Raw genomic sequence first — 1,153,433 nt, 5'->3', positions numbered from 1 at the left:
ACCTAGGGAATTCTAGGGAAGGAGTCATTGCAAACTTTTTAGGAAAAAAATTAAGTTCTCTTTTCTTCATCAATCAAACGAAGGTCGCCTGACTTTGTGAATAGTATTTTATGACAGATGAAGTGGCATAGTCTGACTTGACTGATGTTACGATTTCCAGCCCTGGAGGTCAAGGGGGAGGCAAAGTGATGAAACAGCAGACTGCACATCGGTCTTGGCATTGCTCTGCAATCATCCTTACATCATCCTTCACACCTGAACAGAGTTCCAAGGTTCTCAGTCCCATTTACTCCGACTCATCTTCTTTGACCCTAACAACAGCCTTAGGAAGGAGGTGGTGTTTGGGCCTGAATGTTTGTGTCCTCTCAAAATTCATGTATTGAAGCCTTCACTCCCAGTTTTATGGTATTTGGAAGTGGGGCCTTTGGGATGTAGCTGAGGTCATTGGGGTGCAGTCCTCATGATGAGATTAGTACCCTTAAAAGAAGAAGACAGATCTTGCTCTCTCCATGTGTGTGCACTGAGATAAGGCCGTGTGAGCACACCTTGAGAAGACCTCCATCTCCAAGCTAGCAGGAGGGCTGTCACCGGGAACTGAATCTGCTGGTACCTTGATCTTGGACTTCTCAGCCTCCAGAACTGTGAGGCAGAATGTCTGTTTAGGCCACCTAGCCTACGGTATTTGTTATAGAGACCAGAGCTGACTAAGACAGCAGGGTAGGAAATGGTTGATCCCGTCTTCTACCCAAGGAAAAAGAGACGTCAGAAGGGGAAGTAATAGAAGGACAAAGAGCTAACCAGAATCTAAGCCCCTTGATTCAATTAAAGTCAACAAGCATTTATTTAGCACCTACTATGTGCCAGGTGCCATGCTAGGTTCTGAGAGTACAGGGGGACAAAATCAGAGACTCTGTGGAGTTTAGAAGTGATGGGTGTGGATAAAAGTTACCGTAGCGTGAAAAGTGCGACAGTAGACTCAGAGGGAGAATCAGATGGTTAGGAAAAAACACAAAGAAAGAGTGGCTTATGAATTGGGTTTTGAAGGATAAATAAGAGTTTTCCCAAGGGACACAAGCAGGGCAAGAGGCTATTTCTGTAATTTTGTTACAGTCGTCCTCCCCTCCCCCCTCCAGAGCAGGAGGCTGAGCCTTAGGGGACATGGGTCGCGTGTCTGTGGGGGGTGGGTGTGTTGTGTGTGTGGAGTCTCTGAGATAAAATTCGGAGGATTTCTTCTTCATTCCTTTCTACTTATTTTTGAACAAAATTGGAGGCCCGAGTGATTTGCGAGAGTCACGTCCCATGAAAGCATGATGATGGATGGGGGAAATTCATCAATGTGGGCTGAGAAATTCATCTATGAGGTTAAAGTTTAAAAACGTTAATAAATGTCTTAAACCTGGGATTGAAAAGCCAGTGAAAGGGACAGATTCTGGCTCTGGGCTGTGCACGGTTCCACTTCATTTGCTGAGAGGCAGGCCTTTTCCTTGGGGCCTGCTTTGCCGTGGCTCCTGGAACTTTCAGTCCAAAGCCCCCTTTCCTTCATTAATGTGATTTTCTGTGTTTTCTTGGTAACTCAGGACCAATATGGAGCAATGGTCTGGGAAAACACCCCTCACAGCTCCTTTGGATAGGGGCCTCAGTGGGACAGAACGGCTAATTGTGGTAGGAACCCAGAGAGGCCACTTTCACAGCGGCCATGGCAGCCGCCCCAGCAGCTGGCTAGCACCTCCACCTGCCCTTCTAAGAGCATGGGAGGCTGAGCCGAGTCAGGATCGCTGGACCAGACAGACCCACATGGTCCTGGGCCCGACTGGCACAGCTTTTGTAAGCATGCACAGAGAGGGCCTATTTGAAAGATGCTTCCTGGGTGGAGTCAGAGAAGGTCAAGGCACTGGGAAAATGATCAATGCATCTGGGGATTAATAAAGGGTGATGCGTAGAACCCTGAGTTGCTCGCGGATATTTCTGTTTCTTCCCCCAAGGGGGCAGGTGGGTGGGTAAGAAGAGGCCTGCATGTACTGGGTCGCAGAGGCCGTGCTTTGCATCCCTGTGGGGGAAAGGTATTCTGTGACGCGGGGACGCAGCCGGAGACCAAAGGACGGCTTGAAGCCCGGGAGCAGCCTGGGAAGGACTGCTTTTAATTAAAGCTCTTTCTGCTTCGTTGCAGTGGCTGAGAGGTCAGCTTCTAAGAGTTCCATTATGGAGCTTGTTAGGACTCTCAGTCTTGGCTGGGCGTGAGAAATGTTTCCTTCTTTTTTTTTTTTTTTTTAAAGATTTTATTTATTTATTTGACAGAGATAGAGACAGCCAGTGAGAGAGGGAACACAGCAGGGGAGTGGGAGAGGAAGAAGCAGGCTCATAGCGGAGGAGCCCGATGTGGGACTCGATCCCGGTACACCGGGATCACGCCCTGAGCCGAAGGCAGACGCTTTAACGACTGCGCTACCCAGGCGCCCCAAGAAATGTTTCCTTCTAAGCACATCTTCCTTTACCAACTTTGTAAGAGGCGGGGGATTTATTCTGACATTGAAAGAAACTGGCTACAATTTGGCCAGACTGGATGTGCTGGTCATTCCGTGTTTGCCTCACTGCCACTCACCTCTCCACCCCCCCCACAGTCCACCTTGCACACATTTCCATCCTGCTCTGCGCCATGTGAGGCTATGTGACCTGTGGATTGTACTACCTGGCTTCTGCTTGGCTTTGGCCAATGAGAGGAGATCAGAGGGTGGTGAGGCAGGCACCTGGGTTTTTGTTCTCCCTTGCTGTGTGGGTGCCGTGGCTCTGACGTTAGCTGCCCCTTTCTTGTCTGCGGCTCATTTGTCCATCCCTCCTCCACGGTTCTCTTTCTTACTGGGCTTTACCACTGCTACACCGGGACCCTCCCCTTCTTTCTTCAGGCCTCGGGTAGTGAGACTTCCTGTGTTGCTGGTTTCTGGGTGTCTTTCCATCCTATCTCCCGCCTTCACTTTTTGACCTGAAAGCCACATAACATACAATGAACCATTTTAAAGTATACAATTCAGCGGCTTTTAGTGCATTCACAGTGTTAGGCAAACACCACCTCTCTCTAGTTTCAAAACCTTTTCATCATCAGAATAATACCCATTAAGTAATCACTTCCCATTCCGCGTTTCCCCATCTCCAGTAACCACAAATCTGCTTTTGGTCCCTATAGATTTTCGTTGTTTTTTTTTTTTTTTTAAGATTTTATTTATTTATTTGACAGAGAGAGACAGCAAGAGAGGGAACACAAGCCAGGGAAGTGTGAGAGGGAGAAGCAGTCTTCCCACCGAGCAGGGAACCCGATGTGGGGCTCGATCCCAGGACCCTGGGATCACGACCTGAGCCAAAGGCAGACACTTAGTGGCTGAGCCACCCAGGCGCCCCCCTCCCATAGATTTTCCTATTTGGATATTCCATATAAAAGGAATCTTCTAGTATGTGACCTTTTATGTCTGGTTTCTTTCCCTAAGCATAATGTTTTCAGGATTCACCCACATTGTAGCATGTGTTAGCACCCCATTTGTTTTTACGGCTGAATAATACTCCTGCGTATGGATAGACCACAGTCCCTGAATTCTTAGCTCTGTGAATGTGTGGTTCCCAAAATGTAGTCTCCAGCCGGGCAGCACCAGCATCCCCTGGAGAACTTGATGGGAATGCAGATTCTTGGGCCCCACTCCATTGGGGAAGCCCTCAGTCTAGTTTTTAGTAAGTCCTCCAGGTGATTCTGATGCACCCCCAAGTATGAGACCCACTGCTGTAACTTGTCTCTTTACTAAGGTCTTCATTTGAATGTTCTGGGGTGAATCCATGTTCCGGGGGGACCGACCCTGGCTGATATGCTCTACTTCTTCAGCTGGGGTCACTGGCAGCATTCCTTAGGTGTTTGGTTCTGGGTACATCCTGAGCATGGTAATGAGGTCACAACAACCTCAGTCTTAGAAGTAGAGATGAGTCACCTAGATTTCCTCTTCCTCTGGTGTGTTCAGGGGCGCTCAGGGGCCTGTGCTGGCCTGAGACCAGTCCCTCCCAGGCAGTTAGCTATAGGCATTGCCCCGGGGATTCACTTGTGTTCAGGGCCCAGAAGCTCAAGCCAGAACCAGCCACCTGGCCAGATGCTGGACTTGATGCCGGGAGAGGAAAGACCCTCACTTCCTAGAGACCAAGAAGAGTCTGGGGTGGGAGGATGGAGGTGAGGGGTTTCTGCCTGGTCAGAAAAACTCTATCCTGAAGAAAGCTGCTCTTACGCGATGGGCAGCAATTCATAGAAACACCACCTCCTCTGCTCATGCCTTTTGGGTGACCATGGCCCCTGCTGGGTCAGAGCTGAGGCTGACGCATACTTGACCTGCAGAAATAAGGAACTAAGACCATTCTGCACTCTCTTGTACTCACATCCACTGATTTCACAGATACCAGGAGTCTCCTGCAAAGGAAACTGAACATGGTGCACATTTGGGGTTCAAATGCATCTGATGATCCTGAGACAGGCTTGTCAGAAGCTGAATTTTTTAGGCAGGGACATCTGGTCTCCTGGGAGAGAATTCATCATGGGAAGAGAAAGCGCATAGCGAACGCGGTAGTCTCTGCCATAGGACAGGGAATTGGGAGCTCAGAAACAACATGACTCTGTCCTCTCCCAATCATTCTATGAGCATGTATGTTTTCTGGAAGAGGAGAGGGTTATGCGTGTAAAAAAAATACCCAGAGGAATGCTAGCCCCTCGGAGTCCAACCAACTCTGGTGCGGGATCCCCCTATAAGAGGAGGGAATAAAGAAAGAGAAGGGGTGTCCCGGCTGGCAGGATGAAGGAGGGGCACCCATGAAACCCAAAACATCAGAGAAATCCAGGGTAGTATCAACAGCAGGGCAGATGTGACCTGAGGGTCATTCAGTCAGTGCCTAGATTAAAGCCAGGGGAGGGAAGGGGCAGGTGGGGATCTAGGATGACATGGCGCCTTTTGTGAGATACTCCTTGCCCAGGGTCCGAGAGGGATGTCATGGAGTACGTGTGTGCAAGTGTGTGTGTGTGTGTGTGTGTGTGTGTGTGTGTGTGTGTGTGTAAGGGTGGGGACGAGGGCCTGATTTCATACAGGGGAGAGCAGTGGAATTCTGATTTTACTGCTACAGTGACTTCCTTTATACCCTCCAAGTGGGGAGGAGTGGAGAGCATTTGAGTTATACAGGAAGTAATATACAACCGCACTAGAAATCAACGAAATGCAGGTTTTACAAAGGCCAGAATGGGCATTCCTGGTGGTGGGGGGGAGTTGTTCTTTAACTGACAATTCCGGGGGCCCAGGTTCCTTTCATCTCGGGGTTCTTCCTTCTTCAACTTGTAGCTTCTGTGGTCACCTGGAGTTACTTCCAATCCAGACATCTGGAGAGAGGACAGTGGAGGGAGAATTGACTGTGAGAGGATTTCATGGGCTGAGCTGGAAATGATGCATATCTCTTGCTCCCATTTCACTGGCTAGAATGCAAGGGCGGATGTGCCAGGGAGTTAACAGCTCTCAGGGAAACCTTCATCCATGACCAGTAGTTGCTAGATAAATATCCCAGCCCCCTCGCACCTTGGGCAGGATAGCTCTGTTATCTGCACATCTCCTAGGTGGGCTTCCAGAGCTCCCCCATGGGACTGCATTCCAGTTGCCCAGAGTGGAAACATGCCTTAAGACACATCCTCTAATAGCCCCCCTTCCTGTTTTCCTTCTTTGCTCCCTCTGCCCCCAGCAAACTACTTGCACTTGAATCCTTACCTCGGGGTCAGCTTCTGGGGGACTCCAACCAAGTCATCCCCTAATTGGCCATCCTGAAAGAATGGCCCCTGTAGATGCGGGTAAGAGATCTTAGAATTCAGGTAACATTTGTGCTCTTGCAGCCCTGAATTGATGGAAGAGGATTGTCTTTGGAATAAAGTGGGTTAACAATGGAATTTAATCCTATTAAATAACTGTCTTGTCCTAGCTTCTTGGTGAAGGCAAGCACATGGCCCTGTTTGGGATTCACCTTGAACGTGTGTCTAATTTTGCTTGTTCTGGGTTGCTACCATAGTAACAAGAGTAATTAACTTTAATTACTACATCTCTCTGTTTTTGCTCACCACCTTCCACTCCAGTTCATTCGGAACTTGCTTTGAAGAATTTTAGTGAAGCAGTCAGAACTCCTGTCTACCTTCATTGGTACATTGATAATATCCTCTTTCTGATTTTTTTCAAGCTACATGGTCCTGTTGTATGTACATCCATTTCTTTGGTGATAAAGCACATGTTTATTATAGCTCAGGCCTTTCAACAGGGTTCGGCAATTAGCAAACACAGAAGTGATAGCAGCTGGGGCAGCGTTTGGGCCCCGCCTTTGTCAACTCAGAGCATCTGTTTGGCCAATGGGGGCACCTTGGTTTATTGCTGCCATTAGGAACCGTCAGCCAGAGGAGCTGAGACCTGCATTTCCCATGGAGGTGTTGCATATTAAAAACCTACATTTCCTACCAACGTTTCAGTCTTCCTTCACATTTTTTAAAGAAGAAGTTTCTCAGTATCTGTTCCTAAGTGTGCATTGAGTTCTAGGAGTCTTTCAATAGGCAAATGATGGTGTTTTTTTTTTTTTAAAGATTTTATTTATTTATTTGAGAGAGAGCACTACAGGGGAGGGGAGGGGAGGGGCTGAGGGACAAGAGGACTCCATGCCATTCACAGAGCCTGATCAGGGCTCAATCCCAGGACCCTGGGATCATGACCAGAGCCAAAGGCAGATGCTTAACCAACTGAGCCAGGCAGGCGCCCCAATGATGGTCCTTCTTGATAGACACCTCTGACCAAAAAGAAATAGAAATGATAAATTACATCAGGTTCTCGTGATACTCCCCTCCTGCTACAACCCCTCAGCCCACTTGATTTCAGAACTGCTGGGGTTCCATGTTGGTACATCTGTCCATGGAATACAGTTCCGTGTTAGTACATCGGTACCAAGGAATACTATGCAAGTTAAAAATACAGGTAAGTCTGCTCATCCACCCGATAGCATGTGGCCATGCGATAGGCTCTTGGAAATAAGGAGTCAGACATCGTGCCTCATATGGTGTAGCTCACAGTCTCCTGGGGGTTGACGAACACAGAAAAAGATAATTAAAATATACCCCGACGAGTTCAAGGGTATATAGGAATTAAGGCATGTTGGGATGATGGGCACATTTTGGGCAGAAAGCCCAGATCACGGTATGTACGTTGTGGCAAATATCATCAGAGACCAGACCCGGAGAGTGAAAAGATTCCGCCTCAGGGGAGACTAATGAACTGCCTGTCGTCCACGGGACTTCTAGCATCGTAGGACCTTCAGATGTCAGCCGGTCCAAACTTTGCCTGGCTCCTCTCCACAGCATCTCTGCCGGGTAATCATCCAGCCATTGCTTGGCCCCTCTGAGCACGACATCAGGTAATGGTCTGTCCCCTGACTGGGGAGGACAGACAGGAGAAAGCCGCTTCCTCGTGACTTTGCCCGTGGACTCTGGTTTCACCCAAGCGCACCTGCTTCCTCCATGTAGCAACCCTTCGTATTCAGGCTGGCGCTGTCCATATTCCCCTTTAGAATCAACCCTGGTTCCTTCAGCTGCTTATCAAATGGCACTTGGCAGTGCTTCCAATCCTTCCTCCTAAATCTCTCTTGAATCTGGTTTCTTGTCTTCACCTCCGTGGTTTGTTAGCATGGAAAGTAAGACCAAAGACATGTGGCCGTGACTATCTGTTACTCGATTTTGGACTTCCCTCTTCTCTGGCTTAGACAAAAGCAGCTGTCCCCTAGCGGGCCTCCCAGCTTCCTTTTTACTGTAGGCAGAGCGATTCTTCCAAAATGAAACAGGACTATGTCATTTCCCTGTTTACAACCAGTCAGTGGAGGGGTGTCTGGGTGGCTCAGTCAGCTGAATGGCTGCCTTCTGCTCGGGTCATTCTCCCAGGGTCCTGGGATTGAGCCCCGCATTGGGCTCCCTGCTCAATGGGGAGTCAGCTTGCCTTCTGCCTGCCGCTCCCACTGCTTGTGCTCTCTCTCTCTTTCTCTCTCTCAAATTAATAAATACTTTATTTAAAAAAACAGTCAGTGGATTCCATGGTCTTCACATAAAAGACCCAAATCTTTTTTTTTAATGATTTTTTATTATATTATGTTAGTCACCATACAGTACATCCCCGGTTTCCGATGTAAGGCTCGATGATTCATTAGTTGTGTATAACACCCAGTGCACCATGCAATACGTGCCCTCCTTACTACCCATCACCAGCCTATCCCATTCCCCCACCCCCCTCCCCTCTGAGGCCCTCAGTTTGTTTCTCATAGTCCATAGTCTCTCATGCTTCATTCCCCCTTCTGATTACCCCCCCCTTTCTTTATCCCTTTCTTCCCTTACCGATCATCCTAGTTCTTATGTTCCATAGATGAGAGAAATCATATGATAATTGTCTTTCTCTGCTTGACTTATTTCACTTAGCATTATCTCCTCCAGTGCCGTTCATGTTGCAGCAAATGTTGAGAATTTGTTCTTTCTGATAGCTGAGTAATATTCCATTGTATATATGGACCACAACTTCTTAATCCAGTCATCTGTTGAAGGGCATCTCGGCTCCTTCCACGATTTAGCTATTGTGGACATTGCTGCTATGAACATTGGGGTGCATATGGCCCTTCTCTTCACTACGTCTGTATCTTTGGGGTAAACACCCAGTAGTGCAATGGCTGGATCACAGGGTAGCTCAATTTTTAACTTTTTAAGGGACCTCCACACTGTTTTCCAGAGTGGCTGTACCAACTTGCATTCCCACCAACAATGTAGGAGGGATCCCCTTTCTCCACCTCCTCTCCAACAATTGTTGTTTCTTGCCTTGTCAATTTTTGCCATTCCAACTTGTGTAAGGTGGTATCTCAGTGTGGTTTTGATTTGAATTTCCCTGATAAAAGACCCAAATCTTAACACAGCTCTCAAGGTTTGCAGTGTGGGTCCTTTCCAGTCACACCTCTCAGTGCTGCTTTTGGCAGCAAACATGGTGGCCGTTTATGAAGTGTTTTAGCATCTTGATTGTGCCAGGACTTCTCTGGTCCCCCAGTATGCACAGAGATGTGTCCCTCTGCCTTCATCGTGTCCCTTTGATGCTCCCAGGAAGCTCTTGCTCATTTTTCAGGTCTGTGTTTATAAGTAACTTCCTCTGGCAAGCCTTCACTGAGAGGACCCCCCTCTTCAGGTTAGGGGTCTATGACAAACACTTTTCCTTTTTTTATTAAGATAACTTGCATATACTTAAGTGGACCCATTTTTAGTATACAGCCATTCAAGAAAAGATATAATATATCCCCAGCACCTCAAAGGCCCCCTTCTGTTTCCTTTAGAAGATACTTCTCAAAAGTGCCTGCTCTTCTGACCTCGATCACCATAGGTAATGTTTCTTTCTTTGAACTTCATATAAATGGAAGCGTGCTGTATTCCCTTCTTGTATGTGGCCCCTTGTGCTCATCTGTGTTGTTGGATGGGATGGTAGCTCATTCTTTTATTTTTTCTCTGTGTTACTCCATTGTATGACCCACTGTCTGAATATCTAGTCTACACTTCATGGGCATTTGAGTTGTGTCCAATTTTGTTTGTTATGAATATTGTTGCCACAGACAACAGTGTCTCTGGCTGAACATATGCATTCATTTTTTCTTATACTGTATGTACTTTTATATACTTCCTAAGTGTATTCTTATACATTTCTTTCTTATATTGATAGATTTTATTTTTTCAAAATATTCGTTGCCTCTTCTTTCTGAGCTTTTCCCCATTGGACCCATTCTTGCAGGAGGATTTTATTTTCCACCTAATTGTCACAAGGGCTGGCCTCGTGACCTGCTTTGTCCAGTGAAATGTGATAGAATGTATGCCACTTCTGATTAGAAGCTTTAAGAGCCATTGCATTGTTCTGCCATTGTGCTTTTCCCTCTGATATGAGATTGGCCTAGAGATTGATCTTCCATTCTGGGTCCTAGAATGAAGGGCAGGTAGAACAGAGAGCCACTGTTAACCCACAATGGACATCAATGAGAGTGAGAAGAAAACATTTATAGTTATAAGCAGGTGGAATGTACAGATTGTTTGTTACTACAGCAAAACCATCTAAGTTGACCGATACAATGCCTCTCCTTCTGCTCCCTTAGAACCTTATAAATTAAAAATGGGATATATTCTAATGAAGTGTTGTTTAACTTTCTCCCATTTGCTCCCTTCTTCCACACCCAATCAGTAAGGGTGGAGACTGTGCATGCCTTGATCATCATCGTGATCCCAGCACTGTACTCTGATTAACAAACAGTGGGTTTACAATACAAATTCACTCAATGAGAATGGCGTTTAACCTTTCGTTGATGGGAAAGCAAAATTTCCTAGGTGTTCTCCCCATAGTGGGAGGCCTGAAATAGTGTAGCTTTCCAAGTTTGGTCTGATCAGCGAGGAGAAGATAGTAGCTCTAACCTCCTTTCCTATGGACATGCTACTCCTTATAATGTGGCTAAGTGGCTTTAGCCTGTATGATAGTGATATCCCACTGCTGGTTCATATTGACTTCACTGTTGATTCCAACTCTGGAATTTCTCCTATGGCACTGCTGCTAAGATAGTTTCCCCATCCTGGGTTTGTGCAGATACTCCTGATAAACTTATTGATCCTCATTCATTCTGTCAATAAGCTTACTTTCTCATTTTTCCCTGGAGCCCGAGTTCACTTGTTTATTTATTTCAACCATGCCTTCCTCACTGTTTTCTTATTTCTTGTATCTGGTTGTTTTATCTCACCCTGTCTTCCAGCAACACCAAATCACTCCATTTCAAACCTTATCACAAACCTCTGTCCATTTCTGATTGATATGGGCATTAATCAGCTTCTAACAAACTGAACTTCACTCTGCTGGAGTGTAGAGGTGCTCGAGTAAGAAATAGCTTGGTCAATCATTAGCACCTGCAATTTTGGGCACCTGCTATTGTAACTTTTGATTTAGGAATCATACTTGAACACTATGTTTTCCCATTGATTTGTAGATGTTCTTTACATACTCTGGGTATTAATTCTTGGTTGGCCATATGTTTCATAAACAGCTGATCTCACTTTGTCTAGTCTCTTCATTTTGTTTATAATATCTTTTTTTTTCCACAGAGAAGGTTTTAACTTTAATTTGGCAATCTTTCCTTTATGGTTTATGCTTTTTAATCTCCTGTTTAAGAAATTCTTCCCAACTGTGAGTTCACAAAGAAAGTGTACATTTTCTTCTAAAAATAATTTTTCACATTTAGGTCCCCAATCCACTTGCAATTTTAAAAATTATACGTGGCATAAAAGCAAAGGTATAATTTTTTTTTTATTTTTGCATGCAGATGTCAAACTGTTCCCAAACTATTGAATGGCTATATCAATATGCAATGTTCTCGTATACTTCACTCATATACATAGGTAGGTCTGCTTTTCTGCTCTCTGGTCTGTTCCAGGGGACTAAGGTTTTACTCCCGCACCAAAGCCATATCTGCCCCAGTTACTGTCAGTTCATCATATCGTTCCTATCTTTTAAGATAAACCACTCTCCTCCCTTCTTCCTTTTCTGAATTGCCGTGGCTATTCTTAGGTTATTGTTCTTAACATGTGAATTTTGGAATTAGCACAAGTTCCACGAAAAGCTCTATTTGGATTTTGATTAGAACCGTATGGAATTTATGCATTAGTTTGTGGAGAACTGTCATCCTTATGATATGTCTTCCTTCCTATTCCTGATATAACTTGCTATTTAGTCAGGCCTTCACATAGTGTTGCAATGTATTTTGTAATTTTCTTCATAGTCTCTCACTTTTTGGGTTAGAGTTATTCCCAGTTACCTTATTATTTTTGACTAATGTGAATACTGTTTTTTTTTTAATTCTATATGCATTTTCTAATTTGGGTGCATTTAGTGTATAATAATAGCTGTTGGGATTTTAAAAATTTTGAATTTAAATGAAGCCACTGAACTCAAATATCTCATTAGTTTTAGTAGTTTTTAGATTCTCTGGGATTTTCAGAGTAGCAATCAAATTGTAGGCAAATCATGACAATAATGACAACTTTTACTTTCCAATCCTTGTACCACATACTGCTTCTTCTTATTATTTTTACTTGTTTATTTGCCTATTGAAGTGACAAAAACCTTCAGAAGAACAGAAGGGGAAATACCAGGCATTTGTACGTTGTTGCTAATTTTAAAGGAAATTTCCTTGAAATTTAACCATGAAGTATTATGTTATTATGGCTTTTATTATTATTTTAGGTACGTTTTTAGGTTAAAAAACCCTATTTCTCATTTGCTAAAATTGTGGGAATGTTGAGTTTTATTGAATACTTTTCCTGCAACTATTGAGATAATAATATATTTTTATCTCCTAACATGCCAACGTAGTGCATCGCATTGTCAAATTTTCTGACTTTTAACCACTTTTGTATAAACAACGTGGCATAAGTTCTATTTGACCGTGTTTTATAATTTTGAAAAATTTGGATTCGATTGACTATTTTGTTTAAGACATTCAGATTAATATTTATAAGTGAAATTGGCCTATAATTTTCTCATGCTGTCTGGGGAGGACTGTGTTCTTGTTAACCGTGGTTGGACTCTACCTGCCCTGTAAGAGGATTACATGTTTCCGATATGAATGTGTTGTACCCCTGCAGCCGGAACTGCCCTGTAAATGAGCCTGTTTCATGCAGGGGACATTCCTTTAGCCTGTGCCCCTGAACGTGAAAACACGTGGAACAGAGATGCAGCCCACGGCATCGCACAGCTGACCTGTAATATGAATTAGCAACAAACCTTTGTTTTTATAAGTCACCAAGATTTTTGGATTTTCTCTGCATTAGTAAAGCTGGCTAATTAATTATCCATATCTGGTTTTAGAGTCAAGGTTAATCTAGCCTCGTAAAATAGGCTAGTACCCTTCTCTCTCTTCCCTGAAAGAATTTGTATAATACAGAAATATCTTGTTCCTTGAATGCTCATAAAATTCAATTATAAAACTGTCTGGGCCTGGTATTTCTTTTGGGGTGTAGAAGAATTTTGACAAATGATTCCATTTTAAAACTAGTTATTGATATATTCAGGTTTTCCATTTTTTCTTCGTGTCAATCTTGATATTTTTTATCTTTATAGAAAATTTCTCCTTCTATGTCTTACGTCAACATATAGTTGTTTATATCAATCTCATGATTAAAAAAGAAACTTTTTCTGTATTTTAATTATGATATGAGAATATTGTTTGGGCTTTATCTCTTTTTTCGTGATTGATCTTGTAATAAGTTTGTCTACATAATTAATATTTTCAGAGAACCCATTTGTTCTTTGTCAAAATTTCTTGTCAAGTTTGTCAAAAACTTTTCAAAACTTCTATTTTTTTCCTATTTCATTAATTTTTTGCCCTTATTTTTATTTCCTTATTCCTACTTTTTTTGAGTTTTCTTTCTAGCTTTAAAAGTGAATGCATAATTCATTTATTCTCAATATTTCATATATTAGAGCATTATAGCATTGAATGCAAAAAGCAGAGACCGAAATTAACAGTAGCTTAAATTAGATGATAGTTTATTTTTCTCACACACGGAAATTTAGAAGGTAGGAAATTCAGGGCTGGCATGGTAACCGCGCTTTGCAAAAGACTTAGAGACTCAAGAGCATTCCATTTCATCGTTTGTAGGGCATTGCTTGTGTCTGTCTGACGCAAGAGAATTCATCTCCATGTCTGTGTTCTAGCCAGCATGAAGGAGGAAAGGGATAAAAAAGGATTTTCCCCCTTGAAGAAATGACCTGGAAGTTATATACATCACTTCTGTTCGTACCCCATTGTCAACAACTCAGTCTTATGGCTGCACAAGAGAGACTGGAAAATTTGATTTGTATTCTGAGAAGCCATATGTCCAGCTAAAAATTATGGGATTTATTACTATAGGGGGAAAAGGATAATGCATATGGGAACAACTGGCAATTTCTGCCAGAGTCCATCCTTTGTTACTCAAGCATCTGTGTGTACCCATCTTCCCAACCATCCCGATACCAAAGGGGACAATGCTAATTCTCCCTATAGTTACTGAGTCCAACTCAAAGTCTAGGATCTCTGGCTAATACACCGTCCTCTGTGTCAGGTCTAGATGTGGCTCATGCTGGTGCAGGGACTTAAAAAGTACATTGCACTTCTAGGTATTTATGCAAAGAATACAAAAATAGTGATTTGAAGGGGCATATGCACCCCAGTGTTCATAGCGGCAATGTCCACAATAGCCAAACTTTGGAAAGAGCCCTGATGCCCATTGACAGATGAATGGATAAAGAAGCTGTGGTATACAAGGCAAGAAACAACAATTGCTGGAGAGGATGTGGAGAAAGGGGATCCCTCCTACATTGTTGGTGGGAATGCAAGTTGGTACAGCCACTCTGGAAAACAGTGTGGAGGTCCCTTAAAAAGTTAAAAATTGAGCTACCCTATGATCCAGCCATTGCACTACTGGGTGTTTACCCCAAAGATACAGACGTAGTGAAGAGAAGGGCCATATGCACCCCAATGTTCATAGAAGCAATGTCCACAATAGCTAAATCGTGGAAGGAGCCGAGATGCCCTTCAACAGATGACTGGATTAAGAAGTTGTGGTCCATATATACAATGGAATATTACTCAGCTATCAGAAAGAACGAATTCTCAACATTTGCTGCAACATGGACGGCACTGGAGGAGATAATGCTAAGTGAAATAAGTCAAGCAGAGAAAGACAACTATCATATGATTTCTCTCATCTATGGAACATAAGAACTAGGATGATTGGTAGGGGAAGAAAGGGATAAAGAAAGGGGGGGTAATCAGAAGGGGGAATGAAGCATGAGAGACTATGGACTATGAGAAACAAACTGAGGGCCTCAGAGGGGAGAGGGGTGGGGGAATGGGATAGACCGGTGATGGGTAGTAAGGAGGGCACGTATTGCATGGTGCACTGGGTGTTATACGCAAGTCATGAACCATGGAACTTTATATCAAAAACTAGGGATGTACTGTATGGTGACTAACATAATACAATAAAAAATCATTAAATAAAAAAAATAAATAAAAAAAAGAAAACTCAGGCTTTTGATAAAAAAAAAAAAGAAGCTGTGGTATATGCAAAGAATATTACTCAGCCATCAAAAAAAATGGAATCTTGCCATTTGCAATGACGTGCATGGAGCGAGAGGGTATTATGTGAAGCCAAATAAGTCAGTCAGAGAAAGACAAATACTATATGATTTCACTCTGTGGAATTTAAGAAACAAAACAGATGCACAGAGGGAAAGGGAAGTAAAAATAAAATAAAATGAAAACAGAGATGGATGCAAACCATAAGAGACTCTAAACTCTAGGGAACAAACTGAGGGTTGCTGGAGGGGAGTTGGGGTTGATGGGGTAATTGGGTGATGGGCATTGTGGAGGGCACTTGAAGTAATGAGCACTGGGTGTTATATGCAACCGAGAAATCACTCAATTCTACTCCTGAAACTAATAATACACTATATGTTAACTACCTTGAATTTAAATAGTTTTTTTTCCAAAGTACAATGTAAATTATCAGCCTTTCACATAGCCAATATACCACAATGAAGTTGGATCAGGAAGACAATAAAAAATCCCATTTGGACAGAGGAGAAGGTGAGACACCCAATGGCTGCTGCTCCCTAACCATGGCTAAACCCCACCCCCCATCCAGCAGCCTCTGATTCTCACTCTTCACTTCATCATCCTCAATGTCTCCTGGTGTTACACCTTTTTGGTTCTTCTTCCTTGTCCATTATTCTTCTTGGCCACATCTGAGGTGGGCCTTCCAGAACGCGTTCTCCTCATGGTTGAAAAAGCTCTTGGACCTCACTTCTGGCTAGTATGTGTCCAGTCAATTCCCTGGCAAACATCTACAACCAGTTCTCTTGTTTATTTATTATTTTTTAGTATTTTTAAAAATTTATTTCAATTAGCCAACATAGAGTAGTACATCATTAGTTTTTGATGCAACTCTCTTGTTTAAAGATAGATTTTCAAACCTGAAAATTCTTGTGTTACTTTTTAAATTCTTCTCCTAAAGGTGCCTGGCTCATTATTCTATCCTTCAGTCAAGTGGGAGCTAACAGGTTGCATCTAACACAAAGACTTGGGTGGGAAAGACAACTCCATTAATCGAACAGTTTCCTCCATGCCAGCTCCAATTTTACGGCAAAAACATCTTTTAAAAGAAGGTATTGATGAAACTTTGGGGCCATGGTGTTATTTCCTGCTAAGTCTGGCACCACAGAACTATCATCCTTCATAGCTTCATTTTGGGGGAATAAAAGTAATTGGCCTTTTCAATCCTGACAAGTCCCAAATGGCCAGACTCCTGGTCAACCTAGACTGTAAACCACAGGCAGAGAGTGCTCCAGTGCTGTATTTTCTTCCATTTTTGTAGCACACTGGCTAGCTTTATCTTGGGTTTATATCTCTTTAGTAGGATTTTGCTGAGATCCCCAAGAAGCAGCAACACAGACCAAGATTCTTTCTATATTATGCATATATTCCCCTCGCGCTACAGGCTCAGTGACACACTGTCTGTCTTGCAAAGTAGAGCATTACTATTTTGCCAAGTATATAATCACTGGATAACAAGGATTACTAATTTTCCAACCCGTACTATCTGAGTCAGGAATGCCCATCACCCAGCCGGTAGGTAGTCTAAAGCCGCATAGATGTTTGCTCCTGTTACATTCAGCCCTCCACTTGCAGGTACCAAAATTAGGTGGATCTGTGTTTAACAGAAATAGTGGCTTTCACAAGATAAATGTTTATTTCTCATATAAAACCCTAGAGGTGGGCAGTCTAGCCCACGTGGAGGAGGTTCTGCTCCGTGAAATCCTTAGGGACTCAGGATCTTCCTGTCTTTTTCTCCACCAATCCTTGGGGTGTTGCCCTTGTCCTCATGACTACAGAAGCACCACAACAGGGAATGATTTGTCCTGGTTTCCCTGGGATTTTCTGGTGGCACTGAAGCTCCCGTGTCCTGGGAAAACTGGTAGGGTTGATCACACTACTCTATTTCCACCCCAACCGGATGTATCGCAATTCCATTCTGGTGCTCCCCAGCCTGAGTTAGCATCAGATCTCACAACTTAAGGGCTCATTCTTTCACAAGACTGCCCCCACTCCAGACTGCAGGTGGTGTTCCCAGGCCACCTGAGTTTCTGACCAATTGGTTACTAGTCCAGGAGGTTCCCACAGCACCCTGTAGGTGTGATAATTTGCTATGATGATCCATAGAACTCAACGAAAGTGCTATGCTTATGATCGCACTTTCCTCCTAAAGGGTACACACAGGAGGAAGTAGGAGGATCCCGAATGCAGGCTTCCAGCCTCTTTCCCTGTGGAGTCAGGGTATGTCACCCACCCCACTCATCAGTGTGTACGCCAGTCTGGAAGCTTCTCTGGGCTTTGAGTCCAGGGTTCTTATTGGGTTTACATTACATAAGCACGATTGATTGAATCATTGGCCCCATGATTAAACTCAATATCCAGATCCCCCTTCCCTCCCCAGAGGTTAAGTGGCTGAAAGTCTCAGCTTACTAATCATATGCTTGGTCCTTCTGGTGACCAGTCCCTCACCCCCATCCTGAAGTGATTTAGGGTCTTACCTAGAGTCACTTCCTTTGCCTAAAAGAGATGCTCTCCTTCACTCAGGACATCCCCAGGGTTTTTGAAGCTCTGTGCTGGGAACCCAGGACAAAGACCAGGTAAATTATTTATTATATCACAGCAAACCCACTGCCACCATGTATATATTTTGGTCAGCAGGAAGATGAAAAGTATCAAGGAGTCAGGTTGAGGACATGATCAGAAAACTGTATGTATTACTTCTTTTCATAATCCATTGGCCAGAACTTCAACACTGGCCATTCTAACTGCAAGACAGGCTGGGAAATAAGGCCTGTATTCTGTAGCTATGTGCCTACCTAGAAACCAGAGGTTTTATTATTATAGGAAAGAGGGAGGAGAGATATTGAGGTATAGTTACTAGTCTGAACCACATTTCTTTTTTTTTTAAGATTTTATTTATTAGAGAGCACAAATAGGGGCAGGGGCAGCGAGGGATAGAGGAAGTGGGAGAAGCAGACTCCCCACTGAGCAGGGAGCCCGATGCGGGGCTCCATTCCAGGAAGGCAGACACTTAATTCACTGAACCACCCAGGTGCCCCTAAACACATTTCTTTCTTTGATAATATATTAAGCCTACACAGTTTCTTTGATGTCCTGCTTTAGCTCTACCCAACAAGATTGTGTACAGTATTTTCATTGCTTGTCAGTTCTAGATAATTTGTAATTTCCCTTGTGAAAATATGAATGCCCACCACTATGTTGATTAAAACTCTGTATCTTTTTCCCAAAAAGTAGGATCATATCATATGTTATCTTACAAATTTCTTTTAAAAATGTAATAATGTCTTACAAAAATTTTTCCATGTAAATACATGTGACTTGGTACACATTCTTCATTATTTTATTAAGGTAAATTCTACGCATGGGATTGCTGCTCAAAGATATGTTCTTTAAAAATGAGTGATTGCCACGATTGTCAGTGTGCCCCCCAGAGGGGTCCAACCAACTTTTACTCCCTTCAGTCTTATGGAACAGTGCCCATTGCTTACACCATCTTGAGCACTGTGTAACATAATTTTATCCTTGCTGATGGTCAGACTACCTCCTTTCATTCACGAGAAGAGAAAAACTTGAAAATGTCCAGCAGCTGGCCGAATAAAGCAGAAGGAGCTCCAGGAGAGGGTCCTGACTCTCGATTCCTGCCCAGGACAGAGGGTGGAAAAATGACAAAGTCCAGCTGTGCCTCTCTTTCACATTCAGAATTTCGAATTCTAAAATTCTTTTGCTCTCTAGCACCAACTGGGCTGAAATTTTGTGGAAAAGATGTCCTTCTCCTGAGGATCAGATCATCCCTGCTAACATCTCTGCCTCAGCCAGGACACAGAGCTTGACAAATACTCTTTAGTCGAGTGTGTTGTCTTATAGCTGGAAGCTGGAGAACAGTCAAGTCTCTCTCTCGCTGATGTGCGGCTCAGCTGGGCCCTCATGGCTCTGGTCTCTGCACAAATGTTTTTATGACTTCCCTTCAGAAGCTGGCAGCACCGGGGCCACCCACCTATCCCAGTTAGGGTTATTGGTCCTTTGGAAGCAGAGATGTAGCCAGTTACACGCAGAAACCAAAATAATAATTGAACGTCTATACTCCTGATCCCATTTGAGCCTCGCACCACCCTGTGAGCTAAGAACGATTATTGTTTCCCTTTTATCGATGAGGGATAAAAAAGCCTAGGGAAATTTTGTTGGTTTACACAGTCAGAAAGAGGCCTTCCCTGACTACTTTGGCTGTGTCATCTGCTGCGCCCTGCCAGTCACTATCAATATCACTCTGTTTTAACATTACTGATCACACTGTATCATTTTTCTCTTTAGTTGTTTCCTTATTGTGGTAGACAGTCTCTGAGATGGCACCCAACGATCCTCACCTCCCAGTATTTATGTCATTGCCTGTCTCCTCCCACACTGAATCATGCTGGTTCGTGTGGCTACTGGAGTCTGGCAGGAATGATGTAGGACTTTCAAGGTCAAAAATGGCATAGATTTGCCCTGCTTAGGGAAGCCATCTGCCTTGCTAGAGGGATGCTCAAGCCTCCCTTGGAGAGGCCCACATGGAGAGTGACTGGGGCCTCCTTCTCACAGCCAACGTCAACTTGCTAGCCTCATAAACAAGCCATCTTGGAAATGGATCCATAGACCCAGTCAAGCCATCAGCTGTCTGCAGCCCAGATGACTGTCATTGTGGTCTCACAGACCTTCCACCAGAACTGCCCAGTCAAGTGGCTCCTGAGTTCCTGACCCATGTGTGTCCCCATTTGAGATACTGGAATTGAAATGTGAGATATAATGGAAGTTTATTGTCATTTGAAGCAAGTAATGGGTAATTTGTTATGTGGCAATCGATAGCTAAGACACTGTTTATCTGTTTCTCCTGGTAGACTATAAACTCTGTGAGGGCAGGGCTCATGCCTCTCTGATTCACTCGCCCTCACACCTGGGACAATGCCAAGCACACAGCAGCAACTTTGTATTTAGTGGATGAATGAATCACTGAAAAGTGGTGGCAGGAGGATTAAGATCTTTATGCTCTAGCCTCACCTTCTGGCCCTTTATCACGAAACTTCTCTGTTGATTCTCTTTCCTCATCGAAGTTGAGCCATACAGCCCCACATGGCGGGGTAGGTGGACTTTTTCCTGTTGCCTACACAGCAATTCATAGTTAATTAAACCTTTGCATAAACAGAAGAAGGAAGGATGTTAAAGTAATGAGCTGACAGCCCAGTGTGTATTATGTGGGGCTGAGAAGAGAAGTTAATTTAGAGAAGAATTATGCACAGGCGGAAGAGAAGTCCATTAAAACAAACCAACTGTCTGGAAAGAGATAAAGCAAAAATGGATTCTGCATCCTGTGAAGTAAATAGCAAAACTGCACATTTAGGGCACTTTGGAACCCTCAGAGCTGAGGCCCTCAAAGAGTGGGAAAGGGAAATACCGGGTTACGTGGGTGGGAGTGCAGAGGAGCTCCTCCAGTTCTGTGTGGGGTGGGGTGCAAGATGTGTCTTGCTGGAGCATAGTTCTTGTTCTAGGATTGCTTTGCTCACAGTCCATGTGTCTCAGCATGGGGTTCCCCCAGAGAAGATTCTGAGCCAAGGACTAGAGCATAAGCACTGCATTGGGAGGTGCAAGGAATAGGAGTAGATGAGGAGGGAAGTAATCTAAGGAAAAGAAGGCAGCAAATAAAGAATGAGTTATTAATCCAGCTGCCCAGTGGGGACCTGGAGATTAATCCCCTGGGGGAAACTTCGAGAGACCTCAAAAAACACTTACCTCAGATTTATCTTAAAGGGTGAGTGAGCTGGGATATTTATACCCCAGTATCTATCATGGGGATATTAACTTTCAGACACCAGGTAGATGGGTTCATTGGCAAAAGCTGAAGGCAGGCCTCTGACAAAGATGGCGGTGTGGCTACTCGTAATGAGGCTGGCACGTGCAGAAATGGTAAGGGCATCTGGGGATTATGGGTAGAGCATTGAAGAGAATTGGCTATCCCATTCCTAAATCCTAAAGAATTTGCAAATTTGGCTCCTGGGCCCTCAGATTCCAAAGACTCCAGAGGCCTTCCTTGACTTTTTTTTTTTCTTCTATAACTTCTTCATTACCCACCTCTGTCACAATTTCAAAGATTTTTATTTTTATTTATTTATTTATTTATTTATTTATTTATTTATTTATTTGACAGAGGGAGAGAGAGACAGCCAGCGAGAGAGGGAACACAAGCAGGGGGAGTGGGAGAGGAAGAAGCAGGCTCCCAGGGGAGCAGGGAGCCCGATGCAGGGCTTGATCCCAGGACCCTGGGATCACGCCCTGGGCCAAAGGCAGATGCTTAATGACTGAGCCACCCAGGCGCCTCTCTGTCCCAATTTCAAATCAGTTCCCAGGTGCTGGTATTTCCCTTGTCATTTTTCATATTCTCTCCATTTTCATGATCTTAATTAATTCATTGTACCTAGATAATTCATTCATTCCACAGAGATTTATTTCCAGCCCGCTGAGCTAGGTGCTGGGGACACAGTGAGCAAACACAGATGTGGACTCCACAATCCATAATAAGTCTTTGACATGCTCCCAGAAGAAGCAAGTTGGAGTCCAGGCTTTCTCCAAACTGCTCAACTGTGCAGGGCTCCCCAAATTCCTGCTATAGACCCAGAACATCCCAGAGGAGAATTAGCTCCTAAATCAGCCATTCTGTCAGAGGTACTGCGATAACCGTGGTTTGGGGAAACCTAATCTCTCCTTTTCCCTATTTGTCTGTAGCCTGAGTCGTCTTCCTCCTTTAATACTGAAGTATTTATTGCAAAGAGACACCACCAGGCTATTACCTTTGCAGGAACTTTATGGGGCAGGTATCCAATTAGTACCTTAAAATAGAGCCCAATTCATAACGATATCAGTTGCTTAAACATTTTTTAAGTTTCCAGACTTTGTGGGGGAGGTACAGAAGCATCTATGATAAATGCTGAAACTGAAAAGACATTAAAAAAATGTTGAATTTTTTAGAGACAAATTAACTCCCAATTAAACAGCACATATGTATCAAAGGAAGACGATGTTACATTCATTTATTCACTTAATGGAGACATTTATTGCACACTTTGTGCCAGGCCCATGCCAAGCCCTGAAAATTAGCACTCAATAAAGCAAAGTGACATTTGAAAGGTCAACAGGGTCAGATCACCTAGGCTGTGGTGAGGCACTTGCATTTTATTCTATGTGAGATATTGTGTTTGCTCGATCATAGTAATGATAATGACCCCAATAACTATTAATGATTAATATTGATCCCAGTTCTTCACTCCTTATATCCATGATTGTTGCCATGTAATTAGCACTGCCTTTCCGTCTGATTCTGGGCTTGGCCATGTTACTTGCTTTGGCTAATGGTATGTTAGCAAACAGGATTCAAGTGGAGGCTCAAAACGGGCTTGCATGATGGAGCTTACTCATTCTTGCTCCTCTGCCTTGGACATGAGAACTGCCTGGGCTAGTTTGCAGGAGCATGGAACTGCGGAACTCCGCCGAGGCAACCCACCTCCCCCAGCGGAGGCCGTCCTAGATCAAACAATGTGCAGCTGGCCCCCCAGGTATGTTGAGTGAGCCCAACCAAGAGTGTCTGAGTCCAGCCCAACCTGCAGAACCCCACCTATTCGTGGGTCCATGCTATTCTGTTTCGGTTGTTTGCTAGCCGGTTGTCACCGAAGCAATAGATAGCAAATAGATAGCAGATACAGATGGGAAGTAATTGGAGGATTTTAAGCAGAGAGAGGTATGGTCTTATCAATGTTTTCAACAGAGTCCTCTGGTTACGGCATAAATAATAAGTTATAAAGTGTCAAGGATAGAATCAGGAAGTTTAAAATTATTCAAATATCAATGGCAATCCTTGGGTGGACTCATGCACGTGAATAGTTTCTCAACATTTTCACAAGAAAATAAGTTTGTTTAGGGGCTGTCCAGAACCTTGAAAGGAACATGATAGGACATTGAACACTTAAGCACTCCCATTTTGATTGTAATCTTTACCTGGGATAAATTTCTTGAACTGTTAAACATCATTTCTTTGGAGAAACCCTCCCTGACACCCCTCGATGAGGTTAGATCACCCTGTTATAAACTCTTCCCCCAGCATTTACCATAACTGGGATTAAAAATAAAAAAACTATGTAATTAAAAAATTACAAATTATGTCATTTGTTTACTATCTACGGTATCTTACCGGGAGCTCCTGGAAGGCAGAGACCATGCCGGTCTTCTGTCCGAAAAATCCGGCACAGCCTCTGGTACACAGACTGCATTCAATGAAGATTTATGCTAATGTACATTCTGACTCCTTCTTGCAACAAAATAGTTACATATTGATTAGAGTAGGCAAGGCAGCAGTAACAACCAAATATATAATGGAACACACAATGTCTTTTTAAACAATTTTATTTTAACTCCAGTGTAGTTAACATACAGTGTTGTGTTAGTTTCAGACGTACAGTATAGTGATTCAACAATTCCATATATTACTCAGTGCTCATTATGATTAAGTGTGCTGTTAATCCCCTTCACCCATTTTACCTATCCCCTAACCACCTTCCCTCTGCTAACCATCACTTTGTTCTTAATGAAGGGTCTGTTTTTTGGTTTCTCTCTCTCTTTCTTTGTTCCTTTGTTTTGTTTCTTAAATTCCACATATGAAATCGTACGGTATTTGTCTTTCTCTGATTGGCTTAGTTCACTTAGCATTATACTCTCTAGCTCCATCCGTGCAAATGGCAAGATTTCATTTGTTTTTATGGCTGAGTAATATTCCATTTTACATATCTCTATCTATCTATCTATCTATCTATCTATCTATCTATCTATCTATCTATCTGTATTCTTTATCCATTCATCAACTGATGGACCCCTGAGCTGTTTCCATAATTTGGCTATTGTAAATAATGCTGCTATTAACATAGGGGTGCATGTACCCCTTCAAATTAGTGTTTTCGTATTCTTTGGATAAATATCCAGTAGTGTGATTGCTGGATCATAGGGTAGTTCTATTTTCAGCTTTCTGAGGACCCTCCATGCTGTTTTCCACAGTGCCTGCATCAATTTGCATTCCCACCAACAGTGCATGGGGGGTCCTTTTTCTCTACATCCTCTCCAATATCTGTTGTTTCTTGTGTTTTATTTTAGCCCCAAACACAATGTCTTTAAAACTTTTAAAAATAATTTAAAATTTATAGACAATTTGCAAAAATTGGACAAAGGATTCCTGTATACTTCTAACTGCAATTCTCCACTTGTTAACATTTTTCCATGTTTGCCTCATTATTCTTTCTCTCTCTCTCTCTGTGTGCTTTTTTCTGAACCATTTGACAGTAAGCTGCAGACATGGCTAATTACCTCTAAATACTTCAGTGGGTATTTTCCCCAAACAATGACACTCTTACATCACCTTAGTACAACTATAAACAAGGACATCAACACTGAGACAGGAACATCACCCGATCCACAGAACCATTCAGATCTTGCCTCGGGTAACTGTCCTTTATCAGCACCCTTGCTTTCTGGTCCAGGATTTACCCGAGATGTTGCATAGCACTTACCATAGGGGAGCCTCTTCAATCTGGAATAGTGCCTCAGTTTTTGCATCCTTCCGTGACTTTGGCATTTTCAAAATGTATGGGCCAGATGCTTTCTAGAACGTCTCTCAGTCTGACTCTGAGGTTTCTTCATGATTAAATCCTGGTGATACAATTAAAAACTCAGTCCCCTCCCCAGGTGTCTCCAGTTCCAATCAAACTCCTCACCTCCCTCTCTAGCAGGAGAAACCTGGCTCCCCTTATGCTCAACTAGTCATGTTTCTTTCCCAATGCCCCTGCTTGTAAGCAATCTCCTGATTGTGCAGACTGGCTCCCTGCCTTGAACCAGAGACACTCATCAGCGTCATGGGCCATGTCCTCCCCCATTTCTCAGAGGCCTTGCTGGACAACCCCCCACACCCCTGCAGGCACGGTGAGCCCAGACCCCAATTTCTCTGTGGCGTGCAGGCTCAGTGAGCACCCTCCCAGATCCCAGCCCCATTGCTATTACTTCTAGGTGTTCATTTTTTGCTTAAATAATAGCCTCGGGCAGATGAAGAGTTCTCTGGTGTTGGAGGAGGTCATCAAGAGGACATGACCGCTGGTTGACCTCAGGGCAATCAGAGGCTCCTCCCCCTCCCCAGTCCTTATAATATATGTCCACCCACCGTTCCCACAGTGGGAGCCATTTTCAAGGATGTAGCTTTGAGGGATTAAGGTGTTGAGATCCTCTGGCTGGAGCGTGTGACTGAGCCCCGGTAAGGTCTCTGTAAACTGTTCAAGTTCTGGTGCTCAGGGGCTGAGACCGGCCATCTTCTGGAGCCCAAGACCAGCGTCGTGTGTAAGTTTCCTTGCTTATTACACCTGCTACTGGCAGATCGTGCGTGACCTCTTCCTGGGTCTCCCCCTGCCCTCCGGGCTTGCGCCGGTTTCAGATTTCACCCCAAGCTCCTGAGGCGAGCCACCAAAAGTTCCACGTACAGCTTAGATCCAACAGGTAGATGACGGTATACCTCTCTCCCTCCCCCGCCTGAGCGTTCCTGGCCATAGCCTCGTTCTGATGAGAGAGGCTCGTCTCCATGAGACTGAGGTGTTTGGGGGGCCCTGTCACTTTGCCTTGCAGACTTGCTACCGTTTCTCCTCACTGACTCCCCAGTCCCATGACTCCCCTGTGTTGGGTGGTTGCATATGGGCTGTTGCCTTTGGAATTGGCTTTTTATTTCCTCTTCCAGGCTCCGGGGGTGAGGACCAGTGTTAACAGTGTGGGATTTGGTGTACCAAAGTTCTCCGTTCAAATTCCAGCAGCATTGCTTACTGGCCGTGTGACTCTGGGTGAGTACCTTCACTTTGCTAGCTTACTGGCCGTGTGACTCTGGGTGAGTACCTTCACTTTGCTAGACCTTGTTTTCTTCGCCGGAAAAACCTAGTCCTACTTCACGGGGTTGTGGTGAGGCTGGGGTAACCTAATACCCAGAGCGGGCTCAGGGCCGTTCTTGGCACGCACTGAGCACTCAGATGGTAGCACTTGCTATTTCCATTCCTTTTTTGGTCCACTTGTTCTTTTTAAGTTATATTTAAGTAATCTTTATACCCAATGTGGGGCTCGACCTCACAACTCCAAGATCAAAAGTTCGCTGCTTTGCCGACTGAGCCAGCCAGGTGCCCCGGTCCACTTGATCTAATAAGGGTGTTGGAATGTGCTGTCCACATAATAAGCATTTTAATGCTGTCCAAATGCAGTTCGTTAAAAATTATGCTGGAAGCCATCCCCTAACTACCTCTGGCTGGCAGTAAATGACCTGTTCACAGCCGTGGCACATGTGGGCGTGCACTCACCTGGACACGGGCGAGGACCTGCACCAGGCTGCCCTCGTCCATGTTGCACCTGCAGGCATCCCAGCTTCAGCTGTGGAGTAGTGGAGCAGGTGTTTCTAGGGCTTCTGTAGGGCCAGCGCCAGAGATGAAGGATCTTCTAATTAAGCCTCAGGCAATGAGGAGGCCCTGGTTGTCCATCTGCAGTGCTGGCTCATTCTAAGGGAGACCCTCGAGGAAGCAGGAGAGGGCTCAGGCTGGGTCAGAGCCTTCCAGTTGGGCAGACCACTATTGCCCAGCCGGACTGGGCTCTGGCAGGTCCTAAAGATGTCAAAACTCCCTCTGAACTGGGAGAGGAACAAAGGGAACACCGTGTTTCCTGACCACCAACCACCGTGTGGGTCCCCCTCCCAGGCTCCCTCCTTGGAGCTGGTGCTTATGTCTCCCCTCCCTGTCTGCAGCCCTTAATGCAGGGATGGGGCTGAGAGAGAGGGCTTGGTGAGCTCCAGCCCCTGCTGTAGTGTGTATCAGCAGGTGCTGGCTCCTACTGGAAGTCTCCATGCACCCTCGGATGCTGCCCAGGACCTGTGTAGAGACTGCGCTGATTAGCAGACCACGTACCGTTTCACTGGGCCGGCTTCCTCAAGTTCGAGTAGGGGAAACTCGGGACCGCTGGATTTGGTCGTGGATTACTGGTGTGGTTTGGGCTGATGACTTACCTTGTCTTACACGCTGGGGGCTTCTGTGCAGAGAAAGCTGCAAATTAACCTCATAGGCTGACCTGAAATTGCCTTGGCCACTGACAGTTATAATGGAGCTGACTGCAAAGGCAAGACCTTGTTGCCTCGTGAACCTGGCCATGTTGCTATGGAAACCAGGGTTCTGCTATCCCTCTGGCTTGTTGGAGTTAAGAAGTGTCCCCTGGGAGTAGAGGGGCCAAGCCAGACAGGGGTGTGGATAAGGAGGCTGAAAACGGGATTTGGGAGGTGAGGTTAGGAGATAGGATGGGGAAAATCCCACTAATTGAGTTGGGGACTGGGTCCCCATTCTTAGTTGGGTTCAGAACTGAGCCTCCAGGAACCCTTCCTTCTGGAAACACTCCCTGCCCCAGGGCTTCAGAGCAGGCAGGGGCCAGAGCCGTGTCTTGGTATTCCTTTAGCTGAAATAATCAGTTTCACCTAGCCAAGGGAACTCCTAGCGGAATGGGGTCCTGGCTGACTTTCCCCCTCAAATAAGCCCTGGCAACACAGACCAACAGGAGGACTTGAGCCAGTTCTGACTTGTACAAATTTGGACCTCTCTGTGCCCCAGTTCCCTTCCATGAAAAATGGCATGAATGGTGATAGGACTCTTCCAATTTACCTGTAAGGCTGTTGTGGAGGTGAAAATACCTTATAAACTTCGCCGCCTTCAGACCCAGGAGGCTTGGTACTTAAGGACGCCCTGGTTGGTGGTGGCCCCTGGCCTTGCTGTGCATCTGGGTGCTTAATCTGGAGACCCAAACCTGGCCTGATGTCTCTCTCATTCAGTGTTTCTGTCTCTTTCTCTGTGTTTTCGTGGGCCAGCTTCCCTGCCCCCAACTAAACTCTCAGCTCTGTCAGAGGGGGAACCATAGCTACGGAAACGCATGAAATGGGTTCCCTCCCCCTCCTGCGCACCCCAGCTTTCCTGCCCTGTGTCCTTTCTGGACTAGCACCAAACCTGAGCCCTAGTAGGAATGCAATAATTGTTACATGTATAGCACTTTAAAAGCTAACCAGTATTTATCATTATTTCAATGTCTCTGGCTTTTGTCTGTTTTGAGGAGGCCTCCCAGGAGAGGACCCTGAGACAAGGATTCCAGGGCAGGTGGTGTTTGTAAGGGGTGACGCCAGGAAGCACCAGTAGGGGAGGGGAAGCGAGTCAGGGAGGGGAGGGAGGCAAGATAGTGAAGGGTGCTTGGTGGAGAAAGTGAGCTCCATGGGAACTCTGGGGGCTAATGAAAAACACCTCCGTGTTACCTCACCCAAGGACCAAGGCAGCCAGGGTAGACCTCTCTCAGTAACCCCCGATGTTGGAGGTCATCGAGAGGATGTGAGCACTGGTTGACCCCACAGCTGGACCCAGGCAGTGGAGGTCCCACATGCCCTCTCCATTCTTGGAATGTACCTTCTACCTACCCTTCCCATGGTGGGAGCTGTTTTCAAGGACCTAGCCTTGAGGGAGCAATGTGTTGTTGAGACCGTCTGGATGGCATAAGTGATTGAGCCCCATGAAGGCCTCTCTGTAAACTATTAGGATTCTGGGAGGCAGGTGCTGGCCCCGGGGCCGTCCACGATAAGCCTGCCATGTAAGTTCCCTTGCTCTTTGAACCTGCCACCTACCCACCTGTAGTGGCCTCTTGGTCTCTTCTTGCCCTCTGTTTATAGGGGGCCAGTTTTAGATTTCATCTGGGAAGTCCCGAGTTCTCAAACCAACAGGCTGAGGACTGTTGGGGACATTAAGTCCCTGGGTGAGGCTGTAGGTCGTAAACTTGACTATCAGAAGCACACGGTAGTGGTGCTGCTGGTGGGGAGTGTGTGTTAAACACTCGGTTCCTGGGTGGCTCAGGTGGTTAAGCATCTGCCTTCGGCTTGGGTCATGATCTCAGAGTCCTGGGATGGAGCTCTGCATTGGGCTCCCTGCTCAGCGGGGAGCCTGCTTCTCACTCTCCATCTACCTTCTACTCACACTCTGACTCTGTCTTTCTATTTCAAATAAATAAAATCTTAAAAACAAAACACAACCCACTCCGATTCAGGCCTCTACTTGGAAGAGTCTAGCTTGGTAGGCATTTTAGCCTAGATGATTTAAAAATCGGGCTTACTAAATGCCCAACTCAAACATGAAATATTTCAAAGCATCTAACTTTAAACAAAATAACTTTCTAGGGAAATTTCCAAGGTAAGTTGGTTTCAAAAAATGTAAATATTTTATCAGTTAGCTTTTACTATGTAACAAACCACCCAAAACTTCAGTGTCTCAAATCAACAACTCTTTACTTAGCTCACAATTTGCAGCGATGCAATGCCCAGTGGGGCGTTTCTTCTCTCTGCTGGGCTCAGTCCTGTGTCTTGGATGGCCTGCCCGCCAGGTTGGCGGGGAGCTGGCTGATGCAGAATGGCTTCTGCTGGGATTGCTGGTCTTGTTTGACATGGTCTCTCCTCTCCCAGCAGGCTAGCCTAGGCTCTTCACCTGGTTGTCTGGGTCGGGTTTTGAAAAAGGAGCTGTGAAGTTTCCTTAAGGTCTGGAATTGGAATTGGCACAGCATCATTTCTGCCACATATTTTATTTACCTTTTAAATGCAAATGTTTGAGACCATTGTAGATTGACATGCGGTTGTGAGAAGTAATACAGAGCGATCCTGTATACGCTTTACCCGGTTTCCGCCTGTAGTGGTATCTTAGGACCCGAGTCTAAAACCGCAGCCAGGATACAGGCCTTGATCCAGTCAAGATGGAGAACACGTCCATCACTGCCAAGATGGTCCATTTTATAACCCTATCTACTTCTCTCCTTTCCTCATCCCGTCCTCCATTCCAGAAAACCACTAGTCTGTTGTCTATTTCTATGATTTTGTCATTTTAAGAATGTTCTATAAATGGGATCATTTTGTGTCTCTTCAGGATTGATTTGTCCCGCTCAGCATCATTCTCTGGAGATGCAACCAGGTCGCTGTGTGAATTAGCAGTTCTTCACTATGGTCGAAATGGCATTCCATGACAGGGATAGACCCCAGTTTGTGGAACATCGGCCCACTGGAAGACATTTGGGTTGCTTCCAATTTTTGGCCGTTATGAGTAAAACTTCTATAAACATTTGTCTATTGATGCTTGCGTGAATGTTGAGTTTTCATTTCTCTTGGATAAATGCCCAGGAGCATAATTCCTGAGTTGTAGGACACTTCTCTGTTTAGGTGGTGGTGGTGGTGGTGGTGGTGGTGGTGGTGTGTGTTTGTTTTTAAAGAGAAACTGCTGAATTGTTTTCTAGAGTGGCTGGGTCATTCTCCTTTCCCACCAGCAGTACATGAGTGATCCTGTTTCTTTACATCCTCCCCCAGAATCTGGTGGTGTCATTTAAAAAAATGGAGTCATTCCAAAAATGTGCAGTGACATTATGGTTTTAATTTGTGTTTCCCTAGTGGCTAATAATATTAAACATCTTTTATGGGCTTATAATCATCTATATATCTTCTAAGTGAAATGTCTCTTCATGTCCTCTGCCCGTTTTCTAATGGTATTGCCTTTTGTCCCCCCTTACTGTTGATTTTGAAAGAACTCTTTATATATGTATTCTAGATACTAGTCCTCTGTTGGATAAGTGTTTTGCAAATATTTTCTCCCATCCTGTAGCCTGTGTTTTCATCCTCTTCGCTTGGTCTTTCACAGAGCAGAAGTGTTTAATTTCAATGAAGCCCAGTACACCGATATTTCTTCTTTATGGATCATGCTTTTGAGGTCCAGTCTAAGAACTCTGCCTACCTCTGCATCCAGAAGGTTTCCTTCTATAAAAATTTTCTAATTTTGTGTTTTCTGTTAAGTAAGTCCATTCTCCGTTTTAAGTTAATTTTTATCTAAGTTGTGAGAATTAGGTCAAGATTCATTTTTCTTTTGCCTATGAATGCCCAATTGCTTCAGAATAATTTGTTGAAAGGCTTTATTTTTTTCCATTGAATTGCACGTCATCAAAAATGTGCACTTTGTCAAAAATCAGTTGGGCGTATTCGTGTGGGTCTGTTTGGGGCTTCCTTGTTCTAATATTTGATCTGTTTCATTTACCCCTCTGCCAATTCTACACCGTGTTGATGACTGTAACTATATAATATGTCTTGAAATTGCATACAAGTTCATCCCACTTTAGTCTTTTTCAAAATGTTTTAGTTATGCCTTTGCATTTTCATATAAGTTTTAGAATAATCTTATCTATATATACAAAACATCTTGATGGGATTTTGATAGTAATTTCATTAAACCTGTGTATCAGTTTGAGGAGAATTAAGTTTTACAGGGTTGAGTCTTCCAACCCGACATGATGTGTTTTTCCATTTATTTAGATCTTGGTTGATTTCCTTCATCAGGGGTTTGTAGTTTTTATCGTACAAGTCCTGTTCATGTTTTTATAATTTTTCCTTCAACCATCAAACATAATTAGAAAACTCGAGAAGGAAAATATATTGTAATTACCCACATTCTTCCTTGCTGATGTTCCAAGTTTCCCTTTTTAATCATTTCATTTCTACTTCTAGAACTTTCCTTAGCTGTTCTTTTTGAGTAGGTCTGCTGGTAAGAAATTCTTAGTTTTCCTTCATTTGAGAAGTATTGCTTTCTCCTTCATTCTTAAAGCATGTTTTCACTGGGTAAAACATCTTTCAGAGCTTGAAAAATGTGCCACTTTCTTCTGGTTTCCATTGTTTCTAATGAGAAATCCGCCATCATTCAAGTTCAGGATTTGCTCAACTTCTTGAATCTGCAAGGTTCTGTCTTTAGCCATATTTGGAAAGTTTTCAGCTGTTATTTCTTTGGGTACTTTTTCAACCTTGCTCTTTCTCCTCTCTTTCCTGGACTCAACACAAATGTTAGATCTTATGATAAATTACCCAAAGTCTCTGAGCCCTCCATTTTTTTTTTTTCTCAGCTTATTTGTCTCTTGTCCAGATTGGGTAATTTCTACTTTCATGCTTTACAGTCCACTAATTCTTTTTCTTCCTTCTAGTCTGCTGTCGAGACCATCTATAACCATCTCCAGTTATTGTATTTTTCAGTTCTAGACCTCCATTCAGTTAATCCTTATTTCTTGTATTTTTTGCTAAGACTTCCGTTTTTCCATTTGTTTCATATCTGTTGATAATTGCTCATAGCATTTTTATTGTTGCTTTAAAATTCTTTTTGGATAATCCTGGGGTGCCTGGGTGGCTCAGTCAGTTAAGCATCTGACTCTTGATTTCAGTTCAGGTCATGATCTCGGTGTCCTGGGATTGAGTCCCGAGTCAGCCTGCCTGCTCAGTGGGGAGTCTGCTTGGGGATTCTCTCTCCCCTTCTGCCCCTGCTTGCACGCATGCACACACTCTTTAAAAATAAGTAAATAAATCTTAAAATCCTTATTGGGTAATTCTACCTCTTATCTCATCGTTGGCATCTATCAGGTTTTTTTTTTTTTTTCCATTCCATTAGATTCCTGGTTTTTGTTATGATGAATTATTTTGTATTGAAACCAGGACATTTTGGGTATTAGGAGACTCTGGATCTTATTTAACTCTGTTTTAGCTGGCTTTTTCTGATACCTTTCCATTAAGGAGAGAAGGGATGCTGCCTTATTAATAGTAGGTGGGGGTCGACATCTAGGTTCCCACTAGACTTTGTTGATGCCTGAGTTCTCCAACATTCTTTTGGTCATGCAAGTTATAAGGGCAATCTAGATTTGAAGAATAAAAGAGTGGACTCTACCTCTTGATGGGAGAGCTTGAGAGTCCTTGAAAAAGGATCTGGACACAAGGAGGGAAATAATTGTGGTCCCTTGCTTTAATGATTATGACTATTAGTAGATGATATGGGCAAGCAGCCACCAAAAGAATGGCTTTGGTTTGGGAATAGTGGATCTTAAGTTATTTCTTCTGTCAGTGATTTCATAGCAGGGGAAGTTGTACAATAAATACTTAGTATGTGGAGACAAAACGATGTTATCAATTTATAAGAGTGTTTATCTTTTTTTTTTTCTTTCTCCTCTGTAGCTGGTAGATCTATGTCTGTCTCACCCAAAGGCATATCTGAATTACTCAAATACAAGTTAAAGATGGCTAGAACATTTCCTGTTTTGTTCCCCCACTGAAAGTTATAATCTTAGCTGTCAAGACTCTATTGGCCCTGACTCTCACGCAGTATTAGGGATTGATGCTATGTGAGCTTAAATAACGAGGGATGAATACTGACCTTATGTAGCCCATGACCAATTTCTGTCTACAGAAGAAAAGGCAGTGAAAACTGCAGACAATCATGTATTCTTTGACCAGATTTCTCTATAAGGTTGTTTTACCAGTAGTAGACTACATAGGGTCAGTGATTATGTCTCGTAGACTATTGGCTGCAAAGATGAGAGGGGCCCATCCCTGCAAGACGCTAAAAGTAAAGTAGATTGGTAAGAGTTAGATTTTCTAAACAAAGCAGTCTCAAATGGTTCTGGAAGTAAGAGACAGTCTGAGAGTATTTTTCAGAGTTTGAGCTTTTAAATACATTTTATTTTTGAAGGAATGTCATGAGGAGACAGGCAGAAAGAAGACCCAGGTCAAAAGTTCAAGGCTCTTGACTTTGTTTTTAAAGGAAAACACGAGCCACTGTTTCAGCTTCCATGATTCCTTGCACTGGAATCCTAGCTTGGGTCACTATGACGAGCTTCCTCACTGTGGCTCTTCGGGGCCCCTCTGATTTTTTTTTTTTTCTTTCTCTCCAGCTCTACCTCTCATCCCTTCCCCGTATTCATGCATCTTATGAATTTTTTCTTGTACCTTGGAATGTTCTTCCCCTACTTGTGTCCTTTGCTAAATATTACTTCCGAGACTAAGTTCTTGAGTCCTACCTACCCTGATGGAGCCTTACTCGCCCATTGTGTAGAATTAACCCCCTCGTTCTTTGCATCCCTCACTCTGATTTCCCATGGTTTCTCCTAGGAAACTGTATACTTTCTCATTTCATTGCTCATGTCCCCTTCTATAAAAACATTTCTAGAGCAAGGACGGGGTCCTCTCCACATTGCTAACACAGTGATGGCCACGTGTTTATCAACTAGCCAGGGATCTCTTGGCCTTGATACAGTTTTCTCTACAGCGGACTGGACCCTCCCCTACACAGCATCTAGGGACTGCTCACTGCAGTTCCTACCCCATCCTGGGCCTCATAGCCAGCCTTCCTTCCACTCCAATCTGCTTTCCAAGAAGGGGCGTGTGCCTTTTAACTTGTAGCAAAGCCGTGCACACATTCTTAATTACATTTTCCAGATCAATTCCTGGAAGTGGAATTACTGGTTCAAAGTGTATGATGAATTTTACACCTTTTGAAATGTATTGTCAAATTGCCCTCCAGAAAAGTTATTCACTCCTTTCATTTCCTTGAACACTTGCTATCACTCAGTGTTATCATTAAGAAAAAAGCCCTTTTCCAATTTGATAGGCAAAACAACGTTCTCTTATTTTTATGCACTAAATTTCTGTTAGCAGGAGTTCCCAGAGGATCAACAGACATTTCTGTAAACGCCTTCTCCCCTCCTCCTGATTTTTCCTGGACATCTCAGAGTTCCATGCGGCAGCTGAAGATTGGGTTTCATACCAAGTTCAGTCTGTGTGGCCAGTTCTGTTTTAACCCTCCACTCAATCCCAAATTGTCATGCACTGTTGGAGGGATCTCTTCCCCAGCGTGCATGGTTTTCTTAGGGATGCTGGGAATTCTTTCACGTTCTGCAACCATCATGTACCCAGTCTGCTCTGGGCTGAGCTCTCCTGTCTTGTCTGGTATTAGGAGGAGATTAGAAGTGGCCTCCACAGGTGGCGAACAGAGCAATAACTGGGAAAACAAGCGAGATCAATATCTAATCCTGAGCAGCCAGCCAACCCTTTCAAAGCCTCATCTGTATTGATTTCTGGGGGTGACACTTCCCTTTCTTGGGTAATCAGTCCCTTTGCTCAGCAGGTGAACAAGCGAACAGTACTTATTCCTGCTTTTGTAGGAGCAAGGATGGCTGCTTAACTTTGAGCTGCTGGAGAGGAGGGAGGGAGGACCGGGGTGGCCTCCTTTGGACTAAATTCTCTGTTCAGTGGCCTGGGTGACATGGATATTTATCTGGTCTCATCCTTGTTCTAGAATGAAAGCTCACAAGTCCCGGGGGGAGGGAGGTGTAGCAGAGGGATGTGGCTTAACAGGAACACAGTGGGGAGAAGTTGAGTAAGTTCAGTGGAAGAGAATGAACTTGATTAAATGCCCACTGGCCGCTTCTGGTGAGCTCGGCATTATGCCTTTCATTCCACAGATGAAGAGCGTGGTTCAGGGAAGACCGGTTACTTACCCCAAGTCACACAACTGGTCGTGTAGACATCTGAACCCAGATCTGGAGGACACTAAAGTTACTACCCAACCCTGTATCCTGTACTGTTAATCTGAGGACCTAAAATCTAATGTCCTGTCAAAAACTACCTGGATGAAAGTCTTCTTTCTGGGGCATTGTCAAGACACTAGCAATTTTAAGTTTGGGGAAAGGGGACATGTCATCAAGTATCTGGAGGCCTGTGATATGAAAGAGAAGTTAGATTTTTGTTGTTGTTGCATCAAAGGGCAAAAGTAGGAGGAGAGTGGAATTTACAGGGAGGCGAATAATGCCTTCACAGAAGGAAACACTTTCTAAGCAGCTGTAGATTTTTTAAGTTCAAGTTAGTTAACATAGTGTATTTCAGGGGGAGAATTTAGTGATTCATTATTTGCATACAACACCCAGTGCTCATTACATCACGTGCTTTCCTTAATACCCAACACCCAATTACCCCATTCCCCCCACCTACCTCCCCTCCAGCTACCCTCAGTTTGTTCCCTAGAGTTAAGAGTCTCTTATGGTTTGTCTCCCTCTCCGTTTTCATCTTATTTTATTTTTCCTTCCCTTCCCTTCTGTTCATCTGTTTTGTTTCTTAAATTCCTCATAGGAGTGAAATCATATGATATTTGTATTTCTCTGATTGACTTATTTCACTTAGCATAATACTCTATAGTTCCAAACACGTCGCTGCAAATGGCAAGATTTCCTTCGTTTTGATGGCTGAAGAATATTCCATTATATCTATCTATCTATCTATCTATCTATCTATCTATCTATGTGTGTGTGGTATATATAAAATCCTTATCCATTCATCTGTCGATGGACATCTGGGCTCTTTCCATAGTTCGGCTACCGTGGACATTGTTGCTAGAAACATTAAGGTGCATGTGCCCCTTTGAATCACTATGTTTGTATCCTTTGGATAAATACCCAGTAGTGCAATTGCTGGGTCATAGGGTAGCTCTATTTTTAGCGTATTGGGGAACCTCCATACTGTTTTCCAGAGTGGCTAAGCAGCTAGAGATTTTAAACAACGGAACAGGTGCCCTGAGAGCTTCCTTAACGTTTAGGCATGTTTTTGCAGAAGTCTGTACTTTGGACTATGATGTTCCTTTATCCTGGAGTGCCTGGTGAACTCCTACTCATCCTTTAAGATTCAGTGCAGATGCCATCCATCCATCCATCCATCCATCCTCTATCCATCCATCTGTCTATCCGAAAGTATTCACTGAATGCCTACTATGTGCCAGGGAATGTGTTAGAAACTGGGGATCCATGATGGAGACAGACCCAGTCCCTGGCCTCAGGTAGTTTATGTTGTGCAGGATATCTCTCTGTGGCTTTGTTGGACACCTGCTACATGAGAGCTCTCAGTTAAGCCTCCTCTGTGGTCCCATTTCCAACTGCCTGAGGCTTCCTCTGGGAGCACCCCTTAACTGGTGCCTAATGGGAGTTTGTAGATTAAATACTCGGGATCCCTCATCCCCCAGTTGGGATAACTCAAAGGCATGTGTTCGATATTGACTCCCAGAGTTCCCTGCTATGATGAAGACCCAGTTGCCCACCCTGAAACTGGTTGATAATATACCTGACATCGGTTGTCTTTTTACCCTGTCTCACTTTCTCACTTCCCCAATGCCCCTTGCCCTTGCATCTTCCCAGCGTCTACTTCTGGGAAAACATAAACTAAGATGCTGTTGATGGGTCATAGTGATTAGAAGGAAAAGCATCCCCTTAGGATAACCATATTGACAGAGGCAGTGGTCGTTGCACACAAGGCATGCATGTGGCACAAGATTTTGAGGAGGTGATGTATTTGGTATTTTAGTTCAGTTAGTAAGAAAATGTGCATGCACTGATGGTTTTCCTTTTCCCTTCATGCCATAAAGAGCGAGCAAGCCCACCCAAAGAGATGAAGGCAGACAGATCAGGGAATCAGCATTTACTTTGGTGTCCAGCTGTCTCCTAGAAAGTGAGCTCCGTGGGGGCAGTGATCCTATTTTCTTCACTGCTGTAATTCACGGACCTACAAAAGACCTTGATTCAGAATAGGCAGCAGCATTGTGGAATTGACTTGTAAATTCAAGTATTCTCTTTATGAGTTGCAATTGTCACCGCCATATTTAACAAGAACAACCACGGCAACCACCACCGCAAAAATCTGTAGGTGATTTTTCACAGACAATGCCCCGTGGTTTGTGCTCTGTGTACATTTTCTCAGTTAATACTCCTGGTGTCTCTGTGAGGCGGTTCTTGGAGCGGATACTGGTCATGCCCCATCCTCCCTCCCTGTGGCCCACCCGAACTCACCTGCCGCTGTGATTCCCGTCAGTGAAACCACTCTCTACCTCAGGTACCCAAGGGCTCTTCCTGTCACCATGGAAACTTGGCCTCCGGCACATAGGAAAGACTAAAAGTAGAAGGCAAGGTCTCGGGGTAGGGGGGCGGGGGTAGCCCTCAGCCAGGGAGAGAATGGAGTCTGTGGATAATCTGCCCCAGCTTCTGACCAGTGTGAAGTTTCTGGGGGGCACATTTTATACTCTTCGTCAGAGCTCCCCTTGTGGGATTGAGCTCTAGGGAGCGATAACCTTCTCATGAACACATGCTCAGCTGGCTTTCCTCTCATCTCGGTCTTTCTCCACTTTCCCACCCTCCATGGAATCACCTGCTTGCCGGTCCTTATCTCATGGTCCACCATGAGGAAGCCAAGCTAAGACAACCATCATTTCACAATGAAGGAAATGGATATTCAGAGAGGTCAAGTGGCTTGATCATGGTCGCTCAGTGAATAAATGGTAGACCCAAGATTTGAACTCCTGTTTCCTGTGTTCTGAATATGATCATTCAGCTCTATGTTGTATCTCAAAATAAAGACAAAATGGAGTACAATCACAAAGGTGGGGTCCCTCCTTCATTCATAAGCACCTACTGTGTGCCAGGCTTTCCCTTGGGTACTAGACATAGTAGTGGCAGTGTCCAGTTCCCAAGCAGATTAGAGTCAGCAGGGGACAGTCTTAGTCACTCAGGCTGCTATAAGAAAATACATAGACTGGGGGCTTAAATGACAGACCTTTACTTCTCACAGTTCTGGAGGCTCAGAAGTCCATGGTCGGGGTGCTGGCAGATTCGGTTTCTCTTGAGGGCTCCCTTTCTAACTTGCAGATGGCTGCCTTCTCACTATGTACTCATGGTCTTTCCTCTGTGTGTGTGTGTGTGTGTGTGTGTGTGTGTGTGTGTGTGTGGAGAGAGAGAGAGGGAGAGACAGAGATAGGGCTTGCATGTCTTACAAGGGCCGCAATATTCCAGTTCGATAACTCAAGAGCACAGTGGAAAAGTCGATGGTATGATTATTAATCAGCTCTCTAAGAGCAATAACTTGGTAATTATATTTTCATACATTCATTAAGCATTTAAACCTAATTCTTATACACAGTGGGGCCATAACAAGCCAGTGTTGGTTGGTTCATTTTGTATTCAGTTTCCAAAAATGTTAAGTGACATTTAATAGTTTGGTGATTGATCTATGTCATCCTAAATTATCGGTACAAACTTCAGTGGGGAAAAGGGAAAGTATTTCTGGAAGCCCAGTGCCCCTTCAGTGTTTAATTTCTGTCCTGTGTGGATAAAAATTAGGTCACTCTAAATTGTCACAAACAGTCTAGGGAAATATCTGCATTCTCACCTTTTCATGAAATAGTATCGAGGTCTCGGGGGATAGCTCACTGGTCCTCACAACAGCTCTTTTGGTTATTACATAGTATTTGTCATTTTCCTCCTTTTTTGGTCTCTGCTCATCGTGATGTCCCCATCATCACTGACGATGCCCAGAGATCATAGACATCATGGCGTCAAAGCCCTGCTTGCTGCCGCCCACGGATGCGTTGTTGGTGCTTAAACCAGAGGACCGAGGCGTAAAGCCAGGGCCTTCCTCCTCCGGCTGTCAGTGTAGCTGACAACTTGTACCCTCCATGCCCCTCTCTCTCCCAGGAGTCTTGTCGGCCTGCTCCTGACTGACAAGGCAAGCTTCCACGGGGGAATGCTTTTCTATTTGAAGAGCAAACTCCATGTGTCTCTTCATCTGTAAAGTGGGGACACTGGTAGCTTCGACCTTATGGGCTGTAGCAGACACTCTGTGTTCCACCCACGTCTCTCTGGCTGCTTTCCGTGCATGTTGGCCTCACTTTTCATTGCTAGCACCTGCATTTCTTTTCCTGGGGGCTCTCTCATGCTGCCAAAGACATAAGCATGGCTGCTTGAAATGCCAAGGAATGAATGTTCCTGAGAATGGCTTTCAGCCTGTGACTAAAGGGAGTAGTTGTATAAATATCCCAGCTCCTTCACTCTGAATGGGCAGCTGACATGCCTAATCTAGACAGTATCCCAGAGCTCCCTGCTGGTAATGAAATCCAGTTGCCCATGGTGGTAACTGTGACAGCACACCCTTTTCTGACTTCCTCCCTCTCGGTCTCATTTCTCCTCCCCCCTACCAGTGTTTCTTGCAGTCACCTCTTAAATAAACACTTGCACTCAAAGTTTTGCCTCCGGTTCTGCTTCTTCAGGAACCCAAACTAAGACCCGGCATTGTCATCAAGATCAAATAACCTGCGCACGCAGACCCTGTTGCAGAGTGGATGGACATATTTGTCGCCCTGTAACTGTTCTGTTGAATAAGTATATGGAAATCTTACGGTTTTATGTTACTATTTCTTTGAAGCCCAGTTCTGTACTTTTGTGGTTCCTGAATTCAACCTCCCCCTTACCTCAACTTATTTAAGAACAATTTCTGTAGTTTAATAATTCAGAATCTACTCGTTCCTTGTTTTCTTCTGATAGAGGTTTATGATTTTCAAAAGGCAATGTCCTATGGCTCATGGGAGGGTCTGTAACGGACACAATCACACGTTTAACAGGGCGTGTCCCGCAATTCACGTACAGCGGACATGTCCCAGGAACAGCAGCTGCCCATCCGCACTGAAGAAGTGACTTTGGGTCGTCTCCTCTGGCCTTGGCTCCTCTTTGCACAAGGACCCAATCAGTACACGGTTGTCCTGACTTAAGGCGACCACCACATTGCCAAGTGCCTTTAAATGCCTTACAACTGGACTTGGATCTTCATGTCACGAGTCCAGATGGATAATCCACAGCCTAACTCTGGATGGCAGATATATTTTGTTTTGGTATAAAGAGTGTAATGAAAATTAAGCCAGCCTTTAAAAAGTGGGATTCTTTCGGGGCGCCTGGGTGGCACAGCGGTTAAGCGTCTGCCTTCGGCTCAGGGCGTGATCCCAGCGTTGTGGGATCGAGCCCCACGTCAGGCTCCTCCGCTATGAGCCTGCTTCTTCCTTTCCCACTCCCCCTGCTTGTGTTCCCTCTCTCACTGGCTGTCTCTATCTCTGTCGAATAAATAAAATCTTTAATGAAAGAATCCCACTTTTTTTTTTTTTTTAAAACACTTTGATTTATGGCTTCTCTTGAAAATACGGGCAGATCTAGTAAACTTGGGCCTGACTTTCCACGTGGCAATAATCAGCTGGTGTTAAATAGGCGCCGTTTCTTCTCCGTGGAGCATCTGGGTATGGGCTCTTCACTCTGCTATAGTCACTACCCGCCCCTACCCTCCCCCCCTTCAATTACATTAATTGTCTTCATAGTCCTCCTTGATGACCATGGCTTCTTGGGGATGAAAGAGAACAGAACTATTTCCACCCCCCCCTTATATTTTAAGGCTAAAAAAAAGAAAGCCTACTTGCTAAAACAGGGCTACACATTTCTAGGTCTTAAAAGACGATTGCATTAAACAAATTAACACTTAAGCACCCACAGAATAGAATATAATTGTTCTTCACAACCTCATTACAGAATTAATTCATGGTGCATTACAGGTGGTGGGGCCTGATAATGAGACACAGGATTAAAGCTGTATGACATTTGTCAGTTTGCGACTGGATGGGTAACAGTCAATTGAAGAGAATGCACAAGTCTGTGTGAGGCCTTTTGGAAATGGTGGGGGGCCGGGGGACTGGGAAAAATGGCCCTCTTGTCTTGCCCCATAATAGTTCTTGTTCTAAACATCTGGTTTGCAGTCACTAATTTAATGTCACTATTCTTTGCCTTTAATTCTGGAATACCTCCCACTCTCCTTGGCCCCTTGGATACATCTGGTATAAAAATTGCTTTGGATAGAGTTATCGTTAACCGCCTAAAAAAGGGGAGGGGTCTCTGAGTGTCTCTGTCAGAAGATCACATGTTCCTGCTCTTTGGGTGGAAAGATGTTACATGTAATTTTCCTCTGAACAGCTGCATCCTGAATAATGCACAAAGGTTTGGTCTAGTCAGGAATGTTAAACACTTGTTTATCTGTCTTTCTGTTCCCCACAGCCACGGGGGATCGAGACAAGAAAAAATTACTCTGCTTTAGGAAATTAAATCCACTCAGACTAGTGTAAAATTCTCGAACGTCAGGGGGTCTCAGTAAAACTGTATTTTCTTGGTTTATCCATACCCTTTTTCAACCTGAACATGGTCCTAAAATAGACAATATTGATGATCTTTAAACACAGTAGGTCAAAGCAAATGCCATTGTGCCCTGGGTGGAGCTGATCAGATCCCGCACACGGATTAGGTATGCTGTGCTTCTCTCTCGGTTAATTTTACATTCCATGGCGATTTGGCTCCCAAATCATGAGCATGCTGTCAGATTTAGGGACCTCCTTTCTCATCCACGATAGCCTTAACGACACTCAAATATATATCATTCACTTTTCCCCCATCCCAAGATATACCAACATTGTATACCATCATTCACCCAACTTGACTTATAGGCTATTTTTAAAAAATACTTCTCGTTCTGTCCAGACAAGGTTGATAATTCAACCGGAACGTATATTCACAGGAGCTCAATAATTACCAAATTTGGACAAAATATTAATTCCCAACTCGGTATTTTCCTATTTTAATATTGGCCAGTTTTTGTGAAATTGGTGACTTTTATTTATTTTTTAAAGATAGGATGGATTTTAAACCCAATTTAACTTTTAATTTTTCAGCATACCGTTCAAAGGAAATGAATGTCATTTCCACGTTTGAATGAATTCCTAATATACCGGAGTGTGGATGTAAACGGTGGACAAATACAGCACTTACACAGACAACAATTTTCCCTCAGCTCTGTGCCTGTCTTTAGTTTTGCGAAGGGACCACACATGCTTCCAGGCTTTGCCTCATGTCTGGGTTAGCTGTCCCAAGAACAAGGGTGTGAGGGAGGTCCTGCGGTTCTGGGCACATCTCCTGGCAAACTCCATTGCTTCCCCTCCTTTCTCCATTCTCTCTCAGAACCAAGCCCCTGTGTCTTTGTTCTCTTTCCTTTACGGGGAGCTTTTCTGTTCTTTCATGCTGTTTTTTTTTTTTTTGAAGATTTTATTTATTTGAAGAGCACAGCAGAGGGAAAGGGAGTAGCAGACTCCATGCTGAGCAGGGAGTCCAATGTGGGGCTTGATCCCAGGATCCCAGGATCCTGGCCTGAGCTGAAGGCAGACGCTTAACTGACTGAGCCACCCAGGTGCCCTGTTCCTTCATGCTTCTTGTGAAAGCACCAAGCCATACAGAAAAATAAGCATAGGAAAAAATCAAATTCCTTTCTAATAGTCCCTTCCCCTTCTCTCCTGACTTTTCTTGCTAGAGGAAATCATGGTTAATAATTTTATATGTAACTTTCCAATCAAAGGACATAGCCTCCATTCTCCCTTACCTTGTTCCATTTAGATGCTGCTAACTCTTAGCAAGTTGGAAAGTGATGCAGATATAAAAGTTGAAGGATCAATTATCTGGTGTGTGGGTAACCAGTCCACTGTTGACTCGTTTTGAGATGACCTAGATCCTGCTTAAATGTATGGTGCATATTATTTTATCTTTAGGGATCCATATGCCTGCCACCACCGTTCCAAACTCGTATGTTCCTTTTGGGGTTCTCAGCCACAATATTGCATTCCTCTGGTCATCCTAACGGATACACAGTTTAGGGCCAGTCAGAGCACTTGTATGTGATGGACAGATGATTGCTGGGAAAAGAGGTCATCTTCATTTTAGACTATGGGCCAAGCAGGGTTGAAGTTGCCAGTGGTCCTCTTTCCCACCACGAAGGACGAACCTACCTGATCAAGAAGACCAAGCCCTGACAGTCGGATGCCAGAATGACTGTAGGACTTTGTGCGTCACATGAGCTAATACATTCCCTTTATTTTAACGTAAGCCAGGGTGAGCTAGATTTTTGTCACTTGTGATTGAAATTGTCCTGATGCATGTGCTAAGTGTGTCGTGTTTCTTGCGAGCATCTAATAGTGAGAGCTACCTAAATATGTTAACGAGACTGAAGGGTCTACACGCAGAAGTGGCTTTGTAGGTGCAGCTTGTGTAACGCGGAGCTAACTGCGGAAATAGAGATAACGCACCTGGCAATCTAATCCATGGTATTATGGTGGCACACAGAAACCTGTCCAGCCCAGAGATGTTCTAGAAATATTCCCTGGAACTGGGGAAAATGGGAAGCTCCTTAGAGGAGGTAAAGTGGGGCTGCAGCTGGGGGCTAGGCTTACTTTTGTGCAGATTAAGAGGGTTGGAGGATGTGGCAGCATTTTTCACTATACAGGTTTGGGTAAGATGGGAGCAATGTGCGATTAGGGCAGCAGAGAGGAAGCACAGAACAGCATGGGAATACAAGTCTGGAAGAAGACTGCTAAGAGGAGGGACTAGCCAAGATCACCAGAAGTGTGAGCTACGGAGAAGGTCAACTAGCCATGAGGGTTTTGAAAGCATTTAGTTTGGGAGGAGAGGGAGTGGTGGTTGGCTCAGTCTGTAGGCATTAAGGGTACCTGTGTGATTTGGAGATGATTAAGTGCTTATTGTCTAAAGTTGTAATCTATTGATCCCTTGATCCCTGTCCATCTATCTATCCATTTGTCAATTCATCCATCTTCCCAACCATTATCCACCCATTCCCAAACTTTTATTGAGCTCCTATCATGTGCCATGGCTTGTATTACTTGTGAAGGAGAAGGATGAGAAGAATTTTTTTTAAGATTTTATTTTTTTTATTTGAATGTGTGAGGGAGAGAGAGAGAAAGAGAAGGAGGGAAGGAGGGAGGAAAGCAGAGAGGGAGAATCAGGGTCCCTGTTGAGCAGGGAGCCCAATTCAGGGCTCGATCCCAGGACCCCAGGATCATGACCTGAGCTGAAGGCAGACACTTAACCGAATGAGGCATCCAGGCCCCCAGATGAGAAGACATTCTTATCTTTGGGGTACTTCAGTGTAGGGTGGGAAATAGATATATAAACAGATCATCGCCACACTGTTTGCTAAGAGCAATAATAAAGGCATTTGCAAAATGCCAAGGGAAGGCATGTTGATCGTGAAGATTAAATGAGATTACATGTGTGAAAAGCACTTTGTGAGCTATTTAAATATTAGTCATTATTATAATCTTCATAACAACTCTAGGAGAAAGACTTGGATTATTATCCCCTTAAATTTTTTTTTTTGTGTGTGTCATAAAATCTTCCTGAGTACTACAAGTTACAAAATAGAGAAAATAAGAACTCACCCACGACTCAGTTGCTTTAATGCTGACATTGTTTTACATTTTGCTAAGTTTCATTAGTGTCTTTTCCTAGAATTTTCTTTCCACATAGCAGTCATGCTGCATATATCATGATACTGATTTTTCTCATTAAGTTAAATTATCTACATTTTTCCATTTCCTTGGGTCACACCCATGGTGGGGGGAGTTGACATATCCTGGCTCAGTCCTGGCCCAAATTCCATACTCCTGGTTCCTTATGAGTTCCTGAGACGCTCCCAAGAATGGCCATAGTGGTTCCCAGTCTCCACCATTCTCTTCTCTGCCACTTCAGGCATGGAGCTGTGCCTGGTATGCATATCCTTTTCCTCTCTGGTTTCTTCCTGATGAGAAGCTACTCCTTTGTCCTGAGCTCTGTCACCATAGTGAAGGGGAAATTGGCCTCTATATCCACCTGAGTCACACTGGTGGACCAGTTTGCGACTGCTGTAGATGCCTGAGTTGGAAGAATATGCGTGCTCGCCCCTCTTCCTCTTCTTTTATTCTCCCTTGTAGCCTATCCTGCCAAGCTCTCATGCCCGTCGTGCCAGCAATACAACACTTTCTCAAGGTGACCAACAACCTCCATGTTTCCAAGTCCAATGGCCAGTTCTCAGCCATCATCTTACCTCACTCATCAGCAACATTTGACACAGTTGATCGTTTTTCCTCCTGGAAGTGCTTTCTTTACTTCACTGCCAGGATACCACACTCGGGGTAGCTCCTTAGTCCCCTTTGCTGGTTCCTCCTCACCTTCTTGATCTCTAAAGCTTGGACTGGCCAAGAACTCAACCTGTAGACATTTCTCTCTCTATACCCACTACTTAAGTAATCTCACCCATTCTCGTGGCTTTATTTTTATTTAGCTTTTATTTTCTTAAAGATTTTTATTTTTAAGCAATTTCTACACCCAACATGGGGCTCGAACTTACAACCCTAAGATCAAGAGTCTCATGTTCTTTCCAACTGAGCCAGCCAGCGCTACTGCCCCCCCACCCCCATTCTCATGGTTTTAAATACAGGCTGATGACTCCTAAATTTATCAGTGTAACTTGGATCTCTTCTCTGAACTGCAGACTCCTATATTCAACGGACTAGTCAACATTTCCACTTGGATGTCCAGTAGGCATCCCAAACATTGCTCGACCGAAACCCAACTCATGGTTTCCTCCTCATCCAACCTGCTCCTCCTATAGTCTTCCCCATTTTAGTAAGTGACATGTCTATTTTTCCAGTTGCTTTGGCTAAAATCCTTGGAGTTGTCTTGATGGTCTTTCTTCTATACCTTGCATCTAATCCATCAACAAATCCTGTTGTCTCTTTCAAAATATATCCGAATCCAATCACTTCCCACTACTTCTGCTTTTACCTGAATCTAAGCCCCTAGCATGTGTCATTGGATCACTGCAACAGTCTCTTAACTAGTTTCCCCACTTCAGTCCTCGTCCCACTGCAGCCTATTTTCAATATGGCAGCTCGGATGATTACTTTCCCTTTTAAAAAAAAAAAATTTTACTTCAGGGTGAGAGAGAATGTGTGTGCACACATAGGGTGGGGTGGGGAGAAGGAGAGGGAAAGAATCTCAGGCACCTCCCTGCTGAATTTGGAGGCTGACATGGGGCTCGATCTCATGACCCTGAGATCATGACCTGAGCTGCAACCAAAAAGTCAGACACTTAACCAACTGAGCCACCCAGGGCCCTAATTACTACCCCCCCTTTTTATTTTAACAGCCTAAGTCACATCTGTCACTCCTCTACTCCAGACCTTCCATTGGCTCTCATGTTATTCAGAGTAAAAGCCAAAACCTTGCTGTTGCCTACAAGAGCCTATGCAATTTGGGCTACTGACCTCCTCTCCTGTGGTTCTTCTTCTAGGTTACTTCATTTTACTGCCACTAACTTCACTGCTGTTCTTCAAACACACTAGCACATTCTTTTTCTTTTTCTTTTTCTTTTTCTTTTTCTTTTTCTTTTTCTTTTTCTTTTTCTTTTTCTTTTTCCCTCGTTCCCTCGTTCCCTCGTTCCCTCGTTCCCTCTTTCCCTCTTTCCCTCTTTCCCTCTTTCCCTCTTTCCCTCTTTCCCTCTTTCCCTCTTTCTCTTTTTCTCTTTTTCTCTTTTTCTTTTCTTTCACTTATTTTAGGAAAGGGGGGAAGGGGCAGAGAGGGTGAGAAGCAGACTCCCAGCTGACTGTGGAGCCCGAGATGGAGCTTGATCCCATGACCCTGAGATCACAACCTGAGCTGAAACCAAGAGTCAGATGCCTAACTGACTGAGTCACTCAGGCGCCCCCACACTAGCACATTCTTATGTCAGGGTCTTGGCATTTGCTGTTTTCCTCTGCCTGGAATGCTCTTTCCCAGTTTGGCTCATTCCAGCACTTTCTTTGGATCTCTGCTCAAATGTCATCTGATCAAAGAAGCTATTTCTGATCACTCTGTGTACCATAGCAACTCTGTCCCATGCCAGGCATGCTGTATCCTCTATTTTTCTTTTTTTGTACTAATTGCCAGCTGACTAATATATATATATATACACACATATACACACATATGCTTATATGCTTATTAACCACTCTCCTGCTAAACGTAGGCCGGGAGATCCAAGACTTTATCTCTGTGCCCACAGCACTTCCAGAGTGGTATCTGGCACATTAGTTCATGCTGGGAAATTTATATGTATTTCCTGTTTGCCAACTCTTTCTTATGACCCCACCCCTCCTCCTTCTCCTATGACACAGTATATTTTGCTCAAATCTTTCCTCCAGTGAGATGAAATAATATAATGGCCAACTTACTCTGATCCCAGTGTCCTCATCCATAAAACAGATCTGATAATCGCACACCTTACAGGGTTGTTAGGAATAAATAAGGTATAGGGGCTGAAGTCCACGGTATAGTGCCTGGACTACAAAGTGGTTTTTAATAAAATTTTGAGCACTGTGGAGTCCCACAAATCAGGATTTAAATGACTTTTATGCAAAGCACTTAGAACAGTGCCTAGCACTTAGTAAATATTATATAAGCATGAGGTCTGGCAATAATTATTTTATTTGCCATGAAGAGTTATGCAATCTAGGGTGATGCCTTCACTTAGTCTCAAATCCTCAACGATGAGGATAAAGTAGCTCTTGTGGCAGCTAAATAAGATACTATTTATAACATGCCTGCAAGTCAAGATGCTATTTCTCTATAGTGGGACAATCAGGTTATTTCATTTTTTAAACCATTAGACTGTGCTGTGATGAACATCTTCGTGCTTAACGGCTTTCACACATTTCAGCTTATTTCCGTTCCTTGGAATTCCAGAATCAGCATTTTTGAATAAAAATGTATCTTTTCATGGCTCTTGTTACATATGCCAGATGGATCTCTTAACCTCATTTGGCTGAGCGTACCTCTGAGCCTTCAGGTTACTTGGCTGGTAAGTGTGAGAATCAAAATCAGTGCTCAGAATGTCCTATGTTTTGCTACCTTTCTCCCAGACAATTCACAAGGCCACCCAGCGTATCACACGTTACCGCAGTCATAGTTTCTGGGGATCAGGAATCTGGGAGTGGTTTATCTGTGTGGTCCTGACTTGGAGTCTCTCAAGATGTTGCAGTCCTCTTGAGGCTGGTGAACCACTTTCCAAACTTGCTCACATGGCGGTTGGCAGGGGGCTTTAGTTCCTCACCAAGCAGACCTATCTATAGGTTGAAGGTCCTTCCATAGGGCAGCTGGCTTCCTCCAAAACAAGTGATCTAAGGGAGAGAGCGAGGGACTGAGACAGGAGACACAACCGTTTATCACCTCATCTCAGAAGTGACACCACCATTCCTTCTGTATTCTCTTGGTCCCCCAGCTCAACCCAGGTCAACGTGGGAGGGTAGCGATCGACAGGGGGCATCGTGGAGGCTGGCTACCACAAGAGAGGATTGTGGGATCACAGGTGTATCATCTCTCTCTCTCTCCTCCTTAGTCACATTCTGTCTTCCTTTCTAACTGCTCTGACTGAATCGGACATTTAAGTGACCATTACGTGTCGGGCCCTGTGCTAGTTGTGTTCGCAGATACATGTGACTCTCACAACACCCAAGGTCAGGTGAATATTGTTCTTCATTCTTGCAGAGAGGAAAATGGAAGCACAGAGAGACAAAGTCATTTGCCAAAAGATCCCATGGCAAGCTAGAATCAGACTGGAGATGCAAACACAGGCCTGGGACTGTAGAATCTGGATCTTTCTGTGACCGCAGAGGATCTTCTTAACATGGAAGCACTAAGAAGTGACATTCAGGGAACAGTTACCAAGCTGGTTCTCCCCTGACTTGACACCAGCGAAGCCTGGCCAGTGAGAATATAGCAGGGAGAACCGACAGTGCCCCCCATCTGCTTGTGGCTGGAGTCCTGTCCAGCGAGGTGTCCCATGTCAATACCAAAGTATGATGGGGAGAACAATTCCAGTCCTTGATGTGTGCTTTATTGATCTCTGAAATCTCTTCATTCCTGTATTTTGGGGGGTGGTTTTATGACCTGCGATTACCCGCGGTGGAGGTTATCTGGAACAGCTGCTCAGATTGAATGAGGCATCTAAGTCCCTTCAGAGGAGGGCAGGGTTCCCAGGGCTTCTCTGCTTGTCAGTTTTGATGGGATTTTCTTATGCCATTTTACCAGCCTTCTAAGAATTTGCTTTTAAATTTCTGTAGCTTTCTGAAGAAGCTACAAAAGGCAGGGATTATTATTATTTTGCTAATTAAAAAGAAACTCAAAGGAGTGTGGTTGCCACGGGAATGCACCTTTCAGATCTCCTGCTTCGGGCGTGCAGCTGATCTAAGGCTCCAGCTGCTCCATTCTGTGCCTGTCGCCATGTATGTGCCAAAGCCGTTCTTCCCGCGGGTGGTTCCCATCCTGGGACTGAGCACAGGGGTCCGAGGCAGCTGCATTCGTGCAAGGAGTGGGGCTTCTCTGATGAGTAACTCTGGCTCAAGGACTGCTGTGGCAGGCAGAATAAAGGACTCCCAAAGATGTCCATGTCCTGATCTCGGGAACCTGGGACTATGTCACCTTACATGGCGAAAGGGAATGAAGGTGGCCGGTCAGCTGAGCCCAAGATGGGGAGAGTAGAGGGGCTTATCCAGGTGGGCCAATGGAAACACATGACTCCGTGGAAGTGGAGAGCCTTTGCCAGTGGTGGTCAAAGAGAGAGATGCAGAGACGAAAGGAGAGTCAGAGAACTGGGACATGAAATGGGGGCATGCAAAGGGCTTGACCTGTGCTGCTGCTGGCTTTGCGGTAGAGGAAGGGACCAAGAACCGAGGAATGCACAAGCCCCTAGTATTTGGAAAAGGAAAAGAAACAGCTTCTTCTCTAAAGCCTGCAGAAAGGAATGTAGCCCTGTCAACACCCTGATTGTAGCCTGGTGAGATCTGTGTCCGCTTATGACCTGGAGTAATTGTAACCTAACGAATTCATGTTGTTTCCAGATGTTACGTGTGTGGTGATTTGTTACAGCAGCAACAGAGACTAATGTGGTTCCCAATCAGCTTTGCTGAGACTAAGCAGGGTACTGCAGTAAATCTCTTGCATATTTCATTTTTTTTTTGTTTTTTGTTTTTTAGAGAGAGAGACAGAGCATGTGAGTGGTGGGGGGAGAGGGGACAGAAGGAGAGGGACAATCTTTCAGCAGGCTCTATGCTCGGTGCAGAGCCTGACGTGGGGCTTGATCTCATGACCCTGAGATCATGACCTGAGCTGAAATCAAGAGTCAGATGCTTAACCAACTGAGCCGTCCAGGCGCCCCTCTTTTGCATGTGTAATACCCTTTCAGCATCTGCTTCTCCGAAGACCCAGACTAATAGTAATCAAGACCCAGTAAAGTTTTAAAGTGAGTTCTAGGTCTCTGCTGTCCAATATGTCCACCGCTAACAACCTGCCGCTGTTGAAATGAGGGCATGAACTTTAAATTCTTAAATTTTAAAAGGATATTCAATTCAGTTATTGGAAAACTTTCAACTGTCTTTGGAAGAATTGGGTATGTGAATCTACTTTTTTCAGCTGTACATTTTGTGAACTCTAAACACAGACCAAGTATTTTTGATGAAAATTTAGTGTTCAAATTGAGATGTCTTCTACGAGTAAAGTACACCTGGATTTCAAAGACTTAGATTGAAAAAAAGATGTAGAGATAGTTCATTAGCAGTTTTTCCTATGAATTACATGGTGAAATATTTTAGATATACTCAGTAAGTTAAATATATTATTAAAATCAGTTTCTCCAGTTTATTTTTTAAAAAGTTTTAATTCCAGTTAATTAACACACGGTGTTATATTAGTTGCAGTGATTCAGCACTTCCACATACTGCCCGGTGCTCATCACCTTTTTCACCCATCCCCCCACCCACCTCCCCTCTGCTAACCATCAGTTTGTTCACTGTAGTTAAGAGTCTGTTTCTTGATGTGTCTGTCTCTCCCTCTTTTTGTCTCCCTTTGCTCATTTGTTTCTTAAATTCCACATATGAGTGAAATCATATGGTATTTGTCTTTCTCTGACTTCTTTCGCTTAGCATAATACTCTCTAGCTCCATCCATGTCATCGCAAATGGCAAGGTTTCGTTCTTTTTTATGGCTGAATATTCCAATGTATACACCACATCTTCTTCATCCATTCTTCAATCAATGAGCACTTGCTCTGCTTCCATATCTTGGCAATTGTAACTAATGCTGCTATAAACATGGGATGCATGGATCCCTTTGAATTAGTGTTTTTGTATTCTTTGGGTAAATACCCAGTACTGCAACCCTAGATCTTAGGGTAGTTCTACTTTTCTGGGGAACCTCCATTCTGTTTTCCAGAGTGGTTACACCAGTTTGCATTCCCACCAACAATGTGGGGGTTCCCCTTTCTCTATATCCTCACCAAGACCTGTTGTTTCTTGTGGTTTTGATTTTAGATATTCTGACAGGTGTGAGGTGGTATCCATTGTAGTTTTGATTTGTATTTCCCTGATGATAAGTTATGTTGAAAATCTTATGTGTCTGTTGGCCATGCTGCTGTCGTCTTTGAAGAAGTGTTCGTTCATGCCTTCTGCCTGGGTTTACTTGGATTATTTGTCTTCTGGGAGTTGAGTTTCATAAGTTCTTTCTATATTTTGGATACTAAACCTTTATCAGATATGTGATTGGCAAATATCTTCTCCAATTCTGTTGGTTGCCTTTTAGTTTTGTGAATTATTGCCTTTTTTTTGTGCAGAAGTTTTTATTTTGTTGTAGTCCCAGTAGTTTCTTTTTGCTTTTGTTTCCCTTGCCTCAGGAGACCTATCTAGAAAGAAGTTGCTACAGCTGATGTCAAAGAGGTTACTGCCTCTGTTCTTTTCTAGGATTTGTATGGCTTCAGATCTCACATTTAGGTCTTTAAACCATTTTCAATTTATTTATGTTAATGGTGCAAGAAAGTGGTTCAGTTTCATTGTTTTGCATGTGGCTGTCCAGTTTTCCCAACACCATTTGTTGAAAAGACTGTCTTTTTGCCGTTGGATAGTCTTTCCTGCTTTGTTGAAAATTGTCCACATGGTTGTGAAATTATTTCTGGGTTTTCTGTTCTGGTCTAGTGATCGATGTGTCTGTTTTTATGCTGGTACCATACTGTTTTGATTACTACAGCTTTGTAATATAACTTGAAGCCCAGAGTTGTAATGCCTCCAGCTTTGCTTTTCTTTTTCAAGATTGCTTTGGATATTTGGGGTCTTTTGTGGTTCCATACAAATTTTAGAATTGTTTGTCCTGGTTCTGTGAAAACTGTTGGTATTTTGATAGGGATTGCATTAGATGTGTGCATTGCTTTGGGTAGTATAGACATTTAAAAAATATTCTTCAAATCCATGCACACAGAATGTCTTTCCAATTCTTCGTGTCCTCTTCAATTTCATTCATGAGTGTATTATAGTTTTTAGAAGACAGGTCTTCTGTCTCTTTGGTTAGATTCATTTCTAGGTCTCTTTTTATTTTGGGTGCAATTGCAAATGGGATTGTTTTCTTAATTCCTTTTTCTGCAGCTTCATTATTGGTGTGTAGAAAGACAACATATTTCTGTACATTGATTTTTGCATCCTGTGACTTTACTGAATTTTCGTATCCGTTCTAGCAGTTTTTTGGTGGAGTCTTTGGGTTTTCTATATATAGTATCATGCCATCTGCAAATAGTGAATTTTTTTACTTCATCCTTACTGATTTGGATGTCTTTTATTTCTTTTTGTTGTCTGATTGCTGTGGCTAGAACTTCCAGTACTATGTTGAGTAAAAGTAGTGAGAGTGGACATCCTTGTCTTATTCTCGACCTTAGGGGAAAAGCTCTCAGTTTTTCCCCATTGAGGATGATGTTAGCTGTGGGTTTTTTATATAAGGCCTTTATTATGTTGAGGTATGTTCCCTCTAAACCTACTTTGTTGAGGGTTTTTATCATGAATGGATGTTGTACTTTGTCAAATGCTTTTCCTGTGTCTACTGAAATGATCATATGGTTCTTATCCTTTCTCTTATTGATGTGGTGTATCATGTTGCTTGATTTGCAAATATTGAACCACCTTTGCATTCTGGGAATAAATCCCGTTTATTCGTGGTGAATGATTTTTTTAATGTATTGTTGAATTTAGCTTGTTAGTATTTCGTTGAGGATGTTTGCGTCTATGTTAATCAGAGATCTTGGCCTGTAGTTCTCTTTTTTTTAGTGATGTCTTGATCTGGTTTTGGTATCAGGGTGGTGGTAGCCTCATAGAATGAATTTGGAAGTTTTCCTTCCTATTCTATTTTTTGGAATAGTTTGAAAAGAATAGGTATTCACTCTCCTTTAAATGTGTGGTAGAATTCGCCTGTGAAACCATCTGGTCCTGGATTTTTGTTTGTTGGGAGTGTTTTGATTACTGATTCAATGTCTTTACTGGTTATTGGTCTGTTCAAATTTTCTACCCCTTCCTGTTTCAGTTTTGGTAGTTTGTATGTTTCTAGGGATTTATCCATTTCTTCTAGGTTGTCCACAATGTTGGCATACAGGTTTTCATAATATTTGCTTACCATTGTATTTCTGTGGTTTCAGTTATTTCTCCTCTCTCATTTGTGGTATTATTTGAGTCCTTTCTTTTTTCCTCTTGATAAGTCTGGCAAGAGGTTTATCGATCTCCACCTCCCCCCCCCCCCCCCCCCGCCAAAAGAACCAGCTCCTGGTTTTACTACCTGTTCTTTTTTTTTTTTTTAGTTTTTATATCCTTTATTTCCACTCTCACCTTTATTATTTCCATCCTTTTGCTGGTTTTAGGTTTTGTGTCCTTTTTCTAGCTCCTTTGGGAGCAAAGCTGTTTGGGATTTTTCTTGCTTCTTGATGTCGACCTGTATTACTATAAACTTCCCTCTTAGAATAGCTTTTGCTGCATCTGAAAGGTTTTGGACCATTGTGTTTTCATTTTCATTAGTGTTATGTACTTCTTAAATTTCTTTTATTTCCTGGTTGACCCATTCATTGTTTAGTAGCATGTTATTTAACCTCATGCATTTGTGGTCTTCCCAGATTTTTTCTTATGGTTGACTTCTAGTTTGATAGCATGTGGTCAGAAAATATGCATGGTATGAATTTGACTTCTTGAATTAGTTGAGGTTTGTTTTGTGGGCTCATATGTGATCTATCCTGGAGAATGTTCCATGTATACTTCAAAAGAATTTATATTCTGCTGAATATAGATAAATAGTTAGAATGTTCTGAATATATCTGTTAAATTCATCTGTTCCAGTGAGTCATTCAAAGCCATTGTTTCTTTGTTGATTTTCTGTTTAGATGATCTGTCCATTGATGTAAGTGGGATGTTAAAGTCCCCTACTATTGTATTATTATCAGTTAGTTTCTTTGTGTTTGTTAGTAACTGTTTTATGTATTTGCGTGCTCCTGTGTTGGGTGTATAAATATTTACAATTGTTATCTCTTCTTGTTGGATTGTCCCATTATATACTGTCCTTTTTTTGTCTCTTGTTATAGTCTTTGTTTTAATATCTATAATGTCCGATACAAGTATTGCTACTCCTGCTTTCTTTTGACATCCCTTTGCATGATAGATATTTCTCCATCCTCTCACTTTCAATGTGCAGGTGTCTTTAGGTCTGAAATGAGTCTCTTATAGGAAGCATATAGATGGGTCTTCCTTTTTTTTAAAATATTTTTTTATTATATTATGTTAGTCAACATACAGTACATCCCTAGTTTTTAATGTAAAGTTCCATGATTCATTACTTTTTTTTTTTTTCGATCCATTTTGTCACCCTGTGTCTTTTGATTGGAGCGTTTACTCCACTTACGTTCAAAGTAATTATTGGTAGATATGTATTTGCTGTCATTATTGGTTTTGTGATTGTTTCTGAAGATTTTCTCGATCTTGTCTTTATGTTTTGCTGATTTCCTTTAGTGACATGTTTGGATTTCTTGCTCTTTATTTGCATATTTGTTAGTGTTTTTTGATATATGGCTGCCATTAGGTTCGTATATAACATCTGCATATAGCAGACTAGGTTAAATTGATGGTTGTTTAAATTTGAACCTATTCTTTACTCCTCTCCTCCTCACATTTTAAGTATGTGTTGTTTTATATCATTTTATTTTTGTGAGTTCCTTGACTGATTTTTTTTTTTTACAGAAATATTTTCACTGTTTTTGTGTTTCCTACCATTATACTGTCACTTTTGGTCCCTCCTTTCCACTCAATGAGTCCCTTGTAATATTTCTTGCAAGGCTGGTTTAGTAGTCATGAATTTCTTTAGTTTTTTGTCTGGGAAGCTCTTTATGTCTTCTATTCTGAATGATAGCCTTGCTGGATAGAGTATTCTTGGCTGCAGGTTTTTCTCATTCAGGTCTTTGAATATACCGTGTCCCTCCTTCTGGCTTAGTTTCTGTTGAAAATCTCTTGTTAGCCTTATGGGTTTTCCCTTGCAAGTTACTATCATCTTTTGTCTTGCTGCTTTAAAAATTTTTTTCTTTATCACTATATTTTGCCAATTTAATTACAGTAAGTCTAGTATGGGTCTGCTTTTTGTCGATTTTGATAGGAGTTCTTGGTGCCCCCTGGATCTGAATATGTTTCCTTCCCCTGATTAGGCAAGTTTTCAGTTATTATTTCTTCAAATAAATCTTCTGTCCCTTTTTCTCTCTTTTCTTCTGGGACTCTTAAAATATGAAAGCTATTACATTTGATGGAGTCACTGGGTTCCCTAAGTCTATTCTCATTTTGCATAATTCTATTTTTCTCTTTTATTCAGCTTGATTACTTTCTATGACTCTGTCTTCTAGGTCACTAATTCATTCTGCTGCTTCTATCGGGCTGTTCATTCCGTCATGTGTTTCTCATTTCATTTATTGAGCCCTTTAGCTCTGCTGCTATTCCTTATCTCTGGGTCAAGGGTTTCACTCATGTCTTCCAGTCTTAAGTCCAGCAAGTATCCTTATGATCATTGCTTTAAATTCTCTATCACGCCTGTTGCTTAATATCTGTTTCACTTAGATCTCTGGCCGTGGCCTTGTCCTGTTCTTTCATTTGGGATAAATTCCTGTCTCCTCATTTTGTCTGCCTCTCTGTGTCTGTTTCTCTGTGTTAAGAAGGTCTGCTCTGGAAAGTAGTGACTTTATGAAGTAGTAGTCCTGGATTGCCCAGCAGGGCAGTGTCCCTGTTCCCCAGAGCCTGTTGCACACACCCTGCTGTTGTGTGAGTCACTTTTTGTTTCAGCGCAGTCGTCTTCCCTGACTCCCTGTTTTGGGCTGTGATTGTTCTCTGTGGTGTTAGTGGGACCCAGGCAGGCCAGCTCTGATGGGTGTGCCCTCTGGGGAACTTGGGAGCAGGGCAGCGATGTTAGCAAAATTTGTGCTGGCCTCTAGAAAGTGCTGTGGTGGTTCGGGGGCTGCGTGCTGGTATGGCTAGGTGTGTTGGGAGGTGTGGAAGTGGTGGCTCAGCACAGTGCTTGGTGGAGGCCATGTATCTGGTGGCTGGGGCGGACGCGCCCACAGCTTTAACAAAATTCGCCCTGAGCCCAGGCTAGAGGCCAGCGGGCTTGGTGTGGGAGAGTCCTGAGGAAGAACTTGTAGGTGCGGTGCTCTGCTGCTCTCTGCAGCCTCAGCGCCCCCGCAGGTGGCTCTGGGTTTGGGTTCGGGGGGGTGGGGTGGGGTGGGGAAAATGGTGCCTGCCAGCTCCCTCATCTCGAAGTCCCCCAACATGCTCTGAAATCAGTAGGAACAGATCTGTCTCCTGTGTGCCCCCAGCGCTGTGTAAACTGCAGCCTTTATATCGCCTCTCTGCCCAGGCTGCTGTCTGCTTACGGGCAGGGACCCAGTTTCCACTGGCCCTCCTGGCTCCCCCAGTGCTGAGTCAGCTGACTTTTAAAGCCCCAGGCTCCAAATCCCACTGGTTATACAAACTCACCGGGATTCAGCCTCGCTAGTTTCCAAAACCAAAGGCTGTGGAGATGAGTCTCCCCTGCGTGAGCTCCCTGGGGTGAGGGCCTGTTTCTCTGTCTTCTCCAGGTGCTCAGCTCCCTCCCTCCTGTGGGCAGCCTCCCTCCGCCTTTCTGACCTTCCTCACCTTCTAGATGCAGCTTATTCCCCATAGTTCCTGGCGGAGTCTGTTCTGCCTGTCTTCAGATGGCTCTGTGGTTTGCTGACTTGGACATGGATGATACGTAGCTGCAAATGCGGGACACGGTGAGCTCAGGGTCCTTCATCTCCTGCCATCTTCCCAAGCCCCTTCCTCTCCAGTTCCTTTTACATCTTAAAATGTGGCTTTTGGAAAATTAAAAATGACATGTGTTGTTTGCATAAAGTGGACTGTGCTGTTCTAGAGGCTGTAATTACTCAAGTGACATGGATTGAGTACTTATCATATATTACGCACACTGATGAGTGCTTTCCATGGATTATTTAAACCTCAAAACAACCCTGTTTTACAGAAAACTAAGGAAATTTCTAGGAAATCAAAAATTAAGTGACTCACCCATGGTCATCCAAATACAAGCAGAGCTGTTAAAATAAAGTTCATATCTGAGATATTCAGAGGCAGGTGGGGCACTCAGAACCCCCCCATCTGAGAAAAAGTGGAAGAAAGTGGACATGCCTATGCCAGGCTTGGGGGAGACAGGAGAACTCTTTTGAAATACTTTAAGAACTGTCATATGGGTGAGGATATAATCATGTTGCAAATGACCCCAGAGAGAGGGACTTGATGATCCCCACGTTGTTATCTCCTGCCAAATTTTCTCTTTTAAACTACCTTCTGGACACCTCCATTTGCATGTCTCATAGGCATTTCAAACCCAACGTGGCCAAAGTTCATTTTGGTTTCTTTTCTTCAAAACTTGTTCTGCCCTTTGGATTCCTAGACATAGAAAATGGCATCAACACCTGTCTGGTTTCTCATGACAAGAACTTGGGTCTCTCTCCTTCACCTTGGACATCTAACTGGTCATTCCAAACTCCCTGTGTGTTGCAAAACCATTCCTTATTCATTTCTCTGTATCAGTTACCTATGGCCGTGTAACAAAGCAGCTTAAAACATTTATTAGCTCGGTTTCTGTGAAGGATCCAGGAGTATTGGGTCCTCAGGCTCCGTGTTGTCTCATGACATTATAATCAAATTGTCAGCGGGGGCTGACAAAATATAGACTCAACTGGAGGAAAATCCAATTCCAAGTTCACTCATGTGGTTGTTGGTTGGGTTTAGTCCTTTGCTGGGTCACTCAATTTCTTCCCATTAGGGCAGCTCCTATCATGGCACCTGCCTTCCTTTAGAGTGGGTGAGAACATAAGGCAAGGGAGCTGGAAGAGGGAGGGGTTTTGTTTTGTTTGTTTGTTTTTGAGATCTTATTTGAGAGAGAATGAGAGCACGGGTCGGGGCGGGCAGAGGGAGAGGGAGAAAGACTTCCTGCTGAGCAGGGAGCCTGCTGTGGCTTGATCCCAGGATCCTGGGATCATGACTTGAGTTAAAGGTAGACACTTAACTGATTGAGCCACCCAGGCATCCTGGAAGACTGCCTGTTTATAACCTAATCTCAAACGTGACATCCCGTAACTTTTGTTGTAGCGTATTTGTTAGAAATGAGTCTTTAGGTCCAGCCCACATTCAGATGGGGGAGTTGCATGAATACCAGATGCCTGAACACCAGGAGGCTAGGGTCACTGTGAACATTTTAGAAGTCGTCCGCAACAACAGCCCGACAATTACTCTGACCTACATGCTGTTGGTCACTGCATTCCGTTCTCCCAGCTGTAATATCTTGGGGGCTGTTCTGTCCAGCTCTACTGCCCCTTTCCTGGTCCATTGCCATTTTTCACCTGGACAGTTGCAAAAGCCTCTCAGCTGCTTTTCTTACCTTGCCTTCCTTCTCCCATCGTTGTCTTATTTCTGGTTGTGTGGGTGAGGCAAGAATGGTGGTGATGGTGTGTGGTGAACAATGAATCTGGTTTTGGACCTGTCCTTAGGGTAGGAGGGGCATGGGTCCCTTTGCAGAGTGGTTGCAGTCCAGGTAAATAGTGGGCTCCAGAGGTTTGTTCTGGAGTGATGGCGGGGGGTAGAGGGGAGGGCAGGCAGGAGCAAGGAGGGTCCATATGAGGAGTCAGGGATCCCAGTTCCTGGAACAGGGGCTTGGAATACAGGTCAAAAGCAGAAGGCAGGGCTCTGAATGTGGCTGCTGAGTGATACATGAGGGGTTTCGGCTGGTGAGTGTGGGACCCCACAGTTCCATTTGAGAGTGCCATTCCTATGGCCATGCCCTCAAAGCAGGATTGGGCACCAGTTGTCACCCTGAGCCCTGCTTCCAGGCAGGCTGCCAGGGGCCCTTGATTGAGCACCTGATTCCCTCCAGCCTCATGAGCCATTGGCCTAGCGTCACTTCCATGCTTCCTAACTGCAGAGGTGGAAGGTATGGGCCCAGAGTGGGGTTTCCCCACAGTTCCGGAGTGGCTGTGAGAAATTTGCTTCTTTGCTGGGACGTGTCCTGCCAGATACAACTCTTCCTTCACAGTTTAAAGGACGTGCCCCATTTTTTAGAAAGCACAGAACAACAGAGTACAGGCTCTGGAGCAGGCAACTCCCAGACTGGATGCCAACTCTGCCACTGATTAGCTGTGTATCCTTGGGAACTTACTTAACCTCTCTGAGCCTCAGTTTCTTCTTCTGTAAAATGGGGATAGTACGGTTCCCCTCATGAGCTAGATATGCATGGGGAGGTATGCACAGATGTGCACGGCACGATGCCTACTGCCCCGTAGGGACTTCTACCAAATTGTTTGGGATAAAAGGTACAGAGAACGCAGGGGGACCCCAGAGGGACCCATCATGGAGGTGGTTCCTTACCCACACAGGTGTTGTGGATCTGGTCCAGGTCTTCAGTGATGAGCAGGAATCTGGCAGGGAAAGCCACTGTCTGCTCTTCACAGGTGTCTTTGGAGCAGTACATGGTGTGAATAATAACAGCTGAAATTTATTTCAGGCACCTTTCTTGTATTAACTCGATCCTCACAATGACACTAGGAGATAGGAATTATTATTCTTACCCCACCACACATAAGAGGAAACTGTGAAACCCAGAGAGGTTAAGTAACTTACTCAAAGTCACTCAGGATTCAGTGGCACTGGAGTCCACTTAGACCATTACATACTATCTCTCAACACATGAACTCAGTGCTTATCACCTATGGGTTCAGATACTCACATCCCTCTGTTGTCTTTGTAGACCCAGAGTTTAACAGCCCCTTCAGGCCTACCTGGACGGGGGCGGTGGGGGGGCAATTCATTCTATAGAAATGGGAGTCTGGAACTTAGAGTAAGCGCAACCAGGGAAGCTGTTGTCTTGCTGGATTCCCTATCAACAGGACTTGTTCCTATCTGAGGAAGAGATAGTCCAGATGATGTATGGCCCTGGCTAGACACCCCATAACTGTGGAGCTGATGTGTTAATTTATGTGCCAGGTAATGTGATATTCAATGGTGGGCAAAGAGATCCCTGTCCTTTCTAGGTGCTGGGAGGTGCTGAGAGTCTAGCTGAAAGACCACTGTTTTAGGAAAACAGATTTTGATCCCACACAATGAAATGTCCTACCTCCCAGAGCTTTCCTGAGAGGCAGTAGCTTTGCTGTGGAAGGGGTGAGTTTCCTGTCCTCAGAGGTGTTCAAGTGAAGCCAGAATGGCCACTTGGTGGGGATGTTGTAGAGAGGATAAAATAGCAGAGCGGTCCTTTCCAGAGAAGATTGTTAAGGTCCTTTCAAATTGCTAGGAATTAACATTTAAGAGAACCCTGGATGCAACAAACATGATATAAACAGGAGACAGCACCTTCTTGAAGCCTGTGGCTGCAAGTCAGTGTGAGGAAAAGGGGGTGGTCACTGGATTTCTAAGAGCCCGAGTTGGAAGGCACTGCTGACTGAAGATGGAGGTGGGGCTGCAGCTAGCATGGGAAGAGCCCTCCTGCCGCTATAGAAATCACTCTTTGGAATAGACAAAGGACACGTTCCAGGCGTCCTGCCGTTCTCAGCCTCGCTGGGGAAATCAGCGTCCCAGGAATGCTTGTTACCCGCCACTTGGACAGGAAATGTCGCAGACAGAGCCTTGTTTTTCTGCTGTAGGAATTAAAGTTCAGAAGCAGCAGCAAGGAAATCAATACGGAGCTGCTAAACCCTTAATGAACGACAGCAAAAAGGCTGATCGTGTTGCCTAAAGCAGCTTTTTTCAAAGCCGCTTGTCTGGCTGAGCGCGTTAACAAGAATTGATTGAGTTCCTACGAGGTGTGGTTTTCGGAGTGCAGCTACACGGTGTAGGGAAAAGCAGCGGCCATGGGTTCAAGACCTGTGCAGTGCCTGAGCCATTGGGGTCTGTTGTGAGTGGCTCAGGGGTCTAGTTGTTGGGCCTCTATATGACCATTCATCCCCCCGCCCCCACCCGCTGCGCCCTCTGGCAAAGGATCCTGCTCTGTATGAGAAACAAAGTTCCCAGCTTGAAAGATGATTGAGCCGGCTCACGAAGTCCCAACTCAAACTCCTGTGGGAGAAGTGTTGCTCTGGCCACTAGGCTTAAATAGGTTTCCAGGCTCCTGGACACTTTTGCTTAAATCTGACTTTGTTTTCACCCAACCTATCATTCTACAGAGACAGCGAACAACTTGGCAGAAGGGAGGGCATATGGGATGCCACCCATCAGTGAGACATGGCCCAGTGAAGGTCATACCCCGATCGATCCCATTGGCCGTTGCTCCTCCCGAGGGAGCTGGAAGTATGGGTAGCAGTTTCCTACGTTAGGGCCTGGGCAGACACTTGAAGGGTTGTGGGAAAGGATGTTGCCCATGGAGTCGTTGCACCTGTCTGACTTTCCATTTCTGTATTTACCAAGTGGGCACACGATTTCTGCCCTATTTCCCATGCAGAGCAATTGTGAGGATTGGATGACCTTGCGTCCACGGAAGCTCTTGGTGAGGTGAACTGCGCCCTCCAACCAAATGGGATATGAGCTTTTATTTGCAACCTGGGGGGAGGGAGCCCAAGCGACAGAAGAGTGAAACAGGGAACTGGCATTTTTGGACCACTTACTATATCTGCTTCTGATACTGAAGAAAACTTCAAGTCCTCACAACGCTCCTATTGGCATGTATTAACACGCTTATTTTACAGAGGAGCAAACTGAAGGGTGGTGATTGCAAGAGACAGCTCATCTTGGTTTGCCCATGATGAGGAATTTCCTGAGACACAGGACCTTCAGCACTAAACCCTGGAAAGTTCTGGGCAAACCAAGATGAGCTGACCCCCCAAACTCAAGTCTAGGAAGGTTGAGCAACTTCCCCAAAGCTCCACGGCTTGGTCAGCAGCAGGGGTGGTTCAGAACGTGGGTCAGTTAGCTTAAACTCTAGTTAGGCTGACAAAATATGTAAATAGGAGTGGATTGCGTGCCAAGGAGTTGCCGTGATCAATGTCAGAGGGTTTAACAGGAAACAGAAGGCTTTTGCTACAAATGTGTGCTCTTTGCCATGATCCCTGAGATTTCAATCTTTTAAGGGTGTTCTTAAGGGTGTTATAGAAGTTGAATATGGGTACGGACTAAGCACTGCATTATAAGCCAAGTGGTGCATGGGCTGGCACCTTTATCAGGCTTGTTTAATTCTGTTCAGTGGCTCTTAAACTTTAAGAGCAGGGGCAGCTTATTAAAAAGGTGGTTTGTGGAGCATGCCGTCAGATATCCTGATGCAGTGTGTCCTAGGAGCCCCACAATTGCATCTGGGTGACCTGGTTCAATCATCCCTTCACTCAGACCTCCTGGAACTATTTTAACAGCCACGTAACTGGCATGCTCGGCAAAACATCCCTCAGTGACTTTCCATCAGCTCCCGAATCAACTCAGGCTCTTTCGCCTGGCTGATAAGGTCCTCCAGGGTCTGGCCCCAGGGTCCCTTACAGCCTCCTGCCCTGCTGCACTTGGCCTGGACCCTGGCAGCTCCGTTCTCTGTAAAATCTCCTGGCCCCCTGTGCTCCTGCTAATTCCACAATTCCTCCAAGATTCAGTTCAGGCAGCCCCTCAACTAGGAAGATGCCCCTGGCTTGCCCTCTACACCCCGCCCACTTTAGGTGGCCTCCCTGGTACTGTCTGAATAACCTCTGGGAGTCTGCCTTTCCCACTGGACTGTGAGTCTGGGGGTTGGGGGCAAGGGCTGATTCTAATTCTATCATAAGGACTTCACAGGTGCTTGTTGAAACGGACCAGAGGAGGGACAGGGGGATGTTGTTTACTTGGTGTTGGCTCTGCAAGCTCCCGTAAGCTGTCTGTGACAGTGATTACCCACACTCTGAGCACAATAGATTGTGGAACAAGGAACTCGGCAATATTGTAATCATCAGTTTCAATTGCCGTGCTGAGAAGGGATTAGGGAATAGCAAACTGACAACCTGGTTTATTCTAAGGGCTAAATTAGGAACAAGATTGGCATGCTGGTGGGAAAAAGAGCGAGTCTGAGAGGGAGTGTATCTGGTGCTGCTAAAAGTTAAAGTCCGAGGACTTCAGGTTCAGAAATTAACTCCTGCCAGAGAGGCCACTCTGCAGAATTAAACTCTTTGATAGCCCTTCTCTGATTTTAAGTATCATCAATTGGTAGATTTCATAATGGCGGGAATGTGTCCCTGGCTATTTATCATTAGTGCCTGAGTAGCAGCTCAGTAAATATTTGTTGTAGCAATGAATGACCACTCTAAAAACTACCTTCTGCCTCTGTTTCCCACAGCTGCTTTCTGTCTGTTCCACCCTAATTCTTTTAGCCGTTCTGCCATTCTCAATCCCATGCCCTTGCTGGTCCAGGACAGTGAGCCCTAGTTTCTGTTTACCTCTTCGTCCCTATCTATCTTTGCTCCAAGACTTCTTGGGCTCTGGCTCCTCTCTAGGATAAGGACCGGGATCCTGCCTCTGGCCCCAGATCCTGTTTTTTTTGTTTTGTTTTGTTTTTGTTTAAGATTTTATTTGAGAGAGTGATAGCAAGAGACAGCATGAGCAGGGGGGAGGGGCAGAGGGTAAGGGTGAAGCTGGCTCCACACTGAGCAGGGAACCCAATGTGGGGCTCAGTCCCAGGACCGTGAGATCATGACCTGAGCTGAAGGCAGACACTTAACCGACTGAGCCATCCAGGCGCCCTAGATCCTGGGCTTTATATACTGTTGTTTGGTACCTGGACCTTGGCTTGCCTATGTCCATGCGCTTGGCTGACTCCTCTGCTCCCAGTGCTCACCATTACCTTGGATCCTGTTCTGGCATCAGCACTGTGTAAACGTCCACCTCTATTAGTTTGGTTTTGGGTCCCTGGTCAGTTCAGCCCCAGGCCCGGTGAGAAGAGGACCATTACCCTCTCACAACGACTGGCTTCACCGCTTCTTCCCAGCATACCTTCCAGCTCCACTTGTCACCCATCACCACCTTTAAGATGTTAGAGTGGGTCAGGCTCAGAACTGCTTCTTCCCTGAGCCCCGATATGGCCCTCTCCTTATCTGAGAGTTGAAAAGTTCCCCATTTATACACAAGTCTTGGCTTTCAGAGGATGATATTAGCATAAAAAACACATAGATCAATAGAACAAAATAGCCTAGAAATAAACTCACACATATGGACATGGTGGATTAATTTTTGACCAAGGTGCCAAGAACACACAATGGGAAAAGACTATCTTTTCAACAAATGGTGCTCGGAAAACTGGATATCCACATGCAAAAGAATGAAACTAGCCCCCTATGCAATATATATAAAAATCAACTCAAAATGGACTAAACACTTGAACATGAGACCTGAAACCATAAAACTCCTAGAAGGAAATGTAGGGGCAGAGCTTGTTGACATTGGTCTTGGCAATGATTTTTTGAATCTGACACCAAAAGCAAAGGCAACAAAAGCAAAAATAAACAAGTGGGATTAGATCAATTTAAAACCTTTCTGCACATCAAAGGAAATAATCAACAAAAATGAAAAAGCCACCTATGGAATGGAAGAAAATATTTGCAAAGCATATATCCAATAAAGGGTTAATATCCTAAATCTATACAGAACTCTTACAATTCAGTAGCAAAAAACCTCAAAAAACAAACCAAAAACCCAATTAAAAAATGTGCAAAAGACCTGACTAGACATTTTCCCAAAGAAGAAACACAGATGGCCAAGAGGTACATGAAAAGATGTTCAACATCGCTCATCATCAAAACCGCTATGGAATATCACCTCACACCTGTTAGAATGTTTATCATCCAAAAGACAAGAAATAACAAGTGTTGGCGAGGATGTAGACAAAAAAGGGGACCCTTGTGCACTGTTGGTGAGAATGTAAATTGGTGCAGCCATCTGGAAAACAGTCTGGAGGTTCTTCAAAAAATTAAAAATAGAACTACCATGTGATCCAGCAATCTCACTTTTGACTATATAGCCAAAGTGAACGAAATAACTATCTTGAAGTCCTATCTGCAGCCTCATGGTCGTTGCAGCATTATTCACAATAGCCAAGATATGGAAATAGCCTAAGAGTTGACAAATGAATGGATAAAAATACGGAAATCTCTGTGTATTATTTATATAAAATACACTAACGGCAAATAGTGCACTGCATCACTTATATGTGTAATCTAAAAAAAAAAAAAAAAAGCCATAGAAACAGTAGAATGGTGGTTGCCAGGAGCCAGTAAGTGCGGGAAATGGGAAGCTGTTGGTTAGAGAGTAAACACTTTCAGTTATATGATGAATAAGTTCTGAGGATCTTGTGTATAGCATGGTGACTATAGTTAATAATCGTGTATTGTATCCTTGAAATTTGCTAAGAGAGTAGATCTGAAGTATTCTCACCAAAAAAGGTGACTATGTGAGGTGATGAATGTATTAACTTGATCGTATCCCCGCACGGTGTATCAAATCATCACATTGTACACTTTAAACATATTACAATTTTGTCAATTACACGTCAGTAAAGCTGGAAAAATCTGAGGTTTTGTATTTAAAAAGACCCACAGAAATTAGGTTTTTAGAGGCCTTCCAAGGCAATACCCACCTCTGGTTTGGCAGGACCAGAACTGCCCCCTCTGGAAGAGTCATAGTCCCGTCAAATGCTCTGCATGTGTGTGGCGTACATGGTGTTCAGTTAGCCTGTGTGGTGCACGTATGATGTGTATGCATGTGTGTGGCACGGATGTATAGAATGTGTGTATGGGTATGTACATATGTGTGGTATGTGTGCATGGTACACATGGTGCGTGCACACACGTGTGATTGGCATGCATAGGCATGTGCACACGTGCTATGTATGTGTGGAATAAACATGGCTTGTGTACATGTGTGTAGTGAGTGTAAACATTGGTGTGGTGGGGCATGTAGTATACAGAGTGTGTACGTGTGGTGTGTGTAGTTTACGCATGTATACACATACATGGTGTGTGTACGTGTGTACACATGGTCCGTATACACGTGTGTGATGTGTGTGCATGGGGTATGCATGGTACATATATGTGGGTGTGGTGTGTGTCTTGGGCTCCTGAGGTCCAGGGAGAGTGAAGATTGGTGCTGCTCAGAGCGTTTTGAGCAGGACATGACCTGAAGGTCACATGTAAGCCAAGGTCTCTGGTCCAGGAGCTGCATGGAAGCTTAAGATCCAGTAGTCGCAAGGTCAGGAAAGGGCAAGAGGCCTGTTGAGAGATGGCCCAGAAAAAGGTCGTGGTCATGGGGGTGCTGGCACTTTCTTTCTCCTAGTTGTACAGGCTGGGTCAGCAGGGTTAAGAGACAGCCTCTGGGAAGGAAAGTTGGTGCGTGCCCCCGTTGGCCATCTCTGAGAAGCATTACCAGCATTTACACAGTGACAGAGCTGCCTGAGGGACCAGAGATTCTGAGACCAAGCAGATGTGGTTCCTGGCTCACAGAAAACAAATGTTAGGACTAAGATGCCAGGGGTGCCCCGGTGGGCAAGAGAAAGGGATGGGGAAAGGAAAGGAAGGAGGGAACAATAGAGGGGAGGGGTGGGATTGGGTGGGGGGAGCAAAAATTCCTAGGACTTGGGTGAGGCACACAGTCACGGGCTACCCCTCTGCTTGGAGTGAGGAGGGCTCATTGGAATTATAAGCCTGGTTCCATTTGTTCTAACTCTCCCTCTAAAATAAACACTGTCTTTTTGATTATTATTATTTTCAAATATTTTGTTTTTATTATTTTTTTAGAGTGGGGAGGGGCAGAGGGATGGGGATAGAGCAAATCTTAAGCAGACTCCAGCATGGAGCCTGGTGCAGGGCTTAATCTCACTACCCTGAGATCATGACCTGAGCTGAAATCAAGAGTTGGATGCTTAAAGACTGAGCCACCCAGGTGTACCTCAAAGATTTTAAGTAATTTCTACACCCAGTGTGGGGGTTTGAACCCATAATCTGAGACCAAGAGTCACATGCTCCCCTGAGCCAGCCAGGGGCCCCCTGAGTGATTATTAAATGAAGCTGGAGTCCCCTCCTGGCTCTGCAGGCCTCCCAACCCCCTTTCTACCTGTCTTTCCCACTACACCCCAGAGACCCAGGCCTCTGGATCTGACTCCTTCACCCTCCAACATCCTCATGTCCAGCTTGCCCCCAAACCCCAGACTCTGCTGGGGCGGGGGGAGATTTATTAGGTCATTTGGGAGACAAGAACCTCCTCTCCTCCCATCACAATTCAATTTCTGAATTTTTGCCGTGTCAGCAAATTTGGTGGATCGTGGCAAATGCTTGAGGATAAAATACTGTAATCAGGAGAGTGTCCCCTCCTCCCCTCCCTCCTCCTCTGTCCCTGGATCTGGTGCTCGCTGATTTCTGTGGACTCAGCAGATGGATGGATTGCTTTTGCTAATGCTTTGCTGGAGTGATAGAATGTGTGGCAGGAATAACCCTGCAGGCTCCCCAGAAAAAGAGGAACAGGAATAGCTCAGGGATGTAGAGGGAATGAGGGGGGAAAAGGCACAGGTGTAAATGAATGTGATCTGGACGTTCTTCTGGGTCCTGCCTGCAGTGCTTGATCAGACACCAAGTTCTTGCTAATGTTTCTGTCTGGTCCTTGTTACCCAACCTTAAGCTGGACATTGGCAATAAATTCTTACCCGGTATCCTCAGCTCTTGTCCAGAGCCTCTGAAGCACTCAACCATAATCCTCTCCTAGGGCAAAACCCCTCATTGTACTCCCTCACTCTCAAACCTTCCATGGCTCCATACCGCCCATCAAGCCTGCTGCAATCCCATGGTCTAGCATCAAAGGCTTTCCATGAAAGCATTCTGTTGGAGGAGGTCATCAGGAGGATGTGACTCCTGGCTGACTTGAGAGCTGGACTCAGGCCATCAGAGGCTCCTTACCCCAGCCCCTGTCCTTGCCACTGTATGTTCTCCCACCATTTCCATAGCTAGAATCATTTCAAGGACACACACTTTAGAGCACAATGTGTCGTTGAGGATTTCTGGGCTGTATACAGGACTGAGCCTCTTTAAAGCTTCTACATAAACTGTCAGGGTTGTGGTGGTCAGGGTTGTGGTGGTCAGGTGTGGATACCTACTCATCTTGCAGCTGCCCAAGGCCAACCTCATCTCTAAGTCCCCTTGCTTATTAGCCCTGCCCCCTACTGATCTGGAGTAGCCTCTTTCTTCTGTCTCTTCCCACTCTCCATATATGAGGTCCAGTTTCTGATTTCTCCTGGGGGTCGTGAACCAACATGTTCTGTCTCCTAGCACTCCATTTTGGATACCCTGTCCTTTGGCCAGTTGTACAAAAAGATATTCCCAAACTTGGTTTTCTGGTCTGTGTCCAATCGTTCTTTCCCAGATTGTCTTTTTCTCCTATTCTCCCATCTTAGCCTTTGGAAATCCCCTGTGACCTTTAAGGCCCACCTCAAGGGACATCTTTGCCATGCTGACTATGTAAAGCCCATGACCAGATGTCATGTTGTCCCGTTACAGCATTTCTTTCTCAAGACCTTGGTTACTCTTACTTATGCTCTGTCTCTGCCATTAGACTGTGAACCTATGAGGACTGAGTCAGATTTCTTCTTCCTATCTCCATGGTGATCTGTCCAGTTTCGTGTTTAACATCTGTTCAGTTCAGGTGAGGAATTGACATTTGTTGAATTAAAGTAATTATAAAGCATCCTACCTGATAAGGCAAAATGAATGTTACAGCAGTTTAGTGGGGAGTGCGTATTTGCAAAACATTATTGTCTTAATGGAGAAGAGATGAGAATCTGTTCTGTAGAGGATTTTTAAGCACATTTTTGAAGGCCTTTCCATCACTATTTTGTGGTGTATCAGTCAGTTTTTGCTGTGTAACACCTAACCTCAGATTTCAGTGGCTTATACCAACAAACATTTATCGTGCTTGTAGGTCTGCAGTTCAGCTAAACTTGGCTCTGGACTACTTGGCTGGTGTGTTGGATTGAATAGTGTAGAGGGTAGGGCCATTGCCATGGACAGAGAAGTTAGTGATCTCTTTATTCCTTCCCTTCCACTTTCTCCCTATGGGAATGTCTATCCCATGCCTGTTCTGTCACTGTATTTTGGAAGCAGATAACTTGTTTTTTGGTCTCACAGGTGTATAGAGAGGAATTTTGCCCCAAGATGGACCATACCAATGTTTAATTTAGATGATGAGATTTGGGACTTTTTGAATTGATGATATTAGATGAGCTTTTGGATTTTTTTTTTAAGACTTTATTTTATTTATGTGACAGAGACAGCCAGTGAGAGAGGGAACACAAGCAGGGGGAGTGGGAGAGGAAGAAGCAGGCTCCCAGTGGAGGAGCCTGATGTGGGGCTCGATCCCAGAACGCCGGGATCACGCCCTGAGCTGAAGGCAGACGCTTAACGACTGCGCCACCCAGGCGCTCCAGCTTTTGGATTTTGAGTTGATGTTGGAATGAGTTAAGACTTTGGGGGATGTTGGGTTGAGATGAATATATTTTACATGTGGGGTAGTAGTGAATTTGGGGGGCCAGAGGATAGACTCTAGTGGGACTGAATAGTGTTTGCTCCAAAATCCATGTCTACCTAGAACCTCAGAATGTGACTTTATTTGGAATTAGGGTCTTTTCAGATGCAGTTAAGCTGGGGATCAAGAGGAGATCATAATGGTTCAGGATGGGCCCTAAACCCAATGAGAGTGTCATAATAAGAGACAGAAAGGGACACACGGGGGATAAGATGATGTGAAGATGGAGAGTGAGAATGGGGTGATCCATCTATAATTCAAGGAACACCAGAAGCTACATGAGGCAAGAAAGGACACTCCTCTAAGAGCCTTTAGAGGGAGCATAGTCCTGCCTGCACTTTGATTTTGGACTTCAGACCTTCAGAACTGTGAGGGAATAAATTTGTGTTGCCCTAAGCCAACAACTCTATAGTTGTTACTGTAGCCACAGGAAATGAATACAGTTTGGTTCAGGAAACAATATGGTTCAGTTCAGGACTATGCCTTGTGTCTCCTTCTCCTCCTCCTCCTCCTCAGGCTGGTAGTTACCCAGGGCATGCTCCTCTCAGGGAAGATCCCAGAAGTGCCAGAGATCAAGCCCAACCCTGCAAGCATATTGGTAGCTCTGTTTGTGTTATCCCCACAACCCCAGGGGCCTAGCCAATCACGTGGCCGAGGCTGACATCAGCGGAGTGAGGGAATGCTCTCTGCCTCTTCAGTGTCAGCAGCTGCAAAGGGCTTGGGGTGCAATTACAATACAGGGAGAGAGTAAAGAGTTGGAGACAGCAATCCAACCTACCCCAGGTGGAGAAGACTTGGGGAATGAAACACTCCACAGAGTAGGTTCCAGAGCAGAGAGGACTTAAAGATAAGAAGCAGGTTAAGGGGCCATAGGACATGGTTTGGAATGAAAAGATCTGTATCCATTCATAATTTTATTAATTTGGGTCCTTTCTCTATTCTTTTGGATAAGTCTTGCCAGTGGTTTGTCTATTTTATTTATTCTTTCAAAGAACCTGCTTCTAGTTCTGTTGATCTGCCCTACTGTGCTACTGGTTTCTAATTCATTGATCTCTGCTCTAATCTTGATCAACTGCTTTCTCGTGCACGGATTAGACCTGTTCTTCTGTTGCTGTTCCAGCTTCTTGAGGTGAGAATATAAAAACTGCATTTTAGATTTTTCTATTCTTTTGGGTGAGGCTTGGATGGCTATGTGTTTTCCCCTTAGGACTGCCTTTGCAGTGTCCCATAGGTTTTGGACCGTTGTGTTTTCATTCTCATTGGTATCTACAAAGAACTTCTCAAACTCAATACACGAGAAACAAATAAATCAAAATGGGCAGAAGATATGAACAGACACTTTTCCAGTGAAGACATACAAATGGCTAGCAGACACATGAAAAAAATGTTCAACATCATTAGCCATCAGGGAAATTCAAATCAAAACCACACTAAGACACCACCTTATGCCAGTTAGAATGGCAAAAATTGACAAGGCAAGAAACAACAATTGTTGGAGAGGATGTGGAGAAAGGGGATCCCTCCTACATTGTTGGTGGGAATGCAAGTTGGTACAGCCACTCTGGAAAACAGTGTGGAGGTCCCTTAAAAAGTTAAAAATTGAGCTACCCTATGATCCAGCCATTGCACTACTGGGTGTTTACCCCAAAGATACAGACGTAGTGAAGAGAAGGGCCATATGCACCCCAATGTTCATAGCAGCATTGTCCACAATAGCTAAATTGTGGAAGGAGCCGAGATGCCCTTCAACAGATGATTGGATTAAGAAGATGTGGTCCATATATACGATGGAATATTACTCAGCCATCAGAAAGAACGGGTTCTCAACATTTGCTGCAACATGGACGGCACTGGAGGAGATAATGCTAAGTGAAATAAGTCAAGCAGAGAAAGACAGTTATCATGGTTTCCTCTCATGTATGGAACATAAGAACTAGGAAGATCGGTAGGAGAAGAAAGGGATAAAGAAAGGGGGGGTAATCAAAAGGGGGAATGAAGCGTGAGAGACTATGGACTCTGAGTAACAAACTGAGGGCCTCAGAGGGGAGGGGGGTGGGGGAATGGGATAGACCGGTGATGGGTAGTAAGGAGGGCACGTATTGCATGGTGCACTGGGTGTTATACGCAACTAATGAATCATTGAACTTTACAAAAAACCAGGGATGTACTGTATGGTGACTAACGTAATATAATAAAAAAATATTTAAAAAAATAAAAATAAAAGAGAGAGAAAAAAAAAGATGTGTATCCATATCCTTGACCAGACTGGAACTTCTTAATCATGTGTTTGTGATTACGCCCCTTAAACTCTCTGCATTTCGTTTGTCTTAGCCAAATTGGAGACAAAGGTACAATTATTTATTGGAGGATCCACTGTGATCAAGCAGGTTGAAGTGCTTTCTAGCTGCAGTGTGAGGCCTGTGTCCAGGGCAGCCCATGTTGGGGAAGAGCAGCTGTCCCTGGAGGTGAGCGAGATGGAAAAGGTGAGGGAGACCACGGTGGCAGAACAAGGGGCAGCCCTGAGCCCGAGCTGGCTGGCCTGCTTAGCTGGTGTCAGGTTCTCCATCCACAGCCAGGCTGGGCCCCACGTTACCTGGCCTCACGCACACCCACGAGCTCTGCCCCATTGAGGTGCCCATTGCTGTCTGTGCCAGATCCGGACTGTCCCCTAAAGCCACATGACCCAGTGGGGAGAAGATGTCCTGGCGTGTCCGTGAGGGTCCAGCACTAGAAAGCAGGGGCATGCCGTTGGGCACACAGTGCAGGCTCGATGCATGCTGACAACACTGAAACACACAACAATACGTTTACCAAACGAACAAGGGTTTCCGCACCCATCTGTTGCCGAGGTTTCCTTGCTTGACAGAATTTACCGAAACGCCATCCGTTCATCTTTTCCAGGCATCCACCAGGGTGTGGAAGTGGCTTAGATTAACTTGATCAACCCATCAACATGGTATTTGTGAAAACGGGATTCTGTGTGTTGACCACTTAAATATTCATAACTTCATGGCCATGCCCAAGCACAGAGCTTTGCTCCTGCTTCCCCTCCATTCTGCCAGCCCGGAGCGTCATGTGACCACAATGTGGAGCCTGTTATTTACCCGACACTGTGTTGGGACTTGGAGAGGGACTCTGCCAAGAAAGGGTTTTTCTCACAGCGTGCAACTGCCGCCGCCTTCCTAGCCGCCCTCGGCGGAGCTAACTCATGGCCTACTTTCCCCACTGTTTCCAAGCACACCGAGGGTTGCCTGTATCCATCAAACTCGTGTCCTTTCTTCAGGAGAAAGAAATCAATAGAAATTGATTTGAAAATGTCAAACCTTATCAACTGCCACCTGTCACTCCAAGACAGATATTTCATGGATGGCATAAATGTTTGATCTCACCAAAGCTCTTCTCCTGGCTCTGACAGTCTGTGGTGTCACCAGTCAAGCCACCAATATTCCCTGGGGGCTTATTAGGGAGGTGGCATTGCACAGTGGCTAAATGTGTGGGCCCAGGAGCCATACTGCCTGGCTTTAAATCCTGGCCCCATGATTTAATTGCTGTGCGACCTTAGGAAAGTGGTCTAACTTCTCCGAGACTTAGAGATCCCATCTTGCTCCTTAGGATAATAGGATATATATCCTAGGTTGTGAGAATTAAATGATAACCTGCGTAAACCACTTATAAAATGTGGAGAATATTGTAAGCACAGGATAAGGATTAACCATGGTTTATTATTCATATGCCACTTTGCTAGGCATTGAGGGTTATATATAAGGCTAGTTGGAGGAGGCAAGGCATACACAAGGCAAACAGGGCAACTGATATATGGAAAGATTGTGGAGGCTGGAGTCCAAAGTCCTGGGTTTGAATCTCAGCTCTGCCGCAACTCATTAACTCCATGGTTTTGAGCAATTTCCCTGGAACTGTTTCACCTGTAAAATGGGGATAAAATCACAATGATTGTGTTTTAGTTACAAAGCCACGTTGGGACTCGAAATGCACAGTGTGCGGGTTAGTAATTTTCTGATACCTAAGAAAAGGTTATTTCCTGATAGTGAACAGTAAATGCTAAATGCCAAATGTGGGGGACAGAGAGAGGTTCAGTGTCAAGAGAGACACTTTGGGCAGGGATTGTCCCTAAAAGGCTTTGCAAGGCAGTGGGCTTTGGAAAGTCTAGAGAAGACTGGCTGGCACACGGTGGGCCTAACTCCATTGCACACCCAGCTATAAGCTTAGTAGAGTCCTTGATGTAGTGAAAGGGAATGCTGGCATGATTTTTTTTTTTCCACCTTGGAAAGAATCTGGATTATTAGAGTCACGTGCGTCAGCTGACCTGGAGGTTAGTAGCTATCTGGCTTCTGCAAGGATTACGGCTCAGAGTGGGGACAGGAACACAAGGCAGGGCTTATGCCGTTGGCCAGAAATGCCAATGAAGACTCAGGCTAGGACGTTAGCAGCAGCAGTGGAGACAAGTGGACAGGCGCGAGGTCTTTTTGGTAGAGCTGTCAGGACTTGCTGATTTATTCATCAGTTCATTAATTCAGCTGTTCAAGGCTCGGGGGGATATAGCAGCACACAAAACAAGCAAAGAGGTGCTTATACAGCTTAAGTACTGCTGGGAGGCGGAATGCAGGGGAAGGAGGAGTAGGGAGGATGATTCTCAGGTTCCTGCCGGAGAGGGTGTTGTGCTGCTATCTGCTTTGTGAGGCGATTTTGAGGCCCTTAGGCACAAGCGAGGGGAAGGGTGGTGCCTCGGCTTGTCTTGACTAACCCAGTTCCTCTTCTCCTCTGACAAGCTCTGGAGCCACTTCTAGGGGGCTCGTGCCTTCTGTGTTCTGAGAGCTGTGTCCTAGTGCGGGGGGCCAGGGGCCCTAATGGGAGGGACTTCTTGATGTCTGTGCTTCAAGTTTGCTCTTGACACACAGGGTCTCTCCACTCAGCTTGTGGGCTCCGTCTATGCTGCAGGTCCACATGGGGCTAGGGGTTAAGGGGCTTCCTTCTCGTGGTCACACGCTGCAAGGTGCTGCTTGAGACCTGTTCGCCTCCTTGCTTTTGCAGCCATGGGAGGCCTCACATCCTGTCCTGCCTCTAGTAGCGTGGGGCAGCTTCTTGGTTGAATCTGATCTTCAGAAGGTCCTGCCTGGATAGCTGATGCAGCTTCCACTGCCCTTTCTGTATGCCATAACCAGAGCACTTTCTACATTTTGCTCTACACCACTGTCTTGCTGGCCACGTAATGTTGGATGCGCTGAGCTAAGAGGGGATGAAATTCTAGAGGAAAGGCACAGCCACCATAAAGGTGAGGAGGCAGGAAGCTTCAGGGGGAACTGGGGGCCCGCCCAGTGAGGACTTTCCATCCAAAGTGTATGCTGGGGATGTCTTCTGGGAGATGGTGAGTGCCGTCTTGAGCATCTAACACCAGCTGGCGGGCCACCTTCACCTCCCTGCTGGGAGTATCCGTGGAAGAAGCCTCTCACTTAGAATTATAAATGATCCTAGTGAACATAATTTCAGCAATTACTGATGTGCAGTAATTATGCTAATGCTGATTCACAAAGGGCTGCTATTTGCTCAGCATGTTCTGTGCACATTATCTCCTTACCTGACTAACAGTGTTTTCTTACTGCAGTTACGGTTTGCTTGTCATGTTAAGTGATGTTTGCATCTTTGAGCTTGTCAAGACACTAGGATTAGAGCTGAGGTCTGTTCCCACCCCCTTCACAAGATTTTCTGGTGGTCTTCTTGAGGAGGAGGAAAGGAAAGGTGAAAAAGTAAAAAGAAAGCAGAACCCCCCCCCCCCATTGACTGATGGGGGAAATTATAATTCAGGGGTGAGTCACATAGGGATGGTGGGAGCTAGGATTTGTCTCCTTATCTTTCTGATTCCAGGTATGGCCTCTGGCAATTAGGGAAGTCAAGAGCCTGCCTGGTCTCCTCCTGCAACACAGCCATGGTGCTTTGTGTGACTTGAAATGGTCGAGTACATTTCTAGGCTTTGCTTCATGTTGTCAGAGTACTTAGAGATCGTCAAAGACAGTAACCCTCAAAGTCTGTCCTCTGGACCGGCAGCATCAGCATCACCTGAGAACGTGTTAGAAAGGCAGATTCATGGGCCCCACCCAGACCTATTGAATCATGAGTCTTTGTGTATGTGTGTGTGTTTAAAGATTTATTTATTAATTTTAGAGTAGAAGGAGCAGAGGGAGAGGGAATCCTTAAGTAGGCTCCCCACTGAGCGCAGAGCCCGACGTGGGGCTGGATCCCAGGACCCTGAGATCATGACCTGAGCTTAAATCAAGAGTCAGACACTTAACTGACTGAGCCACCCAGGCACCCCGAGGCTTTCTGTGTTTTTTTTTTTTTTAATATTTTATTTATTTGTCAGAGTGCTTGCACACACAAGCTGGCGGGGGGGTGGGGGCAGCAGGCAGAGGGAGAAGCAGACTCCCAGCTGAGCAATGGGCCTGATGCGGAACTCGATCCCAGGACCCTGGGATCGTGACCTGAGCTGAAGGCAGATGCTTCACTGACTGAGTCACTCAGGTGTCCCATGTATTTTCACCCAGAAATCTGTATTTGAATAGGTAAGAAAAAACAAAAAAGAAAAAAAAACCCCAAACAGGTGACTCCCATGCATGCTGTAGTTTGAGGATTATATTTTAGGCTCTTTTTTTTGTGTGTGTGTGTGAAGAGGAGCAGAGAAACGGGGCTGTAATCTCCCCTTCTTTTTTTTTAATCATATTTTTTTTATTATATCATGTTAGTGCATGGTGCACTGGGTGTTATATGCAACTAATGAATCATCGAACTTTACATCAAAAACCAGGGATGTACAGTACGGTGACTAACATAACATAGGCTCTTGATGCTCAGAGTGTGGACCATGGATCAGCAAGCAGCTGCCGGGAGCTTGTTTCCAGGGCAACGTCTGAAGCCACACCCAGATGTACTCAGTCGGAGCCTGCATGGTAACAAGATCTCCAGGCCACGTGCATACATGCTGGAGTTTGTCTCGCCGAGTCCAAATGTCCTCATTTCCTGTTGACAGGAGGCAAGGTGACTTGGTGGATGTCGCAGGAATTGTGACACAACTAGATTGCTAGTACTCCTACTCACTTTCGTAGCTAATTTACTGCGTGCTTACTGAGCTCACTGCTCTGGAGCTGCTGTTGCCGGCCCCACTGTTGATATGCTCTACCGAGGGCTTCCTACGTGCCGGGCACCGGCCGCTGGATTTCCCCATTTAAGCCTCACCTTTGAGGAAGGTACAGGAGAGATCCTCTTATTTAGAATGTCTGGATACTTGAAAAAGTGATTAAGGCAGGAAATCCTCCCAAATGGACATTCCTCAAACATTTAATTTAAACCCAGGTCTGTAAATGTCTATACACGCACCAGTCTCTTGATGTGGCGGTCAGTGTCTTTTCCTTGAGCACAAATCTTTCTTCTTTCTTACTTTAAATTTCTGTATCTTTTATGCTACCTAGTTTGGCTTTCTTTGAAGTGGTCAAGAATTTAAGGTGTGCAGCGATCTGAGAGCAGAATCCTTCTAGAACTTATCCCCCCCCAACTTCTAATTGTGTAGAATTTTTAAAAAAGTGATCTGCCTTGTGCAAAGTAGTCACTCAGTTTTTATAGACATGTTGACTTTTATAGATGATATTTAATTAAAATCTGTAATTACGGTATCAGGTGTACCTGGCATCAGCACGCTTGGAACCACCGCAGAAGTCAACAAGCCAACTATGAGATGCATGAGTGCAGGTGTGCTGGAGAGGGGTAGCCTGGTAGCCGTGAACATTCTAGCACCATAACCCCGTCAGCATGTCTTACGGAGAACAGAGGATGTCCCTTTGATGGCAAACAGTGGAGCTCTTAGGCACTTGTGGTTTAGGACAGTGAAGGGCTCCTCTCCAAGCCCTGTAGCTCGAGCTGCCACGCAGACCCAGGCAATCTGAATGCAGAGCCCCTACGGCACTCCCCCGATGATCGTTTCCAGGTTAAAAAAAAAATCGGTCATTTTATCTTAACAAATTACAAATACTTCTTTAGATATCATTACAGTCTCCCAAATACGCTCTGCACCCTCCTCGCCCCCCCTTTTGTATGTACTTGGTGTTCCTGACAGCTGAGCCAATTGAAATGTATGCACTCATTGACTGAAATGTCCAAGTGTCAATATTTTCTGACAAAACATTGTCCGTGGACTGTCTCACAGCGGAGGACCAGTGAATGGACAAAATAATTGCAGGAGGGGGAATCAATTAGACTGAAATGTTAGTTGAGCCGCTTGGAAAGGTGTCCAAGGGTAGCGTGCATTCCTCTGGTCCTCCTGCCTCAGCCATGTCCCCATAGAGCCCCGTACCTACCTCTTCTGATGTAAAGGGTTACACCATCAGTGAGGCACTGTCCCCACTGGTCCTGTTTCTGGTAGTCTCCTCCTTTTTCCTGTGGGACTTGTTGCCGGTTCCTGGACTTCTGTGCCCGATTCGTAAGATGGGGGTGAGAATAGTACCTGTCTACTGGTTAGGGCTGCAGAGAGGTGTGAACAGGACATGCTTAATATCATACCTGGCGCTCAGGAGTGCTCGGTAAATGGTAGCTATTGTTGCTGTCTTCCCAGACCCTCTTCCCTAGGGAAATGGTGAAAGGTGTAATTAGATACAGCTAAAGGCAACCATTCTGTTCTGGCTCATTTGGCCTTTTATAATCCTAGCTCGGTGCCTAAAACATAACAAATGCTTGATAAATATTTGTGCAAAGTTGGATAAATGGATCTTGGGTCAGTGTTTTCCCACTGCTTTGCTTCTGCTTCTCGCGATGGTCTACGTGGTAAGGGTGGTTTTCCTGTATCCCAGCCCTTCGTACTCCATGGTTTCAAAGATTCTCTCTCTCCAGCTGCAGTACTGTCTATATTTTCAGGCACAGACTTTTTGTGAACTGTGTTTTAAAGGGATCTTGTGTTCCTCTAATATTCTTAGCAAAATGCCTACAGACAAGTACTTGCAGAAATGGCAAATGGCTCACACGGTTTACTGCTCTGTTTTGTTTCTTGGGTCGAAGTGCCTTGCGATCTGAGGCTGTTATGTCTCTCGGCTGTCTCTGAGTCCCACTGTGGTTTTATAGCCCCTGGCTTTTTGGCAGAAACAGTAACTTCTAGATCTGTCTGCAGCTGAAAAAGCCTCCGCTGTCTACGCAGGAGTCTTCGTGGTATAGTAGAAGTAATGGAAACGTGACGGGTGGGGAAGGGAAGGAAGTCACAGAGGTGACAAAGCAGCAGGGGGTGCTTTGGCAAAGCAGCCCTGGGACAGAGGAAGGAGGCTGAGGCAGAGAACCCCGGTGCCTTGGAAGTATGTTCTTGTGTCCTGATGGAGTTTGACCTGGAGTTGCTTGGAAGAGGACTGGGGTGATGGAACCCAGGTTAGATAAGTGCGTGGGCACATGGGGATCACTGGCAGCTCTTAGGTGTTCATACCAAATGCTTGCATAAGCACCTCCCCGCCCCTCAGGTCTCCTCTTTGTCCTCCTCCGCCTTGTTCTTTTCCCGGGAGGCTGCCTCTTAAGGGTCCCGTCTGCAGCTTCCTGTGCTCTCTGGTGCTGGGTGAGTCCCGTCAATGCGGACCTCTGGCAGGACATCAGGAGCAGGGATGGAGGAGAGTGTGGTCAGGGTATTTATCCACCCCCCCCCCAAGGAATTGCCACAGGCTGGTTGTACCTCCCAACGGAAGGCCAGTAGTCCTCCCAAGGTGGCCCCTTTTTGGTGACGCTCCTTCAAGTTCTGATGTTCGGGCTCTCGCTTCATTGTCTGAGCCGAGAAAGGGTAACGACCGCACTGTTGGTAATTCCAGAGTCCTGCAGCATCCTTTGTAGTTTCCCTACAACCTGCTCACACCTATGGAAGTGCTCCCTTCGTGGAACCCTCCTCAGATGACCCCAGCATGAGGCTGTCTGCCGCTTCGTGCCCGAAGCCTCCCTTGCGGTCTCCAGCTGCTCGGCCTCTGTGGGAGGGAGGAGGTACTAGGAGAGAAAAATAGTACAGTTGGGTGTGTGAGGGAGGCGAGAGAAAACAATCATGGCCAACTGAAGCAGAATAGAAAGTATCGGTGGCATGGTGGGTAGCTCACAGAGAGAATTCGGAAGGCTCAGAGCCAGGCGGGCTGCTGGGCGGCAGGGACTATGGGAATAATCTGCTCAGGCGTGGCTGCTGGTTCCTGTCGCCCTGGGCTCTTGCTGACACCCCTGCTACGGTGAACGCATTCTCAGCCGTATCCGCGCCTCTGGATCTCTCCCTCGGGGTTCAGCACCCCGGCGAGAGCGTCTGCTTTGCCGATACTAGGTCACATACCACATTCTAGTTGCAAGAAGGGGAAAGGAAGTTCAAGCTTCTCTGTTCTCCCATCTTATTCCTGTTTCAGGCTAGAAACGTGTAACAGGCAAGGAGGTGGTCTGTGGTCGGGCGGTTTCCCTTCTTCCTCCCCTCGCCTCTGGCTTCTCTCGGGTGGGGATTGGAGGAGAGGGAAGACATATGGTGCAGAAAGTATCTTCCTTGGCTGGTGCTGTGGTGACCTGGTGTTACTACCAGGGGTCTCTGCCTATTGGGCTGACTTGGCAGGTGTCCAAAGCTGAATCTGGCTCTTCGATCAAATCTTTCTTCTGGCCATCTGGCATTCCATCCCTTCTGTTGGGGTCTCATTCTCCTCCAGGCATTCTTGGGAGAAATCCAAAATGACCCCACTATGACACCCCTCTGGGAGCTGCTTAAAGCCTACTTTTTTTTCCCCTGCTTTTGTGGAAGGCCAGAGAGGTTTTAATTTTAGCAGGCTCATATAGTTCTGGTTGTTCGTATTGGAGGCAAGTCCTGCTTTAAAGGAGCAGGGTGGCTACAGAGCAAACAGATAGACACCCAGAAGTTTGGCCCTCTGGGTAGCACTACACAGTGGCTGCACTCGGTTGCATAAAGCCCACCCCAGAACCATCCATCCAAGCTCCTGGACGTGAGCCAAGGCTAAGATTGCTCAGAAGAAAGACATGTTCTTTCAGGATAGGTTTTCTTCCCTAAAGGATTCTTGGAAGAGAAGCAGTTCTTGCTAATTCTTACCTTTTCCTAGAAGAACAGAGCCTTCTCATGATATCTCCTGATATTTAACACTTCTGAATGTCTATCTGGCCAAGACTAATTGTACCTCTGTTTGGCTAAATTGACGGTGTTTTGTTTTATGGTTGGTGAACTTGCATTCTGTTTCAGAGACCCTGTTTGCCATGTTGAATAAGCAAGTTTTCTCTGTTGTGCAGCAGCCTGCGTGCTCAGGACTGTTCACCTTAAATCTTTTTCTCAATAAGAAACCTGGGGAGATATAAATAGACGAACATCTATAGTTTATATCAAACCAGAACGACAGAGTCTGGGACTTGGCCCCAGCCTGCCAGTAAGGGAGAAGGTCCTATCCCACATGATGGTTTTTGCTTGTTTTTCTTGTGCTGTGAAAGGGCAAGACACGAGGTTTGCTAGAAGGACAGAGATGGTATGGGCTTCACTGAGGGCTTCACGACTGTCATCTCAAAGAAACAGACTCAGACTTTCATTTCTCTCTGATGCTGAATTTTAGGAGAGATTTCCAAGATGTTAAAGGGCGACGAATATATGAAATACTGATTTTTATTGTGCACAGCTAACTTGCAGTCATGTGTGTTTTGGAAAACTTTGGGGGCTTCTGCCAGCAGGGCAGGATTTTCATTTTCCATCAGTTATTTGGGGTCACAGCTTATAGGGACATAAGTCAAAGAACTTCTTTGCATTAGAAACAAAAGTTGCGTCTCATTTCAAGTCCTTATTACCTCTATCCGCGTCACTACCGTCATCACTATCTATAATCACCTCATATATCTTACGTGCATTTTTTGTAATTTTCTTTGGGTTAACTTTTGGAGGTAAAAGGATAAGGTAAAAAGCCTATCAACTTTAGGAGAATATGTTTCATGAAAAATTTCAAGCATAGTACAAAAGTAGAGAAAGTAGCGTGTGGAGGTGTAGAGATTTTTTTTTTTTAAATTTTATTTATTTGGCAGAGAGAACACATGCAGGGGGAGCTGCAGGCAGAGGCAGAGGGAGAAGCAGACTTCCCACTGAGCAGTCTGACAGGGGCCTTGATCCAGGACCCTGGGATCATGACCAGAGCTGAAGGCAGATGCTTAACCGACTGAGCCACCCAGGCGTCCCAGTGTGGAGATTTAAGAAGCTTCTACTGTAGGTTACTCAATTGCCTTCTGCCAAGTGTCAGTCTGTGCCCCATCTGTGGTGTTTCACAATGTATCCTGACATTCTGCACAGTACTGGACTTCATTTTTTTTTTTTTGGTCAATTCACTGAATGGGGTGAGCAGTGTCCCATTATTGTTTGACGTTTCATTGATTTGACTGCTGGGGAAGGTAAACACTTCTCCTGTATATTTAGTGGTCAGTTGTTTTGTTTTATGAAATTTCTAGCCACAGTTTGCCTTCAATTTTGTACTCCCCTCCCCCCCGCCTCTTTCTTGAGAATTTGTAAGACGTCTTTAAATATTAAGGATATCAACCCTTTGGCCTGCACCTTGCAATTATTTTCCTCCTTTGTCATTTGGCTTCTAATTTTCTTGGTAGTGTTCCTTGACATACTGAAATATTACATTTTTATATAGTTAGATCAATCAAGGTTTTACTGATGGTTTTCCTTCCTTTGGTTGCTTGCTTAGAACTCAAGCTTATATAAATCTCTGCACATATATTATTTAACACTTAAGTAGTTTCATTTCTTACATCTAAAAATCTTCAATACATCTGGGATTTGTTTTGGTATGTGGATGGTACAGGTAATAGTCATTTTTTTTTCCTTTTCAAACGGTCATGTAATCTGAGCTTTCTCCTATTGATTTAAAATGCTGCCATTATCATATACTAAATATTTATACTAAAGCTTTTTATTATGTTCATTGATCTGTTTAACCTTGTACTCCACCCAAATGGTTTTATAATTGAAACTCTATATAATGTTTTACCTTTTGGCAGTTTCTCCTGTCTCCCATTCTCCCAGGACTTCCTCATTTTCCAAAAATTTTTTGGCTTCCTCCAGATGTTTGTTCTAGCAGTCAACTTTAGAGCAGTCCTTAGAATTTTATCAGTTGCTTGAAATTTATAGTTGATTTGGGATTGGTTATATTTTGTATGCTTGCATCTTGCATCAGGAATATTCTATCATTCTGTCTTCTGTGGGGGAAGGGATCCAATTCTATGGCCTCAGTAAAGCTTTGATGTTTTCTTCATGAAAGTCTTACTTGTTGCTAATTAAATTTATTTTTAAATATTTCATATTTTTTGTTGGAATTAAGAATGAGATTACTTCCTCTGTATTTTCTAACTGATTATGGTTTATACATGGGAAATTACTTGGGTTTTTAAAAAAATTTTTTTTATTTTCATAACCAACAAATTTAATGAACTATTTGATTAGTTCTGATAATTTAAAGTCTGTTCTTTGGGTTTCCAAGTTGAAACTGGCATTATTTGCAGTAACTTTTGTGTATTTTTCTTTCTTTTTTTTTTTAAATTTTATTTATTTGAGAGAGAGAAAGAGAGAATGTGACAGTGAGAGAGAGAGAGAGCGCAGGAGCAGGGGGAGGGGCAGAAGGAGAGGGAGAGGGTGTGGGACTCGATCTTGGGACCCTGAGATCATGACCTGAGCCGAAAGCAGATGCTCGATCAACTGAGCCACTCAGGCGCCCCTGTGTGTTTTTCAATATTCTTTTTTCTTTCTTTCTCTCTCTACCCTCTCTCTCCTCTTTTTCCTTCCATTACCAGCACTTCTAGGACAATTTTATTTTTTTTATTTTTATTTTTTTATGATTTTTTTTTATTACGTTAGTCACCATACAGTACATCCCCAGTTTTTGATGTATTTTTTTATGATATTTTTTTATTACATTAGTCACCATACAGTACATCCCCAGTTTTTGATTCATAACTTGCGTATAACACCCAGTGCACATACGTGCCCGCCTTAATACCCATCACCAGCCTATCCCATCTGCCCCCCCCCCCGAAGCCCTCAGTTTCTTTCCCAGAGTCCATAGTCTCTCATGGTTCTTTCCCCCTTCTGTTTACCCCCCCTTTCTTCTTCCATTTCTTCTCCTACTCTAGGACAATTTTAAATAATAATAAGCATCCTTATTGTGTTCCTGAATAAAAATGTCTCTCATATTTTTCACCCTTTTAATTTAAATTATATTTGATAATATTTCATTAGTTATTTTGCAATTGCAACGATCCTCATATGTGAAGTTAAGGTGTTCATTTTTTCCTCCATTTTTCGTGTTCAGTTTTGCTAACTTGGAAAAATAGAGGAGGTGGTTATTTATTTATTTACTTATTTTTCTGTGCTCTGGAAGAGTTTATTTTGATAATTCTCTGCTATTTGCACATTTAAAAGAACTTGCCTGTAAAAGTGCTTGGGTTTTCCTCCTTTCATGGAGGTGATGCTTTCTAAAGGTATGATAAGCTTTCCCTTTACCGGAAATGGCTCCAGTATATATCATTGGGCCCCCAGGGGCTGAGAGGCTCTGTGGCAGCCTGCTCCCCTGGCTATAGCTAGTCAAGTCTTTTCTAGGATCTTTGATTTGGAAGTAGGAGACTAGGGGCAGTCCCCTTTCGATTGTGAGAGCCTCGAGATGAGGAATCAGGAATTATAGCTCAACTGGATCCTCGGCATATGAAGGATAGAATGCATCGAATCCTCTGAGGAAAAATAAAAATAAAAAAAATCGAGAGAGTATTGGTGACGCCAGTATCTAGTTCCAGCTATTTCTTTTTTTTTAAATATTTTTTTATTGTGTTAGTCACCATACAGTACATCCCTGGTTTTTGACGTAAAGTTCAATGATTCATTAGTTGCGTATAACACCCAGTGCACCATGCAATACGTGCCCTCCTTACTACCCATCACCAGCCTATCCCATTCCCCCACCCTCCTCCCCTCTGAAGCCCTCAGTTTGTTACTCAGAGTCCATAGTCTCTCATGCTTCATTCCCCCTTCTGATTACCCCCCCTTTCTTTATCTCTTTCTTCTCCTACCGATCCTCCTAGTTCTTATGTTCCATAGATGAGAGAAACCATATGATAATTGTCTTTCTCTGCTTGACTTATTTCGCTTAGCATTATCTCCTCCAATGCTGTCCATGTTGCAGCAAATGTTGAGAAATCGTTCTTTTTGATAGTTGAGTAATATTCCATTGTATATATGGACCACAACTTCTTAATCCATTCATCTGTTGAAGGGCATCTCGGTTCCTTCCACGATTTAGCTATTGCGGACAAAGCTGCTATGAACATTGGGGTGCATATGGCCCTTCTCTTCACTATGTCTGTATCTTTGGGGTAAATACCCAGTAGTGCAATGGCTGGATCATAGGGTAGCTCAATTTTTAACTTTTTAAGGGACCTCCACACTGTTTTCCAGAGTGGCTGTACCAACTTGCATTCCCAACAACAATGTAGGAGGGATCGCCTTTCTCCACATCCTCTCCAACAATTGTTGTTTCTTGCCTTGTCAATTTTTGCCATTCTAACTGGCGTAAGGTGGTGTCTTAGTGTGGTTTTGATTTGAATTTCCCTGATGGCTAATGATTTTGAACATTTTTTCATGTGTCTGTTAGCCATTTGTATGTCTTCATTGGAAAAGTGTCTGTTCATATCTTCTGCTCATTTTTTGATTTGTTTATTTGTTTCTCGTGTATTGAGTTTGAGAAGTTCTTTGTAGATCTTGGATACCAGTCTTTTATCTGTAGTATCATTTGCAAATATCTTCTCCCATTCCGTGGGCTGCCTCTTAGGTTTTTTTGACTGTTTCCTTGGCTGTGCAGAAGATTTTTATGTTGATGAAGTCCCACAAGTTCATTTCATCTTTTGTTTCTCTTGCCTTTGGAGATGTTCCAGCTATTTCTGACACCCAGCTCTAAGAGCTGTCTCTCCTTCTTACAGTTATGTGGGATCCCCTGGTATCCTCCCAATAAATCCCTTTGTGCCAAGATGAATTTGAATCGGATATATGATCCTTGTGATTGTTGGAGTACGGGCTTGCTCTCTTTTTCAAAAATATTTTTTACATGAATAGTGGTTTGCTAGAGTTTTCCAACTTCTGCAATAATTTTTAGGAAAATATAGATTACCAAAATTTATTTTATTGAGGATTTCACATTTATTTGCATAGGATTATACATAATGCTTTCTTATGAGTAAAGAGAAATGTACCTGTTATGAAAAATCCCATACACATGTCCTAATTTCTTTTTACTTTTCTTGTATAAAACCGTCATACTGTTAGAAACACTGAATTTCAAAGATCATATTATGAAAAAATTTGGTTCAGTGTGACAATAGAGGGTTAGAAGTCAGAGTTTTAGACCCACAAGAAGTAATTCTTCTTAAATGTCATAATAAAGGTTTGCTTATTTTTATTTCTGCAGGCATATTTTGTTATTGCAAACTAAAATGAAAAATTGATTTATCAATACTGATGGGAACAGACCCAAATGTCCCCTTATTTGTCCTTATGTTCCCACAAGCTGGAGCCTCCCATTCTCCTTGAGTCACCTGTGAACTTAACCTAACTCTTCTGTTTGCAGCATAATTTACAAGAGTCAGCCTCAAAAGAGAACCATAGGAGTTGAAGATAAACACATGCCTTCCTATGATAATAGTCAACCACTCCAGCAAAAGACTGCTGGCCTTCCTGTTTTCAGACTTCAGCTTGTCTAATTCTAAACCAGTTTTTATCCCCATAATGTGTGTCTGTCAGCTTTTTCTGCATAACCAACCACTTCAAAATGTAGTCCCTAAAAAAATCAACATGATCTTGAGGTTGGCAGTTTGGGCTGGGATCCGTTGGGAGGTTCTTCTGGTGTTGGATGAATGGTCAGCTGCCAGGCCACCTGGGGACCTGTTAATCAAGGGGTGATGTCAGCTCGGATGTCTTATCTCTACTGCACGTATTCTCTCATTTTCCAGAAGGCCAGCCAGGGCTTGCCCACATAATAAATGTGCAGGACTTTGAGAGAGTAAGGGGAAGTGTGTAGGCTTCTGAAGGCCTATGCTTGAAACGACACAGGGTCACATTCTATAGATCAAAGCAGACTCCGTCTCTTGAGGGCAGGAGATAAAAAGTCACATTGCAAAGGGCAGAGCTATAGTGAGGGGTGGAGAATTCTGGACATTTTTATAGTCCATTACATGATGCAAACTGTGATATTGCACCCCAGAATACAAACTGTATCCCCATTAATCAACTGGTTATATCCTCTTTATGATGCAAAGTCCACCCTGAAGGCTGTGTGTGTGTGTATAAAATTTCATTTCATTTTTTAAAAAGATTTTATTTATTTATTTATTTATTTATTTATTTATTTATTTATTTATTTATTTATTTATTTAAAGATTTTATTTATTTATTTGACAGAGAGACAGTCAGCGAGAGAGGGAACACAAGCAGGGGGAGTGGGAGAGGACGAAGCAGGCTCCCAGCCGAGGTGCCCGATGTGGGACTCCATCCCGGAACGCCGGGATCACGCCCTGAGCCGGAGGCAGATGCTTAACGACTGCGCTACCCAGGCGCCCCTATTTATTTATTTGACAGCCAGCGAGAGAGGGAACACAAGCAGGGGGAGTGGGAGAGGGAGAAGCAGACTTCCTGCCGAGCAGGGAGCCCAGTGCGGGGCTCGATCCTAAAATTTCATTTCTAAATGATTACTTATTATTTGTATTTTTATTAATTTATATGTGCTGACCGTATAGTAGACCTTCGAGACATTTAAGTTGAACAAATCACTGTGTGCTTTCTCAGATTTTCTGGGGTTTCTATTTTATAGTTAAGGTTTGAATTTTAGGTTTTAGTGAATATTTATATATTTTAAAATATTTATTTGAGAGAGCGTGCATGCAAGAGAGTATGAGCAGGGGGAAGGGTAGAGGGAGAGGGACAAGTGGACTCTCCAATGAGTGCGGGGTCTGACGCAGAGCTCAATCCCAGGACCCTGAGATCATGACCTAAGCCAAAGTCAGGTGCTCAACCAACTGAGCCACCCAGGTGACCCAATGAATATTTTATATTCGTTATTATTTAAAAGTAAAACCTTGAATTATGTGAATTTTCCCTTGGGTACGGCATGGGCCACATCCCTTACACAATCTTTAAAAATCTATTTGTATTCTTAATTTTTATTTTTCTAGTTTCATGATTTATCAGAAAGCAGATATCTAAGTATCTACCACCCAGATCAAGAAGTAGATCGTCGCCGGCACTCCAGCACTTGCCTTTGTACCTCGATCCGTTGCTACTCCTCTTTCCCCCATAAGAGGAACTACTATTTTGACTTTCGTGCTAATTAATTCCTTGCTTTTCTTTTAACATTACCACCTCTCCACGTACCTAACCAGTATAGTTTAGTTTTTCCTGTTGTTTGAACTTTATATAAATGGAATAATGCAGTTTATTCTTGTCTCCCTGGCTTATTTGGCTTCACGTTATCTTTGTGAGGTTCATTTTATGATGTGTAGCTGTGGTTCACTCGTTTTAATTGCTGTTTATTTCATTATATGAATATGCTGCCGTTTGTTTATTCCAGTACATGAACATACCGCCGTTTATTCTTCTGACTACTAGCGGGTCGTCTCAGTTAATGGGTCTCTCCGGCTTTGGGGTTAATGAGTTGATAATGGATAACAGAGAAATGGGGTTAAATGGTTTGTTTCCAGTGTTTGCCTTTTGCCTTTTATGAATAATGCTATTACAAACATTTCTTCCTCCTTCCTTCCTCCCTCCCTCTCTTTCTCTCTCTCTTTTTCTTTCTTTCTTTCTTTCTTTCTTTCTTTCTTTCTTTCTTTCTTTCTTTCTTTCTTTCTTTCTTTCTTTCTTTCTTTCTTTCTTTCTTTCTTTCTCCTTCCTTCCTTCCTTCCTTCCTTCCTTCCTTCCTTCCTTCCTTCCTTCCTTCCTTCCTTCTTTCAGAGCGCACACATGCATGCGTGCAGAGGGGGAAAGTATCTTGAGCAGCATTCAGTGTATCCATCCTTGCCAACATCTTGGTTTGGCATGGCCAGAATTTTGATTTTGAGTCATTCTGGTGAATGTGTAGTGGTATCTAGTTGTAGTTTTAATCTGTGTTTCTCTGATGACTAGAAGATAGAGCATCTTTTTCCTTTTTTATGGGGCCCATTTGGATTTTTCTTCTTGAAAGTACCTTTTTAAGTCTGCCCAATTTTCATTTGGGTTAACTTACTTATAGGAGTTCTCTAAATGTTCTGGGTATGAGTTCTTTGTTGGTTTTATGTTTTGCTGTAACCTCTTCTCTGGACTTTTCATGATCTTAATGATACTTTTTGGTAAGGACAACTCAGCACCCCTTTTCCTATTGGGGTTACAATTTCCATGTGTGGTGTCAGAAACCTTTCTTTACTGTGAGATGCTCTATGGCATTCTACTTTTTAGTTTTACTACTTTTTGCTCTGAACTTTCTTGGTTTTTTCCTCGTACTTTTTTTTCAGGTTTAATTTGCTCTTCTTTTCCCAAATTTTTGAAATTGAATCCTTTGCTCATTGATTTTCTGCTTGTGTTTTTTCTCCCCCTAATATATGCATGGCTTTAATAACATCCCTCAAATTTTGGTATATTTTCATTGTGATTTAAATAAAAATATTTTCTCATTTCCTTAGTGATTTTTTTTCTAGGACTCATGCATTGTTTAAAAGCATGTTTCTAACATATGGGATTTTCTTGCTGTTACTTGTTCCTGATTTCAAGTTTAATTTTACTGTGGATAGAGACCTTACTTTGCATGATTTAAATCCTTAGAAATCTGTGGACTCTTGCTTTGGTCCAGGCTCTGGTTAATTTTTGTAATTAATGTTCTGTGTCCTTGAATTTAAACCTTTGTCCCCTGTTCTTCCAGGAAAACGGAGACTAAGACATGACAGTGGAATCTTCATTATGGAGCCTAGACTTTATCAATATCGGACAATCTTGACTCTCCTGTTTAATATGTGTTTGTGCCTCGGATTTACTTTATCTGATGTGAATGTTGTAATTACGCTTTGAAAATTTGCATGTGCCTAAAACACATCTGCCCTTTTTATGTTTAATCTAAAAAGACACTTCATTTGTGTCTTTTGAAAACTCTGTAATTGGATTTTGTCTTTGAGTTAATTTGAGAATTTTTGTCTTTGAGTAGTGGTATTTAACACGTTGACAGTCACTGTTGAAGCCGTTTCAGATTACTTCTTTAGCTTTGTCTTTTAATTTTTATGCCTCATTTTTGTTTTTCTTTGTATTATTTCTTAGTGTAGAACTCTACTTTTTAAAAAGTTATTTTGGAAGGTGTATTTAATTAGAGTAGTGGTTTTTTGTTAAGTTTTCAAAAGCATTCTTTGATGGTTTTCTTATTTTACAACCAAGCATGAAAATGTATTTTTTGAGTGTTTTCTACTTCCTACACAGTGTAAGCATGTTTTCTCTTACCCTTAATTTTGTGGCGGTTTATTAACATGACCTAGTGTCTTGCATCAGGTTATTCATATTTAGGAATGATTTTTGACATTTGCATTATTTTAGAAACAGATTTGCAAGTATCATTTAGACATTTCTCCTTTTTAACTGGTTGCAAAACTCACCATTGTCCTTTTATACTTTGATTTCCCCAAAGCTGAGTTAAGTTTATATCATGTCTTGACTAGTGAGTGTTCATCTCAAGTTTAATTCCAGAAGGACACACGATGGCACATCTTTTCAGTCCTTTGTTGAGAATGTTTTCCTATTGCCTCTATAATAAAAAATGACAACTTTTCTGGGTCTAAAATTCTGGGGTCACAAAACTTTCCAAGTTGTATCTAGGTATTTATCTCTTTCAACTGACTTTTGAAATCAGATCTAGGAAATGTAGATAGAATTATAATCTTCTTACAGATTATTTCTCTAGTTTGCGAGAGCATTCTGCTCTTTTTTTTTTCTTACTATTGCTTCTGTCCTGCACTGACTTGGAAAAAAATAACTTGTGTGTTGTATTGCCATTGTCTGTCCTCCATGTCCATGATCTTCTTTCTTACAATTTTTGTCATTGTTTTTTCCTCTTAATCCTAGGAAAGCTTCTGGTATTTTTTTTTTTTTAATCTGCTTCAGTGAAAATTTTTTTTTTCAGTAGAAATTTTGTCTTTTTTCTTCCACGAATTAAAAATTTTATTGCAGATTTACTTTTTCCTTACTCAGACTTGTAACTTTCTTGCCTGCCTGTGCCAGGAAAAAGCTACACTGTTTGAAACAAGGCAGGAGAAGGGTGTCATCTATAGTCTTTTCAGAGTCTCATGCACACTGCCCCTCAATGGACCACTCTATGGTTGGAGAGAGAGAATTCCAAACTCTATGCCTTCAATCAACTTCTATCTGCTTGGTACCTATAAAAACTCTGAAAATTTTTGGCATGTATTCATTTAACAGATATTTATTGAAAGCTTATTAAATTCTAGGCACTGTTTTAGGCACTTGGGAATCCATGAGTGAATGAATAGATGAAGTCTCTTACTCTTTAAAAAAAATCACTTTAAATATACATAACATTTGTCACAGTAACCATTAGGAAAAACCCCTAAATTTGCCCCCACTGTCCTAATGAGGCTGCACTACCTTTGCTCTGCCCAGCCTCTCTCTGCAGATGGGCTCTTCTGCTCCCCACAACTCTGCACTGACCTGTGTGGCTGGAGCTTGGGTTTTGAACTCCTCTCATGTCTTAGCTGACCTATACTCTGGCTCATTTAGTTCAGATTTTCAGTTGGGGTCCTAATCACCTCATCCTATCGGTGGGACCAGATCCCCTTGGCCAAGGTTCTGGGGGTGAGCAACTGTATCTGCAGAGGTGTGTGGGTGGGGCTGTCTTAGGCAGCAAGGATGAGGTCAGGGCTAGCATGTCTTCGAAGAAGGTGAGGATGGGAAGACCGTGCTTGGCACCTTGAACTCAGCTTGGACAATTTTTTGAATATCTCTAAGCCTTGGTGTTCGAAACAGAAGAGTTTGATGATGTGAGGGTGATTGAACAGAACAGCTTAAATTAATTTGAGAGCTTTGGTGATCAGATGATATCATCTGTGCATAAAATATCCAGCACCGTGCCTGGCAGATGACAGACAATCAATGAAGGGTAGCTGCTCCCTGCTCTCCGCCCCTCTTCTCTCCTCTCTAAAAGGAAAAATTCTAGGTCCCTTGTCTTAGCATTTTAAATTGCAAGTCTTCCAACCTTATCCATCTCCAATTCTCTGCTGAACCTTATGCTTTGGCCAAACTGTTCTTTTTAAATAATTCAGCCAGTAGTGAGAGATTTCTTAGGATTTCCCCATCACAGCACAAGCAATTTTCATATAGGAGTTCGTAAATAAATATTTCTGGATCAGCTGGCTACTAGTCAGTACGTCAAGAAGTCCAACAGATCATGATTGCTCAGGGTGCCAATCCTTGTTTAAGTCCTTCAATGGCTGCCCACTGCTTGGAGAATAAATTCACACTCTTATCCTGTGCTGCAAGGCACATATGATCCTGTGTCCATCACCTCCCATCAGAGCTCAGTAAGTTCTAGCCAGGTTGTCCCTTTCCTTATTATACCAAGATCCTTCCCCCTAAGAGCCTTCATACATGCTATTCCCTATTTCTGAAATACTCTTCCTCCTACCTCTTTGCCTAGTGAACTTCTGAGTCTAGTCTAAAGACCACTCCTCCTCTACCAGGCTAAGTCAGGTTCTTAGTTCTAGCTTCTCATGGCACCTGTACTTACTCTTTATTACATTCATCATAATGGAAATACCAATATTTGTAGGACGACTTATATAACATCTGTACCCTACAGACTGTGAGCATCTTCGTCCATTTGGGCTGCTGTAACAAAAATACCGTAGACTGGTTGGTTTAAACAACAAGTGTTTATTTCTCACAGTTCTAGAGACTGGAAAGTCCAAGATAAAGGTGCTGGCAGATTCGGTGTGCCATGAGGGCCCACGTCCTGGTTCATAGACGGTTGTGTTTTTGCTGTGTCCTCACATGATGGAAAGTGGGAGGGCACTCAACTCACGCATGAGGGCTCCACCTTCAGGACCTAATCACCCCCAAGGGCCCCACCTCCAAATACCATTACACTGGGGATTAAGCATCAGCCTACGAATTTGGGGAGGGGGACACAATCAGTCCCTAATAGGAAGTAACTTGAAGGCAATGATTATGTCTGTTGAATTCTCAATTGCACCTTTGATGTTGTAATATGCCACTATGATCTCATTAAATGAGAATGAATGAATGTGCATAGTGTAAACTATTCTCCTGATACCAGCTTACTCGGTGGGGTTTGATAGCACTCTCTAAAGAACCATCTGAGACTCTCCTCTTGCCGTCATTGGGATCCTGAGTGAAAGAGGGCAAGTTTGGTTTAGCCTCTCCTCCATGTTTCATTCCGTGCCTTGCTCTGGTTATCTCTGACCCACAACACTATCTGATAGGAGATTCTCAGGGCCTGATCATTTTCAAATGTTTATTTGCCTCTCTGCTCGCTAAGCTGTTTATGGCTATTTATCACCTGAACTAAAGAACAGGGCTGGCTCGCCAGTAAATAGCTGACAGATAAGGATGTGTAATGAGAAAATTAGAACTTCACAGCTCCTATGCAAGCTCAGGGTCCACCGTAATAACTTGGAGCTTACATCAGCTTCTGGGTGGATGGGAGACCTGATTCCAAGAAGAAATATGATAATTGGAGGCCTGGGGGAGGCCACACGGCTTTGGCCAAATAGGAAATTACCTTTGGTTGCTCTGTTACTGTAATTCAGCGATTCCGATTATCACAAGGTGATAAAGTATTTGACTGTGCTGTATAACACCTTTCCTTGCACATGTCCGAACCTATTAAAGGCGCTTTAATGAAATCATTATCCTTATGATGCCTAATTATGGTTGGTATTACTCCCATGATCAGCATGGAGCTAGTGAAATATAAGGAATCAAAGAACAGGCCAATTAATACAATATGTGGACACTCCTTCAGGCTGCTTCAGGTTTAGGGTAGGGACTGGGTGTTTCCATGGGGCAGAAAAGAAACATGAATCAGAAAACAGCTTCTCTGGGAGAGAAGCAGGAGTAGGTGCTCCTAGACTCTGGAGCTGGTTTTTACTCAAGCAAATAAATCTGAATCTAAGCTTTCCAGTTGCCATGGCAGACGAAGAAACAAAGAGTATGTCATGCTCATTTCTTGACAATAAGCAGCACACACATCTATCCTCCAGAATGGTATTTCCACCCCTACCCCCCGCAACTTAATTCAAATAGGAATTTAATTCCTTGGGTTCTGGTAGCTTCTTCCTTTTTTTTCTTTATCTTCTCTTGTCCCCACCAATCCTTTTTCTCTCCTCTCTCCTTCTCTCCATAGGACTAGGGTGGTTTGTTGAAAATGGCTGTGGCATCAGCAAAGCTGCTCTCCCACTTTCTCTTTGAGCCTCAGTTTCCTAATCTGTGAAAATGGGGATGACCCCCCTCTAGTAGGACTGCTTACGTAGTAAGAGCTCATCTGAGTGCTTTCTGCATGCAGATCTCTGCCATGTACTGGACACTGAGCATAGCGTGATGAACCTAGAAATGCCAGTCCCCTCCCCTTGCCACATGGGCTTCCTGGGTGGGGGAGGGGGTCATGTGCTAGAAGCAGACACCCAGTGGGAGATGCAAAATTGCTTTGTTAGGATTGGGGATGGTGGCTGATACCTCTTGATGCAGAATCTAGTTAAAGCTGGGCCTATCCTTGAAACCGCACACACACACACACACACACACACACACACACACACATTTTAACACAGTGACCCTGCCCACTAGCACCCACATTCAATCAATGTCTTGATGTTCTGATCAGTTAGACGCATGACCCCTCTTCCCTTTGGTGGAGCTAGGGAAGAGGTTGGTGGGAAGAGAGCTTGTAGCATCATCTCCCTGTGGGATTATAGAAGCCCACCTAGGCTTCGAGCAGTAAAACTGCCCCCAGCCTGCCCCCAAGTCCCCTCAGTCCATCTATACATCTCTCTCTGCTGTCTATAAGCCCCGGAAAGCCCAATTTGGGGCATCTGCACTGGCTTCAGAGTCTAGTGTCCCTGTTTTTCTGGGTACTTTCTCTCCCACCCTTTCCCTGGCTGGGGGTCTAGCCTCCAACCCGGTAAAGACAGCAGGTGCCTGGTGAAGTGTGGTGCTCTTTGCACTGCTGCTTCTCATTTTCTCTCCCAGGTTTGGGAGGGGGAAACTCCCAACTTGGGTGCTAGAGGGCAGACGGTCGTGGGTTCTCTGCAGATGAAAGTATCTGATCTTTGCAGAAGGCGATACAGAACTGGCTCAAATGGATCTGCTGGATGTTGACCTAAAAGCCTTCTGGACCTGTGGATGCAGTCATTTTCTCACAAACTCTTTCTTTGCATCTACTATGATGCCACTGGGGGGAGGTCGGAAGAGTCTTTGCTCCCTGTCACGTCGATTTCATTTATTTAATATTTATTGAGCATGTATAGGCAAGAACGATACAGCTAAGCATGCGGAGATAGAGATTAGAAAAGGCCTGGCATCTCTCTTCATGGACCTTAGACTCTTGGAGGGGTTGGAAACTCCTCCCCTGCCAAAAAAAAGTAAGCATGCAAAATAATGACAAAGTCCAACTCCTAATTCTCTTATGCTATAAATGCAAGGTGTTTCCATTTACAAAGTTTTACTTACATTTCTCGGAGCAGTATGGGGGTAGCTGGCAGTGCGGAAATGCTTTCCAAGCTTCATTTTTCTCAGCTGCAAATCAAAGATGCTGGCTTGAGCCAGCTCAGAAGTGGGCAATCCCTGTGAAGGTGTGTTTCCAAAGACCATGCCTAAGGTGAAAACGGTACAGTCAAAATTCATCCCTTGAAAAATCCCAAACCCCTTAAATCACCCACAAAAGCTAACATACATGTTTTTCTGTATAATAATAGAACGTATAATTCCCCGCGGGCAATTAATTCACAGGCAGTCACGTGTTGTAGATGAGTTAATATGCCAACTGTAATTGTACTATACTGTGTTTGTGAGTGTTCTTTTTTAGAAAAGGTTAAACTACATGAAGTTGCCAATATTTGGACATTTTTAACCTATAAAAACGGCAGTTTCCTGTGATTCGACTTAATCGCAATTTTTCTCTCTTGTTTTTATATGCCATTAATGTTATTATGTATGGAACTCTAACCTCAAAGGATTGCTCTGGTGAAGTCTTTTTTAGGGGGATGGAAATATTCTAAAATCAGATTGTGGTGATGGGTGTCGAATTCTAGAAGTTCACTATAAATCTTTAAATCTTACATTTAGAATGAGTGCATTTTCTGGTATGCAAATTCTATCTCCATAAAGCTGTTAGAAGGACTGAAGATGCTTGCTCAGGACGGGCACGTGGTCAGAGTGGTCTTGGGTGTTTCCCACTGTGCCTTTCAGTGGGGTGTCTCACAGCATCCCTGGGAGGTGAGTCAGGTCCAGCCTTCTCTGTAAGGAGAGGCTCGGGGAGGTGAGGTGACTGGGCTAAGGTTATACGGTGCATATGCAGCAGCCCTGGGCTGGGAACACCTCTGGGGCCCTGGGCCCATTCCATTCCCTTCTCCCCCTCACTCTGGCTCCGCGTGCTCCGAGCAGCCCTGGAGCGGGAAGACCACGGAAAATGGATTTGCACAACCGTCTTCCCGGGCAGCCCACTTTGGAAATCATTTGTGACCTGTAATTGACCGTGACGATACAAAAATTGGAACCTGAAAATCCCAAACATGCTGGGTTATTAGATGGTGAAATTGCAGTTTCCTGTCAGCCTGCTGCTTCCCGACTTCTCATTTTTGCTTTTCGGGGCTGGATCTCGGCAAATGCCCACCACACACTCCCTCCCCTGCCTGGGCGAGCTTGGCTGACCTGGTTCCTCCGCTCAGGACACTGTGGCCAGAGGCCTGGTCTCCAGCTGGACAAGCCACTGGTGGGAAGAGGCGAGCTCTCCTTCACCCTGTCACACGGCTTCCCTTTGAGGCTGCACCCATCTGAGCAGCGGCAAGGCTCGATGATCCCTCAGCCTGACAGGGGCCCCCAGGATCCCCCGTTTCCTCTCGGACCTCGTTCCTCCCTCCCACATGCTGCTCCAGCTAAGCTGGAAATACTGCTCCAACGTGCTGCTTGCCCCGGCCTCCGGGCCTTTGCCCTGGCGGTTTCCTCAGCCTGGAATACTTGTCCCCAGATGTCCTCATGGCCAACTCTTTTGAGCCTTTGCCCAGATGTCACCTTCTCAATGACACCTGCTCTGGCTGCCACATTTAAAAGTGTGGCTCTCTCTGCCACCCCAGATTCCTTATGTCCGCACTCTGCTTTGTGGTTTCCTCCCAGCCCTGGTCACCTTCCATGACAACATAGTATAAAATTGATTTATCACATTTACTGTTTGATGTCCTCTCTCCTCACGGGGGTGGACACTCCGAGAGGCAGCCGTATTGTCAATTTGCTTATTTATATTAGAACTTCATGATAGTCTTTAAATAGCAGCTTTTTTTTTGAGAGAGAAATCACATACTGCATAATTCATCTATTTAAAGTGTACAATTCAGTGTTTTTTGGTATGTATTATTTTATTTTATTTTTAAAAAGATTTTATTTACTCAGAATGCACGAATCGGGGGAGGGCCAGAGGGAATCTTCAAGCAGACTCCCCACTGAGCATGGAGCCCAACTGGGGGTTCGTTCTCATGACTCTGAGACCACAACCTGAGCCAAAATCAAGAGGCAGATGCTCAACTGACTGAGCCACTCAGGTGCCCCTTTTAGGTATGTTTTTAAAGCTGCACAGCCATCACCGCGATCGATTTTAGAATGTGTTCACCACCCCCAGAAGAAACCCTTCGCCAGTCAGTCCTCACTGCTCCTCTGTCTTCTGTCTCCCCCAGTCCCTGGCAACCACTAATTTACCTTCTGACTCGCTAGATTTGCCTATCCTGGAATTTCACATAAATGGACTCTTAGGATATGCGCTCGTTTGCGATCGGCTTTGTGCAACTAACTTGATGTGTTCGAGGTTCCTTCATGAGATCGCGGGTACCAGAAGTTCATTCTTTCTTATTGCCAAATGATGGTCTGTTGTAAGGCTATTCCACATGTTGTTTATTCTTTCATTAGTTGATAGACATCAAGGTTGTTTCCATTTCCAGGCTACTATAAATAGTGCTTTTATGAACATTCGCGTACGTGTTTTTGGTGGGCTTGGGTTTTCAGTTCTCTCGGGTGTATAGCTGGGAGGGGAATCGCTGGTACGAAGCTAGGGGGAGATGGTCCCGGTCTCTGGTGCGTGAGCACGTCGGTTTCCTCCCTGGTGTCGAGTCCGACACCAGCTGGTTGTGAATCCGGTCTGTGGGACAGCACTGTACATGCCAGCTGAACTTGGGCCCGAGCGGGAGTTCCAGGAGTGTTTTGAACGACCGGCCGAAGGTATGCTGTCCTACTTGGAGCGCTCTGAAGTCTCCTTTCTTCCCCAGATCTGTGTTCTTCCCTGATAGAAGCTCGGAGGGGGAGCAGACACGGTTGGTGGCACGCTCTGAGCTCCCGGGCCGGCTCCGGGCCGCCCACACGCAGTTCTGGTGGATGGCGGCAGCTTTGCGTCTCTCTCTGCGCGAGGGCAGTCTCTGGTCACAGAGGATGTTCGGCCTGCCCGGGGCCTGCCAGCGCTTCTGGAGGAGGGTGGAGTTGGTGATGAACACCCCAGCTTGCTGGCCTGTCAGGGGAGAAGCCCTCAGGTGTAATCACAGGCTCCAGGGGCTCCCCGGCTGCCCATGGTGGTAGCCCTCACCCCTACTGGCTGTCTCCTCACTACTGTTTCCGGGCCTCACTCCCTCCTGAGCACCCTTGTACCCGAATCCTTCTCTCAGTGTCCGTTCCTGGTGGAGTCCGGCCCAAAGGGACCCGTGGGAGGTCACGGGTATGGACCGCTGGCCAGCAGGAGGCAGGAGGCTGCTCAGCGGTATTCCCTCCGGGCACCGGGCTGTGTGTAAGGGTTTCACTTGAGTTGGTAACTCAGAGACTTGGAGTTGGGGCCCATCAGCCGTGACTGGTGTTTGCAGGGTGCGGAAGCCAGAGCAGTGCCTGTGAGGGGCAGAGCATCCCGTGGGAGAGGGGACCCGAGACCCGGAGAAAGTGCTGTGAGGTGCCTAGGCGTTTTCTAGAGAGCGTTGGTCCCCGGGGATGATATAGCGTGCCCCCGGCCAGCACTGTGGGAAAAAGGTGTGGACACACGTGCTGAGGCTCCTACCAGCCCCCTGGGTGCGGGACTGGTGTGTAATCGGCAAGGCCCTGTGCAAACGAAAATGCAGAGCCCTGCTGGGAAGATTGCGAGACTTTCAAGATGGTGACAGCAGGGCATTAAAGCGGGTGGGGGCCTCCGATGGTGCACAGGCTGCCCACCCGTGAAGCCGGGGCTGCCCAGATGCCGTCGTCCCCCTTGAGACCCGCATCTGTGTCCCTGCCACCTGCTTCAGAAACCTCCCTTCCTCCGTGCTTTCCCAGGCAGGACCCTCCTTGCTGGTCTCTTTGCCCTGGGCATTTTGCCTTCGGGTCATACTCTGCCCAGATGGATTGTTGTAAAACATAGCTGCGATCCCCTTCCCCTCTCCTCAGAGGTCTTCAGTAGCACCCCTGACTGTGGCTGTGGTTTTTAAATTGTGATCAGCAGGACCACTCAAGGGGGACCTGCTGGGGGTGAGAGATGTGCTCGCTGCATCTCATTCCCATTTCAAACACAGCAGACCCATTTTTATCTGTTTTGCATATATATTGGGCTTCCATAGACGCTTTCCTTTGAGGACATGTTTCTACTCCTAAAATAAAGATGCTTCTGGAAACTACTGGCCACAGAATTAAATCCAAACTTCTTAGCTCAGTATTTAACATCTATAATGCTGTAGCTCAGAGGTTGGCCGACTTGGCCCATAGGCCAAATCCAGCCAACTGCTAAGAACAGCTTTTAAATTTTTAAACAGTTACATTTTAAATGGTTATGTAAGTGTCTACATCATATCCTTAGTGTGGCCTCTTGGTCCCCAAAGGTGAAAGATTTAGTATCTGACCCTTTAAGAAAAAGTTTACTGATCCCTGATCTAGCTCCGGTGTTTCTTTCCAGGCTTACCTCCCAGCACAGGAGCAGACTTCTTACAGAGCCTGGCTCAGTACGTGGCTCATAGGGAAGCTATATTTTACCAGATATAAAGCTAGGGTAACTGCATGCCTGGTTTGTCTTGCTGACATCATTATTCATATTAGCAGAGCCCTTTTCACCCACCTAAGTGTCTTTTTTTGGGCAGTAAATTATATGGTCATCCTATATAAAACTGACAAGTGAATTGAATGGGATGTAAAAACCACGGGCAAATTTTGTGATGAGTTATATTATCTTTGATACTAAGGGCATCTCCTGAAGAGGTTCCAAATTCTGGCTGTTCGAGCTAATACCCAGAAATGACAAGCATTATAAGAAAGAATGTCCTTAAAAATAATTACTATGCTTCTGCTATGTATGTGATGGGTTTCTAGAACTAATGGCATCTTTGCTTGCCTAATTTTCTTAAAAGGATTTAACCAATCTATCTGATTTTTTTAAAAGCAGCGTGAGGTATGTTATCAGAAACCCATGTTGGGACACAAATGCAGTCTCATGCTATGTACTGGATGTTTCGTTTAGAGAAAGGCTATATTTAGGGGATGAAGGAAGGAGTTGTCCTTTCATCAGTTGTTCTAGGAATTGAACCATATTGCTAGTTTTTATGCCGGGAGCCCAGCATGGGTATTTATCTATAATGGGTCCAACTTTTAGAAGATGCCGACTCCAAACGACCTGGATATTGTCCAAATAAGTGCTTTTAAATTCCCAGTAATAACTAACCAACCATGAAGAATAACTCAATTTTGGATGAATCTAATTTTATTTATAAACAAGTGCCTACAGAAATCCTGAAGTTTAACATGATTTACAAAGTCGAGGTACAGAAGCGTACTTCCGAATGTTCTCCCTCCCGTCCTTCAGACTGGGAGCATTTTGAGGAAGTGTATATGCTTCCAGACTCTGAGCTAGGCACTGGGGAGCGTGCATAGCAGTACTCTGCCCAGTCTGTCCTCTAGGCGCCTAGTACACAGATTTAGTCCATGCCCTCGGTGATAGGACGGGCAGTGTCACCCTCACCAGGCTGGGGCTCTGAAATCTGGAGCAGGCTTGTTGTTTATTGTTCTGATAAATGGCTTGAGGAAACAGGAAGCAGTAAAGGAATAGAGAATGATGGAATGGTGTTTTATATACAGTGGTCTGCAAGGGCCTCTCTGGGGAGTGAGATCTGAGCAGACACCCTCAGGAAGCGAGTCCATAAGTCTTAATACTTCTCACTCTTTGTTCTTGATTTGTGGTATCAACCATATTTGGTATAAGGTCCAGGACTCCCTCAAGGAGCCTCAGATCTCCCTCCTATTAAAAGAGACCAGATTTCTCTCAAGACCCAAAGGAAACAACTTCAGGAACTGCATGAGAAGCTTCAGCCCTTGTTAAATCCTTTGGTTTCCTTATGCTCTGTTTACAGACAAGGCCCTCGAAGTGAGGAAGAAGGGGCTGGAAATTGAGCCTTGGGGAGCAGGTGTGGTGGAACAGTATGAATAGACCCGGAATGTAAAGAGCCACCTGTCAGCATTCCTGTAGAAATTCGGTGGCTGCTATTTCTGGCAACTCACATTTGTTGAGTATTTGCCTTGTGCCAGACTCTGGGTTAGGACCCACCCATGCACGTGCTGAATGAATCCTCCCAACGCACTGGAGGTGGGAAGAGGTAGGATGGCGGAGTCCGGTGGGGTTGAGAAGGCAGAAATGGCCTTCTCATCTGGAAGCCTGTAAGCATCAGGAGGGTAGAGACTGTATCTCTCTTGCTCATTACTGTTTCCTTGGGACCAGCACGGGGCTTGGATAATTACCAGTGCACAAACAATGTGTGCTGAAGGAATGGATGAACGGAAGAATCGCATCAGCCTAGAATCAGGAAACTAGTATCCCATGTGTCTGGAGGCTGGAGTCTGGTCTTCCTTGCCTCGGGGTGGATATCAGAGTGGAGGCGGCTGTGCCTCACAGGTGAGGAACGAGGGTGTGTGAGATCAAGTTGGAAGGGTATGTGGGGATCTGGAGTCAAGACAAGGTGATAAGTACACAGTGTCTTTTTCCTGGGACGTAGGAGGCGCTGTTTTCCAGTCTCCCTTGGGTTTAGGTTGGGGCCCCGTGACAGTTCTGACCGGTGGACTGTGGACTAGGAGTAACCTCTGGGCTGAGGCACGTAAGAGCACATATACCTCCCCCGTTCTCCCTTCTCCTTTGCGGCAACACTGGAGACCACACGTCAAGATAGCAGAGCCACGGAATGTAACAGCCTGGATCTGTGAGGCACCGTGTGGAGTTAGCCCCAGACTTTTTGTGAGGGTCGGGTAAATCCTTGTGATATGAAGCCACTGTGATTTGGGGTTTATACGTTATGGTAGCATATTTTATTTCTATTGTGACTCATGCAGGACCAGATGGCCAGGGGCCTTGAATGTCAGGCTAAGGGCTTTCTACTCTTAAAGAACAGTAAGGCCCATGCCTGTTGCTTCCCACATACTCATGTAGTTTAGATCCGCGGGTGTGGGGAAGACGGAGAGCTCACTTCTGCATGTGGTACAGGAGATTCAACCCCGAGAGAGCCTGGTCTCTATGTCCTTTCAAAAGATGAGAACTAGGCAGATTCCTGCTGCAAAAAGCCTCCTCTTCTCCTCACCTCCCCACCCCTGACCCAGTGGGCTTTGTGGAAGTGCAAGAATGTGAGCCAGGAGCCAGTCATCGTCCTGGCGAGAAGGCCTGATCGGGGAGACCAAACTGTCAGGCTGGGCTGGATGTGAAATGTATTGTGGGATGTTGAAAGTGGCTCAAACTGCAGAGACTGTATGATTGCTGATGACGAGGTATGTCTTACATATTAAGATACTGAGGATGGAGGCAAAAAAAAAAGTAGTTTCAATTTAATCTCCAAGTGTGTGTGTGTGTGTGTGTGTGTGTGTGTGTGTGTGCGCGCGTGCGCGCGTGTGCCCGTGTGTATTTTTTTTTTTTTGAAAAACAGGAGCACACTTTACATGAAGCTATTCCATACCTACCTACCTACCTACCTACCTTCCTTCCTTCCTTCCTTCCTTCCTTCCTTCCTTCCTCCTTTCCTTTCCTTTCCTTTCCTTTCCTTTCCTTTCCTTTTTTCTTTTCTTTTCTTTTCTTTTCTTTTCTTTTCTTTTCTTTTCTTTTCTTTTCTTTTCTTTTCTTTTTACTGTTAATAGATAATGGGCCTCCTTCCACCTCATTCTCTTTAATGGGTGCTTATTCTCTTCTAGAATGGGGTGCCATCTTCTCCTAAGGCATTCCCCTACTGATGGGCCATTTGGTTTGTCTCTGACTTCCCAGCAATACAATCAAGGCTACAATGAACATCCTTGTCTACATCCCCCTGAACACGGCCAAGTGTTTCTGCAGTGAAATGTCTGGGTCAGGGGGCAGTAGCCTTTTTCATTTTGACAGGTACTGCCAAATTGCCACCCTAGAGGGTTGTGATAATTTACACTCTAGAGAATGGTGATTTTTAATGGACTGGTTCCCCGAGAAACTCAGCCCCCGCCTCGTAGCAGATATGAGGTGGAGCCTCCAGACCTTTGGAGCATGTGCTCGACTCAGGGGTCCTTCTCAGGAGTCCAGTCCAACCCGCAGGTGCTTCCTTCCGCAAAGCTCACATTTAAGCCCTGAAAAATGGGAGGACTTAATCCAGTCTCTATCAGATCTAAATCAGAACATTTTTCCCCTTTTGCCATTTTAAATTACCTCTCAGCTCAGCCCCAGACTGAGTAATTCAGAGTTAATGGGATATGAAAGTCATGGTCCGTGGCATGATTGCGGGTACCTAGCCAGAGGCAAGCAAGATTTATTCTCTTGGAACCCAACTGGGTTGAAAAGGGTGATAAATCAGCATGCCTATTGCTAGCTCCCCTTCTGCTGCAAGATTCATTCCAGTTTATCAGAATAATCATCTTAGGCCTTGGGACTGGAGATAAACAGCCAAATCCAGAGCCCCACTATGTGGTAAGGAGAGATGTTTCTCTGCAATCTTCCTAGATGTGTTTGGGCAGGGGTGGGTGGGGACTTGTTACCTTTTAACTGCAGTCCAGCGAAAAGCATCAGTTGCCCAAGATAGAGGCTGGGATTTTGTGCTTAGGAACAATGCTGGCCTGAGGCTTATGGTCTATCTGGGGATATTGTGTGAAAGATTTGGCATCATATGCTGATTCATGTTGTCCTATCCACTGAAACCAGGGACACTCTTCTCCCTGACATGGTTATCCTTCTGCCCACCATTCTGGCTCTTGGATCCTCTTGGGTTGTCCTTCTACTGGTGTCTGGCAACCAGTCTTTCATGCTGGTTTTATGGTCATTTGCTAGACCTTCCCTTAACTGACCCCATTGGTGACCACAACATGACATAGGGCCAAGGTCATAAATAGGTCACTATCAGGGGAACCTTAAAGGGGCCACAGAGTACATCCATATGCAAAGAATCACCTTGAGTCATAACCCCAAATGTCCAGTCTAGTTTTGACTGGTCATTCATTCAGGCTTATACCAAACTGCTTTACAAGTATTACCCTGTTTTATCCCCCAAACCATGGGTGAGGTTGGCACTACTGTTATATCCATTTTACAAATGAGGAAACAGCTCAGACGGGTTATTAATGACTCGCCCAAGATCACAGAGCTCGTAAGTTACGGTCCCTACAGAGCTCATGTTTGCTGTTTTCATGCACATACTTTTACAAGCCTCCATTTACACAAATACATATGCATTCTGATACATAAACATTTAGATATAGAAACACACACACATGTGCACACACAGTCAAGGAGAATGTGCAACGAAGAATGAGTCTGAGGCTTATGATTAGGAGAACAGTAGCCTGGGTCCCTAGCTACCTTCTCTTTGAAGCCCCCCTCACATTGTTTACTGTAGAAATTTAAAGAGAAAAAGAGACATTGCTAGGATTGTTTGAATTTAGGGTGTTGCCTGGGGAAGGCAGGAAGGTGGTGTGCTCTGAAGCCACTCAGAATAAGGTTAGTTTGGGGTTTGGACTTTGGCCATGCAGCGTGGGATCCCCGTTTACTCCAATGTGAGGAGCAGGGCCCTCTTTTGGGTAGACTCACATCAATTGGGATTAGGGTACTGAGTTCTGACCCTCGTGGTAAAACCCACCAATATAGGAGTTTTCTCTCCAGGGCCAGATTCCCATGGGGATATCCGGGAAGAGTCTGCTTTTAGAGCAGGGAAGACAGTCCCGTGATGTTTAAGGGCACTCGGCTAAGATAGGTCTATCTTATAGTAGGGCTGGTTCTGGTCAGTGGGACCAGAAGTCCTTGCAATCAACTGACCGTGAGCTCCCTTCCTCTTGGGGCTGATGTAGAGCATGAAATCAGCCATAATACCTGGCTTGCTAAAATGTAGCACAGAGGCCGCTGAGGGCAGGGAAGCTTTCAGAGAAGATCATACGCCTTTGGAATGCTGAGGCTGTCGTGACCACTCTGCCATTGGAATGCCTCTGCGGGGAGTGGCCTTCCCAAAGCTTTCCTAGCCCAAGCAGTCACCCTGTGATCTAAGAGATGCAGGCGTTGTCCCTTAGGCTGTGTTTAGCAGAACTCGTAGGATACACCCGAATTAGCATATTGTATCTTCCCGTAAACAGACCCTCCCAGTTTGGGTAGGACCCCGGGTCACACATGGGCTTGAGGAGCAGCGATAAAGGATTTGTGATTATCTTGAAGGACCAATAAAAGCGGAAGCAAAGAAGAGCAAAGGGTGTTCGTCTCTGAGTGTTGACCCCCTAGTCTTTCTCCTCTCTTTCACGGCAAAGTTTGGAGTAGTATTTCATCCGTTGGCACAGGGAGTGCTGGCCATTCCCGGCACTTTCCTTGGCTGGGGCTGGGAAGACCCTATCCCTACAGCTCCTGGGACAACTTAGTCTGTTCTCCTGCAGTTTACCAGTGCCCTTCCCATTCCACACCTGCTTCGTTAGAGACCTTAACACATCTGATCAGATTATAGCCCTGACCCTCAGCTGGGACCTTCTTGTTTTTCTCATGTGCTTCTGTTCAGTTCTTTTATCCAGTTCCTATCAATTTTCTAGATATGATTCACATAAGGAGGTCTTCTTGAGGGATGCTCTGTTTTTGTCCCCAAGTACTGAACACAGTCATTGCAGGAGATGCAAATGATATCCCATAGATACCCCACCAGCGAGCCCTGGAGGTAACCTGCAGACAGTTCCTATATACACCAAAGGTTTCTAGTAACTTCTCTGCCTGAAGGTGTTATCTGGTCAAGGGAATATGTTCAGCCTTCAAATAGGGCAGCCTGGCAGTGCTGGGGAGTTAGCGCTCTGGGAATGCTCCTCAACCAATGAGATCATAAAGATAGGAGCTTCCTTGTTCCTCAGTGGGGCAGCTCTGATGTGTGTTCCACACAGTGTCCCAGAAGGTCCCCAGTGGGACTAAGTCCCAGCTGCCCACAGTGGTTACCAGTACCTTTTATTGGCTTCTTTCTCTTCCCTGTCTCACTTCCCTGGTGCTTCCTGATCACCTCACATATAAACTGCCTGCATCCAAATCCTTGCATCAGGCTCTGCTTTTAAGGGAACCCATGCTAAAGAGCTATATTCAGTCTTTACTCAGGAATGGCTTCCATTGATCCCTTTTTCCTCACATGACCTGCCTTATCTTCCTCTTACCTGAGCCCCTTTGGACCTTCCAGAAGCACTTCATCCCAGAAGTAAGAGCATAGCATCAAAGTCAGACAAATGTGAGGAGGAATCTTCGCCAGGTCACTTATTGACTCTGTGACCTTGGGCAAATTACTCCCTGAACCTCATTTATCTTTTAAACAATGCAGATAATGATATATAACTTTCAGAGTTGTCAGGAAGGATCAGTGAGATAATGTAGGCAAAGGGCTTAATGCAGAGCTTGGCCATTAGTAGGTGCTCAATAATGTCAGACAGGCTTTCATTTCCCTCTGAACAGAGGCTGGTTTCCTTCGGTTATGGTGCAAGCAGATCTCACTCACCGACAGGTGATATATGGGCATAGCCTGTGTGGACAGAGTAGAGCGCGTGGCTGAGCCCTGAGCGGGGGATGGGGGACTCTGAGCATTCAGGAGGGGCACCAGTGATATGGTAGGCCTCCAAGCACGTTGGCAGACCCTACCTCTGCCTTCCTTTGATTCTCTACCTGGGGCCAGTCATTGTTTCCCAAAAAGGCCCTACGTTTCTTAGTTCTGCACTTACGCTTATCCAGTTCCGTCCACCTGGAATACTTTTTTTTTCTTCACCGCCCCATCTGTTGAAATCTGAATCAAGCTATTATAATGGGGTATAACTCAAGATACATATCAGAGTTTTTTTTCAAAACCCATATACCTGGAACTTACCCTTTGCAGCCTGGCTCCTCAGGACACAACACAGTCCAGAGAGTCTCTGGAGTTAAATTAAGGCCCTGCAGGAGCCCCAGACTGGAGGGACAGCTGCAGCTGTGAGCCAGGGGGTAGGGCTATCCATGGAGACTAAGCCTCAGTCACAAAATGCAAACCGGGAGCCCATGAGCCTCAGGTCTAGAAGACGGAACAGGACCTGCTGTTCTGTAGATCAGTACATCTGCTGTGAGGTGTGGGCATGTAGATTCGGAAGAAGCTCCTTACGATGGTACACACCTCTAGGAAAGCAGCGCTGGAATCACCCATAGAGCCCCAGGGGTGACTTCTACAGCCTCGACTACCTGTGTGCCATTGGGCAATCTCCTTAACTTCTCCGAGCCTCAGTTTTCTCCTCTGTAAAATGGTGGCAATAATAATACCCCATATGGTTGCTATAAGGAGGACATAAGATAACAGAGATGGTGTTCAGGAAAAATTAGATCTATATTAAACCATCCCCAAGTCCCAGCCAGAAGTCATCACATCTGGCCGTCCGTACTTCTTCTTCTTCTTTTTTTTTATAATAGTTTTTTATTATGTTAGTCACCATACAGTACATCCCTAGTTTTTGATGTAAAGTACCATGATTCATTACTTGCGTATAACTCCAGTGCACCATGCAATACATGCCCTCCTTAATACCCATCACCAGCCTATCCCATTCCCCCGCCCCCTCCCCTCTGAAGCCCTCAGTTTGTTTCCCAGAGTCCATAGTGTGTCATGGTTCATTCTCCCTTCTGTTTACCCACCCCTTCCTTCTTCCCTTTCTTCTCCTGCCGATCTTCCTACTTCTTATGTTCCATAAATGAGTGAAACCATATGATAATTGTCTTTCTCTGCTTGACTTATTTTGCTTAGCATTATCTCCTCCAGTCCCGTCCATATTGCTGCAAATGTTGAGAAATCGTTCTTTTTGATGGCTGAGTAATATTCCATTGTATATATGGACCACATCTTCTTAATCCAGTCATCTGTTGAAGGGCATCTCGGCTCCTTCCACAATTTAGCTATTGTGGACAATGCTGCTATGAACATTGGGGTGCATATGGCCCTTCTCTTCACCACGTCTGTCTCTTTGGGGTAAATACCCAGTAGTGCAATTGCTGGATCATAGGGTAGCTCAATTTTTAACTTTTTAAGGGACCTCCACACTGGCCGTCCGTACTTCTGTCACTGCACTTAGGGCAGCAGTCCTCCTGTTGGAGGCATTTAGTGTTAGTTGCTCCCCACCCCCCACCCAGAACGTGAGCAGCTGAGGACTGGGGACAAGCAGGGATTGTGTATTATCTGCTATGTGCTCCCACAGCACCTGGCACGGTGTCTCACATGGAGCTTGTGCTCAATAAATTTTTGTTGAATTGAGTATAAAACCATAAGAAACTAATGTATGTGGTTATGTTAGGTACCTGCATAATGCGTTTTTGAACAGGCTTTTGATTAGTCTTAGTGTCCGGGAAACAGTTTCCTACTGACAGTGCATTTGGAAATTGCCAGGAGGGCAATAAATATGCACATAAAATTCTGCTTTTCTCAGACCTGGACAGAATCTCTTTGTTTCCTGGGGCTTCTAGTTGCTAGGCACCCACAGGGACTGGGGCTGTCCCCGGGCTGCATTCTTGCTCCGGACTTGTCAGGGACCCTCCTGGCCCCATTTGTAAGTCCAAGAGCCAGACCTTAGCCCTCCAGAGAGCACAGGGGTGGGGGATCATGTTCTCTTTTCTAGACTTGAGGCTCATGAGCTCCCGGTTTGCATTTTGTGACTTCGGCTTAGTCACCACGGATAAACCTACCCCTGGCTCACAGCTGCAGCTGTCCCTCTAGGCTGGGGCTCCTGCACTGCCTTAATTAACTCCAGGGACTCTCTGGGCTTGCTGTCTCCCGGGGAGCCAGGCTGCCAGTAGAATACCTTCCCTCTAAGAACACAGAGGTCCCTCCAAGCAGTCCTGCAGGGGAGCGATCTGGAAGCACAAGGCAGCCCACCCAGGGATCTTCCTAGGAGATGGGTCCTGGCCAAGGGAGGCTTGAACTGTAGGAGGTCCACCTCCAGCATCCAACAGCCTTTAATTTCTCCTTTCTTCTTTTTAATAAGTGTATAATGCTGGTTCACACATGGGCATATATATCACATACATATGTATATATGCACGATATACATAGGCATATTTGTATACTATATATTGTATGCGTAATTATATGTATCACACAGATACATATATAAAGCATTGCTGTGTGTATATATATATATATACTCACATATAAATAAGTTATAAAATACATAGTGTATGCATAATGTAAATAATATATGCAGACATATAATACATGTAGATTTATATAATATACACACATAATTTAGATAGGTCTACATGCATAATATGCATAAGTGTATAAATATACACTTATACATAAAGAATATAGGTGTGTATAATACACATAGGTACATAAAATACACCTGAGTACATAAGTCTAGTGTACATTAAGTAAATATATCTATATCTACACATTATTCATGGGTATATATTTATATACATAGGTATAATATAGACCTATAAACCTAATATAGAGATATATATGTGTGAAACAGATTAGTGTATATACTGTATGCATATGTATCACATAAATAGGTCTGTGTATATGCATTTAAATATAAATATACATAATATACTTAAACATTTACATAATATACATTGGTATATTATGGTATATATGTCTATACATAATACGCACAGATACATTTATTACAAATAGGTATATATATATATATATATATATATATATATGTAACGTATATTTGGAAATGGAATCATATTGGAATCTGGACATTTACTCTTTTCTCTATTACCCAAACAGAATGTTGGGTTTTTTTAATGTTTTTTTATTATGTTAGTCACCACACAGTACATCCCCGGTTTCCGATGTAAAGTTCGATGATTCATTAGTTGCGTATAACACCCAGTGCACCATGCAATACGTGCCCTCCTTACTACCCATCACCAGCCTATCCCATTCCCCCACCCCCCTCCCCTCTGAGGCCCTCAGCAGAGTGGGTTTTTTTTTGAAAACATCAGACCGATCACGTTCCTCATCTACCTAAGTTTCTTCATTGCCTTCTCCATTGTATTTGGATTAAGATCAGAATCCTTTATCTCCTCTGCCAAGGTCTGCCTTTCTGATCTGCCTGTACATACATACTTGTCCTACCGCCTCTGAGAACACTGCCCACCTTGACTCACTCTTCATCTTCCCCCTCTGCCCCCGCCCCCACTCTGCCTGGACATCTCTCCCTCATCCTTACTCAGGAGACTTTCACATAAAATTAGGTCCCCTGTCAGACACCTTCTAGTAGCCTGACTTTTCTGCCAGAATACTCAGGCTTTTTTTAGTATCTTTCCCTGCTGCTAGATAGTAAGCCTTATGAGATTAGACCCTAACTAGCTTGGGTCTTCATCTCCCCTCTGTGTTGGGCCATCAGAAGGCATTTTATAAATATTTGTGACGTAAAAGATTAAAATTCTATGTTTTTTTTTTTAAATCACTTAACAGTAAATCGTGAGCATCCTTCCATGTCAAGAAATGTATATATAACAATGAATCATGGAACACTACATCAAAAACTAACGATGTACTGTATGGTGACTAACATAAAAAATGTATATTTACGTTATCATTTTTAATGGCATCATGGTATTCCATTGTATGGAGGTACCATAATTTAACTGATCTCCTACTGCTGGACAAAATGTTGCTTCCCAGTATATTATAAACAGTGTTGTAACTGATATTTACATGCAAACATGTAACTAATTTGCTTGATGAAAAGGTTGTGCCAGTTTATACATTCATCAGCAATCCTTAGTGTCTTTTACATACCGACCTCAATACCAAGTATTATTATTACATGTTTTTTTTTTTTTTTTTTGCCACTCGTAGTGATAGTTTAAAGCTGCCTTTCTCTGATAACCAGGAATATTTGTTCATTTTTTCATTCTACAGGCACTTAGAGCCACCTCTTCTGTGTTATTAGCAAAATGCACATATTCAGGCGTCAGTACGGCGTTGTAGCTTGACAATACATTTAGAATACTAAAGGGCAAATCTCTTCTCACTTGTTTTCTTTAAAACATCTTCCTGGTTATTATTATACATTTATTGTGCTAGGTAAACATTAGAGTTATTTTGTCAAATACCTTCAAAAATCTTGTTATTTGGAGTGCATGAAATGTATAGATTTGGAAAGAAATCTTTACTATATTGGGTTCTCTCACTTCAAAGTATGGCATGGGTTTCCTTTCAAGTTTTAAAAATGTCTCTTTGGGGTGCCTGGGTGGCACAGCGGTTAATCGTCTGCCTTCGGCTCAGGGCGTGATCCCGGCGTTACGGGATCGAGTCCCACATCAGGCTCTTCCGCTATGAGCCTGCTTCTTCCTCTCCCACTCCCCCTGCTTGTGTTCCCTCTCTCGCTGGCTGTCTCTCTCTGTCGAATAAATAAATAAAATCTTTGAAAAAAAAAGTAAATAAAAATGTCTCTTTAAAAAAAAAAACCACTCAGGGATGCCTGGGTGGTTCAGTCAGTTGGGCATCTGACTCTTGATTTCAGCTCAGGTCATGATCTCGGGGTCGTGGGATGGAGCCCCATGTCATGTTCTGTGCTGAGCATGGAGCCTGCTTAGGATTCTCTCTCTCCCTCTCTCTCTGCCCCCTCCCCATTTGTGTGTCCGTGCACTCTCTCTCTAAAAGGAAAATAAATAAACCCCTCAAATATGACCACCAAAAGATAAAAACTATTAACATTTGTCTGAATACCTCATCAGATCTTTGGAGGCGTACATATTGACATAAATATATATTTATGAGGTGCACATGCTGTTTTATAAACTAAAATAATTCAATAACCTATTGTGAACATCTTTCTATTTTAATAAAATGATTCTGCATCATCATTTTATAAATGGCTATAATGATATTCCACTGTATGGATGTATCATTTAACTAGTTCCTTGTTGACAGATATTTAGGTTGTTTCCAAATTTTAATAATCAAAACAATCAAGAATGAACACTTTTGTGCAAATATCTTCATATCTTGTTATCTCTTTGAAATAAGTTCCTGAATTTGGAAAGTTTGGGTCATAAGGTACATATATTTTTAAATTACCAAACTAAACTTTAGAAAGTTTGTATCAAATTGTCTTCTGTCTGCAGCATATAAGAATGCTCATGTAAATCCAAAAGGAAATTAGGAAAATAATTCCATTTGCAGTAGCATGCAAAAGAAAATATGTAGCAATAAATTTAACCAAGGAGGTGAAATACTTGTACATTGAAAAATGCAAAATATTGTTGAAAGAAATGAAAGACTACCCAAATAAATTGACATTCTGTGTTCCTGGATTGGATGACATAATATTATATTAACATTATCAGATGCAATGTAAACCCTATCAGAATTCCAATGGCCTCCCCCTCCCCAGGAATAAAAAAACCAATGCTCGTTCTCATATGGAATTGCAAGGGGTCTCCCAAAACCAAAACAGTCTTGAAAAAGAACCAAGTTGGAGGATGTAGACTTCTTGATTTTGAAACTTACCATAAAGATAAATGAAGCAAAGTAGCGTGGCACTGGCATGAAGATAGAAATATAGGTCAGTGGAATAGAACAGAGAGCTTGAAAATAAACCCATATATCTATGGCCAATTGATTTTTGAACATGATATCAACAACTAATGATGTACTATACCTTGGCTAATTGAATTTAAATAAAAAAAAAAGAAAATCTGCAGAAAGGGAGAAAATATTTGCAATTCATATATCTGATAGGGGTCTAGTACCCAGAGTATATACAGAGTTCCCAAAAATCAACAGCAAATAAACAACCTTGTTAAAAAAGAGGCAAACACTTGAATAGACATTGCGCCAAAGAAGATGTACAAATGGCCAATAAGCACATGAAAAGATGCTCAACGTGTTAAGTCATCAGGAAAATGCAAGTCAAAACTACCATGAGACACCATACCCACTAGGATGGCTATAATTTTTTTTTTTAAGGAAAAAAAAAGTGTTAGTGAGGATGTGCTCCCATTGGAACCTTTGTATGTTGCTGGTGGGAGTGTGAAATGGTTCAGTGGCTGTGGCTCCCCCGAGAGTCCCTGGCTGGCCCTGCGGTTCTCGTCCCAGGTACATACCTGAAGAATCGGAAACAGATGTTCAAAGAGAAACTCGTACATGCATGTTGACAGCGGCACTATTCATGACGACTGACAGGTGGAAGCAGGCTGAATAGCCATTAACAAGTGTACGGACGAACAGATCATGGTATATCTCTACAATGGAATACTATTCAGCCATAAAAATGAATGAAGTACAGATCCATGCTATAATGGGGGCGAGCGTCCAAAACCTGATGCTAAGTGGGAGAAGCCAGGCACAAAAGGCCACGTATCCTATGATTCCATTTGTAAGAAATATCTACAATAGATATGTCCAGAGAGAGCACAGATTGGTGGGGGCCCGCACACCAGGGGAAAGGGACGTTGGGGGAGAAGCTGTTTGATGACTCAGGGGTTTTACTTCAGAGTGATGGAAAGGTTTTGGAACTAGACAGAGATGATGGTTCCACAATATCGTGAATGCACTAAATGCTACGGAATTGCTCAAGTTAATGGTTAATTTTATGTTATGGGAATTTTACCTCAATAAGTTATTTAGAAAAAAACAAAATGCAGTATATGACCTATAATCAGGCATTAAAGGGAGCCTCATAAACTGGAGCTGATGTTCACCTTGAGGTCCTCACTTCCAGAACAGTGGTTGCATGACCCAGGAAAGAACCAGGAAAATGGGCAGTACACCAGGGGTTCCCTGACCTTGGAAAACCAGGTCCCACAGTGGCAGTGACTTGAGCCTACTATTTTCTGCTCTTGAAGTTACCATAAGTTTGCTTTTGGGGAAAAAAAGAATGTTCATGTGTCCTGTGTCTTTGCCTATGCCCTGGGCATGGTGAATCTTTTAAAAGAGATAAAAAGGAGCTACCCTATGACCCAGCCATTGCACTACTGGGTATTTACCCCAAAGAGACAGACGTGGTGAAGAGAAGGGCCATATGCACCCCAATGTTCATAGCAGCATTGTCCACAATAGCTAAATCGTGGAAGGAGCCAAGATGCCCTTCAACAGATGACTGGATTAAGAAGTTGTGGTCCATATATACAATGGAATATTACTCAGCCATCAGAAAGAACGAGTTCTCAACATTTGCTGCAATGTGGATGGCACTGGAGGAGATAATGTTAAGTGAAATAAGTCAAGCAGAGAAAGACAATTATCATATGGTTTCTCTCATCTATGGAACATAAGAACTAGGAAGATCGGTAGGGGAAGAAAGGAATAAAGAAAGGGGGTGTAATCCGAAGGGGGAATGAAGCATGAGAGACTATGGACTCTGAGAAACAAACAGGGCTTCAGAGGGGAGGGGGTGGGGGAATGGGATAGACTGGTGATGGGTAGTAAGGAGGGTACATATTACATGGTACAATGGGTGTTATACGCAACTATTGAATTATCGAACTTTACATCAGAAACCAGGGATGTACTGTATGGTGACTAACAATATAATAAAAAAATATAAAAAAAAAAAGAGGTGGGGGTGGGGATCCTGAGGCTATGTGGGTAGTGGTATTGTGGGTAAAGGAAGCAACGTGGGCAAAGGCCCTGAGGCAGGGGCATGTTTGGCTTGTTTGAGGCACTGAAGGGAGGCCAGGCTGCCTGGGGCAGCGCTGAAGAGAAGGAGAGACAGGAGGTCACAGTGGCCTGACTGCGTAGGCCTCATGGCCACTGTGAAGACCAGCATTTACTTAGTGAAAAGGGAAGCCAGCCAAGAGTGACTTGATCTGACTTCATGATCTCACTTGGGTTTTAACATGTACGCCATGATGGAGGATAGAATGTAGATGACTACACAAGTGACTGATGAGTCACAAGTATGATGAGAGCCAGGAGGAAGAGTCCAGGGGGTTTCGGGAGTGTAAACCAGGAGACCTTGGCTTGGTCTGGGGTTATAGGAGAGCTCAGGTAGGGCTCAGGTAGCATTTGGGCCTTAGGGTAAATAGGAGCCACTGCAGGGGTTGGAGCAGGGGCGTGGGGATTTTGGCCATGACTATTAGTAGATGTGATGGTGATCGCACTCCCTGCTGGGGGTTGCTTTGGGAGACTTTCTCAAGTGGGGAGCCTGAAGCATTTGGCTGGCCGTGGGACTGGAGAAGCCTCACTGTGCTTGTCCAGCCTCGTGGGAGGAGGAGAGGGTGGGAGGCAGGCTGGCAAGCCTCAGGGCACTGTAGGACCTGCTCACTTCACCGTCACTTGTGAGATATGTCAGTTAGTCGAGGCCCCTTGTGGCCCTAATTGAAATCCTCTCTGTCACTGATATGTCAGGAGAGAGATGCTGTCCCTCATGAAGCCCTGGATGGAAGCTTGGCAGCCCAGGTGGGAGGGGCTCTGGCAGTTTAATCACTCACCGCAGGCAGGATTGGCTATGCCCTCCATGGCCTTCTGCATCTTCTGGTCAGGCCTGTTCATCCAAGAGAGTCCATGGTCATAGGCCTTATAGCCAGTAGCACATATGTCTGATGACTGTCCCCCGAACACCTCCATATTTATTGGTCAGGGTCAGTGAGAAGCAGATGGCACACTCCAGTTAGTTTAATTCAAGGAGGAATTAATAAAAGGGCTTTTTATTGGGGTACCTGGTTGGCTCAGTTGGTTAAGTGTCTGACTCTTGATTTTAGCTCAGGTCTTAATCTCAGGGTTGTGAGTTCAAGCCCTGCGTTGGGCTCCATGCTGGGCATGGAGCCTACTTAAAAAGTGTGGGCAAGGTATAGGGAAATCCTACAGCGTAGTGCCCTATTGGGGCTAGTCCCCACCTTAGATACAAAGGGAGGGAGCAGGGAGGAGCACCAGGTATTGGAGTCTGGGTGGAGGGAGTTGTGGAGAGAAAGCTGGGGGACAGGAGGTGGGTCCCTCAGCTGAGACACAGCCAGACCCAGGCAACCTTGAAGAGAGAGAGCTGGAAGCATAAACACCTTGGCTATACTCTCCACCTCTCCTCTGACCCCTGCAGGGATTCCTGACTGGTCAAGCAGGACCAGAAGCAGAGGTCAAGGGAGACTGTTGATGTGGTCCATACAGGTAGAGAAGCATTGTAAGTGGACGTGGGAGAACACAGAGAAGATGTCCATGTTCCTTCAGGCCAGGCCCTGCCCTGGGCCCAGGGTCCAGAACTAGATCAGACGTGGTCCTGTTTCCAAGGAACTCTCTGGGACATGGCAGTGGGATCAGAGTGACAGGTGGTGGGATTAGTGCTGTGACGGGATGAGCAGATTGCATGGACTTTTAGTTGTTGGGATCATTAAACTTGGAGGAGGGGTGAGGGGTAGGGAGGGGATGCTTGGCTGCTCTCCCTAGTTCACTCGCAGCAGCATGTTTACAGCAGTTTTAGAGGTGACAAGTAGGTGTGTGAGTTTTTGGGTCCTACGGATAACAGCAACAGGGCGGCCTCACGAGCTCCTTGAGATTAGAGGAGACCCTGGTTGGAAACTTCCTAGTGCAGCACCTGGCATCTTGCGAATGAGCTGGGAACAGTAGTCCTATTGTTCTTTGGCCTCGTCAAGGTAGTCCAGTTAGCTCTCCCAAGCGAACAAGCAGACGGGCGGTCACAGGGCATCCCTGCCCAGTGACTCTGGTTTGCACGGCTTCCGTTTATGAAGAGCCTGCCCTGCATCACACACACGTTATCTCTACAACTTCTGTGGGGAGGGAATAGGGAGACCATATTATTTATTCATTCCTCTTCCTTTTGTGCCTCCTAGGACGGTTTAAAACCATGCCTGCAAATTCTGTGATACTTCTCCCATTGAGGGTTGGGGTCTATGTCCCCCGCCCTTGAATCTGGGCTGTTCTTAGTGACTAACTAGTAAGCAGTAGAATGCCATGGAATTGGTGCTGCTTGGGAGGCCAGGTCAGAAAAGGCCGTGCATCACCAATCTATCCCATTCCCCCACGCCCTCCCCTTTGAAGCCCTCAGTTTGTTTCTCAGAGTCCATAGTCTCTCATGCTTCATTCCCCCTTCTGATTACCCCCCCTTTCTTTATCCCTTTGATGGGTAGTAAGGAGGGCACGGATTGCATGGTGCACTGGGTGTTATACACAACTAATGAATCATCGAGCTTTACATCAGAAACCAGGGATGTACTGTATGGTGACTAACATAATATAATAAAAAAACATTTAAAAAAAAAAAAAAAAAAGGCCGTGCAGTTTCTACTGGGTCTCTTGGGGACACGCGCCCTGTAAGCCAGGCACCGTGGAAGAAGTCCAGTTACCCTGAGACGGCTGTGCTGGGGAAGCCCCATCCGGGCACTGTGGTCCACAGCCCAGCTGAGTCTTCGGATGACAGCAGCTCCAGCTCCCACCTGACTACAACCCCAGCAGAGAGCCCAGCTGAGTCCTCCCCCAGATCCTGACCGATACAGTCACTAGTGAAATAAGGTGGCTGGTTTGGGCTGCTATGTTTTGGAGTACATTTTTATATTCCAGTAGCAATACCTCCTCTTTCCTGCCTTCCCCGTGGGGGGAATATTCTTCCCCCACCTCCCTGACTTTTGGACCTGGCCATGTAATTAATTCTAGCTATTGAGAGCTGAGTGGAGGCAGTAAACTTCCACGTCCGACCGAAAGCCTTAAACGTGCTCGGGTTTGTCCAGGCGTCTCGCACCGCCGTGACTGGCCATGGGAAGACCGTGCTCCAGAGACCTGCTTCCCTTCATCCTAAAGTGAAAGGGGCTGGAACTCAACCTCCGGCCTGAAGCAGAGCTGCCCCACTGGCCTGCAGGCCTGTGAGTGAGAAAGAAGGGCTTGTTGTGGCAAACCACTGAGATCTGGGGGTGGGCGTTACTACGCATGATCTCAGCAACAGCTGAGGAGAATAAGACAGGTGGGTAACACCAGACACAATACTGAGTGCTGCTAATATGCCAGTAAACAGGATACGGATCTTATACCCATTCCACAGAAAGCAAAATAAACAAAGCATAGAATCGTTAAGTAATTACCCAAGTCACACAGCTAATAAATAATAAAGACAGGGTTTCAGCCCAGGCCCCAATGTCTCCCAATTTAAGCCCTTTGTCTATGTGCCACATTACCTTTCGGTGCTTAGGCAGAGGACTGCCAACTCACAGATGCAGAGCTGCGGGGCTCAGGTCCCAGTCGACAAAGGAGCTCTCTCTTGCTTTATCCCCAGAGTGGGGGCAGCTCCCCAAATGCTAGTAGAGTTCACACAAAGTCCTCCAGTTGGGCGATCTGTACTTCGTAGTACTGTTGATAAGAGACAACAAGAGGGGGAAAGGATATAAGTGTTCACTGAGCCCCTTCAGGATGGTAGGTGTTTTATATACATTACTTCATGGGGGGCCAATCCCATTCCTTACGCTTCCTGCCCCCATTTATAGGAAGAGGAAACTAAGATTCAGAAGGGTTGTAAAACTTGTCCAAGGTCACACAATGGGGAGGGTCTGAATCTGAGTCATCACTGTATGGTTGGCCCTTGAACAACACAGGTTTGAACTGAACAGATCGACTTGTATGTGGATTTTTTTTTCAATAAATACAGTACTAAATGTATTTTCTCTTCCTTATGATTTTCTTAACATTTTCTTTAGCTTACTTTATTGTGAGAATATAGTATGTAATACATTTAACATACAAAATATGTGCTGACTCTGTTATCCGTAAGGCTTCTGGTCAACAACGGCTATTGGTAATTAAGGTTTTGGGGAGTCAAAAGTTATATGCAAGTAGTGACTGCACTGGGGGGGTCAGTGCCCATAACCCCCACCTTGTTTAAGGGTCACCTATAATACTACATTCTTGGATCCTGTTTAGAGCTCATTGATTACATTCTGAAGAAGCTTAGAACCTAGAGTCCGTAACTTGGCATTTGCAGAGCCTGTCCCTGTCTGCCTTAAGAGACACGACTAGCTCTCCTTAGCACTTCTTATCTTGCATGCGGACCATGCTTCCAACTGTGAGCACAGAAGTCATCCTCATCATCATCATTGTCCTCCTCCTCCTCCTCAATGTCATTACCATCATTCTCATAATGACCGTCATCAATATCGTGATCATCCCATAATCACCACCTTCTCCATCATCATCATCCCCAGCAGCATCACTGCAATCAGCATCACTCTGACCACAGCACCTACTACTGGTACTTTCACTGTTTATGGAGCCTTACTCTGTATTGTACTTGTTATTGTCTTATTAAAGCATTTATAACAAATATTTAAGGTAAATACGGTTACCATCTCATTTTACACGCAAGGCAACCAAGACATGCTAGGGTAAAATAATTTGCCCCAAATGAACCACTGGGGGGGGGGGCAGGATTCAAATCCAGATGAGAACACCCCTAGGCTAACTAACTCTTTTAACTAATACATGGAACTGCTCCCTCTCCCCATCACTCCCCTGTTAACCCACGCTTCAGATCTCAGCTCAACTGCCCCATCCTTGGGAGTCTTCCTTGACTGCCTTTGTTACCACTGTAAGTACACAGAACTCCCCTGAAGCTTTCTTTCTAGTGCTTATCACAATTTGTAATTTTACATTTATTTGTGATTGTTTGATTAATAGCTGTCTCCTCCCATTTCCATGAGGGCAGGGCCAGCAGGGGGGCTTTTTTGTGTGCTATCTCATGCCTTGTGTCCGAAGTGGAGACCGGCTCAGAGTAAGTGGTCCATGGACTTGTTGAATGAATGAATGAGTGAATAAACGAATTAATCCTGCCTCTCTCCTCAGCCCAGCTATGGTTCTACTCCTTCGTTCTCTGATGTTTATAGGTTTACTTCTTTTCTAACTCATCTTCTGGTGGGCTCTTTGGGTTCTAGCTGAAGCAAGGGTCATCCTCTTTGGGTCACCACTAGCCGGTGGATTCTCCAAAACTGGTTCAGAAACAGGAGGTCATTGAGAGTGGACAATTTGGGGTGAGGAGAACCAGGAGGCAGGCTGTTGTAATAAGAAAGGCTTGGCAAAGAGGCCATAAATGAATGACCTTCAATGGCAGTGGGCACCAGAATCGAGGACAAAGCTAAAAAGTGTTCTGACGCAGAAATGGCTGGGCCCAGTGTCTGGATGTGCGGAGCAGGTGGCTGTGAGGAGTCATCAGTGACCTCTACAGTCTTGATGGCTACCCTAGTCTTGTCTCCCGATATATAATGAGCTCCTTTATGTGTCTTGCTTTTGCATATGCTCTCTCTCCTGCCCGGAGTGCCCTATCTTCCCTTCTCCACCTGGAAGACCCCTATTCACCTTTCAAGACTCAGGTCAAAGGACTTTTCTGCCCTCCCCAATAGAAGTTGTTGCTGGCTCTGCTACCACATAGGTCAGATCTTTCCTAAACCATGTGCCAAACTGGGTTGTCCTCACACGTTTGTGTCCGTATGTCCCATTAGCTATGCCCTCTTTAGGAGCGGGCTTTGTAATGTCCTTCTCCTTACCCTTCAGCCCAGACCTCACCTTCCCTTCCCTCCCTTCTCTTTCCTTTACTCCCATGATGCCTGTCCAAGTCCTGTAATGCTACGTGTCTTCTGTTAATGACCAGAACCACAGCAGTGGGAGACAGAGGGGATAGGGGAGCTGGGAGGTGGCTGATGACAATTGTAGCTGAGGTCAGAGCCTGCAGGAAGGGGATGGTGGGGTCCATAAGAGAGCAAATACCCTTCCTGCTTCTGGCGAGGTAAGGTCTTCTCCCTGGATCTTTTGACACGAACCATTTGATTTCCTGACACACTGGAGTTCAGCATGTCTGAGGCTGGATTCGGGTCATCACATCACTCTGATGGAGCAAGCAGACCAGAAAGTGGCTTTAACAATAAAAGCGCCCCTACCCTACCTGTGGGTTTCTTCTTCTTATCTCTATTATCTGCCAAATGAGATCAGCAGTGGGAGGTATGTGGCTGACCCTGGTCCCTCTCAGTCCTATGCTACAAGCGTTTTCTGAATGGGGAATCTGAGGCGAGGTGGGTGCCAAACCCATGCATCTGATCACATGATTGCTCTGGTCCTGCCGCTCAGGCGGTCTCTTGACATTGGTGACAGAAACGGGGCATCAGCACATAGTCTGCAAAAATGCTGCTGTTACTGTAATTTCAGCCCTGGGCTCTTTGATCATCTTGAGTCTGGGGACTCAGTGCTGGGACCCTGGGGACTGGTCCATGGGCCACCTAGCAACCTTCTTTCCTTCTGGTTCTTCCTTGCTCTTGGATAAGTCACTTAACCTCTGTGTGCCTCATTTTCCTCATCTGTGCAGTAGGGCTGGTGGTAATGCCTACCTCCCAGGATTGTGGTTGAGTAGGAAGTGATGTAACGTGTGTCAGCTGGTTAGGGCACGTGTCCATCACACAAGTGCCGCATGAGCCTTTCACCATTCTGCCAGTCTTAATGCCGCGGACATTGTCACTTTTTTACATTGGGTCCTGACGTTGTTCTTCCAGTAAACTAGATCTTGGCAAGCCTGGCACCTTCTCCTTGTTCAGGTGTCGTCCCAATGACACCTTCTCAGAGAGGTCTTCTCTGACCTCCCCAAACCCCAAAGTAGTAACCCCACTCTGCCACTCTCAAAACTCTTGCTCCATTATGACCTGTCTCTGTCTGTCTAACCCCCGCTGTACCTCACCTTCCTGTTTGTGTGCTTATCTATTGCCTCTGCGCATCCTGGAATGTAAGCATCTGTGCTTCTTACCATCGTCTCCCGAGTGCTCAGCACAGCACCGTGCATCTGGAAGGGTCTCGATAATAACAACATCATTCTTAGTTGAATGTCTTCGTCTGACATCTTCTGTCTTGTCCTGAACCTCTATTAGCTTGGCTCCAGCTGAATCCCACAGGAAGGAGAAATCGAAACTGGGTGAAATTGTTTTCATGTTCACTGCACTGCTTCCCTTCCACCCCTTGGTGGAGCCCTTGTAGCATCCCTCCAGTGCGTGCACCCAACGCTTTTACTCTCAGCATGGATGGGAGCCCAAATACATCATACTAAAGTGTGAATGATTGATAGAGACAAAATACCACCTTCTCTTAAGAGATCAAAGTCCAACATAATTCTGCTTTCCCTCCTTCCAGGGAAAGGTGTGAGGCTGGTGCAGGGCTCAGAGGGTGAAGGTGCTGATTCCAGGTCCTCTAATGAGCTGTGTGCTCCTGAACAAGCTGCTTGACCCCTCTGAGCCCTGGTGTCCTTATTCTTAAAATAGCGCTGGCTCCCAGACTGGGTGGTTGTGAGTGTCACGTGCAATCCTGTGTCTGAAAATGTCTTGTCTCTTACAGAATGCTTCCCGAGTAAACTGTTATCATTGTTTATCATAACAGAAAACGAGCGGACAGATAGAAGTGAGTGACAAGTTGGCTAGAAACCAGCCATGTGCCTCCAGGGAATCCTTGTCTCCTTGTCTCTTTATTCACCACTCAAAGCTAGAGCTGCCTCAGATGTGACCCCAGGGCATCCGCTCCTGGCTCCTCCTGGCCTGCCCCCTGCCCTCACTCCCAGCAGGGCTCTGATGAGGAGCCCCAGGTCCCACAAATTTAGGGAGGCAAGGGACGCTGAGATCAGCTGTGCAGAGTCGTGAAGTCCAGTTTCTCTTTAGTCCTCTTTCTAGGCACTGGAGCCCACCCCGCCTTTCTCTTGCCCACACGACGCCTCCCTGGGTCCCCAAGAAGCCTGAATTTCTTTTCTAGTTCTTCCTCTTGCTGTCCTGGTCTGAGCTCCTGCACGCTCCTCACCCCCAATCTAAAGCCTCCTCTGTTCTGTGGGCATCCACTGAGATTGTGGGGAAGGCACAGGTGGACCAGGGACATGCGCACTCAGGCCACGCTTTCTGGGGAAGGCAGTATTGCTTCTGCTTTGGAGGATGCATGCTGGAGCCCGATGCCCGGGTCCCCATCCTGGCTCTGGTGTTTACTAGCTCTGCGACCTTGAACAGATTACTTCCCCTCTTGTGCCTCAGTTCATTCATCTGCAAAGTGAAGATGATCCCTGAAACAACCTCAGAGTATTTCTATGTGGATTAAAATGGATTTATTCACGTAAAGCATCTAGAATGGTACCCAGCAGAGAGTAAGCGCAGACCAGTGAATGTTGGCTTTTTTTTTTTAATTTAAATTTTGCTTACTTAACATATAGGGCAGTATTGGTTTCTCGAGTAGAATTCAGTGATTCGAATACTGGCCTTAAAAAAAAAAAAACTATTAATGCGGAGTCCACTGCTTCCTTATTGGCGATCTCCAGTCAAAGGTGAGCTCACATTTGAGGTGGGTGCCCCAGGTAAGGTCCCGTTCTCCCCAGACCACGCCTCTACACCTGAGGATATTCCCAAGAAAGGTGTGTGCCTGAGAATCTGTGGTCCTAATTCTTCGCTCCTCCCTCTAACCATGCCCTTTGCCAGGTAACGTGGCAGTTACTCCACTAAAGGCAGATGCAGGACCCTGCCCTTTGATGTGGGGCTCAGACCTGGGACTTGTTTTAGTCCAGGGGTGTGTGGGCAGAAGCCGACCACTTCCTGCTGGGCCGCTTGCAGGCCTAGGTTGTAAGGCGGCTTGGGTGTTCTGCTTGTCCTCTTGTGCCTCTGCCGTCATTATGAAAAGAGCACACCTGGCTAGCCAGCTGGTCGAAGGTGGATGAGAGACACGGGAAACAGTGAAGAACAGACCCATACCTGACCTTCAGCCTGGAGCTGCCCATCTGCGCCCATCCTAGCTTAGCCAGGCCAGGCCAGGATCGGCAGAACCCCCAGCCAACCCGCAGGTGCAAACAAAATAAGTGCTTCTTGTTGTTTGCTACTGAGATTTGCGGTGTGGGTTAGGTGACAATAGCTGCTTGGTACACTGGTGAGTGGTGACGAATCACCATGTTGCTGTTGACTAGGCTTCCCAAACCCAAAGCAGAAAATGGCTGATGAGCTGGACTGGACCATGTTAGATCGAAGTGGGCTGTCACTGCTGTCCTTGTCCCCACCATGTCCAAATCTGAGCCTTAGGTCTCTGGGCACTTGGGTCACACGGAGGAAAGAGGCCAGAAGAGACCAGGAGGTGGTCAGACCTGTTTTGGCGGAGCCAGCACTGCCTAGCAGAGTGCCTTGGTGCTCAGGACACGTGAATGAAAGAGAGAGAGGAGAGGTGGCCAGCCAGGTCTGCTCCTGGATAATCGATTAGCTATTCCTGCTGCTTGGGTAGAAGAGAGAGAAAAGAGAAAACACAACATACATTGGAAAGTGAGGGGACACCCCCACCAAGCAGCTCCTGCATTGTGATGGTCCCTCTCCTGGCAGGTGAGCTGAGCCAGGGAAGGGAAGGGAAAGGCGGGGCTTTTGTATTTTTACTCCCCTGTCCTCATTGCTCTTTTCCCATAACACACTGTATTCATCTTTACCTGAAATTGTATATTTACTACTTTACTTGCTTGTATCTGTCTCCATTACCAAAATGTGAGCCCCATCAGTGATCTGATTCATTTTTCATGGCTGTATATATACCCTTTGCTGAAATAGTAGCTGGCACAGGGTAGGTGACCAATACATGTTTGCTGAATGAACGCATGCATGCAGTGGCCTATGCTGTAGCGTGTCAGCCTGGTCACTGTTGGCTCCTTGCATGCTTACTTTCTCCTAGCACATCCTCGCCCATGGTTGCAGGAACTGGAAGACGTTAACGCGGAGGCCCATTCTTTGACTCAGAGACTGCTCCCGTCCTGGGCACAACTGGGGTCTGGAACCTGCTAGCTCTCTGCACCTCTGAACCCTGTCTTGTTTGGTTCTACGCCTGGATCACTTCATACTGGTGATCTGATTTGGACCTAGCTCCCTTCTGGCCCTGCTCCTCTTTTGGTTCTGCTGTCTAGAGAGCTAACGCAGAGCACACCACCTCTGTTCCCAGCCAGCTCCGGGAGATGGCCCTACAGGTGAAGTGTCCCCTGCCCCCCTTGCTTGTCTGTTGGGGACATTGGCAGTCTGCTTCCTTAAATACACCAATTACAGAGAGATGTCAGCCTGCGTGATAACAATTCTTACAGTCTAGCCTCTTAAAAGTCTTTGCCAACTTATTTTTATGGTTTTAGCTCATTCTGGTCCCATTTGCTCCTGTAGTGATTCATGCAAATGCAGCTACTTCTGTGCAAATGGACTGGGCTAATACCATTTGCAAAGATGCCTCTGTGAGATGCCCAGGAATGCTGTCTCTCAGTGGTCCTAGAAGGACTGCTTGGCTCCAGGGTGCAGAGCAAAACCAAAAAATTTCCAGGTGGAGTGTTGGCTGAACTCCATGACTGCTGCTTGGGTTCAGTCGACATCCCTCACCGGCAGCTGCTGAGGGAGACTGAGACCCATCCTTTGCTGTTTGACTCCTCCAAGTTCACATGCATTTCAGTTACACTTTGTCATGACTGTCTTTAACTTACTCTTCTCAGCCTCTGGTCTCCTTTTGATTTATGGTTGGAACCCCCAAGTCCTTCGGAGGCACCATATACTTGCCCGTTACCACATCTACTTGTATTTGGCTGGAGTTACTGGCACATTCTCACATGGGTGTTTAGTTGCAAACAATTCTCCTAGCTCACTGAGCCCTGAAGCTCAATAAACATTTGCAAGGGAGAATAATAATAATAATGGTAATCACTGATAATTTTTGATCTCTGCCAGGCACTGTGTGAACCATTTACTACATTCATTTCTCATAGCACTCCATTAAGGGAGGCACTATTATTGTACCCATTTTGCTGATGAGGAAACCGAGGCAAGGAGAGACTCAGTCACTTATTCTGGATCACACAGCTGATAGGAGGTGGAGCCAGGGTTTGAATCTAGGTCAAAACCTCTGCTTATAACCACTGTGTCCTCTGAAGGACGCAAGGATAGGAGGAGGAACAGGTGTCAGGCACTGGCCAGGGAACTGAATCTTGAAGACAGTTGAACCTGCAACCACAGAGTGAGCCCTGAGCTCTTGGAAGGGGATCTTGGCAGTCAGATCTTATCGAAGGCGGCTGTCCATGACTGCTTGGGTTCTGAAGCCCGGACCCCACACCTGCTCCATCCATCTGACTCTGGATCTCTCTGTGGCTTTTGCCTCTCCATGAGACTGCAAGGGTGGATTTCTTCTGTTTGTTCCTCTAGATCCCCTCTTCACCCTTCCCTACCCAGCTCTGTGCCCAGGAGGCTGACCTGTACGACTGCATCATCAGGCTTCCAGATGGGTCCAGTTGGCCAGCACCAGAAGGAGACCCAAAGGAAAGAGGACAGTGAGGCTGGGATCTCTATTCCCCTGTCTAGCTCCGGTGTCTCACCAGTGTCAGCTCAGTGGGCCCCTCCACGTAGCACTGTCTCTCCAGGTTCTGGTGACTGCTCCCTCCCCTTGGTCATTCTAGTCTAGGGTGGGTAAGAGCAGTGTGTTACTGTCCCTGAGGTTCCGTACTCTTCTTCGTGGTTTTCCAGCATCCTGTCTCTTTACTAAAGTGTCCTCACGTGATTCATGTTGAGCATGCCATCTCAGTCCTATCAGGACTCTTACTGATCTCCCTGGGCTTCAGTTCAAGCCATTTCTGATCTTCAGCTAACCCAGCCATGGCCAGAACCCCATGACTCAGCCAGAACCCCATGACTCAACTCCTACCTTGACGGTTCACTCTGGTGCTCCTTCCTAGTTCTTGGAAATGCACTGTAGTGTGGAAATAACACTGGCTTGCAGGTCAGTTTGGGTTCAAAGCCTGGTTCTGACACTCACCACATGACTTCAGGGAAGTCACTTCACTTTCCCGTGCTGTGAAATGGGGGCTAATGTTACTTTACAGGTTGACCATGAAAATTGAGTGGCACCAAGTAGATGAAGCCTTTAGCTCAGTATCTGCACCTATGCCTTGGTTTCCCTGCAAACAGATCATTCCAGGGTTTGAAACAATGACACATGGAGAAGTGTGACTAATTGTAGAAAGGAAGCAAGGGGAGTATGAATCCATGCTGATCTTCATGGACAGTTCCATTTTTTAGCCAGAAATGCTAAAAGCTAATATTCCTGATATTCCCAGCTAGAGGAAGTTCCAGTGTGATATCCTGCTCCAATGGCCAGATGTCCATGGCTACCACTCAGACAGATGGAGGAAGCTCCTCCTTATCTCCCTCCCAGCTTTCGCCCGTGCCCTAGCAGACCGTTGCCTCCACGGTGGAATGAGATCTCTCTACCTGGAGTTAAAAGGGCCTGGATTGAAATTTGGCTGCGTTGGCTTCAAGCTTGTGGGATCTCAGGAAGCTTGACCAGCCCAAACATCATCTCCCTCATTCTCAAGATGGGGGTAATTATAACTGCTCATCAATGTCTTCGGGCTGCTGGTTGAATTGGGAGCAGGTGATACATGTGGAAGAGATGAGTACAATCCAGAGCCCGAGAAGCATTCTGCCCCAAGCTCATGCTTATTTCTACCTTTCTTTCTTCTCACCGTAGCAGAGCAGGTGCCCCTCTTCATTCCAGGGGAAACCTCAACATTTACTGTCTTGTGTAGAAAAACCTCTTGATTTTTATTATCCTTCTTCAGCTTTCGAATGAAGTGCCTCCATCCTGTCTCCTCTCTCACCGGGTCTGTGGTTTTGGTCGAATTGTCACTTTGAAGGACGCGCTCCGGTCCCCCGCAGCCTGTCTCCCCTCAGTCTGGGCACCGAGTACGGTTTTTCTGAGCGCCATGAGACCCTCTGTTTTAGTTTATGCATGGTCTTGTGCCCTTCTACCTTCTGTATGAAGCTTGTCCTTCACAAGGACTTTGACTCGGGACTTAGGCTTCACGCGTGATCTGAGGACACGTCGGCTATCGGGAGCACGAGCTAGAGATAATGAAGGGAAAGACCATGTGGGAGGGCTGAACTCCATTTTTACCTCTTTTATTATTTACCACTAATTTTCCTTAATTTGCACAAGATCTGGAAAGAGAATGGCCCTTCACACCCCCGAGCGTTTGCAGTTTCCATCGGCGAGGCACATGATGACTTCATGGGTATGTGGTCTGATGTGGTATTTTTTGTTTTGTTTTGTTTTTTTGCAAGCAGGGTGAGGGAGAAGTTCCCAGCTTGCCCTCCAGAATGGGGTGTGACTCTGAGAGCCCCTCTGGCCAGCAGTCTGTCCTGCTCTGTCAGCTTCACGTTTGCCTTGTATTCGAATTAAGCTTTTAAAGCTCAAACATATGATTAGTTTCGGTCTGTTTCGGTCACAATGATTCAGACCTGCTGATGTGGTTCTTGGCTCTGTCTTGCCTGTCTCTGGCTGCCTCTCTCCATCACCTATGCGGCTTTGAACAAGCAAATGTCAGGACCCCACTTTTTGGAGATTTTATCCATTCAGTCTATGATGGGTCTGGGAATCTGCATGCTTATAAAATGCCACAGGGGATTCTGCCGTGCGGCCAAGATTGAGTTGGACAACGGAGGGGTGAGGTGGGTGAGTCGTTACTACCCTACAGTTTTATGGCTGTTCCCCGTGGAATAATTTTCATTTAACAAGACAATTAGAAGTCCCACTCAAGGCAGCATTTAGCGAGAGGCCGATGTTGGGTGTCTAGAGAATAAAGAACAAAGGACCACTGGTCTAGGCACAGATTTCTTGTCTCAAAGCGATGGGTTCTTGGACAATTCACTTTCTTTCTCTGGGCTCCACCTTCCCAGTCTATAAAGTGGGAGGGTTGAACGAAATACTTTCTAGGAGGCTTCTCGTGTTGGTATTCATTAATGTTGAGTCTCTATTGGAAAGACATTTCATTGTTTGAGGGGGGAGCCCAGTCCCCTCCTGCCACAGACAGCAGTCAAAGGAGGGAGAGGAGGTGTCTGGGCTGTAGAATTAGACTTGGGGTTCCTCTGGGATTGACACAGGGCTCTCAAATTAGTGCTCCTTGCCTTTCGATGAGTTTCAAATGTCCTCCTGGCCACTTCATTCTTACAGGATGAGATCCCTTGGAATACCACATGTGGGTAGAGTGGACAGCTGGCTTGAGGAGAAGAGGGTCCTCCCTCCTTAGATGAGAAGACCAGGCACATGAATCGATGGAGGACGGAGGGTCCAGAGTGCTAAATTATGCTTGTAACCTTCAGTGCTGTGATAAATATGAATTATTATTACTTCTATTATCAAATCCCCGCACCGCTGTATTAACTGGTTCACGTTTCAGCCGCCACTAATTGGCTGTGTGATCTCAGACGAGCCAAGCTCCCTCTCTGAGACATTGTTGTTCCTTTGCAAAGTAAGACAGTGGAACTGCGTGATCATCTAAAGAGTCTTCCTGCCTTCATCCGATAGGTGTGATCCAAACGTTGAAATTAATGGTTGAACAGTCAGTAATCCGAGGCTCACCTTTCAAAAAGAAAAAGGCCAGCTGGAAAATGGCATAATTAGAAGAGGGAAAGAAAAGTCTCTCTCAAGGGGCTGCTATTTCACAAAAAGTCAGCCTGTCTGTGATCGTCGAAGCAGCATATTACCATGACAGGGAGACACGGTGGCTGTGCCGGAAGATGAGCAGTGAGTGGTACGTGGGGGTGTTTGAAAGAGAAAAGTCTATTTTAGAAGACATCTAATAAAGCTGGAGGAGGCAGCCCACACAGAGACACTGAGCCGACAACCTGTCGCCAAGACTCCTGTCCCTGCTGCTGAGCCCGGGGCCCTGGGGCTGTCCTTGGCCCCCGCGTGTGAGCAGGAAGGCAGGGAAAGGGCCTGGGTTTGTCCAAGGAGAGGGGCAGGCGGGCAGAGGCTCAGGGGAAGGGGCGGAGGAGGACGGTGTCCCTTGTGTGAGCCCAGCCAGCTCTGGGCCTGGGGCTTAGGGGCCTCTCTGGGGGCTTGGCAGGAGCTTCACTGGCTCTGGGAGGCAGCAAGAGCCCAGCAGCTAAGAGCAGGGACCCTGGAGCTAGATGCCTGGTCCCCCCTTAAGAGCTGGGGGACCTTAAGCAAGTCACTTAACCTATGTCTCGTTTTCCTTGTCTGTGAAATTGAAGAATATTAGCTAATCATCAGGTTGTAGTGAGCATGGGAGTTAATATTTGTAAAGCCCTTGGAACAGAGCTTGGCTGCATAGTGCCTATGAATATATATATCTGTATATCTATATATGTCTGTATATGGAGGGAGAGGTAATGTATGTCAGGTAGTTAGAACGGTGCCTGGAACATAGTATACATTCTTTTTTAAAAATTATTTGTTTTTGAGAGAGCGTGCATGTGCACAAGAGGGATGAGGGGCAGAGGGAGAAGCAGGCCCCCTGGTCAGCAGGGAGCCCGATGCAGGACTCGACCCCAGGACCCTGGGATCATGACCTGAGCTGAAGGCAGATGCTTAACAGACTGAGCCACCCAGGTGTCCCACAATGTACATTCAATCAATACTTTGTTACTATTATTATTATACACCCAGGCACTGGCCCGCATTCTTCCAACCATCCATCCATCCATCCATCCACCCACCCATCCGGTCTTCTAGCAAACACTGGCAGAGGGTCAGTGATGCCCTGGACATTATATATATAAATATGGGACATTATATATATAATATATACACTATATATATATAATGTGTGCATTATAAATGCATATAATGTTTCTGGACTGTTTCTCCCCCATGTACTTAATGTTATAAATGTGTATATATAAATATAAATATGTATTATGTGTTTATATATGTAAGTAAAATGTGGCCTCTCAGATGGGTCCCACCTGCTTCTTGAGTTGAGGCCCAAGATAATCACCACCTTTGGTTTTCAATTAAATAAGACACTCTGAAAACCAGCCTGTGTTAACCCAGCAACCTCTCCCTGGGCTCCTGGGAGTCCCGGGCCAGATCTGTGGAGCCCTAGGCTCACTTCCCAGCTACCCAGCGAACGTCTCTCCTGGGGTATCTGCAGGTAACTCCACTGATCATGTCCCCCACACCCCATCCCCCCACTCCAGTGCAGGCCTATTCTTGGTTTCTTGTCTCAGTGAACACCACCACCATCCTTCTACGAATGCAAACCAGAAACCCTCCCCCTTCGTTCTCCCTTGCCCTGCATCTCCTTCCTTGACAAGTCCTGTCCATCCTCACCTTATTCCCGTCTGTCTCCAGCAGTCTGGTATATCACTGACCTCTGCCAATGTTTGCTGGGAGACTGAATGAATGAATGAAGGAAAGAATAAATGACTGAAAACTGTGCCTGGGTATCATAATGATGACGGCTGAGCACTGATTGAGTACATACTATGTTCCAGGCACTGTTTTAATTACCTGCCACGTATTAACCCTGCAGGCCCCGTAGTACCCTCCCACTGCATATTTGTTGAATGAACACAAAGCATGTGGAAGTCAGATTCTGGTGAAGCAGCTGGGGGTTCCTCAATCCACAGAGCAAATGAAACTTTCCAGTACATTGCAGGCTTCTGGATGGAGCGGCTGCATCCCCCTCAAAGTCAGTGCTGTTTCCTAACCTTACAAAGCCGTCTCAGAGCCAGGTCCTATGGTGCTGCGTCTGGCCTGGTGCCATGCAGTTTCTGGGCTGTTTCTCCCCCCTGCCTGGAAGATACGGAAGCTGCCGCTTCACCGAGCCCCCTAATAGCCAGGTCTTATTTTCCCTGCCACCCCAGGGGCCCTTGCTCACCACGAGCTTGCTCCTGTGAGCTCTACACAACACAATGTAAAAAGAAAATGGTAATTAGAAGGAATGCTTGAGTAGGGGATCTTGTGTGCAAAATACTTTAGTTAGCGAAGCGGTGAAGATTGCTGTCAGTGTCAGACACACACGCATCTAGCCGTCCCCCTTTTGAAAGGAGGGGATGAGATGCACAGGGTGTGTTGTACATCTGTGGGCACTGCCTCCCTGGGGCGTGGGGTCAGGCTGGTCCACTGGGGGACTGACAGCATTGGCTCTGGTCCCCTTTGCAGTTTAATAGTCAGGAACAAAGGCCCAGCCCAACTCGATGGAGTTTAACGTAATTGCTTCCGTATCAGGGCCTCCATTTGCACCCTGAACAAAGGCACAAGGAGAAAATTGGGGAGCGCACACTACAGTCCACGCAAGGACGTCCCAGCTCCTGCTTACTTTCCCAGAGCATATATTACCATTGAGACCTGTATGTGTGTGTGTGTGTGTGTGTGTGTGTGTGTGTGTGTGTGTTTGTCCCCAGCTGGACTGGGAAGTCCGTGGGTGTCAGGATTTTGTCAGTCTGGTTTGCCTCAGTACCAGTGCCATGTTCAAAGCTTGGCATATTATAAGCCCTCTAGAACATTGCATGAGGGGAGATTCTTTGCTCATTGCAGAATCCCGAGTGTCCTAAACATTGCCTGGTACATAGTTGGGCTTCTAGAACACAGGCTCCAAGAGCAGGGACTTTGTCTCTTTGTTGCTTTATCTTCAGAATTAACATTCTGGCAGGTGCTCTAGAACGGGAGTCGGGAACTTTCTGTAAAGGGACAGATAGTAAACGTTTTTGGCTTTCTGGGCCCTATGGTCTCTGTCACAACACCTCAACTCTGCTGTTGTCATGTGAAAACAGACCATTCGTAAACTAACAAATGGGTGTCGCTCTGTTCTGATAAAACTTTATTTACAAGAGCAGGCAGTGGGCCAGATTTGGAATAGCTTGCTGACTCCTGCTCCAGAAGATAAGCTATGTTAGGGCAGGGAATTAAAAAACCTATGGATCTATATCCAGCATCTAGAACAGTGCCTAGCCCATGATAAGTAGGCAATAAACATATCAAATGAATAAATGAATGAGGGACTGAAAGTGGTTTTGGTCAACAGTTTCCTATGGGCCAGGGAGGAAGCAGATACCAGAAGCCTCCTTTTCTCTGGGCTGGTTGGATCCACCTGGAGTATCCTTCCCAAAGTTGAGAGTCTAGCGTACCAGAAGAGGACAGGCCTGGGATGGAACAGGGACAAGTGACCTTGTCACATGGAGGAGGGCAGAACAGAATTGGAGAGATTGTGCCTGGAGAAGAGTCAGGGAGGAGGCATGGTTTATATATTGAAGGACTTTGATATGGGAGAACAATTAACGTCTCTTTAAGAAACGGGGTTATTTCTAGAATTTTCTGTTAATATACTTGGCTAAACTGAATTAGCCTGGTGAGAGCATAAGCTCTCAATCTGCCTGGAGCATTCAAGGAGACAAGGGGATGCTGGGGAGGGATTCAAATACTGGGTGGGGTCAAGGGGCAGGATTAGATGATGTCAGATCTCTCTGGTCTCAAGAGCTATTCTCACATGGATGTGTGCCACATGGCTCCTCAGGTAACAGATGGTGATTGCTCATCAGGTGAAACCAGACTCCCCAGCATGGTACGGGAAGTCCCTTAAGATTGCCCCCAACTAACCCTTTCTGCCTCAGTTCCCCTGTTCTCATCTGGATTCTGTTCCATCTCCACCAACGCTGGTGTTACCCAAACTCACTACCTGTTTTACTTCTCCCTGCCTGCATACACACAGTCCTGTTTACATAGGCTCCCCCACAAGGAGAGTCTGAGGCAAAGTTTCCGGTGCAAGTAGTTTGAGGGCTGATAGCACAAAGCACTGGAGAGGAATTGGTGAAGAGACTGGAAAGGGAAGGCAGCTGGTAGAAGGGATGTCATCCAACCTGTGGTGGCTGGGGTACAGCCCACTGGGGAGGGTCTAGGAGCCAGTGTAGTACGTGCCTCAGACTACCCCGCAGGAAGGGTGAGAGAACTGGGATATTTATACAACGACCTCCATTAACTGTTGGTTGAGAGCTACCTTGGTGGGGAGTGGGAGAGTACAGTGGGGAGGCTGAATGCCCAACACCTTCTGGCCTGCCACTTTCATGGGCAAAAGTGGGCTTTGGTAGTGGGAAGACCCCCCAGGCAAAGACCTCTAGGTGCTGGTGGGCAGAAGTCCAGCACTGATCAGTTTAGGGTTCGGGGCCGTGAGGAGGGCAACCAGCACGGTGGGCCAAAGCTTCCTTCTGCTTGGAACTCCCAACCCCCTCTTCTCTGACTTTGCTTCTACTCTGCGGCCGTGCAGGCTGCTCCCTGGGAGTCTGTGGAGAATCCCTGACACAGAAAGATGTGATGAATCAAGAATGGATTAGCTCAGGGCTGACTGAGATTTTGGTTGCGCTAAAGGATTGTTCACATGGGCGTAACCCTAGTTGTTGGGGTTTGCTCATTTGGGCAACTCATGTTGTATGTGTGGTGATAGACATTGATGACACAAGATCGTGTGTGTGTTAAGTGTCCACACAGGCCTCCCTCTCTGGCCACTGAGCCACTCTTAGCCATTGCCACTGTGAAATAAATCTACTTCCTTTGGGACCATCAACGTGGACCTTTAGGAAGAGATGATTCACAACCGCCTTCAGACTGTATGGTTCTGGCTGCTGACCTCATGGGGCCAGATCATTAAGGCTGGTTGAGCTCTCCTAGAGTCAGTCTTCCAGCTTCCTCCCCATTGGCTCCGAGCATGTCTTGTGGTGGAGTGGCAGAATAGAGAGACAGTTTAGAAAGTTCTACCCTTCTTGTGTATATCATTCATTCATTTACTCATGCTGTAAATATCGAGTACCCCCCATGAAACAGACGCAAACAAAACAGGCACCAGCCCTGTCTTCATGGAGTTCACAGCCTAGTGGGGAAGAGGGCCTTTAGTCAAATAACCACACATGTATGTAATTACAAACTCTTTACTAAGTTCGTGTGGCGCTCTATAGACTGCTTGCTTCTTAACATTTCTGGAAGATCGCCTAGGCCTTTGCAAATTCTTCCGTGTGGCTTCAGAGTAAAAAACTTTGCATGGTAGTGAGCAAAGGAGCTGAGTGAGTGTGCTGATCTTCTGGTGGCCTGGTAATGATAGCTGGTGCATTATTAATAGGCCAACATTCTGTCCCTGCCTCCCAGTTATGAACTGCAGCTTGGGTCAAATGCTGTTAAGCTTGAACCATGAGCCCTGAATGGGGTGCTTTGTCGTCTTGTTTAATAAAAGGTTTTAGGAAGTAGAGACCTGTTACCAGGGGCATGCAATTATTTCTGAAATCAAGAAGGCTCATAGATCTTAGGAGGATGCCGGCTGGCCGATGATGCTGAGGTGTCTGATGAGTGTCTGATGGGTGGGTGGAGGCCCCGCTCAGCTCCAGAGCGGGTGGGGACAAGCAGAGGGGTGGGGAAGAGAGAAGGACCTGCTGTTCACCCCCTGCTAAGGAGCCCGCTTGAAAGCATGAGGGATGGAGCTGCTCCACTGGCTTCCTAACATTATCTGTTTTCTCCCCCCTTGTCACTGTGAATTGCTTTCCAGTTCTCAAGAGCATAATGCAAAATCAACCACTTTGACTAGGGCTTTCTCCTTGGGAGGCAGTTAGGACATTAACAAGAGGCAGTGTAAAGCCAGGAACAACAGCATTGACCCCTGAAGTCCAGTATGCCCCAGGGGAAGCTTCCTCACAGCTACATCACGGGGCGGGGGGCAGCATCTACACACAGTGGCCCCTGGGCAGAGCTCCTCCTTGGACAGATAGGGAATGACCTTGGCAAAGGCAGAAGCCATTTGGGTCCATTCTTAGACCATAAATTTTGGCTTAAGAGAAAGAGAATTAAAAGTAAAAATACATCAGAAGTCTTAAGTGAAAACAAGTTCACATGTCATTGAAACATGAAAATTGCATGGATTTTGCACTCAACCATGTGATATTGGATTTAGGGCAGCAGTGTGATCTTGGGCAAGTTTCCTGACATCTGTGGGCCTAGGATTTCTCATATGTAACTGTAGTTATTCAACAAATATTTAAGATGGGATGTAGTGTTTGGGGTGTGGGCAGCTATAGTTTTAAGGGTCCGGTATGGAGATGGGGTTGGGGCAGAGAGAGGTGAATAGGACCTGCTTCTTGGTGAGATACAGAAAGATGGTGAAAGAAATCTCTCCTTTGGGCAGGTCAAGCATCCTGAGCCTCATGGAGTATAGGCTGGAAGAGGCAGATTTGAAATGGCCACTACCCAAGAGTGTCACCATCAAGAACCATTTAATCTTTGGCCTTGGGGCAGCGATGAGGATAAGCGCAGGGAGCTCACAATTTCTGAACATCTACTGAGTGCCAGGAAGTACGGCGTAAACATACATGTATCATATCGAGTCCCCAGCTATCCAGCTGGGGAGATAGTATTATCTCATTTTACAGATAACAAAATGGAGACTCTGAGAGCTGAGTCAATGTGTTTGAAGTAGGTGGCAGAGCTGAGGTTTAACCAGGATTTAACTGCTTTCAAAATTCTCACATGTTTTTCCCACCAAGGAGATATCGAAGCCCCTCTCCAGATCTCTAGCCTCTCAAAGTGCTGGCTTGGGGAGAAGTGGGCATAAAGAACAGGCTATTACAGAGGTTGAGATAGGACAGGCATGGATGGATACATGCATGCACCCTACCGCCCATATGACTCTGGTACCTTCTGCATCCTCCTCTGGACAATCTCAGCCAAATTTATGACTATTTCTGCATGTAGGTGACCTCTAAATTTCAGCATTTAGCATAGTCCTCTCTCCTGAGCTCCAGACCCAAATATCTCAATGCTTCCTGGGCATCTGCAGTTGCACGGTCTATGGTATCCCAACCCAGGGCCCATAGCCAAGCTGGTTACATGATTCCTTCTTTACTCACCTGTTCCTCCTCCATTATTCTTTGACTCAATGAATATCATCTGCTTTGGCGGGTTCTCTACAATTCTTTGGTCAATAAGCCCAAGACCTTTGCTCTAATTTCTCAATCCTGTCTTCTCCTAACTGCTTCCTCCTGCCATCTTTGCTATTTGGAGGGCTAACTACCTCCTGCCAGGAAATTGACATATTTTCTCCCCTAAAGACTCTGCCCCCAATCTTTCTTTCTTTTTTTTTTTTTTTAAAGATTTTTTATTTATTTATGTGACAGACAGACAGCCAGCGAGAGAGGGAACACAAGCAGGGGGAGTGGGAGAGGAAGAAGCAGGTTCCCAGCGGAGGAGCCTGATGTGGGACTCGATCCCGGCACGCCGGGATCACGCCCTGAGCCGAAGACAGACGCCTTAACGACTGCGCTACCCAGGCGCCCCTGCCCCCAATCTTTCTGTTCTCCAACCCATACTTTAATCTATTTTCAGTGTCTTGATGGAAGTTGTAGCATTAGGGCTGGGCAGTGAAAGGTGAATAGAACTTAATCAGGTGGAAATTGGGTGCTATGTTGGTTAGACCTTTACTACACAAAATATGGTCTGTGGACCAGAAGCATTGGCAACATTTGGGAACTTGTTAGAAATGCGGAATCTCAGATCCCAACTCAGACCTAGGGAACCAGAATATGCATTTTAGTGTGATGTGAGGTAATTCATATACCCTATTCAAATTTGAGAAGCACCAACAAAAAGTGAGGAGCATGAGATAACTGCAAAGATGAGAAAGAACTGGGCCTTTTCGGGGAACTAGGAAGAGAATTATTTGGCCAGATGGCAAGGGAAAGTAAAAATTTGAGAGCTGGAACTCTGTGCAAGGTCCAGGTTATTACTTTGTGCATGTTAACTTCTCATACCCTAGAAGGTATTGTAATCCCTGAGGAGCTGAGAGCACCTAGAAAGACATTATGATGCCCATTCGAACATGAGGAAATTGAGGCTTATGGAGGTTAAATCATTTGCTCAAGGTCCCACAGAGAGTGAATAGTAGGGTCAGAACTTGAACTCAGACTTCTGAACTCCATTGCTCTACCTACCTCAATTTAATGCATATAGCCTTTCTCCCCAACACCAAACTTTATGGAGCCATGATCTCAGACTTGGGTGCATCAGAATTAGCTGGATTGGGAGGCTTTCCTTCCAGGGTTTCTGATTCATTGGATCTCAGGCTGAGGCTGAGAATTTGCATTTCTGACAAGTTCCCACGTGATGCTAATACTGCTGATTGGGGGCCACATTTTGAGAACCACTGGTCCAGAGAACTTCCCTTCCTGCTGCATAGACTTATCCAAGACTCCATGGCAGAGGATCCAAGGCCGGGGCTGGGTCAGCAGGCTCCCTCTCAGGAGGTATTGATTAACAGTGATATCTCAGCCAGTAATCAAGGTGGGCATCATTAACGGGATGATTATTCCACTTTAGTTGTAGCTCAGGGGATGTCCCAGCATATTAGATTTCTAGAATCAACGGGATAGGCAGATTTATTACAAGAAATTGGCTCACATGGTTATGGAGGCTGAGAAGTCCTAAACTCTGTAGTCCGTGGCTCTGGAGAGCTGGTGGTGTAATCCTAGTCCGAAAGCCAGCAGGCTGGAAAACCAAGAAGAGCCAGTGTTTCAGTTTGAGTCAGAAGGCAGGAAAAGACCAACGTCCCAGCTTAAGGTAGGCAGGAAGAATTTCCTTTTATTTGGGGGAAGGGTCAGCCTTTTTGTTCTATTTAAGCTTTTGGCTGATTGAATGAGGCCTGCTCACATTGGGGAAGGCAATTTGCTTTACTTAATCTACTTGATTCAAATGTTAATCTCACCAAGAACATCCTCATAGACACACCAGAATAAGGTTTCACCAAATATGTGCGCACCCTATGGTCCTGTTGGCATAGAATTAACCATCACATACAGAAACAAGTCCTCAACCCATAGCCAAGACCATCAGGCCTGATAATTCAAAGCCTGGAGTTGGGCAGAACTTCTTACAAAGACCTTGGCTTTAGGTCAAGCCATTCCTCAGGTGGCCCAAGGTCTCTGCCTGCCCATATTTCTCAGAGGGGAGTCTTGTGTGGCTACTTGCTATGGAATGCACCCAAAGGAAGGCAATCTCAGTGGAGAAGTTGTTGAAACTACTCACCCCAGTACAGTAACACATTGGATCTTCTTGGTAATATTTTATTGGATTCGTAATTTGCCCAATCCTGTCTTAGGACCATAGACTCTAGAACCATAGTGTATTAGGGAATGGGGAGAAAGGGAATAAACAGTTTTGGTTTATTATCTGTCATTGACCTACACATCTCAGTTCATGTAATCCTAAGAACTTTCCAGTTCAGACAGGATCACTTTCCTTTTGCACAGGATGCAAGATTCATTGTATTTTCTGGGTTTACACACCTCCAGCGCTGAAAGGCCCATTCAAGCCCATGTATAGCTCCAGGCCTGGGGTGTGCTGTCTCAAGTTGGGAGGTCCCCAAGGAGCTTCTCATTCTATTTTCAGTTAACAGATGGTAGCAACAGAGGCCTGGAGAGCAAAGTGAGCTGCCTGGAGTTGTGTAGTAGAGTGGAGGTGGAGTCAGGTGGAGAGCCATCTTTCTTGACTTGGGCTGTGGTCCTTATCTGCTACATGAACTCCTGTGGATCCCCCTGAACTTTAGGTTCCCCAAATACATACAAAAGAACATTTCTCATGAGTTTTCAAGGCCACACGTGTTAACAGGCTATAACAGTAAGAGCCAGTAATGGTCATGTCTTTACTATATAATGGGCACTGTTAAATCATGTGGCTTGGATTGACCCATTTCATCCTTGCCGCAGTGCTGTGGGGCTGTCCTCCACTGGCGCACTAGGTGGATGCAGAGATCAGCTACGGTCCCTGTTCTTCTGGGGCTCAGAGTCTAGTGGGGGAGACAAGCACATAGAAATCCGTGTATTTAAATAATTATAGTGACAACGGTAATAATAGTAGAACTTAGGTGAGGATTTGCTACTTGTCAGAATGTCATTTGGATTATTTGATTTTTTACAGCCACATTATGAAGGAGTATTATTATTATTTTACAATTGAGGAAACGCAAGCTTAAAAGAGTTGGTGTGACTTGTAAGTGGAAGGGTTTTCAAAGGAGCTGAGCACAAGTCCCTGAGATCCCAGAGCTAGTACTTGAGACATGCTCATAGCATACTGTGTTATGTGTGAGTGTGGGTGTCCACCTTGCACACACCAGAACATCACTCTTGGTTTATGGTGAAAATAAAGGCCAAGGGCAAGAATGGTATTTACCCAGCCAGAGAATGCATGGTCTTTCAAGCACGTTGCTGCAAAAGAAGCCAAGTTCAGTCTTGGATGGGCCACACTCTGATGTGCTAATTACAAGTTAACTCTTAACCGCTGGTTACAGCCAGGCCTGTTCTGGGCAGCCCTCTGTTAAATCTATTCCTGTTCCTTTATTACTCTCTTGCAAGTAGCACTGACAGCATTTCTTTTAAAAAATATTCTGTAAATCAGAGCCTTACACTGAACTGATTTAGCCCCCACATCTCATTACATCTCAGACACCCCTTGGTCTTCTCATCCTTTCCTGCAGTCCCTGAGTTGGGGGTATCCTCCCCCTCCATCAAGGAGCTCCTCTAACTGGACCCTGTACCCACGGATTCAAGGCGATTAAATGCGATCGTACATACGGCATGGCTTTAAAAACCATAAAGGGCCGCACAGATGCGAAGGGTTATTGTTATGAGCCTTTCCTGTTAATGAGTATTAACGAGCTAAGGCTGCAGATTCTTAATGCCACAGAGACCTAATATTAACCATATGGAAGCCTAATTTTCAAAGAGAGTTAGAATGAACTGGGAGAAGAAGCAGAAAAAAATTTGGATTTGATTCCTTCTGCTTGTTCTCAGTATCTTCACTGCAGTCTGCCCGAAACTAAACAGTTGTGTGTTTACGTAATGGTTTGTCTTTGTTTTTAGCTAATTGCTTTAGGATATCTTACCCCCACATTATTCTGCATTTTCATGGTCCTCTTGAAAGGGACCTGGATTTTCTCTGACAATTAAGTAACATTTCTAATTTGGGCTTTGGGATACAAGGATGCTGGCATTGAGAGGACACATTGGAGCTCAACCTACTGCAAGTTTTTGAAAGTCAAGGAGTGGTTAGAGACCTTCACTGAGCTGAGCCTTGAGATAATCCATGTAATATTCTTGTACAGAGCATGGCACAAAAGCCTGGAGTTAGATTTTGTTTCATTATCATAATCAATTTTGAGTCTTTGACAGATAGATCAGCAGGGTTTCAGATCACAAAGAGAGTCAAAGGGCATGACCCAAGTTTGGATCTTGTTTCTGGATAGGGGGGAGCCACTGAAGGTTTTTGAGTAGAGGGAGGGTATTAAGTGCTTTGAGTGATTTGGGGGATTTTAACTGTGATGGCTGGTATTGGAAGGAGTATGTATGACAAGTATATTCAGGGAGCAGGTAGGAGGGCAGTTCCAGTAATCTAAGAGAGCGCTGACGTAGGCAAGAGAAATGGACTGGAGAAGAACGTTGAGATGTGAGAGAGTTTTGTATAGTCAGACTGGACAGGACTCCGTGACTCATCAGCTATGGGGCATGAGGGAGAGTGAGGATTCTTAGGAGTCTAGGTGATCCGCAGGTTTCTGGTTTAGGTTACTGGGTGGATGGAGCCAATCAAGATGGATATAGGAGGAAGGGCTCTTTGGGGAGAAAATGACGAGCTATGTATACGGAGCCAGAGCCTTCATTCCAGTGGGGTTTCAGGACTATTTTAGGGTAATTCCCCTTGTAGGTAATTATAGTGAATTGTGCCCCAGAGACCCAAACAGAATATGACAAAGCAAAACAGAATCATAAAATTAGAAGAATCTCTGCTTCAAGTTTTCCAAAAAGGAGTTAGACTTTGCCAATTCCTCCAACTGGGGGAAATTTTCAAGCTTTGAATATAACTTGTTTCCTTTTTAATGAGTCCCAGTTTGTAGACATATTGTGCATGAACACAGGCACCCGGAGAAGCAAGTGTGCGAACAGTGGGAGGAGGGGGGTGCCATGTAGAGAGCCTGAGCACTTTGGAGGAGGAGGATGGGAGGCAGTAATGGGGCAAGAAGAGGGTAGTGCTAGTAGGTCAGAAACAAGGTAGGTTGCAAGGGTTGTGCTGGGGTACAGAGGGAGGGGGTACCCTCAGAGGGGTCATCAAAGACACTTTGTTGAAGGGACAGGCCAAGTTAGAGGAAACAGGAGCTGGGGGAACACAGAAGGTCTTCAGTGGGAGTTGCCAGTATCCAAGCGTAGCTTTAGGAGAAAGCTATCTGCCAGAGGCTGTGGCCTTGGGTAGGGAAAGGCAGCCATGGCCCAGTCTGGTCCAGCAGGGAGGGAGCTGGAAAAGAAGTACCTTGAGTTTTCTTTACTTCTATCCTTCTGTCTCCTGCCTGTGTCTCCCAATGGTCAAGCCCAGCCAAAAGCTGACAGAAAGAGTTTGGTGATAGAGCCCAAAGAGATCATTCTCTAGGGATTCATGGCCGAGTAGAGATGGGGGTAGGGGTGGGTAAGCAGAGAATATCCCTCACAAGACCCAAGCTCAGACCTCTTCCCTTGCTTGGTCTTCTTGCTCTTCCAAACCAAACCATGAAAGCCTATTTTGGCTTTCACATTTTCTGCAGCTGTAACTCCTTGGGGCTTTAACTTCCCTCCATTTTTACCAGTCAGGATCACCCTTGTACCAGCCACCCCTTGGTGATATGTCAAGTTTTCATCTTTGCCTGACCTTCAAAAACCCAAGCCACCTCGGGAGATCCCTATCTATGCATATGCTCATCACTCTGTCCAGGGCCACAGATGATCAGACTGGGGCACTGAGAACTGCCCATCTTCCCTGTCACAGCCTATGCCAGTCTCTATCTGGACTTTCTGAAAGCTTCTTTAACTTTCAGGGTAAGTGTCCAACCTTTTCTTGGCCATTAGGAACTCTGAGCTGATATGGTCACTTTCCCTCAAGGCTCCTGTCACTTACACTTTGCCAACTAGTTCGTCTTTGCTGGTCATAATTAGGGCTGGAGAAGCAGGTCCGCTGGGAGATGGGGTGGTGAGGGAGAGAAGCCAAGAGCTTTTTCAATTCTCTGTTCTTTGTCAGATGAGATGTGGAGCAACCAAGTTAAGCTTCTATCACTTCCAGAGCTGGTCTGTATGGGCCCCTGCCTGAGCTCTCTTGCAGTCCCTGAAGTCCCGCCTTAATTTCAGTCAAACCCCAGTACCTGCTCTTAGACTCCCTGACAGCTACCACAGCCTGCCCGCCCATGTGCCCAAATCTCAGGAACTCCAAGTGTTGCCTCTTTGCAACCCCTAGTCATTGTGAGACCTCAAACCAACTCCAAACATTAACCACCTCACCACCATATTCTTTAATGTCTCCTTCAGGTTCATTAATCCCTGGTAGACACACCCCTACCCCCAAGATGTCCATAACCTAATCCCTGGAATCTGTGCATGTTACCTTACATAGCAAAAGGGACTTTGTAGATGTGATTAAATTAAGGATCTGGAGATGGGAAGATAATCCTGGATTATCCAGGTGGGCCCAATGTCATCACAAGGGTTTTTATAAAGGGAGGCAGGAGGATCACATTCAGAGAAGGTGATTTTAGGGTAGAAGCAGAGGCTGGAATGCTGCCATTTTTGGAAGGGCCTTGAGCCAAGGAATGTGGGCAGCCTTTGGAAACTGAAAGAGGCAAGAGACAGATAGTCTCCTGGAGATCCAGAAGCAACAGAGCCTGGCTGACACCTTGATTTTAGCCCTGTAAGAAACATTTTCAGACTTCTGGCGCCATTAACCGTAGGAGATAGATTTGTGTTGTACCACTAAATTTGTGGCATTTATTAAAGCAACAACAGGAAACTAATACACATTGCTACTCAAAGTGTGGTCTACGGTATTGCCATCACTTGAGAGCTCTTTATAAACCAAGAACCTCAGACCCCACCCCAGACCTAGCAAGTCAGTATCTTCAGTTCAATGTCGAATTCAGATGATTCCAATGCATGTTACTATGTATGCTTTAATTTTCTCCTGGGAACCCTGCCTGCAGATTTAGTTCCAGTTTGAATCAATCCAGATTAGGTGGGACCCAGCCCAAGGGAAGGAAATAGGTTTGCTGAGAGACAGAATAAAAATATGAGCCCCTTCCTCCACTTTATTGTTCAGCTCACTTTTATCTAAGTCAGGCCAAGAGAAGACCTGATTTTTAAAAATCATTTTAACTTTTTAATTTATCTTTTTAATGTCTTATTCTTTTTTCATGGTGCTGAGGTTAGGATAGAAGTAAATCTTTGATTCTGAAATTATTGTCATCAATCATTGACCTATCCTCAGCACATTTGTTAAGGGACCAACTGTATTACCAGCCCTGACTAACCAATGAGCTAGAGGCAGCAGCATTTTACAGGAATGATAAAATAGGACTTGTCTCAGCTATGGAAATTAGAACTGCAGGCTGCCCAACCAGCACCCGTGTGAACTCTGGTTCCCGCTCTGGCTATAGTCTGGATAGGTAAATGGATCCAGATCCATCAATGGCTATGAAGCAAGGGGAAAAAAATCCCACACATTATGGAAGGCCAGCACCAGATCAGAATATGTATTAGGAGATGAACCCCTAATACATATTCTTTCCTAGAATATCTTTGTGACATGTAACAAATCTCTCTCAAGACAAGAAGGTTGATATGTGTGTGTGTGTGTGTGTGTGTGTGTGTATACATATATATATATACACACACACTTTTTTTTCAAGTATAAAAAGCAATCATCTTACAAAGTCTAGGAGGAAGGATAGACTCTTTCCAATGGACGGTGGTTGGGGACGCTGTTCCTGCTGCCCCATTTAATGGGGCCATCTGTTTCAGACCCAGTCCCTCCTAATTTTATTTCCATTTGCCCGTTGAAGTTGTAACTCCAGTTCTGGGATTGCCAGAATATCCTGAATTCTCCATGAAAGTTCTCTTAAAAGGGAAGCGGTAATAAAACTCCCTGGGGAGCCATGAGTTCTCTTCTCCCCAAGATGTTGCTATAACAAGAGAGCCCTGTTGATTGTCAGCCAGCATCACACTGGTTACCTCCTGGATCCTGCGTGGGAAGAAGTTCCTCAGTGCTTTGAGTGAGTCTCTGGGTTGAAACAGGTTTCCATGATAATTAACACCAAATGAGCACACAGGCAGAGCTTCTTGTCTTCCAAATTTGAAACCCACATTAGCTAATTAATTCTAATTAGAGGCTGACAGTTCCATGTGGCACAGTGAGCGTGTAATAAGTGGGATTTTCCCTTTGTGTCTTGACAAGTTAATTAATGAAAATGGGCCTGGAGACTTCTTTCCAGGCCTATGACCCAACTAGGCGCTAGAAGTATCCGTTTCTTAGAATTTTGGTGTTGTGGGCAGCTTGCATGCTGGTCCCACAGGAAACCCACCCAGTGACAATAATGCCTTAATGTATTACTCCACAAACATGTAGTGAGCACCGATACTGGCTGAGAATTGGGCTAGGTGCTGAAAGAGACACAAACCCCACTCTTTAGAATCTCAAAGTCTGGTTGGGGAAGTGCAAATAAGCCAACAGAATCCAATCTTAGCCAAAGCAGTAAGACAAGAAAAAAAGAAATGTAAATATTAGGAAGGAAGATTCAAAATGTCATGATTTGTATGAATTAATTTATATGACATTTTGAAAAAGGAAAAATTATAGTGATGAAGAACAGATCAGGGGTTACAGGAGCTGGGGATGGGAGGAAGCATTGACTAACAAGAGGCAGTAAAAAGGAATTTTTTGGAGTTGTTCTGTAGGCTGACTGTGGTGGTGGTTATACAAATCTATATATCTGTTGAAACTCCTAGAACTGTACACCAAAAAGCTCCAATTTTCCTGTATATTTTTAAAAATACAAGAAAAAAATAGATTATAGCTACATGTACAACACTTACCCATCTCGCAATGTTGAGGGAAAAAACAAATTTGTTTTATATTGTTTGAGTTTTCAAACAATTTTGAAAAGTGTCTTTTAAAAGTAACCCTTAGCTAAGTATGTGTATTTATAGCATGAAGATTTTTTGAATTAATGCATAAAATGATTGAAGCAAACCAACAAAGAAAGGATTGTATCCTTTAATCCATTCAAAAATAAATTAACATGAAAATGTGGAATTTAGGTTCAGCATTAGGGACAGATGGAAAGACAGAATTGTCATGGCATTTGAAACTCTGATTCTGCTTGTTCCTGAGCTCCTGTATTTTGGAGGTGCCTCAGTATCCCTATGAAAAATTTACCATGCTTGTTTAAACTCAGAGTCATGGTTTATAGATGACATGGCTGTTTTCTTAGAAAATTCAGGAGATTCAGCTAAAAAGTTGATGCTAATAAGACAGTTCAATAAGGTAACTGGATACAAGATGAATATGAAGAAAAAATGGCATTCCTATCGATCAGAAACGTAATTAGAAAATGTAATATATAAAAGGACCTCATTCATAACAGAAACAGTGAAAAAAAAGATAAAACTCTTTGGGATTAACTAGAAATATGCCAGATTTATATGAAGGCAATTATACTTTCCTGAAGGCCATGAAGAATTGCCAGAATCAGTGAAGAGACATATTGTGGTCCTGAATGGGAAGAGCCAATCAGTAGTTTAAAGAAGTCAGTCCTTCCCAGATTAATATGTACAGCCAATGTAATATCAATAAAAACGTTCATGAATAAAAGCATGGAAGATATGAGAGTGGATTGTTTAGAATGCAAGCCATGTAGGTGGACTGTGGAATTGGTGGTGAAGAGTGGCTAGATATTTACTGGACTTGGGTTCACTTGGGACCAGATCATGAAGACACTTGGCTGCCAGACCAAAGACTATGACCTTCATATGACAGCCAATAAGAAGCTCTTGACGATTTTAATCAGGCCCCCATAAGGTCAGAATTATGTTTGAGAAATATATCTTGACTGATATGGAGGATTGAAGGGAAGGGTGGGATCAATGGCAAGAGACCTGCTAGGAGGCTACTAAAAGGAATGGTCTAAAATGACTGCCATCTTAGCCCAAAGGAGTTTCTCAATGAATGTTAGTGTCCTTCCTGTCCCTCCCATATCTTCCTCCTTCCTTGAAGCAAAAGTCCAGAGAAGAGATGAACTAACACAGTTTTCCTGAGAGGGGTGGGATATTTTTTTGTAACGCTGGCAACTGTAGCCTTGGTTTGGTCAATGGGAAGGATTTTTAAGGAAGATGCCAAGGTTTGGAGTCTAGAAACCCAGGTGGACAGTATTGATAAATGCTACTTTCCATTGGGCATTTACTATCTGTGAGATAAGAGCTAGCATTATCCCCATTTTTTTCCCAAGAAGGTAACTGAGGATCAGAGAGGTTACATACCGAAGGAGCTGAGACTGGATATAACCTGTGTCCCCCATATCGCTGCCGTCCTTGCACCTGGCAGAGTGAGTGAGTTTGGTAAATGTTTGTTGTCTTAAGTCAAATTACCAGATGTTGTTTCTCTGGGAATTTACTGGCTGTGGGTTGGCTGATGCCTCATCCTTATCAGTAAATCCTCTTTCCTTCCATAAATAAGTTGTCATCTGGCAAAGAGGGGCAGAGAAGGGTCTAGTAGGAGGGGTGGGGAGATGGGAGCAGGAAGGAAGGGGCTGAGTAATGGTTCTCTATGTGTTTCTATAAATTAGGAACCACCCGGCTTGCCACTGACCCAGGCGTCTTTATCAATTTGCTCCTCCACGCCCTGCCAGCCTAGCACAATAAAGCTTCCTGTCCATTTCAGGCTTAATCACGCAGAACGTAAATCCCTCAGCAGAGAGGCAGCTGAGAGGGCTGGGGTACCATCAGAGGACCGTTCATTTTTATCTTCTGGCATGTAATGCAATCAAGAATGCACGTCAGCTCGCCAGAGCTACTTTGGTCCAAATTGTTAAGTAAGCATCCCTTCTTTACCCTCATTAGGCTTACGAGGGCTTCTGATAAAGCAAATGAACACTTACTGAATGATTCCTGTGTGCCAGAGACTTTATATGCGATTCAATCTAAAAAGCCCAGTGACATAGGTATTATAATTCTCAGTTTACAGCTGAGGGAGCCGAACTCAGAAAGGGGAGTGGCCCAAGATGATAGAAGTGAGGGGTGGGTCTTGAAGTGGCATATATGTGTGATTTTCATCCTGCACACAGAGCTTTGTTTTCTTTGCAATTACTAGGCATATAATTTTGGGGGGAAAGGGGGTTTCTAGGGGAGGGATGAGAGAATGGAAGGTTATATTCCTTTCTGTAATTTATTTTGGTTGTGCAAATTTAATAAACATTCACCAATTATCTATTTCACATCTACCCTGGATATTTTTAAAATATAGCTTGTCTGTCCACATTTCACATTTCATGCTAAATAGGGACTATAGCTCTGTCCTCCAGTTTTTCTTTTTCTTCTTCTTAGATATTCTGGCTTATATTTTAATCCATAATATCTGCTCTAAAATCTTCATTCTCATTTCAGAACTATACTTAGCTCCTTTTCCCATGTAACCCATTGTCCTGACTCACCCAATTCTTATGTTGCTTCCATTCTATTTAGGGACACCTGTGTCTCCAGTTTAGAGACCAACATGCTAGTTTTGACTCTATAGGACCCACCAAATCAGTTTAGCTCCTAGATCTTCCTCTGGGGGGAGAACTGAATATTTAATACTGTGGATGTAGTGATGAGTAAGACACTATTCTCATCCTACATGATCATGGAGCCCAAGTGGGAGATGGAGACACACCCTAGTAACTAAAAAAAAAGTATGTGCTAAAGTACATGATAGCAATTTTAGGAGGTTGTGTGTTAAGGGAGTAAAAAATAATGTGTTGTTCTGTAGGTCATAATAAATCGCAAAATTTCTGCTTGCATCCAGTTCTTTGTTTCTATTAGTGTATGAACTCTTGGTTCCTGACACATTAATTAGTTGAAATGGGGACATTATTTTAATATTTTTGTTTGTTGTTTATCCAAATCTGGTCAACATCATAGGATGCTGAATTAGCAGGAACTCCACAGCAGTCCCCTTGTGTACTAATGATACGTTGTGGGAACCACAGCACAGAGAAGTGGGGAGTGGGCTTGGGCAGTCCCTCAAACTCCGAAGGGCTAGGCTGGAAGACTGGGAGTGGGGAAAGGAGGCATGAGGTCTCCACAACTGGGGCAGTTCCATACTACCCTCTTGGGCAGGAGTACAGATAGGATAGCATCTTGACATCCCCTTTGGACAGGGGCCCCACAGATCAAGCAGGGAAACCTGGAAAGGGAAGGAAACGTTTGTTCAAATTTGGATTTCCAAATTAAGATGGCACCTCATTGTGACACTTGGTTTGTCTTTTGCCTCCACCATCTTCCTATGAAAATAGTCATGAAACACCACTACTTTTTAATAACATAGATTCTAGACTTGGGTTGGGATTTTGGCTTAGTAGAGCAAGGATGACACTCTTGGGTCAAAAAGCAGGAGACACACAGGAGATTTTCAATGATTACTTCTGTCTACTTCCTACCTTAGAGACATAGGGTCTTCTCTGAACAAAAGGAGAGAAACTCCAACTTACCTCCCAGAAGCTGATTCTGAGGCCACTGAGCCTCCACTACTCCTTATCATCCCTGTGTACTTACCCATCATGGGACTACAGTTTCTGAGAAATTAAGAAGGAAGGGATCATGGCAGAAGAGAACAGGGTCTTCGTACCAGACTGTGAAGTAGGGAGGGTGAAGGACTAGAGATGGGCCACTGGTCAGTGGAGAGGTCTCTGCATTGTCATCGTGTGGTTAATGATAAGGGCAAAGGAGATCCATCCAGACTGTCTGCTGGCACACATCTGAACAGATCTTTCTTTGGTCAAGCATGAACAGTAAAAAATCAAGAGATCTTTGAAGATTTTCTGGGACATAAAATGGGTAATATTAAATTCAAAGGAAAAGCAAACCTTTGGGAAAAAACCAGAAAAGTCAATAAGAGCATAGGATGAAGCTTCCTTGTGCTCTCAGTAAATTTGAACACTGAAATTCAAGAAATGGCAGATGAGTTAGTAAGATTAAAAGGGTTGCTAGATGCAAGTAGAGATGATCTGAAATAAAGATTGTCAAGAAATAGAAATGCGACAGCATAGTAAAACTTGCATTAGAAGCAGTAAAGAAAAGAAATAACACTGCAGAAGATGGGGTTAGTGTTGAGGGCAAAGTTAAGACACTCCACCTGGATGCAGAAGAAAAGCCCGGAGAAAGAGGACAAAAGGGACAAAAGAAAAGGACAAAAAAAGCCCGGAGGGCAGAATGGAGAGAGGGGAAGGAGAAATACTCTGACTTCTTCCTCCTGCTTCTGCCAATGTCTGCCACCAGCCAAACCTAGCCTGAAGCCAGCTGATGAGAGCCACTGGAACGTGCAACCTGGCAGGGTCAAGGGAAGGGCAGTGGATGCACATTTGGACAAACAGGTGCAGGACTGGTCAGTAACACTTAAAGGAAGCATTTATAACAAATAGCTGATTAAGTTAAAAGCTGGTTTGACTGATATAAGTTAAAGATATCAGTTATATGTGTGAAGGCCAAACATCAGCGCTGACAATAAATGGAACTAGATTAGACTTCCCTATTCAAAGACCATTCTTCTCCGATTCGGTTCAAAATGCGCCAGAAGCCAATTACAGCTATTTGTCAAAGCTTCACCTAAAAGGGAGAGGGGGGAGAAAGCCATTAAAGTAAAACTGAGAAGAGGAGTGGCAATATTAACACCAGGAAAAAAATACAGTGCAAGGCAAGTGCCATTATTAAGATGCAAGGAGTCATTTTATATTGAAAAAAGGTAAAATTCACAAGAATGCTATGACACTAATTTACATTTATCTCAGTGATTCTCAACAAGAATGGTATAAAACGTCTAAAAGACCATATCAAAGTCTCTAAGCAGTCTTTTTAAAACTCTCACACACACAACCCTGTTATTCAGAGAGTGATCCTGTTTCTACATGATCCAGAATCATGGTCAATGGGCATATATTGCATCCGTCAGCTGTTGGGACAGTAGACAAACAGACCCCAAAACCCCCAAGCCAAAGCCCCAAACCCAAACGAAACATGAAAACTATCACATAATCTTTGGCAAAAAATAGAAAAGAATATGGGTGGTTTAATAATACTGATTTTGATTTTGTGGGTTTGGGTTAGCTTTTGTATTCTGAAAATAGACAGAAAAAACTATTCGTCATTGTTCATGGAGCACTTACCACAATTAACCTATGCTAGTTTACGAAGAAAACTGACAATCTGAATATCAAATGGTTATGATTAAATTCTCTGATAAGAATGAAATGAAATTAAACTTAGTATGAAATGTCAATGGAAAATTTCAAGCCCTTGGGAAAAAAATATCTTCCACATCTTTTGTCCAAGGAAACATCAAAACTGCAATTATGCATTATTGAAAATTAGGAAAACAAGAACCCGACATTTAAAAGCTTATAGAAAGTGGCCAAAGGTGTATTCGAAGGAAAACTGTGTTTCAGTATTTTTAATTCAAATAAAAGAGAATTCAAAAGTTATTCAAATAAATCAGGGGAAAGAAAATAATAAAGATAAAATCAGAAATGAATGAGAAAACAGGAAAAAAGAATAAAAATGATAAACCGAAGAGCTGTCTTTTCAAAATGCCAGTAGAACAAATAAACTTCGGGCAATTATAAATTAGAGAAAGCTAGCACAAATGCATACAATTAGGACTGAACTCAAAAAGGATTTAAGTGGATAGTGGGGAGATTATACATTCTAAGAAAATATTAGAGACAATTTAATTCTAATATATTTCAAATCTTGTCAGAAGTGCATGCTTTTGAGAACAAGTACGAATAACCAAAAGTGAACAAAGAATTAGATCAGTTGGGATTGTCTTCATGTCAATGAATACACTGTTGCTTAATATATAAGAGGATTTATTTTAGTTTTAAGCGTATCTTGTTGTATTATGAACTATGTATCCTTGGGCATACTACTTAACCTCTTCCAGCCTCATTTTCCTTATCCATAAAACGGGGAGAGAAATTTTCGTTTAATGGTGTTTCATTGTGACCATGCTATTGAATGACCACGATATTGACGTGAATTGCTTAGTATAGGGCTGATTCATAAGTGTCCAATACGTGATGGCAACTGACACTGAACAGAAATTGGAAATAAGTCGTCAAGCACTTTGTGTCCAAATGGATTTATGAGTGCACTCTTTCATGCAATTTTCTGCATGTGTATTATAAAAAAATAATTTAAATGTATCCTTTCCAACTTTTAAGGCATAGTTATCTTCCAAGCGATACAAATACACAGAAAATGAGATGTCTCCATTTGGCACACAGTGATGAAGATCGATGAGATAATTCTAAGTAAAATGCCAGCGAATTAAATCCACTCATATATTAAATGAATGATATGCCATGACCAAGTAGCATTTACTTTGGAAATGCTGGGTAATGGAACATCTATCGTGGGATTATCAGTGTGTTAGACACTTCATACAAGCTAGATTAATTAGTGATCACAGAACCTTACGAGTTATTATCATTTTATAGCTAAAGAAACTAAGCAGGGAGAGGTTAGAAAAACTGGTCAAGGCCAAGGTGAACACTAGGGCTGACATTCAACTCCAGGTCCAACTTAGTCCAAATCGTAAAGTATGTTTCACACATCAGCCTGAGTCTGATTTAATAAATTCCTCAAGTTGGGGCGCCTGGGTAGCGCAGTCATTAAGCGTCTGCCTTCGGCTCAGGGCGTGATCCCGGTGTTCTGGGATCGAGCCCCACATCGGGCTCCTCCACTGGGAGCCTGCTTCTTCCTCTCCCACTCTCCGTGCTTGTATTCCCTCTCTCGCTGGCTGTCTCTATCAAATAAATAAAATCTTTAAAAAAAAAATAAATTCCTCTAGTTGCATTTGATAATACTCAACCTGTCATTGATGGAAATTCTTCAGTTACTTAAGGGAGACACATTTTATATATTATGTTGAAAAATATGTATATTGAACACTCAATTTCATGCTTAGTGGTAAAATACCAGAGTAATTTCCAATGATTTCTTTTATTTCTATTTAAGAATTTTATGGAAGTGCTGGTTGATATAATACGACATGGATCAGAAATAAAATGTAGAACAATGAAAAAGAGACATTATCTTTATTTGCAAGTGATGCAATTATCTGTACATTTTACCTCAAATATTATCATCTGAAATGCTAATAGTACTAGTAAGATAGATCTATAAGGTAATCAAATGTTTAAGAAATATTAAAAATAGCTTTTACATATACTAACATTACCAATTAGAAAATATGAGGGAAAACAGATTTCTATTAGCAATGCAAATACAAAATAGTAATTTTAATAAAAATTGTACAGGATATACATGGACAAACTGTGATTAATTGGGAGGAATAAAGACTTGAATAAATGGGAAGGCATACCATAGGACTGGTTGCAAACCCTCAATATTATAAAGACCTCATTCCCCCCCCCAGATTAATTTATAAGTTTGAGTTTATCATAAATTTTATTCACAGTGGGGGGCAATGTCTTGGAATCCAATGAGGTGATTCTAGAATTCATGTGGATGCATAAAAAGAAAATATTTAATAGGACTTCAAGGGATTGGTATGGGGAGGAAAAAAAACATTCACTAAATGTATTCATTGATTCTAAGACATTCAAAAAACATTAAATTGTCTATTTTAGAATGGAGGGACTATGATAATCCGTTCACAATCTTCATGAATCCTTAAATTAAGACTTTCTACGACAACATATACTTTCCTCCCATAAAATGCAGTAAAATTTAACTGAATAATGCATGTTTTTCTTCAGAGCCTTAATGATTCTATAAATACATGACTATAGAAATGTATAAAGTAATTGGCTTTTTAAACCAGGAAACACAGCTCTTAGCACTTTGCCAGAGTTATTACAGGGATAAAAAGGAACTGAAAATCACAAAACCACGGTGAGAGGTGACTGCTGGTGGTCGACCCGGCTTGGCATGCTGTTTAATGGCCCAAGCGTCTTCAAAAGGTGGGTGTTTAGAACCCAGGCCTTAGTGCAATTAAAACGTTCTCAGTCATTCCCTGCAGTGAGGTTCCTTACAAAACAGAGGCTGAGATGGGAACACTTGCGCAACACGTGGAAGGACACCTCGAAGGAGGTGATAAAAGCAAGGCAGGGGAGGGGAAGAAGGCAAAGATGCCCTTTCAGCTGCAGTGTACCTGGTTCTACTGGAAGCTTGAGCATAAGGGCGCCCTAGCTTTTCTGCGTGGAGGGAGAGGAGGCTGAGCTTTTTTTTTTTTTTTTAAAGAGAGAAAACACAGCAGGCAGAAAAGCAGGCAGAGGGAGAAGGAGAAGCAGGCTCCCCGCTGAGTAAGGAGCCCAATGTGGGGCTCGATCCCAGGACCCTGAGATCATGACTTGAGCTGAAAGCAGACAGTTAACCAACAAGCTATCCAGGTACTTTGGAGGCTGAGCTTTTATAACTCAGTTTATAGTCACTCTTTGGCTGGTGGTGGTGTGCTCAGGGGGGTGAAACCTCCCAAGCATCTCAGGTAGGGGGGGTAGCTGTGGGCCATCAGCCGCCAACACTCATAGCCACTGGGGGATGGGGTGTCTGCTCCGTAAAGATCTGCGCCGATCTTGCTGCCGTCATGGCCCTCGGCTGTATGTTGTGGATTAGGTGATAGAATGGCACTTGCCAAATATCTACCATAGATACGTAGAGAAGGGACCTAGAGGAACACACGCCGACATTGTGGTGATTATTTCCTAGTGATGTAATTTCAATGTTGTTCTTATTCTTTAACATGCTGTCTACTTTCTAAAAGCGTATGCATTCCTTTTTAAATCTGAAGAGTAAACAACAGCTCTGGACAGTAGATTTGACCAGATGGATCTGGGTTAGGGTTTGGCTTTGCCAGTTTCCAACATGTGACCTTGGGCAGGTTACTCAGCCTGAGCCTCAGCTTTATCCCCTGTAAAATGGGGTTCACAGCTGTGAAGCACCGTATTAGATACTGTTGTTTGCCCTTTTTCCCCTGATGCGGCATTTTCTGCTTGCTTCGGAGAACAGCTCCTGTCTTAGCGCTTGTGGCTCAGTGGGAATCCCCGTAACGCCCACATTCCCGTGCCCACAGGGATGATGCGTAGCCCGGACCCACCGTCAGAATCTCTCTCCACACTTTTCCACTTGGAGAGTAAGTTCATTCTCCTTTCCTTGGATCACATGTTTTAGGACTGTGATTCAGGACCTTCTAGCAGTGTCTTGCTGGTGACAGGAGAAAGCCCTTCTGAATGGCGCATGACAAGCCAGAGACAGAAGTCCAGGTGGCCACGTCCCCAGTTTCTGGCTCTGTCCCGTGTCTCCAAGTCTGTGGCTCTCTAGCTATTCTTTCAGCAAACTCCCCCACCCCTTTTTCCCTTAAGCTGGGTTGAGTTGTGTTCTTGGGATTGCAACTAAGAAAACCCAACTCATACAGGGTCTGTTGCTAAGATAATTGCTATGTCATTTCTCTTACCTGGAATACCCACCGTTCACCAGGTCCTGCTCTTCCTACTCCTCTGGCCCTTAGACACCTGCCTTTCTTTCCACCGCCATGCTTCCCACTGACCAACTGAGCTTCATTTTTGTTTCATTATCTGTCACAGGCTGTTAGATCGTATCATAAGCGTCTCTTTGTTCACCCCCATTACCTACAACACATAGTAGGTGCTCAAAGTGTAAAATCAGAACGTAAACGGGCCTTGCAAATCAAGTTAGAGAAGGAGAGAGAAAGAGAAAGAAAGAAGGAAACCACGAGGTTTGTGAAGTGGGGAAACTGAGGTCCTGGCTCATGCAGCTCCTTGCGCAGGGTGGAGACATGACTAGTTGCCAAGTTCTTTACTTAGCCCGGTGTTCTTGACTCTTTGCAATGCTTGGACACTAAATAGCAAGACGAAGTGAGAAACCACACCGTGAGCCAGGTGATATCTGTGTCAGTTGAGTTTTTGAGCTGGCTGACGAAAGATGTGGAAGAATTTTGTTGCTGCTGCTACTGGCCTTTACCTCTAGCTTTCTCATCGAAGCTCTGATTTCCTTCCTAATGGTGCAGTGAGAATCACTGACGCTCAAGTGGGAACTGGAACTGGAACCCGCCTTGTTAGACTAGACGAGAAACCAAGGAGAGGCGGAGGAGACACTGGCTGGCCAGGAACTCCACCTGGAGAAGCAGAACCACTGCTGCCTTTGATCAAGCCAGTGGTGACGTCCTGAGTAGGTGGCAGGGCCTCCGGGTGGCCTTCCTCAGCACGCAGAGAGCGGCTCTCCAGGCCCGGAAAATCCAGCACCCACTCCAAAAAGGGCTCTTACCAGAGAGAGCGTTCGGTGCTTGAGACTTCTTGTCAGATAGGAAGCAGGGGGTCCTCACCTGGGGACCAAGAAGACATCTGTGCCTGCCTGAGCAGGTCCCTCCCTGAGGTCAGCCGAAACCAATTACTACCAAGCCCTGAAGACTCCGTCATTACTTCCCTATTAGATCTGCTAAGCACAGCCAGACCTGTAGACCCAGTCCCCCAGGCATGAAGGATGTCTTATACTTACTTTATTTTTTTAATGTTTTTTTATTATATTATGTTAGTCACCATGCAGTACATCCTTGGTTTCTGATGCAAAGTTTGATGAGTCATTAGTTGCATATAACACCCAGTGCACCATGCAATATATGCCCTCCTTAATACCTATCACCAGTCTATCCCATTCCCCCACCTCCCTCCCCTCTGAAACCCTCAGTTTTACTTACTTTCTAAATCCTGTCTTATTCTGGCCACAGGGAAAAAAATTAAAAAAACAAAAGTTATCCATAGCCGTTTTCAAACCGTTTGGGATCTGTTGCAGGAAATAGTGAAACTTGCAAAGGGCTTATTTGAATCCTGACAGGAAGTGTGTAGTGTAGGGGAAGGGAAGCCTTTGGAATCACAGTGGGAATGTGGGGAGTCCTGTGTGCCTTCAGGCAACTCACTTAACCTCTCTGAGCCTGCTGTTCCTCTGCTGTGGTTACTGTACCGTATAGGCTATTAATGTCCCAGGGAGTGGCGTGTTCTACAACCTGACAGTTCTGAAGTGCTGAACTTGATTGTTTTTAGACCCTGGCCAGCATGTTTGCTGGGAATAAAGACCTCGATAGAAACAGTCATGTTCTGCGAAGAATCATAGCAGCCTAAGAGGCATACAGGTAATCAGACCCCGTGTATCCTCAGGCAGAACCCTGCTGGGCTTTTCTTCGGAAGCCGCCCAACACTCTCCCATCCTTCCGCATTCCCTGGTGTTCCTTTAGTGGAAGCCGTAGCTTGCGCTATCTATGTAACCCCTCTTCTTGCCTGCCCTCTGACTTCTTTATCAGAATCTGGCTCCTAGGGAGCCCCTTACTGACCACTCTTAAGGACCTGCCAATGTCCTCACCCTTTCCTCTCCGTCCTTTCCTTGATGCCTCTCTGAGGTTCAAGTGCATTGTTTTTAATTTTTAAGAAATCTTCAAATACACACAAATTAAAAAAATACACATCCGGGTATAAGAGGTTTCTTGTTTTTTTTTTTCCTTTTTTTTTTTTAGTTGAGGTATAAAGGTCTTAAATATTTGGCCATATTTGCTTCAATTTTTTTTTTTTTTTAAAGAAATGGCACATTGCCAAAATAGTTGCCCTCCTTGTTCTTTCCCCAGTCCTCCCTTCTCAGAGGTAACCAGAGCTCTGAAGTTCGTCTGTATCTTTCCTCCCTTGGCTTTGTACTTCTATTCATATGTATAAATTCATTAACAATATAAGCCTTGAGTTGTATTTCCAACATGTCTGTATTTGGTAACCTGTACATAACGATTGCGACTGGCTTCCCCTCCCCTCCCGTACCCAGCACTGTGTTCTTTAGATTTATGCGTTTTAAGTTCTAGAAACTAGCCCCTTTCCTTTAAGTGTTATGTGAATAAACCAATTTATCTCCACTGAGAAATATTGAGGCTGTTTCCACTTTCCTCTGCTCCCTAAATTGCAGCACCGAAGCAGTGTGTCTCCATGGGCTCAGCTGTGAGTGTAGTTCCTTAGTCCCGGGATAGACACCTGCAAGTAAGACCCCTCTGTTGCACGGCACGTGTGTCTCCAAGTGCACTCAAGTGTTGCTAGGCTGTTCTCCAAAGAGGTGGAGTTTACACTCTCATCAGCAATTGTAAACACTTCAGATTTGCTCCATGCTCCACAGTTATTGACGTTATCAAACTTTTAAAATTGCAAAGCTAATGAATACCAAATAGACTCTTTTCCTTTCCAGATTTGCATTCCTCTCTTTACCAGCCAGGGAGATGTTTTTATGTATTTATTGACTCTTTGGGTTTTTGCCTCTGTGACTTGATTATTCATATTCTTTTTCTAGTGTTGTTATCCATTTGTCTTTCTTTTATTGATCCTGGATTCTGGTTCCCAGTTACATGGGTTGCAAGTATATTCACCCAGGGTTTAACTCTATGGCGTCTCCTATACATCATATTTTGGAATTTTTTTTTGGTAGAAGTTTTTACCATTTTTGTAATGACTCTCTTTATTCTTCATGATTTTTGCCTTAAAAACAACTGATCTGATACTCACATAGCCACACCAGCTTTCTTTCTCTTTGCAATTATTGGGGCTTCTTTTCCCATCCCTTTGTTTTCAACCTTTCTGTTGAACACACAACCTTTGTGTGTGTGTTTTTTAAGATGTATTTATTTATTTTAGCACAGGCATGAGTGGGGGGAGGGGCAGAGGGAGCGGGAGACTCTCAAGCAGACTCCCCACTGAGCACAGAGCCCAATGTGCTGGGTTCAGTCTTACGACCCTGAGATCATGACTTGAGTCGAAATCAAGGGTGGGACACTTACCTGACTGAGCCACCTGGGCAGCCCTCTGTGGCCATTGTGTTTTGAGTGTATCATTTATGAATATCTTTTAACAGTTTGTTTTAAAGTCCAATCTCAGAGTGTCTGAATTTGAACCATCCGATTTTGTCTATGGAACACTGTCCTTACTGATCTATTTGCATTTATTTCTGTCTCTTTGTGTCTCCAGTTGACTGTGCTGCTGCTCTCCTCCTCTCCGTCTGTCACTAGAACATGGTTCTCTTCATTACTCTTTCCTACCTTAGCTGTTCCCCTTCAGTTTTCTCCTTGTAGTGGTTACCCTTAAAATTATGTTACTTCTTGGCTCAACATTAAGATGAAACGTAATCCAAGTTTTACCTTCTGCTTTACTCTGATCATCCCTCCCATCTTGTAAGTAATTATTGCCTAAAACATTAGTTACCCTTTCTCGTGCCTTTGAATTCATCACCGCCATCATCATTATGATTATTTTACGCATTCATTGTTTTTCACTTTACTGATATGTTTGTAGCAATTTCTTTTCTCACTCTTGCATCTTGCGTTTGCTTTCTTTATTTTTGTCGCAATTTCTTTTTCCTGATTGCATTTTTTGCTAGTTCCTTCAGTGGACCATCGCATGCGTGAGCATTAAATCCGAGTTCTCCAGAATCTAGGACCTGTGCTGTAGCCCCTCTCCGTCCCTGCCCCTTCCTGGGCAGCTCAGTGCCATCTCTCTTGCTTATCACCTGGTCCATAGTTCCCCCTTCAGTTCTGACCTCTGACAAATCACCTTTCTTTCCTTTAAGCTCGGCTGTATATTTAAAATAGTTATACTTTACCTCTTTCAATTAATTTGCTAAATTGGCCAACAGAATTAAGAGAAACCTGTTACTTACTGGTTTATTTAAAAGGACACAACTCAGGAACAGCCGGAGGGAAGAGATGCACAGGGCAGGGTGTGGGGGAAGGGCACGAGCTTCCATCTCCCTCTGGGGGCACCACTCAGTTCCTCCAGGCGTTCATCAACCAGGAAGTTCTCTGAACCCTGTCCTTTTGGGGTTTTGTGGAGGCTTCATGACATAGTCAGGATTAATGAAATTGTTGACCGTGAGCAACTGATTCAACCTCCAGCTCCTCTCCCTTCCCCAGAAGTCTGGAGGTGGAGGAATGAAGGTTCCAATCCTTTTACCTCATGGTTAGTTCTCCTGCCAAGCAGTCCCCATCCTTAGGTATAGGCCAAGTCACCTCATTAACAGGACAAAAGATACCTTTAAAGCTCTCACCACTTAGGAAATTCCAAGAGTTTTAGGGGCTCTGTGCCAGAAATGGAGATGAAGACCAAATACATAGTTCTTATTATAAATCATAATATCACATATGTTTTTTAAATTACAGAGCACATGTTGGCTATATAAAAGAAAAACTAATTATATCCCTGCCATTCTCCAAGCATCTCCTCCCTGCCAAGATAACCAGTGTTGCCAGTCTGGTGAATATTCCTTCTTGTAGTTCTCCTTATGAGAAAACATATACAAACATATCTACACAAATACAGAAAGTATTTTTTTTGTTTAACGAAAACAGAACGTGCAACTTGTTGTGTTCAATTAAGAGTATTTTATTATCCAGAATTCCTCAGAGTTGTTAGCTCGAAAGTTGTCAGATTATTTTAAGCCACCATTTTTCAGGACCCCAACTTACCTGTTTGCTTTCCATCTTCATGGATTCCAATCTCGAGCTGATTTTCCCATTTTTAACCTTTCTCTTTGGCTTGAGCCTCTGTCCTCTTTTTCAGGTTGGTCCTTTATCATAATCCACACAAAATTAACGTTCAAAAATCCTCTCCCTCACAACATAGATCAGGGGAGAACTGAATTAGCATAGGAAAGCCCTGGGGGCTCTGTGTGGTCACTCCAGGGTCTACTTGAGCCCAAAAGGTTGCAAGGTGGTGGGCCTGGAAAAGATGTACTTTTGAAATGTTTAGTTAAACTGTCTGTGTTTGCTAAAAAACAGACTCAAGGTCTATTTGTGCAAAAATCAAGCTAGGACAATGATCTTCAACTTTTTTGATGCTGAAAATCAAGATCACTTGGGAAACTTTTAAAACACTTATTTCTAGACCCAGTCCTTAGAAGTTCTGACTTAATTTGTCTGGATGGAGGCACAGGCATTGATATGAATTGACTCTAACATTTAGACCATGTTGAGACAGACGAGACCAAGGGTAGACTGGGACTCACATGAGGACTTCTCTCCTTAGGACTGCTGGTTCTCAACGCAGTCCTTGGAGCCATCCAGATTTAGCTGTGGTGTAGGGAATGTGGCGTGAGACCTTCTAGGGTCCCGTCCCAGTTTGTCACTTATTTGTCGTGTGACCTTGAACAAAACATAGAGAGTTCTTGCAAGGTTTTTTCTTTCTTTTTTTTTTTTTTTTAAATAAGTTGTAAGTTTCTATCAAAATGTTGAGCATGAGGTTTCTTCGAGGTCTAAGACTTTTTTGGTTGTCTAAGTCATTGACCTTTTCCATCACATGGGCCTGTGAATCCAGTGGAAAAAATATTGTTAAATATTCTGAGTGTTTTGATTTTTCTGAAATACCTCCTTCAAAAGCTCTCCAAGGCCAGTAATTTAGGCCAGATTTAGCAGACTGGCTTAAATAATGAAGGTAATTATCCAGGTCATTCTGGTCCCTGGGTGATTCTCCCTCAGAAACATCCAAATGATTTAACTCAAGAGCAGTTTGAATTAAAATTATCTGCATTGTTGCTGCCGGTCTTCTCTTTTCTGATACAAATAAGTTTATAAAGAGAAATCAGACCTTTGAAGGCGGGTCTGTATGAAGGGTGATGAATGCTGTGAGTAAACTTGCCTTTGTAAATGGTTTAGTCTCATAGTCAAAGAACTTAAATATTATGAAAGAGTAAAAAACCCACGAAAATTTAAATATCATTGAGAGAATTCTCCGTTTTGACATACCATATAATTTTAACATACCAAATATTTTTTAGGGTAACAATTATATTCTTCACTCAGGCATAAGATCACCTGAGTGTGTGTGTGGCTGTTTCTCAAGAGCTTGTTACTGTGGCAGTCGGTGTGTGAGTAGACAGCACCTGGGAGATGGTCATCTCAAAGCTGGAAGTCATCCAGCATTATCCACAACATCTCAATGGGAAGGAAATCACCAAAAATGAAGTCTGGTCTTTTCTCTCTTCTCCTAAAAGAGATTTCACTTTTGGCCCTTATTTGCTATGTAAATTTCTCTCGCTAATTCCTCAAAAAAAATAAAAATGAAAGAAATGATGTGTTTCTCTTCTGTTACAAATTGAACCACAATTGTACCTTGTCCAACTGAGGTAAACGGACAAAGCTCTCATTTCGGCCTCGTCTGAGGAGACAGGCTTACAGCAGGAAGGGGTCAATCTCCTCCTCCCCTTGGCAATGTTCTGTCTTGAACACTAACTCGTGAAGGAGTGAGTTGTTGAGACTTCATTTCGGCGAGTGAGCTCGTGCATGACCCTGTTTTTCCTCAGATGAATGTAAAGGATGTGAAAGACCTGTAGCTCCTTCTCCTTTGTAACATCCAGAAGATGTCAGAATGGGTTTTTCTTCTTTCTATCTCTATTGTGTATGTGTCATCATCCGGGGAGGAAACAAGTATTCTTGGAGCTACTACTGTGTCACTTACTTGCATTGTGTTGGGAGTTTGCCTAGATCATTCTGTTAATCTTCACAATCGTTTTGTAAGGGGCGTGTTGTCATGCCTGTTTTACTGATGAGGGAACTGAGGCTTAGAGACGTTACGTGACCTCAGCAAAGCCAGCAGAGGGCTGGGTTTGTATGGCCTGCGTTTTGCCCCTTACATGAAGCAAGGAGAGTGTCATTTGTGAGCCCAAAATATGGGTACTATTTTCCTTGGGCCAAAAGGGTTTTTGTACCTTTTTTGATATTTGCAACTGAGGCTTTTCTAGCAGTCCAGAAAGTAGATGAGGTGCCTTCAGCTCTGGCTTTGTTTCCCAATCTTTGACTTTCTCAGGTGAGGTTGGCTGGGTGTAAGACAGGTCCCATCTGTAAGTGCAGAGCAAATTTAATTGCAAAGGTGAATGTTAGTGGAGACACCTGAGTAGCAATGAGGCAGTGTTATAACCTGCTTTATTGTGATTCTCGTCAATTTAAATGTAATGGTTATGATTGATTATTTTACTTATTCATTCAACAAACATTTACTAAGCACCTACTATCAGTCAGATAATCTCAAAGGTGCTAGAGAGAGAGAGTGATGAACAAGACCAAAATCTTGACATTTTTTGAGTACAGGACAGATGCCATGAGGATAAAAAGACAATACCCATATTCAAAGATTTTACAGTCAGGTTGAAAAAACAAACATCGTATCCATTAACTCGACTCATAGATAATAAAACTAAGTGTTAAAGGCACAGGCAGATAGCTAGGGGAGAACAGAATTGGGTGGTGAAAGGCGGTGGTGAATTTTCGTAGTAGAGATGTAAGAAATGTGTTGGGGATAAGATACTTTAAATGTGCCTTAAATCGTGGGAATGGAGAGATGCACAGTGCTCTGGACTCTGCTATAAAATCCTGGAGACCCCTGGAAGAAGTTATAGGTATAATCCTAATATATCCCAGGGTTCCAAATGGACCAGTCTCTCCCGGTGTTACATTCCCAGGAACAGTCCAGGAACCAAAAATTAATTGTGAGTATTTCAAGTCTATACTTAGTTTCTTAAGGAAATGCCAAAGATGGAGGGCATCCTTATTGCAGAGAAGACATCACAAAAATTGCTGTTTCCAGATCACTGTCGTTCTTATCTACCATACCCAGATGGCAGCTGTTCCTGCTAAACCTTATTCTCACATTCACTCCTAACTCCTCAGCTCTTTCTAACACTCAGCTCACGCGGACTTTCTGTTTCTCTCCTGACCTTCCAGCTGTACTGCCTTGGTTCTTTTCTATGTATATTGTTTTAGCCCCTCTGACTTCTATTAATATTTGCTCTTTCTGGCATATTATCCAGATTCTCCTCAACAAAGGAGATCTCAGGGATAGTCTCAGAAAGTAGGAATCATTTTTCCTTAGAATCCAGGGGCAGAACAAACAATTATAAATAGTTATATCTTAATAAGATTTTTGTCTTTATTACATGGGTACTGTGTGAGTTTACGCAGAGCTGTCTTCTAGGAATTCTGGTCCTGGTAGAAGAGGCCTTAAATTCTGTCACTTTGCAGCAGGTGTTCCCAGAGCTCAGGCCCAGCTTGCGTGTGCTCCCTAGGGCCCTACCTGGGAGGAGCGTAAATGGTCATCTCAACTGTCTTTCATCCACTCTAAATTTCACAAAGGGCTAGGATAAATTCGCTTTCTTTTTTTTTCTTATTTATTTATTTTTTTAATAATATTTTTTATTATATTATGTTAGTCACCGTAAGTACACCCCTAGTTTTTGATGTAAAGTTCCATGATTCATTACTTGCATATAACACCCAGTACACCATGTAATACGTGCCCTCCTTAATACCCATCACCAGCCTATCCCATTCTCCCACACCCCTCCCCTCTGACGCCCTCAGTTTGTTTCCCAGAGTCCATAGTCTCTCATGGTTCATTCCCCCTTCTGTTTACCCCGCCTTCTTCCCTTTCTTCTCCTACTGATCTTCCTACTTCTTATGTTCCATAAATGAGTGAAACCATATCATAATTGTCTTTCTCTGCTTGACTTATTTCGCTTAGCATTATCTCCTCCAGTCCCCTCCATGTTGCAGTAAATGTTGAGAAATCGTTCTTTTTGCTGGCTGAGTAATATTCCATTGTATATATGGACCACATCTTCTTCTTCTTCTTTTTTTTTTTTTAATCTGGCAAAGAGAATTTATTTAATGTAACAACTTCTTGCTGGTCAACCTTCAATCTTTCCATTCCCTGCCTCTGACATTGCCACTTGTTTCTAGTTCAGGGATGAGGGGTCCTCATGGCTCATTCTTTTTTTTTTTTTCTTTAATGATTTTTTATTATATTATGTTAGTCACTATACAGTACATCCCCGGTTTCCGATGTAAGGCTCGATGATTCATTAGCTGTGTATAACACCCAGTGCACCATGCAATATGTGTCCTTCTTACTACCCATCACCGTGGACCACATCTTCTTAATCCAGTCATCTGTTGCAGGGCATCTCAGCTCCTTCCATGATTAACTATTGTGGACAATGCTGCTATGACCATTGGGGTGCATATGGCCCTTCTCTTCACTACGTCTGTATCTTTGGGGTAAACACCCAGTAGTGCAATGGCTGGGTCATAGGGTAGCTCAATTTTTAACTTTTTAAGGGACCTCCACACTGTTTTCCAGAGTGGCTGTACCAACTTGCATTCCCACCAACAATGTAGGAGGGATCGCCTTTCTCCACATCCTCTCCAACAATTGTTGTTTCTTGCCTTGTCAATTTTTGCCATTCTAACTGGCGTAAGGTGGTGTCTCAGTGTGGTTTTGATTTGAATTTCCCTGATGGCTAATGATTTTGAACATTTTTTCATGTGTCTGTTAGCCATTTGTATGTCTTCATTGGAAAAGTGTCTGTTCATATCTTCTGCCCATTTTTTGATTTGTTTATTTGTTTCTCGCGTATTGAGTTTGAGAAGTTCTTTGTAGATCTTGGATACCAGTCTTTTATCCGTAGTATCATTTGCAAATATCTTCTCCCATTCCGTGGGCTGCCTCTTAGTTTTTTTTGACTGTTTCCTTGGCTGTGCAGAAGCTTTTTATCTTGATGAAGTCCCACAAGTTCATTTTTTCTTTTGTTTCTCTTGCCTTTGGAGATGTGTCATGAAAAAAGTTGCTGTGGCCAATGGCAAAGAGGTTGCTGCCTATGTTCTCCTCTAGGATTTTGATGGATTCCTGTCTCACATCGAGGTCTTTCAACCATTTGGAGTTTCTCTTTGTGAATGGTATGAGAGAGTGGTCAAGTTTCATTCTTTTGCTTGTAGCTGTCCAATTTCCCCAGCACCATTTATTGAAGAGACTGTCTTTTTTCCACTGGATGTTTTTTCCTGCTTTGTCAAAGATTAGTTGCCCAAAGAGCCGAGGGTCCATTTCTGGGTTCTCTATTCTGTTCCATTGGTCTATGTGTCTGTTTTTGTGCCAGTACCATGCTGTCTTTGTGATCACAGCTTTGTAGTACAGCTCGAAATCCGGCATTGTGATGCCCCCAGCTTTGTTTTTCCTTTTCAACAGTTCCTTGGCAATTCGGGGCCTTTTCTGTTTCCACACAAATTTAAGGGCTGTTTGTTCCAGTTCTTTGAAAAATGTCATTGGTATTTTGATAGGGATGGCATTGAAAGTGTAGATTGCTCTGGGTAGCATAGACATTTTAACTATATTAATTCTTCTGATCCATGAGCATGGAATATTTTTCCATCTTTTTGTGTCTTCTTCAATGTCTTTCAAGAGTGATTTGTAGTTTCTAGAATATAGATCCTTTACGTCTCTGGTTAAGTTAATTCCGAGATAACATATGAATTTTGGATAAATTCACTTTCTGTTTTAGTACAGGTGACACCAGCTGCCATGACGAATAAATGTAAACATTTCAGCGACTGAGTGCAGTAGAAGTTTCTCTCTCACTTTACTGTCCAGTGTTGTGTTCTGGGTTGGTACCTATCTTTCTACCATGCAGCAATTCAAGGATCCAGGCTGTTCTAGTTTCTGTCATTATCAGTAAGTGTCTTCCAAGGTGACCCTCTGGGTCATTTCTATTCCCATCAGCCTAAAGGGAGAAGAGCATGGAGGAGCACAGGTGGGCTTTCATGCAAGGCTAGGAAGGTGGTACCTCTTCTTGTTTTCTGCTGGCTAGAATGCAGGCACATGGTGTCTTAGGCTGGGTTCCTCAGAAGCAGGCCCTGAGTGATGATTGGTGGGCAGGTGATTTCTTTAGGAAGTGTTCCCAGAGGAAGCAGTAGAGAAGCAGACAGGACTGCAAAGGGGATGAGGGTAAGCATGGGTGTCATTTCAGACAAAGTCCCCAAAATTGCAGTGCTTAGGGGATGAGGGACTCTGGAGTGTAAATTACACCCTAGAGTAGGTCCCATTTCAAGGCAAGGGGTCCAGGCTTTCAGACACTGGGTAAGGGCTACTCTGGGGACACGTGAACCCCCAGGCATTTCTGGGTTGACAAGTACAGTGCTTCATTAGCCAAGGACAGGCTTCAAAAGAAAGGGGCAGGAGGAAACACTTGGAATCAGGGCATTCTGAAACAAGTCGGTGGACATGCAGAAATAGTAAATAGAATCCAAGGGGATTGGGTGAAGCATAGAAAATGTCGACTACACATGGCTACAGTTAATGGCAAATGGCAGGGGGAGCTGGGAAATGCAATCTGGTTGTATCCCCAGGAAGAAGAGAAACATGGATCTAGGTGAAATAGAGCAATGTCTCCCTCACGTTTGCTTTCACGTGACACTTTGCCCAAATCCCTCTTGTCTCTAAATCCAGTAAACACAGCAGGAATGACTATTTCATCAGACTTTCATGGGTGTGTGTAGAGGGGGACGGGGTGGGATGGGGGTAGGGAGAGTAGCTACCCCCATTCTGGGTGTGATAAAAATTGTACAACTTAGCTTCTATCTATAGTGGCAGAAACTTCAAAAAGAAATACTATGGCCACTTAATAATCTTTCTTTTGGTCTGCTATGCAAATCCCCCTACCTACTAACATGGTGAGCATGGGGAACTTTCTGGGCTGGGAGCATGGGGCCTAGGGAAGAGCTCTGGCTCCCACAGCCAATGATTCGGAGCCAAAGCTCCTTGTCCTGGTTTCTGCGGAGCTCCTTGGCCTCACCTCCCACCTACTTCCTCTCACTCCTGCTATTCCAGCCATCCCCGAGCACATCTGGCTGCTCTTGTTTCAAGGGCCTCCTGCCTTCTCCTCGAAGAGCCAACTCCCCTCCTTGTGAACTCTTCATTCTTCAAAGCCCAGCTCTTAGATCACTTCCTCTAAGTACCCTGTCCCAAGGCCGCACAGATAGCCACACTTTATGAGTGTCCTGTAAATAGAAATAGTAATGATGGCTACTCTCTAATGAGCCTGTACTCTGCACTTCATAGACACCATCTCACTTCGTTTTCACACTACTCTGGAAAAGGAAGTGCTATTCCCATTTCACAGGCTGGTGTGGAGAAGGTAGGGCAGTTAAATTGAATGACAGTACTCTGCTCAAGAGTCATAGGCTGAATAATCCAGAATATGATCATATTTATCCTTCAAGGTGTCATCAGAATGAAACTATATACATCTATGTGTGTATATATGTTTATAAATGCAACATGCATATATACACAGACACACACATCTCTTCCTCTTACCCCTTTCTCTGTCTCTCTCTCCCTGAAAAGGTCAGAGTTCAGTTCAAGAAACACTTCCCTGGCACATTGCCTCTCTCTCTCTCTCTCTCTCCTACAACGCTCACCATCTTTCTGTACCTCTGTTTTCCTTGTCTTTGTCTCTCTCCCCCTCCGATGCTTCTCTCCCTCCTCTACTCCCTTCCCTCTCTCCCTTCCCTCTCTCCCTTCTTCTGTGGCCAGAAAGCCCGCATGATCCTTTGGTCTGCATTGCCTGCTCAAACCCCTAGCAAGGCAGACTGTGTCGCTGGCCCTCGTTTCTGCAGAGAAACAGCTTGTTTAAATCTCCAGCCAGACTCTGTCCCCTTCCCTGGGCCAGGGTGATGGATGGAGGCAATTATGGCCAGTGTGCTTCCATTAGGGCCTCACCAGCCCCAGGTACTGCGGGACCTCTGCGGGGTTGGCTAATTACGGTGTGGAGCAGTAATGGGAGGGGCCCCCAGCAGTGGGGCTGGAGAGCAGAACGTCAGAGGCTGAGCATCGGGACTTGGCTGTGGCCCAGGTCCAGCACATTCTAGCTGGGCTTCATTTGGTTTGTTCCCTACTCTGGGGCCTTGAACCTCCAGGCCCGTGCCCTGCCCTGCCTGGGGGATTTCATGCCCATGTTGGGGCACCCACAAGCTTTGAACACTTCTCATGGCCAGGAGTTGGAGGTTCGGAACGGGGCTGCCTGGCTTCAGCTCCCGACCCTGTTATTTGCTAGCTGGGTGAGCTTGGGCAAGGACTTACTCTTTGTGCTTCTGTTTCCTCATCTGTAAAATGGGCACAAAAAATGGGACCAATCTCAAAGAGTTGTAAAGGTCAAATAATGTGATTCAGGAGAGGTACTTAGTAGGATTGCTGGCACGTGGAGCTCAAGCAATGCAAACTATTATGGTGTCAGTAGACCCCTTTGTTTAGCTCTCACATTAAACTTGGCAGGTAGAGGCTAAGTCTGTTTTACAGTGGAGGAAACAGAGGCTCAGTCATATGAAATGACACAGGGGGAAGGTAGGAAAGCCAGGACGGGAGCTGAAGGATTTAAATAGTGAGCTCAGTGCTCCTTCCTCTGTCCTCTGCTACGTACCTTCTGGCCACCCTAACCTTTTCCTTCTGCCAGGATTGCCACATTCTCCTTTGCCTCTGAACTTTTGTTTCTGTCCGCTCAGTACAGAGCCCGAAATCTCACTGCCTATGGGAATGGACTGTTCATGTCCAAGTTCACAGTTCACAGGGGAGCCTGGCCTGGCACTTCGGACCCTTAATGTCTGATCTCAATTCTCCTTCTAGTATTTTATGTAACCTTGAGAAACTCTTCCCCTCTCCGGGCTTCGTTTTCCTTACATGGAAAACCACCTTGGCAGTTCCCCTTCAAGATGCGTGTTTATCCTGCAGAGACGCGACGGTGCTTGTGTGGGAGGGGCCAGCAGTCTTTACTGCAACCTGCCCGTAAGACTGAAAAATTGGAAACAGTCTCATTGTCTATCAAATGATTGTAACGAATAAAGATAATGGAGGGGGAACTCTGCCTACAGACAGGGGAATATGAGGAAATGTGGAAAGATACATTGTTAAATGCCAGAAGCAAGCCATGCAATTGTATAAACAACGCAATCCTATTTATTTAAATAGTTTGTCCCTAAACTCTACATAGGTATATGGACATATAGACAAATGCATTTAAGAAAGGTCTAGAGGTTCAGTTGGTTAAGTGTCCGGCACTTGATTTCGGCTTAGGTCATGATCTCAGGGTCTTGAGATGGAGCCCCACATCAGACTCCACACTCAGTGCAGGGTCTGTCTCTGTCTCTCTCCGCCCCTCCCCCTGCTCTCTCTCTCTCTCTCTCTCTCTCTCTCAAATAAATAAATCAATCTTAAAAAATAAAGGTCTAAAAGGTTGCATGGAAGGCTCTTCTTAATAGTTACTTCTGGGGAGAAGAAAGGGATGGGGTCATCGATACTGGGGGGACTTTCACTTTTTAAATATATTTTGGCATAGCTCTAATTTTATGACACTGCGTTAATACGTAATTTGTTCCTTTTTGTTTTTTTTTTCTGGTAACAAAATACAGAGGCATGAGCTAAGGATTCTGTCAGCTTCAGCTGCAGCCTAGATTGTACGGTGGGCCTGTGGTTCAGAGTGGAGACTGAACACACGCACAACTTGGGTCCTCCTCACCCCGGGTCAGGGAAAGGTCTCGAGCCGTAAGGGGCATTCCAGGTGTCTGCCACACCTGACCCTTCTCAGGGACCCAGACTGGCTCGAAGGACTGCCTCCAGGTTGCAGAAGGAGTCTGAGGGACTGGGAAGGGCAAGGCGATGGTGGCCCCCCGCTACCCCCAACCCCAGGCCACAGTCTGAGGTATCAGGCCGGGTTTATTTCTCTTCCCTGGTCCCTAGCAGTTCTTTCTGCTTACATGTCACAGGGGACTGCAGGGGCCTGAGCGCCAGGAGAAAAAAAAAATGCCTCAAGAAACCTTCCAGGGCAAGTGCAGCCCTCCCAGCCAGCGGAGGCTGGTTACCTCCGGTCCCCGGGAATACCTGCTGGATTTCAAAAAAATCGATTTCTGCTCTGTGTCACTTCAATCTCTTCTTAAGAACCTGTTTTGTTGGAGTTGTTTTCGATGTCATAGAGCTTTAAAGGGCCTCCAGGGCTGTGGGTCATTGACCCGGTCTTCCAGGAAGTATCTTGAATGTGAGGTGAAATGATTTTCTAATAATGCCCCAAATTAGTAAACCAGGGAGACTCTGGCTCTCTATTATACCTCACCCAGCTCTCGGAGTGTGTTTGTCCCGAGGATAATTTTCTTCCTTGTCAGAGGCACTGCTGTGGAATGGTCCTGAAGGAACAGAGAAGTAGAACAGAGGCTGGCTCCTTGGCCATCGGTGGTGAAGGAGGAGGGACAGGTGAACGCCATAGCCAAGTGCAAGTTCACTGGCCGGCTTCCATGGTGTGCGGAGCCTCTCCCTTGAATCTCGTTGGCCAGCTCCCTCATTCTCGTTCACCTCCTTTCCTCTCTCCCTAACCCTCCCACTTTTTTCCCTCTTGACTTGGTCTCTCTCCCTTTCTCCTTGGGTCTCTTCTTTTTCAACTAGGACAGACTCTCTATGTCTGTCTCTCCTCTCTCAGACTCTTCCTCGCGTTGTTTGCCCTGCACCCTTGCCTTGCCTCTACCTTAATTTGTCATAATTGGAAAATTAACTACATTCACATCCTTGCCTTATTTTTAGTATTTAGTGCTTTCTGTGCTGAGTTTAAAAGCAGAGGAAACAGAGTGCATATTTCCTCCTCTCACGGTGACAAGAAAATTACAACCCAAACAACAGCCCTAAACTAAGATGCTTTCTTTGTGGGATTCCTGAAGGGTTTTTTTTTGAGGGGGGGGAAGGAGGGAAACCCTTGATTAAGGGTGTTCCTGTAACCTCTGGGAATGTTAAGGTTTTAATTCTGATTCTGATTTTAGATTTTGATTAATGGTTCTATATTAACTGCCTTGCAGAAATAGACGTAAGAGGAGCCCAATTTGGGCAGATCTGGCCCTTCCTTCTTTAGCAAACCAGTAAGGGGTGCTCTCTTCCTGTCAGGATGTTTTGGGGGCACGAGAAAGAGAAGTGGCCTTAGAATTGACAAATCCAGGCTTGAACCCTTGCTCAGCTGTTGCTGAGTTGTGTGACTCTGGGCAAGCCAACCTCTCCGAGGCTCAATTTCCTCACGTGTGGAATGAAATCAATAAAGCGACTCCGCAGGCTCGTGAGGATCAAGTAAGAAAAGTCATATGAAAATGTCTGACTCATCCTAGGGGCTTAATAAATATGATTTAATTGTCCTTTCTAGCCCTTCCTCTGCCTCCTTCATTCCACCTGGGACACATGGAACTACATTGGGCTCTGGGGACTTGTGGTATTCTAGTCAGGAGTCAGGACAAATCAACTAAAACCCAGACCACCCTACAAAATTCAGTTTAAATGTCACCTCTTTCAGGAAGCTCTCTATGATTTTTTACTTCCCAGTCTGGGTTGGGTGGGCTCTCTTGTCCCCACTGCACTCTGTCCTTAGCCTGACTCAGTTTTCTGTGTCTGTCACAAGACTGTGCCTTCCCCTAGGCATGGGGGACATCTTCTTCATTCCTGTTCGGTCCCCAGGGTAGAACAGAGCCCTCTGGATGCCCACAGGAAATATGGATGCCTCTATGAAGCCTGGCACTGGGTTGGGCACTTTACACTTTCATATACCCTGTCATTTTGACCTCCTAACTGTGTGAAGTGACCACTATTATTGCTCTCGTTTTACAAACAGGGAAACCGAGTCTCATAGGGATTAGGTAATTTACCCAAGATCACACGTCTGGCAATCAGCAGAGACCATTTTGAATCCAGGCAATCTACTTCCAGAGCTCATGTGTGCCACCACTATCTCACATGGCAGAAGAAATGAAAGAATGAATAAGTAAAAGAATAAATGCATGAGTCACATGGCCTTGGAGGGCCACTCAGGGCCTAGTGATATTATTAACTTCAGTTCGAACTTGGTCATAGTGAAGTTATAGCAGCCTGAGAGACCAAATCCTTGACACTTTCCTCCTCTCTGGTAAGAGATTTGAATAGCCTAAATCCCTTACCTATCTTGATAAATACAAATACAAAGAAATAAATAATGCAATAGCTTTTTTCCCCCTCGCAATTGAGACTTCACAGTCATAATTCTGCTCCAAGCCAGCAGATTCAAGGAGGTAGGGAAGGGGGGTGATGTGGCTTCTTAAGCAGTCCAAAATAAATTTCCCAGGATAATTACCAACCAGAGTAAATTCCATAAATTTGATTTAATTGGCACCAAGCAAATGAAACAGGGAAGGAAAACATTTTTCTCCTTAAAGTCATTGGGGGTATCTCCGAAGCAGAAAACAGGAACATCAGGATAATGTAGAAGCCAGCAGCAACCACTAGACAAACTTCACATTCGGTGTAGGGAAGAAAGGGCCTCCATTTACTGCTTTCTCTTATGTGTCAGACACTGTAGTGGAAGCTTACATATTGTCTAATGTAATTTGTATGACCAGCTTGGAAGGTAGGTATTATTGGCTGTTGTATCTGTTAGGTATTACTGTGTAACAAACCACCCCACAACCCAGTGTCTTAAACCAATCCAGTGTCAATAACCAATAGTTTATTATCACTTACATGTCTCTGAATTGGCCGGAGCTTGACTTGTTCAAGCTGAACTTGGTTGGGATAGTCTTGCTTCTTACTGGAATTCTATAGGTTGGCCGGTGTGGCTCTGGTCTACATCTCTCTTCTTGTCCTGTTATCCGTCAGCTAGCCAGACTATGTTCATCCTATGTTGATAACACTTCCATTTGTATATCACTGGCCAAGAAAGTCACATGACCAATATAAAAGTAAAGGGCAGGAGAGTATACTCTACCCATGATGAGGCCATGGCTAGGATACGGATGCAGGAAAGAGTGTTGAATTGAGGACAGTAATTCAATGATGCAAGTATTATTACCTTCAGTGTGTGGATGGGGCATCTGAGTTCAGAGAGGTTGAATGAAATGCCCCTATCACAGAGACAGTGAAGTGTGGAAGTGATTCTAATCCAGGATTATTGGGCACCAAAGGCCATGCTTTCACTCCCGATTCTGATTCTTAAAGAGAACTCTATGAATCCTAACTTCAGGAGGTTATTGAAATCCTCCCTGACATCAATCCATGTCCTCCTGTGTCCAAAATGCATATCTCATGTGAGTGAGAAGTTGAACAAAACTTAAGATTCAGGTCCTATTTTATATCTTCCACCCTTTCCATGTCACTCAAACCTTGGCCTTTCTTGGATTCATTGCATGCAAAACCAAGGTCAATTACCATCTCTTCTACCCCTGCCCTCACTCCACGGACATTCCACTGGCAGATCCATCAAGTGAGGCTCTCCCTGGATCACATCCTATACTGCATGGTGCCCCTTCTAGGCTCTGTGGTGGGTCCTGGAGCTGTCCAGTGTCCTGAAACAACCCACTGTGAGCCTGGCTTAGTGAATCCAGCTGTGGGCAATTAATGACTCATGCTTGACAGGCCTCATTTGGTTCAGGAAGCTTCTGTTCTGGCTTTCTGCCTCAAGTGCACTTGGGAACATGGAATATATGGGTAACTGTTAGTAACTGTAAGGAAACTCTCAAGGCTTACAACATTTTGCTATGTGCCGTGTTGGAAGCAAGGGATTGGTGTGACAATTCACAAAACCTTAGAAGGGAAGTTGGTAAGATTTTTGTATGGTGTTTTGCAATTTGTGAGCCCCTTCCACATGCACCATCTGCTCTGTGGTATTGTGGTCAGATTATTGTGCCCATTGTACAGATGATGAAACTGAGCCTTGGAAGACATTTCCTATTCCATGGTCATAGACCAGCACTAATGGAAGACAAGGGCTATGGACTTTTGGATTATCCATCCTTCTCCTTCCATTGTCCTCTCAACAAATAGATTTTGATTGATTTAAAGTTCTTTGGGGACCCAGAGAGGAAAAAAAGCATCATGGTATACCTAGAAGTTTGCAATTATGCCTGTGAGTATTGGGGAAGGACAAGGTAGGTGAGTACACAAATAGGGATAATGGAAGACAAAAAGTATCAGCTCTGAGCTTCATCCATTCATTGATCCAACAAATATATATCAAATGCCTCCTATGTGTTCGGTACTCTGAGTAGCATGGGTGATATGAGAGTAAATAAAGCAGATGTCATCCCTGCCTAGTCTAGAAAGGAACATAGTTATTAGAGAAGTAAACAAGAGTGAAGCTCATAATCACAGATTTTGATGAATGCTATTAGATCAGCCAATGAATAAAGTATTGAGATGAAATTAATGGGGATGAGGGGAGGGGCCTACTTAGGTAATGTGATTAGAAAAGACTTTTCTGAAGATGTGACATTTAAGCTGAGACCTGAAGACTGAGACGTCATCTGGGCAAAGGGGTGGGATAGGGTGTTCCAAGCAGAGAAAAGATCATATGCAAAGGGCCTGTGGCCAGAAAGAGTTTGCCTTGTTGGAGAAACTGCAGAGGTGCCCATGTGGCTGAAAAAATGTGACTAAGGGAGTGATAGGAGGTGAGATGATAAAGGTGGGCAGGAACCAGACTATGCTGAGCCTTATAGGCCCACTACTTGGAGTCTGTCTTCCTTCTTTGTAGTATCAGTTGTTTGGCAAAGAATCTGGCACAGATTGGTAGCCATAACTGGGTGTCCTAGATTAGATACCCTAGAAGCAGACCCTGAGAAAGAAAATGAGTGCTAGTAGCTTATTTGATCCCAGGAAGCACCAATACAAGAGTGGGGAAGAAGACAGGGGAAGAAAGGAGCCAATAAGGATACAACATGGAACAGACTACTGCTGTGGGCAAGTGGGGCTCCTCAGGAAACCTCTGGGAGACAGAGTGCAACATTCTTAGTTATTCTAACTGAGGTGCAAAGGAGCTGGGGTGCGCCAGCTGCCATCAGTCACTAATTGAAGGCTGCAGTGTCTCAGGTGTTTTCATTTGGAAATGTTCAAGTTTGTGTATAGGAGTTGGCCGTGCTGAGGGACTATTGGTAGGGTGCTTATGGTGTTTGCTACAGTGGGCATCCAATATCCCTTCTATAAGCCATGAGTATGGGGGGACTGAGGGGAGCAAGGACAAAGGAAGGAGGAAATGCCACAGATATCAGCAGAAAAGAGAAGAAAGGCCCCACACTTTGGGGACACCCTCCCCAGAGATGGCACCAAGGAGCAGCTGGCCCAGGTGCTTGCTGAGGCCAGAGGAGCAGGCCATATCCCTGAGGGTCACTTTCTCACCTTCATGGGAGTAGGCTTTGCTTCTCAGCTCTCCTCCTGGGGTCAATCACAGAGGCTTCTCCTTTGTGAGGCTGAGAGAGCCCCCAGGTTTGTTTCCTTTTAGAATGAGGACTCTTCTCCAGATCAGCCATTAATTTGCTGGGGGGGGGGGGGGGGCAAAGTCAACCTATGCCACAGGTGTCCCATATGAGGCACTTGTACCTCATTCTAAGGGAATAGGTGAGGCTTAGGGACCGGACCAGGAATGTTGGAAACCCCTTCAGAGGCACATTCAAAATAAGAACTTGTATTCTCTATAGAATCTTAGGTGATTAATGAGGAAAATCACGTAGTCCTCCCTTGGCTATGTAGGTAATAAAACCAACATTACAGAACTTCTTTTTGTAGCTCGTGAAAGGCTAGCTAACAAATGATCTCATTTGCTCCCACAACAACCCAGGGAGGCAAATAATACTGTTAGTCCCACTTAACAGATGAAAGAGCTGAGGTTCAGGAAGCATTAAGTGCTTTGCCTCAAATCCCACAGGCAGTGAATAGCAGAGACACTCTGTGTTTTTCTTCTGGTGACAGTGAGCTCTTGATCTTAGGGACACTTCAACATTTTTACAATGAAATGACAACCGATTCACTATAGTACTATTTATAATAGGGATACTGGAAATGATTTATGTGTATGACAATAGGGCATCAAATGCCATGGAGCCAGTAAATCTAAGGGTTGAGGTCCATGAACGTAGGCAGAGAAATGTAAAGGAAGCAGCTTACACAATTGTGCTGTAGAGCAGGGTCAGCAAATTTCTGCAAAGGGCCAGATAGTAACTATTTTAGACTGTGCAGGCATTCCATCTCAGTCACAGCTACTCGACTCTGCCATTGTTTTTACTACACCAAAACAAAAGCAAAAGACAGCCACGGACCATTTGTAAATGAATGGGTGGAGCTGTGTTACAATAAAACTTTATTTACAAAATCAGGCGGGGGACAGGTTTGGCCTTCAAGCGTGGTTTGTACTGATCCCTATTGTGGTGGACGTTTCAGAGATGGTATTTCTATTTCTGTCACTAGATGGCGCCCCTTCATTAGTGAGGTGAAACGGAGGCTTGGCAGCTTTACTTGGGGACTTGGGGAAGGAGTGGATTCTGGCAGGAATTACCCTAGGAGGGTGGGACCCAAGACAAGTCTTAGTATAATTCAAATGACAGAAAACACACACACAAACACACGCACGCATGCACACACACACACACACAATTTACTGTGTTCCAGGCACAGTTCCAGGCAAGAGTGTGCTGGTAAATATTTTTTTCTTAAAAAAAAAAAGAAGAAGAAGAAGAAGAAAACCACCCTTGATTTGTAGCTTTGTTGATTTCTGTAGTGAAATACTCACATCACGGCTGTTTTCAAGCTACTAACTTGCCATCAATCTGTTCACAAAGTTCCTAACGTTAAATAACAGAGTCTCGGAATCTCCCAAGCCGATACAAGCCAGGTTTGGCACACTACTGGCACAAGGTCTTTTATACTGTTATGTTCGTTGTTTTTACATTCACCTGCTGAGGTAGGCAATACATAATAATAGCAACAACTAACATTTGTTGAGCCGTGCAACATGCAGAAATTCTGCTATGTGTTTTACATATATTACCTTATTTTGCGGTCTTCACGACTGTATGTAGCTCTAACTATCAGCCCACTTTGTGGATGAGCAAAATGAGGCTTAGAGAAACTCAATAATTGGCTCAGGGTGGTATCACCAGGATTCAACTATTGCAGTTCGACTTCTGAGGGCAAGCACGCAACCAGACCATTCTGCATTGCCTATGCTGTGGGGGAAGGTGTAGGTGTGGACATCCGTTTATAGCTAAGGAAAGGGGTTTAAAAAAAGTCACTGGCCTATCAGACAGCTAGTTGCTGGTCACGTCAGGACTAGAACCTAGTTCTTCTTGATTTCACTGTTCATGTTTTTTCCAAGTACTAAGGAGCTAGAGGGTTAGCTGAGTTTAAACAGTTATTATTTACAGAGGAGATGAGTCTGAGGAAGGATTTGAAGGCGGAGAGGAGCCCAGATGGACAGAGGAGAGGGAGACATGTATTCTTACGGAGACAGGCACACCCAAAGCGAAGGTGTAGAAAGCAGCAGAACTATATGCCATCTGGAAGGTAGTGAGAAGGTTTTCTTGGTTGAGTCAGAAAGGGTAAGCTGGAGATGATAGGAGAAAATGAGAAAGGTAGAGAGGGGTCTGGTTTTTGAGCTGCTAAATTATAGGGGGACATACAATGCTCTTCCAAGCAGAACAAGCATGGAGAGTTGGAACCAGGGAGGCTGATGGGGAGCAGGACTCAGAGCTGACCGCTGAGGACACATCAAGGGGTGAGGTCAAATGTCTGGTGTGGAAGAAAATGACGGTGGACTTTCAATGCTCTCCCTCCCTCCAGTCTGCGTGCACGTGGGAGCTGGAATTTTCAGGCTCCTTGGGATATTGCATGTAAAGGAAAGAGCATCAGACTTGAAATAAGAAATGCAGATTTGAGCTTCAGCTCTGTCCATTACCAGCAGCGTGACCTTGAGCAATTTCATTAATTTCTTTGAGCTTCTGTTTATTCATCTTTAAAATGAAGTAATGAATGTTAAGACATCTAGCCCAGTGCCTGACACGCAGTTGGAAGTCTAGTAATCTTGGCTCATTCATCTGTTTCCAAACTCCGATGTCTTTGGGGGTGAGGTGGGGCAGGGCCGCAATGTTTCCATGGTCTTTGTAATACACACACACACACACACACACACACACACACACACACGCACACTATGCATGCCGGGAGTGCTGGTCCAGGCCCTGGCTGTTCCGGTTTTACTCAATTCTTTTCTGTAAGTGCTTGATTGGGAAGAGACTACAAGTGGAAATGAAGCCAGGTTTTACCTTCCAAGCATTGAGCATATTTAGAAAAGGCATAAGAAATGATATCAGTTATATATACGCTCTTTACGCCTATAGAGGAAACACTCATGAACGTAGACATTGGGAAAGCTGACCTCACATCTATGTGCCACTTATTCCATTGCACAGTGGGAGCTGAGGAATATTTGTGGGGCAGCAAAATTCAGAATGTCCTCGGTTCCCTTAACTGTCCATCATGGGGAGATCATCTAGGATCTCATATACCCAGAGGTCACTTGTCCAGCACCCTCAGTTGTCTAGAATACATCTCAACCAAGAACGAAGCAGACTAGGCTCCCTCCGTTCCACCACCAACACTGGCGTACAAACTCATTTGTGGCAAAGGTAGATGTCATCCAATTCCCGGACTCCGAATGGGCCAGTCATCTTATTTGTAGAACAGAACGTCAGCTCTTCGTTTAGAACACATTTAGGCTTGTGTTAATGTAGTTTGGATGAGAATGGCTATCAGGTTCTCCATCCCAGAGGAGATTAGAAGCAATTGGTTAGAAGGGAGAGTGGGTCTAAATTTCCTATAAGCAAATTCTTTGAAGGCAGGAAGAAGGATCCACTGATTCTTGATAGTGGAGGGAGAAGGTGACAAGGCAATTTCAGAAGTGGGATATTTGGAGCCATTTGGTGCAGGAGTAAATAGTTCTCCACATTTTACTGGATTTGAGGGTATTGCTGTCTCTGAGCACCATCGTTCATGCTCACCGCAAGCTCATTCAAGTCACCTGGAAGAATTTAAATGGTACTTAAGAAGGTAGGGCATTGGCCAATTCATTTTAGAAAGTCTTCTCTCCAACATGCTTCCCCCTCCCCCCAGTTGTCCTTAAAAGAAATACATCTTGTCATATGGAAATTTTATATGGAAAAATTCCTCTCCTGGGAGGGTCAGATGACTGGGGCAGTGCTGTAACATCTTCAGTTCCTTCTGATTAGCTGTAAAAGGTGACAGCCCTCTGTGTAAAACAAGCCTGTTCTCATCTGCTCTAAAACATTCTCTTCTCACTGCTTGGTTGTGGGATTTGATGAGCAGATTCATTTCCGCCATCTCCCTTCATGAATTTGTGCACTTTGATTAGGACCCCTTTTAGGTGACCTCTGCACAGATTGAGGCAGTTTGATTCTTTTTTTTTTTCTAATTTATTTATTTAATTTTATTTTTTTGCACTTTAATGTTTTTTTTTTATTATGTTAGTCACCATACAGTACATCCCCGGTTTCTGATGTAAAGTTCAATGATTCATTAGTTGTGTATAACACCCAGTGCACCATGCAATACGTGCCCTCCTTACTACCCATCACCGGTCTATCCCATTCCCCCACCCCCCTCCCCTCTGAGGCCCTCAGTTTGTTTCTCAGAGTCCATAGCCTCTCATGCTTCATAAAATCTGTTCTTCCCTATAAGGCATTCCATCTAGTCGCCCACCTCCTGCCCCCTTCTTCCAGCTATGATGCCTCCACGCTTTGGGGGCCATGTCCTCTCTGAAGACTTCTTTGAGGTGCCGTCTTTGTCCAAGTAAGTTAACGACTCATTCTTCTCTGCTGCATGTGCCCCTTCTCATATTCTTTTTATTGTTTATAATCTCCTTCCTTTAAGAGAAAGTTCTTTAAAAGGAAGTAGTGAATCTTAGGCAGGTCTGTACTTCTGGAATTTAGGAGTGCCTGTGGCTGCTCCCTCTAAGAGAACCTGTTACAGGGTGACTGGCAACTTCCCGGCTGCTCCTTTGGCCTCTCCCTGTCACTCAGACTGAGGTTGAGCTTCTCTGGACTGTTTTTAGCCCCAGACCAAACATTTTGAGAGTCTGCAGCCACATCCTTCTTGCCCAAAATGGAGCTCCTCCAAGGGGCAAACTGGATTTTTTCCCTTCACCTGCATGACACCATCTCAGACGTGCCTGTGACCTGAGCTCCTCCTTCCCAATCCTGCCTTTTCTCTCCTATAGGTGCCAGACTTGAATCTCTGTCTGAATGCTCCCCCCACGTACCCTTGCTCCCTTTCTCCTTCAGAGGCATTTCCCTCAATAATGTCCTGCACATCTAAGCCCATCTTGGTGTCTGCTTCTCAGAGAGCCCAAACCAGACTCGCAGAGTATCTGTTGCTTAGTGGGTACCAAGCCGTGTCAGTTGAGTTGAACTTATTTGGGTTTTATTGGTCACCAGATATGGTCTGCAACAGATCTTCCTTTCAGGATGGGGGTTGTATCATTAACATGGCTAATCATACAACACCAGCCAGTGCCTCCTAAAACTAGACTGAACTGTGTCTGGGTGACTCGGGAGCCTCACCACGGACATTCGTTGACTGAGTAGTGAACCCACTGATACCCTCAGAATCTGCTGAAATGTTTAAGCCTGTTTATCCATGTGTGAGCGCCCCCAGATAGCTGTACACTGAGTTATTGTGTCTGTTTTTTAGTAGTTTTCTTTTTCTGTCACTGCTTCGCTATCATTTTTTTTTAAATACTGGAGCTGGGAGAGACTTTAAAGATCATTCATAGGAGATCTTCAGAGCATGCAATCACCAGGCACTAGTCAGGTGCTGGGAATTCAGGGTTAGATATGAAACAATCCTTTCCCTCAAGGTGGGAGCAAATTCCGGCTCCTCGTTTTACAGATAGACCACTTTGGCAACATGTCTCAGCAGAACCATTATGAAAAGGAACATCCAGGAAGTCAGTGTATAATGACAACAATGGATTTCTTCAAGATGGGCAGGTGTGGATCCAATCTGAACCTTTATAGTGCCTTCTGGGCCTTACGTCTGAGCCAATTCATGATGGCATAGAATCACCTGCCTACCCAGCCCTCACAGGAAGCTCGAGATTTCTGTGACTAATCAACATACTGAAAAAGATGTCACTGTGCACTGACTCCATCAACAGGGACCTCATGCTGTTTATTTAATTGTTGATTTACCCTTACGAGAGAACGAGAAATGCAGTGACTTGCAAATGATGCCAGGCATTAGCTTGGAGGAGTATTGCCTTTCCTGCATGGTGCAGAGTAATTGGGGTCTGGAGACCTGGGTCTACTCCCAGCTCTGTCACTAAGTCTCTGTGTGACCTTGGGCAGGACATTTAACCTCTTTATACTTCAATTATCTGCAAAATTGGATCATAATAAATAGTACTTCATTGCAATGTTGTTCCTAATAAGGGTGAATCTCTATATGAAAGCATTTTATAAATAATTCAGCACTATATAAGGATATGAGATAATAATTATTAATTTATTCTGGCACATCCTTTGGTGGGGTCATTTATTTGTTGAGCACGCGCCTTTGTAATACTGTGTGTCAGGCACTGTTCTAAGTATTCCATAAATCTTCCCAACGACAGGAGACGTGTTATATGAGATATGTATACTATTATTATCATGATTTTACAGATGAGGAAAGTGAGGAACAGGGACATTAAATAACTTGCCTGAGGTCACACATCTAGTAAATGGCAAACCTCGGATTCTAAACTACGCAAGCGGATTCTGTAGTCCATGGGCATAGCCACTACACTGAAGGACAGAATGTTCTGGCTTTGCTTCAAACTGGGAATTGGGAAACAATATAAACAGACACAGTCCTGTCCCTAAGGTACTTACAGTTCGGTACCTGGAGGAGGGAGAGAGATAAATAAAAAAAGTATGATGTCTTCATCATGAGAAGTGATTATGTACCAGGCAAGCCCTGACATCTGCTTCCAGTGATTTCCATTTCTTGGTATTCACATCCTTCTGTAATCCCCTCTTTTTCAGTTGTGGACCGGATATACAGACTCACTTCTTTTTTTTTTTTAATAATTTTTATTATGTTATGTTAGTCACTTCTAATGAACAAAATATGGCGGTAATGATCCTATCACTTCTGAGATGAGTTTATGAAAAGACTGTGACACAGGTCTCTCTCTCTTTCCTATCTCTTGTATTGAAGGAAGCAAGCTGCCATGTTGTGAGCAATCCTATACCTTCAAAGACTGGTGAAGAACTGAGGCCCTCCATACGGCAGCCCATGAGGAAGTGAATTCTGTCTACAACCATGTGAGTGGGCTTGGAAGTGGATTCTTCAGCTCTAGTTGAGCCTCGAGATGACTGTAGATTCTGCTGACAACTTGACTGTAACCTCAAGAAATATCTTTTGACAGAAGAACCCAGCTAAACTCTTCGAGAAACTGTGAGATAATAAATACTTGTTATTTTAAGCTCCCATGTTTGGGTTAATTTGTTACGCAGCAATAGATAGCTAATACGTGGCAGCACAAAAGCTTTTCCAGAATAGCTTTATGGAGGAACTTATAGTCACGTTGCGATTTAAAATGACAGATGTTTGCCGAGTAGGGAGGGGTATTCTAAATAGTGGAAGGGTCATAGAGACCAGCGGGAATAGTCAAAGTTTGACCAGACTAGAACACAGAGTGTGGGTTGGAGCAGAAGTGGGAGATGAGGTCAGAGAAATGAGTTAGTGTATACGATGGGCTAAGGAGACTTGATTATAAAGTCAGATTCCCCCTGTAGAATCACTCTCCAGAGATTTTTATGGGTTATCTGAATGAGTAAGTATAGGAAGGCCAAGAATCTGAAAAATCCTTGGAATATTAGACCCTGTAAGCCTGTAAATTCAGCAGCTTTCCCTGCAATTGATTTCAAGGCTACAGTTCTCTCTGCCTCAGGGGTTTTTATTTTATTCTTTTTCTAATCATTCTTTATTGTCATTAATGTTATAATAAAATGCAATGCATGTAGCTTATTGCACGATTATGGGGCTCACTGAAGACTTACTGTGCTCCACCCCCAGTCTCAGACACAGATCTGGGAGGGTCCCTGCGGAGCTGCCGCACTTCACGTGGGTGTGGAGAGTGGCGTCTGGGGTGGGCCCTCGCCCTCATTCCCACAGCCTGCGGAGGCTCCTGCCCCACCTGCAGCCTGGTCAGGCTTATACTGCAGTGGTTAAGAGGGTAGGTTCTGAAGTCAGAGAGGCCTGGGTTAAACCCCTGGTTTTCAGCACTAGCTGTGTGGGCCTGGATGAGTTACTTAATCTGCCCAATCTCCGTGTATTCGTCCGTGAGGCAGGGAGTGGGGCAGTGCCAATATCACTGGTTGTGGTGTGGATTGAGTGAGATGACACGAGGGGTAGGCGTGCAAAGGATGTACTTTCCAGCAATGTTGCTACCAATTATTTGTGGTGCCTCAGAAGGCTATTTCCTGCTCAGATTCCTTTTCTTTGTCTTACTTTTCCCCTGTTGCTGACTGTAGAATGATTGTGTGTACAAGTCATGACTCTTAAGTCTTAATTATGGCCCCAATACTTTCTCAGTAGCAACCAATAAGAGCCAGCTATGTTTGCCTGTAATCAGATCAGTATATTGGGTATGGTAGCTATCTATTGCTGCATAACAACTTATCTCAAAACTTACCGGCTTAAAACAGTGCACATTTATTATCTCAAGATTTCTGTGGGTCAGGAATCTGGGCACAGTCCAACTGGGTCCTTTGCTTTTGGGTCTCTCTCAGGCTGCAATCTCACTTGAAGGATTGACTGGGTAAGGTCCCTCTTCCCAGCTCACATGGCTGTTGGTAGGATTCATTCCTTTGAAGACTGTTGGACTCCTTGCCTCAGTTCCTTGCTGGTCATTGACTGGAGGCCACCCTCAGCTCCTTGCCACATGGTCATCTCCAGCTTGCTTCATCAAGCCAGCACACAAGAGCTGGGGCAAGAGTGCCAGCAAGACAGAGAGAAAGAAAGAGAGAGACAGACAGACAGACATAGTCTTTTGTGTCCTAATCTCGGAATTGACATCCCACCACTTAGCCATATTCTATCCATTGGAAACAAGTTACCAGATGTAGTCCACACTAAGGGGAGGGGATTACACAAGGATGGACATTCCAGAGATCATTGGGGCACATCAGAAGCTGCCTACCACTCTAGGGGGCCCTGATTTGCATGTCAATAAGATACTACCACGTGGGTAGCAGTTGACATCTACACTAATATCAGCACAGGAGGATTTACTGGGAATAATATTCAAGGGTCTATGCACTTGCTCCCCTGTTGGGAGCCCATACTCTCTCTTAGTCTTCTAATATTTGAAGACTGAGTCTCTGGTCAGTGGCTCTGGACCTCTTTGTTGGGTCCTCTCCACAGTGATGGCCAGAGGGGACCATCTCAGCACTCACATGGGGGTTAAGCTCCACGGCCTTCTACTCCAATCCCACCCTCTTCCCACCTCTGCCTAATTTTGTGTGTGCTGTGTGTGTTAATAAGAAGGATCATTTCAGACAGATCAGATGATTTTGTACAGGACAATTTTTTGCTGAAAAATTCTGTGACAAGTTTAAATTATTTGATAAGGCTACTTCTGTGTGATTGGTTTCTACCTGTCCCAGCAGAACCAGTGGAATGAATGTCAAGAGGGTCACTGAAGGTCTTAGACCCTTCTGGAGCTTTGACGCTGATCACTCTCTGTGTTTGGAATCTGTGGTCACAGGCTCACGTACCCCCTCCTTGGTTCCTTGATTCTCAGCCTAGACACAGCTTTGGGACTTTGATGGGGTTTTCCCCAGATCTGGCTCAGGGGTGGGGGCTCATTGAAGGCCTGTGACCCTGGAATCCGAAACAGGTTTTGGAGGGCAAGTTGTATCCCTAACACGCAGATGCCATATCCAGCATCCCTCTCAAATGGATCTCTCAAGAAGTCCACGTTTTGTTTGGGACATGAGAGGTCAACTAAGTCCACGTTCACATTTGCACTCAGCACTTTCCCGTGGCACCTACTGCTTTCTCAGGTCCCCGTCACTCTGTTGACAGATGGTATTTCATCTAATTTGCATGACAGCCAAAAGTGATGTATATTTTGACTACAAGTTATGAAATATGAAGGAACTGAGGTCCAGAGAGTTGAAGTGACTTAGGTGTCAGGAGGCCAAGCCAGGACTAGAATTCAGGCTGGTGACACTCTGAATTCTAGGCTGTTTCCAACATAGAGCTCAGTAGCAGCCCCTGAGAACCAGAACTTCTCACCAGTCCTAAACATGGGGGAGGTAGCACTGACATCTGTCATCCCTGGCAATGACTCTATTAGAGTCATGGGGGTCTCTGAGACCCCCAGCCTAGCACCCTCTCCTCCCACAGCCCAGCCAGTGCTTATTACCCCACCGCCCCATCGGCTTCAACATGGTGGCCCCGTCTATGACAGCCTCCACAGCACTGTCCCTGAGTAGGTTCCTGCTGTAGCAGCGAGCTTGTTGAATTATAAATGTTTGCTACTTTCCCCAGGTTGGTGGGTTCTGGAGGATAGGAGTTGGGTGCTGTTGCTGGCACCTGGCAGAATGCCTGGTAGCAGATAGATACAATAAAAATCGATGGTGCTTGGGGAGGACTGTAGCCATTTCCCAGTGGAAGCTCCCAAGACTGGTTTTTATGGAGCCCTTAAACTGGAATAATGCCCTTAAGTTCCATGCTCTCTCCATCTTAGCACTGAGTGCACTGGCTTGCGATGGAATGTTCACTCGTTTGCCCCCTGCCTTAGTTTGTGTTGTTTCCAAAGTTGATCTTGAAACAAGGGTTTGGGTGTGAGTAGTTTATATGCAAGGGGATAACAGAGCAAAGTGATGAAGAGGGGCAAGTAAAGGGGAGCAGGTTGTGGGTAACTGGGCTTGATCCCACTGGAGCTTTCCAAGATGTGGTGTGGAACAGACCTCAGGATGGTTCTCCTAGGGTGAGGAAGCTGGGAAATTCATCCGCCAATTGCTGTCCCTTAGTGACTGTCCTGCGGCCATCGGTGCAGACAGAAACTTCAGGTAGATGCCCTCTGGGGTAGTATATGGGAGGGCACAAGCAGGATAGCAAGAATATCTATCCACTCATTTCCTCGTTGGGGCAGCAAGCTCTGTACTAAAACTCCTAGACAAGGCTTATTGAGAGCTTGCTCTGAACCAGGCATGTGCAGGATCTTATGCAGTTTTCACAGCCACAGGATTGCTATCATCAGCCCCACTTTATAGATAGGGAAACTGAGGTTCAGCGAAGCTACCTAACTTGTGCAGGCTGGTGAGTGGGTCTGATTCCTCAGCCAGTGGCCATTCCACCCCACTACATCTCTGACAGTGCTTTACAAAGAAGAGGACGCTGGGGTTTAAATGTTGATAAAGGCAGGAGCCCTGGAGGTCACTTAAAAGTGCAGCCTGAGAAGGTCCAGGCCTGGGCTAGCCACAGGCTGGGTGAGAAAGAAGAGGTAAGGACATGGGAGAGTAGAAGCTCCAGGTGGCAGGTCCAGGTCAAGGGTGGCAGCTGGAGCCAGACAGACGGCAGTGCGGGTCAGGAGACATGGGGAGACCTCAGCGTATGGCAGGGAGGGCGGAAAACAAACTGTACCTCCAGATATATGTAGAAGCCCCTTGTAAATCAGCAGAAAGAGGATTTTTACAAAATGCATCAAATGGAAGAGGCAGTAAAGAACCAGTGGGACCCCGAGATCTCCAGCTCGAATAACTCATTTGGGAGTTGCTCTGGTTTGCCGAGCCTCTGGGATCACCCTTTGACGACAACATGCCGGACCTAACAGGAGCCTCCCTTGGAGATTATTTGGCCAGGTCTTCATTGTTCTGATGGGGAAACTGAGCGCGGCCGGAGGAAATGGTTCCCCCATGGCCGCAGAGCGGAACCTGCTCGGCATCCCGGGTCTCGCTCTTGGATCCGTCGCTTCCATTTACAAATGGACTCTTGCATCTCTGAGAGAACCTGCAAACTGGGGCCGGTCGGTTCCGCCATCCGCAGCCTCATCATCATCTTCTGTAGAGAGAAGTGAGGTTCCGCCTGGTTGTGTGGCTGTGAGAATCCCCGGAGGTTCCAGATGGGAGTTCGTGTTCCCTGCCCGTCCCATGGCTGGTGCCGGTTCAACACGGTAGCCCCTAGCCTTGCCCAGCCCAGTCTTTACGGGATGCTGGGCTCAGAGCTGGAGCCCACGCTGTGGGAGGGGCACAGGGGACCCCTGCACTGCCTGCACCTCCCCCAAGATGAGGAGCCTCTCACCTCAGACCCCTGTCTCCCCTCCCTTCCTGAGAGAGATGCAGTTGCTGTGTGATCCCGGGGCAGTTCCTTGGCCTCTCTCCTCCTCCATCCCCATCTGTGAAGTGTGCAGCTGAGTGAGACGGCTAGATGTTCTGACTCGGTTACCCTGTGACATGAATGGGGATGATGGAAGGACGTGGGTGACACGGGTAAGGACACGGGTGTTCTCTGTGTCGCTGCAAGGGGGAGGCGTGGGGCTTGGAGGAGGGGTGGGATGGCGTTTGTGGTTTGACTCCGTTCATCTGTTGTGCACCAGGCTCGATGCCAGGCAAAGTGTGGATTGCTGAGGTGCGGGGGGCACGGCCCTGCCTTCCAGGAGGGGTGTGGGGCTGCCAGTGCCGCGTTACACGAGGGACTGTTATAAACACTCGAAATGTGCTGACTGCATCACCGCCGCACCTTATAGGTGGATTCTATTCTTGTTCTCATTTTTTTTTTTTTTTTTTGAGACAGAGAGAACATGAGCGGTGGTGGGAGGGCGGGCGGAAGGAGAGGAGAGAGAGAATCCCAAGCAGGTGCCCCGCTGAGCATTGGTCCAACATGGGGCTCCGTTTCATGACCCTGTGATCATGACCTGAGCCGAAACCAAGAGTCAGATGCTGAACTGCCTGAGCCCCCCAGGCGCCCCTCTTGTTCTCATTTTAAGAGCAGCAAAGTCAGGCGCAGAAAGGATGAGTAGCTTGTCCAAGGACACACAGCTGAAAAGTTACTGAACCAGGGACTGAATCCAGATGCTCTGACTCCAGAGCCCGTCTTCTCAAACCCTACAGGATGGGACTTCACTGACTTCCCTTGATCGACTTTTCTGTGCCAGGCACTGTGATAGGTGAATTACAAATGTGATATGCTTTCATCTCCCTGGTAATCTGGAAGGTAGAGATGGTAGTATTCATTTTGTAACTTGGGAGACAAGCTCTGAGACAGGTAAAGTGACTTTTCCAAGGCCACGCAGCTCACCTGTGTGGGGAACCTGGACTGGAGTACAGGTGGCTCTTATCAGCGTATGAGAAGGGAACAAGGCCAGGGTACATTTCAGATTGCTAAGAATCCCAACAGGAGTACCAGTGTGATGTAAAAAAGGCAAGAGTGAGTCCAGCTTGAGGGGGGTGGGGGAGGGACTGTGGAGAAGGTGGAGATTGAATGACTCCTGGAAGGGTGGGTAAGGTGGGATGGGGTGGAAGGGCATCTGTGTGAGGGCAAATGCACAGAGGCGGGTGAGTCGGGCGAGCAGGAGGGTGAGTAAGCTAGGGCAAACGTGGAGAGCCTCAGGTTCTAGGGGAGGAGTCCAGATCTGATATGTCTGCAGTGGACAGTGGTGGGGAGGGAGCCATGGGTGGCAATTAGGAAGGTGCATCTGTGGCCCCCTGGGCCCAAGGGCTCTCCCAGAGCAGCCCCTCCCCGATGCTCCCTATCCACCCCTCCCTCTCCTGGATATCACATCCTGCTGTGTTTGGGGGTGTGGGAGGACTACTGGGGGTTGTCTGACTGCCGAGACTTGGTTTGCCTGGATCAGCCACCTGGTAGTTTCCTTTCTCTCTCAGAGGACAGTCTCGAGGAGCTTCCTTGCTGTTCCGGTCAAGTTCAAAGCACTTCATTCTTACTGGGGAGGCTGCCCCAAGAGCTGCATTTGAACCTAGTCGTGGGCCAGCAGTGTGAGCAGGTCCCACAGGACATCTTTATGCCTCACACAGGGAGGGTGAGTGGCATAAGCTCCTGGGGTCTTTTCCAGTTGGGGTTGGCCAGCTTGGGTTTGCTTATGAGAATTTGCCTAAATTGAGCCAAAACCCCTCTTCGCTCTCTCTGTGGCCCCAAGCATTTCCTGACCACAAAGGAGGGCCTGTAAGATGGCTGCAGAGATCTCAGCATCATCACGGTGCTCCAGGAATGCCTGCTTGTTTCCCTGCAGGTAGGAATGCAATCAGGGCTGGCTTCATGGTTCACATTGAGATGGCACCAAGATATTTTAGGAAATGAGTGCAAAACAGTGGAAATTGAGAACTCAGGCTCTTAGCAGTAACATGTATTTAGTGTTTGGGGAAGGAAAACAGCCTAAATTATAGGAAGGCGTGATGAGCAAGATCTGACATAAATACATCAACAAAGATGAAATGCAGACCTGGAAATTGGGAAAGCCTCCCTCGCACGCTGTGGGGGATCTCGCCTTGCTGTCTCCTTCGCCTGGCAGAGATGCAAGGACCATCCTGTACCTTATCTGTACCTGTCCTTATCTTGGCTGGGCTGTGGGCAAAGCCTAAATTGCTCTGATATTTGGGCCTAGGGTCACTTGGAGGAAGGGTTTTCAGTGTCATGGTCTAAACAAACTGAGGGCTTCGGGGGGGGGCAGAATAGGATAGGCTGGTGATGGGTATTAAGGAGGGCACATATTGCATGGTGCACTGGGTGTTATACGTAAGTAATGAATCATGGAACTTTACATCAAAAACTGGGGATGTACTGTATGGTGACTAACATAATAAAAAAAAATTATTAAAAAAAAAAAATGCTGGGCAAAGCCTTTACACTGGGAACCAGGAGCTTTCCTGTGGACGGGGCCTTGTAGCTTTGGGGCTGGTTCCTGTGTTCCTGGCTGTGCTCACAGAGGGCCCTCAGATTCTGACACTCACTTGTCCTTCCGGTATCTCCTGGAGACCTCTGGAGTGGTCTGTGTTAACTCCCCGCTGTAACCAAGACCTTCTGCTGTTCACCGATTTCCGGTGCTGAAAGAGCCCAACCCAGGACTGATGCTCTGTGCTCCTGGTCTTTGTCTTCTCTGCCCGGTTCTGTGACTTTCTGGGCATAGACGATGCTTGATCTGGTTCACAGCAGTTCCTTAGGATTGACTGGTTTTTATTTTTGTTTTTGATCTGCCAAAGGGAAGAGCCTGGAACAGCAGTTGTTACTGTGCTGCAGGGCTGAGATGGTGGGCACGGTGAGCACAGCTGCCCACCTGGGGAAGGTCACAGGTTAAGTGGAACCATCTAAGTTGCACTTTTTCTCTACCTCCCAGGAAGTCCTTAATTCTGGGTTGGTTTTTTATTCCTTCTGTTTTAATATCTTTTGTCTAGACATTCAGGAGCCTGGTGATACATTGCATCGCTCAGCACTTTGAGCACCATTTAATAAAGCATTTCACGTTTATTAGAGAGCACTGGCTTAGCATATAGACTTTGAAGACACGCTGCCTAAATTCAAGTCATGGCTCTGCACAACCTTGCAGGCTGCACAACCTTGAGCAGCTCACTCTTCCCAGATTCAGTTTTCTCATACAATGGGGACAGTCGTATATATGTGAATCATAAGTTGTGCGGATAGCTAAGTTAATAAACGAGACTTGCACGTAGTAGGTCTGCATAAATGTTAGCTACTGTTGTTGCTGTTATTATAATTACTCTTCTGGTCTACTGTTTAGGTTAGTGGCATATTCCAAGCGACCTAGGCCCCCAGCTCCCTCCTGTGCACGCGCTAGCTCCGAGCCCTGTGAGTTCACCCTGCCGCAGGTATCTGGGGAGCTCCCAGGCGCTGGCTCACCTGCCTTTAGCGCCCAGCCCGCGTACTCTGTTGCAAGCTGTCTTCATAGGCACAGTCTTCTGCTGGTCGTTGCTGTCGCTCTCACCCTGACCCTGGTGTTGCCTCCTGGCTTCTCTGGGAAATATTGCCTCCTCCTAATGCAGGTCCAGCAGTTCTTCTAAGACCATTTGGAGAGTCCAGAGCCCCTCCTGCAGACTGACCCAGAGCGAAACAGGGAGAAAGGCTCACGGCCCTTTGATCTGCACTCTTGACACAGGACTCAGCCCTCCTGCCCATTCCACCTCCCTCTCCAACCCCAAAGAAAACCTGCTCTGAAACATCAGTGAGTAATGGAGCTTTTACTGGAGGTTGGGTCAAGAATCTGGTTTCATTGCACACTGAACAGAGAAGCGCCTGTTGAACACTTCCTTAGCTTCCTAGGATATCTGTGCATTCCCCCTGCCCCCAGGCACACCTCAGCCCTGCTGCTCCTTCCTCCTCCTTTCTTTAGTCTGCAGAATCTTTCTATCTTCTGCCTGATCCTTGGCATCTTGCTCACCTCAACCCCCAAGGTGCTCATTAGGGCTACTTTTTCTCACGGAAGTCCTCTCCTTATGAATGAGTTCTCATACCAGCTGCTGAGAGGGTCAGTGTTTCTTCATATATTGCACAAAATAGGGTGACCACTCCATCGGGTCCTTGCTGTCCTTACTGACCAGCCGTCCAGTCAATCTGTGTTTTCACTTCTACTCAATTCTGGATTCCTTTTCAACTCACACAAGCTCATGCTGGAGCATTTGCTCCTTCCAGGGCTATAGCCCTTCTGACTTAAAGAAATGCCAGGAGTGTGGTGTCAGGTACCTCCCTGGGGAGGGGCAGCCCCGCATGGCTGCAGTTGGCTCTGTAACAGGTGGTCCGTGCTGTAAGCTCTATTTACCCGTTGCGAATACCCAGTGAAAGGCTGCTGTCTCTCCTTAAGACCAGCCCATCGAAGTCTGTGAAGGTTATGAAAACTCATTGCCTTTTAGGGATGCGTGTAAAGGCAAGTGACCTCAGAGAGTACTCAGGGATCAGACCATATCTGGCTCTGGCAAGGCCTAGCTGTTAGGTGGGAATGGCTGGTCCGGCTGGACCCAGTCACTAGACATTATTTCTCAGAATGTGCTCTACTGACCACCTGCATCCGAGTCACCTGGGGAGTGTGCAAAAATATCAGTGCCGGGGCTTTCCCACGGCCACCAGATCAGAGCCTTGGGAAGTAGGGCTGAAGAACCTGAATTTTTAACAAAGGGCCTACTAATGCTCCTGCATCCTTAAGTTTGAGAATCACCTCTCTGGCCTGTGAGCTCCATTCAGGCAGGGACTTCAATTACATACGTCAAGCAGACCATCTTGGTCCCCCCTCCTCCTGTAGGACACAAACGAAGAGTCTGTCTCCCAGTTCCCTTGTGAGTGGGTGAGACGTGTAATCATTTCTAGGTAACGGGCTGTAAGTAGAAATTAATTTGATTACTTGTGGGCCAAAGTGTAGAAGAGCAGGGGTGAGTCCTCCATCTCCTCTTTCTGTGGAGGAAACTGAGGAGGCCAGATGTTCCAGCTGGACAGCTACAAGATGGTAGAACCTCCAGCATCCCGGCTCCCTGGGCAGCCATACGGAGCAGAGCCCCCTAGCGGAGCCCCTGTGGACGTGGAATGGGGGTGATAAATAAATGCCTGCGATGTTAAGCCCCTGAGATTTCAGGATTAATTTATCACAGCATCACTTAGCATTCTTCTTACCTATATACAAGCTAAGCTCATCATCTTTCATGCTGTTGGACAATTGATTTATCTATCATTAAGACGTTTAACGAGATTTGCTTCAAGCTCCAGGAGCAGTTGCTGGTGAAACAGTATCTGACTGCAGGGGACAGGGCTGGGACGAAGGCGCGACAAGTGGGGCACGTCGGTGTGATATTGAAGAAGGTGTTCATTCTCAGCTTCGTGCAAGGAAAGGATCAGTCCTAAAGAGTGAGCACTTTCTTCAGTTTTATACCCTAGATGCTTCACTTGCCTCATCCCAGGCCCGGCACCGGCAATGGAAAAGTCCCAACCTGTTTTTTGTTTTGAAGATTTTATTTATTTGAGAGAGAGAGAGTGAGAGAGCACAAGTGGTGGGGAGGGGCACAGGGAGAGGGAGAAGCAGACTCCGTGCTAAGCAGGGAGCCCAATGTGGGGCTCGATCTTAGGACCCCGAGATCATGACCTGAGCCAAAGGTAGACACTTAACGGACTGAGCCACCCAGGTGCCGCCGAAAAGGCCCAACCTGTTAAGCTAAGCACAGCTGGGGAGAGCTCCTGCTTTTTAAAGGGGGAAATAACGAAGCAAGGAAGACTTGCTGAGACCGTCTCTGGCCTGATCCTCAAGGAGCTCACGGTGAAATGAAAAGGTAGACAAATATGGATGACATGGTGGTTCCAGGGGAGGTGGGGTATGAGCCAAGCGCTTAGGAGCACAGGCGAGGCAAAGCCTGCTCAGCTGGAGCTGGGCGGGCAGCTCAGCTTCCCTGGCAGATGACGATGTGAAAATGCCAAGCAGAGCAGTGCCTCCTGCTTGTGTTTGGAGAAGGGTTGGGTGATCATAACTGAGGACACTTGTTCACATGCCCCAAGTGGCTGATGGTTTGTAACTGGGATCTTACAATAATGTGGACCCAGACCTTGTCTGGTTTTCCAGGCAGGTGGTTCCAGACACTCACCAGTTGAGAGGGCACGTGCCAAGTGCCGGGCAAGGTGCCTGGCACTGTGCCTCGTCATAGGAAGTGCTCAGGAAAAGTCGGCTCTTCCCCTTCCTCCAACTCTGTTGGCTGGATTTCAGTTGTAGAAATGGTCAAAGAGAGGGAGAAGGCAAGGAGCTCTACAATGAAGAAATTGATGACATTACGATAATCATAATAATATTAATTGAATACTTAGGATGTTCCTGGCATGGATCTAAGCACTTTCCCTGTTAGAACTCACCTAATCCTCAAAAAAACCCAGTGAGGGAGGTACTGGTGTGCATCTCCTATGGCTACTGTGATGAGTCTCCACAGACTTGGTGGCTTAAAACAACACGGTTTATTCTCCTACAATTCTGGAGGTCAGGAGTCTTTCTGGAAGCTTCAGGGGAGAATCCATTTCCTTGCCTTCTCCAGACCTAGAGGTGACCTGCATTTCTTGGCTCATGCCCCCTTCCATCTTCAGTGTTGGCTGAGTCCTCCCACAGCCATATCTCTCATTCTCCCTCACCTCCATCGTCCCCTTTTAAAGATGCTTATGTTTACATTGGTCCAACTGGATCATCCAGACTAATCTGTTTATCTTAAGGTCAGCTGGTTAGCATCTATAACCATAATTCTTCTTTGCTAGGTAATCTCACATACTCGTGGATCCCAGGGATTAGGGCTTGGACGTCATTGGTTGGGGGGCATTATTCTGTTTACCAGAGAGTACTGTTAGCGAAGGCTGTGCTCTTGGTGGAAAGGCAAAGACCCCCACGGTGACTGGAAGAGTGAGCACTGACTTTACTTATTTACCAGCCAGAGGGAGACGTGCTGGAGAGGAAATTCACCAAGTGGCTCCTCGCAGGGAAGATGTCAGGGAATTTTCTGTGCTGGGGAAGGAAGGTTTGTTGTGATTATGCTAATTAAGAATTGTCATTTTCCCTCTGGATTGATCGGAATGCGTCTATTTGTTCATACATGGTCAGTTAAAGTAAGTCTCAGTGTGTATTAGTCAAGAAAGAGTCTTAAGTTAGGTCTACTGTCATGGGTCACTCAAGTCTGTAGATATTTCTTAGCTGTAACTGGTTAGAGCCATTGGGTGAAACCCGGTGCTCAGTGTTGCTTCAAATGAAAAGGCTTTTTTTTTTTTTTTAATCTAGTATTGTTTGCAATTTATAGAGGAGGAAATTCCGGCTTGGAGAGGTCACATCCTCATGAAGAGTAGTGCCAGGATGTAAGCCTGCAGTCCGATGCCAAGTCCCCCTTCTTAACCATTTTACTCTAGGACCCCAGCGCCAGGCCTGGCTGGCACTCTTCCGTATCCATCCAAGCGAGGAGAAGAGCCTGCTAGTGGGGACTCAGCAGTGGCACTTCCTAGAGGTTGAGGGGCTCAAATGGGAAAATCAATGCGGATCTCTGCCAGGAGTTTTGGGATACTGCATTTCCTGAGTGAATGGGGACATTTGTAGATGAAACTCACCAACCATCAGGCAGTGCGTCTCGCAGCAGAAAACATGATCGGCTTCTGACATTAAGGAAGGAGCAGCTCATTAAGCTCTGGCGGGGTTGCTGACAGCCGCCGACATGCGACCATGTTTATAAACGACTTACAGTGGGGACCAGTGACACCTCATTACGGGCACCCATCAAGGGCCTGTTCTTCCCTCTTCATCTCCCACCATCAATCTTCCAGTGCAGAGCTTGTAATTAGGACCTGTATTGACTCTTGATCAATTTGTTTTGTTAGGCCAAGGAAGAACACTGCTGGTTATGTGTACACATTGAAAAGGTTGTCGCATAAAGTGTGTGGATGTGTTGGTGGTGGGAGGAGGTGGCGGACGGGCATCTGGGATACCTGGCTCTGCCTGCAGCCATAGACATGGGCCTAGGGGCCCCTTTCTTCCGGGGCCACCATGGCAGCTGGGCCCCAGCCTTTCTGGGGATGAGCTGAGACATCCGGTCCTGTCACTCGTGTATCACATACAATGGCCGGGGCCGGGAAGCAGGCGCCTCCTGGGAGCCATGCGTTGTGCTGCGCCATGTGAGTTAATTCTTGATCAGCCCCACCAAGGCTCTGCAATGGAAAAATGAGGCTTAGTGTGAAAAAGTAAGCTGCCGGGGTCAAGAGAGCCCGATGGCTATTTGGGAGCTTGCCTTAAATACGTAATGTCATTTAGACCAGAAGTGGGAAAAGATCTTTGGCACAGCCCAATGGGTGGCGCTGCCATATCTAAAGAAACCTGTCATCAGCTGGACAGAAGAAGGGGGTGAAGATCAGTCCCAGTCCTAGCAAACAAGGAGCCCTGGAGGCTTAGTGGGCTGAGGATGTGTACCCCTCTGGGGTATGGCTGCCTAGGCTATCAGAGCTCTTGTCTGCTCCTGAGAGAAGCACCTTCTTGGGAGATAGACCATCAGGCCCTCTCCATCCAGCTTGTCACACATCCTGGCGACATAGCCAGCTACCTTGCATTGAGCCACAGTCACATGACTGGTGATGAATTGGCCTCCAGTGCAGATTCTCTATGGATAGGTAATGGCTGATTTAGCCATTGCATTTCACATAGTGAATTCATCTGGGAGTATACATCAACTTCTTATAAGCTTGGTAAATATGAGTCTAGCCCCAAGGGTTGGCTGTACCATTTACAGGGCAAGGATAAGATAAGATCCTCAAATTTGGAGCTACAACTAAACAGCTACACTTGATGAATTCTTCTGAAAAATCTGTCAGTCACCTTTCTTGGGTGACAGTGGGTCCTTGCGGTCTGTCTAAAAACCCAGGGCCATTGTCTTTTAGTTTTGAGGGAAGCAGGACTTGTTATTCTATCTACTGACTCTGCATCCAGTACTCTCCCTGATGTTCAACATCACCTTCCTCATCTTGGTCTCTCAGTGTAGACAGTCAGTAGCTAGAGCTCTGCCCTGGAGAAGATGGGTGGACACAGAGGTGGGGAAGAGAGCTTTAAGACTTTCCCAGTTTGGTGCAGGAGAAGAAAACAACAGGAGCCAGAGTCTTTGGTCTGCTCACTGGGTTTCGTAGGTTGAGGTTCAGGGTTCTGAACAGGTCCTAGCTTTTCTCTCCAAGGAACAGCTCAGAGGCAGGGCAGGGCCAAAGGGTCTTCAATCCAGGCCTAAGGGAGATGAGAAAAGGCCCTCAGATTAATATGGTTCATAATAAAACTCAGACATGCTGTTTTTCTTATGGAAAAGTCAATTTTTCCTGAATCTGGGGAGGAGCACGGATGGAGGCTCAGAATTTGCTTGCAGATTTTCTGATGGTCCTCCTGTTGAGAAATAGGGTTTGTGTCCCCATTCTTTGAATCTGGGCTTCCCTTAGTGACTGGATGACCAGTCGTGTGTGATGTACGTGATGCTGTGTGGCTTCAAGGGTAGGACATGAGAGGTAGTACTGCTTCCTCCCGGTTCTCTTGAGACCCTGAGCCACCACGTAAGAATGCGGATCTGAAGCTGCCATGTTGTAAGGAAGCTTAGGACACACATGTGGGGGCCACATGTCGGTGTTCTGGCTGATTGTCCCAGTTGAGATCCTTACCAACAGCCAGCGTCAGCCATCAGATATGTGAGAAAGATGCCTCCAGACGAAACCAGCCCCTAGTCATGAGTTACCCCAGCCTTTGAATCCTTCCTGCTGAAGCGCCAGACATGGAAGATTACATACAAGCCACCATCCCCCTGCCCTGCCCAGTTCCCGACCCACAGAGTACATGAGCATCGCTAAATGGTTGCTTTATTTCACTAAGTTTTAGGGTAGTTATTTCTGTAGCATAATGTAACTAGAATGGTCACTACTTCTGTGGCTTGGAATTAGACCCTTGTCTGAACCAAACACAGGATGATGATCTCCACTTACAGGGTATGCATGTGACAACACATACTGACATTGCTGGCACACAGTAGGTGCTCAGGAAATCATGGTTCCCTAACCTTCTAGAAGCCTCTCTGAATGTCTCTTGGCCTGCCTGTTGGGGAATATTGGCCTTTATTGCCAAGTCAAAGGGAAGGTTTTACATGGGCTCCACTGCCTGTTTCTAATTAAAATCATAAAAACTCTGTTAGCACCATAATAACTTCTGCCAGGCTGAAGGCAAGTTTCATAAACAGACTTCTTCAAGGGAATCCAAAGCTTCTTCTGTAAAATAAAACTTAAAAAAAATCTGCCCTCAGGGCTTAAACCACCAAAACAAAAAATAGCGAAATGCCCCATTCCTAGGGCGGTGGTGGTCAAAATGTGTTGGAATCTTGTGGGAGAGCCAGCTGAATATGCAGATTTCTGGACCCCAAGATAGAGTAAACCATTCTGTGTGGTCCAGAAATCCAGTTTTTTAATAAGCACTCCCATTCCGTTGAATTTTTAAAACAATGGCTTCATTGAGATATAATTCATATATCCTTCAATTCACTCATTGAAAGTGTACAGTTCAATGCTTTTAGTACATTCACAGAGTTGGGCACCCGTGGTCACAATCCGTTTTAGGACGTGGTCATCCAAAGAGAACCCACATACGCTTTGACGGTCACCTCCCCCACTCCTCCCTACTGCCCCAGCCCTAGGCAACCAGGAATCTGCTTTCTGTCCCTATGGATTTGCCTAATCTGGACATTTCATATCAATGGAATCACGTGAGAGGTGGTCTTTTGAATGATTTCTTTCACTTAGTGTAATATTTTCGTGGTTTATCCACGTAGTGGTGTTAGTGTTACTTCATTTTGATTGCTGAATAATAATCCACTTTATGAATATATCATGTTTTGTTCATCAGTGGGTGGCTGTTTGCATTGTTTCTACTTTTTGGCTATTATGAATCATGTTGCTGTGAACCTTCATTCATGTACAAACTTTTATGTGAATGTGTGTTTATATTTCTCCTGTGTATATATTTCTAGGACTGGAATTGCTGAGTTCTGTTGTTACTCTGTGTTCAATCCTTTGAATAACTGCTAGACTATTTTACAAGGGGACTGCGCCTTTTTATACTCATATCAACAGTTATGAGGGTTCTAGTTTTTCTGCACGTTGGCCAATATTTGTTGTTATCTGTCTTCTCCTAGCCATCCTAATTGGTATGAAGGTGTATCTCATTGTGGTTTTGATTGTATTTCCTTGATGGCTAATTATGTTGAACAACTTTTCATATGCTTATCGACCTTTTCCCCGTTTTTTTGGGAGAAATATCTCCTCAGATACTTTGTTCCCCCTCTCTATTATAAGAACACTTAACATGAGGTCTATCCTCTTAACAAATTTTGAAGGATACAATACAGTATTGCTAACCATACATATTGTTGTATAGCAAATCTGTAGGACTTACTCCATCGAACAGCAACTCCCTATTTTCCCCTTGCCCAGCCCCTGACAACCACCATTCTGCTATCTGCTTCTATCAGTTTATTTTAGATCTTCATATAAGTGGAATCTTACAGCATTTGTTCTCTGTAAGTGGCTACTTTCACATAGCATAATGTCTTCTAGGTTCTTCCTTGTTATTGCATATGGCAAGATTTCCTTTTTTAAGGCTGAATAATATTCCATTATATTTACATACTGCATTTCCTTCATTCATCTGCTGATGGACATTTGGGTTGTTCTCAAATCTTGGCTATTGTGAATGATGCTGCAATGAACATGGGATTATAAATAAAGAAGACAAAAGTAAATGAAGTGACATTCCATGTTCATGGATCAGAAGATGTAGTATTGTAAAAATGTCCATACTGTTCAAAGTGAGCTACAGATTCAATGCAATTCCTATCAAAATCCCTTTGGACTTTTTAAAAGAGATAGAAAACAATCCTCCACTTTATATAAAACCACAATGGACCCTAAGTAGCCAAAACGATCTTGAAAAAAAAGAAGAAAGCCAGAGGCATCACACTTCCCGATTTCAAAATATATTACAAAACCACAGTAATTAAATCGATATAGTACCGGCATAAAGACAGACATATAGAGCAGCAGACACAAATAGAAGTCCCAGAAATAACCCCATGCAGATGTGGACAACCGGTCTTTGATAAGAATGCTAAGAATGCACAATGAGGGGAAAGGATAGTTTCTTCAACAAACGATACTGGGAAAACTGAATATCCGCATGCAAAAGAATGGAATTTGACCCTTACGTTACATAATCCACAAAAATCAACTCAAAGTGGATTGGAGACTTAAATAGAAGACTTGGAATTATAAAACTCCCAGAAGAAAACATAGGGGACAAGCTCCAGAATGTTGGTCTTGGCAATGATTTAACTGATAGGACACCAAAAGCACAGGTAACAAAAGCAAAATTAGACAAGTATGATTAGATAAAACTAAAGAGCCGCACGGCAAAGGGAACAATCAACAGAGTGAAAGGCAGCCTATGAAATGGGAGAAACTCTTCGCAAACCATGTATCATATAAGAGGTTAAAATCCAAAGTACATAAGGAACTCCTACAATTCAATAGCAAAAACCAAACCAAAACCAAAACCAAAACAAAAAACCCAACCCAATTTAAAAAGGGCAAATGACTTGAAAAGATATCTAAAGAAAATACACTAATGGCCAAAAGGTGCATGAAAAGATGCTCAACATCACTCATCAGGGAAACGAGAATCAAAACCACAATCAGATACTCTTTCACAGATGTTTCTCCTTTTGATAATGGCCACTATTCAAAAAAATAAAGATGTACGTTATTGGTATGAATGTAAAATAATGTAGCCACATGGGAAACAGTACAGAAGTTCCTCAAAAAAAAAAAATTAAGAATAGAACGACCGTATGATCCAGCAATCCTACTCCTGGGTGTATATCCAAAAGAATTGAAAGTAGGATCTTGAAGAAGTATTTATACTGCTACTGCATTGAATTTTGAGGCTCTTCATTCTCTGTTTCAGAGCTCAAGGGAACCTTTAGGAAGAGGAGGGCTGGCTCTGAGAGGGGATGAGATCGTGATCCCTCGGGGACGTGACTGGGGAGCACTAGCAGAGTTCTGGCTGGTGTTCCAGTGTGATGCTCCTTCTAGTTCATTGTCATAGCCCAGGTACCTCAGTGTCCCTTCACCGCCCTACAGATGGGCAGCCTCATTACAGTCCCACCCACATGGAGTAGCTCGGAGCCCCCATCTGCACCTGGATTAAGCACTGGGCCCCTCTGGGAATACTTCTGAGAACTCCAGGGGTTGCTTGCACTCACAGTGTGTATATTTCCACTGCAAGTGTGCAGGTCTCAGTGATGTCCGTCTGTAGTTGCTGAATTTAGCAACTGCTCTGCAAGCAGGAGGGAGTCTCTTGGGATGTGGTTTCTTGCATATGAGCAGAGTTGCTGCTTGGGATCATCCCCTTTGTCCTGGGCACTTGGCCTCCTTCAATGGAGAGGTACATTTACTGATGATTACTATTGGCCCATTACACTTAACACGGATACCCCCATATTTGGATTCACGGACTGAGGCTCAGAAAGGTTAAGTACCTCGCCCAGGGTGACAAAGCTTGGAAGGGGAAGAGCCTGGCTTTGAACTCAGGAAGTCGGGCTCTGAGTCTGCTCTCAAACCCCACTCCCCCACCCCCGAGTGCTGAGCCCAGCACACAGCGTGTTGGGAAGCCTCCCCCATCAGACCATGTGATCTCAGGGCACTTGCCCCACCGAACCTTTTCTGTATCCCCAACACTTAGCCCAGTGCCTGCCTGACACACTGCAGCCCAAGAGATATTCCTGTTGAAGGAGTATGCGTGCCCCGAGGTGCAAGTCTCAGCAAGGCTCTAATTCCACGGGGAGATTTTGGGTGCAGCCATGGGAGCACCAGCTGGAGGTGGAGGAGACGCTCAAGTCCTGGGTCATAGAGAAGAGAAAGGCGCGAAGTTCTCTGCTCTCTCTGCCCATGTGGAGGAGTGGTAGAGGCTGCGTGACTGACTGGGTCACCCTGCCCCTGAGAGGGACCCACTGGCTATTACTGACATGTCAAAAGCGGGGCCAGGAGCTGTGGGTGATTAAAAAACACAAATTTATGAAAATAGCACTCCCTGTGGAGAAACAGGGGCTCAAGGAGGAAGAGGAAAGCCAGGCTCAGTGCTGCCTGCTGAAATCTAAATGGGAGGAAGGTGGCTCCCAGCTGCTGTGAATGCCCTCCCTGGGAGAGGCGCAGAGATGGCCTGCAGAAGCTGGGAGGTGCGCTGGAATCTCAGCACCACCACCGGAGACCGGCGCACGGGCTTGGCTCTGTAGTCTGTGTCCTTGCTTGTCGCTCTGGCCAGAGTACCGAAGCTGGGCATAGCCTGGATTCTTCCCCAAGCCCTAAAAGCAGATGGGGCCAGCAGGCTCGTTTTGGTGGTCTGTACTAGGGCCCAGGAGTGGAAGGAGGACACGGTCCCACTCTCAGCTGGGCTTCCATGGGAGTAGACCCAGACAAGGCATGGGTGCTGTGGTTTATTGGGGTGGTGGTCCCAGAAAGCTTACAAGGAAAGGGTAAGTGAGACAGGGAGGAAGATAATTATGAGAATTCGCTCCTGTCTTGTTTTGAGGAATCTAGTCCTCAGCTACCATTGCCCAAGCCTCCTGCAGCGGGTTAATGTGATAATAGACACCTGCGAAATCTAGCTGGGTCCCCCAGTGAGGGTGGCTTGAGGGGCAAGGAAAAGGCTGAGACTGGCAGAACAGGTGTCAGACCTCATGGAAACTGGGCATAAACCTCCGTCCTATGCTGGGGAGCAGGGGAGAGGGAAGCAAGAGACGAAGGCGCACTGCATGCTGGGATGACGTTCTGGAGTTCCGTCTAGGCCTGCCATCGGTACGCAGGCACAACTAAAGTTCACGTTTGTCTCGACACTGACATCGCAGTTAAGTCATGGTTTTCCCTGGGACTAGTGCAAGATCGCAGAGTTGTTCTCAAGTCTGAGTGACCTGGTGTCTTCATTTGAGGGAGGCCACCGTTCCCAGACTTTTCCTGTGCAAGCAGCTATTTCTAGATACAGCTCCCTGATTGTTGGGCTCCTGGTGGATCTGTTTGATCTGGAATTTCCCCAAGGCCTTGTTCCATTTACCAGCTGAACAGATTACATTGATTGGGGTGTGTGTGTGTGTGTGTGTGTGTGTGTGTGTGTTTCAAGTCATTTTTAAATAACCCAAATCTGCCTACACTCCCAGCCCTGACCGCAGTCTGTTTCCTGACATGGGGGGGTCACGGGCCTGGGCAGGCATGGAAGCCCAGGCAGAAGGTGGGCCTGGCCTGCCCAGTTTCACCAGGGAGGCCTGACAGCGGGAACAGTGCTGGGCTCCTGCATGCCCAGCCAGGTGTTCTGCTATCCACAGGCCCGGGGATGCTTGTGCTCTGAGTGGACTCCGCTGGCCCCTATCTACCTCTGGGCGCATGGCAGATGGCAGACCTGCCTTCCCGGACCGCAGACAGTGGGACTGATAAGGCAGGTGGCTAGGGCCACAGTTGGCCTGGGTGGCCTCTTTGCCCTCAGAAATCCTGTGGGTCCCATGGTGTCCCGAGGTCAGTTATGCTACCTGCTGATTTTTTGTGTTTTGGAGAATTTGGAGCCTTGAAGTTTTGCCCCCGAGACTGCTTCCCTCTTTCCTTTCTCCCCTCCCACACTTCTCTTTTGTCCACCAGGCAAGGCTTGAACAGAAGGGCAGGGGCATGGGAATTCAAAATCAAGGAGCTACTCTCTGCACATCCTTTGCACTCATGTCACCAGGACTCGAGTTGCTGAGACCCGGAGCCTGGTTCTCAGACGGGCCTCACGCTCACCTTAGCTCTGGTTCTCATCTTGCAGGTGGCCTCCCCTCCACCTGGCAGTGCCAGTCTACATACCAAGACACTCCCCATGCCAGTCAGCCTCTGGGCTCCTGCAGCCTGGCACTCTCCTGCTTGCTTCTAGTGCAGTGGTCAGAAATAACGTGCTCTTCTCTACTGAAAACCCCGGGTGTCAGACCCCTCATCCTAGTTACCTATTGGAAGCACCAACGGCAGTTGGCGACTTCTATAAAGGGCCAGATAGTAACTATTTTAGACTTTGTGGGTCATATGGTGCGTGTTGCGACTGCTCAACTTTGCCATGTAGTGTGAGAGCAGCCATAGATGATATGTAAATGACTAGGCGTGGCTGTGTTCCAATAAAACATTATCTACAAAAATAAGCAATGGGCTGGATTTGGTTTGCCTACCATACTTTGCTAACGCCCGAATTGGAGCTTAAGCTCTGAGAATAATTATATTTTTTTGCAGTCATTTATTGAGTGCGTGTTAAAAGCCTGGATTCTAGGTCCCCTATCCGGAGGCTCTGCATCGGTGGTCCTAGGGTAGGATCCAGGAATCTGTACTTTTGCAAACAAAATTTGGGTAATTTGGCAGTGCTGCTAGAAGTGCAGCCCAGGCCAGCTCCTGCTGGGAAAGTGACAGCAGCACAGTTGGAACGGTGGCAAAGCTGTGAGCAGAGCTCTGGTCTTAGACTAGAATCCCTAGACCAGAATCCCTTCTGTTTCCACCTGTTCCTTTGGGGACTTCTGGGGACCCTTCCTGGAATATGAGAGGTGTGAGGAGCTCAGCTGTGGGCATCAGTGGGCTCGGATAATGGGAACATTTCTCACCTCATCAGTTTTCAATTGCCTGCCATTTAGCTCAGGAGGAACTGCCCACTCCACGGTTAAGCCCGGTAACAAGAATATTAATAAGTCACATGGAGAAGAGCTTGAGGCCTTCCAGAGTGGACATGAGAGATGGATACCTTGAAAACAAACCCATCTCCTTGGCCCCATGCCTTCGAAAAATCAGCCGGAGCCATTTCAACCCAAACCCACTTACTCATTCACTCATTCATTCATTTAGTTTTTCCTTTATGTATTTGATTAGCATTTATTTAACACCTATCTAGAGCCAGCTCCTGTTCTGGCATCGAGGAAATATAGCTGAGTCACCCATTATCTTTGTCTTCACTTTCCTGTGATTCATGTGACCAAGGGAATGCATTCATGAGTGACTGGGGAGAAAGGGAGTCAGTTTTATCAGAATCAGGAATCCATTTGGGGCAGGAGTCTGGGCTACATCAGGAGTCAGTCTGTGGCTCAGGATCAGGGGTCAGTTTCTGGTCAGGAAACATAGGGAAGGTCATAGAACACACAGGTCCATTTCCTTGAGCTTCGTTGCCAAGAGAGCCGTGGGATATGGGTGGACATCCTGGGTGGTCTTTCTCATGACCTGCAACATTGATCTCAATCCTGATAAGATAAGATCCCAGGCAACAGGGCCATATGATCTTGAACAAGGTGGGGAAGGGGCTCAGTAGGATCAAAGTGTCTTCTTACCTTCTCATTATTCTCTACTCATTGGGGTGAGGGTGGGGGAGTAGTCTGGTCAGAAAGACCATTTTTGTAGAACTGGTTTTGGGATGAGAGCCATTGTAAGATTTAAAGATCAGCCCGTCTTAAAGGATGAATCACAGTTCCAAAGCAGAAAGTTATTTTGCACTTTAGAGAGACAGTATTTTATTTCATAAAGAGGAATTGCTAAGCCACCGCCTAACCGTGCCAGTGATTTTAGCTGAATATTTTTCCATGTTAAACCCACAGAATGTCAGAGCTGGAGGATTGTTCTGGTTAGTTGTCTTTCAACTGTGCTCTCTGGACTCATCCATTTCTCTGGATGATGTGCCTGTGGAGATGCTGGAGTTGGGATGTGGTTGTCCCTGTATGGTCTGACAGCAGAGTCCTTAGAGAAGAGTGCTCCACTCTGTCTCCCCTCCCCCACCTTCCATCACAGCCCTCTTCTGCCCGCATTCCCTCTCTTCTTTGGGAATTAGCATTCCTGCCACTCGGAGAAGACCTACTGGACTCTTCACTGGTGTCCAGGTGTGCTCACCTAAGACAGGTGCATAAGAGGATATTCAGAACAGGTGCCCTTCAAGGCAGTGGCTGTAACATCTTATGGACAACTAGGCAGTGAGGGGCATAGACTGGCAGAGATCTGGTATCTGGAGAAATGGTGTGGTCTTTCCATTTTCCAAAGACCTACACCATGGAAAAGGCATTATTTTAAAGAAGACTCTGTCGACATGCGTTACATTGCTTTTCCCTAATATTTCAATGGGAAGGTATGCTTGAGGTGAATATATAGGTGAGACTCTGGCATTGCCACATTCTGTCCACCTTTTGTTTTTCCATGAAATAATTAAAAGAACATTTGCAGATGACATTTAACATTTTGAAAGATTTTCTTCCAATTTTTGTGATATCTCCTCCTTTAGGTAGGGCCAAGAACATGGTTTATTAACTCTTCTTATTCTTGTTTTAAATTTATTCATTCTTTTGATGATTTAATCTTTTGCTAACTGTGCCAAGGGCTGGGAGTATGGATATTAGGGAGATTGGATTGTCATCTTGTCTTTAAGATTCTCGGAGGGGAGGGGAGGAGGGGAGAGAGAAAGAGAGAGAGAGATCGGGAGAGAGGGAGAGAGGGAACACAGAGCTGCAGAGCTTAGGCAGCCAGGCCAGCAGAGTATTTGTTTTTTGAAGAGCAAGTTGGAACGCCTGAGCTCTGGGGGGTGGGGGAGGGGTGAGGTGGGCACCAGTTACATAAACCACCGTGTGAGTGGCACCCCCCCAGGAGGCAGGCAGTGCAGCCCGCTCTCACAAGCACTGTCACTCCTTCTGGTCTTCTCTTGGACACATTTGGGTTCTTTGCATGATTCTTGGACATGGTACCAGGACTTGCAGGAAGGCATGGCTATTGGGGGCTGGGGGGAATGGAAGGCATCGTAGAGGCTTAAGAGAGAGAGGTGCAGAAAGAAGAAAATATTCTTTGGAGCAGGAGGAACTGCATTTGTGAAGGCTTGGAAGCTCCAACTGGGAAGGAGCACATACCCTTTCTTGGCCCTCAGTGGAACCAGAAAGGGCCGAGTAGCGGGTGAGTGACTTTGAGGAGCCCAGTGATCTGTTCAGCCATGTTTACTCGCCCGTGTAGGGGGCCAGCTGATCATTCTTGATCAAAGCGTGGGTTGATTTCTGCTCCACGTGCACTATGCTGCCTTCCAGAATATTTCGCCCTTCCCCATCCCCCTCCCAGTGCTCCAACAGTACTGTTTATTGTCCCGCTGAGGTCCTGATGTTCTTGGAAGCTTGTTTCTCTCATTCTTATTGAAGTTCTAATTGTATTGAGCGGAATTTAGGTTGGTTTGACCTGAGATGGGCTTTTAGAAGCCAACGAGGGTGTTTCTCTTCAGATATTTAGCAGTAATTGTCTCATGAAGTACTCTCAAGTCCACACTCAGAGAACAAGCCTATAATTTCTATTCAAATAGCCTCTAATGAGATGACGCTTTTGTCAACTTCTGAGGCCAAGTCAGGCCATGGAAAAATATATTTCAGATCCCTTGGCCTCTGGACAAACTCAAAATGTGTACCGAATATGCTTTGGAACATTGTGGAGGCATGAGAAACAGACAGCTGAGGTGAAGTGGAGGGCACCAGAGGTCTGGGAATTTTTAGGAGCCTTATCCCTGCATGATGTATTCACTTAATCAACCATACGCATGTGTGCAGGACATCAAAGGGTGAATAAGAACTGAATTCCATACCGCAAGTATGACGCACAGCCCTGTGTGGTGGGTGTGTGCACATGTGCCTTTGTGTGACATGGAGTCCGTGACGAAGTGCATCATTCACACAGTGATGATACCATTTGTCATCCAAATTCGGACACCTTTGGGACAAACGCTAACCCCTGGACGACAAGCATGGACTGAGACTGTCCTAGGCAAACCAAGACACATGGTCACTTTACATAACGCCTGGCACAGGGAAGAGCAGAAGACTTCCTGGAAAGGTTCCCTCCAGGCCTTCCCAATGGCTTCTCCCCAGCCATTCCTATCTGCTTCAGTTACTGAGGTCCCAGCTCCATCACTCCTTCCTCTGGGAAGCCTTCCTAGACCTGTCGCCACCAGACCAAATCCTCCTCATGCACACTCGTAGCCCCCCAGAGCTCCCCTTCCAAGCGCTCATCCCTGAGATGGCTTTCTATGCATTTGTGTGATCATGTAATTGTTTCTCTGCTTCCCTCACACCAGGAAGATGGGACCATCCATGACAGTTGTATTGGCCATATATGGGTATTCGGTAAACTGGAAGAGTGAGTGGCCTGAGCCTTGAAATGCTGTCTTACTTAGCCAGGTAACCGGGTGCCTGAAGAGAGAAGGGGAGGCGTGGGGCGGGACTCGGAAGCATAGTGTTCAGGCGGAGAGCCTGGGGGTGTGAGGTCTGGTGCCAGGACAGTGTGGACAGGAGGTGGACACCGCTCGGTGTGGCTGCGTCACAAGGCTTGGGGGTATTGTGGGGAAGTGCCACGGGGAGGGTAGCCCACGTCCTGTGGGGCTCGTGAGCCATCCTGTAGACCCCGGGCTATGGCCCCCTCACCTTCCTTTCCCTACATGGAGTCTGATTAAATGAACCTAAGGCACGTGCCAATAATCCTTCCTTGTCATCCGTTCACTGATCTGGCTAATTGCATAAGGACATTGCTCCAAATGACCCCTACCGTTTTATACTCCTTGTCTGGGTCAGGATTTCCCTCAGTGTTGGAAAAGTCAAGGAATCTGGAAAACCCATAAGAGATGCTGGGGCTGACTGAAAACAAGTCAGCGATGTTGGAAATGGATTCACACAGTCAGCCTCTGCTTCCTGCTGAACACCCAGGGCAGGGGCTTCCTGTGGTCTGAGTACCTCAGGAAGGCGCCTCTCTCTCACACGTCAGGTACTAACTAGATGACCAATGAGCACTCGTGCCAGTCCGGAGAGTTCACGGGCTTATAAAATATGCATTAGACAGATGCCGCCTTCCATCTCTCCCCATCGGCAGGTGTTTTGTAGAAATTATGTGTGTATGTTGTTTCCCCTAATAAGGTTCTCTTGGTTCGAGATGTGACCGCGCCATCCTCTGGGCCCCTGGAGCCTGGGTGGCTCTAATGACTCTCGTTGGCCTCAGAGCACAAGTGTGTGCAGTTCCACCAAGAGGCACTGACCCAAGTCACCATGTCCCAAAGCCAAGAAGCCACTTCCTTAAGTGTATGATTGGTTCCTTGCAATCTCAGCCATTCTCGCATCTTCTGCGTCCCCCACCAGCCCAGAAATTACATCAGATAACAGCTCCCAAGACCCCTTCCCGCCCCCTCCCTCACCATCTTGGCGGACAGAGTCTGTAAAGGAAATGAGAAGACAGGCTCATTTCCAGCGGCAGCGACAAGAAGTCGCTAATTAAAATGAAAAGCCTCAGTTCCCTGGCTCAGTGAAGGAGGCCTCTGAGAGGCGCTGAGAGGAAATCTTTCTCCAAACGAAATGGCCTTCCAGCTGGGCCCCGAGGGAGCCCAGGCATCCTTCTAACGGCAGGGGGCGGGAAACGGGGGCTCAGCAGACCCGCTCCAAACTCTAATGAGGCCTCGGACCCGTTTCTGGGAGTGCCTGTCCCTTTGTCTTCCCCATCCTGGATCCTCACGCAGTCACACGCTTCTTCCGTAATAAATGTGAGAGTCAGGGGGCCTGTGGACCATCCAGTCACGTGGTTTTCAAGCGGGCTACACACCATGCTCACCTGGTGAGGGTTTAAAAGGTACTGTTACCCAGACAGGATCATGAAAAACGAACCGCTGGAGGGGGTCTGAGCTCCCGCATTTGATAAAAGCTTCCCAGGTGACTCTGCTGCCTAGTGAGCAGTGGGGGCTGCTGGTCTCATCCTATAGCCTTGTCTCTGGGTGATGAGGACTCGGAGGGCCAGAGAAGGAGACGAAGTTGCCCCAGGCCACACAGCAAGGCAAAGGCCGCGCCCTGGTTTCCTGACTTGCTGGCTCTTTCCACTACATAGGACCGCTCCCTGCTGAGCCTTCCTCACCCCGCTGTGTGTGAATGCAGTAAAATGAAAGGGGGGTGGAGAGGTGTTTAGCCTGAGGGTGTTGGTGTGTCCAGGCATGTTTGGAGAATAGCCAGCAGGAGTCTCTTTGCATGAAGACCAAGGAGCCTCATGGGACATGTGCAGTCTAAGGGAAAAGGTGCGCGAGATGTATGGAGGTGGTCGGAGCTTCAGGGTCAGGTCCAAGGGTAGGAGAAGCATTGGAGGTAACTGACATGCAGCCTCGTATTTTATTAGGTTGAACCATATGAAATCTGGCCAGAAATGGCAATTTCATATGATTGGACATCATAGTTCCAGCAGCAGTGACGAGGGGATGGGACCAGGGACCGTCCTGGGCTCAGATCTGAGCGTAGGTATGTCTGATTTGAAATCTCTGAGCCACTAGGCTGCATCTTGGCCTCCGAGCTGCGATCTCCTGCACAAAGAAAGCAACTGGAAACTTTCCGATCATAACTGTGAGAAAAGTGATGTCTAGGTGGCTACAGGCCTGGGGTCCTCGTGCCTAGTTCTTTCACTTTGCCTTTGTTATTACCGTTATTGTTGTGTTAAGGAACATCCGTAACTCCGGCGATCCTTTTTGTTCTTGGGCAACCTGCTAGGACCTCAGTTGTCCCAATGAAATGGGGGATACGATGTTGGAGGGACTTCCCATCTCCTTAATTCGGATGGTCTAGTAAAAGCGATGGTTTACATTTGCCAAGCGTTTTACGGCTTTCCAAAGCATCCTTGCACGCATGGTTCGGTTTGAACTTTCCATAACCTGATGAGATGGAAATCATCATTTCCAAATTTTAGATGCAGCAACCAAGGCCCAAGAAGACATCAGGCAACTGTTCAAATCGTACAACGTTTCACTTGCAGACTTGGAACTAGAATTCAGGTTTCCTGACTCCTGAGCGTGAGGGCCTTTCTGGACCTTAAAAAAAGAGAAGGCCTGATTTGAAGGGCCAGAGTTCAGAAGTGGCCTCCACGGGTCCATGCTCCCTGTGCTTTATCACACGGGGTTGGCTGGCTTATCCCACAGGGATGAGACGAAGGGATTAACCCTTAGTTTACCTTTCTAGGGCTGCCCTGCCTCCTTACTCCCCGACTCTGCCCTGTTTCAACATCTCCAAATCTTCTGTAGAAGAAGGTACTTGGCCATGGAGTTTCTTGCATTTTCCTCCGAGATACCTCTATTAGCGAGAGCCAGCCTGGGATAGTAGTTAAGAGCAAAGGCTGCCTGGATTGGAATCCCAGGTCTGCCACTTACCAGACAGGAGACCTGACAAAAGTTGTGACACTTTCCTCTGCCTCTCTCCCCTTAATGGGGGTAGTCATGGTGCCTATATTATAAGATTATAAGGAAGATTAAATGAGCGAATTGTAAGCAGTTGTATTAGTCAAGATATGCTGTAGTAACCAGCCTCCAAAATTCAATGGCTTAATCCAAAAAAGGTTTGTTTTTCACTCACACGGAGTCTGATGGGGTAAATCCCCAGGGCCCTCCGTGTTAGGTTCAGTGATGCAGATTCCCTTCATCACGCGAAGCGTCTCCACACGTGGTTTCCAGAGTCTCTCAAATAGCTCGTGCCGGTGCCCCTCAGAGTCTACTGGCCAGAATTAGTCACAGGGGCTCAAATACAGTTGTGAAGGATCCTGGGAAATACAAGAACCGTTTGGTGATTACCACTGTCTCTGCCAGTAGCTTTTAGTTTTGTTAAATATGAAATAAATGTTAATTTTAAAGAAGTCTCATTTTTATGCGTTGGTAGTTTAATCTTCTTACTGGAATCATGTGTTTTATTCCTGCTTATTATTTTTTACTTTACTGTCAATTTAACATTTTATCACTTCCTGTTCTTTTACGCTACTCATTGATTTTGCTTTATCTTTATAACAACCGATAACAAGTAGTTTGGCAGGGACAGTAGGAGCGAGAAACCCCACCCACATGTGGGAAATCTAGAGGCCACCATCCTTCCCATTCCAGCTATTTCTCCAGCTGCCTCTTTGGGTTCCCTTGGGTAAGTAAGTCTTCTAGTTATTTCAAACATCTCACCCTGAGTGCTTATGGGACCCACAGTTCGGCCTCCCCAGGGTTTTGAGTCTCCCCTGCAGTTGTATGCCTCAGTTGTCAGAGAGGTGTTACCACAGACTTTCCTCCAGGCCTGATGTAAGGTGTTGCATATTTTAACTCCAGCCTCTGACACTTGTAATTTTGCCTTCTGGGATAAACAAGCCATGCCTGTAGTAAACCACAACCCGGGGGGGGGATGGCTAACAGGGGTCCGATGCAGGGAAGTACCCCAGCCCAAGGCTGCGAAGAGCCACATTTCCCACAGGTCCCCACAGCTGGATGGCACTACCCAGCTCCTAAGACCTCCTCCGGAGTTGCCCCCCTCCCACTTCAGCAAGTGTTGACACCTTTTGCTGTGTGGGCCCCTTAACTCCCTTCCCTTTATGGGAAGTGCTAAGCAGAAGAGGGGCAGACTGATTTTTTTGAATGCCGTCAGCTGGGAGGTCAACTGCATTTGTCAGGAGCATATAAAGCAATGTGGGCTGGTTAAGAATTCTAAAATCTGAAAAGAAGGGAAGCTTCTTCCCCTGAAGGGTAGGGGCCTGGAGTCCTGCTGGGAAAGCTCTTGGAGCACTGGGGAAAAAAATCAGGGTTGGTGTTCTCTGCTCTAGCTACATCTTTTTAAAGGCTGATAGATGCCTTTCTGGGAAGCTTGAGGGTGGTGCCTCTGTCGAGGGATTTTACCAGCTTGTAGAGTGAGACCATAATGGCAGTATGCCCCATGTCATGCATATCTCATCCGTCCCTTGGTCCCTGATAAACTCTAAGAACGGTATTTCTTTTTTTTTTTTTTTTAAGATTTTATTTATTTATTCGACAGGACAGAGACAGCCAGCGAGAGAGGGAACACAAGTAGGGGGAGTGGGAGAGGAAGAAGCAGGCTCATAGTGGAGGAGCCTGATGTGGGGCTCGATCCCACAATGCCGGGATCACGCCCCGAGCCGAAGGCAGACGCTTAACCGCTGTGCCACCCAGGCGCCCCGACTAAGAACGGTATTTCTGTCACACAAATGTGACCTCTGATCTACAACCGAATGAACTCCTGCCCAGCCCCAGAAAGAGGCCTCTCTGCTGTCTTTCCTTTCTTTCTTTTTTATTTTTAAAAGTTTTAATTTTAATCACAAGTGCCCTCCTCAATCCCCATCACCTATTTCACCCATCCTCCCTCCCCTCTGGTAACCATCAGATTGTTCTCTATAATTAAGAGGCTATTTCTTGCTTTGTCTCTCTCTTTCTCTCTTATTTTTCCCCCTTAGCTTGTTTTGATTCTTAAATCTCATATATGAGTGAGATCATATGGCATTTGTCTCGCTCTGACTGGCTTATTTCACTTAGCATTATACTCTCTAGCTCCATCCGTGTCATTGCAAATGGCACCATTTCATTCTTTTTATGGCTGAATAATATTCCATGTATCTTCTTTATCCATTCATCAGTCAGACACTTGGGCCATTGTAAATAATGCTGCTGTACACATGGGATGCATGGATCCCTCTGAATTAGTGTTTCTGTATTCTTTGGGTAAATACCCAGTAATGCAATCACTGGATCATAGGTTAGTTCTATTTTTAACTTTTTGAGGAACTTCCAACTGTTTTCCACAGTGGCTACTCCAATTTGCGATCCCTCCAACAGTGTATAAGGGTTCCCCTTTCTCCACATCCTCGCCAACACCTGTTGTTTCTCGTGTTTTTGATTTTAACCATTCTGACAGGGGGGAGGTGATCTCTCATTGTAGTTTTGATTTGCATTTCCCTGATAAGTGATGATAAGCATCTTTTCACGTGCCTGTTGGCCATCTGACTGTCTTCTTTGGAGAAAATTCATGTCTTCTGCCCATTTTTAAAATTGGATTATTTGTTTTTGGGTGTTGAGCTTCATAAGTATTTATATATTTTGGATACTACCCTTTATCGGATCTGTCATTTGCAAATATCTTCTCCCATTCAGGAGGTTGCCTTTTAGTTTTCTTGTTTGTTGCCTTTGCTGTTCAGTAGCTTTGTATTTTGAGGTAGTCTCAGTAGTTTTTTTTTTTTTATATTGCTTTTGTTTCCCTTGCCTCAGGGCACCTATCCAGAAAAAAGTTTCTAGGGACCATGTCAGAGAAGTTATTGCCTGTGTGCTTTTCTAGGATTTTTATGGCTTCAGGTCTCACATTTAGGTTTTTCATCCATTATGAATTTATTTTTGTGTATAGTGTAAGAAAGTGGTCTAGCTTCATTCTTCTACGTGTGGCTGTCCAGTTTTCCCAACACCATTTGTTGAAGAGCCCGCCCTTTTGCCATTGGATATTCTTTCCTGCTTTGTCAAAGATTAAGTGACCGTATATAGTGGTGGGTTTATTTCTATATTTTCTATTCCGTTTCATTGATCTATATGTCTGTTTTTGTACCCCTACCATACTATTTTGATTACTACAGCTCTGTAATATAACTTGAATCTGAAATTGTGATGCCTTCAGTTTTGCTTTTCTTTTTCAAGATGGCTTTGACTATTCAGGCAAAGTCTTTTGTGGTTCTATGCAAATTTTAGGATTATTTGTTCTAGTTCTCTGAAAACCACTATTGGTATTTTGATAGGGATTGCTTTAAATGTGTTCGTTGATTTGGGTACTATAGACATTTTAACAGTGTTTGTTCTTCCAATCCAGGAGCACAGAATATCTTTCCATTTCTTTGTGTCATCTTCAATTTCTTTCATGAGTGTTTATATGTATGTTTCAGAGGACATGTCTTTCACTTTTTTGGTTAGGTTCATAATTCCTGGGTATCTTATTATTTTGGGTGCAGTTATAAATGGAATATTATTTTCTTAATTTCTCTTTATGCTGCTTCATCACTGGTATATAGAGATGCAAGGGACTTCTGTATGTTGATTTTGTTTCCTGTGACTTCTTGAATTTGTCAGTACTAGCGGTTTTTTGGTGGAGTCTTTAGGTTTTCTATACATAGGATCGCATTACCTGCGAATAGTGAAATTTTTACTTCTTCATTACTGATTTGGATGCCTTTTATTTCTTTTTGTTGTCTGATTGCTGTGGCTAGGACTTCCAGTACTATGTTGAGTAAAAGTGGTGAGAATAGACATCCTTGTCTTGTTCCTGACCTTAGGGGAAAAGCTCTCAGTTTTTCCCCATTGAGGATGATTTTGCTGTGGGTTTTTCATATATGGCCTTTATTATGTTGAGATGTGTTCCCTCTTATATCTACTTTGTTGAGGACTTTTATCATGAATGGATGTTGTACGTTGTCAAATGCTTTTTCTGAGTCTATTGAAATGATCATATGGTTCTTTTTTTTATAATAATATTTTTTATTATGTTAGTCACCATACAATACATCCCTAGTTTTTGATGTAACTTTCCATGATTCATTACTTGTGTATAACACCCAGTGCACCATGCAATACGTGCCCTCCTTAATACCCATCACCAGCCTATCCCATTCCCCCACCCTCCTCCCCTCTGAAGCCCTCAGTTTGTTTCCCAGAGTCCGTAGTCTCTCATGGTTCATTCCCCCTTCTATTTACCCCCCTTCATTCTTCCCTTCCTTCTCCTACCGATCTCCCTGCTATTTCTTATGTTCCACAAATGAGTGAAACCATATGATAATTGTCTTTCTCTGCTTGACTTATTTCACTTAGCATAATCTCCTCCAGTCCCATCCATGTTGCTGCAAATGTTGGGTAATCGTTCTTTTTGATGGCTGAGTAATTTTCCATTGTATATATGGACCACATCTTCTTAATCCAGTCATCTGTTGAAGGGCATCTCGGCTCCTCCCACAATTTAGCTATCGTGGACAATGCTGCTATGAACATTGGGGTGCATATGGCCCTTCTCTTCACTATGTCTGTATCTTTGGGGTAAATACCCAGTAGTGCAATTGCTGGATCATAGGATAGCTCGATTTTTAACTTTTATGGGACCTCCACACTGTTTTCCAAAGTGGCTGTACCAACTTGCATTCCCACCAACAATATAGGAGGGATCCCCTTTCTCCACATCCTCTCCAACATTTGTTGTTTCCTGCCCTGTCAATTTTTGCCATTCTAACTGGCGTTAGGTGGTATCTCAGTGTGGTTTTGATTTGAATTTCCCTGATGGCTAATGATTTTGAACATTTTTTTCATGTGTCTGTTAGCCATTTTTATGTCTTCATTGGAAAAGTGTCTGTTCATGTCTTCTGCCCATTTTTTGATTTGTTTATTGGTTCTTATCCTTTCTCTTATTGATCTGCTGTATCTCATTGCTTGATTTGCAAATATTAAACCACCCTTGCAACCTGGGAATAAATCCCACTTGTTCATGGTGAATGATTTTTTTTTTTTCCCTAATGTATTGGTGGATTCAGTTTGCTAGTATTTTGTTGAGGATTTTCCCCTCTATGTTCATCAGAGATATTGGTCTGTAGTTCTCTTTTTTGTGGTGTCTCTGTCTGGTTTTGGTTTCAGGGCAATGCTGGCCTCATAGAATGAATTTGGAGGTTTTCCTTCCTTGTCTATTTTTGGGAATATTTTGAGAAGAATAAGTATTAACTCTTTTTGAAATGTTTGATAGAATTTGCCTGTGAAGCCGTCTGGTCCTGGACTTTTGTTTGTTGGGAGTGTTTTGATGACTGATTCAATGTCTTTGCTGGTTATCAGTCTGTTCAAAATTTCTACTTCTTCCTGTTTCAGTTTTGGTAGTTTGTATGTCTCTAGGAATTCATCCATTTCTTCTAGGTTGTCCAAGTTGTTGGCATATAGTTTTTCATCATATTCTCTTACCACTGTATTTCTGTAGTGTTGGTTATTATTTCTCCTCTCTCGTTTGTGATTTTATTTGAGTCTTTTCTCTTTTTTTCTTGATAGTCTAGCTAGAGGTTTATTAATTTTATTGATTTTTTTCGAAAAACCAGCTCCTGGTTTCATTATCTGTTCTATTGTATTTTATGTTTCTGTATCATTTATTTCTATTCTAATCTTTATTATTTCCATCCTTCTGCTGGCTTTAGGTTTTGTTTGTTGTTCTTTTTCTAGCTCCTTTAGGGGTGAGGCTAGGTTGTTTGTTTGGATTTTTCTTGCTTCTTGAGATAAGCCTGTAGTACTATAAACTTCCCTCTTAGAACAGTTTTTGCTGCATCCCAAAGGTTTTGGACTGCTGTGTTTTCATTTTTGTTTGTTTCCATGTACTTTTTAATTTCTTCTTTTATGTAGTGGTTGACTCATTCATTGTTTAATAGCATGTTATTCAACCTCCATGTATTTGTGGTCTTTCCAGATTTTTACTTGTGGTTGATTTGTAGTTTCATAGCATTGTGGTCAGAAGAGATGCATGATATGACTTTGATCTTTTTGAATTTGCTGAGGCTTGTTTTGTGGGCTAGTATGTCATCTATGCTAGAGAATGTTCCATATATACTTCAAAAGAATGTGTATTCTGCTGTTTTAAGATAGAATATTCTGAATATATCTGTTAAATTCATCTGTCCCAGTGTGTCATTCAAAGCCATTGTTCTTTGTTGATTTTCTGTTTAGATGATCTGTCCATTGATGTAAGTGGGATGTTAAAGTCCCCTACTATTATTGTATTATTATCAATAAGTTGCTTTCTATTTGTTATCAACTGCTTTATGTATTTGAGTGCTCCTGTGTTGGGTGCATAAATATTTACAATTGTTATCTCTTCTTATTGGATTGTCCCCTTTATTATTATATAGTGTCCTGCTTTGTCTCTTATTATGGTCTTTGTTTAAAGTCTATTTTGTCCAGGGGTGTCTGAGTGGCTGAGTTTGTTAAACATCTGACCCTTGATTTGAGTCAGGTCATGATCTTAGGGTTGTGGGATTGAACCCTTGGTCAGGCTTTACAGTCAGCATGGAGTCTGCTTTAGATTCTCTCTCTCTCCCTCTGCCCCTCCCCCACCCACATGTGGTCTAAAATAAATAAATCCTTCAAAAAATAAAGTCTATTTTGTCCAATGTAAGTATTGCTATTCCAGTTTTCTTTTGACACCCATTTGCATGATGTTTCTCCATCCCCTCACTTTCAATCTGCAGGTGTCTTCAGGTCTATAATGAGGGTTTTGTAGGCAGCATATAGATGGGTCTTGTTTTTTATTCATTCTGTCACCTTGTGTCTTTTGATTGGAGTGTTTTGTCCATTTACATTCTGGGTGTGATAGTGATAGACGTGTATTTATTGCCATTTTATGACTTGTTTTTTATGAAGATTTTCTCTGATCCTTTAGTCTTTCTTTCATGTGTTGTGATTTGCCTTAGTGATATACTTGGACTCCTTTCTCTATTTTTTTGCATATCTGTCACTGACTTTTGATTTTTGGTTACTATAAGACTTGTATACAACCTCTTCTGCATATAGCAGTCTATATTAAATTGATGGTCATTTAAGTTTGAACCCATTCTTTACTCCTCTTCTCCCCACATTGTAGGTATATGGTGTCATATTTTACATCCTTTTATTTTGTGAGTCCCTTGACTGATTTTTGACAGAAATATTCATTTTTCACTGCTTTTGTGTTTCCTACCTTTATACGGTCACTTTTGTTCTTTCCTTTCCACTCAGAGAGTCCCCTTTAACATTTCCTGAAGAGCTTCTTTAGCGGTCATGATCTCTTTGAGTTTTCGTTTGTCTTGGAAACTCTTTATTTCTCCTTCTATTCTGAATGATAGCCTTGCTGGATAGAATATTCTTGGCTGTGGGCTCTTCCCATTTAGCACTTTGAATATATCATGCCACTGCTTTCTTCCTAGCAAAGTTTCTGCTGAAAAATCTGCCGATAGCCTTTTGGGATTTCCTTTGTATGTAACTGTCTTCTTCTGTCTTCTAGTTTTTAGTATTTTTAGTTCATCATCATATTTTGCCATTTTAATTACAATATGTCTTTTTTATTAGCCATTATTTTATGCAGGCAAAAGTGATGGGGGTAGTGGAGGATATAGTCTGTGCATCTTTTTTTTCAGAGTAATTAGGAATTATCTATACAGTTTACATTTTTCATTCTCAATGACCTAGAAATTCTAACGGTAAGAATCTTTGTTAAAAACTCTCTTGTTTTGGTGTGGATATGTTTTGTTGATTTAATGGGAGCTCTCTGTGCCTCCAGGGTCTGGGTATCTGTTTCCTTCCCCAGATTAGAAAAGTTTCCAGCTATTATTTCTTCAAATAAATTATCTGCTCCCCATTTTCTCTTTATTTTCCCTCTGGATCTCCTATAATATGAATGTTATTACAGTTGGTGGAGTCACTGAATTCCCTAAGTCTTTTTTCATTTTGCATAATTCTTTTTTCTCTCTCTTGTTCAACTTGATTACTTTCCATGACTTTGTCTTCTAGGTCCCTGATTTATTCCTCTGCTTCTTTCAGCCTGCTGTTCATTCCAAGCATGTTTCTCATTTTGTTTATTGAACCCTTTATCTCTGCCGTTATTCCTTGTCTCTGTGTTAATTGTCTCACTAATGTCCTACTCTATTCTTTCAAGTCCAGTGAGTATCCTTATGATCATTGCTTTAAATTCTCTATTAGGCATGTTATTTATACCTGTTTGCTTAGATCTCTGACCTTGTCCTCTTCTTTCATTTCGGACAAATTCCTCTGTTTTCTCATCTTGTCTAAATCTCTGTGCCTGCTCCTGTGTTAGGAAAGTCAACTACCTCTCCTATTCCTGAGGCCAATGGCCTTATGTAGAAGAGGTCCTACAGTGCCCTGCAGTGTAGCATCTCCTGTCCCCTGTAGTTCCTGCCCCTTCTGGGATTGTCTCCACTGTGTGCTGCATGCACTCTGCTATTGTGTCCTGGCTGCTTTATCCTTCAGGCCAGTTATCTGTAGAGGCTCTCTGCCTGCTGTGGGCGGTGTGTGGTCCCTGGCCTGAACATGGCATGTTTCAACTAGGTGTGCTCTGGTCTGCTTGTGAAATGAGACCTGTTGCTGCTGCCACTAAAACCAAGGCCTTGCAAAACTCCTGACTAGGGAGATGCGGTTTTGGCAGAGGTTTAGACTGGTCTTCTGGGGGAAGGGGCATGCTGCCCTGGGACAGGCAAGTGTGACTGGGAAGGGCAGATCCACCAGCGGGTGGGGTGGGGTGGGGCATGGTGAAGCCAGTTGGGTAGTGAGTGTCTGCACTGTGCTGGTTCGCACAGGTGGCCCTGTGTTTATGCTGAGGGGCCATAGAGGGACATGGCACTGGCCAGTTCCTTTATTCCTGGAGGGTCTCTCTGTGAGTGCTGCTTCTCTGGGACATGCTCTGAGATGAACAGCCAACCTCCCACTCTGTACCCTAGGTGCTCTTCAGACTGCTGTTTACATGCTGTGTGCTGGGGGCTGTTTGCCTCCTTCTCTCCAGGAGCAGCCCAGTGCCCCTGGGCTCTACCACAGCCAAGCCGACTGACCTTTAAAACTCCAGGCTTTAAGCTCTGCTGGTTGCAAGAACTCACGAAATTCAGGCTCTCTTGTTTCCAAGCCAATTGCTATGGGGATTTGGTCTGCCTGTGAGCTCCCCTGTGGGCTAGTCTGTCTCTCACACTTCTCTGTGACAGTGGCTCCCTCCCCGTCACAACAGCTATGATCCATTTCTCTCCCAACCTGCGTCTCTGCACTTTCTACCTTCTTCGATGTGGCCTCTTCTCCACCGTTAGTTGTGCGGTTTGTTCTGCTAGTCTTCAGATCGATTTCTGGGGTATTTAGGATGATTATCTAGTTGTATTCATGGCATGAGGCGAGCCTAGGGTCTTCCTGCTCTGCCGCCATCTTCCCCTCACACTCCTCTCCTGTCTTTTCTTGACATAGTACATGAACTCATAGGCCCTCCTCTTGCCTATGGCCTACACTACCATTTCTGAGAATTTTTTTCTAGTTGACTGATTATTCAATAATCCTCACTCCAGTGTAAAACCCCACAACTTCTTTACCTGCTTCAGGAACTGGTAAGCAATGCATGACTTTGGACCAGTTAGCTGGGCTTGTAAGATTCTAGATGAAGTGCTTCTTGGGGATTTAGGACTTTTATAGGTAACAAGGCCTGCTTCTTCAGATGCAGTGAGCAATCTGGAATACACTCCTCAGGGACAGGGCATTTCTTCTGGACTTATTTGCTTGGGATTATAAAGGCATAAATCTGGATGCTTTGGCTTTAAAAGGTTTTAATATTAATTTTTTTCATGCGGTCACATTCATGGTTTCAGGTATTGTATTTCTCCAGTGGCATAGATAACAGAAAATCGGCTAATGTTTTTCTTTCTGCCTATATCATGTGGCTCTCTTTGGCTCCTGTGACCAGGCCTTTCTGTCTTTCTGGTTCTGACAAGTAGGGTATGAATTGCCTTAGCTCATTTCCCCTCCAAAGGCACCCACAGTCTGTTTGGACATATGGTGTCTCTCTGAGGATCTTTCAGCTTGTACTTATTCCACAACCCCAGGGCAGAATTCATTATCTCTGGGGAACTGGATGCCAGAGCTGTCTTGGCGTCCCTTGGGGCCCTACTTGGAGCCATTAGTGATGGCTGATTGCTCTCCAAGGCCAATCTCAAAGAGACAGATATATTCACCTCCAAGGAAAATTCCTCACCCAACTGCTCATTTTGCACACAACCTGCTGGAGCTGAATTTTGGAAAATGGCATAAACCCTGGAGGAAGCTTTGCCCATCCTTCCAGCCCAGGAGTCAATATATTAAAGTTGGTCCCTCTCTGCTTCCTTCTATTTTCAGGTGAGATGTTCTCAAGCAGGTAAAGCCATTGCTTTTCCTCGGAGTAGTGCCTGGGATCCCATTTGCCCTCACAATTGCCTGGACACATTGCACCAGAGTTAGTGAGATGGATCAAAGGCTTTTCCTTTTCCACTGGGGACGGGCTGGGGGTTGGGGACAGTGGCCAAAGAGGGCCTCACTTCATTGGTAAGGTTCTGATTATTTTACAGGAGAATGTGTTTGTGTGCTATTTGTGTGATTAAAAATTAAGCAAAGGAATAATCTGAGCACTTTAGGTCTTTGGCATTAACATAAATGGATGTCCTGAATACAATAAAATGCATTGAATGGAACTAAACCCAAAAGACAACAAACCCTCTGCTTTGGTGTTTTGTCAGAGAGGTTTTCCCTCTCATTTTCTCTTGCCTTTGATCAATGGATCCTTGATAACATCAAACACTTTTATTCAAATTACATCTTAACAGATGTGAGACTTGTCTTCCTAATACCTAGTGTGACAAGAAGTCCCAAGGAATTGATTAGATGTATTCCTGCACTGGTAACACATAGTTTCAATTACTGTAGCTCGTTTAAAAACTGGTTATTCTTGTGTGTTTTCAGATAAACTTTAATATGAATTTTTTTCATGATACCTACCTTCTAAAAGACTCATTTGGATTTTGATTAAAATTGAATTAAATTTATTCTTTTAATTTTGCCAGAATTGGCATTTTAACTATAATTATTCTTTCCTTCTGCTACATCTCTTCATTTATTATTGTCTTCCTTGAGGTCTTGAGATAGGATTCTGTAGTTTTCTTTATGTGAGTCCTCCACATTTTTAAAGTTGATTCCTAGGTTTCTAATACTTTGTGCTGCTATTGTGAATACAATTTTTTCTTTCCCATTATGTTTGCTAACATATAATTTATGCTAGATCAATGAATTAATTCATTACTTTATTCTGCAAGTATGAATAGGGAAACCATTTATTCTGCATACTTATTTTATAACCTGTACCTTTGCTGAATATCTTATTATTCTTAAGTTGGGTTTACTAGGCATACATCATTGGTTGTGATAATTTTGAACCTTCATTTATGAAATAATTGTGGCAATTTAAACACATGTATGTGAATTATTTGACACTCCTTTTATGAAGAGTCTGATGTCCACTTCCTTTGAATCAGAGTTGACCTCAGTGAATCCCTTACAACCAGTAGAATCCAACAGAAGTGATGTGGTACAACTTTGAAGGCCAGGACAGAAAAGGTCACTTAGTTTCCACCAGAAATTGTGGGACACGCCTCTGGGTAAGGGCAGGGTCTGGGTCATAAGTCTGACTGCCCTGAAACCACCATGCTAGAGAGGCCCACTGTAGATACCTTAGTGGATAGCCCAATTGATCTCCCAGTCAATAACCAGTATCAACAGTAGCCACGTGTGTGAGCCATCCAGAACATTCTTCCCAGTCAAGGCTTAAAGATGACTACAGCCCTAACTGATGTATGATTGTACCCACAGGAGAAATCCTAAGCAAGAACTGGCCAGTTGATCCCTCCCTGAATTCTTGACCCAGATATCGTGAACAAAATAAAAATGGTTGTTTTGGGTGAATTTTTTGTACGGTAATGGTAACCTTGGTAGTAATCTCTCTTTTTTCTTGCCCAATTGCATTTGCTCCATTGGCATCAGCCAAAAATATTAGATAAGAGCAATGATGTAGGCATTCATGATCTTAATAGAACTATACTTGCTTTTTCTCTGTTATTGAATACACTGACTATTTATATTAGGCATTTTCTAGTCATATAGAGCTCCAGACACTCATTGGCTAAGTACCTCAAATCTCTGTAGGTCCAGGTAACCCCCAGGAGCAACAGTCCTCTTTGTGGTGATTCAGTGATCCAGGCTGATGGGGGCTCCTCCCTCCTACGGCTGCATCATCTGGCTCACAGGACCTCCTTGACCGATAAGGCAGGGAAGAAAACGCTGTCGAGTCTCTCACCAGCAATTAGACACTTTGGCATAGAATTGATACACATGGATTCTGCTCAAGCTCATTGGCCAAGATTTGTCACACAACCCCACTAATTTCAAGGAGGGTAGGAAGGTGTAATCTTCCTTTATGTCTTGATAGAAAGGAGAAGTAGATATGGGCAAATTCTAGTAACGCCTACCGCTCATTATTTTAGCTTCTTATGCTAACAAACTGTCTTATAATTACTAGCTTACGAGACTATTCTATTTCATCAGAAATTGATACTAAATTTTGTCAAATGCTTTTTCAGTATTTATTAAGACGATTATATGTCTTTCTCCTTTTATCTATAGACTTCCTAATATTCAATTATTCTTGGATTCCTAGGCATACAGGGTACTTGGACATGGTACATTATTTTTAAAAACCAGCTAAATATAATAAAATTCGGTAAAAATCTTTGCATTTATAAATGTGACTGGTCTAAAAGTTTTAGGTGTGTGTGTGTGTACTTTTTCCGATTTGCTATCTATGCCATTTTAGCTTCATAATATTTATAATATAAGTTGGGAAGCTTTCCCTCATTTGCATTGCTCCAGAATAGTACATACAACGTAAGAAGGATATTTTTGTTTGAAAGTTTGACCAAGTGCACTCATACAACCATTTGTTCTTGTATCTTTTAAGGAAAAATTAACAACATGAACATTTTTTTCTGATAACTGGTCTACTCAGGTTTCTATTTCTTGAGCCAATTTTGGTAACATTCATCCTTTCCCAAAATGATCCACTTGATCAAGATTTTAAAATTAGTCTCCAGGGTTGTTCACAATATCCTTTTATAACGTTGTATAATTTCCCTTTTCTCTATAATATCCCATTTCTATTTCCTAATTTTGAATATTTGTGTTTTATTTTGGTTAGCATTGTCAGCAATTTGTTTAGTTGGGTACAACAACAAAAGATTTCTTGGACTCAGTTATGAAATCTAGTGTTTTTCTGCATTTGTATTCATTGTACAACGTCTTCCTTTCCCTGGCAAAAGCCTTGATTTCACGGGCAGGCACTTTCTCTGATTTCTCAGAGTGAACTTGGCTTTGAACTCCTGCATCTTTTCATGTGTCTGGTGATGTTTTCCTGTTTGTTCATCCTTATAAGTGGAGTTCTGAGCTTGCTCGGAGTTGGGAGCTGCCAGAGAACATGGTGGGGGAAGAAGAGGGAAGGGGAAGGAGGTGAGATTTGGTTATTTTTCTCTGCCAGTTGAGAAATCTGGCAGACTGTGAGGGCAGGGGCTTAGCCAGAGTCGGGACTCTCAGTATAGGAGCTTCATCAGCCCTGAAGAGCCTTGTATCTGCATTAGTGTTGGCTGGACACCCCTCGTCCCCATCTTTTCCTGGCACAATTTCCCCCATTAGGAGCTAGCCAGTGGAGCAGGGAAATGTCCGCCCATAGAACCCAGAGCCTGCAGCAATACTTCCTTCTGGCCTGCCCTTGACAGGAGATGGCTCCTGACAAACTGTGTAGGCAACTGCCACCGGCCAACCCACCTCAACCCACCGCATTGTGCTAGTGCTCATAGTAGGGCTCCCTTGGGGCCACTTAGCGTCCTTCTTACTATCCATTGGTCAGGCTTACTATTTTCAGCAAAAATATAGGAAGGCAGGACTCCTGTTCCCGAATCTGAGTAGCAAATTAACATGACACATAGGATGAGCCTAGGACAGGACTACAGATTCTCCCATACGAATCACTTTACACCAAGTCCATTTTTGTCTCTGGATCAAAAGCTTAACTGGACAGCTGGAAGCCTTCTGTGTGTTGGCAGGGTCCCATTTCAGATTAGCAGCTGGAAGGTGGGGGAATGTGCATAGCTTAGCCCAATTTCCCCAGTTAGTACCCCTCTCAAAGCCAAGCCTAGGATAATGTTTTATTTGGAGATATGATTCCCAAAAGCAATGAGAGTAGGAGGTGTAAATCAGAGAAGGAGGGAGGGAGAGGCAATACAAGGTTGTGTTTTGGAGTTGGCTGCTCCTATGGGGGTCTGTTTGCTTGTTCTGGAAGCACATAAAAAGTCAGGAAATACAGCTCAGAACGGCCTTCAGAGGCAAGCAAGGAAAAAGAGTTTGTTTACAGGCTCCAGTCTCCTATTGGTCAAAGTTCGCCCCATGGTGGCGGCAGGGTGGGGGGGGGGCGGTTAGCTCCCCCACATTTCTGGGTGGCACACACCTGACCGCTAAGTGGGTTCCTGTGGGCATCCGAGAGCACCCGTCAGAAGCTCGGAGGCAGGAGCAGAAGGTGAAGAGCAGGTCTGAGGGGAGGCACCATGGCTTCTGTGGAATCTGTGGAAGGCTGCTTGCTCACAGCAGCCACGGAGATCAGAGGTGAGGATGCGGATATTTGAAGTGACACAGTAGGCATCTGCTTTACCTAGTCTCGTGCATATTCCGATGACAGCATCCTCACCTCCCCCTGCCTCCCTCTGGGCTGCTCTGAACAGACGGGGGCCACGAAAGCGCCAGTCCTCAGCACGCAAGTTTCTCCCTGCCATCCCCCTCCCAAAGCGGTTTTTATTAATGTCATTTCATCTCCCAGGGGATGGAAATGGACGATCGGTCAATTTTCTGAGTGAGTGCAGACCATTTGGAGGGATGAACCGGTTTGTCGTCTTTGAGACTCCTTCACGTGGTTCAGGTAGCAAACCATGGTTCAGCACCAGCCACTGCTGATGATTCTCATTTCAGCTCCTGTGTCTCGTAATCAGAGGAAACTCCTCCCAGATTCACTCAGTGGCTTGGCAGTCAAGTTTCCAGCTTTTACAAATGTGTAGGTATTTTGGAGGAAAATCTGAGTCAGCTGTGGTCAGAACCCGGGACGAGGATGGTTTTTGGCGCCCCCCTCCCCGAGAGGGCTGAACCCATCTTCCGTCTGGGCATATAGTTGTTAGGGTCCACATCATTCAAAAGGAGATGTTAATACCTACACCCGGCTCAGGTTGACTTGCAGAGAACTTTATTGTTGGGCCCCTTCAATTTAGTCCTCCAGTAAAGAGCTCTCACCGAGCTGTTCCGTGGCATGAGGCCATCCGCCTTCAGGGAGGGAAATGTTGCATTCTGCTAAGCTATTCTTTTTATTAAGGGGACCCAAGGAAAAAAATTACTTCTTGCCTCTGTAGCAGGAATACTTTTATTTATGCTGAGCAACTGGTTTATTTTTCCCTTTTGGACATTAAGTTAATTGACCGTGTTCTCCTTCTTGGTTGGCTGGGCAGTGCCAAGTTTTCGAACCTCTTGCTCCAGATGTCTGGCAAGTCTTTTGGGTATGATCCCATTCCGGGTATCAGCTTGCCTATCCTGCTTTCATTTTCTCATGGTCTGCTCTCCCCACCTTTTTATATAATTGGGTTTTTCAAGGTATGAGAATAATATAAAATTTAGAAAATAAAGAACATGTAAAGAAGAACAAAAATAACTCATGTTCTCTGTGGCAAGAGATACTCACTATTAATATACTGATACATTCACTTGTGCATTCCACTTATTTTCTCTATGCATCTATTTTTCTCTGTATGTTTCTCCATCCTTCCACGCACTCTAGTTGTCCTTGAATAATTAATTCAACTTCATTCCAGTGCCTAATCCATGGACTGTGGAAACTGAAATCCTCCTCAGTTTCTCCCAATTTCCATGGGTTTATTGCCATGCTCCTGTCTCCGGTTATCAGTTTGTGGGTGTCGTCTGTCTACTGCAGGCCCTAGACCCTGCCAGAGGAAATCAAATTCCCCTTCTCCCTTCTTGCATGGCATGTCAGTGACCTCGTGCCACATTCTGAAGGGTCTGAAGGCTTCTAGGTCCTCTGGAGTTCATGTGGAAAGCTTGAACTCCTGGATTAGAGGAAGATCTTAAGCCAAACCAGAGCTACCCATCAGTGTCCAACCAAGGTGCTTTGAGGTGTGATGCGGACCCGTGCTCCAGGTCCAGCCAGAAAGGAGGGCCGGGCCAGGACCCACCTGGGAGCTAGCAGCTAGGGAAAGAAGATTGTGCCACTGTGGCCAGTCTCCAGGTGGGAGCACACAGGGGTTGGTGTCCCTCACTGTTAATGATGGCTCAAAGACATCACTGTGAGAGCACCTGAGTCTTGCCATACCCAAACCAGGTTACCCTCAGGTTGCAGGAATACTGGGAAGGGGGTCAAGAAAGATAACAGCTATTTAAGCAGATGTCCATGGAAATGGTGGTAAGCATGCATAAGCACGTTCACAGCCTGATGTTAGGTGGAAGGAAGCCTATCAGCATGTATATGTATGTACATATGTTTATGGATGTGTAGAAAGGTCTGGAAAGGCATAAAAATACTGATAAGACACCTTGAGAAGTGGTGACTTTTACCTTATGTCACAAACAATTTTGTATTGAGTTCTTTCAAGTGAGCATATGCTGCTTTTATAATAAGTCTTAAAGAAAGGTCTTTCCATTTGGGGGGAAAATGATATCCCCCAAAGTATTTTTGTTATTAGGAGATATGCAAGGTTTTTCCTTCTTTCTCATTTTATTTTCCCAATGTCAATTATTACATTTGTGGCAAAAGAATAAATACAGCAGGCAGAATAAGTGAGATTAACATGAGCAAGGACAAAGGGACAAGAATTAATAGCTGGCTGGCCACCAGGTTCCCCACTCAGGACCCAAGCTGGGAAGCCCCTGTGCTCCAGGCTCTGTGGCTTGTGGGGGCGGGGGCAGGGGCTGGTGGGTACCACGTGTTGGTCCCTTAGGTTGAAGAACACTGCCAGGGTTCCAAAGGCTGCATGAGAACTAGTGAACCCTGGCTCTGGCCCTACGGCTCATGCTTGTGTCTAGATATGCACAGAAAACTTGGGAACCAGTCAACTCCACGAACTGGTGGCAGCTGTTTCTTCTGCTCACCTGGAGAGCTTGCATCCAGCTCCGAGACGGGCAGCCTCACACCCTAGTTTGGGAAGGCATTTGTCTCCTGTGTGCTTGGGCCCTAACAGCAACAGCATTTGGAACCGTGCTTGCTAACTTCAGCCTGGGTTACAGTCACGCTTGTTAAGCAGTCAGATTCCCGGGACCCATCCTGCGCAGACCGAATCAGACTCTGCATGTTTCGAAGTTTCTCAGGTGAGCTGATGGAGGTGATCTATGGACCACACTCCGAGATACAGTCTACACCTGGCACCGTGGGTGGGATACCTCATGCCGGCATTTACTGGAACGCTGAAAAGCAGGTTCTATGTCAAGAGGTAGAGTCTATTTCCATGGCCCTTGATGCCACAGAACGAGCTTTATCAGTGGGATGTTGCAGACAGGTCTCAAAGCAACCCACGGGACTGGGCTCTGTTATGCTCCTGTATCACCACGAGAAGAGTATGCCTAGGCTAGCTTGCTGTCCCCAGGGGGAGGGGGAGAGCTGCATGGAGCAGAGCTGTCCCAGCCAAGGTGTCCTAGGCAAGCCTGGCCCAGAGTGGAGCCTGACACATGGGTGGGCCGGCTGAGGTCGGCTGAGCTTGGCCTAGGTCAGTCAGAGCCCAGCTGACCACAGCAAGCGACTGTTGTTTTAAGTCCCTGAATTTTGGGGCAGGACATTCTGCAGTGGTGGTTAACTTCTGTGTCCATGTAGTTTGCTAATATGCAGATCTTGAAACTGAGTTCTGTAGGGGTTTAAACATTTGTCTGTTAATAAACCTCCTGAGTGAATCTGGTACCATTGCTCTATGGACCATACTTGGGGGAAAAACTGTTTTAGACTCAACCCTTTTACTAGCTCAGTGTATCATCATGGAAAATCCCTTAACATTTATGAAGCTCCAACTTTCCCATCTGCGAAGAGGGGCTAATACACACTGCCTGCGTTGTAGACATGAGGATTAAATGAACACAAAGAAACCCTAGGTTTTTCTCCTCCTCCTCCTTCCCCTCGTCTTCCCCTCACCCCCACTCAACCCCAGGAAGACACCAGTGCGAATAGCTTAGGAAAACATGAATCTCAGGGTCACAGCTTTATTGTATAGATTTTCAACACAGCCATATTACAAACATTGTCAGGGAACATTTACAAGAATAAATAAGATGGACTTGCAGGTGTAAAAAGATTACACTTCACTGTAATGTACAGTCAAAAAATATATCTGATATTCATTGACCTGACATTATTTACCTTCTGCTTTTTTAAGCTAGAACTGGAAAGGAAAAAGAAAAAAAAAAAAAAACATTGACAGCACAGTGCTGGCTTTTTTTAAAAGCTGATTTATTTTGTTTTCTCTTCTCGTACGTGCTTTATCTATCAAACACCCAGACTGTACAAGCGCAGACCATTGGGATTCATGGAGAAGGCTGCAAACAGTGGGGAGACTTTGGTCTTATGCAATATCATATGCCTCGTGGATGTTACAGATGTCAGCCTCCCTCGAGTTGAGTGGGAACCCCATGATGGCCCTTAGAGGGCGATGATGGTGTCCAGGAGCCAAGGCAACGGCAGAAGCCCTGACTCTTTGCCTTCCATTGGCTAGTTGATGTCGGGTGAAAACAGAAGGTAGAAAAGTGCTTTTGATTGCCAACATGGGTTAGCCTGGATTAACCTGGGCTATCCCAGGATCCACCTGGCAACGAAACGGATGCCCTGGGGATGATTATAATTACGTGCCAACTGTGTCACTGTGCTTTTGCTTTTGCAGTCTGCTCCAACAGGCCTCGAGGGGAGAGTGGGGGGAAGGAACCTCTGCAGATAATGTGTGTGGTAAGTAAAGCCCTGCTCTGGGTCCTGCTTGAACCTTTACTAGTTCTCGCTGTCACTGATGGCCCTGTTGGCCAGTGGGCCTGAGCTAGGGTTGGTCTCATCACAGCTCTTGGCAGGCATTGGGTCTATGGCAAAGCGTCTGTTCTTTCTGGACTTTTTGGTGATAACGAGCCTGGATGAGCCCTGGATATGGGGCCAGAGAAGCATCTTGGCCTGCGTGGTGGGAAGACTTGGGCAGGAGAGTAGGGGACTTCAACCTGCACAAACCTAGCAAAACCTTGGCTTTGTACGTTGCCAGAATGAAGGAGTTCAAATACAGTCCCAGATCCCTAAAAGATCACCCATTTAGGGTGGAAGAAGGTTAAAGGTCACCTCAGCAGTGGAAAGCTCTTTCTTCCCTTTAAAGTCTGGCCTCTGCTGGACCACTGCTGAGATGGGCAGCTCACCCTCTCTGGCACACAGCAAGTTCTTTCTTACAGTCATCAAGCTTCACACATTGATCCTAGTTCCACTCAAAAGAGTGACCTGGGACTAGCAAACTGTGCTTGAATTTGTCCAATGATCTATAGGCATATGGGCATTAGCATTCTGCCTGACCCTTTGGAAGTCTGATTTGACCTGGGATGACACCATTTGGCTCTCTGAGCCTCCAGACTGCCCTGGGGCTTTGACCCCAGGAATACCTTCCATCACTGATCTTCCATGGGAGGGGTAGGGGCATGGTGGGCACTGAGAGCTTGTCAGATCATCCCATAGGAGGTCTACGGATTTGTATTCACAAGCCCAAGTGCACTGAAGTATGTTTACAGGGACTCAGTTGTGCACTGTTGGCATGTTATTTCACATTCCCCTTCCTCCCCCAAATCTAAGAGCTCCACTCACCAAGGAACCATGAATTATATGAATTACCCTGGCTTGCACACCAATACGTTCCTGTCTAATGCTCAACTGCCCCCAGACCCTCATTCTCTGAACATCCCAACCAAGGATCAGAGTCCAAATCCCATTACCCAGAGCAGTTCTGAAGGATGTTCCATGGTGATCCAGAACCAAAAGGTCTTCCCTATAGACTCATCCTGAGTCCTCTCACATCCCTTGTATCAGTCCCAATGGACCACCCTCAAGCTCTTAGATAGCTAGGATGCCAGGTGTGGGGTCTACCATGGTGGGTGCTGACTCCACCTCTTGGGGACCTAAAATTTATGAGTGGATTTCATGGGGGGGGATGTGGCCCTTTTGATGACCTTTTTCCATCTTTTCTGAGGGTGGGCAGGAGGGATACAAGAGGTGGTCTTGGTCTCTACAAGACAGTTGCACAGCCAGCGGTACGCAAACGTCTACCTCTGGTTACCAGTAAACCAGAAGAAAGCCTTCTCATGTGCATTAATATGGCTCAGACATCGCTGCTGTGCTTCTGAGGGTCAGATCCTGAAACACGTGTCAGAGGAAATGAGTACAATGCCCCCCCCCCCCCATTCTTTGCCATGGACTTCTGTCTCTGCTGCTCAGACCATATATGACCTCAAAGGCAGATCCCTGCTAGGTGATGCCAATGCCATATATTTTATCACTTTCAGTTACGTATAAATGGAAAACCTCCAAATTGGAACCCTTGCATGGGAATATAGGAAACAAATGATGAATCTCAGCTGGCCTCCTCTAGTTCGATTCACGTTGTCTTTTTCCTGTTTTATTGGGCTGTGATTTGGAGCTGGCATCATCAGCTGAGAAGGAGCTCAGACTAGCTGGATGATGGGGAAGGCCGGTCAGGGCTTGGAGATGAAATGGCCATCCATGGGACCCATGTCTCATCTTCTGACCTGCCCAGCAGCTGGGGTTGACTTTTGATCCCCACGGAGCTGGCCCAGCACAATCTGTTAGCATCCTGCTCCCCTTACTCTTGGGATGGTTCGTGTTTCCCATGGCATGACTCTGACTTAGCCGGGTGCTGGTGGCCTGTCTAGCCCAGAGGTGGCCAGGTGCAGGCTAAAGGAGGGTGGCTCTCCTCACTCTGTTCTACAGCAGTGTGGTGTAGGGGAATCATCATCTCCTTCAGTATCTCCGGTGTGGGGAGGGCAGTTACTTCTGCTGAGATGACATGGCGAGTGCTTGGCTATTCCTTCCTGGGCTTCCCTTCCGCTGCCTGCAGCAGCCTAACTAGACTGATCCTACATGCCCACAACAGGGATTCACAGCAGAGCCGAGGGAAGCGGACCCTCGTGAGGACATACAGCAGGAGCTAATTTAGCAACGGGGAGCAGGTGATGCCTAGATATTTGATTGGTCAGAGGGAAAATTACCATCTTTTCTCCAAGACGCTGAAACTTGTTCTAAAGCGACATCCTTGCTCCCAGTGTCCCTGGCCAGCCCTCCCCGTCCCCTGTCCTGCTGGGCCTTGGAAGTGACCACTTTGCCCTGTAGTCCATGTGCGTACTTGAGTATTTCTGTTGGGTCCCAACTCCTTGGTCTTGCCTTCCTGTTTTCCTGCTCAAAGCTCTCCAAATCTATGCCTCCTACCTGGCCAAGGCTCCCCTTTTCACATCTTTTTCCATTAATTGGTTGGCCCAACATTGGATAGCTAAGAGGTGGTCAAGCTGAGATGTGATGGGGGACTAACCTCTTCCAACCACAACCCCATGCCTCACCAAGGGATGAACTGTGCCAGAATCACCTGTGCTTCCTGGCAGCACCCCTTCCCGGGCCCTGGCATGCTGCAGGAACCCAGTATGTATGTGTGGTTGAAGTGAAGTGAGAAGCCGTCCAGACCCCAGCCCCTCATGTGAAACATGTCCTTAGATTTGCCCATATTAGTAACCATGTGACTCCCCCTGGACAAAGGACATCACCTTCTAGAAGCCCCAGCATTCAGGAATCTGCTCAGAAAGGCTGTGTGCATCTTCTCCTTTCCCTTTAGGGTATTATGGGCTCAGCCTTCACCATGCCAGCACATCCTCATTGTTCCAGGATATGCTGGGTTCCCTCCAGCATCCAACTGGAAGAAACTTGAGTTGAGATTGACCCATGAACGGTAAGGTCATGGTACACCCACGCCAAAGCATCTGTCTGGGGGAAGCTGAGCTGGTCTAGAGCCTGAGTCTGGAATTGATCTCAGGAGGAAGCAGTATGGCCAGATACTATGCCTCTCAGACTGGGATATGATTCTCTAAGGTCACAGGGAGTTGAGGGGACCAAAGCCACTTGAAGGACCAGGGTGCATCATTTAAAAAACAGTCCTATTTAAACAAATCAGGCAAATTTGAGTGGAATGCAAGTATTGCATGAATTGTTAAAGTAAAACAAGAAACCCTGAAGGAATCTTAAACTTGTCTGCTTTGGGCTTTACAAAGGGTTTCTGTTCCACTCTACTCTTTGCCATTAGGGGTAGACCCATGGGAGAATCTGAGACACGATACTGGAAAAAAATGGTTTTTGAAGTCAGAAGACATTGAATTCCTGGTTCCCCTGTTCACTAACTGGGCAACTGTGGGCAAGTGATTTCTTCTCTCTAAGCCTCTGTTTCCTCCTCTGTAAAATGGTGACAATCACAAACACTTCTTAAAGATGTTGGAAGAATTCAGCGAGCTCACTGGTTAGCGTCCCCAACACAGGCTCGGCTGGTCCCGTGGGAAGGCTGACACTTGGCAGGCCACTGCTCAGGCCATGCACAGAGAGAGGGCCAGCGCGAAAAGCAATCTGATCCCTCTGTTCGCCCCGGGGGAGGTGTGCTGTGGTCATCCGGGGCCCAGAAAGGGTGAAATGGCTCGTACGAAGGCCCAGCTCAGATACTTCCTGAAGCCGTCTGGGCCACAGACACATGCAGGCTGGTGGTAGTTCCTGGCTCCTCATTAGTTCCTCACCTCTTCTCCCAACAGGGTCCATAACTAGAAGGACCATGAGGCTGTGCACTAAGTGGGGGCACTCTCTTTGGCAGCCCGGAGAGGAGAGGCTGGCTGTGGAGGCTCAGAGAGTACGGATACTGCTTTCCTCTAAGTGGAGTGGGGTGGAAGATAGCTTGGGGGAGGTGGTGTTTGCTCTTATTTCCCAAGGACTGGATCAAGTCCAAATTCTAGGACACTGGCACCCCATCTCATCCAAGCCCTGCCACGTGCATGCCGCGTGGAATCTTCAGGAAGATAACTGCGTCATGAGCCTTAGTTTCGTCCCTTGTAAACTGGCCCAAGACCTGTTTGCTGCCCTGCCCTATTTGGAGAGTGGCTGGGTTTTGACGAAATGAGGGGCTTCTCTGGGGGGACCTTCGCTGGCCCTCGTTGGGTCGGGTATCCCACCGTGGCCTGAGTTTTTACAATTTCCCTTCTCCCTGAAGTCACATTTTAGATTCCTACCATTTGAAATGACAGAAGCCAGTGTCATTTTTATCTGCCAGCTCTGTCACCCCTTCTGGAGCTGAATCAATCCTAGGCTTTGTGTTGGGTAGCTCCCCTCCCCATTCTGCACGGATGAGCCATGGTCTGAGAAAAGAGCATGTGACAGGCTGACGTCCTCACTACAGGCTCCTTGAAGGCGGCATGAGGGCTGGCTGGAGCTGTGGACTGGAGCCAGGGGACCTGCTCAAGCTCCCCGGGGAAGGGACCCATCAAAGGAGAAGAGGGAGTTTGCTGGGGGCGGGGAGGGGCTCCTTTGCCTTCCTTCCCTTTGAGATGCTTCCTTTTGAACCTCCAAAGTGACAGCCCTTCCGTGATCAAGTCTGGTGTCCCTGGACTTCCAGACAGCCCCAGAGCCCAGGCCAAGGGGACAGCTTCTGTGGGCCCCTTTCATGTCCCATCCTCACGGGTCTGGAGGCGTGGGTCGGTCACCCTGCTCCATGGTACAGCAGGGACCCTGAGTTTCTCACCAAAGCCGAGTCCCGTGAGCCACAGCAACAAAATAATGAGCAAACAGACGTGATATTAAAAAGCACGTGCTTCAGGGAATGTTTCACAGTGTCTGATGAAAGGAGAAGAGGCAGCCCCACTGGCCCCAGGTGCAGTCTTGTCTAACACTGAGCCAAGCACACCACTCAGCTCTGCTGGGCCCCCTGCTGCCCACAGGGGCGTAGGCTGTGCTCCAGGTGGGCTCACCACCGTACCCCCTGCCCCCATCCCAAGGAGCCCTCACACCTCTCTGCCGCTGCTCATCCTGATCCCTTGGACTGATTTCCTTTCTCTCCTTTTTCTACCTGTTGGGGCCCAGCTGGAATGGGTGTCCTCTCCTCTAGGAAGCCCGAGGCAGGCCGAGTCTTGCTCCCAGGTTCCTATAAGACTCGTATGCTCCACCGCCTCTGTACTGGGGGCCACTCTCCCCAGCATACAGTGAGCTCTTGGGTGCAAAACTGTGCCTCATTGAATCCTGTGCTCCTCGTCCCCTGTCTGGGCTAGACCAGCCTCCAAGCGGAGCTTCCTAGAACCCAGGCCACCCCAAGGCTGCCAGACACTGTGCCTGAGCCCCCAGTAGAGACCAAGGCAGAGCACGTGTCCCTGGCTGGCAGGCCTCGCATCCTGAGGGAACAGGCGGCTCTTTTCACTGGAGAAGAAATGAGATGGACTAGCTTTCCTGGGGAGCTGGGAAGGAGTTACCAAAATATATCTAAAATTCTGGGCTTCCCAGAACTTATATCAGAAAGAAAGAATTAAATTTCCACTGTGGAGTTCTCTGCTCGGAAGTTTCTGGCCTTATTTCCCCCTCCATAAAATAACTGCTTTGCTGAAAAAGAGGAAGAAAACAGTACGAATAAGTCTTATTACCAATGTCTGCCTTTTCAGAACCCAGAATTTCATCGCCGAGGAAGATGCCTCAGTTTCCCTAATCCAATGAAGTGGAGATGATGACAGGTTAGTAGTTCTCTCATGGGGGTTCTAGGACCACGTGGAATGGCATATGGACCGTGCCAGGCCCGGCCTACAGTGGGTGCTTAGCAAATGTTGGTTCCCTGTCACTGACTCACCCATACTTTGGATAAGATCCTAGATCCCTGGTGTGATCTCCTGGGCCTATTTTAAACCAAAGCACACCTGGGTCCACCTTGGCCTTTCTTGCGATGGCAGCTAGGGGTTTCTCTAGGAGGGAGTTCAGATTTGGAGCTTCAAGAGGGTGCACAAAGCTGGTATTCTATCTGCCCCAGGAACGGAAGGGACTGTCCTCAGATTAGCCCGTCTCCCTTGCGCAATGGCAATGCTGTTCCAGGGTAGGGTCTTCTAAGGACGTCGCCGGAAAGACTCCAGGCCTGAGAGATTTGTCTTATAGTTACACGTCCAAACTTCCCTCCCTCTTTTATTTTGACACAACAGACTACGATTTTACACCCCCAAAGAAAGTTTCTTTTCATATACACTTTGGGAAATAATCAAATCTTATCCACCACCCAAAAGACACAAGGTCAGCCAGAGCCCTGCCCCAGAGAGATGGTTCCTTTTTACAAAGACAAGGAAGAGCAGCAAAATCCCATGCTGCCCCTTCCCACTGATCACAAAAAAGCAGAGAACCTTTATCAAAGGCTGTGGACACAGTGGGCTGGCTGGTGAATGACAGGTCAAGGCCTGGGCTAGGGGAGGGTACAGAATGGGATCGGGCCAAGCCCCATGCAGGTTAGGTGTGAGAATGGGGGCCTCTGCTGTGGACTTGGGAGCATCCAAGACCAAGCTGATCGAGACCAGCAGGTGTCCAGTGCCAGAGATCCCTGAAGGAGACTACAAGGGGCAGGAGGGCAGGGATCCCCGAGAGCCCAATCATTTCCATGACAGCATGGAGGAACAGAACACACCCCCCTTCTACTCCCAAGGACAAGTAGGGCAGGGAGGTGCTGCGACGCTGTCACTCCCCAACACTCACACAGGCGGCTTGCCATGAGATTCACAAACCTGAAAAGAGCAAAAGCAGGAGGTCTGGGAATGGAAAAATCCAGGGCCTTGCCGTGGGCGCACTTCTGCACGGGCCCGTGGCCTCAGCTGCTTGGGTGTGGAAGGGAAGCCTGGGCCTTTCAGAGCAGCATCTCCCACAGCTACAGGAGACCCCTCAGAAGGTGCAGAGCCCACCGCGTAACACGGGACCACCAGTCTTCTCCCTGGAGTTGGGCAGGGTGCTGCCTCTTAGCCCCTGAGCCCAGTCACTGCCATTCACAGAAAAGGGGGCTTGGCTGCAGCAGCCTGAGCTCCGGCAGGCTCCCCATCCCAACGGGCTAAAAGGAGCTTAAATATTCCAGTGCCGCCTCGTATACAAATTTATACTGTTCCTGAGAGGAGGAGAGGCAGAGAGCGAGCAGGGGAGGAGAGAGAGAGAGAGAGATGAAAAGCAAAGGGGAAATGCATTTAGGTTAGAGACATGGATTTTGGAGGAAACTTGATCTACATCCATACTAACAGTCGACTCAAAATTATCCACGTAATTATCCCTATCTGGACATCCCCCCAGGTTTTGCCCGGTGCTTACTTTCACCCACGTTTTCCCAGATGCCCAGTGGGTCATTCCTTTCCTTTTCACCATTCTGGACTCTGGCGTGTCTCAGACTGTAAGGTGCCTATGAAGCCCCCAGGAATCTTTCTAAAATGCAGACTCTGAGTAAATCAGGAGTGGGTTTGGATTCTGCGTGTCTAGCAAGTGCCTAGGTGATGCTGACGCTGCTGGTCTGCGGACCGGAGTTCAAGAAGGACCATGCTACGAGTAGGTTAAGACCCTTATAGCAAAGTTCCTTGGGTATGGTCTGTGCAGCGGGCCTGATGACCTGGGCTCTGCCTGCCCACTACTGTCCATCCCTTTCTACACAGTGTACGAGCCCTGTGCTTACGCTGTGCAAGTTGCACATGTTAATTAGAATAGGATTGGACTGAGCTGAGAATATAATTCACACTCTCCTAATCTAGAATCCCTTCCCTTAAACCTGAATTAGTGGTATCAGGACTAGTGTATCAGGATGAATATTTGGGCTGCCCTGCAGGAAATAACTGTGTGTGAAGGCTGTGGCCCATCAGGACTCAGTAAGCAGCCAGCCATTGGGTGTTTCCGTTATCTGATGCTATCTTCTCCAGATCAGGGGAACTAGGGTCAGGCCCCTGGCTGTGGAAGCAGCTTCCTGGGACACTCACCAGGGTTTCCACCATGTTGGATTTGTTGTTACGCAGTGTTTTCACAATGTGGAACACGTCAATGATGTTTTGCTGCTGGATCATCTCACACACACTGCAGATGGCACAGAAGGTTCCACTGCGGCCGCCCCCATTTCTAGACACAGAGTGAAGAGGTGAGCGACAGGCCTGAGTACCCCCCAGGCACCTGCTGATCCTAGAACCACATCGAGAGTAGTGGGGAGCGGCTGGCCCAGGACGTGCAAAGTCAGGCTATGGTGAAAGCCTTAGTGGTCTGAGTCCCACAGGTGCTGTGAACCTGCTTTCACTTTGGGCAAGTCTTTGGCTATTCATATAATGGTGGGGCTGGGTTAGATTTTCTTTGAGAATTCAATTAGCTGAATGTTTCCTTGGTTCTATCAGCATGTTGAAGTCACCCGTGGCGGCACACTGACCCAAACAGTGGGACAGTGTCTTTGTACGTGTGCTGCCTGCATCCTTGTCCAAAAGGAGGCTCTGGGTCTACCTAGACATCCAGTGAGGACTGTGGAAGGTTCCAGGTGGTTTTCATCCTGGTTCTTCCCGTCCACCAAGGACAGAAACAGCCTCGGGTCAGCCAGCCTAGGTTTGGAGGTGGGGCTGGGTGGGTCTGAGATGTTCTATCTTGAAATGATAGGTCTCTGGGCACCCTGGTTTAAGCAAGATGCTGTGCATCGGGAGAGTAGAGCTAGAGGGCTCCTGGCAGGTCATCTCTCTGCCTCTCCTTTCCGGTGCTCCATAACTCATGCTCATGGAAACACCCCTCCAACTACTGACAGAAAGTCCCTTTAGGAATCTGCCTGATTCGGAACTCCTGGGCGTGTTGCCAAGAGCAACTAATGATTTCATGTAATGGCCTGTGTCTAAAGAACATCTGGATGGAAACTAAGGCACTCGGTTTCCCAGATGTTTTATCGACAGGACACCCAACAAGCAGATGTTTCAGGTACAGATAGTTGCCCTCCATTCACTGGCCAGTGCCTGCATTTTGGTGTCTGTCGTGTCTCTGGCCTTCGAGGATGCCACGGTCCCTGTTGATAGGAGGACATGCCAGTGCTTTCCTTTGGTTTGAACTGCGGGTCACCCTGGCGAGGGGAGACCTGGGTAAAAAGGTACTCCTTCCAAAAAGCAGGCGAAAAAACCATCCCCTGCAGAGGAGGAAGGCACCCCCCCCCAAGAAGGAGGGTTCAGTACTTTCTGAAGCAAGAACGGCAGAGTCCAGGAGGCAGAGATGAGTGGGCACAGGTGCCCTGGGGCCTGTTGGAGTGAGACCGGGATGGGGATGGGTGTGGCTGTGTACTAAGGGGAGGCCACCCAAGTGTGTGGGAGGGACCTGGAGGGGGCCGGGGCTCACTGGCAGGGAACCAGTTCCAGGTTCTGGGACGTGGGCAGAACCAGCTCAGTCTGGCTGATAGCACCCTGCAATGTGACCCTGACGCCTCCCAGCATCTTCCTGGTCCCCGGTTTGTGATTTGCGTCCTTGGGGAAGAAAGGACTGTGATAGATGGTGGCCTTAAGCTATGTGTGTGCGTGTCTGTCTGGTTTTCCTGACACGTGCACGCACCACCTGTCTGGAAGAAGGGAACGATAAGCTGGTTTTGTACAGACTGAACTTGATTCTGAGGTCAGTGAGGTGTTGTTAAGGCCTCCACTGGCTCCGGAAATTTTTACTCTGAAAAGGGAAGAGTGTGCGCCCATCTCTTCTGACACCACATGTTAAGAGAGTAGGGCCCGCTCCATCACCTTCCCCGACCTCCATGTTCTAAACAGCAAAGGCAGTGGCTGTCAGTCAGACGTTGCACACAGAGCTGTTAGGGCTACACATGCGGCCTGGGTCCGAGATCTTTGCAGGATCCTTCTCTGAGGGCATTTTATACTCCTCTGGCCGACTCCGACGCAGGCTCTAGGAAGTCGTTACTCTACAGCAGTGCATATTTGCTACCATGATATCGTGGATCTGTATTTGGGTAGATGAATTGTATCTGTTCTGTATTTCCTACCAAAGCACGATAGGGTCTTAAGATGACTTAGTCACATACCCACTGGACAGATAAGGAAACTGAGGCTCGCTCAATTAAGTGACTTTCTTGATGACAGCTTGTCAGCCCCAGACCCCTAAGGGTCCTGACCTCTACCCGGCATTATGATATCAAGGTCCATTTGGGAACCCCTGTGCCCCAGCCACGCCCATTCTAAGATAGGTGGTAAAGATTCCAGTGTGTCCCAGTAATGGAAGTATAAACGCAGCCCACCTGAGTCCACTGAGCCATGGGAAACAGTGTGCCCAGGGCCCTTCGCATCCATCGATCAGCCCCTTAGGCTCCCCATGTCCCTGTGTTCCCACTACGCCCATAGCGAGAGATGCCCCCACAGGCCAACACGGCAGATGGGTCCTTTGTTTGCTCAGAGGCAGTGTGGGTTAGCAGATAGCACCATTAGCTTGGAGACCAGTGGCTTTAAAGCAAAGCCCCTCTCTCCACTGCCTGATCCCTTACCCTGTCTGTGCCTCAGTCTTTCACTACATGATAACGTCTACCTCGCAGACAGTATTTTAAGATTCACTTAAAATATCTGGCATCAAACTCAATCAACGCATGCCCCTCTCTTTCTTCTTTCCCTTCTTTAGGAAAAACCAGAGGATCTGGTCAGTGGAACCCACTTCATCCCAGCTTTCTTGCGACTGACAGGACACATCGTGCCTCCTGTGGGGGAGTGGAGCTTACCTCTCTATTGGGAGTGCTTGGGAGCGGCCTGCCCACCCCCATGTTTGTGAAAGGCCACCAGGTTTTGCATCAATAACATGTCACATTACCTTAGTTAGTTCAGGGCAACAAACAGGCAACCCCAGTCCATGAAAGATTGTAATACCTTGAATACACACCCCTCAGCTTTTAAGGGATGTTGAGATGTGGGGTAGCCGGGCATGCCTATGGCCAGTGGCATCCTCAAAGACAGACACCTTCACCCACCCCCAGAGAGCCCTCCGTAGTACTCACAGGCAGTGGACCACGGTGCGCCCCTCCCTCCCATCGTACTGCTCCTGCCACTTCTCCAGCCTTCGGACCACTTTGAGCAGAGAGCGCTTGGAGGGGGGTGTGTCCCGGTAGGCGGGCCAGCCGATGTACTGGAGGTGCTGGACTATACGATACCCATCCTGAGGCTGAGAACAGAGAGGCTATTAGGGCTGTTCTTCCAGGGATGCAAGCCCTTCACAGGCCCTGGGCTGCAGCGTTGGCATGCGAGACGGACCAAATGGGGTCGATGCTGTGTCGTCATGGGGACACACTCCTCTTTCTACCTTTGTGCACGTGGATTCTCCTGCCACGACTTCCCTGAACCCCCTTTCTCCCTGGAAAACTGGTTTCCAAAGCCCAGCTCAAATGTCCCTTTCTCTAGGAAAAGCCTTCCCTGACTCTACTGGGCAGGATTCATCTCTCCCCCGCCCCCCGAGGTTCATGTGCCAGAACATAGCTCACCTTCCCACTGGACAATGAACTGAGGGCAGAGACTGTTCCCCCTGGGACCCCCGGTAAAGACCAAAGTGTTTTGGAGCCATTTCAGAGACTACTCATCTGCTCCCTCCCACCCAGTACTCCTCCACCCAGCCGGTGAATTTCCCCATGGAAGCAACTAATGATTTTCCATCTTGGTGTTTGTTCTCAGGGTCTAGCCCAAAGCTTACTGGATCCAATCAAAGACCGCGTCAACTCATGCCAGACAGCGCGGCACAGTGGGGAAGCACTGATTCCTGAGACGTTCTGACTACAAGGCAGCAAGTGTGTCAGGAAGCAGGAAGCAGGCAGATGGCAGGCTGGAAGCCTCCATGAGTGTTGGAGCCATTGTTGGGTCTGAAGCTGGAGTTGGCAGAGGCATCGCTTCCCCCAGGGACGGGATGGTGAGGGGAGCACAGACTCCTGGCTGGCTGGGGTGAGTGGGACAGGAAGCGGAGGCAGGCTGTACGCTTACCCGGGCCATGTTACAGATGCGGAATATTCTGTGGATGATGTCCTCGTCGATGTCTGCGGACACGAACTCCACCTGGATGGGCCCGTAGCAGCCGGAGGTCTTCTCAGGCCAGTACTGCATACAGAGCTGGGGCAAGGGAGAGGTTAGAGAGAGAGAGGCCGAGGGAGGGGTGGGGGGGTGTTAGGCTCATGGATCACCCAGCCCTTTCTTACTGCCTGCAGAACTTGCCGGCTACGAAGGCAGAACAGTAGGTGGGAAACCTGACCCCGCTTCCCTGTGGGGGGCAGCCACCCATGTTTGTTGTTGAAAAGTCAAGCCCTGAACACAGAAACACTGGACTTAAAAATCTTGGCTCTGCTTGCTCGTTTCAAACCATTTGTTAGGGTTGCTGGGACTCAATTTCCTCCTCTGTAAAGCAAGGGGGGATAAGACCTTCCTTGAAGGGCTGGCAGGATTAGACAGGGCAAGAGCAAGTAGGTGTCTAGCTCAACGCGAATCAAGGCCAACTTGCCCATTTCGGACACACCTCCCGAGTGTCCCTCTCATCATTAGATTATCAGTAGTTGAAGAAACACACGGGCCTTGGCGTCAGACAGGCTCGGGTCCCCATCCTGGCTCTGCTGCTCACTTGCTGTGACCAGGCCTGTTATTACACCAGATGGGGACAGTTATGCTTGCTTACCTTGCACCAGAGATCATGTGACATGGTGCTGAGAGATCCTGCCTGTGGTCTTTCCTGTTTTTCTGGAATTGGGAGTTAGGACATACAGCTGAGGGCAAAAGGCAATGCTTGCGCTTTGACCAAAGACGGTGGTTTTCAGCCAGAGGTGGTTTTGTCAGCCAGGGGACATTTGGCAACGTCAGGCGACATTTCTGAAGGTCACACGTGGGGGTTGCTATGGGCATCTAGCACGTAGAGGTCAGGATGCTGCTAACCATCCTGCATGATGGCTCCTCTGAGAGCAATCCGGCCCCAAATATCAACAGAGCGGAGACTGAGAAACCCGGGCTCAAGATCCTAATTTGTTCCCTACATTTATTGGGCCATCAAGGAGAGACAGTAATTTACTCCCCTGTATCTGTTGAGCCATTAGATGACTTCAGTTGGGCAAAGAATATTCAGGTAGGTGGCAGGGGTTGTGGCTCAGAGAGGGACAAAGCATCCTTCCTCAAACCCCCAGTTTTTAAGGGGCATGGAGATGGACCCTGTCCAGGTCTAGGGCCCCGGAGTTGGGGCGCAGAGGGGAGCTAAGATTGCAGCTGCAGGTTTGCTGGGGACAGCCCCAGCGTGGACAAACAGGCCATGTGTTAGACCACTGGGAAGTTACCAAAAAATGTACCCAAGACACACAAAGACCCACTAAGGCTCCTGAGAGCAGCTTGGGGTCAAGTCTTTCATCAGTGGCCACAGCCTATACTGAGCTTGCAGAAAAGAGCTAGATTGACAGGTGACCCATGCTAAGTCTGATGGCCCCCAATGGCCACATGGATGCAAGATCTTCATGAAAATGATCCTTCTCCCTCTTGAGAGAGAACAGCCAACTCTCCCTGGGCAGTCACATGTAAAAACATGTTTTATTCTATCCTTCCTCCAGAACTAGAACCAGAATGGAAGAGCTGGGAGAAAGGAGGATATAGGAGAGAGAAAAGAACCCAAATTCCAGCTTGGGAATAACATGTTCACATGATGGCTTACAGGCTAAACCTGGCCAGTTGGCTGATTTCGTAAATACAGTTTTATTGAAATACAGCCATTCATTTACATATTGTCTGTGGTTGCTTTCAAACTACAACGGCAGATTTAAGTAATTGAGAATACCCTGCATAACCCAAAGTAGCCTGTGAAAACTAAAACATTTCCTGTCTGGTCCTTTACAGAGAAAGTTTGCCAACCCTTGACCTATGCGGTCGTTCCAAGGATAGAGGAGATGATACATGTGAAGAAAGCCCTTAGCACAGGCCGGGCATGGAATAAGCATGTGCTGAATTCCAGCGATCTGCGTTCTTCTGGAACCTATCAGCGTCCAGCAAACATAACCACCGTAACGAGAACAGCTAACGCATAAATTTGAAGGATTCTTCTTATTGTTCCTCTTACACAGCAAAGATGAGCAAGGCTAGGTGTCATAATGCAATGGTGCCTTGCTTTCCCGTGTCCATCGTGGGTTAATTGAGCACATTGAGAAAGGAGCTGGGTGTGTGTGGTGGGGGTGCTGGAAGGTTATCTGCTGAGTTGCGCGATAATGACAAACCCACAATGTGAACTTCACTTCTCTTTGCCATTGGCTCTTCTGGCCTGCGACCTTCACAGTAATGAGGGGCTGGCAGAGAGAAGTCGGTGGCTGGCCGAAGAAATCAGAATTAATCAGAACTGCCCATTAAACAAAATAATAGCCTTTATCGCCTGCATTGAATTGAGCTTTGCTAGAGGTTGGCTGTGATCCTCACATGATACACGGGTCCCAGGCATCAGGGAAAGTCTGTTACCCCCAATATTTTCAGTCCGGAGAGAAGGCGGAATGATTTGCCTCTTTTAATAAGATTTCCAGACCAACTTCTCAAGCTAATAGGTTCTACTATGCCTCAAACAAGACTCCCACATTTCGGGACACTTCTCTGCATGTGATCACTCTCCCGTGATGCCCAGAGGGCTGGGCAAGGGAGCAGCCTCCTCCTAACCCTCAATGGGAGCCATCCTCTCACTTGAGCGCCCTGATTGACGAGACCGGAGCAGCAGCACGGCGCCATCGAGCCCGGCGATGTGTGGCCAGACAGGGTATCTGAGCCTCCAAGAGCCGTGAGGTCTCCCCACAGCCATGGACGTCGTACGCAGTCCAGGTATGGGAGAAAGATGGGGGAAGCCGGTGCTCTGTTCCCAGTGATCCTGTAGGGTTCAGAAATGATTCTCACCAACAAGAAATGTCCTCTGTGGTTTAGCTCACGGTTGTCCTGGTGTCCGAGTGCTGGGATGGTGTCGGTGGGCGCTGCCATTTTAGCCTGTGTCTGTAGTGTAGCCAAAAGTAGTGGGGCTCCCACGTGAAGCACCTGGGTTCAAATCCCAGCACTGATGCCTTTTAGATGAGTGACTTGGCCACGACTTATAGCTTCTCTGGGTTGGGAGCATAGGCGAACCAGTGAAAGGGTGGAAGGTGAATCACTGGGTCATGCGGCGCCCCCACCTCCTAAGTACTCAGTACATTTATAACAACATGTACAAGGCTCAGTGCACGTGGCGGTTTCTGGTGGAAACGAGCGAGGAAGTGAGCTTTGCTACCTCGGTGACACGGAAAGGGAGCAGAGGCCACATATGTGGACTGAGGAGCCTGGCTGGGAGCACATAAGTGCCAGCTATTTACAGAAATCTTGCGGAGGGAGGTTTATAGTTTCTTTTTCTTTCTTTTTTTTTTTAAGCTGTCAATTAGTATTTTTTGAAGTTTTTAAAAAATTCCAGTTAACCTACAGTGTCATATTAGTTTCAGGTGTACAATATCATGAGTCACACATCACCCGGTGCTCGTCACATGTGGCCTCCTTAATCCCCACCCCCCATTTCACCCGGCCCCCGGCCCCCCTTCCCTCTGGTAACCATCAGTTCTCTGTAGTTAAGAGTTTATTTCTTGATTTGTCTCTCTCTTACTTCTTTCCCTTTGCTTGTTTTTTTTTTCTTAAATTCCACATATGAGTAAAATCATGTTATTTGTCTTTCTCTGACTTTTTCTGCTTAGCGTAATATTCTCTAGGTCCATCCATGTCATTGCAAATGGCAAGATTTCATTCTTTTTTATGGCCAAATAATATCCATTGTATATCTACCCCACATCTTCTTTATCCATTCATCATTCGATGGACACTCGGGCTGCTTCCATTATCTTGGCCATCGCAGATAACGCTGCTATAAACAGGGTGCATGTAGCCTTTGGAACTGGTATTTTTGTACTCTTTGGGTAAATACCCAGTAGTGTGATTGCTGGATTGTAGAGCTGTTCTCTTATTAACTTTCTGAGGAACTCCCATACTGTTTTCCACAGTGGCTGCACCAGTTCGCATCCCCTCCAACAGTGCAAGAGGGTTTCCCTTTCCCCACATCCTTGTCAATACCTGTTGTATCGTGTGTTGTTGATTTTAGCCATTCTGACAGGTGTGAGGTGATATCTCATCGTAGGTAGCTTGATTTGCAGTTCCTGGATGATGAGTGATGATGAGCACCTTTTCATGTGTCTGTTGGTCATCTGTATGTCTTTGGAGAAATGGCTATTCATGTCTTCTGCCCATTTTTAATTGGATTATTGTCTTTGGGGGGCTGAGTCTGTAAGGTCTTTATATATTTTGGATACTGAACCTTTACTGGATGAGTCATTTGCAGAGATCTTCTCCCATTCCGTCGGCTGCCTTTCAGTTCTGTTGACTGTCTCCTTTGCTGGGCAGAAGCTTTTTATTTTGATGTAGTCCCAGTAGTTTCTTTTTGCTTTTGTTTCCCTTGCCTTGGGAGACAGATCTAGAAAGAAGTTGCTACAGCTGATGTCAAAGAGGTTACTGCTTGTGTTCTCCTCCAGGATATTGATGATTTCTTGTCTCACATTTAGGTCTTTAGTCAAACTTGAAGTTAATTTTGTCTGTGGTGTAAGAAAGTGGCCCAGTTTCATTCTTTTGCATGTTGCTGTCCAGTTTTCCCAACACCATTTGTTGAAGAGACTGTCCTTTTCACCACTGGATATTCTTTCCTGCTTTGTTGAAGATTAATTGACCATATAGTTGTGGGCTTATTTCTGGATTTTCTATTCCATTCCATTGATCGATGTGTCTATTTTTGTAGCAGTACCATACTATTTTGATTATTACAGCTTTTAATATAACTTCAAGTCTGGAGTTGTGATGCCTCCAGCTTTGCTTTGCTTTTACAAGATTGCTTTGACTGTTGGGGTGGGGTCTTTTGTGGTTCCATACAAATTTTAGGATTGTCTGTTCTAGGTCTGTGAAAACTGTTGTTGGTATTTTGACAGGGGTTGCATTAAACGTGTTCGTTGCTTTGGGTACTGTAGACATCTTAACAATATTTGTTCTTCCCACGCATGAGCACAGAATGTCTTTCCATTTCTTTGTGTCATCTTCAGGTTCTTTCATGAGTGTTTTAAGGTTTTCAGACGACATGTCTTTCACCTCTTCGGTTAGGTTCATTCCTAGGTATTTTGTTATTTTGGGTGCAATTGTAAATGGGATTGTTTTCTTAATTTGTCTTTCTGTTGCTTTGTTATTGTATAGAAATGTAACAGATTTCTGTCCATTGATTTTGTATCCTGCAACTTTGATGAATTTATTAGTTCTAGCAGGTTTTTGGTGGAGTCTTTGGGTTTTCTCTATATAGTATCATGTCACCTGCAAATAGTGAGATTTTTACTTCTTCCTTACTGATGTGGATGCCTTTAATTTTTTTGTGTGTGACTGCTGTGGCTAGAACTTCCAGTACTATGCTGGATAAAAGTGGGGAGAGTGGACATTCTTGTCTTGGTCTTGGCCTTAGGGGAAAAGCCCTCAGTTTTTTCCCATTGAGTATGATGTCAGCCGTGGGTTTTTCATATAAGGCCTTTACTACGTTGAAGTATATTCCCTTTTAATCTACTTTGCTGAGGGTTATTATCACGAAAAGTACTTTGTCAAATGCTTTTCCTGAGTCTATTGAAATGATCATACGGTTCTCATTCTTTCCCTTATTGATATGCCACATCAATTGATTTGTGAATATGGAACCACCCTTGCAACCCAGGAATAAATCCCACTTGATCATGGTGAATGGTTTTTTTAATGTTTTGTTGGATTCCGTTTGCTAGTATTTTGCTGAGGATTTTTGCCTCTATGTTCATCAGAGATATTGGTCTGTAGTTCTCTTTTTTGTGGTGTCTCTGTCTAGTTTTGGTATCAGGGTAATGCCGCCTCATAGAATGAATTTGGAAGTTTACCTCCCTCTTCCGTATTTTAGTAATACTGTAAAAAGAACAGGTATTAATTCTTTAAATGTTTGGTAGAATTCTCCTGTGAAGGCATCCGGTCCTGGGCTCTTGTTTGTTAGGGGTGTTTTGATTCTGATTCAATTTCTTTGCTGGTTATTGTCTTATTTAAATTTTTTATTTTTCCTGCTTTAGTTTTGGTAGTTTACATGTTTCTAGGACTTTATCCATTTCTTCTAGGTTGTCCAATTTGTTGGCATACAGATGTTTTTCTTTAAATCATATTCTCTTCTATTTCTGTGGTGTTGGTTATTTCTCCTCTCCTTAGTGATTTCATTTACTTGGGTCCTTTTTTCCTTGATAAGTCTGTCTAGAATTCTAGTTTATCAATTTTATTGATTTTTTAAAAAGCATCAGCTCCTGGTTTCATTGATCTGTTCTATTGTTTTTTTAGTTTCTGTAACATTTATTTTTGCTTTAATCTTTATTATTTCCACCCTTCTGCTGGTTTTTAGGTTTTGTTCTTTTCCTAGCTCCTTTAGGGATGAGGCTAGGTTGTTTGAGATTTTCCTTGCTTCTTGAGATAGGCCTTTATTGCTATAAACTTCCCTATTAGAACGGCGTTTGCTGCATCTCAAAAGTTTTGCACCATTATGTTTTCATTTTTGTTTGTTTCCATGTACTTTTTGATTTCTTTTTTGATTTTGTGGTTAAACCATTCATTGTTTAGTAGCATGTTATTTAACCTCCATTTTTTACTTATGGTTGATTTCATAGCACTGTGGTCAGAAAAGATGCTTGATTTGTTGAGAATTGTTTTGTGGGCTAATATGTGATCTATTCTGGAGAATGTTCCATGTGCTCTTGAAAAGAATGTATATTCTGCTGTTTTCGAATGGAACGTCTTGAATATATCTGTTAGATACATCTGATCTAGTGTGTCATTCAAATCCACTGTTTCCTTGTTCATTTTCTGTTTGGATGATCTGTCCATTGATACAAGCGGGGTGTTAAAGTCCCCTACTATTGTAATGTTATCAATTAGTCACTCTATGTTTAATTGGTTTATGTATTTGTGTGGTTCCATGTTGGGTGCATGTATATTTACAATTGTTATATCTTCTTGTTGGACTGTTCCCTTTATTATTTTATAGTGCTCTGCTTTGTCTCTTTTTACTTTGTTTTAAAGTCTCTTTCATCTGACAGAAGTATGGCTACCCTGGCTTTCTTCTGACACCCATTTGCATGATAGATGTTTTTCCATCCCCTCACTTTCAGTCTGCAGGTGTCTTCAGGACTAAAATGACTCTCTTGTAGGCAGCACATAGATGGGTTGTCGTCTTTTTTTTTTTTTTTTACTCCCTTCTGTAACTTTGTGTCTTTTGATCAGGGCACTTAGTACATTCACATCCAAAGTAACTACCGATGTGTATTTATTGTCATTTTATTACTTGTTTTGTGTTTCTTCCTGAAGATTTTCTCTGATCTTTCTTTCATGTGGTGTGATTTTCTTTAGTGATATACCTGGATTCCTTTCTAGTTTTTGCATATTTGTTACTGACTTTTGATTTTTGGTTATTAGGCTTGTACACAACCTCTTTTGCATATAGCAGTCTATATTAAAATGATGGTCGTTTAAGTTTGAACCCGTTCTCTACTCCTCTTCTCCCCACATCTTAGCTTATGGTGTCATATTTTACACATCCTTTCATTTTGAGTCCCTTGACTGATTTTGGACAGAAATACTCATTTTTTTCACCACGTTTGTGTTTCCTACCTTCCTACTGTCACTTTTGTTCTCTCCTTTCCACTCAGAGAGTCCCCTTAAATGTTTCCTGAAGAGCTTCTTTAGTGGTCACAATCTCTTTGAGTTTTCATTTGTCTTGGAAACTCTTTATTTCTCCTTCTATTCTGAATGATAGCTTTGCTGGATAGAATATTCTTGGCTGTGGGCTCTTCCCATTCAGCACTTTGAATGTATCATGCCACTGCTTTCTTGCTTGCAAAGTTTCTGCGGAAAAAGCTGCTGATAGCCTTTTGGGATTTCCTTTGTATGTGTCTTCTTTTGTTGTTTTTAATGTTTTTTCTTCATCACCATATTTTGCCATTTTAATTACAATATGTCTTGCCGTGGATCTGCTTTTGTTTTTAGATGGGAGCTCTCTGTGCCTCCAGGATCTGGATATCTGTTTCCTTCCTCAGATTAGGGAAGTTCCCAGCTATTACTTCTTGAAATAAATTTTCTGCTCCCCCTTCTCTCTTCTTCTAAGTTTTCTCATTTTGCGTAATTCTTTTTTCTCTTTTGTTCAGTTTGATTATTTTCCAATAGACTGTCTTCTATTTATCCCATCAAGCATGTTTCTCATTTCATTTATTTAGCCCTTTATCTCGGCTATGTTATTCCTTACCTCTGTGTTAAGTATTTCATTGATGTCCTCCAGTCTTTTCTCAAGTGCAGTGAGTATCCTTATGATCATTGCTTTACATTTTCTATCAGGCATGTTACTTATATCTGTTTTGCATAGATCTCTGTGGCCTTGCCCTGTTCTTTCATTTGGGATAAATTTCTGTGGCTTAAGTTGTCTGCCTCTTTGTGTCTGTTTCTCTGTGTCTTCTGCTCTTAATCGTGCTATTATGAAGAAGAGGTCCTGGAGTGCCCTGCAGTGCCATGTCCCCTGTTCTCCAGAACCTGCTGCACACGCCCTGCTGTTGTGTCGAGTCACTTTCCTTTACTGCAGTTGTCTGCACCGACTCTCTGCCTGTTGTGGTCTGGGCTTGCTCTCTGGTGTTAACTCCAAGCGGGTGTGCTGGCGGGGAACTTGGGAGTGGACCAGTGGTGTTAGCAAAATTTTTGCTGGGCCCCCAGTCCTATGTTGGATCCCCTGAAATGCTGTGGCAGCTTGGAGCTGCATGCCAGGCCAGTGGGGACCGTGGGCCAGGGCTCCCACGGGTGTGAGGCTGGGAGTGGTGCGTGAAGGCGGCTGGCTTCAGCTAGGCCTAGTGCACGGCAGTGGCTGTGGGTGTGCAGCAGGGCATGGCATGGGACGGTGGCTGGTTATGGGACAGAGTGGCAGCTTGGGGGCACGGCGATGTGCATGGCACACTGAGGCTGCTGTGCACCTGGTGGCTGGTCAGGGCACATGTGCAGCTTTAACAGAATTTTCCCTGAGCCGAGGGCAGAGGCCAGCAGGCTTGGAGTGGGTGAGTCCTCGGGAGAACTAATGGGTGTGGTGCACTGCCAGCAGGTCAGGCAGAAGTGTCTGTGCAGCCCTGCCTCTCACAGGTGGCTCTGTGTTCATGCTGGGGGGCAGGGGAGGAACATGGTGCCTGCCAGGTCCCTCACTTTCAGAGAAGTCCCACAATACGCTCCAAAATTATTATGGACGGATCTGTTTCCCATTTGCCCTGGTGTTGTATAATTTGCCTTTCTGGGCAGGCTGCTGTCTCTTTAAGGGTGGTGACCCAGCTATCCCTCGCCCTCCTGGCTCGCCCAGTGCTGAATCAGCTGACTTTTAAAGCTCACAGAATTCAGCCCCTCTGGTTTTTATTTTATTTTACGCACACATATGTATGCATTTTAGAGCGAAACCATGAGCAGGGGTGGGGAGGGGGGAGGGAGAATCTTAAGCAGGATCCACGTGTGGAGCCTGACTTGGGGCTTGATCTCAGGACCATGAGATCATGACCTGGGCTAAAATCAAGAGTCAGATGCTTAACTGATGGAGCCACCCAGGCACCCCAGCCCCTCTGGTTTTTAAAGCCAAATGTTAGAGAGAGATTAGTCTTTCCTGAGTGAGTTCCCTAGTGCAAGGGCTCATTTCTTTGCTCTCTGCACATGCAGCTCCCTCTGTCCTGAGGGCCACCTTCCTTTGCCTTTCTGACCTTCCTAACCAACCTTTTAGATGCAGCTTCTTGTCTGAATTTAGGTGTGAAGTTTGTTCTGTCAGTCTTTGGCTCGCTCTCTGATTTGTTGACCTGGGATGTGGAGGTTGAAAATGTGGGACAGGGTGAGCTCAGGGTCCTCCTCCCCTGCCATCTTCCCTAGGAGACTGGTGCTTTCTTAAGGCCCTGGAAAATATCAGGGGTTCAAGGAGGCCCGCTTGCCTCTAAGACCACGAGAACCCAGCTGACCTGGGGCTGCATGCACACTCAATGCGACTGTGGCATTTCTTTATTTCATTGAAAACATTTTGAAGTGGCTTTCTCCAAGAATAGGTTCCAATCCTCCAGCCTAGAGTCTGGCTCAATGGCCCTTTGCCTCTTCATGTCCTGGAACCCACCCCGCTTTCTTACCCTATAGTCTGGGGAGGGATGGTGTTGCCTTCTCGAAGGGAAGGCTTCACCACGGCAGATATACACAGCCAGTGTTGCTGATCCCACCTGGGAGGGGAAGCCAGTCCATTTGCTATATATGATTTAGAAATGCCCTTGCTGCTTCCAGAAAAGCAGTGGGGCTTTTGCTATTTATTGTCAGAACAAGTTAAACCAAGCATGTGTGGACAGCCCTGGAACAGATACCATACATTACCCCATCTAGTAATCTCCATTGCTGTTTGGGCCATGAAAAGATGTCCTTTGGGAGCACAAAGTCACATGTGAAATATAACAAATGTGGAGGCAGCCTCACTGTTGAACATCATTTTCTTGCTGATGGAATCAGAGAGCTTGTTAGTCACTGGAATAAACATGCTGATGAGTTGAATGAAAACTAGCATATGGGCCTATTTTTGGAATAAACGATTTAAAAGCACATTTCAGCATACCTTAGTGATGCCTTTTGTTAATTAAACAATACTTTTATAAAATGGAAAGGCCAAGTAATATCACAGCTTCAGAAATGAAAGACTCTACTTATCAAGGTTCATAGTAGGGGAAATCAGTCCTGGGCCACTTGAAGTTGAATTAGTATTTCTAAGAGAAAAATATGAAAGTCACCTGAATTGGTTTCGGAATTTAGATCAGTGATTATAAAATTCCCTTTTTTTTTTAAAGATTTTATTTATTCATTCGACAGAGATAGAGACAGCCAGCGAGAGAGGGAACACAAGCAGGGGGAGTGGGAGAGGAAGAAGCAGGCTTATAGCAGAGGAGCCTGATGTGGGGCTCGATCCCATAACGCCGGGATCATGCCCTGAGCCGAAGGCAGACACTTAACTGCTGTGCCACCCAGGCGCCCCAAAATTCCCTTATTTTTTAAATTAAATTTGACAGAAAGTACGCACAAGCAGGAGGAGCAGCAGGGAGAGGAAGAAGCAGGCTCCCGAATGAGCAGAGAGACCGACGTGGGGCTCAATCCCAGGACCCTGGGATCATGATCTGAGCTGAAGACAGACGCTTAACTGAGCCACCCAGGTACCCTGATACAAAATTCCTTTAAATTCTATAAAGAATTAAAATATATAGTTGGCCAGCTGAGGAAGACAGACTGGGGGCGAAGTGGCAGGTACAAAGCAAGAGGCGGAGAGCAAAAGGCACGTGGCTGGTGAACAAAGCACATCTTTCTCAATTCTGCCTCTCAGCCCCGCCGGGTGAATAATGCAATCTCTACGTAGCAGGGGAACTTACCGATGACAGTTGCATTGGGGTCTGTTTCCAGGGCGGAAGGGCGGGAGTTTAGAAGAATATCTACAAAGGACGGTAGAATGGTTGGATGGCAGAGTCTCAGGGGAGGCTTGAGAAATAGGTATTAAAGAGAGAGCTCAGGAAGGACTTCTGGGGAAAATGGTGTAATAGGAGGACCCGAAGCTCACCTCGTCCCGTGGATACAACTAGGTAACACTCGTATCAGTGCAAATGATACAGAAATCGGCCTGAAGACTGGCAGAGCAAGCTCCACAACTAAATGTAGAAGAGGCCACACTGGAGAGGGTAGGAAGGGTGGCGATGTGGTAGGAGCTAAACTGCTTCTCAGGCCCACCTTGGGAGGGAGCCGTGGGTGAGGAGGGAGAGAGAAACAAACTATCCCAACAGGAACCCCCCATGGGGAAGGTGAATCCTCATAGCATTTGGCCGGGAAACCAAACTGAATTTTTTGAGTTCTTACAACTAGGGGGACTTAAAGCCTGGAATTTTAAAAATCAGCAGGCTTGGCTCTGGGAGAGCCCAGAGGGCGATCGGAAGCTGGTCCCCAGGCTTGAAGAGACAGCACGACAAAGAGCCCACAGAGATCCAGCCTAGAAGCCGCAGTTTGAAAATGCCAGGGGCCTATGGGTTGGAGTGTTATTTACTCATCTCAGAGCATGTCCCAGAGGGGTGGGGTTCACAGGGAGACCCCTCTAGGAACAAAGGAGCTGGCAGATGCCATTTCCCTCCTCCACCCCCCTAGCATAAACACACAACCACCTGTGGGAACCAGCATAGCACCCACATTAACTACCTAACTTGCTTACACCAAGCCCTGCTCCTCTGTGCTTTGGCAGATCTGCCCTTTCCAGTCATGTTTACCTGAGCCCCGATGCTATGGGTTCCTCCCCGAGAAGACCCTGCAAATCTTGCCAACACCATGTCTTCTGACTGTGTGCTTTGCAGGGCCTCAGTCTTGGAAGCAATGGTGGCAGCTGGTCACCCCCCAGAGAGGACACATGCACCTTGTTAAAACTGTATGCCCCACCCATGCACAGTTAGTGGAACAGCCCCAACGACCCTGGTCTCAGGAGCAGTGGCTCACCCCTTGTGGAAAACCACCAGTGCCCGCAACTCGTGGGTACTATGTGCCCTGCCTATGCGTGCTTTGGCCCCAGTCTCAGCAGTGGAGGCACATTCCCTCTGGCAAAGGACCAGTGCCACCTTGTTAAAAGTGTTTGCCCTGCCCACTACTTTCAAGAACATGAGATGTAGCTGACTTTCCTAACAAAGAGGCAGACAAAATTAGGAAACAGATGAGTACATCCCAAATGAAAAAGCAGGCCAAAACCACAGAAAGAGATCTAAGCAAAGCAGAGATAGGTAGTATGTCTGATAGAGAATTTGAAATAATGGTAATAAAGATACTCACTGGACTTAAGAAAAGAGTGGAGGACATCTGTGAGATCCTTAACCATGAGATAAAAAAAAAAAACAACCACTCGGAGGTGAAGAACACAATATATGAATCAAAAAATATACTAGATGGAATAAATACAGGTTAGTGGAACAGAAGAACGAATTAGTGACCTAGAAGACAGAGTCATGGAAAGTAATCAAGATAAGCAGGTGGGAGAAAAAATTATACAAAATAAAAATAGACTTAGGGAACTCAGCAGCTCCATCAAGCTTAATAACAGGGACCACACAAGAAGAAAAGAGAGAAAAGGGTGCAGAAAATTTATTTGAAGAAATAATAGCTAAAAACTTTCCTCACCTGGGGAAGGAAACAGATACCCAGACCCAGGAGGCACAGAGATCCCTCAACAAAATCAACCCAAGGAGGACCACACCAAGACACCTAGTAATTAAAACAACACGTAGTGATGAAGAAAATTTTAAAGCAGCAAGTCAAAGAAGTAACTTACAAAGGAAAACCCATAAGGCCAGCAGATTTTTCAACAGAGACTTGGCATGACAGAGGAGAGTGGCATAATATATTCAAAGTGCTGAATGGGAAAATTCTGCAGCCCAGAATACTCTATCCAGCAAGCCTATCATTCAGAGAGAAAGAGAAATAGTTTCCCAGACAAACCAAAGCTAAAGGAGTTCATGACCACTAAACCAGCCTTAAAAAATTATTAAAGGGAAGTAGAGACCATAAGTAAGAGTAAGAAAAGTAGGAAGCACAGAAGCAGTAAAAATATCTGTAAAAATCCGTCAAAGGACTCACAAAATGATAGGATGTAAAGTAGGACACCATAACCTGCAATGTGCGGAGGAGAGGAGTAAAGAATGTGTTCAAACTTAAACAACCATCACCTTAATATAGACTGCTATATGTAGAAGATGTCATATATAAACCTAATGATGACCACAAAGCAAAAATCAAAAAGCAGTAATAGATATGCAAAAAATAAAGAGAAGGGAATCCAAATATATCACTAAAGAAAGCAATTTATTATGAGAGAAGAGAGCAAGGGAAGAAAGAAACAGAGAAAATCTACAAAAACCAGCCACAAAGCAAATACAAAATGGCAATAAATACATATATATCAATAATTACTTTGAATATCAATGGATTAATGCTCCAATCAAAAGACATAGGGTGGTGGAATGGATAAAGGAAGACCCATCTACGTGCTGCCTACAAGAGACTCATTTTAGTCCTAAAGACACCTGCAGACTGAAAGTGAGGGGATGGAGAAACATCATGCAAAATGAATGTCAAAAGAAAGAGTAGCCATATTTATATCAGACAAAATAGACTTTAGAACAAAGCAAAAAGAGACAAGATCACTATAAAGAGGATAATCCAACAAGAAGATATAACAATTGTAAATATATATGCACCCAACATGGGACCACGCAAATACATAAAACAATAACAAACATAAAGGAACTAATTGATAATAATACAGTAACAGTAGGGGACTTTAACACCCCCCTTGTATCAATGGACAGATCATCCAAACAGAAAATGAACAAGGAAACAGTGGGTTTGAATGACACACTAGACCAGATGTATCTAACAGATTTATTCAGAACGTCCCATTCTAAAACAGAATATACATTCTTTTCAAGTACACTTGGAATATTCTCCAGCATAGATCACTTATTAGCTCACAAAACAAGCCTCAACGAATTCAAAAAGATCGTCATACCATGCATCTCTTCTGACCACAATGCTATGAAACTAGAAATCAACCATAGGTAAAAATCTGGAAAGACCACAAATACATGGAGGTTAAATAACATACTACAATGAATGGTTTAACAAAGAAATCAAAGAAATGAAAAAGTACATGGAAACAAACAAAAGTGAAAACAGCCCCGAACCCTTGGGATGCAGCAAAAGCTATTCTAAGAGGGAAGTTTATGAAAATACAGACCTATCTCAAGAAGTAAGACAAATCTCAAAGAAATAACCCAATCTTAAAACCTAAAGGAGCTAGAAAAAGAAGAAAAAACAAAATCCGAAACTAGCAGAAGGAAGGAAATCATCAGGATTAGAGTGGAAATACATGGTATAGGAAGTAAAAAAATGAAAACAGAAGCTGGTTCTTTGAAAAGATCAACAAAATTGTTAAATATCTAGCCAGACTCATCACAAAAGGAAAAAAAAAAGACTCAAATTTAGAAGCAAAAGAGGAGAAATAACTGACATCACAGAACTACAAAGGACTGTAAGAGAATATTATGAAAAATTATATGCCAACAAATTGAACAATGTAGAAAAAATGGATAAATTCCTAGAGGCTTGTAAACTACCAAAACTGAAGCAGGAACAAACAGAAAATTTGAACAGACCAATTACCAGCCAGAAAATTGAATCGGTAGGCAAAAAACTCCCAACAAACAAAAGCTCAGGACCAGAAGCTTTCACAGTGAATTGTACCAAACATTTCAAGAAGAGTTAATACCTAGTTTCAAATTATTCCAAAAAGTAGAAAAGGAAGGAAAACTTCCAAATTCATTCTGAGGCCAGCGTTACTCTGATACCAAAAGCAATAAAGACACCACAAAAAAGAGAACTACAGGCCAATATCCCTGATTAACATAGATGCAAAAATCCTCAACAAAATCCTAGCAAACGGAATTCAACCATACACTAAAAAAATCATTCACAAAAACCAGTTGAGATTTATTCCCAGGATGCAAGGGTGGTTTAATATTTGCAAATCAATCAATGTGGTGCATCACATTAATAAAAGGATAAGAACCATATTATTTAAATAGATACAGAAAAAACGTTTGATAAGGTACAATATCCATTCATGATAAAAACCCTCAACAAAGTAGATTTAGAGGGAACATACCTCAACCTAATAAAGCCCTTATATGAAAAACCCATAGCTAACATCATCTTAAATGGGGAAAACCTGAGAGCTTTTCCACTAAGTTCAGGAACAAGACAAGGAAGTCCACTCTGACCACTTTCCCCCCCACTCTCACTACTTTTATTCAGCAGAGTACTAGAAGTCCTAGCTACAGCAATCAGACAAGAAAAATGAATAAAAGGCATCCAAATTGGGAAGGAAGAAGTAAAAATCTCACTATTTGCAGGTGCCATGATACTATATATAAGAAAAACCAAAAGACTTCACCATAAAAACGATTAGAACTAATGTACTACTATACATTGTCTAATTGAATTTAAAAAACCTATTAGAACTGATAAATGAATTCAGTGAAGTCACAGGATACAAAATCAATGGCAGAAATCCACTGCACTTGTCTACACCAATAACGAAGCAGCAGAAAGGCAAATTAAGAAAACAATCCCATTTACAATTGCACCCAAAATAACAAAATACCTAGGAATGAACCTAACCAAAGAGGTGAAAGACATGTCCTCCGAAAACTATAAAATACTCATGAAAGAACCTGAAGATGACACAAAGAAATGAAAAGACATTCTGTGCCCATGCACGGGAAGAACAAATATTGTTAAAATGTCTATAGTACCCAAAGCAACGAACACATTTAATGCAATCCCTATCAAAATAACAACAGCAGTTTTCAGAGACCTAGAACACATAATCCTAAAATTTGTATGGAACCACAAAGGACCCTGAAAAGCCAAAGCAATCTCGAAAAAAGCAAAGCAAAGCTGGAGGCATCACAACTCGAGACTTCAGGTTATAATACACAACTGCAGTAATCAAGACAGTACGGTACTGGTACAAAAACAGACACAATTATCATATGGTTTCACTCATTTATGGAACATAAGAAATAGGAAGATCGGTAGGAGAAGGAAGGGAAGAATGAAGGGGGGTAAATAGAAGGGGGAATGAATCATGAGAGACTCTGGGAAACAAACTGAGGGCTTCAGAGGGGAGGGGAGTGGGGGAATGGGATAGGCTGGTGATGGGTATTAAGGAGGGCACGTATTGCATGGAGCACTGGGTGTTATACGCAAGTAATGAATCATGGAACATTGCATCAAAAACTGGGGATGTGCTGTATGATGACTAACATAATAAAAATTATTTTAAAAAAGACACACAAATCAATGAAACAGAATAGAAAATCCAGAAATAGGCCCACAATTATATGGTCAATTAATCTTCAATAAAGCAGAAAAGAATATCCAGTGGTGAAAAGGACAGTCTCTTCAACAAAGGTCTTGGGAAAACTGGACAGCAACATGCAAAAGAATGAAACAGGAGCACTTTCTTACACCACAGACAAAATTAACTTCAAGTTTGATTAAAGACCTGAATGTAAGACCTGAGACCATAAAAATCCTAAAAGAGAACACGGGAAGTAATTTTTCTGACATCAACCATAACAATATCTTTCTAGATCTGTCTCCCGAGGTAAGGGAAACAAAAGCAAAAATAAACTATGGGGACTACATCAAAATAAAGAGCTTCTGTATAGCGAGAGAAACAACCAAAAGTCAATCAGCTGAATGGGAGAAGAGAGTCGCAAATGATATAGCTGATAAATTCCGTATCCAAAATATATAAAGAACTTACACAACTCAACACCAAAAACAATCCAATTAAAAGTGGGCAGAGGACATGAACAGACATTTCTCCAAAGAAGACATTCGGATGGCCAACAGACACATAAAAAGATGTTCAACATCACCCATCATCAGGGAAATGAAATAAAAAGCACAATGAGATATATCACCTCACACCTGTCAAAATGGCTAAAACCAAAAACAAGAAATAATAAGAGGTGTTGACAAGAAATTGGAGCAAAAGAAACCCTCATGCTCTACTGGTGGGAATGCCAACTGGTGCAGCCACTGTGGAAAACTGTATGGAGGTTCCTTAAAATGTTAAAAACAGAACTACCCTGTGATTCAGTAATTGCACTATTAGGTATTTACCCAAAGAATACCAAAGAAAAAAATTAAAAGGGCTACATGCACCTGATGTTTATCCTAGCATTAATTATAATAGCCAAATTACGGAAGCTGTCTACATGTCCATCAGTAGATCATGGATAAAGAAGCAGTATATATTCGGAATATTATTCAGCCATAAGAAAGAATGAAATCTTTCCATTTGCAACAACATGGATGGATCTAGAGAGTATAATGCTAAGTGAAATAAGGCAGAGAGAGACAAATACCATATGACTTCATTCATATGTGGAATTTAAGGTACAAAACAAAGGAGCGATGGAGTAAAAAAGAGACAAACCAAAGAACAGACCCTTAACTCTACAGAACAAAGTGATGGTTACCAGACAGGAGGTGGGGGGGGGGGGTTGGGTGAAAAGGTGAGGGGACAGGGAGTGCCCGTGCTTGATAAGCGCTGGGTAACCTGTGGGATTGCTGAACTATATTATAAATACACATGAAACTAATCGTGTATGTTCACTACATGTAACACTACATGTTAAAAAAGAGCCCGCAACTGTACAGCTTAAGAAAGGCACATCTTTTGGGTAGAAGGTGGCATCACTAGGGGAGGCACAGGAGGAGAGGTAGAGGCAGGAAGTGGTTTGGGCAATGGAGTGTGTGTGGGGGGGGCGGAGATGTGCTGCCACATGCCAGGGGTGAGGAGGCAAGGTGGGGGGGTTAAGAATGAGGATGTGCGATGTTCAGCCTTTGGTCATGGGCATTACTGGGATTCCAACCCCACCTTGCCTCCAGGAAGGCCTGAGCAGGAACTAGGAAGTATGCATGCAAACAGGATTCCCTTGCAATTTCCAGAAATCTGTGGGGTGGACAGTGGACTTGGCCACAGGGGGGGGGAAGAGGAAGCAGAGCCCACTTTAATGAAATCTTCAAGGGCAGAGTGAAATTGGCTGACCTCTGGGTTACATGAATTTAATAGATGATCACGTTGAGACTCGGGACAAGTTACAAAACCGGCTTAAGGCAAGTATGTGGCAGGGCTAGAACTTAAAGTCAGGTCTCACGGCCCCAGACTTCTTATTCTACTGTTATCCTCACTGGAACAGAAACACAGCCCCTTGCAAAGTCAGACTTGAGGTTCGTGGAGACACAGACTTGGGTGTTCTGTGGGTTTTGCCAGCACATTGGGCTGTGTTTTCACAAGCCGAGATAAAAATGGGGATACCAATGCCTGCTATTTGCCTTGCAGGCACAATGACAAGAAAAGACATCCCTGAAACATCACTCCTGCTTTTCTCCTGGGAGGATGATAAGCTTGCTTGCCTCTCTCACTTCTAGAAGCTCCATGGGAATGAACTGTTCTTGGTCCCACCCTCCCTCACCTTTTACCTGGCCTAGCATCACCTGAACTCTCAGACTTTCCATGGTAGGAGCCTCAGAACTGGGCAACTCAGGTTTTATAGAGCTCTTGTTTGTTTGAAACCAAAGAACATTCCTTCCTGCTCCATATTCCTAGGTACCAGTCAGTGATTGTCAGGCACTAGGGCCCTGGAAATCCTATTGTTTAAATGGTGACCAAAATCTTCACAGTCTCTGGTAGAGGGCCTTGGGCCCAAGACAGTGATGGGTGATAGAGCTTTGGGTAAATCCTTTTTCCTACCCGGACCTCAGCTTCCTGATGTGCAAAATGAGGGGAAATGGACCCCAGTCAGATCAGTGATTTCCAAAGTGGGATCCATAAAGTTGGCAGGAGAAGCCAATGAGATATCTCCAAAGTCTTCAAAAGCCTAAGGGAATCATGTTGTCTTGGAGTGGAGGACACCAAGTCTCTGGCTTTGAGCTGGAATTAGACCACCTCGTGTTAGCTCTGTATACAGTCTGCCAATCAGAAATTCATCATGGTAGTTATGTTCGTGGAAAAATATACGAGTAAAACTAACAAATGATTAATAAATACAGTTCAGAAAACAAAAGCTTCTAAAATAGCAGTTCTATGGAGGAAAGACCTGGGAAATATCAAAGGTGTTTGGAGAACATATAGATGATAAAATCTCTAAGATGTAAGCAAAATAGTGTGTCTTCCCGAGAATGAGTGACAAGTGACACGTTGAGAAACCCAGGGATGCTGCAAGCGTCGCCAGTGTCATCAGTGAGTAGGCTAGTCAAGGAATCCTAATCACCTAGCACTTACTAGGTGGAGACAACCAAAGTGACACTGGGTCTCGATGACCCCAAACCTGATTCCAGGCTGCTGGGGTGATGTGTGGTGGTCATCTCCTGCTGGATTCTTCCAGAGCTGCCCACAGAGCTCGAGAGCGATGTGTCCAGAGCTGCCTGGACATTGGCTCTTACATCCTTCCTGCGTCCTGGTCAGCTTCTTCCTGCACTCGGGATTCTTGGTTGAGACGGTTCCAGCTGAAGATGATTCCATCCTGTTTGACGCCAAAGGGAGTCTGGCAGGTAGATAACACTTCACTACAATGTCTGCTCCGTGGGGATTGCGTTTTTTTGTGCCTCTTTTGTCCTGTGTTATGTCTGATCTGTGCCTAGTAGGTTCTCAGTCAAAGCATGTTGATGACTGGAGGATCGAATGCAATCCAGAAAGCATGAAACTTGACTTTAAAAAGACCTCCTTCTGGGTTCACAAGAGTCCTGTGGTTGGTGAGGTGGACATCTGCCTTCTCCTTGGCTCTCACCATCTTGCTCTCTCATGGTTCCTGATGGACTCTGATTCAGAATTGGCTTTCTCCAGCTCGAACCACTTTCCAGTCCGACACTGCTGACTCCGGATGTTCCCATGATTTCAGTCTCACACCCGGCGCTGGCACTGATCCCTATACCTCTGGGTCTGAATTCCTGTTTTCAGTTTTATTGCCTGTATTAGTTTTCTATGGCTGATGCAACAAACCACCACAAATGTGGCTTAACGTAACACAAATTTATTATCTGGAGGTCAGAAATCGGAAATAGGTATTAAAGGGTTACCACCAAAGTGTCAGCCGAGCGGTCTGTGTTCCTTTCTAGAGTCTGCAGGAGACAACCCATTCCTCGTCTTCTCCGGTTTTGAGAGGCGGCTGGCATTCCCTGGCCTGTGGTCGTCTCACTCCACTTTCTGCTTCCATTGCCACTGACTTTGACCTTCCTGCATCCCGCTTACTAGGACCCTAATGCTGGGCCCACCCGGGTAACCCAGGACCATGTACACATCTCAGCATCCTTAAATTGACCACATCTGCATAGTCCCTTCTACTCTGTAAGACAACACATTGGCCGGTTTAGAGACAAGGATGTGGACGTCGTTGGGAGTGCGGGGCAAGATTCCGCCTACTGCACGTCCCCACCCCATGGCTGGCACAAAGGATCTCCTGAGCTGTCTAAATGATACGGAGGGTGTGGCATGACCATGAAGAGGGCTTCTTTCTGCTGTCCGTTCCCCATGGACTCTGGGCTATCCATAGAGCCCACGAGGATGGAAGGGATCTTGTGTCAGTGCTATTGGGTGTGACTGGAAGGGTTTTTTCTGAGGTGCCCGCTGGAAACCACAGTGCCATTTGGTGGATGCTGTGGTTCTAGGATATGGCCCCACTCGTCTGATCACAGGCCTTGGAGTCCTAAAGAGCTAAAACAATCTCTAAGGTTTACCTGTAGTTGCCTTCAGAGTGTTCCTCTCCGGCCCCCACTGCTCGGAATCATCTTTGAACAGAAGCTACTGCGGAGAACGGGAGAGCGCCTGCGGCTGGCGGTGGCCGACTAAATGAAGCAGTATAGGATTCCGAGCAGAGGCAGGCGGACTCGGCCAGCGGTGCAGGAAAATAAGGCAGTCGGAGAGGTCTCAGCCTCTCCCCCACCTTATTTTGCCGCAATTTACAGGTAGTCCTGCCACAACCCTCATCATGGGCCCTGATAGGCTTGGTCCCCTGTCAAGCCCCAGGATGTGGCACCGGTCCCCTGCTGATGCTGAGGACCTAGGGCAGACCCATCTGTGTCGCTGGGCTGGCCAGGAAGCCGGAGCTGTCCCGGCACGGGCACGCTGGCAGGCAAATGCTGATACTGCTTCAAAGAACCGCCCTTCCAGGTGCTGAGGGCGGCTTTTCTGATGCTCACGCGGTGTCACTGTTTATTTTCACAAGGCACCCAGCTGTTGTGGTGATGATATTTATATCAGTAAGTGCTCTATTCATCTGCCGATTTTAGGGGATGCTTGCCAGCTGCATATGGCAGCCAACCCCACGGCTCTTCGGAGCCTGATGTTTTTGTATTTAGGGAATCAACTCTCAAAGGCTGTACCAACATCTGGGGCTGAGAAATCTTCGTTTACACAAGACCCACCCTGGAAGGGGGAGCTAGAGCCAATGACCTTGACCCCTGCGTCCCTACATGTCCCAAAGTGAGGTTCTTTGACACTCTTCCTCCGTGCCTGAGCTCTGGTTTTGCAAAAAGGGATTCTGGAAAAGGTGAACAGCAAACAGGCTTTCAGAGACTCTACTTCACTCAGGGGCTCCTGGAGCAGCGTTTGCGGTTTTACTTTTTTAGGCAAAGGAATAGGACGGCTATGCCTTCTGAGTCTGGAATTCCACAGGGGTCTTTGTTTTACCGGAATCCATTTAATTTCATGGTTATCTCAGATTCCAGTCTTCTACTGTTTAAGCCCCAAATCTTGGAGTCACCTTTGTTCTCTCATACTCCCTATTCAGTCTGTCAGGATATTTGGTTGGGTCTGCCTTCAGGATTAATCCAGAATCCACACCATTGCTACCACCGGGTTCAAGTGGCCATCACTCGTCACCTGGGATGACTGCAGAAGCCGCCTCCTCTCTGTCCTTCCTGCTCGCTCGCTTAGCAAACGCCTTCCCCTTCCTGTACCAGCAGGCTTTTCTCAACACAGTAGCCAGAGGAGTGCTATTTTAAAAAAGTCAAAGTATGCCACTCCTCTCCTCAGAACCTATCAGTGGCTCCCTTCTTCTCTCAGAGTAAAACCTCAGGTTCTGCCTATGACCCCTAAGGCTCTCCATGACCTGGCCCCATGTCTCTGTGTCACCCGCTGCTGCTGTTCCCACATCGATTCTGTTCCAGTCACAGTGGCCTCTATGCTGTTCCTCAAATGCACCAGGCTGGAACCCCCCGTCAGGTGTTGGTGTGGGTTGTCCTTTCTCCCTGTGATGCTCTTCCCAGAGTCTGTCACACAGCTCATTCTCTCCCCCACTTCCAAAATATGCTCGCATGTGACCTCAGTAGGGCCTGCCTTGCTCCCGCTATCACAATTGTATTCCAGGCCCCAAATCCCCCTTCCAATCCTCCTTACCCCGCCCTCCTATTTTTTCCCATATACTCATCACCTCTGACAAAGAAGTAAGTACATTGTAGGGTGTTTGTCATTTACTGTCTCCTCACTTTAGAACAGAAGTTGCAGCAGAGATGGGAATCTGCTGTTTTGCTTGCTCTGTCTTATTCGCGACGCATTCCAAACACCTAGAATAGCTCCTGGCGGGTAACAGATACTCCACGAATACGGCTGGAGAACGAGCGCATCTCTCCCGTGTGTCTCTCCCGCACGCATCCCACTGGGCGCTCCAGCTCCTCCCCCCAGACGCCTGACTGCCCAGACCTGGGCCCCGCCACCATCCACAGCTTCTTCTCACTCAGCTCCTGCATCCAACTGCTCCCCAAACCCGTGGGCTTGGATCTGGAAGCCCAGCTTCCACATCCCAGCCCCGCTGTCCCACCTGCCGGCCACCTCCTCCGTTCAGACCCCACCTCTCTCTTCTGTGCGTTTGCAGCTTCCTCCACCGCCATCCCCTGGTTTCCCTCCAGCTTTGCCTCCTCGCTGGTCCCCAGAGGCAGCTTTCTAACGGGAACTCCGCCACACCGCGGCTTACACACTGCCCGCCGTATCTCTCCTCCCTGGACAGCAAGTACTGTCTCACCCTGCTCCGAGGAAGCCCGGGAGGGGGGTGGGGTGCACAAACGCGCCCAGGGTCCTGACTCCAAGAGGCATGGGGGTGGGGGCAGGAGCTAGAAGACCAGTCTGGATGGAGTTCAACCCCCACCCCGGGCAGTTCCACCACAAGCAGCTCGTGATTAGACCTGTTTCCTAGATGGCGCCTGCATGAAAGCTTTATTTGACGAGAAGGTTCTGCTGCTTATAAAGCAACACTTACCGTGCTGCCGGCCAAGGCCCAAACTCTGTAGCTGACGTGGGCAGCCCCATGCAAGCAGCGCCCTGCTGCATTTTCCAGCCTCACCGCCCTCTTCTGCTCCCGACAGACCCCAGCGCCAGCCCCACCGCAACCCCAGCCGTTCCGCAAACAAGTCACACACATTCACACCACCTTGCCTTTAACCCCCGTTCCCTCTGCTCGGAGGGCCTTTCCCCAGCTCCCCCAGCCCCACACCCCCAAGCCTCTGCTGCCTTCTTCAAGGCCAAAGTCACCTTCTTTTTGAAGTCTTCCCTCACCCTCTGGGCAGAATTAATTGCTCCCTGTTTCCCGGCCAGCACAGCACTTCGCGGCTGACCTCTATTACAGCGCTGCCACGTGAGGCTGGGACAATTTGCTCATCTGTCTCTGTAGCAAGGCTGTGAGCTCCTGCAGGGCTGAGACCACAGCTCAGATCATTTTATTTTACTCCCACACAAGGCCAGCACGCACACGGGAGTGCACTGAGGTACCCTGAGTTTCTTTCAAGACACCACTTTTCGAACACCTGGAAGGACATTCCTACTTTTTCCACCCAGCAATGGCTGCCCTGCCGGGGGGGGGGGGGCGGTTGCGGCGTGGGCTCCAGAAACTTTCCCATGACACGTGTCCCGAGTACTGGAATGTGCTGTAGGCATGTGATGCTTGGAGCTGTCAGACCCTGGGGGGCTAAGGCATGAAGCCTGCCTGGACACAAGAGCCATCTCTGATGACACCAGGATCCTCAGGGTGGCTAGTGGGCAAAAGGTTCAGGGTTCAAGCTCCAGGCTCTGTCAGCGTGGGCTGCATCTCCAAGGGGGGAGGTGGCTGGCTGGCTGGGTGTGGCCAGGCATCAGGCTCTTCTGCAGGGCTGGAGATGCTCAGAGCGGGGGAGGCTCTCTGAGCCTCTGGGCTCAGAGTGCTCAGTGGGATTTGGAGCAAGATGCTAATCAGTGCCTGGGGGATGAAGGAACAGAATCTGGCCCCAGACTGGGGAGGAGGGCTGGACAGAGCCCACAGGCAAGGGGAGTCATTGCTGGAAGGGAGAGGGTGTGGGGTGGGGGGATGGCGGGGTCCTGGCAAGAGACCCCCGGCCTCTGCCGGCAGCAGGACGGGGGCTGGTTTGGTGCTGGCAGCCAGCCAGTGCCCGCCCGCAGCAGCTCGGTTGGGCAGAGGCAGCACGACGCGGACTCTCGCGCTCTCCCTCCAGCGCTCGGGCGTGGCTGCCTGCACGCACCTGAGCTCCGGGGCAGTGGCCGGCGCCCTCCTACCTGGGCCGTGTCCATCTCGTTCAGCATCACCACGGAGGAGCAGTTGTAGTCGAACACCAGCCTCCAGAAGTCCGCCACGGTGTTGGGCAGAGGGTGCTGGGTGACCACGAAGGCAGCGGGCTGCTTGTGGCTCTGACAAAGGAATGACACGGGACTCGTGAGAGACACACCCAGCAGTGATGTTCTGATGGCGACGAGGCCTGGAAGGCTGCCAGAGGCCCCCGAACCTGCCAAGCCGATCGCACAAGACGCCTACCTGTTCTGTCATGCTGGGTGCCGCCAGTGGCCAAGGGGCCCTTCTCATAACGAGCTCATTCTCCCCTAAACTAAGACGTTTCATTAGAAAGTGTCACTCAGCTGGGGATTATCCAAATAAATTATTTATGTTTTGGAGCTCAGCAAATAATCATTATTACACTATGAAATGAAAGATTCTGGATGCAGATTTGCTGCTTTGCTGGCCAGAGCACCTCCTGGGACAGTAGTGATATCTGTGCTCCTGGGCCCACGGCGCTGGAGGGGGCTTGGCTCAGCCCACGGCAGAGAGTCTTCTGCAGGGGCTTCTGTCACGGGAGGCTCACTCCTGCCCCAAGGCCAGAATGAGGGCGGAGCTGGCCTGTGAGAAGCCTGCACGGTGTGCTGTGAGACAATGGGCAGTGGAAGGTGCTCAGGTTTTAGCGTCAGGCAGACCCGGGGTTCAAATCCAGCTTTCTGACTTGTAGGTTATAAGTCATCCATCCATCCAACCATCTATCCATCCAAGCATCCTTTGTAGAGTCCCCCCCACCTTTTTTTGGTGCTAAGCCCTGGCAAGTTATTAGATCTTTCTAAGAGGTTCTTCATCTGGACAATGGGAATTGCAACGCCCATTTGGGGATGGTTGTCATGCAGAGTGAATGGGATTTGTATTTGGAAAGACCAAGACACATGAATGGGCTGTGAGCCCACTGGCAGGACAGACACATCCCTGACGTGGTTCTTCATCCTTGGCACTGGTACTGTGGCTGGCACAGGAGACCCCCAATACAGGCCCAGCAAACGAATACACTCAGGTCCAAGCTCCGGATGGGGAAACTGAGGCTCGCAGAAAATAGCTTGTGAGAGTCTGGGCTATATTGGAAGCTTTGACTGGGCCCGAGTTATTACAGTAGCTTGTGAGAATGTGTTTGGAAAGATTGGAGGGCTTCTCCTTTAGTGGTCTGTGAAACTGGAGACTGTCCACAGCCTCTCTTCTTAAGCTTTCTTGAAAGACAGTCCCTGGGGCAGACACAGGTGTTTTTGGTAGAGTGACAAGTCAGCAGGAAGATGGGGAGGCAAGGGGGTCTTGCCTGTCCAAACCAGGGGAAGACCCAGGCAAAAGACCCTACCGACCATATTACATAAATGATTTCTTGATGCCCTCTTTTTTGCCGGTGGCAAAAAAATGCCTTGCAACTGTGGATGTCATGTAGACACTAGGGTCCTGTCTTCCAAGGGCCTTCTCCTGGCCAGTGGAATGGTCAAAGGGAGGGGCTGGGGCTAGGAGGACAGAATATTTAGCTTCCCCAAAAGCCAAACTCTAGCTGCAGACAGCAGGTCTTTGAGCCATTTCTATACATGGAAAAGAATCTAGATTTTAAGAGTCAAAAGACACAATCCAGACCTTGGACTTCACCCTTTCTGAGCTAGTCAACCTGGAGACAGTCATGCAAATACTCTGAGCCTCAGTATTTCATCCAGAAAGTGGGGACAATAACACCCAAATACAGAATGAATCAGGATAAGTCAGGCCCCGACATGGCGCCCAACACTCAGTGAATGTTAGTTCTCTTTCCTTTTTCCCTGTCTCTGTGATAAATGCTCTATTAGGCCAGCACGCCTGACAAAGCCTTATCTGAAAATATGTTCGAGATCCACGCTCCTGCCGGGTTTCAGGGATCAGCCGGCAATCCATTTCATGGATAACATCATCCTTTACCAGGGGAAACATTAAAAATTAACCCAGAGGACTTCATACTTTTCTGCTAGGAGCAAAGCTGCTATGGTTACCAGATAATGCACAGACCGAACTGGAATACAGATAAGGACTTGTTTCTTTTTTTTTTTTTTTTGTAAGAAAGGCAAAGGCCCAGTGATGGCTCACAGGAGAAATGCCCAGTGGACAAAGAGAACACAATCAGCATCAGAGCTTGGCAGAAGCCATTTGGCTCCAGGCAGCATCTAACCTACTAAGTAGAGGCCAGAAGCATGTTTGATCCTTGCATAGATGAGGAAGCCAGGGAGAGGGAGTTGGGACAAGTGGGAGAAAAAGCAGTGAGGAGCTTGGAAGTGTGATTGCACCCCCCAGGCCCCATCTCTTGACACACACACACACACACACACACACACACACACACACACACAGGCACACATTGATCTTGGAGGGCTCTAAGCTAAAGCCAGAGGTTTCCCCTCCACCTCCAGCTATTTGATCTGACCAGGACAAGGTTCCCTGCTTCTGGACCCATAGGAGGGATTCCAATTCCTGGGCCCCCCTGTGGGCAGAGGCCAGGGCAGGACCCGACAGAGCTGATAGGCACTGAGCTCCTGTCACCTCCCTGCCTCCAATACCAAGGGTCCTTGGGGAGAGTTTCAGGAGGATCAGGGGTCATAGAATTAGTTGGCTTTGATCCCAAGAGAGAGGACCGCACATTCCTGACTGTCCTGGGTGAGATGGGAAGTCCACACGGGCTGAATGGACATGACCTTGGACATGGGTGAGGAGGGGAACCTGGAAGGGCTTATCTCCAATCTGGCAATGGTATTCTTGGTTCTGAGCCTTGGGAGGCAAGAAGTCTGTGTCTTACTGGATTGCACAAACCGTGGGGAGACCCACGGAATGAATTCTAGAGTGTGAGTTCTGGATTCTGGCTCTGCCACTGGCTTTCCAGGTGACCCTGAGCAAGTCTCTTCCTCTTTCTGGCCTCAGTTTTCTTTGCTGAAAAGCACAAGGATGAGATCAGATGACCCATGGCTAATCCTGCTGCAAACATCTCTACATCTCTACATCTGCAACCGGAAGGAGCTGAAGGAACCAGTGGGGGGCCTACGGGTCAGGAGCAAGGACTCACTGGAGCAAGGATGTGACCCCCTCATTAGGGTCATGACTCCTAAATGCAGCCAGGGTGGGAGTGCCCTTCTTGGACTCGATGCTGAGAAAGCAGCAGACATTGGCTCTGAACGAACAGTCAGGAACATGGCCTGTCCCCTCCTTTGCCCCCTTTGCCACATCCCATCACCTGTCCAGCAACCACTTACTGGTCACCTACTACCTGCCAGTCTCATTCTTGCCTCTGCACTGGAGTGACCTGGGAACCTGCCTGGGAGCTCCCCGAGGGCAGAACCTATGTCTGTACCACCTTGCATTCCCAGGGCTCAGGCCAAGGCCTGGCATATGGAATGTTTCCTGAACTGAATGGAAGGCTGAGAGCTCTATAGGCAGCAGTAGGGGGGACTGGGCAGGCCTGTGCTGTGCTGTCATGGACACACACTTTATGCGTTTGGTCCATTCCTTCCAGGCTTATGGGATCAAAGAGCCAAGAACACAGCTTGTATACAGATTTGGACCACAGCCTTCAGGGGGAAGCAAAGGTCCTTGGGGCCAGAAGATGAGAAGCAAGGAGAGGCTGGCTGGGGGTGGTGGTGTGGGGTGTCAGTGCCCTGGGCTCCAGCCATCTCCACCTTGAAGAAACTTCCCAGTGGGTCCCAGCCGGGGCTCAACTTACATCCATCAGTGCGGCATTGACGTAGTTGCTGGGTTCGCCATCCACCGAGATAAGGAAGGGCAGGCAGCGGTCTAGAGGCAGGACATCCATGCTCCGGTTCTTATCATGATTCCGGGGCAGGAGCCCGATGCTGCAGTCCTCGGGCCGGACGCGGGGAGTCACGATGTTGAGGGTCTGTAGGGCACAAAGACAGACAGGTAGGCACTGCTCAGGCCGTTGCCTCAAACAGAGCAGAGCGAAGTTCAAACTCAGCCTACCCCATCCTGTCTCTGTCTTCCAAGCTTGGTCCTCCAGTCCCGCCCCTCCCCTGCCCCCAGGACTTGTTCCTCTCCCATGTGATGTTCTGCCATCTCCTGTTGGGGGCTCCATGCCCTGGGAGCTGAGAGCCCCTGTCAGGGCTCTGTGACACCCCCGTGATGCCAAGGCCGCAGGGCAGCATGCCCACATGCACAGCAGACACAGGCTGCCAACACGTGCCAACCTGCTCAGCTCTGTAAAGGGTGGGCCAGCCAGGAGGTCAGAGAGTGGGGCTGGGGGTGGGGCTGGGGAATCTCTGAGTGTCATGCATCCCTTGAAGTGTCGTGGAAGGAGGGCAAGGATTTCCCCAATGCTCCTCTCAAAGTGGTTTTTAGAACGAGCTGCTCAGGATGGGTGAGAGACCCCAGGGGGAAGCTTGGGGAGCCTGGAAAGTTTCAGGGCTGTGTTCTGCAGAGTGCGTCTTGCAAGTGTGGGGCCAGAGCTGAATTGTCGGGCCAGGAGACCAGATGCTTTGTGCAGCCAGGAGGGGGCTGTGGCTTCCATCTTTCCCCTACTCTGTACCTGCTCTCCTCCCAACCAGTAAAGCTTCTGTTTGAGGGAGCATGGGGGTACTGGCCTGGCTGGGGTATCTGCCTGTGGAACCATGGGCCGAGTACGTGCCCCTCAATTCCTGGAACTTCCTTGCTTCCTGCTGCCTGGTTCTCAGCTCCTGTTGCCCAGGGATGACCCTGGCACTGACCTCAGGACAACAGGCTGGACTCCTGGCTTACTCAGTCCTGAGCTGAGCTGAGCTCTGGGATGGTGCTTCTCAAAGTTTAATGTGCGGACAAATCATGCAGAGATCTTGTTATGCTGCACATTCTTGTTCAGCAGATGTGGGTGGGACCCAGGATTCTACATTCCTGATGAACTCGCAGGTGAAGCTGATGGGGCTGGGTCTGCAGACCCCACACTGAGTAGTGAGGATCGAGGATAGACACACTCCAATTGTACAGAAATGGCAAGAAAACCTGAGTCCCTCCAGGGATGGCAGAGCATGAAACTCACACCTGTGTTCAGAAACTCGTCTCCACCCACCACTAGGACTAGACTAGAACTAAGTCAGTTTAAACACATGATCACAGTTAAAACAAGTGTCAGCAGTCACCGGGTGACTGGTTAATCGCTGCTCGTGGCTGTGCACTGAATGTTCTGGAATTCATTCTGCAGCTGTCTAGTGCTGCAGACACCAGAAGCACGAGGCTTATCCGTCCCCACCAAGAAAACCCCCTGAATGTGCTCGGTGCCGCTGAAGTTGGCTGGGTCACCGAGCCCGGGACCTGTTCATACCTGAAATTCGTCTTTGATCTGGCTGGAGTTGGTCTGGGGGTCCAGCCTGCTGATATTGTAGTAGAGGGAGCGGAACTCGCACACGGGGATGGCGGTGTTGCCGCAGAGGCACGCTTCCAGGATGGCGTCGTGCACGAACACGTATTGCTCCTGCCGAGCCATGGGGAGAAGAGATAGGGTTCTGGGTGAGAAGAGTGGCCTGAGCATGTGTCGCTCCAATTTAATCCCGTGGCTGGGAAGGAGGGACAGGATTTAGATCGCAGAATCATGGCTTCCTCTCCAAAAACCCGAGGGGCCAAGTTTCCTTGTTTCTTAGTGATCGCCTGAGCGGGGGTGAGACTGCACTCTAAGACTGAACAGTGCAGTCACTGATGACAGTTAGAAACTTCGGGACCTGCTGCAGCATGGGCTCTTGGTGCCTGCCTATGGGCCCTCAGCTTCCACCTCTACCCTGAAGGCTGCAAGCACTTGAGATTCACGCTGAGGGATTTCTGCTAGTCCCAGGAACACACTGGGGCCGGGTGCAGGGCAAGCCCCCAGGGCTGAACAGTCAGCGCTCCAGGAAGAAGCCCTCAAGCAGTGTCAGCGGAGAGCTGAGGCAGAAACACCTAGGTTCTTTCTGTCTCCGGTAGGAGATTTGGGAGGGCATGTTCCATACTACCTCAGAGCTGCCAGCAGGCTTGGGCTCCAGGTGTCCACAGGGTTAAACAGCTTGCAAAACCCTGTAACAGTGCCGCACAGCCTGGGTTCCTTTCCTCCTCTCTGCTTTCCAACCAGTGAGTCATGGGATCACCTCCCACATAAGCCACATGCCTTGTCTCAGGGTCTGTTCCTGAACCCTGGGCCCCTCTGCCACCTGTGTCCTTTGCACCTGCTGTTCTCTTCTCCTGGAACCCTGTGTCCCCTTTGCTATGGCCCCATCTGCTTCATTCCCTCTGCAAAGTCTTCTGCAAAACTACCAGGTGGGAGCTATTGCTTTTGCTCCCAGGCCCTTAACAAACGTTTGTTGAGTGACTGTTTTCTTGCAGAGCTTGGCCCATCTCTACACCAAACACCTACCCAGATGCATCATGATGATCTATCTGACGTCTGTCTCTGCACCAGGCAGCAGGGACCCCCGTCTAGTGCCAGCCGGCAAGCCTGCCTTCTGCAAGCATGCGTCTTGGCTTTCCCGCAGCCTCACCGAGTCTAGACGCTAGCCTGCCAGAGTTAGCTCAGAGCCCACAGCAGACTCCTATGTGTAAAAGCTTGTAAGTCGGGGGATTCTCTGTGGAGCCAGCCGTGACTGGCCAGGCCCAAAGCCAACACTTCCCTTTGCAGGACTGATGATGGATGTAGCTTCTTATCTGCCCTAGCTGACGGCCTGGGCACCCACAGCCTTCCTTAGAACCGGACGATGGGCTTGTTATAAGAAGAACCAGCCATGGCTTTGAAAAGTAGGGCAGGCAGAAAAGGCTGCCTAACAAGAGAGTACGGTTCAGAGAAAAGTGCATGGGCCTTGGGGTCACATGGACCCAGGTTCCACCACTGTCCACCTGTGTGAGGACTTGGGGACCCTTTATCTGTAAAATGGGGATACTGGTAGGAGCTGCCCCAGAAGCTTGTCATGAGGAGTACAAATAATATCCCGAATATAAAGGACCTAGCACGATGCCTGGCACATAGTAGGTGCTCAACACTAAAGATGAACTCCTCCCATTTCCCTCGGGTCTTGGGCTCTCTACCTGGACAGAGAGATGCCTGAAGGTCTGCTTTTCCCGCAAGCATGGGGGCTATGTGTTACCTCCTTTGGAATCCCTAGAAGCCAGCCCAAGTACTCAATAATTTTGTTGATGAAATCATTCCTGCAGGGACTGAAGCAATTCTTGGCACACAGTAGGCGCTCAGTAAATGCCAATCCTTCCCTGTCTTCTTCCACCAAGGCAGGAATACTATTCAAAGAATCCTTGAAAGTTGCCATTTGGTTCCTGCTTAGATGCCCTCAGAGATGGGGAACTCACCACCATTCCCCACTGGTGGAAGTGCTTGCACTGTGGGACCTCAAGGCTGGCAGGAGTGTCCTAGCTTCTACTGCGGTCTCATCATAGCAAGCCATGTATCCCGCTCTTCACTTCTCCCACAGCCAGGTCTCTTTCTTTGGGATGCACTCCCCCTTCCCCATGGGCGTCTGCTCCACCCTGCTTCTCCGTGGCCTGGGCTGCAGCTGGCTGGTCAGCTTAATCCCCCAGAACTCACCTCCGTCTGTACCAGGTTGACCCTCTGGGCCCGGAGCTCACGCACACAGTTGAAGATGTCCACTACCCCTTCATTCTCAGCCATGTCAAGCATGGTGTCGATGGCGATGAAGCAGCCGGTCCTCCCGGCCCCAGCACTGGAAGAGAGGACAGTGTCTCTGTTAGGGACCTCGGGGCGGGACTAGTCCTGGAGAGGCTCCCCGCACCCCCCCCCAACCACTCAGCCCTGTCCCAAGGACCCTGCAGAGAGTGCGCAGCAGGCTGCGGAGGTCAGACACAACAGTCTGAATCCCAGCATTGCTGGGACACTGAGCAAGCGAGTGAACTCAGAGCCTCAGCTTTCTCCTCTGTAAAATGGAAGAGCGATGCTGGCTTTGGGAGCTATTTTATCAGAACCTGCTTACTTTTGTTATCCTCATTTAGCAAGGACTTATTTAATGCTTACAAAGTGCCAGACATTGTTCTAAGTGCTTTTACAAATGCTACATATTAACTCCCTTGCGAGGTCATTGGGAAGTTTCTCACCCCATTTTACAGGTGAGAAAAGCAAGGCACCGACAGCTGACTTTGCTCAAGGTCACATAGCTGGTATGCCATGGAGGACTTTCCAGCCTAGCCGTCCGGCTCTAGGTCTGCGCTCTTAGACATCTGCTCCTCGTAGCAGCCGTAGCACAAAACGTGTGCTTCGACAACAGAACTGCAGGCTGCTTCCTCCTCCAGTGGGTGAAGCTAATCCGTCTATACTGTACAAGGCACGGTGCCTGGACACTGCAGATGGCTAGTAGACAGGTCTTCCCCACTCCCCCTTCTGTCTTTTTCTCTTTCTCAGAGAACAGGCTGAGGGATGGAAGCAAGGAAAGGGAGATGCGGGAACAGAAGGGAGGTGGGAAGGCAGATCCTCTAAGCGGGCCCAAAGGCAGAGAGTGAGTCCCAGGTCCCATGTCTCAAGCCCCAGGTTTGGCTCCACAGGCACCTGTTTTCCCAGGAATGTGAGCCAGGGGCATTCTTCCACTGGAATAGGTGACAGCCCCAAGACCCTGGTCCGGTAGACATACTCCGATTCTGATACATACTCAATTTGGATCACTGGTGCCTTCCTTTAGGAAAATCTCAGACTAAGTACAAAATAGCAAAAAGAACTCAGCATGACCCATGGGCTACAGCCAGTCCCTCCCCGATCAGCACTGGGTTCCAGGCGTGGCTCTGAACCAGAGACAAACGGAACACTGGCCTCAAGTGCACGTGGTTAAGAAGTGAAGGCCAGCCTAGCAAGGAGGCCCATGCTGACTGTTTTCATATCCCACTTCCCCTAGGAAAACAAGTGATGGGGCAGGAAGAGAGCAGGACTGGCTGACCATAAATCCAGGCAGGACAGGCTGGCAGGGACTGTCACCCGCAATGATCCAGAAAACAAGCCCCGTGGGAAGCAGTCTTGGTTCTTAGTGAAATTTCATGGTTTAAAGTGAGTGAAGTTTGACTTGTATTTGTACCCTTCCACCCCCTAATCCAGAACCCCCTCCCCCAGAAGGGACTCAGCAGGCTGGGCCCTGGGGTCTAGGAGGGAGCACAAACAGCCACTCGTCTGTGTCCTCCTGAAGTCTCCCCCTCCACCCATGTTAGGGGAAACAAGCAGACCGACCTGCTAGTGAATCTCGGACCCACTGCCGGGGAAAATCTGCCTGGTGCCCGTAAGCCTCACACAGATACCTGCCTCCCTGCCGGACTCTCTGGAGGCCCTGAGCTGTATTTCAGCCTCATGGGGCAACTGAGCCGATCATATTTGGGGTCAGACCCCTGGAACCCAGTCCTGGCTCAACCATTTACTAGCTGTGTGACCTTGGGTAAATGACTTACCCTTTCTGGGTTTCAGTAACCGCAAGCATGAAACCAGGCTGATAATAATAAATAGACCCACCCCGTAGCGTTGATAGCACAATACACGTACGTCGCACAAACTGATACTGAAAAAGCACAGTGCGTGTAAATTACCTAGCCTGCGCCTAGCTGCGTTACAGTTTCTCAGTAAATGGTAGCTACTTACGTTCAACAAATATTTATTGAGCACCCAGTATGTACTAGATGCTGGCATTGGGAGTGGGGATATGACGATAAGCAGACATGGCTTCTGCTCTGAAGAATTAACAGTCTGGGGAGTGGACCAGTATTAGAGGCAGAGACCGGTAGTGTTTTTAAGTGCTTACTAGATGCCAGGACTTCTCCTAGGCACCGTGTACATGTCAGCCAGCACATTTCATCTTCAGAATGGCCCCGGGAATGGGGACCACTGTGCCAGGCGTGTTAGGAGGATTGGCTCTGGAGACATAGGGCAGTTATGCAAGGAGAGCCTGATACATTGTCTCCCTTCTTCCCTTACCCCTGCTCTGGCTGCTCTCTGGGACACAGGACTTGGGGGCTAACATTCTACTGTCCTTGAACTGTCATGAGCCGTAAAGCAGAAGATAGATGCAAAACGCTTCGAGAGCCCAGGGCTGACGGTGACTCTTACCTCCTCACCCTCAGTGACCTCATCTGTGAAATGGGGTCTCTAATCCCCAATCGCTTGTGTGGGGAGGGTAAACGGATGCCGAGTGACAAGGGGCTGGCCCGGAGATGCCTGCAGTTTGTGGAATCCCTCCTTGGCTTCACTCAAGGCCTTAACTGACATGGACACCGCCAGGGCAGGCTAAGTTAAGAACACACAGGGTCTGAAAAGGTGGGCTGGGCCCAAGGTCACACTGGAAGAGGAAGGCAGGAGTGTGCTGGCCAGCTGGCCTTCAGGTCTGGTCCAATTCTGAATGCCCTTGACATGACACTTCATCTCCATTTGGGAGGATTGGAAGACGTGCCAGTCATTCCCCATGTGACTTTCTAGGTCAGAGCTGAAAATACCTCTTCTCCATAATAAGGTGAAGCCTGGCGCTGTCCATTTACTCTCTGTTAAGGACCCTGCAGGCCAGCAATTGATTTTTAAAATAACAGCACTGAAGAGAAGCACTCTTCCACGGAGGCGCCCTGCTGCTGTGGAAAGCAGCCGAGGGTGAGCGTCTGGAGGAAAGCCTGTCAACTCCCAGTGCTCCCGGTTTACACCTGCAGGACCCAAGCAAAGGGTCCACCTTCTCAGCATCTCAATGTTCTCATCTGTAGAATGGGAAGGATACTAACACCCACCCCTCCAGGCTGCATGAGGAATGTGCGAAGTGCACACGTGACAGACAGTGCTCAGTGTGAGCCCATGTCCCCATGGGGCTTTACTATTTCACTGCAACAGTCATGATACCCACTGGTATTGCTACTATTACTTTGTTGTTGTTGTTGTTGTTGTCAGCAGACCTTGGGACCTGGGCTGGGCTTAGCGACAGGCAGAGCAGTCTTGAAGACAAAGAATAAAGGCTGCTGGAAAAACTGCATCTCCCTCTCTGAGAGCAGTGCTGAAGAAGCAGCCTCGTTTAGTGCCGGAGGCTGTCACTTACCTGCAGTGGACCACGATGGGCCCAGCCTCGGGGGGGTTCAGGAACTTGACCTGGCGCACGAAGCCCAGGAGGCCGGTGGCATAGCAGGGGACGCCGTGGTCGGGCCAGCTGGTGAAGTGGAAGAGGCGGAGCTCCCGGATCTCGTGGTAGCCTTTCTGAGGAGAGAACGGGCCTCTGTTCCTCCAGCTGCCACCCCCACATGCCCGCCCAGCACCCACGGGGAGCACACCTGCTGCACAGAGGAACCAGCCTCCCTGCTGTCAGGGAGGACAGGACCCTGCCAGGTGAGCAAGGGGTTGCCACACAGGGTGACTTCTGTGATCTGTTGCATCTGGGAGCCATGGAAGTAGATACTGTAGAAGTAGTGGCTTTGCTGCAGGACTTCTCAGAGCCTTCAGTGGGCTCATGTACACTCTGGATCCCCAAGGGGGCATTATAACACACCCACAGTGTTTGTCCAAGGGACCCTCTTTTGACAAGGGTGTCATGGGACTTCTATTCAGCAGAACAGACTCCAGAGAAAGGTTGGTCTTAAACACCAAGTTCAAGTCATTTCCAGTAGAACACGAGGCCTTTCAGTGACTGGGGTCTGTGTCCCTCACTGTTCCATGGCTTTCAAATTAAAAAAAAAAGTTTCGGACTCCGCAATTCATTAGATTCTTATTTAGAATCATAAGATAGGAAACAAATAAAAGCAGAGCTTCTCCGACTGATGGGGGCAGCGGGGCCTGGGGCTCCGGTCACTTCCCCTCCTACCACTCCTCCTTGACACCCTGCAGCCTGAGGGCACTTCTCTGCCCAGTCCGTAGTCAGGTGTCACCTTGGAGCCTGAGTTATGCAGTGCTCTTGCCTACTTTCTCCTACCCTGCCATCTCCCGCAGATATGCAGAGAGCACTGAATGGGAAGAGTGTTTGATCATTCTTTCAGCTAAGGAAGGTTCACTGAGGTTATCTGTGCCAAGCCTTGTGTTAAGCACTGTGAAGGCAGAAATAAAAGCCACAGTCCCTGTCCCTGGAGCAGCTCATGGTCTAGCTGAAGAGGCAGACTCCTAAGTGGATAATCCTATTGAAGTGCTTAAAGGAGCATCAGGTAACCCCATCTGCAGAAAGAGAAATCAGAGAAGGCTTCCTGGAGGAGGTGATGCATGACCTGAGTCTAGAAATACATTAATAGTGAAAATAATAGCTATCATGTATTAAACACAGACTGCATGCCTGTTACTCTTCTGAACATTTCAATGTATTAACTCATTTAATCCTCATACCAGTCCTTATGTTGTTACCTCTGTTTTACAGATGAGGAAATTGAGGTTCAGCCAGGTTAAGAAACACAACTAGGTCACACAACTAGTAAGTTATAACCCAGTCTGGACCCTGACGTCCAACTCCACAGTCTGCACTCCTCGTCACTATGGGACACGGAGGCCTGAGTGCTGCCCAGCGGAAGAGATGGTGGGACTCCGAGGCAGAGAGGCAGTCCAGGCAACAGCATGGGGACAGGACTTAGCATGGCATGTGCACAGAATCACAAACAGGGCACCCCCAGGGGGGAAGTGGCAGACAGGCAAGGGTGGACAGAGGGCCTGGGGGTGGGAGGCTGGGCGGGTGCTGGATGCTGGAAAGCCTTGCATCCCACACTGGGTCTCGCCGGGGAGCTCCAGGGAGGTTGCACGGAAGGGGAAGTGCGTCATCAGACTTGCATTTTGGGGGGAAGTTTGTCATCGGACTTGCATTTTGGGAGGATTGTGTTGGCTGCTATGTGGAGCCTGGAGTTGAGTGGGTGTGTTGGGGGGACAGTGCCCTCCCAGATCCCCTTTCCTGGGCCAGTGCCCCCATCCCCAGCTCCTGAGTCTTGGCTGCAGACACCCACGGCTTCCCACTTCTTCAGACAATTGTTCAGCGGACCAGGAGCCACTTTCCCTGGGGGTGGGGGTGGGCAGCTGGCACTCGGGCTGAAGGGACAGCAGAGCGCCCAGCCGACTTGCTGAGTCTGCCCAGGACTGAGGCATGGGACTTCTGGTGCTAAAGCCAGGATGGTCCCAGGCATACCAGGATGCTGGGTGACCCGAATGGAGGAACAGAAGACCGCTTTGCCTCAAGACAGGATCAACTGTGTGGTAGAGTTCATGCCCCAGAGCTCCCATGGGAGCTGCCGGCTTTGGTCTCCCGCTGAGAGCACGCCCTTGCTCGGCTCCTTCCGCCGCCCTGCCCCACCTCCCTCCCTTCCTCCCCTTCTCAGAGCTCTTCCTCAAGCTTCAGTGAGTGTACCCAAAGCCCTGCCTCAGGCTCAGCTTCCCAAAAACCCAAACTGAGATGGACCAAGACCAGAGGCAGAGAGCCCCATAGGAGGCTGGGGCAGGAGTCCAGGTGGGAGTGAACGAAGGCCCAGATGAAGGACCGGACGGATGGGCTGAAATAGGAGAAGAGGACACGGCTTCAGCAACACTCAGGTTTTCATTCCATTCTCCAGGTCAACTCAGCCCCGGGAAGCCCTTGTTCGAGCCCACACCACCTGCACTGTGGTCACGGCTCAGGGGTCCTCCCTCCCTGATGGGACTGTGCTCTCTTCAAGGGCAGATACCACTTTCTGTTTCCTTGGCTCAGGAACCGATTTTGAGCTAATGACCCGGGCAGTGTTTGCTGAGCACCTGCCTGCGATTCTCCAAGGCCTCCCTGCTCAGGTGTGGGGCCCAGGATGTGCCCCCATGTCCCCACTACTCATCTTACTTCCTGTACTAACAGCACACATGCCAGATGAAACGGGGGCCCTGCCAGGTCCTCTTCTGTGGCCTGCGTCCCTGGGCCTCAGCTGTAGGAGTGCTAGCTGTTCGTGACTCCCCTTTTCTGGAGAAGTGCCCTCAGCCCACAGGATCCCACTTGCTCTGGAGCTGACCTCTCAGTGGCTTGTCCACAGACAGTGGGCGGATCGAGGCAAGGGGGCCAAGTCTGTGGTGCAGGTCCTGCTCTGGCCGCCCCCAGGATCAGGCCTAGGTTAGACTCTGCTGAATACTCTCCTTGCCTGGGTCCTTCCTCTTCTCTCTCCTGTTTCCCTCCCCCCCCTACAAGTTTCTCTTGAGAGGGTCCCTGGATACACCATCTGCACCCAAATCCTTGTCTCAGGCTCTGCTTCTAAGGAACCCAACCTAAGGCCACGTCGATGTACCTGTTGTTATAGAGAAGTGCCCTTTCCTCCTGGTTCCTAAAGATACGGGCCTTTAGGAGCATGGGGCCTGGAGGGGGGGCTGCCAGGAGCAGTGTGCCCTGTATCAACCATGCGTGCACGTACGGGACCGTGCACGTGCCTTCTTCGGTCCTCAGAAGGACTTGTCCAAATCCCAATGGCACAGCTCTCAGAGCAGTGAATCCCAGTGCTTCTGAATCCCTGGGTCTGTGGCCACTTGGTCCATGAGTATGGATGCATCCAGAAAATGGCAAGTAGTGGAAGGGACAGTGAGCTTCAAATCAGGGGCTGTGGTGGGAATACGGTTCAGCCAGCTCACAGGTGGGCGCAGAGCAGACCTTCGCTCAACGAGTGCCCTGAATGAACAGATGAGCTGGCTGGCCCAGGGGACAGGCTGCCCGCAGCCACGGGGAAGCTTACCTTCTGGACGGTGAAGGTGCGGATGACGTACTCCGCCAGGGGCTCTGTCTCAATCAGGCTGACTTTAATGTCCCCGTAGACCTCCGTGTCATCCGGCCAGTATCGCACACACTTCACCTGTGAGGAAGGACAGAGACAAGGACGGATGAGGGGGTGGCTGAACACGAGCAGTCGCCTCGTCTGGCCTTCCTGTTCCGATAAACCCATGGGCGATTTGGGTGGAATTTCGGTCCAAGGGGTTGTCAGCTGGCCGGGGACTGGCAAACTGCACAGGGCCACGCTCTCTCCCAAAGGAACTGGAGCCGTTAGGAATAATGGTGGTACCCTCTTTTGCAGAGCTCCTTAAAATCTCCAAGTCCATTATCACGCTAGGTGAGCAAATTGATCAAGGTGAGATAGGCAGGTGGTGCTACCCCATTTACAGCCGGAAACCACGCTCGAGTCTGGAGGTCAGGTCCCTGGTCCCGGGTCCCGGGGCCGGTTTTCTACCTCTGGCTGAGCCCTCTTTCTGCTAGATCAGTTGGGGGAGCGGGGCGGTGTCAGCGGAGCGGAGATGAGGATAAAAGGTGGGAAGCAGCGAGGGGGTGGAAGAGGAGAGGGTAGGGAGAGGGCTATTACTATCCAGAGGTGGTGACTGGGGGCCGGAAGGAGAAAGGCTCTCAGTTGGGAGAAGGACGCAAGGAGCGGGACTCAAAGGGAAGAGTCCTGGGCTCTCTGCCCGGGCGGTGGCTGCAGATGCTAGCGACAAGGCAGTCCCACACTGGACTCTAGGTCACACTCTGCAGGAGGAAAAAGAGATCACTGTTTTCCCCTAAAAAGAACAAAAGCATTACCATTCCGGGGGACGCCGCACGGCCTAGAGTGGCATTTCCCACAGTGTGTTCCGCTGGGTGCTAATAGGTGTTAGGTAAAAACAAAACAAAACAAAAACAAGAAACAAAAACAAACAAACAAAAAAAGGTTTTGTGGTCAAATGAGTTTGGGAAATGCTGGATTAAACAAAATTAAACAGGCCACTCTGCTACAAGACTCCTCAGCTCGTTGAACGTGCTAACGCTATGTGTTCTCGACTCTCCGAGAGGGGCAAAGAGTGCACAGCATTTCCCAAACGTATTTAACCATGGAACCCTCTTCTCACTAGGCATCCTGCAGACTAGCATCCCACGGAACCCACTTAGGGAAACGCTGCGAGAGCGCAACAGGCTTGGCAGGCAAACGGATGCATTGCTTGGTTCTAATGCTCAGCAGCTGGGTAGCTTCCAAAAAGTGCTGAAATCTCTCCGAGGCTCAACTTTCTATTAACGCGGATAGCTAACGCTCGCTGACAGCTCACTGGGTCTCACACTGCTCGCTAAGTGCCCTACAGATTCCTTACATGTATTATTTTAATCGCTTATCACTAGAACCTTTACAGATAGGATTATCACCCCGTTTTACGGATGAGGAATCAGAAGCACTGAGAGGCTAAGAAAACTGTCCAGGCCAGGAAGGGACGGCGTCAGGATGCAAAGCCAGGCCACCCGAGTAATTACCAGCAACACTGCCTCGTGCAGTTGTCGGAATCAAAACAAAGGCACGAGCGAGCGTCAGGCACGGTGCTCGGCTCCTAGCAGGAGTTCCGTCAAGAGGTTGCCCCCGTTCCCGCCCCAAATGCAAATGAGATTCATGATCTGTCCATCGAGGGAATCCGGCTCCAAGATGGGATATGTTACAGAACAGGCTGGAACTTGCCTCTGAATTCTTAAACCCTAGCCTGGCCTTTTTGTCCACAGTAGCTGCTCCCGGGGCCTTGGGGAGCGGTCGTGAGTGGAGGGACCACGATACTAGCATGAGAATTAGGAGTCAGAGAACGTGGCCGGGTTCCGGCTGGAGGACTAAGGGGTAGATTCTCCGGCCCCTCTGGGCCTGTTTCCTCATCTGTAAAGCTGGGGAGGGATGAGGTGAGAGTGGGCTCAAGGATAAAGTCTCTCCTGGCCCCAGAACCCTACGAGGCCACGAGATGTCCGCAGCCCTTTCCCGGATTACGATGACAGCCTAGATTCTCTCTTTCCCATGATCTTGGAGGCCAGGACTCTTTATTTTAACGGATTATCTGGTTCTTTGCCAAAACAAAAACTTACCTGCCCACTCCTCGGTTAGTTCCTATGGTAAGCAGAGAGGCCCTCTTCCTCCTAGTCTGTGCACCCTGCCTTTCAACCCAGCAGCCCACCCACCCACATGCCACGGTTTACCAAGTGAGCAAAACCAAACTGGCCATAGCAGTCCCATTTCCAAGCCCTAGGAGTAGCTAAGGACGACGTAGGAGAGTCGAGATAGAGCAGAGCAGGAGACCAAGGCCTGAACCCCGAGGAGTATCAAGGTTTAGTGGTTAGGGAGCAAAGGGTCGGATGCTCTGAGAGGCTGAGTTCGATGAGAACAAAGAAGTGGCGGTTGGATTCGTCAACATGAAGGATGCTGGTGATGTTGACCGGCTCACTATGGGTGGGGTGGAGAGGGGAGAAGAGAACGGGAGTGGAGGAACAGAGCCTGTGTGTGTCTTCAGAGTCTGGCAGAAAAGCAGGGTCAAGAGAATCCTTTTTGTTTGTCTGTTGTATATTTTCAGGGAAAAGGTACTCAGGATGTTTTGTACGTTCAGGGGAATAATCGAGCAATGAGAAAAAGAGTTACTTTTCGAGTGAGAGGGGAAACGAGAAAATTCTTGCATAGAATCTGTGATTCCAGGCATTGAGATTGCCTTTGAAAGGGCAAGAGTCCCTTGTTTGTGTCTGAGGCTGAGCCTCTACAAACACCAGATATGCTACCATTTGGGTCAACAAAAATGGCCATTTTTTTATGGTTCACCCTGATAACAGAGGGGAAGAATGAGAAGATGGTTGTAGATGCAAGTAGGATTGTGGCTTTGTGGTGTGAAGATGAGCATTCATGTCTGATGGCTTTCATTTCCCCAAGGGGTATGAAATGACATCATCGACGGAGCGAGGGTGGAGAAAGGATGACTTGGAGGGAAAAGGTCATATTCCCCAACGGGAAGCGGATTTCTCCCACACAGGTTGCTGTGAGGTGAGGTGTTGAGTGGGGGGCATGTGCCATAAGGCACAGCACAGAGAGAGCTCAGGAGGGCGGGGCCAGCAGGAGGGGCTTACCCTGCCCACTTCCACGAGGTTCGTGACCATGACGATGCTGGCCGAGTTCTCCTGCCAGATCATTCTCCAAAAGTCCTTGACGGTCTCCTGCATTGGACCTGCCGACAGAGAAGGTGACAGGGTCAAAGACCACAAGTGCAAGGAGGCAGCCAAGAGGCCGTCCCTCCTGCTTGGTCAGTCCAGGCTCGGCATAGGTGAACAAGAGTGAGGCCAGATGATGCTCGCTGGGACACCCAAGCTGCTGAGACCGGGGCCAGAGCATGGAAAAGCAAAGTGGCATTCCAAGCTAGCAAGGTCTGCAGCATCCACTGGAAATGCCCACAGCCTTTCCTCTTCCCTCCACTGTCCTCCTGCCCAGAGGCTGTCCCCCAGCCCCACTTGCCCCCCACCCATCACCTTATTGGGACTATATTATGGGTTAATAATATAGCTTATGGGAGTTTTCATAAAAATGGCTCCAGAACCTGAGTGAGAGACAGGGAGGAAACTGGGGTTGCAGGGGGGTGGGGAGGAGGACAGAGGGCTGCCAGGAGCCAGATGCTCGCAGTGCGCACAGTAGAGGCCCGATTTTGAGCTTGACAAACACAAGGAGCATTCCTCCGGAGCCCAAATAGGAGGGAGGGAAAGGAAATGGACAAGGAAAGCGAGATAGGATCTGAGCATCCAAAGCAATTTCCTTGGAAATTTCTCTTTCAATGTCCTGGGCCTTCATCGCTTTTACAATTGCAAAAGTAATACATGTGTTTGATATAAAAATCTGAGCAGCATTTTTCTGTATATGTTTATACACATATGTATTTATACATATGTATTTACTGTAATAAGCAAATTATTATATGCATTTTTATATGCATTTTTGCATGCTCTTAAAGGTTCTTACCAAGCATGGTATGTGTTCACTGCATAATTTTCTATAAAATAGAAGTACCACACTTTATTTAAGCAATCTACCAACTGTTGGGCATTTAAGATTTTTCACTTTTTTCCTATTACAGATAACACTGTGAAGAGTATCTTTGTATATGTCCCTGTCCACATATATAATTACCCAAAGGATTTCCTCCCCAAAGGGTTTGGGAGGTAGGATCATTTTTAAGCCTCTGATAATGTACCGCAAAGGTGTTTTCCCCAATGGCTGACTACGTCTCTCTCCTAGGCACACACTCGTCGAGGAGATAAGGCCCCCTCAGCTCTAGTTTCCGGTGGTGGACCCTGAGCGCACATGCCTGGGGCTGAGGCTTCGGGTCCTTCCCACCTGTGACCATTTCCTAGTGAAACCTCCATCATCTCTCACTCATGTCCCTCCCCCTATAGCTCAATTTGTCACCTCTTTCCTTCCTAAACAAATGGACGCTCCCAGGGACCCCTGGCGGCTCTCCAGCCCTACACCTGTGTGATTCTTTGCTGGCAGAAGCCCATTCCTCTCTTCCAGTGAAGGGCGAGGACCCCTTCGAGGAAAAGGAGAGCACTTACCCTGAGTTGCAATGTAGTGCCGAGGTCGATGGTATCCCTGGATGACAAGAGAGAAGCAGAGTGGAGGGCCTCCAGTCAAAGCTCACAAACACCATAATATTAATAGTTACCCTTGACAAGACATGTTTTCCTCACAGGCAAGATGAGAATAGCATTAGACACTTCCCAGAGAAGTGGCCAAGATTAAATACGGTAACGTATGGAAAGCTCTTATTAAATCACTAAATTATCTATTACAATAGTTACCTGGGAGGGGCCCATATAGGTTTGCCTTGGAAGCAAAACTGGGTGGCCGTTACTTATGCCCATGCACCCAGAAAGAGGTGGAGAATCAATTTTGGGGTTCCTGTGGGACACAAGCCACCAAAAAGTCTTTCCTGTGTCCTAATTGTGTGAGTCTCTGTAGGGCACCTGACAGAAGAAAACCATTGCATCATTGGCCCCCAGCATGAGTAAGGATCAGAAAAAAAATTGGGAAGAATGCCACCATGCCTCTCTGTGCCACACGGCTGGGCTTGGAATTGGAAGTCCCACTCACCAGGGAGAGCCCCGTGCAGGTGTGACCTAGAGGCAGATGAAGCCACTTTCTGATTCAGAGATCAGTTTCTGATATCCCTGTATGTTGCAGTGTCCCAGGAGGCCCTGCCGCGCTCTGGCGTGGGGTTACTCCGTGCTCCGTGACCCTAATCATTGGGGAAGAGGTTGAAGACAGCCTTCTCTTTCGCCAGGGTATGGCGATATGTGGAGGATCCCCTTTCTAGTTCCAGAAAGGAACTGTATCATACTTGGTAGAGTTCAAGTTTTGGACAAAGACTTGCATTTAGTACATACCGCTGAACGTAGTATTTATGGAATGAGTACATGAGTGAACGAACGAATGGGTGGATGGATACATTTTCAAACTACAGATGCCAGTATGGAGCCTGCTGCAGAGGGGTTCCGGACAGTCCTGAAATCCACTTGGCTTTATGGTTAACCGTCTCAGGAGAAAACAAGCCCGGACAGTGGATGAATACCTAGTTCTGTTTCAAACGCTGGTGATGAGTCTTTCTGTCCTGTTGGGGGTGGGGGTGAGCTGCCTCAAGGCCCTCTCACTCAGGAAATGAGCCGGAATTGCCATCTGTATGATTTATGGTGAAACAGATGTGGCATCTCTCAAGTTCTAGATCCACTTTCTGATTCAAAGACTCGTTTTTGAGCCCCTGTGTATTTTTCCATGTCAGTCTTCTCCTTGCTCCATGAATATTTAGTGGGTACCTTCCAAATGCTGGGCATACCCTAGAGATGCCAGATTTCACTGTCAGCACCAAGCCAGGGCCAGTGCTGTGGCCAGAACTGGTGGATGAACACACTCCCTAGGAATCAACAGCCCCTCCTAAACTCTTGGTTTGATACCTTCTTAGCGAAGTTATCAGCTTCTTGAGGACAAACAGTGCCTCCTCTAAGTGTTAAAGACATGTTCGATCGAGCCTCGCACAGTGGGAGAGTCAGAGCAAATGCCCGGTGAACGAGTGGCTGAGAGCAAAGCTAAACAAGGTACGGTTGGAGGAGGTTACGTGCACACACTTTGGACCCGATGGCCCGGGTCTGAATCCTGGCTCTGACCCTTAGGAGCTGTGTAGTCTGGAGCAAACACTTAACCTCCTGGTGCCTCAACTGATTTTTTTGTCATCAAATGAGGGTACTTAGATTTATATCATAGTGTTGCTATTAGGATTATATGGCAGTTACCATGTGCCAGGCACCATATTCTAAGATTTAACATATACGATTTTATCTTCTTCTTATTTTATTGGTCATCTGGCAAACATTTATTGGGTGCCTAAGATGACTAAGCACCTGTGTTGACCGCATGGGAGAGGGTGAGATCAGAAGCCCTCCTCTCCTCACTGCTCTGCCTCTAATAGAAAACCAAGCCCCTCTCGGAGACATGAGAAGTAGGAAGGCAGGTGAGAGAGACCAGGAGCTCTCTGTTCCTTCAACTCAAGATAGACAGGGTTTCCCACTGCAGAAGAATTACACTCTGGGAATTTTCTTGAGTAGGTCTGGCAACAGAAAATCGTCCCCCAGAGTGGGGAAGAATGTGGTTTCTCAAGCCCGCCCTCTTCAGTCACCCACATCATCACTCCTAGTTACAGTCCTTGTCCTTCCTGACCCCTGCTTGCTGGCCTCCCTGCCTCCAGTTTGGTCCCATTGCCTGCCCATCAGCTTCCAACCAGAGCGAACTCTCCAGTGCATATTGGATTATGTTATTTCCCCACCAAATGGCCTGCAATGGCTCCCCGCTGTCTGCACAATAATGTCTGAATGTCCTAGCTCAGGACTAATCATCCGTCTCTGGCCTCGCTGCCAGTTGTCCCTCTCCTCGCCCTCCCCAGGGCCCTGTGTCCCAGCTTCCCGGCACCGCACCTCAAACGAGACTTCCCTCCTCCTGCGCGGTCCTGTAGGCTTCTGCACATGGCCAAACAACACACGGACCACATGAGCTGCAATACGGTTTTTGGACTCTTCTCCCCATGGGCCATGGCGCCTGCCCCTCAGAGCTTGGGGCAGCCTTCAGCAAAGGCCGGTGGGTGGCAGACAAGCATAAACAGGTCTTGGAGATGAGGCTGGGCACGCTTCATGGCGTTCCTGGTTCCTCCCTCCAGCAGCATGCTCGGTTCCTATCACCCTTCTGCTGGCTCACGGGCTGTCTTGCTCTTCTTCAGAAACAGGAGTCACGTTTCCATCTAGAGGCCTTTGCACGGGCCATTCCCTGTGCCTGCTGCATCTGTCCCCGGTGAGCTCGGTGGTTTGCTCTCTCCCTCCAGCCCGGCTTCTGCTCGGTTGTCAGTCACTTCACAGAGAGCCTCCCCTGACCACCCTGTTGGCCCCTCTCACATTTCTCTGATTTACTTTTCTTCAGGGCACTTATCACTCAACGGCAGAATGTTCCTTGTTTATGGACGTGCTCACTGTCTGTCTCCCCAGTGGAGCGAGCGTGCCGATAGGGCAGGGCTGTCTGCGGCTTGCTCGTGGCTGCGTCTCCAGCACCAAGTCTGCCCAGGCCATCAGCCTTGATAAACGCATATCGAACGCATGCACGCACGCTGTGTGCCTGTCTGCACGCTGCATGGGAGTAAAGAGGCCCTCTCTGGTCTCCAAGACCCCACCGAGTCCCCAAAGAGAAAACGTTCTAACCACGAGATTCCTTAGCACTGGAGATAAAAGGAAATGTATTGCTCGACTGGGGCTTTACTGGGGATTTGCCAAGAACTGGTACAGAAAACTTCCTAACCTTAAAAGAACTTTGAGTTCATTTAAGTCCCACCTACACAGCACACAGATCGACTGCAAACCAGCACCGGGCCTGCCTCCATCCGTCTGTGAGCAATGGGAAAGAGGCTTGCATCCAAAACGCATTTATCTCACTCTGAACTCAGGCATCTGTTACTTACTGGGGACCCAGATACGATATTTATTTCCAGACTGGTAATTTATAACAGATTCAAGTGGCCAATACATTCTCGGGTGTGCAAACAAGCCCGCCAGTGGGACGGTTCAGATGGTAGCAGAACCGTGGCCTCTGGAGGCACAGACAGGGCTGGCCCCAGCCAGCTCATTATTCAAATGGAGTTGTTTTAATGGATCATCAAGATCCAATTGTGGATAAATGATTCCAGCGTGGGCAGTTTGCTCTTCTGAGAGCAAATGTCCGGGAGGATTTCAGTGGGGGTGGAGACCGGGGCAAAAGAGTGGGGACCTAGAGAACTATCTAGCATGTGTCTTGGCAGGAATCCCTAAAAGGACTACAGGAATTTTAAGTTTGCTGGAGTACACAGTAGGTTCACAGTTAATGGGATTCCCCACCCCCCACTCTGCCCCATACTGGTAACAGGGTACTAGGAGGTGCTTGTGCTTGGTGTCTTCTCCGCCCCCTGTCCCCATGTTCCCGCTTTTCCCTTCCAGACTCTGCTCTGTGCTGTGGGATGGACGCTGACCTGTATGGACTACCATCATGGGGTTCCACGGCTTCTGGTTTCCAGCTGGATTCAGCCAAGGGCGGGGGAGAGGGGGGGCAGAAGCAGGAGCTCAGAGGCCTTGGGGAGACTGGGGTGTATGTTCTTCTAGGTCTGCCCCGTCAGGCCGCCGAGGTTGGCACTGACTCTGTCAGAGGCTGCTGCTTCTAGCCCGGGGATACTGCACCCCACCCTGCTGGTTTCCCTTAACCCTGTTCCTACCTTGTTAACTCCCCTGCCCCCCGTTACTCCCTTTGAGCCTCTGTGTCCTAATGGAAGACTGACAGATACACTGGGTATCATATTCATGCCCCACTTTACGGATATCAGAACAAGTCAGTAAGATCATAAGGCTAGTAAGCAGAAAGGCCTGGACTCAACAGGCCCAACAACGGCTGAATTCGTGACTCTGGTCTCACGAACCCCTGACTCTAGGAGCTGAGATCCAGCAGAGGCCAGAGTCACAGATGAAGACAGCATCCCGCAGGGGCTGTTTGGCCTGTCTGCACAATCTACTTCTTCGAGAGGGAGAAGGTGGTGGGGTGTCCTTAGCGCACAGAGAACTGGATTCTAGCCATGTAACCTTGAGCAAGGATCTTAGCCTCAACCCCTGGTTTCGTATCCTTAAAGGCTTGCGGAATGCACTGTAATGATAAAACCTGGCAGGAACGGCAGGCGTTTTTAGTGCTGATGTTGCAAGGATTCACCTGCCTTTGAAGCGATTTCGTGTGTTGCCTGTCACACACCAAAGTGCATCTTGGCTCTGGCTGGAGTCAGATGTTCGCGCCACTTTATCTAGAGAAGCATCTATCTAGGAAAGTAACTGTTGTGGGAGGGTTACCACTCAGAGGACAAATGCTATATATGGCACCTTGGGCTGGCAGACCCTCTGTGGGCCTCCGGGGTTGCCACGAGTACTCAGCTGCAGACAAGGTCAAGCGGAAACCGGAAGGAACGAGTTTAGTGTGCTTAACTGCATGCTAACTGAGTCCCCACTATGTGCTGGATGCAGGATGCTGTCTGGGAGTGGATGGGGGGAGGGGCAGGAGGAAAGGCTCCGGACTGGGAGTTATTCTGGTCTGGTTCCTAGTTTGGTTCTGCTGCTGACCAGATGCATGGCCTTACTAAAGCTTTGCAATCTCTTTAAACTTTTTTTTTTTTTTTTGAGAGGGAGAGACAGACAGACAGAAGGGTAGGGGAAAGGGACAGAGGGAGAAGGAGCGAGAGAATCCCAGGCAGGCTCCACGCTCAGCACAGAGCCTGATGTGGGGCTTGCTCTCCTAACCCTGAGATCATGACCTGAGCCGAAATTAAGAGTTGGGCGCTTAACTGACTGAGCCACCCAGGCACCCCAAACTTTGCCATCTCTTTAAACCTCAGCTTCCCTTTCTGAAAAATGGGGATGATTACCTAACTTGGGGGGCTATTGAGGGGTCTCCATAAACTAACTCCTTTAAAACCACCCATCACAAGGCCCAAACATGACTCATTTAGAGCCACTGGCTACTGTCATTGCTTTACTGTTATTATTGAAGCCAGCAGAACACGGTAGGGAAGCCACCCCTGATCCAGACTCCTGCTCCCTCCTCCTCCACATCCAGCAGTGTGATCCTGGATAAGCTAATATTGAGAGCCTCAGCTAACTCATCTGGAAATGGGTAGTAATGGCACTTACCTTGTGAGGTTGTGGTACTAGTTAAAGTAATGCTGATACGCAAGAGGTGATCTTAGGTTACTATCAATCCTTCTTGCCTGTTGGACTCTTACTCATTGACTAAGGCAACACTGTATCACTTCCTCCATGAAGGCTCCCCTGACTACCCACTCCCACCCCAACCAAAGCTTTGGTTTTCCTTTATGTTCACACAGGTCCTGCTCTGTGAGGGTCTCTTCTTACCCAACTCCCTCACCAGATCTGAGTCTCCTTTTCAGGTCTGGATTTCCAGCACACAGTGGAGGACCGGCTCAGTGTCTGAGAAATGAATACTAGATGCATGAGGGAGAGGCCGGAGCTGTGATGGGCGGATATGCTTTGTCCAGGCTCGAGGCAGGCTGCTCTGAACTGGCCACCTCCTTGTGAACTTTCCTGGGAGGGCCACGGGGACAGAGACTGTGTCTACCTTGACTTCCACTGAAACTCCAGCTCCAGATCCTGACCGTGGGAAGGCCCTTTATAAGCCAGGGTTCAGGTGGAGACTTGAAACTACCCAGGGTGTTTCAGATGCAGGGAATTCAGCATGGGGTGCTGGTGACATCAGTGACAGAGGAGCTGAGATGTTAACCAGGGCACAGAGTGGCAACGCAGAGACAGGCACCAGTAGGAGACTGTGACCGCCCCTGGAACTAGTGGACGGTGGGAGGCAGAGAAGCTGCCAGACCCCAGAGCTGGGGCTGCCCGGCAGGGGCAGGAATTCTGGTGGGTCTGCCTGGTGGAAGCTGGTGCCACAGCTGGGATGCAGCCACTGCCGGAGCTGCCACCCGAGGAAGTGAGAGGAGCCGGACACCAGCTTTCCTTTCATGCTCCAATCTCCCATCAGCACCTTCCCCGCAGGGGTTGGCTTGTTCTCCTTCCTGCCACACATGCACACATACACACACACTCACACACATACACACTCACAGGCACACTATCACACACACACTCATATACACACACATTCACACACTATCACACACACATAAAAACTCACAGGCACACTATCACACACATACTCATATGAGCAATGCAAAGCAGAATGGGGAAGGACAAGAAATAGATCTGAGAGCAAACAGACCAATGACTAACACAAGGCTCAATACATATTTGTTGAATCAATCACCTCTGAATCATCTGGATCAGCCTAGATGGGGGGAATTCAAACGCACACCCCTCTACTTCATAGCCTGTCTACAGAAACACCTGGGCATCAGAGGGACCGAGGTGATCTCCGCCACGTGTCAAGGCCCTCAGGCTCCTAGCTGAGGTCAGGCCATCCATCTGCCCCTGGCGGCCATGCTCCGCCTTTGCAAACCCTCTCCCTTCCATGGCGAAGCAGCCCCTTTCCTAACTGGGAGTCTGAATCCCGGAATCTCCTCCCTCGGATCTATCTGACCCTTGGCGATAGATAAATCATCCCACAGCTCAGCTCTGCACGGTTCACCCGCATGATCAAGAACTTCCAGCAGCTTTCTCTTGCCTACAGAATCAAGCCCAGCTTCTAAGTTTGATCGTAAACCACCGATGATCTAGCTCCAACCTTATTTTCCTCTATTCCCACGGCATCGTCTCTGCTCTCCTCAACCTGAGCTGCTGCAGACTCTGCTTCCAGCTGCTACATTTTGGCTTGTGCTGTTGTAACGAGAGGCCCATCTTCCCCCTCTTTAATTTTAAATTCATCCTGTACTTGAAGCTTTTGGTTCATATCACATTTTGCATTCCTGATGGAAGAAGCGATTTTTTCCCCCACCTCTGAATCCCTGCAGCATTTTATCTGAACATATGACACTTACCGCTTTCCAGTTTGCCCTGGAATTATTGATGTGCATAGCTTATCTTCCTGCTCAGGTTTTAAAGGGTAGAGACCATGGCGATTTTAGTTTTATGGCTCCCATAGCATCTGGCACACAGCAGGCACTTTTAAATTTGTGTTGCATAAATGGCTATACCTTCAAATGAATGAATGGATGGACAAACAGACACACGTACAAATGAATTAATGGGTGAATGAACAAGACGGGCAGCTGTCCTGGGGCCCCACAGAGCAGGCTACGCCAGCCAGCCCCAAAGACGATGCAGCTTTAGACGGATCACCAACGTGGGTTATGCTAATTACACAAATCCGGGAGGAGCCAGACCCCTCTGGACACGTTCTAGGAGGGCCACCTTGTAGGGGAGCGGCTGGGGGACAGCCACAGGGCTTGAGCCTGCTACAAACACCCCAGAATCTGGTTGCCCAAGCCCCATGAAGACTCTCACATCAATGTAGTTGGCGTTGATGTAGTCGGAATGCGGGTCTCCGTCCAGCACGAGCAGCCTCACCCGGGAATGGTCATCTGCAGCGAGAGAGCAGAAAACAAGGGGGTGGGCGGTGAGGGGCCAGCAGTGAGGGGCCAGCACTGCCCTGCCGCAGAGCCACCAGGCATTAGTAATACAGCCCTCATGCTGCTTCTCACATCCTCTCTTGTTTGACCCCTTGGCCCCACCCTGTTATCGTCCCCATTTACAGATGAGGCAGTTGGGGCTCAGGGAGATCACTGTGCCTTAAAAAGCACTGTGTGTTCTCCTTCTCTTTTTTCCACCTGCCCTTCTAGCTCTCGTCATGATCCATCTGGGTGAGTTGCCTGCTTCTTTAAGTCTTCGTGATTTTGTCATTAAAAGGGCAGTAGAAATACCTTCTTCACACGACAGTGCGAGAGAGATCAAAACACTCAGGAGGCGGGAAGTGCCGGATCCGAACTAACACGCTCCGTTTTCATTATTGCTTAAAAACGGCAAATTTACCTATTTTCCACATGTGCACAAATGCTTTTCTTTTGCTTCTTGGAGAATTGTTGCAAATAGATTGTTGGCCACATATTGTTATCGATACAATCATTCAAGGGAAGCTGGCTCCGTCGTTATAAAAGAGGTCATCAATAACTAAAAACGTGTTACGGAGAACACCATTTCAGACACAATCCAGGCATAAACAAGATTTGCAGGGTTTAGTCAATGGCACGTTTACTTCAAATAACATCAAATAAACACCATTAAAAAAAAACCCTCATGCAGAAAAATCAGGCTAATCCTTTACAACTAATTAAAGCGCACTGTGATGCACGAACAGACGCACACGAACGGAACACCCTGCCTGGGTCTGGTGGGACGAGGGGCTCAGCTCGCTCTCCAGGTCCCTGTCACCCATCGCTGCATGTCACTGCCTCCACTACCTGGTCTAGAACAGGGCTAGGGTTCCCAGCAAGTGTCCCTGGGGTCAGGAGGCTGGTTCAGCGTATCCTGCTAAGACTTATGCAGCCCTTTGCAGTTTACGGGCACATCTATTACTGCAAACCGGAAGCCCCCGAGGACAGGGACATTAGTGCTTTGTTCCCTGTTTCCATCCTCTGTGCCTCCACCCGCGGCAGGAGCTCCACAAATCCTTAGTGAGCGAATGAATGGATCACCTTGTTGGACTCTCGCAGTGATCCTGGGAGATAAGCAGCATAGCCCTGTTACAAATGAGGACACTGAGGCTCACAAGGACTGGACCTGCCACATGACTCGTGCGTGGCAGAACTTGAAAGAGTGGGTTCTCTGACCTCTGAGCTCAGACACTGCTGCTTCCAAAGAGGGGTCTAAGCAGGATACTGGAAACGGCTTCAAGTGTCCTCGGCAGGGGGAATTGATGCCAGAGAATGGGCTAGCCACTGATGGAAGAGCTGAAAAGCCGGAGACAGGCTGCGTAACTCAAACACCAGCACTAGTGAGGAGATGCTGCCTCCCTGCAGACAGTGGGGCAGACGGAGGAGGCGAGGTTATCAGAGCTGGGGGCTGGGGCCCCCCATGGAAACTGGAGCCCATGAGCCTCTCTGGTGGGAGCTGGAGAAAAAGAGGAGCCTCTCTCACTGCTAAAGGAGGAGTCTGCGACTGGGCAGAGTGGAAGGTGTACCCCTGGCTTCTTCCTTTCCCCGACTCCCAATCTCCCACCAGGGCATGTCCTTGGCCAAAGCCAGCCAGATGCAAGCTGGCAAGAGACTGAGAAATGCAGCCTGCCGGGGTCAGTTCCCTGCGAGACAAGGTTGAAGAGGAGAAGGCAAGGAATGGGTCCGAGGATGGACAAGCAGGCCCAGGACTGGATAGGACATTACTTCATATCCATTAATTTAAAAATTCAAAAATTAGTCCTTGACCATGTCAGGGACTATGATAGACACAGAGATACACCGGATGCCACTTTGCTTACTCCTCATGGGCGAGAGTTGCAGGTGGGAGGTCTAACTCATCTCTTTGGGGTGGTGGGGGAGTGCGGTGTGAAGTCGGGAGTCTGAAGTTCACAGTTACAGAGTTCATGGACAGTATCAGACTTTACAGATAAGATCTCGCTCAATCATTTATTCCTCAACATAGCTCTGTGAATTACTACAATAATACTATGATGATATAGTATGTTGATTCTTCCCATTTCACAGATGAAGAGACGGGGGCTCAGAGAGGTTAAGCACATTCCCAACGTTATGCAGTCTGCACGCGGCAGAGCTGGGATTCCATCTCGGATCCCTTCCCCATCCACACATGGTGCTGTCCCTGGACTTCTACCAGCATCTGGCAGGCACTGCTCCTGGAGTCTGTGCAAATGTTTGGTCTCAGATCCTGCAGTATTCTAGCCCCAGGAATGGGACTTCCCGGGGGACCCCCACCCTGCTCCAGGAGCAAGGAGTCAGACAAGGCCCAGCACCTGACTCTGAGCTGAGACTGTTAAGCCCCATTACCAGTGGTTACAAAAACGATAAGCCTTAAAAAAGTAAAAATGCACATTGTGCTTTTACTCATTGGTCTCACTAATGACTTATTGATTCAAACATCTCCTTTATTTATTGAGTTATGACTGCCCCTGGGGTCTATAGCATGGGAAATGGAGATTCTGGTTCAAAATGTGGAGAGTGAATTTTCTTTAACATAAAATGAAAGTTAAAATCTGAAAGCAAAGATGATTTAAAAAACCAAAAAGAAACAAAACTTATTTAAGTTAAATATTGTTAAAGATGAAAGGGGCCTCTACCCACCAGAGGATGGTGTTTGTCGGTATCTTGTGTTCATCCATTTATGAAGAACCTACTATGTGCAGGCTGCTTGAATGGCCTAAGGAAGTATCGTCAAAGCGTTGCTCATGCTTAAGGAATTTGTCAGTGCCGTGTGGGAGACGGATTGTACACAGGAGTAGAACTCCGTGGTCTAGAAAGTGGAGAAAGGGGGGCTTTGTGAAGTGGTAGTATACGAATGAGGCATTGAAAGTGGGCTAAGACTTGACCAGTGGACAGTGAGGAAGGGTCCTTCCAGCAGAGGGAACAAGGAAAGAGAAGGCAGTGCTCCTGAAAAAGCAAGCACACTGGGGAGGCTGAAAACCATTTCCTGTCTTGTGGACACAGTGTGAGGGGATTGGCCACAGGAGAAGAGAGAGGGAGGTAGGCAGGGGTTAGGTTACAGAGGGCTCTCCGCCTCTCCACCCCATATTAAGGCATTTAGATGCAAATACCCATGCTGGGCTCTGCAAGGCATCCAAATACAGGATACCTCTATTTTCTGAGGCTGTGAAAGGCTATTTTATTATGCAAATACCAAGATTCATTCCCAGAGGGCTAACCTGTGGCAAGTGGGATACACCGATGATGTGAGGTAGGGAGCTGAGGGTCAGATCTGGGTTCAAATCTTAGCCGTATCACTTAGTAAGTCAATTGATTTCTCTTAGCTTGGGTTGCTTAGCAAAGTGGAGCCAATACTATATATCTCACGGAGTGTTGGGGGATTGAATGAGAAAATGCAGGCATGAAAAGTGTGAGGGCATTAAGAGAATGAAAAGACAAGCCACAGACTGGGAGAAAATATTTGCAGAATATCAGATAAAGGACTTTATCCACAATATACAAAGAACTCTTAAATTCAACAAGAAGAAAACAACCCAATTTAAAAAAATTGGCAAAAGATCTGAACAGACACCTCAGCAAAAAGATACACCCATGGCAAATAAGTATACGAAAAATGTTCAACAACATATGTCATTAGGGAATTTCAAATTAAAAGAACGAGGTATCTCCATAACACCTACTAGAATGGCCCAACTCTGGAACACTGACAACACCAAATGCTGGTGAGGCTATGGAGCCACAGGAACTCTCGGTTTGCTGCTAGTGGGAATGCAAAATGGTAACAGCCACTTTGGGAGAGAGTTCGGCAGTTTCTTTTAAAACTAAACATACTCTTATCATATGATTCCAGCAATTGCTGTCTTTGGTATTTACCCAACTGAGTTGGAAATTTATGTCCATACAAAAACTTGCACACAAATGTTTATAGCAGCTTTGCTCACAACTGCCAAAACTTAGGGGAAAAACAATCCAAGATGTCCTTCGATACATGAATGGATAGACAAATGTATACCCACACAGTGGACTATCATTCAGTGATATTTAGAGATGAATGATCAAGCCACGAAAAAACAGGGAGGAAATGTACATGCCTACTGCTAAGTGAACAAGCGAGTCTGCAAAGGCTTCATACTGTGTGAGTCCCGCTCTGTGACACTCGGTATGGACAAGGTAAATAATCAGGGACTTGGTGACGGGATGACCAGGTGGGACACAGGGGCATTTTAGGCCCCTGAAATGATTCTGTATGATACCGTAGCAGTGGATACATGTCCTTGCACATTTTTAAAGTCCCACCGAACTACACAACACAAAGAGTAGACGAAACTATGGACTTTAGATAATAATAATGGATCAAGACTGGTTCATTAATTGTAACAAACATAGCACACGGATGCAAGGTGTTAGTAACAGGGGATCTGAATGTGGGAGGGAGGCAGGCGGCACGTGGGAACCCTCTCTGTACATTCCGCTCACTTCTTCTGAAACCTAAGACTGCTCTAAAAAAAAAAAAAAGTAGTAGAACAGTGCCTGGTATGCAGCAGGTGTTTAATAAATGGTGGTTCTGGGCTGGAGGTAAGGCTCATGGCTGTGATGCTTAGAAACGCGGTGTTCCCCACCTGCCCTTCTGTAGCAGATGTAAACCTGCAGAGGCAAACAGCTATGGCGTATATTCTCGAAAGGGCAGAGCTCAGCCGTCAGCCCACCAGAAAGGCATTGCGAGGAGTAGCAGTGTCCTCATGGTTTATTTATTCCTTCTGGGAGATGCTAATATTATTCCGTGTCCCCTTCTTCCTCTAACTTTATATAATTAGAAGGATAAAAAATTGTGTTTATCCACAGGCACATGGAGAAAGATGGGGCAGCGGGCGATGTGAAGGAGTTTATACAAGGTAATTTACAAGCAGCCCAGAACGTTCATTATGCTCTATCTACATTTCGCAAGCCTGAAAAACAGCTAATTTGGTACTCCTCGTTTGATATTCCAGACAAGATGCTGAGAAGAGTCACACAGAGGAGAAGCAAACTTCTTCATGGTGAGGTGAGAGGAGGCTGGCCCCACCTGGCTCTCAGCTGAGGTGGGAGACGGGCAAGAACAGACCCGTGGGGAGCAGAAAACTGGTGGTGGCCAGGGGAGAGGAGACATAGCTGCAAAGATATGGATATCCAAAGAACTCCGCGGAACACAACTCCAGGGGAACAGAAACACCGTCCCTCTGGAATCAATCTGTTCCTTGTCATTTTAGGACAAAGACCAGTGGTATGTTGTTAAATGTTTAACAAACAGCTCTCTGGAGGGAAAAAAGGCCCTGATCGGTACAGTCTGCTGATTTCTGTGGTATAAATACTCCCACCATGACTAATTTCAAGCTACCAACATGGCATCAACTAGCTCCCAAAATTCCTGAAAATTTAACAATCTGTTCTTGCAAGCTGGTATGAATCAGCTCAGGACAGCACTAACAGGGAACAAAGCCCACAATGCTTTGCATGATCTGATGGTTTGGGACCCACTTCCCAGTCTAGCCTCATGCTCCCCTCCCCAAATACTATGCTGATAACTATGCTCTTTTTTCAGTTGCTCAAATGCACAATGTCTGCTCTGACCACAGGGCCTTTGCACATGTAAAGGAACACCTCCCTCCCCCATCCCACCTCCACAAGTAAACAACATCTCATTCTTCAGGTCTCTGCTCCATGTTCCTTACTCAGGAAGTCTCCTGTGATCTCTCCACCCCAGACTCTGAGAGCTCCCTGTACTTTTCTCAGGAACTCTTAGAGCAGCTGTATTTCTGTGACTACCTGATTAACCTGTGGCTCTGCTTCACATTCTATTTAAGGAAGGGCACCCTATTTACTGAACTCCTCTACAGTGTGGCACATGGCAAGTACTCAATAATTACTTAATAAATGAATTCATGTTTGTGTCTGAGAGGCTGAGAAGCAGAAAGGGCCAGGTCCCCTTGCTTAATAGCCATACAGTTGATTTTAGGTAACCTGGCCTGGGACCCAAGGCTCTTTCCTCTACACAGAACTGGCAGGTTGTGCCTGGATCCTGTGCTCCAATACTCCCTTTCCCCATAGCTGATCCGTTACCCCCTGCAGACCCATTCTGTCCTGTCCCCAGATTGGCAGCCAGTTCTGCTCTGCAGGAGAGACTAAGGGATTGGGTAGACTCTGGAGGCAGGCGGGAGGTCTGTCACACACTAACCACATCACCTGGGGCAAGTTCCTTCCTTTCCCTGAGTCTCCATTTATCCAACTAGGCATCAAAATCCTATCTACCTTTGCAGAGGTACTGCAAGGATTAAAAGAGGTGAGATATGAAGGCACCTGGTGTGTTGTAAGAAATCAAACTCAAGTATGTAAATACAGTGTAATTATTATTCTAGATCAGTGGTTCTCAAAATGTGGTCCCTTGACCAATAGCATCAGCAATGCCTGGGAGCTTGCCAGAAATGCAAATTCTTGAGTCCCGGCCCAGACCTGCTGAATCAGATACTCCGGCGTGGGGCCCAGAAATATGCATTTTAACGAGCCCTCTAGGAGATGCTGACGTATACTCTGGTTTGAGCGCGCTGATCAATGCTCAGGTATGTAGCACTGAGGTGCTCTCATTATTCACTTCAGTTTGTTTTGGGAAAGACCAAAATATCCTTCTGGAATGGGGCCCTGAGACTAGACGCCCACCTTGTGTTAGGTGGTGAGGCAGAGGAATTTACCTGTGTGGCGTGCGTATGATGTTCCAGGTACTATTTTAGAAAGTTAATGGATGCTATGCCACTTGATTGTCATGGTAACCCTGTGAGAGGTGTGTGTGTGTGTGTGTGTGTGTGTGTGTGTGTGTGTGTATCATCACCCTATTTTATGGATGAGAAACTCAAGGCTCCAAGAAGTTTAACAACTCAGGAGAACGTGTAAGATTGAGAACTTTCTCACGGAGTGGTGTGATCCCTACTCCTCCTGAAACCCCAAGACCCACTGCCCCCACACCCCTTCTGTGCCAGTTCTGACTCCAACACTGCCCAACCCATTGCGTTTCCACCCCCACCCCAGAGGAGAGGGCTCTTTCCTCTTGTGTGCCATTTTAACTCTCCAAACAAACCAGAACCTCTCCTCCTCTCCTCCCCATCAAAGGTAGCCCAACAAATGGGTCTTCTCAAGTGGAATCCACTTAAGAAGAGAATCACTTGACAGAGGTGGGGCTGGGGAGAGACTATTACTTGGATATACGATGTGCTTTCTTCCTGTCTTCTGGGCACTCGGGAGGGTAAAGAAAAGGTGCAATTTTTCAGAGAAAAGAGATTTGGCTCATTACAGTGAACTGTGGAGCTGAAATACCATTTTCTAGAAGGATTGGAAATGTTAATGCCATCATCTTGCACGAGTGGATAGGGAGGAGGCAGACAATTCCACTGAGACTGCCTGGTACCTCATTGAAGCTAAAGGTCTGCACCTTCAATCTTGATTGAATTACCATTATCAAGAGAGAGGGTGGCTGGGGCAGGAGAGGGAAATAGCCTGGCAGTCTCTGGACCTCCTTGCTCTGCCCATTCCGTGCTGGCTGAGGTTGAGTGGCTCCCCTCTGCACGGACCTAGTTGGAGCCTTTGGGGGGTGGGCAGAGGGGTTAAACAGAGAGGCAGAGTGCTGGGAGAAGTCAGAGACACACAAGACCACCTGATGCATTTACTGCTTCATCTTAAGCAGGGTGTCCAGTCCACGCTCCACTAAAGGAACTTTCTGGAGAGAAGAAAGGTTTCTCAGCCAGGTTCCTTTGGAAGCAGAATCTGAGACAAGGATTTGAGCGCAAGTAGTTGGTATGGGAGGTGATCCCAGAGGTGGGAAGGGCAAAGGGAAGGAAATGCAGAAAGGAAGGAATCCGGCAAGGGGTGTGTCATCAAGCAAGCTACCACTGCAGACCACTGGGCTTCATCCTGCTGGAAGCTCTAGTGGGTTTTTCTGACTCAGGGGAGAGGGGCCAGGGTGCTCACACACCCACTCTCTCAGTCAACGTCCAAAGGCTGCTCCTGGGGATGGTTCCTCTTTCGGCAGTTCTGGCTTGTCCTGTAGGCAGGGAGACACGGCTCCAGTGACCAGAACAAGTCTTCCAATGAACCAGGACACTGACGACTTCCACGCCAGGACCCATCTGTAGGGTCCCCACCCCACCCTGAGAGACCCCAACGGAGAAGGCAGACTGAGAGTCAGAAGCACTGAACAAGGTGCCCACTTTGTTGTCCCAGGTCCATCTTCCCAGGAATCAGCAGAGAAACCACTGTGAGAAGAGTCTCTGGGTTTGTTTTGAACCTGAGTTCCTCCCTGGAAGTGAGAATGGCCTGTCTGAAAAGCTCATCGCAGTCGGCCATTTGTTCTGAGGTCCGACCCCTTAGGGTGTTCTCCCCCAAGAGCATGATGTGTCTTGAGGCAGAAGGATTCCTTGACAGGGTCCCGTGGTACCCTGGCAGCACAAGCCAGGAGTGCAGGGCGTGGCTGTCCTACAGACTCGCTGTGTGACCCTGGCCGGGGGCTCTCCATCTCTGGACCATCACTCCTTGCCTGTGAACTCAAAGAAGCTGGACCATGTCTCAGCTGGGTTGAAAAGTCTCTACATGAGATTCGGATTCAATGGTTATTCATCTTAATTTGCCCTCTATGCACTAAGAGAGGAGAAACTGAGGGTCAGAGAGATGAAGTGACCTTGCTGAAGGTCATGCGCCTGGTCTGTGGCGGAACTGAGACTAGAACCTGGCTCTGCTTGAGCCCAGGTCCAATATTCTGGTACACCTGGGCCCGGTGGACTAGGTCTGCAGATGTCCTCGTCCTCTGGCTTTGGGGTGGGTCTAGCCAATGGAAAGCACCTGCAGGAACTGGACCAAGACAGAATGTGACCAACGTGGTTACTTCTTCAGCTCTGTTTGCGGGGGTCACTGTGGGCTGGCTGTGATCCCACTGAAGGCCATGCCTCCAGCTGGGTCTTCTCTCTTTCTGGGAGTCCTGGTAGCTTCTCCTCGGGGTATTTAACCTCTAGGACTGTACAATTCCTTGTCATTGCCCTACACCTACCTAGCTCACCCCTTTATACAAAAATCACTTGATTAAATTCTCTTCACATCCCCCTCCTTGAGGGTCCCATCTGTTTCCTGCTGGGACCCTGATGGAGTTGGTGAAACCTGCAACCTCTGCGATCACTTCCTCTCCTCGCTGAAACTTCTTCTCGCCAGCCCAGGAAGCCCCTTCCAGAAGAACGTACACAGGGGGACGCTGGGATATTCTTGAGATTTCCCCTTGTCCACAGTCTCTGCCCCAGGGCTGCTTAAAAGCAAAGAACTCTTTGTTCTGGATCTCCATTCACTTCCTTCCCTTTCATTTCCTTGTCATCCCACCGCTGGAAGCCCCACTGTCTCTGCTACCAAATTCTAAACAGCCTCATTTGGAAGAAAGGGCTGATTTAACCAAGGTTTCTCTTTCATTGTTTCACTTGCAGGCAGTGCCCTCCCTCCTCCTCTTCCCCTTTAATCTTCTCTGTCCTCCTGGCCTGGGCCTTTGTCCCCCACTCCAGCCTCCCAGAGCTCCGGGTTCCTTAAGATGCTAATCACACCCGGTTTTCTTCTTGTGCCAAGAATATTTCTATTTATCAAGCTGCGGCAGGCTTCGCCTTTGGGAGGGACACATACAAGGACAGGAACACTTTCCATTCCTCGGGGTTGTCTCTCTCTTCCTTTTCTCGTTTCAATTCCAGGAGTCTTTCTTTGCTTGGTTCCACAGTGTGTCTTCCAGGGCTTTTGGATGCACGGGTTGCCTGACCCTGTCTCCTTTTGTGCAGAGTGCAGACCTACTTGGGCTGCAGTGTCCTGTAGAGTTATGGACCCTTCAGTGGGAAAGGAGATTCAGGTTTGTTCGAGCTCGTTAGGTGTTTGACTTCCCTCTGCCTCCTTCGGGTTTCCGCAGAAGGAGATGGGACAGGAGGATCCCAGTGCACACAGTTTATGCAGGGGCACCAGCAGGAAGGGGGCAGGGAGGCGGCTGAGAGAAGGCAGTCCCCAAGGGGGAGTTTTCAAGCCCACTCCTGCAGTGGGCAACAGCAGCCCAGGAGCTGTGGGGACTCTGGAAAAGGTGAAGAGCACACCCTTGGTGGGAGGGGAAGGAGCTGGGCTATTTCACTGGCCAGGGAGAGACTGCCTTTTGCATAAGAGTGTCTTGCCCCAGCTTGGGAGCAGGTCCTCAGGCAAAGAGACGCAGACACGGAAGCATGAAGCGGAAGCAAGTGCGGTGCCCAGGGCACACACCTCAGTGAGGCGCTCGCTCTCGGGGTTGTGCGGCCGAGCGTGGCATCTCCTTGAATGTTGCAAGCTGGGTGCGTCGCTCGCTCACCCTAGTCCTGGCCCAGGATGCCAGACTGTCTGCTGGTGTTCCAGCAGTCACCAGGTGCTGAGGCCATGGGGTGTGGGTGGGACACTTGCTGACAGCGTCTTCTGCTCCCCCAATGATGGAGTTCAATCCCCTTCATTGTTTTCCCTTGCTACTTGGAACCCTGACTTCTAAGATGCAGCTCTCACAGCAGACAGGATGGTTCTCTTCCTGTCCCTTCCTGTGTCCTGTCTCTCTACCCCCACTCAGGCTCAGTAGCTTCCTCCTACTGGCATATCCTTGTGCCCCTGTCATCCTGCTCCAGCTTACCTCCCTCCATGCTTCCTGAATATTCTTTTATTTGAGAAGCCAGAGGGAGTGGTCCATGGCTGAAGCCCTTCGGGGTCTTGCAGAGAGTCTGCTTTCCAACATTAAGTTCCTATTTACTGAGCCCCAACCATATGCCAGGTTTGGGGACACAGAAGTACAGTCATCTGCCTGCTGTCACACAGCATCTATTCCAGTGAGGAAAACAGGCAATCAACAGGTAGTCATCAAAGTGCCTCTCAGCACGATGACAAGTTGGGTTAAGGAGAAAATGCACTGGGCCCAAGGAGTGAATAATGGGGTTTTGACCAAATTTGAAGGGCTGGAAGAATTCCCTGAGGAAGTGATGACCGCGTAGGATCTGAAGAATAAGTAGAACTTAGTAGAGCAAAGTGAGGCCGGAAGGGCACTTTGATAGAGTACACAGAATGTGCAAAGGCCCTGTGTCATGAATGAGCACAGAAAGCTCAAGGGGCTGAATGAAGATCAGTGTGGCTTAACGGACGAAACTGGGATGGAGAGGACACAGTATGGAATGGGGGTGGAAAGGTGGCTGAGGGCCTTTGGATAAGAAGTGCTTAGAAGTGCAGGAAAGCCATTTGAAGGGTTTTTGATAGGAAAACGACACGATTCAATTCCCATTTTGAAGATGTCCCTCTGGCTTCTGTCAGAGATCAGACAGGTGGAAGTTGGGGGTCAGATCAGATGTGCGGCAGGAGGAAGAAGGCTGGGCAGAGTCCAGGTGGGAGCTGACAATGGCCCAGGCAAAGGTGCTGGGTGCCAAGGATGAGCAGGGAAGTCTGGAAGACAGACAGTTTGGCGTGGCTTCTCATCCTTAGCCACCATAGGCTTTTGTGCAGATACCTGGCCCAGGCCGGATATCCTTGTCTCTCAGGGAGGCAAGGGCTCCTCACTGTTCTCTAGTCATTTATCTTTTCTTATCTGCACAACACCCCGGGAGGAAGACATCGTTGTACCCAATTTATAGAGAGACGACTAAGTTTTGGCGTGATCACCTAAGGTCTCACTGCCTATAATTTAGTGGCCCCTCTCTAAACTCACAACGTGAAAGGGGAATGGACAAGGGGCCAGACATTTCAGGGCATGGTCTGCATGGGGCTGGAGCAGAGGATGGTCAGAGTGAGCAGCTACCTGTGCCCGGCATGGGAGCTCCATGGGAGCAGAGACTGAGGGCCCAGCACAGGCCTGGCTCCACAGAGGCCCGCACGTCATGGGTCTTAATAACACACTTCCTGATTGCTCGAGCAGCTCTTGCCAACACTTCCCTTGCAAGAAATCTTGCTGCCTGCATTACTATCTTCCAAGAGACAAATTATAAATGTTTTCTGATTAGTTCTACCATTCATAGCCCATTCCTAAATCAGCACAGGAAACAGCTAAGCTAAAACTTCTGCCTCTTTCTTCCCTTTGCAAGCTGCCTGTATCTTACGCTTTCTTCCTCCAAGCTTTTTCTTAGGCAATGTCTAGACAGTTAAACAAAACAAAACACTGAACTGTGCTAGAAATAATTTGTTATTCGAGGTCTTTTTTCCCCCTCTGTTTTTGGATAGATGGGGTAATCCTGAGAGCTGAGACCAGAAATGCTATGCACACAATTGGCGAGATGTCTAAAGGTCCAGGTTGAGTACATCATGGCAGACAAAGGCTGTTGTCAACTCTTGCTCTCATCAGACCCCACACTCAACATTCTGTATGAGGTAACTTTGTCCTGTCTGATTTATGCTGCTTTGAAGGCTGCACATACCAATATCTGGCAGTGATGATACCCTGTGACCTACGCATGGGGTGCAGTCTCACTGCAGTATCTCCCTCCCTTGCCGTCTAGCACTGAATATTATGCACAGTCACTCACAAATGTTGGCACTGTCCTTGTTCAGGCCTCATCATCCCTTGCTGGGACCACTGCAGTAGCCTTCTGACCAGTCCCTCTGACTCCAGTCTCTCCCAATCTAATCTACCCTTCCGATTGGCTACCCTAGTGATCTTTCCAAAATGGACATCTGATCATGCCCACCCCCCCCACCAACCTGGTTTATTCCATGTCCCCAGATGGGTATTCAGTGACTTCTGGTTAAAAGAAGGTGGAATTATATATCTGTACTGCTCATCAGTGACCGCGAGAAACGATCTCCATGGCTAAGAGTAAGGGTGCCGAGCACCATGCAAAGGTTCATGTACCTTTTTAAAATGACCCTGTCTGTATTGTTTGTATCATTTCAAAGGTAAGAAAGTGAAGCTTAGAGAGGTCAGGTAACTTGCCCAGGGCCCCACAGCTGGGATTGAAGCCCAGGCAGTCTGACTCCACAGGGCTCTAACCGCTTCGCATCTCTGCCCTCGTCAAACCATGTATCAGGGGTGATTACAGGAATGTTAAAGCTTGTTGTCGAGCAAAAGACCATGACCTTGGATGTCTCCCTGGCTTCTGCACAACACATGCTTTCCTCCTGCAGGCTCAGGGCCACCAAGTGTCTTGGCCAACACAGGCCCTGCGTGGCATACGCTCACCTTACAACACCTGCCCCCCTAGCAGTGGGACAGGCAGAAGTCATGATGCCTTAAACCCTGCCCCTTGTGTGACCAGAGTAGCCTTGGACTCCTCTGGCCCCTGGGCTGGCTGCCCCTCAAACCCTCAGGGCTCTTACAGGATATGATGTTTCCATATCGATTCTTATTGCGGTTTTCATCCTCTTTGGCTGTGTCCCACGAAGCTGTCTGCCCCTCTGGTAAGGCCTAAAAAGGAAAGATAGAGTGGTTATAATGGCACGAGATAGGGGCTTTCTCCACGTGTAGATGAGCCAGGGTGGGGATCAGATCCACTGGGACGGGTCACTTTGTATAAAGGGCTCCGTATTCTTGGATGTGGCTTGGGGAGAACACAGACTTGGCTTCTCCATGGACTTATTCACTCGTTCATTGACTCAAATATCATTGATGCTTCTGTGTGTCAAGAGCCCAAATCTGGCCCAGTAGGGGAGTCATTTGCTCATTAACTCATTCATTCATTTGACAGATATTTATCGAGTCCCCAGGATGTATTTGGTGCTGTTGTAAGTACTCGGGATACAGAGGAGTAGACAAAGTCCCCTTTAAGCTTCCAGTCAACTGGGTGACGCCGGAAGTGAAAGAGCAAACATACATAATGTCAGACTGTGGCAAGTGCTATGAAGAAAATTAAGCAGGGAGAAGGGACAGTGATGGGGGATGAGAATTTCTCCAGATTTTACACTCTGGGAGGGCTTCTCTGAGAAGGGAACAGTTACCCTAACTCCTTAATCACGTGAAAAAGCCAGTTGTGCCAAAAGCAGGGCATGCTTTCCAGGCAGAGGGAACAGCAGGTGCAAAAGTGGTAACCAAATGACCATATTCAGGGGTGAGGCAGGGAGAGCAGTGATGGGAGCATCTGGACAGGCTGGGACATGTCAGGCTATATAAGGTATCGTGGTCCCTGGTAAGGAGCTGAATATTATTCTAAGTGACATGGAAAGCCACTGGAGGGGTTAGGGCAGTGCAGTTAGCTGATCTGATTTAGGTTTTACAAAGAACATTCTGGCTCGTGTATGGGATGCAGGCCTGGGGAGGAAGCAGGGAGATCAGTTAGGAAGTTGTTGCAATGGTCCAGATAAGAGATGAGGGCACCCTGGACCCTTTATCAGGACGGTGACAGTAGATGTGATTATTTTCAGGATGTTCAGTTGAATACTGTAGATTTTGGTTCCCTCAGAAGCAGACTTGGAAATAAGGATTTGAATACGAGATCTTCTTTGGGAAGCAATCCTAAGGGGCATGGGCAGGAGAGTGGGGGAAATGATACAGTCATGGGAAGGAAGCCAGTACAAGGTACCCCAGTAAGCAAGTCACCACAGTGCACACCTAGGGTTTCATCTCACAGGCCCATCTCACATTGGGGTGTTTACCCACCAATTCCCATCTACCATTGGTTGAGGACAAGTCTTAGGAAACCCTTTGGCACATCTGCCATGCTCTGCAGGTAATGTGTGCATGAGTGTCGAGGGGACACAGGCAGCCAACACATCTGCTGTAGGTGTGGACTAGGAAGGACAGAGGGATGAAGGCTGACTCCTAGACTGTTGGCTTGAAGAAGCGAGTGGAGAGCCGTGGCATTTGAGGAGATGGAGAAGTACATGGGGAGAAAGAGACCGGGGAGGCAGGAATTACGTGCTGTGTTTTGGGCACATCAAGTGCTTAGAACGGCACCTGACATCTGCTGAGTGCCGCCTGCTTCTTGCCACGTTCCACACAGTAAGAACAACAGCAGTGGGAGCCACGTTTGAGATGACGATTCGACATCCAAGCTGAGATGCTGAGTAGGAAGTTGGACGTAGAAGTTCCCAGTCAGAACAGGGGGAAGGGCTGGGAGTCATCAATCCAGGAGGAGACAGACAAGTCAACAACCATGTGGAATGCTTATTTAATAGGGTTATGAGCCAAGTGCTATGGAAACACAGGGGAGGGTGTAGTCGCTGATCTCACGGAAGAGGAAGATGGGCATTCAAGGGAGCTCGAACAGCTGTAGGAAAGCTGCAGAAGCATGAAGGCCCGGCCACGTTCCGATGACTGTTTCCACCTGCCCCCAGTGGCATGGGCTGAATGCCCTGCCCATGAGCCCTATGCCGCTTCTGAGGCTGGATCTGTAATACCATCAGTCTACACACCTCCCTGTCTGCAGTGCAGGGGAAACGTGCATCCGTTCATCCTGTCACACTAGCCTTGCCTTTGCCCATCCATCCCTTACTAGCTTCAGCCTAAACAAGCAGTCCGTAAGCCAAATGGTCAGAAACTCCACCAATCAGCGGGCTGTTTCACAGGCAGGCAGGACCACTGTCTATGAAAAGCCCAGCTCGTGCACGGTACCCCCTTTCTTGCTTCTAGTCTCCCATGTGTTAAGCCAACCCCGGGTGGGTCTTCTAGAGAAGACGATAGCAAACTTTCTATACTGGGTCAGAGAGTGGGCAGCACGGGCTTTGTAGGCCATGTCCTCTGGCCTGCAACCACTCATACACAAAATGCAAATGAATGGGCATGGCTATGTTCTGATGAAGTTTTCTTTGTGAAACCAGGGGTGGGTTGGAGCGAACCTGTGGCTGTACTTTGCCGACCTTTTTTCTAGAAGTGCGACCATGATCCTCAACTCTGCGGTGGTTGGGGAGGTAGAACCAGTGCTCGTTCTGCTACCTAGCTGTTCTAGATGGAATGGAGATGGGGTGGGAGGCCCTTGCCTGGGCTGCCTGGCTAAGCTGTGTTCTCTAACTTCGCTTCCCTCGGGGTTTCAGACTGAAGTACTAGAGGGTCTTCCCAGCTATTAATTGATCAGGATTCTGTTCTTTGCGTGTCACAAACCCTTAAGCATCCCGGAGGAAAAGCTAAGCAGGTGCTAGGCTCTGGGCACCAATCTCTGCCCTAAACCTGAGTGTGACAAAAGTGCCACGGAGATAGGAAAGTGCTCACTGCCTCTCCTCCTTCTCCTCGTCCTCTGCCTCCTCCTTCCTCCACATTACAAATGACCACCACCCTGCATCCCCCTTGCCATAGGCATAGGGCATCTCTAGACCGCAAATGGTTCTTGCTTTTGCATGTAGCTCTCAGAACTCAGATTCCAGCCCCGGGGCCTCATCCTCCTGCCCCAGTCCAGTAGCACCGGCTGTTTCAGACAGCTGGCCAGGCCCATATATTCCTGGCTCTCTGCAATGGTGGGCTGTGACGGTCTCACTGGTAACACTGGACTTCTCAAGGTTTAAACGTATACTCTGGGGGTGGATTTTCTACCTGAAACCCTGCGGGATTAAAAGCCAACTGTTCATTCCATCATACCCACCCCAAAGTGGTATGAAGCCAAGAACAGGACACTCCAAATGTTTTCATAATAATTTTTTTGGGAAAAAAAAATCTGTGGAGTACCTCCTATGTGCTACAGTTTTGGTTACAGTTCGTTGAAGGTTCTGTTATGGCTGTACATCAGAGTCCTCTGGGGGAACCTTATACCTCCCAAAGCCACAGCCCTATGAAATTCCATCAGACTCTCTGGGGATGGGACACAGGCTGCCAGCAGTGTTTGAACTCCCCGGGTGACTCTACTGCACACCCACGGTTCTTGCAAATCGTGAATTTACCTGGAGAAACACTCTCCCACGAGCCTCCTCGCTGGTTTCTCTTGCTTTGGTTTTGTCCCTTCCAATCCACCCTCCACTGTAATCAGAGAGATCTTTCTAAAATGTGAATAGGACCCAGTTACTCCCCTTGCCATTACCTTCGGGATAAATTCCAAAGCCTTTGATACAAGGTCCCTAACAACTTCATCCTACAGGCCCCTCCAGCCTCATTTATTGCCCTTATATTAATATTCCAAAGATAAGGAATTAAACGCAAGGCCACAGACAATTTCAGGCGTTTCCAACTTCTGAGACTGACTTTACGTATGTTCCCTCTGCCTGAAATTCTCTTCCACCTGAGTCCGCCTGGAAAACTCCTACATACCCTTTAAAACCCATGTCGAGCATCTTCTGTTTGGTGAAATCTTCCCTGCTAACCCTCCCACCTCTCCACTTCATCCCCAGCTAGTCGGTCACTTTCATTATTAGATGGACTCCTTTGTATCCAATAATATGAAAGTCTTGTCTCCCAACTTGATGATGGGCTACTCCAGGAAAAGGGCAGCGTCTTATACATGCCTGTATCTCCAGAGCCCAATCCTGGCCTGTACTTCATATGTAGCTGAATCCCCTCTGGAATAAGTGAATGGATTGGACAGATGGCTGAAAACATTAGTGGGTGAGGTGGCTTCTGTGCATTCTCTTTAATCTCAGAGGTGTAAGTGACCTTGAAAAAGTATCTGGTTGTGTTCCCTTCCACAGTGGCCTTCTGGGCAGTGGACAAGCTGATCCATACGTCTGCTACTTGGATGCCTTCAGTGATGGAGAGCTCACTACTTCACAATGCTTCCTGTCTCACTTATGGTCAGTTTGGACAGTATTTTGTTTCCTCTGCCTCCATGTACTTTGCCTTTGCCCTGCTCTGTGGGGGACCCTCAGAATTAGCATGCACCTCTATGCTGCAACACAGCACAGATATGAAGATCCCTGTCCACCCCCAGATTTGGGAGTCGTCTCAACATCCAGGCCATACCCCTCAGGATGCACCCAGCATGCCGACATCCTTTGAAAAATCTTACGCTAAACAAAGCAGTTGTGATAAGTAGTCCTTCTCTGAGAAACCACACGGGCCTCTGACACAGCCCTGGGAGCCTCTGTGTCCCCTGCTGGGGTTGGGGGAGGAGGTGTGAGCCTGGGGGCTGTGATGCTGTTGACCGAGGTAGAGGAGGCAAGGCCTAACAGAGCCACCTAGGAGTAAGCAGTAATGACCCCTTTATTGGCAGACTTTGATCACATATCCATTTCCCTTTTTCGGGAGCTGCGATGTAACAGGATAACCTCTTGAAAGAAAAAAAATATGAAGGGGTAGAAGTATGAAAGAGAGACCCATCTCCATCTTCCAAGTGAGCCAGCCGAGGGGCATTATTTTTACATTAGCGGCTAGTTACAGGAGATTGACCAGGGAATGGCGGTGGTCATTAGGAGCTAATCACATTCTTTTCAAACCAAAATTGCCATCTCATTATATTCATCCATTATCAATCTCCGCTTTCCTCTTCTCATTCTCTTCTCCCGAGAGTGCGAGCTCTATTTTTACACTCCTCCCTGAGTGTGGAAATGTTTCCTACTCTTCAACAGTGTTGCTTTTCTAAGGCAATCATTTGGGGGATGTCCTAAAGGATGCATTTGGGGATGTCCTCATCCCTGGAGGGCTGAGCTGTGGTTTTCCTAGAATCCTCAAAAGTCAGACCTGGAAGGGTCTTCTGAGAAAACCATTGCCTCACTTCTTACTGTTGAACACAAACAATTTCACAGAATGCCAACATCAGGCGAGGCTACTCTGAGACCAGGATGGGGCAAGGCATACGCAGGACCACCACGTAGTCCTAACTAAACACAGAAACAGTATGGATATTGTCCAAGCCAAAAACAAAACAAAACAAAACAAAACAAAACAAAACAAAACAAAACAAAACACCAAACACCCCCTATCCTGGCTAATAGGAGTGACTGCTGCTCCTTTGCCACTTACACCATTAGTCTCTGTCCAGTATCCCTTTCCTAGAGCTAGGATTTATTAAGGTCCCTAGTCTTACCACTGCCTAACGATGCCCAATCCAGAACAAAACCCCAAATCACCCAACACAGCCTGCAGCCTCCGAGCCCTTTCTCACATCCTCTTCCTGAGATGTCCTGCAGTATTTCAACCTGGCTTGCTCAACTCCAGGTGTGTTCCGATGTGTCTCTCGTTGACGCATTTGGGCTGAACACTAAATGATGAGTAGAAGCCAGCTGTGGCAAGAGTTGGGAGAATATTCTGGGGGGGGTGGGCAAGTGCAAAGCCCTGAGATGGAAGGAGCTCGGTGCGTTCTGGAGCTGGAAAGGGGGGCTCTCTGGGGTCTAGAGAATAACAGCAAGCAAGCGATACATAACGTGGACAGAGAGGGTGTGGCGCCAACGGCGGTCGGTGAACCACTGCCAAGAATATGAGTTTTATTCTACGTCAATGAACATGCTTTGGACATGCTTTCAGGTGAGGAGGCTGAGCCGGGACCAGAAGCATGATAAGTGGCTAAGAGCTCTTGTCTCGTGACCCCTCCCTTCATCCTTGCTGCCAGGCTTCCCAGACTTTAGGATAAAATCTAATTTGGTGCCTACTCCAGACTAATTCTCCCTGTGACCGTGACCCACCCGCTCACCCATCCAGCCTTGCTCCCAGCCCCAGAGCTCAGTAAGCCAGACACTCATGTACCTATGAGACCTCGGTGGGGGTCACGGACTTTTCAGGCCCTGCTGTGCTGAGTCAGTGCCTCAGTTTCCCCACTTGCTACTTTAGTTCCCTGCTCTAACCAAGAACTGTCCCTGATGCCTGGCTGGTTCCTTCTACCTGCTGGTTTGGCTCTCCTGGGATAGGAGGGTCCTTTCTGAAGCTTGCCATCCTTCTTTGGATACTCTTCTTTGTACCTAAGCCTCCTTCAGTTTATGCACAAATAGTGAAATGTCAGAACACAGAGTTTCCAAGCGCAACTCACCTCCGATCTGAGGCTGGGAGTGTCCCCGTCCATTTCATTCCCCTGTTCACCCCCTACCCTCGGCCGATACTGTCAGTTATGATGCCCCTCTCACTCCCTTTGGTGTTATTATATCCTTGGAGATAACTGGATATGATATGCCCTGGGGGGCAGCAAAACCAGGCCGGGGAATGTTGACCAGGCACCTCCTGGCTACTGCCTCAGGGCACAGCCGAGGGCCTGCTTCCTCCATGAGCAGCCCAGCCTGCCCCGACTTCCCTGCCACCCTGCCCACCACGGCGCTCTCTCGGTGCAGGGAAGACTCCAGAGAGTCTCCCCCAAGAAGGCACCCTTTTCCCTGGGTCTTTCATTCATTTTTTTTCTTGTCAAGAACACCTCTTGCCCACCAGCCATGCCTATGAGCCAGGGAAAAGACAGGGCTTTGCCTCGAGGAAATGTTTTGTCATTCCAAGTCTCAATGAACTTTTCTGAAAATTAAGTCAATAATTCGCCCTTCCCAGCCCTGCCATGTCTCTGAGCCTGGTCCGCAGGCTGGGTGGGTGGGGACGGCTGCTCGGCAGGTGCTGGACCTGCTCGAGCCACGATCCAGTGTTTAGCTGCACCTGTGACGGGGAGGCAAGGAGGACGTGGCTATTTCTATGCGCAGTGCTCACAATACTGAGCACTCAGAACGGTTTATAGCCTAACAAGCTAAAATGCAAAGAACACACCCTTCAGGCTAGGGGTGGGGGAAGGGTTTGACTCTATGCGGTGGCATGGGGAATTTTCTGCCAATGGAACTCTTATGTATCTGGGTGTTTACGTGACTCTGTGCATTTGTTAAAACGTATGGAACTGTATACCTCTGCCCCCCCTCAATGGATTTGATAGCATGTAAATTAAAGAAAACGACAAACAACACCCCGTGGAGTTGGGTGATCATCAGTGACTACCCGGGGTAACCGTGCCTGGTGCACAGGTGTTTGGAGGCTCTTCCATCCCAGTCTTGCCTAAGGATGTGCTCTCGAGTGCCTGTGGCTTACTTCTGGAATTCACTCTCTGCCTCCCTTTGATCACGAATGTCCAGTTTATTGTCATAAGACCAAAGACGGGGGCTCCTTGCAACATCTGTCCTGGTTTGCCTTGGACCAAAGGGCTTCCCAGGATGTAGGATATTCATTTTAAAACTGGGACCATCCTGGACAAACTAGGACAAGTTGTTCACCCTAGGAACTGGTAAGACCGAGTATTCAAGAAGTGAGAAAGAGTTTCGTGGAGCTGTGGGAAGCTTACGGTCTGGTCTCCACGGAGGTCCGTGAGTTCAGTCAACACCCATGTTTACTGACGTCCGTGGGCTAGCTGTGGATGGGAAGGGCCCCCATGGATGGCTGTACTGGTTGTGCACAATGCTAGGGTGCCATGTCTGAGGGAGCATCATACATCTGGTAGGCACGATACCTTTCTGTATATATTATGAACAAGTATCTTGAGACAGGTGCACTTTTGCTCTTTCACCCAAAGGAGCTGTATGAATTAGTGGCGGCCCTGGCAAAGCCCAAGCTTGCAAAAAACTCCTCTTTCTGAGCTGAAAAGCCCATGCCTTAGGGATTATAAATGTGGATAGAGAAGGCAGGAGAGGATGACTAATGACATCTACTCAGAGTGGTATCAGGAGAGCAAATATTATTGCGACCATGTCACTAAATAGACGATAATTTATGAGTTCTGCTGGGGAAGCAGAGCAGAAAATCAGATGGCAGCGAGATGGGGTATCTGTCTGTGACAGCAGCTCTGATCAAGGCGGAAGAGTTGAGTGCGTGTCTGTGTGTAGGGTCACAGAGCACCATTTAAACAGCCCCCATTAAAAGCCACAAGGTCTCTTTTAAAAACAAATTTTAGGACCGTGGTTCTCAAATTTGGTGGTCATTCACAAATCCAGAGGTCTGGGCCCTGTCCTGTGTCAATGAGCCTGCGTCTTAATGTTCTTTCCTAACTCTCCAGGCCATTCTGACACGGCACAGTTTAAGAACCACTGTCTTAGGCACTAACGTAAATGGAAACAGCAGATTCCTGGGGAAGAGTCAACTTAAATTTTAAGGCAGATACTCGGGGCCCCTACAGAGACAGCCCAGAGATGTGACAGTCTTTCTACATTGGTGTCTTTCTTTAAGAAATACTACCTTTTTCTCTCTCAAGTAAATACATAAAATCTTTAAAAAAAAAGGGCGAGGGGAAGTCTGCTCTTCCCTCTGCCTCTCTTCCTGGCTTGTGCTCTCTCACTCACTCACTATCTCTCTCAAGTAAATAAATAAAATCTTAAAAAAAAAAAAAAAGAAATACTGCCTTTTTTTTTCCTGGATAGAACTATTCTTAATTACAAAGATTTCTGCCAGCACTGTGTAATTCAGTGAAGCTGATATTTAGTATTTATATACTATTTTGCAGATGGTTTGGAGAACAGAGAAGAGTAAGACTGCCCCTGCCTTCACGAAGACTCTGTCTCCTGGGGAAGCTCACACAAGGGTACCTCTTTTCCTCCCAGCTCTGAGCCTATGATCTGGTGGGGGGCAGGTCCCTGCATCCCATTCTAGGCTACTGACATGTGGTCCCCTCCACACACTGTCTCCGTCTTTGTGTACAAGCTTCTGGGTGGCTGTCTCTGGGCCAAAAGCTCTTTCTTGAAACAAAGTCAGCCAGAGGTAAGGGAGGGCTGTTAACAGGCATGACTGTTGCCTTGTTAATTCTGTCCAGGAAAACTGGGCAAGGGGTGTAAAATTCCTCTTTATCTCCGCAGCTGGTTTCATTTTTATTTTTTTTCATGGGCGGGCATCTTTGTTTCTCTTCTAAGAACTGGCTTCAACATTTCAATTCTTTCATGTTTCTGAGCCCCTGCACGCTGTGGTTCCCTCAGCCACACACGCTTTTCCTCCACCCAGCTTTCTTCTACTTTTCTTCAACTCAGTGTCTCATCTTTTGTGAAGATTCTGATTGATCTTGGCAGTAATAACTGACAAAAAGCGAAAACACTACCACCACCACCCACATTCGTCCTGGGCTGGCCTTACCTACGTGCCGCTAAGCATCGTAACCGGGGTTTGTTATGTAAGTACAAGGTGTAGTAAGACCATGGTCTTCCTTTAAAGTAGGGTCTTCATTTCCTCTGCTGAGCTTTCTGACTACCTCCAGGGCTCCAGCAGTGCAAGGGACACAGTAGGCACTCAGTGTTTCTGGCCAAATGAAGGAGAAACATATACACCAGCAGGCTACGGAGTCCACGCTATTCAGTCAAGTATTTCACAGGAGGTGAGAAGGGGACCCAGGGATGGACAAGTTCTGGTCAAGACCACCCAGCATGTCAGGAACAGACTGAAAACCAAGTCTCGACTCTTGGTCAAGGGATTTTTCTCTGGTACCATCTAAAAATTACTCACTTGGTTTGGGAGAGCTCTCATATCAAATGCAGAAAATACTGTTTGTCGGGTTACACAGAGAAGTAGAAAATAAAAATAGGCTCAAAGGAAAGCACTGAGTTAACAGTCTCTCCCACATGAATTTTTTTCTTGCTAGAAAATCTTTCAAGTCCGAACCCACATGGTTTACTGATGTCTTTGGGCCACCCTCTGAAAATGGCCCATTTTCTCCTTAGTTTAGTCCACAGGGAGTGGCGTGAAATGAGCAGGTGGAGTCCAGGTCTTCCTATTTTGGTCACTGTGAGTTCCCAGAGTTGGAGAACAGCCATGGTTTTCCCTTTCATGATTGGGGCACATGCTGCTAATTCCCCAGGCCCCTCCCCAGAATCCCTCTCAGTCGAAAATTAAGGAGGGGGACCAGAATCTCTTAGGAGTTGCCTGCCAGGGGGATGCTCTCTGACTAATCTTATCAACTGAGGAGAGAAAAAGTTGTGGGAGAAGCAGCGGGAGGTCTACTCTGCCCCTGCTCAGGTGGCTCTGAGCAGAGAGGGGGGACTGGGGTGTGCTGAAGGACTCATCTCCATGGTGACGCCCCACGCAGAGGCTGCCTGCCACCATCACCCACAGCTGACTAGGAGAAACATGGCAACCCCGGCCTCATCTCGCAGCAGACATGCATGTGGCATGTCTGTCCAGAGCTGGAGAATGAACAAATGTTTGCTCTTCATTAGGCTGTACCCTATTCCTCACAGCTGTTCCTTGTTGCCTTAAATAGTCTTAATGGGGCTGTAACAACCAGATACCTTCTGGTCACCCTACTGGGCTCATCATTCATTATGATGACAGACTGCCTGGATTGGACTGGGATTAAAATGCTTCACTTCTCTCTATGACAAAGTCACCCCTTCCTGTTGTTTCGCATCTTCTTCGAGCCTGCTACTCCTCTGACCGTGATAATGCCTGGGCTTACCGGGCTCACAGACAACTCCTCTCTCCAGCCAACATCTCCTGGCATTTGTTGGCAGGCAAAGGTTTTTGTTTTGTAACTGGGGAAGGTGGGAGAATCTGGGCTGGGAGAAATAGGACAGAGAAGAGGGAAGACTCTGCAGTCCAAGATTGTGTGCAGAAGGCCTCCCGGCTTCAATGTGGCTGGGTTCCATCGCCTCTGAGAGGGGGTATCACATGCCCCATGGCATCAGAGGTGACCAGCAGCAAGTAGAGTAGGTGAGGTGATGGGTCTGGGGGCACAGGCAAGCCATGCACTGGGAACTCCATGGGTCTCCTCAGACCACTGTCCCTTAACCTTGAAAGTACATTATAGTTACCGGGAGAGCTTAGAAAATACAGATCTCCAGATCCCACCTCCAGGAGTTCTAATTTGACTGGTCTGAAGAACAACGTGGGCATTGGTGTTTTTAAAATTTCCCTACATAATTCTAATGTATGGCCAAGACTGAAAACCTCCAGGCCTCATATTAGTATGTGAGGTGCAGTTAATTTGCCTTAGGTCCTTGAGTTTCTGGGAACCCAGGGCTCCTGGTCAATCATGGTTGCTAGGACTGGAGATGTAACTATGGGGGTGGTAGCCCCAGCAAGGGGTCCAGTGGGATGATATATCAATAGCAGGGAGATCCAGCTGGCCTGGACAATTAATTCCTACCTAGGCTCACAAAATATGTGGGACAGAAGAATTTTTTAGATCACTTGGCCAATCGCTTTTCCCTCATTGCCTAAATATGGAAATGGAGGCCCAGGAAGGAGAATGACCTGCCCAAGGTCACCCAGCTACTTAATGAAAGAGACAGGACTTGAATCTAGGCATTTTGACTATTAGAACGATTCATACATGACTTCAAGTCATCGAACTTAAATTATATATATTGAGAGACTCAAGTTTACACGCCAAAGAGCATGAGCTGATTTTATGTCTCTACATGAGAGAATGTGTGTGGGCTTGTCTGGGCTCTGGGCCCAGTCTCCTGGTTTGAGCAATTCCATCCTTTCCTTCAATTAGTGTCCCAGCCGCCTACCCGCCTACCTGCCCCTGGTTTCCCTGCTCTGATCTATGCCAGACAATTACATCTAAAATGCTAATTCAACTTTAAAAAATGCTGCTCCCTTCCATGATTCTGCATGACCACTAGAATAGAATCCAAACTCCTTAGCCTGACAAATGTCCCTTTGCTTCCCTACCCCAGCCTGGTCCTTCTGACAATTCCAGCCCCATCTCCCTCCATGCTTTGTGCACCAAACATAGTTTGTGTGCCACATTGCTTCTGGTTCTCTTCACTCAACCTGCCATATGTATCTCCACGCCATAGCCTGGTCTAGTCCCTCTGCCCAGAACACCCTTCTTTGCTTTCATTTGATTATTCCTGTTGTTCAAGCTTTGGTTCAGGCTTTATGTCTTCTAGAAAGCCTATGGCCATCCAGCCCCAGGCTAGGCTGAATACACGCCACCCCTCAAGGGTTCCCATAGTCCTCTACTGTGACATTTTGCCAAGATATTGAAGTGATCAGTTTATATGCCTGTGTCTAAGAATAGGCTCTAAATTCTCCCAGAAGGCAAGGGCTCTATCTCTTCTCATTTCCTAGAGCTTAGTAACGTCTGGTCTATGGAGAGTACTCACACATTGAGCCAAAATTCCACAAGGCTCAGTCCTTGGTTATCATCTCTGTTGATGCTCACTGGCCTCATGACTTTGAGTTGTCTTATGGCTTTAATATCATCTATGTGACAGGAAGTCCTGAATTTTTCTCCCCAACTCAGGCTTCTTTCCTAATTCCAGAATCATATATCCAACTACCTACCATCCTTCTCCACTAATGGTCTAATAGGCATCTCAAAACTCAGTTCAAAATTGAATTCCCAGTTGTTCCACTGGCCCCAAGTCTGTTCTCCCATGGCTTCCCCATATCTGTCAGTGGCAACCCCATCCTTCCAGTGGCTCAGATAATAGCCCTGGAGTCACTCTTGATTCCTCTCTTTCTTTCACACGCCATGCCAATGTGCTGGGAAATCCTGTTGGTTCTATCTGTAAGATATATTCACAATCCAACCATTTCTCACCACCTCCACTGCCACACCTTGTTTGTATCTCACCTGGGTTACTCACCTTTGTCTCTCACATGGGTTACTGCCATGGTCTCATAACTGGTCTCCCTGACCTTCCTGTGTCTCTTCTCAACATAGTAGCTAGGAGGAGTATTTCAAAATAATGTCAGATGATTATTTGCCTTCTCAAAATTCTGCACTGGCTTTCCCTTTCATTCAGAGTAAAAGCCAAAGTCCTTACAATGGCTTATAAGGCACTATGTGGTTAGATGCCCCTTTATTTCTCCAATGTCATCTTCTATTACTCTACTCATGTCACCCTTAGCCTCTTTGTACTTCCCTGATCTGAAACTTTCTTCCTCTAGATTTCTTCCACCGTGTCTCTGCTCAAACCTTATCTTTTAATTAAGGGCTACCTTTCTACCCTATTTAATTTTGGAACCCCACTTCCCTTATGTCCCTGGAATATACCATCTCCTTTCCTTGCTCCGCCCCTTCTTTTTCCATGGTACTTGTGGAAGACTGTATCATCCAAAGATTGTATTTTCCAATATCTCCTGTTCTGCATTCTCTTTTAGAATATTGCAACTGCCTCTCTGTCTGTCAACAGATGGAGTCTAATTCCCCTTCCCTAGAATAAAGGCAGTTACTACTTGCTTATGACCAATACAATGAGATAATAGTGATGCTTTATGACGTCCAAGTTTAGGTCACAAGGGATGATGTACTTTCTACTTTGTTAGCTAAGAGGTTCGCCTTTGAAGCTATGAGCTACCATGTAAGAAGTCCAACATTATGAGGCTACCATGCTATGAGGAAGCCCAGGCCACCTGAAGAGGTCATGGATAGGTGTGCCAGTTGGCAATCCTACTGAGATCCCAGCAGACAGCCTGCAGTGATCATTAGATATAAAAGTAAAGACACTCTATGATGATTTCAGCCCTGGCCCTAGAGCCTTCCATGTCAAGCTTTCAGGCACTGAGGAGCAGAAGCAGACCCTGTTGTGCCATGTCCAAATTTCTGACCCACAGAATCAATGTGCACAATACATTAATTGTTTTGTGCCACTAAGATTTGGGGTAGTTTCTAACAGAGCAAATAGGACGTTTCCCTGTGTAACATACAACATTATTTTTTAACATATTGCACTAAGTGAATTGTTATAAAATAACTTTGTTTTTGGTCTGAATTTACACATTTAATTTTTTTTGTTTCATAGCTACAGTATTCACAAGTCATTCCCCCTTATCTGTGAGCATCAAGAATGGTGAAAATAGCCTTCATTCTGTATCAGCATGCATTCGTAAGACATTTTTCTGTCCTCTTGTTGAAAAACTAGAGAATATTTCTCAAGTATAGAAGCTGTGCACACTTGGCCCACTCTGACATCAGCCTAGGTCTAGGGTGAAGAGCGCTGAACCTCTTCTCCAAGGCTTTTAATAAAATAAGTCTGTTATATATTTCTTGTTTCTCCTGTTAGAACATAAGCTTCATGAAGGAATGGGCCTTTGTCCATTTTGTTCACTACTGTATCCCAAATATCTAGAACACTCCTTGGGAATAGTAAATACTCAGCAAATATTTACTGAACGAATTTATACATGATTATAAAGCTGAACTGAATCTTAGAAGACACAGCTTTGCTAAAGCTGAGGTCCCTTATTTTTAAAAAATATTTATTTGAGAGAGAGAGCATGAGTGAGCATGAGTGGGAGGAGGGGCAGAGAGAGAGAGAGAATCTCCAGCAGACTCCCCACTGAGTACAAAGCCTGATGTGGGGCTCGATCCCACAACCCTTGAGATCATGACCTGAGCCGAAATCAAGAGTCAGACACTTAACTGACTGAGCCAGCCAGGTGCCCCTCAGAGGTCAACTTGTATGTCAACTTGTCACACCCACTCATTTGTATGAGAAACAAAACGACACAAAACTGAGCAGGAATGACAGGCAAGAAAGCACCCACAGCGTGCTGGTTTGACAGTAGGACTGGAGGCCCAGGAACCTTATGTCTACAACAGGGCACAGTCTTCAAGGAGAACTGTGACTTCAATGCCCATTATGTGGATTCCAGACATCATGGGAGCTTTGATGATCAAAGCAGTATCCAGATAGAGTCTAGGAACGGGGACGGACACATTGTGGAAAGATTCCCATAAAGTAACGTTTCCTAATTAACCTTCGGTTAATCAGAAAAGGTGTTAACTTAGAAGCTAACCATCCCAGTTAACTGCTTGATACAATTTGAACAGACTGAACGCAAGGCTAGTCTAGTTAGCGAGGTTTCCGTTTGGGGTCTAAATGACGGAACCACGTGCAGTGTGTTCTCTCTCATTATAAGAGACCGTTCCCATGCTAGAAAGTTTGGAAAATGCAAAAAGGCACAAAAATAAATTTAAAAATCAACCCAAATCCTACCATGCAGGGATGGATACTTTCCAAAAAGATATCATTCTGGAAAGAAAGGCAGCGAAGGAGTCAAATGTATGTGTATTTTCGTTTTCAAGTGTTAGACTGCAGGTTCTAGAACAGTGTTCCTCGGTCTTTGACTATTTGTTCCCTTTCTGATAAATCACCAGTCTCCCTTAATGTTATTCAAATCTTTTTTTTTTTTAAAGATTTTATTTATTTATTTGACAGAGATAGAGACAGCCAGCGAGAGAGGGAACACAAGCAGGGGGAGTGGGAGAGGAAGAAGCAGGCTCCTAGTGGAGGAGCCTGATGTGGGGCTTGATCCCACAACGCCGGAATCACGCCCTGAGCCGAAGGCAGACGCTTAACTGCTGTGCCACCCAGGCGTCCCAATGTTATTCAAATCTTAAAACAAATGGAAGAGTAGGACTGATGACTTATTAAGCCCTCATGGCACTGAATGTGCCTTTAGGGACAGCACACTCTCTCCTGACATTCGCTCGCCAGTCAGATCTACACAGGGGAGCATAAGCACGCGTGTATAACACTGTCAGGGGCTGGGACTATTCAAAGAAACCCCTAGGAAATAAGGCCCAGGGATGGGAAGTGACGAGACCATCTCCTTCAACTATTATTCCAATTTCCTCCATAATTCGTAGGCTGAGCATATGAAAAATGCTCTTTTACTTGGACCATATTTGAAATTAAACGTACGTTCTCTTGAGCTGGTCATTACTCACCTCCATTGACATAAGCGTTTTTGTTCTCATAAATGTGTCAAACATGCCCCCTGCCACCGTCTTTTATAGTCTCGTAAAGTTTTAGCACCCGACAGGCCCCTTAGAAATCACCTTATCCAAACTCTCCATTCAACTAATAAAGAATCTTAAAACTCAAGCAAAATGATATGCTAATATCACACAGTTTATTGTCTTGGAATCTGGCTGTCTGGACCCCCAGTTTAGCACCATTTCATGACCTCATACAGCTTGTGAAATACTGCTTTGTAAGCTCTTTCTCAGAATATAGTCTGAGAGATAAACTTAGTCTGCATTATCGAGAATTCCAAATGTGTAGAGTCTGAGTCAATGTGTTCCCACTGCACACAGTGTAACCGAAGCAAGCATATTTGGGGCACATGCTGCATGTGAAAAAAAAAAAACCCACAAAAAACGAGTACATATAACTCAGAACCTGGCATACAGTAGATGCTCGAAAGATATTTTGGGAAGGAAGGAGGAGACAGAGAGAGAGAGAGAGAGAGAGTAAAAGGAGAATCAAAGACAGATAGGCTTGTTTTCAGAGCTGGCTTCAGGAGGAGGCTTGCAAAATTCCTCTGGGGGCGTGAGGTGCTCTTTAGTTCAGGAAAACATCTTAATGAGTTTTTCCTCCTATTTTATTTTACTCTTTGTAAAAGGTGAGGCCTAATGGGCAAGGCCTGAGACAAAAGGCCAGAGGCAGAGAAAGCTGAGTTGTTCTGCATAATAGTAAGGGGAGTGTAGGAATTCTTTTCCAGGCTGCTGGGAAAAAGAGAAAAAAAATGAAGATTTTGAGGACAGTGAGGAACAGAGACAGGTGGGAGGGAGTGGACAGACATGCATCAGGAGAGCAGAACCTCAGGAGGACTTGTAGTCAGGCGCTTTCTGTACTGCAATCCTTCTCTTATTCTCCAGGCCTCACAGCCACCACTGCTCACAAAGTCCTTTGCATTAGCGATGCTCGGGGAAGGGGCACAGAGAAAGAGAAGACAGCAGACACCAGAGGCAAGACTGACTTGGTGCGGGTGTCCGGTGGGTGTTGAGATCACAGCGGAAGCAAGATAACAAGGCCAGAGGTGACTACGAGCAAGCAGGTCTCCCAGAAATCACTGGCTGGCGTTTTTTTTTTTTTTTTTAACAACAGGTAGGATGGGGTTTGAGCCATTCTGTCTTCCTGTTGCAGGAAGGTATGAATGCAAACTGATTCAGTAGGTCTGGGTGGGGACTGAGATGGCACCTTTCCAGCATGCCCCCCAAGTGATGCTGACACTGCTGGTCTGGGGACCACAACTGGAGTAGCAAGCATTTAGCACCCATAAAACTTCTGTGCCCCAGTTGGGCTCTTACCTCATACTCCTCCTTGAACCCGTAGCCCTGGCCTCTCTTCATCTGGGTGATGTGCTGTAGCAGGTCAGCCACCCGGATGGCGGGCTGGAACTGGTCCCGGGGGTAGCTCATCTCCACGGGGTCGCAAGCCCGGTAGGGGTGAGTCTGGATCGTGAGGGTAGGCTGGGACAGCTCCCCACGGCTGCCATCTGCTTGGAAGAGAAGGAGGCAGAACACACATCACCTATGAGAGGTTTGTCCTCCGTCCTCCCTGCCTCCCCCACCCGGGCAGGGGAACTAACGCAGGACTCAGGTGGTCAGGAAGCTGCAGGAAGGACAGACACACCACTTCCCTCGCACGGCTGTGGCGGCTGATTTAAAAATCAAAACAACAAACCAACTACAGAACACAATAACCCTTGGTTTGTTTCTATTCCAAGGGTGCATATCGGTGGAGCGGAGAGAAAATTCCAGGTTGGCTGTCATCCTCTGCCTGTCTCAGTCCTTCCTGCAGGCTTGACAAGGGTGGTCCTGGCCAATCACGGCCAACCCCAGAGCAAGTGAGAGGCCAGACAGCTGCTTAGGAATGAGGATGCCTGGGAATCATCTCTGGCGCCTGCCTGTAGCTGAGACGAGCCCCGGGTCACGGGAGGTGAGAGCCCCGGGTCACGGGAGGTGAGAGCCCCGGGTCTGCTCCTGGTTCATTTGCCTACATCCTTGAGAGGAACTGAAGCCAGTCTTGGACCCCCAACCGATAGTAGGGACTCTGACCCTCTCAGCTGCTCTCTCCAGCTGTGGGCTCTACAACAGTGATCGCCTTCTGCTTACGGTCTAGTTTCCCCACCACTTAATATTCTTGATCCAGGAGTGTCGCTGAACCTACCTGGCAGGTAAGGAAGCCCAAATCTCTTCCTTTAGTCTGGCCAGCTACTTCTCCCAGGCCTGAGTCCTATGCCCCATCTCCTTTATCCAATCTCTCCTTGATAGAAGATCTATACTCTCCTTGATAATAATCTTCATGCCCACTGAGCTGTTCTAAGTGCCCTCTGCTAGCTCGGCCACCCTGGAAACTAACCTGCTGAGGTTAGATGTCAATACCCTTGTTCCCCTTGGACCAGAACAACCACATTCTTGCCCTACTGACTCCTTGGCAAGCATACATTGCTGGTCTTTCAGGGCCAGTTCGTCTTTGTCACAACCATCTAGGCTTGGTTTCCCCACCTCCTCCCAGAGACATGGACAGTCTGTGCCCTAGACCCTCCTGTTGTGGCATGCATGAGGTGAGAACTGCCATATTTGATGTGACTCACCCCAGTGTTTTCAGGTCCCGCAAGGTACCCATGTAGACTCCATTGAGCCTATGCCATGTTTACTCCCTGGGAGGCTTTAGCATGTATTCCTGACTTTCTGCAACTTGTCTTTTTAAAATTCATGTTTCCTTTAGCTTGTGTGTCGCTCATGTCACAATAATCCCCCAGACATTGATTCTGTACACAAAAGTGAAATTTTCTATGTGACAGCAAGAGCAAAACTGTTCCAAGCAAGGAAAGGATTGCCGATGGAAAGATCTAGAGTGTACAGGTTTACGTACAAGGAAGAAGGGCCTAGGTGAGATGTTAGCACAGCTTTCCTGACTGCACAGAAGAATAATACTGCTTACTTCTTCTCCTGGGATTGTAGGTAACAGGTGGCACATCTGCACTGGCATTGTTTAAATGTAGCACTTTGCAAACATGGGGGCTGCTTCCCCTCTCCACTACACCCTTGGGATCAGGAGTCAGATTTATTGAGAACTCGCTCTCAACGTGCCAGGGACGGTGGTAGGCACTGGCAACGCGCAGCACATAGATTTCACCCTCAAGACTTGATAGTCTAGTATGGCGCATACATCAGAAGAACGCTCTGAAGCACGAGGACAGAAGCTGGAGAAGCCAAGCACACTGAGGGAAGAGCAGGGAGGCTGGGATGGAGGGAAGGTGGTGGGTGGAAGTGTGAGGGGGCAAAGCTGCAAGAGATGATAAGTAGGTCAAGGGGGCTGTAAATGGGTGAGAATCTCCAAGCCAGTGGGAAGCTGCTGAAGGCTTTTAAGAATTCCTCTCTTTAAGGACACGCTATTTTTCTGCAGGTGTCCCAGCTGTCATAGATATGAGGCCTCCTTCCAGTGAACATCGCTCCTGTGACGCTATGGTGGGCTTGGGGATGGGGAAGGGGTACCTGAGTTTGCTTCTCTGGATGCTACACTTCACAATTCCCAGGAAAATATGAGCTGGAGTCAGTGCCCCGAGCCCTGTGAGTATCTCCCACCTAAACCACCAGCACATTATGGGGACAGGTGTCTTCAGAGACCCGTGGTCTCCAAAGGCCCTGGGGCGTGGACTGCCCGGGAGGCTGGCTCCCTGGCAGAGACAGGCATCTTGGGAATGGGCACCTGGCAAATTTTGTGAGATGCCAAATGTTTCCCAAACCAATATGGATATTTTCCCTAAACACATTGCTAGACAGACTGTAAACTTGGTGTCAGCAAAACCAACACTGGAAAGGAAAACAAATGCATTTGCAATTTAACAACTTGTATCGCTGTAACATTTGTAATAATGTCAACGGTGGTGCTAATGATGTTATGAAGACTCAGAACCAAGGGGCTTTCAAGGTTTATTAATTCAACTAGTTGGACTCCCCTTCCCAATGTATCTTACCTCACCTATTCCCTTATTAACCTCCGATAACGCAGAAGTGATGCCTTTTATCACACCCCATTTCACCAGACGCACTATACTTAATTTCCCATCATTAGGTTTAATGAAAACCCAATTTCACAACTCACTTCTCTCAGGAACCTACAAGTAATGCTACGTTTTTATCAGCCCCAATTAAAAAGCGTTATGATGTTCCTATTCGAGAGGGAGCCTTAAAAGTAATGTGCGATTCGGCTGCTAATTCAACAAGGGCGCTAGAATTCACATGCTGCTCGTAAAACGTAACTCAAACCAGCTGGCCCAGGGAGAGAACACTGCTCATTTTTCTCCTCACCAGACCCTTCATTTCCATGCCAGTTCAACTTCTCATGTATGGGTCTTGCATGTTTATCACACAATCATATTCTGGATGTCTTCTGCACTCTTCTATAGCTCTTGCCAAAGCCTGTGAATCCCCCTGCAACTTCTGTGGCTGCCTGCGAGGGGCTGGTGGGTGATGCGTCTGAATCGCCAGTCACCACCGTCCCTCTACCGGTTCCCCTTCCTTCTGGACTCGACCTTTCTTTTTTTTTTTTTTTTTTTTCTTTTCTTTTTTCTTTTTATCCCCCTGCTACCAGCCATTATTGATCTCCCTCTGGCTCCAGCCACATATTTCCAATTACTTGCTAGGAACTGCCACTCCAACTGGCTAACAAATATTGACTGAGTACCTATATTGTGCGAAGCATGGGGTTAGATACCGCGTACATACAGGAGGGTGGAGGGAAGTGTCTTCAGAGGGAGATAAGCACGCCATAGTCCTCGCAGGAAAGAAGAGATAAGGTGTGCATAAACAAGTCTAACAAAGGTGGGAAGGGACAGGTGCCCGGGAGATGGGAGGGTGATGTGCTGTGGAGCTGGGCAGCACATCTCAAACCGCAGGCACTCACACCCCACCTCTGTGGTTTTTGCCATAACTATGTACAACCTACATCAGCTCTGTCTGATGGAACTTCCCACGATGATGGAAATGGTCCATTATCTGTGCTGTGCAGTATGATAGCCACTAACCACAGGTGGCTCCTCAGCATGTGAAATGTGGCGAATGTGACCAGGGAACTGAATTGTAAGTTCTGTTTAATTAATATCAGTTTAAATATCCATATGTGGCTTATGGCTACTGTATTGGGCAGCACAGATTTAGAGAAAGAAAAAGGGAAATAGCACTTGAGTCACATAATAGGGCAGAGAGGTCCATGGAAATGTAATGTAAGCCATATAAGTAATTTAAATTTTTTTTAAAATTTAAGTTCAATTAGCCAACATATAGTACCTTATTAGTTTCAGATGTAGTGTTCAATAATTTATCAGTTGTATTTAACACCCAGTGCTCATCACATCATGGGCCCTCCTTAACGCCCATTACCCCATTACCCCAGCCCCCCACCTACCTCCCCCCCGACCCCAGCAACCCTCAGGTGACCTCGGCCACAGCAACTTCTTGCTAAACACGTCTCCAAAGGCAGGGGAAACAAAGAGAAAATGAACTATTGAGACTATCAAGATGAAAAGCTTCTGCACAGCAAAGGATACAGTTAATAAAACTAAAAGGCAACCTACAGAATGGGAGGAGATATTTGCAAAGGACTTATCAGATACAGGGCTAGTATCCAAGATCTATGAAGAACTTATCAAACTCAACACCCAAAAACCAAATGATCCAGTCAGGAAATGGGCAGAAAACACGAACAGACAGTTCTCCAAAGAAGACATACAAATGGCCAACAGACACATGAAAAAATGCTCCACATCCCTTGGCATCAGGGAAATACAAATAAAATTTTCTTACAGCAACATTAAATAAGGTAAAAGGAATAAGTGAAATTAATTTCAGTCCTAGATTTTATTTGATCCAATACACAAAATAGTATTTCAACACAGAGTCAGTATAAAATTATTAATGACATATTTTACACTCTCTTCATACTAGGGCTTTGAAATCCATGTGTATTCTTCACTTACTTTAAGTGTAGCCTGATCTCAATTCAGACTAGCCATATTTCCAGGGCTCAACACCAACAGGTGATTGGCAGACGGTGCAGGTGGACATAGACTTATCCAAAGCCAAGTCAAGTTCTCAAGAGAGCTGTTTCAGAGCTACAGTGAACTCCAAAGACACCAATCCAGTGGAGGTCAGCTCCAGGACAGCACTGCCCGACAGGGCATTTCACGATGACGGAAGCGTTCTATGTTTGCGCTGTTCAGGATGGTGGCCGCTAGCCACCTGTGGCTATTGAACAACTGAAATGTGGCTTGTGTGACTCAGGAACGGAGTTTTTACTTTACCTTAATTTCAATTTAAGTTGAAATAGCCATGTGTGGTCAGTGGCTACTGTACTGAATAGAGTGCATCTATACGATAATGTCTTAAATTCTTTTCCCACAACTCTCCACTTTTAACTTTATTTCATTATGAAGGATAACCAAACATAAAGTCATGGGTGCAATATGCCAGTTTTTCTTTCATGCTCACTAAAACGTTCACCTAACTCTTTCAGAAACAGCCTGACCATGTCCCACGAGAGGAACATGATCCACACCCTGAGAAATGCTGTGAGTCTGGGTCCCAGAATCAGACAGAATGGAGTTGGCATTTTTTTTTTTTTTTTTTTTTTTTTTTTAAGATTTTATTTATTTACTTGACAGAGATAGAGACAGCCAGCGAGAGAGGGAACACAAGCAGGAGGAGTGGGAGAGGAAGAAGCAGGCCCACAGCAGAGGAGCCTGATGTGGGGCTCGATCCCACAACGCCAGGATCACGCCCTGAGCCGAAGGCAGACGCTCAACCGCTGTGCCACCCAGGCGCCCCGGAGTTGGCATTTTTAGTCAACCAGTTATGGGCTGTGTGATCTTGGCCGTGTGACTACGATTTCTGAGCTCAATGTTTTCATCCAGAACAGAGCGAAGGTCAGTGTGAGGACTTGAGGAGAGACCGCCTGCAAGCATGCGGACGCCTGGCTTCTACGAAGCCATGAAGAAACATTAGCTGCTCTGATGTTGGACAAGCTCTGCTGTTCTGCATGAGAGAATCTCAGACTGGCTAGGGCATCTGGAGAGTCTTCTAGGGCTTCTCTCTTCTTTCCTTCATGACACACTCCATGGCCATCTAAATATTTTACTCCATTCCTGCTGCTACTGCCCTAGTTCGAGTCCTCATGACACGACTATTCTATCAGCTTCCTCATGGGTCTCTCTGCCTTCACAGTTCTTTTAACACAGCTTTGATCAAGTCATTCATCTTAGCAGATGCCTCCACGAAGTCCAGACAGAATTTCCTCACTAGCCAACCAAATTCCTATAGTTTCTATTTCTTATTTCATCTATCGCAATTCCTCTCCATCCACGTGCTCATTAGGGCAGGAGAGCATGAACAGTGGATGGGCAAATAACTAGAGACTGCTTGCTGACAGGGGAGAGTCTGAGCCTGGAGAGAAGGTTTGAGGTCGGGATGAGGCTGGCTCACCCGCTCAGACTGGAGACGTGATTAGCACAAACGCAGCGGGTGCTGTGGCAACAGCAGGTGTCAGGTCAAAACAGGGAATCTGAAGACAAAATCCTGCTTCAAATACGAACCCCACAGTCTTCTAGCTGTGAGATGTCAGATAAGTTACTAAGATCTTTATTTGTAACTGGCAATAGAGATGGCAATGACCATCATCACCTAAGAAGGTCACTGTAACTGTTAAATGGGATCCATTGGAAGAAGTCTCAAGGTGGCACCCGGCTAGCAGGCAACGCCTCATCCCCACCTTTCCTACCAAACATCAATAAAGCCTCAAGAAACTAAACTTGTAATAGCTGTGAAATCTAAGTCTAGCAACAGAATTTGGGAGGAATATCCATGAATCATGTCAGTATCACACTGCCTACGTGCATAAAGATGAAGACTTCATTTTGTCTAAATTTCTTAAAAATCTCTGAAACCATAAAATCACCTTTCACCTGATTCAGCATAGGGACATTTTCCCTCTAGAGTTGAAAGAAATTGCAATTTCTTTGGTGAAGCATCAGATGGAGTAGTTGGCTTGTGCTCAGGAGCCATGTTGTAAGAAAAATTTACTCTGTATTTCCAAATTCTGGGCTTCAACTAGGAGAAGTGTATAGATTTACGACCCCTGAAACACAGCAGATCCACACCCCCATCACATATCCACTCGGGATGTGCTCTCACTCGATGGAACGGTAGATGAACTAACCTTCTCTTCAAATATGAACCTCACCAACAGTCAGCCCCCTTCCAGCCCTGGCATCTGGCAACCACTGCTCTGCTTTCTGTTGCAACAATTGCTTTTTCTCGAATGTCATGTATATGCAATCATACAGCATATAGTGTTTTGTGACTGTGTTTTTTCCACTTAGCAGGAGGCTTCCAAGGTTCTTCCATGTTTTTGCATGTAGCAATTGCTACACATCCTCACCAACACTTGTTTGGTAAGGTTTTATTAATCTTTGGTAAATTTTATTAATTTTAGGCCTTCTGGTGGTTGTAGAGTAGGACCTCGTTGTCATTAAAATGTGTATATTTTTTATGTACCTATTTGATGTTTGTTTTCTTTCTTTGGGTGAGGTGTCTGTTCAAATCTCCTGCCCATTTGTTTTTTTAGATTGGGTTATGTTATTATGGAGTTGTAATCTGGATACAAGCCCTTCATCATATATATGTTTCGGAAATCCCTACTCCAGTCTGAGGCTTGCCTTTTTATTTTCTTAATAGTGTCTTTTGCAAAGCAAAAGTTTCCATTTTGATCAGGTCGAATTTATCAATTACCTTCTTTCATGGTTTGTTATTATTATTATTATTTTTTGTCTTGTCCAAGAAATCTCTGCCTGACTCAAGGCCACAAATATTTTCTCCTATGTTTTCTTCTACCTTCTCTCTCTTAATGCTGACCAAATACATAGGGCAGAACTTGTAAAACTAATAGAAAATACAATGCCACCTCACTGCGCCACATTTTACAGAGCTGAAATGGACATTTTATAATTGGCAACTGACATTGATATACTTTGTTACTTGAAGGAACACTAGCCTGAAGGATAGAAAAGAAATGCTTCATCTTTTCCTAATTTCCTTTTCTGGGGGCCAAGAATCAATGACTAAGAACCGAAATATGGGGGGCTGGGCATCTCCGAGGGTCTTTCACTGGGGTCTCTGACATGGTAAAGACAAAAGAAGCAAGCAGATTCAGTATTGGGAAAAGAACTGGGAGAGGAACAGTCATGGGGAAGGTGACTTCTGGATTCACTTGCTCCTTCTGGTAAAGAGATCAGTCCTCCTCTTTGTGGGGAGAACATGAATTTCTTCCTCCACAGCAGTCACATCAGATGGAGGGAAGGTGTCAGACAGTCTGCAGAGGGATGGGGGCTCTGAACATCCATTACTCCTGCTTAAGCCACAGGAAAAGGGTTCCCAGCAGCAGGGCAGCGAGGACAACAATGAGAATCTGCCTGCTCTGTTTGCAGCAAACACCAGTCCTGGAGAGTTCTCTCCTCCTTTTTTAGAGGTAAGTAAGCAGAAACAAAACAACATGGTCTTAGAACAATTTACCATATTAAAATTAAGGAAAATGACACTCTGAAGGCTGAGAAAAATAATAATTTTGAAAGGAGAAAAAGCAGCCAGTGTTGACTATTTCCCTAACCACCATCCCCTACCTTCTTCCTTTCTGGCAGAGCCCTCAAATTAGTTTAGGTGTCCACACATTATTCCACGTGACTCAGGTGGATAACCCTATTCCCAGACCTAGGGGCAAATCCTGATTTCCTTAAGCCAATCAGGGGCTCTTATCCTCTTTGCCAATTTTTCAAAAATTTTAGTGGGATAGGAGGGGGTTTCTATCTAGGAGCTTCTAGGAAAAGTTCCCTTATTTCTAAGAAGGCTCTTCCAGTGGCCCCTCTCTCCCATTGGACTTCACACCATTTGTGGGTTAGATGCTTGGAACAGCTACAGCAATCTTGTATCCATGAGGACAGTCAAGCTGTAGGCAATGCCAACATGACGTGGCAAAGTGGGGAGCTTAACAGGAATTGGGTCCTTAATGACACTCTCGGGCACCTCAATCAACCAACCCAGGAGCCTGCTTTAACTCTTGCCTTCCAGTTCTGTGAGCGAACACATTAATTTATTGTTTAAGCCAATTTGTTCTTTTTTCCCCATCACTGGTATCTCGAACGTACATAGCACAAAAGAGAAGTGCATTTCAGATTGCATGCATTTTGTTGGAAACAAAATTCAAGAAAACACAGAAGAATAAAGGAAGCTGAAGATGAATGAGAAGAGATTTTTCAAAATGTGGGTCAAGAGGCAACTAGGAAAAAATTCGCTGGGTGAGGAAAGGGAGGATTGTAAGGAAATCAAAATGCAATAAGCATTATTAAAGTGGATACTGGAGTCTGTAATGAGAATCAGCAACAGGCAAAGACTTGGGGTTTAACCTGCAGGGGACTGAGAACCAGGAGACTTCCATGTCCTGCATACCTATCTGTTCATGCGTGCTCACGTGTTCAGGAACCAAAAGTCATTTCCAGAGAACAGAAAACAGACAGAAAAGACAGATAACTGGTGTTACTAAAGAAGAGAACAAAATAAATGACACAGAAGCAATAATAAAGGATATCTGTAAAAACAGCTCTTTGGCAGAATAAAGACCTCAATCTTCAAATGTAAAAAGTCCTCTGTGTACAACTTAGAACAAATCTCCTGATGCTTCTGCTTAAATACTATGGATGAAGAGGCACTTAGATAAACATCTGGGCTGGAAAAAAAAAACGGTTATCTATAAAGGAAAAGAAACTACGCTAACTCAATTTTCTGTTGCTCAAATTTAAATGCCAGAAAGTAATGGAAGAAAGATTTTGAGGGGAAAAAGGCTGTGACGCTCCCAAATTATACACTGACGTGAGTTGTTTTTTCATTTGTGAGGCTCCAGAAAGACACTCCCTGATAGACAAAGATTCAGAAATTACACCTGCTTTGCTTCTTTTCCAGAGGCTTGGGGAGGTGGAGAAATAAGGGGAAAAAAGTAAAAAGTAAAACCCCTGTGAGATTGAAGGAAATCATGTTATAAGATAATTGATTTGTTCAACACCGAAGCCAGTTAAACATAGACAGGAGTAGAAAAACCAAAACAAATATGAATAAAAAAGAATGAACTACAAAAAAGGAATTCTTAAAGAGAACGTGTGTAAAAAAAAAAAGTCTGATGTAAAAATTCTTGGCTAAAATCTGAAGTTTTACCGACAAAAAGGAGTGGGTGACTGATACATCACCAGAAATAAAAGCGTAACAACTGCTTTGTCTTTCATACATGGACAGTCGACACATACTATTTTAGTCTTGATCTTAGTTCACGGATCTAATTTCAAGCATGGATGTGTGTATCTAAGTGTGAGTGTGTTGTGTGTGTGTGTGTGTGTATGTATGAGGCTGAGGGTATCAATTAGTAGAATAAAAACAAGGGTGGACAGCTTTCAAATAGAGGCAAAAACAAAACAAAACAAAGCAAACCCTGGACCTCCACCCCATGTGGGTCTAGGGTCCACAGTCAGACAACTTGGGTGAAAAACAAACTGCAAACATAGAAACCAACATCCAGAAACTTCCTGTCCTGACAAGCAAATGAGAAACCACGCTATGGAGGTATTTTCATAATCCAAGACACATGAATTACCCCAGAACCAAACTGCTTCCACTAGCAATGAAGTCAGAGTGGGGAAAATAAAGCATAAAGAAAGACAAGCCTTGTGAGGAAGCTCATCCCTATGAGAGAGAGACGGCAGACGTGGCACACAGAGAAATTTGCTTCCCAAGAATTGAAAATAATACGACAATCAAAGAGGCCATAAAATAAATACATTGAGATTGATTAAAGAGACAATGGGAGGACTCGGAACCACAGCAGTAACGCAGCGCATCGTGGGATAAGGACGAGTGGGTTTGAAAACTACAAACTTCACTTCGAGAGATGAAAAATAGTCATTGAAAGTAGAAAATAAGTAAATAATTATAAGAACAGATGTTAATGGAACACAATGGAAGATAAACACACGGGCTGAAGAAAAGCAAAAGCTGGCTCCTTCCTTCAAAAGCATCAATAAATTAGACAAACTTCTGCCAAAAATGATTAAGGAAAAAAAAGAAAGACACAAATAAGCCACTTGGCAATTGCTAGAAATTGGTGGAGCATTTTTATCACATGCTGGATTGGCGAGTGAGTAAAGGCCTGGAAAGACCAGGAAGCCCATCTGAAGACGCGGATGGGTGTGACCGGGGCCGGAAGTTCCATATCAGCCCATCCCCAGAGCACCAGTTTTTTTTTAAACACGAGGTTTTATTTCGACATAATTGTAGATTCACATGCAGTTGTGAGAAATAACGCGGAGAAGCCCCTTATACCTTTCCTGTGGTTTTCTCCAACGTTAACGTCTTGCAGAACCACAGCACCACATCCCAGTCAGGAAACTGATGCGGACACAGTCACCGAGTGTATTCAGATCCCACCAGTGTTCCACGCACTTGTGCAAAATACTGTATACGATATTATCACCTATGTAGATTCCCGTGACTACCACCACAGCCAAAATGCAGAAGTTTGGGCACAAGGATCCTTCACATAAGAGAACACTAGCCTTTGAGCTCCTCTCTTATCTCCGGGCTGAGGGCTGGTTACTAGACCCTGGGTGACTATCACAATAATAAAAAAAGAAGTATCTCTCAGTGAAACCTTTCCTGATGCTCCTATACCCCAGGGGCCCACAGGGTGGCCACAGTGGCTGTGCATGCTGTCCACTGCTCAAGGTTGGAATGTGTCATTCATGTAATAGCCTTGCTCTTGTGACTCACGCCCTGTTAATTAAAGGCCACCAGTCTTTTCCTGTTTAAGTGACTAGCGATTGGGTTCATTGTGTTCATTTTTTTAAATCATATACCACGGAAAGGTTTACTTATGTGGTCTAGAGGGAAAGAAAGAAGTGAATTCTTAGTCCGTGGACTTAGTGTCCACAGTGGGCCAGAGTCAGGAAGGAAGACCTCTTTCAGAGTCTCTTCTGTGGGTCAGAGGATTGGACCTGTGATGAGTTTTGTTTCAAAGGAAAGGACTACTTGAACTTCAACTAGTAGAAAAATACCACATAAACAGACAATGAGATAGGTCCCTAAACACTTCTGTAAATGGATGGTAAAGTGTGGTAGAAAAATTGGCCGGGAACAAATTGTCTCTGGGGAGTGTATTCCTTGTCAGACGAGAATGGCGTCTCTAAAAGTAAGAAGAAAATGAGGTCACTTAATGTCAGGAAGATCAATATTATGGTGAAGTTCTTTAATATTACCAGCAAGAAGTTCTGTATATGGTTCTGCATGTTAATGTGAATAGAATATTCAAAATAACTTCAAAGAACGTGTTTGGTTACTCGAAGTAGAAATAATAAAGAAAAGTGAATTGCATAGTTTCGATATTCTTGCCAGCGTGTCAAGGGGTGACATTTGGGATGGCTTTGGAGAGGAGTGTGAGCAGAGGGAAAGACTGAGATTGTATGAGGAAGGATGTAAGCCATACACAGAGGGACTGAGCTGCAAGCACGAGAACCTTCAGGCAGCTCCTGCAGGTCATTTCTGTGTTTGGCAGAGTGACAACCAGCATAGATAAAAATAAATAAAACTGGGTATTGGTAGAGGTAGAGCCATGTTGGATCACCTGCCCGCATCCCAAAACCACTGCTTACAGGAAAATCTGGGCTACAGATGATGAACTTATCCTCAAAGTACACCTGAGTTGGTTGGCATTGCTAGCAACTGGGACAGACTTCCACCTTGAAAATTTGGAGTGGTTGAGGAATCGGATATGAGGGAAGAATGATTCCAGTTAGAAAGGCTGAGAAACTCCCATCATTCCTTGAAGACAGCAAAGTAATGAAAAGTATATAGACTTTGACATAAATACACCTGAGTGAGAACCCTGATACTGTCACTTACTGGCTGTGTGACTTTGGGCAAGTTACTTAACCTCTCTGAACCATAGTTTCCATAAAAGCTTTCTGGCTGATATCACTGAAAAATGAAGATAGAAAGGGAAAACCAAACGCTGTAATTTATAATTGTTAGAAGTGCAACACATCTGAGATCAGCACAACAGAAGGGGGGGACATGGCCAGGGCCCTCATGTATGCTACCCCTCTCTTTCTCCATAACATCTGAAGAAATGTCTTCACATCTCCCTGTATCCCCTCCTGTTTCTCCATGTTCTGTTCTGTACAGTGAGGCATGATAATTTTTCAGAAGTCCAAAGCTGAGCATGTCACCTCCCTGATGAAGCCATTTCCTGGCTGCCCACTGCCCTTCAGCTACATTCCTGACCATTAATATGGCTTCAAGGCTCTGACTAGTCTAGTTTCTGCCTCTCTCACCTGCCTCATCTATGTCCCTCTGGCCTGTGCTTGCTAGGCTGCAGCCATGCAAGTTCTTATCCACTTAAGAACCTATACATGATGTGTTATTCTTCTGGAATGCTTCACCTTCTTGAACCTTCCAAGGCCAAAGTGGACTCCTATTCATCCTTCAGAACTCAGCTCAAAAGCCACTTCCTCTTCTAGAATAGACAAACTGATCACAGTAGGAAAAAATATCAGGGCTGTGGTCACCTACTGGGTGGAGTAGGGGCAGGGTTTGACTGTGAATGGGCATGAGAAGTCTTCCCTCCCTGCCTTTATATTATTAGGGGTTTGGGTTGCAATTGTTGAACTCATGGAATCGAAAGCTTAGGATATGTGTATTTCTTTGTATGCAAATTTTACCTCAAAAGAAAAAAAAATAGAACATGGAGCCTGCATTATCGATATGCATGGTGCAGTATTGGGGGAAAGGGAAGTGTACTAATGACTGAAATTTCCTTTGCAATGCACAAAAAATCAAGACGGATTGAGGGATGGATCAATGGGAAATAGGTGATAAAGTAGCGTGGTAAAATGTTAACAGTAAAATCTAGGTGATTGGTAGCAGATGGGTGTTTACTAAACAAAACAAAACAAAACCAAAAAAAGAACCACCCAAAAAAACCAAACCAAAACAAAACTATTAACTTTTAGGAGTGTTTGAAGTTATCAACAAAAACATTCCTGTCTGCCCCTCTCCCCACCCGAGAGTATCATGTTAGAGTCCAATAATGTCACCTTCATGAATTCATGTCATCTCCATGACTTACAATAATAATGATTAATAGGTTGAATAATTAATAGTGAAATTATTTAATGTCTAGTATCCTTCTCTAGACTGTAAGCTCCATGAAGACAGGGGCTATATCTCTGTTGTTTCCTGCTGCATCTCTAAGATCTAGTGGTTACTCAGGAAATAGTTTAGTAATATACTTGCCTCTCTATAACCCATCCCCCAACTAGCTGATAGACATGATGCCTTTTTTCAAGGTTCATCTCTCATGCCTTTTTATTTCTATGGTGAGAGTATCAAGATCTTCACTTCTTGCCTCAGTTCCACCAGCCTTGATGAGCGTAGGGAGGAAGAAGCCACATTTATTCCAAATGCGTTTCTTCCTCAGACAGGCTTCTGGTGATTTTAGTTATACCCAGATCCAATGTGCCTCTCTCATACTGAAGGTTGTCAGCTTCTCTTATAATCCCAGCTTGGGCTGCACATGACCTGGAGTTTCTCATTGTCTCCACAGTTATGCTCATATTAAAAATGGTCAGCCCAGCATTTCGTGTTGTGTATGCCTCACTACACTCCAAGACCCCCATCTCATAGGGAGCTGCGTGATGGGAGGAAAAGCCTTAAATAATGCCCGACACCGAAAACATGGCTTGTCTTATTTTCTCTCTCTCATTCATCAAAATCGTAATAAGACAAAGGTATGCAAAAGAGTTGCAGAGTAATACTTAGCTAAACTAGAAAAACTCAATTTTGACAGGTTTTACAATCTTCAGGCTGACAGGTGACTTTGTCTTTCATTGATGTGTAAGAAAGAGAAAATGAAATGACTAAACTTGTCTGGGAGAGGAAATTTAAACATGCAACAGCTGTTTGAAATGAGTTTACCATTGTACTGGGTGGATAGCAGTCTGCTTCCTCCATTTCAAACTATGCCCTGGATACTTAAGCAGTTTGTGGATATAATAAACCACTAAGACAACAGAGCATTAACAGAATGGGAATAGCACAGTTTTGGCATTACAAGACCTGAGTTTTCATCCTGGTTTTGCCACTAAATTGTCTTGCACAATTACTTTCACCTTTGTGGATATTTATTTTTATTTATTTATTTATTTATTTATTTATTTATTTATTTATTTAGAAAGAGAGAGTGAGTAAGCGTGCATGCAGGGGAATAGGCAGAGGGGGAGGGAGAGAATCTCAGGCAGACTCTGTGCTGAGTGAGGAACCAACGTGGGGCTCAGTCCCAGGATCCTGAGATCCTGAGCTGAAATGGAGAGGCAGACGCTTAACCAACTGAGCTATCCAGGTGCCCCAACTTTGTGGATCTTAACTTTAAAATTAGGGAGTTGGATTAGACCATTGCTTCTCAAACTTTAATGCACGTTATCTGGAGATAGTTTAAAATGCAGATTCTGATTCAGAGAGCTTGGAATGTAGCCTGAGAGTCTTCATTTGTAATGAGATCCCAGGTGATACTGAGACTGCTAGTCCACGGACCTGTACTTTGGGTATCAATGGATTAGAATATCTCTCTAAGGGAATTTAAGTTAAAAACAATTTATGTATTAACAGTCCTAGCATTGCTCATAAGAAAAGCAGGGGCTCCTGGGTGGTTCAGTCAGTTAGGCAGCCAACGCTTGATTTCAGCCCAGACCATGATTTCAGGATCCTAGGATCAAGCCCCATGTTGGGCTCCTCTCTCAACATGGAGTCTGCTTGAGATTCTCTGCTCCCCACCCCTGACTCAGAGAGAGCGTGTGCACTCTCTTTTTCTAAAATAAATAAACCTTTACAAGAAAAAAGAAAAGCAAACACTATCCTTTCTGCTGTTAGTGAATGAATGAGGTACTACAGCTTAGGACTGTTCAAAACCAACCAAACAAAAAGTTTCAAGCAACCAGAGCTGATGGCCTTTGCTCTGGAAGAACAGATATCCAACAGTTCTCCCATAAGAGCTAACAAAGCAGTGTGTACCAAATGTGTGAAGTAAGCAATGTGTAAGCAGTATGAACTAATAAAGCACATCACAGTTTAGCCTAGCAGCCCTCAGATGCTGAATTACAGAATTTGATCCCTGAAATGGCAACCTACTTCATTTAATATAGTGGATATAATTAATATAATATAATATATATAATATTATATATTATATTATATTATATTATATTATTATATATTATAATTATATATTATATATTATATATTATATATATATTATATATTATTATATAATATATATATATATTATATATTATATATTATTATATAATATATATATATTATATATTATTATTATATATATATTATTATATATAATTATATAATTATATAATTATATAATTATATATAATTATATATATTATATATAATATATATAATATATAATATATATATATTATAATATATATAATATAATTATATATATTATATATAATATATATATTATAATATATATAATAATAATAATATAATATATTATTACAATAATATAATATAATATAATATAATATAATATAATATTATATTATATTATATTATATTATAATAATTGGGGACTATGAAATAGAGATCCCTTAGCTTATATACCTTATAATATAATATAATTATATTATAATGTAATAATTAGGGACTATAAAATAGAGATCCCTTAGCTTCACACCCCAGACCTAAGAATTCAGTAGCTTTAGTTTGGGCCAGTCATGTTTGGGAATTATTATTATAACCATACGATGGGGGAACAGAGCAATGACTTGGGGCCAGAAAGGAAATCTGGACTCAATTCCTGATGGAAAGATGGTAAAGAAGAGCAGTTTCACAAGCCAGCTTCTCCAGAATCCCAGTGGCATCTTCTCATGGTAATGAAGGTGTACAGCTCACAAGGGAATCACTGTTTTAGAAAAAACAGGCTCTTAATACAATGGTAAAGCTTTAAGGACCCCTGAAAATTGCAATGAGAAGTTTTCACTGTAGTTCACATTCCTTTTTTTTTTTTTTGTCTATAGTAATGCATCAGAATAACTGGGGTTAAATGCTGCCTCTACTGTTTATTAACCAAAAGGCTTTTGGTAAATTATTGTAACATTGCACATGTAAGCCATGTAGTAGTTATCTGTTGCTACATAAGAAATGACCCCTAAACTTAGCAACTTAAAATAACAAACATCTACTACCTCACAGTTTCTGTGGATCAGAAATCCGAGTGCAGCTTTAACAGGTACTTCTGGCTCAAGGTCTTTCATGAGGTGGCGTTCAAGCTGTCCAGTGTGACTACGGTTGCACGTGAAGGCTCAATTGGGGAGGAATCCAATTACAAGTTCACTCATGTGATTGTTGGAAGACTAATTTTCTCATGGGATATTGGAGTAAGGGGCTCAGTTCCCTGCAGGCTGTTTACTGGAGACCTCCCTCAGTTCCTTGCCCAGTGGATCTCTTCATAAGACAACCCCAACATGGCAGCTGGCTTCCCACAGAGCAGATTAATGTAAGAGAGAGAGAGAAAGCATCCAAATGGAAGCCACAGTCTTTTTATAACCTAATATTGAAAGTTATATCCTAATACTTTGTCATACTCTATTCATTACAAGCCAGTCACTAGACCCAGCCTGCATTCAAGGGAAGGGATTTTTACATGAATGTGTAACAGGAGGCAAGTATCATTGGGGTTATCATAGAGGATGCCAACCATAAACTCCAATGTCACTCCACAACGTCTTTGTGAAAGCCCCAACAATAATGTCAATGAAAGGGGATTTACAGACATTATAGCAATATATATGCATGAGAGTATAATAATTTATTACAAGGAGTCCAGTGAAAACTCTCCAGCTAATTTTACTCAGCTTTGCCAAGTGTTCTAAGCCTTTCAGTTACGGAAGGTTCTTTAATTCTTGCAAGGTTCTAAACTACCCTCTCTACACTTTTCCAAAGATTTTCCTACCATCTGATACTTCAAGAGAAATAAATGGTTTAATTTTCCTTACAACATGAATTGCCACTGACAACAATCTTTAATCATTAAAGAGTTAACAGTGCACTTTGAATTGCTTTACCCAGATAAAAAATTCATTCCCTAAGTAAATGAATTAGCCACATAATTGACAGTCAATTCCAGTAATAAAACACTAATTAAGTGATTCTGCTAAGTAAAAAGTGCAATGTGATGAATTTGCTAAACAATGGCCTAACTAATAAATTTTCATGCTAAATAAATGGCTTGGAATGGTGACTAAACACCACGTCTAGGGTCAGTCAAAAAAGCAACTATGCTTTTGGAAAACAATGACAGAAATGACTGTACCAGCTAACATCCTTAAGAGCACAACAGTGGGCTCCTTGCCAAGCAGGGACCAAGTGAATACGTGTGAATGGGGTAGAGATACTGGATTCAGGGGTGGGGGCAGGGAAATTACTGTGGGCATAGAATGGGTGAGTAGCCTAAATGAGAACTTGGAATAATCTAGTAAGGCCAGATTGGAGTCATAGCACAACCCAGCATCGGGCAAGCAGAGGCAGGATTCAATGCTAGACCTTACTGGGCTAAGGTCAGAATCAGCAACAAGGAGAGATCCTGAATACAAAGACTTCAGGAAAGATTCCTAGAGATGGATATGTGTTTTATCATGCACAAGGAAGCTGGAGGTTATAAAGTTTGCTCTAAGCTTCAAAAGCCTAGCATGGCAGTGGGACTCAGCCCTCATAGGTATAAGGGTTTGTGCTGTCCTTTAGAAACGTCTTGGGTTAGTCCCATTTACGATGGTACCTTCTAGAAGGATTTAGCTTCAGAGAAGTTCATGCTTCCCTTGGGCTCCACTGGTTTGGATTTTCAAATCCTATACAACAAAGAACACTGCAGACTATTCATCATTAAAACCTTGTTTTCTGGACCGTTGAGCTGGAATAGGGCCTTGGTTTCCTTATTTTCCCTTGAACACATCAGGCACCTTGGGAGCCTATAGTAGGGATATTCTTTCCTGATTTTCCCAGACATTGGGATGATTGATAAGGAAATAAAGTTGGAGAAGGGTAAGCAGTGACTGGATTGGGGAAAGAAAAATATTAGAAGCACAAAGCCCTCTGGAAGAGAAAGTGAAGGTCGTGAGAGGAGAGGCAGCAGGAGCTGCACAGTAGTTCTGAAGAGTGCTCCTTCTGTTTTTCAGGCCTGCACTGAATGATGAAGTCCAAGGAAGCCAGTAAGTGGTGTTGAGGCCTTTTAAATTAATCATTAAGACAAGGGTACCAAGATTAGAGCTTCCAAGAAATGGAGTTGCAAAGTGTATGCCGTATATCTTTCTCAGACTAGTCCAATGGTCTCCCCTCAGGTTTCCCCATCCCCACCATGGGATCAAAACCTGAGTAATCTTAGTCACCTCCATGCTTAAAGGTTCTTGTTTTTCCAGCAACACACAAGAACAACTGACCAAATACAGAATAGTTAAAAGTGAATCACTGTGATCCATCTTGATCACAAATTGACACAGTGATTCATTCAACAAGTTCTGATCAAGCATATATTATATGGCAAGTACTATACTCGTCTCCAGGGGTACAGTAGTAGCCAAAAACAGGAGTGGTCTTCTGCACTTGGGAACTTATAGACTAGTGAAGAAGGCAGACATGAACCAAAAAACTCTTCAATGAATAAACATTTGCATACATGATATTTGCGATACATGCTGAGAAGGACTAGAACACAGTGCTAATAGAAAAAAAAAAGGTCACTGTTTAGATAGCAGATTGGGAAGCCCTCAAAAGTTGACAGTTCATCGCAGAACTGAAGGACAAACAGGGGCCAAAAAATGAATGACAGCAAGAATATTCTGGGAAGAGGGAATAGAATTGTAAAAGTCATGATGTTGGAAAATACTTAGTATTTTCAAAGCATAGAAAGAAAACCAATATAATTGGATTATAGTGAGAAATCCAGACAGTGGCCGAACATGAGACCAAAGATATAAACAGGAATCAGATCATTCTGAACCTTGCAGCCCATGAGATGCATTTTAGCTTCATCCTGGGAACAATGGGAAGCCAGTGTCAGGCTTTTAGCTGGGCAGTGGCATGGTGAAATGTGCATTTTTAAATTGCAGAACAGGCTAGGCAAGTAGCTATTTTATAAGTAAAGCATAATAGTGATACTGAATTATTAGGCAAACATCATCTGCTGATGATCAATTTGAAAGGAGAGTGATGGGACAGAATAATAAGGGTTATTGATAAGAGAGAGCCTAGGGACAGATTTGCAAGTGCATGCATTTGCTAGAGCACAGCTGGCTAAAGACTCAGTGGAAGACCACATAGGTCTTCACTAAGCAGCAGCAGAAGTGACTCTGCTAGTTTGGAATGACACTCTTACTTTCTGAGCCTTTGTCACATCTGTAGATATGAGGGAATTTCATCCTACCTCAATCAAAGACCCTGAAGATAAAAGAGGTTTTCACCTTGGAAAAACTGAAGTGACCCAATGAGATATTAGCTGAATAAGGATACTCATTTAAAAAACCAAACATGTCCAAGTATTTCAGGGCATCAAACCATCAAAATATTGGCTGATCAAGAAAATACAGAGCAAGAAGGGAGATCTAATCAATACTTCTGGATTTAACAACAGTCCTAAGAATGGAATGTCATAGAGTATCCATTCTCTTATCACCTGCTTCACTACAAAGAGTTGGTTACACCAGTTGGGTTGTAGTGACTATTAATGCTGTAATCAGGTATGTGCGTATGTGTGAGTGTGGGTGTGGATGTGTATGTAAAATAAAATTCCCGTGGGCACCACTACCGTGTGCTGTCACTTTGCTTGAATCTGATATACGTAGAGACAATAATTACTTTTTACTGGCCTTATTAACTCCCACTCCAATAACATTCTCCTCATTGTCACTAGGATGATCTTTCCAAAATTAGATTCAACCCTGCCCCTCCACTTCTTAAGATCTATGTTAGCTCCTTGCTAAGAACATAATAAATTTCCAACTTGCAGGTTTTCAAGATCCTTTAAGACATAGTCCTTGATTACCTTTCCAGGTTAGTCTCCCATCACTTAACTTCATGGAACTAACACCCAGAAGTTCAGAACACTCCTAAATTACAAGTCCAAAAGAAGGGACTTCCTGAGAAAAGGGTCGGGGTTGGCTTCACTGCAAGGACAATCAGAACCTTGGACAGAGACCCTAGGTTCTATCTCTGCTCTTCACATTTTCCCTCAGACCCTATGGAGAAGTTAACATTACTGATGTGTTTTAGACACTGTATTTTAGGGAATACATTTACACTTTCAAGGAGCTACACAAGAGAGAAAAAGCTCTTTCTGGATTTTGAAAATCTTCAGAGATGCTGCTAGACCATGTGCTAGTAATGGAAGAGTTATCAATTTTACCAAGGTAGAAACTGGAGATCTGGAAAATATTCCTATTTATTCTTGACTATATTAGCCAAGTAAGCTTTCTCACACCTCAGTGCCCTTGTACATGTACTCCCTTCTTTTGGAACAGTGAGGTGGTTTATCTCCAAGATGACCCCCACTGATTGTTGCCTTTCCTGTAGGCATATGTCATCTCCCTGACTGAGAGGTGGAGTCTGTTTCTCCACTTCTAGCCTGGCTAGTAACTGGTTTTAATAATGATAAGCCACAGAAGTGATGTTAGGCAGCTCTGGCCAGAAGAAGTGATGCCCAGGTTTTAAGGGACTGGCAATCCTCCTGGCTTTCCTGGAACACTCACTCTGGGGGAGACCAACCATCATGCAAGAAGTCTGATTGCCCTAAGTCTGTCATACTAGAAGGGAGCCTAAGTTAGATGCACAGGGAGAGAGCAATGCCAGCTAGCCCCAGATTTCTAGTCATTTCAACCCAGGGGTCAGATGTGCAAATGAAAGAGCCATTTGGGCATTCCATCCCTAGCAGATGCCACTTAAGGAAGAACTGAGGCCTCAGACACATGGGCCTCAGATAACTGTCCCGGTCATTTCCAGCCATCAAAGTCATTCCAGCTGTCTCCTCGTTTTCACACAGACACAAGATATCCCTTCTGTGCCTTGACCAAACTCCTCGCCCACAGAATTGTGAGCAAAATATAATGATTGTCGATTTAAGCCATGAAATGTTGACATGGCATGTTATAACAAACCAAAGAACAATGACACATTTCTCCCTTTCTGTCTTGACAAACTCATACCACTCATCCTTTAAAATTCAACTCCTCCACGTTTTCCCTGATATCTTGATACAGCCTGAGAAGCCTAGTTCCATTTCCTATTGATATTCTATCAACTCACTTTGGCCTCTTCTCACCCAGTAAACTAACATGGTCCAAATACCTTCTTTTTAACTAGTAAGCGACTTCCAATAACTAAAGAAACGGCTCAGCTCCCAGAACAAGGGGTGTAAAGAAGCCACTTCTCCACGACCACAGAAACGGGATCCATGTAATAGGTGCCCACTGTCTCCCAGAACCTTCCCAGACAACTGATGTTCCCATGGCTACTTGTGAGGCCATCCAGCCAGTGGAGAACCACAATCTGTTGCTACATCTGCTTCCTGTATTTACTACTTTTTTTGCTTCTTTTGCTGGGAGAGCCAGAAAGCAGTCCATCTGAGTTTTGCCCATATTTCTGTGTGGCCTGAACACTACCAACTGTTTTTCTTTCTTGTTCCTGTGACTGGAGGAATGACTGTATCACATTTCTAGACCAGCTAATAGTTGACCACTTGAGGATATTTTGAGTAGCAGCTCCCACTTTTGCAGGAATCATGAAAAGGGAGATGTAAAACTTTCTTGGTGTTGGAAGACTAGGGATTGGTGGCAGAGGGTGGGAGACATGCTAAGATCTGGATATTAACTGATGGGCAAAAAACATTCTTTGATTCCTTTGTCTGCATATACTCAATTCTGGATGCAGAAAACAGGACAATAGTGCATAGTGTCAGCTGTACCAAGCTTTCTAAATATTCCTTTTTATTATGACTTAGTATATAGTATTGCTTTGTCGGAGTCCCATATGCCTATACACCCATCCACTCATTTAACCATTCAACTAAATAAGCATTTCTGGCTATCAGTTCTGTGCCACACACCATGCTATGTGCTGGGGATACAGTAACATGCAAAACATAAATGGTCCTCCCCTCTTGGAACCTGCCACCTGTCAGAAGGGTTGGACATTAAACAAGCCCATTTGGAAGATGAAGTCAATGCTGAGAAGAAAATGGGAATAACATTCTATGAAGCACCTAACAAAGGAATCCAATCTGGTCTTGGGAGAAAAGGGTTAGGAATGGAAGAAATCTGTGAGCTGAGATCTAAAGGAGTCAGTTAGGAAAAGTGTATGGTATAACCAGATGAGGAGTTTGGAAAACATATCTGTTAAGTGCTAGAGAGTAAATAATTTAGGCTTTGTGGGCTAGATGGTCTCTGCAGCCATCACTAAACTCTACTGACACGGCACAAAGGCAGCTATATATAGACAGTTTGTAAACAAATAAGCATAGGTGTGTTCCAATAAAGGTTTATTTACCAAAACAGAGAGTGGGCTGCATGTGGCCTATGGGCTGTCGTTTTTGCACCCTGCACAAGACAGAGCAAAAGCATGGATAAAGACCCTGTGGTAGAAGGTGTATAGAAAAGGTGAACCACTGAGAGAAGAAGGTATTAAGACCAGAGCTCACAGAGAAGGAGGCAGTGATATATGAAAGCTTGGGAGAGGTGGACAGGGCAAGACCTGTATGTAAAGTTAAGGATGAGGACTTTGGTGTAGCTTAAGAGTAATCCGAAGCTATAGAATTGTTTTAAGCCAGGGAAGGATGAGGCAGCATGTTCCAATTTGCATCTCCCTAGTTGTTAAGAAGAACATGAACTAGAGAATGACAAGGATGAATCTGATGATTATTTAGGGGCTGTGGAACTTATTGAGGTAAGAGATGATGGTAAGTTGCACAAGGATGGAGGGAGTGGGTATGGATGGGTTCTAGCTACATGGAAGACTCGGAATAATCAAAACGTGGTGTAGAACTGGTTGTTGAAGGTAAGGAAAGGAACACATAGAGATGAGTCTGTACTGTATCTCTGCTGAATGTATCCTCATTGTTACATCGAAAGCATCTCCTCTTGCTTTGGTGCTAAGGAACTGAAACCTTATTTTCATTTCCAGCCTCCACATAATTAGGAAGTCAGCTTGCATGGTTGGTGAGGTGAAAAGTAAATCACTTGAAGAAAGATGAAGCACATGGCTAATGGGCCAGGATGGCTTCCCTTCACCAGACACCACTCTCCTTGCAGCTTCCCACACATATCTCTACCACAGGAATCATGCCAGATCATTGTTGTCTGCCTTTCCTATGGGCTTTTTAAGGGAGGAGCTGCCTTTTTCTTGTTAATGTCACCAACACTTCGTGTTCTGGTTAGAGATCTCCTCACTTGACATCTGTGTGCTCTAGACATGGGTATGGGTGACAGATGTATTAGATGGGATGTGGGTAGTTCTCTCAGTTGAGTCAAGAGCATCTCACTGAAAGTCAGCCTGAGTAACTAAACTTCATGACACTCTCCTCCAGAAATACATAGGGCACCATTCAGAGAATGATGAGGATGGTAATGATGGGGACAGACAGATTTTGCCTATCCTTGGCCCTCTGATCTTTTCTTCCACTTCCTTAAATATTACTTCTTAAAGACGTTCACTTTCCAAACCTCTACTTTCTGTCTATATCTCGTACCTGCTGCCCATCTCTGTGAGCAAAAAGTTAAGGTGGGCTCCCCGAACTGTGTGATGGAGCCAACCCTAGGACTACTTCATTGACTTTCCGAGATATATAGATCCACTCCCAACCCACTAACATAAATCATACTTGACGTTCTTTGAATTTCTACTTTGAATCAGAAAATTCTGCTTTGAATATTGAGACTCTATCATAATCCAGGCTAAGTAAATAGCCATGAAGCCACCCAATCCATTAACTTCTTCACATACTCTGAATTCCATCTCAGAGTCCAGGTGGATGATCAGAAGGTTCTATGCCTGGATCACATCCACACAGTCCCTTTTATAGTCCCATGTTTTGCCCTCAGTTGTGACTACTTTTCTACAGGTACTCCTAATATATAAGCCCCGGTTCAACATTCTGGCTCTTCCATTAACTTGCTAAGTGACCCAAGACAATGTATTTCATTTCAATGGGCCTCAGTTTCCTTATTCATGGCAAAGTCTTCAATCACCTTGTGTACGTAATGTAGCAAGTATTTATATCTCCAGGCTGCACTACTCTGCTGAGCTCCAGGCCCACAGATCCAGCTGCCTACTTGACGTCCCTTCAATGACTCAACAGCACCACCAGCCTAGCCCGTCTCGATGTAAACTCCCCCTCTTCTGCTCCAAATCTGGCCTCTTCCTGTGCTCATGATCTCATTTAATGTCATCACCACCCACTTAGACTGAGTATGAGCAGAAAAGAGAAGATTCTGGACTAAGCTCTGGGATGCCTCAATGGTTAGAGGTTGGGAGAAAGAGGAGGAATGGATAACAAAGAAGGAGAAGAAATGGCTGGGGAGGAAGGAGGAATATCAGAAAAGGAAAAGTCAAGCAAAGACAGTGTTTCAAGAAAGATGGCGTGCTGATAGGTCGATCATATAAACCTCATATAGCCTCAGTTTCCCTAACCTGCCTCATAGAGTTGTTAATGAAGCAAGTAAAGTACTTTGTCCAGTAATTACACATAAAATGTTAGCTAGGAGAATTATTATTTATGCTTTCAACTCTTCGAGGCTGTGGCACTGAGCTGAGGGAAAACAAAACAAAAAACCTGGTCTCTAAGCTTGGTTTATTCTGCTACCTAGCAACTATATATTTACATTTTCAACTTCACTTCTTTATCCCTGATTACTTTAACAAGCACTTTCTAAGTGCCCTGCTGTAATTCAGGACTACCTACGAGATACAGAGAACAATCTATTTTCTTCTCAAGATGTAGTGGACTAGCATAAATTGCAAAAAGCAACTTTAGCTTTGTAGCTTTACTGAGGTCTCTTTGAGAAGGAAAAGCTGGGCCAGCTCACGATGAAAGTAAAGGTCCATAGCTGATAAAATGCTGTTCCTACTCTACTTATCTACAATGGAAGGATGAATCTATACAAATCAAAGAGAATATGAGGCCAGGTTTCAACAACATGCAGAGGTGCCTAACACTGGGATCACTCTAATTTCCAAATAGATTGCCCTTCCTGTAAAGTGAATTGAAGTAGGCTACAAATTTAAGACTCTTCTCAGGCAGGTTCCAGCTACTGTTCCAGCCATATCTCTGGCCATACGCTCTCAACACAGAACACCCTGTACTCTAAGTCCCTTTTCTGAGCCCACCATGATCCTTTTCCAAGACTTTGTCCCTTCCACCGGGCACAATCTTCGTTTTCCTCCTCCCTCAAGTCAAAATCCATTCTCTCACATAGTATTGTCTAAGGCAGAATCAATCACTTGTTGAGCCTATGATGAGTGTTCCCAGGGCACTATATACATCTTTTATCTATCACTTATCACATTTGTTGAAGTTAATCCACTTACAAGTCTCCTCTTGGAGGACAATAATATCCTTGAAGGCAGAGACCATGCCTTATTTATCTTTACAACTCCTACACCACTTGGCATACAGTTGGTATTCAATGAATATTTAAAGGAACACCTCAGTTCCCATAAACCAGGAGATGAAAAGCATAGCTCAATTTGAGAAGATTCTATCTGTGCAGAAATTGGATTGGGGTCTACAGAAAATGTCTATAGAACAAACCATTATTGGCCATATTTAATTCATCCAAAGGAGACTGTGGGACATAGACTAGAGTGGTCACAGCCCCCAAGTTTAGCCCAGGTTCTTTTGCAGGTGACCCAATGAGTGACCTTGAGGAAACTCTCTGGGACTCATTCTTCATCTTTAAGACGGGACGATTGGATCAGATGGTGTCTAAGGTAATTTTTAGTTTTGATGGTCTATTATGTCTCTTTCTGAGTTTAATATCCTTCTCTGAAACTTGTGTTAGTTTAACTCCGTGTTTGTGATAGACAGTTTGCCTACTTTTTCAAGGCCACTTCAATTTCCATTTTGCACTTCCAGGGAATAAATAATTCCATTCAACTTCGCGTTGCCAGGAATTAAATAAGTGTGTCCTTTAATCTGTCAGCGAAGTGGATGATTACAAAATATTCAATAATCCCTGTAAAATATTCAATAAAACTGGAGGTGGCAAGCTTGTAACATTCAATTCTTCTCCTAGATTCAATTTAATCTTGGAGCAACCAGAAAATATAATTGTCCTTGCAAACAGAATTTTGTGCATTTTTTTTTATTTCTCTTCATGATGTTCTGTTGAGCTCTTGGTTTCACTGTGTGACTCATGATTGCTTTTCCTTGTAAATTTCCACTCCTTCCACTCTGACTCTTACGTTGTTTGCTATTCAGACAAAAGGAGAGAAAGCTCCAGAGATTGTTGAGAAAGAATGCCTATAAATGGGGCACAGCTATAAATGGGTTTTTAGCAACCTTGAGGCCCAATACCTCCAAGTGGCAATGCCTTCTTGGTGCCTCCACCCTGAGAAATGGGGAGTTAGCCTGTCTTTCCCAGTGTGGTGTAACTCTACTATTTTCAGAGACAACTTGGCACATAAAGAACAAGGCCTTTGGAGTCTGACAGTCCCAGGCTTTACCTGGAGCCAGTGACTCAAACTTGAGCGTGCATCAGCATCACTTGTAGGGCTTGTTAAAAACAGTGATGGCTGGGCCCCACCCGCAGAGCTTTGGGTTCAGGAGGTCTGGGGTGGGGCCTAAGAAGTTGCTTCCAAAGAGTTCCCATGTGATGCCGATGCTTCTCATTTGGGGACCACACTCTGAGAACCACACAATGACTCAGTACTCAGTATCTGTGGACTTCAGTTTCTTTTTCTATAAAATGGGAAGAGAAACACCTGTGATTTAGTGGAGTGGTCTTGGCTGTAGGCATGTCAGATCCTGGTTTCAGTTCCAACTCTGCCACATAAAGCTATAAGCCTGAGGCAAGTTCCTTCTGTTTAAACCTCAGTTTCCTCACTTGTAAATCATCAGGGACAATCATAACACTTATTTAATCTTCCCAACAAGATAATGCATATAAAACACTCAGCTGGAAATAGGCACATAATTAATGCTCAATAGATGATAGCTGATATTATGAATAATAATAATCTAATAATTAGTGCATTTTGAGGCTCCAAACTGGGAAGATTAAGTGAGCTCACTGGCTGACACAACCATAAATAAAACATACCTCAGTAAGCTGGGATAACATGGCCAAATTTAACGAGAAGATACAGCACAGAGGAAATATAAAGTCTGTACCTGGGCCCCCCCCAAAAGCATCTTTACTTGGGCTGAATGAGGCAGCCTTAGTTGGAAGCCATGAGCTCTGCATTAGGCAGATATGTGATGGACATTTGGAGGTTCACTCAAATGTGAGCAGTGTATTCTGAACCCAGATGTGGAATCCAGAATGATGGTGATGGCGGCTCTCTAAACTTCCAGTAGTTCAACCTAATGCAGAGAGTCACATTCATCTTGGAGACCATGCACTCCATGGACACGGACCAAATGGAGACAGAGGTGCCAATCAAGATATTGAGCAAAGCGGAAAACAGAAATGTATCCTGGAGGCTGATGGCTGATGTGGGCTGCTCAGCCCAAGGGAAGGACCTACAGGGCACACACTTGGCCGCAGTCCAACAGCATGGGGTGGGAGGTGGGTACTGCAGGAAGACAAAGACTGACTTCACTACCTTATGTGAGATCAGAGGGAAGACAAGGGCCAGCATAAGGTTTTTGACCAATACATACTTGGGTGCAAAAACAGGAAAAATGGGTGGAAGTTACATACAGCAGATTACAGCTTAAAAGTAGAGAAAATTCATTACCAGAGGAATTGTTACCAGATATGGGCTCAGAGCTAGAAGATCTTCGTTTGAATTCCAGCTCCATCATTGGTTCTCTGATTCATACATTCAAATACTCAGTGGGTATCAGATGGGCCAGAGAGTTTAGGTAGTGGTCAGGGTACACACTGGTCAGCAGCCATGGAGAGCTGAGGAGTCCATGCTTAGGACTTTAGCCTTTCCCTAAGGGGCTACAAGGAGCCATTGTAGGGTTTTAAGCAAAAGGAGAGAAGGTCAAGCTGGAGTACTGCAAAGATGGGACAGCAGAAATGTATTTAACTTTACTGAATTTAGGATTCCTCATGACAGCAGGATAGTAATTCCCACCTGGTTGCAATGCATCGAGAAGTAGAGATAATTCAGCATCTAGCAAAATGACTGCCCTAGCAGGTGCCAAACAGAGCGAAGGTATCATTAGCAATCCTTAACATCACACATCATCAAGGGCATAGCGTCCCAAGGGAGGGTCACAGCCAGACCAATTTTCCCAGAGACCCATTTCTCTACCTGGCTCAACATCTTCCTGACAGAGTGAAGGACTCCTCCTAAGGAGTTTAGGCAACCTCAGCCATTACACTTTTAAAGTCATGACCTCTATTCCCTATTTGAATCACTTTAGTTATATAATATGTTCCTAAAATAATCAGGTTAAAATCCTGCCTGGTGCTTCCTTCTGCCCGCCCCATTATGCCAAGCCATTCTGTAGGGTATCAAGCTTGGACATTCCCTGATGTACCCACAAGGACATCCTTTTAGGAGGTCTGTGGGCTGAAGGTCATGAGGATCATTACGTTTCAGGATCACCCCTCTTCCCCAGCAGCAAACATCTGTGAAGCCACAGCAAGCTCTGAGGCTACCAGATATATTTTTGGTTGCACTGGAGGTACAAAGTCAGGGGAAGAGTCCTGTGGCTCTTTGTGCAGGCAGCCCTGGTTGGGCTCTGCAAAAATCTTTGTTGTTGGACCACCCGTTCCCCTCATGAGCTACAAGCTCTCTGTGCCCGGGGCCATCCCTTACTCCTTTCTCTATGTATCTATCTAGGGCTTGTCCAGATCAGGAATGCCTGAGGATGGGGCCATCGGGTCTAGAGTCCCACCTCCTAGAAAGCTCCCAATGGGATGATTCCTACAGATCCTGCCTGTTAGAGCATGCCCAGGACAGCTGCCTTCCTGTGGGCTCTCGAGTGGATAGAGGAAATGAATCGGCTCCGTGTCAGTTCCCAGCCCCGGGCCTCCATGTGGGACAAGCTATGGCAGCGGCTTCTGCCCACATGGGAAAAAAGCTGGCTGGTCACGGGGAGAAGAGTGGTGCTTCCCCTTTCTCCTAGCTGTCAGAGGCTACCATTCATAGTCCAGGACAAGGAACACTGGTTCAGCACTCAGATAACCCTATTTGGCTTCTAATCCCATCCCCTCTCTTTGTGTGTGTGACTTTGGGCTTATTTATTTCAGCTCTCCGAAACTCAGTTCCCTCATTTATGAAGTGGGAATAACATCTAATTTATAGGGTTCCTAGGAGACTTAAGAGTGGGATTTATACAAAGCTTATGGTCTAGTAAGTACTAGATGCCAATGAAGTTACCTTCCTTTGGGCTTTTGCTACTAGAAAGCTCAGAACCAAATCGGAATTTGAAAGGTACCAGCCTGCATTTTTAGCTTACTTTTTAACATAATACAATTACATTTTAATCCAACCTGATCTTGATCTTCTTGTCTTTATTTATATGTTCCTGATCTTGATTATTTATTTCTCTTATTACTGTTTTAGTGTAGGTACTGTTATTGGATATGTTCCCAAATTCTCTGCAGAGCTAGATGGATATGATCAAACAGATGTCAGGAGAATTGGATTCTTAATATGACTCTGCAAATGCCTATGTGATTTGGGGCATGGAGTCTCTCTGAGTCTCAGTCTCCTTGTCTGTAGAATAGGGGTAATAAGAAACCTACAAGCTATCTTATGGTGCATGAATAAGGATCTTTGGCTCCAGCATTTTGCAAAAGGACTTTTGTAAACCATGAAAAACCTAGTAGAAACACTTGTTATATGTGAGACACTACTTTATAAATGCCTCAAAATGCAAACAGTGCATGTCTTCCTTGTAAGGGACAAGGGTTAGTGATTTCCTTGGAATAGATAACATCTAAGGAAGGACAAGTGAGAATGACTGCATGAAGCCACCACATACCTATTCCAGACCCCTGGCATTAGACATCTTGAGGCCAGGACCCCCTGGCTCCAAGGAATAACAGCTAGACTCTTGTCTTTGTTCTAACTGGTTCCTGGATGGCTAAGCAGACACGTATACCAGACCACCATCTTCAGTAAACCCCCCAGACTCCAAAAAAGGTGAGACTCCCTCCTTTCCTTTCTGAGTCTCCCAGACACTCTGTACCCACACAGCCTTTGTAACTTTGATAAACTGCTTTCACCTCCTGCTGGCTCGTGTTTGACTTCTAGCCTGTGCAGAACCACGGACCCTCTTGGCAGGTCCTGTAGGACCCCCTCCCCCCGGGTGCTCAGACCGGCCTCCCCAGCATCACTATCACAGAAATTCAACAGGGATTTGTTTTGAAGCACTTTGATTTGGACGAAAATGAACACAGAGAAGATGACATTATGAACAAAAGAGATAAAGAAGAAGATGTAAGCATGGATATAAAAAGATAGCATCAGAAGAAAGACACGGAAAATTAGCCCAGTGAGTGAAAGATCCCCGGAACAACAACAAAAATAACAATCAGGTACGCAGGGCAATAAGATCAAAATGAGATCACTTAATAAAAGCCGACATTTCTTCAAACCGAAGACGATGCACATTGTTTGTCCTTGAAATGTGACGCGCACTACTTTCTCAAGAATGCCACAGCACTCCAAAGCCAGGCCCAGAGCTGGCAGAGCCCTCTCACCCTTGCAGCCCGGAGTTCATTGTTCCCATACAAAATCCAGAGGCTTGCCTGAATGGCTCCTGTGCAACTTAGCAGTCATTTGGAATAGAAAGCCCCAGAAAAATCAACGTATGCAGGGAGATGGGGAATTTAAATTAGGCAAGAGCCCACCTGTTCAATAATGAAATAATTGCTCAGGGCACATTCTTCTGTAATCTTTTCTGATGTGACACGTATTCTCGGGCTCTGCCTTTCTCAGTGCTTCCTCAACATTTGCAAATCATCTCAGGGCCTCCTAAAGCCGACGCAGAAGCCAGCCAGTCACTTCCCTAATGCCGTGAAAATAGATTCAATTTTACATACATCAGGGTGATTTCAGAAGCAATTTCTACATCTCTAGTGTAAGCATTACTTACATTTTTCCCCCTCAAATCTCATCCCAGCGGTTCCACAGGGCATTTTAAAAGGCACCTGCTGTATTCCAGGGCATTAAAAAGAATCCCCAGAGCGTGTTTGTGGCTATAGCCTGAGGACACCAGATGCAAAGATAGAGTCCTAAAATATTCAGTGATTCAGACAAATGCAAAATTTCTTAATAATTGAGTATAATGCCAATTGAAATTTTTTCCTCTGTCTTTCTAAAAGCAATATCATTAAAATGTATACGCATGTATGCCTGCGTATATATGCTTGGCTGTGTACATATGGCTATGTCTGTGCGTGTATGCATATAAATCACACACACATAGCAATCATTTGGAAATAGTGTCTCTCTACATTGAAGATGTAGAGATTAATTAGATTCTATTGGATGGCTTTCCTCTTCCCCTTTGGCTGGCTAATCTACCTGGGTCTTGGGTGTTTTCCTCTTAAGAGTTGAAGTTTTAGCCCATGGGGAAAACAGTGGTGATGTTTCCCCTCGAAATCCAAGAAATTGGTATTACCCATGTTTTCACTTGAGATCAGAAAGCTTAAGATCAAATATCTACAATTTTGACGTCGTGTATCTCTGACTATAATATTTTTGGCATTCAGTCTTCCCAGGGCATTTCTACAAATGGAAAAAAGCGTGCACAAGTATCTGGCCTATCCAGGAAAGGTTTTGGGTGAATGTTCTATCAGCTAGACTTGCTGTTGAGCTTCCTGGCCCCTGGGCCAAAACCAGGAGAATCTGAGACAGGTTAATCCAGGCAGAGATTCTCGGGGAGCTCTGGATAGGCCTTTCTTCAAGGACACACCAAGCCTATTTCCCTGTCAACCCCCTGCCTGCCTCTTCTGGCCGTCGACGCCACTCTCCCCTTTTCCTGGTCCTGAGGGAAGGTATGAATCCCTGTGATGCATCTGTGTTCAGAAAGGAAAAAGGACTGGCTTCGTGGGTAGGCAGACCACAAACTTGCTCTGCTCTCTGAGGAAAACGGAAGTTAAATATTTGCTCATGAAATAATCAGTATGCGCTGTTAGATTTTGTCTTTAAAGCCATTACACAGTCTTAAGAAGTATGCAGACTTAGCGTGGCCAACAACGGGCAATGGGATAGCGTTTGTCTGCTGATATGATGCAAAAGGGGGTGTAGGATACCACCTAGGTAACATTTTTGCTGACATGTTAACCTGACTGTGATCATGATGAAAAAAAATCAGATTAATCTGGATTGTGCCACATCCTATGGGACCACAGGCCTAGACTTTTAAAAGATGTCAGCACCCAAGAAAAAATAAAGGAGGGAGGGCCATTCTAGGTGAAAGGTGAGAGACATGATGACCAAATATAATGCGAGCACCTTGACTGGACCCTGAACTAAAACAATAACAACAACCACCACAACAAATATTTGGGGGCCACTGAAGAAATTCAACTGTAGACTATTTTAGATACCAAAATAGGTTATATTTCTCGGGTAAGATAATTTTATAGTAGTTTTGTTGAAGAGCTGTCCTAATTCTTAGGAAGCACATGCTGAATTCTCTGGAGATAGAGTGTCATGATGTCTGCAACTTACTTCTAAATGGTTCAGAAAATTATATATATACATATACGTATATAATGTGTATTATATATAGAGATATATACACACACACACACATACACACTCACACACACAGAGTGCGTGTGAATAATTGGCGAGTCTAGGTACAAGGTATAGCAGTATTCATTTTACAATTTTTTTCAACCTTTTTATAGGTTTGAAACTAATTTCTTTCCTAAGGCAGCATGTCAATATTTGAAAACGGCTACTGCTTCCCTCAAAGTTCAGGGTCTTAACCACTGTGCCTCTAAGAACCATCTAAATGGTTTTTACAAAATGCACATCCCACTTTACCAATCATCTCCTTTCCCCCTCTTCTCTTAGAAGATTTTGATTTAGTTGGTTAGGTGCACAGCCTACCTATGTGTTCTTTGAAAACCATCTCAGATGGGTTCTGTGCTGCACCTGAGGTTAGCAATCACGGGTCTGAGTTACCCTCAGAACCTGGATCCATCGGGAATTAGCTAAGCCACTCTGAGAAGGTCAGCCAAATGCATGGAACTTTCAATGTCTTAATCTACAAAATGGGACCAATTGTACAAAGTATCTTATAGGGCGTGGAGAGGACAAAGATGGTCAATAAATATTTTTTCCTTTCTTTCTTCATTTTCTCATGGACCCTCACCACCCCAAATCGATGATATCTATGTGATTTTTACAAATTATAGTTTCTTCCATTCACCACTGACGCAGTGTGTGGAGGACATTTGTCTATGCTCATACTCCTTTAGAGTTTCTAAATTCCCCAATCTGGAGCAGAGGCTGGGGGATCTAGTATTTCTATTAAATCCAGGAAAAAGACCAGCTTAAAGAAAGATGAGAACAAAAGTTAGTTCTCTTGAGTCTGACCACCAAGGTAGCTTTAAATGTTGCCAGTACTGAGGTTCTCCTTTGGACTAGGGTTAGCCCTGAAATCTTAGCCACTTCTATCGGCTTGGGATCTTGTATCCCCTCTGCATGAGGGCTCAGGGGCTCTTGACTGAACACCACTTGGAACACTGGCTGTGGCTTGGACCTGGTAAGGCTTGGGAGGCCTGGGTCCACGTCTGGATACGTTACTCATCAGCCCTGGGACATCGGAGAACTTGCTTCTCTGAGCCTCAGTTTCCTAAGCACTTAAAACAGAGACAATAATAATCCATGATGCACCTGCCTTACATAGTTTATATGAAACGCTGTTTTGAAAACTGTAAGACACTCAATTCCGTGTGGCATGTTTTTCTCCTTATGGGCATAACCATCTCTCTCTCTTTTTTTTTAACACCTATTATTAGTTTTGTTAACAAGTAGTTAAGATGGTCTGCCCCCATTTCCATCTGCTTTGGGGGACAGTCTTAAATCCTCCTTTTCCATCAAGATGGGCTGCCCCAAGTCTCTGCCAGGGAGAACCTTCATCCTTGGAACATCCCAAGGAAGCATCCTGAGCCCATGCCCTATAGCATCTGACCACTGTGAGAGGTCCACAGCAGAAGTACCAGAGTCAAGCTGGACCATGGGCATTCCCTTCCCCTTAGTTGGCTCAACTTACTGAATCCATTAACGTCCTGAGAGCTAGAGGAGAAGCCTTCATCGTTGCGGCTGGTGCTGAGCTTGGTGGTGGGTTTGTCGGCTGAGGCCACAGGCCCCATCTCCCTCTGGGCTCCACTCTGTGTCTCCTTCTGCTTCTTGGCCAGCTTCCTTTGGGACATGTGCAAGGGGAAAAAATCACAGTCAGATGGTTTCAGTTGTAGTAAAGCATTGGGAAGACCAGATTGCTCTTCTTCCCCACTCTTCATCCTCAACCCCCAAACCTGGTTCATTCTCCAGAAACAGTCATGGTGGGTCCTCCAATGCCAAGGTGGAATAAACCTAAGACCTCCTGAAATCATTAGTGGCTTTCCTTTACTCAGAAATATGAGACTTATCCTGGCTTATCACCAACAAAGGTATGTTCCTTGCTTGAGCTTAAAATGGGAAATCATTGAGACTTGCATGATGCTTCCCTTGCTCTCCTTTTAAAGGAGGGAAGAGGCCAGATTGATCTTTCTGTTCCCATGATTCTGAATGAGATTCACAATGGAATCTGATGTTTCTTTGGGACTAAGACTACAAAATAGCACACCAAACAATGGTAGACTGAAGTAGGGGCTGCTGGTTGGTGAAGGGTAAGGGTGGGGGGTAGTCAGTCTTGTAGCTCAAAGGAGAAAACTGAAAGCTGAACTGAATGCCCAACTATTCTCATAGGAGTAAAAGATCCTCAGAACCAGATGGTATTTATAATAATATTAGTTTAAAGCAGTGGTTCCCAAATTCTGGTGGAAATTAGCGTCATTTCAAGAGCTGATAAAAGCACACAGAGGCCCCCGCTCATGGAGGCAGGACAGGGGCGAGGCCAGTGTGTGGTCACCTAGTTCCCCAGGTCATTCTGACATCATCCACTGGAGGTTAAAACCATTGGTTTTGGCCAGGAAGGCCTGGGTTCAGATCCTATCTCTGCTGGCTGCATGACAGCAAGTTCTTTAACCTCTTCAAGTTCTGAACTTGTCCTCTGTGTAACTGTGGGAAACAACAGGACCAGCCCCCTAGGGTCGTGATGATTAAATGAGATCAAGTGCGAAACACAAGGAGCATAGTGCCTGGCACACAGAGAACATTCAACATGTGGCAACTGCTATTCCTGTTTTTATGTCATCCTTACTGGACCAACCTCATTCCAGGAGACCTACGTGAAATCCCTGGATATCAAGTGGTAGAGATTTTGACACCTCCCCAGGCAGCTGAAGGGTTAAAAAGTTCTTCATATGGATTTTAAATCTAACTCTCTTAAATCTTAACTGATTGTTCTTAGATCATTAGAAATACAAAAATATGACTAATACCTCTTGCATATAACAGTTCTTCAAATATTTCTAAAAAACCAACATGGTTCCTCTGAGATTTCCCCATATTTCCAATTCTAAATATAGTTATTTTGTTCCTGTGATGTGGAAGGCGATGGGCACATTAAATATCTTGGGGGTAAATTCTCCTAGGTCTCTTGCTCCATTTTCCATAGGTTTTGGCTTCAACTTCAATCTTGATCACTCCTACTTAAACACGGAAACAAGAGATCTCTCAGAGAAGTCAAATTCAGCGCCATGTAGGAAACAATTTTCCAAAATGGAGCTTGCCTGGTCATGAAATAGGCAGTTCAAGAGGTAATGATCTCCCTGTCAGAGGAGGTATGAAATGAATGAATAATCCTAGACCTAGAAGTATTTTAGGGGAGTTCATCTAGGATCAGTTCTGGTTTGACAGTATGATAATAACCCCCTCCACATGGGTCCCTCAATCTAGGTGCAGGACTGCACAGAAAAATGACAGACGGCATGCTCAAGTGGGGATAATTTGGGGAGAGTTTATGTGCAAAAGGACTACTGACAAAAGTAAGAAGGTGAAGGGGAACGCAAGGTCTGCTCTAGTGACGGTGAGCTGTTGGCCACCATGTTCCAGAGGGACAAAGCAGAGGAAGAAGTGACCAGAACCCCGAAGGAGAGAGTTGTGAAGACAAGAGAAGACCACCTGCCCAGAAGCAGTAGCCTTCTCTCAAGGGATCCAGTTGGTCCTCCCAGGGAGGGAACCAGAGGCATCAACACCCTGACTACATGCTTCCCTCTCCCCCTGACCTCTGAATAGCAGCTCTCATTAGCTAAACCAAACTGAAAGCCAGAGGCATGGAGTCCATGTAGATCTAGCTCTGGAGGCCGAGAGCAGAGTGGAGAGGCAGGAAGAGCAAATCTGGATCCAGGAAATCTCCACTAACAAGAGAATTTTATCTCCCCGATTTGGGCCACAATTTGAAGACAAATGCAGCCTAAAATGGAATTCCTTCCTCCCTCCCTCCCTCCCCTCCTTTCTTCCATTGGCTCGAGTAAAAGGAATGCATCTTTTGGTTAGGATGCTTTGGCCACATGCGCTGTGTTCCAGTAGTCAGACTCTTCCTGGCAGACGGAAACAACAAGGACCGAAGCATTGAATCAGTTGGGACTTTTCTCACCACCACCAGGCAATCAGACTGGGGGCAGGGAGAGCACCAGCGAAAGAGAAATGAGTGGGTCTACTACTGATGACATTTCGAAATTTTATTCTTCATTTATTATCAAAAAGGAGTGTGTTTAAAAATGTATATGTGACCTTCTTAATCATAAATTTGAAAAGATATACAGCAGATCCATTGCCTTTCTCCTCCGAGCTCTGCTCACATTGCCCCAGCAGGAAATAAAAGGAAATCCAATAAGAAAGTTAACTTTAAAACTAGAAGTGAGTGTATACTAGAGGCTTTGATATTTCCGTAGGGGCAGAACTCCCACCAATCTCGTTCCATTAGGGGTAAAATAATATGGAGAGAGTTGTCTTAGGCACAAATCATTTGTTTCCAAAGGAATAATAATAATAATAATAATAATAATAATAATAATAATAATAATAATAAAGGTCTCGCTGTACCTATCAAAAATGGCATTTTACAGAAATGTTTGGGTAGCTCTGAAAACCTGGATGAAAAATGAAAAAATGAGCTTCTCCAAAACATGGATATTTGAAGACTGGACAGCTAACCGAGTTGTAAAAATTCAGGAGCGTGGCACGCTTAGTATTTAGCCCATGGTTTACACTATGTGTTCACGGTGATAATGATGCTCTATAATAATCTGAACATGTACAGACAGGTGTTTCAGCAACTGGCAAATACAGCTACAAAGTGGAAACAGAAGGAAGGGATGTAGAAGGAAACAGAACACAAAAACCATAGTTTTGGGATCTATTTATTCTATCAGAATTGAAGTATTAAAAAACCCTCTCGGTAATACAGGAAAAATCATGTTTATTCCTATAACTGCAGAGCTTAACTGATTCCCCTCCCCTTTTTCCCTTAAAAGAGGGGGAAATCCAAGCCTATGAGTAGGGCATGAAAGTCCTCAGGCTACGGCTCTAGGCTTCAACTCAGCCTTATCTTCCACACACACCTCCTCTTAGAAAACACCAACTACCAATCTTCACCCCCCAACAATTCCTCAATACTCTATATTCCTTGATGTGTCCCCATTCTTCTCCACTGGCCACTTCCTCTTCATCCTTCAAGGCTCAGTGGTATTCAAATGTCCACTCTCCTTTGAGGTTTCTCTTCTCTAAATAGATTTGTGGTTTTTCTCTTCTTCGCTAACTCATCCGCTGTACAAATATTTATTGAGCACCTACGTGTACCGGTCTCTCCGCTAGATGTAAGATCACAGTGACAAGAGCCAGACATGACCTTGACCTTCACAGAACACAGAAGGTGCTAAACAGATAAAGGCAGAAACAAATATAAAATCACAGAAGTGATGAAAGCCAAGGAGGAGAAATGCACGGAGCTAGAAGCATGCCAGTAGGTGATTTGAACCCTCTCAGCAGATCAAGGAAAGCCTTGTTGCCATGTCAGCTAAGCACTTGTTTAGTTGAACTGAAGTGGTTCAACTCTCCCACCCACTAGGGCAAGAACCTCTCGGGTGAAGGGCTTTTGACTTCTTGCACCAACTCCAATTTCTTGCTAAGTGCCTGGCACATGGCCAGGGCTCAATAAATTTGTTGTACAAATTTATATTTAAAAGTCTACAATTTGAAGTGCAGAAAAAATTGCCATCCTACTCCGACTGCAAATTATAACCACTTTAAAAAAAGATACATACAAGGAAAGAGGAAGAAAAACTTGCACAAAATTAGTTTGTGACCTGAAATATTTCTACTTATGAATATTTTTGGCTGACAACTTAGCATTTTCTTCCGGTGGTTGTCATAGAATTCTTGTGATGTTTGCAGAATTAATGGAATGTTTACAGAAGTCAGATTTTTTTTTTTCACTTAGAGCCCACGGAATAGCCATAGCTACAGAATGTTTTTTTAAAAAATCGCATAAAATGGTTACATGATAAATAGGATAGTCACATAACTCATGCAATCTTCAGATCCTTCAAGACTCAAGTACTCCTGACTTCTGAAACTTGGAATTTTTTCTCTAGCTGTTTGGAGATTCTTGCCAACTGGGTCACACAATTTCGCCAGCAGGGGGTACCAAAAGCTGGCAAAAAGAGAACATGCATAAGCCTATCTGTTCCTCTACAGGGACATTTCTAGAGCTGAAGAATGTTTTAAGACCTAGCAATCCACAGTTTACTGTTTCTGACAGGTGGGGACAATGTGATGTGACCATAGCTCCTGGCATTCTTTCTTCTAACAGATCACTCTGAGGTCTTTCTGACCTTTGCTTGTTAGCTGAGTGAGGGTAGGTGGCAGTGGATATGCCCATGATGGACTGTGAGTCCTATGATTTATTCTGAGCACCACTCTTTATAAGGGATAGTGTCAGGTGGAATGGCTCGAGGGAGAGGAATGCAAGGCCGTGAAAGGTTCTAAAATCACACTTTGAGAGAAGGCGTCTGAAACAATGGGGATTACTCTCAAGGAGAGGGAATATTCAGGAATGCTCTCTTCACATATCTGGCGTCTGGCTCTGTTGTGGCCCCAGGGGCAGAATTAGAAACAGGCTGGCTTGACACAAGGAAGAAAGAACAAAGTAGAAGCGCTTGGCTCTCTTTTGGAAGTGCCTAATGGCTGATGGTCCTTCCCATTTCTTCTTTGGTAATCTTCTCTACATCTTTTAAGTCCCAAGTCAAATGTCCCCTACTCTTAGAAGTCTTCGTCTCCTTCCCAAAGTTAGTAGTTTCTTCCTCTTTGCTCATTGATTTGTTGGAAAAAATATTTAATGAGTACCTACTTTGTACCAGCAGCTCTTAGAGATCATGATATAAAAAGCCCCAGGCATGACCCTTGCCCTGCTTAAGCTTTGGGAAGTAGCGAGCACTCCCTCACTGGAGAAGTAGAGACTGAAAAGCCACTTGGAAAAGAGGCGGTAGGGAATTCCACCATCTGGATTCTGCAAAATCCTTGAATCTGTTCTGGGCTGGGAACAGGAAGCTCTAGCCAATTGGGGGATAGTGATGGGAGTTCCACTTAGGGTTTTTCCCTACCTGTGAAGAGCTATGCCCATGCTCCTGGGGAGACACGGATAAGGTGCTCTTTCTTTTCCCCGCAGGGATCTTCCTCTGACCCATCCTCTGTTGGTATCTCTGGACATGCATTCCTGGGAAGCCACAAAGATTAGAACACTGGAGCCAGACAGAGATCCTCAGCGCATAGGAGGTGGACAAAGAAAACGAAGAGCTGAGACTCTACTCCTATTAAAAGCTGGCACTGTACCCTTTGAAGCCAGGATGCTTCTGTGCTGGCACGATCGGATCTTTAATTAAAGTTATGCATCAGAACTGAAAGGGAACTCTACCATCCTCTCACTTGATTCAAGAAGAAACAGGCCCAGACAAAGGAGGGGCTTAGCCAAGGCACATGGCACAATGGCAGAAGCCACAGGACACAACCCCTGCTTTCTACCTGCCAGCGCGGCACACCTGTTCTAACAATCTTCCACCTCTCTTTTTGGAATGAAATTAGAAGTGCAAATTCAGTCCACAGTACACGATTCTAGTCCCTTGTGAATGCAGCAAAACCTCATTAATCCAAATCTGACTAACTCAGAATTACTGTAATCGAGGCAGGGGCTGGGCTACACCACATCAGAGTGGAGAGCATAAATGAGGCTATGGATATGTGCAGAATTTAAAGGAGAACACACCACTTTCTCTTAGGAGGTAGAATGGCAAAGCAGTTAACACAGTGGCTTTGGTGCCAGACAGCCTGGCATCAAAACCTGGCTCCAACTCAGACTAGCTCTGTGAGCTCTTGCAAGTTACTCATCCCTCTGCATGTCAGTTTCCTCTGGTCTGAAAAGAAGGTAACAGTAATACTTTCCCAGAAGGTGGTTGCGAAGATGAAATGGTATGTGGCTAGCAAAGCATTTTTCCTAGTGCATGGTACACAGTAAGCACTCAATACATACTCTCTGGTAATCCTTTAAATACAGGAAACAGCCACATTAATTTAAATTGCCTCATTGCTTATTAAGTATGAATCTTCTAAAGTGGATGCCCTCAAGAATGCCTGTTCTCTAAAAACGTTCTTTGATGTATTCTAGAGCCACACTTCTCAACCTTGGCTGCAAATCATTGGGGAGCCTTAGAAATTACCGATGAGCTTCTAGTTTAATTGGTCTGGGGTGCAGGCTGGGCATGTGGGTTTTCAGAAGCTCTCCAGGTGATGGTAATGTGCCACCAAGCTTGAGCACCACTGACGTAGAACAGTGTTGTCTTTGGACCAGCACATCAGTTTCACCTGGGAACATATCAGAAATGCAATTTCTCTGGCCCCACCCCTGACCTACTGAATCAGAAACTCTGGTTGATTAATAATCTCTCCAGGTAATTCTAACACAAGCGGAAGTTTGAGGACCCTGATATTGAGAACCCACTCTTCAGCTGGTCTGAATCAGTGAAGAATCCCTACCATGTTTCACCCGTGCAAGTGGAAGACCAAGAGGTAGGAGATCCGGGTGTCAGCTCTAGGTCTCCCAATTCCTTACTGAGTTATAAGGGACACGCCCTTTCCCCTTTCTGGGTATTGATTTCACGACAGGGGGTAGTTGGCATCTAAGAACCAAGGCAAGAACAGATGCTTTTTAAATGACTGTTCTTGGTTGCACTGTGTCCCCTCCTAAAGATATATTGAAATCCTAACCTCTGGTACCTGTGAATGCGACCTTCCTTGGAAACAAGAGTCTTCAGAGATGGAATCAAGTTAAGATGAAGTCATTAGGGTGGGCCCTACTCCAACGGGTCTGGTATCCTTACAAGAGGGAAATTTGGATGGAGACAAGAAGGGAGAAAGCATCTGAGGACAGAGGGAGAGAACGGAGGGAGGCAGCTGGAAGCCAAGGGTTGCCAGTAGCCACCAAAAACTAGGAAGAGGCAAAGGATTCTACTCAGAGTTCTAGAGGGAGAATGACCTGCCAACATTTTAATTTCACACTTCTACCCTCTGGAACTGCAAGAGAATAAATCTGGTTGTTTTCAGCCATCCAGTTGGTGGTACTTTATTATGAAGTCCTAGGAATTGAATAACAATTCTATGAAACAATAAATCCCAAATTTATTTCATTTCTTTAATAAACACATATATAGCACTTATTCCATGCTAGGTACTAATAAGGCTATCACAAACACAGTGTATTAACTCCTTTAATTCTTCCAATTACTGTATGAGATTGGGAGTATTACATCCCCACTTCACAGATGAGAAAGGGCGTCAGAGGGAGTGGAAGTAACTCACTGAAAGTCCACCCAGCTTTAAGAGATGTAGCTGGGATTCAAACTCAGGCAGTCGGGCTTCTGAATGTTCTCTAAGGTTCCTTGTTATGTCATGCTTGGTCAAGGACCTACACATGCCCACCCTCATCCCAAAGCTTTCTCAGCTGGCTCCCTTCCTTTCCAGGTAAACACACACTCACACCCATACATACACACGTGGAGGCAGAAAGCTCACACTTGCACCCACTGCAGGGTACCCATTCTGGAATGTAGCTGGTGGGTCCTTCCTCTCCAACCCCCATCACCCTAGCCTGGGGCTTCTATGTGTTTCCACCAGAATGGCAAGGTTATAGAAGTAACCACAGCACATCCCACCACAATTTGAAAGGCCAAGGGACCCCAGCCACCATCTATTACCTCCATCTTTCTGCTGTCTTGCTCTCCATGTCTGTACCTCTACTACCGGTCTGCTTTTGCTTCTCTCTTCTGGATGTGGCTGCCCCTCTCTCTTTCTTGCTGGGTTGGCTCTCTTCTGTATCACGCTCTTTCCGCTAAGGACAGAGTCAGACTCAGTCTGACCATTCTCTAGAGGGCTGGCAGAGGAACAGTGCAGCAGAAGGCCTAAGACAGGTGCCAGGCCCTCCTCCCACTGGTCACATGGCCACACTATCCCTTGAAGCAGAGCCCAGAGGGAACAGCATAGGCTCTGGAGCGAGACTGCCTGCGTTCAAGTCCCAGATCCACTATTTACTAGCTATGTGACCTTGGAAAATTACTTAGCTTCTTTTTAACTCAATTTCGTCATCTTTAAAATAGGGATTAATTATAGTGAATTCTTATGACACCCGCTTGCAATAGATACTGACTTATAAATACTAAAGCACTTACAATAGGATCTGTCACCTACCAGATAAGCTCTCTATAAGTGTTTGTTAAATAATAAGCAATGAGAAGTGAGTAAATGCCTCACAGGAAAGCGAGGACAGAATCTCTGATTGGGACAGTAGCAAGTGCCCAGAATGGTTTCAGGCCACTGAGCTCAGAACCCCTGGGCTAAGCAAATAGCCCTCTGTTCTCAGGGCTATGGAAATGGACTTTGGCTCTAGACTAACCTAGTTCTAACCAGCTGTGTAATCATAATTGTGTCTCCATCTCTGAGACTATGAGACTCAGTTTCCTTCTCTGTAAAATAATATCAGATGAGCCCTTGTTCACAGAGCTACTCCGATGATTAGAAATAAGAAGTATAAATGCCCTAGTATGGTCTTTGGCATGTAAGAGACACTCCGTAAATGCCAGTGCTTTTTCTCTCCCTTCTTCACACCAGCAGTCTAAATGCTTTTTCCCTGCTTTATTTTTACCTTAATTTTGTGTTTGATTGGCTCCCTGAGATAAGCACTCCAGGGAACCAAGGTGACGACTTTTTCTCCCCTGCCCTCCTTGCTCCATCTATACCTTGCTTATATGACCACAAACCAAGCCAGACATTTGGACAGATGTTTTTCTCCCAATCATGCTCTGACCCTCAGTTTCAGGTCATTACAGGTTACAGGGTCTTAGGTTCTCTGGGCTGGAATGGCCTTTGGAGTTCTCAGAGTCATTCTCCCACCCTAGCTGGGAGACCCCTTGCAACCCTCCCAGCAAGTGGACATCCAGCCCCCGACTGCCAACTCTGGTGACAGGGACTCCTTACCTCTGCAGCCCTTCCAGAGGTGCAGGTCCCTACCTGGGGATGTTCTCCTCTGAGCTGAGGCGGAGCTGAACTCAGTCTCCTGTCTATGTCCTCTCGGATGCCACGGGCTGGTCTGCCTACTCTACTCATCCAGCCTATCCATGGACCGATGGATGACCACGAATCCTTCAGACTTTACACAAAGCAACCTCTTCCAAACCATCTTTCCTCATTGCTGAGGCTCTGTGGCTCTTCCTCCCCCAGCTCCATGAACCTCCTTCAGCATTCTGCATCCCTGTGCCCACACCTCTTCTCAGATCTCAGCCCAGGGCATTCTCTCACCCCCACCCCAGGCCTTCAGTTCCCATCCAGAAACCACACTGGCTTGCTGGATGGCCAGCCCCCAAGGTCATCTCTCCCACTAGACTGTAACCACACAGGCAGGGGTCACGCTGGCCTTGTGCGCTTCCCATGCCCCAGGGCCCTGCAAGGTTCTGGCACAAGCACCTGTTGAGTTGATGCATCCACAGATCACAAAGCCATCAAGTTCCATCTCAAGCACTATGTCTTCCAGGAGGCCTTTTCTGATCTCTCCCTGATGGGACATACTTTACCTCCATTTCCTATCCTCGTCATCTGCCTGCCGCTCTCACCATCCTTCATTATAATACCTTGCATAATATACATTAGCTCACATTTCTCTTTTCTCTAGGACCTAGTTGAGCGCTTGGCACAATGTCGTAAAAGCTTTAAAAATGTTGACTGACTAAACGAATGAATGAATAACACTTCTAATTCCTTTATTGTTGCTCTGTTTCGTATTTGAGGATGCCCATGACTTAGACCTGACACGTTTAATCTACTTCTGCACCAAGTGTCTGTACTGGAGTGGTACAAGTAGGCCTTTCTCTACAGATGCTCCGTGACAGTGATTCTCAAACCCAAGGGTGCATCAGGGTCACCTAGAGCGCATGTGAGAACAGGGATGGTTGCGTTCCACCCTCAGAGCTTCTGATCTGGAGAGTCTGAGGCAGGACCCGAACATTCGCATTTCCAAGTTCCTAGGAGATGCTGGGACTATCCTTGAAGAACTGGTCTACAGAATGTCACCTCCTGCCCCACTGGGGAACACATACCATTTAGCTGCTGCCTCTTCTCCTGAATCAGTCACCTCTAACCTTATTCCCATCCCCCACCCCACCCCATTTCTCCTAAAACTGCCAGTGGGCATAATATACTCTTTACTTAAGCATTCCCATTTTCTTAGGACTTTATCCTAATGAAATAATAATAAGGGGAAAATATATATTCCGTAGATCACATTGGAAAACAGCTTTGTGTATGCCAGCGGTTCTTCATCTCAGCACTGCTGACGCGTGGGGCAGGGTAATCCTTTGTTAGGTGGGCTGTCCTGTGCATGGAGTGTGTTTAGCGGCTTCCTTGGCTTTTACCCACCACATTCCAGTAACTCCTCTTACTCCCAGAGGTGACAAATCAAAAATGTCTTTAGGCATTGTCACATGTTCCCAGGAGGGAGGCCGGGGAAGGCAGGATTGTCCCCGATCTACGAGCACTGGCGGATGTGAGCGTAATAGTGCAACACGCAGTAAATACCACCATGTGCTCGGTATCTTGAAAACATCTGTAATCCTCACAGCAACGCTACAGTTAATGATCATTTCTTTTGTTTTACAGGTGAGGAATCAGAGGCCCAGAGGTTAATCCCAAACTCATAAAACAGGTAAAGGGGCCAGGCAGGACTGGAGCCCTGAGTGTTGAGGCTGTAGAGCCCTGCGCTCTCCTGGAGCCTGTTCTGTTGCTTCTCTTGAATAGCACACCATCAGTCACAGCCTCATAAATGTCTCCCGACAGGGGACTGGTTCAGTAAATGACAGTGCATCCCCTGGATGGAATATTACGCAGCTATTAAAATGATGGAGTGCCATTAAAAATGAAAGCTATGTAACAACACTGAAGAATGCTAACTGGCTTACGTTAAGTTAAAAACAACAACAACAACAAAACTAGACAATGAAACTGGGTCTGCATTGTGATTGCCACTGTGAGGAAGTGTATCTGTGCTGATGTGTTCTATGGAACGTATTAAGGATAATTTTCATTTCTTCTTTGATATCCATCATTGTTATCAGAATGTCTCGCAATCATTATTTTTAAGTGGTTGCAGGTTAATGAAATTCAAGATGTTGGGTTTGTCATAGGTCTTTCTTCCACGTGAATTAGTAGAACGAAAGCATTTCTAAATCCTTTGAGTGGGGTGGGGGTTTGAAATACTCTCACTTCCCCTCAGGTAGCCCTGTTGCATGTATGTTTCTGAACCAGGACGTCTCTCCTTGAACTGACCAGCTTCCCCGAAGTGCAGCAGCAAGCTGGAAATGCAGAAGCAAACATTGCTGAAGGCATTGGTGTGGATCAGTCGGGGAGCCAGGGCTGGGAGGAGCACGCAGTCTGTGAAGAGCAGATGTGTCTGTCTGTCAGAGGGTACTGAGCAGTGTACCGGCTTCATGCATTATGCATCGAGAGTGGCCTGGCACCCTGGCCCGGCCGTGCGGGAGAATGCTTGCATGAGGAACATCTGATGAACTGATTGGAATGTCAAAATGTCATTAAGGATAAATTAATGGATGTGTTTCTTTGGCTGTAAGAGGCAGCGCCAGCAAGACAACAGGCTGCTGGCGGGCTGTTCCCTAGCCCAAGACAGACGGCGTTTGCAATGGAGATTCATGGTCTTTACGCAATGTGAGGTGCTTTGCAGGGAGAAGAATAAACAGAAATGCTCCAGCACTTAAGCACCGTAAAATCACAAGCATGAGATAAATTAATTAGTGTACACTAGGAAGGCGGCTGGTCTGTCTGCACTCCTGGGGAAAGCCAGAATGGATGGCACTGGGCTGGAGAGGATGGGTCTCAACACCAGACTCCTAAAGAAAGCAATTGAATTTAATGTGTAATCATAAACTGCAGCTGATGGAAAGATAAGTGTGGTCTGCATTTGTTTTTTTCACGGATACCATTTCTGTCTACTGCTTCAAGCTCTTTGCGTCTGTGGGTCAAGTATATTAGGTGACCAGGGAGACTGAAACCACTGCCACTTGCTTCTAATGCCAGGGGGAAATCACAGTAACTCAACAAAGGGGAAACTCTGGGAAGCCTGACTTCCCTTGGGACATCCAAGATAATGGTGGTCTATTATTCTGTGATGGGAGGCTCACTACCCCACGTGCAGCCTATTCTATCGTTGGACAAGCATTCGTTGGAAAGGTCTTTCTTAGGCTTCTCTAGCATCTTCCTCTTTGCAACTTAACAACCACCACCACCACCACAACAAAGCAACAACGAGAGTACCTAATGCTCACTGGGCATTGGCTACATTCCAGGATCTGTGCTCTGGTCAAGTTACCACCTTATCTTGTATCATCCCCACTTTACAGTAATAGGAAACTGAAGAACAGAGAGGGTGAGAGACATGCTCCAGACCACACGGCTGGTGCATGGCAGAGCCAAGATCCAAACCCAGGTCTGCCTAAAACTAAGTCTTACCATCTTAACCATCACATAATTCTAACTTCCATAACCACTACTCATGGAATAGAGGCTCGCTTTTAGAGCGCTATAGAATATGAGAAGCCAAGACAGGTGGAACTAACATTTTGAGCACAAACTGTGTTCTTGGCTAAGTACCTGGCCTGGGTTAGCCTAACCTGTCTTTTTAAATTTTTTTCATTTGAGGACAGTTGACACACAATGTTATATTAGTTTCAGGTATACAAATAGTGATTCCACTTCTATGTTAGATTATGTTCACCACAAGTGTAGCTATCACTGATTCACCATACAGCACTATTATAATATCATTGCTCATTATTCTTATTCTATTTTATTCCTAGGACTCATTCATTCTGTAACTGGAAGCCTGTATCTCCCGCTCTCTTTCCCTCATTTTGCCCATACCCCATCCCTTCTCTCTGGCAGCCATCAGTTTGTTCTCTGTATTTATAGGACTAATTCTGCATTTTTTTTTTGTTTTTAAAAGAGTTCACATGAGTGAGATCATATGGTATTTATCTTTCGCAGTCTGACTTACTTCACTTAGCATAATACCCTTGAGGTCCATCCATGTGGTAGCAAATAGCAAGATCTCATCCTTTTTTATGGCTGTACAATAGTCCAGTGTGTCCGTCTGTACACACACACGCGTACACACACCCTCATGTACACACACGCACGTGCACATACCACATCTTTCTTATTCATTTGTCTTGTCTAATCCATCTTTCATGCAACAGTCCTGAAATAAGTTACTATTTCTCCATCTGAGACCTCTCTTTTTTGTCTTTGTTTTTTTTGTTTCCACATACGTTAGCTTTTTAATATACAAGAATCAGCTACATTTCCATATTACCAATGAACAATTTGAATATGAAATTAAAAAAATGGTACTATTTACAATAACATGGAAAAAAAATGAAACATTCAGGTATAAATCCACCAAAATATGCAGGCAACCTGCATGCTGAAAACTACAAGTGGGTGATAAAACAAATCAAAGTAGACCCATACAAATGGAGAGACACCCCATTCCTGGGCCAGAAGACTCAATATTGTGACGATGTCAATTCTTACCAAACTGACCTATAGATTCAACACAAGCCCAAGCAAAACCAAGCAAGAGTTCTTGCAGGTGTCAGCAGCTGATTCTAAAATGCCACTGTACATTTATTTTTGAAGAAAGCAATGGGGGGGGGCTTTCAAACCTCAACTGTCCAGAAAATGAAACCAGACACCTGTTTTGCTAAGTATCATAATCATCTGGGTACATTTTTAATAACATTATTTCTCTATGTCTGGCATAACTGAATTTGAATAAAGTCCTCTCCATGGCAGAAGCTTATTCATAAATTATAAACAAAAACATGTTAAGAGACAAAGATCTATTTTATAAAATTAAAAGTGGGACGTGGGGCACCTAGGTGGTGCAGTTGGTTGAGTGTCCGACTCTTGGTTTTGGCTCCGGTCATGATCTCATGGGTTGTGAGGTCAAGCCCCATGTTGGGCTCTGCACTCACCATGGAGTCTGCTTGAGTTTCTCTCTCCCTCTCCCACAGCTCCTTGCCACCCCCACTCTTTCTCTCATTTCAGATCAATAAATCTTAAAAAATAAAGTAGGACTCAAGGGGCCTGTTTAAGAAACAAATCACCTTATCTTCTCTTTAATCTTTGTCCTTATTTCTCCAACACAGATTATAAAATTTCTTACAATTATAAAAAGATGATTTGACCTTGATCTTGTTCGAGTCTTGTCCCATTTATATGGTGAATGTATTTAATGGAATGAAGGGGCTGGTATGGGTTTTTTTTTTCTTCAATTATAATTTGGAGCAATGGTTATAAACTTTCAGGTAGTGACCAACTCTGGACTTTATTTATTGCATATTCTGCCTGGTCTCAGAGGGCATAATTCTTATCAGCTCTGCTGCCAGATCCCTGTCACACCCACTTCCCAATCCATCATACGAACACGGCACCAGTACCTGGCAACTCTGTTCCATGGATTTCTTCCAAACAGCCTGTGGCCCTGGTCAGTTTGCTGAGCCCTCATTTCCTTACATTTAAGAGGATACTTCTTCCCTTGATAATTGCAGGAAATATCTGCATAAAAGTACTTTGTAAAGTGCAAAACACGCATAGACATAAAACATAAATTACAATAACAGCTACAAAGCACTGAGCACCTGCTATGTACCAGACCTGGAACCAGATGCCGTACACGCATTGCATTCTCTTACGCAATCCTGGTAAATCCCCATGGCAACCCTCCAAATTTGGTATCACTGTCTCCCTTTTACAGATGAGGAAACACAGGCTCAGAGAAGTTAGGTTAGAAAGTGGCAGAGGCCAGGATTCAAACACAAACATAGTCCATGGTCTTCTTTCTACAACACTGCTTCTCGGTGCCGAGTATGGTTTTCCTTGCCATTCAGAGCTAAGGCAAAAGCACTGTTGAATACCCATAAGAGGTGGGAGATGAGATTACTGAAGTACCATTTATTGAGCAAACTGCTCCTACCTTAGATGGCTGGAAGACACCCGCATGGTAATATAGTGGATGCATACACTTTGAATCAGCCACGGATCTCCTGGAAAAACCTTAGCTCCCACATCTGCATGGTAGTTTGGCCGTATAAAGCAGAGCCAAGACAAAAGAATAGTATGAGATCCCTTATTAACCATATGTGAGCTTAGATTTTTCACTAGAAGTTCTCTCTTCATCAATAGATGTCCAAATCATAATGACACAGGAAGGGGGAATAAAGTAAACTAGAGACTATCTTAGCTTTTCTTGATTTCTAATACTGTCCATTGTCGCTATTTTCCAAAACAAAGTAAGCCATCTTTAATCTTGAGGCTCAATTTGGCTTATAACCTTAACAAACCATATTTTCACTAACAGGGTCTTGACCACACCAACCTTCAATCCTTCCACTTAAAAAACGTGGGTGGTTGTAATATACCCAATAATCCCCACCCTCTTAGAATATTCTGCACAGAGGCTCAAAGCCATTGGACTGAGAAACTGCTCCAGAACAAAGCTCAGCCAATGTTCTTTTATTCTGATAAACAGGAGATTTCATAAGCAGAGGTACTGGGCTCCTTGAGGTTTCACTGGTGAGAAGAATGCTCACGAACACTTATTTCTCAGGAGATTGTACATGGCTGAGGGATCTTTACTCCTCATGGCAGCACCAACATCACTATGAGAAGTGATTACTATGAGAAGTTAAATGCTATTTAAAATGTGCCTGGGGCATTTGCCGCGTGTTAAATGGCCTCTACACATTTGTGAACAGCATACAGATATTCCACCGCAATATCTAAACGAAGGAAATGGTGCTGGCCAACAGGGCTCTGTCTTCTATGGACTCTGCCCTCCAAACTCCATTTCCACTAACATAACCAAAGCTATGTCTATTTGATGATACTGTGGGATCAAATTCTCAGCTGAGGTTCTAGGTTAAGTGGCCAGAGCAGGCCCTCATGCTCATCTTCCAAATGCCTATATTCCATGACCCTAGATCTTCAAGCTCTCTCAGATGGATGGTTCTCAGCTGTGGTTTCAGATCAAAGTAACCCAGTGAACTTTAAAATGTGTAGCCATCCCTTGAGACCAATGAACTCAGTTCTCCAGTCTTTCTAGATTGTGGCTTGTGGTACCCTCCCTACCTCACTGCTCTCCCCAAACACACACCAACTCCGCTGAGCTCTGCTCCCAGGAAGGAGGCAACATTCCTGGTGGGACAATGGGACTGTTTACAATAGAGTGAACATTCCGCATTCTGCCATCTGAGAATCTTGCCTCTTCTAAGGCAGGTTTTGGCAGCCACATTACAAAGGACGGACCTGTCATTCCCCAGCCCCGATTTTGTAAATAGCCAAGGGTAGAGCTTCTATCTTCAATCCCAGCCTTTTTTTCTGACCACTGGTCTACAAAGCCTTCTTGTGTTGAAATGACTTTGTCTACCCTTGTGGTGCTGGCCAGAATCATTAACTGATTCTGATCTTTCCCACTGATGTCCACAGGAATGGATGCCAGGAGGAGGGGTGTCTTACACGATTGCTCAGGGGAGAAATTTTGTAAGTTTAAGAACCACTGTCTACAATTGTGCCACTTCATTCTATCTGACAAATTCTTCTTCCATTTAACTTGTGTTTGGAAGTTACAACTTCTATCTTCCCCCAAGCCCTGACACAACCAACCACAGCTCTGTCCTAGCCCAGCTTTGCCATTTAACAAATGACAATTCCCCTGGTACACACATTATTTCATTTAATTTCTTTTTTTTTAAAGATTTTATTTATTTATTTAGAGAGAGAGAAAGAAAGCATGAGTGGGGAAGGGGGAAGAAGGAGAGAGAGAATTCAAGGAAGACTCCATGCTGAGCATGGAGCCCAACACGGGGCTCAGTCTCATGACTGAGATCATGACCTGACCCCAAATCAAAAGTCGGATGCCTAACCAACTGAGCCACCCAGGCGCCCCTCATTTCATGTCTTAAGATAATCTCATGAATTGAGCACTAAAATTCCCATTTTATAGATAAGAAATAAACCCAGGATGCTTAGGATTCACAGCTGCTAGGTAGTGGGATTGGGATTCACACTTTCTCCCTCCTCTTTTCTTGCTCTCTCTACTCCATTCCTTTCTTCCCAAGTTGTTCTCTAGTACATCACCTATTTAGTTATACGTGTGTGTGTCTGTGTATGTGTGTGTATTTCTAGATAGTGAGACCAAGGAGAAATGTTGAGTGTCACTTCTCCACTGAGGGGTCCTATGTGTTCCCCCTGCTACGCACCCCATATTAAGCCCTTTGGCCCGTAGATGTCTTTCCTCAAAGCAGATTCAGTGACTTCCTTCCCTTGTCATGTCTTCACTCTCCTCTTTCACGTATGCATAACATTCTTTTATAACTTTTTAACATGTGCAGGTTGCCTTTTAAGCTGTGAGCTTCTTGAGAGAAGGACATTTCTTTCCAAACACTTGACACCTAGCTCAGTACTTAGCACAAAAGAGTAACTGCTCGGTAAATGCTTATGAATGAAAGAATATGTCGCTTAAACGGAACAGCTTTTCTAAAATGTAGTTGTTATTACTCCCATTTTCCAGATGAGACATTGAAGGTGGGATTGCGTCAAGTGCCCTAAGCTGTGGAACCAGCATGCCCAGGGCCCTTTCCTGCACAGCACAGCCATCTGTCTGATAATACCTTGCTAAGTACCTCCAGCCCAAGCAGACAACTAGGTAACAAGTGGGAAAGCACTTTGGAAGAGATAAAGTTGTATATACAAACACGATGTAATCATTATCATCATTATCAACATTGCAGAGCTTAACTAAAGCACTTCCTTCCATTAAAGGCACTACGCTGAAACACTTAGAAAGGCATTTTCCAGTTTGTGCTGCTCAGGATCCTATCTTTGCTACAGCCCTAGCTGCAAGAGTCATTCCCACTCTGGGGATACTTGCTAAAGGCAAGTGTTTTCAGGATTAAACCCATTCCTGCCCTGGAGGACACTGAGGAGCGCCGTGGCAGGCACTTCTGACCCTTGCTCTCTCCTCTGGCTGATTTCAGCAATAGCTACAGTTTCTTCTGTGATACGTAGTGAGCTCCCCCAAGTGGGAGCCCTGAATGAAGAGTCCCACAGCCCCCCACCAGCACAAACACAAGTGAGAAGCAAATGCCTGTGAATGAATCATTGTCCAAGGAAGAATTTTTTAGAGTTTACTTATCATCAGTGGGCAACAAGTGGTGACCTCAGTGAGTTAGCACACAGTGTGTCCATAGGCAATGACATGTGCATGTGGGGGGAGGGGCATGCCACGTACTCAGATCCACATGTCTCCAGTGGTCAAATTGAAGAGAAGCCAATGGAAGTGTGGCATAGTGTGTTCCTGGAGAACGAGACTCTGAGACAGAGACTGACATGCAGGAGATGAATTAGGAGGTGCTTCTGGGGTCAATGTCTGTGGAAGGGAAAGGGGAAGGGAAGGGGAGGGATGGGAAGGGGAGTGGAGGGAAGGGAAGGGAAGGAGCCAGAGTGGGTAAAGGGGAATTTGGTGATGCAGGTACAATGAAGGCTTGAGCCAACCCCATGGGAAGCTCTGAAGCTAGGGCGACTTTCACACCCCTGTGCTGAACAGCTACTGATGACCTTGGATGAGGCAGCTCTGAAGGGTAAGTTGTCCCAAAGGGGGTTGTCAACCAAGAGTTCCTTCATTCGTTAAAAAAAAATGTTTTTAATTTTAAAAATTGAAGTATAATATATAGTGTTATACTGGTTTCAGGCATGCAATATAATGGTCCAACAATTCTATACGTATGTCTGTGCTCACCAAGAGAAGGGTGCTCTTAATCCCCTTTATCGATATCACTCATCGCCCACCCCTACCTCACCTCAGGCAGCCACAGTTTGTTCCCAGTATTTATAAGGCTTGTTGCTATTGCTGCTCATCTCTGGTCTCTTAAGTTCCACATGAGTGAGATCGTATGATATTTATCTTTCTCTAGATGATTTATTTCACTTAGCATTACACCCTCTAGGTCCGTCATCCATGTTGTTGCAAATGGCAACATCTCATTCTTTTTTATGGCTGAGTAATATTCCATTTTATATGCACCCACATTTGTATATACATTTTACACACACACACACACACACACACACACACACACACACACTTCCACAACTTCTTTACTCATTTTTGCAAAGAAGACACCCAGATGGCCAATAGACACATGCAATGATGCTCAACATCACTCATCAGCAGGGAAATGCAAATCAAAACCACCATGAGATATCACCGCATACCCGTCAAAATGGCTAAAATCAAAAACACAAGAAACAACAAGTGGTGAGAATGTGGAGAAAAAGGAACCCTTGCACCACTGTTGGTAGGTGTGCAAAGTAGTCCAGCCACTATGTAAAACAGTATGGAGTCGCCTCAAGAAATCAAAAAGTAGAACTACCCTACGATCCAGAAATTCCATTACTGATATTAACCCCAAGTCCCTCATTCTTGAAGGGAGATCTGAGTAGCACATCACAACCTTCTCCATGAGAACTTCTCTTTCCAACCACATCTCCATAGGTCATCTCTCTCTGTCAACAGAGAATCCCCCACGCTCTCTTTTAGCTTCTTTACAAAGTTCAAATGCATTTACAGAATAGAAGCATTTAGAATCCCAGGCATATTTCCTAAGCCTCAAGGCATCACTAATACCTAGTTCGTTTTCAAACTTAAAGTATAAACTTAAAACTGAAGTGTAAACATCTTCCATCTTCTTTGGAAGGGAAATGCTCATTTGTATTTTCTCTGATTAAGGTGATGGAGCCTCTGACTTATAGATTTGCTCTGTTCGGTATTCATGACTGATGTGTTTAGACTCTAATTCAATAGAGTAAACAATAAAGCATCCATTCAGTTGTAATTCCTGTCCAAATCTATCTGTTCACATGATCTAGCCCAGTGCATTTATATCTATCTTGTTGCAGCAGCATTCATTAATTTTATGCATTTATAATTGTGACACACAAGTACAACATTTCTAAACCTAAAACCAATATAAAATTACAAAACAGGTCTGATCTGAAAGTCCCCCCCCCACCATATGCCAAAAAAAAATGAAAATGGATACTAACTCCTGGAGAATGGAATAGTATAATTCAATGGGAGATCAAACAAAATGGGGGTATCAACCTCACACATACACCCACCTGTGTGTACTCATTCATGTAATCAACACAGTCTTATGATGTCTGACTTGTTCTGGGCTCCAAGTTAGTCATCGGGAAATGAAAGATGAGTAATACACAGTCCTTGTCAACAGGGAGACAGACGTGCAAATACACCACGGGCGGTCAAACCTGAGAATGGCTCATGAATGAGTGAGTCAGTGGCAGATGAATGAAAGCTGAATGCAATGACAAAGATGAGGGCCCAGGACTATGGACACTATGTCCCCTTTAAAGACATGGGAATTTTGCAGGCACAGAAGGTGGCTAGGCATCCCAGGAGGAGGGCAAAGTACAAAGGTCCGATACTGAGAAAGGGACAGTGGTATCGGGGTGATGTGAGGATGTCAGGAGAGAAGTTGTTCTCAAAGTCGGCTCGCAGAATAATAATACGAGGTGTGTGCTCACATGGAGAGTCCTGGGCCACACCTTCAGAGGGACTGCGCTGCTCTGGGGTGGGGCCCAGGAATAAGAATTCTTGCCAGGGTCCTCCCCTTGGCTGAGCAGTGCATGGCAGCACGGCAGTCGTCTCTGTCTCGCCCTTGTGGCAATGCCTTCCATTTCTACTTGTCAACATGTCTGCTGTCAGCTTTTGGTAATTGATCCTTATCATCTCTAAATGGGTTCCTTCGATTCCTATTTTGTCTTCATTTTTATTTGAAGTGACTGATGAATTACATAAAATGCTTTTTGAGTATCTCTTGATATAATCATTTTAAATTCCTCTTTACCTGTATTGAGGCGACGATATTTGATTTGCAAAAGCCTATGGTGTGGAAAGGTGTGCGCACTGACAAAAGGAGGCGGTTTCTTACTTCGGTTGAGGATCGACCACACGCTAGGAGTTTTCCAAGCATTATCTCCTTGAGTCCTTGCAAGATCTCTGGGAGGTGTGCATTTTTAGGATGCATTTGACATATGAGGAAACTGGGATTCAGATGCTGAATAGGACCAAACGTTACCTTAAACATACAGCAGCAAGGAAGGTGCAGGGTCTGGAGGGATCTAAAATTTGTTGCCATTTTTTTTTTCTTTTTAACAACAGATCATCTCCCTGTTGATTTTAGTTGTTAATGTCTTTTAATATCATCTTGTTCTTCTCATCCATTCCACATACACTTACTGGGGTTCTCTGTGCCTGTGAGGGGCACCATGGGGGAAACCTCAATGAACAAGAAACATCCTTAAGACACACTTGCTCCTGCCCATGATAACAAGTAACTGCAGTGAGAGTTAGGAGAAAAGGCCCATTCCTGCGGATGGAGAGAATCAGGGAAGACTTTGTGTAGGAGGCACTGTTAGACCTGGACCTTGAAGGCTAGATGTAGGATTCAAATATGCTGCCATAGGGAGAGATAGGAAGGATATGGGGAAAAAAACAAGAGTTCCAGAGTGTCTGCAGACAGGGCCCAGCCCAGGTCACCATTTTCCGCCTCCTTGATACTTGCATGGCATTTATCTGAGGCTAAGCGAAATCGTTAAGTGCTCTCTCTCTCTGCTGGAACAGTTGGTAAAGATCTTAGTGCTTTTTTTCAAGAACTACTACACTAAAATGTCTCTGTTTGAAACAATTACTGTGCCCATCATACACCTTGAGATAAATTAACCCGTGAACACATGCCATCTCCTAATATCCTTTTAAAAAGCCGACACTGAAGTTGTTGGGTGCTTCTTTACTATAGAAAGGCTAAAAGGCATTCGAGAGAAGCATTTCTGTCAGCCCAGGATGTGAGGAATCATAGCTGCTATTTATAAAATACTCCCTTTGTGTCAGCCACTCTGCATATACCCTCTCTTACCAGCTCTCACAAAAATGCTGGGCAGTCACCATTGTTATTACCACTCTGCAGATGAGGAAACGGAGGCTCGGAGTGGTTCCATGATTGTTCAAGGTCTGAACAATCTGGCAGAAGAGGTAGATATAGAACTGTGATCTAGGTCTGACACCAAAACCCACATTATTTTGCTATTTTTTCGTGTGTGCTGGACAATGAAGGGTCCCATTCTAGACTCTCTTCTGTCCCTAAGTCTCAGTTCCTTTGATCTGTACCTCTCTTTATCCTGGTCATCAGCACTCTGTGGGGCATTCTTCACTCTAACCCTTTGGCTATGTCTGATCTGGCAGCCCAGTGCTCTCAGCTCTGACCAAGCGGCGAATCCCCAGGACAGCAAAGACAGAACTGCCTCAAGGGCCTCCTTGCCAGCCAGGGATAGCTACGACTTCTTGTCCCTCGCAAGGCACTGAGGTCCATGCACACACCTGAGTTTCTGCAGGCAGGCAGACTTGCCTGTGGGTCCTGGCTCTCCTGCAGTCTGGCCAAGGGCTGTCCAAGCACATGGTCTAGGCAGGACCCCCTCCCTCTCCTGAAGAACAGGGCTTAGTGAGAAGGATGGGCAGGGCTTGGGGGCATGTGGTCCTGGGTTCAAACCCTCGCCCTGCCACATCCTGCGTATGGGATCTAGACAAGTCCTCAAACCTCAGTCTCAATGTCTATGTACACACAACACAGTCACATGTATCTTGCAGGGCTTGTTGCAAGTATTAGAAGAGCGTGGCCCATAGTAGCGACCAACTGGTAGTTCTTTTCAACTTTTGCCCCCTTCTCAACTGGATCAGGTGAGCCTCATTCACCTTTGTGTCCAGAACAGCAAACACATGGTGCTGCACAAGTAGGAGCTCATAAAAAAGGATGAATCTTGAACTCCGTCCTCCTTCCATCTCAAAAGTCTGGGGCAGGGATCAGGCAACTACAGCCCTCAGGACAAATCTAGCCGCTATTTGATTTTTTTAAAAATAAATTTTTCATTGAAATACATCCATGCTCCTTCACTTGCACATCGTCTATGGCTCATTTCCTGTTACAACAGCAGAGTAGATGCAACAGAGACCATATGCCTACCGAGCCAAAAATATTTACTACTAGCTGCTTATGGAAAAAGTTTATGGACCCCTTGCGCACAGGATCTTTCAGTGCAGGGAGAACCCTTTAGGGCCTCTTTGCTTTGTGGAAAAAGAAGTTCCTCTGCTCCTTCTCTACCCACGCTTTATAGCCTCTTTCCCTGGTTTATCTATCTTTTCTCTTTAGCTCTCTCCACCATACCCTAACATCTATGCCACTTTTCTGATACATGTTGTTTATGCTCAATCTCCTCTACTAAAAAGCTTGATGTGGGCAGGGAGTTTTCGTTTGTTGTGCTAATGCTTCTATGCCAGTTAGGACCAGTGCCTGGCATGCAAGTGGGAACCCCATAAATACTTGTTGATTGAATAAAACATGGATCTCACTGCAAAGATTATTCAGCCAAAGCGTGTTAGAAGGTTTCTCTTTCATGGAAGATTCTGGGGCTTTTAGAGGGACCAGGTGGCTCCCCAACCCCAGGGGGAGGGTATTACTTTTCCTATTTTATAGATGGGACAACTGAGACTCTGGCTAAGTCACAGTGCTCCTCAAACTTTCATGTGCACGAGAGTCACCTGGGGCTCTTGTTACAATGCAGGTTCTGATTCAGGTCTGAGTGAGGACCCTTGTGCTGCTGTTCTAACACACTCCGGGTGATGCCAATGCTGCTGGTCTACGGACCACATTTGGAGTAGAGAGGGTTGAAGGCATCCACTCAGGGTCCATACCTAAGACTCAGGGGAGTGGAGTTCTGAATCTGGAAATTATTGGGGTCAGCATTTCCGTTTTGTTTCCTTTTCTCCATCTCCATGCATCTCTCAATCTTACGGTCTCCCCGAACCCGTTGTGCCTCCCCTCTGGGGCTCCTCTCTGTTCCCAAACACTCTGTCCCCAGACCTTCCCTTCCACAGCCGCCAGCATCTTCAGGCTCTCCACTTTACTATACAAATGCCCAGGACTTTCTGGGCACTGTCATGTTTCTCCTCTGTTTTAGGGCCCAGTGATTAAAAAGAAGCATTCTCCTCCTTCTGAATCCTAGGCTGGCTTCCTCCCTTAACCCCCCCACCCCGCCATGACCTGTGCACATGACTTCTGATGGTCAGATGGCAGGACGGTGCCCATGCTCTCTACCTCCATCTCTCTGCAGCACTCCACTGCCAAATCTTCCTTCTGCAAAGGACTTCTCCTCTTGGTTCTGAAGGTTCTCCTCTACCTCTCTGTCTGCTTTGCCCATTCTTCTCCTCCTCTGAATTGTTAACCATGGTCAGTTCCCAAGCTGGCATGAGTTTCACGCTCTAAGATCTGTGACTTAGAACTCTTAAGTTTGCACAACTGAAAGACCCCTGTGTATCACTGCATCTTGAACTACAAGTACTTGAGTGTCTGTCTCCTACACTCTCACATTGTGCATCTTTGATTCCACCACAGTGCCCAGCATAGTGCCTGGTATGAAGTGGGCATCGAAAGACAGGGCTAAGTACCCTGGCCAATCAGCAGAGGAGGCAAGGTACCCAGAGGCTGTGATGGGTCATTGCACGCCCATACCTCCGGTGGAATACTGATGCCAGAAGAACCTCTGGAAGACCAGAGGAGCTCCTAGGGGCCACCACTACTGTCCTGACCCCTTGTGGTTTCTGAAGGGGGAAAGAAAGAAAACTAACATTTCATGAGTGCCAACTTGATGCCTGGCATGTTACAAAATTCCTCATTTCCTGAGTTGGCACTATGACCCCTATTTTGGAGTTAAGAGAAATAAGGCTCAAGGAGTTCAGAAGATTTTCTCAAGGTTCCATAACATGAGTGACAAAGATGTGGTTTGAAGCCAGAGCATCATGATTCCTAAAGCTCATTCTCTTTCTACCACAGCAACAACACCCCACATTGTTTCAACCCCTATGCCTTTGCAGATGCTGTTCCCTTTGCTTAGAATTCTTATTTCGCACTAGTGGGTAAATCCATCTCTATAAACACTGATAACTATCCCTTGCCCCATTAAAAAATCAGTCATCCAAGTAAGAGCTCCTATACCAGAGTACATACAGGCACCTCTCAGCTGACATTTCAAGTATTTGGTTTTATCCTAGATCCCAGAGAGGCTTGAACACTAGGAGGGTGGGGCTCAAAGTCCTGGCCACTTCTCCATTCACAGTGTCTGGAACATAATGAGCATGTTCAATGCATGTTTATCAAATGAATGAATGAATGAAAAATAAAGCAAATTCTCTAGTATTTTCAGTGTTGGTGGTGAGAGTCCATTGGTTCCTGTATAATATGATGGCAGTGGTAACAGAATCTTATCTGCTCATTGCCTGGCCTATTAACCTGGGACCCAAACACTGAGCAGAGGGGGTGGGAGAGACTTTTTGTTGGTCCATCCTCATCAGTGAAGGCTTCAGCAAATGATCACTAGCAGACATGACCTCCCTCATAAGGCTGGGTGTGCCAGGGGTGGAGAAAGACATGGAATGATATATAATACACTTAACCAGAAGCCAGGCATCCTGTGTTTTAATCCCCCTGGATGAGTGATTTCACACACTTCTCTGGATCTCAGTTTTCAAACACTGGAAATGCATATTAGGAATATGGGCCTACTTCAGTGGTTTTCTTAACTTTTCATTACCAAGGATCTGTTCATGGAGTTTTTTTCCCCTTTGCATTTGTGTTTTCAAAATGTCTGTTAATAATAAGAAAAATCACCACCTTTATTTAAAAAGTGCAAAAAAATTGACAGGCAACAGGCCAGCTATAACTACCAACAAAATGCACATGAGATAACAAATGCCAAACCCCAGACTGCGATCATTCCAGCCCAAGGCAAAGACCTCGGATGTTTCTGTCACCTGTGAAACTGGTTCTAGGTAGTCATGGTTCCCTGTAGACTTAGAAATAGTGGAAACGGCCAATGAATTTCTGTCTAACCTTTGAGCCCCTCAAGGCTACACATTCCCCAATTAAACACCAATGGGCTTTGAAGCTGCTGAGACTGGTGATTCTGTTTTATCTCTGCAAGTCCTGCAGGGGGATTAGGTTGACCTCTTGCTGAAATTCAGGTATTTTTAAACTAGAATATTACACTGCCTTCACATCTCCAAAAATCGGGGGGAAAATCCGAGATGGCAGAAACATAACACATAAACAATGACAGTGCATTTTCAAATGGAAAACATCTATGTGAAATAAAAACTTTGGGGCTACAGATGATTTAGACAGAAGTGAGTATGAGAAAACCAACAGACACTTGGTTGGTGCAGGAAATGCATGCTACAGGTTCCCCTACAGGGCACGAAGCAAAGTTTTCCCGGGTCGATACTTACAAGTAATAGGAGTAGGAATAAGCATTTCTTCTATATATTGATGGGCAGTCAGATGAAGGAAATGTCCAAAAAGGGGGAAAAAGAAAAGACAAACAAACAAGAATTAGATTTATATGAAATCTTGATTCTTAGAAATGCACATAGTATTTCAGCATCCCAAAGCTCAAGGAGATGCAAGTTTCTCTAATCATCTTCGCTGAGAATCAGATACTTCCGGTGGTAGAAGGAGTGAGAGAGACCTCTCTTAACAATGGAGAAATTCACTACTCACGCAGAAAAAGCCATTTCTTACGTTGGCTGTTTTAGTTTTTTGAAAGTTCTTTTTTTATGGTCAACTAAAACTAGCTTCCTTGTAAGTATGACTTTTTTGGTCCTGGGTCTGACTTTTTTGGCTTTCCAGAACTATTCTACCACTATTCCCCATGAGAGTGTTCTTATGACCTAAGGAAAACCATAATGACTTCTATGTTCTCTGTTTCAGCAAAACCACATCAGAACCTACTCAGTAAGGTCATGCCAAAAGCAAGATGGCTCCCCAACAATCCACACTTCCCAATACGCATACTCATGTGTAGTGCCTTCCCACGCTGAACTAGGACTGGCCCTATGTGACCAACAGGATGTGGAAGGAATTACGCTCTGGGACTTTCTATGATAGGTCAGAAAGAAGACTTGTAGCTCTGTCTGGGTCTTCAGAACTCTCAGTTGGAACCCTGACTCTTCATGTAAGAAGTCCAAGTATCATGAGATTGCCATCCTGAAAAGACCAAGTGGAGAGACACTAAAACTGCATGAAGAGAGACATCCAGCCAGCCCCCACAAGTTGGACTATGTCAAAGGTGATCCTTGATATCATGGAACAAAACAAGTCATTCCCTTCAAGTCCTGACCAAAGCGCAGATACATAAGGAAAAGAAGTCACTAAACTTTATGTTTGTTGCATACCAGTCATCAGAACAAAAATCAAACTTTATCATTAAGAGCACTGCACTAAGAGAAAGGAATTCCAACCTTCAATATGAACAGACTACAACCTGAATAAATTCTCTGTGCCTTTACTTCCTTATCTGATCCTCATATAAGTTGAACTAGATCATTAGTTTTCAAACTGTATTTGTAGGATCCTGGGGGTTCTGCACAGTAGCCTCATTGAAATGGGAGAGGGGGATACTGAGCAGGTAGGACTGCTGGTCCCCCACCATCCACGAAAACCAGCAATTCTCTCTTTTTTTTTTTCTATTTTACAAACTGGAGCCTCATTTAAAATTTCACATGACTAAGAATTCCACTCTCCAAAAGAAATCTTGAAAAACCACTACCTGAAATCTCTTACCATGATGTCTCTTCTAGCTTGTGGCTTCTGGACAGTAAAAAACTCAAAAAGTCCATGATATTCCTTTTGTTATAGCTTTTTGTATTTTGTAGGAAAATAAATAGGAATGCTTTTATCTTACAGACTTAGCCACACTGGCAATAACTGATACATACATTTGTGGATTGAGAAAAATTGCTGATAATTAAGGTCCCCAAATATCCATCCGAATAGGCAAGAATAGTTCCCTTCCCTCTTGAGTTATTTGGTTAATTGTAACTGTTATCCCAGTTTGCTTGGCTCAGGAAGATGCAGTCTTTATATATGCAGTGTGGGAACATGTCCTCGGAGCCTCAAATTTTCCCCTCTCGAGTAGGAAAGTAGCCAAAGTCCCCTAGGCAGGTGGCCACCTCTAGGCTTTTTCTTATTCATCAGGAGAGCCCAACTCTAGCTCCAGAAGGAAAGTGACTCTGAGAGCTAAGAAGTTATGGCAGAAAGGAAGCCCCATGTGTACCTGGGAAACTGAGCTGGGGAAAATGAGCCACAGTGCAGCAAGATCTGGTCACTCATAAAACCATTCAGTATCTTTGGTCAAAGGAACAATGGCCCTAGATGATGAGAGGAGTGAGGAATGCCCTGCTGTGATGGGTGGGAGCTGGAAGAGCCCGTGCAAGTCACCAAATCCCCTTTGCCAACTATACAGGTTTACGCTGAAAGGAGAACATTCCTCTCCTTCATGGCTGGCTCTATGGTCCAGTGCCTAGAAATGTGATTCCGTAGGGAAGAAAGCTAGAGTTCCATTTTATGAAGGCTTATAGATACCTATGTTCTCCATATTGTCAAGAACAGTGGCTGAGATTTGAGAGGACAGGGTTCTGATCTCAGGTCCTTCATCTGCTCACTGTGACATCTTGGGTAAGTCAGTTCCTCCCTCTGGACCGCTGTTTCCTGATCCATGTACCAAGGTGAATGGCATGGATGACCGCCAGCCTAAACAGCTTTGAGGAGTGGAAATATGTCTTTGTGTCCCAGCACCACCACTTGCTAACTGCATGGCTTTGAGTAAGTCACTGATTATCTCTGAGTCTCAGTCTCTCCATGTCAAGGTTGAGGGCAATAATTACCTATTCCCAAGAGTCATTGCGGACGTTAACATTAATCTAAATCGTATTCAAATTATATACAATATATAATATATAAAGTATTTTAAGTAAATCATATTAATCTAAATTGATATTAGATTATATTAATCTAAACACCTGACATTAGTAGTCCTCAAAAAAGGGGAGTTTACGTCCCTGCCTCATCCACAGATATAAAGTTTGCTGCTTCTCACTCTAGTGACCAGGAACAAAGTGTTCACTTCTTTAGGAATGTTAAAAATAGTAATAAAATAAGAAAAAATACTTATGGAGCACTTACTAAGTATCAGGCATTGTCCTAGGCTCTCATACATTAACTCATGTATTCCTCACAACTACCCTGACAGAAGGGTGTTATTATCATCCCCGCTTTACAGAGGAGGAAACTGAGGCAAAGAAGGTTTATGTAATTTGCCTGAGATCACGTAGCCAGATTTGATAGCAACATGGCTCTAAAGCTCGTGTTCTGGACCATTAGCCTGTGCTGCCCACGAAGAAGAAAGCAAGCAGATGTATGTTGAGCAACACAGTGGGTCTGGCATTGAGATGACACATGTCTTAAATATTTTAATTCTCCCTAACACCCTATGGAGCAAGCATTGTTGTTCTCATTTTTGGTTGAGGAATCTGAAGCTCTAAGAGGTCACTCCTCACTAGGTCTACTGCCTTGTGCAGTTTTGGACCAATTGCAAGGCCTCTGTCCTGAGCCAGATGTCCTTGCCATCAACAGCCCCAGGCTGTGCTCTTGGGCCCAAGGCTGCACTCAATATTCTGAACCTTCTGGCTTTTCTGCTTTCAACCTTCAGGACTCACCCCTGCCGGCCACGTCCTCAAGATGACGTGCTTCCTTACCTTCAAACCACTCTTCCAAGTAGTTTTTCTGAGTTATCCTGGTTGTCACCAAAAGTCAGTGAGTGCTATCCTGACCCAGCTTCAAGGCAACTCCAGAAGAACAGCAACTGACAAGCTTCTATTAATTGAGTAACTTTCCCCAATTATATTGCAAAGTGTTCCAGGGCAAGGATTACAGTTCTTTACTGCGTGGCCAAAACACAGGATACATGTGTGTTTTCTCTCAGGCTTGAAGAAGATTTACCGAAGGTCTAAATTTACAATGATACAATGATATTGCAAGTAACAGATTGCCTGAGACCAAAAATCTTGAGCAGGAAGACAGCTGTGCTTAGAAAAAACGCAAAAACTCCAAACTTAATAAATCACATACTGCAGAATCTTTTTTTCAGCTGGCTGACAAGGCTGACTCAAGGCACAGCTTTCCTTTGTTCCATACTACTTAAACGGGACAAAGTTATCTATTTAACTATCTGTTTGCCCATCTACCCATCCATCTAGTTCATAAACCCACCCATCCACCCTTCTATTCATGCATGCATGCATGCATCCAACCGTCCATCCCTCCATCCGTCTAACCGTCCATCCATCTACCCACTTAGCAGTTTATCCACCCACTTGTCCATCTAGCCTATAAACCCACACACTCATCTATCCTTTCACCCAACAATCCACCCATCATCCACTCATCCATCTTTCCATCATCAATTCAGCAAACATTTCTCAAGGGCCTACTATATGCCTGTCCCTGCCGAGTTCCAGAGATAGAAAGATAAATGAGATCTTGATCCTGCCCAAATGTCTGATGAGAGAGCCAGATAAGAAACTTGTAAAACAAAGAGTAATAAGAGCTACCACTTAAACAGCAGGAGGTCATTTGCATGCCAGGTACTGTGCTAACACATCATGTAGGCTACTTTATTTAATTCTCACTATGCAGCATTATTATCCCTGTTTTATCGATGAGGAAAGTGAAGCTCAGAGAGGTTAAATAACTTACTCAAATTCATATAGTTGGTAAGTGGCATGGCAGGAGTAAGAATCCAAGCAGTCTGACTCTAGAAGCCTGCATTAATAACCATTATGCTATACTGTCTTCTGGAGTGATAAGCGGCATGAAGCGGCAACACAGGGCACAGTGGGACCATATCCAGGGGTAAGGGTGGGGAGGGGGAGAGATAAGGTGGCCTTGAGTCTATGCTGCTTGAGTTATGAAGTCAAGGAGCATCTAGGTGGATGGAGGAGGAAGGGTACTTACAGGCAGATGGAATTGTCTATGAAATGGGTGAGTCAGTTAGCAAGGTGAGAATGTCAAAATATTGGTAGGGCCTAGTTCCCAAAGAGCTGAAGAACCTTAGTCTCAGTACCACAGCTCATAAGAGAACCCAAAGAGCCAAGTGGCCAAATATTTTTCTAGATGAATGATTCTGGCAGGAATGTGAAAAGAAAGCTGGAGGGAAGAGGGATTGGGGTCATGAATGCTACTGCAGGGGTCCAAGCAAGAGATGTTAGGGGTCTATCTCATAATGGCCATGGGGAAGGAAAAATGAATGTGAAAGGTGAGTCAGTAGGTGATTAAATGGGAACATACTGAGGAGGACCTCCAAGATTCTAGTCTGAGTGGCTACCTCAGTGAGTACAAACAGACGGATTCACTTTTCAGTGTGTGGAGCAAGGAGCTATTTAGAATGGGGTGGACAAAACAGCCAGCATGACACACTGAATTTGGGCTGCTTTCCCACCTCAACGAACCACTGAAAATTATGTCATACATTTCAGCATCTCAGCAAGCCCTGTTTTATATTTCATTCAGGCTAGATGGTGTTTAAGAGTATGGTATCCATTATCAGATCGGCCAAGTTTCAGACACAGCTCTGCCACTTATTAGCTATGTGATTTGGGGCAATTTCCTTAAATTTCACATTTTGGTTTTGTGATCTGTAGCACACTATAATCTCACAGTGGCACTGTCTCTTTTGGCTGACCCAGAAGTTCCGTTTTCCTATTGCCTCACCTTCCCCCCCTCCCCCGCACCCGGATAGACAGCGTGTTTCTTTCCCATGCTGTATCTTTCCCATGCTGCCCTTCCAGCCTCACACCCTCACTACAGGACTGGGTGTACTCTTGATGCTCCAAGCTGATATTCAGATCTGTGTTCTGAGTGAAGTTTTCCTGCCCAAGAGACGGAGTGTTAATCCTGGGCCTCATCTGTTCTAATTTCACTGGGCTCCACCATTCAACATGTTTTTAGGGAATCCCCAGTATCTGCATGGCGTGTTTGTGATAATGATGAATCAGAATAGGCAGCTGAGGGTCTAGTGGAGAAGATAAGATATGAATACAAATGACAAACAGAACAGGATATAACATGGATCCTCATAGAGGGGACCCGGATGGTGAAGAGATTGTGTCTAGGTTGGAGGTCAGGAAGGGTTTACTGGAGAAGGTTGCTTTTGAATTAGACCTTAAACAGGGTTAGAATCTAGTCCCATGGAACTGAGGAACACAGGCACTGAATGAGGAGGAGACTTCACAAGCAAAGGTATAGGAGTGGAGTAAGACTTCAGGAAATCTGCCAGAATTACTGTGAGCAAGGGGATGGCGTAGCTTGACACGACTCTCCAGATGACCTAAAACATATGCTTCTTTTCTCATCTCTACTCCATGAACTACTGTTATAAGGGAGGAAAAGCCATCAAGGGATTTTAGACAGCAGGTTTGGGAATACAAGTTTCATTTCTGAAACATCACTCTGGCTGCACTGTGGAGGGTGGGTAGGAGCGGTCGGGCTGGGGAGGAGATTCATGCATTAGAGCTACAGAGGCTCACACCAGGGAAGGAGCAGTGGAGGGGGTGAGGGGAGGATGTGGTCAAGAGAAGGTAAGACACAGGTTCAGAAGCATCAGGGTGATACGACCCTGGCTGATGGAATGAGAAGCAGTACCTGTCACTAGGATGAGGACCCAGAATTGTGAACAGGCTGGTGGGCAGGTGATGACTGGCACTTTGACCATGAAACCCTCGAAGGATTTTCAAGGCAGATGTCCAGAGGCGGATGATACACGGTAGTGAAGCTTTGGTGAGAAAAGGCGCAAGGAGAAGATCCTGTCCTCCCGGACCATTTCCATTTCAAGGCCAACAAAACTACACCCACCATGTGGATGCACCCGCACCTGAAGACCTGGGCATGTAGCACAGTGGCTGTGTGCAGGGGAGTGTCACTGAATCTCCCTGGGGTCTGGGACTTGTGGGAAAACTCAAGGAAGAGGGAATAGTTGGGAGTCCTACTTGGAGGAACTTGGGTTGAGGGTTAGACAGTGGCAGGAGGCTTGCAGGTGAAGACAAATGTCCGACATTGGCTTCAGGGCAATAGCGTGCACAACAGCAGAGAAGAGTAGCCAATGATACCTGAACCTGGGTCTCCTGTTTCCTATTCCAGGATTCACTTATTTTCTACCAGTCTCCATGGACGCTATTCTATTCTGTTCAGTTAACTCGCTGGAGTGACAGAGCCTGGGTTTGTGCTTAGATTCTCCAGGTCTTGGGCAACTCATAAACCTTTTTGAACTACAGTTTCCTCTTCTAAAACAAAACAAAACAAAACAAAACAAAACAAAACAAAACAAAACAAAACAAAACAAAAAAACAGGAGTACCAACATTGTACCCTCCTATGATTATTTTTAGTATTAAAATCAGAATATGGGGAAAGTTTAAATGGAAAATGTACAAATAGGTTAGAATGTGTGTACTGATTGTAGCATTGCCCTTAGCGTATTAGCAGTGGGTTTGGAGCTGGCTTGGTACAGATGATGGTCACGTGAGAGATGAATGGCCCTGTTGATATTATGCATTATGATCTCTTAGGCAGGTACAGGAAATAAATCCTGTCCCAACCATTAGCTCATTCAATCTTCAGAACAACCCTATCAGATGAGCTACATCTCACAGTTGGAAAAGCAAAAGGCTGAGCTTTGTTGTTTCTCCAAGGCCAACAGCAAACACATGGGACTATAAAGATTTGGACCCAGTTTTTCTGCTTCCCTTTCCACAGCAAAAAGATGTCTGCACCCATCAGACTGGGAGCTCCTGGGGCAGACTCAGGTCACAGAGAGTCATAGTACACCAAGAGATATGCATTTTTCTCAAAGTAGGCGCTCATATCTCAAAGTCAAGACACTCCAAATTCATTCTTGGAGAAGTTACTATTTGGACAAAGCATGGTTGGCAGAAGATTGAGGGTGGACTAGGAAGAGCTGGGCAAGGGGAGGAGAAGGGGAGATGGAGGTGGCTAGAACCATGTGTGGGCACTGACTTCAAAAAGGTCTCCCTAAAAGTTGCTCAGTTTCCATTTGAAAAGTAAAAAGAAATGGAAAGGTTAATGTAGGATCCAGACAAGTCTTGGGGTACAAATCTACGAAAGAATCCTGCTTCACCTTGCTCCAGTGTTTCTCTGTGCAAAAGTAGATGGGTATGCCTTAAGCCTTGGAGGACCATGCTTAGACTTCAGCAAGTGTCTTCCAAGGAATAAACTGGGACTATGGGAAACCTGTGGGCATGCACACATATGTGCATATCCGTAAAACAAACAGTAAAACGTAGAACTTCCCATATATGAGTGGCTAATAAACACTTTCAAACACCAAGGTTAAGGCACTGAGGTTTGAGTTTTCTACCTTCATTTTTGTTGAAGGCACCCAGAGCCCTATAGTAGTAAGCGGAGGGACCACACAGGTGGCCTAGCAACCCTTTGGCTGCGTATTCCTTTGGGAGAGGGATTCTAGAGGAAGGAGGACAGGGAAGAAGATGACTAGGACTGTAGTAATGAGAGTCTCTCTCTATTTCAAAACCCAACAGGGTGAGTAAAAAGGAGGTATGTTCTATTGCATAATGGCATGCAGAGACCGATTCTAGAACATTCTGAAGTCCATATATGATCAAGAGAACTAGGAGTAAAGGATGGAGCCATTATCCAGCCAATATTCAATATTATAGTTATGAACTGTATCAGGGAGGAGCTCCAGGTTGCTTTCTTATAATGCTCATGTAATCCTCTGTAACTCCAGGTAGCTCTGATCCTGCACTGGCCTGCATTCAAAGAAGCCCTCTCCAAACCATCAAAGGTACTACGCAAAATACTTTGATTTGTATCTTTTGCAAATCCTTTTTGAATCACCCACCAACATTTCATATCCCCTTCTGCAACCTTACATTTCTCAATACCCTCTTCATGTATTACAAAACAACCAAGCAACAACAAAACAATTGATTTAGCTTCCTTCATTAGGTCTTTCCCTTGGTCCTCTGTGTCTCTAGCCCATTCTCTGTCACTTTCTAGTTCAGTATTATAAAAGGAAACACCTAACAGCAAGAGAAAGACTCTTTTTGGAGAGTCACAAGGACCAAGGCCAATGATGATGAACACTGCAGGGAGAATCGAGGGACATCTTACATGTATTGAAACATCTGGCTGTGCTTTAGGGAAATTTTTGAGCCACCTGAATCTCTTAGGAGCAGAGAAAAGGAAGCCACCTCTCCCACGTCCATAGAGGTGAGGAAGAAAACCCAGCTCAAGTCAGTGGAGGCGGTGCATCAGGCACGTGACTTGAGAGTTCCTGCATTCAGGAACTAACTCTAGGTCATGCTGGGACACTGAAGAGATGCTGACACCAGGATCCTGAGTTGTGATGATCTATTATTTGGGAGTTTCTTTTTCTTTAATACCTCTTCGTGTTAGGTAGCTGTAGACAGCATTCAGGCCAGCAGTTAGTTAGTGAGAGACTCAATTGAACAATGAAGTTTTCCCCATACCTCTATATGGGGCTGGAGTCAGAAGAGCTAAGGGAGCTCACCAAATACTCCACTGTCCTCTGGGGACATCTCTTGACATCAAAAGACACTACAGGTTACTGGAAAGAGCTCAGATCTATATTTATATTCTCTTTTTCTCTTCTTTCCTTGCTCTGCACCCATCTGTAAATTATTACTATCAAGTAGGTTTTCTTTTTCCTTTCTCTTCTTTTTTTCGGAAAGATACTGTAAATGCAAACAGTGATTAGCCTCCGCCCCGGCCCACACCGCTCGCTGCCACAACATCTCAGATTTGCCTCTTGGGGACAAACAGTGATCATGTGACTCCTCCTGGTTGGGTCTGATGGATGGTTTTGATATAGGTGAGAGATGATAAAGATACGCAGTAGAGGTTAAAAGCACACAAAGGACTCGCTTTGTACTTGTTCCCACCCTGGAAACAGAAAGCCCTTTTCTCCCTCCCGAAAACGCACACATTGCAGAAATAGCTGTAGAGAAGGAAGTGAAATTTCTTCACAAGCTCACAGACGATGGTGACGTGGGTTAAGCCAGGCTTTAGAAAGAGCAAAATTGGAAGAGCTTATCTGACTTACAAATCAGTGGCAAAGAATGAGAACATTTCAGGTCTATCAGAGAGGAATGCGATTCTATTAAATTCCAGGTAGACAATCCCAAACTCACCTCTGCCCCTAATGCGTCTGCGACTCTAAGAAACATGTCAGCAATCTTACACGTGCTTACTGCCCCCAGAGAAACCAGACTTCATGTAATAGCAGCTGACTTGTCACTGAGACCTACAATATGGTCTTACGGATGATGAGGATATGACAATGCAGTGCTGTCCTTAATGCTTCGGGGGCTCTTGTTCCCCAATATTAAAGTCATACCTTCCCTTCCCCCTCTCCCGCCAGAAAATCAGTAGCTGGGTAAGAACCTTAACTCTCCAGTCATTCTACTGAGAGCCTGAGGAAAGGAGTGATCCTGTTAGACAACGGATATCAAGAAAGGACAAGGTCCTACCAATAAGATGTCCTGGCCAGAGGGAGGACTGGCTGATTCAGAACAGAGTCCTGAAAGACACAGGGTATTCTGGTGCCAAAATGGCTAAGAGAAGGCTGACTGTATGTATAGTGGGAACCCCGTATTTCTGACTCACTGAACACTGGTAAGGGGGATTTAAAGAAAAACTTTCTGCATTTATATTTGTGGGACTCCTTAGGTAGAAGCTGGAATTTATCTTTAGGGCATTCTGTCTCTTTGCTATGGTGGGAAACAAATCTCATGAGCACTTTTCTTTCCACAGATGGAAGCAAGTCCCTGGTCCTTGTTATGGGGCTTGCCCTGAGCTCTTTGAATGACCAAACAAGCAGAGCTTCAGGCTGAGGTGTTAAGTGGTTTGTTACATGATGTAAAATTATCTTCAAGCTGCGGGCAGGACATGCTGCAGCACATAATGTTACAATGTAGATAAATGTTTTGTTTGCTCTAGCAGACTAAGGGAGTGGGAAGGCGGAGACCAGGACTGGGACTGCCATGTTGAAATTGAGAAGACAGGGAGGTGGGTGGTAGGCATGGAAACATAGCGCCAGTCCAGCGGTCAAGAAGAGGTGGGCCCTGGGACTCCCTGTTTGGAGGAATAACCTTGCATCCTGGGATGGTGACAGCTGATACGCATCAGCTTTCCTAGATGAATGGTTCCTTTCCGTCTCTACAATTCCCTTGTGTCATCCTCAAGCCTTGTGAATGTCGGATAAACAGAAGATGTCAGTGCGCAAATCTTGGGGATTTGAGGATAAGGGAGAGTATATACCCTGGTTTCATGAGCAATGCAACAGGCAATAACTGTGTTAGTGGATCCAAGAAGACATCTTGTTGAGAAATAACAAGTAGCAACAATCCAGCTGGGAAGATATTATGGGATGTACAGTAGGAAGGAACCTTCCCTCGGGACTATCGCTGCAGGGGAGGCTTTATCTCTGACATGAAGGGGTCAGCTTGGGATGCTGCTGGTGGACCAATGAGAAATCAGGGTAAGTGAGGGCAAAAAGGGTGAAGCATTACTTTCCTCCACCTGTATTTCTGGGGCTCCCCAGAAATCCTGACAAGACATGATCAGTTACAACAGAGCAGTTAGCTCTGAGAAGACTCATGACATGGAGCGCCATGGCACACCAAGGTGGCCCAACTGTAGGAGGGATCACTAGCTCTGTAGGAAACTGACTGCCTCTGGGCCACTTGCCAAGCAGGCAGCACACACCTTTCAGATGCCAACACAATGAGCCACAACTGGTTCAAGTATTTCAGGACTTGAACACTCACAGAAGAAGCTCCCTGCTCGGAAGTGATCAGCAGAGCAAGGACCTGGCCACGCGGCATTATTGGGCCAGCCAGGGTCAGCAGAGTCTGCAGGGCAGCACCAGACACTCACCTCCTTTTGATGGTGAGCATGACACCCAGAAGAATGATGATGAACATGAGGAGGCCAGCGATCACACCGGCCATCTTCACGGTGTTGTCCACCTGCTTCTCTGGCTCCACAGTGTTAGAATTCTGAGTGGAGGCACCTTCGAGGGGAAAGAAGAAGAAAGATGTTGAAAAGGCTCATACACATGACTAGACAACAATTATAGTGACAACGGGCTCCATTTATTGAGTGCTCAGTATGTGCCAGGCACCGTGATAAGAGCATCACACGCAGTGTCCCATCTAATCTTTTTGAGGATTAGTCCCTTGTACTGTTGGGATTATTATACCTTTTTTTTTCCTTTTCAGATGAGGAATTGAGGTGCAGAGAAATGAAGTGAGTGGTCCAAGGCTGCACAACTGCTGGGTTGGGGCATCCTTATCCTCCAGTGAGATCAAGTGGAGGATTTTATCCCCCACACTGATTTGTCCCTAGGATCAAACCTATGGATGTACTGTTCGATTTTTTGGTTCATGGAATTATCCCAAACCCTACTTTACTCTTTTTGGTAAATGGTGAAAACAACAGCTTTGTGTTAAGGTAACATGATTAAAATCACTGGATTTTTAAAGGTAAAAACATAAAGATTTTGTTTTGTGTCTTATATGAAACAAATGGTATGGCAGAAATTTAGTGCATTGAAGGAGCTGCCTGGGGTTCAGAAAACACATGTGACTAACTCCATTTCTGGAATTTAATGCTGATGCTACGTGCCCTGCCAGGTACTAACTCGTTGACTCAATTCCAGGTAGCCAAAAAAAAAAAAAAAAAAAAAAAAGCCTCTGCTTGGCCTCTTCAGGCAATGCACCAGGGATCAGAGGCCACTTCTCATTCCAGAGACCTATATGAACACTTGCGGAGAGTGGCCCAGGGGTTACCAGCACCCTGAGTGAATTCCTTCCTGCTGTTGTTCATATTCCCAATGGTGCCATGTTTGTGTGGGGCAGCCTCAATGCACAGAACCCTCTCCCTGACACGTCCCTACCTTTCTGCCTCATCAGCACCAGCTCATCCTTCATCAGTGACTACATCTCCCCTGTTGGCCTGTGCCCCTGGGAGAGCTCCTCTCTCTTCACTAAATTCTAACTCCCTGTAACACTTTGCACACACCTCAATATACGGATATTATTAGTTATTTGTTTCTCCATCTTTCTCCTCCAGTGGTCTGCAAGCTCCCTGGGGGGGAGATTAGACCTCCTTTGTCTTTGTTTCCTCATGGTAGCACTGAGCCTGGCTTGGAATAGGTGTTCCCTAATGTTTGTGATTGTTCAACGTTTAGCTGAAGGGGTGACATCTCTGCCCACATACATTTGTTCTCATGGAACAAAACTGAATTTTTCCTTTTTCAGTCATGTGTTCACAGAACTCAGCTGAACTGAAGGGATGCTAATGCCCATAAGCTATGATTCTGATTCCCCAAACTCACTAAAGTTTAAGAACAGCCCTCCAGCACAAGGATGCAGCCCTTCTTCTTGTTTAAGAGTTTCAAGTGTTTTCCTGTATCAGAGCACATTCCCCAAACTGTCTTGTAACTGGGACAAGCTGGGTTTACTTAGTCCAGTCTCCCCAGTGGGAATGGCCAGTCTCCAAGGACGGGGAGCACATATTCTCTTCTCTCTAATGCCAGTGTCTCTAGCAGAGGCCGTCCTCCTCCTCCTGTTGGTTACCAGATGATTACTGAATGATATAAAGACGAGTGGACCGCAGTTGTTTGCTTGCTTCATTCATTCATTCATTCATTCATTCATTCATTCATTCATTCATTCATTCGCTACTGAGCACCCATGTGCCAAACGATGCTATCTATGGGATGGGATGAGTGATCCTCTCCTGGATGGACTCATGAATAAGGGATTTTATTCAGTCCCCTTCACCAGCTAAAGGCAAGACCAGCTCATCAAATCCCAGGACCGCCTGAGCAAGCTCTACTTATCTACAGCCCAGAGTTCGTGGGGGAGTTAGCCAACCACCTCTTTGGCAGGGCTGGTCTCATATTCCAGAATGGGGGCTGGTTCTGAGGAGCCCCCACATAGCTTCTGTTTCCCAGTTTGGAGCCATGATTTCTGAGATATGGCTAGTCTACTGTGTACCAAACATAAAGGAAACTGAACACCTCAGATGACCATTTCCTCAATTGTGTCAGAATCCTTTTATTTGGATTTGGAGGAAGAAAATTGGCTCTGGAGCATTCACCGGCACAGCTAAACATTATTTAGTGCCTGCTCTGAGATCCTGTTCTAGAGACTTGGGGTATAAAGGCAAAGGAGCCCTGGCAAGGATTCTATTGCCTTAGGAACACTGTTGTTGGCTTGGCTTAAAGAGATTCACACTTCATTCCTTCGGTAAATAATCACAAGAACTCACTATATGCCAGGAATTCAGTGATACAGTGGTGAGCAACACAGGCACAGTTCCTGCCCTCAAAGAACCTACCATGAGTGGTGGGTGGGGCTCAGGAGATAGAATTAATGAACCACCAATCAATAACAGTAAGTTTCCAAATCTGTTAATGATGAGAAAAGAGAGGCTTGTGGCACCTGGAAAGCACATAATAGGGGAATGAATTATGAGTGGGAAGATGTGGCCAGTGGGGTGAGCTCCGAGGGACAATGGGCTGTAACCAGGTAGAGAACACTAGAGGAGCCCATGGGAGCAACAGAAGGAACAGCATCGGCAGAGGCTGTGTGGTGGGGCAAGGAGCCTGGTGCATTCAAGAAATGAAAGAAACACAGTGTGACGAGGGTGAGAAAGTAGGGTGAGCACAGTGAGGGAGAAGCTGGAGAGCACAGTTGGGGACCGTCCACACAGGGCATCAGAGGCCACAATAAGAGCTTTTGTTCCTTATCCCGAGAAACCCAGAGAGCCATTTAAGTGTTGTTCACGAGCAGTAATATGCTCAGATTTACTTTTCCAACAGATCTTTCCAGCTTCAGTGTAGAGCCAAGGTTGCTTGGAGAGATAAATTTGGAAACCATGGCAGGCATCCAGGTGGGAGATGATAGTTGTGCGGACTTAGGTGATGGTGGTGGAGATAGACTAAAAGAGGTAATTACCTGAAAGGCATATAAATAAAATCTGTTGATGGGATGGATGCAGAGAGTGAGGGAGAAAGAGGTGAGGATGACCACAAGTCTTTGGTTTTCCTTTAAAAAAAAAAGATTGCGGGGGGGGGGGGGAGAGCATGCACGCACATGCAGGGGAGAGGCAGAGGGATGGACAGTCCTCACCAGACTCCGTGCTGAGTGAGGAGCCCAACAAGAGGCTCTATCTCATGACCCTGAGATCATGACCCTGAGATCACAACCTGAGACAAAAACCAAGAGTTGGACGCTTCACCGATTACCCAGGTACCCCAAGTCTTTGGTTTTCATAACAAGGGGGATGATGGTGCTGGTTTATGGATTCAAGAAACAATAGAATAAGTATAGATGCAGAGAAAAAATGGGTGTGTTTGGGGCAATCTGAGCTAGAGATATATTCTAGAAAAGGAGGCAGTTAAAAATGCAGGTGTGGAACTCTGGAAAGAGGTCTGAGCTATAGGGAAAACTGTGTGACTTATGCACAGAGAAGGTATCTGAAGCTTGAGGTTGACGGAGCCACCCAGGGAAAGAATAAAAAGTGAAAGAAGAATCAGGCTTAGAGACAGAGTAGAGGGTCTGCAGCACTTAGTGAGTGGGTAGAGGAAGATATGCCTGCACAGGAGGCAAAGCAGGAGTGGCCAAACAGGTAAGAAAACAACCCAGGAGAATCGAGTGCCCTAGAGCCAGGAGAAGAGTGTTTCAAGAAGGAAGGAATAAAGAACCATGTCAAACACTGCTCCTAGGATAGAATCAAGATCCATACTCAAGGGAAAGTGAAGGTCTTGGATGAGTGTTAGAAACTTGTTCCCAAATAAGTTCCAAGACGTCCCTAGACTAAAGCACCTTCAGTGGTGACCATGAACCAACAATGGAAAATACCTGATCCAGGGCGGCTATCTGAAAGGCCAGAACCCAGTGGTTTAGACAAATTAATAAGTTCAGTCAACAGGCATCAGAGATGAAATCACATACTCTGTACAGGGAAGCTATGAGAAGGAATCATGCTTGGCTCCAGGTCCAGAGACATGAACATGGCCTGGGACATGGCTAACTCAATGTCACTGCAGCACGCTTTCAAGGGCATTTGCCTAGCCACTGTGGAATCGTGCCTCAGTTCAAAAAGGAAGTATGCCAACAGTGTTGAAAGGTGGTACCCGTGTAGAGGAAATGGCTCTGGGTCTGAAGGCCAGACAGCATTCCTGTGTGGCTCCCCCATCTGCGAGGAAGAAAAAGGCACAGAGACAGAGCATGGGCTATCCCCGCTCCTGGTTCAGAGTCAGAAGTATGCCCATGAGGCTTAGATCTAAGTGCTCAACGGAGCAGATGAGACCCTGTGATAGGACTTACAGGGAAGCACATAAGGGTTGCCTTATGATGGGGCCTGCTAGCAATGTGATGGGCTGTCTCAGGCAGGCACTGATCAAACAGTAGCTCAATTACTAGGAGTTTAAAAATTCAGCTGAAATGGACTGATCCATTACTGGGTGCCAAGTAACGTGCCAAACACTTTTCATATATGAGGTCGTTTAGTCTTCCCAAAATTCAGAAGATGCTAGTTTTGTTTTCCTTTTTATATACATAAGAAAACTTCACAGAAGGGTTAAACGACTTGTCTAAGGCCATATAACTAGTGAGTTCCAGAGCTGGACTCTGTGTACAGGGCTCACCCCCTTATCACTGCAGTGAACTCTCCTCGATAGAGCTGAAGTTAAGGAAATGCCAGAACTGGGTCCACAAAGAAGGCTGGCCACGTGACTCACTGGCCAGAAATCCAAGGGAACTTTTCAGAGGTAGAACTGGGAGCCCTTCAGCAATATGCTAGTTGTGTTGCTTTTGCTCTAAGCCTACCTTTTTCATGAGAGTCAAACCTAGTACCGTTATCAGTCCCCAGTCTCTAAAAACCCCTGTTTCTGGCCTTGGATAACTTCTATCTATTAAGCAGGGACTGGGATGAGAGTCTGATGAGAGAAGGGGGAGGGACTTGGATATATCCTCTTCATTTCTGCCCTCCATTGGGAGCCAGCCTGAGAATAGTCCACGTAAATCAGAACCGGCAGCTATGCACCAGGTGGTAAATTTATCCAATTGGAGTAACTTCAAGGCTCTACTTGAGTCCCCTGTGTGATGTAGTCATCAAAAACAATCTTGTGAGCTCAGCCTGTACTAACAGGGGACTACTGTTTCTGACATGAGGCTGCATGCCCAACCTTATACCCCAACCAGCTGCACACGTTGAGCTCTGAGCACTCCCAAAGCTAAGCCAGCCCTCGTAAAGCAGTTGCTGCTGCCCCCTGCCCTCTCTTTATGAAATCTGGGATGCCTTAGAATCCAGATCCCTCCTAGAGCTCCAGCTCAGAATTCACACCTTTCAGTGTACTATCTACTCACTGTTGCATATGGAAACCTGGTGCCCAAGGGAGAGCTCTTGGTCTCATGAAGTCTTCCCTCTCCCTCAAAATCTGCTCCATACATAGGGCCCAGTCACCATGTTTTACTTCCCTACTGCATCCTCCCATGCTTCCGAACAAGCATCCCAGTTTATATTCCCCAAGGACTCCAGATATCCAACAAGGGCAATTAGCTTTGCTTAACACTGCACTAGTCAGATCACTCTGGTGAGGCTTATCCAGCTGCGGACTCCACCCTGTGAGAGGTACCACCAGGGTAAAGATAGGCCAAGAGCCTTGCCACTCCAAGTGCGGTCCAAAGACCAGAAGCATCAGCATTGCCTGGGAGCTTATTACAAATGCAGAATCTCAGGCCTCATCCCAGATCTAATGAATCAGCACCTGCATTTTTTAACAAGGTCTATTTGTGATTCAGGTACACACTGAAATTCAGAGATCATTGACTTTGGAGGAATGGCAATCAGAATCGGGACTTTTCAGCCTAGAGAATGGAAGATTCAGATGAAACTTAGTTCTTGCCCTCAAAAAGCTAAAAGGTCATTGTGGAAGATGGAATAGATTGGTCCCTTTAATTTTAAATATTAGAGTTAATATCAATGGGTAGAATGACAGGGGTAGATTAAGGACCAACACAAGGAAAGGTTTTTATGTGGAAGCACTGTCCACCAGAGAATCAAGTAGGCAGCACTGTGATGTAGAGAGGAGCATGAAAGCAGTCATGGTTCCCAAGTCCTGTTCTAGAGTTGGCCCTCCCTTTCACCTGCCCACTTTGTCTCCACCTGTTCTTACCTCTTGGGCTTCCTGGATGCTTAACCAAGCCCTCAATACCTCACTGTCATGGCATGCTGACCGTTCTTCTTTGCTTATTGACCCTGCTTCCCACCTCAACCCAGCATCCCTTGATTCCAGTGATTTCCAGTGATACGCATGCTCTGGGTGAGAGACATTCACCTTAGAGATATGGGAATCCCATGGGGTCTGCCCCCAAGCCACCCACAAAGGCAGGAGAATGTGTCACCAACAGTGAAAGACACTATCTGGAAAATTGGTGTTCTCCCATCACGCAGAGGGCCTACGTGACCTCTTATACACCTTTTGAAGTTGAGATTCTATGGTTTTACAAGATCAGTCAAAAGCAATGGGTTTCAGACCAGAAATACATGAGTTTGCATCCAGACTCCATCACTAACTGGTTGTGTGACCTTGATCAAAGCTATTAACCACCATGTGATTTGATATCCTCATTTGTAAAATAGTGAGTAAATGCCAAATTCACTCCTTTTCTAAGGATCAAATGTAATAACAGAGGTAAAAATGTTTGATAAATTCTGAGGAACTGCTCACATGTGTGGCATAATGATGGCATGGCCTTGGAGCTGGTTCCAGGGTGGTAGCAGGAGTTATCTGTGTCCATACACTGTGGGTTCTGGGGCCATGCTTCCATGCAACCTGCTGCTTGAGTTCATCTAATCCTTAGGATGAAGGCAGGCAGAGCCCCCAGAGTGATTCACTTAACTTTCCTCCTATAGGTGAGGCCTGTATCAGGCTTACATCTGGATGACTTAATGGCAGCAATAACAAAATCTGGCAACAAGGGATTAATGATTCATTCTCAAAGTGCTCTCACTGGCTACAGGCCCAATTCTATAGCTTTACTTCAGAGAATTTCCCCGTGAAGATTTGGAGCAAAAATAGAAGTCTCAGATAAAGAACATCTAATTGCAACTGATAAAACTGAGTGAATCCCAGTGGATGCATAACCCATGCTGGTGATCATTGCCGATGGTAAAGAAAGGAAGCTGGCTCTCGGGAACACAATTCCTAAAAGCTGCAGTCTTTAAAACACACAGTCCCCTCTTAGCTTATCTAAGGGCATATTATCCCCAAATTTTACTGCGCTGGCAGTTCACCCCAGTCTCCTTAATGACTTCTTTTCTTGAAGAGTTTCTCTGTCTTTACTCTGGCTTTGCATGCATCTGGCACCCAATGGAGAAAACCTTTCAAACTCTGATTTGATTCGGAGCTGCTACCACTCTGCCAGCGAAGGTTTTAAGGATTGCAGACATCTCTGATTATGGGGGATTGGGGGCTGCCAAGAGGAGGCAACAGGGAAAAGATGAGGAAGCTGGGCAACTTTCCGGCTCGTCTAAAGTCAGGTATGCACCATATCCCTTCTTGATTTTGCTGGAAGCAAACTCTTAGAATGGTAGGCTATTTTTAAGATGGAATTTAAGTCCAAGATCGGAAGAAAAGTTGGTAGGAAAGCATCTGGATACTTCATTAGATTCAAGCCTCCAGACTTTACAAATTGCATCCCAAGGCATTGAGAGCATTTGTAATTGTGATCATGAACTACTTTGGCAGTCTTTGAGGACTGAAATTGTAGCAAACAGGAGGGGTGCAAGAAGCCTGGGGAGAAACAAATGCTGTTGTTGACTTTTTTTTTTTAATGGAAAAATGTGGATTCCAGATATTTTGCAAGAGTAAGTGTGATGTTGATACAGGAAAAAAACTATAGACTGGATGATTAAATCAGATTTTTTCCCTTACCATTTACTAAAGGAAGGAATAATCACTAGAAATCAGCACAGACTCTGCATCCATGAGCATCCAACCAGGAAAAGGGAAACCACTCCAAACATGTAAAATGGAGCAAATTTGCTAGAGAATGGATACACAGGCATCAGGAGAGGATGGGTGAGGCATCCCAGATGGTGTTGACACCAGGAGTCATTACCCAGCGTAGACTGGAGACACAAAAGGAGGTGGTGGTGTCATCAGAGCCCAGAGGTCAGGGTCACCCAAAAGAAGCTGGAACTCTGGTAGACCTCCAGAAGAAATGGAGTCATGGAGGGCACATAGTCATTGTCCAAGAACGTGCCGGAGGCCAAGAGGGAGAAGGCTTCTCCTTCCTCTTACTGTATAATTAATGTCTCCTATTGGCCAAACCTAGATGCCAGTTGACACGGGGCCCAGGAAACACAGCCTGCAGGGGTTATCTGCACATCCCAGCCAGCAAGGGAAGAGCAAAGGAGGGATGTGAGGCCAAACAGGCCAAGGGCCAGCAATGGCTTCCTATGAACAAGTGAGGATGTTCACCTCATTGCCACTTTTGAGAGGTGTCTGGACTTGTCAATCGGGAGGAAGGCCCAGGACTGTGTGTTAATTTTAGCCAAGTCAAGGTAGACACATTGTGGCCGTATTTCAGGACAGCTAGGTGTTGAACTGGGTTGTTCAGCAGGTATTGCTTCCTGGTATTTTGATCTAGAATCTAATCTAGGTGAGCCAGGTTAAGTGGTCCTTGTATCTATGCCTGTCCCTGCCGAGTCTGCCACCTGCTGTACCATGCAGCTCCGTTCTATACCCGCTTTTCTGGAAGATTATCTCCCCTCGTGCCCTCTTGCCAACATATCATATTCTAATATCGAAGGGATTGATGAACATGTCATGTGAATCTTGTTATATGGGCCAAATTATACAGACTTTGCTCAAATGATATTTAAACTTGACCTTTTAAACTTAAGTTCCCTCATCCTTTTCACTTTCCTTGTATATCAACCACCATCTCTAAGCCCTTAACACATTGAGTTCAGTTTTATTATTAATCTCTGGGCTTTCTCTGTATTTCCTTTCTTGATATTCAGCCACCACAGCATCCCATATAATTACACAGGGAGACAGGCCTTGCTCAAGTTTAAGTAACTGTTGTCTACTTTATTCCTAATACTCTTTCTCTGGGCCCATGGTAACTAAATTTTTTAAAAATTTCTGACTACCTCCCCCACACCTGGGAACAGTGCCTCCCTCACTCGGTCTGGTTGATAATGGAGTGCTTGAGAAAGATTATTCCATCATTCTTCTAAGTGACATCACCTAGGATGTTTCTCAAGTAATAAATAAATTGCCTCAATTCATCATATGACAGTAATTGCTTTTAGCCAAGATTTAACTCAGAGTCAATGTCAAGGAGCTGGAAAACACCACAGAGACACAGGTTTTTCAAAGATAGCTCTACCCTTGCTGGGGAAAACCATTTAATAAGTACTGACTTAAGTGTAAAGAAGATACAGATTTCTAATATCCTAGCCTCCCTCAGTATCACCCAGCCGGTCCTAAGAGGTTGGAATTGACTTCATCACAGCCTACACAACTAGAACTGCTAAATATTGCTGACAGAGGTTGCCCTCTTTTTCAGCCTTAAATGGAGGTTAGCACCCCGTGAGATGGGAATAGCTTTAATTGATTGTTTGAAAGCACTCCGGCCACTCAAATAAATTGTTCCTCAAGTGCTGATTCTGCTTGGTCCTATGCGTCTCCTGAATCGCTTTCCAGGTGGACCCTGCTTTACACAGCAAACGCTCTGTGGAGGTCAAATTCTAATTCTCTTGTGTTACAGTAGGAAAGCTGACTACATAAGACCCCCATGGTGAATCTCTCCTGGGTGCAAGAACACTCCTTTATTAGAAATTGTTTTTTTATGCATTCAGAATTTAGCATTATAGACTTCTTTAAGAGTAAATGTGCCTGAGTGATGCTGGGCGTTGTCACTACCGATGCATCCCCCGTAAGGCATGCCCCTTCAAAGGCTTCACTCTTGGGGGACTGAGAATGCCTTTACACTTCCATAGCCTCAACTGCTCTCTCTTGCGCCCAGAAGCCCACAGTGCGAGTGCCAGGACCCTAGCCTATGACTAGACTAGGGCCAAGAGCTATGGCTGGAGTTGGGTGGACTTTGTAGACTGCTTTAGGAGTCAGACCACAGTTAAGGTTAAAGCGTAGGATGTGGCTGGGGTAGGGGTCAGATCTAAAGGAGGGATCAGGAGCCTGCCTGTGGTTGGGGTTAGGAGCATTCTGCTGGTCAGTCTGCACCCATTCATGGTGAAGAGGCAAGCTATGCCTAGAGTTGTGACTGCACTTTGGCCAGCAATAATATTTAGCCCATGGAACGGAACTGGACAAAGCTAAGTGACCTCCAAATGGACCCATTACCTTGATCTCAGTAGCACCAACTCAACACTAGGCCACAGAGTGGTGCTTGATGAGTGGTGCTAGGACTGTAACACTGATGGTGAGGACAGCAAGGTGCTGGGCATACAAGGTAATTAAGAGACAATCCTGCTGTCTGGGAGTTCGCTACATGGTGAGGGAGAGAAGTGTGCAAGCTAAAAATCAAAGCTAACACAGGTGTGTCCAGGGAGGGGCGCACATGACTGCTTAGGCAAAACTAAACTACAGACTTGGTTTTCACATGTCATCAGTGGTATGGGATGTGTCATGGGCATCCCTGAGACCACCCAGTGGCCTCCTCTCTCTCCTCCCCACCCTGGCTCCCTAGGGTCCAGACGAGGCCGACCTTGACAACGAAGATGAGGAGGCTGAGTCAGATCAGTGCCAACAGGACTGGCTCCCTGCTTGTAGAAGTCTGTGCACTGAGCCTGAGTGAGGGGGCTCAAAGCCGCTTAGCCACGGCAGAGAGGAGCACCCACAGCCTGTGATGGGGATTAAGGGTTTAGTCTGAAGAGCAGATGTAAGAGAGGAGAACACACAGTCTTTCACATGCCCTGTGGCCAAGCAGATAGTCCCATTAGACTCTCCAGACAGCCAGTGTGAGAGAGTGTGTGGTCACCCTGAATAACTGTCTTCTTCCTGTGGAACGAGGGAAGCCTTCTCAGGAGCAGGCACTGTAGCACTAAAGCCCACCGGGATGGCAGACGGTCAAACAATGTCAGGACGCCAAGAACAGGTTACCACAGCCTGGTTGGTGAGGTAGAGGCCAAGGCCAGGGTGTGACCAGCAGCAGATGCTAGGACTGTTCAGAAGCAGGAGGCAGAACCAAAAAGGAGAGAGTCAGAGGCTGGCTGTGAGCCAAATACAGAATGCAGCCAACAAGGAGACCCCACAGGGAGGGCCAAAGAAACTCTCTGAGAGGGAGGGCAGCTCCTGGCCTTAGTCTCATTGAGGTCTGTCCACTGGAACGGTACAGCCTCGAGGGTGGCCTCCTGCCCACTGCCCAGTGCCCTGGATCCCCATGGTTCCAAGTCTATTCGTTTTGTAGGGCTGTCGTCACAAATTACCACCATCTGAGTGGCTTAAAGCAACAGAAATGTACTCCCTCACAGTTCTAGAGGGTAGAAGTCCAAGCAAGAAGCCCGTGCTTCCTGGGAGACTGGGTGGAATCCTTCCTTGCCTCTTCCTGCTGCAGGTTGGCCGCGATCCTCGGCAGTCCCTGGCCTGTGGCTGTATCATTCCACTGTGCCCCTGTCCCCACAAAGCATTCTCCTTGTGTGTCTGCCTTTATCTGATATTTCCTTCTTTTTTCTTAAGGATTTACTTATTTATTTTAGAGAGAGAAAGCGCGTGTGCACTCACAAGTCGGGTGGGGAGAGGGAGAGAGAATCTTAAGCAGACTCTGAGCTGAGGGCACAGCCCAACGTGGGACTCGATCTCACGGCCCTGAGATCACCACCTGAGCTGAAACCAAGAGTTGGACACTTAACCAACTGTGCCACCCAGTTGGCCCGATGTTTCCTTCTTGTAAGGACATCAGTCTCACCGGATTAGAGCCTGCCCCATGATTCATCTTAACTAATTACATCTGCAAAGACCCTCTTTCTGAATAAGATCACATTCACAGGAACTGGGCGTTAGGACTTCCACATATCTTTTGGGGAAGACATTGAACCCATAACACCAGGCTAAGCTCAGCTAAGCAGTCTGGGAATGGGCTGTGAATGGGAGGGAGGTTTTAGCATTTCACTGGGTAAAATGAAATCACTGATAGAGGTTAGGGTCAACCAGAGAATATGTGGGAAGAGGATGGGACACTCCTGCTCAGTCATGGACTGAGCAGCAACAGGCGCTTCCAGAAGGCCAACATGTCCTGGCTTTATTTGTCTGAAGAGCCCAGTAGGGTGCACCAGGTCAAGGTGTCCCCAAGGCTCTTACTCAGAAACACAGTTCAGGTCTTTCCAACCAACTCTGGTGAAGCTGATCCCTCAAGGGGTGAGCCCATTACCTGACCTAAAGGGGTAGGAATGGGAAGGAGAGGCAAAGACCTGCCCAGCCTGGGTAGCTCTATCCGGATCTTGCCTCTGGAATATGCTGCTTACAGCGAGCATCAGAGTCTGGAAAGGAGAGGAGGCACGGGAGGGAACAAGAAATCTATAGGAAGGATTAGTGGAAGCACGAGCAGGATCAGAGGGAACGGCCGATAAACACACAGCATGGAATTCAGATTAGTGCAGTGAAACTGAGCAAGGGTAATAAAACCAGCAGCGGGAATAGCATCGATTGTTGAGATTCCAGACAAATCCACCATGAACATGTTTTCTTTCTTCTAGCCTTTGCCCCTTGGCTTTTGGAGGCAGAAACACTGAATCACTGTTTTCTGTACTAAAAGCTGATCTACCCTCCTCCCCAAAGGATGGATGGAAAAGCAGCTCTGTGTTAGGAGACATGACAGAGGGCAGAAGTGAGGTCCAAGACATTTGCAGCCACGGCTGTTGCCCATAGGGACAGCCCACGCTTTCTGCCTACAAGCCTGACCACTCCTGCGCCAGCACCAGGTGAGCCCAGGAGAGCCTTTGTGAGCCAAGCCAGCAGACTTAGGGGACCTCCGTTCAGAAACTCCAGAGAATCAGTCTCTAAGAAGCTTGGCCGGTGGGGCTGCACAGAGTTCAAATGCTGGATTGAAAACCAGTACTCAGTGACTCACAATCAGCCTAACCAAATGGTAGAAGGTGAGCCAGGTGAGGTGCTGGAATCTTTGTGGTCAGTGGAGGCAGAGGATGGGGTGGGGGAGGACCCTATGCTTGGCAGGTGCTCTATGAGCGTTAACCATCCACTCATCTATAAGTCCACTCATGCACGGGGTCAGGTGAATGACCTCTGTGTGAGTGCTGGGCACAGGCTAAGAGGTGATAGAGACCAAATGGCTCCAAGACAGTGTGCTTGGGATGTGAATGTGGCCATGTCAGCAAGGCTCCCTCACTCAGGGCTATTCGGGGGGTCCTCTGTGCAACCAGCCTGGCCAGTTGAGCATCTCCTCTCGGTGCAGCCTGAGACAGTGAGGGGTCAGGGAAGATTCTGTCTGGACTTGATCCTAGGGGTAAGCTAGACCACAGAGGGAGAGCATCCCAGCGAAGGGAGGGGGTGCGAGAAGGCAGGTCCTGCTAACGTAATCAGGGTGAAAATGGCACAGGACGCCAAGGAGGGAAGAAGTCGGAGAGCAACTAGAGGGTGAGGGTCTCTGATGAAGGCTAATTCTCCCAAAGCACAGGGGAGCCCGGGTGCATTTCAACCAGGAGCAGACGCTTATTGCTGGACCATCACTCAGGCTTCAGTGGAGCATACACACTGCAAGGGCACCAGTCGGAAGCTGTGACACTAATCTGAGCAAGACGTAATGATCTTGGGCAGGAGAAACAGCAGCAAGGAAAGCAGAGATTCAGGAGAGATTCTAGAGGCAGTATCGGTCCCACGTGGTGACTAGCTGGTACCGAAGATGGGGAGAGAGAGCAAGGATGGCCCTGGGATTCCGAATCTGAATTTAACAGCAGTTTGCATAGAAGCCTAGAGACTGGTTTCTCCTTGGTCTGCGGAGAATGCCCCAAGAGAGAAAAAGGTGTACTGAAGACCTTAGTCATAGATGACGCTTGTTTTGTGGGCAGCAGAAACATTCACCTGCTATAGGGGAAACCTCAGAGGGGAAGCGGCATGCCAGAAAAATGCCTTCCTCTTCTGCATTAAGGCTACAGCTGCACTGGGGAGATTGGTAACAGAGGCTGGCAGCCAGAATGTGCCCAGAGCCTTGTGCCCATCAGGCTATGACCATCTACTGTAAGACTACTGACAAAGACGGCAATCTGGCACACCTGACCGAGTGCCGCGCACGCCCTCCATGCTCTTGCCGAGTCAGCCTGCAGGCATGCCGGCAGCCAAACGGAAGGAAGAGCTCTGTCTGCCTGGATCCTGAATTTCACCTGCCTCCCTGCTCCTCCTCTGCAGACACAGCCCTGGCCTGAGTTTGGGACCAACCGAGGCCTTGGTCAAGGGGGAATGGAAGATGCCCAGGTGGAAGGCTCAGGGACCTCAGCGTTGTGTCGCCTCCGCTCGCTGTCCTGCTCTTGCCTTGGGCCATCACAGCAGCTGGGGTTGCCATGCAACCGTGTCCAGCCTCCCACTTGATATTCTATCTCCCTAAGGAGTCCCTAAATTTGTGAACCCTGTTTGTCATTTTAGGCTGAGGCTCTGATGGGCTCTCACCTCTCACCCCCATCCCCCACGTTTCTTAGGAAGCACAGGGTTCTGGTCCAACCACCTGAGTGAATTTCACCACTGGCGAGCTTGCCTGCTTCCTCCTGTTTGGATCTCAATTTCATCATCTGCATAGGATAATAATAATAGCAACAACACACATCCACGTATTTAACGTGTATTTTTCTCCCTTATTCCTCTTAACAATTAGTTATTCTTAGTATCCGCATTTTGCTGATAAGGAAATGATAACCTCTCCGCGGCTCCAAGTCCTACTGCTGCTCATGACGTGGTTTTTGAGGCATAGTGCTGAACCCCTCTGCTCTGGTATTTCCTGGTTCTCGGCACATAATAGGTGCTCACTAATGTGGACCCTGGGGACAGAGCATGGCGGGCAGGAGTACAGACTGTCCAGAGAAATTTATCATCTCTGAGCTGTGTGATTTCCAACGATCAGAGCCTCAGTTTCTATATCTGTAAATGAGAATGCTAACAGCACCCTATGCATGAAGTACTCTAATAACGGGAAACCCGTTACATGTGCATGGGAGGTAGGAAGTCCGTAACACGTCTCGGCTGTTCTACTGTGTTCTTTTCCTCATCTTGCTAGATATCTCTGATGTCACTGTCCCCCAGAGCTGCCACCTCTCTCCAGCCAGCCTGGCAGGCTGTGTCTCCCACTGGGGGTCTTCCTTCCCCTCTCTCTCCACCCAGTAGGGTCCCATCTTGGTGGGTGCTTGGGTTTCAGCCTTTTCCAGAGCACTACATCTGGTCCTACTGCTTCCAGCTCCTGTTCTCACACCATCTGTCATCCTTTGCTAGGGGGCATAGACTCTCTGGGAGGGTCGCTGAGGCCCCAGGGTGTCTGAGGCTGCGGAGGCCACTGGGCACCACACTGAGTCCTCAGGAGGCTGCTGTGCTGCTTCCCCATCTGCTCTGGGCCCACACAGCTTTGTCCCAAAGGCCCAAGCTCTACCTGGGTCCAGAATTTATAAGCCATCCCTGGGCAAGTTGCTTTAGAGACAAAGCAGTCTCCCAGAGTGTTTTATGGCCTGAATCCTACTACTGCAGCAAGGCTCTGATGTTAAAAACTGCCAGGAAAATAACAACAGAGAATTTTCACATGAAGTGGATGGGGAAAAAAAGGAATGACAGAGGGGAGGTGCACCTGATACCCTCTCAAGCAGGAGCTGTGCCAGAAATGCATCCCTTTCCTCTGACAACCCTTGCCACCACTGAGCCTGGCGCTGCTGGGACGCATTCACATTATCTCACACATGAGGCCCTGGGATCAGAAAGGCTGTGTGATGTGCCCAAGTTCCCCCAGTTTAAAGGAAGAGAGTTTGGGCTCCATATGAGGGCTTGTCCCAAAGCCCTTCTCCTTGTGGAGAACCGACAATGGGCACTGGGCGCAGTCAAGGCAGTGAACTGGGTCTGGCAGGCGTTCAGCTCAAGAGCATGGCTGCCTGGCCTGCCCTTAGTACACCCTCTCCAGCCTCCAATTGGACCCAGGGTCCCACACTACTTCCCGGAGGCCTGGCTGAGTTACTGCCAGAGCCAGAGAAGGGGCACTTCCTGCCCTCGTGGGTCCACGGGGTCCCAAGTCCTTCAGGTGATATGTTAGCTAGTTATTTACCCACTGCACCCGCAGGTCAGCCCACTGCAAAAAAGAAAAAAGAAAAAAAAAAACCTAACTCCGGCCGCAAGACCTTATTTTTGCAAGGCAAGCATCCCTGGCCTCCACCCTCAAACCCACTTATGACAACCAAACACATTTCCAGACATTATGAAATGTCCCTGGGTGTGTGTGTGTGTGTCAAAATCAAACAAAGGAACTGAACATTTACTGAGCCACTTCTCTATGCATATACATACACACTTCTGTCACCAGCTAGACACAAAGATGATCAAGCTACTTTTTTACCTCTAGATCTGCGCTGTCCAAGATGGTAGCCGCTAAGCCACACGTGGCTACTGAGCACCAGAAATGCGGCTAGGGTGACCGAGGAACTGAGTTTTTAAATTTATTCTATGATTTAACTAATTTAAATTTAAAAACTAGTACAAGGTATATTTACTTATTAAACGTAATGTTTACCTTTTTAAGGTTATATTTCATTTTAATGGTTTAAAATCTAGCATCTGAGTTGAGATGTGCTTTAGGTGGAAAATGTATACCAGATTGCAAAGACTTAGTGCAAAAAAAAAAAAGTAAAATACCTTTCATTAGGAATTTAAAATACTGATTGCATGTTAAAATGATAATGTTTTACATGCACTGGGTTAAATAATATCTATTAAAATTAATTTCATCTGTTATTTTTCTTTTTTAATGTGACCCTAAAAAATGTAAAATTACAGGGGCGCCTGGGTGGCTCAGTCAGTTAAGTGTCTGCCTTTGGCTCAGGTCATGATCTCAGGGTCATGGGATCAAGCCCTGCATCGGGCTCCCTGCTCCTAGGGGAGCCTGCTTCTCCCTCTCCCTCTCCCTCTGCCTGCTGCTCCCCCTGCTTGGGCTCTCTCACTCGCTCTCTTGGTCTCTCAGATAAATAAATAAATAAATAAATAAATAAATAAATAAATAAATAAATAAAATCTTTAAAAAAATGTAAAATTGTATACATGGTCCCAGCTCTATTTTTATTGAACAGTGCAGCTCTGGAGGATTTCAACAGGGGGAGCTATTGCCCCTCAGGGGACACTGTGGCCTGTCTGGAGATAGAGTTGGTTTTCCTAATTGAGGGATGAAGTACTACTGGCATCTAGTGGCATCTAGAAGCCAGAGATGCCGCTAAACATCCTACCAGGCACAGGACAGCTCCCCACGACAAACACTCGTCCATCCCCAAATGTCCCTCGTGCCGAGGTTGAGGAACCCTGCCCCAGAGTATAGCCAGGAAGTCAGGAACCTGCAGAGCTGGCTGGCATTAGCTGAGCAAAGAGGTTAAGGCTGTTACCATACTCAGTTCTCACGATTAACTATGGCCAGGGGTGCCACGGTCCCCACTTCTCCAGAAGAGAAGGAAGCCCAGAGAAGAGAAAGCACTTGCCCAGAATCACCAGGCCAGAAGGTGGCAGGGCTGAGAGCAGAACACAGCCAACGCTCCCACGGCCAGCCTCTCCTGCTACACGATGTGGTTCTGCAGTTCTCCGAGCTGGTGCCGATCCAAAAAGAGGCTGCCCGAGCTTCTAGTCTAATCTCACCGTCGCTCAGAGCCGGCAGTTATTATTTCCACCAGCCCTCCTTGCTACCAGGGAATGAGCATGAACAAAAACACCCACTGAAAGGGACATTCTGCTCAAAGAGAAACACTCGCAGCCACCTCACCCATCAAATGGGGCCGAGAAACAAATGGAACACGATGAAATAAACCTGTCAGAGGAGGAACATTCAGACACCTCAGAGGCAAGAGGTAAGAACAAATGTGCCCGATATGGAACTGGCTCTGTTTAAAGAAAACATTATCAGATGGCTCAACTTGACTAGATGCCAGAGAACAATGGCCCAGCGGAAATGGAGCACCCACACAGTCTCCGGGGATGCGGGGTGCCTCTGGAGAGTGGGTGTGGGCACAGTCCCTTTCCCCTCACCGTGACCATGCATCCGCGAGCAACTCCCCGCCTCCCTGGGGGTGAGGGTGAGGCTGGTGGGCCTATGGCGGGGGATGGCAGGGGACTGACATTTCCTGAAGGCCTACTATGTGCAGCTGTTGAGCAGGGCAGTCTCTAGAGTCACCTAATCGTGATCTGTCACAGGACTCTGAAGTGTGACAATTAGATTTGCAGGTGACAAAAGGCTATGCAGCTTGCTTAAGGTCATAGAGGTAGGGAGTGGCTAAGATGACATTGCTGGGGTGTTGGCAGCGACACACTGAGCCATGGGGGTTGGTGGCAGGGAAAACTGGGCCACAGTCAATGCTGCTGAGGCTCTGCCCACGTCTCCTTTCCCAGGCTGGCGCACCGAACGTCCAGCTGCTACGGGTGCTGACTGCTAAAGGCCCACAGATACTTCCTTCCCGGCAGAAGGGCCATAAGGCAAAGGCGAGTGGCCTCTCCAGCAGCCTGTGCACTCACATGGCCGCCCACAGCCAGTGGCCGGCCGATACCAGGGCACAACTGCTGGCCCCTTGGCTCCAAGGTGAGAGCAACTCCCACCCTCCAGAGGCCCCTGTGGGCTCAGGCTGCCACAGGCCTCCACATCCTGCCCTATCCTGCCTCCCTGACTTTCTTCTGAGAACACTCCTCAGTGAGTCATTTGTGCAGGAATCCCTATCGCAGGCTCCGTTTCTATAGAACCCAGCCGAAGATATTCATTAGCAGGGATATTTCTGACTTGGGGAAGGGTGTGGACAGACGTGGACCATGAGGTACTGGATGGCCAGACTCCTATCCCTGCCGGCCACACCCGCTCTCCCACCAGGACAAACCGTCCTGTCAGGACTAGTAGCGAGGAGGCCACAGTCTGAACAACAACTCTGAGCGGTAATGACCGGAAATTACCAAGGACTTCCACTGACAACAAAGGGCCCCTGAAGTAGCATCTGTAGGTCAGAGGGATCTCTTTCATCTGTAGGGCCTGCCACGGGCGTCAGCCTCGGACAAAGCTGGGCTCTGCATCCCAGTCTTCGAAGAGTGGCAGATGCTCATGGGAAATACAATCGAACCACAGCATGGTTGAAGAAAGGGGCTGGTTATCTCTTTCAGATACCTAGTCTAGACTGGACACTCCCACACCAGCCCTTGCACACTCATATCTTGTATGGTCTTGGAACACAATTCCAGAAGACTCTGCACATGCAGATTCTAGAAGCAAATGGTGCCCCCTTAGAGGCAGCTGTTATGATTCCTGCTTAACACATGGGGGGGGGCATCACATTTAAAGGGCTTGTCCAGGACACAGGGAAGGCCTGGGATCATAGCCAGATCCACTCGCTTCCTGAGTACAGACATAGTAGGTCCACTTCTTCCCCAACCTCAGACCACAGCTCAGTTGTCACTTCCCGGGGACACACACTCTTAGCTCCAGGTATGTGTGTGTTCATCTTGAGCACCACACACCTCTCCTTTGTAGCCCCCTCATGGTTACAATTGTACATTGATTAGTGTGGCTCTTTCCCTTCCCAGAAAGCCATAGGAACATGTCTTCTTTTCCTCATCATTGTATCCCTCAATGCCTAGAACAATGCCTGGCACATAGTAGGTACTCTGTAAGCATCAGTAGAATGAATGCGTGGATAGATGCATGCATGAAGGGAGGCATGGAGAGATGGGTGGATAAGTGAATGGGTAGGTGGGTGAATGGGTGGGTGGCTGGAAGAGTAAATGGGTGGATGGGTGGGTGGCATGGAGGGATTGCCAGTTCCTCTCTGGTGCACCTGGCCTGGAGGAAGCCCTGAGCGTGGGTCACTCTCAATCCCTTCCCACCCGCCCAGGGCTCTGGTGGTCACCTGTGGTGAGAAGGCAGAGTGGAGTCCCCGGGGTCACCTGGGCGCTGCCCATTGGTGCTGACCACAAGGAAGCCAGTCCCCAGGCAGCATGCAGAAGAGAAGGAGAGAAAGAAACACACATGAAAACGTGCGGCGCGGTGAGCAAAACTACAGTTCTTGTGGCTCTGAAGAGCTCACGCTACCCAGCAAAAGAACATCGTGATCTAACAAAACAAGGCCTGAAATAGATTTTTTAAAATGAAACAAGAATAAGAGTCAGCATTTATCAAGCACCCACGATATACCGGGTACTCTGCCAGGTACCTCATATACAATGTTTCTAAGACTTAGAGCAACCCGGAAAGGTCAATATTATTATAAATGAACCCCCATCATCTTTCCACTCCGCCTCATCTCTCCCAGTCGCTGCTCTCTTAGTAAATGGTGGCCCCACCCACATAGCGGCTCAGTCTAGCAATCTGGGAGTCATCCTTTGCCTCTCCTTTTTACTGACCTCCCACTTCTAATCACTCTGCATGCCTCAGTAATTCTTCCCCAGGAAAGCTCTCGAAGCCTCTCCCTTCTCTCCAATCTCGTTTTCACCTGGTTCAAGCCGCCCTCGCGCTACACTTGGGATTGTTTAAAATGCCAGCCTCCTTGCTGGTCTTCCTGCCTCTGGTCTTGCCCCCTTTCAATGTACCCTCCACCCTACAGCTGAAAGGCATCGGTAAGGGAAACCTCAGAGGCCCTCCCCCCAGCTCCCAGACCCCCAGTGATGAGATCCTTGCCTGTCCCTCCACACACTCTGTCCCAAGGGCAATGAAATCCTCTCTGTGATCAACAGCGCCCTACGTTCTTGTCTGTAGGCCTTACCCAGGCTCGTCACCTTGTGTGGAATACACTCCCTTCCTACCCCTCTACCTGACTGGCAACTGCTCATCCTTCAGGAATCAGTCTGGAACTCCTTTCTTGGGAGTCTTTGGTGTCTCAACATATGTGGGGCAGATGCCTCACTCTGTCTTCCCATAACACCCTAGGCTTCCTTTCTCACAGCGATAACCCTGCCCTGTTAGCAGCGGCTGCCTTTTACTGGAATCTGTAAGCTCCTTGAAGGCAGTCACCACGTTTCATTTACTAAGCGCTCCTGTGACCTTGTCTCGTAACTGGCACATAGTAGGGACTCTGTGAATATTTGCTGAATAAATGAATGAATGAGTGAAGAAATGAATCAGAGCACTGATATAACTTGCTCTAGGTCACAGAACTAGTAACTGGCAGAGGCAGTATTCAAACCCTGGTTTGCATGACTAATGCTCCTGGCCCTTTGAAACCGACTACTTGTCTCTGTAAAGAAAATTATATAAAAGGCAGGAAGGTGTCTTATGCTTGGTGAAAGCCTGCATGTTCCTCTAGTGATTCATCAACAAAACTGTATAAAGCTCTTATGCAAAATGGAGAGAGAGGTAGGACGTTCCAGACCAACTGATAAACAGGAAGTACATAATTTCAAAGAATCACACAAATAGCAAGCTTGAGCAAGAGCATGAAATACTATAAAATATAACTGCCAGTCAACTGTCATCATAAGATTCCTCCCTTAACGCTAAAAAAAAAAAAAAAAAAAAAAAAAAAAAAAAAATCCTCCCTTAACAGTATGGGGAGCTTCACCATTTTCAAAGCACGTGCTAAGTCAGAGGTCAGTGAACTGTGGCTTGTGGGTCAAATCCGGGTTCTCACTGTTTCCTGCGTGGCCATGAGCTAGGAATGGTTTTTACATTTTAAAATGGAGTGCTATTTAATTTTTTTAAATTTTCATTTATTATTCTTAAATTTTTTATTTAAATTCAATTTAGTTAACATATAGAATATTAGTAGTTTCAGGGGTAGAATTTAATGGGTCATCAGTGGTGGGAAATAAAACCAAAAAGAGTAATATTTTATGACACATGATTATATAAAATTCATATTTCAGTGTCCATAAATAAAGTTTTATTGGAACATGGAACATTTTGTATTTCTTATCTATGGCTGCTTTCTGTGCTACCATGACAAAGTTGAGTAGGTGTGACAGAGACCACATGGCCTGCAAAACTGAAAATGTTTACTATCTGGCCCTTTATAGAACAGTTTGCCAACCCCTATTCTAAGTGGCTACTTTTATTACTTTTTCCCCACCCTTGGAGGTAGGCAGGACACGGCTAGCATGTCAGAAAAAGAAACAGAAGACTTGAGAGAGGACATAACTCCAGTGTTCCCACCTGGCCTATTTCAGTGGCTTCCTACTTGTTCTCCGCCATGATCTTGCCTCATCTGTGCCCCAGAACCCCTTCTCTGATCCATCTTCTAAGGCAGTCTGCTTAAGCACCTCCAAGGGCTCCCACAGTCTCAGGACCATGTTCATATACGCGTTACGGGGTTATACAGAGTCTTTGGTGTCCTGGCCTTGCTCACCACTTCAGCCCCACTTCTGATCACTCCTGGCCTCTGGTCACATCGGCATCTATCCCTTTGCTTTGACCCATTCGAGTTCAGTGCCATGCTTTCTTGCCTCCAACAATCTGCATATGCTACTTCCTCAACTCAGAAGACCTCCCTGCTTTACTCTCCAGCCTTGTTCAATATGATAACTGTCACTCTTTTAAAACTTATCTCAGTAACCACATATCTGAGAAGGCACACCATAAACTGATTCGTGTTTCTCTTCTCTGCTCCCACAGCATCCTGAATTTACCTTCATCACAGCACTTAATCATGCTGTATTGATACAATTTATCTGTTTGTTGTTCTCCCACTAGCTATTTGTGAAGTGCTTATTATAAGCTCAGCATTGCACGAAGCACTTTATATGCATTGGCCCATTAAATTCTTACATTAGCCCCGTGAAGTAAGTGGTGTTATTGTCACTACTTTACAGATGGGGAAACCAAGACACAGAGCAGTTAAGTGTCTTTTCTAGCCTAGAATCAAAGACTGTCCAAATCCGAAGACAAAGTTCTTAACCTCTCTGGGACAAGAGGCCACAATCAATAGTAAGTTGCACTCAATATATGTTTATTGAGAACTAAATGAATAAATGAAATTCTGGTTTAGTATTTACCTACTAGCCGTGTCACTCGGAAAATTACATTTCTGCATTTCAATTTCTTTACTATAAAATGGGAATAATAATAAATACCTCATGAAGTTCTTTTAAGGAATAAATGAAAAACAGCTGAAGCCTGGTTGATAGGCTCAGAGGAGTCTCCCCACCTTTCCAAACTAGGGCTATAACTCTGCTAAGCAGGAGTGCTCAGCTGTGAGGCGTAGAAACAGAGGTATCGCTGGACAGTGTCAGGATGGGAAGAGGTTTTCTAGTGGGTGGAATAGCAGAAGATAAGTGATGGATCATGGGTCTCAGCAGCACACAAAGGGTGTAGAGATGGCTACTGTTTCCTGGTGCCTAGCCTATCTCTCCTTCTTAGGCACACAGAAGAATCCAAGTCTTATCAACACCATGTAAGTGGAAGTGACACAAGTCATTTCTAAGTAAGGTATTCAAGATCCAGGTTACTACCCCCATATTTTCTCCTTCCCTGCTGTGGGGTCTTTTGAGGCCACATGTATTCTAGATGGCGTAACAATGAAGAAACTTTTCTGGTATTAAGCTACTGATATTTGGGTATTCATTTGTTGTTGCAGCAAAGCCTTTCCTATCCTGCCTAATCCAACAGAAGAAAGGTAGTAGTCCCTTTTCTTCTCTTCTATCACCTGGTTCCCCCATCATACAGCTTTTCTATTACAGGATTCATGACTCCACTCTCTCCATATTTCTACCCTATGTCCATATATATTTATATGAAAATTAATCAATTAGTTAATGAAAATAGTAAGACCATGCAAGGAAGGAGGAGGTCAGAATGCTGAGTGCCTCAGACTTCCTTTCTGACTTTTACTCCCTTCTAAAGCAAAGAATGCTGAGTAGAGACGGATGCTGATGGGCTAAAGATGACACTGGAGCAGATAACCTTGAAGACAAACTAACTTCCTGGTTTCTTAGCTTCAATATATTATAGTAACATAGAAGGCTGAGGGCTCTTTGTGGCACCGGGTCTCCTGTAGATTCTAGGACTTGGCCCGGACACTGCCGAAGAGAGACAAAAGACCCATCACACCCTAAAGATTCTACTATCAACCATTACTGGAAAAGATTCATGGGGAGGGTTTAACAAATAGGAGACAGGACACTCTGACAGTGGCTCATAGAATCTCACCCAGTCTACATCACTGACAAGATTCAAAATGGTGTCATGGGAATGCCATGAGCTTTGGAGTTAGAGCTCAGCTACAATTCTGTGGATCCTTGAGGTCTTTATTCAACCCTTCTGGGCTTCTACTGCTTCATTTCTTAAGAAAGGGTATTAAGAATGACCACTATTTATTTAGTGTGTAATACATTGTAAACTCACGTCAGCATACACAGCCCTGTGACTGGTACCCAGTAGATGGTTAATTTTTGCTAAGCCCCTTCACCACTCCCTCCTTCAACACTACATTGAAACCCCATCAGAGAAAGCTGTAGTGGAGCTTTCTTCTACTTCTAGCCCTTGTCTTCAGCCTACCCAGATCTTCCCCTTTCTTTGACTCATGATTTTAAAAGGCCTCTTATTCCCTTTGTAAGATGCAGCTGATTGGGAGCATTGGAATCGAGCTAAGGTCAACTCAGGTGTCTCAGGTTTCGGGTACATAGTTTCTCATTTCTAGTTCACACAGATGAATTGAGACTTCCCAGGGACATGCTTGAAGGACAAGTGTTAGCTGTGGTTTTGGTGTTCCTGGACTCCATTGAACCAGCTTTGTCTTCCTGAGTAGGGTGTGGAAAAGGTGTGTATGTGTGTTGTGGGGGGAGCAGTTTGAACGGGCTAGAGAGTAGGGACAGGAGAAGGATAGAAGACAACTAAGGAGATGTACCAGTGCTTATAGCAAGAAAAATATTAATGGGTTGGGATATTTGAATGTCATCTTTAGGTTATTTTTGGCCTACTTATGATATAATTCTCTTCTTCTCTCTTGTCACAAAACCTTCAGGAAAAGCCACATTATTCCTTTGGCATTTTAGGGCCTAGAGGACACTAGGTGAGACAAAAGGGGCCAATGGTAAAGGTGACCTTGTCACACTCAGGCAATTCTGAGAACCCCATAATGGAAAATTCACCTCATTGGGCTTGCATAGGGAGAAAGAGCACTACTCCACCCTAACCTCCAAGCACATACTCTGGAATTTCCCCTCTTAAAGTCTGGTAGGATTTCTAAGGACTAAACAATAGCCAAGAGTTTTCCAATAGACTGATTCACTATAGTCTACTTCTCATAAAGTAATCCTTCCTTGGGGTCTCGACTCCAGCTACCATAGCTAGATTTGGGCATCCTCTGGTTCTGGGTCCCTCCTGAAATTGCTGGGTAGATGATGAGAAAAGAAAAAGTGCTACAGTCAAAGGCTAGCAGGTGCATGAGCAAAATGCTACACTCAGTCAACAAAAATATGATTGCTATGCATAATCTCATCTAAACATAACAGCCTATAGTTGAAAAGGTTAAATACTAAGAGCTGAGGCCAGCATCATTCCTGTGCCTCTGCTTCTGCACTTTGGATCTAGTCTGAGTTCATTTGATAAATATGTGATTTGTGGAATTGTATGAGAAATTACTAGAGTCCAGGCTTTGCCTTTTCTTCCTTAGAGAACAGCAGCAAGAGGCTTGGGTCTCTAAGTCTCCTATCAGAGAAGGTTCAGAAGAACGAAGGAGGGAAGCTCAAGATGTTTATTATCTGTTATATTCTTGACCTTTTATGTGCATTATCTCAAATAACTGGGAGAAAGAATTGATGACCTCTGACCTAAAAGGGGAGTGAGAGACTCACAGGGGGTTGATTTATCCAAGGTCAAACAGTTAAGTTTTGGACATGGGATTTGAATCCAGGTGACTCTAATTCCCCATTACTCCATGCAACGTCTCAAAGAAGCTTCATATAAGACAGAATCTTCCATATAGAATTGGATCAAAAGAGGGGACGACAGGCAGTGGGCATTTCCTATCTGACAGCAGACAATTCCTACATTGTGCTTGGCTTCTCACACCACCTGTGACATGTTATTCTTATGGATAAGGAATCCGCCGACACATCCTTCCCCTTCTTGGCTCCAGTCTTAGCATCTGCAAAATGAGAGCATCTCACTGGAGAATGGGTATTTATTGTCCTGCCAGTCTCTGCAGGGGTGAGAATCCATTATGAAGAGAAAAGAGAAAATGCTGGATGAAATGGTCTACCTCAGGCTTAGCCGTTATGAAAAGAAGCCACGTTTACAAAAGACCATTGCCCACGCCTCTTGCCTATTGCTGTTGGGACAATGGTTTTAGTCCATCACAACCACAGGGCAGCATGGAACTACTGGTGACACTGGCCCCTTATCTCATGCTTCATTATTCTGGAGTTCAGCTTTCAGCACCTACTCTGAGGGGGTGGTTTTAATGGGATCGTTAGAGAGTGTTTACTAGATTAAAACTGTGGCTGTCTTCTGCAAAGCAACTCTGCAAATGGCTTTATGGGTTTCCGGATTTATTTTGTCTCAATGACTAGGCTCAGTTTGCAAATCAAATCAAAGCTGATTTTTCTAACTGCCACTCGGGCGCACCCAGCGGGAGTCTGCAGAGCCAGCTGTGCTCCCTTGATGGCTGGTGCCAGAGATGGGAGTGCTGCTGCCTGCTGGTGGCCAGAGAGATTCCGACAGGGAGAGGGCAGACAAGCAAGAAGCTGCTTGACCCTAACCAGGGCAGGCGGACAAAGTGAAAGAAAGCAAATTTTATTTTCTGGAAGGAGAAAACCCAGACAGGAGCTATGGGGCCTCAAAGACTCCTTGGCAGAAATAATCGGGAACCAAATATGGACTCATGATGTTGAAGCTCCCTCCAAAGGAAGTGTGCCATGGTAGAAGGAACTCCTTAGGACAGAAGTGAGGTCCCTGTCACAGCAAGTGGGACTGGACATCAGTTTCTGGAAGAGAAACGGACTAGTATGGGTCTAGGACCCAGCCTCTGGATCAGAAACCATTTCCCCCTTGGCCTGCTCTGAGTCAGAAAGGCATGACCTGAGATGTCGGGTGCCTCCTTCGGCAGATGCAGCCTGGAGCAGGGGCATCTTCCACCATATGGGATAATCACCTTCCACAGGAAACGCTGTTTCCCCCTCCTCCTTGAGCTTCAGCACCTTGGAAGTCTAAGTATCCCACCCCAAACTTCTACGTGCTCCATTTTCCCAAAGGTCACCTCTGAGCAGATTCAGCTTACATCTTCAACCTGATTCCTAAATTGGGCCCTTCCCTCCTCTTCCAAATGTAAGGTAAACATTATTTAATGAGTCTAAGTGCACCTCCCCCTTACTTGCCCTGTCTTACATTTTCTGTTTTAACTACACAAATGAAACCTCATTGTTAAGTAATCTTTGTACTGTCCTCCCTTCAAAGAACGAATAATAGTTCTCTGTTTCTTTTTTTTTTTTTTAAAGATTTTATTTTATTTTATTCGACAGAGATAGAGACAGCCAGCGAGAGAGGGAACACAAGCAGGGGGAGTGGGAGAGGAAGAAGCAGGCTCCTAGCGGAGGAGCCTGATGTGGGGCTCGATCCCATAACGCCGGGATCACGCCCTGAGCCGAAGGCAGACGCTTAACCGCTGTGCCACTCAGGCGCCCCAATAGTTCTCTGTTTCTAAACCAAAATTTAATGTTTGTTTACCCAGCAGCTGAAGTTTTCTCCCTATGGCTCTGAACAAAATCCCAGAGTACACTGTGCCAAGTAGAGGGCTTTTATAATTTTCTTGCAGCTCTTGAATTTGAGGCAATTCCATGATCTTTTTGCTATCCCTAAACTTGGTGATGAAACACATCATCTGTATAAGAAGAGCACTGTGGTAGATGCCACTGGTGCTACTCTCCCCTTTTCAAGTTGGTGTACCATCCCCCAGCTGCTGTGAGTGTTGAAACTAAGGGCTTATACCTGTGACTTTCTCTAGACACGTCTGTAGGACTCAGGATTGCCATTTCCCCTGGAGCCACCTGAGAGATGGAGGAGAGGAAGAAAGGGGAAGGGAAGAGGGGAGTACTAAATACTAATCGTTATAGGGGAAGAGGCAAAAATTCTGGTATTCTTGTTCAAGGCAGAACCACTTTGGAGAAGTTTATACTCCAGAGGTATCTGGCCTAGGCTTCAATTTATCTGAGAATAGATTTTTGCTTAGCATTTTCTCATTACCTATCCCACTTCCCTCCTTCATTTACAGATTTCTTCTAAGAGCCCTTGCTTAATACCTTACATGCACCCAAATCCCTGCCTCAGGCTCTGCTTCTAGGGAATGTGTCTTAAGAGAGCTCCCATTTGCCTTTATCTGCTCAATGATAAGCTTCACTTCCCCACTTCTGGTTGAACTCACACTCTGATTCTTTTAAATCTCCAGCCAAAGTTAATCACAGGCAACCCCTGGCTGAGGAACAAGGTAAAAACAAACGTGAATCTGGGACAGTGCCAACAAGTCCCCCATTTGTGCAAAAGACTGCCTTCAAGACTTCTGAGGTGAGCTTGTTCTAACCTAGAATTATCCCCTTTACTAGCAAATACCAAACTCCCACCCCACAGTCCCTTAGCTGTGCCTTTAATTTGTGGTTCTGTAAATAAATAGTGCCCTCTGGTGATATGTGAATCTATCCGCAAAATTCTCTCTAAATGCAGACGACTTGACCCTTTACAGGGGCTTTGGGCCAGGGATGTGGCTCTTCTCACAGTCTGAGGTGCTCAGTCAGCTGGCCTCCCAAATCCTACCCTTGGTCCTTGTTCTATACAATTCCCAGTGTTAGGTGAGAAGGGGTAATGATGGACAGGAAGACACAAAGTCTCCTATACTCTATCAGTCCTAGGGAAGCAGAGCCCCAGATGATGGCCCAGGAACATATCTGCCATTACTGCCTGAGCCTCTGGGCACCACTGATACTTTAGCCCCCATTCAGTACATTTCACTTCTCTTTGGAAGCACTGATCACAATTGTAACTCCACTATTAAAATCATTTATGTAAGGTCTTTTTCCACACCAGACTGTGAGCTCCTTGAAGACAGGAACCATGTCTGCTGATTCACCACAAAACCGTAGTTCCTTTCAAGGTGTCCAGCTCACAGATGCTGAGTGAGCTGACTGTACAAAGGAAATAACATTCATTGACAATAATTTTCTCCAAAACACTTTGCAGTACACACTTGTATGCATATTGTATCATCTGATCCTCTAACAAACTGGATGGTAGAGGTCTTCATGTGCTGGAGCTGGCTTGTACCAGCTTGCTAGAGCTAATTGTTAAACTTTCTTGACTTTTTTGCAAGCCAGTTGTTAAACCATTGGTAACTTGATTGAACATGGTGGGGATATTTATATCCTGGAGATCAACAAAGACTATAAATAAGAGATTTTCTTTTACAAAGAGCAGGTTTATCATCAAACCACTGGCAGTAGGTATGTCAAAAAATGTTCTATAAATGAATAGATGGGCATAACTTTAAATATGGTGCCTCTGAGTTTCAGGAAGATGAAGTGAGACTTTCAAGGTCTCTGACCCTTGCTACAGTGAGATGCTGGCTTCAAATGCATTTACTCATTTCAGCAAGCATCTTTCAAGCACCAGGGGTGTGCCGGGAACTTCCTACCATGGCAAAATGTGATGGGGAAATTAGTAGTTAAGACCAAGGAGCTCCTCATGAGAGATCCTTTCAATCAGCAGTGCTGGTGCCTACCTGAGGAGGTGGGCCCTGCTCAGAGCCCAGAAACATGACTGGATCGGGACCTGATACTTCACCATCATGTGGGGTCTGAGTGGGGTCCTGCTATCACAGACCCAGCCATCGGGTGTGCGCAGATGGCCCACTGTGTTTATCCTCTGTCCAGGGCTCCTTCTACAGAACCTGCAGATCCTCTGCCCAAAGCAGCCTCACTCAGCTTCCCACGGGAACAGCAGCCAAATTTGGACCTCAGCTCACCACTAGGGCCCCCTCTGACAGGGCTTGTTCCTGCTTCTTGCACACCCTTAAAAGCTATTGGGATTATACCATGAATAAAGAATAGTCAGAGGCTCCACTGGAAACCACATGGACGCTACCCCTAACTGCATGGGTCTTGCTATGGGTTGAACTGCGTGTCCATCCCTCAATTCGTATGTTGAAATCTCAACTCCCAGGGTCTCAGAATGTAACATCTACAAACCCTATAATCAGAATGTCTCAAAATATAGGGTTTGTGAATGTAATTCGTTAACTTAGGATGAGGTTAAACTAGAGTACGGTGGGCTCTAACCTAACAGTACCAGTGTCCCTATAAAAATGGGGAAACTTGGACACAAGATGCCCACAGGGAGAATGCCATGTGAAGATGAAAACCAAGGAACATCAAAGATTGCCAGCAGCTAGGAGAGAGGCGTGAATCAGATCCTTCCCTCATAGTCCTCAAAGGACTATGAAGAAGCCCTACTGACAACCTTGACCTTGGGCTTCTAGACTCCAGAACTGTGAAACAAGAAATTTTGTTGTTAAATCACTCAGCTCGTGGTACTTTGGTACAGCAGCCACAGAAAATGAATCCAGGTCCCTTGCTTTGCAACCCTCCAAACTGGGCAGCACTACATTAGTTAGGTGACTAACAGGGATATTAAAGACAGACAAGGGTTAGAGCCCCATGCTGGATCCAGGTGTGGAATCTAGCAGAAGAGGTGCTGCACTTGGGGTCAGTGCAGAACGACCCTGCCTGATTGCTGGGGACTGTTACGTTCTTCCTGTGAACCCTCCAGTTCTGTGGGACTTACACAGTTGACTACAGACACCATCTGGAATCGCCAGGGTCAGGGACAAAACACCAGCCAGTTGCTTCACCAGAGCAGAGGCCTCAAGCTTGCACATGTGATCACACTCCAGAGGCTGGACGCCCACTGGCAGCCCCCCAAGGGTTGACAGGAGGTGGAAGTGCTTGGAGGGAGCTGGATGGCCAGTGGAATATGCCACTGGCACTTCATCTACCACCAATGCCTGTGGGATTCCCAGTCTTATTTTCCTCTGTTAAAATGAAAAGTGTTTTTGGTAAACTCACAAAGTGGGAAATTTAATTCAGGAAAGAGATGGATCAAATATGGCTTCCTGGCTTAGATCCTTGATACAGAGTCTTCATGAACAGTGCACAGATTTAGAGAAGTTTTTCCTTTAATCAACCCTGGATGTTCCCAGGCTAACTCAAGGCACAGAGAAGACACTAACCAAATACAGGTCTCCTTTTCTTTGCTTTTTCTTTGCTTTTTTTCAACAAGTATCCTCTTATCTGAGGTGGTGCTGAGAGGGCTAACTCCCTGGACTCTGCGAGACTAGCATTCTGCATTGTCCAGCTCTCTGTCCCATTCCAGGTGCTCCTAGAGCTCTGTCTCTCTGGGCTGAAGTGACGGTCCTTGTGTGCCTGGAAAGTGAGGGTGTCAATCCTTGGAATCTACCTCTGACTCCTTCCTGCCCAGCTAGCACCTGGCCAGCTAGCTGGGCATCCACACTGATTCACCTGTCCTCCCACGTCCTTCACATACCCACATGCTATATGAGCACACACTCCACTAAGGAAGACAGTGTCCTAAAGGTCAAACAGAAGGAGAAATCCTTACACTACAAAGAGGTGCAAGCTTTCTGCTCTAGCTCTTTAAAAACCACTGCAGTTCTCCTGCAGAGGAGCAACGCAGCTCTGGAGAAGTATGGCATGGTGGACCTCGATGTCCATGGTGACAGGTTCTGAAATTGCCAGGGGAGTAGAGTTTTAATTATTCTCTCAAAAAGTCCCCATATGTACCTATTGCCCATCCAACCACGTGTTCCTGATTCTCAGTTTAGAAAATAAGATCTAACCAACTACCCTTTGGGGGGAGCTTGTGTACCAGAGGCTGTCCCTAGAATCCCACATGCCCATGGAGGGCAGAGCCATCACATCAACCCCTTCCTTGTCGAGAGGTCAAAAGTTGGAAGGGAGCCATACAGCACCATCACAGTGGGTGAGGGAGGTCTCCCTGTAAGTCTCCTTCCCTCGCCTGGCTGCCCCTTTAAGCGGGACACTGCAGACGCTCAGCTGTCCTGCCTGAGGTCTGGAGCTCTAGTGCCGTCCTACTTCCGGATTATCCGTTTTCTTCAGTGGGAAGGTCTGCCAAGGCCTGTGATTTGTGCCACTTTTGTTTGCAGGCCATCAATTCTCCTTGCCTCACAAAGAGTATTTTATCTCTTTCTGCCCAGTAGCCTGAGTTCCTGAGAGCGAACAAGTGAGGGACACGCCGGGCTCTCATGACTTATGTGAAATCAGAGTGAGTTCTTATCATGGTGAGTCCTTACTGCTTCCGTTTTGTCCCTACTGTATCGTCTTCCCTCTTCTGCCTACACATTGAGCTGGTTTTCTTCAAAGTTAGGAAAGTCACGAGTGATAGGTCTTCATGCATATTTTGTCAAATAACCATATTTTCCTCCTTCGCTCTCTCTCTCTCCACTCCCTCATCTCTTCCTCTTCCCCCACACATGTGTGCATTTTCCTCTGAATGAGTATGCATGCGTGTATATATTCACATATGTATAGACACACTGGGGTCATCATCTTTGTTCATGGTTTATACCTATGATTATGTCTATTTATATTTATAATTGTTGTCTCTGAGGAAGCATCCTATGTAACTATATGGGCTGTCATTAAATGCAGGGAACAGCAGAATTGTCCAATTTTGGTGTGTTTATATGGAGAGAATGGCTGTTAAAAATATCCATTTTATAACAAAAAGATAAACCTGATTTCTAGCCATTCAACCTTGTAATAGGTTAAATGATAACAAACCATTCATTGATTTTTTTTAAAGAGTAATAAACAGAAACATGTACCAATTGAAAGGGCCAGGTGATTCAATTATAATTAGGAAAACAAAAAGTGATGAGCCTGAACAATGCTGCCTTGGTTTTTGGGATAAGTATTGAAAATGCCAACTGCATAACAATGCAGTGTTTGTTTTCTCATCATTAAAGGCACCAACACTATCACCTTATTTGTGAAAGCCAAACCCCGTTGAAAGAAGTACAAAACTCAGAAGATAGGTTTGATAGACATACTTAAAAAATACCCACATAAACACAGACCCAAATATAATGAAAATATATAGCAGAAGAATATGAGTAAATTTATATTCACCACTCTAATTAATGTACCAGTCCATTCATCCATTCATCTGTCCGTCCGTCCGTCCATCCATCCATCCATCCATCCATTCATCAATCTCAACAAATATGTCTTGAGCTCTTACTATGCTTTAGGGACTGTGTTATTAATATATACTACAGGTATATATTAGTACCTAGATGCAAATGACTCCAATGAAAATAACAATTCTTTTTTATTTTTAGTAATTGTTGGCTCAACTATCCCCGTGTGGCTAGAAGGACAAACACTTAAAGAGCTGAAGACAGACAAAGATATGCCAACATACCTTTTGTAGCCAGGCGAACACAGTTGATTTTGGTCTCCTGTGAACAACAAAAGTGAGGTTCCAGTTAATTAGTTGCAGGTTTGATTTGCTATATAAAGAAAAAGTATACATATGTATTTTTAATTATAATTTTAAATCTGTCCTTTCCATCTCTTCCCTCATTGGAATCACCTTTTAATTCTATTTCTTCATTTCTTTTCAGGTTAAGTACATACTTGGTTCCTTTCACTTCCTGGCTCCCATTACCTCATAAGCTTCCTCCCCAGACAGAACCACCTATAAACATATCAGATACTGCTATTGCCTAGCACAGGTCAACTTTAACAATGGCACTAAGTGGGTACACTACGGAATGAGTTAGTAGATGGCACCAGGACCATTGTCGGGAAACTATAAATAAATAATGCATCTATCAGCACAGACTGAAACAGACACTTGGCAACAGCTCAGTCAATAGGAACATGTAAGAATCAAACTGCAAAGTTCATGTTCAAAAAGTCACTTTGGTCCTCAGATCTTTGGTGAACCTCACAGTTTTCATGGATAACATTGTGTGTGTGTGCTTGTGTGACAATTGAATCTTTGCTGGGTAAACTATCTAATTATTGTTGGCTGTTCCCCAAGTGGACAAAATCCATAAACTTGTGATGTTACTGGACATGCAGTTGAGTTACAGAAGAGTGTGCTTATAAAGAGAATCATTTCAGCTTGCTTTTTTGGGATCATCTCCCAACAGGCCCTAGAACCAGTTGAAAATTCCAGTTGACTAAGCTATACCTCCAGCAACAATCTAAATGTAGAGGAGCAATGAAAAGAAAAGGCAAAGAATGGAAGCGTATGAGTCTCCAGAATCAAATGTGTGTCTTGCTACTGCTCATTCATAAGAAATCACTGCATCTTGAAGGAATTTGTGTTAGTCAGGTGTTTGAGGGTTCCTGGACCAAATTCTGCTGTGTGGAGGGAGGTTCTTCCCCTTCTACAACACCAAGCAATCCTCAGACACCAGCAGGGTATCTGAGAACTCAACTCACTTCTGACACTGTCTACCTGGAGATGGCATCGGATTCCACAGGTAAAGGGTTCAGTTCTACAAGACTGTCCTGTACCCCCCACTTCAGATGCCAGGTACAAGCTCAGGCTGCTACCTGTGCTTCTGACCTACCAGCTACAGATTGGAGGTTCCAATGACCTCCTCCTTAGGTTCGATTAATTTGCTAGAGCAGCTCACAGAACTCAAAGAAATGTGTTAGTAGATCACCAGTTTATTGTAAACGGATGTAACTCAGGAACAGCCAGATAGAAGAGATGCATAGGGTGAGGTATGTGGGGAGGGGAACAGAACCTCCTTGCCTTTTCCAGAAGTGCTACTCTCCCCAGTCTCCATGTGGCCACCTACCCAGAATCTCTCTAAACCCAGTCCTTCTGGATTTTTATGGAGGTTTCACTGCATGGTCATTATTGACTAAGTCATTGGCTACTGGCTTATTCAACATCTAGCCCCTCACCTCTCCCCAGAGGTCCAATAGGCTGGGAGTAGGGTGGGACTGTGGGACTATGGGACTGAACGTTCCAACTCTAATCAGAAGTAGATCCTCCTCTACGACATTGGCCAAAGCAACCTTTTTCATGACACATCTCCAAAGGCAAGAGAAACAAAAGATAAAATGAACTTGTGGGACTTCATCAAGATAAAAAGCTTCTGCACAGCCAAGGAAACAGTCAAAAAAACTAAGAGGCAGCCCACGGAATGGGAAAAGATATCTGCAAATGATGCTACAGATAAAAGACTGGTATCCAAAATCTACAAAGAACTTCTCAAACTCAATACACGAGAAACAAATAAACAAATAAAAAAAAATGGGCAGAAGATATGAACAGACACTTTTCCAATGATGACATACAAATTGCTAACAGACACATGAAAAAATGTTCAAAATCATTAGCCATCAGGGAAATTCAAATCAAAACCACACTAAGATACCACCTTACGCCAGTTAGAATGGCAAAAATTGACAAGGCAAGAAACAACAATTGCTGGAGAGGATGTGGAGAAAGGGGATCCCTCCTACATTGTTGGTGGTAATGCAAGTTGGTACAGCCACTCTGGAAAACAGTGTGGAGGTCCCTTAAAAAGTTAAAAATTGAGCTACCCTATGACCCAGCCATTGCACTACTGGGTATTTACCCCAAAGATACAGACGTAGTGAAGAGAAGGGCCATATGCACCCCAATGTTCATAGCAGCATTGTCCACAATAGCTAAATTGTGGAAGGAACCGAGATGCCCTTCAACAGATGACTGGATTAAGAAGTTGTGGTCCATATATACAATGGAATATTACTCAGCTAGCAGAAAGAACGATTTCTCAACATTTGCTGCAACATTGACGGCACTGGAGGAGATAATGCTAAGTGAAATAAGTCAAGCAGAGAAAGACAATTATCATATGATTTCTCTCATCTATGGAACATAAGAACTAGGAAGATCGGTAGGGGAAGAAAGGGATAAAGAAATGGGGGGTAATCAGAAGGGGGAATGAAGCATGAGAGACTATGGACTCTGGGAAACAGAGGGCTTCAGAGGGGAGGGGGATGGGGGAACGGGATAGGCTGGTGATGGGTAGTAAGGAGGGCACGTATTGCATGGTGCACTGGGTGTTATATGCAACTAATGAATCATCGAACTTTACATCAGAAACCAGGGATGTACTGTACGGTGACTAACATAATATAATTAAAAAAAAATTAAAAAAAAAAAAGAAGTTGATCTTCCTGGCAACCAGCTTCCTCCTTTGGTGGGGTCCAAAAGTCACCCTCATTAACGTAACAAAAGACAGCTTTATGGCCATTGATGCTTAGGAAATTCCAAGGGTTTAGGAAGCTGTGAGCCAGAAATCATGGACAAAGACCAAATACACATGCGAAATATATTTCTGGTCATCTGAATGACTAAAAATTTATTTCTTCTAATAAATCACCATATGGCATCAGGGATAAGCAGAAGTATAAAACCCATGAACTTCAGTGGCTAAAAACAGTAAAGATGTATTTCCCACTCAAACTAACATGTCCAATGTAGGTGCACGACTGGATCTGAAGTGGGGTAGTAGTGGTGTTTGGGAGATATTGTAAACACTGTACCCACTCAGAGACCAAGCCGGTACCTCTATTTTTTAATTTTTAAATTTTAAATTAAAATTTTTTTACTTAAATTCAATTTAGGTAACATATAGTGTATTCTTAGTTTCAGGGATAGAATTTAGTGATTCATTGTTGCATAAACACCCAGTGCTCATTACATCAAGTGCCCTCCTTAATGCCCATCACCCAATGACCCCTTTCCTCCACCCATTTCCCCTCCAGCCACCCTCAGCTTGTTTCCTATAGTTAAGAGACTCTTATGGTTTTTATCTGATTTTATTTCTCCTTTCTGTCCCCTCTGTTCATCTGTTGTGTTTGTTAAATTCCACATGAGTGAAACCATATGGATTTGTCTTTCTCTGACTGACTTATTTCACTTAACATAATACCCTCTAGTTCCATCCACATTGTTGCAAATGGCAAGATTTCATTCTTTCTGATGGCTAAGTAATAGTCCATAGTCCATTGTATGTGTATGTGTGTGTGTGTGTATATACACACACACACACACACACACACACACACACCGTATCTTCTTTATCCATTCATCTGTTGATGGACATCTGGACTCTTCCCATAGTTTGGCTATTGTGGATATTGCTGCTATAAACATTGGGGTGCATGTATTCCTTTGAATCTGAATTTTTGTATCCTTTGGATAAATACCTACTAGTGTAATTGATGGGCTATAGGGTAGTTCTATTTTTAACTTTTTGAGGAACCTCCATACTGTTTTCCAGAGTGGCTACAGCAGCTTGCATTCCCACCAACAGTGTAAGAGGGTTCCTCTTTCTCCGCATGATCACCAACATCTGTTATTTCCTGAGTTGTTAATTTTCGCCATTCTGACTGGTGTGAGGTGGTATCTCATTGTGGTTTTGATCTGTATTTTGCTGATGCTGAGTGATGTTGAGCATTTTTTCATGTGTCTGTTAGCCATTTGTATGTCTTCTTTGGAGAAATGTCTGTTCATGTCTACCTCCATTTTAACACAAGGCTTCACTGTTCACTGAGGCAGGACAAAAGAGTACTTGAGTTGGGCACTCACAATCAAATGCTTTGTATCAGAAGCTACACTTACTTGACTCAAGTTTCACTGACTAGAACCAGTCATATGGCCATGCCAAATTTAAGTGAGGTGGGGAAATGGAGTCCTCCATGTACCCAGAAGTAGAGAAGAAATGGTAATGTCCACAGCAGAGTCTATTTTCTCTAGGCGTACCTCTGAATGCTAGAAACTCACTTCACGTGTGACTCCCGGTGGTCTTGATTCTATTCCTTACACCACAGAAAGTCTGCCCTTGTGTACAAAAGATGTCTGAATATTGAAAGATGGTTCTCATGTCCATTAAGGTTCTTCAACAATTCCTCAGATGATAAGAGTTCAAGTCCTCTGAACCAATACTGCTACTCATCCTGGGACATCCTACAGTTTGTCCCTCTTACTGAGAAGGGACTAGAATAGGACGCAGCAGTCTACATGTGGTCTTGGCAATATATGATTACCTAGATTATCACTATTTTCTATTTTCCTTAGTTATACCGGGCTTCTGTTAACATAGCCAACATTTCAGGTTTTCACTTATCACAATGAATGTGCCGCCAACCATCCCCCCATCAAAAAAAAAAAAATATATATATATATATAGTCTGCTTCTACATACATAAATGTAGTTGTATTTCTGGAATCCAAGTACAGAGTCATATACTGACTTCCCCTATTGACTTATTTCTTCTTTGATCTGATTGCTACAGCCTGTTACCATATTCTCCACCATATATAAGTTTTTGAACCTATTTTTTTTTCTATAATTTTATCCTGATCATTAACATAAGTGGTAACCTGGAAAATGCCATTGATAAAGCTTTGTGACATGTACTAGAATCTGCCTTCCAGGTTGGCATTCATTGCTCATCAGAATTTTTGGCTGGTTATCTAACTACTCATTTCCTCAACTGCCTATTTCCCACCAAGATAGCTTGAGAATAGGGTCAGACTCACTTCAGATACTCAGATTCTGTCTGCTGCATTTCCCCACTCTATCAGTCTAAGAACTCTCTTAAAGAAAGAAGGTTGGGTTGACATGACTTGTTCTTTGGGACAAGTGCTTCCCTTCCTTTATTTTTTCTAATGCTGAAAGAGCTCTTTTTTTTAAAAAAACATAAACAATTACTTTATTAAACACCTGAAAATGCAGAAATGTTAAAAGAATACCACACATTATGATTCAAATACATGAAGTATTCATTTGAGGTGTTCCAAGGATATTTCAAGCATGCTATATTTCAAGGAAAATGGTTTTTAAAGAGGATATCCAGAAGACAGAAAGAAGGAAAAATTATGAATAAAAAATATAAAAAAATAAAGTAGAACTTTCTAACTGTGATGCGAAAGAAGCTTCAGCCACAAATGAGGTAAAACTTGAAAACGATGATAAAAGTGAGCCCAATAATTTCTTTGTTTTCATGTTTGGAGAAAGAGCAGATGTCCAACTCCTGTTGGCTTCCATTTCTGTTCTCTGGCTTAAAGGGTCAGTGAGCTGAAGGCTGAGATGGTTACAGAGAGTATGAGCTCCTGAGGACCGAAGGCGGTCTGCACGCGGCCAGCTGTGCAGCACCACAACAAACATCACTGAGAAACTACGGCGAGTGGAGCTGTGCCACTAGGGATGGTCAGAAGGATTGACAACTTTATATTAATACAACAAAAAAGGATTTTGCAAGAACTGTATTAGGAAACTTGCCAATTACATGCAAGATTATTACATACAGCAATGGGCAAGAGTGTGATGAAGCTTTCACTGCTGGGGGTAATTTGCAAATATGTACCTAGACTTCAAAGAGAGTCGATCTAATTTTTTCACATCCAAGAATCTATTCTTAGGATGCCTCGGTGACTCAGTGGTTAAGCATCTGACTTCTGGTTTTGTCTCAGATCATGATCTCATGCATTGTGGGATCAAGCCCCACATCAGGCTCCATGCTCAGTGGGGAGTCTGCTTGGGATTCTCCCTCTCTCCCTCTGCCCCTCCCTGCTCGCATGCACTTGCATGCATGTTCTCTCTCTCTAATGAATAAATAAATCTTTAAAAACAAGGATCTATTCTCAGGGAATAATCTGAAATGTAAAAGAAGGCTTATACTTAAAGATATTGGTTCCAGTGTTCTTTATATAAAAATGAAAGGGAAGAGCAACATACCTGTCTAACCCTACAGGCATGCTAAAGAAAGTTGTGGTCTATCCACATGGTGGAATATTAAGAAGCTAACAAAAAATTACTGTGAGGGCCACATAATAACATGGAATAGTACACATAAGAAAATGTTAAATGAATAAAGCAAAGTACGATTTTACTACAACTAACGTGCAAAGGTAAGCATTTAAAAATAATTTGTGAAGGAAATATATTAAATTGTAAGAACTGTTATATGGTTCATTTGAACTGCAACATATATAGAAACAAGTATACTAAGCTCAACTACAGTTTGCCAAATTTTTCACAAAGTAAACACCCACCTATGACCAGCACCCCAGATGAAAACACCAAAACATTGCCAGCACTTCAGAAGTACCCTTCATGCACTCTCTGGGTCACTTCATCCCTGCAGTGGTGAACACTAACCTGCCTTTCTTTCTTTTAAGATTTAATTTATTTGTTCAGAGAGAGAGCGGGGGAGAGAGGCAGAGGGAGAGAGACAACCCTGTGATTGGACCTGAGCCGAAAGCAAGAGTCAGATGCTCAAATGACTATGCCACCCAGGTGACCCAGGAATGTTCTGTTTAAAATGTGTTACGTTAAAGGGAATCTGGGTAGCTGCAATGGTTTATTCTATTGCCTTCTGTCCCTCATTGGGTCATTTGTAAGAACTTTCTAATTCTGAGAATCATCTTCCCTTCCACAATTGCAAGCATGAATGTGAGCCATTTCTGACACTACCTCCTCCACCCCACATCTATTAAAAGCTGTTTTCTATAATCTGGAGTGAATGTCTCATTATGCTTAACTCTCCCTGGCTCTCACAAACGTGATGTTGACATGGCCGCTTTCTCCCAAGTTCCTGACACCTTTAATTCCATAACCAATTTGTCTTTGTTGGTTAGAATTAGATACAAAATAATAAAGTCCTAAGTCACTCTCTTGACCTTCTGCATGACTAAGCTGTTAGCAAACAAGTCAGAAAGGTGCTAGATATTCTGCATCCCAACATATGAGAAGTCTGGCCAGTGCACATATACCCAAAGTCCCCGATCAGTTCCATAAACAGGAAATGAGTACTTTCTTTGTGCCAAGATTATATAAAGCTTTTGGAAAAGGAGAAACATTTGGTATATTTTCTGTTCTATCTCCATTAATTACATCCTACTTCTAGGTCTGTAATATATTCTGGGACAGTACAATATAATTTCATTTCCCCATCATCTTAACTTTACTCATATCTCACTTCCCACTCCAGATTTGTGAATCTGGACACAGGTGTGTGCCATGTTGGGTCAGAATATAATGCCCTAACTATTATGATTCTGTTGAGATCTTCTTCTACTCAAGCTCTGCCAGTGCTGGGCAATATCGAGCAAGTCACTACCACTCTCTATGGCTCAATTTCCCCATCAATCAAATAACAGAGAAAGGGATGGAGAAGGCCAATTTGGTAGAATGGGCAGGGTATTCTAAGGTTGCTTCAAGTTCTCAAAATGCAGAGTCTGGTTTCAGCTACTGGCAGTACTCCTGCTCTTTCAGTACTCTGTTCTCTTGACACCACTCCATATCACCACACCCCAGCCCACAACACATAGCTTACTTAAAAATAATAATAATATACAACTAATGAATCATTGAACTTTACATCAAAAACCAGGGATGTACTGTATGGTGACTAACATAATATAATAAAAAATATTATTATAAATAATAATAATAATAATAATAATAATAATAATAATAATAAAAGCTATCATCTACCTTATTTCCCAGAATGTCATATGTCTTTACCTACTTAACTACTCATGGTCTCCATTTCAAGACTAGATCAAGTCTAACTCATCCATCCGTCCATCCGTCCATCCATCCATATATCCATCGCTACCTACTGAAATTATAGGATGTCTCTGTAATTCAGAGGCTTACAACATAGCGTCCAAGGCATCAAGTATTTCAGTAGTTGCTACTTACTATCCAGACGGGCTTAGGTTAAGTTGTACTGCCACCCTGACCAAGAAGCCCTAGGTACCTGGGTAGTGCATATAATTCTTATTCTACTGACCCATTAGACTATGTAGAACTTTGTAGACTATGTAGAATGTTGTAGACTACGCCCTGTGTAATAGGATGGAGAATTAGTCCTCACCCCAGTTTTCAAATAACTTCCCCAGTTACCCCAACTCATGCCTTTCTCTTCTCTAAGACAGCCACCTTAGTAAATATGATGGGAGTTAGTTAGCCCTGATGCCATAGTCTAGTTTGCTGAGTTGCTTTGGCTTCTCCCTTAATATTCCTCTAAGTCTTGGCTGCAGCTCCAAAAGCCCACTTAACCCTTTATTCATTTGGTCAACCAAGCAACAGATATTTATTGATATGGTCACTATGAATTATATTGATGATTACTGAGTGATCACTATGTGCCAGGCATTATGCTGGGTATTGGTATTATAGCATGGGCAAAACAGATATGGTCCATGTCCTCATGGAACACATACACATGATTTTCCAATATTTGTGATAAACATTAGATACCCAGTCTCACAAATAAGTATCCAATAACAAGTTGCACTAAACACTAGGAGGAAGTACTAGGTGCTACGTATGTGTAAGAAGATGACATGAGGTGTGGATAGGAAGGAAGATGATACATTGCCTTGAGCAAAGATCATTTAACTGTGATCTAGAAGATCAGTAGGTGGTAGATATATGAAGTATCACAAAAGCATGTCCTGGACTCAGGAACAGGTATGCAGAGACCCCAAGATGAGAAAATGCTTGGTATAACTGAAGGTGTAAAGGAGTCTGGAAGGTTACATCATAATGAAATGCCTGGGGAATGATACGATATGATATGAAGCTAGAAACAGAAGCCTGGTACAGCTTTTTAGACTGTAGAGTTTTGGTCTACATTTCAAGAACAACAGGAAGCAATCAAAGAGCTATGAGCAGGAACAATAAAGTTTTCAGATTTACATTTTTTTAAAATGTAGAGACGGTTAATATAGAGAACAGACTTATGGTATAGGAGAAACTAGTCAGTAGGAAGAGTATGGTGGCGTAGTCAAGCCGAGAGATGGTGGTGGCCAAGACGGTATCTGCAGAGATCCTATTTCAACCTCCACCAACCTAGGAAGGCATATTTTGGCTCTGCCTGACCTTAGAGACCTCCCACCACCTCACCCCATCCCATGCTTATGAATCTGTATTGGCTTCTGCTATGGACAACTACTGGGTCCTCAGTCTGGCCTCCCTGCACCCTAATTCTCCTGGACTCTCTTCTAAAAATCCACAAAGCACACAACCTTAGCATAATTAAAATACAGAGGATCTTCGAAACTTCATAATCCCTGTTAAAAACAAAATAAGCATCACAACTGAATGAAATATTTCTAGGGTTTTCAGCAAAAGCTTTTGTGGACAGCAAGGGCCATACAGAAAAGCAACTTGAAAGAGAAGAGCGGTAAGCTAGCACAGGGTGTAAGATCGATCTAAAATGATCACTATATGCTGGCTAACTGAACATAATAAAAATAAATAAATAAAATGATCACTAGCAAGGCCAAGTTCGTATGCAGGAAAAATCTGAAAATGTGTGAAAATGCTGGTAGATTAAGACAATGAATAGATGGAAAGGACTTGAAGGCACAATAATTCAAGGGGCAACCTTAAATAGGCATCACTTATGGGGGAAAAAAACGTAAAAAGAGGGGAAAGTGCCCTTGGGAGACTGGATGAGGGAAAGGAAAAAAGGCAGGGGGAATTTTAAGATCCCACAAGTCAAAAGAGAACAACAGAAGCAACAACGAGTCTTAGAACAGATGACCACCCATCCCCCATCACACACAAAACCTAGTTACCCATTAAAAAAAGTACTTCGCTACTCTATCAGAATACTGTGTTTTTAAACTAGAAATATTGTAAGCCACCTTAAATCTACAATATGAATAAAAAGAAAGGAGCCAGGGGGCGCCTGGGTGGCTTAGTCGTTAAGCGTCTGCCTTCGGCTTGGGGCGTGATCCCAGCGCTATGGGATCGAGCCCCGCATCAGGCTCTTCTGCTGGGAGCCTGCTTCTTCCTCTCCCACTCCCCCTGCTTGTGTTCCCTCTCTCTCTGGATGTCTCTCTCTGTCAAATAAATACATAAAATCTTTAACATAAAAAAAAAGGAGCCAGATACAACTAGTATATGAAGAAAATGGAAAATAAAAATCAAAACATCTTAAGTGATGAAAATCCACCCCCTCAAAAATAATTGCACACCAGAAGAAAAATATAACCAACACTCCAAATTGAATTAAATTTCCTCAAACAACTCTGAATTAGGAATGCAAAGATTACAAACTGAAATGTCTAAAAAAAGCACAAAAAGAGAGAGTTGATTGAACTCAGGAAAATAAGAAAAAAGGCAAAAGCACTTCAGAAATGAAGTTTAAATAACAAGGCGTCCAAAGGAAAATTTTAATAAGGGGCACTGAAGAAAGGGGGAAAACAACCAAGAGAAAGAAAATTAAATAAAGAATAAAACAGCCAGGGTCAGTGAAAAGGTGACTTAAAGAGAAGACAAAGAGGATCCAATATATGTATACTTGAAATCCCTGGGAAAACCGATTGAACAATTGGATAGGCAAGGATTTAGAGCAATAATCCAAGGAAAATTTCTGGAATTAAAAGATAACCTGAGCCTATATACTGAAAGGACTAAAAACCCTGAAGGTCTATTTCAGGATCCTAATAAAACAATTCAACTTAAAAAAAGAAAAAAAGTCCTCAAGGGCTTCAGCCAAAGAAACCAAATAATTCACAAGGGCCAGAGATGTCATGAAATATCTCCAAGGCAACATATGAGGCCAGGAAATATGGGGCAGCATTGTCAAGAAACTCAAAGAAAGAAATTACGAACCAAGGATTTTATAACTAACCAGGTGTCTCTTGAATATCAAAGCTATAGAAAAATAACTTTCAATATTCAATAACTCAATGAATACCACACGCATGACTCTTTCTTGAGGAATATAGCAGAGGATAAGTTTCACTCAATGAAGAGTTAACTGAGGAAATTTCAGCAAAAGGACTGATGGTAAGCATTTAATATCTTTAATCATAAATTTAAGACTAAAACAAGGTAGGGACATAGTTGAGAGTAGAACTCAGAAAGGTTATATTTTTTGACAATGCAGAAGTAATGCAAGAAAAAGTGAAAAAGAGAAAAAAACAGAGAAAGAGGAAAGTAGGATAAATTCATTAATTGTTATGTAGGCACTAGGCGAAAGTCAATGGATACCATCAAAAACTGACAACCCAGTGATGTCTGCAAGATGGCAGAATAAGAGTTTCCAGCACTCATCCTCTTACAGAAATACAATTTTGACAACCATGCATGGAGAAGACTACCTTCGTGGGAGCTCAGAAGTCCAGAAGAGGGGTCCCAGTATCCTACCAGAGCAAAAAGTCTGAGAACAAATGCATTGAAGAGGGTAAGAAGAGCAGTTTCACTTTACTCATGTCACCTGCCCCCCAAAGTGGCAGAGCCCAATGCCAAGAGAGACCCCCTCAGCCCACAATTTCTTTCCTGGGATTATGTGAGAGCACAGTGAATGCCTGGCTTTCCCAGTTGGCAAGATGCTGCCCAAGAGGCCCACTTCTTTTCTTGTCCCAACCAGAACACTAAGGGGATAAGCATGGCAAAATAGTTTGATGGACATTAGGAGTAGGGAAAAGAAAAATGTGGTATTTATAGGATTATGGACTATTATTGAGCCTTAAAAAAGAAGGACATCCTGCCATTTGCAACAACACGGATAAACCTAGAGGACTTTATGCGAAGTGAAATAAGCCAGACAGAGAGAGAAAAATACTGCATGATTTCACTTATATGTGGAATCTAAAAGAGTTGAAATCATAAAAGCAGAAAGAGGAATTGGTGTTTCTAAGGGGCTGGAGAGCAAGGGAGATGGGGAGATGTTGGTCTAAGACTTATGCAGGGTTCATAAGTTCTGGGTATCTGTATAATACTGTATTTTATACTTGAAATTTGCTTAGAGAGTAGATCTTAAGTGTCCTCACCATGCACGACGTGAAGTGATGGGTATATGTTAATCAGCTCAATTGTGGTAATCACTTTACAATGTACATGTATCTCAAAACATCCCGTTGTACATCTTTAATACACATCACTTTTATTTGTTGATTAAACCTTAATAAAGCTGGGAATCTGCTATGTATAAAGGTCACACCTAAAACAAAGTGATTCAGAAAGGCAACAATAAAGGAACGGGAGAAATTATGCAAATGAAAAAAAACCCAGCAGTAATAGCAATCCTGATATCAGACACATGAGAATACAATTTAAAAAGCATTAAATATAACAAAGGACACTTTTTAAGGCTTAAACCCACAATTAATGAGAAATACAACAGGTATGAATACCTATGCACCAAAAGGACAATAACCACCTTTATGAAGTAGAAACTCTAAAAGATGCAAGAATAATAGACTATTGTCAGTAGAAGACAGACAGATTAAGTGGGGGAAAAAGGACAGGCACAGACATAGAAAAGCTAAAATAATTAGACAGACCTAGTGGATGTGTATCAAACTCTACAGCTTCATAAAAGAGAGAAAACTTCTCCTTATGGGTTTATGAAACATTCACAAAAATTGACCATATATTAGCTAATTAAGAAAGCATCACTATGCTCCATAGAGTAGAATTATTATCAATATTCTATGATTATAATGTAATAAAATTAGAAATTATTAATAGTAAAAAACCAAACAGGTCCTTCCACCTCAAAAGCTCCAAAATAATTTCTTTTGACTCACTCCTGGGTGTACAAGGCATTAAAATATAATGAAAACTCTACATGTCAGAATCTATGAAACACATTTAGAGTAGCCATAAAATGAAAAATGAAAAAAATTAAATTTCCAGCATAAAAATCCAGGAAAGGAACCAAAAAAATGCACCAAAAAGCATACAAAAGGGAATAATAAAGGCAAAACCAGAAATTATTGAAGAGAAAAAATCGTAGAATAAAGGGAAAGAGAGAGGAAGCATCATTATACACAGAAGAAATGACAAGGAGGAAATAACCATTGAAAAAGACAAAATTTGTAAAAATGAGACTATTCTTCAGATGTCTGGAAATAATTCTGAAAAGCTAAATGAAATTGATAAATGCCTAGGAAAAACAGGTCCCATTAGAAATAAAAACTTACACCACAGTCCACAGAAGAAACAGAAAGATGTCAAGGACCACTCCATAAAAAACAGACTGTGCCCAGATGTTTTCACAGGGAACTGCTACCAGACCATTAGAGAGAAGATGGTACTAACTTATATTGTTCTTCACCATGGAGAATGAAGGAAAACTTGCTCATTTTTTTATGAAACCAGGATAACACTGACACATAAACTTGGTAAAGACAATACTAAAAACGGGAAATTTAGACCAATTTTATTTTTGAATGTGTGAAACTCTCAATGTGTTAGTGAGCAGAATTCAACACTGCATTGAGAAAAATAAAATGCCATGGACAAATGGAATATATTCTAGAAGGGGAAGGTTGGTTCGATGTGAAGAAATCCATTCATATAATATATATACCATATTAATAGATCAAAGAAGAAAATCATATCATTATCTCTAATGTAGAAAAAGCATTTGATGCAATTCAACATTTATTTCTAATTTAAAAAACACTCAAGAAAATAGGAATTGATGAAGACTTTCATAATACAATGAAAAAATATCTTAGTACTAAAATCAGTATCCTACTTAATGGGGATTTAGTAAAGGCATTCCCAGTAAGATCAAGAGTAGAATGTTCTCTATCTCCATTCCTCCTTTATGTCATACTGGAAGTATTAGCCAGTGCAACTGGATAAAAGAAATCAATTAGAGGCATACACACTGGAAAATAAACTTTTTAAAAGAGATTTATTTATCTATTCTTGAGAGAGCTACAGAGAGAGGGAGAGAGAGAGAGAGAGCCCTAAAGAGTGAGTGCCTGAGCAGGGGGAAGGGCAGAGGGAGAGAAACAGACTCCCTGCTGAGAGCACAGAGCCAGAGGAGGCAGGGCTAGACCTCTCCAACCTGAGATCAGGACCTGAGCCGAAATCAAGAGTCCAACACTTAACTGACTGAGCCATCCAGGTGCTCCTTGAAAATAAACTTTAAAATATCTCTGTTTGCAAATGACATGACGGTATCTCTGGAAATTTAAAACATATATTTTAAAATAAATTCTTAGAGAATTAACATTTAAGTGAATGGTATCCATATACACAACTGATAATCAGTCAGAGGATATCATGCCAGCAAACCCCATTTACAATGACAGCAAAGATTGAATACCTGGTAATAAACTTAGCAAGAAGTACAAACCTATGTGAAGAAAATTTTATACCACCCCTGAAAACCAAGTGGACTCAAACAAACAGAAAGCTATTCTCTGTTCTCAGCTAGGACAATTTAACATCTTAAAGATGTCAGTTCACCCGAATTAATGTATAAATGGAAGGTAACCCCAGTAAAATTATTAATAGGATTTTTATGGAGCTGGACAAGTGACACTTAGACTTACTTGAAAAAATGAACATGGAAGAAGTAGTAGAAAATCAGTGAAAGAGGAAATCTGGGCAGGAAGACTGGCCCTATCGCATATTAAAACATAAAAACCCCTGTAATTTTAACAGTGTGGTACTAGCATACAAATAGACAAATATGCCAGTGGAACAAAATGCAAAATCTGAACCAGGGATGTACTGTATGGTGACTAACATAATATAATAAAAAATCATCAAAAAAATGCAAAATCTGGAAGAAGACCCAGGAACATATGAAAATTTAAAATATGCAAAAAGGGGCATCTCAAATATTGGGGCAAAGATGGACTTATAAATAAATGATACTAGGACAACTAAATAGGCATTTGGGAAAAAAAGATAAAATTAAATCTATACTTCACACCATGTGCAAAAATAAACACCAAACATCAGAAATCTAAATGTAAAGAAATGAAAGTATACAAGTACTAGAAGCAAACGTGTGAATTTCTTTATAACCTGGTGTAAGAGGTTTTTCACCATGACTCAAAAGTTTGGATTCAATAAAAGAAAGCAAATTGATGCATTTGACTACTTTTCTTTTTTTTTTTTTTTTTTGGTGGGGCAAAAACACTTATAAGCAGAGTCAAAAGATAAATAACTGGAAAAAATTGTAACATATGTCACAGATAAAGAGCTAATATCCCTTATACATAAATAGGCCTTAGAAATTGAGGGGGAAAGGTAAAAAGCCTGACAGAAAACCAGGTAAAAGACGTAAGGAGAAGGGACGCTTGGTTGGCTCCATCGGGTGCAGCATGCAATTCTTGATCTCAGGGTCATGAGTTCAAGCCCCAAAATGGGGGCAGAGTTCACTTTAAAAAATTGTAATTAAGAAATTAAAATGTCTTCTAAATATATGAAAATATATTTTAAAATATATGTTAACCTCACTTATAATAAGAGAAAGGAAATTAAAACTATATTGAAAAAAAAATTAAAATTAAGGTATAATCGACATACAATATTATATTAGTTTCAGGTATATGACACAGTGATTCAACATTTGTATATATTATGAAATGATCACCACAATAAGTCTAGTTACCATCTGTCACCATATTAAGTTGACACAATATTACTGACTATATTTCTCATGCTATATACTACCCTACGACTTATTTATTTTATAACTAGAGGTTGGTATTCTTGATCCCCTTCAATCATTTTGCTCTCCCCCAAACCCCTCCCTTATGGTAACCACCAATCTGTTCTCTGTATCTTGGAGTCTAGGTTTTGTTTTGTTTGTCTGTTTGTTGTTTTTTAGATTCCACATATAAGTAAAGTCATGCGGTATATGTCTTTCTCTGACTTATTTCATTAGGACAATATCCTCAAGATCTATCCATGTTGTCACAAATAGCAAGATTTCATTCTTTTTTATGGTTGAGTAGTGTTCCACTGTGTGCATATACACATTACATATATACACACACACCACATCTTCTTTATCTATTCATCCATTGATGGACACCTAGGTTGTTTCCATCAAAAAGATATGCACTCCTACATTTGTTGCAGCATTATTTATAACAGCCAAGATAAAATTTCTTATGTATAACTTTCAATACACACCTCCAACAATACAGAAATATATATTCACACATTCCCTTATTCTAACAATGTTTGCAGTTGAAAAATACTGAGAACTATCAATATGTCCATACATGAGAGTAATTGAATAAACTACACCATGAAATACTATGCAACTCTAAAAAAGAAGGAGGAAGACCTCTATGAATTAATATAAAGTGATTTACAGGCATCCATGGTATGTCACCTTTTCTATAAGAAGGGGAAATAAAATATATATGAATTTCTTGATTTTTGCCAACAATTTACAAGAGACTAATGACATTGGTCTCCCACAGGGGATGGTTTCCCTTTCTGCATGCACTCCTTTTGTACAGCTTATACCTTTGGGACAATGTTGCAATATTTTACATATCCAAAAAAAGCAATAAGAATGGGGAAAGGGAACCCAAATTAGTAACAAAGATAACCAAATAAACCTAACTATATTTCCAATAAACAACCACACCCTAGAGAAAGAAAAAGAACCAAGTAACTTGGAACGCAATATTCTGTACAGCCTATCTATAAGCCTATGTTGAACCCTAGTTAATTGGTTTGTTTTACAAAATGATAAAGGTTAGTAATTCTGAAAATAATTTCTGGGTATTCTTGGGTTGAAAATAAGTATTGGGAATAATGAAGGTCAAGTTTCTCACTGCCAGAGAAATGAGTGAAAATATGGGAAGGGCAAAGGCTGAAATGAATCCTGTGATGTTGGACTGGAATTGGGGCTATCATTATGAACTCTTGATTTTTAATATGGGGATAGCGAGGTAGGTAGGTAGGTAGGCAGGCAGATAGATACGGGGAAGTATATAGGTACATGTATATTTTGTGTTTATGTCCACTGTGAGAGCCAAGAGCGATAATACCCACCAGCAATGATACACAGTAGCTCTCAGATCTTGGCTTTTAAGTACCATTCTTCACTAAAAGGAAATGGAATTGGTGCAGAAAAAGCACAATAAATTGTGCCAGAAAAATAAAACAGGTTTTCAAGAACTGATAGGGACATATCAGAAGGACATAAGCACTTCCCTAAAGGTATACTTCTTACATTTGCAGGACCTGGAGAGAGGGACGAATGGAAGCCACATACTGCTTATTTAAATGCTTAAATTGATATCAAACTAATAACCTGTTAAATGAGATATATTCCATCTACCATGGCAAATGTATATATGTATAAAAACAAATATCAGAAGATACACGCATAGTTTTCACATGAGTACAAATTGGCAAAATAAATATTTAAAAAAAGGATTTAGGAACCAGCTTGAAGGGGTTCTCACTAAGACTGGGGCAAGCTGAGCATAAAAATAAATAATAATGGCAATGGGTTTTCATTGGCTGAAAACAATAAGAATCTATGAATTTTCACTAACAGAAATAAAAGATACATTAAAAGGAGGGGAGAAAGGAGAGCCCATCCTCACAGAGATGTTAACCAATACATAAATTACAAACAATGGGATGAGAATAGATCATTTGGCAAACATCTTACCAATAACCGGTTCAGACAAGACTCATCAATAAATATTAAAACTAAGGGCTGAAAATTCGATGAAGAACAGGATGTTTACATAGTATAGAAATAAATCCTCACAAAATATGTACCCATTAAAAAGGAACAGTAACTTTACAGTGGGGGAAAACCTTGGTGGACAACACTTTTATGGTCAACTTTAACATGACCCATAATGGGACACATGGATACAATGTGTCTCCTGATAAGATGCACTGGGAAGGATTCAACATCACTTTGTCGTATTCCTGCCAAAAAAGCATAACTTGAATCTAATCGTGAGCAAACCTTAGGCAAACCCAACATAGGGGACTTTCTGCAAAATAACTGGCCTGTAATTTTCAAGAGTCAAGGTCATGAAAGCCAAGGAAAGACTGAGATACGAGGAACCTAAAGAGACAGGACAACTAAATGCAACATGTGATCCTGGACGAGATCTTTAAAAAATTTAATGGAGAGGGCATAACTGAGACAATTGGAAAAACTGGGGCTAACAGTGCTACATCAACATTAATATCCTGGTAATTGTACTGTATTGGAAATGCACACTGAAGCATTTAGGTGTAAAGGGATGATAGATCATTGATTGATGGATCTATAGTCAAATAGAGGTGGGGAGACAGAAACAGGAAGAGAGAATGGAATGGTTAAGCAAATGTGGTCATCTGTAAGCAATTAGGGAATTGGGGTGGTCTATGAAAGCTCTTTATACTGTTCTTGACACTTTTCTGTAAGGTTGAAATTACCTTGAAATAAGGAGTTAAAAATATTTGGCAGAGCAGAGGGAGTGAGTCAAGGTAGAGATGAAAGAAGACTGGCCATAGGTTGATCATTGTTGAAATAATGGGCAGAGAGAAAAGTCTATGATCCTCTTTATTTATGTACATATTTGAAATTTTCCATATTAACAAATTTCTTAAAGGGAAAGGATAAATATTTTTCCACATCCTGAATATATTGTGTTCTCTTTGTCTCAGCTATTACCACCTACTCTAAACAGCCATCATCTCTTTCCTAAATGACTGCAAAGGCTTCCTGTCTACTCTACCTACAGCCTTTCTTGACCCTGATAATTAATGCCTCTGGGTAATCTTTCAATTGCTTAAGACAGATGCCACTGATCTCCATTTAATCTCTCCAACGGATTCCCAGTGGACTACGGATAAAATTCCAGCTCTTCCCCTTGATTCTTACTGCTCTGCATAAACCAATGCCTCTATCTCTTCTAACTTCTTGCCACTTTCTCCCTCCAGGCAGATCACCCTTGTGTATAATCCCCGAACATCCTAAATTTATTTCATCCTCAGGGCCTTTACATTTGCTGTTCCCTCTACCTGGAATACTTTGCAATCTTCATCCTCATCTTTTGAACTCTGTTACCTGTCACTTCCACAAGATGCCTTCTCTGATGGTTCCAGTCAATTGTCACATCATATCACTCTTTTCTATTCTCACCCATCGCACTATGGTATGATTTGTGGATTTGTTAACTCTCCTTGCTTCCCACTGGGTGTAAAGACCATGGAGCCCAGAGACTTGCTCATTCTTTTCACTGATGGCACAGTATCTGGCACATATTAAGCACGCCATGAAAATGGGTGGTGTTAGACATTCAAATTCTAGTTTTGTTTTTCATCAGTTGAGTGACCTTGGGTAAAATCCCTGGGAAAATTCCTTGGGTAAATTCCTTAATCTTCCTGTGTCACAGTGTCCTCATCTATGGAATGGTAGCAAAATCCAATGCACATCTCACTGGGTTGAACAAAATTTTGAATGTACAAGTGCCTGAGAGATGCAAAGAAGTATTCTTTATTATTGTAATAAACTGATATTGGGATTACTGACAAGATCATTTCCCCCATCTGCAAGAGAATAAATTCTAAGCTTTTTAGCATGGTGTGCAAGCTCCTCCCACCCCCCATTATCTGCTCCCTGTCTCCCTCTGGACTTTCATCTGTATCTCAAAACCAATCCTATCAAATCTCCCCAAATCATAGAATGATCCAACTTGAGTCTCTGTTCAGGTGCTTCCTTTACAGGACACACTCAGTCCTATGACCTATTGTCTGCATGAGAAATATTCACTTACCTTCAATATTCAGCTGAAATGTCATTTTTTTTCTATGAAACTTTTTCTAAACATCTCATCCCCTCCATTTCCAGGCTATGACTTGTACACTCAGTACTCCACCAATGAGATTCCTGATACAGTTTATTGCACACACTTGTTTTCAGGACTGTCTTTTCCACTGTACTATGGGTTCTCTGAGGGCAGGGATAGTAGCTTATTTACCTGTGTATCTCCCCACTGACTCAGAGCAAGCCCTTAATAAATGTTTGTTGGATTTTTACCATCATCATCATCATCATCATCATCATCATCATCATCATCATCATCAATATATCCTTACAGAGAAAGAATGGCCAATGATGACACAATTTTGCAGAGTAAACAAATGCAGATCAAGTGTGGGAGATTGGGTTCAAGCATGGCTCTGACCTTAGGCAAATCACTTTCCCACTCTGGACTTGTTTCTTTTTCTGTCATAAGAAGGGGTCAGCATAATCTATAAACTCCCTTCCCAAACTACATATCATTCTTTCCATTCCTCAGCACCAGAATTATACTCTAATGCAGATATCGAAGTATGGTTCCTGGGCCTCATGGAGACAGGTGTAGACCTTTCATCAGAGACTGGGAACTCCCAGGTCTAAACCAACCTAAGCCAGGGCTGTCCTTCATGCCTCCCTGCACAGTTCTTATCTGACCTTAATGATCACTGCTCTCAGTGAGAGATCCTTTGAGCTGTAATTACTAATTGATGTTTGTAAAGTCTTTGAAATTCTCAGGTGACAGATGTAATCAAAGGCCAATTTATTATGATAATTGTTATTAGTACAGCTCCTCATTATTTGTTGATGTTAACGGCAGGGCCAGCAGGTGTTTCAAGATTGAACAGGGATTAAGGCTGGCCATAGCTGGGGGGAGAAAGAGATAAATGTGGATGTGTGGGGAATTTGAGGTCTTTTAGGGCCCCCGGCTGGTTTCAGTCTAGCCAGATTCCACTTTGTGGGGTTATGAGTCAGCATGAAGCAAGGTACTAAATGTACAAGGCTGCCTAATGGCATTTTTACATGCAAAGGTTCAAACCTAGCTCAGTCTCTTGCTTCTGGAATGTGCTTTGGCACATTCTGAGTCTTGGCTTGCTCATCTGTTAAATGAAGGTACATACAGTATCAATTTACACTTGCTGTGTAATTGTGCAATTTACACTTGCTTGAGGCACATAAGAATGGATGTGGGAAGACCAATTAGGAGGCAGGTTTCCCAGGCAAGAGATGATGATATTTGGGACTAAGATGGTGACAGTGGAAATGAGAAGAGTATATGGACTGAAGAAAATTTCAGAGTGCAGAACCAGTAGGATTTGGTGACAACTGGATATAGAAATCAAGGTGTCTTGGGCAACACAGACTTTTAAGATAAGAAAGACCCAAGGATCTTTTTGGATGGGAGGAATGAAAAATTCAGCTTTTAAGAAGTTGTTGCTTACTACTTTCATCAGTCTCTTGCAGCTTTGGTTTATGTGAATCTCATCAACTCTGTAGCCTGATAAACTGAGTTAATGGGTTTGCAAAGTTGGAGGCCATGATATAAAAGTTGGAACTTGACCAACATTCAGTTTCCAGGAAGGGCCTGCAGAACTGCCCACCTGTTTCTCTGTAAGTACATTCCCAACCTACCTTTGAAGTCTCATAATTCCATTCTCCCCAATGGATCCAGTGTGCCAACTGGTGTCTCTGCACACATTGGACTTCACTGATTTTGTTTCTCCTCCCTGAATTACCTCCCCCTGAACCCTGTTCACAGTCCATTCAGAGTCTATTCAAATTTGATTTTAAAAGTATGTGTAGTCACTGATTTTTAAAAATATTTTATTTATTTATTTGAGAAAGAGATTGAGAGTAAGAAGGAAAGGGTGAGAGAATCTGAAGCAGACTCTGCACTGAGCACAGAGCCTGAGGAGGGGCTCGATTCCACAACTGTGAGATCATGACCTGAGCCGAAACCAAGAGTTGGTCACTTAACCAACTGAGCCACCCAGGCGCCCCTGGGCACCCACTGATTTTGCTTGTTCTTTCCTTCACCTCCACACTCTACCTTATATCACCTGTGATATTCTGATAATGATAGCTGAAATTGTTTATTGCATACCAAGCACCATGATAGGCATTTTTAATGCATCTTATTTAATATTTATAGATCTTTTTATAAAGTTGATACTGTGGGCATCAAAATCTTCCAAATGAGAATGTGATTAAGAAAGTTTAAATCACTTTCCTAAGGTCACATGGATGGTCAGTGCCAATCTGTGCAACAGACCCCATACTAGGAATATTCATCAGCAATGCCTACGGAAAAGAAACTTTGATATCCACTAATCTTACTTAATGGGATCAATTAATGGCATTAATGATATTATACAGCACAAGAAACAGAATCCTAAGTGTAAATGGCTCCATTAAATTCCAGTTTAAAACTGTATCACAACACTGATGGATAAGGGACTAATGAAGTGTTGGAGCACAGATATTATGATATTGACCAGTATCTCCTCAGGGCTCCTTCTGTAAGGATGTATATGATAAATCTCCCTTCTAGTGTCTCCCATGAAAAGTATGGATGCTTCTTTCTTTCCACTAAGAGAAACTTTGCAAACCTGCCACACACTCCTTTTTGCCTTCGCTTCCAGGGAGCTCAAGAGTTATAGATAATGTTCTATCTCATTAGCCCCCTATAGTAGGCCTCTGGTGTGATGACAACCTTTCTGCCACTAAGATTCTTGAGCTAAATTAAAATTTTAACTAAATATGTACACATATCCATATATATATATATATGTATATATATATACACACATAATTATTTACACATGCTAAAATATTTGTGTATTATGTATATAAACACATATGCTGAATTTGCACACACACACATTCAGGTGCATGCACGCACACACACACACACACACACACTCATGTTAGCAACATCTTCATTCAAAAGGTGCTTAGGAATGTGCATAAAGTTATCACACCTGTTGTTTATTCCTCACAAAGACCCAAGTGAGCTCGGGAGGGCACATCTCATCCCCATTTGAAGGATGAGGAAACTGAAGGTTAGCAGGCCAGTATTCAGTTTAGATAGCTGAAAAACAGCAGAGCCAGTTTTTAAACCCAGAGATCCAGTATCCAAATTCAGAGGTCATCTCAAGTCTTTCACCATTTGGGGGCCAACTGTGCCAAACTTCATGCAGACCTTTGTCTTTGGAAGGGGACCAATGGAAGCAGAAACCCCTGCTCTATGGAAATCTAGGCTCCTACTTCCATTAACCTTTTTTAGGACTGGGGGCTGGAGCACTGATGTCTAAATACCCAGGCTGACAAGATTATCAGCTGTCAACATTTGGGTAACCTTCATTTCCTTTTCCTTATGAGTCTAAAGTATATTTGTATCAAAAGGAAAATGTTCTTGGTCCCTCAGGTCTCATACTGCGATAATAAAATCTGTAGGAACTGTAAGTGAGTGGAAAAATAAATTAGCAACCTGGGAGAGCTCATTTTGGTATTTGTACAAGGTGACACTCAGGGAATTTCTCTGTCACTTGGAAAGAGAAGTCTGAGCCCCAAAAGGTCTTCAATAGAAGTTCAGAATTTTCAAGAGCAGCTGCTAAGGCTCACATGGTGGAATGGAGCCCAGAGGTAGGTATGCCCAAGGGCCTGGGTGATCCCCAGGATCCAAGGATTGGGAAGGAGGACTAGGCAGGTTGATGGGGCATGAAACCTAGGCTCTGGTGACAGAACGGAACTGGGAAGAGAACTAACCAGGCTTAAGCTCTCCAAAGTTGTTATAGGAAGATTTTGGTAATAACCCTGGATTCCAAATGTCCATTTCAATCCTCTGCTGCTACAGAGCTGATACAACCCACGAACAGGTTACTAACATAGGACTATGGCAACAAGTCAGGAAAAGGACATGTGGAGTCTTTGGTTCACAGTTTTCTGTTACTCTGGATCAGCAATTGTTGGGTGGGAGAGGTCTAAAGTTTTCTGAGGCCTCTCAACCACACTGCATGGTTTACTTGGAAGAACCACTGCCTTTCAAAGTGGAATAGTGTCACAGGGAATATTAGACATTTCTTTATCATATATCCATGGAGATAAAGAGAGAAAGCTGTTACTAAAATCCCTTCTTCAGCATGAAGTAACTGAGACGGTATGAGATTATTGGGTGCTGATGGGATGGCAGGCCATCCATCTACAGATTTCACTGGAGTCACTTTGTCTGTGAGACCAGTTGGGAAGTAGCACAGGCGACAGTACTTTCTTAGTGTCTGGGATGCAGTAGGTATTCAATAATAGAAAGTTCTCAGGATCCATGATAGGAACTGCACAGGTGCTTAAAGAGTAAGTGTGTGTACTGTGGGAATTTGAAGGAAAAGCTTAATGATGGTGCATAATGGGGAAGTGTAGTGGTCATTAGGGATGGTCTCAAATATCCCAGTTCATGTTACTGGCACACAGTTGGAATGCACTGCCTCATTCTTTTTGAAGTTTAGCATGGCTACATGACTAGCCTTGGCCAATGGAATGTGAAAGTGCTGTGTGTAATTTTGTGTGGAATTTTAGAACCAGTGTCCTATTTGCCATATTACTCTTTCTCTGTCTTGGTGATTGAGGAAGCATATGTCAAGATGGGCCTTCCGTTAGCCTCAGCCCCTGGATGACTATGATAAACAGAGCCCTTCTGCTGACCTATTTTGGACACGTAGAAGGAGTGCGAAATCTTTTTTTCTGACAATACACTGAGATTTCATGGTTGTTTGCTATTATAGCATACATTAGTTTATCCTAATATAGGAGTTTTCTTATAAATGCCCTGACAATATCTAAGACCCAAGCCATGAGATACCCTGTGTGATCTTCACTCTAACCCTTTTTGAACCTGGGTCTCCCACATCTTCTCATCCATGGTCCACCTGAGCTTTTCCCACATGATGCATGAGCAGTCACTAATGTAGAAATAGAATCAGGAAATGAGGTTGGGAGGGGCAAGATTACTCCCCAAAGACAAAATCAATTATGTCACAAGATTCAACAAGAATAGAGGTCAGGCTTGGAACCATATGTGAAATATTAAACTAAGAAAATATAGCCTGAAATGGGGTTAGGAAGCAGTTAAGTCATGGGTGAGTCAAGGCAGTCAACAGCTGCCACATAGACATCTTTCCTGAGGTCAGGTAAGAATGCTCCAACCTTCCCCTCCCTCAGGAGAGGAACTGCAGGAAAGCAGCAAAAGGGAAAAGAGAACAAATATTAAAACTGTGGCAGATGACTTATATGCATTGTCTCATTTACTCTCCCCAAATTTGGGGAGGTAGGTCATTAATCACATCATACAGCTTGAGATGTTAAGTAACAGCTCAAGTTCACATCACTGGAAATAGCCATAATTCAAAGCCAAGTGTGTCTGATGCCTACCTCTGAATTCTTTCCATCCCACCATGCCACAGAGGATCAATCCTTGTACAAACGTTCTTTTAATAGTGCTTGGACACAACTAAATATAGCTTCTTCCAATATATTCAGAGACACAGAATTCTCCCTAACCCAGCTCTACCTAGATAATCCTAACTTTTATAATGTGATTACACTGCAAACATGAGGACCCATTCAAAATAGCATCTGGCTTCCAACTGCTCTCAAGAGGCAATTGAGTTCAGGAGCTGGAAAAGAAAGCAAGAGAACGAGAACAATCACCCTTCTACTTCCCACTTCTCTTATTTAGACCACCATTTGGCGGAGGCATCGTTCAGGTTAAATGTGCCCCTACATGATGAAAAAGATATGGCAAGGAAAGAGTTTTCCCACTGCATAAATAGAACACGCACAACAGCCCTGCCCAAGAAAAGGTGGCTTCTGGTGGATATTTGCATGAATTTGCCACACTTGTTCTGCATCCAACTGTTAATTATGGTCCTTTCAACTTCACAATCATGGCTAATGGTGGTGGGGATGCAGAGAACAGTAGATTCAGCAGACCTCATTCTGGGAAGAGTGGGGGGGGAAAACAATGCAAAACTGCACCCACCTGCTGTTTACAACGGAGACAGCTACTCTGGGTACCATTTGGAAGACCTGGAGGAAATCAAGTCTGCCTAGGAGCCTGGAGCTTGGGAAATGAGACAGCTGGGGAAAAGTCTTACTATTATGATGGAAGCAAGGTCCTTTAGGGCTCATCCGTCTATGGTGAAAATAGCTCAGAACCACATCTCATACTACACTGGATGGAAATTCAAACTGTGCTGACACTTATTTGGTGCCTTTCAGAATTTAAGAACTTTCCTCATTTAATCCTCAAAATGATTGTGTGAAGTGTGATTACCATTTTGATTCCATAAGTGAGGAAACAGACTCACAGAAAACAAGAAACAGTTCATACTCTCATTCATTCATTCATCCAACAATCATCAGGTATCTACTATGTGTTAAATATTATACTCCATATGGAGAATATGGCAGCAAACAAAACAGAGCTGCTACCTCCTGGAGCTCTCAGTCTAAGGAGGGAGGTATGCACTACATAAAAACAAGTGAAATTTAAAATATCCTTAGTGTTATAAAAAACAAAACAAAACAGGTTAACATGTGAGTACTGGCGCAGACAGCTCTTAGATAATATGACTGGAAAGTTCCTAGAGGATGTGACACTGAAGATGAGGCCTGAAAAATGAGAAGGTAGTAGTTCTGCAAAGAATGAAGAGATGAGACACTCAGGTAGAATTGCAGCTTGCATAAGGGTCCCAAAGGAAGAAAAATACTGCAGAATGTTTGAGAAATAATGTTTTAGAAAATGGTAAAGAGAGGAGTAGTGAAAATGTAGTAGATGTGGTCTAACTATATTTGAAACATAAGGCAGGTTCTGGGCACCCCTTTTTAAGGAAGACATTGGAAAAATGGAGTATGCCTATGAGAGTACAGAATAAATAGGATTAAGGAGATACAGAAAATCATGCCATGTGAGAAACAGAAGTAACTGCATCTTAAAATATCAATAAGAAATAGCCTGGGTGGCCAAAGATGGTAGTTGGTACTGTCATATTTTCTCCAATAGGTTGACATGGGAAAGAAAGATTTGATTTGTTAGAATCAATACAAGTGCCCGAGAGTAGGCAGTTAAGGAGACCAAATTTGGCTTTATAGAAGGAAGAAAGTTCTAATAATTTTACCTGCTCCACAAAGGAGTCAACTCTGTCTCTCCAGAGAATTGCAGTGGTCAGGCTGAGGCTCTATAATGCCCTGCCAAGATTGCTTTATTGGATAGTTCTTTGTTGGCTGCTGGTCTACATTAGATGACACTGCAAAATCATCCAATTCTAAAATTCTATAATAGATCTATAATATAGCTATATCCAAAACAATGGTCTATGGCCTGAGTCACAAGAAAGACTGGCACTGACAATTCAGCACCAAGGACAGTGCTTTGACAGCAAGCACTGCCCTTTGTTTCTACAAGAAAGCATCCATGGGTAAATGTGATATTGCTAATCTGATCAAAATTCCCAATAAAAGTGCCTGTCAACAACTCACACTTCATGAAAATACCTGCAAGGACTCTGAGCACCATGCCTCATACTGTATATCATACTTGGGCTTGCCACAGTGTTTATAGGGCTGGATTAAAACACTCCACATTTGTATAGATTATTGTAGAGTTTACAATATGTCCTTATCCTCATCCTATTTATAGTCAACATAGATCTTATGTCAACCGTTAATGAATGACCTCCACATTCACAAATCTAATGACTAATTATTTGACACACAATTTCACTTATTTTTAACATCTCCACTACTAGAATGTAAACAGTATGAGGGCAGGGATTTTTGTCTGTTTGGCTTACTGTCTTATTCTGGGCACTCAGAAGAAGTGTCTTTTTTGACATATAGTATGTGCTTCCTAGATGTTTACTTAATGTATTTAACTCTTTTTAAATAGCTTACTTAAAGTTGGATTTACAAGGGTTTTTTTTTGTGTAGGTAGTCTGATTGTAAAGGCTGGATATTTAGCCACTTTGCTAAACTGAAAACAAAACAAAACAAAACACCTATCCTTAATACCCATAGATAAATGTATCTGGACCCTAAAATTTTCTTACCCTGTTCTGACTGAAACTTGCAGATTAGGTTGGGAGCAATATAATTGATTGATAGTAAATTATTCAACCTGGCCCACAAACATCCTATAACAAATGGCCATTTTTACTTTCCTTTAATATGTTTTAATTTAGTATGACTTTGCCCCATCCTTTGGTTTTAATCTTCTAGTGATATAGAAATATCTTGACCCAAGATATTTTTTCCTCTTTTATCAGAACAAAGTACCACTTAAAAAAAAAATCAAAGCTAGTGCTTCTGTCTTCTGGCTTGCTTTATAGTTGCTGATTTTCATGTTTGCTTATAGTTTCCACCTTTTCTTTGTGGACTGTTGTTTTCTTGTTTTTTTAAGGATAGATTGGAAAGCTGCCTTTACATTTAAAAAACTATACTTTTAAAAAACTCTCAGTATCAAAAATAATGTAGAAGTTTTTTATTCTATTCTGTCTAAAGTGGGGAAATCAGCAGATTTTTATTTACACTCATCAATCCTCCAACTCCTTCTCAGTTTTTGTTGACATAACAAATTATAGACCCAGATTACAATGGTTAATTTTTTAAATTATGCATTTTCTCCTTAAGTAATTATTTTTATATTAACCTTCTCTTTTATAACATATTTACAGCAATTATTTAGCATTAACACTGTGTTTAATTAGTTTCCATGTTCACTGTGGGTCTTTTCATTCCATATATCTCTGTTCTTGATTTCTTTATTTTGATTCATTGCTTGGTCAATTGTTCTTTGAATGATTTATTAGAAGCAGGGCATGTGGGAGCCCCTGGATACTGAGAATGTCTTTCTGATGTATTTGCACAAGAACAACAACTTGGCTGATAAAGAATTTGTGGGTTATAACATTTTCTCCTCAAAAATCCTCCAGGCTTAACTGCATTGTTTGCTGCCCTTTATGAGATGGAGAAATCTTGGGGGGCCAGGCAGAGATTTGTTAGACTGAGAGTGGCTTTTCTAGTTCTATGACGCTTTAGCTTAACTCTTTTTAGTAAAACTTAATACTAAATACAGTAATTTGAAATAGTGTGTAGTTTTTCCCTTGCCAGAAGAAAACAACATGCTGAATGCCAAGCTCTCACAGTGTTTCCTCTCTGTTCCTGTGAGGCCAATGACACAATCAAGACCCCTGGCATAAGCACACACCCAATTCCCTTAATTCCCTTCTTGCTTTTAGTTCCAAAATAGGAGCACACATGGTGTGGGATCAAAGGCATAAGTAACTAAACAATCCTTGTTCACCTCAAAGCAGTAGTAGAAACTGCTTTCTAGATGAGGTAGCTTCAGGGTTGGGTGACTTTTTTCCCAATGGCAAAACCCCATGTCTTGAGGAGACAGTCCACTGTGTGAAGTTTGGGAAGCAAAACTTCCCTCAGTCCTCCTGTGTCACCTGCTGTTCTGTTCAAGGGCCAACCATGCTTGGGTGGGGCAAACTCCTCCTGGGGCCCATTTGTAAATTTCTTGGGTTCTACAGACTTGGTCTCTTGCGGGGTTTTTATTAGAGTCTTGGTAAGAATGTGACAGAGAGTGAATTGAGTGCAGCTGCTACTCTTCTTCACAGCATGGAAACCCAAAAGCACCTCTTGACATGTTGCCGAGAGCAGGGAAAGTCACACCTTCTCAGAGTTGTGCTCCACCAATAAACTGGCCAGTCTGGGATGCAGAGAACCAGGAACAAGATGGGCCCCCAGATGCTTTCTGCTCATCTTTGTGTCTTCCTCCTCAATACATCAGAGTGTTTCATGCAGAGGGAAGACCAGATGGACAGATGGAAGGCAGTCTGGCAGCTTCTCTTTGTAGTTTTAAACTCTCTGTGAGGAATGTTGCTTGAGTAAGTAATAAATGCAGAACTGAAATACCAATGTGGAATTTAAATGGCTATGTGGACATTTAAAATGTTAATTAGTTCCTCAATCCAGGTTTCTCATAAGGTAATGACTGCACTGACAGACTAAACTCTCTATCTTGGCCACCAGAGCCTATAGAGGCTATTCTCGCCACACTTCACCAGATCTTGCTTTTGTCTCAGCATTCCCCTCTCCAATGAGCTTCTTACTTCTCCAGAAATACTGTGAAACATGGCACAGACCAGATTCCCTTATGTTACAAAAGCTCTTGGGGGATACCTACTCTATAACCTTAATATGAACTACAGGGCTTAGTGTACGTCAGTGTTTGTTATATATTTGTTGAATGAACTATAGCAACCTGAGATATGTCCACAAAAGCATCCCAGATAGAAAATACTCGTGTCATAAGAGGAACTAAAGATACTGAACTTTCAGAAAAGAAGACCAGATGGGTGTGTTTGAACAAAGGGGAGGTAGATGGTAGAAAAATCTCATGGAACTGAAAGAATACTGCCTGAGAAGGCGATGGCATTGGCTCTCTTGGGACCTAAGAGCCTGGACTGAGGGCAATGGGTAGAAGCTATAATAAGAGACATATTTCAAGCAGTACAATACAAGGGCTTCTTAGAGCCGCAGCTGCCCCAGAGATTAGCGAAGTTACCATGTAAAGAAGTGAGTTTTCTGTCATTGGAGATATTCAAGAATACACACTAATACCAGTTAAGTGTGATGTTGTAAGTTTGATTGTTTCATGTGTAGGGGGAGGGAAGCAGGTATTTGGTGACCTTTTAGATCTTTTCCAGCCCTGTGCTTTTGTGATGTTATGACTGGCATCCCATCTTGACCAAAGAAATATTTGACATTAGAAAAGGTTACCTTGTCTTTGGGAGAAGAAAACATTTTTTAAATGTGACTATTGGTAATAATAAAAGAGTTAGCATTCACTTATTAACTACAACATGCTTAGTACATTCATAGATAATAAATCCATAGGCATTATTTTGTAGGTGAGGAAATTAATCTTCAGATAGGCATGTGATTTGCCCAAAGTAATTTTAAAGACCTTTTTATCTTTTATTATTTTTATTTATTTTTAAAGAGAGAGTGTGTATCTGCCTGTAGGCATCTGGGGTGGGGGGGGTTGGGTAGGAGGGACAGAGGAAGAAGCAGAGAGAGAATCCCATGCAGGCTCCACGCCCAGTATGGGGCTTGATCCCACAACCCTGAGATTGTGACCTGAGCTGAAATCAAGAGTTGGATGCTCAACTGACTGAGCCCCCAGGCACCACAGACCTTTTATCTTTGAATACTGAGGTCTTCAATTTTTTTCTATAAAGGGCCCATATGGTAAATATTTTAGGCTTTATGTGGCATAAAGTCTTTGTTTAAACTACTCAATTTGGGACACCTGGGTGGCTCAGTCTGTTAACCGTCTGCCTTTGGCTTGGTCATGATCCCGGAGTCCTGGGATTGAGTCCCACATCAGGCTCCTTGCCGAGTGGGGAGCCTGCTTCTCCTCCTGCCTGCCGCTCCCCTGCTTGTGCGTGCTCTCTCTCTCTGACAAATTAATAAAATCTTTAAAAAAAATAAACTACTCAACAATACTGTTGTATCATCACAGCAGCCTTAGACTATATAAATGAATAGGCATTGCTGTATTTAAAAAAGTTTATATATATATACTTACATACACACACACACACACACACACACACACACACACACACACATATAAAAGGCATGGGGCTGGATTTGGTTCCCAGGCCTTAGTTTGTCAAGCTCTGCTCTAAAGCCATGCTACTTCTCATTTGAGAACGGGAATACACAAACAAGGCAAGAAATGGCCTCCATGTGGCCGTACTTACTCCATTTGCTTTGCTGAGTGCCTGGAAGTAGATGCTGTAGCTTTTCAGAGGGGAAAGAGGAGGGTTCCAGTATCCATTGTATGTCTTATTGTCACCCACTGTAAATGGCTGGGTGACAGGCAGGTTGGCAGGCTTCAATTCAGCAGCAAAGTAGTGTAGAGAATCAAGGCTGGAGGCATTCCTGTAGCTCACAGGCACTGAAAAGCACTCAATGATGTCAGCTGCCCTTCGTGACTTCTGAAGACGCTCCTCCTTGACAACCAGCTGATAAACACTGAACGGGAAAGAGAGGCAGATGAGCGACTATCTGGAGGGATGAACTTGTTATTTATCACCACTTCTGTCTACAACTAAATCTCCCTCCCGAGCTTTAGAATTAATAAACCCACTGCTTTGTAGAAATCTATAAGGCCAGCTCACACTGGATATACCCACAATGCAACATGGTCCCAAGCCCTACAAACCTGCCACCTCCTTCTACATTTCCTTCCTTAGCAAAAGATAGCATTGCCCATCAAAAGACAAGATCTCAAGTCTGGGGCTCATCCTCAGTTCCTACCTCCTTAGATCTCACTCGGCACCTATAAGCAAAAAGCCTTGCTGACATCAGCAATCTGTGCCTGCCCTTCTCCTTTCTTTCTACTCATGGATAATGCTGAGGTTGGGAATGTCCCTATCTCTTACTTGGATTCAACAAGTCTCTTTGCCTCTAACTTATTTATCAACTGGTCAACTCACTGATCTTCCTGAACATATTACACCGTCCCTCTTCAAGCACTCTCATAAACTCTCCATTATCTGAATAATATAATCTAAACTCCTCATCCTGGCATTGGAGACACTTGTGCCTGGCTTCTCGCCTTTCTTTTGGAAACTCTTGGGATGAACCCCTCATTCCAGCTGCTCCAGACCCCATGCTATTGCACAAACATCCTGTGGTTCCCACTCCATGCCATCATCAGTTCATGCTTCCTCCACCTACAATGCCCTCCACTTCTGCTGGTGGAAGCCGCTCCCTAAAGGCTGAGTCTCCTCAATGAAGCCCATCTAGACCCTCCCAATTTTAATTAGTCTTCCTCCTTAGTTCCCTTACCATTAATTAATGGATATCTTCTTGGGATTGCAATAATATGTACACAGAACTACTGTTTCTCTGGCTATATTGTGACCTTTTGGACAGAGGGAGTTGTGGCTTGGTTATCTCTGTATCACTCCCTCCACCATATACTGCTGAGTAGGTCGCCTGATACCCATACAGTGATCAGCGAATGCTTACTCAAGTGAACCAAATTAAATTGAGCCAAAGCTGAAAGGAGGCATGAAACCAAATATCCCTAATCAAGATAAACAGTAAATACTCTGAACTTTTGTCTACTGATCTTGTACCATTCCTTTCAACTAAGAAGAAAGAAGGTTCTAGTGTGTGAAGAGAGATGACCAAGTCTTTACTGAACACCAGCTATATGTCAAATGTGTAGACTCTCATAAAAGTTATTCTGAAGTTTGTGCATTTGGATAGCATTTTACTATCTCCTTGAATGTCCACAATGTGTACTTCTCTTGAATAAGTGCTCTTCTTGTTTTAAAAAAAGAATTTTATTTATTTATTTAAGAGAGAGAATGGGAGCCAGAGTGAGAGAGAAGCAGACTACCCACTGCGCAGAGAGCCTGATGTGGGGCTCGATCCTAGGATCCTGAGATCATGACCAGAGCCGAAGGCAGATGCTTAATCGAATGAGCCACTCAGGTGCCCTGAACGAATGCTCTTCTTTTAGAAGATCTTTACTGCATAGATCTCTGGGATTCATGACCTAAGACAAAAGATCAATTGCCCAAAGAATGCCCCCAGGAAACTTTTGTGAATTAATGAGGTGATTGCAGCAGTGGCCCCAAACCAATCATTTAAAGATGGCAACGTGAGCTGGCACATGGTTTATGAAAATGGAATGTGGTAAGGGCTACCATCTTGCGATCAGGGTGTCCGTCTAAAGACATTTAGTTAAGAAGCACAACTTGGGCAAAGACAGAGGCACAGGACTATTTCAATTTAAACGAAGGGTACAGAGGAACTGACCCAAGGAAACATGCCACACTCAAAACGGCAAGTTTTCCCCTGAATCTCCTTGAGCATGGGGATCATCAGCAATGCAAATGGGAAAGAAATAGGCATGTGGGTGTCTGCCACACTTAGAAGAGGGTGGTATCTGAGCTGAGGTGAGCAATGACTCAGCAAGCATGTGTACTGTCTGATGGGCACATCTGAACGAGAGCTCAGTGGCCCAAAGGGCATGTGGGTGGCATGTGAGTGAATGTGGCCCACCTTTCTGGGAATGCAGACTACATCTGAGTGTGAGCAATGTTCGAATGAGCATCTGTAGGACTTGGGTGTCTAAAAACTGAGTGAACATACATACTCTTGGAACGAGTGGGTGTGACATCCAGATGAATGTCACCTAAGTGTGTGCACACCGAAATGTATGTGACATTTGAGTGAGTGTGTATATGTGTGTGTGACATCATCTATGTATGTTCATAAAACTGAAGTCAATAAACACCTAAATTAAATTAGGACTTCAGTGCTCATTCCCTCCTCGTCAACCCTGGGATCCTTCTCAGTGGTATAATCACTCTGTTTATCAGGACAGCTAAGCTCAAAATAGTCTCTGAAAGACATCACAAAGACCCAAGATCCAAACATAGAGGTCATGAGGTGGGAGTGGAGGGATGTCTATAACCGTTTTCAGGGCCCCCACTGCTTTACATGTAACAGTAGTCTCAAATAAAACTTTGAATCTGGCTAGAATGTTAAAGACTGCTTGTTGAGGGTTTATGATTCATGCAACTCTAATCTATGAGGGAAAGAGCAAAAGGCAATGGAGAGTGAAGGAGCAACAGTCTCTTGGGCCCACCTGTGGAGGCTTGCAGTAGCACTTACAAGATGGAACCGGGCTTGGAGGCACTCAGCCTATCCAGCCCTCATGCCCTCCTGACCAGGTTGGGAAGCATGAACATCCTCATCCCTGGGAACAGGAGCTGTGAAGAGCTCTAAGTCCCTGCTTTCCCCTGAGTCCCAGTCTATCCCTAACTACTCTTGGGTTAACCCTGTCCACATGAGAAGACCTCTGTTTTCATTTCTAAGCCCAAAACTCTCATGCCACTCCTTACTCTTTCTGTCACCTTTCCCCTCTAAATTGAGAACCCAAAGTCCTGGGAGCTTCACTGGGGCTGGATCTCATTCCTGGAATCACTTTCTGTGGTCCTTGGCCCTAATATGATGGGATGGATCAAGAAGAGGCACAACGCTGGCCTGAGCACTGCCCGTGACTGGCATGAGATTCCACAGTCATGGACAGCTAAGCAGTCGGTCTTCGCTGGGCTCTGACAGGTGAATGCTGCCAAAGGCTACAGAGGGAGGCAAAACATGTCTCCAGGGGCCAGCCTGTGATCCTGACACCAATCTGACTATTGACAACTCAATTGTCAATTCAACCACATTCAGTAGCCAGATTACAGGAGATGCTGAGGCTGACAGCAGAATGCCCTGTGATTGTCAAATTGCAGCAAAAGTAGAAAGCCAGACTTCTCATTTACAGTCTAGTATCCTTTTTTTCTCTACTTTCCTTCTTTTCTACAAGCCAACAAAATGTACAAAGGGCCTTCTGAGTACTTCTTACTTGGTGGCCTGAACTACTTAGCTCTATCCTACCCAGCTTCTGAAATCACAAAGCCTGGCAAAGGATGTATTTGAGGACGGGGGTGTTAAACTGTGCTGTCAACATACAGTTCACATACAATTGAGATGAATGTGCCAAAGTATAGCCAGCAACACCCTCAGACCCACTGTGCCTGCAGCTTGTCCATTCAGAGGCAAATTTGCAATTGCAGCCAGAAAACTATAAATCATTTGGTCGTATAAATCTTTTTGCCCGTGGATCCAGCCTCTCTCCAAGATCAGGAAACTCTGATGGAGGAGGAGAAAGGAAGAGATGGCACGTGCAAGCTATGCAAACATCCTTTCCCTAACACATACACTTTAGGAAGTAGGGGGAGGGGTGGGTGGGTGGGGGGACAAGACAGTGTCTTTTTGTTTCTTGTGGTAACTTCATTCTGATCATCATTCTCTTAGAAATATATTTATCTAAGCTCTTTTCAGCCTGCTGATAATGATAAAATCATACCTAAATGAGAAGAACTTTCCAAAAGCCATATCTCAAGTGCAAAAGAAGTCACTGTAATAAACTATTCAGGAGCATTTGTGAAGAGAAGGGATTTTTTTTTTTTAGTAGAAAAATCCTCATAGTATAAGAAGAACTTAAGATGCTCACCTCACAACATAGAGCATTTATTCACACATTTCCCCCTCCTGTGACACCCCCTCTATTTCTCCCAATGAGAAGACGGACATTTGTGACCATATTTTCCACATTAAGTTCTCCTGAGAGTCTCTTCTTGCAGGACCCTGAAAGCAGCTATACTTTAACAGGAAAGGTAAAGGGGAGTGTGCACCTTCTTTCACCTCCCTGGCTTTGGCTTCCTCACTGCAGCTCACCTTCAAGGTCCATTGTTGATCCTCTTTGCTGCAATGACCGCCCCCAGTTCTCTCTCCCCAACTGTTCAGACTCAGGCTTGCCTGAAACTTCAATCATCCAGTTTGTATCTCTTGACACTAGAACACTCTAGTCTCATGTCCCAAGACTCCAGCCCATACAGAAAGTTGCTTCAGACACCTTGAAGAGCAAGATATGCAGGAATTCCTCTGCAGGTGTCAGAGGACCCTGCCACTGGAGACTCAGGCTCCCTCTGATTCCTGAGCTAACGGTCTGGATGAGAACTCATGCTCCTCTGTGAGGGACCAGGGGCCTATCAGAGCCATCCATCAATCACTAACACATCCCGTGGCCCCCTTTGTGTATCCCGGAAGAGATCTCCAGCTGGGGGCTGTCATCCATTCAGAATGCTGAAGTCAGGTGACAGAGAGGATGCTGTAGCTCACAGGTGAAGATTGCCCAGGTTCAGAAAGGGATACATTTGGGCCCATCTTCTCCCAGAAATAAGACTTCATAAATTCATACCGATTAGTTCATACTGATATCATCAATTCAAATCCACTAACACAAGATTCTTCCTTACCTTTCCTACTGCCTATTTTTCCTATTTCCTGCAGTAAAAACCCTTGTTTCCAACATCGGCATTGTTTACTCATTTACTCTCTCACATGATACACACAAAATCATTTCAGAATTAACTCATCAATACCACAACCGACATCAATACTTAAAAGTGAAATTCAAGGTTTCTCTACTGCCCTACTCCAGCTCCTTCCCAAACAGTTCAGTCTTAAAGCCATTAGATAGGGCAGAGTGAGGCAGGTACCCCTATGTGATGGGGGAAGCCATGGTGGCCCAGTGTGGGGAGTGGAAGCCCACCTAGTATCCCTGAGACCCACTTGGGTGATCTTCAAGGTCAAAACTGTGTTTAGAATACCATTAAGATTCTATTTGCCTTTTGCACTTTAAGTGTCTTACAAGCGTATTGTGGAGTTCTTAAAAAGCCATAAGACTTCAAAAAACTGTACAAGGCTGGTAGTGCAGATATCTCTTTGAGACACTGGCTTTATTTCCTTTAGATATATAACCAGAAATGAAATTGCTTTATCATAGGGTAGTTCTATTTTTAAAAAAAATTTTTTTGAGAAATTCCACACTGTTTCCCATTATGGTGGTACCACTTTATATTTCTGCCAACATTGTACAAAGAGTCCCCTTTTCTTCATATCCTTGCCAACACTTGTTATCTTTTGTGTTTTTGATAATAGGCATTTTAATAGGTATGAAGTGATATCTCATTGTGGTTTTGATTTGATTTCCCTGATGACTAGTGACGTTGAGCACCTTTTCATGTACCAGTTGGCCAAATGAATGCCTTTTTTTTTTTTTTTGGAAAACTATCTATTCATGTCCTTTTTCTACCTTTAATTATTTTTTGTTAGTGAGTTGTAGGATTTCCCTATATATTTTGAATATTAGTCCCTTACCAGATATGTGGTTTGCAAAAGTTATTTCCCATTTTGTAGTATGCCTTTTCATTTTGTTGTTGATATTTCTTTTGCAGTGTAGTTTTTTTGTGGGGTTTTATTTTTTATTTTTTAGTTTTATATAGCCCTACTTGCTTATTTTTGCATTTGTTGCTCGTGCTTTTGGTGTCATTTCCATTAAATCATTGCCAACACCATTCAAGGAAATTTTTTCCCTATGTTTTCTTCTAGGACTTTTAAGTTTCAGGTCTTAAAATAAGTCTTTAATCCATTTCAAGTTAGTTTTTGTGAGTGGTGCAAGACAGGGGTCCAGGTTCATCTACTTGCATGTGAATATCCAGTGTTTCCAATGCCATTTATTAAAGAGATTATGGTTTCCCCATTGAGTATCCTTGGCTTCCTTGTCAAATAGTAGTCTGACATATATGTATATACATAGATATCCCTATACACATGGACTTACTTCTTCTCATCAGTGTTTTATAGTTTTCAGTGTAGTGATCTTTCATCTCCTTAAATTTATTTCTAAGTATTTTATTCTTTTGATGTTATTATAAATGGGATTGTATTCTTTATTTTTCAGATAATTGTTAGTATACTGAAATGCAACTAATTTTTATATGTTGATTTGCATCCTGCAACTTATTGAAATTTTATTTATCCTTTATTATAATTCTTTTATTATAAGGTTATTATAATATATATGATATATATTTTATATATATTATTATATATGTTATATATTAAATATGTTATATTTATTCCAAATATATTTATATTTATAAATATATTATATTTATATTATTATATTATATATTTATATATTATATATCACATATAATATTTATCATATATGTTAAGTATAATATATGATATTATATTTTATATTTTATTATATATTATTTTATTATTATATTTTATATATAAGATCATGTCATCTGCAGAGACAATTTTACTTCTTCCTTTCCAATTTGGATACCTTCTGTTTCTTTTTATTGTCTGACTGGTCTGCCTAGGACTGCTCTAGTACTATGTTGAACAGGAGTTGTAAGGTGGGCACCGTTGTCTTGTTTCTTATTTTAGGGGAAAACCTTTCAACTTTCATCACTATGTTAGCTGTGGGCTTGTCATATTATCATGTTGAGGTATGTTCCTTTTTTTTTTCTTTTTTAAAAAAGATTTTATTTATTTATTTATTTGAAAGAGAGCATGAGAGAGAGAGAGGGAGTGAGAGAGAGAGTGTGTGCAAGAGAGCATGAGGATGAGCAGACAGAAAGGCAGAGGAGGGAGGGAGAAGCGTCTCCCCACTGAGCAGGGAGCCTGAAGGCAGCCACAGGGGTTGATCCCAGGACTCTGAGATCATGACCTGAGCCAAAGGCAGACACTTAACAGACTGAGCCACCCAGGCACTCCTATTATTTCCTCCTCAACACACTTTCTCTCCTTGATATCTTCTTGATATTCTTTACTCCCAACTCTCTCCTTAGTCTACTTTGCTCGTTCATCAGCATTTACCTGATCTCCCTGTACTGCTTTAGTTGCAGAATGGGATAGGCTGGTGATGGGTGGTAAGGAGGGCATGTATTGCATGGTGCACTGGGTGTTATATGCAACTAATGAGGTATGTTCCTTCTATACCTAATTTGCTGACATTTTTTAAAAAATCATGAATGGTCACTAAATTTTGTCAAATGCTTTTCCTGCATCTAATGAGATGATATGATTTTTACCTTTCCTTCTATTAATGTGATATATGTATCACATTTATTGATTGTGCATATTGAGCCATCCTTGCACGCCAGGGATGAATCCCACTTGATCAGCCATGAGCCTTTTAATGAATTCAGTTAACCAGTATTTTGTTGACACTGTCACTGATTTTTCAAGTGAGGGCAGAGAATAGTCATCTCAAAATCCAGAAGTGTGTTGCTCAAGATCAGTGGTTCTCAAGTCTGGCTGTACATTCTAATTGCCCAGAAGACTTTTTAGAAATGCTATTCCTTGGCCCCACCTCAGACCAAATCGGAATCTCCAGGGGTGAGGCCCCAGCATCAGTACTTTTTTAAAAAGGGGTCTCCAGATGGTCTTAATGTGCAGCTATAAAACCACAAATCTAGGTGATTCTGGTATTTCTACCTTTGCCCTAGCAAGGACATCCCCCTCCAACATTCTTACTTTGTTGAGAATCATTGATTTGGGTCATTCCGATCCACTGTAGCATTCATTCATAATTACCGGTCTGCTTGAATCATTGTCTATTACGTCTGATTTATTTCTTTTGTAGCTTTAATCACAATTGAAATATGTCTTGTCTTTTTTCTTTTTTTACTAGCTTACTGCCTGTTCCCTAACAGTCTCTTAACTTTATGAGGTCTGAGGTCTTGTTATCTAGTTCACTGCTGCATCCCCAGCTTCTAATATCTGCTAAACATGTAACAGCTGTTCATTAAGTACTTATTAAATAAACAAATTTGCAAAATTTAGAAAATGAATTTCAAATGTTCATATCAGTTTTTTTAAACTTTATTTGTTGATTTATTTCGAAAGGGAGAGAGAGCGCGTGTGAGCAGGAGGTAGACGAAGAGGGAGAAAGAATCTCAGGCAGACTCTGTGCTAAGAGCATAGCCTGACATGGGGCTCAATCCCATGGCTCTGAGATCATGATCTGAGCTGAAATCAAGAGTCAGACGGCTAACCAACTGAGCGACCCAGGTGCCCCGTTCATGTCAATTCTTATGGCATGCTTCAATGCTACTCTAGATGCTGTTCCATCTCCCCAAGATGCCTGTTTCCTTTTCCCCATCTTGAGGATTCTTCATCCAATCCAGACCCATATCAAATGTTACTCTTTCCAAGGAGCCTTTCTTGCAAACTGGAGCTAGTTTCTCCTTCCTCTGTTCCCATAGCTCCCTGTCTATACTTCCATCATAGCTCCCATTGCTGTGTACTGCAATGATTACTTCACCCACCATAAAATGTTAAATGAGCACTTACTATCTGCTAGAAACCATGTCAAACTCATTCAACACATTATCTAAAATTGTATTTGCAAAACAATTATCTGTAAGATAAATATCTATAAAAGAAAGGCTTTCCCTCATTGATTTCCAGTATTAAATCAGAGATTTGTTCCTGCAGAAGAAAAGAATGGTGGATGATTTACCAATATTTCATTGACGATTGCATCAGAGTGGCTGGATTAACAGGGATCCTTTTCTCTCTTTTTTCTACTTTTCAAATTTTATAAGATGTTATTGTATTTTCCTTGGCATAAAAATATTTTTTGTAGTTTCTTTTTTTTAAATATGTATTTTTTAAAAGCAGATTATTTGATGTAGTACAATACAGATGATGACTCAGCTTCAGGTGTGCTAAAAAGCAATTTTAATATTATACACAAAAGGCTCCCCAATAGCAAATATCTTTATTCCAGAAGGTCTGGTAACTTAGCAAACTTGTCAACTAAGAAGCCCTTAATATGAGCACACTGAAAATAAGTAAAGGGATAAAGTCTTAACTCAAACACACAGATTAATGAATACATGGTCTGCTAATACCTTTTCTTCCAAAGGATACTTGACTGAGTGATCTATAGGAACATGTAGACCTTGGTTGTTCATGGCCCTGACAGTGATCTATAGGAACACGGTAAATACACTCCCCACTGAGGTTAACTTTGTTCTCTTTTATGCAGTCTCTGTACCTCCTTAGGTTAAAACAATTTCATGAAATAGTAGGAATCTGCTTAGTCTCTATATTTTCCTAGATTGTCACAGGGCCTTCTGATGACCAGAATGACTATAGGGAAAGGTCCCAGACAGGAGCAACTGGTGTCAGAGCTGATTCATATACAGAGAGTAAAGCCTTTAGTCATCAAAATAAAAAAAAAAAGTTAATCAACAGTAAATAAGTTTAATAAAACAAGGGCTCATGTAACACATCTTTAGTAGATTTCTAATAAATCTCATTAAAACACAATACTAGCATTTATAAACCTGGTTTCTAGTGCAAGATCTGCTAATGAATACATAGTGTATGACCTTGAGCAAGTAATTTAATCTCACATTTCTTAATCACTCTTTCTGGTTCTGTGTGTCCATCAGCCAGCTTCTGTGTGCTCTGATGTTAATGGGGGCCCTGTGGACCTCTTCAGAGTTGTTCTGAAACTACTGGTGCCTCCCTTTCTAGTAGAGAGGGCCAGAAAATATAAGTCCCCCTCTTCCCCAACATTCCCTTTAAGCTAGCATTTCCAGTATCTGTCTTGGGCAGAAGTGAAAAAATCCTGCTTCTTTGCCTCAAGGGGGACCTTTTCAAGTTGTAATTCACTGTCCGGAGACCCCCACAGGATCATACCTTTGTTTGGTTTCTTTACCATCTCTTTCCAGCTTCCCTTTGTTTCAAACTAGTTTCTACTGACAGCAACTCCTTAAAAAATCATATGCTTTCAAATCCTTGGTCTATGAGTCTGCTCTGGGAGAACCCAACCTAAAATAACCTCTATATGCCACAACTTCCTCATATCCAAAGAGCAATGACTAAGCTCAACAATACTATCTACACTAACAATTTTAGGAGTGGCTGGAGAAAATTCATAGTTTGAAACATCTATATATAAGAAAAGAAAAAAGATATCACAATAATAATTTATGCTTCCATCTTAAGACAGTAGATAAATGAAAGCAAATTAAACTCCAGGCAGGCGGAAAGAAGAAAAGAATAAAGATTAGAGTAAAAATCATTCATGTAATAGACAACATAAAAATAAGAATGACAAATCAATGAAACAAAAGTTGATTTTTTGAAAAGATCAACACAGTTGGAAACTCTTTCTCTCCACTGGTCAAGAGAAAGAGAGAGATGACATAAATTACCAAAATCAAGAATGAGAAAGGCGACATCACTACTAACCCCACAGATATTTTAAAAATTATAAAGAAATGCCATAAAAAAACCTGTATGCCAGAAAACATAGACAACTTAGATAAAATGGAAAAATTCCTAGAACCACAATTTACCAAAACCGAGTCATGAAAAAAACAGAAAATTTCAATGTACTCACAATAAGTAATTGAATTAGTAGTTAAAATTCTTCCCTCAAAAAAGCCCAGCCCATATGGTTTCACTGTTGAAGTCTACCTAATATTTAAAGAATAAATAATTCTCATTTTTCATAAACTTCTCAAAAAATAGCAGAGGAAGGAATGCACTTCACTCATTCTATGAAACCCTGATATCAAAACCAGAGAGATACATTATTTTAAACTGAGGGCTTGGTGGGGAGGGGGAATGGGATAGGCCGGTGATGGGTATTAAGGAGGGCACGTATTGCATGGTGCACTGGGTGTTATATGCAGGTAATGAACCATGGAACTTTACATCAAAAACTAGGGATGTACTGTATGGTGACTAACATAATATAATAAAAAATATTATCATTAAAATAAATAGTTTTACTCCTAAAAATAAATAAATAAATAAATAAAACTACAATCTAATCCTTCATGAATAATGACCCCCCCAAATATTTAGCCAAATATTAGTAAACTAAATACAGTAACATATAAAAAAGATTGTATATCATAACTAATTGAGATTTATCCCAGGAATGCAAGGTGTATTTAATATCCAAAAATCAATTAATGCAATACAAGATATATTTAAAATAAATGGAAAAAAATGCATGATAATTTCAACAGATTCAGAAAAATAAATTGAAAAAATCAAATGCATATTTATGATAAAAAATACTAACAAACTAGAAACAGAGAGAAGCTTTCTAAATTTGATAAAGGCCATCTATGAAACATGTAAAGTGAACACCATACTCAAGGGTAACAGACTGAATGCTTTCCCTATAAAAGCAGTAACAAGACAAAGAGGTCTACTCATCATTGTACTACAGATTCTAGGCAGTGAAATAAAGCATCGTGCTGGAGATCTAGCCAGTAAGCCTAGTTAATGAATTAAAGGCACTGGAAGGAAAGGAGTGAAGGTTTTATCTGAAGATGACATGATCCTACACATAGAAAATTCTAAGGAATACACACAGACACAGAAATAGACACAGATACACACATCCCAACTAGAATAAACAATTTCAACAAGGTCACAGGATACAAAACAAAAATACAAAACTCTATTGTATATTTGTCATTGGCAAAGAACAATCTGAAAATGAAATTAAGTGAACAATTCCATTCACGATAGTACCAAAAAGAATACTTAGAAATACGTCTAAACAAAAGAAGCGAAATACTTGTACCTTGAATAGCACAAAACATTGTTGAAAAAATTGAAGATATAAATAAATGGTGAGACATTTCATGTTCATGGACTGGAACAGACAATATTGTTAATATAGCAATTCTCATCAAGTTTATCTATAGACTTGATGCAATCTCTATCAGAATCCCAGGAGACTTTCTGCAAAAACTAACAAGTTGATACTAAAACGTATATGGAAATGCAAAGATCCATAATAAGCAAAACAATTTTTAAAAATAAGAACAAAGTTGGAGGATTTACAGTTCTTGATTTTATAACATGAAAATCAATACAGCGTGGTGTTGGCATAAGATAAACTTACAAATCAATGGAAGAGAACTGAGAGGCCAGAAATAAACCACTACATTTATGATGAACTGATTCTTGACAAAGAATCCAAGAAAATTCGATGGTCAAAGAATAATCTTTTCAGCAAATGATCCTGGGCCAAGTGAAGAGCCACATGCAAAAATACAAATTTAAATTCATACTACCTACAAGAACTAACAGAAAACAGATCACAGTCCTAAATGTTAGAGCTGAAAGTATAAAACTTCTAGAAAAAACACAGGAGAAGATCTTCATGATGTTGGATTAGGAAAAGAGTGTAAGATACAAAACCAAAAACATGATCCATTAAAAGGGAAAGGAGATGATTTGGATGTCATTAGATATATATGTTTTTAATTGGCCTTCAGAAGATACTGTTAAGCCAATGAAAAGACAAGCTACATGTTGAGAGAGAATATTTGCAAAACATATGTATGATAAGACTTCTCTCCAACATACAGACCCATTAAAACTTAATAACAAACAAACAAACTGATAGGTTAGTATGAAGTAAGCTCAAAAACACTACTAAATGACAGAAGCTAGGCGCAAAAGACTATTCATTGTATGATTCCACTCATCTGAAATGTCAAGAAAAGGCAAATTTATAGAGACAGAAATCAGAGAAGTGATTTCCTGGGATTGGAAGGGGAACAGGAATCAGCCGCCCTCAGGCACAGGGTATCTTACGGTGTGACAAAGTGTTCTAAAATGGGATTGTGCTGACGGTTGCATGACTCTATAAATTTACTGAAAATCACTGAATTGTACACTTAAAATGGGTGAATTTTATGGTATGTAAATTATACCTCAATAAAGCTGTTAAAGAAATGAGGGAAATGGACTGAATAGTCTTGGATGTTCTTTCTCCCCCTAAAAGTCTGTGCTTTAGCATTCAACTATGCACACATTTTAATACAAAAATGCTATGATAAACCTTTGGCATTACTGTACAAGCCGGGCTAAGAAACAAATGTGAGCTTTATAATCCCCAATAGAATCTAGCTTTGCAATTACATTCCCCACATTAAAGGTCACTCGGAACTAAGAAGCTGAAATTTACAATGATATGTCTTAGTTAGCCAACCTTTATTCTAAGGCTCTGGGAATTCCTGGTTTTTCCCCCACGACTGTTTGCCTAGCACAGCAGCCTGTAGAGAAGGCAAGGAAATGGGAAGAGAGATACCTTCGCAGTTTGGCACGTGCATCTTTGCTTGGCCTCAGACTAGCTTGTGTGACCTACTGCCCCCTCCGTCTTCCATGTGTTTATTCATTTATTCATCGGTGACTACAGTGCAGCAGGTGCAAATCTGAAAATAACATGATCCCTAGTTGATGGGAGCTCAGGACTGAGATGGGGAGACAGATATTAACTGTTCAGCATAATCCAATGAGGTGAGGGCAAACGAGGAACTCAAAGAGGGAAGAGTTCTGAGAAGAGGGGCACATACAGGATAGTGTGAAGACTAAATGAGATTATGTGTCTAGAGAGTGCTTTCTATAAAGTGCTCTATAAAAGTTGGCTAGAGTCAACACAATTGCCACATGCATCATTATTACAGTGTTATCAAATTAGACAACAAAGACTTGCTTTGTTTTCCATTTGGACCTTCCTGTGATTGAATTGCACTTGGTAAATTTAGCAAAAGTGGATGCTGAGAAGAAGTTTTAGAGAAAGAAATATGTTGTGTAAAGGGGCCATAACAACTTTCAAATTAAGTTTTACTTATTATCAGATGAAAGCAAAAGAAACCTTTTAAGGAAAACCAGACAACCATCTGATGATGGCCAGAGCTCCATACCCTCTTCGCCAATATTTTAAAGAAGTATAACTAGCTTTAACTGAGCACGCACTTACTTGCAATGAGATATATTTTAAATCAAAATGCAGAAGACCTGGTTATGATCCCTATGTACCCATCCTCTTAATCACGGGTCCTCTCTTGTTCGGAATGCCATACATAAGCACTCCCATGGTTCTAACTGTAACATATATCCAGAATCTGACCATCTCTAACACCTCTACAGCTACCACCTTGGCCAGACCCCCATCATGTTTCAACTGGATTAGTGCACTAGCCTCTCAAACTGGTCTCCCTGCTTCCACTCTTGCTGCCTGCAATCTGTTCTCAGCACAGTGGCTAAAGTGACCCTTTAAAAACATGACTCAGGTTATGACACTCCCATAGTCAAAGCCTACCCACTTAGAGTAAAAGGCAACATCTTTGCAATGTCTACAAGGCCCTCTCTTATAAACTCTGATCTCATCTCTTTGAATTCTTCTCTAGTTACAGGGCCTCTTTGCTGTTCCTCGAACACTCTAAGCACACTCCCATCTCAAGGCCTTTGCACTTGTTACCTTCTATGCCTGGAATGCTCTTCCCTCAGATATACCCGACCCCTGGAAGGCGTGCTTCATCAACTATGCCAGTGACGTCTGACCTGACCATTTTATTTAAAACACAACCCCAATCCTAACATACCCTGTTACACTTCTCTGCTTAATTTTTCTCCTTATCATTTATCATCATCACACACGTGGTGTGTGTGTGTGTGCGTGTGTTTGTGCACATGCACGTGTGTGCATGTGTGCACATGCATGCATACACATACACCGAAGAGATGAAGTCATTTTAAGGGAGGCCTGTAAGCAGCAAAAATGCCAGCCTTCCTTCAGGGAAAGGCAATTCGACAGATAGGAGGCCAGTTAGCTGGTATTTGGATAGATGACCTTGATTTGGTAACCTTTTCTAAAGCAGCACTGAACTAAAACACAAGGTCGGGGTTTTAGTTCTGGCTTTACCACTCCCTTGCTCTGTCTGACATGCTGAGTGAGTCACTTTACCTCTAGAACTTGCATCTAAAACGGAAAAAGTCTGGCCAATGCAATAAGACACAAAACAGACGAGATACACATTTTAGAAAGGAAGGCAATTTATCATCATTTGTAGATAATATGACGGTGACCTAATATATCGAAGAGAATCAACTGAAAGGCCCCTAAAATTAATGAAAGAATTCAGTAAAGTGCTTTGATAGAAGATAGAGATAAATAAACTGTACAGCAAGAAACACGAGCTAGAAGATGTAATAAAAAGTCCTTTTAGAATAGAGTCCTTTAAAAACAGCTAAGGATCACACAAATAAGAAATGTACGGGATTGACATGGGAAGGAAAAGTAAAGCTCTCTACTGAGTGAAATAAAAGATTATCTCCAGCCCCTGGCACAGGGCTTGGCAGAGCGGGAGACAAATAAAGGGGCAGAAATGCTCAAGTCCTGGACAAAAGCATCACACACTGTAGAGATGTCAGTTCTGGACAAATCGAGGTGTTTTTCTTTGGGAAAAAGCAACCTGTATAAAATATGAGGCTAGTTAGGTGACATTTAGGAGCCTTGAAGATGTGTATGACCCTAATTTGAAAATTCTAACAATTTCATTGGGAGGTGTTTGTTTTGTTTTTTGGCTTGTTTGCTTAAAATGAGAAATATAGTTAAGAACTTTTTTTAAACAAAGAAGGGTGAAAAACCACTACTGAATATTCAAGCATACAATGAAGTGAAAATAATTAAACCATGGGTACTGGAGTATGATTAAAAGAAAATGGGATAAACGCGTGTGTGCATGCACATGTGTATGAATTTACATACAGAAACAGAAGCAACACAAATCAAGGGAAAAGAAAAAATTATCAATAAATAGTGTTGGGAAAAAACTGCATAATAATGAGAAATAACGCCAAATTTAAGACCTCACCATGTACAATAAACCACATTATAGCCCATTGGTTCAAAATACAATGTACTTATTTAAAAATTTCAGGATGCCCTGGCAATCAAATGCAATGTCACAGGATCCTGCATTGGACTGTAAAAAGCCTTAAATGACAATTAATTGATATAATTGGGGGAATTGGAATATGAGCTATATATTAGATGCTAATATTATATCAATTCTACGTTTCTTGAATATGATAATTGTATTGTGGCTATACAGAAGACTGACCTTCTTCTTAGGAGATACCTAGCAACCATTTGAGAGATAAGAAAATATGACAAAATGCTTACAACTGTTGAGTCTGGGGGAAGGATATATGGATACTTACTGTGCTACCCTTGCAATATCCTGTAGGTTTGAAATTCACAAAAAAAAGATCTTGAGTAGAAAAATCTTTTTAAAGCTTTAACAATAGAACGACTCACAAAAGATAAAGATGTGTCTATCGTAAATCTGAAATGTCTGAATACAAGAATAAAAAATAAAACAATAAATTAGAAAAGCTACTCCCAGAAAATATGACACAGACAGAAACAACACGTTAGTATTTGAGATATTTGATATGCAGGATAAAATAATGCCTCTATCTACATAAAGGTATACACTATATTCTCTCTGCATAATGAGATAGTACTAGAAATTATTAAAGCAAAATTCTAAACAAATAAAAACTTCCAGCTGGGGAAAATAAGAACTTTCCTATTTAACTCTAATATCAAATAGGAAATCAAAACCACAATTTCACACTCTTTAGAAACTATTATGATGAGAACAATGATGTTTAATGCTTATGGGATAGGACCAAACCTGTTTTCAGAATCTGAAAAGCCTTTGTTATTAAACAAAAAAAGAATGACAATAAATTAATTAAGCATTCCATAAAAAGAAAATTAGAATAAACAACACTGGAGCCAGATGGCTTTTCCAATGATTTTTTTTCAATCTTTCAACAACTGATAATTCCCATGCTATATAAACAATTACATAAGACAGAAAAAGAGGGAAAGCATCTCAAATTATTGCAAATTATTCCTCTAATATATTATTAAACTGGTTCCCCATAAACTGTTCATTTAGCTCAGGTACACAAAATAGATTTAGTAATAAAAAAATCTAGGAAAGTAACACATAAATAAAACCAAGATGATCATGTGAATAGATGCCAAAAAGACGTGATAAAATTTAACATCCGTTTCTGATGTAAAAAGAGTCGCAAAGATAAATGGTGAAATACGGGTAATTTTTTATTACTTTGTTTTAAAAATATCTATTTTAAACCTACAACTAACATCACACATAGAAGAATTTCCTCGAGGGCTAATCTTTGAGGTTGGTGGTAATGCATAAAGGTCAACCATCAACATCATTTGGCAACATTGCCAGAAAGCTCTACAATGCAACCAAAGTATAAAACTAAAATAAAAGCTATCACAACTGGAAAGGGGGACATAAAACTATTATTATTCACAGATGATGTGATTATTAGACTGGTAAACCAAGATAATAGAATTTAATTGAAGAAATTCACAAGAGGTTTCAACAAATGGTATGGATAAGACACACACACACACACACACACACACACACAGGGTTTTCCTAAATACCAGTAAAACCCAGTTAGCAAACATAATGGGGGGAAAACAGCTTAAAATATCACAAACAATATTAGGAAGAAACAATTTTAACAAAGTAGCTAGGATGTCATCTGTATGAAGGAATCTATGTAATTTTCCTGAGAAAGAGTCAGACTTGAACGGATACATTTGCCCTCTTTCAGGGTGCAAAAACTCAAGGTACTGTAACCATTTCAGATTAAGCAAGAGTCTTAATGCAGTTTAAGTCAATTCCATTGGAGATTATTTAAGGAACATGATACAGTGATTTTAAAATTCAGAGGGACACGTAAGTGGGTGAAAATAGCTAAGGACAGTTGGAACAACAAGAATCATTGGGAAGACTAGATATTAAAATGTTTTTTACACTGTAATTAAAATGGGTGGTACACACCGTGATCAACAGAGGCAGGTCTAACGGAGTAGTGAAGGCAAGCCAAGAATATAATGGGATGGGTACAAACACACACACAAGCACACACGTAAGCAACATCACAAGTCAGCAGTTCCACAAGGAATAATCAATCAAGAATGCCCAATAAACATCATTAATATGATGACTGCATCATGGTATGTGGCGAAAGTAGTATGCGACATTGTAAGACAGTATCACAATTATGTACAGCCTTATTCTTTAATTTGGTAAAGAAAAATGGAAAAAAAAATCCCACCCCAAATGTTAATATTTTACGATGAATAATAGAATAAAGGATGTTTTCTGCTTTATTTTTCCATAATTTCTATATAAGTACATATCATTTTTGTGTGAGTTTAACCTGTATTCAAAATAAAGTTATATTAACTACCTCAGTGTTGTGATGAAGATCAAAGATAATTAGGAACATGAAAGTACTCTAAAAATGATTATGTAATGTAATATGTTACAACTAGCCATAGTATCGTATTTTTAATTGATGGATGGATTTCTGTGCGTGGGTGATATGGCATAATCCATGCCTAATACACTTGTAGCCTGCTGAGTACGTTGACTTCTGAATATTTAGGAGATCTACCCCACCCCTACCAAACCTCAGAGTGTTATTTCCCAGCCACGGTCATGTTGAAAAGTATCACTTCCATCAAGGATCCAGTAATGGATGAGGGAAAGTTTACTCAGTTTACAACGACCACTGACCAACAGCTCTATTAGCTAATATTAATAGCTCATTTAAACAATAACTTTAAGGGGCACCTGGGCGGCTCCGTTGGTTAAGTGTTCAACTCTTGATTTTGGCTCAGTTCATGATCTCAGGGTCATGAGACTGAGTCCTGCATCGGGCTCCATGCTCAGTGGGAAGTCTGCTTGAGTTTCTCTTCCTCTAACCCTCCCCGTACTCAGGCACTCTATCTCTCTCTTAAATAAGTCTTAAAAAAAAAAAACAAAACAAAACTTTAAAACTGTTTATGTAGACTTAAGTAATAAAGAGTGTTTAGAGCAAACAGTACCAATCAACAAGAAGCAGAATGCTGCAGGGCCTTGCTACTCAGTGGTCCATGAACCAGCAGCACCCTTATCTAAGAATGTGCTAGAAATGCAGAACCTTGGGCCCCATCCCATATCTACTGAATCAGAAACTGTGTTTTTTAAAAGGCTGCAGGTAATTCATCTATACCTTAAATTCTGAAAAGCAAGAAAGTGAAATAGAACCCTTTAGGGAACTGAAAATCTTCCTGTTTTGTTTTGTTTTTCTAATAAACACTTGGAAGCATTTTATGTCTCCCAGTGGAGAGCCAGGCTGTTTCCCTCACCCCAGGACTCCCAGCATTGTCTTCTTCTTCAGATATCCTGGGAAGCAGCCCCTTTACCCTCCTGCCAAGTTCTTAGCTGAAATGCCATTGTTCTTTTCTAAAGTCACCTTATATTGTAAGAAGAGCAAAGAAAAATAAAAAGTTGGACAAGGCTAGCTTCAACAGGGATTCAGGCTCCAAACTTCATGATTAAAACCCATAGTGATGCTTTTATAGAAGAAGATGCTACACTGGCTGTTTTTAAGATTGATCAGTAGGGTGCCTTGGATGTCTCTACTTGCAACAAAGACATTTTGCTTACGGAAAGTGTCATAGGAAAATCCTCTGTGCACGTTTTTATAAGACTATCTGAAATCAATTATCCTCAAAAAGCTCTTCTAAGCTCTAAAAAGGTAAATGGAATGATTAATTAATCATTAAATTAATAATAACTGGTATATTAGTGCCAGTTAGGGCAAATAAATGCTATAGAATTATTGCACCAATTAAAACATTTTTCCCATGGGGAAATATAACCCACTGATGAAATTATTTGTAGGAGGGCAGTGACCTGAAAATCACCTATGTGTAGGGAACTGTAGATGCTGGCTTTTGATCCAACAAGAGAATCGCCTATGAATTTCAGGGCCCACTACACATCTCTGGATGTGGGGCTTGGAATTATGAACTTCCAACAAGCTCACCGAAGTTCTCTTATCTATACCAGATTTCAGAGACCCTCCTGCAGAAACCTTGCCCTGATTTTGTGACAGGAGTCAAAGGGATCCTTAGATACCATATAATCACTTAATCTAGCAGTTCTCAAAGTGTGATCTATGAAGCTCTCGGAGTCCCCAAGACCCTTCCTGTGATTCTACAACATCAAAATGATTTTAACAGTACACTAAGACTCTATTTGCCTTTTTCCCCCACACTGGGTTGATATTTGCACTCAGTGCAGACACAATGGTGGGTAAAATGGCTGTTACCTTAGCATAAATCAACGCAATGGTTTCCAACTGTGCTGTCATTGTATTCTTCCTGACTACGTAAAAACTCACTTTATAAAAACCCAAAATGCCAGTTTTACCTAAGAATGTCCTTGAAGAAGCAGTAAGAAGTGTTAATTCCAACCCTTGAGTGTAGGTCCTTTTTTTTTTTTTTTAAAGATTTATTTATTGATTTTAGAGAGAGAGTGCACAGGTTGGGGAGAGAGATGGAGAGAGAGTCTTAAGCAGACTCCATGTCCTGCGTGGACCCTGACGTGGGGCTTGATCTCAAGACCCGGAGATAATGACCTGAGCCGAAATCAAGAGTCAGATGCTTAACTGACTGCACCACCCAGGCGCCCCACTTTTTTTTTTTTTTGAGTGCATGTCTTTTTAATGTTCATGTGACACAACGTGAAGTTTTTATAAATCATTTCTCCTGCTTACTGAAGTTCTATGTGTTCTTAAGGAAAAACATTTCTGTGCTCGAGTTGCATGGCAAAGTAGCCCCATTTTAAATGAAGCACCATTTTTTTCCCTTAAATGAGTGACTGACAAATTGTGGTTATTCACATTTGGATATTTGGCAAACATTTTCTCCAAAATAAATGAAATTTATCTGTCACTTAAGGAAAACTGACAGCATTTGTTCATAATTGAGCTTTCAAAGGAAAATTAGAATTTGGAAATTGTTATCCATCACCGTGAACTTGACAGATTCCCAATACTTTTAAACTTACTGATGAGATCAATGGTGATATTAGCAAATGTGATTATTTTGATATTGTGTAATGAGATGTGTCAACATTTGGAAGATTTTTATAATTCAGTGAGGTTTTTTCGAAGGACCAATGCATAATGTTACAAAATCAAGGAAAAAATACCAAATATAAAATATCCATTCAAAGTGCAACATAAACTGATATATTTTAATATAAGAGAATATGAAAACTTCATGGATCCAGTTTCATTCCAACTAAACTTGAGGAAACTCCCACTCTCTGAGTTTTGGTAAAATATCAAAGAATATCCATAATTACTTTAAAAGGTTATTGAACTATTCCCCCATTTTCCATTACATATCTGTGTGAGGCTGGATTTCCTTAACATATTTCAACCAAACCAATTCATGACAACAGATTTAAGTACAGAAACAGATGGGAGAATCTAATTATCTTCTATTAAGCCAGACATTAAAAGTATTTGTAAAAATATGAATCAATGTGCCTCTTCTCCCTAATTTTATTGCTCTGGAAAATATAAATCTGTTATTTACATTAATATGCAATGATTTTATTACTATTTTTAAATGATCTATAATGTTCTTAAAATGTGGCTTTAATTTCTAATACAGTAAATATCGACAGACAAAACTCACATGAACAAAAGCTATTTGGGACCTTCATTATTTTTTAATAATGTAAAGGGGTTTTAACTCCAAAAAGGTTGGGAATCTTTGAACTAATCATAAATTTTCAAAAAATTAAAAAAAAAAATAAGGAGGCTATCGGGATCCTCCTAAGTCAGTGTTTCTCAATGTTGGCACTATTGGTATTTTGGCTAAGTGATCTCTGTTGTGGAGGGCTGTCCTGTACATTGCAGGACTTTCAACAGGATCCTTGGTCTCTACTCACTAACTTGCTGCCAGCAGCATCCTCCACCCCCAAGTTGTAACAACCAAAAATATCTCCAGTCATTGTCTCTGGGGAACAAATTAACTCTGGTTAGAACCACTGCCATAGGTAAAAAGATGTAAAAAAGACAACTTACAAAAAGGAATGTCAATAGTATAAAAATACATGGGAAAAAATTATGTCTTGCATTAAGCCAAGAAATGCAAATCAAAATGATAATATGCTTCCATTTAAAACCCACTACATTATCAAAGTAAATGTAAATTATAACATGCCATCTCAGTGAGGTTGTGGTGAAATTGGTAGGATTATATAATTCCAGCAGCACTGTAAGTTGATTCATCAGAATGGGGAAATACTTTGGCAATGGATTTCAAGACTTATAAACACTTTCATGACCTAGGAGTTCAAAGAGCATAGATTTTAAACTCTGCATTAAATTTGAATTTTGGCTTTGAAACTCAGCTGTGTGAACTTCCTTCAAATATTTAAAAATCTGAGGACAATAAATGATTATTGTGAGAACTGGATGAGTTAATAATGTGAGTGAACTTCTAGTTAAAAGTAGAAGATTTAATGCACTCCATTTATCTCTCCTTTCTACTGAAATTCCACTAAAATGACACAAAAAGATAAAAAAGCATATAAATCCAACAAGGAAAGAACAAACAGGAGAGGGTCCAGTTGAGAAGATTCAACAAAATTCTGGAAGACTAAAAATGGCCAGAGATGGATGTCTGGTGTGGGAAGATAAAGAAAACCAAACTGTAAAGAAATATAAATAAGAGGACTTCTCTTGACATTGGATTTCAAACAAGACTCTGATCTTGGAGCAGAAAGGTATGGGGAATACGGAGGTGAAATGTGGGGCTGAAAGCAGGGGTGTTGATCAAAAGTCTGTAGATGAATCCATCAAATTCTTGAACATGGGCCTCTACCTGTCTACTCTCTATTCTCACCCCTTAGGCAGAAGAGAAGAAGTTCCATCTCTGGAGAAGCTGAATGTCTTCACTCCCCAAAACACGCCACTTCCGGTCAACTTCTACATCTTACTTTTATTTTTGTATTTTATCTTTTTTAGGTTTCTTCTACTTTTTAAATCATTGTTTATATACGCTTTCAATACAAAATTAAAATTGTATTATATATAGTTTTATATGTTTTTTCACTTAACATTATGTTGTGAACATTTCTTATTTACTCATTTAATCAGAAAGGAAAATAGCACTTCTTCCTTCTGCCTTTTCAACTGGGAGTTAGACAATCCTTTATTAATTTTGACAGGTTTTCAAAGGAAAAAGAAACACTAGCTCAAAAAGATATCTGCACACCCATGTTCATGGCATTATTTACAGTAGCGAAGACATGGAAACAAGCTTAGTGGCCATCAATGATGAATGGATGAAGAAACTGTGGTCTATACATACAATGGGATATTATTCAGCCACAAAAAATGAGGAAATCCTACTATTTATGACTAATTGGGTGGGCCTTGAAGGCACTATGCTCAATGAAATAACTCAGACAAAGAAAGACAAATACTATATGATCTCACTTATATGTGGAAACTAATAAAAAACAAAGAGACACCGAACTCATAGAAAAAGAGATCAGACGTGTGGTTACCAGAGGCAGGGGGGTAAGGAGGAGGGGTATTTGGAGAAAGGTGGTCAAAAGGCATAAACTTGCAGGGATGTAACGGACAGCATGAAGACCACAGCTAACACTCCTGTGTGACATATATTAAAGTTATAAAGAGAGTAGATCTCATCACAAGGAGAATTTATTCTTTTTATTGTATCTATGAGAAGATGGATGTTTGCTGATCCTATAGTTGTGATCATTTCACAACGGATGTAAACCAAACCATGAAGCTGTACACCTTAAACTTACATAGTGATAAATGTCAATTATTTCTCAATAAAACTGGAGAAAAGAAAAAAAAATTGACAGGTTTCCCAATTAACAGCCAAAGTTTTTCAAAGTGTAACATTCCAACTTTTCTTACCAAAAAAAAAAAAAAAGGAAAAGAAAAGAAAAGAAAGAAAAACAAAATACCCTGAAAATTAATTGGCCTCAACACGTGTAAATTAAATGTTACACTGTAAAATAAAAAGTATCCTAAATATTATAAATAACTACTTTTTATGTTTATCAGAATTTTACCTCAGATCCTGTAATATTGTGAGATGTCTGAATTTCTAAAGAAAATTAAATTTTGGACATTTCACTTCAGAAAAAACATGGAAGAGGCTTTGAGAACAGAAGAATAAAACTGAAGGCTACTGGGAGCTATTATGAGAAAGCAAAAGGCAAACACACATTGATATAACTAATAATGTGTCACTTAATTTTCTATCGTTATTGCAAGAAATTGCAGTATCTCAAGCAGATTATAGACAGGGTGACCATATTTCCCAGCTGTCCCACAAGGGTCCAGGTTAATGCTTACAGTCCTGTAGTATTTATTCGACCCCCTTCATTCTCAAAGTGTTCCAATTTGGATATCAATTATATGGTCACTGGAGTAACGCATTCACAAGAAAAGTCTCCTGACACAGATACCTAGTTGTACACAATCTAAGAGGTGTGCACAGCAGGATGCCATGTGCACGGCCTGTCTTTGCCCTTATCATAGGTAGCACATGTTGTTGGAATTACTTTTTTATTGTGGTATCATCAACATATAACATATTAGTTTCAGGTGTGTAAGACAATGATTTGGTATTTGTATACACTGCAAAATGATCATCACAGTAAGACTAGTTACCATCCATCACTATACAAAGCTATACATTTTTTTCCCCCTTGTGATGGGAATTTTTATGATTTGCTCTCTTGGTAACTTGCAAGTGTGCACTACAATATTATTGACTGTGGTCACCATGTTGTACATTACATCTCCACGACTTTTTTATTTTATAATCAGAGGTCTGCATCTCTTGGCCCTCTTCACTCGCTTTGTCTCCCTTCCCTCAAGTAACCATTGGTCTGTTCTCTGCATCTATGAGTTTGGTTTTGTTTTCTAGATAAGTGAAATTATACAATATTTGCCTTTCTCTGTCTGACTTATTTCACTTACCATAATTCCCTCAAGATCCATCCTTGATGTCAGTGGCCAGATTTCATTCTTTTTCATGGCCAAGTAGTAGTCTCTTGCATACATATACCGCATCTTTATCCATTCCTCCATTGATGAACGCTTAGGTCGTTTCCAAATCTTAGCTTTGTAAATAATGCTGCAATGAACATACGGGTGCATGTATCTTTTTAAATTAGTGTTTTTATTTTCTTTGGATAAATAGAATTGCTAAAGCATATGGCAGTTCTATTTTTAATTTTTGGAGGAATATTCGTACTGTTTTCTAAAAGTAACTGCATCAATTTACATTCCGACCAACAGTGCACAAGGGTCTCTTTTTCTCCATATCTTTGCCAATACTTGTTATTTCTTGTCTTTTCTGATAATAGCCATTTTAACAGGTATGAGGTAGTATCTCATTATGGTTTTGATTTGCATTTTCCTGATGATTAGATGTTGAGCATCTTTTCATGTGCCCATTGGCCATCTGTGTGTCTTCTTTGGAACAATTTCTACTCAGGTCTTCTGCCCACTTCTTAATCTTCGCTATTGATTTGTAGGAGTTCTTCATGTATTTTGGATATTAACCCCCTATTGGATATATGATTTACAAATATTTCCCCCTATTCAGTAGCAGGCTTTTTCATTTCATTGATGGTTTCCTTTGTTATGCAAAAGCTTTTTAGTTTGATGTAGTCCCACTTGTTTATTTTGGCCTTTATTGCCTTTGCTTTTAGAGTCAAAACGCTCAACATCACTAGCCACCAAGGAAATACAAATCGAAACCACAATGAGGTATCACATTACACCTGTTAGAATGGCAAAAACTAACAAAACAGGAAACAACAAATGCTGGGGAGGATGTGGAGAAAGGGGAACTCTCTTACACTGTTGGTGGGAATGCAGGCTGGTACAGCCACTCTGGAAAATAGTACTGGGGTTCTTCAAGATGTTAAAATAGAGCTACCCTACGACCCAGCAATTGCACTACTAGGTATTTACCCCAAAGATACAGATGTACTGAAAAGAGGGGGCACATGCACCCCAATGTTCATAGCAGCAATGTCCACAATAGCTAAACTGTGGAAGACACTGAGAGGCCCTTCAACAGACAAATGGATAAAGAAGATGTGGTTCATATATACAATGGAATATTACTCAGCCATCAGAAAGGATGAATACCCACCATTTGCATCAACATGGATGGAACTGTAGGGGATTATGCTAAGTGAAATAAATCAAGCAGAGAAAGACAATTATCATATGGTTTCACTCATATGTGGAACATAAGGAATAGCATGGAGGACCATGGGGAAGGGAGGGAAAACTGAAGGGGAGAAATCAGAGAGAAAGACGAACCATGAGAGAGTATGCACTCTGGGAAACAAACTGAGGATTTCAGAGGGGAGGGGGGTGAGGGGATGGGGTAGCCGGGTGATGGGTATTGAGGAGGGCACGTGTTGTGATAAGCACTCAGTGTTCTACTCAACTAATGAATCATTAAACACTACATCAAAAACTAATGATGTACTGTACAGTGGTGAACTGAACATAATAAAAAAAAAGTCCTAATGAAGACCGATTTCAAGAAGCTAGTCACCTATGTTTTCTTCTAGGAGTTTTATGGCTTTAGGTCTTATAGTCAAGTCTTTAGTCAATTTTGAGTTAGCTTTTGTGTGTAGTGTAAGATAGCCATCTAGTACCATTTGTTTGCATGTGGCTGTCCAGTTTTCCCAATACCATTTATTCAAGACACCGTCCTTTCCCCATGGTATATTCCTGCCTCCTTTGTCATAAATTAAGTGAACATATAATTATGGGTTTATTTCTGGGATCTCTGTTCTGTTCCATTGATCTATGTGTCTGTTCTTATGCCAATACCTGACTGTTTGGATTATTATATCTTTGTAATATGCTTTAAAACCAGGGAGTGTGATGCCTCCAGCTTTTTCTTTCTCAAGACTGCTTTAGCTATTCAGAATCTGTTATGGTACCATACAAATTTTTGGATTTTTTTTTCTATTTCTCTGAAAAATGTCATTGGAATTTTGATAGGGATTGCACTTAATCTGTGGGATGTTTTGGATAGTATTGACATTTTAACAATGTTAATTCTTCCAACCATGTGCATGGAATATCTTTCCATTTCTTTGTGTCTTCTTCAATTTCTTCCATCAATGTCATCATTTTTCAGCATACAGGCTTTTCACCTCCTTGGCTGAATTTATTCCTACGTATTTTATGCTTTTTGATGCAAATGCAAATGGAATTGTTTTCTTAATTTCTCTTTATGATTACAATACCTTACTTTTAAATACGGACTACAAGTCTCATTGGTTAGGTGAGAAATGCACCAATATAAAAGAAAGTAGTCAATTCAAATGGCAAAAAATGATTCCAGAGGAAATGGAGACAATACAACAGTCAGCAAAGCCTCTCTCTCTCTCCCCAATCAAAATAATATCCTCAGAAAAGTTTGACAAATGATTTTTTCTATAAACAAGAAGTGATGATATGAGGAAAATTAATTCAGAGAACCATAAATAGCTCTTAAAAGAAAAAATTGGAATTGCTCCAAATTTAAACAATTGCTATACAAGTGTTATTTTTCTAGAAAATAGAATGAAAAGACAAAAAAAAGAGAGAGAGCAAGAGAGATAAAAAAATGAAAGAAAAATTTTTTAGAATAAATCTGAAATGATAGAGCTCTGTGAGAGGAAAAACTTATTAATAGCATAATGAAGATATTGCTTGAATAAAATAGAATAATTAGGATGAATTAAAAAAGAAAAAACAACTATACAAGACAGAAAGAGTAACGACAGGTAGTAAAGCATATTGGTTCAGCGTTCAGACTGTGGAGCCAGATAATTAGGTTCAAATCCCAGAGCAGCAATACACAAGTTGCATGAACTTGGGCAAGTTACCTAATCTCTCAGGGCTTCACTTTGCACATCTTAAAATAGGGGTCATGCTATTCTTACCTTAAAGGGTTTGGATGAGAATTAACTGAGTTAATATATGTAAAGAACTGAAAATAGTATCTAGTACATAGTAAGCTTTGAGTTAATTATACAATACTATAACAAAAATAGTATATACCACTTGGCACTCAAGTGCCCTGCTTTTATAGAATTATAAAATTAGCCATTGTGTATTTATTTAACTAAAAATTGTGGTATAACTACATTGGGAAGCTGGAAGGGAAATACTAGTTTATTTAAAACAGCCAAATTCTCATCTATAATAACAGGAAGTAAATAGATAATATCTATAATCAATGATTTTAAAACAGTACATTATGGAGTGACAATGCCAATTCCCAGAAGAAATAAAAGAATTACAATGCAGTTGCCTTTGGGGCACAGGAATGGGGCCTGAAAAGGTGGGGGAGGGAATGGTCTTTGACTATCTTATGTCCTAACTGTGTACACTTGTTACTTTGAGATTCTTGTTAATTAAAGAATGAAAAAGGTTAATATATATGAATTGGCTGTCAGTGTCTGGCATAGAAGAGCAGGCATTCAATACATTTTAGTTAGATTTTATTCATTTCGGTAATTCCACTCCTGGGAATTTTTCCTATTTAAAGATACAATATCAAGAGAAAAACATGAATGTTTATTTCTGGGTTATTTATAACAACAAGTAACTGGAAATAACCCAAATTTTCAACCATATAGGAATGTCTAAGTATTATGCAAAAATTTGGTTGAATGCTATAGGCCAAGAACTTAAGTTTATTGTTTCAGATGTCTATGTACTGGCTAAAAGCTACCCCACACAAATACACACACACACACACACACACACACACACACACACACACACACACACACACACAGAGATTGAGAGATCGAGAGAGAGACAGAGATCAAGAGAGAGCGTGCGAGGACCCTGATGTGTTTACTGGGAAACATAAACCTGAGAAAACCAAGATGCCTGACCAGAGGAGATGGAGACATGGTGCATCTTAGAGCAGCTCCCTCTGCCCCTAAAGTCTCTAATGGGGAGCTTACAGCTTGGGTCACTATGGAAGGGGAATTTCTTCCAAAAATTCCTTTTTGAGCTCTGGTCTTTTATGCCTAGAATTCACATCACTATTCAGGAAGGATGCACACTTTCAATCTATGCCATTAATAGCAATTACTATAGGCACGTAGGAGCCTCTCCCTTGTCCTACAGTCAGACTCAGCATTAGCAAAGTCATGACTCGCCTGGAATTCATTCTCAGTAGTGGCTCAGCCTCCAGCTTCACAAAGCTCAGAAAACCCATTTATCAGCAAAGTATTGATGAAATGAGGTGACAACAATGAAAAAAAAAATGGACAACATAGTGCATCCGAGTCTCCATCTGACCCTACAGACAAGGTCTACAGCTCTCAAAGGTGCCATGAACTGGACAAGCCAGCTTCTATGGATTTTCGTTTTCTCACCTGAGAAATGGGATACATTTTCCCCACTTCAGTGTGATGTTAGGAGTATAAAATGCAATGATGCTTGGGAAGTCGCTAATGATGGGTCCTGATCCAGAGTAGGAGGAGTTCAACAAAGCTCCACTAGATGTGAATTTGGCAGTCCGTGACTCACTCCCTAGAACTGTGCTTCTCAAAGTTTAGCATGCATCAGGACCCCTTGGAGACCTTGTTAAAACCCAGATGGCTAGGCTCTACCCCCGAGTTCCTGATTCAGTAGGTCAGGGGGTAGGGCCCAAACATCTGCATTTCTAACAGATTCCCAGATCATACTGCTGGTCCAGGACGTAGGCACAAAAATTACCAAAACCAACCGGGGTAAAGGTTGAGACTTTGAAGGGAGAAGAGAAAGGCAGGTGGAGAACGTCTTCTAAGGGCTCCTCATCTGTCCTTTGTCCTGATGCCCACCAGGCAGAATCTTGACTTGGCATCTTTACCAGTTCCGCCTCCTTCCCAAGCTCCCTTCCAAGGTTCTCCCACCAAATCAAACCTCCCCTGTCAACTTCCTGCACTGAAAGATGACAACCCGATCCCATCTGCCTGCATCCTACGTGCTGATGCAAGAGGCCACCTTTTTAGGTTCCAAGAAATTATGCATTCGTTATGGAGGAAATTAACACCTCAAAGCAAACTATAATTAGGAATTCTTCAATTCAGTTTATGCTTTTTCAATTAGGCACTCTATAATTTTAATCATGGGAGCATTAACATGTTTCTGTAATTTATATACCTGTGGTATAATTAAGCCTGGGAAACACATTGCTTTCAACCTGAATAGAAGGGATTGTTTCCCTTCACACTTGCAGTATTACAGGTCCCTAATGGAGAGACGATGCCAGTTTCAAAGGAGCCATTTCTGAGTTGCAGAGGCCAATGAGAGAACTCGTGGTTTGGAAATGTGAAGGCAGTCGTGGACCATGTGATGCCTTTGAACATCTGGCTCGTGTGTAGACATCTGCATCCTCGAGCTTCAACTCCTATTGTGACTTTCAAAACATTCCCGCCATTGGAAACTGCTTTGGACAACTATTCTTGGAAACTCATTTCAATTAAGCAGGAACAGGGTGTCCTGGCAGGGGAGACGTTATCTGAGAGCCGTGGGAAGCAGATGGCTTGGAATGGAAGAAACTGAACAATAGGCTAAAACTTAGCCTGGAGTGGGACCAAACTCCTTTTTGTATATTGATTCCTCTTCCCACTTCTCTAATTCCTCTCCTCTCTCATAATTTCTGCTCTGCCTTTTAGCTACAAAGCAGGGCCCGGATTCCGTGTGCAAGGTAGTTCTCTTGGGATTCTGAGCAGTTCTGCAAATTCAAGGAATTCAGACGCACACGGAAAGTTTTTGTGCTTATTCAGACTGAACCTCTGAACTTTCTGAAGGTTAAAAACCTTCATTTTTTCCCCCCTCCTCTTCCTGCTCTCCCCACAATAGCAAATTCAGATTTGCTGACTGCAATAAAAGGAAAAAGAACATAATCAAAACTGGCCCGGGGGGACAATGCATACAGATTCCAACCCAGCTGAGTGACGCACCCGTACTGCTACAGCATTTTGGCACTCGATATATTTTGTCTGATCTAAGAAAATACGGAAGTTGGAAATGGATGGTTCTGCCAGGCTGCTCTAGCCTTCCACGAAAGAATACAGATTTGTTCCGACCCTGACACTCCATCTCACCAAACATCCGTCTCCTACCAAACCCCACACCTGCGCGGAAGCGCTGTATTCAGCTGTGCTATCAGCAGGTAACAACACCCCATGAATTACTTCACACGCCAGTCATTGTCATCGTTGCAGGAAAACAGGGGTGTGTTTCTGGCCCCCATATGGACCTTACTTAGTGAAGTAAGCCGGCAGAGATCCTAGTTCGGCTCTTATGAGCTAAAATGGATTATCTTCATGCTGAAACACACACCAAAAGAGACCCAAGTTCTAAAAGCTATAAAGCCAACAGGGGTAACTCCATGCTAAAATGCAGAACTACTTCCCCACGTCACGAGAACAAGCAAGTATCAGCACCAGAGAAGAGAATACGTGGTGCCCTGTATCGGCTCCTTTCTCCACACAGGAGCCCACCTTGTAAACTAGCCCAGCGGTGAAGCTGAGGTGCGAGACTGGCATGATCACCCCCCGGGGGCTTCTGCACATACAGATCCTCAGGTCCGGTCCTATGAGCCCCACGGATGGGGAAAACCTACATATTTCCTAGCTCTCTAGGTGATTCTAATAGCCACTGGGATTTGATAACCCTGGGGTGAAACGATTTCCCAGATGCTACCCCAGTGAGGGGGATGAGTGGAGTCTGGGAAGCCTTGTTCGGGAGGTCAGGGTCTGACCAGCAAGTCTGCCCAGTCATAGGTCCCACTTGAGCTTTTGAGACATTTTAGGCCTGAGTCTAAGCCCCCATTGATAGTCCCTGTGAAATGCTTACATGAATAGTCCCTTTGAAACCATACGTGGGCCTTGACCTCTTTTTAGCAGCCCTCTGAGAGTCTAGAGCAATTCAGTGAAATAGAATTTTCTGTGTTGATGGGAATGCTGTTCAATATGGTAGCCAATAGCCACACGTGGCTACCGTACTTGAAATGTGGATGGTTTCATCAATGAATGGAAGTTTTAATTTCATTTCATTCTAATTAATTTACATTTAAATAGCCCCCATGTAGCTGTGGCTTCAGTATTAGACAGTATAGGTCTTAAGTCTTACCCCTGAATCCTTCTTGTGTTACTGGAGCTGCTACCCCTGCCCTGACTATGAATACTTATTTTATACATTTATAATCTTTAGAAATTGCTTAGTGAGCCTACACTCAAGTGGAAATGCACCAGTGAAACAGCAAACCGTAAACAGTTGCAGCCCGGCAAGAAAAGGATGCACTACATTGTGAAAGGGGGTAAGTACAAATTTCTTCTGCCTCATAGCTAAGACTCTAACCTTTAAGTTGTTCCTCTCCCACCAAAAAGCCAGGACTTTCAAGATCACCTCTCTCACTGCCACCGAGAGGAGGCAACTCTCTGAGCAGCCGCAGGCAGCTGGAGCGAGCCTTGTGCAGAATGCTTTTTGGATGAGAGCAAACCTCCTTGGATTCTAACATGGCACAGATCCCTGCACTAGCTCAGAAGAACATCAATAGATCAGGCTACAGAGATGCACTTGATGGAGACTGACTTGAAAGTCTGACCTTTGGGCAGCTGCAGACAGAGAGACTGAGAACCATGCGTTATCAGCTGTGCAAGATCTGACACAAAGCAGTGATGCAAACTGTCACGGGGCCCAGAACACTGTGAGAAATAGAAGTCAGCAGAAAAAAAGTTGGAACAAAAATGAGACCTGGGAGAAGGCACCTTGCAGAATCACTGTTGCCCCTGCAAAGGGTTTCACCACTTCCCCAGCATTGGGAGGATTTGAGTTACAAAAATTACATCTACTAAGACAGCCTGCCCATCCTTAGTCTAGCCTCTTTGGTCCTTGAAATATTTGGCTTCAGTGACCTTCACCTTGAATCCACTACCATCCATCTACTACCACTGCCAACACAGAGACACCCGGAGCCGTATTAAACCATTGCAGGGCTCCATTACTAAAACCTCATCCTTGATCATTTTACTCTCTGAATGCCACTTCCTGTCTGACCAGCCTCTCCTGGCCTTGTACCTTCTGCACAGATTCCTCAACAGCATTGGGGCCACTTGGCCCCCCAAATCTGTTATCTGCACGTCTACCTCCATGGGCTTTTAAGATCGAGTCGGGACCATATGGCCCATTTTTAAGCACTTCTGATGACATTATCATCTTCCTTTTCCCATGGACCTGAATCAAGGTAGGTGTCTTTCTTCTTTTCTATGGTCAGAGCTGCTGGGAGCTCTTAGAGAAAACGGAACTACAAAACTTCAACCATCTCCTATTTAAAAAACCATTCTTTCTCTGGCTTTCATGTTTTAACTCTGCCCTGGTGTTTCTTCTACCTCTCTGGCCAGCCCTTCTCCATCTCCTGCACGGTTCCTTGATGGAACTTCACAGAGCTGTCCTGTTCTTCAGCTCTTCTCATGGATACTCTGCCTGGATAAGGTCATCAGCTCCTCCCATGCTTCAAATACCACTTGAATGTTAATGGTTCTCCAATCTAAAACCCCTGCTCTCATGCTTCTCTAGCCCTCCAACCTTCTGGAATTTAAATAGTCCCAATGGTAGGAGGTGAACATGACAACCACACTCTCTTCTCCCTCATGCCAATGACAGTCTGTTTCCATCTCTCCAGATGGCAGACGGTCCAAAATAGAACACTCTTTCGTTCTTCATGTTCCAGCAACTGCTCCTCCTGCTCCATTTAAAATATTCTTTCTGAAACACCTGTTTTTCCTCCTTGGTTTGAGCCTAAGGAATAAAATCCAGAATCCATCAACGCCGGAACCAATTCTTGGTAAGTTGGGTTGTTTGGGGGCCGATAAAAGGAAACCTACAATATAATTAGGGTGAGCTGAAGTGCATGTGAACCCACCTACATTATCTGGGGTCCACCCTTCCTCCCTTTTGTTTTCCTGCATGGTCTTTAGGATTGTGGCTTTGTGCCACACTCACCTACCTGACCCTGTCTCTTTGGTTAGTTTCAATGGTGGTGACATGTCCCTTTAAACATAGTTACGTGTGCCCTTAGTCGCCATATTTAGAGTATGGGACAGCCCCATCGGGAACAGCCCTGTGGTAGTATTTATCCCACTATGTCTTATTTCTGGTTGTCTCTTTTTGTATCTGGCTCCTCCTCTTCCCCAGTCTGGTGTGATGAAATCCCGGCATGTGGATAGACTTGGTGACAAACAGTATTACTTTCAGGGCTAAATCTTCTTGCAGTCTATGCCCATCCCTCCACCAAAGTGGGACACGTAGCACTCCTTGTCTTCGGCCCCAGCAAATGAGGCCTGGAGAGCTGGGAAACAAAGTGAAATAAATGATGTTTCGAGAAAGAGTATCTAAGTACAATTGCCATTTCCCATCTCTCCCAGTGTGGATGGGGACTCAGGAAACCCTCAGGCTGCCCCATGCTAATAAATCCTCGAAAATGTTGATTTCTCCTTCCTAATTGGACACCATCATGTATTCATATCTGAGAATCAGATGGTAATGATGCCAGTTTTGCTCACTGCAGCTCTGAGGGACCAGCAGAAGCCTTCTGTGATTGTTTTATGTGCTCCCCATCTGGGCTCCACGGTTATTAAAGGAATCCTGGAAAAAATCTGGCAATTTTTCCTCTTCCCTCCAACGTAGTGTCTTCTTTCTTTTAGAGTTGACTGGATCTCCAATTTGTACTGCTGCTCGTCACTGTGCATTTCAAAGTCGTAGTCTTAACTACTTGCCCCTGTCAAATGCAAACGGCTCGGGGGTTTCTCATCAGGGAGTAAAGAGAACTTTCAGGGGATATTAGAGACCACCCACCAAATTCCTCTGTCTCTGAGTACTCACACTGTCATACTCCTGGACCTCCATGCTGGAGCTGCCCCACCGTGTAGTTGGCCTGAAGCATCCCATGGAAGCAGGTCACAAGTCCTAGCTGACTTTGGAGGAGGTCCCTTGGAGGTCCCCGGCACTTGCCTGGACCACACATCAAATCCCAGCCCTATTCCTGCCCAGCTGGTTCCTAATCCATTAGGTACCCAGTCCACGTTCACTACCACGGGTATCTCCTGGATAATGTGTCCTCGCAGACTCTTCCTGCCCTCGGTGTTCCTTGGCTCAGAGAATGGCACCATCCTCCATCTCACTAATAAGCCAGAGCCTGGGAGTCACCCAGGATGGTGTCTTTTCCTTCCCATCCAACTGCCCACCCCATAGAGAAGCCATCACCAAAGCTGCCGCCCATTCTCCCTGCTCAAGGCCCTCTCTCCATCGCCACAACTGCTCAGCCTTGGATGGCCGTCCCTTCTCATCTGGAGAGCAACGTCTTCCAGCCCTTTCCCATCCAGCCTCATCAGGTGCCACTCACCCTCACATTTCTGCCCACTGCTGTCCTCCTGGCCTCCTTTTAGCTTTTCTAATCTCATCTCCTGACTCTCCAGCCTGGTGTGATCCCCTCTTAGGTGAAACAGTGAGACACAGAAGGAAGAAAAACCAGTAAGGTGTGCATTGTCGAGCTGGCTCCCCTTGCTGGCAACCCGGGCTCAATCCTAACGGAGATGTGTGAGGACCCACATGACATGCACGTTGAACTGGCCCATCCAGAGGACAGGAGGCTGGGCATGCCGGACTTCTGTCTGCTGTTGACATTCAATCCCGTGTGTTTCTGAGCTGTGTTGGCCTGCTCACACTAACAGAGGTCCGTAGGGCTTTGGAACAAGCCCTGAAGCCAAGAAGAAGAGAGGGAGGGTAGCTGGTGCTGGGGGAGGGTGGCTGGTGCTGGGGGTCCTGTCCCTCTGCATGGAACTGGCCAGCTCAGCCGCAGCTGAAATCGGAGGTGAGGTGGCCCCAGCCCAGTGAGAATCGGCTGCAAGTGCCAACATTCTGTGCCGTCAGTTAGCGTCTGTGGCAGCATTTGCACAGAGCTCTCTCTGCCATTAGGATGTCTGCATGTGGGCCTGCTTGCTCATTTCTGGATCTCCGGTGCTCAGCCCAATGTCTGGCACATGGCTGTTGGCTCTAATTCAAATGAGGTATTTACTGACTTAATGAATTGTGAAGGGAAAAACCTGACTCCTCTCCTGGGATCTGGTCTCGCCTCTCCCGCTTGGTTTTGATTTCAGGTCTCCAGTCTGGTCCCCCGTATTTATAAGGTCTCACTGAAGGAAGCTCATGTGGGGCCCCAGGCCCCTTCCTGAGGATGCTTTGGACCTGCTTTCCTTTGATTTCACAACGTATGATGGCCTCTCCTCCAAGTCGAGGGCACTGCTCTTAGCCCTTGATTTGCTGGCATTTCGGCAGTGGAGATGCCCCAGCCCCGTCTGCTTGATTTCGTGTTTCTGAAACGTGCTGAAATCTGAGGATGTGTCTGGAAGGAATGTTGTTTTGAGGATTTGGGGACACTCCCGGAGATCACTGCACATTCCCTGATGTGTCACACCCTCACCAGCGCCCTGCACGCAGATCTTCACGGTGTCCGAGCAGCAAACAGCAAACAGGCATCTGCTTACAGCAGGCCTCAGAGAAGCACCTTGCCCGAGGCTACTAGGGCAGGCAGCCACTCTCCATCAAGAGCTGGGCCACCTCCAGGAGCAAGTTGAACAAGGACCGGTTGCGCTTTACACGCTTTACCTTATTGGACCTTTAAACAATCTGTGACATGGGTATTCCCATGTTCCCAACAAGCAGCTTTAAGGTTAGAGAAATGAAGTAATTGGCCCAAGGCCACTCAGTGAGTCAACTCTGTAAGGCTGGATCTGATTCCAGAAGCCTCTGCTGTTCCAATGTATCCCAACTGGGAAGTGAGCTATGGCAGGAGGAGCCTAAGAGGTCAGGAGCTGGTAGAGATGGACACTACGAGTCCCTGACTGGGGAGCGGCCCGCGCAGAGTGGCCACGCAGAGGTGAGCCGATGCACCCTGCTGCAGGGTGGGGACTGGACGCGGGACGGGTAGAGAATGACGAGCTCGGCACAGAAAAGGGCAAGGCAAGGGCTCAACTGCTTAGAGGAGAACGAAATGTTTCAAGCACCTGTCAGGACAAAGTCCAAACCCAGAGTGAAGATTCTTTACCTGGCCCCCGCCTGTTCCTTTGCCTCCCCCCTCCTCTCTGGCCCAGGGCGCTGTGGGTCCCGCCACCACATGAACACACCATGGCTATGAATGACCTTGAAAGACTCTTTAAAGTACTTTAAAAAATTAAAAATCCAGTCCCTCAGTCACACTAGTCATATTTCAAGTGCTCAGTGGCCACGAGTGGTTGGAGGTGATGACCAGACAGCACAGACACGGGACATTTCCATCGCTGCTGACATTTCCACCGCCATCTACTGCGCAGTGGTCTTATGGATTCAGAGGCCGCTGAAGGCAGGGCCTGTGAACTGCACCTCCAGTCCCAGGACCTGACATCTACCCGGGGTGCAAAACAGACGTGCTGCCTCAGTCACTTGTGTTTCCGAGGACCTACTAAGTACCAGACACTGTCGCAGGGAAAGGGGATCCATCAGTGTCAAGCCTCAGGTTTGCCAGAGCTCACAGTCTAGTGAGGGGCAGGCAAGACAGAGAACCAAGGAAAAACTACTGGCAGGTGCGTAACACAATTAAAGAAAGAACGATGAAGGAAGCTCCCTGGGCCCTGTTGGGTAAACACTGGTAAAGGGGGCAGAGTGAAAGGGAATAAAACCAGAAGCGGGGGTCGTAGCCAGATTCGGATTGGCCTTGAATTCCACGCTAAGAAGCTTGAACCTCATGTGGTGGAAAGCCAGTGACCCATTTAAGAATTTTAGGGACCACTCCAGCAGTTCAATGGGGGATGGACTGAAGGAAGAGAAACTGATGGCAGGCAAACCAGCAAGACCACCGTGGCAGGTCAGGGGAGTGGGTGCAGCAGGGCAGAAAAAGAGCTAATCCCACAGCTGATGCTGGAGTGGGGTGTACAGGTCCCCATGACTGACGGGAGGAGAGGGAGAGCAGGGGGAGGGAAGGACGTCTCCAAAGAAGCCAGCTGGGGATCTGGGGTGGCAGGTCTGCTACAGAATCTGGGGCTCTGCCTCAGGGACTGCATTATGGGTGATAAATTCACGGCCAAGTTACTTTCTTATGAAGGTTACCACAGATACATCAGTGTGACAGGTGGGGCGTGGGGGAAGAAGGTTTGGCGGGTTCGAGTTGGAGCTGAATATTAGATTCTAGTCACTATTTGATTGATCTTTTAAGCAATTCTGGGATTCTGTCACTTAAAAACCAATAAATCTTTGAAGGCCTGGGGAAAGCAATGCAAAAGCAATAAATCTCCATTGCGGAGTATTAGAAAAATAGGCCAAGCTTCCGGGGTGGTTTGGATGGAGGGATGGGGGTGCGGGAGCCCCACAAGACAGTCCGCCCCTCTCCTCCTCACCTCCCTGCAAGCTCAGTTCTACCAGACAGAGCCGGACCCCTGGGGCTTCCCAGGGGTAGCAAGGAGCAGAGCAGGGTCTGGGGTCTGGCTGAGCCAGGGCCGGAACACTGCTGGCAGAAGGCAGAAGATAGCTGCATGGGCGGGGCCTGCAGCAGAGGCTCAGGAGTGAGGCTGCGGCAGAACGGCCTGCACCACTCAGGGACGTGCTGGGGTTCACAAGGTATGAGCTGGGCCTGGACCGTCCTGGGCTGCAGGACCCCTGTAAAGTCACCTTGGCTGCCCTGAATTCCCTAGTCAATGGAAGCTCAGTCCACAACAGCTCCACCAAAAGGTTACCGAGTCCTCACCTGACATCCGGGCACAGAGAACACAGAACCTCCTAGGGGAGCAATGAACTCAGAAGCAGGAAGCGAGGTCCACGCACTGGCTCCATGGAGAATGAGCTCCATGACCTTGGGCCAACCACTTAGCATCTTAGATTTCTGCTCCCTTCTCTGATAAAGAGGTGGTACTCTTCCCGCCTCCTCAGCTGACTCACTGGGTAAGCGATAATCACGTGATACAGCGGAATTTAAGGAGCTATCAACCAGAAAATATGATTCCAAGCATCCATGACCCAATCCATCCAGTGGCCTCACTGTGTGCTATGGTTAGAGAGCCTTCACTGTCTTCTTGATGCCCGTGCTTCCCCGACCTGCGGGACTCCTCACTGGCCTGCTTCTCAGGGTTGTGCCCATCCCTCTGGCCAGTTCAGTTCTCTCCATCAATACTCTGTCCCCACAGGCTTCACAGTATCTTTTTGTGCCAGTTTCAGTACTGTGTCTGCTTACCTGTTCCATATCCTGCCTCCCTCCCTGTTCGCATACACACTGGCTGGATGCTTAGCCTCAAGAGCACAGGTGTGTATCTACCTTGTGTCCTACTCTATCCCCACTGCTTGGCTCAGTTCCTGGGACATAGCAAGGGCCCAATAAATGTATGCTGAATGACCTAATGGTCCACTGTCTCCCAGATGGGCATCCTCGTGCCTAGAGTCAAGGTGAAAGAGGGTTGAGGTAACTGAAATCTTCTGTGATATTGCCGCTGCTGTCATTGCCGTTGACCTGGAAGTCACGGGGGGGGGGGGGCACTTGTTAGTCTCCTTCCCGTCTTGGCAAATGCCCAAGCAACTGTCAGAAAATAATTCCCGAAACTGAGCGAATACCCACCCTCAGTGATCCAGAGCCTTGGGAAGAAAAAGCAGCCAGACGTTTCCAGACACCAAGCATTGCCCCTTTGAGCAGTGACATTTAATTTTTTTTTTTTTTCCAATGGAAATGTCACCAAAATATGTCATGCACAACTTTCTCCTTGGGAAGTAGTGTGAAATGAGCACTGACTTAGGGTCAGCTGAACTGAGTTTAAATTCTGCCTGTACCACTGCTTGTCTCATGGCCGGGGTCAACTTACTTGGCTTCTATTTATCTCAGGTTCCGTATCTGCAAAATGGGGAGACTATTATTGCACTGTTGTGAGGATACAGATAGTTGATGTATGGCGACAGGCACGCAGCGAGGGCTTACTCGTTACGTGGAAACTAGCAGGCTCTTTTCACTTGAAGATGCAGAACGTACTGCTACATTTTTAGTTGAACCAGAACAGCTAACGAACACCCACGGCTTTGAGGGGCTGCAGGGGCCCCAGCAGGTACACCTCCCTGTTTGCTGAGTCCTCTGCAATTGTTTCATAGACTCGCCCTGTTTTTTTGCTCCCTGCTCACTGTCATTTCTCACTGCTACTGGGGCATTTCCTTTCCCACCTCCTAATTTCCTGCAGTCTTAGGATGCAATGAGCTTATTAAACAGATGTGCAAACTGAGGGCACGCAGGCTCAGAGGGAAAGTGTAAGGGGCCCCTCTTTGGGCAGCACTGGGAAAGGTTCCCCAGGAACATTGGTTTGGGCTGCTCAGAGGACCCCTTTGCTGGTCTCTGAAGTTGGGAAGGCCTGGTTGTAAGTCCCATCTCATCACTTACTGGCTCTGTGACCATGAGCTTTTAGTTTCCTCATTTCTAACAGGGATATAATAATATGAATAGGTCAGTCAAGGTTAAATTCTTGGAACATAACAGTTGCCCAATAAAACACAGTGATAATTACTCCTATCTGTGTTCAACTGGGCTTGAAGAGTTTTCAGAGGCTCACAGATATATAATCTGATTCATCTTGAGGATGGGACCCTGGATCCTCTGTAGAAAAATTAACTTTATCCTGCCACTGGGCAAGACCAAGCTTGACTATTTCTCAGTATAACTTTTTTCTTAAAAGAGGTTTTTCTGCAACTTTGTGCTGGAATGAAGTTAGGGTCTCCTAGGTAAAATACAAACAAACAACAAAAAGAAACAAACAAAAAAAACCCACAAAGCCCTTACTTCCCCACCATGGACTTAGGATCTCAGAAAGCTCTGGAAATTTGAACAGGAAGGAAGTGGGCAACACTGTGACCCTATAGTGAGGGTAGATTTTCAAAACACCATTCTGAATAGAGCTTCCTAAGTGCCACAGAGAAGAAGCAAAGCTAACGAAGGAACTAACTCTCGAAGGTCTGCCTTGCTTTGGGCACTTCCATAATTTACTCAGCCCCTGCGAAACAGCTACCATCCATGCTTTCCTGATAAAGAAAACTGAGTGTCTTGCCCAAAGCTACACAACAGTGTTGGAGCAGGGTCTGAATCCAGGTTGGCTGTCACCAAAGTCACATCCTCCCCATCACCCCACACAGCAGCCAGCAGTCGGCTGCAAGCTAGAGAGAATCCACACCTGCTGGGAGCCGCGCAGTGGCGTGCCAGCTGATGAGGTCCCCTTGCTGATCTGTTGGCTTGCAGTAATGCAAGGGGACACCTGGGGCTCCAATATAAAGGTCATAGGCTTTCGGTGAGATCTGGCCTGTGCACCCCGGTCAGCTGCTAACTTGCTGTGCAATGTTGGGCCAGCTGTTCTTTTTTCCCTGGACCATACTCTTATCACCTGAGAGGCTCTCTAAGATTTTGAAATAGTGACCAGTGCTGCTGTAGGAGAGGTTAAGAGCTTGGAAAGGGAGAGAGGCATTGGTGGCCCAAGGGGAACACATGATTTGGCACCTGGAGGACCTGCATTCGAGTGCAGCTTTCCTACCGACTTCTGTGTGCTCCTGGGCATTTCCGAGCCTCGGTACCTTCACATGAAAATGAGGACAATCACTTATAGAATGTACCCAGAGAGTAAAATCCGTGTACAGAGAGAAGTGAAGGACCACGTTGCATGAGGGTAGCAGGAAGAAAAGCAGTAAGTCAGGTAATGATTCACCTGACGGAAGATCCACCGTCTGCTCTGGCTCTTCACAGGTAGGATGGTCCCGGAACAACCCACATGGAGAATATAAGGCAAAAGGTCTATCGTCAGGAGCTCCACAGGCACTACACACGCCTGCTGCAAGGCCTGACTTAGAATCGAACACTGCTCGAAACCTGTAGAATACATGGCAACTTCCAAATTGCAGGCCGTTGATTCTATTTCCTCTGCCACCTACACTTTCTGGGTAGAGCTGGATCCAGGTTGGAAAACAGAGAACTAGACCATCTCCATAGCCTCCGTCCTGGCTGGTCTCCCAGCCTCCAGTATCATACAAGTGATACCGCATGGAGCTATCCAGTGGCTCCCCAAGACCCCTCAAAGAAGCTGGAGCTTCTCACACATGGTCCCCATTCTTACCTGACCGCTCCTGCCTCGACCTTTATGCTAAAGCAAAATCCAGAGCCTTGGGTTAACTACTCCTGGTTGCTCCGCATGATACCACGCTGCTTCTCCCCTTCATGCCTTGCTCATGCTGGACCCTCTTCTACTTTGGCAAAATCTTACATAACATTTAAAATACAGCTCAGTGTCACTTGAGAATGTCAGCTGGGAATGTCTTCCCTGAACTCTCATAACGACCTATGTATATCTCCATAAGCACACACTGTTTCATAATTATGTTCTCATGTTTCTTGCTTCCCAACTCAGGTGTGACTTTCTTTAGAAAATGACTTCTTCATGGCTAGTTCACTACTGTCTCCCAATTAGTTAAATAGTGCCTGGTCCTGAGTGAGTGCCCAATAAATGTTTGCTGAAGGAATGAATAAATGAACCGTTTTGATCCCTTGTGCCCCACCCATTCCTGGCATATAAGACGCTCAGTGCATGCTTGGTGAACTGAGCTGAGTCTTTTTTTTTTTTTTTTTTTTTGAGTAGGTTCCATGCCCAGCATGGCGCCCAACAAGGGGCTTGAGCTCATGACTCTTGAGATCAAGACCTGAGCTGAGATCAGAAGTCAGATGCTTCATGGACTGAACCCCCCAGGTGCCTCCGACCTGAGCCAATCTGAAAGCTGTTGCCCTGGGGCAAAGTATAGTGGCTGGCAAAGTCCAAGGGAAGAACCCTCCTCACCTGACAGGGGCTCCCCGTGACTGAGCGGGCTTCAGCATCACCGTGATGGTCGTGTCCGTTTCATTCAGTGGGGTGTCTGTGTCATATTCAGGCATCGACGGAGCTGGGCAGAGAGCAGAGAGAGGAGGGCACTCAGCACAGGGCCCAAACCCAGCTCACCACCTCCCCCTGCGCCCATCCCTAAAGATACCCAGGATGACCAGTAGGGGGCCATGAGGGAAAGGGTTGGGTGAGAGTCACATGGTGTCCCATGCTTCCGGTAGAGCCTGCTCTCCTTCCCACCTGCCCACGGGTCCCTCCCAGGTGCACAGGAGTCTGGGGAAGGATGGCCATGAGGTGGTCGGCAGCCCTCAGGAATCAAAAAGTTCCACACCAAATAAACAGATAAATGCAGGAAGTCTAAGTACTTAACAAAGACATGGAGGCAGAGCGACCTTGTTCAACATATTTGAAATGCAAATTACAACAGTGATGGAACTAGTTCTTTTTTTTTTTTTTTCCTTGAGACCCTCCCTTCTCTCAGCCCCAACTGATAGGAGTACGAAAATCTAATCCCGCGGGAAGGTAATCTAGCCATTTGTATTAAGAGCTATTAAAACCCACATCCCTTTTAATTCAGTATTTCAATTTCTGGAATTTAATCCTAAAGTTATAATCCAAACCAAGGAATTAAACCTTATTCTGTAACATGTTTATTGAAACGTTATGTTATAAAAACATGGAAACAGCAAATATATCCAACCACAGGGGAATGTTTAATTAAATTACGTCCATCCACTTGACAGAACATTATCATGAAAGCAATGTACCAACATGGAAAACGCTTATGGTATAAAGATAATGAAAACATTAAGCTGCAAAACCACTGTGGGTATCTATGCAAAATATGAATGTATGCAGGTCAGAATTGCATAGGTATTCTCAAAAAATGTAAATTCTAAAATGGGATCCAAGATAATTCTGTGTTGATGCTGTCTGGTGGTGGAGGGGGCCCTCCCAGGGACAGCAGGTGAAATCTCAGACCTCCGTGGCTTTGTAATATTCATTCATTCATCCATCCATCCATTCATTCATTCATTCATTCGCAGACATTTCATGAGAAGCTGTACAGTGCCCTGTACTGCCAAAAGGAATATTGCTGAAATCACATTTTTACAAACCAATTTGTATGAGAAAAAAATGTACTATTTAATGCAATTGTGTGGCAAATTATTTGGTGAATCACTCAGCATTCCCACTGGTCTAGTCTAATTAGTATGTTTTTTACACTTTAGGAAGTTCGTGGATTCGGTTTCTTCACAAGACTACAAGGCTAACACATTAGGGACCGCATCGTCCTAATTGCTCCAATACCACGAGGTGACAGCTGGCTCTGCCCCTTTTTGCTCCCAGGAAAACTAGGAATGGGGGAAAAAAACAGAATACCTTTCTTCCCTTTCCCCTTTCTATTAAGAGAGATACCTGAAATTTTGGTGGCAATCCTAGTGGTGACTGGGGGCCCGAAGCCCTTTGCTGTACTGGCCTTGATGGTGAAGGAGTAGGTGGTCCCTGGGTACAGGCCCACAAAGAGGTGGTGGGTTTCATTCCGGAGCTTGAAGACTTTCCCCCGCTGGCTGGACAGGTCGGCACTCGGGTCCAGTGAGCCAACAGCCTTGTAGTTGATCTGTAGGACAAGCCAGCAAACAAACAAGTAAATACCTCACTCAGGAAGTGAGATGGAGCTCATCCAGGGGAACATCAGGAGAGGAAAGGAGAAGGAGGCATGTGGGCTTGAACAGCACGTACTGCTGTGACTGTCCACCCTACATACTACCCCAGCCTCAAATACTCCACTGTGGATACACGGGAGCACTGCTGCCCAACAGAAACAGAATGTGAGCCATACACACGCTTTCAGCCTTCTAGTGGCCACATGAAAAGAGAAGAAAGTAAAAAAGAAAGGAAAATTGATTTTAATAATATATTTTGTTGAACCCAATATTTGCAATGTATTATCATTTCAACCTATAATCAACCTAAAAATTTAATGCAGTATTTTATATTCTGCTACTCATATTAGGTCTTAGAAATCTAGTATGCAGTTTGCTCTTATGGCACATCTCCATTTGGACTAGCCACATTTCAAAAGCTCAGGAGCCGCGTGTGGCCCTGTGGCTGCCATACTGGACAACGCCAAGAGCAGTGTTTATGCATGGCGTCTGATAAGAATGGTTTGGAAGGCTAATTAAAAAGGCAGCTCCCTCCCGTGTTCCTTACTCCACGTGGCGCTCTCTGGTGATTTCTCACGCATTATCTTGTTCCTCTTCCCCAAACCTTGGGGCATCAGGACACTTACTCTCATTTTCATGTTGGAGACACTGAAGCTCAAGGGGAAGTAACTTGCATGAAATCAGCACTTTCCAAACCCTCTACGGTGAAGGCCTAGTTTTGTGTTTCTCAATACACTGCTGACCCATGTGAGTTTGGTCATAGCCAAACTGGTTCCCACTCTACAAGGACACCCGTCCACTTGTCACACACCTGGGTGTTGCAGCAATGTCAAGGTACTATGAGAGTTTCTAAGCGCTCACTCTCCATTTCTGCACTTACCCTGCTGTGAAAGTAAGCAAACAGGTGGCATCCCAGCACCAGCCCCCACAGATCACATTTTGAGTGCCACCTTCCTAAATCACACAGTTGTTAAAGTGACAAACACAGGATCGTTTGTTTCATCTAGTTTGTTCTATTAAAAATGTTTTATTAGAGTATAACATACGTATAGAACACTATACAGTTCAATGAATTCTTACTAAACGGACAAAGGCCGATAACTCAGCACAGAGTCTAGAGACAGAATATCACCGGAACCAAGACGTAGCCTGCGTGCCCCCTTCCATTTCCTCCCCGCCCCGCCTCAGCAAGGATAACCTCTATCCTGACTTCTAACAGCACTGACTAGTGTTGCCTGGTCTTGTACTTTATATAAATGGAACCATACAGGGTGTACTCTTGCGTGTCTGGCTTCTTTCAGTCCATATTACATTGGTGAGATTCATGCAGGCTGTCATGTGTCACTAGACATCACGCATTCTCATGGTTACGCAGTGTTCTGCCACCGACATGAGTAAACCCAGGTCTGCAGGATCTGAGCGCTGCGCTCCTTCATCTGTAAGGAGCTGCCTGGCTTGGAGACGACACATCATTACCTAAAGAATGCATTCATCCCTTCACTCATCCACTTATTTGCTCCTTCACCCACGTTTCCTGCGCAGGCCTGTATTCCGGGACCGGCGCTGTGTTCTGCTGGGTACAGCCCAGTGAATGTAGGCTTGACCCCGTACCCCGGTGTCTTCCATCCCAGACTGAGGTAAGGCAACGGCACAGTCACCTAACATCACCCTGTCTTCTGTCAAGAATGTCTCAGACTTGCCGGGAAGACCAAGCCCAGTCCGAAACAGGAACACACCAATTTTACACCCAAAATAAGCAGGTTGCTGTTTCTGGCAGCACTAGACGTTTTGGACACGGAGGTAACTTCTCTGTCCTCCGTCCTGCGGTAGCAGTATAGTAATTGACATCACCGGCCCAGGACCAAGGCCAGACTACTTGGAACAGAGCAAACCCTGGAGGAGAAACACGCAGAGCAGAAGGATTTGGGCACTCTGCCAGCAGAGCTCCCGGCCAGGGGCACCTGTGCCACAGGTCCTTGGTGAGCCTGTCCCCAGCTTTCCCTCTGGTCACCTCTGCCTCCTCCATGCTTCTCGGAGGGAAGCACTGCAAACACCTGCCTCTCTGTGCGTGAGGACTGTTCTGAGGCGGGGGGCACTCGCAGGAAGTTCTGGGTAGTCAGCACCCCCAGTGACCAGACTAATGGTAGTTGACGCACACGTTCCCTGGGCTCCTCCCATGTGACGCCCCCTGCAGCATCCTAGGGGACTTCCTGGAGGGATTCCATTCCGATTGCCTCCAGAGGTAGCTGGCTGGGAAACACAGCCATCACTGGCTACCTTCCTTTCGCTTCTCCACTCCGCTTCTCAGTAATCCACTCGTATTCGAATCTGTGTCTCGGGGTCCCCAAACTAAGACAGTGTGCTCATGGAGGTTTCTCAGGGGAGAAGTGAGCTGACACGTGAGGATAACAGAGTCAGGGCAGAGGTGAGAGCATTCTAGGTTCCCGGCAGTCGGAACTGTCTGGGCGGAGGCCTGGGGTGGGAACAGGCTTGGGAGGACTGAGGAGAGCCCAGTGTGACCAGAGGGTGCTGAGCAAATGGGGGAAGCTGAGCCCCCAGTGTGCAGCTGGATTCCGGTTTTCCGGTGGCCCAAGAACAGAGACATCCAGAGAGCTCTGCCGGGTGGCAGCCAACCCCAGTCCACCAGGTGCTCACGCATCCTTTTGAAATTCCGCCCCTGTCCCCCTGCCTGGGCTGGTGGCAACCACGCTGATATACAGACACTGGGAGGTAAAACTCATGCCTTATTTACTAGCCAATTCCTTTCCTGCGCTCCAAATTCAATCCAAAGCGACTCAATTTCCACCGAGCTGTCAATATAATATACCGTGCTCCCCTGCTCTCCTAACCTTTCCTGGTATTACAGGATCCTCACTTACTTGTAATGAAACACTATGAATAAATCAATGTATGTTAATATAGCGTGTCTTCAATTTTTTATGAAGGGCTTCACCAAATCTAATTCCCACTGCTTTGTCAGAAACAGTCTTTGAAAAATTTAACTTGCAAGTTTTACGAAGTTAGTGGGGGACTGGGCCGGGGAGGGAAAGGCAGGAGGTGAGAAAAATGGAATGGGATGGAGCTGTGGCCATAAAATGCATAATGCAATGTGAATCTTTGGAACTGGAGGAAGAGCGAGACTTGTCAGAATAGCAAACATAAAATAAAGAGTTAGTGGGGGAAAGGGTGCTGAGCTGCCCGTCAACCCGGGTCTCTCTTGATCACTGTCAGTGAGATTCCCAGCCAGAAGCCAGAGTGAGCACTTCATCAGGAGAATCCAGTCATATCACCCCTTAGAATCAAAAAGGCAGTGGTTTCCCATTGCTCTTGGGATTAAGACACACTCCCCCTGCATGAGCTGGCCTCCCATGCCCTCCCTCTTGTGTCCAAGGCTCTACTCCAGTGTCTAAAAAGAGCTAAGGTTCCTCTGGCCACAGGTCCTTTGCACCGACTATTCTGTCAGCTCAGAACACTTATTCCCTTCCCATGCCTTCCTTTTACCTAATTAATGACTCCTCATCTTTAGATCTCACTTAAATGACACTTTAACAAATGGATGGTCACCAGAGGGGAGGCGGGTGGGAGGATGGGTGAAACAGGTGAAGGGGATTAGAGGACACTTATCATGATGAGCACTGAGTAATGTATAGAAATACTGAATCACTGTATTGTCCACCTGGAACATGTAACACTGTATGTTAACTATACTGAAATTAAAAAATAAAATAAACAAAAGGCACCCTCCCCCAGCAAATGACACTTTTCATGAGTGCCTTCTCTGACTCTCCGGTCCTCCTATTTTATGTTCCCAGAAGAACATCTCTTTCCTTTGAACCACTAACTTTAGAGTGAGCCATGCAACTGTTTCCTTCATGAGTCCCTTTTCCACTAACCCAAGGGTTGAAAAAGAGAAGCCTGGAAGCCAAACGTGTCTCATCATGTGTGTTGGTACATAAAAGTTTGCTGGAACACAGCCGCGCCGTTCAGTTACGGATCGCGGTGGCTGTTTCCACACTACAAGGGGGGGAATTAAGTGCTCATGGCAGAGAGACGATAGCCCATACAGTGTAAAACATTTACTCTCTGCTACTTCATAGAAAAAGTCTGCTGACCCCTGAAGTAGACTTTAAGCTCCACAAGGGCAACCATCTTATCTGGATTTTGTTCCCCATTGCTTCCCCTTGCATGTATAAATGATCAAACTAGCTGCCTGGTTTGAGCAACTTGCTTCACTTCTCTGAGCCTAGGGTTCTTTGAGGTTAAATAATCATTTGAATTTCACTTTCTGACTCACGTTGCAGAGTGACCCCTGCCTCTTCACTCCTGGGAGGCAGCCTCTTAGAGCAGCAGTGAGGCTCCAGGGGGGGTCCACGAGCAACTTCTGCCTTTGCATCAAGGGTCTGGCTGCCATGGGTCACGGGTCACCTTGTGAAGAACAAGCAGCCCTTCTAGCCGGGGCTGCAGAGGACCGGGCAAGAGAGGCAGGAAGAACAGAAGTAAATGCTCTCCCTCGAAGAGCCCCACCAGGAAGGACCTGTTTGTTTCTTAAACACGCTCAGGTTGCGCCGTGCTGTGGTCCAGGTACCGGGCTGGGTAACGGGGTAAATTCAGACAGAGCAGCTGACGAGATTCTGGTCCTGAGAATGAGATGCTACATGGCGGAGGGGCCGTGAGATAGAGTAGGGGTGAGGGAAGTGGTCAGGATGCAGAAGCAGGGGGTTGGAAGACACAATCACGATAAAAACATAATTTGGGGGCACTCACTATATGCCAGGCACTGTGAGGGGGCCTCACATAAAAACCATCTCATTTAATCCTCCAAAAAATGGTATGGGTCCTTTATGGTCATTGCCACTCCTTAGCTGAGGATACTGAGGTCAAGAGAGGTGACAAATCAGAGCCAGTGTGAGGGAAGCTTTGTGTGCCAGTGGGCACTGTGCTAGGACAGATGGGAACCCACAGGTCGTGACGCGTTCTCTGCTGCCTCTACTTCCCCATGGTCTCATCTCAGCTGGTGCATGAATGTGGGTGCCATGATGCGGCAAGAACTTGGAGAAGTCACTTAGAACACATGGGGACGTCCTGGAAGGACCAGAGCGCAGTTCAAAGAGCTCACTCCCAGCTAGATGGCCCCAAGTGGAGGAAACCCATACAGCTCTGTTGGCAGGAGTGTTAGTATAAAGTGGGTCAAGACCTGCCTGCCTACCACGTGATGCTCCAGAATCATCCTGCAGAGCTTAGCGCCCTCCCCTCTCGTTACACCCCTGCTGTCTTTGTCCTAAACCTCTAGGGGGAGGGGGGAGTCAGCACCCTATGTGAGGCACCCCATCTATTCCTGACTTTCTCCACATGTCTTCCAGCCCATACTCTGGAGTCTCACCCTAGCAGAGCTCTAACAAGGCTACCAACATGGTCGGTTTGTTAAAAAAAAAAAAAAAAGGTTAAATTAATTTTATTTTTCTTTAAACTCAAAACAAACGGTTGAAATACTTTCTCCTTTTTTGGACCCAATGCAAAAGTATTTACAGGCACGGTCTTGGCCATCTTGGTGACCTTCAAGGTAAACACACAAGAGACCGATTCAAGGTCATCTCTTCTTGTCAGAAGTGTTAGTGTTGTCTTTTTGGTTTCCTGAAAATTAAAAAATCAAATGCGAGCACGTTTCTTCTGCACAGTGTGGACGCACAGATGGCTGGAATGCACATACCAGTGACTTCTTGGCCACGGGGCCCTGCTTTTTCCTAGAGAGTGGGGGGCTATAACAACAGCAGGAAAATGATTATGACCGACACGCGTCCGGCTGCTCCTGGTGTTTCTAACCCGGTTCCTGACTTTGGGGACAAACAGAGGCACTGACGGATACTGCAAGGAACCAAGTCCTTGAGGAACACAGATTTGGGAGTGACCAGTTCTGCCAGAGAGAGTGCAGACAGCCTCCCAGAGAAGCTGCCAGAGTGTGGGGCTGGGGCCATGGTCCTCGGCCCAGACTCCAGAGCACAGAATGCCCTTGAAGACCTTTTAAAAAGTATCAACACCTGCACCCTACCCGAACTAACTGAATCAAATGCTCTGGACACAAAGACCTTGGCATCGGCACTGTTTTAAATTTCTCTGGGAGATTAGATAGGGCAGCCGGGGCTGAGAGTGGTAGAGCTGTGGGCGGTGCCAAGGAAAGGAGTCCTCAAAGGGCATGCTGGAAGGAAGGGGGCTCACCTAGGAGCACCACAGTGGTAATGGCTGCAGGCAGGACTGCGGGTGAATGCTGAGTTCGGTGGACCCCATGGAGGAGGAATGACCTGTCTGTACAGCCCTGTCTCCCCCCAGAGTTACTAGCTACCGCTGGGGTTTCACCAGCAAAACACAGACTTCTGGCATTCCTCCCCCCGGGAGGGGGACCCTGACCCCGCTCTCCTTGAGTGTGGGCTGGACTTACTGACTCACGTTAGAGAGACCTAGGATGAAAGGGGGATTATAGTAGCTTAAAGTGGAGAGACCTGGCTGACACCACCTTAACCAAGCGATCGAGGTCAACACTGCCAATGATCAGCCATATATTGACCTCAACAGCTCGTATGATGTGACGAGAAGGGTACATGCCCTCTGTGGTCTTTTTCCCCAGAATCTCAGCCCATCAATTAAAAAACAAAAAACAAAACAAACAAAAAAACCATCAGGGGCTCATGGGTGGCTCAGTCGACTAAGCCTCTGCCTCCAGCTTGGGTCATGATCTGGGGGTCCTGGGATGGAGTCCCTCACCGGGCTCCCTGCTCACCAGGCAGCCTGTTTCTCTCTCTCCCTCTGTTCCTCCCTTCTCTGCTTGTGCTCTCCCTTGCTATCCTTCTCTCTCAAATAAATAAATAAAATCTTTTAAAAAAAAATACACATCAGACCAACCCAGACTCAAGGCTGGTCAGCACTCTTAAAAAACGTCAAGGTCATAAAGAAAAGGAAAGACTGAGACACTGTCACAGAGGGGAAGGGGAGGAGACGTGACATCTAAATGCTACGTGGGAACCTGGAAGGGGGGAAAAGGACACCTGTGGAAAAACTCAGGCAGTCTGAGAAAAAAGTCTGAGGTCTAGTCAGTAGCAAGGCACTGACGTGAATTCTCAGTTGGGATGAATACACCGTGGCTACGTGAGACGTTGTGTGAAGGATACAGAACTCTCTGCACCATTTTTGCAACTTCTCTGTAAATTTAGAATTACTTTAAAATAAAATGTTTACAACAACAACAAAAAGTGGAGTGCTGGGTTTGGCACCTGGGAGGTCTTTGTGGCTGTGGAATAGAATGTACGAAAAGTATTCACTGAGCCCTCGCCTTGGCCCAGTGCTAAGCCCCGGGGAACCTTCAGAAACATACAGTCCAGTCAGGGAGACAGGCACACCCACAGGAATGAGTGGCAAAGGCACAGAAGGATTACTGCTCTGAAGGAAGGGAGGCTCTTCTCGGGAGCATATAATAGAGAAGGTTTCTGGGGCCAGGGAGTCTTCCCCAGAGAGCGTGAAGGTGTTAACCAGGTGAAGGAGGGCGAGAGAGGGCTGGGAGACGGGAGAAGGGAGGAAGTGGAGACTGCAGAGATGCTCTTGGGTAGGAAGACTGCTGGCCTAGGTAGTGCTTTTGCGGAAACTAGAAAAAGGCAACTCTCCAGGCAGGTGCAGGCACCCTCCCTCCCAGCCCCTGGCACATCAGTGAGCTGAGGGTGCCTCTGTGACAAGAACAAGATAGACCCTTCTTCATGCCCATAGTCCTCCTGACAAATACAGTCCAGTGCTTTGTGGATTTCATCCTCTTAGTCATGTCTTTGTGCAGTGCACAAACTATACAACAGAACATGACAGCCCTGCTCTGAGGTTGGTCATTGGGAGGCTGTATGTGAATACTCAAACATTTAGATTTTATCTTGAGGGTACTGAAGGGGAGGGTATGCTATCAAAAGAGACACAGGGTCATACCCTAATTTAAGTACAGTGCTACTGAAATTGTGGTCCACAGGCAAGATAGTGTCAGCATCACCTGGGAGCTTGTAAGAGATGCAGATTCACGGGCCTATCCCAGACCTACTGATCAAAATGTCCAGGTTGGGGCCCAGAAGTCCGTTTTCACACATTCTCCAGGTGACTCTCCGGCATGCTGAATTTGAAGAGGAGCATTTCCTGGCAAGGGGAAGAAGGACTGAACTGACAGGAGGAGCGGGGCCCTTCTAGAGGGTCTGGTTCTCATCCCGATGACAGGTGACACAGAAGGCCTGGTTTAGACTGGAAGCTGAGGGGATGGAGAAAGGAGGGAATTCAAGAGCTGCTGAATCCTGTCTGGGGAAGGATGAGATCCCAGACACGTGGGAAAAAGAAGGAGCCAACAGCTGGCACCAGGCCTGAAGACGGATGAGACGTCTAAGGCCGGACACTGATGGGGAGATCTGTGAGAGTCCACTAGCCTCGGCCTTCTGATGCCGCTGATATTCAGGAATGGGAAGAGTAGGGGAAGGAAGACCGTGGATCTCAGTCTTTGGAGAATCTACGCTGGAACCCAGAACCACCACTTACCGAGCTGAGCGCCTAGGATGTATTTTGTAACCTCATCGGCCAAAGCGCTCCGCTAACATTTGCCAAGGCCTGCCAGGCTTCTCTGGTTCCCAGGGTCAGAGGCCCAGACTGGGCTTTGGTTTGCCCTGCCAGAACCTTGCCTGAGCTGCACTCCTTCCCCAGAGCTGCCAGCACAGGGACCGAGGCCTGCAGTGGCCGGGCAGGTCAGGGCTGCCACCGCCCTGCAGGGCGCTTGTCCTAGTCTTTGTGCATTCCCTCAGCTGCCACAGATCAAAGAGTGTTGCAGGAGGGAAGCTGGCTTGTTTGCCCACATGGCTTTTACTGATTTCCAATCAATATCCCGTTCACTGACTGTGGCTGGCTTCCTGGTGGCTCCGGGATCAAACGCAAGGAGGAAGCAAGCTCAGAATCCAGTTGGCCCAGGGTCATTAATCTTTACCCCCCAGCAACCCAAGCTGCAAAGTTGGCCTGCAGGTGGTAATAACAAGAACTAACATTTATTGAGCACTTACCTTGGGCACCTCCCTCCCTTCCCTAAATCACCGCCTTGGCCTTCAGCTCCTGGACAGACTTCAGGGGAGTATGCTCCTGTCCGCCCCCCCCCCCCCCCGCCAAAGCACCAGAGCCCCTCCAATCCTTTCCCCAGGGCTTCTCAGTGTCCTCCTCTCCCCTCCTCCAGCTTCCCCACATGGGAGGAATATTCTGACAGTACTCTGTCAGACTGCTCTGAATTTCAAAGATGCAGTCAGTGAGATTCCTACAACAGAGCCACCAACTCAGAGGGCTCTAAATTCTTTCTTCCTAAACTGTCATAATGCAGCTTAATAACATGAAGCTTGAACCTCCTTTCAGCTTTTAATCTCATGCTGCGGTGCCCTGGGTGCTATGATTTTGTTATTTTCACAGAAACCTTCTTGCTTAATGAGTCTGTCTAGTGATATTCCCAATTGCTTTTAGTCTGCATTGCAATATTTCCTGGGTTTCTAGATGTAAGCTGCTTGCCTTCCAACTTCACACTCAGCTGATTTCTGTTCTGCTGAGTTTAACCTGGTTAAGTTGCTAAATTGCGTGACCAATTCCTCTCCAGTTTGCTTTGGGCATGGAGACGTGAGAGCAGTCGAATAATCCCTTGACCCTGCTCCCCGGGACCTTGCAGCGCTGCCTATGGGCTATCTGGCAGAGACAGCCTGGGGAAATCCTTCACTGAGGGCAAGGCCTGGATTCTATTTGTTTACTGGTGTAATTGCCAGCACCCAGCTTGGCGCAGAGCAGGAGGCAATGAGGTTTACCGAATAAATGAGGATTAAGGATGAAAATGTAACAAACTCAGAATGTGGTACAGCAGGGTTTACACTGGAGTCTTTCTGATGCCGAAGTCCAGCATTTCGCTGCACCTCGTCCTTGACCCCCTGCACGTGTCCACGTGTGACCAGGTGCCAGAGGGGGGAATGGCGGCGGCCACCTGCAGTGGTCAGACCGCAAAGCTTTGCAGTGGGTCCATCTGGGCCTGCCACCCCATGGAGGGACTTGGCAAGCACCCCTGGCAGCTGGGTCCACACCTGTCTGGTACATAGTTGTCACTAAATTAAATCGTGTATTTAATAATTAATGAGGCCCAAGTTGGTGAAGCTCTTGATCTCTTGGGGCTGAGTTTCCAAACCTGTGTAAGAAAGATGCTTCGGTGCTTTTCCATTTTTTGGTGGTGTTTACAAATGGCCACTCATCCTCTCAAGAGGTGGAGCTCATATCCCCCTCCATGAGTCTAGAAGGACTTGTGATTGCACGGAGGAAATGATGTGGTGTGACTTCCGAGACCGGGTCACAAGGGCAATGCAGCTTCTGACCTGTCTGCAGGGGACGCTCGAGTCCACAACACGCAGGCCGCTGTGCCAGCCGCTGCCACGCTATGAGGAAGCATGGGGCCCATGCAGAGGCGAATCCAGGCTGGGAGTCACAGCTATCTGGCACCAGTCTGGTGAGTGAGCAAGCCTCCAGATGGTCCCACTTGTCTGTCCGGGCACTCCTAGTCGTTTGAGTCTTCTTGGTGGAGTCCCTAGACATCGTGGGGCTGAGACAAGCCATTTCTGCCATGCCCTTTAGAATTCCTGAGCCCAGAATCTGCGAGCACAGTAAAGTTGTTACTCTCCGCCACTCATAGTAAAGTTATTACTCTCCGCCACTGAATTCTGGCATGGTTTCTTATACAGCAATAGTAACTAGGACACCATTTGTCCATCAGACACGACAGTTCCTGGGAGCATGGGTAACCTTGTATTCATTGTATTCATTTTTTTATCGTGAAAAGGAAACACAGTAGATGCTCAGTCGATGCATGCTACCTTCCTAACCGAATGATCAAGGTTAGCAGCTCCAGTAACAAGAAAGATGGACATCAGGAGCCTCCTGGTATGGTGCTCTGAGAAAGGCGTCTCCCTTGTGTGGATTTTTGCCCAGAATGCCTAAGTCACATGGACGGACTAATCTGGAATCATGGAATCACAGGTCAGATGCCAAAGGCTCAACCCTCCGCTGCCCACCTCCTTGTAGAAACTTATTACAATAATAATAACAACAAGATGAGTTAGTATTTATTGCCACTCAATGTTTTCCAGGAGCCATGCCAAGCACTTTCCACACATCACTCACTTATTCATCACGCATTTAAGACACTAGTGTCATTATTATCCCCATTTTACAGACAAGGAAACTGAGGCTTAAGGAGAATAAGTAGCTTTCCAGGCTTCTCAAAGCTAGTGAGAGGCGGAGCAGGCTTGCCGCCCAGACGGTGGGAATCTAGACTCCACCTGCTTAATGTCAGGGCTCTGCTGTCCTCATGAAGGGGGGCCAGTCTTGTTTCCAGGCGCTGGGACACCGGACACTCTGCTATGGGAACCTGTCTGCTGAAGGATTAGCTGGCGTGAGAGGACGTGCCTGGAATCTGAAGGTACAGGGAGAGCTCCAGGTTAGCGAGTTGGGGGGATACAGAACCCAAGATTCAGGAGGACTGGGGTAGAAGTGAATTTGGTGAATGGGGATGATGGGGGGGGGGGCCTGGCCCCAGACTGCACTTTCTGAGCACCCCAGAGGGTCTCTCCTTCGGAACTGGAGCTTCCTGCCTCCTCCTCAGAAGGCTGAGGCAGGGGGTAGATTCCAGAGGGCTTTCTGAGGAGAACCTCACTGATCACATAATAACATATTCTGGGGCAGCAGGGGGCTGAAGGCTCAAGCTTCACTCTACTGCATTTTTCTCTCATTCAGCATTTTCCTCCTGAAATTAAAATAGAATTGATTTTATCCCCCCCCCTCAAATTAGGCATTAAGAAAGGAATAAAAGGGTGGGCATATTGGAGATCTGAAGATCAATTCAATCCAGCAGAGCACATATGTAAAATGTTTTATGAGCCCTTATTAGAAGGGGAAGGTTCTATGAAAGCCTATTTTTTTTTTTTTTTTTTTGGTTCTATCTCCTCCTTTTCACAAGAAATGAAGCTTTTGTTTTCCTCCCTTCTTGGTTAAAATGGTCATTTATTCTAACACTTTCTTTTGCTGGTCTGGGGTTAGAAGCGCTACCTTTTTCTAATCTTGCCCCTGTGGTATTTCCCCAGAAGCAGACACACAGCAGGGAGCAATGCTATTTAGGGAACTGTCATTTCTGGTGAAACGGGTCATCAGGGAGCCCACACCCTCCTATCTGCAGTGACCCCAGGCCCTCGGCTGGGTCCAGAATGGCACCTCACAGCTGGAGGGAACTTTTTCATTTTATAAAGCACACAGCAGAAAGGAAGGCTCAGAGAGGCTAAGGGGCATGCCTAAGGTCACACAGTAAGTGGATCTTCTCCGAGGAGACAGCTGTGGGATAACAAGACAGCCTGGGAGGGAGTCCGAACACTCGGGTACAAATCCTGGCACTTGCTCGGAGCAGACCGTTGTCTGCAGCAGGATCGGCGCCCGCTAGAAATAGAATGTGAGCCACATTTGTAACTGTTCGTTTTCTAGGAGCCGTACTGCACAAAAAATAAAAGAAACTGGTGACATTAATTTCAGTACTAACCCAAGATCTCCACAATGTTATTGCTTCGGCATATAATCCTCACAAAATGATGAATGAGATATTTTACATCCCGTTTTTTCCTCCCAAGTGTTGGAAATCGGGTGTGAATTTTATGTTTCCTACACAGCTGGATCCGGACTAGCCACGTATCAAGGGCTCGAGAGCCACATGTAACTAGAGGCTAGCCAGTGCTGGTCCAGACCAGGGGTTCCCAACCCTTTTTCCTTTGTCATTATCACCTCCTAAGAAGGCTAGTCATTTTTTCCCTCAATCTCCCCCATTAAATTTTAATTCTACAGGTATGCTGTACAGCTGTACACGGACTCCACACATATCTGTGGGTATTACGCAAAGAGGAAGATTTTTTGAGCACACTCCTTCCTGCAAGAACCAATTTTCATCTCTTGTGGGTGATAACACTGTGTTAAGAATGCATGGTCGCAAACAATGAATCATGGAACATGACATCAAAAACTAATGATGTACTGTATGGTGACTAACATATCATAATAAAAAAAAAGAATATAAAATTTTTAAAAAAAAGAATGCATGGTCTAGAATAAGCAGGAGCAGCCCTGAGCTTTCAGTTCTTATCTGTAAAGTGAGGACTCATGAGTGGACAAAAGAGTTCTGTGGAAAAGCACGCAAGTAGTGCCAAGTACTGACGCTAATAACCGCGTGGGACTGGTGCTTCCAGCACCCTGTTCCCTCCCACAGGGCTGGCACTGCTGGGAGTCAGGACCCCCTCCTGGGCCTGTAGGCCGTTCCCGGGGTATGTGCTATCCGCCCTTGTCCTCACTCCGCCATCACACGGAGAGACCAGGGGTGCCGTCCCTCAGCCTGGCCACAGCTCGGCTAAGGGCACCAAAACCTTGTGGATCACTGCTTCGATGCCTTCTCTCTCCTGCTGGACACTGAATTGATGCCAAATGGCAAGAGGGCACCTCTGAGGGGCAGCCCAGGTCTTCTGACACGGGGACCAGGCTTTTTTTCCTCCCCTGGGCGCCCTCCGGCTGAGGGGTGGTACCAAGGGCTGCTTATCGCCACAGAGACACATGCCCCGTGCTCCAGCACCTTCCCCTCCCACAGTCTCCTAGAACTGAGAGGTTGCTAACTGGGGCTAACACGGTTTCTCCTCTTTTAAAAAGCCCATACCTCTGTGAAGATATAGATTTGATGCCCCAGCTCCTTATTGATTCTAGCACCTTCTTCCCTTCCCATCGCAATCCTTTGTAGAGGCCGGTGAGACCCATCTCTGCGACTGTGGTGCCCAAGGAGCTCTAACTTGTCTCTGCCCAGGTCCTCCTTCTGTCCCACCTGAGTGAGGCAAATGCCAGGGTCATTGCGGAATCATCCAGAACTCCTCTGGAGACAGGGACCTCACTTCCTCTTACCCACTCTGTGGTTCTGCCTGTGGGCAACGCTGTGAGAACATGGTGCTGGGGTCAGACAAGGCTGGCCAACTTCCACATGCGGCTCTTCCTACAAGTCCGGTGACTCTACACGGCGTGTGTGAAAGGGCTTGCGGCAAAGGCTATGACATGGTATCCTGAGCTGGGGATGGCAGAGTCAAACCCGGGAAGTGAATAGTGATTGCCTGGTCTTCCAGAGCCATGCCTCGTTAGGCATCCATTGTTGGGAGAAGCCAGGCAGCCAAGCCGCAGACTGGAAAGGAAATTGGCTTGGGGATCTTGCCTTTTCTTTTTTTTTTTTTTTTTTTTGCCTCATTGCAAAGTGTACCTCTCGGATTCTTGTGTTTCTTTTTAGATATAAATCCTCCGCTACCTTTTATTTGGGAGGGGGTTCAGAATAGAAAGATATTGAATCTCATCAGTTTTGAATATTTTAAAGACTCAAAACACAAGGCCAAACTTTGAATTCTGAAAGACTGAAGTTAACAGGTGTGCACGTGATCTTGGGTGCCTGGGGTTGATTCTTGGCCCTGATGCTCAGCCGCTGGGGGACCTTCAACAAGTCTCAGTTCCACCATCAAGAGAAAAGGCTTGTTGTGGAGCTAAAGCGTGTCCACGTGGATAAGAACGCCTGGAAATGCCTAGAATTTAGTAGGATAGCAAGTAGGACAGTCAGACCTCAATTTGCAACATGAGAGGGTCTTTGAGGTGATTCTGGGAAACCTATAGATTCATTCAATTTGAGTCAACAATCATTTATTGAGGTAATATAAACGAGCCATTATTTCAGGCACTTGAGCTACGTCACTGAACGAACTGATAAAAACCCCTGCCCTCCTGGAGGGTTACCGTCCACTGCCAGGGCCGTGAGAGCAGGGGAGAAAACGTCACAAAACGTAACATGTGAGCAGACGATAGGTGCCCCAGAAAAGAGAAAGGACACGAGAGAGCAGAATAGGAGGCAGAGGAGTGCTGGGGGAGCCCCGGGCGGCGCAGGCCTCACCGCGAAGGTGAGGATTGAGTGAGGACTCCACGGAGATGAGTCAGCTAAGTGGATATCGAAGAGAAGGGCTTGAGGACCGGCCCTGAACTGGACTCATGTCTGGCTGATTTGATGAACAGCAAGGAGGCCACTGTGGCAGGGGGCCAGTCAGCAAAGGAGGGGAGACGGGGTGAGAGGGGGTGAATGGGGTCCCTGTAAGATTTAGGCTTCTGGTCTGGATGGAAGCCGTGAGCAGCATCAGATTGAGAAGCAGCCTCTGAGCCAGATCTGGGGGTTAGGACTGGCTGGAAGGACTGAACTCTTTGTCCTAAAAGGTGATTAATGGCTGCTCCAACTCAGGCCAAGGATGTAGGGGCCCATGAGCTCCTGGGACTCCAACAAGGCTCTGGGCCTTAGGTAGCTGGGAGGACAGGCTCGTGTAACTGGGCCCACCTCCATGCCCTCTGAATCCAGAGGGTACCGCAGAGCCCAGCCTTTGGACCCTGCGTCCCTGTCAGCTGCCCACCCGGTTTCCTTCCAGGACCACTGCTGGGTGAGTCAGGGGTAAACACGGAGCATGGACTCAGCCCCAGGCACGGAAAATGAACACAAAGCAGGGTGCTGAGGCGGTGTCTAGGAAGATGGCTGCTGCCCACCCAGCATGGCCCTCCCCAAGCTGGACCTCAGGGGGAGCAGCTGATTGGAGGACGTCAAAGGCTATTATAAGCAACCCTCTTTGAAGTGGGTGAATCCAGAACTTTGGCAGGGGGGTCTTCGGTGTTAGCCTCCCATGAAGCCTGAGACCTTGAAACTCATTGCTCTCTAAGTGGAGGAATTAGAGCTGGGGGCCCAGTAGAGCTTCAGATTCAAAGTATACTGCTGGGCGAGTATTTAAAGTGCACAATCTCTTTCTGAGGTCCGTTCCCTGTAATTCCAGCCTCCCATCAAGAGGCAAGGCTCACAAATATCTCAAATGTGAAGAAGGCAACTCAGAGACTCTCTCCTCAGCATGTACAAGGTATGCAAGTGGAAGGCACTGCGTGTTTCATGTGGGAGGTGGAAAGAATCATTCCATTGATTCAGATGAAAACTCCTTCATTGAAAAATATCAAAATTTGCATGAAAGACGTTTGCTAAAGTAACAGCAATTCAAATACTCTTTGAAGTGCTCTGAATATAAATATAGAAACACTCCATTGGAGACCTGTCTGGACTGGCTTCTTGTCTTACCTCTATATTTTACTGGGTTCACTGTCAGCCTTGGATGGGGGTGATGGAGTGGTCGTACCACCTTGGGCTGCCTAGCCTGCCGTGGGAATGGAGGGAGTCCTCCACCAGTTACTGCCTCTCTGGGTCTGGCTCTTTTCTTCAATGACAAACAATCCTGGGTACAGATTTTGCCTCCAAAGAAAGAATTCAGGAGCCATGAGAATATTCCAACAACAAATTGGACCCTCGGAGGAGGGGTGTGCTATCTGTCTCCAAATCTGGATACCCCTGGAGAGGTTTAATGGTATCCCCTGTCCATTCTTTCCATCCTGAATCTGTGTGTTGAAAGTTACCTTCCCCGTTCTCTGAACCACAGCTGCCATTCCTGAGTCAATGGAGTCCATGGTGCCATGAGCACATCTGCCAACTTGCCTTCAATTGTTCAGAGAACAGAGACTATGCTAAGACAAAGGGTGGGTTGGAGCTCAAAGGCCCAGTGTTGGTGGGGGCCAGAGTTACCCTATTGCAGGCTGATGACTTACACTCTTTGAAGCAGGTGGCATGGAAATCAACAACCAAGCCGAGTAAAGTCTGTGCAGAAAGGAAGATGGGACAGACAGACCAAAGGAAGCAGGAAGCATGGACAATGGAGAAGAGAAAAACAGAGATACCTTTCTGATTTCATGTCCATGACACCGAATCATTTCTCACCCACTGCCCAGGATCGTCTGTAAAGCCAATCTGAGCTATTTCCAGAAACTTCTATTTCTTAAAAAGTATATTTGCCTGATGAGAACATCTCATCTACAACATCACCTCGTTTGGATCTTCAATCTATTTCTTGCTCTTTCTTCAGCAGAGAGCCACACGTTGCTGGCTCCTCTAGCTCCGTAACTGCCTCCATGCTCCCTCCTCTAGGTCCGTGGTCCTTCCTTCCCCATCCCAAGTCCTGCACCCGGCCACCATGAGCTGTGGATTCACCCAAGTGCAGACTCCAAACTGCATTAGTTCAAGTGCTCCCCAAGGCTGCAGAGTTTGTGCAGCAAGCAGAAGTGAATGTCGATGCCTTCATTTCACTGCCATGTAGCTCCCTGGGGAAACAGCCCGGGAAGCAGCTGTCGGGCTGATAAGGGCTTTTCTGCCTTGTCAGAGTCCTTGGCACCAGCTCCAGATAAGGGCCGGTGATGGGGTCCAGCACCTGTCCCAGGCGTCAAGTCCTCTCCTCGGGCCACACGTACACACAGGCACACCACTCCATCTGGCCTGGCCATGTCCCTGGCAAAGGGGTGGGCATTCCCTCAGGAGACAAACTGGGGTTCTCCTGATATACCCCCCAAATAATACCAGTTCCTAGTCACTCCTCAGAACCAAGAGACAGCTACCTATACTGGTTAAGAACGTGGGCTCTGCCACTGACGAGCCATGAGTCTTTGGACAAGTTGCTTAGATTCGTGGTACCTCCATTTCTACATCTGTTAAATGGAGATAATGAAGTCCCTGTCTCATAAGTGTGAATGAGGAAATGATCAGGTTAATACTGGAAAACCCTGTATAACAGCTCCTGGGAAACAGTAAGCCCTCAGTAAATGCATCTACCATTATCACTGCAAAAACACTGAAGTCCTCCAATGGTTCTCCATTGCTCTTAGATAAAACAACCATCTGCACTGTGGCCCACAGATCCTGCATGATCTGGCCCCTGCTGTCACTTCCATGCCATCTCAGTGACCACATATGTCCCCCTGATCTTATACTTGGACATGCTACCCTCTTCCCTATAGCTGGTACTGGCCTTGCATCCTTGACCATAAAGTTGTGTGGCCAGGCTATTCCCACCACACAGCACACTCTTCCATCCCCTCTTTGTTTGGTTAACACCTTCTCTTCCTTCAGTTCTCCATTCTACTGTCATTCTCTCAGGCAAACCTTCCCTGCCCAAGTCCAACGTGCCACGATTGCCTCTGAAAGGGCCAGGACCACTGCGCACAACTCTAGGGAGCACTGCGCACATTGTATCCATGTGGATGGTGCCCCAGCGCAGGGGGGCAGGGGGTCAGGCTAGAGATAGGGATGGGCTGACAGGGGTGTTGGAGGTGGAATCTGCACCATCGGATGGTGAAGGAACAAGGATATCAAAAAGATACCACCATTTGCCAACGGTTTCTTTGTGACTCAGGGTCTGAGCCCTGAGGGCTCAGTCTGATGACTCACATGGCTTTTCTACTCTAGACTCTACCATTTTTCCACTACAGTCTTAACATCTATAGACAAGGACCACTTCCAGAGAGTACCTGAAGAAAAGGCAACTGATATCCAACTTCAAATCCTCCCCTACAGTGACCCTGGAAGAGGAGCCTCACTGCCCATCTTATGAAGGCAATTTCACATTTATTTCTTTGCCTCTCTGATTAATATCTGCCACTCTGAGTGGACTACGTAACAGGTGAACAGGGACCACATCTGGGGCGTTCCCTGCAGTCACCCTAGCAGCTAAGGCACTGAGTAAATCCTCAATAAATATATGTGGAATGAATGAATGAGCCTCAGTTTCAATACCCAGGGCTGTCCTCTAGCCCAAAACTATCAAGCCCAGGGCCTGAAATTCCAGCCCAGTCCCCAGTTCAAGGGAAAAAGAATAAGGAGCTTCAATCACACTGAGGAGTACGTTCCAGAATCAGTCCTTTTGTTGAAGAAGAAACTGACAGTTGTGTCCAGGTGAGCTGTTGGGTCTGGGATTTTCTACTCCTGCCTACTGACCCTGGGGGCAAGACTGGGATCACCTTCGAAGGAGCAGATGGAGGGTAAATCCAGGCTGAGGCTCCAAGTAAGCTGGTCTAGAATGTGGCCAGGGCAGAGTTCCAACATTTTTAGCAAGTCTCTCCTCCTTTTGGGATTTCGATGCAGTTTGTCTTCAGATTGTTGGGGGAAGGGAGTATGGTTGAGAGACCCTATATGAGGAGGCTCCAAAGGTCCTTTACTCCCCTAAGGATCCAGGGTGTAATGAAGAAGCAGAAGGTCCATCAAAGATGAGAAGCCCCTTCAGACCTTGACTATGTTCCCAATTGAAGAAGGACAATTAAAGACAGGTTAGCAAGAGAGCTGGGCCAGGAAAGAGGAATTCTGACTTGCAGGGAATTAGGAATTCTGGAATTTGGGTAAAAAGAAGGCAGGGTCTACTCAATTTTGATAAAGGGTTCTTAATTCTGCTTAGAGGACACATAAATAGAGTATTAAAAGCATTGAGACTGACGTGGAAGCAACGTAAGTGTCCACTGACAGACAAACAAATAAACAAAATGTGGTAGACACATACCACAGAAGGTCATCCAGCCTTGAAAAGGAAGGAAACCTGACCTAGGCATCAACACGGATGAACTTTGAGGACGTGACGCTGAGTGAAATAAGCCAGTCACACAGGTAAATAAGCAGGATTCCACTTCTTCTACGAGGTTCCTGGAGTAGTCCAATTTCCAGAAACAGAAAGTGGAGTGGTGGGTGCAGTGGGGAGTCAGTGGTCCCCATTTAATGGTACAGAGTCTCAGTTTTACAGGGTGAAAAGAGTTCCGGAGATGGACGGTGGTGAATATCATGCGTGTTTAAAAACAGTAAGATGGTAAATTTTATGTCATGTGTATTTTACTACAGTTTTCAAAAAAAAAGGAAAAACAAAACAAGACACCAAGAATTCTTTCACTTTCTGACCAAAAAAAAAAAAAAAAAAAAAAGACAGAGATCCCAGCCAAGGCAGGGCACATGGAAGACGCTCACAGTTTCTGAGCACCTACTGTGTGCCTGGTACTTTGCTAGGCTCCCCGAGGACCCACTGTATTATTTAATTTGGTGAATAACACTATGAGTTAAGGATTACTCTTTCAATTTCCTGCTGAGGACACAGGCCCAGACAAGGTAAGTGACTTCTAGGTCGTGCACGTGGTGGGACGCTGCCCAGCTGGGCTCTGACTTCTATCCAGAGAGCAGTACAAGCAGGCTTGTACGTGTCACCAAAGGAAGCACTTGAGGACAGAGTGACGGAACTACCAGTTCATAAATATTCATTTTCAATCCTTATTTTCAGGCAGGGGCTTAGGGTTTCTAAATATTTAGATTTTCATTTGTAAACTGACAGGATTCTGCCCTTGACAGGAACTCTCGGAGGGAACAGAATTCACTCCTTTTTTGATCGTCACATCCCCAAATGACCTTTCTGCCACGTGGACGCTTCTAACAGCCTGGGTGTAGCGCTGGCCAGCGGCAGGCGGCCTCTGATGTGAAATGAACCGGTTGACGCCAATATTAATTTGCAGCAGCAATAATGCGAATCATGGACATATGTGTAGAGCTTTGCCATTTGCAAAGTACAGACTCCGTTTGACCCTGAGCGCAGCTCTGGGTGGTGGGCAGAAAAGGAGCGACACCACATTACAGACAGTGGGGAGGAGAAGAAAGCCAGGGAGGGGCCACAACCACGAAGCGAGAGATCAGGTCTCCTGTGTACACCATCCGATCGCAGGTTCCGTGCTCCTTACACCACAGAGCCCTACCTTTCATGCTGATGGCAGAAGCTACAGGCCAAGGATGACAGGGAGACCACCTCACAGCGTGAGTCATGCAGGACCCAGGGAGATCCAGGCTCCAGAGGGATGGGGAGGAGCTAAATGGCCCAATTTGGGCAGCTGCTCTCCTCCTAGAGGCACAGGGGTGTGTGGAAGGGGGCAAGTGATAGCCCAGGGAGCAACACTCAGTGTCCTGCACCTCACTTGCCTTCTCTGTCCCTGATATCTGCATAAGAATGTGGTGACTCCAGGCTGGCAGAGTCAATTTTTATACTGCCCCAGGGAAATCCTGCAGCTTCCCTCAGGAGGGAGCCTCCCTCCAACAGCCCCGCCCCTCTGTCTCACTCAGCTCCAGCTCATTTTTTCTCATAAACCTTACTGAGGCCAGGTCCAAGGTGCTCTTAGGGTTCAAGGAGAACATGAGGTATGAGCAAGGAGAAAACTCCCTCAGTTAAGTAGTCAATGTAAAATAAATGAAATCGTAAAGTAAGAGAAGTCAGGGTGGCTAGTTGTTCGATCTCCAGCCTGGACATTTTAAACATGCAAATAAATGAAGAAGTATAGCTTAAAAAACAGTGATAAGACTTTAAAGTCAAGTTTTAAAAATGTCAAAATCTACCATTGACGCTACTAAAAAGGGCACAACAAAATGGAAAACAACAAAATGGGAAATCTAAAAATAGATATGGCAGTCAATGTCCTCAATATAGAAAAAGTTCTTGAAAGTCAACAGAAAAGAGGAACACTCGAATGGGGAAAAAATGATGACTGACTTGAACAGGAAATTCACAAAGATACATATTTGTCAGTGCGGAGAAAAGAGACTCAATCTCACTTGAAACCAAGCACATGCAAATTTAAATTAGATATCTAGGTTTGCTTTTCTAAGTAGTAAAGAGAATTTAAGATGATTAACACAGAGCTTTGCTAGAGTGGGAGTAAATGGACAGTTTCATGCATTGCACTGATGGGAGATTTCTTTCTGGGACTAATCTCATGGCTAGAAGCCTCCCATAAGAAGTTAGTAATACCAGAGCCTGACAAAGGGAGCAGGACCATAACTAAATAACCAATAACCAAATAACCAATACCAAACCAAAACTATAGACACGCATATCAATTTTTTAATAACAATATACTACTGTCAATAAGAATTTATTCTAGAAGTTGAAGGATTATGACAATTAAGATTCTCCTAATGTAATGAATCCTATCCATGGGTCAGAGTTCATCCCAAAAGGTGTCAAAAGGTATTTGACAAAATTCAACATCAGTTTATAAAGAAAAGGCAAAGTATATATAATCTAGGAAAGAAAGAAGGTTTTCTGAATAGGAGGGAAACATCATCACCAAAAAAAATGTGCTCTATCCACATTCATCCTAGAGTACCCGCCACAGGCCAGGGAATACACTGGGAGTGGGACAAGCCCCTGCCCACACGGAGGTTACTTCTAGTGGGGGAGACAGGTGGTAACCAAGTAAACAGATAATAAAACCATTTTTTAAAAACAGGTGAGTGACAGGTGCTATAAAGAAAGTCATGATGAGGGCTTAGAGACTGATAAACAGTCGACTTCACATTTAGTGCAGAAAAACTCAGGACAGTCCCCTAAAAGTCAGCCGCATGGAAGGAGATGCCTGGTAAGAGCGGGATGGTTCCACTTTGCTATCAAAAGGCAGGCACTTAGAATTAAACAAACAAACGAACAACAGCAACCATAAATAAAGCAGCATGGGAGGGTGTAAAGATTGCAGAACTCTTTGGAGAAAAAAATGTGAAAGCTATACAAATTAAACTATTTCCAGAACCCAAAGACTGGATTTTGCCAACAGCAAACTATCACAATGGATGGGGAAAACTGCATCCCCAATTACGCTAGAAAGCTGTCAGGAACAGGGCTGAAGAACTATGAGATCGCCAGATAGAAGATGGAAATGCTCTCACCCTGCAGGGGAGAAACAGTAATCCCAAGTTCCAAGAGCAGGAGGAGAGACATTTTTAAGTTGATTCAGTGCAAAACTGTCTCTGAAATGTCATCAGGAAAGAATCTCCCTCACACAGACTAACCCTCACCGCACTCCTAAGAGCCTCACATCAACAAATACTCTTTCCCCAGGAAAACGTCTCCTGAAAAATGCATCCTCCCCAGGCCACAGCTGGCTGCACATTGTGACAGTGATCAATGGTTCCATTATGTAGATTTGCTTTTTGCTCCATTTCGTCCACCAGACAGTCCAGCTGCCTGTCTGGAACACACACACACACACACACACACACACACACACACACACCAGGGGGCTCCTGTCCCAGATCATGGCGGCCCCTCTGGGAGAAGTTCCCACCAAACCCTAACCCTCAGCCCCGAGAACCCTGTTTTGCTAGCTCCTTCTGTGAGGGGAGTTTAAGGAGGTACAACGGTGTAAGAGCCCAGACTTTTGTGTTACTGCTTATGACATGAAATGGGAGTAAGAAGCTTCTGAGCAGATTGGGGCAAAGGATTCCAGACAGAAGAACAGCCTGAGGAAAGATCCCAAGTCACAAAAGCCTGGAGAGTTTGAAGAACAGTGAGAAATTCTGTGCCGTGGCATATCTGATGGGGGGAGATGAGCCAGGGGGGTGAGTTGGGGTCAGATAAGCAAAGGGCCTTGAAAGGCATGATGAAGGGTTCGGGCTCTATGACAAAGCTGTGGGAAGCCGACTCCGGAATTAAACCAGAGAGCGATGTTATCGTATTTTCCTTTTTAAAGGAAGAACACAGCGGTGATGGTTTGAATCCATGTAAAGAGAAGATACAAAGCAGGAGAGGGAGTGAGGTTGTCAGCTGCTTGTCTCGGAGTTCGTTTTGCAATTACCTCCTTTCTTTGATAACTTGGACGAATGCCATGTCTACCACTGTGTTTCCTTCTCAGCAAAGCCATTTCGCTGTGCGTGAGGCCACAGAGGGAGTGCTTCCAAGGGCAGGGAGGGTAAACATCCCTCACCTGTGCTTGAACGGCCTTCACGGGGGATTCACGGGGGAAGTCTTGGGCCACCGAGGTCAGGCACAGGGAGGAGTCACATGTGGCAGAGTAAAGATCCCGAGAGCCATCTGTGAGCCTCGGGCACATGGCACAACGCCAGAAGTCTTTGAGCAGGGGCCCACCACGCAGTTCAAGTCTAGTTAGTGTTCCCGGGGTGGGGGAGACGCTCAACTTGAAGTCCTTCAGGGCAGAGGTGGTGGTCTACAGTCTCTCATGATACTCCCCAACACACGCATGTAGGCACGCACACGCCCCCTCCCAAGTTATTTATAACATCAACAGATATGCTTCCAGAAGTTCATGGACAAAGGCCATGAATCTGGTTGTAGCTCTGACACCCATCTGGCTGGCTCCCCCTGACCCACTCCTTTCAGATCCCTGACTCTCACAACACCATCATCTTGACCCCCACAGAAAGGGAGTTACCGTACTAGCTTGCCATTCACACTCACGGTTCTGAAGCCCTTGGCCGGCCCAAGTGGGAACAGCGTCATCTGCTCTGGGTTTTCAGCCTTAAATGTCAGGATGGATTTGCGGGCGTTTTCAGGGCTTGGCCCACTTCAACATACAAACCAGCAATCGATCCAGACTCTGATTCAAGAGGCCTGGGCTGGGGCCTGAGATTCCGCATTTCTAACACATTCCCAGGTGACCCTTACACTTCCCTTGACACAGGGAGGTTCTAAATACTCACAGGCCCTCCGCTGCAAGTCCTTCCTATCAACCTGAAATCCTACCAGGCTTCAGATAAATGACGAGATCTAAAATCCTGTGCTGCCACGGGCCAGCCGCGGGCCCACACCTGACGCGTCTCCCGGCTGGGAGCCTCCACTCCCCACCTGCAAATAACGCCTGGAGAAGGCCCGGCAGAAGACCTGGGACTGGGGCAATGAACATGGGAGTCTGGGAGACGGGGGAAGAGGAGGAGGTGGAGGGAGGAAGGCAGCAGGAGGCGGCAGCAGCGGCGCTAGGATTTGTAATAAGAACACCACAGGCAGAAGCGGAGTGATAGTATCCCAAACCCGGCAGCAGCGTCCGAGAAGCTGCAGTAAAAATCGTATTATCGCGAACAGTACAGCGGCAGTACGAGGGTCCTGCTCACAGCCGTGCTGATCGTGTCCGCAGCGGGGGTGGGGCAGAAGAGGAGAAGCAGGTGGAATACATCCCACTGCGTAAGAACCCAGACTCAAGCCTGGATTTATTTTTAATTTTTTAAAGTTTTTCTTTATTTATTTGAGAGAATGAAAGTGAGAGTGCACAAGCAGGGGGAGGGGCAGAGGGAGAAGCAGACTTCCTGCTGAGTGGGAAGCCTGATGCAGGGATCCATCCAGGATCCAGGGACTCCAGGATCGCGACCTGAGCCGAGGTCAGATGCTTAACTGACGGAGCCACCCAGGCGCTCCTCAAGCCTGAGTTTAAAGACCAAGTCTTCTACTCACTAGCTGTGTGACCTTGGGAAAGTCCTTTAACGTTTCCTTGCCTCTGTTTCTTTGTCTGTATAATGGCACCTGTCTTTTAGGTTGGCTATGAAGATCACACGAGTTAGTTTATATAAAGGAGAGGTCAGGGTGTAGGAGAAGGGGTCAGGCTTAGAGACAGGATATGAATTGTTCTAGATCCAAAGAGGGTTGCTAAGACGGACTCCACTTCACCTGGTCTACGGTGCCCTGTTGTACCATGACAGCAGGAATTATATCTAGAAGAATCCTTTTTTATCCCCCTTGGCAGGCTGCCCTGTGGAGGGTCTTGGGGCTTTGGTACCTCAGCAGGGCATCTGGGAAGCTCCAGGCTCAGCCAGAGCCCACTGCCCCTTGCCTTGGCTGAGCAGAGGAGAAGAAAAGCCATTACACACGAGGGGCACTCTTGGATGTGTTAGCTAATGTCCTTTTCACTTTTCTGGGGTTTCTCCTTCCAAAAAGGTCATCAACTTGTTGATTGCAAAAGCAATAGTACAGTAGGGTAGAGATCATCCTCTTTTAATATGATCGTTAATATATTCCCTCTTTGGGAAGCTGGAGAAAGGCATAAATCCTTTATCCTTACTTCCCCCCAGTGTTCTGCTCATGGCAGGGGGATGCAGGCTATCCAGAGAAGGAAATTCTCCTGTTCAGATCTTCCAGTCATGAGCTGAGCATAGGAGAAATAAAGGTGGAGGTTACCTTTTAGTGGAACCTGATAATGGATGAAAAAAAATATGTCTTGTAAAGCTTCAGATACCCAAGTGGCAATGGTTGGGGAAAGAATGTAAGATCCATGAGGAGAGGGACTGCGGCTGTCTTGTTCTGGTGCCTAACACAGATCGGCACCAGATCACTAGCTATGGAATCTATCAGGAGACTTGGATTCTTTTCTCAACCCCGCTGCCAATTTACCGTGTGGCTGAGATGACTCCCCTTTTCTTGGCTTCAGTTCCTTCACCTGGCACTGAAGATCCTTTCATGCTCTCCTATTTTCTCTCCTGATGCCCTAGTTTACTTTTTCTTTGCAACCTGATATTCTCTTCTCCACTGTTTACTGATTTTTTGTCTCCCCAGTAGATGGGAGGCTCCCTGTGAAGACACCGCTTGCCATCTTGCTCAATCCTCGCTTCCCCATACTTAACACAGAGCCTGTTGCATATCTCACTCAGTGAATAATATCTACTGAATGAAGGAAGGACTAGATGAGCTCTATTTTCATCACCAGAGGCATCACGGTATAGCAATTAAGACAGGGACTCGACGTTCAGAGTCCTATGTTTGGACCTCAATCTCACCACTTAACTGGTTCTGTGACATTCTGCAAAGTGATGAACTCCTTGAGGCTTAGTTTCCTCATCTGTACAATGGGGATGCTAATGATATTTACCTGGAATTGTGAAAAGATTAAATAAGATACGCAAAATTCTTAGGCAAGTCCTGACGTATAATAAGTACTCACTACTTATCAGCCATTATAATAGGACTGTCATCACTTAATAATGATCTAGGTAACTGAGAGGAAAAATAAATTCCTTGTGAATTCCAGACATGAGTTGACAGATGTGACATTACCTAGCAAGCCTCCCAGGGGACTACTCCACAGTTTGTGCTTCTGCTGTGCCAACCACATCTCCATTTTTCCACCTGCGATCTCATATTTCATTTTTCACATGCATGCCTCTTCCTCTGCCTTTAGATCCCATCTCTTCGGTGTGCCAGGCCCTCCTGGTCTCCTCTCCACCATGCCCTCCCCTCCTCCCTCTTCCTGTTCTAGTAAAGTGCCTCTGGGCTTTGGCCTGTAAGTGTTCCCCCTATCTGTAGCAGACTTCCCACTTCCCTCCAACTGAGTAGCCCGTGGTCATTGTTCAAGACCCAGGTCAGACTCCTTGATTGAAGGAAGATTTCTCTGAACCTCCAGGCTGGAGAAACACATGACTAAGTTCTATTCATTTCCCTGCAGCAATACAAAAATCCCCACTATTTCATCAAGACAGAAAATGAAAGCAAAGAAAAACCAGTGGGAGTACCTTGGTGTAAGTCAATTGACTATGACCCCAATCACACCATCCTGGGGGGAGGTCCAGAACTACTGGACCCAAGTTCAGAGTGCCCACGCCCCTCACTCTCCCATTCCTAGAAACGTCTGAGCCCATGTAGGGACCTGGATCTCACTCTCTCACTTCACCTCTTTTTCATGTTCCTAAAAAGGAGGTAATAGGCCAGGTACCTCCCTTCTCATTCTTGGCCCTAGCTGGGTGATTGGGAAAATGAAACAGACTGGCCAAGGTTAGCTGCCCCTAAATTGTAATTTCAAGGTAATTTGAACTCCCTTCCTCTTGGGGATGGATGGAAAAGCTAAAGTCTCCTCAAATCAGTGTGTGGAACTCAACAAAGAATTAAGGTGCCCCTCTGCCTTGCTCCAAAGCCTGTGTGAGACCAGCAGGATAATCAATTTCACAACTCCATAAAGCTGATTGGAACGTGATTACAAAGCTAGCCAGAGCATTCTCTCTGGGCTCTAAAAAGGCCTGTGGACAGGGTATAAAATGTATGATGTCTGGCTATCCACAGCACGCCCACTATAGCCAATGACTCCCTTCACTTCCTAAGGTTTAATCCCTTGCTCCCCCGAGCTCCAGACACAATCCTTCCCAAGGCCTATATGGTGTGTGTGTGTGTGTGTGTGTGTGTGTGTGTGTGTGTGTGTGTGTGTGTAGTGGGGAAGTCCTCTAAGAACTCAAGTTCAACTTCAGCAGACAGGTTTTGGGCTGAACTGCTACTGTAAGGAAAACCTGACGTTTCAGTATTGCTCTCTGCTGAGTTCCTGCTTCAGTTTCCCCATCTCACTCTCCACTATCCCACAATCCTTGTGGGGTCTGAATCCTTGCTCCAAACTGTTCTACTACCTCCTCCAGAGCCCTGTCCTTTGAAATGACTGACCTCCTGGCATTGAGATGCAACAGGTGCTGACCAGTAGGCTATGGGGCCATCAAGGTAACCCACACCCACCATGCTGCCTGAACCTGGGCCTTCCCTCCTTGGGCTCCTCACTTTCCTGAGCCTCAGGCCTGCCTAGGCTGGTCAGTCTCAGGCAGTTCCTTTTCTCATAAGCCCCTGGATCAAGGGTCCAAGACACTGAAGACCGGGACCTGGGGAACTGGGTCGGGGCGTGAGTTTCCCTCCCAGACACTAGATCCCAAGAAGAAAGAGGAAGGTGATCACACCACGAGCTGCAGCAAAGCTCCAGGGGAAGGTCAGCAAAGAGGGGAGCAAATGAGCCCACTTGGCCCCAGGGCTCCTGGTACAGCCTCACCCCCCATCTACCATGCTCTGGCTAGAGTTAGTTTGTTTTCTGGTTCTCCCAACAGATTCTGAGCTCCCTGAGAGCAGGGTCTATCTCTAATTCACTGTGATATCATAGATTATCATTACACTGGTTGGCTCACAGGAAGGGCCTTTTGGACTCAGTAGAGGATAATACTTCCATGATCTCTTTGAAGTTAGACATGGCCACATGACTGACTTTGGGCAATGAAATGTGAGAAGGGACCCATATATTCAGGTAGATGCTTTTTATTTTATTTAGTTTTTATAAGCTCTACACCCAACATGGGGCTTGAGCTCAACAACCCTGAGACCAAGAGTCACATGCTCTACTGACTGAGCCAGCCAGGCGCCCCTCAGGCAGATGCTTGAAGAGCCAGATGCCAATTTGCTACCTTGTCTTTTCCCTTTGGCAGGATGACTGGGAATGTTCAGCATGGTGGCTGCTCCATCAGCCTGGATCCCAGAGTGAATGCCTCCTGCTGACCCACAGTGAGTAAGTCGTACAGATGACGGATAAACTGCTAATGTTTCCACATTCAGCGGAAGTAACCCAGCCTAACCTGACTGCAGAGGGCTCAAAAAGTATCTCAGGCAGAGCGAGAGGAAGGAGAGAGTGGCGGAAAGGAAGGAGGGAGGGAAAGAAGAAGACGGGAAGAACAAAGAAGGGAGGAAGGGAGAAAGAAGAGAATGAGTACATTCGTTTTCAACTCTCTTTGGGGCTCAGCTTCCAACTTAGGTGGGAACTAAGGTGAATCTACTGTGTTCCCTTCATCTCCAAACACTCTGAGAACCCGAGAAGATGCAGACACAAAATCCACGCAAAATTTCATTTCCCCAGATCAAACATGTAGCATGGCAATATTTATAGAGAAAGGTGGCAGAGAAATGAGGCAGGAAACAAAGCAATTGTAACTTTTTTGGTAATATATCCAAGCCATAAAGATTTCATTAGATTCCCTAATAGATTGCTAATGAAAAATAAGACCCTTTCCTATTTTACCTACTTCCTGAACATTAGAATCAACTTGGCTTTCCAAGCTTTGCACCCCATTTACATTAATTAGAAAGTTCCATATTAAGGGAGGCTTTTAATGGGCTGTTATTGCAGATTATTTTACTGGTGAGCTGCATTGTTCTGTTTAATAGCACATAAAATGGCATCATAGGGGAGACTCTGATAAAATTGAAGTTTTGATGGACTCTGGGGCTGAGATGGCCTTTGTTGAGGGGGGCTGGGGTCCAGGGAGATTTTCCGATTAGGAGAAATGGCTCTTCTGCCTTCTCAGACTGGAGCTTACTCTACAGCATTCAAATGTTTCTGGCTCTTGAAGTCCACACTGCCTCCTGCCTGAGTACACTCTGGGCAGACTATTTCCAGATCCCTGCACAACACGAGGCCCTATCTCTCAGGGGTCTTTGTGGACAAGATGGAGCAATCTTGGACGTGGATATGAGGAATGGATTTCAGAAGGACAGATTGCCTGGGCCAGGTGGAGGGTGTCATGGCAGTGGGTGCCAGGTCTGTCCAGGAAAATAGGGGAGGCAGGATTTGAACACATTTCAAGGCAAAGATGGGAAGACCAAATTCTTGGAAAAAATGGATGTTTGCAGATCTAAGAAAGAGGATGCAAACTGGGGAGAAGTTACACATACTGGCAATCAATTATACAGAAAAAAGCCTGGCGGGTAAATTGTGATACTTTCACAAGTGGGGTATCATGGTGGCTATAAGGAGAGCCAAAGGGTGCTGGCATGGGGCCCAGATGGTATCTGACTGGACAGCAATTACTATTCCAGTGGTCTTGTCCCCATTTGTGCCATACATAAATGGTTTCACCCACAGGTGTTCCTGAAGGTTTTCCTTTCTCCGGGATTCTAGATGCGTATTGCCCATGGGAGCCCCACTTAGCCCTATGGTATGAGAATAAACTGATTCTGGAGGTCACATGGTGTGGAGTGTAGGAGTGTGGGTACTGAAATCATGTCTGGGTTCAAGTCCCAACTCTTCTGCTAAACAACAGCCTTATGTTTTGGGTTCAGTCAGTTAAGTTCTCTGAACTTGTTTCCTTAGCTGAAAAATATGTCTGCTTTATGGCAGTTGAAAGGATCTGGCAAAGTTATGCATGTGAAGAGTTAAACGTAATTTCTGGTATCCAAAATTTACTCAATATGTGTGAGTGATGATAGGTGGGATTAAATAACTTTGGGTGGTTTAAAATACTAGCAATTTGGACAGAAGGGAGGTTATCTGAAACTGGAACCATTCTGAAAACCAAAGGGGCACCAATGAAGAAATGGAGCGTGGGGTCTCCCATCTGAGAAAGCCTCAAATGATGCCTTCACCAGTGATGTGTGAGGCTGTGCGATCTGGCCTCCTGCGTGCCTTGACTAGATGTTATAATCTGTGGCTCGAGTAAGAATGAGCACCACGGGTTGATGCAATTTTATTCTTGCCAGGTTGGCAGAAGGATGCTTCTAGGCAGAGATCAACAAAAACCAACCCTTTTGTTTGGACTACCCTGGAAGATAATCATGATGCAATGTCTCCCCAGGGAGCTTCAGTTCTACAGTGTTTGACATTTGGTAAGGACTTAATAATGTTAGCTACTATTACTCCTATTGTAGAGAAACACAGGAATAAATGCAGGCATGTTTTATTTTCTCCCCTTCTTACCACAATATCATGATTAGGACAAAGACTCTCCATGCTTCAGAATCCATCCAATATCCTGGGTTTAGGTCTAGCCATGGTACTGGTGACCCACAACAGATCCCGATCAGGGAGATAAGGTGGCAAGGGACCTGGACACCACATCACACTAGGTGTAAGTAGAAGAATTCTCCAAGAAGAGGAAATTTTGTTGCTGCATGATGTTGACAGCATTCTAATAGTGAAATGGCAGCCATATTGAGGATTATATATATTCTAAGTAGGATAAGTGGGTAGTGGGGGGGTAGAAAAGTAGATATGACAATAAAGATGGAAGACCTATCAATCTGGGTATGACATGGGGCACATGGTCAAAAACAGGTTGCTGCCGTGCAATGTTGGGAGTTCCCATCACTGTGGGGTTCAAGCTAAATGTGGATTCATTCATCAAATACTTATGGAACATGGACCAGAACAGGATCAGTGATAATAGCTGGGAATACAAAGATTAGTAATATCTGGTTCTTGCCTTCTAGTAATTCACTCTTGAGTAGAGACGACAGACCCATAAGCAAACACTTAATCAATGAGGCATGATATACACCAGCACAGAAATGTATACGAGGTTGTGTCACAGCAAAAAGGCGGTGAAGTGGGGAGGGAGGTCCGCGGATTTTAGAAGATGCTCTGGTGGGTGACTGGTTCTCGAGAATGAATCCCATAGCACTCTGGTGCGTGGACAAGGATCGGGGAGGGATGGATATCTATCCACAGAAACAACATCTGAAATGGCATGAGAATATGAAACAGCATGTAGGACTCTTTCAGAAGTTTGGCATTGCTAGAGCACAGGATGAAAGGCAGGGTGCCTAAGAGAGAGAAGTCTGGACAGGTACGACAGAATCCGATTTTGGACCCTGTGGGACAATGAGAGGTAGCATTCAGGGGGTGACATGGTTAGATTCTAAAATCCGTGGCTATAGGCAAGTTAGAAAACCATTGCAAGGATCCAAAAAAATAAATTATGGCAGCCCATCTAAAACATGGAGGTAAACTTGAAGGAATCTGGTAATCTTCTGGATGTAAAGAGGAAAGAGCTGAGGATAAACTAGATCCCAGATTTCAAGGGGACTATCTCTTGGGGATGCTTGAGAGGAATATGAACTGGATCATCTGAAGGAAAGAGGGACATTTCATTTATTGGACATCTATTGTTATGTCAGATGTTGCTATAATCTTATATATCCTTATAACAACGCTGCGAAGTAAGAATTATTATCTTCATTACACATGAGGAAATTGAAGCTATTTTATGTGTCCAAGATCACAGAACCGAGGCCAAATTTGACCCAGAAGTGTCTGCATTCCAAAAACCATGATTTTCCCATAAGGTTCTCTAAGTTCCCTTTTCACTCAAGATTTCAGGATTCTAAGCACACAAGCTAATTCTTGTCTGTTCAAAATTGAAATAAGGCAAGTCTTGGTGGAAGTAATCTGACTTTATACCCAGCCTGGTTATATACTCTTTCCACATTAAATATATTCATATAGGATATAAGCAGTACCTATAAATATCTTTCCAATAAAAGTGAGGCCATGTATTTCTCAGTGATAATACCCTGCTTCGGGCAGTGATATAAACCAGCAGGCTGAAGGCCAAACAACTTTAGCCAGCCCAGAGATTCAATAAGTTAAAATACGTTTTGGAAGAGAGCTTCAGGCCAGACCTGTTTTTTCCTTAGCAATTATATGGAGACACCTTATTCAGCACAAGCAGACTGGCTACAGGGTGTGAATTTCTGTTTAAAGGGACACCAACAAGTTATCCAGGCAAGAGTCTGATCCGAATTTAAACTTGAGAATCAGAATTAGGTAACTGGGGTTTTTGTGTGTGTGTGTGTGTTTGTTTTTGCTTTTGTTTAGGTCTTACTATTTTATAACATCTGTCAATAAAAATCTCACGAACATATTCTTTCCTCTTCCTGAAATGCCCCTTCCCCTAACACTTTTCATTTGGAAATTTCCTATAGACCAGTGGTTCTTAATTGGGGGATATTATGCCCCAGGGAAACATGTGGAAATATCTAGACATTTTTGGTTGTCACAACCTAGGGAGGGGTGAGGGCATCTAGTAGATAGAGGCCAAGGATGCTGTTAACATCCTACAATGCAGAGGATAGTTCCCACAACAAAGAATTATTCAGTCTGAAATGTCAATAGTTCTGAGGTCAAGAAATACTTGCTATGGGGCTCTTCCTGATTTTCAAACTACATTAGATCTCCATAATACATGTTTTCATAGTACTCATCACACTTTGTGGTAATATATCAATTTATGTGATTATTCATATAATAACTTTCTCCCCTACTCAACTGACAACTCTGGGAAGGTAAGGACAACGTTTATTTTCCTTCTCATTGTATCCAAGCAACTAGTATAGTGCCCAGCATGTGAGAGATGATCAATAAAGAGTTAATGAATGAACCAAAACAAAATGAAAGATGGAACGCAATTAATTGGTGGGTTGTGTCTCTGAAATTATCCACATCTCTAATTAGAAAAATTTCCATATCTAGTTGGAAAAATTAATGGAAAATATAAACGGACTGATAAATTCATTAAACAAAGTATAAACCAGGGATCATTTTTCATCCTGATGTTACAGATACACATGGTACTAAAATCAGCCAAAGTAAATGCCCTATGGAAGCCAGCCTCCAAGTTGCCCCCCCCTCCCAGTGATCCCCATTTCCTGATATTCACACCCATGTGTGGTCCCCTCCTGCCTCCAAGGCTGGGTCATAAAATATACTGTGATTTCTCCCTCTCTTCCCTGCATCTTTCACTCTGCTGGAAGCCATCTGCCACATCATGAAAGAGGCCCATGTTGTGAGGAACTGAGGCCTCCTGCTAACAGTTGTGTGAGTGCGCCATCTTGGAAACAGATTCTCCAGCCCCAGTCAAGCCTTCAGATGATACAGCCTCAGATGACAACTGGACTGCAACTTCCATAAGACCCTGAACCAGAACCACTCAGCTCAGTTATAGACTGACACTCATAAACTGTGTACGATAAGAAGTGATGTTTTACAGGGGAACAAAATTTACCAAAGAACAAGGGCTATCTTAAGTACTGACCAGAAGGCTGCTATATAAGTGTAGGAAACTAGCTTACGGAGTCAGGCCTGAGTTAGGAACTTCTTTTATTTAGATTTACTGCTGCGTTATAATTGACCCTGAACCAATTAGTTAGCTCTTCCCACTGCTTTTAAAATAAGAATAATACTTTTAAAGGCCACAACTAGAAGTAAATTGATTAATATGTAGTGAGGTGTCAGATGGATAAATTAAAGAGGTATTGAGGGTTTTTGGAGGAAAAAGAGAAGGGGGTTAACTATGAACTCATTAAGAATTAAAAGCGATTGTCCTTTCAAGTGTGAGTTCTGAGCTCCTTCAACACAGAGAGGAATTAAAAATTTCTATTTAATATCTCTCAACTACACCTCACAGAGAGGGAGGAGGAGCTTTTGTGCCATAGCAAGAATAGAAGAGGGGCATGGCTTGACCTGGAACACAAGTGGAGCAGTGTGGAAGGCTGGAGCAGGATTATCCTAATTGCAAAGACAGAGACATGTTAGGATGGAGACATTCTGAGCACCACGCTCAGCAGCCTCAGGAATTAGAGCTCTGGTCAATGTCCTGGTTACTGAGCTTGGTAAGGTGGGGGTGGACACCATCAACACAGTTTTCAGAGCACCTTGGGCCTGGACAACCCACAGCTCAGAGGCAACTCAAAGACCAGAGGCCCTTCTTGGACATTCCTATAGTGAGTGGGTCAGCCTGCAGTTCTTTTAAGATCTCAAAGGCTAGGAGGAGGGGAATGCAACAATGATTGGGCTTAGATGAGCTGCCAGCCACACTGGCAAAAGCTGAGATGTGCTTCATTTGCTTCAGTAAAGCAGAAGAAACCTGGTAAGTCTTGCCACTGGGTATCACTGAACAAGTCATATATGTTGAAAACAGAGCTTAAATGTGCTGAATTTTAATGTGTATAAGCATGTTAATCATTGTTGATAACAGCCTACGCTCCTCCCAGTGGAAGAGCTTATCACTGTCTGATGTCCCGCATGTGTCAACAAGATTGCCAAGGGCTCCACTGGGCTCCTATTTTCTTCCTGCCACACTGGGCCATGGCCAGAGTGGAGCACGCCGCCTTCACCACCATGCTGTGTCCTGCTCTGCCCACTGGCCCCATGCCCTCTCCTGCTTCCCAGTAGCTCTCAAAGGGTTCTATCCTATACTTACACCTGGTGCCACCTCTCCACCCTCATGGTTAATTTGTTCCCTGCAGGCATTCCATTTCCCCTCAAATCTCACTTCCTATTTCGGCTAATTCCAGTGGAGACAATTTTACTTAAACTCATTCAGTTCTAAAGCAGACAAACATTTCTTCCCCTACCTTTGCTCAGATCTTGCATGAAATGTCTTTGTTCCTTCCCTCTGTTCTAGCTGTGAATCAGCCAAGGACCTGAGAGGTAAGAGGGCTGTTCACATATATCAAACACAAGCAAAAAAGGTAAAATAATATGTTTTTGTTAAGAAAACAGAGGTTGACATTTTCTTCTGGTGGAGGGAGTTTACTTTACTAATCTTTCTTCTGATGCTTTTTCCAAAAAACAATACACTTAAGGATTGTGGGGTTGTTTTTTTTTTTTTTTTTTTGTATTTTTGTTTTTGTTTATAAATCTCAACCCACATTTACCTTAAAAAAACTTTTTTTTTCAAGGACCCACATCACCTGGTTTGGCACAGGAAGAAAAGAGGGGCTACAGAGTCAGACAGAACTAAACTTTCTAGGAAAGACTGCAACATAATCACAGCTGTTTAGTTCTCTCCATATCCCTAGAGATTCGGAGCTTCACAATATAACTACAGGAAAAGCTTGCATGGGCCCTGGAAACTTAGAAGGGGTAGCAGCCACATGCAAGAACTGTGAAGAACTTCCATGAGGTCAGGTGCAGATGGAGCAGGATTGGAGGGGACACAGATGGCGAGCTCAGGACAGGCAGTTCTGCTATGACGCTTATTTTGAAAATGCAAACTTGGTCTATTAGGGAATAATCTGAACATAAGTTTTGACTACATGTCATTTCGTACAAGAGAAACACAAGGTGATGCAGAAAACTGCACCCAAATGAACCGCATCATGTAGGAATACACAAAATGCACAAACACACACGCCTCAAACATCTGCCTGCTCCCTCAGTTCACCGCTTGTTATCAGCCACATCTGGTGTTCCAACTTTTCCTTCCATTTCAGACTAACTTCCTCCCATCAGTTCACAATAACTCACAAGCTTCACCTGATGCACACTTCCACATGCAAACCTCATGTGTTTTTCAAAATAAAGACAAATTATGAAAGACCAAAATATGAGACATGGAACCATAAAAATCCTACAAAAGAATACAGGCAGCAATTTCTCTGATACCAGCCACAGCAACTTCTCTCTGGGTATGTCTCCCGAGGCAGGGAAACAAAAGCAAAAACAAACTAATTGGGACTATATCAAAACAAAAAGCTCCTGCACGGGGAAGAAAATAATCAATAAAACTAAAAGGCAACCTATGGAATGGAAGAAGATATTTGCAAATGACATAACTGATAAAGGGTTAGTGTCCAGAATATATAAAGAACTTATAAAACTCATCACCTAAAAAGACAAATAATCCAATTTAAAAATGGGCAGAAGACATGAACAGACATTTCTCCAAAGAAGACATTCAGATGGCCAACAGACAACTGAAAAAAATGCTCAACGTCACTCATCATCAGGGAAATGCAAATCAAAACCACAATGAGATACCACCTCACACGTGTCAAACGGCTAAAATCAAAAAACACAAGAAACAACAGGTGCTGGTGAGGATGTGGAGAAAGGAAACCCTCTTGCACTGTTGATGGGAATGCGAAGTGGTACAGCCACTCTGGAAAACAGTATGGAAGGTCCTCAAAAGTTAAAAACAGAACTATTGCAGAATCCAGCAATTACACTACAGGGTATTTACCCAAAGAATACAAAAATCCTGATTCGAAGTGATACATGCACCTCAATGTTTGTAGCAGCATTATCTACAATAGCCAAGATATGGAAGCAGTCCAAGTATCCATCAGTAGATGAATGGATAACGAAGATGCAGTGTGTGTGTGTGTACACACCCATATACAGTGGAATATTATTCAGCCACCAAAAAGAATGAAATCTTGCCATTTGCAATGATGTGGATGGAGCTAGAGAGTATAAAGCTAAGTAAAATAAGTCAGAGAAAGACAAATTCCATATGATTTTACTCATATGCATAATTTAAGAAACAAAGCAAAGAAGCAAAGGGAAAAAATGAGGGGGAGGAGAGAGAGAGAGAGAAAGAGAAATCAAGAACCAACCAATGGTGACCAGAGGGGTGGGGGTGCAGTGAAATAAGTGATGGGGATTAAGGAGTATACTTGCCATGATGAGCACCAGGTGATTAAAATAAAAACTTAATAGAAATATCATACTTATAGTAGGATTCATGTATTTGTAACCATTTAATGTGTAAAACTGTGCTACTATTTTTACTAGGTTCCTATGTTCTTTTTTTGTTTGTGTTTGTTACTGATAAACTTTTTGAGTACACTGCTAATCCCATTTTCTCATTAATCCCTGTGGTTTTTATTGCGCAATTTCACATAGCATAGTGATTTTTAGGAACGCATAACTCATTTTATATCAGAACTGATGATATTCCCAAATGCCGGGTACATAAAGGGGACTACATGTCAACAGAATCCCACTGGAAGCTAAGTGCAAATCTCATTAACCTCACGGTTAGTAAAATGGAAGAAAATTAGTGAAATCTTCCTCCCTTTTTTATTATATTGACAAAAATAATTAAGCAATAATGCCCCCAAAATGTGCTAATGAAATGATCATTTATGTGCAGGAAGATTGATGTGCAAGGACTTTCATCACAGCTCTGATTACAACAGTGGAAAAATATCCAGTAACGGGAACTGGTTAAATAAATTATGTACATCCTAATGATGGTGTATTATGTAGTCATTAAAATGATGCAGAAGATTATTTATGAGCTAGGAAAATGATGAGAGTATTATTACATAAAAAAATGCAGGTTACAAAACAGCACGTACAGAATTCCAATTGTGCATCACCTAGAATAAAAACATTGATGTCTTCATTTGAATGCCAATATCATGGAAGAATGCAAACTTTAGTACAGAGAGATCATATGTGATCATTTTCAATTGTATATATATATGTATTTTTTATATTATATAAAATAGTAGTGAATCAGACACCTATTGGTATTTCAATGTTCAGTGGCTTGACACAGCAATGATTTGTTATTGCCATAACTCTGTGAGTTAGCATTCTGGACTGTTTCTCTGCTGGACTTACTGGGATCACTCCTGTGGCTATCGTCCCTCATATGAAGGCTGAGCTGAGGCTGGAGGTTACAGGATGTCTTCACTCGTAAATCTGGCTGATTACTGATTAGAACACTTGGATGCTCCTCATTTGATTTCTCATCCTCCAGAAGACCAGACTGGGCTTCTTCACAGAACGGTGGCCTCAGGGGGTGAGAACGGACATTTCAAGTGAAGGCCTTTGAAGACCTAGTGTCCAGATTTGCACATCATTATTCCTACCACATTCTCTTGGTCAAAGACAATGACACGGTCAGCACAGATTTGAGAAGGCACGGAAACCAGATCCCATCTCTTGCTGGGAAGAGCAACAATATTACATTACAAAGGTGCCTAAGCACAAGGAGATGGGATTCACTGAGAACCATTATTAAAACGCTCTACGCCATCTAACAGATAAACTCGAACAAATTATTCAATTTTCCTCCAACTCAAAAGCCTTCTCAGGATTCTCTCTTGAATTCAATTTAGGTTCCTCTTTGGATTTAGTTGGCTGGCACTTTCTGGGGACCGATGAGGTGGGTCCACCAGGGCTCTGTGACGCACAAAAGGCATAATAGGTGCATCACCGTAGCTTATTATAAGAACAAAGATGGTCAAAGCAATGATGTAATATCCAGGGATGATAGGTTAGTATCTGGGGAGGAGTGACCCACACAGTGCCTTGTATTCAGAATGCCCCAGGGACTCATGCCTTAATCCTAGGATAAGAAGGATGGGGAGAAAAGGAGCTATTTTAGTTATTTTTAATGAAGTCCCATTATCCTGATAATGTTGCTGGTCCTTGTGGCATCACTGGTCTGTTTTCGGGCTATCAGTCATCCCCCTTTAGCAGTGATGGAAGAGCCTATCCCTGTGAGCATCAGCAGCACTGGTCCAGGCATCAGGATTAGTTTGGTGTCAGTGCCTTCAAAGGACATCCAAGATCATCCTTTGGCAGTAGAAACAATGGTACCCTCAGAGGTCATTACTCACATAATGAGCAGCAACATGAGAGGCCAGCTCCTAGTACCATAGCAGGGGAGGAAAAAAATTCAGAAATGATACCAGGATCACCTGGGGCTTTAAAAATATGTATATTTTCCTGGAGCCCACTAAATATTCTGATTTTAATGGGACTGGTCTAAAGTTGAGCCAGCGAATCTTCTAATAAATCCTTCCCAGGTAATCCAGACACTTGAACCAGGTTTTGAAATCTCTGGACTAAACACAGGATATCCTGAGGTAGTTTTGGGGAATCCTGGAGAGAGGCTCCTTTTCGCCCAGCTTGTGGGTGTACAGCCAGGTTGCTTTGAGACTTGCTGGGACCCAGGAGACACGGGATATATTTACCGACTCATCTTGCACAAGCACTGCAACAATACGGGTTAAATACAATTCTGTAGGTTCTAGCTACCATTTATATCACTTTTCACCCTGGAAAATGGAGTGTGTTTTTCAAATATCTGACTTATGAAAGGACTTTGGCAGTATCACCTTTTGTAAATTGAAGATGGCCTATAACTTGGTTGCCTTAGCAACAAATTGGATTGAACATTAACATTTGAATCCAGATGGTATTCCAGGAAGACAAGAAACAGCATCAGTCCACTTTGGAAGGTGCCATCAGCGCTGTCCACGTCAACATCTGACATGGTCCAAAGATATCTCGTGTTGTCTTTAACCCAAGTCAGAGCCATGCACATTTCCAAGGCTGGATTATGGTTTTGTTTTGCTTTTTTTTTCTTTATTAAAGAGACAGCAATGTAGAGTAGAACTGATCACTGACTTTGAAAGCAAAACTCTTCCAGCACCTGATTCAGGGCCATCACTGTCAGAATCACAGGGGGCTGGCTTCAATACCGTTTCTCTTTCCTTTAAGGAAATATGATTTTAGATGGACACAGCTGATTGATTCATTTATTCAAATCATTTTTATTGAGAACACATCTTTTGGCAGGCCCCGTGCTAGGTCCTGGCATACAAGCATGGCTACTGTCATTTCTGCCCTCAAGAAGCCCCCACCTGGAGAGGAGATGGTATTTGGTGCTGCTATGTGGTGTGAGAACGGACAATGTAAAGATATTTGCAAAACCAGGGGAGCCGAGAGGAGGCCAGGTAAGGATGGAACTCTCCCCCTCTCTGACTACAGCAGGAAAGATACCCTCAAGGACCCACAACCCGCTGGATAAAGACGATGGTACAATGCAGACAGAGGATGAGGGGGAATCTCTGCAGAAGGAACTATCCTTGCAAAGGGTGGAACTGGAAGCTTGTGGTGCATTCGGGGTGTGCCAAGCACTCTGATGTGTTCAGGCACGAGAAGAGAAAGGCAGGGCTAAGTCATACTAAGCGCTTGGGCTTTAGAGAACAGGAGCCACTGAGGGGCTTTGAGCGTGTAAAGCAAGACACTCAAATGCACAACTTAGGAAACCGATCCTGAGGATGAACTGAAGACAACAACAGTGGGGCTGTTTGGAGACGACTGGGATTTTAACTGCTTTTAACTGATGAAGCTACACTGAGGGAATTGGTGTATTTGATGGCCATTTGGACGTGGGGTTTGAGGAAGAGGGTGGAGTCCAAGATGTCCCCCAGGGCTCTGGCTTGTGGATGGTGGGTCTCCATTTTACCAGGACAGAAATACAGGAGCAGAAGCAGTTGTGATCATTCAGATTTCAATTTGGAATAACTAAAAGTGTGAAGATGGTTAAGAAACAAAAAACCGAAAAACACCAACATTAAACACACACACACACACACAAGAAAATTCTAGTAGAGTCGACATCCAAAGGCACTTCACTGCAGGCTCAACATCTCAGAGGCTTATTGATTTAGTCCCCTTTCTCCCCCACTCTGCCCATCATCCCTGTGAATAGCTCCTAACAAAACAACATGCCAGGGAAGCCCTGTGGAATCAAACCATTGCTTATGTAAACCTTGACAGAGGGGTGGGGGCTAGGTAAGTGGGTAAAGAGATAATAATATTTATATGGTATTCTGTAGTTTCCAAAATGCTTCTACCCATCTTACTATCTTACTATAATAACAAGCCTACAAGAAAAATATGAGTGTTATTTTTTAACCACCATTTTACAAATAGGACACACACACCACACACTCACTACACATGCGTGCGTGTGTGCAAAGGTAGGCATGGAGCACGGGAGGAAGACTGGACCGAGTCAGAGCTGGATTCAAACACCACCTCTGAAGACGATACACCTGTGTGAACCCGGATGTGCCCCAAGTCCTGCCCTGTGAAATGGAGTTAGTAGTGTTACTGTGAGGATCACACGCTATTAATGGATATTCCCAGCCCTGGCTTAATGAAAGGATGTTCAAATCCCAGGTGCTGTCACAGACATAGTCAGCTCTACCACCAGACAGGGCAGGCAGATCCCTGGAACAAGCCCAGAGCCACTGGAGCAGACTGCCTCAGTGCTACTTTTTAGGATCCTATTTAAAATATTTTGTAACTGCTGCTCTTGGTTGGCCAGGCAGTGGGGATGTCTTTGCTATCCAGAGCCTCCTATCCACCTCTCCCTAGTCACAGTTGGTGGACACTTGGCCTTTCAATCTGATCCTCTGTCCTGAGAATCTGGAATTAGGTCGTTCTGATTCTAATCAAGTTAAGAACTGCTGTAAGGGGTCTAGGATGGCATAGTCTGCCATGTGAAGCTGTCATGGGAAAAGAGAGAAAGGTGACTGATGGGAGAGAATGAAGCAGGTTAGCAGAAGAGTTAGAGGGCTGGAGTGAGAAAGATGAGGACAGACAGAGCCAGCTGCGGCCTCAGTTTCTTTTGTGGGTTTTGGTTCCCCAAAACTTTGCTGACTTGAGCTTTGTAAGTTATCCTTGTACCTTTCCAGCAAATCCTCCTCTCTTGATTAAGCCAGGTGGAGTAGGTTTCTATTATTTGCAACTAACCAAGCCTGGGCTAAAACAGATGAGGGTCTATTTTCAGATAATTGAGCCCAAGAGACTGGAGGCAAACACACAACCAAGATATTTGTGAAAAATGCAAAGAAATTTACATGCTCATTCTCAAAAAGATGCCCTATTTGCTCACGGAGAATAGAGCAGGAAAAAAGGAAAAGCTGGCAAGAGCACGGAGGCAGTTGTGAATGGGTTTGAGTCTGACCTGATGACCTATATTCAATAATATGCAGCCTTTATGAAAGGGAGGAAGAGGGAGGGAAAGGAGGGAGATGGAGGGAGGGAGGAAAAGGTAGTGAAAGGGAGGGAGAATGTGAGAGGGAAAGACGGGGAGAGAGACAGAGGAGGGAGGGAGGAAGAGAGAGAGGGAAAAAGGGAGAGAGAGAGGGAGGGAGGAAGGGAGGGAGAGAGAGAACAGTAGAGAAGGCGAAACAACAATCTGGTTTCCAACAAAGTAAAAGAGATAATAACACACAGTGTGCATTATAAGGCATTTAATCTTGAAGAACTTGCAGGGTTTGCAAGAACATCTGCTGCTACTCATTCTGCCTTGGGTCTTGACCCTCTTAGGAAGACTGTGGGGTGTGGGTGTGCATGAGTGTGGACAAGCTTCTATGTGCTCATGCACAAATGTGTGTGTATTGCAAGGAATGCAGTAATATTTGACTCTGTGAATAGCTAAAATAGGCAGCTCCAACAATGACACAATTTTAAAAAGATGTCTCCTAATTCTAAATGTTATACTTTTGGTATTTGCAAATACGTAAAAGAAGACCGGGCCCTTTTGTCTCCATCATATGGGAGTTTACCTTCTTAACCCTTAGAGGCCCTCTGGGCTTTTGTCCCAGTTTCCAACAAAAGCTCCTGTTCTCCAGATTTGGTTTGGAACCTCATCCTGATTCCCAGATCAACAGAGACCCTGCACTCAAGTGAGTTTCTCCCCCCACATCCACATTCAGTGCTTCTTCTCCACCCAAGAGCAAGATATGGTAGAGACTAGATGGATGTTCACCGAACTCCATTCTCCTGGCCACACAGCTAGACAAAGTTATATACTGAGCTGCACACTCGGGCCATATGACTGAGTTCTGGCAATGAAAAGAGGGTGGAAGTGATGTATGCCACATCTAGGTCTGCTCAGAAAACCCCATGTGGAATCAATCCATCCCTCTCTCCCTCTTTCTTGTCTGGCAGCCAAATCCTTCAGAAATTCAAATTCCCTAGGGGATGATGGACACCCCAAATAGGAAGATCCTGGGTCACTGAGTGAAGTAGAACTCACACCTATATACTCCCCAACATTTATTAACTCTTCCTTTTAGGCCAGTAACTACGTATTTTTTGTTATTTCCATTTTTACCTATATCTGATCATCTATTCTTGTAGTTTCATACAGAAGCAATTTGATCATAGGACACTTGGAGGATGGGGTATAGGAGAAAGAGCCCAAATTCAACAGATTAACTTTGTGACTTTGGACAAGGTCTCTCTCCCTTCTTGACCTAGGTTTCCCCATTAGTAAAACCGAGAGGCCATTCTAGAACACACATATGAATTTTTCAGTGCTAACATCTTATTCATTTGAAAAATTACAAGTGACACAAAACGTTAAATATAAAGGATGGAAAAAACATTTGAATTTGACACTTAGAAAAATAAAAAGGGTAACAGTCATAAACAACATAGAAGCCAAATATATAATTCCTTGAACTGATATATATGTATATTTATAAATATAATAAGTAAATATATATATATGTATTTTGCTAAAAAGAAAAGCATAATAAATTCCATTACATCAGCAATCTTTTACAAATCATATTTCTAACTACAACCTAATCCAATGAAAATGAGAGCCTTAATTTTTTGGAAGTTAAGAAACTTCATCTTAAATACCCAAGCCTTGGATCAAACATGAGATCCAAATGGAAATTATAAACTATCTAAAAAGTAATAAATAAAAAAAGATAGAGATTGTTTCATGCTAAAACATGTGGTAGCAGCTAAAGTTATACCCAGAGTAAAGTGATCCAAGAATTTCAATTTTATGAACTAAAAAAAAAATAAAGCAAATGAAATTAGTAGAACATGAGAACTGAAAATAAAAACATAAAAAAGGAAAAAAATACACATGTAAATAAAAGCTAAAGCTGGCCCTTTGAAAAACATATGCACATTTGGTGAAGCAAATAAAGATAAACGAAGTATAATATAAAATACTAGAAAAGAGAAAGGCGATGCAACCATGAATAGGAAAGAGATGAAATGAATTTATAATTTTAAAGAGATTATTTTATATAACTCTATAGGAACAAATTTTTAAATCTAGAGAGTAATGATATTTCTAGGGAAAAAAATAAGATCAATCAAGGAATAAAAAATCATGGAAGACTGAAAGAAGTTACTTGAACATCTGTTATAAAAACTCTATCAAGGCTAGATCCTTTTTACAGCTGTTTTTATCTAGCCTTAATAAAAGATAATTCTAATGACATTTAAATTATTTCAGTCCATATAAAAATAAAGAAAACTTTCCCATTAGTATTTGGTATCAGACATAACCTTAACACCAAAACATGATACAAATAATGCAAAAAATAAAACTAGTGATCAATTTCAGTTATGAATACAGATGGAAAATTTTAAACAAATGGAATCAATCAGTGCATCAAAGGGATAAACCATGACTAAACAAGGATTATTCTAAGGATGGTTCATCATCAGCAAATATATCAAGACAATGTATTGCTACCAGAAATTAATGGGACGAGCCATATGGTTGAATCGATAGATGCTGAAGTGACATCTGTTATTGCTCAGTGTAGTGTTTGTTTTCTCTTATGCTGGTAAGTAAAACCAAAGCTTTCCTCTGGGGATGCACCTGCTCCTTTCCACTCAGCAGAGGAGTACTGGATGGGTCTCTACCCAGTCCAGTGGTGAAGCTTGTGCTCCACGTCTAAGACAATCAACGCATCACATTCCCTGGTTATAAAGATTCTCCAATTCAGGGGCAAGCCTATGGCCCTTCCAAAGCCAGTGAGATGAAATAAGGTATCTCATGGAATTCTAGGAAAACCTATCACTTCCCTCATTACTGGATTTGAAACTAAATGCATGGATTTTAGAGTCGATGCAGCCTATCAAGTGGCCACAAGGGCAGAGTCTGTAAGAAATACCAGATCCTGGTGACAGTTCGAGCCTTTATATCAAGCTGGCATCAAGTCAGCTTTATCTTGTATGTTTTTGGTTATTAAGGCCAATGGATTCACTTTTTGCTTAAGCCAATTTGAGATTTCCTGACACTTGTCATAGATGGAGTCTTCCTTGATATATATGCCAAAATACATTCAATAAAATCCAGTTAATATCCTAATGAAAACTTTAACTAAAATAGGCATTGATGGGCACTACTTACATATAAGGGCTCTTTAAAAAAAATAACAAACAAACCCAGAAAACAAAAACAAACAAAAAACCCTCAGTAAATCTCACATTAAAGAGTAAAATACTGAAGCCATTTCCTCCAAAGTCACTAACAAAACAGACATGTCCACCATCTCCATTTCTATTTGATATTGTTTTAGTGGTTTATGTCAGTGCACTTAGTGAAAAAATGAAATACTCAGGGAAAATACGGTGAATAAAGGGGCAAAACTGAATCTGCCTGCAAATGATGAGAGAGTAAACTCAGAAAACTTGAGAGACTATTTTTAAACCTATTTTAATTTACAAAGGAGTTGTTAATTTGGCTAGAATTGACCTAGATACATAAAGATCAATAGCAATAATAAAAAAAATTCATGATTAGAAACTAAAATAATACAAAGTAAGAATACATTTGACAAGAATGGTTCCGGACTTAACATTTAAAAAAAGCAAATAAACAATACGCTTTACTGAAGATATACAAACACGTCCTGAAAGAATAGACAGCATATTTGTGAATGAGAAAATTCAATATATTGAATATGTCAGTCCTTCCAAAGCCAATACGATAATGGAACCTAATGTCCTCAGAGTCTTTGTGACTTAAATTCATAAAACTGAGTACCAAATTATTTTAAAGTTTATATGGGAAACTGTATGTCTAAGAAACAAAGAAATGGAGACTAGAAATGCAAGAGAAAAGATCAATAGAATGAAGAACTGGATTTTTGGAGATAAAACTGACGAACTTTTAGCTGGACAAATTAAGAAAAAAGAAGAGCTCAAGTAAAATAAGAAATGAAAGAAGAGACATTACAACTGATGACACAAATACTGAGGATCATAAGAAACTACTATGAACAATTTATGCCAACAAATTGGATATCCCAGAAGAAAATTCCTAGAAGCATACAAGACTTCCAAGACTGAATCATAAAAAAGATAAAATACGGAATCTGAACAGGCCAATTTAATTTCTGAACAGGAAATTAAATCAGTAATCAAAAACCTCTGAACAAAGAAAAGATAGCTTCACTGGTGAATTCTACTAAACATTTAAAGAAGAATTAATACCAATCCTTCTTGAACCCTTCCAAAAAAATTAAAGAGGAGGGAACACTTTCAGTCTTACTGTATTAGGCCAGAATTACACTGATTCCAAAGCCAGACAAAGACACTATGAAAAAAGAAATTTACACGCCAATATACCTGATGAACATAGGTGCAAAAATCCTGAACAGAATATTAGCAAAATGAATTCAATAGTACATTAAAAGGATTATCACACCATAATCAGGTAGGATTTATTTCGGGGATGCAAGGATGGTTCGACATACACAAATCAATAAAAGTGATACACATTAACAAAATGAGGGATAAAAATTATGTAATCATCTCAATAGATACAGAAAAACCATTTGACGAAATTCAACATCCTTTCATGATCAAAAACTCTCAACAAATTAGGTATGGATGGAATGTCCTTCAACATATTGAAACCACATATGATGAGCCTCACAGCTAACATAACACTTAGCAGTAAAAAGCTGAAGGCTTTTCCTCTGAGATCAGAAAAAAGAAGGATGTCCACACTCACCACATTTACTCAACATAGTACTGAAAGTCCTAGCCAGAGTTATTAGGCAAGAAAAAAATGAAAAGTCATCCAAATCAAAAAGGAAGAAGTAAAATTAGCTCTGCTTGCAAATGGCATGACCTTATATACAGAAAACCCTAAAGACTCCACCAAAACAGTCAGAATAACTGAAAACTTCAGTAAAGTTGTCAAATACAAAATCAATATACAAAAATCAGTGGCATTTCTATATGCTAAGAAAAAATATTGGAAAGAGAAATTAAGAAAGCAATCTCATTTACAATAAGCATCAAAAGAAATAAAATACTTAGGAATAAATTTAACCAAGGAGGTGGAAGAACTGCACAAAAACTGTAAGACACTGATGGGAAAAAAAAAACAAAACAAAACAATAACACCACCAAAGAAGGCACAGATAAGTGGAAAGATATTCCATGTTCATGGATTAGAAAATGTCCAAACTACCCAAAACCATCTATAGATTCAAGGTAATCTACCAAAATCCCAATGGCTTTTGTCACATAAATAGAAAACAAAATCATGAAATTCATATGGAGTCACAAAAGACCCCAAATAGAAAAAGCAATCCTGAGAAGGAAGAACAAAGCTGGAAGCATCATACTTCTTGATTTCAAATTATATTACAAAGCTCTGGTAATCAAAGTAGTATGGTATTGGCATAAAAACAGAGACCAATGGACCAGAATACAGAGCCCAGAAGTAAACCCATGCATATATGGTCAATTAATTTTTCACAAAGCTGTCAAAAATACACAGTGGGGAGGGACACCTGGGTGGCTCAGTCAGTTAGGCATCTGTCTTTGGCTCGGGTCATGACCTCAGGGTCCTGGGATTGAGCCCCACATCGGGCTCTCTGCTCAGCAGAGTCTGACTCCTCTCTCTCTCTCTCTCTCTCTATCTCTGTAGTTTAAATAAAATCTTTAAAATACACAGTGGGGAAAGAATAAACTCTTCAATAAATGATACTGGAAAAACTGGACATCCACATGCAAAAGAATGAACTGGATACTTCTTTTACATCATACACAAAAATCAAGTCAAAATGGATTAACGAATTGAATGTAAGACCAGAAACTGTAACACTGCTAGAAGAAAACAAGAGAGGTGATCTCTTTGACATTGGTCTTGGCAATGAGTTTTTTGTATTTGATATCAAGCAAAGGCAACAAAAGCAAAAATAAACAAGTGGGACTATAAATTTTTAATAGTAAAAAAAAAACACCCACCATTAAAATGAAAATGCGATCTATGAAATGGAAGAAAATATTTGTGAACTATATATATGATAAGGGATTAATATGCAAAATATGCAAGGAACTTGAACAACTCAATAGCCAAAAAACAAAACAAAACAGAACAAAAAGGCAAAGAACTTATTCTGAATAGACATTTTCCAAGAAGACATACAAATGGCCAACAAGTATATGAAAAGGTGCTCAACATCACTAATCACCAGGGAAAGGCAAATCAAACCACAATGAGCTCTCACCTCATACCTGCTAGGATGTCTTTCACCAAGAAGGCAAGAGATAACAAATGCTGGTTAAGATGTGGAGAAAAAGGAGACCTTGTACACTGTTGGTGGGATGCAAACTGGTACAGCTACTATGGCAAATGATATGGTAGGTTCTTAAGAAATTAAACACAGAACTACCATATGATCCAGCAATCTCACTGCTGGGTATATATATTCAAAGGAAATGAAATCACCACCTTGAAGAAAAATCCGTACTCCGATGTTCATTGCAGCATTATTCCTGATAGCCAAGGTATGAAAACAACCTAAGTTTCTGTTGACAGAGAAATGGATGGAAAAAGAAAATGTGGTGTGCGATGTGTGTGTGACTATGTTAAATCTATAGAGGAGTATTCATATATATGTGTATATATATATGAGAATATATATTTAATATGATAAAAAGACTATAAGACATTTTTATAGTTTTAAAAAAAATACTGCCATCTGTGACAACATGGATGAACCTGGAGGGCATTATATAAGTGAAATAAGCCAGACAGAGAAAGAAAAATACTACATGGTATCACTAAAGAAAAAAAAAAAAAAGCAACTATAAAACGAATGAGGAACCACCACTTCCTTTTATTAAGCTTACACTAAAGTCATTATAAAGAAAATAATACATTATTTGCCCAGAAACAGAGAATAACTCAGTGAACAGAATAGGATTTCCAGAGTTGGACCTAACTTTTTATGAGTATATGGTAAGTAACAAAAGGTTGAATTTTAATTCATGGAGACATAACTATATTTTGGTTGGAGAAGTTTGGTTATCATGTAAGATAAGGTTTTCATGGTAAAGTTAAAACTATTTGCTGGCAATGAAATTTGGAGATACATTTAGAGAATCCGCAAGGCATATCAAGAATGATCTCCAAGGGGCGCCTGGGTGGCGCAGCGGTTAAGCGTCTGCCTTCGGCTCAGGGCGTGATCCCGGCGTTATGGGATCGAGCCCCACATCAGACTCCTCCGCTATGAGCCTGCTTCTTCCTCTCCCACTCCCCCTGCTTGTGTTCCCTCTCTCGCTGGCTGTCTCTATCTCTGTCGAATAAATAAATAAAATCTTTAAAAAAAAAAAAAAGAATGATCCCTAAAAGAGCTAGCTCCTACCCCTTAAATAGGAAACTGGACCCTTTGTGTTAAACCCAGCCTGAATTTCTTTCCTGTTAAGAGAAAATTACATGCTGCTTATACATGGGTGACCAAAGAATTAAATCTGAAAATAGAATAATTTATCTTGCAATATAATAATGAAATTATAGGGGGAAAGATGGTAACTGATAGATCCTAAAATGGAGTTATTATACTGTAGTAAAATTGGAACTAAATCAGGAATAACATCAAATTGAATGTAGTATTTGTACAAATTGATAAATTAACAATAGCTCAAGTTATAAAAACGCCAATAGGTTATTAGAAGGCAAAATATTTAAAAGGTGAAGCAGTCTCAAATAATTTGTGACTTTTTTATTTTGTTTTCTGTTAGGTTCAGAAGGAATGTTAAAAGGAAATATAAGAGAATGAAGATAATGTAAATTAATGTTTTATTGGTCCCTTTAGGACAGTACAGTGTTTGGCACAGCCCATGTGTCAAACCCTGCCTTCTTTCTGTTTTTGTAAACAGAGTTTTATTGGAAAATAGTCATACAGATTTGTTGCCTCTTGTCTTGACTGCTTTCACACCACCTGATTGGGTTAAAAGAAAACTTTAAAATTTTAAAAGCAGAACAGATTACAGTCTCTGAGAACTCAATAAATTTAGAAAGAAATCACAAGTAGGAACAAAGAAACAAAAAAGCAAACCATTTGGGAATTTTAAAAAGTCTAATCAGAATTTAATTTAAAAAAATCAAAACCTCAGTTTGTTCCAGAAATTTTAGAAAAGAGCAATAACTATTATGTTTCCTACAAAAACATAGGGAATGCTGCCAAAACTGCCTATTTCATTACATACAAAAAGAGTGAAAATAAATTACTGAAGGCATTTAATTCAAAAAGAAAAACAAAACAAAACATTGAAAATAAAAAAAAAAATCCTCATGAAAATCCAAGGTAAGGAGAAGGAGGAACTAATAAAATGAAAAGTAGTAAAAAAGTAGATTCAAAGGCATATTTAAAATTGAATTGGTTGGAAAACAAACACATAACAGATAAACCAAAAGCTAATAAAGTCAAAAAGAGAAATAGAAAAATATTCTAAAATGCACCTAATAACAGAGCTACATAAAACAAAACAAAAATATACCCAACAACAAAAATACATAAAACAAAAGCTGACAGACCTGAAAAGAGAAATATACAAATTCACAGTCACAGTTAGAAACGTCAATACTGCTTGCATAACTGACAGGAGACAACCATTACGCCTAGAGAAAGGAGGGAGCAAAGCTATAAACCAACTTGACCTAATTAGCATTTAGAGCACACCACATCTAACCACAGCAACATATGTATTCATGTGCACCTGGCACACTCCCCACAGTAAACCATATACCGGGCTATAAAATAAATTTCAGCAAATATAAAAGAAATTGCAATCATAGAAAATGTGCTTTCCAATCAAAGTGGATTTAAACTAAAAATCAATTCCAAAAAGATATCTGGAAAGTCCCCCAATATCTGTAAATCACACAAAACACTTACAAATAACCAAAGGCCAAAAAATAAATCACAAGGGAAACGAAAGTATTTCAAATTGATTGAAAATGCAAACATAGTATATTCACCTAGGTGGGATAGTGGGGGCCAGCTAAAGCGGGGACTGAACAGAACTTTATAGCATTAAAAGCCTGCATTAGAAAGTAAGAAACTTCTTGTATCAATAATGTAAGCTGCACACTAAGAACCTAGAAAAAGAAGGGAAGATTGAATATAAAGGAAGCAGAGGAAAGGAAATAATAAAGAGCAGAAATCAGTGAAATTGAAAACAGAAAAAGAATGAAGAATCAAGATAAAATCAAAAGCTGATTCTTTGAAAAGATCAATAAATTGACAAATCTCTAGCTGGACTGACCATGAAAGAAAAAAGATACAAATCATTAATATCAAGAATGAGAGTGGAGGCATCATTAAAGACGTTTAAGACATTAAAAGAAAAAAAGGGAATGTTATGAGCAACTTTAGGCTAATAAAATTTGATAGCACAGATTAAATAAACTATGTAAAAGACACAAACTATCAAAGCTCATGCAAGAACAATCAGAGAACCCAATTATCCCCATATCTATTAAACAAGTTGAATTTGTAATAAAAGGACCTTTCATACAAGAAAAAGCCAAACCCACATGGTTTCATTGGGAAATTCTACCAAAACTTTAAGGAAATAAATCAGAGAAGAGCAAGGGTAGTATTTCTAACCAATGGTGCTGAAATAGACCTCCACAGGTTAAAAAAAGAAAAGGACCTTCAACAACACCTCACACCATATTCAATAATCCACTCTAAACAAAACATAGAAGAAACATTTTGTGACCTTGGGCTAGGCCAACATTTTTTAGATATGACTTAAAAAGCACACACACACACAAAAAAAACCTTTGATTAGTTGGAGTTCACCAAAATTAAAAACTTCTACCCTTCAAAGGACACAGTTAAGGAAATAAAAAGGGATGGCACAGACAAAACCAAAATATTTACAAAACACATGTAACAGAGGACAACAGAGGGCGTCTATTCTGAATAAAGAGTTCTTAACAATTCGAAAATATGAGATAATCCAAATTTTAAAATGGGCAGGTGTTTTGAACAAATACTTGACCAAAGAAGATTTATAGAAAGTAGTAACATGTGAAAAAGGCTCAACACTGCTAGTCATAGAAACCCAAACTAAAACACAATGGGGGCGCATGGGTGGCTCAGTCGGTTAAATGTCTGCCTTCAGCTGAGGTCATGATCCCAGGAGCCTGGGATCAAGCCCAGCATTGGGCTCCCTGCTCAAGAGGGAGTCTACTCCTCCCTCTGCCCCTCCCCGCTGCTCCTTCAATCTCTCTCTCTCTCAAATAAAATCTTAAAAAAAACCCAAAACCAAAAAAACCCACAATGATACCTTACCCCTTACCCATTCACCTATTAAGACGGCTAAAGGCAAAGGAGGAAAGACAACTGAAAGCCCTGACAAGTTACAAAGGACTGGGACTTTTATATACTGCTGTTAGAAATACAAAATGGTATAGCCACTTCGGAAAACATAATGGTGGTTCCCCATAAAGTTAAGTATATAATTTATATATGGCCCAGCAAACCCAATACTGCATATTTACCCAAGAGAAATAAAAATATATGTCTGTGCAAATACTTGTACACAAATACTCATAGTAGACAAAACTGGAAGTAACCTAAATTTCCATCCATGAATGGATGAACTGGTGTATTCATACAATGGAGTATTACTCAGCAAATGGGAAACAAATTGATGGATGTTAGCTAAACTTACGGTGGTAATCATTTTGCAGTATGTACAGATATCAAATCATTACGTCGTACACCTTAAACTAATAAAATGTTATATGTCAATTATATCTCAATAAAACAGGAAACAAAAAGAAACAAACTACTGACACACGCGTTAATGTGGGTAAGCCTTGAAAGCACTGCGCTTCATGAAAGAAATCAGACTCAAAAAGCTACCTCCGGTGAGATTCTATTTATTTGACACTCTGGAAATAGGGAAACACAATAGGGACAAAAATCAGATCAGGGGTTTCCAGGGTCTGGGGAGAGGGAAACTTTTTGGGGTTACAGAAATATTCTGTATCTTGATAGTGATAGCAGGCATTCAACTGAACACATTTGTCAAAATTCATTACACTGTCCCGCTAAAAGGGCAATTGTTATTAAAGGTAAATAATACTTTGGGGGGGAACCTTAATTAAATTATTACATACAGAATTATTTATGAGGAAAGGCAAATGACTATGGACAAAGATAAAATTAAAATGATACGGCACAATATTTTTTCCAACCCTACCACTAACCTAGTTGAAAACCTGGATGAATTTTCAAGAAATCAGAAACTAACAAATTTGACTGAAAAAAAAAAAAAGGAAATAAATCCATAAGCATAGAATAAATTAAACTGCGAATGAATGTCCACGTGAGTTGTGTTCCCTTCCTACACCCAAAGCACCGGGACATCTGGTTTTATGAGAGAATATTTTCAGTCCTTTTAAGAAGCAGATAATTCCCACATCAATGAAATGGTCGTAGGCCACAGAAAAAGGAAAGAGGACTTAAGAATTTCTGTTTTTAAGCCAGTCTAACACACAGAACAAAACTTGACAAAGAATAACTTAAAAATCCGCAGGACAAACTAACTTACGAATATGGATGCAAAAATTCGAAATTAAACACGGTCAACCTAGCAGCCCATGCAAATAACTACATTGTGATGAGATGAGATTTACTTTGGCTGTACATGATGATTCAATATTAGGAAGTGTGTCTTCATTCATTATCACATTGAGAGGTCAAAGAGGAGATCACTGAGCATTTCTGGTTCCACAGCTTGATATCTTTCTGAAGATCTCACACAGCTCACCCCACCCTGAATTCAGGTCTCTGCTTACACGATACCTCCTCAGAGTTGCCTACGTAGACTAATTCTCTGAGACTGCACCTCCCCTCCAGCCCAGCACCGTATCTTTCCACGAGGGTAGAGACTCTGCTTACTGCCCACTGTGCCGGCCTGCCACTACTCAAGAAATACCGTGTGAAAGTCAATAGCTCCCTACAAGGCTTTTAAAGGACTTCGACATCTATCCCTGATAAAAGACTTGGCAAAATAGAAATAAATGTCTACTTTCGAACATGATAAAGTAAGGTATCTCATATCTGAATCTTGCTTCATGTTTCGTGCTTAAACAACCCAAGTATTTTGACGGATTCAGAACAAGACGAGGATGTCTCCTATTCCAGACATAACTGCCACGGCAATTATACAAGAGGTTGAAATTAAAGATATGCCTGCTGTTAAAATGGAGGTAAAAAATTATTATTATTGGCAAGTCAGCCTTGGCAAATCAGCTGATAAACATATTAGAAAAGACTAGAAAGGGGCACCTGGGTGGCGCAGCGGTGAAGCGTCTGCCTTCGGCTCAGGGAGTGATCCTGGTGTTCTGGGATCGAGCCCCACATCAGGCTCCTCTGCTATGAGCCTGCTTCTTCCTCTCCCACTCCCCCCTGCTTGTGTTCCCTCTCTCGCTGGCTGTCTCTCTCTCTGTCAAATAAATAAATAAAATCTTAAAAAAAAAAAAAAAAAGACTAGAAAAATTTACAAAGGTAGCTGGTTGCAAAATTAATATAAAAAGCTAATAGTGTCGTAATGTATAACAAACAGAAAATGTAATGAAAGTAATGATCAGTTTGAAAATGTAATGCAAGAAAAATTCTATTCACGAAAGTCAGGAAAAAAAATCTAGGAACAAGCTTAAATAGAAATGTGAGGTACTTACATGAATAAAGCTATGAAATCCTATTCAGAAACATGAAAGATTTTATGGAGTCATACTAGCTGTTAGATAAGAAATTCAATATTGTAAAGGTATCAATTCTCCCTAAATTAATATAAATTCAATGCAGGTACAATATAAATCCAATAGGGTTTATACTGCAACTTAACAAAATTCTCTACCATTTATCCAGAAAAACAGAAGAGAATATCCAAGGAACTTCTGAAAAATGGGAAGTGGGGGATAAGTCTCTCAGATTATTAGTAATGTGTTATAAAAGTACAAGGTTAAAATCCTATGGTAATAGAGAACAGACCAATAGACAATATATCTATTGCCCAGAAACAGAATATACATATATGTAGGTATGCAAGTATATATGCATGTGTGTATATATATTTATATTTATAAATTCAGTGTAAAAGACAACAGTAGTTTGTGGTTACATGGCTGGGCCCTGGGTTCAAATCTCAGCTCTGCCTCTCGTAGCTATGGGACCACAGGCAAGCTGACTACCTTTCTGGAAAGCATTCTTCTTCCATGCAGTAGATGAAAACTGGGATAACAACAGTCACTATTCCAGATGTTTCTGATATAATTAAATGAAATAACGTATAGAAATGCGACCATACGGCCTGACATCTGACATTTAGTAAATATTCAACAAATGTTAGTATACACAGACCTATATATTCTATATGTCTACATATACATATGTAATGATTAAGTTTCTAGAGAAGAGATACTTGATGAATGGTATTAAGACAACTCATTAGATATCTTGGACAAAGTCCACAGGAGGTAGTGATACACACTTGAGGAAGTTCATCTCCATGATTATTTATAATGATGAAACATTATTAATCCACAGGATTAAGAAAAATGAGACAAGCATACAGAACAGTGAATTGCACGCTATGTAGCCCTCAGCAGTCAACAGAGATGAACCCAGGAGATTCCCTATACATCGATACGGAAAGATGTTTCTAATATATTGTTGAGTAAAGATAAGCAGATTGTGGGGTGACATGTATGTAACAGGAACCTGCAAGATACAATTGTGCTCACGAATCTAAATGCCTTCTCTTCCCATAGTGGGTGGAATGGTGATCCCTAAAAGATATGCCCACTGGGAAGCTGGAACTGGGACCTTATTTGGAAACTGGGTGTTTGCAGATGTTATTAAGGATTCCAAGAAGAGAGAGACCTAGATTACAGTATGTCCTACAGCCAGTGATGAGCATCCTTATAAAAGAAGAGAATGGTGGAAGGCACACTGAGGAGGAGCCCACGTGAAATTGGGAGACAGAGACCCCGATCCTGGGCAGCCATTGGAAGCTAAGAGAGACACACGGAGCAGACCCTCCCTTGGAGCCTCCAGAAGAAACTGGACCCCGTCATTACCTTGATTTTGGACTTCTGGGTTCAGAACTGTGAGGGAACACATTTCTGCTGTTTAAACCCACTAAGTTTGTGGTAATTAGTTGCAGAAGCCACAGGAAACAATTAGACTTCCTAAACTCGTCAAATGCCCTTCAACAGATGAATGGATAAAAAAAGATGTGGTCCATATATACAATGGAAAATTACTCAGCCATCAGAAAGAACGATTACCCAACATTTGCAGCAACATGGACGGGACTGGAGGAGATTATGCTAAGTGAAATAAGTCAAGCAGAGAAAGACAATTATCATATGGTTTCACTCATTTGTGGAACATAAGAAATAGCAGGGAGATCGGTAGGAGAAGGAAGGGAAGAATGAAGGGGGGTAAATAGAAGGGGGAATGAACCACAAGAGACTGTGGACTACGGGAAACAAACTGAGGGCTTCAGAGCAGAGGGGGGTGGGGGATTGGGCTAGGCCGGTGAGGGGTAGTAAGGAGCGCATGTATTGCATGGAGCACTGGGTGTTATGTGCAAACAACGAATCATGGAACACGACATCAAAAACTAATGATGTACTGTTTGGTGACTAACATAATTAAAAAAAATCCCAAATTTATCTTCGAAAGTCCCCTGTCATTCTCCATGTCCTTCAGCTCCTCTCCACTCCCTGGGACCCACTGCCCTATTTGCTGCACCTAAGTTAAGGAGAAAAGACTGCTTGCAACCCGACCCTATGCATAATTCATGGCTGCTTCTGGCTGGATCTGCTGTCTTAGCGCTTGATCTACTGGTTATAGAGATAACAGCATTATCTGTATTAGAGGAACAGTGTCCAGTAACAGGGGAATGGGTAAGTAAATTAGAGTCCATCAGTTTGATGAAATATTACATAGTCACTGAATAAGATAATGACAAAGACTAGCAACATGGAGGGAAAAGGGTTTCTGACATGACACTAAGTGGAAGAAAGTATGTTATCAGATCGCATCTACAATATCACAGTAACCATGAAAAAAATCTTCCTAGATGTGGGCAAGACCTTGAAACAGCTTGATTTTTGGGGGTCTGTGGGATCAATTGTGGGTGTGTTTCTTCTTCCTTTCATCCAGAGTCTCAGGGATATAATGGTGTTTCTATGAGAGGAAAAAGGAAAAGAGAAAGGTGACCAAAGCCTACAGTTGACCTCAGGGTATCATAGAAGCTGCAGAAGGAAAAAAGGAGATAAAACATCAGCACGTGAAGGGACAGACGCCCCACCAAACATTGTCCTCAAGGAGAACTGGGTCTCATACTACAATATGGAGTCTTGTGTTTCTGAATGAAGCTCAAATTCCAACAGGCAAATTCCTGGTCAATCTTAGCTATCCTTGAGTGTCCCACAACCTACAGATGACCCCATGCCCCAGGCCTTCTGTGATCTGGCCTTCTTGGATCTTAACCCCTACAAACACCTGTGTTCTTCCTTGTGAAGAGTCTTCCTTAGTTCCTGGGCATCCCCTGTGTTTTCTTTCCTGCAAACACACACACACACACACACACACACACACACACACACACACACACGGGTGTCCTCTTACTCCTTCTTCTATTTCTGAACCAACCACCTGGTTATTCTTCAAGGCTCCAAGTCTCTGGGGATTTCCCGTCAGGCCAATTTCTGCTTTGGCATGTGCAGATGAGGACACTGAGTTCTAGAGTTCTAGAGATGCACCTGTCTCAGGAGGCCACACGGAGCTCGGAGTCTTGGAGACTGACCAGCTTCCCTGGTCTTGCATCTCCAACATCGAGGTCAGGCGCACAGCTCCTCAGGGGACTCAAGCTTTCAGGCATCTGGGAGAGTAAGGGGCAGGGTGAACTCCAACAGCACGGTATTAATGGGTGATAAAGTCCAAGCACAGTGGGCGGAGGAATGGAATGGAGGGAGAGGAACCGGAAGCAGTTAACTGAAAGTGTATTAGTTTCCTTGGGTGGTTTCTTGTAACGACGACCCTAAGGCAGCTTCCACAACAGATATTTATTTTCTGACAGTTCTAGATGTTAGAACTCTAAAATCAAGATGTGGGTGGGGCCATGCTCTCTCTGCAGGGACTAAGGCAGGGGGCGGGGGGCCCTTCCTTGCCTCTTCCTAGCTTCTGGGATTCCTTGGCATTCCTTGACTTATAGACACATCACTCCAATCTCTGTTGCCCTGTGGTCTTCTGTCTGGGTGTGTTTCTGCGTCCAAATTTCCTTCTTATAAGAATAGTAGTTATCGGATTAGGCCCACCATTATCTAGTATGATTTCATATTAATGACATTTGCAAAGCCCTATTTCCAAATTAAGTCACATTCATAAGTACTGAAGATTAAGACCTTAACATCTCTTTTGGGGGGTGGAGGATGCAATTTAATCAACCACAGAGAGTAATCTTCCTGGATGTTTTAGGGATAAGATAAAAAAGAAAACAATAGCTGGAGAAAAGTAACAAAATAGCACAAAAGAATGGACAAGCTGATATCTATTATGTTTTAAAAGTTCATTTATATTTTGAAACAAACATTAACTCCTGCCCAACATGCTCCAAATGGATGAATAACGTGAAGGTGAAGAAAGCTCGACATTTATTGATCTTCTACAATGTTCCAGGAGTTCTCGCACAGAAACTCATTTTGTTCTCACAGTCACACAGAACAGGTATTCATATGACCCCTGTACACACGAGGAAACTGAAATTGGGCTACTGAACACCTGAAATGTAGTTAGAATGGACTGAAATGTGCTGTTAGTGGAAAATATACACTGTATCTCAAAGTTTGAGTCTGGAAAAAAGAAGTGTAAAATATCTCAATATTTTTATATTAATTACATGTTAAAATGATACTATTTTGGATACACTGTGTTAAGTAGATATATTATTATTGAAATCATTTTTTTCTTGTTTCTCTTTAGCTTTTTAAATACCGCTACTAGAAAATTTTCCATTATACCCATGGCTGACATTATGTTTCCATTAGAACTGAACAGTACAAAGTCCAGGTGAGACCCAGGGTTAGGACCCCAAAACTGACCACGTGCTTCCCCTTAGGTCTCTGCCTCCACAGTGAAGATCCCGAGTGAGAAACTATTTTAGGCATAATGTAGCAATGGTTAACAAACCCATGGGCAGAGGGAATTAACCTAGCCAGCAATCTTGAACTTGTGGGTCCGTAGCTAATACATGAAAGGTAAGAGGAATGTGGCCATCAGCTTGCCTCAGCATCAATGTCTGAATCAGATCAGAACAGAAAGATGTAAATCACCAGCATGTGGAAGGGGAGCTCCTAGACTCTCTGGAGTATTCTATGTGGACTGAGAGAAACTACTGCTCAGATGGGGAGAGGAGTCTGCCTTCCAGGAGCGTCTGGGCCGGGCCAAGTCACAGAAGCCCCAGACACAGCACATACCCCAGCCCAGTCCCTGGGAGAGAGGCTCTGCTGGCCGGGGGCGGCCTCCGTTGTGGTCTGGGGGTAGGCAGAGGCAGAAGCCATTAAAAACCCTAGTCGGCCTCCTCTGGCCTTTGACCAAGGTTTGCCAAGTAAAGCCCCCTATTAGAACCAAAACACCAGCTCCCAGAAGAGAAACACCGTGTCTGTTTGGTCCACTGAAGAGTTCCAACTGTCTAGAACAGTTCCAGGCACATAGTAAGTGGTCAATAAATACTGAATACATGAATGAGCCAACAAATGAATGAATGTGACCCCCACGGTGTGCTGCTCACAGGGAGAGTCTCTAACGAGGCTGGTTTCTGCTGCGAGTGCACAAGTGTGCACACGGATCGTGCGTGGCCCCATGCCTTCCTACGTTTCAGTGTCACAAACGTATGTGCAGGTCTATTCTACCCCGTGTGCGACAAAGCCAGAGGTCAGGCCTGGTTCACCGGAGTCTGCTGGCATGTGCACACAGCTTCCCTGAGCACCAGAACCATTCAGCACTAAGGGCAGTAGGCAGGAGCTCTGAGGTGCCTACAAGTTTAGGGACAGCAAGAAAGGGCCAGATTTGGGGGGTAAAGTGTGTAACTATGGCCTCTTCTATTTACACATCTCTCTGCTTTGGACCCTCACCTCCTCATAGAGCTTGGCCTTACCGCAAACACCCCTCCTCCCCATCTCAGCCCCGAGCACATGGCTTGGCTATTAATGCTGTGGACCTTGGAACTGGAGGCTTGAGCTCCTCCACCCCCACAGCCCTCTCCTCCCCTTCCTCTCCTCCGGCTCCCCTCCCCACTCCCAGATCTGGCCACTTCATCCTCTGGTTCCTCTCATGGAAGTGAAGGGTCAGCGGAGGACCAAGAGAGCAGAGTGGGTGAAAGGTGGGCTGGGATCTAATTGGGGGCAGATGGGCATGTTGGCAAAGGGTTCTCCCTCTCTCTGGCCTCCTAAGGGGAAGGGGCAGCTTTGTTTGGGGCTGAACCAGATGCTGACTCTTCCCCTGCTGCCTACACACAGGCAGGGTGCGTGGTTTTGAAGGGTGACTGGCCATGCAAATCCAAGTGTGGGTGTGTACAATGTAATCATGACCACGTTGCCATGGGTGGGGCGCATCTCTCCGAGGCTCGGACGGGGAAGCTGCAGCTACCGTGTGCTGACTGCAGGCTGGGTGTGGGAGGGAGGAGGGTCTGGGGGAAAGACAGTTGTCCCCAGCAACTGTAAACATCGTCTGGGGGGGCAGGCCTCGGTGTGGGCCTGGAAGGTATAATTGAGCTTAGTGGTTTGTTGTGGGTGGAACTGTGTATCCCCAAAAAGAAACGGTGAAGTCCTAACCCCCTCCACCTGTGAATGTGACCTTGCGACCTTACTTGAAAGTAAGATCTTTGCAGAGATAATCAAGTTAGGATGCAATCATGAAGCTGGGCCCTAATCCAGTACGACTGGTGTCCTTGTAAGGAGAGGAAAAGAGACGCAGACACACCAGGAGAAGACCAGCGGACGGGGGAGTGATGCAGCCACATGCACAGGGACGCCGAGGGTGGCAGGCGATGCCCACGGTTAAGAAAACAGCATGCAACACATTCTCCCCAAAAACCTTCAGAGGCAGTGTGGCCCTGCCAACGCCTTGATTTTGGAATTCTAGTCTCTAGAACTCTGAGAGAATCAATTTCTGTTGTTTAAAGCTGCCTAGTTTGTGGTACTTTGTTACGTCAGCCCCAGGAAATGAACACGGGGTGCTGTGGGTGAGTGTGGGCTGTGTGTGTGTGTCTTCAGCTGTTACAGGTGACTGGTTACCAACAAGCATAATTCTGAGGAGAAAAAGCGAGCCACGACATGAAGACGTGTATGGGAGGGTCTGACTAGGACTGTCCAAATCCTAACAACTCCAAAGTTTGGACTTGCCATGACCATGGAAAGCCAAGCTAGTTTCCACTTAGATAAATGTCTGAGCTCTTATGCTCCATTCTGTCATGTGCCCACTGCCCCCCTCCATGCAAATACAGTTTTTGTTCTGATTACAAACAAAACACATGCTTGTTAGAAACAGCAGATAACTCAGAGAGAGAGAGCGAACAAACAAAACATAAAGGAAAAATAATTAGTCTCTATTCTCCTTATCCCCGGCTAATCGCTGTTGATGTTATGCTCCCTTCCTCTTTCCCCATTAGGCTTATTTCATGAAGGGCTTCAGCTAGCCTTGAAGAATAGCCCGCTGCTCGTGAACCTGACCCAGTGGGCTTGGTTACTGATGTCTGAGGCACTGAGGGATCTGTTTGGTGGGGGCTCTGGTCTGTCTTGGTCTGTCTGCAGAGTATGAAGTTCCCCAGGAGACAGGAAATCATCTCACAGTGTCTAGGACCTAATTGACATTGTCCAGGACCTCCTAGACCTTACGACGTTTGGTGGCATTTTGGGAAACGCTGTCTAGAGGGGGGCCTGGTAGTTGCTGAACCAAAGAGGAGCAGGTGCGGAGGCGCCCCTGGCAAAGGCTGAAGTAGCCCCAGAGGGCAGTTCTTGGATCTTGATTAGAGAAGTGATCTCTTCTGTAGGGAGTATTTCGCTGTCTTGAACCATTCAATCTCACCCCAGGCCACATCTGGCTCATCCACAGTTGGCTCAGAGTTAGCCTAGGTATCTGTTCCTGGTGGATGCAGGATTGATCTTTAGTTTTGCTTCTCCTTGGCATCAGGTAGACACCGGTATAAACCCCCAAAGTGAAAGGGCTGATTAGATCCGATTTTTACGAAAAATGAGCTACAGTCTGTCTTTCTTTTCTAGAGACATCTACAAAAGGTGTTTTAAGAAAGCTTCTCCCACCCTGTACTTTCTCAGAGGGTTTGCCACCTGTCATGGGTGAATGGTGGGCCTCCAAAAGATATGTTCATCTGGAATCTGTGACTGTGACTTTATTAGGAAAAAGGGTCTTTGCAGATGTAATTAAGTCAAGGATCCCAAGATGAGATCATTCTGGATTAGTGTGGGCCCCCAATCCAATGACAGGTGTCCTTTTCAGGGGCAGTCAGAGGGAGGATTGAGACACAAGAGAAGGCCACGTGAAGACTGAGGCAGAGCTGGAGGTATGTGGTCCCAAGCCAACAAATGCCAAGGGCAACCACCAGAAATCAGGAGAGAGACAACAGGTTCTCCCTCACAGTCTCCCGAAGGAACCAACCCTGCCATCATCCATCACCATGATTTTGAACTTGTGACTTACAGAACTGTGTGGGACTAAACCTCTGTTGTTTAAGACACCTGGTTTGTGGCATTTGTTACAGCAGCCCTAGCAAACTAATACATGTCACTGAGCCAGTTTTCTGGTCCCCTCATCCTTCAGAACCAAAAGGGAGTCATGTTTAATGTCCAGAAGATACCCTGTGAGCAAGAACTTAATCCAAGTGTGTAGGACATTATGTCTCTACCCTACTGCGTTCATGAAGAAGGGTCAGAAGCTCCTGGGTGCTGTCCAGGTTCACCTGGGTCTGGTCTAGTTCTTGGCTGTATGTTTTCAAGAAGGCTATAAATAAATCCCATGTGTTGGGAGGAGGTATTTGGAGGGCTTTGGAGGGGAATGGATTGCTGATGTCACCATCATTTCCTCTGATGGGTTTCAGGAAGGAGAGTGACATGAATAAACTGATATCTTAAAAACTCTGGTTGCTTCCTGTAGAATGGACTGTGGGAGGTGCTGGCCAAGCGTGGAAGCAAGAACAGCTGGGGCATTATTGTAGTCAGGGCAAACGATGCTGGTGGTCGCAACTAGGGGGTAAAGGCAGAGATGAGGGCGGATTTCAGAGACATTGGAGGCCACACACTAAAGACTGCTGAGAGGCTGTGTGCATGTATTTAGTGCAGGGCCCTCCACTCCCCATCACAGTCAATGACCTGGCTACCAACTGGCCAGAGTCGTCATTATCCTCCCCACCTACAAGCAAGGTTTGGGGCCCCAAAGAAGGACCCACACAACACTATGCAGGGGTGGGGGGCAAAGTTCAGACAGGATCTCTCTCTTTTCACATGATTCATGGTCCACTGTCCCTTCTTATCACACCCTCAGTCTGTCCTAATCTTCAGAGCTCACCCTGTGCCATGCACCTTGCTGGCCTGGGCCTCCATGCTCACAGCATGTTAGCCTAGATGCCGGCTGATACGACGCACCATGAAAGGGGGCAGTGTCACCCCAGAAGAATGTCAGGTGGCTATGTTCTTTGACATCATAATCATAACTCTGGGAACTATTTAAAGGAAGTAATCTAAAGATAGGAAAAAAAAAAGCAAATGCATGAAGAGGTTCACCGAGGCCTCATTTGTAAAGGAGAAATACTGGAGACTGTGTCAGATGGGGTGGCTAAATAAATTGTGGTAGCACCACTTGATGGGACATCATGCAGCCATTAAAATGCTAATAATGTTGTAGCTATGATATATTTTTAAGTGAGGAAAAAGCATTTAAAGTCATAGAGGTGCAATAATTACAGCCATATAAAAATTGCATATGCATATAGACAGGGACTAGGAGGAAACAGCAAAAAAGAAAAATGTGAGATTCTGAGTAATTGAAATTGTCTCCTTTTTCCGTTACTATGATTACATTTTATGAACACAAATGAAGTTTTTATAACAAATTTGAAGTTTGTGCTAAACTCCAACTTAACAGCTCCCTGAATAGGTCTCTATTCATTTGGCATCTGTTGAACCAACCAAATGTTATCTGGATGTGGAAAGGACCAATCTCAAAGTGGGGTGTTTGGGGTTTTTTGTTTTTTTTTGTTTTTGCCCCCAAAACATTTTTGTTTTGTGACTTTAGATACTCAGACTTTTCCAAACCTCAACAAAGAAAACCCTGCTTTCCTCTGCTGGAATCCAATGTCACAGGTGCACTTTCTCGGTGCAAACAAATACTCTCAATTTACTGACAGAAACTTGACAAAGCCAGGGTTGCAGCTTTCAAGGTTACACCAAAGGCATTGCCCTAGGACTCCTACAGGTCAAGATATATGTTTCCCATCGGTGGATTCTGGAGCCCCTGGCAGAAAGGACCAAGGTTAGTAATTGACGGTTTGCATTTCCGCTTTCTTCCCCACCTGAGCAATGCTGGTCTGACAGAATCTGCAAGACGGTAGAAGGGGAATTCTGCGCCTCAAAAGCCTCAAACAGCAAGCAGGATGACCTGCTGAAGGCCTCGCGGGAGAATGATTTTCTCATTTACACGTGAGATTGAAGCTCTGGCACGATGAACTGGTGTCACTGGATTCGGTGTCTACGGGGATGATGTGGCAGCCGTCGGACCACACCAAGTGCAGAGCCATTCGAACAAACTGCACTGCTCCCGGGCATGGCAAAATAGACTCCGTCACCGCGGCCGTGGGCACGCTTTCTTCAGGTGAGAACACAAATATAAAACAATCCTTAGCAACGGCTTTCTTGCCAAGACAAGAACGCAGGAGGGACTCTAGGATGGCAGCAAGATATACAGGGGGAGGGTTCTAGAAAGAATCCTCAGCTAAGGAAAGGTATGCATCTGTGATACAGGCACGGAAGAGGACAGACTTAGGCAAACAGACAAGGACTAGAAGAGAAACAGACCAAGAGTAGAAGACAAGGACTAGGGCAACACTTTTTCTTTTCCATATTTCTGATCTTAAATAACTTACTGCTACAGCTAAAGCCATATGGGTCAAGTTTGGGAGAAAAAGAGAAGCCCAAAAAAGTCATGCATTTCTCAAGCAACCCTGAGCGTCCACTGTGTGCTTAGCACTGTTCCAGATGTTGGGGAAACCATGGTAAGACAAAGTCCTTGCCTTGAGGTCTAGTGACTCACTCATTCTCTCTCTCTCTCTCTCTCTCTCTCTCTCTCTCTCTCTCTCTCACACACACACACACACACACACGCACGCACACACACACGCATGTACCACTACAACGCAATGACAAATAGACCCTGGGATATTGCACAGGGACTGCAAAAACCAGTTGGAGGAGGTGAGAGGCAATCTCCTTGAAAAGAGGTGATGATTGAGCTGACTGAGAAGAAGGCATTATCCTAGCAAACAGGAAGTGGGTAAGGGAGAGGAGCCTTGAAGGCAAGGTATCAATGTACACAAAGATACAGAGGCAAAGGACAGCTTGCGTAAGAAGTTGCTGGATTACAGAGAGGGAAGCAGGAGATGTCTAGACTGGAGCTGAACAAGGTTGTGAAGGTTGAGGAACATGTCAGGAGCTCACACTGTGTTCCGCTGGTACAAGGCTGTCCACACCTGCTGGCCTGTGTGTTTGATGGGTTACGCTGATGGCTGCCGGGGGGCGGGGGGGGAGGTGGATCTTGGGAAGATGACCAAGGACAGGAAGATCTAGCAGGTGACGGAGGCAGGAGTTTTGTAGAAGCTGAGGCCCCGGCCAGAGCTGAGGTTGGGGTGACAGGAGGCAGTCCAGAGACATTTCAGTGCTTCCCAAATCTGGCTGCACAAGGGACTCCTCGGGGCTCCAATTCTAAGTATTGAAGTTTCTGATTCAGTAGCTTCAAGGGGACCTGGACCTCCCTGTCTTTGCAAAACTTGAAGGTTTACAAGCTCAGCCAGGTTTGAAAGAAGCTGATGTGGGTCATCAGGTCTGCTCTCTCTCCTGTCCTCCCCTTTCCCCTCCCTTCCCTTCTAGAACTCTCTATCAAGCACTTACTATACAGCAAGAATGTATTCAGGTTAAAAAGCACCACAGAAGCTAAGGACTAAAGAAAACAGAAAAGGCCCTTCAGCCAGTCTCAAACAGAAGAACCTGTACGTCTCCAAGCAGGAATGTGTGGGCGCCCCATGCGTGGGATTCCACGGACTCCAGAGGGAGCAGCACTGCCTTGAGCAGCAAAGACCATCGCTTAGGGGCTGGACTCGCTCCATAGAAACTACAAACTGAACACGATCACTGGGTTCTCTGAAGGTACCGAAGGCACGAGACGAAGCCTTCTATCATCAAAAGGCAGCATCTTGTGGCCCAGGATAGGCTTCCCTTGTCATTTAAAAATCATAATTGATTTGAAAATGTGAAACTTCATAAACTGCGCCCTTTATAGGGAGCCCTGCCCATTTTGACACTGCTCTGCATATATTTGAAAAGGTTGTGTTTTTTTTTCCAAAATTGATTTGAAATGGGACACTTTTTTCCAGTATGGAGAAATATTATGCCAATCTGCTTTCTGTAATTTTCCTTTGATACTGACATACCGGACAGTGCATATTTGTGTCAGAAATTCATGTCAGAACCCTCCCAAAGCCATCAGGGCATGCACACCATTCAGTTGCAAAAGAGGGGAGAGCCAGGGCTTTGAATACTTCTGCTGAGCTGCAAAAATGTTCAGGCTGAATGGGATCTGCCAACAGAGTCATGGTGGGGAAACCCCCTCTGCTGAGGGCCAGGAAGCCCCCTGCTCCCAGTCTGGCGCCACCTGCTTCCTCCCACCCGTGTCCCTGGGCCAGTCCCTGTCCTGAGTGCCACTCCTCCAGGATTTGATAGTTCTGGTTGGGAAGACACAATGAGGACCTGAAGATAGTTTCCAGGCCCATGCTGGTTCCAGACCTCATTTTGTCGCAAGGCTGCCTCTTGAACCCCCATCTGCAAGCACGTGACCACCCCCGTGAGGTGGACTGATCATGACTGGGAGCTCTGGCTCAATCCTATAATTATTTATTGAGCTCTTTAAGACAAAGCACCATGACTGACTCTTGGAGTGAACAGTTTTTGTAATCCAGTGAGGCAGGAATCCAGGTTTCTCTTACTATTGCTGTGTCCTTATTAGGCAAGTTACGTCCCCTCTCCAAGCCTCAGTAGTGAATGGAGATAATGACCCTCGCTTTGAAGGGTTTAAGGCTTGAGGCCAATTATGTGATGCCAAACACTCTGAGTGGTACGTGGCACCGATATAACAGGGGTCTCAATGGGGTCCCAGCAGGAAACAAATGGGGGATTCAAGGAAAGTTTAATAAAGGAACTATTTACACTGTAGGTGGGGTGAAGGAAACAGGCACAGCGCAGTGGACGGGGGTGACTTAGTATGAGACAGGGGTAGAGGAGGGAGCAGTTTCCAGAACATGGAAGGTCACCTTGAGAGAAGTTGTGACACTCCTCTAGGGAGATGGAGCAAGGATGGCCCCCCCTTTCTCCCTCCCCCTTCTATCTGCTGCAGCGCACTCTTCTGCTGAACAAAAGGTAAGAAGACAAGGCAGCTCAGTGATGTCTGAGATTCAATCTCCGGAGAGCAGGCAGAGAAGGATGGAGAGACCAGGAGGAAGACCCCCCATACGCCAGGTTCTGGGAACTCAAGAGGGAACAAAATGGGTTCTTGGAAGTCTAAGGATTCTGAGCCTAGCTGCAGACAGATACAGAAATAAATGATCACAGTCTAAGGCAGTAAGTGTTAGAATAACATAACAAGAAGGGACCTCTAATGCAGGTGGTTCAGAGGGACAAAGTGTCCCTGGAAGGATACTCAAGCCCTTCAGAGTGCTCAGGGATGCACAGGCTTTAAATTGAAGAAAGGAGGCTTGGGAAGGAGCCCCTAGAGAGAGGGAGGAGAGGAACATGGGGAGTGTGGTGTGGCTGTTAAGCAAAGCCTGGGGAAATTTTGGGAAGGGGGATATAGAACAAGGAGAGGATGCCGGGGAAGCCAGCAAAGGGTCCATCATTCTTAGACGGACCTGCTGGTCAAGGCAAAGAGGGGTTCAGAAACTATCTAGAGAGCCAGTGGGATCTACAGCTGGATTTTAAAAAAGAGAGTAACTAGTAAGATCTGTTTTTCAGCAAAATGGCTTTGGTCACCTCAGGGAAGAAGGTATTGGTTGTTATGACCCAGACCCACAAGGCGTGGTAGGGAAATCCTGAGATGGTACAGGCACGGTGCAGGGAGAACACGGTTCTAAACTGAGGTTCCCAGAAAATGTTTCTAGCACAACAGAAAATCTTGGCCAGAAGAGAATTCACTGCTCTACCTGTCAATCGAGCATTGCAATCACCTGGGGTCTCAAAACAATGCAGACCTTGACTCAGCAGATCTGGGGTGGAGCCTGAGATGGCACATTTCCAGAGGACTCCCAGAGGACACTGATGACAGAGGACACACTTTGAGTGGGTTAAGACTCCGAGGCCACCCAAGTGCTCTTCCATAGATTAGCTCATTGAGGCCAGGGGAGGGAGGGCATCCCTGGTGGGGTATCCGAGTAGGCCGGTGGCAGAGCCTACAGCAACCTAGCTTTGCATCCCCCCAGTTCTGAGTTCTGGTGGGACCCCCAGGACCTTCTGGGAGATGGTCAGAGGCCAGGTACTTTCCTTGCTACTTAAGGGCAAAGGGGAGAGGGAATGAACAATGAGTTGATGAAGCAAAAGCGTTTCTGGCACATCCTTGGACAGTGCAAAAGGATCTGCCAACATGTGTGATGAGCTCCTCACACATCAGCCTGCTCTGAGGGTATCATGAAAGCTGACATAAATCTCTGGTGGGCTGCCAAAGGCCTGCTTCTCAGACAGAGTGATTGACATAAAAGCACAAGACTCAAAACACATGCTCACACTGGTGTAATCTCACATATTTGGAGAACAATCTGGTAATATGTATCAAGAGTTACAAAGGTGTTCATTCTGTTCAACCCTGTAATTTCATGTGAGGGAATGTCTAAGACAGAAATACATGGAATGAGGAGGAAGAAAACCAGCCATGATTCTGAATGGCTACTGGGTAGCGACATATACCTAACTCTTACAATAGTCCTGAATTGTAGGCTTGGATATTGCTTCTCCTATGTGCATTTTTTAAAAAGTTTAAGAATATAACTCAATTTCAGAGCAGTTAGTTTGCCCAAAAGTCTCCCATCTAAGAGGTAATATTCAAACCAGGATTTGAATCCAGGTCAATCTGATCCGAAAGCCATGTTCTTTCCTCCATCACACAACCCCATCACGTGCGTGAGGTTCTTTACCATGTTACCAGAAACACAGAAAAACAGTAGTGCAATGGATAAGTAAATTAGGGTATATACACTCAGTGGGAAATCATGCAGTCATTAAAAAAGATAAGCTGTTTCTATGATGCTATAAAAGCATCATGATTGTGATAAAATGCTTAATGAAAAATTACGATAGCAAATTTTATGTAATTATAGTTAGGTAAAAGATGTACGCATATTAAAGATAAAATATAAGGAAAAATGATTGTTGTGCCAGGGGAAGTGATTATACGCGATTCTTTTCTCTGATACCCAAACTTCCTGTAATATTGTTAAAAGAATTGGCTGGGGAAGGCTAAAATTACAGAATTCATGTGTCGGTGAGGACTGCAAAGAGCAGGCTACACCTATAAGGTCCTTAAGGGCAGTTCCAAACCCAGTCTTGAAACCACCACACATGCTCCCGTCCTCCCGTGGCTCTGTGTTTTAGTTAGAACTGTGAAAACACGCTAGATGAGTCGTTCCAGTGTGGAGTTACACCCCTCTGGCATCTTCCTTGGAAGGAAGTCACAGAACAGTTGCCTTATCCCAAGCAGTAGTGCCATCAACAAAAGGAACTGCCTTCCAGAAATGCAGATGGTATGCTCACACAGAGAGGGTGGGAAAGGACAAAGAGGGCAGTTAAGCATCAAGATGACGTTATGACAACCACCTACAGTGCTCTGAGGGAGGGCTCCTGAGCCCATGTTAAGGTCCAAGGGAAGAGTGTGGCCTGATTGATTATTGATGTCTGCCATGGGAATGGTATTAGGGAGGAGTGGGGACACACACATACCCCATATTCACCTCCATTTGTTAGGAAATAAGCAAGTGGAGACTGAAATTTTAAAACAAAAAGGAAAACAGAACTACCCCTTCTAACTTTGAGTTTATAGATTTCCATTCAAATGTGTGCATACTGTTCTAATCTCCTCCCTTAGATCCATTCCTATTGAATGAAGAGGGCTATTATTTTGAGTACACTTCTAGAATCGATGAAAGGCATATGAAAGTCTCTGCTTGCTACTGACAGATCTACCGAGAAGGAAAAGGAAAGCAGAAATTCAAACTTTGCTAACCAGCTGTTTAAAGAGATGCAGGTCATTTTTACCATATCCCCAAAATTCTGTCTTACATCCCAGGGAGATCAGTCAACACACCCCACAATAGAATGATTAGAAAGTAAAATACGGTCTCTGTGCTCAGGGGATCAGAAAGTCATTAAATGGGATAGTTAAGTAGATTACACTGAAATTGGAAAATGTTTGACATAGCGAAAACCCGAATTTTGCAATGTGGTCATAATCATGCAAAAGATATAATTGCACAAAGACTAGAAAAAAATAAACCCATGTGAAATTGTTGGTGTGTGAGGGCCTGGGAATGGGGTTACTTTCCTCTCTCCATCTCCCTAACCCCATGTAATGTTGTTACAATGTGCCTAACATGAAGAAAGAATAATTTCTTAAAAAAAAAAAAATCAAGCCATCATAAAGAAGTCGATATTTAAATATGCTCTCTGCACTTTGATTCAAGTTTGGAATAGAGTTTTATTCGCTCAACAAATATTTATGGAGAGCCTGCTTTATGCCAGGTACTGTTTTAGGTACTTGAGACGTAGCTGTAAAAAAGACCCCTCACCTTGACGAATCTACCTATTGGAAGTAGAGCTCTATGTGTTAAATGTACACTCACTAGTCACTGGAACCTCACGTAGTCCAGTATTGTAGGATTTTATATGGTCATATCAGGTTGTATCTGTCAGTTCATTGATGCCAAGAGTTACTCCTAACCTCCATCACTATACCTCAACCATCAAAAGGAACCTCTCTAACTTTCATTTATTAACAACAACAACAAAAAAAGTTTTCCATGCCTACTTGTTTTCCAGGCACTGCATACAGCATTGAGTTCTCAAGTAGTGAGTTATATAGATATGATTCCTGCTTTCACGACACTTATAATACAGGAAGACACATTTATAAATAAAGACAGCGCTTATGAATTGTGACACATGTTTTCAGGACAGGAAGACAGTGCTAGAGAACAACGGTGAGTGGGTGGAGTCCTACTTAAATAAAACTGTGAGGAAGGGCCTTTCTGAGGAAGTAGTATGCACACTGATCCCTGTCATAGGAGGATGGGTTAGTCATGGGAAAGGAGGTGGAAGAGCTTTCTGTCAGCTGAGAACCCTATACGCAAGGAGCCTGAGGTAGGAGGGAATGTGGCATTTGGAAGACATAAAAGAAGGCCATTGAGACAAGAGAGAAAAAGAAAATGCAAGATACAAGGTCTTTGAGACCTAAGCTGGTAGTTCTGATTTTATGTGAAATGCACTATTCTCTATAGGTAAAATAATAAAACCTTAGGAGACAGTAAAGAAAACTTAAATAAATAAAGAGAGAGTTAATATTGTAAAGATGTCAACTACCACCCATGATGTTCTATATGTTCAATGCAATTCTGACTAAAACTACCACGGGGGGTTTCATTAAATTTGGTAAGTAGATTCTTAAAATGAAAGAGCCAAGGGCAGGAATAATCAAGATGTTTCTGAAGAAGGACGAGGAGGAGAGGGCTCTGTCAGAGACCAAGATTAAATGTGAACTATCATAATTATGACTGTATGTGGTTGTGATGTGTGGTTCCCCCATGGAACAGAGAGCTCAGGAACAAATTAACGCATTTAAGGAATTCTGGACTATGTCCGACATGGCTAGGTGGATCAAGGAAAAAGAGGGGTGATTTTCAAAAGGACCTGGGATAAGTGTTTATCTATATAGAAAAAAATGAATTTTGCACCCCATCTCACACCACTGACAAAAATTACCTGCAGATAGTCAAAGACTCAAATTAAGAGAGAAAAACCATACACTTGTCAGTAGGAATATAGGGAATCACCTTTGTCAACTTGGTTTAGTGAAGAGCTTTTGAAGGACACAGAATATGCTAACTAAATATGCAAAGACTGATAAAATTGACCATACTATATAATTAAGGGCTTTTGTTAACAAAAGATACTTTACAGGAAGCAAAAAATGGCAAGTCACATATGTAACTGACAAAATAGTGTCAAAAATATATAGAGGACTACTACATATCAATAATAAAACAGACAATCCAATAAGAAGTGGTCAAGAAATATGAATTGGTATCCCACAGAAAAGGAAATGCAAATGAGTAACAAATATACAAAAATATACTCGACCTTCGTAATAATCTAGGGAATACAGAGCAATACAACGAGATTCCGTTTCATACCTATTTAACTGGCCAAAATTAACAATCCTGACACCAAATATTGGAGAGGATTTGGAATCATAGGAGCGCCTATTCTTTGCTGGGATAAGTATACGTTTGTGAGACTAGTTTGGATATAAACTCAAGATAAAACCTTACACTCAAGAAGAAAACCTTATATACAATAGCAGATATGCCCAAGGATGCCCATCACCACTGTTGACAAAGGCAACGTCCTGGAAGTAATCCCATATGCCTGCCAAAGACTAATGGATAAATGCATTGTAATATCTTCACACAATGGAAGGCAGCAGTCCAGATGAATGTGCTAGGCTGCACGCATCAATAGGGATGACTGGTAGCAACCTAATATGGCGTTGAAATGTACAACTTATAAGTTGCATATAATCTTTTATTAAAGCTAAGAGACTAATAGAGCAAAATAATATGCCTTTAAGAAATGCATACAAGTAGTAAAGTTATATAAGAAGGAAATATATACAGGATTCAGGAAAGCAGGGGGAGTCAGGAGGTTGAAACGAAAGGAGCTCATGAGTAGATATAAGATATTGTCAAAGTTCCGGTTGCCTCGGTAGCTGGTATGTTATTACAATAATGAAATAAAGAGTAGGGACAAAAGAGGCTCATGCACAGACAAGTGAGGAAAGTGTTTCATGAAACTAGGAGCAAAAAGAATTCAATTTGGGGGGCCCAAGTGGTAGGTCAGAACTGGAAGGATCCTTTGAAGCTATCTGGTCCAATTCTTCCAGGTCTTAGATATAAAAGCCAAGGCCCAGGTAGGGAAAGGGACTCACTCAAATATATTACTTGGCCGTGGCAAACTAAAAGTCAGTCTTAAACTTCCTAATTGCCTAATTCACTATTTGACTTGAAATGACACAAGCATGCTAAAAATATACATAAAATAAAAAGAAGACCAAGAGAGCAAAGACCACTTTTATGACCTACATTCTGAAGGGCTCTGAAGGAGACCTTGTATGTGTGTATGCATGCTTACTGGCATGCATGAATGTATGCCTGCTGTATGTATGCATGCATGCATTGAGTCCATAATGACATAGGCCAAGGCTCTGTACTTGGGTATTAAGTTTTAAGGAACTACTTTTCTCTTAATCAAGCGTGAAGAAAAAGCAGTCAAAGAAAAGGGGTCCTTAGCTCAGAGTGAGGGGAGAAGATCCACTGGCTATCTCCTGAGGCCAATGAAAGGATAATCTCTGAATCACAGATTTGAAGATTCCAGAGAGTCCAGCCTCCAGAGATTCCAGAAGGAAGCCTCCGATGTCCTGATGTCAGACGAGAACTTGCTATCACCCTTCATTTGGGTCCCAAACACAGGGCTGCTCTGACCACAACAGAAACAGAAGAGCCGGCCAGTTAAAAGCAGCAAGTCCATGCTGCACTGCCCAGTCCGGGTGGAATTCCAACAGGAGGAACAAGGTAAAACATTGGAGATGAAAAGAGAATGGCTTATGATGTTTAAAGAGGCACATGGCAGCTCAGACACCGCCTCTGGGCACAGCTGATTGAAAGGACCATGTAACCAAAGAGGGGGTTCCATCTCTAGCTGCGTGGCTGTGTGTACAGCTGTTCGTCTACAAGGTCCTCTGGGTGCACAGCGCATCAAAACACAGGTTCCCTGCACGTAAGGAACATGAAGGAGAGCCCGTGTTGTGCCAAATGCAGAACTACCTTGTCATTTCCTTCCCTCCACTCTCCGGAGACAACAGCAAATGCCAGGGATTGAAGTTTAACCTGTGGATTTTTGTTTTTAATTCATAATTTTCCTTAAGAGAAGAATTACGGCAGAAGGGCATGAGAAACAGCAGAGAGCCTACGGAAATAACAGGTTGCTTCTCCCATGACATTCCTATAGCACAGCTAGGAGGTGGCCTGGAGTTCCACCAGTCTGGGAGAAGACAGACAGAGCCCCTGGTGTCTCTGGTGTCTCCAACAGCTAACTCTCCAAAGAAACAGAGCAATTCTGAGGATGCCACTGAGCACTGACAGCCTTATGCACACATGCAGATGAACGCGTGAGTACAGACGTGCGGACACGTGCCAGTGTGCAACCCCAGAAACTCACACACATACGGGCTCGTCCACGCACACGCCAAGACAAATACACTCATCCACACGTGCACACTGCGGGCATATTTTCTATGCAGCAACTTCTACTGTTTTCTTACAGCTAAACCGATGATTCATGTTTATTGCGAAAGCCTTCCTATCTGCCAGGAGAACACGATTTGTGGTTCTTCAGGTAACGAGTGCGATGCATCTGTTGAGACCCTACTGTCACCTTACCTGGCCCCTCCACAAACACCCAGGTTGTAACTGGAAAAAGAAACACCCTGAGGCAAATATATAGGCATTCCTGATATTCCACGAATGGATGACAGGCAGCTCTAATGGTCTCACTTACATAAACGTAACTTACTCACATCAGAACACGACTTCCTTTCCTTCCAGACAGGGAGTGCCAGAAATCATTCTTTCCAACCCAGAGCCCTTTCTATTGAGACACCTGTCAACCCGCTTGTCAGCCCAGCATACCTGCGTAGGGCTTCTACCCAGGAATGCCTGCAGTTTTCAAGTCTCTGGAAGAGCAACATCCTGGAGAGGTTGAGTGATGGGCTGAGGGTTAGGAAAAATGGCTCCCAGACATCCCAGGACCCTGACTTTTAAGATTTAGAAGCAGCCCTCTGGGCAGATCTATTGAGTTTTGTGTGTACATGTGTCTTTTTTAATCTCACAAATAAACAGGAGAACTAATTTCTCCTATACCAGGGAGGGGAAAATATGCATAGGGTAAGGATTGTGCTGGGCTCCGGCATCAGAATTGCAAGATGCCGTTGGTAAGACGCAGCAGGATACTGTCAGCCTGGTGCGGCCCCGTGTGCCTTCGGTTACTCCACAAACTCTTTAGCAACCAAGAGGGGGAAAAGGCCACAGTACTTCCTGAATGTGAGCCTTAAAATAATTACTACCCAGCACCTGCCTGTGTATGGGTGACCAACATGTTAGGTCATGTTGGATTCTGGCAGAGTCGAATGAAGACAAGGGAAGGCCAGAGTCAAGACTGTATTTATTTCATTGGTATTTGGCTAGGATAACATATCAGAGTAGATTTACTGGATTCATTTTATGCAGTATTTTTTTCCCAACTCTGAATGTACGTTAGAATTTCCTGAGGAACTTAAAAAAAAAAAAAACCCACATGGATAAAGACTCTTCCTCAATGATTCGGATTTATGTGGGCTGCAGTGAGACCCAGGCATCCCTCCATCTTCCATCCATCCATTTATGTATCTAACTATCTATTTATATATGTTTTGGGGCTCTCAAGATATGATTCTAATCTTCAGCCAAGCTTGAAACCACTAAAATTGTTAAGACAAAACTTTCACCATTACCCCTTGTTAAGACAAAGCACAAATCTACACATTCACCCAAGGAGTATTTATCGAGCACATACTATGTGCAAACTTCTGGTTTAGGTCCTAAATACACACTGAAAAGCAAAAACATATATGGCTAGTATCAGTTCAAGGCCAAAGGCTCTCAGGCTGGAGAACAAGGGAAGGGCCGCTGGCACAATTCAATTCCGAAGGTCATCTGCAGGCAGAATTCCATCTTGCTCGGGAATGCTCAGTTTTTTGTTCCATTCACATCTTTGACTGACTGGACGAGGCCCACAAACGCCACGGAAGGCATCTGCTTTACTCAAAGTCCGTTGACTTAAATGTTAGTCTTCTCCAGAAATGCTCTCACAAAAAAAATATCCAGAATAATGTTTGACCTCCTATCTGGGCACCTTGGCTCAGCCAAGTTGGCACATCAAATACCCATCACGTGGCCCACGTGCTTATGAGCCTAAAGGTCCCACAGATGACACGAAAGCACGCAAACGAGTTCAGATTGTGGGTATGGTAGGGAAGAAATAAGCAAGCTGCTGGATGAGGTGGACAGGAGAGGGAGCACGTCTCTTGGCGGTGAATAAGAGGAAGGAGCCAGTCGTGAGAACTATAACATGACAAGTGCTGTAGGCAAAAGAAATGGCATTCCCAAAGCCACAGGAGCTGCAGAGAACTTGGTGGGATTGAGAAAAATCACAGAAGGCCAGGGGGGCTGCTACACAGAAGGCGAGCGGAAGAGGGGCAGGGGATGACTTTAGAGGGAGGCAGGCAAGCAGGCAGGGGCCAGATCATTCAAGGCTCAAAGTTAAGACCAAGCCAAAGCAGGAAAGGTATGTGATTGAATTTACCTGTTAAGATGTTCTGTCTGGCCGAAGGGTGCAAAGGAATAGTGTGAGTGGGCGTTAGGGGATGGGTAGGGAGGTCCTCAAATGATCCAGGCATCGGGTGACTGCTCAGAGCAGGGTGGCGGTGGGGCCACGTGACCTAACCTGTGTCTATTTTGGCAGGCGGAGCACTTAAACTTTCTAGAGCATGAGATGCATGGCAGGTGGGGAGGAATGAATGATTCCCACATTTCTGGCTTAAACAATTCAAAAGAAAGAAGAGCTTTATTTTTTTTTCCTAGTTAGAGCCTGGCTCAAGTTATACCCAATAACCGCCTGCATTATGCAAATTGTGTATCCTAATTAACGTAGATCCAGCCTGAATTATGCAAATTCTCGCTTTGGGCTGTGTTAGTCACTTCCTCCTGTACCACTTCCTGCTCATCAGGACCACATTCCATCGCCCCCCACTGTCCCTCTGTGGACCAGAGCCATGCACGTTTCTGGGGAAGAGTGAGCCCTAAGAGGCCACTGTGGCCGAGCCAAAGGACAGGAGGAAGGTGTTCCTGGACATCCAACCTGAGTCAGCACCTCCTACCGGCCTCCCTCGGTGAGAGCTTGCTGAGGGGCCCATGCCTGCAGCCAGCCCCCCTCTCTCCATCCCTGTGTTCTCCGCTCCAGTCCCAGGCAGAACGCCTCCCAGTCTCAGCCTTCTTGTAACTCGCTCTGACGGAATATGGATTTCTGGGGCCCCTGCTTTTTGCTCAGATCAAATTCAGCCATCTGTATGCTGGAAAAATATTGACAACCCTCTGACCTATCGTACCTTTTCAAAGCGCTCCCACACGGGAATGCCGCCTTGCTTTATTGAGGCGAAGTCTGTGTTTTATTTAACTCTGAACGCCAGGCGCCTAGAATAGCTTGCAAGATAAATGTCAATCAACTCTAGCATAATCAAGACACCCATTCCTGCCTCATTAGGGTCCTCTCATTCCCTTTAAGCTTCTCAGATTTATACACTGTAATTAGAAACTTGGTGATTCTGAGCGCTCCACAGCAAGGCTTACTGGGAAGCTTCACGTGTCTGAATTTAAAATATTTTCACACTTCGTTAACCCAGTTGCTAGTGTAACATCTTCTGGCCCAAATCCCTCACACTGTGTGATTTTTATTTTTGGACAGAGACGAGAACAATTAATTGAATTGAAATGTGTATTGATTACTGTTTTTCATGAACTCCGAACAGCTTGCCTCTGAATGATTTTATTGAAGAGTTTTTAAACAACTGGCTGGATTGTTTCCTCTATGACCCCATTCTGACTGTAAGGGCCCGTGTGCAGTTGCGATGGTCTGTTTTGGGCAGTTGTGTCGTTCACGAGAGCTGAGTCACAGTGGGAGAGGCCACGCCAACCTTCACATGCAGGCCCTGGAGAGGGAAACCCTGCTATCGCGTTCAAACCCAAGCAGGGCTCTGGAACTGTCTAGGGGAATGGCTCGATGTCCACGTCCCTGGTGAAGCCGCTCAGCCCTCGGGTCCCATGTGAGCAGGGATATCACTCCATTCATTCAGTGGCCACGTGGAAGGATTGTTCCTTCAAGGCCTGCAGTGTTTCCCTCAAGCAGAGCGTCCCCGGTCCCAGCTGTGCACCCGTAAGACATCTGAGGCAGGTGGTGCTCACACTTGCATGTGCACAGGCATCATCTGGAGATCTTGTCAAAACGCAGACTCTGATTCAGTGGGCTCTGGGCTGGGGCCCGAGATTCTGCATGTCCGATGTTGATCTGCTGGTCTGTGGACGTGAGGCCTCTGACGTTACCCAACTCTGGGCACTATGGGTCACTCTGTTAGGAAACTGATCACAGAGGCGCACTCTGTATGTCCCACTAAAGTACAAATCCCCAAAGATCCGGGGCCATGGTCTAATTCACCCCGTGCCTCCTGTCACAGGGAAGGTGAGGCTGGCTTCAGTGGGCTCTGATGAGCACTCTGAGTTGCCCCTTCAGTGGGTAGGGAGAGAGGTCTTAACAGCTGAAGAACTAAACTGTTTCATAGCCCCAAAGTGGCGTTAGGTCAGGGTGAGACTCCCACTCCTCAGGGAAGGGAGGCCCAGGGTCTCACAGTCCATGGCTCCAGGGAGCGCATCAAGGTAAGAACTCCTGACTGAAAGAAAGGCCTCAAAGACCAGGGTAGCAGCAGAAAAGAGGCAGATGTGACAAAGTTTTCACTTTCCAATAAATAGCTGAGCCTTCGGGGTGCCTGGGTGGCACAGTCAGTTAAGCATCTGCCTTCAGCTCAGGTCATAATCCAAGCGTCCCGGGATCAAGCCCCACATCGGGCTTCTGGCTCAGCAGAGGGTCTGTTTCTCCCTGTCCCTCTGCCTCTTCCCCTGCTCATTCTCTCTCTCCCTGTACCTCTCTGTCTCAAATAAATAAATTAAATCCTTGAAAAAAATAGCTGAGCACTCATTGCAATATCATAGGTGACGGAAATATCCTTCCCTTTGGCATATTTTCCAGATGTCTCCAAGATGTCTCTGTACCCACAGCCCATTAGCCACACAAAAGCCAGGTGATCTTTTAAAAAATATAAATAGGATTCTTTGATTCCTCTACTTAAAATTCTCCCAGGGCTTTCTATTTCTCTCAGGATACAGCACAAACACTAGAATCCCTGCACAACCTGAGCTTGCCCACACATTTCCCACCTGGTCTCATCATCATCCTCCGTGCTCATGAAGCTTTAGTCACTCTGACCTTCTTCCTATTTGTTAAACATGCCAAAGTCATTCTTACCCCAGGGCCTTTGCATTAGCTGTTTTTCTTCAAGTGTCATTGCTGCTTTGTGTTCAAAGACTCTGGCCACAGGCAAGGTTTCAATAGCAGAGCAACTCCAAAATGAGGTATAAACCTTTGATTTTATGGGTTTGACATGGATTTATTTGTCTCTTGATCCTTACCCAGTTGAAGCCTGGAATAATCTGACACCTTCGTATTACAAAGAGGGGACGTAAGCCCAGAGACAGAATGAGCCATAATCAAAGCCACTCAGATTTGGCAGAACTGTCCAAGGCTGAACCCAGAGGCTGTGACTTAGACTCACAGGGAAGGAAACCTAATTTTTAAAATTTGCTTGAACCTACTGCACTGAATAATATGTACAGTATTTACATAGTCATAACCCTCCTTTACTACATCCTCTGCCCCTTTTCTTGGCTTTTGACTTTGCCAAATCCAAGATTATATAGAAGAAGGTACAGAGAATCCTAGATTTCTCTTCCATTTGTGTTATCCTATTTTTCTTTGTCACAAAATATACTATTTGAGACCAGAAGAGGGTGATTTGTAATTTATGGGTTCTTCTCTAGAAATTAAAACCAGAACCTAATTTTAAAAATCAAATTGGTTTCATCTAATTAAATTTGGAAATTGCCTCATAAACACATACTCTGTTATAAATGTCTTTAAAAGCAAGGTCTCCTGCTTACTCTCTGAGGCAGGAACGGGTTGAGCCCAGCGTGGAAGGGACTCCCCATCTCTCTGCTCAGGAGGACACAGTCTCTTATCAATTGCTGAAATTTTCTCAACAGTGGTGTGGTCTAGAGCAGTGCTTCTCCGAGTTTCATGCCCATGTGAACCACCCAGGAATCCTGCTAACATGGAGACTCTGATTTAGGAGGTCTGGTGGGGCCTGAGATGCTGTGTTTCCAACCAGTTTCCAGGTAATGCCAATGCTGCGGGTCCACGGACCACACCGAGTAAGGGGCAAGGCATCCACACTTGAATTCAGGACCCACGAATTTGCCACCTCAGCTCTATGACCTTGGTCTCCACACTTGACCTGAGTTTCAATTTCCTTATCTTTATGTACCGTGAGAGCTAACGTCTATTGATGCTGTTTCTAAATGCCAAACACAGCATTAAACATAAATAGACGTTTATAAATCAATATGATATAAATGACGTACCCACGGTTGCACAGCACGCAAGTGGCAGAGCTAGGGTTCAGGACGAGGCTGCTGGACTTCATTGGCCAGCATTCGTACCTTCTGAGGCCCCACTAGCTTGTGACGCCCATGGTCACAGCCATGTTTATGCTCAAAATACAATGACCTCAACCCACCACCTCCTTGGCTCCCTTCACAGCAACATCCAAGAAGCTTAGCGTACTCTGGAAAGGTGACCCCCAGAGCTCACAAACAAGTCACGCAGCTACAGCCCTCCATCTCTGGCTCTCTGTAATCACAGCCCAAATAACAGCCAAAAAGCTATCTGAAGGTGTCTTGCCAGAGCTCTGCCCAGGACAGCCCATCAGAGAAATGCCAGCACCCCCTGTGGCTGGCCTTTGAAAACATGCAAGGTTCGGGGCTCACGCACAAGTGAGAAGAAGGGCGCACCGTCCCAATCTGTGCCCATCTGGGTGCCCAGAGCTCCAGAGAGTGTGCCATACAATGAGGCCTCGACTTCCAGGAGCTGCTGCTCAAACAGGGCGTGCCACTCACGCCTGGGATGGCTCCTCTGCTCTCTCCATCTAGTCCTCTCTCCTACTCCTAGAACCGCATGAGTGGGTTTCCCAGCCCAGCCCGGCGCACATCCCGTTAGAGGAAGAAGCATACTGCTCCCAAGGAAGAAGTTGGTCTGTGCAGGAATAGGACTCCACCTGGCACATGACCCAGCCCAGTGGCTTCCAAGTGCAGCTAGGCACAAGGACTAGGGCCTTTTCAGGACAAAGTTGTCCTCAATTCAAGGCGAAAAGAGAGAAAATAAGGAGACTCATGAGTTATTCATAGAGCTAAATTTATTCAATTTGAAGGACTGCCTTTTATTCTTAAATTATGTCCTTTCTGTATTTTTGAAATGATGTCTTTTATGAAATGATGTTAATAAAAAATGGTAAAGAACTGCATGTTGGTCCTCCAAACCTTTTGAAATGTTACTGGCCTGTGAATTCCAAAACTCTTGAACATCTGGCATAGAGAGCCATTTACGTAATAGGACCAAGCAACTTAACTCCCTAAGTTCTGGGTCGCTTCCCTCTGCTTTACAAAGGGCAGGTTGCCACACACCATAGGTGTCTGTTTCGTGTGTGTGTGTGTGCGTGTGTGTGTGTGTGTGTGTGTGTGCGCGCGCGTGCGCGATTCAGCATCTGCTCGACAGCTACATTTGAAATGACGGGGCTTGTTTAAGTCGCGGATCCAGTCCCTCTCTCCCCCAGTGAGGTACTACTGACCCCGTGCTGTGGGCAAGGTCGGTATGGTCCCTCCCCTCCTCTAGTGGGTTCCCCAGGAAGGAAGATTCTCCCAACCACGTGGCCCAAGATGGAGCCTCAGACAGCTCTTCTTTAGAGAAACACGAACTGTGGTGACCTAAGGCATTTTCTGAAGGGGTTTCCTTTAGCACTTGTACATGACGGACGGTGTTCTCCCTTCTCAGAGAGCTCTGAGGTCCTTCTAGGTCTCTCTGAGGGCTCTTGTGCCCGTCAAACTTACCTAAATATTTCTCCCTCACCAATACTCTTTAACCTTCCTCCTTTACGTGGGGATATTCTTCCCCTGCTCGCTCTCAGTACACCTCAGCTCCTCTCAGTACCTTTCTGCACAGGCCCTCGCTGTCTGCAGCGCATTTCAGCCTGGGGATGCTTAGAACCTTTCCCACCTCAGGCCCTCTAGAGGAACCCAGAAGCAACCTTCACCACTCCCATTTTGCAGGGGAAGAAGCGAGCCTGGAAAGAGAAGAACTGCCCGAGGTCATGTGAGACAGTGGCAGTGTGGCCAGGATGCTGGGCTCCATCCCTGCAGCTCTGGCTTCCACACTCTTCCCTCTGCACTGCTGAGCTCTCCACTGCAGCGCGTGCCACAGTCTCCCAGGGTCTCAGAATATGCGGGGTGGGGCAAGAGTCAACCTCGACCGCGTCTCCGTACTAGAATTCAGCTCGATCCACCTTCTTGAAACTCTATTGTTTGAGTTTGTTTCGCAATGGACTTCTACAGGCTTTGTTCTAAGTTTTCAGGAAGCCAGGTTGTGTTGGCTTGATGGAGGCCTTCCTGCTGGAGGAGGTTCTGCTCCACCTCTGATACAACAAGGCCCTGCTAATGCTGGAAGGGGGCTTTCTGACACCATCACCCGAGCAGCAATAAAATATGTGGGGGCCGCAAAGCGATATTAAGGTTCAAGAATCATGCAGCCCCAGTGTAGAGAATGACAATGGGATTCTCCCGGAAGCCCGGAAACCGACAGGTGCAGGATGAGCATCACGTGAGCCCTGGGGTTTTCCGGACAAACTGAACTGTCACTACTATTTGCCAGGCCGGGTCTTCTTGGCTACTCCCTGAGTGCCGACTCCTTTCAAGAGATCAGTAATCACTTCAACGTGTGGCATGTCCAGTTTTCTTTGTCCCCAGGGCTCTCAAGCAGCTCAGCTGTATGCCCTTGTGTTTTCTTCCCACTACACTGTCAGAAACCTCTGGGTAAGTTGTGTTTCTCACTCACCTTCATGCCCTCAATGGAGCTCTGCACACAGGAGGAATTCATCAACTTCACACCGAAGTAAACTGGATAAAGCCAAGCCAAGTGATAAAGCAAAAGGGTCTTCTTACCTCGTAGAGTGTGATGACCCCATTAGTCTCATTAGGAGGTTTCCACTGGATGTAGATCTTCTCCTCAAAGGGCCCTCCTTGGATGGATTCTAGGGGAACAGCTCCTGGAACTACAGAAGGGAAAAGTTAGGAACCTGATGTCACCTTCCATCCCATTTCCCCAGCCCCGTCGACCTAGAACAGCAGTTGGCCAAGCTTTCCTATAAAGACTCAGATAATGAATACTTCAGGCTCTGTGGGCCATACGGCACCTGTTGCAATTGCTCAACTTTGTGCTTGTAGCACAAAAACAAATGGGTGTGGCTGCATTCCAATAAAACTTTATTTTAAAAAAAAGGCATTAGGCTGGTGTTGACCATGGGCCACAGTTTACTAACACCTCTTCTGGAGAGCCAATGGCCTTTTATCTTGCAGACTGAGTAAGTCTGACCTTGAACTAAACTGGCCAACATACGGAGGACATCATTAGACCCCAGCACTCCCAGCGGGTGGGATTCTAGAATCACACTCTTGCCTTAGAATTTGTAAGTGAGGAATGCAAAGTGAGCCCCACTATCACTTTCCTGACCCTGCCAAGTTGTCTCCAACTATGGTTGGGGGGGGGGGGCTCCAACTATTCCTCAGTTTCCTAAATCCTGAATCCAACAGGATCTACGTGTCTTGAAACCTCAATCCACTTACAAGAAGTCTGTCTCATTCCAACAAGGCAGCTAGTTTGTCTCGCTGCTGAAGTCTCCAATGCCTGGCACATGGTAGATGCTTAATAACCATTTGCTGGTTGGTCAAGTAGATGAATAAATGACCCATGCCAGCATTTTGCCCTAATGAGTAAAACCTTTCCTAGTCTGCTTCTGTACCCAGGTCAGTTTTCCTGCCAACATCCTCCTGCTGGATTCCAGCATCATTATGACAGTCTGGAAGATGCTGAACCATAAAATAAATGGTTCTCCAAACTTCCAGTTATAACCCCCTAGGGAATCATGAATTCATGTAAATCATTACCGGATCTATTTATATTTTGGCATTATAAAAGCAGGTACTTTCACTAAGCACTTACTCTTTGATCAGAATTTTACATACATTATTTCATTTAAGCCACAAAACAGCTCTGCCCAGTATGTATTATCTCCTTTGTGCTGATAAGGGAACTGAGGCTAAGAGAATTAAATAACTTGCTCAAGGTCATCCGGCTCTTAAGTTGTAAAGAGGGAACTGAACACCTGTCTGTGAGCTTCAAAGCATATACTCTTAATCATCACGCTATGCCTCTCTCAATATAGCCTTGGCCATATGTTGCAATCAGTTCCCTATTGTTAAATTAAAATATATTTAGTTTTTCTCATTATGGACGTGATACACAGAATATGTTGAATATTAAGAATCCACAGAAAGGGTAAAAAAAGAAAAGAACAAAATCACTCATAATCCCCATAACTAGAGATATTTTCCCAGTATTTTTATGCCTATGCATATACATATTTTTAAAAATTAAACTCCTACGGCACATATTGTATTGTGACCTTCTTTTATCACTGAATGAAACATAGATTTTCAAAAAATCTTTAAATGTTCTTTGGGGCCATGCATTTTAATGCCCCATTATAGTCACCATTATTACTGGGCATTAAAATTGGTTTGAATTTTTTATGATTATAAGTAACACTGCAATGAGAATTCTTATAAGTATTTTCATGAAACTCTGCTGATATCCCTAAGATAAATTCTTGGAAATTAATTTATTGGGTCAAAGTAGATGAACAATTTTATTTTTAAGGCTTTTGACATGCACTGTCAGATTGCCTTCCACAGAGTTTGTAGCATTCTGGGTTCCCCAGAAGAAGAACATGACTATTCCCGATCCTTGCCAACACTGACTATTTAAAAAATTAAGTGTATGTGTGTGTATCCTTTTTAGAAAACTGGAGATGCAGTTTTTTTTTCAGTTTAATTGGCCATTTGCATTGATTCTTTTATGAACATGCTCTTTATACCCTGTTCTCATTTTCTTCTATGGCTCTTCATTTTTGTCCATCGTTGTCTTATGGGTTTGTAATTATAATCTGCTTTTAAAGACATAAGCTTTTTTTTTTTTTTTTGCATAGGTTACAAATATTTTTTGTCATTTTTTCACTTGCTTCTTGAATCTTTTATGTATCTAGAAGCTTCTAAGTTGTCAGATCTCTAATTGCTTTCCCTTATCTATTCATCCTTGCCATAAATATCAGGACTTTGAGCACAAAGTATTTGGAGAATTATAACAAGCAGAGAAAATCTAGTCTGGTAAATCAGGATACTAAGTGGAAGATAAAAGACGATAGATTAGTAAAAGTGCCTAGGGCAAAAGTGCAGAGGGGAGGTACTGGAATGTGGTTGGTTGCTATGTGAGGACAACAATGGAAGAAGCAAGGCCATCCTGAGAAGAAAGGATGGTCACTCATCAATGGGGAGATGGTGGTACAGAAGAGAAGCAGACGGTACAGGAGATTTACAGCTGCTAAGCGAACGTGATTTGGTGGTGATGGGTAAGGGTGAAACAGGGAAGCGATGTGTCAAGGAAGACCCCCCAGCTTGTCTCTTTTAGACACGTGGAGTGGGTCAGAGTACTGTTCATGAAAGGGAGCCTTACAGGAGGGCTAGTTTTGGAAAGGAAGCTGGTGGGTTTTGTGATGCTTCGTCTGAGGTGTGTGTAGAACACCCACATGGCAACACTGAGTAGCAGCTGGAGAGACGAGATAGGGTGACTGCTTAGAGGGGAGCCAACAAAGTCAAGAGGAACCACAATCTTGACAATCAGAAGGAAACAGAAACTGAGAAGCCATGTTCAGAGAGGAACCTCTGAACCAGGAATGGAGGCTGTCATGGAAGCAGTCAAAGGAGAATCTAGAAGGGACTGGTTCATAGTGACAGATGTGACTGGATAGTCACAGAACTGAATGTACTGTCTTCAAGGTTACCTGGGAACAACATGAGAGTAATTGAGGGGGAAAGGTGGCCTCACAGCCCTCCTGCTGTGGGCGGAGGAGAGAGCCAAAGGTGAAGGACTGTGCCCACATAAGTCAGCGATTTGGGCTGTAAGGGGCAGGGATGCAGGAAGAGCAAGGATAGACTACGGACCACAGCAGTGCACCCCCGCCTCCTGCCCACCAAAGGCAGGAGAGGTTATGGCAGGATTGCAGGCAACCAGGAAAAACCCAAAACTGAAGTAAGAGGTAGAAGAGTGGAAAAGACACAGGAAATGACTGGAGTGGTCCTGTCCTGAAAAGACAGGAATGGCGGTGGGTAGAGAGAAAGCACCTTTCCTCTTGTGAGAGAAGACAAGAAGATGTGCTGCTGCTTTGGAGCGGAAAGTTGAGGTGTCCTTGGGGCTCCATCTTCTTGAGAAGCCAGGGTGAAACCATCTACCAACGGTCAGGAATTTCGAGAAGCTTTAAGAGGTGCAAAGTGAGCTGAATGAAGAAATGCAGATGCCAGTCTTCACAAGGGTCTATCCAGGGGAGGCTGTGCGTGAGAGCATCAAGCTGCTGGCACTCAGGGAACCTGTTTTCCTCCTCCAATTCCAGTTGGGAGCAAATTCTCTTTCTCGCCGCAGATCAGAAGAATAGTCATCTGTATGTTCTTCGACGTGATCTACCCCCACCTTCCTTTTAAACCGAACTCATGAATCCGTCTGATATGTATTTTATACGTTGCACAAAGTAGAACTCTAACTATAGTTCTTTACAGTTTTCTTAGGACAATTAATTGACCAGTCAGAACTTTCCCCAGTGATTTAAAATGCCATTTTGCTAGCATGTTCGATTATTTTATATGCTGACATGTGCTGTGTGGCTCCCTGTTCTATTTCAGCGAGCCCCAGCCTCTTATTCTGACAGTATCTCATCTCTCTGCTGTGTTCATAGAATACGTTTGAATAGTTGACAGAAAAAGTTCTTTTATTATTCTTCTTTTGCAAAGTTTCCTGGGCTCTCACTATCCATGTATTTTTCCAGAAGAACTTCAGAAAAATTTTACAAAACTTCAAAAATGTTCCGTCAGAACTTTTATTCTAGTTGTATTCTTCACTTCTCTGAGGGGCAAATGACACCTTTTTTTAATGGGTCCTCCCACCAATCATGCCATATAAATCTTCACTTATTGACAGATGTCACTTAAAAATGTCCGTCACTTAAAAAGTTTTTAAAATTTCTTACAAATTGCATTCCTAGGACTTTACTGCTTTTGTTCATATGACTTTTGACTCTATTAAAAAGCTTCTTTTGTGAAATCTAGAAGACAAAAGTACATCTAATAAATCTATAGTTTATAAAATAACTATGAAGGAAACACACATGTACCCACTATCCCCTCTAATAAAACATCACTGTATCACTGAAGCACCCTGTGTGCCCCATACTGCTGACTTCTCTCTCCCCCTTTCAAAAACAAAAGACAATCATGTAACCAACCTGAATTTTATGTTAATCAGACTCATTATTTTTATTTGGAGTTCTAAATATATACATGTATCCCAAGATAAGATATCATTTCATTTCCTCTGGTCTTCTTTATATGTACAGGAAACAGAATATTTGTATTATATGATTTGCATTTGTCACTCAACATTGTTTGAGATTCATCCGTGTTGATGCATGTAGTTTTATTTCATTCATTTTATGAATACAGTCTTATTTTGTCATTCAGTAGATGGTGAGACGTACTGTAGATGGAGGACAGAGCTCCTTCTCAGAAGAGCTATCTTAGAACACAGCTCCAATGAATATTGTTGGACATTCAGTTGACTATTTATAAGATTTCATTCAGGTGTACCTGGGGATAGGATAGGTAGACTAAGGGTATAAATGTCTTCAGCTTTACTGAGTAAAGTCAAATTGTTTTCTAAAGTGGTGGTAACAATTTATACTCCCTCCAGCAATATTCTGAAAGGTCCTACTTCTCTAAATCCTTACAAACACTTAGTATTGTCAGATTTTTAAAATTCTAGACCATTTAGTAAGCATAAACTAACACTTCATTGAGGTTTTATTTGCTTTTAGCCATTTACTAAAGAGGCTAAGCATCTTTAATGTTTATTGAATATTACTGTCCTTTTCTTATTGATTTGTAGATGTTCTTTGTATATTCTTCTTACTGATCCTTTTATTGGCTATGTGTGCTATAAAAATCTTCTCTCAGTTTGTGTGTTTTCTCTTTCTCTTTATGCTACCTTCAGATAAAGATAAGTTCTTAATTTTAATGTAGTCAAATTTATCAGATTTTTTCTAGAGAAGGAGAAAGACTTAGTAACTTGATTGTAGTAATCATTTCACAATGTATATGTATGTTAAATCATGTTGTTGTACATTTTAAATATATACAATTTTATTTATCAAGTATACCTCAATAAATCTGGAAAAAAAACCAACAGACTTAGTAGCAAATGCTGTGGGAGCCCTGCCCATACACTAATGCTTACTGCAAAACACCTGTTACTCTACCTGAAGGCTGTGAAAGCAAATTTGGTCTCCGCACAGGGCAAGCAAGAGTCTCAGAGAGTTAACACCCCTAAAACATCCTTCAAGCAATGAAAGAAAGGAAGTTAATGGATGAATATCCTAGTCTCCCCACTGCTTGGTTGGGTTAACTCTGAGACATATTCTATTAATACTTTTCAAACTATCTCCAATAAAAGTGACTATCGTTGTTGAGATGGTTGTTGTTTTCAATCAGTTGTGGACCATTATTATCATAAAATACAAAACCAAAAAATAGGAAAGTAAAATTAAAAAGTAAAGGCGAAATTTAAAAACATAAAAAAATGCAAACTCCTCCTTTCAAAATACTGAATCTCTATTTCTATAATTATCTTGTCATGGACCAGGAAGAGTTCATAAGTCAATGCTGTTCCCTGGATCACACTTTGAGTGGCACGATTTTACAACCCAGTTATTCACAAGGTAATTTTCTTGATAACACACCAATACTGGCTTCCTTCCATTCCCTTCCACTCTTCAGTATGAGTGTGTCCCAGACCACTTTCTAAATCAACTACTTGCATTTGAATCATTATCCCAAGGTCAGATAAACCCAAGCAAAAATAATAAACTCTAACAAAAGAATCTTATTTAAGAAATATTTTCTCTTAGGTCATAGGAATATTTTCTTAAATTATATTCAAATAATTTTAAAGTTATGACTTTCATAAAATGTCTTCAACTCATTTGTAATTGTGTTTCCATGTACGGTGTGAGGCAGGGATCCAATTCTAATTCTTCTCCCTATTCCACCACCACTTAACGAAAAAGAAATATTTATTTACTCAACTGATCTCCATCATACCTTTGCCTCCCATCACATTTCCATATACACACATGGGTCTACTTCTATGTTCTGTTTTCTTCACTTTTTCTATTAGACTCTTCCTCCCTTTCAATACCACATCTTCCTAAGTAACAAAGATTTGTGAGTCTTGATATCTGGTAGAGCAAGACCTGCAGATTTGTACTTCGTGTTCAGGACTATCTCAGCTATTCCTGCCTTTTCTCTGGCATAAACATTTTAGGATGACCTTGTACATTTTTGAAAAATGTCTTGTTTCTAAATTGGAATTGCATGAACTAAAGATCAAATGGGAATGATTTATGTCCTTCTATATCATGTCTTGATAATATTGAGTTTTCCCACCCATAAACATGCTTATCTCTCATTTAGGTCTTTTTAAATCTCTTTCAATTCTTTCTACACTTACATATACTCTACATCTTGAAATCTTATGTTAGGTTCATTCCTAAATACCCTATATTTTTATTGCTATTGTAAATAGTATCTTTAAAAACATACCACTTACTTATTGGGTGATTAGAAATGCAATTGGCTTTTAAATGCCAACTTTTGTCAAATATGTCACATTCTCTTAATTCTAATAATTTGTGTACAAATTTCTTTGGGTTATCTATGTAAATAGTCATAGCATTGCAGTTGATAATAGTTTCGTTCTCTTCCAATCTTTTAACTCTATTTAATTTTCCTGTGTTCAACCAGAGCCATCAATATGATATTTAGCAGAGATAATGGTAAGTATCTGTGTGCTTTCCAATGTTAAAAAAAATGATTTTATTATTTCATCCTCAACTATGGCGTTTGTAGATTTCTTAGTTCCCTTTTATCAGGATAAGAAGATCCTTTTTATTCTTGGTATATAAGGATATTCTCTTTTTAAATCATGCTGAGCTTTAACTGATGCTTTTCTGTGTCTATTATAATAATGATACATTTTTGTCCCTCTCTTAATGTAGGGAATTACATTAATGGATCTACTAATGTTGAACCAATATTGATTTCCTAAAATAAACTAATATTTTCCTAGTTGTATACAGCAATGGATTGTCTGCTAATATTTTTTGGGGGTATATGCATTTAATTTTTCTATTTCTGATAATAAGCTTGTCCGATTTTGACATCAAGGTTACACTAGTGTCATAAAATGAAGAGTTAAATATTACTTCTTTTTTTGCTCTGTGAAAGTGTATATGTAAGATCGGAGACAGCACTGCCTTGAGTGTCTGTACTTTAAGACCATTCGGAACTGGTGTTTTCTTTGCTGAGAAGTTTATTAAACTACTGATTCTATTTCTCCATTTGCTGTGAAATTACATAAGTTTTGTGTGTGTGTGCTGAGTCAAGTTTTAAAGTTTATATTTTCCCAATAATTTTTCATATTCCACATGTGGTAAAATTTATCGGTATAAAAGGGTATTCAGTATCCTTATTTTATCCTTTTGTGAAATAAGCACAAGTGTATAAAACAAATATACATCTCATTAACTTATGAATAATCAATTTTATGCTCTCAAAAGGTAACCTTAACTTCATAATAATAATGAATCTTGCTTTTCATTATAATTTTATTTCCTAAACATACATCCCTAAGCACTACAGGGTTTATTATTAAATACAAATCATAATACAGTAAATAGTGCTAAACTCTTTTTATAAAGATCAGTCTGGGAGAACTAACCTCTTTACATTATTGACTTCCATTCCATGTACACATTTTATCCCAGCATTTATTTATATATTCTGGTGAGAATGTGGATTAGTGTTTTATTCCGTTTTAAAATCTTGCTTCTTGCTATAATGCTCAGGGGACATTTGCTTTGCATTATCAGATTAGTCCCCTTTAATAAGAATGAAAGGATGTTTTCATCTGTCCAATAATCCTTCCTTATGCAGCCTTACGAAAGGTGAAACGAGATAGTTTAGTTTGGTAGGTCGAGATGTGTGCTGCTAGTGATTATAGGAGTCCCTGTTTCAAACATTTCTAACCCAGAGGGAAAGGATAGAATTTAGATACACCCATCTATTACTTGGCCAGATAAGAGGTCTACATGATTGAGGATGGGATAGGGAAGGTTTGAGAAGGAAAATAGCCAGGCGGCAGGAAGCTTCTTGTCAGAGAGAGAACTGTTTGATATCTTTAAGGGCAGCCTTAAGTCACCCAAAACACAGCCTCTATCTTTAACTGGAGCATCTCTTCCCAAAACCAGCCTCTCATTAAATCCCTCTCTTTTCCTTATTTACCATATGCAGGCTTAGAGAGAGAGCTCTCATTCTCTGCACTGTGGACTGACATATAAAGATGCCATCCCCTGCTCTCCAGACCCTCACTCTGTCCACCAGCTCCATAAGCTCACCCTTGCCTTGAACCCTGGTCAGTCAGAGTTTGAGGTTATTAATGCAGTTGGACTTTGAAGCCTTTCCTCTTGGGGCCCCGGGGTGAGGAAGTGGTTTCTTTCAATGAAGTTACAGCTCAGTCATCTTTTCCCCATGTAGGTCCCCCTTTCTCAACACCGCATTGCATTCCTTTCTTCTGGCCTGGGGATGGCAGCCTCTTCTAGTTCCCAGGGCAGGTTTAAAGGTGTTCTTTGGGAAGATGTTTAAGAATCAGACCACCACCTTGAATGGCAACTCTCACTTCCATCCTGTAAACCCAAAAGTCAGCACTGCACGATGACAAAGACCATAGACTGAGCCAGACTGCCTGGGTTTGTGTCCTGTTTTGTTCTTGCCATCGCTTGCCATATAACCTGGAGCAAGTTGCTTAACCTCTTTGTGCCCCAGTTTCCTTCAAAATGAGGATAAAATAGTCCCTACTTCATAGGTGTTGTGTAGATAGATATTGAATCATCAATATATCAGCACAAGTGAAGTGCTGAGCAAAGTGCCTGGCACAAAGGTAGTGTTACTCTGTGTTTGCTCCTCCCCCTGGTCCCATCACATTCTCTGAGAACTGCTCTAGTGTAGCCTGGAGATCACCAATTTGCTTTTCTGCAGAATCAGGATTATTCGTATTTTCCTTGGTGTTCTTGCCTCTACTCTTTCTGAATGGTGTTATACTGCTCATCATAAAAGCCATATCCTTCCCATAACTTACTTAGTAGATTAAATAACTTTCTACAAGCATCTTCTGATTTCTATGGTAAATAATTTTAAAATCTATTTTGTCTCTGAGGACTCAAGATTCATTCATTCAATAACTTATTTACTGCATGCCTATTCTCTACCTGGCACTCTTCTGGGTGCTTGAAAATATGCAGTAAACAAACAGAAAAAAAAAGTGGTCTCCTCTGTGTGCATTCCAGTGAGAGAAGACAGATACTAAAATGTATAGTGAAATACATAGTACATCCAATGATAAATGCTAATGAGAGACGTGAAGCAGAGAAGAGAGACAGTGTGGTGCCTGAGGCTTCTAGTTGTTCACAGAAAGATCGAGGAAGATCTCCCTGAAAAGTGACATTGACTTGAAACAGGTGAAGGAACCACCCTGTTTATTTGGGGGAAGATCATTCCAGCCAGCAGAAATGGCCCTCACAAAGGTGCTGAGGGAGGAACACAGCTGGCATATCTGAGAAGAACAACAATTAGATCTCTGTAGTAAGGCAGAGGCAGAAGGAGATGAGGCCAGAGAGGCAGCCAGAAGTAGTTGTGGCCACGTGGGGCCCCAAAAGCCACTGTAAGGACTAGGGCTTTTCATTACAGTGACATGAGAAACCGTTGGAAGGTTCTGAGCAGAGGGCTAATGATATGATTTGCCGCATGGGTTCACAAGATCATCCTCGCTGCTGTGCTGAGAAAAGAGTGTAGGGGCCAGAGCTGAAGCTGAATGATCATTTAAGAGAGTACTGTAATAATCCAGGTGGGACATCACAGTGGCCTGGACCAGAGAGCGAGGAGTAAAGGCTGTAAGCAATGGTCGAGGTCATGCTATTGACTGAAAGATAAGCCAAGAGAACGTGCTGATGGATGGGATGTGGGAAATACGCAGAGCTGCTGCTTTGCCCAAAGCAAAGGGGTGCCAACCACAGAGAATCCATGTTGAAAAGTATTTAGGGCCTTGGGTGTGATAAAAGTGAGCGATCAAGGTTTTTGACTCAAGCTACTAATAAAAGGCAGTTGGGATTAACAGAGATGGAGAAGACTGTGGGAAGAGAGTTTGGTGGTGGCTGAGGGGTGATCGGGAGGTCAGCTCTGGACATGTTTAATTCCAGAGACTGATTAGCAATCCAGCTGGCCAGACTGAAGAGGCAGGTGGATAAATGACTCTGGAGGGCAGGGGAGAGGTCCAGCCCTGGACACCAATGGGGGAAACCATTAGTATATTGCTGGATTGTAAAGCCAAGATATTAGAGGAAATAATTAGGGGAATCAGTGTGGATCGAGGGTCAGAAAACTACGGCTACAGCCAAATGCAACCAGCTGCTTGTTTTAAATAAAATTTTATTGGAACCCTGGCACACACATTCATTTCTAGAGTCAGAGTGAGATATTTGAGATGGAGTTTACAGAGGTATTACAGGTTATTCTAAAATGGCCCCTTGCCCATGACTAACAGATATTTTGCAAAGATCCTTGCTTTGGTTTCTTTTTACATTCTGTTGATTAAAATCTGCGTTCCATATCTGATACTGGCCGCACCGCTGAGTGTGTCCTCTTGGCAGAGAGTAAGTTGAGGGCTTTACATACAGACTTTCATGTAGAACACTCTAAAGGGGTTGGTGGTATTATCATCCCATTTCACAGACAGGGACACTGCAGTGCCAGGTATTCGAGTAACAAAGGCTGCATAACAATGTCGTGGATGGAGCCTGAATAGAGCCCACATCCTTCGGACTCCAAAGTATTTTCTGAATTGGCCCTTTTGTCCATATTCTAGTAGATGCGGGTTCAGAATGGCTGAAAAACACTATCACCACCTGTGAGTGGCAAAGCCAGGTTCTCTCTGCTGTGGACCAAGGCTCTTTCGGCCACACCACACTACTGCTCTCCAGGTCAAGATGTCCTTCCAACGGAGCAGACTTACTTTCTTTTGATTCAACTGGGTCCTTCCCACCCCTCTCTCTCTCATCATGAAAAGATTTCTTGGAGAAAGATTCCGCTTTCTTCTTATCTTCTCATTCTGTGTTACTTTAGTCTTTTTTTTTTTCTTTATACTTCTTTAATGAGTCCACATATTCCCTCCCCACAATTTCATTTCTTCTTGTATCTAACAGCACAGAACTTTCCATCCTTCTGACAGAGTTCTACAACAAAGGTTAATTACTTTATAATTTCATTCCCTTAAAAAAAAAGCGCACTGAAATTGCTAATTTTAACTGTGCTTCTTGTCAGTAGGTTCATGTAAATTCACTGTAATTAAACCAGATGTTTTCTTGTGCCTAAAAGTCAGGTGGTAATTTAAGGGAAATTTTCATTTCAACATAAAGGGGGACAGAGTGTAATCAAGGGAAGGTTTCTCCTTTCCTGTTTTCCTTTCTTCTTCCCATTTTCATATCTGGGAAGTGGGGCTGGTAGTGGTGAACCCTGCGGGCAGTCATGGGAGAGCAGGAAGCTCGTGCAGAAAGAGCAGAGCTCTGCGGAGTCAACAGAGGTTCCCATCTTGTTTCTCTTGTCTAGGTCTTTTTTTTTTTTGGCCTCTCCATTCCAGGGGCCATATTTGTTGGCTGGTTGGTTCATTATAAACAGACTCAGAACTAACTTAAGAAAAGTCAAAATAATTTGAAAATGGTTTGAAGGTCACCAGAATCTATAAGTGTGTCTGATGGAGACATGACAGACGTCCCAGTCTTGTGGAAGGAAAGATTTTTTTCTGGATAAACTTTTACATTTTAAGATGTCATACATATATCTTTTTTTCTTTTTCTTTTTTTCTTTTTTTTAAGAGAGAGTGCATGCAAGGAGTGCAGCAGGGGGAAGGGGAAAGAGAGAATCTTAAGCAGGGGCTGGATCTCACAGTCCTGAGATCGTGGCCTGAGCCAAAATCAGGAGTCAGATGCTTAACCGACTGGGCCACCCAGGCACCCCACGAATATATCTTTTTAATGGAACTCTGCAGTGGTGCATCAGTAAATGTTTCACAACCAACTTCCCAGGAAAAACAAAACACCAACATGTTTGCCGGTATCCACGGTGTAAAGTCGCCAACGTGACAATTTTGAGCAATGAATATGGAATCACATAACTAAGAGGTGAGAAAAGAGGCTAAGGAGCAGCTCTAGCAAGTCAGTATGAGTTGGATCTGAGTACAGATAGCATACGTCACACCTATCCTCCCCTTCTTAAACAGTGCATATAAGCAGGCCCTGAGATATGGGGAAGAGGCATGGACTTTGATATGAGACATTCACTCACCAAATAGTTAATAAGCACCTACTATGTGCTTGCCAGACAATAAACGTGTGTGTGTCTATGGACTTATGTACACACACATGCACACACAGCATTTCAGATGATGATGAATGCCATAGAAAAAATAAAGCACAGACGGTGGGGGAGGTTTGGTACGTTGTAGGATTATCTAATAGATGGTCAGGGGAAAGAAATCATGGGTGAGATTTCAGGATCGATTTACTGGCTCTGCCACTTGTTGCTTGACAGCCTGGGACAGGTTCCTTGAACTCTCTGAGCCTCAGAGTTCTCTAAGCCATATTAAAAAGCACCAACACTGCAGGATTTGGTGACTCACTGCAGGAATGAAGGATATCAGCACAAGGCCTAGGTCAACACGGGCATTCACAAACCACAACCGCATTTCTCCTCACCTTGTGTCATATCTCAAGGTCATCTTCGTAAACCTCAAAAACGTACTGAGCTCTAGTTAAATGATGTTTTCAGGACCTGCTAAGGTAAGTATAGCTTATTACCCTTCCACTAAATGACTCCGGATGGTTGCCTTGTTATTTACTGCCTTTTATACTTTTCTTCTCAGTTCCCTCTTTTCTAGATCTCATGTGTTGTGTCTTGTTACTATACATGCACCTGTCCCTAGCAACGTGCAGCATCCTTCTAGCTTCCTATCACCTGAGGAACCAGATACTGAGGCTTCTAGAAATGCACACAAAATACAGGCACTCATTCCTGAGACACGTCAGTCTTTCCTACAGTGCAAGTCCATTTACCATATTAAGTAATATACGTATTATATGTCATTAATCATATCACATATCAATTGTATTACTATATTTCGCACATATTAATTATAATCAATTATATTTTATATACCTATTATAAATTCTAGGGGAGCCTCAAACTCCTTACTGTAAAATAGGAAAAATAATATTGTTTGCTTTCTCATATTTGGTGTTAAGATGAAGGAATCTACATTGCTGGTGAAAATGTAAAATGATACAACTTCTGAGGAGGAGCGTCTGTCGACATCTAACAAAACTGCGTGTTTGTTTCTCTTTTGACCCCAGCAATCCCACTTGTAGGAATTTACCATGAAAATACAACTGCACAAATACCAAACCGCGTAAGCACGAGGCTATTGGCTCCAGTATTAGTTGTCATAGCACGTAATGGGAACCACCAAAGTGTCCACTGCCCCCTGCCTGAATAAAGCATAGCATATGCACATAACGAGTCTCATGCAGCTATCAGAATGATACAAACCGTCCACACCCATATGCAGTGGTTTCCGGAGTATAGTAAGTGAACAGAGACATGTGGTGCTATCCTTTATATAAAAATAAGAGAAAGAGAAATGATTTTTACCGTTTTTTGCAAAATCGACTATGGGAAAAATCATCTCTGAAATGAATAAAAATGGTGACCTTCTGCGTGTGGACAGGAACAGTGTGAGAGACGGAGATAGCGGTACTACCTCTGAGTGTTTTTTTTTTTTTTTTTATAGTTTTGACTTTTTTTTTTTTTTTAAGATTTTATTTATTTATTCGACAGAGAGAGAGACAGCCAGCGAGAGACGGAACACAAGCAGGGGGAGTGGGAGAGAAAGAAGCAGGCTCATAGTGGAAGAGCCTGATGTGGGGCTCGATCCCAGAACGCCGGGATCACGCCCTGAGCCAAAGGCAGACGCTTAACCACTGTGCCACCGAGGCGCCCCTATAGTTTTGACTTTTGAACCATGCAACTGTTTTGATTTTAAAAACAATAAAATTAAAAGGAGGGGGGAGGTAAACCTTAAAATGGAAACAAACGAATCTAACTGGGCATCAAATGGATAATAAAACCTCACAGATCAGAGACTAAGCCTTTGAACATGGTATTTTGGTTGCTTCAGGAGAGAAAAACAAAAGAAAATCTTTAACCTAACATACTACCTTTCCTGTTTTGGGGGGATTGGTACTGTAATTCTGAAACTCTTTTATTATGCATTGTAGGATGGAGCAAATGAAGAAATGTGTGGATGGTGAGAACCAGGGTTCTCACAGTGAGAGGAAGGAGATCTATGTATGGAATGAGGCTAAGAGGTGATTTGAATCAGTGCAACCTTGTGATTTAAAACAGATAAATTATATCCCTCTGTTCTACCTCCTTGAACAGTCTAGAGGCGGTAACACCCCATCGATCAAGCTAAGATGTATATCTTAATGCCAAAATACCACTTCCCACTGAAAGCAACCAGAAATCCTTAGACAAGTGGTTGACTTCAGGACTGGAGCAGAGATGTTACAAGGGTGGTCTAGAATAATTTGTTATGGCAGAAGCAAGGAAGACTAATGAGAACATGTCAAAAGAACCTAGGAGTCAAGCCACTAGCCACAGATGAGACAATGTGAGCATCGAAGAGAATTATAAATAGCACTGGATTTTAATACAAGGAGTCAAAAACAAATGATCCATGAGTCAACGAGAATACTAAAAACGGGGAAGGGGATGGGGAGAGAAAACCCTTCTGTAAAGAATACTAATTAACACATGTAGAGGGGATGACAGATTTAAAATTCACCCTTTTAGGTGCCTGGGTGGCCCAGTTGGTTAAGCGTCTGCCTTTGGCTCAGGTCATGATCTTGGGGTCCCGGGATCGAGCCCCGCATCGGGCTCCTTGCTCAGCGGGGAGCCTGCTTCTCCCTCTCCTCCCCACTCATGCTCTCTGTCACTACCTCTGTCTCTCTCTCTCCTCAAATAAATAAACAAAACCTTTTTAAAAATAAAATAAAATTCATCCTTTTATAAATACCAGTGTAGTAACCGATTCAGGTGAGGATTATTAAGGAGGCTAAGACCACTGGGTGAAAAGTTCGTGGGGGAATCGGGGACTCACCAGACCTCTGAGCCCCACTGCACAGAGAAGCTGATCTACAAAGGGGAAAGAACCGTGTTTCCAGCAGAGGGACTCAAATCTAAGTGACCAAAGGCAGCATGTCAGGGGCTCCCTGACAGTATGTAACCCTAGACACGATACAGTGAAAACACACATCACCAACCCATGTGGCGGTTTTGCCAAAACAGTCTCTTCTTCTGGTTTTGTCGCATAAAATCATGCTTACAGTGACTGGAAATGTGAATGCGGATTGTCTACTTGACTATTTTTCAACCAATGCTAAGCTTCTTAGATGTTCTATACTATCATAGCTATAACATATGCTCTCACGGAGTTGAGAGATCAGATGTTGGGATTTCTGCCATTTACTTTTAAATATTTAAAAATATTTTATGTATCTTTATATGTGATAGCTCCATTTCAGACATATCATATATATATGATATATATATATGATATATATATATGACATATATATTTATATATGACATATATATTTATATTTATATTTATATTATATAAATAAATATATATTATATATATTATATATATATTATATATATAATATATATAATATATATATATATAATATATATTATATATATATGTTTGGCACTGAAATTGCCAAATCTATAAATTCCCCAGAAGACAATTTTGGAGCCGAGACAAAAGCAGCATGAATCCAGGCAGCTCAATCCGAGAAGCTGCTCTGTGGTTTCCTGAGAGGGGATCCACTAGAGCCACGATCCCACCTCAGCCTGTCCTTGCGGTGAATGAGCTCCCCACAAACAGAAATGGTGCCTCTTCCCTCCTTAGGAGGAATGGAACCTGATCCCAGCAGAGAGAGGGGCCCGTGCTCCCCAGCAGTCTTCCCTCAGCACAGCAGGGCCCGAGCTGGGAGCCTGGGACCGCTGTCTTGGGTGTTGCTGTTTTTAATATGATAATGTCCACACGTCTCTGCAGAGTAGGAATTGATGTTTTATTAATGGTGCTTAATTAAAGTTTAATTTCAAAGCATTGCTGCTCTCGAGTTATTTTGATAAGGGCTTTGTGATTTTTCCTCCCCGCTCTGGTGACAAGAAGGAGAAAGGGAGAGGTTGAGGCATGGCTTAAAGACGGGACTTGGGATTTGCTGTTGCACACGTAGGTAATCCTGGAAAAGCAGCGTGAGCGAGGTATGCAGAGAATCCTGGAGGAAACACGCAGAGATGCTCCCGGACCAAACCCTAGCATTGACGTGGACTCCGGAGTTTCCATGCTGAGTTTCAACAGTGGCGGCTCCTCGCTGTCTAATAACCTCTTGCCACTGAGCCACCCTTCCTGCCCTGGCTCTGCTTCTCCGATCAGGCACTGACCGTGTCACCACGCCTTGAGAGTCTAGGGCATATTTTCTCTAACCTGTTGGCGTGCGTGTCTAGAGCTCCGGAGAGGTGTCCTAGGGCAGGCTGCAGCCTTCTGCTGTGCTTGCGCTCTAGGGTCCTTTGTCAAGACATCTTTTTCTTCTGCGATTTAATCCAAATGTGGCAGCCACAGTCATTGAAAACCTACAGCCTGCTGGACATCATTCCAATTTTTTTTTTTTTTAAGATTTTAGTTCTAAGTAATCTCTACACCTAACGTGGGGCTCGAAGTTATAACCCCGAGATCAAGTCACACGCTCTACCGACTGAGCCAGCCAGGTGCCTGCATTCCAATTTCTTTATATACCATTCCTTTCACAGTGAGCATAACAACCTATCAGGTGGCCACTATCTGTATCTGCATTTCGGAGGAAGGAAACTGAGGCACAGAGGGGGTCAGCAGCCTGTCCCAGGTGTGCGGCTCCAGAGCACACCCCCCCTGTGTAGCAGCACATCCTTGTACCTGCCGGAGGAGGCCTTGTGCATCTCTGAAACAGCAGAGCCATTCAGGGAAAGGGCTGGCAGCTTCACCTGCAGCCAAACCCAGGGCCACAGCTCCTGGGCTGTGGAAGGAAGCCTGGATCAGATGCCCACCCCTCTGCTGGCGGTCAGATGAGAACGGGTTCCCAGGAAGCAAGGCCCTCAGGTGGCCTGATGAGGCTAATCCAGGGAAGAACTGTGCCCCCAGAGGACAGAGGTTCACTGCAAGGCAGGAAGGTGGGGTCCAAGGCGACAGAGGCAGGGTCTCCACTGCGATTACTATCTAGAGAAGCAGAGTCTGCAGGGACAATGTCCTGCAGAGTCAGTGTGACGATGAATTTAAAGGGTGGTCACGAAGGGTCTGCCACGTAGGTGAGTTGTGTAGAAGTTCCAGTTGTAAAATGGGATTTGGGGAAAGGAGAACTGGGGGACAAGATGAGCAGAGGCTGGCAACTTTTCTCTTTCTCCATAGGGAACGGTGCAGCTGAGGATGTGGGTCTGGACCCCAGGGGGGGCCATCACTCAGGGTCCTTGAACTTGCTTATGTGAAACAAGAGTGCTAGGTGGGATTGCCATGGAAGAGGTTCTGCCTGGAGGTTCTAAGGCCCGTCTGGGTCATGTGGAGCTATGTGCCTCATGTGGCTGACACTGACAGTGCTCTGCCCATTTCTTCCCATCTCTTTATACCATCTTCGTGCCCCTCCACCTTTTGCCTGCATGTGCAGACAACTAACACTTCCTAAGAATTTCCTTCCCAATCCTCCCCCTGCATCCCAGCCCTAATCATGCTGGCAGCTCCTTCCTTGATCGGGAACAAGAGTGATGCATGACCTGCCCTGCAGAGTTCTCCTGCGGACCAGGTGGCAGCCCCCTTTGCTGGACATGGCCTGAAGAGGAAGCACCTTAGCCTCCTCTCCTTCCTTGTCCTGCCCCCACCTCCCTTCCCAGAGTCCCTGGGGAAAACTTCTTTAATCTATCACCTGCACCCAAATCCATACCTCATGGTCTGATTCCAAAGAAATAACTAAAGATGCCCCCACAAAGCCAAAGACAGCATGGCTGGAAGGAAAACTGAAATACAGCCATTGAAAAGTGTTTTCTAGGTAAGTCCTAGAACCAGCAAGTCCTGTCGTCCCATAAATGAGATAACTGCTGTGGTGGAGTTCCATGCAAAATGTAGTGGGAGCCTGGGAGGGAACACCCAAGTCGGCTTGGAGCAGTCAGGGAAAGCTTCCTGGAGGAAGGAGCATGGGAGCTAAGACTTGAAGATGAATACAGCTTGTCTCACAGACATGGAGGGAGCGGCCATGGCAGTAGGAGAAACAGCATGGGCAAGGACAGAGGGTGGGAAAAGTGATGTGTTCTAGGAGCTCCATGTGGTTCTGGAGTCCTGGAGACTCAAGGTAAGAGGCATGCTGGGAGGTAAACTGCATGAAACAGACTTGTCATAACCTTGGGGGGCAGGGCAGGGGAGATGAAATGGAGGATCCCAGGATCATTTCAGGTCTTCGTTCTACTGGATGCAGTTCACTGACATGTGGAACACAGAATGAGAAATCAGTACGGAAGGGGAGACTGGTTCAGTTTGGATGCTCTGAGTTTGAGCTGTCTGTCGGACACCTGGGTGAGTACTGGGTTCTGGGTGCATCCGATGCTGGAACTACAGAATTTACGTGTATTTTTTTATTTTAACTCCTACAGAATCTGGAGTGGTCTGACTCCCAGATTCAATGCGCTTGAATGCCACAATACACAATGCCTCTCTGGGAGGCACTGGTGTGGTTCATCACTGGACACCGAAGGTACCATAAAGTGAGAAGAGGGATGGGAGTGTCGAAGGGTCAAACCTGAGTGCGTGTCTGTGTCTAGGGGCACAGCACCCCCTGGAGTTGTGCAATGCCCTTCATTAAAGACCCTGGCAAAGAGGGAGCTCTAGAGGAGGAAATTAAAGATGCAGGAAGGAAGAAAACCGCATCACTGATGGGCGTGGCCCCGTAACAGGTTCCACACTGCCCGTTCCTAAGGAAGCACCCCCCTCCCCACCCCACTCACCGTCCTCCTCTGTTTGCACCACCAGCTCCTCGCTCTCCATCCGGCCCTCGGGGTTGGACAGCAGCAGCCGCAGCCGGATGGTCATGAAGGGGCGCAGGCCCCGCAGGGTGTAGTGGGAAGAGGTCTGAATGACCTCCTCGGCCTCGTACTGCTGCTGGTTGAACACGTACTGGTACTGCACCGTGAGGTTGTAGCTGTGGCAGCGGGTCACCGTGTAGCCGAACGGTTCCCACTGCAGGGTCAGCTGCCGCGCGCGGATGTCTACAATCTCCACGTTCTGCGGGCCGTGCACGGGGTCTGCAAGACACACAAACAAGACACGGGGGCTTTGAGGACTGTCCGGAAGCAGCGGTGGGCGTTCTGCTACAACAGAGGGGACCGGCCCTCCAAACTGAGCTCAGTCTCAGCCTTCATGATTATTGCCACAGAGAATACAATTTAATTAACATTTTTCTGTAAATCAAACTCTTCTTTCTTACTTAAATGCAGGCATCTAAAAGAAAACGTAACTGTATAAAGGGAAACCCCGAATCACTTGCCATACATAAATGTTAACCATTAAAAATATGCAAAATTGTTAAATTCTTAAAGGTTCATCAGGGTACCCCCCAAAAACCACTCTGGATACCACCAACAGCACACACAACACTCCGGGGATATACTAATTTAGACGGTTGCTGGAGTTCTGACCTGCCTTATGTTTAGTCCAGCCACATCCTCTCCCCTTGGGAAATCAGCGCCCTCGCTCTCATTAGCCACGCTGCAAATCCAGCCACAGGCTCAGCACGCAGGGCTCGGTCTCGCCACGTGGTCACAGGCGCCACTGACTACACCTTGCAATTTCCCCTCCTTCCACTGACAACACGACTCATCATTTCCTAGCCTGCAACCATAGCTCTTGACCTTCTTTCTCTCCTTTCCACTTCTTTCCAAACAGACTCCTTCAGAGACATCATGCTAAAAGCAGAATTGGGGGCACCTGGGTGGCTCAAGTCCGTTAAGCAAGCCTGACTCATTATTTTGGCTCAGGTCATGATCTCAGGGTTGTGAGATCGAGACTTGCATCGGACTCCGTGCTCACAGTGGAGTCTGCTTGAAATTCTCTCCCCGCCCCTGTCTTTCCCCCTGCTCACACACCCTTTCTCTAAATAAATAAATAAACAAATCTTTGAAAGCAGATATGGTCATGCCCTCACACTCTATTGCTGTGCCATCCTTCCCCACGTGGCCCCAAACCCCCATATATAACATTGGCTGTCTAATTTTAGTACCAATATTCTGTTTATATTTCATATAAAATAGATGCTTTTTTACAAAACAGATTATAACCAACGAAACACAAAAAAATCCCCACATGTGAAGTCATTCTGTAAAGCTTAGGCATTTCTTATAATAGAAGGGTAACTTCTTTTGTGATCAGCATCCCCTTAAGTTCTTGTGTTGACTATCTTAGCTGGAAGTAACTAAGGACAGGCTAAAGATTATATCAGTATTTTCCCTCCACACTACCCACTGGACTTTACCAGGTTCTGGCATTTCTTTGGGTCTGTCTTTTATTTCATTTATGAAATGGGAGTAACGATAATACTAACCTCACAGGTGGGTCGTGGGGGGCTAAATGAAATGTTTGCAGAGCAGTTAGAATTGTACCTGTAACTTAACAAGCAGTCAGTGTATGGTGGTTTTTCTTTTGCAGTAATAGGAATAGTGACACAAATGATAAGGCTTCGTATGCTGTCTCTACTCTGAAAGTCTTCTAAGTGGCAGTGCTGTGAAGCATCCTTATGCAAAATGATGGATTCTATCTCCCTAAGAGCATTTAGGGGTAAGGCTACCCCCGTGCCAATGTAGCAGTAAGAAAGAGGGCAGGACTTGATGCAAACGGAGTTCCCTGACCTGCCCCTATAGGGAAAAATGTCCTGTAAACTGTGTCAGAGCCCTACCAAGGAACACGCTTCCAAGCAGTCTTCTTTTGAGAAGGATGCCCAGAAATGTCAGGGAGTCTGGCAAACCAGCCCAGATCTGCTCCCGTGCTGCTGGGGACAGCAAGCAGCCTGGCTCTGGATCGACTGAGGAGTTCACGGTCACTTGTACAGCCCAATTATTCATGTTCACAGGTCCTTTGTGTAAAACAGAGCCAGCGTTCCAAAAGCAAATGGGTGACTTTGAAAATGTGACATTGAGCAAGCTGTTGCTGAGGGTCCATTGTGCTGAGCCCACACAGAATAAGGTGAAAAGTGTGGTCCCCATAGTGGGGGGGTTACGATGCGGTGTGGCCGACTGGTTTAACAAGTCCTGATGGCATGAGGACAAATGTACAAGCACAGATGAGCGAGAAGCTGCCTGCCTGGGAAGTCCGCGCATCCCCACCGGCCTCGCCCAGCTGGAGCGTTTCTGCAAAGCCCAGATGCCAGAACTCCCCCAGCCCTGCTCAGGACCTTACGACGCTCCCTCTCCGGGGGTGCCTTCAAAACGGATCCACACCCCAATAAGATAATCACTCCTGGGCTCTCTTGCCTCATCTCCTTAGAAAGTGAGAACAGCAACATGTAAGATCCTTTTAAATCCAAGAGTTGTCCGTTTTGTTAAACATCTTAAGATGGACTACAGCCCATGTTAAATATTTTGGGGGGGGACCTCCAATGTGCCCTTAAAGCACAAATGAAACAACAGAAATAAAACACCGTTGATGGCCAGATGCCATGGTGCTGGGTTCTATCACCTGCATCATGTTGGGACCCTGTGAGGGAGGGACTGACTGCCAGCCCCACTTTACAGATGAATAAACTGAGGCCAGAGAGATCCAGGAACTTGTGTAGAGTAGCAAGACCAGCAAGTGGCAAAGTAGGGCCTGAACTTTGATCTACCTGACTACGCGCCTAATGTGCAAAGAAACCATGCCCGACCGGAGGAGTCTGCAGAGAGAGTCAGGGCAGGTGCTCTGCACGCCAAGAGGGAAGCGGAGCCGGCCTCTCCCAGCCCTGTCTCCTGCGCTCTGCCTGACCCTTCCCCTCCCTGCTGGAGCTGGGCCACACCTTCTCCTGCTTTCACTCGCGGCCCACTTTGTCTCCGCTCTGAAAATGTCCTTGCTGAGTCCCTGGGCAGAGCTCAGTGGCTATTTCTTTCTCCTCTTTTTCACTGTTCCTTTCTATATCCATTTTCCGCAGTCGGCAGCTTTTCAAAAGTTGTTCCTGCCCACTAGAACGTAAGCCCTGCGTGTGAGAGCAGGGGCATTGCCTGCTCCTCCCAGGACCCACGGCCAGCCCAGAGACACACACGGGAGGGCCCCAAGGAGTATCAAGCCAATGGACAGACGCCCCGTTTTGTAGACCTCACCACCATCTGTGAGGAAAGCATCACTAGTGTCGTCCGAGAGAAAGTAGAGCTCTGCGGGCTGTGCCACATGGTGAGCGCACGGCTGAGATTGGAAGTCTGCGAGGGTCCAGTGCCCCTGTGTCTGCCCTGCATTGTGATACCACGGGGCACTGAGACCGAGTCAGCACGAACCTGAGGACACCTGGGAAGGATGCTGCGAGGAGGCTGAGAACTTTCAGGCAGAAATGCTTGACCCTCAGGAGCCAGAGGCCCGGCTGGAGAGGGCAATGCAGGACTCAGTCACACTTGGTGCTCAGTTGACAACTGGCCGGTCTTCCCACCACTAGTCTCGGCTTCTCCAGAATTCTCCGCACAGCTCACCTGGGCACCTGTGCACTCACACACCTTTCTGCTCTTCTTAAAGGAGGGAGCAGGCCAAGGTGCCTTACCCAAGAGGGGAAGGGATGGTGCAAGCCTGCCCCAGAGCAGAGACTCCCTCCCAGAGCGGGAAGGGCAGGGCACTGGGAACATTAGTTTCCTCTGAAGCCCATGCCACTGTTGTCAGGCCACAGGGGACAGCGGAACCTGATGGGGCCAGAGCCAGACTCTGGCACTCACTAGCTGTGTGACCTCGGGCAAGGGCACTTCATCTCTGAGCCTCCATTTCTTTGTCTATAAAGTGGAAATTATTGCACTAATCTCAGAGAGCTGTTAATGAGTATAAAATGAGCTGTGAAGGGAGAGAGAAAATTGCCTCTAACAGCGGGCATTCCTCTTAGATAAAATGGCCTTTTTTGGAGAAATGCCTTAAGAAGTTTATTTGGAGCACAAGCTGCATCCCCAGGGCCTTGGGATCAGTTCTGCTCAGGCTTCAGAGGAAGAGAAAAATGAATCCACTTGTCGGCTGGGATTGAACAGGAGAAGATGGGGGCGAAGCCCGGTGTGACTGTTCTCCATGGGATTCCGAGATCTTCAACAAGGTCCTCAAAATAACACAAAACGGTTTGGACCTCCTGTGGATTCTAGAAAGGGCTGAGATCTGCATGCCTCCCTTGGGCCACTGAAATACCACCTGGGAACACAGGGACTAGAGGCAGAAGGCATTTGGGAAATATGGTCACGTGTGTTACTGATAACCTTGAGGCATGACTTTGGGGGTTTTTCAGAGTGTGAAAATTAAGAAGATCAAGGAAGGCTCAGGTCCTATGCAAAAGGCAAGACGTCCGGTAGAGCTGTGGGTGAGACAGGTGTGGAGGAAACTGTTTGGAAAGTTCTAGAACTCCCACTCCAGAAAGGGAAAGACAGTGGCTACTGATGAGATAGTAACTCTGGGGTAGGCACTTGCATGCTGAATGCAACTCTCTGGCAGAGAAAACCGAGGCCAACGAAGGGACGTGACTGACCCAGAGCCACACAGCCCAGTCGCCAGCTCTGGGCTCCCACGGCACTTAGCACAGGTGTCCAGCCCACTCAGCATTTGTTTCACTTTCTAGGAACAGCTTGTTCATTTATCTGTCACTCCTCCCAGGCTGCCAGGGACCACATTCTGTTTGTCCAGCAAGCCCCAACACATGGTGCAGGGTCTGTCGTGGGGCCAGTTCATGTGTATTAAACCGCGATGAACAGATGGTGACCTGTTCTTGGGAACTGAGCTCAGACCCTTGACTCCACAGTCCCAGTTTCGTCCCCATCACGATGTCATGGAGCCTTCACGGTGAACATATTTATCTTTGCATTCAAGCAAAAAGAATGCCCTGAAATCCACACAATGGAAACGGATTTTCAAAACGTGTGATGGAAGCTTCATGCTTTCAGTCGGACCCCTCCCCCGAAACCTCAGCCTCCAAACCCAGCCTCTGCTCTGGCAATTGTCTGTAGCATGGAGAGTCCCGGGTTTACACGGGGGTCGGTGCAAACAAGTTGGAAACTGCCGGAAAAGCCTGTGTGTGCGGTGGAGACCGGTTTGTTGAATTTACATCCCCCATGTAAGTGTGTCTCAGCCTCAAGCCTGGAGTGGTTTCAGCCACCAGATAAGGCCATGCCCACATGACCTTCTTAAGTAACAGCCTCCAGGCCAATGAGAAGACAAACAGTGGGGAGAGAGCGTGGCCTGTCTGGGAAGCTGCAAAATCTTCCTCTGATGAAAAATCCAAGTGGCTTGGCCTCTGGGTGTTCTTTCTCTCTGCCCTTGGACCTGACAACAGGGGCCCTGTCCTGAGCCCTGTGCATTAAGGAGCCCACACGGGCACTCCTCGGCTTGTGCCCTCCTCCTGCAGCAGGAGTCAGTGGGCCTTGAAAGCATCCATCTGCAGCCCATGCTCCCTATTCTGGACCAGGATCCAAGTACCTGATACCACCAGAATTCCCTGCCCCCGTGCCCCAAACTCATTTCTGGAGCCTGTGTGGACCTCTTCCCTTGGTCTGCCCTTCCTCAGACTATATCCCTGTGTGTGCATCCCTAGGCCCAACGGGTAACCAAAGAATGGCCATTTGGGGGGAGTGGACAGACCTGGACATGAGGACTAAAGTCCCCACACAAGTGTGCATGAGGCTTTTTGTGGGGAGGGGTAGAGTCAGAGGGAAGGGGAACACAAGGTTCTATTTGTTCTTGCCCCAGACGCTATTATGTTTATGCACAGGTTAGGGACAGCTGTGCATGTGGGTCTGTATGTGACTGACTGACTCATGCCTTCAGAAGCCCCCTCACTCCCACAGCTCCCTCTGGAAGGCAGGCTGGTCCTGACCTCCCATCACTTCTCCTCTTTTGCACGTTAGATCTTACTAACATACCATTTCTTCCTGAAGTACCATTTTTCAACCTAATACCTGAGGCCATCCTGCAACCTATATCCTCCCACCTCCAAACTTCCTTCCTCATTTCCCACTCCTCAATCCCACATTGGGAAAGCCAAGTATTGCATCCTGAATCCTCCCATACCTCCCTGCTCTTGCCCATGTTCTTCCTGCTGCTTGGGACACCACTGGCGAATCCCTAGTCAACGGACTCCAGGCCCAGCGCCAATGCCACACTTTCCTTGTAACTTTCTCCAAAAGCCTTCCTTGCCCAGGTGCAATGGCTGCCTCCATCATGTGTTCTTTAGCCCATCAGCACATCTCCTCCATATCCCTTGTCAAACTGCAGGTTAGTCGTTTATAGGCACCGTTCACATTCACCTGCTCCCTTGTGAGCCCTTAGATCTCTTCATTTTCATAACTAGAACACATGGCTGCTTAATAACTAAGTTGAGGAATGAGTGAATATAGAAAGTAGGTGATTGTTGAAGACCAAACCAGAATTAAGCTCCTCCCTGCCACAAGGGAGAAGACGTAAGGGGTGAATCCGGGCTCTCTTTACACTCCAATTGTGAAGGGTAGTTATGTGGTTAAGTCAGAATTTGAGGCTTTTTTGTTCTATGTGGGCCCAGCTTCTATTCCTGCTGTCAAAGGCAACAGCTATAGAATCTCCTAATGACCTTAATCAAGGCAGAACATCTTATTTAAAAAAAGAGCAGCAAAGCAGATTTCCAAATCATGAATTTTCTATTTATTCATCTTTGCATGTGGAGTCGGCTGGAACATATGTACTGTTCAAAGTTGAACCTACATTGAGATAATTTGGGGCATGGGGCTGAAAATGTGGAGGTGGATAGCTTGTATGTAAAATTAATTTTTTATCCATTTGGAGATGCAATTTGAATTCCTTTCAAATTAAATTGCAATGGAGTCCTAGGCAGCTGGAAACATTATTGCCAGTATAATTTGATACTGCAAGAGCAGTAATACGTTGACAGATATTTCGATGTGACCATTAATTTGCAATTTCTGCATGGAAATGATACACGAAGGGATAAAAAGGTAAAAGGAACAAAATTAAAATCCATCTTCCTTCCAGCATCATCCAAACCCACTCTCGTGCTTACTTTCCACCACCTCCTTTAATTTATTGCAGATGTTTGGGGGACAAGAATTTGTTGACTATTAGAGAAGGACATCTTACAGAAGGAGGCAAGGACAGGAATCCAGAGGCTTCTCTGGAGAATGCTGGTACACTCGCCAGCCAGGGGCACCAGGTCCTACTCATCCTGATAAACAGAGAACTGCGAGGCTGGAACATGTTACCTTGTGAGAAGGTGACTCTGTTGCTACCCTCTTGTAGCAATGAAATAAAGAAGGTAATTTCTGTATGTGCTCACTGGCTCGTTAATTAATGAAAAACTACTCTTGAGCATTGGAGATGCCATGGCATAGTAAAAACAACACTGGCTCTGTGAACACCTGGACCGAAAGCAAGTCACGTGTCCCATCTGCATCTGTGCGGCATTTTCTTCTCCTATGTAGAACATGGGTGGGACTCCTTGCCTTTCAGAGCTCTAAGGGAAACTAAGGAGAGTCTCCACCAAGCTCTTGGGTGGTACTTGACACAGCTGTGCTCCCTCAAATACGGCTCCCACCTCCGGAAGGGAGGCACGCAGAGCCATTAAGACAGAATAGGAGTGGGGCGCCTGCGTGGCTCAGTCTTTTTAAGCATCTGCCTTCAGCTCAGGTCATGATCTCAGGGTCCTGGGATAGAGCCCTGTGTGGGGCTCCCTGCTCAGCGGGGAGCCTGCTTCTCCCTCTCCTTCTGCCTGCCACTCTGCCTACTTGTGATCCCTCTCTCTCTCTGTGTCAAGTAAATAAACAACATCTTAAAAAACAAAAAAAGAAAGAACAGAATAGAAAAGAAAAGAGAAGAAAAGAAAAGAGGAGTCCTGTAGGTTACTGGCCTCGTTCTCGATCTCGCTGGTTGTTGGGCTCATGCTTCTAACCAGCTATGGTTAGGAGCTGGCAAACTTCCGTTAATGCGCCTTCGGACACGGCTCTATCTATTCCTTATTTCTACAGACACATCTCGAACCTCTGAGATGGGACAGGCATCGGGGTGCCTGTGAGTAAGAGAGGCACTTCCTTGCCTTCAGGAGTGAGACTCACGCTCTGGAAGGGGATGCAGACCCAAGAAGTGTGACGAATGGAACGATGCAGCCCGAAGCGCCTTTCTGCAGACGAAGTGCTGGGCTTCCGGGCAGCAGAGGGCAGAAAGACAGAGCCCAGTGCTGGAGACTCATCTGAGCCCACTGAATCATGACTCATGCACAACCCTCACATCCTTTTCCACAGACGCTAGAAGCCACCAAAGAAATTTGAGGTGAGTGAAGGTTAATGATTCCCCCACAACTGCATTATTAGGTTATAATGAAAGCAAGTCTCAGGCCAAATTCTATGACACTGATGACCACTTATTACACAAATGTTTATTAGCAAGCAGACACAGAACAGGTCAAACCATCTATTCTGTAAAGTTCAATGAAGTCCCAGAAATCTGTCCTTGCAGAAGTTGGTAAAGGTTTTTGTTTTCTTTTTTGTAAGGGGCTAGATAGTCAATATTTTAAGCTTTGCAGGTCAGACAGTCTCTGTCGTGACTGTTCATCTCTGCCACTGGAGTGCAAAGGCAGACAGACTCTTTGCTCACAAATGGGTGTGGCTGTTTCAATAAAAGTTTATTTACAAAAACAGGTAGCCAATACCAGAGCTGTCGTTTGCCTACTTCTGTGCCAGGGGCAAACTCAATTGGTTTTGACTCAATTGGTTTTGACTCAGTTGACTCAAATGGTCAATTACCATTACAGGTAATGGTAACACATCAGGAAACCAGGAGTACTCCTTATCCAATGAGTGACCAGGGCTGTTTGGGAATCAATCACCCTAAGTTCAAGGCTAGAAGTCTTACTGGGTTCTTCTTCATTATGCATGTCTGGAAAAAGCTTTAAAAATATTTTGGCCAGCCCACATATTTTGAATACCTTCCATTTCACTAATTAGAGTCCACTCATAATACTTATGATAGTCAACAGGTCCACAATTGCCACAACACCGCAACAACGGATTTCTGACATTTAGTATACTAATTAACAAAATGAGCGTTAGTGATCAAGACTGGGCATCAGAAACACCTGGGCAGAGCAGCATTGTCTCCGGAGCAGGGGCTTCTTGACAGGGATACCAGATTTTCAATGAACCATGTGTTCTTGATTGCAAGGCTGGAAGCACTAGGTTTAACCTATAACTATAGCTAAACCTAGAACTCATCCCTAACGTCCCACTGTTCAGTATTTGAGAGTAAATCACCAACGATGTAACATGCAGTCCAGAAGCCAGGAAGGCTGTCTTGAAAGAGGGGGCCTTGGGCAGATGATGAATAGGATTTAACCAGGTAAAGGTGCAAGGTGTGCGGGAACAGGGGAGGGAGGCTAGGGGGTGGGAAGGTGAAACCCCAGGCAGACGAGGCAGCACACTTTAAGTTCAGGAGCCAAGATCAAAGGAGCAAATAGTTGTGAAGATTCTGACGCAGGAGCAGACAAGCCATGGGAGCAGCAATCCTCCCCCTCCCCCACTCAAGCACCCCCCTACCCAGTGATGAGTTAGGCCAGTCTGGATGTTAAACATTAGAACGGTCCCTCCTACCATTCCTAAGAAGTAAGCGGGAATAACGACGAACGACGAAATCGGCTGTGACGGCGTGATAGGAGTATTCTTTGCCGAAAGTAAAGCACTGGACAGACTCAGTCTTAATAAACATTTCTGAGCTCCCACCACGTGCCAGGTATTGTACAGGATGTAAGAGTGAGCCAAGCATTCAAAAATCCTCCCTGCCCTTACGGGGATTATGTTCTAGCGCAGAGGGGGGATGATATAATATAGGAGATAATCACAAAATTAGAACGTCAGCTGGCAGTAAGCGTGCTAGAGAAAAATCCAGCAGGGGAGGGAGACTGGGGGTGCAGGAAGGCTTGTGCCTAACATCTCACCTTGATTTCAGGTCCTGCTACCGGCTCCCTGATCTCTTCATTGACACTCAAGTTTTCCCAGACACGGTGTACCTCAATATGTCTTGAGCACCTGTGGGGTGGCAGGCCACGCGCTGGGACACAGTGTGAACGAAAACAGATCGGGTCCCTGCCTCTCCTGAGCTTAAACTCGGGAAGGGAGTCAGACTGAAACAACCACAGTGGCAATCGGACGTGCGGGCTGACAAGCTGCACGTTGCAGTATGTGTTTTAAAGGGAACAGAGAAGGGGCGAGCTGGATGAAGATGGCAAGCCAGGACTTTTCCGCACGGCAGTCACGGAAGACAACACTGAGGAGCTGACACTGTGCCTGAAGGTTGTCACTCTTCCCTCCTCTCTCTATTCCTACCTTTCTGCCAGCTTCCACTCATTCCCTGGGCCTCAGTTGTTTTGGGAAAACCTGCTCTCAAATGCTCATCTCACCCACAGCTGGATGAGCTGTGCGGCTTCATGTTCCTACCTTGAAAGGATGCGTGAACTTGGCTAGGATATAAAACAGGGGCAGATGCCCTCAGTTTTACAGCTAAGCAGCTTGGGGTGTGGATGGGGAACCAAGAGGCAGATACAACGTAAGCTCCAGAAGGACCCACCCACTGGGGCCATGGACCTCAGGCCCAGAGTGAGCATAGCACCTGCCACCCAAGGACCCCAGGATGCTTACTGAGCCAGTCTCTTGCTCCAAACACTCCTATACTGTCTTGTGCTGCTGGGGCTAGGATCTCTGCTCCCCCACCTGGCTCCATTGCTCATCCCCGACAATGGGGGACCATAGAGGGACCCTGCAAGGCTGGAGGAGGAAGAGCAGGCTTCCTGTCTCTGGGTGCATCGCTCCAACATTGCTTCTTCACCCCGGGCAAGTTCAGTCTGTCTCAGCAGTTAGATCTGGTCTGCGGTTTCTCCAACACTTCAAGAGCCAGCCTCAGAGACAGCCTGCCAACAAATGCTCTGTCTTCTAGTCTTTTAATTGTTTATGATTCCAGCACATTCTCTTCATTCTCTCCACCCCTTGGCAGCACCTGCTTCCCACGGTGACTACACTGGTGTAATACCTTCACCTTCCCTTTGTATCTTGTCAGTTTCCTAGCCAATTCTTTGTATCTAGTTAAGCAGAAGGTTAAGGTGCCCTTGCTGTTGGGGTAATTTTTCACAGAGTTCCTAACCAGAGAAACACCTAACAGTTTCATTTATTAGCTAGTCCAAACAACCTAATAAGTATTTATATCTTAACAACATAACAGTGGTTTGAGAAAACAGTACACACAAATCAAAAGACAAAATATTGTAATGTCACTGTGTAATAGCCACAGTTACTTACTATGGGGTCGCATGTATCTGCTGAGCACTGAACAAGCCACTCCTATTTCCTGCTCTAGTTGGACTTTTGTGCAATACTTCCTTTTCATCATACCAGCTACTGGAAGGCCAGCATTGCAAAGATACAATGGCATCCATGGAACGTCGTTCAGTCTAATGCTGAAATTGTGGACCACCTCTACTTAGTAGTTTGTACAGTGTTGGACAGAGGACACTGTGTTTCATGATATTTTAAGATTAAAATCTACAATGTCCTCACGTGATACCTCGGCGAGTTCACTGTGGTGTCCTGGGCTGCCTCAGCACGGTTTGAGAAGCATGACAGATAACAATTCCTTACAAGCAATCCTCTCTTAAAATAAGTGTTGTAATTTATCTGCTAACTAGGTCTTGACCAATGCAGGACCCCACAGCAGAGGCTGGGACAGACAGTGGTGCATATAGTGCTAAACTGGGGAGCAGGGGGGTGGGCCGCACCTCCTGCCACAGTGACTGCCCGAGTGCTCAGACGCCAAGAAGAATTAAATGGACACGGGCACAAGATTGCAGCCTGAAAATAAAAGCTTTGGAATGTTTAAAAATTACTTTGGTGGCAGAGGAAATCGGGTTGGAAAGAGAGAAGCAATTTCTAAATTACACGGTTTCAGTTTCCAGAGAGGAAAAGAGTTTCGGGGTGGGAGGGAGGAGAAGGTGAGCCCATAAGGTCCTCTGCGCTTCAGTTCACACTTCATTCATGGCAAGTCTACCTTGTCTATTTATTAAAATAAAAAATAAATAAATAAAATAAGCAAAACAAAAAGAAGCCCAGGAAACTAAAAGGAAAAGCTGGAAAGAGGCTGAAACCTGAACATCTCTGATGGTCAAGAGCCACTGAGCACTGGGCCCAGGTGAGGCATTAAATCTTCTGAACGCCGCACTCCTCCTTGGCAAACAAATGGGCAGTGGAATTAGGGAAGAGTCTTCCCCTTAGCCAATATGCCATCACTGTGATGCTGGTGAAGGGCTGTGACTAAATCAAATTGTTTCTAGAATATGTAAAACAAATAAACAAAAGCAGTATCTCCTGATTGGACTGTTAGTCCCTCTCTCCCAGAACTACTACCTTCTCTTTTTAGTTGGAGAGTTTGGCTTTTTATATTCAGATCTGGGGCTTTTCAAATGCTGAGACTGCTCACAGCTGAGAAGCCCCCACCCCAGGACATTCTTGATCTCCCAAGGAATAGCATTAATCTATAGACACTACTCAGGGCTGCGGGCCTTGAAGAGCCCTGCTGTGTCAGCAGGCCCAGAAATGCCTACCAAGCTTTTTTATGATGTCCAAAGCTTTATTCTTTGAAACGTACAAGAGGAGAATTAAATTGAAGGAAAAATTTCAAACAAAAACCACTGTCAGTTGAAGGAGGCTCATTCTCTGTCGGGTCTCATTTGGGACTCACATAGGCATTGAGAAAGGACAGGTGACAAAGCATACCCGTCTATTCCAGTCACCCTGGGGCAAAGCACCAAGAAGAGAAACCCAGTAGAAGAGGGAGCACAGCGGAACCGTAGCTGGAAGACCCCTTTACCCCTGCCTGCCTGCCTCATTCACTGGTGAGGCACCCTCACTCAGGGTGAAGGCCTCTCAGCAGGGGTGATGGCCTAAAATGCACACTTGGGTGTTCTGGCTGGCCCCTGGACCAGCGGTGGCCCCTGGCCATGACACTGGGAGACAAATCCAACCACAGGCTCTTACAGAGCCAGCAAATGATCACTCTTCGTATCAGAACTGTCTTTCCCCTTGACATTCAACTGTGACTCACCCTTCTAAGGCTGCCCCCTGACACTTGGGAGCTCTCCCTTCTCCAGAGTCACCAGTCACAATCCCCTCCGCACTGTGCATCTCCCCTCCACCTGCAAAGAGTTTTGCTCAAGTGCCTGATGTTTTCACACTTTCTCCCTCCTGACCAACAAAATTTGTTTATGAAATGTGTGACCTTGAATAAGTAATTTTACCCTTTTTGATGGTTTTATAAAACATACAGTAGAGCTCAGCATACTATCTCCTAGGAGTCTTCTGAGCTTGAAGCACGATTATACGTGCTCATATATTAGTGGGGTATGGCTGTGTCACAAATCACCCCCAAGGCCGCTGGTTTACAACAGGCATTTATCCATGAGCTCAGGCATGTGTCTGTCTGATCTAGGCTGGGCTCCGCCAGGCTTGGCTCCTGTGCTGTGCTCAGGTCTGCTTCATATGTGTGTATGGCCGAGCCTAGGCTGAAGGGACAGCAACTGCTCCAGGTCTGTTCTTTCCCTGATGGATGCATCAGTGCCAAGCCAACCTGTGCAGGAGCTCTTGAGACCTCCCTCATGTCACGTCCACTAATACTATGTTGGTCAAAGCAAGTCATGTGGGCAAGCCTGACATCACTGCAGCCACTCTTCCCACAGTAGGAAAGTGGAGGTGGAGGAAGTGAATATGACTGAATGATAACCCAATAGCACAGATCAGTATGAATTTGTGTTTTGATTAACAGGACCAACCAGCACTTCTTACATGGCATAGGCTTGGTCCCCTGATGGGAGGACAGTCTAACTGAGTCAGGTCTCAGGGAAGTCAGAAGGGTAAGAGGGGTAGGCAGCTGTCTGCTCTCCCTGCTTTCGGGACTATTAAGAGCTGTGTCCCTGGGAAACAGGGGGTGGAAGTCTTATAGAAAGGCCTGGGGAAAGCACCCCTATCACTGGAAGTCCTTCTTGATCTCAATATGAACCTTCCGATCCACCCGTTATACTGGGTCAGGTAATTCACTGCTGTCCTCACCTCCCAAATGCTGGCTCAGACTACACCCCTCCATATGCCCTGCTCTCCTATGCCCCAAGCCAAAACTCCTGTGATAGGCAAAACAATGCCCGTCTCCCCAAAGATGTGCATGTTCTAATCCCTGCAAACTGTGAGTACGTTATTTTTCACGGCAAAAGAAACAGTTGCGGATGTGATTAAGGATCTTGAAATTAAGTTCTGCGTTTTCTGAGTGGGCTCCGCGAACTCACAAGGGTCTGCATAAGAGAGAAGCAGGTCAGAGAGGAGGAGAGAGAATGCCATGCTGCTGGCTTTGAAGCTGGAGGAAGGGCTCACAAGCCAAGGAATACAGGCAGCCTCCAGAAATAAGAAAAGCAAGGCGGCAGATTCTCCTATAAGGACTACAGAAGAAACCCAGACCTGCAGACCTATTTTAGACTTCTGACCTCTGGAAAAATACCTTTGTGTTGTTTTAAGCAGTTGATTTTATGCTGATCTGTTACAGCAGAGATAAGAAATGAATTCAACCCTCAAATATCGTTCTGCTTATTTTTGTATTTTTTAATCCACACCCCTGACTCTTAACTGCCCTTCTCCATAGACACACATCTTATGTTCCACATATGTTCTTTAGCTTGAATGAATTCTTACAAAATGCATGTAATGGGATAACATGCACGTGTATTAATCATGTACATCAGACTGTGTTCTATCTCTTTCATCTTCTCACCGCTCAGTACGCTGCTTTTGACATTGGCTCAGGCGGCTGTGTCCTCCCCGCCAACCATTCCATGGGCTGCATCCATCCCCCACAACTGATCCGTCCATTCCTCACTGATAGGCATGCAGTTTGTCTTCAATCTGACAAACCCTATCAGAGCCTGTGCTATAGGAGACCTCCTCACACATATCCCCTTCGAGAATTGTGCAAATTTCTTTGGGGAATACATTCCCAGGAGCAGGAGTACTGACTCACAGATATGTGTAAACTTAATTCAACAAAGTACTCCCATGGCTTCCAGAGTAGCTACAGCAAAATGAGCTGTGGGTACAGGCTCCTATGGACCCACAACCATGGCAACACTTAGCAATATCCAGTTTTTAAAAAAAATTGTGCCAATACGATGGGTACAAAGCCTTTTTCCCATTTCTATTTTAAAGCACATTTCTCTAATACTAACAAGCTTGGTGATTTCTTCATATATCCATTAGCTTTAGTTTTCATCTTTGTAAACTCCCTTTCATATCCTTTGCTCAATTATCTACTCATTCGTAAGACTTCTTTGTATATTCCAGATTTTTTTTCCTGTTAATTCTGTTCATGGTGATCTGTAATAAAAAGCCTTCATTTTTGATGCACTGAAATCAACCATATTTTTAAATGATGTTTTGCTATTTTAAAAAAATTTCTCCCAGATGACAGACCTAACATCTGTTCTTAAATTTTTCTCACGTCCCAGGCATAGAGTCGGGTTATGCTTTTCAGTTCCTTTGAAGTTAGGTGTGTCCATGCCACTGACTTTTTGCCCACAGATATGTGAGAAGAGACGATTACTTTCAGAGAGTTTTAAAGCCCAGGTCAGATTGGTCTGTCTCACTTCCTCTTATACCAGAAACACTTATTGTAATGAAGTCCTTCTTCAGCCTGGGACCCTGAAAAGCTTGAGGGAGCAGAGTCACCTTGTGGTCATCCCTATGGCTGGAGGGAGGGAGGGAGGGAGGGAGGGAGGGAGAGAGAGAGAGAGAGAGAGGGAGAGAGGGAGATGGAGGAAGGGAGATGGAGGAAGGGAGGGGAAAGGGGAGGGGGAGAGGGGGGTGAGAGAGAAGGAAGGAGGTGGGGGAGGGAGAGAAGGACAGAGGGGCACTCATTTCTGTTACCACACTGCTGTTATAATTATGGCTTTAGAGTATATAAAAAATACTTAAATCTGGTGCAAGTCCTTTTTTTTTTTTAAATCCCTCCTTGATGCTGACTGCTAACTATGGCTCTTTATTCTTCTATATACACTTTAGAGAAAGTTTATCAAGTTCCTTAAAAATCTAATAGGAATTTCCATTGACGTTGCATTAAATTTATAGGTAAATATGGGATGACAATGGACTGTTTCTACATTTATTCAGATCTTCTTCTAGGTCTTTTATTAGTTTTCAAGTTTTCTCCATTGAGATTTTTGTAATTCTTGGTCTAGTTAAACCCTAAATATTTGACAATTTGTTTTGTAACTGTTTCAAATTAGATTTTCGAGGTTATTGTTGCTGGTACAGAGGCTTGCTATTGATTTTTGTAAGTTGATCTTCTACCTGGCAACCTTGTTGAAATCTCTTGTTACTTCCCATTTTACATATATTTCTAGGAGAATTACTGTATCATCTACAAACAATGAGTTTTAGTTCTTCCTTTCCAATCCTTGCACGTCTTACATCTTTTTCTTTCCTTAAAGTGTGGGCCAACAACCCTAGCATTATGTTAAATAGCAACTGGCAACAGTGGGCATTCTTGTCTTCCTGATCTGGAAAGGACTGCACCATATTAAGTATAATGTTTGGCTTGTAAACTTTGGCAGTTTAAAAAAGTTGCCCTCTCCTTTTTTTCTCGGTTTTAAAAAATCATCATAAATTGGTACCGACCTTTATTAAATTCCTTATCTCATGGATTGAGACAATCATGTGATTTTTATCCTTTAGCATATTAATGCAGTAAATTACACTAATATTGAAACCAGTTCGCTTCTGGGATAAGCCCCATATGAATCCAATTATTATTTTTGTAAAGGAGTCTTGGGTTCATTAGCCAATATTTAGGTTAGGATGCACTTTCTATATATTCATATATGAAAAGGGCTTGTATTTTTCTTTCCTTGTATTCCACCAATGATTTTGGTGTCAAGAGTCCAGTAACGTCACCAGAGGAGCCAACAACTTCTCTTATTTTCAAGAAGAAATGGCGCAAATTATAAAGTATTCTTTAAAAGTTTGGTGAAACTCACTTTAAACCATGTAGGCCTGGAATTTTTGAGGAGGAAGGCTTGACTACTATTTCAAATCCTTTCATCTTATTGGTCCTTTTCAACGTTCTCTCTCTCCTCGTGCCAATTTTGTCCTTTTATGTTTTTCTGTAATTAGATCTACTTAATGGAAAGTTTCAAACTTAATAGCACATAGTTCATTATATTCTTGGGTTTTTTTTTTTCCGAATAATTCTGTTTATTGCATTTTTTAAATTGGTCTGCTTTGTTTTTTTAGTATTCTTTTCACAGAATTAGCATTCATTCTTTTATACTCCTCTCCATTACTGTTGATCCCTATCAGTTTCCTTCCTCCTGTTTCTTTGCGCTTTTTCTGATATTCTTGAGTGTTTAGTTCATTTTTTAACACATAAAATAATTAGATTCACAAAAAGTTGCAAAGAAATGTATAGGAAAGTCCTACATACCCTTCACCTGAGCACTTATAATTTAGCAACTCGTGTAATTCTAGTATAATCTCATGAGTAGGAAATGGATGTTGGCACCGTCCAGAATTTATTCAGACTTATACATGCACTCATTTGTGCGTGTGTGTGTTTAATTTTATGCCATTTTATCACAGGTGTAGCTTCATGTAAAAACCACTACAACAAGGTACAGAACTGTTCCAGCAGAAGGCTCCCTCATGCTACTCTTCTAACCCACAGGCCACCCTCTCCTCCCATCACCTGAAACCCTGGCCACCACCAATCTGCTCTCCATCAATTTATGATTTCGAGAACGGTGTATAAATGAAACTATACGATACGTCACGCTTTGAGATTTTCTTTTCCACTCAGCATAATTCCCTTGACTACATCGCATTTGTTGCTTCTTTCAGTACTTGGCTCCTTTTTATGGCCGAGCAGTAGTTCATGGTCCGGGTGGCCCACCGTCTGTTTGATTGTTCACCCACTGAAGGACATCTGGGTAGTTCCCAGGTTGGGGTTGTCAAGAACACATCTGCTATGGGCATTCACACAAGTTTCTGTGCGAATATTTCCATTTCTCTGGGAGAAACGCCCAAGAGTACCATGGCTGGATTGTAGGGTAAGTTCGTCTTTAGTTTTAAGAAACGGACAAACTATTTTCCAGAGTGGGTAGATCATTTCACATGCCCACAAGAGACCCAGCTCCTTCACACCCTCGCCTGCACTTGGTGTTATCACGCGTGTCTCTATCAGCCACTCAGACAGCTACATAGCGTGATGTCTTGTGGTCTTCATTTGCATTTCCCTAATGGCTAATGATGCTGAACATCTTTTCATGGGTTTTTTGCCATCTGTATATCCAGCTCATTTGTTTTTAACTTTTGTTTTCCAGTAAATGAATTTAAAGCTCCAGATTTTCCTTTAAGTATTGTTGTAGCTCTGTTCTACAATAGACACACGCTCTGCTTTCATTATTATTCACTCCATGATTCTTTGTGATTTCCTTTTTAACCCGTGTTATTTAGTAATATGTTACTTAGTTGTCAAATTCCTGTGATTCTTAAAGCTGTCCTTTAGTTATTAATGTCTGATTTTATTGTATAACAGTTGGGAAACATCGTCTGTGTGATATGGATTCTTTAGAAATTAACTGGGCTTCTTTAATGGCCTAACACATTCTATTTTTGTTATTATTTTGTATACGCTCAAAAGATGTGTTTTCGCTTTTTGGGTATAGGGTTCTCTGTATTAAAATTATTTAATATTAATTTGCCAATATATTCACAAGCTTGAGTTTATGAATTACATTTTTCAGATTTTCAACATCTCTGTTTATTTTTTTTTTTGTCTACTTGATATTCTGTTTAAACAGATTGATCTCCTAATCTGGTCATTAACTTGTTTGCATCTAGAATGATGGCCACGGCCATCACAACAACCATAATTTGTGAATGCTTACCCATTTCATGTAAAATCTTAAATTCTGCATGCTGGGCACTTGACTAAGCACCTTGTTTAAATTGCATTTACTTCTCACAGTTGCAAGTCTCAATGTCCCATTGTACGGATGAGAACACTGAGAGCCTAGAAGCAGAGACCACACCATGCACCCAGCACAAGGCAGAGCTGACACATAAACACAGATGTGTCTATTAAGTTTATGCTTTTAGTGACTCACCTCTAGAACTCGGTGTGTTCATCAGCAAAAGAAAGAGGTTAGGAGAATTTTTAGGGTTCATTTTTAGTTTAAGAAATTCTCCATTATTATCATTACCTGAGTTAGCATTTACTGAGCTCTTGCCATGTAAATTCTAAGGTTCTGTGCCAAGCACGGTATCTGCATCATGTCATCATCCTCACAGCCACTCTATAAGGTAGGTATTCAAATCCTAATGTTACAGATGCGGAAACAAGTGTTCAGAGAGGGTTCCAGGGCCTGTGTGTCTAATCGCAGTGCTAGACCTTGGTCTTCCACACTGAGCTATAGGGTTTATAAACAACGTTTCACGTAGCCCACAAGAGCCTTGAGAGGGAGGAAGTTGTATGCTTCCTGAACACATCTATCCAATCAATAGTCCTCTGGCTGACCCTGGGGACTCCTGAATGAAGTCCCCTACGCCTTTCTTACTTGGTGGACTTATCCCTTTCAATCGCTTGGAATCTGAAGCAGAACAGCCATTCTTGATTGTCCCAGGGTAGAAACACTCCTAGATGCAGCACCTTGTCCCTGTCCAAGTGCCTTCACACTGTTAGCTCCTTTCTTCCTCTTCACCACCCCACCTCAATTCCCCACTTCCTAGGGAGGCACACATACCCCTACATTGCTGATCCTATCCTGCTTCCTCCCAGAGAAGTCCCACCCTAAGATGGACTGCCAAGCAAGATACCAGTTATAGTATCCTTTAAATGAGGAGATGTGGGCTTTTCCCACTCATCCCCACCCTATCTACCTGCTTTTTCCTCCCTCCCCATGGTCCCCTGGAGTAATGAGAGAAAAGCAGTGAGTTATTACCATGTTAAGCTGCACTAAATGGCTTTATATTATGGTTAGAGACCTCTGGAGAAATAACGATGAGATCACTACATCTTTTGTTCTCAGAAAAATAATGTGGCGAAAAGGCACCTCTAATCCTCTGTTTTAATTTGTTTTTATTGATCTCTTTCAAAATTAGGGAAACAAGTTTTCTCACTGCAAACGTTATGACAATGCATGGGGAGGTCCTAGTTATAAAGAGTAATGAAGTTGGGGCTGGGAAGAAACATCTTTTCCTAAGGCGGGGGCCGGGGGGATGGTGGGTGAGCAAGCACCCATGAAAGGAAATACACAGAGAAAGGAAACCCACAGGAATTACTGGTTAACTCTAAGCGCTGGGTTCATGAGTGATGTATCATCAAAAAGGCCCTCCATGACCGCAATCAAAAATACTACCCACTCCCCAACTACCACGTCACTATCACATCTATCTTATTTATTTTCTTGGCACTTGTCACGTGCAGAAATTATCTCATTCATTATGGAATTTATGAAATTATTTACTTTCCTGAAATCTCCTACCCTAGCCCCCAAAAAATGAACTGCAGAAGAAAAAGAACTTTGTGTATTTGTTGTTCTGCTGTTTCTCTAGTGCCTAAAACAACACTTGGCACATCATAGATAGTCAAATAGGTGGACGGCTAGATGTCTGGCTGGCAGGATGGCTATGTGGAATAAATGTTTTTCTCTGCCTCCAATCTTCTGTGATTTCTAAATTTCCTATAATGAGCAAAAATTACTTCTCTAATTAGAAAAAAAGAAAACAGAAAAAAATAGGTTAAATGTAGCATCATCTCTTCCTACAAACCTCCCGTTTCCTCAGGCACAAGTGGGTGTTCCTCTTCTGATCTCCCAAGAGTGTCTGCACCTCTCCCTGGATACCAGGCTCCGTCATCCTAACAACTCTAAATATTTCTGTACATTTCCTGTCTTTCCCACTGGAGTCTGAGGTCCCTGAGTGTTAGGTTCATAAACTGTCAGAGCAAGAAAGAATTTAAAATCAAAGGTCCAACTTTCTCTCGTATAGATAAGGACAATGAGACTCAGAGATGATCCATCCAAACTCAAGAGCAAAAAATAATCCAGAAAAAATGCTATGTTCTCCATGTCCTATTTTCTTTGTTCCAACTGTCCTCTGTCATTGGGTACGTCTGGTAGCAGGTCCGGCACTTTTACTGGGAACCGAGACCTACTGCCTCTGTTCGCCTGCTCATCGGAAAGTGCCTTCTGTATCTGCATCCTCACAATTCCTATTTCACGGCATTGGCTCAGCTCCCGAAAGAAGAGGAAGGGCGCAAATGGAAGGACTTCACTGCACCTACACACCTTCCTCCTTATTTCGCAGGTCCTTGTGTGCCATCCTACCCCTCATGCCCAAAGAATCAACAACGAGAAGGGAGGAAAAAACAATTCTCTGGCAGCTGTCAGGAGACACGCAGACCCCTCACAAATGGTTTTTCTGAAAAATATGTGCAGAGTCTTTTTCAGCTTTGCCATCGGAGTCACAGTGCTCCAGTGAGGAAGAAGTAGCTTAGCTCTAAAAAGAATTTCAGTATGAGGAATTTAATGCATACGGAAAGGTGTAAGTTAAAATATAATAAACACCCCAAAACCTAGCACCTTGGACAGTGGATTTAGGGTTAGGCATTCTCATGCAGTTACTCATGTTTCCATTCCACATATATGTATCTCAGAATTGCAAAGTACTGATTTGCAGGTTCAAAAATTATATTATTGTAAAAAAAGAAACCCTATATGTTATTGGTATTACATATGTCTCCTGCAGCTTCTATCATTTTAGTAAATGACTTTTATACTGCTCTGATATCTAACAACATTGATACAACGCTTTACTACTTATAATTTGCTACAATTATAGACTTGTATATTCATAATGTAATACTTTTCCTCTCTAGACAATCATGGTACATGTGAGTGGCAAATTTTTTTCTTCCTCTCCAGTAATTATACTTTTCTCCCTTAAAAAGAATTCCCTGACCATACTGGCTGTCTCTAATACCATGCTATACAGAAATAGCATTGGTGCATTCCTTCCTCAGTTTTTCCTGGTGTTGAAGGTTAACATTTATAAATTTTATGCTGTATTTTTTAAAGATTTTATTTATTTATTTTGAGAGAGAGAGACAGAGAGCTCGAGAGAGAGCAAGCTGTGGGGGTGAGGGTAGAGGAAGAGGGAGAAGCAGGCTCAACTGAATAAACCACCCAGGTGCCCAAATTTCATCCTTTATTCTGATGCCTGCCATCTGATCTTTGAAGATGCCCCTTATCAGATTAAGAAAGTTAATTTCTATTCCTAGATTTATGAGTTTTTTTTCAGTTTATTATCAATGGGTTTTTAATTCTAGCAAATGATTTAATGCATCTATTCAGCTTTGAGTCTTCTATTTGGATTGATTAATGTGGTAATTACATTAACATATTTTCCACTGTTAGATAGTCCTTACATTTTCTTAATGAACACAACTTTGATTTCATCTATTTACTTTTTACTTTTTAAATTTAAACTTTTAACGGATATATACATGCAGAAAAGTACCATAAATAAAAAATAAACATCTTGGTAAATTTCCACCAAACAAATGTTTCCACGTAATCAGCACCAATGCTGACAGACAAAACCTTGCCAGCAATTCAAAAGCCCCACTATGCTCCCTCACTACCACGTACTCCTCCCCCCTCCCCTGCACCCAGGACATTCAATACCCTAACTGGTAATATGTTAGTTTTTGTTTGTTTTTTAATTTTTACATAGATGGAATCATAAATATCTACTGTGCGTCTATTTCATTCATAATTACATTTGTGAGACTTTATCATAGTGTTAACATGTAACATTATTTCATTTATTCTCATTGCCTTATAATACTGCATTGTAGGACTCTCCCACAATTTATTCATTCTATTACTGAAAGAAATTGTGTTTTTTCCAAGTAGTTAGCTATTAAGAATAGTGCTGTTTTGCTAACATCATACTCAATGGTGAAAAACTGAGAGCTTTTCCCCTAAGGTCAGGAACAAGACAAGGATGTTCACTCTCACCACTTTTCTTCAGCATAGTACTGAAAACCCCAGCCACAGCAATCAGACAAGAAAAAAGAATAAAAGGCAGCCAAATTGGTAAGGAATAAGTACAACGTCCACTATTTGCCAACGACACAGTACTGTATATAGAAAAGACTAAAGACTCTACCCAAAAACTACTAGACCTGATAAATGAATTCACTAAGGTTGCAGGATATGAAATCAATGTATGGAAATCCACTGTGTGTCTATACATTAATGAAGCAGCAAAAAAAAAAAAAAAAAAAAAAAAAAAAGATAAAGATAAAAAAGAAAAAAACAAAAAGAAAGTGACCCCATTTACAATTGCACCAAAAATAATAAAATACCTAGGAATAAACTTAACCAAGGAGGTGAAAGACCTGTACTCTGAAAACTATAAAACACTGATGAAGGAAACTGAAAATGACAGAAACAAATAGAAAAATATTCCATGCTCATGGATTGGAAAAACAAATAGTATTAAAATATCCAATCTACCCAAAACAATCTACATATTTAATGCAATTCCTATCAAAATAACAGCAATTTTCACAGAACTAGAACAAACAATATTAAAATTAGTATAGAACCACAGAAAACCCCAAATAGCCAAATCAATCCTGAAAAAGAAAAGCAAAGCTGGAGGCATCACAATTTTGGATTTGAATTCTATTACAAAGCTATAGTAATCAAAATAGTATGGTACTGGCACAAAAACAGATACATAGATCAATGAAACAGAATAGAAAAACCAGATAAAAACCCACAATTGTGCAGTCAATTAATCTTCAACAAAGAAGGAAAGAGAGTATGCAATGGGAAAAAGACTGACTCTTCAACAAATGGTGTTGGGAAAACTGGACATGCAAAAGAATGAAACTGGACCATTTTCTTATACCATACACAAAAATAAACTCAAAGTGGATTAAAGACCTAAACGTGTGATTTGAAACCATAAAAATTCTAGAAGAGAACACAAACAGTAATTTCTCTGGAATTGGCTGTAACAACATTTCTCTAGATACGTCTCTTGAGACAAGGGAAACAAGGACAAAAAGAAACTACTGGGACTACATCAAAATAAAAAGCTTCTGCCCAGCAAAGGAAACAATCAATAAAACTAAAGACAGCTGACAGAATGGAAGAAGATATTTGCAAATGACATATCTGATAAAGGGTTAGTATCCAAAATACGTAATGAACTGATACAACTCAATACCCCCCCAATAATCCAGTAAAAATGGGCAGAAAACAAAGAAGACATCATTTTTCCAAAGAAGACATCCAGATGGCCAACAGACAAATGAAAAGATGCTCAACACCACTCATCATCAGGGAAATGCAAATCAAAACTATAATGAGGTATCAGTTCACACATGGAATGACTAAAATCAGAAACGCAAGAAACGACAAATGTTGGTGAGGATGTGGAGAAGGAACCCTCTTGCACTGTTGGTGAGAATGCAAACTGGTGCAGCTACTGTGGAAAATATGGTGGAGGTTCCTCAAAAAGTTAAAAATAGAACTACCCAATGATCCCATAATCACATTATGAGGTATTTACCCAAAGAATAAAAAAGCACTAATTCAAAGGGATACATGCAACCCAATGTTTATAGTAGTCTTATCTACAGTAGCCAAATTACGGAAGCAGCCCAGGTGCCCATCAATAGATGAATGGATAAAGATGTGGTAAAAATATAGAATGGAAGATTATCTAGTCATAAAGAATGAAATCTTGTCATTTGCAATGACATGTATGGAGCTAGAGAGCATAATGCTAAGTGAAATAAGGGAAAAACAAATACCATATGATTTCACTCATATGTGGAACTTAAGAAACAAAACAAAGGAAAAAAAGGGAAAATGCAAGAAACAGACTTTTTTTTTTTAAGATTTTATTTATTTATTTGACAGAGATAGACATAGAGATAGCCAGCGAGAGAGGCAACACAGCAGGGGGAGTGGGAGAGGAAGAAGCAGGCTTCCAGCGGAGGAGCCTGATGTGTGGCTCGATCCCAGAATGCCAGGATCCGCCCTGAGCCAAAGGCTGACACTTAATGACTGAGCCACCCAGGGGCCCTGCAAGAAACAGACTCTTAACTATAGAGAACTGACGATTATCAGAGGGGAGGAGGGGGGACAGATGGGTGAAATAGGTGAAGGGGATTAACTGTGCCCTTACCTTAATGAGCACTCAGTAATATATGTAACTGTTGAATCACTATATTGTGCACTTGAAACTAGTATAACCCTGTATGTTCACTATACTGGAATTAAAACAAAATTTTTTTAAAAAAAGAATAGTGCTATTATGAGCATTCCTTTGCACATCTTTTGGTGAGAATACACATGTATTTCTGCTGGAAATATACCTAGAAGTGGAATTTCTGGAGCACAGAGCAGTATACATTTAGCTTCTATATAAACCAAGAATCTGCAAACTATAGCCCATAAGCCAAATTCAGCCTGTTACCTGCTTTTGTAAAGTTTTATCGGACCACAGCTACATTTTTTTTAACGTACTGTCTATGGCTGTTTTTGCACTGCAATTGCAGTGTTGTATAGTTTTGACAGAGATACTCTAACCTGCAATATCTAGAATATTTACTATCTGGTTCTTAACAGAGAAAGTTTCCTGTTCCCTTCTGTATACTTTCAGTTTTTTTTAAGTCGTTGTACCAATGTATACACCCACTTATTAACATTCTTCACTGAGTGTAATCCCATTTACAGGTAAATATTAGGCTAAAATTTCCCTTTGATTTTTTTTTGTCCTAATGTGGAATTGTTATCAAGGTATCCTAGCCTTATGAAACAAACTAGGGAGTATTTCTTTAGTTTTCATTCTCTGGGAGAGTTTTCAAAAAACATATATATTTTTAAAAAATACATACATACACCTATTTTGCTCTTAAATGTTTGGCTGAATTCAACTCCTGATTGAATATTTTTTAATACTATTTCTTCTTGGGTCAGTCTCAGAAGTTTTATTTTTCAAGAAAAGGATACTCTTTGTCTTAGTTTCACTTACTGACAAAATGTTACTTATGATATTCTTTCATTGTAAATACTTTAATAAAAATTATATTATATATATAAAGAGAATTTAAAATGTGTATGTACAGAATAATAAGATTTGCTCCTGTGTATGCAACACCTACATTAAGAAAGAAAACAGTATCAATGTATTTAAAATCCATTGTAACCCATTTCCTCCATCTTGCCTCTAGGAGGTGACCACTATCCTGAGTTTTAATAGATATACATACATATATATATATGTATATATATATATATATCCCCAAACCAGATACTATTTCATTTTGCATGTTTTTGAAGTATATTCTTTGCCTTATATTTTTCACTCAAACATCATGTTTATGACAGTCATCCATACTGGATAACTCATTTTTGTATTGGTTCACTTGTTTTTTACTGTCCTAGAAGATGGAATTATATGAATGGGTAGAAACTACAATTTACTCATCAATTCTCCTGACATACACATTTATGTTGGTGCCACGTTTCAGCTCCTGTGAGCAAAGCTGCTTTGAATGTTCATGTATTTACCTCCTGAGAATACACGTACAAGAGTTTCTCTAGTCCAGGTTATATACTTTCCAGTGAAATTACTGGGTGCTATGTTAAGCACATCTTTAATTTAATAGGTAAAAGCAAATTGTTTATCAAGGTGGTTACAGCAAATTACATTCTCATGAGGAGTGTTAAAATAGTTGCTGCTGTTCTAAATAGTTGCCAGTGCTTGGTAATTCAGGCTGTTTGGTATTGCCAATCATATAACCGCTTTCTTATTTTAATATCAGCTGTATTTTTAGATGTCCTCTTTTATTCCTAATATTGTTTGTTTATGCCAACTCTTTTTCTTGAGGGGAAAAAAGATGGAGCTTGGTATTCTTTTTTTAATATATATGTTAAAAGAGTTTTGGCTTTGTTGATATACTTTGTTGTAGCTTTTTTAATTCTTATTTAATGTCTGTATGACTATTATTTCTTAATTTCTGTTAGAAAGAATCAATATTAATATATTGTTCTTTTCTTACCCTTATAGGATGGATGCTTAAGTCATTAAATATTTAGATGTTCTTCATTATTATATTTTTTTATTATTTTTTTAAAGATTTTATTTATTTATCTGACAGAGAGACAGAAAGCCAGCGAGAGAAGGAACACAACCAGGGGGAGTGGGAGAAGAAGAAGCAGGCTCCCAGGGGAGCATGGAGCCCGATGTGGGGCTCGATCCCAGGACCCCAGGATCACACACTGAACCGAAGGTGGACACTTAACGACTGAGCCACCCAGGCGCCCCCATATTCATTTTAAACCTATAAATTTCTCTCAAGGTATGAGTGTAGCCAAATCCTATGAGTTTTATTTGTATTATTGTCATTATCTTTTAATTCTAAGAAGAAATATATAGATTTTTATAAGCACAACTTTTATTTTTGCTTTTCACTATTAGCTCAATTTCATTGTGATCAGGGGTCAGAAAAAGATGGTGGAGGAGTGGGGACCTTTTTTCCTCTGGTCCCCTGAATCGAGCTGGATATCCACCAGATCATCATGAACACCCACAAAATCAGCCTGAGAGATAGGAAGATACTTCCAGATCTCTACAAACGAACATCTCCAGCGCTGAGTATTGAGGGACCAAGCAGGGAGTCATGAATCTGCGCACAGATATAGGAAGATAAACGGAAAGGGGAGGGAGCCGCCCTGCTCCGGCACCAGGAAGCAATAGCCACCTGCACTGGGGAGCCGGCCGGACTCGTGGACTGGCACCCATGAGAGCACAGACTGAGACCGTGAGCCCAGGAACACGCGCGTGACCAGACTGAAAACTGGAGCTCTGGAGCACTCACTGGAACTGGACTGAAACCGGGAGCTTGTTAGCGCGCGCGACCAAACTGAAAACCGGAGGGAGCTCTGGAGGGCACACTGGAACTAGACTGAAAAGGGGAACTCGGGAGCGTGCACGACCAGACTGAAAGCCAGCACTCCAGAGCATGTGCAAACCACACTGAAACAGGGACCTAAGGAGCATGCGCGGGAACGAGGGGCTGCTGGCGGTGTTAGAAGCACAAAGGACAGAGACGTGCCAGCCCTGGAAGCGAGGGCTGAGGCACACAACCCAGGACGCTGCGGGGGTTTTAGCAGCACCAACAGAAACAGAGTTAAGTGGCCAGGAGAGCTCAGTGGAGAGCGGACTGTGATCTCTCTGTTCTGAGACAGAGGCTACGATATGGCCACTGCTGCCCTGACTCTCAGAAGAGGCACAGAAAACCGCCAGGGAAAGCCGCCAGAGAACAAAAGCCCGGAAATACTGGCTCACATTGTGCCCATCCCCATCCCCCCTCGCAGGGGACAGGGAGACTCTACCCAAACAGGGTTGCCTGAATATCAGCGTGGCAGGCCCCTCCCCCAGAAGGCAGGCTGAAAAATCAAGAAGCCCACGTCCCTAAGGTCCCTATAAAACAAGTGCACATTGCTTGGGTCCTAGTCAGTAATTTGGGCTCTGGGCATCCCCGCAACCTCTCCTCATCAGAATGACAAGGAGGAGGAATCCCCCCCCAACAAAGAAAAGATACAGAGTCTGTGGCCTCTGCCACAGAACTAATGGATATGGATATAACCAAATTGTCAGAAATGGAATTCAGAGTAACAATGGTCAAGATGATGTGTAGGCTTGAAAAAAATATTAACGAAAATATTAGTGAGAATATAGAATCTCTAAGGGTGGGAGTGAGAGTGAATATGGCAGAAATTAAAAACGCTATGAATCAAATGCAGTCTAAACTAGATGCTCTGACAGCCAGGGTAAATGTGGCAGAAGAACGAATCAGTGAATTGGAAGATGGGATGGTAGAAAAGAAGGAAAAAATGGAAACTTGGCTCAAAAAAATCCAATCTCAAGAATGTAGGTTACGGAAGATTACTGACTCAATGAAACGTTCCAATGTCAGAATCATCGGCATCCCTGAGGAGGTGGAGAAAGAGAGGGGTCTAAAAGAGATATCTGATCAAATTGTAGCTGAGAACTTCCCTAATCTGGCAAAGGAAACAAGCATTCGTGTCCAAGAGGCAGAGAGGACCCCTCCCAAGATCAATGAGAAGAGACCTACACCATGTCACATCATAGTGCAATTCGCAAATATTAGATCCAAGGATACTATCTTGAAAGTGGCCAGGGGGAAGAGAATCCTCACGTACAGAGACAGGAACATCAGAATAACGTCAGACCTGTCTACAGAAACCTGGCAAGCCAGGAAGGGTTGGCAAGACATAACAGAGCTCTAACTGAGAAGAACATGCAGCCAAGGATCCTTTATCCAGCAAGACTGTCATTCCGAAATTGATGTAGAGACAAGGACTCTCCAAGACTGGCAGAAACTGAAAGAATATGTGACCACCAAGCCAGCCCTACAAGAAATATTAAGGGGGGTTCTATAAAAGTAAAAAGACCCCAAGAGTGATACAGAAGAGAAATTTACAATCTTTAGAAACAAAGACTTCACAGGTAACATGACATCATTAAAATCATATCTCTCAATAATCACTCTCAATGTGAATGGCCTAAATGCTTCCATAAAATGCCACAGGGTTGCAGATTGGATAAAAAGACATGACCCATCCATTTGCTGTCTACAAGAGACTCATTTTGAACCTAAAGATACATCCAGACTGAAAGTGAAGGGATGAAGAACCATTTTTCATGCCAATGGACCTCAAAAGAAAGCTGGGGTAGCAATTCTCATATCAGACAGATTAGATTTAACTAAAGACTGTAGTGAGAGATACAGAAGAACACTATATTATTCTTAAAGGATGTATCCAGCCAGTGGAAATGACAATTATAAATATCTATGCCCCTAACAGGGGTGCAGCTAGATACACAAGCCAACACTTAACCAGAATAAAGAGACATATAGATAATAATACATTAATAGTAGGGGACCTCAACACTCTGCTCTCAGCAATAGACAGATCACCTAAGCAGAAAATCAACAAGGAAATAAGAGCTTTGAATGACATACTGGACCAGATGGACCTCATAGATATATACAGAAGACTACTCCCCAGAACAACAGAATACTCATTCTTTTCGAATGCACATGGAACTCTCTCCAGAATAGACCATATATTGGGTCACAAAACAGGTCTCAACCGATATCAACAGACTGAGATGATTCCCTGCATATTCTCAGACCACAATGCTTTGAAACTGGAACTCAATCACAAGGAAAAATTTGGAAAAAACTCAAACACTTGGAAACTAAGAACCATCCTGCTCAAGAATGGGTAAACCAGGGAATTAAAAAGGAGATTAAGCAATTTTTGGAGACCAATGAGAATGAAAACACATCGGTCCAAAACCTATGGGACGCTGCAAAGGTGGTCCTAAGGGAAAAATACATAGCCATCCAAACCTCACTCAAAAGAATAGAAAAATCTAAAATGCAGTTTTTATATTCTCACCTCAAGAAGCTGGAGCTGGAACAGAAGAACAGGCCTAACCCACGCACGAGAAGGCAGGTGATCAAGATTAGAGCAGAGATCAATGAATTAGAAACGAGGAGCACAGTAGAGCAGATCAACAGAACTAGAAGCTGGTTCTTTGAAAGAATAAATAAGATCGATAAGCCACTGGCCAGACTTATTCAAAAGAATAGAGCTTTCCCAAATTAATAAAATTATGAATGAAAGGGGAGAGATCACGACCAACACCAGTGAAATAGGAAGGATCAGTAGAAATTTTTATTAACGACTTTATGCCAATAAATTAAACAATGTGGAAGAAACGGATGCCTTCCTGGAAACCTATAAACTACTAAGACTGAAACAGGAAGAAATTGATTATTTAAACAGACCGATTAATTATGAAGAGATTGAAGCACTGATCAAAAACCTCCCCAAAAACAAGAGTCCAGGGCCTGACGGATTCCCCAGGGAATTCTACCAAACATTCAAAGAAGAAATAATACCTATTCTCCTGAAGCTGTTTCAAAAAATAGAAACAGAAGGAAAACTACAAATCTCATTCTATGAGGCCAGTATTACCTTGATCCCCAAACCAGGCAAAGACCCCATCAAAAAGGAGAATTACAGACCGATATCCCTGATGAATATGGACGCCAAAATTCTCAACAAAATCCTAGCTAATAGGATCCAACAGTACATTAAAAGGATTATCCATCATTGTGATCAGATCACATAATTTGTGTGATACTGACTCAAAGTTTTTGTTGTTTTATTATCAATTTAACTGTATTAATTTGTTCTTGAGAAGAATGTATATTCTTTAATCTTTGGATGAGCATTTTCTATTTTTCAATTGGATCAGTCTTATTGTGTCATGCAAATATTTTATTTCTTTATTATTTGCCTGCTCAGTCTAACAGTTATGGAGAGATGTATATCTGATGTCATCTCCAGGAACTCCTTCATGCACTCTGTTCACACCAGCATCTTTGCTGTTCTTAGAACAGGTCAAGAACTCCTCCTCAGAGCCATTATACTTGTTGCTTTCCTTACTTGAAATGCTTTTATTCCAATGATGTACCTTCCTTTCTCCCCTACTTTATTCAGGTTACCTTATGAAAGAGTTCCACTTTCATCACAATCTATACAATAACCCCCTTGCTCCATCATTTTCTGTCCTCTTATCCTCATTTATTTTTGCTTTCTAACATTTATCAACTGCTGACACATTAAATATATTATCTTTTCCATCCAGGAGAATGTGTACTTCATAAAGAATAGGATTGTAGATATATTCATCCTCAGCACTTAGAAGGAATCCTGAAATAAAACATGCTCAGCAAACATTTGTTTAATGATGAATGCGTGAATAGTAAAGATCTCCCATTAACAAACCTGAAATTGTCTCTTTGCAGCTTTGTCAAATTTGACTTCACATATTTTGAGATAATGTCATCGTGTGCATAGAAATTTAGAGTCACTGGAATTCTCAGAATAAACAAATCTTAAAAATTGAGAAGTACATCAAATCCTCTTTTAATAAAGTATTAATTTATCATTTTACTTTCAGTATATTTTTTCTTAGGATGGTTTCACCAGCTTTTTCTTATTACTGTTTTCCTGTTATATTTTCCCCATATATGACTTTCAATCTCTCCATATCCTTATGGTTTAAGTGTAACTCTTCGAAAATTGTGTAAGTTGGGATTTGTTTTCTAATAAAATGTAACAATTTTATGTTTAAACTAAAGAGTTTAGCCCATTTATATTTGTTGAGAATGCTATTAAAAGTTTTATCATTGCATGTTGCCTTGCTTTTTCTATGTTTTCTTCCTTTCTGCCTTAAATTTATTATTGAGTTTTTAATTATGTTTTATTAGAAATCTAGCCTTTGAACTTGAAATATTTTACTAGACTCTGCAGGTCATCAGGGATAAATTATGCAGAAATGTCCCTGAAATTTATGCATTCACATAGCATCCGTTCAACATGTCCTACATTCCGGAAGCTGGGCAGGGAGTACTCACAATATACTATCTCATGGAATTCAAATACCAACTACCTACCAACAAGGAAGTCACTTTCAAGTTTCTACTGAAGGCGATTCCTCCCTTTCTCTCTCCTTATTTTATATCCAACTAAACAACTGAGTCACCAAGCATACTGCACTATCAAAGAATTATCAAGTTTCAAAAAAATGCTTAATAGAGTTCATGACTTTATTATTTTAAATGGCTATGTGACAAATTGGACTCTCTAGTTATTTATTGAGATGACAGATTTTTAGGGTCCTATGTGGAGAGTGGGTTTGATATGAGCAACAGGAACTATTGTTTTAAATGTGTAAATTAGCACTTCTTTGCATATCAACAAGATGTGCCCACCTTTCTGTTTGGTCTCCAAGGGACACAGATGGCTCACAACCCTCTGTGACATTGGAAAGAGAAAAAAAAAAAAAAGAGTTATATTTGCCCTTTGACTGTGTTTTCCATTGGAATTTCATTAAAGAATATTTTACTTTGTTCACTGTCCTTTGTAAAACATTAAGCTCAGTGAAAGGTTGAGTCAAAACAAGCAGCAGAAAAGCTTCCCTAATTTCCTTCCCCATGGGTTCTTTAACTGGTAGCAACAAAGTCACTTCTAGGCAGAAAGATACAAAGCTACTGACTCAGTCATGGGTTATGGATATCCTAACCTATGCTCCACCATCCACTGGAGGGTGTGGAAAGACCACTGAGATCATCCATTTCTGTTTATTTATTCATCCCTTTAACATTTCCCCTTTGGTATATGTTTAATGTACACAAAATGTATACATAACGCACGCAGTGCAATATTCTAGTAATGTACATATACATTGATCAGTTAAGTGTATATATATGGGAAAAGTGTGCTCAGAAATATTTTATTGATAAGGTTTGCAGGTCATTTGAAAAAAACAGTCCACTGATTTGTGAAACAGATCTGGAAGCCAGACTGCCCATCCACACTATTCTGTGAGCCGACAGCCATACAGACTCACCAGTCATACAATCCCAGCTCTTCTCTTGTGCTTTCTTTATTGACCTACTTCCTCATGGACGCACTGATGCCTTCGGTTGAATCTATTCTCAGAGTCCTTTCCTCCTACTTTCTCCTCCTTCCTGCACTCTTCGTCCAGGACTCAGATTATTGCCACTCAGTTTCAGGTATTTCTGGAATTTTTTTACTACTCAAGGCAGTGAACAATATCACACAGTATATCTTGTGAAATCCCTGACTTGAGAAAAAAATGAGGATCTCTTTTTAGAATCAGGCTCCCTACAGGCCATGGATTTTAAATCTTAGATCGTATCATTTCCAATATATATGTGAAAAACTGAAGTTAGGTGATTTTAACGTAAGGTTACAAAATGAGTCGATACATTTTAATCTGACCTTGAGGCTCTGGGTCCTGTGTTTTCCTTTGCTGGGATCCTCAGTGGCCCATGGAAAGCCTCTGACCAGGGGCTATGTATGTGTGTGTCTCTCATCATTCACATGGTGAGGGCAGTAGAAGACATTGTGCCTCTTGGATCCTAGGGTCGGACTGTGTCTCATTAAAAGACTTTGGTGCAGCAGAAAGAGCAACGTCTTTGAAAGAAGACAGGCTGTATTCAAATCCCAGCTCCTGCATTCACCCAAGCTGTGGGACCTCGATACACTGACGTGTATTAATTAGGCCAGGCCAGGTTATGTTGTGGTAAAACACAAGCCCCAAATCTTAGTGGCTTGACAACAACAAATATTTATTTCTCACTCATGCTGTATATCCATGGGAAGGTTAGAAGTGGGCTCTGCTCACCCTAATTATACATGGGCACAAAATGATGAAGTGGGTGACAGAGGAAGAGACATGTGATTCATAACCTAGCATTTGAAGCTTCCACCTAGATAAGATACATGTCACTTACACTCACATGAATACACCTAACCAAAGCCGGCAGAGAAGGGTAATCATATCATACACCCAGAAGGAGAACAAAAAATATCTGAAAAGCTCACTAATGATTATACCAAATTATTTAGCACCCCTGAGCTCTGGTCTTCTCTGTTAAAAGAAGATCCGTGATAAGGATGAAGAAATGCCCAAATGCCCAGGCCTTCCCGTAACGCCTGGCCACTAGCTGAGCCTTGATGTATATTAGTTCCCTCCTGGCTGCATTTTGTCCTCTTCCCTCCAGACCTGAGAACAGAGGAAATTGGTAGGAGAATGTCAGGGGCCCAGTTTCCAATTCCACTAAGAGGACGATGAAAACAAGCTGTTACAGCAGCCAGAGGGCAGAAGGCCAGGGTAGCCAACCAGGCCCCAGGGATCACATAGAATTTCAGTACCCAGAGGATTTGTTGTTGTTGTTGTTGTTTAGCACAAAATAACTAACTCTCTAAAAAACCCGGATGAAGAGAAAGTTCACAAAAGGATCACAAAGGTAGCCCGACCTCTCTCCAAGTCCAATGGGGGGTGTGCATCTTGATATAGTCTGGCACTTTCATTAACATATTTAATCATACTTTTATCTTGAATCATCAAATGGCTTAATCGTGTGCATTGTATTCCCAGGCCCAAAATAACAATGGTTATGTGCTTCTGTGATAGATGTTTTTAATAAAATCAGTAATTACCCTTTGTGTGTGTGTGTGTGTGTGTGTGTGTGTGTGTGTGTGTGTGTGTGATTATCTCTCTGTTTCCTTTTTAATTTTGGCTTTTAGGTATGTCGAGAAAAACAAGGCTAAGCTGGAACACGCAAAATACCATTTCTGCTTGGTTTTGTTTTCGTCGTGGCTGTGCAGTGGAAGGGAAGGGTGTTCCAAGTGTGGATTCTAATGAGTTTCATGTAGGCATAGCTGGGGATGGGGTGGAGCCGACCGGGTTGGAATCCCAGCAGTTTGACAGTGCCTTGGTCACATGGCCCCTCTAGGCTGAATTTCCAAATCTGTCAAATGGCTTATGATGATTTCTTATAATGTCTCTGTGAAGAAACAAAAAGATCCTTGAAAAGTAGTTTTATTAACAAGCACTTAAACCGCCTTTACTATGCACTGGGAAGTATTCTAAGTGATTTACAATATTAACTCATTTAATCCTCAATCATACCAACATAGGTACTGTGAATGGGAGTCAACTAAGGGACAGAGAGGTTAAGCCACCTGCTCATGGTCCCACAGCTAGTAAGTGGCAGAGCTGGAGTTAGATGCCAGACAGTTGCCCCCAGGGTCCATCCTCTAAACAAGTGAGCTGTTACTGCTGCTGTTTCTCGTCCCATAAACCCATTTTTAACTTAACAGACCTGGCTTCTGGATTGGACACTTGGACTACTATATGCTCAACCTGTTTCCCCTCACATGGTACCCTAACATCCTTTGCCTACTTGCTTCCCCTCACATGGTACCCTAACATCCTTTGCCTACTTTACGTTTCTAGTCAAACTGCCTTGTGGTGTAAGGCGTCGTGTGGATTCGTTCTCAGTGCCTGATATGGAAGGGACCCTTATTTATACTCATTGTATCTCACTCTGCCGAAGAGTTGAGGATATTTTTTAAAAATAATCAGATTCAAATTATATTGTTATAGGTGAATCGCCCTGCAATTTAGTTCCTTTCTCTATATAAGATGAGGCTGTTCTGCCATTTTATCAACTGACGGGATGGGAAACCACGATCAGCTCCCATTTATTTAGCAAGTAACTGTTGAGCATCACTTAGGATTGGCGCTCCAAGGACAACCAGTACTGTTCCCACTGCGGCTGACTCCTCCTTCCTTGGTGGGGAAGGGTGTGGGTGGTTTTAATCCTGACACAGCAGTCCTGGGGCCCTCCACCTGTAGCAGGACATGTTACCCCATTTTTTGAGCCACATCTATAAAATGGGGTTGCCCTAAAAAATGAAGAATTTGAGAATGTGAAAACACACAGTCCGGTGCTGGGCACAGAGGAGGTTGTCTGTTTCCAGTTATAATTTATCATGTACAAGAGACAAGGACCTTAAAGGCACATGGTGCGTGCTGCAAGCAAGAACACCATTACCCTGCGTAAGTGTAGGACCATGTTATTTCCATCACCCAGCCCCTTATGTGGCTCGTAGGACCACAGCAGCGCCAGAGTTTGCAGGATGGTGCCTTCCTAGGGTCCTTCCTTCCTTAGAAACAGTAGTCTGTAGCCTATATTCTTCTTGAATAATCTGGATTGTTTCTTTTAAAATATATTCCTGGGATTTTGTTGGGTTAAAATTCACCTGCAGTTTTACCTTCCACATGCATGAATTCACACCCTATAAAGTGTTAACAACAAAACAAAACAAAACAAACAAACAAAAAAAGGAGCTTACAGCAAAGAGACACACACAGTAGGAGGGAAGGTGTTTACTGGTTATGCAAGAAGTGCTATGTTGAGCACACAGCAGCACAGATCCACAAAAAGGGAGCGATTTTTCCAGCCCGAAAGGATGCGGTACAACCACCCTTCCCATTATCTCCTTGGGCAAGAAATCAAGACAAAGGGGCAGAATCTAGGGGCAGCTGGCAAGAGAATAAAGACAAATCCCTTAGAATGCAAGTAACAGAGCTGTGGGTCTCACAAGCAAAGTGGGGAAAGCATTTCACTCCATTCATTTTGCAGAATGAATTGGAGGAAAGCTCCATTCCTCAGCTACAGCACTGACAGAAATTCAGAATTTAAAATAATTCTTGAGCAAAAGCATTAATAAAGGCCTTGCCTGTTCCACAAATAATAAGAACGGTCTTGTTACGGCAGAATCCCAGCAGAGACCAGCATGAGGCAAGAACAGTGAGAAGTCTAGGAGAAGCCGAATTTGAACACTCGAGCGCAAGAGAAATTTGAATGGTACCAGGACAGAGACCTTCGTCTTATTTAGAGGTGACTAAAGGTTTTCACCAATTTCTCTGTATAGGGAGTTCATTGCTTATAGTTCTGTTGTCATAATTAGGGTCTCTGAATTGAAGAGTGAAATGTGTTAGTCCTCACTTGAGAATCTGAAACAATTATTCCAGTTATGTCCCTGAAGTGGGGACCACAAAAATATATTTGGAGATCAGGATGGGATACTCCCAACTTGATGAGTACTGCTATGATTTTGGTGAGAAATGGTGAGAAGCTGGGAAAGAGCCTATTTTTAGAGAGCAACATCTTAGGGAGGTATATTTCTATCTACCTAGTACCTTTGCAGACCTACTTCTTGTTTTCTCAATCTCGGGCAAGGTCTTACCGATGAGAATAAAGCAGCTCCATTTTCCATAGGAACCTCCCGTCTTTCGCTTAGAACAAAATTTAACTTTTATAGCGTGTACATTACCATTCAAAGTTTGAGTATCAGGCATGAGCATGATACAAAATTCAGAAGGTACAAAGGGCAAAGAGAAAAAGGCTCTATTCCTCCCCTCTCCCTGAGCTGAGCCATCTGTCCTGCTTCTCTCCCTGGAGCCAATGACTCTTAGCATTTTTGGGTGCAGCCTTCCAGAGATTTTCTGTACTTAAACATCTAAATGTATTTTCTACATGTAATTATTTTAAATTATCATACAAAAAGGTTTATTTTGGTGGGCTACAGATCTATGAATTTTGAGATAGACAGATTTCGGGTGTCTGCTAACACTATCAGGATACAAAACAGTTTCAGCATCCCCAAAAAACTCCCTTATACTATCCCTGCATAAGTCACAACATCCCTACCGTCCTCCACCCCTCATCCCTAACCCCTGGCAACCACTGGTCTCTTCTCCATCACCATAGTTCTCCAGAATATCACATAAATGGAGTCCTGCGATATGTAACCCTGTGAGACTGTCTCCTTCAGTCAGCATAATGCTTCCAGATTCACTCCATTGTTCAGCGTATACCACATTTCACCTTCTCATTAATCTGTTGATGCCATCGGTTTTTGGTAATTACAAATAGAGCTGATAAAAACTTCCATGTACATGTTTTCGTGTCAACATAACTTTTCATTTCTCTAGGATAAATACGTAGGAGTTGAGCTGCAGGGTCACAGAATGGTACATGTCTAATTTAATGACATACCACTGAGAAACCATTTTCACATATTTTATCTTTTAACCCAAATGGAAGTTGGGTGTATACATTATTCTGCATTTTGATTCTTTTCATTAGCGATGCATCCTATGGATCATTCCAGATATGTCAGTATACTTGGATCTCATTCTTTTAATTATGCTGTTTTGTTATTGCTGTTGTTGTTATTGTGTTTTTCTTGTATCCTCCATTGATTCTTGAGTGTTTTCTGGGTACAAGATCAATTGCTGTGTCAATTACTCCTTAGGTTCTTGAAGAAGCCATTTACATTTCCTGTTTTATTAATTTCTGTTCCTTCGGCTTATTTTGTTGAAAAATTCTAATTTCCTGAGTTAGCTCCTTAATTCATACACATTAAACCTGAAAGACTATACACTGGACTAAAAAAAAACCAAAAAAACAACATAACACGAAAGAGTACAAATTAAGTCCATGAGTGCGCTGTGCTAGCTGTATGCCATCATTTCTGATATACACTGTTTTCGTTGTCATTTTTGGGGTATTCTGTAATTTTAGTATTGATTTCTTCTTTTTCCTGAGAGGTCTGTGAGAAGATTCCTTATTGCCATTTCTTCTCAATTTCCAGGTGCCAGGATATATGCTATCCTGGTGCCAGGATATATATACGGTACACACAAATTTTTTAAGAATAATAGAAAGGACACTCATTACCAACAGTTTAAGAAACAGAACAACATCAATACCTCTGAAGTCTCCTTTGTTTTCCTCCCCTAACTGGTATTTCTTCTACTCCTAGAGGCAAACACTATTCTGACTTATGTGCTAAGCCTTCAAACGGCTTATACACATAAATAAGTGAAATGATTATTTTTACCTTTATGTCAATGAAATCACAATGATAATAATGCATATTCCACTGTAATTTGCATTTTTCTCTCACCAATGTTCCCAATTCATCCATTTTAATATTTACAGCGGTTGTTTATTCATTTTCACTACCGTATAGTAACCCATTGCGTGTAAACAACTTATTCATTTTACTACAGATGTGGGCAGCTGGATTGCTTCTAATTTTTAGTTTTTACATACAAATCCGCTAAAAATAGACTGTGCATGATCTATGATCTACACGAGTGAGTTTGTCTAGGTCAGCCAGTTCAGATCGAAACTGCTAGGATGGAAGATATATCCATCTTTAGTTTGATAAAAAAAAAAAAATGCCAAATTGCATGAAGGTGGTTTTACCAATTTACACCTACCTCCAGCCCTGTATCAGTAACTCTGTTGCTCCACATTCTTGCTCATGTTTGACAACGTCAGACTTATTCATGTTTCTTTACATGTAGGATGTGTAATCATATCATATAGTACTTTTAATAATATTTGTATGATGTTAATAGAACTGAGCACTTTTCAATTCTTTGTGGTCATTCACATTTTATAAAATGTCTTTTCTTTGTTCACTCTTTTCTTTTCTTTGTAAATGCCTTGATTGTATTGATTCACTGAGATCCATTATACATTCCAGATGCTTATTTGTAGTTGGCTTTGTATGTTGCAAATATTTTCTCTCCTGGTGTGTGGCTCATCGTTTAAATTCATTTGGACTGCCTTTTCAGGAACAAAAATGCAAGGTTTTAGTATATTTGAATTTATCCACATTACTATTTGCATAATATTTAGGAAATCATTCTCTAACCCACAGTCATCTTTTTCTCTACATTTTTCTTAAAATGGGAAAGTTTCCTTTTGATATGTGAGTCCTTAATTCAACAGAAATTGAATCCGTGCATGGTGAGAGATAGTATCCAAATCAATTTTTCCATGTGAATAATCAATTATCCCACTGCTACATATTGGATTGTTTCACTACCAATTTAAAAACCAGTTCCATAATGTGTATGGTCCTATTTATGGACTTTTTATCCTTTTCCATTTATTGATCTCTGTATCAGAATCAGACTTTCTTCATTTCTATAACTACTAAAGTATGTCTTTGTTACTGGGAGAGAAACACCCTCCATAATTTTCTTCTTCTGAATATATTAGAAAATCCACTTGTCCAGCTGCATTAGGATTTTTATTTTAATTACCATTGGATCTATAGATTAGTTTGGGAAAACCAAACATCTTAAACATATTGAGACTTTTTAACCAATAACATATCTATTTATTTAGGTCATAGTTAATGACTTTCAATAAAATGATATAATTTTCTTTATAAAAAGAGTGTACAAGTGTTCAATCCTAAACAGGTTATTTTTTTTTAGTATTTTTCTGTTTGCAGGGATATAGAAATGCAACTGATCTTTATAAGCTTTTTATTGAAGTGTAATATACAGAAAACTACAGAAGTTATAGGAGCACAGCTTTATGAATTTTCAAAGAGCATACACAAGTAGCCAGTACCCCAACTAAGAATCAAAACATCACCATGACGTGAGAACTGCCCCCCATCAGTGATCGCCCCATAGAAAGGTACCCGTTATGCTGAACTCTTTTACCATAAACCAGTTTTCTATCTTTTTAACACTTCTGGAACCACACAGAATGTATTCTTTTACATCTCTTGTTTTGCTCAGTATTATGTTTTTGAGATACATCTGTGTTGAGCATGGTTACAGTTTCCTCACTCTCTTTGCTGTATAGATTTACATTTTGTAAACAGACTACAATTCATACATCCTAATGTTGGTAGATACTTAAATAACTTCCAGTTTGGGGATATGGTTGCCAAGAACAGTTCTGAGTAAGTCTTTTTGTGTACTTATGCTCTCATTTCTGTTAATTTGTTCCCAGGAGTAGAACTGCTGGTATGTGTATCTTTAGCTTTGTTAGATCTTGCGATGTGATTTTGGTTTTCCAAAGTGTTTTTAGCAATTCATGATTCACTTACAGTATATGAGAATTCCAGTCAGAATACAACCTGTTATTCACATTTTAAACTTTCTTATTTATAGAGGTGGCAAATTCTCATATTAATTTAAATATTTTATCCACATGATAAGCTACCATTCTGAAAAACGAACTCACCTTAAATCATCATGTTGTTCTGTATATAGTTGGCTAAAATTTTTTGCAAAAATTTTTGGTTTCTGAATGTTCCCTGACAGAATTGAGCTACGATTTCTTCTCTCATGATGATCTTACCTACACTGTTGGCATTAAGTATATATTTGCTATGTAAAATCAATCAGGGAAAGTTTCTGCTATCCCTCTTCTCAGAAAGATTTTACATAAGATTAGAATCTCCTATTCCTTTGATGTTTCATAAAAATTGCCTATTTAGCCATTTGGACCGGGTGTTTTCTTTGTGGGGTATTAGCTACTGATTATTAAGTAAATTATTTAATGTCAGATTTTCAGGACTGTTTAGATTTTCTATTTTTTCTTTAGTCAGTTTTTATATTTTTCTAAAATGTGTTCATTTCACCTAATCTTGCAGATTTGCCTGAAAATTATATTATCTTTTATATCACTGATACATTTATTACGGTCTTCTTTTTCATATGTAATATGGTTTATTTGTACCGTCTTTTTTTCTCAATCTTGGCAGAGGCTTGCCAATTATTGCAGCTTTTATTAAAGAACTAACTTTCACTTTCTTGATCTTTCTATTGCACATTTGTACTCCATTTAGTTTCTGCTTTACTCTATTTCCTTTCTATAGTCTTTATTTAGTCTAACTTTGAAGTGAAATGCTTAGCCCATTAAATTTCACTTGAGGTCTTTGCTAACATAAACAATGCATTGCCTACATTGCTCCCCAAATACTGCTTTAACAGCACTTCATGCATTTTGAAATACAGTATTTTCATGATTGTACAGTTCTAAATATTTTCCAATGTTTATTGTGATTTCTTCTTCGATCCCTTGGTAAGTTAGGAGGGATTTAAATTCCCATGTAGAGTTTTATAAAGTTATCTTTTTATTGATTTTATGTCAATTACTTTATAATCTGTGAAAGGTGAAATAAAATGGAGCTAGTTATGTCAAGAGGTTTTAAGATGGGGCTGGGAGGCCATTAAGGAGGCGGGCTTTATGCATGTCCTCACTGGGTGGAAGCCCGAACTTTTAAACTGGGTCAAACCCCAATCTTCCAAGGACTCTGCAGAAACACCTACAATCTGCTAAAGTAACAGACTTTTGCTTAGTGATAGCCTCAGCAGCCAATCATGGTTAGCCAAGATTAGTTTTCTGTCACCAACTGCAATCAAAATTCTTTGTAACCAGCATATAGAAGCATTCCCTTTTTTCCTTAAAAACCCCTGACTTTTGTTCCCCAGTGGGACACAATCTGGGTTGCTACTCAAATCCATGCTCTGTGAATTGCAATTCTGAGACCCCCAAATAAATGCTTTTATTTCAGCTCTGCCTCTTTTCCCTGGCCACAAATCAAAGACCACAGTCTGTGTGATACAGATTGTATTGAGAATTGATTCAAGCCTAATACATGGTCATTTTAAATAAATTCCTATGAACGCTTGAAAAGAACATGTCGTCTCCAGTTACTGAGTACTCTTGTAACTGTGTTGCCTGAATAGCCATACTAATAATGCTTTTATTCTGATTAAAACATCACTTACTGAGAGAGGGTTATGTTGACATTGTCCACAGTAATGATGCATTTGTCACATTCTCCTAGTAGCTCCAACAACATGTGCTTTGTATTTTTAAAGCCCCGTTAACAGTGGCATACCCAGTTTAGAATGGGTTCTATCTTCAAGATGAATGGAATATTTGTCAGGATATCAGTATAAAATGGGTATATTTATCTATGGTAATATAAACTTCCTTTTTAGTTTGTTTCCTGATATACCCTATTCTACTAATTTATCTTCAATCTTTCCATGATCTTTTATGTTTTAACCTGTGACTCCTCAAAACAGCTTAGAGCTAGATTAAAAAAAAAAAAAGTCTAATTGGAAAACTTTGGTCTCTTCCTGAAGAATTTTATATTTTTGTTCTGGATATATTCCTGCCATTCTGATTTTTTTTTTTCTTCTGTAAGCTTTAAGTAATCTCCATACCCATCGTGGGGCTCGAACCGACAACCTTGAGATCAAGAGTCACATGCTCCCCTGACTGAGCCAGCCAGGTGCCCCTGTTTCGGTTTCTATATCTAGATTTCTTTAATGGTCCACAATTAATGCAGTTTAGGTACTTCTTTTTGAGATAGTTTTAGTGTTTTGTTTCACCTGTAATTATCCAATTTAGCTAAGTTTTCAATTTTATCACAGTAAGGTTATCCATAATATTCTCTTATATTTAAATTGCCATGTTTGCAGATTAACCATTGTTTCCCTTAACCCTGCATGTGAGTCTTCTTGCTCTTCCTTTCAACTTTGCTCGTCTTCTTTATGGTATATTTTTCTGTTTCATTAATTTCTATTCTTGTGTTATTTATCTCCATTCTCTTACTTTGTTTGAACTTATTTCACAGTTTCTTTTTTTTTACTTATTAGTTTGAAAGGCTAAGTTTACTAATTTTCAGGCTTTTTTGAAGATAAGGATTAAAGACTATAAATCTTGCTTTCGCTGTATTTCACACGCTTTCATCCGCAGTTTTAAATGTATTTTCTATTAATTTTTTTTAAAATTTTGAGATAATTGTAGATTTACATACAGCTGTAAGAAATAGTTACAGAAAGACTCTATTTACCCTTCATCCATTGCCCCCACTCCCCATCATTTTAACGTCTTGCACGACTATAATAAGCTATCAAAACCAGGTTGTTGACATTGATACTGTCAAAAATGGGACATTTCTGTCACCACAAGGATCATTCATGCTGCCCTTCCACCGTGACACCCACTACATTCCCACCCTCATTCTCTTAATACTGGCAGCCATTAATCTGCTCACCATTTCAGAAACTTGATCGTTTCAAGAATGTTACATAAATGGAATCATACAGTATGTCACTGGATTTTTTCATTCAGCCTAACTCTCTGGGGATTCCTCCAGGTTGTTGTCTCCACAGCTCATTCTCTTTTATTGCTGAGTAATATTCCAGGGTAGGCACGTACCACACTGGGTTTAACTGTTTGCTCGCTGAAGGGCATCTGGGTTGTTTCCAGTTTTTGGTTGTTTCAAATGAAGATGTAATGAACATTCATATTTAGGTTTGTGCATGAATAGTGTTTACACAAGAACTATACACAAATGTTTATAGTAGTTTTACTTACAGTAGGTGAATATATCTTCATTTAATATCATCTCATTGTTAATCCATGAATCATTTGGAATTCAAAAAATATGTGCTATAAATATATAGGATTATATTTTTTGTTGTTGACTTCTCTCTCCTCTATCTTTCCCTGTCCCTCTCATTGGATCTCAAGAGATCACTGGATAGGAGGAGAGGTGTCTATATACATGAGTTTGTATTCATGTTTTAAAATTTGTTGAGTCCTTATTTGATCGATTTTGTAAGCTTTCAACGTGTGCTTGAAAAGAATATGTATTCTCATTTCTGACTGTAAGATTCTTTATATTTGTTAGATCTTATTAATTTTCTTACTCAAATCTTTTAAAATCCCAATTAATGGTGTATATGCTTAATATATCAATTACTAAGACATGTAAAATCTCCTACTATGATGGTTCATTTGAACATTTTCCTTGCTAGTACAGTCAAGCCTTTACTTCATATGTTTTAGGCTGCTTTATTTGGTGCATACACATTTAGAATTATATCTGTCTAGTGAATTTATCCTTTCATCGTCACATACTTTTTTTTTTTTTTTTTTTTTTTGCCTTAAGGTCTGTTTTGTCTGATATTACTATAGCTACACTGGCTCTCTCTTGGATAGTTTTTGCCCATAATGTCTTATTCTATTTTTTTAAAAAACTGTGCTCATTTTCTCATTTTTTATTTCCAGTCTCTCTGCATCCTTATGTTTGGCATGTGTCTCTTAAAGCACATGCAACTTCAACAAACAGAATATTTCTGTTGTAAAATGTAGTACAAATAAAGAAAATTGAATAAAACAAACACAGAGCAAAATAAATGTTTATGAACCAAATATCCTGGATATCAAGTGTTGGGTCAACAAATAAATTTTCAGCCACCCTCAGAAGCCCTGCTCCAGTTACAAACCCTCTTTCTTTCCCTGAAAAGTAAACAGTATCCCAACTCTTATGATAATCACTCTGATTTCATCTATAGTTTTGTCTTCCCAATGTTCATCCCCAAATACCAACTTTAGTTTTCACCCCTATTTTTGTCTGTTTGCTTCCTTTAGAAGAAATGCCTTAAGTCTCTTCTGGTCTGTAGGTTCCCCTTCATCCCACTTCCTCTTTTTTCCAGTATAATTTGTTTGTTAAAACACTGGGTCATTGGATCTACAGACCTGCTCTGGTTTCATCTACACTTTCTCTGCCCCAGCTCTTAAATCAACTACTTCTCTAAGGAGGTCTTACGCGATATGCTATTTAGGAGCCAAGATCTGGGTGTTAGAGGAGTTCACCGTTACTGGGGTATCTATCATTGCTTCTAGACAGTTCTTGGAAATAAATACGTATGTGTATATTAACCCATGTATACACACACATCTATATACCTCAGCTGATTACCTATCAATCACTTATCTATCATCTAACTATCTATCTATCTGGCTTATCAGTCAGTTCATTCTGTTACTTTTGATCCCAATCCAGCAGTGTTCATTCTTGCATTACTAATTCCGGCCATTTCACATGAAGTCGAGATAAATAGCTCTTAAATTCATAGTAACAGTTCTGATTTGAAGTCAGGACTACAAGGTTTTTACTTTCTCTCTCCCATCTTATAACTGTATTGCCTTTGTTCTCCAGGAATCCTGGTTCTCAAGGAGACAAAAGTGAACTAGAATTAGGATATCATATAATCACTCATGTACTTTTTTCCATATTGTATATTTGACAGTCTCAGGATAACAGTGATGATACCACCACTAGCTCCATTAATTTGATTACTGAAACAGTAAAATTTTCTCACAGATCTTCTTCCTATATTTCTGCGTGCTTAACTGTACTGAATGCACACAGACACACAGCCATTTAATATTATACTTTTCCCATTAAAATGTTTATTTAATATTTACCATTAGCCCTTTTGTTGATGTCTCTCTAATCATCTTGGCTGACTTAAGCTTATCCTTGATGAGATTCTTCAAGAAGAACCCAGGAGATCTTCTAATTTTTTGCCTGTTGATAGCAATTTGTAGTCTCCATGCTAAAAGTCAGTCTGGCTGTGTATAAAGTGCTTGGCTCACATTTTTTTGAGTATCATAAGTATCATAAATATATTGCTCCATTTCCTTCTGGCATAAAGTATTGCTGTCAAAAAGTCTGATAATAACTTGATTTTCTTTCCTTTATATATGACTTAGTCATTTTGCCTGGAAGCACAAAGGTTTTCTGTGTTGTTTTTTTTTTTAAGTAAAAATCAAATTACTAAAATATGTCTCAGTGTTGACCATTCCAAGTCAATTTTCTCAAGTAGGTATGGTATGCTTTCAAAAAGGAATTTTTTGCTGTTTTTGTGATTTAGGTAAAGTTCTCTTGAATTGTCATTTTGGGTACTTGTCTCCTTGCTTTGGATTTCTTCTTTGGGAACTCTACTTTATGATGATCTAAGCCTGTCTTCGAAATTTTTCATTTTCTCTTTAATCCATTTACCTCTTTCTTTTGTAAAAGTTCCTTCCTTTAACCTGTTTTTCTTCAGGGGTGATCCTTTGTATTGATTTACTCTTCAGTTACTTATTTACTCTTCATTTCTAAAATATATCTTCTTAAATTTCTGTTTATTTCCTGAGTCCTGTGACCTCACTCTGGGTTCTTCTAATTCTGATTTTTTACTGTTCCTTCATATCTCCTATCATTTTCTTAATGTCTTTAGCATTCTTTGAAATAGTATATCATAGTTTTCGTTTGACTTGGAACATTTCTCTGGCATGCTTTTATTATCTGGAGGGAGGCTATTCTGTTTCATGATATCTGCTTCAATTCCAATCATTTTCTGCCTTTTTAGATGCAATTAGTTTTCCTGAACACTTAGAAGAGGATGTAGTTGAAAATTTAATGTCTAACTCCACAGAGCTCTCTTGTGCTGTTTTTGTTTAATGTTAGAAAGTACGGTGGCTTACTTTCTGAGAATGCCCCAGCTCTGTTTTTCTCACATTCTTTTATCTGGGCCTTCAATTTCCTGTCACTATTGTCTCTGCACTGCCCAATTTTGATTCTTAATCCCACTATTTATTCCTGGGAGGGGGCTTTGGCTGGCTACTTTTGGGAGTTCAAAGGGTCCAGACTGCTCCAGATGCTTTACACTTTACTGCTGACCCTTTGTTTTCATCCACGATTGGAGTGTGCAAGATTGTTCCCAGTATTCAGCAACTATTCTCATTTTGATTTTCAAGCTTTCCAGCGGGTACCTGCTGGCTGTTTTTGATCCTGAGGTCCGTATGATGCTTCACTGCTTTCGTCTCCTGCTCCCTGCACAGTCCTGAAACCCTGAGTGCTTTGTAGCTGTCAGTCTGGTAATAATCTGATATTCTTTCCTTTGTGTAAGTGATTTAGTCCTTTTTGGCCTGGAAGCACAAGAATTTATCCTTCCTTTAAAGTCCAGAAATTTTACTGGAATATATCTCAGTGTTGTCCATCCTAGCTGTCAGTGGTTTGACCCTCCTCACTCATAATTTGTAATTCATGAGACTAGTCTGTCACTTAGGTATTTTGTAGATATTATCCATGGGTTGTTGTTTTGCTATTTGAGTTTCTTTTGTCTGTTTATATGGGAGAATTTGGGAAGATTAAAAAACTAAGTCACCAGTGTCATTTTCCAGTATGTAGCTTTTGGTATTTTTAAAAACAACTTAATCTGACAATGTCTCTCTTAATACGTGAGCTTAGTACTATGTTGACATATATTATGGTTAGTAGAAAGTTTGGTATTAGTTCCTCATCTAATTTTGCATTTTTACTTTGTCCCTGAAATTTCTAAATAATTTTTAACCCTTTTTTAAATTCAGTTTTCTCTCTAGTATCTTGAAAATTAATCTTTATCTTTTAAAGTTTTATAATGCATATTTCACTTAAAGTCTCAATATTTCAGTACCCCACTTATGAAACAATTCAAGGATGTTAGAACACTTTTTATCAGTGCACTCTTTCCCACTTTCTATGTTATTATTGTCCAACAGTTTAGCTCTGTCATATTTTCAGCACAGGTACACACCAAACTGAGCATTACTATTTTTTCATAAAGTCAAAGTTTACTTAGATTTCCCACTGTCTACCAATTTCCTTGCTCACTTTTCTCTTTTACACATGAGGCCTTTCTTCTGGGGTGGATGGATTTTTCTCCTTCCTGAATTAAAACTTTGACTTTCCTACAGTGAGACTGCACTGGTGGCCAGTTCTCGGTTTTTGTTCATCCGAGTATCGTTCTCTCACCCGCATTTTCAATTAAGTATGTGAATTAGGTTTAATTTTTTTCTCCTTCTCTCAGCACTCTGCAGAATTTTCACTGTTCTCTGGCTCCCATGGCTGCTGTTGACAAAGCTGCTTCTGCTTGGTCATTCTGTGCATGGTAAGGTCATCTATTTTTTCCAGCCTTCTCTGACCACTGTGTTAGCGCTCTAAAATTCTCTATAGTAAGTCTAGATATCTTTTTATTCTTTTTTAAAAAATTCACCCTGCTGAGGATTAACTGGGCTTCTTCAAACCAAGAATTGTCTTTCATCAGTTCTAGAAAATCCTGAGCTGTATCTCTTCGAATATTGTCTCCTCTCCCCAACTCCGCTTACAGCACGAGTATGTGGGACTTGCTCATCCTTGTCTCATGTCTCTTCACGCCTCTTTCTTGTTTGCCTTTTTTGTCTTCCTGAGTACATTTAGGGTAGTTTGCTATTTCTATCTTCCAAGTCATTACTTCTCTTCTCATGTATGTCTCATTTCCTCCGTAACATGTCCACTGAGTTTGTAATTTCATATCTAAATTATATTTGATGCTTTTTATAATATGCCTCATCAACAGTTGGTGCTTTTTTGATCCATTATACCATCTTTCTTTTCTTTAAATGTTTTAAATATTTTTTTCCCTCTATTTGGCTCTTCACTGAGGGTATACCATTTCAAGTGTGTGAGTTTTACCGAAGGTGGGATTTACTTCTAACTCACCCTATGGCTATTAAGATTCAGGCTCTGAGTTCTTTTTACTGGCAAATTTACCTAGGGGGAGCGGTGTTTTACACAGACTTACCACTCTGTTCCTGGCTCTCTTTTTACTTTTGTCCCTGAGTATTTCCTTTAATTATAGAAGCATGATTATTCATTTAAGAGCACACTTGTGATTTTCCAGTAAATAGGTAATTGTTATAGGAGGATATTTTAAGAATACCTTATTTTCAATATTGGCCATAATGGAAGTCCAGTGGGTAACTTCCACATTTCCATTTCTGTAATTTTAATTCCAAGAGAGGTGGGGTTTTTTGTTTTTGTTTTTTCTTTTTTTTTTTTGAATGGAGAAGCTACAGCAAAAAGGCTAGGCAGAGAACATTGAATCCATTTATCTGTTGTTTGCTGAAGTTTATCCTCTAATAATTTAACAAGAAATGTGAGTGGGGCCTGTGCTCCTGGAATTGTGGTGTGTTCAATAATGTCTGTCTCTTGCATTTATATGTAAATGGAAGTTTGGCTGGTTACAGATTTTGAGGGTCAAACTTTATTTCTCTGAAACTTTTAAAGATATTATCCTACTGTCATTTAGCATGTAATGTTTCTATGGAAAGCCTTTATTTTTTTTTTTAGAGGCCACTTGATAGGTTCACTTGTACAGCAAGTGACTCCTTGTTTAGACTACAAATCCATTAACTTCATGATGAAATCTATTTGTTTGACTATTCTGAATAATGTTTTCCTAGAACATAGCGTGATCTTTCATTCTTTAAGTCTCCTTTAATTTCTGGAGCATATTCTTGCTTTCAACCTTCGAATTTTTTTTGAATTATAATTCTTCAGTTCTCTTCTTTGGTACCACCCTTAGTGTATACTGGAATTCCTTTGTCTTCCATGCTTACTATTCCTCTTTAATGCTTTTTAATATTTTGTGGATTTCCCTTTCATGTTCCCCACTCTTAGGTTATTTAATATTTTTAGGACTGTCCATTCACCTTTTTAATGATTCAGGTATGGCTTCTTCGTTTCTGTGATGGTTTTATTTTGTGGTACCACCTCATTTCTCATTAAAGCAAGATCATGCTTTATCCCCTGCTTGATTTTTCTGTGTTGAGTTGTGGTATGAAGAGGTAAGCACTTAATTTCCTTTTAAATTAATGATGACACATTTGGCCCAATTTTCATTTTATCTGTGGTCATACTTTCTAGCACTGTGCGTGCATGTGTTTACTTGCCTTCTCTCCTTTCCTTCCCTTCATTTTATTGTGTGTGTAGAACTCATACTAGCTCCTTTTAAAAGAAGTATTATTACCAATCTTTGATTGAGGTTTACTTGCATTAGCTATTTATGGAAGGCTTAATTGGCAAGTAGGGCAGGGCCATGCTCTAAGCTTACAGGAATTCTACCAAATTCATGGTAAAATTATTTATGCTGTAGTGTTGGGTATGTTTGTTTATTTTTTTTACCCAGCAAAGGTCAAGGTTTCTGCCACCTAATGCACTAAAACAAACTGCCTCCTTAGTTTTTATTCAGTCATTCCTTCACTGCTTCGCCGTAGTGCCAAATCGTATCCAAGGACTGACCCACCCCTGTGTACTCCATTCCTGACACTGACATCAAAAGGATTATTAGTTTTGCCCCTTAGGTTATACTACCAATCTCAGAAGCTCTCCTGCTGACACTTTTTGAGGTCTTTAGCCATAGACATCTTGTCTCAGCACCTGACCACATCCTTGGTCTGCACCCTGCAGCCGTGCGTCCTAGTTACTGTCCAGCATGATCAAGTCTCCCTAGTTTTACCATAGCACTTGCGTTTCCTTTTCTTCTGATTTTTTTTTTTTAATGGAGGGGTAATTTCTGAGAGCAGAAGGGGGCAGAAGGATCTTTACTCTGTTATCTCAAAACCAAAAGTCTGTTACTCACCTTTCTTAACAACCTTTGATATGGAACATGTTGGAGGCTTTTCACAAGTCTAAACAGATTATAGGCTGTCCCCCAAAATGTCATTTGTAATTAGGTTGTCTGGAATTTGGAATGCATTTTCTTATAGAAACCAAGTTATAAATGGTAGCTGGCAACCAAGGCCAGCTTTTCAATAGGCTGTTTAGCTGGATGCATTGTACTAATAGCATTATTCTGGTTTCACAGAGCTACTATTTATTAAGTTATTTCTATGGAAAAATGAATTCCAAGTTACAGCTAGTAGAATATAGCATATTTTAAAATGTAAAGCTATGTCACTCTCTTGCTTAAAATCCTCCAGCGGTTTCTCATTGTTCTTAGGCTAGAGACAAAATCCTTAACATGCTCTAGTAGGCCCATGATCTGGCTCTGCTGGCCCCTTTGATTTCGAACCATTACTCAAACTGGCTTTCTTATTGTTAATGGAATGTACCTTGCTTCTTCCAGCCCTAAAGCCCTTGCATATTTGCTTCCTTTTGACTGGAATAGCATTTTCTTACCCGTCGGCCTACTCGCCCTTCAGACAGAACTCAACCCAAATTCCATTTATGTGGGAAGACTTCACAGATCTCAAAATGGGCCAAATCACTCTGCTATATACATTCTGTAATAGCAACAGGTCATCTTTATTTATATTCGCTACTCTATGCCCTGCATTCCTCACAGGGCCTGGCAGGTGGTAGATATCCAATAAGCATGTGTTAGATAAACAAATGATTACATGTTTTGTGTCAAAGACAAGAGCTCTTAAACTGAAACCCGCCTGCCTGGAGCTAAGGACACTTCCGTACCCGTTCCCACTTCTGATGCTGCTGGCCTGGCTGTCTTAGCTCTGAGTCTCCAATGGACCATATGATGTTACATAGAACTCCAAGTTTCATCCTTGTGATGGCCAATGCTATAAGTCGTTCTTACTGTAATTATGTAAAAACACTGAGAAGTCATTAAAAATAGCTTATTATCTGGTTCCTCATAGGATCACAGTTTTCAATACCTAGAATATAAACATTGTGATATAAACTCAATTGCATGTAATGGTTAGATAGTCCTCGACGTCTCTACTTCAACATTACACAACTGTGGCCATAGGTCCTGGAGTTTTCTGGGATAGTTTCTCTCTCTCTCTCTCTTTTTTTTTTTTAAACAATGGGGTTCTTGCTCTTTGACAGTGTATCTCACCTATCAGCTTTGCGCCCTAATTTCTTTTTCCATAAAACCTGGCCTCTATCCATTTATGGTCCTGTCACTCATGAGTTGTCGTAACTGTGTTTTTGAATCCTCTTAAGTTTCCTGCCAGGCCTCACTCTTGTGCAAAGAAGTTAGATAAGTGTATAGCCCTCTACATGAATCAGAAATGACTGATTTATTTCCACATTTCCTTGCTCCACTTTCTGTGCCTAACTCTGATCCAGTTAGTGGAGTTAGTGTCTAGCGTAGTGCACGGCCCTTGTAGGGCCACTACTCTGTAGGAATGTAATTGCTGGATTCAGAAGAGGAAGGGCAAAACCCCAGGAAGGAGGTCAGCATCTATCTGGCCAAACTAAGGAAGGGCATCTTGAAGTTGCTGAGCCTTAGGGAGTCACATGAATGAACGTGCCCTGAGACTGCCATTGTCTGACGAGCAGTCTGATGCCTGGGAAGCAAGGATGACCCCAAATGTGGAGGAAAGAAGAGAGGAAAGCAGACGCTGCTGCTGATGGTAGCTACCATGAAGTTTAGAAATACTTTCTGGGGTGAAATTTAATAAAAAGTACATTTAAAAATCTTTTTCTTTTTACAAAAATAAACAGACTTTTTATTTTATATACATTTTTATGTTCAGTTAGCCACTGTGTAGTCCATCATTAGTTTTTGATGTATTAAGAAATCTTGGCATAATAAATCATCTTTACTTCTGAACAAGTTATTAGGGTCAAAACGACTTGCTGGGTTTGTCATTTGGACAAGGAACGAACTTTTTCTTGAAATATTAGTACCTGAGCTACTGTGAAATGGGTTTATTTAGCTTCCCCTCCTCCTCCCCTGTTCTGTGCTTTCCGGTCCTTCCATTTCTTTACCCAATGTTGGCTGGAACATGTTGCTGGAGGTCTTCAATGTCCATGAGCTAATTAAGCCTGTTTGTTAACTTGAGCTATATTGATACTCGATGAGTTTATAAGACTGGGGATGTGCTATTTGCTTCTAGCTATTAATTGATTTCATCTATCTTGAGAAAAGAAAGGGCTCATACACAGACTGATGAGGCAGTTTCCGAAGATTCAGGGAGAAATTAGAGATGGTTCACTGAAGCAAGACCAGATAAATAATGTTGGAGAGAGACCACACTTTCTAGGATCACCCTCTTTCGCAGAATGTGGGGATCAACCAAGCACTCCTATGAACTCTCACTAAGTCACCCAGCCATGCATTCCTCAGTTACTGTATGCCCGCTGCAAGCCCAGCCCCACGCACCATTGCTCCCCTCCATAAAGAGCACAGAACCTCACCAGAGAGCAAGACACATATATTCTCAACAGAATATCCCTTCAAGGAGGTATAAGCTGTTGTGTGAGCTTTAAAGAGGGAGCAGTTAGCTTAGCCTGGAGATCTTGGTGCAGGCTTTGAAGAGGAGGTAACTTTGGGGATCAGACTCACAGAGAGAAGAGGAGTTAACCAGATCAATACAGGAAAGAGAAACAGATGCCCTGAGTATAGTATGGTCTTGTCTTCCCCTTCATGTTTGTGAGAATGCCTGTGTTTTCCCTGTGTACCAAGGCTTCTTTCTGACCCACTGGCTTGTTGCATCATCGCACCAAGCTGTCAGCTGAGGCCAGATAGAAAGGGAATAGAGGGATTCAGGCATTCAAGTCAGGTCACCAGCCACAAGCACTGCTTTTGACGCAGTAGGGCTGGGGGAGGGCCCAAGTATGTGCTTTCTAAACAAGCACACAAGATAAATTCGATACCTGGGATCCCTGGAACACACTGAGAGAAATATGACCCTAGAATCTTCCCTATGACACAGTACTCAGCACGGTGACCCACACATTCAAAATCAACACAAAACACAGGAAATGCCTAAGAGATGGAGAAGCAAACAATTGCTACAACTAAAATGACCAAGCACAACTCCGGCTGCTAACTGTTGGTGGCACAGAGCTTTGACCCACCTTTGGTTTGGAAGCACATTTTTTTGGAATCTAGGAAAGTTGGTAACAAATCTGAAAGTTTGGGAGGCATTAATAAATGCTGAAGTGCCAACAGTGCTTTCTTGAGGGGTAAAACTCTCTGTTTAAGCTAGGCTGAGAGGTTCTGACATGTTATTAGTATTTTGCAATGAGCATATCTTCTCTTATATTCAGAACAGAACAAAGATAATAGCCAATTGAAAATCTACCAAAGGGCGGGGGTGGACAAAGGACAGTCTATGTATTTTGTTAAAAGGGATTATGAAGAGTGAAAAGGGCATCACCAGAAAATGGGAAAGAAAGAAGGCCTCTATAAATTGATTCCCATCTTATTGGTGATAGTTTTTACTCTGGGACAGTAGATGTGCCCGACTTACCCGAGGACGTTAATAAGAAAGTCAACAGCCATTCTCAGGCAATCATTCAGCAAATATGTCTTGAATGCCTCTTGACTACGAGGCCCTCTTGATTCCTAATCCTGGCACTTTCGTTTTGGAGTGTAGCCAACCACAACAACAAGAAGCTGTCAACAGAATCCAGACTATGGGTAGAAGCTCAGAAATAACGCTACATGCAAGAGACCAAGTGCAGAAGCAAGGATTCCCAGTATCCTGGATCCCCAGGGTGAGTAGACACTCACTGTAAGAAGACAGTCTTTACTTTGGATAGATGTTGGCTATCCTGCAATAGCTTCACAGCACATCAGAGATGGAGGGGACCCCAGACCTCGCATGGTCAGACCCTCTAACTTTACTGAAAGGGAAACTGAAACACAGAACAGGGAAGACTTGGCCGAGCATGTGTTCCCTGAGTAGCAATGCTTTTGTCTGTCTGCCAGATGCTGGGGCTGGAAAGATGAGCATGACCCCTCCAGGGAGCCTGGGGAGACAGATGCCCAAACGAAGGATTTCACAGTAGTGTGGTATGTGGTGACAGTTACAGGGTAGGTAACTTGGTTCGGAGATACACAAGACTGCAGGGAAGAGGAGGCCATGCTGCGTGACCCTTTGTCTGTCTCATGCTTAGGATGGGAACGGGGGCCAATGGAGGAAGTGTACAGCTTGCCGTATAGGGTTTGCCACTACGAGCTCATGGGTTCAAGTCCCAAGTGTATTAAGTTCTTTGAGCCTCAACTTCCTTTCTGTAGTCCCTACCTCACAGGATTGTTTTTGAGGCTAATATAATGCATACACAAGTTCAGTGAATGGCATAATTCTGGAGTCCTTCAGGGATCCCCTTCACACCCTTCTATAAAAGGGCTACACCCACTGTAACCAGCTCCATTTTATATGAAGGAGAAGGCCTTGAGAAAGTGTATTTGCTGCTTTGGGACCCAGACCATCTCCTCAGACCTGAGACCATTCCTCTAGCTTCTTTTCTGAGACCCTGGAAGGTGCTACGGTTGGCCAGCCATGGTCTCCAATCCTCTCAACATGGACTTCTCCTCCTTCCCAAAGCAGACCCACAGCTCTGGGGGGAGAAGCCCCTGGCACCTCCCACAAAAGAAAGATGTCCCACTGAGCCCCAGAGCCAACTACGGAAGTCATTTAACAGAAGCCTCCCAAATCCCCTTCTTACGCAGGGAGAGGTGTGGGAGCCCCAGTAGCTCCCTTTAATGCAACCGGATTAATTGCCTGCTCAGAAAACAGCTCGATTCTAAATGATCCTAAATGGCCTCTAATACCTGTAATCTTCCCTCTACCACGTTGCCCGGCTGCATTACTAAAGCAGGACTGGTTTCAGGAGCTGGTTTGCTCAGTAAACAGCAGGCAGCGTTGCGGGATGCCAAGGAAATCAGGCTCAGTTCCAAGAAGGCTGAGAAATTGATGAAAACGCCACTGGCCTATTCACCAGCCTAATTTGATTCCAGGAAATCAAGCGGAGGAACGTGGACTGGCCTGTTCCACAGATTCGGTGTTCCTTTGCAGGACTGGGTAATCAAACATGGGCACACTGCTGGCTCTCAACCCTGGGTCCTTCCTGGCCAGGCAGTGGGTATCCCTCTAGAGGATCTTGCTTTTCTTTCTGAAAGCCACAGAGGGAGCTGACAAGGCACCTGATACCTTTCAGCCGATCATCCACCTGGGACATGAAGGTCTGGCTTTGAGTGTGCCTGTGCCCGGACTCTGAGCATCACAGTGAAGAGAATGGACTCTGGTTGGTACCCTGGCTCTGTCACTCCCAGCTGAGTGAGCATGGGCAAGTTACCTCTTGATAGCTCAGTCTCATCATCTATGAAATGGGGATGATTATAAATAAGAGTACCAGCTCAAGGGGTTACTGTGAAGGTTCCATGTCTTGGACAGATCTAAGGTGCCTCAAGAGTCCCCAGGTCATGGAAAATGCTATACCCGCATCTGGTTTCATTGTCCCAGTGTCCCTGCTTACACATGGACAGGGGCGTGGCCTTCCTGAGGTAATCTGAAGATGACGGCAAATGTGTGGGTGAACCAGGTGCATAGGGTGTGACACTGAGATGTCCCAAGTATTAGCCACCTTCCTCTCCTACTGATCAAATGCTGGAAGCTTGGCCACCTTCTCAAGCAGCTGGCAACCTTGTGAACGCCCCTTCTAGCTGGCTGCCCTCCCTGACCAACCCTGGAGTTTCCATGGAGATCCACAGAACACTGAGGGAAGACAAGGTCACCTGGGCTGGAATGAGGGTTGGGAGAGGGGAGGCTAGCCCCACTGGGAAGCCGAAGGTGGCCCAACAGGGGTCTGCATTCCCTCCCTTCAGGCCAGTGAGGTTAAGTGTCAGGGACAGAAATCAAACATGCTGTGTTTGCTTGAATGTCTCAATAGCTGAGTCGGCCACTGTCTTTGCGGTTCCCTCTCTTGGGAGCTCTCACCACTCTGATGGCAGACTCTAGAGTTCTTATGAGTCCTTGGTAAACAGAGACCAGCAGAGAGTGTGCGTGGATATCCACAAGGACAGCGTCTCACAATGACAGAGCCATCAAGGACAAGATCAGAGGTGCAGGGCTGGACACGGCACCCAGACGACACCGGCTGCCTCTTAAGCAACATCATCACTAGCGACTTAGATGCCGCGAGCCACGCTGGTTCTCGCTCTTCAGCCTCCGGAGCTGGAGCAGAGGTCCGCTTCCCTACTGACTGGCGGCTCTGTGACTGCTCCGCCTCAGGCGCTTCTGCTCTAAAGCAGGGCTAACCGTCGTGCCTACGACATACGCTGACGAGACAGAAGGAGCCTATCAACAACGGGCAGGGTCTGATGAAGGCCCACGACACAGCCGTTTCTGCACCTCATGTGCACCAAGTCTCTCACTGAGTCTTCCTACTACCCACGCGGAGCCAGCCCTGCTGGAAAGACCCACGGTGCAGACGAGAACACGGAGGAGGAAAGAGGTCAATGAATGCTGGTGTGAATGAGGAGCCGTCTGCAAAGTCCCTGGCCCATGGCAAGCACATGATAGAAGTACAGCTGTCCTGGCAGCTACTGTGAGTGCTAAGTTTTGATGGCAGAGAAGGGGCTCACGGCCTGAGGACGGTACCAAATCAGAGTGAGGGGCTGATGGGACCAGGCAGTCGATACCTGGGAAAGGTCCAGCAGTGATGGTGCCCTGGAGGAAGAGGCCAAGCGCCTCTGTTTCTCATCCCCATGGCGGGGCAAGCTTTGAAGTGGGCCTGATTCAGAAAGGGCTGGGAGCGGGAGACCCAGCACCCACTCCAACACCACCAGAAGTAGCTGGCACCGATCAGGGCCCCCCCCACACACACACAGCAGGGGCTGTCAGAAGCGACTTCATCATCTTGGGTCTCAGTGATCCCATCTGTAAACTAGACATGCTGATGTCCACTCTGTCTACCAAACAGGAGGCTAGGGGGCCTCACTAAGACTGGCCATTCCAGTTATTCCTCCAAGTCTCGCAGAGAGGAAAGAATAACTCTCAGAGTTTAAGGCAAAAGCGAATGCCTCCAAAGGCTAAGCCTGAAGCTCTGGTGGGAGCAGGGATCCAAGGGTGTCAACGTTTAACTCTTCCATAAGCAACAGCTTCCCGTGTACCAGGCCAATTTTCTTTTTCAAAGCAAAAAAAAAGCAGCTACTATTTCTCAAAAGCTGCCTGTGTCTCATCTGTTCTATTTAATCTTCATAGCAACCACACGAGATTCACGTTATTCTGATTTTACAGATGTTAACACTGATATTCCCATGCGAGTAAATGACTCGCCCGAGAGCGCACAGCTGGCGACCTGGGAGCCCCGGGTTTGGACCTAAGGCCACCAGCGCCAGCCTTCTTATCAGTGATTCTTATTCCGCTCTCAGCTCCTAGGCCTCCTTTGCTCTGCCTTAGCACACCTGTCAGGAGACATCTGCTCTCCTGTGTGTGAACACTGCGCCACCGTTAACGTTGTGGGCCGTGGGGATGCTCTGACCTACCGTGGTGGGCTCTGCTTAGCCATCGGTGGAAGGAGGGTACTACCAGTTCACTCACTGAGTCGTCTCAAGATTCAGTGAGGACATGCACAGAGCACCTATCACAACACATGAGAAAGTGCTCAACTTCTCAGTTCGTTGGGTGATGTGATACCATTGTGGGGCCACTGGATTGGCAGAAATGAAAATATTCGTGTAATACCAAGTGTTGACAAAGATGGGGGGAAGAGACACTCTTATTCCACTCGTGCCGGAGTGAACGGATGGAGCCACTTAGCAGAGCCACTTGTCAAAACTCAGTAACATCTAAAATACCGCTTCTCTATCGCTGCCCAAGGGAAACTCCCTGTGGCCCCAAGACGCAGTTTGGCGGAGGTCATTAAAGCATTTATTTTGTTAAGGGCAAAATATAGCCAACCTCAGTGTCTACTGATGGATTAATGACTGAATAGCTATGGGACATCCTTTTGTGGAATATTCTCCAAGAAGTACAGGTAAGTGCAAAAAAAAGTTCTACAATATAAACAAATACCATTTCAGTTTTAAAAAAAAAAAACTTCAAACATGACAATAGGTTTCACATATACATGTATGGAATGCATGGGGTTAAGCCTCTTCCACCCATAAGCATGGTGCCCAGGAAGCCTGAGGGAGGGCCACAGGCCTAAGTGGACTTGGTATTATCTGATCTGTTCTAATTTTTTTTTAAGCATGTGAATACACGCCCACATAGGACTTTGGTACCTACTAACAAAGGCAAGATGATGATGATGATGATGATGATGATGATGATGATGATATATTAGGTGCTAAGTCTGAGTATTCATTTTCTTCCAAATTAAATCAGTCAATAAATAAGTTGATATGTACCTACTCTAATTGGTACACTTTCACATGCCACCTTTTTTTTTTTTTTTTAACTAAAATAGGAACGATCCTTTTCACTGTGCTGATAATGACAGTGAAGCTGAGCTTCCACAACTTTGCCCAGTTAGGAAGGAACAGGTTCAGGATTGAAAACTGACTGTCCTTTCCACCTTTTCATTGCTTCCACAAGACTTCGGAGCCCTGCCACATCCGAGGCACCTCGTGCGGTGCTGGGGATGCAGGGGGGATAAGATGTGCTGTCTGCTTTCACCGCGTCACAGCCCAGTGAGGAAAGTGGGCAGACCCGCTCGCACGGGCAGCACGGTGCGCCATGCTTGAACTTCAGGGTGAAGGCGTGCTCTTTACTGGTATCTGAGACAGAGCAGGGAACGCAACTCCACAAGATTTGGGTCTGGCTCACAACCATGAAGTTCACCACTATTATGGCCTGTTGATCCAAATATCTCCGTTTCCCCCGTAGATTCCTGAATCAATAACAGAAATGGTCACTGAGCGTTACCTCCCTATCTGCCAGGCATCATTCCAGCATTTAAATGCCTTGACACATTTAATTCTCAAAATATCCCTATGAAGAAAGTCCTATTAACAGTCCTCATTTTACAGATAAGCAAAGTGAGACACAGAGCTAAAACAAAACAACAAGACAGATAAAAGCTTGTCGGAGATTACAGAGCTAGTAAATTCTGCAGCTAGGTTCAACGCAGGGCTATCTAGCTTGATATCCCCATGCTCCACTGCTGTCCCAATGAACTACTCCAAGGTACCCAACAAAACACACCTGCATCAGGGTTCCTTCTGCCAGTCTTCTGTGAAATCAGAGCAATACTGAGTATAGATGGTCTCTCCTTTTTCAAGAGTCATTGGTGGTCAGAGAGGGAGTAAATGGGTGGGTTCTTTTGGGCTAAATCTCATGTCCCCTGCTGGCAGAAATTATCAGGCTCTGCAAAGAGGGGACTTATTTTTCAGCAAATGCAACTACGTAAGAGCCTCTTGACCAGAGCCCCCTAATCAGAGAAGCATCTTGCTAATTGTCACTAATGTGATTAGCAGAATTAATTGGCCACTCAAAAATATTGCACATCAAGCCACATGGGGACTAACCTGTGCCATCATCAGGCACATTATTGCTCAGTACAGGGAGGGTAAGACAGTTGGCCTCCGCAGGGACATCCTGATGTTCTCATTTATCCCTCACATGAGTCGTGACTATGTTGTATGTTAGACAGAGAGATACTACTAACTATTCATCTGGGCTGCTTCACCGATAGTAATCTGTCACTTCCAGGGCCCTGTGTTCTGCCCCATAAACCCTCTTCCTGCCCACCCCTCACATTAGACCCTTTCATACTTCCACCCTGTGATCTATGCCATTTGCTTCCCTGAAAATCCCCTCTTCTCCTGCTGGCTCTATTTGGCAAACCCCTATTCACTTTCCAACAAAAGGTCCAAATGTTGCCAATCCATGGAATTATGTCTAATCTTCCTCCTCTGTTATCCTACGGTGATATGTACAAGCTTCTGTTTTACTCACACTATGAACCAGTCTCCTCCACTGGCAATGGGAGCTCGGGGTCAGGTACTGTGCTGTTCTCACTACTCTATCCTCAGATCCTAATTACAGTGGTTGACACTCAGGAAGGTTCTCAGAACTTGCTGACTGCCTGCCTCTGGATCTCCAGATGAGGCATGGGGCTGGGTGCACACTTACTGTGGCTCTGGGCTCAAGGGTGTGGATTTAGGGAATGTGTACCTTGCACTGCCAGGGAATTATGTGAGAATACCACACACCAGCATTGGTTATACTTGCTCAACTTTTTACCAGGTGAAAAAAAGCCATACACCACAGGAAACCCAAACCCAGTATCTCCCACACTAGAGTGCTTCCTCCTAAAATCTGTGGTTCCTACTGTGTGTCTCTGACCTTGGGGAATCCAAAAACCAGAGTCACCATCCCCTTCTTTATCTTCAGAGATGAACCTCAATATATGTGCTTCCTTCATTCCCAGCTGATTGACAACTTCTCCATCAGACGTGCCTCAGCCTAAGTCTAAACATTTCTCACCAGATTCAGATATCTGGGGAAAACAGCCAGCAGAGAGAGAAAGAAATCAAAACAAACAAGCAGAACAAAGGATCTTGGAGGAAATGGACTCTTAGGGGTGAAGACAAATTAAAACAAAAATAAAAACGAAACTATTATTAACACTCCCAGAGCGGTAAGAGAACACACTGTGAAATGATGAACAAAATGTTAGAAGAAAAAGGAACTTTCAGAAGAAAATATAGAGCACTTGAAAATTAAAAATGCAGTATTATATACTAAAACTCAGTAGAAGGGTCAAGAAGACAGAGTTGAGCAGGTCCCTTGAAAATGCACAGCAAAAGGAAAAAAAAAAGGAAAGAAAGAAAACACAAACAAACAAAAAAACACCCCAAAGATATAGAACACAGTAAACACAGCAGCAGAAGAGGACCAATCCAGCGGTTCCAACAGAGAAAATGAAGGGAAGGAATAACCAGCCAATGAGTTCAAGAAAATTTCCTAGAAGTTGAAGATGTATATTGCCAGAATGAAATAGTCCACCAGGCGCCCAACTAAATAAATGGACAAAACCTGGTCTGCATTCAGGCATGTAACTGTGAAATCTTAGAATGATGAGCCACTGCTGGCATCCTACAAGTGTGGGCAGGAAGTGGGGAGCACCTCACCAAGAGCCAGAATGGCTTTCGTCTTCCCAAATGCAACACTGGGTGCTGGAATGTAATCGAACAATGTGTTCAAATTTTGAAGGAAATTATTTACGGTCAAATCACTAACTTAGTGTAAGGGCTGACTATGGAAGGCCTTCGCATATTGATCTCCTGGATACATTCCTTAGGAAACTGCAGAAGGAAGTGTTCCTCCAAGACAAGTCAGTAAAGTAAGAGAAAGGGAGCCTAAGACAACAGGAGTGCAGCAGAGGGAATCGCTCATTGGATGGTAAAGGAGGATCCCAGGACAACCACCATGCACCAGACATAGTGCGCCCAGACCAGAACAGGCTAGAGGCTCTGGGAGACCTTTCTTTTTTTTTTTTTTTCTTTTTTTCTTTTTTTTTTTTTTTAAAGATTTTATTTATTTATTCGACAGGGATAGAGACAGCCAGCGAGAGAGGGAACACAAGCAGGAGGAGTGGGAGAGGAAGAAGCAGGCTCATAGCAGAGGAGCCTGATGTGGGGCTCCATCCCATCACGCCGGGATCACGCCCTGAGCCGAAGGCAGATGCTTAACCGCTGTGCCACCCAGGCGCCCCACTGGGAGAGCTTTCTATGTAGGAGGATGAAGTCAAAAAAATAACTGAAGCATCGGACTATCTCAAGAAGAACTCCAGATAATTGCCAAAGAGTTTGGGCTGAATTAGTAACAAAACCATAAAAATGGAGCAAACAAACCATAAACAAGGCAAATATTAGCTTCAGGGAAAACATAATAGTTGTGCAGGAAGGGAAAATAATCATAATTTACTGCATGGCTCATTGTGAATGGCATTTACATAGTCAAAATACTGTAAACACTGAATGCTGATCTAACCAAAATTAGGATAGAAGCTTTATTGGAAGCGTGGGGAAGGTAGGTGGGAAGGATGCCTGTGAGTGTATTACGCCGGACAGCAGGGAGAGCTAAATTACCTTCCTCAGGAGAAGTTAGTAGGTAATGACAAAGTGGGGAAACTACAAGTACCGATAGAAGTGGCTAATTCAGAAATAGGGAATTAACACAGTCGTAAGCAGGTGAAAAGTGCAGGCTCCTGGGTGAGGGGGCCTGGGGCCTACACTTACTTTTAACATACACTGAAGAACAATGTGACTGTGTGCACATGTAACTTGGATAAAAAATTAAAATGTGCTATCAACACTCCGGAGGTTAATTAAAATTTAATGTGATCCCAATAAAAATACCAAGAAAATGATTCTAAATTTCATATGAAGAATGAACAACTGACAATATCAGGTAACTCTGAAAAAGAAGAGCATTAGGTTGGGGGAGAGGGGCAAGAGGGGTCGATTCAGTCTCCAAGATATTAAAGCATATTTTAAATTTCAGCAAATAAAGCTGTTATGATCTTGGTGCACAAGTGGGCAAATGAAATACACTAAAAAATATAGATCAAAATACAGCACGGATTTAGCCTATAATAAAGGTGAAACAAAAATCAATGGGGAAAAATACATTATTCAGTAAAAAGTGCTGGGTGGCCACTTAGGGGGAAAATAGAATTGGATCCATACCTCACACAAAGGGGAGCTTCAGATGGGCCAAAAAGATGCAAAAGAAGAAAGTTTAAAAGTAGCAGAAAAGACTTTTGTTTGTTGATAAACTTGGAGTGGGAGAGAGCCAAGTATGACACAAGGTCCAGAAGCCAGAAGAGGAAAAATTGATACAATGACATAAAAATTAAAAAAAAAATAAACAACGTGCATGGCTCAGACCACTATGAAGGAAAGTCAAAAGACTTTAAACTGGAGTCAATCATAACTCAGCTTCCCTGATACAGAAAGAACTACCACAAATCATTAAATTAAGGAACAACAACCCAACAGAAAAATGGGCACAGGAGAGAGCTCCTGGGGAAGAAAAATATAAATGACTCTTAAATATTTGAAAAGATGCTCAAATTAATTTACAATTCCAGCATATAAAATGACATTTTACTGAGATACAATTTTCACATATCATACTGAAGAAGTAAAAAAATATATATATGTATAATATATATTGTTGGTGAGAATGTAGAGAAAACATGCTCTCTCCAGTATTTCTGTAATAACTGCAACATTATGCAATCTCCATGGAGAAGATAATTGGGCAAATCTATGAAAATTACATCTGCAACCACCTTGGGACCAACAATTCTCCTTCTAAGAATTTTTACTACTAATACACTAACACATACATGAAACAATGTTTATAAGAACAAATGACTGCACACTACTTCTGTAGTTTTATAGTTAAGAGTCAGGGACTCTTAATCCATTACTTCCATATCATGAAAAACTAAACAGCCATTTAAAAGAGCTCTTTATGTAACTGAATGATATCCAGGCTATACTGGTAAGTGAATAAAGCAAGGTGCCTGACAGCATGTTGATTAACATCTTTGTTTAAAAAAACAAACAAACAAACAAAAAAGTGTTGGGGGTGCACCTGGGTGGCTCAGTCAGGTAAGCGTCTATTAATTCTGGCTCAGGTCATGATCTCAGGGTCATGAGACTGAGCCAGGCACTGGACTCCATGCTCAGCACAGAATCAGCTTGAGGTTTTCTCGCTCCCTCTGCCCCCCCCCACCCCCACTCTCTCTCTCTTAAATAAATAAATAAATGCATAAATAAATAAATAAAATCTTTAAAGAAAGTGTTAAGAGGTGACACACACCTATCTGTTTACACGTGCATAAATATTTCTCTACTTATCAATCTGTACATTGATTAATTGCAGAGAAAGGAACTGGGCCACTGAGGAACATAGAATGGAGGGAAAGTTACTTTGTATTGTACACTATTTTGTACCTTGTGAATGCTGAGCCTCGGAAATGTATTACATAGTTAGAGAACAACAATGGGCCAAATTAATTTCAAACTTTTTAATATGCCCTCTTAGATGTTGTAGAATAAGAAAGAAGTTCAGAAAAGTAGCAAATGTCTTCCTGATATGGAAACCAACAAATATTAAAATTAATTCTGAGTGATACTATGTACTTCTGTTCATGTTACCCCTTTCCTTAATTCACATGAGTGACTTAGGCTTGCCATGTGTATGTGGCAGAAACACTGGTAAAATGAAAGAGTTAGAAATAGGTGGCTAGAGACTTTACATTCATAGCAGGTAATAGATCTTTCACTTTACACATAAGGAAACAGGTATATAATTTGTACAAACAGAAAAGCAGGAAGAGTCTCAGGAAAAGAAACCACATCATTAATAAACTGAAAAAGAAAAATCATACAATTATTCCAGACAGAAAAAAAAACTGATCAAAAGCTCAATTTTTACCTGTGATTAAAAACTCTAAGCAAACTAAGAATATATACCTAAATATATGTACATAAAACCTGTAATAACTAGTACACCTTTTTGAGAGACTTTAGAAACATTCCTTTTAAGAGACTGATAATGAGAAAAGATACCCAGTATCATTGTTCTGTTTATCAAAGAATGAGGAAAGGAACAGACTGAGGGGTAAATATTAGAAAGGAAGAGATATAATTGCCACTATTTGCAGATAATAAATTGTAACAGAAAATGTAACACAATCAACAAATACTAGAATCAATAAAAGTTTACTACATAGTCAGATACAATATCAACTCAGAAAAATCAATAGCAGTTTTCAACATCATCAATAACCAACAGCAAAAACGATGCTATACACTACGGCAATGAAAGCCATAATATATCTAAGAATTAACTTAACCAAGAACTCAAAGACCTAAATATACGAAGACAACTTTTAAAAATCTAATAACGGACATGGCAAAACTGAACAACTCCAGTCATTCCATGTTCTTGGATGGGATGAAACGATATAACAAGCATGCCAGTTTTTTTTCAATCAATTTGTAAAACTAATGTAATCTCATAAAACCTAATTGGGTTCTTTAAAGAACTAGATAAACTTGGTTTGAAATTCAGAAGAAAGAACAAGTCCATGGCTACCTAAGGTGGGGAATGGGGGCCTGCCCTGTCCAATACTGAGACAGACGAAAAGGTATAGTTATATTAGAAATGAGCAGCAAGCTCTAAGACAAACCAGTGAAAACATAAAAACGCGTTATGTGACAAAGATTAAATTGCATACCAACGAATAAGCAACGGCAGATTAATAGAGGTGTTGAAGGTACTGGTTCACACTACGGGAAAAACTAAAATACAAAAGCAGATTCCAAGTGGATCAAATACCAAAACGTGAAGAGTAAAACAGTAAAGTTAACAGAAGAAAATATAGACTATCGTTGTGATTTAACAGCAGGAAGACTCCTTAAAACTTTAAAGGCACACATCACTCACACACACGCACACATACACACACACACACGAGGAATTTTATTATATAAAAATTATAGATTTATGTTCAGTAAAACAGAACACAGATTGGAATAAGATACTTGGCGATGTCTAACATCGAAATGGAATAATATCTGGAGTACAAATTCAACTCATGAAAATTTAATAGAAAAGATAATCTTTCTTCCAAAAAACAGGCAGAAGTTATATGAATAGACAATTAATAAAGAAGAGGAAACCTAAAATGTTAATAAGCACTGGGTTAATGCTCAAACTCATTAGCAATCAGAGAAATGAAAATTAAAACAATACTGGCATTTAAAAACTTAATAGACTGGCAAACACGTATAGGAGATAGTTCGTGCTAAGCGAAGCCAGAGCTGTGGGGGAGACAGGAATACTCCACCATGACTCTGGGACAGATGCAGCCATCTAGGAAAACAATCATCAGTACTTACACCACCTAGTATGATCTATGATCCCAGAAATTCAGACCCTGATGTGTAGTCCAGAGATCTTCTCGCAGATCTGCACGAGTGAACGTGTATCACGATGTCATACGCAGTGGGGGTGATTTGAAGGAAATCTGGGCCCATTCCGGGACAGCGCATAAGGAAAGTGTAAAAAATCATGCGGGGTTAGATGTAGTGGGTGAAATGCATGTATACTAACCCAGATGGAACTGGAAACATGCAGTGCCGATTGAAGAAAGGGTGAAAAAGAGTGAGATATAAATGATTCATTTGTGTAAATTTAAAATACTCAATTAAGTGCATTTTTCCAGAACACAAAGAAATGTAAATTAGGTGTATTAAAAAAGACAGTGGGAGTGTGTTGGAAATGGGAGAGAGGGACAGGGGTATAAGGGAGTGACTAAATGAAATCAGAGAGGGGTCCTTTGCAGAACGATGTGATTACATGTCATAAACAAAGGCATATCATTAACTACCTACACTAGAGGTCAAAAGGAAAGTCAGTTTCATTTTACCTCTCTGCAATAAATATTGGAAAAAATATTGTAAAACTATCCATGTGAAGAGGCACCCATGTATTCATTTGCCTAGAACCCTGTGTAAGACGTTTCCCTCAGTAACAGTCCCGCTCCACAGCTACAGAATGGGAGGGAAAGGTTGTCATTTATGCTACGTACAACTTCCAGCACCTAGCTAGGACCCATTGCTTTCTCTCCCATTGATCAGCCATACCTAGGACATCTCAACAGCACTGGGGACAATTGTGATACCAACCAGGTCGGGACATTCACAAGGGTAGAGACCCATTCTATCTCAAGGACCTATGTCAGTAATTCTCTGAATGGATCATTTTGAACTTAATCAAAAGCACTTAGACAAAGACAAGACTGCTTCCAATTAAAAATGGGCATGAACTATAAACGGTTTGAGATGTTGTAATTTCAGGGAAACTGTAGGCTGGTTCAAAATAAAAAATGGGAGCCATTCACTAAATAACTATGTGTTAAGCATTCTCCACTTATTATCCTTCCACCCACAGCCAAGTTTGCAGGCCCATTTTGCAGATGAAGAAATGATGGCTCCATAATGAATACTTATCTACTGTTTTGTCTTCTTTGGGGAACTGTTACTCTCCTTCTCTGAGTTACCCTGGTGGGTTGCTAAGCGCCTGTGCAACTCTGGTGTGACCTCAGCAAGGGCAGTAAGAGTCTGTTGTGAAAGACTGCAGGTATCTCCACACCACCTTTCCAGCTTGTGGAAGGGACATCCCCCAGCAACTGAAGGTGACAAAGAGGAAAGCCATGACGTGAATGAGAATGGGAATGAAAGAAGGGGAGAGGGAAAAACAGAAGAGAGACATCAGAAAATCCTACCCCAAACATTTTAATTATGTAAGCCATAACGTTACTCTTTTGGTTAAGGTTTTTGAGTCAGGTTTCTATCAACTGAATCAAAGGAACAGATGGCCTGCCCAAGATCTCACAGCCAGTCAGTGGCAGAGCCAGTTGTCTTCCTGATCCAAAGCCAAGCCACTTCCTATGGAGCCATGCTGTCTCTCGCCTAGGCATGGATTCGGACTGGTTCAAGGGGGGCCCATGGCTCCCAGCATGTTGGACATTCCACTCTGGAACTGCTTCCACATGGACCAAGTTCCGTCCACCACAGTAGATTCAATGTTTAGAAACCGCCCAAACTTGGGTTTATGGAATGGAAGAAGAATACCCAGAAAATATCTTTCCAAATTCTGGTGGGACTAGAGCAAATAAGGATGACACAGCATAGGTCAAACACTTGGGTTTGAAGGCACCTCTCAATGAGTCCAAGTCTGCTTAGAGCAGTGGCCTCCTAACAAGTTACCTACCACCCAGGAAGGCTTCTTGGAAGAGACAGAGCCCACGAGAGTGTGGGCCCTGGAATCGGACTCAGTTCCTCCCTGTTGGATATGTCAATTGGTAACCTATTTAATCTCTCCATGCTTCAGGAACCTCGTCTGTAAATTGGGGATGATACCTTCTTCATGGGGCTACAAATGAAAGCTATTCATATACATAAAACATCTGGAAGAATTCCTGTACCTTACTGACCCTCAATAAATTACATATCTTTCTCTAGAAGGTGTATGTTATTTGTATTTATGCATATTAGACTTTTTAAGGCATTAATCCTGATGTGTTGATTAAAACATCTGCCTTGTTACTCTATCATCATACCCTGCAAAGAGCTGGGCCACTCCCATTTCATACACTTCCCAGTGGTCTCATTCTTTTAGAAATAGTCATCAGGCACACACAAAAAGCAATTTAAATGGTTCATCTTTCCTCTTTTCATCCATAGACAAATTTCAATAATTATCTTAGTCAACCCATTAATTAGTCTAAATTTGCCCAAGCATAATTGATGCTGCCTACACAATTTTCTATAAAAATTTGAAATGGATGGCTAAACAGAGACTTTTTTTTGTTTGTTTGACTAAGTGCATTTTCCCCTTATGCAAAATGTGTTAGTCAATGCTTATTTAGTGTAATAAGCTAGTTTGGTGTTCTTGTCTACATCTGTGAAAGAAAGAAGTTTTGAATCTCAGAGTTCAAATTATGCATTGGCCACTTCTAACTTGCTGACCTATGGTCTGCTCTTTAAACTCCGAGAAAAGCTTCCGCTGCCTTATTTGTTGAACGGGGATCTGGTGGCCTTAGATCTGCCTTCTGGAAACACTCTCTTGCCTTGGCTTTCCTAGATGAATATTGCTCTGACTTCTATACCCCTGTCAAGTACCTCTTGCTTTTCTGGGCCTTCCAGACACCTTATTTGTTGGATTTACCAAGGTTCCACTCTCACTCCTCTTCTATTATTAAGTAGCTTTCATTCCTGGGTAATATGATTGGTCTTAAACCTTTATTACCACAGGTACCTGACAGGAATACCCCTTACAGATCAATAGCAACCTATAACTCCAACACTGCTGTGCATAATTTTTTCTAATCTCTGGACCATTCTTTTCAACAGTCTCTGTTCATCTTGGAAATTATTAAGGGAATAAATATAGGGAAACCTGCAACAGGATAAAAGCTTCAAAGTATTTGGCTGGATTCATCATGACAAGACCATAATGAAAGAAGAGAAGAAAAGAACAATAACTTTCAAACGAACTCCGTGAGAAATTTCAGACACCCTCGGAATCAGATACAGGAGAACAATACCTCCTTAGCCCTCATTAAGAGGGGTGATGGCTGTAGCTACAGAAGCATATATAGAATAGACTGTAACATCTAGACACAAATATAAATAAAAATTCAGAATCTAAAGGTAGCATTTCAAAGCAGCTAAATAATGTTGGATTATTCAATAGTATTGGCATATTTTGTTAAATATATGAAAAATATCCTACCTTGCCTCCAAACAAATGCCAGATGGAATAAAACTCTCGGCATAGTATAAAAGCAAGCAAAAAAATGACACCACGATTTAGGTAAATATTTATGAAACATGTTTGCACTGGAAGCTTGCAAAGACAAACCATTAAAACTGGATAAATTTAATTGCATAAAAGAGAGTATCTTCTCATTATCAAAGACTACTAACACACTCAAAAGTACAAGTCTAAATGGGAAAATATTTGCTATACACAGAACGAACCAAAACTGATGCTACCATAAAGCGTTCTCACAAATCAGTAAGTAAAAAGATGGGTGCCTCCGAAGGAAAATGTGCATGAGATTTCTAACTTAGATAAGAAAAAATACAAGTAGCCAGCAAACATGAAAAACTGTTCCACTTCAAGTACCAAAGATTTAAAAATTGAAACAATAAGATTTCTGACATAGGATATTGTTATGGATTAAAATGAAAAATAATGCCAGGTATTGGTGAAGGGGCAGGTCAATAAAGAACTGCCTTGTACCACTCCACTAGTGGTACAGCTGGCTTTAGAGGGCAGACGAATGCCTCTATTGTCTATATCTATAGCTAAAACCTCAAAAACACGGATAATTTTTCAGTCAGCAACTCTGTATCTAGGAAAGTATCTGAAAGAATCATACATGTCTACATTGATGCATGTATAACAATGCTCTCTGAAATGGTGTAATAAGAAGAAAATTGGAAATAACAATAAAATTCAATGACAGGCTAGCTCAAAATCTCTTCCCCAAAGAGTTCCTTAAACTCCTCTCAACTTCCTCAAATCTGCATTTGATCCCTAAGTCCTAATGAACTCGCCAAGCCACCAATGGCCTCTGTCCCTAAATTCAAGTATGTTCTTTGATCCTTAGCTCACCTGACACCCCCCCCCCCACAATTCTACATAAATGGCCCCTTCTTTCCTAAAACATTCTGATTCCTGAGCCAGTTACTGTCAGTGCCCTTCCCTTGCTACTTCTCCTTTATCTTCTTCTTAAATGTTGGCATTCCTTCTTCCTTTCCCTGTTCTTTTTCCATACCGGTGGCTTCTTAAAGTGAGGCCCTGGACCAGCATCATTGGCATCATGTGGGAACTTGCTAGAAATGCAAAATCTTGGGCTCCTGCTCCACATCTATTGAATCAAAAACTCTGGGGGTGAGGTCAACCAATCTGTATTCTACCAAGTCCTCCAGGAGACTATCATGCACATTAATGTTTGAGACCCACTCTATTAAGTTATTCCGTGCTAGGGAGAGGAGCCGGGACAGCACAGCGGTCTCACGCAAGGGCACGGGAGACAGACTATCAGGGTTCAATACTCTTCTCTGCACTGTGACCTTCAACTTATTACTTAACCTCTCCATGCCTCCGTGTCTTCACTCATAAAATGGGACAACAACTATGCCTGTCTTCCAGGCTTATGGTGAGGATAAAAATGAGACGATCCATGATGAGGTCGTGGGCTAGTGCCTTGCACAGATCAAGTGCCCACTAAATGCAAGCCGTCCTCACTTACAAATTGATGTCTTTAGACCAGACCTCTTCTCTGAGTTCCCTGCCTACAGCCTCACTGCCTGCTTATCTCTACATGGTTGTCCCATAGGCACACATGCCAGGATGAACTCCTCAGCTCCTCCCCAAGCTGTGCACCCCTGGGGCTGGCACCTCAGCCCTGGCCACTGTCAGTGTCTTAGCTTCTCACAGAGAAAAGTCCAGAGACCTCACTGATTCTGTCTTCCATCTCACCTGCTGCAGCCAGACAAATGCCTGGTCCTGAAAACCTCTGGAATCCGTCACACAGATCTTCCCCTGCTCTCCTAACACTCAAAATTCACCACCATCCCAGCGCAAGCCTCCTCACGGGCCTCCCCACTTCTGCTCTGTTCATCTCCACCCACCCGTTCTCCCCGGAGGAGTCAGAGTGATCACTCAAATACAACAGCCGCATCACATCACTTCCCTGCTTCAAACACTCCTAACACTATCCACTGTATTTGGAGAAAATACAACTCGTCACCATGGCCTGGAACCTTTCCAGGATCAAGCATCTGTCTGTGTCTCCCTCCTCACCTCATGTCTTCTTCCCCTCTCTGATGAGGCACCCGGTTCTCTGTCAGGCCCTTGGATGCACAGGGTACCCCCCGCCCCCACCTTCGTGCACACTGTACCTCCCTGGTCTGGTCAGTGTTTGTACTTCAGGCTCCAGGGGAAACACCAATCACTTCCTGTGATGGTTAATTTTATACGTCAGCTTGACGCAGCCACAGGGTGCCCAGATATTTGCTCAAACGTTATACCAGGTATCTCTGTGACAAAGTCTTTCAATGAGATTAATGTTTAAATTGATAGACCAAGTAAAGCAGATTACCCTCCCTGCTGTGGGTGGGACTCAACAATCAATTGAAGGCCTGGGCAGAATCAAAATGCTGATTTTGCTCTCAGAGGAAGTTCCTCCAGCCGTCATGACGGCCTTCTAGATGGGAGATTCGTTTTATCCTGCCTTGGGCCTGGAACTTAAGTGCTAGCTCTGCCTGGGTCTAGAGCCTGTGCGTGGTCAGACCAGAACTACGCCATCCCCTCTCCTCGATCTCCAGCTTGTCAACACAGATCTTGAGATTTGCCAGTCTCTGTCAGTGTGGGCCAACTCCTTATAATAAATCTATATGTGCATCTGTATCTGCAGCTACAGTTATTAGGCTTCTCTGGAGAACCCTGACTAGTACACCCCCTTCAGATAGCTTTCTATGACTTCCAAGACAATTTCAGTTGGCATTTTATACAGTCTCCTTTCCCACACCTGGCTCTCCTGAAACTCCTTGCCCAGGCCACAGAGAATGGTTGATTTTATGCACAGCTGTATCCTCAAAGCTAGCACAGTGCTTGGCAATTACTGGACTTACATTTGCGAGATGAAGATCTATGTAGAGTATCCTACTCAGTTATAAAAAAATTATTGTAACAGATTATTTGCTATCATAATAAAATTATGAAATATATATGTGAAAAAAGCTACAAAAATGTATATTCAGTATGTACCATCTTCATAGGATATGAAAGAATATTGAATACACAGACAAAATTGCTGAGCTCTGGCTGGTTTTTCTGCCTTTCTGCTTTTCTGTTTCTTTCTCAGTCCTCTGGCTTGACCATGTGCTTCGTTTTGTAATTAGAATATTTAGTAACAGACATTATAATCAAATTCTTCTGTGTATCTAAAACACAATACAAATAACAGGAAAATGAAAAGTAGGAGCCATATTTGTAACAGAAGAAACACCATGATTCTCTTTTATGTAAAGATCTCTACAAATCAATAAACACAAGACAATCAGGGAAGTTTTTAAAAACGGGCAAAGGACATAAATGGATTGTTCATATTTAGAAAAGACATTCAGATGACTGATGGCCTGTGGGCACCATCGCTATTAACTAAGAAAGTGCAACTATAAACAAAAGATGTATTTTGCTCTTGTTCTTGGCCAAGATGAAAAAAGAGATAAAATCCAATGGTGGCATGATTTCATATAATTTTACTCAATATTTCAATTTTTTGTACTTTATCCTAAATAATAAGTTGATATAAAATGTAGATGCTTCTCCTCACACCTTTAATGGTGGTGAAAATTTTGGAAAATTTAAAAAAACAAACAAAAAAACACAACTTTGTTTGGGAGTTAGTCCAATCAATTACAGGCTATCCATAAACCAGATGCTATTTCAACTTACATATGATGTTTCAGAAGAATACTGACAATATGAAAAACTACTTTGATCTACTTAAAAAGAGTGTACGGAGAGTTTCACCCTCCATCATTTCAATTTTGGCGAGAAATGTATGCACTGTAGAAAAAAATGTAGGGAAGAGAATGAATTATCAGGATTAACCCTGAGTGGTAGAACTGCTACGTTTTGCTTTTTTAAACCTTTCCCAATTATTCCACAGAAAATGTCTTCCTTTTACAAACCAAGAAGAAACTGTATTGTGGTTAAAGAACAAAAAAGATGGGTCTGTTGAGTGTGGAGGAGTAAAGTGTGTTAGGAGCCTGTGTCTATAATACGAACGAGGGGCAGTGGCGGTCAAAGACTGTAGGGATGGTTCCCATGTACATGGGAGGAAAAGTCCAAGAGATACTTCAGAAGGAATCAAGAAGATGTAATGAACCATAGGGCATGTTTACAGCATGCTATCTCCGCCTGTCATGTTTGGAGTGAACAGGAATTAAGACCTAGACTACAGTATTAGGGCAATCCTTGGTTTTTGGAGACAGTCGAGGGATGTGTAGGTCCTGTGGGACTCTTCCAGGGATGGCTCAGAATCTCTCACTGGTGTATACGCACACTAAAGGAGGGGCCATGTATTAATTATTTCTGTTTTCTTTATTCCTGGCACTCAGCTGGCATACCGTAGGTCCTTAGACACTGTTCGTCAAAGGAATAAATGAGGCAGTGGGAGAACTCCTGACTCGGGAACAATTTGAAATTGACTACTTAAACATTACCATGCGCAAGCCAATGATAAATCACACACACAAAAATAAATAAATAAAAGCATTCTATTCTACTTATGGAAACCCTATTCACAAGACCACGAACCTTTTTTTATTATTATTATTCAATCCAGCTCTTTTTGAAAAATGTAGCCTCAAGGACTGACACAGCCTGAAACACCAAATATTCTTTTCCTTCAGAAAAATGATAGTGCGTTAGCTTTATGTAATGCATTCTGTTTGGGCATTCATTAGTAAGTCCAGTTCGACGTGGTTTCTTTCTGTGGCATGTTGAAATACTGCACTTTCGCTCTGACATTTGCACTTGCTCTTGTCCCTAAAGAGTAATGACTTGCCCTGACATCCCACCTCCAGTCTGAAGCCAATCTATAGCAAGAGAAAGCAAACGGAAGATAACATGTAGAAAAGCAAGCTGTTCGCATGTATATTTTTACATCTCTGCTGATGTCAGTGTCCATATGCACTCATGCCCAGACTTCAACCTCGAGTCTCCCTAAACACAAAGCTTAATTGGGGCAAGGGCTAAGGAGAAACTTAATAGGTGTTTCCTGCCAAAGAAATGGGGGCTGAGAGCCCAATTTGGTTAGGGTGGTACCATCCTCCCTGTTTTTCTCTGGGAAAACCCATTCTTGGTACATTCCAATAACTCGCATTCTCTGAACTAGGTTCGCGGGAAACGTTTCTCATGGAATGATTCGTCTCCAAATAAGGCCCCTACCCAGTCCCCAAACCATCAACCTCGGCGGCTTGAGATTCCACCCGCCAGGATGCCAGCGTGAACAGAGCCTCGTCCGCGAGAGGCGCCCCCAGTGCGCAGGGATGGCGCGTGTGAGACGGCGCGTCAGGGCTCCCTCTCCTGACACAGGAGAAACCTCAGAAGGACCGTGTGAAGTTGAAAAGGTTGAAAAGCAGCCCCGCGAGCTTGCTAGCACTGTGGCGAGGGGCTCCGGGCCGCGTGGTCCTGGAGACGGCTTCCATCTGTCTCTCTCATCTTCTCCCTTTCCCACTCACTCCTCCTCCGTCTGGTCCTTCCCGCTACAGTTTCCCTCAACTTTTCATGTTTACTTTCTCTTTCTCTCCCTGACTCACTTTTACTTTTCCCCTCTCCCTCCACCCCATCTTCCCTTCTCTCTCTTTCTCTCTCTCCCACACACACTCTCGCTTTCTCCTCTCCACTCGACTTTTATTTTCTTGTTCCCCACGCGCTCTCCTTCCTCACGCTGCTTCTGCTTACTCTCCCTCGTGTCCCACACACTCATGTGCTCTCCCGGGCCTTCACTTTTAACTTCCCTGCACCCTTTGCTCCCCACCCCCACCTCAGCTTACATCCATTTACTTTCCTTCTCTAACCCACAGAATTTGAAGCTGAAGTGGCCAGATTGGAGTTTTCTAGAACAACCTGGAAGCCAGGTTGGAGACCTCAGATGGAGGTCTCAGGCAGGAAGGCTGTTGCAATATCCCAGGACAGAGCTGAGTCCTTTTGCCTTAGCAGCAGCGGGGGCGGGGGTGTGTGTGTGTGCTGTGGACGCAGGAGACATGACTGGTAAAATCCGTGGGCCTGAGTAACTAGTTGGAGGTGGGGTGAACAGAGGACACAATCTAGGGTGATGGCAGGGTTTCTGGCTCGGCCCACCGAGAAGGATATGCCATCGAGAGCCATGGAAAGGGACAGAAGAAGCAGGTCTGGGCATTCTTTCCTCCTCGAGCCACTCTTACTTTATCTAAAGTAAGAAAATACTTGTGGCCTTTCAGACAGGAAAAGCTCTTGGAAGAAGAGAAAGTAATTCATAATTACACACAGTCACTCCTTGCATTTTGTTTGTTCAACTTCGAACAGTTCTCCCTCTTGTATACTATTCAGGAACATCCTTAAAACACATTTTCTCTGCACAACTTAAGCTCTGTGCATTAACAAATGAAAAAAAAAATTAAGAGCTGTAACACAATGCAGCTTTTGCCATCCACCGATTAAACGCCGGCTGTATCACTTCTTTGTACAATATTATTGATGCAAGTGGTTCCCCAGAGGGTTTGCGAACTCCCTGAGGGTAGGGAGGCTGTTCCCACTGCTCACCACCGGTTCTCAACTGCCTATTGGAGTAACAGCCACTTAGTGGGTGCTCAGGAAGCAGATTTGGAATAATGGATATTTGAAATCTTTTATCGATGTTGTCATCAGCTATTACTCTGTGGAAACAGAATGCGTGAAAATACAGAGGCACTCAGATTTGTGATGAGAAGTACAGTCCCCTAAATCCCAGGCAATGACGGGAATCATTCAGCATCACTGAACTTGGTCAGTTTTTAGCCTTCACTGGATGCTCACCGGACTTAAACTGGTCAAACTTGTGTTCATCTGTCAATGAAAAGAACCAAGTTGAAGACCTATGGAATGCAGGAAATAAGGCACTGAAGCCTTTATGTTAAAGGTGAGGGCAGTTTGGGATTGTTCTTATACTTAGATTTCTTGAAACAGGCATTCTTACTCCCACCAAAAGAGAGAAGGAAGAAACTATGTCAACAATTCTGATAGTGGACAGAGAGAGGTGCCAAGGGGGCGCTGTCCATCCCCACAGCTTAGCCCTGTATGTTACATACAGAGGGAGGTGAGTACTTGTCAGCAGACCAGACTGTGAGGCCAGGATGACAAACAACCTCTCAAGTGTGTCTTTTAGAATAACTCAGGGCACTGCTACGAGGGCACCTGGGCACAGATGTCGAACTAATGGGTGCAGATGTGCTGGGCCTGGAAGAGAGGAGCCTATGCGCAGGGAGGCGCTTGGTACATATCATCTACTGCTATCGTCAGATAACAACAGATGGAGTGATGAATCGGCTCAAAGTATTTAAGCTACTGTCCCAGGATCGGAGGATGCATGCATAAAAACACAGATAAAAATTCCTGCCCTCAGGGAGCTGACATTGGAGAGTGGTCAGATACAGAGAGACAGACAATTTAAAAACTAAGTAACTAAATTATATAGAAAGATGACAGTGCCTCACAAAGCATAAGAGCAAAACGAGACCGAGGCCGGGGTAGGCATGCTGGTGTTGGGAGCAGCTGCAACTTTACAGGAGGTAGCCAGGGAAGTTGGGGTAGGTTGTGTCATTGTTCAGAATCTATTACTTCCTCCCCTCCAAGGACATTCTCCATCCTGCCCCTGCCACGTGACCAGTATGTCTTCCCAGCCCCAAGACAGGAGGCTCACTGCAGGACTTGCTTTGGCCAATGGAATGTGAGCAGATGTGACACATGCCACATCCAACAGGAAGCCCTGAACGCACGTGTGTGTTAGGCTCAGTCTCCCGTTTCTGCCTTCCGCCATCGACACGGGACCTTCTGTCTGGGTTCTGGAATGGGAGAGTACGAGCAGCAAAGCCACAGACTCAGCAGGCCCACGTCTGCAGGGAATGTGAGCAAGAAGAAAAAAAAATGTTTCTTGTGTAAGCCAACGTTATATTTAATTTTTGGTACCACCATAAAGCCAATTAACATGATAAGCCTTTCTGAGAAGGTGACATTCCCACAAAGAACAGAAGGAGATGATAAAACCCAAGGCCCAGAGAAGTGATGTCACTCTCTCAAAGTCACCCATCCATGAAGTGGTCATGAACGCATTATATTGGAAACCCTCCATCTGGGCTTGCACACACCGGCCTCCCAGGCAGGGAGCTGCCCAACTCGGCAGTCACACTGGCACAGTGCTTCTGTCCGTCCTGGTCAGGTGCACATCCTACGTCTGAGATCCTACAGCAACAGGCCCCCCCAGTTACTTGAGGCACGGGGTCCTCTCGTGCAGCTGAAGGCAAGTGTGCCCACGCCTGCAGCTGAATCCTTCCACTAGTCATTTACCTCTCACTCAAATCTTGCAGGGAGCCTGCGACCCAAGCCAGGACGTACTTATTGTCACCTCCTGTTTACAGATGAGAAGGCTAAGGCTCAGAGCTGAGCAGCTTCCTTTTAATCACACGGACGGCGAACACGGGTGACGTGAGCCCTGCTTTTTTGAATCCAGGGATGACACTGCGTTGCCAGAACTTGTACATTACTTTGTTCCATTTTGGGTGTTGTTGGGGTTTTTTTCGTGTGTTGTTTTGTTTTTTTGAACTCGTACATATTTGAGTAGTCAAGCCTCCTGATGGTGAAGTGAGGTGGTTTGTTATCACTATTATAGAGACGAAAGATTGAAGGTCAGAGATGTGAAGTAACTCTCAGAAGGTCTCAAAACTTACAGGGGCAAGGTCCGAACTGAGGGTTTTTCCCCACCCAGAATCTGTGTGCGGCATGGAGCCTTGCCCCCGGTAGAGGTGTCTATGAAGATACAGAACTCTGCTACTGGCTGCGAACGCATTGCACATCGTGGTTAAAGAAGTTCAGTGCGCATCGTTACTTTGTCAGTTCATGGCAAGAAAGCGCTTGCTGATACCCAGAGAGAGGCCAGACTCAATGTGCATGGGGAAACCACAGGGCGTGGCGCATCTCGATTCAGACAGGGCCAACCTCACCAGCATCTGAGACTACCCAAGTCACATGACGGGGAATGTGTGTCTCTCCCCTGCACTTCTGCTCTGCTGGGCACTTTTCTCGATTGGGAATTACTCGTGTCCTGAAACACGAAAGGCAACCGACTGTGACAGAGACAGGAAAGTGAGGGTTGGAATCCCAGCTCCTCCATGGAGAAGCTGCATGGTCTTGAGCAATGCCTTCAAAAGCTTCCTTTAAGTGTTCGTCCCAGGACTCATTCAGCGATTCCTTCATTTATTTAATTATATATGGAATGAGCATTATATATCAGTTACTGTGCTAGACTCTGGGAATACAGCAATGAACAAGTAGACAGTCCCTGTTCTCCAAACAAATATCCACAAATGCTCATGACTGTTTCAATTTGAATGCAGAGAATGGCTGCTCTGCCCTTAACCCTTTGCTCTGTAAAGGAGGCCTCAACAAAACAATTCGCCAGATCATAGGGAAGTCTCAAAGCCAGGGAGAGGTGGTAGGGATATGGTATTCCCTCAGAGTCTCCATCCCTCTGCCGATGTATAGCCCCACCTCTCTTGACATCAACCAGCCTCGGGCAGCCAGTCCCAGACAACCCTGGTGCCCAAGGTCAAACTACTGGCCAATCTGTTTCCTTGCGATTGGAAGAACAAATGGGCCCAGACAATCAATGGCTAGAGCACAGAAGAATCATTTTAAGCAGCAACTTTTGGTTTATAAAATTGTTAAAAAAAAAAAAAAAAAGTCATACAAGGAAAATGGTTAAGTTGCCATAGTGAAGAACCAGAAATATCTGCTTCACCTCGTTTCCTCTACTGGACCGGCTCTGGTTCTGGAATGCCTAGGCAAGAGTGCTCAGCAAAGCTGGAACAGCCATTCGTCTGACCCACAGGCCATCTTGCCCATGACCAGCACATTTAGCAGTTACAGATACAAATACTCTTTTGGTTAAATGAATCATGTATTTAATGGAAAGGTGGCTGGGACTGTCACTGTTGGTCCTAACAACCCCATCAAGAGGGAAATGAACTAACATGGCACAGAGGGAAGGGTCTGGGATCCATTCCATAGATTCTGGGAAGGCAGGCAAAGGTCCTCTCCAAGCAGTAATGACTAACATGTTCAGTGAATTCCCAAACAGAGCTGGGTTGACATTAGTAGACACTAATGTCAAATCCACCTCACCCTCATGGATTTACTGACATGCTTATCATTATTTAATGAGAATGATTCTCCTTATGAATTATGACTTGATATAACCACCTGCAACCCAGTTATATCCCTTAATGGCTATTGTTTAGTACCAGTTTGTGACTGACGCAAAGCTAACTGGCTATAAAGAAGATCCTTGGGACCCATGCCAACTTGGCCTCAGCATTCCCAAGACTCTGAGAATTATCTTTGGTGTGAATGAGTTGGGAACACCATGATCAAGACAGAAGATGTCAAATGATGGCCAGTGGTCCATATCAAGGCTGCATGAGCTTGCTGGGTGAATTCTATGAGAACAAACACATCCAGAATGAGGACAAAGGTCCGATGTTCATGTGTGGTCCTTCCAACTGTCCTCAAAGTATCCTCAGAGCTTATCCTGACCTGTGCATTGTTATACTGATGGGACAAAAAGTCAGAGGAACTGAGAAAATTATTGGATTGTACAAAAAGACTTGATCTATATAAATTTTTGCAAAACCCTGCTCTTTGAGCAGGGCTTAATTTTAGTGCCACATGGCCTGCTTTGTGACAGGAAATCCAAGCTATCTAAGTCCCCTGGGAAAGCTACCCAGGATATTGTCCTCACCACTTTTCTCTTTGTGACTCCAGAGGCCACAGATCAAGGGGAGTGAGGGTGGGTGGCAGCAGCTCTGTTTCTGGCAACAGAGACAGTTCACAGAAAGCACTCGGCAGACTGCCTGGCACCCACTAGATGAACAACAAACATACATTCTCTTGCGCCTCGTGTCATGCTTCTTTTCCCATGAGTTCACTGAATAGATTTCCAGCTTATTCATATTTTCTGCCCCATGGTGTCTAAAGGAACACAGCTATTATTAAGGGAGCAGTAGTATGTGCCCAGGAAGAGAATGGAATGCAAAGGCTCGAGGGCATGGCCTGACCTTCCAGTACCATCTATTGATGCTCTTTGACCCCTACCTTGGAAATACTGGACTCTGAGAAGAGAGAACAACCAGGTCTCCAAACATGCCTGCTGATGCTATTCTAAATGCAGAGAAATGTCAAAGCTGAAATAACCATAATGCAATTGTACTTAGCCTGTTTACTGAAATATCAGTCATTGCTTTGCACAGCAATTCCATTTTTAAAGTTCATTGTGCTAGAAAAAAATGTTGCAGCTCCTTAATTCTTACTTTCTCATCCAAGCCGGGTGGGAGGTGAGAAGTTTTTGAACTGTATGAAAATCCACATGAGACACTTCAGCTGCATTTCAGAGCTCTCTTCCGGCATCCTGCACACTCTCTCTTCCCTTGACTTAGAGAAAAATCCCACCTCCAAGGCCTGCCCTCATTCTGACAACAAACATTAAAAGAACATCAGCAGAAATAAAGCCAGAAAAAAAGGACAGCATGGGGATGCTGAGCACCTGTCCTGCTGTCTGAGGAGGACCGGGGCTCACCTGCCATTTATAGGCTGAGTCTGGTCCCTCTACCCTCTTGCCTTACACTGCATATTGGCATCCACAACCAGTGTTCAAGAAGTGAAGTTTCATGGATTGCCCCACTGGGATCGCTTGTCTCTGGCATCCGACTGGGTTCGGCCAACCAGAAGGGTGGACACAAGATTACTGGACAGGAAGAGGGACAATCATTCTCTCCCCACTTCTTCACAGTCTGGGAGATGATTACCTTCTTCCCCAGCAGGGTTTCTGTACCTCAGTTCTGCTGGTGTTTGGGGCTGAAGAGTTCATTGCTGGAGGGGTTGTCTTGTGCATTGCTGGGCGTTTCATAGCATGCCTGGCCTCTACATGCACCTTTCCTAAGCTGTGATCAGAATGTGTCCAAAGATGTCTGCAGACATCGCCAATGTTCTCTGGGAGGCAAAACTGCCCCTGGTTGAGATCACGCCTCCATCTCTGCAGACAGCCCTTCATTAAACTCCCTTTGCTAACCCACTGAGCATACCATCGACCTGTAGCTGGGACCCTGAGACATGTACATATATCAGCATAAGTACACCTTCATCGGGATTCTCCTTGGAAGCCACTGAGAGTATGCTGTGCCCCTCAGTAGACTGTGAGCTTCTGGAGGACAGGGACCAGGGCCCACGCATTTAGGACACCCCCACCCAGGCCCGTTTCTAGGTATCTGACTGGATCCCAGTGGCTAGTGACAGCCTCTTTTCCTGGCTTCCTCCTCCATGGAAGCAAAACACAGGCATGCTGCTCCACCCACTCTCTAGCCTCTTTTTATAATGACTCTTCAAGATTGTGGGCACTTTCCTCCCAGGGACCGAAAGGTCTAGGAGGCTTCTGAGTTGGCACGGGTGCCCTGTCGTTAACCTGTGGCTGGCAGCAAATACAGCTGGTCCCCAGGATGCAGCAATCACCTCTAAATGAGGTCTGCCTTTGCCTTCGGTTAAGGACCGTAACAATTGCTTGTTCTTCCTTGGAAATATAACCTTGGAGATGCACTGCTCTTGAATCAGTAAATGTGTGTACTAGTTTCCTTTGAGTTCCACGAGGACGGACTGGCCTCCTCTGGCAAACTCAAAAGGAGAGCACAGGCTGAAGTCCCTGCCTGAGCTCCTGAGTCACTCCAGAGGGCTGGCGCGGAGGGCTGCAGGCCAGCCTGGGACCCCAGCAGGAAGGTGCACTGGGTCTGATTTGCTTCAGGACTCCAAGTGCCAGCACTGAGTATTTAGTAACTACAAGGCTGTCCCAGTGCCACTGTCACTGTTGCATGCACGCCTTGGAAACATCTTAAGACAAAAATCGGCTTGAATGATCTCACAGGGGTGTACCTGCGAAGCGAGGTGTAAAGCTCTTCTAGAGTATATCTAGACCCTTGTATGGCTTCTCCAGTTCTGGAAGTACATACACTTCTGCTTGTTTCTTAACAAAGACTCGTTTCTCATGGACTTGGGCGGGGGCTTAGAATGCTGGTCTCCACACTTCATCATGCTGCCTGCTTTTGCCAAGCTGGATGTGCCAGGGAGCAGGGAACCCCGATATGCATGCACTTCCCGCTCATGGTGATAGGCCCTCCATAACTCTTTCCCCACTTAACGTGCCAGATGCCACCGGGACAGCAGCCTCACAGACTCTGATGCTAATCCTGACTGCCATTCTCCCTGGGTCCCTCTCAGGGGCTGAATCCAAGGACTGCGTTTCCACTCTCATGCTGATCAAGGTAATCACAATTCTATCAGCACATGGCTCCAGCCTTGAAATGAGGCACCTCTGTTCTGAAACATCAGCTCAGAGCAAATCACATCACCTCTGTGGACTTCAATTGCTTCATCTGTAAACTGAAGTTGAGTATTTTCATCCATTCCCAGAATTTTTTGTTTTGTTTTGTTTTGTTTTGTTTTTTTTAAAGATTTTTATTTATTTATTTGACAGAGACAGAGACAGCCAGCGAGAGAGGGAACACAAGTAGGGGGAGTGGGAGAGGAAGAAGCAGGCTCATAGAGGAGGAGCCTGACGTGGGGCTCGATCCCGGAACGCCGGGATCACGCCCTGAGCCGAAGGCAGACGCTTTAACCGCTGTGCCACCCAGGCGCCCCTGTTTTGTTTTGAATATATAATTTGCATTCAGTAACACACAAATTTTGAGCATGCAGCCTGGTGAATTTCTATATAGGTATATGGAGAAGCCAAGGGCAGGCCACCCCAAAAGGTGCTGCCTTGGCATATTGATTATTTTAAATAAAAGTTACTGAAGAGACAGCCAGAGCAAGAAGAACACTCAGACCCCCCCTCTATTCCCCTGAAGGCAGGAAATAAATCTCCCACTTGAAAAGTACTCTCCCTGGCCCAGGAGTAGCCTTAGTTAGCACCAGAGAGCCGAGAAGGCCATATAAACAACCCTTGGTACTTTTTCCTAACTTACCCCGCCAGCCCAGATTCTGTTTAAAATTCCTTACCATTCCTTGAAGCTCCCAAAGGTTAAGTTTCTCTGTCCTGTCAATTCCTCACAGATTTATTATCTCTTTGCCTAAAAAGTATAAAAACCGCCAGCCTTGGTCATTTCTTTAAGTCTCAATTTCAATATTGGGCCTCCATGCACACATAATAAAACTTTGGGTTTTTTTTTTCCCCTCCTGTTGCTTTATCTCATGTCAACTGAATTCCTAGTCCAGCTGGAAAACCTGGAAGGGAAGAGGAAGAATTTCTCCTTCCCTACCTTTATCTCTCTATATCAATAGAGAACATTTATTTCTATCACCCCAGAAGTACCCTCTGCATCCAGTAATACCACACCCCCACAGAGAACCACTATTCTGACTTTTATCAGCATCAGAGTAGTTTTGCCTGTTCTCAGACATCATATAAATGCACCCATTCTTTTGGGTTTCGCTTTCTTTGTTCAACATAAAGGTTTTGAGATGAACTTACTTTACTGAACGTTCCAGCAGTTTCTCCCTTCCTTTCGCTAAGTAGTATTCCACGGTACGGATATAATATCACAATCTGTTTAGCCATTCTCCTGCTGATGGCCATTTGGACTGTCTCCAGTTTGGGGCTATAAAGCTATTCTCATCATTCTTATGAGGAGATCAGCGCTCATCTCTCGAGTCCCTCCCAAGGTCCAGCCCCAGAGATGTAAGGACCCACTGCGTCCCACACCCACGTCCCCACCAGCATATCTGCATGTCCCACAGGCACCTAGGATCGGCATGCTGTACTCCATGTCCATCACCCTCAGCAGCTGCCCGGACGATCCCACCAGACCCAGCGCGACTCGCCCTCCCCCAATGCTATAGGCCAGCCATCCTGACCTTCTTTTAGTATTCTGAACTTGCCCCATTCTATCTCCCTTCCTGGTCTTTAGAGTAAATTAAAGCCAGATGACAACATTACCTTGATAGGGAAATACATTCTAGAAAGATCAATTCATAAAAATGCTAGAAAATCTACAGGATATCTTCATTTTTCAGGACTTACTTTCCCAAAATTATAACAACACTAAAGGGAGGAAGAAAAACTGAAATAATTAAAAACTTCTCTACAGAAAGAATATAAAGAACATAACTATGTTAAAAACTAAATAAACTTGAAAGACACAGTAGTAATATACTATCTTATATATGTAAAGAGCTCTTACAAAAATAATTTTAAAAAAATGTGTAAAGCCCCAGCAGAAAAAAAATGCATAAAAAGGCAATTCATAATAAGGTCCAATAAACAAGAAAAAGTTGCTCAACATTATCAATAAACAAAACAACATATTAAAACAAGCTATTTATCACTTATAAGCTTAGTATTCAGACAGTTGATGGTTTTGGGAAATTAGATCTCTCATATACTCCTAATGGAGTGCCTCTTTTCCAAAAAGATATTCCTATGATGAGCAAAAAACCATTTAAATGTAGTCAGGTAATTCAGTTCCTAGGAATGTATCCTAAGCCAATGGTTGGATACGTGCCCAAAAACATGTATCATCTAGTTCATAATAAAGTGCTTATAAAATTTAAAAACAGTAAACAACCTAAGTGTCCGGGAATATGGGAGTAGTTAAATAAATTATTGCACATACATACAGTGGAATAATATACAGACACTGAAGTGACTGGGTGAATATATCGTTATCATGGATGTTCACATCACTGCTGAGAGGCTAAAGCAGGTTGCAAAAAATAATTAAAGATATGCCTCCATGCCTGTATGTGTAGGTGGGCGTGTACATGCACAGTCACCCACGGCAGGTGTTTGGAAGGTGTTTTATTCAGGCCAGGCTAACATCTGTAACCTCAGAGCTGAACACAAGAATTTCTCCCCCCTGCCATCATGGTCAAGTATGGATCTGCAGGGAGGCCCCACGTCACGTGCTCAATGAAGAGCCCCAGTTCCTTCTGTCAGTGGCTCACCTGGCCCTTAGAGAGCTGAGGTCCTCCTCTGGGGCCTCTGTGTCTGGCCCTCGGAAGAGGGAAGAGGCAGGGGATGGGGGCCTTTCCGAGGCCATGGGGGGAGGAGGTGCAGCTCACATACCCCTGGTACAACTGCAGCCAAGCACTCACCCCTAACTGCAAGGTGGAGGCTGAGGAGGCAGCCCGGCTCTTTCCCACATGGAAACAGAAACAGAGCAAAACCCCGAAGTGGTCAGGTCTGGCTAGACGCATTTAGAGTCAAAACTCTGGTTTCTCTTTTTACTCCTCTGCATTGTCTGATTTTTTCCCAAAAGACGTGTATTATTTTTAAAGTAAGGGAGGAAGAGCCCAGTAAAGCTCCTGCCATCCCGACGGTCTCATGGAGGATCAGGCCCAGTCCCCCTCCCACGGCTCAAGCTGTACCTTGTGTCCTCGTGCCCTGGTCCCACATGCTTGGGCTGCACCTGGCCATTACCTAGAGCATCCCTTGCGTCCCCTCACGCGCCCAAAGCCACAGGCACCAGGGCCTGCTGCAGCTCGGGGTCCACCGCCGGCAACTCTCCCGCCCCTGGGAGGCCTCAAGCTGAGAGGCGAACCCCGGTGCACGGGCCCACGCCATCACTCAGGGGAGCATCCTCCCCACACCACCATTTGTCACTGTCAGCCCAGGAGCAAATCTCTTCCAGCCGGCCAGAAATAAACAGACACCGGCATCAGCACCACACATGAGGTGACAGGCAGACGCTGTGCCTCTAAACGCACCGCCACCCCCCTTGTGCCCAGCCGCGACCGAGCCGCGGGACAGGGATGCAGCCTGGAATCCGCTGGGAAAGGGGAGCCAACGCGGAGCCTCGTCTCTCTCATCACTTGCTCTTTTCGGGGAGAATGAAGGAATTCGGGGGGAAAGCCTCCCCCCTAAACTGAACAAGTATAAAACCTCAGATTCAGTGTCCTTGCAGAAATGTAGGAGACGGAAGCACGTCTCTGTGGCTCATCTCACGAGCACGGGCTGGTTCGGGGCCAAGGCAGACCTGGGGTCGAGTCTCTGCCGCAGCACCCAGCAGCGGTGACCCGGATAAGCCCTGCAACCTTCCGGCCTATAGAATGTCCACGAAAGCACTGGTCCTTTCTCTACCTTTATTTCTTTACCTTGTGCTTCAAATGTACTCCTGGATCTTCCTTGTACATAGACAACTAACCCCACCAAATTCCTTCCCCCCTTCACAGCATACAGCTGTGGCTGGGAAGCGGCTCCTCTGCTGGAGAATATACTTTCCACCCACATTTTGACTATGGCAGCTCCAAGACCAATTGTTTTTGGTTTTGGTTTTTTTAGAGCAGTTTTAGGTTCAGGGCGAGACTAGCAGAAGGTACAGAACCTCAAGACTAATTTACACCAATGAAATAGGAGCAGAAGTGGCAGCTGGGATTTCACTCTGCCCCCCAAGCCCCTCACACGCACCCCTCCATACTCTTCCCTGCTGGCAGCTTGCTGGGGGTCCCGAGGACGAGGACAAGCTCGGAAACCACGTGCTGACGATGTCGGGGCCTCTGTCCACCCAGGCCCCTAAGTGAGGGAGTCCTCAGAAAACCGTTCATCCTGTCTACCTGTCCAGAGTGAGCAAAAAGCAAACTTCACTAAATGCACTGTGCGATCCTGGACTGGATCCTGGAGCAGAAGCAGCACATTAATGACCAAAAAACAAAAACAAAATAAACTGGTAAAATCCAAGTAAAATCTAGTGTTTTTTTAATAGCAACCTACCAATGTCTTACTTTCAACAAATGTACCATGGACATGTGAGTTGTGACCATCAGGGGAAATTGGGTGGAGAGGAGATGAGAACTCTCTATACCATCTTTGCAACTTAAAATAGTCCAAAATTTAAAGTTTATTAAAAATAATTTAAAAAACCCTTCAAATATATTGAGCCATACACACATACATACACACACTCACACACACACATATATATATGGTCCATTGGTTCTTAGAGTCTGGCCGCCCCTGATGCAGTCTCTTCATCTATGAAACTCCTAGTCAATTTCAAGACTCAGAGTTGACATCTTGTCCACTGAGAAGTTTCTGTGATCCCTTGTGGGTGAGGTGCCCCTTCACTGTCCACTTTCTCCTTCTGTCACACTCAAGAGAAGCCACTAAGAGACCCACTCATTTCAAACCACCACAAAGTCGCCTTTGAGACAACAGCCTTGGGTCCTTCACAGGTACAAGCTTCCTCTGGTGCTCAGAGATATTTGTCCAATGAGTTCATGCCAACCTCACCTGTTTGCTAAGAACGTTTACTACACCAACCAGAGTTAAACTGCTTCATTAGCTCTGAAGAACTGCACGAAGCAGGGGATGATTAATCCATGGCAAAGCACTTATTGAACACCACGCCTGCTTTACAGCTGTGATGTATGTTTCGGGTGGCCTCCAGGGTCTGCACTGATACATGGCACTTGGTCTCATTATTGTGACTGTCTTAATTAGTATCGATGCAGCAAAATGGCTTAAATAGTCCATTCAATCCCTGCTGTTGAACACCTAAAGACATTAAAGGTAAGAGCTTCCACTTACTGTGTGCCTACTGGGTTGCCGGCAAGCCTGTGCTAGGGGCTTTCACCCCTACTATTCCCTTGAATTCCAGAGGAACCCTCCAAGGTTGTTATTATTATCGCCCCATGTTAGAGGGGAGAAATTGAGGAGCAGAGCGAGTTAAGTGATGCGTTTACCATGGCACACTCTGTAAGTGGAGCCTGGTCTCCAAAGTCCACCTGCTTTCTTTCAAAGCAGCATCTTGACATATGATTGATGGCCAGTCTCCACTAAGAACTGTCATAAAAATAAATCCAATTTCTTCCATGCCTCTCTGGGTTGGACCTCAAATAAAAGCTGAATGCCAGAACTCAAACAAACTGCTGTAAATGGAAGTCCAGTTGTTGGGACTGGGGCTTGGGGTCAGAAGGGCCCCACCCAGCCCAGAGAGAGCAGTCTGAACTGCTAAATTCAGGATCCTTCCAGCAGCCTGGAATCATCTGGGAGTAAGGGTGTTATTTCAGCTCTCACTACATGCTGCTACGCACCTGACACAGCGAACAGCTCGGTGAATCCTGACAACAGCTGTTACCACTGCAACTTCAGAGACGAGGAAACTGAGCCCCAGATATGTAAGATACAATTACTATAAATAAATAATCCACCATGACATCAGCTGTCCAATGCCTCCCTTCCCGGGAAACTGCAAGCCACGTGAGGGCAGGGGCAGCCCCTGCCTTGTTCACTGTCGTATCTAAAATATGCAGACCAGTCCTTCCTACAATGGGTGCTCACTGAAGAGCTGCTGAATAAGGTTTGGATACTGAAAATCGCAGGAAATCCGGGGGAATGACAGCATCTTTGGAAGGCCTTAATTGGATGACGTAATGATTTATGCTATCACATGAGTATGAGCCCAATGCCTAAGCTGGCACCCCATCTACCAACCCACTTCCGCCTGCTCCTCCTGCTCAGCCTCCTTCTCTACTGTGCTCCCCTGGAGCAGCCAGAGAGGTAGACCTCCCAGAGGCCAAACGGTAGTGGGTTCTCACCTACAGGCCTGCCAGTGTTCTTCTTCCACACATTAACACTTGGCCTTGAGTTAGCATGGCTTGTATGCAAGGTCTCACACAATGTCCCTCTGAAGACAGTTACCATGATGCAGAAGACATTGCCCAGAGCCCTCCTCTCTTCCCCATCTCTTCTGCGTCCCCTCTAGACATCCTCTTCTCCTTCCCCTTTCAGGAAGCTTTACCCTCCATGTGCATCAATTCACGCTGTCAGACGCCTGGGAAGGCAGGATACAAGATGACCAGGTCAGCAGAATACTCAAACTCTGATCCCAGTGTGGGCTCATGTGGGACACAAGATACATGCCCACTGTGAGCTTTCTACAAATGGCGCACCATACACTTGGGGAGCTGTCTGGGGCTGCGGAGGGAGGACACTGTCCTTTACTGTAGAGCCGCCTCACAGCCCCACACCAGCACGCACAGCTCGGTGAGAAGAGCATGCACTCAGCTCCCACCTGGGCTGGAGCCTTTTCTTAAAATATTTATTTGAGAGAGGAGAGGGAGAGAGAGGGAACACACACAAGCGAGGGAGGGGCAGAAGGAGAGGAAGAGAATCTCCAGCAGACTCCCCACTGAGTGCAGATCCGGACACGGGGCTCAATCTCAAGACCCTGCAGATCACGACCTGAGCTTAAACCAAGAGTTGGACGCGTAACCAACTGAGCCACCCAGGCACCCCCGGACTCTTTATAAGATGCCTGTACTCACAGACGCACACAGTGGCCTGGCTTTACTGAATGCCTACCATGTTCCAGGTACTCTGCTCAACACTTCACCTTGGAGCCCCTTATTAGAAGTCCCTATTAGCACCCACTACTTTCCCTGTGTAATATTTATAATTGCCATGAATTAATCTTTGTGCATTGTACATGGTTCTCTATGTCGTGTTGGACACGCTCGCTAAGCTCTGAATTGCACAAAGTTGCCTTGTTCAAAACTCTATAGAACACAAGCGCCTCCAGAAAAAAATAACAGTTGTAAAAAAAAAAAGATGTTGTAGGTTACACTAGCAGTTCAAAAATGTCGCCCCCCTTTATCAGGGTCCTTTGCCCAGTGACTTTCCAGTTCCTCTCACTGAAGGAATGGCCCGGTTTGTGGGCCTGGCCTCGTGACTCGCTCTGGCCAACAGAATGAGGCAAAGGTGACGATGTGCCTGCTTCAACACTCGTCCTCAGAGGGCTCCCGTGTGCAGCTCAGCCTCTGTACCTCAGCTCCTCTATGAGAAGATGAGGCCCTGACTAGCTCACTGCTTCCACGAGGAGGAAGGGAGACTCAAGAACAGATGAGATCAACAGAACGACATAAAACATAGAGCCAGCCCAGCCACCTAGACCAGCTGACCCCCAGCAACCTGCAGATGTGTAAACAGACAGCCGGGGTCCCCCGACGTGCACACACATCAGCTAGATAAATGCTCACTGTTGTGAGCCCCGGATACTCTGTGCTTGATGTCTCTTGCACAGTAAGAGCTGACTAATGCAAATTAATATGCCGGTGCTGGGGAAGAGGAAACAGGATCAGCAAGACTAAGTAACTCTTCACAGTCAGGGCAGAAGCTAGTATTTAAATTCAGAGCTGTCTGTCTGTCTCTAAAATGGATGTGCTTCTCCTACCCCACACTGCCTTTCTTCATCCTTTGGAAGACTTGCTGACATCTGGTGGGACATCGAGGGCGTGCATGTCATCTCCCCCTTCTGTACCTCCCAAAAGTAGCACAGAGGTGACCCCTGGGCAGATGCCATACTGACTCAGGATATTACACCTGAAAACCCTGCTTGTCCTTGCTCAGGAACTATCCTTGACTCCAGAGCTCTCTCAGCATGTACATACATTCCTCACTGTAATGCGTAAATGCCATTCCAAATAAGCAACCAAATCCACCAGGTAAGGGAGCTCCAGGTGATTAATGCATCTCTCAGGTGGTGAAAACCACTTAATCTTCAGCTGCAAGTTTCTGACTCCACCAAACACAGCTCTAATCGCCCACAAATGCACTACCTGATGGGCCTTTATTGCTTAATTACCAAGGTGAGAGGCTCGTAATTAATACACCATTTACTCCTACATTTACATGTTTTCAGGAAATGCCACCGAAGATTTCCCAAGGAAATTCACATTATTTGTCATCTTACTCTGTATCTCCTGCCACCTGCGTTGGTCACCTATCTCAGTGGTTCCCAAACTTTTCTGCCTACAGCTAACTTGAAGAGGCAAAGTAAAGCCCCAGAGCTTCTCTATTCTTCCCTGTCCCGCTTTCTAACGGACACTGAACTTGGTGATTATATTAAAAGAGAATTACAGGAATTGTAACAATCATCAAAACTGTAACAATGCAGTAACTACACAAGAACAAAAGTAAAACCTAACTAATTTTGTAGATACATTAATGCAAGAAAAAGAGTCACTGAAAGTTACAACTGCCCAAGAACACACTCAGGACATTTAACAAAATACCCTTTCCAAAAATTGTGGAGATTCCCACTATTTGTAAGTATGCAAATCCACTGGCACCTTCTTAAAGGGTCAGAGCATTGGTATTGGCAAGACGGCGAAGACCTCTAGGAGTAATGAATTAGATCCTCAAAGCTCTCCTAATGAACTCATTTTAGTTGAAGAACACAAAGTTTCATTGCCCTTAGAAACCAGGTGACTATGTATGTATGTATATATGTATGTGTACACACACACACACACATTTGTGACTTTGCGGGTTACAAATGAGTAGCTTTAACTGCACGTACAAACAAGCACAGTGTGGTCAAGTTGCTGTATACTTAACAGTGGACATTTCTAAAGATGTCCATTTGTACCTAATGATGAGGGAATGGAAGGCAAGCTGAGGACAAAGCAGAAGCTGACACCCTGCAACCCCCCCCCCCACACACACACACAATGGGATGTATGCAACATTCCTCAGGCACTCCTGGCTGCCCTAAAGGACAAAGAAAGAGTCCTTACTACCTACAGCCCATTGAGAAGTCCTTGAAACAGGCATGGTGACATTCCTCTAGGAACTCAGCTGCCTGGATGTTAATCCTTTACTAAGGGCAAAAGGCAGTCCTAGCCTGACTCCCTCCCCTCCACCAAGATCCTGTCAGTCTCCTTTAACGTATAAAAATTCCTTTGGAAACTTCCTTTATCTCTAACCCCCCAAGATACGTATTGGCAATCATTCCCCAAGCATATGGCCCACCGATATACATCTGAAGGGTCTCATGACTAAGGTTTTATTAGACGGTAATAAATGACCGTTTCCCAACAGTAGCTAGCCCCCTCAAGGTCCTGGAGACCTTGCTTCCGAAATTCCGTAGAGACTTACGCTATCCCTAACCCCCTCCCGACTTGAGGGTATATAATGGGCCATCCCTCACAACCCCGGGGCAGCAGCTCTTTCTGCCCACGGGTCCTGTCCCCGTGCTTTAATAAACCACCATTTTGCACCAAAGACGTCTCAAGAATTCTTTCTCGGTCGTCGGCTCCGGACCCCACCCCACTGAACCTCACCTGTACCTCATCGCTAACACGTAGCCATCCTTGCTTGGAACCACTAAGTGACACCATATGTGCTGGGTGGATTTACAGTCTGCCTTCAGGGAGCTCCTACTGCAGGGACTCAGACCATGCCTCCAGAAACAGGATCAGCTTTGGGTAGCAATTTGATCATCACAACTAAGAAATGTCCACAACTCCACTAGGGAAGCAAACCTTTATCACTCTCACCCCCAGGCCCCTCACAGGGACCGATGCCTAACACCATGACCTCAACAGGTGAATGGAGAGTTTAAACTTTTAGAGCACTGGGTCAACAGTCTGTTTTGGGTCTGGAGTCTTTAGAACTTGTCCTGGTTCTTTCTAATCTCTGCTAACTCCAGGCTGGCTTGCTTCCACTCCCTCCCTCTCTGCCAATGCTGGTAGATTTTTTTTTTTTTTAATATCAATGTGTTTATTATGAAAATGAGTGAAATGCAGGAAGTCAGAAACACACACACACACACACACACACACACACGATTCAACTACCAGGTATAACAAATGTGAACCACTATTTTCTTGAAATCTTATTCGTTCATAATTGTTCAACTTTTTTGCACATTATGCAAAGCATAATACTTTTTCAAATTTGCACAGTTTTCTACCAAATATTATGGCATCGGCGACGGCCAGCAGTTTTTCACAAACACATTAATGGCAGCAGAGGTGATGAGGAGGAAGAAATTATTTAACTGTTTAATTTTAAGGAATGCTTCAGTTGTTTCTAATCTGTCTCCACTATAGTAATGCAGGGATGACTACTGAGGTAGATACAACAACGCCCCCCTCCAAATGGCAATAACCACATCCTAATCCCAGGATCTGTGAATATGGTAACCTTACCTGGCAAAGGGGGTTTTGTAGATTAAGTTAACTGGTTAAATTAATTAAGTTATTAAGTTATTGAGGGATCTTGAGATGGGGAGATTAGGCTGCATTATCCCAGGGGACCCAGTGTAAGCAGGAAGCTCTTTATAAGTGAAAGATGGGGGCAGGGGGAAGGGGAAATAATTGAAGGGAAGGGGAGGAAGGGAGGGAAAGGAAGAGAGGGTCAAAGATGCTACACTGTTGGTTTTGAAGACAGAGAATCAATCAAACAGACCACAAGCTGAGCAATACAAGAGGCCTGAAAGCTGGAAAGAGCAAGGAAATGGATTCTCCCCTAGAGCCTCTCTCAGGAATGCATCCCTTCTGACATGCTGATTTTAGCCCCATAGGGCGCATTTCAGACTTCGGACCTCCAGAACCACAAGTAATAGATATGCATTGTTTTAAGCCACTTCCTTGGTGGTAAATCCTTACAGCAGCCTTAGAAAACTAGTATATACACCCTTGTAAATGGAACTGCTTCTAAACTCAGATTTCTACTAGGTTTCTACTAGGTCAGATTCTTGAAGTTTGAACTACTGGGTCAAAGGGTGTCAAGGGTGTTTGACAGCTCTTGATAGATGTTGCTAAACTGCTCTCCAAGAGGGCTGCAGGGTATCTTTTGCGAATGCTCCAGGAAAGGGGATCCCAAGCCCTGGAAGGCTGTGCGCTTCTTACATCCTCTTTCCACCCTTGTCCAGGCCACCCTCTCCTCCCCTTGGAAGTACACCCAGCCCCTTCCCTAGCCTCCCTGCCTCCCTTCTGGTGAGCCATAATAGCCCCATCCCCCACACAGGAGCCACAAAGATGCCATTAGCACAGGAAGCAGAAAAAGAATCCCTCTCTGGCTTGCACCCTTCTATGACTTACCATTACTCCTGACATAAAGAGAACAAGCCCTATCCTGGCCCCAAGCCCTGTCTCTTCTGACTGGCCTCTGACCTCAGCCCCCAAAGGTACCTCTCACCCTTTGTTTTTTCTGCCTTGGTCACAAGATCTTCCCTTGGGGTTCTGCTAAAAGGCCTTACCCCTGCCTACCTCAGGGCTTTTGCACAGGCTGGCCCCTCTGACAGAATCTGCTCCCCACCTTCCCCTTTGATCCCAGAAAATTCCCTCTTGTCCTTCAGAGCTCAGGCCAAACGCCATTTTCCCAGGAAAGCCCCCCCCCCCCCCCGCCCCGCAATCTGGGCAAGATCCATTGATACATTCTCATACTCTGCTCTCCTCCTTCTTAACACTCACCATGATTATAATTCATTAACTTTTTAGTTATTAACTTTTAATCAAAGCTTAATATCCATACAAAAACGTGCACATAATATTATCCCTATGAATTTTCACAAACTAAACACACCTGTGCAAACAGCACCTAAGTCAAGAAACGGAATATTCTCTACTTTCTAGGGCATTCCAGAACACCTCCCCCCATGACCCTTGCTTTCACTAACACCCCCCCCCCACCAGAGATGATGTCTACCTTGACTTCTAACAGAACAGATTCATTTTTTATATAAACAAAATCTGCAGTTATTAGCAATTTTTTTTCTATTGGTCTCCCTCATTAGAATATCAGCTCCGTGAGGGAAGGGTCCACATCCGTCTTGTTTGCCAGCACATCTCCAGGGCCCAGCATCTTTGTTCAACAGATGTTTGTCAAATTAAAGAATGCATTATTTAAAATTAACAACAAATGTTGCAGAAATTGGGCCGTTAGATGTAGCTGCGGGAGGTACCCTGGCAAGGTGCCCAAGAGAAAATGCAAACAAGAGAAATAAGGCACTGTCTGCCCTGCAGGATGAGACCCCTCAGAAGGAGAGAGAGGCCTCCAGGCTGCAGTGGAGCTGAATGTGGGAGGTCTGCTCTCAGGGGGACAGCAAGCGTCTGGCTAGGGAGTGGCTGGCAGGGAGGCAGGAATGGGACTGCCAGGAACCCCCGGGGGGTAAGCTGGGCCTCTCTACTGATGAGACGAGCGCCCACACCTGCCCTCCCTGTGATGGTCTCAATGCCGTATCTTTCCTGGGCAAGAACAAGTTTTTCTAGAAGGACACAAGCTGCTGGGCCCCAGAGAGGGGTCTCAACTAAGAGCATTTGACAGCACTGTGATGGGAAGTAAGCCAGCGTCGGTCATTCTCAGATTGGGAGCAACTGTGGGCCTGTAGCCCAGTGTGGAGTTGGGGGCATTTACCCCATAACCACCCCACCATTCAAGTTCACACTTTACCACACCCTGCTTGCTTGCTTGCCTCCTTCCTTCCTTCCTTCCACTCAAACTTCTGTCTGTGTAAGTACCAGGGCAGGCCCTCCTGCTTTGGAGTGTGTGTGGGGAGGGGGATGCAAAACAGCCCCATTATCTGCATGATGGTCTAAGAGCAGAGCAAGGTAGGCTCCTCCCATACCTCCGACACAAGCCGGTTTAAGTTCCAAAGCCAGGAAGCTCTGAGCATGCGGCCCTGGGCCAGGGCTGCGGAGCCCACCAGAGCACTGCAGGCTGAGCCTCCGACACCCCCTAGTCAGAGGGCTGTGGTAGCAGGTATTCAACTTAAGGCCCTTGAGGTTTATAGTTAAAAACCCGTAAGTCTGAACAAATTCTCTAACTGGCAATTCCCTGCAAAGGGCTCTGAGTTTGTGCCATTTCCATCATGTGTTCAACCAAGGGATATTGGGGACATAACGGTGCATTATCACTATTGACATTTTCCAGCCTATTTCACTTTAGTTAAAAAGTGGGCACCCGAAGATGCCACTTAATAGCTTGGGGCATCATGAAAATGTCACTTTGACAAGTAGAAAAGTGAATTTACACACCCACCAAAGGTGACCTGCTTAGAAAGAGACAGCAGGGGTGTTCTCTGGTCTGAGACAGACAGTCCCAGCCCTGTGCCCTGCAGGCTACCACTGCAGGAGCGCAGGGAAGGAGGGGGACAGAGCCCAAAGGGCGCCGCAGCCCAGGGGTTTTCCAGTCCACCAGCACAGGCTCAGGCAGTCTGTCTGCGGGAGCTTCAACAGCCCAGCTTCATTGGGGGGGGGGGGGGGGTGCTAGGGTATAGGGACTGTGGGGCTGGGAACCTGACTGGATCTAGTTCCGGTCCCAGGTGGGGGTTGCAAGTGCATCAAAAGACCCAGAAGGATGGGCACTGGCTGGGAGGCTCAGTCCTCTGTTCAGGGAGGAGGGGGCTGCAAGTATTGTGCAGTCAGATGAAGCCAAGGTCACAGCTTTGGCAGAACATTCAAATCCCAGCAGAGTTCCAGCTAGGCAGAGAAGAAAGGGCAGGGCCAGTCTGCCTGGGGAGGAGGCTGGGAAGAGCCAGGCAAAGTGTCAGGACCCAGTTAAGGAGCAAGGCTGAAGCATGGCTAACAGGACAGGACAGCCCCTTTCCCACCTCCCAGGTTTCGGTGTCAGCAGCAGGCACACTCAAATCCCTCCTATCCCTCACACCTCTCCCAGGGCTTTGCGTCTAACCCTGGGTTGACAAATATTTTCTGTAAAGGACCAGATGGCAAACATTTTAGGTTTTGCAGGCCAGAGGGTCTCTGTCACAACCATTCAGCTCTGCCACTATAGTGTGACTTTGTGCCAATAAAAGTTTACCAAACCAGGCACTGAGCCAGACTGGGTCCAGAGGCTATTGTTTCCAAACCCCTGATCGAACAAATTGCCAAGGCCTGTCAATTTTAACTTCTAAAAATCTCTGGAATCTGTCCCCTTCTCTCCAGCTCCCATCCCTTCTTGCCTGCACAACCACAACAGTTGCCTCCTTGGACATTCTGAAGTCACTTCTGTGCCCTATAACCCTCCACTGAGTAGCCAGAACGAGCAACCCAAAATGCAGTTGTGATCATGTCACCTCTCTGCTTAAAAATCATCAGGGGCTCCCCAATGCTTTTGCGATGAGATCTACACTCTCGGCTGGCCAACCAGCCCCTTGAGAAATCAGCTCCTACCCACCCCTCCACCCTTCATGCTCCATAATCCAGCCAGTGGAAGCACCTCTGGGGCACTGGGTGATCTCTCCGTCCTGGGCCTTCAGTCCTAGATCATCCAGCATGGACCTGCTTGTGTCTCCATCATACTGTGCCCCTTTCTAGCCTCACTAGACTCATCCCACAACCCACACATCACTTCTCCTGGGCAGCCCGTCTTCTGTCCTGAGTTGGTACGGACTGCCTCCTCTAGACCCTCAGTTTACTTGTCTGAGAAACCGTGAGTGTGTGGAAGGGAGTTATGTTCACTCTTAGCAATGTAGCCACACCTTGCAGCACACCTGACCCGTCCGAAGCCAGTGCTCAGGAAACCTTCTGACCAGCTGGGTGTGTCAGTAAGTCAATCAATTAACCCAGGATAGGAAGATGAAGTCAAAGAATATCGAGGTGCCCACCATTCCCCAGGGACCTGAAGATGCTGTGGCAGGGGTTCCCATGGCTCTTCATGCTGTGGTCGGCACGGCTAGATGGCCTGGTGTGCTCTGGAACATACAGGTCTGGGGTTTTCCTGGTCAGCAGAATAACCTAGCTTCCAGAACTCTCTGTGCTTTAGAAGATGGACTAGGGTTTGGAGAGACATAAAGGCATTAACGTGTTCACATATTTTAGAATTTTTAAAAAATAAACTGAGGCATGTTAAAATTTTTAATTTTATCTGAGCATAGAATTGGGCAGCACCAAACCAGAAGTGGTTAGGAGTACCCTGCTAACAGGAACCAGGGAGAGACTTACATGTAGAAAGCATGGAAGCAAAGGAAGGGAATTATTTGATTGCCAATAGCTAAAAGCCTAGTTGGCTGTTTGTGATTGGCTGTCCTTACCGCTCTGATTTCATAACCTTGAGGCATCCACAGGCTTGGGTTTTGGTTTGCATGAACAGGCTGCCAAAAACGGAAGAGGCACGTTATTCTAGTGGTCTCCTTGTTTAACAACTGGTAGGAGTGTCAGTAAATTCACCATCATCTTTTCCTCTGAACGATTATTAATTTATTAATTCCCTCACCTAGTCGTTCATTCTACAAATGTTCCCTGAGTTTCCATGCGTTCCCATCCCTGGACTGGCCTCTGCACCCACAGAGAGGGGGCCAGTTCCCAACTCCTGCCTCGCTGGCTGGTGGGGAAGGCAGGCCGTTTTGACAGAGTGTGGTAAACGCTATGATAAATGGATGGTCAGGGACGATGCTAGGGAGTAAAATGAAGAAGAATAAAACTGACAATAAAGTATACTAGAATGTTCAGGTCAAGTAGTATTTTAGAAACGAACAGACTTAATAGTCTGAAGAAAAACAGGCCAGCACCAAGAAAGAGGACCAATATAGAGACAGTTAAAAAAATAAAACTAGATAGGTCAATTTACCACCAACAGTTGTTATAACAGAACAGAAAGGAAACATCAGGCTTTTTGCAAAATTGGATCACAGAAGCATAATGCAGTTTGCAAGGAAATCAACTAGTTTTAAAATGATTCACTAGTAAAAAAGAGCCATACAAGAGCAATCAGGGGGTCACAACCTCCCAAGAGGAGGTGAATTGATCAAGTCTAACGAGATGCATGGAAGTTAGGAGCCTAGGTGGTGGTACAGGTACAAGGGAGGGGAAAAGGGACACGGAGGGAGAGCTAAGCACGCATGTCTGAGGACACTGGAAGGAATGCAAACCTGTTTGTTTCCTGACCTGGACTCCTTTCAGTGTAAATAAGATGGTGTTCCAGATCTATGATGTTTATTACCTCCTCTCTTATGGGAACCCTTGAAAAGAGGTGAGGGGTTCATGCCCTTGGCACTGACTGTGGTTATACTGCCTACACTGCTCTGTCTGGTGTGGCCACCAGGAAGGATCAGGTGGCCAGACTATGGGCCACAGAGGAAGGAGATCTACAGCATAGAGATTGGTGTTCCTCTAATTAAAAAGGGTCTGGCCAGAGCTGGGTGTGGGTGTGGGTGTGGGGTGTGTGTGTGTGTGTGTGTGTGTGTGTGTGTGTACATCCAGGCACATACCTGTGTTAAACTCCAGAGTGAGGCAGGATACTAGCGAGTTGGAAAGCAGAGCCCCTCCAACTCCAAGGTCCTCACATTCATGCAACCTTAGCGCCAAGGCAGGCCTGAAAGGTTAGTCATGTCAACTTTCATCTACTGATGAGGAACCTGAGGCCAGAGTGAGAGAAGGGAATTTCTGGAGAGCCTGTGAGTTGAGAGTAGATTTGATCCCTAGTGTTTCTGGAAATAGACCAAGCAGTGACTCATCTCTAAAGCTCACTTTGCTTTCACGACACACCCCTCCATGGTCTCAATCTCCAGCGCAGTGTATATGGACAGAATGGTCTCCATTGAAAGAGCATAAAATCTGAGACTCGGAGATGTTAGTACTTTTCTGAAGGTCACAGAGCTAACCAGCACTGGAGGTGTGATTTCAAATAAGGCCCATTTGACTCAGAAGCTGTCTTTTTCATGTCTCATGTTGTCTGATAGCTATCTGGGGGATATTCCAAGTTCATATGCCTACAACTAAACTGCTGGTCTTCCCCCATGAAACTGCTCTGTCTGCACTCTTCTCCGTCTGTTTTCACAACAACTCCATCCTTCCAGTAACCCAGGCCTAACTCCTCTCTCTTCCTCTCATTTCCACCACCAATCCACCAGCAAACGTGTTGGCTGGATGTTTACCATCATCAGGATCCTGGATATGAAATGACTTTCTAGCCAGAGGGATCTTTTCAACTTTGCAAGCAAAATTCTCCCTCTTCTATTCAATACCTTGACTGCTCCCATTTCATGCAGAACAAAAGCCTAAATCCCTACAATGGCCTTTAATGCCTTGCGAGATCCGGTCTCCAGTTACCCCTGCCTTCCTCTTTTTCCACTCTCCCCTCCCATACTCAGCCCCTGGCTTCCTTGCTGTTCTCTGAATGTAGCAAATATACTCCTGCCTCAGGACTTCTGCCCTGGCTGTCCCTATGCTGGAAAGGCTTCCCTCCTCCCCTCTGCCTCACCCTTCAAGATTGATTTAACTAAATTTTTCTCACCTCCTTCAAATCTATCAATACATGACGTCTTCAATAAGGCCTAGATTAGCCACTCTCTTTTAAAATTATAAATCACTTCTACCACAAGCATTTCCAATCTCCCTTATTTTGCTGCATTTTTCTTTAATGTACTTACCGCTATCTAGTTTATCATAAAATTTACTCATTGATATGTTTACTGGTTATTTTCTGTCTCTATTACAAAAATGTAAGCATCACGAAGGCAAGGATTTGTCTGCTTTGTTTGGTAATATATCCCAACCACTTAGAACTGTGGCTAACACCTACTAGGTACTCAAAATATATTTACCGAATTAAATGGTCCTTCCCAATAGTGAATGAAGAAGAGACAGGTGTAAAGTCACAGGACAGGAAAATGCGCTAAGTCACAAAGTCATATTATATCAGTACCCTATCCCCAATTCTTGAATAGGAGTAACCTTTACAAAGGAGTTTGCACAGAAGAGGAAATCAAATTTGAAAAGAGAATATAAAAGGAGCCCTTAGGTAGAGAAAATTGCATTGCCTTTAAATGGAAAAAAAAAAACATGTAAACTTTAAAAAAACATGTAAAATTGTGGGGCACCTGGGTAGCTCAGTCAGTTAAGCATCTGCCTTCAGCTCAAGTCATGATCCCAGGGACCTGGGATTGAGCCCCACATCAGGCTCTCTGCTCAATGGTGAGCCTGCTTCTCCCTCTCCCTTTGCCTTCCACTCTGCCTACTTGTGCTCTCTCTGTCAAATAAATAAATAAAATCTTGAAAAAAAGTAAAAAAAAAAACATGTAAAACTGTAACAGCACTAACCTCATATATGATGGGGGAAAAGAAGTAAAAGCGTAAACTGTATTGATTCTATTGGAAATTAAGTTGTTATAAGTTTAAAGTAGGGTGTTATAATTCTAAGACATATTATATAAGTCTCATGGTAATCACAACAGAAAATCTTATAGTAATTACACAAAAGAACCTGGTAAGAAGTCAACTAGCTTACTGATATCAAAAGACATCAAAACACACAAAAATACAGCAGGATGAAAAAATGTTCACCAACACTCAGCATCAGGGGAATACAACTCAAAACCATGATGACATACCAACTCACACCGATCAGAGTGGCTAAAATGAACAACTCAGGAAACAACAGGTGTTGGCGAGCATGTGGAGAGAGGGGAGCCCTCTTACACTGTTGGGGGGAATGCAAACTGGTATAGCCACTCTGGCAAACAGTATGGAAGATCCTCAAAAAGTTAAAAATAGAGCTACCCTATGACTCAGCAATTGCCCTGATGGGTATTTATCCAAAGGATATAAACACAGTGATCCAAAGGGGCACATGCACCCCAATGTTTATAACAGCAATGTCCACAATAGCTGAACTATGGAAAGAGCCCAGATGTCCACTGACAGATGACTGGGTAAAGAATATGTGGTACATATATATGATGGAATATTACTCACCCTTCAAAAAGAATGAAATCTTGCCATTTGCAACTATGTGGCTTGAACTAGATAGTACTACACTAAGTGAAATAAGTCAGTCAGAGAAAGACAAATACCATATGATTTCACTCCTGTGTGGAATTTAAGAAACAAAACATGAACACACGGGAATGGAAGGAAAAATAAAATAGAAAATAAATTAAAATTAAATTAAAATTAAATTAAATAAAAAGAGAGGGAGGCAAACCATGAGACTCTTAGCTATAGGAAACAAACTGAGGGTTGCTGGAGGGGAGGTGGGTGGGAGGGATGGGGTAATTGGGTGATGGGCATTAAGAAGGGCACTTGATGTAATGAGCACTGGGTGTTACATGTAACTGATGAATCACTAAATTCTACCCCTGAAACTAATAATACACTATATGTTAACTCAATTGAATTTAAATTTAAAAAAAATTTAAAAAGAAAAAAAAGAGGAACAGTAAATCTACAAAATGATCAGAAACATTTAACAAAATGACAACAGTGAGTCCTTACTTAACAATAATTACTTTAAACATCAATGGATTAACTTCTCCAGTCAAAAGACACAGAATGGCTGAATGGATAAAAAAACAAGATTCAACAATATTCTGCCTTCAAGAGACTGACTTTAGTCTTAAAGACATATACAGTTGGAGAGTGAAGGGATATAAGAAAACATTTCAAGCAAATGGTAGCCCAAAAAAAGGAGTGGTTATTATATAAGAAAAAACAGACTTTAAACTAAAAATAGTAAAAAGAAATAAAGAAGGTCATTATATAATGATAAAGGAGTCAATACATCAAGAAGATATAACCATAAAAGACTCTTAATCTTAGGAAACAGACTGAGGGTTGCTGGAGGGGACAAGGGTGGGGGTATGGGGTGGCTGGGTGATGGACACTGGGGAGGGTATATGTTGTGGTGTGCACTGTGTGTTGTGTAAGACTGATGAATTCCAGACCTGTACCCTTAAAACAAATAATACATTATATGTTAATAATAAAAGAAGATATAACAACTGCAAATATTTATGTGCCCAACATCAGAGCACCTAATATATAAAGCAAAAACTAGCAGAACTAAAGGAGAAATAAACAGTAATATGATAATAGTTGGGGACTTTAATACCCCACTCTCAATAATGGATAGATTATCCAGAGAATAAGGAAACAGCAAATCTGAACACTATGGACCAAATGGACCTTATAAACATATGCAGAACATTCTATCCAACAACAGCAGAATACACATTCTTTTCGAGCACACATCAAACAGTTTCTGGATGGACAATATGTTCGGCCACAAAACAAGTCATAGCAAATTCAAGAAGACTGAAATCATACCAAGTATCTTCTCTAATCACAATGGCATGAAACTAGAAATCAATAAATAACAAAAGGAAAATGAAAATTCATGACCATATGGAAATCGACACTCTCCTAAACCACCAATGGATCAAAGAAGAAATTAATGGGAAAATAATTTTCTCTTGAGACAAAATGGAAACACAACATAGCAGAACTTATGGAATGCAGCAAAATCAGTTCTAAGAGGAAAGCTCATAGCAATAAATGCTCATATTATGAAGCAATAAATATTCCAAATAACCTAATTCTACACCTTAAAGAACTAAGAAAAGAAAAACAAATTGACCCAAAGTTAACAAAAGTAAATAATAAATATTAGAGCAAAAATAAATGAAATACAATAGAAGTGATCAATCAAACTGAGAGTTGGTCCTTTGAAAAGTTAAGCAAAACTGACAATCTCTTAGCTAGACTAACCAAGAAAAAAAAGACCCAAATCAGCAGAATTATAAATGAAAAAGAAGCCATTATAACTGATACCGCAGAAATTCAAAGGCTCACAAGAGGCTATTCTGAACAACTATCTGCCAAAACTACATTCAACCAAGAAGAAACAGAGAAATTATTAGAAACATACAGTTTGGGGCGCCTGGGTGGTCTCAGTCAGTTGAGCATCTGACTCTTGATTTAGGCTCAGGTAATGATCTCAGGGTCCTGGGATTGAGCCCTTGCTGGGCTCTGTGCTCAGCAGGGTTTCTGCTTGAGGATTCTCTCTCTCTCCCTCTGCCCCTCCCCTGACTCACACACACTCTTTCTCTCTAAAATGAATAAATAAATCTTAAAAAAAAAAAAAAAAAAGGAAACCTACAACTTACCAAGACTGAACCAGGAAGAAATAGAAAATCTGAATATACCAATTCCTAGTAAGGAAACTAAATCAGTAATCAAAGATCTCCCAATAAAGAAAAGCCCAGGACCAGATGGCTTCACTGGTGAATTTTACCACACATTTATAGAAAATGTAAGCCCAATCCTTTCCAAACCCTTCTAAAAAAAATCAAAGAGGACAGAACACTCCCAAACTCATTTTGCAAGCTATCCTGATACTGAAACCAGAAAAGGATGCTACTAGAAAAGAAAATTATAGGCTAATATCCCTGATGAATAAAGATGCAAAAATTCTCCATAAAATACTAACAAAGTCAGCAGCACATTAAAGGCTCATTTACCACAGCAAATGGGATTTATCCCTAGGATGAAATGATAGTTCTAGATATGCAAATCAATCAATGTGATACATCACATTAATAGAATGAAAGAAAAGAACCATATGATCATTTCAGTAGATGCAGTAAAAGCATTTGGCAAAACTCAACATCCATTCATGATAAAAACTCTTAACAATTTAGGCACAGAAAGAACATATCTCAACATAATAAAGGCCATATATGACAACCCCACAGTTAACATCATATTCAGTGATGAAAGTTGAAGGCTAGTCCTCTGAGATCAGAACAAGACAAGAGTGCCAACTCCCATTCCTATTCAACTAGTACTGAAAATCCTATCTACAGCAATCAGGCAAGAAAACAAAATGAAAGGTATTGGAATTGGAAAGGAAGAAGTAAAATTGTCTCTATTTGCAGATGACATAATTTTATATACAGAAAATCTAGAGACTCAACAAAAAAAACCTGTTAGATCTAATCAATGAATTAAAGTTGTAAAATACAAAATTAATGCACAAAAATCAGTAGTGTTTCTAAAATTAACAATGAAATTTCTGACAAAGAAATAAAGTAGTCAATCCCATTTTTAATAGCATCAAAAATAATAAAATGCTTAGAAATAAATTTAACTAAGGAAGTGAAAGCTTTCTATGCTGAAAACTATGAAACACTGATGAAAGAAATAGAAGACACAAATAAATGAAATGGTATCCCATGTCCATGAACTGAAAGAATGTTTTTAGATGTATATATTAACTAAAGCCATCTAGAGATTTGATAAAATCCCTATCAAGATTCTGATGGCATTTTTTTTTTTACAGAAATAGGAAAACCACTCCTAAAATTTATATGGAACCACAAAAGACCTCAAATAGCAAAATAAAATAAAATAGATAAAAATAAAAATCCTGAGAAAGAAAAATGAAGCAGGAAGCATCACACTTCCTCATTTCAAGCTATACTATGAAGCTATAATCATCAATACAGTATGGTACTGGCTTAAAAACAGACCAACGGATCAGAATCGAGAGCCCAGAAATAAACATAAGCATGTACAGTCAACTAGCATTTTTTTCAAGGGAACCAAAAATACTCAAAGGAGGAGAATAGAGAGTCTCTTCAATAAATGGTGCTGAGAAAACTGGATATTCACATGTAAAAGAAACTGGACCCATACCTTATGCCACTCACAAAAATTAACATGAAATGAATACTTGAATGTAAGATATGAAACCATGAAACTCCTAGAACAAAACATAGGTACAAAGCTCCTTGACATGGGTCTTGGCAATCATTTCTTTAGATATGACATCTAAAGCGCAATCAACAAAATAAAAAAAATAAACAAGTGGGACTAACATCAACATAAAAAGGCTTCTTCACAGTAAAAGAAACCATCAACAAAGTGAAAAGACAACCTATATAGAGTGGGAAAAATATTTGCAAATCATATATCTGAAGAGGCTAATATCCAAAACATATAAAGAACTCATACAGTTCAACAGCAAAACATACCAAATAACCGAATTAAAAAATGGGCAAAGGACCCAAATGACGTTTCTCCGAAGAAGAGCGAAAAAAAGCTAACCACACACAAAAAGACGCTCAACATCACTAGTCTTTAGGGAAGTGAAATTAAAACCGCCATGAGATATCACCTCACACCTACCAGAATGTCCATCACCAAAATACAAAAGATAACAATGCTGGTATGGGTGTGGAGAAAGGGAACCCTAGTGTCCTACTGATAGGATTGTAAATTGGTGCACTCACTATGGAAAACAGTATGGAGGACCCTCAAAAAATTAAAAATGGAACTACCAAATGATCCAGAAATTCTACTTCTGGGACTATATCTAAACATAACAAAAATACTAACTTGAAAAGATATCTGCAACCCCATGTTCATATCAGCATTATTTACAACAGCGAAGACATGGAAATAACCTAAATGTTCCTCGGTGAACAATGGATAAAGAAGTTGTGTACATACACACACACATACACACACACAATGGAATGTTATTCAGCCATTAAAAAAAACCAAGGAAATCCTACCATTTGTGACAACATAATGAACCTTGAAGGCATTACGCAAAGTGAAATAAGTCAAAGAAATAACAAACACTGTATGAACTCATTTATATGTGGAATCTACGAATGAATGAATGAATGAATGAATGAATGAGAATGTTTTTTAAAAATCGGTCATAAAAAGATCAGAGTTGTGGTTAGCAAAGGCAGGGGGTGCAAATTGGAGGAAGGGGGTGAAAAGGTACAAACTTCCAGTTAAAAGTCAAATCAGTCCTAGGGATATAATGGGCAACATGAGGACTGTAGCCAGTGCTGCTGTGTGACAAACAGGAAAGTTGCTAAGAGAGTAGATCCTAAGAATTCTCATCACCAAAAGAAACTTTTTCCTTTCTTCTTTCTTTTCTTTTTATTGTATCTATATGAGGAGATGGGTGTTAGCTGAACCTATAGCAGTGATCATTTCACAATATATGTAATCAAACCATCATGCTGTACACCTTAAACTTACATGGTGACGTATGTCCATTATTTCTCAGTAAACTGGAAAAGAAGTGTCATCTAAAAGCAAAGATGCTTAAGACATCACCATTGTAGCTGGAAGTAACTGAGAGGTGGAAGGGGTACTGCTAGGTGTGGTGGAACTTTTACTGCTATCTGGCTCCTGGCTGGAGCATTACTGGGCAATTTACCACCCAAATCAATAAAAAGCTTAAATTCTGCCCTAAACGAATAACTTAAATGAACCTTCAACAGCACAGGGAAATAACAAAGGGGCTGGGATCCTGGCTTTGATTCTCCCAAGTGGACCCAGCACTTGGGGTTACTTGTTAAGCACTAAGCGCTGATCATAACAATAGCAGTTTTGCTAGCAGAGTGTCAGCTCAGCCCTCACTCCCTGGTCCCCATAGATGTATCTGAATCTGTTCCCTTCTGTGGACAGAAGGGAGGGGGGCACCTGTTTCGGTCCTGTCTGCAGGCCCCCTTTGCTTCGGTATGGACAGGATTTACAGACTTGGTGTGGAGGGCTGTTCCTGAGGGCAAGGCCTGGGGTGGATACTTTCAGGGAGAGCCTCATTTCTGCCAGATGGAGCCCCAAGGCTAGAGAAGGAATGACACTCTGGACCATGCAGTCCAGAGCAAAGATTGGCAGAAACAGGATCAGAGCAGATTACACGAATGACCTAGAAGGATCCAAGGTGCCTAGGCTACCATCTATGTTTGTGCAGTATACAAAACCACAGACACTGGACAAGGCTAAAATTAAGTTAGCCTGGGAGCCATTATCCCCGTATGGGCTGGATGAGTCAGAAAGATGAGCATCTTTTGCAATTTACTCACCAAGATGGGTTGACGTTTGAAATTTGCAGAGAAATCCCAAAAATGCTGACAACCGTGGCTGTCTTCTGTGATCATCCTTTGTTTATTGGTCTGCCACTACCGTTTGGTGGTTTAATGCATAGAATTAGGAGTGCTAGCTTGCTCAAAGAGCTGGACATACACACAGATGAGAAACCTATGAAATATTCCAGACTTCACTTTCAGAATCCTGATTTGAACTGCATAATTGACTCTGTACCCTCCCGAGATGACAGACCTGGTTCCACAGCAAACACTTCATGAACAAAGAACCTATCTCATTCATCTCTCTGGGGCTTAGTAGAATATCTAGCACATAGAGCTTCCCCCCTCCCCTTCCTTGTCCTACACCTTTAATTGTATGGTACCACTGACCATATGGATGAATGAATAATGAGACTATTTGAGACTTCCTTGACTACCAGGTCCACAGAGATGATCTTGAGTATGGTATCTTGACAACAGAAACATTTTCTTAAGAGAGCCTGTTATCTCTTAAGGGAGCTTCAAAAAAGTGGTTATAAAATCAAATACACACCCAGTTTAAGGTCATGACAATGGCACTCCGTCTGCTCCATCATTTGAGCAAAGGCCTGCTTGTTTCCTGTTATCCATAGTCCCTGTTTAACTGTCAGTAGGAAGACTTTAAAAGGGCTCACATTCAGAACTCTGTCCAAATGGCCATGCAAGAGGGCCACAGATTCCCTGATCACTACTGAAAGGGTGATCACAGCTGAACACTGACCCTCCCTGCCTGAAAGCTTTTCGAGAAGTGTGTATATGGGCACACAAACATACACAGGCACACCCCTACATACGAGCATACATACACACATGCACACACATACACACAGGCACACCCTGCATTATCTTCCCTCATTCATCAGTATTCACTAAATACACATTTTTATTGGTTGACAAATATCACACTATGTGGATATAAATACATATGAAATATATTTCGCCATTTTTCTCAGATATTTTGGTTATTTTCACATTGTCACAATTTTAAATAACACTGAAATAAACTTGGCCCTTTGTTCTCTCTTACTCTATAGGGTAGACTAAACGTGGCTGTCAATTTTATTCCTCCCATGACAGGTGAGCTCTACTCCTCGTCTACTAATACCAGACTGGCTGTATGACTGTATGAACACACAGGAAGTGACTCTCTCCAATTTCTGTAAGAGACTTCCAGCTTCTGTTTCCTGCCCTTTGGAACACTCTCTGGGAGCCCTGAGCTGCCATTAAAGAAAGCTGACTATCCAGACAGCACCATGCTAGACGGTTCGTAGGCAGGCACTCCAGCCAACCCATTCAGCTGAGCCCCGCTTTCCAACCATCCCTGCAAAGGTGCCGAAAGGAATGAAACCATCTTGAACTCTGACAAGTTCATCTTCCAGGTGAATACCTGAGTGACCTCTGTCAATGCTACGTGGAGCAGAAGAACCTCCCAGCTGAGCCCCTCCCACATTCCTGACCCATAAAAATCATGAGCTAGTAAAGGAGTAACTATTGTTTTAAGCATCAGCCAGTTGTCTTAATGGTCTCACAACCCTCAGAATGGCCCACAAATCTCTACGTGATTTGCGCTCTGCACGTCTCTGATCTAATCTTTGATCTTCCCCCAGCCAACCCCACTCCAACTACACTGGCTTCCCTGTTCCTCCTCAAAGAGAAGACACCAAACATGCTCCTTCTACCTCAGGGCACTTGCATTCACTGTCCTCTCTAGGATGATGGTCCTCTCCCAGATATCAGCATGGCACAGTCCTTCAATGCATGTAGGTCTTTGCACAGATATCGATTAATCAGAGAGGTCTCCTCTAATTCCTTATGTAAGAAAGATATTACCTCTTTTCCCTCCATGTCAGCACCCTTGGGGAGCTGGGGAGCACCCCTCCCCCCTTACCCTGCTTTATAGTACTTTCACCATCTATCTGTATCTATCTAGGTCTTTCTATATCTATATTTGTATCTCCAAATTGGTTTTATAAATATATGTGTGAGTGTATATGTTTATTGCTTGCCTGCCTCATATCTCCCCACCAAAACAAAACAAAACCAAAACAAAAAACCAAACCAAACCAAAACACAAAAAACCCATACTACACCACAAACTCCTAAAGAACAGGAACTTTCCCTACTTTTATCGGGGCTGTATCCCTAGGACCTAGAAGAGTGTCCTGAGCGTAGTAACAATCAATAGATATTTGTAAATGAACGAATCAATGAACACATGTTCTTGTACAGAAATCTTTCTATGTATTTCTGATTATTCCTCAAAATAACTTCCTATGAGTTAAATTGTTGAACTGCAGGAATCACACATTTAAAAACATTTTAGCACTTATTGACAAAATTCCCTACAGACTGCACTGAGCGAGTTCCGACTCCCATTATAAAGGTGTAAGAGTGCTAGTCTCCTCACATCATCACTGATATATGATAAAATCACTCAAAAATATTTGCTATTTGGGTACACAAAAAATGACTCACTCTTTGTTTAATTTTGCATTTCTTTGATTCTTTGTGAACTGGATTCCTTGTCCATATGTTTATTGGCTCTTACAATGTGAGTTCCTTGACAGCAGAGGCTTAGTTCCCCCCATTATTGCACCCCAACATCCTGAAGAGCCCAACGTATACTGGGCACATGGTAAATATTTGCTCAAAGAATGAATTAATACGAGTGTCTTCTTTTATGATTGGCCTATTGAAGCCCTGGTTCATATTTCCTTTGAGAAGTCTACCTCTTTTCTTATATTGATTTGGAATAACTTTAGAGAATTTTTTCCTCTTGTTGATTTGGAATAACTACCCAAATAGAATATTTACCTTTTTTTTTTTTTTCTGTCATCTGGGTTGAATTTTAATGTGCCACTTTTGAAATTCTAAAATTTCATAGTCATATCTACCATTTTAGTTCCTTTATTACATACCACGTTTAGAAAAAGACATTATAGTTAATACTTATATAGTGCTGACCGCATGCCAGGTACTTTTCTAAAGACTTATATTACTCATATCATATTACACTACATGGATTACTCGTTTGATCCCTATAGCTATTCTTTAAGACAGACACTTACATAGATGGAAAAATCTAAGGCAAGGAGTTATGAAATAACTTCCTACCAACACATTGTTCAAATTGTTTTACAATTTCAGTTTTAATATTTAATAATAGTAATTCTTAGGGGATTATTATTATTATTATTTTTTTTTTTTGGAGTTTCATGTGAGGTGCAGGTATAATTACTTTTCCTCAAATAGTTGCCAAGCCCTCTAACATAGTTCATTGAATAATTTATCCCTCCTCCACCAAATGAAAAATATACTTTTAATATATCTGTAACATATAATACATACACACGTAACACACGTGCACACACACATGCAGAATGTCGATATTCTCATTTAGTTCGACTTCACTGTCAGTCTTTTCAGTTCAATATTTTTTGTGGTATGTGCAGTCAAGCAAATTTATAATGCAGAAATATAAAGAAGAAACATAAAAGGATTACCCGTGATTCCTTACAAATCCTGATTAAATACACGTTCAGTGTTGTTCTCATGAAATATGTATACGTCAAATAAAAACATAAGCGATCCTAAACTCCATTACAAATGCACAATACTTTTTGGAAACAGTTTGCTTCAGACTTTTGGCAGCCACAACAACAACACACACAAGCCTCCTCCACCCCCAGAGGAAATACCTACAGTGTATGAATGTTCAGCTCTATCGCTTTTCACTGCTTAGGGTTTCTTGCAGAATCATTTTGATTTTAGTTCAAACTAAGCAGCAGCAAGCAGTGTAATGGTCAGGTTCACAAAGCACACTTCTACCTTGCTGTGGGGAGGGGACCACAAGGAAAGAGCTTCCAGTAGGTCAAGATTACCTGGCTCCCAATGGTAGGGCTCCTTTACTTCACCCTTCCTCCCCCACTCTCTGCCACCCGCAAATGACCATGTGGACCTTGGTAAGTGACAGGAATGAAGAGCCACCGCTCTCCAGTGTGGGGAGAAGCAGCACTTTGGGGAGTGGCTTGTTCCCTGAACTGAAGTCAGCTCCTTGTTAAGGCGACCCTCCCCAGCAACATCTAGGTAATAATAACTGCTTTTATTAGTATCTTGTAATCCTTTGGCATTTATATTTATATATATTTTTTATTTCCACATTTTCTTACACAAAAGAGAGCATAGTAAACATCCTGTCCCCACCTTGCTTTTGTCCTAATGATATATTTGAAAATTGTTCCTCATTCATTTCTCCAGCTGGATAATATTTTACTGGAGAGCTAGACCATCATTTATTTAACCTGGGCCTGAGGTGACCCCTTGTGGCCCACTGCCTGGTACTTGACTCTTTTTGACAAACACAACCTTCTGGGACCCTGCTGGTGGTATTCCCCCCACCACACACACTCAGCTTGGTCTTTAGGAGCAAATGGCATGCCAAGTCCTAGGCTCCCCAAATGCCCTGATTCACCCCATAATCCAGCCACATTAGCTGACACCCTGTAAGCTCTGTCTGCCCCTTCCATTCTCCACCTCACCATGACCACTCCCCACAATGTAGCAACTGGAATCTACTTTCATAGATCCCGGTCCCACCCAGGGTGGACGTGGTAGAGGCATCAGACCACCATGTACCCCTAACATTCCGCAGGGAAGTCACCACCCCTACTAAAACGCTCACCTTCACTGCAGCTGTGCCCCCAAATAAGCATTTGCATTGTTTCCTAGTTTCTTGCTCTTAGAAATTTCCAAAGGCAATGCCAGGCCTGGTGTCTGGCATACAGGATTGACCTTACAAGCTTCAACTCCTGTGAATTTGCTGCACGTACCACTCTGCCCCTTGGACAAAAAATGAACTTAGACCTTGACTCCACGTAGAGCCCTGACCTCTGCTTTAGGTCAAACTTTGACCTGGCTACACATGGAGTTCTGACCCTGGTCACAGACTCAATTCTTATTCACAGACTGAACCCAGATCCCAGCCTTGGGGAGTCATGACTCGGTCACAGACACAGCCCCAAGCCCCAGATTTTTCCTGAACACTGACCTGAGACCCAGACTCAGTCCTTGGCCTGCTTGTGACAAAGCGCAGCTGGCTCTACTCAAATGTGTCACAAAGAAGGCCGGCGAGCATTACGGTGTGTCTATGTGAGTGTGTCTTGGATTTGGATGGCCCTCATGTGCCACTACCTGAAAATCAAGCCTCTAGTTACCACCTCACCAAAGGAAAACAGACTCAGTCTCACACACCTAATTTCAAGTTCAGCCTCTGTCTAACTGTGTCACTTTGGGTAAATTAGCTCTCTGAGGAATCTATCTGTAAAATGGAGGGGGGGGGGTCCAAAATACCTGCAGGCAAGATGGTCATAATGATTAAATTACACACTACACGTAAAGTATCTGGCACACAGTAGGTACTCAAAAGAAATACACCCCTTTGTCCTAGTAGGGCATTTTGCCAGCTGCCCCTGAATTCACGGTGTTGTGCAATATAGTGGCCCCCAACCACACGGGGCCACCAAGTCCCTGAAATGTGACCAGTCGAAACTGAAAAATGCTATAAGGAAGTCATATCAGAGATCAAAGACTTAGTATGAAAAAAGAAATTTATAATACACCAATAATTTTATATTGATTATACGTTGAAATAAAATTTTGGGTATATTGGGTCAAATAAAATATATTACTAAAACCAACTGAACCTGTTTTTTGTTTGTTTTTGTTTTTTTTGTTTTGTTTTTTTTTTGTTTTTGTTTTTGTTTTTTTAATGTGGCTACTAGCAAAGTTAACAGTACATATACGATTTATAGGTCTAGAGGTCTGGGGAGAGCAGTTTATAAGCAATAATGACAATGAGAACCACAATCACAGCCCTTGTGAAAATAAGAGCTAACATCTGCTCAGTGCTCAGCACGCACCAGGCGCTGTTCTAATTACCGTACTTAGATCCTCACAACGTCTGGAAGTAGGTGCTCCTATGACCGTTGCTGAGATGGGATAACTGAGGCACCGAGAAGTGAAGTCACATGCTCCAAGCTGCAGTGTGAGTAAACAGCAGAACTAGGATTTGAGCCCAGAATATCTGGATCCAGAACCTAGATTCTATGACAAATGCCACATTCATTAAAGTTAGTCTGGGGGGGGGGGGCTGGGTGGCTCAGTCAGCTGGGCATCCCACTCTTGATTTCAGCTCAGGTCTTGATCTCAGCAGGGTCATGGGATCGAGCCCCACATCAGGCTCTACATCCAGTAAGGACTGTAAGATTCTCTCTCTCCCTTTTCCCCTCACCTCCCCCTCCTTAAAATAATAAATAAATAAGTATTTAAAAAAATAGGGGGCGCCTGGGTGGCACAGTGGTTAAGCGTCTGCCTTCAGCTCAGGGCGTGATCCCGGCGTTACGGGATCGAGCCCCACGTCAGGCCCCTCCACTAGGAGCCTGCTTCTTCCTCTCCCACTCCCCCTGCTTGTGTTCCCTCTCTCGCTGGCTGTCTCTATCTCTGTCAAATAAATAAATAAAATCTTTAAAAAACAAAACAAAACAAAAAAAAAAACATAGTCTCAGCAGAGGCCCACTTCCCGCAAGTGGGTTATCTCCCAGGGCAGAAACTGGTACTGGATGGTTCAATGCTGTCGCTGAGACGCAAACAGCAGCGACACTCACCCTCCCAGCTCCCATCCACTCCGAATCCTAGGGATCTCAGGGTCCATCAGACTGGGTGAGACTCAGCAGGTCCTCCCCGGGGGTGGGGACTTCTCTCATCTAATCTCCTGCTGCAGTCTGCCAGCCCAAGTATCTTCACCTGGGGGAACCAATGAGGACAGCTTCCTCAAACCCTTTAGCTTTCTCCAGTAGTGAGAGGCGGCTCTGACAGCAAAAACCACAGTCGAGTGTTCAAACAGCAAGCTCAGTTCTTCAATTTGTGTGCAGTCATAAACACGGCACTCTCCTTTTGAGCAGAAACCCCACTTCACACCAGAAATACTTAATGTGTCATTTCTCCTACATGCATCTTCTTCAAAGCACTTACTTGAGAAAGTAGAGGAGGAAAAACAAACCCTGATAACCCAGTACTTCGAATAGGGGAGAGGAAGTTTGTGATCAAAAACTCAAAATGCTTTACCTACATGACTGCACGTATCCATATGCAGCTCCTGAAACTAAAGGGAAAACTTCCCAGGAGCTTGGCTCAACACCCAACCCTGGTGGGGGCAGGGAGCACCCTCACCTCAGGTACCTATTCTCTTGCTGATCAATCAGAAGTCCTAGTTCAAGTCCGAGCCCAGAATGTAACCATCTCAGTGATCTTGAATCATGTATTTATAAATATTTGAAAATACCTGTTGAGCACTGTAGCAGATTATACTTTCCAAAGATGGCCATTATCTTATCACTTACCCCACAAGTTCTACTCTGTGACCTTGCCACTCCCCATCCAGGGGTGGAGTTTATGCCCTGCCCTCTTGAAACTGGGTGGATCTCCAAGACTGCCTCGGTCGGGAAAAGTATGAGGGGTATGCTTCAATGTGACTTCTGAAGTCAAGTCAGAAAAGATGATACAGGTTCCACCAGGCTCTCTTGCTCCTCAAAATCCCAGCCACACAAACAAACCATAAGTAGTAGGTGTTCCAGCCAAGAGCCCCAGCTGAGGCCCCAGTAGATAGCCAGCATGAACCACCAGGCTTGGGAGTGAAGAAGCCTTAGCCATGACTCCTGGCTAAGAGCCACTGTCTGGAGGAACCACACAAAGGATCCCCAAAATACAGCCACCTCGCTGAGTCCCATCACAGTTCACAAGACAATAAGAGATAGGGGCACCTGGATGGCACAATTGGTTGGGTTTCTAACTCTTCATTTCAGCTGAGGTCATGGTCTCAGGGTCGTGGGACGGAGCCCCATGTCAGGCTCCATGCTCAGTGTGGAGTCTGCTTGGGATTCTCTCTCCCTCCCCCAATCCCCCTCCACTCCATCCCCTCCTATTTCTCTCTCTCTCTCTCAAATAAATAAATAAATCTTTTTTTTAAAAAAAAGAATGCGATAGTAAAAAATAAACATTGTTCCCTGTGTCTTTTAAGTTTTAGGTAGTTTATTATGTAGCAATAGATGACAAGATTGAGCAGCTACTATGTAACAGGCACTGTGCTCTCTGCTTAACGATGCAACAGTGAAGGTGATTAGGTAATGCCCTCAAAGAGAGTGCAGCCCAGTGGGAGGAGACAGAAAAGTAGCCAATCACAAGCCCTTTCCATATGAGCAGGTGACAGAGGGACACACAGGGTACTGTAGTAACAAACCAGGGTTGGGGGAACTTAACAAAGCCTGAGGACATCAGGGAAGGATCCCCAAAGCAGAGGGTTTTTTTTAGTTGAGACTTGAAAATGAATCTGTCCCACTTAGATGAAAGAGAGCTTTTTATTCATTGTAAGGAGTTTGGGGAAAATAGAGTAGCAAGAATAGAGAAAATAAACTGTAGGTAAGCCTTCCCAACTTTTTTAATTAATACCTTAAATGGAAGTAATACATATAAAAAGCCAATAATTAAAACCTCAGCAATCAATTGTCATACCAACAGACCAAATGACCAATGGGACATTAGACAGTCTAAAAATAGATCCAAATGCCACAAGGATTTAGTATATTGAAAGTGGCATCCCAGAGATGGATTTTACCAGAAACGCATCATATTACACATTGTATGCCAAGATTAAATTGATCAAAATTGGAAAGCAAAAATTAATCCATTGAAATCCTAGAAGAAAATATACGTGCATTCCTTTATACCCTTAGGGCATCTAAAGCCTTTCCATTTCTTTACTCAAAACCCAGGAACACTAAGCAAAAGATTAATAAATCTAACTGCATAACAAAAAAATGATGTAATGCCAAAAGCAAAAGAGAGAACAAGACAGACAAGTGTGCATATTAAGCTAAGTCTAAAAACAGAGTTCTACCAGAGTTCAGGATGGGTACAATGTTAATCTGGGAACTACAGCTTCTGCTTCACAATCCTGAGATATCTGTAGCTCACTGGACCCATCACAGGGCCTGGCACAGAGGAGATGCTTAATAAGATATATCAGGTGATGCTCCGTACAGCGATCTGGCTTAAGATGGAAGTGCTGGTTCAGCCCTGACTAGTTATATGACCCAGGACAGAAACAAATAGGGTGTGTGTGTGTGTGTGTGTGTGTGTGTGTGTGTGTTCCTTGGGGTGGGGGAAGCAGGGAAGTCTAATGCTTCTCCACCACCCTTCTACCTCATCCTGGAAAACCCCATCACTGTTTTTTTTAGGTGTACTGACACTACAGTCATCAAGACTGTCATACAAAACCATGAAAGCTTGAAGCAGCATGAAAGCAAGCCCGTGAATCAGGAAAACAGCTCAAATACGGTATCACTCAATGGATTTCATCCTGTTCCACTGACCTGAACCTCACTTGTCCAATATTTAGAGCCTGGCTACATCGTGCCGAACCTCAATTTTCTCATGGGTAAAACAGACCGCAACTGCTTTCGAGAGTGCTGGAGAGTCTTGGTGGGAGTCATGCATATAAAAAGCCAAGCACAGGGCACACAGGACATGAACACAAGTCCCATATGTAGACAACGGTTGCTGTCAGGGTTTCTTTCCCGGGATTCCATCCTGACCAACATGCCATCCAGGGCCTGACCAGCTCAGTAAGCAATCTCCACTTGCATGTCTCTGCCCAGAGGAGAGGCCGTTTCTTCCTAGTCTTTGCTCACACCGTTAGAGCACTTTACAGAGATGAATGGAAGCTGTTACCGAAGACACACCCAGGGCACACGGAGCTGCTCATCAGGACATCTGGTCACAGGCCACAGTCCTGAGATTTCAGGCCAAGAGACAAGGAACCACTCATCCTGGAGTTTCTGGGTCTCCCTCCTCCCTCAACTTGGCAAAGCTGGGGAGGCCATAAGTGGATGAGGCATTGTCAAAACAAGGTGGAGAAAAGAAGATGTGGAGGTATGTCATGCTTAGAAGACGTGAAACCACCAGTCTGAAGGTCTGGTCCATCCCCGGGCATCTGCCCTTTGCATGGACCATATGATGCCCACCGTCCAGCTCAGCTTCCAGGTCTCCATCTTGAGGCCTCTGAGGACTCTGCCCAACTCTGCCGTCAGTCCCTGCCACTTTAAATCAAGGATCTGAAAGGCAGCCTCTAGGAGTTTTCTGTGTCTTTGAAAATGAAAATGACATTGAGGAATACCTCCAAATGCTTCTTCCACTGTCACTGGAGTGAAATGGTTGCTGAACTTCCCGTGTGTGAAAAACTCAGCCACTGAGCTGGCTACATGGTCCATCAGGCTGTTAATGGATGGAACCAAAAGACTGGGGAGCCTTTGACCAAGCAACAGCACAGGGAATGTATGGTGGGGGGGGGGGGCGGAAACAGAGCCGCGGCATCCAGCTCATGCGTCTGCACGGCCCAGGCCTCGGGATGACCATAGATCTCAGAATCACCCGAGAAGCGAGATCCTAGAAACATGCCTACCCAGCCGCGGTTGGAGGCCGACGTCCCCCGCACGCCTTCCTCACCTAGTGGTCATCCAGCCGCTGACCGCCTCAGGCCTTGAAGCTCTACGCTGAAAGCAGCGGGAAGGGAGGCTGTGCTCCTCATTTAGACACCAGCTCCTGCCCTGTCCACCCTCCGCGTCACCGCCTACTACGTTATCCTACTCTGTCTTCATAGCTGTGTTGGGTCCTGTGCCGCACACCGGGGTCACACAGTGTCATCATGCTGCATGGCTTATTGGGAGCCGTTAGGAGAGCTGGGGAGCTTGCCTATCTGGTCTGTGAAAACTAGATTTGGAGGAAGGCGCGATTTCCACACCTGCCGACAAACATAAGCTCTCGTGAGGAGCGGGAAGTTGCCGTGTTAAGACTTGTGTTAAGGCAATAGTGACAAGAGATAATGACAACTCTCCTACTCGCGATGGCGGCACTGAGTGCACCAGGGACCCAGTAGCCCCCTCAGCAGTACGAGGAAGGGACGTGTTTGAAGCTACTCTGAGACCATTTCCTAATCGAAGGGGGAAAGAGAAGTTGAACCCCAGTCTGGGTTTTTCACACTGGATGGATAGGGAACGGCTCCTTTGCTAGAAGCAGCAGAAACCGGTAGGAGATGTGTTTTTATCTCACTGGCCAGTGGGTCGAGGGCTCAGGGAGAGATTGAGGCTGGAGACATGCATTCAGGGGTTATCTGTAGACTCGGTTGAAGCCTGGGGAATGAATAAAATTGCCCTAACAGAAGGGGGGCAGGAGTTGAATGGAAGGGGGAAGGAGTCCCAGACAAGAAGCCCAGAGAGAAACAGATCAGCCAAAGCAGGAGTATCGGGAGACTGATGTTAAGGGAGGGGAGTGAGAGACAGGAGGTGGCTCCTGCCAAGGGGGATTAAGAATGATGAGGATGAGAACCCTCTCGGGATTGTGGGCTGAAGACAGTGCCTCCATGCAAATCCCATTTGCTGCTGTCAATCCAGATTCTGTGCCACCGAGACCATTTCTGAGAAACAGATTCGAGAGACACACACACAACCCCCCCCTTTTTTTTTCCTGTAAAACTGGTTCATGGAAACAGAACAGAGGCGTGGGTATCCTTTATGAGTGACAGTTTAGGGCCAGTCTTTATTCCTTGTAATGTTTGTTCTTTCTCTTGGGACAGGAAAAAAAAAATGCTGCCAACATCAACATAAAAAAGAAACACACACACAGTGTTCCATCTGAAATCTTTTTAAAAAATCCTTAACATGTGTATATAGTATATATACGTGCACATGTCCATATAGAGAAGGGATATTATGCTTGAGATACAGACAGGATTTAATGCTAATTTATCACAGTTTCACCTTTTCTCTGGACTGCTTTAAAGGAGCATTGTCCCAGGAGTTGAGAACCCAAATAGTCTGTTCTGACTCATGTATAGAATGTCCAGCTTCAGCTAAGACATATCAAATATTTATCTACTTCTAGAATTTCAAAACTCCAGCCTCCTCCCTCCCCCCATAGCTGACCTCGTCTGACAGACACGGTGCTTCAATCTGGCAAAGTGAACGGAGCACCACAATCAAAGTTGATGTCAGTACTTCCGTGGGTTGGCAGACAACATGGGAACCCTGCCAGACAATAGTGAATGTTTATAAATGTCAGCCATGGAGTTTGAGAGGAAAGATCTTGCTGTACTTCCCAAGTGGATTCGCTCGTTCATCTCTCCTCTCCAGCTTTAGAACGAGCAGTATTACCTGCGGCCAGAACTCTGGGAGTGTTGGGTCCTCACTCTTACCTCACACTCAGCACCAACAAGGCCAAGCAGTACCCAGAAGAGACCCCAGGGAAAATGTAAAGGATTTGGGGAGGTCAGTTATTCACAGGGTTTCTCAACCTCAGCACTACTGACGTTTGGGACCAGATAATTCTTCGCTGTAGGGGATGTTCTGTGCACTGTGGGATGTTTATAAGCATCCCTCGTCTGTACGCACTAGATGCCAGTAGCAGCAGCCTCCCAGTTGTGACAACTTAAATGTCTCCAGATATTGTCAGGGCAGGGGCACGAAGGCCCTCAATGGAGAACCTCTGCACTAAACAAACCAAGGGACCAAGTGAGGTTTTTAATAAACCACACCTGAGCTCAGTAGTGTCAGAAGACTTTCAAGACCTAAGCTTTGTTACTCTGGTATCTCCCCTCCACTCCCACCAGCGGGAGACCCCAAGCATGTTCCAAACCCTCTACCTGCCAGATCTTCATTTCCACCATTACAGATTTATTCTGCATGGTGTGAAGAATCTTCTAGAGTCTAGGAACAGATGAGTCTACCTTCTCTGTTCCTGCCAGGAAATTTTCATGTGAAGGATGTTCCCTGCAAGGCTGAACACTTCTCCCACCTGCCCCCATCCCTGCCTGCAGACAAGAATGCACAAAGTTGGTGTCAGGGGAAACCCATCCTGTGCCAGGCATGACCAAGTGGATTCCTGTTGGAGCAAACATCCCTGCCAATCCGCTTAGCTTCAAAACCATAGGTCTCTCTGGTGACAGGGATTCAAAGAGAACACAGCAAAGAGTAAAGCTTTCATTTCTTAGGGAGGGAAGAAGAGCCTCCAGGAATGATTTATTCATCCGCTCACTGGAAATAAAGGCAGGACTGTGATCACAGGAGGTATCTGCTGCCTGGTCTCAGGGGATGTGTCTCTGGTGGTATAGATTCGAAGGGGAGAAGCTTCCTCAGTGACCTTTGTACCTACTGATACAGGCAGGACCACACATCACTTACTTCATTTATTTTTATTTTTTATTTTTTTAAAATAGTTTTTATTTTGTTATGTTAGTCACCATACAGTACATCCCAGTTTTTGGTGCAATGTTCCATGATTCATAATTTGCATATAACACCCAGTGCACCATGCAATACGTGCCCTCCTTAATACTAATCACCAGCCTATCCCATTTCCCCCCCACCTTCGAAGCCCTCAGTTTGTTTCCCAGAGTCCACAGTCTCTCGTGGTTCATTCCCCCTTCTGTTTACCCCCCCCCCTTCATTCTTCCCTTCCTTTATCTAGAATTTCCTATTCCCCATCTACAAAAAGTCAGTCCAGAGTATACCAAACTTCACAAACTTCATTTCTAAGATGTCTCTGGACTCGGATCCCTCTTTTCTATCTCTACAATACCTGAGGCAGTTCAGGCTTCATCATCAGCTCACCTGAACTAATGTAATTGCCTCCTCACTTCTTACTATCAGTCCGTCTTCCATATGGACTACCAGAAAGGCCTTTCTAAACCTCAAGAGAATGAGAAAACATTCAAATCCCTCCTCACCAAATACCACAAGCAACATCTGAAATAAAAACAAAATTTTCAAGCTGGAGAAACAAAATGTAATTGCAACATTTATAACATATAAAACAAGACCTATGTTTCTCTTTCCTCTCATCCACATATGTAAAGAGCTCTCCCAAACCAATTAAAAATATTCAAAAATAGGCAAAGGGTATGATAAGACAATACACTAAAAATGAGTTTTAAAATAAAAATAAAAATATGGACTGGGGCGCCTGGGTGGCACAGCGGTTAAGCGTCTGCCTTTGGCTCAGGGCGTGATGGGATCGAGCCCCACATCAGGCTCCTCCGCTATGAGCCTGCTTCTTCCTCTCCCACTTCCCCTGCTTGTGTTCCCTCTCTCGCTGGCTGTCTCTATCTCTGTCGAATAAATAAATAAAATCTTTAAAAAATAAATAAATAAAAATATGGAAAATATGCAACCTCTCTTGTAATTGAGGGCCACCAATTAAACAAGTTTCTTTTTTTTTTTTCAGTCTTAGATTGAGAAAGATGTAAAAGGTTGGAAACACACATTGTCGGCAAAAATTCTTGGAAACGGGAGTTCTCATACTGATCGGGATTGTTAAGTTGTCTCTGAGTTATCAGAGGCAGTTTTCCTATGCTATATTAGTTTTCTACTGCAACATAATTAATCACCAAAAATTTATCAGCCCCAAACAGCACAAATATTATTACTATACAGACTCACTGGGTCAAGGGGTCTAGGCAGGACTTAGGTACTTAGGTAGGTGCTCTGCTCTGCTCAAGGTCTCCCAAGGCTGCAGTGAAGGTGGCAGCCAGGGCTGGGATCTCATCTGAGGCTTGGGGTCCTCTTTCAAGCTCACGTGATTACTGGCAGAATTCATTGCACTGGAGCTACAGATTCATGGGAGCTTGATTCAAGGCCAGCAGGACAGACAGTCTGATTTCCAGCGCCTCTGTTAAAAAGCTCACCTGATGTATCAGACTCACTCAGGGTAATCTCTCTCTTGATTAACTTAAAGTCAACTAATTAGAGATCTTCATTATATCTGCAAAATTCCCTCACTTTTGCCAAACAATGTAACATCACAGAAGTAAAACCCCATTTTTGCCACAATCTACTGGTTAGAAGCAATCACAGGCCCCATCCACACCATAGGGGACTGAATTATACCAAGACATAGGTCATCAGAGGTCATCTGATAATTCTGCCAACCACATCTACAGACCCAAAAGTGAAACATTCACATTTTTTGTCATAGCAATTTCACTTCTAGGACTTTATCCCAAGGAAATAAATGGACTACAGCACATATATGCTCATGGAAGCCTTTTCACCATTCTGCTGTCTGAAATTAAAATAGAGAAGCAAACTAAATATCCATAAATATGAGATGATGATATCTCCATATAGGATATCACTCAAAGTAACTTCCCTTTGGACTAACTTCAAGTCATACAGATGTCCTATCACACAGTTATATCCTATAGACGTTAAAAAAAATACACAGTAATCAAAATATATTTAAGTAAGAGAGAGCTATAAGGTACTAAGTGGGGAAAGCAAGTTAAAGATCAAGCCCATCTCCCCCTCCATCCATATTTATATCTGTCCATATGAACACAAATTTCTGAAAGAACATAAGCACAAGTGTTAGTAGAAGGTATCTCCAGGTATGGGAGCAGTAGGTGATCTTTGCTTTACACTTAGTTTTCATCTTGTAAAATTGTTTGAAATAGCTATGTATTCCATTTATAACAAGAAAGAACAACAGAGCCGTTGTTGCTGTTTTTGTTTTTGTTTTTTTTAAATCTATGGTATCCTTTAGTAAAAAGAAAAAAAAAGAGAGAGAGAGCTGTGTACAAAATAGTATAGCCAAGGGCATCTCAAGTTTCGTAAAATATAACTGTGAAGAAGAAAACTTGCTACAGAAGACACAAAATTTTAATAGTAGCAAGACAGAGGTTGAGTCTATAAGAAACCTTTCAGCTTGTATTTTAGCTGTTTTCTGCATTTTTCAATGAAACACAAACATTATTTTCATAGTTTTTCAAATGAATCTCTGGGTTTTTTGTTTTTGTTTGTTTTTGTTTTTGTGCTTTGTTTTTTAAGTGTAAGAAAGGAATTGCTGGCAGGGAAAAGACTAAGCCAAAAGGCCCTCTGCTTTTCCCCCTGGTCCTGGTCAGGGCTTGCCTCTGCCCTCTGAGCTGCAGAGCAGAGAACACTAAATTCATTCAGTAGCTTCACACTGCCCTTTATGAAGTCTCTTCCCCCAACATCTCGTCTCATACACCTCCGAACCCATCCCAGGGCCTACCACACACCGAGTACCAGACTGTGCAGTCTGCTGGGTGTAGGGCACAGAGGACCCAGCACGAGGACAACAGCAAGGTACACATACAGGAAGCAGAATGCGCAGAATTTAGGGAATTCGGGGAATACGGGGCTTGGGGCTTCAGGACAGGAAAGTGTTGAAGGTAACTAACTCCCAGGGTCTGACTTGGACAGCTGGGTGGTAATATCAGCCTAAATAAGGTGCAAACATTTTTGAGGGAGAAGAAATGATGCGTTCACTTTGGACACACTGCGTTTGAGGTCTATGAGTGACAGCCAGGTGGAGACATCCTTGAAGTTGCCACAAAGGGCCTCTTACATCACTGTCCCAGCTGTCCCATACACATGGCTGATTCTACAAACCACAGGAGCTTAACAGTGTATGTCTTATGAGTACAACCCATCTACCCCTGCTCAAGAATGAAATGCCCCAGCCTTAGGATTCCATGGCTCCCCAGAGCCTGGAGAGAGGAGGGTGTGACGGGAGGGCTGGATTGTAATACCAGGCACCCCGTGAGCAGAGTGACTTCCTGGGAAGCAAGGTCCAGCTTTCCTGCTCCCTGGGAAGATGCTCACGGCATGGCTCCCCTCCGCGATATGCACGTTCTCCATCTGCCTTTGTAGGACAGTGTGTGCTGTCTACACTCCCACCGTGAACACCTTTTATGCAGAATTGACTGCACACTTCACAAAGCTGTCGATGACCTCCAGGACTAGATGTAACGGGAGAAGACTGACCCCAGCTAACAATGACATTTGTCACTGAGGGATCCCAGTCAGGTGCCACCAAGCATTCATCCCAAGATGGCTCCCACAAACACCATCCCCCCGTCTAGCTCAGGTTCTGGCTGGCACTCAACTTATCTGTACAATGGCTCCCACCACCACGTCCACCTATTCCAGGCCTCTCCTTGCAGCCACAGCCTGTTTCTTGAACTTGCCACATCACTCTTGGCACTGTTCTCTCAGCCTTGTCCACCCTTCCTGGTAGAACCCAACTGGTCAAGCCCTCTGTAGCCTTCAAGACCCCCTGAGTCGTCATCTGTCCTGATCAAGTGGTAGCTGCTGCCCAGTTCAATGAGCTACTCCCCATAGTGGAATCCTTTCTTATTTACTCCAAATGGCACAAAGGACCAGCCCTTAGAATAAAGGATTGGGAGTGACCTCTGGCTCTTCTCTGCTGGTTCTCCAACATGCAATCTGCCCTCCACAATGGTCTCTTTCATTTTCCCATTACATTATTCCAGTGGTTGCCATTCTCTACTTGCAAATTATCATCCCACCCGTACAAAGCATCATCTACAAATTGCTTTACAGGCCATCAAGCATCAGCACGTGTCATGATTATGTGGGTGCTCATAAAATCCTAGTGTGCATCACAGGCCAGACACCATCTCCCCTGTTTTACAGCTGAGGAACTGATCTCAGTCAATCCCTCGAGTTTAGATGAAAAGTGGCAATTTAGACTGGAACTCAACACTTGAAATTCTCAGGCCTGAACTCTTTGCCTGTGAGCCTCCATTAAACAGACTTGTATAGGTGTTAGTTGTGTCTGCTCTACTCAGAGAGAGGGAAACCTCTCAATTTCCTCCAGCCCCTAGCTTGGGGCTTCGTGAACTTGCTCAATAAATCATGGCTGAATTAATGAATAAATAAATGTCCCTTTCCATCATGGCTTTAGTTTTCTCCTCTGTGAATGAGCATGTTTAGGGAGCCAGCTCCCAAGGACCTCTCCGGAACGCCCTTTCTGTAACTGCGTTTCCAGCCACTGGACCAGCTGTAGGGCCAAGGTCCGTGCTGGGCACAACACAGGTACCAAGAATATTGGCTGCACTGCTTGTGAACAAGAAGCAACAACAACAACAATGAAATGAGTTTAGACCATTTATGAAAAGAATAATAAAGCCACACTTTCCTTGATGCTAGAAATAAAAGAGGGCTACTGGCTCATTACCGGCTCTGCTGCATGATGTCTTTGCCAGCCCAGAGTCATTCATTCCCACTTTGTCTACAGCTCTTTTCTTGTGAAGAAATGTAATGTAGTGGGTGGCTTTTCCCACAACTCTGTGTCACTAAACTCATCCATTTCCTTCTCTGCTTTTAAAGTTTATGTTCCTTTGCCGCACAACAGGCTGCACATTACCACTCTCCTCCAAAGCTACCTGGGACGGAGAGACGGCTTCTGAAAGCTCCTGCGGGTCTTGAGAGACAGACCGGGGGAGGGGGGGCGGGGGCGGTTTCCAAACAGACCTACGTGCTACCAGATTGTTCTCAAGGGTCCCGAGGAAGATTGTGCAACATGCAGGGCGAGCTGCAGGATGATGACAGTTGCCATCAGAGCAGGAAAGTCTCCTGATGCAGCGCTTACCCTCACCAGATGCATATCATTCCATTTCATCACCACGGCAACTCTGGGAGGCAGGTGCTGTTCAAAGGCCCATCTCACAGATGGAGGCGCCAAGGCACAGAGAGGTTCAGAAATGTGGTAGGGCACGAAGTGAGGAAAGGGTACAGCCAGGCTTGGAATCCAGGCTGTGTGGTCTCAGAGTACCTATTTTTACCACTGTGCTATTCTCTCCGTGAGTTACTTACGCCCCTCTTCGAAGCAGCCTTCCTGGCCACCTCCTACACAATACCAAGTATTAGAGGTGATAGAGCAAGGAGCTTTAAAATTGGCTAGAACTGGTCTCCATTCCCAGCTGTCCTGAGATGACTCACTATGTGCTTGGAGGCAGATCAAGTAACCTCTTTAAAGCCTTAACTTCTTCATTTGTAAAATGGGAGGGTTACGTGTTTCTTTGGACCTTGGCAAGCGTTTAAGACCTAAGAGACAAGAAATGTCCTGCACGCTCTGGATCTGGAAGCCCCAAGGCAGAGCTGGGGAGCAGCACCCCTTCGTTTGTCGTTCATTTGGTCATTTGTTTATGGGACAGTTCTTTCTCGAGCTGCCCATGCACTGCCGCACGCGGTGCTGCAGAAATCCTCCTTTCTTACAGAGCTTAGGGTCTGGGGATGGATTACGGAAGCTTAAAAAGTAAATACCACAAATGACACATACACAGTTCCAGAGACATCAGTGCAATGAAGAAAATGAACAGCACACACAAGAGAGATGGTAATGGGGCACAGGGAGGGGCGGAATGGGTTAGACTGGCCTGGGAGATGATATTCGAGTGGAGACCCAAATGAGAGGCATCCGCCAGCCAACCGAAGATCTGGAGGAGGGAGCACATCCCACACAGAGAAAAGCAACAAATGCAAACAAGCAGTAGAACCGCGAAGAGTTCCAGGAAAAGAAATAAGGCCAGTGCCGCTGGAGTAAGGTACCTGGTGGGGACAAGACAAGGAGGTGGGTTTCGAGAGCTAGGTGGGGCTAAATCATGCTGGGTCTTGCGGGCCACCATCGGTGAGGAGGGTGGATTTTCTCCTAAGCACAGCAGGAATTCCTATGGGATTTTTAAACAGGGGAGTGACACAATCTGTGTTTTCAGAGCTCATTCTGGATCAGACGTGGGGACTGGGTAAAAGGGGAGATGAGTGGAATACATTTAGGGATGGAACCTGGAGATTGAGGGAAGTGTTAGATTTCAAAATTTCACTCAAAGACGGAAGAGAATGGCATTTCTGCTTCCAGCTCCCTGGATGAGTCTCCCCAGATTCCTGGGACAGAGGAAACTGGAGCCAATGGTGAGTACTCACTCTCCACCCACCTTTCAGACCCCCTCCCTCCAGCTCTTCCTCAGCCCCTGCAGAGCTCCTAAGGGAACGCCAGCTCCAACAACTGCCATAGGCCTAACTCTGCCCTTCTTCCTTCATCTCATCTTAAAAGCATACTTGCAAAAACAAATCAAATGATAAGGAATTAGCATATAAATAAACCAAGAAGTAAGGAAACAGAGAAGCAGACCCAAGTGTGTATAAGCCATGCTTAGCTCTCCAACACAGGTGATGCCTGGGCTGCAGGTGGGGCCCAGTCAGTACTTCCAGCCCAAGCTGGACAGCCATGAGTCAACAATGTACTAGTTGATATCTCTCCCCCATCTTCCTCCCGCCTCTGCATTTTCTAGTCTTTTAAACAGTCATCTGGTGAGAACCCACACATTTTATAATATTTTGTCTTCCCCTTTCTCCCTGTTAATACGCAGGGCCTGCCAAATTTTGATATTCATCTGACTCATTCATGTTAGGCCTAAGACAGAGGGGCCAAGTGATCCTTCTGGTAACGGGGAATCTGGTTTGTCTAGATCTCCAGACAAATAGCATGATTTCGGTTTTTATCTCATAAAAGAAAAAATTGAGGTCAGTAATATTCCAGGACAATGCCTTAGTTAGTGGCAGGTTTCTTTGTCTTTTATCTCCTGATTCTGGTCTTTTCAAGCCAGCACCCACATGAGTGGCTATGGTGGTGGAAAGGGGGGACCTAGGAGAACATGCTGGAAGGAGGTTTTCTCATTTTTACGCTTCTCTTGTGCATACATCCTTTAGAGAGGAAGGTGGAGATCCTCGAGCCCCACGTCCTCTGGCTCCAGGTACCCATGAGGACCATTTAACCCTCTAAGGTCCTGAAAGCCAGACCACTTTCTCTTCCCTATTTGACTCACAAATACCAAAGTTTCCCACCTGCCAAAAAGGGTAGAAGGGTACCCATACGCTAAGGTTGCTGCAGAAGAATTAAGATACACGGAGTAAAAAAAACAACAAACAAACAAGCAAATACACAGAAACTGATCTCTACCTCCCTTCTGCCTGTGTCTTCCCTGTTATACATCACCACATAAGTCCTTCCTGGGCCTCCGTCTTTTCCATCTGCAGGGTCTGCTCTGCCCGTCGCCCTACTCCAGCAGCCTGGCTGGAAAAATGTCTTGTCCCTGCACCTAACACACGGTATAAAGGATCCTGTGTGCTCAGCGTCACAGGGGACCATAAGGATCACAACATCCAGTCTCCTGGATGATGCCTGGGGGTGCATGCCCTCCAAAACACAGCGGCTCCTCAAAATAAGCATAAGGAAAGGAAAAGGAGGTGAGAAGGAAGATGGGAGGGACATGAGGGCCCCACCCTTCTTTTGCTCTCAGGCGTGCTTAGCAGAGCTGGCTTTGACAAAACCTCCCTGAAGACCATGAAGCACTCAGGACTTCCATGACCGCATCATGCCCCGCCTGCCAGGCCTGCATTGCGGTGGCTGGTGCCGCAACATGGCAGTTGACCGAGGCTCTTCCTGAGGGTCAGTGGGTGCTGAGAAGGGAGCACCCATTTCAGGCAACCCAGACCAGGGGTTTGTGCTGTTCATGACAGGCGAGTGGTCAGCTGGGGCATCGGATGTAGGCTGTGGGGCTCCTGCCCAGCTGGAAAACAGTCAAGGCCAAGAAAGAAAGAGCATCTCAGAGCTCTCAGAGCGCCTGGCACTGAGGCTCACGTAAGGCACAGGCCTAGACGGAGGCCGAAGGAGTCCGTTCAGAATCTAGTATGAACTCACACGACTCAGTAGCCCCAAACCCACATATCCTAATTAAACGATGGGCATAGGATCTGAACAGACATTTTTCCAAAGACCTACAAATGGCCAACGGGTACACAAAAAGGTATTCAACATCACTAATCATCGAGGAAATGAAAGTCAAAACCCCAAGGAGATATGATCTCACACCTAAGAGAATGGCCGTTATCAAAATGACAACACTTAGCAAATGCTGGCAAGGATGGAGAGAAAAGAGAACCCTTGTGCACTGTTGATAGGATTGTAAATTGATACAGCCACTATGGAAAATAGTAGGAAGTTTCCCCAAGACACTAAAAATAGAACTACCACACAAGCCAGAAATCCTACTTGTGGAAATGTAGCAAAGGAAATGAAATCATGGTCTCAAAGAGATATCTGTAGTCTCCTTTCATTGCAGTATTCACATAGCCAAGGAATGGGAACAATGTAAGTGTCTGTGGACAGGTGAATGGATAAAGAAAACATGAGGGAGATATATAATGGAATATTATTCAGCCTTAATAAAGAAGGAAATTCTAACATTTGGAACAACACGGGTAGTTGTAGAGGGTATCGTGATACGTGATAAGAAAGCAGACAAAGAAAGACAAATCACTGACAAGTGGGATCTAAAATTAGAAAGTCGAACTCAAAGAAAGAGAGCAAAATGGTGGCGGCCAGGGGTGGGGCTGGTGGTGGGGAACAGAGAGAGGTAATGGGTATGAACTTTTAGTTACAAAATAAATAAGGTCTGAGGATCTAATGCATAATATGGTAACTATTGCTGATAACACCGTATCGTACAACTGAAATTTGCTAGCAGAGTAAAACTTAAGTGCTCTCACCAAAATAATTTTAAAAAGTAAATGCATAAGGTGACGGATACATTAATTAGCTCAGAGGGAATCCTCTCAAATCATCACAATGAACACTTTAAATTTTACTTGTCAGTTGTACCTCAATGAAGCTGGGGGAGGGGGGGAGAATCCATTTATACCCGCCCTGGAGCCCCTGAAGATGGGTCCCGTGGTCAGAGCTGGGACCCAGGGCTGAGTCCATTCTCTGGGTGGAGCTCCAGCCACTTTCTATCTCCGGCCAAGACTGACCCTCAGGACACAGCTTGCGGTGGGGGCAGGCAAAGAGAGTCAAAAGGCAGGTGAGACCTACGGACTCTGACCTCTCAGGCCGGGTTCTGCTCCTCAGGCTCTAGTCGCTCCCCGCTGGTGTTAATTTACTCGCTTCTCAGACGTCTCTGCAGAAAGGTCAAGGGCTCGATGAGTAATCATGGCTGCGCTAAACCCTGGGCCCCAGCCATCGATTCTCAACCTCAATTTTTGCAAATGTCTCACAATCTTATCCAAATACGCTTCAGACCTTAGAGCAAAGGGTGCTCCTGGTGAGATTTGTGAAAGATTGACTTAAAGGGTTGAGGTTTTCAGAAACTGGCATTAAGGAGTGCGAACAAACACTGACTTCCTGGTACAAGAACCACCCACCGAGGGGGCTGGGCTGCTGCTCTGGGGAGGGGCGTGGAGACTGGGAAAGGGGTCTCTCCCCCTCCTCTAGGAGCTCACAACCCCTCACATCAGTCCAGGAATCAGCAGTCCTTAGGCTGCAGGCGGCATCAGAATGAGCTGGAAAACATGTTCATTGTCCAGGTTCTGAGGCCCTGGTCCCCAGAGTCTGATTCCACAGACGTGGTCCAAGACTCACGAATCTCCATGTGACCCAGATCCACAGTCAGCCCAGTGGAGGTGGGTCCTCACCCCTGCCATCCAACCTGGGGCTCGTGGACTATTCCCAACCGCGGCAGCAGAGAATTGTTTAGAAATGCAGAGTTCAGTCCCACCCCAGACCTGGAGAATCAGTCTGCATTTAAGGGGCTCCTCAGGGATTCCTGAGCACTGAAGTTTGAGAAGGGCTGACGGAGACCACACTGTGAGCCACCTTGGCTCTTCTCCAGCGCCTGATTTTCCCTGACCCTTTCTGTGACCCGACCCCCATACCGCTACCTCCCCAAGGGACCCCTTCCACCCAGTGATAAATATAGCTGTCCTACCAGATCCAATCTCAAATGGAGACATACGTACACTACATCGACTACCTGGGCTGATGTGGTAGGGATGTGTCCCTGCAGAGTGGGGACCTCGGCACAGCCAACCTCAGAGCAGGAATATCAGGATGAAACAACACAGAGATTGCAGGCTTGCTGTCTCCTCATAGACTTCAGGAAAACAAGCAATTCAACAATCACTTACTCAACCAACATTTACGGAGCACCCGCTATGTGCCTGGTCCTGGGGGAATGATGACCACCATACACATTACGCCTTCTGTTTGATAAATCTATGATACAGAAAGCATGATCCCCAATTGACAAGTGATGAAACAGAAGTGCAAAGAAGCTAAGTAACTTGCTCAAGGTTAAAAAATTCGAGCTGGGATCCCCACCAGGTCTGCCTGATTTTAGATGCAGGGTCAATACAGTGAAGCTTGGATACGGGATGGCAGTTAGAAGGCAGAATGTCAAACATTCATAGCTCTGTGTTGATTTTGTCATAAAGAAAATTCAAGTAGCTCAGGAAAGAATGATCCCTAGTGGTGCCCGGGCCCTCCGACACACAAGAGGGCAGTGAGTCTGTGATGGTTCCAACCGCCAAGTTTACGAGCCATCTGTTTGGGTGCTCTCCAGGAGAACTGCCCGTAATCATGGGCACCTTCCAGTCCTGTGCTGCCCCATGCTGTCACCACCAGCCAAACGAGGCTACTCAGTCCTTGAAATGCACCACTACGACCGAGATTCGAATGTTCACTTTTACTTAACTCTGGTTGGAATTTGAGTGACCACAGGTGGCCATTAGCTACCACGGTGGACATCACAGCAGGATGGCAGGTCACTAAACCACCACTCTCTGTTCTAATGCATCTAAACAGGATTAACAGGAACACGTAGAAAAGGAGCTGATGGGAGTGGCAGAACTTCTGGAGGAAAGCAGAAGGTGGCTGCCTCTCTTCCCGACCCCTAGTAGGGCAGTCTGTTGAACAGATGCTGTTTCCAGTGGGAAGGAGTGCCCCCAGCAGGGCAAAAATTGGCTCCTGGGGGTGAAAAGGATCTTACTCTACATATGAAGTGCAGATACATAGAACAGCACTTCAGCATTCATGGGGAGTTAGGAAAAAAACGTTGTAAAAGGCTCCTGGGAGAAGGGGGTCAACGCTTTAAAGAAGACTAAGAAACACTGTGAAAGTGAAAGGCAAGTGACATCACAGCACAGAAAGAGACGTTCTGCTCTCATGCCCCATGTGATCAGTTTGTCTGCTGTACAAGGTCACGGGACACGAGCCCGGAGCTGCGTCTGCCTCCTCTCCTGGGCAGCGTGTCCTCCACGGGTCAGCACAGCACGCCCGTCAGTTGGCACCAGCCACTCTGAACGAAAGCCATCCTGAGTACACGGCGGTCATGGCAGCAGCATCCACCGCAGCCAAAGAGAGAAACCTGAGTGTCCGTCGGTAAAGAATGGATAAGCAAATGTGGTCCAGCCATACAGGGAATATTATTCAGCCTTCAAGAGGAAGGGAATTCTGACACAGGCTACAGCAGGGGCAGAACCATAAGACACTTTGTTAAGTGGAACAAGCCAGTTACGAAAGGACCAACAGTGCATCGTCCCACTCCTATGAAGTCCCTAGAGTAGGCAAATTCCCAGAGGCAGAAAATAGAAGGTGGTGGTTGCCAGGGTCTGGGGGAGGGGGATGAGGAGTTGTTGTTTAAAGAGCAGAGAGTTCCAGTTTCATAGAAGAGTTTTAGAGATGGATGAACAACCATGTCAATGTACTTAACCACGAACCCTACACCTAAAAACAGCTAATACAATAAATTTTATGTTATGTGTATTTTACAAAAATTTTCTAAAAAATGGGAGGGGTAAAAAAGCAGCTCTGAGCAGCCTTTATAGAAAGGTCAGATCTTGGAATTGAAGGTCATGACCACGGGTGGGATGAACGTCCAGACTGGACAGAAACACACCATTACGTCTGCCTGAAACAAGACTCAGAATCTGAGCAGAGCCGATGCAGAAGGTCACCTTGAACTGTGAACTTTTTTACCACCCGTCAATGACAATTCTTACACTTGGAGCAACGCTGAAACACTTCCCGAACACACGAAAATAAGCTCAAATAACAAAGTAAAATGAAATAAAACCTGAATGGCTGAGCTTGCTGGTGTGTACAGGTGAGGAGCCCGAGGGTGCTGGAGGGGAGGCGGGGGTAGGTGAGGGGGTGCCAGGAAAGCAGGAAGAGGGAAGTTTCGGGGTGGGCAGGGGCTGCAAGGGCTTGCTTTTGCTTCTGAGTCTCCATCATCATCACAAGCCTGGGGGGTGTGAGGGGTCAGTCCTCACTGTGGCCTGCTGACCCTTGCCCCTGTGCAGCTGCTGATCCTACAACCAGGGCTGACGGGAGCATCTTCCCTCATACCTGGAAGCAACGGGACATCTATCTTCACACGCCTCTCCCTCTCATCATGAAAATGCCCTGCTGCGATCACTACATCCACCCACTTTACAGATGAAGAAACTGAGACTCGACAGGAAAGTTGTCTATCCAAGGACTATCCAGAGAGTAGACTCACATCCAGATCCTGGACTCCAAGTTCCAAACTATGCCTTTGGCACCTGATGGCCTCATCTGCCCCTGGACGGAGCGAGTCCTTAACGGCCCCAGCTGTGGAGCCCCATGGATCACAAGCAGCCTTAGCCGCTGCCTCAGTCCCCTTGTCTGATGAACATGCATCATGATGCCACCCTAATAAAGGGACTGTTGTTAAGAAGGATTAATTCGTTAACGAATATGAGGCCCCTGGAAAGCCAGAGCATGATATAAATACCCATGTTGTCAGCTTTGCTCTCCGCTGCAGATGAAAAAGACCATAGTCCCCCCATTGTCCTTGGATAATAGCTTTGATTTGGTGCAAGGCGGGAGGAAGGAGACTCTGTCTGGGGATAAACAATGCTGGGCTGTTTGCACAGTGCAGGCTGGGGAAGGAAGATGGGGGCTGGGGCTTAAATCTTTCCAGAGAGCTCTGTGTCTTTGCTCCTGAACTTCTTCCCACACCACCCCTGCTGGACTCTTTCTCTAACTCTTGCCCTAGAAAGGACACCTTCCAGTGGCCTCTTGTTTGAAACTAAGACCTTCTTCCTGGGAGTGTGTCTACAGTGACCCGTTCTCACTTTGTAGACCAGGCTCATGGTGACCAAGGGACCCCATGACAAACGTCGGAGCTGAGACTGGGTATATTCCAGCTTCCTACTGCTGCATGGCCGCCAGTCCACTCCGGCTGCTCTAACAAATATCATAGGCTGGGTGGCTTAAACCAGACACACTTATTTCCCCATCGTTTTTGAGGCTGGAAGTCTGAGACCAGGGTGCCAGCATGGCTGGGTTCTGGTGAGGCCTCCTTCCCTGGATTTCAGAGAGCCAGGTGCTCACTGTGTGCCCACGGAGCCTCTCCTCAGTGAACGCACAAATGACTCTTCCTCCTCTTACAAGGGCACTAATGCCTTCATGGCGACTCATCCTCATGACCTCCCCTACACCTAATTACCTCCTGAAAGCCACACCTCCAAAGACCTTCACACTGGGAGGGAGATCCAGTCCCTGGTGAGAGTAAACATTCCAAAACACAGTGGCATAAAACAGCAAACGATTTACTGTGTTCATAGATTCTGTCCCTCGGGAATTGGGGCAGGGTGCACGAGGATGCCTTGTCTGCTCTACAATGTCTGCGACACCAACTGGTCAGCCGGGAACAGCCAGCGGAGATTTGCGTGGCTGAGGGCTGGAGCACCTGGAGCAGGAGGAATGCATTTCCAACAAGACTTCTTCTCTCACAGCTCTGGTGCCTGGGCAGGGCTGGCTGAAGGTCAACTCGGCTGGGACTGTCATCCTCTGACATGTGCCCCTTCCACGGTCTGGGCTTCTCTCTGCATATAGGGTAACCTCTGAGAAAGAGTGTCTCCAGAAAGACAGGTGTCCCGAGAGATCATCCCCAAGAGTTACATCATCCCTGCTTTTCTCAAGGCGGGGGGAGCAGTCACAGGCAGGTCCAGATTCCAAGGAAGAGAGCAGACCCTAGCTCCAATGGGAGGAATACTAAAGAACTTGGTGCCATGTTTTTAAACCACCTGCTACAGGGCAAGATGTCAGAGTTTGGCACAAGACTTTAGAACTGGGTATCATGGTCCCAGACCAGATGCCTGCCTCCAGTCCCCATGGGGGAGGTAATTCAGAACATTCCAGTACTCTGGATTGTGCCACTCTTACTCTCTTGAAACATAAGAGGAAGAGGTTCTCCCAATTACAAGGTCCCTGAGAAACCTACATCCATGCCTTTATTTTACCAAAGAGGAGCCTGAGAGACAAGTCACTTCACATACCCTGCTCCACATGGCCGCTAAGGGACACTGCCAGTGTTCAAAAACGAGACGGCTGACTCCAAATCCAGTGCTGACTGTCTCCCTCAGCTGCTGGATGCCACAGGGGCTGGAACCACCAGTTTCTATTAAGGTAAGAAATCCTTCCGCAGAGATGGGTAACCCACTGCAAAGCCAAACCTTCCAGCTGCCCTTCCTCTAGGGAGAGGAAAAGGAGCAAGGGAGGCCAGGGGGTGCTTACAGACTGAGGGGGGGGGGGCTGTAGGCTGGCAGGCAAAGGTGAGAGGGTCGGCCCAGCCCGCTAGGGTGGGCCTGTGATGGGCAATTGGATAAACATCTTCAGAGCAGGATGCGTGTGCAACCGAGTGTGTGCACATTTTTAAATATACATTTCACACGCACATGCAGATCCCACTGACATGTGACAAATGTGCAGTGGCCTCCGGGAGCTGTGCTCCAAAGACGCACTTATCCCTGTTGACTCCAGGCACCCAAGCCTCAACAGATGCCACGATTCCAACAGGCTGTGGGAAGCGGACTTCAATTCCAGCAGGAAGACCCGAGTGAGACAGCGGGAAGAACCGCTTTCTTTCTCTGGAACAATAGCTTTTAGCAACGGCTTTTCTTCCCCGTGGTATACAGACTCAATGCAGACATTTAGATAAATAAGAGTGCTTTCTGCAGGCGTGAAAAAGGAATCCAATTGGTAGAAACGGGGATTTTAGCCCATACCCCCGGATTTTCTGGAACACATGATAGCACAAAAGGAGCGGCCCCGGTGAGACCTTTCACTCAAATGAAGGCCCGGAGTCTCTTTTTGGAGAGCAGACATTTTAACAAGTATAACAAGAAGACTTGAACTTGGACAGCTGAGAATCGAGGCCCTGCCAACCCTTCCCAAACTCATCTGTGAGACAGGAGAGAGCTTACTACTGTTTAAATAAGTTACCTGCTGTGCACCAAGTATTTTTCTTTTGCTGTTTTTTTTTTCTTTTTTTGGACAGGGGTGGATAACACCTTTACTGAGATATAATTAACATACTATACAATTCACCCAGAGTGTACAATTCAATGATTTTCAACATATTCTTAGAGTTGAGAACCAATCTTCACAATCAATTTCAGAACACTTTCCTACAAAGAGAACCCCCATAACCTCTGGCAGTCACCTTCCCTATTCCCCTCTGACTTGCCCAGCCCTAAGCAACCACTAATCCACTTACTGTCTCTACCGATTTGCTTATTCTGGACATTTCATATGATAGATGGTCCTTTGTGACTCTTCTCAGCATAATGTTCATCCATGTTGTACCATGTGTCAGAATTTCATTCTTTTTAAATGATAATTCTTTGTGCGTGTGTGTGTGTGTGTGTGTGTATATATATATATATATATATATATATATATATATATTTACTTACTCATTCATCAGCTGATGGACCGAGGAGTTGATGCTATGTGAATGAGACTGCTACGAACACTCGGGTACAAGAGTTTCTGTGCACGTCTGTTTTCATCTCTCTTGGATACTATACACCTGGGAGTGGAATTGCTGGGTCATACGGTAACTCTACACTTGACCTTTTGGGGAAACTTCCAAACTGTCTTCCACACTGGGTGCACCCTTTTAAATCCGTACCAGCAGCAGATGAGGGTTCCAATCTCTCCACATCCTCACCAACATAGTATTATGTGTCTTTCTGATCAGAGCCACTGGTGGGTATGTGACACTCTCCTTATAATATCGCACTTTATCTTCACAGCACCACTACCAGGGCGGGTACCAAGATCCCAGTCTACAGGTCACAAAATAGAGTCTCAAAGAGGCCACTTTACTTCCCAGCCCAAGGTCGCACCGCAGTAAAGGGAAGAGACAATCTGCGGCCAGGTCTACCCAACGCTCCTCTCCCGGCCCTACAGCCCGGCCTTCCCTCTCAGGCCAGTGATGCCAACCCCCACCCACCCACCCTGCCCTCTCGGCAGCTTTCGCTTCGTGCTCTAAATCTGACTCATTGTTGAGATATCCAAGGATAGAAGCAACTAAACATTCTAGCCAAACTATCCTTCCTCACTTGAGCTCTTAGACTGGCCATCCCTTCCTGGCTATCTGCATTCCTTCTGTTGAGGGTGGGTGGGAGCCCAGGCAGCCAGGAAAAACACCAACATGCCTCTCTGCCCCTACCCCACCCCACTTCCCATATGCTTGGTCCACCTCATGGATGGAGACTTCCAGATAAAGCTCCACTGGGCTCCAGGGGGCTTAGTGGCCTTTCCCCCCACCTACTAAAGCACGAGACTCTTGCATGGCCCACTGGTGGCTTCAGCAACCCACCCCCTCATATCAAACTCATAGGAAATCTTTCTTTAGTTCGAGAAATTTTAATGAGCATGACCCCAAACCACCTGGCATGACCTAAAATGCACACTAGAGGGACTCCACTGGTGGGAGTCAGGGCAGAGCCTGAGGGAGGCCAGTGGCCTGTCTACCGCCCACCCATCTCCCCCACGCTCCCCACGCTCCTCGCCCTCCCCGCCACACAGGAAGATAAATGATGCTGGGGAGCCGTCAGGTGTGTTGTATTTATATGAATCCCATCGTTCCTATTCTCCCTCCATTGTTCTCTGATGTATGACAAAACTCCCAATTTGTCAAATGCTTAACAGCAGTCAGGATAATCTATTCTCCACACATTCACAGAGCTTTTCATTTTGCACAACTGTCACTGAGAACAGTTTATGAATTTTCCATCATAAGGAATCCAAGAGGATGGGGGGGGGAAGCCGCCCCACCACAACCCGTGTCTCCTGAGTCACAGCCGTAACTCATTAGAGGGGAAGCAAGGCAGCTTCTGAGGCCCCCACTGGATCACACATAATTGTGCTCCGCACTAAAGCCCATTTCCCCAGGCAGCCGCCTCTGAGTGTGGGTCTGTGTGTATAAAATCCTTCCTGTGGACAGGACGTGTGAGGGAGAATCTGGCGGTGCCCTCCCGCCAAGGGACTTCGCATCTGAGCTCAAGGGAGTTAGCCAGAGGGACTCATAGTCAAAAGCCCTCCACACCCCTGGCCGACCTTCCACGGATTCTAATGCAATCCCCAGGAGCCTGAAGCTTTTAAAACAATTATATATTGAGAAATGCACATTGAATCATCTGCGATAGCAAAAATCTAGAATCAACCTAAATTGCCAGAGAGAGGGATTAGCTAAATAAATTGATAATGGAACACGGGGCACCCCCAAAGTCATGTTTCCGTGGCACAGGAATGTGGTCAGGAGGTAATGTTAGCTAAAGCACGCTTCGCAACTGTATCACAGTACGATTCCGATTTCAGTAAACGTACGTGTGGATATGCACGCACGGGGGAGATAACAGACCAGATGGAGAGACGCCCCACATGTTAAAACTCAAGAGATCATCCGCTTTTTACAAAGATATTTATTTTCATATATTTCCCATATTTTCTTCTTTAATAAAGAAAGAAGTTTTATTTAAAAAAAAAAAATTTTTTAAAGTTGGTTTTGCCCAATGCAGTCTACCCAGGCGCTCTTCCGAAAACTAAACTCGGCAGAAAGCATTTGGTTGTACAGTAAACAGAATTTACAGCCCAATGGCTTTCTGACAGCGAGCACTTTTTCATTCACACGGGTGACACTGCACTGAACAGCAGCTGTCCATATGATTTTAATCGCAGTAGCTTTTGAAACCACAACCCACTTTCCCCCTTATTTTATTCCATTAAAAAGCTGTCTCTCGAAGCTAATGAGCAAATTCTCTGAGTGCTGGAGCCTAGGAAATGCTGAATCACGGGGCAAATAGCCCATTAAATCCACACTAGTCAGACAGCCCTTTGAAGACTCACGCAGCTCAGACAACTTGAAAGTCCCTCTGAGAACAGATTCCATCTGTGGCTATCATATGTAAATGTAAGCGAACGCCTAACAAGACCCGATTATTTGCAAATACCCTGGCTGTGATCTAGGCAGCAGCTCTAATTCGAGGAGTAACACATTGATAACTTCAGCAAGAACCTGGAGGCTAAGATTACCCTTTACAGGAACATTCTGACAAGGGTCGAACTGTTCCAAGAAACTGAGATCCTAGAAGCTACTCACAGTTACAACCATAGGAGCTGGAGGAACATTACGGCATTGGATCCCTCGGTTTTTTCTTATTGTCAATGTCCTTTCTCATTTTACCTTCTTTCCCTACCCACCTTGAATTCCTTGGGCTCTCTCTTTCACGATGCTTTCAGAATGTGCTCTTAAAATGTTTGCCTTAATGTGCTCGTTTTGGCAGCACCTATATTGAAATGTTTACCTTAAGTCCTTCACAACCGCTGGAAGGGGCGGGGGCAAAGAAAAGAAAAAAGAAATCACCTTACCCCTTGTGTATCAGGTTGTTAGGGCTGCCTATCAAAGCACCACAGGGTGGGTATCTACAACAGTTCTGGAGGTCAGAAGTCTAAGATCAAGGTATCGGCAGGGCTGGCTCCTTCTAAGAGCCATCCCATGACTGTCCCCTAGCTTCAGGGGCTTGCTGGCAATCTCTGGCAGGCCGTGACTTGTAGAAGCATCACCCTGATGTCTGCCTTCACCTGGCCTTCTCCCTGTGTGCACATGTCTGTGCCTTTATAAATGTCCCATTCTGATAAGGAAACCAGTCATAATGGATTACAGCTGTAATCACCTCAACCTATGTCTGTAAATTTGGAGGCCACAATTCAACCCATAACACCCTCTACCAACTCAACCAACCATGCTCCAATGAGGACGCTGAGCTCTGCTCTAGAAATACACAACCCCACAGATGGATGACAGCCTTCCAATGTCCGCTGAGCTAATCCTTCCCCATCCCCTTGGAACCTTCTCTCCTAGTCAGTCTCCTCTGCTGCTTTGACAAACTTTCACCATGTGTCTGAATCCTTCCTTATCCCAACGTTAAGGGGATCATCTCACCTCCCACTTCACAGAAGCAAGAGGCCATCCCAAAGAAATGTTCTGATATCCTTTTCTTGCCTGGTACCCCTTCTTTCCTCCTTCTGCCCTATCATAGAGCAAGGGGCATTCCTCTTTCCTGGGTCCTGGATCCCCTCCCTGATGCCTCCTTGGGGGATGCGCCATACCAACCACCCTCTTCGCTTCTATCTTCAACCTCCTCTCCATAGGCTTCTTCCCAAATTCCCAGTTGAGCACTGAAACAAACCCAACTCTTTCCTGCCATTAAGAGCAAAATCTCTTATCTCCACGTCTCTGTTATTGTTCAAACCCTCCCCTCTACCTCGTAGGTTAATTTATTGAAAGAACAAAATAAAGGGATCTTCACTTTTCTTTTCCTCAACTCTTTCCATCTGCCTTTTGCCTTTGCCTGTATTTTGAAAATTCTCCTGCCATGGACCCCCTTGCTGCTAAACTAAGGATTTCTTTTAGTTCTCCTCTTAAGGGACCACTTGAAGTGTGGTAAGTATCACAGATCATTCCCTTCTTTAAATGCACAGTTCCTTGGCTCCTAAGTGATCTGATAGCTTCCCAGGTTCTCCTTCTTGGTTTACTTTGCTGGCCCTCCATCTTCTGCCCATATGTTCAATTTTGATATTGTTTGGTATTGTATACTAGACCTCTCTCCTCCCTGTCTGATCTCATCTATTACTCTAAATTAAATTGCTACCTATATCCTGAGGGCTCTTAAGTCTATACTTCCAGAATACTTCTTTCTCCTGAATTCCAGATGCCCATATTCCTCCTATTACATCACTCCTTGGATGACCCACACCCAGAAATAGTTATGAAAGTGGACAGCCAATAGGCAGCAGACAGAGGACTCAGGGGGGGCAAAGATCCTCTTGACAAGGTAAAGAAAAGCAGAGCCGAAATGAGGGCTAAGAGACAGCTCAATACCTTGTTACTGCTTCAAAAAAATCGTCTCAAATCCAAATTTCCTTAATTATTTTCTCTCTGTTCTGCATACCTATATCTTAAAGGACAAGGCTCTCCTTGACATGAATTAAATGTGAATATCCTTCCACCTTAGAAGAGACATTCTTCCTTCCCCAAAGCCCCAGCCTGTGAAGACTGTCCGTTGAAAATCACAGACAGGTCATCAAGTTGCAGAACGCTAGCTTTGGAATGGGTACTGCTTTTTCTAGATACACAAACAATTTTAAGTGAGGCATCCATATTAAATTAAGCTTCCCACTGCCCACTCGGCTTGGTCCTTGACTCCGTTGCTGGGTGGAATTATAATTGCTTGTAACTGGAAATTAAAAAGAGGTCAATGCAGAGTAACAGATGTCAAAATAAAAAACAAGATTAGAAACATAGATGTTCATGGCTTTAAGATATATGTCAGCCTGGGGGGGAAAAATGTTTCACATCATTATTAAAACAAAACAAAAAAACACAAAAGCATGGATATAAAAAAACATGTAGTCCAACACCCTCGTTCTGCCAATGAGGATACTAAAGCCCAGAACGGAGAATGGTTCAACTTTCTCAAGGTTAAACCCTATGGAATGGGAGCAGGTGGGGAAAGAATGGGGTGCTTATTCCACCAGCAGAATGGAGGTCAGAAAACGTGGCTCCATTCTGCCAGGGCCTTTGTGATACCAGACTTTTTGTAGCATGCGTCAACATCCTACCCGGCAGGACCTTGGGCATGCTCATCTCAACCATGTGCTTCTTCCAGAACCCCTCAGCCTAGCCAACTCCACACCCACATTTCAGCAGGCCCCCGATCCTCCTCGATTCTGAATACTAAGCTCATCTGCACACCCAGCTTTGCCTCTTCTCTCAGACTAACTTCAGCCCCATTTGCTCTGCTAGAATGTTCCTTTCTGTTTTCTTCCTCCTTTGGTTTCAGTGCAACCAGGCTCACCAAGCGGCATTCTGCTCACCTGTCTAGGAGCTCTGCAAAGTGCCCTGGACTCATGCCCCTCCTGGGCTGGAGGCAGCCTAATGAGTGGACCTGAATGAGAAATGATGGCAACCCTTATCACAGCAAATGAAGAGTGAAGGGAAAAACAAAGCAAAGCAAAACAAAACAAACACAAAACCCCCGCTAAGCTCAGGATGATTCCGCCAGCAGGAAGCCCTGTCGTGTGCCAGGCACTGAGCTAGGTGCCGGTGTTAATACCATCTCCTTTAATTTAATCTCCCAGACTTTAATAGAATCCTGCTATACGAAATTTGCACAGGGGCCAAAAGGAAACAAGGCATTATTTATAATAATTGGCTCGCCATTATCCATTCACTTGGCACCGCCTGGAATAACATGATGGGCCTTTATGCTATTCACAGCCTATAAAAAAGTAGTTCTGTTGTGATTCAACATATAGTAATCTCCATTTTAAGAGGACAACAGAAACACTCAGCCATTATTCATCCCAGAGCTTTAAACAGCAGAAAATTCCTTTATCAGGAACATAAGGTTAGAATGGCATGAGTTATTAATATTGCCAAGAAGCCCAAAGCATTCATCGAGGTACTCAAACTATTGAAAAAAGAAACTAATGATTTTTAAAAGCCACATCTAGTAAAAGGCTAGGACCAAGTAGCACTTTGAAAGAACGGTGTAAAACGCACAAACTATTCAGAAGTGCTTAAGTTGAAATGAAAATGGGGGGCTAGACTCTTCATCCCCAACTCACTTAGTTCCAGAATGTTCTGGAAGAAAACAGATGAAGGAGACAAACGACGGATGTTCAGAAACTCCGATTCAAGAGGGGAGAGAAATGTGGCCAGGAGCTGCCAATCAGAGTTGATGAACAATTACTCACGGTGGGTGCCGGACACGCGTGGTGTGCAGTTAGCTGCTTCCTCTTTTTACTCACCACCCGCCTTCCACAAAGGAGCGGAGGCAGCCTACCGCAGAAGATCATGTTACCACGGTGGCAAACCCTACGTCAGGGTTGTGCATGAGGACTAGCGTAAGGACAGCTGTGACGGCCACAACAAGAAGGACACACGTGTGCTGCCTGGAAGCTTCCCACAGGCACCACAGGCAAGTTTCCAACTGGACTAGAAGCTTCCTGGCAGCCAAAGTGAAAAGGACAGTCAGTTACAGAATTCTCTTTAACAAGAGCTGGCAAGCGTTCTTCCTTCAAGGCAGGGTAGTAAGATGAACGCTGGCACCGTGGCCTCACAGATAACGGCAGAAACAAGAGGCTGTTAAACTGGGGACCGAGAGGGGACCTGTGTTCACGGGAAGGACCTGCGTTCTGGAAGCCCCTACCGTGAGGTCTGGCTGCACTCGTCATAGCTCTGTGGCTGTGGAGAAGATCCTTAAGTTCTCCGAGGCACATGCGCCTCATTCACTCACTAGAAATTTAAAAATAGCTAATTTGCTAAGTCACGTGTCAGAGAAAGAACGAGAGAGAAGAACGGAATGATAAAGTGTATGAATATGACATGAAATAAAACATACAAAGCATGCAACACAGTTCCTGGCCCTTGAAACATGCTGGATCCTTTCCCAGAATACTTTTTCTCCCCCTTTTGTTCCTTCCTTGAGATTAAATCTGGTCATAAGGGTACGCAGCCTGTTTTCTCATCTGGATGGCTCTTTTCAGCCTCTCTTCCCCTTCCACCCTCTGCCCCTCCCACTCCCTCCCCACCCTCCGCCCAGCAGGCATCCTAATCTCAGCCTGCAGGGGTGAACGCAAGCACAGAGACCCAAGTGGGTGGGTCAGCCCGCAACTGTCAGAGCTCCACCAGACACAGAGAGTGATTACGGGCACAATATCAGACCATTACAATGTGGGAGAAAGAGTCAGCTGGAAGTATTCACCGATCTCTCTGAAAGCTCATGAGAAAGAACCATATACCAAAATGTGTCGTTTTCTGTTAGATATTTCTACCTTGAGCACTCATTTACAGACACCGGCCACCTAATCCACTCTGATCTTGATGGAAGCCCTAGCTTGTAGGAAATGTGGTACTGGCGCTCTTGGCGTCACACACGTTCACAGACTCCAGCTAACAGCCTGAGTCTAACTACGGAGTTTTCATGCTCCCAGTGACCATATTTTCCAAGCTAAATCAATCAAACAATACAATAAAAAAAATTCCCAAATGCCTAAACATTAAATTACTTTTACACACTTTGGGGATCTTCTAGTTCAAGGAAAAAAATATGGAAAGTTGGAGCCCTCTTGGAAATTCTGGGTCACATGGTCACTGCATTAAATGACTCTGACAGGCAATATTGTCATTTTTCAAATGCTTCTCCTTCCTTTCAAGCCTCTGCTTGTGTTCCCTTAGAAAGTGCACGTGTCTCCACCCTGGCCCTGACCAAACCTCTCTTTTTCTTTTTCCTTTTCCTTCTTTTCCTTGTCTGCACGATGAATATACTGTTTGATCCAAAGCCCTGGATGACCTATGAGATTCTGTAAGATTAAGTCTCAAATTTTTAATATAGCTTTATCTTTTTTCTTCATGCTTAAATTCCCATAAAGCTCTGGATCCATTTTTATAGTATTTAATCATATGTTTATCAGAAAAAGCTGCATGTGCTCACGTGGTAGAAAGACTCAGTTTTCTGTTTTCCCATTTAAATAGACCATGTGTGTCTGAATTAAGAATTAGACAGTAGGGTAAGGCAAAGGGTCTTTTTACCTATATTTGGGCCCACATCTGCTCAGGCTCTAATTTTCAGGGCTAGTTTTCACTGTTGTGGGGTAGTTTTGTTGTTTTTTATCTTTTTTTTTTTTTAATGTCTTCACTAACATATTAGTTGCATGCTGGGACAATCTGTTTCAGGGATAAAAATTTAAAGCCAGAAATTCCAGTCTGAGCTTCTTCTATTTAATTTCAAGGGTTCCTAATAAAGAATGGGAGACATGTTTGTATTTCCTCAAATATGATGAAGGGTTATCTTTTTTTGGACACACATATGCTGCATGAGCAAGGTTCCACCCATCCAGAACACCGAAGGGAACCACAAGAGAACAGGTCAGTCATTTACAGGAACAGATCTAAGAACCCTAAGACCTAAGAGCCACTACAGGTCCCTAACCATCTGGACGTCAGCAGGACACCTGGCATAGAGAAGACAGGCAGGTGTAAGTGCAATGGGACCAGAATGCAGGCAATCCCTGGAGCCTCCCCACCCAGGATATTAATGATTGTCCTGGATTCACTGAGGGAAGCTGGGATGGCCCTAACTCTCACAGAAAATAGTTGTGGGGTGGGAGAGGGAAAAGGACAGTAGAAAAGGAACTAACCATTTTTTTTATTGTGGTGGCATGAGCCTCTGTAGCTTACCTATTTAGCACTGTTGCTCTGCTGCAAGTGACAAACGTGAGTTACCTGATTAACGCCACTTAGTCCATTACGTCTTCCAGATATTGGCAAATTATTGTTCGACAGTTTTAATCCCTCCCATCACCTTTTTCTTTCTTCCTTCCTGACTCCCTCACACCATCCTTCCCATCCACCTATCTTTTCACCCACCCACCCATCCATCCATCCATCTATACGTACATCTGTTCAAAAACATACTATCCATGCACTTCGTGGCAAGTACTGTTCTGAGCGCTTAATGTACATTATCTCATTAAACTTTCACAACACCATGAAAGCCGGCTCTTAATATTCATTATTAATACCATTAAAATTTTACAGACTGAATATCTTGCCCAAGAGTCAGCAAAATATGACCCATGGGCCAAATCCAATCCATTTCTCTAAATAAAGTTTAAATAGAATACAACCATGCCCATTTTTTACTTCTGCTACAATTTTAGCAAAGTTGAGTAGTTAACAAAAGAGACCATGTGGTCCACAAAGCCTAAAATATTTACTCTCTGGCCCTTTGGAGAGAGTTTGTCACCCCTGTCACCCCTGAACCTGCCTGGTGACACTTAGCAAGATGACGACAGAATCAAAAGCTTAAACCTAGATGCATCTGCCTCAGAAGGTTACAGTCTCCAACGACATACCCTACAATAGAAGCATCTGCGTTTCATCTGCGTGCGTACTGGACATCTAGGGTGAGCGGGCCAGGCTAGGTTTATGGTCACGAGAACAGAACTGACCTATTACTTATTAAGTAGCCAACCACGGCAGAGGACCTTCTTCATTAGTGAGAGAAGCCAGTGAGGACTTTTTTTTTTTTTTTCCTGGTGAAATAATTATAGAGATGAGTGTTGATGTGTGTTTTGACTTTGCTGCAAAAGTAGTTCTGTCTTCTCCAGTTTAAGTAATTACATTTGTTTCTAAATAAAGCAAATGGAACTATAGTTGTCAAAGAATGCATAGATCAGTTGACTGCATTTATGGTATGCTAGGTAGAATAGAAGTTAAAGCAATTATGACAGTCTAAGGAGAGATACTACAAAGTAACTCGTGCACACCCAAATGGGTGAGTGCTACTGAGCCCTTTGTGAAAACGGGAACGTGGAGCTGAATGGAAATGGAAATTTCCTCACAATGGGATCTAGTTTCAAACAGCTTTTGCTATCATGATGCCTTACCATTTGCTTATTTATTTTTATTTTTTAAAGATTTTATTTACTTATTTTAGAGAGAGTGCCACGTGTGTGTGCAAGTGGGGGGAGGGGCAGAAGACGAGGAAGAGAGAGAATTTCGAGCAGACTCCTCACTGAGCATGGAGTCTGATGCAGGGCTTGATCTCACAACCCTGAGATCATGACCTGAGCCAAAATCAAGAGTTGGACACTCAACTGACTGAGCCACCCAGGCAGCCCCAGTTGTTTAAAACGTTTTCTAATGTTGCCTGGTATGAGGGATATGTTCTGGGTGTTCCATACTCACAGAGTCTATTTTTTTCTGGGGCTCTAGGATGTTTTATTTGGTACTCTAAGTGCAATGCACATGCACCCCTTACAAGCAGCTTAAGAAGCAAGCAGTGACTCAAGGCTGGCACATTGTCCTGAACAACAGAGGCTAGAATCCAGAACTGGGCAGGAGAAGTGATAAGGGAACTGGCCTGGCCACAGACCAAGGATCCAAAAGACACAGAGAAATAGGCACGATTTAAAATAGCCATTCCTGAGCACCTGCTCAGCAGGGGAGAAAACGATATTCTTGGCACTGGATTTCATAGCACGCACAGAGTCCCAGCTGCGATAGGCTTAATAATCTCTACCAAAGATTTTTACTTACTAACCTCCAGAACCTATGAACACAGCTTACATGAACGTTCCTCCCATGGAAAAAGGCATCTTGCAGATGTGATAAGCATTTTGAAATGGAGATATTATCCTGGATTAGCTGGGTAGGCCCAATGTAATTGTAAGGGTCCTTATTATGGAAGGAGGAAGGCAAGGGAGTTACGAGTCCGAGAGAGATCTGAAGATACTCTTCTGCTGGCTCTGAAGATGGACGCAGAGAGTGTGAGCCAAGGAGTGCAGGAGGGCTCTAGAAACTGGGAAAGGCAAGGAAATGTTTCGCCCCTAGAACATCTAGAAGGAGCATGTCCTGATCAACACCTCGATGCTAGCCTAGTGAAATTCATTTCAGATTTCTGATTTCTAGAGGGTCAGGAGATAACCAATCTGTAAATGCAAGATAATAAATTTGTGTGGTTTTAAGCTAAGTTTGTGATACTTTGTTACAGCAGCAATGAAACTAATGCCTCATCCAAGACAAGGGGCAAGAGAGAGGAAAGATCCACATACCGCCCTCCCACCTTGGATGGAAGAGTCGGCATGAAGTGTGACTTCAGGTCCCCAACAAGCCACTGAACGCGTACCAGGGCAGCACGCTAATGACTTATTCACGAATTCTCAGCTCTGGTGTTGCTTGATTCAGAGTCTAAGGACAATTTGAAAATGTCCTTCATTTTAAAACCTTAATTCATTTCAGTGAACTTTCACTTGAAAACCTGTATTATTTATCCACAAATCTTTATGTAAATGCACGCATGCAGGAAAGAAATAGAAATACGTGTTGGGTGGGTGGCACGAAAACAGTGTTGGAGATCAGGAAGCATTTACAAAGTGTAGGTCTGAGCGAATTCACAATGATCATGTGACATGTATATATGTGGTGGCCATGAGGAGAGCCATCCATGGGTTAGTATCAATGACCTCAGGACTGTGGCGACAGCCACATGTGGAGCTCAACACCACATATGGTCTCTGAGTAAGTGAAGTTTTGCCGACCATAGCATGTGCCACCATGGAAGTGACCTTTCCCTTGGGCCTCCTTAATGCAGCCATGGAACAGAGATGAGACTCTCACCCAAGGAACCATTACAAAACTAGAAAAAAAAATCTTCAGTAGGCATGAATGGATGATAATAAACTCTGGAAGGTAGACACTTAGAAGTAGATTGAAAACAGATACATGTGTCTCCAGATGAGTGATAATAACTACGTAAATAAAATTTGAAACAAGCACTTTGTAGCAGAGAGAATTTCAATATCAAGGAATACTTTAAATTCCATGTCATGGTTAATTTTATTACCAAACCCTATGAATAAAAGGGCATAGTTTTAAAAAATTGATATATGTTAAGCTGAAATTCATGAACAAGAAATGGAAAAATATAATAGTCAACAATGTGCTGCATCTCAACACCCGAGATGTTCTAATATCCATATTTTCTCTGAAGTGCAATTATATGAACTTATAATCCTTGAAAAATCGTTATTATTTTTGCTGCTAGAATTGCTTGTAATAAGAATAACAGATATGTTTAGAAATATGCCTGGGTGATTACATCTGAACAAACATCACAGTAATAATTCTTATTTTGGGAAATGCTAGGATTCTGGAACTGCACACCAAATTAGTAACTTCTCTATTTTGAAATCTAGCATTTTGTTTCATTTTTCATTAAAATGAAACCAGATAAAAATTCAAGTTTCAGACAATGGATACTGAATTCCAGATCTAATTGCTGGAACGAGCTCCAAGTAGAGTTCAAAACACCTGCTGAACAACACTTGTGAATCATCAGCTTGAGATTATCATCAAGATTTCTGCAGGCTGGGTACCCACATTGGCTTGTTAAGGACTTGCATACAATTCAGTTATATTATAACTCATAAAAATGAATTATTAACTACTAGACTGTGAGGATTCTTCTCTAGGTTTTTTAGAAAAATCCTTGAATTAATATTGCACATGCACCACCACCCCCAAATTGGTACTTGTGAGATTAATAGAGTTGACTGATGATTTGAATATTAGGTTGCATTCACCCCATACAAGCAATCAGGAAAGGCTGGAGAAGGGCCGTAGGTCTTCAGCATATTGTGGCCACATACAGGTTACCTACACCTTTCATAATTTCAAGGGAGGGCAAAAATCTCAGGTGGGTAGGGAGTCCAGCCATAATTCATACAATTTAGATTTAGCATCATGGAACAATTCGTAACAGTTACATATAAATTATCTAACTTTTATGCTGCATTGCCAACGGTTCTTAAGTGTTAAACTTCAAATAGAATCACCTTACAGAAAGAAACTACCAACATGGGGGTACACCTGATGAAACTGCTCGAGGGAGAAGCAAACCTGTGGTGAAGAGAGTGCTTTAATCACCACTGGCTTTGAGGACGCACAGGTAGGACTTGGAAATGGAGATTAACTATAGGAATCGCGGTATGGTATGGGAGTCCCAGCCCCATCCCAGCAGGAGCAGATCCAATGGCCTGTCAAAGTCTCATCATGGGCACTCTCTTGTACTCTTTCAGGAACCTCACAGGACTGTAGATTTATGATGAAAAATAATCCTTGAACTTGCCGAGAAGATGGTGGCCTTGACTGCAGAGTGATTAAACAGAGAGAAGGCACCTGGCCACAGTCCAGGTCTCTAGCAGCCAGAGGCACCACCTGGAGGGTGTCTCGAAGTACAGGTTGCTGGACGCCACCTCTAGAGCTTCCTCAGTGGGTAGAGGGGCCTAAGAACCTGCATTTCTGAAGCCCCAGGTATTAACAACAATGCTGGTCAGTGGTCTACAGTTTCAGAATCACTGGTCTAGGTACTCCACCCAGAAACCAGAATGATTTTTCCCCTGCTACCTTCTCACTGGGCTTAAAATCCAATGGCCTGCCAGGCTCTCCATGATCTGGGCCCTGGCTACCTGTCTGGCATCATCTGCCACTCTCCCTATTGCCGGCTCTGCTACAGCCTCGTTATCCCCACCTCACATCCACCACAAGCACTGTTCCTTAACCCAGAATGCTCTTCCCACAAATCCTCGATTGGCTGGCTACCTCACTTCATTCCGTTCTTTGTTCGGAAAGACCTTCCATACCCATCCTATTAAAAAGCACCCCTTTCTCCATCCACAGTCCCCTTCTCATCATGCTCTATCCCCTTCCCTGGCTTAATTTTTTTGCATCATTTTCACCTGGAAAAAATGCTACTTATTCTCTAATAGTCTATTTCCTCCTAAGAACACGGACTTCCTTTCGTTCACTGCTATACTCACAGTGCACTGGAAATTATCTAATACATTGCAGGCACTCAATGCCTATTTGTTAAATGAAAGGATGAATGATTTATTCAATATATGAGCTGAAGAAAGAGCAACCGCGAATAAGCCAGCCTCTGAGCTGACAAAGCCAAGAGGGTGCAAGGCATAATGTTTCAAAACCAAACCTGGGTTTATGAAAACAATCTATAAACACGAATGTGCATTGAAGGGTACTCGGGTGGCCAGTTGGTTAAGCATCTCGTCTGCCTTTGGCTCATGTCATGATCCCAGGGTCCTGGGATCAAGTCCCACATTGGGGTCCCTGCTCAGTGGGAAGTCTGCTTCTCCCTCTGCCCCTCTCTCCCTATGCCCCACTCATTCTCTCTCTCTCTCTCTCTCATAAAAATAAATACAATCTTAAAAAAAAAGGCTGTGCATTGCTTAAGAGCAAAAGGTAGACAGAAGGTAGGCTGAACTGCATCTACTCACGAGAGTTAACTGTGCACATCTGTTCCCAACCCCACATTCAGTGACTTTACATCGAGAGCTTGCAATCAGTCATGGTGGGAATATTTACACCACAGGAATTGGTAAACACTATAAATCAAGGCTCATTTTGTAAGAAAGCCTGTTTATTAGCAGACTGCTGACGTTACCCATAGAGAAATATATTTCAGTACTCAGTTCGATAACCTAGCCTATAAACCAGTCATCAGATGAGCTGGTTACCAATTGAAGGACAGAAAATGGGACATCTCACTAGATTAAAGTGACACATATGAGAAGAATTCATCCAAATCCTGCTCTGGGATGTCTATCCAGTGAGGCTGAAAGTCTATTCTACCCTGCATGAGAAGTCTTAACCGAAAACACAGTGACCTGTGCTTTTTGTGTGTGATATCCCCACTTCCCTCCTGTTCCACATGTTCTGTGGGGAAACTGATCCTATCCCTGCTTTAGGGAGGAATTTATGACTCAGGTTCATGCTAACCAACCCGGAAGTCAGACCCACCAATGGATTTTCAATTACATAGGTCAATACATCTTTCCCTCCCCTTATTTACAACTAAGTGATTTGTTTAAAGCAGGATACAAAAAAGGACAAGCCCAAGTATGAGTGCAAGTAAATGAGTGTGCAAGGTCACAAGTCACAGAATGAAATGAGAACCAGTAAAAATTATTTTACTATTGCTGGTTACAGGAATTTCTTCTTGGTCTAAACATTTCTGCTTAAATTTTAGTCATACTGTCTTCTTAAAAAAAAAAAAGCCTATAATATATAGGTTGGATTTAACTTTTCTCCTCTGTTTATAAACTGTTTTCTCAAACACCAGAGAGGAGATGTATAAGAAAAACCCACAAATTAATAGGGAATTAAATGGCAGAGTGGATTTAGATACCACATAATTAAAGAAAGGCCAGGAAAAAAATCTCTTGTAACAAAGATTGCCAGAGCACATAAATTATTAAGTTTCAGATAGATTTTTGTAATTCAAACTTGAAAATTTTAAATTACCTTCCCAATTGTTTCTTTGAGCCATTAATGTCTCCAATAGGAGGACATGCTGACCTTTAAGTTTAAACCAATTTTATAAATTTTAAGCCTCTTTTGTAAAGTAACCAGAAAAATCTCTCCAAAAATGATGCTGGAACCTTTAACCTACTGTCCCTCAACAGCTATAAACCTATATGATACCTCCCCCTTTCACAGCCAAACCTCATGAAGGAGTTGTCCAAACACAGTGTCCACCTGCTCCTGGGCCCACCGTTAACCCGGTTTCTGTTCACACTTCACCACACCGGCTCTCACCAAGGTCAGCAAGTGCTAAATGAAACAGGTTACATTGGACATTTTATCACTTGAACCAACGTGTGGGGACAGTCATAATGCATATTAGAACATCAGAGATTTGGAAGAATCTTTACAGAAATTTCTTTAGTTTTATTCCATATAAGTTTTAAAACATGAATCAGGGGGAAAAATAGTTAGAGATGTTTAAAATTAGCAGGAAACTTAAAACACTGCATCAGTCCTGCCTTGCCATCCAGCTGAGAACTGCCCTCTCTCCAGCTGGGAACTTGAAAAGTGGATTGTTGCAAGGGCCACACCATTTGTGACAACACGGACACATTTTTACACAATTTTAATCACTGCGTGTGTTCGATGGTGTCTCTTGGCCTGTTTAGCATTCTATCATAAGCAGTTCCCATGTTGCCATCTGTAATTACCATTTTATAGCTGCATAATATTCCACTGAGTGGACAAACTGTGATTTGCTGAATCATTATCATACTGTAAGGCATTTAGGTTGCTTCCAATTTTTGTTACCATAAATTGCCCTGCATTTAACTTTCTCCTAGGTCTGGATTACTCCTTATGATAATTTCACCCGCATTAGATTACTGGGTTAAAGAGTATAAACCATCTTTAAAGCCCCGGATACACATTTCAAATTCCTTCCAAAAGGGCTAAGACCAATTTGTGCTCCCCCAGCCGTGTGTGAAGGGCCCTCCTAAAGTACCCATGAGAACTGATGGTTCCTTGAGAACAACCCAAAAACAACCACAGAGACCAGAAGCTGAAAGAAGAGTCAAGGCAAAGGACAGAGAGGTATGGCAGGATGGTGTTCTATGCCCTAGGAAGACCTGGTACCCAGAAAGGCAGCAACACTCAGAGTCAAGGGCCCCAGGTTCCAGGCCTACCTTTCCTAACCATGTGGCCTTATACAGACTCCTCAACCTCTCTGAGCTTTCTCTTATCCAAGGGGACCCGACGTCTGCCTCATAGCTGGTGTGGCTCTGAGAGGACTGAGCAGCTGAGCTTGCCCTGGAAGACCTCAGGACCCACCAACAGAATGAGGCCAAAGAGTCTGTCCACCAACAGTGCTCCTGATCAAACCATGCCTACACATGCCTGGGAGATCGGCTGGGGAAACAAGCAGGTGTTAAATGACCTACGTCTCTGCAAGGCTGCCACTCGGAAGAGGACCCACATACTCCTGGAGGCACTGTGAAGCAGAATGAAGGTCACTGGCCTAAAGCTGGAGGGCCTCAGATTTGAGCTCAGAACTGGCACTTTCTACCCAGGTCAGCACATGTTCTTCCACATCACACTACAGGAATGATTTCAGGCTACTTTCCAAACTAGAGAAAGCTCTGTCCCTTATTAGCTGTGTGACCTTGGGAAATTTATTAACTTCCCTGAGTCTCAGTTATTCGTTTGTTAAATGGAGCTAAAAATGCCTACATTGAAGACTTTTCGGAGAGGAAGATAATGGTAACAGTCATGACGACAACAGAAATACTAAAGGTGAATATGTGATAAGTTAATATGATGCGCTGGCACTGAGCTAAACTAAAGGCTTTACATACATCATCTCATTTAATGCTCGAAACATCCTCCTGAGGAAGGAACGTTTAGTACTTGACATCACTGAGGTGCCCACTGAATGGTAACTAGTCCTGTGCTCTTTAGCACTAAAGAGGAATAAAGAGGAATAGCCCAATTAGGACTGGCCTTCCCCTGTAACGTTCATTCAAAAGACCAAAGCGGTACTGATTGCATTGATGCCTGCATTTAGTAGCCTCCCTGTATCCCTGCTATTAGACCGGTCTCGGTGCCTTGCCTCCCACTGATGCCGGGCTGGGTTGTGTGACTTGTCTTGGCCAACAGCACGACAGCAAGCTTTATGCAAGTGGAGGCCTGAAAAAGTGCTTGTGTATTTCTGCTTCCTCTCTTGGACTGCTCCCCCTGAGAACAAGCCCAGGCTAGCTCGCTGGAGGACAGCAGACCAGGTAGAGCAAAGTAGAGTCCAGACAGCTGAGGCCACCCTTGACCATCCGGCTCCAGCTGACCAGCCAGCTGATGCAAGATGCCCATCAGCCAGGGCTGCCCCAGGTCAGTAGAACCTTCCAGACAAACCACGGACCCATGAGCAAAAATAAATGTCGTTTGTTGTGTGCCACTGAGGTTTCATGGGTTTTGTTAGGCAGCATTACTATGGCAACAGCTGACTGATACAACTGATTCTATTACCTCACGGACACTGTTTTCCTGCATATATGCTGATAACGCCTAGTGAACAAGCATCTTGTCCAACAGTTTGCGTGAACTGTATCATTTATTCCTCACACAAACCCCAAGGGAACATGCTATTGTAACCTTCACTGTAAAATTTTTTAAATAAATAAAAATAAATAAATAGAGGCAAAAAGGACTTAAATACCTTGCCCAGGCTTGCACAGTTACATCACATTTGGGGACAAGATTTGAAGCGTGGCAGCTTGGCTTCTGAGCCGCCACCCCTAACCACGACACACTCACTGCCTGGTGTACCCTCGCTGGCCTGCGTACACCACAGGACTGCTCCTCAAACCATGATGGTCTGTAGGAGTAGCTGCAACGTCCCCTTCCCTGGGCACAATACGTCTCCTGACTTCCCTGTCTGGCCAGGTCAGAGCTGGCTGTCTTTCGCTCTGAGCTTATGGTGCCATGTCACTCTCCGAGAACGTACTCTGGGATTAGCAAACGTGCAATAAAGGAAGCCTTCTACCCATACAAGAGCCAAAGATTAAGGGGTAGAGTGGTGGAGGGCAGTGGTTTTCTTCCTAATGGGGTGCACTTAAAACCCTGGCTGTGTGAGAACATGGGGAGATGCATGGGAAAGGGGTGGGCCCTGCCTCTGCACTCCAGCCTCTTCTTGGTAGAGCTCCAAGAATCCACTACCAAGGCTTCAACCGGCTGAGCTGGTTAAAAATCCCAACAGCCCTATTTCTCTCCAGTCCCTATCCCCTCTGTCACCTAGATCTTTATGGCAGCCTCTTCTTGGGTCCTGCAGCCTCCAGACTCACTGTTCTAATCCACCCAAGACCAGAGAATCTGGAACATGTCACTCTGCTTTTTCATCCTTGAGATGAAACCCCTGCATGTAGCACTCAATTCCCCTCCCAATTTGTCAGCACATCCTCCCAGACCTAAGGCACTGATCTGCTTGCTCTCAGCAGAGTGTAGGTCTCCTTGTGTCTGTGCTCATGCTCTTGTCTAAATGCTCTTCTTCATCCGCAGGTCAGACTTCCCAAGTCAGGGCAGATCTGGACATGGGACGAGAACAGGGGGCTGTGGCTGAAGTGCACAGTAAGCTGGCTTGCATGAAAAGCCCTGGTCTGGGACCTGCCCCTTCTCTGGCCCTGAGCCCCCTGAGGCCAGAGACTCAGCAAGGTGGTCTTCTGTGTCCTCCCCCAAAGGCTGGCCCTGAGCGCAGCAGGGGAGTCTGGGAGGCAGGGCTAAATACGGAGCCCAGCTTCATATACATTAAAGACTTAGGATAATAATTACTAGTTCATTTACCCCGCCTTAATCACAGCACTGAGTCCTTAATCAAGAACTTACAGCCCTATGTGCTTTACAGATTACTATGTGCTCAGACATTCCCTTGTCTGAGGTATGGCAAAAGCCTCGCTATCCCTCCCACTACACAGAGGAGAAAACGGAGATGAGAAAAGTTCAGAACTTTGCTAGGGCAAAGTTTCTTCAGTTTCTTCATTTAGTTATCCCCAAGTGAATAAGGCTATCATTTCTCTTGGACCAGGCACATGGCCAAGCAGAGTACTGACTGCACTGCAGAAACTGGAAACAAACCTCCTCAACCAAAAAGTCCCTAACTGTAGACCTAAAAATAAAGCACGAAACGAGAGTGTGACAGATGCTGTCAGGACCCTACACATAGCCTGGTGGTCACAGGCAACCTGCTTCAGCCTGGTTGGGGCAAGGGCTCTCAGCTTGAGGGGGAAGAGGTTCACTCCCAGGGAATGTGCTCGACCCTGGGCCATGAAGAAGTGCTGGAAAGTTAACCCTCCAGGACCCTCATCCAATGTGGGATGGTAATGAGTAAATACCCTCTCTATGGTGTGTCCAGCAGGGTCTCCAGTGGAGATACACCTCAGTTGGCCACCATGATAACCCATCTGTTACCACACTCTTTACTGCCCTTATGCCCTTCCTTGTCTCCTTCTCCACTTCTTCACTGTGCTTTGTGAGATCATATCCCAAGGAAACTACCTGCACCCAGGATGCAGAATCCATTTTCAAGGGAAACCAAAATGGACATGGAAAGATGGCTTCCTATGTCCTCCACAGGAGGAAATACAGGCTCAGAAACAGTACTTCAGAGAGATGAAGTAGAGGCAGTTAGTACAAAGAAAGATCAGGTCATTGGGGTCTCTAGGAGCAGAACAAAGTTACCTGTCAGAAAAAAGTACACTGACACTTGGTGACATCATACCCATATTTCAGATGAGGGGTGTGTGTGTGTGTGTGAGAGAGAGAGAGAGAGAGAGAGAGAGAGAGAGAATAGGAATACTAATATGTATACTGGGGGTAACTGGAAACTTAAACAACAAAATTGAAATGATGAAAAACAGTGAATTTTACAGAAACATACTAGAGATGCTTGCAACTACTTTCCCCAGTAGGATATTTTGAGAACTGAATGAATAGAATCCATGTGAAGCATCCAGCAATGTGTCTGGCACACACCGAACACACAGTAAGAACTGTTTTTGTAGTAGACACTGTGGTGCACCTTCTAGACTCTGCTTACCCGGCCACCACACCCATCCTTAATGGCCACGATGGCAGATGCCTGAGGGATCCTAGCACCCCACCACCACCCTTCACCTGCTCCGGGAAAATAGCCTCAATCTATGGGAGTCCTCTTACCTGGAAAGTACAATTTTTCATCCGGGTGACCTGGCAGAGGGACACAGGCTACAGAACTTGATGGGGCGTGTGGAGCGGGCAACTCTGGGGTTTGCTTTACGGCCCCAAGGCCACATCCAGTTTGCCACTTGCTTTTGTAAATACTGGCACACAGCCACACCCATTCCTTTACCTGGGGCTTGTCGTCTGGGGCTGCTTTTCTGCTACAAGAGCCACTCAGTCATAGCAACATAGGCCCTGTGGTCCGTAAAACCTAAAGCCGTTGCTTCCTGGCCCTTTAGAAAAGCAGCCTGCCCACAACTTCTCCAAAGCTGCACTGCTCAACATGGTAGCCGTTGGGGATATGTACGTGTTTAAATTTAATTAAATGAGTATTTCGGTTCCTCAGCCATACTGACTACATTTCAAGTCCTTAGTAGCCACGTGTGGCTGGCTGGTGGCTCTGCTATGTAACAGCACAGAGAACATTCTCATGATCACAGAAAGTTCTGTTGAACGGGGCTGCTCTAGGGCCTTTACCTGTGGATCAGGCCAAGGCTAGACACTCCCCGATCACATTCTTACTCTACCCCTTCCCCTTACATATCCTCCATCCCTCCCCCTCCCAGGTTCTTCCTTCACTAAATCTTATGTGCCTGCACCCCTATTTCAGGCTCTGCTTCCAGGGAACCCCACCTAAGACGTCATTTATGTCCTTGAATTGCATCCACAAGTCCATGTCTTTGTCTCTCTTGTGACAAAGGCTATAAGCTACTAAGTCACTGGGGAGAATGCCAGGTGCCCCCCGGACCCCCAATCTCCAGTTCCTAGCACAGTGCCTGTCACAGAGTATTCAATAAATACAGAGTAAATGAATGAATGAATCAGGTCAATAAACGTCCCCTCACATGCTGTTCCCCTGGTGTCCAGCCAGTAGCCCTCCTGACCCCCTCCTACTGCACAACTCAGGCTCTACTTCTCAGCCATTCAGCCCTGCCCAGAAGTCCAGCTGTGACAGCTAATAGATGAAACCTTTCAATTTGCAAGTTCCCCCGAGTATCAGCTATAGAATCTGCCAGAGCTCCGGGATGCCCCACACCTGGATCTTAGCACTCAGCCCATAACCCCACCTCTGCAGACGCTGTACTTGAACATTCCACCCTCAGCACCTCTGAGAGGCAGGTACAGACACCTAAGGATGGAGGCTATGTCTGCGTCTCTGTGAACTTGCGAACAAGAACAGGGTCTGCAAGACCCAGCCAATGTCCATTCGATAAGGCTCCCACGGCCAGTTCCCCACAGACTTCAGCATCAGGAGAAAACTCTGGCTTTCTAGATTTCTGGTGTCATCAGAAGATGCTGCAAATCACACCTGGAGGGGGCAGGGTGAAAAGATCTCATTAAGTACTAACAAAGGTCAGAGTTTCTCCTCTGAGGTAAGCTTCACGGGAAATGTCTGGCCCCGCTCGACATGGCATCCAGGAACACATGGGGGCTTGGACATGACTGTCCGTCGGTGCCTTCCTCGGAGTCTGGCTGGGAATGCCCCGCCTGCTGAGGTAGAGAAGGAGCTCACCCTAAGGCTGCCTGCAGTTTTCACAGTGCTCTTCTGAAGTCCCTGGGCCCAACCGCCAGGTCTGGGGCGTGGAGTGTCATTTGCTGGGCTGTGGGCGACCAGCCCAAAGACAGACGCATCTGGGGACAAGATGGCACAGGGAGAACGGACACCCCTCCGGCTTCAGTCAGGGACCCTTCGTTCACGGAAAAGGGAGCGCTGGGTGGTTTGTCCCCATCCTCCACCACCATTCCAGATCTTCAAGACTCCTTTTGTCCTCCCAGGAGGCCAAGCCTGGCAGAGAGAGGCCTCAGCACTCTCCTGTGGCTTATTAAAGCACAGGAGAGAGGCAGCCACTACAACGATGAGGAGAGACAGCAGGTTTGGTCACTGGCAGAGAACCTCCCCACAGCAAGGGCTGCCCTGGGCCCCTGACAGGGGTTACAAGACAGCCCTTGAAGAGCCTTGCAGTGGAGGGGCCTGCGCAGAGGTCCCCGAGTGGAGAGGGCCACTGTAACCTCTAGCCCCAGGACACACCATTCCCCTGGCAGTGGTGGCAAGATCACAGCCCTGCACGTGCTCATGGGCCTCGCCGACCAGCAGAACTCATGTCCTTCTGTTCACCCATAACTGGGTGATCGGACTTCAGAAACACTCACTTTAGATCTTCACCACGTCCTGCCGTCTTAGTCCATGAGCTACAACAAAATGCCATAGACCGAGGGCTTATAAATAGGAACCATTTATTTCCTGCGGGTCTGGAGGCTGGAAGTCCAAGATAATGGTACTGCCGTGGTTCTGGGGAAGGCCCTCTTCTGGCTCGCACACAGCCAGCTCCTTGCTGTGTCCTCACGTGGCGGGAGGGGCAAACGAGCTCTCCGGGGCCTCTCATCCCATTCATGAGGGCCATCCTCCGGACCTCAGCACCTGCCAAAGGCCCCACCTCCCAATACCACCATTCCACTGGGCATCAGGATTTCAACATATAAATTTGGGGGGACATACACACTCAAGCCACTGCACCTACAACCTGAGTTCACTGATGCGAACATTTAGCAGACTGAAGTCCAACTCTATAGAAGCATCCATGCATTTTTTGGAGTCAAAAAGATAGCGGTACTGGTGAAGGGAATCACTCCCTAGTCCCTTGGGATTATGTGAAGGCCCTTGAAGAGCCCATAGGTTCAAGCGCCATTTACGGCAAAAGCGTTCACTCCTCGTGGGCAGACATATTCATCTCTTGAAGTTTGGAGACACAATCCAGCTGCACTGAGTGTGAGAGCCTCTTCGCTTCTGCACAGCACCCCAGATTCTCTAGCACAGAGGCAACCAGAGCCTCCCAGAGGAAACTAGATGCCTTCAAGCGTTAATCGCCCCAGGTCTACATCACCCAAGGAGAGAGAACAGGAAGAGGGCAGGAAGGGGCCCTCATGAATTACTGCCTCCTTTAGAAAGAGCTCTCCCCAAAGCACTGCCCACTGCTCCACTTATACCTCACTGGTCAGAATGCGGTCACATGGCCCCACCCAGCTGCAAGGGGGGATGGGAAATGTAGTCTTTTATCTGGTCACACGGTTGCTAGAAAAAATCAAATCTCAGGAAGGAAGAAGGTGAGAACCAATATCGGTTAGACAACTAGAAATCTCTTGCACCTGGCTCACATTTTGTAGGTAATGAAGCACAGAGGAGTTAAGAAACTTGCCCAAGTAAATTAGAGAACCAGGACTAACAATCCAGCTTTTCTCGCCAACATCCAATGTGCTTCCCTAGCAGCATACCTTCTGAATTGTTGAGGCGTTCACAGAAGTCACTGCCAGAGAACATTAACAAAGCAATTTCCACTGCCCTCCCCCCATCTCCATCTTCCCAGACTCATCAGGATCATGAAAATCAGCCTGAGTTTCAAAAATAAATCGGTCACTTCCATCAATCATGAAAAACAATTGGTCAATCCCCTGCAGCAGTGGGGGCTGTGTCAAATCAGGGGTTGGACTAAATTGGAATTGACCAGTAGATTCATTCCAAGCATCACCTTGACAGTTCCCAGAGACAAAGTCACAGAAGCCAGGGTTGCTTTTATTCTCCACGGCTTGCATTTCTGTCTTGGCTCTGCAGTGACAAGGCAGAGGTCATCTCCTACACGGCTCTGAGATCCCTGAGAATACTTATGCAAAGATAAGGCACGAGAGAAAAAACAATTTCCTTCCAATATTCTTAGCTTCTTGGGAAAGCAACTACAGTGGAGAAAATATTTATCTCTGCCACTGTGGCAAAGAATGAAAAGGATACAGAGCGAATTGCCTCATGTGCAGTGAGAAAATAACCCAATTAAGAAACCTCAGTGACACTCGAATTCCTGAGCAAGTGTGCAGATCTCCATTTGTCTGGTTAAGCTCCCCCGGAAAGGTCCCCAAACAAACTGAAGTCTCCCTTATTCCCTTCCTTTCCGAATGGGTCCTTTCCCTTGTGCAACTAAATGGCTCTTGTATCTGAATGAGATTAGATTATAAAGAATTCCACAAGCAACAAGCATTTTGATAAGGAAAGTGGGTTTGGTATATATCATTGTGAGAGAAGAGGGGAGGTGTCTTTACAGAGGGGAAGTCTCAGAGGGAAGGCACTGGATGACACAGAAGTACTATACTGGCTCAAACAGGAATTAATGAACAGGCCCAAACCTCAGTGCTTGCAAAAGTCAGACATAAGAAAACATGAGCATCCTATAAATTGATTCCTATCATCACAATCAATAAACATTTGTTCATCCTCTATGTGCCAACACCTGTGCTAAGTGTTTTGGGTCCTTGTTCCAAGCCTAGGATGTAATCCTATCTTACTCCCATTTTACAGATGAGAAAATGGAGGCTCAAAGACCTTAATCAACAGTCATTAAAGGACAGAGACAGGAATCAGTCCGACATCCAATCCACCTTGCTACGACTGCGAGCCCAGTGAGGTTTCTCTGCTCCGAAGAGTGGTCTCCTTTTCCAAGATATTACTGACAATAGTCAAGCAAGGTGATACTGCATTCACGGGACAGACCTGAGGTTTCGGCCATGGTCCAGGGCTTGGGTCTGCCACTCATTAGCTCATGAGTGGACAAATGACTTCCTTTTCTGAGCTTCTTCCTCATCTTTAAAAACAGCATGACACTACCTCTCCAATCACTATTCGTGTTTAATTAAAAAATTAGGTAAAATATCTGCCAAGTAATCTGCTTCTATTCTAATGACAAAAATGGCCCATGAAACATCCATTATAAAAATCAAGATTCCTGGAGAGAGTCCTTCAGGAGGGATGACCTGCTCTGAGCACACATTGCCATTTGCGTGGTTCGTCCCCTCCACCCCTCATTAATCCATCAGCTCCTCCCTGAGTGCTGTGCTAGGCACTAGGGGACCAGAGCTTCCAGGACACCATGGTCCCTACCCTTGAGGAGTGCACTGAGCAGCAGCACAGAACACATGTGCTCAGCGATTCCTGGCCTGTGTTCAGTGATGGCCACCATTGCTCCCAGGACCACTCATGCCGCAGCCACACCTGCCACTGGGCTGATAGTCTGCTTTCCTCTTGGAATGTCAGCCTTCCCTCCCCACTCATGACACAGGACCTCTAGAAACCTACACTGTCAATTCTGCCTGCCATATACCTCTCTTCTCTGCCATGGAGACTGCAGAGGACTGTGGTGCCCATGGAGCCTCCGACAGTGAGCAAAGTCAGGGCTTGATCTCTTGCCAAGGGTGACTCCCTCGGTGATCCCCTAGGGTCAGTTTACCCATCTATGTGTAACTTCACTTAGTGCAGATTTCCTGAGCAGTGGTCCCACTCACACGGGGGACATGTGATAGGAGTTTAAACAATGGGTCTGAACAGGTCTGGCAACACTTGGGCCTAGCCCTGAGCACCCCATAAGAGGTAAATCCCTCTCGCACTCCTTTTCTTCATGGTAACTCCCCAGGACCAACCAGCGCTCCTCTCATGCTATTAAGCATTGAGAGTCTGAAATCATGTGAAGTCCTACGCTCCGGGCTAGGGACCCACTGGGTAATAAGGTTAACACATCCTCAGCCTTATAGGGCTTAACAGCATGCTGGGAACATCATCAAATATCACAGGATTGAGTCGCAAAGGGGAAAGAAAGTAGATAGGCCTATAATCAGCAGGTGCAAACACAGGGCAGAAGGTAGCTAAGCAGTGAGAAGGAGCTAAAGGTCAAGGTGAGGGGAACGCAAGGCTGTGTGTGAGCTTCATAGGCCAATCTGGTTTTGGAGTTTCCCCTCATAAAATATCAAGTGCACATACATTCTACCTCCAACATTAAGAGTAACATTTTTTGTCATAAAATTATTTTGAGAGGGGCGCCTGGGTGGCACAGCGGTTAAGCGTCTGCCTTCAGCTCAGGGCGTGATCCGGGTGTTCTGGGATCGAGCCCCACATCAGGCTCCCCCGCTGGGAGCCTGCTTCTTCCTCTCCCACTCCCCCTGCTTGTGTTCCCTCTCTCGCTGGCTGTCTCTCTCTCTGTCGAATAAATAAATAAAATCTTTAAAAAAAATTATTTTGAGATATTAAAAAACATAATTTTGCTTTCAAAATTATTTCATTCCCAATAACTCAGGAATTTATCATTGCCTATGGCTCCTCCAATCACTTTGTTTCTTTGGGAATTCTTCATCTGTGAGGAAAGCGAACCTAGAGTTTATTGTTAAGCGTAATGAAATGTGTGAACGGTAAATCTGACTATATATATTTATGTTATATATAGGTATATATAAAATAAGCGTGCAGGTCTATTTCTTAGATATATCATTAAATGCTGATTAGCTTCCATATAGTTTGCCTTACATAGTTTTGAATGAATAAATTGCTTTTCCATGTGTTCAAACATTTCTATAAGCACTGAAATCTCTTGGCCACAGTGTCTAAAGACAAAGAGCCTACGAAGAGGGAGGGCAGGACAGAGGAGGTTGGGAAAGCTAGCGAAGGGTCTTGAATGGGAGGAGACTACGGATGCCACTCTGTAGGTTGTAGGGAGTCATGGGAATGATGTCAGCTAGGGGAGAAAGAGAGCCAGATGTGCAATGGAATGGCCACCCTGGCTGTCCCGTGGAGGATGGATGGTGGTGAGGATGTGCAGTGGGGAGAAGCAGGACTGTAAGCAGGGACAGGAAAGAAAAGGCTGGTGAAGGGTCCAGGAGAGATGTGATTCCCACCCCACCCCCCACCTTGGGAGGTACTTCCAGAAAGCATGAAGCTATTCATACCAAACAATTTCTATGGAGATGAGGCATGGGCACCCAAAAGAGTGTTACCTTTACAGACTGCTCTCAGTCCAACACACCCGGGCAACATCAGCTGCCCAAAATCGCCATCTTTCCCGAATACCTATTATGTTCTGGAGACTTGGAATGACTCTTTATACATATCTGCTCTTTTGAGCCTTGCAACAGCCCAAGGAGGTGAAAGCTCTTATTTACAGATAAGGAAATGAAGGTCCAGAGGAGTTTAGTAGCTTGTCCAAGGTCACACAGCTAGTAAGTAGTGAGATGAGAGTCTGAACCGGGTAAATCCTACACTTTCCCCACAATGCCTTTTTGAGTCCAAAAGCCCACTAACATCAGGGCAAGAATATCACTATTATTAGCACTGAGGAAAGACTTACAGACAACATCTTACTGCACTATTGCTCTATACATTTAAATTCACTTAGTCATCGTGAGACTATGACTTCAGCATGACAATCCAATGGATCCAATAAGCTCATTTTGTATTTGATCCTAATGCCAATGGGATCGTAGATGTCTTTTCCACCCTGAGAGCATCCATTGAAATGGACCAAAAATAGAAAGCTATAGAAATAGAATGAAATTACATGTAAAAATACAACAAAGTGTACCAGAAAAAACAAAGAAAAGAAGAAGAATCTGCTTTAGAAACTTACTGGGTCTCAAAACCTGGTAAGACAAAGACTGGTAATGGATGCGAAACCCAACATGAGACCTGAATGAAGTGAGGCAGCACGGACTCCCTGGTCACGTATGCAGACAGGAGAGAAAAGCTGGAGAAGGAGTGGGTTGAAGGAATAAGCAGGGGAAATGCACCATTTTATGGCTGATTGGATGTGAGAGCAGAGTGGGGAGAAGGGAAGGTCCCCAAATGACTCCAGGTTTTGGAATGGGGTATTCAGGCTGTTTGCGGTGTGCAACGTGCAGGACAGAGGTAGGCACAAGACAGGTAGGAAAAGAAGTGAAGTATACAGATCCGAAGCTCAGGAGAGAGGGCAATGCGTCTGTATCCTGCTGAAGCCAGGGGGACAGGAATGTATCCAGGGCGGCGAATGTGGAGTGAAGAGAGAACTGGGCAGAGGACAGAACCCTAAGAAACACCAAACATAGAAATCAGAGATGAGAATCAGTGGACCTATGATCCTATAAGCAGGAGGCATATGAATGAGCTGGACAGAGTTTTTATTTGAAAAACAGAGCTGACAACACAGGCTTCGGGAGGTAAAGGTGGAAATCCTCTCTACCGGCCCAGGTAAGTTGGGATTTTTCTAAGATATGCAGGCATGGCCATGCCTTAAGAGGAGGAAAAGTTGAGGCAAGACAGAAATGCTCTAAGTAAAATAGAAGAATGGACGCAGAAGGGAAAATGTCAGGTGATAAAAATTCAGAGCCTGCCTAAGCCGAGCCTAAAGAAAGATAAGAACATGCAAATATTTGACATGTGTTAATGCCAACAAGGGAGAGAATTGATTCTGCTCCAAATAGAGGGCTGTGACTTGTGAGTAATGATAAGAAATAAAAGCCATTGATTATCAGCTGCAAACACCAAACCACTTGTTTGCAGAGCTATTGTCTCAGGGAAATGGAGAAGAATAAAGAGAGAATGTAGACTTGTAATAGCTATAAATGAGCATGCCCAAATAAACAAAGCTGCTCATCCGTTGTTGAGGGCAGGGTGTGAACTGACCCAGTTTTCAAAGAATCGTTTCAAAGTCTTGAAAATGCTCACTGATCCGGCAATGACCCTTCCAGGAACTTATTTATTTATTTATGCATTCTAGGAAAAATATTAGAGTTGTGCACAAATTGTGTCTATCAAGATATTAAGTACAATTTTTGAAAAATTAGAAAAGACCTCAATGTCCCAAAATGAAAGTTAAAATATAAGCAATGGTACGTCCACATGAGAGCATACTGAGACTTTAATCAAAACATTTCCGGGGCGCCTGGGTGGCTCAGTGGGTTAAGTGTCTGTCTTCTGCTCAGGTCATGACCTCGGGGTCCTGGGATCAAACCCTGTATCACTGGGCTCCCTACTCTGTGGAGTCTGCCTCTCCCTCATCTCCTCCCCTCCTACCCCTTTTGTTCTCTCTCATAAATAAAATCTTAAAAAAAAAAAAACAACACACAACGTTTCCACTTTTTCACCCGTTTCACCTTACATCCTACACCATCCTGGCTTCCACCTATTTGAACCCCTCAACGGCTGCTCATGTCAAGTCGCCAGTGACCCCCCAGGTTGCCACATCCAAGGGGACCCTTGTAGAGTAGGGCTTACTGGACCTTCTGACAGTGGACAACATCCCCCATCCTCAGTCTTGCTGTTGCCCCCAAAAGCTCCACATTTTCTTCCTGCCTAAGCTGTTTCTTCACCTTCTCCTTTGCTGGCTCTGTCTCTGCCATCCAGCCTCACGCTGGTGGTGGCAATCCTCGGGCCCGCTTCTGTTGTCCCCACTGCACTCTATCTAGGCTGATCACATTTACTACCACCGCTTTGCGGGGAAAATTCTGTGCTTCCATGGGAAACTCTGCATTGTCTGTGCGCCAGCTTCCTTGTTATCTGATTCTGATTCTAAAGGAGCTATTTTACAGCTCTGCAAATTGTAGATAACTGACCACAATGCAGAATCACTTTCGTCTACACACATGCAAATGGTTCTGTCTGAGGGAGGGACCAACTTCCCCCTCCCCAAGGGGGGGGGAGTCAATGTTGTCGCCATTTGCATATTCGTGTCAATAATCCTAACCTATAAATGTCCGAGTTTTGGATTTGCCTCTGTACTGACTGTGACACCTTACCAATTCCCTTGTAAATAAATTTAATAAAATCAGGTTCATATTTATATCTCTATGAGAATTGTGACTTCATCTTTTCTTGAAAATTATTTAACAGTCCTAGGTGATATTTGAACCAAAGAACCCAAACGCACATCTCCATTCCTGACTCCCCTCCCACTTTATTGATTTGTATATATGTAGAACTGGTTTCAGTATTTGCAATAGTTAGTTCTATAAAGTTGCACTGAATTAGCAAATTCTGAACCACCACTCCTGGGGGAAATATGGGGTTAGGTTCCTGGGAGCCTCTTATACAACATTTTTGTCAACCTGTGAAAACATAACCCTGTTTTTTATTCATATATATATATATATATATATATATACACTACTATATAAAATATAACATATATAACTATATATGAGCTATTAAACTATTAATGAACTATATAAAAATACATATAACTATAGTTAATTCATTAACACTGAACTCACAACCAACAGCACTATAACTCATGCCTGAAAAAGCTCACCTAGCACATGTATTTTCTCCATAAGGCACCTCACAGCCTTCTTGCTCTTAGTTAACACTAGGTAGCACTTCAGCACTATGCTTAGGGATCTTTTTTTTTTTTAAGATTCTATTTATTTATTGGAGAGAGAGAGAGAGTACGAGCAAGGGGAAAAGCAGAGGGAGAAGCAGGCTCCCCTCTGAGCAGGGAGCCAGAAGCGGGGCTCGATCCCAGGACCCTGAGATCATGACCTGAACTGAAGGCAGATGCTTAACTGACTGAGCCACTCAGCCCCACTTAGGGACTATTTTAAACAGCATAATCACCAACAAAAGGCACAAAAATGGGAAACACACGGCACTAAACAGAGCACAAAAAGGTTATTTGTTTACTGGAGGAGGCCTGGAACCAGGAGGCAGAGCGCCGACCTTGTTTGTCCTCAATCGGGAATGTAAATTTTTCCACGACTCTGCACCTGTCTGCGAATGACCGTGGGACACATGAGCATTAATTCTGGTGTCGCAGCTACACGTTAGTGAGATGAATGTGCAAATATGGAGTCCCCAAATAATGCATTGGACAGTATTTCTGTATCCATATATTAAATGTAATATATACCTCTCCCAACAGTCTTCAAGGTCCATAAAAACCAAGATCATGTCTATTTTATTCATCATGCCACACACTTAATACCAAGTTCCACACCTGATGCATGGAATTGTTCAAGACATATTTATATTCACTGAAGTAAAAAAAAATACATAAGTACATGGGAAAATATTCCTTACACATTGTTTAATAAAGAAATCAGTGATAGAGCAAATGTGTACGTGTTGGCTCAAGTTTGTCTAAGGAGATGTACGTTAAAAAAAAAAAAAAACCTAATTGGAAGAGTTATACCAAAATTTGGAGTAGTTATCTCTGAGTACTGGGGTTTATTCTTTTTTAGCGTTTTTCTGTATCATCCAAAATAAAAATGATGGAAACTATTTCTTTCACCATCACTACAAAATGCCATTAAAAAACGACTACCTGCCTTAACCTTCCCACCATGTTCAGAAGTCGGGACAACTCCAGGCATCAGTGTCTCCCTAACTGGCGAGCAAATGTTTTGGTCAGCGTCGCCAGCCTGCTCACATGACTGGTTTCATAGCTCACGCGTGCACTGGGTCAGCACTCTCCCACGTCATCTCCCTCATCTGGTATCTCTGAAAATGTGTGGCCAGGATTAAGTGTCATGCTCTGGAGACATTTTGTGTGGCATATTACAAGTGTCCTGCTTTTATTCTGAATCCTAAAGCCCCCATAACACATAGAACATTGTTCCCTTAATAGTCACACCTAACTGAGGACACACACCCATCCATTCTTCAAACCCCTGCATACGCTAGCCAGATCCTGGGGCGAAACACAGAGCACAAGGCTCTGTCCTGAGGGAGTTTAGAATCTAGCAAAGCTCAGGACAGGGGGATGGCCCTGTACTGCCTGCAAGAGGCCTTTAGATGTCCAAGCTGCTTCGCTTTGGTCAGATGCTTTGGGATGGGCACAGTCGTCAAATCAAGGACATGTACCAACTGTAAAAGGCAATTAAGGGTCACATTATTGACTTCCTTCTTCTCCGGGATATTCCTCTGGGCTCAGTTTTATTGTGTTTAGTTCATATACTGTCCCATATAAACTAGTCTGAGCCAAGTTTAAATGGATTTGCTGCTTAACCTTCAAATAAAAAAAAAACACATTCAATTAATCAGAACCTGCCTCCTCTGCCGCAAACCACTCTCCCCCCATTCCTCCAAGCTAGGTGGTTAATCCAATATTCACAGCACTTAGAAACCTTCTGTGGTGGCCAAAGGGCAGGAGTCTGAAGAGCTTGGGGTCAGGAGATGTTAGCTCACAGCTATCTCAAGATTTGAGATTTAGGTAAAGTCACTTAACTCCTGAGAACCTCCATGTCCCCCAGTGTAAAACGGGGCAATCATCCAGGTTAGTCTCAGTCACAGCAAAGAGCGATAGAGATGCTATAAAGGCTCCAGAAGGATAGTACTTCAAGGAATTTGCGAACACAGGTGGTGCTGGATACTTGGGCAGGCCTGGAGCTTTCCTCCCAAAATGAGTCTCCTTAACTGTGGTCTGGGCGGCTGTGTGGCTACCATGCCAGGTCAGGAGATTTGCAGTTAGGACCCTTACTCTGATAGGCTTTTTTTGGAGAGGCTTCTTTGGGTCAGGCACCCGGCTTCCTACCCTTCTCTCTCTCTAACGCAGTCCTCATCCTGGCTCCACAGCCCCTCATTGTTTGGGACACTCTAAGCTTACTTACTCCATCAGTGGTGCTGAGATAATAGGTCACACAGATGTAAACCAGGTTGAAACCTCACCATGGACCAAAGACAAAAACAAATTAATGAGTTAAATGAAACTAATGAGTTAAAGGAAACATGAGAACATGAAACTATTAGAACTACCAACTTGGTAAGGCTTTTTATTGCTGAGTGATGATGCCATGTTGGCTCATTTCAATTTTTGTCTGTGTATTTCTGATTTTCCAAAGTTTCCACAGTGCACATGTGTATCTTCCCAATATGCATTCGACACTTATCTACTGAGTGCCTACGATGTGCCAGACGTTACTAGTGACCAGAAAAGAAGAGGGTACTGTCCTTAGGGAGTGTGTTCTAATGGAAGGGGCATGCAATAAACAAAGACACACAAATAATCAGATGATTACAAACTGGGATAAATTCTGTACACGGTGTTATAGTTAGAAAGGGAGATTGTAGGAAACTGAGACCAGGGCATCAAGCAAGGTCTCTCCATGAAGTCAGCTTTAAAAAAGGGACCTGGAAAGGAGGATGGTGGTCCGCGGGGCAAGAGAATTCCAGGGAGAGGGGGCAGCTCATGCAAAGCCTGGAGGCACCAAATAGCTTGGCCCCAGGGCTTTTGAGGAACGGAATAAAGACCAGAGTGGCAGCTGGCACATTTGAGGCAGGCTGAAGAGCACGCAGAAGCAGAGGTTGTAGACAGACTTGATATACCACTTCATGCCTCTGAAATTGGCAAATTAAAAAAAAAACACGGTACACAATTCTGCCAAGGTTACACTGAAAGCGCTCATATCATCACAAAATAGCATAGTTATTTTACTGAAAGCAATCTGTGAAATGTAGCAGAAGCCATAAGGACGTCTCTACCTTTTAATACCTTTGAAATTTAGTCTAAGAAAATAATTCAAACAGAAGTATACAGGCTGGAAGAGGACGACACTTTGGAAACACCCAAATATCCAACAATACAGGCATCATTGAGCAAGTTATGGTAATTAGACTCTAAGGGACACGATGAGCCATTAAAACAATATTGAAAACTCTTTAAGAACCTGTAAAATATTAACTTTATGGTGCTGACTGACAGGAGAAGGCTATAAATGGCACACGGGACATAATTACATGTTAAGAATGGGATCAGTGATTGAAAGGGAATATGCACTAGCAAAAGAAAATATTAATTGGTATATGGAATGTATGTTCTCTTTTCAAACACTGTGCTATGGTGTCAATACCATTTCATTTTTTTCAAGGATGAAGATCAAGAGGACAGTGAAGGAAGTGCAGCAGCAGCAGCCCCCGCGGTAGCTGTAGCAGCCCTGGACACAGCTGGGCAAAGGGTTGGTTGCAAGAAGTGCATATGCCCCTAGTGATCCAAGACATCCCCAGCTAGGGAAATCTACATGGCAACGGTGGATGGACAGCCATTCCTTGCGGAGTCCTGAAAGACGCCCCAGCTTCCACTCTCACCTCCTGCCACAGCCCCCCTTAAGCATCTCAGAAGGACTGTGGGTCAAGGCAATGGTGGGTGTGATGCAGAAACCATGACTGACACCGGCTTCCCTCTCTCGTGGTGTGTATAGTCAATCCCTTTCCTTTGGGAGCACAGCAAGTGGCTACCCTTCGTGCCCCTTGAGCCCACTGCAGTGAAGGTCTTCGGGCTCACTTGTTAGGAGGGACTGGATAGGGAGAGAGTCTCCAGGGTGTTCAACTGCCAAATCTCCCATTTACTAAGCACCTACTATGTTCAGAGCATTGTGCCAAGCATTTACACTTATATAGCCAGGTGGGTAAGAGCAGGAATTAGAGTCAGACTCCATGGGCTCTAACTTTAGCCACTTCCTAATCGTTGTGATTTGCAACAAAATACTTAACCTCTCTGGACATTGGTAGTGATGGTGATGATGGTACCTACCTTCCTTATGGGGTTGCAAGCAGGTTCAGGGCATTACTAGCTATCACTAATATCAATGACCCTAACCTCTATTCAGTTAGGTAAGCAGTATTATCCACATTTAATAGGGAAAATGGTTCAGAGAAGTTAAGCAAATTGCCCAAAGCTGCCCAGCATCCCAATGACAAAACCTGGATTCCAACTCAGGTGGGGCAAACCCCTAATCTGACTGTCCCCTGCTCCATTTGAACACAGCACAAAGCTGTGTTCGCCTCCCAGGGCTCAGCAAGTGTGCGTACCTTCCAAGAATGTCAATGATACACTAACTATGACAAAAATAACCTCTCACATTTCTATAGAATGCTTTACAATTTATAACTATCTTTCACATTCACATTTGACTCTGAAGAGGAAACCTACTTTTCATTTGCATACATTTTATACAAACAGTGAAACAGAAACTGTTTACAGTGGCCCACAATCTTAATGAATATATATATTTACATATATACGCATACAAGTATATAGCATATATATGGTATGTGTGACTGTGCATGCACATTAGGGCAGATAAATTAAAACTTTTTTTTTTTTTAAGGGAAGGCTGTTCTCATTGAAAAAAAATTGGATCTCAGCATTAGCCGCCCTCTCCAGGCTCCTTTTTAATGCTCACGTCAATGTAAAAGGTATGCAAAGAAAGGACTGGAGCTGAAGCTGGAATCAATCAGAGGAAAGAGGAACTGCTCTGGAAGTGAGAAGACTTTGCATCACCTGAGTGATCTGGGAGGGACAGAAGAAGGTAAAAAATCCCTGCCCACTGCAAGGACCTTTTAAGTCTGCAGAAGGACTTCAAGTTGTTTGCTGGTAGCAGAGCAAGGCAATCCCTTGCCTGTATTCCACCAAGCTTCTAGAGAAGAAACAGCCTTGTGTCCATGCAGCTTTGGGAGAGTGGTGGAGAGAGACCAGTTTCATATTTGGTCCACTTGGGACAGCCAGGAGAAACAGAGCGATGTTCTAGAACTCAGGGCAGGCAGTGAATGGGGGTGGGGAGGGTGTTCATGTGCTCCCCTGGGAATCTAGGGGGCAGGATCAGACCAGGAGCAGGGTTTGGAATGGGGAATTCTGGTCAATACTTCACAGCTCTGATAAACTCACCAACTGATATATGGGCTGCATATTTATATTTCAAAAAAACTGGGACAGTAATTACATATGCAGTTTTGCAAGCTGACGTTTTTTAACTTACCATCACATGAACACTGACCCACACCATTAGATATTCTGTGAAATACATGGTTTGTAAATGCCAGCATAGAATTCGCTGTGTGCATGCACAAAAATCTTACTTAACTATGCTCCTACTGTTGGGGCATTTAAGTGACTTCCAAGTTTTTGCCCTTATAAATAATGCAGGGCGACCTCCATGTATACTGCTCCTTTTGTGCAGCTCTGATTATTTTGTTAGAAGAAAAAAAATTAGCGAATTGTCCTCTAAAGGTGCTGTGCCAGTTAACCCACCTGCAGAAATGCCTCTAAGAGATCGCTTCATTGCTCCTTGCCAACGCCGATTTTTACCGATTAAAAATAAACATATTTTGGTAATCTTATAGGTTAAAATTAATTTCATTATCTGTGATTGGACATTTTAAATTTGTTCTTCGCCATTCATATTTTGTTTGACAATTACCTGTCAATACTTTTCGGTCTTTTTTTTTTTTTTTCCCCTATCAGCATAATGACATTTTCATTGACTTGTTAGAGTTCTTTCATGTGAGAATATTATTCCTTCCTGATCGATTCTGTCATATTTTCCCACACCCAGCTTACCCATTTGCTTTTTGAATTTTGTTAATATAGAAGTTTTTCTTCTCCTTTTCTTTTAACATAGTAAAATTTGTAAACTGTGACTCAATGGCATATTTGTTCGGTTTCAAAGAACTGAAAGGCCCTCGTAATAAAAGAATGATATTTAGTTTCTTCTGGCTCTTGCTTTTTTCTTCTTTTAAGTTCTTAATCCATAATTTATTTAGCATATCATAATATATATGCAATGTATTCTACTTTTTCCAAATTATTAACCCAATTACAAATACACTATTTGTTAAGCGATTCTCCATTCACATAAGTGTTAACAGCTAGTTTCACTACATAATGGATTATTTTCTGGGCTTCAATTATTATAGCTGTATCACATACTGATATTTCACAATGAGGTGTCCCCGACACAACTTTTTTAAACCATTCTATTACCTTCTCCTCTATATTATTTTCAGATCAATTTTGAAATCACTTTGTCAAGTTCCACAAAGAATCCAGGTTTTGATTGCAATTGAATTAAACCTATAAATTCATTTGGGGAGAACTGATACCCTCACAATATTAAATGTGCTAATCCAACTTCATTGATGTATCTCTCCGTTTATTCAGGTCTTGCTTTATCATCCTCAGTAAAGTTTTACAGATGTGTGTGCTTTCATACTTTCTGCACATTTCTGGTTTTACTCCTAAGTATTTATATTTTAATTGCATTTGAGAACAGGATGCATTTCATTATATTTTATATGGTTATTACTGGCATATGGCTACTGATTTTTGTTTATTTGCTTTGTGTCTGACCCTACTGCCAAATCTCTTGGAAATCCTAATAACTTCTTTTTTGTTTGTTTGTTTAGTTTATTCTCTAGGCTTTGAGGCTATAAGAATATTTGTTCCTAGAGGGGCGCCTGGGTAGCGCAGTCATTAGGCGTCTGCCTTCAGCTCAGGGCGTGATCTTGGCGTTTCGGGATCGAGTCCCACATCGGGCTCCTCGACTGGGAGCCTGCTTCTTCCTCTCCCTCTCCCCTGCTGTGTTCCCTCTCTCACTGGCTGTCTGTCACATAAATAAATAAAATCTTTAAAAAAAAAAAAAAGAATATTTGTTCCTAGAAATTAAAAAAAAAAAGTGCCTTTCCATCCCTAACTTACTAAGAATTCTGATCAGTAATGAAGGCTGATTTCTTTTTCAAATTACTTTTTAGCCTCTCTGAAGATCAGATGGTTTTTATCCTTTGACCTACTGATAGGAGGCATTATACTAATAGTTGTTCCAGTATTCAACATTTTTCATCAGTGCCTTTTTGGAATAAACCCAACATGGTCGTGGTGCCTTATGCTTTCATAATGATGCTGGATCCCGGGAGTCATTTTAGAAAGAGCCTGAGCTTTGTAGCTATGTAGTTCAATGCTCGGTTCGCAGCTAGGCCCCCTGGTCAGGTATATAGCTTTGGGTAAGTCACTTACTTTCCAGACAGTCAGTGGAGGAAATTATACCCACCCCAATAGGTCGCTATAAGAATTCCAAGTAAATTCCTCCAAACCAGCTCAATGCTATGGGCCTTGCATCTCACAGAAACTCAAACTGGGTGACCATGTCTGTCATTACCATAGTCATACATCTTCTTTGTGTTGTTGGCTCAAGATTTTCATGGGTAGAAGAATGACTCCAATTTTAAAGTATTTGGGAGCTATTTTTTTTAATCCTGCAAGTTTGATAAGCAAAAAAACAAACATATTAGCTTTTATCATCATCAATACTACCTCTCTCCGTGGCTCATTTTATCTTCCAATCTCAATTTTCAAAGTTAGAAAGAATCAGGGAGTATTTACCAGGGTATGTTTGTTGATTTATTGTACTTAACCCTCCAGGCAGGCCCTAGCTCTCTAGGGATCATGGGGGAGCAGAAAAATCTAAAAGTAACAGGATGTTTAGTAAGGGTTTTTCTTGTTACCTGGGAATTTTATCCAAGGCTACAAAACCAAGATTAAGGAGTAAGTACTACCACATCCTCCAGAGGACAGCTGAGGCGCTTCCAGATGTCCTTTTTGAGACCATAAGAGGCACCCAACTGGACCCTCCCTCTCCACTCCAACACCACACTTGGCCCACACAACAAGTAGGCTGCGTAGACCGTGAAGAGAGACTCCGGAGGTTGTAAATAGGTATAAGGGAAGAAGGCTTTAGCTTTTCTCCTCATCTTCCCTAAACCTAGTGAGGGGCTCCAAGGTAGCCACCTGTAAACGTCGTGTGTGCAGAAAGGGGAAGGGGAGAGGGTCTGCAAGAAGAGGAGAGGGACAGCTCATGCCCCAGAAGATGCCTGCTTGAGTGCAGGTACCCCTTGGTTCATGCAACTCCTGAACCATGTACGGTGAGAGCAGGCTTTCTCCTTCTGCATCCCCGCATCTCTCCTCCAGGGTCCTGTGGTCCAGGGGAGGAAGGAGGCACAGAAACGACAGAGAAAGCAGGGAAGGAAAGGGAAAGTGGAAGAACGAGCACCACTTCTCCAAATCACGGTGCACAAGTGGTTGTCCTAATCCGCCTTCTGTGGGTGCCTCCCGTCTGAGCTCACGGGCAGGACGCTGGCAACGATGTCCCTCTGAGCACGGTGTGGCCTGCATGGAAGACCCCCCTACCCTAGCTTGTCACGGCGTTGGAGAGCTCCCCGTTGGTCTTCGGACTTTGCTTTGATTCTGGGTGGGATGGCGATGTGACCACTCCTCACTGATCCTGCTGAGCTTCCCTAAGATCATGGGGAATCTCTCCAGGATCGTGGCAGGACAGAGATGGGACTAACACGTCTGGGCTCACATCACCATCCTGCTCAGAAAGAAGTTCCATCTGCTTCCAACTCAGAGCCCTAAGAGTTAGGCCACGTAATACTACCCCTATGGAAGCTGCGGCTTATAGAAATTTAAGGGAAAAAAAGCAAAAATGCTGGTTAGATGACTTTGTTCTATATTCTAGACCCTCGATTCCTCTTTCTGGCTTTCTATGCCTCCACTCCACCTTACAACTGCAGGTCGCACTGAAAACATGAGCCTGCCCGAGGGTGCTCACTGAAGAGGGCGAGGACTCACCTCCACACACTGTTTGCAAGCTCTCATGCTCACAGGCATGGGCATCTCAGAAAAGAGATGGGGCTGGATACCGAGCTTCTCTCTCTTACTTGGGACTAAGACCAAATTGGAAAAAGCACAACTCCACCCTGAACCCTATTATCAGGTACCGTTTGGGCCATCTCTGCACCCTGCAAGCACGCATCCAGGCCTCCAAAGCACCTGCAAAGCCTTTCCTTTCACATCTTCCCTGCAGCTCAGAGCTGCTGCTGTCATCCACCGCTGTCACAGAGAGTAAGGACAACACACTAGAGAAGTCCTTTACGACAGGGTCCATCCCACCAGAATGAAAGCAATCGGTTTAGATCCTGACACCCTTCTTCCTGGGTCTGAGGATTTTTTTCTTTTTACCAAATAATGTTCATTAAGTGGCTTCTATGTTTTGGGTTCTCGGCCAGGCTTCTAACTTATCTCACTGAGGCTTCACCACAAAACAGTGTGTTGTAATCTCCTGTAGATGAAGAAAAGCAGCAGAGCCACAGACAGGTGCACGGTCATCGAGACAGCAAGTACCAGCTGGAAATAAAAACCAGATTCTTCTTGGCGCTAAAGCCCCTATTCTTCTCAGTCAATTCTAATGACTACTCTCACTTCATTGAGCCCAGCAATTTGAATTTCTCCTTTTTATTCCCTTAGAGAAGAGAGACAGACACATATCACTTCAAGTAGGAATCCATAAATATGTAACTAAAACATAATGTGCAATCAAACCTCAGGTGGAGGGAAGAAGAAGAGAGCTCTCCAAATCAGCAGCGTATGTCACATTTCGGGCCGCACAAAATCACTTTCCACTTGGAAAACCTGAACTCTGCGAGCCCACGATGAAGAGGGTGCCCAGGCAATGGGGCCTTTGATCTACAAGGAGTAAGCAATCGGGGGGGGGGGGTCATGATCATGTGGCTTTGCCACATCGGTGATTTGTGGCTCCACAACCGTGAAGTGACGGTTGTTGCCTAGAGTCTGGCTCCAGCAGGGCTTCTGAGGATGAAGGGAAGAGATTTCCAGAGCATAAGAAAGGTAACTTTGGGTTGCTGAGGAGCTGTTTCTGAGATAAGGAGGAATATGTCTCCTGGGAGTAAAATCAGATGCATATCTAAGTGGGTGTTGCATGGAGCCAGACTGGGTGACAATGAGGTATGATTTCTTCTGTGTGATGCTGCGTGAGAGTTTTAAGGCATCAAAAAGCAGGTGCTCAGGCCATTAAAAGGGGTACCTGGAGGAAAGATGAATTGGACCAGGGATGAGTCTGCACACCCCTCTGCATCTCACTGGCCTTCCCCAATTGCTGGCCCTGGCCCCCATTCCCAGTGCCATTGACCTCGGCTCTCAGAGACTGATGCTAGCAGTCTCTGCTCTTTTGAACCTATAGGATGCTCTGCTCCTACATAGGACCCCATCCGGAGTTTTGTTCCAACCAGTTAGTATTAGGTAGAGAGTAACAGCAACCCCCCAGGATCTGAAGAGTTAAATGGTCTGCTATGGGAGAGCTTAAGCGTCCCATCAGAGACAGCACCCGAGGTGGAGGCTGGATGGGCAACAGACAGTCCTCCTAGAACCCAAGTCCTATCCCTGGATGTCTGCTGTTAGACGTGTGCCAGAGCAAACCACCCGCCGTTCTAGACAAGAAAACCTCTGAGGGTCCAGACCAGGATCATCAGGTTCTGAAACGGGATTTCCCATGAGATGATGAAGAACAAAAGAATAGGGTCCACCCTTTCACCTGCCAATCAGTCCAGAGAAATGGATATGCAAGGCTTCCTGTTTCAACAATTCATAATCGGCACATCCCAAACAGTAGCGGCAACCGATAATCATTTGTTTTATTACAGGCATCTGAAGGGTATTTTGAGCTTTTCAAAGCGCTTTGAGGCACATGATTACATATGCAGCCCACACCTGTACGTATCTCAGGAAGGATGGCAAATGGCTACACTGAGCAAAAGAACAAAATGATGAATGAAAAACACAAACGAATGGGGCATCTCCAGGGAATAGCATGAAAAAAGAAAATCAGACTGCTTTCACTGGTACTAAGAAGTCCCTCTGATCCTACACTGCAGGGGCCATCAGGTGGTTCTCAGGGAAGAGGAAGAGGTAGCCTGCTGGTCTCTCCTGAGCTCCAGGTTTCCAGACGCTATCACCTGCTGTGCATCTTTACCCCACACACAACATCTTCAAACCTGAACTTGCTCCCTTGCCCTGAATCCATCTACTGTCTTTTCCATCCCAGGAAGCAATTCCACCACTCATCTCTCAGCCATCCAAACCAAAAGCCTAGGAACATCGTCTTTGGCCCTCTTATCTCACCCCCACATTCCCTATCCGATAATCTGTCCACGTTCTGGCTTAACTGGCTAAGAGTCTTGTTCTGAATCCAGAGTACTGGGCTAGGATGCTGCTGTGTGGCCAATCTCTTGACCATCTGCACCCTTAAAGGGGAGACCCCGCTCCTGATGCACCAAGGACATACCTGGCCAGTGTGCCTGCTAGACCCACAAGAACCACAATACATCCCCACCTGCCATTGCTGAATTGGTCCCCAGTATGTTCCTGAGATATACCCGGGGTTGTAGCCCGAGCTCCTGCTTTAAGTCTCTGCCACCAGGGTCTAGCACAGAGTCTGGCATATGGAAGGGGCTCCAGAGAGGTTTGGTGGGAAGGCCTGCAGTTGCAGTGGACTAGACCAGGAGGCTGGTCTCCACAGCTGCCAGTCTCCTTACCACCCAAGCTCACACTCCAGAGAACACATGGAGAGTAGACACCATCGAACCATGCCATGGGGAGCTCCCTGGGCCAAGAGACTTAGCACTAAACACTGAATTGATCTGTGATTTTGGTCTGATGATTCTGAGCCTTAGTCTTTCTCCGGTCTACCTCTGGGAGCTGCCTTAAAGATCAGCATAACGGACACACCCCCAAAGGGGCATGCTGGTGTGGCACGGCGTACCAGTGGTTCTTCAATGTAGGTGTGCCTCAGCGTCACTCAGAGGGTTCCTTCAAGGGGAGATTTCTGAATCTCCAGAATTTCTGAATCATTCAGTCAGGGCACGGGGCCTGAGAATTCGCACTTCTAACGAGTCCCCCGGGGATGCTAACTCTGCTGGTCCAGGGACTTTGCTTTGAGAACCAGGGCTCCAGACCACTTTAAGAGCACTGCCTTTCCATGGCGACCTGGTTTTTCTCCACGAAGCATGCTATTTCAATATTCGACTTTATGTTTATGTTTTGCCCTTTTTGCTGTTTTGCTGGAATCTTAACTGAGTCTGTAAATTCCTCTGGGCAGAAATTACACCTTCCACACTCCACGTTCTCTCATTTTCTTTTTTGCAAAATAATGAGTACATTTCCAGTGTGATTAATAATAGAAAAAGGAAAGGGGGGGGGGACTCAGAGTACCAACCCCAATAAACAGCATCCACAAAATGGATACCAGCCCTGAAATCCACTTAAAAATTAATTATGAGGCAAAGAACATTCTACCATCAGTGGCAATGTGGGAAAGAAGATTATGTTCTTGATGACATGTTTTGTGAAATGTGGGTTATTTAAGATTTTAGCTGTAACTTACTTAAACACCAACATTTTTTGAAATATAAAACCACAAACAGCATTTCAACTCATAATTTTTATAGTGATAGACAATTGTGTTTTCAACATGTAAAATCCATTACACAGTCGTGGCAACAGTTTGCAATAGATTGTAAATTTTTATTGAGATGATCATGTTGCGATTGAATTTCAAAATGTATTATATGACCATCAGCAAACAAGTCCATGGGGGCTGCTAAAGTACTTGGAGTATCATTTATAAAGATCAAAAACCCTGGAAACTTTTAGATTTGCCCTGTGGAAAGAGAAAAGTCTCATTGGCAGAATCAAATCAATTACTTTTATGGATGAATATTGAATTGCCAAGCTGAGATAAGGTATTACCTACTTTAATAACATAATCTTATGTCCTTCTAAAATAGTAGGTTTCATAATCGGGTTTCAATAAGGAATTTTACAAAAGGCCCGCTTTAGAAAATAATCAAGAAAATGGCATTTCCATTTATCACAGTGGTTCAAAAACATTCAAAGGAATATTCCCAAGCAATGGACATCCTCACTCAATTTGGGTTCCACACCATCAAGATGCACTGCTGAGGTACTTACGAATGATTACAGTCAATTCTGCTATCGCTCTCGTTTTGACAGCGTGAATGTGTTCCAACACGATTGACATATCAGGAGACAATTTGAGCATAACACGAATGTCACATTTGCTGTGTGTGATTCTGTATGGAAAACACTACTGAAACAGAAAACTGCACGCAGCTCAACAGAGCCACATAGGAATACACAGAATGTACCCACCTCAAACCATCCACCTGCTATGTCCATTGGCCGGGCGTGCTAAGAGCCACATCCATCCACAGCGGATGTCCCGGCTTTCCACCACATTCAGAAGGCACTCTTCACCACCACTGTTGCCCACAGGCTGCAACCTTTCTGACACACACTTCCAAAGCAGAATTGGGGTCCCTTCAAGGAAGCACCCCGTATACACTGCAGGATGTATGCATACCCTAAACCATTAACATGTGTGACACTGTGCCATCACTTTTACTTACTTTCCTCTCTTTTTAAACGTGTCGCTGATGCTGTAGGAGTGTTGTGCCCCAATCCTACTTCGTCCCATTACCCTGATGGTTTTTACTGCATAACTTTCCATACCGCAATGATTTTTAGGGACACGTATGTCATGTTAGAGTAGAACTAATTGTATTTTGCTTTGTTTTTTTTGTTTCACAGGGTCGCTGGGCTGATGGGTCTTTTGCTCCCCACCCAGAAGCCACTGGTGACTCTTTTCCCAGTGGAAGCCAATAGTTCATGCCTCCATTTCCCTGGCAGGCTGGTATAAGCTCTGTATTCCATGCTGATGACGCAAGTTCTCTGTTTTCATTGTAGTGAGACCGATGATCAATGGCGTTAGGGTCAGAAAAACCTGAATGCAAATTCTGACTGTGCCCCTGGGTCAATTCTATGACTTTGGACAAAAAGTTTGAAAATATTGGGTCTCTATTTCTTCACATATATATGAGATAAAAGTACTTACATCAAATGGTTAGAGGAGAAAAATGAGATTACATAAATAATGTGATACGAAGGAAAAACAAAACAAAACACTGAGTTCTTTTAACTTCTTGAGTTACATCCAGAGCCTGAACATCTCAGGGATACAGTCAGAGATACATTTTAGCCAATGCCCCTTATTAGAAACACCATAGAAGCCTGGAGTCTCCAGGGATACAATACAGTTGGATCAAAAGAACTCCCTTAGACATAGTCCCAGACACCAAACTCTAAAGCAGCATCCAGAAACCTCAGAGACATCGTTAGAGCCCCAAGCCCCCAGAGTGCACGGAGCTAGGAGGTTTGCAGAGATACAGAATCCAGAGGACCCTGGGACAGTCCTAGTCCAGACTCTCATGCTGGAACCAGGAAGCCCCATAGGATACAGAGCCAGAAAGCTCTTAGGGACTAACGCGGTTCCAGAATCCACTGAAAGACACGCTTAGAGCCGGGAGGGACTCAAGATATAGTTGGCACCAGGAACCCTTCAGAGACAGAATGAGGAACCATCAGGGAAACTATGAAAACCAAGGGCTCATTAGGGTCACAAGCCCAGCCAAGGGGTCCTCAGAGACAAAGTTGAAATCATAAACACCTTAGATATATAACAAGAATCAGAAGCACTCAGGGATACAGTTCAAACAAGGCCTTTACAAGGCACACAGGACCAGGAGCCCTTGGGGACACAGGGCCAGGAGCCCTCAGGGACACAAGACCAAAGGCCCTCAGGGACGCTTTCAGCACTAGGAAGCCTCAGACATACAGACACACCAGACGTCCTTGCAGAGACAGAACCAATGTCCCACTGGAAACACTGTCAGGACTGGGAAGGTCTCCCTGATACAGCTGGAGTCAGACGGCTCTATGAATCACAGTCAAAGCCCGGCCATCTCCAGAGTTACCACCGGAGCCCGGAGGTCCTCTAAGGCAAGACCAAAACCTTGACTGTTGCTCTCTACAACAGGACGCACACTCCCACCAGAGAAGTTTCGGAATGATTGTCACAGAAAGCCAAGAGGAGGATCAACTGAGGGCGACTGCCCAACCTCTCAAAACTGGAGCTATAATTGAAGTTCTTACCTGCACACTTGGTTCTGGTGGTGAGGGGAGGCCCTGGTGGTCCCGTGCCTCCCTCCCCTGGTCGTGTGAGCAGCACTCGGATCTCATACTCCACATCAGGGTCCAGATGCCACAGCTTATAATTGGGAGAGTCCACTATGTGGGTCTCGGCCCAGGTGCCCGTGGTGGTGCGATATTCCACCTCCTTGAGGATGATCGGGCCATCGCCGATGATAGAATTGGCATTTGGCTTGATCCACAGGTAGGTGGCCCCTACGGCCAGCAGCTCCGGGGGGGCGATGGGTGTGGGAGGTTCTGGAAGACAAGCAATCAGCAAAGGATGTCAGACCAAAGTGGTTTACGGGGAAGAATCCAAGCATAAGAATAAGGCCAAGGACAGAATTCCAGAGAGAGCCATATACATACTCACACCCCTTTCTTAATGCCATTCACATCCTACTTCATTTTGTATGTAAATACCTGAGTCAGTATCTCTTCTCCCACACTAGCACATCTCCTTCATTTAAAGAAAATAAAGAAAGAAGGCAATAATGGGTAAATGGTTTTTCTAGAACACAGCAAAGATGCCTGGATTAATATTCTGCTTTCCATCCTCAAATGAGAACATGTCTTTACTGAAGTGGAGTTTGGTTCAAAGTCCAGGCGAGTCTGAGATATACAAACATTCCTTTCATAGCAACACACAGATTGTTAGTGGAAGTTCTCCCCAAGTAGTGCTAGGAGCCTAAGTAGCAAAAGGATGATGGCACAGCAAAAATTTAGCTTCTTCAACTCCAGCGGGTCCCCTCCAGCAGGGAGAGCGTCACTGGCACAGTGGTCCCTGTGGGCATTGAGGGTCAAGGGAAAAGTCATGCGGAGTTAACCTGCATCTGCTATGAGTTGCCCCTATTCCATTAAGTTCTATTTCTTCAGCTAAATAAAGGAGCATTTCAATAAGCACTTATGGTGGGTCTTTCTGGCAATTCTTAGCCCACTGGCAAAGCTGCAGAAATAAGCATTAACTTTGTATTCCTTATTTACCAAGAAATCTCATATGCATTACTTTGGGCAAATATTCCACCTCCATTTTGATGGATAAAATCAAACAAAGAACCCAAGCAATGGAGTCACCTAATGGGAGACCATGGAGCAGGTGAGGCAGGATGGAACCCACATCTCTATGCCTTCCCAGACCAGCTGTTCCCTTGGAAAGCTGTTTTGCCTCTAGATGTCCATTTTCTAAAAATCAAAGTGTGTATATTTGTTATTTTTTGTCTGCAGCAAAAAAAATAGCAGTGGAACAATAAAGAAGACTAAAGAGAAAATAAGTCCCCTTCCCTACCACACAATATAATAGCCATTTTTATTTCTCCATGTTCCAACTTCCATTCATATATTTAAGCCTTTTGCATACAGCTACAGCAACACAGAGACCCCATGTTTTTCTTCCCTCACTTATTACATTGTAAAGACTTTGTTGACAACAGGGATTCTGTCATCACTGTCTTAATTAGCTACAGAACAACCTGTCAGGTAACCACACGAACTCATCGCAAATTGCTGGGCACGTGAGTTGTTTCAAGGTTTGTTATGGTAAATAATGCTGCAATGAACATCTTTGTGTAAATGACTCCAGTTTTTCTTGCCTTATGTTTTTTGGAACCAATTGCCAGAAATGGGATCTGTCAATGGATATGAACAAGTCAGTGATTTTTGGAGTAGAATTAGGAAGTGGAGGGTTGGAGGAGCCATCTGGGGGTGGAGTACAATGCAGATGTGTTCAAGAACTTTTGGAGGGCCTCTGGGCTATTCAGGCGGGTAAGGCAGGTGGTACAGATTTCTGTCTGGAACTCGGGTGAGAGCCTCAGGGTAGATCAGACTCATTCCGTGTTTGCTTTTTAATTACCTAGCCACAAAGATTCTCCAGAGACAGAATAATTGCTATGAAACAGAGGTGGACAATATTTTCTCAGTGTGACTTGAAGCAAATCTTAAGGGACAACTTCAGATTGCCTCTATTATAGCCTGCCATTTGGTCAGAGAAAGAAATTAAGCAGATTAGTCAAGCTAGATGCTTTTCTTTACAAAGCCATGAAGGTTATTACTCAAGGCCTTGTTATCTCAAAGGTGTTTGCAAATTGATTTTTGGATAATTTGTTCCAGGTAGAGAAGTTAAGTTGGCAGGCAGATAATTTCTGGGCTCATCCTTTGTGCATTTTAGATATATAGACACTCTGATCACCACTGTCAACTCTCCAGCGTTCCCATCAGTTTCCAGGGGGGCCCCAAGGGTGATATTTGGTAGCTCTGTGACAACTCTGCCCAACTCCTTAATATAATTATTCGCAGGCTGGCCCTGGACAGAATTAAGAGCAGCAGACTTCAATACTTTGGGGCTTGAGCAAGTGGCCACATTAAACTCTCCCCCATCGACTTTACACCATGGTTTTTGTTCTATTTCAGACATTAGCAGTAAATTGCTGACCACCAGAAAGAAAATAAAGTATCAATCTTTCCAAATGTTTGGTCTCTTTTCATGAATTTCCGATGGTAGGTACAATATAGTAACAAACATTCCCTCGAGTAAATAAATGTCTTAATCTCAAATGACTTAGTAGTCCGCATGTCCCTGTGCAGACTAGCCAATGAGGTTCTCCCTCCCTCTGTCCCCTCAAGAATACATCATGAAGTACATCCCAGCACTTCAGCCACTTGGCTCTAAGCAGCCATCAGATTATTGTTTTGTTTTCTCTTTTGTTAGTAACCACTGATTTATAATTAGCATTCTTTAGAAGTCACATGTTCCAGTAATTCAAAGAAAGAGAAGTAGGGATGAGACACACAATTTTTCTTCTTTATTTATTTTGGTAAGCACTTCCCTTTTTTAAATGTACAGAAAGACCGTGTTTGTCAGTTCTCCTCTTTGACATGAACTGTTCAACCAGACAATGCAAGAAATCAAGGAGGCCATCTAATCCAACAGCCAGGGTCTTCAGAAAGGAAACCAAGGCCCTGGAGGGCTCATGGCCTGTTAACTAGGGGGATGTGGGGGGCAGGGCATCAGAACTCAGGGCCCAAGCAGCATTCTGGCTCCTCCCTTTTTCTTCTTGTACTTCAGATGTTTAAGTAATTAGCCAGAAAGATCATCCAAGGGTGTCTTTCCTAGTAGTTTTTAACTTTTGAGGATGCATAGGCCAATGTAAAGATCTGGTGAGAAACTCCAGCTTCTCTTCCCAGGCAAATGCACATAAAGCCTATTACTGAGACTTATGCTCACCATTTCAGGCATTCACCGACCCTTCTGAAGCCTAAGCATCAACCCTTGAAGAGGCTATGTTGAGAATAAAGGAAAAGCACAGAGATCCTGCTGACAGACCACATGCCCATAAAAGCCTGCAATTCTCTGGGACCCCAAAGCCACCCTTTGTTGCAGGGGCTAGAAGTTGAGAGTATAATCATGTAAGAAAATGTAACTTGATGTTAGGTTCACAGATCTAGCACTTCCAGGCTCCCATGGTCCTAAACATCCGGGTGAAAATAAACACGTGAGATTTCCATGGGACGATGCAAAGTAAATGTGTAGGCCCTCATGGCCATGACCCACCCAACACATTCACAGATCTCACATTTGGGCTAAAATATCTAATGGATTAAGACATGACCTCACCCATGAAATGCTCTATCCTAAGTAGAAATCTTCTTCAAAGGCTGTCTTCGTAGTTTCCGTTGCTATAACGAAACACCATAGACTGCGGGGCTTAAACAACAGGCATTTACTTCTTACAGCTCTGGAGGCTAAGAAATCCAAGATCAAGGTTACCTGCCAACTCAGTTCTTGGTGAAAACCCTCTTCTAGCTTTGCAGACTGTCTCCTTCTTGCTATGTGCTCCCATAATAGAGAAAGAAAGATCTCTGGTCTCGTCCTCCTCTTATAAGGGCACTAATCCCATAATGGGAGCTCCACTTGCATGACCTCATCTAAACCTAATAATCTCCCAAAGACCACTCCCCCCCCCCACCTCCTAATACCATCACATCCAGGGTTAAGACTTCAACATATGGGGGCGCCTGGGTGGCACAGCGGTTGAGCGTCTGCCTTCGGCTCAGGGCGTGATCCCGGCGATCTGGGATCGAGCCCCACATCAGGCCCTTCTGCTATGAGCCTGCTTCTTCCTCTCCCACTCCCCCTGCTTGTGTTCCCTCTCTCGCTGGCTGTCTCTATCTCTGTCGAATAAATAAATAAAATCTTAAAAAAAAAAAAAAAAAAGACTTCAACATATGACTTCGGAAAGGGAGGGGCACACAATCATTCAGTCCATAGCAGAGGCTATGTTTTCATATTCATCCTCCTCTTCACGAAGGGCTTTGTCTAACTGTCACCATCTTGAGATGAACAACCTGATAGAACTCCCTGTGAAAAGAAACCCCAACTAGTACGTACTCTCTGCTTCTCACATGACAGAGTGCTGAGCATGTGGACTTTAATGGCAGAGAAACGCGGGCTCTCTGGACGCACGGAATGAGAGGGTAAGGTATAGTCAGAGCAGCAATGACAATAAAGTGGAATGAAGGTCATGATGGGGGTGGCAGAGACAGTTAAGAGGCCCATGAAGGGACCTACCCTGGTTTAGAGGTTAGGGAAGCTCTTGCAGAGAGAGCTTGTGACCCATGGGCCTGCGACTCATGTTAAGATTGTGAACAAAGAGAGAATGCCTTTGGTGGTCCTGTAGCTCGGAGATGCTGGAGAAGGGGCTACACTGGGCCAGACTGGTAAACAGTTAAAACGAGGTGTTCAGAACGTTCATTAGTTCACTCATTCTGCAAACACTGAGCACCTGCTATCCGCCACACGCTGTTCTGAGCACCGAGGATTCAGCAGTAAACAAAACAGACGCAATCTTCTGCCAGCGGCTCCCATTTAGCTTTCACTCAAGCACCGAGAGAAAGAGGAGTAAGAAGAAAAGAAGGTAATTCGGAAGCTGATGAGAAGGAGGAACTGGAGAATGAGCCAGGCCCAGGTGTGTGTTTATGGATCGACCAAACGATGTGCATCCATACAAAGGAATACCGTACAGCAAGGAAAAAGGAACAAACTATTAACCCACGCGACACGGGTGAATCCCAAAATTATGTTACGCAAAAGAAGAAGAGAAAAATGCATGCGGATTCCATTTATATGAAAAGTTCAAGAAGAGGCAAAATTGACCGTGGTGATGAAGGTCAAAATTACAGTTACCTATGGGAGCAGGTCCTTATGGGGATAAGGCACAAAAGAACTTTCTCGGAGTGCTGAAATGTACTACATATTCATCTGGGTGATTAAATAATAAAAATCAGAACAGTGTTACCTCTGGAAGGGGACTTGAGAAAACTTTCTAGGATAATAAAAATTTTCTGCATCTTGATTAGGGTTGTGTAAGACTCATGAAGCTGTACGCATCAAAGAAAGGTATTTTGCTATATGTAAATGCTATGTTTAAGGACATTAAAGAAACAAACAAAAATACGGTTTGTCTGTGACCCAGCAGGTGGGAAGAACGCCAGTAAATTTTACCTGGAGCTGAACCCCAGACTCTCTGGAGGGAATGAGCTTTTAATTCCATATCATTTATCTCCAAATAATTCTATCAGCATCATTAGATGCTAGAATTCCTACTATTTTTTTCCTAAGAAGAGGTTGTTCCTACACACACCAGCTCTCATCCATGAGCGTTTCCACATATGAAACCACCACCCGCCTCTTTCTACTTGACCCTGCACCATCAACTGTGCAAAACCAGGAATAAATGTTTCATTTGATGGCACTCTCCGCCGACAAAGTCTGGAACCAAATCCAGAGGGAGAAAGCCTGGCCTTCAGGGAGCTGAGCTGAGAGATGGCACCGGCCCCTCCCAACCGGGCATCAAAGCACTTCAAGGACAAGCCTCTGTGAGCCATCCACATACGAGTACTGGGCAGCAGCCGCCCCAGACCTGCCTAGGCTCTCCTTCAACATGTAGGTGGTGAGGTGACCCCTTAATGTAATTCCGCCTCGTCCTCAGGCAGCAATCTCCAGACCAATTCTGTCTTTCTTTTTCCTGCTGTGAGCGCTTGTAACAGTTTGACTCCCCAGAAATTCCGACAGAGAGCAAAAGTGCTTCAAATAGCTAGAGAGCAAGCTTTGTGCGTATGTATTGTCTGCTCTAGACAGAAATCAAACCTTTTGAGAAAAACTAAAAGTTGCTAAGACATGAAGTGAGCCTCGACATGTTTTAGGTGGATGGAACCTGGCCTCTGACACTTTCCACCACCCTCCGCCCCTATCTGATCACCTTTCTAATTGCATTGCTATTTACTGACCCATGAGAGTCTGTGGGAATGCCCCTACCCCACCCACCAACAGACACACAGACCCTCATGCTATTTAATCATTCCTACTGCCACAGGTTAGCACATGTCATTTTTCTCGATTAGAGCATCTTTCCTTTTATTTTTATTTTTTATTTTTTTTATAATTTTTATTTTGTTATATTAGTCACCATACAGTACATCCCGTTTTTATGCAATGTTCCATGATTCATTATTTGCATATAACACCCAGTGCACTATGCAATATGTGCCCTCCTTAATACCCATCACCAGCCTATCCCAATCCCATCCCCCCCCCCCCCCCCCGCCGAAGCCCTCGGTTTGTTTGCTTTTACTTTTAACCAAACCAGACCCATTTTTCTTTTCAATTCTGCGTCATGGCTACTCAGCTGCATGACCACAGGTCTAGGCACACAGTGGATGCTCAAAGCATCATACTCATTAGATATTCTACTAACCAGTATGCAAGACTGTTTCATAAAATAATGACTTAAGGATCAAAAAGGAAAAGGGAAAACTAGCTTGGAGTCAGGGTCCAAATCTCTCTTTGCCCGCCTTTACCACTAACCAGCTCTGTGACCCTGGACAAACCACACGATCTCTGAGGCTCTCCACTTTTTCATCTTCCGAATGAAAGATTGTTTTACAATTCTAATTAGAAAAGTATCTGAAGTTTCTACCAAGGACTATAGGGATGCCATGTGCATACGTTGACTGACTCTACCTTGACTGTGACTTGTCAACAGGAGACCCCACCTTCTCCCTCCCTGGCATGGACCCATGAGGTCCCTGAGCAGAAATCCCAAGTCGACACAGCACTGATTTACCAGTGCAGGCCCACCAGAAATAGTCTTTGTGCCCCAGCCTAACAGAGAGTTGATGGTCAATAAATATTGGATGTCTTATTCAAAAGATAAATTTTGGTAAGTTTTCCCAAAATAAGAAGTTGGGGTTGCAAAGAAGAGACGAAAGAGAGCAAGAAGGAGAGCGTTACAGAGAACAGGGAGTGGATATTCATGCTAAGGGCTTCAAGTGGTTGGGGAGAAGACATCAAATAAGCAGAAGGGAACAATAATCAAAGACACAACAAAGACAATTTCTTTGAAATAAATGAAGATCTGAGTTTGCAGAGGATGAAGAACATGGTGGGCTTCAGGCATAATCAATGATGAGACTCAAAATTAAGCACAACTGGTAATATTTTGAAATACAAGACAAGGAACGTTCCCACAAGTATCTGGAGTTTTAAAAACAGATCTCCATCGAAACAAAAAAAGACTAAGCAATCAGTTCTCAGACTTCAGCATTTCAATTTGAAACACTGTGACGTAATGGTGAAGTTGATGAAAACAGTAATAATAACCCCAAATGATGGCAGTGGCAGCGAAGACGTATTGCAAAATTGTATGCACCTGTCACTGTTCTCAGTGACTTAGAGTATTAACTTGTTTAATCGTAACAGCAACACCGGGGGTAGAAACTATTACGATTCGCAGTTTAAAAGAAGAGGGGGGGGGGTGCCTGGGTGGTTTAGTCGGTTAAGCACCTGTCTTTGGCTCAGATCACGATCCTGGAGACCTGGGATCCAGCCACACATTAGGCTCCCTGCTCAGTGGGGAGTCTGCTTCTCCCACTCCCTCTGTCCCTCTCCCGACTCATGCATGCTTTAATAAATAAAATCTTTAGAAGAAAAAAGAAGAAGAAAGAAATGCAGAGTAAGTAACTTAGCCAATGTTGAACAATCAGTAATGTTCAACGACTAGTAAGTTGCCTCATGTTGAACAACTAGTAATTCAAGAAGCCAGGACTGAGGGCCCAGGCAGCTTTATGGTGGTGGGGGGGGGGAGTGCCTCCTAACCCTAATAATAAAACACACACACAAGGTTTTAAGAGGATTTTCATGGGCCAAGAATTTTACAGTCAGCTGAACTGTGGTGCATTTGCATGACTAACAGAAAGACACTCTCAGACTCTGAAAAAATGCAGGAAATATAATGTCTACTTGCCCTTCCTTAGAGAAGAAATTACTTGAAGACAGACCCCTGTCCACCTTGGGATGAATCAAAATCACGACTCTAGGATGGGGGAACTGAGATACTGAAAGGATTGGTCTAATGGACACACACAATTTCTCTGGAATAGTCTCTCGCTCTTCCCCTTCTCCAGGCGCCTCACTTTTTATTGTCCTTCGAGGGTCAGTTCTCTTCTGGGATGCCCTTCTGGATCTCACCTCAAGCCTGTGTTCTCTATGCTCTGTGGGTATCTCAGCCCAGGGTCCCGAGACACAAAGCTTGAGACCAGGATTCTGTGCAAGTGACTGAGAAGGAGGAATGGCAGGGGAAAGCTCAGGAAGCCAAACATGGATGTGGTCTGGGTTGCAGACTCCATCAGCCTGCTCCCAACGGAGCTCTGGAGCACAGACTGCACCACCTGGCCTGCCCCCCAGCGAAGCAAGGGTGTCGTCAGTCATCTGTATCCTGTGTCATCCTTTGGCTAGAGGCTGCTCTAGGGGTGCAGGCCTTGCCCCTCAGCCAAGCAGTGTCCACGTGGCTGAGGACAGTTACCCCAGGAAGACTGTAGTGGTTTCCTAAGACTTCCATAACTAGGCACTGCAAACTGGGTGACTTAGAGCAACAGAACTCTATTGCCTCACAGTTCTAGAAGTGAGAAGTCTGAAATCGAGGTGCCAACAGGGACATGTTCCCTCCGAAGCCTCCAGGAAAGAATCCTTCCTTCCTCTTCTACCTTCTGATGCTTGCCAGCAGGCGTTCATCTTCCCTGGATCATCGACGTATCACTCCGATGTCTGCCTCTGTCTTCACACAGCCTTCTCCGCAGTGTGTCTGTGTCTCTAGGTCCCAATTTCCCTCTTCTGATAAGGACTCCGATCACACTGCATAAGCACCCACCCTTCTCCGGTAGGACCTCACTTTAACTGAATAAGTTACATCTGCAAAGACCCTCCTTATTTCCAAACATAGTCACGTTCTGAGGCTCGGGGGGAAAAACATGAATTGAGGGGGTAACAATCCATATTCAGTCCAGTAGCAGGGGCAACTGGGAGCCTTCAGCAGCCACACTCCTGGCAACGAGGGGATGGGGGCACCAGGCAGGGGAAGGAGACGTGGATTGCGCAACCAACAGCATCCCTGGAGTGGACAGGTGCCTTGGGGCTCCCTGGACACAAATTCATCACAGAACTTGTGCAGTTACATGGAGACGACTTGCTGGTGGGTCTGTCTCAAGAGCAAAGGCCAAGCCATTTTTGCCTGGATGCCCAAACCCCATCGCAGGGCCTACTCAGTGCTGAGCCTGATCCTGGAGTCACAGCACCCCATTTCCTCCCGTGGGTGCTATTTGAAGACATGGACCATCCATGGACATTTTCTCTCCCTTCTTCTGGCACAAGTATTTTCGGTTCTTAGGATTCTAAGCAATTTCTCCCTACAGCTGAGCTATCTTCTGTCCATCTGCTGCAGATTGTGGTGGTACCTGACACTTGTCACTTCAGCGGGTAATCCTGCCATGCACTGAGACTTCCAACCTCCAGCACCCAGAAGCTTTCTACAGCTGCTAGAGTTTGATGGCCCCACCGTAGGGCAGACGGCGCAGGCCAGGCTATTACCATTCCTGGCAACAACTCTTTCCCAATGAGGAATAGGAGCTGCTGGAAAACAGCCCCGCTTCCTTGGCCCTCGGTGGGACAATGGGCCTGCTCTACTTAGTCTTTTAAAGGATCTCTAGTGGAACTCAGGATCAGATGCCCCCCAGAACTACCAGCTCATTCACACGCCCTTTAGGAGAAGAAGCCTGCCTGCCTTTCCCGCCTCACTGCCCCTCCCCTTTGCCAGTGTTCTCTCCAATTTCCGAACAAACTACTTGCAAACCATTGTCTCAGGGCCTGTTTTTGGAGAAATCCAAAGTAAGAGATTAGGAAGATTAGCAAGTTATTCAACTTCTCTGTGACTCAGTTTCCTCATCTGTAAAATGGGGATGATAAGAACCCCTCCCTCATGTGGGTTTGCCATGAGGGTCCCATGAGGCAGTAGAGTCGACCATCTCAGAACAGTCCGAGCACATCTCGGGTGCACTGGGTAGACGATTGTGTCCATCCTCCCAACCAGCAGTTGGTGGGAAACCTAGCTGGTGCCCTCATTTTGTTCCCCCCATAGAGAGACACAAAGATTCTATTAAATGCACTCCCTTTCCTGTGTCAGGATGAAGAGGGGCCACAGTAATGTCAGAGGATACTCCTGCCAACATTTCCACAAGCAAATACATTTAAGAGCTCAGCCTTGGTCTACTTAACACAGTCATGTTGCAACCAATGAAGTCATTTAAAAAAATGCATAATTCAGTAACGACTCAGCACCAGGCGAGATTTCATGATCTGTAACACTCTGTCTGCTCCTGGCTCCTCTTTCTCCCCCAGCGCCTCGATATTTTTGAGATTACTCTTTGCTGGGCCACTTCCCAAAATTAAGAACAGAGTAATCATTCTAGAAGAGCCTTTCTTTCCTTGCCTGCTAATCAAGAGTCCTAAGAAAGTATGAATCAGGAGTCTATCCCCCCTCAGGGAGGGGGGCTAGGAGAGCCAGGATTCCAAGCCTTCAGAATCTGAGGCCACCTGCAGAAGCATCTTGTTCTGGAACAGCACAAGACGAACAGGTCCATGAACAGACACTGTCTGCCTCCCCCACCTCCCCTGCCCAGCAGGCTGGCTCTGGAGAACTGGATGGAAGGAACTCAGGCCTTAGCTGGTTTGAATCTCGGAGTTCCAGAGATGCCCCATCTGTCACACCTGCAGGATGCAGCAAGGGCAAGGAACAAGGGCAAATACTCTCTCGGCACCACGTGCCGGCTCTACTCCAGGATTTACGCATGCGGACTCTTACTCCTCCTAGCACACCCTGAAGTAAGCGCTATCATAGTATCCAGTTTACAGACGAGGAAACCAAAGGAACGTGATGGTCCTCTGCTTCCAAGCTCACCCTGTTAGAAATGGCTCTGTGATTCCAGGGCATGGATTCTACAAACTGCGCTGGAGATGCCCTTGGCTCAGTCCTACCCGTGGAGGCTCTCTGTGGAGACCAGCAAGGCGGAAGAGAGAAGAAGATGCTCTGAAATCTCCCATCTGCCCCTGCAGAAGTTGCCCCTCCCCTTTGCCAGTGTTTTCTTCGATTTCCAAACAAACCACTTGCAAACCATTGTCTCAGAGCCTGTTTTTGGAGAAATCCAAAGTAAGAGATTAGGAAAACCAGAGCAAGTTTTCAACTTCTCTGTGACTCAGCTGCCTCATCTGTAAAATGGGGATGATAAGAACACCTCCTGTCTGTGGTCTCCCTCTTCAGAGGGCCCCACATCGCCCAGCTGGGTCCCTCCTCCACACTCCCAATTCCCTCGTGTGACCACAGCCCTACGTGTGATAGATGCTTCCTGCAATTCCTGGCTACCTTAGTGTCCCACGTTCGCTTTGGCAACCTCCCGACACCTGTGTAAGTCCCTTCAAGAAAACTCTGTCTGGGGCACCTGGGTGGCTCAGTTGGTTAGGCATCTGCCTTTGGCTCAGGTCATGATCCCAGGGTCCTGGGATCCAGCCCCACATCGGGCTCCTTGCTCAGCAGGGAGCCTGCCACTCCCCCTGCTTGTGCACATGCTCTTTCTCTGTCAAATAAATAAATACAATCTTAAAAACAATAAAACACCTCTCTGTCTGAAGTACCTACTATGGTTTGGGATTTCCTTCCTAGATCCTAACTGACAGAAGATCTTATAATTATCTCTACTCCACATGTGAGGAAACGAAGGCACAGAAGTTGAGAATCCTGTCCAAGGTCATGCAGCTAGGACCCGGCGGCGCTGGGATATCTGGGATGGCTTGCTCTGCTCTGCGAGTCTAACCAAGGCACTGAACCGCCCCCAGCCAGAGAGTGAGACAGGCAGCCAAGGGCCAGCAAGAGAGGTTTTCTTGTTCAATGAACAAGTATGAGGGCTGGTTCTATGTTCTGAAGATAGGGAGTCAAAGCTAATCTCTGTCTCTACCCCGAATGAACCTAAGAGGTGAGGGAGTGAAACAGAGGCGGGAATCAATAAGCTGCAGAATACCGTGAGAAAGACCGGGACGGCGGCAGTCCAGGATCTGGGGGACACACAGAAGAATGTGCTACACAGAACAGCGGCCCTCGAGAGATGTCCGCGCGCTCATCGCCAGAACTTGACATGGCAAAAATGACTCTGAAGAAATGATGAAGTCGTGAGTGGGGAGGGTATCCTGGACGACCGAGGCAGACCCAATGTAATCGGAAGAATCCATATAAGTGAACGAATCAGAGACAGAGGGGCTGAAAGACGCGGCACAGCTAGTTTTGAACACAGAGAAAGGGGCCACCAGTAAGGAAGATCAGCAGCTTCTACAAACTGCGGAGGGCAAGGGAACAGACGTTCCCCTGGAGCCGGAGTGCAGCCCTGCTGCCCCACACTAGACTTCGGACATCCATGCTCGTAAGATAATGAATTTTTACGTTTTAAGCCACTGAGTCTGTGGTAATTAGTTACGGCAGCCCTAGGGAAGTACTCTGAGGAGGCAATCAGATGGAGGAAATGAGGGAAGGCATCCCGGAGAAATCAAATCATGAAGTCATGAAAGAAGAAGAGAGTCTAACTAGCAGCTGGGGAGGAGGTGTCCGCACAGAGACGAGGAGAGACTGGGTCGCTCCGGAATGGCACAGCCTGCTGGAATGCGCATGGCAGAGGGGAAGGGCCAAAAGGCAACTGGAGAAGTTAACAGGACCAGAGAAGGAAGGGTCTTTCTGAGGAGCCGGGGCTTCGGCCTGAGGCTTTGTAGGGGGTGGTGTGATGCAGACACCTGTTCTTTCTGGATTCCTGAGTGCTAGGTGAAGAACGGGTCTGAAGGAGAGACCTCAGAGTCAGGAGGCATCATGTCCACCACGGAGAAGGAGCTGTTGGATGTCTGGGCCAGGGTAATGGCCATGGGGCTGGAGAGACAGAGGACTAGACACTGGTTTAGGATACTGGCCAGAATTCGGTCTCTGATTGGGTCGAAGGGGCAGGAAAGGGACCAGTACTTGGATCAGTACAAGTGGGAGACTAGGATCCAACAGGCCAGGTGAGTGCTGGGTACAGCACACCTGTGAAGCCACAGTCTTTCCCTGACCTCCACAATGCCTGCGTGGTCCATGTACGTGCTGTCCGTTTCAGGCGCCCTGCCCAGCATCCCAGGGCACTCTACTGGCTTCTGTACACAAGGCCCAGCACTCTGGACTCCATCCCTTCGCATTTTCATATTCATTTTCCCTTACAATGGGCAGTCAGACAGTTTGGCTTATAACCTCTCTCACTTATTTTTCCAACTTTGGACAATCTAATTAATTCCCCTGAACCTCAGTTTCTTCATGTGTAAAACCAGGGTAACGGATCCTATCTCACTGGGTCCCGGTGAAGACCAAATGCAAATATCTGTAACATGACGGGCCCCAAGTGAATGTGAGTTATTCCCTTCTCACATCCCTCATGGCCTACCGCACTTGTCCCTCCTCAGCCCCTCCGTGAAGGGTCATTGCACCATTTCTCAAGCCTCGCACCATCTCCTCTCTGGGCATCTGGGGCTCGTGTAGCACATGCGATGAAAATCAATTTTAGCTTTCTGCACGAGAGAGCCGCTAATCTCCCACCAGGACGGGCAACGCACACTCAACGAGCACCAGGGGGAAACATGGCAGCCGTCTTCACAGAACATGTCTGAGAAGAGCGAGAGGAGAGGGAAAGTGGGGTGGTGGGGGGGAAGGGAGCAGAGAAAGAGGCAATTCAGAGCAACATGAGTCCAGGCAGCTCAGTCAGTTGCTATGCTACCAGCCACAGTGAGAGAGCAAAGGAAGGGGGCTGGGGCTTTAGAGATATTGTTATTTTGCAAATTTCTCCTCTGGGCATATTCCTGTGTGCAGGGTGGGAGCGGGGAGAGGAGGGATTCGGCTCTAAGCGGCTCACAGGGCCCAAGTGACTACGAGGATCGACTGCTCTCAGGTGTCAGGAAAAGGTGTCCAGATGGATTAAGAGGTTTACCCACAACAGCCTGCTCAGTTTGCGGGGAGAGTTTAAGAGGTGAATGCCCCCTTTAGAGAAAGGATCTGAAAAAGTGGCCTCTTCCGACCCCCCACCCCCACCTCCACTAGGGCTGCCTCTGCGTTCTGCCACATTCAGCACGAAGACGGAGCTAGCGTGAGCAGGCCTACACAGCAGCCCTCTGGGAAAGGACTCTGGAACAAGAGAACACAGCAAGGTCCCACAGACCATGGGCCACGGTGGCCTCATAGACCAGAGGCCATAATTCCGACTCAAGCAGATGGACGATGGGCCCTGAGGACAGGATGAGTGGCTTCATGTTGGCACCCACCGTGGGCCACGACAACCTTGGTACATCTATGGCAGGGAGAGAACATGAAAGGAGAAAAGAGGGCATATTTACCGGGTATCACATTTCAGGCACTATTCTAGATGTTACTAACACCTTTGTCCTGTACTTCTTAAGCAGAGACAGAGGTTAACCCAAAGAAATACAGAGCAACCTCAGGCGATCTACAAAGTGACACAGTTTTTAGACAGAACGCCTTCCTGGGACAAAATTCTACTTGAAGAGAGAAGGTAAAAGAACCTTGAATTTTTACATGCATAAAAGGTTTCAAGGGAACACCACCTTTACACAAATTCTTTCACAGAATACAGAAGAAATACTTCCAAACTCATTTGACAAGCCTAGGATAACTGTCACGCCAAGACCTTACAAGGATATCACAAGAAAAGAAACTTCCAGGCCAATCTCTCTCAGAAACAGAGATATAAAAAGCCTACACATTATATTAGCAAACCAAATCCAGGGATGCATAAAATGAGTAATTTATCGTGACCACACTGGGTTTATTCCAGGAATACAAGATCAGCTTAATATTAGAAAATTAATCAGTATAACTCATCATATTAACAGACTGAAAGATAAAAATCATGCAACAATGTCAAGAGATATCAAGGAAGCATTTGACACAAGTCGGTATCTATCCACGATTAAACTTTTAACAAATAGAAGGGCAAGTTCTTTCATCTAAGAACAAGCATCCAAAACATAGTCTCATATCACAATGAACTGTAAAATACTGAACGCTTTCCCGCTAATCTCCCCGGTTTTACTGGATGCTTGAGCCACTGCAATGGGGCAAGAAAAAGACATAAAAGACACTAGGAATGGGAAGGAATTAATAATGCTCTCATTATTCATAGACTCTATGAATGTGTATGGAAAAAAAATCCCAAAGAATCTCAAATTATGATGAAAATCAAACGTGAGTTTAACATACTTTCATATATTAAAGTCAATGTACTTTGCCGTGCTGTCAGATTTCAATCAACAAAAGAGGAGAGAGCTTTAAATCACCCATTTGCACAATATGCATAAGCCTTCCTAACGCTGCTTCTAGTACTACCCTCTTCAGATCTATTCTCCACCCTGCGGCCCATCTTACCCTGACTTCCTAAGGTAACGACTGCATTCCATTATGGGGCCTCAAACACCATGAGGGATGCCCCCACCCCCCCGTCCCGCTGGCCTCTTCAGCCTCCTCTCCTGCCACTGCCCCTCTTGCTCACAGGCTCCAGACACACAGGTCTGCTTTCCAAATATTCCTAACATGCTGAGATCCTTTCTACCTCAGGGCCTTTGCCCACACTGCTTCCTCTTCTCCCAGCTTTACTGAGTTCACTCTCCACAGCTCAGCTCAAGCCTTACTTCCCGACCTCCTCGAAAGCTCTCAGATATGCTGCTTTAGGGCAGTTACACTGTGCGCGACCGTCCACGCTGGTCTTCTGCACGAGAATGTAAACATCACGAGGGCAGAGACCACTTGCATATGTTTCACTATCTTAGTCAGAGCACCTGCCTTGATCCTTGGCACACAGTAAATGCTTCCTAAGTATGTGTTAAACGAATGAGTCAACGCAAAAGTCAGAAGAATCCTCTTCTGCTGTCAGGCAACCTGATTTTTTTTTCCCCCATGAAAGCTTGGAGTGAAGAGTATTTTGAGAGTAGAGAGGAGTTGTAAGAATTGGTAGCTTGGTATTATCAGAACACCCAGCAGTGTAAGAAGTCTTGAACAGACCACGCCACCCCAGAAGAGGGATTGCTCATCCCTGCCCAGAAAGGCCCCCCTGGTTCGGGCTGAGAGCTCAGTTTGCCACTTTAAACACCAGTGTTAATTTTTTAATTAAACTATTTTGAGATAATTATAGATTTACACCAATTCTAAGAAATAATAGATGCTATGTATCTTTTACTCAGCTTCCCCAATGATAACTTCGTGCGTAAGGGGTTGTACCTGGATGGCTCAGTCAGTTAAGCGTCTGACTCTTGGTTTAGGCTCAGGTTGTGATCTCAGGGTCATGAGATCAAGTCCTGAGTCAGGCTCCACGCTCAGTGCAGAGTCTGCTTAAGATTCTTTCTCCCTCCCCCTCAGCCCCTCCCCACTGCTCACTTGCTAGCTCTCTCTCTTTCCCTCTAACCCTACCTTAAATAAATCTTAAAAAAAAAAAAAAAAAAAAAAAACTATCATGCGAGGGTGAGAACCATGTTGCTTCCAAATATCCTGCTCCCAGATACACCAGGGGTTGGAAAAACCATGCTAGGCAAAGAACTTGCATCAAGATCAGGCCTGAAATACATTAATGTGGGTGATTCAGCTTGAGAAATCTGGCCATGGAGTCTGGCAAGTGGCTTCTCCTAAGAGCACGCCAAAAGATGCACAGAGCCTCAAAGATACAGGGCTTACAGAGGATGAGCCAAAGGTTATAAATCAGATGTTGGAGTTTGCCTTCTGATATGTGACCACAATTCTAGATGATGCAAATATTTATTCAAGCCATGATAAGAAAGCTCCTGTTGATGCAGATGATGTGTGATTGGCAGGCCAGGGTCGAGCTCATCAGTCTTCTACCTCTCTTCCCCGGAGAGATTTTTTATTACATATTGCAAGGCAAAGAAATCAAACTCCTTCGCCATTAATCAAACCATATTCAGGTTCTAGGTTAACACCTGACAGATACCGCTTGACTGCTCCAAATTATAGACTTAAGTCTACCAAAAAAAAAAAAAAAAAAGGCATCTACTTCTGTGGGAAGAATAACAGCTCTGTGGTTAAGTGTTGGCTCAGTTACAAGCAGACCAAGTACTTCCACGACTTGGCACACCAACCCAAGCCGCATCTGTGTCAACTGAAGTAGGGACTCCAGCGTCCCTCACAGGACAAAGGTTTACAGTACAGATGCTCACGACAGTCCCCAACTGTAAAAGCATCAATTTCTGCAAGATCACAGTTCAGAGTGTTCTGATTAATCCAATATAAACTGGGGCCAAACACATGCTTATTATCACCAACATGGTGGCCATCACCAAACACTGCCAATGAATCATCAAATGCATTGAAAACAGGAAGGGGGGGGAAGAGGGGGAGAGAGAGGGAGGAGGAGTAGGAGGAGGAAGAAGAGAAGAAGGGGGAGGGGGAAAGGGGAAGAAGAAGAAAATTTGTAATCTAGCCCTGGTGCTTGTAACATGTACACTTGGTCTTGAGTCCACGTACTGAAATTACATATGCATGCTGCATGCTTCCAAGTTGTGTTGTAGAAAACTTAAATGATATTTAATGAGTAAATATAGTTATCCTTTCCAATTGAGATGTTGGATTTTCTTTAATGGGATTAGCAATGGTTTTTCATCAGACTTTAAGTGTAAAAAATAAAGTTGTCATTCATCAAAAAAAAAAAAAAAAAATCACCTAGCATGCAATAGCACAACCAGGCTGTTGACACTGACAAAGTCAAGATACGGCACATTTCCACCACCAAAGGGAGCCCTCGTGTGGCTCTTTTATAACTGTACCCACCTCCCTCCTCACTCCCCCCACCCTATGCTCAAGCCCTGGGAACCACAAGTCCATTCTCCATTTCTAAAATTCTGACATGTACAAAATGACAATAATCTCTGGGGATTGGCTTCTTTCACTCAGCATCATTCCCTGAAGATACAGCCAGGTCACTGCTCATAGCCACAATTCATTCTTTTTTTTTTTTTTTTTTCATTGCTGAGTGATCGGATTCCACGGTACAACGTACCACAGTTTAACCATTCACCTGGTAAAAAAAAAAAAAAAAAAAAAACATCTGGGCTGTTTCAGCTTTTAGCTACTACAAAACAAAGCTTCGATGAACAATCATGATGATACAGATTTTGTGTGACTCTAAGTTTTCCTTCCTCTGGAATCAATGTCCAGGAGGGCAACTGCCAGGTCCCGTGGAATCTGGAGCTGCCAAACTGCTTTCCAGAGGGCTACCCTATCTTGTACCCATCAATGAATGAGTGATCCGGGCTCTCTACATCCTCGCTACGATGTGGTGCCAGCATTTTGTTTTAGCCATTCTGGTATGTAGTGATGCACCACTGCGGTGTTACATCGGCACCCCCCTAGTGACTACTGACATTAAACATCTTCTCATGTGTTTATCTGCCCTCTCTATATCCTCTTCAGCGAAATGTCTGCTCAGAACATTTACCTGTTTTCTAATTGAACTGTTCTTTTTTGTTCGATGGGTTGGTTTGGCTGCTGTTGTTCTGCTACTGAGCATTGAGTTTTAAGAACTCTTTATATAGTCTAGATACTAGTCCTTTGTCACATACATGGTTTGTGAATATTTGCTGCCACTCTGTAGCCTGTAGCCTTTTCATTCTCTTCGTAGGAGCTTTCACAGGGCAAAAGTTTTCATTTTGACAAGCTTCAGTTTATCCATTTTCCCAGTTATAAGTCATGCCTTCGGTGTCAAGCCCATGTGCATTTTTCTTTTACTTTTTACTCTACTCAAATTCATCAGTACTCACAAGTCAGTTCAGGTTCCTGACAAAATTGTGTTCAATCAAACATTCAGTTGGCAAACATGTAACTGTATTTGGTTCTATTTCCTGCCATAGAGCATTTTTCAGTAACACAGAAATGCTGAAAAAATATGTCTGTTTTGTTTTGCAAGTTTTAGTGGCACTCCTCATTTATTTTTCAGCGGCATAATACTTTTAAAATTATGTTTTCCATCAGGATGATGGATAGTTGCTTAAAAATGGGAAATAGGAAGCATATGCTCAAAACTATTAAAAAGATGTAAGACAGTAAAATTCAGAACCTATAACCTGAGAGGCCTGTCTCCAGCGTGGCACTGTCCTTCAGAATCCCTTCATCGGACAAGGAAGAAGATGGCAGTGTTACCCCAAATTCACTCCGTGCTTCATCATTAAGCAGCTGTCAATCTCGGAAACATAAGATATACTCACATACTTAATATGCGACTTTTGTTATTGTAGAGCTGTAAAGAGCTAAAACTCAGTATCCCTTGCACCAAAAAATCCTGAACCATATCTGCAAATGACCATCACTTTTTGGTGACGCCTGAAGACCCCAATTGCTGTGGGCAGTCTCTAAAATGGCCCCCAATGCTTCACTCCTCTGGTATCTATGCTCCTGGGTAACCTGACCCCTTGAAAATGAGCTAGACCTCTTATTCACTTCTAACAAAAGGAAGATAGCCAAAGTGACATGATGTTGGTACTTCTGAGATTAGGTTACAGAAAGACTACCACCTTCCTTGCCCTGTCCCTGTCTCTCCCTGTGCATCTCCCCACTCCCTCCCCTCCCTCTCTCTCCTTCCCTTCCCTCCCCTCCCTCTTCCCCTCTCCCTCCTTCCCTTCTCCCCATTCTCTCCTCCTCTTCCTCTCCTTCTCCCTCCCTCTCCCTCCTGCCTCTTCTCTCTTCCTGCCTCCCTCCCTCCCCCTCCTCTATCTACCCTGTTGTTGTGAGTTGGCTTATGGAGAGCCACACGTTCCCAAAGAAATGCTATCTTCAACCAATAGCTAATGAGGCTCTGAGGCCAATAGCCACAGGAGTCCTCTTTTCAGAGGATCTTCTGAAGGCTGCCAACAGCCATGTGAGTGTGTGCACTTGGGATCAGATCTTCCCGCGGACTAGACTCGAGATGACTGCAGCCTCCAAGCCAGAATCACCCCATGACACTGCACCATGATCTCTAACCCATGCCTTCGAGACAATAAATCCTTGCTGGTTTCAGCCACCACCTCTTGGCGTAATACGTGACTAATACAGCATACATATTCCATAAATAATTAAAAACGTGGAGGAACTTTACCAGACGTTTTTGTGACTACGAAGGGAAAACTCTTGGCTACAAGTTAATATAAAGAGGCACAAACAAATGCACACACGTGATGCTTCAAGCTTCCATCAAGATCAGGTTCAGGATCACCTTTGAAATTACAGTACACAAACCAGCAGAAGACTGGGGAGGACTTGGCTGAACCTATTTGAGATAAAAATAAAAGGAGGCAGCCGACTTGTACTGAAGAATGCCCTCAAGGGAGACATTTTAATGCGCTTAAAGACATGTTTGAATACTTGGTAAGCCCAGTGCTTTTCATTTTGCAGTGGTAAGCAAACAAGGGAATGAACATCTAGCCATTTCTTTATTTATTCCATATATTATACGACAGTGATACCCATGAAGGCATTAATTTGCAATTACTTCAAAAAAGGATACCTGGTGAAGAAACCGTCAACAAGCTTTGGGTGGGTGTTTGCATAGATGGCACTCGGTGTAACACAGATACAACCACAGGGCAGGACAGAGGGGTCTCCACCAAGGAAACATGCATTCAAATGTTCCAGCACACACAGCATCATTTACTAAGAAAAGCTTAGCCTTAAAATCTGCCTCTTTATTTCTTAATGTGGTGGTAGAAAATGAAGGAAAAGGTTTAAAACTCACCTTTGTAGTCATGTACGCAATAAAATGAGAAGTGAATTTGAAAGCGTGCCCTGCTACGAAGATATACCTGGGCCTATTCAGTAGGGCACATTGATGGTCTCAGCAAAACTGCTATCATTTTTCATTGAAGAAAAACACATATAAGTAATAACAAAGCTTCAAAAAAAAAGAGAAAGCCTTGCCTAAAACTTCTTCTAGATCTTAATCAGGAAAACAATCTGATTGAAGTCACATACACCAAAGGACAAACAGGTTTAATGTAGCAATCCTCCAAGGTATTAACATTTTTTTAAAAAAAAGAATTGATCTCAAAGTGCATCATTCCTATAGAGCTCTTCACAGCTTGGAGGCCTTTAATGTCCTCTTAAAATGGGCCCAACCATTTCCTCTCCTACCTGTGATTCCCCTCAGGAAAAGGAAATATAACTCTACATGTTCCTGATTGGAAACCCCAATGAGGTTTCCCAATAGTTAAGATATACTCAAGACTGACCCTAAACATCTGGGCAGATGTTCTGCCCAGAAGGTTGATGTGGGAGCATTTTGGTGTCTCACAGTCAATTCAAAAACGAAACTAACCAGTTCCTTTGCAGACAAGGAGCATGAAATGAGCCCCTCTAAGAAATGGGAAGTCTCTGCAGGGCTGGAAGCTCCCAGGAGCCCTCTGGGAGGGCTGGAAGCTCCCAGGAGCCCTCTGGGAGGGCTGGGCTGAACCCACACCTAAATGTCCAACAGCCTGGATCCTGCCATGCCTGTTTCCTACACAGCACCAAGTACCATTTGACTAAAGGTCCTTTGGATTAGGCTACGCTGCTCTTTAAAAAAAAAAAAAAAAAAAAAAAAAGATCTCTAGTGGTTGCACCCGTGGCTTGCACACTGCTGTGTATTAGAACCATGTGAAGAAGTTCTAAAGCATCTGATGTCCAGCTCCCAACCTTTACCCATCAGATCCAAATTACTGGGGTGAGCCCTAGGTATTGGCATTTTTTTAACACTTCCGGTTTTCCCAACATCCAGCCAAATTTGAGAGCCACTGGGCGACATCTTTCATTTCATTCACCAAAATACCTTCCTGAAAAATCATACTATGCAGAGCACCCAGGTGATTCCTCAACCATCCTTCCCTTTAGTTAGTAATCTCATATGTGTTTCTAGTCCCCAATCTTGGGGACAAGGCACTGGAGGCAGCAGTGAATGAACACATGAATGAATGAATGAATGAATGAATGAATGAATGAATGAATGAATGAATAATGGCCTTCCTCACCTGTCTCCTCCTGGCCTGGAGGAGTTCTAATGCTTACAAAGAGCCCTGCATAGAGTAAGCCAACAACTTACTCACAATCATGTAGTGTTAATGCACAAAATATAACCAGTGAAAGGGGCCGACGGTGGAGAAATCCAATCTCCTGAGGTTTTCTTCGCCAACTACCTAAAGATCAGTAAAAAGCATAGTCCCAAGGGGCCAAGCCACCACCTCTTACTTGTGTACTGAGACACTCCGTGTATTTACACAGAATCGCTATGATTATCCATGGCCATCATGCACTGGCTCAGAAAGCTCCCTCCTTCAAGGCCCTGCTAGCATTCCACCTGCTTTGGAAAGGCTCCCTGACATGTTCCAAAGTGTGGTACAGGCCAGTGGTACACATGCGATTAAATCAGGTGCACACCAGCGGGCGCTGATCCATAAATTAGTTTAACAGCCGAAGATGTATTTCAGCTTGCATTAGAAACCTATCAGACTTCCTTTCACTATAGTAATATAATGATTATAATGATATGAATTTTCATTTGAAAGATCAAGTGTTTTATTTTATTTATTTATTTATTTATTTATTTATTTATTTATTTATTTATTTTTAAAGCAGAAGTGTTAAAATAAGAGAATAGATAAGGGAAAGAAATTGTGAAAGGGAGCACGGAAGAGACGGGTGTGTGGAAAATGCTGCCGGGTGCCTAACCAGCCTACCATCCCCTGCATTTCTCCCTGTTTATGTCCGTGCCTTTCTCCCCTTCAACAGAGTCACTGCAAGGCAGGGATGCAGCCAGTCATGGTTCTGCGGCCTTCACTGTGTCAAACGCGGTGCCTCAAACAGGAATTGTGAATAGAAACCATTTTTCTTTTACTGTGTTACCAGCCCCATTTAGGTTAAAGGCAATTGACTAAGGAGTGAGCTCATGGAAGAATTCAGGTCATTGCTAAAAATGTAAAATTGATATTACCCTCAGGAGCAGCCCTAAATAGATGAGGTGTCATGTCACCCTTCTCCTCCTCCCCGGCTCCCCACCTGGGCACGCCCTGATCCTTCTCCCTGAAAACAGCAGTAAGAGCTACACCCTGACTCCTTTCCACCACCTTGGCCACTGGGGGAACAGATCTGGGAAGGCGCCTGAGTCACAAGAGAGTCAGATTTCTTGACATCGCGTTCAACCCTCTAAACTAGTGTTTTTCCAGAGAATTAAGTCCAACACAACACAACACAAACCTCATTTCTAGCTTGAGAAGGCTTTGGAAATCACCTTGCCCTTCTGGCTCCGACTTCACGGGGTTCCCCTCCCTGTCCCTCCCATCTGGCCTCAGTCTCCACTGAGAAGCCTGGAGGGCGCCCTCCCTGAGGCTTTGTGGTATAAAAGGATCTGACACAGCTTAGGAAACGGGCAGACGAGGAACATCTCATCTACAGAAAAGATATTTTCTCAGTTAAAAAAAAAAAAAATGTGTTCTCACTTAAGAATGCTAATGGCCCATGCACAGAAATAAAATCCCTGACCTACTTTGAAGCTGAACTTATTAAACAAGCCGACCTTATTACTCAGAAGAGACTGTAAAACACTAGAATAAAGCCCGAATGGAATTCCTAGCGTCCTTCATTGACAGGAGCTGCCAAGAAAAGCACAAAAGAGAACCAGAGGCCTGGGCTGGGCGTCAGGAGCCAGGGTTCACGTCCAGCTCTCTCATGGGGTCTTGCTGTGTGACCTGGGAGATATCACAGTCCCTCTCTGGGCCTCAGGACTCACACCCAGGGACTATAAGAGGGGCTCTCTGATGTCACTTCCAGCTGTGATAACTGGCAATTCTATTTTTTTTAAGAAGTGAATGTTAAAATGAAAAAAAACAAACAAAAAAGAATCAATTATCAAGGGCCTATTACACCAGACACTAAGAGGCAGGTGAGGGACTAAGACATACACTGTGTCTTCAAGGAGCCCACATCCTAGCAGCGTGAGTCGGGGCAGTCCACACTGATTAATGGATTTATTTCCTACCAGCAATTTGAGAGCCGCCACAAGGCTACTGCCAACGTAACACAACTTGTGTCTGCAACAAGAAGTCCCTCCGGCAATCCACCTGACAACTTCGATTTAGCTGAATGAATCTTTCAGTGCATTTTAAGCCGCTGCACAGCCACGAGTGGCCATCTACAAGTTATAATCAGATTTATCACACTGGGAAGGAAGCGAGCGGCGATACATTTCCATGGGGTTTTAGGGCAATAATGTGAGTCATCCGTGCTCATTCTGGAGAAAATCCTGGAGCTGCAAGGTAAATTATCCAAACCAGAATGAGAACGAGGCAGGAAAGGTTGCTGCTGTAACAGGAGGCGTTCGTAACCCACACACTGTTGGATTAGTCAGTCATGATGGTGCTACCGTGGGATGTTGAATGATATTACTCAGAAAATGTCAGGGCGTGTGTAATAGCAGGACCCCTTTCAAAAGTCCAGATTTCAGGCTCAGAGACTACCTTTCGTTGAGGCTCTAGAACTTGCTCGCTCTCACAGAGCTCAGGGAACAAAGACAATGGGGAGAAGAGAGTCCCCAGAAGGAACAAGAGGATCTGGGGTTTGGGTAGAAAACGGCAGGAGCCACAGTCATGCCCGGGGCCGGCCACGGTGAATCCACGGCTCTGAAGCTGTGTCCCCAAAGACTGAGGAAGAGTACGAGTGAAAAGTCCTGCAAAGACCAGAGAATGCGGGGTCCGCAGGGAAGGACGTGAGGGGTCCAGGCCAGAGACAATGAAGTATCTTCTCCCCACTTTACAGATGTGCACACGGAGATGCAGCGATGCCCAAGGCCACTGAGCTACGAAGCGGCAACGATGGAACGGGAGTGTGTGTGCACAGCTCCACATCACTGGGGCTCCCCCCGCCCCAACCCTCCGCCAGTCCCGGAACTTCCTGTGTAGCCACCTCATGCTAGCCACCAGTGCTGAGGCCCCCATCTCCCACATCGGCCCACTGCATTCGTTCCCCACCAGTCCCAGCCCATGGTACCCCCTCAGGACGCCCCCACCCTCCTCTGGAGGGCCGCTGAGCTTTGAACGTAGTTTCCTTGCCTTCCACTCTTTGTGACTCAATGATCGCAGCCTTGTTCTGGCAGTCATTCCTTGAGCTGTCTTGAAAGTATTCATGTTGCTGGACTCACGAAGTGCTGTTCATCTTCTCGGTGTATCGCTCCCATTACCATCCCCAGGGATCAACGCAGTGAAGCAGCGGCGGGGAGTCCAAGGTTGCAAGGAAGGCGAGCCACACCTTACTGGAAAAGCTTTAAGAGGCTGGTGTAAAAACTCCTTTGTTTCTAGAGTCCTGCATGTGGTCTCTGTTCTTGATCTGATGAGAGCTCCCCTAACCCATGGACCCCTCCGCAGATCCACTCTGCGGTGTCTCCGTGAACGAAGGGCTTCCAGGCCCCTTGGGAGGACTGTCCTGTGTCCTGTAATGACCCTCAGCCCTTTAACAGGAGGATAAAGACACACAGCCCTGCAGAGATGGGAGCGCACCGTTCCAACCCCATCAAACAACAGAGGGAATGGAGACTGAGAGAGAGCAAGGCGATGTTTATTCGAGGGCCCTGAGAAGCACAGCGGCAACGCTGGGGGCTTGATGGGCATGTCAGAGCATCGAAGGCTCTGCCAACCACAATTTATATTTCCCTGAGCATCCCAGAGAAGGGCAACCCCAAGTTTTATTTTGGCTTCTCAAGTGGAATTCACAATGCTTCCGGTTAGGCACTGTCCCGAATTTTTCTTGGAGACCTCTTCCCCACAGCCGGCCCACATGGTTTGCGATCTGACCCGCCATCAGCTCTGGCAGTGGGCCCCGGTTCAGTGGGGCTGAATGCATCGGTCGGTGCACTTTGAACTCAGTCAGCACATCCATGCTCCCACCTCCCTAGTTCAGGGACAGTTCGGGAGTGGGCACATGACCCAGATCTGTCCACTGGCGATCAGAAGTCGTTTGCTCACCCATCAAGACAGAAAGGTAGAATTAGCACTGCTGCAACCTTCATCTAACCACGTGGGGCCAGAGAGAATGGAAACACGATGGAAGCAGAGCCAAAAATAAAAGGGAGAGACAGGAAGAGAGCAAGAAGCTGGAACGCATAGAACCATTGTTTGAGCCTTTAATCAGCCCACGCTGGAAGCCTGTGAGACCTGTTCTCTGACTACTCATTTCCATACACCAATAAATTCCCTTACTGAGTAAGAAAAAAAACAAAAATAGAGAGCGAGAAAGGGAAGGGAAGGGCAGGACAGGGAATGGATGGGAAGGGGAGAGGAGAGGAGAGGAGAAATTATTACCAGAAATGGGATGAATGGAAGTGGAGAGGCAAATGACACATTTCCATCACACCCACTGCTCCACCCCAACCTAAAAGTGGTCTTGGCTGTGCAGGGAGAGCTGTGTGCGGTGGGCCCAGCAACAGTGTCCTCACAGTCCAGCAGACGCTCCGGTCTCTGCTCTTCTCAGTACAACCTAGGCATCACTGATTTCTCAGAAAGAGAATCATGAGATCTCAGCTCTTGGGGAAGGAAGCTGAAAGACCATCGAGCCTCACTCCTTCCACTCACTAGAGCAAAAAGCCGGTCTCAAACAGGAAGGGAATTCATCCAAAGTCACAGTGAATGTGAGGAAGAGTTGGCCCTGGAGATGCCACATCTTCCTGAAGGAGCTATGCAAAAGCAGATGAGACCTTGACTTGCCCTGTACCCTGGGGCTCCCTACTGCCTTCCAAGAAAACACAAGAGCAGTCCCCGACATCCAGGAGCTGGGCTGGTACCACCAGCTGGGACGTGAGGTTGCTGGAAGCTGGCCCGGCACTCCTAGCCAGGCCATTTTGTTCTCTGGTTGGCTTAAACAATCTCACACACCACCAAAACCAGACCAACTTACTGGGACCATGAGGAAGTGAGGCAGAACAAGACAGCTTCACGATTTTTTATGGAAGACAAAAAAAACACAAGGCCACTGTGCAAACCACAACACACACATCCCCCCTCGTGGCTCACGTGAGGCTGCTGCGTCTCTACCAATTACATCTCTCACCCTGCTCTGGTATTACCTGCATCTAAATTTCATCTTAAATTTATTCAAATATCCCATCACAGAACTGTCCCCCCTTCCTGACCGATTTCAGTCTATGGCAAATGCCCACTCCCTCGGACCCTCCTCCAAGCCATCCAACCAAAGCCGAAATTCTATAGTAAGTCCTTCTAACACCTTCCTAATGAGCCTTCCCAAGGCCCTCTGTGCTGTGTACTTTCACTCCCCGCAGCAAGTCACAAACCCAACTTGTCAACTACAAGTATGTTTGTGGTAAGTCACAGAGCACCCTGCAGAGGGAGGGCACCGACACCTTAAAAAAAAAAAAAAAAAAAGTTCCACTTCCTTGGCCCAAAACAGAACGCTCTCCATGATCAGGCCCTGCAGCAGAATCCACCTGCACTCCCCCACCCTACCTTCTGCCACAGCACGCCGAACACCGTTGCGGGCCTTTGCACCTGCCGCGCGCAGACCCTGTTACCTGCAAAGCCCCTCCCTTTGCCCTCCTGGAGACCTAGTTTAGGAAGACTTCTCTGGCTCCAGACAGAGTCAATAAATCCTCACTGCTCTCCATCACTCCCCCACGCTGCACACACACTGACTGCAGCACATGCCACAATGAACTGTAATTATGCTTTACCCTCCTCGGTGACCCTCCCTCGCCAGGTGCAAAGCTCTTTGAAGGAAAGAGGTGTGCGGTGTCCAGGGCAGGGGCTGAAACAGAAGAGAAGGTCTGTACACTGGCTACTCAGTTTTTTCCCTGCACGGAACCAAGTGTCTCTACTATTCAATTACTGCCATATTTCAAATCATATTCAAAATGATTTTTGAATCAAAAAAAGAGCCAAAATGATAATGTGCAAATAAAAGCCCCTCGGAAAATGAAGGCTTTGGTCTGTTATAATAGTGTCACTTGTCATTCGCAGAGTGCTCCGTGACTCACAAAGCACTTCCTCATTACCTTACCTCACTGAATTCAATCCTCATGGCAACCCTGGCTTCTGTCCTGTCTACTCGCTCTTCCAAGCTGTTTAGACACTTGGAAGACTCAGGCTGGGACACAACCAGAGAATAAACGATGGCTGGTGACAGGTGGCTGTGGCTCCAAGTTCATCGGAGGCCCAGTCAGCTCGTGGGTTCATGGCCAGAGCGTCTTCTGGGAACCAAGTCTGATATTCACAATCTCTCTTTATATCTGTCCTGCCTTCAGTTGTGTATTATTTACAAATATTATAATTCAATGTCACCAGCATTTAAACAATAACTGGGAAGTCAGAACTAGATAAGAGTCCAGATTCTACTTATTAACTGTACGACTTTGGGCAAAGTACTAAACCAAGTACTGAGCCTTGGTTTACCCAACTATAAAATAGGAGTTTCAGCGTACCTAACTCATGAAGTTATCTACTTATTAACTGTACGACTTTGGGCAAAGTACTAAACCAAGTACTGAGCCTTGGTTTACCCAACTATAAAATAGGAGTTTCAGCGTACCTAACTCATGAAGTTATTACAAGGATGAAATGAGAAAATGTAAGCTGAGAATTTCTACAGTGGCTGCCACATAGTTATAATCCACCTGTAGTAAATTGTAGCTATTAATATGATTATGCTATTATCATTACTATTATCATTACTCTTACTGCTATTAACTAGGATGATCCTAGGCCATTTATCACCAGATAGATTCCACGACCTTGCTCTGCTATGTGTAACAGGAGAGAGGCTGGTGGGAGGGGTGTGGGCTCAGAACAAGTTTCCCAAGCTCCTGTTGCCAGCAGGCTTCTGACTTGACCAGTTAGACACTCTCAGAGGAGACTGGAGGGCAGAAGGAAGGGATAGTCCAGAGCATGTATCTATGTATGCCAGGGTACACACATGCCTGGATCTTCCCCCCCACCCCCGACTCAGTCAGGGGCTCCTGCCACACCCCCAGCCCCTGCTGGAGTCTCTATCAGAGTTCAAGTTTCTTTATAGTAACCCAGAACCCTGAACACCAATAACAGTCTCCGTCTTGTGACCATCCAGCCTCAGGATGGTAAGAGCTTCTGGTCATGGTTCATCCCCAAGTTGGCTCACCCTGTAACCAATTCCCTACACTAAATTCCTTCTATTTCAAATATCTAGAGTTTTTGTTTTTCTCGCTGGGCCCTGACTGACAGATACACTGAATACGTACATTTCAGCAAAGTTTCTTTCTGCGTTAGAGTTTTGTAACGTATGAAATGTTGCTAATGTCTGGAAAGATATAATAAAACATATGGGCACATATCCAACTCGGTACCTGGCACACAGTCATCTTAAAAAACTGTGTCCCCTCTTCATCTATTGGGAAGAATTTCTGTGCAGAGTTCTCATTTCAAGAATGGAACCAGAAGGAAACAATGAATAAGGAAACTATTTCACAGTTGACAACCATTACAAGATTATCTACCATACAGAATCTTGAAATGGCCTAAAAATACAATTAAAGACTGTTGCTGTTCTGGATTGAATTGCGTCCTTCCAAAAGGCTATTCTGAAGTCCTGAGCCCCAGTAGCTCAGGATGTCGCCTTAAATGGGAATAGGGTTCTCGCAGATGTAATGAGTTAAGATGAGTGGTTATGATGGAGTAGAGTGGGCCCTCTACCAATATGACTGGTGTCCCTGTAAGGCGACAGCCATGTGAAGACATAATGAGACAGGGAGAACACCATCTGAAGATGGAGGACTGGAGCGAAAGATCTAAACCCGAGTTGCTGTCAAGGTCGCCAGTGCAGAAAGAAACCGGAAAGAGGCAATGAGGGATACTTACACGGGTCTCAGACAGAGCGCAGCCCCACCAACACCTCAACTCCAGACTTCTAGCCCCCAGAACTGAGCGAGTGCACGTTGCTGTCATTTTACCATACCCAGTCTTTAGTGCTTTGCTGTAGCAGCCCTAGGAAGTGGGACACACCTGTACCGGGAGGTGGTGTGGTAGGCAGTGTTCTGAGCATCTCTCTGCACTCACATGCCCTGGTGTTACTGCCCTGCCTGTAAGTTCTTGGGTGGTGAGCAGGTTACAGCCCATGACACTCCTGACTCTGAGAAAGGGAGACTATCATGAGTAGACCTAACCTAATGAGATGAGCCCTTAAGAGAGATGAGGCTCTTCCCGGTGAAGGAGATTGGAATGCAAGAGGGTTTTGGTGCAAAGGCAGTTCTCCATCGTTGGCTTTGAAGATGGAAGAGGTCACATGACAAGAGACGCAGGCTGTTTCCAAAAGCTGAGAGTGGCCCCTGGCGGAGAGCCAGCAAAGAAATGCAGACCTGCCATCCACCACCACGAGGAACTGAACTCAACCAACAGCTGCCATGAGCTGGGAAGCAGATTTCTCCCCAAATAAGAATTCAGCCCCCTAAGACCTTGATTTCAGCCTTGTGATACCCTGTGGCCCAGGATTCTGACCTGCAGAACTCTGAGATAGTCTCTCATTGTCCCAAAGCTGCCAAGTTTGTGGTAATTTATCACGCACAACAGAAAGCCAATACAGACAGGTACACTCGCTGTCTACAATTGTGAAATATAAATATGTCAAAGGCCATAAAGGAATACACAAACTATGGGTAATGTTAACATTACCCTAAAAATATGTGAAATAAACATGGAATGGCATTCTCATCTGATCACATCTCTGCCAGACACATACATGTGGATAGAAGAAAAACCAAAAACAAAGAGACTTTGGATGGGCCAGGGTGACAAGACTGAGTGAGATTCAAAGCTGCCTTTAGTCTTCTTATATAATTTTAAGAATTTAAAAAATTATAGAAGAACAAGATTTTTTCTGCCTCCAGCCCATAAGGAACAGACCAGTAAAAGGTTTCACAGGGAGCACAGCCTCCCAAGAGCTCAAGCTAAAAGGGCCTTGAAAGAGAGGGCCACAGAAGGGCCAAGATTTCATAAAATTTCACCAGAGAGAGGTATTTTTCAGTTAGATTAATATATCATCAAAGAGTCACAAACGACTCTTTTCTCTGGAAATTCCGTATTAGCCCTCCCTGCTATCATTCACCTCCTGCCCAAGAGGAAGCAACAGAGACATCCGAACTTGTGGCTACAATCACGTCTGCGATACGGGCCAAAGGTCATTGGCGCACTCCATACTTCTTTCACTTACAAGGTTCAGACAGAAATTGTAGGAGCCAGTGCACAACTCCCCACATCCTCTTTTCCTCTGTCACCGTCACAGCAAGGTTCCAGGTGGTGACTGCTCTATCCTCTTGGGTCTCAGAGAAGAGGACAAGTGTCAAGAAAACCCCCAACAACCTCCAAAGGCCAAGGAATGTGACTAAAACATAAACCGTGCTGTTTGCGGCCTCTGCAGTGTGGGGCGGGCTGTCCCTGCAGCACGACCTAGCACATCTTATCAAGTGGGTTAATGCTACCCTCCCCTTTTACAAGCCGGTAAAAGAAGCTGAAAGGTGACATAATTGGCTCAAGTTCACACACCTGCGAAGTCCTAATGACAGGACTGAGATTCAAGGTCAGGGGGCCTGGCTCCAGAGCCCATGACTCAAATCCACTGGGCAGACGTTCCTCTACTCCTTGATGCCTGGATAATCCAACATTTTACTCAAGTGGAGGCAGGATGCTGACAAGAGTCCCACTTCAACATGAGGAGCACAGTGTGGTTCTCTTTATCGGGACAAATGAGTCACAGGTGGGTGATGTGGGAGACACCGAGTGCAGGGAGAGGGCATTTTGAAATAGGCATTTCACTGGTTAAAGACTCTGAATGACATCTCTCTTCTCCCTGGAGAGGCTCCTATCACTCAGGTGCCAAAATGGCCCCTTTTCACCAAATCCTGCAGGATCTAATTGTACGTTCCACCCAGCCTGGATGTCAGCTTAGCTTTTCCTAGGCCACAGCTGATTTGCTAGTGGATTAAAAAAAAAAAAAAAAAAAAAAACCCTTATTTTAAGAGAAGCAAACATCACACTGCAGCCCAAAAAAGAGGCCCCTATTGGGAGCTTTGAGTACTCAGAGTCAGGTTCTCTGTGCTTCTATAATGAGCTGAGAAGGTACAGTGAGATGGCACGCTTCTCCAAGAACAGTCCACATCTGGGCATCCTGGGGTCCTGCAGTCCATTCAGGCTGAGCAGTTATGGTACCAGAATTCAGGCCCACCTCTGCAAACGACTATCAGAATGACCATGGTTATTTGAGCCTCTGTATCTCTATCTGTAGCACCAGGGGAAAAGAAAAGATAATATATAAGGTGATTTCCAGCTTGAAAATACAACAATCAAAACTGATGCCAATGTGCACACATCACTGATAGGCATGTGAAACAGCGCAACCCCTACGGAGAATAATTTGGCAATATCTATCAAAGTTAAAAATGTTCAGCCACCCTAGGCCTAGAAAATTACACTAAAGATATGTTTGCATAATGAAATGACGTTTGCACAGGGTTATTCATTGCAGTATTGTCTGAAAGCAAAAGACCAGAAGTAATGCAAATGCTCACCCACAGCAACCAATTCAATAACTGATGGTACATCCATAAATGAAACACCCTGGAGCTATCAGAAAAAAAGAGGAAGCTCTGTATGTCCACTAATACAGAAAGATACCCAAGATACATTAAGTGGGAAAAAAAAAGACTCAAAAGAGCATGTGTGATATGCTACAATTTATGTAAGAAAAAGATTAGGAATTTGATTAATCGATGTAAAAATACCTCTGGAAAGATACACAAGAGAACAGTAACACCGATCATCTCTAGGGAAGAGAAATGTGTGACTGAGAAAAGAGGTCAAAGGACAAATTTTCAGCATATATTCTTTTCTGTCTTCTGACTTTTGGACCAGTTAAATATATTCCCTCCAAAAAAGAAAAAAAAAAAAAAAGAAAAGAATAACATTTAAAAATTTTTTTTTAACTGCCAACAGTTAAATAAGAAACAAGAAAATTCTTGAGCACACATTCTGAAGATTGAAAACCTCAAGTATCTTCTTCCTGGAGCTCATTACCTAAATGCTTCTCATGGACAAAATCTCTCTCTTCCTAATACACATTGTACTCTCTGCCTTCCTATCACTCGCTGCTCTTCAGAAATTTCACCATATACCTAAAATGCAACTGTTAGACTCTAACATTTTCTTTTCAATTTTGAGGAAAAAATGCATTTAAGTATGAGAGAAAGGAGCCATGGAAAGGAGTAAGCAGAACTAGGATCTAGACAGAGTTATAATTCCCTAAATTAATAATAAGACTGTTATAATAGACAGTTATAATTCCTAGAGTTATAATGAGACTGCTGGATGAGCCCTCTATCCTCTCAGGGCCTCAGTTTCTCCATTGGTTCAACAAGGGCTATGGAATAGGAGATGCCTCAGGTCACCTTCCTCTCGGCTTTATCATTCTAAAGTACTAAGAATTACATGGGATAGAGCGAAGGCAAGACTACATCCTGGAAGGAGCTCTGGCTCTGTTACCTGATACGTCATCTCTTACTCTACTAAATGTCTTCTGGAAACATCTCAGATAGACCAATGAAGATCCCCTGGTGGGGGTAGGTGGTTCTAGATCCCAGACTACTGGGACGTGGGGCCCAATCGAAGCATGGTGGTCTTGCTGAACTGAGAGGGTAGAATTAGAGTTTGGGCAGCTGCCAGAGTGCCTTGGAATTTGTAAGGCAGGACACTAGAGTACACGTGAAGATTCCCTGCCAATCTTCGGATGATTGCTGGCCTGCACTTATGCAAGGCAAAACTCTGGAAGGTGTAGAAGAGAACAGTTAATATAGGGCTGAGAGCCGAACAGAAATGCTGGAGGTTGTACAAGCCTGAGAAAATACTGGAATCGTGATCCAGCTGCAGTGGAGATTCAGTTAAGACCCTAGAAAGAGGGGCACCTCGGTGGCTCAGTCCTTAAGTGTCTGCTTTCGGCTCAGGTCATGATCCCAGGGTCCTGGGATCAAGCCCCACATCGGGCTCCCTGCTCAGTGGGAAGCCTACCTCTCCCTCTCCCACTCCCCCTGCTGGTGTTCCCACTCTCGCTGTGTCTCTCTCTGTCCAGTAAATAAATAAAATCTTAAAAAAAAAAAAAAAGAACCTAGAAAGAACAAGTCATATAGTGAGTATCACATGTGAAAGTAAGGAGTTCACACGAAGTTGACTGACAAAACCAAAACAGATTCATCCTAACAAAGAAAAAACAATCCTGACAGTCTCAGGAGGATGCGCAGGTAATTTAACTGCCTGACAGGATAAAATTCAATACCCTTGAAAGCAAACTGACGTAATCCGGGCTACCTACAGCATATCAGCCACAGTTGTTATATGAGGAACCAGGAAGAAAAAAAACCCACACAAAGTAACAGACCTTAAGATGATTCAGATGTTAGAATCTACAGATGAGAACTTTAGAAGAACTATTACAAATACACTGAGGGTGTTAAAGGAAATCTGGACAGAATGGGAGGACAGACAGGAATCATAGTGAGGAACAGAAAGTAAAAAAAAAAAAAAAAAAAAAATTGAATCCTATGACTGAAAAGTACCATATCTGAACAAAAAGTTTACTCTGGGCTTAGCAACAGCTCAGATACCATAGAAAAAAGGGTCGCTGAATGGGAAAAACAGATAAATAGATATCTGAACAACACAGCAAAAATGACTGAAAAATAAAGGAACTCGATGACCTGTGGGATATCCAGGGGCCTAACATATATATATATATATATATATATATATATTTGGCATCTCGGAACTGAGAGAATGGGCTGAAATCAGTATTTAAAGAAATAATGTCACCAAAAAAGGCAACCGAAAATTTTATTTAAAAATCTTCAAAATTTTGATGAAAACTGATTTAAAACTTAAAAATTGAATTGAGATATTCAATTTCATTAAATTTAAATTTCAATTTTATTAAATGGTAGACTAAAATAGTCAGTTTTATTAAATGGTAGATTCTCCCATGACTCTAGAGATTCAGTGTATATTTTGGTCAGAATGCCAAAAATCTTTTCAAAAATTGGCATATTTATGCTAAAATTTATATGGAATGCAAAGAACCTAGAACAGTGGAAACAATCTTGATAAATAAGAGCACATGTATGGACCAGGGCTTTATAGGAACTCTCTATACTTTCCTTCAATTCTGCGGTGCACCCAAAACTCCTCTAAGTAATGAAGTCTATTCTTGAAGTGCCTGTGAAGTGGGGTTTGCCTTCCTGCATATCTGTCATTGCCTCCACTTAGGGAGCTGATCTCTCCAGTCCGAGTCCCAGAATGCAAACAGAGCAGAGATCTGAGCTGTCGAGACTCACACCTTGAGTAGAGCTGTACTGATGAACCCAGGTGGGATCAGCCGACCTCTAGCTAATTCACAGACCCGAGAACAAATAAATAATTGCTAGTTGTTGTCGTCGTCGTTGCTGTTGATATAAAAAGCAGCATTGCAGGACTGATTTTAAGACTTTCTGATAAAGGCTCAGTAATCTAGACAATGAGATATCCAAACAGTGACAAGATGAACAGAAGAACAGGAAGGAACGTTGAATGCAGAAAGGGACCCATACATTTATGGACACCCGGTGTATCACAAAGGTTTAACAGCAATGAATCAGGGAAAAACAGTATTTCTAATAACGGTACTAGGTCAATTGGCATTCATACAGATAAAATGAACCCTGATCTTTATAAAACACCTTATAAAAAATCAATTTTAGAGGACTTACACTGACCTACATGTAAAACGTAGAATAATACGGCTTCTAAAAAATAATATGGGACAATGATTTTTTTGATAGTGTAGAACACAGATATTTCTTAAACATGGTAAAAAAAAATGAAAAGATAATTGGACCTCATTAAAATTAATATCTTTTATTCAACAACCATACCATTAATGAAGCCACAGAATGGGAGAGGATATTTACGATAGATAAATGCATACACACACTAGACAAAGACTCCTGTCAAGTAAATACAAACAACTCCTGCAGATCAGTAAGACAGAACATGAGTTAAAAAAGGGGGGGGGGATAACCTATTTTGTGAATTGCCTAATTCAGATATCTAAATTGTAAAATAAAATAAAATAAAATGGCACCTGGGTGGCTCAGTTAAGCGTCTGCCTGTGGTTCAGGCCATGATCCCAGCGTCCTGGGAATGAGCCCCACATCATGCTCCCTGAATAGCAGGAAACCTGCTTCTCCCTCTCCTTCTGCCACTCCACCAGCTTATGTGCTCACTCTCTCTCTCAAATAAATAAAATCTTTAAAAATAAATAGTCAAAAAAAATATGTACGTGTAAAGGTGCTCAACCTCATTAGTCATCAGTATAATGCAAATGTAAAAATCACAATGAGCAGTATATTACCATAAACCTAACAGAATGTTCAATACTAATAGACTGACAACACTAACAGGTCACATTAGAATACTGCCTGGCAATACGTATTCGACCCAAAAAAACAATTCCACTGCTAGTTATACACCTAAGAGAGATGGTGCCCAATACCACAAGAAAACACATAAATATGTTCACAGTAGCACGGTCCATTATGGCTAAAATAGTAAACAACCCAGATGTCTGTCAGCAGAATGGACATGTTTTGGTATATTCATGGTAACAAAACACTGTTCAAGAATGAAAAAATGAACTGTTGCTACACACAACACGAATGAGACTCACAATGTAACTGTGAATGGAAGAAAGAAGACAATAACTACACACTTTATGATTCTATTTATATAAAATTCAAAAACAGGAAAAACTACTCGAGAAGTTACAACACCTTTGGGGTGAATTAATGACTTGGAGGGGACACAAGGAAGGTTTCTATGGTGCTGGTTATGGTCCATGTCTTGCTCAGTGTACTCAGTTATTAACTCTGCCCTTCTCCAAACTAAAAGTCCGGATCCCTGCCAAGAAAGCTGCTGCAAGAGTTGAGAACGGACAGGAGTGGATGCAGTGATAACAACAATGAGAGAGGAGACATATACTCAAGAAACATTTAGGTGATAAACCGGCAGGCTCATTGTGATGGGTTACATGTGGGATGGAGTGGGGAAGGGCTGAGGAAGAGGGGGTAACCTAGGATGGTTCTCAGGTTTCTTTCTGGTGTTAGTGATGAAAGGAATGGCCATTAGTGGAAATCAAAGATTCGGGAAGAACATCTTGAACTTGAGGTGCCTGTGGCCATCCACAGGAACAGCTCCGGCAGCTAATTAAGTGGGAGTTCACTGGAACTGTCTGAGCAAGAGATAGGGGTCTAGGAATCATCAGCCTCCCCGGTCATAATTAAAATAATGAGGCTGAGTGGCATCAGAGAGAGAACATGGAGCATGAAGGGACATGTGAGCAGCGCTCTGGGGGGGATACCACATTAAAGGGAAGGAAAGGTATGGAAACCCAAACCTATGACCAGGACACAAAGGTTAAGCTGGAGAAACAGGCAGGAAACCAAGAGACATCAATCATGGAAGCCCAGTCCCAACTGCGAGGCAAGGAGGAGTGGCCAAAGAAGTTGACCAGTTCTTTCAAAAACCTTGGCCAGAAGGATTTGGCTCTGTAGCTGTGGTCCCTGGGCAGGGACCAGAGCTTTTTTTTTTTTTGCAGTTTTTTTTTTTTTTTAATAATTTTTATTTTGTTATATTAGTCACCATACAGCACATCCCCAGTTTTTGATGCAATGTTCCATGATTCATTATTTGTGTATAACACCCAGTGCACCATGCAATATGTGCCCTCCTTAATACCCATCACCGGCCTATCCCATATCCCCACCCCCTCCCCTCTGAAGCTCTCAGTTTGTTTTCCAGAGTCCACAGTCTCTCATGGTTCATTCCCCCTTCTGTTTACCCCCCCCCCCCTTCATCAGAAAGAACGATTATACAACATTTGCAGCAACATGGACAGGACTGGAGGAAATTATGCTAAGTGAAATAAGTCAAGCAGAGAAAGACAATTATCATGTGATTTCACTCATTTATGGAACATAAGAAATAGGAAGATCAGTAGGAGAAGGAAGGGAAGAATGAAGGGGGGGCCAGAGCTTATTTCTCCTCTCTAAGCCTCAGTTCATTCCACACTAATGGGGCAATAGTGTAGTATGTGCATGAAAGGGCGTGGTGAGAAAGAAATGACATAAAGCATATAAAGTGCCTAGTAAGCAGGGAGAGGTTATCACCTGTAATCATCATGATCCTTGCATGTGCCCATCAAGCAAGGTGTTAGTTCTCGGGGTGGGGATAATAGGGACGAGTTTATAGGCCGGCAGAAACAGCCAGAAGGGGAAAGTCCCTGGATACCACAAAGAGGAAGCAGGAAGGGCGGGCCCCACCACCGCAGGTGCCCCTGCTGCTCTAACTCGGGAACAGACTTGGAGACAGACACAGGTGACAAAGAAGGAGCCGATGCTGAAGTGAAAGGGGTCACTCCTACCAAGGCCTCCATCACACACTGCCCTGACTCTGGGGAAGACTCCATCTTTGGGACAATCAGTGCAGGTGTTAGAGCTGCAGAAAATAACAAGCCTCATTCGTCCTCTTAGGGCTCATTCATTCACTCATTCACTTTTGAAAGCACATACGAAACACCTCCTATGTGACTTCAGGGAATAAGAAAGAGTTCCTCCCCTAGAGGAGGTCACACTCCTTTAGGATGGCCAATGAGGAAGAAAGGGGTGTTTACCTAGACTGAGCATTTCCAATGTACCAAACTGTGGGCTTTACCCAAGTGATAAATGGGTCATATCCTATATACCTGTCAACAGGACTGGGAGGTAAAAGTCACTATTCCCGTTTTATGTACCTGGACACAAAGGCTTGAAAAGTTAGGGGATTAGTCCAGGGTCACGTGGATAAAAGTGGCAGGGCCAGGAGTGGGGGAAAAGAGTGTGCCACACATACAGACATACAAACTGCTGTGGGAATTACAGAGGGTTTAACGAAGGAGCAGACACAGGAGTTTGGTCTTGAAATAAGAGCTTTCCCAAAAGAAAGGGGGTCAAAAGAAAGAAAAGGCTGACTAATGCTCAGATGTCACTAGAACATATGTGAGCATAGCCTGCTTCTTGCACGGAGAAAAGAACTTAGCTGTAGACACCACATGCCTCCCCATTACCAAAATATGGCTCTTCTTGCATAAGCACAATTCATTCTTAGGACCAAAGTTCTCTTGGATTTTCTCCAAGCCTTCCTGAGTACATAGAATTGTCCTTCTGCACTGTCAAATCCCCAGATCTCATACTTAGCAGCTGTTTTCAAGATATTTTGTCAAAACTGCATGCCATATAGGCACAGAATAATTTGTCGCAGGCATTTTTACATCTGGTTGACTCCAATCAAATCATCCAGAGATTAGATAAAAACTTACAAATTTTATCAGCTTTAATTACTTAAAACAATTTTGATGGCCCTTTGAGTCTCTCCCATCCCCCAGGTACTCAACACAAAGTTTCAGGAATAATAGGGAACAGATGGCAAAAATATTTAAGACTCTGATTTTTTTTTTGTTTTAACAAAGATGATCAAGAAAAGATTTCATTTATTTTGATTTTTTTTCCCATTTAGGAGAAAACTGCTTTCCGTGGAAAAGGGCATCTTCATAAAATCCTGCCTAACTTTAAAAAAAAAAAATCCCTTTAATCTAATTTTAACCAAAATAAAGCCTCCTTCCTAAGGCGGCTTTGATCAGGATAGACTTAGCACTTTGAGAGATCTCAGGAGTGTGTGTTATGAGGGAAGAACACCTGCGGGTGATTTACCCTGGTGTCTCAGGGGTCTCCATGGATCCCTGGCAACTGACCGATGCGTGGATCTCTCTCTCTCTCTCTCTCTCTCTCTCTCTCTCTCTCACACACACACACACACACACACACACACACACACACACACACACACGGGGCTGGATGATGCTTATGCAGACTTGAGCTCAGGATGTTTAGGTCCCTGTGCACACAGAGCAGAGCAGACAGCGCAGGCCTGGCAGCCTGAGTGGTAGGTGGAGAAGGCCAGGCATCAGCAGAGAGCTGAAAGCATCTCCCCAGGCAGGAAGAGACCCCAAGAGGGATGCGGACATCCGATGCTGCAACGGCTGCCACGCCCCGACCCTTCCATAAAGTAGAAATTCTTAAGGTAGGAGTAGAATTCAGAAGGAGAAATGCCCAAAGCTTTTGATACGAGGCTTGGGCAAAACGGCCTCGGGGCTTCCTTGCAGCTCTGAGTTCTATGATCTCAGGCTGATCTAGAGAAGGAACCTCTAGAAGGATGCACTCCGATATGCATATCAAAGTGTAGGTGAAGACCCCAGCCTTTAGGGTCATAAGCCTTAGATTCAACTCCCCCATCTGCAGCTAACCAGCCGTACAACCTGGACAAACCACTTAACCTCCCTGAGCATAGCTTCCCTCATCACTGTCTTTCGTATTTAACGTTAAAAATACTATAGTACAGTGTCTCACACAAAAGAACCAACCATAAGGAGGAGATCCCCCTCACCCTAACTCCACTACAAATGGCCCCTAATTCGCAAAGACCTCCAGTGAGTGGTGAGCTCCCCGTCTTCTGTCTGGCTGCTGCCCATGCTTTGTCCGGGGCTCATCCAGCCCTGCTATCTAAAGTAAGTGATTTGTCCCAGGGACCGGGGGGTCTCCTCTGTCATGCTGCCACAGGAGCGAGGCGGGGGCTCCACTGTTCTTTCATAAATGAATAGAGACCATCTCACTTGGCAGAGACTGTCCGACTGTTCACAGGCCTGTGTCCCTTTCTTCCTTGGCACAAGGTGGCCAACACTCCCGGTTTCTCTAGCAGTTAGGTGCGGCCATGGAGTTCTGGCCAACGGCGAAGCAATCTATGTACCACCTTCAGGCTGGGTCCATCCAAACAAACAGAAACAACCCTCAGATCAGAAAGCCAACTTTTCCCTTCGAACATCTGACGCAGAAGAGCAGGGTGACTTCCAAAGCCACGCGGTGAAGGCAGCTGACAGAAGACAGAGCCTGGGTCCCCGAGTCACCACCGGAAGAAGAGCCACCCAGCCTAGATATTTCACAAGTCAGGAGTAAGCCTCTCTCCTGTTCTAACCACTAGACATTTTCAGATTTGTTATGGCAACTCCCCTAAGTCAGTGAGTCTGCAAGCTGGGTGCACATCAGAAGCTCCAGCAGGGCTTACTCAAGGGACAGACGCCTCACCCCCCAAACTTTCTGATTCAGTAGGTCTAGGATGGGGCTCAAGAATTTGAATCCCTCGCAAGTTCCCAGGTGGTGCTGACGCTGCTGGTCCAGAGACGACTTTGAGAATCACGCTCTCTACCTAGCGCACTTACAAGCCTTGTGCACTGGAGCTGGGGCTGACGATCGGAGTAAGCCGGAGAGCCTTCCTCAGTGCCCAGCCTGCCCAGCTGCCCAGAGCCCACAGTCTGTCTGTGTGAGAGGACAGCCATGCCAACACGCAGCTGACAAACTGCGACAAGTGTCAAATGAAAGGAGTGTCAAAGAGATTGTGGGGATAGAACTCTGTTTCCTCTCAATGAGCAGCACTCCTCCCAGGACAGACCGGCAGGGTCCGACACATGCACCAAGTCAGGGAGTCTGCACCTTCAGAGCAATTTCAAGATCTAAGGTTATGTGGGTCTGGACAAGGATGGGGTGCTTGGAAAGGGCTGACAACAGATGGCTGAAGTAGGGCTCAGGAGGCTGAAATGTGTCTCCGAGGCAGCAGGCAGACCCCCAGAGGCAGGGACGAGGGTGTGTGGAGAGGAACATATGCTGGGGAGTTGGAGCTGAGATCGGTCAACCAGAGGCCGAGCTGGAGGGCAGCTCAGAGGCCCTCAGCAGTGTGCAGGCGGAAGTGGGGGCCGGTGCAAGGAACGTGTGGGGAACGGGGCTGGCATGCTCAGGTGAGTGGTCTGCACAGCTGCTGGGGAGCTGCTGAACAGCGGGTGGACAGCAGTTCTGAGAGAGGGACACGGAGACGCCAGCTGCGGGAAGAGGGTCAGTCAGCTCTGTCTGGGGTGTGAGGGTGGAAGGCCTGTGGCCTCTCTGGAGTCCCGCGACTGACATCAGAGCAGCAGCGGGGTTCCCGCCTCATTCCTACCATGAGCCAGGTTCAGAGTCAGGGACCTGGCCTTTTCCCAGGGCCCTCCTGGTGCCACATACACGTGTGCATGTGTATGCACGTGCACACACGAACACACACCGATTCTCACAAGCAGGTGCATCTCTCACTTCCGTTTCCTAATTCCATAGACACCTCCTCCATCCATCCACCAGGCCAACCCATTTGGTCAGGCAGTAAGCCCCTGGTGAACTGAACACCTATCCACTGAGCGACCCTTCAGTGGCTGCTGCCCCTTCCCTGAGGGGGCCCACATTCTGGGTCTGTCTTGATGCTCTAATGGAGGAGCTTTTCCAAGGAACACCAATGCCCTGGCACTCCCGGGTCTCCTATCTCCCCCTCCCTGCCTTCCAGCATCTGACACGGCTCACCGTCATCAGGACCCCTGCCCACTGTCCGCTCCACTTCCTCCAAGCCGTCACCCTCCATGCATACCCCTCCTCATCCACCCGGAATCCGTGCCCCGCTGCTCCAGCAGCACTTGCCAACCTGTAATTCCCTTTGCACTTGGCCCCTGTTTGGAAACACCCAACCACGCCCTAGAGCAGTGCTTTCTGAAGGCTACTGGCTCTACCAATCTCCTGACAGACTCATCAAAATACAGATTCCAATTCAGCAGGTCTGGGGGTGGAGGCGAAATTCTTCATTTCCAATAAGCTCTCACGTGATGTAATATTGCTGGTCTCAAACAAGAATCCTCTATATTCGCTGTCTCCACCGCCTCTTACCCACCCCAGCGTGGCTTCCGCTGCCCACCACACCACCGGCACAGCTTGCACACCGCACTGATGGCCTCTGGCTGAAAGGCACTGCATGTTAACATTTGACCCTTCTACTCCTTGAAACAGCTTTGACACCCCATCGAGATGCCCGGAGACTTGTGCTTCTTCTCTCAATGGGCTAGTCAAGGAACTCCCTCTCGAAAGGAATGTTGGTGAATTCCACCTTCTCCATCCTAGCCAGGAGCTGGAATCCTCCTCACTGTCCCTTCTAAGACCCTCAGGGTACTCTGGGTCTGCTTGTCTGTTCTCTGGCCAAACTCAGGGCTCTGCCCTCATCCATACAAGCACCATCCAACAGAACTTTCTGGAATGACAGGGATGTTCTATAACCACAATGTCCCATATGGTTGCTAGGCACATGTAGCTCATGTGACTGAGAAATAGAAATTTTTACTTTTATTTAATTTTAATTAATTTAAAAGTTGAATTTAAAGGGCCACATATGACCAGTGGCTGCCATACTGGACAGTGCGGCTCTATAGGAACCAATACCTAAGAGACAGTCTCATCATACACCAGATGTTCCTTGGGCCCATGGCAAATTTGAACAGTTTTGCAAATCTATCATCAGAGGTGGTAAACACGAGTGGGTGGAAAGCATGCCTATCAGACTCAGATGGCCTGAGTTGAAACCCTGCCTCTGACACTTGCTAAGAGAGTGACTTCAGCAAGTCACCACCTCTCTGAGCCTCAGTGTCTTCACATGTACGTACAGCAAAGGGAACAGCAGATCTTAGGGAACTGCTGTGAGCTTTAAATAAGTAAACACAAGGCATTTAGGTCAATGCCTAATATATAAGTGCTCAATCAATGTTCTCTTGTTCCTATTTTTATTATTAAACCCTCATGTTAGTCTTGCAAAGAAAGGATTACTGTCTGTCTGCAGAGACAGTACATGAGGACAGATTACATGAGGACACTGAGATGCAGAAGGGAAAAGGGGTCACTCTAGAAACACATAGAAACCTGGGATTTGAACCCAATCCTATCCAGCTGCAAAGCAGCCAGCAGGCCAGCTGTGGATGGGCTGCCCCGATACGGACTGCAGTGCTTACTCCCCAGGACAGCCTTCCCTATGGGCTGTGGCGACCACAGAGTCTAGAAGGCAGTGGGGCTGGGTACTGGGGACAATTCTCCCATAGCTCACTGCTGTACCCCTAGAAGCAGATGGAGGCCCAGACATAGCAGTGGGGGCTGTGGTCCCCCGCTAGGCCCTCAAGCCTGGGGTGCCCTCCCGCTTCCACTCTACCGTAGAGGGTCATGTTTCCCTTTCCACTCAATGCGGCCAACTATGTGCTTCTAAATCCAGAGTGAACCCCAGGAAGATGACACCTGCTTCTGAGACACGCTCACCATGCTTCCTTGCAAAAAGTGCTCCAGCCCAGGCCACGGTATCTCAAGAGGTTGTGCTACATCTCAGGGAGTGAGCCAACAGATAAGCAGACCAGAAGGCCTAGGCAGCTGGACTGGCGTGCGAATACCCCTGGATTTGGACCCAGGAGACAGGGATTCAAATCCCTGTTGACCTTAGGAGAATCATCTGACATCTCTGAAGCTGGTCTTAATTAATGAAAATGAACTTGTGCAGAGCAATCTGTGACCTTCAAAGTATTTTCACACTCGTACACTCATTTATCCATCCAACAAACATTCATTGATTACCTACTCTGTGTTCTGTCCCTGGGGAAATGATGGCGGGCAAAGCACCAAAATCCTTGCCTTCCTGTAAAATCATTACTTTTAATCTATTCATCTCACAATGAGTGTGCGATTACCGTGGAAGGCAATCTTGAGAAGGAATATTACATGGCAGTGAAAATGAACTAACACGAGCTGCATGTTTGTGTAGGTTCTTCCGTTTGACCCCTGAATCCACTCTCTGTTCTGCCCCACGTACCTGGAGGTCTACCCCCATCGACTGGATCCCTAGCTCCCCTGCCCTCAGCTCCCAGAGAAATAAAACCTCATTTGGGATTGGAAGAATGAGTCTGAGTGAATCATAAACTTGCACAATGACAATTAAAACCCCTCCACCCGTTTCACAAATGAGAAAATGAGGCTCCAAGAAGGGAAGGGTGGCTAAGGTTATGCAAACTCGGTCTTGTCTCTGCAGGCAGAGCAGGGCATGGCAACGCCTGCCTTATGAGTCCTAGAAACCTCTATTACTTTCTTCTTGCTGCTGGAACAACCCCAAACCTAGTCACTTAAAACACAACGAATGCATTCTCTTACAGCTCTGGATGTGAGAGGTCCAAAAATCCAGGTGTCAGCAGCACTGCATTCTTCTGGAGACTCTACGAGAGAGTGTCTTCCCTTGCCTTGTTCAGATTTTCTAGAGCCACTAGAATTCCTTGGCTTGTGGCCCCTTCCTCCTCCTTCAAGCCACTAGCATAGCATTTTCCAATCTCTCTTCTCTGTCCCTCTCTCTCTCTCTCTCCTCTTTCGCTGTCACATCTCCTCCTCTGTGACCCCCCCCACCTCCCTCTTGTAAGAACCCTTATGATTACACTGAGCCCAGATAAGTCAGTTTCATCTGCCCATCTTAACATACTTCATCACATCTGTAGAGGCCCTTTAGTCACACAAGATAATAGATTCACAGGTTCTAGGGATGAGGATGTGGGCTTCTTGTGGGGGGGAGGCATTATTCTGCCTACATACAGAGCCGTAAGGCCTTGGAAGCAGCTAGAAACTTGTCTAACAAAGACTGACTCTTACTGCCGTGATGTTACCAACAGTCATGTCATCTACAAAGAGAAATACGTAAAACCAGCATTCTGATGCCAGGTGGCCTTTGGCAAAAGGGCAGCCAAGAGGCTGCCATACAACCACGAGCAAGATACGTAACCTTTCCGAGCTTCACTTTGCTATTTGTAAAATGGGAACAATGTCTATTCCCCATGTAGAGAGGACCACGTGAGCTGGTGTGTGTCAAGAACACAGCACGGGGTGGGGCTCCCCCTCCCCATCTCTCTTGGCCCCCTTCTGCCTTCCAGTCTGAGAACACACATGTACAGCCCACGTTCGGCCCTCAGTGGCTGCCATCACTCTGCTTCGGGGACTGACGAGCTGTTACTAATGGGATTTTTCGGGGGGGGGGGGGCGCGGGAAGCGGACAGAAGAGCTTCAACGCCTCACTCACCCTGCTGAGATTTTGACATAGACACAGATTTTAAGAGAATTAAGCAAAGAAGGAGAAATGCTATGAATAAATGTCAGCGTCCCTCACAAAATGTTACCTCCCAAGACCTCACTTTTCACCAGCGACTACTCTGGGATGTCAGGGCGTCTCTCCAAAGCAGCTCTCATCGTGTCACCCGCCTTTTAACATCTTTTAAAGACTGCCCTGATGGTGGTACGACAAAACAACCCTCCTTTGCCTTGAGCCTCCGATGGCCTCGTGTCTGCCCTTCCAGCTCTGTCCTGTAAACCTGCATGTTCCAGTTAAAAAAAAAAAAAAAAAAAAAAAGGCTTCCCCAAACCTGATATCCTCTGTGATATTTATTCCTTTCCTTTCCAAGTCCTGATACATGTGACGTCTCTCAGTGGAGTTTCTTCAGCTGTAAAATGGGTCACTGTGAGTGCTTTGTGAGACTATGCTCAGGACACCCCAAGAACATTGCCAAGGGGTAATAACTACCAGTGGTTACATCAACAGTACCACCTGCAGCATGCCAGGTGCTCAACAGAGGCTGGCCCCTTTCATCATCACACTGTGTAATAATCACGCTCATCATGCTTCTCAGGAAACTGTGGACCATGGTTGGGTAAGGATTGTTCTGCTTGTCTTATGTGTGTATCCCTGAATGCCTGGAGCACTACAGGTATTCAGTGAGTATTTGCAGAGAGTTGGATAGAAGAAGAACAACAACAACAAAAGACAACTGGTATACCAGTCAATGTTCAATTTCAATAGAAAGTTTGTTCTGGAGACTCCAGGGACCATATTTGCCAGGATCCACTGAGTCTTCCAGCTAACCCTCTATAGCCTCCATGACTCATCTTACCAACAACAAATCTCATCTTGTCACTTCTGTGTTTAAAGCCCATCAACAGTCCCCAAGATCAAGCTCAAAGCCCTTGTCCTGGTCAAACCAGATCCTTATGATCTGACTCTATCAAGCTGTGTCTTTATTGGTGTGACTCCAGCCACCCCTTCTCCTGGAGTTCTATGTCCGAGCAGCACCACACTTTGCACCATTCACCAAACACCCCTGGGTCTTTGCTCATACTGTGCCTGCATCCAGAAGTGACCTTCCTTCCTAAAAATCTCCAGTCACTTTTCTAGAGCTGACTTAAATGAAAACTTCCAGTGAAGTATGCTACACCCTTACTCACCATCTGTTATTTTTGTTCTTGCTGTAGTAACAGCTGCAAAAACCTTTATTAATCATCAGTATTTGGGCAGGTTGCATGCTGGACAACTTTCATACCTTATCTCTAACCCAGTACTTCTCAGATTTTAGCACACATCATAATCCCCTGGCAAACTTTTATTTTTTTTCTTGGCAAACTTTTAAAACATAGATGCATATACCCTACTCCAGATTCTGATTTAATAGCTCTGGGGTGGTACCTGAGAATTTACTTTTTGGGGGGGGGTGGTTGTAGATGGCAGAGAGGAAGAGAGAGAATTTCAAACAAGCTCCACACGCAGCATGGAGCCCATGTGGGGCTTGATCCCACAACCCTGAGATCATGACTTAAGCTGAAATCAAGAGTTGGATGCTCAACCAAATGAGCCACCCAGGTGCCCCTGAAAATTTACATTTTTACATTTTAATTTAACTTTTTTATGTTATGTTAGTCACCATACAGTACATCATTAGTTTTTGATGTAGTGTTCCATGATTCATCGTTTGCATATAACACCCAGTGCTCCATGCAATATGTGCCCTCCTTAATACCCAGCACTGTGCTAACCCATCCCCCCTACCCCCTTCCCCTCTAAAACCCTCAGTTTGTTTCCCAGAGTCCACAGTCTTTCATGGTTTGTCTCCCCCTCTGATTTCTCCTTCATTTTTCCCTTCCTTCTCCGAATGTCCTCTACGCTATTCTTTATGTTCCACATATAAGTGAAACCATATAATAAGTGAATTTCTCTGCCTTATTTATTTTACTTAATATAATCCCCTCCAGTTCCATCCATGTCGATGCAAACGGTGCGTATTCATCCTTTCTGATGGCTGAGTAATATTTCATTGTATATACGGACTGCAGCTTCTTTATCCATTCGTCTGTTGACGGGCATCATTCCTGATACGTTTCCGGCAACGCTGATGCTGCCGGTCCATGACCAGAACACTCTGAGTAACACTCCTTACTTGTAGGTAAAATTATATTACCAGTTTGCAGGGGAGGAGAAGTTAGGGGATTTGCCACAGGTCAAATTATTCAGCAATGAGGCCACATTTTGAACCCCCACCTCCGGAGTCACAGCCTGAGCTCCCTTACTTAACAACAGCAGGGGCAGCAGCTGACGTTTACAGACACCTCACTCCACACCAGGCTTTCCACCAAGCACCACATACATACTATCTCATTTAATCCTCACACCCTCCTGAGACGAATGCTATTACTGCCACATTATAAATGAGGAAACCGGCATGAAAAGAGTGAGTTATCTGAGATCACACAGGCAGCGTGTGTTAAAATGGAGAACAGGGCCAAGGGACGATGACAGCATGCCCGTACATCAACAATGACCATTTTCAATATGTGATGTTGTTCACCCTTCACTGCAATCATTCCTTTCCAAACAAGTCTTCCCAGCCAAACTGTGAGTATCTTTGGGGTCAGGGAAATCGTCTCATTCAACTTTGCCTCCTAGCCGCTGGCAAAATGCAAGTGATTTGCAGATACATAATTGTGTCTGATGAATGAATAAATACACAAGACGGAAGGAGTAAGCAAAGGACAGGAAAACAACTGAAATCTCTACCAGGTGACACATAGACTGCCCCTCCCTAATAAAGGGTGTGGCTGGATCCCCAGGACTATTCATAGAGGAGCTTTTAGGAGGCCAATTTGCCTTCAAATAAAAACAAAAAAACAAAAAACAAAAACCACCACCACCAAGGAAAATAACGCCAACAACAAAAACACTGTCTCCAGAAGCCCCAGAATCAGGCAAAAGACTGCAGGTTTGGCAAAATGAGGCTCCCCACTAAAAATGCTTCCCTTGTTACCCTTTTAGCTAATTTCTCTTTTTTCTGAGCCTACCAGGGGTGTTGGTCTAGCAGACACTATTCAAACTAACAGCTGCAAAGGGGGAGAAAAAACAGAGAGGAACTTTTCTGATGCTTGTAATCAAGGGTAAAAATAAAAGAGGCACAATGAAAATTAAGGAAAATAAACAGTGATCAAGTCTTTTTCTTTTCCATTGCCTGTGGAGTCCCGCTGTGTGTCCAACAATGGGAGAAGAACAGGACTGGGGTGTGGGATTCCAGGTCGGCTCCCCACTGCATGGGAGGACAGCAAGACGCCCACACTAAGCCCAAGCTACAGGACCAGGGAGACACGATTCTCACAGCCCCCTTCTCCTACGCAGAAGCCGAGCCTGGGGCTGCATAGGGAGAGAGCAGGGTGGGAGAAAGCCACAGGCAGGAGAGCGGCATGAACCAGGACTGAATGATACTTAGCCCTCGGCTGTGAGATGTGAGTTTGCACTTAGATGTAGCCCTCGAGGCATCATTAATTCAGATCTCTTGATCAGTGGGCTCAGCCTGGGCTGGAGGCCCAATCAAACTGTGGATAACCTGCTTCACCACACCTAGCTTGTCTCATCTCAAGACTCTGTGCTACACTCAGGACGGCATTTCTGCATCTGGGTTCTATGCTTGGCTCTGAGACCTGGCCTCAACCGCCCTTGGCCAGACTGAGTTGACCATGGCTGTCAATGAAGACAAATGATGACAATTTCTACCATGTGTTGGGTGCTGTGCTGTGGGCCTGTCTTGCTAGTCCTCAAACTAGCAAGATGTAATGTGGGTAGACATATCCCCATTTTACAGATGCAAAAGGTTCAAAATGATCAAAGCATGACACAAAACAAATGAATCCATGCCTGTGTCCCCAGTAGAGCTTATCTGGAAAATGGCAGAGTGGGGATCCTCATCCTGATATCTGGCCTAGAGCTCACACAACTCGCCATCACACTGGGGTGCTCTGACAGAGGGTGGATGTTAGGCTTCTCAACAAACTGCTGGGAATCAGACCCCCGAAAGGAAAGCAGCACCGTGGGATAGGGAAGCTGCTTTCAGACATAGGTGAGCAGCCCTGAGAAACCAAAGCCGAAACCAGGAGGAAGGGAGCCCAGAGGCCAGTGCAGGTGCTGGAAGCAAGCAGAAGAGCGGAGGGAGCAGAAAGGAGAGTCCATACAGTCAGTGGCCTTACTCCATTTCACCCAGAACAGGTGGAGGACAGAGTAGAGGGGACTGCCACAGAAGAAGGTATGGGCGTTCCTTGGAGTCAACATCTGAGGAAGAGGAGGCATGCCCGGGGAACCATGGGTAATGGGCTCCGGCTGACCTCATAGTGGATACTATAGCATTCTGCTTACAAGGAGGCAGGTGCATGCCTCACCCAGCAGCTGGGAGTGTCAACTGCTAAGTGCTCACACTTTCATCCTCTCTGGGAACTGCCTCATCCAAGGTTATGTTTGCTGGAGGTAAGGAGACATGGCCAAGGACACAGGGGAATGCAAAGGCCCATCCTTTAGCCCAAATTTAGGACAACGCTGAAGGGTTGTCCAAGCTCCAGGGATCTTCCAGCTCTAGGTATAACCACACAACAGGTCAGCTTCTCCCTCTGCCCAGTCCTGCCTTCCTCACTCCCCTATGGGTGGACCTCCATAGAACTTTCCTGAATAAACCCTCTGCATCCAACTCTCTGTCTCAGATTTTGTTTCCAGGGAACCCAATCTAAGAGGTTTCCTTGGTCTCAGTGCCTCCCACCACACCCTTCAAGGAAACTTCCAGAGAGGAGGTCCACAGAATTCAACTGGGACAATGAGCAGTTGACATGAACACCTTCACCTGGAGCCCAAGCACAGGTGGTTCCTCCTGTCCAACCGGATTCCTCCACAGTTCCGACGACCAGCTGCAAGCTTTCCATGCTGGTTCTGGCTCCAGCCGTTTGGCACAGTCTAATTGCACCAAATTTTATTTGAGTCTTCACTGGGGCTGTCACTTCATCCAATTAAGTGGAGGTTATAGAAGGATCCACTTGTCATTACAGCAATTCCTCCTTGCGCTAAATGCTCTCAGAATCTTAACTACCAAGCAGGCGCGATCAGAAAAGATGGCTCCAGTGAAGACAGTAGTATTTCTCCTTCACAGAGACAAACACGGGCAGGCCCCTGAGCCCGACATGCACTACCCGTGTACAGCAGCTACATAAATTAGACAGGCCTAAATAAGTCAGGCTGGAGACAGGGATGGAAACAGAATGCAGATGAGGCTCGCCACCAGACCGGCATCACACGAAGGCTGGGAGCCCACATTGCTTGGGCAGCGTGGCACAGCACACGTACTGAGCTGACAGCCAGGAGACGTGGACTCTATGCCCTGTTCTTTCTCACCTGATGGGAGGACTTCCAACAAGCCCCCTCCTGTCTCCTGTGGCCCCCAGTGCCTTGAGTGATCTGGCCCCTGACCATCACGCCAGCCTCCACTCCCAGTACTCTTACCCACTCCATTCTAACCACTCTGACCACCTACAATTCCTCCAGCACACCACACTCATGCCTACCTCTCCTGGGGCCTACTCAATGTCCCCTTTCCCTAGAAAGCCTTCCCACTCCTCAAATGGCTGACACCTTCTCATCCCCCAGGTCTTCGATTAAAACATCACTTCCTCCAAGAAACCCTTCTTTTTCATCTACCAAAACAGGTCTCCCCCTTATTCTCTGCCACTATGCTCCATTTGATTCCAACATGTCCCCATCATAAGTGGTAGTATTACAGTGATCTATCAACTCTTTCAAAGTCCATCTCTCCCTATAGAATGGTGCTGTCCAATATGGTAGCCACTAGCCATGCGTGGCTAAATTAATGAAAATAAATACAATTTAAAATTCAATGCCTCAGTCACAACAGCCACATTTCCAGGGCTCAACAGCCATACGTGGCCACTGAGTCCAGATAGCAGACAGCACAGATTTCTGTCATCACAAAGACATCCCTTGGACAGTGCTGGTCTGCAATATACACTATGTGAGTCTGATCAACCCGTGTCCCTGGTATCTACAGTAGTGCCCAGGCATAGAGTAGCCACCCAGCAAATATATTTGAGTAAGTGAATTAACCAACAACGAATATTTCACAGAGATATGTTCAAAAGAGCTAAGGAGTGGGAATGGTCCTAGCTGCTCAACAAGTTAAAGAAGTCTTCATGGAGAAGGTGACATTTAAACCGAGCTTTGAAAGATGACAGGGTGCGAAGGTGAAGGGGCACACAGCAAAGAGAATGGCAGAGGGAAACCCATGGAAGGAAGGAAGAACATGCCGTTTCCTGTTTGGGGACTTGGACAGTTTCTTGTCATTGCTGTTGGTGGCAGAGTTGAGATGAACACCCAGGTTTCCTTCAAGTGTGATGTGCAAGGGCTCAGGGCTGAGATATTTGCTTCAGGGTCCAGAATTTAAACATACGCTAGTGAGGCATGCCATTGAAAAGCAAGAGAAATACAGCAATTTTTTAAAAATTCAAGGTGCGAAAAAGGAATAGAGATGCTCATATTTTAATAAGCTGTAAAAGATCCCATATCCTTTTCCCAGTCTGCTTATTGTTGCTTCTACGCTGAAGATACACTTTAGCACAAACAGGCTGCACAGGAGACAAGGAACCAATCTCAGGATGGATAAACAGAAAAGCTGACCTCTTGAGAAGACTTCTGGGCATGAGAACACAGGCAGGCAACCCCATGGGAAATAAAGGTGCCCATTCAACGGGGCTGGCACACACCTGCTCTCAATCAGCTCCCTCTCCAGATGCAAGGCTTAGATACCTGCCCTTCAGGTGATATGTGCATCCTGACAGCCACCTAGAAATACGGTGACTTGGCTGCAGGAAGCCAGGAGGTGGGGGCCAAGGATCATGAGGGAGGAAACAAGGCAAATCACTGGGCTTCACGTCCCTTTAGAGGAGGAAAAGTCACTCTCTTCTGGAAGACCAGCTCATTTATACAAGCAAACAGATCAGCACATGATACAGGGAGGAGTTCCGAGGCTCTTCACTTTGCCTTGTGGAGATAAAAGGAAAAAGAAACAAAAGACTCAGAGAGAGAAGCTGGTAGGAGCCCAAGAAGCTGGCCCGCATTAATCACCTCGTCACCCGCCCTTGCTGGCGCCCTCCTCAATGCCAGCCCTGGGTCTTTTGCTGGGAAGATGCAGGTCAAGCTGTAGCAGGCTGGGGAGCTCATTAGTGCCTCACCGGAGCCAAGTGCTGCCTGCCTTCCAGAACGTATTTTGAACTCTCACTTTAGTTACTTCTTGGAATCAATATAATGCTTTTCCAGTCGGCTCTGTCTACCGCCCTTACAGCCATTAAGGGCTACAGGCTTCTAAGCAGGACTGTTCGGGCTTACCAACACGCATGCCTTCACTGCCCAGGAAACAGCACTCCATCCTCAGCACACAGGTCCTCTGGGCTCCTCACACAGCGGGCCCAGATCTACGGAGAAGCACCTCCAGGGATGCGCTAGACCCGGGGATCCCATGGGTGTTGGGGCAGCGTGGACGGAAGGCCCTGGAGACACCAGGGGTTGCACTGCGAGGTACTTCAGGCAGCTCCAGAGATGGCTTGGGAGTCCCAACTGGGACCCAGACCCTGAAGCCAAGTCTCTTACCCAGACATGAAACGTCAAGAACACTATGTCTGAGATGTGTTCCCATTAATGATTTCTCTGCGGCCCAGCCCGGCTTCCAGCTGCCCTGCATATGGCCTCAGGGCCCAGGAGAATCTTAGCTCTACAGATGGCCCAACAGGCCTCGCACCTCTGACCGGCCCTCACTTCAGCTGAGCTAGAGGACTCTGCAACTGGGATCCTCTTGGGCCACTGGGATTGTAAGTCCTGTGGGACAGCACGGACTCCAGTTCTACAGGGTAGACTTCCAGAAACCAATTTCTCCACGAAGTGTAAAGGACTGCTCTCGGCCCCACCACACACCAGCAGGAACCCAAGAGATGGTGTCCCCTCCTGCCTTCAGATGGTCTCTCGGTCAATCCTTAGCATCCACACCCAATACAGTGCCACTGTTCTTCAAGGCCCACTGACCACAACCTGCATAGACAGCGACACTGCCAGATCCCACGGTTTAGGATCACAGGTCGGAGCCCAGTGGCATCCTCAAAGAAAAAGCCCTAGCCCAAGCCCACATGTAAATGAGGCAATACTACAGCTACTTCAGAGGCTCCGCTGGGAGTTATTCAAGATCACCCCTGAAATGTGCTGTATTAGTCAGGGTTTGCCATGGTAACAAACATCCCTGAATCTTAAAGATGTCTACAGACACTTCTCTTTCTCAGGTCTGTGGGTCAGTGTGGCTTGGCTCCGAGTTGGGTTCAAAGCTGCTCCTTATGCCCCTCATTCCAGGAAGGAGGCTGAAGGAACAGCTGCTACCAACAACATGTTCTTCTAATGCTGGATGGCAGTGAGAAGACGAGGAACAGAAACATGGGACCTCTTCTTGACACTGCCACCCTGTTCCTTCTCCCACATTATATTGGTCAAAGCAAGTCACACAGCCAAGTTCAAAGTTAACAGGGTCCTTCCTGTCAAAGTTCAATAGCAAGTGGATTCTGCCCATGGGGTGGGATCAGGAAAAGCAAATATTTGCAGAACACCACAACGTTCTAGAGGTGCTCAGCAAGGGCCTGGCACCTAGTAATCTCTCAGAATAAATTAGCTATGACCAATACTAGTATCATTATCATTATTAGCAAGAGCGTTCTGCTTCGGATTGAGAATTTGGGGGGCCTGCTACTTGGGAGTGGCTCTGGGGAGGCTCAACCCCTCTCACCTGGTCCAGACTGGTGCTGAGAACTCTAATGGGGCCAGCTGTGACTGATGGAGAGAAAAGAGGCTGCCGCCAGCCCAGGTCTGAACCCATGGCTGTCCTTGGGACCAGCAGGAACGCCAGGCAGCATCCCATGGAAAAGTGAGCTCATGGAAGGGCCAGGATTTAAACCCAGGCCCCCTGACCTCCAGTCCTGGAGTAAATTCCCTTTCTACTGTCACTAGGCAGGAGAGTATGTTGAGATGGTATTGATTTTTTTTTCTACATTATTTTTCTTAAGAAAAAAAAAAAACAAACTAAACCTCTCAATGTTTATTTTTACTTCTTTTAGGCTGAGGCTTAACTCCAAAAATAGACAGTCTTTTTCAGTAGCCCTGTCATTAGCAGTTGCTACAAACACTCTGTCCCCCACACGTTGAACTGCAAGAACAATACTTGAAAAGAGCAGTTAGAACCGAAGTCTCCAGAGAATCCCAATGAGGGCACTGGCTGCAAATCCTGGTGGCCACAGCCTGTGCGAGGGCGTGACCAGCAGCCAGGCCTCCGTCCAGGCTCCCTGGGTCTCTGTGTGGGCTGCCCACACCCCACCATTTACCCTCCTGTGTGCCTGAACATGTGCTTCCCGCAGGGGAACGGCGGGCCACTCACGCCCCCAACTCCATGCTAGCTCTGTGGGTCCTCAGCCAGGTCCCTTCACCTCTGAGACTCTGATTCCTCTCCTAGAAAACGGAAATAATAAGAATTGTAGCTTATTTGGGAAATCTTCATCATTTTGTTCACATAAAGAACTATCGGATTTCATTTAAGCAGCTATGAACAGAATTCCTTCTACACACAGTGATCCTGGGAATAAAGAGAGAAACTGAACACAGTCCTTGCCTTCAAAGGCATTCTAATCTAGCAGGAATTCCTGCTAACTGGGTATAAATTTGGGGGCATATACCCTAATTTTCAGCGGTGGGGAAGGCTGCCAGGGAAGGCTTCTCTGGAGGGGAAGTGCTGGGGCTGAGCCACTGAAGAGATGACCAAGTGGGACCGACATTCCAGGACATGGGACTAGCGTGCGCAAAAGCATAGAGGCTGATTATAATGACCGAGGCTGTTTTCTAGACTGGGTGCAGAGTAAAGATCTGGAAGAAAAGAGGGTACAAAGGGCTTCGCCCATACTTCCAAATAAGCAGTACTGAGGTCGTACAACAGGGGTGCTCGTACAACAAATGTCCAGTGAGTGCCTACAATGTGCCAAGCAGTAGGAACACGGGATGAACAACCACAGACCCCATGCCCAACCGCAGGGAGCCCATCGGCTGATGGACTGGACAATTTTGCTAAAAGATATGCAGTTTGGAAAGGTCACCTTAGATGACTAGGATGGGCAAGGCAAACTCAGAAGGCCGGGAACCAGGCGCATCAGAAGGTCACATGAGGAGTGAGGCCACCAGCTGGTAGTGGGACCAAAGTCTGTGGGGTGTCCAGGGAGGGAACTCACAGAAGGGGTTCAGGAGATCTATGGCCGAAGAGGCATGGGGTCCAATTTATGGACGCAGCTTCTGTAGGCAATGGGGCCACGGGAGGTGGGGTCTTGTTTGGAAACAGGTTCTCTGCAGATGTCATCAAGCTCATACTGGACTAAGGTGGGTCCTCATCCAGTGACCTGTGTCCTAGTAAGAGGAGGAACATTTGGACACAGAGACACACAGAGAAGACCATGTGATGATGGAGGCAAGACTGGAGTGACATGTCTATAAGCCAAAGACCACCTATAGCCACCCAAAGGGGGAAGGGGAAAAAAAAAAAAGGCACAGAACGGATTCTCCCTCAGATCCTCCAGAAGGAAGCAGCCCTGCTGACACCCTGATGGACTTTCAGGCCCCAGAACAGTGAGAAAATAAAATCCTCTTACGCAAAGCCACTCTGTTCTCGGCCGTCTGTTCCATCAGCCCTGGGAAATGAATATAATCGCGGATGAAATCTGTACCGGTGAGCAGCTTGGGGGTGACAAGTGCCAAGTACCCCAACAAGTGCGTTCACCCCACCGCGGGAGCTAGGGCTGGCAGCTCCCGTTCCAGCCCCACTGCCTACGCATACGGCACAACCAACCTGAGAGCTGGACCTCGTCAATGGGGACCACGTGCAGATGGGACTACAGGCTTGCAGGAGCCCAGCGGCATGCCTGGGTCACAGGGCCGCCAAATGGCAGGGCTGGGGTTTGAACACGAGTCATCCTGTGGCCTGCTTTGGGGCTGTAGGGATTTACATAAGCAGTCCCCATCCCCAAAGCTCTCATTATTTACAGAATAAAGAACCACATTTTTAACACTCTCTGAAATATCTCCCTTGTTAACTCCTTTCCCTCTTTTCTCCTCTAGAATGTATGCTTCAAGATAACAAAAGCCCTGTCCCCACACAGATCTTTGGTATATCCCTTGTGTCTAGAAGGTTTCTGGGACGTAGGAGGTGTGTAATAAACATTTGCCTCATTGACCAATCAATTAATAGGGGACAGCACTACCCAGGTATGTATTTCTATACTGGCTTAACAAAGCAGTATATGGAGCTAACTACTTGCTGTCCTTGACCAGAGAAGAAGGCTCACAGGAAGATGCTAATGCCACCTGTTTGCGCAGCCCCAGCCCATTCCCAAGGGATCAAAACCAGAGAAGCCACTGCCAACAAGTCCATCAGTGTGGACAAGACCTACAGTATCACCCCGAACACTGGCCTGTGACAAGGCATTAGGAAGTGAAGAAAGGCTGAGACGCAGAGGGCAGAGACAGAGGAGTAAGGAGTTGGGAAGGACAGAGAGGGAGAGGGGACAGGGTAGGGGAAAGCAGTTTCCCAGGAGGAAACATCCCACCAGAGGAAACTGGCAAGCAGGCACAGGGAGCCAGTTACCGTTAGTGACCCCTGAAGGAAGGACAGGGCTGGTGGCGGAGCGAGAACGGAAGTCAGGAAACAGAGGCACAGACACTAAGACAGACTAGACTCAGAGAGGGACAGGGACAGACACATATCTGGCTCTGAGATGGCCATGCACCAGAGTGAAATTCATGAAAACAAAGTGCATCATTGTTATTTAAGCCTGAAACCAAGGGACCCAAATGGTAGACCATGCCTACGAATCCATCCTACAGCCTATCCTCCCCGTTCTAGAAAGCCCCAGCAGAGCAGCACATACACCAGGGGTGTCCCACCTGCACCTGCCCGATTTCGGTCTGCCCAGAAACCCCAGTTAGGAGAAGGCTCCCGCCCCACTGCATCTTCCCGGAGCACCTCAACTCCTCACACTCTGCCCTGCTGGCCGCAGATGGGAGCACAGGGTTCCCACGGGGCCCTTCTTCATGCTACTGGGCATGCAGGCAGGGAAGATCAGAATCCTTTCACGAGACGGACATTCAGACATGGACGGAAGGAAACTCCCTCACTTGTTAAACTAGGTGGTACGGCGCTAAAGCTGCCAGCCCCCTGACCTGTCCCCACCATTCCCCGTGAGCATATACACGAATAACATCGAGGAGGAACAAGTAGAACAGGAAACACAAAAAGGAGACAGAGCCCTGAGTCCACTATTCAAACCCTGGGATGGGACTCTGCACGGAGGCCGCCCCTTGCCTGGGCATCCCGGGGACGCGTGCCTACACCCTCCCTCTGAGGCTGTGTCCAGTTAGACGGGGGAGAACTGCTACTCAGCGCTGAGAGGGTCCAGACTGAGAATGGCTCCCCCTTTCAACCCTTGCCTCCCAGCAGCCGCTGCTGGGCCCCCCTGCCCTTGACTATGCCAACAACCACACACCTTTGGCGGGACAAGGCCCAGGGTGTGTGCAGGGCCGTGGCCTGCAGAGATCTCCAGGTAAGTGTCGAGGACCAGGACAAGGGCAGGATGTACCCTGGCGGTAAAACGGGGCCCACTCCTGAGTTGCACAAGAAAGGCAAGGGGAGAGTCATGCCTCCGCCAGACAGAATTCATCCAAAGCCAATAGGGAAAGAACTGGCAAGTGCGGCTGGCAGCAATGAGCTGTGCAAACAGGTCTCAGAGCAAGTGTCTGCCGCCAGACTGCTCTGCCTCGAGCTGCGGAGGATTGCAAGAGAGGGGAGGAGCTGGGGCAACAGGGCAGGAGGCCAAAGCCTTCAGAGGACAGAGCGGCCCCCAAGAACTTCTTGATGGGGTGGCCACAGCACCTGCCGAGCAGGCATAACCCACATCCCACTTGGATGCATTCACATTGTTGTGCCCTTACCCCCTTTCCCTGCCCTAAATCCTCCAAAGTCAGCCACACCTCAAAGTGTGTGTGTGTGTGTGTGTGTGTGTGTGTGTGTGTGTGTGTCAAAGAAAGAATGAAAGAAAACTGAGGAAAGAAGACCAAGTTCCAAATTTGGATGGTGTCAAGCAGAGAGAAGGTGCAAGGAGTTAAGAACTGACACTGAAAGCCAGAAGGACTAGAAACCAAAGAGAAGTGACCATATTATGAGCCCCTAGAGATCATGCAAATATTTGAATATTTTACCCAAATCTCAAAAGGCAGGGTAACTTCTGTTGGCATCCCGGCTGCAGACAAATTTGGGATTTGAGAGCTCCTCTCAGATCCAACCCTAGGAACACCTGTCATGGGCTCTTCTCGTGCAAAGTCAATGACAACAGGTGTTTCTACAAGCTGCCTCTCCACAGCTTCTAAAAATGGCAGGGCAACGCTTCATGACACTGGGGACCAGGAGCTAATCAGGAGTCCCATAGTCATGGCTGACGCAGTGGGATGGGAAATGTGGTAAGCTTGGGATTGGGCCATAAATGTGGGGCCCCTAGACAGAGCCAATAGGACCAAGTCCACACCCAGCCAAGGCCTGAGAGGTGGGTATTCTGCAATTCCCCTCATCCCTGCTTATCGCAGAAGTCAAGGAATAAAATCTACAGAGCCTAGGATTCAGCAGAGATAGGCAAAGACATCTGGAGGAGTTGCCCTTGTCCCTAGCCTGCAGGCTTCCTTGGTTACTTAATGGAGTGCATTAGTCTAGCTAGGGAAAGAAAGGTGAAGGGAGAAAGGGGTAGTCAGCTCAATGTCCCCAAAAGAAAAGTCACAGGATGAGTACAGCCATGCCTGGAGCAGCAGCACCCAGAGAGCAGAAGCACCTTTGAGACGAGTCAGTCCAGACGGCAACAGGCAGAGAGAATCAGCAAACTCCCCTCACCATGAGGTCAAACTCAGCGAATCCCTTTGTGACCGCTGTTGGGCTTCCACAAAACCCCAAGTGGGAAGTACGGTACTATCCTAATGATGTGGGTGTCTGTCCACTGTACCAGTGGAAACCTTAGGAAGAGGTCTCCATAAGCCATCAAGGTAGGAGGGGCCTGAGTAAGGGACACCGGTCATGGCCGGTTCAGCTACTGCTTACTCACATCACAGCCTGATGAGGTTAGGGGTGGGGAACGTGCTGCCGGCCTCCGCACATCATTCAGGGATGCGGACATCCCTCTGGAGACGCCACCTGCCTCATCATACGGTCTCCAATATCACAAGAGGGGAAAACACAGGGGACTCGTGCATGGGAGATTTTGTATGGGCCTTGCCTGGAAGGGACATAGATCACTTTGGCACACATTCCTTTGGCCCCAGCTGGATGTAGGAGTCTGGGAAATGTAACCTTCCCACCTACGCAGGAGAAAAAAATAAATGATACAAAGAACAAATAATTTTGTCACTTGAGTCTTTAAACTTCCCCAGCTGGCATGAAGTAGGTCCCACACTCTGGACTTCCATGCTTTATTTCACTGAGCCTCAGAAAATACAAAGTAACAACATTCTTTCCCTTTCACAGATGGGAAAACTGAGGCTCAGTCCCTTGGAGCAGTTTCATTCAATAGCAAAAAGTGGGCAGAGCCAGGAGTCAAACCCAGCCCTTCTGGCTTCTGAAATACAGCCTCCTGGCCTCCCCTTAGGAAGGCACTTTCAGCAGCTTGTAAGAGGCAGCAGGAGCCCAGTCCCATGGGGCCCCGGCGGTCCCCCTCTCGTGTGTGAGAGATGGGAAGAGCAAGCCATAGGGCACATTTTGCCAGCATTTAACTCAAACAGGAGACCTTCCCTTTCTAGAACAGACGATGAGCCGCTCTGCCAGTAAGTGTCTGCTCCATACCACCAGGCCGAGCCCCATCAGAAAGGAGCGGTTCCATTTACTGGGCTGTGAGTCACATCTGCCTCTAGATACACATAGAGAGCAAGACACCTGCTACTCGATTAACAATAAAAAGCCGGTGCAAGCAAATTTCATTTAAAAGAGAAAAGGCGGAACCCTAGCCCCAGAGCTACCAGGGTCCAGAAAAGCATGAAGAAAGACTAGGATCATATGCATTCAAAGACAAACACAAAAACAAACACACACCTTTAAATATGCAAAGGAATCCACCAGCCCAGGGGGTGCGAAACAGACATTTTATATCATTCTAAGAGGCCCATGATTCCACAGAGCTGCACCACTGGTTTTCCACACTAGTTATGGAAAGCATTCGATTGCTTCAGGGGGGACGAAGTTTGAAACCTTGTATAATACGGCCCTCGCTTATGACAAACAGGCAAGCGGAGGCCCAGAGAGGTCATCTGAAGCTAATTAGCATTAAAACGGTAGTAAGGAGGGCACGTATTGCATGGTGCACTGGGTGTTATACGCAACTAATGAATCATCGAACTTTACATCAGAAACCAGGGATGTACTGTATGGTGACTAACATAATATAATAAGAAAACATTAAAATAAAAAAAATTAATTAATTAAAAAAACAATAAAATGGAAGCTACCTTACTTCCAAGCTAAACCTCACTGAACACTGCTTTGGAAGTCCCTGGATCCAAAAGGCAGCACATCCCAGGCAGGGGACGGGAGCGTGGGGTTTAACAACCATGCAGTGGCGTGGGGTTTAACAACCATGCAGTGTGGGCACAATGAACCCCACCGATTACACTGGGAACCCGCTGCTCCTCCCCTCCAACAGCTAAAATACTGCTTTTTGGCATCTGCATCTCACTAACTGCTCCAGCTTTGTTTTTATTTAATGTTTAAACACGCTGCCACGATGATCACTTCTAAATGATGGGTGGTGCTTGCTCTGAAGTGCCAAGTGCTGAGCTCTTCCTCCTCTCTCCATCCTGCCCACTCTCAGTGGGAATCACTGGGCTCCAGTGGTAGACAGACTCACTTGGTGGGAGAGGGGTGTGCTGGGGGAGACCAGGCACAAGGACAGCTCCCCTGGCTACACTGGGCTGACTCAGACTGTTCACCTGGACAGCCTGCCCATTGCCCCAGGACCTCATGGGACCAGAGCCCCAGCCCGCTCCCTACCCCACCATTCTGCTCCCATGTTCCCTCACATGGGGCTGGGGTCTTACCCTGGGATACACCTGACAGGGCTATCGCTGGTCCTTGGACTCCTTTCTAATGTCAGACCCACCCTTCTGGATAGGGCTTCCGAGCTGTCCCATGTGGCCAGACCCTGCCTGAGCTCCCACTGTTCTTGCGCTTCACATGCCACAGCCAAGGCCATGCCCACCCCTTTCCTTAACATAAACACACAATTTCTGTCCTCATATGTCGTTCTGGAATTTGTAGACTCAACATCAATAAATAATGGTTGGAAAAAAAATTTTTGTTAACCTTTAAAAAAAAGCAACACCAGAACAAAAGGATAATTGTCCAGCCATCAGGTAGACTCTTGGGCCCAGTATCAGCGAGAGAGAAGAAAAGTATCTTCTCATCTCTTCAGAAGTAGGATAGAAAGCTTTGGTTCAAGAAGATAGGCCTGGGGAGGCTGCTAATGACTTTTCTTGACCCAATCTGCTAGCTGCTATAACAAAGAAACCCAAGGCATAGTAGCTTCGCACAATAATTCATTATTATTTTAATAACAGGACCACTTGGCAGGCAATTTTTCTCCAAAAGGTGATTCAGGGGCCCAGAACTGTTCAATTTTTCGACTCCTCTGCCTTCTAGGGGCTTGGAGTCATCTGCACACAGCCAACTAAAGAGGGAAGAAAGAATGTGGAGAATGACTGCCTGCTTTTTAGACACTCTGGCTCTGAACACACTTCCGCGCACTTTCCTTTGGCTGGAGTGAATCACATGGTCCCATTGAGAACAAGGCAGGCTGGGAAATGTAGTCCTTGGTCATGCAGCAGCTCTGAATCACAGCTCCACTCAGCGGAAGGGGAGGCTCATGTGTTCAGAGCACACATAGCAGCTTTACTGACCTGACAGCCAGAGATGCTCACATTCCCAGCACTGGGTAGTTAGTCTGCATTTTCCTTTTATGGCATCTCCATGGGTATTTAGTGGGGAGATGGGAGATGGGAGGCCCCAGGAGCACAAGTCACAGTAGACCAGAAGTCAATGTCAATTTTTCAGAGAGTGTGGCTCAGACGAGCTGAATCACTCCTTCACAGCCACATAACTAGCTCTACCTTCTTTCTCCCACATCTCACCACACCCCCCACCCCACCACAACCGCCAAAAGCCCACAGGATTGCAGATGAAGTGCGGGGCTTCAGGGATAAAGGGACCATCCCGTGGGGAAGGGGGAGGGGCAGGATTTCACAACTGGCCCTTGGGGCTGGCTAACTGTTGCCTATGGAGGCTGTTCTGTGCTTTGTAGGACGTTTCACAGTCTCTCTGGCCTCCACACACTCCCTCCAAGGTATGGCAATTAAAAATGTCTCTGGACATTGCCAAACATCCCCTGGGGGACAGAAGAACCTCCGGTGATGAAAGATCTAGACGGAGGCCATATGTAACATTTCAGAGAGGAATTCAGCTCCAGGGCGGGGACAGAGAAAATGACCTGTACCATCCCTTCCAAATCTGGGGTCCACAGTTTAATTGAGTTGAACTGGGCCTAAAGCTTAGGTTCCCAGAAACAGTATTCCATGAATATCTGCCACAGAATAGAACATTGTGGAAAATTAGCATTAGGAGAGCCAGAAAAGAGTCTCCATTACATCTGTCCACAGGAAGAGGAGAGATTTCAGGCAGTGAGACTCTAAGTCGGCCGGGGAATCAGCCTTCAGCAACCTCATCTGAAACACGGAAGCAGGTAAGGACTGAACGGAACCTCCGGTGAAATACCCAGGGCCGTGTGTGGCATGCAGTATATGGTCTACAAATGCCAGCTAACTACAGACCTTGCGGCTCATTCCATACCCCAGATAATTCTTCCATTTGAACACAGGAGGGTAATGTTCCAAGTGAATGAGGATTTAATGCAATTGCCATTTGATTTAATTTCCAAATGCGTTAAAAGTGTTAACGCAACACATCAGCATGCAGCTGATAAAGTAGTCAAAATAATTCAAGGAAACCAATACTTGTCAGGTTTTATTTATCCACATTTACGCTTTTTTAAAAATAAGCTGGTCTTTGTGCCCATATAGAATACAATATACATAGATCTCTCCCGGTTCGCCTCCCCCCACACACATATGCTCAAGTTAAGTTTCCCACTTTCTTTCCATCTGTCATTTTCCTCTTCCCATGAAAACCGAGCAGTGACGTTATGCAAGGAGGAAGGAGTTGGGGCTAAGACTGGGCAGCTGGCAAACACGGGGCTGATGGGGCTTGATGAAGACAAGCATAAACATATAAGCAGCACTGTGTTCACACAGGATGACCATATCTGTGACCCGTCCCTCAAATCGAGGGGGCTTGGCACTATTGTTCCTTTTCATAATTAGGGAACCACGAGGTGACACTCCCAATTCATGTAGCTCACACAAGATTTGAACCCAAGACCTCTGATTTGCAGTCTAGGTGTTCTTGCCAATAGCAGCAATGGCAATAATAACAATAATAAATTAATAAAAGTTAAGACTGAAGAAAGACCAAACTAAGAACCCAAACATCAGGATATTTTCCTACTGAACATGAAGGCTGCAAAGAAGATGGAAATGCTCACATTTCTTTGCATAGCATCTTTCTGGAAAGTCAAGGTCAGACATGGGGGTAGAGGGAGGAGGTGGGCCAAGTCTTGGAGAAGTGGACTGAAGCAGGTACACTCAAGTGGGTACGACTTGGTAGGGAATGGGGAGGTCTCAACCTGAGACAAGCCTTCCCTGGACCGGCACTGAAGGCGGCCCAGGGGTTTCTTAAATGACCATGAGAATGGCCCCATGATAGACTAGATAAGTAGCATGTCCATGGCAGGTCAACTGAGACCCCAAAATTGCAACAAAGCAGGACAAAGGCCACACGAGTAATGCAGGGAACAGTAAATCTTATGGCTTCCACAGCAAGGAAGAAAAGGGTAAAGCAAAGGAAAGCAAGACTAAAAGGAAAAGATAAAAAGTGGCATAAAAAGTGGCATCCATCAAGAGGATGGAACCTGCCCAGAGACAGGAGGGAAACCTCAGGTTCCAACAGTAACGAGAACCTTGGAAAAGGAAGGTGTGAGGAAGAGTCTGCAATGCTACTGCATGCCTGTGAAGGAAGCACTGAGAATGTTGCTGGATATAGCAAATGTTCGAGCCCCTTCTCTATGCCAGGTATCCTGGATCCAGCAGGAAGCAAGACCTACAGAGCTTCTGCTTTCAGGAGATTATGCAGCACAGAGATGTAAATGACAATGGCAGACAGTGATAAGGGCTGGGAAGAAAACCACAGACTGGAACAATGGCACAGTGTTACAGGTGGTGGGATGGGTGCTATTTTAGATAAGGTACTCAGGGAAGGCTCTCTGAGAAGCCCATGTCTGAGTAGAGACCAGAATGAATAGAACAAATGAGCCATGCAATTATTTGGAAGAAAAGCATTTTAGGCCAAGAAAGAACAGCTAGTGCAAAGGTCCTGAGGTCAGAACCATCATGGCGTGGTTCAAGGAAGAGGAAATGGACTGGTGTGGCTAAAGATGAGGATGAAAGAACAAATACAGGAGGCAGGGGGTCGGGAATCAAAAAGAGGAGTCAGATCTAGAAACCATGTTAAGAAGTTTAGATTTTATTCTAAGCAAGAGATAAGACTACTGGAGGGTTTTGAGCAATGAAATGCCATGACTTATTGTTTTCAAACTATCACTCAGGCTGCCGCATAAACACTGGACCTCAGCGGTGCAGGAGTGGGAGAGGGAAAGAGCTAGTACAGTCATCCAACCGAAAGGAGGGAAGGGCTGGTTCTGCGCAGCACATGGCAAACTCACCTGGGAGCCAAATCCAGACCCCCACCTGCTTCTGTAAGTTTTACTGGCACACAGCCACACCATTATTTACATATTTTCTATGGCTTTTGCTACAACAGATTTAATAGTTGCAACAGAGCCTGTATGGTCCATGAAGCTGAAAATATTGATTACCGTGCCCTGTACAGGACAGGCTTGCTGACCCCTGGTCTAGGGTGTTGACCGCAGAGGTGGTGCAGAGTGGCAGGGTTCCAGGCACACTGAGGGAGGGAGTTTACAGGGCAGAGGCCAGATTCCAGCCCAGGCTCTTCGATCCCAAGCCCAGTCTCTGACTGCTGAGCAATACAGCCCCCCGGCTCCTCCTGGCCCCTGAGGGCTGACAGAGAACAGGGATGGAGGCTCCGAGTGTGGTTGTGACAGCAGCCTTTGAAGAGCTCCTGTGGCTGCCCAAGCGAAACGCTCAGAGTGGGGCCCGGCTCTGCGTCTTCTCCTAGCACGCAGCTGCCCTTCCCAGCTACTGTCACAGATGAGGCACGGACAGGCCAACACCCCCGGTCCCGTCGGAAGCTTGCCAATGCCGCAGAGCCTGTGTAGCACAAGCTGTCCCCCACCTCCCTCTCTCAGGCCTTATTTGTCCAGTGTGCAGGGGCCAACTTCCAACTCTCTTATCTGAATCTCAGTGGCAGTGGGCTTTCTCCAAAGCCCCAGGAGGCCCCCTCTGTCCTATGCAACAAGCCTGAAGTACCAGGACATTAACACCCCAGGAGCAGCCCCGGCCCACTGACTGGTGGGGTCTAGGGTACAAATACCCCAGCTCTCTCACACCTGAGGAATCTACGCTGAATCATAGGCTTCCCCAGCAGGAATGAGCTCCAGATGTCCACGATGGTCACTTGCTCGAAAATGCCTTTTGTGACTGCCCTTTCTCCTGACCTCACCTCCCAATGTCCCAAACAAACCTCTTACACTCAAATTCCTGCCAAGTCTGCTTCTAGGGGTCCCTGTCCTGCTTGCCTCTGATCTTCACTTGTCTCCCAAACACAGGCTGTGCCTTTTACCACCACCACCTGCCTGACAACGGCTTTCCACTGGTCACAGACAGGACCAGGGAAGAGAAGAACAAATGGATGCAGAGGTCCGGCCTCAAGAGTGTGTGTGTTACTGTCTATGGACCAGGGATGGGGGGGGGTCTCCATCAGAGTCCCCTGACTCCTACAGAATAAAACTCCAACTCTGCTCCAGTGCAAAGACTTCCAATAGGTCCCCCGACCTACATCTGCAACCCCAAACACGTCACCCATTCATGTCCGAGAACTGCCCCGGGCCGCCCCTGCTCAAGAGCCTGCCAGGCTGAGTCCTCACAGATGGGAGCACTTAGAAAAACTTTCTAGGACTTTCTCAAATGGCATCAATTGTTCCACCCTCTAGTTCCTCAGCTCACACCGAGTACAGGGCTACTACACTGAATTTCCTAAGAAACGTATAGAAGAAAGAGCACAGTTTGAGGCACCAGCAGGCCGGGCTTTAAATCCCGGCTCCACCACATATAAGCTGTGTGACGCTGGGAAAGGTACTTAACTTCTCTGAGCCTCTCTGCCCTCATCTGTAAAAGGGACACACGAACAGCCGCTCTAGAATACTGTTATCAATAGGACCAGTAAGATAGTGCGGTACGTACCCAACACAAACTAAATGACCATGCATCAGAGGTTTGCATGATTCTTCCCACTAAACCATGGGCTTGTCACACTCTCTGATTCATAGCTGGGGCTCAATAAACTATCAAATGAATACAGGAACAAGTCTGCTACTCCAGCCATGCGATCTCTAAACCAGAAGCTGTAAACTCAAATGCCTACAGAAACCAAACTAGTGACGTCAGCAAAATGGGCCAAGGGAGTGGCCATGGTCAGTTGTGCAGCATGTGTCCCAGAACAGAGCATCCACACTCATCCACGGCTGCCACTGCAGGCTCGACGTGGCCCAATCTGGTCCGATTTCAGGAGGCCTTAAATATTGGACAAGGTTAAAAAAAAATACAGTGCAACACAATAAAGCATTTCTGCCACTGACTTTGAACAATAGGCTGCATTTGGTGACCTCAATCCTATTTCAGAGACAGACCTTAAGATAGTTAAATTTTTATCATACAAGTTATTTTACGCGGGACAAGGAAAAACAGCCAATGTACTTAAGCATACCCCTTAAAATTATAATAAAATACGATTACTGATACTTACAGATAGAACTGTGTGGGTATGTACTTTGTACTAGGATTTATACATGTACTGTCTCCCTCTCATAATGGATCCAATGAGATACACTCACCTACTGAACAGATGAGGAGCCCGAGGCCCAGAGGCAACACATGATTTATCTGAAGTAACCCAGACAGCTGGGGCCAGGACTAAGATTGAAACTCAGGTGTGTTCACATCCCAAATCCCTACTCTTGACCCTACCAAGCTGCCCCGGTAGGAAGTCACATCAGTATTTAGTTCAGAACACCTGACTCACAGGGCCAGTATTAGATTTCTTCCGGGCACTAATCCACATATTGATAAGAGGGTTTTGAGCCCACAGCAGGTTGTTATATGGAATTGGAAGACAGATTTAAAAATCACTACCAATTGGGGCGCCTGGGTGGCACAGCGGTTAAGCGTCTGCCTTCAGCTCAGGGCGTGATCCCAGCGTTCTGGGATCGAGTCCCACATCGGGCTCTTCCACTATGAGCCTGCTTCTTCCTCTCCCACTCCCCCTGCTTGTGTTCCCTCTCTCGCTGGCTGTCTCTATCTCTGTCAAATAAATAAATAAATAAATCTTTAAAAAAAAAAATCACTACCAACGACACATTTTTATGTTAGCAAATTTTCATCAGGACCATATGTGCATAACTTGGGTTGAAGACACCCGTGTCCTTGGAGCCCCCTGACTCCTACAGAATAAAGCTTGGGATGAGCGAAAACATCTTGAAATCAAAGATAGGAGGAAACCCAGAAATGGGAAATGAGTGCATTTGTAAGCACTGGTCCGGAACAGGCAGGTTGAGGGGCTGGACTGTCAACTGAGCGAAATCTCAATTACAGAGTAATCTAACGTATACCCAGGTACATTATCGCAACTCAATAAACAGCTCTTCAGAATTAAGTAATTCCAATTTGCTTTCATTTTGATCTGTGTCGCCCCGAGAATTTGATATTACCTACACTCAAATTACATGGCATCTTCTAAAGCACTAATGCTCACGATCCCAGGATAGCACATGAACCACGAGCCAGCCAGCCATAAACACACAATTTAGAGAGAGTCCTTGCTTGGCATAGCACAGGCACCTGCTATGGATACCGTGAGAGGGGCCCCCATCCAGCTCCTGGCAGCCTTGGGCAGTGAGGGGCCCTGTGGCCTCCCAACCCCAGTATGGCCTAAGTTGTGAATGAATGATGCCATGTGGTCAGATGGCTGAGCCCAAGAAGGACCAGCTAACGTCTCCTTGGTTCCCAGATTCCTGGCTCACCAGTGGTGGATACAGTAGGGGACCCAGGGAGTCTGACCTAACATGGACCCCATGACCCAAACTTCCCAAGCCCACATGTTGGCACCCACTCTTATATTTCCTCCCTCCCTGCCCCTATACTTGGCACATGACTGTATGGGGAGAGACCACCAGTATCCCTCTGCAGAGGAGGCCCACCCACCCAGCCCTTCACCATCTCTTACCTCCTTACCTGGGAAATCCCACCAACCTCAGCAAGTTATTATTTTTTTTAACAAACCCTTGTAGGGTAATGGGCCAAGCTCTGTTCTAAGAACTTCTATACACACAGTCTGCTTGAATTCTCTGGACACACACCACTCTGAGGTTGGTAATCCTATATTCCCATTCCCAGAAGAGCGGGCTGATGCTGGAAGAGGGTGATGTTCAAGGTCACAGAGCTGGGACAAGATGGGACCAGGATTTATTATTTTTTTCTTTTTTATTTTAATAATATTTTTTTATTATGTTATTCACCATACAGTACATCCCTAGTTTTTGATGTAAAGTTCCTTGATTCATTACTTGCGTATAACACCCAGCGCATAGGCTGGTGATGGGTATTAAGGAGGGCACGTATTGCATGGGACCAGGGTTTAAACCCACATATCGGGGCTCTGGAGTTCTTTCCTGTCTCTGAATCGGAATGAAGCGAAGAAAATCTGGGGAAGAAACCTGCCCAGGGGTGTTCTTCCTCCTGTGACATACCCAGGTCAGCTGCCTACCCCCCAGCACACACCACCTGTGTAATGTGTAAACCAGGAACAAGAAACTCAATTTGGGCAGGAGCACCATGCCCTGGTAGAAGACTTAGCCCTTGGGAACATTTCTGTTTTGTTTTCTCAAATGTCTCCATTCCCTTAAAGAAGGAAGATTTATGTTTATTCCCTGTTAGGTTTTTGTTTTGCTTTCTTTTGTTTTTTAACTAGTGCAACTATTTCAGTACTGAGGTATCTCACCATCCTGCTAAGTCATGGCAAGGGGCTCTAAGAGGCCAGTGAGTCATTCTTCAAAAGACACTTTCCCGCAAATACTCTGGTTTGCTGCCTTCACGTGGGTTCCTGGCCAGACATCCAAGGTGACAGGCCTCCTCTGATCAGGTTTCCGCTGATTTCTGCTGTTCTGGGTGTCCCCTGCCTTTCATTTTCTTATTTGGCTTGGTTACCACTAGCTATGTAGGGTGGGTGTGGGTGTATGGGTGGGTGTGTGTGTGTGTGTGTGTGTGTGTGTGTGTGTGTGTATGTATGTATATAAAAAGGAGTAAATTCATTTCTCTGGGAACCTGGAAGGTAGTAAATACTCCATTCCAGAGAGGTGGGGAGCAATGATGGGAGAAGCATGAATTAAAAGGGCAACTTAGCGACAGGTCTAGGAATTGTCATGAGCTTTGCATGAAGTCTGGACCCTTTCAACACTCTCTATAACATCATGATACCAGATGCCAACAGGACCACAACCCTCAGGCCCTCCAGCTATGGCTGAAATAGCATGAGCCAGCCCAGGCCAGACCCCAGCTCTGCCCCTCAGGACGGTTTCTCAACCTGGCTGTGGTCGCTCTCCCCACTGTAAAACGAATTAACATACAACCAAGGTGCAGTACGACAATTAGAGGTCGACACAAGACCACATATGTGAAGGGACTTCTACATTCAAGGGGCCCAGTTCCTAGCTTGCCATCAACTAAATTTAAAAAGGGGGAAAAAAATCGTCTCCAAAAAAAGTGCTATCCCATAAAGGTTTTCATCAAGGTGTAATAACAGGGGACCAGGTCACAGGGAGCACACACTGTGAAGGAGACCTCCGAAGGGGGCCATCCGGTACATCACCCAGCACGGAACGGCGAAGGCTGCAGGGGAAGGCACTGGGCACAGCGGTGGCTCTGGCATCCTAGTGCCGCACGTGGCCAGTGCACTGCTCCCCCCAGCCTGGACCCCAGCTCGGGATGTCCAGCCCACAGAGGATAAACCGCTGTCCCGATAAACCCTGGCCACCCTTCCAAACAAAGGCAATGACTCTTCCCCATGGAAATCACTTCCTCTGCCCCAAGGGCCTCTGGATTTGGCGTCCCACACCTTCTCCAGCCCCTCAAAGAGGGATGTGAAGGAGGAATAAAGCCAGCACCCTCTGGTTCCATGGGTCTGTGTGGAAAGATCGGAGAGCTCCAGCAGCTGCCATGGTCACTCGTCCCATTCTCTCCTTACCAGCCTTGTGCCGGGCACCTGCAAGGTGCGGGCGAGACCGTGGAGAGCGCAAGCGGACACGGTCCATCCTCTGGTGGGCTCCCACTCCAGTGTGCGAGGCCGCCACGGGAGAGGTACGATGAACTTCCAGAGGGGACGGCTCTGGAAATCACAGATTCACTGAGTGCCTGAGAGGCCTGCAAAAGGCCACTGTGTCACAAAATCAATTCTACGGCACCAAAAAAGCAAATATAGGAGCCTAATATGATTGAAATGACGGTTTCTTTTATACATTAATGGCTTGCAATGTAAACGATTTTAAGGTGGTTGTATTTTCCCTGTTGGTTGTTTTGTTCATGACTGCCTAATTTGTTGATCTTCGGCTTAAGTGTTCATGGCATTACGGAGATGAAATGAGTTCCTGCTGAGGCCAATAATTCATTCACTCATCCATCGTTCAACAAGTATTTTAGGGTTGAGCCTTATGAAATGACCAACTGCTCAGGTCCAAACTCCTGAACACCAGCAGTTTCATATTTGGGTGGGCTCGGGACTACTGCCAAACACTTGGCTAAGCCTTGGGGGGGGGGGGCTTGAGAACTGTGAACCAAACCAAAAAAATGCCCCTTTTCTCACAGCACTCATGTTCTAAAGGACAACATGGAAAACTACCAAGAACACAAAGGAAAAATGTAATTTTGAAGTGTGACAGGTGTTATGCAGAACAAGGGACAAGGTGACCTGATAGAAAGCACCCAGCTGGGTGGGGGCTGGGGACATTCTCTTGGAGGAGACGGCATGACGACATTCAAGCTAAGACCTGATTGATGACAAACAGTCAGCCCTGTGAATATCTACCTAGAGTCAGGACAGCCCAGAAGGGAGAATCTCAGACCACAGCTCCCAGTCTAGGGTCAGCCAGGCCTACTGGTTACACAGGTGCCAGCAACTAGAGGTCAAGGCCCTCACACCAACACATCCCTTGACAAAGGAAATCAACTCAGGAGACTTCGGGGGAGGGGGGGATTGATCCATGTTCTCACCTTCATACACATTGGGTATCATTCCACGGCTAGCGTAAGATGAATAGCTTCATTATTTCATTCACTAAATTACGCTATATTAAAATTTTAATCGGTGAACATAACGTTGGAAAATGAGTACATCCATACGCTGCAATTTTCCAGTGTAAACTGTCAAACCCATTTTTTGCAAAAGCAATATTGCAACACAAAGAAAAATCCATAAAGATGCTCTTATTCTTTGGCCTCCCAACTCTACCCCTAGGGAATCTATCCAAGGAAATAATCTGGTTCAATAGAATAAAAATGTTCTCTTTGGAAGAACTCCATTGAGCTGTTAATTGATGCACAGAGGAAAGATAAAACAAAAACGAAAACACCTGGAATTACCTAAATGACTACAAATAGGGAGATTTTAAGAAATGGGGTGATTCACTTGATGAAACAGTATACAACCATTAAGCATTACAACAAAAATTATATAGACTTTTCAAAATAAATGGGATATCCAGCTCCTTGGAAGGAACAGAAAAGACAGCAATGTGCATATTTTAATGTAAAGCATGTCGACAATACCTCAAGGTGAACAAGAACAAGAAAATTGGAAAGAACTGAATCAAGGCCAGTGGGGGAGGGGGATTATTTATTTTGGAAGTCCTTCCAAAATATTATCATTAAATCGCGTTTTCAGTATAAAAAAAAAAAAAAAAAAACCCTCAGAAACAATTGTACTCTCCCAACATGGCAGCAGACCACCACCGAAACACAAGGACGTTGGATCATTCTAACTGTAAATGCAAACTAAAGCCAAATCTGGAGATGCCTTCCATGCTGTATACCCCACAGGCTCGCACAGGTGGACCCTATAAGACATCTCAACTTGCAATAACAATGCAACACGCATGATTTGACAGTAACTCCGCCTCTTTCTCTGCAGGGTGGGAACAGGGAACCGGAAAAGGTGTGTCTTTCCATTGACTGGGAGGAACAGCAGCAGATGAGAGGGGGCACCCGGGTTCCTCCCACCCTCTGAGGATGGGCCCAGGCTGCAGTGCAATCAGCCCCATGGGAGGGACCACTCACCTTTCACAATCAGCTCAGCGTAGTTGGACACACCAGAGCCGCCATCGGAACGGATCACACAGCGGTATTTGCTCACACTCCGCTGGGTGGTGTCGGCCACACTGACTGTGGCTGAGAAGCGTCTGTGGTTGACCACACGGGTGACCATGAGCGCCGTGTCCCTGCCGTTCCATTGCTGCAGGACAGAGGGAGGGAATGAGAGAGGAAATCACATCATCCTCTGGCCCCCAGGTGACCCCCAGCTCGGAAGCTCCACCTGTCCCCACATCCCTGGGGCCATGGCTTTCCCTAAGAAGGAGAATCCATGGCTGGCTTTGGCAAGAGCTCTGACTGAAGTATAAGCTTTGCTCGCAAGCTGATTCAGGAGGGCAGTGCCTGAGGGTAAGAAGAGAAGGCACAGGCCTCCTCCCAACACCTTGGCGCCTTGCTTGGCCTGAGTTTGAGGCTGGCATTTGGCCCTGAGCCTTCCTCCCATCTTCCTTATCTCTTCAGCAGAACCCACAAGCCTCCCCCAAAGACAGACTCAGGTAGACTACTGAAAATACAAGCCACGAAGTGACAATACAGTCTGGTCCCCAGCCTCATGGCTGGTGCCCTGAGACCTGAGTCCATTCCACAAGGACCCATCTGTCCCCAGACGTGGTGCGGGTGGGGGATTTCCAGCACCTCTCCTTGGCATTTGCTTTTTCCTCAGCCTAGAACCTCTTGTCTGCCTGGGGCACTCCCCACCCTTAAAAACTCACACTTGGCACATCGCCATCTCCAGTGAGCTCGCCTGTCACACCACCTTCTCGAAGCTATTCACTCTCTAGTGGGTTTTTGTGGGGGTTTTTGTTGTTTGGGGGGGGTTACCAACACATTTCCCCCTGTAGACTAGACTCAGAGCTCCCAGAGGGCATCCTTTAACCGCTTTTCATCTCCAGCACTGTGCCCAACTTCCTGACTTGGTAAACATTTCTAGAATCAAGAAGAATGCACCAGCATTTCCGTCTGCACTCTGCGGAAACTCAAAAGTGATATTCTGAGTGTGAGCGAGCCCCTTCTTACGGCAGCAGCGAGTCAGGACAACTGGTAAGGCACACGCCCAAGGATTCAGCCTGAGGGACTATTTATTAAGCACCTTCTATGAGCCAGACCCTGAATCTCCTCTTTAATCCTCCCAGCCTTGTTGGAGGTATTACTGCTGCTCTTCTTAGCAGAATCCAAATGTCAGCATGGCTCAGTAAATATGCAGAGCAAGGAAGTCCCCTATCCAGCTTTTCCGACTGCAGGTCCAGCATCTTTTCACCGAGACCCTATCCTCACTGCCTTTCTTTCTTTTCCGAAAGTAAAATCGCGTGCTTTAATTGTCTAGTGAACTCTGGAACACGTTAGGATTTAGGAGCTTCCCCACACCTGGAAACTTCCATGATGCAATCTTCATCACTTCCTGTCCACAGTAAGCACCTCCAGTACACATGTGACCTGCTTCCATCCACCCACGCTCCCGTCAGTGATGTGTCAGGACTGGGATGCGAGAGGGGGTAGAGCTACTGTGCTCAGCAGTCCCAAACGAATGAGAAGGAACAGCAGGAGAGGGCAGGGAGCAAAAAGCCAAGAAACATGGGGGCGCCTGGGTGGCTCAGTCATTAAGCATCTGCCTTCGGCTCAGGGCGTGATCCCTGCGTTCTGGGATCGAGCCCCGCATCAGGCTCCTCCTCTGGGAGCCTGCTTCTTCCTCTCTCACTCCCCCTGCTTATGTTCCCTCTCTCACTGGCTGTCTCTCACTATCAAATAAATAAATAAAATCTTAAAAAAAAAAAAAAAAGCCAAGAAACATGGAGAAACCAAGGCCTCTGTGTGACTTGCTCCAGACTAGACGAGGAGATTGGAGAGGATGGTTTTCTTTTTACTTTTTGGCGTTCTCTCGACTTTCTGCCTCAAACATTGCTTTTATACTTAAAAAGAATTACGTAAATAAAGGAAATGCCAGGCTGAAAAGTACAGCAGCATGAGGGGCAACCATAACCCCCTCGTATTCCCAAAACTCTGCCACAGGACCAGACAAGAACAACGCAAGGGAACTAAGGGAGAAGTCGCTGGGGTTGAAACTGCCCGTCACCTGCCTCATGCCCGGGTACATTTTTGCAAGAGATGGTACAACTCTCCCAAACTCTGAGAACTAACCAGACATAATTCCCTCTCCCAAAATATGCACTGAAAAAGTAGAGGAAATTCTGGCAAATGCCAGGAATGTGACCTGATCGGAAAAAAAGTTGGCTGAAGGGACAGAAAAGCCTCAGAAGCAGCCCACTGCCTCCTCACTCCTCATGGCTGAGCAGGCCCTTCACACCTAGAAAGAGAGCAATAAGGCTCTGGTGCGGTATTTTCTAACCTGATTTATTTATAACATCATAAACATTTCGATCTTTCTTAAATTCACAGTGACTAAGCACTACTAGGGGCTAAGTGTCTTACATTCCTTCTTCACTAATTCCTCACAAAAGCCTGTAAGGGGGGCCCACTCCTTACGACCTGTATAGGAGGAAACTAAAGCTCAGAGACGCGAACTGCTTGCCTAGCTTGGAAGTGGCAGAGCTGGGATCCGAACGCAGGCCATCGGGCATCAGTGTTTGGCCTAAAGACACCATGTGTGGCTCTCATGTGGGGTAACTACTCCCTGCCCCTCATCTCCTCTAGCACACCTATTCCCACATGTGGAAACAGGTGTGGCCAAAATCTACCTATGTGCCACCAATTTCTTAGCTGAGGACAAACAAGGAAAAAAAAAAAAAAAAAGCAAAGACGTGATAGAGGAAGGAATGCTGTGTAGGGGGAAATGAGCAAAAATGTCTATGTTGCAGACAGACAGCTCTCCAGACACAGGGCTTTTCCTCAGACCTCCACTGCTTTGAACAGCCAAGAAATGTGGGAGTTAAGAAAGAAGACACTGAGCACGATGCCAGCACATGAACTCTACAGACCATCAGCTAAGAGGTGAGAGGATAAGGAAAAGTACTCAGAAAGAAAATAAACCTCAAAAGAATTGCGGGAACCAAACAAGGGCACCATTTGCAGGATTCAAAATGGCGCGAGAAGTAAACGGCAGAATCAACACTGCAGAAAAGCACTGACTGGGGTGAACAGGCTTGAGAAAATAACCCAGAGCACGAAGAAGGCACCAATAAAAGGACAGGAGGGAGGCAAACTGGGGAAGAAAATAGAGATCAGACAACGTACATCAGAGAAGTAATTGGGACGCCCGAAGATGGGAGCTCGGGGGACGGAACACAAATCCTATCCCAAGATACATCAGCTCACTTGCTGGGATGAAAACAGGACCTAAATCTTCAGACCGAAATGGCCTACCATCCACTTGACAGAATTTTTGAAAACTACAACAATTGAGCTACACGTTTTACTTCACAAAAATATTGGACATTAAGGATAAAGAAGTATATAAAAATCTAGGCAGAAAAAAATATAATATGCTGATACATAAATAAACGAATCTGGCATAAAACCACCTCATCTGCCACTGCTCCCAAAGCCCAGACAACCTCTCCTGGCTGTGGCTGGTCCCCCCGTGGTCACAGCTGAGCTCCCAGGAGGCTAGATAGTTGAGAGAGGCCAGGGCGGGAGCTAGGGAAAGATGGGACAGGAAATGACAATGAAACAAAAGCACACAAATGCCCCAAATGTGCAGCCTCGGGCCCTGATTTCATTTCTCTCACCTCTGGTTTCCTTCCACCTATAACGGACGTGATACTGGTGTGCATTTTAGGAAGTTCCTGTGATGCATAAATGACAAGGTGTACAGAACACTTAGCCCAGGATGGCGTATCCTGGTGTGAGCGGAGCTCTCCAAATGAACCAAGAAATTAACCATGAAAAGTGGGGTAGGGATAACGACCCCCCACCATGTCCATAGGCGAATCCCTGGAACCTGGGAATATGTTACCGTCCGTGGTGGAAGGGACTTTGAAGAAGGTGAGGATCTGGAGATTTGGAGATGATCCTGGATGATGCAGGTGGGCCCAATGTACTCACAACGGGCCTCGTATGAGAAAGACGGAGGAGGGTCAGAGTCAGAGACCGGACATGCGGTGACAGAAGCAGAGATCAAAGTGACGTGACTGATGGCTTGAAGATGGAGGAAGGAGCCAGAACCAAATAATGCAAACAGCTTCCAGAAGCTGGAAAAGGTAAGGGAGCAAATTCTCCGCTAGAGCCTCCAGAAGGAATACAGCCTGGCCAACACCACCACCTTAACTCCTCTAAGACTCCTTTCTGACCTCTGATCTCCACCACCACAAGGTAATAAATGTGTTGTTTTAAGCCACTAAGTCTAATCTGTCCCATCAGTTATAAGAAACTAACAAACAGCAAAGAGCCAATTAAGTGCAAAACATTCATTCTTCACATTTAGTTTAAATTTTATTGAGCGCCTGGGTGGCTCAGTCAGTGAAGCATCTGCCTTGGGCTCAGGTCATGATCCCAGGGTCCTGGGATGGGGTCCTGCATCAGGCTCCCTGCTCAGCTGGGGAGTTTGCTTCTCCCTCTCCCTCTGCCACTCCCCCTGCTTGTGTGTGTGCTTGCTCTCTGTCAAATAAATAAAATCTTTTTAAAAATTTATTTTTATGTGACCTCCAGTATTATTTTGTTTTCTTCTTAATGATGTCACATTCCAGCAGAATCAGAGAGGAGTAATGCATCCCCCTGAACCATTCACATTTTTCTCTTTAGTTCCTGAACCACCGAACTTTCTCCCATCGAAGGATAGGAAATTGCAGGTTGTCTTATAAAATCTCTGGAAAATAGGCCTTTTGATAATCACACTTGTCATATTGGGAGCAGGCAACAGCAGGACAGGAACAGGCAGGAGAGCCCAGACCCATGATACGAAATGGCACTGCAATGGACCACCGGCAAGGAGAAATGAAGGTTAAGTGAGAGAGATGAGCCCAGGCAGAAGGGCGAGTAGGTACTGAAGGTCAAGGCAAATGAGCAGCGACCCACGAACCAACCGAGATCAGGAGGGAGTCTAGAAGACCCGGCACGGTGACAGGCTCAGCTACCAGAATGCCATGGCAACGTGGAGAAGGGATTTAAGTAGAGAGACTGTGTAAGCAGCACAGGTTCCAACCATGGTCTCAGCCCCAGACACAGGCAGGAAGGAAAATGCAAGGGAAGAAAACAAGGGGAGGTTTCATCAAGCAGGAACAGACTCACGAAATCCAGGCTCACAGGCAACGGAGCAGGTTTGAGTGGGCACAGGGAGGGGTGGGGCGGGCAGGTACCAGGAGCCCGAAATGGACCGCAGCCCAGAGACAAGGTGGAAGAGCAAATCCTCCTAAGCGAGACGCCAGGTGCCACATACATGCGGGGGATTCAAGTGCTAGGGTGCTGGGAAAGAGCAGCAGGACAGCAAAGAGAAGTCAAAGTCCTGGGAAAGGCCAGAGAGAAGCATGACATGGATGGTGCATATGGAAGCCTGGGGAAGAATCTGCCAGGCCCTCCACCTCACCATTTCCACATGCTCGGAATTTTCTTTTGGTGGCTGTAAAATGTTTCACGTGTAAGTATATCCTTCCACTGAAATTTCGGGCATACTTCTTTTCTTCTTTCAGACCTACATCTGTCATTCTAAAATGGAATCCTCTTCTAGCCTCTGTGTGTCTGGGGCAAATTGGAGAAATTTCCCAGGGGGCATGGAGAGAGCCAGACTCCCCAGAAGCAGAGTCTGAGACTTGGTGACCTACCGAGTGCCCTCAGGATAAAGGGGATGAAGGACAGTGAGGGAAGATGCTGCTGAGGAAGGATGTGGTCAAAACAGCGCAGCCTGACTCCACAGGACCTCGAGAGCCTGACATGTACCTGAGTTGATCCCAGCTCCAGGCAAGGAGCTAGCATTGGTCCCCCATGTCAGCCAGTCACTGGCCACGGTCTTCCGGGTGGGGAAAGAACGAAACTGTTCCCATTTGCCCCAAGGCAGTTCTCTGGGGAAGGGGGAGCTCTGAGCCTTTAGCAGCCAACTGCACAGTGCCGTAGGGTTGGGGGCACTGGCTCAGAAAGGTCATTGTCCAGGACACCGATAGCACCCATTCTACCAAGCGCTTTCCTGTCTCTGCCTCCTCCTATGGGACATTATACGTGGGGTCTCCTGAAGTCCCATGAGCCAATGCCTTGAGATCTGCCAGTAGTCTGCTGCCCAACCTGTTCAAAAAGGGCGGGGGCAGGCTGGGAATGGACTCCGCTGAACACTCGTTATGTGGGCAAGTTCAAGCACCCCTGCAATAACACACTGCTTCCCCCAAAAGTCAACATATCCCCCATGAGTCAAGAGTTCCATAACTAAGTGAGTTTGATAAATATTTCGTTCCCCCTAGCAGGATTTGTCTGAGCATTAAGTAAAAGTCACATTAACATTTTTGAGTACGTAGCCAATGCCGGGCACTGTGTTAACTGGCTTACATGACAGAATGCACTTAACCCTTTAAAAATCTCTGTGAAAGTGCTTCTCTGTGGATGGGTCCTGGACCCTCAGCATCACCTGGAGAGCTGCTGGAAATGCAAATTTTAAAGAGAATCCCAGGGCTGATATCCATTTGTAGACACTGTTTATTGGGGTTGGCAATCTGAGTCTTTCCTCTTCCTTATTCTATTATTAACAACACTGGGAATGTACTCATTATTCAACAAAACATAAAATGAGAGAGTATGGAGTGTGGAAGGTTTATAACTTCTGCCCAGAGGAATTTACAGGCTGGGTTAAAATCCCAACCAAATGGCAAAAAGGGTCAAGTATAAAGTTGAGTATTGAAGTAGCATGCTTCATGGTGGACAACAGGGTCAGCATGGAGAGAGCTATGCTCTTAGAACAATCCAGAACACTGGTGCTCAAAGTGTGGTCTGCACACCCACTACGGGAGCACCCCCTGGGGAACCTGTTAGAAATGCAAATCTCCAGCCCCACCCTAAACCTATTAAATCAGGAACTCGAGGGATGGAGCCAGTCTGGTTTTAACAAACCCTCCAGGGGCTTTTCATGTACCATAAAGCATGAGAGAAGCCCTATTATTACTCTTATTTTACAAATGAGGAAACTGAGGCAGAAATAGGTCAAGCAACACACCTGATGAATGGTAGTTCTCAACCTACCCTGCTTACAAATCCCCTGGGGATCTCATTAAAAAGGCAGATTCTGACTCAGTGGGTCTGAACCAACTACATGGGCAGTAGCAAGTCCTTATATGACTTCGCTAAGGGACTGATATTAGCATGTGGACCCAGGTGATCCTATTCCAGAGACTGAGGCCTTACCATCCCATTGCACAACTGCCATTCCTATAGGACGGTGCTCGGTTTCACCAGGACTCTGTGAGCGGAGGGTAGAGAGTGCAGTGTTCCAGAAACTAATTTTGCTTATTCAAAGAACACCAACTGCCATCTTACAGGAAATGATGGCTCCAGAGAATACAGTCTGGGAAATGCAGTGACAGAAGCCCAGATGCCTAGCTTTCTGGAAACCTCAGTGGTCTCTTAGTCAGAAATATCTACGTAAAGACGCACTGGCCAAGCATCCTCCCCCATTCTTGGCTAACAGACTCTCCGAGTACATTATTAAGCAATGGCACACGGACAGGCTATCAGGTTCAGGCGAGGTTGTCTTCATTCAACTTCATGAGTCTAAAGCAGTGGTTCTCAAAAGTCAGCGGGCATTGGAATCACCTGGAGGGTGATTCAGTAGGTCAGGGGTGAGGCTAGTTAATCTGCACTTCCAACAAGTTACCGAGGCTGATGCTGCTCACTTTGTCCTAGGTCTCCAAGACGTGAAGGTGACTGCCGTCTTAAAGCCCTCAATGGAAAGTAAGGAGTCAAACTGTACCTCAGAACACACGAATGGAAACGTTCCTTAAATCCAGGCCACCTCCTGCGGTTGAGCGACTGGTCACTGCACCAAAGATGCCCAGCCGCTGGTGTGCCACTCAGAGCCAGCTCACGCTCTCCTGGCAAACCAGAGTCCAGACCCGCCGGCTGACGGAGTCCACTTGGAGGATTTCTTTGCCCAGACGCTTTGTTCGCCAAGCTCTAAGCTCATGAGGATGCACCTGCCCATAAGGTGAACCTTTTGTCCAACGCATCTATCTGGGGGGACACACATTCTCAACTGAATGAAGGCACTGTGAAACTTAAGAGGTGGTCCTGCTTAATCCCATCTTACACCCCTGCCTCTCCCATCGTGGCAACAGCTTCTGCTGAAATCTCTCATTGTTCTTTCTCTTCTTTCATCTGCTTGTCTCTTTTTTTAAAACAACTCGAATTCCACCTTTCCTTAGCTGCCTTTTTTTTCTACATCATTTGAGAGTCACACACTTTGCAAAAAGAGGGGCTACAAACACCCACGCTTTAATATTTCTGACCCTAGCACACATGCATCCTTACAGCCCCAGGCAAGACCTATCTTCAGGAACTACCTAGAGAAGAAACCGGAGAAGCACCTGATGCCACGGAGAGTCTGCTATTTTCACACCACTATTACAGCGACGGAGGCATCTATAATGGCCTCGCCATTCTGCAGTTCCCCCTCCCCTCTGCTCCTGTGTCATGGCATTATTCCTTTCACAAAGAGATAAGACAGAGCCTGCAAAAATGGCTGTCATTATTGCAGAGAGAGCACGCAGGCTTGTAATTCATTTGTGATTGGTCAAAGTGGAAACGGTGCTGTCTTTAATAAAAGGGAAAGGGTGTGCAAGAGACAGGATGCCTGTTTCACAGGAGATGCTTTAATACAGGATCCTGGAAGCCTTCTCTCCTGGCTAGAAAATATTTAGGTTCATTTGTAAATGAATATTCTTTTCACTTCTAGTCATACCGCTTCAATGGCATGACATTTGGAAACTCACTAAAACCTGACTCATTGATTCTCTTAAGACCATAGTTGTACCTCTCTGGCAGTCTCTAAAGAATAGCTTTTGGTTATTTTTTATTAAAAGTTAAAAGAAATGGAAGTGGACATAAATCATTTTTGATTAGCTGTGCAGAAGCCCTCCCAAGGGCCCCCCACATGCATGGCTTGTCTGGGGTTGCTCTCTGGGTTCAGAGCTCCTGTGGAGTGTGCAGAGTCGGGAGGGTCCTGGATTAAGCCCCATAGGGAGTGGGAATCCCTGAGCCAAGAGGATGAGCAGGTGGTGAAGGGCCAGCAGACGTGCCGCCCCCGTGTGGCACTACCTCCCTTTGGCTATTTCCAGTTCCCCCCTCAGAACTCCAATCAAAGGCCACTTCTTCCAAGGACACTTGTCAGAGAGATACTCGCAGAGATGCTCCCAACAGACCCTTCTCTTCCCCTGGTAGCCTGGTCACATTTGTGCTGACATACTGAACTCCGTGTTAGTTGCTTAATGTCTCTGCTGTCAGAAGATAAGCCCCCTGAGGACACGAAACAGGTGCACCTCGCTCACCAATCTTCCCCCAGCTCCCAGGCACTTGGGCCTGGAAGAGCTGAGATCAAATCCAGAGGTGCATAGACTGAGGGTGGACTGAGGGAAGACCCCTAGGAAAGTGTATCAGGAAGTGAAGGAGGAAAGAAAAAGTGTGTGAAGGGAAACTTCCAGGTGCACGTTGGCTATTGTCCTCAGAGACGCGCTGCACAGGATGACAGAGGAGAGGCCCATGCATCAGGTACAGAGGAACTGGGGAGAATGCAACCTCCCGGAGATCAAAGCCCAGCTAGATTTTCATCCCCCGGGTTGCCCTCAAGGAGCTGTTTTTTGATCTAAGGTACCCATAGGTGAAAAGAAGGAAAGACAAAGCATGTGATGGTTCCATGACTGCAAATGCACTAACAACCACTGAATTCTATTATGGTTTATAAATGATATCTCAATAAAGCTAACAATAAAAAGTTGGGGATTTCTAAGCACAGGGTTCCCCCCCTGTATGCAAACCTGGCCCAGATCCACCCCACATCATTCTCACTGGACTTCGTCAGGGGCGGGGAGAGGTAGGGGGGAAGGAGTGGGGACAGGAACTGTGGCAAACATGATGGCCATGCTACCTGCTGTGTAGTGACTAATGAAGTCCTTTGTCTCTGACCCATGAGTCACACCTTCCGCCAGCATCTATGAACCTGTGCAAGCAAACTCGGTAGCCTGCAAAGAAGTTTCAGACCTTTCATGGTTGTCAGTAGACCGACGTCACAGAACCAAGAGGACAGGAAGATCTCCAAGGAGAAGCCATCAGCATCACCGAACACCAAAGAAAGAAGAGTCAAGTACGAGGAATCATCACCATCACGACCACCATCGGCTTCAGCAACAAGAAAATCACTAGGGACCTTCACAAGGGCCACTGCTGGGAAGAGTGGGGAGCTGAAGAGAGCCACACTGCAAGCGCAGACATCACGTTCAGGAAATGTGGCTAAGAAGGGGAGAAGAAAGAAGGCAACTACATGGGGGCAATTCGAAAAAAAAATTCCAAGGGTTTTTTTATTTTGATTTTTCTTTGTGAATTTGAGAAATACAAATCTCTAAGTATCTAGTACAGTGCAAATTAAAGGTGTGTAAATATGTGCTAAATGATTTTTTTTCTACTAGGAAGCCACCTTTAAGGAAGGAAAGGCTGGCATGGTGACCTAAGTGTCAGGTCTACGAGGTGACCATGGAAGGACACTCAGGATGAATAACGTGACACAGACATTCCAATCCTGCCTCCACAGCTCAGGACCTATGGGACTCTGGCCTGTGGGGCTCACTGACCCCCTCCAAGCCTTAGTCTCATCTACAAACAGGGCTAAAAGTAGCAATTCCCTGAAAACTTGGCGATGAGAATTAAGTCCATCCTATGTGCAACCAAGCTATCAACGTTCACAACTGTGTTATCATCCGTTGACCACTACTGTTTAGTTGTGGTGTGGCCACTAGGTTTCCAAGAGCAGTCCCACATGGAAGGGACACCTGGTACAGACGTAGGCGGGAGGTGGAGGAGCTGGGTCCAGCACATGCCCAGCCCCAAGCCAGCGGCAGGCTTTCAGGGAGCAGGGAAACAGGTTGACCGGAAACATCGGCTGCACAAAGGACTGACAGGTCTGCTCATCCCGTCAGCCCTGGTGTGACTGCTGCCGAGCTGATGCGCTCACAGGGCAAGAGCCTTTTCCTGCCAGATCAGGGTCTGCTCCCGGTCCAATGCCTGTGATTTGTCTAAACACATATGCTGCCCCTACTGAGATCTGTGCCAGGCGTTTGGACTCATGGCCTCATTTCTGTGACGCGTCAAATGTTATTTGTTGTACGAACCCACAGTGAGGCAAATCCTTTGTAGGGATGCCTGGAAATGAGCCCTGCAGTGGGGCGGACACGGCCTGCTCTGGACCCATGGGTCACAGTCTTCCATAAAGACCAGGTGCCACACATGGAATATTTCTAACCCCCCCCCCTCGGATGAAGGGTAACTGCTGGTGAGGAGAGTGTGAGGGAAAGCAGGGCAGCGGGCGGTTCTGCTTCTAATTCTGCTGGGCCTCGTGGATTTTTTTTCCCCTGTTTTTATTAGTTACCTATATTCATTTCAAAGTATTTGAGTGAAACAGAAAAGGTAAATATCCAAAGCATACATATCTACCATCACAATCAATTACTAAGTGTCCTGATACGTGTCTTACAGTGTTAACGTATAATACTATTTATATAAGTACGGATATATTTGTGTGCATAAATATGCATTCACGTTTATTTTGATAAAAAATATATTGAACACATTGTTTTATAACCTGCTCTTTTCACTTAGACACCTATTGTGAAAATGGCATTCAATATACTTCTAGAACCCAATATTTAGTGACTGCATTCCAGCATTTACTTCCTCAGTCCCTTCTGCTGGGCGTTCAGGATGTTTTCAGGTTTCATCCTTTTGAATATACTTGCAGATACATTTTTTTCTCCCTCCGGTCATTTTCTCAGGTAAATTCCCAAAAGTAAAATTACTTGTTGGAAGAATATGTGCATTTAAGATTTTAGCTACCTACTGCCAAATTACCCTCCAGAAAAGATGCACCCACATACACATTTCTCCCTGTGCTGCACTGATAATCCGTCAGCACACCTCCACCTCGCCGTACCCTGAACATTGTTCTTTTTTTGTTTAAAGGGCTCCCCAACCTGTAGGCTGCTTTGCTCACTGGACATTCCAGGCAGAATGGACACCATCTACTTGCTTAAGAAATGCTTCAAAATTGTACGTTTGGGTTGCTCAGGCCAAGGTATCATGTAAGGAATTAGCAAGTTATGAATGAAGCTCTTTCCACCATAGACCATGGCATTAGACTCTTCCCCTAAAGGAGAAATCACCCCCAAACAAGATGAGCTTGTTGATAACTTTCAGGGGCCTCTGCCAGCCTTTTCCCTAAAGGACTAGTATTGTTCTAGGCTCAGGGATACACGTTTTTGCATAGATCCCACCCACTGATTCTTAGGTAGAGTGTGCACTGTAATTCCATGAAAGCTGGCACCAGCAGCTGGGGTTTCTAAAGGGCATATAAAGGTTCCAGGAGAGAGTAAAACAGGGGTACGGGCTGGTCCTCCTTTTTAACTTACCAATTTATGATCAGAAAGCACTTAAGGACAACCAAGCTATAGCGTCCCGCTCTATGGAAAGGAAGGCAAGCATTCTCTACGACAGAGACGATAGGGATTTATCTCAAACTAGAAGTCCACCAACCACTACCCAAACATTGCCGGAGAGAAGGGGCACGGACATACTATTCTGGAAACAAAGTCACTGGCTTTATTTCCCTGACTTAAAACTGGTGGATAAAAACATTTTCGTCTTTGGTGACCAACAGTGATTCCTCATTGTCTCCTGGAAGGTACAGGAAGAAACAGCATTGGTGAAAGGTAGACACTCGGCCACAATACACCTGTCTCGCTGATTTTGGGAATTTTCAGACTGAGTCACAGAAGCCCTGATGTATGGAACAGAACTCTGGCCACTCTACACTGTTCCTCCAGGCGCTGGGACAGAACCAAAGCAGCATCTCAGGAGAAACGCACTCCTGCCTCTGCCCGTGTCAAGCAGGGTGCACCGGACTGAGTGGCAGGCAGGTGTCAGGACAGGTGCCTCATAATTTGTACAAAGGCGTGAACTTACTTCCAACCACACTGCCAAATATAAAGCCTGGACTTAACTAGCCAAGCAGGCATTTGCCCGAGAGCACAGTGTAAAACCACCTACCTCCCACTATTTCCTGAAATACAGATGAGGGAGACAATATTTCTGGTGGCTTCCTTAAAGGAGTAGCTATTGAAACTATTCACTCACCAGGTATATTTAAAGTATCCCGGGATGGAGACAGATGAGCAGAGAGTTGGGGACTTTTGTCCTATTGCATTGCCCCACCCCATCCCCTCCCTCTTTGACCACCTGCCCAAACTGCTCTTGCACAGAGCGCCAATACAGGAAACGAGCCTGTGAAACTCACTTGTGTGCCCTCAATAGAAAGAACACCGTTCCTTACATCACACGCTGTTTTCTTTATGAGGACTCCTGGGAACAATTCCTGTCTGGCTTCTGTGCGAACAAGTTAGAATGTTCCCGAGCAATTGGTTTGTTTTATCTTGTGGACACTCTGAACTGTTTATCTGACAAGTTTCCTTTACGCCACTAGCGGCTGTGGTGCTGTGGGTTCCGCCCGTCACCCGCCAGCAAGCCACAGATGTGGAGAAACGCAGTTTTAACATTATGACCAGCTCTGCAGTTGTGTTCCTTTCCTCCTATCTCCCGCTGCCTCACTTTTAATTTATGCTATCTTGTCACGCTTTATGTCCCATTGTAAGCCACCTGAATAACGTTCTGTGAAATAAGATTTGGTTTACACTGAAAAGGAGGCAAATAAGGTGTGGGAGAGCTCCACACCGTACGTTTCCATCTATTTTCTCCAATACTTCTATTACCTTCTAAATCCTTCCGCTGATAAAAGCCAAGGTTCAGGACATGCAACTCAGAAATGCAGCAATAATCATCACAAAATAATTGGAAAAGCTAAATAAAGGTGTTGAAAATATTGTGATTGTTCCTTCTCAGTCTCCTGACCCAACTGAGGCAGCGCCGTTGAAATGACAAAGCTTCGGAGAGCCTGATGTGCAATAGGAATTACAACTGAAAGATTAATTAACACAAAATACTTGAGTGACACATGGAAGTTCACCGTGATTCTTGTGGTCTGCAGGCAGCCCAGGGAAGCAAGAGGGTCAGGCACTACTATGACTTTCATTCTACTGCACTGCCACGGAGCGAGGAAGAATGGTCAGCCACAACAGGTGCTCTTTCACTCAACTGCAGGAAACAGGTTCAAAGGTAAGAAGAGAAGCGATACCATGAGCTTCCATCCAAGTGTGCCGAGATGGCCGGGCACAGACTGGGGACCAACATCTGAACTACGTCAGCCCCAAGAGATGGTGGAGATCTTTCAATAAATGAGGGTGGAAGTAACTGGAGTTAGCATCTTCCAACCAACATTCCTGTTGTGTTGAAGCACGAGCTCTGCTCTCCACGAAGCCTTTCTGCAATGTTGCAAATGTCCTGTGGGCACTTGTCCACCACAGCAGCCACTAGATGCACGTGGCTACTATGCACTTGAAGTGAGACCAGTGTGACAGGCATCTAAGTTCGGAATTTAATTTATTTTAATTAATTTAAACGTAAATTGCCACTCTAAGTTTAACAGGGTTGTAGGACACAAGATCAGTATCTGGAAGTCAAGTGTATTTCTATACACCAGCAGCAAAAGTCAGAAATGGAGATCTTTTTCTACCAAAAATATCAGACACCCAAGGAAAAGTCTGACCAAAACATGTGTCAGACCTATACACTGAAAATTACAGTGAGTGCTGAGTGAAATTACCGTAGACTTTAAATAAATGAAGAACTATACCATGTTCATACTCACAAAAGTCATTATTGCTAAGATGTCAGTTCTCTGCGAAAGTGATTTATAGATTCAATGCAATCAATCCCCATCAAAATCCCAACAGGCTTTTCATGTAGAAGTTGACAAAGGGATTCTAAAGTCATATGGAAATGCAAACGACCTAGAACAGTCATAATCACTGTGAAAAGGAAGAACTGGAAGACTAACAATACCAGATTCAAAACTTGTTATAAAGCTTACGGTAACCGAGTCAGTGTGATAGTGGCATAAAGATAGACAAAGAGATCAATGGAATAGGATCAAGAGCCCAGGAATAGCCCTGTACCTCTGTGGACAAAAGCAGCACAGCAGAGAAAGAATGCTCTTTTTCAACTAATGATGCTGGAACAACAGAGATCTCTAAATGCACGCCAAAAGAAAAAAGAACTTCAATGCATACCTCATACCATATGCAAAATTAACTCAAAATGGGTTACAGACCTAAATGTAAAAGCTAAGATTATAAAATTTCTAGAAGGAAACAGAAGAAAAAAAATCATTGTGACCCTCGGTTAGGCAAAGATTTCTTAGAAATGATGCCAGGACAAGATCCAAAAAAGAAGAAAATGATAAATTTGATTTCATCCAAATTTAAAAATTGCTCCTCCAACGCTACAATTAAAAGAACGAAAAGACAAACCACAGATAAAGAGAGAAAATATTTTCAAAGCATGTATCTGACAAAGGATCTGTATCCAGAACATAAAGAACTGCCAAAATACAATAATAAGGAAAGAAACAATAAAGGAGGAAAAAAAAAACCTGAAACAGACATGGCACCAAAGACGACACACGAATGCCAGCAAATGAGCACATGGAGAGGTGTTCAGCATCACTGGTCCTGAGGGAAAGGAAAACAAGAATCACAAGGAGGTACCACTACACACCTGTCAAATGGCTCAAACTAAAAAGAACGACCATACCAAGCACTGGCAGGGATGTCGGTAAGCAACAACTCCCATCCACTGCTGACGGGAAAGCAACATGGTACAATCACACGGAAAACAGCTCAGCGGTTCTTTTAAAAGTTATACATCTACCAGAGGACCCCGCCATTCCAATTCCAGGCATCTGTCCAAGAGAAACGAAAGCATTTGCCCATACATCCATTCAAGTCCGTGAATGTTCACAGCAACTTTTTTCTTACATTTTTTTTGAAGATTTTATTTACTTAAAGAGACAATGAGAGAGAGATCACGAGTGGGGGGAGGGGGGGAGCAGACTCCCCACTGAGCAGGGAGCCCAATGCAAGGCTCCATCCCACGACCCTGGGATCATGATCTGAGCCGAAGGCAGACACCTAACCAACTGAGCCACTCAGGCACCCTTTAGCAACTTGTTTTTAAAAAACCCATAACTGAACAACCCACATATCCATCCACAGATGAATGTATAAAGAAATCATGGTATCTTCATACAATGGAATATTACTCAATAACAACAAAATTTTATATATATATATATATATATACACACACACACACACACACACACATCACAGATGATCTCAAAATAATTGAGTGAAAAAAAGAATACATACTGTGTGACTTCATTCATATAAAATTCTAGAACATGCAAATTAATACACAGTGGACCCTTCGACATGGGGGTTAAAAACCGCAACCCCACTACAGTCAAAAATCCACTGTATGACTTCTGCCTCCCCCCACAAACTGAATGACTAATAGTCTACATTGACCAGAAGCTTTACCAATAACATAGTCAATAAATATATGCTTTGTATGTCATATGTACTATATGCTATATTCTTAGAGTCAAGTTAGAGAAAAGAAAGAAAATCATAGGAAGAAAATCATAAAAAAGTGAAAATACATTTACAGTACTGTACTGTATTTACTAATCAAAAAAATCTATAAGTGAACCTACCCAGTTCAAACCCATGCAAGTTCAAGGGTCAAGTGACAGAACACGGATCAGTGATCACCCGGAGACCGATGGGAGTAAAGAGGGCAGAAAGAAGGGATTTCAAATGGGAAAAAGGAAACTTCTGAGGATGATGGATAGGTCTGGTACCTTCACTGTGATCACAGTTTCACAAACATACACACATGAAAACGTATAAAATTACCCATTTTAAATACTGCATCTCAAACCTCAATGAATTTGTGTAAAATAAAAAACAAAACCAAAATACGTTCAATAGCCACGTGTGGCTACTCACTGAACAGCACAGGTCACCTTGTGCCCTGTCCTACCACTTGGTATTTCTACTCTCACATCCATGGGAATATCTCTGATGCTGCAACAATTTGTGTGTAATTCCGTGTCCCATCCCCCCCCCCCACTGATAGAGATCCTCTCTTATCTTGCTTTTAAAGTAACGCCAAGGAGCAGACCTAAGAGCAGAACAAATTCATACTCAGAACATCTCACTGACTTTCCTGAGAGACTCGTTCAGCCAAAGAACACATGGCTTTGCTGGTGTAGTGAAGTTTTCTGGCAAAGGGTGATTTTACCAGACTTTACAGAATGCTGTGGAGGAGCATTATGCGTCAGACAGGAATCTGGTGGACCACTGGGTAGTTAAGGGCCCTCCAGTGAAGATTTCATGATTCCACATACGCAGAATCTAAAGTATTAAGTCTGCCTTCACCCTGGGAGTCTGACCTTAAAGGACAAAGGCTGTTAGAAGACAGCTTGGAAAGGTCGTAGTTACAAGTTCTAGTTCTGGCACTTTTATGTTTATGATCTTAGTTTCTCCATCTGTGAAATGGGTATCCTGATGCCTACAAAACAGAATTAGAGCAATGATCTAACAAGATCACGGAGGCAGAGTATCAGCCAAGGAGTAGAGGGACATAGAAGCTATCCCCTCCCCTTATGCACACCAAGCCCTTCATCCCAGCACACACTTTCTTCCCTTACCAAGGGATGGGCAGGTGTGAGCAGGGGGCCACTCCCACCCTTACCTGGAGCCAAAGTTTGTCATGCTGAGACCACTTCCCACCAGCGATGCACTGAAAGGTGGCATTCTGCCCCACATTCACCTCGACGTTTTGGAGCCGCAGAAAATGAGGTGCTTTTCCTAGGAGAGAAACCAAACAGCACGTGAGGACTGAATTCAATAACCTGCGGCACCACTGTATTCCCAGGGCCTACAACAGTGCCTGGCATATAACCAGCTCGATCCAGAGCTGCCACCCACATCCAACCCACTCAGGATGAGCGCTGCACAGGGTGGAAGCCACACCTGGGAAGCGGCCTGGCACAGCGAAGAGCTCCGGCTGCTGGCTCGCTTACTGTGAGCGAGGCGCTGCTGGTTCTACGAGCTTTACCTGATTGCCTCACTTAAACCTGCCAATATTCGTGGGATGGGTGCTAGCTCCATTTCACAGATCAGCAAATGAAGGCTCTGAAGACTTACATAGCTCAGCACAATCAGAGAGCCAGAAAGTGAGGGAGGCAAGACATGAATGCAGGTCTCTCGGAGCCTCAAAGTCCCTATTATTAGCTTTGGGGCAATACTGGCGTGTTGGGAAGGAAAAAATTGAAGGGAGGGGTCTTGGGGAGGATTCACCAGCGAAAAGTCCTCGCTCTAGCCTGAGTGAGCAAAAAAGAGGGAAGCCGAAGCAAAGCACCTGTGAGCCTGAGACCCACACGCCTGGCCTCGGTGATGATGCTTGTGAGGAAGATGATGAGGAGGGCAGAGCCAAGGAGGGGAAAAAGGTGAAGGAGAAACCCGGGAGCTGTCATTCACACAGGGCTCGCTGTGCGGGGTGTCCCCACACGGTAACACACTGAACCCAATGCGGCTGGTGGAGGGATCGTCTCTTACAGTGAGTGAACTGAGGGACAGAGAACTCAAGAAGCAACTTTCAGAGTCCACACTCTGAGCTCTAAGCTGCAGTATCTCCCCAGGATGGGAGGGACGTGGGACATCTGCTCTGGGGACTTGGCACAACAGGAAAAGGGACTTTCAAATAAATGAAACTCACAGGGTCTGTGAGCAATCATCCCAGAATGACACTGTTTTCTGTGGGGTCATGGGTTCATCTCTTTCCTTGTTTGTGGAGTGAGGGTCTCGCCTATTCGAGCCCCCCAGAGACGCACGAGTTGCTAACTCATGCCAACAAGTACAAACTTCTTCAGTGAGGCACAAAAATGCCAAAGATCGCCTAGCGCATCAACGGAATCACTGATGAACCGGACAGCCACTGCCCCGCGATGAGACCAAATGAACAGTTGTTAAGAGGATCAAGAAGGTTCAACAAGGGCCTCTGGCCATCTTTTCAGACAGAGTCCAATACCCAGAGAGACAAGTAATAGCAATAATATCACTTATCTAAAGCTCCAGCAATGCCAGGCGCTGTGATAAATGCTTTACATGTTTTATCTAATTTAACTTCCTAACATCCCTGTAAAGCAGACAATGTTACTATTCCCCTTTCAGAGAGGCAGAAACCAAGGCTCAAGTTGGCATTAGTAAGAGACAAACAGAATTCAGCCCAAATTTTAGCCCCAAAGTCAACATTTAAATGGCACATTCCCCAGTTGCCTACGTAATGGGAGGTCAACGGCATCACCTGGACCCCAGGGTTGAGAGAAAAGGATTGCAGGCCAGGCTCTGCTGACTGAAGGCTCCTCTCAATGCTCCCAAGTATTTAATCATGAGTCATCCCCTTCCTTGCCATTTGTCCCCATGGCCTTCACACGTTGAACTATGGGCTCTACCAATGTGTGTCATGACATGTAGAGCTCAGCCGAAGCCAAACCTCTGGCATGATTAGGCAGACTTGCTGTGTGAAAACACACCCGCTCAAGCTCTCAAACAAAGGACAACAGCTTAGGGACCCCCTTGTGCTACCTTCAGGACCTCACTGCTCAAGTGGCCCCAAGCACTGAAGACGCAGGGGAGACCTCTCTTTGTGGGCTTCTCCCAACTGAAGATTCCAGCATCTGGTCAACCTGACAAACATCATGCTGCTTTGATTGTTTGAAATTGTTCCCTTTTGGCTTTCCTGTATCATTTTATAAAGTTATTTTTGGAACTACCAGTTCAAGTCAATTCTTCAAGTAGGACTAAGAGTAAACTTTGTAAGTCCCTTTATGCCCCAGGTTTGATAGAGAGGGAACATCCACTCCATGCAGGGAGGGAGGACAGTCTTAACTCCAGTGTTGGGAGGCTTTGTGCTGGGTTTCACAAAGGGACGTCTGTCCTTACCCTTGGGGACACTGGGCAAATGGTTTAACCTCTGGGATTTGTGCAATGAGAAATGGATCTTCTCTGGATCAATGTCTCCTGCTTGCTTCTGACTCCCGGCTTCTCAGCAGCCGACCTTTTGTCTGGATTCTTTCATTTTCAGACCCTCTTCCTCCCTCCCTTCTAGGTTCAGGGGTAGAGAATTCAGAGGCTTAACGGCCCCTAGGGTTAATATTCTGGTGAAACATGGATGGTTTACAGCAGTGAGGCTGAACCAATGTACCCACAGGAGCCAGTTATATAAATGAGTAAAGTGGCTCAGTTATAAAACAAAACAAAAACGAAACACCATCTCCTGCTCCATCATTCACTTGCCCACTTTTGATAGAGATTTTTGTAAAATAAGGATTTCGAGGTGCCTGGGTGGCTCAGTCGGTTAAGTGTCTGCCTTCAGCTCAGGTCATGATCCTAGGGTCCTGGGATCAAGCCCCACACCAGGCTTCCTGCTCAGCGGGGAGTCTGCTTATGCCTCTCCCTCTGCCCCTCCCCCTAACTCATTCTTTCTCTCTCTCTCTCAAAATCTTAAAAAAATAATAAAATAAAGATGTCTCTTTCTATAAGAACAGCAACATTGCACGCACAGTGACAATTGGTATCTGACAGCAGCCTCAGCACTGAGGAGAAACTAAGGAGTGGTAGGGCCTGAGGAGAAATGGATAAAGACCCCATGACCCCTTGAAAGGGGGCAGCTGTTACTCAAATCCAGCAGAGAAGGCTACTCCAGAATACTTTGCTCAGGGCAGCCAGTCGTCCAATTTTCCAACCCAAGTAAGCAATCCGATTTTATGTGAAATCTCTCATTCTAAAACTTTAACTAAATTCCATTAAAACACCATGCAGAGTTAACAAAACACATCTGCAGGCAAGCTCTTCTCACGTGCAGTCCCTGTTTGACAGCTCCTATGTAAGTCACCTAGAACAATTCCACTGGCCAGTCCTGCCTCGTCTGGCTTCATAAATCCAGGGATGCCCCCTCCCCTCCAGGCAGCAGGCTGTGGACCACATGACTGCTAGCCCTAGATCAAGGTTCCTGACACAAGAACTTACCTAGAACACCCTCTTCCTGCTTAGCCCTCTGTCTATATGCCCTTACTCTTGTGTCTGCTCTTAGAGCCCTGGCCTCATTCCCATCTCACGACACAAGTCTCTCTCTGGGGAGCCTTCTTGTGTTGGTGACCTGTTCAGGCCACTTCTCTGAGCTCCTGGCCTTTCTGACCTTCCCTCTCCCCCTCTCTGCCCCCCCAACACACATATACATACACACACACACATACACACACACACACACACACTCTGGTCCACTTCTGAGCCCTATGCTCTCTCAACTGTGATTTTCCTCCAGCATCCACAGCTCGGGGAAAGAATTTATCCTTCCAGCTTCCACTTGCCAACCGGGGGCCAAACACAGTTGACCTGGGGCCCAGCCCGGCCTCCAGCTTGTGGTTTTAAATATTCCACCCTCACTCCCCACTGAGACCCAGCACCCCCAAAGTGGGATCCCGCTGAATGGGGTTAACAGCAAACTGGCTGTGCATTTGGGGCAAAATGCCTTGATGTTGGTGACATTTAAACTCCTGCCGATGTCAGTGCAGCATCTGAAGACACAGTATTGTGCCCTTTATCTCGCTCTTTAAACCTGACAGCGCTCAGTAGGAAGCCACGCAAGTGAGGAGAAAGCACAGTACATACATTAGAAACGTGCTGCAGACGCTCCGTGGGCTCGGTGACATGGCCCTGCAAGGTTGTGATTGGGGGGGGGGGGGGAGTTTAAAAAATTCTAAAAGTCAACTTGGGAGCGAGAAACTTGGAGACCGGGTGGAAAATTTGGCTGACGTTTCTCATGTGTGGTTGTAGCTGCGGTGTCCCTGCTCACGGCTGACACGGTGAATGACAGCAGAGTGGTGACTATGACCAAAATACTTTCAGGATCCCACAAAAAAATGTTAAATGGGCTATAAAATATAGACGAGAGGCTTCAGTTTGTAAGCGAAAATAATTTCCTTTGAGTATTATGCCTGTCTGTCGGTCGGCGTTTTGGAAGCAGCAAGGCAACCATGTGAAGTCGTAACTTCAGCTCAAATCTATCGAGAATACAATTGCAAGTCAGGCACTCACCGCCACCCCCGCACCCCCCGGCACCCGCCCTGGAACTTCTGGAATATTTAGCAGAAACGCTTATTGATAAGTGCTGACCTGATGTTAAGAGAAAAAATGTTTTGGAGGATGGAAGCGGAGAATTACAAAGCCTCAGGAGAATGTGTTGTTTCTCAATATACTTAAATTTTTAACACCCACGGGTGAAGTCATAAATGCATTCATATGAAGGCTTTGGAGGGCAAAAGGCACGGTCAGTGCAAAGGATGGTTCAGAAGCCACTAGCCGTACGCAGGACTCACGATCCCCCAGCCCCCGCAGGACGCATGCGTGGTCGGCACGCTGGAAGGCATCACTCAGGCTCCACAGACTTACAGCACCCCAGCCTGCACCAGCCAGGGGCTTTAGCCACGAATCCAGGAGAGCGCCATTTTGATGCCTCTGGCTCCCAAACTAACCCATCAAATAGGATCAGCTGAGTCTATCTCCTAAATGTATCTCTCACCTGCCCACCTCTCTCCTTCTCCGTGCTTCACTTCCTCATGGCACTGCTCACCAGCTGTTACGGACTAAACTGTGCCCCCCCCCCAATTCATATATTGAAGCCCTACTGCTCAACACCTCAGAGTGTGACTGTATTTGGAGATAGAGCTTTTAGGGTGGACCTTAATCCAATCTGTCTGGTGCCCTGGGAAGGAGAGAAGGTTTGGGCACACCGAGACCATCAGGAGCACGTGTACACAGAGCAAAGCCGGTGTGAGGACAGAGCAAGGCGGCAGCCACCTGCAAGCAAAGGACAGAGGCCTAGGGGAAACACCAACCCTCCCGGACTTCCACCTACAGAACTGCGGACAAATAAATTTCGGCCGCGTGAGCCCGCCCAGCCTGTAGCATTTTGTATGGCAGCCTTTGCGACTAACTCACCCTCTGTTATAGATCATATAATTACCTGTTTCATTTCCAGTGTCTTCCATCTCAATGGAAGCCCATGAGGGCAGAGAATGAATGTGTCTTACTCCCATAAACCCAGAATAGTGCCTGTCCTAGAGTACACGCTCAGTAAACACACGCTAAATGATGAATGATGTCTCTCCACCAGCCTATGCCAGGCCACCTCCACCTACCTCTTCCATGACTCCAGAACTTTCTTCCTGATCAGTCTCTGGCTCCTCTATTCCCCCCCCTTCAACTCATTCTGTGCAGACCAGCCAAAGTGATCTTCTAAGTATTTAAATGAGATCAAATCAATCCCCAGGGGTGCCTCCTCGTGCTTTGATTAAAGCCCAACCTCGAAACGCTCAGCCCCTTCGTGGCCTGGCCTCAGCCTCCCTCCCTAACTTTCACTCAGACCCTTTTCCCCTGTGCTCCCTATACTCTGGCTACTCTGGCAACACTTGTGAATTCCCACCACAGGGCCTCTGCACCTGCTGTTGCCTCTGCCTGGCCTGCCCCCCTCCCTAGATCACCACACAAGGGACTCGGGTGTCAGCTCAGACCACACGTGCCCAGACTTGTCCCCTGCCCTCTCTACCTAAGGAGCCCTCCCCAAACCCAGCCACTCACATTTATTCTCTTCACTGCGCTATCACTATCTGAAATTATATTTGTTACTACTTAATATTACTTATTGAGTGGCTTTCCTCCCTCTGCTGCTCGGGTAAGTTAACACCATGGAGACAAGGATCTAACCAACTTGATCACTGAAGTATCCCCCGTGTCCAGTGTGAGTTCCTGACACATCGCTAATGCGCACTAATTTATCTGATGAGAGAAAGTAGGAGTGAAGAGCCAGAGTGGATGTGAACTGGAGAAGGGGCTTTGGCGAGGCATCGCTCAACTCCATAGGACTCAGGAGCTGCGTGCATAGGCCCCTGAGGACTCTACGCACCACCAGGATCTGTACATACCGTTCAGTGGAATTTTTCCAATTCCAGCTGCTATCACAAGGGTCCTCACATTTTGATTACTGGGAAGTTCAAGCCCAAGCTGCCGAAGAATCGAGACTAAACTATGCATTGTGTTCCCATTACCCAGGAACACAGCCAGAGTCACATCCTTCTGAGGTGTAGCCTATGGTCCATTTGCTGGCTAATTGGATCTCAGCAATTCCATAACCATGCAAACCACATTCCTCAGCAGGAGGAATACAAGGTCATCAGGAGAATCCTAAATTCAGGAGCAGCCCCAGTGAGGGGGACAGACTCCAAGGTGGGGGGCCATGAGGCTTTAGGGTGGAAGGGCATCCAAACACCCTTCAGAGAACCGTTTCCCATACGGACTTCTCAGAGAGAAGGAAGCATTCGGCTTTAAAGGCAAACTAGTGCTTGGAGTTAAGGTGGAGTTGAGGTTAGAACAAGGGACAGGGATCAGGTTGGGCCTCACAACAGAGGTGAAAATTTCCACTGCATGGCCGAGGGGGATTACTGGGACCCTCTTTCCATGAGGTCTGGTTCAGCAGGCATGACTGCGTGGACAGACCCACCTAAGGAAATCCCAAAGACTCAGCAAGTAACCCAGAGGGCAGGAAACTTAGGCCAGAGTAATGAAGAAGCTGGTAGGATCTCAGCCTTCCTGAGAAGCTGGCTGGTTTTTTGGGAAGAAGGGTTCCCTTGCACAGACACAAAACACAACGATCCCAAACACTGCCTTGCCAAAACCCCTTGGAACTTGTCCCAAATTCCTCCAGAGAGATGCTCTAAGCAATGAGTCAAACAACGGCATTCTAGCACCAGGGAAGGAAGAGATGTTTAAGGTTCTAACAAATTCATCGCAGCAGGAGTCGAAAGTGTCATTTCAATTAAAGCAACATGGATGGGGCTGACATGAGAAGAGCCCCAAAATGGAAGGACTGAAAACCCTCTAACAACAAAGGGCATGACACTTCTTGAGGAAATAGCAGACTGTACCACCGCCAACAGCATGACTCATGGCTACAAGGAGGGAGTAGAGCGAGCCCTCCAGGAGTACCTGGAACCAAGAAATTAATGGGAATTAATGCCAAGAAATTAATGGGAATCTCTAATACACAGAAGGCTAACAAACTAATGGGGCTGGCATCCCAGCTGGCCCTCCCAGGGGCCATCATCACCATGCATATCCCTTTGACTACAGTTCCCCCAACCAAATGTCACTAGATAAGATGCCATCCAACTCCCCTCTGGGATTTCGTGAAACTGGGAACCACAGGTCCTTCCACAAACACGTTGAGATATCTGAGACTAAACACAGCAAAGTGAGAGAATTTCGAGGGGGAGACTGGATGGGCACGGAAGGAGCGGTATGCCTTCGAGGACTCTTGACGCTGGACCGTAAGTACTAACCGCTGTGAGAAATCTCTCCCAACGCCTACACAGAGCTGATGAGTGTATTTAAAATTACTTTTAAAGAATTAATAGCTCTGGGGTACTTTTCCCTGTGAGTGAACAGTGTACTAATTTGCTCAGTGTTTTGGTGGTGTTCTTTTTTTAAGACAATTGCACAAGATTCTATCCAAAGCCCTCTAATTCTTCCACTTCAGTGGTCTGAATCCCACTAATAAACAATCAGGACTTTAGACTCCCTTAATGACGGAGAGAGATTCAAACGAAGATGTTTTGCCACTCTCTGCAAATTCCTGTAGGTGCTGCCTGTTGAACAGGCCAGCGAAATTACGAATTTATTCAGGACTGATTGCATTGAGTATGTAAGCATTTCTGAAGGATTAAAAAAGAGAGAGAGAGAGCCAGAGATGGTTGTGAGCTGAATGAGTAGGGGGGACTGCAGGCTCCAAGCTCCCCAGTCTGGCACGGAGCTAGGCTGCGTGAGGAGGAGGGAACAAACTTACTGCATGGATGAGCAAGGACCCGGACCTCGTCCACAGCGATGTAGCCAGGATGACCCTTCAAAGAGACGGATTCAAATATCACCTGCAACACACAGGGTGGGAGTCAATTTCGCAGAAGTGGTTGCAGGCATCACAGGAAGCTGCCCAGCCCCCAAACCCTCTGAGTTTCAGCTTCCCGCCAGAACCTCCCAAAGAGGCCTTATATTAGCCTTACACGCTACCCTGGCAACGGACTCAGATTCTTCAAAACAAGGTTAAAAAAAAAAAAAAAAAAGGCCACATTCTAATGACCAGCAAAAAGAGGAGTCAGCCACATGGAACATTTTTAATGGATTTCAGAAATAATGCTTGAATGCAGGAAAACAACCCAAACATGGCCTGAAACCCCAATCTGCACCTTTTTCATTGTTGTTTCAAGTGAAGCACAGAGGAGAGTTACTTCTAATATCACAACTTTCTTATGAAGTGTGACAGAGGAGCTTACCTTGGAAGCCACCATAAGCCAAGGAGGGTTTACCCTGATTTGATTCTACATCCCCCAGGAATATATTCCATCTGAATTTCTTTTTTTTTTAATGTTAATTCCGATACAGCTAACATTCATGTTATATTAGTTTCAGGCATACAACGTAGTGATTCAACACTCCCATACCACACCCAGTGCTCATACAACAAGTGCGCTCCTTGGTCCCCACCCCCTGACCCCCTCCCTCTGGTCCCATCCCCACCCACCCCCATCACTTTGTTCTCTGTAGTTAAGAGTCTGCTTCTTGGTTTGTCTCTCTCTCCATCTGAATTTAATAACACCTCTTGAAGATCAGCCAGCCCCATGCACAAATGTTGGTATCCAGGAATCCAAAGGCAACGAGTTCTTTGAATTCTCCATTCTGACTCTCACCCAAACGTGTATTTCAGTAGAACTTTTATGACTCGGTTAACCCCTTTCCTTGCCACCCATTGTCTAACTTCACCTAGGAGATGTGACTACCTATGTGGACACTGTGACCAATGCCCCGACCTCCCTAATTCCAGTGGCCTTTATCTCCCCACCAGCTTCGTCAGCCACATCCACGTCTTTGCCCACTCCAGAAACAACAAGTTCCATCCACCAGTGTTCTGACCCAGCCTCCTGCTCCTGTGGCTCACGTGGTACCCTGGACCTCACCCTTCCTAGAGTCTAGATGACGGCCTGGACCTCCTGTATTCTCAGCAAGCCCAGGGTCGCCCCACCACGCTGGCTAACCACCCACATCATTCTCACCCAAATCCCCAATTCTTTCACACCCTCATTCCAACTTTGACAAGCCTACTGCAAATCTGCCTTCTCCACTTCCGTGCCCCACACAAATGTCCCCCTTCAACATCACCCTCCCAATCCCAGCAGTTACCCATGGCACATCTTCAAGAGGCAAGAGGACAGGAGAGGGGCTGACTTCTAACTTCTTGCCCATCGATCGGAGGTAGATGACACCTCCAATTACCACACACTAACCACTGCCTCCTCTCCTCACGGCATGCCGGTGCTCTTGACCCCTCCCCATCTCCACTGTGTGTTCCAGCTTCTACGTCCTTCTCTCGGTTCTCTCTCTTTATCCCGTGTCTCTGAACTTTCTCTTTCATCACTGATTTTGGCACATGCAAATGCTGGCATTTCTCTTATTCTTTAAAAGCCACGCTTAGATAGCAGGTTCTTCTCGAGGGCAGTCTAGCTGTGTTTCAACCACATGTGGGATTCTCAATAGTATTATCTACACTCGCTCTCATCACCCCCTTACTTCCCACTGCAAAACTTCCCCTCAACTATCATCTGGACTTTGTTCCCAACACTTCCCCCAGAACTGCTCTCATGGCCAATACCAATAACTTCATAGCTGCTAAATCCAATGGAGTATTTCCAACCCTTATCTTAAGAAGGAAGACAGTGTAGTGCTTGGGCGCTGGACCAGAATGCCTGGGTTCCAGTCTTGGCGTGTGACTTTGGGCAAATTATCTTACTGCTCTGTGTCTCAGCTTCCTCATCTGTAATTACCGTGTCCACTTTATTGGGTAATTTTTCAGATTAAAGGAGTTAATACACTATTTAGAACAACATATGGCACATGGTAGATACTCAATGCTTGCTAATAATTATGAATACTTGACCATTTTTCTATGATTATCAATGTTCCTAGCTTCTCCCTTTCTGGATCTCTCTTGTTTGGGCTCAAGTGACACTTCACACTCATGCTTTTTCTCACAGACCTGGGGCTATACTTCCATAGGTTTCTTTGTAAGCACTTCTCCTCCTACATCCCTCAAATGTGAGGTTCCTCTACTACTGGTTTTACTGAGCACACTTTCCTCTAATGGCTGCCAATTCACTGACTATCCCCAAGCCCAGCCCCACTCCATACATTTCAGTGAACAGCAGTCTCACCCAACTAAGAGATCTGCATTTTCATGCAGATATTATACACAAATACCTCCAACACAATCTGTATGCAACAGATCTCAACAGCTTCCCTATCAAATTGTCTTCCTGAAATATGGACCTCAGTGGGTTGCCCTACAACCCACCCAGTCACTGAAGATTGGGATTTGGACATCTGCCCGGGCTTCTCCTTCTGCCTTGCTTCTCATTTTCTTTTTGATTCTGACTTAGTATTTCTAAATTTGGCCATGCCTTTCCATCTCTGCTATTAAGTCGAACCACATGAAGCAACCATTTTATAGGTCAAAGCCAGTTCGATTCCAGTCCAATGGCTCTGGTTCAAATTTTCATTGCTCTTCATCTCTACCACCTCAACAGCCTATACAATAGACCCTTCTCCCTCCTGTCTTTCACTCCTCACTTCAAGCCTGTGGATAGAATGTAAGATGGGTGATAAGACCAACAGGAAAACCTTCACGTGGAAACTTTTTGCGGCCCATGTGGTCACTCCAGGTTATTGGATTCAGAGGCCAGTGGTCTCAGTGGGGCTGAGTGCTCTAACAGCTATAATGAGAGAGCAGGGAACTGGTGAGAGGGTGGTGATGGTTGCCAAGAGGCAGCTTCCTTGGGTGGTAAGATCGATCATTAAGACCACATGTGGCTGCCTGGGGATTATGTAAAATGACTTGGGGATGACAGTCACATCAAACATACAGCAGCTGACATTAGCATGACAACTGCTCTGGAAGAGGGGTTTACTAAGGTAACAGGGTCCTTCAGAGACACAGAAACAAAAATGTATAGGGTGTGGGGGGAAATCTACAGAAATAAAGGGCTAATAAAGGATAAATGCCACAGCCTGAAGAGAAGAAAGTGAAAAGAAGACCTTACTTAAAGAATTAAGTATCTAATTATATTTTCAATAACTGAAAGGAAAACAAAAGCAAAGGCCATGGAGGGGAATAAAATAGAAAATACATTTAAAAACATGAAAGCATTCAAACTGTGTAATAAAAATGACAAAAGGAAAAATACTGCTGTTGTGACAATAAATATAAATGGGTCAAAATAGAGAAAAGGTCTCAGAATGTCTAAACAAAATCTAATTGTACACTAGAAGATAAACACCTAACACAAAATGACCCAGTCAACTTAAAAACAACAAGTTGAACAAAGGCATAATGGGAAAATGCAAATAAATTAGAAAACAGTTGTTATAAAAATAATGTAAAAGTGTCAAAGTATAATTTAAAACTGGAAAAAAATAAAAAACCACTAAGTGAATTAAAATGTCATTTTCTAAATGCAGGAGCTAATACACTAAAAAAGAGAAAATGATGAGGACTAAAAACAAAATTTGAAAACTTTAACTCCTGTCTTAGACTCTGGCCAAACAAAAAATTAAAGATATAAGAATGTGCTTGTATCTTATGAATAATTGAGTAATATCAATACTAGTGAATATGAATAATAATGCATTTACTAAATATAGATTATTTAATCCAAAAATCAGATTACAGGCTAAAGACTAACTTCAATAAATCTCTCAAAGAACAAACTGTGTAGGTCTGGGCATATGTATTTTCTAAGTTTTCTAAGGCTAGAAATTAATGACAAAAGTTTAAAAATCATTATCTCCTCCAGATAATGCTAAGTGAAATAAGTCAAGCAGAGAAAGACAATTATCATATGGTTTCTCTCATCTATGGAACATAAGAACTAGGAAGATCAGTAGGAGAAGAAAGGGATAAAAAAGGGGGTAATCAGAAGGGGAAATGAAGCATGAGAGACTATGGACTCTGAGAAACGAACTGAGGGCTTCAGAGGGGAGGGGGGGAAGGGAATAGGATAGGCTGGTGATGGGTAGTAAGGAGGGCACGTATTGCATGGTGCACTGGGTGTTATACGCAACTAATGAATCATCGAACTTTACATCAAAAAATAAAAAATAAAAATAAAAAGTTTTAAAAATAAAAAAATTAATTTTTAAAAAAGTTTAAAAATCAATTTCTTAAAATTGAAATATTATATATTCCTTAAATATGTCATACCTTCCATAATAACTATGATTTCAAAGTATGTTTTGTATGTTAACAGAAGTCTCAAACAAAATTAAAAGCCAAAAGGTAAGTTGAGAACAGTATCTGTAACATCTAGATCAGCTAAAAGATAAATAACCTGTTTTGTGTCAAGAATTCTGAAGAATCAACAAAATAAATTCTCCAAAAGAAAAGCTGGCAAGTGACTTCAACAGATAACTCACAAAAGATAAAGTAGGAGTGGTAATAATCTATGAATGCATCTTTTAATTGATATCAGGAAGATTATGGCAGATGAATATTTTCTTTGTACTTTCCTAGATCTTCCAAATTTTCTGTAAAAGAATGAGCTATTTTATATTTACAAAAAAAAATTAAATGCTTTAAGGTGCATTACATTTTTGTGTCTCTCTTCATGCTGTATTATCACTATGTCATGTACCACGGCACAGTTAATTCCACTATAGCCCCTATCAGCCTATCACACCATAATTTAACTGCTTGTTCCCAAATCATTTCATTCCCTAAACTCTAAACCCACTGGGAACAGGAACAGAGTCTTCATTCATTCATTCATTCATTCATTCATTCATTCAGCATTTACAGAGACCCTCCTCTGTACCAAACACTGGGACACATGCTAGGGCTATCAAAGTGAACGAGATAATTAAGGTCCTAACTCTGATGAACTTCACATTCTAGCAAATGGAAATGGAAATTAAATAAATATAGAAAATTAAACTATAAACTAAATATAAACTATAAACTATATATAAACTAAACATAGAAAATAAATAGAATATTGTGATTAATATTGTAATTAAGGGGAGGAGGGTCTACTTTACTTAAAGTGGTCAGGAGAGAACCCTATGGAGGTACTTAAGATGATACCAAAAGGATCAAAGTGGCCTTTCAAGAAAAATGTGGGGGCAAGGGCAAAGGCCATGAGGAAGGAAAGAGTTGGGAATGATCTGGGAACACAGGAATGAGACTGATGGGGCTGGGATACAATGGGTAAGCTAGAGAGGCACAAGGCAAGGTTGGAGCATTAGCTGGGGGGTCAGACAACACGGAGTCTTACAAGACATAGCAGGGAGCCTGAATTTTCCTCTAAGTCACCGAAAGTTCTGAAGCCAGGACACGACATAATCTAATCTACATTCTACAAAGATCCTCCTGGCTGTGCTGTGGGAAGTGTAGTCATCCAATCAAAAGATAAGGATGGCTCTAATGATGGTGGTGGAAAACAAAGACGTTGATGGCTGGAGAGGTATTTTGAAGGTAGAGATGAAATAATTGCTGTTGGAGCAAGAGAGGAAAAGTGAAGGAAAGGGAAGACTCAGTGAGGACTCTTCAACTTGGGGCTTGACCTTGTAGGTTGATTCTGGTGTCATTTACTGAAATACAGAGGACGACAAGATGAACGTGTGTGATGGGCACACAGGCAGGGCAACATCAGGATTTCTTTTTGGCCACACTAAGCTTGAGATGTCAAGTAAACATCCTAACGGATATGTTGAGTGGGACCCTGGCATTCTGTTTCTGGAGCTCACGGGTGATTTACGACCAGAATTACAAATATGGTAGCTTTGGCATCTAAATGTCATTTAAAGCTAAAGAACTAGATGAGGTCACCATGGAAGGCAGAGTAGGTAGTTCAGAGAAGTAGGGCCCAAGCGCTAAAAGCACAATAGAGGATTTTCGGGGAGGGGGGGACAGTAGAGATTGAAGCATGATTTTAGGGAGAGAGAAATGAATCAAGGAAATAGGATAACACACAAGGGGGGTGAGGGAATCAATGAAACAAGCTTCTAGAAGGAGGAGTCAACAGGGGTCAGGACTCTAGTGAGGGACTGGTATGGACCAGAAAGGACACCTCATCAACAGAGACTGAATAATAAAAAAAATAATAAAAACAGAAATATAACCACAATAATAAAGGCTGGCAATATTGACCACTTATTACATAGTCTTGATCCAGTCTCTGAAAAGCCCTAAAAGGTGGAGCCAGCTGTATTACCAAAGCTGAGAAGGGGAGCCAGAGGTAGACTGAAAACTGAGGCCCTGGGCTCCTGGCTCACAGTGCACAGCCACACCCATTACTGGGCTTCAGTGGAAAGCAGTCCAACTCTCATTTAACCAAAATATCTGGTTAAGCAGAATCCTAAATTTTTTTTTCCAGTTAATCAAAGTACAACTTAAACTCTTCTAACACTTGGACTTTTTCTTGCATCATGACCCAGTGTCTAACCCATATGATGATTATTAACAAGTGTTCCATTAATGAATGCAAGGCTGGTCATGGGAGAATGGGTGATAGGAAAACACACATTTGTTCACTGTTCTCTGCGCCTTCCTCTGCAGAAATAACAATTCTAGAATGAGATAGAGAATCTTTCACTTATCAGAATTCCCTCTCAAGAATTTTTTTTTTTTTTTTTGTAAAGCATCAGGGTAGGTGAGACTTGGGTTTCTCAAATATGGGAGAAAAATATTCCATAAGAAACAAGGGAAAGAATACTCTGGTTTTCCATTAAACGAGTTAATAACTGTAAAGGGTTTGCAATATACATGGTAAGATATTGATAAATATTACTATTATTACTGTTCTTAGTCTGGGGAGAGGGATGGGCAGTAAGAGGAGAAACCCCAGGGAATGGCACTAGGTCTGGGGAGAGGAAGAAGCTAATGGACCGCCCAACATAACTATCCCCTATAGTCCCCACCTCAAGCTTCCAGTAAAGTTCTACACTCAACACTCTTTGAGAGGAGTCCGGACTGTCAGAAACTGGCACAGGCTGAGCTTTGGGTCTGCAGGGAGCTACATGGAAATAAAGAGCCACATGTGCTTGCAAGAACCACGGGAGTTGGGAAAGGTGATGGGGAGTTAGTACAGAAGCAGAGAGAAAAAGACCATGGAAGCCCACTAAATCCTTGATGAAATCTCCAGACTCCTACAAACCTAGAACTACGGTCCACAGGACATTTATACGACAGGGCAGGCTGGGGATACAGCTGAGAACACAGCACTTCCCAAGACAGAAGTGGGGCAAGTCCTCCCCTCCGTCACTGCCAGATCACTCAGAGCAAAATCCTCACAAAATGTGCAGGAGCCAAGAGGGTCCGGTCTTCGGGGTGCCACTCCAGAGTTATAATTTTTCTTAATAAAAATCATGCAAGCTGCCATGAGATAAGACCCCCTTGGGGCGCCTGGGTGGCACAGTGGTTAAGCGTCTGCCTTCGGCTCAGGGCATGATCCCGGCGTTTTGGGATCGAGCCCCACGTCAGGCTCCTCCGCTATGAGCCTGCTTCTTCCTCTCCCACTCCCCCTGCTTGTGTTCCCTCTCTCGCTGGCTGTCTCTATCTCTGCCAAATAAATAAATAAAATCTTTAAAAAAAAAAAAAAAGACCCCCTCAATGCTGGGGAGTGAGGAGTCAACAACACAGATACAAGACTGGATGTATCAGAAATGGGGCCAGAAGGGAAAGGAAAGGAAGAAGGTCCATGTTGGACCCTCCAGGCCTCCCTGGACTCACCTGCTGAGGCAGGTCCCCTCCACACTAAACTCTCTCAACGAGGTTGGCGCTAAGGTGGGTCAAGAATTGTAGGAGCTACTTTAGTGCTGTTTACAGGGGCAGGGCGGAGGGCGGGCAGAAGTAGGCCATGCCAACACTCAGGGATACTCCGTGTCAGTGTATGGGGGCAGGGATGGGGCAGAAGGCCTAGGCTGGGAAACCCACCTGCTCTGCAGGACATTCTTCAATCCGAAGGCCACCACGTGGAGCTACGGTCAACGACACATGCCCTGGCCCCTAGAACCTTAGACACCTCCTAGGGCTTGCATGGAAAGGCACCAATCTCTCCCCATGCAGGAGCTGCTGGACGAAGCCAGGAACTAATGTCCCCGGAGAGGCTCAGAGATGAATTACCTTCAACCTCTCCAAAAAGCAGGTTGTGTGCATGTTGGGGGAAGGGATGGCTACGTCAGGACATGGTTTAAGGGAGCTGGCACTCTACCCTCAACTTTTGTAGTCCTTGAGCAGAGAATCTATATAGCAAAAGTTTTAAGGGGCTGCACACATTTTCTCCAAAGAGAGAAAAACGGCTCACCAGCACCCCTCTTGGGAAGATGACCACATATTTTCATGGAGAGGGATTGCTTAGGGTGAAATCAAGAGAGCCTCTCTCCCACCCCAGCCCCAGGAGGCCTGAATAAAACGAGGAGGAGAGTTTGTGGCTCAGCAGAGAGGGGAGGTGAAAGAGAGGAGATGGGGGAGAATGTGAAGGGTGGGAGAGTGGTCCCCTCTGTGAAATGTACCCCCCTAAATTGTATGTGAAGCCACTAAGCCTCCCGAGTGCCAGATGCTAGCACCTGACCCCTGAGAAAGGGACTGGACCTCAAGTCCAGTTGAATCCAAGCCTGCCAGGCCCTAGATCTCATGGGTCCACGTAGCAATCACAAGCTAAATAAAAGGCAACTTCCCCCAGGCAGGTGCTAGGAAACAGAGTAAGCAGGTGGCTGCAAACCAGTAAAAAATCTTTTTTTTTTTTCCCTAAATCTTGGGACAGAACAGTTCAGAATCATTGAAAACATAAAACAGAGTTAATATCACCTGCAAAGGGGCCTAGATCTAAAGCACAGCTTAGGCGGTTTTAATAAGCCCCTGACCTTCTGGGAGGAGCCAGGTGTGGGGCTACATGGCCAGGGGGACGTTCATCCCTGGCCCTGCAGAGACCCTGGCGCCACAGAGCCCCCTAATAGGAAAGATGAAATTTCCCTGTTTATTACAGAGCTAAAAGTCAATTTTGGAAGTATGAAATATGACTTTAATAAATGAATACATAAGCCATCAGGATTGGAGTCCCAGCACTGCTGAAAACGGAAACCGTATTTAGCCCACAGAATCGTCCATACAAGACCAGAGCTCGGGTCTGATGAATTTTCAAATCCACTCTGCTCTTTGATGCTCCTGACAGTCCCCTCTTCTCTCCCCTGGAGGTACGTGTGAGTGGTGACTCTGGGAACATGCAGGTGCGCCTATGTGTGCCCCTCTGGGTGTGTGGCCACGGGACTATGCATTAGTGGCTGTGTGTGTGTGTGTGTGTGTGTGTGTGTGTGTGTGTGAGAGAGAGAGAGAGAGAGAGAGAGAGAGAGAGAGAGAGGTTTCTGCTCTAATCTGTTGCCTTCAGTACGTGAGTGGCTTTCTCACCAGCAAGCTCACAGCAGAGGATATAACGTGGCGTAACGCTGCAGAAGTGGCCAACAAGTGAGAAATCAGAAAATCCTCCCAGGTGAGGCTGCGCATCCCAGGGATGACACAGAACTTACAGAGCACAGCTCAACCACGGTGGGGATTTCTTCACGGGAGGCATTCTTCCCCCTTCCTCTTCTCCTGTTCCTCCCTCTGTTCCACCCCCCCTTCAACAGTCGCTGAGCCCCGCCACGAGCCTGACACACTGCTTGATATAGGTGCTATCTCATTCAATCCACAGAAGAACCCTTCATTGTACCTATTTCCTTCTCCATTTTACAAATGAGAGAACTGATGCAGAATGATGACAGGATACATCCAACATTACACTGCTAGTGAGTGGAGGATTCTTATAATGTGCTTTTTTCCCCAAAAGCAGGAAACTGAGCTTGGTGCCAGAGGACCTAGGGAGGATTATGGGAACCTCAGTTTACCAATAATACGCCCTACTCTAGAACACAAGACATGTTGCTCTCCAACACAAGGAGTTACTACACAGGTAAATGAGAGTTAATATGCTTACCACAGAGCTGGGACAAAGGAGATGCCCAAGAAATGTCCTCTTTCCCCTCCATAGCCCATCAAAGAGCAGGGCCAACAGTGACACTGTCCCTCTCCTGGATCACTTTTCCCACTCATTACACTTGCAACTGTGGGCCTATCCTATAATCCATTTGCATCAGGCCCTAGATAGGGGTTTTCTAATTGGAGCCCTGCGGCTTCGCTGGGGGTATCCATGGACTTACAGACACACTTTCTACTCAGTCATACAGGGAGGCAGCCTTGGGATTAGGCATCCAGGTCCCGGTCCCAGCTTTTCTGATGACTTTCTGCATGTTCTTGGATTTCAGTATCTGTCTCTAGACCTTAGCTTTACTGCCTACATCAAGGCTCAGCAAGCTACAGCCTGGAGGTCAGATCCGGCCCCCCACTTGTTTTTACACATAAAGTTTTACTGGAACACAGCTGCACGCTTCCACTTATTGACAAATTGTCTCTGGCTGCCTACACAGTCCATCTGTTGAACACAGTCCATAGATGTCGAACTGAAGGGTATCTGAGAAGTTCCCAGCCACTAACCTTGGCAGCCTCAGGTCCATTTTGTCACCACAAAGCTCAGAGCAAACTCTAGAGAAATGTCTGTAAAATACATATCTGACTATGTCACTTTCTTACTTAAAACCTTTCAACAGGGGCGTCTGGGTGGCTCAGTTGGTTAAGCAACTGCCTTTGGCTCAGGTCATGATCCCAGGGTCCTGGGATTGAGCCCCGCATCAGGCTCCCTGCTCAGAGGGGAACCCGCTTCTCCTTCTCCCTCTGCCACTTCCCCTGCTTGTGATTTCCTGCTATCAAATAAATAAAATCTTTAAAAATAAATAAATAAATAAATAAATAAATAATAAATAAAACCTTTCAACAGCAGGCATGGCAGTAAGTGCAAATAGGCAGAAAGGATTTATTGGGGTGATGAAAATGTTCTAAAACTGGCTGATGGTGATGATTGCACAACTTAGCAGAGTTACTAAAAATCACTGGATTGCACATTTAAATGGGTAAATTCTATGACATGTACCCAAATATATAAAGTGGTTTTAAAAAAAGAAAAGCTTTCAAGAGTCCCAGGCCAAGTGGGCCTGAAGCTGTGCCCGTCCAGGTGTGCTCTGAGGGCTGACAGCAGCCTGTGACCTGTGTGCTCTCAGCCCACAGTGAGAGAAGAAGGCCAAGTGGGAAAGGTGTTTAGAAGCTATTGCAACAATGTGGCGTTGCTGAGACATTTTTACTACAGTCATGAAAGTACTGGTCCACAGTGAGTTGAAAGGAAAAAACTGGTCTTTCACAATGGTCTGAGGGGCACTGCTCTAGATGAGGGATAACACTTCATCTCCTTGGCCTGGCATTCAAAGCCAGCCATGACCTATTCGCCTCTGCAAGCTTAGCTACTTGCCTATCTCCTTCATGACCTATCCTTAAACAAGTGAGAGTTTCCAAACTCTGCAAACCTCACTTGCTCCTCCAGCCCCCGGCATGCACCATCCCTGACAAATCAAATGCATTTTCCTTCCTTTTTCAGTAATTACTTATTCATCCTTCAAGACTTAGCCTAGCTGCCACCTCTGCCTGGAAGCCTTCCCAATTGCTTTCCCCCAAACACCCTCTTCCTTAGGAGTGATCTTTTGACTAGTTATTCCAGCTGTCAGAACCTCACATTTTTCGTCCATAAAATAGGAATAATGATAGTACATCCCTCACCAGGTTGTTGTAAGCAATTACTTTATAAAAGGTTTTGATGCCTCTGTTCCTCCAGCCTCCTGGAGAGCCCGCTGTGTCCCACTGCACAGTAACTGCTTATTTATCACCATCTCCTCTTTCTGAGCATGATCTCCAGGGAGGCAGGGGCCATGCTGGACCGCCTCCTGTGCCTGCAGGGCCTGGCTAGGAGAGGCTCAGTGAACACCAGGTGCAGAGTGAGTGAGTAAATGAAGTCCCTTCTTGACCCAACAAACTCTAGATAGGGCAAGACGTCTATAGATTCAGGGTCACTTTTTTTAAAAAGCAAACCATAGAACGCCATACCTGGTAGAAATGTGGCCAGAAGGTGCTGATGGCAAGCTCTGCCTTCACCCAGCCCTCGGTGACGACCCCAGACACGTTCCAGACAGGGTTCCCCTGGGGCCCGCCGTTCACCTTCACATAGACATTCAAGGCTCCCGGGCTGGACCTGTCGCGGCTGGAGAAGTAGTAATGGAAATCGATACAGTGGGTGTCGTTCTCCTTCAGGGTTGGCAGGAGAAGGTGGGCCTTCTGGCCAGAGGCCCTCCCAGAGCTGTTCACCATCATGAAGGATCCTGGAGACCCACAAAGGGGACGGGAAGTAGAGAGAAAGAAAGAGAAAGAAAATCCGTCTGATAATCAGTCATACCCATCAACATGGGGTCCGGAAATCAAGTCACTCTAGGAGGGCCTGATTGATACTGAGGAAGCCACATCCCCTCTCTCTTCTTCTGCAGCTGGGAATTTTAAAACCTGCTCAACAAGGGAGTTTATTTATTTTTATTATGTTCAGTTAGCCACCGTACAGTACATCGCTAGTTTTTGATGTAGTATTCAATGATTCATTAGTTACATAATAAGGCAATTTAAAAATTAAGAGATGGGGTACATCGGTAGCTCAGTCAGTAAAGTGTCCAACTCTTGATTTCTACTCAGGTCATGATCTCAGGGTCCTGGGATCGAGCCCCATATTGAGCTCCATGCTTAGCATGGAGTCTGCTTGGGATTCCCTCTTCCCCTCTGCCCTTCCCCCCACTCACACTTTCTCTCTTTCTGTCAAATAAAATCTTTAAAAAAATCAAAATAAAAAATAAGAATTAAGAGACGGTAGGTAACATGTATTAATATTTCTACAAAGTAGACAAGTCTATAAACATTTACAGAAGAAGCACTTTATCCAGCAGGTCCTAAAGGAAACATGGAACAAAACCCCCGGAATACAGTTAACTGCAACCTCCAAGGGTAGAATAGGACGTATAACGTAACGCAAGCTCGGGCTGTCTCAATGGAAGCATAACCTCTACAATATAGGAGGTGTTGTTCCAACACATTCCACAAGGACCCTTGCGTTCAGGCCAAGGAGTAATTGCAAACTGTCCGCTAAGGTTGCATTCAGCACGGGGAATAATTCTATGTATGACAGGAGGGCATATAAAAAGTAGAATATATTTAAGTAAGCAAGGAAGACTCCGAAGAAATGTGAGAACCAACTAGAAGATGCTCCGCCTGGAATGGAGGGTAAGTAATACTAAGCATTTAAGGAATACCAGTGTGATGCTAGGTGTCTTTTTAATATATTATTCAATTTAATCTTCAGAATGACCCTGGGAGGTAGAGGATTTTCATTTTATTTAAAGACTGAATGACTTGCCCTGGGCCACTCAGCCGGGAAGGGATGCAGGAAACGCAGATTCTCTCCAACTCAGCCATTACACTATTACGCTACAGCAAACGTGACTACTGTTTTTCAAGCAATAAGCAGGTTGCCTGCCGACAGAAAGGAAGTGAGCCTCTCTGGAGCTGCTTTGGCAGAGTCGATGGTTGTTTCTAGTTCTTCAACCTTCCCTGGATCCGTCTCCTGGGCCTCCCAGAAGAGACAAAGGGCATGTTCCCATCCCTTGACTTTGGGCTGCACTTGCTTTGGTCAACAGGACATCAACACAACAAATCGAGCAGAGGCGTGAAACGTGCATGCCTAGCTGGGCTTGCCCCTTTGCACTCCCACCGCCTTTCAGGAGGAGAATGTGCCGCAGGGAGCTGCTGCCCCTTTCAGCTTAGGATCAGGAACAGACAGGCGTGGTGGAGAATGGAGCTCAGCGAATACTGAAGATCCCAGCCATCCCCACCGTGCAGCTCGGAGCACAGCCACGGGGGTCAGCGATCCCAACTCCGATCTGCCAGTCCACAATCAATGCTCAGACCCACGAGTACGAGAATAAATGCTCACTGCTGTTTGCCACACAGTTCCCTCTCCAATTTGGGGGCAGCATTACTGTGGCAATCGCTAACTGATAAAGGTGCCCAAGAGGCAGGCCTAGGCAAGAAACAACAGGGGGTATATTTCCATTCAAAGGGTCTTCTAACAATGGCCCAGAGACACAGAGAGCTCCCTGCCACTACCGGTGGCTAAACAGAGCCTGGACAATGGAAGAGACGTCTAAGGCAATTTCACAGTCAACTATGAGGGCTGAACTCCGTGACTTAAAGCCCTATGATGCCAGGAAATAAATTGCATCATAAAACACAGTAGATAAACTCAGGGGATCCTGGGATGAATATTCCCACCTAGAAAAACACTATTGCTTTGAAATCTTATTTTAACCACTAAAATCTTCCGTTCAGAATGAAACCTTAAGACTGCTTATCCTCAATCGAGATCAGACACTTCAGAAAGTAGCCTCATTTATTCATCCTAATACCCAGAAGACTAAAGCCGCCGGCTAATAAGTGCTGGGCAATCCTTTGCTCGTTGGGGTTCTAAAAGGTACCAGGCATTCATAGCCCATCCTCCCTGGGTTCTGAATGAATTTAAAGACAGACACAGGAGTGGGCCACCTGGGTGGCATCCGGCTCCTGATTTCGGCTCAGGTCATGATCTCTCGGTTGTGGGACTGAGCCTCGCATCGGGCTTTGGGCTCCGTGCTCAGTGCAGAATCTGCTTCAGAGTCTTTTTCCCAGTCCTGCCCTCTCCCTGTCTGTCTCTCCTTATATCTCTCCCAAGTAAACAAATAAAATCTTTAAAAAAAAAAATAGACACATGAGAGAGAGAGAGAGAGAGAGATTTCAAAACCCTCTCTTTTATTATTCACAAAACTGGATTAGAGAAAGTACCTTGGACTTGAGGCCAAATTAGAGGTTCCCTGCCTTTTCTTCCCTGTACCAGCACACACAGCAGCTAGAGAGTCATGGACTCCCTCCTTATGACTCCGCCCAAATCCCTAGGGCCAGAGCTATCTTCCAGGGATGGCCACATAGGACCACTGGGTAGGCCCATCCCCAAAACGAGCCAACAAGCAGCAAAGGGATGAAGAGAAACAGGAAGCTAGGCTCCCAGACTTTCGCCATCCCACCAGTCAGAAGACTCTCCACCTTCTAGGATAAGAGCCACGGATAGCGGCTTCCCCCTCTCCTCCATGTTTCCAAGAGAGTCAAGTCTCCTTGTTTATGGCCTGGCAGTGACACAGGGTAAGTGGAAAGATGGCCCTTGTCAGGTGTATTACCTGTAATTATCACAACCTCCCCCGTGAGGCAGCAAGGAAGGAACCACTGTGGGGGACACGGAGTACAGAAAGGAGACGGAGCTAGCACCCATGCCTGTATCTATTGGTCTACATTCCACAGGGTTCCACAAGGCTTCCCAGGGACAGGTGAGTGATGTCCCACAAGCCCCACGAAGCTTGGGTGACTTGCCCTGCCACAAGGGTGTGACACAGCTATGGGTAGAGAGGGCAGCCTGAGAAGCGAGCAGCACCTGGCTCTCTCCACTCAGAATCCCATGGTGCCCCCATGGGCATTCCAGCTCCTGTTCTCCCAGCAGTCCACACCGGGCTGCATAGAACCCTCAGCAGAGTCAGGAGGGTTTCCCTTCCACCAGCTCAGGCTCCTACTGCTTTTCCAGCTCCAGTTGTGAGGCAAGCTCATGTGAGGCAGAGCCACATAACCTAATATCCACTCACAGAAGTTTAGGGCTACTCTGTATCTTGCTGTATCTGCAGCAGCTACAGCGGCTGCTGATAGAGGACTCCATCTCCCCGAAGACAGAGCTGGTAAAAGTGCTTGGCCCTCCATCTACCCTCCACTTGGAGAAACTGCTGGTTGATGAACAGACCTGTCCTCTTTGTTCTGGGCACATCACTGGATTACATTCCCTAGCCTCCTTTTAGAGGTGGGTGGGGTTATGCCAACTGCGTTCCAGCCAATGGGGCCTGAGTATGAAAGTGTGCCACTTCCAGGCTTGGTTCATAAAAGCTACTTCCCTTTCCTCGCCCCTACCCCCAATGTTCCACCTTCTCTCAAAGGATAGTCTTTGAACCAGCAGCATCAGTATCACCAGGGAGATGGTAAGAAATTCTGCATCTCAGGCTCCACTCCAGGCCTACTAAATCCAAATCTGCATTTTTTTTCAAGATCCCCAGGTGATTTGTATGCATGTTAAGGTGTGAGAAGCACCGCTCCGTTGTCTTTCCCATCCACCAGCCAGCTGAAAGCACAGGATTCCAAGAGAAATGGAACACAATAAAAGGAGACTGGTTCCCTGAATGACCATGACCATGAGAAAAGGCCCCCCCAACCCATTAGGAACACTCATTTTGGCTTTAAGTAAACAAGGAATAAGCTGTTATTGGGTTATTAAGCCACTGAAATTGTGAAGTTTATTTCCGCGGCTAGTATTATTGTTTTGGCACCCCCATAGAGCCCTTACTTCCTCCCGGTCCCTTTACTTAAGGGGATAAGAAGAAAAATGATAGTTACTAAGCAAAGCTGCAAGACATGCCAAATAGGGACATCACTAAGAGCAGTGTCCTAGTGTAAACAGAAGCAGAAAGAAAGAAGAAAAGGAAAACCATGAACTATGAGCATGAATTCTTGAAAAAGCAAGAAATATCTTGGGTATTCATTAAGATATTCTATGTTCAGTGGGCCAGAGCTGGGCTGGGTCAAGGTCACAATACCACCACCCCCATGACCACCCTGGCTGCTCGTGTCGATCTGGGTGACTTGATACGCATGCTGCAGCTTTTAGACCAGACAGAAAGGTATGTGTTTTGGTGCACAGCTCAGAGAAATAGACAAGATCATTGAAAAAAAAAAGGGGGGGGGGGACAAAAAATGATGCTTGCCCAACCCACCACTTCCAGCATAGCCTAGCTGCAAAGGAGGAAGGGGCACGGGCCAGAAAGGTACAGCAAGAGGGAGTCCTGCTCAGGAAGGTCTTGGTGAAACTGGAGGAATGAGCAGTGCTGCTCTGGAGTCCAAGTGACAGAAGGTGACAGGGTGAAAAGTCGGCACCAGCAGGTGGCACCCCCATTGGGAGGGAAGGGGTACTGCAGCACTGGGGAGAGGACTCAGCAGCAGGTGGGCTGAAGCTCTCCAAGGGCTTGGGGGAGTGGGCCTCCCCGGCGACTCCAGAAAGGGCTCCTTTCCAACATGAAACATCCAGCACAAGTGATCTTATTACTCATGACTGGGGAGAGCCTTCTAAGGGCAGACAGAGGCCCAAGTCAAGCAGGTAGAGGCTCGGGGGATACAAGATTGAGATCTTGGTTCAGTGACCTATGCCTCCTGTAACTAATTACCATAAACTCAGTGGCTTAGAACACAAATTTATTCTTTTATGGTTCCGGAGATCAGAAGCCTCAAATGAAGATGTTGGTAGACCTTCTTTCATTCTAGAGGCTTCAGAAGATAATTGGTTTCCTTGTCTTGTCCAGCTTTAGAGGCTGCCTACATGCCCTGGCTCCTGGCCCCTTCCTCCATCTCCAAACAACATCACTCTGACTTCAAGCTCCATTGTCACCTCTCCTGTTTCTGACTTTGACCCTCCTGCCTCCCTCCTAAAGGACTCTTACACACTGGGTCAACCTAGTGAATCCAGAATAATCTCCCTATTGTAATATCCTTAACTGAATCACATCTGCAAACCCCTTTTGCCACATAAGGTAACTTGCAGAGGTTCTGGGGACGAGGACAGGGTCATCTTTGGAGTACCGTTATTCTATCATCAGACATTCACATTAACATGAACATGTATGGATTCCCAAGCCAGTGGACCAGAGATACAAGGATGACAGGCCCATTCAGAGCCGCCTGGTGGATGCTTTCTAAGGGGCAGGTAGCCTGGGAGAATCTAAGTTCTCTTATGTGTGTGTAGAAGATTCCTTGCACCATCAGATCCTCTCATCACCAAAGTCTCAGAAGGGGAGCATGAGGTCAAAGTAAAAGGTGGGGTCATTTGGCTCTCAATTTGGACAAAAAATGAAAAAGGTTTGGGGTTACAAGTAGGGGGAAGGTCCACCCTTCAGCAGTGCAAACTCATCGGGGCTGCTGGCCAGTGTGAACACCATGGTCACACACTGCTCCCCAGACACCACCCCCGCATGGTTACCCCACCACATTAATCAGACTGATGACCCGGAGGCACTCTCCCTGCGGTTTGGCCACCCAATGTCTGAACTCCCTCCCTGCATTTGGGGAACTCCCCCACTTTGAAGCAGAGCCCCCCTTCCCCTACGGAAACAGAAAAGGCCCGATGCCCTCTTTCCCAGCCTGCTCTGCAGCTAAGATTCAGGCACACATTCTGGGTTCCACCAAGCAGATGCACCTGACTCCAATTTCTGAACCAGAAGCCCGTGAGTCAGGAAGCCAGGGCTCGGGGGCCCAGACTGAGAGAGTCCACTACAGAGAGCTTAGAAGCAGTAGAGGACGGTGCTTCTGAGTGGCAGAGGTGGCAACATCACAGTGGACACAACAGGATCCAGCCTCATGCACCCAAAAGGACAGCTCTGGAGTAGAGCACAGACACGATCACATCACAGAGAGAAGGGTGATGAACTCGGCCAGGAGGCTCAGGGCGTCTTCCAGGCATGGGCTACACAGAGCCGGGGTGTGAGGAATGCGAAGACGTGAAACGTCCCCAGCCAGCGAGCACAGGATGAACCCCGAGAGTGGGATCTGCCTGGCGTTCCACCCTGCGTGCACCTGCACGAACTGCAGCTGCTAGCAATCCTCCACGTGCAGTGCTCAAAGTCCCCACAGCACGTGCTCACTGCCGACTGAATTAATGACGCCAATCCCCCTGGCCTCACTGCACCTGCAGCACAGAGCTCTTGAATGGCCCTCACTGTCAGCTGTGGTTTCTCAGGGATTGGGCAGGTCCTGGCCAGCGTCTCTCTGCTGAGGTTCACCCTCTGGGGGCACACAACAGAACTGCTTTGGCCCCAAAGTCAATAAGGTTCAAGAGACGGTTCCTCCTGCAAACTTCCATCGTTTGTTTTCCCCTCCTCCATCAGGGTGCAGGCTCACCCAGCACCACTGCCCCCTGAATTCCACTCGGCTTCATCCTCTGTGACAGATTTTCCCCCCACTGTGGCCCTGCAGGCACTCCCTACAACAAGCCCCTTCCCGTCTGCAGGACACACCTGAGTATTCTCATATCCTAACCGCACATGACTCAGTTTTCTCTCTCCCAGCACCCCCCCCCCCCACTCCCAGGAATATCCTCAGTCACGTCAGTGTAGATCACTGGATGTGAAGAGATCCTAGAAGGTTTGCACCTTAAATCCCCACAGCAAGGTCTAGGTGAGCCTCTCCTCTTTCCCCATCGGGATTCCATTCATGGACGTGTGCCTGGTGGTAACTGGGACAACATTTCAAAGAGAGGGGACAGCATGTGCAAAGGCCCAGACGCTGAAAGCCAGAACATTCAGCCACGCCAAGCATAGTGCCTTTGGGGAGAGTGGGATCTGTAGCAGCCCCCCGTCCCCCGCCCATATCCACTTACAGAGGTCTGGCCACATCCTCTGCAAAGGAAGGAAGCCGTAACTCTGAGAGGAGCCCAGGCCTGCCGTTTTAGAGATTATTGAGGCGTGAGAGCCCTCATCTACCAGCAGCTCGGTGGGGCCCTCTTTGATCAACAGGTTGGCTTAATTAATATCATCCCGGGGCTGTCAGCTTCCTGGAGATCAAAAATAAGCCAGTCATTACACCAAAATCAGTCAGAAACAAGAAAGAGGAAGACTGTAAATATATTCTTTTCTCTTCTCCTTCCCCCCCCCCAAAATCCACTGACACGATAAGGAACATACAACAGCGTTGGTACCCTCATAGTTATTATACATTGCACCGAAAATTGTGCAATTAAACCAGGAAGTACTCTCTGGCTGGCCACAAATTTTGCATTTTTCCCCCTCCGTGAATAACGCCTTGATACGCACCCCGTTACTGATGTGTCTGCAACATAGATCCCCCTTTTGGAGGCAAAACTCTTCCCCATAGCAGATGGTGGCTATTGTGTTTACACATGAGCACCTCAGGATTGCATTTCCTCACGTCGGCAGTAAAAAGAAAGCCCTAATTGAGTTTTTAATGGCTTTGCACATTGTTCATTAAGATTACATGAGTGCGCTCAGGCAACTGGCAGCTGAGGGCCTGGAGCTCCGAGAGCTCAGAGCTGTCCCTGCAGACAGGAGGCCCCGCCAGCTTCCAGCGCCAGCACCTACGTGAAGGGAGCGGATGGCAGCAGGGACCCGAATGCCGCCCCAAGCCAAGGCAGCTGTGATGGCGTGGAGCGAGCAAGGGCTGGCTGTGCAGCCGGGAGAGCTGGCTTTCAATATCACTGCTGTTGTTTCTTAGTTGTGTGACTTTGAGCCAGTCCATAAAATTCACTGGGCCTCGGTGTTCTCATCTAGAAAATGGGATAATGAAACCTTACACATCAAACTTTTCCGTTGACTGTTTTCAGGGAACCTTAAATGACAAACTGGATTTGACTCAGTAAATGTTAATAAGAAATGGCCAGTAGCAGATGTCAGTGTGCCCAGTCCCACTGATGTTGAATGTTACTCATGTTTATTGAGAAGTTAGCATGGGCCAGGCACTGATCTCAGCATCTTTTAGCATCCCAGGGAGAGGGCACCATGCTATCCCTGTTTGAAAGCCAGGAACACTGAGGAAGAGGGGGTCTTTTGCCTACATAGCCGTCATCCACTCCACAGTCAGCAGAGTAATAGCTGTCCGAAGATGTCCACATTCTGGCCCCCAGAACCTGTGAAGACGTGGCCTTAACATGGCAAAGGGGAATTAAAATTGCAGGTGAAAGTAAGGATGCCAATCAGAGGACCCAAAGATGGGGGTGGCTTATTCTGCACAAGAGAGACAGAAGAGGCAGGATCAGAGAGGGATTTGAAGATGCTATGCTGCTGGCATGGAAGATGAAGGGAGGAGCCATGAGCCGAGAAATGCAGGAGGCCTCCAGGAACTTTGCAGAAAAGGCTAGAAAACAGATTGTCGCCCTAGGGCCTTCAGGAACAACCACAGACCCACAGACACCTTGTCCAGTGCAACCCATCTAGGATTTCTGACCTCCTGAACTCTACGATAAAAAATCTGTGTTACTTTTAGCCACTAAAGTTGTGATGAGTTGTTACAGCAACAATAGGAAACTAATACACACTGCAGACTTCCCCGCTTCTGGGTTTCTGCTCCAGTGATGCTGTTCCTGAAACCCACCAAGCCCAGCCCAGCCGTGGTCCTTCACTAAACTACTTAAATGCCACTTACTGTCAGTGACTTTCACTAATGCCCAGAGAATACTTACTCCCATGCTGCTGATCCTATCTATTCTGGACAAGGCTACGTTTAGAAGTCCAGAATGTTGAAGTTTAGCTACCGGGTCACAATATAAGGAGCACGGGACATCAAAACGTCCAAAGACACAAGGCACTATAAAGTAAGAAAATGCATGTGGAAAAGCAGCACACTTCTACCGACAGTATCGTGAAAACTAACCATCATTAAAAGCCACTCGTAAACACAACAGTTTAAGATAGCCACAATAACAAACATATCATTCAACATCATCCGTATTATCAATGAAAGCAATCTAATTATCATGTGTCAAAAAAAAAAAAAAAAAGAAATTTGCTTCTTTTCTAATACACCAGAAAATAGGGGGGAGGGATTAATTACGGCTTAATGGATACATAATATCTATTTAAAACAAGGAAAACACACCTCCTGAAGTTTCAAAAGAACGGAGCATCGTGAACATTTTGTCAGAGTCAATTTGTGTGAACAAGTAATAACTATTTCTGTAATCATTCATTCAGACCAATAAGTCGGGGTTTAAGCATTTCATATGCAAATCTGTTAAGGCAATTTTCCAAGAAACAGCTATCGGATAACCCATGTAGGTATGGGTGATGCAGTTTAAAAACAGAATGAAGCCCAGGCAACTGGGTTTGAAGGCGCTGCTGGAAGGGGGGTCTGTCCACGGGCATGTCTCTCCAGAGACCTGCCTGCACTCCTTCCCCATTCCTGAGGAAATGATGGAAGCAGAGGGGAAGAGGGAGAGAGAGGGCGTAGCAAGGGAGGGAGAGGAGGCAGAAGGAAGGAAAGAAGCAGCAAGCAGAGGAGTACACAGCAGGGAAGATGAGGGAGGAGGGGCAGAGGGAGGTGGTAGAGAGGGAGAAATACAGGTGAGGAAAAGAACACTGAGCAGGGAGAAGGGGGAGGATGGGAGAAAGATGGCGACAAAGCAGAATACGATCGAAGCCGTGTGCCACTGCTTAATTACTTCTCATCCCCTTCACTCCCCAAACAAAAACAAAAGCTTTCTACCCAACATTCCCCTTCTAGACCTTACCATGATCCTGGGAGGAGAACAGGCCCACAAACATACAGCCCTGTGGGGCACCCCAGGACCTGGGCTACCCCCTTCACAACTTCACAGCTCACCTCCCCCAGCATCTCAGCATAGCTCAACATCCCAGCAGGAAAAATCAACGTTGTCATCGGGAAGACAATGGAACGCGATGCAGGACCCACTGAGAACTCTGCTACACCCAGCATGAACGGTGGGTGAGACATAAGGCTTGTTCTAGTCACTCTTTGACGTGGGAAATATCACAGCTCTTTGGGCAAGGTCAAGACAGTATTGAAGGGCAGACAATGCCACTCTCCCTTGGGACTCCCACCCCGTCCTATGCACCTGTTTCAGTCACACAGTGCCTCTCAGAGCCTGGGAGCCAAGAATTCTCGCTCCAGTTCTTCACCTGGATCAGAGGTGTGCAGCTAGGGAAGACTATGGCTCCAAGTTTTACGGTCACAGGACTAGACAGTGGTGGTCAAGGAGTCAAGACTGGTGTGGATTTTCTATGTAGGCTCCTTCTAGAGTGGGGGTGAAAGAGGAAAGACCCTCTTCCTTGGGTCTTGTTTCTGGAGAAACCCAGTGATTTTTATGTTCCTACAAGAGCTCCTTTCCCTCAGTCACGCCCGCTAACTAATAAACAGCAGCAGCAAACACACACTCTCACCTGTTACTTATGTGCGTTCAATTCTAATACCAGCCCTGTCAGTAGCTGCTGTTCTCATCCTTCTCATACAAATGAAGAAACCGGGGTGCAGAGAGGTTAGGTAACTCTCCCAAAGCCACACAGCTAGTAGCAGAGCCAAGATCCAAATGCAGGAAATCCTGCTCGTCATTCAGCTCCCAGGCTCCTGCACACAAGCGGGGGTGCTATGTTCCGCGGCGGCAAGCAGGGATCTCATGCTCCCCGGGGTTAGCCGGCCGTGCCCTGGGGAGCAGGGCGTAGGCAGAAAGAGGGGCAAAGAGTGGGAGGAAAAAACCAAAAGGAAATCAGTTGTCAGGCTGCTGCCATATTAAGAGTAAAGAGAACAACAGGGCTGCCTGTAACACTGTCAGACCCCAAACTGTTCCTGACATTCACTGGGCTGAGTCCTTTGCTTCTGCAGCTCTACATCTCTTAAACTGAAATGACACGGAACTAAAATATATATTTTTTAAAAATCTCCAAACTCTTCACACAACCATTGGCATGATAATATTTTGATTAGTTACATTTATGCTCCAATTACACTCACAGAATGTTCAACTGTGTCTTATATATAGCTTGTTTGCCATGCTCCATGGAAAATATGGGATTATTACCCTCGTCTATTTGCAATGGGAAAAGACACAAATGGAAGTGGAGGGGGGGGGGGAAGCCAAGCGGAGAGATGACTAAGCCTGTTAAAATAGTGCTGTCTTGCCTTCACGTTACTAAATTGGGTCACTGCTATTATTTCCCAAGCTTTAAAATACCAGAGCTCGGAGAAGCATGCAGTATTCAAGCCTACCTTCTCCTCACCTGACACTTGCACCTTCCCTCCTAACAACGGGGTCCAAACTCGGACAGCAAGCTGATCACGCACGCATTGAGTGGCAAGGTCAACGGTCGGCGGAGGTTTGTGATTTTGTGCCTTTTATCTGGAGAGAGTGTCCATCTCTTTCTCAAGGAGGTCCTTAACCCTGTCTATCAGAAATAAATATATAAATAAAGGCTAAGAGCCCCTCTGAGCCCTGCAAAATGCCAGCCCTGGTGATGCCAGGACAGACTTCTCACCGTGAACGCTCGCTAGATGCCATCATGTAATTTTGCTCTCCACCGGCAAACTGCATCATGGGGGTCTGGGTCAGGGTATCACACTCTTGGATGCCGCTATCAGATGGGCCCCTCTGCCCCACAGAGACGTGCTACAGCCTGTCTGTGCCCCAACTCCCCAGCACCCTGACCTCAAATCCTCTGCCACCGGGGCTGACTTTTCCCTGCCACTGCCTCCCTAAGCTCACTCCTACCTCTATGCCTCAGTTTCCCCCATCTGGATCCATACATGAAGGCTAAGTTTCCTCCACAAGTTTCCTCACAAAGTCTGTTGGAGCCAAGCTGTATAAACTGAATGAAATCGGTTCTAACGTCAGACATTACTTACGCACCCACGATGTGGCCGACACTTTCCACAGAAACGGCTGTTGGCCAGACCATTTTTGCCCTGATGTCGATTACAGACAAGCAAGAGGCAGTGAGAAGGGTGTGGCGCGTTCTGGGATAAGGGCATGGACATGGAGAGAGATCCAACCCCGACTTGATTTGGGGGGAGGTATAAAAAGAAACAAAAGCTTTCTGGTGCAAATAAACCCTACACTGAGGCCTAAGTTATTCGGGAACCAGACAGAGAAGGAGTGGCAAAATGTCCCCGGCGGGCGAAACAGCCCATTTCAAAGCCAAGAAGGCAAAGACAGCCTCTAACCTGTGGAGACAGGAAAACGAAATGTAGATACAGAGCAAGTACCTTACAGACCACCCCTCTAGCCTCCCACCCTTGTTTTATAGACAAAGAACTTGATCTACAGAGAGGTTCGCAGTGACTTGCCCAAAGTCACACAGCCAACAGGTGTCAGGGCCAAGAGTCAGATGCGTGACTCCAAGGTCAGTAGTATTTCCTCTGAAACAGTGGTTCTTGGATTACAGCATGCATCAGAAATCACTGATTACTGAAAGCTTACTGAAAGATTGCTGGATCACCCCCAGCAGATCTGGGGTGGGGCCAAGAATTTGCATCTCTAACAAGTTTCTAGGAGAAACTGATGCAGCTGATCCCCGGGCCACACTTGCAGAACCGTGGTCTAACTGGGTCTCAACCTGCCAGCCCTCGGGAGCCTGAGGCCCGTAAACTGGGGCTACCTGACAAGCAGGGCCGCCCCGCTCTCCCTCTGGGGCAGGCAATGATGCTAACCTGCTGGAAGGGGTTCCCTCTGACCCTGGGCCACACGCTGCCCCCCTCTCTCAGGAGCAGGAGGGCTCCAGCCACTGACCATCAACCGTGAAGGCTCTCTCTGTTGTCCCACCTCAGCAAGGCCTCTCCTCTGAAACCCCCCTTCAATCATTGCCAATTACCGCGAATATCATTAGCCACTTACTGACTCCCCCAAATGTACTAGGGTCTGCAAAGAAAATAGCACAATAATTATTCCTCCTCTTTCACCATCCTCTAAGGAGATACAAGAACTTGACAGCTGTTATCCAATTAATCCTGACAGCATTTTTTTTTTTTTAATGTAAAGGTATTTCTTTCATCTAAGATGGGAAAAGCGATTTCCCTTTCTGATGTGAGAAGGAGGGCAAAGAGAGGCCAAGTAATGCGGCCAACTTCACTAGGGTCATGTCTTGCTCCTTTTTTCTGCAGGGAGAGTGGAATACTGGAGAACATGGACTCTGGGTTCAGATTGCCTTATCAAATCCCAGTTGTCCCAGTTACTGGTTCTGTGACTCTGGGAAAGTTACTTAATCTCTCTGAGCCATAAAATGAGAGTGGTGATAGGAATAATGGTACCTGCCTCAGAGGTTACGAGAACTTGATGTGTTTATGTAAGTTAAATGCTTAGAATGGTGCCTGGCACATCGTGAGATCTATGTAAATGTTACCTGTCAAGGTCAATATTGGGACAGCACCCTGAGCCCTCTTGTAGATCTCTGACTACAACAGAGACTGAGACAGATGGCCCTACACACCAGGAGGATAAAGTAGGTCCCAGGGTCACTCCCCATACATGTGATGACTCCGGGAGGCACCAGGAAGCCACAGCTATCTTCAAGTTTACCCCAAGGAGCATTCCTCTTTGCCAGTGGTTCTCCAAACGTGGTCCCCAAACCAGCCCCGGCGGCATCACCTGGGAACCTGACACAAAAGCAAATTCTCGGGCCCCACCCCAGATGTCCTGGAGCAGAAGTTCCAGAGTGGGACCCACGCTGTGCTGTCACAAGCCCCCAGGGATGCCGATGCATGCTCGAGTTTGAGAAGTACCTTTTCTGCAAACAGGTTTCCAGGGCCTCAGTCTCTCTGGGGAGACGTGTGCCAGCTCCTGTGCTCTGGAGGTTCCCTACATTCCCCACAAAAGGACAGGTCATCCGGGGGAGTCACAACACTGTACCATGGGTCCAGAGCCTGTGCTCTTGACCGCTGCCTTCAACCACCCCGCGTGAACCTGCCTTCCCATTCCCACTTCCAGGAAGACCTGTGAGCACCACCCTTCGTGGGCCAGCCTGGGAGGGGCACTCATGGCCCTGAGAGGGGACACAGCTGCCTCTGCGTGCCACAAGGCAAAGAAAATTGTGTCTCATACGAACAGACATAGTCTCCCGGTTCCACTTGCAGCCTTGAAGCACCCGCATGTCCCCATGGCTGTCAACTGGGGCATCTTAAAATCACACCCTGGAACCCCGATATTCTTTGATGCCTTCATCCTGACTGTCCACCCTCCTCTCACTCTTCCCTTCTCAGCCAGTTTCCAACCCTGTCAGCTGCAGGTCTGATTTCCCACTTCCATCTTCCATGTCTCCCAGGACCAGCTCCAGGCTCCTTCCCTGGTCCCCTTTTCCCCCTAGACTCCACTTCGGACTTTGCACTCCTTGACCACAATGCAAATGGCCTTCTCCCCAGGATACCCTTCCCACCACAGTGGTCCACCCCCTACAGTCTAGAGGATTCTGTACTCCACGCTGCCAAGGAGAATGACCCTGTCAGCTCCACCCCAGCTCAGCTCTGACTCCCCCGTGAGCCCTGGACACAGATGGAAAGACAGAGCAGCACGAGCTGAAATGAGGAAGCAAAGGAGGGAGTGGGGGCTCTACGAATGAAAGCTGCCAAGGGGGCCGTGAGTTCTGTGTTCCTTTGCTGGGGTGTAGTAACAAAATACCACAAAGTACCACCAACAGAGTGGCTCCCACAACAGAAACTTCCAGTCTCCCAGTCCTGAAAGCTGCAGTTGGAGACCGAGGTTTTGGCGGGGCCGGCTCCTTCTGAGGGCCGTGAGGGAGGACCCATGGCCGTGGCTCTCCCCTAGCTTCCGGTGCCTTGCTGCCAGCCATCTTCGCTCTACCTTGCCTGGTAGAAGCATCCCCTCAATCTCTGCCTTCTGATTCACACGGCATTCTCCCTCTCTGTGTGTCTGACTCCAAACTTCCTCTTTACAAAGACACCAGCCAGGTTAGACTAGGGGCCCCCCTACTGACTTCAGTACGGCTCTTCTTAACTCATCACATCTGCAATGGCCCCATTTCCAACTCAAGTCACGTTAGGAGCTACTGGGGGGTTAGAATGTCAACGTGTGAAGGCGGGCGGGCAGGTACAATTCAGCCTAGCACAAGCTTCCTAGAGCCTCCCTGCACTCAGGGCCCAAAGAGGAGTCTAAGACCGTCACTTAGGAGAATTTCCGTAGAGATAATCGAACATCAAATATGGAGATGTGCTGTAGTATTAATTGTTTTTCATGATAAAGTGATACCTGGAGAGGAAAAAAAACAAAACAAAAGAGGAAGGTAGAACCAAGTGGAAAAATTACCCATTTCAGAAAGACAACCCACAGGAGCCCCTGTGGGGTGTCCTTAGGGTCACACTTCCTGGCACGGGCTAGTTGCTTTCTATGCAACCGTGGCATTTAATTGGGCTTGGGACTTCACTTGGTACAGTCTTCCTGAAGGAGAGGCTTCACGAGGGACTGCAGTGTATTGTGAGCTCGTCTGCACCGAAGCCGCACCTGCGAGGCCACTGGGAAAGGCCCGAGCAGCCCTTCCACGGGATTCACCGCGCCCCCACCGCCGCCTGTTTGTTCTACGACAAATGTCTATCGAGCGGGTGATGCACCAGGCACTGTTGTAGGCCCTGGGAATACAGCTGTGAACAAAACAGTCAAGATACTTAATCAGAGACAGTTTGCCGAGATGAAAATTCTCCTCGAGAGCCTTGGAACAAGTTGAATAGGACTTCTGGAGATGGCCCCCCAGGGATGCTCGGCAGCCTTTCATCCCACAATTTCCTCATTTTGAGTTTCTGATTTTTAGCTCATCTTCCCATGCTCTGAAGGGCCTTTTCAGTGATTATTTCCCCAGGAAGAACCTATGAATGCGATATTTTCTGAGCCCGTGCATTTCTGACACTGTGTCATTTTTACAGCATAGCTCACAAGGCTGCAAGTACACCTCCTGAGTCTAAGCGACCCCCTTCTGAACAGCCCGGACGCATGCTTCTCACACTTTGCTGATGGAACAAGTGCAGCGGGCCGGTGCCTTGCCTGTCAGAGGCCCTGGCTTGGACAGCCCCCCTGCTTGGGAAGCAACAGACGGGCATGTTTCCCACCCTAATTCCTAATGGACAGAAGATTCTTTTGTCCCATGCATTCGTGCTTGAGAGCACAGTAGGACCATAAAGATGCAGGCCCGGGACCCAGACCGCCTGCAGGCCAACCCCAGCTCTGCCTCTGCCTACAGTGCATCTGGAGGCAAATTAGTGAGACTCACCATGGCTTTGTTTCCCAATCTCCGAAATGGTAGCAATGAAAACGCCAGCCTCCCAAGATCACCATCAGTATTAACTGAGTTAATTTATGGAATGGCTCAGAAGAGAGGCTGGCAAGCTTTTCCCACACAAGACCAGACAAGCAACATTTTAGGCTTTGCAGGCCATACAGTTTGTCACGACGACTCGATGAGGGCAACCACAGATGATAAGGGAATGAGGCCGTGCACCAATAAAACTTGACAAAAACAGGTGGCAGAGGCAGCCCTGGGGCTGTAGTTTGCAGACCCCTGACTTAGAAAAGTGCCCAGCAAATTCTAAGCTCTCAATAAATGTTAGCTATTATTATGAGCTGTGATTGGTTTCAGGAGGATGGCGGTTGGGTGATCTCCTACGCTTACTGTCTGGTTCTCGGACACCATGAACAGATGGTGTACATGAAAAACTCCCATCCAGAGAAGCATCCCAGCCCACCTATGGCTCTCCACTCGTGAAAACTACACCTTCCAAGATGCAACTTGCCACCATAACTTCCCTAATTTTTGCCTTGTTGTATTTGTGAGTTTCAGCCTCCAGCGAGATGGAAAAAGAAAGGGTAGGAGGAAAACAACAGAACTTTCAGAAAGTCCTATTCGTGCTATAAAGGGATGTCTGTCCCATTTTAGGTTCTACTAGACAGGGAAGAATTAAAGCCCCATCTCACTTTTGCTGGGGGCACAGCATAAGTGCCTGATTTAATGTTTGTTTGCTTGGGTGGGGGCAGGAGGAGAGGGAGAAAGAGAATCTTAAGCAGGTTCTGATGCCGGGCTTGATCTCACAACCCTGAGATCATGACCTGAGCCGAAAGCAAGAGTCTGATGCTTAACCAACTGAGTCACCCAGGCACCCCTAAATGTTCTTCTTGACCATTCATGTACCTGAGAGTTGGGGGATGATTCTCCCAGATTCTGTCAAAGAGAGTCCTGCCTTACTTGCTATGGCCTTTGCCTCCAGTGCAGTCCTCATGGGAATTTTTACAGGAAGGTGCAAGAGATCAGATTCCCAAAGGATCTTAGCATTTGTTTCCACCCTTGACTCTGAGCATCCCAAGTAGTGTTGCCAGGTCCATGTGCTCCTTCACCCCCTGTCTCACTCCAACATGTGGCTCCCAATTCTTTACCCACTTTTCAGGACTGAGTTTTTCCTTCACCATTTACACAAACGGTTAAGCTATGCCCTGTTTTTAAGAAGAAATGAGTCATGATAAAATATTCCTCTCATGAAGATCAATGTCTCTTGTCAATGCTCCAACAGAAAAGGAGGGTCCACGCAGGATAGGTCAAGCAGGTAGAGTTTTTGTACAACTGGACCTTTACACAACCATGAGAAGGCTGGGGGAAGCATCATCAGGAAAGTCCTCTTTGGGAAACCCCTAAGTACAGACATCACCGCAAGACCAGTGTCTCTAATTCCGACTTCCTATGGCCGCACAGTGGGTGCTCACCAAACCCAGGCACGACCCTGTGTCTGCCGACGGCTGTCACCTCTACCTACGCCTGTTCTCAGGTGCTACAGGCTTATGGCTTCCCAGCTCCTGTGCCTTACAGATCTCTCAATGGTGGGATCCAGCTGGGACCCCGCAGGCAAAGCAGTCTAGGAAAAGGAGTTTCCAGACTTTGTGTCCCAGCTAGGAGGGCTACGTATCGATAAGTAGTATGTGGAGACCAGCAGGATGCAAGCTGGCACTTCTGATCAGTTTAGAGACTGCAGCAAAAGCCCAGGAGAGAGACAAGGCAAGTGGACAAGCCGGAGAACGGTGGGTATGCAGGACACACAGCACTATCCTTCCAGGTGTGAGGACAGGTCCCACATCAGGTGGTAGCTTCTTACTTGCTGGACTTTGGGCAAGAAGGGCTCAGAGATGGATGGAGAGAACCAACGTTGAGTCAGGTACCCTGGCTTTGAGCCCTTTCCACCATAGCCTACCCAGATGCAGGAGTTTCCCAGGGCTGTCCTAACAAATGACCACAGGGTGAGTGGTTTCCGATGACAAAAATTCATTCTCCGACACAATTCTGGAGACCAGAAGTCTGAAATGAAGGTGTCCGCGGGGCTGCACACTCTCCAAAGCCTCTAAGAAGGAACCCTCCCTGGTCTCTTCCAGCTTCCGTCAGCCACATCCCTCCAGTCTCTGCCTGTCTCCAGGGGCCTGCTCCTCTGTGTTTCAAAATCCCCTCACCTGTCTCTTATAGAGACACCTACCACTGGATTTGGAGTCTCTCCTAAATCCAGGATGATCTCATCTTGAGATCCTTAAGTACATCTACAAAGAACCTTTTTTTTTTTTTCTTTTTTCCCCCAAGTAAGATGACATTCATAGGTTTTGGGAGTTAGAATTTGAACAGATCTTGTGGGGCCGGGGGCGGGGGGGGGGGCATTATCAGCCCACTACACTGAGCAACCCTGTGCATGTCACTTAGCCTCAGACTAAGACTCCATTTCTACACCAATAAAATAGGTAGTGGGAGGAAAAGACCTAGCTGGCACAATTACAGGTACACATTAAAAAACCGGCTCAGGCTGAATCAGGCGTCCATACCATGGCCACAGAGCGCTCTCGCAGGACTGGTGAGGATTCTGTTCGTGGAGAGCTAAGAGCATTAAAACCCAATTCATACTGATGACAGCTACTTAAACTAGCCTCAGAAGTGTTTTCCAGTTCTAAAGCCAATGCGGTATAAAACAGCACCTGGGGCCCCCAGTTCTTCATTCATTAAACGTGCAGGGTGGATGGAATGATGTCCAGATTCCTTCTAGCTCTCACAGCCTATGGTTTAAGGATTCCTATAAAAGTCTGGGCCTTCGATTGATGACAAGGAACTAACTCAAGTGAAATATTGGCTCCTACCCACAAGGGGAAAAGTCAGATTCAAGAGGGACTGCCTCTACCCAGAGCGGGTTTCCAATGCTTTTGCCCCATGTGGTTGCCCACCCCATCTCAGAACTCCCCCATCCTCCGGGCTCAAGGCTGAACCCATGGCTCCACCACTTTCTAACCATGGGACCCAGAACAAGCCCCCTTCCACCTTATTTTTTTTCTTTTCTGCTCATTAAAGTGTCAGAAAATAGAGAAGCCTACAAAGAATAAAATAATAAACATCCCTAACCTCTACTATCCAGACTTGGCCACAGTTAACATCTTGACGAATGTGCTTTGCCTTTTTTTTAAAGATCACTTTATTGTTATTGTGAAAATGACACACATTTTGAAGAACTGAAGAAACTACAGAAACATACAGAGATGCAAGTTTAAAAAAAAAAGTCCCAAGTCTCACCACCCAGAAATAGCTACGGTTACCATATGGCAAACATCATAGTAAATATCTTATGATATATATACAGAGACAGAAAGGACAGATGAGGGGTGGCTCGATGGACAGGAGAGCCAAAAGAAAGAAATATTGCCAAATGTGGGGGAAAAAGTATTACATGCTATTTTAAATTTCCCACATGTCATTTATTTTGACTTGTCTTTAACAGAAAAAGGAAAACAAAACTGAAAGACATCTAGACCTTTCGATGTTTCTTCACCAGGAGATATTTGCCAAAAGATCCCTGTGAGGTGAGGAATACAGATTGTGAAGAAAACATGAAGAGTCTGGAGTAATTACATTGTTTTTTTTTAACTATTTATTTTAATTTTAGGCACTATTTAATGACTCCATGCTGTGAAAGATGGCACGATTCTTCTCTTGCACTTCCTCTCAACGTCCCTCTCCCCGTCTCCCAATTTCTCAGCTTTAATTGTTGGTGTGGCTGTTGCTGTGATGCTGCCTGGGTTAGAAACCTTCATCCCTGATCTATAACTGTACTCGGCCGAGTTATTTACTGTGAATGCTACGTTCTCTCTAGTCACTACTCATCATCAATACGTATACCATGAGTGCTGCATCCATGCATCTTTTATTTTTATTCACTCTTAATTAGCTGGATTTTGTGATTCAGTAATTTTTTTTTCAAGATCTCATGGAAGTTATATTTACTCTGAGTACATTTATTCTTGAGGACAATTGTTGGTGGGCTTTATATCCTGTGATATTCTTGGGCGGTGTTTTCTTTCCGTTAAATCTATGGCACAGTATTCCATTGTCTCCCCCAAACCGAATGCTGAGGCCGGCTCAATTTTGTGGTCTTCTTGTAAAGGATGTTCCGGAGCCTGAAAACTGGGGAACTTCCCTCTTTCTCCTCACTAGCATATACCTGGATGTTCAACATTCTGTACCAAATTTCCCTGAACTCATTTTTTTTTAAACTGTGGAAACAGAACATAAAATTCGCCATTTTACCCATTTTTTAAGTTTGTGATTCAGTGCCATTCGCTACACTCACAATACTGTGCAGCCATCACCACCATCCATTTGCAAAACCTCTTCTTCACCCTAAAGAGAAATTCTGTAACCACTAGGCAGTAATACCCCATGACAGATTATCTTATAAGTGGAATCCTATCATCAAAGCAAACAAACAAACCCAGACAATGAAAGTGTTAGGGAGACATGGACAGCTCAGAACCCTCACACACTGCTGATGGGAAGGGGAAACGATGTCACTGCTTGCGACACATTGTCTTCCAAACCGCAAATTTAGTTATGCATTCATTTCAGGAAATTTTTTCTATTCAGAGGCAGAATAGCATAATTCCACTCTTTTGAATCACAGTTCTGCTATATATACTAACTGCAAACTTAGGCGAGTGACTTGTTAGGTCTTAATTTCTTCATCTATAAGGCGAGAATACTAATAATATTGACCTCATACTCTTGTGAAAAATTAATTAAGACATGTAAACCTCCATAATGAAGTGTCTCACGCACAATTCAAAGAGGATTTGTTCTTCTGTTAAACTAATCTGTATTATGCGATATATTTGAATAAATCATAATGTTTTATATACATACATAAATCTAAACATCCATGCCTCTGAATAAATCATTTTTATTTCTTCATTTCCTTTTAGCTACCTTTATATTCATCTTCCACGGACTATTTCCATCACTCTCACCTGCATTCATATGCTTGTCAAGACTTTCCTCCATATGTTTGTTTCCAGCAATGTATATGCTATTTTGCTTTTGTTTCGTTTTTTGCCATTCCTAATTTACCCAGGGGCTCTTTAATACTATGAGTGGATTTTGGGCCTCCACGTGTTTCCTGTTGTCCCCATTAATCCCTTCCTGTAAATTTATCACCTCATCCTTGAACTCTTCCTTTACTATCTTCATGCTCCCATCAGGTTGTTCTATGGGGGAAAGCAACTGTGAATAATTTACTTCTGCTCCTTAATTAATACTTCCTCCTAGGTTGGAAGTACTGCTCTTGCATGGTATGGCCCCCCGTTTGTGTGCATTCTTCTGTGCCTTCCATTTATTTATTTATTTAGATTATTTATTTATTTATTTATTTATTTACTATGCTCGAAAGTTGCCATGCCATTTCTTTAATTCTGGCTCTGCTTGGGTGGCTCTGTCCTGACATTCTATTTGCCATGATATATAGCAGAGGTGACACCTGCCTCTCTTCCCACACAGCAGGCAACAGTTTGTTTTGCCCTTGAAGCTCAAGTTTGAAGATTGAGTATTCTTTGTGCTGCCTGATTTCTGTAACCTAATGGACCAGTGACGGGAAGGAGAGAGCTCGGCCAGGGTGATGTTCCGTCATGGTTAGAATACTAGAGATCTATTCCTTTGCCTCAGATTTTGTGAAGCAGGCTGTGATCAGATTCCAGCTACTTGCAGATATTCACTCTTCCTATGAGGAGATATTTTCTGTTTCTATTGTATTATTTCTCCAAACCAATGTGTAGTCCTGTGGCTTTGGCTACCTTCAGGGAAGGTGAACCACCTCTGTAACCTTTCTCCCTCCCCTTGTCTCTACTGCCACCCTTGCCCCAGGTCATCTTTCTTACTCCTTTGCCAAACACCAGAGAGGTTAATGTTACTCAAATTTCCTTTCCTCCACCAGCTTGCTTGCAAGCTGGTGCAGCCACTCTGGAAAACAGCATGGAGGTTCCTCAACAAGTTGGACATAGACCTGCCTACGACCCACCCACGACCCAGCAATTGCACTACTAGGTATCTACCCCAAAGTTACAAATGTACTGATCTGAAGGGGCACCTGCTCTGCAATGTTTCTAGCAGCAATGTCCACAATAGCCGAACAGTGGAAGGAGCCAAGATGTCCACCGACAGATGAATGGATAAAGAAGATGGGTGCACGCGCATGTGCGCGCGCACACACACACACACACACACACACACACACAGAGGAATATTACGCAGCCACCAAAAAAATGAAATCTTGCCATTTGCAACGACGTGGATGGAACCAGAGGGTATTATGCTAAGCGAAATAAGTCAATCAGAGAAAGACAATCATATGCTCTCACTCATACGTGGAATTTAAGTAACAAGGCAGAGGATCATAGGGGAAGAGAAGAAAAAACTGAAACGAGACAAAACCAGAGAGGGAGACAAACCATAAGAGACTCTTAATCTCAGGTAACAAACTGAGGGTTGCTGGAGGGGAGGGGAGTGGGGGAATGGAGTGGCTGGGTGATGGACATTGGGGATGGTATGTGTTGTGGTGAGTGCTGTGTATTGTGTAAGACTGATGAATCACAGACCTGTACCCTTGAAACAAAGAATACATTTTACGTTAATAATTTTAAAAATTTGCTTTCTTCCGGATGTCTGGGTAGTAGTGACAAATCTCAGGATAGGCTTTCTGGTGGGTGGGGAAAGAGAAGTCCAACTATCTCTTTCTACATCACAACAGTATTTTCTGTTTCTTTCCTTATATATCAGGTTTTAAAGTTCACTGCATTTGATTACTCCATTTACCTTGTTGAGATGCTGTCATGAATTTTATTTATTGCTCTTGTATTTTTGTTTGCTCAGTTCAACAGGTGTGGATTGGACAAGCAGAATTCTGTCATACAGTATTTCTGTCCATGATCTTCACCTGAACATCTGAGTCACATTTTCCATATATAAGTAGAGATAATAATAATCATACTGAATTCATGGATTTTTTTTTAGTTGTACTAAATTAGATAATATATGTAAATTGCTTTGCAAGCTCCCAAATTTTATATGAAGAGTAAGTATTCAATAAGTGTATTTGTGAATGAATGAGCTGTTATTACTCTGTAAAAATGAACTTAGTTCTCTAATTCATGCGATTATAAAATATTAGTACTTAAGGGAATCCTAGGAATCACATAGCCCATCCCATTTATTTCATATAAATAAGGAAACAAATGCCATGCTATTATCTGTAGTACTGTACTTCATCAAGAGGTGGGCGACCCAAGAATTCAACTATCTGTAATCTAATGGCAAGCAAGCCACTCACAGTAATTTTTCTTGAGAATAACCCTCATATTTGAGAAAAATATTTCACGTATTTCTTAGGAGGAAGGTCTTATCCTTCACAAGCCCCCCTGCCTTCACTTAACACCAAGACGGGCTTAGATATGCAAGCTTGTGGGGGGAAACTGGGAGCAAAGCTTAATTGCTTTCCATAAATTGAGGGCAGAAAAAATACAACAGAAGGAGAAAAAAAACAGATGAGAAAGGAAGAGCTAAGTAAAATCGGTGGAAGTACAGATGAGAATGGGCATTGAAAATTAAGGTTTTTTGTTTTTTTTTTTTAAGATTTCATTTATTTGACAGAGAAAGAGAGAGCACAAGCAGGGGGTGCAGCCGAAGGAATGGGAGAAGAAGGCTCCCCGCTGAGCAAGGAGCCCGATGTGGGGCTCCATTCCAGGACCCTGAGAATCATGACCTGAGCTGAAGGCAGATGCTTAACCAACTGAGCCACCCAGATGCCCAGAAAATTAAGGTTTGATAACTACTTTCTTCATCTCCTACACAGAACATTTACTAAAGGCTACACTACTCACAGATGTTTTTTGTAGTAGGTTCTTTGGAAGCAGCATGCATGAATACATTTAGATCTGAGTAGAGAAGAAGCAGACACATTCACTTACAGAAGCTAAAGACATGAGACCTCCTGGAGTATAAATGCTGGTCAGTTTTATCTTCCTGTGTTCAAACAACACAGCCCTGCCAGAGGATGAGGGTGGGCAGAGGACTGGACCGGGGGTTCAGAGTTTGTCAATGACTGAGTGGAAAGAAGAATTTTAACCTGAAGCTGAAGGGACTGCCAACACCTAGGGAGGAAGCCAAACCCAAACCATGATGGAAATCAGAGACTCTAATACACATCAAAGGGAAGCAGGCAGCAAACCAAACTTGTACCACTTGCTTCACCCAACAAGAAAGAATTTTTCCTGCCAGTCCAAACCTAGGAGTAATTGTCTGCTTCCCAGCACACTCTAGGAGATCTGAACAAGCCTGATATTAAAACTAAATGAAAGAGTTCACAAAACTTAAATAAATATAGCAATCTGACCATTAATAGTTATTTCCCAGGGTCTCTTTGAAATGATAAGTGGGTTTTGTTTTGTTTTGTTTTTTCAAGTATTTGAGCTTCAAAACTATAGGGACAAGGAACATGAGTCAGTTTTCTTCCTGAACCTGTTTCCTGAATTAAAATTCTGATTGCCCAAATAAATGCCAGTTTACTTAAAACAAAACAAAACCCACACACAAGAGGGAATCTCAGTCAAAGGAACTTACCAACCACTTTTGTATCCTAGGGGGAAAAATGTCACCATATCTTAAAATTTTTTAGGGAAAGTGGTTTTCAGTGAAAAATTGTATACCCAGCAAAACTATCAATTAAATCTGACCCAGACATTTCAGTCATATAAGGCCTCAATCACACTTCTTATAAACCCTTGGTAGGAAGTTATACGAGAATGTATTACTGTTTGGACTGAAAATAATAATTTTTGTGTTCTCTTTCATTTTATTTTAGTACCAGGCTTATATGAACTCCTAAAATGTGTCTGGAAGCAAATAAATCTCCAGGCTTGGGACTGATGGGGGGGTCAAAGGGGTGGAGAGATCTTCCTTGTTGGGCTGAAGCCAGTGATACTCGCTCTAAAATACAACCCAGATGATGGCCATGAAGAGCATCAAGCAATGATTTGGACAGTGGCACAGGTAGCTCTAAAAGTGAGTGAGGCCTTCCACAGAATAGAAAGACTCGTTAGTTTAGATGGTATGATAGAAGAGCAGCATGCAAACGGAAGAGATAATCCATCCAACCTTGAAGCTAGGAGCATTCTCTTTTGAGAGAGACAGAAGATGTGCCTCAGGCCAGCAGAAACCATAATACGATCCCAGCACAGTATCTGCTTTGCAGTGAAAAATGTGCATGGTCACAAGAAGTGCAATTTATCTGGCTTCAACTTTCATAATTATGCAACTGATTAATCATGAAAGGCAAAAACAGTTACAGAGAAAAGTCTAAAAATCACCAACATTGACCACAGAAGAGGAAAGTCAAGGCTGAGAGCTGGAAAAGAAGATGAGTGGAAGAAAGGAGAAAGCACTGATGGTCTCCTCATCTTACCCAGAAGACACTACTGATGGAGCCTGGTATGAGAAGTGGAGGTTCATGCATATTATCTGGATTGGCAATGAATACCAGTGAAAGACACAGATAGTAAAATCTAACTATAATGGGAAGAAACAGAGGGTTATTCAAGAGGGTAAGTCCTTACTTCTCTCAACAGGAAGCCACTAAGTAATGCTCGAAGTTAGTAAGTCAAGAAAAACACTTTAAGCCAAGTATTTACACATACAGACATAACCACCAGAAGAAACAAAAACAGTAATGGATGCTTAGGATAGTGGGACCTGGAAGGCAGAGGACCCAAACAGTATATGGTGGCTTTTCAACGTGAGCACCACTTTTTAAATACTTTTCTTTTTAAACAGACTCTATTGCCCAACATGGGGCTTGAACTCATGACCCTGAGATCAAGAGTTGCATGGCTCACCAACTGAGCCAGCCAGGCATGCTTCTGAGCTATTTGATATATTTACCATGTTTATTTTTTTGGTTTAACATTTTATATTTTTTTTGAAAATTAAACTTAAAACTATGTAACAGTCTCACTTACAGATATGTACACCAAAAAATGCTTCCTGAATTAATCATAATTAATCAGTATATGAAAAAGAAATATATGCATATTCAGGGACAATAGGCTTATTCCAGGAATGAAAGACCATTTGCAAATGTGAAATTCATTTATGGGTCACTGGTTTAGCAGGATAAAGGTGAGAAAAACAATCTTCAATCTATTGTTCCTCAAGAGGCTATGGATACATTCTTGGCTTTAAAAAAGTCAGTATTCTAGACATTGAAGAACATTTCCTGAGAACAACAGAGTGCCATCTGAAACTAAAGACAGCATCACATGTAAGAAACACCACAATCATACGCAAACAATGAATCATGGAACACTATCTCAAAAGCTATTGATGTATTGTATGGTGACTAACATATCATAATAAAAAAAAAAAACCACAATCATTTCTACCAAATTTAAGAATGAAACAAGGTTATATCAACATTATTCGATACTTACTTGCAAGTTCTACCCAGTGAAATGAAAACAGGAGGGAGAGGAGGGAGAAAAGGAAGGGGGAGAGAAGAAAAAAGGAATACACGACAAAAAGACAAAATGACCATAATTTACCTGGTAATAGGACTGAACACCTAGAAAATCCAAACCATCAACTCAAAAATCTGGAGGACTGATAGATAAAAGGGTGCAGTAAGGTGAATGGTTAAAAAATAAATAGATAAAACACAACAGCTTTCTTCTATAGCAGCAATAACCACTTGGAAACTCTAACAGGAAATAAATTAAATCACAATAGTAGCAAATACCTAGGAATCAATTTAAACAGAAATGTGTGAGGGCCAGATGAAGAAACCCATAAAACTTTACTGAGGGACATGAAAGATTCCTTGAAAATGTGAAGATCATGTAAAGATGCCGAATCTGAAGACTCAATAAAAATGGAAATTCTCACAAAAAATAATTGGTACAATATTTGCAATTCTAATAAAACCCAAGAGGTTTTTTTGGAATGAGATCAAGTAATTCTAAAGATCACCTTAAAGTAAACACAAAAGGTCACACTTCTTTTTTAGTAAAGGGTAAGGACAACGAGAGGTCCTATTAAGTACTGAATAACCTGATAAATCTACCATAACTAAAAGAGTGTTATACTGACATAAAACAGAAAACGTTGACGCAAAGTAGAAAGTTCATCAACAGACTCTATAAAAGAATGTGCTTGATGACAAAGTTTAGACTATAAATTCAGGGTCCTGGGACACTGGTTAACTGTTTGAAAAACAACAGACTGAGTTCCTATCCACATGATGAACCAGTACGTGTGTGTGTGCGTGCATGCACGTGTGTCCAGATACACACATATATTTATGTATGTAGTTATATAAATTCACCAATATGAACATGCGTACATATTATACACAAATATAAAGAGTTGAACATGAGAAGAATGACAAAATCAAATCCTTAAAGATCTAAAAAAATATTTAAAAAATATCTCATGGTGCCAGGCTGGCACAGTTGGTAATGCATCCGACTCAGTTTTGGCTCAGGTTGTGATCTCAGGGTCACGAGAGTGAGCCCTGGTCGGGTTCTGCGCTTGCTGGAAGTGTGCTCAAGACTCTCTCTCCTGGGGCGCCTGGGTGGCTCAGTCATTAAGCGTCTGCCTTCGGCTCAGGGCGTGATCCCAGTGTTCTGGGATCGAGCCCCATATCAGGCTCCTCCGCTGGGAGCCTGCTTCTTCCTCTCCCACTCCCCCTGCTTGTGTTCCCTTTCTCACTGGCTGTCTCTCTCTGTCAAATAAATAAATAAATCTTTTTAAAAAATATATTTATCTCATTTGGAGATGGGGAAATAATTTTTAAGTCCCCAAAGCCAAAGAGGATATAAAGTTTTCTATAACTGACACATAAAAGGTAAAACTATTCATCAGAACATCAAAAACTCTGAAAGAAAGGGGGAAAATGGGAAAATATATTTCAATATAAGTAGCAGGTAAACTTTTTCCATAAAGATCGCCATAAACATATATGGCAAGTATAAAAATATTCATGAGCAGGTAATTCACAGAGGACAAAACAAAGAAAATCCAAATGTGCACAATGTCACTTCCTCTTATCAAAAAAAAAAAAAGATTTTAAAACAGTGTCAATCCCTAATATTATTAGCAAACTATTTCTCAAGGGCAATTTGAGAGGATGTATCACACTGTCATGTTGTGTATCACATACCACAATATAAACCACATATCACATTCAGATACCCATGCTGCCAAATGGATAATCCCAACCTAGAAGAAATAATTACAAATGGTAAGATTTACATGAAAAAATGTCACAACAGTAGTATTTATAATACTGAAAATTTGGAAGCAACTTCAATGCCCAAGGGTAAAAACATGATTAAACAAGCAATACATCAATCTGATATCCTTTAACTCATGTAAAAGCTCATTCATTAAATATTCAGACAGAAAAATGCTAATGATATCATTTTAAGTGAGGGGGAAAAAAGCTATACCAATTTTGTAAGTTAAAACATACAAATGGTCCCTGATTTACGATGGCTCAGTTTATGATTCTTCCACTTTACAATGGTGCAAAACCAATACACGTTTAGTAGAAGCCCTATTTCAATTTGAATTTTGATCTTTTCCCAGGCCAGTGATATGCAGAGGGATACCCTCTCATGCTCTCTCCCGATGCTGGGCAGCAGCAGCAAGCACAACTCTGGTCAGCCACGCAATCCTGAAAGTCAACAACCCATGTACTTGCAACCATTCTGCACCCATACAACCATTCTCTTTTTTACTTTCATCACTACAGTGTTCAATAAATTACATGGGACAGTGTACACTTTAGTATAAACTAGGTTTTGGCTTAGATGATTTTGCCCAACTGTAGACTAATGTAAGTGTTCTGAGCATATTCCAGGCAGGCTAGGCTCAGCTGCAATGTTTGGTAGGTTAGGTGCAGTTAATGCATTTTTTAATTAAAATATTTTCCACTTACAATGGGTTCATCAGAATGTAACCCCACTGTAAGTCAAGGAAGGTCTGTATATAACTAGCAAATATGTGTGTGTGTAGACATTAATCTCTATCTACAGAATAAAAGACTTGAGGAGAACTTGTGTTTAACATAATAGATTAAGCATATGCATCAACCTCCATTTTCTTTCTTCCCAAGTCTCACCAAAATGACAGTGTAGGAATTAAAAAGACATAAACCCACAAATACTAAGAGAATGGGGAAAGAAATGACAGCAGTTGAGAGATATCAACAGTATCTTAGAAGAGAAAAATGGTTAGGCAAACGGTAACTGATCAGAGACCTGGCTTGTAGGATTTCATGACCTGCAAAGATGTGTAAGGAGACATACCAAACCAGGCTTCATCCTGGGAAGCCAACACATGGGGTGGAGAAAATATCGCCCACTTAGCTCTGAGAACACTGGGAGCCAGGCTTTACACACACTGCCCTTCACAGGAACAGAGAGTTTCTATCTTTGGGAAAACTGACCAGATAAAGAAGAGACCTTAGATGTTAACATTCTAAGGGTCAGCAACGAAAAAGCCAGTTTACTGCCTTTTCTCTGCACAGCCCAGCCCATCAGTGAACATGCTCCCTGATGCCCAATGCATGTGCTCAACATTTTAGCCCCCTTCTCTTAAATATGAATAGATAACCAATGATCACCAGCATTTGAGGAAACTTAACATGAGTGAAAAAGATTCAAACAGAGGGGAGGAAGGATAGACAGAGATCAAAAGAAAATTCAAAAAGAATTTTAAGAAACCTAAAGAGAAGATATTTCACCCAAGAATAGAATGTCACAAAAAAGGAGCATTAAGAGAACCAAAAGAGAACTCTCAGATGTTAAAAATATGGAAAGCTGAAATTGAAATTACTAAAGTTGGCTTAGAAGACAAAGTTGAGAAAATTGTCCATGAAGTAGAACAAAAGAAGGAAAAGAGAAAAGGATAAGAAAATTAGAGGACTGGCCTATAAGGTCCAAAAGCTATTAAGATATGTGAAAGGAAGGAAGGAAGGAAGGAAGGAAGGAAGGAAGGAAGGAAGGAAGGAAGGAAGGAAGGAAGGAAGGAAGGAAGGAAGGGAGGGAGGGAGGGAGGGAGGGAGGGAGGGAGGGAGGGAGGGAGAGAGAGAGAGAGAGAGAGAGAAAGAAAGAAAAAGAAAGAAAGAAAGAAAGAAAGAAAGAAAGAAAGAAAGAAAGAAAGAAAGACTATCAAAAAAGAAAGAAAATCACAAAAATTCCCAGAATTGAAGATAATGAAGTTGTTGACTGAAATGTTAACCAAATAGCCCTGCACTATGAATAAACAATATCTACTCCAAAGCATTATGAAACCCTCAAATCACTGGGATTGAGAGAGAGAGAGAGACACTAAAGGTTTATACCAAGAAAAAAAAATTCTAAGGGGTTTACAAAGTAAAAAGATAATTCAATGAAGAAAGGAGAATCTTCTCAAAAAAAAAAAAAAAGTGATGGAACAATCAGACGTTTATTTAAAAGAAAAAAAAAGAAAAAGAACCTGGACCCATACCTCACACCAGATACAAAAGTTAACTTGAAATGGAGCTTAAGCCTAAACATAAAATGTAAAATCATGAAACAGGAGAAAATCTTTATGACCTTGATTTAGGCTAAAAATTCTTAGAAATTGTACCAAAACACCATTCATGAAAGAAAAAAACTGGTAAGTTAGACATTAACAAAATTAAAAACTTTTGCTGTGTAAAAGATATTGGTAAGAGAATGAAAAGATGAGCCATAAGACTAGAAGAAAATATTTAAAAATCACACATCTGACAAAATACTTAAGTTCAAAATATATTTCAAAACTCTTGGGGCGCCTGGGTGACTCAATCAGGTAAGCATCTGACTCTTGATCTCAGCTCAGGTCTTCATCTCAGGGTTGTGAGTTCAAGCCCCATGTTGGTCTCCATGCTGGTCATGAAGCCTACTTAAAAATAAATTAATTAAAAAGTAAAAAACAACAACAACAACAAAAACTCTCAAAGCTCCATAAGAAACCAAACAACCCAATTTTTTAAAATGGGCTAACTACTTGAACAAATATATCACAAAAGAAAATATATAAAAAGCAAAGAGCATATGAAAAGATGCTCAGCATCATTGCTCATTAGGGGAATGCACATTAAAACTACTTAAAGATGCCACTCTACACTTCTAGAATGCCTAAAATTAATTTTTAAAAAATACCTAGAGCTGCTGAGAATGTGGAGAAATTGAACCCCCACACCGCTCATGTGTACGCAAAATGGGACAGCTATTTTGGAAAACAGTTTCTTATAAGGTTAAATATACATTTATCATATAACTCAGCAACCCCACTCCTAATGTTTACCTAAAAGAAATAAAAACTCACACTGATACAAAAATCTGTGTGCTAATGTTCATAAGAATTACATTCACAGTCACCAAAACCTAGAAACAATGCAAACATCCTTCAAGTGATGAAAAGATACACTGTAGTAAATCCATGCAATGGAATACCATGCAGCAATAAATACACACAATGTTAATACGTGATACGGATTATTCTCAAAAGCATTATGCTTCATCTAAGAAGTCAGACTCAAAAGGTTACATATTATATGAGCCCATTGATACAGCATTCTGAACAAGGCAAAACCATGGGGACAGAAAACACACCAGTGGCTGCCAGGGAAGGGAGGGGCTGACTCCAAAGGGTCCATATAACATCTTTTTTTTTTTTTTTTTTAAGAGACGGGCATGATCTGTACGTACTAAGGTAATACCTACATGATTCTATGCATTCATCAAAACCCATAGAACTATTTACCAAAACGAGTGACTTCCACTGGATGTCAATAAAACAATTCATTCTCAAGGAAAATTATACCCTATTAGAATTCTATACCCAGCCAAACTACCAAAGGTAAAGACAGAATAAAAATTTTGCCAACCACACAAGTTTTGTTTTTTTTTTTAATTTTACTTTTCATGACCTTTCTCAGGAAGCTCCTAGGTATTGTGATCTAATAGAACAGGAAGTAAATGGGAAAACAACAACAATTCACGGGACAGGTAAAACGGAGAGAGCTACCAGGAAACCCCTGGACCACCAGTGCACCCAGGGTCTAGAGAGTATGCAGACCAGAGTCAACCAGGAAGTGAGAGTGCTCGGGGAACAGGAGTACAAGGGGAGAGAGAATGAAACCGACAGATAACCCGATGAGTCTAAACATAATGACATCAGAGGAACACTCCCAGAGGAGAGGCAGAAAAACCTACCGATTAAGAAAACGGATAAATCCTCAAAGGCAGGTACTAATCTCTTTGACAGGAGAAATGAGGAAAGAAATGTAATCAAGAGATACTACATACCCCAGATGTAAATAACATTAATAAGGTTATAATGAGGCCAACCCCAAAAACGGTCCTCCCTCCAAGGTGGGACAGGCCACAGCAGGGAGATGGAGGAAGGCGCGTGCTGGGATGTGTGAATGTATGTGACAGGAAAGAAGTTTAAGAAAGCTCCCAGAGAAATCAATAAATAATATGCAAACAAGGAAGAGCAGAATCTGTATGTTACTCAGAAACACAGTGTTAAACGCAAGGGGAAAACAACAGCTAGGAGAGGTGAAACTGGTTGCCTAGGGGAAGGGAATGGAGGGGACTGCTGCTTTTTACTCTAAGCCTCATAGAATACATTACTTTTAAAGCCATTCTAAACAAAGATAATGTTTCTGATAACAAAATAAGAAAAAAGAACAAGTTACCAGGACCGATATCAAATTATTAGCCATGTTTATCTCTAGTTATTGGGTTTGTAGGTCATTTTCATTTTTGTTTTCTTCTTCACGATTTCCTGAATTTCCCAAACTTTCTATCTTAAAAATCGGAAGGGGGCGAAGAGGGAGCTGAGAGAGAAAGACAGACAAAAGAAGAAACAGAGTAAGAAGGAGAGAGAGTATATGTATGTGTGATTCAAGAGCAGGAAATACTTTTTCCCTCTTCCTTAATCAGGCAAAGCATAATAAAAATCCATGTTTTATGAAAGGAATTCAGCGTTTTAGAGTGTGAGGATTTCAGGGTGTAAAGTTTTCCATGAAATGGCACCTGGGAAAGTGCATATCTTGGTCCCTGGCACACAAGTGGGGTTCAGATAGCATGAGCCTCTCCACTTGCCCCCACCCCATCCCCATTTTCCCATCTGTGCTGTTAAGACTAGAGCTTGGTGTCAGCCAGCTCTCTCTAGCTCTAGGATTTTACTCCAAGAAGGCTTAACCAACAAACCGGACAAGAACAAGTCGCCCCTCCTGCCCAGGCCTGGAGACAAGCAGCCTTCTTCTGCCCACCGTCCATGTAGTTCCAAGCATCCTCCTACACCAGACACCCCATCCAAGCAAACCCTGGCAGATTTAGGTTCTCTCTAAATTGGCCATCTCCCAGGAGACACGTTCCCCAAACCCATTATAAATGGCTGCTGGGACTTCAGCGTCTCCACCTGATTTGTGCCTCCCCAGCTGTCGAATAAATGCTAACTCCTTCCACATTTCTATTTCCTGCAAAGCCCTCCAAGATCAGAGGCTATTCCTCATGACTCCTTGCAAACTCGGCAATGCGGAGCCATGCAGAACACTTAGACGTGAAAAGAAAGATCACGTCTTTAGTGAAAGCCAGCTCCTTGAGCTCGAAGACTCAGGCAAGGGCCAGCCTCTGGTTTCTAGAGCTTGCAAATCAGAAAAACAAACAAAACAGAAGGTGATGAGCTGAGCTTTGAACAAAACAGCCTAGGTGTGAATCCCTAATCGGCCACTTACTTCCTGGCACTAATTTAGACACTTCTTGGTAGATTTATCATCCATAAAACTGGGACAATTTTCTTGTCAATTTTTAAATTCTCATTTTTAATCGTCTTACTTTATAAGTAAAATATCTAAAAGTATTCTATGAAAATAGCTACTGTTCACTGAGCACTTGCCATGTCCGTGGCACCGTGCCAGGCATTTTATGTACATTTTTATCTAATCCTCACAAATTAAGCATTAAGAATTAAGTACTAGCATTCCGACGTTGAAAATAAACAGAGGCACAGAAGGACTAAGTTACTTGCCCCATGTCATTCAGCACAGAAGTGTTAGAGTTGGGGTGTGAAGCCAGGAAGTCTGAGGCCAGACTCACCTACAGCCCCTGTGCCTCCAGAATGACAGGCATTCCTGAGAGTGGGTGGTCACCAACCCTTTCTTCCCCACCCAGATCACAGATGAAGGATACCGCGTGCCGAAGCCAGGACACAGCAGTCATACAGGGGTGAGGCGACAGCCAGGACTCACGCCCTTCATTCTATAGCCTGTCACAGAATGAAGCCCAGAGGGGCACATCCAGAGGACCACCCCACCAAGGCACCCACTGTGACCGTGCCCAGCACCCTGCTGCCTCAGACCACCCACCATTTTGGACACCTGCAGTTCCCTCACCTGGTTCTGATATGCACATTGTCTTCAGTTGGCCAAGCAAGTGTCTGAGCCCTGCCACCCTCAGCCACACCTAGAAGGCTTGCTATCCTATCATGACACCTGCCCTCAGTCATCCTTCTCAAGCTGTCAACTCCTTCTCCATGCTCATCAAGAGCCCATGCCTGCCACCAAGGCTGGGAGACAGACACATTCCAGGGCCCGGCTTCACCAGGCCCACTGGGGTCTAGACCATCTAGATTGTTCAGATAGCTCATGAATGTCACGGCCAGTGACTTTTTTAAAAAGATTTTATGTATTTATTGAGAGAGGACAAAAGCGAGAGAGATCAGAGAGGGAGAAGCGGACTCACCGCTGAGTGGAGAGCCCAATGCGGGGCTCAATCCCAGGGGATCATGACCTGAGCCAAAGGCAGACGCTTAACTGACTGAGCCACCCAGGTGCTCCTCATGGCAAGTGATTTATCTCCCTCATAACATGACCACTCACTCAACTTCCATGGAATTTATTTATTCAGAGACCATAAAGTCATCCACAGCCGGATCCTCAGAGCCTATGACAGTGCCTAGCAACAAGAGACCAATTAACACCTGTTAAGGGACAGAATCAACTGTAGGGATCTACCCTTCATCCCCACCTTCACACTTAATCTGGAGAGACCAATGATTTCCTCTCATGCCTCCTGACTCTCTGGGATGTTGCCTCAAGAAGCCAAACCCAGGTCAGAACACAACAGAGTAACTGTCTTTGCCAAGGATGTTTTTCCCTGAATGACCCAACTATCCTGTCTTTTAAAAATCATTTTCTAAAGGAGTTGGAAGTAACGTGGCTCTTTATACCGACATCGATGTCAATAAATCAGCAAATCCTCCACATCAATCTCTAACAGCTAAAAGGTTAGGATAGAGCAGAATCACGATCGTCCAGGAAGAAGCCTCCAGGTCACCATTCATACAAGAGTGATTATGACTGGGGCGCCCCCCCCCCCCGGGGCGCCCCCCCCCCCCGCCCCGGTTCTGGGAAAAGTGACATTAGATCCCTTCTGTCGAGGCCAGGACTTGCAGAAGACACACTCACAAGTCCCCACCAGGTGGGGCAGCAGAAAAGACACAGGGTTTGGGAGGGGCCAGCCTGGATTTTAGTCCCAGCTTTGTCAATGCAAGCTGCATGAGCTTGGGCGGTTTTTCACACATTCCTTCACCAGCCATTAACGCACTCAGTAGACAGTTATTCAGTTCCAGCTGTGTGCCAGGCACCGTACTAGGCACTAGAATATGAGCATCAGGAAAATGGTTTGGCATGGGGAGAGGGACAGGAGATAGGTCTTCATCAATAACCAGCCCAATAAATGTACATTTACAAATTATGGTATGTGCCACAAAGGAAGACTGCAGCATCCCCTGACAGGGTCTATCACCCCTGGGGCCTGACCCCAAGGAGGAAACATTTGAGCTGCAAGTTAAAGAATGAGAGGTGGGGGGGGAGTGCCAGGCAGGAGGAGGAGAACAAGTAATATCAACTGAGGAAGCAGCATGTGCAAATGTCCTGGGGCAGAACAGAACACAAGGCACATTGAGGGCACCAAAAGAACTCAGGGGAGCTTGAAGACAAGCATGTCCAGTTGAGGATGTCAAGGGGGGCAGGTTCTAGGTGACCCAGGGCTCTGTAGCAAGTTGAGGGATCTGGATTTTAGTCTAGAGCAATAGCGCCATGAAGTCTGTTAGGCACAGAAATGACAAGATCAGAGTTTGTTTTTACATCCTCTTTAGTTGTTATGTGCAGAATGAAGTAAAGAGACCAGAAAGAGACACGGCAGCACACTAGTGGCAAAGGAGAAAAGAGAACAGATCTAAGAGATATTTAGGAGGAAAACTGGACAAGATTGAGGGCTGAGGGAAGGGAGGAGTCAGGGGTGACTCTTGGTCTCATGTGTAACGTCATGTCCTCTCTGGGAAGTGTGAATATATTTTTCAATTGGGACAGCAACTTGGGAGTACTAGACACTCATTTAAAGTTTTAGGTGAAATGAGACCACAGATAAAAGGCCAGTTTGTTGCCCGGGGCACACCACGTTATGAGTCCTTGCCCCTCTCTGTACCCTCTTAATTGGGGAGCCCTAACTGAGCCAGCCAGCCTGGGACTGGGGTCTGTGACACCAGAGCCAGAAGAGGGCAGGTCTTCCCTGAGATCCCTGAAACAGACACACAACCGCAGGCACAGCTGGGTATTGCTGCACTGTATGGGTGCCTGGATCAAAGGGTCTACAACGTGACCCTGAAGCTCCATGGCGCTGTCCTTATCGGGTGAAGAGCCGGACTGGAACCAATGGCAAAAATCGATCAACACGCAATGCCTGCCCACTGCTCTGGGCAGGGCATCGAACTCTGGCAAGGAATTCAAGATCCAACACAAATGGGTGCCGACCCTCCTTTCCACTTCTTCACCAGTGCCCAGGGTAGTGACCAATGTCAGCTGCCTACTTGGCATTCATTTCCCCTCATCTTTCCTCGGCTCCTTTGGAGAGGCCCTGCCTTTGGCAGGGGGGTTGAAGCCACGTGCTTTGGGCTGAACTGATAGCACTTGTGGCTCCATGTCTCTGGCCCCCAGATGGGCCCAGGTCACTGGACTGGCGCATATAAGTCATACCGCATAGCACTGGCTACTTGAAGCATCTGTCTCTCCCCCCAGAGGCCAGGATGACGTGGATGGCTCCCTGGGCTCCAGCGGGCAGCGAGAGGTGGTCTCCTCCTGCATGCCCGCTGAGGGACTGTGCTCCACACGGTCTCCCTGACCCCCTCAGCCCTTCCCACTGCAGGCGCAACTCTCACCTGTGGCTCTGTCTAATCTTGGGAGCAAAAAGCCAACTCAATGTCACTCTGAAGCTCAACCACACTTACTCTGTATTCTCTCTCTTTAAAAAAAAAAAAAAAAAAAAAAAAGTGCCCTTCACATGATCTAGCTCTCAGGCAAATTGGGGGGAAAAAAGGCTTTAATTAAAAGAAAGTAAAGCATAACAAGAAACAAGGCCCTTTGAGCCAGGACAATAAAATCCTACCACTCTGGGGTCACCCTCCAGGAAGTGAGGATTAAGGGGAAAAAAGGGTTTTGATAAAGGCAGCCTGAGAAATCACAACAGCAAACTCTAGGAAGAGCTTGCTGTGTGCCAGGCACTGTTCTAAATGTGTTCCATATAAAGGAAAGTAGCTATTTCCTGGAACCCTCCTGGCAGAAAGCTGAAAAGAGGAGGGGGGGGGAAAGGCAGGGTGAAGGAGACTGACCCAGGAAATCCTGTGACAGGTATGACATGGTCCTGACGGTCAGGGGAAGCCCAGCTCAGAGCCCCCTGTGCTCAATTACTAAGGGGACACAGGCACGCTGCCCCTGGACCCTCCGGGAGCACGCCCTCTAGGCTGTGGTTCTCAAATGCCGCTGAATTTTCGTTTCAAATTTTTATTTAAATTCTAGTGAGTTGACATATAATGGAAACATTTTGAAACCCCCTGGGGAGCTCTAAAAACCCTGATATAGGACCCACACCCCGAGATTCCAATGAAGTTGAACTGGGGTACAGGCGGTCATCAGGACTCTTTAAAGAGCCCCAGGAAGCCCAAAACATCAGCCAAGGTTGAGCGCCAGTGCCCAGCAGTGTATATGGGTGTATCCGTTTCCCAGGGCTGCCGTAAAAAGCACCACAAACTGGGTGACTTGAAATGACAGAGATTTATTTGTCTCACAGTTCAGGGAGTTGACATCTAAAATCAAAGTGTCACAGCTAGGCCACGCTCCCTCTGACACCTGAGGGGACAATCCTGCCTCACCTCCTCCTAGCTCCTGGGGGGTCTGCCAGCCATCCTTGGCACTCCCTGGCTCACAGCCGCAGAAATCCATTCCTCTCCTTCGTGTTCTCCCTGTGTGTCTGTGTCCTCCCATGGTCACCTACTTAAAAGGACACCGATCACACTGGATTAGAGGCCCACCTACTCCAGCAGGACTCTGCCAATTACATCTGCAATGGCCCTATTTCCAAATAAGGTCACATCCTGAGGGACAGGGACTAGGACGTTCACATGGAACAAATCAACCCGTAACGATGGGCTTCAGTCCCAGCTTTCGCAGCCCTGTCGGCTTGGCCTGCGGACTCTGCCTGTCCACAGCCTAGAGTCCGTGCTCGCAGCAGGGGTGGCTAATTGGAGCCCCAGTGCACCTGAAGATTTGAGGGGATCCCCAGTGGCCTTCCTCTCCACAGAGCTTCTGCCTTTCTCATTAATGGCCATGGAGGTGTCTGTGCTACATGACTCAAAGCCTTTGCCCTTGGCTTCTGGGTCTTCAACTTGAAGCTGCTTGGCAAGGCCTCTTTCCATGAGAGCTAAACTATACCCTGCCCCCACCCAGTCCCACTTCTGCCTGGAGCCCAACCCCGAAGCAGACATCTCATCTCATCATCTATGGGCCTGGCACCTGCCCTCTGCTGGGGAACACCATAGTTCAGAGGACAACCTCCCCATCAGTGAGTCAAAGCCCCTTCAAAATCCCACAGTTTGTACCCAGCTGCACCATTCAGGAGCCGAGTGTCCTTGAGCAAGTCACCTAACCTCCCTGAGGCTCTGCTTCCCTCACTTTAAAATGCGGATTGTCATCTATACCCACATCCCTGATGGAAAACTTCCAGGATAAGATGCACTTCCAAATTCAAAATGGTGCAGATTTTTAGGAAGAGAGCAGGGGTACACATAACATCCCCGGTGGGGTCCGGGGCAACATTCTATGCTCACCACATAAACACGGCTACAGGGAAGCACATGAAAACTCACACACGGTGAGATACATAAAAACTACAAATAGCTTCACGTCACTTTGGGTCAGATTTGGCAGACAGAAGAATTTAGTGCTAAACTTAAAAATGCAACAACAAACAAATATGCACTTTTCATTTCGATAGCTGCTTGGATTTCTGGACCCTGCGTAAGAGAATCTAGTTCGAAGCCCGAGGTGAGTATTACGAGAACGCACGGATGTGCAGCTACCTCGCAGCATGGCTAGTGCAGAGTTAATTAAATACTGGTGAGCCTGGGAAATTAAAAAAAAAAAACATGCTTTAATCCAGCTCAAGCCAAAGGTGCCACCCTCCTTAAAACACTGTAATTTCGCCCAAAGGCCTCCCACTTGCACATTCTAAGCGGCGGCAGCGCCCGGCGTCCCACCCTGCCTCCCGCCTCACCGTCAGCACCACGCCGAGGTGTCAGCACGGCACAGAAGCCACGTTCACTCTCATCACAGTGAGCTTCTCTTTCTAATTCTAGCACAGGTCCTCATCTCCCAAGATCGGGCATAAATCCCCGCTGCAACAAGACCCACTCCTAGAAAACACCTCAGTATCAGAGCACTCCCGTAGTCTGCGACAGTGGCCTTGGTATCAGCAGAGGCAGCCAGACATGGTCGCACACGCGCCCCCACACCCCCCCCCCACGCTGGAAGCAGTTCCCAAAGAGAACGCATGGCGAACGTTTCCAATACTCCAGAAGACACGCAAACAGGCGAAGAGTCCAGGGCCTGCAAAACACGGGCTGCCCCAAGGAGAGAGCCGAGCAGCCAGACTCTACAAGGCCAAGGTTAGGAAAGCCCCATTTTCTTCTGGAGGCCTAGTGTGACCTTGGAGAAGCTATTTCACTTCCTGGATCTCCAAGTCTCCACTTGCCAAAGAAGCATGTGGATTGCATTCCCTCCAAAGGACCTTCGGCTTAAAAACTCCCTGATTAGAGGGCTCTCCCCATGGGAGATGAGCTCTGGCTCCCTAAAGAGATCTGGGAAATAAGCCGGAGCTATCGATAGCTTCCGATAGGCGATCACAGGCGGGAGGTAAATAAGCAATTACACAGCGCACATCACGCACGCAACACGCTGCCTCCGCGTGCTGACGGCGTCACGGTATTAGCGTGGCTCTGCGGCAGCCCCAGGAGCACTGCTCCTCGTACCCCCGCAGCCCGGCCGCTCCCACCACGGCCTCTGCTGAAGCAGCTGCTGCAAGCAGGGACCTGTCAGAAATCAACCCAAGGAATTACTTCTTTTTGGAAGCAGAAACTCCAGAATTGGACGTAATTCAGGTAAATGTGGCAGATGGTTGCATCTCGAGTTGTCACTTCTCCAAAGAAAACTGGCAAGGGTGACAACCTCTGGTGGGCAGGATCCAAAGATGAGGAATATAAATAATGCAGCAGGTGTAACAAGTACTTCTTGGGGAAAGGGGGTGGACTGAGGGCAGAGTGTTCCCTGAGATGCGCAGAGAATGGTGCTGTGCCCGTGGCGGGGGGGACACGGGGGAGGGGGGCTCCTACCTGGGACTAAGGCCACCTCTGTGCTTAATTCTGGATGTCACGTTCTCATCAGAGTGAAGTAAGGGGTGAAGACTTGGCCACCTATCACCACGTTATGGGGACCTCAGAGAGTACATCTCCTTCCTTAGGAAGAAAATTCTGTAACTGGGCAAGGAAAAACAAATGTGAGTAACGTGCATGTGAAATCGTGGAAACCCAGCCAAGAAAATGGCAAGATCAATAACCTGAATGAAATTGGTCAGAATAGAAGATAATGAGGAAAAACACCGAACTTCAAAATTCACTAGCGTATACATGCTGGGACAGCATTTATGTAGATAGGCTTAAGAGAGGGGAGGGCCTTTTTCTGAGCATCAGCTATGTACCAGGCACTGTGCTAGGCACTTTAAATTTATGATTTCACTTCACTCTCATAGGAAAAAAAAACATATGAAATGGCTTTGGCAGCTACAGTAGAAGGAATAATAGGAAAAACACTAGTAGAAATAGGTTTTTAAACATTTTTGTCATGAAAAACAACATAGGTTTGTAGTAGGAAGTGTGTAAAATTCAAAAAGCAAGAAGAGAAAAACAAGAACTCGTACAACTCATCTGGAGAGAGAGAGGCCTGAGGCCAATGTCCCTGCCATCACAGTGTCCCACCTGACCACCTGACTTAGAGGTTCTTCTGACCAGACGACTTCTAGGTGTATAGAATGTCCCCAGAACCAGTGGTTTCAAAAACGCCAATGGTTCATTTTCCTCCTTTGTGGTTCAGGATGTTTGCTCTCAGAAAACCCACTTGATTACCTGCAGTGGCAGAAGGACCCCTGGCTGGGACTCGTGCAGGGCATCCATGCTGACTACTCACTCACTGTGACAATGGGCTAGGTAGACCTACTCACACTTCCCTTCTAACCCCCTCTGCCCTCTCCAAATTCCTTTGGTACCTCCAACATACCAGCATATCCGGAGCCAGCTCACACTGCTCTGGCATGCATGCATCCATCCACCCATCCATCTATCTATCCATGCATCCATCTATCCATTTGAGCCCCTCTTCTGACTCAGACCCATCCTATGAGACAGGATTACCAGGATGTGACAAGCTGTCTACTCTCTCCGAACCTCCCTGCCCACCCACAACTCCATTCAGCCTCACTGTCCAGGCACTTTCTCTCAGTACTTTCTGCTAGCGCGTTCAAGTATTGAGCTTGGGGTCTCTGAGATGCGGCCTTCTGAGAACAGTGGGTGTTTTGCTCGACCTTGGACCAACCATGACATTAAACCGCCAACCCCTGGATGGGCTGCATAGGTGATGGGGATTAAGGAGTACACTTGTGATGAACACTGGGTGATGCTGAATCACTATACTGTATGCCAGAAACTAGTATTACACTGTGTGTTAAATGGGATATAAATAAAAACTCTTAAAAATTAAAAAATGTAAATAAACTGCCAACCCCTGTTACTATGCAGGTGAGGTGAGGATGGAGATGCCCCTGTAGCTGTTACCTACGGACGATGGGCCTGGACACTGCTCAGCAAGGAGCCCACCCCCTCCCTTGCAGGAGCGTGTGAACATTCTCAAGTTCATCACAGCCGTCAAACACGTACCTTATTCCAAGTCACACACTGTTTCTGTTTGGTTTGTTTTCCCCCACGTGATCACTTTAGTGGAAAGAGGGTCAGCCTGGGGAATGTGCAAAGAGCTAACTTGGGTGCCAGAAGCCAAGTCACTTCCCCTCTGGATCTCAGTTGTTCCATCTGCAAAATGGGGGGGAGGGGAGACTATATTGTTTGATTGATCAAGGTTGTCCTTTCCATATCTGATGGCTCATGATTTTATATATATCTATTTCCCATCCTATCATAAACTCAAGTGTGTGTGTGTGTGTGTGTGTGTGTGTGTGTGTGTGTGTGAGAGAGAGAGAGAGAGAGAGAGAGAGAGAGAATGTAGCCTGTAAATCTGACTCTGGCTTCCTGCTGAATAACCCCAAGATTACTTTAAAAACCTATAATTCCAGACTGTCCTGTTGACATGCAAGAGCCTCTGCACTGAGTGTGGCCCACGTACCCCAGCCACACAACCCATCTGCTGCACAAGGATGGACCCATGCCTGAGTGAAGAGCATGCCAGGATGCTTCCAGGTTATGGGCTGGCCGCAGGAATTCAAGGCAAGTGTGAGCAGAGTCTGGTCCAGGGAAACGGACAAGTACGGAGCACATGCTCACGGGCAAGCTAGATGATGCCAGAACCCCGCAGGAAATCAGAAGCAGCTCAGCCTCTGGGAAATGAGGGCAGGGAAGACCTGGGCAGCAGAAGAATCAAACCTCCAGCTGGGCCAGAGCTCGCAGTTCAACCCAGCGGTGCTCGCGAAGAGCGCACAAAGTCCTTGTCCCCAGTCACGAGACAGCCACGCCTGCTGGGGACAGGGCGCCTCCATATACAGACAGACTTCTTCGGGGTCTGCAGGGGAGCTGAGCGGCCAGCAGCCTCCAGGGACGGGGCCAGGCCACTAAGGGAGTTAACACTTGCCCCCCGCCCCAAGCAGGCCAGCCTCTACAAGTCATCAGGAGCTGCGGACTGGCTGGCCGCCTGCTCCCTTCTCCCAGGGCTGATGAGGTCACCCACCGTGCTTTACAATGCAAAAATAATATTCCTGCTGCCAACATAAATTATGTCTGAACCATCCAGCCTCCCCTGCCTCATGCAGAAAGCACCTCTGCAGGGAAAAGGTGGGCCGGGCTGCAGTTACAAGGCTTATTAACACACCTAATGAAACACCTTGGGGTGACCGTCCCTCTGAGGAGAGCTCAGCAAAATGCATCCCAGAAGCAGATGTCAGGCTCGGGGCACAAAGGCTTCCAAAGCACAAAAGCCGTGCAGGGAGGGACTGTGGCTGGCCCTGTCCTCACACGTGTCCCCCAGGTCTGTGATGCTAACCCTTCAGGGTCAGTCAAGAGAACCCCAGGAACCGCCCCACAGCCCGTGGCCTCGTGGGGGCACAGAAGGCACCCCTGGGGCTGAGGAGAAAGCTGGGGGAAGGCTACAGACATCTGCTGAGCCTCAAACTCAAAAGCAATAAAGTTTTAGTTTGGCTCAAGAGGTTAACAGCTCAGGGCTCTGGGAAATCATCCCTTTAAGGCTCCCTTACCACGTCCCTTAGGAGCTCGGAGCCGCTGGTGGCTGGCCCGTCCCCCACCCGCCGCAGCGGCAAGCCCCAGAGAGCCAGATAAGGACACGGATCTGTGCAAAGGCTCCAAGAACCCTGCATAGCCTGCCTTTGCCTCCTCTTCTCCTGTGTTTTAGACCTGCTGGGAAGCGGGCACCGTCGTGTGCTGGCGAAAACACAGGCAGCCTGGATGCAACCTGCGACGAACCCTTGAGAACAATGTGACTCCAGGAAAAATGACCGGAAAAATGAGGCTGATGATGATAATCGTCTGTATCTCCTCCAATTTTTATGAAGATCCAATTAGATAATGCAGAGGTATCAATCAGAGTCACACGTGGCGTGTTCAAACGAAAAGGAAAGTTAAAATAAGGAGACTATTTAGAAAGGTACAGATGGGGCAAGAACACAGGCAAGCACCACAGAGCAGTCTCCACCCCTCAGGATAGGGGGGACCACAGGGAGGGGGCAGTTATTGGAATCGAGCACGAGAATACAGAAAACAGTGGTGAAAAGGCTCTCCGGAGAGGAGCACTGACGCTCAGTCCAGGGACATGGCTGGCCTCAAGCACGTGCAGGGAGGCATCTAGGGAATTAGCATCTGGATCACCCACCCCTCTCTCCTTCCCTCCCTCCCATCTCTGGCCATACAGAAGCCGACGGGCATTGGTGAGGTCCCTCCAGGTCAGCCTTCCAGAGCAGGGTGGAGGAGGGGGCAGAGCATGGATTGAGAGGGTCACGAGGAAGACATCAGCACAGCACTCAATACACGTGACACGTTGTGCAACCCGAGGACAAGTGGGTCTGGGCCCAGGCCCTGGAAGACTGAGTGGGGATTTAGAGCCAGATGCCATAGTCATCAGTGTCTCTCAGCTGCCCCTGTTGGGTGAGTTGCTAGGTGTTGGGAGGACCACCCTCAGGTGGCACAGCCCCTCCAGCCCCTCCCTGGACCTACCAAGTTGACCTTAAGGATGTGTAGGTTTTAGAAATCGCTTGGGACAAGAGACAGGGGTGGTCTGCATCCTCAGATCAGAAAACAGAGGTGCAACCCGCAGCCAAGAGGGCTTGGCCTTTTACGGAGTCAGCGGGACTTGTTAAGGGTAAGAAGTCCATTCCTCTAGTTACCAGCAAGTCCTACCGTCTCTTAAATCACCACCAACCTCCTTCCTAAGCCTTTCTCACCTGCTCTAAAGGAATTCACAGCTCCGCAGAACAATGAAAGTCTCTCTTCCACAGAAAAGTGCCCTGGACAGACCATCTGATAAATCATATCAATGACTCCAGTAATTATGGAGAGCTGGGCCTGGTGGAAACAGGTCAGGGGCATTTAAGGCACTGTCCACGGTTTCTCTTTCCCGCTATGACCATCCTCCTCACAGGTCCCTAAATCAGCCCAAACGGGAAGACGCACATTCTCCAAGTCAGGGCGGAGTGGTGGGCAGAGTGTGGACTGTGGGGCCACACTACCCTCACTCTGAACCCCAGCTCCGTTATTTACTTGGTATACGACCTTGGGCAAGTCCCTTAGGGTCCCTGAACCCTGTTTTCCTCATCTGAATCTCTAATCCCTAACTCATAGGACCACTGAGGATTAAAAGAGATGATGCATGTGAATCTCCTAGAACAGTACCTAGCACACAGTAGGTCCTCAATGACTGTCAGCCGTTCAGTCATAAAAGCAGCTCCCAGGTCTCCAGACAGTCGAGTTAGTGTTTCCCACGTCCTCCCTTGAAATATCAGACTCAGGGCTGCCAAAGCCTGCTGTTTCTGTGTTCTGAAACTTGGGCTGTTTCCCCCTGCCTCAATTCTTTCTGGGTCCACATTTCATCATCAACAAAATGGAGCAAAGCGAGTTATAGAAGGGACTAGACAAGTGGTTCTCAACCTTCGCTGTGAGTATACTTCTCCCTGGACCCCACATTTTTGAAAGACTTGTCTACCACATAAATAGAATTTCCAAAGTAAAAGTTACCTCTCCCTCCATTTTCTCTTAAAGCAAAACATAACTGCCCCTCAGAGCTCTCGAGCTGCAGAAGGATCACCAACCTCATTCACTGGGTTGATTCCACTCAAACCCGAACCCAGAAAACCCTGAGATTTCCTTGAACCTGTGTAGCTCAGAGACCTCACCACACAAGCATCCTGAAATACTGAAAGCCGTTCAAGCACCACCACGTCTCCTTCCCAGATTCCCCGCTCCTCAAGTGGAAAAACACTGCAGTAGGGGATTCCCAAGCAGCTCTCCACCACCGCCATTCTGAGACCCCAGCTACAACAACTAAGGAGGATCAGGCAGACCCTGAAAAGGTGCCTGCTAACATGGGACAGCCTGGGCTCGTGCGGCAAAGGACAGACTCACAAGGATGAGGGACTGTGCGTCCATTAAAAGGCTGAGCGCCATGATGCAGGGCTGTGAGTTTATCTTCCCAAGGCAAACCTTCTGTCACCCCCATCCCCCAGTACAAAGCCAATATCCCTTAAGTTCAATTGCTAAATACCCATGGCCCTGGGGTGTGACCGCTGACGGCACCCACACTCACACATTCTTCCATGAGGCCATGGGCTGTGGCTTCAACACACAACATGGTTCTTCAGGAACTTACCTCAGAGCATCCCCACTGACCATGCAGAAGTGATTTGGGATCGGATGTCCTCACAGAGCACCCTGGAGGACAGCCTCTCTCCTGACTCCCCTTCTTTCCATCACATGGACAACTCACAGGTGGGAAGGAACAAGCTGGTTGCCTGGGTCTCATTCCCCACAAACACCTTCACTCTGGTCCTCATGAGAGCCCTTGGGACTGACTCGTCGCTAAGTCAAACTTGCAAAGCACTGTCTTCCTGCCACTTCCTTAGATGCGCACTTAAATCACAGCTGCTCCTTCCTGTCGGCCTTTCTCCACGATTCCAGACATCCAGGTTACTGGTCTCCCGACGTCCTCCCACGCACTCATTAGAGTTGAACATTTTGTTCTGGACTTCTACCTGCTGTCTCATGCACAGCTTAAAAAATACTTGAGTTTTTGTCTCTCCCATATTATCTGATAAATATTACCTAATAAACAGCATTCTGTCTGGGGTGGGATTGAGAATAACTGCTTGATTTACTATTTTCTACCAAAATTATCCAAAGATTACCTTAAAGTCCTAAAACTCTTCTCTGCTGTTAGAAGACCTTGTGTTTTCATCAAAATCTGACTTCTATTATTCTTACTTAACCATGAAGGCTAATGTTACTCACCACTAATCATCGTTGTGTTGCATTTCTCCTATTCCAATCTAATTCTTAAAGATCCATTATGGGTATCCATATGTCCCTCCATTTAATACCTCCCTGCCTGCCTGGAGCATCCCTCTCACTCTCCAAGTGTCTCAACTGGGACAACATATATGTGGTCATCCAAGCACAGAGAACAAGATGCTTTCTGTTCATCTGCCATGGCTTCACCTCAAGTTCTTGCTGTCGGTGGGACAAAGGAGGGGTCAGCCAACACTTTCTGCAAAGAGCCAGACAGAAAATATTTTCGATTCTGTAGATCACACTGTCACTGTTGCAACTCCTTAATCCTGCCACTGTATCCGTCAATCAGCCGCCGACAATATGTAAATGAATGGGTGTGGCTGTGCTTCAATAAATGTCACTTATAAAAATGAGCAGCGAACCAGATTTGGCCTGTAGCCGATTGCTGGCTAACTCCTATGATAGAAGAAAGCGGTATTTAACTTGTATTTGTATTCTTTGATGATGAGGATGAGATTTTCCCCCACTTTATAAAGAACATGGGAGGCCTAAGGTGGGGATGGAAATGTGGGGAGATCATGAGTTTAGCGATACACCTGCTCCACTAGAGAAACCCATCAGCCAACCAATTGAACATATCATGTTGGCAGGTGAACATACCAAGCTAGGGTCTGACAGAGGCCCTGGATGGAGATAGGGGAAAAAAAAAAAATTGGGACATCATCATCCTAGAGATGATCCTTAAGCCACTGATCTGAATGAGACTATCAAAGGAGCCTGTGTAGCTGGAGAAGAGAAAATGTCCAGGGGCGAATCCACTCTAAGAAGGCCCGGAACCAGCAAAAGAGAACAAGGAAAACCACCATGGGAGGAAGACCACAAAGAGAGCTGGGATCAGAAGCAAAATGATGAGCAAGTTTCAAGGAGAAGAGGAGACCAGCTGGATTGAACGCTACCAACAGGTCAAGCTGCACAGCATTCAGCAGTATGGACACTACCAGCGGAGAGCTGGACAGTAACAGCCATGCTGGGCAACGAGGGGCACAGCACAGCAGCTTTGGCAGAAGAGACCACACGGCAGGAAACTGGAGCCTAACTTCTCTGGAGGAGCCGTGCTGAAAAGGGGAATTTTATTTTTTATTTTATGATATTTTTAATATTCGTTTTCACATAGGATGTCAACCAGTCATGATCATTTCCATCTTTGATGGTGTCCCTTAAAATATTCTCGCTTGAACATCACACAAAATTCAAGTGCATGATGTCTTTCTTTTCTACATTTAACACACCAGTAATCTATTTTCTTATACGGACTGAGTTAATGATCTAACTTTCCCCCTAAATAGCCTATTTTCCTAGCAGCATCAATTAAATAATCTATTCTTTCCCCCACTGATCTGAAATCCACCATTATCACATAATAAATATTTACATACACTCAAGCCTTATTATTTTATTTTCTGTTCTGTTCCAATTATATTTCATTTCACCAGCCACTAAACTAAATTGCTTGTAGTGTTAAATTATTTTTATAACCCTTTATAACTTTTTACTGTGTAAATCTCATTTTTAAAACATTTTTTTGCTACTCTTATGGGTTTAAGCTTCTATATAAACCTTAGAATAAATTTTATCAAGTTCTAAACAGCAATTCCTTAAGGATTTTGATTGAAATAACATAAATGCATAGTCAATTTGGGGGAAAACTGACATATTTACATATGCCAAGAAGTATGGAGATCACACTCATTCAGAGAGCTATGTACTTTGATTTTCAGAGGCACAACATTTTTCATTGGTGTAAGGATTCATCTCCATTGGCTCATTCTGGAAGCATGCCCTTCAGACGGGGATTCCATCCCCACCATGGCCTGTCTAGATGCCTCCTCTACCTTACATAACCTCTAATTTGACCTGTCGACTTACGTCCTGGCATCTATAGAGCCTCATATAAAGACCTGGAATAAAGTAGTTTTGTATTAAGGCAGACTGGGGTTCAGGTTTACCCCAAAGTGAGCCAGGACTGAATTGGTAGGCTGATTTCAATCTCCACCAACTTGAAGGATGGGCTCCTAACACACAACGAAGCCGGGTCAAATACCCCAGTAGACTGAACTTGTGGGTGAGGACATCTGCACAGCGCAAGGTAGAAAAATAGCACAACTCTGTACCCCCTCTTCCTAAGTGTGTACATGCCTACGTAAATGACAGTAAATCCTTGCCAACTCCCCAGATCCAACCACAGAGAGAACTGGGGAGGCATGCTGTGCCATCACTGGTCACAATTCCTTTGTGATGGAAGGATTTTGAGTCCCCTTACACCCAAATAAGAGTGGACATCTGAGGAATGAGTCTGCCTGGAGACACGATGGCGACATTCCATCTTCCCTTCCTTAAGTACCCACTTGCTTCCTTTCACTCATTCATACATACATCTATTCATTCATCTGGTGAATACCTATCAAGCCTACTATCTGGCAGACACCTTGTTTGGTACTGAGAATACAGATGGAAATCAGACACTCTACCTTTGAAGCACTTACCCAGCTCACACATGGCTGAAGGAAGCCAAGACTCAGCAAGTTTGAACGACTCAGGAAAAAAAAAAACTGGTCAAGTACAAAGAGAGTTTAATCAAGGACCGCCTGACCCTTCTACACCCACCTCCCCTCAGAATTCACATCACAAAGCTTCCCTTGGCACAAAGTGAGAATTCCTAATGCTGCCACCTGACACGTGCCTCGCATCCATCACAAGCACAGCATCTTGAAGCCAAGCAACAGACCAGCCAGAAGGGATCCGTCCAGCCCCACTCCCCCCCTCCCCTCCCTCAAGGCCCCTCAGACAGAGACTTAGGAGGGTATTTTGCTGTTACAAAGCAGCGCGGTAGTTAAAGCAATCGCGGGGAAAAAAGTTTCTGAAATCTCTAAGCATTGCTCATTAGCATAAACCTTGGAGAGGTCTGATAAAGTTCAGAGCTTATCTCCAAGCCTGCTTGCTCCCTCTCTGCCCAGAGCAGCAGCTGGGCAAGGGATCGCCTTCCTTGCAAGGAAGCAAATTAAATTAAATTAGATCATTTATACCAGTACCAACAACAGCAGCAGCACCTTCAATAAAATTAAGATCTTGAATTGAAAACAAGGGCATTATCTTCTGAAAACCTACTCCCATTGACCAGTTTAGGCCCTCACCATTGAGACCTTCTGTGACAACTCGACATAAACACTCAGGGAAGGGGCTTCGGGGAGGCCCTGCAGCATCTCCTGGAGGCCTGCAGCTCGGTCTTTTGTTTGTTGCTATTCTATTCTTATAGAAACACATATCCGATAATGTACTTGACATATAAATGGGCCATTTCGGTGAAACGGTCATTGAAAACCTTTTCTAATAAGAGTATGTCACACTGGCTGTGCAAGAATGTATTTATAATCACACAGCATGGCAGAGAGGAAAGAATGCCAGGTCTTCCAGAAAATATGGTGGCTTGAGTACCGTTTCATAGAAACTCCATCTTCAAAGTTGACTGAAATGAACAAGAAGAAGTGAAAAGAGCAAAGAATATACTATTCATGCTGAAATACACACAGAGAGAGGCCCTAACTTCAAGCCATGGGTTTTCTTGGACCCCAATGAACAGAGAAGAATCCATGCCCATCTTTCCTTTCCAAATGGAACAATGTATTGGAGGGAATAAATGCTGGATAAACAGAAAAGCTCAGGGATAGCTCCCAATCTGATGGGAGTAAGTTGGAAAGTACTGCCAAACAATGGGATAAATGTAAACCACCCCAAGTGAAGTTTGTTTTCCCCACTACGGATTTAAATCTTTCCCTAGATCCCACCCAGAAGGGCCTGTCAGGAAGAAACTAGTTATATCGTATTGGGGCTCAAATGCACAAAGACAGACAATGAATAAGTCTAGAAAAACAAAAAAAACAAAAGACCACTCCTGACTCACAAGCAATAGAAGCTTTAGCCCCCCCCTCCTCCAGAAACAGGATCCATTATCAACTCAGCAGAACTAGACCCAGTGTAAGACTTCAGAGAGAGACAGAGACCAAAGATAAGGCCCCCAAGTCCCCACTGATTTCCTCTCCCATAAGGGAAAGGGTCAAACTATGCCCCAAGAGAGAGGAAGGGCTGCTAAAGAAAATTTGTTATTCCCAATCTGGGTCAAATAACACTATCATGTAACTGGTCCCATTTATATATACAGTCAAGTAGGGGGGAAAAAAAAAACTAAAACAGCCTGAGACTTACATGAATATTATGTCACCCCAATGTAGGTTTGATATGCAAAAATTGTTATAAAAGAAAAAAACCTCTCTCTTAAAGAAGAGGTGCTCCAGGAGACATAAACACGTGCTTTGTAATCCTAGGGAAATTGAAGAGGCCAAGAACTCTCTGAGACAAGCAATGAAGAGGTGAGAGGACATGAAGGTTGTTTCCAGACCGGGAATGCACAGCTTCTGGAAAACCTCCGGGTCTACATGTTTAGTAGGGGACCGTCCCATCATGGATACCAGACCTGAAGTTCACGAACATATGCTGGGACAGTGTGTGAAGAATGGACACACCATCAGGGCTAGAAGGACACTCATCTAGTCCCAGTCAGGGACAAGACAGTGAAAACCATGGTCATATATTTAATAAGTAGCAGAGGTACAACTTAGATCCCAACTCTCTTCGGTATCTATGAATAGGAAAGAAGAGAGAGTGGGAAGGGAGGAGGGGAGAAGGGAGGGAGAAAGAATGTAAGTTAGAAGCAGTAGCTGGGGTGCAACATATAAGCACTGGACTAGTAGCCGGAAAACCCACTGGGGATCAAATCTGAGTATTTTTTTCTGTTCTCTTGGGTATACTCCTAGAAGTGGAATTGCTGGGGCACACCCTAACTCTATGCTCAACTTTTGAAGGCACTGCCGAACTGTTTTCCACAGCAGCTGCACAACTTTGCATTCCCACCAGCAATGGTAAAGGTTCCAATTTCTCAGCTCTAACACTATGTTGTGCGACTTTGGATAAGTCATGTCATTTCTCTGCATCTGTTTCCCCATCTGTAAGAGGAGGGGTTAGACGAGCTATCCCACCTCTGCTTGCAGTGTTGTATAGTCACACATGCTTTCTTCCCAGCCAGTTCTGACCTTCCACTGCCCACATCTCCTTCCAGGAGTTCCTCAACAGTGGAAAGTGCTATAATAAATAAATCCTGGTTCTTCTCCTTCCTAGAGCTGGAATTATCTTAATGCATGTTCCCAAGTTATAATAACGCACTTCCATTTCCATTCGTATCTCGCAGTATACTTTTTCCCCCTTGTCTATTCTTCTAACCTTTTTGCAAGCATCATATTGTTCTGTCTGTTGGCTGTCAGCTTTTCTCTACAAGCTTTCAGAGTTACCAGATTCTTGGCTATTTCTCCACCCTCAGCTCCTAACTATTTCCCCTCAAGCTCAGCGACTGCTAAGTGGTCTTTACGAAATCCTATTAGGATAATCTCCATCCATGTCTCAGATGGGCTGCCTTTGGAAACCTCAGTTGTCTTCCTTCCCACAGTCTGCACATCATAGGCTACCTCCTGAGACACCCAACATCATACTTATTCACAAATGTGCTTAAAGGCTCTAAACATGTGGACACAAGCAATGGTTAAACTCAACAGAGACCCAGCTCAGATGTCATCTCCTACAGGAAGCTGTAGGAACCCCACTGAACCCCACTCCCCCCAAAACCCTCGGGACAAGGAATCTGACTAACCAACCCTTCCATGCTTCTTCTGTTTATGTTTGTTTTTATCATCTGTCTCATCAGACTGTGGGCCTCATGAATGTGGGAGCTGGAGTATCTTGTTCACAGTTGTGCCCCCAGCATCTGATATATTATAGGTTCTCAACACGTTTGTTGAATTAATGAATGAGTGAGCTTCTCTTCCATGCAGCTGATCATGGGTCTGCCTATCTGTCTATCCATTAAACCCAAAACTCCCCTTGGGCAGGCTGGGATTTACTCACCATGGTAACCACCGTTGAAGAAAGAATTACTCTGACACTTGTTACAATAGTAAGGAAGAATTTAATCGACACTACTGTAATAGAGATATGGCAATGGGGAGAAAGAAAAGGCTCAACTCTGAATATAGCAAAGACAATTGGGGATTTGTAGCTAAGGAACAGACTGAGGGGGTCAGTAGATGAAAAAATCTAAGAGGAGACATCAAGGATAGAGGGGATTCTTGCTAAATTGGTTTAACAGGGATCTTGCTGAAGGCAAGCCAGAGTGATCAGATCTCAAGGGTTGGGGGAGTCTTGGTACAACCAGGTTAAGTAGGCCAAAGACAGGATAGGGGATGGGAGTTTTAGGATATGGGAACAAAGTTGAGGCCCCATCAAGAAGAGGGATTAGAGGAATCTACCTGAAGCCTGGTCAAGGAAAGGTGTTTGTTAACACCCAAAACCTGGCATAAGTCCTGTCCTATATATGGTTGGTACTAAATAAATGTATGCTGAGCAAAGCTGAGCATCCGTGCTCAGCAAAGATCCAAAGCTCTCTCCTTCACTCCTCCTTGAGCTGAAATAGCAGCAGAAAGTGTCCCAATAGACAGTGTCCAAGGGGCTTGGGTGGGGAGGAAAGCAGTAAAATGTGCTGAGCCTCAAATTAAACAAAAATACACACCATCTTCCCAGGATTCCATAGCTCCAAGGCTTTTCCAGGCCAGTCTTTCCAAATGACCCTCATAGCCACCCTATCAAGGAAGCATATTTGCTCATACTATGGGTAGAATAATGGACACTCTGGAGGTCAAGCGTCATGTCATAGGTCACAGACCCAGAATCTATCTGTCTCTTCTTGGATTGGTATATGTTACTTGGACTGTTTTAATTCCAGAATATATTTCTAAAACTTAAGAAGTCGTCCCCCACCATTCTCTTTCGATACCTGCTTTGTGATCTGTGACATTTTTCCAGTTAAATTTTAAAACAATTTTTCAACACTGCTTATAAATTTCTATTTTAATTCACATTATAGTTTTTAAATTAGATTGACAAGCTTTAAAAATATCACATCTTCCCAACCAGGAAGAAGATACATCCATTTACTTATGTTCTCAGTTTTGCTTTATAGCTTCCCTCTAAAGGTCCTTCATAGTGCCGTTTGACTTAATTCCTCAGCCTTTTATATTTGTTCCTTGTACAGAATGAAGTCTTTTAAAACTATATTTTCTAACTAGTTATTGCTAGGATTTAGAAAATTGTTGATTTTGTATATTTATTCCCTAACTAGTCACCTCGCTGGACTCTTAATAGGTTCTAACAGTTTTTCACTTATTTCTCCTGGCATTTAGTAGATTATAATATCCTCTGCAAATAATGATTTTATTTCTTCCTTTCCCATAACTATACTTCAATTCTGTTACTGGAAATCCCTGAATGAATGTTAAATAATTTTAGTATCCTTGTATTTTTAGGACATAGGTTGTTGGTTTGGAACAGACATGCACAAGCACACTGAGAAAATAGCTTTCCGTGACTTTTCGGGATGACAGTTATTCTCTGTGCACCCCACCCCCAATGCAGACCCATCCCCACCACCCTGCTCTTTGAAAGTCTGACTTCTGTGGTCTACATCTTCCAGCCTCCCTTACTCTCTGCACCCTCCAGCTGAGTTTGACCAGTGCCAAGTACTAACAGAACACCAGAGGGCAGAAGTAATGAGCTATGTTCCTCTATAGCCTGTAGGACAATCTTACAATACCATTCCCTACCACTGCCCTTCGGTCCTGGGTGTAGTAACAGTTCCCCACTATTGACAGCCCTTGGGTATTTCCCCATCCCTTATAAATTCCCTTGATCTTGATCCCACCTCTATTTCATCAAACTCTCTCCATTTAAACCCTTCATATACCATATGCTTCTCACCCAGACCTTCTTTAACTGACTGACAAATTAGGACCCACCATTAAATGTTTCCAAATGTCTTTCAACATCTCAGTATGATCAAAATATTTTGTCCTTTGTGACATTTACACATTCATTAAGAAGAAAAACTGAATGCCTACTTCCTGCTAATTGCTGTGGTAGGCACTGAGATTAGTACAGAAAAAAACAAAAAAGATGAGTTCTCAGCCCTAACGTTCTTAGACGAAACAGATTCACAAACAAATATCTAAATATCACAATAGTGATTAGGAAAGAACAAGTATTTTGCTAAGTAACAAAGGTATATTTAGTAAGGATGGTCAGAGACTATTTTTCACAGAAGGTGACACTGAAGAAAGAGCTGAAGAAGAGCCTTCTAGGAAAGGATGGTGGCAAGTGCAAAGGCCCCGAGGCCATGAAAGAACTTGGTGCCGCTGAAGAACTGGCAGGACTGCTGCCAGCAAGGGGGCAGAAGGTGTGGTAGAAAACATGAAGAAACAGGTAGGCAGGGGCTAGATCAGTGCCGTCCAACAGAAATACAGCACACGCCACATTTCTGTAGTTTTCCTTTTTCTAGTATCCATATTTAAAATGGTAAGATCAGTGAAATTTATTTTAATGTATTTTACTTAACCCAATATATCTAAAATACTATCTTTTCAACATTTAAATAACATAAAAAATTAACAAGATATTTTACATATTTCTTGTTCTAAGTTTTTGAGATGTAGCGTGCATTTTACATTTAAAGTACATCTCGGATTGGACTGGCCACCTTCCAAGTGCTTGGTAGTTCCATGTAGCTGCTGGCCACCATGCTGGCCAGTATAGGGCTACATCACGCCCATCAGTCCTTGGTGACAGGGGAGGCTGATTAGGAGGGGCAGGGCATATAAGATTCATTTCTACTGCTACCAGCATCCTGCCTAGCACACAGTAGGTGCTCAGAGAATGTTTGCTGGGCACAGTGACAGAAGAACTACAGAAGACATACCAGGCTCCATAAGCAGAAAGGCATCATTGATATCACTCAAGTACATGCTTTAGGAAACTGGGTCTATTCTATGTCCTCAGCCAAGAGAGGAAACTGGGGTCTGCTTGGGGCGCCTCCTATAGTGGGGGCCATTCAGCACCCTCTACTGTGCCTGGGGCACTTGGCATAGCTACTTTCTTAATTCAGAAAGATCACTTTACACCATATGCTGAGGAGTGGGAGGGAGGGAGCCCATTAGCATTCATTGTACACAGCTTTTCATTTGGAAAAACACCTCAAATGTGCCGATCCACATTGCTTTGCTTCATTTTTCAACATTCATGAGTATAATTGCATTTATTTTTCTCGTCAAGACTGCAAAACAAGTGATAATTTACTGTATTACAACCCATATTGGCTGGGTTTACAGCCACAACAGTTCTAATCCGCCCTCAGATGGGCTGGGTGAGTAAGCAGGGGGTGATCTTTTTTAGCTGAGAACACTACATTTGTTTGTGACAGGAAGCCTGATCCCAGCTATTCAAGGTCACAATAACAGTGGCAACAACGAACCCATACAACTGCACTGAGTTCTCCAAGTATGTTTACCTCCACTATCTTGACTGCTTTTTACAGTCAAGGCAGACACGTATTCCCATTTCACACACAAAAAGACTGAGATTCCGAGAGGTCCTCAGTCATCCACCGTGAAAGGCTGGCCAAGAGCAGAGCCAGGGCTCAAACATGCACAGGTGGGCTAGAAACCCCGGTGCCCCAGGGCAGGGCCTGAGCTCTGGCAAAGCCTGAGGTCCAGCAGTTGTGTTGGCAGAAAAGAAGTAGGCACAATCTGAAAATTGTGTAAATCCGAAGTGCTTGCCGGGACTCGTGAGGAGATCTAATTCCCTGAGTCTACACTGCAGAACGCTGACTTTCAGGATTCACACCCGCCCCCCTGCCTCCCCCCCTCCGAAGGGCCCGTCCACATCCAAGTATAGCCAGCTCTGGGATTATCTATATGTGAGAGTGGGGAAGCATGGTCTAGCCTCATATTGGGAATCACCCCATGCAATACTGACCTTCCCTAAAAAAGAGAAGCAAAACCCACAGGGACATGGACTTTAGATCACAAATGCTCATGAACTGATAATTTTATAAGCGATCAACAGGACTCAGCCCTAAGAACTTCCAGACGTGTTAAACTCATTTCCTAAATACGATGAAAGTAGTAGACATAGCACAGGTGGCAAGACCCTCAGCTTCTCTTCCACCCCCTAATTAGAACATACAAGTCAGAAAGAGAAAAGCCAAGAGCTGGGTTTGACTGAAGGATCTGAGTGGGGCAGGGTAAGCAATGTAAAAACCTCAGGTCTGAGTCACAGGTGACTGCTTCCATTCAGTGTGGCACCTGCTGGGGTCGAGCCCCACCTCTCCAGCTCTCTCTGAGGCAGGGAAGATGGGCTAGGGAGTCACCATGGGGTTCAAAGGGTCAGGGACTGATGGGGTTCAGAGAGTGCCTCCAGCCACCTGGCTAAGGTGCTCCAGTCTCCAGGGGATGCCTCCCCTCATCTCCGTTCCTGTCCATTCCCTACAGTCGAGACCCCTTCCCAAGCTGGGCCTGGTGCTCCTGACATTATATGGACAGTCCCACCCCAGGCCAGGGCTCAAAGGGTCAAAGGGCCAGGTCCGGCCACTCAAGAAGTTGCTGTTGAGCTTCCATGAGAACCCTGGACAAAAGACCCCCAACAACTGCTCTAGTATAAAGGGCCTATGGTCTTCAAAGGTAGCCAGCTGGGAGTGACCAGCATCACAGCCATACCATCTACTCTCACTCTATCTCACTCACACACACACACACACACACACACACACACACAGTTCAGACCTGACAAGGCCTCAGGGTTTCCCTTCAGTAGAGGAAGATTAACACTGCACCCCCACAGTGAGTCCCAACTGAGACAGGACAAGAAGAAGGTGCATGTGGATGATGGAGAGGACCTACCATGTGCCCATGCACCAAGCATTTGTCCTGTGTTTTCACATTATCTCATTTAATCTCCACATCCTCCAATTGCATTACCTTCGTTTAATAGGTTAAAAAAAAAAAAAAAAAAAAAACCTGAGCCAGAGAGAAACTAGATAGCTTTGTTCAAGGTCCTCCTCGCATGTCCTTCTAAGGCTATAGTGTCCATGAACTCCATGTATGTATATACTTCCAGCAGCCTTTCCAAAAGTCACCTACACAGAGAACCAAGGTCAGAGGTTATAGAAGTTTCATTTCAAATGCGGGAAAGTAGTCTTTCAATCCAAGCAAATAACCTTTGTTATCATTTTCCATTTTGCAAAATCTAAAAATTTAGTATAAAATCTTAAAATCAGGAATATAAATCCACATTGTATCACATGACAGGATTTCCTTTTTTAAGGCTGAGTATCATTCCACTGTGTATAGACCAGATTTTCTTTATTCCACTCATCTGTTGATGGTACACGGAGTTGCTTCCACTTCTTCGTTATTGAGAATGCTGCTACAATGAACGTGGACGTGCATCTCGCTCTTGGAGATCCTGCTTTGGGTAGAATTGCTGGATCAGTCATTTCTAGTTCTCCGAGGAACGTTCATACTGTTCTCCACGGTGGTTCTATCATCTTATATACCCACCAACAATGCACAGGAGTTCTAACTTCTTGGAGTCTTCCCCACTGTGTACTATTTTCTCTTTATTATTCCCGTTGTTACTATTACAGTCATCCTAGTGCATGTGAAGTGAAAGCTCAGTTGGTTTGATTTGCATTTCCCTAATGATTAATGACGTTGAACATATTTTCATATGCTTGTTGGCCATTTTGTAACTTCTTTGCAGAAATGTCTACTCAAGTCCTTTGCCCATTTTTTAATCCCATTATTTTTTTTTTACTGTTGTTGAATTTTAAGAGTTCTTCATAGTGCCTGAATATTAACCCTTTCACAGATACATGATTTGTAACTATTTTCTCCCATCACAGGTTGCCTTTTCACTGTATTTCCTTTGATTCACAGTTGTGAAGCCTGATGTAGTCCCACTTGTCTCTTTTTGTTTTGTCTCTGCTTCTGTCGTCTTACCTAAAAAAAAAATCACTGCCAAATGCAATGTCATGAAGCTTTTCTCTTGTTTTCTCCTAGGACTTTTATAGTTTCGGGCTTAGGTTTAGGTATTTAATCCATTTTGAGTTTATTTTTGTGGATGGTATAAGAGCCCAAATGCATCCTTCTATCTAGTTTTCCCAACACAATCTGTTGAAGAGACCGCCCTTTCCCCACTGTGTGGTCTTGGCACCCTTGTTGAAAGTCATTTAACCATAAATGGGAGGGTTTCCAAAGGTTTAAGCCTCTAACACCTACATTAAATAGCTTCCTGCTTCGAACACCTGGGGCGGTTTCTGTGTTCTTACTTACACCCCAACTGATAGATTCCTCATGCAGGTATGTTATAGCAGCTACAGTTGAGAAGGTTTCCGGAAGCTCTAAGTCTTATTTTAACCTTTGGAACTCTCAAGACTCTTAACAAAGAACACAGACTTTTACTCATCTCTAGCTTTTATAATTGCTTCACTAATGACAAGTAACGCTTTGAGAACTCTGAGGAAGTATAACCTGGCTTTCTTGAACACTTGCAAAAGGAAGCATTTTTAAAAGACACTGGCAGATTCCCGCAAAGCTTAAAAACCAGTTTGCTACAGTAATGGTTGCTTTCCAAAACTGAAGTGGCATTGTCTCAGCATAGAGCCTAGAGGCAAAACTGTATGGACTGGGGGTGGCGCAGGAGGAGGGGAAGTCTTTTTTAGAGAATGGGGAAATTTCTCTAAGTGACCAAATGTCTCACTGATTAGCAAGTGCAGGAAAATCAAACCTGAAGATGGACACATGATCTTAAGGGTTGAAGTAGATCACTGCAGCTCTGAGAACGGAGGAAGCTTGACAGGGAGGTTTATCTTCCTGTGCCCATCTGCACACGCTCATGAAGACAAACTCCCCTGTCAAGGTGATTCCTTGCAGCTGCCATGACTAACAGACAGACAGACAGACAGATGAGGGCATAAGACCAAAGGATTTTTCACAGACATGGTATTTTATAAATGTGTCACTTAATTCCTCCCTTTAAAACTGTACCTTTCTGGGTGCCTGAGTGGCTCAGTTGGTTAAGTGTCTGCCTTCAGCTCAGGTCATGATCCCGGAGTTCTGGGATCAGACCCCCCCATTGGGCTCCCTGTTCAGTAGGGAGCCTGCTTCTCCCTCTGCCTGCTGCTCCCCCGGCTCATGCTCTATCTCAAATAAATAAAATCTTTAAAAAAATGTATCCTTTTCTTCTTGAATCATAAATTACAAAGACTACTAGAGTCAGAAGAAATTAACTCCTGATTTTATGTATGAGGTACGTAAGACCCAGGAAAGGATGATGCTTGGCCCAAGGTCATAGAGCATGTTAACGGCAGAGCTAGGACTAAAATCCAGGATTCCTTACTTTTAGATTTATTTCACAGAAAAGGATCCAGGGAAGCACAGAGAAAAGTAGCTGACCGCCCTAAGTCCCAGGTTAGTGGCAGAGCTGGGACAGGCACTAAGGACTGTCTCCCTACACACCAGGTAAGGAGAACTCAGCTAACTCAACGGCCTGGTGGAAGAGAAAGTGCCTCCCCCAGCCCCACCATATTCCCATGGCTCCCACAGAAGCACAAAGAAACCACAGGGAGAGCAGCACTGGAGGGGCCTGAGGGATGTTCCAATCTACTCTTCACTAGGGAAACTGAGGTTCAAAGGGAGAAGCGAACAAGCCCCATGTCAGTGTGTCAAAAGGTGGCAAACCTGGGAGCATCACTGTGAGGCACTGAACTGGGCTGCTTTGGTTCAAATCCCCTCTCTGCCGCTTAGTACCTCTATGACTAAAAGCAACTTACTTATTCTCTTTGTGCTTCAATTTCCCCACGTGCAAAATCGGGAGCACGCCAGTGGTTCCTATACTACAAAGGACTGTTGTCAATCATTAAGGAGAAAAGACATTTAAAGTCCCTGGCACATAGTAAGTAGTTCAATAAATACTAGTTATTAAGATGAAAGAGACATTCCTATTGGTACGATTGACACAATAAAAAACTGATAATCTAGGATGGTGCTAGACAATAGAAATATAACATGAGCCACACAGGTTAATTTCAAATTCTCTAGTAGCCACATTTTAAAGGTTAAAAAAAAAAAAAGAGGATGGTTAAGTCTTAATGATTTTACCTAATCCAATGTCTACAATATAATCTTTTTAACAGACAACCAATATAAAACTAGTAATGGATGCTTTACATTCTTTTTTGCATACAAAGTCTTCAAAATCTGGTGTGTTTTTACATGTGTAAAAGTAGCCACATTTAAAGTGTTCAATAGCCACATGTGTCTAGTGGCCACCATATTGGACACTACTGGTCTAGGACATTCCCAAATGGGACTACCATGGGTTCTTGGGATTTTCCAGATTATTGGACCCTACTTTATGGAGTTACACAAGAGCCATCTTATTTTCACCAAATTTAATAAACTATATTTTTGCTCAACTACAATTGTCTTATCAATCTCTTATAATATGTAATTATAATTCAAATTACTATAGTATTCAAAGCATAAAGAAAACCTCTTTCCTCACTAAGGACAAGACAACCCATATATTCAAAAAGGTGTTCAACTTGGAGGAGCCCAAGCCCCTGGAACAGCAGCCAAACCAGATGAACAGTCCATGGAAACCTCACCCTCTCCACTGAGCTGGCAACACTAGGACTGTGAGGATTCTTGGCAGTATCTTCCTCTCGGCCTGTCAGTCCCAGGAGGGGCTGAAGTAGAAGCAGCAGAAGACTGAGACTCATGATAAAAGTCATCTCTGCTGCCCAGATCGAGGTCTCTGACGCATGACTGCCTCCACTCAAGTTCCCTTCTGACAAATTATTCAGAACAATTCACAGGCTTACTCTATCTGCATTGAGGTGGACACTGATGGCTTACTCAATTCAACAAACTGATATCCTCAGTGCCTAGAAGTAGGACATTGTCCTTGTTTCCCAGGGAGAAGAACCCACAAAAAGTTTTCAGGCTGCTTTAATACATGAAATAATCAGCATGTAGATGAATTAGTCAAATGCCTACTTATGATGCCTAAGATATCATTTAATGACACATATTTAAAATTCTGTGTCGTAATATATTGTGTTATAAACAGATAGTGGTTTAGAGCACAGACTCTGGAGACAGAGTGCCTGGGTTCAAACCTCAGCTCCTCCATTTAGGGACTAACTTTTGGGTGAGTTACTTCATATTTGGGGCCTCAGTTTCCTCATGTGTAAAATAGGGGTAATTAATAGTCCCCAGTTTGTAGAAATACTAAATAGGTTGACATCATGTAAAGCTCCTAGAACACTATCCAGTTAAGTGGTGCATATGTGTTAAGTCACAAAATAGTGGTTTATTATCCATTCCCACAGAGTACAGAAACGTTCCCTCGAACTTGTCATCTGTACCACTGGCATCTGGGTGTGTCCTCAGAGCAAGCACTTTTTTTAATAATATTTTTTAATATGTTAATCACCATACAGTATATCCCTAGTTTTTGATGTAAAGTTCCATGATTCATTAGTTGCGTATAACACCCAGTGCACCATGCAATACGTGCCCTCCTTAATACCCATCACCAGACTATCCCATTCCCCCACCCCCCTCCCCTCTGAAGCCCTCAGTTTGTTTCCCAGAGTCCACAGTCTCTCATGCTTCATTCCCCCTTCTGTTTACCCCCCCTTTCTTCTCCTACCAATCTTCCTAGTTCTTATGTTCCATAAATGAGTGAAACCATATAATTGTCTTTCTCTGCTTGACTTATTTCGCTTAGCATTATCTCCTCCAGTCCCGTCCATGTTGCAGCAAATGTTGAGAAATCCTTCTTTTTGATGGCTGAGTAATATTCCATTGTATAGATGGACCACATCTTCTCAATCCAGTCATCTGTTGAAGGGCATCTCAGCTCCTTCCACGATTTAGCTATTGTGGACAATGCTGCTATGAACATTGGGGTGCGTATGGCCCTTCTCTTCACTACGTCTGTATCTTTGGGGTAAATACCCAGTAGTGCAATCGCTGGATCAGAGGGTAGCTCAATTTTTAACTTTAAAAAGCTTCTGCACAGCCAAGGAAACAGTCAAAAAAAACTAAGAGGCAGCCCACAGAATGGGATAAGATATTTGCAAATGACACTACAGATAAAAGACTGGTATCCAAGATATACAAAGAACTTCTCAAACTCAATACACAAGAAACAAATCAATCAAAAAATGGGCAGAAGATATGAACAGACACTTTTCCAATGAAGACATACAAATGGCTAACAGACACATGAAAAAATGTTCAAAATCATTAGACATCAGGGAAATTCAAATCAAAACCAAATTGAGATACCACCTTACGCCAGTTAGAATGGCAAAAATGGACAAGGCAGGAAACAACAAATGTTGGAGAGGATGTGGAGAAAGGGGGTCCCTCCTACATTGTTGGTGGGAATGCGAGTTGGTACAGCCACTTTGGAAAACAATGTAGAGGTCCCTTAAAAAGTTAAAAACAGAGCAAACACTTCTGAAGTTGAACGACACCTGTCTACATCACCTTTCCATCCAATTTTAGCATTTGGATGCATTATGTTTTTTTATAGTCTAGAAAATAGGGTTGAGATATTTTGTTTATAGGTATAGGAATACAGTGCTTTTTAATTTTTTTTTTATTTTAGTATAATTAACATACCATGTTATATTAGTGTCAGGTATACAATATAGTGATCCAACACTTCTGTACATTTCTCAGTGCTCATCATGACAAGTGTATTCTTAATCCCCTTTATTTCATCCATCCCCCACCTCCCCTCTGGCAACTGCCAGTTCGTTCTCTGTTTTTAAGAATCTGGTTTTTTGTTTGTGTTTTTCTTTGTTCATTTTTGTTGTTATTGTTGTTTCTTTAATTCCACATGAGTGAAATCATGTGATATTTGTCTTTCTATGACTTAGCACAATACCCTCAAGGTCATCCATGTTCTTGCAAACGGCAAGACTTCATTCCTTTTTATGGCTAACATTTCAGTGAGAGAGAGAGAGAGGGAGAGAGAGTGTGTGTACACATTTTCCTTATCCATTCATGCATAAATGGACACTTGAGTTGCTTCTGTATCGTGGCTATTGTAAATAAAGCTACAGTAAGGAGGTACATATATCTTTTTGAACTAGTGTTTTTGTTTTCTTTGGGTAAATACCCAGTAGTGGCATTACTGGATCATGTATTTCTATTTTTAACTTTCTGAGGAAGTTTTCCACAATGGCTGCACCAATTTGCATTCCCACCAACAGTGCCCAAAGGTTCCTTTTTCTCCACATCCTTGCCAACACGTCGTCATTTCTTGTGGTTTTGATTTTATCCATTCTGAGGTAAAGTGATATCTCACTGAGGCTTGAATTTGTACTTGCCAGATGATTAGTGGGTTTGAGCATTTTTTCATGTCTATTGGTCATCTGTAGGTCAACTTTGGAAAAATGTCTATTCAAGTTCTCCACCCATTTTTTAATTGAATTATTTGGCTTTTCTGGTGTTGAGATATAAGTTCTCTATATATTTTGGCTATTAACCCCTTCTCAGATAAGACTATTTGCAAATATCTTCTCCTATTCAGTAGGTAGCCTTTATGTTTTGTTGACTTTTGAACTGAGGGTTTGATGTCACAGAAAACTGGACATCAAGGCAAGCATGCACGTGGATATTAGAACAGGCCTGTTTTCCCATTTATCTAACTCATGTATATTTTGATCATCAAAATGGTCCTTCGATTCCTTTTCCAAGCCATCTTTATCAGTTGTTCCTCTGTGCTCACATCCTTCAGAATACTACTAAGCCTGTCTTCAATTTCCTTGCTTTTTTTCCCCTACCAATCCTGTTATCAATGTAAACATCCCAAACTAGCACTGATTGGGGTCACTGTAGGCTAATGTAGTTTCCCTAATTAATTGTGCGGTTCAAAGTATACAAAAGACCATCCCATAATATAAAAAGGCCCTGTAAGAACTTTTTCAAGAGCTGTTTGGAGACAAAGATCTTCCCTTTTCTTTGGACATATGGGGTACATTTTGGCTTTTGTCTTTCCTTCTCCCACTGCCATTTCTTGGATGTTAAATAAACATGGTGCATCCGTCTAGGGAAAGACCATGCAGTGCTGGCAGGCAAACACTAGATCTACGTGGGTGGTATGAAGGTAATGACACAGCTGTTGGGAACCACGACCTGACTCATCATCTGCATTCTCAGGAGGCACTAGAGTGAGGTGGTCCAGAGGACGGACTCTGGGCACAGACTTCCGGCAGGCAAATCCTGGCTCCACCGTATGCTAACTAGGACCTTGGGCAAGTCACAGAAACTTTTTGTGACACCAGTTCCCTAATCCATAACGTGCAGATCATAGCATTTGCATCAGAGGACTGTCAGTGGATTAAATAATATATTTAAGGTACTTAGGATAGTACCTGCCACATAATAAGCACCACATAAATGTTGCTTCCCTACTATTATCATCACTATTACCACATATGCATATTGTCCCTCTCTCCCTCCCTCCCCTCCTTCCCCCTCCCATCCTCCACCTCCTCTCTCTTTCTCGATACACATCAATCTGTTAATTGTGATATTTGAGGGAACGGAGATGGTGATGGAGAGAGTTAACATATATGGACAGACTCAGCATTTCTTTAAAAATGAATATATAATATTTTATCATTAAAGAGGGAAGAAAAATATATTGACCCAACAGTGGCTAAATGGGAACTTAAGAGCTCATAGCTTTAAGCCAATCAATAATAATATCAGGAGTGATTAAGGATGGTTAAAGGCCTCTACTTCCCGATTGTTGCAATGTAAGCACTACATGAAAGAAACAGTACGGCAGTTTTTGGATACATCACTTTTTCCCAATGAGGAGCCTCTTACATAGGCCACAAGCAGATCCACACGCTTGTAAGAGTGTGCCAGGCCCCAGACTGAAGGAAGGGATAATCCCCAGGATCCTTTCATTTGCCCCAAGGATCAACTCTTAGCAAAAGAGGCTTGACAAGCTAGGCCCTGGGACCAAATGGCCCATTGTGATGGAAGCCTCATCAGGCTGAGAGGTGGCACTCCAGATGGGAAAGCTCCAGGCACCACGAACATGCCAGAGAAAGCAGCAGCCTCTCCAGGGTTCTCCCAAAACTTCCCTGACAGCAGCTCACTCTTGACTTTCCAAACGCTTATCTTTAATGGTAATTTAGTCCATATATGGATCACCTTCCCTGTGTCAAGCCAAATGCAGGACACAGAGAAGTCAGCAATGAGAAGCAGCCCATGCCCTCGAGTAGCTCACAGTCCCAGGGAAGAATCAAAGGTGTAAAAACTCAGCCACAGGAGCACAGAGAAGAGGCAATTCCATGTGGGTACAACAGGGAGGCCCTCCTGGAGGGGGTGTCTGTTCAGGGTTTTGACGTAAGAGGAAGGGAGATAAGATAACGCCTTCTAGCCAAAGGCATGATGGTGTGACCTCCAAAGTTTGTGGTTGAAAACAAGAAAACTCAACTATGACAATCTTTCCCAAAATTAGGAATGTTCTACAAGAATATTGGGATGCTCACCATGAACAGGAAGCTAGAGATAGCCTTGAAAAATAAGCAAAAATTAAGGGAGGTTTGGGGAACCAAGAAGAAGGAAGTGTAGCAACCTCATTCAGTAGCATCTCTTCTGGCCCAGACACCACCCCTATCACTGGACACCCCACTGCACAGGCCTCTGGCCTCTGGTCTGTCCATCCTAGATAGAAAGTTCTGGGCAGGAAGGGGCAGTGGGCTGCATCCAGGCCACATGTCCAACCATACCCAGGCTGCCAGGGGTAGTAAATTTCTGGCACCTTCACTTTCCAGCAAGTTCCACATTCCACCAAGATCCCCCATAGTAGGAGACTCTCAAATTCAGAAAGCAAAATCAGAGGCTGGACTCCCAAAACAAAAGCACAAAGGCCTCTCTCACATGATTATATAAAAGGAAAAAGGGAAGCAGAGAGGGCAGAAGGGGAGGCTGAGGCTGGAGACAGATGCCAGGATCATGAGACAGTTCAATTGTTAATAAGAACAATTCATTCGGCAAATGTTCACGGCCCCTGCCTCCAAGGAGAACAAAAGCTAGTTGAGCAGCAGACTGCAAGAGGCTTGCTACTTGCCAAGTAAGCCCTGGAGAGCCCAATCTGCTCTTACAGCCGATGTCCACCTTGACTTGTCAGCACTTGCACTGCTCTCTGGTTGATTGCTATTTTGAGGATAATTCTTGCTAATCCTCAGAAGGTCTCCAACCGGCGCAAGAAGGGATAGAACACAGTGCGCTCAAGGGGACCATCACCATTTCTTGAGTTGTGTCGATGGCTTCAGAATTCACCAAGAACGCTCCCTACGTCAATTCGTAGGCAAATGTCCAGGATTCCACGTTTGACACGTGGATGATATTCTTCCTCCGGATTTCAAAAATAATATACAACCGCTCTGTGTTTGGTACACAAGGGAATAGAGAAATACACAGATAGGAAAGCAAATGTGAGCCCTTCTCCTGAAGAGGAGCACAGAGATAGATGTACGAGAACACTCGCTGCAGTGTGATTCAGAAGTGAGTAACTGCGAAGAACTTAAATATGCAACACCATAGCGTGGTTAAAATAAATCAAGAAATAGTCATTGTAATGGAAAACTATGAAGCCTTTACAAAGTATGCTTTTGAGGAATATTTAAGGACATGGGAAAATGCTTAAAAATAGCAATAAGTAGAAAAATATAGATTTATGTTTGTGTGCATATGACTTTTATTGTGTTCCTTATAGCTACCTCTACTGTGCATATTCTTTACAACGAATATACCTTGTTTTTGCAATCACAGATCATGACTTTAAATAGAAATAATTTTAAAAGATGTTTAGTTGATGACCCTGCCATGTATACAACATATGTTTATCCTGGCTTTGAAGCCTGGCTCCTCTTCCATATATAACTTGCATGAGGTTGGACCAATTACTCCATCATTCCTGGGCTTGGTTTTCTCGAAAGAAAGAACAGACAAGATCCCTGAACTCACAGGATGGTGGCACAGAAAGCATTTTCCTATACATTTCATCCAAGCTAACCCTCGGTTAGAATAAACACAGAGAAAAATGTCAGTTCTCTTCAAAGAAAGGAAAGGTTCCAATCCTTCCAACACTCTGCTGTGAGTTCTACTGTAGACAAGGTAATGGGATCAGGATACAGAGTCCCAGGGATCCCCTAACAAATTACCACAAACCGGGTGGCTTAAGACAACAGAAACTTATCCTCTCCGAGATAAGGGGTCAACAAGTCTGAAATCAAGGTGCTGGCAGGGACATGTTCTCTCCGAAGGCTCTAGGGAAGGAGGCTTCTGGTGTCTGCCAGCAACCCATGGCATTCCGTGGCCTGTAGATGCGTGGCTCCAATCTCTGCCTCTGTCTTCACGTGGCCAGCTGCCCTGTGTGTCTCTCTTCCTCCACCAGTCCTACCACGTGAGGGCCTGCCAGGACCACTGGCATGAAGGGAAATGAGCACCACACCTTGGAGACTGCACCAGCTTCCGTGCAGGCCGACTGGTTTCAACAGTCCTGTCTGTGTGGAGGCTTGTGTGTGTTTTCTCTGATTTTTCCTAACATCTGCCCCTTCCAGTCAGGTAACTAACTAGGATCTTTGTATGTCTCTGCTCTAGAAATTTGTGCAGGATGCAGAGAAGAACGAGCTTGAAGTCAAGGGTTCCTTCTTTCCTCTCCTTGTTTGAAAGCGTAATCTTATTCAAGAGATTAGGGAGTTCAATAAGGCTGGGCCGACAAAGCTGTGAGGAGAGGGGGAGTTCCACAGTGGGAGGGGTGAGGGATGGGTCCTGCTGGTCCCATACTGCTCTGTGGCAATAGCCTCAGAAAGGATGCTGGGCGAGGCCTCTGGGCTGGCTGGACTCCGCACAGGGGATCCAAGCCTGGGAAGCAGTAGATGCAAAGGGACCACAGGAATGGGATAGTGGGCATCTAGGGGAAAACCACAATAGCCAGGACATCTGTATACCCCTACAGAAGGGGAGCCCCCAACTGAAAAATATTTATGTCTAACTCCCTGGAGGCTCAGGGTCAGATTTAACTTGATGTAAAGGCAGCATCTCTTACACACCTGTAATTTCAGCCTGAGAGTCAACCTTACTTCATTCCAACACTTAAACAGCCTACGAGCAGAAGAAACTGAAGGACACCTCCCAAGCCCCATTGCCTCTAGCTTCAGCCCTTTTAAAAGGACTCTGACAGCCTTGTGTCTCCCTCCAGCCCCCAAGGAGCCCCCCACTGGGCCTTGAGCTGTCCCCCAGGGTGGACATGAAGACACTATGCCAAGGCTGGGAAGGCACAGCGAGAAACCAGAGACACCTGCAGGAAGTACCAGGGAGCAGATCAAGGCTTCCAGGGAGGGCCTGTGGGCACAGTAACCCCCATTCCTCTGGGACAGCCCCAAGAAAGGTGAGGTCAGAGCAAAACCAGGTCTGATGCCTGGAATGCCAGGCCACGGGCTCTTCCCACAGAAAGGGATGAGGAAAAGACTAAGAGTGACTGTGAGCAGCACTGAGTTAACAGAGTGGAGATAGAGGAGGTGTGCAAGCCCTCGGGGCAGTAAGCACCCCAGGTGTTGAAAAGCTTCTCTGGGTCTCTCAGAGACCCATGCAGACCACTTGCTGGTGGTGCACCTGGGTAAAGCAGCGTCTGAGGTCAGGTGAACTTGAAGGAAAGGGCAAGGTCCTAAGGATAACTTAGACTTGCAGTCCCAGAGACTGTAAGAACCAGAAAAAAATACAGGGCCACTAGTACTGATTAAGCCCTACTATGTGCAGACACTTCACACTCGCGCAGGCATCATTCTGTTTAACTCTCATGCTGGCTTCCATGCTAAAGAGGAGGAAACTAAGGCAGTGGGATTAAGGACCGAGAGTCACTGAGCTATGGCACAGGATTGGAATAAGCTGGCCTGGAAACATGTTTATGACGAGAACTTTGAAAGCCATGAACAGGATACTATGGGAAGAAGAGGGAGGGAATCTTTCTTTACATAGACTGATAAGGGACCATCTCCCTGAGGAGGAGTCACTTGAGCTGAGGCCTGAAGAAACCAGCCAAGAGAATAGTGGAGAAATCCATTCCAGTGGAAAGGAACAGCACGTGCAAATGTCCTGAGCCAGGCAAGAATGTGACAGTCTTTCAGTCTCTAAGGAACTGAAAGGAGTCAGTGTGTTTCTTTCTTTGAGAAGAAAAGGGGCTTGGAGAAGACACTAGATCATACAGGCTGTAGCAAGGAGCTCAGATTTCAACCCATGTGCCAGGAGAAGCCAGCAGAGGGATTAAGTGCCAAAACACCACCGTGTGATCTACCCACAGCCCAGCACAGAGTTTGTCACACAGAAGGGGATCAAAGGTCATGGAACATCTGAATAAACAGCTTACACTAGACTTCCAAAGGATAGAAACTCCTGGTTTTACAGAAGGAAAAGTAAGATTTCAGTTTTTGCCCATGAGAAGAACAAACAATTTTGCCTAATCCAAATTCACTTTCATGCCTCCCTGCCTAAGAAGCACGCAGAGCCGCAGAAATCCACAGGCGCATCATGACAAAATAATTTCAGTGATCATCATCAAATGCCTCTATTTAGAAAAGCTCAGAAGATTGTATTAGCACAATCCAATATTTATGAAACGACGCTCTGCCGTAATGAGGGGCTGAGAAAATTAAGATTAGAAGCAAGAGTGACTCCTTTGGGAAGAGAGACTGGCACGGTGGGAAAAGCAAAGTCACTCAGCCTCTTAGAACCTTTGTTTCCTGATCTGTAAAATGGAAGGATTACAGGAAAGATTAAAAATCCATGGTCAGTTAATAGAGGGCCCAACGGCATTTCAAGATGTTTATCATTCATTTCTTCATTTAAAGAACACTTGATAGTGAAATAAGTCAGAGAAAGACAAACACCTTATGATTTCAGTTACACGTCGAATCTAAAGGAATAGACAAAAAGCAGAATCAGACCCATAAGTACGGAGAATAAACTGATGGTCGTCAGAGAGAAGGATGGGCAAAATGGGTGAAGGGGAGTGGGAGGTACAGAATCCCAGTCAAGGAATGACTAGGTCAGGAGGATGAAAGGCACAGCATAGGAAATATAGTCAACGGTATTGTAACAGCACCGTATGGAGACAGACGATGGCTACACTTGTGGTGAGCACGGCATAACACACGGACTTGCTGAATCACTGTGGATTACACCCAAAATTATTGTAACATTGTGTGTCAACTATACTTCAACTCAAATTCAAAAAAGAACAAGCAACAGAGAGCAAACAAAGTTTTTAAAATAAGAAAGAAGATACACTCAATAAAGGCTATTTGGCCATCCATCCATGCATCCATCCAACGAAATGTTATTTTGTTCATACTATGTACGATGCACTGTATTAAGCACTGAGACAGAGCTATGAATAAGACTGTCATGGTCCCCAGGCACACGGAATGTCTCATCTGGGGTAAAACATCCCCTGAACAAACCACCTCCACTGTGACATGCATATAGCAGAAGATCTGGATGTACCTGGCCAACCACAAAGATGGCCGAGCAACACGGAGCATGTGGTACCTTTCACCAAAGTGCTCTGGACGGGCTGGGTCTCTAATGGAATGAGTGATTCTCTCATCTCAACCAAGACACTTCTGAGAATAAAGTCAGCAGTGTTAAAAATGATGATGGGGCAACAGGCATACAGGTTGTCCCACGGTCACCTTATGAATGGGCATGTGCAGTTGTTGGTGACTCTGCTCATGCCAAGTAAGATCCTACCAGATCTGCAAAGCTCAGTTTTGTACCATAGCACCAATTTATTTTACCTGGGGCCGGTATCTACACTCATGAAAAACACACAACAATGTATGCCCTTAACTGGAACTACACAGAACCATCCGTAGCCTCCTGCTTTGGGGCCAAACTCACAGTCACTAAAGCTACACAGGCCACACCCTTACCTGGACATCTCTGAGCATCTTCTCTGTCTCCAGCTTAGTGGCATCCTGTTAAAGCCCTCTCCCCAGAGGACGGCAAGAAGACGTGGCAGCCAGGCAGTGGGGGGTGTAGGTCTAGAGTTCATACAAGACGGCTGATGGCAAATGAAGCACAGGAGGGATGGAGGCCGTTCATAGTGTGATGGTTAATGTTGTAGGTCAACTTCCCTGAGCTACAAGATGCCTGAATCGCAGCTAGAACATTATCTCTGGGAGTGTCTCTGAGGGTATCTCCAGAATAGATTAGCATTTGAGTTGGCAAACTGAGGAAGGCAGACCGCCCTCCCCAACACGGGAGGCATCATCCACTCCCTTGTGAGCCCAGACAGAACAAAAAGGGAAAGGTAGGGTGAATTCATTCGCTCTACCTGAGCTAGGGGCACCCGTCTTCTCCCACCTTCAAACATCGGTTTTCCTGGTTCTTGGGATTTCGAACTCGGATCAGGGTTATACCATCAGCCCCGGATTCTCAGGCCTTCAGACTCAGATGGAATTACACCACTGGTTTTCCTGGTTCTCCAGCTCACAGACAACAGATCATGGGACTGCTCAGCCTCCATACAGGGCGAGCCAATGCCTGTACTAAATCTCCTCTTAAATGTATCTCTCTATATATATATCCTTTTGATTCTGTTTTTCTGGAGAACCTCATACACATGGAAATGGTATAGAACAAGCCTGAGATCTCCCGTATTTAGTGGCCAAAGTGAGGAAGAGTGCCAGAAGGTGTTGGGGGACAAAAATAAGACAACATGTGGGTTAGAGAGAGCCCTTAGGCAGGGAGGAATCACAGACACAACATTCCCTCTCCAACAATCAGATGTCTTTACCAGTGAACCTGGGATCACACATACATGTTCCCAGAGTTGCAACATGTCCTGGCTTACGTCCCCAAGTAAGCCTTTTCAAGAGTCCTCTCACCCAGGCATACCCCACCCTAAATGTATTCCGAGTGTTCCTCTTCCAGGCGTATCTCTCCTAGAATACCCCAGACATCACTCTCCTTCGCCTGCTGCAAGCAGCTATCCATCAGGAAAGTACATTAGCCCTTTAGCCCCACTGGTTAAGGATAAGCTGGGCATTCAGGATGTCAGGACATTAACTTTATGAGTAATATTCTGACTGCGCTAGTTTCCCTAGATATATACAAGCCATGTGCCTGTGTCTGGAAGAAAAGGAGTGACCTCATTCTGCAGAATTTCTCTCCCACAGAATCCAACTACTGTTAGGTTCCCAAGCAAAACCCAAACTTGTAGCTAAATCTTAGAATCTTAAAGCTAAAAGAAATGCTAAGGGTTCCTGAATCCAGGTGACATGCGATTCCTACCACCTACCTTAAGAATTCACTCAGCCTTAGTTGAACACCCCGGGGGATGAGGAACTTACTACCAATGGAACTGTCTACTGCCCTCTCAGACAGCTCAATCCCTGAGCAAGATGGTCCCTACAAGTCATCCAATAAGTGAGTCATCCTCATCATAGCCTCGAACACAGTGGATCACGTACCTGTGGGCACCGCTGGGTCCAGCATTGGTTTCTCCCACGTGTTAATCTGCTCCCAGGTAAACCCATTGGTGCCCAGGGCCACGCTGTAGCCACAGTTGCTGTAGTGCTCATCAAAGGAACAGCCGCCTGCAGACAAAAGAGATATGCGTAAATACATCCTTGTGTCTGAGGCCGGGCTCGTTACCCCGTCTCATCAGCGCTCCATCTACAGCTTCGAATGTTAAACTCTGGAGAAGGTTTTTTTAAAAAAATAAATAAAAAGGCAAGCAAATTGGATTTTTCTGTTTGCTTTGGTGCTCTCAGGAAAGGTGCTGGCATCTGCAGGCCACCCTATTTTAAAAAAGTTAATAAGGCTAGTTACAGTGATTTCAATCTTCCTTCCTGAGAAAGGAAACAGCAACGTCTCATTCTAAGTAGGAAAAAGGAATGCCAGGGCATGCCTCCATGATTGCTTCCTGCCACAGGGAGAGACACTGGGGGCAGCAGAGAGAGCACCAGCTCCAGAGCCCGGCCAGACCAGCCACAGATCTCAGCTGTGCAAATCTGGGCCAGCTGCAGCCAGCTGCAGCCCCACCTGCATCTCAGCCTCCTCACCTGTGACACGGAGGAAAGAGCCACTGGACAGAAACACCATGAGGGTGATGTGGGGTAACACAGAAAGAGGAACTGGCACAGAATCAATTCTCCCCATCTATCCCCTTCCCTATAAAAGCAGTTTGTGAAAACCCATGCTTCATGGCATAGAAATCAACTTTGTGGAAGAACCGGGCAATCGTGCATCTGGAAGATAGTAAAGTCAATGTTCATAGTGTTAAAGTCATCCACCATTTTATAGAAAGTTGTATCAAATCAATTCTGACAAGGATTTACTAAGCACAACGCTTAGGGAGCTGGAGGTCCCCTCCAAGTGCTACTGATAAAGATGCGGGGACAGAACCAGGGCTGCAGGGAGGAAATGCTGGTCTGTCTGGAGAAATGGGCCATGCCATCCTGAAGGAGGACTGAACAAGGCTCTGGAGGATCCAGTATCTCCGGGGAACAAGAGTGCGAGGAAGGGCATCCGCAGTGAGCTGGTGGGACACAGAGGCAGCACAGGACAGCATTCCACAGCAGCCTGCTGACTCATCTCCCAGACCCGGGTTCATACTCAATCCCGCTCTGCCACTGCCCCCCATCTCCCTGACGCTCAGGTCTCACAGCAGCACCATCTCCTTCCCTTACATACTCCTGCTTCCGCATCACCCATGCACACCTGGTTCTGATGCACGTACAGAAGCTATTCCTCACTAGCCCCAGCCTATGTCTACGGCCTCCCCTAACATCACACCACCATCTCCACCTGCTACCAAGGACAAGAGCCCTTCTCTGCACCCCAGGCCTGGGATGTCCTCTGCTTAGTGGGGTGGAAGTTCTGTTGACAGGTGTAATATGGAAGACAGTCACACCACCACTAAAAAACCCTATGATGCCAAACGCTTTCTCTACTCTCCTTCCTTGCTGTGAATGAGAACCCAGAAGAACTGGCCCTTAGTGCCCCAATTTGGAGTCTTGGCTGGGCTAAGGAAGGCTGGACCTACTTCGGTAGTTATAGGACTTTGGGCTCGAGTACAGAGTATTCAGTAACTTTGTACTAAAAAGTAACAGGAATTTGGGGTGTCTTATGTAGATACCTAGATTAAAAAGCAAAAGAGAGGAAGAGAGGAATGTAAGAAACAATGAAAAGCAGAATCCTACAGAAGGTGACAGCCAGTAAGAAATTTCCCATGATGGGAACTGGCTGATGCCTTGGTAGGAACTAAAATATCAGATTCCATTGTTTCATTTTTCAACTCAACAATTTTTTTTTAAAGATTTATTTATTTATTTATTTGTAGATTTATTTATTTATTTATTTGAGAGAGAGAGAGTGGCACGAGCAGGGACCGGGGAAGACAGAGGGGGAGAGAGAGGGTCTCAAGCAGACTCCACCCCAAGTGCGGAGCCCAGCATGGGGCTCCATCCCACGACCACAAGATCGTGACCTGAGCCAAAATCAAGAATCGGACAACCAACTGAGCCGCCCAGGCACCCCGATGCAACAACCGTTTAACCGAGCAGTTAGGGCAGATCCAGCCGAGTCTGAGTTCCTGGCTATCCAGCGGTTAACAGAAGCAGCCTGCTAGCGCTCTTCAGCAAGATAGACTGACGGTCAACAAGTCAATGAATAAACCCGCATTTCAGCATCATGCCACCGAGGCTGTGGCTGGGGTGAGTGAGAGGAGACCAATACGCTGGGGTCCCAGAAACAGTGCCCTATCCTATGCTCTCACATCCCTCCACCATACCCAGGTCCTCAGGGAGGGCTGGCCACACGCAGCAGCCCGGTACCGCTGCTCCTCCAGGGAACTGAGGGAAGAAGGGCAATGACCCGAGTGCATGGACAAGGGTCAACGGGCAAGAACGGGAGGCCCAGGAGAGGAGAGGAAAGGGTAGGAGAGGACACTTCACCCAGGTACAGTGGGGAAGGATGGCCTTCGAAAGGCAAGGAGGGGGGCAATCACGCAGCTTCCTCTAGACAGTAAGGGTCAGAATGGCTGGGAACAGCTCAGGCACATAGTAGAGCTTACGTACCTGCTGAAGGAACGAACCAATACTGCTAATGGGACATGTGACACAGACAAAGCTCTGCTTCAGTAATAACAACAGTGAGCACAGAGCCCCCCACACTCAGCCCACTCTTCCGGGTCTCCTCCTCGCCCCTTCAGCCTAGGAAGCTCCTTCCCCACACTGCCTTTCTGACACATCTGAGGGGATCCTCCCAAGTCACTTCTTCTACAAACTTTCCGAACCAGAGCAGAGTGTGAATGTCCCAGACACTACGTTTACAATTTAAAAGCAGCAACATCAGAAGGTATGTTGCTCTTAAGAGGGCCAACCTCCCTCCTCTACGTCTCCCTGCCATCACCTGCCAGGAGACCAGCCCAGAGACACAAATGAATCGGGTCAATGCCATGAACAACAGATCCTGATGTGCCAGAACTGATAAGCAAGGGTGCCTGCAGCATCTCCAGTATCCACTGGAAACCTCAGCACCCTAAACTGAGATCAGCCTCCAGGGCGAGAGAAGGAAAGAGTGGCCAAGACCATGCTATGTGTGTGGTAAACTGGGTCTTCTCTCCTGTGCACACAAGAGATGGGGCACCTGGGTGCCTCAGCTGGTTGGGCAGCTGCCTTCGGCTCGGGTCATGATCCCAGGAGCCTGGAATTGAGCCCCACATCAGGCTCCCTGTTCAGCGGGCAGTCTGCTTCTCCCTCTCCCCTGCTCGTGCATGCTCTGTCTCAAATAAATGAAATCTTAGGGGAAAACAAAAAGATTCTCTCTCCCTCTCTCTCCCTAGAAGGAGGGAGGGAGGGAGAGAGAAAAGAAGGGAGGGAGAGAGGGCGGGCTGGCACTGTGTCTCTAAGCCACTTGCATTTGGGGCAGAGCACACAGTAAACCCTAGCAACATGTAACAAAGTGCTATCTACCATTTGCATGTTGCATGACTGGCCCATAAAAATGATCTCTTACAAGCAATCCTCCTCACCTGCCCCTGCTGTGAGGAACTTCAAAACTTATAGGGGAAGGCAGTGGCATCACAGGAAAAAAGATGTCTAGATCCCTGAGACACTCACTGGAAGAGAGCCAGCAGTCACCTGAGCAGTGATATCAGCATTAACCTTCCAAGAGCAAAATAACAACTTGTCTCACGTGGCTGACACCTTAGGGATTAGGTATGACCACAGCAGAACCTTCTGCCCCCGACGAACGTAGGCAGCACGCTCTCTCAAGCATCTCCTCCGTACTGGCGACATCCTAGATACTGACTGCATATTCTCCCTCATTCCCTTTCACTTAATGCTTGCAACGTGGTGAGGCAGGTTATTATCCCTATTATACGTACAAGGTAATTAATGTATTGAGGGGTTAAGTGGCCTTCTCAACTCACATAGAAGGCAGTGCTAGAGCCAAGATTAATTCTGTGGTGACCTAACCGCACAACCCATGCTCTTTCTAATAGACCAGAGAGAGAATATATTCCGCCAAACCAAGGACCAAGCCTTTCACTTATAAGGTTATGAGAGAGGATCAGGCAAAGGGCTTCTAAGGTGGCTGGGTCTCTCCCATTAGAATGCATTCCTTTGCTTATTCTGGGAACACTTAAAAGTTTTTTGGGGTTTGGGGGTGTGTGTGTGTTCTGTGCAGGGGCACAGAATCGACATACAGACTTCTTACGCTCACGTAGTTGGCAGAGTGTGGAAAGACAGCCACATAAACATACACTTTTGCAAAAATGCAAAAAACACCTTCGTGGGGATGTGCTGAAGCTCAAAGATCCCATTTAAAGGAGGGTGTTTAACCGATCCCTGATCTACCCTCTACCAACTCTAGCACCACCGCTCACAATCCCACTGTGGCTTGATGAACACGGAAGCAGGAAATCCAGCCCGTCAAAAAACAACTGAGAACCGGGAAAGAAAAAAAGCCACTTCTTACATGTCTGCCTGCTAAAAAGGAGTTAGGTTTTTGGCTCTGAGCTTCCAATGGCCACTAGAAAAAGGAAAATCTATTCAGGTCCTGGACACTCCGTGTTCATACAATAAAAGCCAAATTGCACAGGAAAATTACAACCATTCCAGGTGCTCAGCTCACACAAGAACTTCTCCGCGGGGCCACTGGTAACAGAAGTCCCATTCCCCATTGTGAACAGCATCTGAAACAACATCCACACAAGGGGTGCGTGGCCAATGACATGAGGCTAATTCTCACGGTCCTTCTCAACACAAACTCGCACTACTAACAAAACACACAATAGGGGCGAAAGCTGCTCACTGGGACGTGGTATGATTCAATGGAGAGTAGTCTGGCTTGACCCAGAGACAAGTTTTAAAAGCTATCTGGGAGAAAAAATATACTTTAGGAGTATGTTTTTTTTTCTTAAGCAATCCTCCCTGAATTTTCTTCCTCTCCACCAACAGATTGAGGAAGAGTGGTTATAAGCTCAAGATGATACATCCTGACAGCAACCCACACTGCAGCTGGGTACAGCCCCTCTAGCTCACATCTCTTCCTCGATTCTGGGCCTGCGCTTTCTGGTGTGCGTGACGGATCACCAGGAAACCCTGCAGTGGTAAAGGTTAAGGACTCCAGAGACTCAGGGAGAACTGGGAACTCACGGGAGCCACAGAGATGCAGAGCCATGCTGCCAGCCAGGGACTGGCTCCTGAGAGCCGGCAAGAAGGGAAGAAAGGAAAGAACAGTCGCCACTGGACCTGCAGCATGAAATATGCAAACCCTTGATAATCTCGAGTCTCACTGCCGTTCCTCTTACTCTTTCAAAGATTAGGTTTACTCTCTTGCTGCAATTCCTTAGGTCCTTAATGTCTGACAAAAAAAAAAAAAAAGGCTCCTGGCCATCTCTGCAGGTGGTTGTAGCAGGCTACTCAGGAAAGACTAACGACTAGAAAGATTCCCAAAAGACTCTCATTTGGATGCTCACCTCATTCCGTTTTAAAGAACAGGCAGACCCATTTAACCGAGGTCAACCCTACCACAACCATTTTGCGGGGAAAAGAGAAACCCCGTAGCCTACCGCCACCCCAGGAATCAGGCTCAGCCTCCAGAGCACATATCCTGGTTTGGAGAAGACCCACATAACCGGAGGAGGACAGGGGAGAGCAGCCACAGTCCAAAGACCCAGCCCTACCTCCCGGCACCCAGACAGAGGAGCTACTTCCCTGGATGGGTTGAGGTCAGAACGTGGCAAAGGCCCCAGATGCTCTGATGTGAGTCAAGCATAAAAAGTCAACAGAGAAATGGAAAACTGTAGCAAGGAAATTGGATTCTGAAAATCCATTTGGGTTTGGTAATGTATAGGATATCAGCATCTGTAAGCGAAGTAAAAATAGTGCAGGATACATACTTTAAGATACATTAAAGCATAAATAAAGTTTATAGTGCCAATCAGAATTTTTTTTTAAACATGAGCTCTTCTTTTGAAAATGAGAAAGGAATAGAATTCAATAAAAATATAAATGTGTCTGCCTCTGCATTTCTCAGATATGATCCTGTATTTTCTTGAACAGAATTAAGTTCAGAAGAGGAACTAAAGATTTCCTGGGCTTCTGCTATATGCCAGGCACTGCACTTGAGCTGTGTAAGTATGTATTTATAGATGCATGTACACGAATGGAGGTAAGTCCAACTACCACCACCAAGATAGGGATCAACACACTTTCTCTGTAAAGAGCCCAGCAGTGAAAATTTTCAACTTATAGCCATATAGTTGAGGTCACAACCTCTCAACTCTGGCGCTGTAATGTAAAAGCAGCTGTAGACAATACATAAACAAATGAATGTGGCTGGGTTCTAATAAAACTTTATTTACAAAAACAGGTGGTGGGCCAGATCTTACCCAGAGGCAGTAGTTTGCCAACCCCTCCTCTAAGAAAGAAGCACTGCTTTCTCCATTTTCCACATGAAAACCTGTCCTCAGAGTTACTAAGGGATGTGCCCAGCTAGGAATTTCAGGGAGAAAGAATGACCTCACGAAAAACAGTAACAATACTAACATCTCCTTTTATTGGCCACTGAGCATATAACCATCACCATAGGCCATGCCATTTTGACTGTACCCATTTTACAGGGAAGTAAACTAACCTGCATGAAGTAAAGTCAAGACATTAGTCTCAGGCTGTAATGGCACCAAAGTCCGAATATTCTCCTTTGCTTCAGACCTGCCACTCTTAGAACACTGTGTGTGTTCAAAGAATCCAAGTTTCATCCTGCTGCTTCCAGAAGAAAAGAAGAAAGAAAAAAAAAAGGCAGTTGTGCCTATAACATCCAGTGGTGGAGCAAGTAAAGAGAGAAAATGGGACAAAACATTTTTTAAAAAGGCAGAAATTTGTCTTCACTTGCTCTGTATGGCCAGTGCCACTTCTAGCAAAGCTCGTAACTTTGATTGACAAACATGAACATGACCAACCAAGGTGATGTGCCATGAAGAGGATGAAACTTTAACACACCATCCCCCAGCAAGTGTAGACCTAAAACTCAAAATCCTAGTGGCCCGCTCGATACCCTCCTCTCCAGGTGCTCTGAGGGTACATCCAGCACTGGGGAAAGGGGGAAATGAGACCACAGGACTGTGTCCCTCCAACTCCAAGCCCCAAAGCTCCAGGAAAGCAGGAGCATGCCATATATCCCTCCACTCAGCATCTCGCCCATAGTCTATGTTTGACTTTATTATTCAATGAATGGCTGAATGCATTTAAAATGGACCTGCACTCATGCAGGGGAGGCAGGCTGAGACCCCACAGGGGGCTCTGGTGTATCTTCCACTGGGCTTCCATTGGGGGTTCAAGATGAACCCAGTGTAGGCCTTGGAGCATGGTAGGAATCTGGAACTCACCCTTAGACTGGACCTTTTAAGAACATTTACCCTGGTCCTGCAAATGCCCAGTACAGAGGAAAAGTCTGAACCCAGCGTGTGAAGTCAAAGGATGAGCCCAGGAGAAACCATCAGGCCATCAAACAAGGGGAAGAGTGAGGTGAGACATGTGTGGGCCAAGGAGTCCTAAGAGGAGAAATGAGAGCAGTGGCAGCAGACCCAGAAAGAGAAGCAGGCTGCTCAGGGTTAAAGTGTGAGCAGGGTTTGAGCAGGGGTAGAGGGCACAATGCCAGTGGGGCCAGGTAATCACGGTATAAGGTCAAAGAGATGTGGACACAAAGCTACTGGGAAGACAAATCTCAAGTAAATCTGAGTGCTAATGACAACCCACACCCCATGTCAGGTGCTGAACTATAGGACAGACACTATTCTAAGTGTTCACCCATAGTAGCTCATTTAATTATCCCAATCACCCGATGAGATAGATATGATCGTTACCCCCTTGTAGAGATAAGGAAACCAAGGCATAAAAAAAGGTTAAAAAAACTAGCCCAAGATCACAGAAATCACAAGTGCCAAAGGAAGCTCTGAACCTCGACTGACCAGCTCAGTCTACATTCTTACCCAACATACCAGGTCGTCATGACAGTGAACTTGGAAGGCAAGCCTGGCCTCGAAAGGAAGTTCTGGCTGAGGGAAATGGGTGGCTGGCTGTACAGCAATTCTCTAATCCCTGTGAGAGGAACTTCGAGACAGCCTGCAAGGCTTCTGCCCCCAGTCATGCCCTCGGCTCAAGATGCCGGTCTGCAGTCCTGGAGGTCAAGGCAGGGTGACAGGCCTCTCATTAAATTACAGTGGAGGCCACAGTGTGCTGGGGAGGAGATGAAATGGAGGTGGGGATCTAAGGCAGGCAGGCAGGTGCACGGGGTGGGGGCTCAGGCCTCACGCAGCCATCCCAGATCTGTGGCAAGCTCACACTTGGGAGCTACTCAGCCAGACTCAAGACGCGGCAGGACGAAATACTCAGGGGCACAGAAAAGGGCAATCAGTAGAAGTGGTTTTAATTACTCTCAGAGTTTGGCAAACTTTCCCCAAAAAAACTCAAGTGGTAAATATTTCCACTTTGTTGTTACATTGCTTTTCCACAGTGATACGACAAATTAACACAGAATCAGAGGCTTCAAACAGCCCCCATTTATTATTTCATGGTTTCGGCAGGTCAGGAGTGCAAGAAAGGCTGGGCTGGCTTCTCTTCTCAAGGCCCCCACAAGGCTAAAGTCAAGGTGTCAGGGAACTGCCATTTCTTTCTGGGGCTCAAGTCCTGCTTGGAGCACAGGTGGTAGGGGGCAGAATTCAGTTTCTGGTTATAGGACAGAGGTCCGTGTCCTCTGCTTGGCTGCCATCCGTGGGCTACTCTCAGCCCCTAGAAGCTGCCCACTGTTCTGTCCTCTCATGCCCCAAATCTCCTGCTCTGGACAGAGCACAGTCCTTTCTAAGGGCTTGTCCGATTCGGTCAGGCCATCCAAGACCATCTCCTTTTGGATTAACTTAAGTGATTTGGGGCCTTCACTACATCTGCAAAATTCCTTGACCTCTGTCACTAACATGACTTAATCATGGGAGTCAAGTCCATCCCACTCACAGTCCCACCCAAGGAATGGGGATTGCACAGGGTAGGCGTGCCACAGGCCGGAGGTCTTAGGGTCTATCCTAGAATTCTGCTCACCTCGGTGGGTCTCCCAGTCTCTGTCACGCCGACATAGCCACACCACTGTGGCACAGAAGCAGCCATAAACACCACAAAAAAGAATGAGCAGGGTTGTATTCAATAGAGAAATTCAATACTTACTGACACTGCACTTTGAATTGCATTATGATTTTCACATGTCACAAAACACTACTCTTCTTTTGTCTAAGCATTTCAGAACGTAAAAACCATTCTTCATTGGTGGGCCGTATAAAAACCAGTGAAGGTCTAGAATTGGTCTGCAGGCTAAACTGTGCCGACATTTGCTTTGATGCCATAAAAATTTCTAATTTTATCACAGTCATGGAGAAGGACCACGTTTCACCACTTGAGTGTATGTTGTCTGTATGAGGTCATGTGCTTTTTAACACCTCTTTCCCAGTTCCCAGATGTAGAATGTTTTTTTCCTTCCTCTGGGGAGCGGAGAGGAGAACATGTCTCTCACTGTCTTCCAAAGCTACACTCCTGACCCGTGGGAGAAGGGCTGAGAGAAGCCCAAGAGCCCCCCCTATTTAAATAAGCACTCCCCCCACATCACAACATGTGTTCTTTATGGGCAAGGATTAGCACACCCACTTCAGGGGAGAAGAAAACAGGACCAGAGGCATGACTTTCTCAACACCACACAGGGGCAGGGCTGAGACTCAAGCCACAGACTTCCTCCTTAGTCAGCTTTGAAAACCAGGGCAACATCCAGGGTGGATCAAGCTACCAAATCTGTAGGGCTCAATACCAAACTAAAATACAGAGCCTCTTGCTACAAAATTCAGAATTTCAACATGGCCACAGCAGAGCCCAAAACCAAGAATGGGAACCCTTCCAAGGGCCAGGCTCCATGGGACTGCACAGGTCACCGCCCACGAAGCCGGCCCCACTCTGTGGACACCTACATTCTAACAATAAAGTACCCAGCCCCCAAACCATCAGACCCCACCAGCATGCTGACAAATGCTTTGAAGGCAGAGCAATATCTAAGTGGGGCTTATAATCGTGAGCAGCCAATCGCGCGTAGGCCAGCCTTGCCCCCCGGAATGAATGTAAACCAGCCTTGCATAAAGTGAATTCCTTTTTTGAATATCTAATTGAATTTGCAGAAGTGTGTGCCGGGGGGGGGGGTGTTTAAATAAGTGCACAAATATGATAAGAAGGCCTTCACACCATTATATCTAATTCAGTAAGCAAAAATAATGGCAGGGCACGTTCCAATTAGTGTTTGATTTATTTGCTTTAATAAATCCAATTAGTAGAATGTTTTATAAAGTCATCCAATGTCAAACACTCATGGACTCAACAGATAGAAACAATACTCCTAATAGAAAAAAAAATGTTTTAAAGCTTTTTAAACAGTGAATTTATTATAAATAAGATGATGTCTCTCTGATGGCTTGAGCATTCCCCAAGGACCCCAGAAAGTGTCTGATCTGTTCATTTGGTTCTTTCTCCCAAAGACTCCATGAGGCAAGTCAGGTTAATCTGGCCCATTAAAATAAATCCAGGAATAACAACAACAAAGGTGGAAGTTAGCAAAGGGACTTCAAGGGAGAATAATGAACTTGCTGCCGGGTCTTCTAGACCAGAGACGTGTTTGGACTTCCAAGGCAGCTCAGGATAGCAGGGAAAGACAGGGCTGACAAAAACAGTGGTGTTCTAGAACCTGAGGCAGCATTCCCACGCCCTGGGCCAGCTCCACCTATAAACGAGAGAGGTCAACGAGCTTGGTGGCCCTCAGGCATGCCGACTTTGCACCGTGGATGAGGTTCTTTGGGGGTGGGGGTTGAAAGTGTGGACCTGCAACCAGCATCCCAGCTCTGCTATGGGGGGAGGGGGGTGTTAGCTTTGTGACCTTGGCCAAGTTATTTCACTTCCATGTTCCTCAACGTCCCTATCTGTAAAACGAGGATGAGAATAGCACCCATCTCTTAGGGTTGTTATGGAGATTGGGTCAATTTAATATTTACCCACCGAGACATGGAACAGTGAGTGCCTGGAACATAAGTACCAAAGGAACATTTATTAAATACTATTCAGTCCTGATGTATGAATTAGAAATGGGGAAGACAGCTATGTTAGAGGTTATATTCAGGCTGCGCAATCTCATAAACAACACTTTAAAGAAACTACCTGAGTTGACCCATCATTTCCTGTGTGTATCGGCATCACCTGCTGTGACACGCGATTGATTCGTACTGTAGGCCCAAGCTTCATTCTCCACTTACTGCTGTGTGACCCTGGGCAAATCACCTGACCTCTCAGGCCAGAGATTCTTCCCACACAAGAGAAGGTGGTAAGTTAAACTCTCTCAAACGGCACTTGAATTCCTGATGCCCTAGGAAAGGTGACTGTGTCCTCTACCACGTTTACCCAGCTCCATTTGCTGACATAGACAGCCAGGCATCCTCAGGAAACAGAAGCCTCCGTTCAGACCAGCTTCTCAGCGTGGTCTGCCATGGCCCTCAGTCCGGTCCATGCGTGTATGTGGTACCGGAAGAGAACACGGCAGCCAGTGTGGCAGGTGCTTTTCTGTCTTCTCACACACCCCAGCCCTCCCTGGCACCAGTTTCCAAGCCGACCGGAGAGAGAGCATGCGGGAGAGGTGGCATCTCTGCCCCAGGCACTGTCGCAGGGACGCTGCAACGTACTGTGTCCAGGAGGAACGAGCAAAGGAGAAGCCCATGCGTGGGGTCAGCGCTCAGCTTCAACCTGCCAAGGAGAGGAGGATCGGGGAGCAGGGGAAAGACTGGACACCGCCGGTTAAAGGTGAAGATAGCTCCATTAGGAGACCAGCTGGAGAGTCCACCAGCTGAAAAGTGGCCCCACCCAACTCAGCACAGCTTCCTCCCCCAGCCCCACCACCCAAAACATCCTGGGGCCAGATACAGGGATTCCACTGCTCACCCCCATTTAAAGAGGGCACAGCTCATCTTCTCGGGCCAGCCCCTCATTTTACAGGTGGGGTAACCACGAAAAGCACAAGGCTGCAGGGAGGGGTGCAGAGCTGGGACGGAGCCCCGCTCTCCTGGCCTGGGGCCAGAGCTCTGCCTACTCAGAAGCCAGAATAGCATCTTTCATCTTTTCTCACACAACGGATAGGTCTTTTTCATGTTTATTTCTGCAGGAGCAAGGAAAAAAGAGATGGCCACAGGTCATACCCCGTGTCTGGCAAACTTTTTTATCTGTCAGGAGAAGGTGAGGCAAGGTTTCCTCTAAACAGAAGGATGGGCTCACAGGGCTCTCTAGCAGGCACTGTGCCATCTTCTGACAGCCTCGGAAACCCACGCCAAGCTCTCGGGGGCCTCGAGGTCTTCGCACTTCCTCTTTCCCTGCCTGCCCTGCTCTCACCATTAGCACTACCTATGGCTTCACCCGGCTGGCTCCAGCATCGCCCGCATCGAAACACCACCTCTGTGAACATTTGGGAAGGAGGTAGCCCCCTCCCGTCTCCAGCTCACGATTACCATACTACCTTTTTTACGTGCAGTCTGATTGTGGCTCACCCCTTAATAACTCAGAAATTATTTATTCATTCGCTTAATTATTTTCAGTTTTCCTAAGGTGGACATAAGTCCACCAGGGCAGGAAGCATGTGTCCGTTTTATTTGCCACTGTATTTTCAGGACTGTTCAAAGAGCCGAGCACTTTGACGTTCAAGAGTTTGAGGAAAACTCGGTGAACACCAAGTGCATGAATGAATGAACGAATGAAGAGCCAAGTATGGTCAAGTCTCAGGATTGTACGACTCAGCATCAGAAGATGTGTGGCTTGGTTCTGGCACTTTCTTCCTGGCCACCAGCAGATCAGAGAAAATCTCTGAGCCTCCATTTCTCCATCTGTAAAGTGGCTAGCATTTACTGAGCACTTACCATGGGCTGTGCACCGTGCTAAGGCATTTCGATAGATATTTCATTGAATCCCCAAAGGGCCCCATGAGACACACACTATCACCAACCACACTTAATGCATGATGAAACGGAGAACCAGGCAGGTAACCTGCCCCAAATCTCCAACCTAGGAAATGGCAGGACTGCGATTTGAACCAAGGCACTCTTATCCCAAACACCACATTCTTAGCCCCTGGGTGATACCACCCAAGTGACTGTCACCACTACAGGAATATCTGGCTTTCGAAAAATCTCTTCTGCAAAGTAACTTATTTTTAACATAATTTTTCAGAAGTGGGGGGAGCAGCAGCCACACATGGTGAGCTTCCGTCAACAAGACTCACCCAGCAAGGCCAGCTTTCTGAGTCTCCTCTCACTGTCCTAGTGTTCAAGGTCATATACAATCACCTGGTCTGCACGGGGCTCTCTTTGGGACTCTGGTGCAGCCTTTGACCCCATTCCAGACCTCAGCTCCATTAGTGACCTGGCTTACAGACCATCAGGAGAGATCACGGCCAGGTGCTCCCACCTAGTCCAGCAAGGAGCAGACCCTTGTAACACTCACTTCTGAGACATCAAGCAATGCCTGCAAGGGGACACCTGCAGGTCATTTAAAGCTTTCCAGGGCTTTAAAACTGTTTTCCACATTGGTTAAAAAACAAAACAAAAAACAAAAAGGAAAAAAATCAGCCTTCTGTGCTCACTCTCTAACTCTGAATAATGAAGTTCCAGGCACTTTACAAGCACTACCTATTTCCCCTTAACGCATGCCGGTGAGTTGTTCTTTGGGATTCAGCATACCCATTTTACAAAGCTGGAACCTGAGGCTCCAAGAAGTCACTTCCTCAAGGCTACGCGGCCGGTAAAGGTCAGAGTAAGGAAAAGAATGACTTTCAATCTGACCCCAACGGCACAAGCCTTCAACTATATCATGTCTCCTGCATGAAGAAAGCACTAACCACCCCGGTTTGGCAATTCTTACTCTTCCTTATTATCCTCTCTGAATTAATTCAGCCCATGCCTGAATGTCATCCACGAATCCCACACCAAGCATCCACTGTGTGCCAGACCCCATTCGAGGTACCGGAGATAGAGCAGGGATGCACAGCTGTGCACCCCTCCTTCACAGAGCTCTTGTTCGAGGAGGGGGGGCCTGACAACAGAAACACGGAGAAATAAAGCACGGAAGGTACCCAGCTCGGTGGATTCACCTATCATCAGGTCTTGACTGTGGCAGGCCCTCAACAAACGTATCTGTAAGGGACAGGGAGAAAGCGGCCCTTGCACTGAGCACCCACTCTATGCCAGGCAACAGGCCAGCCCTTCCACACGCTCTCACTTAATCCTCACAGCCACGCTACGAGGCAGGAATTACTCATTCTCACTGTAACATTGAAGAAACAGAGAATCCAGTAAGAATCCAGTCCAAGTTCCCTTCACGTGTGGATTCTGACTCTGCTTCCACTCCCCCAAAGGCCATCGTCTCTCTGGTGCACGATGCCGTGCGTGCAAAAGCCTCAGACACGTTTAGGACTGCATGGCAGATACTGGTTTATGTACTCACTTTATAGAAGTATATTAACATTTAATTACATAAAGTAAAAACTAGGGTTCCATATAGTCAATTAAACTCAATAATAGCATCCAGTGTTACATAAATCACCAAACTGGTCATTGTAAAGATAAAATATTTATTGAGGTCTGAGTGTGATCGTAAGTGTACTTGGTATGAGAAGCTCCCTCAGAACAGTTAGGCTTGGCAAATCTGGTGTGGTTGCCAGCAGGCCCTCATCTGCCACGGTGCATTAAATCTGCACTAAATGGAGAATGGAGGGTTTCTAAGGACAGAGCATAAAGGGGCCTCAAGTAAGCTAACGCTCCAATTACCTGGAAGGCACGGTTGGGTCAGGCCAGTCGGAGCGGTGGTTTCAGAGCGTGTGGAGGCCTCAGGAACAGGGATGGTGCCCTGGGTAACAGCAGTCAGAGCTGTGCTGGCAAGTCAGGCTGTTCAATCATTAAGCCCCTGTGCTCTCTCCCTCTCAAACGCTGACACTTTAATTCCCTGGGGAGGTAGACCTCGCCGAGAGAGAGGCACCCACAAATGGGAAGCAGGGCGCTCTCCTAGTCATCAAGGAAGTGGCCTTTGATGAACATTTCACAAAGAGATAGCAGAGCAGTCACTAAGATTCCTTAGCACAAAAAACAGACCCAAGTGCCTCAAAGCCGGCTCATCTCCGCCTCTCCACGTCCAGGACATAGAAACACTTTTCTCGTCTTTGGATCAGCCAGTCAGCAACTTCCAGCTCCATGCACAATTTTTGTTCAATCTGCAAATGCCCAACGCACAGGATCCTGAGGGCAGCCCCTGACGGCACGGACTCCACCTCAGGCTACAACTCTGTGGAACAGAAATGAACTTCTAACACAGCCACCACTTGCTAAAATCACATCACAGCTCAGGCTCTGACAGGACAAGAGTGGCAGATGGTCCTGAAGACTGAAGATCTGCCTACAAGAAAGGAGCCCCGCATTAGACTTGGCCCTGCCACCAGCGTGCTGCATGACCTTGCCCGAGTCACGTTCCACTTGAACTAGATCTGCCTCGAAGCCCCTGAAGGCCTCTCAAAGGACCTTACGGTGATGCCTGTGAAAACACTGGAAAAGGTGAACACGTCAACGGAACTGAAATCAAGGGCTCACAATAAGATGATCCCAAGCATCTGGTGGGCACCGAAATGGATTTAAATGGAAATGGCAGATCACCCCTTGTTAGCATCTGGGGGCGGGGGGGGGGGGGGTTGAACCTCGTGTGCCTGGAATTAAGGAGGTAGGCCGTGTGTTCCTACCACACTGCCAACCCCCAGATCAGAAACACACGGTATCTACCAGTTAGAAAACTCTTTCTCTGGTGCCCCATTCACTAAGACCTGTTTTAAACCCTTGGAAATCTCTCTTCCTTGCTGTCTCCTATCTGCAGTCAGAAAATAAAATCTTCAGGGAAAAATAAATTATTCTGAGCAATGAAAAAAAAAAGGAAAAAGCAAAAGAAATCATTGTGAAAACTTAAAGAGTAGACCTCTAAAAATGATCTACCACGGGAACGTGAAATAGGCTTCAGAAAATGTCAGCATCCTCAATCTGATGCAGAGAGACCCAGCCCTTGAAACAAGAAGATGAAGCCACCAAGAGAGGCTAGTGGGTTAATAAAGGATTTCAGGGGAAGAGAAAGTGCAAAATGCAGAATGGAAACCAGCATTAGTGAGAAAGATGGTGGCATAAATGTAAATTTATCAAACCCTCCAGCCTTAACACCAACTGAAATGAACAAAAAGATGTAAAAGTAGCAGAGAACCAGTCGACACTGAGGCTACAGGGCTACAAATTTTTCTCCCAGACTTAAGAGGATGGGAGACAATTGGGACCCACCCAAAATGCCCCATGTTGACAAACCGTACAACTCATTCTTGAGAAAATGGCACGGTGTGAGAGGAAGTGGCTGAAATCCTGGAAAACCTGGGACTCTCTGCCAGTGAAATGTCAGGGGCTGTGGGAAAGATGAAGGTGCCACCCACTTCCATCAACAGCATTTTAAGGCCTCAGCAGTTTTTGGTGTCTACCCCCTAATCCATTCTCCCTAGAGGTCCTCGGAACTTCTCTCACCTGGGATCGGAACTTCTCTCACCTGGGAGAGCCCCAAAACTTGAGTGGGTAAGAGCTGGGGGCAGAGTGAAAGCAATGAGTCAGGGCAAAACGATTTTCCAGGTGAGGGCCGACAGCCACCACAGAAGCCAAAGCGATCGTTGAGTGAGGACTGCCCAACTTTTCCCCACCTGGAGCCAGGCGAGAGAAGTTCCCACGTTCCACCAGCAAGCACAGGAACACTTCCCCCAAACACCCCGAGCAAAAAAGAGCAGGCGGTGCAGCAGGAGACAGAGAGCCCTCCCACATCCTCCAGAGCGCTGGCCATTAGAGAAGCAAAACCGCATCCCGAGCACGCTGGGAACCCAGGAGTGATGAGCATCTTGGAGCCCAGCCCATGACCATGTGACCTTGGACAAGCCAGTTCACCTCCATTTCCTCCTCTGTCAGAAGGTAACACTGTATATATACTTCTATGTGCATATTATACACTACATACTATGTGTACTTATACATGTGTTTACATACATAAATACACTCTATATACTATCTATGAATTATATAGATCACATTAACCCAAGCTACATTTCAACTTCCATTTGTCTAGGTCCCTACAATGTCCCTAACTACTCGAAAAGCCCCACCTCCAACCCCCAGAAGGAAAATACGATGAAAGAAAAGTTGGAGAACATCCTATGGCAGTCTTAACCCATTGTGGTTAAAACTAAAAAAACAACAGCAACAACAAAACCCTATCTTACTTTTGATAATTTGATAAAATATCTGCCCATCTGAACCTACTGCCAGGGCCTTGGAAAGGTAATAGGACGGCAGCTTCACAGGCAGAGGGCCCTGAAACTAGCTCACAGGATGCAGGAAGGGGGCGAGGCACAGGGCCTGGCTCCAGAAGCCATCAGTGTCCCTAACGTGCCGCGGGCCACACTGCTGATGGAGGCATCTGAGAGCGGTCTGGAATTTATGAGCCTCTGCGGCAGCTGTGCGACTGCATGTCTCACCTTCCTCACTTAGCAGATCTGAGGCAGCAGACGGGGAGCGACCGGGGGGTGGGGGGGGGGGCAAGATCTGTACCATTCACCAACATTGTGACTTTCATAAATTTTGGATTTTACCTTGGGGAGAATAACATTCAGCAACTGTGCTAGGAAACACTGCTATTGTCCAGGGCTCTGGCAAAACACTGTAATTCAGACATTTGCCTGGTTTGCTAACATATGCTGAGACCAACAGGTATTTCAGACGCTTATGAATTTTGCCAGTCCTCTTCCCTTCCCTCCTCCCTGGCAGGCTCCCTCCATGCCTCCGTCACACCCCTGAACTTATAAGTGGGTACCAGATACCTTAAAGCTGGTTACCTTATCCCCTTCGTTCCCTGCAAGCTGTGTGAATGTCTTTCTCACAAGAAGCCCCAGACCACGTGCCCTAGGAGTCCTGCTGCACACCTGGGAGTCTGGAACTGCTTTCACTTTGCAGTGCAATTACCCTGATGTCCCCCAATGAGCTTTTACATAGATTTCTCTCCGCTGCTTCTCCACAGTCCTGGGAGGCTCCTCAAGGTAAACCTCAAGGAACAGAGCTCTGCCCTAGCCGACAACCCCCGTACAGCAGGAATTGCAGGGAGACGGCAACGCACTCCATACGGGAATCGGTGGCAATTCTCACATCCTCCTTTGTCACGTCCTAGTTATTCCGGAAATGATAAATGTTATAAAGTAAGACAGGGAGACTCCGTTGGCTTTTTACTGAAAACAGACTAGAGTAAGGATGTTGACGGAAGGTGGGCTTAAAGGAGCTTCATTTCTTCTACTCTCCAGGGAGCCTAGAGTTTGCACCAGGATCAAACCCAACAGATCACGGAGAGCAACATGCCGAGTCTCCACACCGTGTGGAGCCCCTGGAGAACTCCCTCGGTACCCACGAGAGCATGGTAAGAAGCCGCCACACTAAATAAAAAAGAATTTACTGAGGTGGAGGGGATGACGGCACAAAGACTTCTTTGAAATTAATCACAGAAGAACATTTTCTTAAATCATGGTGCCCCCTCCAAAAACAATCTAATGTATTTATCGTATGTACTTTGTGAATCGTGGTGTACACACACATACACGCACCTCCTAGAATTTCCCAGGGGAATTAGCAGAGAAAAGGAACACGCAGAACCTAGAAAAAAGTCTGGCACGTTTTAAGAGCTAAATATATATCAGCTATTATATTGTTATTAGGAGTTGAGTGCCTATAAAATGTATTCATAATTTAACACTACACATTTTGACAAGTTACAGCTGTTGATAGATATTAACTAGTGACTATTCTACTTACCCACAAGTCACATCTACCCAAAATTCCTACCAGCACCAGTGCATCTGACAACATGGCCTTTTTCAGTGTCATTAACGTACATCATATAGGGGCATCCTATACACGTTTATTTATTCATAAAACTATATGCATATATATGTCAGGTTTATTAGCTTTATTCTAATTGCAAAAATAATACACTTCTGCACATTTTTTTTTAAAAATTAAGAACACAATCCCCTCCAAACTCACCTCTCCAAGAGGCACCACAGATCTACGGATTTTGAGTTTTTTCCCACTGATATATAAATTTTTTCCACTGATACATAAATTTATTCTCTAAAAGAAAAAGAAATTGGGAACGAAGTGAACATAAAGCTTTGCAACCTGCTTTTAAAGTGCATTAGTACATGAGGAATGTTTTTCACAAAATGTTTTTCTCAAGTCTAATTTTAATGGTTACCACATCCTATAAGCCAATTATTTACTAAACCAAATCTTTTTTTATTTTCCTTGTTTCCTTAATTTACTATTCATAAGGCAAGGGGAGAAGCTCCAGAGTATCTCTACATTGGTTTCCTTAGGAAAATTTTCTGAAAGTTTAATCTCTGGGGTCAAAGGGCATGCATAATTTTATATAGAGATCATCAAATAACCTTCCAGAACAGTTATTCCAATTAATACTGCTACCTGCAATGTGTTAGATTGCTCACTTCTTCTGCATCCTCACCACCTTTTAAGTATCACTGTTTTTATTTTTTAAAGAGTTTATTTATTCATTTGAGAGAGAGACAGAGAAAGCACAAGCAGGGGGAGGGGTAGAGGGAGGAGAAGCAGACACCCCGCTGAGCAGGGAGCCTGACAGGGGACTCTGATCCCAGGACCTGAGATCATGACCTGAGCCACCCAGGTGCCCCTCGTTGTTTTTAATCTTTGTCAATTTAACTGGCAAAACAGAGGCCGACTATTTTAATTTGAAGTTACTAACCTAGCCGAAGTTGAAAGTTTTTCATCAACTCAACTGGCCACTGGCATTTCTTCATTTGTAAATTACCTGTTCATATACTTCACTCATTTTATGATCAAGCTGTTTTCTCCACTCTCACTGGTAAGTGCTCTTAAAATGGTAAAGACATTAACTCATTTTCTCTATTCTTAGACACTGCTCTGGTTTCTTTTCACCTGTGAATCATTCTGCCATATGGACACAGCCAAGTATCAAGTGAAATCTGTAAATCATTCCCCATTCTGGCAGGACTACCTACAGAAAATATCTGATACTCTGGTATTTGATATTGCAGAAGAAATAAATATTCACCTGCATCGGCTTCTGATTCTCTTGTTAAATTATGAATACATTTAAATCTTTAATTCATCTAGAAATAATTTTAATGTATAATGTGGCATATGAATCTAACTCTATTTTACTTTTTCAAGTATTTTCATTATTGTTCCGGCACCACTGAATAATCCCTCTACTCCTTGATAACCACCGTGTATCAAATGCTTACATATACATAAGTCTATTTCTGAGTTTTTTTGCTGTTCCATTGATCTATGTGTCTAAATATATCAGTACCAAATACTGTAATATGGATCTGAGCAGAGCATAATTAGTGGTAATGCTAGAGATTAGTTCAGGAAATAGACGGAGTTTAAATTGCTGTCCTCTCTCTTCCTAGCTAGATGGCCTTGGGAAAGTTTGCTCATGTCTTGGTGCTTCAGTTTCTTCATCAACAAAACATCAGTAATAATCACCTCTTCTTCATACAACTGTTGTGAAAATTACAATGCCTTCATTGATATGAAATGCTTTGAGCAACACCTGACTTATAGTGGGTGCTCAGTGTTAGCCACTGCACAGGTTCCTAGGGTGGTTATAAAATACCACCAATTGGGCAGCCCACACGATGTACTGCCTCACTGTTCTGGACGCCAGAAATCAGAAACCGGCACATTGGTGCATAGGGTTGGTTCCTCCTGAGGTCATGGGAGAAAATCTCTCCAGCTGCTGGTGGTTTGCTGGAAATTTTTGGTGTTCCCCGGCCTAAAAATGCATGACCAGGGGCGCCTGGGTGGCGCAGTCGTTAAGCGTCTGCCTTCGGCTCAGGGTGTGATCCTGGCGTTCTGGGATCGAGCCCCACATCAGGCTCCTCCACTGGGAGCCTGCTTCTTCCTCTCCCACTCCCCCTGCTTGTGTTCCTTCTCTCACTGGCTGTCTCTCTCTGTTAAATAAATAAAATCTTTAAAAAAAAAAAATGCATGACTCCAGTCTCTGCCATCATATTCACACAACGTTGTCTTGTCTGTGTCTCAGCATCAGAATGTGCCCTTTCTATAAGGGCACCACTGTTGACACGTCAAGGCCCACCCTAAGGACTTCATCTTCACCTGGTTAATCTCCCGAGACCCTATTTCCAATAAGGTGACATTCGGAGGTACTGAAAGTTGGGACTTCAACATATAGCCTTTTGGAGAACACAATTCAACCTATAATAGCCATTATTTATTATACCTATTCCATGTTGAATGACAGAAGTATTAAGCAATTTAGTCCTCCTAACAATTTTGTCAATGCTTCTAAAATTCCATAGCAAATGATGACATTAGCTTTAGATTTAGAAAAAGTTGGGGTACCTGGGTGGCACATTCAGTTAGGTGTCTGACTCTTGGTCTCGGCTCAGGTCATGATCTCAGGGTCGTGAGATCAAGCCCCACGTTGGGCTCTGTGCTCAGGGGGAGACTGAGATTCTTTCTGCTTGAGATTATCTCTCTTCCCCTGTCCCTCTGCCCCTCCCCACTGCACTCGCACTCTCTCTCAAATAAATCTTTTAAAAATATATATTTATTTTTTTAAAGATTGTACTTATTTGAGAGAGAGAAAGAGAACAAGTGGGGGCCAGCAGGAAGAGGGAGAAGCAGGCTCCCTGCTGAGCAAGGAGCCCAATGCAGATGCTTAACTGACTGAGCTGAACTGAAGGCAGATGCTTAACTGACTGAGCCACCCTGAACTGAAGGCAGATGCTTAACTGACTGAGCCACCCAGGTGTCCCCCAGGAAAAAAAAATATATTTAGAAAAAGTTTTGTGGTTGTTTTCCCCATTGTTGTTGTTTTAGTATTACAAGGGCTTTCCTCTCAATTTCTAGTTGACCAATGCATTTGGTGTGTTGGGTTGCTTGTTAATTTTTGAATCAGAATGGGTATTGGATTTTATCAAAAGCCTTTTGAGACCACTGAATTAATCATAGGGTTGTTCTATTTTGATTTGTCAATATGACAAATATTATTTAATTTCCTCATGTTGAATTCCCTACATTTCCAGGGTAAATCCTGTTGTATAGTGTTGTATTATTCTTTAACACATACTACTGAATTTGCACGTTTTTGTTTTGTTATGATGGTTGCATCCATCCTCACTTGTGAAAATGCCCCATACACTCTCCCCTTGACAAATTTCAGAACCAGGATTGCTTTTGCTTTCTCGGGAAAGAGATTTGTGGATCAACCCTAAGGTGAATACTTCAATCTAATCCCATCACTGTACCAAGTAAAACTATTCTGAGTGTGAGTCAGATAGACGGCACCTTTTCTAGTTCCTAGCCTGGTACATTCTTTTGTCACATCAATTCATTTGAAGGAAGACAGAATGTTTAGAGACCTGTGCTCCAATCCCCATCCTCCTCAGAAGCCTGGCCCACCACACACATTTGAATGAATCACCCATGAAGGCAAGGCCAGTTAACTCCATAACTCCTTGGATCCTTAGAACCCAGTTCAAACATCAAATACAGAATGCTACTTAGCAATAAAAAGGAACCAACTAATGATAAATGCTACATCACAGACAAGAATCAAACGTTTATGTTAACTGAAAGTAGCTAGGTTCCCAAAGCTACCTGACACGTGATTCCATTTACCTAACATTCTGGAAAAGTCAGAACTATAGGAAGACCAAACACATCAGTGGTTACCAGGAATTGAGGGTGAGGGAAGGGTTTGACGAAACAAAGGGGCAGCATAGGAAATCTGGCAATAATGGAAAAGCGTATAAACAATACCTGAGAGGTAAGTGCACAGGAGGAGTATATGGGTACCGTGAAACTGGCCGTGATGTGACCATTCTTGAAGCCAGGTGATGAGGGTTCATTATGTTAATCTGTGTACTTCTCTGGCATGTGTGAAGTCTTACAAAACATACAGTTAAAAAACAAAACAAAACAAAAAACCACATAGCAACAAATTTGTGCAAGGCAGGGGCCTAGAAAACATGACCTTGGGGAACCCTTCCCTACCCTTCCTTAATGGCCTAGTTCATGAATGTGCTGGCCAGTGACTTAATAAACCAAGAGATAAAGAGGAAAAACAAGAGACACAATTAAGGAAACAGAAGCATCCCCAACTGTGGCCCCTCCAAGTGAAATGGCTATGCTAATGTCTATGTTAACGTCTTGTGGTCAAAGAGAAAACGGCTCCCAGGATTACTGCCTTTGCCATTTTAGGGCCTCTCCGGGAGTCCAACTGCGATGTACAATGTGCTTCAAAATCTGAGCTTCTATTAAAAAGTTTATGGCACAGCTCAGAGACCCCTGGAGCTGGGCCTCTTGGAACACACCTCTCAGGCCTGGCCTGGCTACAGGGAAGACGTATGGATCGCTTCCCCTGCCGGTGGACTTCTGAGCTTGAAGGCCTCTGCAAGCTGCCTTCCTGGGCACAATGGCTTTGTGTCTGAGGCCCGGCTGCTTCCTGGGCTGGGCAGACTGCCCAGGGAGGTGATGCTCCGCTGTCTGCAGCGCCGAGGTGTTGATGTGCTTTAGATCGCCGTGATGTTTAGCAGCAAAGGCAGCTGCCTTAACACCCCTCCCTCCCAACGTGTCTGCAGCTTTACTGCAGGAGACAGATAAATTGCTGTTGTTTTCAAAAGCCATTTCCCTCACTAGAGCTGACTTTTTACCAAAGGAAGATCTCAGACAAGTTAAACAATGAACCAGGGAAATCACACGGATCCTGCCTTCCCACCAATCCAGAATGGAGGGATGTTCTCACATGCATAGCAGCTTGCAAAGTGAGGCAGATACCGCTGCACCCATTTTAGTGATAAGGAAATTGCTTCCAGAATTCATGCAGCCAGTGAAGGATGGAGCTGAAGTCTGAAACTGGTTGAGGTGGGTGGGTAAGAATGGTTACCTCCTCCATCGCACTCTGAGGATGGGGGAACCACTCATCCGACTGGTAAGCTTGCCATTCCCGGGGCCCACCTTACTGGGGAGCATGATCATAGTGTCTCAGAAGTTCAGCTCTTGCTTCTACAAGCTCCTTGCCCAAAAGAGCTCAAGTGCCAAGTCCTCTGGCCTGCCCTGTCACCTCCCACGTCCAGGTCCTTGTGTCCTTCCAGTTCAGGTGCGCCCGGGCTGCACCCAGCACCACCATTCTGCTGCCCATTCATGTGATAGGGTGGGTGCTAAGTCAGGACACAGCTTGGTGAAAATGCTGAATTCCACCTGAGCCCTGTGTTCCTGGATAACAGTGAAGGTTAAGAAATCACCCCCATCTGTGTCTAGGCATCAGCTTACTGCAAAGATCCACTCTTTCCCCATAAGGCTTCAATGAGACCTGGGATGTCCCCTTTGTTTATACCTATGACAAGGCCAGAAACTGATCCCCCAAATTCTCCTTCTTTGTCTCTGAAATGATTAGTTGAACCATCTGTCTACACTGACCAATCTCAACAAAATAGCAACTAACTTGACCAAATGTTACTAGGGTGTCTCTCCTCCCCACATGCCCCTTCCAAGTACTAACTTCAATGAAAACCACTTCCTGTTCAGGGCATTGGACCACCTGCTCACCCCACCCAACACAACCAGTCCCCCTCAGGGCACAGCCCTCCTCCCCCATCACAATCATCTCCTTCATAAACTTTCCTTCCTACTGTCTGCTTGCAATGTTTTCTTCACCACTATCCTCAGGAGGAGGGGACCTGAAATCCAACTCTCACTTGATTGGGGGGTAGAGAGCATCTGCTCAGATTAAAAGGATCAGTACTGGTACTTGCTTCCAGGTTTTGGTGTGTGTATTCCATCCATTTAGTCTTCCAAGGAAAAGGTGGGCAAGAAGAACCCTGGTACCCTCAATATCCCAACTCCACCTGTCCCTGCTCTTCTATTCTCCTCCACTCCTTAACACCCCTTAACACCAGGAGAGGCCCTCTTGGCTCATGCTACTTTAGGGGAACAAATTTTGCCACCAAAAACTATGCCTTTTGGGGATATTATTTTAAGCTGGTTATTTTTAAGACACTGCAAACACAGGAGCAGCTCTGAGAAGCAAGCAGAAGTTACCCTTTTGAAGAAATATTTACATGTATAAGGGACACCTCCACCTGTAAGGGTGTCTTTTTTTGTTGTTTCAGGAAGAAGGGGAGGGTCCTAAATCTCTAAAAACTACTATCAACAGAGAAGGCAAGAGCTGAAATCTGCGTAACAATCTTAACCCTTGTTCACTGTGTTTTTCCTGGCAACCTCCCATAACTGACTTCCCACCCCCATATCTTTTGTCTTTGGTTGAAAACAGTATTTAAGGTGATGGCTTCAGCCATTTCAGGGAGTTCTTCAGTTTTCCTGGGTCTCTCCCAGGTATTAAACTTTGTTCATTTTTCTCCTGTTTACCTCTCTGATGTCAATTTAATCCTTAGACAAACTAGAAGAACCTTAAAAGATATAGAAAAACTTTTCCTCCCCAATACCACATCACCTATACACCTCCCTAAAACAGATGGGGCACCTGGGTGGCTCAGTCGGTTAAACAGCTGACTGTTGATTTCAGCTCAGATCATGGTCTTGGGATCCTGGAATCAAATCCCACACTGGGCTCCATGCTCAACAGAGAGTTTGCTTGAGGATTCTCCCTTCCCTCTTCTCCCTCTGCTCCTCCCCCTCAAATGTGTGCATGCTCACTCTCTAAAATAAATAAATCTTAAAAAAAAAAAAAAAAAGTAAAGCAAATTTCAGAAGGCAAAGGACAACAGCTATTCCCATTTCTCAGGGACTAAGGGCTGACACCAGGAGACAAAGCAGGCTAATGGAAGCTGATGCCTCTCCGGTGAATAAAACACAGGGCATCCTTCCATGCTAGGGTAACCCCAAAGAAGATATCAGGGGACACTTCTGATTTGGACAAGCAGCTAAGAATTTAAATAGCTAATGTCTTAAGATACACAACTGCTGGGGCATTGTGCAGCAGGAAAGCTAGATGTGCTTTTCCCCCATTCTATGATTGAGGGTGGCTGGACCCCACCATCTGAAATCCTTCTGAGGACTGAACACTCATGTACAGATGTGTGACAAGGGGATTACAAGACCAATGCTCAATGGTGTAAGAGTGATGGCCAGTCTGTGGGGCCACACCAAAGATCAGCAGCTAGAAAAGACAGAGACCAAGTGACCAACATTTGAACAACTTTTCAAATAATAGGGTCTAGGGAGCCTGGGTGGTTCATTAGGTTAAACGTCTGTCTTCAGCTCAGGTCATGATCCCAGGGTCCTAGGATTAAGTTCCATATCAGGCTCCCTACTCAGTGGGTACTCTGCTTCTCCCTCTCCTGCTCCCCTGCTCGTGTGCTGTCAAATAAAATCTTAAAAAAAGGGGGGGGGAAGTCTATATGTGATTCTGATCTGGCAAGAGGTAAATTTAAATCCATGAAACATTTCACCATACACACTATGTGTCAAACCCTGAGTTCATTGTTTTTACAAGTATTATCTCATTAAACCCCTACTATCTGGGGTGCCTGGGTGGTTCAGTCGGTCAAGCATCCAACTCTTGATTTCTGCTCAGGTCATGATCTACAAGGTCTTGGGATCAAGCCCCACATCAGGCTTGAGATCCTCACTCTTCGTCTCCCTCTTGTCTCACTCTCATGCATGCTTGCACACTCTAAATAAAATCTTTTAATAATCCCCACTATGTGAAAATGAATAAATAAAATTATTCAAATTAAAGTTACAGAGACTTAACATAGAGCATGAAGACCTCAGAATTCCCACCCATTAAATTCAAGAATGCCTTCCTTGTCTACTCGTCTGCATCATTTTCTGTCGTTCTTTCCTTCAGTCTAGTTCAACTGATGTTAAACTGTAGCATGCAGAAAAATTACTCACTCCAAAGTACTTTATCAACGAGTGATGTAAGGAATTTTCCAAGGATCACTGTGACAGTATACAATTCCCAACAAATCTGTTGATTTCAGAACCCAATCCCCACCTAGGATTCCAGTCAGCTCTGTTACAATTTATGCTCCTCACACAAGAGGAGGGCAGTGAACACAGATACAGGTAAAGCACTAGGCATTTTGGAGGTCCTGATCAAAAACATTACAAGCGGCTATCTGACGGTCTCTGTCACCTGCAATTTAAGGATGAATGAAGTGAGTGAGTGGAGTCAGAGGCAGGGAACAAGAAGGGAATGGATTAACAAATTGTGGTAGGTCCTAACCATGGAAGACCACTCAGCATGAAATATTAATACATGCAAAAAGACAGACTAAGTGAAAGAGTCAAGTACAAAAGACTACATTCCATCTCATTCCCTTTAGATGAAATTGTAGAATGGAGAAACTATAGTGTCAAAAAGCACGTAAGTGGTTGCCTGGGGCAAGGTGCTGGCGGGGGAGGCAGAGAAGGGGGAAGGAAAAGGAGGGGAACTTTTTAGGGGCAGGAAACAATTCTGCATCTTGAGGACATGGTAGCTATATGATTGTACACAGCGATCAACCATCACTACACTGCAGCACACTTCTGGCATTTTTAGTCTGGGGAAAAAAACATCTTAATACTTTTTTTTTTTAAAGGGGGGGGGAGTTGTGGTCACAGACAAAAAGACAGAGGACTTTTTCCCCAAACAAAAGGCTTTCTTAAACAAAAAGCAGAACCAGATTCCTCCCTTCACCTTTCTCCTCTCACATTTGTGGAAAGCTGGGGGGGGGGGGGGCGGTTGAGAAGAACCTCAAAGACACATTTGGATTTCTCCCTTCATATCAGGGCAGTAATCAGTGCAAAGAAGTGGGTAACGAGTTAGACCAAGAATGTTTAATTAAACTGAGCAATCATTAAGCTGGATTTAAGAGTGCTTATGTTTGCAAACGAACAAAATATTTACAGACATTTTCTTCATCCCCTTCATTAGTTTCAGACTCCACAGGAAATACGGAGGTTGGGAACAGGTCCTAATGAGATCATGCAAGTTTTAACTACCCAGGTTACCGTGGCAAAGAGACAGCACGGAAGACCACTGGTGATGAAATGTTAAGTGAGTAAAAGACTGATCCTGCATTAACTGTAAGTGGTTAAAAAAATAAGAAGCATGGTGGGGGTTGAAAGCTGAAAATTACAACGTATTCTATCAGGGGTGGGACAAGAGAGGTGGGTCTAGGGTACTGTTTTCAGCTTCCCCATTTTCTAAAAATTTATTGTTTTCATTTCAAAAGAGAAAACGACAGTAGGCACATAAAGGCGTACACGTTCACCATCTCTTTGCCTCCCCCCCCCCTTAGAAGGGGACAAAACTGGAAAGAACCCTCTGTAGTTACTGTGTTCAATCTGAAGCCACTGTGTCTGGCACCCACTAGGACCAGGCTCTCACCGCCACCAGGAAGGTGATACCACACTCCCCAAGGTCACCTGTGACCTCCATATTGCTGAATCCAAACATCACTTCTAAGACATTGTCAGTGTGGACATGACTGGTTGCTGCCTCCTCCCGGATTCAGACACTGCTCGGTCTCGTTGCCCAGCCCCTCACTCTTTCTTGGCCTCCAGGCCAGCCTCTCCCTCACCCTCCTCTGCTGGAGTGCTCAGGGTTCAGTGGGTGAATTTCTTCTCTCTCCTTCCCTGAGGATCTCACTCCAGGCCCGTGACTATAAATAGCATCTCTACACTGACTACTCCCACTTTTACATCTTTATACCAGATGTGCGTTCCCTGGACTCTAGGACTTGTATAGCTAACTGCCCAACTGAACATATCCACACAGATACCCAACAAGTTATGTCAAGCCTACCTGACCACTCTCCTCCAAGCCTATTCCTCTCAGTCTCCCCTTGGTGCCTCAATACCCCTTGTAGGCTTCTTTAGCCTCTAGGAGTGGGAATTTAAGGAGTTGCTTCATGAAAATCTCTTCCATTACACACTTCTGAGCAGAACTGCGTTTTCCTGCAAGAATGCTGATGGATCCATCTAGGATGGCTGTCTTCGAAAGGAGAGTCCCTACCCTGCCACCCACCCACCTCATAATCCACATCTCAACCTAGCTTAACTGAGGGTCATCGAAACACATGGTAGCATTTAATGTCTTCGTGTCCTTCTCTTGGCAGACAGGTGAGGCCTAGACCACTCTTCTCTTGTTGTCTCATCACCCTCTGAAATGTCCTTCAAGTATCAAGGCTTCCTCAGAGAAACACTCCCTGACCACCCCTCCCAACCCAAGCAAGGATGGTATCCCACCTTGTGGTTCCCAGCACCTCAACTCACGGCTATTTGGGGAAGGGCCCTACATCTAATGTTGGTAGACAGGTGACATTCAGTAATACTCCACCCCTGGCCCCATCATCATACTGCTCATGCTAAATCATGACTGCAGGAGAGCCCATCATACATGGAGCATGTTCTTCCACTACACCCGGGGACCCCACACCTGAAAATCCACAACTTTAGAGGTCGCTTCCAAAGATCTCTGGGCCCACAGGTAATATAAATGTGCAAAGCCACAGACTGGGCAATACAGAGGATTAGATGTTCAACAAATCAAAGAATCCAGATGCCATCTAAAGGTGTCCCAAAGTAATTTTTAAAGAACACTGTGTACTCAGAAGTCCTGCCTGTGCATGGAGCTGGGCTCATGGTCCATGAATTTGCCTCCTCTGAGCCAAACGACATACAAAACCCCTAAATGTGCAAGACCATGGGGATTAAAACTGAATTAAGGCTTCCTGACCGAAAATGCCTGCACATAACTCTCCCAGTGACAGATGGGCAGCCAACACCTGCACATCACCATCTAGGTAACAAAAGACTTTCCTGTTCTCCTCTCTTAGGCCCTCCCCTCATAATAGACCCAGGAGGCAAATTCATTATTATCCCCATTTTGCCTTTGGGAAAACTGAAGCCTGCAGAGAGCAGATGATTTAACAAGGTCACACAAGGAGGACTTAGAAGAGCCCGAAGCCCTGGCACCGCTCCCCAGTCTCTGCATGTCTTGCTGGTCCCGAGGATGCTTCACGGGCTGAGAGACGGCCCTGGTTTCCTTGGGCTGGCGCTATCTAATGTCATCAATGCCCAGCCCATCTCCAGCTGGACACTGCATTCCAATACAGGCTATGGTCTTCCACAAGAATCCCCATTAACACCATGTTACACCTACCACTTTAACCCTTTTGTTCCTCCCCATCAGAGCCCGTGCCACAAAGCCCTGCAAGATCTCTGGGGTTAAAACAGCACGCAGCTAGCTGAGGAAGGCAGTGGCATTTGCTTGTAAAACAGCCTTCCGTTCTGGCAACAGAAGCATCCACGGTCTGATAAACAGGCTGAGCGGTGCTGGCCAGCACCTGAGGCCACATGTGCAAGCCTCACGGGGGGGGGGGGGGGGACACTTGACGTCCAAAAGTACACCCTACAAGGAGAAAACTGCCGAGAGAGCCAGAACAGGTCTTAAAACCTCATACAAACCTGGCCTCAGTCTTGGTCCTAAACTCCATCTTGAAACCTCTGTGCCAAGACGGTTTAAGCGAAATAGCTCTGAATCACATCCTCCAGGTGAAAAAAGCTGAGCTCACATGAAATAGTGCACAGAGGCAAAGAATATCAGAGCTGGCCAATGCCCGAGTCTCACACCAATCCCAAAACACAACTGCTGCTAACCTCCCTTTACAGATAAGGAAACGGGGTTCCAGGAGCGGAGCTGACCTGGCAAGACCGAGGAGAGATTCATGAGTCTGTGTTCCTACCCCCTCACTTGTGGTTCCCGGAGTTTATTGGTCATTAGACTCACCTGGGCGCTTGTTAAATGCAGATTCCTAGGCTGTGCTCATGCAGCAGTTCAGGGGTGGGACCCAAGCATCCGTATTTTTAAAGAGGCTCCCAGGTGATTGCAATGCAAGTGGCTCCTTGTCCACAATAGGACAATCGCTATGGCCATCCTCGGGTCCGTAACACCACCCTTCCCAGCAGTGCTGGCTTCTAACCATGCCTCCTAAACTCTCCCAGGCCTCCAGCACAGGCAGTAAATCCTAGTACCACCTGGACAAATATTTTTTAAGCGACTTTTTAACTTACTTGAAAAGGAAACTCTGTATCACTACCAAAACTGGAAACCCATTCTCATGTGCCATAAACACATGAAGAGGCTAAAAGCAAAATCAACAACAAAAAACAAAGCGTGTAAATACTAACAAGAGGCTGTAGCTCACCTAGGTTCTGATCCTGAGACCTCCTTTCTCCCAGATAAAAATAGGCAGTAGTGTTAAAAAGCAGGGCATCAGACACCCCATAACTGACAGGTCCCCTTGGCAGAGGGACAGTAAAAGGAAGAAAAAGAAAGCCTTTTCTCTAGGTTATTCAATGCTTCCTAATGCCTGGTCCACACACCACCTAAAGTCTCATGAACCACCGACGGTGACATGCCGTATGTGGGGTCTCACTGGCCTACGGCAGTGGTTTTCAGACATACAGGTGAATCACAATCACCTGGACTATCACACAGATTGCTTCGGTTTCTGATTCAGCAGGTGTGGGGCAGGGCCTGAGAAGCTGAATTTCTAACGAGCTCCCAGGTGCCGCTTCGGCCACTGCTCTAGGAACACTCTGAGGACCACCAGCCGAAGGAGAGCAGACCAGATGAGCAAAGGCAGGCTTAATTCCCAGTAGTGCCCAGTATCATGAGCGTCAATGGCACGTGATCACCAGGTGCCCGTCATTGCTATAGTCCCTTTGAAGATTCCCAGCATCAGACGTCCTGTTATCCCAAAGCCCCAGCTTCACATAAGGCCTTCAAATAGCTTTACACCAGTGTTCTTCCAGATGCCTCCTGGAAGAGGGGTCAGACCCCACCAGCTACGTCCTTAAGGTGGGCTCTCTCTTCTCCTGGTAACTCATGGGGTGTGGAGGGAGCAGGAAGTCTGGCTACCATATTGCCCACTGACCCGTGGGGCAACATCAGCGGTTTGAGCCAACCTGTGAGCCCGATTTCCAGAAGGTAATAGGTCTCCTTCAGACCCTGTTATTTCCATGATGTGCCTTCTGCACCTGCCCCTAGGGACCATTTCTGGTGTGCCCTCCCTCCCTGATCAAGTCTGAGCCATGTTCAGACATCTACCAGCTCCCTGGACCCCACACGGATGATGACTCACCCACTGTTGGGGCCCTCCCCAACCCTCCTCTCCCCTCCTCTCCTCCTGGACCTGCCCTGACCCCTGGCACTGTCTTTCCTCAGGTCACAGACACCAGCAATGGGCTGTGTTAGCTCGAACCCCACTGCTGGCTCTCTCCAGCGACCATTAGGTTCAAGTCGCCAAGAACAGAGATATCCTCAAAGCAACTCCTATTGCAATTCACTCCACTGCACATGCTGCTGTTAAGGAGCTTACGGTATCAAATAAGGGGTCAAAGAAACCTGTTTCATGGGGGAGAGACATCTCCCACTGGAAGTACTTCCCAGAGAAACTTGAGCCTGGAATCTGGTTCTCCAGCCCAACAGGACGACGTCCCTGAGACCTGACGGGGTGTGTCAGAACCCACACAATGCGCATGGGTGCATGGGCTCCAAGGCCGACACAGCCAGGTTACAACTCCAGCCTCACGCTTACTCCCTGCAGGTCCTGGGGCCTCTGTCTGCACCTCTACAGGTCTCACTGCTCCCCCTGCGACACAGAGAAGTCCTACTTACCTGCAGGGTTGTTGGGGAAATGGAATTAAATCACGTATGTCAGTCCCCAGCAGCGTGGCAGCCAGGCTTACAACGCGTCCCCCGGCAAAAGATGGAGTTGCTGCCAACACTCCCACCATTACTGACGGAACGGCCGCTCCTGGAGGGGTATCTCCAACTTCTGCTCCAGGCCCCCTCCAGACTGGTAACACCAGGAGAAGGAGGCTCCCCTGCTGGTGCGTGCACAGCCTGACACCCTCCCTCTCTCCCCCTCAAGGTCCCCACGGCCCTGGAAGGTACAACATAACATGGGTTAGGATGTACAGGGGGTGTTTTCAAGGTTGCTGGTGAGAGGTCTGCACTAAGGGAGGATGGGAACACTTGGGGGCCAAGAAAAAAATGAAGAAACTCCATTCATCCAGGAATTCCTACTTGCCTCCTCCTCCAAATGGGGAGAGTTTGGCAACTCCCAGAGCTGAGGCCACTGCCTTGGAAGTTAAGGACAGGAACAAAAGGCACAAAGACAGACGGCAAGTAAAGGAGGCAGACAGGGAAGCAGGAACGGGGTGGGCCGGCCCCATGCCTGTGGTCAGGCAGACGGAGCTCGAAGCTCAGTACCCCACTGGCTGCCTACATGGGCTCACATACGTGATGACTTCGCCTCTGCAAAGCTCCATTTCCTCTTCTGTAAATAAGGTAAGACAGGATGAACTGAGCCGTCGGGGGCAGGATATAAAATTCTACAAATATAAACAAACACTAATTAAGCACTTACGCTGTGCTCAGGCCTTGTGCCTCATTTCACGTGGTCCTCAAACCCTCCGTGACCAACACTAGCAATTCTTGAATTCTACAGAGACGCTGGGTAACCTGCTCAAGGTCACACAGCCGATAAAGGGCAGAGCTGGGATCCAAAGCCACGTGGTCTCCCTTCAAGCCACAACCAATATTAGCCACAAGCAGCACAACACGGCACCCAAACAGAGCAGTTGTTCGTAGACACTGGGGACAAGGGGGCGTCTGCTTTCCCAGAGCCTCTCTCTCTGGATGCTAAGGCGAGTGAATCTGCAGACTTGATTAATCCAAACCCAAGCTCACTGCACAAGGCTCTGGTTCCCTGCCCCAAATTTAAACAGCTGCTCCGTCAATGTAACGGAACGCGAATGTCTGAAGAGCTTCGAGTTTTAATTATCAAAGTCCTGATGAAAATCTGAATCAACAGCTGCTCCCGGCAAGGCGGCCCTCAGAGATGCCCAGAGAGGGGCAGAGGGAGGGAAAGGGAGGACACAGCCCAGACAGGACGCGAATGACTGCAGCTGTCTGGGGAGCCCCAGCACCTGCGAGCTGGGGGGGGTGGACGAAATGGACAGAAATCAGGGAAGGAGAGGAGGGAAGCTCTGGGGTGCACCTGTCCTTGCACCACAGAACGTGAGCATCTGGCATATGTCCTGTGAAAGTGACAACGTGGGAGAGATGACAGCAGGGGCTCCGGGGAGATCCCGCCATGGTGCTTCTGGTGGGTAGGACAGGGGTGTGGGGACAGCTGCCCAGGGGGCCAAGAAGGGGTGGGTGGGACAGGAAGCAGGTGTCAGAGCCAGGGCCTTCATCCAGCTAAGAGACAGCATATGACAGGGGCTCGAAGCCTCTGCTGTGGCAGGAACTCCTACGTATCAGGTCCTAGAGCCTCCACCCATCCCTCCCACTTTCTGTTGTCCAGGGGAGGCACCTCCCCCACTCCACAACTATTCCAGGGCAGGTCCTGGCACACAACACTAAACCCTTCTTCGTTTGCTTCAACGCAAAAGAAAAACACATCCCCTTCCCTGAAGACAGACCTCATCAGCCACATCTTTTGATTCTTCTCGTATCTAACACCTCTCCTTCCAGGGACTTGGGGCAACTCCAAGCCAGAAATACTAGAGTAACAAAACAACGGGGACAACAGAATATCCGTGCTCCGTCTTGCTTTGTCCATCCACAGGGCAACACGGCAGCAGACGAGTCACTGCACCCAGGCTGTTCCACACACCGGCGAGATACACCGGGCACCTGTGTCATTGTTAACAGCTCTGGAGCTGGAGAGAGTCATTCTCTCCCAGGGAGAGAATTTCTGACTTGCATGCACGGATCCTCGGCCGAGTGTTACGGATATGAATGCAAAGGGATCCGAAGTGTTGGACATGAGAGAGGTTGAGCAAGCGGCAGTAGGCTCACGCACCTGAAATGCACGCTACCATCCAGCCTTCGGATTTCCAAATCACCCCGAGCGGGGACATGTGGATGACAAATGCTAAGGAATAAAGCAGGATGTGAAATCAACTGTCACATATATAATTACTCCAATTGTCTTAAAGATATACAATACAGAAATGTGATTTAAAAAAAAAAAACACAGAAAGGAAGTGCACCAAAGACAATATTAAATCCCCCACTGTTCTTCTGCATGGGGTTTTATTTTTTTTCTCTGTGCTTTTCCCTTTTTTCTCTCTTTTCTACAGAAAATAGGCATTACATACAAACTTACAATTTTCTTTCAATAAAAAAAAAGTCTACAAACAAATGAAGATAGGAAGATTAGGGGAGGAGACACAGCTCTCAAACGTGATAGGGCTGGAAACCTGGGTCGGGGCGAACCTTTCCCTGCTCTTGCACCCTCAGAGCCAAAATGACAGGGACAGGTTTTTTTCCCTCTTAATTTCAAGAAAGTATTTGCTCCGGTGTTTACAGGAATACGAGGGTTCTCAGCCCCAGCCAGCGTATGTCAGAGAGAGGACTTCAAGAACCTGTGACTGAACGGACTATCAAGAATTTGCAGTTGCCATGGCAACATGTCTGCAAACAATTTGTTAAGTACTTGAAATTTCTCCTCCGCTATTGATCAGTAAATGGGTATTGGAATGGCCATGTAACTTATCACTGCTACTTCTGTGTTCCTATATCAGTGCCTGATCTGACTACAGATGATCTCCAAATGAGGAAGCCTAGCTCTAGGCTGCATACTTGGTACCCATTCAAGAAAAGCAGTCACTTGGGAAACATTTACCCATAATCTCCCAGACTTGTTTCTAATCAACTGGGAGAGGCAGGGGAAGGCCTGAGTGGTGCTTGTGGATGGCAAGGAAGCTTAGCCCTGCCTCCGGAGTACCCAAAGGGCATCAGGGCAATGGAAAACCACCCACCTGCCCTCCAAGGGCATATCTCCCAGGGCCATCATCATCAGCCCAGAGGGCCAGATCACTATCCCTGCAAGTCCACATTCCAGAAGATGTGGGCCAAACTCTGTTCTCCTCTGATGAAGTCGTCCCTCTCAGGGAACCAGATACCTGCCCATCGAACAAGAATCTGCTTAAGCTGGAAGAACCAGCCATGCAAACCTGGTCATTGGGCCTCAAAACTCCCCTGAGAGCACCAGCAATGTGATGGGAAGCAGGGAAGTCCTGGTCCAACTGCCCTACCCTCCTAGACACCTGCTAGGACTTGGCTTCTCTCCTAGGAAACAGAGCTCACACACTGTAACCACAAAATTTACCTTCTGGCAACAACATGCTATCGCTGGCAAATAAATAAGCTGATCCTGGGAGAATGGTTGTGACTGGTACCTAGAATACAGAAGGTCTTTTTTCCCCACTTCTTCATCTTTGTGCTATTTGAACCAGCTCTCCCTCCACCAATCCCTTCCCAGCCTAGCTACCACCACCGACCCTGGAGTGCCCTCACGCAGACAGCCAAGCTCTCTGACGAGGGGGGGGCATAAGGAGTCAGACATGGTAGAGTGCACTGCTGGGGACTGCATTGGATTCCCCTCCCAGAAATGGGTATGTTGAGCCCTAACCCCCAGCATGACTGGACTGGAAGGAAGGACTCTTAAGAGGTTTTGACAGTTAACTGAGGTCGTAAGGGTGGGGCCCTGATCCGACAGGATTAGCGTCCCATAAGAAGAGACACAGAAAAGTACTCAGTCACCGCCACCCCGCACTCCACCACGGGAGGACACAGTGAGAAGGCAGCCACCTGCAAGTCAGGAAGAGAGCCCTCACCAGAAACTGACCCTGTAAGATCTTAATCTGGGACTTGTAGCCTCCAGAACTGTGAGGGCAAAAACAAGTTTAAGCCCCCCCCCCGAATGGTATTTTGTTACAATGCCAAAGCCGACTAAGACAAGCAGAATCCAAGAGGTGGGAGCCATTGCCTCCTAAAAGTGGAGGCATTACCAAGGTTCCTAAGAAATGAAACCTGTATATAGACAGAGCGTAAGGAGACCATTCTGCTCAGAGTGATGGAGCAGCTGCTCACAAAAGAGGTGGAACAGGCATTGCACAGGCTCCTGGAAGGGGAAAGGTGGGGAGGGGGTATCATTACGGATATACACCCCCTCCAGGGACCCTCCCATGCTGGGCGGGAATCAGATGAGAAGCCACAGCACAGACACTCAATAAATCTTTGCGGAAGGAGCAACATGTTTCTCTTCTAATTGGAAACCAGACATCCACAGAGATGACTCACAGCTATCTAGCAGGGGGAGGGTGGGAGCAGACAAAACCCTAGTGCAGATGAGCCATGGCCTTGAAACATGGAGGGAAGGTCACTCCTGGTACCTTTCATTTTAGCTAACAGCACCAAAAACACCTTATCAACATTTTTCCTGATTGCATTCATCTCGATTCTCACATACAATGTGGGAACTACTGTCTAAGGCAAGAGCATCCTCCTGGTCCCATGAATGACATACACGGGGCTGGTCTGGGCCCAAGTCCCACCGAGCACATCCTTCCAGAGAGCAAAAAAACCCGGGGCAGAGACAAACCCAAGGAGAGGGTGGCTTTGAGAACATGGGGCCAGTGAAGGCACAGGGGGGCTGGGGAAGGCAGGCCCACCTCCCCCACCTAAGGTGCAGAAGATGGAGGCCAAAACCAGCCTCAGGGACAAGGGGACTGGCCACACAAGGGTCCTGGACTGGGGGCAGCTCTGGTGACACAGCCAGCACCTCCCCCTGGGACACGTGCCTGGTCTGGACAAGGAGCCCAGGGCCTGGCTACAACTGAGGCAATGGCTGAAGGCCCCTAGTCCTTAGAAGGTGGACAATGCACATCCTGACAAAGAGGTCAGAGAACTAAAAGGAGACACAGACACAGAAACTCAAAAATTTAGTATAGGATGGTATGTGAAGGTCTGGCTGAGAAGGGAGGGAACCCGGTCAGCATTACCCTGTTGAGTCAGGTGACCATGCAGTCTGTCCTTGGTTGCCCAGGACATTCCTGGTTTTAGCACTGAAAGTCATGCATCCTGGCAAAACAGGACAGTTGGCCTCCCCACTGCCAGACCACCCTCTGGCTGGGGCCCCAGGGTGCCTTTTGAGATGGGCCTTGAAAATCTCATGTCTGTCCTAGACACTTAGGTGCTTTCTGAAATGACTACTCCACCTGCATCATCTCCCCATCAGAAGTCTACCACCACTTGGAGATGACTACAGTTAATCCAAAAGGAGGAAAAAACAGAACAGCAAATATGCATGGTTAAGAGTGGCACAGAAACACCTGTCCATGTCTCTGATCTCATTGGTCTCTATGGCCCCATTCTCACTTCTTCCAACCCCTCCTGCTCCAGGACTTACGAGTGACCCTTCCAAACCCCAAATCTGCCTATGCCTCCCCTATGAGGACCCCACCTGGCTCCCTGTTGCCCTTAGAACAGAATCTTAACTTTGGCCTGGCTCTCAAGGTCTTCCGAGACCAGCCCCGGCAGTCCCTCTGGCCTCCTCTTGCCCTGTCCATGTCCTCCTTGATGGCCCTGTCAATTTCCAACACGGCCACATTCACTAATCCCTCAGGCCTCTGCACAGTCTGGTCCTTCAACCTCGAAGCCCTAGGTTCCCCTAGTGATCCTCACCCTGCCACTTACCCACTCAGAAAAGCCTTTATTTTTCCTTCCCTGTTTCCTGTGGGTAGGACCAATCCCTCTATTTGGGCTCCCACAAAGCCCAAGCCCCCTTTCATTGTATTGTGATTATTTTATGTTTACATGTGTCAAAATGTGTACTATTCCATGGCCTATCTGATAACAGGATGGAGTCTTAACTATATTTTTCCATCATGAGCGTGGTTCTGGGTCCAAAATAGGCATACAGGAGGTGTTTGCTGGCCAACTGATTGATTGACTGACTAAACTTACTTCCCCCAAACCCTTCCATGTGAGACTATATTTTCCTCCAATGTTTGGGCATTACAAACGACAGACAAGATGCCTCTTTGAATTGCCAAATGCTTATCTCAGAGCTTCCAGTTTCATCTAGCAGTGCGTGCCACCAATGGGATGAGCCTCACGACGTGTCTGTCAAAGCAGCCTTCCTATGGTGGATTTACTTTAAAATGCAACTCTGTGCCTTCCAGGTGGAAGAAGAATGCAGCCGCGTCTTCAACCTATCCTCCAACATCGATCACCGGCCGGCTGAGGAGATGTGACTGTCGTGTTCCCAACCCGACAAGATGATTTTTCTCCGCCATAATACAAGCCCAGTGAGCCATACAATCATGGTGAATTCCCTATCAGTCCAACATCCTACACAATTTTTCAGAGAATATGATTCTATCTGAAAATAAGTGCAACAGTCTGGAACTCATTTTTCCCCAGTGCCTAACTTTCAGCTTCCTATAAATACCAGACGGCCTTCCGGGCAGTGACATATCTTTGGTGTTATCAAACAAGCATCGCTTACGACGCTGCCTTGAGCGGTGTCAGAGGTACGTAGAATTTACCCATCTTATTAGGGCATTGCTAACAGGGTCTCAGGCAATTTTTGCTGGGCCTGAAGTTGTGTCAAATACCAATGTCAGGAATGCCTCAGACTAAAGTGAGTGTGTGTGCGTGTGTGTGTCTTTGCATTTGTGTAGCTGAGGAAGGAAACAGGAAGGAGAATTCAACTCCTCCAATAAAGGAAAACAGTTCCCAACAGGTCAAGAAAAAACAGATGTGCCTTAGTTATGTACTGCCGCGTAACAAGTTACCCCAAAACTTAGCAGTTTAAAATAATACACATTTCTTATCTCATAGTTTTGGTGTTTCAGGAATCTAGGCACAGCTTAGCTGGGTCCTCTTCTTTAGCATCTCATAAGTGTGCAATCAAGATGCTGTCTAGGGCCGTGGTCTCATCTGAAGGCTTGGGCAGGGAAGGATCTGCTTCTAAGCTCACTCATACGCTGTTACCAGGATTCAGTCTCTCAAGGGTGTTTGGACTGAGGTCTTCGTTCTTCATGCATCAGTGGTTGGAGGCCTCCCCTAGTTCCTTGCCCTGTGGGCTTCTCTACAGAAGATCTCACAACAAGTCAGCTTGCTTCATCATAGTAAGGAAGGGAGCAAGAAAAAGTGCCAGCAAATAGTGCTACCAAGATGGAAATTAGTCTTTTGTAACCTATCCAGAACTTCTGCCTTATTTTATTCTTTAGAAGTCTCTAGGTCCAGCCCACATTGGAAGGGAAGGGTTTACAAACAAGGGCATGAGTGCAGAGAGACAAGGATTATTGGGAACCATGGTGAAGACTGCCTACCATAGAAATGCCCAACAAAACCCCAGAAAAGTATCATCAGAGCCTCTTGTCTAAAACCTGCCACATAAGAGTATTTGGGAAACTCACTGATACATGTTTTAACAAATATTTAATGAGTACCCACCATGGACAAAGCGCTGCTCTCAATGGTAGGTGAATAAAACATTAAAATATCCCTGCTCTTGCAGAGCTCATTTTCTGATGGAAGGAGAAAGACAGTAAACAAGATAACTAACATGTTGGATGGTGCTAACTGCTGTGACTCAAACAAAGCAGGGAAGGGAATGACGGAAAGGGGTGAGGGCGGCATGTTGAAATAAACAGCATGTAGGCAAGGCCCCAGTGAAAAGGTGACATTTGAGCAAAATCATGAAAAAGATCAGAAAACAAGCCACCTGGCTATCTGGGAGAAGAGCATTCCAGACAGAAGCAGCTGGTGCAAAGGTCCTGGGGCAGGAATATAAATCAGTGGGGCTACAGCAGCATAAGTGAAAGAGAATTTAAAAGAGTAGTAGGAAAAAGAGTAGACGGAAGAAAAGTGTGAGGGCCAGATCATGGGAAGTCTTACAGGCATTTGTAAGAACTTTGGCTTTTATGCTGAACTAGATAAGGAGCTCCTGGAGAGCTTGGGACAGAGGAGCAACATTAAGTGTCTTGTGGCTTAACAGACTTCCTCTGACTAGTGGGCAGGAACAAATTTTTGTTGAGTGGCAAGGGCAGAAAGAGAGGAAAATCAGGGGCTGCTGCTCTAGTCCACATGAGAGCCAATGACAGCTGATGAGCGTTCAGTCCAGGGCGGTAGCAACAGGGATGAGGAGGTTAGATTCCACGTATTTTGGAAAGAAAAAAAGTAGCAATGATGCTTAGGTTTTGGTCCTAATAACTAGAAGAACGGGACAGAATATTGAAGGAAGAGCAAGTTTAAAAGTGAAGGTCAGGGGGCGCCTGGGTGGCTCAGTCGGTTGAGGGTCCAGCTTTTGGTTTTGGCTCAGGTGGTGATCTCAGGGTGGTGAGATCCAGCCCTGCATTGGGCTCCGCGCTCAGCACAGAGTCTGTCTGATTCTTTCCCCCTCTTGTTCCCTCTCCCTCTGCTCCTCCCCCAACTCACATTCACTCTCTAAAATAAATAAAATCTTTAAAAAAAAAAAAAAAGTAGTAGTAATAAAGGTCAGGCGCTCAACTCTGGATGTGAGAGGAAACAAGGGAGACCATGAGACCTGGAGTCAGAGTCCCCGAGAGTGAGTCTCAGCCCCATCTGAGTGACCTCGCATGGTTCACACAGCACACCTGGCTTCCTGTATCTCACCTTACTTGCACATGCCCCCCCCTCAGGAGTCGCACACCTAGCCAGCAGGCTGAACCCGTGTAGTGGGACTGCCTGCTTTACCTGTTATGTGGGCGTATCATGCTCGTATATAAAAACTTACTATCTTACTGCACAGGTAAGTGAAAAAACTATTCCAAGAGGACAGGTTACTTAAAGCAGAATACGACACGCATCAACTGTGTGCAAGGCACTATCCCAGGCATTGTGCCTATGTCATCCACATGTATACACAGGCCCAAGGGCTCACAGACTTTCCGTGGCTCACAGAGTTTCCATGGCTCTCGGGTTCCCTGGCTGTGGGCTGTGACCGTTTTTCCCACGTATGCCTGTGTTTCTCTACATTAAGCTTCCCAGAAATGGGAGCCAAGTCTGGGATGCTCTTTCGTACTGCAGTTACCATGAGCAACCCAGCCTCTGCTGGCTTACTTTCAGTGATGGGAACCTCACTACCCCAGGAGGCAGCCCACGCCATCATTACAGCAAGTTGTTAGAAAGCCCTTCTCTATTATGATCAGCCAAAATCTGATCCTACAGTTTCTCTTCATTGGCCCCAGTTCACCTCCTGGAGCCACCAGAGAAAATTTCCTCTCCCTTCCAAATCACAAGCTTTCAGAGAGTTAAGAGCAACTCTTAAATCATCATTTGATGCCAACAATAATAGCTTCAGCTAAAAAATCTGAATCACATTTTATGAATCACGCTTGATGGAAGTGTTTTCATGAACATTCTCCATTTACCATCCTTAATGGCTAAAAATTAATTGTTATATGTTATTTAACTATCAGTATCAAGCAAGATGATGAATGGGCAAACCCTTGGTAAAGTCTGTGGGGGTTTCACTCTGTATTATAATTCCCATTCTGCAGATGAGCACGTTGAAGCTCAGAAAGGTTAAGCTATGTAAAGAGTGTATCTCAATAACTGGTGTTAAAGGATAATTTTCAAAGAATGGTAAAATCATGACTCTCACACAGATACAAAATGAAGACGTGATGATATTTTATTCTATCATGGATTTCAGTCATCTTCTTTTAAATTCTTTTACCTGTCATTAATTTTACTTTATTCTATCAACATAGGTTATGAAGATGGTGCAACTGGCTCAAAGAAAACCCAAAGGACAGCCACACCCACAGATGAGAAATATTCACACGGATGTGCACGTGGAGGTCAAAGTGGCTTTGGGGAGGTTGCATGGGTCAGGGGAACCTGTGCCTGATACAACAGAATGTGCATTATTACTTAAAGCTCATAGATTATGAACTAGGTTCCATAAAATCAAAAGCAGTTGGCCCAGAGGGGTGTCCTCGAGAATCAAGAGCCCAGGCAATCATCATTTTCCACCCAGACACAAATTTCCTCCCCATCCTAGCACACCCAGAATCTGTGAACTCGGTTCTTTAGGACTCTTTCCACTTCCTCACAGTCCTCCCTAAGGAAAGCGGTTTCAAACATTCACTGACCCTGACTTTTCTGAAGCTCCAGCCATAAAATGGTGAGACCTTAAATGGCTGGCTGGATATGAGAGAGGGAGCAGAAGGCTCCGAAGATCAGAGTCCAGCAAGAACACTCAAGTCTCTGGCTCTGCACATTTTCCCTGCAGCCCATTTCTCCTGCAGTAACATGTGGTGATTGCAGCCTGCTCGCCTGCCCCCACGCTGCTCAGAGAGGCCTCCATTGTGCAACCAAAGGAGGGGACGTGGTTCTTCCTGGTTTGAGTTTTATGGAAAGCCTATGGTATTTCAATAGTCTCTTTGTTCTCTCTCTCAATAGTTCCTGTGTCTTAAGAAATTACTAATTTTCATTCTTCCTATTGCATTAGTTTGGGGGAGAAAAAAGAAAGAAAAGATACCAATTAAAAAAATAAAGTTCTTACTTGTAAGAACAGCATTTATAATAACTTCACACAGGTCTAACCCACACTTACTGCTGGCAGTTTAAACAGAAGGTTCCTTGAGAGGTGAGCAATAAAGAAGCCATTTAGTACTTGTTCTCCAGAGATGCTTTTATCAACTCGCTTGCCCCCTTAATCATCGCCGGTTTCTGCAAAATCCATAGAAAGAGAAGACACACCAAGCAGCTCTCACATATTTGCATGGGTCAGGCCTCTTATTAAGTGAGTTTTCCCCAAATGGCAAGACTTAGTGTGCTCTGATGGCAAATGCTTAAATATTTCATCCATTTCAATGGGATGTCAATTTCTCCTGCCAGGCAAGGTGGCCTTCTGGGCTAATCTGGGGTGAAGTCCACAGGAGAATGGGACTCTGAATAGAGAAGGCTTTGATTCCAGGTGTGGCTCATTCCCACTCCTCCCATTTCAGCTCATGTTTCTTGCCAACATTGGCTCAGAAACTGGAAATGCTGGACACCCTCTTCCCCTTTTCGTTTTCCTCCCTTCCTTCTTGAGAACAGGGTCTATCTTGATGCTGAGACAATGGCTAGTAATCAAACTGAACTAAATCCACGGATCGGATTTCTCGTGCACTCATCAACTATTTCCTCGATACCTACTATGAGCTACATTTTCAGTGAAGAGCTGGGGCCACGGCAGGGAATCGGAGAAGGTTCTGACTTTCAAAAGGCTTACATTTTAGTAAGAGAAAGGTAATAAGTGAGTAAATTATTTCATTAATAAAGAGCATTTCATGTAGAAATAAAGGCTCGGGGCGGGGGAGGCAGGTGAAGTGACAGAGAGTGACAGAGTACTGGAAGGCAAGATAACTGACTTTACCTCCATCTCTTTGTCCAACAAAAGCTGAGGAGCTTCTTACCCAGAGAGGACAGAGAGATGAAGGGAAAGTCAATTACTTCCCCTCCCAACACCACCGCTCTCTCTGAAGACCAACAAATACAAACACACCAGCATTTATTAAGTGTCTACTGTGTGTCAGCCATGGTGCCAAGACCTTAACATATAGTAAGGTGACTCAATCCCAAATATCATCTTCCCAGAGGATAGTACTTATTACTTTAGGCCTACCAATGAGGAACAGAGGCTCAAAGTCACTTTGGTACCTAGTTGACTGCTATAACTTCTTAACCAGTCTCCACACTTCATGTTTGTACTCGCCAGTCCCTCCAAGCCCTGGATGAGTCTTCATGAAATACCCTGTAATGATGTCACTCCCTGAGACAGCAGGAAAAGGGAGATGAGATTTAAACCTCAGAAGCTACTTTCCTATGCCCTGCTTGGCTATGAACTCCTTGAGGTCAGAGAGGCAAGTGTTGGCAATAATGCTCCTCCAAGTAGAAAATCATGCTTAAGTTGGAAAAGTCCATGTGGCTACCATGAAGAGGAGGCTACATGAGCCTGGGCGTGACATACTCCAACAGCACTGCCTACCGCAGCCCCCCAGAGTTGGAATATCAAAAGGCACGATCCAGGGGCTGCCCAAGAAGAGGCCACACCAAAGCAACCCTTCTTTACCACAGTACAACTGGGAAGTCATCCTTCCCACCCAAAACAGCAAAAGACAACTGTCTCCAACGAATGTGGGCGGGAGCCAAGGGCCGAGCCCATGAGGAAGAACACTCAGGCTGCACAAACACTGTGACCATGGCTGGAGTGAAATGCAGGCCACTCACACGGAGTCACTGTCCTGAGAAGTCCACGTATGGAGACCAGAGAACAAAGGTATGCTGGAACACGTGCATGTGCCCAGCCCCATGACATCCTGCAGACAGAAAGGGGTAGCACATGGCCACACTGGCTCAGGAGGGACAAGAGAGTAATGGGGGCATTCAGCCTATAAGAGGAAAGACGGGTCATCTACCCACCTAGCACAGTCACAGCTCCCTAGGGAGAGCACATACAAGCCGATGGAAGAACCCAGGTGTGTTATTTCTAGACAGGGTACGTACTAAGGCTTGAAAGACTTAGCCCTGGAGAAGTCTTTCCTGACTGACCCCATCCAAAAATAGAATAGGTGGGCACCCTACCATGACTCTCTTCCTGGACTCTGCTTTCACACTCTTTCTCATTCTTAGACTCGTCTAGGCATTTGCCTGAAGTCAGCCTCCCTGCAACACACTAAGGATGAAAGGCGAGTGGCAACCTTGTCTTGTTCTCTCTCCTGTCCCTGGTACTCAGTTCCTCCACTAGCTGTGGCTAAATGACCTTCAGCGAGTGGCCAACGCCCGTAAGTCTCAGTGATTTTAACCCCCAAAATGATACTGCCAGCAGCATCCTCATGCAGGTGATGGAGTATTACTAGAGATAATGTGCACACAACAGTCTGGTACTCGCTGGCATGTAAGAGGTGCTCATTAAGTGTCTGTTATTACTTTCCCACCTTGGCCAGGGGTCCATAAACGCTTGCTGAAAGGAGAGAGACCCGCATTAACTGCATATTAAACTCTGCAACAGGGCTCTGACACCCACAGATTTTAATATTTAGCATTTCCACTCTTTACGAGGAGGGCTCGTGACTTGTTGTCACTTGACATTTTTCCGTGGCATGGATTTCAAGCATCCATTTATTTACAACAAAACCCAGACAGGACTTGAGGGGGGAAAAAGAGATCTTTCAACAGTGCTTCACAGCTCAGCCAAGATTCCCATTCCAAGGACATTCAGGCAGAAGCTCAGGTGCCTAGATGCCCAACAGGCTGCGGTTAGGAAAATGTCACAGTGGAGTAGGTGTCCCAAGATGTCCCGTGGGTCTCAGCCCCGAGCACTCAGATCAGAGCTCACCAGCCGCTGGAACGGACCCCACTCCTCCAAAGCCAGCCCTTTAGGGGTTTGCTTGGGGCCAGATGCACACAACCCTCAGGTTAGAAACGTTTCCCGAGTGCCTGGAGCTGAGCAGGCCTAAGGAAGCCCAGCCTAACAGGAAGGGTGAGCCACTGGAGACCCAGCAACTCACCTTTCCTCTCCCAGGCACCAGGCACCGAACAGCAAGTCTCTCCTAGGGCTCCCCTACTGACAAGTGGCTTCAGGTGTCTGGTATAATGCAAATCAGAGAGAGGAAGAAGGAAAGCCAACCTCTGCCAGGACCAGAAGCTTTCACTTTCCCTGCTACTGTATCCCTACATTGCCTTCTTCTTGCACAAAGCATATGAAGCCCACTGATCAATCTCTCTCGATATACAGCTCCCCACAGTAAACCTCCTTGAAATCATTTAAGCTCCCTCTGTTCCAGGAGAGGTGGGTCCAAGTAGAACTGCCATCAGTAGGGTGAACCCACGGGTGAAGACAGCAGTCAGAATAAGGAGCCACTGGTACCTCCCACACCACTATGTGCCCTAGCCCGCCGCTGCGTCATGGGGACTTCCAACAAATCCAGGTGAGCAGAGGAGACATCCATCTAGGATCTTGGTGCTAGAGGACCCAAAGGAGCTTCAGCTGGAATTTCTATCTTGCCAAGCAGACAAGAGAAGCAAGCGCAGACGTCGTCACATGGACAGACGCAAGAACCGGTAAGCCGATCTTCCAACAGCACTCGTGAGATCTGCACACCATTCTCCCACACGACAGCCAAGTGACCTCCTGAAACAGAACCGCACCGGCTGGGCTTCAAACTCCCAACAGAATCCACGTTGCTGTAAACAGCCCGCCAGGCCCTAAGTGGGGACCACCCCCTTCTCCTCCAACCTGCTCTGGAGCCTCAATCCTCACACACCATGCCCCAGCCTCACGGGGCTCCTTTCAGTTCCTCCAACAGTCAGAGCCTTCGCACCCGCTGTGCACCCCCCACCCCCGGAAAGCTCCCCACTTTGCTTCTGCTGGCTCCCAGATCAAACAGCACCCCCCCCCAGGAGCCTTTCCCAACTGCCACCTGTACAGGCCGCACCTGGCAGTTTTCTACCTTAAGCACTTGCTTGTTTTCAGTCATACCATTTACTATAATTTACTTCTATGTTGGTCTCTGAGGTCTTGTTTTTAGCTCTCCACTGGCACAGAAGCTTCATCAAGGCAGAGAATGTGCTCATCTTAGGCACTGTTTAGTCCCTGGGCCTGGAACACAGTGGGAGCTCAACTCCCTGAACGAATGAAAGAATGAATGAATGAATCCACTTCATCATTTTATAGATGCAATGAGTATTTGCCAGCATTTCTGGGCCAGACATTGTAGAAGGACCTGTATCTCATATTACATGTATATTACACATTATATACAGTACTTACATCATATATAAATGTATTTATATTTTATTATATACTATAAACATTGTTACATGTATTTACGTGTTTCTATGATATATACATACTACCGACACAAATATAAGGTCACTTATTTGTGTCTGCTGCTCTGAGCTTCACAGCTTCCTGTGAAATGGGCATTAATCCATCATCACTCTGTAGGTGAAGAAACTGGAGCACAGAGAGGTTAAAGCATTTATCCGAGATCACACAGCTAATAAATAACAGCTGTCTGGCTTTTGTCACCACTCCCGATCCCTCACGGATTGTGCATCTCAGGCCCAGGACTCAACACAAGCATCACACGCCCCAAGGGGGAACACAATGGGGCTGTGGTAAGAAGAAAGGGCTGTTCTCTGCACCCCCACATCTGCTGAGCCACTCGGGTGTCAAGGCCAGGGAGATGGCTCACTCACTAGCCGCCAGCTCTGCGCCTGCGGTGGCCGCCGGCAAAACGCTCCCGTCCTCTCCCTCCCCAGCTCTGTTTTATATCCTGCAGGAAGCCGGCTAGTGAGGAGGATTTAAACGTGTCTGCCAGCGCGTCTGCTACCTCTCCCGGGACTAATCTGCCGTGAAGCACATGGAAAGCTTCATTTATCACTTCCAATGGAACATGAAAGAGACAAAACCCCAGCAGACACTCCCTGCTGCCCGTGTCCAACAGGGCCGGGCCCCAGCTCCCCGAAAGGAGAGCCTCTTCCCCCTGGAGCCCAGCCAGGCCGTGCAGCATGGGGCGGGCCCAGGGATCCATGGTCTGAAGATGGGCCAGCTGAGCCTCTGTCCATAAAAAGTTATTTTTTTTCCTTTTGAGGTAAAATTCACCTAACAAAAGTAATCATTTAAAATGTGCAATTCAGTGGCATTTTTTAGGACCTTCACAATATTATATAACCACCACCTGTATCTAGTTCCAAAACATGTTATCATGTCCAAAGAAGATCCCTCTATCCATTAAGCAGTACTCCCCATTCCCCCTTCCCTGGGGCTAACATGCATCTGTTTCCTGTCTCTAGGAATTTGCCCATCCTCGACATCTCACATAAATGGAATCTAGGTGACCGCTGTGTCCGGCTTTCCCTTTGCACAGTGCCCCAGAGGTTCATCCACGTCGTAGCATGGATCGGTGTGTCTGCTGGAGTTCTGCCCACTTGCCGGTTAGAGATGCCAAAGCCTTGGGTGACGGGCACACAGAATGCACAACCCAGGCCCGCTAAGAAGTGGAAGAATCAGAATTCTACTCATCTGAAAACCCTCCCCATCTGCAGAAGCCCCTCAGGGCAGATTACCTGCCCTCCCAATGCCTTACCCAGGGGAGGGCCACAGTATATGTCTGGGCCATGCCTGTTAGAGACCCCAGGGTCCCACCCTGCCGCGCGAGGTCCTATGCTGCTCATAAAGCAGAAGGCACACATTAGTATTGAAGGCTTGTATGCTTTTACTGAAGAAAACAAAACCAGGCAATCCCAAGAACAAAGCAACCCAAAGAGTTTCAAAAACAATATTTTAGTTGTGAGGACAACAGACTGTGGCCTGACCCCACTGTGGCAAGAGCATAGAATGGGTCAGAATGTTATCAGTTCCTTAGACAAGGGCCCTGAGTTGTGAGTATAAATGCAACTGTTGAATTCTCTTACAAAAAAAAGAAAAGAAAATCAGTCCCAGTACTGAATATCCATTACCTTCTCGCAGGAGTGTCAGAATCATTTTCAATATATACTTGTGTAGTTCTTGTACTAAGTCTGCCTTCCTTGCTTCACTCCCCATCGTGGCCACTCCCCTTGGCCACAAAACCAGCAGGGTTTCTTGGCCTCAGCACCGCTGACATTTTGAGCAGGTAATTCTTTGCGCTTGGGGGGAAGGGGGGGCTGTGCATTCTAAAATGCTGAGCAGCGTCCGGGCCTCCGCCCACTAGACTCCGCTGGCACCCCTCCCTGGTAGTGACAGCCACAAATGTCCCCAGACTTGTCCAAATGTCACCCAAGGAGCAAAATGGACCGTGGCTGCGAACCACTGATGTCAAAGTCAGGTGTGTGAGAGCAACTATGAAGAGCTTTCTCACCAGGCTGCCTGAGAATTGCAGGTATGGGATCTTGTGCTGTGCTTCCAAAATCACGTTAATTACAATCAACTCTAAATTATCCAGGGGCCAATTATCCACATTAGCCTGGCCCCCACCCTACACTACCTGAGGTCTCCCCAGTTCACCATTCGCAAGCAGCTAGTACCGTGGGGGAGAAGAAGGAATTTCAAATCAAGAATGCAGACGCACAGGGAGTGATGGAGAAATGGGAGCATGTTAAAACGCAACCTCCTCGCACCCTGTGAGTGCTTTACTGCTGCCCAGCCCTGCCCCAGCCCCCTGCAGCAGAGGCACTAAAAGGGACTGGGATGGGAGTCCCTTCCTGTCCTCCCTGGTTGTCAGGAGTTCCCTGCCCTTCTCTCTCTGGCAGGAAAAATCCTAGTAGGACCTCTCCCTTGAAGGGCCTACCTTCAGGCAAGTGGACAATAAGAGTATTCTCTGGGAGAGCAGACCACCCACAAAATCACAACAGAAGATTCACCAGCATATGCACAGAGAGGGAGAGCCCAACTCCCATGTTACAAAACTGAACTGAAAATGTCTCTTCTAGTCTAGCCCTTGATCTTTTTCTCTCCTGCCTTTGACAACCAAACTCCTTTTAAGAGTTGTTCTCATTTACCTTCCCCACCATCTCACCTTCCACTTACTCTCCAACCCCAGCCCTGCACTGAAACTGTTCTCACCAAGGTCACCAAGTGCTCCCATGTCACTGGATCCAGTGACCGCCCTTCATCCTTATCTATGATGCAAGAATCCGGAGGGCAGGGACTTCTGACTGTGTTGTCTGCTCTTGTATCTCCAGCACTAGTACAGTGCCTGGCACCTAGTAGGGGCTCAGTATATATCCACTGAATGAATGAATCTCGCTTGATTTCTGCAAGGCATTGTTAATGCTCACCACTCCTTCCCTCTTGAAAAGCTTAATTCTCTTGGCTTCCAGAAAGCCACTAACTGTTGGTTTTCCCCCCATCTCCCCAGAGACTCCCCCTCTGCCTTTTTATGGTGTGTACTTTCTTAGCCCATCCATTAAATGCTCATCAGAACCCCATCCTGGGCCCCCTTCTCAGTCAACAACACCCCATTCCTAGACCATTTCATTCACTCCCTTGGCCTCAGTTACCACCTAAGAAAGGGCGGTACTTTCTGCTAGTCATCATTGTCTCTAAGAACTTCTTGGTCATCTTCTGGAAAGCTGCCCTCCCACCCAGGCCTCCGCCAGGTGTGGGCACGTAAATCAGGGTTGACCACTCAGAATCCCACAGGCCTCTGCCCAGAGTGAATGGTTCAGAGATGCTCACAGGACCCACACTAGCCAATGCAAGTCTGGGCCAGGCTTTGAACAGGTGCTGACGGGCAGTTCGCTCTTCTCCACTGAGCTGAGAGTTCTGCGCTGTGACCATCTTGACTCCCTAAGGGAAACCTGTACCTTCGAATTGCATCAGTTCACAAAAAAGCCAAGGAAGATGAGACAGAGACCAGGAACTGATGATATCATATGAAACCTGGGGTTCAGCTAGGCCTACCTGCCCCCCCCCCGCAGGAGTTTTCAATCAAATGACTCAATTTCCTTTTTGCCTCTGCCAGTTTGAGTTGCCGACTGCCCCCTAGAGACGGCTACAGTTAAACCAAAAGAAGAAGAAAAAAAGGAGGGGCCTATTCCTGCCCTCCCCTTAAATCTGCTCCAGCCTTCGTGGTTTGTTTTCCCAGCAGAATGCCATGATAGCAATGCTCTGGAACTCCGGAGGGTAAGCCACGAAAAGCCTCGCAGGACCCGCTACCGTGAACGACTCTCCTGAAAGGGCCGTGGTGTAGGGAAACCCAAGCTAATGGACAGAGGGTGTGGCATCAGGGAGGACCCCGGTGTTCTAGCCATCCTGGCCAGGTGCTAGACTCATGAGTAGAGGAGCCACTCTTGGACACTGCAGGCCCCGCTGATGCTGTATAAAGAAGAACCAACCTTCAAAATACATGAAGGCGTCAGGGCCGTGCCCGCCATCTTTCATTCGCGAGCCACCACAGCGGAGGCCCCAGACATCACGGAGCAGACACAGAACTTTCCCCCGTGCCCTGTCCGAATTCCCGACCCACAGGATCACGTGTCTACAGATCAGACAGTTGGTGGTTGACCCTCCCGGGTCTGGGGGCAGCTTGTGATGCAGCAAACATAACTGGAGGCCCTCGGAGCTTGCTTACCTTTGCCAGACCATCCCTGGGATCCATCGCACACCGGGCATTTCTCTCTGAGAGAGCCCTGGCCAGAAAAACCTCTCTCGCAGAACTGAAATGAAGTTATCGATTTGCCTGTCTGTCTCCCTCACGGTAGCATGGACTCCTCCGGGGCTCAGCACACTGTCTGGTGCTAAGATATCAGTATGTATCTGATGAACAAATGAATGGAAGAAGGAAGAGCCGCGCGCCACTGCCCTCTGCAAGGCCGCTCCGAGAGCCCTACAACGAGCCGTGTCTTCAGGGGCTCCGCGGAAGGGAAGGGAAGATGCGCGGCCAGTGTCATTATAATAATTGTGACAGGTTCCAAGCCTGGTAATCATTAACCATCCCCAGGAGAGCTAGTTAGCTAGCAAAGAAGAAAGCCCCCTGCCGGGGGTTGGGAGTGCCGGTGCCCTGACGGCACTTGGCTTCAAACCGAACTCCCCGCGCCTTCTCACGGAGCTGATCTGTCTATAAAATTGGTGGTTTCTATAGAAACAGAAGCACTGTAGTAAAGCGGAGGGAAATCGTACATTCTGTCAGCGTACAGAGATCAATCCTGCTCTTCTACGGGGCCAGGACTCTTTCACGCTTTATTTTTGAGCATCTCTGCTTTCATTTCCATCCGAGCTGTCTCATCTCATATTTATGAGGCCCCTGCACTGGGAATCTCGTCCCTCCTTGCCTCGCTAGCTGCCTTTGTTAACTATGACCACAGGCGGAAGTCTGTGGAAGAACGTGGAATCCCCAGCATCCCCTTGGGGTGCCGACAGCTCCAAACTCCAACGTCAGAGGCAGAGCTGGGATCCCTGGTCCTCCGGGCAGCACCTGGGAAGGTGGCCAGGGACCCTCCGGTGAGGATCGATGGCCCCTCGACTGGACATTATAAAAATCTCCTCTGTAATCAGGTACTTGTATTACAAGCCTATACCTTAGCTTAGACAGTCTCCAAGCTCTTAAATATTAATATGTCTGCAATCTCTGTTTTGCACGGCCAAGTGCAAGTGGCTTTCTAACAGGCAAGGAATGAGAACTTAGCTTGTATCTGAATTACTTGAGCTGTCTCTTGATCATCTACAGACAAAATTAGAGAAGGCACAGGTTGTATTTTAATATTTTAGATGAAGGTCCGAATTTTGAGACACATGTAATTCATGAAAAGCACCTGCTTTTATCTTGTTTCACTCTTAAAGAAATAATACGACGTTTTCTTCATCCAAGAGGCCTTTAATAATACCTATTTGAGTCTGACCTAACAGCATTAAATGTGTTTTGCCTTGTTCCTGTTCTGCTACATGACTGGCTGGATAAACAGGAATAAAGAGATGGATGGATGAGGGATGGATGGATGGACGGATGGACAGATGGATAGGTAGATGGGTGATGGATGGATGGATGGATGGGCTCATCACATCCACCACAATAATTTACCTAAAATGCAAATCTAATCCTCCATTCATGTATTCATACACATTCCTGAGCACATACCAGCATGACATGAGGCACAGGGGATGCAGCCGTGGACCCCTGAGGAAGGGTCGGAACCCTCCAGGAGCTAACATGTCAGTCTCTTTGGAACAAGAAGTGGATGGAGAGGAAGCAAGATGACTGCAGACTGTATCACCCTGGCCCAGGTGACAGCTGATGGGGCCTTGGCCTAGGACAATGGCAGCAGACACAGGCAGGCAGGAGTAGATCGAGGGCTATCAGCTGGCCTTGACGAGCGACAGTCACAGAGCCATGAGTCACAGTCTCAGGTCCCCTCCCCCTCCACAGGCCCTGTGCGCGTCCATCGCCTCAGCTGCATACGGCCAACACCTGCTCTGTCTCCCGAAGGCCCTACGAGGAGTGAGGGAGACGAAGTACATCAAAGAGCCAGACACGGGGCCTGGCCAAGAAAAGGTTTTAAGACCAAAAACTTCTAATTTAGGGAAAGACACCCAAGACCTCTGGCTCTGCCCCCAAAGGATGAGCCACAATGAATGTGGGAAGTTGTCAGGGTGAAAGAGCAGAGAGAATGTCCAGAGAAAGGACTCCAAGGCGGGGCAGAGCGGGAGCAGCACCACTCAGCAGACAGCCTACCCCTCTCCCCAGGCTCCCGCCAGCACACATCACACCACCTTCCCTGACCAGGGAAACCTTACCAGGAGCCTGGGTCCCGCCCGCCCCCTCTGGGGCATTCGCCCAACTAGAACATCAACAGATCCAGAATCTGTGTAAGATCATGTACGCCCTGCTCCGTCGGAACCTTCCTGTTTTCTTCCTGTATGCACAAAGCACACCTCAGCGGCCCCCGTAGTTCTTAACTGTGCCATTCCACTCAGTCCACAGGGCTGTCCCAAGGCTGGGCTACAGAACAAGGAGTCTGGACACGGATCTGCCAGCACCTTGCTGTGTGATCCTGGGTAGACACTGAACCTCTCTGAGGCTCTCCTTTCTTACCTGCAAAATGGATACAAGAGTACTCACTGCAGCATGTGATGAGAGGTTTTTTTGTTTTTTTGTTTTGTTTTTTGTTTTTTTTAATGAGTACTTTTAGAAAAAAATCTTGGTCTGGATAAATTAAATGCACCTTAGCAGACACTTTCATGCCCTTCTGTTCGTGACTGAAATGGGTCCCTTCTCCACCAACCTTCCCCTTGTTAATACCATTCCTTCCTCCATGGAACCTGCAAAGAAAACTGGACCAAGCCCAACTGCAAGTATGAAGGTGGAGGAAAACAGAGCAAATCGAAACCAAAGAGCAGTTCGCTCCCCTGGGAGTCAGCAGAGGGGCCAGCCTGCACAAAGGCAGAGATGGGTGGACAGAGCTGTCCCCTCCACCAGTGCCAAGCGCTCGGCTAGCAAGCATATGGTGAGGTAGGCAGGACCACCTCCAGTGAAGACTAAGGTTCCAAGGGGCTAAGAAACTCACCCAAGGTCACACAGCTCAGGAAGAAGTGAAGCCAGGATTTGAAAGCAGGTCTAACGGACCTCACATGCCCTTGCCATGCCGCTCACTGCCAGCCCCAGTGGATCACGCCACACAGAAGGATCGGTGTGTCAGCACTTAACCCAGAGCTCACTTGTTTGCAGGAGAATGTGAGTAACCTCTGCCCTTCAGGAGTGTTTCTCACCTCCACCTGCAGTTACAGACTGGAAGATAGTGTCAACACAATCCTAAAACAGACTCCAACCCCAGATTCAGAGGGCCATCAATCTGAGGCTGCCAGAGAGTGGAGAAGCCAAATCTCCTTTCTTAGGCAGAGGCAACAGAAATTCCCCTCAATGACTCTTTACTGTCCTCTCAAGACAGAGCCCAGATGTCAGCACCTATCCAGACCAGGGTTTCTCAATCCTGTTAGAGTGGATGATTCTTCTTTGTGGAGGCCTGGGCTTTGTGGGATGTGGAGTGGCCTGCCTGTCCTCTACCTACTAGATGCTATTAGTACCTCTCTCGGTTGTGATAACCAGAGATCTCCAGACATTGCCCAATGTCTTCTGGGGGACAAAATTGCTCCCTGGTGAGAACCACTGCCCTGGGTGGATGGATAACACTCTGAAGATAACAGGCCAGAGAGAGATCATAGGGTGGGGTGGGGGGACCCCCAAGACCTCTCCCACAGAAAAGGACGGCTACCCCACAGTACGGTCGCCCAGGCTGAGGCTAAACCCTCAGCACAGCACACTCTGAACCCAAGTCTACCAGAGCTGATTGGCCTCAGTGGGACTAACTTAGTAGACCCAGCTCCCAAGAGGCTGCTGTGTACAGCAGATACCCGGGAGAAACCGAGCCTTCAAGGAGCCAGGTTTTCATTCTGTCTGGTCCGCACGGGCTTCCCAGGAGACAGCTATGGGGATGCAGAACCGTGCTTGGTGAGAACGTGAAGGCAGGCACGGGGGAGCATTCCTGGGCTGAACCTCCTTCCTCTGGCGGGGGATGGGAGCAAGCACCCAGGCATGTCATCTTCATTTCTGCATCTTCTCCTGTTCAAGGATAATCTGGTGGTACATGCCCATTGAACAGTTCTGCCAGCCTGTTAGCCCCAGGAAAGCAAGGGCCGCATGACATCCACACCTTCAGAAACCACACGGTCCACCTGCATGTGCTTCCTTTATCGTGTGCCACCTTCTTGAAAGAAGGGGTGTGTGGGGAGAGGAGGAAGGAAGGAGGCGAGAGAGACTTCCTGCTACAGCAGGAACTCTCAGAGGCTCTACAGAGGCTATGTCGTCACATCGCCCTCAAATCTGGCCTGAGCGGGCAACACATCAAGGCTTCAAATGACACCAGCTAGCCAGTGCTTTCTAGCTCCCCTCTGTCCAAGGAGATCTTGGAGTCATGGTATTGGGAGAAGAAGATGGGAAAGGAGAGGAGGGGATGGGAATGGAGGAAGGAAGAGGGAGAGGAGAGGGAGGAGGACACATACAAGAGCTCATTATCCATGGACGGCGGGAGTTCCAGAAAGGCCGCCCACCCTCCCATCTCCGTAATCCCAACGCACACTGTCCTCTCAGTAAAACTCAGATGGATGGTCATCATGAACCCTGCCTGAGCTGCTGCCGCCAGACACCACGCCACGTGCGTAGCCGTGTGACCACTGTCCACCCGCATCACAAGCCCAGGAGGCACCGAGCATGAAGGAACCTGGTTACTCGAGGTCACTAGTCAATTAGTAAAGTTGCACGGGGGCAAACAAGGCAATTCAGAGACCCTGAGAAGACCTACCTCAAAAGCCTATGATCCTAGACTTTCCCACAGTTACTTTTCTATGTCTGTTCAGTTGTTTTTGTGGCTGCTTTTTTAAGCAGTTTTTAAGATTTTATTTATGTATTTGAGAGACAGACAAAGAGCATAAGTGGAAGAGGAAGGGGGAAAGGGAAAGAGAAACTCAAGCAAACTCCCCACTGAGCAAAGCCTGATTGGGGCTTGATCTCAGGACCCTGTGATCATGACTTGAGCCACAATCAAGAGTGGGGGCCTAAACGAATGAGCCACCCAGGTGCCCTGCAAGCAGCAACTTGTAACAGGCTGTAGGACACATTCTAGAAAGCATACTTCTAGAACAGAGATTGTGGTTCACTCTGTGTAGATCCAGTGCCTTCATAAAATGAGCCCAAACTGTCATAACTTGAAAGCATAACTGTAATTAGTATGATGTAATCAGTATGATTTCATACCATCCTATTTATATTTAAATTATCAATTTTTAAATTTGTGTTTATAAATATAAGTTTTAAATGTGTAATTTTAATGATACATTATAAATTATGTGTTTTTTTTTAAAGATTTTATTTATTCGACAGAGATAGAGACAGCCAGCGAGAGAGGGAACACAAGCAGGGGGAGTGGGAGAGGAAGAAGCAAGCTCATAGCGGAGGAGCCTGATGTGGGGCTCAATCCCATAACGCCGGGATCACGCCCTGAGCCGAAGGCAGATGCTTAACCGCTATGCCACCCAGGCGCCCCATAAATTATGTTTATACTAAAGGTAAAATATCATTCACATTATATTTAATGTTGCATATTGCATAACAGCTTTTGTACTGTAACAAATTAAAATACACATTAAGTATTATTGAGTTTTAAAATGTCCCCATGAGGAAAGTACTGAGATTGTTGTACCCATTTCCCAGATGAAGATGACCTGTTAAGGAATCGCAGCCAGCAAACTACAGTCACAGCCCAGCAATAAAGGCTGAGGCAAAACAAAACATTCTTGCCAAGACTGGGCGCGAGGAGCGATGCCAGGGCAGACCTGGGGGAAAGGAGAAAACCATCCACAGCAGCACATACTTCATTCAGTTGGCCACAGCCTCACCAGCAAGCCAGGTGCTCAGCCACAGCTGCATGAACCTGCCTTCCAGGGCAGCAAGGGAGAGGAGTTTATCTGCTGCCCCCTACCCTGGCTCTCCCGTGAAAGCGCATCCCGCACAGAGTCCCAACTCCCGCATGTACAGGCCATCCTATCCACGCTTCTCCAGGCAGCCCTCAGAGAAGGCAGCTCACCCCTCCCACCTCGTCCAAGCCCTTTTGGCTCCAATCTGGACACCCAAGACCCTGCAGCTCCCACCGTGGTGGTGTCAGTGGAGGCTGCGCCAAAGCCCAGCTCTCCCCCCAAGTGGAGGATAAGACTCAGTGTTCTCAGGAGCTAAGGTGACAGTAGGAATGGGTGAGCCTACACGCTGAGCCAGAAGTCAGGGCCACAAGGGGAGAAAGGGCCAAGAGAAGGTGGGGAGCACATAAACCGAGTTCCCACTGTCTTAGACGGTTCCAGCGGCTCTAAGAAAACGCCACAGACCAGGTGACTTAACACCAGAAATCTCTTCCCCACAGTTCCAGATGCCAGGAAGTCCAGGAGCAAAGCACCAACAGATTCCGGATCCGCGGAGAACCCACTTCCCAGATGTCAGACTTCTCTTTGTAACCTCACAAGGCAGAGGATCAGGGACTTCCCTGAAGCCTCTTTTGTAAGGGCACTAACCTCTTCTTGAGGGTGACCTCATCACCTCCCAAACACCATCGCACTGGACATTAGGACTGAACTTATCTCGGGGGGAGGGGTACAAACATTCAGTCCCCAGCACTGCGTCTTTGAGTTAAAAGTCAGTGCTCCTTCATTCAGTGGCAAAAAGCATTCCACTCAAAGGTCCTACTGCCCAAGGCAGCTGAATCTAAAGCACCCACTGAAAATGCAGATTCCCTGGCCACAGCCCAGAGCTCCAGCAGCAGCCTCATTTGGGGATGCAACCACAGAATCCGCCTATTTTTAACAAGCTCCCCGAGTGACTTTTGTGCGCACTGAATTGTAGGAATAGCTCGAGCGGCGTCACAAACTGCCCTGAGCATGCCTCAACTCCCCGACTCATTTCAAGGGGGAAAAATCGAAACCCAGAAGTGATTAACTACAGAGCAATAGCACAGAACAATGAATCACGCAGAAGGTCAAGTTACAGCACACCAGAGCACAGGCGAGACTGCGTGCACGGCAAGCCAACGTCATTAGGGGCCGTCGCCAGCGTCACTTGCGCCTAAACACTTACAAAACAGCTCTCCTGGATAGGAAACAAAGTTAATTTTTCATACAGCTGTAAGAAAAGTAAATTTGCTTTTAATATCCTACTCTACATTGATTTGTTATTCTTAAATTTCTCTTCGAGCGACTGAAAGACTCCGTCGTTCACCCTTTTCCGTATGAGTGGAGCCGCAGGAGAAGGCGGCCAGAACGCACCTCCACTCCTCGAACATAATGAGCACTTTCTGATTCTTCCACATTAAGACTTCCCCTTGGTTCTCGAAGCCCTAGCTGACATCAGATGCTATTTAATGGAGACAAATGACACAGGGTGAGGCTGGGCATAGCAAAGGGGCCTCCCGTGTCAGTTACGCATGCGAGACTTTGTCATTCGCAAAGACTTTCATTAATAAATCTTTGAGCACCTACTGTTCCAGCGTAATGTACCCACCTCTGGAAATTTTTAACAAACTCACATTTAATTTCCTTTTTCATTAATTAATTTTTGTATTAATCTCATCCATTAGAACCTAATACCTCCCAATTACACATTATAAGCTCAGAGGAAAGCTGGTAATTGAGACTGTCCCAGGATTCCAGGGGTGCCCTGCTCAGGATGTCTGCTTGAATTAGGTTTTCATTAATTACTTTTTTTTTCATCAATTAATATTTTGTACCTTAGACCCAATACTCGCTATCTCCACATCACCTGCTCTTAAATGACACCTCATTTACTGTAATCAGTCAAGCAAGGGGGCTCAGGAAGAGTTCAGCAGGACGAGCTGTACTACACACGGGCTCTGGGCCTCCCATGCAAATTACAAATCACCCTTTGGGGGCATTTCACCCCAAAATGTGCATTGTGAGCATGTAGGCAAACCAGGAATAAAATGGAAGCAAGAACAACAGACCCAGCAGCTCCCCTGCAGATAAGGTACTGATGCCCAAACAGGGAAGCGTCCTCGCCAACCTCTCTGATGGCACCTCTAGAACCTTCCCTCACCCTTGCCTTGTTCCCTGTACCTCCCCCCACCCTCCTTACTAAGATGAATATCAAAGTTATCCTCCACGCCAGGACACTTCTGACAGAGAAAAGAACTGCTGTTCATCACTGTGCTGGGGAACACTAGACACACACCAGGACTGTCCACAGCACATCGGGATCAAGAGTCACCCAACCCATCACCGCCACGCAAGCTCGGTCTTCCCTTGGATACTAGCCTGACAACCTACCCTGAAAATCATTCCTGGAAGGATGCAAATCTGCTTTTGCTCCCTTAACATAGCCCAGTATTTGCCTGAAAAATCAATACACACTGATAAATGATAATAATATGATATCATCTTTATCTCCTGAACTCTCAGTATTCCTCCTTTCTGTTGATGTTTTTGTGTGGTAAGAACACTTTACATGAGATGTACCCTCTCAACAAAATTTCAGTGGACAATGCAGTATTGTTAACAACAGGCACAGTGTTGTGCAGTCTAGCCGATCTCTAGAATTTACGCATCTTACAGAACCGGAACTTTACACCGTTGAAGAACAACTTCCCATTCTCCCGTCTGCCCCCAGTCCCTGGCAGCCACCATTCTCATCTCTGCTTCTAGAGATTAGAACTATAGCATTTTCAGATACCTCATGGAAGTGGAGTCATGCGCCATCTGTCTGTGACTGGCTTCTGTCACTTACCATAATGCCCATTACGTTCAACCATGTTGTTACACATAGCAGGATTTCATTCTTTTTAAGGGATGAATAATACGCCATTGTACGTATGTACCACCTTTTCTTCACCCTTTCATCTGTCACTGGACATTGAGGTTGCTTCCATACCTTGGCTCCTGTGAGTAATGATGCAATGAACATGGGAGTGCACACATCTCTTCAAGATGCCAAATTCAATTCTTCAGGTGTATACTCGGGGTTAGAATTGCTGGGTCATGTGGTAATTCTTTAGTTTTTTGAGGAACCATCATACTGTTTTCGCTAGCAGCTAGATCATTTAATATTCTGGTCAACAATGGAAAAGGGTTCCACTTTCTCCACATCCTTGCCAACATTTATTATTATTATTATTTTTTTTTTTTTTTGGTAATAGCCATCCTAATGAGCTTAAGGTGATACCTCAATGGGGAAAAGATAAGCCTCTTCAACAAATGATGTTGGGGAAAAGTGGTATCCGGATGCAAGAAAATGAAATTGGACTTCATCTTACATTATACACAAAAGTCAACTCGAATGGACTGAATCCATCAGGAGAAGGAAGGGAAAAATGAAGGGGGGGAAATCAGAAGGAGAGACGAACCATGAGAGACTATGGACTCTGGGAAACAAACTGAGGGCTTCAGAGGGGAGAGGAGTGGGGGAGATGGGCTAGCCTGGTGAAGGGTATTAAGGAGGGCACGTATTGCACGGAGCACTGGGTGTTACATGAAAACAATGAATCATGGAACATGACATCAAAAACTAATGATGTACTGTATAGTGACAAACATAACGCAATAATTTTTTTAAAAAATGGATTGAAAATTTAAATGTGAGACCTAGAATGTAAAACTCCATCTTGACGGTGCACACAGTGATCGTATTTTGGACAGGACATCAAAGGCATGAGCTTTGTTGCAAATTAGGTAAGTGGGACTACATCAAACTAAAAGCTTCTGCAAAGCAAAGGAAACAACCGAGCGAAAAGGCAATCTATAGAATGAAAAAAAAATATTTGGAAACCATATATCTGGTAAGGGATTACGTCCAAAATATATAAGGAATTCCTTCCTACAACTCAACAGCAAAAAAAACAAAACAAAACCACACCTGATTTAAAAATGGATAAAGGATTTGAATAGCTATTTCTCCAAAGACATACACATAGCCAGCAGGTACATGAAAAGATGCTTAATCTTACCAATCATCAGGAAACTTCAAAGCAATCCTGTTTTCCATCTTAGTTTTTTTTTTTAGTTCACCCATTATCTTTTTTTCCATCTTGTTTATTTGACCAACTGTTATGTTATAAAATGTTATACTGAAAACATCTGGTTGAGCATAACTTTCTGTGCCGGGAAAGGAGGCAAGCACTTGAAGAGTATCACCTCATTTAATCCCCAATAGCTCAGGAAGGTAGGAGTTGCTATTACCTCCGTTTTACAGAGGAGGAAACAGAGGCTCAGAAGCAGTGACTGGTCTCCCCCATACCGCAAAACTAAATCCCCCAAGAACTGAGCCCAGATGAGGAAACAGAGGGAAAAACCACCAAACTCAATCTGAGCATCAAGTGGAGATTCTCCTTGCGCTGAGACTCTCTTCCTTTCTAGTGTCTACTAACACCTACGCCCAGAGGACCCTGCCCCCCACCTTAGAGCCAGGACCCTAAGCTCTATGAACGGCTGACACTGGCTAGAACTTTCGGAAAGATTTCCTGAGCCCTGAGGGAGAACCAAAAGGGAACAAAAACAGAGGTAGAAAACTGGTACAGCCAGAGTGAACAGTGCTCTATCCTCCACAGGGAGCTCACTCCCGGACCTCCCAAGTCTATTCCACTCCATGCCCGGATTGCTGGCATAGTGCCACTCTCACCTGAAAGGGCAGGCCCACGGCCCAGCAGCTAGTGCCTCCCACCCTCTGCTAATAGAGTGCCAGCCCCAAGTGACTGAGAGCACTTCTGCACCTTGACCACTCAACCTACTACTACCTACCAGGGACCAGCTCAGATACAGTCATCAACAAGGTCACATGGATATTTAATGTAGATTCATGTGTATTCTGATAAAGGTTAGTGAAATACTGCGTTCAGTCAAATTAACAGAATCATCTCCTCTCAATGTAAGCGTAGTCATCAGACAACACTTGTCACTACTCCCCCCCCACACACACCCCCTTAGAAAACTGGCTTGAGCAAGGAGAGGATACAGTGACTGTGGCTGCCAGGGAAATACAATGTTTCAAACACTATCTGAGCAGAGAGCAAACAGCGCCCCCAAATAATTCATTTCGCTATTTCTGGAGAACATTCCAGGACAGGTGAAGCTGTCCCCATTTATAAAAAGACTACAAAAGAAAAATACAACCAATATAGAGCCTAGGAAGATGTTTGGTAAATTAAACAGGACAGAATAAAGTATGCAGGGAAAACATACTTTTCTAAAATGATTCATCGTGTGAAATGTCATTAAATTTCATACTATCTCCTTTGCGTTCTCCATAAATTCAAGAAAACCTGGTTTCTTTGAAAAAAGAAATTTTAAAAAATGAGATCAAAAGAGATTTTTAAAAAGGGATTTAGTTAAAAGGGTAGGAAAAAGTTAAAGATAGGTAATTAAAATAAAAATGTTTTAAAATGCAAAGTTGGTAAGATAACGTTAACGCATTTAATAGCCATCAGGAGCAAAACTGATGCTGTTGAATACAGAAGCAGTGAGATGTAGAATGAACTTTCCAGAAATGAAGAATAAAAGAGGGCAGTGAAGACCGTTACAGTGTTGTTGGTTCTCTCGAAATATAAAACCTTGTTTATCCCCCATTAAAAGCATATCTCCATACACTACGGTATCCTTGTTCAGAAGTGTTGGAGGGACAACTAGGTGGCTCAGTCGGTTGAGCATCCGACTCCTGATTTCAGCTCAGGTCATGGCCTCAGAGTCATGAGAACAGAGGCCCACACCAGGTTCCACGTCAGCGGGGAGTCTGCTTGGCATTCTCTCTCGATCTCCCTCTGCCCAGCCCACTACCACGCCCCGCCCCCCACTGTGCTCACTTGCATGTGCTCACGCTAATAAATAAATCCTTTTTTTAAAATGCTGGATATTTTAGTTACTGGGTACAATACAGCACTGGTTGAAGGGAAAATAAGTTTCTTCTTTTTTAAATTTTTCAACGATTTATTTACTGATTAGAGAGAGAGCACGAGCAAGGGGAGGGACAGAAGCAGAGGAAGAGAGAGCATCTCAGGCAGACTCCGTGCTCTGCCTGGAGCCCGATGTAGGGCTCCATCTCAAGACCCTGAGATCATGACCTGAGCTGAAACCAAGAGTCAACCCTTAACCGACTATGCCACTCAGGTGCCCCTAAATAAGGAGTTTCTAAGAAGAAAGGCTATAGTTACATTTGGCTGGAAGGAAGTAGAACAGGTGCCTTGATATAAAATAAAGGGTCAGCACAACAGGCATCCAGGGAGCAGACACTTCACAGGAGTCAGCAAAGATGTACAGATGGGATGGGGACAGAAAGGGGCAGACAGAGCATCTCAACTGCCTTCTAAAGGGGAGCAGGGCTGCACAGAGTTCTGCACACATCAGGGGAAGGCACTGCGGTGAATGAATCATGATCCCCCAAAAAGCCTACGTCCTAATAATGCCCAGAATCTCTGAACATGTGACCTTACAGGGCAAAAGGGACTTTGTAGATGGAAGTAAGTTAAGGATTTTGACATTAGGGGATTGTCGGATTATCCAGCAGCCCCATGTAATCACGGGGGTTCTTGTAAGTAAAAGAGGGAAGAAGAATAGAGAAAGAGATAAGAGGACAGACGCAGAGGCGTGAGTAATTTCAGGTCACAAACCAGGTAAGGCAGGTGCCCTGGGGATGCCACCTTGCCTGAAAAGGCAAAGAAACACATTCTCCCACAAGAGCCTCCCAAAAAGGAACACAGACCCGCTGACGCTTTGATTTTAGACTTCTGACCTCCAGAGCTTTAAGACAATAAACCTGTGTTGCTTCAAGTCACTAGATTTGTGGCAATTTGTTACAGCAGCAATAGGAAACTAATAAAGGTGTTTCACTGCAAAAAAGGAATACTTGCAGAAATTAACTCTATATGCTTCTGTATCTTGTACCTAATGTACTATGTTGATGCATTCCTATTACTAGCTGAAGCATTAATATTGAATGTGATAATAAATGTTGAAAGTCTGTCAAGAGAATTAAAAGAGTTCTGAAATTCTGGCATATTGGGTAAGCCCATTACTACAGGTGCCAGGGCAGACAGAAAGCGCTCAGTAACAAAATGACAAGAAAATCAGAAATATTAAAGACAGGAGATATATAATGAGAATTCCCAAGAAATAGATTCGATCACACACACACAAAAAAAAGAATAAGCTGTACAGAATGTCCTCAACATCCTGAATATTTCCCGTATCAAAGAAGAAACAAGCGATCTATATGGCAAACATTCCTATAATTAAACAACTAATTTCAGACTTCTCCTCCACAATACTGGACTGCAAAGGTTACCGATTAAATAGGCACAGAGTTTAAAGGATGCATTGTTCATAGACAGAAGTGGAAAGATAGTTAACAAATGTGAAAAAATGCAGAGAATACCTGCAAAACATCACCACCTCCTACCCCACCCTCCCTGCCTGCCAGCTAACAGTCCTCAGGAAAGTACTAAAATAAATAGTCTAACCAAATAGGAGTTAATTTTTAAAATGAAAAATGGGTTTTGTGGGGTTTTTTTGTTTTTTGTTTGTTTGTTTACGTTTTCAAAGGCCGGAGAACACTAAAGCAAGCTGAGCATGGAATTGTCTTAAAACAGATGTAAATACAGTTACTAACGATATATCATTAATGATTCTTTAAAAATATATATACACACAGACCTATAATTTTAAATAATGATGATCACATGACAAATGTGGATTTAAAAAATCCCATACTACACCCTCAGCAAGTGAGGACAGGAATAAGAATGACGGAATGGTACATAAAACTATACCAACCTGCCCTATACCATGCAGGAGAAAAACACTAATGTATTTTATATTCTGAAGGCAAGTAGAAATGAGTTTCAGAAAAAGTTACAATTAGTTATATGTTTTTAACAAAACTAAATGTATTCACGACAGTGAAACTAAATGCAGGATGCAATGCAAATACCTACTTATTTAGTGACGAATTAGCCAACTCCTTCTGTAACGACCAGATTATTAACTATTTCAGGTTTCTGAGTTACATACATATTTATTGCTACATATTCCCCTCAATTTCGTATTGTTTTACAACCATTTAAAAATGTAGAAGCTACTCTTAGCTTGTGAGCTCCACAGAAACAGGCCACACATTGCCAACCACTGCACTTGGGTTGAAAAGAAGGGGACATAGGGAGGAAGAAACATCTAAGAGAAATACAAAGTATTAAATACCGATGATGAACGTTAGAAAAAAATATATAGCAGTTATGACAGTATAAATGGCCTCGACTTCTCAGTGAAAGACAATGACTCACAGACTCAAAGAATCAAGGAGAACTAAGTACTTGCCATCAAACACAACCTTAATTCAACAAAGGTGAAATGTGAAAGAATGGGCAGGTTTAACAGGCAACTGTAATGGAAAAAATGCAGGTTTACCAATATCCATCAAAGCAGAATTAAACGATATTAAATAGTACAAAGAAAGTCACTTTACATTGATAAAAGCTGTAATTCACAAAGGAATCCTATTATGACATTTTCTGCAGCAAGTGACATTGCACTGAGATCTATAAAGCAAACCGTGAGAAAACAAATGGACAGAAACATAAGTACATTTAACCTACTTCTGAGTCCTGACTAATCCGAAGAGGAAAATTTTAAAATAAGGAATGATCCAAAACCTTTGGGATGTTTGTTTAAAATAAGGAATGATCCAAAACCTTTGTTCTAAGAGGCAAGTTTATAGCAACACAGGCCTACCTCAAGAAGAAAAATGCTAAGTGAAATAAGTCAAGCAGAGAAAGACAATTATCATATGATTTCTCTCATCTACGGAACATAAGAACTAGGAAGATCGGTAGGGGAAGAAAGGGATAAAGAAAGGGGGGTAATCAGAAGGGGGAATGAAGCATGAGAGACTATGGACTATGAGAAACAAACTGAGGGCCTCAGAGGGGAGTGGGGCGGGGGAATGGGATAGACCGGTGATGGGTAGTAAGGAGGGCACATATTGCATGGTGCACTGGGTGTTATACACAACTAATGAATCATCGAGCCTTACATCGGAAACCGGGGATGTACTGTATGGTGACTAACATAATAAAAAAACATTATAAATAAATAAATAAACAAAAAATAAAGAGGTTAAAAAAATAAAAAAAGTTTTAAAAAAAGAAGAAAAATCTCAACCTCACGTTAACCTAAAGGAGCCAGAAACAACACTTTTTTAAATTTTCTTATTTTTTAAGGGTTTTTGTGTGTGTGTGTGTGTGTATGTGTGTGCGATCTCTACACCCAACACAGAGCTTGAACTCATGACCCCAAGAGTCCCATGCTCTTCTGACAAAACAAAACCTAAAACCGATAAAGAAATAATAAAGATAAGAGCAGAAATAAATGAAATATGTCTTGTATACAAATACTCTGTGTGTGTGTATAAAAAACAATGAAACCAGGAGCTGCTTATTTGAAAATGTTAACAAAAATCGATGAATCTCTACCCAGACTCATTAAAAAAAAAAAGGAGGGGGGGACTCACACAAAATTACAAATTAGAGAAATAACCAACACCACAAAAATAAAGGATTGTAAAAGCATATTATGAAAAATTGCATGCCAACAAACTGGATAACTGAAAAGAAATGAATAAATACCTAGAAACATATAACCTTCTAAAACTAAAGCAGAAAGAAAGAGAACATTTGAGCGGACTAATTACTAGCAAGGAAATTTAATCAGTAACCAAAAAAATCTCCCAACAAACAGAAGTCCAGGACCAGATGGCCTCACAGGGGAACCCTACCAAACATCTGAAGAAGAGTTAAATACCTATTCTTCGCAAACTATTCCAAAAAAAGTAGGAAAGAGAGGAAAACTTCTAAATTAACCAAAGAATACAAAATACTAATTCAAAGGGATACACGATATGTTTATAGCATCCCTATGTTTATAGCAGCATTATTTACAATAGCCAAGATATGGAAGCAGCCCAAGTGTCCATCAACGGATGAATGAATAAAGATTTTGTGAGATATATATATAGATATATATATATATCTATATATATATATATATATATAAATACAGTGGAATATTACTGACTCATAAAAAAGAACGAAATATTGCCAATTTGCAGCAACATGGATGGAGCTAGAGTATTACGCTAAGTGAAATAAGTCCATCAGAGAAAGACAAATACCATATGATTTCACTCATATGTGGAATTTAACAAAACAAAGAAAAAAAAAGACAAATGAAGAAACAGACTCAACTATAGAAAACCAACCAATGGTCACTAACAGGGAGGTGGGTGGGGGAATGGATGAAATAGGTGAAGGGGATTAACAGCACACTTAGCTCGATGAGGAATGAGTAATATATGGAATTGCTGAATCACTAAATCATATACCTAGAACTAATTGAACAGTGTATGTTAACTATGCTGGAATTGAAATAAAATTTTAAAATAATAAAAATAAGGAAGCCACGACTAGTATAATCAATAGCAGAGATTTAAAAGACATATATAAAACTTTCTTTTCCTACAAAGCATTCTTAATAATGTGCCACAAAAGACCTCAACAGATCATTTGTATATGCTTTATAAGCTTTGTTACCTAGATCTCACAGCCAAAGGTAAAGCAACATTTAACCAGAGACAAATTTTAAAAGAGCAGACATACCACTCATCATTTTTCAAAGATTTCTGTCATAATCGTGACACCAAGATCCGACCAAAACTGCAAAATCATAAACCTATAAACCCGTATCACGTGTATAAAATCCAAAAAAATTAAGAAACCAAGCCCTATTACGTATGAAAAAAATAATATGAGCTAATAAATTTCATTCCAGATATACAAGGATATTTCAGCATTAATAAATTAATATATTTAATTCAAAGAGAAATACTTCTTAAATTTAACATCATACGAGTGTACCAATAGATGCCAAACAATATTGGATTAGAATAAATATCCATTCTTGATTTCAACTCTTAGTAAAATAGTTTAATTATCATTATTTTAAAGTGATTTGTATCTACCTAGGAAAGCCAAGGTAATCAACAGGAAAATGACTGTAACTTATATTCAAATTCAGTAACACATCTAGCGTAAAATTAATAAACTCGTTTTTTCATATAACATTATCAGCCAATAAGAAAATATACAGCTGGGACAGAAGACATCCCATTTGCCATATATACATGTGTATACACACACACACGCACACACACACACACACACACACACACATCAATAGCATGCTCGTAAATTTTTAACTCATTCTCTGGGTGGAAAAGCCCTAATTTATAGCATTTACAGCATTTCTGATTTCTGCAGTTTCAATATTCCCACCACAGCAGGTTAGAAACCCCCGACCCTGGACCAGTGCACATAGAGCTGGGAAAAGATGCACAATGGTACATGGACACAGGATTTCCTGCTTACAGATATGCCACAGACACAAGTAACTTCAAGGGCACTGATGATAATAAAATGCAACAGAACAATTAGGAGGTCATGAGTTCTGAGTATTTATTACCTCTGATAATTTATACAGTTGCAAGTTTATGTAAGTTTTAAGAAGGCCTATGTTTCACAACCACCTCCCGGAAGTTCTGAAAATTTAATAATCGGCTCTTGCAAGCAGGTACAGACGGACTCCAGCACATCGCTGTCCAAAGAACCTAATAATCTCAACCAGAAAGATTCAGCACTTATAAAAATATGACTCAACTTCTCTGAGAGTCCTAAAAGAAAACTTCAACAAACAGAAGGCCATCATGCTCATAGCTGAGAGAACTTAATATGGTAAAGATGTTAATTCTCTTTAGGTTCAACTATACGTTGAAGAGATCCTGAGCAATACCCAATTTAATTTTCTTTGGGGGCAGTGGAAGGGGGAGCCCGGCAAAGCAATCCTAAATGTGACCCATAAAAATAAACCTGCAAGAAAATCTAGGAAAATTCTACAGAGACCACAACATTCAGGGGGCACTTGATCCTAAAGGTGTTTCGAGGCTAGAGTATTCAGAAAAGCACGGTACTAAGCACTAGAGAAACAGAAACCCTGGTCTCAGTCTAGTGGAGTGGAAAGATACTCAAACCCATCATTCCAACCCCATGTGGTAGGCACAATGGTGGAAAGAGCCAAGAGGATGTGGGGGGAAATGAGGAACCTGTGAATGTCACAGAAAAGGAGTGACATCTTTTTTTTTTTTTTTAAAGATTTTATTTATTTATTCGACAGAGACAGAGACAGCCAGCGAGAGAGGGAACACAAGCAGGGGGAGTGGGAGAGGAAGAAGCAGGCTCATAGCAGAGGAGCCTGATGTGGGGCTCGATCCCATAACGCCAGGATCACGCCCTGAGCCGAAGGCAGACGCTTAACCGCTGTGCCACCCAGGCGCCCCAGGAGTGACATCTTGAACAGATTTGCCTTTTCCAGTCTTTTGAACTTTTCAACAAATTGCTTTCCAGGACGCTTGTACCAATTCACATTCCCACCACCAGTGTGTGAGACTACTTCTCGGTGCTTGCCAACACGAAGCATTATTCCATCTTTATTTTATCTTGCCGAGTTTGACAGGTGAAAATGGTACCTTGTCTTAAGTAGCAAACGCAGCCTCTAATGAGATTGGTGGCATTTCCTCTATTTACGGGGTGTTTCCACTTCTACTTTTGTGGAAATCCATCTCTCCTCTGTGCTCCCCCTTGCCCGTCCTTGCTGTCTTACCAAGCCCTCCATCCACTGGGCCATGGCTATGTGTATGTCCATTTTCCCCGCAAGACTGCAAAGTCAAGGACAGGGACTATGTCTAGTCTCTCCCTGTCTCTGCAGCAGAAAACACTGCCCTACTTGGAGCAGATGCTCTGAGAGCACCTGCCAAACGAACGAGACATCAGGTTGCAGAGCAATCGGGGCTGCTTCCCCCGGGTGGCCGCAGTGGAAGCAGTGGAAGCACATAAAAATGGTGCTGCTTTTCCAGAGACACGGTTCTGCAGCATTACTAACAGCAACTGGGCACAAACAAGGAGAAAACCAAAAATAGAGCACCGCTGTCGTTCCTTCCATTGTACCTGATCACCAGGCTGGGGAAAGTTTGTAAAATTCAAGGAGAACGGTCTTTAGAAAATACATTTTGCTTAAAAGACTGTTCCAGGGTACTTGCCGAACTGTCGGAGAAAATTTGATTCTCCACAAGTAACAGTCACTTGAATTTCTACTTTATTTCTAAAGCGTTCCCCGCTTGAACTTCCATTCGCTGTGTCTTTACAATGCCTCCTCTCAGAGAGGTGGTTGGTCTGCCATTATCTGCTCATCAGATACTGGAAAGGCACTGGGGGGAGACGCTGTGGCATTTCAGCAGGCGATGAGTTTATCCAAGGTTGCTAGGACATTTGTGCAAGAGCCCAAGCCTTCCTTCTATAGCTACTAAAAGGGACCCTGAGAGCAGGAGTAGCTCCGTCCTTTCAGTAGGTGTAGTGGGTTAAATGATGCTCCCCAAAAGCTATGTCTACAACCTAATCTCTCAAAACCGTGAATATGACCTTGTTTGGAAAGCAGGTCTTTACAATGTGATTTGACAGATAGGATTCTTTTAAGGATCTTGAAATGAGATTATCCTGAATTACCCAGGTGGGTCCTAAGTCCAGTGACAAGTGTCCTTATAAGAAATAGAAGAGGATGGGGCGCCTGGGTGGCTCAGTTGTTAAGCATCTGCCTTCGGCTCAGAGCGTGATCTCGGCGTTATGGGATCGAGCCCCGCATCAGGCTCTCCCACTGGGAGCCTGCTTCTCCCTTTCCCACTCCCCCTGCTTGTGTTCCCTCTCTCTCTGGCTGTCTCTCTCTGTCAAATAAATAAATAAAACCTTTAAAAAAAAAAAAAGGAAATAGAAGAGGAAAAGACAGATGCATGACCACGTGGAGAGAGAGGCAGAGCCTGGAGTGATATGGCCATGAAGAGTGCCACCAGCCCCCAGAAACCACCTGACAAGGAACGAAGTGCCCTCTAGAGTCTTCAGAGGAAGCATGACCCTGCTGACACCTTGATTGCAGACTCTGGCCTCCAGAACTTTGACAGAATAAGTTTGTTGCTTTGAGTCCCCAGGATGTGGTCATTTGTTACAGCAGCCCTAGGAATCTATAGGAATCTATACAGTGACTGATCCTATTCACCTGCTCCTGAATCCCTGCTCTCCTAGACTGTTATTCGGACCACAACAGCAGCCTCTGCTTAGTCTCCTGCCTTCAGCTTTGCCCCCTACAAGCCAATCACCCACCTGCGCCAGATGTCAGGAAGAATTTCTAAACACTCCAACCAAAGATGGACACTCCCCTCCTAAAACCTTCAGTCAATGGCTGGCAACCCAACCACGCACATCGGGATAACTCAAGATGCCTGGTCTAGTGTCCGAGGGTTCCCACCATCTGGCCCCAGTGTGCCTCTCAGACCTTGCACCTACGAAGACAAACTCCCTGAACACCCTCTTCTCAAGGCAGGATTCCATTCAGTCCCCTGAGTGTGCAAGGCTCTTACATGCTATGTCACGTATGCCCTTCCCCCTTACTTGACAAAGCAAATACCTTTCAAGACTCTATTCAAGTGCCATCTCCCTTTCAAGAACTTCCGTTAGCCTTCCCCTCTACTTCTACCACCAAGCCCAACAGAACTGAGCGCTCCCCTTGCGTCCCCATTGTCTGCAGCCCGCTCCTGAGTTAGGGCACCAACCAGACCTGACCATACTCATCTGTGGACTCGTCCATTTCCCTGTTAGCCTAGGAGCTTTGTCAGGGCCACGTCCGTCCTTACCCAATTCATCCCTGTATTAGAGAACATAGCCTAGTACCTGGCACACAACAGGAATTTAGTAGGTTGGGTGGGTAGAGGCATGGATGTGTGGATGAGCACACAAACTGGCAAGTACAAAAGGAACTCACACAAACGTGCTACTGTGGGAAAGAAAGCTTACATGCACAAGGATCCCGGGACACAAGAGCAATACCTGGAGGCATACGAGTCAACTCTAGGTGGCAAATCAAAGCTGACCGAACGTAAATACATCATAACGAGCCTGGTATTTCCTAGAGCTTCCCAGTTCATAAATCACTTTCCTAGGCTTGAAGCCATTCACTTCTCACAATGACCTGGTGACATAAAGAATTACTATTTCTTCTATTCACCATGAAGGAAGCCAAGGCTCAGAGTTAGGGGACATTAGCTGGGTGGCAGGTAAAGACTCTGAGACCTAGGTCTGTCCAGCCCTTCAGTCTATGCTCTGCGTTAAGCTGCAGACCAACCATCAAGCACTCACAGAACAAGCAGTGTTGCAAACATCCGACTGTGTCCATGTGGAACCCAGAGACACAGGCTGTTTGCCTGAAAATGACTGAGAGGATGCAAACTGACAAGTCGTCATCATCCGCTTCTGGCACCATCGATGACTGGTTAATGTGAATATTGTGTCACTTCCCACGAGATGGAAGATGATGTCATTTATCGTTAATGGAGTGTCATACGTATGTTTGCCTAAAGGAAAATGCTCTTTTGGTTGTTGTTGTTCTCAATTTCCCCCTCGTTTTACAGCCATAAAAAAAAGAAGAGATTCAGCAGAAAGGATGACTCTACCTAGGGGTGAAATGGGGAAGGCATTCTCATTCTAATGTATCTCCTTTTTTCTTTTTTTTAATTGAATATTTCCTTCTTTCTTGAATGGAACCACCAGAAGCCAGTCAAAACACCGGTCCAAGTCAGAGGATGGACCTGGGTTCTGAGAGCAGCTCAATGCTCTGAGCTCTGGATCACAACTCCAGAATCCAACCATCAAGCTAGGAGGTGTTCAGAGCACAGCCAGGACCACCAGGCTCTTCGCCAAGCTGGGCTCACCTCTGCTCAACCGAGAGGACTGAAAATGCATCTATAAATAATAACAGAAAACATTACTGAGCACGTCACGACGGACGATGGAACGTATAAACACTTTTCCTTCAATCACCCTTCAAGGCACATACAGGTCCACAAACCCTGATCTAAGAATTCTGAATTCTCAAAAGCTTTGAAAACCAAAAGATTTTTTCCTAAGTTTGATGCAAACTTACTTGGTGCTAAGACCTGAGTTAAATCGACACAGACTTGTGGTGGTTTTTACATCTTCTCCTTAGTGTTAATATCCAAACTTTTGGCTGCAAAAAATATATATACATCAGCATGCTTGATTTTGGAGTGCTGTCTCAGACTCTGCTGGGGTGTATTATTCATTCTACAGTATATCTACTCTATCACCCTCCTAAAAAGTGAATCTGAATTCAGAAACACATTTGGTCCCAAAGACAGCAGATAAGGGGTTGAGAACTTGTTCAACCCATTTTATGGATGAGAAAACAGATTCCAAGAGGTCAACAGAGAAACAGCAAATGTTTGAGCTTGGACCCTGCAGCCTCTCTCCCCAGCTGGTATTATCAACCACTGAGCTCCCCTGCCTTTGACAAATCGCCCTTCAGCTGCTCTCAGGTTCACCCTCGGAGCCCAGCAGTTCATTCCCTACTTGCTCTTGAGCAGGAAGACAGGATTTGCCTTCCTAAACTTTTCAGGTGTGAGACGATTCCAAGAGCAACAGGACCCTAATTAAAGTGCTTTCTAAAACAAATCTTGCAGTACTGACCTATGTTTCCAATCTAAAGTGAAATGCAGTGGCAGCCATCAGTCATAGATAGGAAACTACCTGTCAAGGATCTGCATCCATACTTGCTTGAGTTTTTAGGCTGAGAAACAAAGACATCTATCGATTTGCTGATGGTCAGGCTGTCCCAAATTAGCACATTTTCTCACATTACCAAGGTTAGGTCAGACCCTGAGTCAGAAAGCTTGTATTCAAATCCTGACTCAGTTACCTTATGGCTGTGTAGCCTTGGACAAGTTCCTTAACTTCTCTGTACCTCAGTTTCTGTATCTGGAACATGGGGATAATAATAGTACCAACCTCAAGAGGTGCCATGAGGACTACATGAGTCTGTATTCAAGATGCTTAGAATATAGCAAGTCCTGTATTAGCCTTTGATTCCTAAGTAGATAATGGTAGAAAGAAGATACGTTGCTTCACATTTAACCTCTCCAAAACTGGACTCCTTCATGCCATTGAGATGTACTTTTAATATCATGTTTACGTGACATTGTTCCCAAAACCTGCAATTTAACCAAGGGTGCCTCTTCTTTCTTTAGAGCATCTCAGAAGTGAGAGAATATGATAAATGATACTTTTGGAAGAACAGGATATATTTTCCCTTGGGTCTCAAGAGAAGAAATGGAGACAGCAGCAAGTTACAGATTCAAGCTGTGCTCACCTGTGTCTATGCATGGAGGTCACGCTTCCCGTTCACAGGCAGATGGATTCTGAAACCAAAGCACCAGGCTGAATAGGTGCTTCCATTCCAAAGGAAGAGCTGTACACACTTTCATATTTGCATTTCAAAACTCTAACAAATGGCCGCAATCAACTACTTGGGATTTTTCCTAATTAGTTTTACTCTGTGCCTCTGTCACCTTTAGGAGGAAGCTGAAAATGTTTAACCTTCAAAATTAGCAGCAGTGCATGTCAGAAAACATTTCAAAGAAGAGTCAATGTGCGTTTGGGACCTAATTGCTGTGCCTGAAAGTGTTGTCTGAGGATTTTTCCGTCTTCCAAGAAGCAAGTCCCCAACGCTTGGGAAAACTAGTCTTGAAACTAGAAGTTTCCCCAAATGATATACCTAAGAAAAATGTTAGAACAGATTTACCCATTAAGGCAAGGAAATGAAACTAAGAATAAATACATCGTAAATCAGATGTCTCTCCCCTGCTTAAATCCTCCAACGGCTTCCTCCTGTCCATGGAACACCAATAAAACTTCTTTACCACAGCCTTCCAGGTCCCACATGACCCACCACCCAAACCTACCTCCTGATTTTTCTCATTCTATGCTCCCCTTTACACACTGTGTTCCACATATGCCAGCCTTTTTTCTCAAACACATCAAGCATATTCCTCCTTCAGGTTCTCTGTACTTGCGACGCCTTCTGCCTGGAGAGAGCACCTCCTTCCCTGGCACTATCAGGCTGTCAGGCAGGATGTACACTATACAAGGTCAGCCAGAGCAAAGGATTTTGTAATCCGTACAAAGCAGCCATCTGGACTAGCAGCAGTCCTGCTTCCCTGGGAGGATTCATTCATTCCTACAACAGCTATTAGTTGAGCACCTACTGTAAGTCAGGCAGTGTTCTAGGCACTGGGATTGTAGCCTTGAACCAGACAGACAGCCCTTTGCCATCTAGGAGCCCATGCACTAGGAGGCTGAGACACACAACACACAATTCAGCAATTCATAAGCAAAACATCAGACAGTAACAAGAGTGGGGAGGCCATGTCACTCAGGTCTATGATAGCCACTAGATGACTACTTTAGAACGGATCTACAAGGAAGGCCTCTGGAGGTGATGGCATTTATTCTGATGGCTAAATGACCACAAGGAGCCATCACCATGAAGAATTTGTGTGGGCTGGGGGATGGATGACAGGGCATTCCATGCAGAGGGAACCCAGGTATGAGCGTTTCTGAAGGCCCGATGGAGTGAACAAGCCATGTGTGTTCTAGCAATAATAGGAAGCCAGGGTATGACTGCAATATAGTGATCAAAGAGGGGACAGAAGTGCGATGAGGCTGGACAGGTGGGAAGGGTCAGATCATGTGGGACTCTAAGTCAGAGTGAAGTCTGGATTTTACTCCCACTGAGCTACAAAACCATCTGAGGTTCCAGGCAGAGAGGGTCATGAGCTGGTGTGTATTTTAGAAAGATTACTCTCGGTTATCCACAAGAACTTGTTGCAATGATGGAAATATTCTATTATCTACCCTGCCAAATGCAATGAACCACTAGCCACATGTGACTAACACCACTTGAGCTGTGGCTGGTGGGATTGAGAAATTGAATTTTTATTTTTATTCTGTTTTAGTCTATTTAGTCATTTAAATTTAAAGACCTACACGTGACCGGTAGCTCCTGTTGGGTCCAAACCCCTTAACTGCTGGTTCAAGAATAATTCCAAGGTACAAGAGGAGGGCAAGGGTGCAAGCAGGAAGATTAATCAGGAAGCTATCACAGCAGTCCAGGGCAGAGATGATGACAGCCGGAAGCAGAGATGGAGAGAAGTGACAGCTAGGAATACCTTTCAGGGGTGGTGACAAGAGAGTGGGGGAGAGAAAAGGAAAATGAGGAATCCGAGAACACGTCAATTTTTGACTCAGCAACTAAGTGGATGGTGGCACCATTTTGGTATGGAGACGACAGAGGAAGATGCCAGTTTGGGGGAGGAAACAAAACACAAGAACTTGCTTCTCCCAAACTCTTCACATGGCAGGTTACTCTGGACACCTGGGCCACAAATGTCAGCTCAAACATCACTTCGTCAGAGGCTGGACATAATATTCACCCCAATTCCTCATCCCTCTCTCTCATGGTGCCTGCATTTACTATCTGCAATTTTTTTTTTTTATCATGAAGGCATGGCCTCCCTTGTCTCTGAACTGTAAACTCTCTCCATACTGGGTCCTCACACACACACACACACGCACGCATGCACACGCACACACGTGTGCCTGGAATGGTACTTGGCAAATGGCAGGTATTCAAGGATGTGCTGAATTAAAGAAACAGGTATAAATATCTTGCAAAACAAGCAACAAAAAACAGGGCTGGAGCCTCAAAGTGTAGGTTTCCAATGTGAACTTGTACAGCATCAAATAGTGGAAAACAAAGTGTGCTCACACACCTGCCCCAGGTATAAACGGATAAATTCTGTTTGGGGTTATTTACCAGTATTTCTTTTATACAGAAACAGAGTATAATTTCCAGTTAATGATCTGCCCCATCTGACAGGTGCAAAAGTGAAATGCTAATCAGAACATGGTTCCCAGCTCTGCAATCCCGTTTCTCTCCAAGAATTTTGGGGGACAGAACAGAGTTAAATGTAAACTGCAAACAGGATAAATCCTGGGCTATGGTTTTTAAAAGTTCAGAGCGTCCTTGGGTGTTATCTGCCCTTAGTTAGGAGCAGCACTTGACCGTCAACCACTGACATCCCCCCCTCCCACCAGCAGCAGGTCATACTACAGATGAACAGGTGCTACGTGGCAGGATGCAAGGAGGAGGAGCTTTGCCATTACACATATATGGACTTGAACTGAGCTGTGTCATCCTAAGTCAGGGAGCCCCTCTGATCGCCACTCCCACCAGCCTGTCCCGCATACATCAGGTAACCCCTGCACAGCCCGCCCGTCAACCAGGATCTCGGATATTTTCTCACTAACTGCAGGTGAGCCCTATCACCCGAAAACGTTGGAGCCCCAGAGCAGATCTTTGCATTTACTCACTTGAGCCTGTCAGGCGGGAGCTGCGCACAACTTTGTCATTATTCCCACATTCTCCTCTCCGACTTAATTCTGTCAATGCACTGCCCCGAAACACACACACTCTTTCTCCCTCACCATTCCACACCCACAGACACACGCAGAGCTCTCTGCGGCTTCCTTCACTCTACACTGACTCACAGTCGTGAGAACACATTTCCTTTTCCTCTTCACAGGCTCCCGAAATGAGATCGTTTCTGGTGAAAGCAATTTTAAGTGCTGGGTGAACAACTCCAGAAAATTAGTACAAGTTCCACTAAGGCTAGAGAAAGAGAGAAGAAAAATCTGTTCCATTTCCACTGTATTCCCACGACCCTCAAAATGGAACACGCCTCTCATTCTCCCCCCCACGAATCCCAGTCCTTACCAAAAATTAAAACTAAAGCTGTTGCCAGCTCCACCCCAAATGCACATTTTCTATTTGACATCAACAGTCACTCCAAGTCAGGAATGCGCCATTCTCGCCACTTTTTGAAGCACGATTTCTCATCAAAACTGCTGCAGCATCTCGATTTCCAATGGAAATTATTGACAACATTTAAAAAAAAATAGTGAGAATGCATTAAAGATTTAACTGTGAGTCATTACAGACATTGAAAGAAGGTGTAATTCTGCCAGCCCTAGCCTGATATGTAGACATTATGAATAAGGAAATAATTTGAGGAATATCTGATATAAAGGATACGGGACAGAAAATATCAGAAAATAACTGAAATGAATAACTAATATCCACTAAATAGAGTAACGTGCAGCTATCCAAAGCCAGTTTTACAAGGAGTTTTTAATAATGTGAGAAAAGCGCATATTAGGTGGCCAAATTAAAAAAAAAAAAAAAGCTGCACGGCAACATATACAACACGATTTCAATTCTATGAAAATGCACAGACAACCCTAAAGAGAAATACATGAGAAAACCAACATGGTTATCTTTGGATTGCCAGAAAACATGTGTCCTTGTTTCTCCAGTCTACCTACTTCTCTACACCAAATTTTGTGTAGCAGGTACCCATTGTTTTCTAACAAAATCTTTTCATCCAGCAAATTTGTATTTTAAAATAAGTTTTATCTAAAATTTGTAGAATTTTATGAAAACATTTTCTGCAAAAGCTTCTGTCTTAAGGCACCCTCATCGCATTACGTTGTTTGGGGAAACAAGGCATTGCCCTCATGCCCATACTCACCCCCAACTTCTAGGGGAGCTGGCTACAGATCCAGCCCATAGTATTTTTGGGGACTGCGGATGGGTAGGGAGTCTGGAAGCCTGACTGTTCCCAGGGAGTCCAGGAGAATCAATACAGAAGGCTAAAGTATCCACAATTATTAGTACAATTCACCAAGAAAAGGAATGATGACATAGGATCACACTGCTAGTCCTTGGCATTCTTGCCTCTTATATACACAAAGTCACTGCAAGACCAGCATTACCATACCCATTTTACAGATGAGGCAATGAGCACATAGAGAAGGGGGGCATCTACTCAAGGTCACAAGTCAGGTACCTATCAATGTCTGGATGCAAATCTGTGTTTGCTGATGCCAATGACCAGATCTTTTATTACCCCACATGGCCTTTCATCTACACAAGGACTGCAAGAACTGTGTCTGATTTGGAGCCCTACTCATCATGATCATCTGGAAAGACCTGTAGACCTCTGGCCTCCTGCCAAAGGAACCCTAATTCTGTGGGTTTCATAAACACAAGCAACATTTATGCCTTATCCCCTCAGGTCCTAAAATGGACACGGAATTGGAATTGTATCCAAAAAGGCAAAAAAGTCAAACTGTCTCTCTTCGCAGATGACACAATACTCTACATGGAAAACCCAAAAGAATCTACGCCCAAACTATTAGAAGTTATAGAGCAATTCAGTAATGTGGCGGGATATAAAATCAATGCTCAGAAATCAGTTGCATTTCTATACAGGAATAATGAGACCAAGGAAAGAGAAATTAGGGAATCCATCCCATTTATAATAGCACCAAAAACCATACGTTACCTTGGAATTAACTTAACCTGAGACGTAAAGGATCTACATTCTAGAAACTATAAATCACTCTTGAAAGACATTGAGGAAGACACAAAAAGATGGAAAAATATTCCATGCTCATGGATCGGAAGAACTCACATAGTTAAAATGTCCATGCTACCCAGAGCAATCTACACTTTCAACGCTATCCCGATCAAAATACTGATGACATTTTTCAAAGAACTGGAACAAATAGTCCTTAAATTTGTATGGAACCAGAAAAGGCCCCGAATCGCCGAGGAACTGTTGAAAAGGAAAAACAATGCTGGGGGCACCACAATGCCGGATTTCGAGCTGTACTACAAAGCTGTGATCACAAAGACAGCATGGTACTGGCACAAAAACAGACACACAGACCAATGGAACAGAAGAGAGAACCCAGAAATGGACCCTCGGCTCTTTGGGCAACTAATCTTTGATAAAGCAGGAAAAATTACATCTGGTGGAAAAAAGACAGTCTCTTCAATAAATGGTGCTGGGAAAATTGGACAGCTACATGCAAAATAATGAAACTTGACCACTCTCTCACACCATACACAAAGAGAAACTCCAAATGGATGAAAAACCTTGATGTGAGACAGGAATCCATCAAAATCCTAGAGGAGAACATAGGCAGCAACCTCTACGACATCGGCCAAAGCAACCTTTTTCATGACACATCTCCAAAGGCAAGAGAAACAAAAGATAAAATGAACTTGTGGGACTTCGTCAAAATAAAAAGCTTCTGCACAGCCAAGGAAACAGTCAAAAAAACTAAGAGGCAGCCCACGGAATGGGAGAATATTTGCAAATGACGCTACAGATAAAAGACTGGTATCCAAGATCTACAAAGAACTTCTCAAACTCAATACGTGAGAAACAAATAAACAAATCATAAAATGGGCAGAAGATATGAACAGACACTTTTCCAATGATGAAATACAAATGGCTAACAGACACATGAAAAAATGTTCAAAATCATTAGCCATCAGGGAAATTCAAATCAAAACCACACTAAGATACCACCTTACGCCAGTTAGAATGGCAAAAATTGACAAGGCAAGAAACAACAATTGCTGGAGAGGATGTGGAGAAAGGGGATCCCTCCTACATTGTTGGTGGGAATGCAAGTTGGTACAGCCACTCTGGAAAACAGTGTGGAGGTCCCTTAAAAAGTTAAAAATTGAGCTACCCTATGACCCAGCCATTGCACTACTGGGTATTTACCCCAAAGATACAGACGTAGTGAAGAGAAGGGCCATATGCACCCCAATGTTCATAGCAGCAACGTCCACAATAGCCAAATCGTGGAAAGAACCAAGATGCCCTTCAACAGATGAATGGATTAAGAAGTTGTGGTCCATACATACAATGGAATATTACTCAGCTATCAGAAAGAACGATTTCTCAACATTTGCTGCAACATGGACGTCACTGGAGGAGATAATGCTAAGTGAAATAAGTCAAGCAGAGAAAGACAATTATCATATGATTTCTCTCATCTATGGAACATAAGAACTAGGAAGATCGGTAGGGGAAGAAAGGGATAAAGAAAGGGGGGGTAATCAGAAGGGGGAATGAAGCATGAGAGACTATGGACTCTGAGAAACAAACTGAGGGCTTCAGAGGGGAGGGGGGTGGGGGAATGTGATGGACCGGTGATGGGTAGTGAGGAGGGCACGTGTTGCATGGTGCACTGGGTGTTATATGCAACTAATGAATCATCGAGCTTTACATCGGAAACCAGGGATGTACTGTATGGTGACTAACATAATAAAAAAACATTAAAAAAAAAAAAAAAGAATTGGAATTGTAGATAAATTATGGTGTGTTTCTGTTTACTATCTTAACACATTATTTCCCAAACATGAGTTTACTGAATCAAATGATATAAAGGTACTTTAAAAAGCTCTTGATATGTATTTCCAAACTTTCCTCTAAAAAGGTTGTATGAAACTGAGGGTTGCTGGAGGGGGCGGGGGTGGAGGGATGGGGTATAATTGGGTGATGGACATTAAGAAGGGCATGTGATATAAGGAGCACTGGGTATTATAGAAGACTGATGAATCACAGGCCTGTATCTCTGAAACCAATAATACATTATATGTTAATGGATTTAATTTAAATTAAAAAAATGTTTCAAATTAAAAAAAAAAGGTGGTATGAATTTCTGGGTCCATGAACAGTGTATACAAATGACCATTTTGTCACATCTTTGCCACCACCAGGTATTACAATTTTATTCTATCAGACTAACAAGGGAAAGAAAGAAATGTAAGAGTCCATATCCCATCCATATCTATTCTCTAGAATAGATCATGTATTAGGCCACAAAACAACAGTCCGTAGCATGACAGAGTCTAAACAAGGCCATTCAAATTAGTAACTACAGCACTGTCAAGGCTGACTTAACCCTCTTTGGGGAAAATGGAACAAAGGGCTGTGATTAAATAAGTAGGAAATACCCAAAAAGCACAAAATCACAGAAGAGAGAAGAGAATTCAAAGGCCAATCCAGACCCAGCTTCCAAATCCAAACGCCAAAGTAGGAAATACCCAAAAAGCACAAAAATCACAGAAGAGAATTCAAAGGCCAATTCAGACCTAGCTTCCAAATCCAAACCAACAAAGAGAATGGAGGAACTAGTTAACATTTACGAAGAATATATTGATGCCATATTCTTTATATTCTGAATTAGCCCTTGTAACAACCTTGTGCAGAGCTCCACTTGCCTTCGTTTTACAGACAGAACATTCAAAAACATCAAGTTCCAAGCAAAAACTAAAGGAGTTCATGACCACTAAACCAGCCCTACAAGAAATATGAAAGGGGACTCTCTGAGTAGAAAGAAAAGACCACGAATGAGAGTATGAAAAGTAAGTATATCTGTAGAAATCAGTCAAGGGAGTCACAAAATAAAAGGATATAAAATATGACACCATATACCTAAAACGGAAGGGGCTCAGGACTAAAGAATGTGTTCGAACATAAGTGACCACCAGTTTAATATAGACTACTATAAGCAGAAGATGCCATCTACAAACCTAATGGTAACCACAAATCAAAAACTAGTAATAGATTAGCAAAGAATAAAGAGAAACAGAAGGGGGAATGAACCATGGAAGACTATGGAATCTGGGAAACAAACTGAGAGCTTCAGGGGCGGGGGGAGATGGGATAGGCTGGTGATGGGTATTAAGGAGGGCACGTATTGCATGGTGCACTGGGTGTTATACGCAAGTAATGAATCATGGAACTTTACATCAAAAACTGGGGATGTACTATATGGTGACTAACATAATAAAAAATATTATAAAAAAAAGAATAAAGAGAAACAAATACAAGTAGATCACTAAAGAAAACAGCAAACCATGAAAGAGAGCAAGAAAAGGATCAAGGAAAATCTACAGAAACGACCACAAAACAAGTAACAAAAGGACAACAAGTACGTATCTTTCAATAAGTACTTTGTAAATGGATCAAGTGCTCCAATCAAAAGACACAGGGTGACAGAAATTAAAAAACAAGGCCAATGTGCATGCTGCCTACAAGAGACTCATTTCAAGCCTAAAGACACCTGCAGATTAGAAGTAAGGAAATGGAAAAACATCAATCATGCAAATGGATGTCAAAAGAAAGATGGAGTAGCAATACTTACATTAGACAAATAGATTTAAAAACAAAAACTAACAAGAGTCAAAGAAGGACACTATGTAACACTAAAGGGGACAATCCAAAACAAAAGAAAGCAATTGTAAATACTTAGGCAGCAAACACGTTAGCACCCAAATGCATAAAAATTAGTAACAAACACAAAGGAAGTAATCAATAGTAATATAGTAACAGTAGAGGACTTGAAGGACAGATCATCCAAACAGAAAATCAACAAGGAAATGGTGGCATTGAGGGACACACTGGACCAGAGGATTTAACAGATATATTCAGAACATTCCATCCCAAAACAGCAGAATACACACTTTTCAACTGCACATAGAACATTCTCTAGAATAGATCATGTATTAGGCCAAAAACAAGTCTCAATGAATTCAAATAAATCAAAGTCATACCATCCATCTTTTTTGACCACCACACCAAGAAACCAATCAACCACCAGAAAAAATCTGGAAAAAGCACAAATACACGGAGGTTAAATAACATGTTACTAAACAATGAATGGGTCAACCAAGCAATCAAGAAAGAAATCAAAAAGTTCATGGACACAAATGAAAATGAAAACACAATGGTCCAAAATAATTGGGATGCAGCAAAAGCAGTTTTAAGGGTGAAGGGTACAAGCAATACAGACCTACTTCAAGAAGAAAAACCTCTAATAAACAAGCCAACGCTACATCTGAAGGAGCTAGAAAAAGAACAAACAAAACCCAAAACCAGCACAAGGAAGGAAATAATAGAGACTAGAACAGAAATAAATTGATATGCAAACTAAAAAAAACAATAGATAATGAAACCAGGAGCTGGTTCTTTGAAAAGATTAACAAAATTGATAAACCTCTCGAGAGACTTATCAAGTAAAAAGGGAAAGTACTCAAAATCACAAATGCAAAAAGGAGAAACCACCAACACCACAGAAATACAAATTCTATGAGAATATCATGAAAAACTATATACCAATAAATTGGACAACCTACAAGAAATGGATCAATACCTAGAAACATATAACCTTCCAAAACTGAAGCAGGAAGAACTTGAACATTTGAACAGATAAATTACTAGCAAGGAAATTGAATCAGTAACAAAACAAAACAAAAGAACTCCCAACAAACAAAAAAGTCCAGGACCAGATGGTCTCACGGGGGAATTCTACCAAACATTTAAAGAATACCTATTCTTCTCAAACTATTCCAAAAAATAGAAAAGGAAGGAAAACTTCCAAATTCATTCTATGAGGCCAGCATTACCCAAATACCAAAACCAGATAAAAACACCACAAAAAAAGACAACTATAGGCTAATAGCTTTCGTGAACATAGATGCAAAAATCCTCAACAAAGTATTAGCAAACCAAATTCAACAATACATTTAAAAAAATCATTCCCCATGATCAAGTAGGCTTTATCCCCAGCATGCAAGGGTGATTTGATATTTGCAAATCAATTAGCATGATACATCACAGCATTAAGAGAAAGGATAATAACCATATGATCATTTCTACAATGAAGAAAATGCATTTCACAAAGTACAATATCCATTCATGATTTAAACAAAAACCCTCAACAAAGTAGCTTTAGAGAGAACACACGTCAACATAAATAAGGCCTTATATGAAAAACCCACAGCTAGCACCATCCTCAATGGGGAAAACCTGAGAGCTTTTCCCCCTAACGTCAGGAAGAAGACAAGGATGTCCACTCTGACCTCTGTTATTCAACACAGTGCTCGAAGTCCTAGCCACAGCAATCAGACAACAAAGAGAAATAAAGGCATCCAAACTGGTAAGGAAGAAGAACTTTCACTATTTGCAGATGACATGACACTATATAGAGAAAACCCAAGACACTCCACCAAAAAACTGCTAGAACTAAACAAGGAATTCAGTAAAGTTGCAGCATACAAAAACAATGTATGAAATTTATGAAATCTGTTGCATTTCTATACACCAATAATGAACCAGCATGAAGAGAAATTAACAAGACCATTTACAATTGCACCCAAAATAATAAGATACCTAGGAATGAACCTTACCGAAGAAGTAAAAAACAAAACAAAACAAAAAAAAGACTTAGCCTCTGAAAACTATAAAACACTCATGAAAGAAATTGAAGATGGCAGAAAAAAAAAAAAAGGAAAGAGACAGACAGACAGACACACACACACACACACACACACACACACACACACAGGAATACTACTTGGCCATAAAAAATAATGAAATCTTACCATTGGCAGTGACATGGATGGAGCTAGAGAGTATAATACGAAGTGAAATTAGAGAAATACAAATACCATATGATTTCACTCATGTGGAATTTGAGAAACAAAACAAAGGAACAAAGGGAAAAAAGAGAAAAACCAAGAAACAGACCCGTAACTATAGAGAACAAACTGATGATTACTGGAGAGGAGGTAGGCAGGGGGATGGGTGAAATAGGTGATGGGGATTAAGGAGTGCACTTGTCCTGATGAGCACTGAGAGATGCATGGAACTGTTGAATCACCATACTGTACACCTGAAACGAATATAACACTGCTAATTATGCTAGAATTAAGATAAAATCTTAATTGAAAAAACCCATTAAGATCAACCAGCTACTAAATGCAAAGTTCAGATTTAAACCCAGATTCATCTATCCCAAGCCTCCTGATTCTTTCTCATTTGGTTTTTATTTTAGTGTTCTATTTTAGTATCATTTATTAGGTTCTTAGATCTTAAAAGAAATATTTGTTTATATAAATATGAAAAATAGTTTGAAAGCGCCTTTAAAAAACAAACTAAGAGTTGCCCATAGTCTACCACTCAAAGATAGGAATTGCTAACCCTTCGGTTCATTCTCTTCCATTAATTTATACATGTTTATATTTATATAGGTTATCTAATTTAAATAACAAGGTTAAATATGAAGGTTTACTAATTTTTAAACTAAACATAGAGATTTTTCACATGGCGTTCATAATACTTGAAACTATCATTTTGTATGTCTGCAGATAATTTCATTACATAAAAGCCACATGATTATTTTAGCTACTCTCCGCTACTAGGCATTCCAGTTTGTTTTCCTCATTTTTCTCCATCCCAAATAACGTTCTGATAAAAAACCTTTTATCTTTTATGTACATCTCTATTTCTCCAAAATAAGTTTCTGGGAATGGAATTATAAAGCCAAAGGGTATACACATATTTTAAGGTTCTCAAACCATGTATCAAAGTGCCCTCCAGGAAAAAACTGCAGAAATTTAAACTCTTGACAAAGACATCACCTCAAGCTCACCAGTATCATTGCTGAAACTGTTGTAAATGTAAATAAAGAATTGTACCTTTATTCTTTATCAATTTATATTTCAGTAACTAAGTAAAATTGGTTTTTCCCCCAGATTTTTATTGACTGTGGCAATTTTTCTTACATAAATTGTCTATTCACATCCTTTTCTTTTTCTATCAAGACATTTTTTTATTAGTGTTCTTTAAGGATAATTGACCACTGTCAATCATGCATGTTGTAAATATTTTCCCCAGGTTGTCTTTTAACTTTTTTGTCCTTTTATTTTTACCTACAAATGTTTAAGATTTTTATGCAACCAAATTCATCTCTTTTTCCCCTTATAGTTGGTTTCTTGGCTTTTAACTTGGAAAGCCTTTGCTCCTACTCAGATCAAATAAACATTCACCTATATTTTCTTAAACTCTTGCCTTTTCCACTGCACTGTGAGGATTCTTATTTCATATGGGTGAAATGTCAAACAAGAATAGAAAAATAACTGAAAATATCCTTAAGGTAAAAAAAAAAAAAAAAAAGTAAATCCATCTGAGAAGACACATTCACTGGCAGATAAATTATGGATGAATCTGCCCCCTTTGTAATCTCAGGGATGACAACCACAGTGAGCATCAAACACCCTGAGAAAAACTCCCTTATCCCAGGTCTTCAGTCTGGGTCTTGTGGGGCCCCTAATGCTGTGATCCCTCCCCCAAGGGAGTGTGCAACTACAGTCCACCTTGAAAGCAGGTAGTTTCTGTCCCAGGATCTCAAACCAGCCTGGTATTCCCAGAACATCCGCCCTGTGCCCAGCCCCAAATCTCCACCAGAGAACCCAGGAAGCACACAGGTGTACCCGAGGGGTCTTTCTGAGGTCCCAGGAGCTGGGGAACTTGCAGGTATGCCTGGAGGGGTCTTCCTGAGAGAAAGCAATTAAAATTCACATCACAAAAGGAATGAGGCTTTTTTTATTCTAAACTGCAAAACGTGGTGTGGTTAATCAGAGCAATTATAAATGGTAACATCATTATTCAAGCTTCTATTTCCAAACGAAGTCATTTAAATGAATACATTTTCTGCCTTGGAGCAGTAGCTGCCAGTGAGCCTTTAAAAAGAAAAGAAAGGGGGGAAAAAAACACACAGAGAAGCCCCAAGTGCAAAGCCTTGGAGGATGGGGCAGAAGGAACTCACTCAGCCCTTGGCAACTGGGAGTCTGAAGCTCTGGACACAGTCCAAGTCTGACCCCAGCTCACTCTCCAACCTTGGGCATGACCTCGGGCAAGACCTCGGGCAAGACCTCGTCTCACACCTGCACAGCCAGGGGAATATATTACCTTGTATTTGTAAGCCTTTTGGGCTCTGACATTGTGGTTCTGAATTCCATATCTTAAGATCAACTTTTTCTATATGTTGCATCCACAACTGTATAGGAGCCATCAACGTGTCAAATGCATTCTCTTATTCAAATAAAACAAATTCTTCAGAGAAAGCTGTCCAAACTGCCTCTAAATGGTAGCGGACTTACCTTTAAAGTTCAGCCTGTGCTCTGTGCTCACTATAAATCAAGGAGGAAGGCAGTTGTCACTGAGGCCCTGAATTGTTCTGTAAGGAGATGTGAATTTCCTACCAACCTATCCAGCATCAGCAACACGTGGCTGCCTTGCTTTTGGCTGAGGCGCCCTAGTAAAGCGACACTCAATCCTTGCAGAACTGAAACACTTTCTTTAGACAGACCCGGAGAGGCCACCCAGGTGTTTTTACCCTTGGACAGTTAGTGCCCAGCTATTTACATTTCCTCAGCACCGCTACGGCGTGGGCGCTGAGCTCAGTGATGAAGAGACAGACACTGAGAAGTCTTCCACCTGCCCTTGTTGAACTCACCATCCAGTGTGGGAGGTAGGTCATAAAAGAGTAAACAAGTAAGCAACATGATCGTATCAGGTACTAAACATTACAAAAGAAATAAGTACAGTGCTTGGCAAAGAGTGAATGAGCCAGGGACCATGAGCCCTAACTTAAGGGTGGTCAGGGAAGACCTCCCTGAGGAAGTGAGATCTAAAATTAGATCAAAAGATATGATGACGAAACCAGACAAAACTTAACAAGTGTCAGGCAAAGAGAACTGTGCAAAGGCCCTGAGGCAGCAAGGACCTCTGAAGTCAGAAGGCAGCCAATACAGACGGAGCCAGATGAGCTTGGCTTCCCCCAAGGTGAACAACCTCCATCCCATCCACGCTCTCTCACACCGCCCTGCTGAGGACAAGCTCCAGGTTGTTACCACTGCTCTCAGCTGTGGAGATCAGAGGTCAGGGGATCTGAGAAACAGAGGTACTGCTGCCTTTGCACCAGGCACTGTGTGCACAGACTTAACTACTGTCCCATAACCCATGAGGTAAATACATTCACTACCCCCACATCCCCAGAGAAGTCAGATCACCTGCCCAAGACCACACACCCAACCAGGGGCAGCACACGGGGACCAGCACTAGAATCGGGGCCTAAGCTGTTTTCCCAGACCAAGACTCCAGGCTGTCCCTGCTGCCTCCTGGCTCCTTGGCATTAAGGTCCCTTAGGCCCCCCAGGGGGTTTGTCTCTTTCGTTCCTGCTAATTTCAAGCTCTCTGGTCTTCTGCAAGCAGTGTTGGTCATTTCCTGGAGCCCAAAGGGAGGCCCTTAAGCATCTCCCTCTTGCTTCCCTAAGTTAAATTCAGGCCACTTTGTAGCCAGCTGGAGCCCCGCTGGCTACCGAATTCCCCAAAATCTCAGGGGTGGAAATAACAATCAAGAGGAGTTAAAAGTAGAGAAAAAAAAAAAAGAAAAACTAGTGCTTCCTGAGTGTTTCTCTACCCTAAGCACTCTATTTACATCATGCTACTTAATCCCTGGCCAACCCCAGGAAGTTGAGCAACTTCCCAAGGTCACTCAGCTACCAAGGGTGGAGCCAACAGCGGTCCAGGCACTCCCCACCATGAAGCCCCCCCAGCTACCAAGTCCACCATCGGGCAGACTTCTCCAACCCCACCACCGCACTCAGACAACTCCTACTTTGATCTCCGCAGCTCAGCCACTCCCATCTGGGTTTTGTCTACAGGAAAACACCAAGTTCACTCACAATCACACACATGCAAACAAAGGCGCAAGTACTCACCCACATACATGTGTCAACAGACGTGCATTTACGGACACACACACAAGTACTCAGCTCCCTATGTACGAGTAGCCATGTTCACCTACGCACGCCCATGTGTGAGCTAATGCCACACAAGTCATTCAAAAGCCAAGTAAGGACTGGAATTGACAGACCACCTAAAGAAACAGACAGACAAAGCCCTGAACACAGCAGTTAAAAGCTCCCTACCGTTGTCTATCACACAGAAGGTTGTAAAAAGGCCACATTATCTCTGACACAAATACGGCTCTCCTCTTTCTGTAGAAGGATTCCAATAAAGATAAGAGCTTTCTCATTATTCTAATGCGGAACAAAAACAGTCCCACTCCCAAACCGGCACAATGGAATAAAAGTTAGTGCTGCAGCTCCCCACCCCATGACCCCACTCTCACGCAGCAGTCGTGCAGATTTTCTTGAGCAGCTACTATATGCTTTCGTGCACATCATCTTTTTTCATTCTCATAACTTCCCAGGTAGGTATCATTATTCCTATTTTTTGGAGATAATAGGCTTGGAGACATTCTTTAACTTGATCTAGTCCAATGGGTAGTAGGAGAATCTGGGTGTGTCTGACACCAAAGTCCATCCTCCCCGGGCAACGCCAAGAAGACGCAGAAAGTGTTACTGAAGAACACAGCACCTAAGAACTGTCGACACGTAAAGGAACGACTAACACAAGGCAAGCAGAGCCACTGAGTGCCACTGAGGGGCTGGCAGGGGGCGTTGAGGGAGCCTTAGGAGGCCCGCAGGGTGGGTAGAAGAGCTGGGTGGAGATGAGAAGAGTAAGATAGTAGGCAATTCAGGAAGGAGGAATGAAGGCGAGAATGACAGAAAAGTCCGGTGAATACAATCCAGTTGGAAACCAGAGCGGGATGGATGTGGGAAGAGTGGAACGAAGTGGACGTTGGAGATCGAAGGCTTGAACAGCAGACCAGAGTCTAAAGGCTTATTCACTCAACAGTTTTATGGCTCAACAACTGTATCATGCCTGGCCCTGTTCCAGAAAGTGGGGACACAGCACTGAACCAAGAAGAGAACCAAGATCTCCACCCTTTTGGAACACACTTTTTCGGGGGTGGGGGATTACAAAATAAACTATATAAAATACAGTGGTGAATAGTATGGGGAAGAACGGAGATGAGAGCAGAGGGAAGTTCTCTTTGTAAACCCTGTGGTCCGAGCTGCCTTCCTTGACAAGGCAATATTGCACAAAGGAGGAGGTGAGAGTATGACCCCACCGATCTCTGGGGGGAAGGAAGTGAGGGTGCTGTGTGAGGGTGCTGTGGGTATCCAGAATAGCCAACACAAAAGCCCCAAGGCAGAGGGCGTCTCCGAGCTCCAGCAACAGGCAAGGGGCTCATGTGGCTGAAGCCAAGTGAATGACAGTGAGAAAGGCAGGACCCGAGGTACTAACTTACCCCCTGTGAACCATGGGCACCTCAAAATGTGGGAGGAGAAATGAGTACGCTGGTGTAGAGAGGCTGGGCCTACTGGTAGTTATTTGATTCATCTGTGAAACCATTCATTCCATGAAATGAGCAGCAGGAAAGAGAGTGTAGTGATAGGATAGTCAACTAATATTTGACATTAGCATGAAGATCTAACACCATCTGAAACTAATATTTCATTGGACATACACGACCTTCCGGAGGCCATGGGCAAGGACAGAGCCCTCAAGTCAGACTTCCTTGTCTAACCGAAGGAGACATTCCAGGGCACCACTGGCTGTGAAGGCACAGACCTGGGGGTGTTCCTGGCTCCGCTGATTCACAGGGAGCACTCTGTCCCCAAAGCCAGTCAGCTTCCCGGGACTTCCACCTGCCCGTTTCAGGACAATGACCTGCATGAAATGAAACCAGACCAGAACATTCTGGTACCTCCCTCCAGCTAAGCTCTCATCTTGAACCATCGGCTCCCCTCTGCAGCAGACCAGTGAATCGGTCCTGGAGTTCCCCCTTAGTAACAGCTCAAGAAACAGCTTCTGGAAAAGGCCCAGTATAGTCTTGAGGCTCCCATGAGCTCAGACGCTGTTAGCATGGGGAGCTAGAGAATCCTAGCTCTGAAATGATGCTGATGATGATAAAGTAAGCAGCAGCAAATAGTTACCAGTTCTCCCATACACCACTCGTTGTGGGAAGCAGTCTGAACGGATTTCTCTCATTTGAGCTTCCTAAGATTCCTCAAGGTGGATGGTCTAAATACCCGATTTTGCAGATGAAGAAACTAAAGCACAGGTAGTAAGTAACCTGAACGAAGGACCGTGCAGATACTGCACTGCACCTGAGCCTTGCAGAGGGAGCTGTATAATAGGGCCCTTCCGCAACAGCCAGGAGGGGAACCCCTCCACCCTCTGCAACAGCCAGGAGGGGAACCCCTCCACCCTCTGCAACAGCCAGGAGGGGAACCCCTCCACCCTCTGCAGCTAGGAGACAGCTGTCCTTGGAGACCATGCCCCGGCATCCAAGGAGACAGGCAGGAATGATGCTGCACTGACACCCCAGCCTCAGCACCTAGGACACTCACGTGGCCCTGGGGCCACAAGAGGGCACAAGAAGCTTGGGGGGGGGGGGGACAGCCACCATCCCCCACATAAACCACTGCAGCCTCCTCCCTCCCTTCCTGCCCACCTTCCATCCATTCTCCACATAGCAGTCAGGAAGACCCTCCTACAGATTCCTGTCCAATCCCATCACTACCCACTGAACACCTCCCCAGCTTCCACTTGCACTTTCTGCACTGTCCCGTAGAGTACGCACCTGCCACATATGGCTTTTTAATTTAAATCCAATGGTATTAAGTAGAATTAATTCAGTGCAACTGCACCAGCCATATTTCAAGTGCAAAACGGCCACCTATGGCTGGTGGCTATCCTACTGGACAGTGCAGATACAGAATACTGCCATTGCCAAAGAAAGTTCTATCGGGCAGAGCTAAGATGATGAAATCCCAGCTTCCCACTGTGGCCTACAAGGCCCATGGGGTTTGGCCCCTTGTCACACGTCCAGCTTCCTGCCATTGAATACTTGTCATGCTCCAGCTTCCTGCCCTTTCTTCAAGTCCTCAAACATACCAAGTTCTTGCCCACCTTGGAGTCCGCCCTCCTCCTCCTGTTACCTCAGACTAACTCCTCCAGATCCCCCAGGAGTCACTTCAAACTTCACATCAAGGTGTCTTCCTGACTCTCCCTAAACCTAAACAAATACACACCCAGGAATCCCAGTAGTTCATCTCCTCTCTCATCATGGCCTGCCCTTCCTTTCATGGCACACGAAGCTTGTAATATCTGAAGGCAGCAGTCATCTGAAAGCCTGGCTAGTGCTGGGACTCATGTGGCTGTTGTCTGCCGGTCACACGGGCCTCTTCGCAGACCTGCTCATGACATGGCAGCCGGCTTTCCTTAAAACAAGGAACACCAAGATGCAAGCTACAGTATCTTCCACCGTCATCTTGGAACTGACATATCATTACTTCCGCAGAATTCCATCGATCACACACACCAGGCCTGGTTCAGGGGCAGAGGGGACATCGTGGGGGTGTAAAGACCAGGAGGTTGGGGGCCTCGGGAGCCATCTTAGAGACTGGTTACCACAGGCTGCCTGTCCTATTTGTCACTGTGCCCTCAGAATGCTGTGCACGGATTAAGTCCCCCATTAATACTGTTGAAACAAAGGATGACTGAGTGTCCTTCTCTTACCTCATCTATGAAACCAAGGAGTCAGGCCTGAAAATACCCAATGCTCCTCCCCAACCACAATATCCTTTGGTCCATTTTGAGGACAAAGTCTCCATACCTGTCTTGCTCTTCAACGGGTGACATGAAAACAAGGGGAGGGGGTGGATCTGTGGTCCATGGGGCTGCTCTCTCTCAGGGATGGGGTCTTGGGTGGGAGAGATATTCAAGGCTTCCTTCCGACTTTGGTGGGGTTTGATTGTTTGCTTTTTTGGTCTTTTACCTCTGACTTCGGTTTAATCCGGGGTTCCCAACCCCTCACGTGCTTCAAATGACTCTGCCTTACGTCACACAGGAACTGACAGGTTCATGACGGTCCACGAAATTATACTTCCCATGCACCAGGGAAGCACACACTCACGAAGGACCAGCAGAGCCACTGACTTTTTATTAGCTGCTTCTCCCAGGCAATAAACAGGGAGACACAGTGGCGGCAGAAAAATAGAAGCCGCTGGTCAGAACCTGTGACTGGGTCAATCACCGGAGCAGAGATGAGTGCCAAGTCTTGACACAGGTTCAAAGGGTCAACTGGCAGGACATGCTAGGAATCAGGGCAACCATCTGACAAGGCAACCATGTACCTTGTGACCTGGGATTGCCAACACCGGTGAGCATAATGATAGTGGAAGAGTAACAGCTACCATGCAGTAAGCACCCAGTGTGTCCCTAATCCCTGCAACATCTACCAGTCGGTCTACATCCGTTGTGGGTCATAAGGTCTCATGGCAACATCACACAGTGCCTGGCACACAGTAGGTACCCATCACCGTGTAAATGAATTCGTGGGTTTCACAGATGGCTAGTATTATGCCCAATTTATAGAAGAGAAAAGAGGTCTACATATTTGCTCAAAGACATATGGGTTGTATCGAGTAAAGCCAGGTTTAAACCTTCAACTTCTTCAAATCCAAGACTTTTCACATTACAGCAAACCCTTCAGTATTTCACACAAGGGTGCAAACACACTTAAAATTCTATCAATTTCCAGGCAATAGCCTGAGTCTTCATGAAAACCCAGAGACCAGGAAACCTCTGTGGGCAGTGAAAGGTGAGACAACTTGCCAGTTTTGCGGTTTGGGAGGACCCAAGGCTATCGCCTCACCATTCCTGAGAGTACGCAAGGTCCCAGCGGGAGGTGCCCTTCCAAGTCAGAGCACATGAACTGGGAGGTAGCTTTCTCAGGGAGGCTGACAGGGACCACCAGCTGGAATGGGAGGAGGGGAATGCCTCCCCTAGAGAGCAAGAAGTGGTTTCTTATTACACAGGATTCCACTGGCTCCCGTGAATCAACTCTAATTCTCCCCACTTGGTTTTTCATTCACAAAACTGGATGCCTCTTCCCTAACCAGTCCCTCCTCCCTCCCTGAATTTCTCAACTGCGGAAGCCTCGACAGATTTCTGCATTTTGTGATTTTGTTCACTCTTCATTTAGCTTAAGTATCTTCTCAACTGGAAAAATTGGTGATTAAAAAGTGAAATTGTGAGATGTCAACTTGACACCACCGAGAATTTGAAAGTTAATGAGAGAAGGACAGAAAAACTTCAAATCATAGAAGGTCACACTGCAGTCTTGTCCCTCAGACTTCCCCACAACAACAGGAGCCCTGCAGGGGCTGTGGAAGAAACAGAAGCAGCACAAGTCACAGTATAACGGGGCAGGGGGAGGTCACACTTAGGCACCTGGGTATCATAGATTGGTTATTACTGATTATTACAGAAATGAAAAATGTGCCCAAGTATTCTGACACTAGGCGCAAAATATCACCTTGTGAGGTCAACACTTTTTCAAAGAGATCTTAAGAATATGCACTTTAAAAGACATTTTAAAGGTTAAAAAAAATGCACGATTGTGAACTGAGAACAGGAGTTGGCCGAGTATGACCTGCTGCTTGTTTTTGTAAATAAAGTTCTACCGGAAAAAATTCATGGAAATGTATTTACTAGCTGGCCCTTTATAGAAATGTTTGCCAGCCCCTGAGATCGTTTACTGAGATTTTCTTCAGTATATTTATAATATTGATATCTATGAAGTTATTTATAAGTAATTGATAGAAAAATCATCTGGTACATGGAATTTTGGTTGGTTTTGTTTGAGGAGAGCAAAGTGATTGATTTTCTTTTTTTTTTTTAATGTGTGAACTTATACATAAATGAGCCCAAATCAATAACGGACAACACTGTAAAGAAGCCACAATGTTACTCAAGCCACAGGAAACCCGATGCCCTAGAAACTTCTGCAGCATTCACAGACCCCACCTTCCATCAAAATATGTTCAACAGGATGGTCAAAATGATACATCTTGGAAAAAGAAAGCAAAATGGTAAACTGAATTTTTCACCACACACACAGTAAAATGAAAAATGATTTTGCAAACACAAGTGCTGGGGCAGTATTAGTACTCCGGATCGAAATCTTGTTTTTATTCATGGGATAAAATAAAAACCCAAAGATCAAAATCTAAATAAGGAAGGAGATAATGCTAAGTGAAATAAGTCAAGCAGAGAAAGACAACTATCATATTATTTCTCTCATCTATGGAATATAAGAACTAGGATGATCAGTAGGGGAAGAAAGGGATAAAGAAAGGGGGGGTAATCAGAAGGGGGAATGAAACATGAGAGACTATGGACTATGAGAAACAAACTGAGGGTCTCAGAGGGGAGGGGGGGTGGGGGAATGGGATAGACCGGTGATGGGTAGTAAGGAGGGCACGTATTGCGTGGTGCACTGGGTGTTATACACAACTAATGAATCATCGAGCCTTACATCGGAAACCGGGGATGTACTGTATGGTGACTAACATAATAAAAAATCATTAAAAAAAAATAATAAAAAAAAATAAAAGTTAAAAAAAAAATCTAAATAAGGAGAACTAATGTGTTACTCACCTTAATGAGAAGGGAAGTTTGTAAAATCAGATTATTTAGCAAACTTTGTGTCATAACTGCGAAACAACTGTGTGGAGTGGGCAGTATTGATTAGAAGGGGTTTCTGTTGCACGGAGGGGAAAGGCATGAAGATTATCTAGGAGAAACAAAGGGTTCAGAGATAGAAGCAGTGCTTTCCAGGTCAGTTAGACCTTGTAGAAAAGCAACACCTTGACACAAAGCAGGCAGCAGCCTAAGATGGTTTGCATTCTTTAAAATGAGGAAGGCTGAAAACAGAGTAGGAAATTGACCAAGCAGAGTTAAAGGTTCTTTGTTATTTTTCTACTGTAGAAATCCACCCTCCATCAGTGGGAAGAGAGGCTCCTTTCCCATGCTAATGAAATAATCACAGAGGTCGGGCAGCCCCATCTAGTTCAAGGGTCTACAAACTTTTCCTCTAGAGCACTAAATACGGCATTTTCAGCTCTCAGGCCAGGCAACATCTAATACAGCTCCTTATGTCTGCTGTTGAGGTGCAGAAGCAGCCAGACAATATATAAATGAATGCCACGGCTGTGTTCCAATAAAACTTATTTTTTAAAAAATGTTATCCAAAATAATAGATGATTCCACTTATGATTTCACTCTACGAGGTACTTAAAACAGGCAAATTCATAGAAACAGCAAGTAGAATGGTAGTCCCAGGGGCTCGAGAGAGGGAAAATGGGGAGTTAGTGTTTCTTTGGGGATGGTGAAAATGTTCTGGAAATGGAGAGTGGTGATGGCTGCAGAGCATTACAAATGTACTTGGGGGGCCTGGATGGCTCGGTCAGTTGAGTGTCTGATTCTTGATTTCAGCTCAGGTCATGATCTCAGGGTCATGGGATCGAGCCCCATGTTGGGCTCCATGCTCAACAGGGAGTCGGCTTGAGATTCTCTCCCTGTCCCTCTGCCCCTCACCCCCATGCTCTCTCTAAAATAAATAAATCTTTTTTTAATGTACTTAATGACACTGAATTGTTTAAAAATGGTTAAAATGGTAACTGTTATGTTCTATATGTATTTTAACCACAATAAAAAAAAATTACATTTACATACATACACACAGAGATGTGATTCCTTGTTGGAAACAACTATGTCTTACCATTGGGACTCCAGTGGTATCTTCCACTTAATGAAAAGTCCTACACAATCACTTTACAACCAAGTTCAAACAACCTCATCCTATAAAATTTCTTAGGCTTGTTAGCAGGTTAAAAACTCTTCCAAATATGGCCAACAAACTTCCAATGCTAGCAATTTTTTTCTCATGTTGGGATGCGAACAGCAACAGAAGTTATTCTGCCTTGGTTTCCCATTTACTCTAATATTAATGATAAACATTCAATATACTAAGAGGTAAGTAAAAGTCAGTATTAAAAAAATAAAAATTAAAAAAAGACTGTCATTCGGTCCCCAGATCATAGTTTTGCCATCCCCCTTGCACTAGTTAACCTTGAGAGAAAACTCCAGGATGGTTTGTGCAGCACATCAAGAATGAGGTCAAAAGGGAAAGAATTTGAGGTCTGGATAAAAGGATTACATTGAACAAGGACGTGAAGAATCAGCCTGTGTTAATTCTAGACAAGTTGCTGCAGGTCATAAATGGGGGAGATGCATATCCATGTTGCCTCCTGTGTCCTCCTGGAAAGATGGTGGCAAGGGAAGAACTCAGTCTTTGGTGCTCTGTGTAAACTGGTCTAGGGTCAGGAATCAAGCTGTCCTGCATACCCTTCTCTTCCTGCCCCTCCAGAAGAGAAGACAAGGAAGTTAACGTCTTTGTCCAGCCATCAAGGCAAAACTCTTAGTGTTTTAATGACAAATGTCAAGATGGCTGAACCAAAAAAAAAGTTGGCAGACTGGATGGTTAGAGCTTCTTAGAGGGAACTGTTCTAGGTACTTGTTGCTGTGTGGAAAAAAAAAAAAAAAAATCACTCCGAAATTAGTGGTTTAAAACAACAATCGTTATTCGTCTCTCATGGTCTCTACAGATCAGGAATTTGACAACAACCTGGTTGGACATTTCACTTGGGTGAGTTTTAGTTGGTTTCTGTATGAATAAAATTAAAGTTACTAGCGATAAAGCAAATATTCTTCTCTTCCTTTGCTCACACATTCCTTTTGACCAGCATTTCCCACAAATGGTACACAAGACCATGTGATATGAGTAACATGACTTCTCATCACCAAAACCCACCAAGACTGGCTTAAAATACTGCATCATGGCACCTGCCTGGCAGCATTCAGAACCTGCCTGCTTGATGATTGCCTTGACCTCGCTTGTAAGGCAGGGAAATAACCAATTTATGGAAGACCTATTGAGATATTGTGGCACAAATACAAAAGAAATTATCTGGACAGAGAACCCAACACAGTCAGCTCTCTTGCCCAACGTCATCTTTCAAGCCGACAGTCTCAAAGCAACACATTCTCCCCACTAGATACTGGCAACAGTAGGAAGCCTTTTGATTATAACTTCAAATTCCTGTGGCAGAGGTAATGCTATGTATTTATCAATCCTGTTGAAATGATCTCTTCCTGGGCATGCAGGACCACTTCATTCCAGTCCTCACAGAGTTCCAACAGGGCTGTGTCACTGGGTTCTGGTCAATTGGATGGGTTGTACACCACATGCAAGCTTCACCACAGCACCCCCATGCAACAATCCATGCTTGCTCTCCCCCCTCTTTCCAGAGGCCACATGGGAGTGTCATAAAAGAACCAAAGAGGAACCACAGAACCCACATTGAAATGTGGTTTGAATCAGAAATCACCTTTGTGTGTATTAAGCCATGGAGATCTTCTTTCTTACCCAAGGCAAAGAGCCAAATTAAGAAACCCAAAACCAGGGTATACAGGAATTTGGGGCAATTTTTTTTTTTTTTAACATAAACCATCTCACACCTTGACAGGCTACTAAATGCCAGGCACACTCCCGTCTCAAGCAACCACTGAGATTTTGGAGTTTGTTACTGCAGTGTAATGGAAACTAGCCTGACTAACCTAACATTATGTGAAAACATGAATATATTAGTGAGCAGAACTTAAAAATCACATGAATTTTTTAAATTAAAACATGAAACTTCAAATGAATGTCCTGCTTGAGGAAGCCTACTCTGGCTATGCCCCAGACCTCCCAGGAGCACACACACGTTCGCTCTTCTGCTGGTAGAACTTCAATGGAAATATCTGAAAAGTAACCTAAGGCATTTGGCATAGAGAGTCTCTGGAGCTAGATGAAACCCAGCTCTGTTTCTTCGTAACTAAATCACTCACTCACTCCCATTCATTCCCTGAAACTCAGATTATGTGAGATGGGAACAATTGATATTGGGTAAGTTGGTTACCATTTGGGCCAGCTGGACTAGAAGAACAGAATTTCTCACAGAGAAGTAATAGCCCTTTATTTAGGGAAACACCTGAATGTGTTTATAAAAAGATGAAACCTACCCAGACATGGCCAAGATGAGAATTTTTTTTTAAAGTAGTAAAATTGTTCATTAGGATAAATAACAGGAATTGTGGAGTGCCCAGCAATCTCTTGAAAGGGCCCTTAAAGGACAAATGGACAGAAAGGGCTGAGAAAGGAGACACAGTAATGCATTAAGAGACCAGAGCCTATAAAAGGTACTAGCCAATAGGAATTCCCCCATTGTATTTGTCATTAGTTGCTGCCTAACAAAGCACCTCAAATCTTAGTAGCTTCAGGCAACAAACATCCATTATCTCACATTTTCTGTTCATCATCAAGTCAGGAGCAGCTTAGCTGGGTAGTTCCAGTGTAGGTTCCTCGTGAGGGTGCAGTCAAGATTAATGAGTAAATGGTTACAAGTAGAAAGGAAGGCACTGATTCTGTTTTAAGTCAGAGCTTACATTGAACATATTAGAGAAAAGGGGAGGGAATTGGAGCTGGGGTATCCAGAGACCCCAGCTCTAGCCTCATCTCTAACCTTAAAACTTGTATGAACCAGGGGGCCTGGTTGGCTCAGTTAAGTGTCCAACTCTTGATTTCGGCTCACACGGTGATCTTGGGGTTGTGAGATTCAGCCCCACATCAGGCTCGGTCCTGGGCATGGAGCCTGCTTGGGATTCCTTTCCCTCTGCCCCCCTCCCCTCTTAAAAAAATAAATTTGTGTGAATGTGCGTGGCTCACTCAGTTTGGGTGCCCACTTGAGGACTCAGATCATTCTTAAAACTCTCTGGAGCTCTGGAACCCTGGGGTCCTGGGGCCCAAATGGCCATCCCAAGACACTGAGCTGAGGAGAGGAGGGCAGAAGAGCTCCCTGAACAGAGGGCAGCCAACAGGCTTCGCTGAGACTCCCCAGGAAGGACTGTGACTGTCGTCGTCTTCTCACACACCCAGAAAATACCATCTTGCTCTCCAATCCGCCGCATTTCCATACAGGGTAGAAATCCCATTCCTCAAAGGGAGAGTCTCTGAGGGGTGTTTGCGGGGCTTTTTGGGTACGTCTATTTCTGTCATGACCCCAATCCAACTCAATTCGTTGCCACCCACTTAAGGCAGCTCAACCCCTCTCGCTTCCCATGGGGGAGAGCAGCAAGGGCAACAACCTGTCAGGTGAACAGTTCCAAGCAGGAAGTGTGCTTCAAGGAATACCAGGGAGGGATGGAGGGGGGAAAGTCAGCACGCAAGTGAGCAACTTCTAGGACTCCTTGCACGTGCCATTTTTCAATCCTTACGGCAGCCCTATGAAAGAGGTGCTGTGAGCACCACATGTTACAGGTGAGAACAGAGGGGCTCAGGCTGAGCAGCTACCTTGGCCAATTCACTCGGTGAATGTGAGAGGCAGGATCTGAATGACATATGTGAACAGAAAGCCTCAAAACCTGGCTGGGGTAAGGAAAAGAAAGGAAGGAGGGAGGGAGAGGCACAGCGAAGCCATATCCATGAGTGTTTCATTCAAGACCAGAACAAGAACGTGGCTCTTCGTGACGGGACGTGTTGATGGTCTGCAAGACCAGATTACTTTGTGCACATGAGCTCCTCCCATTATTAGAGAGATTTAATGACTCCAACTAATCCTCAGAATGTGTGTGTAAAGGAGGCTATTAGAAAAAGATCTCATCTGTCTTCAGTGTGGAAGGAAAGAAGTGGGGGTGGGGGGGCAAAATGGCCATTACAACCAATTTGCATCATTACTTGAGAACCAGAAGAGTGCATTATTAACCACGTGGACTCTGGAGCGTGAGTTTGAATCCCAGCTCTGACGCTTACCCATGTGACCTGGAGCAAGACTCTTTACAGCCTACGTGCCCTAATGTCACCCTTTGTAAAATGGGGATAAAAATACATGCATCACTAAAGTTTGTTAGAAGGGTTAAGTGAAAACATTTAAAGTGCTTACAAGAGTAAACAGCATACAGCAGGAACTCAATACATGTTTGCTATTATGACTGCCAGTGGTGAGAGCACTCAGTCTAGAGCCAGAGGGCCAGCATTCAAGTCCCAGCCAATCATTCCACAAGCCTGTGACCACAGACAACTTACATAACCTTTCTGTCAAAGGAGGGAGAACATTCCATCTTGGAGGAGTTCAGGCAGATTGTATTTTCCAAAGATGGCAGCAACAGCACCTCCCACCCACCCAGTCTTCTACATTGACTTTGCCATTACCTCATGAACATGTGAACACTAAGTCCTCTCCCCTTGCATCTGGAAGGTCTGTGAACCCTTCCACAGTAAGATGTACTAGAAGTGATGCTGTGTGCTTCTAAGAATAGATGAGAAAAAAAACATGAAGCTTCTGCTTGGCTCCCTGAGGACGCCCACTCATGGAACCCAGGCTCCATGCTATGAGGAAGCACAGCAATTCACAAAGAGGCACTACATGGAGAGAAACTGAGAGCCCCGGCCCCCAGTGAGGCTTGTAGTCAGTTCAGTGAGCCATTCTCCAGTGCCCAGCCTGTGCAGCTGATACCGCAGGGAACAGAGACAGGGTCTTCCACGGAGTCTGGCCCAACATGCACATGCATGAGCAAAATAAAGGCTCCTGACTGTTTGGATCCACTGAGATTTGAGGTGGCTTGTTATGCAGCAATTGTTAACCAGAAAAGAAACTTTGGGGAGATTATTAAATGACAATATAGCAAGTACTCAGCTTAGTCCTGAGGATGTATTAAATGCTCATTAGCTATAAGATCATTGTGAGTACTGCTCAGCAACTCCCCAAAATCACTCCGCTAATATGGATCATGACCAGGAACTCAATCCCAAGACCTCAGTTCACTTCATCTTGGGCTAATGAACAGGAACGTAAGCAAACCCAACATCCAAGGATTCAAGTGCTGCTGCTTCTCCCACCATTCCCAGCTGAAAGACTGAAATAATACAATGATGAGAACACAAGCAATGCCTCTTCAGGGCCTCTGCACTAGAGTTTGGGCTGAAAAATGAGAATCAGGAGACAGTGGGTAGGGGAACAGTGACTAGCCTTCTTTCTTTTCCTTTAAGCCAACTATGAAGAGTTTGAGATACTTGTTCCTCCAGGGAAAGGCTGTCCCCTCTATGGAAAAGTAAAATATGCAAACATTGACCAGACGATAGATGAGAATGCATAATTCACAACTAGCTGTCTCCCTGGACCCAAGCGGGAAGGAGAAGGTTGAACTTCAGGTCAGGAAAAAAATTCTAGCTGTTGCATCCCAGCACCTAAGTATTCAATTACAGAAAAGTTTTTGCCCCTGGGGAGACCACTGGAACCTGCATCAGCATCAAAACCTTTCTTAATATGATTGTGCGGTAAGCAGAGAGATGCAGCACCCTGGCAATTGATATGCAAATTAAATAAACAAAACGACATAATAAATAATTAAATCAATCTAACATGATGAATGAATTAATCATATCAGAATGATGAGAAGAAGCCAGCACTGTCACCCAGAAGATCATTGATTTGAGGAAAATGAAACATTCATAACAAGGCCATTTCAGCAAAGGATGGTGCCTCCTCTTACATTGACTAGCTGTACTGGCCTCGAACGGAGTAGGTGCTCAATAAATGTTAGTGGAATCAAATGGACTTTTGCCACCAAGATATCCCTCTGCAGTATACAGAATGATGAGTTCAATAAGCAGTTGCACAGACATTTTCTCATTTCAATCTTAGTTAGGAATAAAATAGCTATGTAAGGTAAGCAAGGTATTACCATCCCCCAGTTGACAACTGAGGAAAATAAAACTAAGAGGCCAAGTGGCTCACCCCCCAGTCATACAGCTGGGATGAGAAGAGCCCAGACTCATCCTGGGACTCCTGACATCTGGGGCATTCCCATCCTCCACACCCGACTTACGGGAATATTTGTGTCTACGTGAGTATGAGTGTATGGAGAGAGGAATGCTATGGCCCCCACCATTTCCCCAACCACTTTCCTTAATAAATCAGTTCTAGATGTAGTTCAAATTTATATGGACCTCCCTCCATTTTCACCTTTTGTTTAGTTACAAACATAGCATCTCTTTACGGGCTCTTTTAAGAAACAGGTAAGCCAGAGGAAAATAAAAATACTGCACGGCCATTAAAATTAATGATGAAGAAGAATATTGAGCCACATGGGAAAATTTCCACAATATACTGCGAAGCAAAAAGGTTTCCATACAACACGTACACACACAGAGAAGGCTAAAAGCATGCGTCAAAAAGCAAACACTGGTTATTTCCATATGGTGGGATTATAAGGAGTTTTTGTTTCTCTCTTTGGGTATTTTTAAAGACTCCTGGAGATTTATACAATGAGAATGTATTACTTCTGTAATTGAAATTGTTATTTCAAAAGTAAGGCAAACAGCAGTGGGAGGGTGGGGAATAAGATGCTTCTGAGCCCACATCTATTAGAAGCCATAAATATTTCAGTGCTTGTTTGTTTTAAGGGAATTACTCAACAATATGGCTAAACATTAAGGAGGTATGGAACAGGGAATAATTTGGAATCTCATCCCACAATGAGACAGGATATACCCTCAAATCAATGGCTCCGACGTATTATGAAATAATTGAAAGAAAGAGAAGAAAAAAATTAAAGGCAAATCTCTCTAGTGGCAGTAAACCAGAAACCCAGTTCCCTCCTCTTGTCCGATCTCACAAAGGACTAAACAACTCAGAATACTAACTTCAGACACAGCCCTCGGCCCTGGTTCCACAAGAGAATTCGATGGTGCCTAGGAAAACAAGTTGCACAACCAAGGACAATCAACCAGACAATTTCAGGGTAAGTAGGAGACATCAAATTATAGAGTCCTGATTCAAAAAGAGTTAAAAAAAAAAAAAAGGCAGCAAACGATGGAGGCACTCTTACAGCACTGTTGCAGAAAAAAAAAAAAAGTAAATCAATTTTTTAAATGGATTAGAAGTGTGCATCTCTAAGAGCATATACCTTATGAAGATTTACTCCAAAAGACAGAAAAAAAGAAAATGTTGTAACAGCAATGGTTTGAACTCCCCAAGAAATTGAAAAAATTATGGAAGCAATAAATCAAAATCTAAAATCTGAAGACAAAAATGTGATACGACAGAGGCAGCGGGGAAAAAAAAGAAACAAGTCCACTGAAGAATTCAAAATAGCATAATGAACCAAGTCAACAATAAAAAACGAGCTTGAGATAGATCATCATGGATTCAGCATGTAAAAAAGCACACGGTACACTGACCCAGGCAATCAGGGAGAAGTTAGAGGTGACAGATAAAACACCACAGGTCTAGGATGGGTCAGCCCAAAGAAAGAACAGAGGAAACCAAATAAAAACTATATTTAGTGATACGGCTGAAGAAAACGTGTATGATCTTAAAATCTGACTACTGAAAGGATTTGCAGGCATCAGAAGAAAAAAAAATGACTGAAAAGTGAACAGCCTGGAGAAATAGGCTAGTGAAGTCCTAGAGTATCAAGGATGAAGACAGAATGCGCACAAGCACGTGGGCCAAAGTCAGTGATGTACAAAGGAGAAAAAGGTTAAGTCTTCTCCCTGGATTCCAGGAAACAGCAGAGCAATGTCCACGGGGGTTTGAGGGACCCAGCCATCCAGTCATTCAGGTATCAACGGACGAAGAGGAGGAGAAGAGAGGAAAGGAGAAGCCAACACAGAGGCCAAGACGACAGTCACGATATTCTCAAGCATGAGGGACTCAAGGCAGCAGATGCTAAAACATCACCATTTAAGAAACAACTTGCAGCCATGCTGTCCATCACCAAACGCTCTACCAAAAATACAGATCTCGGAAAATAAGTAGTGATAGCAAGTATTTTAGATCCTTGATAAAATTCTTGATAAAATTTATATTCTTGATAAAATAATGGTGGTATCTGGGTGGCTCAGTCAGTTGAGCGTGGTCCAACTCTGGATTCTAGCCCAGGTCATGATCTCAGGGTCTTGAGATCAAGCCCCACATCAGGCTCCATGCTGGGCACGGAGTCTGCTTAAGATTCTCTTCCTCCATCAAAAGCTAATGATGTACTGTATGGTGACTAACAGATCATAAAAAATAAAAAAATCTCTCCCTCCCTCCACTCCCCCTCCCAGCGAAAAAGAAATGAAAATAAAAATTTAAACCATAAAATCTTATCATTTTCAAAATACAAAAAAATAAAATAAAAACCTAGTTAGAAGTTGAAGTAGATTGTAGGTTTTTCCCTATCACCAAGATCTATACTCCTGAACAGAAAACAGATTTAAAGGCAAAAATATCAATTAAAAACTAAAGGCAGGCAGAAGATGAACTCAGCAGTTAAGAGATTCTCAAACCGAATCCAAAACCAATAAAAACAAGCGTATGATGTTTATCAGGAAAAAGACTAAAGCCGTAATGCAAAGATGGGAGCAATATCTGACAAAAATATCAGGACAAAAGATACAGAAAGGCAAAAAAAAAAAATAGGCCAGAAAGCAGACATTCCTCTATTTACAGATGATTAGGTTGAATCCACAAAGGAGAACAGTATTAACTTTTGCCAAAAGAGGTCATTTTTTTAAAACTGACAAGTGCCACAAGCTACGACTGAGATCTAACTGTCAAAATATCCTCGGTCTGAGTAACATCGTATCAAACACTGTAAAGAAAAACAATGTTGAAAATACCGAGGGGGGGGGGGGTGAAAGAACACCGCGTGGTTAATCAGGAAGATAATATGTATTCAAGTAGGGGATTTGATTAATATTATTAAAGTCATTGTAAAAGCTTTATTCATACTTTGTATACTGCAAAGAATTTAAGTTCCTTTTCTAAGGCCCACTAAATAGTTATAAATCTACCAATATTAAACAACCCAGAAAATCGCATTAAATGCCCCAAAAGGAAATTAATAACATAGATTATATTCTCCACTCACACTACAATAAATGAGAAATTAATTTCAAAAGTAGAACAAAATAATTATTCCAATAGCTTAGAAATAACTCTTGGGTCAAAAATAAAACCAAAACAGCAATTACAGATTTTTTTGGAGAACAGCAATAATGAAACCAACACATATCAAAATACATGGAAAGTGGCCAAAGTGTACTAAAAGTAAATTTCATAGCCTTAAATACTTTAATAACAGAGTAAGAAATAAAACAAATCAATTATTTAAGAAATCAAGTCAAGAAGCTAGAAAATACATTGAAATAGGAAAAAGGGCTTAACAGAGATAAAAGCACAAATCAGTTCATTAAAAAAAATAGAAAAACACCAAAATTAATAAATAAATCCAAGAGCTGGTTGAGAAAAAGACCATAAACTACATAAATCATAAAAGAGTTTCATTAAAGAGCAAATAGAAATATCTGAGATGTAGAAAAAAAATTCAAAGACGGAGAAAACATTCGGAAAAAATTCAAAGACTCATTTGTCAGCCAACAGACTGGAGAACGTAAATAAAAATAAATATATATAAGAGGGGTGTGTGTACACACACACACACACTCTCTCTCTCTCTCTCTCAAAAGAACACTGAACCCAAGCACTGTCTAGAGTAATTCAGGTGGTATTTTAAGTCCCCTAGGACACTTGCTGCTCAGATGTGGTCACGTGTCAGCAGCATGGCCCTCAGCTAGAAGTCTGCTGGAAAGGGAGACCTTCCCACCCCACTCAGAACCTACCGAATCTGCACTGTAACAAGCTTCCCAGGTGATTAAGAGGCAAGTGAAAGTTTGAGAAGCATGGTCTTCCATCTAAAGAGGAAAATTCTTTAAGACAGTAAGCAAAAACAAAACAAAACCAAACCTATAGATTTTATTCACATAAAATTCTAAAAATGTGTAACAAAAAGAATCCCACACCTTGTTACAGAAATACCATAGAACAAAGAAGTGGAGTTCGTTCGAGGAATACAGCAATAGTTTATAGTGAGTCTATTAGAAAAATACACGTAAATTTATATAAAAATAGTAATTTTTAGGCTTGGGAAGGCTCTGAGTATGGATTCCAAGCCACAAACCATAAAGCCCACAGTTGAAATACTTCAAAATTTTTAAAAATCTCTATTGCAAAAATCATTCAACTTACAAGTGAAAGTTAAAGAAAAATGACTAACTCGGAAAATACATTTGAAGCTTCTGAGAGGGGTTATTTACTATAATGTATTATAAAAAGCTACTAAAACTTGATCAAGAAAAAGACAACTCCAACAAACAAATGAAGGATATTAACCAATTCACAAAAGGCAGGCAAAGGGTCAATAAATAGATCTATGCTTCATTTGTTCTAGCAACAAGCTTTTTAAATGAGCATTTACTACTCTTCAAGCAGTAGGCTCACAGTTCTGTTCTAGCCAAGGGGACAAAGTCACTTTCTACAAGGGAAAATGATGTAACTGATTAGCAAAGAGGTGCCACTTAACCTGTATTCAGCCAATTAGCGAAGACTTAAAAGACAGGTTCATATTCTGGGTTGAAAAGGATGCCAGGAACAGACACCTTCGATGTGGGAGTTTAAACTGGTACACAATTGTGCTGGTATTTAATTTGATAAATAATTCTTGCAAAGGCAAACTTTCCAGTAAAATAGGTCCACAGGAAATAGACACGTCCATGTGAAAGAGCTTCATCCCAGCATTATTTACAATAGACAAAATAACCGAGATGTCCATCAATAGAAGAATGGCATGAAAATACCAAGTAACAGTTCTCATCTCTTATTGTCTGTTCATGTATTATTTTTAAAATCCTATCACTGTCGGACTAAGATGCTATTCTGAAATATTTCATTTATTTTGCAGCATTTCAGATCCAAAGCGAAGATAGTAAGAGGCTATAGGAACCGTAATACATTTTAAATGATGGTAATGGGATAATATGGGAGGAGTCAGTCCTGTATGTAAAATACACGGGTTCAGGGAGGTAAGCCCAGCTCAGAGCTTTCTGAAAGCGAGGTCCCAAGGCCTCCTAGGTGCCTCTGAGAGCTGAGTCCAATGGTCCTCAGAAGGATACTCGAACACCCAGGGGGCTGGGTTGGGTGCCTCCATATTGTTTCTTCTGATGCTCACATCCCCTCCTGGGTATCCACACAACAGCCAGGTGGTTTTTTGTTTTTTGTTTTTTTTTAATCTAACTTAAACCTTAGCTGTGCCCCTACAGGATTCTCAGTACTCTTGCCATGCAAATGCAAACTCATGGACAGTAATGGCCTACAAGGCCCTGCATGACGGTGACCAGCCGCTGCCCATTCTCCAATTCCCTCTCATTCCATCCTTCCTTTCATAGGGGCCTTCTAACAATTCCCAGAACATTCCGAGTTTTGTCCCACCTCAGGACCTTTGCATGAAATCTTCTCCACTACCGAGAAAGTTCCCTTCCCCATTTTTCTCAGAGCTTGGCTTAAATACCATCTCCACAGAACAGCCTCCACTAACCAACCCCTTTGCTATTAGATACCACTCCCTGTCTCCTTTGTTGCACCCATCACAATTTTGGGGATTGGGCGGGGGAGGGAATATACTGGCTGAAGCTTTTTAATTATTCGCTCATTTATTCACGGTCTCCTCCAGTGGAATGTGTGTTCCAGAAAGCAGATCCTAGGTCTGTTTTGCTCTTCACAGAATCCACAATAATCTAGCTTTGAACCGACCATCCCCAGAGCATTCAAATGCTGATGAATGAATACATGAATGTGAACACACTTTTGAACAGGGCATCAAGAACCTTAAACATGTTTAAAAGAAATATTTTTGATCATCTTTCCTATTTCTGGGACTCGACCCTAAGGAAATAATCAGAGAAATACATGAAAATTACTCGCCAAAGATGTTCATTACAACAATCTTCTAATAGCAAAAATCGGAAACAACCTGCCTGCCCAACAAGAGGCAAATACTTAAATAAGTTAATATATGAAATGAAACAGTCAACTATATGGTAGTGTGGTAAATTTTTTTTTAAGATTTATTTATTTATTAGACAGAGAGAGATACAGGCAGTGAAAGAGGGAACACAAGCAGGGGGAGTGGGAGAGGAAGAAGCAGGCTCCTAGTGGAGGAGCCTGATGTGGGGCTCGATCCCGAAACGCCAGGATCACGCCCTGAGGCGAAGGCAGACGCTTAATGACTGCGCCACCCAGGCACCCCAAATTTTTAAGAGGTAGTAAGCAACAATGCACAGTTGAACCCTACATTAATAAAAACAGCATACAATTGTATGTGTAAAGCAGAAGGGATTCCAAATAGGAATCATGGTTTTTTGGTTTCTTCCACATACTTCCTACATTTTCCAATTTTATCTATTTTCTAATTTTTGACAGTGACATTTTTAAAACAAATGCCAATTTTCAAAAACGTCTTTAAAGACAGATCTCCCCTTCCTTGTGACTCTAATCTTTAGATCTCATAGGAAAGAAAACTTTTATTTTCAAATGCATTTTGAAATACGTTTTCAAATTTGAAAATAAGGCAGAATGGCTAAACCCAATCAAGGACAATTGCTCTAGCTGAAATTGTGATTCTATCAGCATGTAAAGCACAGTAATAGCATAGGATAATTTATTCTGTTTCCCAAGCCCCAAAGAAAAAAAATCATTACTATGGGCTCCTTCACCACCTCAAATATCTACGGAAATGCACTACATCCCCCAGTCCTCAGTCCCGTGTCTATCCGCCCCTTTTACTGCCTGCTCTGGAGGATCCCTTCACCATGTTCTGGTTTCTCTGTCCAGATCTCTTTTTGCCTCTATGTTTCATGCTCCGCTTCCCCTGACTTCCTTTTAAACTTGACATCCTTGTTGACCTTATTCTCCACTGAGCTGCCTCCTCCTCCTTTACTGGCCATAATCTGAAAATACGATGTGAGAAGTATTTATTGAACTGTCTTTGTTCCCAGCCCATGAATATAAAATCATGGGTGAAATCATCTGTTTACATGTCTCTTAAAGAATTCAATTCAACTATTCTTGTTTCTGGAGGTCACCCACCTTCAGGAGCCCATCAACATCCCTCACAACAGGCCCCCCAGGAAGAGAAACGTACTCTTGCGGAGAAGTCTAGCACTTCAGCGCATACGGCAGACATGGAGAATAAGCGGATTTTTAAAACCCCTGAAAAAAAGATGTAAGGCAAGGTGTGGCTTGGCAATTTGGAGTCTGCCCAGAAATCTATAGACCAAAGTGTGAAGCTCCTAAGAGGTCATAAAAATAGCATCTCATTCTAATTCAGGAGGACAAATCCCTAATCCATCAGCATGAATTAAACCCAGATGAGCCTTGCCCAGAAAAAATCACAGCAATCGGAACAATCTGAAATCAAGAGCAACACGAAGAGAAGTCCAGCAAGAGAGATTACGGCTCATGAGATCACACGGTCAATCAAAAGGTTAAACAAGATCAGAAACATCACTTAAGTAGAAAATAAAGTACCCAGCAGAGTAAAAGTGAAAGCTGTCTGTTAGCTACGCAGTGTTACTCTTTCTTTTGACAATTTAAAGGGTTCAGAGGGAAAAACAAAATCTCACAAAGTATTTTTTGGTTACAATATTTTTACTTGGAAATAGAAACACATACTTGGTTTTAACGGTCCTCAGAATGGATATATTGGCTTCTGAATTTAGATATGGGCAGCATCTGGTCTCATCCTTCTTCTCTCTTTAGCCATTTTTGCCTTCATGATTTATCATTTCACTTTCAATAACTTTGATATGTAAATTAAAGCCAGTGTACCAAATGTTATGATTTTAGATAAAGATAACACTAATATTTCTCATGATGGATTTTGCTTATCCAACTGAATCCAATGGAACCACCCAATTCCAACCATGTAGGGAAAATCTGGACAGAACTTTATAGACTTTCGAGAGGACTTAAAATCCAAACCTACCAACCAAGGATTTCCTCTCCGAAGGGCTTCTCAGTTTGTCATCACAGCACACTGTCCATCAACTTTAAAACCATGATCAATTTTTCTATTTAAAAATGCAGTCTGAATCATTCCTCGGCCCAATTTGAAAAGTTCTCAATCTACAGGCTCATAAAAGTATTAAGCACAGGAGTTGATAGTCGGGGCATTATCTGCACTTACCAGCCGTGCGGGTTTGGCCAAGTTATAACGCCTCTTTGGCTGGGTTTCCGTAACTGTGAAATGGGTGAAGAAACAGAACTCAGCCCTAGTATGAAATGTGATAATCCAAGTCCAAGTGCTGACTTAGCCCAGTGCCTGGCACATGATAAGTACTCAATAAATGTTGACAGAGTTAGCAGATTGTTGTTCCTTGGGCAGAATGCTGCAGTAACAGCTTTGTGACATTAAGAGTTAAGGAATCACTCTTCTTAAAGATGGAGGGATGGCCATCTAGTCTCATTGTGAGGTCAGGGATCAATGTGTAGCTAAAATCAAAGAAGCAAAGACTGACATCTCTCCTGACCATGCATGCTACCCTTCCTTACCCATCTCCTGTACTCTGTGATTGTCTACTCCAGTCACTCAGGCACCTGCCAGGTGACACTTTGGAGCCCTCCGCCTGACCTCACATGTCAAGAGTTTCCTTCTAAGAACATTCTGGTAGTCCTTATGCTTCACCAGAATGTGGTGGCCTGTGAGCATCCTGTGGCTGACCTAATGACCATGATGATACATTGGAGAGGAAAAGACAGGAGCCGTGGGCAGCTAATGGCAAGGCAGACCAAGAGGTAAGGGGGAAGGTGGAGACCACCTCAAGGTCAGTGAATGTTTTCTTCTCCAGTAGCTGCAAGGTTTCTACACACACACACACACACACACACACACACACACACACACAAAGTTGAGAAGAGCTAGCCCTGAAAAAGGACTAAATGTAGATGGCATTTCATTTCTCTATCCATGCATTCACTCGCTCACTCAACCACTGATTCGTGCATACGCTGTGCCAAGCCCTGTGAGAGAAAAGGAGGACTCAGAGATGCCCACGAGGCAGCCCTTGTGCTTGGGGAACCTACAGGTCACTAGCAGAAAGGCCTACCAAGAAGCACACTTAACCCAGAGTGTTCCAGGCCATGAGATACTGGGCCAGGGTGTTGAAGGACAGAAGAGAGAGGGCCAAAGGAGAGGTTCCAGGGAAGGGGAGGGGCAGGTGCAGAATCACAGAGTGAGGGTGGCACCAGGTGTTCTCCCAACTATACGAGGTTCAGAAAGTCTCCAGGGATGAGGGGATGAGAGAATGGTGTAATACATGATCCAGGCCTTGAGGGACCTTGTGCATGAGTTAAGGAGCTGGACCTCACCCTGAGGGTAAGGGGTACCTCGTGCTGGAAGGTAGACACAAGAATGACACACTCAGATTTGTGTTTTAGACCCTCTGCCATCTTAACCTCTTGCAGACCCTTGACTCATTCCGTTCACTGGGCATCCATGACTGTGACTATAATTACATAAATCTCATCATCCGACCTCATGAGAGAGCAGGGGCTCCTCACACTTCAGTACCCTTCAGGTTTACTCAGATTGAGCAGAGAAGACAAGCGTCTCCCGGCAACACACCACATTGCCAGCTACCTGACAGACCTCTCCAATCTGTCCTCCCAGAGGCCCCACTCACTCTACACGTCCAAAGCCAAACTCATCACCCTTCCCAGAAAACCAGCGCTTTCTTCCTTCCTATCCTGGTCACCCAGGTTCAGATGCTCCTTTTCTCTCCTTGCCACAACTTATGTCTTACCAAAGCCTGCTGTGTATCTTCCTTCAAAAAAGGCTCCACTTCCTTCCCAGTCCCACTACCCCCAGCCTCGTTCAGACAGCAGTGACCTCTCCAGTGAACTCTTTCCATACTGGCCCACCTGGGCTCTCTGCCACCAGACATCCTCCTTGTCAGCCCATCTTCCATTTTCAAATTACTTCCTGAAAAAGCTGGCAGACTCCTAACTTCCACCAATGTGGAGTTGGTAACTGTAAGACATTCAGACCCAAGGTAGTTGGGTCCCTCAGAGGATTCCCATCAGAATCTCCTTCCTCACACTCACCTTGTTAAGTCCTTCATGTTGAACAGATCACCCAACCCACCTTATACTTCCTCCTCTGGCTTCTACTCACAGTGTGTATGTACTGAGTCAAACAGCATTTGCCAGAAATTGATGCCCACCCAAACTTCAGGATGTGACCTTATCTGAAATAGGGTTTTTGCAGATTAATTATAGTTAAGTTCATACTGAATTAAATTGGCCCTAATGCCATGACTGGTATCCTTAAAAGAAAACCGAGACAAAGACACACAAGGAGAAAACAGCCATGTGACAAGGGAGACACAGATTGGAGCCACGTGGCTAAAATCCAAGCATGCCAAGGACTGCCAGCAACCACCAGAAGTTAGGGGAGAGGTATGAGACAGATGCTCCCTCAGGGCTTCCAGAAGGAACCTATTCTGCCAACACCTTGATTTCAGACTTCCATCCTCCAGAACTATGAGAGAATACATTTCTCTTGTTTTAAGCCACCCAGATTTGGTATTTTGTTACGACAGCCCTAGGAAATGAATACATGGTGCCCCATACCATCCCCTAGTATGCTCAGTGCTCAGTCCTCTGGCTGTCCGATGAGACCCTCTCCAAAGAACTAGCTCAAACTCCTCACCCACCTGCAGGAAGCCATTCTTCCAATAAAAACATTGCCATGTCTTATCAGTCCTGGGTTTCTGGAAGTTATGCATTCCAAAGGCCATTCATCCAAGTTCAGTCACCTTGAATCACTAATTACCAACTGATGAGCTTCCTGATTTTTCCCTCTTACAAATGAGGGCTAGTAAGAGGGACTGGTTCATCTCCTTCAAGGGCAGTCACTGTTTAATTTTATGGCCACAGGCTTCCATCCTAATTCCAGCCACCATTTCCCAAATATGTACCCTTGGTCAGCGGTGGAAGCAGATACATAGCACTCAAGCTCTCCTTCATTTGACCCCAACCTCTCTTTCTATATGTATTCTACACATGTCCTCCTCACCCCACCCACGGTGTCTAAGCATCCATCCATCCTAACACCAGCTGAATGGCCAGCTCCATCTGAATCCCAAATAAACCCTGCATCCCTCTGGAATGCCCTTCCCTATCTCCTACCCCCTAAAATTCTTCTAGCCCTTCAAGGCCCACTCAAGAGCACCTTCTACAAAAGGTCTTTCTCCATCACAAGCCATTGAAAATCTATTCTCTTCCTTTATGATTGGTTAGGGCGTGGCTTACATCGACAGCCGGGTACGCTTACTGTGAGCTACACTACAACAACGTCTATAAAACTCTGTCCCTTACCAGCTGTGTGACCTTGAGCAAATCATATCTATTTGGACCCCAGTGTCCCCAACTACACAACTGGTACAACTATAGCACTGCCTTTACAGTGTCAGGAGGGATGGATAATGCAGGTAAAGCACTTAGCAAAAGTCATACACTTAGTGACACTCAACATATATTGGTTGTATCATCATCATACCAACATCATCAAACTTTATTTTCAAATACCTTGCATCAGCTAGGAACACAGAGTTGCATAAATTCACCACTGGCAAGGTGGGGGGGAAGAGGAACAAAAAACACTCTTCAAAATTAATGCCCCCACTCACCATGAGTACTAAGCAGGCTCTTCATGTATCAAGGACAGCATATTATTATCCTCATAAAACTCCTTATTCCTAAGAGGTTAAAGAGCTGGGAAGATCTCATTCCACTCGGCTTCACAGATCCCCCGAGAGAGAGGCAACAGGTAAGCACTGCTCCTCCACTGTCCTCAGGTGTGTCAGGACAGAAGCAAGAAGGTAGCCATCCATAGAGTGGAAGGCTGCCCTCTCTCCAGGCCTGGGCCTTAAGGAAACACGGAACACCCTCCTGCTTATTCCTTAGGCAGACGCCCTTTCCTTCCTCTGAAAGCAAGGGAGTGTGCTGCCGGCAGCTGGTTCAAATCCAAGGCAGATCCCACATACCCGTGCATGCATACATTCCTTTACTCGTTCATTCATTTAAAATCTTTTGGGATTGGGATAGGCCGGTGATGGGTAGTAAGGAGGGCACATATTGCATGGTCCACTGGGTGTTATACGCAAATAATGAATCATGGAACACAACATCAAAAACGAAGGATGTACTGTATGGTGACTAACATAGTAAAAAATTATTATTAAAAAAATTAAACTAAAAAAAAGACATTATACTAAGTGAAATAAGGAAAATACCTTATGATTCTACTCATTTGAGGTACCAAGAGTAGTCAAGTTCGTCAAGACAGAACGCAGAAGGATGGTTGCCGGAAGCTTGGGGGAGGGAGGAATGGAGAGATGTTTCATGGGCACAAAATTTCGGTTTGGGATTATGAGAAAAGTTCTGGAGATGGATGGTGGTGATGGGTACACAACAATGTGAAGGTACTTAATACCACTGCACTGTGCACTTAAAAATGGCCGAAATGGTAAATTTTACGTTATGGATATTTTACTGTGATACAAAGAAACAAGAGGAAAAAAAAAAAATCCGAGGACTTCTCCAAAGCCACTAGAGCAAGGTCGTGCACTTAGAGGATGCTCATGGCAGCCACCCAGCACCCCTCTGCCGGGTGGGTGCGCCCCACCCCAGTCCCCATGTGGATGGCTGTTGCTGCCTTCTCCAGAGAACTTTCCTTGGCCAACAGGAGCCACCTGGGAGGCCACTCCTCCACTCACCCCTCGTGGGCAGCCAATGGCTGAGTGACATGGTAGCACAAAAGGTCACTTGCCTCAAGACGGAACCAACTCCACCGTAGAATGAATGCTCCAGGGCAACCAGCAGGATCAAGCTGCAGCTGGTCTCCAGCTAAGAACGCTTCTTTGCTCCACGTTCTTCCCCTGCCCTGCCCTGTTTCCTCCATTCTCTCCTGAGAGTGATCCCTCAATAAATAACGCTCACATGAATCCCTGTCTCAGGCTCTCAGTGTTTGTCAATCTTTTTGCCATTATTGCTCCCCCCCCCACCGATCCAAGAAGCCTCTTAGACACTTCCCCTAATCACCTCCATTATATTTTAATATAACAAATATATGCCTGTTTTTTAATTTATCTCAGAGAGAGAGCACGTGCGCGCACACAAGGCGGGGGTGGGGGCGGGGGAGAATCATCAAGCGACCCCCACTGAGTGCAGAGCCTGACGCAAGGATGGATCCCAGGACCCCGAGATCATGACCTGAGCTGAAATCAAGAGTTGGATGCTCAACCGACTGAGCCACCCAGGCGCCCCTACATGTCTGTTTTTGTACTGTGTGTATATCTCTGCTTTTTACATAAAAAGATTAAGAACTTTCCACTCCCCAATAACCCATTTCTGCCTCTCGGAGGCACTATTGCCCCCAGTGAGAATGCGTGTTTTAAAGAACCTGACCTAACAGCCTGGCTATGCCTAAGTGACTCGCGCGTGGAATATGGAATTCTCTCCCAAAGCATCGAGTGCTTTGAAATGATTTCTGCTGCCATTAATGCATTTTATTCAAAACAAGCAACCCTCAAACCAGCCAGTGCAAGAAAATATAAAATCTGCCACCTTCTCTGTGCCCAGGAGCTATGCTAGACCCCGGAGAGAGATAAAACAATGAATAAGTTAGCATCCTAAGTCTGCCTGCATTCGGAGAAGAGTAAACAAACAAACAGGTTCTGCAACAGCTAAGATAAAGAACAAAGCAGGGGGAGCACACGCATCTAGGAGTGGGCCATGCTACTCAGAGACCCTACCTTTCTGGAGCCTGTAAACCCTCTACAGAGACACCAATTCAGGGTGCTCTCACAGGGTAAGCAGGAACTGGAGAAGGGAGAGCTACTGCTTTTACTCACTGGTTCGTTCATTCATTCATTCACTCACCCAGCAACCATTTCTGAGCACCTACTCTATTCCCTGCACTGCGCTAGCCCTGGGGATACAATAGAAATAAACCAGGAGAGAGAACTGGAAGAACAGACTTGACACAATCCGATCTGAGGTTGAGCTCTTCTCTATGGCTCTGTCATTTTGGGCAAGTTCCTTAGGCAGCATTTTCTTTCTCTGTGACATGAGGGTAATGAGTAAATATCTCACAGGGTTGTTGTGTGGATTACCTAAGATAATGAACATAAGATAGCTCACTGTAGAACAGAAAATGCTCAGTGCATCCTAGTAATTGTTGTTTCTTTTACTACCAACTGGACACTGGTCCTCCCCCCAAGAACCTGATGCAGGATAATGATTAAAGCATCGTGCCATGGTGCACCATGGGAAAATGCATCTCGTCCCTCAGGTTTCATCACGGAGCTCTTGAGGACCCAGCTGCTGCATGGCCCTGCCCTGTTTTGACTCCTAGCCACTCACTCTGATGGCTGGAACCTTCCTCGACAAGTCCTATTGCTCTGTTATCTGCATATAACAAGAAAGCCTGTACTTCCAGCTCATTTGGCAAACACTGAGTAACTAATGCCTACAACTGTCACCGTTTAGTGAAAGATTTAATAAACGGGGTGTTCTTCCAAGTCCAGCTTCACGAGCCAAGCTGAGGTTTCATTCCCCCCAGTGTTAAGGCTGGCATATGCCCACCAAATGGACACCAAGAGGCAGAGCATTATTTTTCAGCCACATTCAGACCCTCGGTAACTTCTGAGACCAAAGTCACGTAGCCACATGATGAGAGGAGAATAAAAACCAACATTCCAGGGATGGCACCATCAACACTGAGTTTCAGGGGGTTATTTATTTATTATGTGATAATGGCCCGAATGTATACACTACTCCAAAATCTGCCATGAAAATTCAAACGTCTTTGTAATCCCTATTTACAAAGCACACAGAGAAATTAAAACAGGCTTAACCGAGCAGTGTTTGTGCATATTAATGAACCTAAATTCTAAATCTGGATTTTGGAAATAAAAAAGGTTTAAAAGAGGATTCATTTCAGACTAATTTGCTTTTGAATATGACACTTTGCATGTCAAATAGTACAGGGGATGTGGAAATGGGGGCTAGACAGGCATTTTAAAGCATTTGCACACAAGTTAGGGGGCATAAGATCTTTTAAAGGAAAAAGACCACATTCCATGTTCTACTTAAGACTTTTATGGTACACATCCCTCTAAAGTCACCTGTGTCCTACTCAGTGAGGGAACAATGATGGGGTCCACTCTGACCATAGAATCTTTCTCCTTTATAACCTATGTAACTTTTCCTTGGCTGGTCCCACTACAATACTATCACCAGAGTACTAAGTGCCGTAAGGGACATGGTCTTAGAACATGTACATGAAGGCCCAGGAGTGCCTGGTTCTTAGGAGACAGAGAAAGGAAGCCAACCCTAGATGTAGCATCAGATGGACCCAAGTTCAAACGTCAGCCCTAACTCTCACTGATTGCAAATTACTTACAGTCTCCTAGCCTCACTTTCTACATCTGTAAAATACAGTGCCAATTCCTACCTTTGAGGTCAAACTTACGTAGCAGAACACAGTAGGTGTTCAAAGAGTTTCCTCCATTCTCTCTGCTCCTCTTTGGAGCAGTATTAAATCAGGGAAGGACAAGCCCTAGAGGTTCTAATTCAATGATTAACCAACCCCCAACGTCCTATGGTCTACATCTGCAGGAAAGGAAAAACACAAATCAAAAAAATCTCAAAGCAGGTATTGAGGGACAGGGATGGATATCAGGATGTGGACAGACGAAGTGTGAGCGTCCTGAAGCACGGTGCTCTCTGGCTTGCTGTCCTCAGCATATGGCGTGTGCTAAGCCTAGCAGATCTCCAGTGACCAAGAGGTGAGCGTGGGGGCTGTGCAATCAGACCTCCTGGGTAGACTCCAGGCGCTGCCACTTATAACGGACTCTGTTCAAGTCAAGTTTCTTCCAGGGCTTAGTCTTCTTACCTGTAGCTAGGCACAACCACTGTACCCACCTCCCTAGCTTGGCAACTTTGAGAAGTCCCCTGTCAGTAGACTCCTTGAGAGACGTGAGCACATGACAAGGGAACAGGCCTGGGGAATTATACCAAATCAGAAAGAGTCGTAGAGCAAATAAACGTACACTAAGTGTCCCCCAACTCAAGAAAAGAAGTCATTCCACACCAGCACGGACAGACATTCCCTCTGCTAGAATCTGATGGTCCTAGCCCCAAGCTGCAAGTGTCCCCTGTTCCCTCCTGAGGACTGTCAGACCCCTTCACTTCGTTCCTTTCCAAGAGGGTCTGCAGATGAGATAAGTGTCTAAGGTTTGGGGGAGAGGACTGAATTCACAGTGCCCCTTCTCCCTAGCCAGCATTTCCCCAAAAACTTCAGTCAGTGCTGAGCCCCAGGCTGGCAGACCGCACTGCTCAGGACAAGGTTTCTGGCTCTGCCCTTCACTTCTGCCTGAGGTGAGAACAGGTTCTCCCTGTCCTGGCACTCATGGGCCCTCTCTCCTCTCCTCTCCTCCTTCCTACTCACTGTCACTGTGTCCCAACCTACTGGCTCCTTTCCCTCTGGACCATCAATCTCTCCTCTCGGCTCCCTCCACCTTCATCAGCTTCCCCTCCTGTGTCCCACACAACCATCCACAGCTCTGCCTTCTCACCGACACCCCCCCCCCCCCCGTCTTGGGCTCATATCCTAACTGCCTGACCTCCACCTTCCCTTGCCTCCCCCCTCCCCCACCATTCTCTCTATTCTCCTCTGACCATTTGATTTCTCTCCCCATCTAGCTCCTCTCCTCTCTTTCCATCAGCCTCTCACTTCTCTGCTCCCTTTCCCCCCAGCATATTTGCCTCTGTTTCTTTCAGGGCAGGAACTAGGATAAGGTCAGTAAGGCACAAATTTAAGGAAGTGCTAAAAAACTCAGTTATCAGAATATTGTTTTCATGTAGTGTTTTTAAAATCAAAATTAACGCCAAAAAAAATACATGATGAACGAAGAATCAAAAATGTGCATTAAGACAGGATGGACCCTGCACTTGTACCCCTCTCCCTCACTTCACCCTAATCTGTCTCTGCTCTAAAACTCTTTTTTTACAAAAACAAACTGCCAGAGATTTGATTTAATTGCATTAAAATTTTTATCTTATCAAAGTTTGACATCCCCTTAAATTTTGCACTGGGGGTGGGGGGCTCCATCAGTATCCTGAGCCCTTGCAATGCATTTCCCTTTCTGTCCCTTGTTCCCTCTTTCCCCATTTACGCCCTCTCCATTCCTCTTCCACTCTCCATTTCTGAGAGTACTTGTACGCGTCGGGGGAGGGGGGAACCACACTTGGGGAACCACCCCAAGTCTGTCTTTCTCCCCTAATCTCTTCATCTCTCTCCTGCTCCCCCTGTGGCTGAGTTTCTCTTTCTCCCTCCCTTGTCACGCTCCGGATCTCTCCACATCTTGCCTGCACCTGTGGCCAACCCATCAAGCCTGAGCATTGCTAAGGGTACAAAGGAAGGACAGACAGGATTCCTCCTGGCAGGAAAGCAAGACTCAGAGGGAAGAGCTCCAAACTCAGTCCCGTCTCAGACCTCAGATCAGCGACCATCTGCCAGCATTCCTGTCAAATTCATCTTGAGCAATAAATGCCCTGCGTCCCAGAGGTAGGTGAGAAGGCAGCTGGCGGATGCTGGAGTCCCACAGCATGGATGCAGACAGAAGCACAGAGGCAAACCCCAATAGAGAAAGCCCGTTGGCAAGAACCGGAGACACTGAGGCCGCAGAGGACCCAGATTCCCTAGGACAGGGCAATTCACTCTCCACATGGCCTTCTTGGGACAGCAATGAAAAAGGTGAAGCAACAAGGATTTGCCTACTCTCATCATTTTCCATGCGTAATCCTACATTCCCCCTTAGGTATGATTATTTCCGCAACCCAAGGAACTACAGTTCAGAGAGGTTCAGTGATTCGCCCAAGGGCTCACAGCCTGATTCAAGTCTAGGACATCTAACTCCCAGTCCAGAGTCCTTTCCTTCTACTATCTTCCCTATTTCAAGAGCTAGTTCCCTCTCACACACGGCAAGGAAGAAGAAACAAAGGCAGCCCAAAGGTTCCACAATCATTTCTTCTTCAGGAGACAACATTCACCATTGTCTAAATGATTTAGAAACAATCAAGTCACATCCCCAGATCACACCACACACAGAATAAATTACAAATGGAATAAACAATTGCATGCAAAAAGGGAAACCTAAACCTTCTGGGAGAAAACACAGGAGTGTGACTCTGATTCACAGGGGGTAAGGCCACTTTGAGGATGCTGTGAAACACACAGGGAAAGGTTGACTAATTTCATTTTAAAAAGAATAGTTTTTGTATTGCAAAAGATACCATAAACAAGACTGAAAGACCAACAGAAGTGGAAGTGGGGGGAAAACATCTGCAATCTATAAGACAAAGGGTTAATACCCTTCAAATACAAAGAGTGCCTACCAATCAACAAAAAGTCTAATAACCTAAAAGAAAATTTGAAGGACTTCTAATAAGCAAATTACAGAAAAGTGCTTACACAAGGCAAATAAAGAAAAAATGCAAAAAAAAAAAAAAAAACCCACAACAACAACACCCACTTCAGAAGTATTCAAAATTTCAATTAAAACCATGAGACATCATTTACCAACCACTGGATTAGTAAAAAGTAAGTACCATTATCAAGAGCTTAAAGAACTGGGAACTCTTTCAGCATTGGTGAGAGTGGACATTGCTCTCGCCTCCTACTGAGAAATTTGGCAGTATTTATCGAAATTTGAAATGCTCATGATTCCTAACCCATTAATTCCACTTCTAGGAAACAGCCCCATCGGAATACATGCACACCTGTGCACACGGGCAAAGGTTATTGACCTCCACATTATTTGAAAGAGGGAGGGAAAGGCAACATTCTAAACATCTTATGAACTATTATAGAAAGGTATTCAAAAGAAAAAAAATGTAGAAACTATAGATACCATGATCCCTTTTAAGAACACGTGTATCGTTGAGTATGCGTGAGTGGATGGGAGCGTATGCGTGTGTTTTTATGCACAGGAAGAGGCCTGGAAGCAGAGAGAAACAGGCTGCAGTGGCTGGACCAGAGAGGGAGGATTCCAGAAGATCTGCTCTTCCCTTCAGGAACCAACCTACTATTTATATTTGTACCATGAGTACCTGTTACTTCTATATTCATAGAAGATATTTCTGTAACAAAACAAAACAAAAAAAGCATCCAGCATTTGAAAAAGGATAGCTGTGAACATGGAAAGCACCCTTCCCCTACCCCCAGCCCCTCCGTACCCCACCATCCCCTCTGATCGGCAAAAGCAGCCTGCCCTAAGGGTGCTGCAAATCTGCTCTCCTAGAGGAGCCATGTGGCATACACTTATTTGCAACTAAATTAAACCTAGTTGTGTTTGGAGATTTTCAAGGAACCACGACACATTCTGAACGAAAGCGAGAATGGCTTGCCATTTAGGGATCAGATGCCTCCTTCCTGTTCTGTGTGCCCTCCTCACGGCAACAGCCCTGTTAAAGATGTCAAGGTCTATTTCACTGAAGACTCAATCACAGGCACCCTCAGGGTTAAGTGACAGAGCCGAGATTTCAACCCAGGTCTGCTGGGTGGTTCGACTCATGTCCATTCCAACACCTGCCCTGAAACGGACCACAGATACCCCAGGCCACCCACCAAACCAGACTCAAAAGATATGGGGCAGAAATTTACTCCAAGCACTATTAAAACCAAGAACACGTGGTACATATCTACTCAAAGGAAATCCTAAGAGCCTGATGCAGTGAGCCAACAGAGAGAGGGGACCCTCCTCTCAGGCGAGCCACACCTTTGCCAGGTCCAGATCCAAGAAGCCACAGCAAGAGGCACGCCCCAAATATGCCTCGGTCTGTTGAAGGCATGACAGCTATACCAGCTGAGCACGTGGCCTACAGAACATTCTGCACTTTTCCAAACTCCAAGGTAAAAACCTGCTCCATTTGCCTAAAGCCCACCCTGGAGCCCACTCAACCCTTGCAGTCCGAGAATGGCTTTGAATGAAGTTGAATCTAGTAGGTCACACTCCCAGACAGGCAAGTGACCAGGGCCATGGGACAGGTTCCGGGTCAGTTCTCTTTGGGCCCTCCTGGATGGGAGAAGACTTTGTTGGGGGACTTTTGGGGGCCCAAGCCGATCTACCAGAATCCTTTCAGGCCAACGCCTAATAGAGGAGATGTGGACAGTTAGGGGGTTCAAGTAAGAGAAACAGTGTTACTAGATATAAACCTTAACAACTAAACTCAACTCTTAAAAGAAATCAATATAATGTACCCTGAACAGCTGAGGTTTTATTTTTCTCACCTAACAAGACGTATAAGGAGAAAAAAAAAAAAAAAAAAGGCTGCTGGCATAGAGTCAGAGACTTCAGGCTGTCAGGTGGAGATCTTGCAATTCTCTCTTCTTCACGGTTTCCTCATTGTCACAGGTAACTGACTGTTCTACCTCCAGTATGGGAGCCCTGTTCCAGTCAGAAAGCAGCAGCAGAGCACAGGAGAGAAGGGGTGTGAGCTGGCCAAGTGGGCCCACCTTTTGGGGATCTCTCTTGGAAGCCAACAGCTTCTTCTGCCCTCTTACTGGCCAGAGCTAGGTCACATGGTCACTCATCCCACAAAGGCAGCCAGGAGCTTTAAAGCTCGACACCTTATCCAACAAATTCAGGATTTTTTTTAGCGAGGAAAAATGGACATTGGGTAAGCAACTAACAGTCTATCTTAGGAGATATTTTAGGAAAATAAACTATAAGTTCCTCAATGCACTAATGAGGGAGTGGGTGGCATATGAATTTGTTAAATTCTGGAATTGAGGGCAATGGACCCAACGTTTGCATTGGAGGAAGATTCTCACAAGAGTCTTCCAACACAAGGCAAGCAAATAAACCTTGCACTTATGGCCTTCCATGGTCTCCCCAGATAGTCATATCATCAAGTCCCAAATGGGGAGGGTCTCAGAGCTGGGTGACAAAGGGCACGAGCAGGCCAGGTAACGAGATGCAAAGATGCCAGGAGGTAAGCAGTTCCCGAGTTTGACTTCTGCCTACCCAGGGCCTGTTTCTGAAGAGCTGATAATGTAGTTACACCAGACCCAGGAGGGGGTTTCTTAAAGCTAAGACCGACATAACTGAACTCTTTGATGCCCAAGGGTACTAAGAATGCCCAGCCATGGCAAGAAGACACAAAGCAAAGGCCATCACAGCAGAGGGAGGGTCCCTGCAACCTTGCAGTCTCGCTCTTCTGAAAGAAGGAGAAATGATACTCTGACCTTGACGTCCACAGCTTCAAGCTGAGAACAACCACTTCTGTCCCTGGTGATTCCTGAGAGCTCCACGATGTTCAGTCTGCAGGACCAGCCTGGCCCTTTCTGAAGACGGCCCTACACCTTGCAACAGAGCCAACTTCCTGAACAGAGTTCGTTTCTCAGCTTCTGCTGCTTGAGTAACTTTGACCTATTTTACATCACGACTTTGATGGGACCGAAAGCATCCTCTCCAGGGTGTTGGCTGCATGCTCCAGATGGAGAACTAACGTCAGGCCACAAAGGGGCAGCTGTGGCACACAGCTCGTGCTGCTCTGAGCACCACCTGTGAGCGGGGAACAGGCACCGGGTCGATGGCCGAGCCACCTGGAGGAAAACCCAGGACCTGTCCCCTTCTGACCTACACAGCAAGGGACGCTCGTCTGGGAGCCAAACAGGCTACCCACACTGGCCACCTTTCTGGCTCACACCAGCCGCAGGAAGTCCATTTTACTTCCCAATTTCATCACCTGCCTTCCCAAGAGAAAATGAGACATGTGGGCACCCCAGGCCAACTGGTTACTTGGCACCTCTTTGTACAGATGTTCTTTAAACATTTGTTAAAGTATATTTAGAGAAGAAGCAGACAGCTGCCTGAGCAACGACCTAGCGGCCACAGGCTGCCTCTGCCCGCCTCTCCTCTCCACTCCTGCGCACTTTGGCCCCAGCTCAAACTTGCGTCCCTTCCTCCACTGCAGAGCCCCACAATTGCTCTGACCTCTCTCCTTAAGAAGGTAGCTTTAAAGGCTGCTTTTTCTTAATTGAGATTGCCTCTTGGCCTCTCTGTACCCCATCAAAGTGTTGCTTCCCGCCCTGCAGAGCTTTCCCCCAGAGACAAATGCTGTGGTAAATACAGGTTATTTTCCTTCACCTTTTGTTCCCAGGGATGCTTAATACCCCTGGATCACTTGGCATCTCTGCTCTGCTGCCTGTCCCTGGATGCACTCCAAAGACCAGCAGGCTCCCCCAGTCAGTCTTCGCAGGCTCACGCTGCAGGCAGGGAGCCGGACAGCGAGTACTGTGGTCATGACCATGGGCTCCAGCACCTGGGGTCATGCCCGGCTCTGCTGCAGGCCGCCGTGAGACCGTGCGCACGTTACTTCACCTCTCTGCAGGACGGGGCAGTACCAGGGCTCACCTCATAGGGTTGTCAAGAGGATTACAAGAGGTAGTGCACGGCTCGTGTTCCTCTCGGGGCTAGGCACACAACCGCAGCACGGGTGGAAGATGCGTCAGTGGGACGGTAGTAATAACACAAGGATAGATTTTAATAGAATGCTGTCCTGCCTGGTGTCCAGCATCAGACCCTCAGAGCTGGGAGGAGGTCTTTCTCAGATCATCTGCCGTGCCATTCCTCACGCCGGCCTGTCCAAGGCTTGGCACGACGGCACCAGCTCCCACTCCTGGAAGACTAATGCTGCAGCCTCGTGGGGCTCCTTCTGGGTGCTCAGAACCTCGTGTGGACGTTCTCCTCTCTGACCTTCTGTACATGCTGTCCTCTTGCTCTTCTTTGCCACCCTTAAAATTTTTAAACTCTTTTGAAGATCATTCAAACACTACCACCTCAACACCACCTCCCCTGACTGCTGCCAACACAGCCAGAACCTTCTGTGGTCCCCGAACTATCAGTGACACCTGTATCCAGACACCTCACCTACAGGGTGGCCTGCGCTCCCACCAGACATGGTCCTCTGCTGGGATACATCATGGGCTCACTACGCCTGACACTTACTACATACTTTACACATGCTTTCTGAGTGAAAGAAGGGTCAGAGATAAATCTCACTTGGCTCATGCACGTGTGCACGTGCATGCACACACACGCCTACACACAGTCTTCTAATTAATATTTGAATCCAACAGCAAACTAGAAAATAGAACTGTATCAAAAAGTTCAATAAGCCAGGGTGCCTGGGTGGCTCAGTCAGTTAAGCATGTGACTCTTGATTTCAGCTCAGGTCATGATCTCAGAGTCATGAGATTGAGCCCTGCATTGGGCTCTGTGCTGGGCATGGAGCCTGCTTGGGATTCTCTCTTCCCTTCTCCCTCTGCACCACCCCCCAAGAAAAAGTTCAGTAAGTGAAGGAACCTAATTTTCAGAAAGTAGCCCATCCTTTTACACCGATGGTGAAAATCTTAGCAACACTTTGGTTTGTGTGGTACTCAACAGGTTACAAAGTGCTTGGAAATGAAGAGGCCCCCGAGATCGGGAGACACCTTCACAGCATCTGACCTGATTCCCCCCATGAGACAGGGATCCTCCATGCAAAATCCCCACTATGAGGTCCTCCAACCTCTTGCCTAAATGCACCCTGTGCCCAAGAGCGTCCTGTCTTCTGAAACAATCCACATTTTCAAAGGCATCTGACCATTTCAAGGTTCCCTTCTTACGGTGAGTTAAAATTTGCTTCCCAGGACTCACACATATCCATCCCAGAACATCTTTCAGGAGCACACAAAACGTTCTCATGGCAGCCTGTCAAAGTGCTATTGACAACAACAGTGTCCTTTCTAGTCTTATCCTTGAAGTGACCCATCCCCAGTCCTCAGGACCCCCAACTCTGACTTGGATCTCAGTCCCCTCACCACTCTGGGACCCTCCCCCCCGGAGGACTCTGTGCTGCCTATGAGAGATGTCAACGATGATGAGGAGACTGTAGACAGTAGGTGCCTATCCAGGAGAAGAGGTGTCACTCCAGTTGGGTATTTCAGTCCTCCAGAATACAGCTCTATACTGCCTACTGAAAGGTACTGAATTGTGTATGCAGAGGCTCTAAGTCCCAGGACCTCACAATGTGAATGTATTTGGAGACAGTCACCTCTTTAAAGGCCCGAAGTTAAAAGAAGTCCATTAGGATGGGCCCTAATCCAGTCTGACTGGCGTCCCTAGGAGACAAGCTATCCAGACATGAAGAGAGTCGTGGGCGGTGCCAGCACAGAGGAGAGACCACGTGAGGACAGAACAAGAGGGTGGCCGTCGGTCAGCCATGGAGAGGCCTCAGGAGAAGCAAACCTGCCCACACCGTGACCTGAGACTTCTATCCTCCAGAACGGTTCAAACCACCCAGTCTGCCGTATTGTGTTATGGCAGCCGAGCAAACTAATCCACGAACTACATACGTTACTTGTTTATATCGTCTACACAGCCTGGCACGTCAGTTGCCAGTTTCTGGTCAAGACGTGAGTGACAAGATACTCTCTAAAATAAATCTCAGAGCCAGTCTGCTCCTTCTCTGAACTTTCAAAGAATGTCACACCCAGCCCCATCATCACTTCCGGCCCAATGCTGTCCTTCTCGAAGAAACAGCAATTTCTCTGTTAAATGGAAAATGAATGCCCCTCCCATGATACAGGCCAGAACTGTCTGACTTAACATCTTTGTTTTTCACGAAACACGAAAGGAAAGCAAAAGCAGCCAATTCTGAAATGGCGAGAGGCATAGCTAGCTCATGTCCTTTCAACTCTCATACCTGTGCCTGCAGCACCATGAACCAGACAGAGAACAGAGGTTATGCCCCATGGCCACGACACACAGACTTGCTCCAAGCTGTGGTCCTTCCCACACACCTGACCTCAGGCTCCTTCAGATGCTGTAGGGCCCAGGCATTACTTCTTGGATTTCTTGATTTTCTCTTCTGCCCTTACTTTGCCCACTGAACTCGATACACAGCAATTATCTCCCCAGAAACAAAACCCATACCCACCCTTCTCTAACGCAAAATACCCTCTTTTATTCAATGCTGTTCTGGAAGCCTCTACCATCTTCCATTGTCGTCCCCCATGGTTTATCCCGGTCCTGAAAGGAACTGAATGTTATAAAAATGGACCCCTTTTAAAAATGACTTTAGTGCCACTGCCTGCAGCTCCAGAGGTCTGATCTCTCAGGGGAGACACACTGAGGACATGAAGCAGCCCCAAGGATAGAGGGCAGTCAGAGGTCTGAGGCCACCAAAGGAGATGCTGAGTGCTGCTTCCTCTGGCTTGAGCAGCCTACAGCCTAAGGACAGGCACATATCCCTATAGGCTAAAGGCAAAGCGAATCAAATGGGATCCAAATGCCTTTGGAGCAGCAATGCCCAACCTGAGAGCAAGGAGGGAAGTGAAATCAGAAGCCAGGCCAGGGGGAATGAGGGCACTAGAACAAGAGAGCAGCAGTGGATGGGATCTGAGAATCCTGACAGCCAGGAAGACACAGCATCAGACTTCTCATCATCATTTCCCTATGCATCACCCCTTTGACTCCTCCGTCCAGCAAAGCCGTGCATCTGCAGGTCAGAGCAGGAAAGGATGAGAGTGGGCCAGCCATCCGTCAGCGCCTCCTCTCAGCTGCCTGCAGCGAGGAGCAAGCTTTGAATTCCATCTCCAAACCATGAGGTCTGCCTTGCCTCGACTCTCAGCATCTTTCACAATTTATTCCATCTTGTGACTGATTGGAACAAGTCTTTAAAAGGGCATTTTTCAGAGCCACAATGGTACAGTAGTCATGCTGTCTGGCCCTGACAGTCCCAAACAAGTCGCAGGCCCAGAAATTACACGGAGCGGCCGTCCATCAACTGTCGCCATGGTCCACTGGCTGCTTGGGAGGCAGAGTTCAGTCGTGCGTACACGCCACCAATGGGCCTGACTGGAAGGGCTTTGGTTCTCATCACGAGCATTAGCGGTGGAGACTTTGGCATTACACTCAAGACCGACCGCTTCCAGAAACAAAGCAGATGTACCGTGCAGAACTTCATTCTCATACCTTCAATAGCCATGCATTCTGCAAGCGGACTCCAGAAGAGCCTTGGGCAGGTAGCTAAGGACACCACCTATGTTCTCCACTGCATTCTGTGGTATTTTGTATTATTGTTCAAAGTACCAGTACAGGGCGAATTCATCCCACCCCACTGAGATGAGGAATGGCCATGTGACTTGGGGTGCTTCTCTCTGGAGGAAGATTAGACAGGAAGCTTGATTTCTGGCTGCCTGTTAGATAGAAGGGGACAGGTACACCTGCATCCTACCGAACTCAGGAATAGTTATGGGACTTGCTGTATTCCCTTAAATAAGCACAGTCCTGTGTCATCTCCAGGTAAAAGCTTAGAATCTAGCTCATGATTTTCTCTGTTCCACAGATCACCCGTTTCCCAGGAAGTGGCTGTTCCATCAGCCTACGTAGCAGACTCAAGGCCATGGAGTGTGAAGCCACAGCCAGTCCCTGGCTCAGCAGCACGGATGAAAACAAGCCATTGTGGTTGCCATTTACAGTGATCTGGAGCTCATTATCGGGGATCATTTGTTATTGAACTATAGCCTAGCACAGCACAACAGAAACACCATCTTCCCTTTTCTCTTTTTTTCTTCCACTACTAGTTATCGAGCCCCTATTATGAATTCAGGACATTCTATGAATTAAAAACCTTCCATGAACTGAGTACCTAGTACGTGGTAAGCACTGGCTTGAGCAGGAGTACAAATAAGGCAGGCAGGATGGGCAAGTGGTGATGTTACATTGATAGATTTTGATATATTGTGGTAAGTACTGTAACAAGATGCATCGGAGCTTGCGGGGGGGGGGGGGGGGGTCCAGCTCCACCTCCTGTACCAGAGAGAGAGGAAGGACTATATAGATACTCAACATACACAGTACACTATAAATAAGGTTGACTGACCGACTCTTAATTTGAGAGGAATATGGGGGGAGGGAGGGGATCCTGACCAGGAAGAAAGGAAATGGCATTCCAATAGCAGAAAATGGGGAAAGTACATTTCAGACAGAGAAAAATGGCATATGCTAGGACATGAACACATACCTCTGTTGTTCAGTGAAGATGGGACTCAGGATAGGCAGACAAAGCAAAGACAAAATGATTCCAGAAAGATCCACTGGAATCAGCTTAGAAAGAACCTGGAAGACCACACCAAGGCAGTGTGACTTAAACTTTGGGGGTTACAGAACAAACAGAAGCTTTTAAAGAGGAAACTGAAGTGGTCTTCCTGCCATGGGAGGCAGCTGTGGCTAGAACATGGAACTAGTTTTTGGAAAAAGAATAGACTTTACTCCAGGTAAAACGAAATTACAACAGCAGATCTCAAAGGGAAGAAGGGAAAAGCACATTCTCAATCTTAGGTCAGCTTCCCTGGGAAACAAATTCAGCAAGAGATGAAATTTGCAAGCAAGAGGTCTCATGTGGAGGGGGGGGGTCTTGGGTCTATCACCTATAAAGGAATGAAGGAAGCAGGATGGGGCAGAGGGAGATGTTGGGCTCCTGTGTAGTCACAACAGAGGCCTCACTCAACTCATCATCCAGGGAGCTCTAAACCACGGATGGCCCATCTGAGATGAGGCAAGGAAGGGGTATCAGACCCTTGTACGGGGACATCAAATAGTCGGTGGATATGAGCTGCCCCAGGAAAAGCGTGGTACCTCCCTTCCACAGAGGGCAAGGAAGGGGAAAGGACTCGGCTTTCAGCACAAGCAAACACTCTCAGCAGCTGGGGAATGAATGCCTGAGTCCTGAAGTAGGAACTGGGAGATTCCAGCAGAGGATACAGCCAACATCCATTACAGACCAGCACAGGGGACAACAATATTTACTGAGCACCTACTGTGGGCTGGGAATTGTGCTAATTTATCTGTATTCCTTTAATCTGTACACAACTCCTTGTAGTAGGTTCTATTTTGACAGACAAGAAAACTGGGGCTCAGAGAGGTTCGTTATCTGCTCAAGAGATGGTGCAAAAAGATGGAAATTCAACTTCAGCCGTGTCTGCCTGCGGAGTTGCCCTGCTTGCTGTGCGCTCTGATGTTTATGTGAGAAAGACCTGAATGCCACCAGACAAAGGCAGGATAGACTGATCAGAGAGATGACCCACAGGACTCTCCGGAGAGGGAAGCCTCCCATGCCTTCTCATGGGCTCTCAAACACACGTGGCCTCCAGGGAGCAGGACACTGAGGGCAGTCTCTGCACCAGGCAGCGCTGCTCCCCAGCTACTAAGGCTTTTCCTTCTCCACCCTCTTTCTCTGCCAGGGCCAAAGCAGAGCTTGCTTTGGAGGGGAGCAAAAATTTGGCTCAGTGAAGAGTGGCCAACAGGTGACATTAGGCTTGGAGAGGAACAGTCAAAATTCATCACAGGCGCTTTGCCTGAGGACGATGCACCAGCCCTGTGACTGGCTGGCATCATTCCCATTACTGCTGCTCTTTCACACTTAAGAAAACGAAGGTTCAGAAAGTGGGAGTCCCCTCCCTGACTGTACATGATCACTACAGAATTTTGTTCTTTCCTCCTGGACACCCATCGATGCAGAATTAAATAAAACTAAAACTCCAATTCCTCAATTGCACTGTCCACATTTCAAGTACTTAAGGGCCCCACGTGGCTAGCAGCTATCGTGGCTACCACACGGGGTAGGTCACGTACAGAACACCTGCATCACTCCAGAAGATTCCATTGGAAGTGTTTAAAAACAAGGCTGGCTCTGGAGTCCTGGAGGGAAGAACACTGCCTCCATGATGATCCAGATTTTCTCCAAACCCCTCACCCATTGCCCTGAATCTTTCTGTAGAAAAAACCATGGTAAATAAGTCTAATGAATCTGAGGGGAGCAGGGAATGTATATAATTAATCCAGAAGGGAGAAGGCAAACCATTTTTGTACCTGTTTATGTTCACTTGATAAACAAGGAAAAGCTAATGACTCTGTAGTTCCCGGAAAGTCCACAGGGAAACTGGAATCTCTTATCTGAGCCCCCCTGGAGAGAAGGAAGGCCCATGCTCTGAATCATGTCTGAGATCAAAGAGGATCTGTGCATGTCATTACCGAATTTCTTCCCCTTCCCTCCTAGTAGGTTTCCAAGTTCCCAGATTTCCAGAGACTGGCCTACATTAGCCTGCCAGAGAAGAGGGAGGCTTTTATGCCCCAATAATACTAATAAATAAAAGCAAAAGACCATAGCTAGAAATCCACTCCTTTTCTAGGTACCTTCCCCAAACACAAATTCTGGATGGGTGCTACAAAAAATCACAGGGGCCCTAGACGTTCTCTGGTCCAACTTCCCATCTACAAAATTCAGGCCAAGACACTGTCTTTAAACTTGAATTAACTGGAATATTGCGGGGGGTGGGGGCAGCCGCTGAGACCATCTCCCAAGGAAGACAGCTCTATTTTCAGGTACCTCTGATTGTCCTAACTGTGGGTACATTTCTCACATTGTATCCAAATTCACCACTTTGTAACCACTGCCCATTTCTCTTGGGTCACTCCTTGGAGACTCAGAGAACAAGTCTAGATTCACTAGACAGCTATTTTAAAAACCAGAGTTACGTCCGCTTGAGTCTTCCTTTTTGCACTTACAGTGTCTCTGGATCTCTCTCCTGGTCCTCTCAAGGAGTGGCTTCTGGACACTTCCCTGCCCAGGCTGCCTCCACGTGCTGTGTACCAATCTCCTCCAGAGATCTGCACTCCTGTGACCCAGTCTGCAGGTGGATGGAAACGGGCCTCTTCACCACCAGGACCCAGAAACAAAAACACAGGCAGCGGAGAGGATGCCCTCAGAAGCTGCCAGGGACTGTAGGGAACTGCTTCACATGCCCCCCCTCCCCCCCACATACACACACAGAAGCCCACCTGCTGGGCATCCACTCCTGGATTCCTCCCTGGCTTCTCCTAATAAAGGCCAGGTTAGGAAGGAGCAACATTAATTAGTTATAAATTGAAAGCTATTACCATAATAATGAAAAGATGAGTGAATGTAAAATCCCCTTCTTTCACAGTGGTATTTACAAAAGAAAGATTAATAAGGTAATTTTACCCCCAAATCTACAAAGAGCTTGGCAGATGGAACAAAAAGAAGTGAAGGCAGAGGGAGGGCATCCGGATTTCCCTCCTGGTCTCCAGTCTCTCCTGGTGGCTGAGGGCTAGGTGCTGGAATAAGTACACGGGGAGGGCATGATCTCATCTGCTGGTCCCTGGGCAGGATCCTAGGGTAGCCCCTCACACTCACTGCCCCACCACACAGCCCCACCCACCCCTGCCACCCCAGGGGCACATCGCTGTGAATCAGCAGGGAGGATTCGGGGCACCTGCTTGTGTGAAGGGCTAAACTCTCAGTACCTACACAAGGCCAGGGACAAGGAAAGACAGCTTTCACACTCTTCTTCCCTCTTACAAAGCATGAAGCAGGCTCACAGGAGGTGAGGAACATGCCACAACATCATGGCTGGAAGAAGGAAGCGGAGAGTCAAGGCCAGAACACTGCCATTCCCTGGCCCTGGCAGCCTGTCTTGAAACTCCAGCCCCTCAGAGCTAGAAGAGCTTTAGAGGGTCCCCTGTCTGGCCCACTCGCTAGGCCAACATGTATGGCTAACCAGGGTCACATAGCTCCTGAGCCTTCCCCCCCTCATCCTCTACCCCTGCCCTGTGCCACTCCACTCCAAAGACACCTCTACACCCAGGATTTGCAGCAACTTAGAAAGGAGGAGAGAGGAAATTAGAGCCAAGGACCCCAAGTTCCTGCTATGTGTGCAAGCCGGTCAACCTCCACCTCACATTCCTATCTGTAAGATGCGCTTATGGAAGGACTACCTCGCAGACAGTATTGGAGGATAAAGGAGAGGAGGTCAGCCCGCGGTCAGTAAACTTGTTCTGTCGAGGCCCTGACAGTAACTACTTCAAACTTGGCTGACTCTGGTCTCTGTGACGACTACTCAAGTCTGTCATGCCAACACATGGCTGGGCTCCAATAAAATGTCATATGAAAAATAGGCAACAGGCTGGACGTAGCCCGCAAGCCAACCCCTGATATAGGCAAGGTAAGCGGCACTTGCTGGGTCTCAATGGATGATAGCTACGCTCGTAATAATTGTGCTCAGTACCACCAGGATAGCATCGTTCAAGTTCTACCAGCTAGAAGAGGCACTGGGACCCAGCCCCACAGCTAAAGAAGCTGATTAGGAGGAAGGGGAGGGACAGCTGGTCACTCACCACAACACATGCCCTCAACACCAAAGGAGGCTCAGTTGGCTGATAAAGGGTGGGGTTTGCTCAAAGAAATACCCTAAGTCTGGGCAAGAGAGGGGGCACTCGAAGCTGCCACTGGCCACTACCATGGCCCCCAGGGGCCTCAAAGGCTTTCACTTATTCCACATAGAACAGTGCCTGGCACAGAGAAAACTAAGTATTTTGTAGGTATCACGAAAGGCCAAGCAAACCAAAGTGCCACTCTCTGGTTGGCTGGGCTTGGGCACCCAACTCCTGAGACCCTGGAGAGTCTGACCCTGGGGAGTCTCAGCACCCAACTCCTGAGACCTTGGAGAGACAGACCAGGCCCCTCCACATCCCTACCCCTCTGCTGTCCAGAATGAAGCATGTCACCCTGTGAGCAGAACCTGAGAGGCAAAAAGAACACCTCCTTCCTCAACACCATCCAGGAAATGGGCCCAAGTCTCGCCAAGAACACTTCGAGTTTCAAGGTACCTTAGCGTGTCTGGGGGTCTTGCGAGGTCTCTGCCCAGACCTTGCCTTTCCCCATCAGGGGTCAACAAACCAGTATTTTTTTTTTAATTTTTAAATTTGTAGAGCATATGGTCAGTATGGCAAGTGTTTGACTCTGCTATTGTAGCACAGAAGATAGAGACAATACACAAAAGAATGGATGTGTTCCAAAATATATATATATATATACATATTTATAAAAACAAGTGGTAAGCTGATATAGCCACAGGGCTGGGTTTGGCCACCAGGCTGTCATTTTCTGGTCCAGGCTCCAGAGAGCAAGGGTCCTGTGGGATTCACCCTTGTTTCTGCCCATCAACATCCATGATCTTTTGTCTGTGTTCAAAAACCAGATGATTACAGATAACTGCTTAAAAGGATTAATTTTTTTTTAAAAATTTAAAGATTAATTATTATTAGAATACCTGATATTCCTATAATAGATTATGTAAATAAGTGAGAGAAAGAAAGAAAGAAAGAAAGAAAGAAAGAAAGAAAGAAAGAAAGAAAGAAAGAAAGAAAGAAAATGCCTAGGCCTGAGGCATCCTTAGGTGCCTGGATGCTGAAGCCAAATTATGAAGGGCAAAGAAGCTCCTCACAGTCTAAGAAAACTGAATTTGGAGTCCACAGAACAAATTTAGTTGCCCTCTGGTGTCCAATCTCTCTTTTCCACACTCACCCAGTCGAGGGAATTTCCAGATAAGACCTATTTACTGAAAATTTACATGGCACCACCGTAATTTCAAAGAGCAGGATTCACGCTCATGTCTAGAAGCGGAGGATGGGAAAGGTGTGCCCGGAACGGGCACTCCCCCAACCAGCAACTACAAGCCAGCCATTCCCAATCCTTTCGGTTCCACAGAGTCTGTCCCTCAAGTCCAGGTAAGGGGCCTAACTGGAGGACAAAGGCAACCGGGGCTGGGAGTAGACGCTTCTCCTAGGATACTTCCTTCAGAGTCCACAAAGGAAAAATGACATTTTATGCTGAGACCTGTATTATAAAATTGAATGAGCTGGTCAAGTGGGATCACATGTTACTTTTGTATTACACCCCCCCCCCCAAAAAAAAGAAACAAAAAAACAAAACCGGGTCTGACACATAATTAAATAATCCCTATTATTCCATTTTGGTGAGAGGAATTACTCTTCTCAAATTTTTCATAAAATTGTGTACATGTGTGGTGGAGACAGAAGAGGAAAAGAAAGATTTAATTGATTCTGTTTTTAAGAATTTACAAAAATGAGACCTAAACTGCAAAGCTGAAATCGTACAGGTCACAGGCTGTGATCACAATGAAATAAAATGTGAGATTCATTACGAAAGAAACACTTAAAAACTCAACTACTCAAAAACATTAAAAGAGTATGCTAAATGATTGCCTTAAAGAAGTATAATGACAGACACCTCTGAAACACAGAAAAGAAATAACTACCAGTTAAAAACTTGCAGGGTGAAGCCAAAGCTGTATTCAAATGAAAAAGCATACCTTGATTTTTTCCTATTAGGGTAGAATGAAAATAAATGAACTGAGCAATCAACTTTTAAGTTTTTTTTAAACAGAAAGTGAAGTGAATTAATAAGCTAAGAGAAGTACTTAATGAATTAGACATTTTTTTTAAATGATAGGATTGATAAATGTAATATCTGGTTCTTTTCAAAAGACTCTAAAATAGATAAACCTTTGGCAAGAGGGGAAAAAAAAGATAAATATGCAAAATTAGGAACTGAGAAAGTGAATATGCCACATTCATTGATTCCTTCATTCAGCAAATATTCAGCGAGTACTTTAAATGTCAGGAATTGGTGACACAATAATGAATTAGACAAAATCTTTAACTCACTGTAAAGGAGAAAAGATAAGTAATTGCATTTATGGTGTGTTATGAAAATATGCAAATTTTATGAACGACTACTCTGTGACACTATGCCAGAAAACTACATTGCAATGAAAGGCGCTATTTTTCAGGAAAATATAAAGTCAAGAACTAGTCTGACTAAATCAATAATGCCTATTTTAAAACTTCAGTATCTGTCAAAAGTTGCCTCCAGAAATTGTGCCATGACAGGTGGCTTTTCAGGCGAGTTCTGAAAAACCTTCAGAGAACTGATAATTCTGGTGCTTTTATAAACTACCCCACAGCCGAGAGGGAGGGAGAAGGGTTCCCTATGCATCTTAAGAGGTTTTAAGACCCCACTACCAAGCTTCACTGCAGTGTGACAAGGGAAACAACAGGACAGCATCATTTGGGGGGCAGCTGGGTGGCTCAGTGGGTTAAGGGTCTGCCTTCGACTTGGGTCATGATCCGGGGTCCTGGGATTGAGCCCTGCATCGGGCTCCCTGCTCAGCAGGGAGTCTGCTTCTCCCTCTTCCCTCTGCTTCTGGTCTATCTCTCGCTATTTCCCTATCAAATAAATAAAATATTAAAAAAAAAAAAAAAACAACAGCATCACTTGGAGACACTGAGGCCAAAACCAAAGTCCACAATTTCTCATGCCAAATTCTGAAAGTGAAAAAGTCTCTGAAACCTGGGTTTAGCTCAGGTGGTGGCAGTGGCCTGCCTGCACTGTCAAATCTCCCTCCTTTCCTCATGACCCTCATCATTGGCGGGCACTCTGATGACTGTGGAATGCAGGGGCACAGACACTCCAGCTCCCCTGTCCCAATAGGGGGAGCGCAAGAGTCATGGTTTCCAGAACCCTCCTGAGAAATGGAGGCCAAGTCACTCTCCCTGGGACTCTGCTGGCTTCCTCCTCTTCCTGTTTGCACCTGCCCACCTGTTCTTCCTGGGAGTACTTTGTAATCAATCATTCTCACATGAACCCTTATCTGGGGATTCACAAACCTTGCTGCTCTGGGACCCAACCTAAGGCTGCAGAAAACCTGACTTACTTTCAGCCACCACACCTGACCTGAGACTCTTCCTCCCATTCATCTATCTGATTGCTTTGCATTCCTATGTTTGGCTGCATAAATATTAATGTGTTTGATTAAGGGGTACTTCTCCAGACTCCACTGGGGTTATTACACATCATTCACAGTGTATGTATCATACCACCTTCCTAAAATCTAATAAAATACAAACTGCAAACACATTTCACCCAAAGGGTTTTAGATAAGGGATTATGGAGCTGTATAAAATACTAGCAAATCAAATCCAGTACTGTATTAAAGGAATAATAAACTATAACCAATTAAAGTTAATTACAATAATGGTTTCAAATTTGAAAATTTAGTCACACAATTTTTTAAAGTAACAGGTCAATGGGGTAAAAGCCACAGATTGATCTCAACATTTTTTCCTGATAAGGAAAAAAAAAAAAAAAAAAAAACCCTTGGTAATAAGAATTCTGGTTCCTTAAAATGATAAATAACATCTATTTCCAAAAACTGTCATCATACTTAGCTCTACAAGTGTTGTAACTGAATCAGGAAAAAGAAAAAGGATATCTGCTATCATCACACTTATTTTCTGGAATTTCTAACACAAGCAAAAAAAAAATTGAAAATCAGAGCAATAACATAGTAGAAGGGAGAAGACAGAAGTACCATTATTTGTAGATGACGTCACGGTCTACCTGAAAACTCAAGGGCATAACTGCCAACTATCAGAACTGGTAAAAAGAGTTTTAGTACGGGAGCCAGACAGAAAACACGTGCCCAAAAACCACATCTTTTTATACCAGTTGCATACCTGTATACACCAATCAGCAACAGCCTATTAGAAACCATAATAGAAACACTTACCCCATATAGATGTAAGAATAAACAAGACATAACCAAGACCTAAAAGAGAGAAGAATGAAGCCCCACCGAGGCTTGTAACACAAGAGTGGAGTAAATGGGCAACTCATCTTGTGATTAGAGAACATCATAAAAATGTCTGGGGGTCTCTAATCTATAATGCAGAGCCAACCAAAATCCAAACCAGATACTTTAGGGAACATTTGACAAAATTATTCTAAAATTTGTCCGGTAGAATAAACACACAGAAACACCTGGGGAACTTTTGAAATTTAAGGTGATGGGGGGAGGGGGTTATGATCCTCTCCGATGTTAAAACTTAAGCTACAGCAGTAAAGCAAGATGGTACCACCACATAAGCAGACAAATAAATACAAGCTAATGAGACCTCCAAATACATGAGAATATGTTATTTAGGCTGCACTGCCTGTAAGTAGGAAACACGTCGGTTATTCAAAGAGACAACTAGCTGTCATCTTGGAATAAAATAGTAATAAAGCAAGATCTCTACCTCACCCTTACATCAAAATAAGTGCCTAACATATTAAAGATTTAAATAAGAAAAGGAAGGATGAAGGGAAGAAGAAACCACAAAGTACTAGGGGAAGAAGGACAATTTTTCATGCAGAGTAAGGAAAGTCTTTCTGATAGTGCCATGAAACCAAAAGGCAACAAATACTGATCCATCTCACCACCTAAAAATTAAGAAAACAAGAAAACTTCAGTGCAAAAAAAGACATTAAAAACCCATAAACAAGTAAAAAGAAAATAAGTCTTAGAAAATAACACAACATGTACAACCGAGAAAGAACTACTATTTTGATACCCACAGAGCACTTCCAAATGTGGAAAACCACCTGAAAGAAGAATATGGGAAGAGTATGAAGCAAAACATCAATAAACATTTGAAAATATTTTTCTACCTTACTAATAACTGAATGCTAATTAAAAGTATTTTTTCATCCATGCAATACAAAGGTCAAAAACAATGGATGATAACCACGTTGGCAAGGGAGCATAAAAATGCACACTCTGTCAGAGGTCATTATTTAGAATTAGGAGTATCAATAAAGAAAATACCTAAAAGATACACCCCAAACACCCAGTGCTGGTTACCATCAGAGAACAGGACTGGGGCGGGGGGAAAGGATCCTTCATGACCTAACACTTCTGAAATAATAGTGGTTTTTTGTTTTTGTTTTTACAATACACAAAATAATAATAGCTAATACTTCTTGGCTCCTCACCGTATGCCGGGCACAGGCTATAAAGCACTTTTCCTGCCTTCTTGGCATCCTCCCACAACCCCCGTGGCTAGTGCTGCAGGGAGTAAAATGTTTCCATTGCTATCTTTGGTCCTAAAAGAAACTTCCACTCACTTCCTCCTGCTCTCAGGAGAAGGTGGAAGAGGAAACCCCTGCCCCTCCTTCATTCTCTTGTCCAACCCTTCCAGAAACTTTTCATGGAACCACTGAGAGCTGGACCTACCCCAGGGCCACCTCCAAGTAACCACGGGTGGTTTTACTTGGCTTTGAAAGCTGGAAGAGGCTCGATGTCCCTAATTATGCCTCCTGACGATGCGGTGGGAACTCCCAGTTTCCCCATTCCACTCAGATCCCTCATCCGACAATTTGTGTCTGCTGGGAAATAGGACCTGGAACACTCAGCACGCTCTTACCCTGTGGTTCTCAAAGTGTGGTGCCTGGGCCGGCAGCATCAGCATCACCTAGGAACTTCACAGAAATGCAAATTCTTGGCTCCACCCCAGATCTTCCTAATCAGGACCTCTGGGCATAGAGCCCACATAGAGCCCAGCCATGTGCGTTGTACCAAGCCTTCCAGGTGATTCTAACCTGCAGGAAAGGTGAAGAAGCTCACTCTAACCACTAACCAGCTGAGGAAACCAAGACTCAGCTTAAATGACCTCCTAGGACCATGCAGCTAGTGTGCTGCTAGGCTGGGATTTAAACCCAGGTCATACTCATTACAAAGCCATATTCTTAAACACTGGGCTCAACCCTCTCCTTACATGTTGCCAGTGGTACTAATTCAGTGAATACAAGTTTTCTTTTAAACATGTACTATTCTTAAATGTTGCTACAATTAGCTTTAGAACTGACTTTTCAAAATTTATGAAGGTGACAACAGAGCAGAAAATTATGCTAATCTTGCTCTCTCTCTCATTTAACTCCCATCTACAACACCAGCCTCCTGTTTAGACCACAGAGACAAACCTCCCGTTTCTCCAGACCAGCAGCATCCGGTTGTTGGAAAGCACCTAAAGAATCTCATCACCGGGAGGGATGGCAGTAACATGCCACCTGCCTCCTTTGACCCTTAGATCATTGCACAAGGTCTAAGAGAATCATTTCTGTTTGGAAAGTAAACCTAGCTGTCTCGTGATTACTTGGGCAAATGTGGTACTCAAAGTCATTCTGGCTCCTTTCTAAAGCAAGGGACAGCCAACTGCAGCCCATGGGCCAAACCTGGCCCACTAGCTGTTTCTGTAAATAAAGTTTTATTGGACCATGCCTAAGCACATTTATGTATTATCAACGGCTGCTTTCATGTTATGACGGCAAGGTGACAGAAACCGTATGTCCCATAAAGCCTAAAATATTTACTATTATCTGGCCCTTTACAGAAAACAACTGCCAATCCCTGCTCCAAATGTATGTCACTCATGGGAGAGATAAGAGATTTTTAAGTCAATCATTCCTGAGTTCAGCGTTCCAGTCTGTCATGTACCAGAGTCTTACCTCCAACAAGCCCCTTAACCTCCCTGAGCCTCAGTTTCCTCATTTGTACAATAATCCATCCACAGGATTGTGAGGATTAACTGGAACAGAACATGTTAAAAGGCCTGACAGAGAGTAAGTGCCCCTTAAGGGCTGGTTTCCCCCCTTCCCCTCTTCAGGTAGAGACATTCCTCAAGTCCAGTCAGTGTCACAGCTCTGGCAGGCAGTAGGGACGCTGTCCATTCCTTCACGGCCAATTCCCACTGCAAATTCAGAATGCAGAGGTTCCACGAAGCCTGCAGGCTCCCGTTTAAAATGTCCCACTGTCCAGTGATCCAGGGGATAATTTACTAACCAGACAGCACATCTAGACACCATACTTCATCTCCGAAAGCCAAACCTGTCCTGCCCAGAGCCAACAGTTGGCTCTGCCCTGGTAATGAAAAATGGGCTCCCAGGGACAGCAGATCCTGGACTGCAGGAAAAGAAAAAGCCACCTAACTACAGAGCACTCATCCTCACAAATCTCCACTTCAGGATGAGTCCCCCTTGGTGACCTTAGGTTTTAGAATCCCCCAGCTCCCTCGGCATGGAGAACTAAATCTGCCTCTCTTCTCAGTCAAATACAAGAAGAGTTGCGTTGGGACAAGGTAGTGGGGAGGGTATTCTTTCACAAGCCCCCCATCTGCCCATACCTCCAATATGTCATGTCTCCCAAGCTCCAGGGGTCCAAGCCACTCCCTTCCTCCTTCCAGTCTGAGCTTCTATATGATCAGACCATCTCAGTGGGGTGTTTTGTGCCTAGTTTTGCTGGTCTCTCCCCTTATTTTGCCTATACCCCACTGGTGAGGAAGGGTCTAGTGTTGGCCCTGTTTAACACATAGGGAAACTGAGGTTTAGCAAGCTTATAACCAGTTTGCCCAAGGTCACAAAGCCTGCAGGCAGCCAACCCCATCTCAAGTCTCCCTGCCTCAGAAGTTCATGGTCCTAACCACACACCACAGTTCACACACCATGAGTGTGTATGTGTAAGTTCAAAGACAAGCCCAAGAACTGTCATGGAGATCTCAAGCCACAGAGCAGTGCAATGATCCAGTCCAGCCTTCCCATTTACCAAATAGGTAAACTGAGGCCCAGGCAGGAACATCGCCCTCCCAAGGTCACCCAGTGAGAGAGTGGCCTGAGTAATACAACGAATGTGATTTTCGTAGGAGAGCTTTCATGTCATGGGACTGCGAGGTGGGCAAGATTTGTCAGACTCACAGGGTCTCAGGTCTTTGGACTAGGGCTGCTTCTCCCTTCTTTCTCCACTAATTCCACCACCAAGAACTACTCGGGTGCCTGAGTCTAGCCAATTTTGATGCCAGGCTGAGGGCATCTTAGGGACATTTTCAACAGGCCCCAACAGGACAGTCAAAAGGAATGCCTGAGACAGCACCATGGCTCCCATGGCCCATGGGGATTGAAGCAAGACCTTGCAGGGCAGCAGAAGCCCGCCCCCCCCCACCCCCCGGAACCAGAGCACAAGAAGGCTGAGGCAGAATCTGGGTCCCCAGCACAGCCTCCGGGCCTGGCAGGAGACAGCCAAGCAAATCCAGCCAGGCAGCCCAGCACAAGGCGCATCCACAAGCGGACAAGGGCTAGGAGAGGGCAGAACCGAGGGAAGGCAGCTGACCAGAGGTGACCACATGCAGACTCGGGGATCAGGTGGTCCCCGCAGGCGGGAGGGGACAGGGCCTGCCAGTGAGACTGGCCTGGGAAGCCAGGGGAAGACATGAGCGGTGCTATGAAGAGGGGCTACACCACCACTAACCCTTTCTAGGGTGCCGCTCCTCCCACCATCCGTCCATTGCAAACTCCCCAGGAGCAGACACCAAATCCAACAACGCCCTCTTCCGACGGGCATTGGCACCGGAATCGGAGACCGGGACTCAAGTCCTGCCTCGACACCTGCTGGCCGCTGTGCGACCTCGCCCCTGAGGGGGTCTGAGCGTGTGCTCCAACCCTACAGGACTCAGAGGATGACGGCGTGTACCCCACAGAGCCGCGGGGAGGATGAAATGCAGCAAGGTGTGTAAAAATGCTTGGTACGATGTTCTCAACAGTTGCTCGACGTGGTGGGGAGCCTTTTCAATAGCACGTACCTCCCACAGCTTCGGAGCCAGTGTAGACGACTCAATAAAATGTTATAGAACAAATTAGAAAAACTCACAGAGAACTCACTTAACTTGTTAAATCAAGGAAACGAACAACTGTGGTGTAGAGGCCTTCAGCTTTTAACTACCCAAAATCAAATGGTTATTCCGCTCTCCTGTCTCAGCCCTCGGCACTCAGGTTATTTGGCGTGTCTGGCGTGTGAGTACTTAAGAAGGGGCAACAGCCTCTAATTAAGCCTGAAAACGTCAATCTGAGACAGGCAGGCAGTGAGCAACGTCTCTTCATGAAAACGTTTCTGGGGCAGGCTTAGGCCAAAGAGCTGTCAATCAATAAATTGTTCTGTCTCAGAGCTTTTACACTCAAAGAATTTTGAGAGCCAGGAGGGAGGATCCTTGAGCATAATTTCTTTTACAGACAAGGCTACCCACGTCCCGAGGGGCCAGGGGACTTGGCCCCCATCTCCTGAGTTAATAGCGCTCCTTCCATCATACCTCTTGTCCCTAAAATTCCCTCCTCCTTTCCTCAGTGCTATGCACTCCTGATTCCACCGATACATAAAAAGATCGGGCACAGTGTATGAAGAACCTACTGTGTGCCAGGCACGGGACAATCGAGAGAGGAAAGAAACAGAAGGGCCTTGCCCTCTTGAGCTCACAATCTCATGGGAGAAGAGAAAGAACACAGATACTAATTACAAACAGCAAGTACAGACGACACAGACAGACAGACTACAGGAAGGCAGCAGGCAGAGGAGGTGAATTTAGATTCTGTGGCGAAGAAACGTCTTCTGAGCCAAAGCCCAGGAGCTCAGGAGCACCACATCGTGCAGAGTTGAAGGATGGCTATTCCAAAGAGAAGGAAGAGCAAGTGCAAAGCCCAGATATGGGCAGAATTGGGCGAACGGGTTGGTAGGGGCCAAGTCATGCAGAGCCTCATGGGCTGTGCTAATGAGTATGGATTTTATTCCAGGTGCAAATGGAAACCAGGTGCAAAGCAGAGCCAACAGGGTGACGTGTTGTGTTTCATGATTTAAGAGACGATCGTGCAGTTGGCAACAAGGAAGGCTGGAGGAGCCGAGAATGCAGGAAGAAGCACCCAGGGGTCCACACGAGTTGGCCTGCCTCATTCTATCCTACCAGAACACCCCAAAAAAAGAAAAAAAAAAGCCACTGAAGAAGTCCTCCCCATAGAGATGGCTCAAGGCACTGGGCTGAGGTGGGGGCACAGCCCCTTCACAAGCCATTCCCCAGTGGTTTCCCCTCATCCCGCCAGGAACCCCCTCGGGTCCAAAGAACCATGCATCACAACCCCGGCACGCCCGATGGTTCCAATCCCGACCCTAGACACATCTCAGGTTTCAATAAACACTTGTTAAACCAAAATGAACTCACTGGACGATCCCTGAGGAGATACAAGTTCTGCTATTGACGGAGGCTCACAGTGAGACAAGGATAATGGGCTCAAATCTCGTTAGCAAAGTCAGAGAACTGAGAAATTTCTGAGCTCAAAACAATAATTTCCCTTCTGCTTTCAATATTTTTGCATAGTGAGGAATCATTTATAGGGCGGCCAGGAATAATTCTTGGGCAATTATTCGGCACGTCTTGGACCTGTTTTGCTTCTTTCCATGGAAGTTAAAGATCAGTCACTTAACAGGAACTTCTCAATACAGGCCCTCCTCCCCGCTCCCCCATCTCTCCCCCTCATAATCTAGCTGTTTTCCTTGATTCTCCCTCCACCCTTCTCCTCCACTCTGGATGCTTCTAGTGTTTCGTCTTTCTTGGGATCCCACGACTACCGTGCTTCCGCTCAGCGATTCCCAACTTTTTTATTTGACATCCCAGTGTGTCTTCAGGCATCTCCAGGGCAGTTGTGAAATTCATTTTCATTCACTTTAATTTAAAAAAGAAATATAGGCCATTTAGTTCTTTTAAGAGGGGGGAAATGCGGTGTCACTCAATCAGCAGGGAGGTGAATCCTGACTCTATTAGCTTGCTGGGCAAAATGGCTCTCTTCCAAACATTCTTGGGTCGCTTAACCAAGTACAGTGTTTTGCTAACGTCTGAGAAACTATTCGCTCTTGGCGGAAAGAAAAATAAAGTTCAGAGAGAAAAGAGACAAGAGAAAATTAATGTTCTTTTATTAACTCTGTTTCAGAGAATCAGAATTCAACAAAATGATGCGTATCATTCAAGCACTTAGTCCTTCTGTTTAACAAGAGCTTACCAAGAATCCAGCATTTTCCAGAACCAAGTCACGATAATAGCATCGAATATTTATTCAGCTTCCTAGTGCTCTGTGCCAGGTACAGTCCTCCAAAAGCTACCTCAATTAACCCCCACAGGAACTCTGTCAAAGAGCGGGTATTTTGTCCCCATGCAGAACTGCTGGGGACGCTCCCACGACCTCAAGTCCCCCAGACACAAGTGGAACCGGAACCCACCGCTGTCTCACCACTGCCACGACACGCTGCTCCCCTGGCCCAGGGCTACCAAGGTGGACGAGTCCTTCTGCAGGGATTCACCATGTGTGGTGGGCAGAAGAGATGAGTAATCAGCTGTGGGGACTGTGTGAAAACAGGAAAGAGAATCGAGGGATACAGAGGAGGGTCCTGGGCTCAGCCCGGCAGCAGAGGATGCAGAAAGCACTCCCAGAAAGAAGTCAAGAGCTCACTGCAGGTGGCTAGGCAGAGGGGGTGAGGTCAGAGGAGAAGGGGGTGACAGACAGAGGGAGGAGACTGGGGAGGGGCGGCCTGAGAACGTGGGCAGCCTCGGAACAAGAGTATGCAGAAGAGGCGCGGCCAGCAGCAGGGGCGCAGACGGCCAGGAACCCTGGCTGGAGGCTGGCAGGGGCCGACTGGTCATGAGGCCCTCCCCAGGCAGGCTAAGGACGGGTCATGGAGAGCCAAGAGGAGTGTGAGCACCAGCGTGGCACAGCCAGTCAGGCAGAGACAGCCCCGTGCTGGCGGCGTGCCCGCGGCTTGGGGCTGGAAGGCAGAGGGGAGCCCACCCGGCAGACAGTTTGTGGGCTGTCTGGCAGGCCTGAGAGGGTGAGGGCAGGGGCCCCCGGGGAGGAAAAAGGAGACACTGAAGAGATGCTCAAGCAGAATGATGGGGTGGTGATGCCCGCAGAGGCGTCTGGGTATATTAGACATTATTTTCCCAAATTCTCCTAGGGGAAAAAAGGTTTCTACTTTCATTTTTCTGGTGATGGTAAATTCCTAATGCATTCTGCCGCCTGCTCTACAACAGAGAGGCAGATACGATCAACAAAGTGACAAAGCTGGTGACATGCGGAGAAGCCCGGTCGCATCCTTGATCCCACGGAGGGAGAAGGGGAGCTGACCAACAGCAGACTTTTAGCAGGTGACCTTCGCTAAGGGGCCTGCTCACGCCTACCCAGCCACCACCGCCCGTCACAGGTAACACAGCCACCCCACGACACCTGCACCTGAGTCCAAACACCAGTGGGAGTGTCAGAGGCAGCCATCAACACGGACGCAGACGCGGGAGAGCTCAACAAGAGAACGACACGAGGCTTGAATAGTCAGCAGTCAGCTCTGCCGCAGAGGCGGTCACCCTGTGTTCGTCCCCATCGCCCCCTCAAGCCCAGGAATATGGGAAAAGACAGCCAGACATCTCTCAGCACCCACCCTCCTAGATCTAGAACCCCCCAGTTACAGAGCAGGTTGTGGGGTCAACATCCAAATTTCTGAGTCTCAACTTCCTGCCAGTCGTGCACTGAGGAAAGACTCATGGTCTTTGGAAGAGTCCATTTATTCATCTAATTTAGGATTCGTGAATCCAAGAAAGGCCTGGTAAAAATCAGAGAAATACCTACATACACGCATACGTACTTCAGAATGAATACACGAACCCATCTCTCTACTTCAAGGTCTTAAACAGCATTATTTCCCAGAAGACATTAGGTAGGTACTGGAGTACAAACGGTAGTATAAAGTTTGTAGCCTGATTATTATCTTGAACCCAAACATCCCAGACACAGGTAAACCTAAGGCTTTAGAGAATGTGCTCCTCAAGGGGAAGTGAATTCCTTCCAGAGCCAGCAGGACCACGGATCATCAAGGCCAGAATAGCTCTGTGTTTAAACCCTCAATCGTACCCTTGACATAAGGCTTTTGATTCTCACACCCTATGTATTCCTGCCCACGTGCTTCCTCGGAAAATCGGACAAGGAAGCTTTGCTCTCCTGGGTGCAAGGGGCACCCTCCTTCGGGTCTAGATAAGCTTCCGAGGACAGGAGGCTCTGGCTGCTAACTCGTAACTCCCACTCCTAACGCCTCAAGGAGACCGGGGCTATAAGACCTGGATGTAAGGACCTGCTCTGCCACCATCTGATTCTATGAACCCATACCCATCATGGAATCTCCCTGGGCCAGCGGCTACAGAAAACAATCATCCCAAAAATGTACTGAGTTTCTGCTACACCACCGGCTTTACATTGAGCATTTTACATGGGTTATTTCTGCCAATCCTCCCAATCTTTTATGATTCCCACATTTCAGGTGAGGAGGGGGAGGCTCTAAGTGGGAGAGCTGGCCAGACTGATTAAAACCATTCAGTCACAGCCCCTTATCAACCAGATTGAAGCAACCCCTGGCATCACCCACCATCACCATGACTGCCACCCAGGGATCCAGCACTACCCAGCTGTGTACAGCCCCTGGATTCTTGCACTCTTTCACACTTCTGCTCCTGCCTAGAATGCCTGCACTGCCCTTCTCGCCTAGAAATACCACTCCAACAGGCAGACCATTCAACCCTTTCCGTTCCTCCTCCAACACTGAACTGTCCAACACCTTCATGACCCTCCTGTCCCCGTGGCATACGACTATCCACTGCCCACAGAAAGACAGGAGCTGTGTCTGCCCACTGCTCCGCTCCCAGCAAGCAGCACCCAGCCTGCAATGAAAATGTGTCGCAAGAAGAGAACAAGAAAAGGACAGATGGAACAGGAGAACACAAATGCACATCTCCCAAGAATCTAGGTACCTATTTTATGAGTCAACGAATTACTGTGGTCTCTATCCTGGAAGTTTCTGCGACCTCTAGGTTTTTCCCCCACAGTCCCCCAGGCTGTGTAGGAATAACAGACCAGAGTGGATCACAGCAGCAATAAGGAAACCCTCCACAAGCCCCAGCTCAAGCCTCAACCAGGTTTATATGGGGAAGCCCTGCCTTCCTGGAATCGTGGGGAAGGATTCATAGACGAGACAAACCTGGAGATGTTACAAAGGTTTTAGGACCTTGATCTTACAACCCTGGTCCCAGATCTGTACCACCCAACCTGTGAGCTTTTGGTGTTTTGCCGTCGTTTCTATTTTCTGGGTTGGTAAGCCCCACGGATGGGTCTTGTTCTCATCTCCCGTTCAGAGAAGCCCGTGTGGACTCCAGTCCCTGATAGCCCCTCTTTTCAAATGAACACCCTAAAGACAGAAATCATAAATATCCCACCTACCGCTCGGGGGCAATAGGATGGTTGACAAGTAATTCTAAACACCCAGCTAGCTCGAGCTCTCTATGATACTCCGTGGGGCACAAAATAACATGAAATAATAGCAATATGCATAAGCCCAATCAAAGACCTTCCTTTCAAAGATAAAAATGCAAAGGTGTAGCTCATGATGATTGAAAGCAAAAAATAATAAGTAGTGACATTCGAGATTGGCTTTGATCACTCCTAACTGATTTCTAAAATCTCCCCATCACCAGACCGTTATAATTTCCTGCTAATTACTACAAGCAATTTTATTAATATATTTTTCAGCCTCATTAAATATTACCTTGGGCCTAACATTAAAAATGATGAGGCTCAGTAATCTTAATGAGCATCCAAGTTTCATCGACCCTGGAAAACCGAGACAACAGAGAACTAAACGTGCTGCCGGGCAGCTCTGCTCCCTGGGTGTGTAGAAAAGCAGCTTCAGAGACAGGAAAGATAGGCGATGTAAAGCCCAGAACGAAACCAGACTTGGAGACACACAGGTTTGGCAGGGCCTCCTTCAGTTCCTGTCCAGGAAGGGGGAGGAGCAATTTCAAGGAGGCATTTTTGGCTTTCTCTCTTCCTCCTCGGTCACCCAGATACAAACAGTAACAATCGGCACATTTACACTAACATTAGTGCCTCCGTGACCCCCACGGACAGCGTTATGGGTGATCGTGGGCTGTGCGGAGACAGACCAACTGGAAACGCAAAGTGTTCGCTGCTCCAGCCAACAGAAATCTGTGGTTTTCTCTGAAATGGTGTCAGAAGAACAGAAGACGGGCAGTCAAGGACCAAAGAAGATAAATTTCATTTTTCTTTCCTTCCTGGCATGACCAGGATTGTCTGTATTTCTCAAGCAGCAAGCTGGACAAGAACAGTGAAATCAGCTTCCCAATCCTCCAAGTAAATTATTTATCAGAAGCTGAATTTACGGCTCTCATGACTAAACTGTCAAAAAATTCCTATTTCCAACAGCTGTGCTGTATGGTCCCAGGATTTCTTATGTTACCCTTAGCTGCTAGGTTAAAGATGAGTGGTTAGCAGTCAATGCGTGGTTGGCTTAACAGACTAGCCCAGATTTACTGAACCTACCTTCAGCCAAGGTCTCAGAGAGATTTGTCAATGTGTCTGAGAGCAATACATTGAGCACAACATAAAACCGTTAAATGTTAGACAAGAACCACCTTCGGTGTTAACTAATTTAACTTGCTCTTTGTACACAAGAAAACAGAGATGCATAAAGGGGAAAGGACCTGCTTTGATCACACAAGTATCAAATCTAGACCTTGAACTCTTGGATCTCCACCAATTATGCTGTCATTAATACCGTTAACCTGAGATGGAGTCTAATTGGGGACGGAGGCAGAGAGAGCCACCCAACAGAAATATGGTTTCCCTCCTCAGTGGTACAGTGCTGCCTCTGGGACAGGGCAACCACCAGGAACTGCATCTCCCCATCCCGCTCCACGAATGTATTCTAGCCAACGACATGGGAACGGAAGTGATGTACAAGGCCACTTCTGGGCGTGATCCCCGCAACCCTGCAACCTGGTGCTCCACAGACTTCGAAAGATTATTATGACAACTGAACAAGTACTCACTCCAAATGTGGCTAGCACAGTGCCCACCATGCATTCAACACTTAGCAAGGGCTTCCTTGTCCTCCCCAGAAGCTAGACACAAAATAGTACACAATGTACAATTCCATTCATACGAGGCTCCAGGACAGACGAAACGTAGCTGAGAGAAATCAGATTAATGTTTGCCTAAGAGGAGGAGAACTAGGTGGAAAGGAGCACAAAGGAACTTTCTGGGGCGATGGAAGTATTTTGTATCTTCATAAAGCTGTAGGTTTTACAGGAGTGTATACGTTTCTCCAAAGTCATGGTATATAAATTGTTATGTCAGAAAAAAATTCCAATTATAAAGTAAGATCTAAATATCTATATACTAGATAGCTAGGTAGCTTAGTAGTTAGATGACTGGAAAGAGTGGAGAGAGAGAAAGTAGTCGGTGAAAGTACCTGACGCCACATGTGCTCCTTGCTAATAGCTCTGTGTACGCTTCTGGAATGCGTGAATCAAAATGAACGTTCCTCCTCTTTCTCTTTCAGAAACAGCCCATTCTACTTTGGGATGGCACCAGCAGTTCTGAAAGTGCCTCTTCTGTCCCTGAATCCTGGTCCCTGACACTTCCCCCTTAAGGGACCGGGCAGATGACATCTGCCCACATCCTCATGAGAGGTCAGAGGTCTTGACCATCAAACTTGTTCTGCCTCCAGCAGAACTATCTGAGACCTTCACGGTACTCGTCACACTCAACTCCTCAAAATCTCGGACCTTGAGCCCAGATGAGCCACCAGATGTCATCGGTCGAGGATGTGTTTGGATGTTCCATTGAACTAATGGGCTCCAGGCAGCTCTGCTCCTAGGAAGTGGTGCCCACCATCTTGAGCCCACCGTCAAGAAGCTCATCTTGAGCCTTCAGTTTGGAATACTGTAACTGCTCCTATGTGCTGTGCACTTACAGCATGCCCTGCGCTCTAACAGAAGCTACGTATTTTCATTCCTTTAGTCCTCACAATACATGCATGAAGTCTGTCACTGGCACCATTTCACAGATGAGCCTGCAGAATTCAAAGTATCCTTCACCCTAGTCTTTTCAGACCCATAAAATCCCAACTGCAAATCTCATCTCCATATCTGTGTGCCACCCTTCACCCTAAAGGAACTGGCAGGACTTGGGAAGAACAAACCTTGCCCAATATACACAGAACAAGAGCTCAATTTAAAGCTTGACATTGCAGCCCTGGATGAACAAACAACTGATACACAGAACAATAGGGATAAAGCCTAAAAAACATTACGTTGAACAAAAGGATATAAACACGAAAGAGCAAATACTGCAAGACTCTGTTCCTATGAAGCTCTTGAAAAGACAAATCTAATCTACAGTGACCTAAATCAGGTCATTGCTTGCCTGGGGCTGGGGAAGAGAGGCAGGACTGCCAAGGGGCAGGAGGGAAATTTCTAGGTGATGAAAATGTTCTACACCTTGACCAAGGTGGGGGTTACACGGTGTACACGTTTGTCAAAATTCAAACTGTACACACGGAGTGTGTGCATTTTATTGGATGTGACTAAAGCTGATATTTTTATGCAAAAATAAAGAAAAGCCTTCAGAAGCAACGGCCCTTGCTTTGAATCTCGCTTTGTCTCTTCCTGGCTGGTGACCTGGGGCGAGCCACTTAATACAACTGAGCCTTGGTTTCAGGCTGTTGTCAGGGCTGGAGATAATACATGCCAAACACCTGGGAAGAGTAGGCCTTCAATAAACAGCAGCTTCTATTATTACTGTTAATTAATAATAATGAGAAATAATAATCTGAATAACAGCTTCAATTCTCTACCTCACTTTGCTGGGTAGATCTCAAACTGCTAAATGTTCCTTGCTATTAGCTCTCACTAGAAACCAACACACACTCTTGTGTGGCATGCAATCATTTTAATGTTATGCCAGAAGAGATAATCAAGGATGAATACTAAATGTATGCAGATTAAAGAATTCATGTTTATATATGAATACGGGCCATGGAATCTTGGACTAATTCAAACCTGAGCAATGCTGACAGTTACCATTTTCTTTCCCCCCAAAAAAAATCAGATTTCCAGTCTAAGTAACTCCATGGGGAGCTTTCTACTACATTGTTATCCAGGGTATAATTTCTCTAATAATGTCATTGGGGGGGAAAAAAGAATTCTGGACTCTATATAATCCCTTGTATTAGTTTTCTCCGAAGAGTATCCTTCTCTAGAGGTAAGACATAGGTCATCATGGCAAATTTCACATCTATAGTGATCTGGTTTTGATAGTTTTTAAAACTATAATTATCATATGGTTTCTCTCATCTATGGAACATAAGAACATAAGAACTAGGAAGATCGGTAGGAGGAGAAAGGGATAAAGAAAGGGGGGGAATCAGAAGGGGGAATGAAGCATGAGAGACTATGGACTCTGAGAAAGAAAATGAGGGCTTCAGAGGGGAGGGGGGGTGGGGGAATGGGATAGGCTGGTGATGGGTAGTAAGGAGGGCACGTATTGCATGGTGCGCTGGGTGTTATACGCAACTAACGAATCATCGAACTTTACATCAAAAACCAGGGATGTACTGTATGGTGACTAACATAATAAAAAAATATTAAAAAAACTATAATCTGTGAACTCATCTCTCTGGTTTTTTTTGGTCACCTCCTTCCACATTCAGAAAACTGCAGCAAACTGTTCAGTTCTGTTTAGGCTTACAAATATTTTCTCTTTAGCTGGAGCAAAGGTGACTGAGAAAGTTTCGAGGTTCTTGGTAGAACTGAGCCTCTCGGTGGGAGTTTGCCAAAGACTAGGCAATAATGGGGATTCCAGGTAGAACAAATGAAAGGAGCCTGCAGTGCACCAGGCTCAAAGCTGCAGAGGTGTTCGTCAACCCCTTTTTCAGTAAATGTCTCTAACCACCTTCACTGGGGAGCATCCCCATCTCATTTTTAGCCAAAGAGCCAACTCTGCTCAATGCTAATGCTGGTTTCCTCCAGTGCACTCATAGTCTTAAGACAGATCAACCCAACGTCAGAAGCAGTCTCCCTTTTGGCAGAAATGCCTCAGAGCTATTATTCCATAATGACAGCTGGGGAATCCAGGGCCTTCTAAAGAACTATGGAAGGCTCCAGAGAAATAATACAGAGGCAGGGCCACTGAAACATGATTCTTCAACCCAAGGGGAAGCTTTTCAAGTTCCCATCCCCAGCCCGACTCAGGTCCTAACAGTCCAGAGGTCTCTGGAAATAGAAACAGCGCACAGCCCCACTTGGACTCTTTAGGAAATAAAATTTGCTAATGGCAGTATAGTTTTGTTTCGTGATTTGCCTTTCCTTGTATTTTACTCATGAAAAACAGCTTTTTAAGAGGCCCAAACAACTTGTCTTAAAAATGACTTCCCTTCTAGGGCAGAGACTGCTGTCTGTTCATCCCACATCATTTCCTCCTTTTCCTGGGCACACGACGAGACCACACTTCCCAGGACCCCTTACTGTTGGGCAGTTAGGCACAGGTATGCACCCGAATGTGTGGAACACAGCTCCTCTGTCAGCCACACTGGCCTGGTGAAGGAAACACACTGTTATTGTATTCAGACTCCAAAATGTTGAGATAACGTTTGTTACAAAAGTTCACCTGTCCTAACAGACCTTCCTCCTATATAGTTATCCCCTCAAAACCGCCATTAAAGGATTCCACAGAAAAACAACAAAGGGATACCAACATCCAGCTCACGCAGGATAAATATTTCTTGATCAAAACCCACCATAAGTCAGCCCGAGAGCTCCTGCTTTAAGCTGTGAACTGTGGACAGGCGTCCTCAACCCTTCCCACAACCATCAAGTTGAAGTAAGTCCTCCAGAAGTTAGGAGCCAACAGGAACCGGCTAGTGTCAAACAGGAAGCCCACATGTCTCTAGCTGCTGCTGGTAACACTTCAATTACCCACCACCTGCTTATCATGAGGTTCTCAGTACAGCTTTTTCCACTGTCTCCCAAAGAAAAGGTTAATGGCAAGTGTCAAGATCCAACAGGCAGGAAAATCCCAGCACTCAGTTGAGAAAATAAGAAGAGGTTATTTCTAGACTCAGTCATGGTTCTGAAAGCTTGCATGTATCATCCTGGCCCTTCCAGTCTTCAGATTTGCCCTTTCCGCTCATGCTGACATGGCTTGTACCCGCTGTTGAAGACAATCCTTCCGCCCATGGCCAAAACTTCCTCTCCTCCACACCATGCTTCTTAAGAGCTATGTTCTAGACTGGAAGCATCTCCGAAGGGAGAAACCATCTCCTTCCCTTCGGCATCCCACAGAGCAGGTGCACTAGGCAGCACAGGCTAGCTGCTGTACCAAATAATCTCAACATTCTGATGGCTTGAGACATTGACCATCTTCTACACATTCACGCAAGTCCAACACAGATTTATGGATCCAGGTTCCCATAGTTCCACCAAACCCTACAGCCCCAGAGTCTTCTACAGTCAAGGGATGGGAACAAAAACACATGTGATAGGGACTTACAGGCCAGGCCTAAGAGTGGTATACATACACATATCACCACAGTCACCCACATTCCACTGACCAGAACTCAGTATATGCCTACATCTGACAAGAGGGTCTAGGAGGAAGGTACTCTCACTATGGCTCAGAAGAAAAGGAGAAATGGATTTTGGTGATCACATGGTTGTATATGTCCCCTAGTGGGGACAGAGAATGTCTCCCAGAAGCATACTGCTCAGGTTTCAAGGCCTACATTCAAAGACCTATTGATCAAAAAAATCAAACCTCCCAGAACTACACAGAAGAGAAATATTAACCTTTGCACAATAAACCAGGATAATGTATACCAGCCTGAGGGCAAGGTGAGGTGGGACCTCACATAAGTTGAAAGCAAAGCATCTGAGATGGGAGATTTGTGTGTGTGCACGGAATGGGCCAGAAAGATTCTAAGAGAGGAAAAAGTTTGTGTTGCCTCCTCAAGTCATGCTGGTTGGGACAAGCAGACTCCTACTTCCACAGGTAGCCCAAGGGCTCAGAGTAGGAGACCTCTCACTTCACAGATGGGGCAGCAGAGCTGTCCAGAGAGGTACAACAATGTGCAAGTTGCACGCGTAGCCAGCAGGAAAGCCAGGACTGGAGCTCGACCCCCTGATTCTATCACCCCCCATCCACCACGTCACTTGTGTATCCCTCTATCTGCCCAAGTGTGGGCCTTAAAGAAAACAGCTACAAGCAGAGTATTCTCTCAGACAAAAGATTTCTGGAAACCATGTTTCCCATTCTGGCATTTTGTTCTTCTCAAGTCTCTCCTTCCAAAATTACATAAACGTACAAATGGCAGGTGCGTGTGAGGCACAAGGACGAAGACACTCGCATACCCACCACAGTCTGTGTCACCCAGATGGCTTCCTGCTCATGCAAGAAGGACTCAGCTCAGTTTTCATCCATAAATGTTTCTTTATTTGTCCCCGGAGGCCTTCCTGTCACCTACAGGAGCACTTCTCCGCAAGCTCTGTGAATTACAACTCTTTTAGAGGGTATGTTCCAGACAATGAACTTCTTTCCTTCCATCTTTTAAAATGAGATTAACCCAAGAACACTGCAGAGGCTCCGTGAAAGGCTTCCAATGATAAGCGTTCCCCCAACAATGGTGTGGGAATATCTCCGCACTCTTTTCTAAATCTGAGAAAGTTTGGAAGCCCAAGCTTTCCCAAAGAAGGATGGCAATGGGCACAATTCATAAGAATTTATCAACCTAGCATTCAAGCCCACAGGGGCTGGGAGATCAGAGTTTGCCCCCCCAGGGTTATTTTTGTCTTCTCTCCTTCCTACTCCAAGCAAATCACACTTCCCTCTGTCTTCTCCACCCACAGAGCCCCGATTTCCAACCCCCCCCCTTCCCCACCCCCCCCACCCCCGGCCGCCTGTGCTCACCTCTATCTTGTGTCATCTGCAGGACATGGCAAAGAGTGGGGGCAAGTCAGGGAGAGTGGCATAATCAGGAAGGATGCTGAATTCTAGGGAGAGGGGCTTCGTTTTGTTCTATGGCAGAGGTTAGAAAACTGCAACCCATGGGCCAAATCTGGCCCATCATACCTTCTTATAAAGTTTTATTGGAAGACAGCCAAGCCCACTTGTTCACACGGTTTCTATGGCTACTCTTGTGCTACAATGGCAGGATTCAGAGTTGGGACAGAGATCCTACGGTCTGGAAAATCTAAAATATTTACTATCTGGTCCTCTAAAGAAATATTTTTAAGCCATAAAATTGAGCTGTACAGCAGGAATCAGTCTCTACTCAATACACACACACACACATGTTCACAGGAGTCCTAGTTACAAGAGCCAAAAGGTGGAGCCAACCCAAATGTCCATCAAAGGATGCATGGATACACAAATTGTGGTATATATGTACAAAGGAATATTATTCCGCCATAAAAGGAGATCAAGTACTGATTGATACACGCTACGACATGGGTGAACTTCAAACTCATTATGCTAAGTAAAAGAAGCCAGACACAAAAGGTCAGACACTGTGTGGTTCCATTTATATGAAATATCCAGAAGAGGTAAATTCTTCGGAGACAACACAGAATGGTGGTTGTCAGGGGCTGGGGGAAGAAAAGAATGGGGAGAAACTGCTTACTGGGAACAGGATTTCCTTTTAGGGTGATGAAAAGGTTTTGGAACTAGACAGAGGTGGGGATTGTATAACACTGTAAATGTACTTAAATACCACTTGATGGCTCACTTTAATATGGTTATTTTAGGTTGTGGGAATTTCACCTCAACAAATTTTTTTTACAACTCAAAAAAGACAATTCTTTAAGGAGTCAATCTCTGGGGATTTCAGAACAGGGGAGTGACACCATCTGAGATACACCCTCAGGCAAAAACCTAGCAATCTTTACTAAAAGGGAAGTCCTTGGATTACTCCTGGGTGTCTGGGGGAGGACGCCGCCATGAACAAAAATTAAAAATAAAGGAGAAAAAGCAAATTAGAAAAGGGGACACTCAGTTTGCCACCTGCTGACTTTTTCCACCTATGGGACAACTGGGGGGATAATAACAGGAAGTTTTTGATGTTGAACTCGGATTTCAGAGCAAGATCAAGGCCACAGAAAGAGATGCAGGATTAGTCCTTAAGGCGGTGGTACTGCCATGAGAGATGAGAGGAGAAATTGCTGGCACAAACAATGGGGAATCCCTGGTTACACAGGGCAGGGAGATTAAGCACAGCCAGAAAGAGTATCAAAGAAGAGGTGGGCAGAGGATCAGGAAGAGGCCAGCAGACACGGAATTATGGAGGGACTAGAGCTGAGTCCCTGGAGTTGTAGATAGCAGCAGAGTTCAAAATCTACCTCCTGGTTCTTGACTGTTTCTGTGACAATCAGAGATGGCTAGATAAGCGGGGCCATGCATAGGATAAATGGGGACTAAGTAGCTTAGCACCCAAAGGAAATAAGATTCCAAAGCTGGGAGCAGCCCCATGCTTGAAAGGATGGCACAAGCAGCCTCCAACACGTACCTGCTCCCAACCATGGCCCAGGTCCAAAGCTGAGCTCACTCCCAAATCAGAGTCATGCTTGACATGCCCTGGGCCCCTCTGCAAACACGTCAAGGCAGCTGGTATATCGAACAGTCATGGCTCGATATAACCACTACCCAGGGCCTTGTGGCATCAGTGGCTACCCAATGGCCAGTGCTCTGTTTCTATTTGCTGCAATAAATCCTCTACAATATTACATTAACTTTAAATGATGACATTTGGCATATAATAGCATACTGATTCCTTAGAATCAGAATGAATTTGACTTGCCATTATTACCATAAGTGGGAATCCAAAAAGGCTATAATAAATAATATAGCCACATTCTATTTATTCACCCTTGATCTCTCCTTTATAATATTAACTAAAGAGGTAAGCACCATGGAGGAGCAAGAATTATTTCTGGTATGACAAGGAAGGGACTTTGTTGGAGGGGGAGGGGGATGCTTCACAAAAAGCAGTAGGACGTCTTTTAGCAAAGGCAAGTTTGTAATGAGTATCAGGCTGACTTTTTAAAATAAGAGCTATTCAGGTGTGAAATGGGCTCCCCCAGAAATGAGGTGGGAGTCCCTCGGCTTTTCTGGGGCTGTAATAATGGGTTAGTCATGTATGACAGCTTGCATAATGGTTACTCCAGTTTGGGAGACTTTGGACAGCCTCCCTGTGATTTATACAATATCATTTGGAAAAGCATCCTATTTTGCCAGAGAAAATGTTCTGGAGAACCAAGCTCATCGTGGGCTCCTAAGGCAAACACATCAAGTGAACTTCAGGTAGCTATGTGAAAGAAATCCAGCAACCCGTGCATATGCCTTCTTAGAGAAGGTGTTAGAAAAGACTGTAGCCCAGAAGTGACAAACAGGCAGCTTCTGAGCCAAATTCGGCCTACACGTGTGTTTTAATGGCCCTGCCTGGTTCCTAGGTGGCTTTTGTTCTCGTTTTCAGTTTGTGAACCTGTTCCTAACCCTTCGAACTTGAAAGATGTTGTGAATGCTGCCAGTGGACAGCCCCAGCAGGTGACCGTGGCCCAAATGTGAACCACTCGCAGCTGGCTTCTCTAGAGAATTGCCCTCCACCAATCCAGGGCCGCCTGTCTCCACCACAGAGCAGCGGCCCGTGACTAATGAACACAATGGTGTACAGGGGACAAAAGTCCTCCCTGCCTTGCCTCAAGGTGGGGCCAACATGGTACAGGTTCATGTTACGGAACCCACCCGTGGGTTCAGGCCGAACCTGGACCCCAGCCAAGGCCACATCCTTGCTTAGCTCCTCCCCCACTGCCAGTCCTACTTCCTTCCCCTCCCTCCTCCTCAGAGCAGTGCCTCTCAAAGACAGATCCCCAGACCACGGATGACATGGGCTTTGCCTCTCAAAGACAGATCCCCAGACCATGGATGACATGGGCTTCTCCTGGGAACCTGATTCGATATGCCAATCTCAAGCCCCACTGAGACTTTCTCAATCAGAAACGCTGGGAACAGGGCCCAATAAGTGGGGTTTCAACAAGCTCCCCAAGTCACTGTTATGTGTGGTTCAGTTTGAGAACCACAACCCAAGTCCTCCCTTGGTGGAATGACACTTTCAGACGGGCTCCCAATTCCAGTTCTGCCTCCAGAGAATCCACCCATAACAAGAAAGTTCACATTAAAAAAAAAAAAAGAAAAAAAAACACACCTCTCTTTCTAGCTCCTCTTGGAGATTGCTTCTTTCCACAGGGAAGCCATCAGCTTGACCCAGAAGGACTGCTGCCCCACTGGGAAACGGTTTCCATGGGTTCCACTGGTTTACACCCAGCCTGGCTCATGCATTCTGGCCCGGTCTGCATGGACTGGCCTGGACATTTGCTCTAGCTCTCCAGACTAAATGCCCCGAGATCAGGGCTTGCCTTTCTCATCTCCGTATCCTCACGGCCTGGCACAGAGCTGGCACTCAACTATTTCAATGGAGTTAAGATGAACCGAACCAACCCTGTTGAAACAGGCCAACATTCCTGAGACTCAGAGGCAAAATTCACACAATTAAGAGCCCAAGAAACAATCCCTGCATCAAATTAATACAATGACCTCACAGACATTATAGGTATGCATTGGCTATAATTGCACAAGGATGTAATACGCTGGAGAAATTAGTTGCTGATTCATGGGTTGTCATCCTCAACCCCGAAGAGTGCAGATTAATAACCCCCGTGATTTGATCCCAGTCCGCCTAAGTGCAGGTCCCATCTCTACTCATTTAACATCTAATTCCTCAGAGTAGGTTTGCAGGCCTATGACACATGGTTCAAATATTCACATGGTCTCCTTAGCCTAGAGAGACATTTTTATTACAGAATCAAACTGCATATGAAATAAAACAAACACAAAATAAAATCCGGCTGCAAACCTGAGCTCTGGAAATAAAAAGAAGTCATTTCCAACCCAGCACTAGCTGGCTCCTCTCAAATTATTCATGTAGAAAATTGTCCAAACTTTTCTACCCAAACTGCATTTGTTTCTGATTTTAAACTAAGTTCCGTTCCTAATTTTTCTTCCTTTCTCCAAAGCTTCTATCTTTAGGAAATATGGAGCCCAAGTTCTATAATTTGCACTTCATTTGAACACTAATGAAAAGAAATGCTCTTCCCCTTCAAACTATTTCCTCAGTCAATTACACAAATCCTCTAAGTGGAGTGTGTGAAGTGATTTGTGTCCAAGAACTTAATTAGTACTTAATTCTGGAATTTGTATCTTCTTAAGCCCACATCCTTTTAAGTTTCCACCAAGCTCAAAAAATGGTCCAGGTGTGGTCCCCTACCATAAGATCAAGGCAGAAGCAGATCTGAAGAAGTCAAGAGGAATAAAAGACCATCTGTGTGTTCAAAAAGGCAAAGCCCACTGCTTTACGTTGCAGGCAGCCTTTCAGCCACCAACGAAGGTCTTTTCAAGTCCACAGAGAGGGCAGGAGCAAACAGCACTTGCTTACTTTGCAAATAATAGTTGTCTTATTGTAAAGAGAAGCCGTGCCCATTGTAGAAAAACAGGGGAAATACAGAATAGTATAAAGGAAAAAAACAAAATCAGCTACCTAGTGATAGCAAACACTTCCCTTTTTAACAAAGACTTCCATTTTTTTATGTTGAATATACAATAGATATATTATACTGTAGATCATACTTTGTGTTCATTTCTCTCATTTCCTCCACTTAGTGTAACATTTCCCTGTATTATTCAAAACTGTGTGTATGGGTCTCTTATTCCAGGGAGAATAAGAACTCGGTGAGGCTGCCTTCACACCCTGCTGGGCTCTTCCCTTCACATCACACGCTCTCAGATCTTGGGGAGGGAAAGGGGGTGCAGACTATCTTATTCTTTTTATGTATAAAGCACAGATATATAAACATTCAGCATATCTGGGGTATTAAAATTTTATGGGGGAATGGCAATTAGGGGAAAAAATGTCCAAAAGATTCCTTGAGGGGGCAATCATAAAAGAAAGGGGCGGACTGAGAAACTCTACAGCAGATGACTGTAATGTAATTGACTTAACCAATCCCTTAAATAAAAACCTGCCAACACACACTTAAGCTATTGCTTGATATTAGACTGTTAAATAAAAGCAAAAACTAAACAAACTTTTCTAATGTCTCTTAATGACCATATGTTCTTTTTCAGAGGAAAAGATATGTTTCCCTATGGTTTGGATCTCCAACAATCTCAGTCATTGAAAGCGGGAAAAATGAAACCGGCCTGCTTGTTGGCAGTCTGTGCATTGGCCTTCCCAAGTTCCATATGTCCATCATTCAACTCAACTCGGGAGGAAGGAAACCAACACCAAATAAGCCCTCACACATCATCCTAAGCAGAACGCCAGGAAGCCTGTGCATCTATTCAAACATTTGTTTAGGTTCTTCTGCTCAAAGTCACACATCTGTTCAGGGGCAGAGCCCAGATCTGGTCCTAAAGTCAGTCCTCCTTCCATCCTCCCTGAGAACAGCAGTGAAGTCACTCTTGGAACTTTCCAGAACTTAGTTCCTCACCTGTAAAATGAGAGGGTTGGACTACATTTCTAATTGGGGCTTGCAATTCTAGGCTTCCATATAATCACATCCGCAAGTAGCTAAGTGTTTGCGGCCGCGGGTCAGACCCCAAGTTGTCAAAACCCCTAGAAAATCAAAGAACTGCATCCTGTCTTCTGCTGTCCTGCCACGTTTTGGAAGCGATATGCCCTCACTCTCAAGGTGCTGCCCAGAGCCAAGGCTCTCCAGAAAGGATGTGCTGACTTCAACTCTTCGAAGTACACAGCCCGCTCTGCCCCTTCGCAAAGCTTTATCTCAGGCTCGTTCCCAGTGCTGAGCCTCTGGGGAGAGCTCTGCATGGATGCAGAAGATAAGCATCCAGCCCTTAATGAATAGTGTTTTTTCTCCAGGCCATTGTCCTGCTTTTTAGATCTAAACTACACAGATGCATCAGCATCATAAGAGCACTGCCTAATTAAAAGAAAGTTTTAAGAAGTAGGAGCCCTCATGGGATTCCTCACCAAAGTACGAGCATCCCTAAGCAGAGAGCACGCACACATTGCAGAAGGTATCCTTGGAGGGCACCATTTCAAGTGCATATGGCTCCCTCCATCTTTCCTGATCTATCTGGTACCATGAAGAGGGCTCTCCTGCAGAGACACACAGCCAGCCAGATGTTGGGAAGGCAACGTGCACTCACAGAGGCTGGACGGCCGGTCACATCCCTTCTGCTAAGATTCATTCTGCAGCCAGGCTATGCTCTACTAAATATCTGTCAGGTCCTGTCCCACAGGTTCCTGCATCTGTGATGGAGCTGGGATCCCTGTGTGGAGGTGCCTGCAGCCTCCCAAGTAAAATGTGCTGCCCAACTGGAAATCACTCTGATTTCACACAGACGCCTCAATTCAGAGGGAAAAGCAGAATCAATCCTCCCTGACTTTGGTCAGGCACCTTGGACCATTCCCCTGACTCATCTACAGCCATGTGGTGGGCTAAGTCTGCCTGGA

At 45.0% G+C, this 1,153,433-nt stretch overlaps 1 protein-coding gene, 1 long non-coding RNA gene and 1 pseudogene across 2 annotated transcripts; 2 read left to right on the top strand and 1 right to left on the bottom strand.

Moving 5' to 3' along the window:
* Positions 1-25,480: 25,480 nt before the first annotated feature.
* LOC148108027 (uncharacterized) lies at positions 25,481-92,175 on the top strand. Its single transcript, XR_015721192.1, has 3 exons — positions 25,481-25,623; positions 26,015-26,114; positions 90,719-92,175. It is a non-coding gene; the product is annotated as an uncharacterized LOC148108027 (long non-coding RNA).
* Positions 92,176-231,165: 138,990 nt separating this feature from the next.
* PTPRT (protein tyrosine phosphatase receptor type T) lies at positions 231,166-1,007,826 on the bottom strand. Its single transcript, XM_087853941.1, is given in 34 exon segments — positions 231,166-238,467; positions 238,470-238,590; positions 239,993-240,128; positions 243,007-243,170; positions 243,977-244,102; positions 269,250-269,381; positions 272,993-273,166; positions 274,580-274,729; positions 276,815-276,950; positions 280,284-280,438; positions 283,885-284,001; positions 284,718-284,777; positions 287,028-287,125; positions 288,501-288,537; positions 296,454-296,530; positions 309,938-310,025; positions 327,394-327,584; positions 362,651-362,799; positions 389,567-389,596; positions 401,111-401,246; positions 434,863-434,899; positions 466,850-467,123; positions 510,218-510,320; positions 511,679-511,880; positions 596,446-596,555; positions 615,916-616,212; positions 801,352-801,645; positions 875,744-875,918; positions 893,612-893,727; positions 901,820-901,901; positions 914,096-914,367; positions 988,745-988,870; positions 1,003,666-1,003,744; positions 1,007,755-1,007,826. Coding segments are annotated over 34 exon segments (4,719 nt in total). The 3' UTR covers positions 231,166-238,264.
* Positions 818,404-819,207, top strand: LOC123796929 (transcription initiation factor TFIID subunit 9-like; annotated as a pseudogene).
* Positions 1,007,827-1,153,433: the final 145,607 nt, after the last annotated feature.

Source organism: Ursus americanus, chromosome 22 (genome assembly GCF_024610735.1).
Source record: "Ursus americanus isolate L20-20 chromosome 22, mUrsAme1.1.p, whole genome shotgun sequence".
In the NCBI taxonomy this organism is placed as follows: domain Eukaryota; kingdom Metazoa; phylum Chordata; class Mammalia; order Carnivora; family Ursidae; genus Ursus; species Ursus americanus.
Note: the sequence above shows the minus strand (reverse complement) of the source record. Positions and strands in the feature narration are given on the sequence as shown.